At 47.2% G+C, this 987,847-nt stretch overlaps 3 protein-coding genes, 2 long non-coding RNA genes and 1 pseudogene across 26 annotated transcripts; 2 read left to right on the plus strand and 4 right to left on the minus strand.

Moving 5' to 3' along the window:
• The first annotated feature begins 285,524 nt into the window (after positions 1-285,524).
• Positions 285,525-836,271, plus strand: AGAP1 (ArfGAP with GTPase domain, ankyrin repeat and PH domain 1). 14 transcript variants are annotated; one of them, XM_082466340.1, is made up of 19 exons: positions 285,525-285,803; positions 472,587-472,645; positions 479,036-479,123; positions 501,472-501,557; positions 505,701-505,842; positions 510,922-511,056; positions 553,487-553,614; positions 555,307-555,462; positions 562,799-562,891; positions 626,501-626,605; positions 649,433-649,601; positions 670,894-671,052; positions 704,781-704,942; positions 745,182-745,256; positions 759,567-759,721; positions 762,697-762,787; positions 766,437-766,659; positions 825,428-825,683; positions 828,222-836,271. In XM_082466340.1, exons 1-19 carry the CDS (start codon positions 285,641-285,643, stop codon positions 828,423-828,425), a joined length of 2,649 nt encoding a protein of 882 aa, XP_082322466.1. In that variant the 5' UTR covers positions 285,525-285,640; the 3' UTR covers positions 828,426-836,271. The 14 variants fall into 14 exon arrangements, with proteins under 14 accessions (XP_082322466.1, XP_082322467.1, XP_082322456.1 ...); XM_082466329.1 differs by lacking the exon at positions 285,525-285,803 and adding an exon at positions 440,432-441,893; XM_082466341.1 differs by lacking the exon at positions 745,182-745,256.
• LOC309663046 lies at positions 367,160-388,419 on the minus strand. The gene is made up of 2 exons (XR_014265088.1): positions 383,413-388,419; positions 367,160-383,056 (listed from the first exon to the last, which is right to left on the minus strand). It is a non-coding gene; the product is annotated as an uncharacterized lncRNA (long non-coding RNA).
• LOC309663042 (large ribosomal subunit protein eL21 pseudogene) lies at positions 418,472-441,047 on the minus strand (annotated as a pseudogene). Of its 4 annotated transcripts, XR_014268419.1 has the most exons (3): positions 432,504-437,714; positions 431,525-431,618; positions 425,027-429,379 (listed from the first exon to the last, which is right to left on the minus strand). The product of XR_014268419.1 is annotated as a large ribosomal subunit protein eL21 pseudogene (transcript). The 4 variants fall into 4 exon arrangements; XR_014268417.1 differs by lacking the exons at positions 425,027-429,379; positions 431,525-431,618; positions 432,504-437,714 and adding exons at positions 418,472-419,799; positions 440,933-441,025; XR_014268420.1 differs by lacking the exons at positions 425,027-429,379; positions 432,504-437,714 and adding an exon at positions 440,933-441,047 and having other exon boundaries at positions 430,240-431,618.
• A 31,273-nt stretch (positions 836,272-867,544) lies between the features above and the next one.
• Positions 867,545-871,238, minus strand: GBX2 (gastrulation brain homeobox 2). Of its 2 annotated transcripts, none has more exons than XM_082466353.1 (2): positions 870,256-871,235; positions 867,545-869,218 (listed from the first exon to the last, which is right to left on the minus strand). In XM_082466353.1, exons 1-2 carry the CDS (start codon positions 870,776-870,778, stop codon positions 868,695-868,697), a joined length of 1,047 nt encoding a protein of 348 aa, XP_082322479.1. In that variant the 5' UTR covers positions 870,779-871,235; the 3' UTR covers positions 867,545-868,694. The 2 variants fall into 2 exon arrangements, with proteins under 2 accessions (XP_082322479.1, XP_082322480.1); XM_082466354.1 differs by having other exon boundaries at positions 868,968-869,218; positions 870,201-871,238.
• LOC309663043 lies at positions 870,371-911,001 on the plus strand. Of its 3 annotated transcripts, XR_014265085.1 has the most exons (4): positions 870,371-870,476; positions 904,279-904,395; positions 907,439-907,648; positions 908,938-911,001. It is a non-coding gene; the product is annotated as an uncharacterized lncRNA (long non-coding RNA). The 3 variants fall into 3 exon arrangements; XR_014265084.1 differs by having other exon boundaries at positions 907,439-911,001; XR_014265086.1 differs by lacking the exon at positions 907,439-907,648.
• ASB18 (ankyrin repeat and SOCS box containing 18) lies at positions 885,992-956,420 on the minus strand. Of its 2 annotated transcripts, XM_082466352.1 has the most exons (6): positions 950,308-956,420; positions 928,416-928,538; positions 924,695-924,962; positions 904,955-905,459; positions 889,683-889,796; positions 885,992-888,941 (listed from the first exon to the last, which is right to left on the minus strand). In XM_082466352.1, the coding sequence occupies exons 1-6, from the start codon at positions 950,510-950,512 to the stop codon at positions 888,756-888,758; spliced, it is 1,401 nt and encodes a 466-aa protein (XP_082322478.1). In that variant the 5' UTR covers positions 950,513-956,420; the 3' UTR covers positions 885,992-888,755. The 2 variants fall into 2 exon arrangements, with proteins under 2 accessions (XP_082322478.1, XP_082322477.1); XM_082466351.1 differs by lacking the exon at positions 928,416-928,538.
• Positions 956,421-987,847: the final 31,427 nt, after the last annotated feature.

Raw genomic sequence — 987,847 nt, forward strand, 5'->3', positions numbered from 1 at the left:
CCTCCCACAAGGCCTAGGGATGCTGTTACTGGCCCCAGGGTACCACTCTGAGCCTTATTATTTCCCTACATGGGGTCCAAACCTGTGTAAATAGTTCCTCCACTCTATTAGTTTCCTATTGCTGCAGAGACAAATTACGACAAACTTAGTAGCTTAAAACAAGACTTTCACAATTCCAGAGGTCAGAAGTCCCAAGTCAGTATCGCTTCAGGGAAGAATGCGTCCCTTGCCACTTCCAGCTTCTGGTGGCCACTGGCATTCCCAGGCTTGTGCCCACGCAAATCCAATCTCTCCCTCCGGGATCACGTTCCTTCTCCTTTGTCTGTAGTCAAAGCTCCCGCCACCTCTCTCTTGTAAGGACACTTGTGATTGCATTCAGGAGCCACTGGCACAATCTAGGATAATCTCCCTATCTCACGACCCTTCATCACATCTACAGAGTCTTTGCCATCTAAAGGAACATTTACAGGTTCCAGGGGTGAGGATCTGAGATTTTTAGGGGCCGTTATACAGCCGACCACATTCATTATATCTTTACCAAATTGTCCTAATTTGAGGATGCTGTCTGCCTGCTAGGACCTGATGGATACAGCCTGGGTCATAATATTTGAAAGAGTACAAATTCAAGCCACATGAATATGTTAATTTGATAACTTGCACTCGGCTTTCAAAACCATTTATATGTTAATGATTCCTGAATTTACATCTCTGGTCCATGACTTCCCTCTGAGTTCCAAGATCATATATCCAATTGAATATCTGATATTACCCTTTGGATATTTCCATTTCCGTTTCATTTCAGAGGCACCTCCAGCTTTGTGTGGCAAAACCCACCCCTTCTCTTTTCCTACTTCCCACCTGCTCCTTCCCCGGCCTTCCCCATCCCAGCAAGTCGCACCACCACCCACTCGTTCACTCCAGCTGTCACCTAGTATCTCCACAACCTCCTGCACACCCACCAAACCGTTCAGTGTTGCATCCCTGCAGGTTCTACCTTCAGTTCATTACTGTGGGATGCTGTTCATGCAGTTCATTACCTGGGATGCAGGTTCCACTGCACAGCAGATCTGGAATCTCTTTTGTTCTCCCCATCTCTGCCGACACTCACCTAGTCCAAGCACCACCTCGCTCACCTGGACCACAGTGACGACCTTCTCTCTCCTCTCTAGTCCACTCTATACACGTATCCAGAGGGATATTTTACAAACCTAGGTTGGATCACATCACTGCCCACATAAAGTCTGTCAGTACTTTCAGTGGCATCCTTGCCCTCATCCAGCACTTTTTGCTGAGCCCTTTCCCACCTCCATCCTTCTCATCAATGAACGTCCCTTGAGCCTGGAATGATCTTTCCCCCAGCTCTTCACGTGTCTGGGTTGTTTTGTCTTGTTTACCCAGTTCTCAGCAGTTTTCAACTCAGTGGGAAGTTAGCTGGCCCCACCTCTTGATGGAACAAGCAGCAGAGTCATCCTGCCGAGGGTGAGAATGCCAGGAGGTGTGAAGAACTGTGGCCATTGGTGGAACCTCCCACGTGGCAGACAATGGCAGAAACAGGCTGACCCAGGGAAATTGTCTCCCGGAAACAGAAGGACCTTCCAGGTCCTGAGTTCATTCTGGGCTGGTGACCACGCCTCCTGGGTTCCCATGAGAAATGATTGGGCTGTTCCTCCTGAGATGGGAGGCACCTGGCCTGTGGGGAAGATTCTATCGGTGTTGTGTCCCCACATGTCCCTGCTCAAGGTCGCTGGCGGGGTCTGACTAATGAAGTGTTGCATCACCATCATCAGTTACGTGTCAAGTGACCATATATGCCAGGGTCCTTTGCTTGATGGTCAGGTCTGTCTGCATTCCTCTAGCAGTAGTGATTGACACCTGAAAGAGGAAGTCCAGATTCCTGCTGGACGTCAGAAAAAGGCACCCTCAGATCTGGAATAAGTCACAAAATAGAAATATGTGCATGGCCATGCCAAGGTTACCATACACCAGCTAAAGAAGTGCAGAAGCACGTTTTAAATGCTATTATAGCCTAAAGCAGCTACTGAACTCATGTTGAAATGTCTAAGGCGTGTGCCCTTAGGTCTCAGGACACAGGCTCCCAGGGAGGTGAGGGGCTGGAGGAGCGCCGTGCCAGGCAGGGCAGGGGTGTCAGCGCCTGGAGGGTCACCTGCGCTCCCCTGCTCTACAGCCACCAAGGCCAGGCATAAATCATGGGGGGTTTTCCCTGCCGTCACTAGATGTCACTGCAGGAAAAAATCTGACCAGAAAACAGATGCAAGGGAGAGAGATATTAATGTTTTGGATCCTAAGGAAGTGGTTGCCTTGGCAACAGGGAGCACGTGAAATAACTTCCTTCTTCCTGAACAGCGTGCGGCTCGTGAGTGATGGTTCAGGCGGCGCCCCAGACGGAAGAAGCTGTCCCGAGCTGAAGCCCATATATGGGGACCGGATGAAACAACACTGCGGCCGGGGTGGGGGTGGGGAGGGAGGAGGGAGGGAGGGGGAGGAGAGACAGACAGACAGAAGGCATCTAGCAGTGGGAGTGCTCAGCAACCCTTGCTGATTCTAAGCCTGAATTCCAAAGACACGCAACCAGAATGATGTTTTTCTTCCCTCCAAGTGTTGATTATCCTAAGAAAGGTGTCCTTTCTTGGCAAATTCAACCACAACTACAGAAGTACTGAGAGGAGAGCCCAGGACCAAGCCTGCACCCACAGATGACTTCTCCTCAGATGCTGAACCACGAATGGGCGATGAGGAAGTGGAGGGGGGCGTGGAGGCGGGAGGACCAGAGGCATACAGCTCATCTGTGGCCACCTCTCTCTCTGCTTTCCCACTTTCTGTCCACACCTCTTTGTGAGGAGGGGATTCTACCTCGAGATGTGGAGATGGGAGAACGGGAGAGAAGATGGGAGGGTGGAGGCTGAATGTTTTCATTTTCCTGGAGGGTCTTGGGATTTTAAGTACCAACCAGCTGGCTGATGGGAGGGAGGAAAGATGCAGACAGAAAGTCACTGCCCCGTGGCCTGCACAGCCCTGAGCAAAGTGGTAACGGGGTGAGATCTTTGCCCCACCCCCCCTTGAGGTGCCAGTGCCCTTGAACTGCCCTCTGGATTTTCAAAACGTCTACTGTACACCAAGCTTCCTGCCTCCATCAGAGCTGGTTTCCGGAGCCCTGCTGAACTTTGGGATTGGAATAAATTCTCTCACCAGAGCCCCGAGGTATAGCCCCTTTAGGGGATATTAGTGGTTTAAAGGGCAGTTTCTCATCCAAATGCATTCTATCTCATGTATGCAATGAGAGAACGGAGACTTCTAGACTGGACTCCACCCAGAGCTTCAAAACCAAGCATCTTCACTCTGGCAAGGCCCTGGGCAGGGTCTTCCCTGAAGCCCCGTGTGAAGCAGGGTTGGCCAGGCCAGGCGAAGGAGGAAGAGATCCCTGACCTCCGATCTGGGAGGTGACAGAAACAACAGGAGAGGCTGGTGTTTCCTGGATGACACTCAGGGCCAGAAGAATACTAGCCCTGGGAGATCAGGACAAATTACAAAAGATGAGAGATATATGTTCCGAAGGCCAAGGTCCACATAAAATCGAAGTCCAGACAGCCCAGCCATGCGGGGGGTGCTGTGTCTTGATCACATCACCGCCCCTCGGGGGCAGGAGTGATGAACGTAGTGGTCCATGAGAGGCTGGAGGCGTCAGCATCAGATAGCGGCTCCTCGTGGGGGGACGGGGCAGAGCAGCTTGGCCAGCCTCCGGAGAGGGGCCTTAGGACAAGTTGCCCAACCCCCAGGGGGCCTGAGCCCTCTTTCAGCTTATTTTTATTCTTCTGCAGAAAACATTTGTTACTGGTATTATTTAAAAAGCACAAAAGCATTATTTGAGCATATTTTGCACAGAATGACAAGCTGGTTTGCACAATATTCCGAGTATTTGCTTTATCTCATGCTTGAATTATTACTAAATGTCTATTAAGTAAACTGAGCCAAATTGTGCACATTTTGTTACAAAGACATTTCAGGCTTTATTTCAGACACACACATAGGATGTGCTCCCAGGAGAGGCCTCCAGCCTGGCCGTCGGGATGTAATGGAGAGCATGGTGACGACTACTGTTAACAATACTGTATTGTGTGTTTGAAAACTTAAAGGTTCTCATCACAAGAAAAAAAATTGTAATTATGTGAGGTGATAGATGTTAACTAAATTTATTGTGACAATCATTTTACAATATATAAATGTATCAAATCATTATATTGTACACCTTAAACTAATACAAAGTTATATGTCAATTATATCTCAATAAAATTGGGAGAAAAAAATAGTCATGTTACAGGGAGAAGACAGCCGTCCATGAACCAGGAAGCAGTGTCTCACCAGATACTGAATCTGCAGCCACCTTGACCTTGGACTTCCAGCCTCCAGAACTGTGAGAAATAAATTGCTGTCGTTTTGTAAGCCTCCCAGTCTATGGTATTCTGTTATGCCAGCCCAAATGGACTAAAACAGTTGGGGAAAAAAGTCAAAAGAACAATAATATTTCATGACATGTGAGAATTATATGAAAATCAAATCTCAACACCCATCAATAAAGTTTTATTGGAACACATCCACACTCATTCCTCTGTGTATTTCTACAGCTGTTTTCACACCACAACAGCAGAGTTGAATAGTGTTGACAGAGACCACGTGTGGCTCACAGAGCCTGAAATTTTTACTATCTGGTTCTTACAGGAAAAACTGGCTGATCCCTGATCTATAGGAGTAGACCCCGTACACTGATCTTACTTCCCATGATTTTCCAACACTTGTTCCCAGAAAAATAAAATATGGCCTCACTCTTTGACCTGGTCACCCCATCCCACAGCTGAAACTGTGCCCAACAGGGTTAACAGAAACTGGTGACTAGAAGAAATTCCTGAGCTCTTCTTACAGCTTCTTAAAAACCCCACCGCTTGTAACCTGCCTTCACTGAGCAAGCTCGCCTTATTTATTTTTTTGCAAATTGCATACCCACCATGTGACTTTATCTGGAGATATGGTCCTTGCCAATGGAATTAGTTAAGATGAGGTCATACTAGAGAAAGGTGGGCCTGAGCCAATATGACTGGTGTCCTTATAAAAAGGGAGGATTTGAACTCAGAGGTAGACTTGCATAGAAGGAAGATGGTGTGAAGATGCACAGGGAGAAGACTGCAGTTCACAAGCCAAGGAGAGAGGCAGGAACAGTTCCTTCCTCACATCCCCAGGAAGGAACCAGCCCTGGTGACCCTGTGATCTTGGACTTGCAGACTGCAGGCTGTGAGATGAGTCGTTTTTTTTGTTTCAGCCTCTAGCGTGAGGTGCCACGTCGGGGCAGCTCCGGTGGGCGAGAGCGGGGACATGGCCCTCCAGTGTCACTTGCTGCCCTCCGCCTCCAGGGAGAGACAGTCATGGTTGGTCCACATCCAGGATGCTGTGCTCAACCAGCTGGCTGATGGGAGGGAGGAAAGATGCAGACAGAAAGTCCCTCTCCCACTGGCAACCTCGATTTGGTTACTGGGCCCTGCTGCTCCCCTTCCGAGGGAGTCTCTCCCCACTGGCCCTTCTGGCCTCCTTCCGCCCACAGGGCCCTGAAGAGGAGCCTGGCCCTTTGCCTCATCAGTGGACATGAGCCTGACCCCAGCAGAGGGAACAACGTGAGGCTTTCCCAGGATGGCCCTCAGCCCCCAGTGGTGGGTGCAAAGGCCGCCACCACTGACCAGCTGGCCCCCACATGCCCGACCTTGGGAACCCGGCAGCAGGGGAGGCTCAGGCCGAGGGGCCCGGGCACACGAGGAAGTCACACTCGGAACAGAACTGGCACCAGCTGTGGCCGGGCTCAGGGCAGGGACCGAGGCCATGCCCCGTGGAGGAGGACACCCAGCAGGGGGTGAAGGGGTCTGCAGGCAGTTTAGAGGGGGCAGGAGGTGACACTCACAGAGAGAACTGCACGTGCAGGGTTTACAGCGGCTCAGGGAGCGGGCGTTACAGCGGCTTTAAAGGAGGAGGGGCGCAGGCTGGGTGGGCCCAGACTCTGCCCTGCCTGGAAGCAGGGACTGCAACAGGGCGTGGGGAGGATGCGACACCGTCAGATGACACTTCAGAAAGAGCAGCTGGCAGGAACGAAGTCATCCGGGAGCTTTGCTTCAGGCTTTCCCCTCCTCCCTTTGCTTGGGACACACACACACACACACACACACACACACACACATACACACACACACACACACATCCCACACACACACATATGCACCACACTCACTTCCACGCACATGCTACATACACTGCACACTCTCACACACTCACTCTCATACACACATACCACACACACTCACAGACCGTCACACACATACACATTACACACACATCACACGCCATACACCACACACTCTTTTCCCACCTTCTGCCTGACAAACACTTCCTAATGTTAGCTCAAGAGTCACACCCTGGGTAAAGTTCTTTGGGGTTTAGAGTGAGAAAGGCAAATAGGTTCATCACTCTGAGTTTTAGCCCCCTCTCCCAGGAAATGCCATAACTGTCTCTGCTGTGTTCACCTACAGGGTGTTACAAAGATGAAATTAGATTCTGATATTGGACAACGCTCTCTACATTGGCATGAAAGTGAGGGGTGCCAGTGAGCACGATGACTGTAGCTATGATGGGCAATGATGGTGGTGAGGATGATGATGGTGGTGGTGGGGGTCATGGTGATGGGTGTGATGATGGTGATGATGATAGTGATAATAATGGTGATGATGGTGGTGATGGTGATGCTGGTGGGGATGATGATAGTGATGGCTGTAATGATGATGATGGTGGTGATGGTGATGGTGATGATGATGTTGATGATGATGGTGATGGTGGTGATGGTGATGATTGTGATAGTGGTGGTGATGCTGGTGGGGATGATGATGATGGTGATGATAGTGATGATAATGGTGATGATGATGATGGTGATGATGATGGTGGGGGTGATGATGGTGATGCTGGTGATGGTGGTGGTGGTGATGATGATGATGATAGTGATGATAATGGTGATGATGATGATGATGATGGTGATGATGATGATGGTGGTGATGATGGTGGGGGTGATGATGGTGATGCTGGTGATGGTGGTGGTGGTGATGATGATGATGATAGTGATGATAATGGTGATGATGATGATGATGATGGTGATGGTGATGCTGGTGGGGGTGATGATGGTGATGCTGGTGATAGTGGTGGTGGTGATGGTGATGATGATGATGGTGATGATAGTGATGATGATGGTGATGATGATGATGGTGATGGTGATGATTGTGATAGTGGTGGTGATGGTGGTGGGGATGATGATAGTGATGGCTGTAATGATGATGATGGTGGTGATGATAATGGTGATGATGATGGTGATGCTGGTGGGGGTGATGGCGGTGATGCTGGTGATAGTGGTGGTGGTGATGGTGATGATGGTAGTAATGGTGATGATTGTGACAGTCGTGGTGATGGTGGTGGTGCTGGTAATGATAATGGTGTTGATGATGTTGATGATGGTGATGTAGAAAGCCAGTGAATCCTACCTTCCAGGCTACTGGACCTCTTGGCTGGGCAACTACCTTATGCTGCCGTTGATACCACAGCCAAGAGAGGACTGGTAGGTGAATGTGGAAAGAGCAGCTCATTCCCAAGATATTCATGTTCATCAGAGCACAGAGGCCCGCTGCTCACGGGCCCTCTGTCTTTCATTCGGCAGCTTGTGCCTGGCACTTAAGGGAGAGTGAGCACTGCCTTGGCACCACGCGCCTGCTCGGCCCCTGTGCTTCTGCAGCAAGTCCTGGGCTTGGTGGCCTCGAGGGCTGAGCGCCGCAGGCCTCCTAGCCGGGTGGGCCAGGCCAAGCTCCGCTACTTCTTGCAGCCCCATGCAACCAATTCGTGGTGTACTCCCCAGTGGGAAAACTCAATTTAGCCAAGGGAAGTGGAAGTTCGGTGTTCATTTTTATGAATTAAAAAGTGATCCACAGTCATCTGTCTTAGTCACATCCCTTTGCCTCTGTCCCAGAAATCTGAGACTTGAGATGAGAAAAATGCGGTCACTTGATCCCCAAAGGCCTCGGAAGGCAAATTCTCAAGGCTTCAGAGCCTTATTCAGCAACTTCATTTTCCCAAGGGTATTGGATCTTTTAAAGGTTATCACTTTAGATTTAATGCTTTGGTTTATTGGAACAAAAGTGAACTTCTGCAATATTGCACATAATCTGTTTTCTAAAGCAGGTTCAATCCGAGGAGGAGAATTAGAAACAAATACCCAGGGCCCAAGGTGAGCCACTAGTTAGGGCAAACAAACATTTTGCACATGACAGGTGGAAAGGGCAGGTGTTTCTTTCCTTCTGAACTGGCTCTCCCACATGGGGCAGGATATTCAAGCAATTGATTGAAACTGGCCCCCAAGACAAGCCCTCAGGGCTCGGTGTCAGAAATCCCGCGAATCACTTCCCACTCTCTATGTAGCTGGAGCCTGGTCAACAGCATGGGCTGCTAAGAATGTGATTAAAAGTCAAATCAAGCGATTCTTGCCAAACCCCAGGGGGAAAGTTGCCGTGGATGAATAATTCCACAAAGATCCTGGAGATCTGTGTGCATGAACCACAAACGGCCATTGAAGTCAGAGCAGCAAGAGGAGTGGAGGCAGCAAACCAGCTCTCTCCCCTCAGCCTTCTTGGAGGAGCCAATGCCTGGGCCCCCATCCGCAATCTCAGCCAGGGGGCTGCCTTCCCCACTTTTGATCACTAGAGAGCAACAAGCAAATTCCTTCTCAGCAGCTGTAGCACTGGACGGCCGCTGTCATTGCCAGGGGCTATGCAGAAGGTCCCTTCAGCGCCCCACGAGGCTGTGGTGGGCACTGCAGCCAGGAAGCAGCTTCAGAGGAGAAGCCCCCCTATTAGAGCAGACCTCAGTCCAGCCAGGGTGGTGGGGAGCTCAGGCGCTGACCCTCCTCCTGGTCTCGGGTCGGGAATACGATTTACCGAGGAAGTTCAGCAGCCTCTGCTCTACTCTCCCCTTTGCCCCCCCCTCCAGCGGTCACCATTCTGGGTGTTGCTGTCGTCAGTCCCCGCTGAGCTCTGGAATCAGCCTATGCTTATGACGTCAGGCCCGTCACTCAACCAGCCTGAACCTCAGCTTTCTCATCTGTCACATGGGAAAGATCTTCTCCTGGTTGCACAGACTCATTTAGGTTACATCAGAAGAAGTAAGGAAAACCTTGGAAATAAGAATGGCAAGGATCTTGAACATGGGGCCATTTTGCCAAGAGACTGAATTGTGTTAGGCTCCGAATGAGAGTTTTAAGGGTCCAGCAGCGGAACTGCTAACTGACCAAGAGCTCGGGGGGAGGGCTCCTCACAAGGGCGTATCCGCTCATCCCAACCGCACTGCATTAACATGACTCAGCTGATTTCTCTCCGTGTGCATTCCTGGAAAAAGGCATTCTGAATGGACAGGGTAACAACCTGTTTTCCCAGTTGGGCCCTTTCTGTGTGAAGCTACACGGTAGGGTGCTGCATTGATGCAGGTTTCCTGTCCTTGGGCCACAGGCCTGTCCCTAGTCTAATGGGACCGCAGAGGTCAGGGTCACTAAAAATAGGCAGAGGAAGTATTTCATGCTACGCCTTCAGCAGGGGAACCATGCTTCCCAAATAGGCCCTGTCATAAGGATTGTGACACAGTGTCCAAACCATCGCCCATCACTACCACGGAGGTTCCGGTTAGGCCTGAGGTGGTCAGAAAAATCTGAAGGTTGAGCACTAGGTGAGGTCTGATGGGAGGATGGAGCTGGGCCAGGGGCTCGGCTTCCGCACCTCCCTGGTTGCCCCCGGCCCTGCCCCACCCCCTCCCCACAGAGACCACTGCAGCCTCTGCCTGGGATGGGAACCGAGGTGCCTCTGTGGAGCGGCCTCTGTTCTGCTGTCACCCTCCAGCCCTGGCCAGGACCTGGGCAGGAGCACAGGGAGGCCAGGGTCGGGTACAGTGTCCAGCAGTGTCTCGGGACACGGCCTGATGAGGGTCGTCTCCTCCCCAGACCACCAGGGCCACATCGTGGTAGGTGAGTGACTTGGTGGAGGCCCCTGTCCCCGGTCCCCACATCTGGATCTCAGCTTTGTGACAGTCTGAGCTGCGGACCCAGCTACAACGTGCTGGACTCCTGACCCCGGGAAGTTGTGAGGTCATACGTCTGTGTTGTTTTATGTCCTTAAGTTTGTGGCAATTTGCTATGAGGCAATGAAAAACACAGAGCCCACGAGAATTAAGTCCCAAAGAAATGTGTAGATATCCTAGGGAGGGTTTGGGACATTTATCAGCTGTGCAGCTTGGAGAGTCCAGGCCCCTGTTTGCTAGGTTCTAAGGAGTAGAGGGGACCTTCTGACACCTGGTCCCCACCAGACACTGCTATGCCTTCTTCTGCACTTTCCTGTTTCATAACGAGGCAGACTGTGGAGCAACCTCCTGCGTTGTGATGCCAGCCAGCTCGGGGCCCAGGTCCCCCTGAGCAGGTGGGGCAATGATTAGCTCTCCCTCCAAGTGCCGTGAAGGTCACCTGGGGAGCTTGCTCAAAACCTCACCTTCCCAGGATATACATCCTACTAGGAGAAAACAAAGCAAGACTGAAATCACGAGTGTGCCACGTGATAACAAATGCTATGGAGAACCACCAGGTAGGGCTGGAGGTAACGGTGCTGCTGGGGCAGGAGGAGATTTTATGCACGGAGACCAAGGACCACCGTGCAATGAATACGCATCCATGGGGAGGCCCCTAGCGGGAGCTCTGTGCATAGAGTCTGGGGAGGGGACATGCCGGCTGAGACAAGGGCAGGTGCAAAGGCCCTGAGGAGGAGGACCGCGGAGACCAGGAGCTGGAGAGGAATGGACAGGAGCTGGGACGGGGGAGGAGACCGAGAGGTATCGGGGAGGGGGTGGTCACCTGCGGCCTTTAGATCCAATGGAAGACTTGGGCTTTTACTCTGAGCGAGATGGGGCCATATGTCTACACAATGTCTGGTGTAAAAAGTGCTCCATGTTAGCCATTGTTACTAATGTCAGCCCATTTTACTCGTTTAAGAGAAAATGTCTTGGCTAATTTAATTTTACAGGCAATTTAAGGAGGGTGTCTGAGAAGAAAACATTTAAAAATCCCCTCTACCAACAAGCACCTACTGTGTAGCATAGGAACTCTGCTCAATACTCTGTAATAACCTAGATAGGAAAAGAATTTGAAAAAGAATAGATACATGTATATGTATAACTGAATCACTTTGCTGTACACCTGAAACTAACACAGCATTGTTAATCAACTATACTCCAATATAAAATAAAAATTTTTTTTAATTAAAAAAAAATTTTAAATCCCCTCTCCTGTCTGGGAGCAGCCAGAGTTCCTTGAATGGCCCCCTAGTCCTTTCTGACGCTGACCAGGACTTTGTTCTGCATCCTTTGGCTGCTTCTAGGGCATTCCTGGATGTTTGGTTCCTTCCTGGAATTCCTTAAACTCTTAAGAGATTCTAGAGGCCTGGTAACTGTCATGGAGGAAAACATTCCGGCAGGTGAAAAAGAAAGATGGCACACAGTCTTCACGAGTCTATTGAACGCTTCAGCTTCTTTATAAACACAGCCTTAGGAACTCAGCTTGAGCCTGTGTCTTAAGCAAAAATCTTTGAATGTTTCTGTCTTCAAAATAGTGCGGACATGTTGCTGTTCTCAGTAGCACAGTGATGACATCAGCCGTCGGAGGGATCCCGTGCAGGTCAGCTCGGCCCCGGTGCAGGGATGGGGCCTTTCCACAGGAGAGAGCATCGTTCTTCCTTAAGAGATGAATCATTCCGCAGAGCAGAAGCTCCAACCAGCCTCCCTGACCACTGCGGCAGCTGTTTCCATGGCATCCATTGGCACTGGGCACGTTGAAAGAAAGAGCAAGTCTGGAATTGGAGAGATGCTTCAGGCACTGGGGAAGGGAAGAGGAAGGGGAGGAGTCTGTACACAAGGGGCGGAGCCTTCCTAGATGCTCTTTTATGGCCAGCCCTGTGTTGAGAGGGCTCCCTCTTTTCACGGAGAGCAGGCAGGGTCCTTAGCGTGGTTCCTTGGCATCACACATACAGAAGATTTTGCTGCAGGTAAAGCACAGGAACGTGTATTGGGGGGCTCCTCAGGCTCTGAGATGTAACAGGAAGGCCATTTGCCATCTCCGTTCTGAGCAAGATGAGGCTACAGAGCAAGGCCGGTGAGGGTAGGTCTGTACCTTGTGTTACCAGCATCGTTAGTGAGGAGCGGGGCGCAGAGTGCTGTGTAGATTCTGCAGGGGATAGAAAGCCATGTGGAACAAGGTCTCCTCTCTGGAGTTAGAATCTGAAGTGGAGAAGGGCTAGGTGGACCTTTATAAAAAGAACCAATTTGCATTATAAAAAGAACAAACCAAACCATCTCCTGGACTTCCTTGCTTCAGTCAAGCAGGGTGAAGAAAGCACACAGGAAGCCACTAATCCACCACATATTCAGATTCATTTTAGAAACTTCTACTTGAAAGATTATTACAGGGAAACACTTCAACTCAGGAGAGACAGTATGTCTTCCCACTTGAAAATTTTTATTCTCCAAATATATCATATTAGTCATAATTTTTTAAATATTTTGTTATTAAAATAATGCATGCATATCAGAGAAAATTTAGAGCATACAAAAGAGCATAAAGAAAACGTTGAAATTGCCCATAATGCACCACTCAGAGACTGTCACTGTTTTTTCTGTTTTTCCCTTTATTTTCACATTTCTTTTTATAAATATATTTTTACAACATAAAATATAATTAAGCTAAACTGTATATAGCGCTATAACCTGATTTTTTTTGTGTAACGTTATATCACGCACATTTTCCCATGTCTTTAAAGTTTTTTAAACACCACTTTAAATGACCACATAATGTTCCATCCTATGGATACACTATCCCTGATTTGACTCTTCCTCGCCTGTTGGGCATTTATGTATTGTTAAATGTGTTACCATGATAAATAATGCTGTAATGAATATCCTTGTACAGAAATATTTGTCTATTTTATGCATGTATCCAACAAACATTTACTGAGCTTCTACTAAGCATCCGTCACAGACTTAGGTACTGATAGTTCAACAGGACAAAATCCTCACCTTCATGGAATTTACATAATAATAGGGGAGATAAGCCATATATAAGTGAACAAATAAACTGATTTCAAATGATAAGTGCTTTTAAAAAATTAAGCAGAGTAATGGGCAGAAAGTGACCATGGAATAGATGTTACGTCAGGTGAACCCTTCAGAGAAGGCCTTTAAGAACGTGATGCTTGGACAGAGACCTGCCTGATGCGAAGGAGCCATTCATGGCATTCCAGGTAGAGGAAATAGGCAGGAGAAAGGCACTTAGGTGGAAAGTAGCATGGTGGATTGGAAGAACTTTGGAAAGACCAGTGTGACTGCAGGAAAGCGAGCAAGGGAAAAGGTGGCAGGAGATAAAGGTCAAGGAGCAGGCAGGGGTCTAGGTATTGGGGACCCTGGCAAGTGGTCAGGATGGTAAACGGGATGGGCAGCCATTGGAGACGGGATTCAGACATGATGTGACTTGGTTTACATTTAAAACATTACTCTAGCTGGTGAATTAAAATTGGCTGTGGGAGCAAGAGTCAAAGCAGATCCCAACTCAGTCTCTAAGGATGGTATTACCCTGATCTCAAAACCAGAAGAAGACATCGCAAGTGGAAAACTACAGGCCAATACTCCTTGTGAATATAGATACAAAAATCCTCAACAAAATACTAGCAAACTAAGTTCAGCAACATGTAAAAGGGATTATTCACCATGACCTAGTGAGCTGCATCTCAGGAATGCAAGGTTGGTTTAATATCCAAAAATCAAAGAAGAGTCCTAGAGTTCTGGACATATCCACTTCTCCTTGGTTAAAATGAATCGCAAGACGTAGTATTCCTGAATGAAAAGATAGAAAAAATGTCTGCTTTGTAAAGGTTTTAGATTAGTGTTTCATAACTCATTGGGGTCATATGGTAATTAGAGTGACAAATCACCCCCTAGTCCTGGTATTACTCAGGATATGTGTATGATAGATCCAGGTGGGAGAAAGGGTCTAGGTCTAATTTTAGGGACCTTGTCCTGCAAGCCGTCTACCCTCCTGCCCCCTAAAAATTATTACAGCTAAATTGTCCACACTGTCTGGACAAGCTGTGCCTTCCTTCCCTACAAAGAATTGCAAGTTACTTAATAGAAATGTGGCTTTAAACATTTAGCTGATGTTTGGAAGGACGGACTGTCATCAGTTCCCGGAGGAGAGCCTACAGTGTTAACAAGCGTAACAAGTAGTAACTTGTGACCTGAAGGAAAAGGAAAGGACAGAAGGACCTTTAGGAGGAGGGGTGCTGAGATGAGGACCAAGAGCTCTGGGTGGAGGGTGTGGGGAGAGGAGCAAAAGTCCAGTGGGAGCCTAGTCTTCCTCCCTGAGCTGAGAGGGTTGACCACGTGGAGCCTGCAGAGAGCCAGGATCAAAGGATTGGAGCCTGCTGGGGGAAGGGCAAGGTGAGTCGGGACCCACCTAGCTGTGCACTATGTAGGATTAGGGGAAAGCAGCTCATGCATAAAGTGAAAGACTGTGTTGTGGTCTTTCTGGACTCCATGTGTGTGCTTGATTGCTTTTAAAAAACATGAACATGGACATATACACACACTACCAAATGTAAAATGGATAGCTAGTCGGAAGTAGCCGCATAGCACAGGGAGATCAGCTCGGTGCCTTGTGACCACCTAGAGGGGTGGGATAGGGAGGGTGGGAGGGAGACGCAAGAGGGAGGGGATATGGGGGTGTATATATATGTGTATAGCTGATTCACTTTGTTATACAGCAGAAGCTAACCATTGTAAAGCAATTATACTCCAATAAAGATGTTAAAAAAATAAAAAACATGGAAAACCATAACAAGAAAAGCCAAACACAAACCTTTGCAATGTCTCACCTCTGTCTTTTAAGGGGCCAGCAGTGGCACTCGCCTGCTCAGAGGTGACTTTGGATGAAAAGGCTGCAGCTGTTGGTCTTGGAAAGGAAGGTGAAATTGTGAAACAGTCCCTGACATTTAGTGCCAGTGTCTGGTTTTGAAGCCAATGAGCTGAAAACCATGAATTTAAAAGTATCTGTAAACAATAGATTAGAAGTTTCCACGAGTTCACTTTGCTAGTTGAGGTTTCCATTCGGTCAAAGGATTCCAGACTGTTCCAAGGCTCTTTGAGTCAAATCCACATTGCATCATTTCCTTTGTCCACAAGGCAGTGAGGTCATCTCTGACAAGCCTTGCATCCTTCCCTTATCTGTTCTGGCAAAGAAAGGATTATACATCTACTTTTCCATGTGATGGTCATCTGAGGTCAGAAATCATCCAAAGAGTTCTGCAGGGCTTCCAGGTGCCTGCAGATTTCTTCCTGCAGAAGTGAGGATGGGCCTTGTCACCCTGACTCCAGCTCGGGCTGTGCTTACTCCAGGATTGGAAAGGTCATCCACTTCCAATCTTTTCTTCCCGAGTAGCAACTTGACCAAAACATCTTGTAGTTTTCTAGTAACATCTGTATCTATTGCAGACTCTTGATGTAAAGATTTATCTTCCTCATATGGTCACGCTTCTATATCCACGGGTTCTGCATCTGTGTATTCACCTATGATCAAAAATGTTTTTTTAAATTCCAGAAAGTTCCAAAAAGCAACACTTGAATTTGTCGTACACCAGCAGCTATTCACATAGCATGTACATTGTATTAGGCATTATAAGTAATCTAGAGATGATAAAGTATATGGGAGAATGTGCATAGGTTATATGCAAATACTATGCCATTTTATAAAAGGTGCTTGAGCATCCGTGGATTTTGGTATCCAAGGGGATCCTGGAGCCAATCCCCATGGATATCGAGTGAGGGTTGACTATTTGTCCAGAAGTATTCCCCCAGAATCCCAAAGGTGAATGAATGTCATGTGATCAAACAGATTTTCCTGTTCTCTCTCTCGAGAAAGGATAAACTGCCTAAATTTGCACTATAGGTCAGTTAACTCAGTTCTTCTCCGTGCCCTTAGGGGATGATGTAAGTAGATAGAAAAGGGGAGCTTTGAGTAGAAATTATTATTGCTGAAGAGAAGGAGAAGAAGGAGGAGGAAAAGGGCAGCAAAACAAAACAAAATCCCAAACTAACAAAACCCAGCTCTGCTAGGACATAGATGAATAATTGGAAGATAACGATATCAAGAGTTTATGCCTTTGGCCACGAGTAAATCAGAAAGGCTCACTCAGGCTACACCATTCACAGTCTCTGGGAAAAGAGAGAACACAGCTTGAAGAGCTTACAGTTTTATTGATAGACACTGCTCGGCATGGAAACATTTCTAACCACAAGATGATTTGCAATAAGCATTCTTCCTAGTGGCCCAATGACTGTCTCACATGGTTGCTATGGAGACTGAGTAAGGCAAAGCTTGAGAAAGCCCCATTAAACTGGAGTGTGTTAGGCAATTTTAGGGATTATTTGCAGAGTCATGATATAAAATCCGATTGGCATAAAAAGTACTTATCGAGATGCTACTAACATGCCAGACACTTTAAATCCATGATTTCTTTTCATCTTTACAATGACCCTGCAAGGCAGGTATGGGTCCCATTGATTTTTTTTTTTTTTTTAAGTGAAGATAACTTACAGCTCGTCTATGAGTGATGTTTCTAAGTGTTTAGCATTTAGGGAAATTTCCTGTGCATGCAAAGTTGCTCTAAATGTAATTCCTGAATTCCACGAGAAGAACAAGAATGCAGCATTTGGATTTAGCTGAATTTAGAAGCACTAAATTTAGGAGCTGAGTATTAAAGACATTTGAACTTGGATGTTTACTGCAGCGGGGGAGTGGCTGGCAGGTAGACATTTATTCTCTGAGAAGAAAAACGCTAAGATAAGAGTGCACAGTGAAAAGAGAAAAAGGGCATGTTCCTCAGGTTACCTTCGCTGCTGGATTCCACCTTCCTAATTGGTGTTAATGAGAGGAAACTAGCTAGGTCTTCCCGTGGTTTTTCTTAAACTGCTGGTCTGGGAGTGAGGCCCAGAGTGCAGGTGGAGACAGGGGAAGGTTTTGAGCGAAGATGCCACGCGAACAAAGGTGTGGAATGACTCTTCAAAGGAGCCGCAGAGAAAAGTGTTTCTTCCAGCATCATGGACCCAGAAAAGAAGATCCAGAAAGAAGAGACAGAAAACTAAGCTGGAAAGTGATGTGGTAAAGAGTTACAGGATAAAGATGCAGAAAAAGGAGCTTCTGTCTAATTTGGAAGTCAGGTTGGTAAGCAGAGGGTATGAAACTGAGGATCAAAACCCCAGGGGCCCAGAGAAGGCCTGACACATAGCGATCATAGAGACAGGGAGAAGCAGCCTGGTGATGACCCCCCAGGATCCCACCCGCTCCTAGTTCTAAAAGCGAGGGAGGTACAAAGAAGGTACACAGACGGCCAATAAGTACAGGAAAAGATGAGCTCAACATCGCTAACCATTAGGGGAATGCAAATCAGAACCACAGTGAGATACCACCTCACACCCATCAGGACGGCTACTATCAAAAAAACAACGTTACACATGTTGGCGAGGATGTGGAGAAATTGGAACCTTGTGCACCGTTGGTGGAAACGTAAAATGGTGCAGCCGCTGTGGCAGACAGGATGGAGGTTTCTCAGAAAATTGAACAGAGAACTACCACATGATCCAACAATTTTACTTCCAGATATATACTCAAAAGAATCGAAAGTATGGGTTTAAAGGGGTATTTGTACACCCACGTTCACAGCAGCATTATTCACAATGCGCAAAAGCAGAAGGTCCGTTAATGGATGAATGGGTACACAAATTGTGGTATATAGGTACAGCGGACTATTTTTGAGCTTTCAAAGGACGGAAATTCTGTCGTGCTACAACACGGATGAGCCTGGAGGACATTATGCTAAGTGAAATGGGACAAATACTGAAGGATTTTACTTAGGTGAGGTATTTAAAGTAGGCAGGTTCCTAGAGAAAGAAGCAGAATGGTGGTGACCAGGAACTGAGGGGAGGAAGGAATGGGGATTTAGTGTTTCACGGGGACAGAGTTTCAGTTTTGGAAGATGAAAAGGGTTCTGTGGACGGATGAGGGTGATGCTGGCACAACAATGTGATGGTACTTAATGCCCCTGAACTGGGCCCTTAAAAATGGTTAGGATGGTACATTTTATGTTATGTTTATTTCACTACAATTTTTTAAAAGTGGGGGAGACAGGCAGATGCAGGAAACTCAGAAGTAGAAGATGTGGGAGACCAGTGTTCCTGCCATAGCCTCACTCCCCGTCTCCAAGGAGGACCCCCTTCACTTGTGGGCCTGGGACCTTCTTGACATCTGTGGACCACCTTACGGTGACTACTGTTGAGGTTCCCACTAAACTTTTCTTCATGGGGATAAACATGGTCCCTTAAAAAGAGGTGGGGTGCACAGATGGCTTGTTGGGCCTTGGTCTCCTCAGACTCAATGTAGAGCAAAGACAGTTCTATACCAATAGCTCCTCTCGCTGACCGAGGTGGAAGCTTGGTGATGTCATGGATTAGGGTCCGACAGCGGGGCGACCCTTTCCATCACCTCCTCATTCCCGCCCTTCCAAATTACTGGAGGACCGGGGCTTTCATTACTCAGAGGGAGAAATGCACCTGCCGTGACTATATTCTGGTAATAACATGTCATACTGCAGAAAAGCTCTTGCTGGAGGCTTCCATATCACACACACTGTTACTATATGCGAGGAAAGACCATTCCACTTCCCCTGGGCCGGAGATGGATGTGCTCATTAACCTTTGGACGCCCTTAACACGAACAAACGATCAAGGCACCCTCCTCCCACCCTCCAAATGAAATCAAGCCACAAAACTGGAAGAAAAAGATAAACAAGTATAAGGAAATTCACTAACGTTCTCATTTTCCCCATGATCACGACTGAGACGAGATTGAAAATTTTTTTAACTAGTGTACTTTATTTTTTAGACAAATTTTAGGCTGATAGAAAAATTGAGCCAAAAGTACAGAGTTCCCATATAACCCTCACCCCTACACATGCACACACACACACACACACACACACACATACTCACACACATACTCACACAGAGTTTCCCCTATTAGTAACATCTCACATTAGTGAGGTACGTTTGTTACAACTGATGAACCAGTCTTAGTACATTATGATTATTAACTAAATAAAGCCCATAGTTTACCTTAGGGTTCATTCCTGATATTGTGCATCCATTTGGGTTTTGCCAAATGGATAATGTCATGTATCCAACATCACAGTATCATCCGGAACCATTTCACTGCCCTGAGAGTCCTCTGTGCTCCACCTATGTATCCCTCGTCCTACTCCAGCCCCTGCAGCCACTGAGCTTTTCACTGTCTCTGCAGTCTTGCCTTTTCCAGAATGTCATATGGAATCACATTGGAATCACACAGTATGGAGACTTTTAAAAGGCTTACTCCATTTAGCAACGTGAATTTGTCTCCTCCATGTCTTTCCACGGCTTGATAGCTCATTTACTTTACACTGAATTTCCACTGTCTTGATGTATTGTTTATCCATTCATCTATTGAAGGACATCAAAGCTGCTTCCACATTTAGGCAATTAGGAATAGAGCGACTATGAACATCCATGGGCAGGTTTTCATGGGGGTGTAAAGTTTCAACTCATTTGAGTAAATATCTTGGGGACCAATTGCTGGATTGTAATGTTGAGACTACGTTTAGCTTTGGGAATACCCCTCCACATGCTCTCTTCCACAGAGTCTGCTCCGGAGCCCCAGGGGGCGGGGCGGGGGGGCGGTCCCCTCTGCCAGGACATCTGTATAAATTTAATGTGCGTCTGTGCGAGACTCCTCATTCAGCCCTGAGAGGCGCCCTTTACCAGCATCTGGATGAATCAACCCAGGTGTCACCACGGTTCCCACCCCTTGCCTCTGGGTCTGAACCTCTTCTGGGCCTGACCCTCTTCTGGGCCAGGGAGAGCCAAAAGCTGTCAGCGAATTTCCAATCCTGCTTCTTCCTGCTTCTCTACCTCTCCCTTGAGTCTGTGTTACCACCATCCTTGTTCCACCCTGCAGCCTTTGAAGCCAACCGTCGCAGGAACATATGGAATTCCATTGGGGCTGCAGGTAGACACCTGCAGGGGAGCTGTCCCATGATGGGCAGGGCAGCATCCTCCCCTCCATCACCCTGCCAGCCCTGTGCTCCTGGCTAGAGTGGGACCCCACCCCCCTTGGGCCCAGTCTCCTGCCTCTCTCATCTCAGCATTCACCGTCGGCCCTCCCTGCCCTCCTAATCTGGTCATGGAGCTGTTCACCATCTTGTCCTCAAGCATATCGGTAATTAATTTGTGCATCTTCTTTTGTTAATCATATTCACATCTCGTGTTTTTATTTGCATCTTTTAAGAACCGTGTGAAGTGGGCCAGATGAGATGGGGGTTCCTGTTGCTCTTTCGGACACGAGCAAAGGAAACACCGAGCCTTCAGTCATTAGGCGAGTGGTTTAGGGAAGTGGCCCAGGGGGACAAGATTCAGGTATTCTGACACCTGGGCCACCCCCCTTTTCCAGAAGTGCCCAAAGCCTCCTCTTTGCTGCCCCAAGATTAGTTTTTTATTCCCTCTTATCTTCCCAGTTTATTACCAATCTCCCTAATGTTTGTTATGGGTCTTGTCTTATAATTCTTTCATCAAATTGGCCTGAAACTGGACTGAAATTGAGAGCTCAGAGCTGGGAATTGAAGTTTTGGAAGGTCCCGACCACTCTTGATAAAGGCTTCCCTTCGAGCCAAGCTTGGCATCAGTTTCTGGGGTGTGAATTCCTGTGCCCCACAGATAGCGGATGATAGGCTCGATGATTTAGCTAGGTTTTCCTAAAATAAAAAATGAAAAAGGATAATGAAGGTGTTAGTTTTCTTTACATTAACATAGAACTTTTACTTTTCCAGCCACTTTCTAATGATTAAGAATTCTTTCTCACACCATGAATGCCGGCCCTAAAAGGCAGGTTGAGCCTACAGGGACGCCAGCAGACGAATCCCCCATCCTGCCTGTGAGCCAGATCAGAGTGTCTGGTTCCCATGACGCTCCCACCTAAACGTTTGCATCAAAGTGCAGAGGACAGAACGTGGTTCAGAGGCATGGCAAATCATTACAAAAAATAGCATCCTTTCATGTGCGTTTTTAATGAGAGGATAGCTGCATATCATCACCACTGTGAGAGTCATTGCTGAGACCTCACGAAGGTTTTCGAAAAATATTTCATTAATATTTCAAATAACCCTTTCAAAACTCCCCCCAAGAGCTGAAATCAATTCATAACTGCACATCGACCCATTCCTAAGAAGGGTACCCATCAGAATATGGTGGAGTTTTATATGGAGGAAGGATGCATGTGAAACGCGGCAGCACTGACCTGCCTCCACCTGAGGACCCCCAGCCCTCCCCGCCTCGGTGTCTCTCGGGCTGGGATATCGCACGTGGCCTTTGACTTGGTTCAACATAGTGATGGAGGCTTGTTATCCACACTTCACCCCACACATCCCCACTGAGCATTCACCACGGTCAAAGCTTGCGTGGTGCTTGATTATAACAAACTTCCTCTCTCTACCTCAAACCTGGGTTTCACAGCCGACAGATAAAACCAGACGCAAGTGGCACCTTTGGGTACAAACATCCTGCTTCAGGGCCAGCCTCCTGCATAGCTTTGCCAGGTGCATTTCACCCACGTGGTTGTCCAGATGGATACTTTTGACGTGCCAGCCCGTCAGCAGACACCTGCCACAGGAAGGTGAGGAGATGGACGGCAGCCAGGGCACAGGGACCACCACACCGGGAGCTGGCAGTTTCGGGAGAAGTGGCCATGGACTTGGGTACCACTCAGTCACTGACTCCTTCTGCACAAAGTCTAAGCCCCCTTTGGGAGAATAAATTTGCAAAGCAAGTAACTGCCAGGATTGGTAACAGAAAAGCAGCAGAGCCGGCCTGGGCATTTTCAGAGTGAAGGACCCAGATGTAGCCCAGATTTTCTATTACAAATTCCTAGATTTTTAATAGATTTTAATCCTCGGCTAGATTAGCACGAGCAATTTAAAATAACCTGCTTCTCTTCCTACTGTGCGGTCACTAAGGCAACTGAGATGGAGGGGCCGAGCTCTGAATGCAAGTTCATTTCACCAGCTGGTCAGCTCTGGATCAGGACCTGGAATGAAGGTAAAGACCATGGCACTAACATCCCCACCTAGTACGCATCCCCTTTTCTCTCTCTCCCTCTGAAAAGGGCATGTGCACATGACATATAAATACTAATGCCATAAACAAATGCTGTAACCAGAGGCTAGAATTTCAATTTGACGGAAGTGGTTCTCCCAAAAAGCCAGAGTCAGGACACAGAGTTGGAGCTGAACTTGTCTTTTCCTTTCCTCAACCATGGGGACTTCATCTGCCTTCATCTTGGTCTGCCTTGCTGGAGAAGTGTTGCTTTCCGATTACTCCGAATGACTCAACTCCCAGGCCCAGCTTCATGGGCAGGTGATCTCCACAGTGCACCAGGCCCCGCGCTCAGAAGGGACTACACTCGTTTAACGCTGTGTGCTCACCATCTTGAAATGCTTAAAATTTTGAACAAGAAGCCCTGTATTTTCATTTTGCGCTGAGCCCCTGCAATTTACGTAGCTGGTCCCTATGACTTGGGATCGCCAGTATTTCTGTGCTATGGAGCGTCTGCTGCTGAACTCACCGTGTAGATCAAACATCCCTTGACGTGTGATGAAGTGAAATGGGACCCAGGGCTCAAAGTGACATGCACCAGTGTCTGAAGGTACTGCTGGCTGCAACCTGGACCAGCGGCTCTAAGGAACGTCATGTGAGAAGGCTTATGGAGTGAACCGGCCAAAACTCCCAGGGTTTGGGGGTGAAGGAGGGACGATGTTTGGAAAGAAGATCCCAAATTAGACCATTGGTGTTTTCTTAAGAGGAGAAGCACAGGAGATGGTGAGACCCACGTTGTCACACAGGCGTCACATGCTTTGCCTCTGCTGTCTGCCGTGACTCACCCAAGGTACAGGGGAGGTCGCTTACATGCGCAGGGTCAACTTTGTTTTTGTTGACAGTATGGTGCCCGTGATGAACTGTTCTTCCGGGATATTCATCATCTCCAGGTCTGGGAGGAGCTTTGAACTCACTGCAGGAAATCATAGGCTAACGCGGAATCCTTTTTATCTGCGATCTGGGAATTGAAGTGAGGAGATCTGTATCGTGAGATATAAAGAACAATGGGAGAATCGGGCAGCGTGTTTCAACTCCGTGAATGAAACAGAGTGCAGCTCAACGTCTTACCTTCTTCCCATTAACGGGGTCTCATCCTATCAGGATGAAGTCAAAGATCATCCTGGGAACGCTCTGCCCTTGTTTGAAGTGAAGCGTGGCTCACGAATCCAACTGCTTTTTCCTTTTGCCTCTTTCCCCTCCGCTTCGTTTCTTGGAGAATCTGGCTGCCCCCCAGCTGCTCCTGTCCCAACCTTTCCACCCCAGTCACCGATGCCCTAGGCGCCCGTCCCTCCATGTCTCTGCCCGCCACGAAGACTGTCCCCCCTGATCTGAGCCCTCCCCCAGCCATGTCCACCGAATGTAGGGCCCCGGCCCCTCAGTGGGGGGCTGCAGCCTCTTTGCTCCCCCGCCATGCGTACAGCAGCATTCCCACAAGCACCATTTTGCTGCACAAAGGCTGTACTATTTCCCACTGCCCGCAGAATAGGACCGACCCCCCACCCCCCCGCCATGGCCCCGGGGCCTCCGGATGCCACCTCACCCTCCGTGGCTTCCCTGCTTTGGCCACACATGCCCATTCTCCGTCCAAACCTCCTCCGGCATCAGGGCTGCCTTTCTGCCCCTCCCCTGAGGGATGCCCCCCGCAGAGCCACTGCGGGACCCTTTCCTGCTTTTCCCTGTTCTGCTCAGCTTTCGCCTTCCCCACTAGCCTGCCTCAAAGGGCCCCCAGCAGGTCACTCTGTCCTCCCTGCAGGGTTTCCCTCTTCACCGCCGGGAATGGTGCTTTACTCTGTCCTCCCTGCAGGGTTTCCCTCCTCACCGGCAGGAATGGTGCTTTACTCTGTCCTCCCTGCAGGGTTTCCCTCCTCACCGCCAGGAATGGTGCTTTACTCTGTCCTCCCTGCAGGGTTTCCCTCTTCACCGCCGGGAGTGGTGCTTTACTCTGTCCTCCCTGCAGGGTTTCCCTCCTCACCGCCGGGAATGGTGCTTTACTCTGTCCTCCCTGCAGGGTTTCCCTCTTCACCGCCGGGAATGGTGCTTTACTCTGTCCTCCCTGCAGGGTTTCCCTCTTCACCGCCGGGAGTGGTGCTTTACTCTGTCCTCCCTGCAGGGTTTCCCTCTTCACCGCCAGGAATGGTGCTTTACTCTGTCCTCCCTGCAGGGTTTCCCTCTTCACCGCCGGGAATGGTGCTTTACTCTGTCCTCCCTGCAGGGTTTCCCTCCTCACCGCCAGGAATGGTGCTTTACTCTGTCCTCCCTGCAGGGTTTCCCTCTTCACCGCCGGGAGTGGTGCTTTACTCTGTCCTCCCTGCAGGGTTTCCCTCCTCACCGCCGGGAATGGTGCTTTACTCTGTCCTCCCTGCAGGGTTTCCCTCTTCACCGCCGGGAATGGTGCTTTACTCTGTCCTCCCTGCAGGGTTTCCCTCTTCACCGCCGGGAATGGTGCTTTACTCTGTCCTCCCTGCAGGGTTTCCCTCTTCACCGCCGGGAATGGTGCTTTACTCTGTCCTCCCTGCAGGGTTTCCCTCTTCACTGCCGGGAATGGTGCTTTACTCTGCCCTCCCTGCAGGGTTTCCCTCTTCACCGCCGGGAGTGGTGCTTTACTCTGCCCTCCCTGCAGGGTTTCCCTCTTCACCGCCAGGAATGGTGCTTTACTCTGTCGTCCCTGCAGGGTTTCCCTCTTCACCGGCAGGAATGGTGCTTTACTCTGCCCTCCCTGCAGGGTTTCCCTCTTCACCGCCAGGAATGGTGCTTTACTCTGACCTCCCTGCAGGGTTTCCCTCTTCACCACCAGGAGTTGTGCTTTACTCTGTCCTCCCTGCAGGGTTTCCCTCTTCACCGCCGGGAGTGGTGCTTTACTCTGTCCTCCCTGCAGGGTTTCCCTCTTCACCGCCGGGAATGGTGCTTTACTCTGTCCTCCCTGCAGGGTTTCCCTCCTCACCGCCGGGAATGGTGCTTTACTCTGTCCTCCCTGCAGGGTTTCCCTCCTCACCGCCGGGAATGGTGCTTTACTCTGTCCTCCCTGCAGGGTTTCCCTCCTCACCGCCGGGAGTGGTGCTTTACTCTGTCCTCCCTGCAGGGTTTCCCTCCTCACCGCCGGGAATGGTGCTTTACACGTGTCCCTACTGGGTTGCTGCCCCCGACACCAGTGGAGCACGAGCTCCCCGAGGGCTACTGCTGGCCTGGCTCCTGGGCAAGGGGAGAAGGACGCTCTGGGTCAAGTCACCTGAGCTTCCGGCTCATTCCCAGGACCAAGTTCTTCCCTTGTCCTCCAGTGCATCTGTGACCTTGCCCCCTGCCCTGAGCTTCCTGACTTGGCTTCCCAGAAATATTTACCTGTGTGCACTTGCATGAGTCAAGGTTCTCCAGAGGTGTATATAAAGGATGGATAGAGAGAAACTTATTTTAAGGAAATGGCTACATGATTGTCAGGCTGGCAAGTCTGAAATCCATGGGGCAGGTGGACAGGCTGGAGACTCTGGCAGGGTTTCTATCCTTGAGTTTTCTCTTAAAGATCTTCACTTGATGGGATGAGGCCCACCATCTCCTTTGCTTAAACCTTATTGATTGTAAGCGTTACTCACGTCTACAAAATACCCTCATGGCAACATCTAGATTAGAGTTTAACCAAACAGCTGGGCACTCTAGCCAAGCCAAGTTGACACATAAAGTTAATCATCCCAGGACCTCAATGGCTCCCTTTGTCCAAACTCCTGCCCCCACCTACCCTCGTGTTTGACCCCTTCTGGGTTTGCTGTAGGACACCTCCTGATCCCTTGGTCACCCGCCAGCCCTGAGTGGTGTATCTGACCTTCTCATTTCTGACCCATCAAGTCCATTGATAACAGAGCACCATCCTCAGGTACCCTGCATTTAATGGTCATTTCCAGAACTTCTTGTGCAAGGGCTCTCGGCAACGTCCCTCTTTCTTTGTGATAGTATATATGTGTTGAGATCTTGCTCTTATTTTTATTTATTTATTTTTATTTTTGGCTGCATTGGGTCTTTGCTTCTGCGTGTGGGCTTTCTCTAGTTGTGGCAAGCGGGGGCTACTCTTCGTCGCAGTGAGTGGGCTTTGCATTGCGGTGGCTTCTCTTGTTGCAGAGCACGGGCTCTAGGCACATAGGCTTCAGTAGTTGTGGCTCGCAGGCTCTAGAGCGCAGGCTCAGTAGTTGTGACGTACGGGCTTAGTTGCTCTGCGGCATGTGGGATCTTCCTGGACCAGGGCTCACACCCGTGTCCCCTGCATTGGCAGGCGGATTCTTAACCACTGCGCCACCAGGGAAGTCCTCTCTCTCTTATTTAGTGGGATTACCACTAAATAAATGATCTGTGAATAGGCAAACAGGGGAACTGATTTTCTGTCTCTGAAACACAGAAAGATGTGGACAATAGAGTAGCCCAGTTCAGCTCATCAAATTCACTGATTAAATCTCATGATAGTCATCTCTCACAGCATTTTTAAAAACAAATATTTCTTTCATTAACAGATGGACCAATAAGCAAAATGTTGTATATACATACAATGGAATATTATTCATCGATGAAAAGGAGTGAAGTACTGACACATGCTACAACGTGGATGAACCTTGAAAACATCATGCTGAGTGAAAGAAACCAGCCACAGAGAACCATCCGTTGTATGATTCCATTATATGCAGTATCTAGAATAGGCAAATTCAAAGAGACGGAAAGTAGATTAAATGTTGCCAGGGACTGGGGGAGAAGGGAATGGAGAGTTATTGCTTAATGGATAGTGAGTTCCTGTTTTGGATGATGAAAAAGTTTTAGAAATAGATAGTGATGATGGTTGCGTAGCATTGTAAGTGTACTTAATGCTACCAAACTGTACACTTTAATCACTTAAAGTGATTAAAATGACAAATTTTATGACATATGTATGATATGATATATGTATAAAAGCTTGATAATGCAATATACCCTAAAGCATTGAATTGTATGCTTTAAATGGGTGGATTGTATGGTATGTGAATTATATCTCAATAAAGCTGTTTAAACAACAAACAAGCATTCGTGTTGTCATATCAGCTCCATGAGGATGTTACTGCAATTGGGTTTAGTCTTTTTAAAGGGAAAAGAAGGGACTTCCCTAGTGGTCCAGTGGGTAAGGCTCCGAGCTCCCAATGCAGGGGGCCCAGGTTTGATCCCTGGTTAGGAAACTAGATCCCGCATGCATGCTGCAACTGAGTCTGCATGCCGCAACTAAGAATCCTAAATAAATAAATAAATATCTTTTTAAAAAAGGGAAAAGAAAACGATGAACTTGAAAAGTGGGCTCTTTGCCGCTGTAGGTGGCCCCCTCTGATCCCTGGGTGGCCCATCTCCACCCCACCAAGCCAGGGATGTCCAGTCAAGCTGCCTAGCTTCCTTGGGCGGGTCCCAGCAGTAAGCCCCAGACAACATACACTGCACATCGAACCAGAGCAGCCCAAAAGGCCAAGGCTCTTTTAGAAACACTATTTCTTTTCCAAGTTAATACTGTGGATTGGGCACTGCTGTGTTAATTCTTCCTGATTCTTTCAAATCTGCTCCATGCACTTTGATCTAGAAAAGTCCAGTCCATTAGTGTGGAAGTTGTTGGTTTTAATTAATGATTTGCTACTTCATTCTAATTTGTTCTAGGTTTGTTCACATTCAAGATGCCACTTGGGCATCTTGTCTGTTTGAAATGGTGATGAAAGAATAATGTGAGTTGCGTAGCGTGGCTTCTAGGCTCGGTTGACCAGTTGCTCTCTTAGGCTCTCGCCTTTTGTTCCTTTTCACCTTTTGTATCTTTGCAAAGCTACCCAGGGGGTCCATGGAATCATGTGTGCGATGGAAGGGAAGGAGAAGTATGCTCTGAGGACAGGAGAGCAATTTACTGGGTACCCATGCATTAGTCAAGTCCAATATGGTCTTTGGGAAAACTCAGCTTCCAAAGATCAGGTTTAGAGCAGGAATGACCTTCAACAATTCACTCATCTCCCCCTCCTCCAAAAAGTTACTAAAATCAGCTGTCGCTTTTTAGTGAGATACTTGTACTCGCCCTGAGACACTCATTCCAGGGACAAACATCCATTTCTGAAGAACACACAATTGTTGAGACCTTAATACGTTTCTAACACAACACTCATGAAGACACACTTACACACGCCCGTGCGTGCACACATGCACGCGCACAAACTATCTTCCGATTTCCTCTTTCGTTCATCCAGCATTGCCCCTGATCCATAAACCACCCATCAATCATGATGAGACAACCAGAAGTGGAAGAGCCTCTACCATCCAACTGAATATCAAATCCTTATGACGAACTATAAACTGATGGCATGAGGCCCATTTGACAGATGAAGATGCTGATACTCAAAGAAGATGAGGAACTTGCTCAAAGCCACCAGGCCACTGGGGCCACTGGTGGGTGTAGATCTATGTGCAGGTGTATCTGGATTGAAAGCTCATGATCTTTCCATGCAGCCAAAATGTTTTTCCAGTGGCCCAACGAGGGATGGGAAACCACACACGACAAAGTGCCTACCTACATAGGATTTACAGTAAGATCACAAGCATGCAACATCCAACCCCTGTGCATAGAAATTGAAGTTCTGTTACCAGGGATCTGTGTGCCATCTCATGTGTGCAAAACAAAAACACACTAAATCACTGGGGAAGATTAGTAATGCTGTGGCATCATACCCTTATCATTATGGGAGGAGCATTGTTTTATCCTGGGAACAGAGCCACAAACACAAACCCCAGTAATCAGAGAAAAAGCATTGCTTTCTGTGCCCTTGCAGTCATCCTTGGCAAATGGACATGCTGTGTCTGGTTGTCACATAGGTTTTTATACACAACAGAGTGTGTGTGTACACATGTGTGTGTCATGTTGCTACTACTGTAACAGCTGGATGCCTGTTCCCACCATGCGTCTGGGGCTCGGTATGTGCTGATTGTTTGACCATCGAGAACCTATGCCAAGAGATAAACCAGTTATTGAAAGCAAGCGCCTGTTAATGCCGTTTACATCTCCAGCAGAGGATGCCTTCTCTCATAAAGACATGGATAGTGTGTGCAACCCATCCTCCTCCACATTGAAATTTTGGTTGGGGAACTTGGCAAACGTGAGTCCCCATCTCTGATGGCCACAGAGTGGTAGATAAAGCTCTTGACCACGTATCTGGGTTCGGACTGAGCACCAGGAAAGCTCCCCTCAAGTCTTTCACCGACATTGTGATGTTCTACCATCTCCTTCACCTGTACCCTTTCATGCTTAAACCAATACAATCTCCCTCCACACTCTACAACCCAAGTGATCTTTGGGAAACACAGCTACGCTTGCGTGACCTCGGCTTGAATCGCTTCTGAAGCACTGCACCTTTAGGCTGAAAACGCACACCTTGGACATGGCATCTGGTTCTGCGTGGTTTGATCCACTGGCCTAACCGGCCTCACCCACTGGGCTGCTGCACCTCGACGCCCCTACCCACTGCTCCTTCAGTCCCATGTTTCACCTGGTGCTTTCCCACCACGGGGCCTCTGCATAGTCTCTCCCTCCTGCCTGGACCTCCTCCCTTCCCTCGTTCCTCAGGGAAGTTCTGCTCACCTCCCAGGGCTCGGGACACCTGTCATCTCCCCAGGAAGTTTCCCCCACCTCCCTAAGTCAACCCCCGTCTCACCCTGGAGTGGGACTCCACGCCGGTCCTATGGGGTAGTGAGACCGCTGCCATGTTCCATTCACTTGTAGATTAGTGGTGGGTGTCTGTCTCCCTCCGGACTCTACTTGCTCCATGGAGACAGAGCCACGACCACACTTGTTGTCTCACCACTGTGTCCCCAGCACCTACCAAGTGCCAGGACGTGGCAAGAATTTGACAGATCCTTGTTGGCTGAAGGAAGGAATCCAGGCTGCATGTTGATTATCTCAGTGGCTAAAGCAGCAGTGAGTAGTCAGTGGTGCCAGGACACCCTCTGATGATGAATCTGCTGGTCGACATTTAGAAGTTTGACTTTGCCTGTTGCCAAGCAGACACACACCTGTCAGGGATGCAGCTGTTAAGTTTCCCTGGAAGGTTTATATTTTCAACCAAGATATACATCAGTCACAAAACTCCCTTCACCTGATAAAGTCTTTCCCAGCTCCAGCCTTAGGTCACCAGGCAGGGCAACCAGTCACATCAGTGAGATGACAGAGCAGTGGAAGGGACCGTCATTCAAAGCATAAGGTGCACAACTGGGGAACAAAGGATGCTTCCAGGTGGTCCCAAATGTGTTTATATTAATAGGCATGTATTCATTTGCGTGTGTATTAAAAACATATACAACAGCATATCCAACCTGGGACTTCAGAGATATTACTGCTTAGGGTGAGGTTAAATAAGTAAGTAAATAAATAAATAAAATTCATTTACAAAGTCTGATTATTTAAAAAATAAGCTACACACCAATGTTCATAGCAGCACTATTCATAGATGAATGGTCAAAGAAGATATTATACACACACACACACACACACACACACACACACACACACAATGGAATATTACTCAGCCATAAAAAATAATGAAATATTGCCACTTGCAGCAACATGCGTAGACCTAGAGATTATCATACTAAGTGAAGTAAGTCAGTCAGAGAAAGACAAATATTATATGATATCACTTACATGTGGAATCTAAAAAAATAATACAAATCAACTTATTTACATAACAGAAACAGACTCACAGGCATAGAAAACAAACTTATAGTTACCAAAGGGGAAAGAGGGGGAGGGATAAATTAGGAATATGGGATTAACATATACACACCACTATATATAAAATAGACAAACAACAAGGATTTACTCTATAGCACATGGAACTATATTCAATATCTTGTAATAACCTATGATGGAAAAGAATCTGAAGCTGTACAGCTGAAACTAACACAATATTGTAAATCAACTATGGCTTAATAAATAAAAATTTAAAAAATAAGCTAAATCAGAGGTTGGCAGACTATGGACCATGGGCCAAGTATGGCCCCCACCTGCTGTTGTACAGCCCAAAAGCTATGAATGTTTATTTGTTTTTAAATGTTTTTGTAAGTGTGTAAAAAAAAAAAAGAAGGGGCTTCCCTGGTGGTGCAGTGGTTGAGAATCTGCCTGTCAATGCAGGGGACACGGGTTCGAGCCCTGGTCTGGTAAGATCCCACATGCCTCGGAGCAACTAGGCCCATGAGCCACAACTACTGAGCCTGCGTGTCTGGAGCCTGTGCTCCGCAACAAGAGAGGCCGCGATAGTGAGAGGCCCACACACCGTGATGAAGAGTGGCCCCCACTTGCCGCAACTAGAGAAAGCCCTCGCACAGAAACGAAAACCCAACACAGCCATAAATAAATAAATAAATAATTCCTATTTAAAAAAATGTCATCATTAAAAAAAAAAAGGAAGACTAGATGACAGAGACCATATGTGGTCCACAAAGCCTAAAATGCTCACTATCCAGCAACAGGAAGATGTGTCAATAATGATGGAGGGGCAGGTGTGATGGACATTCATGGAACATGGAGCTCAGGAAAGTAAGTCAGAAGTCACACACACAGGCATCCAAATCTCTACTACTTTCCAGGTCTGTGGCCTTGGATAAGTTATTGAACCTTCCTAAACCTTTGTTTTCCAATCTGTAAAATGGGAATAATAATAGCACCTGCTTCATAAGGATGATGTGAAAATTAAATGGGATAATACATATGAAGCATCTGGTATAATGCCTGATACATAGTAGATACTCAATAAATGTTAGCTATTATTATTTAAAAATAAAGTTTACTGTTTGTTTTCTCCAAGAAAAATTTGGCAAATATCTTATTTGCTTCAAAAGAATCTCTCAAAGACAAACACTATTTCTATTTTGGTGGTCGTTTTTGGTTTGCTAATTATTTATTTATTTATTTATTTATTTATTTATTTATTTATTTATTTATTTATGGCTGCTTTGGGTCTTCGTTGCTGTGCGCGGGCTTTCTCTAGTTGCGGCGAGCAGGGGCTGCTCTGCATTGCAGTGTGCAGTCTTCTCATTGCGGTGGCTTCTCTTGTTGTGGAACATGGGCTTCAGTAGTTGGGCGTGTGGGCTCTACAGCACAGGCTCAGTAGTTGCAGCGCATGGGCTTAGTTGCTCCGTGGCATGTGGGATCTTCCCGGACCAGGGCTCGAACCCGTGTCCCCTGCATTGGCAGGTGGATTCTTAACCACTGCACCACCAGGCACTGCACCACCAGGGAAGTCCTGGTTTGCTAATTTAATTCGTGCATCTATTTATTCAAACTTTGTTTTGTTTAAAGTGTGGGTTGGGTCTTCTAAAGGGCAGATGCTGACATGGAGTTAGTAATACAAGAGGATTATTGGGAATTAACACCCTTGAAAGACGAATGAAGGAAGAAGTGGAGCTAGGCAGGGAGAGCCTTCAGACCACAATGCAGCTCTGACGAGGTCTCAGCCACCAAGCCGGAGACGTTCCCACACTGGGCAGAAACATCCCAGTCTCAGAATCTGCTGTGCTCGGTCACTGTCTAGGGCAGCCCTGGAGGAATGTGGCCGCTTCCAGAAGCTAAGGTGGGGTCTGAAGTTGCCTCAAGCTGGAGGGTGGCAGCCCCCTGCACCCTTGCAGCGGACTGGCAAGTCCTCTTTTGCAGGGAGATCCAGCAGTGCTTTTCCAAGACCACCACTATCCACCCCTTACTCCCCGGTCATCCAGCTCTCCATACATCACCAGGAGCTGCATTGGTAGGAGTCCAGTGGGCCTCTCCTTCTGAGAGAGACTGCAACTGGTACCCTCTGGCCCCTCTTGACGACTGAAACTGATTACCCCTGCCAAGATGGTGACTCCTCGTTTACCTGCTGATGCCTGTGTTCAGAGCTCATATAGCTCTGGAGGCAGCTGTTGCTGGTACTTCACGTCCCGGACCCCCAGCAGCACAGCATCCCCTTGGGAAACCAGAGACCCTGTAGAGCCCTGACTTGCAGGGAAGGGAAGTAAAAGTCTCCCAGGTGAGTTGTTTGGAAGGATGGTGTGCTCACGCAGGTCCTTTGAGGAGCAGATGCCGGGATGGGGTTGGACATGCAGGAGAGTTCAGAGGAGGCACCGTGAGGACGAAGGGGCATGAACAGGAGGTGGGGAGAGCCTTCTTCTCCTGCACGCCTGACGCCAGAGATGGAGAGAGAAAAGCACAGAGGGCTGGGCAGGAAGGGTCTCAGACCACAGCGCAGCTCCACCAGAGATCTGGCCAGCAGATGGAGCGTTCTCAAACCAAAGGTACCCATTAGAAGTGTCCAGTGGAAGACAAAGGGGGAAGAGACAGGATTGAGGACCATGACGGAGGTGTGACAGCTATGAAGGATAGCAGGGGGGACGCGGATTGGGCAAGGAGGGACTCCATGAGCAAGGCAGACCCGAGAAAATCTTGGGCGACTCAGAAGGGACCAGAGGAAAGACTTCCAGCTACGGGATCTCTGCGTGGGCAGACCTGCCCAGGCCCCAGAGCCTGGGAAGGGCCTGGTCTCAGCTCCAAAGCTGGAGTTGACCCTGTGGTTGTGAAGAGCTGGAGACTGCCCGCTCGCTGCATCTTCAAGCCCCAGGGCATGTTCCTTCTTGACAGGAGATTGAAGAAACACGCCTCCACCACTGCCACACGGAACATCATTCTAGAATCAGTTTCCATTTTATTGCCAGCATTAAGTTAAATGACTGCTTATTTTCTTTAAGATGAATGAAACAATGTTGAATATTTTTAGTGCCTATTTACAAGTGTTGATATTGCTTAAGAGAGTTTCCTCAAAATAAAATTCCAGGGTCAAAAGTATAATCATTTTTAAGATTCTTGCTACACAGGGCTCATTTTTTCTGCAACAACTGAATCATTTTGTGCTTCACCCAGCAATATAAGCTTGGATCCTTGAAAAAGGCCTACTTAGGGCAGTACAGTTAAATGGAAAAAAAATTCATCTTGATATTTATTTATTACAACTTGAATGAGGTCTTTGAATACTATGGAGGCTGGACATTTTTTCTAGATGTTGTTAAGCCAGTGATCATTTTTATATATTTGTTAATCTGCATCTTCTGAGAGGTGGATGCCAACACAAGATTAACTTTGCCAGAGAGTCAGTAGGGCACTGTCCTGTGAGAAGAACTGGGAGGGAGATGGGGAGCTGGAGGACATGATGGTTTGACCGTGCGTGAAGGAGAAGGGGGAGGAAGGAAGGAAGGAGGGAAGGAGGGAAGGAAAGGAGGAAGGGAGGAGAAAAGGAGTGAGAGAGGGAGGGAGGGAGGGAGGGAGGAAGGGAGGGAAGGAAGGAGGGAGGGAGGGAAGGAGGGAGGGAAGAAGGAGGGAAGGAGGGAGGGAGGGAGAGAGGGAAGGATGGAAGGAAGGAAGGAGGGAGGGAGGGAAGGAAGGAAGGAAGGAAGGAAGGTTTGGGGGAGATGTCCTCCACTGCAGCGTGGTATGGAGGAGTACGAGGGTCAACGCTGCCTTAGAGGAGCCCCACATCCCCCAAGATTAGCCTGCTGCCCTAGTGTCTGGTTGGGAGCGTACCTCGGGAAGTGTGGGCTCAGTGAGACTGTAGTGATGGATTTCAGAGCCAGTTCTGGTCAATTACACTCCCCGCGGTTGGAGATCTGAGAGGTACATTTCTATGATCAGCATGAAATTCTTCACGTGTTTTACCCACAGTAGGTATTTTCATGTTATTTCATTGATTTATATGAAACTTTAATGTAATTACTAGCTATTTGCTTGTCAACACTGTCCAAGATATATTCTTCAATTTAGGATTTTCTTTTCAGTTTTTTATACAGATATTTTTATGTAGTCAAATTTATCTACTTTTCTTCCTTTTTTTAACATTTTAATCTCAAGAAATAAGGATTTCTTTGAGTTTTCATATTCAACTTTTGCATCATTCTAGAATCTATTTTAACATGGAGTTTGAAGTATAAATTGTTTCAAAATTCCAAATCATTGATTTTCCCCAAGCGGTTTTTGAACAACTCTTCCCTTCTTTATTGATTTAAAATGCCACTTTTATCAAATATTATATTCTTATATGTTTCCTTGATATAACTTGTGTGCCCATGTCTATTATTTTCCCAGCACCACAGTTAATATCTGATGATAATTCAGCAAAAGTAGTTCCATGAATTGCATGCTTATTACGTGCTGGACACAGTGCTAAGAACTTTATCTGAGTATCTCATTAATTCACACGGCCAACTTTCACTACAGATATTCTTATAACCTCCATCCTATAGAAGAAGAATCTGAGGATACAGGCGTTAAGTGACCTGCAAACACATCAAGCCAACAAGTGAAGCAGCAGGAGGCTCATTCAGACAGCTGCCGCCCCCTGTCCAGACTGGGACAACTGTGACCTTCTTTCACACCCTCAGTGTCTAAATATGCACGTGTGTGTGTGTGTGTGTGTGTGTGTGTGAGAACTCTCCACCTTGTTCCTAGAGCGATGTAATCTTCTTCTAGTGACTGCTTTAGGGCACATACGAATGTCCCATTGGGCAAGTCCCATCTTCTCTCCTCCTCCTCCACTTTCTCCTTCTCCTCTTCATTCTCTTCTTTCTTTTTCAATGTCTTCCTGAATGGGCATGAGCTAAACTCCAGTTAAATGGGTTTAAACCATTGAAGTGTTGAGATATGTGTCTTAGTTTCCCAGGGCTGCTGTAACAAACCATCAAAAACCATGTGGTTTAAAACAACAAAAATTTATTCTCTCACAGATCTGGAGACCAGAATTCTGAAATCAAAATGTTGGCAGGACCGTGCTCCCTCTGAAGGCTCTAGGGGAGAACCTGTTCCATGCCTTTCTCTTAGTTTCTGGTGTTGCCCGCCATCCTTAGCGTTGTTGGCTTGTAGACTCAGCACTCCCATCTCTGCCTCTGTCATCCCCAGGTGTTCTCCCTGTGTTCCTCTCTGTCTCTTCTTATAAGGACATAGCCACATTGGATGAAGGGCCAACCTTACTCCAAGGTGACCTCATCTTAGCTAATTCCATCAAGCAACGCTCTTGTCTTTAGGTGATATGAGAGGAGGGGGAAGCCTGCAGGGGAAGCCCAGCCCTGCCAGGCATTCTCCTCTCCTCTCCTTTTCGGTGCCTGTAAAGTCATCTCCCCCTGTGTTCCTGTCTCCCCGTGCTCAGCACACTGGTCTCAGGCCCCATCTTGCCTTCTGGGGGTCCTGGGTAAGCTGGTCTGCTCAGCAGAGCCAAACCCTTCCTTGCACCATTATCCCGAGATGCTGATGGAGGGCTGAGGGTGTAGGAAGCTGCACTGTGGCCCCAGATCCCAACTCAGGTCTCCAGTCCAGCTTTTCCAGTACAAAAGCTGATTTATTACATCCAGATGTCCGAATCCTGTGTCTGACCTTGAAATGGTTTGGGATTTGGGAGTGAGATATATTGGAGAGATGGCTGGAATGGACTGGTATCTGGGGGTGAGAATTCTCATATGGAGAGAGGGAAGCTCTGAGCTGAGGCAGAGCAGGGGCTTTACACCTTTACGCCCTAGGAAGCTCCGTGTGCAGAGGGGCAGAGCTGGGGCTGGTGAGGAACCAGCAAGGACTTGAGGATGAGGCCTGCCTGCATCTCTGTAGTCACCTTGACCTGACTCACCCGGGCCCCACTGGGCCGAAGCAGGAACTAGAAAGGGCGCTTGGGGCCCCAGCCAGGCAGAGCTGCCAGCATGGGCTGTGCAGACAGCAGCAGGCAGGTGCTTTTATTGGTTTTCTCCAGTTTCATAGCCGGCTCAGTGTTTATACTCAGAGAATTTTCGTATTATCCTCTCCATCTTCTCTGACTTTCATCTGAGGTCAAAGCAGGTTTATCCAGTAGTTTTGTGACTTCTTCACATCCACTCTGATCCAGAAATGTACTAATTATGATTTTGGATTTTGGAAATCAGATGACTTTTACCCACAAGGCACAGTAGGCCTTTTTAAACAAACAATTGGAATTGCATAAAGACCCATATGGGAAAAGGAAGAGGAAGTAAAGTTGAATGACATTAACAGAAATCTAAAGGGCAAAATAATCCTCCCATGAGACTTTATCTGGAATATCTGAGTGTGGGAAGGGATGACACAGACACAGCGAGACCTAAAATGGCAGCGAGAGACGTTTCAGGATGTGATGGAACGAAAAAGGGAGAGAAGTCCAGACCCCGCCCGCTCCCACCCTGGCCTCGGGTCTACAGAGTTAGTGTTGAGCAAAGCTAGGTTTGGGGGAGAGCAGACAGCAGAAGCATTGGTCCCACCAGGCCATGGGGGCACTCCAAAAGCAACGACAGCTGCTATTCAGGAATCTGCTGAGGGCAATTCTGCTGCAGAAGTAGATGCTGAGAAGGAGAGAGGATGAACCTCTAGGAGTTAGATTTCACTGGCTGGAGCAATTCCACAGCAAGAGGCAGTGATAAGAGCCAGGGTCGCCAAGACACTATCACTGAACAGCCCACGCTTAAGGCAGCACCCAAGTGCTAGGAGCTCAAGGCTCAAAGGGAAGTAGATATTGAAAATCTTTCTGTACTTAGAATGTGCAAAAAGGAACCCAAATCTAAGACCTGGCGATTGGAGTGTCATCATTAAACTCCCTAAATTTTGCAAGAAGATGGGATATCTCAAGATACTATTCTTTGACCAAGGAAACACAGGTGCTTGGCTTTTTGCCTTTGTATCAGACAGCTATTGCTGGTTAACAAACAAGCCCAGAATCTCAATTTTTATTTCTTGTCCATGGGTTCAAGTGCACTGTGGCTCTGCTGGACTTGGCTCAGGTCTGCTCAATGCACCTTCTCATTCTCCTCAGAACAGTGGCTGGCAAGGCACGTCCCTTTTCTGGCAGAAGCACAAGGAGCCAAGCCAAACCACGCTGGCACTCTTGAGGCCTCTGTTAGCATCTTGTTTGCTAACATTCCATTGGCCAACAAAAGCAAGTCATGAGGCAAAGCTCTAAATCCACAGGAGACATAGATTATCTTCCATGTATTCCACCAGTTGGCACTGCAAAATCACATGGCAAAGTCTGGACGTGGAATCCTTTACAGGGGGCGGGTAAAGGGCTGAGATCCATAGTCCAACTTACCATAGTCTTGCTGGGAGGTTTTTCTCAAAGGAGTACAGAACTGTTAAGTTATGGTTATGGACACGTGACACAAATTCTTCTGGCAAGAGCAAAAACAAGAAGAGTTTTCTTTCACATTCCCTCTGTCTGCCTTCTTTCTTTCAGACACACAAATCTCTAGATGGCCTTTGGAGACGTTGCCGGCTCTGCATTTCTGAAGTATCTCGATGCAGTCCTGGTGCTGTCTTCTAATCACATTGAGAAGCCCCTGGTGAGCTGTATAGTACATCTTGCTGGACATAATTTAAGACAGTTATTGGAATAGAGAGTATATTTTCAGCCATGGGCACAATATGTCATGAGGCAAATTTGATTAATGTACTGTTCTGTACCATTTCAGAACCATCCTGGGGAAGAGCTGAAAGCCTCACAGGCACTCCCTGGGTCCCCTGGAGGATACACCCAGGAGCAGTGGTTGAAATTAGGGAGGGGCCTCCTGAAGATGAGAGGGCCCTGATAGATTAGGCTCTTCTCCTCTGAAGGGTCCAGCCACAAAGCCCTGGTAGACCATAGCCTGATTGTACAGTCCAATGGCTGAGAGTACAAAATGCAGGGTAAATATTATTCCTTCACCCCTCACATCTGCACAGAAGGGAGATGTATTGGTCAGTATGGGTTGTGTTACACTGCAATAACAAACAAAATCTCAGGGGCTTGAAACAACAAAGGTTTGTGTCTGGCTTACTCTCCATGACCCTCACAGGTCACTGGCTGCTCTGTTATACCTTGCTCTGTTGTAGGGGCCCATGAGAATGGAGGGGACCCCACTGAGTGAGATATTGTCTGTCACCTGGTGATTCATTCACTCTTTTCTTTTTTAAATTTATTTTATTGAAGTATAGTTGATTTACAATGTGTTAATTTCTGCTGTACAACAAAGTGATTCAGTTATATATATATATATACTTTTTCATATTCTTTTCCATTATCGTTTATCACAGGGTATTGAATATTGTTTCCTGTGCTATACAGTAGGACCTTGCTGTTTATCCATTCTATATATAATAGTTTGCATCTGCTAACCCCAAACTCCCAGTTCATCCCTTCCCCACCCCTCCTCCCTTGGCAGCCACAGGTCTGTTCCCTATGTCTGTGAGTCTGTTTCTGCTTCATAGATAAGTTCATTTGTGTCATATTTTAGATTCCACATATAAGTGATATCATATGATATTTGTCTCTCTCTGTCTGACTTACTTCACTTAGTATGATAATCTCCAGGTCCATCCATGTTGCTGCAAATGGCATTATTTCATTAATTTTTATGGCTGAGTAGTATTCCATTGTATATATGTACCACATCTTCTTTATCCATTCATCTGTCGATGGACATTTAGTTTACTTCCATGTCTTGGCTATTGTAAGTAGTGCTGCTAGTGATTCATTCACTCTTAAAGGCATCCCTCGAGATTCATGCCCAAACCACTCATGTCTCCTTGTCCTGAGACAGTCACTTGGCCACACTAACCTTGAATGTGCTGGGGAAGTGCAATCCCACCTCATGCCCAGGAGGTAGAATGTTGGGAATAGCCCAGTCAACCACTGTGGGAAGGAACTCCCAGTTCTGTCCCCAGGAAGAGAAAATCTGGGAGAACCTCTACTATCCTCCTTCCTCATCCCAATTCACTCCCATCTCCCAAGACTTCTCTGTGGTCAGACTGGGGAGAGGCCAAGCCCAGTGGCCAATCAGAGGCTGTTCGGCTCCCCTCTGCTGCAGTAAGCACACTGGGGTCAGGTACAGGTCAGGATGCCCCTCTCTATCCCCAGGCAGGGGACCCAATGTCCATGTGGTACTGTCTTCCTGCTCTGCAGACCCCAAAACTCCTCCACGTGAGTCAGCCCGTGGGCTGGCTTGAGAAAGAAGTGGATAAGAAGCCATAATCTGGGGCCATAAATGCACATTGAACCCTTCAATATAAGTTTACCTCTTAAACAGACAAACATAATCTCTTTTGCTGGTTTTAAAACTCAATCTCCTATGGCTCTTCTGTCTTATTTCTCAGTAGGTTCTTAACTCATAGGGAATTTAGGGCTTGTAACTAGTTACCACCCTAAATCCCAACAAGCCCCTCTTCAATATTCTGTTATCTTCATTTTTAGTAAACTTTTCATTAAAGTTTCATTACAGTATAACTCACATACAGAAAGATGCACAAACAGTAAGTGAACAGATGAATGCATTTTCATACACACACATATAACCAACATGTAGGTCATCAACAGAACACCCTTTAGATCAAGAAACAGAAAACCCCCAGCACCTCAAAATTCCCCTTTATGTCCACTTGCATTAACTAGCCCCTTCTGCCTACTATTCTGACTTTGAACATCATAGATTAGCTTTGCCAGTTTTCGAACTTCACATAAATAGAATCATACAGTTTACATCTTTGGTGACCAGGTTCTCCCTTTATGTTGCTGCTGTGAATAATTTTCATTTGTCCATTTCCATTGCTGTATGAGATTCTACTGTGTTCATCTCTTCCTCCCTTCATGAGCTTTTGGGTTGATTCTAGTTTGTTACTATAATGAATACTGCTTCTATGAACATTCCAGTGTGTATGTCTTTTGGTGAACATACATGTGCACTTCTGTTGGGTATCTACCTGAAAGTGAAGTTTCTGGGTAACAGAGTATAACCAGGCGTGTGTATATTTTGTCTCCAAAATGGTTGTGCCCATTCACGCTCCCATGGCCAGTGTATGAGAGTTTAACGTCCTCACTAACTATTGGTCTTACCTGTCTTTTTAGTTTTGGCCATTCTGGTGGGAATGTAGTAACATCTTTTGGTGGTTTTATATTGTATTTCCCTGACGACTGATGAGATTGAGCCCCTTGTCATATATGCTTTGGCCATTTGAAGAACCTCTTTTGTGAAATACTTGGTCATGTCTTTTGCCCATTTTCTACTGGGTTTTCTTATCAACATGGGAGAGAGCTTTATATTTTCTACATATAAGTCTTTGGTCAGATATATATCTTGAAAACACCTCTCCCATTCCATGGCTTATCTTTTCCTTATCGTCCTGTGTTTTCCCATTTTAACTAACAATAACTCAAACAGAGCTCTCTCCTCACTGCATGGGAATGACCACACCTCACAACTATGCATCAGGTAGAGTATGATATTCTGGTCCTAACTTTTCAGGTCATAATCTAGAACCTACAGATTGGTTTATAGACAGGTGGGTCAGCACAGCATCCTTCCATCTGTGTAAATTAAGGCCCAAGGTCCACTAAAGTGTGTGACTTCTTAAATGGGACCCTAATGGGAAATAGACTTTACTCAGAGGTGCCAGCCATAACTCATATCCATCTGCCATAAATCCAGGCGTCTTCAAAGATACGTCCACTGAAATGACCTCTATTTCAACCAGGAGAGTCTGTGAATCAATCTGGGTCCAGGGAAAAAAGAAAAAACTTACAACATTTCGCCCAGTATTGGACCTCCGTTGAGGCTCTCCAAAACGAGACACCATTCTGGCTCTAGGGGGAACGGACAAAGGGACAAAAAAAATTTCTCTTGTTTAAACATAAAGGGGGAGTCACAGAGACTCTGAATGTAGGGCGGACATTTGGAAGAAGCGCATATTTTACATTGCGGGTGAGACAGGGACCGATTCTGGTGTCTTTTCAGTGAAGATCTGCCCAGGCGGGACACAGACTGAGAAGGCGGTGATCAGTGGGAACACGCAGCAGCTGATGGGGTCTGAGGGGAAGGTGAATGGACACACGGCCCTAGGTGGGCACGGCTGGCGAGGAGAGCATTCAGGGGGTCGTCAGCAGAGACCCCATTAAACACATTCTGGAGCCTCTTTCCCAGGACAGTTTCAGAAAACCAGAGTCAGCGAACAGGGTCTACAAAACTCTCTTTCCTGGGAATTCCGTTTGAAGGGAATGAATGCCAAACAGATGTGACATCTTGGCTTTGGAAAACTTCTGAGGCTCTTCTTTCTTTCCCAGGAAGCTGGTGATGGGCTGCCTGGGCCGTGGGTGGACAGGCCTTCCTCCCCACCAGGGGAGCTCCACGGGGACCAGACGGAGGATGCATTAAAAACAGGTGGCTATCGAGCAAACCCTGCTTGGGATAAAACACAAACAGACTGAAAATCCCAATGTAGCGATTCTTTAAGTCCACATATGATTTTCGAGACAAGGGATTTTCACTTCCTGTAAAAACTCAAGAGTAAATAAATACACTCATTAAATGGCCAAATGTGAGAACATTTCTTTCCAAGTATTCTCAAAGCAAGTCAACGAGCCCTGGATGGTAAATGCCTCCTTGGCTCCAGGAAGCTCAGGCCTTTCCCTGCCCCCTGAGCAGGCAGCCCGGGAGCGATGCGAGCTTTCCCTGGGGTGGAAGCAGGAACCGAGCCATGGTTTGGTGGGCCTAAGACCCCTATGTACCTCGAAGAGAGTGGAAATCTAAAACCAGTCCCTGGGTTTGGGACCTGAAGCTACCATGGACATGAAAAGAGAGAGAAGGAAGCTTCCAGATAATCAGCCAAGGGGTTCCTTAATGGCCCCCCTCAGAAACACAGTGGGGAGACAGATGAACTTCACTGGGTGTTTGAAGCCAGCATTGGTCAACCCGCAGATGTGGCCGCAGGGATGCTGGTTCGTGTTCTGAATCCCTCCAGCGGGACCCAGCTGACTTCCGCCCACCCCATTTGCACAGCCCTCATTGCCACCAGCCCGGAGTTGGGTGGGTCCGTGTCCCCCAGAACTGGTAGGCTCTGGAGGGCAGGGAAGCCGAGCTGTCAGTGCCCTGCAAGCTCACACCCGCCCCAGACCCAGCCTGTCTGCACTTCTGGCTCCCCAGTTTCCCCACCTGAAACCCTCACCAGAAATCCTTCCAGAATGATCAGCTGTTTAATCCAAATGCAACTGTAAATGGATACTGGATTGGTTTTTATATAGGATTTCCAAGTCCCCAGTAAAGATTCTACCATGGGGTTACAAATTTACATTTACTAGAGTGAGAAAATAGGGAAACCAGATTTCCTTTGTAGATCTGGAACTCCCTGGGAGCTGAGAAGCAGGGAAAAAATGATACTTCTGTCTAATCTAATAAACGTCTTTTGATCCAATAATCTAGCCGGTCTCCTGAGACAGCTGAGTCTCTGTCGGGTCACTTTGTCCTCAGATAGCCTCTCTCCTGGATCCCCTGCAAGAAGGTCTGAGGAGAAGGGGAGGTAAATGATACTGTGGCCTTGGGGGAAGGGCAGCCCAGGCCCTGCTGCTGCCCAAGTCTCTGGTGGCACACCCGGTGGTCCTCTCTCATCCTGCTCATGGCCCAGCGGCTCTCTACTGACCCGGGGACATCTCAGCCCTCCCCGGTGTCTCCCCTGTGGTCTGACAGTGATCGCCACTCAGCCCTTAGCCCAGGTGTTTGGCCCCCTGTCTATCTGCCTACAGGGTCGTTTCACCCCACCCCGACCCCCCCTCTGGGAAACCTCCCCAGCAAACTTCAGTGATGGCCAAGTGCCCCCTACAGGTGTGAACAGAAATTTCTAACCGTCCTCACACCAAGGTGGGCGGTCAAGGGCGTCTTGGGAGGGCTGGTCTGGAGTATATCCCTTCCTGACCGTGAGCTCCCTTCCCAAGTCCTTAATGGGGTGTAGCATAAAAGCCCCTCTGCTTTTTGCTTTGTCCTCTCTCTCTGTTAACACGCATCCCCCACACCCCTGGGACCCCAGCCTCAATCACGGCACATATCGGACCCTCTCCGGCCATTCTGTGGGGCTGGCTGCAGCAGCAGAAGGGTGCTGTGCTGGTGTCAAGGGTCTCAGTGCTTTCAAGCTTGTACTGGCTAGGAAGAGTCGATTGTTAAAATTTTAGGGATTCTGGAAGCTGGTTGTTAAACACGGGCATGATTAAAAATTAAATTATATAAACTCACAATTAGGTAAATTTGATTAAACGCAGAGGGAATGAAAACTTAAAGCTCATCATTTTCTGATAATTTTACTAGATTTTACTATGATCTCTGCCCTTGAAGTTATTTATTTTCCGTATTGCTGGTTTAACTTTCTGAAATGCCATTTAAAAAAATATTTTTTCCAACAATGATGGATTGGTTTATTATATGCCTTATTCTCCTTTTCCAGCCTCATATTTTTATTTAAAAGATAACTTATTTTTTCGTCTCTTTAAAAATAGAAAACTACCCCTTTATAAAATTTTCCTTTGTTCAATGAAATTAATTTATTTCAGGGCACAGATTTTCCTCTTGGTTGTTACAGCAATGACCTTTGATGTTTTAAATGTTTATCCTAAGTCGCTATTTCTTGTTACTCTCTGCTCACCTCATTCTTAAAGCTGATATATCTTGTTGTTAAAGTTTAGGGGTATTGAAAGCCTGCTTGTTTGTATCATGAAAATGATCAAATATCTCCAATTTATGTCCACAAAAGTTCCATATACCCATCACCCGTATTCAAATATTATCAAGAAATTGCCACATCATTTATCTGTCTTCCTTCCTTCCTTTCTTCCTTCCTTCCTTCTTCCTGAAATATTTTTAAGCGAATTCCAGATATCAGATCACTTCTCTCTTACCCTCTTCAGTGTGCATTTCTTTTAAAATATGGGCATTTTCTTACATAATCATAAAACTATTAACACCTAAAATAATTAATAATTTCTTTATATCATCCAATACCATTTCATATTCAAATGTCCCGATTGCCTCAAAATGAAAAGTTCTGCTTTTAAAACCAATCCTCCTTGGCCTATTTGAATAGAATGGGGTCTGTGCTAGGCTGAGCCAGGACCAGAGAAGAAACTAGATGGAGGGCCCCCTCTCCCCCTCCCGCCCCCTGAAATTCCAGTTAATTCAGCTGTCCCATCCTTCTTCCTGCTGAGTAAATTGCAGGTCTGGAAGAATAACACTAAGTACTCACGGACAGTCTGGAGGATGAATATCTGATTTCTCAGCCCCATTTATTACCGGTCCCATTAAGCCTCGGCTCGCACAGCTGCCCCTCAGCCCCCGTGGAAACCCCGGCGTGTGCAAGCCCAGCCACTTAGGCTGGAGATGAGAAAGGACGGCTTGTTTTTTCAAGTGTATATTATATCCACTTCAAAAATTTCTGAAGGTTGGGGAACACTTTCATTTTGTAAAAGGTTAAGAATAAAGAACTTAGGCAGAGTGGCCTATTTCGAAGGAGAGGATAATTCAGAAGATCAAAGGGCACACCATGGAAATTGTAGTCACGGATTTGGTATTTTTCCCCAGGAGATCAGAAGCCTGGGTACAGAGGAAGGTGAATACACCTCTGAAAATATCCCGATTAAGGACACATATACACTACCAAATGTAAAATAGATAGCTAGTGGGAAGCAGCTGCATAGCACAGGGAGATCAGCTCGGTGCTTTGTGACCACCTAGAGGGGTGGGATAGGGAGGGTGGGAGGGAGGGAGACTCAAGAGGGAAGAGATACGGGAGCATATGTATATGTATAACTTATTCATTTTGTTACAAAGCAGAAACTAACACACCATTGTAAAGCAATTATACTCCAATAAAGATGTTAAAAAAAAAAAAAAAAAAAAGGACACCGTGCGCGGAGAAAAGCATTCTCTCTTGGAATGCGCCCGGGTCCTTTGAAGATGCGACTGCTACCAAAACAGCCTTGCTCTGGGAAAGAGTCCAGGGGTTTGGGGCGGTGCCTCAGGATTTTTAGATGCACTGGACAGGCTCCAGGTAAGAACTAACTGCTGAAACCAACTCCACTGCAGACCGACCTCCAGATGGAGAGCTGAGAATTCAAGGTCTGTTCTAGGCTCTGCCCAGGTCCCCATTTGGTCTGGAACATGCCATTCTGCTTCTCTCTGCGAGTGCATTCTTTGTGACTCTGCTTACCATTTGTGCTTCTGTTTGTCATGGAGCAGGTATGACATCATCATACTTGCAGAAAATAGAAACTATTAGACCACGGTGATACATTTTTCTATGGGAGAAAAATATGTCTTGTCATCTGGATTATTTAGATGCTTCTCTCTCTTCTCCTGCATCTCTGCCTGATTTGGGCAGACCCAATGGGAAGGAGAAAGAACAAGCTTTTCTTGGGCAAGTCATAGAATTTCTCCAGCGTCCCTTTTCTGAACAACAGAGATAACAGTGCCTACCTTCCAGATTGTTCTGGCACTTGATACCTGTAATTCCTGGTTTCTCCACTGACTCATTCTTTCTCATTTGACCAGTAGTGTTGGTAGCTCTTCGGTCTACAAACAATCTCCCGAAGGATGTAACTGCCTCCCAAGTGCCCTGTGGCTCTTCATACCTACAGCAATGGGAAGCGGGACCACCAGGATTCACCGCTGGCTCTGCTGTCCTGGAAGAGACTCTCTCCATATCCCCCTCCCACTTTACCAGCCTTGAAACACCAGGGACTTTTCCAACATCTGCTTCATCTGACTCAGATGTTTCAAAGATCCTCCGCCTCGGATCTGCTCAGTGTCTCGCCCTGCTCACGTGGTAAGAACTGTCCCTTCCTGGACCTCTCCTCCTGGAGGTTCAGGCAGGGCTGGGCCCACAAGCCAAGCTGTGGGCAGGAGCAGACATCTCTCGAAGGCTGGAGCGAGGGTGGATCATGGTGCTGGCTCACAGCTCTTCCTCCCCCTCCCTGTCTGGCTCCCCTTGGATGCAGGCTGCCCCCTCCGAGCTGAGTGGGCTTGAGCAAGTGGCCTGCTGTGACTAAGGACACGTGGGCAGAGGCATGGTTGGCAACTTTGTCCTCCTGTACCCCTGCAGCCCCCCTGTAGGTCATTATCCAAAATTCTCCTGTTGTAGAGCTGTTCACCTTTGTTCAGGTGACAGATCCCACTTACACAATCATTGGACCCAAGGTCACCACCGGCCCTCATTTTCCTCTGCCCCCTCGGCATGGGTAGACCCCACAACTTCGCTCCGAGTGCCATCCACTGCTCAGATGGAGGACCTGTGCCCAGAGCAGGAGCCAGAGGCCGCCTCCCGAAGCCCTTTCCCTCCCATCAGCTCTCTGGAGCCACGAGTGACCCACAGGCCTTAGGTATGATGGTTGTTCCAAAGTCCCAGGACATTTCAGCACCCACTGCTTTCCTTTGAAATTTCCTTAGTGTGAGTTTGCAAATCTCCCCGCCAAGGAGAGAGGATGCTGCTCTTTCTTCTACCTGCTATTGTGAAGCCCTTTAACTATTGTCCACATAGACTCTAAGCTGGGGAATTTTAATTGGGTCTGCGCTTGGAGGTAAGTGGTCAGGAGAGGGATGGATTGCTTGGGGCATGAGACGGCAGGTGTGAGGGGGTTTGGCGGTTGGCAATCTTGAGTGGACAGAGGGAGCAGGGGATGGGAGACAGGAGGCGAGCAGGTCAAAGGACACACATGGCCTCTTCCCCAATTTTGTTGGAAATGCCATTGGCAACCAAACCAATGAAAGAGGAATTGAAAACCACCCAAGTCTGTTCTAGAACATCACTGCTTTTGTGTGTAAAACTTTGGTAATAATTGCCTGGAAGGAGCTTGTATCGAAATTTGTACCCAGTCCCCAGCCATGAGGTAGGACTCAACGGATGGCGTCCACCTCAGCCCCGCCCACCACGGCCAGCAAGTTCCCCGAGGGACAGCGGGGCGGTCCAGCACCACGAGGTGGTTTCATCCTGATGAGCTGACCAAGCGTGGGCTCAAGGACTTTGGGAAGTAAAACCCTGTCATTGGGCTGACAATTCAAAGACACAGATGCATCTTTGCTCCCTAAAAGGGTTGTATTCAGTTTAAAGTTATGCACCAACTCAAGAAATGGGGTTTATGTTCTATTAATAACGTTGTCCACTTGGGTAACACATAATGAAGAGAGAAAAGCGCTTGATCAGGGTCGAACAAGGGGGTCCAGACTCCTTATTATCAATTACCAACTAATATTTTTTTACATTTTATATTGGAGTAGAGTTGATGAACAATGTCGTGTTAGTTTCAGGTGTACAGCAAAGTAATTCAGTTATACATATACATGTAGCTATTCTTTTACAAATTCTTTTCCTATTTAGGTTGTTACAGAATATTGAGCAGAGTTCCCTGTGCTACATAATAGGTCCCTCTTGATTATCTATTTTGTATATAATAGTGTGTATATGTCAATCCCAAACTCCCAGTTTATCCCTCCCCCCAGCTTTCCCCTTTGGTAACCATAAGTTTGTTTTCTAAGTCCGTGAGTCTGTTTCTGTTTTGTAAATAAGTTCATTTGTATCATTTTTTTTAGATTCTGCATAGAAGAGATATCATATGATATTTGTCTTTCTCTGTTTGACTTACTTCACTTAATATGATAATCTCCAGGTCAATCCACGTTGCTGCAAATGGCATTATTTCACTCTTTTTAATGGCTGAGTAATATTCCACTGTATATATGTACCACATCTTCTTTATCCATTCACCTGTTGATGGACACTTCGGTCGTTTCCACGTCTTGGCTATTGTAAACAGTGCTGCAATGAACATTGGGGTGCATGTGTCCTTTCAAACCATGGTTTTCTCCGGATATATGCCCAGGAGTAGAATTGCTGGATCATATGGTAGCTCTATTTTTGGTTTTTTAAGGAACCTCCATACTGTTCTCCATAGTGGCTGCACCAGTTTACATTCCCACCAACAGTGCAAGAGGGTTCCCTTTTCTCCACACCCTCTCCAGCATTTATTGTTTGTAGATTTTTTGGTGATGGCCATTCTGACTGGTGTGAGGTGATATCTCAAGGTAGTTTTGATTAGCATTTCTCTAATAATTGGTGATGTGGAGCATCTTTTCATGTGCCTCTTATTTACCAGTTAATATTGACAGAGCTCTCATGGGGGTGTAACCACAGCTTGGAGGGACAGAGGAGTTTGAATACGTTTCAAAACATTCTGTAGGTAATAACAACAACAACAACATTATTTTAACTTTTTGATAGAAAGATTAACTGTCATATAAGGATTAGGAAATTGGGGCAATACAAAAGGAAAATGTTACAAAAGGAAAGGAAACAGAAATTTAAAAGTCTGGCTCATCAGCCAACATGTGGCAGAGGCCCTGGATTATTATTCTCTTCTCTCCTAAAATGTTTTCATGCTTGCATTACAATGACAGCAGGACGAGAGCCAGCACCAAAGTGACCTTGAGGTCACCTTTATTTCCCTTAGGAGGAAAGGCACAAGTCCCCGGAGTAGGTGGTGGGCTCTGTCTGCCAGCCCCCAGGGCTGAATCCTAGCCCTGTGGTCGGGCAAATCGGGAAGTTTGACTTCCTGATTTTGAGCAAGCATCAGGAAGATGCCTTGCAGGGGTGTCCTGAAGATGACCCCACAGGGAGCTGGGGCAGAGAGAGGCTCCTAAATGCTTGTCCCCTGGTCTCCCCTGTTTTCTGTGTAGAAAGGAAAAGCTACAGGGGAGGGGATAGTCCAAGATCCAGACTCACAGTCTCAATGACTCTCGGGAAAAATCCCCTAAGAATTTCCCAAAACATATTTAGAACAGGAATTTAGAACATACATATTCCAAATACATCTATTGTTGACTATTTATTAAACAATACAAATATATACTGAGCATAAAAGAAAAACAGCTGTATCTTTGATTCTAACTTACAGATAACATTTTCCAATATCCAAGAAATCCTCCTTTTTGATTTTTGTATTTCAACATTGTCCATGTAATTGTTTTCTATTCTGATAAACAAGGTCAATGGACATTTATTTTAACATAGCACTTTGTTGCTGTTCTTCTGACTGCTCTCTCTGTGGAATTAAAAATTATCTCTGGTCTTGTCCTCACATGAGACCATGAAGGAAATGTAAACCATAAGCATGCCTCTCAGGGCACTGCCAAGTTGTACCCCGTGGAAAAGGCCCTCCTACCTCAGGCTTGGCAGAAATTTTTGTTGCTGCTAATTATGTGACTAATTTGTAGATTTCGTTAAGGAGTGACTTTTTTTTCACACAGAAGAACTGATCACTACAATGACCTTCCCATTTTCCCTTTGACACCAGCCCCCCACCACACCCCTAACCCCTGCTTTTCTTGTGTTTATTAAAATAGTCAACATTTCTTGAAGTTGATTTGGGAGCCAGAGCCTGAAAAGCCTTACAACTTGCCCAACAGATGGGGGAAAGGTGTGCACCTTCCAGGGAGAAGTCCTACATTACAAAATTATTTTATCATGTATCTTGCTTAATTCAGGTGTAACTATAGCAACTACCTAGAATCGGAGATCAGTGAGGAGTGATTCCCATGAAAATGAACTTTGCCTTAGGCCATTTTAATTAAAGCATAAATATTTTGAGGAAGGAACAAGTTAGATGTTTTTAAAAGAGTAGGCAGAAAGGAGGGCAATCACATACATGCTTAGCGTATGTGGATCTTCTTTACTTCTATTTTCCTTCCTGGCCCATAAACCTAGTGAAACTACTCATGTAAAAGGAAAATACATTTAGAAAAAGATACATTTAGTAACGCTCATTTTTAAAAAAATGCATTATTTAGAGACGTAGTACGTTTGTTCTTATTTTTCTGTGTAAATTCAACTACTGCACAAACGATACCTGCCTGGAAAATGAAATACACTTCCCATAAGTACTGAGGACTGTGGGTGGTATAGATTCTCCCAGGCAGAGGCCTGATTGGGTAATGGCCACGGACAGCATTCTGGGTGGTACCGCTGGACCCCAGTACTTCATCACTACTTACTAGCTGCATAAGCGTGGGCAAGTTTCCAAACTCCCTGAGCCTAGGTTTCCTCATCTATAAAAGGGTAATAATAGTACCAGCTTCATAGGGTCGTTGGTGGAATTAATTAGGATAATGAATGGAAAGTGTTTGGCATGGGGTAGTCCGTAAGCACCAGCTATGATAATTATCACTCCAAGTCTCATTAATGAGGCAGCGAGTGATGGGAGGCTAAGGAATGAATAGAATTTTGGAGACAGGGGTCCTAAGACTTACTCTTCCAAAAACTAGCTAGGAAATCTCTTCCCCTCTCTGGGCTTCAGTCTCCTCACCTACAGTCTCAGGAGATTGGGCTACAGAATGTTCAATATTCATCCAGTTCTCGAATCCTGTGCATCTAATCCAACCTTTCCAACTTTAATGACATTGTCTCATCCCTCATTCTCTGAACAACCCAGGAAAGGGGTGTTAGTGCATCTCCTTGTCCTAGGAGAGAATACTGGCACACGCAGGGGGGACCCTAATAATCTCATACCTTTCTCACCCTCCTTTGAGTTCAGAGGTCGGTGTAAAGAGAACTCATCAAAGGGAACACATAAATCACCCAGCTAAAGCCATGCCCCAGAGTTCAGATTGATTTCTGCATTCAGACTTTATCATCTGATCCTCCCTCAGAGGTTCACACTCCAGTGACCCAAGCGTCCTCCCAGCATTTGGCTGTGTTAATCAGCCTGGAAGTGACAGCCTGGACACAGGTGTGAGGTGAGGATTCCCACCCTTCCCCTTGAGCTGTGTACGATGACTTTGTGAACATAATTACTAAGATTTATACAAGGGAATTAGATGCGTTTCAGATTTTTAAAAAATCACAACCCTATGTGAAAATGCACATGGCCCGCCTGCCCTAGCAGAAGTGAGCATTTCAGGGACCTGGGGCGTTGCATTTCTTAGAATCACATGGGTAAATATATTGAGTGTTAAATTTATAATTCTATTCAGTGGATAATTCTATTAAAAGAAGAGGAGAAAAATCTATCTCATGAAACTTCTGATTTATTTAAATTTATTTTATTGAAGTATAGTTGATTTACAATGCTGTGTTTGTTTTTGGTGTACAGCAAAGTGATTCAGTTATACATATATATAATAGTTTGTATCTGCTAATCCCAAGCTCCCAATCCATCCTTCCCCCACACCCCCTCTTTCTTGGCAACCACAAGTCTGTTCTCTATGTTTGTGAGTCTGTTTCTATTTTGTAGATAAGTTCATTTGTGTCATATTTTAGATTCCACATATAAGTGATATCATATGGTATTTTTCTTTTTCTTTCCGACTTACTTTGCTTAGTAAGATAATCTCTAGGTCCATCCATGTTGCTGCAAATGGCATTATTTCATCCTTTTTTATGACTGAGTAATATTCCATTGTATAGATGTACCACACCTTTATCCATTCATCTGTTGATGGACACTTAAGTTGCTTCCATGTCTTGGCTGTTGTGAATAGTGCTGCTATGAAGGTAGTGGTGCATGTATCTTTTCAAATTATAGTTTTGTCCAGATTCCTGCCCAGGAGTGGGATTGCTGGATCGTATGGTAACACTCTTTTTAGTTTTTTGAGGAACCTCCATATATGGCCGCTCTGACCATTGTGAGCTGATACCTCATTCTAGTTTTGATTCGCATTTGAAACCTCTAATTTAAATTCAACAATCCCACCCTTGTTACTGAGGGTGTAGATAACACCAGGGAAATTAAGGCAAATTATTGCTGTCGCGTTTACCCCAGAGTGATGGGTTAACAGTCCCTTTGCCCATGTCAGTTCCAGGTTTTGCCTGTCACCCCAGGAGAGCCTACAAAGGATGGGGAGAACTGAGGGCTTGGAGGGGACGTGGCTGTCTGGATACCTCAGGGAAGACTTAGTAAGAAATATTTCTCCAGAAGGATGTGTAGAACTTGTAGGATGAAGAAATGAGGGAATGGCCTTTGAGGCACAGAGACCAAAGCTGTGAGTTTGGACTTTATCTTTTAGCTGCAAGGGGTCTGGTAGACTGAACTGACAAGCCTGCAGGTTGGGTTCTTCCAGAGGCAGACGCCGAGGCAGAGTGAACAGAACAAGGGAAGTATTGGGGAGAGACATCTGTGAAAGGAAAAGAGAGGGCAGGGAGCTGTCGGGCTGGGGGACAGAACTGACAAAACCCCTGCCCACCCTCGGGGCTGCCCACGAAATGAGGCTTTGCTGGCGGGCATGGCCATGCCCTCGCTGTGCACCATCACTGTCTGGGACCTCCCTGAGAAGAATGACTTTGACTCAACAGCCGAGGTGAGCACCGAAGGAGCCACAGGTGGAGGCCACTGGGAAAACAAACTCTTCTAGAAGGTGGGGCTGAGCGGTGCAGCTCCGTGCCAGCCATGAGAAGAGTCAAGTGTGTTAACAGGAAGAATTAACATTTATTGGGTGCAGGATATGCCCTCTGCTAAGCACATCACCCTTGTTCTTTCATCTGACCTTCAGAGTAGTCCTGTAATGGAGATGCTCTAATAATTATTCCCAATTTCCAGATGATGAATGGGGGCTCAGGAAGGTAACGTAAACTCAGAATCATGAGGCCTGCTAAGTGACAGAGGCCAGGTGGCAACTCCCCCCACCCCTTTTCACTGTCTAGAGCTGGTGGTCTTAGCAGTTTTGCCAGACAACAACGGGGTGAGCGGCCGAGGCAGGAAGCCTGGTCAGAGAGCTGGTCCACAGCACAGCCCAGAGCCGTGGCAGGAGGTAAAGAAAGATGAAGGGACAGCTTTGAAAAAGTCTTCCAAGAGAGATCTTCCATGACTTTGTCTGTAAGGTGAAGGCAATGGGTAAGAAAGATAAGTCATTAGACGAGGTTGAGATGTCCGGCCTGTTTAGGTTTGATATCTTTCTTTGATCAATTTTGGCAACTTATAACATATTGGAAAGACATTAACCACATCCAGATTCCTAAATTTATTAGCTTAAATTATGTTCACAGTATTATCTTATTTAGTTAATTTGCTGAAAGTGTAGTACAGTCACAAGTTTTGAAGGTCAGAAAGTATAAAAGTGTACATGATAAAAATCTCCATCCTTCCTCTGTTCCCCATCTGATCAGTTCCTACTATGTGGGATACCCAAGTATATATCCAATGTTATCAATGTCTGATGCATTCTTCTAGAGATTTATAATGTAGATAGAAGCAAAGACAAAATTTATACTTCCTGTTTTACACAAATTAAAGCATTCTCTATACACAGTTCTGATTTTTCCATGTTAGTACATAAAACCTGTCTCCTTATTTTTCATGGCAGCATAATATTCCATAGAATGGATGTAGCACATTTGCTTTATCCTGTTGACAAACATTTACTTATATGTCAGTATTAAGAACACTTCTTCTATGGAAAAAAATGTTCTTTATCTTAAAAGTTTTAGTTATTTTATCTCTGTAATTATGTTCTCCTTTTAATTCCAAATACTATAGGTCTTAATTTCTTTCTTTTTTTTCCCTTTGATTGTACTTCCTGAAAGCTTCTCTGTTTTTTAAATCTTTTCAAGGAACAGGATCTTGACTTTATTATTTCTACAATTTTACTTCTAACTTATCATGTTTTTTATCATGATCAGTACCTGCATTTTTGCTTATTTTTATTGTTAGGTAAGTTCTTGAGTTGAATACTTAGTTAAATCTTTAAAAATCTCTCTTCTCCAATAGTAAAGGTTTGTAAAGTTATGAATTTGAATTGAAAACATACTACAGGTTTGATTGTATTTTATCATTATTATTAATTTCGAAATCATTTGTAAATTACCTTGACAATAATTGATTTGCTCTTTTTTTTAAACATCTTTATTGGAGTATAATTGTTTACAATGGTGTGTTAGTTGCTGCTGTATAACAAAGTGAATTAGCTATACATATACATATATCCCCATATCTCCTCCCTCTTGCGTCTCCCTTCCACCCTCCCTATCCCACCCCTCTAGGTGGTCACAAAGCACCAAACTATGTGGCTGATCTCCCTGTGCTATGTGGCTGCTTCCCACTAGCTATTTTACATTTGATAGTGTATCTATATCCATGCCACTCTCTCACTTCATCCCAGCTTACCCTGCTCCCTCCCCATGTCCTCAAGTCCATTCTCTACATCTGTGTCTTTATTCCTGTCCTGCCCCTAGGTTCTTCAGAACCTTTTTTTTTTTTCTATTCCATATATATGTGTTAGCATACAGTATTTGTTTTTCTCTTTCTGACTTACTTCACTCTGTATGACAGACTCTAGGTCCATCCACCTCACTACAAGATTTGCTCTTTGACTCAAAACTATTTGAAAGAATGCTTTCAAAACGTCCCAGTACTTAAAATTTATTTTTTCTTATTCATCTGCAGACTGTTTCTGGATTTAAAATATTTTGGTTAAATAGTGTGACCTCTGTAATTTCTACTTTGGAGTATGTAATCAAGTTTTTCCTTAGCCTACATATAACCAAATTTTGTAGATATTCCATGTTTTTTTTAAAAGCCTTGTCTCTATTTGCAGGGTACACAATTCAATATGTGTCTATTAAACATGTTAATTGCAATGTGCAAATCCTTGTCTTTCCTTGTTTATTTCTTGTTTCCTTCTGGCGTATTCTGAGTTGGCGCATTAATGTCTTCCATAATTATTGTTTTGATCATTTCTCCTGGCAATTCCAATGCTTTGCACTTTTACATATTTCAGCGCTATGCTGTTTGTGCATCAAACTCGTCCATGACTTTACACATTCTGAAGCATTTTTATGGAATATGTAGACAAGGACAAGAGAGCTGTGTTACTTTTCTTTATTTACAGAGCATTTTGTGGAGTGAAGTTGCCTCTAGTGGCATCTCTTTAACCACTAAATTTGACCAAACCACACATAGTGCACAGAAATTCGTTGGCTCAGTAATTTCACTGTTGTTCTCAGAAATTCAGCCAATATCTTTTCTCTGAATGTAGTCCAGCCATTTCATGGAGCTCATGAACTCTTCCAAGGTATTAGTTTACAATTTCTTAAATGATGGGGTCACTGTAGCAAAATGAGCAAGGTCTAATTTGTACCCAGACACAAATTTCTACTCTTGGCAAGACTTGCTCTATTTCATCCCCCAAAATTTACTGTAAAGATTAAAAATGCAACCACAGTTGGGGTATTTTCAAAGAGACTTCAAGTTAAGCTATAATTCACATTTTGCCTTGCTGAATAAAGTTTAACCTATCTCAACAGGGAAGAAATTTCAACACAGTTCCTGGTCCTGAGTTCCTAAGCTTCCATATTTGGAGTTTGATATTTCACAGGATTTGGTGAGAGGTAATAACAGGGATTATTTTCCCCTCCTGACATCATCTTTTAAAAATATACTTATATATACCTTTAGGCACTTACGCTAGCATTCCTTAACCTTACATTCCTAGAAGTGAAATTCTCATTTCAAAGGATGAGCAACTTAAAATTTTGGTATGTAATTTGAAATTGCTCTTTGAAAATCTTATCCCAATCCGCACCATCACATTGGGTGTAGAACTTCCTGTTTCCCATGCTCTCACTGAACTAGGTGTTGTCACTTTCTTATGTGTCCAATATGGCAGAAAAAAATATTTCATTGCTTTAATTTGCATTTCTTTCATTGCTAGTAAGTTTGAACATTTTCCTAAATTTAATGGCCATTTGTATTTCTCATGTTAATTGCTTGTTCATATTCATTGCCCATTTTTCTATTGGGTTATTTGTATTTTTCTTATTTGTCTTTAAGAGCTGTGTGTAGGGGTATAAATTTTTTGTCGTATTGATGAGGTCCTTAAAGCATTCTGTATTCCAGCCATTTACATATCTGACCCAGCTGAGTTTTTCTTTTCTTTTTTTTTTTTTCCACACACACACACTGTATTTTATTTTTACAAGAGATAAATAGACTGACACCAAGCATTGTACATGGATGACCACAACAAAAGCAACAATGATTGCAATTAGCTGAGTTTTTCTTACCGATCATTTTTCAGTATCAAAATACACTGCAGGGCTTCCCTGGTTGCACGGTGGTTAAGAATCCACCTGTCAATGCAGGGGACACGGGTTCGAACCCTGGTCCAGGAAGATCCCACATGTCACAGAGCAACTAAGCCCATGCGCCACAACTAATGAGCCTGTGCTCTAGAGCCCGTGAGCCGCAACTACTGAGCCCACTTGCCACAACTACTAAAGCCTGCACGCCTAGAGCCCATGCTCTGCAACAAGAGAAGCCACCGCAATAAGCCCGCGCACTGCATTAAAGAGTAGCCCCCACTCCCGCAACTAGAGAAAGCCCGCGCGCAGCAACAAAGACCCAACACGGCTAAAAATAAATTAATTAAATAAATTAATTAAAAAAAATTTTTTTAAATACACTGCAAAGTGGGTAGGTATTGTGATTCCCATTTTAGAGATAAGAACGGAATTCAGAGAGGTTAAGTGGACAGAAATTGACAAAAAACCAGGATCGGGTTCTGAAGTTCAATGCATTTTGTCCTCAATCTCTGGAAGTCTTGCACAACTTTGTTACTGGAGCTGCGGTCTCTGCCGCTTCTACTGATGCTCTTTTGGCTTCAGACAGTGCAGTCAATTTCCATTTGACCCAGAAACATCTACTGCCCCTCAAAGCCTAAATAACCCCTAAAATCTTTACCTAGGACCAACTTGGTTTAAAGTCCTGCCTCCTTAAATTCATGGAGTTTCCTTTTGCAAGAATATCTACGTTCCATCTTAAGGGAAAAATACGTTATTCTGTTTGGGTTTGTTTTGTGTTCAAGAAGCCAGAGAACAATTCTGTGGGTTGAGGCAGAGCCATGCTGCGAGGCTGCCTCCCATTTGGTGTTTGCCACGAACCCTGGAGAGCTCTGATCCCCATCACAGGGCCTTCGCTGCAGATTTCCTTCCAGAGTCTGAGGTTGACTAGATGGACACACCGTGTTATTAACAACCTTTAGTTGATGCCAGCCCGCTGAACTGCTTCGATGAAGAAACAGGCAAAAGCTAAAACTCACAAGGTATTTTGTTCCACTGTTGCAGCACCAAACCAGCATTCTTTTTTTTAGAAGCACCACATCTCTTTGGTGAGGGGACATGGGTAGACGAGAGGCAAGCTGGCCAGCCCTGTGATAAAAGCCAGTGCCAATAAGCTAGTCAAATGACAGGGTGGTAAAACTGGTCTAACACAGCAGCGTGTCCAGACCATGCAGTCTTTGTTCAAGTGTCTGATCCAGGCCACCCCTGTCTGGTCTCCAGCTGTAGGTGGTTTTGGCCGTTCACCCCCCAGAGCAATTTCTAGACCAGTGACGTTCTCGCTTACGTCGCCTGCAGGGTTTTGTTTGTTTGGTCTCCTCTGGGCTTTAGAGACTCTAGAAAGTGGCCACAGTAAAGGTCAACCTTGGGCAATTTGAAGTTCTATGTGGTGAATGCCTTGAGTACAGGAGGAATTGTTCCTAAGATGGTGGTTGCCCCAGAAAGGTTTGTTGAGAGCTCTGGGAACTCTGTATACAGATTTACTTGAATTAACCACTTAAATTCACAAACTGGAGAGGAACCGAGGGGATGGGCAGGGACGGAGAGGTGGTGCTTGCAAACTCTAGGGTCAGACCACCGGACTGAAACATTGACTATGTATTCACCTTGGGCAAGACACCTCGGCTTTCTTGGTGCCTTCCTCGTGGGTAATGGTACCTACGCTGCGGGGTTATCTGAGGATTAAATTGGATAACACACTTGCCTAGCAAACATGGGAACATTAGCTAAAGCCATCAAAGGCATTGCAGTGCCACACCTGCTGCTGCCTTCCCTGATGCTCTGAGGGCCCAGTTCCCTTCAGCACCCATTTTAGGGGTTCTCAGACCCACCTCTGCGTTTTGCTTAAAATTCAATCATAGCACTACATTTCTGAATTTAAATTACACGTACAAATTTGAAATAGCATGGTATTAACATACACGCCTCATGAAATGATGACCACAATAAGTTTAGTGGACATCCATCATCTTGTATAGATACAACATTAAAGAAATGGAAAAAAAAAAGTATTTTCCTTGTGATAAGAACTCTCTTAACAACTTTCATATATAACATACGATACAGTGTTGTTAAATTATTCAGTGGAGGCTTTTTAAATGGCACTTTGGTGGTAAGGAGTATTGAAGGTTGTAACAGATAGATTGGACTAAGTCAATTCCATCAATGCAAATAATTCATCACAGCAAAGAACTTCAAAACCAATCATTCTCTTCTCCCTATAGCACAAAAACACAGATACCTAACGCTTAAGAAATGATAATTATGAAAGAAAAATAGGTGCTCAGATGGCGCTGCCCTTGGCTTATGCGACTTAGTAAACCAAACTCCCTCCCCCCCGATTTGTGCCATGAGTGAAGCAAAGTTTCAATTACACATAACTAAACATACAGCACTGAGTGTTCTAGAATGATCTGATTTCAAATACCCTAGGCAGAGACCTGAAGCTGAGCCTGGTTGGAGCGGTAGGTCTGGGGTGGAGGTTGGGCTGTGAGTGTGTGTGAGGCCATCATGGAGGCAATATCTACTCGGGATGTGGAGAACCAGCAGGGCTGCAGGGCTTTCCCTGTTTGTTTGCTTGACTTTTTGTTTGTTTTTCACTTGTACCGAACGCACAACCAGAACACAAGAATGTAAATTCTGTTTTAATGATTATCTAAGTCTCATTATTGTTATTTAATTTTCTGGGAAAGCACACTTTATTTTAAAACAACAATGACACCAGACCATGAAAATACAGTCACTGCCCCCTTATATGGTTCTTCTTTCAGTTCTCACTCTGGGTCAGGGTCGCAGGCGACAGAGGAGCAAGGCCTGACCTCTAGGAGGGCCAGCTTTGCCCAAACACTGGGCAGCATGAGCTCAGCACACTCAGACTTTGTGTGCTACAGCAGACCCCTTGCTGTCTGCATCAGACAGCAACATTTCCCAAGATGTCAGCATCACAGGATGCTAATAATGAGAAGCATTCTGTGTTCCGAGGCATTACTAGGCACCCAGAAACATGAGGCAGCTACCAACTTAGCCCAGCATCTCCCCTGCCCCATCAGGGTTAATAGGAGGCAAAGATGGAAGGAAGGGAGAAATATACAATAAAGGAAAAAAGGGAGGAGACTGAAGGCTGGAATGGGGAGAAGGGAGGCAGGGAGGACAGGACGGGGGCAAAGAGAGGGGGAAACATTCCCCCTGGGAGGATCTCAACCTGACCCTGGAGACTGGAGAGCAAAGATCTTTCCCTCCTTCCCTCCATCCTTCCTGCCTTTCTTCCTTCTAAATTCTTTTCTTTCTTCCTAGTTTTTCTTTCTTCAGAGCCTCAAGGGAGAGTTGGTAATTCTTCATCCTTAAGGAATTATGACAAGGTTTGGAGCTCCTGGAATGTGCAATGTCTCAGAAACACTAGGAATTTATTATCTATTTCCAAACAAAGCAATAATTAGATCACTCCAGATAACTAATATCATGTTTTCAGAAGCCCTCAGTAGATGATAAGCTAATATTTGTACAGTTGACCTTAAAAATGTGACAGCTGAGAAGTTTCTGGAGAGATGCCCAGAAAGGCACCAATTATGAAAGGCTTTAGCAAGCCGTGTGGAGAGGAACTTTCAGAATTCTTTTAAAAATACGTTTTCCGTTTTGTAAATCACTATGCTAGCATAACTGTGGAATTATTCTTTGACAGTATAATTACATTTTAATTGTAGAGCAATTAAGTGTTCAATAGTCATGAAGGGGAAATCCAGTAGCCAATCAGCTGCCACCGCTATGAAATATAGACTGTGGTTTGTATGGTAGAAGACTTCGGTTCCCTGGTGACCACTGGCATCTTTCAGTTGGGTTCAAGCATTGGCAAAGACAGTGAGGGCTCTCTCAAAGGCAGCTGGACACTCAAGTACCCCAGAGAAACAGCCCGTGTCTGTCAAAACCCAGCTAGAGGCTATTTTGCAAAATGTTCTGAAGACATATTTAGGAAAATATTCCCTGGTGTGCAATCAGCTCCCATGAGACAATGAAGTCTCCATAGAGAAAAGGAAGCCTTTTGCAGGGACCTGGGTGGGTACAGGCGCCTCACCCAAGATTCTCGCTGGAGGTCCATTCAGAACCGTTCTCTTTTCTTTCCACTCTAAATGTGAAGCACTTCAGGCTAGAAACCACAACTAGCACGAATGAGCAATGAAATGGTCCTTAATCCAAAAGATCCGAGTGTTATTTTCTCCCCCATTTTGACACTTCCCATCCCCCGCCTCCCTCACTTACAGATCTGCTGTCTGAGCTCTGAGGTTGATCAACACTGCAAAGCCTTTTCACTGTAAACTACTTTCCCAAACACCTGCCTCCTAAAATACTAAAAGTTTTATCTCCAATATAATTTTTAATCGCCTGTGGCGATGCTCATTGGGTCTAAAATGGTAGTTGGGACTTTGGGGCAAATTGGCAGCTATTTAGAAAACCGGAGTCTGCTTTAAAACAGATCTGGAGGTTCCTATTACAAATGAGATACTAACTGATCTACATCCTTAAGCGGGTAGCGAAGTAAGTCATTTCTGAACTTGAAGGCAGGACCAAACTAAACTCCATCAAGGAGATGCAAGGGAAAGGACAGGAATTAGCTGAAGGGGATGTAGGTGAACATGACCTCTTGGGGTGATTTCAGCAGGCTTACAGAGGGCAGAGAGGAGGGACCTTTCCGGTGTTTAACAAACCAGCTGCTTGGGTAAAAAGTGTTTCTCGAAGTCCGTGGTGTCAGTAAGTCCCCCTTGGCTGATTTCCAGCTACCCACGTGTCACCACAGAATTCAGAGTTGGAAAGAAATGCCCACCATTTACTTTCACACCCCATTTTTCTCTGTCTCATTTATGGATCATTGGAGAGTTAGTTGAAGACTTTATGTCCCCCCGAATATTTCAGATCCCACTCTGTGATGTATTTTAAGGATGGACAGACATAAAGTGGTCTTCAATTTTTCTAGGAAAGTAGATACTTGCTATTTGTTTTTGGTTGCACAGAATCCAAAACCCGGATCTGTGGGTTGGGAATACCCCACCTCTTGAATCTTGATACAAAGCCGAACCAGAGGTGCCAGATCCTCTCTTTCCCAGCATCCCTTGCAGTTAGGGCCTGGTCATGTTACCAGGCTCCACCAACCAGATGTGCACCACCTCCTTTAATTGAGAGCTGGTGGCACAGGAAGCAGAGAGGCAGACCCTTGCCGTGGAGACGGACCCCGGCTGCAGCCCCACATCGAGGGCCCAAGCCTCCCTTCTGCTGCCCGTTTCCCAGCCTAGTCCTGGGATCTGCCCGATTCTCTTGCTCTGCTAAATCAGCCAGAGCTGGTGCCGGTTGCCCTGACGCTGGACCTTCAGCGGGGTTCATGCTTCCACAGCCAACAACTCGCCACACACAGAGCAGTATGATGTCACTGTTACGGTGAAAGTAAAATCAGGAGGGGAAGATCTTCTTCATCCTCACTCGGTGGAAAATAGTCTGGATGTTGTGAGGGGGCAAAGCTGTCTCTGGAGCCGGGCTGCCTGGGTCCCCATCTCAGCCCCAGCACACCCTGACCGAGGACATGGTATCCTCCTCCCTCCTCTGGACCTCTAGTGGGTACCAGTGCTCACAGGATCGTGGTGAAAAGAAGAGATGTGGGGGGGTGGGGAACTTCTCACATGGCGCAGTGGCCTCGGCCCCTGTTCCAGGAATGTTCCTACTGTTCCTGTGTGTCATGCTTTACTACGCACAGCATCTTAACCATCTAACATTATGTGGAGAGAAAATATTTTTATCCTGTACCACAAACTATATTTTACGAAGGCAGCATTCAAGATTTTGCCATTGGATCCTGGACCCCCCAGAGTCTACTCATGTTCTCCAAGTGTCCGTGGGACCCAGGGAGGACCACCCCGGCAAGGAGGTAGCCAGGTCCGGACAGGCTCACTGAAACCAGACTCATCTTAAATCTCCCTTCCATCTGCATTTTTTGCCTGATGGTTAAAGTGCTTATCATGGGAACGAAGCTCTCTGGCTCCGAAAGGTTACGGGACTTGCAGATTTTAGGCAGCAGAGCAAGAGTTGGTCCTGGACCTTGGGCCTCCATGGTGTGGACGTCTGTGCCATTTCCTCGACAGCAGCAGACAATTAGCAAGATGTTTCAGACACCGTGTGTAGTGGTTGGTGCAGGAGGGGACAATTGAGGGGAAGGTGTTTTCTCACGCACAGGGCATGTGATTATAAACTGGTGTGTTTTTTTTTATGAAAAGTGATTAGGTTAAGATGCTACAAGAGCCTTGAGAATATTCACAATCTTTGTCTAATTCCACTTCCAGGAATCTGTCAATGGGACTCAATCAGAGATGAAGTCAAAGCTTTTTCCTTGTTTCCACATAGAATATATTAACACAACTCTGTGAAGTATTGGTATCAAGCATATAAATGTAATCCATGTACAGACAGATTGAATGACACAATTAACACATTTGGTCTAATGTATATTTACAAAATCCCTCATCCAACAATTACAGATCATTTTTCAAACCCTCACGAACTCATACAAAAATTGACCATATGTCAGGCTACAAAGCCAATCACAAGAAATATCAATGAATCAATATGATATAGAGATACGGTCAAAGCTTTAAACTCAAGGTTATTTCAGCTTTATTTATAAAAGCAGAAATCGGAAACAATGGAAATAACTTAAAGGGGGAAATGATTGAAAAATGGTAATGCATCTCTTTAAACAGCCATCATCAAAGTGCATGTTTTCACTGGCACGAGAAATTGCTCATGAGGTAATGGTAAGTGAAAAAAAGACAACTATATTCAGCATATCAATTTCATATATAAAACTGAAACAAAAAATGGTAAGAATGATTCTACCTAGCCAGAGGGGTCACTGGTGATTCACAGTATTTGCCGAAATCTCTACAATGAAATTTTGTGAAAGAACCAACAGAATTCTCTAGTACACATTTTATTTATTTAGTTTTCTAAATTTATTTTCCCCAGCTTTATTGAGATATATTTGACCTATAAACCGTGTAAATTGAAGGTGTACAATGTGATGATTTGATACACATATTTCCAAATGATTACCACAGAAGGTTAGGTAACACGTCCATCACATTACATAACTCCTTTTTTTTTTTTTTTTACTTTTCAGGGAAACATTTATTATACCCATATATAATTCCAGTCTGGACATACTGTATATGATATCAGAAGCTTAGAGTCTTTGCAATGAGTCGGTACATAACTGCAATTTTTTTTTTTGTACTGAGAATGTTTAAGATCTGCTCTCGTATCAACTTTCAAGTTTCTAATACGGTATTTTTAACTATAGTCACCATGCTGTACTTTAGATCCCAGAACTTTTTCATCTTCCAACTGGAAGTTTATGCCCTATGACCAGCATCTCCCCACTTCCCCACCCTAAGACCTCAGCACCACCATCTTATCCTTTGTTTTCATGCACATTAATGTATTAAAATAAAAATGTACATGTATAGCAATGAATCTAGATAATCTGGATCCCAATATAAAAAAGAAAGTGTTCTAATGAGATTATGTTAAAAGAAGAAAAAAAACTGATGGCCTTACAACAAAATGAGGACACAGATGATGGAAAAGAGGCAGCATGGAAGCAAAGAGAAGGCAGACGTTGAATATTGACACAAGACAAAGTTGAGGTCTATTAAGAAAATGCATTGTGAGAAACTTGTCATTTTAGAGGAATGAATTATAAAATTCATCAGGAAAGTCTGTCCTCAGACTTTCTGCCACTGACCTACTGTCGGCCAGAGGAGTTGGGGACACTAGTCTCTTTCTATGCCGTTTGCTTCATCCCTAACAGCAGAAATACCATGAGTGACCTCGCAGCGTTGCCGTGGAATTGAATGACCTGTATGTGGAAGCACTCTTGCACAAGAACCTGGATAATAGCTGCTCAATAAATTTCCTTTTCATTTCATGTGTCAAACAACATGGCAACAAAATATGCAAAGGAAAATTGATTAGACGTACAAGGGAAGTGGACAGAAATACAATTGTTATATGAGATTGTAACTCACTGTTGTCCAAATTCACACAATAGCAACCACCTGACATTGTCTGGGGGATCACGAGACAAACAAAAGGGTTTTGTAAGCCAGAAAGTAGCATGACAGTGTTAGTTATTTTCATGATGCTAAATAATATTTATGGGAGTGATTATATTTTTCTCAAGGTCATAAAGAAATCCTCAATAAATTTTAAAGAAGTCGAAATCTTGCAATCCATATTTATGAACCCAATATAATATCTAATATTAGTCATTTATATTTAAACCAGAGAAACTCCATCCCCTCCAACATTTTCAAGTGCTCTCCTGAATAATACTTATGTATAACAAATGAAATGATTTAATAGTAATTGATTTGGAAAATAAAACACAATATATTGAAATAAAATTATAATAATAAATCAAAGCATGCCTTAAAAATGTTATTGAATATTAACTTTTCGAAGAAGGATTGATTAATGGGCTCTAATTTCACTGAAGAAATCACAAAAGAGACATTTGAAAGATTTGGTAATAAAAAATGTTTAAAATATATAAATGAGGACAGGCTGAGATAATACATTCCAGCAAATATCCAGACTCCATAAAGAGCTCACAGAAGTTGATTAGAAAAAAGTTAAAGCTCCAACAGATAAGTGGACAAAGGGTTTCAACACACAGAGCATACTTCATTGTTAACTTGTATATAATAGATGGAAAGGTAAATGAGAATACTTAATTAAATACCCATAAGCTCTTCCTATGTGCTGGGCATCATTCTAAGTGTTGACATAGTAACTCCTTCCACCCTCCCAACATCCCTGTAAGGTAGATAATGTTGTTGTACCCATTTTACAGATGAGGAAAAGAACCCCAGGAAGGAGGAATGACTCACCCACAGTCACCCAACCAGGAAGTGGCAAAGCCAGGATTCAAGCCCAGGCTGTATTGCCTCAGTCACTTGGGGACTGCATCCCCAAGGATGAAGAAGCAGAAGGTACGTACATGAAGATGTGGACACAGCATGGTTTAGTGGTTAAAACACAGACACAACCAACATTGTGGGAAAGCTGAAATCAGTAACTGACATCAACTGAAGAACTTTGACATTGTCATTAAATTTGTAATGAAGCCAACTTGGAACAACTTGAAAAATATGATGTTAAGTGAAAAGAACATAAATTGCATGCACGCTATGTTTGCAATGATGAAAGCATGCGTGCATATAGACTACGATGGGAAGGGTGTGTGGAAAGTGAAAACAGTTGATGTGGCTATAAAACTGTATGTGTATAATATCAAAGAGAGGAGTGGTTGGAGAGGAAACGGTACACAGTGTTCGAGAACTCTCTGCATTTCCCCCAGTACAGTACCCTCTCTCACTGAAGGGCTTCCCAGGGCACAGCAGCTCCCTGCCCACCCACCCCATCAAGGCTGCCTGTTCTTCATCCTTCAGTCTCATCACCTCCTTTGGGAGGACTTCCCTGTGCCCCGCCCTTCCCTGGCATCCTCTGTGTTTCCGCAGCAGCCTGCTTCTTCTCATCTTGCAAGGCTGGCTCCTTTTCTTGCCTGCAGCTCCCAGAAGACCGTTGAGGGTGCGGCTATATCTTCTCCACCACGTCGCCCTAACTCCCAGACTGGGATGTATTTGTTGAAGAACTCAGACATCTAGGTACTGCAGATGAAGTTCTAAAAGCTTCATAACATTTGTCGGAAAATGCACATTTCCCCCTCCCCTGAGAATACCGTAAATTTTAACCCAGAATTTCATATTAAAAGTGAGGCATCCCAGAGTATCGTAAATGAGACGATTGCTAGGTAATCTTTCTTATGGAAAGAGAATGGAAGACAGTATATACCTATTAAACTGAGATGTCAAATAATTTTAATCTTAATTCCAATAGCTCCACTGTAATAACAATACTTTAAAAACTTGCACATTTTTCTAACTAGCATACTTCAACTTACAACACTTTGATGTGAATTGGTGTGGTTCTTAAAATGGCCCCGGGGAAGTAAGGTTTTTATTTATCCTGTTTGACCTACATGGGGTAGAGGTGACGTTGCAGGTGGTACAGCTTGCCCGAGGGCATCCAGCTGAGAAAGCCCACCTCTTTAGGAGATACCGAATGACACCTGGGAGAAACATTCAAAAGCGGATAAGTGCAATCCTGAGACGGCTCCAGCTCTTCAGTGACAGTAAAACAAAGTGGCTCACAATTTGTCCTTTTCAAAGCAGTGTCACGTGTCAGTTTGGTTCCTGTACCCACCCTCCCTCTGAAGTTTCCAGTACCGGGGAACCCTCTCACCTCAGGACAGCACCTTGAGAGGGGTATGTGCATTAAGATGTCAATTGTATAGATTCAGGAACTGAAGAGGAGGGAGGTGAAGTAATATTCCTAAGACCGCATGGCTGGTAAACGGGAAAGCCAGGGCTTGAATTCAGCAGTTCTGGGTCTGAGCTCACAAGCAGCCCACTAGACCCTAACTCAGCAGTTCTGGGTCTGAGCTCACAAGCAGCCCACTAGACCCTAACTCAGCAGTTCTGGGTCTGAGCTCACAAGCAGCCCACTGGACCCTAACTCAGCAGTTCTGGGTCTGAGCTCACAAGCAGCCCCCTGGACCCTAACTCAGCAGTTCTGGGTCTGAGCTCACAAGCAGCCCGCTAGACCTTAACTCAGCAGTTCACGAAGAGCAGGTTCAGCGTCATTTGGAAATTTGTTAAAGGTGCAGACTCTTGGCTCCACCTCGCCCTTCTACATCTTAACCTCCGGGAGTGGAGCCCAGGATTCTGTGTTTCTGCAGACCCTCTGGTGATTCTGATGTCCTCATCCTCGTGTGGGTATACATACACAGGCGTATACGTGTATACACGCACATACACAAACACGTACACACACGTGTGCCCATGCACACATATACACATACCTGTGGGCGTGCATTTACACACACATATATATCTACACGGCTGTTAACTGGTGGGATGAGAGCTCAAATCCAGGTGTTCCGACTCCTAATTCTACTCTTTCAGGGGACTCTACCAGCTGTTCTCCATCCCACCTGAACACTGAATCACTTGGAGATTTTGAAAGCAACCCATCAACAACAATAACAAAAAGCACAAAGAAACGAACAGCAAACGTTGTCTAGACCCCATCCCAGGACAAGTAAGTTAAACTTTCTGAGGGTGCTGCCAGGCACTGCCTTTGTTTAAAGCTCCCCAGATGCCAAACAGCTGTTTCCCCGGTCCGTCTGATAATCCCTGGCTATCTGTTTATATCTGAGAGCCAGGCCCTAAAAAGTGGGCTGGAAGCTGCGGGGCGGAGGGGGTGTCAGCTGTGGTTCACTATAGGGTCACTGTCAGGAGGTCACCTGGGCCACATCTCTGGGGAACCTTAGCATTTGTTCTCTAAGAAGTTGGGCGCTAAGATGAACAGGAAGTGTTTACCGCTGGTGGGCAGTGTCCCTGGAGTAGGTTCGCCTGGTTTCCTTCCACAGGGAGTTGTCAGGATTCAAGTGCGGAAGAAGCCTGGGGTCTGAGCATCCTTATGAAAACCTTGCCCTGGGCCTTTGGGGACCATGGTGTGAGTCAGATTGCTCCCTTGCTTCCTTGGTACAGTTCTCTCTTCTTTCATGCTATCTGCGTAGGCTGATAGCCCCTTTTTTTAAACCCCTTTGTTATTGTTTCGGGGGTATTTCAGGAAGAAGGGCTACTCAATGCATGTGTTAAGCCTGCCGCTTCCAACCAGAGAGCTGTACAAAACTTCCTAACAGGGCCCTCCTTCATCCCAGCTTTGTGTTCAGACACACCCTCCCTTACTCTCTAGGAAAACAGCCCCCTCTCATCCTCACATGCTTACTCTGTTCTCTCCTTCCACAGGGCCTTTGCACATGCCCTTCCCTCTGCCAGGAACACTCTTCCCTTTGCAGTCTGCCTACCTAACTCCTTCTCACCTGTCATGGTCCAGTCCAAGCACCGGTCCCTGAGTGGGGCCTTCCCTGCAGGATACTGTAGTGTGGTTTGATTACTTTATTAATGTCTGTCTTCCCAACTCAACTGCAAGTTCATGAGGCCAGAAAGCTTGTCTGATTGTGTGCACCACTGCATCTATCTTCTCTACTCAGTAAATATGTTTTGAATGAACAAATGAATGAATGGGCAGGTGGGGCTTGAAGGCATTTTCATTTCGGCAATTGTGCGGGGTGGCACGAACTGGCTTCACAGGCTGGCGAAGTTGCCGCATCTCAAGACTCTTTCAACAATATGAGAACTGTTCAGAGCTTCCCTGGTCTACAGTCAAAAAACTTAAAAGTGAACTAAACTGGGCTTTTACTGAAAAGATCTCTAAGACCAAAGTACACAGGTATTGCAAGCTTATTTAATATTTAATATTCAGTTTCTAATACTAGCATCCTAGATTAAAGAGAGAGTTAGGCCACCTGCATTCAGTCCTTTCTTCTACTTCTCACCAAACATCTGTCCATCTGACTGATATGTTAGGATCTCAGTAAAAAGGACACAAAATCCATGTCGAGTTGAGTTTTGTGGCAAACCTTAGGAATGTTCAATAAAAGCCATAAAACAAATGAAGCTGCAGATATTGTGGATGGAAAAAATGCTGCCACTTGCAGTGATGAGTCTTTGGGTGGTTGAACGCGATTCTCTGAGTTCCATTCCCTTGAACAAGCAGCCTGTCAAGGAAATGTGGATGCAAGTGATGGCCTCATTCTTTGATACGGTTGTTAAGTGTTCCTCCATCTAGTAGAACATTAAACAAGCAGAGTCCAGGACAAGTTCTCTACTATGAGCCTTGGTCCAGATTGCCACCCCTGCCTAATCCACCACCCCCTGCCCTGCCCACATAAGCATTCTAAATCTGGCCCTTGCTCTGACAAAGGCTTCTTAGTTTTCTACGTAGCAACTAAAAGCAGACTGGTCAAGAATCCAGAAACCTGACGTTTTACGCCAGCACTGCTCCCGGCTAGCTTGGGCATGGGAAACGTCCATTTTCCCTGTTTTTGTGTCTCTTTACTCAGTGATGATGTGGGACTAAAGGAGCTTTCATTCCTTCTCGTTCTAATATTTTGTGCTTCTTTTATGAGTTCTGGCCCTCAGTGTCTTTTACTTGCATGGGACACCACTGTGTCTTGCTTGATTATGACTGGCAAAGCGGGGAGGTACCCAGGAGTGGAGAGAGAGGTTTGAGATCCAGGCAGGCTCCCAGATGAGAGTGACAGATTGGTGGGAATTAGAGAACCCTGTAGATTTTAGGGACGGAAAATTGGTCTAAAACATACTCAGAGGAAAATCAATAAGCTATCAGGATTGCGTATTCACTCTCTATTGCTGTGTAACAAATTACCTCAAAACTTAGTGGTTTAAATACTCCATCTCATGGTTTCTGTGGATCAGAAGTCCGAACACAGCTTTTCTGCAGCCTCTGCTCAGGGTTTCCAACAGGCTGAAATCAAGGTGTCACAGAGGTGTTAGCAGCTGAGAGTGGACAGGGGAGCGATCGGCTCCCAAGCACACATGGCTGTTGGGAGGATGCAGTTCCTCACTGGCTCTCCAACAGGATGCCCGGCTCCATCCCACTGTGCAAGCAGGAAGGGAGATACTCTGCCAGCAGAACAGAAGTCACCATTTTATGTAACTTAATTATGAAAATGACCTCCATCACCTTTTACATCCTACTGGCCAGAAGCAGGTCCCCACATGCAGCCCACAACAGGGTGGGAAGATCTCACATCTCTCCATCCTCCTGGAAGTGAAGTCTGTTGGGAGCATCAGGTCTTGCATGGTGGCCAACATAGGCATTGAGAGGGCACCAGAATGGAATATTACTCAGCCACTAAAAAGAATGAAAAAATGCCATTTGCAGCAACATGGATGGACCTAGAGATTATCATACAAAGGGAAATAAGTCAGAAAGAGAAAGACAAATACCATATGATACCATTTATATGTGGAATTTAAAATACGACAAATAAACATGTCTATGAAACAAAAACAGACTCACAGATACAGAGAACAGACTTGTAGTTGCCAAGAAATAGCGGGTATGGGAGAGGGAGGGATTGGGAGTTTGGGGTTAGCAGATGCAAACTATTATATATAGGATGGATAAATAACAAGGTCCTACTGTATAGCACAGGGAACTGTATTCAATATCCTGTGATAAACCATAATGGAAAAGAATCTGAAAAAGAACATATATATGTATAACTGAGTCACTTTGTTGTACAGCAGAAATTAAACACAACATTGTAAATCAACTATACTTCAATAAAATTTTAAAAAAATAAAAGGGGCACCAGTGCTGTGTCAGTGTCCTGGGGCCACCCTAACAAATCACCTCAGCTTAACCACAGAAACGTGTTGTCTCACAGGCCTCTCTCCCAGCTTCTCGTGACCTCAGGTGTCCTAGGCTTGTAGATGTGTTTTTCCCGTGTCTTCACATTGTCTTCCCTTTGTGTACATCTCTCTCTGGGTCCACATTTCCCCATTTTATAAGGACACCAGACATCTCGGGCCATCTAATGGCCTCAACTTGATCATCCACAAAGACCTTACTTCCAAATAAGGTCGCATCTAGGGTTTTGACTTGTTTAAAGTAGGCCATTGTTTTGTTTTGTCTTTCCTGAAACATTGAATACTTTTAATTTATGTTGGGGTGCAATTCACATAACATACAGCTAACCATTTAGAAGTGAACTATTCAGTGACATTTAGTCCATTCTCAATGTTGTGAAACCACGACCTCTATCTAGTTCCAAAACATTTTCATCACCCCAAAAGGAAACTCTGTACCCATGAAACAATGGCTCCCCAGCCCCTGGCAACCCCCAACCTATGCCTTTGCTTTTTAAGGGATTATTTTGAGTATACTGAGCTTACTCTGGTCCATCCCCCTACCCTTCACCTGGGCATCCCCAGAGAGAGCTCACAGTACTCTAGGGGTGAGTAATACTACCATGTTAGGCAGGGTTCCCCAGATAAACAGAGCCAACAGGATGTGTATGTGTATATATAGAGAGAGATTTAAGTAATTGGCTCACATGATTGTGGAGACTTAGTGAGCCTGCAATCTGAGGGGGTAGTTCCGGCAGGCCGACTCAGGGAAGAGTTGCATTTCTAGTCTAAAGGCCGTCTGCTGGCAGAACTCCCTACTGCTTGGGGGACATCAGTCTCTGGTCCTTGAGGCCTTCACCTGATTGGGTGTGGCCCACCCACATGATGGAAGGGCATCTGCTTTCCTCAAAGCCCACCAACTGAAACGTAAACCTCACCGAAAGAAAACACCCTCCAGAAACACCTAGAATAACGTTTGACCAAATATCTGGGCACTGTGAACCAGCCAGGTTGACAAACACAATTAACCGTCATGACCGTGAATCATCACCCCCTTTCCAGAAGTGAGAAAACTGAGCTCCAGGGAGGTGAGCAGCCCCTGGTGAGATGGTGGAGCTGTTTGGTCCCAGACAGGCTGGCTTCAGTGTCCACACTCTATCCCCCAAGCACAGCCTTCTGTCCACACACCAGCCTCAAATAAACTGCATCCGAGACCAGGGACCCCTTCTCACGCTGGGGTTTCTCCACCCTCCTGGTCTTGCTCATGTTGAGAGTTTCTTCCAGGCCCTTGGGCAGCAAGAAACTTGCAGGAGCTCCTCTGAAAGCAGTTCGTGTCTCCTATTAGGACACCTTTGGGTTCTACTGTCCTAACCCACCTTCTACAAGAGCACTGGATTTTCCCTCTTCTCCTCCCCTCCTGGGTGTCTCCCTCCTCCCCCCTGGTCCCCTTGTCCCCAAGCTTCACTGCAGTCCCTGTGGCTCACACACTCCCCTGACTATCCCTGCACTTACTGGCCTCAGAACTTTCCACAGCCTTCACTAAAATAAACATGTGAAAAGCACTTCAGGCTGCTGGAAATTACTATGGGAGGAATGAACTGCAGTCCGCACATTCAGGTATGCAAGAAAAAACACTTTTAAGCCAGACAGAGAAAGACAAATATCATATGATATCACTTATATGTGGAATCTAAAAAAAAAAAAAAAGATACAAATGAACTTGTGTATGAAACAGAAGCAGACTCACAGACATAGAAAACAAACTTATGGTTACCAAAGGGGGAAAGCGGGGAGGGATAAATTAGGAGGCTGGAATTTACATATACACACTATTATATACAAAATAGATAAACAAGGACCTACTGCGTAGCACAGGGAACTCTACTCAATACTCTGTAATGACCTATATGGGAAAAGGATCTAAAAAAGAGTGGATATATGTATATGTATAACTGATTCACTTTACTGTACAGCAGAAACTAACACAACATTGTAAATCAACTATACCCCAATAAAAATTAATTTAAAAATAAAATAAAATAGATAACCAACAAGGACCTACTGTATAGCACATGGAACTCTACTCAATATTTTATAATAACCTATAAGGGAAAAGAATCTGAAAAATAATATATATATATATATATGTAACTGAATCACTTACTGTACACCTGAAACTAACACAACACTGTAAATCAACTATACTTCAATTAAATAAATAAATAAATAAGAAAAATCACTTTTATTTCCTAAAAGTAACAGCACGGGGGCCACACAAAGGGGAGGGTGGGAGACTGCAGCAGGGGCAAGGGCAGGTCCTATCCATCATCCTCAGTATGTCCAGTAACTGCCCCAGGCCTGCGGTGCCTTCCCTGCACCCTCAAGCCCAGCATCCCCTCCCCACCCTCCCTCTGAAGTCAGCCACGTGTGGCCACTGACGTGGAGCCCAGCCTGGCCCTCCTGGCCGGCAGAGCCTGGGGACCTCGATCCCTCCTCCGTCTCTTAGAATCACCCACAGACAATCCTGTCTCTGCTTTTCCCTAGAGGTAAACCGTGTCACTTCATGTCCTTTATGACACCTACCCTCAACTTCCATCACTACCAAGGGCATTGGAAACAGGTGTCCGGAAATCCAGCCCAAGCCTGGTTGGAGGTCTGGCCACTCCACAGCTGCCTTCAGCCTGAATGGGCAGAGGGACTAAAGAAAGGCAGGGGAGGAAAAACCACCCTCTATACCTCGAAAAGTTATTCCGCCAAACTGAAGAACGCGCTCGTGGAGTTTTCTTGGGACCTTATCAGAATGGCGTCTGGAGAGAAGGGTTTAGATGGGACGCATTGCTGTCACTTGGACTCCGCTTCCCAAAGCCCTGGCGTCTCACTTTGGAAATGGCACGAGGCGCCTGTTTGCCACAGGGACTCAGTAAAGAGAACACGCTTCGTCAACAGTTCAGTGCATCCCCCAAGAAATAAAAGCCACGGTGGTGAGAAGACATGAAATTAAAAATTGAGAGCTGAGAGCAGCCTTAGAGATCATCTAGTCCAATTTCCTGCTATGGATGGAGTCAAGGGCCTGAAAAATGAAATTACGTGTCCAGGCCTTCAGTGAATTAGGAAGGGATGCAGCCGGTACCCCCACTGTTGTCCCACGTAGGGGGGTTTCTCAACAGGCCCACAGCCCAGGTCCCGGGCAGGACCCCCTCAGTCAACCACCGAGGCTGTCTGGACGCCCACGGGTGATGAGACGCAGCACAGAAATCACGCCAATAGAACCAACAGCAGCTTTTCCTGGTGTTTGACAGCAGACGTTACAGAGGGATATTTCCAGATGTGTACGTAGCCATTTTACAGCACAGAACGCTTTTCAGAGTCAAATTTTACAAAATGCCTGTCCACAAGGAGGTAAGAGTGGGCCTTCAGAGAAAGAGGAAACCAGGGTGGCTGAACATTTCTGCTCTCTTTGAATAAAACCACAAAAACCGCAGCAGGAACAAATGCGACAGAAGAAGGCTTCCTGCCAAACGTGGGAACGGGGGAGAGGAGATTCTTTCTTTATAACTGAGACAGAGACTGATCCCTCGCCGGAAGCGGAAGATGTCTCTCCAGAGAACAGGCTGTTCCCACGGTCACAAACACGCTCATTTCCGAGAGACAAATGGGGCGACCCGGCAGCCCTCAGTTTATGTAATAATGTATCTCAGTATTTATGAGACTTTGCAACAAAGGCAACTGAAAGTGGGAGCAGAGTTCAATATAATGACATCCCAAGAACTATACACTTGGCTCCGAAAACAGACAAATGACAAAAAGAAATGACATGTATTTACTAAAAACTAAACAGAGAGCTCAAGTGTTTCTTTTTCTTATTATGCCATAGGTTAAATTTGGTCTTGTGGAAGATTGAAAACATCTCAGAAGCCGCAAACTTACTTCTAGCTTCTGCTGGGATGGCCTCCGACTGCCGCCAAGTTGTCCCAGCCACCGCCGCAGCCGTGGTTTGTGCTGCTGTGAAGACAGGATGCCACGTGGCGGTCCTCATGGACAAGTTGTGCCAGCACCTTCCATCCCTACAGCTGATGAGCTTAATCTATGATCTGATTACAACGCCCAAGGAGACCCAAAGGCCTTTTGCAGAAGTGGCTCATAAAACAGGTTCACATAAACTAGAAATGAACACAAAAGCTGACCCCAGGGGTTTATCTTTGGAAGCACCAGCATGAGAAAGGAAAGCCGAGCTGACATTTCACGGCACTCCTAATTATGCCCACATTTTTTTTTTCTCTGCATCCCCTTTCTTCCATATCAAGAGTGAGTACAGGGCTTCCCTGGTGGCGCAGTGGTTGAGAATCTGCCTGCCAGTGCAGGGGACACGGGGTCGAGCCCTGGTCTGGGAAGATCCCACATGCCGCGGAGCAGCTGGGCCCGTGAGCCACAATTACTGAGCCTGCACGTCTGGAGCCTGTGCTCTGCAACAGGAGGGGCCGCGACAGTGAGAGGCCCGCGCACCGCGACGAAGAGTGGCCCCCGCTTGCCGCAACTAGAGGAAGCCCTCGCACAGAAATGAAGACCCAACGCAGCCATAAATAAATAAATAAATAAATAAATAAACCCAAAAGTTTAAAAAAAAAAAAAAAAAGAGTGAGTACAATTGCTAAAATATCCTGGAATACGGAGACATGATGTAGCTTTTCAAAAATGACTATAGTTAAGAGGATTTCAAGAGCATTTTATCTTTTTTTTTTTGAACTTTCATTGACTTTTTATTTTTTTATTTTTTTTATTAATTTTTATTGGAGCACGGTTGCTTTACAATGCTGTGTTAGCCTCCACCGCACAACGAAATGAATCAGCTATACACGTACAGATACCCCCTCCTTTCTGGACTTCCCTCCCATTTAGGTCAAGAGCATTTTACCTCAGTTGGACTGTAATCCTAAAGAGCCCACTTCTAAACACAGGCTTAATGTTACAATATTGGAAAAAAATAAATAAAAAGTTTGGGCCATTTAATCAAATCACACAGCTACATCTTTATTGAAGAAAGAGGGACTTCTCTGGTGGCGCAGTGGTTAAGAATCCGCCTGCCAATGCAGGGGACACCGGTTCGATCCCTGGTCCGGGAAGATCCCACATGCCACAGAACAGCTAAGACCGTACTCCACCGCTACTGAGCCCGTGCTCTAGAGCCCGCGAGCCACAACTACTGAACCCACGTGCCGCAACTACTGAAGCCCTCGCACCTAGAGCCCGTGCTCTGCAACAAAGAGAAGCCACTACAATGAGAAGCCTGCGCACCACAAAGAAGAGTAGCCCCCTCTCGCCGCAACTAGAGAAAGCCACGCGCAGCAACAAAGACCCAATGCAGCCAAAAATTAATTAGTAAATTAATTTTTAAAAAAAGAAAGAAAGCTGCCATACTCATGCAATATAGTTGCAGAATTAGTTTCAGATAGTAACATAGAACAATAATAGATTAAAGAAGAAAAAAAGCCTGGGATATCTCAACTGATAGAGAAAAAGTATTTAGTAATGCTCAAAACCTATTCATTAAAAAAAGAAGTTCTCAGCAAACTGGAAGAAGAAATGAACTTCCATAACTTGATAACTTGCAGTCAGTCTTATTATCCTGTTGGAGAAACTTTAGACACATTCCTTTCAAGATTGGTAACAAGACAAGAATGCCCATTATTACAGGTACTGTTGAAGGCACTGACAGAGGTCTGACCAATAATGAAGGGGAAAAAATAAAGATAAGAATTAAAGAGAAAGAGATAAAAAAATCATCATTTACAGACTGAACAATTTTCTACCCAGAAAAACAAATGGATTCCACAGACAAAGTATTAAGAGTGAAAAAAAGATTATTCTCCAAGCTTTTGGGTATAAGATCAACCTTCCATAGCAATTCTCTACATCACATACACAGAACACAGGTGCATAATCATATGACCATCTCAGTAGGTACAGCAGAAGCATCTGACAAAATTCAACATTCATTCATGTTAAAAGTGGGCATTAACCTGACAGTAAAGGGACCCTCCTTAATTTGATACATTAAGAAAAGAAAAGAAATACAAAAAACCCTTGTAAACTTGGTGGTTAAATGTGACTTGTTGAATTGTTTTCTCTAGACCAGAAACAAGACAAAGATGCCCACTGGCACCTCTTCTAAACATCACACTGGAGGTTCTAACAGTGCGATAAATCAAAAGGACAAAAAGACGTAAGGGTTGGAAAGGAAGGTATATAACTGTCATTACTTGCTGACAACATGATGTTAATAAGAAAAGCTAGATTAAATATTAGAATTAATAAGCAAATTTATCAAAGTCACTGGATAAAACGTCAATATTTAAAACCCAATTTTATCTCTTCATATCAACAATAATCAACAATAAAATTAAATTTTAAAACATTTTAATAACATCAAAAATTATTGAATACCTAGGAATGGATCTTATCAAAGACATGCAAGCCCTTTATAAGGAAAACTATTGAATATTAATGAGAAAATTTTAATAAAAAACTAAATAAATGGAGAGCTAGACCATGTTTGTGTATTGAAAGTCTCCATATTATAATGATGTTGGTTTATTTCAAATTGATCTATAGATTCAATGCCATCTCACCCACTGCAAAGTCTAACAGGGTGTGTGTGTGTGTGTGTGTATAAATTGGCAAGTGTATTATTAAATATATATGTAAATATAAAGAGCAAAAAATAGGCAAAATAATCCTTAGAATTAAGGACAAAGTTGGAGGATAAACTGCTTACTGGTATTGGGACAAATAGAGAAAATATAGATGGAACAATGGAACCAAATAGAGAATCCAAAAGCAGACTCACACATAAAAAGATACTTGATTTATGGCAAAGACAGTATGCAGATAAATAGGGAAATTGTGGTCTTTTTACTAAATGTGCTGGGTCAGCTAGATGTTCATATGGAGCGTAATGAATCTCCATTCCTACACCCTAACTTCAGTCTCAAGGATTGTAACTCTAAATGTGAAAGATAAAAACTAAAACTTCTAGAAGAAAACACAGAATATCTTCATGATCTTGAGATTGCAAAAATTTATTAAACAGAACCCAAAAAGCAATAATCATAAAGGAAAAGACTGATAAATTATACTGTGTTATAATTAGGAACTTCTGTTCAACAAAATACATCATTATGAGATTTAAAAAGCAAACCACAGGGCTTCCCTGGTGGCACAGTGGTTGAGAACCCACCTACCAATGTAGGGGACACGGGTTCGAGCCCTGGTCCAGGGAGATCCCCCATGCCGCAGAGCAACTAAGCCCGTGCACCACAACTACTGAGCCTGCGCTCTAGAGCCCAAGAGCCACAACTACTGAGCCTGCGAGCCACAACTACTGAAGCCCACGTGCCTAGAGCCCGTGCTCCACAACAAGAGAAGCCACTGCAATGATAAGCCCACGCACCGCAACGAAGGGTAGACCCTGCTCACCACAACTAGAGAAAAGCCCTCGCGCAGCAAAGACCCAATGCAGCCAAAAATAAATAAATAAATAAATTTAAAAATTAAAAAAAAAGCAAACCACAGAATGAGATAAAATATTTGCAACATGTATAACTGACAAAGAGCTTATATCCAGAAAATATACAATATTCTTACAAATTATTAAGAAATAGCAAGAATTTCAACAAGTGCTTCACAAAAGAAATTATCCAAGTGACCAATAAACACAAATAGGTTTTCATCCTCATTAGTCATCAGGGAAGTGGAATTAAAACCACAATGAGATATCACTGGATACCTACCAGAATGGGTAAAGTTAAAGACACTGACTAAACTAGACATGGCAAGATGTAAAGTGATAGGAACTTTTCATTTATTGCTGGCAAGAAATATCAATTCTATGACCACTTTGGAAATCTATTTGGCTGTATTAAGAATACTAAACATATCCAACACTTTTATTTCTAGATATATACCCAACAAAATGCATATATATGAACACAAACAGACCTGCTCAAGAATCTCCATAGGAGTGTTATTTGTAATTGTCACAGACTGGTAACAACCCAAATTGTGATATAACAATACAATGAACTAGTATACAGCAACGAAAACAAATTAATCTACATGCATCAAGGTGAATGATTCTCAGACACATATTGTTGACTAAAAGGAGCCAGACACAAAAAAAGTCATAGTGTATGATTTCATTTATACGAAATGCAAAAATAGCCACACTAATCAATTGACATTGGAAATCAGGATAACAGTTACCTTTGGGGAATAAGAAGAGAATAGCAATTGAGCGGATCCACTGAGGGGGCCAGGAAACCTTCTACTTCCTGACCTGGTGCTTATCATGTGACTTTGTTTACTTCATAAAAATGCATTAGCATGATGTCACCTGTATGTAGGATCTAAGAATAATAGTCGAACTCATGAGTCAGAGAGTAGCATGGCGGTTGCTTGGGCTTGGGGGTGGGGGAGTGGAGGATGTTGGTCAAGGGGTACAAAGTTTTAGTCATGCAAAATAAGCTCCAGAGACCTAATGTGCAGCATGGTGACCACAGTTAACAATAATGTATTGGATTCTTGAAATTTACTAAGAGAATAGATCTTAAGTGTTCTCACCACAAACACACGCAAAATTGGTAAATATGTGAGGTGATGGATTTGTTAATTAGCTGTATTGTGGTGATCATTTCATCATGTATACGTATATCAAAACATCAACTCACACACTTTAACTGTATACAATTGTTATTTCTCAATTATACCTCAATAAACATGGGGAAATTTTCATTCAGCTACACACTTACCATGTTTGCAACAGACTGGAGGAAGATATTTGCAATCAACATGCAGACAATGGAGTATATAGAATACATGTTTAAAATAGCTCCAACAAATCAACAACAAATCAATTTGAAAAAAGATCAACGACTCAAGAGCAGAAGGGAATAAAGGTAGAAAGACATTTCATGGGAGAGAAAATGCAATAAAATACAGGACTATAAAAACATGAACAGATGGTCAACTTTACTAAAAAAAAAAAAATGCACCCAAAACAAAAAACCAAATTTTTCAGGAATTCATATTGTTATGGGTTAAATTGTGTCCTCCTAGAATCTATATGTTGAAGCCCTAACCCCTAATACCTAAAAATCTGATTGTTTATAGAGATAAGGTCTTTAAGGAAGTAATTATGTTAAAAATGAAGTCATTAGTGTGGGCCCTAATTTAACTGACTGGTGTCCTTACAAGAAGAAGAGGTTAGGACACAGATATGCACAGAGGAAAGCATGTGAAGATAAAGCAAGGGGACAGACATCTCCAAGCCCAGGAGAGAGGCCTCAGAAGACACCAACTCTGCCAACATCTTGATCTTGGACTTCCAGCCTCAAGAACTGTGAGAAAATAAATTCTATTGTTTAAGGCACCCAATCTGTGGTGCTTTGTCACAGGGTCCCTATCAAACTAATACACATATGAACAAGAAGATAGACATTAAATACATTAAAATAGTTGCTGCAAGGAAGATGGAAATGAGGAATTCAAAATGGGGACAAAAGGATAATGGAAGAGGCACCTTGCACAGATCAGTAGCAGAAAAGTGTCCTGAACTGAGAAATGTGATTAATTCGGCTGTCTTACCGTGAAGTTAAAAACCAAAAAGAAATGAAATGAGAAACCAAAGCCCTCACAGTATCAACACAATCTGAGCTTGGAGCTGGATTCCTCAGATGTCAAAAACCATAAGCTTCCACTTCCATCATGTCCAATGGTCAGGGTTTTTTATTCTTCCTTCACAATTCCCAACACCATAGTCATATCTTACTTTAGTAGTGCACTTTTTCATTTATTCCTAGTATTCATCTTCCTAAAAATCGAGGCAATCTTTGTTTCCTCTTTGATTATTTCATCGTTGACTACTTCTGATACAAATGATAAGAATAAATACTTAGGCACAGACATGGAAAACAAACATGGTTACCAAAGGGGATAGCGGGAGGGAGGGTGATAAATTAGGAGTTTAGGGTTAATGTATACACATTACTATATATAAAATAGGTAAACAACAAGGACCTACTGAATAGCACAAAGAACTATACTCAATATCTTGTAATAACCTACAATGGAAAAGAATCTGAAAGAGAATATATTTATATGTAATAACTGAATCACTTTGCTGTACACTTGAAACTAACACATTGTAAATTAGCTATATTTAATTTAAAAATTTTTTAATAAATAAAAAATAAGTAAATTAAAAAATTTTTTTTTCAAGATTTTTAAATGGAAAAGTACTCATTTAACTATTGCAATCATTGTTTATATCTATTTGGGGGAAAGAAAAGCACAACTGAATTATTAAGTTATGAAACAAAAATAAGAGATTTTGATTCTTCTGAAAAAAAAAGAGTAAATAATTGAGGAAGTGAAAGCCATTGGAAAATATGTACAGGAAGATAATACAGATTATTGCATTAAAAAAATACCATCACTTCCTTTGAGTTGGCAAAGGTGGTCACCGATTTGGCTCTGAGTTTTTAGCAAAGAAAAGAGGAGAATGTGTCACTGCACATATAATAAAATTAGAAGTTATTCAGGACAAGTCCAGCCAGGTTCTTCAGTGATCAGTTGTAACTCTTTGAGATAGAAATATGGATTTTTTTTTCTTTCATCAACACCTTGAACTGTACGTTGTTGGATCTTCCTTTGCATTCCTTAATAATGCGTTAAACAGAATCCAGAGCTTTCCAGTTACTTTTGGGTTTTAAAACTTAGTCAAGTCTAAAACCTCAACAAATTTAATAGGATAGGAATTATTTCAAGCATCTTTTCTGACCACAATGGCATGAAACTAGAAGTCAACCACAAAAAGAGAAAACAATTACGTGGAGACTAAACAGCATGCTACTAAAAAACCAATGGGTCAACGATGAAATCAAAGAGGAAACAAAAAAATACCTCGAGACAAATGACAATGAAAACACAACCTTCCAAAAGCTATGGGATGCAGCAAAGCAGTCCTAAGAGGGAAGTTCATAGCGATAGAGGCTTTCCTCAAAAAACAAGAAAAATCTCAAGTAAACAACCTAACTTACCACCTAAAAGAATTAGAAGAAGAAGAACAAACAAAACCTAAAACCAGCAGAAGGAAGGAAATAATAAAGATCAGAGAAGAAATAAAGAGATTTTTAAAAAATAGAAAAAAATCAATAAAACCAAGACCTGGTTTTTTGAAAGATAGACAAAATCAACAAACCTTTGGCCAGGCTCACCAAGAAGAAAAGAGAGAGGACCCAAAAAAACAAACAAACAAAACTCAGTCCAGTCTAAAGCCTCCATCTCTGGTGTGATTTATATCTCCTCCCTTCCCTTGAGCAAACGTTTGCACCCAGGCACTCTCTGTCTGGATCTGAGGAGGGGAATGCAGCACCACCTCGCTCCCTCCAGGGTGCTGGCATGTGGAGGAGGGAGAGGGATTCTTACCCGGTTGTTGAGTTGACGTCCCCTCTTGGCTGGTTGGCTGTCCCTGTTGCTCCATCACCCATGGTCGTCAGTACCGTCTGGGGCGGGAACGTGAATCCCACGGTCTCATGGGATTCGTGGACTCTTGGCTGCATCATCCCCTCCTGCAGGAGAAGCAGCTCCCGCTCAGCCTCTTCTGCTCTTCCCAGATACCTACGCCGCAGCTCCCTCCTGTGCTCCCTCACCCATGAGCTGCCCTGTGGGACGGGCAAGACTATCTGGGTGCTGACAAATGTTCATCAATGGACTTCCCACCCTCAAAAAAGAGAATATGTGTATATACACGTATATATGGTTATTATAAGTTTTACTGATATAAAGGATGTGTAACATACAATTTACAAATTCTAAAATATACCATATGCTTTGCTGTAAATTCTATGTAGCCGATTGACTCTGACACAATGATTTTTTTGATTTTTGGTAGACTCTTGTATCCACAGCCAACCTATGGTTGCAACTGACAAATAAGTGTAGTTGTGAGACAAATGTTGTTTGATATTTTCCTTGATGTGGTGTGTATATATGTACACACACACATACATACACACATACAGACAATGGAATACTACTCAACCATAAAAAAGAACGACATTTTGCCATTTGCAGCAACAAGGATGGATTTGGAGGGCATTATGCTAAGTGAAATAAGTCAGAGAAAGACAAATACTATACGATATCACTTATATACGGAATCTAAAAAATACAACAGACTAGTGAATATACAAAAAAGAAGCAGACTCACAGATGTAGAGAAGAAACTAGTGGTTACCAGTGAGGAGGAGGGGCAATGTAGGGGTGGGGGGGTGGAAGGTACAAACTACTGGGTGTAAGATGGGCTACAAGGATGTACTGTACAACATGGGGAATATAGCCAATATTTTATAACTGTAAACGGAGTATAACCTGTAAAAATTGTATAAAAATTAAAAATTAATTAAAAAAGACAAAAATGAAACACCGAAGTTGTGTGTTGAAACTTGTTTATCAATGGTGTGAGTCACTTTTGTTGAATCAGACAATACTTTTAAACACTGGAAGAAATTTCCTCAATTTTTTTGTGCTGTTCATAATATGGTGGCTATAGACATTCCCAGTTTCAAATCTAATCTGCATTATTAACATTTCTCTATCAATTTCTTAAGTCTAGACAATTAACACCACAGTAAATTAAGTCCTAGTATGTCGCACTTGACAATTTCCATGGTGTAAATACTCCTGATGGCCAACCTGACATCACTAAACGTGCAGTTGGGTAGAGACGCATCATGGTAACACACCATTAGACAGTACCTATCACTGAGATAGATAATATCTATTATTAGGCATAGATAATAGCAAAATGTAGTAAAGTAATTAGTATTTATATTTTGTTTTATTGAAAATTTGTACAATTTAATTTTTAATCATGACTGTGTTTAACTGGCTCACACAATTCCTGGAAGTTTCAGTCAGTTCTCATGATCCAATACGAGTTGGCTCCAGCACACTTGGATTAAGCAATTAAAAAAGATTGTGTTGGCATGTCAGCCCTGCCCATGGCCCTTCTAATGGAACTGGTCCTGTCCACAGCCCCATCATAATCGAGGCTGGGGAACCATCTTGGCGCCATGTGACTACCCTGGGCCAGAGATGGTTGTACGAAACTGAACACACATAACCCTAAGAAGACCGGTTCGTGTTTAGACTGAGTCAGATCCTCTATTTCTCAGGATTAGAACCAAGGTTCAGAGAAAGTAGCCAGAAGGTAGCTGGGTAGAAGACTCTCAAAGAGTGAAACTGAGTTTGTCGGTGGTGAAATACGAGCACTAGAATGAATCGTCGCAAACTCTCTATGTTGAGGTCATAAATCTAACCGTGTTCTGAACCTTCCTGAGCCCTGGTTATTCAGATTTCCCCTTTTTATTTATTTATTTATTTTCATCTTTGCTCTTCCCCCACCGAACCCACCCATATCTGAGCTAGAACCAAGAAATTTAAGACAGCTGTCACATCATTCACTGTAACCTGACGTTGCCTGGACACCAACACGGGGGTGGCCAGGTGTTACCTCCCCATCTGGGGAATGTCTTACCGTCACTGTCCTAGTTGAAATAATGATCCGTTTGGCTGATGTCTGAGTCACGCAGCCCATTCTAAGTGTCGTACACAGAGCGCAACTGTGTGTTCTCAGGGGAGACTCAGATACAGCTCAGGGAGACGGTGAAGGATGAGTCAGCGACAGGACCACAGAGCCTTCCAGGAGAAGCTAATGAAATATCAGGAAAAACAGGCCCACAAAGATTCATTTAGATGCTGAAACCCTGGCCAGATTGACACCAGCTCGACCACTTGTTCTTTTGTTCTATGGCAGAAAGCGTACAGCACACCATTACAAGCCTCCCAACTCCTAGAAAATATTTGATCTTGGCATCTTTTCATTGAAAAGATAAATCTGGAGTAAATTTTGTGCAAACTAAAAATAGGTGAAGGTTTTGTGTATTTGTTTCCTGAAACTTCTTTCTTGGTACTAAGTAAGCTAAAGGCAACTATACCACCCCAGATCAAAGAAATTAACTCTGTTGGAAGAGAAGGTAAATGCAGGCAGTGTATATGCATTTATAAAATATATGCGTGATGGCTGATTGCATGTGTCAACTTGACTGGGCCACAGGGTACCCAGACATTTAGTCAAACATTATGCAGGATGTGTCTGTGAAGACGTGTTTCTGGATGAAATTAATACTTTGAATCGGTAGACTGAGTAAAGCCGATGGCCCTCCCCAGTGTGGGTGGGTCTCACCCAACCCACCGATGGCCTGAATGGAACAGAAAGGCAGCCACGTCCAGGAGTAAGAGGAAACGCCTCCTGCCTCACTGCCTTGAGCTGGGACATCAGTTCCTTCCTGCCTTCAGACTGGAATGTACGCCATCACCTCTCCTGGTTCTCAGGCCTTCGGGCTTGGACTGGAGCTACATCATTGGGTGTCCTGGGTTCCTCAGCTTGCCAACGACAGATCTGGGGACTTCTCAGACTCCATAATTGTGGGAGCCATCTACACACACACACACACATACACCCGTTGGTTCTGTTTCTCTGGAGAACCTTGAATAATACAACATGTATCACAGGGATGTGTCCAGTCTCACATAGGGTAATGAGTTCACTCATTCATTCGTTCATTCATTCAACACTCAGTGGGTACCAATGTAGCATCCAGAAGCCCTTGTGAGGTACCCAGATCCCGGCTGGAGGATGTGAACAAGCTCTGAAGACTATAAAGCTTGGTGTTCATGCAAGTTATTGTTTCTTATCATTGCTCTACATGGGAGTGGGCAGTTTAAAAAGAACGTGATTAGAAAGTGAAGACAATTTAGAATTTAACTGTGCAAAATTTCACGAACCCATAAATCAGGGCCTAAAGAAAATATGCCTACTTGGAAGGCAGCTCAGTCCATGTTTGGGGGCCTCCTTGAGCCCCACCCTGAAGGACTCCCGTCCTGCCCTGAAGACCTGAGTTGGCCGCCGCTTCCCAGACTCTGAACTTCTGGAACACGGGGAAGTCGCGTTTTAGGCAAGAGGTGGATTTTTGGAAGGTTTTGCGTTATTTAAGACTAATTTTCTCGTAAGAATAATTTAAAGAAGGGGTCTTTATATCAAATTTTGTGCATAAGGTGAAGTGAGATTCAAAATTTTGTATTATATTATCTCAAAAGCTTCCATAATTAAGTTTTTATGAAATGCATCCGGGCTGTGCATTGTCTGGTCCAGGCTCACTGACGCTGACCCCTGCAGCGGGCTCCTTAGATCCCGCGCTCCACCAACCGGAAGGCCCTCTCCTCCTGGGTGCTGGGCTGCCCGTCAGCGCCTGTTACCCCACCTCACCCCCCTCCAGCCTCTCCTGGGCTGAGTGCTCCTTCCACCGGTGGGATCCAAGCTGGTGATAAGGGAAAGCTCCTGGCCTGTCCCCAGGATACACTTCCTGGCCTCTGAGCCCCCCTGTACTCTTCTTCACTTTCTCCTGCAGGTGTCTGTGGCTCGGAGTCTGTGTGCTTTGGGCTCTCTGTCCTATCTGTTCAAAAGTGCACCCCCGGGCAGCCTCTGAGGGTGTTTAACCGTGGTGCTCCTCCCCCTTCCAATGGCCTGGTCCCCACATCGTGCCCATCGTGAAGCATAGCCTCCTCCCCAGAGTGCCAATCCAGCAGCATCTTGATACAGTCCGATGGGCAGCTGTGTGACCCTAGTGGAAGACCACCTTTGCCTGAAGCTACCAGCATCATGCACGTCTCTTCTGAGGGCGACACACTCTCCCCTCTTTCTTCCAAAGTCCCCTTCCCGCCACCGTGTAAGCCCTGCTTCCTCTCCAAGGGGCCAGCTCAGCCAGGTGATGGGCAGAAATGATGATGTAATTAGAGGTCAGCGATCCAGCCTTTGCAACCCATGGGATTGTTTTCCGCTTCTTCCAGGAAGGGGGACAGACACTTTGACCTAAGAGAAGGACTTGCCCTGGGAAAGAACACAGGACACTCCAGACAGTAAGGACGAGAAATGAAGAACCAGAGATGCCATTTAAATCACTTATTTATATCTAGGGATTACGTGGTACTCTGTGATAAGCTGTATTTTTCCTGTTTATATTCTGAATCTATTTTGGGTTATAATCACTCTCCCTGCCCGGACGAGCAGGAGTGTTGTGTGTAGAGAGATTTCTTCACACCCACAGCATGTGACAGCCACTACCGAGCACCTTTCTCTGTGCTTTGGACCCCACACTTGCACGATGAAGAGGAGATAGCTACCCCGCCTCACAGATGTGGACCCAGACTCTGAACTTCTGTGATGTGCATAAGGAAACCAGCCAGGAGCTGGGTGACCCCGGATGTGAACTCAAACTGCTGGACTTCAAAGTCAGTGCCCTCTTTTCAACATTAAAAGAAAGCCCCAGCTATTTTCCCACGGACTAAAATCAGTTTTCAAGTCTGAAGCTGACTTTAAAAGACACCAGTTCTGGTACATTGATGGCGCTGTATGGGCCCAATTCTTCACCCACCCTGCCTTTTGCAGGCACCTTTGCAGGACTCTCGCTCCTACCAAGATGGGGGGTCACCAGCCCTGCCTTCTGACGTTGGTCTCGGGCCTGTGACTTGTTCTCGCCAACAGAATGGATGGAAGTGGCAGAATCCCAGTTTCAAACTAGACCTCAGGATGCTGTGCCCATCTCCCCTTGCTCTTTGCCCTTGGGCCATTGTTATGAGAACCTGTCCGGGACATTTTGCTGGAGGATGAGAGGTACGTGCATTGCAGCCTAACTGCCTCAACCTCCCAAACCGCGGCCAGCCCCGCTCATTGGTGGCCAGCCCCACTCACTGTCAGCCGGCCCGCCCCCCTCCTGTGAGTCAGCAACACCAAGGTCACCAGGTCCACCTGGCTGACCCCAAGGTGACCCCGCACACGTGGGAAAAAGATGCCACTGAGCCTGCATATGTGCCGGGGAGTTGTCACACAGCATTCATGTGGTCTTCGATAAGCAAATCAAAGGCAAAATTCATTTTATTTTGCATCACTAGCAAGTTAGTAATTTTCATTTTTATTTGTTCAATTCTGCCCCCAAATTAGTATTCATACTGCAAACTAGATGAGAAACAGCTGGTGGCAGAGGCACCCATTGCCAATTAGGACGGTAATCCTCAGGTAACGACTGGGATTCACATCACTGAACTTTCTTTTCTCCCCAGTTTTTGCAGTGGAATTTCTTCAGTGTTTATTCCTCAATAACTAGTTCATGCTCCTAAGACAAGATCTGAATGCTGATCAGTAATTAGCCTTTGGCTTTTTTTAGAAAGAACCCTGCAAATTGAAGTTTCTGTTAAAACAGCCCCGATAGTGAGGCCAGACAGACACATTGCTGGGACCAACATTGCTGTTTCCCTCACAGGGAATCTTCGGGATTAGACAAGGCTGGTAAGGGAGTGCCAGACACTTACCCTTAGAAACCCCTCCCATGAGGCGATTCAGTGGGGCATCCGGAGGGGCCTGCGGGGGCAGATTTCTGAGACGTCCCGCAGGCCGGGCATGGCACACTGGGACAGCAGAGGTCAAGATGGGACCCTGGGAGCGTCCACAGAGACAGATCCTAAACCGAAAAATCCCATGGATAACTATTTAAATTGAGTCCAGAAAAACAATGCTGGACACAAAACAAGTTCGGCAAAATGGTGATAATTGTTGAAGCTACGTGATGGGTATGTGGTGATTATTACATGCTTCTCTTTATATTTGCGTATTTTTGAAAATGTCCAGACCGAGATGATTTTTTAAAGAAAATCAATTAACTAAAGCTGGGCCAGGGCTCCAGGGCTGCTTCTTCAGGGAAGCCATCACTGTCATCACAGGATCGACCAGGGCCTCCGTCAGCAGCTCTCATTTCACACTGTTCTCACCCTTTTGGGCAAAGACCTGAAGAAGGATCAGTTAGGAAGCATAAGGCCAGAGTTCTGAGTGTTCTGGAGTGTTCTGAGAGGTGACGGGGCCACTGCAGGGGTGCACCCATGTGGGCGTGGCATCTGGCTGGGAAGCGAGTGGGTGATGCTCAAAGACAAGGCAGAGCTGCAGCAGCCTTGGGAGAGCTGAGCCTGCCGGTGTCAGGGTGCCGGCCCCAAGGAGTGGGACAGCCACCAGTAAGACAGGCGGGCCCACCCCTCTCAGGGCCGCACTTATGCTGTGGACAGAAGCCCAAGCAGAGGCCCACAAGAGGGGAAGACAGAGGCCAGGAGAAGAAGCCGGGGTTACTGACAATGCAGAAAAAAGTAAATAAAGGGAAAAACCATCCCCCAAGTCATCAGCAGGCAAAGCTGGCAAGAATGCTCCCTCCAGGCTTACACGTACATGCACGGGCTGCGGGTGATGCCAGAAGCTATTCTGTAACCCTGCCCTTAACACCTAAACCAGCAACATAAGCATTTTTCCAAGTGCTCGTCACTCTAGGGCCAACGTACAAGAACACCAAGATTTGCTTTGGAAAAGGGGGCTGATTAATTGGACTAGAGGCTATTTCCAGATATAACCCAAAGGTAAGCATGAAATCACCAAAGACGAACCCAACAGCAGCCATGGTTAAGATGTGAACAATCTGTGTATGCAAATAGGGAACTGCAAATACATCCAATTACTAGATAATGCTAAGGCTGTAGGACACTTTTGAAAATCCTAAATTTTTCTTTCACACGTATTCAAATCTTTCAGAACTCCTTGAGAAAGTGAAATGAATGAAATTTTACCTTTAAAACAAACTTTGTGAAGTTTGAAAATAAAAGCACACAATGTTCTTGGGGTCAAGAAAGAACACTTTCTGGGACTTCCCTGGCAGTCCAGTGGTTAAGATTTCGCCTTCGAATGCAGGGCGTGCGTGTTCAATCCCTGGTGGGGGAGCTAAGATGCCACATGCCTCGTGGCTAACAAAACAAAACATAAAACAGAAGCAATATTGTAACAAATTCAATAAAGACTTTAAAAAAAATGGTCCACATCAAAAAAAATCTTTAAAAAAAAAAGAGAAAGGACACTTTCTAAGATACTGAAATTCAAACTTTGGAATCAAAGTTTCAAAGAGCAGAGAGTTGGATGAAATATGTGTGAAAGAAAAGTGCCTTGAAAATGTAAATTATATTTCGGTATTAATCTGTTTGTATCACTCACTTATTTACTTGTCAAAATAACTTTCACAAGGAGGAGGCTTTCCTGCAAGGTTTGATGTATTGGTGGGTTAAATGTGACAGAATCGGGGACGGTAAATTCAGTGATTTAATCACGCCACAGCCTGGTGAGTAAATTCACCCTCCTGTGACACATGTAATTTACAAGTGGAAGTTACTAAGAGCAGTTTTGCACATCAAGCACTGTAACAAATGCAGTTTCTATGACATTCCTACACGGCTCAGTTTACTAACCCCCTCTCTCTGGAAGATAAGTATTAATGCAAACCTCAACATCATATAGGAAAATTCCTTGTCCCTTTTGTTAAATGGACTCAGAATTTTTTTTTTAAAAGATAGACACCAAGGGCTTCCCTGGTGGCGCAGTGGTTGAGAATCCGCCTGCCAATGCAGCGGACATGGGTTCGAGCCCTGGCCTGGGAAGATCCCACATGTCGCGGAGCAACTGGGCCCGTGAGCCACAACTACTGAGCCTGCGCGTCTGGAGCCTGTGCGCCGCAACAAGAGAGGCCGCGATAGTGAGAGGCCCGCGCACCATGATGAAGAGTGGCCCCCGCTCGCCGCAACTAGAGAAATCCCTCGCACAGAAACGAAGACCCAACACAGCCGTAAATAAATAAATAAATAAATAAATAAATAAATAAATTTATTAAAAAAAAAAAAAGGTAGACACCAAGTACATATTTAGTTAAATTTTGTGTTTCATAATTACATTTTCTCACCTCCCTTATTCCCTAAACCAGGTGATGTTGCCCACCAATGTCTTCACATGCTCAAAGCATTTGTGTAAATCATGCGGACTTTCTCATTAAGTTCAAGTCTCTGTTGAAACTTGTGGCCTGGGTTTATACACTTTTAGACAAGGCTTAGTTACAGTATTTGGAGCTGATGAGAATCTCATCAAATACACAAACCCTGTGCTCATGTCCAAAGCCTCTGTACCTGTCCGGTGCGACACACCCAGTGCAGCTGTGGAGAGACTTAGAACCTACGGATGTTCACTTCTCTTCTTTCCCTTCGGTCCTTCTCATGTATTTGCTGTTTTCTCTTCCTCATCGCCCCATCACGGTTTCTCTGCCTCCTTCCCCTCTGCATCTCTGCCCCCTCATTACATATGGTGGAACAGGGAAGCGGTGGACCGGCTTCCTCGGCGGCCCTCTTCCGGCTTAGAGGGATGGTGACGGACTATAATGTCGCCGCGGACACACAACCAGTGACACTGAAGCACTGCTTGTAGGGAAAATACAGAGTTAGGTTCACTCACACTTCTGGCCAACCAATCAATGTATGACCTTGTTTTCTGTGTGTTAAAGACATCTTCTTTAATATACTGTTGATTCATTCATTAACATTAAACTCACTGCCAACAGCTCTATAACTCGGGCCTGAACAAAGCTTACCTAACACTTGTATTTTCTCCATAAGACACATCACAGCATTCTTGAGCTGAGGAGACTAGACAGCACTTAGCCGTATGCATAGGGGGCCGCTTTAAACAGCAAAATCACCAAGAAAAAGCACCCAATGGGAACAGCATGGCACTAAAGAGAATGTAAAAGGGAACCCTGTTTCCAGTGTAAGTAGGAGACAAGAAGGCAGAGCTGCTGATGCCACCTGGTCTGGGAACAGGGCAGTTGGGTGACTCACATTTTCCAAGGCTCTGTGCATGTCTGCGAAGGACCCCAAAAGCACCCCGAGCATTGACCTGGGGGTTACAAACAAATGGTAACAAGTAGGCAAATCCCCAAATACGAATCCACAAATAATGATTGGCTGTGTTTTGTATCTTCTCTTTGGCCTCCGTCTCATTATTGCAAAATTTATGGGGGGAGGAGTTAGGAGGGAAGGTGTAGGATTGTTTTCAAACTGAACTCTGGGGACCCTAAGGGATTGGGGGAGGCGCCTCAGAGCTGTGGGCTGGGAGAGAAGCCCCGCCCCCATCTTCCCTCTCTTTCGGTGGCCGCCCCTCCTTCTCCCTTAGTCCAACCACGGGTTTCCAAGAACGTAGATTTGCCAGCCTGGAGACCGGCGTCTGACCACAGGGGCTCATCAGAGGACCCCCGGCTCCCCTCCTGCCCCAGTCATCAGCCCAGGGGGCAGAAAGGGCTGCAAACAGGAAGGAATGCCACCCCTGCTTTGTCTGGATAGTACGGCAAGGACATTGTGAGCCTAGCGTGACTATCAGCCACCTCCTGCCTGGGAATGAGGCCATGACGGGGTAAAACGGAGCCAAGACCTTCTAGAGGGAAAGAGGAACCCGGCCCAGCCCACAGCAGGGTCACTTAACCCTTAGACTCCCCAGTAAATACATTTAAAAGAATGTTTCTAGACGCAAGAGGGAAGAGATATAGAAACATATGTATATGTATAACTGATTCACTTTGTTATAAAGCAGAAACTAACACACCATTGTAAAGCAATTATACTCCAATAAAGATGTTAAAAAAAAAAAAAAAAAGAATGTTTCTTAATTTATACCCCTTTCCCCTCTGGTAACCATACAAACTACTATATATAAAATAAATAAACAACAAGGTCCTACTGTATAGCACAGGGAACTATTGGGCCGGCCAAAAAGTTCGATCGGGGTTTTCTGTAAGATATTATGGAAAAACCCGAACGAGCTTTTTGGCCAACCCAATATATTCAATGTCTTGTAATAAACCATAATGAAAAAGAATATATATATGTATAACTGAACACTTTGCTGTACAGCAGAAACTAACACAACACTGTAAATCAACTATGCTTCAAGAAATTAATTAATGTTAAAAAATATGTTTCTTAAGTCAGTTTCAGTTGGATTTCTGTCACTTGGATTAAAAACAAGAAAAACACCCTTATTTGCACCTGAAGGCTGGACAAATTGGAATTCACTGGATTAGATGGTCTCCATGATTCTTTCTCTTCATATTTTTACATTTTTCCTCTTTTTTTCCCACAGTCCCCCTTCTCTCCTTTACCCGTTCATAACATCAGGCTGCAAAATTTCATTCACTATACATCATGTTTTTCCAACCAAGTTGCATGTCTGCTTTTCTTATTTTGAAAAGCAGGAGGATAAATGGTTTCTTTACCTCTGTCATTAAAATCATATGAAAGAGGTTTCTCCTTATAAGTGATGATTGATTTTCCCCCCCAGGGGTGATTATCCTTTAATTTTTAAACAACAGGCATATGGCATAATCTACCCAAGTGATTAAAAAAGAAAATCAATATCCTGACTCTCCAGTGCAGTCAGGGTGGGCTCAGGAAGGCAGCGGGTGTTTCCGGATTTCGGGGCCCACAAGCCTGAGGAGCAGACGGCAGTCTACCCTGCTTTGCTCTGACTCATATTTCCTGCAGCTTTCTCTCCTGGTTTCCGCTGTGACATCCTCCGTGCTTGTCTCTCTGATACAGGAGCCTCTAGATCCGGCGCCTCGGAACTTGGCAGCTCCTGTTTCTAACCGCTACCCCACCCCCGAGAGCTGTCATGAGACAGGCCATCTATCAGAGCCGAGAGCCATCTCTCTCAAATGGCCCCATCACTTCTAAACCGAAGACTTTTTCTCATCTGCAGAGGCCACCTGACGTCATTGTTTTGACCTGGAGGACCGTGCTCCTCAGAAGATGCAAGCAGCACGTCTAATCTACACGTTTCCTTTCTTATTCTCTACATGCGTCTCAACAATGTAGAGCAATACCCAGCCCTTGCTGAGTTCAAACTACGTGGTGGCATTTTAGATACATTAACTCAGTTAAATATCACAAAACCCATAAAGAGTAGGTATGTTTGGTGTACTTTACAGACTAAGACACTGAAACTCAGAGAGGTTAAGTGACCTGCCCAGGATCACACAGCTCAGAGATGACAGAGTCAGGATTAGAATCCAGTCCTGTTGGACTCCAAAAGCATACAAGTTTACAACAGTCTTAATGTGGCTACCAATAAATTTTGAATTACATATGTGGCCCCCATTTGAGGTTCACGTTGCATTTCTATTGGACAGACCGGACAAGACCGGTAACGTACCAAAGCAAGTTAGCGTAACTACCACCAGAACCTTCCAAAGCTCAGAGGGTTTACATGCCGTAGGAAGAGAAAATTTCAGGAGGAACCCTCAGGATATAATAGGGTGCTTTTATGAAATCCTTAAATATCCAGAAAGAGTATTAACTTTATAATGCTCCTAAGGCTGTGATTAAGAATCTGTAGCAAGTTAGAATGAAATGCATGATTAACTTTGGAACCTCATTAAAGCTGTAAAATAATTGGCTTGATGGTGTGGCCTTGAAGCTGGTGCTCTCAGGCCTGCAGGTCCAGCCGCACTGGCTCCAGTGGACCCTGCGCTCCAGCGGGGAACACGGGCTGGGCCTCCACGGGCTGGTGGGTTTGCCCAATGGGAGGTGCTGGCAGGAGCTCAAAGGGCAGGAGGGGAGGAGGGCCAGGGAGTCAGTCCCCTCGGCCCCGCCTTGCTGGGCAGCGGGGTGGTGTGGCTGCCACCCCCTTTCACCACCTGTGACAGCAGGTGGTGTCCCCCTTTCCTGATAGACGGTCTCTCCTAACGCCACAGCCAGTTCTCAGGACCAGTCCCTGCCCCCAGCCCAGGAAGCTCCCCAGCCTCATGGCTTTCCCGGAACCCTGCCCACTCCTTGTGGACTGAGCCCTTCCAAGTGTATCAACCTGTCCCCATCACCACCCCCAGCCCTGCCAGCCCAGGGGCTGCAGAGCATAGAACAGAAAGACACATGTTAACTGGGGGTGAATTCACCAGCCCTAAAGAGCTGGGATGGACACCAGGCAAAGGAAACCAAGATACCAACAAGCAGAGCTTTGGAACCCCTGTGCAGAGGCAGGAGATGGGCACAGAACGGGCTGGCAAAGGAGAGGGCATGGGAAAACACATTGCAGCCCAGCAGACCCCAGTCTCGGCTGCATTCTGTTCTGGCCACCTGTGTGAGTGTTTGCAACTGCCCTGCCCCCTTTTCCTGACTTGTAAGATGGGCCATGTCCACCTGACAAGCTGTTGGCAGGATTAGCCTAGTGCCTGCCTGGCACGAGGAAGAGAGCGCCAACCTCCAGTTCCTGGTTTATCAGTGCCCATCGGCAGGTAAGACAAGCCCAAGGGAACATCAGTCCTGACACCAATCCTCAGAGTCAGGAGAAGCAGCTAGGACCTCCCTGCACACCCAGCCCTCCACTCGGGAGCTGCCGGGAATCTCCTGGGGCCACTGGTGAAAGAGAACCATAGTCTAGAGTGTAAACCACGCACATCGACCACCTGAGCAGAGAGAGGCTGCCTCTGTGGGGACAGGGGTCCCACTGGCGCCTTCCCCACCCCAACCGCGGGCCAGGAGACTTGGGGGCCAATTCCTCCCACTGCAGCCTGTCAGACACCCTGGAGCTCCCCGTGTCCCGCCCCCATCTGCCTTATTCCACCCTTCCTCCTACAGGGTCCTGTCATTTCTTGCCCCTCACTCGACACCTGCGTCTTTCATCCTCCTAACCTTCCCCTGTACCCTCTGCATCCTGCTCTCCACCATCTGTAAGCATCCTCTGTCCCCACCTTCCCACCAGCATGTTCCCAGCACCACGTCTCTTCCCTGAGGTCACCATGCCACTGCAGCTATGCCAAGTGGTGGCTTTAATCTCCCAGAAACCCCTTCTCTCCAGGTTGAGAAGGGGTTTGTGCCCTCTTGTAATATCCAAAATGGCTCAAGTCCCAGTCCTTCCCAAAGGACCCCGTGAAGGGTCACCTGACTGAAGGATATCTGGGCTGAGCAGGAGACTTCCACGTGCCACCTGAGTCCATCTAGACGGTCCTCATCACATTACTGGTCACCTGACATTCTGTGACTCTCCACCACCCTCACCTCTGTCTCCCCAAAGCACCACCAACACAAGACTCGGGGAGCTAGAAACATTTGAGACAGGCAGAAAGTCTTCAAATGGGAGGCTACATCCCAACACACCCTAGATCCTTCCGTCTTCACCAGACCAGGTCCTGCTGTGTTACTGGGGCGACCTCCCCTTCCCTGCTCCTCCTCTTCTCTCCTTCCTGGCACCACTCCTCCTGCCTGTGAACCCCAGTCTCCCCAAATGCAGAAGATTTGCACCCTTCTCAGTCTAAACCTCTCCCAGCGAAGCTAAGCAGGGGACCATCACCTTTCACGGCCGTTTTGGTTCTTTGCCTAAACAAAGAGCAGTTTTCTCCCAAAAAAGGAATTCTGTGTTCTCATCCTACTACAAACAGATTTCACAATAGCAAGCATCCCTTCACATCCCATGTTACTCTCTCCCTTGCTGTCTTGCTCTCTGCTGAAGCCCCAGCTTGTACCACAGTGACTCACAGTAAACAATCAATTACCATTTGCTTAATAAGTGAAGGGATGCTTTAGGATGACTCAGGGCAGCCCACCACCCACCATCATTATTGAAACCATATTCCACGCCTATGCCTATGGGATAACAGACTTTTATCCACATCCGAACCAAGGCAGGGAAACACAGATCTGGCTGGTCGGGTGGCTGAATCCTACCAACTGTGTCATCAGCTCACATCTCTTATGAGACTCAGGAGCTCTAAACAGTCTCACTTAATCTCATTTTAAGTCGGGGTACACAGTCTTAGTACAAACAGAGACCTACAATTCATTAAATGCATAATTCTTCTGTATCCTGGGGTCTTGCTGTAATGCTTCAAAACGGAAGCTAACGTCCAATGCTGACATTCGCATCTGCCAGCCCCCATCTTGACTTTCTCTGAGGAGACTCATCCCTCTTCACTGACGGCAGGGAGAGACAGCTGTCAAGATTGCCCAGGTTTCTCTAAACTCCATGCCCTTCGGGATCTGGGGTCCTTCCATGCAGCAAAGGCAAGCAGGACAGGTGTGTTCATTCTGGTTCCATCCCGTTGGCAGGAAGGCTTGATGGCCAGAGCTCTCTCACACAAGCAGATTGATGCATCCCTCTTACTCCCAACTGACTCCCTGTTCCCTGATCCCAACTATTGTTCTCATAGAAACTCCTCCCTTCCCCACCCCAGGCTCTCCCTCCCTCTCTACATCAAGACTGTGCAGTCTCTTCCCCTTTATCATCTCTGTGTCCAAATAGCATCATGAAAAAGACACGTGTTTGCTAATCCAGGTAGATTTGTCTTATTCTGTGGAATCCACGTTTTTTATTTCAATTTAACATTAAAAATATTCTCAATTATGCAAGAACACATTCCAAATCTCAGAGCTTTAATGTAACCAAACAGTTCAGAGGCTATTAGTCCAAGCTTAAGGTGTCAGCAGGTTTGGCTTCTTTTGAGGCCTCTCTCCTTGGCTTGCAGACGGCCACTTTCTTGCTGTGTCAGTACATGGCCTTTCCTCTGTGCCTGCGTCCCTGGTGTCTCTCTGTGTGTCCAAATTTCCTCATCTCATAAAGATACCAGTCAGACTAATTAGCATCTGAAAGACCCTATCTCCAAATACAGTCACATTCTGAGGTCCTGGGGGTTAGAACTTCAACATATGAATTTGTGGGGGGTTGGGGAGGAAGGGCCACTACTCAGCCCGTAACAGATATGGTGTCATTCTCTACCACGCCTTCAAATACTGGTTATGTTGCTTTCTAATTGCATATCCATAGGCAAATTAATCTCCCTGAACCCTGAATCCCACATCTGCCAAATGTAGGTAATGATCACGGTCCCTCAGGGCACAGGGAAGGATTAAAAGACATAACGTGGCTGAAGTGTCCAGCACAGTGAGGTACATAGTAGGCGCTCAGGTAATGGAAGTTCCCTTCCCTTTGAGCCTTTCTCTGCATCCGCAGATGGGAGCCCCAGCCTTGAACTTCCACCAAGAGGTGCGAGTGCTCACTGCAACAACAATACCAGGTTGCTATGGCACTGTCTCTCCTCCAGACCTCCTGGTAACCAAGGACCACATCAGATTCGTTGAGGTTTCTGGTCCAGAACTGTGGAGCTCAGAGGGAAGTTGCTATACTTTATTATGGGAGGAAACCTACTTTTATATTCTCAGTCTAAAGAGGAAAATTCAGGCATTATTTTAATGTCTTGTTACAAAATGCTTGATACTAAAATTTCTTGCCTACTCAGAAGGCACTGAAGGGTTACAGTGATATCTTCTGGTTGTTTTTCCACATTTCCATTTCTCAGCTACTATTTTTAAGGTGACTTTTCTAGGTTTTCAGTTTTTTCTTCTTCTCTTGGCTAAATATATTCTCATCATTAACATATTTTTACTTAGCAGATTTATATTTATCATCATTATTTATGTCCATCCACTCTTCTGATTTTATAAATTGAGAAAAGAGATTTTTTTACCAACTGGCTAAAATTACTTTAATATTTCATTTCAACTGTAATTTTTTTTTCATTTTTACCCTATTTTCTCCATCCTCCTGCTTTGTTTTCCATTTATTTAAGTGGACAGAAGACTTTGAGAAAAATCAAATTATCATTTTATAAATAGCACAGTTTCCCCTCTGCCCTTAACCAATGAGATGAACTGTACATGAAGGTTTGCCCACCCTCAGACTCTCATTACTCCTTGTGATGTATTCCACCTTGTTGCCACCTTTTAATAGGTCCATTCTGCCTGGATGCATAAGAGCTTCATTACTTCAATACATTTATTTTTAAATGTTCTACCCAGAAAGGCTGCAGCCTTCTTGTTCTCGCAAATGTGAACTCAATTTTCTTAATTGCTAAATGGAGACACCAGCTGAATGACCACCTGAACTTTCCAACGGCATTTACAAAAAACTCACGGTTAAGATCTAGTAAAGGGAATGATGATTCATGCATCCAGTGGAATTTTGTCCTAGAGGACAGCAGAGGACCTCTTCAATCCTGGGGTTCTCATAATCTACAAAATGTCTCACTCCCCCAATTAAACTGATGTTTTATTTCACCACAGAGCCCTTCAATAATCCATTCTGCTTTCACAGTCGAATACAGTCAACTTTTAAAAGTACACAACATCCTGCTTCTCCTTCAGAAAGAGTGAGAAAAAAATATTAAACTAAGAAAGGAAGAACTCAGCTTGGAAGTGAAAATCTCTCTGTAGGGACAGGTAAACCCAGTAAGGTAAACCCAGGGAGGTAAACCAGAGAACTGAAAAACAAACTATTGGGAGTTTTGCTTATGATTTGAATAATTCTGTATCTGCTAAAGTAGAATCTGAAGGATGTGGTACCAAGGGCATAGGTAATTTATCTCATGCTACTGGGCCTGATGGAAGTGCTCCTTCACAGCATCCAGTGTGGGTCTACACCACCATGCCATTGACTTGCAATCCAGTTTTGACTGTCAACCTTTATTGAATGAATGAATGAATAGTATGGTAGAATAAGAATGATTATGTTCCCCTGTATATGTAAGCCTGGGACCCCATTTGATAGAATCCTAGAATCTGTATCTTCTCCTTCTTTGAAAAATAAACTGAGACCCAAAGAGGTTCTATGGCTTGGCTGACATCCCACTGAGAGAAGACTCCATGTCTGACCCCTGGTTTTCTTTTGTAACTAAACTCCATCCCCTGCCGAGTTGGCGTGCATGGTACGGTGGAGGAAGGGCTAGGAGAACATGTCTCCCTGGCTCTCTCATTGACTGAGTTATCTGGGTCAGAGACTCCTACTCCATCTGTACCAGCTCTTCCCCATCCATATAGTGGGAAAAAAGAGTGCCTGCCGTGCCACCTACCTCACTAAAGGCAGAGAAAAGGATCCTCAGATGAGACTGTGGGCATGATTTGAAAAAGTAAACTGACATTAAATACCAGTGATAGACATTATTTTATAGCATTTTCTTCTTTGGTGACAACAGTCAGCTAATTAAGATGACATTTCTTTCATAATTTTTATACAATTGGATATGTACTAGGAAAACTTCTTCCTGGTGTCTCTGGATTCTTTGCTTCATGTTAAAAATCCTGGGTGACGGAAAAGATGTGGGTTGGCCAGCGAGTACTGAATTCTACAGGGCACTGTACCATAACCTGGCATGCCAGAGAAGTCACAGAACAAAAAGTACGGGTGGCCGTGACACCACCAGAACCTCAGCGGGCAGCCACAGAAACAAAGCATCTTGGAGGAAGTTAGATTTTGGTTACAGGCAACCGCAAGGAACGTGCTATCACAAGTTGCCACATGGTTGTAGTACATTTGCTAAGAGGCAGTTTTTCTCTGGGCCTGTGAGTCATTGTTCAAAATCTTTGTTTTCCTTTGTGTACGTGCAAAATGAGATTATTTATGCATTATTCTTAAAATTTCAGAAGAATGGAACCCATGAGAGGCATTTTCTGTACCCCATTCCCTAGCCTTTGGATTCCTTTGGCATAGCTCATTGCTGTCAGCTTGTTAGTCTAGAAAACCTAAATTCTTCCATGGGAATTTAGTGGCCATCAGACTGGCAAAAATTCACAATTCTGACAATATACTCTGTTGGCAAGGTTGTAGGAAACAGACATTCTCATACATTGCTGATGGGAACACAAACATGGTGTGACCCTTATGAAAAGGAATTTGGCAATATGCAAAAAAATCTACCTATTCATTTGCCCTTAGACCCAGCAATCCCTAGGAATTTATCCTAAAGATATTAGGAAATTATGCTAATTTACCTCCAACAATATGAAAATACAAATGCACAAGGTTGTTCATTGAAACACTGCTTATAATTGTAAGATATTGGAAACTGCCAAAACACCCAAGCAAGGAAATCTACTGAATCAAGGAAATTGATTCAGTAAACTCTGGCACATACATACAATGGAATACAATGCAGCTGTGAAAAGAAAGAGGTACATGCATATATTTCCTTGCTTTGTCAGCTGAGAGAGCTTAGAAGCATGACACTCCAGTAGAATGATTACAGTTATTCCCCAAATCTTTGTTTCTAATACCATTCTCCAATAAAAGGAACCAGCACTCCTTGGAGAAATGGCTGATTCTAGTACTAAAGCAGAAAATATACAAAACAAACCTGGAACATCTTATATTGCCAGAAAGTAATGAAATACTTAAAAAACAAAACAAAGCAAAACCACAATGTTTTGGATATATCAAAGAAACATAGGGGCCAACCGGAAAAGCTCCCAGTGACCAAAGCTGGAACAATTTGAGCAATAAAATACAGTAGTACTTATGGTAGTATTGGATTATATAACTCAAGTATAAAATAAATATCCATGAGTCCATACTGGTATAAATAAATGATCTGATAAGTAAATAACTGGGGGAGGATAGACAAATCTCCCATGAGGAGGAATTACAAATAATTATGTAAACATTCTCAAAGTGAGGAGTAGGGGCACATAACCCCTCACTCCTTAAGTATGGCCTGTGCATGGTGATTTCCTTCTGAAGAGCACAGTATTAAAAGGGGGAAGAGAGTAATTTGACAATGGAGAAACCTGACAAACACTTCCTCAAACAGGTGATCAAGGTTAATATCATCAATAATAAGTTGTGTTGATGAAATGTACCCTTGATTTGATGTGAAAAGAATGGCACTTTATCTCTGTAGTTTCCTTCCAAACCCTCATAACCCCAGTCTAGCCATGAGAAAAATATCAGAAAAAAACCAAGTGAGGGACTCTCCATAAAATACCTGGCCAATACTCCTCAAAACTGTCAAGGTAACCGTCAAGAGATCCTAAGAAGACATATAAGTAAATGCAATATGATATCCTACAGGGGATCCTGGAAGACAAAAAAGTAAAAACTAAGGAAATCTGAATAAAGTATGTACCTTAGTTAATAGCAAAGTATGTATAAATATTGGTTCATTAATTTTAACAAAAGTGCGATTCTAATGTAAAATGTTAATAATAGGGGAAACTAGGTGTTGGGTCTAGGAAGCTCTCTGTACTATTGTAATTTTTTGATAAATCTACACTACCTTAAAATTAAAAGTTTATTTTTTTAAAGTCTGGAAAAAATAAATTTAAAAAGAATGAGGAAGAGCTCTATGAACTGATATGGAAAGATTTCTGGCAGACATTAAAATGGGAGGGGGGGAAGTATTTACAGGGAAATCTACAGCACTAAACACCAGTATTAGAAAAGATGAAAGTTCTCAAATCAGTGACCTTAGCTTCCACCTTAAGAAACTAAAAATACAAAACAGAAAAAAAATTAGAGAAAATCAATGAGACCAAAGCTGGTTCTTTGAGAATATCAATAAAATTGGCAAACCTCTGGTTAGATTTCTCAGGAATAAAGAAAAGAAAAAACCACAATTTATCAATACTAATTATGACTGAGGTGACACCACTACAGATTCTACAGATATAAAATGCATGATAATGAAATATCATGAACTTTATGCCTATAAAATCGACAACTTAGGTGAAATGGGAAAACTCTTTGAAAGACACAGACTGTCAAAGTTCACTCAAGAAGAAAGAAATAACCTGAATAATCCTATATCCATTAAAGACATTGAATTTGTATTTTAAAATCTTCCCACAAAGAAAATCTCCAGCCTTGATGACTTTACCAGTAAAATCTACCAAATATTGTACTTAAGGAAGAAATCACATTAATTCTAAACAAACTCTTCCAGAAAATTGACAAGGAGAGAACACTTTTGAACTCTTTCTATGAAGCAAGCGTTACTCCAATACCAAAATCTAAGACATTAGAAGACAAGATAACTATATAACAGTATCCCTCATAAACATAAATGCAAAAATTCAAAACAAAATTTTAGCAAATAGAAGCCAAAAACACATAAAAAGTATAATACATTATGACCAATACACTTCCTGACAAAGCAAGGTTAAGTTAAAATTTAAAAATGAATCCATATATTTGCCATAGCAAAAGATTAAAAAAGAAAATCCACTTTATCATTTCAATAGACACTGAAAAGTCCAACTCATAGCAAACCAGGACTAGAAGGGTACTTTCTCAATCTGATAAAGAGCATCTATGAAAAGCCAATGCCAATATAATACTAAGTGGTAAAACCGAATGTCTTCCTTCTAAAATCAGGAAAAAGACAGGGATGTGTACTCTCACCACTCCTATTTCTTGAGGTTCCTAGGAATCTACAGAAAAGCAACTAATAAGCAACTGAGCAAAACTAATAAACTAATAAGTGATTTAGCAAAGTATCAGGGTACAAGAACAATATACCAGAAAATCTGTTGTATGTCTATATACTAGAACAAAATAATCTGAAATTTAAATTTTAAATTACCAGTTTACAGTAGCATCAAAAATATGAATACTTCAATAAATTAGTCAGAAGAAGTAACAACACCTGTATACACTAAACTACAAATATTGCTAAGAGTTAAAGAAAACCTAAATAAATGAAGAGCTACATCTCATTTATGGATGGATTTATGGATTGATGACTCGATATTGTTAAGATGATAATTTCCCTTCAATTATTCTATAGTTTCAGTGCAATCCCAATCAAAATCCCAGGAGAATTTTTAGTAGAAATTGTCAAACTTATTCTAAAATTCTGATGGAAATGAAAAGGACCTAGAATATCCAAAACAACTTTGAAAAAGAACAATGTTGGAGGAATAACACTTCCTGATTTCAAGACTTACTATGTGGAACACTTGTATGCTGCTGATGGAAATGTAAATTGGTGCAGCCACCGTGGAAAACAGTAAGGAGTTTCCTTAGAAAACTAAAAATAGAATTACCGTATGATCCAGCAATTCCACTCCTGGGTAGATAGCTAAAGAAAACAAAAACACTAATTTGAAAAGATACATACACCCCAATGTTCAAAGCAGCATTTACCATAGCCAAGATATGGAAGCAACCTAAGTGCCATCAATGGATGAATAAAGAAGATGTGGGGTGTGTGTGTGTGTGTATATATATATATATATATATATATATATATATATATATATATATATATATAATAGAATATTATTACTCAGCCATAAAAAAGAATGAAAATTTGCTATTTGCAACAACTTGCGTGGACCTGGAGGGTATTATGCTTAGTGAAATAAATCAGACAAAAAAAGACGAACACTGTATGATATCACTTATATGTGGAATCCAAAAAATACAACAAACTAGTGAATATAACAAAAAAGAAGCAGACTCACAGATATAGAGAACAAACTAGTGGCTACCAGTGGGAGAAGAAAGTGGGGAAGGGCAAGATAGGAGTAGGGGATTAAGAGGAACAAACTACTATGTATAAAATAAATAAGCTACAGGGAATATAACCGATATTTTATAACTTCAAATGGGAGCAAAATCTATAAAAATTTTGAATCACTATGTTGTACACCTGAAACTAATATAACATTGTAAATTAACTACAAACAAAGTCAGAGAGACAGAGATTAGACAAGGTGGGAGGGCTCTTGCTCACAGGAAAGTGCTGAGACCCAGCTGGTAGCTGTGGAGAGAGCTGGACTGAAAAGCCATCATTTTGCAATCATCATGTAAAGATTGGATCCAACAAAAATCAACAATGGATGGGCAAGATTTTGATGAGAAACAGCATATTTTTGTGGATATTGACAAACTGATCCTAAAGTTTATATAGAAATTCAAAAGACCCAGAACAACAAACATAACACCAAAAAAGAACAAAGTTGGAGGACTGATATCTTTTGACTGCAAAATTTACTATAAAACTACAGTTATCCAGAAAGTGTGGTATTGGTGAAAAATAGACAAATAGATCAATAGAACAGAATAGAGAACCAGAAATAGACCCACATAAACATTATCAACTGATCTCTGACAAAGGAGCAAAGGCAATTCATTGGAGCAAAGATAGTCTTTTCAACAAATGCTACAGGAACAACTGAGCATCATATGCAAAAGAATGAATCTAGACACAGACCTTGCACCAAAATGGGTCATAGACCTAAATTTAAAATGCAGAACTATCAAACGTCTAGAAGACGACATAGGAGGAAATCTAAGTGACCATGGGTTTGCAGAACAACACCAAATACATGATCCATGAAAAAACTGATAATGGACTTCATTAAAATTAAAAACTTCTGCTCTGTGAAAGACTGTTAAGAGAACGAAAATACAAGCCACAGCCTCATAGAAAATCTTTGCAAAACACATATCTGATAAAGGACTGGTATCCAAAATATACAAAGAACTTTTAAAACTTAACAATAAGGGGGGAAAAAAAACAATTTAAAAATGGGCAAAAGATCTCAACAGATAAGTCACCGAAAAGATAAATAGATATCAAATAAGCATATGAAAGTATGCTAAACATCATATGTCATTAGGAAATTGCAAATTAAAACAAACAATGAGATACCACTACATACTTATTAGAATGACTACAATCCAAAAACCTGATAATACCAAATGTTGGCGAGGATGGGGAGCAACAGGAACTCTCATTCATTGCTGCTGGGAATGCAAAATGATACAACAACTTTGGCAGTTTGGTGGTTCATAATAAAACTAAACATATTTTTACCATATGATTCAGCAATTGCTTGAATCCTTGGTACTTATTCAAAGGAGTTGAAAACTTATGCCCACACAAAAACCTACACATGGATGTCTATCACAGTTTTATTCCTGATTGCCAAAACTTGGCAAAATGTCCTTTTAATAAGTTAACAGATAAATTAACTGTAGTCCATCCAGACAATGGAATATTATTAAGCAATAAAAAGAAATGTACTAACAAGTCACAGAAAGAGATGAAGGAACCTTAAATACACATTTCTTAGTAAAGGAAGGCAGTCTGAAAAATCTACATACTGTGTGATTCCAACTATATGACATTCTGGAACAGGCAAAACTACAGAGACAGTTAAAAAAATCAGAAGGTGCCAGGGGTAGGGGGAAAGCATAGGGTATCTGGGAGCAGCAGAACTATCTGAAGGATACTGTATCAGTGGACACATGACATTATGCATTTGTCAAAACCCACACAATTGTACAACACAAAAAGTAAGCCTTGGGCTTCCCTGGTGGCGCAGTGGTTGAGAATCCGCCTGCCAATGCAGGGGACACGGGTTCGAGCCCTGGTCTGGGAGGATCCCACATGCCGCGGAGCAACTAGGCCCATGAGCCACAACTACTGAGCCTGCGCGTCTGGAGCTTGTGCTCCACCACAAGAGAGGCCGCGACAGTGAGAGGCCCGTGCACCGCGATGAAGAGTGGCCCCCGCTCGCCGCAACTAGAGGAAGCCCTCACATACAAAACAAAGACCCAACACAGCCAAAAATAAATAAATAAATAAATAAATTAATTAAAAAAAAATTAAGCCTTAATGCAAACTATGGACATTAATTAATAATTGTGTATCAATAGTGATTCATTAATTGTGACAAAAATACACACTAATGCATGATGTTACTAATAGAGGAAACTCCGAGGGGGAGAAGGAGGATGTGCGATCTCTCCATACATCTGTTTAATTTTTATGTAAATCTAAATTTGTTCTAAAATATGAAGTCTATTAATTTTTTAAAGATTTTGAAAATCAGTCAGGCTCACAGTAGGTAATCTGTGCAGTCATAATGTCAATTTATTAATTTACAATGATGGAGAGTTATTAAATTGAACAATATAATGAATCATGTAATAAATATCGGAGCATTTTCTCTCTCTAGGCGGACCTGCATAATAAATGAATGAGAAAGCAGGTTGGCAGGCAGGCAGGCAGGGAGGGCGGGAGGCGGGGTGGTACCTGGGAAAACCTGGGGCCTGTCCTCTCGCACTCTTGACAAACCATGCCCAGGCCAGTCTGTGGTCCGTTCAGCCCGGAAGCTACTCCACAAAATAAAACCTAACAAAATGTTCCTGGGGTCTTCATGGACCTCTGTGAAAAGCCCAAGGGCCCAAAAGAACCACCCTAGCAAGTGGGCATGAACCGGAGGCAAGACTTTCCCTAACTGAGGGTTTTCCTGTCCTTGAGGTCCATAGACCCTGAAGTTCACTGGCACCAAGAACACATTTTCAAAATTCATTGTAAAGTGTGTGTCTGCGTGGGTGTGCCTTTGTCTGGAAAGAGTGCCTACAGTTCGCTTTAGATTTTCACAGGGGTTCTTAAACACTCCCACACCTGCCTCTGCTTCATTCTTGGACTTGTAGACAAGGATCCAGTTCCTTACAGACCTCTTGCATAACAAAAAGCACCCATAGAGCACGCATGGGTAAGCAAGAGCATTCAGTACAAGCACAGGAAAGGATCCCAGTCCCTCCTGAGTCTTCTTCTACATGCAAGAAAGAAACATGGGGCTACTTAAAAAATTCTTTAGAAAAGAAAGCGTAGCGGTTTTTTTTTCCAGACATTTATTTATTTATTCACCTGGCTGCCCCAGGTCCTAGCTGCAGCACGCGGGATCCTCGTTGCAGCATGCGGGATCTTTTTTTTTTTTCAGTTGCAGCAGGCGGGATCCAGTTCCCCGACCAGGGATCGAACCAGGGCCCCTGCATTGGGAGCGTGGAGTCTTAACCACTGGACCACCAGGGAAGTCCCGAAAGCGTAGTTTTTTGTGGATGTCTCTGCCGTGAAGTGCCAGTGCATTATACAACACTCATAATTCCACTTGCATGCAACTTTTACCACATACACATTCAACACTGACACCTTTTTCTAGAACCAAAATTTGGCGTTCTGAACTCACTTTTTTTTTTTTTTTGCCCTTTTTTATTCCTGCTAAGGATGAAAACTTTTGAGATGACAGTTATGATGTTGAGATCAAGTTATTTTTAGAGATTGGGTTACAGGTTTTTTTTATCTGGGATGTTTCATGAAAATTGTAGTGTTTTCATTTCTAAAAGATCTTTGGGAAGCCACCTTTTTCTGAGGAATGTATACATTTTGGAAAAGGGATGAATCATTTTCTAGACAGAAGTATCCTTGGGATAAAGCTATGGCAAAGAATTGTCTAGACACTGTGAGCCTCTTTTCTTTTGCTCAGAGATCTCTAAGTGTCCAGCTTGCTTTATTCTTCAGCTTTGCTGACAAACATTGCCTTTGCTGCTTCTCTGCACACTTGCTATGTGGAGGAGGGTTTCTTCCTTAGGTGAACATGTGCCAAGCATGACTGATTAACAGAGTCTTAGCAGGATTTACTCCTGATTGAATTTTGCATTGGTTCCTAGAACTCCAGCATGATAACAAGGGTATGTGTTTTGCATACTTACTTGTACAGCCAATGATTAACCCAATTTTGTAAAATAAAAAACACTTGTTAGAATCAGGGCTGGGCTTCGCACTTTTAACCTGGAAGGCATCTGATAACTTCTCCCAACATATCCAGGGAATTCAGGGTTTAGATGCTCTTGGTCAAAGATGGGCTAAGCCCCTCTATTTGTTATCCATACCGTGTAACAAATCGTCATAAATTTAGCAGCTCAAAACAACATATATTTGTTATCTCAGAGCATCTCTGGGCCAGGAGTCTGGGCACAACTTAGCTGGGTCCTCTGATCAGGGTCTTACAAGGCTGCAGTCAAGGTGTTGGCCAAGGCTGGGGTCTCGTCTGAAGGCTCGACTGGGGAAGGATCCCCTTCCATGCTCACATAGTTGCTGTCAGGAATTAGTTCCTTGCAGGCTGTTGGACTGAGGGTCTCAGTATCTTGGTGACTGTTGGATAGAGGTAGCCCTGAGATCCTCACCACATAGGTCTCTCCTATGCATCTTCATTGAAGCCAGCAAGGGAGAGTATAATAGAGCAAGTCTGTTAGCAAGACAGAAGTTACAGTCTCTTGTAAGCTAATCAGCTAATCACAAAAGTGACACCCCATCCTTTTAGCCATATTCTATTGGTTATATGTAAGTCACTAGGTCCAGCCCACGCTCAAGGGGAGGGAATTACACAAGGGTGTGAATAGGAGGAGGTAGAAATCATCATGGGTAATCTGAATCACAGCCACCAAAATTGTGTCTATTTACAAAGAACCTGTAAGTTTCCAAGTTCTTAAAACTTGCCCTTTGGACTAGGATGGTTCCGTCCAAGACAAGGATGCAAGAGAGAGCAATGAGAGCTGTGGCAGCCATAGAAATAAGCTGCTAAGATCTCCAGCCACAGGGAGAGTAGTTGACTGAAGGCCCCAGATGGATCCACCATCATGTCCCCATAGAGGGCACACTGGCTGCAAGCTGCTCCCAGTCAAGGCCTGAGCACTGGGGGAAGGTATTAGCTCAAGCCCATACCTGGGCAGATATTCAACTCTTTACAACTGGTGACTTTGGGCTCAAAGACTCCCCATCAGCCTGGCCAAACCATTCTTGGAATGGCACTGCGGTCTGAGACTCTTCCCACCCTACCCTCCTTCCTTCCTTCTCTCCTTCCAGGGGTCAGATCTTCATAATGGTCCACAGAGTCGCCCTGCCTCCTCCTGGCCCCTTCACAAGCGTTTCCCCACGATGAATCCTTTGCACGTCTAATCCCACCTTGGCATTTGCCTCTTGGAGGAGCCCATCTTACACAAGAATCTGAGAAGGACAGAAAGATCAGTCTTAATATTTAGGGCCAGATCATTTAAGGCTTGATGCAATCTTATCTGGGCATAGTGCTGAGAGAAGACAAATTTGCCTACCCACCTGGTCTAGAAGATTCCCTGCAATCTAAGGAAACCCACAGGGACCCATGACAGCAGAGGCTGGAGCAGTGGTCACAGCCCAGAACATGACTCTGCTGACATACTGAATTTCTGGAGGAAGTGACTCCTGGACTTTGCCTTCACTGACCACAGCAAGGGGTTCCAGGAAGAGCCGAGGGGCTGCAATTCCTCTCTGTGGGGTGATGTGCACGTGTTTCCTGGCTAGCCAAGGTGGGAAGGACAAGTACTTTACCCCGGGCTCCAACACTTTTTGGTATCAGAGCCATCTTGCTTCAGGACCCTTTCCAGGCTCTTGAGCTCCCTTGTCCCCCTGTCAACATAGTCTTGACCAGAGAGCACCCAATGGAGACCTCTCCTCCTCACTCTGTGGTAACCATGGGTGTCTCTCTGTCCCAGGTGCAATGACTCCATTCCAGGCTCACTCATCTTCAAGTGCATGACCTCCAAGGGACATGAAGAGATATAGGGCCCGTCTGGGATAACTGGCATCCTGGCCAGGAGTCAGGGAGGACTCGAATCCCTGTTCCATTGATACAGGTCCAGAAGCACTAGACCTGACCTCAGGATGAAAGATCCCTTCCTTAGCCACACCAGGGACAGGAGAGCCTTGGCATGGTATTAGGGGTTTCACTATAAGGGGGACTTTGTACCCCAAGCTTGTGCAAACTGGACATACTGTTTACAACGGCATTCTTTGCATTTTGCCTAGTAGATAGACCTCTAGGTTTAACAACAGAGCTCATTCTCTTGTTCATATTTATCTCTGACCACATGCTGGAAGGACAAATGGCCAGAGTTCTTCCGTGCTAGCCACTGTCCCAAAGAAGGGCAGTTTGGGCGCTGGAGTAGAGGTACATGGGTTATAGACTCTGGTTCCAACCTCGAGCTCTCAGCTTTAATCCAAACCAGGGCTTTCAGACCAAGTGTCTCAGATGCCTAACTTGACCTCTTTTCATAATTCCACTGTTAAAAGTAATTTTTTCATCCCAATCCAGAATTGAAATAAATAAGAAGTCCTAATAAATTCCATGTTTAAACAAATTGAAAGATAAATTATTTCCATTTATTACAAAACAACAGAGGGAAGAAAAACCCTTTTAAGAATTTTGAATAAATTGACTAATTGGGGTGTCAGCTCTTCTATTTTGATTTTATTTTTAAGGAATATAAGTTACCTTATAAAACCTGAGTAATAATTCTGAACAAATTTATGCAGTCATTCAACAAATATTTGTCAACACTATGTTCCAGGCTCTGTTCCAGGTACTGAGGATACAGTGATAGGAAAAGAAAAATGAAAAACAAAACATCCTAGAATCCTAGAATCACAAGAATAATGGGAACAGAGACTTGGTGTGGACTGAATTAGAAAGCTCAAGTGACATTTGGGGACTTCAAAAAGACTTATTAACATACATTCATATCACCTTAAAAATACTTTTTAGATTGGCAGTAATACATTTTTTTTTAATTTATTATTTATTTATTATTTTTATTTTTGGCTGTGTTGAGTCTTCGTATCTGTGTGAGGGCTTTCTCCAGTTGCGGCGAGTGGGGGCCACTCTTCATCGCGGTGCGCGGGCCTCTCACTGTCGCGGCCTCTCTTGTTGCAGAGCACTGGCTCCAGATGCGCAGGCTCAGTAGCTGTGGCTCACGGGCCCAGTTGCTCCGCGGCATGTGGGATCTTCCCAGACCAGGGCTCGAACCCGTGTCCCCTGCATTAGCAGGCAGATTCTCAACCACTGCGCCACCAAGGAAGCCCCAGTAATACATTTTTGATGATGCAAAAGACTTCCAAACACAGCGTAGAATAGGAAGGGTCAACTCTGCTGGTATTCACATTTCCTGTTAAATATTCGAGGCAAAACTACCCTTCAGTTTTATTTCCAAATGAAACAAGTAAGGCCGAAAATATCAGGATAACGTTAAGGAATTGCTAGCACTGTCTTTTCAGATGTTGCCCACATGGCTTGGGTCGTTAAGGTTTGAGTTAGTACCAGTCACTAACTCAGCAGTTTGCCGGGCTGGTAAAATTTCAGAGAGTTGGCGTACACCTCACACATGACGAGATGGCAGCGACCATGGGTCTGCCCTCCTGCCATCCATTCCCGCCCCCCTCTCCCCTGCCTGCCTCTACTATAGAAACTATAGCACTGCTGCCTTCATGGGCGTGGAATCACACAAAGACGTGCCCTCGGAAGGGGGCCTCGCCTGGGGTTTAATTCTCTGTGGTCATTGAGTTAAAATTCTTAATAATTTAACTTTGAATTTGTGTTTTATGAGTGAAGTCCACTGCGACAATGAAGTGAGCGCCACTCACCTCCCTACCTTACCCCCCAAAAGGCTCTCAGCACCTCCTCCTTCCACCCCTGCAACCACTCCTGGAGACGCGGGCATGGACACGGGAAGGGTAGCTGGTACACCCCATGCACTGAGTCGGGGGCAGGGCCCAGGCACTGGGGAGTGTCTGCACTTACTTCCTCAGCCTCCCCTCTCAGATATTAAATAGCAAATAAAAAACACCACAGCAGGGAGAGAGAACGCAGAAGAAAGGAAAAGCTTTTCCCTTGCTTTGTGAGCAAGAGGGCCCTGGCTTTTCATTTGGCAGGAGATCCTGCATATTAGGTAGTGAGCCCTGGCCATTAGCACCCCAAACTCTATTTCCTTGCGCCCTCACATCTTAGAGGCGCCGGCCCTGGGAAGCAGATCTGACCTGCACAGCCAGCTTACCGAATGGAGACCCTTGAGAACCAGAAATGTTTGTCTCATTCATTGTTAATTTCCTGGTATAGACCAAAAAGCAGGTGTTCAGTAACATTTGATAGAATTAACATTAAACTACATTATGTATCCGTGTGCTTGGTAACTGTATCATTCAAATGCCTGCATTATTTTTTTTCTATTCGATCTGTCGAATCATGAGAGTGATGTGCTATCTTCCGGTATAGTTTGATCAGGCCCTCTTTTTAATTCTCATGCACTGTCTATATTAGGTAGCTGTGTTCGGTACATAAAAGTTTCTATGACAAATGCTTTTGGACTGTACCTTTTCTTAATATAAAAATCTCTTCCTGCAGTGGAATATTAAATATCAGCCTTAAAAAAGAAGGAAATTCTTGGTGAAAGGGCTCAAAGGTGAAAGGGCTCAAAGGTGCAGTCATGAAGGATGAATGTATCTAGAGCTCTCGTGTACAGCATGATGACTAGTTAGTAATACGGTCTTGAATACTGGAAATTTGCTAAGAGAGCAGATTTCAGGTGCCCTCATGACACACACTAATGTGATGAGACCATGTGTTAATTACCTTGACCCTAGTAATCATCAATAGTACATGTGTACCAATCACCATGTTGCACACTCTAAACGTATACAACTTTTATTAAAAACACAAAATAAAAAGAAGAAAGTCCTGGCATTGGCAACACCATGGATGAACCCATAATTATGCGAAGTAAAACAAGCCAAATCCTTTTCAAACTGCACTCCAGGAGGTCCTGCAAAATTGATTGATGCTGGCACTTGAAATAAATCTATCGGACATATTTGGAATATATAGACGGGTATGTTCAACTAATCAGCACCCTCCACTCAGCATGAACTTGCAGATGCCAGTTCTCCCTGGAGTCAATTGTAAAAAGGTTGACACTAGCAGGAAGGAAGATGGTTATTAAATGGCCCTTGCGGACGGCACGGTGTCTTCCTGCGTTACGTCTGAGCCTGCTTGATTGTTGCCACCCCAGCTGGGAGCATGTGATTCCCACAGTGCCAGCCGCAGCTGCCCAGCTCCAATGACACCGCTTGACTTCAAGCCTTTAGGGATTCTGAGACCAGAGGCACCTGACCTCAAAATAGCCCATCAGCTTCAAAAATAATAAGCAAAACAATTAAGGGAAAAACAGCTGTTGGAAAAACTGGGGTTTGTTTTTTCCCCCCTTTAACTGGTTGTTTTGTCCACTGACAACTCTAGAAAGAGCTGCCACAAGTAAAAGATGCTAGTTAAATAATGGCTTTTTTGTGCTGGGGATGACTTCATAGTTAAGGGTGATTGACGCCTCCATGGGTCTTGGATCGGCAAGCATGTAATTAAGAAGCCAGCTGATGTGGGCTGACAAATCCCCCTCTCACTTCAGAACACTGATGCATGGAATAAATTTTATTCCTGGCATTTAAACCAGCTTCCGAATTAACCATTTCCTTCATTCACCCTCAATTTTCAGTGCTTGCTTTTTCCTTGCATCTTTAGACATCAGCTCCAGCCATGCTATCGCTGAGGCCTTAAGGAGTTAACTATTAAGGGTTTATTTCTTGACCATTATTGATCTGTGTAGAAATTTGTATCTTTAACTGGTTTGTTGTTTAACAAGATAAAACCTGCTCGTGGTTTAAACAAATCAAAATATTCAAAAAGATTATAGCAAAAGACAATAAATTCCTGCTCCACTTTTTCTCTCCAACTCGTGCCAAAGGCAACACCATTTAACTTTTTGTTCTTTTTTTCTGATGGTTATCCTGTATGTCTAAATACTCTCTGGATACCATTCAGTTCTGATTTATCAACTTTTCATTTTCTGTTGGCTGTCTGTTATGACGTATCTCATTCTATCAACACCCCGCTTCCCTGCAACCAATATAATCATATCACTATTTTTAGTTACTTTCACAAACATTACCGCCCAATAAACCTCTCCCACTCCTAATTCTGTGGCAACACCTGCTTTCCAAGGACCCAATTAACACGGTGGCACCCAGAGTGCCCGAGAAAGCAGGCAGTAAGATGGTATTCGAATAGGATGATTCAGTGTCATTAAGATCTCAGTTCTCCCCACATTAATTTATAAATTAATCAAAATTTCAATAAAATATCAACAAGCAGTTTTATGAAGCTGAAAAGTTGACCCTGATGTCCATGTGGAAAATTAAATATGCAAGAATAGCTAGGAAAACACAAGGACAAAAATCCATGATAAGGTCTTGCTCTCCAGATGTGAGAACATCCTATAAGGCCTCTGTAAGTAAAACACTGTAGTACTAGGTAACGAATAGATAGACAGACAGGTGGAATTGAATAAAAAGTCCAGAAATAGACCCAGGTATGTATGGAAATTTAGTATATGGTAAAGTTAGTATTTCAATTTGCCTGAGCAAAGATGAACGTTTTAATAAATGGTGCTAGGACAACTAAGTAACTATTGGGAAAAGATAAAATTAGATACAAACCTTACACCATATGCCAGAATAGATTCCAAGTGGATCTAAATGTAAAAACATGAAGCCATGTACATACTCTATGTAAACATAGATTAATTCTCTTTAACCTTAGTGGAGAAAAAGGCTTTGTAGCTATGACACAAAATGGAAAAGCAATAAAACTAAAGAGTGATAAACTTGACCCCATAAATATTTTTGAAAACTTTTGTACAGGACTTCCCTGGTGGCGCAGGGGTTAAGAATCCACCTGCTAATGCAGGGGACACGGTTTTGATCCCTGGTCTGGGAAGATCCCACATGCGGCCGAGCAACTAAGCCTGTGCGCCACAACTACTGAGCCTGCACTCTAGAGCCTGCGAGCCACAACTACTGAAGCCCGCGTGCCTAGAGCCTGTGCTCCGCAACAAGAGAAGCCACCGCAATGAGAAGCCCGCGCACTGCAACAAAGACCCCACTCAGCCAAAAATTTTTTAAAAATCTTTTGTACAGAAAAAAGTCATCATAAATAAAACTAAAAGACAAATGACAATTGGGGATATACTCAGAACATACAGCAGGGACAAAGGTAATATCTCTAATATAAAGAATTCTTAAAAATTGAGAGGAAAGCGATCAAAAACCTGATAGAAAAACGGACAAAAGATATGGGCAGACAATTTACACAAAGGTATAAAAATGGCCAAAAACACGAAAATGTTTTCAACCTCACTCATCAAAGAAATGTAAATTACAACTACACTGAGATTTCATTTCTCACCTACCAGATTGACAAAAATTCAAAAGAATAACAACACATTCAGTTGGCAAAACAATGAGGAAACTGGCTCTCTCCTATGTGGCTGGTGAGAATGTAAATTAATATTGATAGAATCCTTATGGAGGAGAATTTGGCATTCTCTAAGAGAACGACATACAGATGTTTACCTTGTAATCGAGCGATCTGCTCTATGAAGACAAGGTTATTCATTGCAGCACTGTTTGTAATTAGAAACAATCCAGACACCTACACCTAAGAGAGTAGATGTAAACTACGGTACATCCACATGGTAGTGTACTACACAGCTATACAAAAGAATGACAAAGATCTCCATAAAATCATGTGGAGGGATTTCCAGGAGACATTAAGTTAAAAAAAGAAAAGACAAAGTGCAAAAGAGGACTAAGGTATACTGCCTTCTGTGTAGGAAAAAAGGAAGAATAAGAAAATGTACATGTTTCTGCTCATTTGTGCAAAAAGAGACACAGGAAGGAAAAACCAGAAATTCATGGCATTGGTTACTTCCAAAGAACAGGGTGAAAAGGATGGGGAAGGGTGTATATCTATGAGTTAGTTCTGACTTTTGGGACCTTGTTAATGTTCCATATACTTAAAATCAATAAGAATGAGAACAAGAAAAGTAACAGTCAAGTACAGACAGAACTTAAGTTACAAATGAACTCAATTATTATATGATTTCAGGTGAATAACACAACCACACTGAAGGGTGAACAAGGGTAACAAACCTAAATAACATTTCAATACTCCACATCCTTGGGCCAGAGACAGAAAGAACAGTCAACAAACATTGAACTCTAGCTGTAAGATGTGTTTTTCTCAGTAGTATGTGTTAGCACTTCTGAAACTACTTTGTATATTCTAGCATTGAAGAAATACGTACACGTATAGTGGATCATGGGAGCCAGATTTCTCATTATCTGAGAAGGAAATTAAAAATACGGAAAGAAGGAAAGTTAGAGTAAACCCTGAAGTGACATACTGGAGGTATCAGTGTGAACACTTGATGATAGATAGACAGATAGATTAGATAGATAGATGATAGATAGATAGATAGATAGATAGATAGATAGATAGATAGATAGATAGATGATAGATAATAGATAGATATAGATGGTTGGGTGTGTAGGTGGGTAGATAGATGATAGATAGATAGATAGATAGATGATAGATAGATAGATAGATAATAGATAGATATAGATGGATGGGTGTGTAGGTGGGTAGATGATAGATAGATAGATAGATAGATAGATAGATAGATAGATAGATAGATAGATGATGGCTGGATAAGTAGATAAATACTGATATATTTATTTTGCTCTGTCTGCTAAAGAGGGCCCAAAAGCAATGATACCAAATGGTAATGAGCAAACCTATCACCCAGATCTTGGTAAAAAGAACCAGAGCTTCTTAGAATAACGGCTGGTTTGGCGTCTGAAGATGGAAAAGACTTGAAACCAGGTCTTGTAAAGATCTTGTAAAACAACCTGGAACATCTTGTTGTGTCTGAAGGTAAAGACTGCTTTAAGAAGGGTGAAAACAAGTCAAAGGCTGTGGGACCATCTTGAAGGCACTCCCGTAGCCAAATCTGGGACCGTCTAAGCACCAAAACAAATAGTAATAAAATACTGACAGACACAAACAAAGGGAGGAAGAAAAAAAAATCTCCTCCTTAGAGTAAAATGCCAACTAATACATGTAAAAGGAATCATGAAATTAGGGGAAAAAAATCACCATTTGGTGACCATCATAAAAAATACTTATTTAGGGTGTGACCAGTGACTTGATAACAGTTTATCATTGTAGGGATGGTACAGGAACACTGGCTAACCTCACGAGAGAGAAGATGACTCACAGAGCGGCTGACAGACCAAGAGGGCTCGTCCACTGTGAAAACCCACATTGGGATAGAGCTTAGGTCTGATGGCTGATCAGAGAACAAGAGATTTATTTGTTCCCTGGGCAGTCCGATTCCCTTCAGCCTCACCATTGTTAGCCATATCAAATGGGATACTCAGTACACATCCCAGGGAGCTACAGGGTTGTGCTTAGCCAGGAGCTACCACACTAGTAGGACTGCTTTACTGCCTTTAAGGACAACCTGACACAGAGGAAAGCGCCTCTTCTGCAAGTCAGTGGGTTGGTGGTGCTTTAAGCTGTCCCCAGACTATTCCCCTCCTTGGAAATAGCCGCTGGGATTCATTAGCACCAACTGCCTTGCCTCTTCAAAAAGCATGCAATCCTAATTCCCAAAGAGCAGGCTTTGAGTCCCTGTGTACAGGGGGTCTCCTGTGAATTGCAGTATGTTTATTACATTAGATGTTCCTTGTCCCTGTTCAAATGAAACATATCGAGACAGTCCTGGGCTGGGCATCCGAGGGAGAGCCTTCCTGCCTCTGAGTGACGCTAAGGAGAGTAATAACATTCTTCCAGGTCTGACTCCATCATTTTAATCACGGCAACTGCAAGCACCCCCCCCTGCTAATCCCAGCTCTGGGCTTCCCGGGTCCTGAAGTCAGCCTAGTAGGGAATTCAATTAATGAGCCACTCTCACAGAATGACTTAACTCAGTTGTTACCACTGGGAAAACAGATTTGCGGCAAAGAGAAATGGAAAGCGTAGGTTCCCACTCTATCGCTTTGTGTCTCAAAACGAGGAGGCGCACTGTCCTTGCGAGGAGGAATGGGGGTTTTGTTTTGGTTCAATTGTCAAATCAAAATTCCCACTTTCTTGTGTAGCCACTGGTTACCATCTGTTTAGCTAAAGGGCTATGAGGATTCTAATCCCATGTTTAGTTTCCTAAAATGTTTGTGTGCCTGCTTCTCCATCCAGAGTTTTCTTCACATGCTTTTCAGAGGGGAAGGGAACCGTACACAACGTGTTTTCCATCTGCGCTGTAGAAAGTAAAGTAATCCAGACCTGGAAATTTGTGTTTTAATTCAGTATTAATATTGTTTGGATGTAGTGTCCAAACAGATTTTTCAATTTAATGTTCTGCAGGGTTTTCTTTATCTCAATACTTACTTAAACTGCCAGTTTGACAGTTTTGTTTGTTTCAGAAAAAGCAAAAACACCGTGTTTTTCTTCCTCTCTTTAAAGTGAATATATATACTTCGTGGAAGAGTTACGTAACCACACTGGATAAAACATGGAAACCAGAAAATATCCACAGTCCCAACATCAGAAAAAAATGTTTGGCATCTGTTAGAACTATTCTGCCCCAATCTACTGTTTGACTTTTGATTTTTGCTTTTTTTTTAACATTCATAATTTTCCATTTTTATTTATGCTGGCTTCTTTTATCACTTTTAAGTTTAGAAAGGCCTTTCTTCTCTACAGTATTCAATTTTAATCTCTTACAGCTTTTTTAGATTTGATTTCTTTGACTCTTTAATTCATCCAGAAGTTAGTTTGATGAAAAAAGAGATTTTTTTCCTCCAAGGAAACACCAAGGGGTGTCCAGGTGAACCACCTGGGTCCCTTGCATGTCGCTCCCTCCCCTGTGGTGTCACAGCAACCCACCTCTCCCAGTGTGGCTGGGTCCACCCCTCCTGCCAAGATAAAGACTCCTCTTGTTTGCTGGCCTCTGGACACAAGGAGTTCAAAGCAGTAGGTAAGCCTGTAGTTCAATGCAGTGCCTGGCAAGAGCGAGCCCCATCCAGGGGCCAGGACGTCTTATCCTGAGGACCCCAGAGATGTAGGGACAGGGACCACCCAATCCCCAGTGGGTAACTGGAAATCAGGGTAAGGGAGGGCACTCCTGCTTCCTCTCTTGGTTCCGGGATGCAGTCTTCTTACTACGCGGTCACAGTCTGACTCAGGGCACCTACTGCACCCCATCCTCAGATTATTGCCTCTGAGCTGGCATCTCAGTTGTGCCTCGCAGGTCATTTCAGCACTTCTTTGGGCTGGCAGTTTCTGGAAGGTGGGATGTGTAGCACACCAAAAGATCTCATGCTCATGGGCTCCCCGCCCCCTTCCTTTGTGTTAATGCCGTGTTGTACAGGATTCCATGCTGGTGGCTCAGGCACTTCTAACGCGCCCAGGTCGTGGAGATGATGGAGATGGTGGAAGTTCCGTTTGCTACTCTGAGGCCCCTCAAAGGGCAGCCCTTCCGTGTCACCCAGTACACAGACCAAAGCAAGGTTTTTAGGTGTGGAATATGCCACCTCCAGAAACAGAAGAAGCTTTCCAGGTGTTGTTCTTTCTTTTTTAGGAAAAGGATGCAAGATGTAGTCAACCGTCTTCTACTTTGGAGGGAATTCCAAATGTGCCCCCAACAACTGAATCCCTAAAACCTATACTGAAGTCACAGGCCCCTGAATCTCCCTAGTATTTACCTGCCACCCCTGTAGCACATGCGTCTCACTTACCAAGGCCTCCAGCATCTTGTTCGTCATTACATGTCATCCATGTCATGGATTCATGTGATGTTCTGCAGGATGTCCAAATGGTCCAAAGCCCTTTTTAACCCATATTACGATAGAGGTCAGGAGAGTCAATACAACTCATGGGAAAAACTGTGAATGCATGTTGTTGTCTGTAACAGGTGAATATGAATGGTTTCTGTCGCTCTTTCCTGACTGAGATAGAAAAGAATACATTACCAAATCAATGATTGTATAACGTGTCCCAAGGCTGTATGAACATATGCTAGCAACGACACCTCGTCCAATGCAGCAGCTGCAATGGGGCTACCACTTGGATGAAGTTGGAGTAGTCTAGAGTTACTCTCCAGGTCCATCTTGTTTCTGCAGGAGCCAGACTAGCAAATTAAATAGAATTATGATCGGGACCACCCCTCTGCATTATAGGTCTTTGATGATGCACTAATAGCCCCTACTCCTCCTTCCCTCACAGTCTGTGATATTATTTTATTTGTTACCTTGGGGTTGGGGTGGGGGAGGAGGTAGATTCAGGGGCTTCCGCTTAACCATCCCCACTGTGGTAGCTCTCATTCTGGGATCCAATGAAACAATATGGCGGTTCTTCCAACTATGAAATATGTCAATCGCAAGATTCACCAAACTACCTGATACATTCTAAGGTGGACTTTTTTTGTTGCTTTTTTATTGAAGTATAGTTGATTTACAACATTGTGTTAATTTCTACTGTACAGCAAAGTGATTCAATTATACATATATATGCATTCTTTTTTATATTCTTTTCCATTATGGTTTATCACAGGATAGTGAATATAGTTCCCTGTGCTATACAGTAGGACCTTGTTATTTATCCATCCTGTATATACTAGTTTGCATCTGCTAACCCCAAGCTCCCACTCCATCCCTCCCTGCCTCCTCCTCCCCCTTGGCAACCACAAGTCTGTTCTCTATGTTTGTGAGCCTATTTCTCTTTCCTAGATAAGTTCATTTGTGTTACACTTTAGATTCCACATATAAGTGGAACATTATGATATTTGTCTTTCTCTTTCTGACTTACTTCACTTAGTACGATAATATCTAGGTCCATCCATGCTGCTGCAAATGACATTATTTCATTCTTTTTTATGGCTGAGTAGTATTCCATTGTATATATGTACCACATCTTCTTGATTAAGGCAGACTTTGACTGGACCTGGGCAAGAGCCTGTGACTTTTCCTTGGAATGACCACCCTCGGCCTCCTGCTCATTCATTCTTGCTTCCTTTTGATTTTATAAATGAAACGTACCACTGTTGGAGTCCCATCCATTTTTCCCCTGGGATACCATGTTTTATTAAATATATTCTTTGCAGGTCATGTCCCTTGCTACCACTCCAACTTTGCTGGATGTTTTGATAATTACGACCAACTGGTTTCTGGTGGTCAGGTTCTGGCCCATGGTTTCTATTGCCTTAGGGCCTCCAATATCCATAAAAATCACTATCCATGGGCCAAGTTCTGAGACAGCCTCTCCTACTCTCAGCCCTGGACTAGGGTGGCTCCAAGGAGAAACCAATGGCCCACATGGGACAATGCAGACTTGCCTGAATTGTCATGGCAGGTGGTAGAAGAAGGGTTTGGAAGGCTCAGGAAACAGGGCATGCTGGGATGGGGGTGGGGGGAACAAAGTGGGAGAGCCTCCCTTGAACTTCTTAGTGATGCTGGTGGTCCTCTCACCAGCACATTCCTGATGGCCTTGGTGAACAGCGCAACCCCAGCCCTTCCAGTGGAACATGGAACTTGATACTCCAGAGTCTTCTGGCCTCTGCTAACCCTCAGGGAGCTCTGGAGTGAGAACTGCCCATCAGAAGAGTCCTATATTGAGCAGGAATTACCAGGTGCTAATATTCTTGCTCTATCATTGGCGAGGGGCCACCCAAGAAGACAGTGGCCTTGTCTCCAACACTGAGGCAGGTCCCAAGGGCACAGCTAACTGCACTGCTTGCAGCTTAATGGCAAGGTTTTTTCTTGAAGAAAGATTAAAGCAACACACCTCCAGGGCTACTGCATCTCTCGTGCAATTACAGGTATTTTCATAATTATCTGTATTCTTCTTATGTTTTTCATATGTTTTCAAATAGCTGTATTACTTTCATATTCACTAAAAAAAGTATTTTATAAAAATTAATTAACCAGTTTGTCACTTTTCCCATGATACTTTGTAGTCATTGGTGACCTTGGAAGAGGTAAAGTCACAAGAATGGAAAGCAGATGAAAGGAAATCAGGGAGTAGCTGGGTATCAATTCCCTGATCAGCAACATGGCTATTAAATTACTTCCTCATGGAGCTTTTATGAGACACCCTGCATCATCTTCCAGTGCCATGACTGACACATGGTAGGTTTGCGGTGTGGGGGCCTGGCACTCCAGCATCAGAACAGGAGGAGATGGAGGCATTGGTGAGGGTCATCTACCATAACAAGAGGCAAAGCTCAAAGAGAGGACACATGAATGGAGCTGAGTTCATGAGGAACTGAGGTTAGATGAGGCATGGTTTCTGCAGGAGACTCTGGAAAGATGGAAACAATATGAGCTGTTGAAAATAATCACTATTACCATGAAACCAAATTTTTCCACTTCCCCTCACCTTTCTGGAAGGCTTGTCTACATGGCATTGGGCTGGTGAAGCCACTTAAATTTTCATTAATATCCATCCTGCTTTCCCTGGGAAGGGGGCATTACCCATTACTATCAATACCTTGGTTCTATAAACAGGCAAACCAAGGGAGAAATGCCAAATTATTTGCTTAAGAACGCATGTTAGATAAATCCCTGTGTTTCTTCTATAGCAAAATGGAAATAATACTAGTCTGTCTTGGGTACCTGCATGAAGAATGGAAGCTGTGTTTCCTTTTTGCCTTTGTAACCAGGAATGTTAATGCCAAATCCAGCACCCAGTTGTAGAAAATGATTCATCTGAGATCCTTTTCCTTGTGTTAGATAAATTTTCTGATTTATTTCTAGGTATTTTGTTTTGCTTTATGAGTTTTTACTCTTAAGATGCCTTAAATCTAATGAAAGTAGAAGTGTAAAATTCCCAAGTTAAAAAACAAAAATCTGTCATGTGGAGTCAATAAGAAGATTAAGGAGTTAATATTTACACAGATCTTTGAGAACATTGGTGAACCATATTTTTTTAATACAAAGTCATAACCAGAAATATTATAATAACCTCTTCCATTCTGGAAGCTGGAAAGCTCTTATTTACTAATTAATCCCCAGTTAAGGAGTGCATGGCTTACAGCCGTCACATTTCTCTGAAGCAAATTAAGTTTCTTTGGGAACCTATGACAGGTTCTTTACAAAGCACAATAATGGGGGAAGAGCAGTCTGGAACATTGGAGATTTCATTCCTTATCCGGGCTTTGCTATCACCTACCCACAGGACCATTACCAAAACTCTCCTCTCCCTGGACTTCAGTCTTTCCATGTATGAGTCAGTTGGATGGTAGATCTTAACTAGTTTGGGGTTGCAAGTCCTGGAGCTACCTGATGAAAGCCATGGACCTTCTCCCAAGAAGTAGTTAATAAAAAACATTTATATACAGTTTCAGAGGGGGTTGTGGAACAAGGGAAATCCACTCCAGCATCCTTGCTAAAGAACTCATATGACCTCTTAGGTCTCTCCAGCTCTTAAATTTTATATTTCCAAGATGAAGTTGTCTCTTTGGAGGAGGGAAAAAAAATGAGGATGTACTGAGCTGCCAGCTTCCCCTGAAGATCAGGCGTGATAAGATTACACCTCTCCTTGGTCTCATTCAGATAACCTTGTGGGAACTTCCCTGGTGGCACAGTGGTTAAGAATCCACCTGCCAATGCAGGAGACATGGGTTCTAGCCCTGGTCTAGGAAGATCCCACATGCTGTGGAGCAACTAAGCCCACGTACCACAACTACTGAGCCTGTGTGCTGCAACTATTGAAGCCCGCGCGTCTAGAGCCCGTGCTCCGCAACAAGAGAAGTCACCGCAATAAGCCCGAGCACTGCATCGAAGAGTAGCCCCCACTCGCCGCGACTAGAGAAAGCCTGCGTGCAGCAACAAAGACCCAATGCAGCCAAAAAATAAATTAAAATAAATAAATAAATAAAATTTTTAAATTTTAAAAATAAAAAAAATTTTTAAAAGATCAACGTCTAGTTCTACTATTGAGTCATTAACTAACTTCATGAACCCAAATGGCACTCATTGGAGAAGTTTTAGCCAATTGTTTTATGTTTATTCTTTATGTATTACCATGTGATTCCTTTTATGAAGATCACACAAGGACACCTTGATTCACATAGGGAATGTGTCTAATCAGACACTCTTCTACCAAAAGAGAAACATTGGAGAGCTGTGCTTCGGGCTGGGGCTCCCCACATTGGCTAGACTCCTGAGATTCGTTCTCCCAACGTACTTTTTAGGCAAGATGGCCAACCCATTCCTGGCCTTCTGCACCCTCTGTGACATCCCATCTCTAAGTTTTCTGTCCCACCCTCAGTGATGCAGAGACCTGTGCCCGTGTCATGTGCCCTGACTGAGCAATGTCCCCTTCCTTTGCGCTGCGGTTATGCCCTAGACAGACCTGACCCTGAACCTCTTGAGGTTTCAACGGTGAGAATTCTTGGGGTTGCAAATAACAGAAACCCGACTCAAAGTCATAGAAGCAAAAAAGGGAGATGTACATTTTAAATCCTGGGGTTTCTTAAGAACTCAGTAGTAAAAATCCATCCAGACTTCAGGGAAAAAGTGAATCTCGGGGGAATGTCAGAGTGTCTCTCCATCTCTCATCTCCCTCCCCAGCCCACCTCACTTCTCTAGTCCACATGGCAGGAGCCACAGCGGCAGGTCTCAACTTCAGGCACCTGAAGAAGACTGGCTTCTTTTCTTCTGTTCCAAATCCAAACCCCACAAAGGACTTTTCCCAAGTTGAGTCAGTTGTCCACTGAAGCCAGCAGGTGGGGCCATGCAGGACTATCATGGCAGCTCCCACGGAGAGCAAGAAACAGAATAAAACACAGATGAGCAAAGTTCCCCAGAATGGGTGGGGATTGTGCTGGGTGGAAAGAACTCCTCTCTCGGGACTTCCCTGGTGGCGCAGTGGTTAAGACTCCGTGCTCCCAATGCAGGGAGCCTGGGCTCCAACCCTGGTCAGGGAACTAGATCCCACATGCATGCCACAACTAACAGTTCACATGCCACAACTAAGGAGCCCACGTGCCACAACTGAGGAGCTGGTGAGCCGCAACTTAGGAGCCTGCCTGCTGCAACTAAGACCCAGTGCAACAAAATAAATAAATAAATATTAAAAAAAAAAAACTCCTCTCTCCTTTCCTCCTCCTCCTCAGGTCCTACAATCACCAACCTGAGTTCCTCCAATACCTTATTTATGAATAGTTATGTTTATATAACTATCTTAAAAGAGGCTTCATTCACCCCAAATTTCTCTTATTAGGGCATCCCTATATAGACCATGTAATAGGCACTCCCCGGAAAACAGAGGTTTAAATACCTCTTGAAAATAATACCTTTGCCTGTGGTGACAAGCAGATGGCCCCAAGGAACGAGCTCTGCCATCTGGGCTCACTCGTCTTCCCCCAGCTCATTGGTCTCACCGGAAGCAGAAATTTGGCAAAGGTCGTGAAGGATGGAACGAAGGAATTCACAAAGTCGGTGAAAAGAACAAACTCAAAGGGTTCACTCCAAAACTGGGAGCAGTAGGGTGTTCTTGACACTTCCTTCACACTGAACTGATCATGCAGTTTACACTGTCCCAGCACACACGTGAGCTGATGTCCACTCTGTACCCAGGACCGCCGTCACCCTCTCTTGGTGATCAGCCAAATGGCATTCTCCTAAAAATGGGAGCACGTGTTCAATACCACTCTGAACTCTGCTGTAGAAAGTGAAGATGCTTCAGACTTAAGGCAGTTTACAATTTCTCTTTTTGACACACTTGGGAACTCCAATCAAGAAAAGTGTCCAGACATAGCCTTCTCCAATCTTACTGGAAAAGACCTTCTAAGGTGGATGTTCTTAATCTGGCATCTTTGACCCCCAGGGGACCTCTGGATGGTGATGGGGGAACCAAGATGCTACTAATGTTATGTATGAAAATGGATGTGTGTTTCTCTATGATGCCCTTAGCTTTCCTCAGATTCTCAAGGTGATCTGTAAGCCAAGAAAGATCTCAAATGGCTATTTTCTGAAAAGAGCGAAAACTGATCCTACCTTGGCTTTCTTCAGATTTCACCCCATCCACAGATACTTCATTCTGAAGGTCAGGACCTGAGGCAGGGGGCTCACTGAGAAACCAAGCTATCAGGCAAACCTCTGGAGGAGACAAGGGCCAACCCAGATACATCACATCTTGAGGAATTGTGAAAAGTGGACCAGGAGCCCAAGAAACTTTGGAACCTTGTCCAGTCTGCATCTTCTCTCCCCTAGTGTTCGCATTAACTCCCTCAGATGCAACCACAGCTTCTAGAGAGACGGAGCCGAAGTCTGGATCCCCACCCTTCATACGGCCTGACCTGCATTTGCACTTGCGCACTTCCCTCAAACTCAGTGTGTTAGGTAGAGCGGGAAACACCCAAGCCTGTCCCATTGGAGGCCTGACTGTATCACTCGGTAAATAATAAGCCTGGGCGAGTCCCAAATCTTTCTTCAACTGTAACACGAGAGCAAGAGTGACCACAAGGAGACAGACTCACAATGAAATAATACAAGTGGAAGGAAACAAGGGGCTAAAGTGGAGGGTCTTAGGAAGTAGCTCCAGGGGAACCCCAGCTGGGGAGTCTCTCCAAGGGCACGGGATTGAGGCTGAGATCTGAGGGACGGAAAGAGGCAGCCGCTGGGAGAGAAAGTGAAGAACATTCCACAGTAAAAGGCATGGACCATCTGAGCAGCGAGAAGAAATAAGCATGTGTAAGGAACTGAGAAAAGGAAGTGTTATGAGATGAAGTAGGAGGATAGGAGGGGACATCACGCCGGGATTCAGCCAGGCACAGAGAGACAGCCCTCGGGAAAGCCAGTGACATGGGAAGATGTCCATTTTCAGTCCCCTCTGGCAGCCGGGCTGGGTGGGAAATGATTGGAATAGGCAAGCGTGGCAGCAGGGAGACGGGTTACAGGCTGGTGCTGGGGTCCAGGCGGCAAACAGGGACAGCCAGGGCCAGTCCAGGCCAGTCTGCCTGAAGACAGGCAGAAACCTCACTTCCCATCCCCTGTCCTCCCCTGCATCCCATCACTCTTCCTTTGACACCTTGTCCCCAGGCCCACACCTGCCAGCCTGCTCCAGACAGGACAGGGAGAGAGAGAGAGAGAGAGAGAGAGAGAGAGAGAGAGAGAAGGAGGGAGGGAGGGAGAAAGAGAGAGAGAGAGAGAGAGAGGGAGGGAGGGAGAGAGAGGGAGGGAGGGAGGGAGGGAGAGAGAGAGACACTTTGCGGAGCAGAATCCGATTTTCGTGGCGCAGTGGTTAAGAATCCGCCTGCCAATGCAGGGGACACGGTTTTGATTCCTGGCCTGGGAAGATCCCACATGCCATGGAGCAACTAAGCCTGTGCGCCACAACTACTGAGCCTGCGCTCTAGAGCCCATGAGGCGCAACTACTAAAGCCCGCACGCCTAGAGCCCATGCTCCACAGCAAGAGAAGCCACCGCAATGAGAAGCCCACGCACCGCAACAAAGAGTAGCTCCCGCTTGCTGCAACTAGAGAAAGCCCGCATGCAGCAACGAAGACCCAATGCAGCCAAAAGTAAATAAATAAATTTATTAAAAAAAAAAAAAAAGAGAGAGAGAAAGCTCTCAGCTCTGCAGTAGGAAACAGAAGGAAACATCAGTTTTGTTAGCCGAGGCCATCTTTCCTCGGCCCAGAACTATGAAGCTTTAAAAGATTTCACGTCCAATGGAAACTTCTTTTAGCTTTCAAAAGAAACACGTAATCCTCTGACCTGTCAGTTTAGCACAATGGATAAATACTGTCTTGTAGTGCAAGTACAGTATGTTCATTTCATCAAAAACTTAGGCTCAAACAAAATGCCATGCTCTTTAATTATAAAATTTTTTCTGGAGACGCTCCAAAAATAATTTCTCAAATTATCCTAAATTTAGGTATTTTTAAAATACTATCTCCTAACCCAGTTTTCCCCCTCACTCCACATTTTCCGGGAGTTCTAGCAAAACACCAATTTAGAAAACTAGTCAACTAATTTAAATATAATTAGCCAACTAAGTTAACTGTAACCCAATAGTAAATTAGGTTGAACGTGAAGTTTTCCAGAGTTTGTACTTCCTGTCTTCTTGGGTACAAAGGCCCACTCTCACGTGCACATGGGCATTTCTCTTTAACTCAGTTAGCTGACCTGCCAAACACTGGGCTCTGTCCATTACTCAAAAATTAACTTTGGCTTCTATTCCAGAAAGCAGAAGGAATTCATGAAGAGTGACTGTATGATTACCAAACTCAAGTGAAGTTTATGTTAGCAAAGCAAAGCTCCATCACCTCTGTCAGGGTGTGCTGACCAAGACAGAGATGGCTGGGACTCTGTAAGCTCCAAGAGCAAATGCAGAGCAATCTCCATGATAACCTCTCCCGTTAGCCTGGTGAAGGTTGTCCCTACAGCTGTGGACTTCTGCATTGTTGCCTTTGCTGGTCAGTGACAGCCATCTTTCCAAGGCTCAGCATCTGTCTTCCCTTGGTTTTCAGAACTGCCAAGGGTCTGTGCAGGACTGCTGTGGGGTCTTGCTACCAAACTCAGGTATCAGCTGCTCGCCACTTGAAAGCCAGTATTCGAGAGACAAGTATTACAAGGAAAGGAAAGATTGCTTTATCCAGGAGGCCAGCAACCTGGGGAGAAGGCAGACTCAGGTCCAAAAGCCAATTCCCCACTGCCAATCAGGGGGCAAGAGCTTTTAAAGGGGAGTTTCAGGTGTATATAGGGAGGGGGCTACGTGCAGAACAGCCCTGTTAGCTCAGACAATCATCTTGAAATTGGTCGTGTGGTGGGCTGATCAGAGTCATCTTGATTGTTTTAAGTACAGTTAATCTTCGGCTCCAGAGCTGGTTTGTTCCCACTTCTTTGAGGCCGGTTTTCAGAATTGTGTGAGATGGAGCAGCTTAGGTCATGGCTACAGTCTGGGCATCATGTAGTTAACTTCTTCTACCTGGTGGAGGTTTCAGTATCTGCAAAACAGCTCAAAAGATATGGCTCAGAATATTATCTATAGCCCTTGAGGAGGAAATAAATGTCTTTGAATCTGTTTAATGGCTAAACTATTACTATTTTGTCGTTTGACTATTTTTCTTTGCTTTTTCATTTTCTCATTTCTCTGATTAAATTTATCCTTCGGCTGAAGTTTTCCTACAGACAAGAGGCAGGCTGAGGACATTGCCGGGGGGGTGGGGGCGGGGAGGGCTGGTGTCTGTCCTGGGAAGGCCCCATAGGGTCCTGCTCGGTCTCAGTCTGGTTGCCTTAGCAGAGCGGTGTGGGTCAGCCACTTCTTTCCGATGGGTCCCATCAGGGCTGGTACCATTCATGCTGCTGAAGCTGCTGGCAAGATTCGCCAAGACTGGCTTGAAGCACAGGACTCCGGGAGAGGAGTATTCCTCTGTGGCCGTGGTATGCTGGAGCCAGTTTGTAACAGCTCACAAGAGCCAATCAGTAAACCTTCAGGAATTTTGCAAACCAGTTGTTAAACCCCTGGTAGCTTGAAATCAGCCACGGTGGGAACATTTACACCACGGAAATGGGCAAATGTTTAAAAATTCAAGCTTTGGGTTTTTTTCCCGTAGAGCTAGTTATTAAATATTCATCCACATACCATGGGGCTGGGTCATCTCTTGGCTGCCAGGAGAACCAGACACATGGTTCCTAATTGCTTTCTGAGGCTGCTGGAGAGCCCAAGAAGACGGAGGTGTGGGAGATCCAATTTCCCAGCGGGTAGTGTGGCTGAAGCCAGAGGTTGTATCAGAGATATTCTTCCACTTAGCCTTGAAAACGGGAGTCAGCCTTTCGCTGACTCAAATTGCATAATAAATGTCTGAGACAGCTCAAAAGACTGCATCTCAGTTTTCTTTCATTTTCAATATCGCTTTTCTGGGAATCTATGGGATGACCTTGAATGTAAAGGTGAGGTTGAATTAAGTGGCTAATAAGACGACTCTGTAGTCCATTTCCTGGGAAAGAGGTGGATTTCTGGGTGAATGCTTCAGTGACATCCAAGGTTAATTGCAGGACAGAAAGATGGTGAGAACACATTGAAGGTAAATATACCGTCAGGTAGAAATTTCACTGTGGCAGATGCCGTCACTGCCCCCCCAACCGCCCACCCCACTGCCCCGCCCACCCCACTGCCCCGCCCACCATGCCCTTGAGCCGCATCATTGTAGTGAAGGTCTGCCCACCCCACTTTCAACCCCAGCAGCTGCATCTCCTTGCTGGAGGGCTTTATGCTGGAGAATTAAAGATCCCAGGGAGCAACTCTCAACAAAAGGCAGAGCCAGTGTGAAAATTCCCCAGCGCCTAGTTTGGGAGGAGTCTGACGCCTGTTCGGTGTTTTCACCTAAAGTTCCTCAGCGGTTTAAGGGCCAGTGTCACAGGTGGTGATTGGCTTCATGAGGCATTCTTTGTTGGGTTTCCTCCCTTCTCCATCTCTCTTCTCCATTTTCCACTAGGTTTCCTAGGATTACCACCCAAGTAACTACTGGGGCTGGAAACTTTGCCCCACCCAGAGCCTGCATCCAGGGAAAATGGACTAAGACGGTCCCTTTCACTGATGCTTCACTCATCCAGGGCCCAATCGTACATGCACCCTGGTCTCCAAAAGGAGCCAGACCTGTGCTGAGACACAATGACGGCATATTCTAGCCAAAGATGTTCTTCCTGCCTCTGACCTAGAGCTGGACACGTGTTACATCATGTTGCTTGTAATTAAACCCAACTGAGGCTCCATTCCATCCTAGAGCCCTCAACCAATGATCTACAGGGATCTGAGGACTGAGTAAAGAATGAGGACTTTTTAAAAAGTTTTATTATGTAAATTTTCAAGCACACACAAGATTAGAGCTAACCATTTAACGAACCCTTTTGTTCTCATCACCTAGCTTCAATAATTATCAACATATGTCTATTCCCCTTTAAAAGCATTTATACCCTCCATTCTCTTTCTGCTGGATTATTTTAAAGTAAATCCAAAGTATCACCTCACTTCATCTGTAAATATTTCAAAGTCTCATAAAAAATAACATAAGAGCATTTTCTAAAACATATTACTAACATCACACTAAATAATGAAGGAAAGAAAAATTCCTCCCTAACATCAGGAACAAGACAAGGATGACCCTTTCACCACTTCTATTCAGTATTGTACTGGAGATTCTAGCCAGGGCAATTAGGCAAGGAAAAGAAATAAAATTTATACTGATTGAAAAAGAAGATATAAAATTATCTTTTTTTTGTAGATGACATGATCTTATATACAGAAAATCCTAAGGAACTTTGAGAACTAATAAATGAGCTCACAAAGTTTCAGGATACAAGATTGATATTAAAAAAATCAATTATTTTTCTCTACACTAGCAATTCCAAAATGATGTTATGGAAGAAATCCCCTTTACAATAGCATCAAAAAAATAATAAAATGCTCAGGAAAAGAAGTGCAAGACTTGAGTACTGAAAACTATAAAACATCATTGCAAGAAATTAAATAGAAAGACATCCTGTGTTCATGGATTGGAAGACTTAATGCTGTTTAGATGGCAATACGCCCCCAAATGACCTACAGATTCAGTGCAATCCTTATCAAAATCCCAACTTTATTTCTCACAGAAATAAACAAGTGGATCCTAACATTCATAAGGAAATGTAAGGATGCAAATAGCCAAAAAAAATTTTTTAAATAAGGACAAAGTTGGAGGACTCACACATCCCACTTTCGAAACTTACTGCAAAGTGATAGTAATCAAGCTAGTATTGGCATAAAGGTAGACCTAAAGATCAATGGATTAGAAATGAGAATCCAGAAAAGTTTCATACATCTATGGTCCATTGATTTTTGACAAGGGTGCCAAGACAATGCAATAAGTAAAGAGTGGTCTTTTCTACAAATGGTGCTAGGACCACTGGATATCTACATGCAAAGAATGAATTCAGACTCCTATCTCATAACATATACAAAAATGAACTCAAAATGAATCACAGACTTAAATGTAAGAGCTAAAACTATAAAACTCATAGAAGAAAGTATAAGAGTAAATCTGTGTGACTTTCAGTTAGGCTGCGTCTTCTTAGATAGAACACCAAAAGCAAAAGAAACCAAAGGAAAAAAAAAACAGATAAATTGGACTTCATCAAAATTTAAAATTTGCATGCTTCAAAGGACACTCTCAAGAAAGAGAAAAGACAGCCCACAGACTAGGAGAAAATATCTGCAAATCAAATATCTGATAAGGGTCTAGTATCCAAAACATATAAAGAACTCTTACAGTTCAATAAAAAGAAAACTCAATTTTTTAAATGGACAAAGAATTTGAATAGACAATTCTCTGAAGAAGATATACAAATGACCAATAAGCACATGAAAAATACCATTAGTCATTAAGAAAAAGCATATCAAAAATGAGATACCACTTCACATCCACTAAAGACTATAATCAAAAAAGACAGATAATAACAACTGTTGGTAAAGACGTGGAGAAATTGAAACCCTCGTACATTGTCGAAAAGAATATAAAATGGTGCAGCTGCCATGAAAACAGTTGGCAGTTTCTCATAAAGTTCAACATAGAGTTATCATTTGATTCAGCAATTCCATTCCTAAGTGTATACTTAAGAGAAATGCAAACATATGTCCACACAAAAACTTGTACACAGACGTTCATAGCAGCATTACTTATAATAGCCACAAAGTAGAAACAACTCAAATGTCCATCAACTAATGAATGGATTAACAAAATGTGGTATATCCATACAATGGGATATTATTCAGTCACAAAAAGGAATGAAGTACTGACACATGCTACAGTGTGAGTGAACCTTGTTATGCTAACTGAAAGAAACCAATCACAAAAGACCACATCTTGAATAATTCCATTTGTATGAAAAGTCCAGAATAGGCAAATCTGTAGAAACAGAGAGTTGATTAGTTGGAACTGAGGCAAAATGGGGAGTGACTGATAGTGAGGTATGGGGTTTCTTTGGTTGGTGGGGGGGGTGATAAAAATGTTCTCAAATCATGTCACAATAATGGTTACACAATTGTGTGAGTATACTAAGAACAACTAAATTGTACACCAAATGGTATGTGACTTATATATCAATAAAACTGTTTTTAAAAGTAGGGACTAGGCTCTTCCTGGGAAGAGGGGTCAAAACATGAGAGAGATTTGTGTCTGGCTTTGAAGATAGAGGGGGGACATCTGAGGAGGGATGGAGGCAGCTTCCAGGAGCAGAAATCAAACATCAAGGAAATGGGAACCTCAGTCCTACAATCACAAGGAACTAAATTCAGCCAACAACCTGAGTGATCCTAGAGGTGGATTCTTCTCCAGGACCTCCAGAGAGGAACACAGCCCCAGGGGCATCTTGATTCCAGCCTTACAAGACCCTGAGCCGAGGACCCAGCCATGCCTCTCCCAGACCTCTGATCTACAGAACTAGGAGCTGATAACTGAGTGCTGTTTTAAGCTGATAGGTCTGTAGTAAGTTCATTGTCATGCAGCAAAAGTCAGCACAGCCTGCTGTTTATGGCGTGGCTTTTCTCTCACTCTTCAACGCATGTCCCTGCTCTTTGGTAGCAACACACGTGCCTGCAAACTTGTAGACCAGGAATTTTTACAAACAGTGAAGCAGGTCTGCTCAAAAACATGAGATTTTTGAGGGTTATCTACAACATCTAACACTTTGAAAAGATGTAAAAGGACACTAAAGAGAACGAAAATAAAAACTGATTTAAAAAGTAAAAGTATAAAAGAAGATGAAAAGTTTTGTCATTAAGTATTAAAGGGCAAGGGAGTAAAATGCAATGTAAATATTTTACTGACCAATGTAAAAATAGTAAATCTACCATGTGATAAGAATCAAAAGGAAATCCTCTAAAGATTAATGTAACAAACTAAAAGGCAATTTTTGTCTTCTAGGTTTCTTGAGATATAATGGATATGAAACACTGTGTAAGTTTAAGGTGTACTGCATAATGATTTGATTTATATAGATCATGAAATGATTACTAAAAGGCAATTTTAAAAGTTAAAAATTATTTTTAAACTCTTTAGAAATTAATTTTTAAAACAAAAAATGATGTTAAAAATTATAAGAGAAAACAAAAGAAATTATTAAAAATTAAAAATAGAACCATTTTACAGAAAAGAACAGAAATTCTAAAACTTTTCAATTAAAAAAAAATAGAAGTTAAGTGAAATAAGCAGGACCATATAATCAAAATCATTAAATTTCAATGAAATAATACAACACACCCCAGAGGCAATTTAAGACTAAGGTCATTGAAACCTGAGATTCCAAGAAAGTAAGGGAAACAGCTGAAGCTTTGAGGAAAGGTGGGCGCCTTACAGGGTGCACCAGCCCTCAGCCTCAGGGGCTAGTGGCTAGTGAGGACCAGAAGGACACTGTCTCCCAAATCCCTGGCCCTTCACTTTCTGGTAGATTACTACCCACTGGTGCAGACTTATGTCCAGGGAGCCAGTGCCTTAAAGAGCCTTCCAAATATGTATTTGTATAAAGATTCACTTTGCTGTACACTTGAAACTAACACAACATTGTAAATCAATTATACTCCAATAAAAAATTTTTTAAAAAGAAAAGAAACCTACCTCTTAGTACCTGGACATAGGAAGCAATTAATAGGAATATGCTGAGTTTCATGAGAGAAAATGTCTCATTAGTTGATAACCAAGAGGCCTCAATGAAATGGAGATGCAGAAATACTGCTGGTTGCAGGTCATTGTAAGCTTCTTGTATTATTCCTTCTCTTTGGTGACAATACATAAAATAGTTCACGGATTAATCTGAGCTAACATTAGAAAACAAATATTCTCTAAGCATAACCTACCACCTCATCTCTCTGTTCATCTCTTGGCTTCTATTATTTTGTTTCTTCTATGCAAAGAATTTTACTTACTTGGAAGTAAATTGTTTGAAATATCACAAATAAATTCCAAAAAAAAAAAAAAGAGCCCTCTAGGCTTTCAGAAGTGCAGCTTTTTCCCAGGCTACACTCACGCCAGCCTTCACCCATAGCCCAGGGGTTCTGTCTTCTGCTGGAGGTGGGGGAGCTGTCCAGTCTCCCCAGCACCAAGGAGTCGGCACATCTGTGCCCTGCATGGAGGAGTGGTTCCCCCGGGGTGTGGGGAGGACCCAGGAGTCCCAGCGTCCTCTTGTAGCTGCCCTCAGCCCAACTCCATGTCTCTTAAGGCACCTACCAGGTGCAGTCTGCCCTACACACTGCCTGCCCAGGCATCACAATTCTCCTGTAGGAACTGGGATCCCTTGGACACAAAACTGTTGTCAACCACAGCCTAACCCTGACCCCCAGGAGACTCAGCCCACGCCCTCCATAGACAGCTGTGGAGAAGAGACATAAGGTGGCCCAGAAACCTCCAAATGAGCAAAACTTGATTAGTCTCCATGGGGTAGGACAGGACAATGCACGTCCACAAGCCTTTAGCTCATGGTGGCTAGTTAGGAGGGGGTGTAGCTCAGTGATAGAGCACATGCTTTGCATGTATGAGGCCCTGGGTTCAATCCCCAGCACCTCCAGGTATTGGCTCTACTTTTCTCTAGTGGAATAATGATGGAATATTGTTCAAACATTGTGGCTAAAGCAGTCACTATGGGGGCCTAAAATACCTGAGAGTGAGCAGAGATGCTCATTTCCTCTCCACCCAGATGCCCGGGTCCTAAGCTTAGCTGGGGGTCCACTGTGCTTGCTCACCACCTGCCTATCATGGAGGGGTGCCTGGAAAGTGTCCCTCTCCTCTTGGTTCTTATGTCATTGTTCTGTGTCTCCTCTTTGTAAATATCAGGACGGGCAGGGTGCCCGCTGCAGAGGAAGTGGAGGAGCCGCTCTGCAACGTCTCCAGGTCACACCAGAGAAGACCTCAGCCTCTCCTGCAAATGCACTGGGCTCCTTGCCCAGAGCTCTTTAAAAATCAGCATGGAGGAGACCTTCAAGATGATGGAGGAGTAAGACGTGGAGATCACCTTCCTCCCCAAAAATACACCAGAAATACATCTACATGTGGAACAACGCCTACAGAACACCTACTGAACGCTGGCAGAAGACCTCAGACTTCCCAAAAGGGTGCATGAGGAGAGGGGATTCAGAGCACCACCTAAACGAGCTCCAGAGACAGGCACAAGCCACGGCAATCAGCGTAGACCCCAGAGATGGGCATGAAACGCTAAGGCTGCTACTGCAGCCACCAAGAAGCCTGTGTGCAAGCACAGGTCACTATCCACACCTCCTCTCCCGGGAGCCTGTGCAGCCCACCACTGCCAGGGTCCCGTGATCCAGGCACAACTTCCCTGGGAGAACACACGTCATGCCCCAGGCTGGTACAACGTCATGCCAGCCTCTGCCACCTCAGGCTCGCCCTGCATTCCATGCCCCTCCCTCCCCCCGGCCTGAGTGAGCCAGAGCCCCCTAATCAGCTGCTCCTTTAACCCTGTCCTGTCTGAGCAAAGAACAGATGCCCTCAGGCGACCTACGCTCAGAGGCGAGGCCAAATCCAAAGCTGAACCCCAGGAGTTGTGCGAACAAAGAAGAGAAAGGGAAATCTCTCCCAGCAGCCTCAGGGGCAGCAGATTAAATCCCCACAATCAACCTGATGTACCCTGCATCTGTGGAATACCTGAACAGACAATGAAAAATCGAGGCAGTGGACTTTGGGAGCAACTGTCGACTTGGGGCTTGCTTTCTGCATCTAATTTGCTTTTGGTTTTATGTTTATCTTAGTTTAGTATTTAGAGTTTATTATCATTGGTAGATTTGTTTATTGATTTGGTTGCTCCCTTCCTTTTTTTTTTAATATATATAGACTTTTGTTTCTTTTTCTCTTTGTGTAAGTGTGTATGTGCATGCTTCTTTGTGTGATTTTGTCTGTATAACTTTGTTTTTACCACTTGTCCTAGGGATCTGTCTGTCAGTTTCTTTTTTTTTTTTTTTTCAGCATAGTTTGTAGTGCTGGTTATCATTGGTGGATTTGTCTTTTGGTTTGGTTGCTCTCTTCTTTTCTTTCTTTTTTTTTCTTTATTACTTTTTAATTTTTTATTTTTAATAATTAAAAAATTTTTCATTTTAATAACTTTTCTTTTCTTTCTTTCCTTCTTTCCCTTTTTCTCCCTTTTTTTCTGAGCCATGTGGCTGACACAGTCTTGGTGCTCCGGCCAGGTGTCAGGCCCATGCCTCTGAGGTGGGAGAGCCGAGTTCAGGACACTGGTCAACCAGAGACCTCCCACCCCATGTAATATCAAATGGCAAAAGCCCTCCCAGAGATCTCCATCTCAACGTTAAGACCCACCTCTGCTCAACGACCAGCAAGCTACAGTGCTGGACACTCTATGCCAAATAACTAGGAAGACAGGAACACAACCCCACCCATTAGCGGAGAGGCCACCTAAAATCATAATAAGGCCCCAGACACCCCAAAACACACCACCAGACGCGGTCCTGCCTACCAGAAAGACAAGATCCAGCCTCATCCACAAGAACACAGGCACAAGTCCCCTCCACCAGGAAGCCTACACAACCCACTGAACCAAACTCACCCACTGGAGGCAGACACCAAAAACAACGGGAACTACAAACCTGCAGCCTGCAAAAAGGAGACCCCAAACACAGTAAGTTAAGCAAAATGAGAAGACAGAGAAACACAGAGCAGATGAAGGAGCAAGGTAAAAACCCACCAGACCAAACAAATGAAGAGGAAATAGGCAGTCTACCTGAAAAAGAATTCAGAGTAATGATAGTAAAGATGATCCCAAATCTTGGAAACAGAATGGAGAAAATACAAGAAACGTTTAACAAGGACCTAGAAGAACTAAAGAGCAAACCAGCAATGATGAACAACACAAGAAATGAAATTAAAAATTCTCTAGAAGGAATCAATAGCAGAATAACTGAGGCAGAAGAACAGATAAGTGACCTGTAAGATAAAATAGTGGAAATAACTACTGCAGAACAGAATAAAGAGAAAAGAATGAAAAGAATTAAGGACAGTCTCAGAGACCTCTGGGACAACATTAAATGCACCAACATTTGAATAATAGGGGTCCCAGAAGAAGAAGAGAAAAAGAAAGGGACTGAGAAAATATTTGAAAAGATTATAGTTGAAAACTTCCCTAATATGGGAAAGGAAATAGTCAGTCAAGCCCAGGAAGTGCAGAGAGTCCCATACAGGATAAATCCAAGGAGAAACATGCCAAGACACATATTAATCAAACTATCAAAAATTAAACACAAAGAAAAAATATTAAAAGCAGGAAGGGAAAAACAAATAACATACAAGGGAATCCCCATAAGGTTAACAGCTGATCTTTCAGCAGAAACTCTGCAAGCCAGAAGGCAGTAGCAGAACATATTTAAAGTGATGAAAGGGAAAAACCTGCAACCAAGATTACTCTACCCAGCAAGGATCTCATTCAGATCCGAAGGAGAAATTAAAACTTTTACAGACAAGCAAAAGCTAAGTGAATTCAGCACCACCAAACCAGCTTTACAACAAATGCTTAAGGAACTTCTCTAGGCAGGAAACACAAGAGAAGGAAAAACCTACAATAACAAACCCAAAACAATTCAGAAAATGGTAATAGGAACATACATATCAATAACTACCTTAAATGTAAATGGATTCAATGCTCCCACCAAAAGACATAGACTGGTTGAATGGATACAAAAACAAGACCCGTATATATGCTGTCTACAAGAGACCCACTTCAGACCTAGGGACACATACAGACTGAAAGTGAGGGGATGGAAAAAGATATTCCATGCAAATGGAAATCAAAAGAAAGCTGGAGTAGCAATTCTCATATCAGACCAAAGAGACTTTAAAATGAAGACTATTACAAGAGACAAAGAAGGACGCTACATAATGATCAAGGAATCAATCCAAGAAGAAGATATAACAATTATAAATATTTATGCACCCAACATAGGAGCACCTCCATACAAAAGGCAAATGGTAACAGCCATAAAAGGGGAAATAAACAGTAACACAATAATAATAGGGGACTTTAACACCCCACTTTCACCAATGGACAGATCATCCAAAATGAAAATGAATAAGGAAACACAAGCTTTAAATGATACCTTAAACAAGATGGACTTAATTGATATTTATAGGACATTCCATCCAAAAACAACAGAATACACTTTTTCTTCAAGTGCTCCTGGAACATTCTCCAGGATAGATCATATCTTGGGTCACAAATCAAGCCCTGGTATATTTAAGAAAATTGAAATCGTATCAAGTATTTTTTCTGACCACAACGCTATGAGACTAGATATCAATAACAGGAAAAAAATCTGTAAAAAATACAAACACATGTAGGCTAAACAATACACTACTAAATAACCAAGAGATCATTGAAGAAATCAAAGAGGAAATCAAAATATACCTAGAAACAAATTACAATGAAAACACGACGACCCAAAACCTATGTGATACAGCAAAAGCAGTTCTAAGAGGGAAGTCTATAGCAATACAATCCTACCTCAAGAAACAAGAAACATCTCAAATAAACAACCTAACCTTACACCTAAAGCAATTAGAGAAAGAAGAACAAAAAAGCCCCAAAGTTAGCAGAAGGAAAGAGATCATACAGATCAGATCAGAAATAAAGGAAAAAGAAATGAAGGGAACAATAGCAAAGATCAATAAAACTAAAAGCTGGTTCTTTGAGAAGATAAACAAAGTTGATAAACCATTAGCCAGATTCATCAAGAAAAAAAAGCAGAACACTCAAATCAAAAGAATTAGAAATGAAAAAGGAGAAGTAACAACTGACACGGCAGAAATACAAAGGATCATGAGAGATTACTACAAGCAACTATATCCCAATAAAATGGACAACCTGGAAGAAATGGAAAAATTCTTAGAAATGCACAACCTTCCCAGACTGAACCAGAAGAAAGAGAAAATATAAACAAGCCAGTCACAAGCACTGAAATTGAGACTGTGATTAAAAGTCTTCCAACAAACAAAAGCCCAGGACCAGATGGCTTCACAGGTGAATTCTATCAAACATTTAGAGAAGAGCTAACATCTATCCTTCTCAAACTCTTCCAAAATATACCAGAGGGAGGAACACTCCCAAACTCATTCTATGAGACTACCATCACCCTGAAACCAAAACCAGACAAAGATGTCACAAAGAAAGAAAACTACAGGCCAATATCACTGATGAACATAGATGCAAAAATCCTCAACAAAATACTAGCAAACAGAATCCAATAGCACATTAAAAGGGTTACACAACATGATCAAGTGGGGTTTATCCCAGGAATGTATAGATTCTTCAATATACACAAATCAGTCAATGTGATACACCATATTAACAAGTTGAAGCATAAAAACCATCTGATCATCTCAATAGATGCAGAAAAAGCTTTGGACAAAATTCAACACCCATTTATGATAAAAACCATCCAGAAAGTAGGCATTGAGGGAACTTACCTCAACATAATAAAGGCCATATATGACAAACCCACAGCCAACATCATTCTCAATGGTGAAAAACTGAAACCATTTCCACTAAGATCAGGAACAAGACAAGGTTGCCCACTCTCACTACTGTTATTCAACATAGTTTCAGAAGTTTTAGCCACAGCAATCAGAGAAGAAAAAGAAATAAAAGGAATCCAAATCGGAAAAGAAGAAGTAAAGATGTCACTGTTTGCAGATGACATGATACTATACATAGAGAATCCCAAAGTCTCTACCAGAAAACTACTAGAGTTAATCAATGAATTTGGTAAAGTAGCAGGATACAAAATTAATGCACAGAAATCTCTTGCATTCCTATACACTAATGATGAAAAATCTGAAAAAGAAATTAAGGAAACACTCCCATTTACCATTGTAACAAAAAGAATAAAATACCTAGGAATAAACCTACCTAGGGAGACAAAAGACCTGTATGCAGAAAACTACAAGACACTGATGAAATAAATTAAACATGATACAACCAGATGGAGAGATATACCATGTTCTTGGATTGGGAGAATCAACATTGTGAAAATGACTATACTTCCCAAAGCAATCTACAGATTCAATGCAATCCTTATCAAACTACCAATGGCATATTTCACAGAACTAGGACAAAAATTTCACAATTTGTATGGAAACACAAAAGACCTCGAATAGGCAAAGCAAATTTGAGAAAGAAAAACGGAGCTGGAGGAATCAGGCTCCCAATATACTTTGTAGTATAGTATCAGACAAACTACAAAGCTACAGTAATCAAGACAGTATGGTACTGGCACAAAAACAGAAATATAGATCAATGGAACAGGTTAGAAAGCCCAGAGATAAACCCACACACATATGGTCACCTTATTTTTAATAAAGGAGGCAAGAATATACAATGGAGAAAAGACAGCCTCTTCAATAAGTGGTGCTGGGAAAACTGGACAGCTACATGTAAAAGAATGAAATTAGAACACTCTCTAACACCATACACAAAAATAAACTCAAAATGGATTAAAGACCCAAAACTATAAAACTCTATAAAACTCCAGACACTATAAAACTCTTAGACGAAAACATAGGCAGAACACTTTATGACATAAATCACAGCAAGATCCTTTTTGACCCACCTCCTAGAGAAATGGAAATAAAAACAAAAATAAACAAATGGGACCTAATGAAACTTAAAAGGTTTTGCACAGCAAAGGAAACCATAAACAAGATGAAAAGACAACCCTCAGAATGGGAGAAAATACTTGCAAATGAAGCAACTGACAAAGGATTAATCTCCAAAATTTACAAGCAGCTCATGCAGCTCAATAAAAAAAAAAAAAAAAAAAAACCAATCCAAAAATGGGCAGAAGACCTAAATAGACGTTTCTCCAAAGAAGATATACAGATTGCCAACCAACACATGAAAGGATGCTCAACATCACTAATCATTAGAGAAATGCAAATCAAAACTACAAAGAGGTATCACCTCACACCAGTCAGAATGGCCATCATCAAAAAATCTACAAACAATAAATGCTGGAGAGGGCGTGGAGATAAGGGAACCCTCTGGCACTGTTGGTGGAAATGTAAATTGATACAGCCACTATGGAGAACAGTATGGAGGTTCCTTACAAAAGTAAAAATAGAACTACCATAAGACCCAGCAATCCAACTACTGGGCATATACCCTGAGAAAACCATAATTCAAAAAGAGTCATGTACCACAATGTTCACTGCAGCTCTATTTACAATAGTCAGGACATGGAAGCAACCTAAATGCCCATTGACAGATGAATGGATAAAGAAGATGTGGCACATATGTACAATGGAATATTACTCAGCCATAAAAGAAACGAAATTGAGTTATTTGTAGTGAGGTGGATGGACCTAGAGTCTGTCATACAGAGTGAAGTGAGTCAGAAAGAGAAAAACAGATACAAATATGCTAACACATATATATGGAATCTAAACAAAACAAAATTGGTTCTGAAAAACCTAGGGTCAGGACAGGAATAAAGACGCAGATGTAGAGAATGGACTTGAGGACATGGGGAGGGAGAAGGGGAAGCTGGGACGAAGTGAGAGAGTGGCATGGACGTATATACACGACCAAATGTAAAATAGATAGCTAGTGGGAAGCAGCCGCATAGCACAGGGAGATCAGCTCGGTGCTTTGTGACCACCTAGAGGGGTGGGATAGGGAGGGTGGGAGGGAGACACAAGATGGAGGAGATATGGAGATATATGTATATGTATAGCTGATTCACTTTGTTATAAAGCAGAAACTAACACACCATTGTAAAGCAATTATACTCCAATAAAGATGTTAAAAAAAAAAATCAGCATGGACCTTTCAGAATACGGAAATTGCCCAACCTTCAGGTTTCAAATTCTTCTGATGCTCAGGGCTACACTCATGAGGTCCCACCAAGCTCTGAGTCAAAGAAATACAAAAGTATCCTCCAAGAGAAAGTTGGGATAAAAGCGCGGCTCTTCTCTAGCTGAATGCCAGGCTTCCAGGAGAGGTAGATTTTGAAAGCTCAGTCATCCTCACAGAGGGGCAGCGTATACAGCCCGAGCCTTTAGAAGGGAGCAGGATTCCCAGAAAGGAACGAGAAGAAAGCGGAGAACATAAACATGGGAAACACCTGCATGGAGGAGTGTACATATCTAATTATATATGATTTAGAATCAAGTGAAGGGAGGCATCCCTAGCTCAGCATCTGGCCGCCAACCCCGAAGAGTCAAATCATGTTTGCTTTCAGCTCCATCTCTCTAGCTTGTCATATAAATAGAATCCTGGTCAAGGCCTCTTGGCTGAGAGATGCCACTATATCACTATATTGTAAGGAGACAACGGTCACCGTATAGGTGATGGACCCACACGGACCTAACGGAGCAGGGATGCAGGATGGAGATGAAAGACAATCTGGTGCATTGAATGAGGTCATCATGCCCTACAGTTAAGGAAATCACGGCGGCTGTGCCAGCCAGCATCCTGGCAGGACACAGTATCCAACTCAGATGGCTTAAGAGTAATGAACGAAGAGCTGTGGGCAGGGTAAGCAGACACACAGAGGATGCTGAGGTTCCCAGAGCCCAGGAGGAGTGGGCATTGCCATTGCCATCACCACCCAAGGTCAAAGGTGTGGAAGTGGCCCAACAAGATCCCAGTAAGAGTGACAGCCGTGGAGACGGCTGCCTGCAAGGAAGAGGAATCATGCAGGGACACAGCCGCTGACAGAGGAAGGCAGCCCAGAGGGGGGCAGGAGCGGCAAAGATCTACCCAGATCCCTCTCTCTGCTCCAACTGTCAGCTACTGCTTCCCAAACGCCAAAGCCAGTGGGAAGCCAGCGGGCAAGGGAGACAGACAGTGCAGCCTCTAGGAGCAAGCTTCCTGGTCACAGAGCAGAGAAGGTTGTAGAATGGGCAGGGAGGGATGGAGCAGAGAATAACCACGCAGTGATCACTGATATTTAATTAAGAAAGTGCCATCCCTATAGGGCAGGGGCTCTCCACCACGACACTGTTAGCATTTGGGGCCAGATCCCTCTTCGTTGTGCGGGCAGTCCTGGGCATCATACGATGTTTGGCAGCATCCGGGGTCTCTACTCACTAGATGCCAGGAGCAGCCTCCAGTCATGGTACGAAAAAGGTCTGCAGACATTGCCAATTGTCCCCTGCAACAGGGGGGTAAAAGAAGCCCCAGCTGAGGACCACTGCTGCAGGAAAGAGTATGTGACCACAGGACAAGAAGGTCAAGGCTTCAGACACTACAACAGCATCAACAATAAGAAAAAAGATTCCGTTAAGACCCACACCGCACCTGCCCCGGTTTTACTGCGTTCAGAGAGAGAGATGGTGGTGGGAAGTAAACTAAAGGGATTTTAGTTTCTTGTAAGACAGATGACAAAACGAATGTGAAAACTCTTCCACTAGAAATATGGGGAAATATAACTAAAATGAAAAATGATGATGCATCAGCTAGAAGCCATGTAGGCGTGTGAGCTGCCCCACACAGGGGCCATTGTGCGGGGTAACACAAACCAGGAAGCAAAGGACAAGTTTTGCAGGAGTAAAATCTCAGGAGACTGAGATCCACTTATAAAGTCACAGCTCTTAATGTGGTGGCTGGAAAAAAATGTGCCAGCCAGCCCAAGGAAAAGACAAGAAGTAGACAACTCGCTGGACTCTGGGTGGGGAAAAACGCCTTCCTTTGCCTCCTGCCATTTGCCATTTGATTCCCTAGTTAGAGGAACCTGCAAGCTGAGAAGATAGTGGGGAAAAACAAAAAATATCATTCAGGGGCAATAACGCAGCTGAGGCACTGGTAGAGTTAAACAGAAAATTCCACGGATTCAACTGAGAAAAAAAAAAGAAAAAACACTGAAAATGAACTTGAAATCAAAAAAATCATAAAGCACTAGACTTTGATGGAAGCTCAGGAGATGAGCATTAAATATCCCACATCAGACAACAGAACCTAGAAACAGCAAGAGGAGTTGAAATCATAGGAAAAGAGCAAGACTCTAGAAATAAAAAAGGATAGGTCTGAAAAGAGAAATCAACTACTAGAATTTTAAAATATTGTTATTGAAAGTCAAAACTCCACAGAAGAGTTAAGATTAGAACCAGCAGAAGAGTTTTACTTCTGAGCCAATTATAAGAAGTCAAAGTTAGGTGCTGTCTGATTTTATCATTGAAATAATATTACAGTAACTAAAGGGTTCTTCCTGTGAGGACGATGATACCTATGTAGAAATGAACCCTAATGCCAAATCTGAGGAGCTATAGATTGCATATTGCCCACTGCACAGTAGAAGACCTTCTTTATAAGGAGATGGATCAGTTAACCCGTGCAACAGAGCAACTAATTGTATAAAGTTGTGTTTGATGTAATTTCTTTTTTATTTTTATTTCTTCACACACACACACACACACACACACTGTATTTTATTTTTACAAGAGATAAATAGACTGACACCAAGCATTGTACATGGATGACCACAACAAAAGCAACAATGATTGCAATTACCAAACATGAAACACACTCATACTATGTCATAATATTGACATTCAGTCCAGCAATCCTCCACTGTAACAGCTCCTTTACTTTGCAGTGAAAATTGATTTGTATATTCTTTGCTTCTGAGTCCTTGTGGGATTTTTTTTTTTTTAATTCAGACAGAAAGTCACAAAAATTATACTCATCCTCATCAGTTCACTCAGTCCCATGTAATTGATTTTTTTTTCATCTTGATCTTTTGTTAGCACTTTTATGAGTTCATCAGTTTTTCATTAGAGTTCTGAAAATGCTTATTCATTCAGTTCAGCAGTACAGTCAGTTACCAGAAACCTGTACTTGTCAGAGTCTTTTCCATGAATTTCTTGAAGATGAAACCCTTTTATAGGAACATATTTGCAAAAGCATCAGAGTACACCCAGAACTGTCTGTAAATGACAAAAGACTTAAAAATGACCACTGTTAAAGATTTGATGAAAGTTCATAATAATGCAGTTGACAAGAAAATTAGTTATTTCTGAGATATACATTTTAAAGTAATAACTAGGATTATTACTTATAACATTATACCAGAACATATAAGATTTTTAGAAATTTCATGTAATGTCTGAAACATTTATATTAACATATTTCCATACATATTTCCATACAAATACAAATATAAGATTTTTAGAAATTTCATATAATGTCTGAAACATTTATATTAACGTATTTCCATACAAATACAAATATAAGATTTTTAGAAATTTCATGTAATGTCTGAAACATTTATATTAACATATTTCCATACAAATAACCCAATGAAAGTTTAGTATTAGTTGTTTTGTTTGTTTGTTTTTTTATACTGCAGGTTCTTATTAGGCATCAATTTTATACACATCAGTGTATACATGTCAATCCCAATTAATTTCTTAATGAGGACTCCTTTGCAGATTTATTTCCTCATATTCCTGTCTCACTTCTTTCTGGAACAAGCCACACGTTTATAGGATCAGAACGGCGGTAAGGGCTTCATTGACTTTGAATCAATGTCACGTGATGGTTTCTGAGAAACTCACCCACCAACATTTATTCATTCCACAAATATTTACTGAGTATCCACCATATACCATCTACTCTTCTAAGTGCTTGGGATAAATCCTTGAGGGAAAAATCCCTGGCTTTAGGGAGCTTGCATTTATGATAATAGAAGGAGAAGGAGAAGGAGGAGAAGGAGAAGGAGAAGGAGAAGGGGAGGGGGAGGGGAGGAGGGGAAGAAGAAAAAGAAAATTAAATTGAATTAAATTAAATTAAGAAAAGTAAATTACATTGTATGTTGAAAGTGGTAAAGGTTATGAAGAAAAGAAATAGAAATATTGGCCCTTCAACCCGCTGTACTTGGCAAGGCAACCATTACCAACTCTTTGTTATTGTAAATTTTCCATAAACAAGCACATTTTTCTACTGCTTTTCTTGTTGGGCCTCATGTTCTCAAAGCTATCAATGATATATTTTGTCATTTGTGACATAAACTGTAACCTAGGCATATGGTAATCTTTCTTTCTTGTTGCTGTTTAAATCATACAGGTAGAGATGGGCAGCTCAGCCTGGGACAGCCCTCCTGAGTTAAGGCAGTGGAGAAGAAGGAACTCCATCAGCCTGGCCAGGTAACCCTACTGCTTAGCCTTCCCCTGGGGTTCCCATTGATCAACAATCCCAGGCAAGTGGCGGCATCAATGAAGCCTGAAAACTGATTGAAAGCCCAGATGGCTGCTCTACTGCTGAGAGGACCCCTGGATCTCTGGAAAGGAAAATCCACAGCTAGCTGGCTTCCAGGGAAAATGTATTTGGCATGGTGGGAAGTCAGCAGAGAATAGCCGCTGGGGACAGCGGGGACTTAATAGAGACCACTGACATTTCTGCACAATAGCCCAGCCTCTCCCCGCTCCCCACAGAAGGAAAAGCCTGATCAGGATGAGAGGTGGGGAAAGAAGGGTGATAGACGTGAAAGAACTAACCATATTGTGGATTTCATGTTAGGGTGACGACAGACGCAGGTCCAGTGATGCCCCTGCTGGAAGGGGGCCATGAGCTGGAAAAGGAGAGGATTCCATCCTTCGGCCCCCAGACGGAACACAGCTCTGCCATAAGACCCGTTTTCAGACTTCTGATCTCCAGCGCTATAGCATAATAAATTTGTGTTGTTTGAAGCCACGCCATTTGCTGTAACTTGTTACAGCAGCCATAGGAAACTAGCATAGGCATCTTTACAGCACCATATTCCACAGCAACTCACTCGTACACATCCATTCACTCCATCAATGCTCATTGCCATGGGAGACAGCCATGAAAAAGACAGACGTATCCCTGCCATTGTGAGCCTACAACCTATTGGAGAAGATGACATAAAACAAGATAGTTTCAGATTATTTCCTACATATACTTTATGAGAAGCAGAGTGACCCCACAGGGGCTGTGGAGGGGCTGCTATAGGGGGTAGTCCGGGAGGGCCTCTCTGAGGAGGTGACATTTGGGCTGAATCCAGAAGGATGAGAATGAGCTGGGTATGGAAGAACTAGAGAGCCCATTCCAGGCAGAGAAAACAGTGAATGAAAAGGCCATGAGGAGGACTTCCTTGGTGGCGCAGTGGTTAAGAATCCTCCTGCCAATGCAGGGAACACAGGTTCAAGCCCTGGTCCGGGAAGATCCCACGTGTCATGGAACAACTGGGCCCATGCACCACAACTACTGAGCCCGTGTGCCACAACTACTGAAGCCCATGCACCCTAGAGCCCATGCTCTGCAACAAGAGAAGCCACTTCAGTGAGAAGCCCACACGCTGCAATGAAGAGTAGCCCCTGCTCGCCACAACTAGAGAGAGCCCACACGCAGCAATGAAGACCCTACACAGCCAAAAAATAAAAAGTAAAACAATTAATTTTTTAAAAAAGGCCATGAGGAGGAGAGATCTCCAGATAGAGAAAGGAAATCCTTATAGATGGATAAAGAGGCAAGTGCTATTGCTTTAGGTGGGAGGAGATCACGTAAGGGGCCAGACTACTTCCGGGGCCAGATCATGGAAACTGCTCAACAAATGTGAAATCGAGGAGATCTATGTGAAATCTTACATACACTGATTATGTGAGACGTCATAGGGATTGATTCTGTGAAGAACGTGTACTCTTCTCCCATTTATAACTGATACATACAACTCTTCTTTCCCATCAGAATGAAAAATTTGTTACATATAAAGACCATTTAAAAATACTAACATTGTGTTCGGTTGATCAATCAATTAATTTGGTGTAATTTCAATGCCAGGCTAAGTTGTGGATGAATGGAGTAAAGGGCTGCTTGGAAAAGGAACTGAATACAGAAAAAAAAAAGCAAAACTTATTTTGGAAAATAGGAAGTGAGAAATTCTGATGATTCCCTGCAGAGTTAGAGGGGCCGTGGGTGTCCAGGGCGGCCCTGGGTATCACTGGGAATCACAGTATGGTTCTGCTTTGTTGATAGTGATGAACATATTGTTCTGTGAACACTGAGGTGCCAATCCTATAGAACTCAAACACCACTCACTTGACTATTTGAACTTTATTTAACTGCGTTATGCAATTAAAAAAAAAAAATGTGCTCCAAAAATTCCACTTCTAGGAATGTTGTCTAAGTGGTAGGCACAAAGATTTACCCATAAAGATATTCATAATATCATTTTTACAGTGGCAAAGAAACAAACACAAAATTCACAGATGGGTAAAATAATTTATAGAACATTCGTAAAGTGGATTATTATGCAGTCATTAAATTTTGTGATAAAAGAAAAATTACAATAGTTAGAATTTATTGAGCCCTGCCTTGTAAAGTCTTAAAGGAGAGCCCAGCATGTTGTATCAGCTCATTTAATCCCCACGACGACCCTACGAAGTATACACTAGTATTCGTCTTTTCTTTTCAGATGAGAGAATAAGGCACAGAGATGTCAAGTAACTTGCCTAAGGACATGTTGCTAGTAATTCTGAGGGGAGGTAAGAAAGCAAGAGAAATTGAGCAGCAATTTCTAAAATGGGTCCAATATCTAAAAATGAGTCATAAACAGAAGCATTGAAAGCCCATTGTTACATTTTACCAAATCAGTGTCAGTGTTCACACAACGCATCCACACCTCCCTGAGGTATTACAGTCCCCAAGACAGGTGTTGTGTTGCTTAGAGCACTGTTTCTGGCCTCCAGTTCCAGATGGGCAGCTCTGGACAAAAGTGCTTAGCTGGTGTGAAGTGAGAAAGGAGGAAGTGAGTAATTCTTAGTGGCAGACCTCAATTTCTTTCCCTCCGTGAAACCCACAACCCTCTGAGGTTTAACTGAATCACTATGACTTCCCCCTGGTCTGTCACTGAGGTTTCCATCCAAGAATGTTGGCACTGGAAAAGGGTATTGGGGGATATCTCATCCAACCCACACATGCTGCAGAGATTCCAGAACAGGATTCTTTTCTTTCCATGATGGAATTTTCCTTCCCTGGGAAAAGAGATGCCTCAGACTCAGCAAATCCTATCTGTCAAGTACTGTCATTTGTAGAGATGGAACAGTTTCCCTCGTTTGAAGGTCTGTGGTAGATTAGAGATGATCACAAATTTTTGGACACTTCTCCCATTGACAAGGGGAATGAAAAGGAGATCTATGTCACCACCTTTACATCTAAGTGGGCTCCATGACTGTTTGCCTAATAGATTGTGACAAAGGGGCACTGTGTCATTCTCTGGGCTCAGGCCTTAAGAGACTGGCATCCTCCACTTCCTGTCTCTTACAACACTTGCTGATGGATTCCAGCCACCTGGCTGTGAGAAGCCCAAGCCACATGAAGAGGCCGTACATGGATGCTCTGGTCAACAGCCCCAACTGAACTCCCAGCTGACAACCTGCATCAACCGCCAGGCATGCGAGCGCACCATCTTGGACGTCTGGTATAAGTTGAGACTTCAAATAATTCCATCCCCAGCCATGCAGAACACAGCTGCATGAAAGAGCCCATACAAGAACTGCTCAGGTGACCCCAGCCAATCCACAGAACCACGGTAGATAATAACAAGTTGGTGTTTTAAGCCACTAAGTGTTGAGGTGGTTTGGTTGCAGCAATAGCTAACCAGACAGAACAAAGGCCAGTTCACATGCCCTCCATCCTGGAACATCAGTCCTCGAAAGAGAAAAAGAAAAGTCTTTGGAGTCATTATTTCATTCGACAAATATGTATTGAGTATTTTCCGTGGTCCAAGAAATGTTCAAGATGCAATGAACAGAATAAACACGGTCCCTGTTCTCATGGAATTTACAGTCTAGCATGGAGTAGAGGGGGAGAGAAAATATCAGGTAATGATAAGGGCCATAAAGAGAATTTAAATAGAGAAATAAATGTAACCTTGAACTGTATATATTTGTTTATATTAATATTGCTACTTTCTAGCTGCAAGCAACTAGCTTTCTTTCCGTTAATTTTATCTGGTATATCTTTTTCTACCTCTTTAATTTCAAATTTTTTGTGTCAGCTTATGTTTTACTCTTGTAAACATGATACAATTTGGATTATACATCTTCTAATGGTTGCACTCATGCATTCATGTTTGTTTCAATTATTGACATACTTTGGATTTATTTTGTCCACATTGTTTTCTATTTTTTTAACTATGCTTTTGCTTTTATTCTCAATAATTGAATCTCTTCTACCACATCTCTTCCAAGTTTCTCTCCAAGCCCAGTTTCTGCTTAAACATCTCCAAGCTCTGATGTATCTGTTAGATACTATACTGGTAAATGACAAAATTCCCCGTGAATTCCTACCCAGTGGTCTTCATGTTGAATCCACACAGAGTGAGTCCTATCTATCTTGGATCTGGCCACATTGCAAATACTCTAATCTGTCCAGCATGCTCGTCCTGTCCCAAGTCCTCTCTCTTTAACACCCTCTGTCTCCTCACCCTTTCCCCAGGACTCAGTTTCAAGAACCATTATTCTATTTTGCTGTCACCCCTTTAAAGCACGGTGGCCACATCTGAAACAATTGACCATGGAGTAATCTGACCTCTTCCAAGAAAAGTGAGACTATTTCCTCCTTCATTTAAACAAAACACAATTGTCACAGGGGCTAAGCTCGCACTGGCTCTGAGAGCTGAGGCACAGAGCAAACTCACTGTCAACCAGTCTCTGCATCATGTCCCTGCTGTGATGCCACCTCTCCTCCACCTTATGTGTTACAGCTGCATTGTCTTAATGCAAGTACCAGACTGCACAATTATCCCAACTGAGACTTCATCTCGTTAGAGTCAGTCCATTGCTCCAGGCTGTCAAGATATTTTTGGATTTCTTCCAACATTGTGTCATCCACAGAAGTAGATGTTTTCTTTGTTCAGACTTCTCTTCCTGTGGTTTCCATGGCCCTAGTCCAATCATTCTTTATATTTTTTTGTCTTATTTACTGGTAATATAGTCACACCTGTTAGCAGTGTGTGGAGGGTGGCTACGGGAGGGGACAGAAAGGTACCACCAGAGAACTTGCGTTTAAAGCCTCTCTCCCAGCTTAAGTAGTAAAGCTCTCACATAATGGGTGTAGCCATCCGTGGGAACCAACTGACAGGTTGCTAATGTGGGACAGAAAAGTCTGAAGACATCCAAAAGACCAACCAAGAGAAACCCCAGGAAGGCAGGGAGGCATTGTAATTGGCGTGTCATGAGCAGAAATATGCTCATGTGTATCATAGCCTGTAACGGTGGGTCAGTCATGGCAATCAATATTTTTTTAAAAATAGAGACTCTTAGAAGCAAACTTTGTTGGTGTCCTAGATTTGACCATGTTACAGGCTAAATTTTGTCCCCTCAAAATTCCTATGTTGAAGTCCTAACCCCCAGTATCTCAGAATGAGCATATGGAGATGGGGTCTTTAAGGAGGAAATTAAGTTAAAATGAGGTCATTAGGGTGGGACCTAGTCCAAGATGACTGGCGTCCTTCTAAGAAGAGAAGATTAGGACACAGACATGCACAAAAGAAAGGCCATGTGAAAACACAGGGAGAAGACAGCCATCTACAAGCCAAGGAGAGAGACCTCAGAAGAAACCAACCCTGCTGATACCTTTATCTTGGACTTCCAGCCTCCAGAATCGTGAGAAAATAAACATTGGTTATGTGAGCCCCCGGATCTGCAGTACTTTTTTTTACAGCAGACTGAGCAAAACACTGTCACTGCAGAGGCTAAGCTTGCACTAGCTCAGACCACAACAACTCGTCTGGCAAGGCCACCTCTGAGTGGCAGTGACTCAGGCCACCTCCCTGAGATCAAACAGCTTCCTTTGTACCGACTCTGGGCTCCCAGGAAACCACCTTTTCCGTGACTTTTCTTGAGGTCAGGCTGGCTCCAGCATTTACTCCACAGGCACATCTCTCTGAAATCTGGCAGACGTGTTCCATGCGTGTGCACGCGTGTGTACATCACATCAGCAAGCACACCTACAAGCACCTGTGCCCCGTGACTACAGCTGCAGGTAGACACGGGCACCAGCCTTGGGGAGACGGGCAGATCTGCAGCGCAAGGGAAACCTCAGCCTCGGGACACTGACAAAATAGAGTTTGTGACGATGCAAAATTGAAAGCCAGACCCAGGACGTTAGTGAATGAGCCAAGATTGGGCCGTTTATGGGGCCGTCCAGGTGGCCAGACAGCGATGCTCAAGTACTCTGCTATCTTATCGCCTATGTTCTTGGAAAGGCAACAAAACGAATGCAATCTAGAGATGTTGACTGTTTGCTTTTCAAAAGCAGAAACGATTTAAAAATTCCGTCGCGCCTGAAGGAAGCTGATGGGGAGGGGCTGTGTCTGTGGACCGGGAGGAATTAGGTCCGTCTGCACATCTGGGCCCCTGCTTGAGTCCTGCCTAGCGCTGCACGTAACTGGTCCAGCGTGAGAGTCTCCTAGTCAAAGGAGATCTGGGGATGGGCACGGGGGAGCGGGGGGTGTCTCAGACATTTGTTACTTTTTTGTTTTACCCATTTGAGACCAGAATGGAGGCTCAATACTTTCCCAGCGGCTTCTCTGGCCTCTGGGTGCTGGCGAGAAAGGTCATGTGACCCGGGAGGTGCCTCCCCTGCCGCAGGCCTGGTCTCAGGGCCTTCGAGAATCTAAGTGCTCTCCGAAACATCGGGGTCCTATCTGGGCTCCTTCCTGCCTCTGGCCCTTCCTGGAGAAAGGCAAATCGAATCCTATCATTCTCCCTGCCCACCATCCCCGTTGAGACTCACCCCAAGACCATTCAAGGGTTTCCAACTCCCCTCCACGCTCCACAGGGCCCCCCCTCGCCTCCCGGGGCTCTCGCTGCAGTCCCAGCCATGCGGCCGCCACGCCCCCTCCCCCTCAGGGCCTCGCAGGTGTCTCCCCAGGTGCACCCCGCCTCCTCCTCAGGGCACTTCCTCCTTTCCCACGGAAGCCTTCCTGGTGAGGTCAGGCGCCTCAGTCACGTGCTCAGGTAGGACCCGGGCTCCGTTCTGTCAGAGCCTGCTCCGGAGTCTGCAGGCAAACACTCTCCTGGGGGACAGGTAAGTGGCCAGCTCCCCCACTAGACAGTGAGAACAGAGACAAAAGCAGCGTCTCCCTCCATCAATACCGGCCAGTGAGAGAACTGACAGATCAGCCCTCCCTGGGGACCCCGGAATAAATAAATTAGAAGCAGCCACTTCCCACTTACTTTGGACACGATTCCCATAGGCTCGTTTTCTTTATTTTTTTCAGCCTCTGTGGTCAGAAGCATCAGATTAACCATCTAACAGAAATGTTAGGACATTTAGAGGCAGGTGTAAATGACAGCTATGAGAATCAATGCTCATAGCCCGACAGTAAGAAAAAAAAAATTAAAGCAAGGCAAAAAAGACAAAATCATTCTCTTGAGGGCTTAAGATTATCATTGGAAAGAGCACACAATGATCTCCTCTGGGCTCCAGGTGGGGTGAAGATGCTTCCCTACGCTGAATGGCCAGTGGCTGCCATTTTATTGGAAAGTCAAATGATTGTCCTTGTATTCTCATCTTAAAGACAAAGGTAGCATGTGCAGTGCATTCTGGGTGGATCTCCACCCCAAAGCATCACCATGTTTTGGCACGTCAGTGATGGAGGACAGGAGCTGGCAGACTTTTTCTTTGCAGGCTGTACAGTCTCTGTCGTGATAACTCAACTCTGCCATCGCAGCATGAAAGTAGCCGTAAACAACACTAAGCAAATGGGCATAGCTGTGTTCCAATAAAACTTTATTTATAAAATCTGGTGGTGGGCCAGATTTGGCCCCTGGCTATAGTTTTCCAACCTATACCTAAGACATTCATATTGTGAGCTCCTCACTTACCACTAATGTCAGATGAGGGAGTGAAGGGACATCGCAGTCTGGGGACTACCAAGTCTTAATTGGCTTAGCTGTCATCTATCAACTCCTCAGGCTGGCTTCTTTCACTCTGCACCCTGCCAGAGCTGGAGGTGAGATCTGCAGATTCCCCTCTGTGCCCTAGACCACATCCCAGGCCTAGAACTACCAGGCCACTGTGGGGTCTTCACGAGTCAGCCATTCCAATGAGAATTCTTATACGGCAAAGCCCACCGCCACCCTCGGGGAGGAAACCCTAGGATAATGAATGGTGTTATTAATGAGTCTCCCTCCCTGATGAAGAGCTCTGCTTGGCTCTTTAAAAACTGCTAATTAAAGCCAATACCCTTAGTCAAACAAAAGAAGCTTGTTTTGCCACTTTATTCTAACTGTGGGCATTAATCTAAATGAAGCATCCTCACGAAGAAGTCGTGATACAAAATACACCTGCATAAATTCTTCTTATTTACCTTTGTGAGTCCTCCAGCTCTGTTATTGTTATTAGCCCGGGTTGGCCCTCCTTCTCTTCCTTTCTTTCCCTCTTTAAACTTCAAACATCGTTGCCAAGACTAAGCTTAACACCAAAGTTAATTAACCATAAATTAATTGCCACCCTAAAGAGTCAGTTCTGGAAATGACTCCTGTGGCCATTCAATTGAGACTTTATTGAGGCGCATGGAAGGTTCTGTTAATGAGAGGATCAGAGGATGTGAGCCTGCCGTGAGCCCACAAGAGCAGCTGGGCACTGCTCCCCTCTTGACAGCCAGCTTGAAGATGCAGTGAAGTAACCTGTGCTGTAACAACAGAGGAAACATCACACAGAGAAAATTGCAAGGAGAAGCAATTTCCTCTTAAAGAACATGAGCCATAGCTTTGGAATTCAGGAACAGCTAGGTCGACGAGGCCTCACTGGATGGCGATTTCTGGGCAGTTCATTTTGGTCTAGGTTTCCCTGAATATCTGTATTTCCGGAACATATTTAGAAAAGAAAAGAAGGGCTGTTTTGGATGATATGGGGAATGGCCCGGAGGAGGACAATTTCAGATGCTTGTTAAACAGACCTCATCACAATGAGGCAATAAAATAGGTCAAGTCGATGGGCTTCAAATAAATTTAGGATCATTCTAAAGTCTTTAATTACAAGGTTGAATGTGCTATAAATTTAAAAATTAAAATTAAATCCAATTACTAAGCCTTCTCTTCAGCACAGAGACTCAGAGGACCTGCAAAACAGAAGCTGCTTCTGGCAGCTCCATAAATGCCAGCATCAAATTTGGGAAGAAATCAAGATTTTTTTTTCAGAAATATTTAGAAGAAAATCCCAAAGGAAGACTAAAGTTGAACAAGGGGGAAAATGTGGTGTTCCACTTTCATCTGGGATGTAGAAAGCTGGAAAAAACATTATTCCTACCGAAATGATGAGAGAAAGCGGATAAATTACAAAATCATAACATATTTTGATCTATCAGCAATCTGAGGTTGCAGGGCAACGAAGTATCCTGAAGTCCAAAGAAATGAAGGTAGCTCCAAGGCAAGGTGCAGACATCTGCTCACCTGTAGCACAGCATGAGAGGAGGAGATGCTGAGACCATATAAATAGGCAAGAAGAATTCAGCTACAATTCTAAGGAACTACAAAATGTTGAAAAATGGGCTTGCACAAGAGCGTAGAACCTCAGCAGACACCAAGGGAGTTTGCACCCACTTGCAGGCTCTTTTCCACAGACTTCCTGCAAATGCTTACAAGAATGGTCAAGGGTTGGGGAGGAGACAGAAAATAGCTTCCTCAGTGGTACAGGCCTGGAGGAAGGGAGCAGGTACAGATGCAGGAAAGATGCGTAGCCCCACTTGGACCCTATGCCACTGGGAACAAAAGTCTTGAACCTCTAGGAGAAGGACAGTAAGCCCTATCTCCTACAGAGCACAAGAGAAGAACCACTGAGGGCTAGAAGAGGGTAAAAATAAAAACCCTCTACTCCTGAGGTACGGAAGTGAATGGTACAAGTGTGTAAAACTTTGCATACTTCTTCCCTTTACTTTCCCTGATCCCCCTTTGCCATTATTAACCACAACTACAGCCAACCCAACAATCTCACTCTTAGATAGTTGGCTGTTGAGAAGAACAAATATTAGATATGTAAAAATATTGACAATAAACCCAATTTCTAGGCAATTTTGCCTCTCTAAACCTATCATTCAATTGGTTTTGCATTTCTTTACTGTTAAATAAAACACATCAACTGACAGTTAATATTTACATCACCGCCACTAAATCATTTGTGAGAATGTACAAGTGCCAGGTGGCTGCCTGTTGAGTAAAACTCATCCAGGCAGTGCCTACAGGATGCCAAGCAAGTAGCTGTACATTGAAAACTTCAGTCTGTTTGCTTTGTTGGACTTCACTATGCAAATGCTTTGACTGCTTCTGTAGAATCAATTACATGTTCTGGCAGGATCAATTAATCAGAAAACCCACCCAGGCCAGTGGTACCCAACACCACCTTCATGGTTTCCACAGAGCAAGCAGGAAAATGGAGCACTCCACTTGGAATTACAAATCTAGTTTTTATCTAGATCTGTCATTTACGAGCCATATGTCCTGGGCAAGCTACTTCCCCTCACTCAGGCTCCAATTCCTCATCTGTAAAACGAGGAGGTTGGAATCAACATCCTGGTACCTGCCATCTGTCACATCCTACATTCTCGGTAATTGGCCACCAGTTGTTTTGAAAATATGCATGTTAATTCTGGGTTAGCTTAAGACCAGGTAATGAAACGGGAGAGCTTGGCTTTGGCTTTGAGCTTTGTCTGTGCTTCTGCGACTCCCCCAGCTTCCACCTCAGAACCTCTTTCTCCATCTTTCCCTCCATAATCTAGCTTAGATTATTTGCACCAAGGTTAAAGCACTGGCAACAAATTAAACATTTACCCAAACTCAGGCTTGAAAATGAAAGAGGAGGAAGACTCAAGTAGTGTTATGAGTTGGGCACCAGAAGTGCCTAGTTCATACCCTGCTTCTTCCAGCTGTGTGATTCAGGCAGGTCGCACACACATTGTACGTACTACCTGGGATTCTTATGGGCATTAAATGAGAAAATGTCTACAGAGTCTACAGAACTATGGCTGACATTTAATAAGGACTCAACAAATGTTAAATATTGTTATTGTTATCCCTCCTTAGTAAGAAATGATCAAAATCTGAAGATAGTAGAATTAAGTTATTTGATAGTTTGAATTGTTGTTCAGAAAATGTTCATTCTTTCCCTTCATGCTGTGGATAGAATATACTGCCCTGCCTCATTGATATTGAGCTTGGTCATGTGATTTCCTTTGGCCAGTGAAATTTTAGTGGATGTGATGCAAGCAGAAGTTGTGAACATCCTTCCATAGTCTGGCTTGGTCTCTGGAATCTTCTGATCTCTGCCAGGAGGAGAACATGCCCCAGGTAGCCATGACCTGAGTTCAGCTTGAAAAGAAGCCCAGCCGCATTGCAGTGAACCCTTGAGAGTGAGGGTAGATGGTTATTGCTCTAAGCCTGTGGGTTCTGGATGGTTTATTACACAGCATTATTATGGAAATAGCTGACTGATACAGGTTGCAATGATGCTATTGTGGGTCAAACCCTGGAAATGAGGGAAGACTTTCAGGTGTCGATCATGTTTCATGTCCTGCCTTGTGTCTATGCATCCACCTCCTTTCTAGTGCTCTGTGCTTGGAGATTTACCCCCCAGGAAAATCTTCATTGAGCACCTCTCTGCCAGGTCTAGGCAAATAAGGCAAACAAAACATTATCCTTACCCTCTTATTGTCTGATGACAGCCATGGATAACTTAACAAGAAATAACAATTCAGAGGGTTAGGAACTACGATAAAAAAAAAAAAAGTCAGACTGCCATGGGACCAAACAGAAGGGACACCTGATCCAGGTTGTGGGATGAGAGAAGGTGGCAAAGCACAAACTGAGACCTAAAGAATGAGTAGGAGTTACTAGACAAAGAGTGGAAGGAAGCATCTCACACCAAAAACGATGTAACAAGGCATAAGCCAGCCAAAGCCCATCTTTCAAGATGGAGTTTCTGCTCCAAAACCCCTGCTTTCCTCTCCTCGTAAGCTGGGTTAAACCACAGAGAACACTCAAGAGAGATTAGTGTTTGTCTCACTCTCCCTTGGGGAGCTGTTTGGAAATACCCCTGCTGGGGCCCACTTCTGGAAATTCTGAGTTAGCACATCTTGGAAGTGGCTCAGGCAATGTGCTTTGTAAATAAGCTCTCAGATGATGTTAGAGCTAACCCAGTTTGGGAATCACTGATAAGATGCCTCCTCTGTGTTTCTCCTGGGTACCACCCTGCTCCTATGAGCCAGGATGCCTGGAGGAGCCATCCCTTAAGCCCATCACACCAGGGGAAGAAAGAGCCTCCTGGGGGGCGGTGGGGGGGAGTGGGCAGTAACCCCCCTGCTCTTCCCACTGAAAGCTCCCAGCCTCAGTGCCTGGAAGTTTCCAGAGTTGCCAGATACCCGTATCTACCAGACGAGTTATAGCTGGGGCTTTGTGGCTCCCACTCGCAGGATACAGCAATGAAGAGTCTGCACAGGAAAGAGCTTGGTTTGGGCTGGAGGGTGCAGGGAGATTCTAAATCCGGAAATTTGATATCACAGTGCTTCTGAGCTTTTAAACCCAGACTGTCAAAGGGAAAGTGGATTGCGGCAATTGACTCAATCATATTCCTGGAAACCAGAGTTTAACTGAATCATTCATGAAGCTGACTGTATTCAGCTGTGTGCCCACACATGTGATTCCCGTTTCTGCCACCCGCTTCATCCAGCCACACACTCACACAGACACACACACACTCACACAAGCAGGCGTGCACACCCTCTCACACCCACACGTTCACACCCTTTCCCTCACAAACTCACACTCACACCCCGACACACACTCAGCTGCTGACCCCGAGGGAGACGTGAAGGTCAGAGGCACCCCTGAACTTCAGCACATGCAGCACAGATTCCTATGTGAGCTGTCAAAACGGAGCGTCTCGTTAGGGCAGCGCGAAGCGACTGTGCGTTTATGATCTGTGGCAGCTCAGACAGCTCCCTCCGCCATCATCTTTTCTCTAGAAGAGAAAATCACTCGACTCTCTGTTGAAAATCTAATTTCCTGTCAGGCAGCCTGATTTCAGGGAGAAGAGGGAGGCGGGGGGAGATGGTGGTTGTATGTGCTGTGCTGTGTACCGTGCAGCGGGTGTGTGTGATATGGACGTTTGCGCTGTGGGTTGTGTGTGAGGTGTGTGGCGTGTACGTATGTGGTGTACTGTGGGTGTGTTGTACGTGGAGGGCTAGTGGTGGTGTGTTTGTGTGTGGTTGTGTGTTCGTGTTGTGTGTGTTACCCACGAAGACAACAGCATCCAGGGAAGCAGAGCGATGGCTGAGAAGGAAATTTCTCCCTAACACCATATTGGCCAGGTTTTCCCATTTTTTTCAAGTATTCCTTCTGAATGTCATTTTCACAGCTCAGACCTAACTCAAAGGTGAGTTTCTTTTCTGGAAATAGAAATTATCCAATCAATACACTTCTGAGCGACATCAGCGAGTGCGATCAAGGGCAGATTCAAGTTCAACATTTCTCGTCAATTTCTATAAATGCAGTAGGTTTTGAAATGTCAGAAGAGCTCCCTTCCCAGTGAGAAGCTCCTCTCCTTTCCGGGCAGGAATCTCCCAACTGGGCCACGTCGAGGCAGCTGCGAACATCAGACGTTCTCTTCCCACGGACCTTCCTGTAGGTCAAAGAGCACATGCAGAATTTCTCTTTTCCAAACAAGCTTTGCTTTTCCTGTTGGATGTGTCTCCTGAGGCCCACGTTCAGAATACCTTTGTGAAGGAAAGTCCAGGAATGGAGAAACGGATGCGCTCCGTATCCTGGGGGCAGCAGGCCCTTTGTTAACTCTGCTGACAGCAGAGGATGGAAGGCGGTGCCATGGGACAGGGTGGGGGGGGCAGGTGGGCATCACGCTTCACTTTGAGCGTCATGTCACCCCAGCTTCCCCGCCAGGCAGAGCGATGGAGGGGGCGCAAGTGTAAGCGGGGTTGATGGCCGCCTGCTTATCTGGGGCTCCTCCAAGAAAGAAAAAGAGCTGTCCCTGGACAAAATATCCAAGGAAGTGGCCCAGGATGGTCCGTGATGGTCATCCCAAAATAGCCCAACATCTACTTCGACCACCTCAGCCCCGGTTTGCTTCCCCCAATCCATTCTCCACCTTTCCTTGAGCCACTCTCTGCCCCAGGAGGCTGGCCAGTGTGGACCCCCTCAACCGGGGCCACTGGCTTCTGGACTCTGGTGGGCTGGGCCACGGGGAGCCCAGGCAGGAGGTGGGGAGGAGGAACAGAGTGAGGTTAGGGCATTCCCCTTGCCCCCTCGGATGGAATCACCATTGGTGGGCTGCCTACCTTCAATGACCCAAGATTGGAGCTTAGAGAAGCAGTCCAGGCCCACTGCTGTCCTCTGTCCCTCAGGCGTGGGAGAGAGAACACCCGACTGGCACTAGCCCCAGGATGGTGCACTGCCCCTGGCACTTTCCCTACATCTTTCTCTCACCTTTGCAAATAGCCCCTTATCAAAGTCTCCTCGAATGACCCAACCTGCATGCACCATCTCTGTCTTGTCAGGACCAACGGATACACCCAGGTCATACAACACCGCCTCTTTCATTTCCCCACCTTTAAATTTTCATTTCATCCAAGCTTCAGGAAAAACATGCTCAATGAACCAATTCATGCCTGTACCCTGTTAATCCTCAAGGCAACTTGTCACACAACACTGCTCACATTGGCTGCTATCATCCCAATGCCAGCATCTCCAGCCAACTCTGCCCCACAGTCCCCATTCCCTTTCTTCTCTGCCCTTTCTCCCACAGCCATTCTCCTCCTTCAGGACCTTTCTGCTCTGCCTTCTGGAACCTTCATTCCTTTGAAAACCTATACACCAACATCTCCATACCCTCTCAGAATACTCCTCCCACCTCCTGGCTCCCCATCAAGGACATGGTTTTACTGGTAACCCTCTCCAGGGTATTTGTCATCCCCAGAGCCCACGGGCCACCGACTGGACCAGGAGCAGTGATATTTCTGCATCTTCACTGCAGCTTCCCAACCACGGCACTTCCACGCTCACACAGAACTCTTCACAAGTAACCTACAGGACAGTGACCAACGTCTAAACGTCCCCTCGGAACTTAAGGCCAGCCCCCAACATTCTAGCAGTCTCCCTAACCCTAGACTTTGTCACCAAGTTTCAGTCTCTCTCCAACAAATCCTCACTTTTCCATTGATTTTTCAAAAACCTGATACACGTTGTGTCCTTGAGGGTAACAAGTCCCCACTCCTTCATACCTGACCAGGTTCTGTGACTCAGAGATCCCGGTCAGGGAGCTCCAAAGTGACTGTCATTCAGCTTCCAAAGGACCAGCTAAAACACTGTGTGAAATACAAATAAGAAAAAAACCAATCTCATCAATGGACTCTGCATGGCTTGCCGAAGAACAAGAAAGGAGATGCATTAGGGTTTGAGAAAGAGATTTGTCATTTCAGCTAATAGTGTTTTACTGATTCTAAACAGTCATTATGAACTTGATTTAAAGGAAATGTCTCTCTTTTTATTAGGGATGGAGCTACATTTACAAGCATCTAAAAATAAGATAAAAGAACACACGTTTCTTGCTTTAGTGCCATGACTGAAGCCTACTATGATTTATTGTGATATTATTGATAAAACAATGCCTCGTCCTAGGAGAGCAATGTTTCTCCTTTTTCTTAGAAGGGTGACACCTACGAAGAGACTGTTGTATGGTAGATAAATGCAGAAGAGAAAGAAGTCTCCAGAGCTGGCCTCGGCCCCTAGTGATCTAGTGTAGGTCATCAGAAGACCGCTAAACCAAACAAGTTAGATGTGAGCTTGAGGTCATGTGGCATGTGTTAGCAGCTCCAGCCTGGCAGGGCTCTCAGGGAGATCAGAATTGGTGCTGAGAACGTGGATGCAACTAGAGATTATCACACTAAGTGAAGTAAGTCAGAAAGAGAAAGACAAATACCATATGATAGCACTTATATGTGGAGTCTAAAATATGACACAAATGAACCTATCTACAAAACAGCAATAGACTCACAGACATAGAGAACAGACTTGTGGTTGCCAAGGAGGCGGGGAGGGATGGATTGGGAGTTTGGGGTTAGCAGATGCAAACTATTATATATAGAATGAATAAACAAGGTCTTACTGTATAGCACAGGGAACTATATTCAATATCCTGGGATAAACCATAATGGAAAAGAATATATATATATACATATATATATATATATATATATATATATGTATATATATATATGTATATATATATATATATAACTGAGTCACTTTGCTGTAAGCAGAAATTAACACAAAATTGTAAATCAACTATACTTCAATAAAATTTTCTTTAAAAAAAGAAGAAAAAAAAAAGAGAAGAAAAAAATAAGTAAATAAAAAATAAAAAAAGAAGAATGAGTGCTGAGTTGATCTGCTCCCCAGGGAGACACCTCCATTCAGGCACAGCCTGGACCTAATTTCTACCCAATTTCAGATACTCCTGCGGGGCTCCAAAAGTCTAGGGCCTGTGAATAATTGGTCATACGGGAGAGGACAGGGGCACCCTGAAAAGCATGTGTGGAAGCCTGGCCACCTGCCCAGCACTGGCCTCTCAGCTCCACCTCTTTCTCTGCCCATCACTGGATGCAGGTCTGAAGGGTCACCTGCCTTTTACTGGTTTTGTGTTTGGATGGAAGCAAAAGACAGTAATATTGACAGTTAGCATTTATTGAGCACTTGTTACATGCCAAATGCTGGGCTGAGGGCCTACACACCTCTTCCCACAAAAGGTCTGTGTGGGTTGTTATTTTTAGGGAGCTGACTCTCAGAGACATTAAGTAACTCTTGCAGGATCACATAGCTAGTGACACAGCTGGTACCTAAACCCAAACCTGTCTCACTGTAAACTCCGTGCTGTTAACTACAGCTCTTAACCACTCGAAGGTCTCAAGACACAATCCCCACGAATGTCAAGGGGGGTGCCCCATAGGAGTTATTTGACCATTGTTCATCGGATAAATATTTCTTTGTGTCCTGCACTGTGTAATGCACTTTGCACATAAATACAACCAGTGAAGAAGCAGTCTTCGGGGCAGAAAGGCGTGTATATAAATACCTGGAACAAAGGAAGTGTGGGGTAAGTGTTAAGAAGCCCTAGGTGAATTGAGAAGCGGTAGAGACCACTGCAGCCGGGCGATTCGGGTACAGGTATGGGGAGACAGGATGGAGACATGCAAAGTTAGGGCATCAGGCATCCCAGACGGAGGAGATGCTGAGCAGTGTGGAGAAGTGCAGAGCACATCCATGAACCGCTAACTCCCAGTTTGTCAGGAGACAACATGTGTGGAGCAGGACACCCTGAGTGGGCGTGGAAGGACAAACCCTCAGGGGATCTCTATTGAGCTAGGAAATGTGAATTTCATTTTCCCAGCAAGAAATTTTTAAGCAGAGAAAATGACATGATCTGAGCTGTGATTTAGGGAGATCAAACTGAAGCCTTGGTGTGTAGGTTAGAGTGGAGGGTGGCCAGAGCAGGGGCAGTTAGGTGGGTTAAAAGAAGATGCGATCGCCCAGGAGAGAAGCACTGAGCATCTAAACCACCACAGCAGGGAGATCAAAAAGGAGGGAAGGATGTACCAATGGAAAGGGATTAGAGAGGACGTGGAACTAAAGGGAAATGGAAGAGCGGTAGAAGGGGGATGAGCTGAGCCCGTTAGGTTTTAAAGATTTGGGGTGGAAGGGCACCAGGCAGAGGGAATTGTAGAATAAGAAGGTCGGAAAACCGTTCCCCTACACACGGAATCCAGTGATGGATGCGGACTCCAGTGATGGTAGAAACACAAAGGTGAACGAAGGGTCCAGGGAAGGGAATAAAGAGAGAGCACAGAGGATTAAGGATGGGACTACGGGGACACAAATGCTTAGGAAGCATGCGATAGTCCAAGAAGTTGGAGATGACAAGGCTACACATTGTCACAGGGGCAACGGGAAGAGATGATGTCAAGAAGAGCGGCCAGGAAACTCAGTCAAGTGCCGGGAAAGGAGCTGAGAGGATGGGACCCGAACACGGCTGACAGCTTCAGCAAGACCTACCTTCTGCGCCAACCAGATCGAGGTTTCCGAGCATACAGACAGCGTTACTCTCCTGGCCACCCTGCAATGCCTGTCACGCAACTTACGCAGGGTAGTTACTGAGCAACGTGAGATGCAGGATCGAGAAGTCATCACCGGGCTTCCCTGGTGGCGCAGTGGTTGAGAATCTGCCTGTCAATGCAGGGGACACGGGTTCGAGCCCTGGTCTGGGAGGATCCCACATGCCACGGAGCAACTGGGCCCGTGAGCCACAACTACTGAGCCTGTGCATCTGGAGCCTGTGCTCCACAACAAGAGAGGCCGCGATAGTGAGAGGCCCACGCACCGTGATGAAGAGTGGCCTCCGCTTGCCACAACTAGAGAAAGCCCTCGCACAGAAACGAAGACCCAACACAGCCATAAATTAATTAATTAATTAAAAAAAAAAAGTGGGACTCCTGATATTCATCCCACTTAAAAAAAAAAAAAAAAGAAGAAGTCATCACCCACTCACTTATATTCTCCCACCCACCAGCATAAAAGAAGACATACCAACACACTGCTGGAAATGAAAAGGGCTCTCAAATGCTTTCCTGGAAAGTCGAGAAGATTGTGCAGCTCACAGCACACCTGAGAGTGAATGAGGAAGGGCGAGGGGGGTGGGGGATGGGTGGGGGGAGGGGAGAGGGCACTCACCTGCCTTTGTGCAAAACATGGGGTGAGGGAGTCTGCAGGAAGTCTCACCGCGCCCCCCCCCCACGGTTATCCTAGAAAACCACACAAATCATTTGGACCTGAGTAGGGAGGAATAAGGATGGATGGATGGTTGAAGGTAAAAAGATGGCAAACGGAGTACCCATTGATTCAGCCCCGTAGCTAAACTGAGAGCCTGCTCCCCGGGCTGAAAGAGGCAGGGATGACCCTCGGAAGAGAGCAGAGACGGCAGAGGGGACCCCACCAAGCGCTGCTGGGGGAGGCAAGCCTCAGCCGGCTGGGAGGGCAGACTCCCAGCAGTAGGGCTGCCGTGCTCTGCTGCAGCTCTGCCCTTTCCTTAGAAAAAATGATGGGTTGTTAAAACAGTCAAGGTGGAATACAACCAGTCTAAAGGTGAAATAAAACCAGTCACCTGACAGTGACTTTAGACTGGTGAAATACAACCAGACTGGTGAAATACAACCTTTAGACTGGTGAAATACAACCAGACTGGTGAAATACAACCACTCTAAAGGTGAAATAAAACAGTCAAGGTGAAATAAAACCAGTCACTTGACAGTGACTAAAAGATGAGAGCAGTGACCTAAACAGTTTCTGATGGAGCCCATCTCAGCCAGTAATCCCCAACAAGTGTCAATAGAGAGAAAACAATCACTGAGCATATTAAGAGACTGGCCAGTTCCAAAGGGACGATCAAGTCAATCAAAGTTAAGTCCAGTAAAAGAGTTGCTGCAAGTAGAACAAATTTTTTAAAACTCTACTATAGTCTCAGTGTGATTTGAAAAGACTTTACACCCTTAAAATTAAAGCTGTCTTGAAAAATGAGCCACCTCGAATCAAAAGGAGACCTTCATGGTCAGAAGATTTTCACTTACCAGTGACAGTAAACAGTAGATGGTAAACTGCAAAAAGCGAACAGTAGCCCAATAGAGCAGATGGGAGACTGCTTCCAAAACTATAAAGAAAAATATAACATGGGAACTGAAGAAATGAGAGATTAATTCCGTCACGTACATTCATGTAACCAGTACTCTTTGAGAGCCTGTTGGGTACCAGACCCTGTGCTGGGTGCTGTAATATGCATCAGGGAGTGAAAGAGACGAAGATCACATTCCAGCTGGAGCAGCAGACTGTAAATTGAGGCTACGGCAGGTGAGGAGACAGGGAGTGAGTGCTACAGAAAAAGGGGAAAGTGAGGCAGGTAAGGGATTGGAGGTCTCGGGGTGAGGGGGGAAGGTTCAGGTGTCAATAGGGTGGCCAGAGTGGACCAAACTGAAAAGATGCTATTTGAGCAAAGAATGGCAGGGAGGGTCCTAGCATGGGGTTATTTGGGTGTGAGCATCCCAGGCAGAGGGAACAAGCACAGAGCCCTGGGATGAAAGGACCTGGCATGGCCAAGGAATAGTAAGGCACCCCAGGTGGCCATGATTGATGGGGAGAATGGCGGCTGATGAGGCCAGGAGGTAATGGAGAGCAGGAGCGGGGCACATATGTTGGCCTTAGAGGCCATTGTGAGAGTTATGGCTTCTATTATAATGAGAAGGGAAAACATCTCTGTGAGATTATTTCTGAGCAGAGGAGTGACCTGATTTAATTTAATTTTAAAAGGATCACTCTGTGTTGAGAAAAGATTGGGGTCAGAGAGGAGACAGGGCACAGGAATGGGAACAGGGAGGCCAGTTCAGTAACAGGAGAAAGATAACAGTAATGTAAAACAGGGCTGTAGCAAAGGGGTGCTGGTAGGTGATCAGTCTCTGGATAAATTCCAAAGCCAGTCCAGTGCTAATAAGACTTCTTTGTGGTTTTGATGTGGGGAGAGACAGAAAAGAGAGGAATGAAGAAGGTTTCCAAATTTTCTGGCAGGAGTTACTGGAAGTCTGAAGTTGCCATCACCAGAGACGGAAGGATGCTGGCAGGCAGGTCAGGAGACTGCAGGCATCAGGAGGTCAGTTTTAAACATAAAAGCTTGGAAACTCTGTTGGACATCCAAGTGGGAGAGTCAAGTTGGAAGTCTGGAATTCCAGAGAGAGGTCAGGACTGAAGATGTAAATTCAAGACTCTCAGCTTCAGGATAAACCTCAACACACTCACAGCTGGCCTAGATCAGGAAGCTGCACTCTGAGCCCTGTTATGTGAATATATTCTATTTAATCACAACGTAGTACATTCGAACAAGTTGTGCTCTGGGAATTTCATCCTCTTTGAATCGGGTATTGCCAAATACGTACAAAAAACAATTATGCACTATGTCAAATGTTTTAAATGCTCAGAGCATCACTTCGCTACGGAAGTGGTCGCTACAATCTACTCACCTAAATTTGCATGTCCAATCGATATCCAGAGCTGTGGTACCACAAGGAAAAGTGCCCAGTCTGTGCTCAATAAGGCCCTGGGGACGGACAAACAAGTCCTTCATTTTGTTACTGAATCCAAGCCCGTACTGCTCACTGCATGACAGGCCAATAAATCGAGAGACGAGTTGCTGGGGCAAGAAATAGCGACTTTATTCAGAAAGTCAGCAAACCGAGAAGATGGTGGACCACTGTCCCAAAGAACCGCTCACCCAAGTTAGAATTCAGGCTTCTTTTATACTAAAAAGGGAGGAGTGTGGTTGGTTATTGCAAACTTCTTGGTGTCGGCATCCTTTGTCCTTGCAGCTGTCCGTGTAGGTCAGGTCATGATGTTCCTATAAACCTCCAACAAGACAAATGTTATTCTCTGTTCTGCTTTTTATCTCTATATGAATAGAAAAGTGTTATACCCTTAAAGGTCAGAGCCTTGAGAATGGACTATTCCGTATATTTCTGTCTCTAGGCAACATTCTTAACTTGTAGAAAAAGCAATAGAATACGAAGGTTAAAGTAAAAGAAACAGATCCAATATGAAGTCAGATTTGTTCTTTCTTATTACAATTTTAGCCAGCCAGCCAATTACTGACACCACAAAAGATAACTTCAGAAGAAATCTATCGGCCAGTTAGTGATTAATACTAAAAAGAATTACAAAAATGTCAGTAAGTGGGAAAGGATGTGGTAAAAACGGAACATACTTATCAAGTTATACAAAAAGACATGCTACTCGCTGGGTGGTTTTTGCCCAGGACTGGAAGTTCTTGAGTCTCTCTGCTTGTGAATGAGGATGGACACCACTGCTGCTGAGTGTGAAAAGCTCGGGATGGAACTTATGCTCAGGCTCTGTGGATGGACCAATCTCTGCGTACCCACCGAGTGCCAGGCACTGTGTGAGGGCTACAGACATGAGATAAAACACAGCCTCCTTTTTCTTCTTCCCCCCAACTCCCTCTCCACCCCTGGCTTCACTCTGACCTTTTAGCCCAGGAAGATTGAGGACAGCTTCTCCGAAAAGAGTTCCACCAATCCCATATTACCCCTTCCAATGCAGGAGAAAGGGGAATTATGCACACCCTCCTTTTGTCCTTGTTCCTTCATCCCCCCCACTTCTCTGTTGTAAATCCTGCAAAAAGGGAACTATTGGATTGGCCTAATTGACCTCGAAACCTACTCACTCTCAGGGAAAAGTAAGGGAGGGTGTCCTCCAAGAGCACCGCAAGCCTTACAGACAAAATATGAGGTCTGAATTCCCCTGGCCCCGCTAAGAACATTTGACACATGTGGCAACGTCTGGAGACATTTTCTATTATCTCCACTGGGTCTAGGGAGTGCTACTAGTGGGTGGGTAGAAGCCAGGGATGTTGCTAAACCTCCCGCAGTGCATGGGACAGCCCCCCAGCAAAGAAGGACTCAGCCCAAAATGTCAATAGTGCTGAAGGTGAGAAACTTTGGTCCAAAGAGATGAAGCCGGATGTATGGAGAGATCAAGGCAAATCCTTCGCTATCCCTGGGGGAAAATTCAAACAAATATTATATTTGCTGAAGGTGTAATCGGCAGCATTACTTACATGTATTTTCTTCTCTTCTATCCTGATGCTATGACATTGGAAAAGCAGAGGTTACTGTGAGGGCATAAATGAGAGGCTGGCCAACCTTAGGCAGGTTTTTTTTAACCTAGCCTCACGACTGCACTAAATTTTTATACAAAACTTCTACCTCATCAACTTCCTTATCATCTCATCTAGTGTTGGAACTAGAAATGATTCTGCTACCAGAACACAAACACTTTCTGAGATTGGTACCTGGAGGGTATTAAAAGGAAAAAGGTAATGAAAGCTGGCCAACGAAATTCTTTAAAGGATTCCTAAAAATTTAGACTCACATCTTACACAGACTAATGGGTAAAGAAATTGGTTGGACATTTTAATCAGATGTCAAGCTTAATTTTTTGGAGTGTGTTATTACTTCCTTAATAAACGGAAATCTAAATTAAAAGAGATATAAAGTCAGAGTTGATTTTTACATTAAAACTGCCTTATATGTTCAAAGGGTAGCTCTTTGCGAAGGCTCCTGTCTTCCCAAGCTGTAAATAATGTAGTAAAATATTAAGGGAGCCTTTGATTGTGGAAACGATTTCTGCTCTGTTCCTCTTGCTGCCATTTCAGCAGCTCAGGCCCATGGTTCAGACACTAAGGGTTACACCGCAGGCTGGTGGTTTGAGGACTTTTTTAAAGGTCTGTGGGTTGTGTGTGTTAGGTTTTTGTCTCTTGATTTTGCCAGCCATAGAAAATCACATGAGTAGAGACACAAAAGGAAATGATTTCCTTTGGTGTTTTTGGTAGCAGTGCCATGTCTCCAGTAAGCTTTATATAATGAATTTGTAACCAAATACAAGTTTGTGTGCCCGACGCACAGTGAGGCCAAACAAACAGAAATGCTGGAGTTTGGAGCAGAGAAAGGTGTATTGCAGGGCCATGCAAGGAGAAAGGGTGGCTCATGCCCCAGAAAATCCCGAACTCCCCAAAGGGTTTCAGCAAAGTGTTCTTAAATTCAAGGTGAAGGATGGGCATTGTTGGTTGTTGCGAACTTCTTGGTGTCGGCATCCTTTGTCCTTGCAGCTGTCCATGTAGGTCAGGTCACATTGTTCCTGTAAACCTCCAAGACAAATGTTATTCTCTGTTCTGCAACTTTATCTCTCTGTGAATGGAAGAGTGTTATACCCTCAAAGGTCAGAGCCTTGCGAATGGGCTCTCCTGTATATTTCAGGCTATAGGCAACACAGAATACAAAGGTTAAAGGAAAAGAAGCAGATCTAATATGGAGTCAGATTTGTCCTTCCCTATTACAAACTTATCTTCCATGACATTTGTTTTCCCAAAGTTAGGATCTCTCTTACAGAGAAGCTGTAACAAGGTCCTACATGTGATCCCCTTCAACATCATTCAGGTTTTTGCAACACCACCCGAGATACAAAGTGGGAGAGTATGTGCTGGAGAGATCCAGCCCACTGAGATCATGCAGTCAGCTACCAGAAGCTTCTTCATTCAGACTTGTATCTCTGACTCAATGAGTCATTGACCCCTTTCTACTTCACCTTATACGAAGCAGGTCTGACGCAGACCCAGGAAAACAGCAGGACATCAAGATGGTAAAAAGATTGACCAGGGCTCTCTCACTGGTCACAGGTGGTACAGAGGGGTGTTTAAAAGACTGAAACTTTGCTAATAAGAGTCCTAATTCCAAATACACGGGACAAATTTATTTTAATGTAATATTTTTCTGTGGTATTGCCTTAAAGGGCTAATAATATGTCAGGAAGGGAAGTGACAAGGGGACTCAACATTTCCTGTTTGGTAGACTGGGGAATTCCTGAGGGAAAAGAAAAAGAGTCGCATTTGTGCCCATTATGTGCAGACCTTGTAAGCCTCCCAGATGGTCCCCTCTACCACCCTGTGGGGTGGCACTGTCAGGAAATTACAGTCATGAGGCTCAGAGGGGTCAGGCAATCTGCACAGAGTCAAAGCAAGGATGTGGTGGGGAAGGGAGCTGACCCCAGGCTGCCTCAGGCCAAGGCCTTTCCCAAGTTCATTCCATGCGGTTTGAGGCTTTCCCAAAACAAGGCCTGTCCAGGTTGGGGATGAGACGGCAGTGCCTCTACTGACCCCACCTCCCATGGAGGGATTTGCCCGGGGCAACCCCGCCCCTGCACATCCCATTGCACACGTGTGGGGTTGCGTGGCCTGTGGCATTGTGCACATGGCCACAACGCGGGAGAAGGAGAAAGAGGCCAGTGACGCAGGAAAAAGGCGAGCGCTGTGGAGTCTTACTTCTTGTGGCACGAGGGACCTAAACGGCCACCACAGCGGGCCCCTCGGCCAGGCTGGCAGCGACCTCCCCCCAGGACTGCAGCTGGCCCGCACTGCAGGGGCACATCAGCTGACCCCTGGCTGCTTCCCCGAGACCCTTTCTACCGCCATGACTTTTACTCCACGTCTAGGAAATGGGTGTGAGGTCTGCCGGCTCCAAAGCCCGGTTATACATCAGGGGTGGGGAAACAACAGCAGGGTGGGCTCGCCATGAGCTCACTCCGATTTGGAAACCACGCAAGGGGCCCACTTTTCCTCCGTGGCTGCAGACAGCAGTCTCCTGCTCGCTGGTTCTTAAGTTTCATATCAGCTCCCAGGTCCGCTGGGACCATCCGCACAAGCCGGGTGGCTCGAAACAACAGAAGCGTGTTCTCTCAAAGCTGTGAAGTTCAAGATCAAGATATCAGCAGGGCCACGGTCCCTCCGCAGGCCCTAAGGGAGAACCCTTCCTGCTTCGTCCTAGCTTCTGGTAGTTGTTGGTGGGCCTTGACTTGGGGCTGCCGTTCTCCAATCTCTGGCTCTGTTGTGAGATGGGCTTCTTCCCTGTGAGCGTGTCTCCCCTGTGTCTAAATCTCCTCTTCTCATAAGGACACCGGTCATGGCATTTAAGGTCCACCCTGATCCAGTACAGATTCATCTTAACTTGATTATCTGTGCAAAGACCCTATTTCCAAGAAGATCACTTTCAAAGATGGCCACACAGGGAGTTGGGATTTCCATGTAGCTTTCTGGGGGACACATGTCCACCCACAGCTTTTGACCATAGAAATCAAGCAACGCCCCAGTTGGCTGCCCATCTCATTCTCCCCCGAGAAAACCATCATCTGTCTAGTCATCATAAACAGATCCCCGAGGCTCAGCGCCTCCCGCTGACCACAATAGCCATCGCTGAGTTTACCTTCACTCGTCTCTGCTGGTTAAGCGCCCAGGACTCCATTCCTGCTGGAAGCCAGCTCTGCAGGATTCTCTCTGAGTCACCTCCACGCTCAGATCCTAGGTGGCAAATCCATCCTAATACCCCCACCTCCGGCAACTTTCTGCCCCATTCCTCAGCTCTAGGCCTTCGCCAGGTCGTGCCCACCTGGGCACATCTCAGGTCCTGTGGGGTCTTGCACCTCAGTGGCAACAGGAGAGCCCAGGGCTGGGAGGCCAGCAGCTGGTGGCATGGACACAAGGAGAGGAGTGTCAGGTCCTGCCGGCCACAGCATGAGGAACCAGGATGAGTGGTCACTGCAGGAGCTTCTTATCACCTGGCTCCCAACCATCAGTCAGTGCGGGCCCCCGGGCCAGAAAGCAAGGCAGGTGTGGACGGGGAGGGGACCCACACCGAGCTGGGAACATGTAGAGTAAGGCACAGACTCTTCCCGACAGCCCTCTGAAGGGGGGATTTTTAGGGTGAGGAGAATGAGGTACGTGCCCAGGAGGCAGTGGACGGGGGTTCCGTCCAGCTCCAGCAGAGGAGGCTTACTGGTTCCATCTGCTGCCATGGCGGGCTCACTTCTGTGGGATGGGCTACACAGCCCATTAGCCCCCACCCACAGAAAAGCAGAGGCAGGCACCAAGCTTTCACTAACCTAACGTATAAAAAGGCTTACAGTTGTAAAAGCACGATCCACTGACGTCATGCTTTCTGAAAAGTGGGAGGAGACTCCCAGGTGTTTCCTTCTGCAGTGCAAGCTCTCAGCCCTGCTCAGAAGCAAAGCTGGGAGCCTCCTCCACAGACTTGCCATATCTGCCAGGAGAACTGGGGTAGGCACTGGAGGCCACCACCCCTGGTGGAGAGGGCACTGGCCTTGGGGGGGTCCAGGCTGAGGGCACTTGGGCAAATGACTTAAATGTTTCAAGACTTCCTTTCCTAAAACATAAAGGGATTAAATAAGACATTGTGTGAAAAGCCCCTCTTGTGACAGACCAGGTTATACGATGTGATGTTTGATTCTCTGTGTCAACTTAGCTGGGCCGTGGGGTGCCCGGATATGTGGATGTTTCTATAAGGGGTTTTGGGGTGATATTTACATTTAAATTGGTGGACTTTGAGTAGCACAGATTGCCATCCCCATGTAGGTGGACCTCGTCCAATCAGTTGAAGGCCTGAAAAGAACAAAAAGACCAATCTCTCTGGAGCAAGAGAGAATTCTGCAGCAGACGACCTCTGAACTTGAACTACAACATCAGCTCTCTTCTGGGTCTTTAGCCTGATGGCCCACCCTGTAGATTTTGGACTTAGCCTCCATAATCCATGAGTCAACTCCTTAAAATAATTCTCTCTGTGTGTACACATCCTATTGGTTCTGCTTTTCTGGAAAACTCTGACCAATACATATGGTTTTGGACAACACAAATATGGAAGACCCTTCAGTATCGCAGGCTCAGCTTAGCTGTCCCACCACCAGGCTTAAGAGAGACAGAACCTCAAACCTAAAAGGATCTGACTTACTGTTACTGTTTCAGCCCATTTGCTGTTCTTTTTTTTTTTTTTTTAACATCTTTATTGGAGTATAATCGCTTTACAATGTTGTGTTAGTGTTAGGTGCTCTTCTTTGAAAACATAATATTGTCATAAGTTTTTTAAAAATGAATTCTAAAAGGCAGCAGTCAAGAGAAAAACAGGCTGTCCCTGGGCTGGGTGGACTTCAGCATCTCCATTTAGAACTTGGGTGGGTGTGTACACCAAGCACGTTCACGGATATGATAAGTCTGGATTTTTTCCTTCCAAAGCTTGAAGGGCTTGCTCTTGAAATCTGTGGCTCTGAAAGAGAAAATCGTCTAGAGGTGGAAAGACCACCTCAGTTAGGTACTGCTTCCTTCTGCATCAGGATCCCACCCATTTCCTTCTTCCCAAATCGTGCCTGACAATACTTTCTACCCTTAAGGGTGCATGCACTCAGTTAACCCTCCTTCTCATTTACTTCAAAAAAAAATGCAAAACAATTTAAAAGCACAAAACAATAAAGACTTCTTTTAAGCTTTGTAACAGAGAGCTGCTTCCTGTGACCCTCCCGTTCCTACGATCTGAACTTGCTTTGTCGACCACTGGACCCTGGAGATGCAGGGGCAGCACAAGACCTTCACCACGTGCTCTGCCGTCAACACAGTCAACCAGGCCGCTCAGCTCTGCCACGTCTTTTCAGTTAATAGTCATCCCCTGGCATGAGCTCAGCTGAAATGACAACCAAATGCCACGAGTCTGCATCCCGAAAACCTACCAGACCCTTCCTCTCCTCCTCACCCTAACTTCTGCTCCCTGGGGAAGTCGTTTTATAAGATTCTGCATTGAAGATGCTCAGGGCTACTGTGATTGAAAGGAAGGACCAGACCATCCAAAGTTGCCTTGTTTTCAGGTAGGGACCAAAGACGTTTATTTTAAGAAATAGGACCAATTTGCATAGCTGGAGCGTGATATTTGCATCTGCAGGTGTGTCTGTGGAATCTATAGCATCCGCCCTTTGCATCAGCCGTGATAAGTCTAGATTTCTTTCCCAACTCCCCGCCTTCAATAAAATACTGCAAATCCCCGTCCCCACATCGCCAATCCTTTGCCTCCATTCTTCTTGGGTTTTTTTGTTAACTAGGTTTTGGGGCATTTTGTTTGTCTATTTGGTGTTGAGGAGGTGGGTATTTGTTTAGTGTGGGTTAGTTTTGTTTAGTTTTGTAAGAGTATAATAACAAAAAGCAAATACCAAAGGATATAAAGTCAGAAGTTCAGGTTCCCATCCCATCTACCTCTTTCCTAATAGGTAACCAAGTCCATGTCATTTCCCTGGCCTGTGGCACGTGTCTGTCGTCTGCTATGGACGATGCCTGGTATCTCTAAAGTTCCTCTAAGCCCTAAGCTTGAGGACGACCATTCTCCTACTTCAATGTGTGTCAGAGCCACCCACTTAGGTGATCTTAAATTTTTAGGATGATACTAAAAATAGTAAAAGGAAGCAGGTGAGATTAATTTCCATAATGTATTTTAGTTAACTCATATCCAAAATATTATAATTTCAATAAGCCATTAATATAAAAAAACTAATGCAGTATTTGGCATAATTTTTTTTTCATATCAGGTTGCAAAATCAAAGTGCATCTTACAGCCACATGTGAAGTGTTTGATGGGCACTGTGACACAAGAGGCTGCCACATGGGACAGTGCCATTGTTGAAGGCTCGTTCAGACACGGTTACTGGTCCCACCCCCAGAGTTTCTGGTTTGGTGGGTCTGGGGTGGGGCCTGAGAACCTGAATATCTATCCAGCTCCCAGGCGATGCTGGTGGTGCTGGCCCAGGGACATATTCAGAACTGCTGCTTTAGGGAAATGTCAAAGGTAATGATGAGGAAAAATGATTATGTAAAACCAGGTGCATTTGCTACCATTATTTTAAGTGAGATGAGACTCCTGTTCTCCCAAAGCCTCAGCTGCTTGGACAAAAGGGTCAGAAGGACAGGTCTGCTGACGCAACTGCCTGACCCAGGACCCCCTGGCTGGGAACACAGGCAACCCCTTCTGCTGCCCTTTGGGAGTTGTTCTTGGCCAGCACAGGAGTTACTTGGATGACTCTTGACTCTAGCTCCAGTGCAAGTCTCTTCGTGGAGACAAGATGGCTATTCCCCTGCATCGTGGGTCAAGACATTTGTGCCCTTGAGAGTAATAAGTCCTCAGTCACCTCGATCAGAGAATCAGTGTACAGTGCCAGCCGCTTGCCTGAGCACCTGCTCAAGACACACACTGCCATCCAGGGGACACCACGGCTGCCTCGGGGCCAGAAAGGAGAGAAGTGCTCACCGCAGCGTGGAAAGGAAAGGGCTTCTGTGTAGAGCGAGGCTCTAGACACAGTGGCTATGGTTGTCAGTTTTAAAGAAATTATGGGCAGGGGAAATCGGTTGTCAACAGTCTGTTCTTCGTGTTGTTTTCCTCTCTCCAAACAAAGAGGTGAAAACTACCGTGCAGGAGAGGAAAAGCCTGTTGGTGGGTTTCAAACAAACACTCGAAGGCTTGCCTTTTGCAAGAGGCCTGAGCCCCAGCCCATGTGCCCCTGAGGCTGAGATAAGATAAAGAGATGTGACCACCTAGAGGGATGGGAGAGGGAGGGTGGGAGGGAGGGAGATGCAAGAGGGAAGAGATATGGGAACATATGTATATGTATAACTGATTCACTTTGTTATAAAGCAGAAACTAACACACCATTGTAAAGCAATCATACTCCAGTAAAGATGTTAAAAAAAAAAAAAGATAAAGAGATGGCGGGAGCAGTTAGAGGGGAGAGTGGGTTCAGCCTGGCCTCCAGGGTCAGACAACGGGACGGCACCCCTCGCCCACTGCCCAGCTGGCGGCCTGGCCCACGTCCTCGGCCTCTCTCTAAGTCTTAGTGACTTTATCCGCAACTCGAGAGGAATAGTAGCATTTACCTCCAAACTTTGTTGTAGACTAAATTAAGCTAATTCCTGTTGGGCACTTAGCATGCTATCGGGCACCTAAGACACGGTGAATAGAGGCAAGATATCCACCAAGAGGCAACTTGGGTTCAGTAAGAACTGAAAGGTAGAAGGAGGTGTCCTACAAGTAACATACTGTGACCCCAAGTTCTGTTCCAACCGCCTCAGAGAGGCTTGTCTGGCATTGAGGACATCAAAAGCAGACACAGAAGTGGAAGGTTCAGGTGAGGTCAGAGGGAGACACACTTCCAGGATCACAGAACCAGGATAAGGCCTCCTGGTAGCTGAAGGACGTGGATCAGGATGACCTTACCTTTCTCTCATGATGGACTCAGCAGGTGAGGAGGGAGGGGCTGAGACTCTGGGGGGCCTTGTCTCTGGAGGGAGATGCAGGGAACGAGCAGCTAAGGGGGAATGTCACCGAGAGTTGGAAGCTCAGGCTCCAGGCCCCAATGTCAAGGGGACATTTACACTGAGGTTTCCTTCTGGTTTATCTGATTGCCCCCCCCCCCCCAGCTGGGACAGGAGGTCAGATTCTGAGCAGAAACCTGCTCTAAAGAAAGAAAAAGAAAAATGTTTTCTCGTGGCAGATTTCCCAGCTCCTAGTGGGGCATTAGGCAGACGGGTGAGGAATGTGCTGAAAACCAACACAACATAAGCCCCTACTGGCAAGGAATCCCCATCCCTGTACCTCTAAAGGGGTCTCACCAAGTCTGCATGGCCTTTGATAGGCTGTTGAACGGGCTGCACAGGGCAAGGGCTGGGCTGGAGATGCTCTGTCCAATATGGCAGCCACTAACCCCGTGGGACTGTTGAGCCCTTGAAAGGTGGCTACTCTGAGCTGTGCTGCAAGAGTCTAACACATACCGGATTTCAGTGACTTGGTAGGAAAAAAAGAATGTAAATATTTATACTCTTATATTGATCACCTTTGAAATAATCATGTTTTTGATACACGTTACATATGTAACATATAATTGCATGTGTATTACATATATTTTATAATACTTAATAGAATATACTACTTAATATAATTTATGTAATACAGTATGAAAATTAATTTCGCCTGTTTAATCTCCCTGAGAAAGAATTCAGATTAATGGTAGTAAAGAGGATCCAAGATCTCAGAAAAGGAATGGAGGCACAGATCGAGAAGATAACAAGAAATGTTTAACGAAGACCTAGAAACACTAATGAGCAAACAAACAGAGATGAACAATACAATAGCCGAAATGAAAACTACACTGGAAGGAATCAATAGCAGAATGTCGCCTGTTTACTTTTTTTTTAATATCAATTTATTTATTTATTTTTGGCTGCGTTGGGTCTTCGTTGCTGCACGCGGGCTTTCTCTAGTTGCGGCGAGCGGGGGCTACTCTGCATTGCGGTGTGCAGGCTTCTCATTGCGGTGGCTTCTCTTGTTGTGGAGCACGGGCTCTAGGCATGTGGGCTTCAGTAGTTGTGGTGCATGGGCTCAGTAGTTGTGGTGCACGGGCTTAGTTGCTCTGCGGCATGTGGGATCTTCCCGGACCAGGGCTCGAACCCGTGTCCCCTGCATTGGCAGGTGGATTCTTAACTACTGTGCTACAAGGGAAGTCCCTGCCTGTTTACTTTTAGTTTTTAATGTGGCTACTGGAAAATTAAAATGACAAACGTGGCTCGTATTACAGGCTATTGGACAACACTGGTCTGGAGGATAGCTAAGTGTCAATAATTCCTTTTATGGCACCATTTCCCCAAATATGTTCCTAAGAATAAGCGTCCTCCCTCCTTCGAAGACACGCATTTACACATAGTTAAGGACCCTGGTCATGTAACGAGAAGACCTGTCTAACCCAGCATTTCCCAAATAATAGTATTTTTCCATTCTGTTCATGAACACCTACAGAACCAGTGTTCCGCAAGACCTACTTTGAGAAGTGCTTTGCCAACATACAGAGAACACAATCACTTAGCAGCCAAGATGCAGCGTGAGAGCCACGTGCAGAATTTCCAAGGCATGGGAAGCAGCCGAGGAGAAGGCCGGCTCCCTTTCCGGGTCAGTAACCCTCAAGATCGTAGTTAATGTCTGGGGAAGGGTTGACGAGGGCAGGACGGGCAGCAATCTCATCAGTCACCGACTGAATCACCTTCATGTCTTAATCACAGACTGTTTTTCACGGGCAAGAAAATTACCTTGGGAGCGAGAGAGCGTAATAAGCATTATAGTACTTAATACTATAAATACTATAAATAAATATTATAAACACTATAGTGTTGGAAACACCCACCTATGTGGTCACAGAGCTTGCAACTGTATTTCCACTATTTAGTAAAAAACCATTTGTCTTTAGAGGCCAAGGATCTGCCATTTGAATGGTTTGTCTCTGCCAGCTGTAGGATCTAACAATATTCCGCCCTCCACTGTCTTTCTTTTTTGGGGCGTGGGGGGCTGGTTGGGGGAGAGGATTTTACAATGATCGGCAAGTGGTCTGCCGTCAGCACCACCAGCTGCTTCTCTGACGTGGGGACAGCAGCCGCCTGGGCCACCCGGGAGTGACTTCACTGTCTTGGGAAGAATCACTTGAGTGGCCTCCCTTATACCACGGAAATAATGTCATTAGCTAGCCATGGCCGTGGGCAAGGGGCGGCAGGACCCTCTCTGGTGGTTTGAAAGGTCCTGAGACTTGAGCCTTTTCTCCCTGACACATTGGACAGTCGCCTGTCACAGCGTCTGCCCGACCAGGAGCTGCCGCCTCTCTAGAGCCCCAATCACATTGACGGTGCTGATTTCAGTGAAACAGACCTTTTGGACACCACAGACAGAAGCCACGTAAAGGATTTTCTCTGCCCGCCATCTCCTGTCAAGTGCAACTTCACGCTCTGTCCAGAAGCTCCCACACCACCCTGACCTCTCCCTGAAGATGGAGACCTTCAACGCCGGAGTGGCCCGAGACCCAGAGGATGTCCCAGAGAGCCGCAGGGGTCACCACTCAGTGAGGTCTGCGGGGATCACGAGGGTCCCTTCCAGCCCACGGGCGGAGGAGATTCTGAAGTTCTCTATCCACATCCTGGAACAAAAGTCACAAAACCATAGTAAAAGTCCAGTTTTCACTTCCTTCTTCCCTCTTCGGGATGCAAAAGATAAGTTTCTTCATAACCTGTCCATGGAGACATCCATATAAAAAGAAAAAAGAAAGGCAGTGGGGGAGGGGAGGCGGAGAGGGAGGAAAGCAGGATGTCTAAATAGATTTTCCTCCTTGAAGCACCTATTTCTGGGATGTACTTATTTGACCTCGGTTAGGATCTACAGCACATAGTCTGAAAAATCACAGCAAGCTTGACATTACTTGCTCAAGAGCAGAGTTCCCGATCTGTTAGGCTCGTCTGTCCCACTGGAAGGTGAAATCGTATACTCCAGGGGTCTCCTAAGGGTCTCCGTTAGTACCACCTGAGGTTCATGGTCAGGAAAAGGATCCAAGGGACTGGCGGGGGGGAGGGTGTCACTGTGGGGAAGGGGTCCAGGAGGGAAGGTTGCCCGGCAGGGAAGAGCGATGCTGGGAGATGCCCCACCCCAGCCCCAGAGTCGGAGCCCAGGAGGGTAAAGTAAAGCACGCTGGACCTACGAACTGGGCAGGGGTCTGTGACACCAGGAGGGGCAGCGCGGGCAGCCAAGACCAGGGTCGGCTCGGAGAGCTGAGATTTGCCTGCTTCCCTCCCCAAGAAGCTTTCAAAGCGGAGCTGGCTGCTCAGCAAAGGAACCCCAAGACTCTTGAACAACACAAGGAGAGGCAGAAGTCCCTCTTTCCTTGCAACAGGAGGATTTCTCAACTTTATCTTCAAGGCGAGTAGGACTATAATTATTTAGTGTTAATTATGTACCCGGGCAGATAATAATAGGGAAGTTCCTTCTAACTCAGGGGAGAGTTCCTGCAGAAGGGTGGGACCATGGCCACTTTCTTCCACAAATGTCCTCTTTTCTTGCTGTCCATCAGCCATCGACCTGGCCGATGAGAGCGGTAGGGTCTTGGCTAAACGGAAGCAGCAGCATTTTCCTCTTAAATCACAGCCCCGTGGGCCGAGCTACCAGGGAGGGTGAAGTCGGGTGGGACTTGGTGGTCGGGGAATTGGCCAGGCTGCCCAAGCGGAGGTTGACCCTGAGCACTTGGGGTCACCACCACCTGCCCTCCAGTGCAACCAGCATTCACAGCTGCCCCCTTCCCAGCCCGGTACTGGAGAATCCACCCAAAACGTCCTTCAGAACACCTTGTTTTGGAACAGGATGGAAGAGAGACTGAATGAACGAATGTGGGAAACCGTTCGGTCTCATTGGAGAGTGATGGCGGCGGTGGGGAAGGACCAGGGGCGGGGCTGGGGGAGCCAAACTCGCTCCCACGCAGACATCCGCCTGCCCTCCCCCGAACCGGCCTTCCTCACGCCTCCTCTGCTCAAGCTACACTCTCTCTCCTGTCCGGGCACCTTCTTGCTCCCCCTGTAAGGACAGCTTGCCGACCACCCAGCCAGGAGCCGAACAGGGAGAGCAGGTGTGGGGCTGAGGGCTGGACGTGGCTCCGCAGACCCAGGGCTCTGCACGCCCCGTGCACGTTACCGGCATCCCAGCCTTTCCTCACCTGGGATCTTGCCTCGCTGAGGGAGGAGATACATAAATCAAACAGTAAGGGGCACGGATGAGCTAATTAGCCGGCAAAGTGCTGGGTAAGGGCTCGCAGTGTTGTTATTTTTAGTCAGGGGTTTTGAATCGTGACACGAGGCATCATGACCGCCGCTGTGTCAGCTTTAACGAGGCACTCATTTAAGTCCAAGGATGCACATTAACACCTGCCCTAAGTCAGGTTTCCGTGGGCATGTGCCATATGGGTCACCGGAGGAAACGGGCAGCCGACCAGGCAGGGGCAGAAATCAAGATCTCAAAAATTGTCCAAACACGCCCAATTACCTCATTGCTCTTGGTAGCAAAGCTCTTGAAAAGACTTGTCCATACAGGTACCTTCAGGTCCTTGTCCTCCATTCACTCCTCACTCAATTCCATCAAGTCCAGCTAGTCGAGGTCGCCAACGACCTACTGTTGCCCATGGCCAAGTGACCCCTAAATGCCTTCGCCCTGGCCCAGTCTCATCCCTGGGTGGCCTACCCCTCATCTCTACGTGGATGTCTCAGAAGCACCTCAAACAGAACCGTGCAAACGGAACTTTCCTTTGGGCTCTGTTCCCCCAGAACCCACTCCTTCACCAGCACAGCCCTGACCAGTGAGGGGCAAACCCGTCCAGTACTGACCAGGCCAAAGCAATGACCTCCTTCTTGACCCTCCTCTCTTCTCTCACTCCTCTCATTCAATCCATCAGCGAATCGTGTTGGCTCCACCTTCAGAATACATGCAGAATACAGCAACCCTCACCCCTACCGCCAGCATACCAGTCCAAAGCTCCGTTACCTCCCCAAGACCAGCACACGCCCGGCGGTGCTCTCTCTCTGCTCTGTCCCCTGCAATCTCTTTTCAGCTTAAACTAGATCATGTACTTTCATGCTCAAAAGCATCACATTTGAGTCTCCTCACGAATAAAAAGGCTTTGGCCTATGTTAGCTCTGAAAACGCTGAAGCTTAGCAACCCATGCCTACGTTCTGCTCCTCCTACAGTGTGGGGGGAAAGCGGGCAGAGGAGGAGATTACAGAGGGACCCAAAGACGTCTGCGTCTCAGCTTGAAGTGCTGGTAACAGGACCACAACAAGCTGGGTGCTGGCTGTTGTCATAAAAGCCACCGAGGTGTCTCAGCAAGGATGTGGTCAGAGAGGAAAGAAGCAGGTCCCCTGGGGACCACTCTCCTCTTTGTACCTCTGCCGGAAAGTGAGGTGGGCCAAGAGGCCTGTTGTGTTGATAATGGGCTGGAATTCTTATGCATTTACCGTTTATGAAGTGACTTGGGGTAAGGAGAGTAACTGAGGAAATCATGCTTATCACACGTCAGAGGAAACACCTCGGGAAAAAGCTAGCTAGCACCACAAGGAAGAGCATCTGTCAATAGCCACCGCTAAATCGGCAAATACCGTATCAATTTCGAAGCTCTGTAGTAGGTTTATTTTTAAGGCTTCATCATCAGCTGTAGGTTTCAGTTTTTGCAAAGAAAAGGAGCAGCAAACTCAATCTGTAAGAATTTGCATTGAAGCAAGAGAAAGTGAATTTCACCGGCATAGGTCCTTGCTCATGTCACCAGCAAGGAAGACAGTGTTACCGTGAAGGGCACCAAAATCGCGGTTTAAACACACCCCGAGCTCAAAATGTGGGCTCCAAGCAAAACGAATTATCACATTTTCCAGAGTCATCACCCCTGGGAAGCGGAGGGAGGCTGATTTAAGTGTGAATCGTTTAAAATGAACTACTTGCCTCTTTACTCAAGTTTAAATAAAAAAGGGAAATAAAAGCTAGCTCCTTTCACAAGTAGGCAGTGCTCAAGGGCAGGAGACCTGGAACCAAGTCCATGCGGGCTCGTAATTAGCCTGGTAAAAATAGGAAGCTTTTCCAAACTTTCCTGTAGAGAAGACAGTCAGTCTTACCCAAGGCCACATCTTCTCCTTCCTCTTCATTGCCCTATGCTGGCATCTTACAATGGCAGTTTCTTTTCCCATCAGGCCTTGGGCAAACATCCACAGGCCCCTACTGTATGTACCAGCCACTGTAGAAGAGGTGCTGCCCCCAAAGAGGAAGGTAACGTCCCTATGGCAGGAGAGGTCACGCCAAACCAGGAGTGAAGGCAGGGCAGCCCCGCTACTCCTGGCAGAATGGGGTGAGATGTGAAAGAGGAACAGACAGGATGCAATGGGGCTTGGAGGAAGGGAAGGGAAGGTTCCATTCAGTGACCGGGATACAGGAAGGTGACTTGAAGGAGATGATGACATTTGGCTTGGGCGGTGAAGGACTGTGAATGTCGGAAATAAGGAGTGGCTCGCGAGGAGCTGGGCGGGCGGGCACAGAGTCAGGGGAGGAAGAGCACGGTCAGGGAGCAGCGGTTGTCTGGCCTGGCTCCTGGGTAGGGCAAGGAGCAGAACAAAGAAGAAAGGAGGGGGTCTAGAGCAAACTTGGACCAGAGCAGAGAAAATCGTAATGGCGCACTGCAGAACTTGAACTTGATTCAGAGTCAAAAGACCTTGTCCTCCTGGAGACTGCTGTCTGAGTGTCACTGTGCTGCTCTCCCCAGAGAGGGAGACCCCAGGACGCCAGAAAACCCCACCTTCTGGCATGGGTGTCCTTGCCACACTCTGGGCTCAGCCTGACCCCAGCTCAGGGGCACAGGGCTGTTTCTTTGACATGAGCCAAAATGAACAGAAATGGCCTCTCTCCTCCCAAGACTGTAAACACACCATATTTCAAGAGTTCAACAAATCCTTCAGACTCAGTGAAAGCTATGGGCCCTCACCCTCCCCAGTCACTGCACTTCCGCAAAAGCGGGTGCCCCAGCCACAGATGTCCTGCAAGGCGTCACCACCCCTGGAACGGGGACCTATAGTGCCGTAAGTGACTCACCTTCCACAACAGCAAATTGTTAGATTATATTCGATGCACTTGTGGTACTGGATCAACATAATCAAGTAAAGTAAAAATAACTATTCAGAGATTCTGTTGCAACGGCAGTAAGTATGCAATTGCTATCCTTATAATTGGCACTTACGTGAAATCCAGAGACAAAAAGCAGTCCCAGAGCATGGCATGGTAGGGACAGCTGATCTCCAGGAGGTATGAGACATGGGTGTGATGTCAGTGCCACCAGGCAGGTCCTCTTGGCCCTGCTTACTCCATCTGTGGCCCCGACTCTGGGTCCTGTCGCTTCCAAACTTGCTGACAAAGCAGTTTCCTCTGTCTCACCCACACCTCTCCACCAGGATGGATAGATGCCCCCTCAACTTCTCGGCCCTAGCAGAAATCCAATCTGGCTTCCACACTCCTGCCTCTCTCAAAACCCTCTTCCCAGAGTCACAGGGATCAAAGAGCTCACCTGCACCCCTCCTGCACCCAACACACCTGCACATTCTTCCTTTGGCCTCCTCCATCTCCAGCCAGCTCCACGCAGCCCCTGCTCTGCCCAGGGCTTCCCAGAGGCAGCTCTGGACCCTGAACTGGTACAGCAGCGGCATTCTCACCTGCGAAGGCGTTTAAAATGCTGATTTCCAAACTCATGCGTTGCACGACTTGAAACCGGGGCATCCTTTCTTTTGGAAGCATGCCAGCTGATTCTGACCTCAGTCAAGTCTGAACGCTGGCCATCCTACAGATCCTGGCTTCCCCGCTCTGTGCCCTCTGGCCTTGCTAGAAAACTGCAGTATCACCTCTGTCCTCATTTCTTCAGCATGTCCTGAGTACTTTCCGTGGGCTGGGTGCTGTGCTCGGTGCGGTGGGGGTGAGGGAGGGAATTAATGAGAAATTACTAAAAGACCCAATCCTTGCAACGGGAGAGCTCATTGTCAATTACAAATGACAGAAATATGCATAAGTCATTGCCATACACAGTGAACAGGTCTCCATTGAAATGATCATCAAAGTTCCATCAGAGTTCAGCAAAGGAGAGGCTACCTGCCTGGAAGTCCAAGGGGGCTGCCACACGTCCTGCAGAGCTGCGTCCCAGACAAACTAAACCAACAGATAAAGAGAGGGGTCACTTACCAAGCCAAGTGCTTTTCTCCTATACCATCATTTTCAGGGTTACAGTCTACTCCATAAGTTATAAAATCCACCTCCTATTATTACACATTTCGGTTGCTCCTGATTTTTTCCTATTGTAAACATATTGCAATCTTGCAGAATTAAAAATAATATTCTGCTCAGGAAAATTCCACAACATACAACTGCCCAGTGAGAATACTGGGTTTTAACATTTTCTTTTCTTAACCTGTGTCCTTTTGAAAGGTGAAAATTTGATTATTGCTTTCATTTCTATTCCTAAGAATATTAACGAAGAGGTCCTTTTTAAAATATTTATTGGCAATTTTTCATTCTTCATTTGAAAATTTTTCTTGTCTTTTGATCATTTGTCTATTGCAGTGTTTGTAAAAGAAACTGATTTCAAATAATTTTAATATTATAAAGATACTGACTTTTCATTACATATATGCAATATATATTTTAAATTATTTTAATTGTTGTTCATCTTTTCTTTTTCAGTGTGATGTGTTTGGAGATTCTAACGTCTTCTTTTGCAAAGTAAAAGCTACCAATATTTTGCTCTATGATTTCTGCTTGGGATGACAGTGTCTCATTACTAAATTATATTTTAAACTGATGTGTATTTAACAGCTTCTGCTATGTTGTCCTATATTTTATATTCTATCAGTATATATCGTAATTAAATACTGATTGAATGTACTCTTAAAGAGCCATTTTTAGTGCAATAAATTTTTTGTCACTGTGTAAGAAGCAATAGTTGCTCACAGGAATCATCCTACAAATATGAGAAACTTGCTCCTACTTTACGGATAGGTTCAAATCAAATGTCCCCTGTAACAGCTACAACAATTACCATTAAAGAATACATGCTTACATCAATCAGCGTGTAGCAGACATCTTTTCTTCCTTCTGTAATGATGTCTTGCAAAAGTTTAGTCTCCATTCAGGTCAAAGCAGTAACCAAGAAAATATAATGAAATACAGAAAGAGTTCTCGTTTCATATCTAACCTCATGCCCCCGGTTATGGGAGCAGCCTCTCCTTCACTTCTTAAATGAGAATTCATTTCTTTCCATTCGCAAATCCCAAACCACTAAAAGAGCTTTCATGAAGGTCTCTAATGACTGTATTTAGCCAACACATCTCTGCCCCATCTGTCAGAGTATTGAACTCTGCCGCCCCCTCCCATTTCCTTGGAATGTCCCCACTTGGATTTGGGGACCTGCTCTTGCTGCTTTAGCCCCTGCCCTTACTATTCCTCTCTGAAGGCCCTCTTCACCCATTTCCCTTTTTTTCTAAGAATTCCAAGCTCAGCTTCCTTTGTTCCACCCCAGTTGTTCTCATAGCGTGCTCCCTGGAACGGCAGCATCAACTGGGAGCTTGCCGACCCTCAGGCCCCTCCCCAAACCTACGGAATCAGAAATTCTGGAGTTGGAGTCCAAGCCTGCTCAAGTTTGGAAACCATCGCTCTACACATTCTCATCAAAATGTCCCAACCATTTCCTCAAGACCAACATCTCTTGTGAGCTCTAGACCCACACACTAAACTCCCTGTAGGACATCTCCTTTTCTGATGTCTACCAGGCACCTGGACTCCACCTGTAGAAATATTATCATTTTATTCCCCAGCCCTCCCCTGTCCCACCTGCCTCCATGTAAATTGCACACGTGAATTACCTTTCTCTGTGAATTGCACCACCACGCGCCCCACTTCCTTCCAGGCTCTGCTCCCATCCCACCTTTTCATGAGTCCCGACCATCACTGTTCCTAAAACTGCAACCTGCCACCCACCCATCCACCCCCTCTCTCCCAATCCCCCTTCCCCTGCCTACTCTTTATTCCATATAGCACTTACCGCCTTCTACATATTTACCTATTCATTACGTTTACTGTTTATTGTCTGTCCAGAATGAAAGCTCCATAAGAGAGGGATCTTTGTTTTGTTCACCGTATGTCCCAAGCATCCAGATTAATGCCTGATATATGGGAGGCATTCATTAAATATTTAAATGAATGAATGAATCTGTCGGATTCGGTCCACTTCCACCAAGTTTTTATTGTCAGACTTAGAAAGATGACTTTCACAATACACTGCTGAGTGGAAAAAGATTACAGAACACTACGCTTAGTACAATGACCTTTATTTGCAATTATGTACCTAGACGCTACGTGTGTGCAGCCATAGAGCAACGTCCAGGAGGAAAGTCACCAAGACATTGTGAGGTAGGAGATAGATGGGCCCCTGGGCCGGACAGCTGGGATTTGTCAAGTGAAATAACACTGACGCTTTGTTCTCACCCAGACACTCCAAGGACAAAGCTAGTGGCAGAAGCTGAGTTCTGCTGAAGTAAAGAGATAAGATGACCCCTCCTGAGGTCAAGGAAAGCTTCCCTGTCTGCACATGCGCTGGAAGGCTTCTTGCGGGTCAAAAGGGAGGGGGCTACACCCCATAATAAATGCGGACATACACCCACAGGCCTCTGCGGTGGAATCCATCTCAGCAAAATTTGTACACACATGTTGGGCAGGGTCTTAGGACAGGTCAGGTGTGAAAAACGAAACCAGATGATTGGTCAAATGTAAACAAAGACCCGGAAGAACTGTCCTGTATAAGGGATTTAAATCACCTCTTTACTGCGTTCATTCAGGACGCCAATCCTCCTCTCCGGGTGTGATTTCTGCCTAGCTTCTGGCTTAAATAAATAAACTGTTTCTCTGTGTGCTCTCCCACTTGTTGTGCTGTGTCTCTAATAAAAAATTTTGTACCTGTTTTTACAGTTTTTGCCTCCTTGAAACATTCTTGCTTTCAAACAGGGGGAAAGAGCCAGGGCCACTTTGTTTCTAGCCTCTCGCCCCTGGTAGTGTAGGGGCTAGGATTCCTGGTGTTCATCCAGGCTACCCAGGTTCAATTCCTAGGCAGGGAAGGAAGATCTCTCTTCAGGACCGCTTACTGCTGTCTCTCCGAGATCAACTGGAAGTCGTTATCACTGGTGATCTCAGTCACACCTCCACTTGGTGCATACCAGTCACGAATGGATTCCTACCTGTCCGACCCAGATGGAATGTTCAGTTGTTTCCAGGATCTCAGCTGCTTGGCCTCATTGCCTCCTTGTGGCAACTCTGCACACTCTTGATTTCTGTGGCATCTTCTTCCTTGGTCCTCTTCCTTCATCCCTGGTGTTTCCTCCTTTGCTTCACTCTCCCTCTCCCCCACCTCGCCCTCATCACCGGCCCACTCACCTACAGCCACCTCAAATTCTAGTTTTCCTGGGTCCTCAACCCATTCCACATGCCCTTCCTGGAAAAGCCCATCCACTCTCTCCAGGGAAAGGCCAGGCGCCCTCCTGATTTTATCCTACCCGTACAAGTCATCGGGGACTTCTGGGCTCAGCCTTGCATATCAAACTCCCAGCTGCACATTTCTACCTGGCTTCTCAAATCCACAGACACTTAAGAAAAACATCACTAAGATGAAAATAATCATGCTCAGGGTTTTCTTAACTATTCTTGCTTGATTGTTCTTCCCCATGAACTTTATAATCAACTAGTCTAATTCCAGGGGGCAAAATGTGTGGATATTTTTATTAAGATTACATCACATGTATTAATGAATATGTAAAATTTTCGTCTTTAAGTTGTTGAGTTTTCTATCCAAACACATATACGTCTTTCCATGTATTTAAGTTCTACTTCTATGTTTCTCAAGAGGGTTTCATAGCTTTCTTTAAGCAGGTGTAAGGCATTTCTTGAGTTTATTCTAGCTATTTTATTATTTCCCTTTATTTTATATATTAACTTCATAACTGGAAACTTCTCTAAGTTCTATTTTTTAATAGCTTTTTCATCATTTACTTGGGTTTTCCAGATACATGAGCATATCATTTACAAATAAAGATAGTTTTAGTTTTTCCTTCCAGTACTAATGCCTTTTATTGCTTTCCCTTGTCAAATGCAGGGGTTCATAATTCCAACGCATTGTTAAATCATAGTGAAAATAGTGGGCATACTTGCTCCATTTAATGGGAAATCCTCAAGTGTTTTCTGATTAAGTAAAGTGCTAGTTTGGAGGCATAAAATATATATGTATGTATATATATGTGTTTATATATCTATATATTAGCATAATAAGAAAGTATTCATCAAGTCTTATTTTATTGAGTGGGTATTGCCTTTTGACAAGTGCTTTCTTTTTTCTTTTTTTGTATCTTTGGAGATGACTTTTTAAGTTTTTATCCTTATCTCTATTCGTATGATGAATTATATTAATGGGTCTCCTAATATTGATTCAACATTTTTGTATTTGTTTTCTGTCGCTGCATAACAAATCCTCCCAAAACTGAATGGCTTAGAATAACAACAAACATGTATTTTCTCACATAGTTTCAGAGGGTCAGGAATTTGGGAGCAGGTTGTCTGGGTTAACTAGACATTGATCAGTAACAGCTATTATCACACACACACACACACACACACACACACACACACAAAGGCAATTGGGCATTATATGTCTCCTGATGGAAGACCACACCATCACCTATAAAGTATTCTTGCCAAAAAAATTGAACTCAGATTTGATCAAATCTTGACCCAACTACCAATTAATTTATGGGAAACATAAACATGTTTATGTTTATGTAAAACATGTAAAAGATGCCATAAGGAAGCAGTCAGCGCAATCCAGACCACAGGAGACTATGTGACAAAACCTAATTTTCCAACATGCAAATTAGGAAGGACAGAGAGAGAATATATAAATAGAAACAGATCTGAGAGACACAGCATTCAATCATAATAATTGGATCTTATGTGGATCCTGATTCTAAAAAACAATAAGAAAAAATTAGGAGACAATTAGAAATTTGATCACTGGCTGACCGTCTGATCATATTAAGAAATCATTGTTAATTTTTTTGTTGTAATAATGGTATGTTGAATTTTTTAAATTCTTTATCTTTTAGAGAGGCATCCTGAACTACTAATGGATGATGGGATATGATGTCTGGGATTTATTTCAAAATAATATGGGAGTAGGAGGTGGGTGGGGTTACAGATGATGCTATATTGGCCATAACTGGTCATTGTTGCAGTTGGGTAATGGGTACACTGGGGTTCTTTACCCTACTCTGTGACTTTTGTATATATTTGATATTTTACCATATAAATAGCTTTTAAAAAATCTGAACACCTCATTTTCTCCCATTCTGAGCTGTTCCTTTTCTTGAAAACCTTATTTCAGTTAAGGGTATCGCCTTCCACCCAGGTGCCTGAACCAGAAATCTGAAAGACAGCCAGTTCTCCCTCTTCCCTGCCACTTCACAATGTCCGTTGAATCCTGTGTCCTGAAGTTTTGTTATCTCCTGTTTTTTTTAATTGAGATGAAATTCACGTAACATACAGTTAACCATTTTGAGGTGTGCAATTCAGTGGCATTCAGTGCATCCACAATGTTGTGCGACCACCACCTCTCTCTAGCTTCTAAGCTTCTTCATCACACCAGAAAAACTCCCTCTACTGATTTCCCCCTCCTCCCATCCCCTGGTAACCACTAATCAGCTTTCCGTCTCCTTGGAGTTGCCTATTCTGGAGATATCATATAAAAAGGATCATGCAGGGTATTCCTTGGTGGCCCAGTGGTTAGGGCTCCATGCTTCCATTGCAGGGGACAGGGGTTCCATCCCTGGTCAGGGAACTAAGATCCCACAAGCTCTGTGGTGTGGCCAAAAGAAAAAAAATAGAATTATGCAACCTGGGGACTTCGGTGACTGGCTTCGTTCACCGAGGGTAGCGTTTCCAAGGTTCATCCTTGTTGCAGTGTGTGTCAGTACATCTAAAATTAATTGTTCTCCTCCTTTCCATCTACTTACCAACACTGCTCAGCTTCAGGCTTTCCTTCTCTCCTCCCCGGGCTATTTGAACAGACTCTGAAGTTATCGCCCTGCCCCTCCAACATATCCTCTCTCTCCTACAGCCAAAGTGACCTTGTCTTTTACCATCACATCCCGCTCCCTCCATGAGCCAACCATCCTTCCTTCAAGCTTCACACCTAGATCTACTCAAATTAAAACACTGTCCTCCATTGTTCTTTCTTCTCCCTCTTATCTTCTTGATCACATTCACTAATTATTCTAACATTTAAAACACTCCTTGTCAAGTTCATTGCAGCATTCCTCTCATTAGCCAAACACCAGAACAACCTAAAAGCTCATCCATAGAGGCAGGGTTGGAGTAACTACATTCCATCCACAGGATGGAATGTAATTATCATGCAGCTGTTAAGAGGAATGAGGCTGAAAGAAATTAACATCAGGAGCTTCCTACTGAGATTTACAGAGTAGAACACAGCATCACTTTCCCAGTGCTTCTTCCAAAAGTGAGTGACCTGACCGTAATAATGAGGGAACGATCAGACAAACTCAAATTGAGGGACATTCTACAAAACAACCGGCCTATATGTTTCATCTCAGTGTCATGAAACACGGAGAAGGATGAGCTACAATCGCAGATTTAAAAATTTAGAGACGTGACAAGCAAACGAAATGTGTGACCCTCTGTAGGATCCTGAATCGGAAAAAAATAAATTGCAATTAAGGACATGATGAGGGCAACTGGCGGAATTTGAATACAGACTGTATATTAGACAGTGGTATTATATGGATGTTAAATTCCCTGAGAATGATGTGTACATTACATGGGTAAGGGAATGTCCTTGTTCTCCAGAGATACACCTGAAGAATTTAGTGGTAAAGATGATGATGTCCCCTGCTCACCCCCAAATGTCTCTGCAATAATACCAATCATTACATATATAGAGAGAGATACAGAGACAGAGCAAATATGGCAAAATGTTAACAGAATGTTGGCAAACTGTGTAATGGGAATGTAGAAATGCATTGCCTTATTTTTATCATTTTTCTGTAAGCTTGAAATTTTTCGAAGTACAAAATAATGAAGAAAAACTGAAGTAAATCATTATATGCTGGCACGGAAAGATGTCCTTGATATGTTGTTAAGTTTCACGACACAGTTATGAACTCGACACAGAAGAAGCCTGGGATAATGCACACATCCCACACTCTACTCCCAGCAGCTGCTGCCCGGGGCAGTGGCTCCTAGCACTTATCCGGAGGTGTGATACTTTCCCTCTCTTGAGTGTCCCCTTATAGATGATAAATCACATGGTCCATGAGCTATAGGAATGGGTTGAAGAGCATGGAGGCTTTTACTTTTTACTTCATCCCAATCTGTAGAGTTTTAATATTTTTACCGGTGAGGATCTGTCACTTTATACCGAAATACTCTCTTAACAAGTCTAAACTATTCATCTAATAAATTGTCTCTAACCTGTAGGCATGGGCTTTGAGTTACTCATTAAAAAGTATTATAAAAACCTAAAAGATAGGGACTTCCCTGGTGGCGCAGTGGTTAAGAATCCGCCTGCCAATGCAGGGGACACGGGTTCGAGCCCTGGTCGGGGAAGATCCCACATGCCACAGAGCAACTAAGCCCATGAGCCACAACTACTGAGCCCGCGTGCCACAACTATTGAAGCCTGTGCACCTGGGACCTGTGCTCCACAAGAAGAGAAGCCACCACCATGAGAAGCATGCACACCACAACGAGGAGTGGCCCCCGCTCTCCGCAACTGGAGAAAGCCCTTGCGCAGCAATGAAGACCCAACACAGCCAAAAATAAATAAATAAAATAAAATAAATTCATTTAAAAAAAAAAAACTAAAAGATATGCTCAGCCTCAATAATTATTAGTGCAACCTAAAAATTAAAAGAGCATGGTATCATTTTTATCAATCAGACTGGCTAAAATTAGGTAAATTTATACATAGCATTAGTGAAAATGGGAGAAGCGCGGTTGGCCATCTCACACACTGCTGGTGGGAAAAATAAATTAGCTCAGCCTTTTGGAGAGTGTTTTGTAACACCTATTATAATGGAAAATGTGCATGCCCCACAATGCAGCAGTTTAACTTTTATATCTGTATCCTAGAGAAACTCTGTACACGAAGAGACACGTCAAAGTGTTCACTGTAGCATTATCTGCAACAGAAGAAACTGGAAGCCAACATCCACCAGTAGGGGAATGGGCAAATAAAATAAATGTAGACCTACAAGTTTCAGCTGTTAAAAGAGATGCACTAAATTCATATATGGCAATATGCATAGACTCAAAAACTTAAAATCGAGTGAAAAAGACAAGATACAGAATGATAGGATGTGCCGTTTATGTATAAAGTGTTTTAAAACACACAAACATATATACACATATATTTACATTATTTATATATACATATATATTTACATTATTTATATAAACATATATATTTACGTTATTCTTAAATGGAACACAAGAATATGTACCAAGCTCATGAGAGGAGTTGGCTTTGGGGAAAATGAGAAGGATATGGAATTAAAGTGTCAAGAGGACCAACCTGACAGGTTCAAGGACATTAGCTACATCTGTAATGGTTTCATTTTTAAATTAAAAATCGGGGGAAAAGCTGTGTCAAAATATTAACAGTTGTCAATTCTAGGTGGTACAAAAACGAGTAAATATTTCTAAATTTTTCAAGTTTTTTTCAAAATAAATATGAAGTTTTTAAAGTATGGGAAAGAATAAGTATTTTCATAATATTCTTCCATCACCCAGGGGTTGGGGTCCTTGAAAACATAAAATAAAGCTTATGCCCCCCAAATACCCAAATCAATATCTTGACAGCATCTTGATTCTAAGGAATAAAATATAACCAGAATGTTGAAGAGTCTAAACAGAGCAGCACTCAGACATGTAGTTAATCAAAACTAGCCAGAGATACAACCCACATGTAGGATTGATTCATTCTGGAATTTTACACCTGCCAACATGTTCTTGGGAGAAATCATAGCAGCCACTCAAATGCATCTCTTTTTGTCCCAATTTCCTCTTTGAGTTAGTGAATAATGAAGTGGGAAGGGAGGACTAACTCTTTTCTTTGTGATATAAAAGTGAATCTACTTATTTCAAAATGTGAAGGTCAAGATCCAAAAAAAATCTTCTCATACCTGTAGTACATCAAAGCTCTAGGTATACTCAGCATACACTAGGCAAGAGTTCGCAAGCTAGCATTCATCAGAATCACCTGGGAAACTTACTAAAAATCCAAATTCCTAGGCACCGCACTCAGCAATTATGATTCAACGGGGATGAGGTGGGGCTGAGCATTCTTTGTCTTTAGCAAACTTCCCAAATGCTTGAGATTTATATAGTCTGTAGAACACAATTTGAAAAAGAATAAAAAAGATTACTGATTAGGGGATCAAGCAACAGCTGTGGTTATGCTGGTTTGTTGGTTGGTTGGTTGATTGGTTGGCGGTTGGTTGGTTGGTTAGTTGGCCAGTGGTTGGTTGATTGGTGGTGGTTGATAGGTAGTAAGTTGGTTGGTTGGTGGTTGGTTGGTAGGTGTTTGGTTGATTGGTTAGTGGTTGGTATGTGGTTGGTTGATTGGTGGTGGTTGATAGGTGGTTAGTTGGTTGGTTGGTCGTTGGTTGGTCGGTGGCTTGTTGGTTAGTGGTTGGTAGGTGGTTGGTTGGTTGGTTGGTGGTTGGTTGGTAGGTGACTGGTTGATTGGTTAGTGGTTGGTAGGTGGTTGGTTGGTTGGTGGGTGGTTGGTTGGTTGGTGCGTTGTCTGGTTGACTACAATGTTTGTTTTCTCATAACTATGGGCAGAATTTCTGCCCATTTTCCCCCATTTGGCTCCTGCTCTCCACATTAGAAATTTGGAGTTTTCAGTGTCCATCCCACCCTTAACTTTCACATCAGAATAAGGTCTTGGATGGTTAACACAGGAGAAGCACTCTGGAGTCAAATATTTTCTCAAATCCATCTGTTCTAGAAACCTGTACTGAGTTACCTTAGGACCAAAAACAAACCTAGTGTTTCAGTCTTTGGCTTTTGTGTGATATTCATCATAACTTGCTAGAAATCTGATGGGTGTAATCGCAGTATAAAGCACATTTCTTAGGTAAAGTCACTGTGATGTGCCAAAGTGCCCAAACATTTGGTCAAACATTCTGAGTGTGTCTGTGTTTCTGGATGAGATTAACATTTGAATCAGTAAACTGAGTAAAGCAATTGCCGTCTTTATTGTGGGTGAATCCCATGCAATCAGTTAAAGGTCTGAACAGAGCAAAAAGTCTGACCCCTCCATGAATAAGGGGAGATTCCTGCTGCCTGACTGCCTTTGAGATGGGACATTGGGGTTTTTTCCTGACTTTGGACTCAAGCTGAAACGCTGGCTTTTCATGGGTCTCGAGAAGGTCAGGCTTGGGCCTAGAACCACACTGTCGGCTCTGGGTCTCCCGCCTGCACGTGGCAGATCTGGGGACTTGTCAGCCTCCACGATCATGTGAGCTGATTTCTTATGATAAACCTCTTTGCATATGTTTATACATACAATACATGCATGCACACGTGCATACACACACACACGCACGCACACACACACACAACATACACCCTCTTGATCTGTGTATCTGGAGAACCCTGTCTGATACAAGGAGCAGTAGGAAGTGAATACACTCACTCACAAAAAGAGAGCTGTTGTCTAGAGAAACAAAGTGAACTGGACAAAGCTCACGCCGGATGTATCAGGACCAGGATTCACCAGATCTCCTCTGATATATCATGGACTCCACCTCCGTGCTTGGTTACCACGCCATGCTGCTGTCACTCCCTCGTCCCCTCGTTTACCTTGCTGTGGCCAGTGACTGATGTAAGATGATGACTGAAGACGATGGGCTAAAGGTGCCAACAGACCCAGGGAGAGAATGTAAAGTTGTTTAATGGCAAAAGCTACCCCACACGTGGAGTTGCTCTGATGTGCTCCAGGTGCCAGTGGCTTCTCACACTCCTCGTGGGTGGGGTCAGCCCGTGCCCAGCCCAGTGCATGCAACTCGGGGCTTCTGGAAAGCACATGCCAGGTTATCTCCTGTCTTATGACGATACCTGGCTCCTGTGTCCTCTTCTATTGACTGTGTCTGTGATGTCCTTCTGTCGGTCAATCCCTGTTCCACAGTGACCGACATACACTCAGCTATTTAGTTAAAAAAGAAAAGGGCCCCAACTCTTGATGAGGGGCTGGATCTCTACGACGTGGATCTCTGCAAGACACATCCTGTTAAAGTCAGAAAGAAGGCCAAGTTGCTGTCCCGAAACCCACATCCTGCCACGTGCCAAGGAAAGCCCCTGAGGCGCCCCCAGGGTGAGGACAGGGTAGCATTTGTCCTCTGAGGGTGCAGGCTGCACGAAGGCACAGCTGCTGGTTGAATCCCACAGCCAGGGTTGGACACCTGCTGAGCATGGGTGGGCCGGCGCTGGGTCTACAGCTTAGGACATTCAGACTATTTCAAATCAGCCCCTCTGCGGAGTGACGGGTCACAAAGAGGAGCCACAGTTGGGAAGAAAGGTGACTGTCTGCCCCGGAGAGAGGGAGGGAGGAGGAGGCCACGCCAGGCTGAGTGCTGGGCTGTCACCAGACAGTGATCTGAGAAGGAATCGCTTTCATGTTGGGGCCGGGGCTAGATGGAGTTCTCCGGAAGGGGCAGAATTTCCAGCTGGGTAAACAGTTGGGACATAGAACAGAAGGGTCATTGTTGACGCAGGGGAAGAATCATTAAGTTTGGAGATAAAGGATCTGCCAAGTAATGCGACTTTGTGAACATGTTACCTGAACTATGTGGGTTTCAATTCCTTCATCTGTAAAATGGGCTGATGGTACCCACATCATGGTTGTCAGAATGAAATCTGAACACTTGTTGTGTAAACTGTTGTGGCACTGTATTCACCGATGTTAGGATCTAATTGTCTGTCACAGACGTAGAGAAGAGACCTGTGGTTGCCAGGGGAGGGGGAGTGGGCAGGGAAGGAAGCATTGGGAGTTTGGGATTAGCAGATGCAAACTATTAGATACAGGATGGATAAACAACAAATCCTATTGTATAGCACAGGGAACTATATTCAATATCCTGTGATAAACCATAATAGAAAAGAATGTGAAAAAGAATATATATGCATAACTGAATCACTTTGCTGTACAGCAGAAATTAACACAAAATTGTAAATCAACTATACTTCAATAAATTTTTTTTTTTAAAGCTCTAATTGTCTGACCCATGGTAGAGGAGTGTTCTGGAAGAGTTTGCAGACTCCTAACTTTTACTTTATAATTGGATCCTATAGTCGTCCTAGGAGGTGGACAGCGTGGTCTCCAGTTACAATAGAAGAGTCCCTGGGAGCTTCGGGAACGCATCCGTGTAAACTCCCGTCCCCACCAGGGCACAACCAGCGCTGCGGACTCCTGGGCCTCTGCTCTGCTCTCACCCCTCACTACCTGCCCTTTGCTGGCTCCACCTCCTCCCCCAGGGAGGTGTGAGAGGAAACCAGCCCCCGCTCTGCTGATACCCACACACAGAGGGGGTTTTGTGTGGCAACCAGGGCTCTGGACGTGGGCTCACCCTCTCCCACCCGCTCTTCTTGTCTCCTCTCAGCCGGAGCCAGCCCCGTGCGCCTTCCCCTGCTTTCCCAGCCTTTGTCCCAGGCCTGGCGGAAGAGAGCCTTCCCGGGCTCCCGCAGTCCTGGAATGCGTAATGAAGTCACCAGCCTGTGAAAGAAAAGGCCTCTGTTTCTGCGGGTGATGGGGCTGGGTTCCGGGACGTGATGATGCAGCTCTGATCCTCACAAAGAAAGTGGTGACTGTTAGGGGCGCGTCATCTGGCCTGGCAGCTCTGAGAAGGAGCATTTCATTTCTGCTCTGTGAGCTCCCTTCTGCCCTCTCAATGGCTCTGTGGCTGTCTGACCACATGATGGCCGTTGCTTTTCTGCCAGGATGGTATGTGCCACCCGGACGGAAGAGCCCCCATCTGTACTTTCCCCCACTGGCCATGCAAACCACACACTGTCTGCTGTGGGCAGAGGGGCTCCTGGAGCTGTCTGGGCCCATGGTGGCTCTCACGCCAGGCCCAGATGACATGGCCTCACCTGCAATGAAGACCAGAAGTGTCACCCTGTCTTGGCTCCTGGGGATGGGGCCACAGGAGCTGTGGCTACTAAGCTGGGGTGATAGCCATCGTGAAAGCCCAGGAGGCAATCAGTCGGGGGCCAGAGCCACATCCACTGGGCAAAGCCAGAGCGAGGGCCAGGCCAGCTATGTGATTAGCACAGAGCAGATAGCAGATCCCAGTGGGACAAGGGTGACTGAGAATCCACAGGCCAAACGGAGGCCAGACCCCACAGCGCTCGGCAAGGAGAGGAATCATCTGAGCCAGGGAAGGTGAGGTCTATCCCGCTCGGTTCCTCAGGCGGACCACAGGCCACCTCTGTCAGAATCACAGAGTGAGGCTGTTCATTCAGAATCCTGGTTCCCACCCCAAACCAATCAAAACTGAAGCCCCGAAGCTCTGGCCCAGGAACCTGCACTGTGAAAAGAGTTCTAGAGGGGCCACTTGAGTTCATTAAAATTAGAGTCTACACAGGGTCGGAACAAGTTCGCAGGTTGCTTTTTCTGGGAAGTGGGGAGAACAGAATCTCATAAATTATTTTTAAGCTTATCTCCCTCCTCTCATTTTATTTATTGATTTTGTCGCATTTTACACTCCTGTTTCAACCACCCCCATGAGGCTCCCATGCCCATGGATAGGTGTAGACATTGTTTAATTTAGATGAATCCTTTTAAAAAAAGAGCCTATTTCTTGGTGTGTGCCCGTATTTTTGACTTCTGTAAATAAGGTTGCCTTGCATAGCTGCTTCTTAAAGTTTTCACTGTACTTAAGATACATTCATGCTGCTGAGCGAGCATCTCCTCCATCATTTTCAAGTCCTGCGCAGATCTTCATGGCGTGCGTGTGTGCCACATTCTGCCCCTCCACCCCCAGTGATGGGCACCGCAGTTGGCTTCTTCTCCCCCTGCCCCACACGCACTGCCACCCATCTCCCGCTTGTCCATAAGGGCATAGCCAAGGGGTGTGGGGAGTGGTACCCAGAAGCAGTGATTGATGAAGACCGTAGTATTCACCAGTTGAACTCTGCCAGATGGCTCCCCCAATGGACGTACCCATCTCCACTCCCTCCACCAGTGCACAAGAGTTCCCACATCCCATATCCCTGTCAGCATTAGCAATAACCAGCTTCTAATATTCTGATTTTTGCCAGTCTAATAGATTTAAAGTAAGGTCTCACTGTGGTTTTAATTTGCATTTCTCTTTTTTACAAAAGAGTCCGAGTGTCTCTTCGTATGATGGTTATTCTTTGAGTTTCCTCTTCTGTAAATTGCCCATTCATATCTTCTTCTTATTGATTTGCAGTATTTCCTCATTTATTCTAAATATCATTTCCTATTCAGTTTTAGTTATTACAGATGTGTCTTCTTTCACGATTATATATTTTTATTAACTAGATGGTATACTTTTTAAACAACTTAATTGAGATATAAATCACATATGGTGCAATTCACCAATTAAGGTGTACAGTTCACTGGTTTTCAGGACATTCACACAATTGAGCAACCATCACCACAGTCAATTTTTTTTTAATTAATTTATTTTATTTTTGGCTGCGTTGGGTCTTCATTGCTGCATGTGGGCTTTCTCTAGTTGTGTTGAGCCAGGGCTACTCTTCTTTGTGGTGTGTGGGCTTCTCATTGCAGTGGCTTCTCTTGTTGCAGAGCATGGGCTCTAGGCACGTGGGCCTCAGTAGTTGTGGCACTTGGCCCAGTAGTTGTGGCTCGTGGGCTCTAGAGTGCAGGCTCAGTAGTTGTGGCACATGGGCTCTAGAGTGCAGGCTCAGTAGTTGTGGCACATGGGCTTAGTTGCTCCGCGGCATGTGGGATCTTCCTGGACCAGGGCTCCAACCCATGTCCCCTGAATTGGCAGGTGGATTTTTAACCACTGTACCACCAGGGAAGTCCCACCACAGTCAATTTTAATAGCATTTCTGTTGTCCCCAAAAGAAGCCACATACCCACCTGCAGGCAGTCACTCCTCACTACCTACCCCTCCAAGCACATCAGCTGTAAGCAACCACTGATCTCTTTCTGTCTGAGTAGATCTGCCTCTTCTGCACATTTCACGTAAGTGGAATCATACACTGTGTGGTCTTTAGGGACTGGTTTCTTTCACTTGGCCTAATGTTTTCAAGGTTCGTTTGTGTTGCAGTACGTATTAGTGATTCACCCTTTACTACAGAGTAGCATTCTGTGGTATGGATATACCATATTTCTTTTATCCGTTCATTGGGTGATGGACATTTGGGTGTTTTTACTTATTGGCTACTACAAACATTGATGTATACCAATTTTTGTGTGGACGTGTGTTTTTATTTCTCTTGGGAATATACCTAAGAGTGGGGTCATATGGTAATTCTATGCTTCACATTTTCAGGAAAACATTTAACTGTTTTCCCCAGTGGCTGCACCATTTTACATTCCCACCAGCAACCCATGATGATTCCAGTTTCCCCACATTCTCACCCACACTTGTTACAACTGTCTTTTGATTACAGCCATCCTCAGGGGGATGGAGTAGTATCTCATTGTGATTTGATTTGCATTTCCTTAATGGCTAATGATGTTGAGCATCTTTTCATGTGCATATTAGTCACTTGTATATCTTCTCTGAAGAAATCTCTATTCAGATCCTTTGTCCATTTTTCAATTAGGCTAATTATCTTTTTATTATTGAGTGGTAAGAGTTCAATGTACTTTTTGAACAATGAAAGATAAAATCTTTAGTTTGATATAATCACATCAGGTTTGCTTTGTTTTGTTTTGCCTTATGGTTTGTGATATTGAAGAAGTTTGTTTAAGAAGTCCTTCCCCTCCCTGAGTCACAAGGATGGACACACACACACCGCCCCCCCCCACACACACACACCACTCAATTAACATTTTAATTTTCCTTTCACATTTAGGTCCAAGTGGTTTCCATCTTTGTATGTGATGCTGGGTGGTAATCTGGTTTCGTTTTTCTCCATTTAGTTGGCCAGTTTTCCCAACATCATTTACAAAGCAGCCCGTCTTTCCCCAGTGATTTATGATGCCACCTTTATCATATATTAGGTTTGCACATACACCTACACCTGTCTCTGAGCTCTTTATTTCTTTCCTTTAGTCCATTCTGTTCCTTTAGTCTATTTGTCTGTTTTCACACCAATTCCACCCTGTTTTAACCAGCCAGGCCTCTTGTGAAGGTCCTAGGGCCCCATCCCCATAGAAGCCTCTCTCAGCCTTAAAGGTACAATCCTCTGATCCCTGGAAAGCGTCTTCTCTTCTTGACCTGTGCCTCTATCATTACTTGCTTTGGAGTTCCTGTAGGACTTTGACCATTGTGTTGCCCTTCAATTTTCTAGTTACCCCATAAGCCAAGGCAAAACTACTGTGAGTTTATGGTTAATGCTCTACAAAGCAGGGTCCTTTGACTGCACTAATTGTCTTAAAAAGCCAAATCTCCCTTCAAATAGCCAGATTCCAAAGTCATTTTTTAGGGATTTCTGTAAAGCATGACTTTAAGGATCGGTGTCTAGGGATGGCAGCTCTGGTTTCATCGTCACAAACATCCATGCCCTGCATCCACCTGGGGTCCTGGGTGTCCCCGTGTTCAGTATAACACACCACCTCTCAAGCCTCTAGCTTATAAAAATATTGCCCTCTACAGCTGTCTAACACTGTATGATTTTAAAAGAGTGCTTACTTATTGCATTAGAACCTTAGAACTTTCTGATGAAGTGTTCAAGTCTCCATACTGTTAGCTCCATTTTAAAGTGGAGAAGGAATTCCCTGGTTGCCCAGTGGTTAGGACTCAGTGCTCTCACTGCCGAGGGTGCAGGTTCGATCCCTGGTCGGGAAACTAAGATCCTGCACGCCGCATGGCGTGGCCAAAAAAAAATTTTTTTTAATGAAAAACACACACGCGCACACACACACACATACACTTAAAGGTGAACAAACTGAGGTGCAGAGGTGATACGTGATCACCCATGATCCCACAGCCCATGAGTGATCCACAGAACCTGGGAAAGACCTCGGCTTTTCTGACCTACACTGTATAACTGCATTAGTTTGCTAGGGCTGCTGTAACAAAATACAACAGGTTGGGTGGCTTAAATGACAGAAATGTATTTCTTGTAGTTCTAGAGGCTGGAAATCCCAGATTAAGGTCCAGTAGGGTTGGGTTCCTAGTGAGAGCCCTCTTCTTGATTTGCACATGGCCACGTTCTTCAAAAAGCCTTTCCTCTGAGGGTGCAAGGAGAGAGAGAAAGCATGCACAATCTGGTGTCTTCTCTCATAATGGCACATCCTACTGGACCAGGGCCCCACCCTTGTGACCTCATTTAACCTAAATTACCTCCCAAAGATTCTGTCTCCAAATACAGTCACACTGGGGGTTAGGGCTTCAAGACGTGAATTTGGGTGGGGATGCCATTTGGTCCACAGCACTGCTGTAACACGTTACTACAAACTCGGTGGCTTTAGGTAACACACATTTACTATCTCGCAGTTCTGGAGGGCCAAGGCTAAAATCAAGGGCTCAGCAGGGCGGCGATCCTTCTGGAGTCTTCACGGAAGAATCCGCTTCCTTGCGTTTTCCAGTTCTGGGATCTGCCTGAGAAGATTTCTAAAACCCTCATGGACTACCTCCCCCTCTGGCTTATGGGAAGCCCTGCTCAGACGGCAGTTTCTGATTTGCTTCACGTATACACGTCACCTGTCGGCCGTGCTTCCCTAGCTTAGTGCCCCAATCAGGTTACGTCTCTCTTAAGTCATAGTGTTTTTCCTTGGACGATAATTGTACTTTCTTGGCGGACGCATATGTCAATGCTTTTACTCATCAACATTAGTTTCCAGTTTTAGGGAAACTTCAAAATGAATACATTTTGTTCAAATATTAGACAACATTCCATCTGTCAGAATTTCTAATTTTTTCGCAGGCATTGATTAGAGTGTGTGCTTGCATTCGTTCAGCCATCCCACAAATGTTTGCTAACCCTAGTGTGCCAAGCACTGTGATAGGGGTTTATTGCAGAGATGCCCACACAAGTCAACATGGGGAAGTAAGAAAAACCTGGATGGGGGTCCAGGACACCTGGTGTGTCCATCAGGGACCTGGCAGGAAACACAGTTCAAATGGAAAGAATCTGATGTGGGCAGGGCTGGGGGACCACACAAGAGACGCTGGGGAAGCCAGAGACTTGCAACAGGGGGCAGCGTGCCATCCCTAGGGCCAAAGGGGTGCCTGCACACAGGTGACAGCTGGAACCGTACAGGAGGGAGCTGTCATCGTGATGGGTCAGAGCTACAACCAGAGACAAGATGTCAAAACAGGGAGCGGGTGGGAGGAATACCCCAGCTTCTTTCTCTTTCTGCCCCCTCATCTAGTGCCAATGCCGCCCAATGGTCAAATCCAAACAGAAGCCAGCTGGGAAGGGAGCTCAGGAAATGCAGCTACAGGGGTTAGTCTCCAGGGACAAAGAGAGAAGAGAAAAGCAGAGAATGGACCCTGCTAGGGTGGGGGCAGGGCAGAGAACCAAGGCTAACCAGCCTTCCTGTTTCTGGCCTGGCTCGGTCACCAAATAGCTCTGCTTCTTTGAGCAAGACATTTACTTTCTCCATGTCTTTGTTTTTCTCACCTTAAAATGAACCATAGAACTGAAATCTATGAGTTAAAGGATGCTCTCTATCATCTATTTCAACTTTAATCAGCTATGGTTTGAGATATAGACATAAAAAATAGAAATATATATATATATAATTTATATCCAACACACCACCACGCCATATGTTTGTTTTCTGTAAATATATGAAATACTGTGAAGATGAGGCTTTTCAGGCACCCTTAAGTATAAATATATCAACTGGGTTTCCCTTGGTACACATAATTCAAAGTGGATATCCACAGAGTTAAGAGGAATATCAACAGATCAGAGCACATTGTAGCATGTGGTCTGGCCTGATTTCTTTGATGGGTTGGTGACGGGGTTCGACTGTTCAAACGTCCTCGGGATTTTCATCTTTCCATAGACAGCTGTCATAAAAATAGCGAGGCTTCCTGAAGTAAACTGTGCCCTCACGAAAGCCTTCTCTCCTTACAATCTATAAATTCACGGATGAGACACTTACCAACGTGCACTCGAGGAGGAGCTTTGCAAAGAATAAGGACTGGGTTAGAATTTCCCCCGTGCCTCGCAGGGGAAAGGTCATGAAACGAAGCCGCCCTGGTCGTGTCCCAGAGATGGCAGTGGAGGAATCCAACAGTCCCCAGCATAACACTCTTTCAATCTGGGGGATGATCTAATAATACCTTGGAACAGAAAGAGACAGCCATCGGCAACAAAGACAAATACAGTGATGCGTTTGGAGAGCGTCACCGAAGCCAGTTTTCCACTGTTGGATGACGTTCTCAGTTGTGAACCCCTGGCCCCTTGGCTCGGAGCTGCCGCCCTGGCTAGTGGTCACCTTCTGGACTCATGCCACTGGGACATTTCCTCCCTTGTCACTGAGCAGGGAGTTCTTCACCCCTCCCCTGGTGCCACGGCCAGGTTCCGAAGTCGAGTCACCGGAGAAAAATAATAATAACTGATTGAAAAATGTTGGCCGTTGAACCTAACTGTCCATCATCGGATGAATGGATAAAGAAGATATGGCACATATATACAATGGAATATTACTCAGCCATAAAAAGAAACGAAATTGAGTTATTTGTAGCGAGGTGGATGGACCTAGAGTCTGTCATACAGAGTGAAGTTAAGTCAGAAAGAGAAAAACAAATACCATATGCTAACACATATATATGGAATCTAAAAAAAAAACATGGTTCTGAAGAACCTAGGGGCAGGACAGGAACAAAGATGCAGACGTAGAGAATGGGCTTGAGGACACGGGGAGGGGGAAGGGTAAGCTGGGATGAAGTGAGAGAGTGGCATGGACATATATACACTGCCAAATGTAAAATAGATAGCTAGTGGGAAGCAGCCGCATAGCACAGGGAGATCAGCTCGGTGCTTTGTGACCACCTAGAGGGGTGGGATAGGGAGAGTGGGAGGGAGACACAAGAGGGAGGAGATATGGGGATATATGTATATGTATAGCTGATTCACTTTGTTATAAAGCAGAAACTAACACACCATTGTAAAGCAATTATACTCCAATAAAGATGTTAAAAAAAAAAAAAGGTTGGCCATTGATTCAAAAGTGGGTACATGCATGGAAATTTCTGGAATGCAATGGTGTATCCCCCTGGGAAAAGACAGGAGCCTTGCAGGGAAGGACAGTTGAACTCCTGGGGTAAGATGAAGAATTTTATCTTTGTTATCTATCCTTTAGTGCTGTCTACATTTGTGACGTGTGTGTATTACTTTTTTAATTAAAAAACACTTTTGTGGGTTTCTCTGGTGGCTCAGTGGTTAAGAATCCGCCTGTCAATGCAGGGGACATGGGTTCGAGCCCTGGTCCGGGAAGATCCCACATGCCACGGAGCAACTAAGCCTGTGCGCCACAACTACTGAGCCCATGTGCCACAACTACTGAAGCCCACATGCCTAGAGCCCGTGCTCCACAACAAGAGAAGCCACCGCAATGAGAAGCCCATGCACCACAACGAAGAGTAGCCGCCGCTCACCGCGACTAGAGAAAGCCCGCGTGCAGCAACAAAGACCCAACACAGCCAAAAAAAAAAAAAAAAAAAACACTCTTGTGAGACATTCAACTATTCTACAAGCTCTGGTCCTCAGGTTTCATTGAGAAGGTATTTGCAGAGGATCTGTGATGTGTTTGCACAGATCACAAAACCCAGGGAAGGTGTGATGAATGAGTTTACTTAGAATTCATAGAATCATATCAAATAAAATCAAAAGTCTATAAAACATCCGAAGAAGGGCCATCTCCAAGGGCGCCAACAGGCTCTCTGATGGCTTAGGCTATAGCAGTAGCTGATCTCCAGAGCAGAAGGTCCTGCAAGCCGTTAGTTAAGTGGGAGGATGGATGTTTCTCTTGCAGGAGAGGATGTCATTATGGGCAGCGTGGCCACAGCCAGCTCCTCCTATCTGCATAACATTTCTGCTGGTAGATTCCCTTTGGTTTCAAGGCCTCCCGTCAGCCCCTGACTTTCTTCCAAAAAGTAGAAAGAGGGCAGACGCCACCTCTGGGAGCCTGCACCAGCCCGGGATTTGGATATTGTCAGGCACTCTCTCCACCATCTTATTACTCAGGGACACCCCCATGGGAAGGAATTTATGGCCTCCAAAAGCCATGGTTTTGGAAATATTCCACCATGACCCTATAACCTTTGGACCAAGTCTGTGATGGCCTCTGCTCTGAGGTTTCTCTTGGTCATTAGTTTCAGGTTCTGATGGCCCCCTCTGTGTCCACTCCCATTCCAACATCCTCACTCCATCCTCTTTTTCTAGCTCTCAGACTCCAGCTCCTGTCCTAACTCTGGAATTTGACCACATCCTCTCCCTGGTTTCAGAAGCAACCACTCCTTGGAGCAAAAGGTCTAGGGCACCTGTGTTCCTCAACTTCAGTTAACCTGGTTAAGAAAAATCTTCTGGAAATAAATTCGAAATGTTAAGTCAACAGAATGATGAAAGAAATCTGGGGGAAAAATTGACCAAAAACTTGCAAAACCATCTTTGTGGTGCCCCAAAACTACGAACACTCAAACTATTGTGGACTTGCATTTGACAAAACTGTTGTCTCAACCCAGTGGTCATGCTGACCGATTTGTTCTCTGCCAGACTGCTTTCAGGCAAGTTGTTTGCAGCTATATGGTTGGCTACCCTGTCCCTCAGCCAGGTCTTCACGCCACTTTGTCCTGTCACACTGTCACCTAGAACACTGCCTCACCCACCAACCCAACCTCCACTCCCACCCCTTCCCACCACAAAACACCCTTGTGAGGTCAGACACTAACCAGTAATTAGGGAAAGTCCATTCTTTGCAGGGGAACCTGAAGGCCGCTTGATAAGGTGTCGAAGACTTCCACAAAGTCTTGGCCAATGAACTCCACTAGCTAGAGGACCATGTGAATGCAAAACCTGGAAGGGATCCCCTCCTGCCCCATCTCTACAGCCCTGCTTCAAGCTGGGGTAAAACACCTGAGCCCATCCTTCCTGGGGTCACCAGCCTCCTGCTCCTCTCTTCCAGCCCTGTAATAAAAACTCTGAGCCTCCACTAAGCTCGTCTACACCCAACCCCCATCCTACCCTGCTGTTCAATGAAGGACTTGATTTCTCTCATTTGGGGACTTTAACCCTCTCCTCTCCAGCTGTAAGATTCTGAAGACGGCCATTGAGATACCAAGACTCTTGGTATCTACTCTCATGTGGGACAGCTTCATCTTCCAAAACCTTTCTCAACTTGGGGGACAGGTCCCAGAATAAGGGTTTTCTGAAGTCACTTTAAGGACAACCCAGTAGATTGTTGCTATCTAATACACTTTTCTTCCCCTCTGTTTTGTGATTTTCATCTAGATTTGGAATCCATCTACATAAATTGCAAGCTGGAGGGTGAAAGTCGTAGTAGAGAGAGACAGAAAACTACATTATTGGAGTATCTTTGTCAGAATCTCAGATACACAAATGACCTGAAACATCATGGTCCATCTTTGCCAGAGGTACAAATGGTCTCTCCCTGAGCCTCTGCTCAAAGACCTGGAAAGGCAGGCACTCACCCATCCAAGCACTGCCTCTGCTTGGATTCTTCATGTCTTCCTTATTCTTTTGTTTTTTCACACACAAAATGTCTTTTCCATTGCAGTTTTTTTCCTCCTCCCTTTAACAGACATCTTATTTATCAGCTATAGTTCTTTTTACACACTTAGTCTTTATTTCTACATATAAATGGTATACTGAAGATTATTTTACTTGTTAGCTACAAAAACCTACTAGCTTAGGCAAAAGGGAGAAATATGGGAAGACTGATAGCTCGTGTAACGGCAGGAGGGGTTGGCCAACCAAAGCCTGGAAAAGTCGGGGTGCAGCTGAAACTACGGAAACAGGACTCAGATGCTGCCTGTCTTTCCCACTCTTCTTTCATCTCAGCCCCTCTCTGCCTCCCAGCCTCATTCCCACCCCCCAAACCCCAGGCTGCTTTCCCCACGTGGCTGGAAAGATGGTGGCCAGCACCTATCGGGTTTGACATCTTGGGTCTCCCACTATCAGAGACAGATTTCCTTGGGTGTGGGGAGAAGAGTCTAGGGAGGGATGCTGAATGGCCTGGCTTGGGTCAGGCTCTCATACGAGACTCAGACTTCGAGTCAGTGCTTGTTAGCTCTTGGCCCTGACCTCTGGCTCTAGAGACTGAACCCCACCTGACGCAGGAAGGGAAGTGCTGTCACCCGGAGAGAGGTAGACGGACAAAATGATAGGTGTCCCCTACAAGTGCACGTGTTATATAATAATAACAGGAACAGCTATGACCATAACAGGGAACGTTGGCTGAGTAAGGGGAGACCAAATTCCTAGTGTAGACAATAGGGCACTCCACCTGAATTACTTGCATCTAGACTTGTGCAGAATAACAGCTCCCTAGGAATCTGGGAACACTGTATGCTACCTGGCAAAGGTGAGTTAAGATTGTTCTTCAGCTGACCTTCGAGTAGGGAGATTATCCTGGATTATCTGAGTAGGTCCAATGTAATCACAAGGACCCTTAACTGTGAAAGAGGGAGGCCAGAGAGTCAGGGTCAGAGTGATGTGATGTGAAGTGATGTGAAGTGAGAAGTACGCAATTGGACATCACTGGCTTTGAGTATGGAAGAGGACACAAGGCAAGGAATGCCAGTTGCCTCCAAGAGCCAGAAAAGGCAAGAAAACAGATTTTCCCCTAGAACCTTCAGAGGGAACGCAGTCCTGCCAACACTTTGATTTTAGCCCATGAGACCCATTTTGAGAGTTTGTTTGTTTGTTTGTTTGTTTTTGATGGGGACCATTTTTAAAGTCTTTATTGAATTTGTTACAATATTGCTTCTGTTTTGTGTTTTGGTTTTTTAGCTAGAAGGCATGTGGGATCTTAGCTCCCTGACCAGGGATCGAACCCACACCCCATGCATTGGAAGGCAAAGTCTTAACCAATGGACGACGAGGGAAGTCCCCCAGTGAAACCCATTTTGGACTTCTGACCTCTAGAACTGTAAGATAAAAAATTGTGTGTTGCTTTAAGCCACTGCGTTTGTGATCATTTATTACAGCAGCAATTGGAAACTAATCCACAGAGCTATCCCTATATGGTAATTGGGAAGCTTTTGGTTTGGAGAGAAGGGTCAACAGAGCAGATAGAAGAGAAGGAAGAATAACAGTGCTTCTGTTCCCTTCTGCAACCCCTGTGCCTTGAACTAGGTTGGAGGCTCTATATTTAGAGAGCTTGGGCTGGGAGCTAGTGGAATTGCTTTTATAAAAGAACCACATGAGCCTCTGGACACAATAGAGCATTGAGGGACCACGTGACAAAGTGTGGCACTGAACTGGGGGAAAGGCCCTTCTTCTCACCTTTGTCTTGAACGCAGTTCCACTCTTGACACACAAAGAAACTTAGCTTTGAGGCATTTGGAGGCTACTGCCTTGGCATGTACGAGATCTCATGGGAGTAGCAGCCAGGAGGTGGAGGCCAGAGGAGAACAGGAAAAAAATACGATGGATACATACACAAAATATTGCAAACAATTTTAGGAGGTTCCCACAGAGTCTTTCCATGAAGCCAGTCCAAGAGTCCAGATTAAGGACCACTGGAAGCATGCCCTCCTTGTATTTTCCCATTAAATCTGCTCATCTCAACAGGCAGTAGGCACCAGCCAAAAAAGAAAAGCTGTGGGCATGCTAAGATGATCGTGGCACTCACCCTGACTTTCTTATGACTCTGATCTCATGCTGAAGTCTACACTCTTGATGTCACTATCCTGATTTCAGTGCTGCCCCTCACCATTTATGCCTGGAGTTTAAGTCCTTGACCACCCAATCATGTGAATCTCGGCTTTCCCCAGAGTTGCCTCAAGTGAGACTCTTCCCCCTACCCAATACAATTCCCTGTCCTCAGACACTTGGTGGGTACTCCCAGTCAAGCAAGCCTAGCTCTCCCATAAAACGGGCATTTGGAGTCACCAGTGGGCTTTGACCCAGGTACTAGCCACTACCTCAGTTCCTGAGCCATCAGAAGTAATGGAGAAAAATTTCCCCAAATTCCAAACAGTCCACTCCTTTTCTCCTTCTCCAGGAACGATTACAATTATAAAAATGTCTGATTATAATCTGGTCCGTTCATCAGTATTTCTAAACTGCTGTGAACCAATTCCAACTTTATCATGCAGAGACATGGATCAAAATCTATCTCTGTAGTTTACAACAGTTAATCCTTTCTGGAATTCGAGGCTCCAAGGCTAAACCTGGCTTTGTGACATCAGAACTGATTAATGACAATAAGCTAATCTTGCTGAGTATGAAAATTTCAGTTCATTTCTGCAACTGTTCTCCTTTGCCATTTTTATCGAAAGTCATCCCCCGACAATTTTTCCATTTGGGTGGTGAGACTTAACAATACCTGAGTGTCTGTATCGGGCCACGTTCTGTGTCACAGGTGTTCCCATGTGGCTCCTGGTTGATTTCCCATCTCCATCAGCACTAACCCCTCTCACTGGCTCTCCAGGAGGCAAAGTAGACATTCTCTCCTGGTACGGTAACCATGAACTGAGCCTGGATCTCTTCTAATCAGAAGAAAAGAATGTTCTCCTACCCATCAGAGGAATATGGCATTTCCTTTCTCCCATTGATCACTGCTAGTAGATTTCCATTAGAATCTTGACGTTCCTTAGCAACTCCCTGGTAACAGAAGCTTACCTGAAATTGTATAAGGCCTTCCAGAAATTGTTTTTTAAAGGCCTCATTCCTTCCCAGCATTTCTACCCTCAAGGAAGTAATTTCTCTTTATTGCTTTTTCTGATCACAAAAGTAATACAAACTTGCTTTAGAAAACTCAAGCAATATACAGATATGAAAATAAAAATTCCCAGCTGACACGACTCCCCAGTCCCCAACCCACCACCCCCTCCAAGGAAAATCTCTCAACAAACATTACTAAACAAGGTTGGTCTGTTGTTGTTGTTTTTGATGTTTTTAAATAGAGTTTAAGTTACTTTCATGAACTATAAGTAACAAAAGTATTTTTCGGTGTCAAAACTAGAAAATGACTTCCCTTATTTTTAAGTAAGGTACTTACTGCCAGAATGCCTGCTTTCTAGGTTGGTTTGTAGTTGTTTTCCTTTCTTTCCTGTGCAATAATCATTCCCTTTCCCCTGAATTTCAACTTTCTATCCACTAGAAGTTTTATTCAGTGAGAATAGGTCAGAATGAGACTCAGGAAAGCATAGACTAGGTTGAAAGAATCTGAGGAAGTTTGCCCGATCCAATAAACTGTGTGATAGTGTCAGGTATAAAGGCTGAAACGAATTAATGTAAAGGACAAAGATAATGTGGTTACTCAGAAGCTATCTCACAAAAAAGATGAGCTGGAATTTTCTATACCTGAACACAGCAAAGCTGCTTTTCAAACCTGAGTGAGGGTCTAACCGTATGTAATTAAAGTTGGAAAGAAAAATAAGTTATCTCGACCCCATGTACACCCTAAAACACTCCAGAGCTGTTCTCTTTCTAACTGGGAGAGGTCTGAGCTGGCAGAATGCCATATTAATTAGCACTGGGGAAGTGTATATGTTTTGGGGTCTGGTCTCTATCTTTAGAAAAGCTAAGCGTCCTAACTGCCATTCTCCATATCTGAAATAAGTCAATATTAGAGGTTATTTATCCTATATGGATATAGACACGATTGAAATAATGCATAAATTATCAGAGATTTCTCACAAGAAAGAAAAAGGCTACATTCCTATATTCATTCATTCATTCAAGAAATGTTATTAAGAATGAATTCTTATGTCCAACTTGTCACCCAGACGTGTGAGAGTAATACGTTCATAAAGCATGGATCTTGCTAAAGGAAAAAAAAAAAAGAATAAATTCTTGATCAGACTGTTTGCTAGACTTTGAAGATTCCAAGATTAAGAAGAAGGGACAAATAAACAAATAATATTACACAACATGAAATGCATGCTGTGGTCCCTGAGAGCATTTGCAAGGGCGGTGGGTATATATATAAATATAAAATATACTAAAAGAATGTACCAATCTCAAAAACATCAAGGAGCATTTTGTCATGAGGAACAGCTACAAGCCCCCCTTCAAATTACCCACTTAGCAATTTTTCATTAAAAAAAAAGACAGTTTGTAAATTAGTTTCCTGTGCCTGCTGTAACAAATTACCACAAATCAAGTGACTTACAACAACAGAAATTTATTCACTTGCAGCTCTGGAGGATGGAAGTCCAAGATCAAGGTGTCAGCAGGGCAAGGCTCTCTCCAAAGGCTCTTGGGGAGAATCCTTCCTCGCCTCTTCTGGTTTCTTGGCCTGTAGCTGGGTCACTCCAATCTCTGTCTTTACGTGGCTTTCTCTCCTGTTTGTCTCTGTGTCCAAATTTCCCTCTTCTTATAAGGACAACAGTCATAGTGGATTTGGGGTCCACCCTAATCCAAGGTAACCTCATTTTAGCTTGATCACATCTACAAGACCCTACCTCCAAATTAGGTCACATTCACAGGTTCCAGTGGACATTAATTGTGGGGGAGGGGACACTATTATTGTTAGTGTTATTAGTTATTATTAGACACTTAGCATAAGATCTACCCCCTTAGACAATTTTAAATATACGATAGGGTGTATTGCTAACCATATCGAAACTCTCCTCAGTGCAAATGCCCTGCGGGAGAGGCAGCCCTGTGATTGTAAACTGCACACGCGGGCTTCCCTGGTGGCGCAGTGGTTAGCAACCCACCTGCCAATGCAGGGGACACAGGTTCAAGCCCTGGTCCGGGAAGATCCCACATGCTGCGGAGCAGCTAAGCCCGTGTGCCACAACTACTGAGCCCGCGTGCCACAACTACTGAAGCCCACATGCCTAGAGCCCGTGCTCCACAACGAGAGAAGCTACCACAGTGAGAAGCCCGCACACCGCAACAAAGAGTAGCCCCTGCTCACTGCAACTAGAGAAAGTCTGTGCACAGCAACGAAGACCCAATGCAGCCAAAAATAAAATAAAATAAAATAAAATAAAATAAAATAAAATAAAATAAAATAAAATAAAATAAAATAAAGTAAAAAAACTTTGCCTTTAAAATAAAAATAAACTGCACACTTAGGGTACCATTTGCCCAGAGTTCAATACTATGAAGGGCCCCAAGGCAAGAGCAGAGGCAAAGAAGCGGCCTGAGAAACAAAATGTTTAGACAAAGTACAGATTCTAATACACAAAGTTAATAAAAGCAGGCCTGCTCTTGTTGAAGCAGGTGGAAGAGTCTGTCAATCCCTGGTATGGAAGAGGGTAAGTAGCATTTTTAAATCTCAGCTCCTGACTCGGACATTCATTTTATGTCTTGGGGCTCGCAAGTCACTCGATCTCTTTGGACTTCAGTTTCCTCACCTATAAAATGAGGGGAAAAAATCTGTTCCTCCCGAAGTCACGGGGTTCGTTTGAAGTATATTAAGTCCGGTGAGTGTCAAAAGCACAGTTTAAATATAATGTATTATTATGAGAAGAGCAGAGAGGAAATAGTACTTACTCTGCAGCCTGCCCCCAGCACAGCCAGAGCGGGTTATCAGCTCATGACTTAAGACATTCAGTTTCACTGCTTCCAACCTGCATTACAGTCCTGAAATTGTAGATTCCTTCTCTAGATGAAAATAATCTTCCTAATACCTGTATCGTGTTTAAGACTTTATTCACACGCGGTTTCGTATTAAAAAAGAAATACCCTGTATATGTTTATTATAAAAATTTCATGTAGTGAAGGATACAGACAGATATTAACCAAAAATAGAAATCTTTTCCAGTTCTCACCTCTTACCCACCCCCAAATTATCTTATGACTCTTAATAACCAGATGTTTATTACCAACTCTAAAAATTTTAAAGTAATATACAGAATTCCTTATCTGAGGGGGGCCTGCTAAAAGGCCTCTTCTAACTGCCCTCATGTTCGAGGGGGCTGAAGTGTGGATATGAAATCACACACAACTTCGCACAAACTCTCTGGGTTTTGTTGCCTTTTCTGCAAGTCATGGCAGCGTGAGACGGAGCCATGGTCCTCGATGCACATGGGAGGGTTCATGTGACCGGTAGCAGGATGGGCTGGTGACTCATTAGTCTCTCGGGGGGGCAGAGCTGGGGCGGCTAGTGCATCCCCCCTGGGCCCTAAACACAACAGTGTGTTTCTGCTGAAACTGTGTGGACACCACTGTTGGACTCCTAAACACGCAGAGGTCATCACTCCCAAGAAGGAAGAGCCTAGATGAGAGACTTGAAACCTTGCACAAATAATTTATCCCAGTCTCCAGAAGGAAAAAGCAGTGTCCCAAAATGCAGCAAACACCAGCCTCCCTACAAGTGGTCCTGAGTCACCACTCTCCTAGCTGGACCCCGATACTGACCTAGAGTGATGGTTTTCAAACATCACTTCTTATTGTGTCTGCCCTTCCCTCCCTTTCTTCCTCTCTCACTCTCTTTCTTTCTCTTCTTTCCTTCCTTTTTTAAACCAGTGGAGCACTTCCTTTAAATGAAATCTTATGTGGGAGCCCCTATGCCTTCTTCCTTCCCAACCCTCCTTCCTGGTATTAAAGAGAAAAAGCACAGGCCCAAAATGGCATCCCTTGTGCTAAAGCCCATGATATCAAACATAGATTTAATACCTAATCTATTCCAGTGAATAAAAAAAAAAAAAAAACTCCAACCAAGTAAATTGGAAGATCATTAGAAATGGGATCTTAATCAACCAGCCTGGAATTTTCTGCTCAGCACCAAAGAAGTCACCTGTCACTTGGGCCTTCTCTTTTACTCTCCACACCCCACCCCAACCCCGAGCTCACGCCCAGGAAGAAGAGGCAATCTGCATGATAAAACCCTTGCGTTCCTTTCCCCCAAAAAAGAAGACATCCTGGCCGAAAACTAGTCCTTTCTTTTCTTTGCTAATGCTCCCTTGCCCCATCCTTCTTCCTATAAAAACCTTCCATTTTATACCACCCCTGGGAGTGCCCTTCTACAACAGTTGCTAGATGGGAGGCTGGCTGATTCATGAATCGCCTAATAAGGCCGATTAGACTTTCAAATTTACTCAGCTGGATTTGGCTTTTTACACTGCGAAGACCACTTTCTTGAGAACAGAAACCTTGTTGGCCTAACTCACTGACTTGAAGTTATGCTCTGACAGTCGACCAATATCTGTATGAAGAAGGGTTGTTTGCCTTGGAAATATTTCAGTCTATAAAATCTGAAGGACCTGAAGTCTCCTCCAAGGACCCACAAGGACAAAACATAGCTGTGGAGAGACGGAGGGGAAGAAAAACAGAAAAGGGAATGTGGAGAGGAGCAGGTGCAGGTCAAGGTCCATCAGAGGCTGCCAGGTGACCCTGGGGAGCAGGGTTGTGAGGGGCTCTGTTGAGACCCAAGATTGGAGAGCATTTTGTCAGGAGTCCCCTCCCCACCAGGAAGAGACAGCGCAGGAGGTGCCATCCATATAGTTCTTGGAGAAACATAATGCCCTTTTGGCCTAAGGCTGGTGCTCTGCAAAAAACTCTGTGGGCGTTGAACTCCTGGAACTTTGAAGAGAAGAAATGACTGTTCCTTAGTTTGAGAATGTTGCCCGGGGCCAGGAGTTGAGACTATCATTTCAGAATAAAAGCTTCAAAGGCATCTTTCAAAAGTCACCTTACTCACTTCTGCATGTTCTTATCATAAAATGGAAGAAAAACAAAAGACAACCCGATTTTTTAAATGGGTAAAAGTCTTGAATAGACCTTTCTCCAAAGAAGATATACTAATGGCCAAGAAACACATGAAAAGATGCTGAACATCACCAATCAGTAGGGAAATGCAAATCAAAGCCACAGTGAGCTACCAGCTCACACCCATTAGGATGGCTACTATCAAAGAAAAACAGAAAAGAGCAAATGTTGGTGAGGATGTGGTGAAATTGGAACCCTTGTGCTCTGTTGGTGGGAATGTAAAATGGTACAGCCACTGTGGAAAAGAGTATGGTGTTTCCTCAAAAAATTAACAGAATTTACTGTATGATCCAGCGAACCCAATTCTGGGTATACACCCAAAAGAACTGAAAGCAGGGTCTCCGAGTGATATTTGCACACCCATGTTCACAACAGCATTATTCACGATAGCCAGAAGGTAGAAACAACCCAGTGTCCACTAACAATGAATAGGTAAACAAAATGTAGTATATCAATACAGCGGAATATTATGCAGCCTTGAAGAGTACGGAAACCCTGTCACAGGCTACAACATGACTGAACCTTGAGTACATTATGCTAAGTGGTATAAGCCAGTCACAAAAAACAAATACTGTATGATTCCACTTATATGAGGCACATAGAGGAGTTAAATTCAAAGACAGAAAGTAGAATGGCCCGTGCCGGGAGCTGGGGGAAAGGGAGTGGAATGTTGTTGTTTAATGGGTAAGAGTTTCAGTTTGGGAAGATGAAAGAGTTCTGGAAATCTATGTGAGTATATTTAACATTACTGAACTGTATACTTAAAAATGGTTCAGATGGTACATTTAATGTTCTGTACGTTTTACTACTATTAAAATCTGTTAAATCTTTTGATAAAAAGCCAAAGTCTAAACATTATACAAAGATAAAGGCACAATGATTTACAACAAAAGGGAATACAATTTATCAACAGTTAGTCCTATTTAATAAAAGATATATAGAAAAATGGATGGCTAAATTTTGCCTAGTGATACAGAACAGAGGGAAATAATACGAACCACAGCAAAAAAGGAAGAAACACAGACCACAGAGAGGTTTTTTTGTTAGCTTTTGAGAGGTTTAAATATCATGTGCCAGGTGGTCATTCTTGCAAGCAGTGTAAGTTGACGCCCACAAAATAGAGGTTACCAGCTTCTCTGTGCTTTCACGGTCCCCACACCTTATTCTTATCACATTTATCAAAGCAAATAAAATAATTTACATCTATCTCCCCATGACACTGTCACCCCCGTTAGAGCAGGGGTCGCCTCTGTTTCCCTCAACATGGTACCCACAGACCACCTGACACGTAAAAGACAACTCAATAAATACTTTGTTGACTGAGTGATTGATTAATTGGTTGATTGATTGAGTGCATGCATGCATGAATGAATACAAAAATTGCATTGATGTACCCTTCTTGGGAGTGTAAATTGGTGTTGCATTCTAGAAGCACAATTTAGCAAAATCTCTTAGCATTTCTAAAGCACATACCCTTTGACTCAGAAATTCTCCTTCCAGAAATTTATCCTGCAGAGAGACTCCCACAAATGTGCAAAAATGTAAACATGGATGCATGATTTGCAACTGAAATATTCTGAAAACCATATCAATGTTCAAATAAATTACAGTATATTCACATGATGGAATATTATGTTGTCATTTATTAAAATAGAGCTTCATGTAAAGATGTTCAAAATCTACTTCAAAACTTAAAAGGCAAATTGTTGAAGAATATATGTAGGAGAATTCTGATTGTGATTGTTTTTAAGTGCTTATACTTAAAGAGAAGTCCTAGCTAGACAAACTAGCTCAGGGACAGGACTGTGTTTAAGAGGGGAAAGTAACTTCTACTTTTCAGGTGATGCCTGTCTGTGCTCTGAATTTCTTTTTTACTATAAGCAGGTATTAATTTTATAATATAAAGAGTAGTATAAAGCAACTCTCTAGCCTGGAACATTAAATTGTAGAAAACATACCCACTGAAAGTTAGGATGTTGCACAAATGTATATGACACATTTACTCTGTAAGCAAGAAGCCACTTCAGCATTGTCTGAAGGCCAAGCTGACCGTACAATGAAAACTGACCCTTTTGATATTGGCCATCGGCCCTTCAAGGTCATGTCAATAAAATGTTATATGAAGGGTTTAAAGTCTTCATTTTTTTGGTAGATAATGTCTTATTTGGGGGGAAGGGTGTTGGGTGGGGGTATCAGTAGATAAAACTTGAGGAATTCCACAGTGCCTGAATTTGTCAGGATAGTCTCAGCTATGCTGCAAGAACAAAGAAGCCCTCAATCAAGGTTGATTTCCCACAATGTAGATTGGGGAGCCCACTTACTTCTCTGGCTTCCAAGGTCACTGTGGCAGGGGAAGAGAGAACTGGAGAATCTGGAAGGATATTCTTACAGTCAGGCTTGGAAGTGGCTCACACAACTTCCACCCACGTGCTGTGAGCTGGAACCCAGTCACAGCCTAACTTCAAGGGGGACTGGGAACGGTGGAGAAGAGGAATGTTGGATAATCACTAACAGTCACAGCCCGGGGACCCGAATGTGTACCTGCTACGGTCCCAGTGAAGTAAAAGGGAAGATGTCGTTATCCCCTTTGATGAGACAAGGAGATGGATAGTTTGCTCAGCATCACAAAGAAGCCAAAGGGCAGGGCATCAGTGCTGATTAAGCTTGTACCACGTGCCAAGTGCTAGGTGCCAGGGGCTTGAGGTATGTGATCTTATGTAAGTCTCACAGGTAGTTGCCATTCTTCCCCTTTTAAAGGCGAGGAAGCATGCTCAGAGGTGGGTAACTCCTCCAGATCAGCGGCTGCCGAGGAAAGAGCTCTCGTGAGACCCCAGGTCTTCAGACCCTGGATCTGAGTGTTCCTGCCACTCCAAGTGGGACCCCCTCCCCAATCACCTTGTCACTGCCAGCCCAGCCCCACCGCACACCACCAGTTCTGAGTCAATCCTGGTAGGGAAAAAAGGAGCCTCAGCTCTACCAGTGGGAAGGGACCAGGGCTGTTCTTTACTCTCTCAGGGTACCCCTGTCCACCCGCTTCAGCCATGACTAAGCAGAAACTCACCCAGCCATCCTGATTCAGATGCAAGTTCCCTGCTGAGTCCCAGGCCTATCTCAGGATCCCATTGGCTTCGGGGCCTAAAATGCTGTAAATATTTGTCAGTCCGCTCCTCTTCTGCAACCCGCCCCCCCCATCCAGCCCCCCATCCCGCCATGACTGTCATTTCTGGACCGGCTGAAGGCCGGGCCCCTAGACTCCCTGGCCCATCAGTCTTCCATCCTCAATCTCTAGGTAGCAAAGTCTTGCCTCCCTCAGGCTCAGCCCAGCAGGATAACAGGGTTCGTGATCCCTCACGGGTGTGGTCTGTGTCTCATGACCGCCTAAGCCCCGGGCTGCAGGGAACCAGCCCTAGACCTGCATGGAAGCAGTCAAAGCTCTTCCGTCTCCTCCTGTCTTGTTGACAAGATATCCCACCAGACTTCTGATTCCAACATCAATCCACCGCGGGGAATGCAGGCCAACTTTGGATGTTGTCAGGAGCTCTGAGGTCTAACACCCCTTCCTCATTCCCTGAGCCCCACCCACTGTTTCCCACCACTAGGGAGAGCCCCGTGCCTCCAAATTATCTTCATGGAAACTCAACTTTTCCAAGGGTTGCCTATAAAATAATCCATATTGCAATGCAAAGATTTATAAAGTGCTAGGGAAACTAAACGGCATTTTTAAGGAAACAGAACTGAGTGGAAAAGGGCAAAATTTAGGCAAATTCCAGCGTGGTTGTGGGTTGTACTGAGGACCCTACTGTTTGCTCAGCAGCCCCTTCCTCTGCCGGGACAGCTTTCCCCAACTTTGCCCATCTGCGTGGTCCCCCGGGAGCATCCAGGTTCATACATCATGACGCTGGGAAGCTGACTCAAGCCAAGAAAGAGATCTTTGTGTGGGCAGAAGACTCCGAGAACCCATTAGCGTACTGAACTCCTGGTATTAAAGAGGATGCTTTTAATCTGAAATTTACCGAGATTACATCTAATGTATGTGTAATTTGGAAGTGAGACTTTCCAGGTCAGCCTGACTCTTGTCTTGAGTGGAGCCAAGGCCAACATGGAGCTGTTGGGGGCGTCATTTTGACCTGTGTTGAATAGGACGCTGAGATGGCCCTTCTGCAGCAGAGGAAAGACTGACAAAGAAACCCAGGGACAAAGAAAACAGAGCCCTTGGGAGTGGTCTCCCTGAGGGTCCCAACGAGCTCTCGGACCTGGTTCCATTCCATCCTGAAACTCAGTAGCCTCCAGGCTTTGGGTTCACAGAGGCTCCCTATGCCTTTAAGATGAATTTCCTTTCTTATTTGAGCAGCTCACATGACTTTCTGGGCTTTGCAACCAAAATTCCTAAGTAATACAAGCTGTAATTGAGAAAGACCAGCATTGATCAGTTAGGAATCAGAACTTTCCATCAATGTTGTCAAGAACCTGTAAAGAATTCATCTAAATTTTGAACAGATTCACTTGGCAGCTAAGCAGCAATTATTTATCTTCCTTGAAATTATTTACTATTCTGACCAAGCCTTCTCAGAATTGGCAGACAAATTATTAAATTAAATCAATTTGGTTTATTGTACACACAGCAAAATATGTTGGTAGCACAACGTAAGTTGCTATTTTTAAGGTAATTGCCTTTGACTTTTTGGCACTCTGAAATTCTAGCAGAATCTGCCGGTCTTTCTCAGCCCTAAGGAGCCGAGCCTCCAGTTTCCTCAATTTAAAACCTGGCTTGTTGTTTTTTTAACCACAGCGAGAACACGTATACCTGATCACGTCCCTGAAATGTAACAGGAAGGAGGAAATTGGCTGAATTGAAATTCAGTGAATTTTGCCTTGGCTTTTCCCCAAGGATGTGTGTTTCTGGAAGGTGTTGGTGTGGGCATGTGCCCTTCACTCCGCAAGCATCCACCTCACCCCTGCTGTCTGCCAGGCCCTGTGCCAGCTGCTGGGTGCTCACAGAGAGATAGGACAGCGTCTTGGCTCCCCAGGAGGGTCATCAGGGTCACGAGGAAGGTGGACGGGTAGCCAGGAACCACGATACCACGTGACACGCCCAAAAGGAGCACAGTCTTTGGGCACAGAGAAAAGGGTAAGGCAACCTGCCAGCTGATCTGGGAAAACCACAGGGAAGAGTGCATGTGGGGAAGCGGGCCCTGACGGTGGAATAGTAGGTCTGCCCAGCAGACAGGAGAGGGAGGAGCATTCCAGGAAGGGGAGAAGGAGGAATAAAGGCATGGTGTTAGGAAGGCCCTTGAAGGACGCAAAACACTTCGAGGAGGTGGGGTCCCTGAATGAACCAGACCCCACGTCCTACAAGGACAGGAAGTAGATACCTTTCTCTCTCTCTTTCTTTCTCTTTCTTTCTTTCTATCTTTCTTTCTTTCTCTTTCTTCCTTTCTCTTTCTTTCTTTTTCTTTCTTCCTTCCTTCCATCCTTCTTGTTTGTTTAATAACAGATTTATTGAAATATAATCCACGTACCATGTAATTCACCTATTTAAGTGTACAATTCAATGGTTTTTAGTACATTCACAATGTTGACAACCACCTCCATTATGTAATTTTTAAATATTCCGTCACCTCAAGAAGAAATTCTGTATTCACTAGCAGTCTCTCCCTCTCTTCCCCAGCCCCTGGAAACCACTGATCTACTGCCTGCCTGTTTGCCTATTTTGGACTTTTCATATAAATAATATTATACACTATGTGGTCTCTTATGACTAGCTTGTTTCACTTAGCATAATGTTTTCCAAGTTGACCCATGTTGTAGCCTGAAGCTGTACTTCATTCCTTTTTATGTTAAATGATATTCCACTGTATGAATAAACCACATTTGTTTATCCATTCATCCATTGATGGACATTTAGGTTATTTTCACTTTGGGGCTATTATGAATAATACTTCTGTGAACACTCACATACAAGTGTTGGTGTGGACATATGTTTTTATTTCTCTTGGGTATATATCTATGAATTGCTGGGTCATAGAGTTACTCTTGTTTAACATTTTCAGAAACTGCCTGACTACTTTCCAAAGTGGATGCACTATTTTACATTCCCACCAACCATAGAATATATGGTTCTAATTTCTCCATGTATTTGCCAGCACTTACTATTTTCTTTTTTTTTTTAATAAATGTATTTATTTATTTATTTATTTTGGCTGTGTTGGGTCTTCGTTTCTGTGCAAGGGCTTTCTCTAGTTGCGGCGAGCGGGGGCCACTCTTCATCGCGGTGCGCGGGCCTCTCACTATCGCAGCCTCTCTTGTTGCGGAGCACAGGCTCCAGACGCACAAGCTCAGTAGTTGTGGCTCACAGGCCCAGTTGCTCCGCGGCATGTGGGATCTTCCCAGACCAGGGCTCGAACCCGTGTCCCCTGCATTGGCAGGCGGATTCTCAACCACTGCGCCACCAGGGAAGCCCTCTATCTTTGATTATAGCTATTCTACTGAGTATGAAGTGCTATCTCATTGTGGGTTTTTTTAACTTCCCTGATGATTTATGACAGTGAGCATCGTTTCATGTGCTCTTTCTTTCTTTTTTAAAATTCCTCCTCACAGCTCAAAAAAATGCCTGACTTCTTGACCTAAGGAGGGACATGAAGGAGGTGAGGGACATCACTTCAGATTCAACAGGTAAAATATTGCCAGACCCAGAAAGGACATAGGTGTTGGTCACAGCTGTCGAGCTGGGCAAAGACCCCCTACATTGTCCAGGGGAGAAGCTCTGAGGGCCCATGAATGTATTTAACCCCTGAATTTTTTTTTTTTTGGCCGCGCAGTGCAGCATGAAGGGATCATAGCTCCCCGACCAGGGATCGAACCCATGACCCCTACAGTGGAAGCACAGAGTCTTAACCACTGGACCGCCAGGGAAGTCCCTAATCCCTGATATTAAAGAGGATGTTTTCATCTGAAATTTACCATGATCAATATACTTATATATGCACAATGCTTTGGAAGGTTCCTTGATATAGGAAAAAGCATAGACTTAGAAATCAGACAAACCCAAATTTTATTCCCTATGCTATCACTTGTTAATTGTGTGGTTTTGGGCAGATTACATAATCTCCACAAGGCTCAGTTTCCTCATCTGTACTACTGGAACACAAATATTGGAACACAAAGTTCATAGACTTATTGTGAAAATTAAATTAAATAATATGAAAAGAATCTGGGACTTCCCTGGTAGCACAGTGGATAAGCGTCCACCTGCCAATGCAGGGGACACAGGTTCAATCCCTGGTCTGGGAAGATCCCACATGCCATAGAGCAACTGGGCCCGTGTGCCACAACTACTGAGCCTGCTAGCCACAGCTACTGAAGCCTGCACGCCTAGAGCCCATGCTCCGCAACAAGAGAAGCCACCGCGATGAGAGGCCCGCGCACCGCAATGCAGAGTAGCCCCCACTGGCCACAACTTGAGAAAGCCTGCGCGCAGCAGCAAAGACCCAATGCAAGCAAAAAAAAGAAAAAAAAAAAAGAATCTGCTGTCACTTGGTGGTCACTTAATAAATTTTGGTTCCTTTCTCTTTCTCCTGATACTTGACTGGGGACAGTTTCTCAGTTGCACGTCATCATGAATTTCATAACTGATAATGTTTCATAACAATGACAAAATGCCCCCCAGGTCTAGGGAAGAACTTTCCAACTGCCTTTGCTCTGTTTTTTGGCAAGAGCTAAGATCTGAGGGCCTGATGCAATCAGCAAACATTCCTGCACCTCCTCCTAGCCTGGTTCTCAGCAGCTGGGCAAGTTCAAAGAAGGATCTGATTGTATTTTCCCCTGACCTTAGAGACCTCAAAATCTCTGTGTTGATACCCGAGGAATCTGCGAGATGTTTCAGACGGTACAGAGACTGTGTGCTGTGTGGTCATGGAGAAGTTGGTCCCTGAGCCGAGGATGGAGATTTGGATGGTTAAAGGTGGGGATGGGGCGGGGATCACTTCCCCCCAAAGAGAAATCGACACGTGAGCTGGGCCTAAGCTTGCCAAGTATCTGGGGGCCGGGAGGCGAGTAAAACTTAGCAGAATCCACATGGAAAGGAGCAGGATATCCAGGGGTGAGAAACGGCCTCTCGGAATTCCTGCTACTCCACCATCTGTGGCTTTGTTTGGTTAAATGTGATTGTCAGAGACCTCCTAGATGGCTTCATCAGCCTTCCCCACGACCGTCTCACGGTTTGTGTGACTTTTCTCATCTGCAGTCAACTCATAGACACACGGAAAGAGCACTTTCTAACCAATACCACCGACCCCCTCTCCCACCCCAGGTGTGCTGAGCAGGGCTGGGGGGTAAGGCTGAGTCCCCACAGAGCTGGTCGTGGAGCAGTGCCCACAGTATCTACTCCCAAGCCAGGGAAGGCTCCCTACTGGGCTCTGTGTCCCTTTGGTGCCACTCACCTCCTCTGGGGCAGCCCCGGCGCTGGCTGGGTATCCCTGACTTTCCTGGCTGCTGGCCCTCAGGGCAACAGTCTAAAAGGTGTATATCTTTTGAGTAAATAAATATACAAGGGTACATATATATAATCAGTGTTATAAACTGAATGTTTGGGTCCCCCTCCCAAATTCATATGTTGAAGCCCTAACCCCCTCCCTGCAATGGGATGGTATTTGGAAACTTACCTTGCTGGCACCTTGACCTTGGACTTCCAGCCTCCAGAACTGTAAGAAAATACATTTCTGTTGTTTAAAACCACTCAGTCTATGGTATTCTGTGATGGTAGCCCAGGCTAAGACAATATATACACAAAAATATTTGCTTCTTGGCATTACTCTTGAAGAAAGACATTGCAGTTGTGCAAAAAAAAAAAAAAAAAAAAAAAACCTATTTCTCTTTATAAATAGTTTATCAGCCGTTATCAGTTGTTTTCGAAGAAACCCGTGTACCATATGGTAGAGACTTCTGCGACCGCAGTACTCAGTGAATTAATTTCACATTATCGCGATAACTCCTTGCTTCTGGAGCCTCCCAGGTTCTCTAACTTTCTAGGGAAAACACATGCCTTCTAACACGTTTTCAAGCTCTTAACTCTGTGTGAAGCACTGTGCTTGTCCTTATTTACATGGAAAAATACTACAACATTCAATAGTTTTCCTTTTGTTATTTTTCAACTTCAAACTAACATCCAAAATATTAGATTGATTTTGGGGACTTCCCTGGTGGCGCAGTGGTTAAGAATCTGCCTGCCAATACAGGGGACACGGGTTCGATCCCTGGTCCGGGAAGATCCCACATGCTGCAGAGCAACCAAGCCCAACAACTACTGAGTCTGCGCTCTAGAGCCCGGAAACCACAACTACTGAGCCCACATGCCACAACTACTGAAGCCCATGCTCCTAGAGCCTGTGCTCCGCAACAAGAGAAGTCACCGCACTGAGAAGCCCGCACACCACAACGAAGAGTAGCCTCCGCTCGCCGCAACTAGAGAAAGCCCGCACGCAGCAAGAAGACCCAATGCAGCCAAAAATACATAAACAAAATAAATAAATTTATTTTTAAAAATATTATATTGATTTTCTAATTGGGGACGAGTATTTTTCCAAGCAGTATAATTTTTTGAGTGTCTTAAAGAAATGTTTCCCTGGCGAGTCTGTTTGCTGCCCAGCAAGTCCAAGAAATGTTGAGCTGAACGCCAGCTTAGACCACTCCTTGTAGAGAGCATTGAACATTAGGTGGGAAAGAGGATGGTGGATCTAAGCGTCCTCTTTGAAGCTATAGAGGCAAAATCTTTTCCCACGGGCCCTACATATTGTTTGAGTGTGAATGACATTATTTGCCCACATTGAACCTACATTATTGTTTGGCTCCACTTTGATAGCAAGCAAATTCATCAGGCCACACAGAGTTTACATGTGACTTTTCCAAGGCACAGTTGCTTTTAGGAGATGTGCTTGTATGTGAGATGTGCAATACTGAACCTTAGTAGAAAAGTCTTTGGCCTAATTACTTGCACAGGAGGAGATTTTCATAGAAGTCCTCAATAGCTACGTTAGGGGAAAACTGGACAAATTATATAATTAAGCACCCTGATGGCTTGAGAATTTTAGAGCACTGGGGGACCGGCCAGACCTGCACTTGCACGTACGTGCTGTGTCAAGACAGTGTCACTAATGCCCGCTGACCTCAGTCACGCCCAAGCCTCCACCAACCGTGCCTAACTTCAGAGTCTGTCTTGTTCCTTCGCTGTTCTGCCCTCTCAACCAGAGAAAGCTAGAGCCCAAAGGAAATCACAGACTCAAAATGTCAGCGAGGAAATGAACCTCTGGGGTCACTCATTCAACCCATTTATAGATGAGGATGCTGAATTGCAAAGATGTGACGTGACCTGCCGAGGTCATTGAGCAGGTTAGAGGCTGAGCTGGGGCGAGGGGTACCACCTGGTGTCCTGAATTCCAGGCTACTGCCCTTCCCCCACCCCCAGTGACCTGCTGGCCACATGCACCGTCCCCTGCATTGCAGGGCACAGGAGAGTGGCAGTGGTCAGGCACAGCCAGGCCGCCCTCAGCGTTCCAGCACTCATGCTTCTTGTACTTTCGACTGCAGCTGGCCCAGCTGGGGCATCCACTGCACGAAGCTCTGCTTAGCCAATAAGTGTCTCAGTCACTTAATTAAATGGGAAGACACAGCTGCCACCCTTGCCCTTCAATTATTTCAATACATCCTGTTTCTATGGTGCTTTGTGGTTTTTTGAATTTTTATTTATTTATTTTTTATACAGCAGGTTCTTATTAGTTACCTATTTTATACATATCAGTGTATACATGTCAATCCCAATCTCCCAATTCACCCCACCACCACCACCCCCGCACTTTCCCCCCCTTGGTGTCCATACGTTTGTTCTCTACATCTGTGTCTCTATTTCTGCCCTGCAAATCAGTTCGTCTGCAGCATTTTTCTAGACCATGGTGTTTTAACACCCCATCCCTCCCCCTGCTCCACCCAACACCCACACCCACCTCTCCAGCAAGGAATTCATGTACACATGGGAGCCATTTCCCACTAAGAAGGCAAGTTTCAGAACAGGAGGTGCAGTTATTTAAAAAAAAAAACAGAGAGAGAGAGAGAGAGAGAGAGAATGTTTTTGCTGCATCAGAAGATCCAGAGCTGACACAGACTCGTGCTTCGTGGGGAAGAGTATGGTGTAGCTCTTGATGGAGATTTAGAAAGAGAAAGGAACAGTCCTTTGTGGGAAGGCAGAACATTTTACTTGGGCTTTCCAGCTCCAGTGAACAAATACTCAACCAGCACCCACTGTGTGCAAGTCCCCGGCTGTGATGGGCAATAAAAGATGAAGATATGTTATCTCTAACCTCAAAAGGGCGTATGGTTTTGAAGAGGAAGAAAGCATGTATCCAAATAAAGTGCGTTTATTAATGGAAAGCAGGAAGGATTCTCCTGCAGACCCGTGGCAGAGCCCATGTTTCATCTGCAGGATGGAGTTCCAGGTCTGCAGAGCAGGATAGGGCCCTGAACCCCTGGAACACAGAATCGGTGCACCAGTGCTGACTTGTGTGCAGGGCCTCCCACTGAATGCTCAGTCATGGCTTGGGTAAAACTCAGGGTTCTCCTTTGGGGTCCGATTTGGGGGCTCTGGGATGTCCTGAAGCCACATTTTCATAGGGAGCCCTAAATTGCATGCAGAGGGTCTTCAAGAAGGATTTGGAGCTCCAGTTGAATTTAATTTAACACCTGCATTAATTTGATTTAACACCTGCCTTTAGGTTAAGATACTCCAAGTCTGAAAGGGGAACCCTCCTACACTGTTGGTGGGGATGTAAATTGGTACAGCCACTATGGAAAACAGTATGGAGGTTCCTCAGAAACTAAAAATAGAGTTGCCATATGATCCAGCAATCCCGCTCTTGGGCATATATCTGGACAAAACTATAATTCGAAAAGATACAGCCAGACACAAAAGACCACATGTTGTTTGATTTCATTAATATGAAATATCCAGAAAAGGCAACTTCAAAAAGACACAAAACAGATTAGTGTTTGCCAAGACCTGGGGAGTAGGGGGATAGGAGTGACTGCTTAACTGGTAAGGGTTTCCTTTTGGGGTGATGAAATGTTCTGGAACTTTTTAGTGCGGATGGTTGCACAACTTTTTGAATGTATTAAATGCCTCTATGAATTGTACACTTTAAAATGTTTAAAATAGTAAATTTGATGTTATGTGAATTTTACCACAATAAAGAAGAAAGAAAAAAGAAAAAAATATGGAGGAGGAGCCTATAGATTAAAAGGGACTTAAGAGACATCTCTACCAATCATGAAAGAAAGAAAGGAAGAAAGAAAGAAAGAAAGAAAGAAAGAAAGAAAGAAAGAAAGAAAGAAAGAAAGAAAGAAGGAAAGGAAGGAAGGAAGGAAGGAGGAAAGAAGGAAAGAAAGAAAGGAAGGAAGAAAGAAGGAAGGAAGGACAGATAGAAGGAAGAAAGGAAGGAAGGAAAGAAAGAAAGAAAGGAAGGAAGGAAGAAAGAAAGAAAAAGAAAGAAAGAAAGAAAAGATACATGCATTTCTATTTTCATTGCAGCAATATTCACAATAGCCAAGACATGGAAACAACCTAAATGTCCATTGACAGATGAATGGATAAAGATGTGGTACATATATACAATGGAATACTACTCAGCCATAAAAAAGAATGAAATAATGCCATTTGCAGCAGCATGGATGGACCTAGAGATTACCATACTAAGTGAAGTTAGAGAAAGACAAATACCATATGATACCATTTATATGTGGAATCTAAAATATGACAAAAATGAACCTATCTACAAAACAGAAACAGACTCACAGACATAGAGAACAGACTTGCGGTCGCCAAGGGGGAGGGGGATGGGGGAGGGATGGATTGGGAGTTTGGGGTCAGCAGATGCAAACTATTATATACAGGCTGGATAAACAACAAGGTCCTACTGTATAGCACAGGGAAATATATGCAGTATTCCGTGATAAACCATAATGGAAAAGAAAAAAAAATACTCCAATTCTGAACAACCAGCAGGAGACTGGCACCTCCCAGCAAGGCCTGGGTAGGACACTTGGAGAAACAAGCGGACTGACTTTGAGTGGAGGAGGATTCGGGGCAGCGGCCAGCTTACCTGGTCCCTGGGGCTGTCCCCTGACACCCCCCGCCCATTCACAGAGTCCCTCTTTGTCCGTCCCGAGCTGACTTGCTGTCCCACCAAACTTACACTAAATCCTCCCAACGTCAACCTGGTGACTCATCCCGTCTGTGCCTTGCCCCCTCCCTGCCTGATCCCACTCCTGGTGCCTTCCCTCCTCAGTCAGTGTTCCCTGCAGGGGTACCACCTGGGCCACCACTGCGTAGCTCTCACCCAAGCTGGTCCAGGCCCCAGGGTCCCCAACCTCTACAAATGCTCGGCTGGACTGAGCCCCCCAGGATCAGCACAGCCCAGAGTGGCCAGCTGGAGCCGAGCGAGAGGAGCTGCGGCAGCCGCCAGCCAGGAGTGGAGACCACGGAGTCTTGCAAGAACAGCTGTGGCCGTATCCTTGGGGGAAGGGCAGTGGTGATGGGGTCTGGGTCAAAGTGGGTGCAGCAGGCTTAAAACGGACTGGACCCACCAGAGCAGGATAGATGCCAACCAGCCTGCCTGCCGCTGTCCTGAGGGGCAGCGAGGGGCAGCCAGAACGTCCCAAAGGGGGGGGGCAGGGTGCCCTCAGGGGGCTCTCTTGCAGACACATCGACACCCACCTCTGCAGCCAGAGTCACCTCAGCACAAGAGGAAGACAGAGATTCCGGGTCTCTTCCAGACGAGTGCTTCTCAAACATCATTTTTGTCCATGGCCCACAATAAAAAATACACTTTCCATGGTGACCCATTATGTACATTCACACATACACAAACACACACTTACACACCGATGTACACGCAAACACGCACACGAACGTACACAAATGAAACAAGAGTTTCATAAAATGTTACTCTTACTTAGTACAATGCACAATGTGATTTTCTCTATTCTATCTCATTTTTTTTAATGCAGATGATAACCCTTCAAGTTGATCGCATGACTCCCAGAGGGTCATGACCCTTAATATGAAAAACACACCTCTAGGTATCAGGTGCCTTCTGAGGTAAGAGAACAAATGATTAGAGGCCAGAGGGAGGGGAAGGCTGGGGGGATGTTGGTGTGATGGGGGCTCAGGCCACACTCAGCTCTCACCATGTGTAGGCTCTTGATGGCTCAGAAAGGGTGCAGTTCTCAAACCGAGAGTGACAGCTATTCCTCCAGGGTTTCCACCTCTACAGGAAAAGTGAAAGACAGAGGAGAGTGAGTCACTATTGTTAGCAAACGAGAAGAATACGTGCTTTTACGCATGACTTCGATTATAAAATAATGGTCTCTGAACTAAAACCAACCGAGAGATTTTAGTACGCACACCTTGTGAGTAAGTTGCAAAGTATTGAAACATCACAAATTCATGAATACTCACCGTATATTACCATATCCAGCTTAGCAATGGGGGTAGGGATAATTCACATGTATTAGAATGCATGCCTGTTTAAAATTATTGAAACTCTTCCAGGCTGAAAAAGAATGGCTGAGGAAATATATACCACTACACAGAAGGAATAACCGAACGGCCCACAACTTTCTAAATGTATTAGGAGAAAGGTCAAATAGCTGGAATGTATAATTAGAAAGTGAGAATAGCTATAACTGCAATGAGAAAGGATAAACTTCTAATAAGCAACATAAATCATATCGCAGGTATGCTGAGAGAAAGTCAGATACATCAGAATACATACTGGATGGTTCCATTTATCTGAAATCTAGAGCAGCTAAAACTAATCAGTGGTGATGGACATCAGATGAGCAGTAATGATAATAATGATTGCAAAGGGTACAATGGAACTTTCTGGAGTGCTAGAAACATTCTATATGTTGGTTGGGATGGTGGTTATATGGGTAATACATGTCAAAATTCATCAACTTGCACACTGAAAATGGATGCATTTTGTTGTATGTAAATTATACCTTAATAAAGTCGATTTTTAATCACTAAGATTAATCACTACATTAAATTGAAGATAACATGAAAAACGTACTGATAAAAAAGAAAAAAGAGAATGAAACAACCTGCCCCCAAATAAGAATCTTGATAATGCACATGTACACAGGCTGGGTAGAAATGTCTAACTCCCCACAGCAGCCAGTTTTCCCAGAAGCCAACTAATTGAATCTTGGCACATGCTAGTAACACATAAATTGTAGTTTACGAAATACTCCATTTTAGAAGCTGTTGATAACTCTTAGTAACAGCCCTGGGTCCTAAGTAACATGCAAGTCCTTGGTCATTGTGCACCTCCGTCCACAAGATAGAAAAAGTAACCTGCCTCTGGGCATCCATGTGAGGCCCCGTCGGGGACCTCAGCAGCCAGGGTTCACAAAGCATCCTTTGAGAATCACTGTGGTACCCACGCTTCCTTCCACATCAGGACCACGCAGAGGACTCGCATCTGGTCCGTCTCCGCGATGGTGGCAAACCTTGATCTCTCCCTGTGCCTCGCCTGTCTCTCACCCAGCAGAGCAAGCAAATGGTTTTCTGTGAGGTCCCTTCAGGCATCTCAAGTCCATTCCAGATACCCATCACCCAGCTCGTGACCTGACCTTAGGTAACCTGGTGGGCGCCCATTTTCTGTCTCACCGGAAGGCCATCTTCTCTGCCCCAAGGAGGAGGATGGACCAGGTCTCCAGCGGATGCTCTCCCCCAGGCAGCTCTGCCCTCCTGTTTCTCCACCAGGAAATTACAGTCCAGGCCCTCAGACAACCACAGGGCCGGCCCCTGTCCACGTTTTCTCTCTTTGCACATGATAACCTACAGATCACAATGAAGGCTGGAGCTGGTGTCCCAAGTCTGTCCAGTCAGACAGAGACAGGGGATTAGGGGGGAGGTGGATAATCAGGCATCTCTTGTACCCAGGAGTGGATGCACACGTGGAAATGGAGGGCCCCAAACCACAGGCCTAAACACTTACAAGTGATCCATCAAGCTGCGTTTACAGTCTGGCCCCCCCCTTTGCCCCCAGAACCTTCAGCTTACTCCCCCCAGAACTGACCGTATGACCCGGAAGCTAAGCCAACCCTAAGTCACAGCGCAGATCAGCCGGGCTGAGCCCAGAACTCCTGGGTGATGACTGGTCCTGTCCAGCTTCCCCAGGACCCTGGATGGAGGCGCCCTCCTCCACCATGTCTGGATTTCTGTTAGTTCCAAGGGGTTCCTGAGCAAAGAGGGTTGGACCGGGGGAGAGCACAGTGGTCTGGGGAGTCCTGCTGCCTAGACACCACCTTAGGTGATTGCGGGGAGCCGACTTGGCACAAAAGCAGCCCCCCTTTCTCTGTGTGACGCAGAGGGGCAGCGTGTGTGGAAGGGAGAAGCTGCCGGTGCAAGAAAGAGTAGCCACCACCGTGAATCTCCTGCAAAGACAGGAGAGATGGACCTCCCCTGATGGACCCTGATGCCCAGGAAGACTGACCCAGACAGATGGAGGGAGCCGGGAGGACACGTGCGGTTGGCTGAGACTGAGGGGACTCTGCGGTGGGGCCGGCTTCTCTGCTGGGGGAAGTAGCAACCATTCTGGAATCAGTATTCTCAAAATATAAAAATTAAAAATATGAACACATGTTTAGCTGTCCAGCAGGTCCTTTTCTGGGAAACCACTATTATTTTCTGGGGGACTTTCATGGGACTTCAAATCAAAGAGTCATTTCTCCTCACTCCCAAGGATGGTATGAGACTCAAGCCACAATGCAAAGCCTCCCTCAGGACTTTTCCCAGGGCTATCAGGGAAGGCACAATTGCAATCTCTATGGACATTATTAGCCAAGAGCGGACACTATTCCTTTTTGACGCCACATTGGGAATTCTCACTTGAAAATCAAGCCCAGACAGGGAAAAGCAGGACAACAACAATAAAAAGAGCCAAAGTCAGTGCCCTGATTATATTATTTGAACCCCTGGATCCAGCTGTTCCTGAAACCACCCCCACAACTTTGGCTTCTCAGTTAAATGAACCAATTTATTTCCTTTTTTTTTTTTTTTTGCATTGTGCTGATTTGAGCTAAATTTCTTTCACTTATAACCAAAGAGTTCTGATGTACATTCATTATCCCAAAAATACCATTTCTAAATAATATACCCTAAGGAAATAGTTAATTAAGAAGGGGTGAGAAATGATTTCTTTGTTATATTGAGGTAAGAAATGATTTCTTACATGAGATTCTGAAAGATAAAGCCATGAAAGGGAAAATTAATGGTTTAAAGCCAACTGAAAGGCAAAGATTTCAATTCAGAGATAAAGTTAATCAGCAAATAACTGACTGGAAGATGATACTTCAGCATATGTAATCCAAAAAAACTCTAAGTTTTTATATATATGGAAATATATATGTATACATATGGAAAAATAGAAAATAGGAAAATGCTATGAATAGTTTATTCTCATATTGGGGGAAAAAATCAAATAGCTAAAAACATAGACTGAAATAGACTTGTTAATAATCATAATTCAATCAATAAAAATTGTCATTTGCATCTACCAGACTGGCCCAAATTTTAAAAGGAGATAATACTGGGGGAGATGAGAATCTTCACACACCATTAGTAGAAGTATAAACTGGCAAAGCTCTTTGGGAGAATAAGTTGAAAATATTTAGTGAAAATTACTCTGCATATGATATCACCCCAGAATTCCCACTCCTGGACATATACTTGAGAGAAACTTTCACTAAAAGACACATATGAAGATGTTCCATGCAGTGTTGTTTATAATGACATAGAGTTGGGAATAACCTAAAAGTCCAGCATCAGGGATGAACAGATGCATAACAGTGGATGCCCATGACTGAGTACTCTCTACCTGGGAAAGGGAGGAACAGAAGCTATATACATCAAGGAAAGAAAAGCTCAATATGTAATGCTGAATGAAAATGAAGAAGTGGCAACTTTAAAACTCATAAAGCAATAAATGCTTCACTAAATTACATATATGTATAAACTGAAGTCTAGAAAATAGATCAGAAGGACACACAAAATATTCAAAAGTAGACTCTATAAGGGAAAAATATGGAGTGAGACTTGGGTGAAGAAGAAAATAAAATAATATGAAATGTTTTTAGTGGATGAATGAAGATAGAGTGTCCTGAGCTGGAGGTAATACACAATCCAGTTCTGTGCACCAAGATACAAAACAAACTAAAAATGATGAATGTACACAACTTTTGTTACAGGAGTAGTTGTGAGAGACTAGAAGCTACTTAGCTATTAAAGAATTAAGGGACCGATCAAATAAATTATGGTATATTCATTTGATAAAGTAATATGCAACCATTAAAAATTATACTGCAGTGTGATATTGTGAATTATAATAAGAAATATATATATTTGGACTTGGGTCCTGTTCCTGGCACAGAGCACCTGAAACTCTTGGAATTTCCTGTAAGGAGAGTATTAAAGGTGCCTTTTGTGTTATGTTAATGAGTGACTTTGAGAAAACCCCTAAGTCTCCTAAGGGTGGTGGCTGGTTGCCAGGGGAGCCAACCATGTGATTAGAGGGTTGGAACTTTCAGCTCCACTTCCTAACCTCCAGGACAGGGAGAGAGGGGTTTGAGATTGAGTTCAATCACCAATAGCCAATGATTTAATCCATCATGCCTGTGTAATGGAAGCTCTCACAAAAAACCAACAGACAGGGTTCAGAGAGCTTCCGTGTTGGTAAACACATGGATTCTGGGGGAGAGTGGCTTATTCAGAAAGCACAGAAGCTCTGTGTCTTTTCCCCATACCTTGCCCTATGCATTTCTTCCATCTGGCTGTTCCTGAGTTATATCCTTTTATAATAAACCAGTCATCTAGTAAGTAGAATGTTACCCTGAATTCTGCGAGCTGCTCCTGCAAATTAATTGAACCTCTGATCTATAGCCAGCGGGTCAGAAGCACAGGTAACTATCAACCTGGACTTATGATTGGCATCTGAAGTAGGGGGAAGGGGGCAGGCTTGTGGGATGGAGCCCTCAACCTATGGGATCCGATGTTATCTCCAGGTAAATAGTCAGAATTGAGTTAAACTGTAGGACCCTCCACCCCGTATCCCAGAATTGCTTGGATGTATGGGGGGAGGGGGGGAACCCACACATTGGAACTGAAACCAGAACTGTAGTCGCAGAAATTAATTCATCGATATGGAAAGTTATTCACGTTGTATAATAAGTAAAAAAGTAGGTTATAAAATAGTATGTATGATTGATTCATACTAAACGTAGAGAACATTCTGAAAGGGTGCACAACAAATCCTTAAGTGTGGTTACCTCTGGGATTACAAGTATTTTTCTCACTTTCTCTCCTGGTGTATCTGTATCTTCTGATAGCTCATCAATGAACATATATTACTTATATGATAAATACAAAATTTTCAAAACAAGCTTTTATTCAGTAAGAAATAATGTGCTCACCTGCCAACTCCCAAGCACGACTCCTCCAGGTTCCTTTAACATATTTCAGTGGTTGCAAGCGTTGGACTATTTTTGTGTCATTGTAGCATATCAACCCCTAGACATGTAGATTTTTGGAGGAAAAACGATCAGCACCACGAGATAGAGTGTGGGTGACCTGCAGGTGTTTCCCTCAATGAAGGAAAAACCTAAATATAGACAATGCAAGTGTGAGAATGAACCCACCCTGTTCCGTGATGGGAACGTGAGCAGGTTTTCTTCCTGTGCGTTGCTCAGGCCCACTGCGCGAGTGCAGCTGTCTGGTGGATGTCAGGATGTAAGGTAGTTTTCCACTCTGCACTCAGCTCTCCTCCTGTTTCTGGGTCTTTTGGCACCATGTGCCTACTCCATCCTGTTGGAAGGGGCCCAAGGGAAAGACCACAGTGGTTAGGGGCACAGAAGCTGGTCTTTGCCAAGAAAAACACTCCGACTTCACAGGATGGGGCTGGACCCAAAGAGGCAGGCTCTCTCCCCTGGTAGAGAACACAACTGAGAAAAGTACAACCTGCCCACCACTCCCAAAGACTTTCCTGAGACATATAAAAATGACTTCCAAAGTTAGAAGGGACATTACTTCAACTGTGTATCCTACTCCTAATTAAAATCCAAATCATGGGGACTTCCTTGGTGGTGGGTGCAGTGGTTAAGAATCCACCTGCCAATGCAGGGGACACGGGTTCGAGCCCTGGTCTGGGAAGATCCCACATGCCGCGGAGCAACTAAGCCCGAGCACCACAGCTACTGAGCCTGCACTGTAGAGCCCACGAGCCACAACTACTGAGCCCACGTGCCACAGCTACAGAAACCCTAACGCCTAGAGCCCATGTTCCGCAACAAGAGAAGCCACCGCAATGAGAAGCCCGCGCACCGCAACGAAGAGGAGCCCCCGCTCGCTGCAACTAGAGAAAGCCCGCGCACAACAACAAAGACCCCACGCAGCCAAAAATAAATTAATTAATTAATTTAAAAAAATCTAAATCATGGCTCAGAACATAATCTCCAATGTGACTTTAAAATGCTTCCTTGTACATTCATGACCTTTTTGCAGCTTTAAACGTTACAGGGGAAATAATTTTGGAATTGTCAAAAAAGGTTGAGGTTCAGACCTAAATATTCCAAGATTTAATTAAGAATTCTCATTTTCCATCCCAAGGGGAGCTGAGCTTTCATTAAACCCTGTTGGCTAAATTAGGCAGAATTGGGAGCCCTTAGATGTACCTATAGAGGAGGGGAAACTAATCTGGGGAAGGAAGGAGTGAAGGAGAAGAAGACTGATCCAGGCAGCAGAAACACTCCTGGGCACCATCCTAAGTGAGAGGAAGTGTGGCCTTTCAGAGGAAGTATGTGATTCCACCTTGCACCTAAATCATCCCACATCAAAGAATCTGTTATGAAAGCAAACTGTGGTGTGAAACATATGGAAGACCTTGGTGTCCACTGGATGGCTAAAAGCAGAGTCTCTGAAAACATCTTAGCTATGTTTTAATTTATTTTATTGAAGTATAGTTGATTTACAAAGTTGTGTTAATTTCTGCTGTACAGCAAAGTGATTCAGTTATACATATATATACATTCTTTTTCATATTCTTTTCCATTATGGTCTATCACACTATATTGAATATAGTTCCCTGTGCTATACAGGAGGACCTTGTTGTTTATCCATTCTATATATAATAATTTGCATCTGCTAACCCCAAGCTCCCAATCCATCCCTCCCCCACTCCCTCTCCCCCTTGGCAACCACAAGTCTGTTCTCTGTGTCTGTGAGTCTGTTTCTGTTTCATAGATAAGTTCATTTGTGTCATATTTTAGACTCCACATATAAGTGGTATCGTATGGTATTTGTCTTTCTCTTTCTGACTTACTTCACTTAGTATGTTAATCTCTAGATCCATCCATGTTGCTGCAAATGTCATTATTTCATTCTTTTTTATGGCTGAGTAATATTCCATTGTGTGCACACATGCGTGCGTGTGTGTGTGTGTGTATGTAGATACATATATATATATTTATATTTATTGTGTCTTCTTTATTGATTAATCTGTCGATGGACATTTAGGTTCTTTCCATGTCTTGGCTATTGTGAATAGTGCTGCTATGAACATAAGGGTGCATGTATCTTTTTGAATTATAGATTTGTCTGGATATATGCCCAGAGTGGGATTGGAAAACACCTTAGCTAGCTTTAATAACAAGTTCATTACTAAGAAGGCAGCCAAGGTTATAAGAAGAACTGGTTAATAACAGGCTGAGCAACAAGGAAGAGCCCATGAGTGCTGTGGACGTGATGGAACCTGGGAGACAGGTCACCTTGGCATTCATGATGGCCAAGAAGGGAACAGTATGCAAAGCCAGTTCCATGGCTAATCTGAGCCAAGGACTGTGTCTAGGACAAAAGTCCCAAAAGAGGAGTAGATCGCTGCAAATGAGTAAGGGGCTTCAGGCTTTTTAACTGTTGACCAGGACGAGGTGAAGCACTTATAGGAAACCATTCTTTATGTTGACATTGGTCAATTCATCAACATTCTGTGGGTATAGTTTTTCAACAGCTATATGTATGAACCATAATCCAGAACACATTGTGAGCTTCTCACCCCAGTGACATTATGAAGATTTTAGGAACCTCCCGGGGACGACCCTGGATTCCATGACCTACTCATCTGCTCCTCCAATCGCCCTACCAGCAAAAGGCTTGTTGTGGGAACACCATGACCTGTGAAGTGGATGCCTGCTAGTTGCTAATGACTGCCTCACAAATAACTCTTTAATACGATCTTAAATTTTTCAGGAAGCACACTAAATTTTCTATAATCATATATCGCTTCTCTTTCCATTTCAAATGTTCTTTTGTGCCCTCTTGGGTCCTCAGGCACACACTTGATTTTCATCGTCACTGCCAGGGTTTGTCAGAGCAGTTCACCTTTGCCAGTTATTTCAATACTCTGCAATGAAAGTCAACTTTATTCTGTATAATTCACTTCCATAAACATTTTATTGAGTACAAACTACATGTCTGGTGCTAAGCTGAAACTTGGAGATACAGAAGTGTATAGAGCACGGGTCCCTGTTCTCAGTAAGTTTATAGGAGAGAGATTCTCCATATACTTGGGTGGGCTGTTTCAGAGACATGAGTTTCTCAACATCCCGTGTGAGCTGGCCTCCGGGGGATATGCCCTGTGGTGGACTGACCCTAAGATGACCTCCATGACCTCAGCTTCCTGGTGGGGCACCTTCATGTAGCTTCTTCTGATTGACTGTGGGTAGGACCTGTGACCTACTTCTAACCAACAGGATGCAGTAAAGGTGATGGGATGTTACCCCATGATTATATTACATTATATAAGACTCCATAAGCAAACCAGAGCTAGAGGCTCTGATTAGGGATTGGCCACACTGCAAAAACCCACATTGTAGGGAACTTCATGTGGTCTCTAGGAGTTGAGCACAGCCTCAAGCTGACAGCAGAAAGCCAGGGCCCTCAGTCCTACAACCACAAGAAATGAACTATGCTAGCAACTCAAATGAGCTTGGAAGTGGGTTCTTCACCAGTCAAGCCTTCAGATGAAAACACAGCCCAGCTGACATGTTGATTGCAGCCTGTGAGAACCTAAGCAGAGAACCCCCTTCCCAAGTCATGCCAGAATTCCTGACCCACAGAAACTGTGAGTTAATAAATGTGGGTTGTTTTAAGCCACTCAGTTTGTGATAATTTGTTATGAAGCAATGGATAACTAATATGCGCTCCTGGCCAACATGAGGCACTGACAACTGGAATCTGGTGAAGTTATTGTCCTTCTGTTGAGTCTTTCCATTGGAACATTAGGAATGGAAAAGCCCTGATAAAAGGCGCCTTAGTCTACAAACACACACAGACACACACAAATACATGTGCAAAGCCCACTGTCAATCACTATTTTTGTCATGGTAGGAAGGGAAACAATCCTTAACCAAAGACCTAGTGCTATGGCATTTTCTTCAGGCTGCACATGCAATTAGAACAGAAGATTCAAGACGCCCAAGTAGAATAAATCGACTCATTGAAACACAGTGTTTTAATCAGGAACCAGAAGATCTGCTTTGACCTTAACATGGGATTTTAATCTCTCTTAGATATATCTCTGTTAGTTTCACCCATTATTCTAGCTTATGGGGATAATGTTGAATCTCTAATCAGTCAACCAAATTATCCTTCTCAGACCTGTGTCATCAGCTATGTCCAACTGTAAGTTTTAAAGTCATCTTCATGGGTAGAAGATGGATGAATGTGATTTAGCAACTCATGTTGGAGAAGTTGACCACAAACTCAAGGACATGGCTGCCTTGTATCCAAGTGTCATCTTGGGCTGTAAAGACTGGAGTTCTGTGTCATATCAAGGCAGGTAACAGTGTTTGGTGTGGTCAGACCACATCCATCCCAGGTCTAGGAAAGATGTTTGAAAGGAGACATTGAAAGAAACCTGGAGTGTTTCTTAGGGAAGTATAATCTGGGATGGGTAAAGCCTCATTCGAATGGAAAATGATTGTGAGAACTTGTAAGGACCCAGGAAAGGACAGAATAACTCTCTTTAAACACTTGCAGGACTGTTCTTAAAGACAGAATTCTAATCAATGAAAAGAAATTGCCTACCCAGGGTTTCGTCTGCCCCACCATTGCACCAGCTCTTTCCTTTGCCTGCAATGTTCTTCCCCAGGAAAGCAAAAAACTCCTTCCTCACCTCCTTTTGCATCTTTGATCAAAATGTCACCTCTCAGTGAAGCCTTTTCTGACCACCCCAAGCCTCACACCCTCCCCACCTGGGACTCCCTGTCCCTTGCCTACCTTACTTTTCTCTGTAACACCTGTCACCATCTGACATGCCAGCATTTGTTTACTGTGTGTCTCCCCAAAGAGAGTACTACTTCCCCGGGCAGGGATTTTATTTGTTCACAGATGTTTCTCCAGTGCCTCCATCTGTGTGTTGAGTGTACATCGTAGGCACTCAGTAAATATCTATTTAATTATTAGGTTAATTAATTGATTAATCAATATTATTCATATTACTCTGTCCTTCAGTGGAGTCATTGGTCACGTCCTGCATCTCTAGATTATAGGTTCATAAAAGCAGAGACCCTAAGGGAAAACATTTTGGATTCCCTAAGTACGAACACATTGATGAATGAATGAATGAATGGATGGATGAACAAAGAAACAAGCTATCTAGGGTCCAAAGGACATATGGCACATTAGAAGAGGGAAGCCATTAGGAAGATTTTGAATAGAAGCTCGGAATTTCTTCTTGCAGCAAGAACTCAAGTTTACGTTTATACTGCTTGTGAAGCAGGAGGCCCAGTTAAAAACAGTATTATTTTTATTTATTTATTTATTTATTTATTTATTTTTGGCTGCATTGGGTCTCCGTTGTTGCACACGTGCTTTTTTTCCCGTTGCAGCGAGCGGGGGCTACTCTTCATTGCCGTGCACGGGCTTCTCATGGCAGTGGCTTCTCTTGTTGCGGAGCACGGGCTCTAGGCACACGGGCTTCAGTAGTTGCGTCTCATGGGCTCTAGAGCGCAGGCTCAGTAGTTGTGGCTCACGGGCTTAGTTGCTCCGCAGCATGTGGGATCTTCCCAGACCAGAGCTCGAACCCGTGTCCCCTGCATTGGCAGGCAGATTCTTAACCAATGCGCCACTAGGGAAGTCCAGTATTATTTTTATTTATTCAATACAATTCAGATTTTTTCAAATTAATTGAGAATTCTTAAAGAAAATTTTTCCAGAGTCAAATAAGCTTAAAAAGCTCTAGGTTTAGCAATTTTAAACAGACTTCTTTATGGCAAAACTTAAAGAAGCCTTTAAAATGCTAATATCTATTCTACGTGAATCACCAATATTCATAAATCCTTTTATCAAATATTTTAAATCACAGGATGCTCTGACCATGGAATAGCCATGAACACCTGCCAGTGTTCCATAGAACAGAATTTGGGAAATGTTTCAAAGTATAGGTTAGAAATTAGCACTGACACCTATTTCCTTGTAGCCCTATTACCTGGAAAACTCTATGTTAACTTTTCTTTTTGAAAAGAACTGATGTGTAAAAGTAAAAAAAAACAATAAGATGTGGCAGAGCTCGTCATGACCTCTGTTAGGTGGTCAGGAAGGATCCAGTGTTATTTAAATAATAATAACAGTAAACTTTTTTAAAGTCTGTAGGTTTTAAGGTAAGGGGAAAATGAAGAGAGGAAAGAAAATCTGACCCCCCCAGGTACAAACAGGCAGGAGGGAGAAAGAAACCTGTCTCCTTTGAAGGTAGAGCATGTCTGACCTGTTGGGAAATTTCGTTCTCTCTCTTTTTTTCAGGCTCATGCAGCAGCTAAGGTGGAGAACGAGCTTCGTGCCCAGTAGCCTGGGCTGTGCTTCAAACCCATCTGTGCCCATCTTCAGAGCCCACTAGAGTCACCTTTCATACCGTGTGGCACCCCTGGCACAGGTGGCCAAGCCCTGAGTGACATAATGATGGCAGAAGGTAAAAAAGAGGAAAGAAGCCTAGCAAAGGTCTTTTCCCTTCCAACTTATCATTTAAAAAAAAAAAGGGGGACTTCCCTGGTGGTCCAGTGGGTAGGATTCTTCGCTCCCAATGCAGGGGGCCCAGGTTCGATCCCTGGTCGGGGAACTAGATCCCCCATGCCGCAACTAAAAAAAGATCCCACATGCCACAAGGAAGATCTCTTGTGCCACTACTAAGACCCGGTGCAGCCAAAATAAATACATAAATAAATATTGGAAGGAAGGAAGGAAGGAAGGAAGAAAGAAAGAAACTAAGGTTCAAAGTCATTGGACACCTGTTCTAATTTCCACAAAGAAATTCTGTTTGCAGAAAGCTGTTTCACTTCCGGTATGCAGTTGGATGGTGGCACCGCCATCCTGTTTCTTCCCAGAGGGGTTTGAAATATCAAAGTCTGTCGCCTCTATTCCTGTTGGGAAAGGGATGCTTGGCTGAGCTTTTCTATCAAAAGCTTTAGTCAAAATAGTACATTCGAGTTGCATAAGCATATATGTGTAGAGAGAGACAGACGTTAGAGCTTGGAGAAAGTGCAAACCGGAATGCTTGCTGTATTTTGGTGGCAAGTTTAAAGCCCTTTGGTAGGGAGGACTTAGCATCAGCAGAGGCACAGAGGTGTGTTTGACGCAGAAGGCAGCCCCTGGCTGGTTGCAGAGGCGGCAACAGAAAGTGGGAAATGCAGACTGAAGCCAAAACACTAGACATTAGCTCTTAGGCTAAGAAGTTTGGGTCTGAAATTTCCCCTTCTCTCCTTTCCAGACTTTCCACATTTCTGACAATGTACATAGATTGCTTTCATATTTAGGGAGAAAAGCAAATCAGTTTTATGAAAAATTGGGAGGCACAAACATTTCTGTAAGAATTAAGTAATATTCTAAAAATACTTAAAAGTTCAGTTAAATTATTTCTATTCATCCTGTCTGGCAGCAAGGGTCCCATTGGAGAGGGCTGCCTGTCTGGAGAGGAGACCCCACAGAGGGGGCTGTGAGGTGTGTGACCCAGGGCAGAATCGGGGCTGGAAGAGGGCAAGCGGGACCCTTGAGAACTGAGCAGCGAGTGGCCTACAGCCAAACACTCACCTGTGCCCGGGAGAGCCGGCAGGATGATGCACATGGCAGCCCAGGCTGGACCACAGCAGCACCAGATAAGCAAAGACCCAGCTTGCTTTCCTCCACCCCTCCTCCCAGACCCCAAACCCTGGGTCGCCAGAGTGTCTTTCTGGGTTCCTGTTCTAATCTCAACATTGGGCTTTTCCTGCCAACCGAGAGGGTTTTTGTTTGTTTGTTTGTTTGTACACCTAATGATGAAACACTTTATTCTGCATCAAGGTATCTGGAAAAGGAAGCTGCATTTGGAGCACATCACAGGTGAGGAATGGTCCATATGCACTGAGTACAAAAGTCACTTACAGAATGATTTCCTACTCTGACCAGATACTCCATTACCAATGCTTAATTCAAAGTAAAACATGATTTTCCACACCAGAATTCTAGAAGTGAAAGAGGACAGAATTTAAACGAGCAGATATAAATGTAGCACCTACTTGTATTTTAAAAACGAGTTGGAAAGATCCCTCCTCTTTCCAGTCCCCCGAACCCCACCCGCCAGTGGAGACCCTGTTCTTTGTTCATCATGCTTTTGAGCCTGGGAGGGAGAGGCATTGTCCTAGGGTGTCCTGGCTCATCCTCAGTCTCGGGCAGGCCTGGCTCTCTGGGTCCTGGTCCTCCCCCTCTCTCCCTGGAGAAGATCTCTTATGTTCTGGGTCCAGGATGGTTTCTTTTCTGTTCCCTTCCTCCAACAAAATAGGTGTTGACCTGAGCCCTGCAGGGCAACGGGGTTTGTTTCTCCAAAAAGCTTGGGCTCCGGCTTCCTGTGTGAGAAGGTCCTGGCGGGCTGCCCCCTCCCCGACACCTGCGGAGGTTTCTCCTCCCTCCCGCCCCCTCCCATCTTTCCCATCAGCCAGGTCCATGCAGAAGGACCATGAACAGGTGCGGTTCCCCTTGTGTCCGCAGCTCCCGGATTCCACGCTCAGAAGAGCCCACGTTGAGTCTTTGACAATGAAGTGAAATTTTGGGCTGCCGTCTTCCCACCTGCTGTGTGCCGGCCCATCCTCTCCCTGCTCGGACCAGAGCAGGTGCTCTGGTCCCGCGCCTTCCTGGAGCCCCGTGTCTTTCCCTAGACTTCAGGCTGGATGTTCTTCTTTCTTGCTGGGGGGAGCACGGCTCTTCCCACCTTTCTACATCATAAACAGAACCTGGACCTCCCCCCACCTTTATTCCTTTTTTGAAAAGAATAAAGAGGTTTTTTTTTTTTTAAAGGATTAAATTGAATATATTCTGTGGGCCCCCTCTGAATTTATTTCATTTTGTTTTGTTCTGGATGACTAACATTTGGGGGTTGAAGTGTTTGTTTCTCACACTACTTTTACATGCATGAAACAAAGTGTATGAATAGCGTTTTACAATTTACAAAAGCCTTTCCCTTGATGCCTTATCTAACTGATCTTCACAGCAACCCGAGACTCGCATAGTCTCCACAGGTTCACACCTGTGAGGGGCAGAGCTAAGACGCTAACCCAGCCCTCGAGGCCAATCCCCGTGGTTATTTTCTCTGTAACATGCTTATCCTTGTCACAGTCCTGACTTACACCAGCCAGATGTTACTTTTCTCATGTTATTCTCACTAAGAAGAAACTTAGGTTTCAAGCAATCCGGGTCCTTGCTCAAAGCACAGCACTGAGCCTTTCCATTCAAGGCTGGCCTGTGAATCCCACTCTTCAATCAAGAATGACGTCCCATGTGCCCTGTGCCAGGTGTTGGATTAGATTCAGAATTAATGCTCACCGAGCCCCACCTTTAAGCTGGCACAGCTAGGCTCTTTCACTGTCATCCTATTTCATTCTTAAAACAGCACTATGAGAGAGAGCCCACTATATCCATTTAAAACATAATTTTATTGTTTTTTTTTAATTTCTAAAGTAATGCATACTCATGGTTTTTGTTTTTTTAAATCAAACTCTATAGAAGTGTATAAAGTTAAAAACAAGGCTTCCATTCTCCCTCCCAACACTTAGGCTCCATAAGAAACCATAAGTAGGTTATTTATCTTGTAGAGGTTTCTTACATATCCTTCCAGATAATGTCTGTACGTAGAGAGGCAGACCCATACATGAATACATTTATAATAGATACTTTTTTTTCTATCTAAGTGGGCTGATACTATTTTGCCATTTGATTTTTTACCATATATATAGATAGATGCAGATATAGACATAGATCTTAGACGTCTTCCCTTATCAGTAAATAAGTAAGCATCTATGGTATTCTTCCAAGAAGCTGTTCAGTATTCCATTGAATGGCTGTTCTGCAATTTATTTAGCTGGTTCCCAAAATTGATAGCTATATAAGTTATTTCTAGATGTTACAATTACATACGGTGCTGTGATAAGTTAGCTTTGTGAGCCTTTTCTCACCTTCTGAGATGGCCCACACTCTGCGGACTGTGTGTCTCTCTAAATAAATCCACTTCTTACCCATCACTTTGTCTCTCACTGAATTCTCTCTGCGATGAGACATCAAGAACCTGAGCTTCGTTAAGTCCCGAAACCAGAACTAAAACCCCACCAAATGGAAGATGTTAACTACTTGATGAAGCACTCTTCGTTGCGGAGAAGGTCACAGTTTGCCCATCATCACCTGATGCCAGATGACCTCTGGATTGAAGGGATGCGGGCCCTGCAGGGCACCCTGATCCTTACCACCCCTGGACGACAAGACCCCTCACAGGCAACCCCACCCCGCCGGGTTGGGACACACAGTTCTGAGGACATTAGTCCGCTGTGGTTCCCTTTGCCTGGCAAGGCAATAAAGCTACTCTTTCTCCTTCGCCCCAAAAAAAAAAAAAAAAAAATTAACTTTGTGTCTTGTGGGCAGGATCATTCAACTCTATCTCAATCTTTTCATTTGTATAATGGGAATAAAAATTCTACTTCCCAAGAGGTTGTTGTAATAATGAAAAGAGATAATAATGGAAAGCAGTTAGAACAGTGCCTGGCATATTATAAACACTCAGTAATTATTGAGTATTATTATTATTATTATTATTTATAAATTTATTTGTTTATTTATTTACTGGCTGTGTTGGGTCTTTGTTGCTGCGTGCGGGCTTTCTCTAGTTGCGGCGAGCAGGGGCTACACTTCGTTGCAGTGTGTGAGCTTCTTATTGCTGTGGCTTCTCTTGTTGCCCAGCACAGGCTCTAGGCACGTGGGCTTCAGTAGCTGCGGCATGCGAGCTCAGTAGTTGTGGCTCGCGGGCTCAGCAGTTGTGGCACTCAGGCTCAGTAGTTGTGGCTCGCGGGCTCTAGAGCGCAGGCTCAGTAGTTGTGGCGCACGGGCTTAGTTGCTCCGTGGCATGTGGGATCTTCCCGGACCAGGGCTCGAACCTGCGTCCCCTGCATTTGCAGGCAGATTCTTAACTACGGCGCCACGAGGGAAGCCCTGTTTCTTGTTTTTTTGTTTTGTTTTGTTTTTTAACAATTTGGCAAAGTCCAGTTTGGGCTTCAGTGACCCAGAAGTTGAGGGGTTGTGGGTAGCTTCCCTCCGGTGAGAAAGACCCTCCCAGGTGCCACAAGCCGGCTCCTGGGCCCAGGTGGTTCCCAGTGGGAGACTCTCAGTGTCTTTCAGCTCCTTTAAATATTGGCTTACCATTCTGGCTGCACATAGGTCCACATACAGCAACGTGAAGCGATAGACTAAACAACAGTGACCAGAGGATGGAGACCCTTCATTTAGAGGCTCTGAAGCCATTGGTTAAGAGACCAGGTATGGACTCCTTCCTCCACCAGCTACCACTGTGTGAGCTTGAGCAGGTTACTCGACCTCTCTCAACCTCTTTCTCTCCTCAGCAAAATAAGGACAATATCATTTCCTACCTCCAGGGCTGGTATTCACCTATTGGCACCGGGAGGGCCATAAAATGCTGACATAGTCCTGTACCAGCTGGTGAATGGCCACTGTCCTCATCTCTTTGCCTGAACGGTCTCCGTGTCAACTCTTCCCACCCCTCCCCCAGGACTCTCCCCAGATTCCCCCTCAACTAAAGGGTTGATGCCTCTGGGACCCTGCTTTATCCCTGTGGCCAAGTCCCCTTTTTTTTTTTAAAAAAAAAAGATTTATTTATTTTATTGATTGATTGATTGATTGCTATGTTGGGTCTTCGTTTCTGTGCGTGGACTTTCTCTAGTTGCGGCAAGCGGGGGCCACTCTTCATCGCGGTGCGCGGGCCTCTCACTATCGCGGCCTCTCTTGTTGCGGAGCACAGGCTCCAGACGCGCAGGCTCAGTAGTTGTGGCTCACGGGCCTAGCTGCTCCGCGGCATGTGGGATCTTCCCAGACTAGGGCTCGAACCCGTATCCCCTGCATTAGCAGGCAGATTCTCAACTGCTGCGCCACCAGGGAAGCCCCCAAGTCCACTTTTGATGATCATTGTTCATGCCCTACCACAGCTGAATAATTGGAGTATCCTGCTCCTCTCTGCACATACTTGTGATGCTGGGAACCGAAGGATACCTTCGTGTCACAAAGGGGCCAGCAACACATCAGAGAGTCCTGGAGCGGGTGATAGCGTTATCCCTGGCAGCCGTTCCTATGCTGAGTTGGCTGGAAATACCGTAAACTATGTACAGATAAATATATCCATTAAGCCCCCACTGAATGTTATCACCAAGGCAACTTCCTCTCAGTCAGATCCCCAAACTGCCCAGCCCACTCCAGTGGACTCTTGCCCATCTCCTGGAGTCATGGAGTCTTGTGAGATAACGCACAGGAATCACCTGGCACTGCGTACAACCTAGCCACCATTAATAAATGATGATTATAATAGAAACCCAACTATCAGGGCAAAACAGAGACAAGCGATCATAGTGCAGGACCGTGCTCACCTTCCCCATCTCTCTAGCTTCCTCCAGGAAGGGATTCTTGTTTGTGGCATCTTAAAGAGAAGAACAGGAAGTGGAAAAGTCAAAGGCGACCCCATTATGTGGGACTAGAAAGGAGGAACATGGGAAACAGAGACAGGAAAGGCTTGCTGGACAAATGTCTGCAAGGGGCTAGTTTGGAAATCAGTAATAGAAAGTGGGGGAAAGCCATAGCTTCAGGAAATGTTCAGTTTTCCCCTGAGAGGGGTAGCCAGAGGCTGACTCAGTGTGAAGCCAGTGAGCTCTACACTTTGGGGCCATTGGCTTGCAGGGGCCCTTCCAAGATGCTGGGAGGGGCCGCGTAATGCGTTGACACAGTCGTATATGTCTTTGAAAACTGCAAAAGTAAGATGTCTTAACAGCAGTTTGTTATGATCTCTCTCTCTTTCTCCACTCTTGTTCCTCTCTGTCAGCTTCTCACGTCCATGGCACTGGAGTGGACTGGGCAGTTTGGGGATCTGACTGAGAGGAAGTTGCCTTGGTGATAACATTCAGTGGGGGCTTAATGGATATATTTATCTGTACATAGTTTACGGTATTTCCAGCCAACTCAGCATAGGAACGGCTGCCAGGGATAACGCTATCATCCGCTCCAGGACTCTCTGATGTGTTGCTGGCCCCTTTGTGACACGAAGGTATCCTTCAGTTCCCAGCATCACAAGTATGTGCAGAGAGGAGCGAAAATAAGTTTAAAGTAAGAAGCCAGTATCTAGACTGTGGAAAATCCTTCCAATCATTACATATATAAAATTATAAGCTGAGGATTCAGTTCTTATCGATGCCCAGCTAAAGCAGAAGTTCTCTCCCAACAAGAATATACTTATAATCCTGCACATACAGCTATAAGTGGACCATATTTTTCTCTTTATCCATGGGAATTGTGTAAATAGAATTTCTATGAAAGTTGTCTTAACCTGCAGCAGTAATACAAACGGTAAGCATTTCTATGTATAAAAATACGTATTTTACCCACCCCAAATTTTGGATCGTGTGTGCCCATATCTGACACCTCTTGTCCTTACAAAGTCTGATGGTTCTAGATGAAACAGCATGCAAAATTGCCATGTATCAGTAAAACGGCCTAAGCCAACAAGGTTCTCATCAAAAACAATATCTTTCTGTAATTTGTAGCATAAGGGCAACTCAATTACCAAATTATGTGTAATCAAAAAACCTACTGCACTTTCTTTACTCTTTATAAATAAATACTAATTTTGTGCCTAATTTTATATTCATAATTTTGTATTCTTCTTCATGAGGCCCTCCAAAATTGTACAAGCTTCAGGCTCCACTAAATCTGGATCTGTCCCTGTGTAAAATCATGGGGCAAGAAAACGTCTGTCTTTAAACTCTATATTTTGAATTAACGTTAGACATAAAAAACGTTGTAGAAGTAGTATACCCTGCTTCCAGCTCATGGTAACACAACCACAGTTTAATCAAGAACAGGAAATTAACATTGCCATGATATTATTAACTGAACTGCAGACCTTATCAGAATCTGGCGATTTTTCCTCGAATGTCCTTTTTCTGTTCCCAGCTCCTGTTCAGGATCCCACATTGCTTTTCGTTGTTGGGTCTCACTAGTTTCTTCCAGTCTATGACAGATCCTTAGTCTTTCCCCATCTTTCATGACCTTGACGCTTTGGGAGAATACTGATTGGTTATTTTGTAGGATGTTCCTCAGTTAAGATTTGGCCAATGTTTATTCATGATTGGAACAAGAATATGGCAAAAATGACATCATATCCTTTCAGTGCATCTTATCGAGGGGTTCATGATGCCAAGACGTGTTGTTAACTGTGACATTTACCTCAATAATTTGGTTAAGTTGGTGTCTGCTGAGTTTCTCCATTGTAAAGTCATGTTTTCTTTTCTCAGTAGTGGATAAGAATCTTGGGACAGATACTTTGAGACTATGCAAACCCTACTTCTCGAACTTTCTCCCACTAATTTTAGCTTTGGTGGATCTAGTCTGCAACAATTATTGCTGAGGTGTTTGCTTAATGATTATTTTCTATTTCCCTTTTTTTTGTGTTTACTTAGCAATTGAAATTCTATTTTGAGAAAGAGCTGTCTCTTCTCCCCTACTACCTACTTGTTTATTCAGTTATTTATTTATACCAGTATGAACTCATGATGGCTTTTAATTTTATGCAATATGTTAAAATTCAACACTATCATCATCTATTTTGTTGATCAAATGTTTCAGCTTTGGCCACATGGGCTTCCTTCATGTTGACTCTTGTATTGTTTTGATAAGCTGCCATCTTTACTTGAGCATTTCCTTATTTTTTAACACCACAAGTTTCATCTTGTATTTTTCCTGCGCCAGCACTGGATCAACCAGTTTTCCCTGATTCCTATTTCTGAAGAATGCTGTTTAGAGACCAGGATCTGGGCAGCAGGTGTGCTCGTTGTTACTGGGGTATCATTGCTTCTAGGCTCTCTCAGAGACAGAGCTAAGACATGTATGTATATGTATATGTTTAGTAACCCGTCTGATACACACATCAGTATTTCTTTGTCTCTATAAAATCATGAGTTTATACTGATACCTCTGATCCCAATTCAATACCACAGGGTTCATTTTAGCCTTTTCTAGGTAAAAACATGGGCAAGGCTACCTGTGTCATGGAAATGAAAGCAAAACCAATCCTCCAGAAACCTCTGGTCCATCCTGAAGCCCTGGGGTCTCATGGACACCCCTCAGGGGTTCATATCATTTAAGCTTCTCCTCTAGTGCCATAACTTAAAATAGATGTAGGGCCTCAGGCTCCAATGGGCATAAGTAAATCACATTTGTCATGTGTTTTGATCATAAAGCCAAGGGTACGAAAGAGAATTAAAGTGATCGAATTACAATTGTCAGTCCTCCAAATGTTAAGACTGGCCAAGATTCAGATAAATTAAGATGCATGTATTATGCTGAATTTTATTTCTAAAATTACACTTATTGACTTTGGAGCTGTACTAGTCCACAGCAACTAATGGCATTTCAGGGGGAAGAGTCACATATAATTTGAGTAAACACTTCAATAAGAGTGACTGAAATCCCAGGGTTTACATGGTCATGAGATGTGAAGCCTACTATATTATGCAAGCTAACCAAAGACTTATTGGTGTTAACACCCAAATAGTGCTAATACTCCAAAAGGTAGGGAGCTCCTCCTACTTAATAATAGAATAATAATAGCATTTACGCTGGTTTCCACGAGAGGAATTTTCCACAAACACTCTGGTTCCTTGTCCTACCTCTTACTTTTCCCGAGGGAGCTGGGGTCAGTGACCTGATTGGAAAGTCAGGGAAAGAGAACAGGCGTGTTCAGCCAGCCCATCCTCCTCATGCCATCAGAGAGCAGACATTCTGGTTTGCTCCTCCCAGCCCCAAGTTTTCCCAGTCCAGAATCACACGAGGAGGTTTTCCAAGACACAGTGTAGATGAAGCTTTTGTGAAGACAGGACTCGAAGATTTTTTGGATATTGACAATTTCAAGCAGATTTAAGACTGTTTCAAGTGAGATTTGACCTTGGTGAGCCACTGCAGCTTTGGACAGTTTTGTTTTTCAAAAGGAAGGGCAGCAGCCCTGACCTTGGCCCAGCCCAGGCTACCCACACCTTAGCAGATGCTCCCAGCCTGTGACAGCCATAGCGATCCTGGGCAGTAAATGGAGGACACAGAACCCAGGCCTTAGCGAAGGCGTGTGCTGCTGGGAACCAAGCAGATGCTTTAGCCAAATATGAGCTGCGTGGGTGGCTGTGGCATGCCAGCTGCCACGGCTTGATCTTGACCTGTGCAGACACAGCTGACATTTAAATATGCACACCAGTACCCCAGGTGAGGCTGAGGCTGGAGGAGACCCTCCTTGACCTTGACCTTGACCTTGGTGGGCAGAACATGGTCTGCTTTTAAACTGGAAGGCAGCTGAGTTCTGCATTTTTTGCAGAGAGTTAGTTGTACGTCTAGAATGTGGGTGCTAAACCTGGGGAGATAGACAGCAATAGATTGGCCACCAGATTTCGTTCTGCACACACGGCCAAGGAAAAGGCTGGAGGAACTAAGCTTTAATCACAGGGTTCCCCATAGGCTCTCGAGCTGGCTCTAGACACGTTCATTATGAAAGTTCTGACCCTGGCTTTTGACTTCAGAGGACCAAACTGACTCACCTTCAGGAGGTGGTAGATTTTTCAGTAGTAAATAAAAAGAAACAAGGATCTCTTCTGAAACAAATGCTGTCACTTTTGGTGAAGGCAGAGAATCAACTCAGTGAAATTGTTGCAAATCCAAAAGCCAGAAAGACCCATGCCTCTAAGAATCAAACTTGCTCAGAAAATCGAGGCAAAATCAGAGTGATGTTAAACAAACAAACAAAAATGTTTTAGGCTTATAGTCAGAACAGGAAAAGTAAAAATAAAATAAGGCAGACTGGGAGGATTCAACTGGAGAGAGAGAGATTTCTTTAAGAGATAGGAGAAAGGGTGGGATTTTAGCAACACCCAAAACAGTACGGGAGGAATAACTGAGATCTCAGGGCCAGGAAAGACATTATAAACAGGAAAGGAGATGCACCCCCAGGTCTAACAGGGAAATAGGGGGATGTTGTTCATGTGATCTTGGTTGTTAACAGGTCAGAAACAGTGGAGTCCAATAAAATCTGACAGCTCTGCCATCTCAGGACTTCTGCTGGGAGGATCTCCTTCTGGAGGGAGAAGGCGTCCAGAGCCTCAGTGTCTGTGGTGAGAGCAACTGCAAACTACCATTAACGTTGGATGGCTATTCCAAGTGGTTACAGAAAATCTGAACAGATTCTAGAGAAGGTCACCCAGACCAGCATGAAACACTCGAAGCAGCCTCCTTAGATGCATTTCAAGGTGACACAGTCGAGGTGGGGCCAGTACATCCTGCCCTGTGAGAACAAGCTCAGGAACAAGAGTTCTATGAAAAGGTACAGCCAAGATGCCCTGAGCCAGGAGGACAGTAATTAGACCAAGTCCAGCCTGGCTGAAATACTCGTCCTCAGGGAGGGGTGCCCTCCCGGTGGAATGACCCACTCAGGAACGGAGTCGTAAGGAGATGAGAACTCTTTGAACAGTGGATAGTTGTCGCAGACCTAGAACCTTCTTATTTCCTTTGGCTCACTCGGTAGTCTCACAAGGCAGAGGGTGGAGAAATATCTTAGAACAAAAGCCACGAGGAATTAGGAGAGAAGGCACTCAGATTGGGATATGGTTCTAACCAAAGGTGGGTGGGACAGGAGAGGGAGCCATTCAGAAAGTAGCTTCAGCTGCTGGAAACTCAAGGGGGCCTCAGGAGGAAGAGGACAGCGGAGGGAAGCCCACTGGGGGGCCGGCCCGCCAAGGGAGCGTTCTCAGTGGGGCAGCAGAGCAAGCGCTCGAAGTACCAAAGTACCAGAACCAGAGGTTTCCTCATGCAGCATGGGGAAGAGACTGCAAACAAGACCCAGGAATGGGCCTTAAACTGCAAATGGCAAAGCTCTGCAAGAAGGCAGCCCTGTCTCACGTATACAGGGGGCTTGTCCCCAAATGAGATGAACACACATCGTCACAATGTCTCGATGCGTACAGATGGTTAACGGGTGCATGAAAGATGCTCAGCAACGCTAATCATTAGAGAAATGCAAATCAAAACTACAATGAGGTACCACCTCACACCGGTCAGAATGGCCATCATCAAAAAGTCTGCAGATAATACACACATGTATAACTGAATCACTTTGCTGTACGCCAGAAACTAACACAACACTGTAAATCAACTAGACTTCAAATAAATAATAAATAAATAATGTCTCGACAGCAGATTTCTTTCAGCTGAGTGTAACTCAGAGGTCAAGGACTTGAACCGATCCTCACAGACTGACGGGCAGCCTGGGTGAGGGGTGCGGTGAAAACAAGGCTCTCTCCATCCCCACCCTTTGTTCACATGCCCCAGGTCCCTGCAAAGCTAAGCACTGGCCTGCCTCACTAAGGTGGTGAGTGTGACACGCGTGCTCTCTTATTCCTTCCCCTTGACACTTGGCCTCTTTAAAAGAGACTCCCTCCACCTCCTGAGACCTCAGTGAGTCTCTCAGCCTTGGCTGCACATCAGAATGACCTGGGGAGCCTTGACGAAGGACTGGCGCCTGGCTCCACCCCAGAGACCCTGAGTTAACAGCTGTGGGATTCGGCCTGGGCGCTGGGGGTTGTACACACTCTACAGGTCTAGCCAGAACCTCAGCATGTGGCCTCATCTGGAACTAGGGTCTTTGCAGATGTAATTAGTTTGCAATCAAGATGGGAGCACACCGGACTGCATGGGGTCGGGGGGGGCGTTACATCCAATGAGAGTGTCTTTGTATAAGAGACAGAAAGGGGCACATAGAAACGCAGAGAAGTCGCTGTGAAGACAGAAGCAGAGGTTGGAGGGATGAACCCACAGCCGAGGAATGACAAGGATTTCCAGCAACCACCAGAAGCTGGCAGAAAGCATGGGATGGTTTCTCCCTCAGAGCCTCCAGAAGGAACCAACCCTGACAGCATCTTGCTTTCGAGCTTCTAGCCACCAAAGCTGTGAGAGAATAAAGGCCTGCTGTTTTAAGCCCCTCAATTTGTGGCACTTGGTTACAGCAGCCCCAGGAAATGAATGCACCAGTTGACCATCCTATGTGGTCAGGCTGGCAACACCGGCCTTTCCAATGGAAGAGACCCCCAGCTGCCCGTCTGGGGGTCTGCCCATCATCCCGGCAAGAATGTCCCTGGCTGAGCAGAGAGGAATTAGAAGCCTGGAGCTTGATTTTTGGTCTTTAATTTCTTTGACTTTTAACTCACAAGGGCAAAATATTTAATTCCAACTTTGATTCCATTGGACTTCTACTGCTTTGAAGTTTAGCTTGTAAGAGGGTTTAATCTTCTGGCTTTATTTTATCCCCAGGAACTTCTTAATGAAGAGAGGGTCTATATTTACATAGGGGGTAACTTATTACCACCTGTTAACTTTTGGAGTATCTTTAGGATGTCATTGGATCCCAGTGCAGAACCTCTGATAGGTGATGTTGAACACAGGGCTAGATCTGAGTGTGTGGCCTTGGGAGAGAAGCGACCTTGCGTTGATTTAACTCAGCTGATGTCTGAGCTATTCGGAGGCGGAGTCTGTAGTGCCATCTAAGTTCCTAAGGGAATCCATAAAAGACCAGCGCCTGGTGTAAGGGGAGCATCCTGCGAAGGTGGGAGCTGACCTGCCCTGATGGACTGCTGGTCCCCTGAGATGGGGCTTGGCCTAGGTCGTCCATTGGCCCAACAGGTGAGCTGGGCAGCTAAAGAGCACAGTCACCTGGGAGAACTCCTCTGGCTCTCTAGAGGAGGGGCTTTCCCAGAACCCTCCAGACCTCCCAGCGCCCCACACACCTAGCAGGGGAGCAAGGCCTGCCGGTGATGCACCAGCCCTCAGTGCCAGGAGCCACCCTTAAGCAACTTGCCTGACGTCTTCTATGCCCCTGAGAGTCTGTCTTCCCATCCCCCCACCCAGCCCAGCTCGAGGCGGGACAGGGGGAGGCCTGTCAGCTGCACACTTGCTCCCTGCAGGCAGGGAGCCAGCAGGCCATTCCTGAACCTGGTCTTGTCAGTGACAAAGGTGTTATCAAGGTCTCTATCTGCTGATTGTTTTGTCTTAGTTTATTATTATTCCGAAATCCGGGTGGGAGGGGAGTGCCACTTGTTGACCCTGAAAGCAAACATTGCTGACCCTTCCTGAGGGCTGGCTGGGCACCGGGCTCTGCGCCAGGACATTACAGGAATGTTCAGTATTGTTGTACTGAGTGTTCACTACAGCCTCAGGGAGGAGACGCTCTATCTCCACGCACAGAGGCACAGAGAGGCACAGAGTCACAGAGAGGCTGACCAGGAGCCGGAGAGATGAGACTTGAACCCAAGCAATTTGACCCCGAAACCCTACAGTCAATGAAAGAAAAACAAATGTGACTTATTGTTACCAAAGGGGAAAGGTGGGGGGAGGGATAAAATAGGAGTATGAGATTAACAGATACATATTACTGCATATAAAATAGATAAACAACAAGGACTTCCTGTATAGCACAGGAACTGTATTCAGTATCTTATAATAACCTGCAGTGGAAAAGAAGCTGAAAAGAATCACTTTGCTCTACACCTGAAACTAACACCACATTGTGAATCAACTATACTTCAATAAAAAATAAAATAAATACATATATATATAAATGAAAAGCACATGTGGACAATACCAAAACCATGTTGACAATATATTATACATATAAAATACATATGAACGTGATAAACTCATTAAGTATGCATGAGTATATACAAACATACATTCACGTATGAGTTCATGAGTGTGAGTATATATATGTGAGTATGATGTATATGAGTATATATACTCACAAGTCTTGATACATATGTGCCGTATATAGTAAATGTGTGTGTATATGTGTATGTATCCAGCAATTTCTCTTATAAGAATTTATTATAGGGGCTTCCCTGGTGGCGCAGTGGTTGAGAGTCTGCCTGCCAATGCAGGGGACACGGGTTCGAGCCCTGGTCTGGGAGGATCCCACATGCCGCGGAACAACTAGGCCCGTGAGCCACAACTACTGAGCCTGCGCGTCTGGAACCTGTGCTCCTCAACAAGAGAGGCCGCGATAGTGAGAGGCCCGCACACCGCGATGAAGAGTGGCCCCCGCTTGCCGCAACTAGAGAAAGACCTCGCACAGAAACGAAGACCCAACACAGCCAAAAATAAATAAATTAATTAATTTTAAAAAAAGAATTTATTATAAGTGCCGTATAAACAGATATGCATAAGGCTGTTCAACGCAGTTTCTTTATAATAACAGAAAATGGAAATGATATGAATAACCAAAACAGTAGTTGACTAATTAAGTATACTACAATAGAGTCATATAACAGTAAATGGCTTTTTTAAAAGACATACAAATAAGAAAAATGGAAGAGTAAACAACAGCAATAAGGTCTGAAATTTGGGAAGCAGAGCAATGAGTAAAAATAACGTGACAGCTAAGAACCTTAAGCAGACCACGAGGAGGCTAAGGACCAAGGAGCAGAGTCCCCCAGAGGTCTAGGAATTGGGGTTAGTGAGGGGTGGCGTAGAGCTCAACCAGGCAGAGCTGAGTGCGAGTTCAGGTAACCCCTCCTCTCAGCAGAAGAAATGCCCCTTCCCACCCCCTGCAAAGCCTGGAAGTAGACGCCCTGGAGAGAGGGAAGGCAATGGCCTCTGGACAAGGTGCCCAGGCTCCACCAGAGACAGGGAAGTTAAGCGTGTGTTTGCCCCATGGTTGCTGAGACCCCTTTCTTCCAACAACTCCAGGCAGGATGCTGGCAGCAGCGTCTCCTCTGGAAAAAGCCAACAGGGATATCAACGTCAGGAATTCCCAACTATATACACAGCCCAGCCATCGGAGGAAATTGACAAGGTCAGAAGAGTGGGATCCAGTTTTGCAAAAGGAGTGAAGAAGTGACCATGCAGGACAAGCTATTGGCCTTTGTGTGGCTCTTGGGTCACATCTGCCGCCCTGACCACAAACAGTGGCCAATTTGAAGTTCCCAAACTGAACACGATGAAAGCCAGACAGAGGAGATAGGATAGACGGAATGTTCCATAAACACTGGTGAAAATTACACCGTATCTAGGGACACAGCCCAGAGAGAGACACGCTGCCGGGGAGCAAAGATAAGAGCAAAACCGTTGGCCTGTTAGCACAGGAAACAGCAGGTGTTGGTGACAAAGCCCCAGAATTAAAGGGGCCAGAGTGCAGAAGAAACACGGCAAGCGTGTGCTTTCAGGGAAATTCATCGCAGATCTCAGAAGGAAAGAAACACGTCAAGGGAACAAGTACCATAACTCCACTGGACCAGAGGGCAGCGGGGGAAAGAATTTGGGATTTGTGGAGAAGAGATTTAAAAAATGATCTTACTAGTTTCAATTACTAATTGTGACATTCTGCATTTGTTTTGTATGCATCAGTTTGGGGTTTCTGCAACCAAATGAATAGCCCTGATCACAATCACTGGGGGGCCCAGGAGTGCTCTTCAGGAACCCTGGGGAAGACGTAGTTGGGCACAGCCTAGCTGTTTGTGACCAGGAAAGATGGCCGAGCCACACCTAGCACCAGAGATCTGCCTCATGACAGCGGAAGCAAATATTCAAACAGTGGAAGCCGGGGTTAGAGGGTGTTGTGGGTTTAATTGTGTCCTCTCAAAAAATAGGCTGAAGTCCTAACCCCAGGTACCCATGAATGTGACTTTATTTGGAAATAGGGTCTTTGCAGATGTAATTAAGATGTAAGCTAAGTTGAGGTTATGCTAGAGTAGGGTAGACCCTTAATCCGATATGACTGGAGTCCTCATAAGAAGCGGGCAAGAGACACACACACACACACACAAGGAGAAGGCCATGTGTCGACTGAGGCAGAGATGGAGTGACACCTCCCCAAAACAAGCAATGCCACGGATGCTGGCAGAGCTAAGAGAGAGGCACAGAGCTGATCTCTGAGCCTCCAGAAGGGACCAACACTGCTGACACCTTTGATTTGGGACTTCTACCTCCAGAACCATGAGAGAATGAATTTCTGTTGCCTCAAGCCACCCAGTGTGTGGTGCCGTGTTTCAGCAGCCCCAGGAAACCAACGCGAAGGGGTTCAGAGGTGCACCCGGAACCAGGATTAGAATCCATGTCTCCTGACCTGCTGCCCTCCTCCCGCCTCTGCTCATTTGGGAGATTATTATCAATACAAAACAATGGCTCCACTTGAGAGAAAATCCTGAAACACATGGATTTAGAGAATTGAATATAAATGCAGCCACGCTCTGGTGTTCCAGCATTGACAAAGCCATCAGCCTTCGGCTATAGATTACTGGTACTTAAACCCAAGACCAAAAGCCCTCCAACCTGATTTCCAAGATTCAGTACTGGCACAGAGGAAAATGAGCCTTTGCTTTTCATTGGTGAGGAAAATCTCTGCTCAGAAGCAATTGAAGAAAATGAATGTGGAACCGGATGATACCTATTTCCCAAAGCCCCTTTTCTACCTCTTAACTGTGCTCTGCTGTTCTTCAATAAAGGACAATTAGGCCCATTATGGCTGTGTGGTCCCTAAATAGCCACGGGTCTGTGGAATTTGTGCACTGTGAAGCACAAATTGGTCTTCTTTACATTTCTTATTAATTAGAGTCCTCTTATCTGAACACAGCATAATTTCTGCCTGTTCCCATGGGGAGCCCCTGTAGCTGTGCTAAGCACTGCCGGGCATCTCTGCTGTACCTGATTCCCTGGGTTGGCCCCCACCCAGCTGCAGCTCCAGCCTGGTAGGATGCCTGCTGTCATGTGCTCGCTGGGGAACTGGAATGGAGGATAATTCTGCCAGAGACGGAGAAAGGCTCCCCAGTAGCACCAAAAAACAAAAGAACTTTATTTATTTATTTTTTAATTGAAGTATAGTTGATTTACAACGTTGTGTTAATTTCTGCTGTACAGCAAAGTGTTGGTGGGAATGTAAGTTGGTATAGCCACTCTGGAAAACAGTATGGGAGGTTCCTTAGAAAACCAAAAATAGAATTACCATATGATCCAGCAATCCCACTCCTGGGTATATATCCAGACAAAACTCTAATTCAAAAAGATACATGTACCCTTATGTTCACAGCAGCACTATTCACAATAGCCAAGACATGGAAACAACCTAAATGTCCATCAACCTATGAATGGATAAAGAAGATATGGTACATATATACAATGGAATACTACTCAGCCGTAAAAAAGAACAAAATAATGCCATTTGCAGCAACATGGATGCAGCTAGAGATTATCATACTAAGCAAAAGGACTTTATAATGGATATTATTGCCTGCCAACTCTTTTTATTTTTTTAATATGTATGTATGTTTGTATGTATGTATGCATTTATTTATTTATTTCTGGCTGCATTGGGTCTTTGCTGCTGCACACGGGCTTTCTCTAGTTGCAGAGAGCGGGGGCTACTCTTCGTTGTGGTGCACGGGCTTCTTGTTGCAGTGACTTCTCTTTTTGTGGAGCACGGGCTCTAGGCACGCAGGCTTCAGTGGTTGTGGCGCACGGGCTCAGTAGTTGTGGCTCGCAGGCTTATTTGCTCTGCAGCATGTGGGAGCTTCCCAGACCAGGGCTCAAACCCATGTCCCCTGCATTGGCAGGCAGATTCCTAACCACTGGGTCACCGGGAAAGTCCCCAACCCTTTTAATTTCTCTTTTTATTTTACCATTGTCCTGGTACTTTGTTCTAAAATAATCTTAAGACACATACTGTATGATATCACTTATATGTGGAATCTAAAAGCTACAACAAACTAGTGAATGCAACAAAAAAGAAGCAGACTCACCAATATAGAGAACAATCTAGTGATTACCATTTGGGGGAGGGGAATATAGGGATGGGGGAGTGGGAGGTACAAACTATTGGGTGTAAGTTGGGCTCAAGGATGTATTGTACAACATGGGGAATATAGCCAATATTTTGTAATAACTGAAAATGGAAAGCAACCTTTAAAAATTGTATTAACATTTTTAAAATTAAAAATAAAATAATAAAATAATCTTAGGAGCTCTGAGAAAAGAACTAGGGTGTGTTAAAAGGTTGAGAGGGAGAGGGGAAAGGAAATTAGAGAAGGTTCAAAGCAGTGGCAAGAGGGGCTAAGCGCCATACATATGATGTTTCTTTCTGTGCTGTCTTAGAATTTCAGGGAAGGTCCCATTCCTGAGGACAGTAGGCAACAAATAACTTCAGGTTCTAATATAGAGCCTCAAGACACATCGCACGGGACTTATCCTGAGTTGACCAAGCACGCTCCGTAATCCTCAAACCTACTGGCAGGCTATCTCAGCACAAACTAGAGCTTATCGGAGATCATGGGTGGCAACGGAGCAGAGCCAGCCCGTGGGGTGGGGGAGGGGCTAAGGTGTTTCCCATGACTCCCCTCCAACCCCCAAAGGCTCCAAGAGACCCCTCCTTAGAGACTGTTGGTGCCTGTGTCTTTCTCCCACCTGAATGGCAGCTGAGATGCAGAAACTCACTGCCATCCTGCTGCCTGAGCTGAAGCTTAGAGGGAGGGGGGCGCTTGGGAACACTGGGGGCTGCTCCCCACTGGAGGCTCCAAGGGTAGGGACCTGACTGGACCCCCTGGGAGAGAGGGCGATCATACAATAGCACAGACCCCAACATGGATGTGGTACAAATGCATGAGTTTCCTCTGGGCCAAGGGGATGCTGAAAAGATAGCCTGATGATAGAACTGACTTTATGGGAACCCACCCAAGAGGGTGACCTTCAAGACCAAGGGGACCTTGACTGTAAGAGGCTGTGGGGTGGACCCCTGGGGAAGGAGCTGAGGAAACTTGCAATAAGTCAGTCAGGGAACAGCCCGTCCAAAGAGCGGATACCTCGAGTGCGACAAAAGAGCCGATGTTTGGACAACTGTCATGACTAAGAGCTTTGTGAGAGGCTCAGGATGGACAAGGAATAACTGCTGTTTGGGATGAGAGGGCCCAGAAATGTATAGCTGAAGGTGCTGAAACCAGCCCTCACCCACATCCTCATTTGCCTTGAGCTGGCTCCCAAAAAATCTTTGGAAAATCTGTGTGTGTGTGTGTGTGTGTGTGTGTGTTCGTGTGCATGTGCATTTTAGTTCTTAAAATCTCACATGTCAATCCTTTAACTATTTTTCCCCTGTTCTCCACCATCACTGTTAGATTAGACATTAAATGTTAAGTATTATAGTCAAAAACAGAATGGGACAGAAAAATGTGGGAATGAATTGCCATCTTCTATGCAAAGGCTAACGAATAGATGTTTCTGTTAAGTAATCCTGATGCTCTGAGATACTGTAACTAGAGAAGCTTTCTAAAAGCTCTTTGCAGATATAAAGGTTCTGGGTAATCAATGGAGCCAAGCAGAGTGTCCAAAAATAGATGCAAGTGCACACAGGAATTGAGCATATGATAATGGTGACATTTTAAATCAAGGGGAAAGGATAGGTTCAGCAGATGACATTGGGACACCTTGTTAGGCATTCAGGAGGAGAGGGGAAGTGATCCTTCCTGCAATCTTAACACCAAAATAAATTCTGGGTATGTGGTTTGCAATACAGCAGCCACTGGCCATGTGTGGCTATTTAAATATAAGTTAATTAAAATTAAATAAGAGTAAATACTCATTTATTCGATCATATTAGCCACATTCCAAGTGCTCAAGAACCCTATGTGGTTAGTGATTACCATTGGACAACACAGACCATATTAATCATCCTAGAAAGTTCTGTTGAACAAGGCTGCTCTAAATGGTTCAAGTGTTTAAATGTAAACCTGTTAAAGCACTAGAAGAAAAATAAATACAAATTTTATAATCTTGAAATCAGGAAATTCCCTGGCAGTCCAGTGGTTAAGTCTCTGCGTTTCCAATGCAGGGGGCAAGAGTTCAATCCCTGGTCGGGGAACTAAGATCTCACATGCTGTGCAGTGCAGCCAAAAAAAAAAAAAAAAAAGGAAGAAGAAGAATTATCTAAAAACAGCCCCAAAACCTGGAGACCAGAGAAAAGTGGCTCCAAACGCTAAGAAAAATTTTTAAATGTTCTCTGTATGAAAAATAATCTCATAACCAACGTTAGCGAAAAATTGGGAAAGATTTATAACCCATAAGCAGATAAAGAGCTAATTTGCTTAATAAAATAATAAGAGAAAGACAAATACCCAACAGAAAAATATGCCAGGGTCCAGGCATCTTATAGAACCGAAGATATAAATAGCCAATAAATATATGAAAATATGTTTAGCCTCACTCATAATGAAGGAAATGCAAATTAAATAATGATGATACCATCATTAAATAATGGAAGAGGCCACTTTTCAACTATTAATTGGCAAAAATTTAAAAGTTTGCGTGCATATCATGAGCTAGAGTGTGGAAAAATCTAGTGGGTTCATACATTGTCGGTAGAAGAATAAACTAAAGCAACCTCTTAGGAGGCAGTTTGTCAGTAGAAATCTAAATTTAAAATGCACATTACCTTTGACCCAGTATTTCCATCATTAAGAATGTACCCTACAAATAAACTTGCAAATGTGCACAAAGTTATGTGCACAAAATGGTTACTTGCAGCATTATTTATTACAGCAAAACAAACAACCTCAATATCTATCAAATGGCCTATTAACTGTGCTGATAAAGATCCCAAGATATGTCAATATAACTAAGTGAAAATGTAACACTAGAACAGTGCATGGTACGATCCTGATTTTGTTTTGTTTTGTTTTAAGATGTGCAGAATATACGTATAGATGCTGCATATATGCAAATATGCATAGACATAAGGGTACACAAGAATCTGCTAATAATTACTCCCAATGAGTGGAACTAGTGGATGGGGCATAGTTTTATTTTTCTCTTTTGACCTTTCTGTGGCTGTTTGTTTTGTTTTACCGTTTGCATTCATTTGTTTACATTGGAAAGGAAATAGTTTCAAAAATTGATAAAGGAGCTGTATAAGTGGAAAATACTCATCACTTCCTACCTAAATTCAATTCCAAAAGGATCGTATTTACCCAAGTCATGTAGACAAAGGGACTAGGGCGAGTTTGGGGGCTGCGAGATGAAACTCGGCCCCAGCGCACATTGAAAGCAGGAGTACCCGGTCCTGAGGGCTCAGTGCCAAAACGCCAGGCTAGGTATCACCTGACTCAAGCTACCAGATACTCAGCAAGAGGATCCAGCTCTGACTCAGAGAAGGATCTGGTTCCAGGGGATTTTGTCATCAAGAGCAAATCATGTGACAGCCCAGTGAGAGAAACGGCCGGCCATTGTAAAGCTGTGGAAAAGTGAAGCTGGTCTTGGCTCCCGGCTTCACGGAGGTTTTTCTATTAACCAGAGGGGAGCCCAGGTGTGAGGTTAATGGCAAGATGCAAAGGAGGCTGTCGGGCACTGCGGTGACAGTTTACACAGAGAGGAGGACACAGTTCCTGTGACAAGTGGGTGTTCTATTAGAAAACAGAGCCCCGGGGATGGCATGGAAGGCCTCCTGTGGGTCTGGAAACTCAGCCTCGAGGGGACAAGCAGGCTGGGAGGGGAGGCACTGCTGAGGGTGGAAGTTGACAAGTATAAGCCTTGTTTTGTTCTCTGTAGAAAAAATGAAACGGCAATAAGGGAAAATGTCTAAATTTTTCAAATTCCCTAACATCCCACTGCCCTAAATTAACTCATTCGATGTTGACAAATTCTCTTTCTCTCTTCCTTCACATAGATGCATATGTTTCACATTTCTAATTAAAACCTACACAAAATGTATCATTTTTCCTTTTTAAACCATATAATATAAAATGTATCTTCTACATCTCTATGTTGCCCAAGTTGACACCCTGTTCTACTGTTGCCTAGTCTACATGGTGGAATACATTTGACTTGATAACCTGAAAGACACTACTCCAATAAACTTCTTCAATGTATACAGTTTTTTCCTCCTGTTAAATTACTCCCTAAAAATACTCAGGACTGAAATTATAAGACCAAAGACATAACATTTTTGCAAAGTGTTGCCACATTGCTTTCCAGATGGGATATAATAGTATTCAGTGCCTATAAGTTGCTAGACAGGGATGGAGCCACAAAGCCAGGAACACAGTAGCTGTCTTAGTCAGCTGGGGCTCCTATAACAAAATACCATAGACTGGGTGGCCTAAAAAATAGAAACTCATTTCTCACAGTTTTAGCGGCTGGAAGTCCAAGATCAGAGTGCCAGCACAATTGAGTTCCAGTGAGAGCTCTTTTCTTGGCTTGTTGATGGCCACCATTTTTCTGTCCTCACATAGTGGAGATACAGAGCTCCCTCCCTCTTCTTATAAGGCCACCGATCCTATCAGATTAGGATCCCATCCTTATGACTTCATTTAACCTTAAGCCTCCTAAAGATCCTATCTACAAATACAGTCACACTGGGGGTTAGGGCTTCAACACATGAATTTTGGGTGACACAATTCAGTCTGTAGCATCAGCCTTGCCCACTAGGGAAATTCCTGGACCATTTGAGCCCAGCTCTATCCGAGGATACCTGACCACACCAACCCTTTCTCTGGAGAAAATCCCGAGTGTCATGTGTGAGAAGAAAACAAGAGCTCTGCACCTTTAACAGAGTTTTGGGGACAGTCAACAAAACAGAGGGACAGGGAAGGCTAGATTTCCATAGTGAAACCTGGAAACTGATCCCAACCTGCTTTGTTTGTGATAGATGAGCATTGGGTATGAGCTCAGCTGAAGCGAATTGGGAATGAGGTTTCTACATTCCAGACTGAACCTGACACTCAGCAATCCGCTCTCAGGTTCTCCCATCTCCAATCTTTTCGGACCTTAGGTTGATCTGATACCACCACCAGGACCTTCCCGGCTTCCATGGGATCCTGGGATAGCATCATGAAGACAGGTTTGTTTGGTTAGAGGATCTCTAAAAGCATTTTTGGCCCCCAGACAGCTCCAGCGTCTTGGAGACAGGTGATACAAGAGCTCAGGCTGAACTCAAAGGAGTCAGCTTCACAAAGATTAATGTTGCATCAGCTTTTCCAGACTCCGCCCAGTTCAGTTCGCATCCCCTCCCCTCCATCACCACGATAAAACATATCACACAAGCTGGGCTGTTCCTTTCCAGGCAAGATGGAAAAGTGTGCTGCAAACGTGCCCTTTGCCTCATATTGTCCTCTGTAGGACCCTCCATACCTCCTGGCCAGTCAGCCCTGTACAACCCCTTGGGGATCAACATTTTGGCCATAGGGGTTCTTCTGCCCCCCAACCCAGAACTGCTGCACGAGGCTGTATGAGCTACTTTCAGGGCAACACTAGGACCCTTGCTCCTACCCCCTCACACACACCTGTACCTGTGGGAGAACCCTGAGTGATGCTGCATGCTCCCCCACCCGCTCTCAACACCCCCTCCATCCAAAAAGAAATCCACATCTGGATCCAACACATGTGCAAGTAATGCAGAATTTACTGATTTCCATGGAAAGGAAAGAATGCCATATAGGGAAAAAAATGCATGTCATATAGTAAAACTTAATGCTGTTTCTGCATTAGTCATGTTAATTTTCTCTCTAGGTTTTAGACAAGATTACCTATTGCTGAGCCTCTCACTCTCCCCATCTCTTCCCACAGAGCCTTGAAATCACCTTCTATCGTCCAAGGCTTTTCAATTATTCTTCTGCAAACATTTACTTCCTTTCTTCAAAACAAACAATCCAGTCATTCGCCAAAACTTGAGCAGATTCTGCTCCTCAAGACTAGACCTTCAGGTCATCTTTCCCCTGAAGGTCAAGGTCAAAGAGAAGTTCAGGTGCTACAGGGTAATCAACACATAAACCTGAGGGAAAAGAAAATGGAAATCTGGCCTAGACACTTGGGCTGAAGAAGACACTGAAGCTGATGTAAAGAGCAACTCACCTCAAGTCCACTGGAGCACACACTTGGAATTAGTTAATTAGTGATGAGAAAGTATTTGCTTACTGACAGCTCTGAGAAGGAAGTGAGTCTCTTTTATTTACCATCGTGTCCCAAATCTCCATTACGCTGACCGCCTTGCACAGAGTAGGTGCTCTGTAAACATTTATTGGCTGGTTGACTGGTCCCATTTTATGCTAACCCCAATAGAGCCTATGCATGCATATATTTTGAAAAATAAAATAAGATTTTAGAGGGCACATTTAACCTAACTCAGTTAGACATACTTTGAGTTTGAGAAGAAATGTAAAAGGGCATTAAACATTATAATTGCATGTGTGTAAATTAAATTAGTAACTGATGTTACTAATAAGATTGCGGGTGTTACTAATAAGATTCCCAGAAACATAATTATAATACCGTATGCAGTAGGTGTTTTAGTGGCTCCATTTTATAGATGAGAAAACCAAGGCCCAAAGATGGTAATGAATTCACCTAAGTCATTTAATTAACAGTAGCCAGAATTTGAATTAAGCGGACTGGTGTATGTGGGTTCTATCTGTGGTTAGATTGAGTGGTTCCGGGAGAGGGCTCTGGACCAGATATTTTCTCCTACTGCTACATCTGCCATTGTTTTCTGGGTGACTTGAGACTAGCTTTAAGCCTCTGTTTTCTCATCCATAATGAAGAGCCATCTGGAGGTGCTGTGCACGGTTCTGGCATGGTGACATCACAAGCACAAGGCTGGTCATCACTTCCAGGAAGAGCGGTTTGACAGGGAGTGAGCCCACACGTGGTCCAGAATGCTGCCGAGACACAGGTGGGTGAATTGCCCGGGGCCAGAATTGCTGCCAGAAGCCAAGGACTGTGAGATTCTACTCCAGGTCTGGGGGAAAGAATTGGATAGAACACCTACTTCACCCCACTTAGGATATTTCACCCTATAAACCTGGCGGTGACTTTGTGCTTCTAATAACCAGGCGGGTCATAAGTGGGATAACGGCACAAGAAGGCCCTTTGGAGTCCCAGAGAAATTAGCTTTTTGAGGGAAATACAAAGGGATTGCATTCATTTCTAAGAAACTTCCAGAAACTGCTTGGTTTTTACAAATAGTATGGGCTTCCTTAAACAGGTCTGTGATCTAAAATATTTTAGAGAAAAGTTTAATAGCAAGGATTAGAAGAGCAACCACAAAAATGTTTCCATTAACAGCTATGAAGTTGTAAGACCCCATTCCCATACCATCCTGGTTAACCAGAGATTTTTGATGGACCAGGTATACTACATCCTGACTATACCTTATGAGACCGGCAGATGAGACCAACGGCTCCACCTGGAACTTGTAAGTGCAGAATCTCAGGCCTTACCTAAGATCTGCTGAATCAGGACCTGCAGATTTAATAAGACCCCAGGTGATTTGTGTGTATATTAAAGTTTGAGAAGTGCTGGCCTACAGGTCCTCTGGTCCATCTGATATTTTTCAAGCAAGGAAGCGGAAGCCCAGGCGAGGAAGTTTTTACTCCAGGTGACAGGAAGGTGGGGGGCTGTGACAGGGAAGCCCCACAGCCCTCATGCCCAGCGGAGGCTCGTCCCCACTCCTTCCTCTGCCCCAGCGCCCCCCGCCACACTGCCCCCCAATTATGAGACTCTCTTCTCCATCCCCTTGCCCCAGAGATGGATGGAGGATGGGCCAGCTGTGTGGCCCCTTAGAGCAGCAGACAGCCAGGGACACAAAGCACCCCTGCAAGAGAAAGGAGCTGGAGGATGCATGCCTCCCAGAATGCTCTCAGGGTGTGCACAGTGTGTGGAGAAGGATGTGGGCACCACGGCTGGTACCTTTCCCTACGCCCGAGGCTTGCCTCCCAAACCCACACGTGGATTTTCCCTGTGGAAACCTGAGATCTCTTTGACCACAGAATGTGCTAGGTTTGACATGTCAGGGAACTGATGCCTCAGAAGACAGCCCTTCATGAATGAATTGGTGGGTAAATACCTTGGCTTCCTCACCTGTGGGGGACAAGGACCACTTTGGGGTGACCCCATGCAGTCTTCTAGAGGACCTGGGCAAAGGAGCCCCCATTGCCCTACAGCAACACCCTTCTCAGGAGCACACCCTAAGCTGGCTTCCTCCCTTTCCTTATCTTACTTCCCAGCACCCCTTCTCGGGATTCCTGGGATCACCTCCCAGATCAGCTCCTTGCCCTTGAATCCTCTCAGAGTCTGCTTCTGGAGCAATCCAACTGGACTGAGATGAGAAGCCCAAAGATGGTCACCACACTGCACTGTAGGGAGGGTGGTTTCCTCCAGAACTTTGGTTCTGTGAATCAGTGATGCAGGTTTGGGGTAGAGTTAAACTGCCGTGGAGAACGGGGACCAGGGCTGGCTTGAGCTACCCCAAGACACCTTTCTCTTTACATTCCTGGAACAGCCTAGCTTCACATCTATGTACATTAGATACTCAGTGAATATTGGTTTGATAGGCACCAAGTTATTCTCCTTCCAGGCCACCCACCAAGCTCTGTCCAGCTTTGTGTGATACTCAGTAAGGTGTGTCTTGGTTTCATAACTGCTTCAAAGACTTGTTTGGTAAAACATAACCAGTGAAATTGAGAAAAGAGTTGCCAAAGCTTGGTGTGTACTGTTTGCATATTCATGAAGTTCCTATGCACTCAGTCCCATGGGCATCAAAATAAAGGCTCTGTATTCACTGTGCTACTCCTTCATTATGTATTCAGAGGTCGCCCACAGAATAGCTGTAGCTACAAGGGAGTCCAGATTAAGGACTCTCTGACTTTTCCCCAGCATTTCCCCTGCTCTGTTATGACTAGAGGTCTGCTGTTGACTCATTTGCGTAGGTTAGAAGGCAGTTGTGCAAACAACATTTTTTCAGATTTTCTTCAAGCATGAGAAAGGTCAATGAGATAAGATGATTAAAATGTTTTTTCGATTAGGAAAAAAAAAAAAAGTCTGCTGTTAAGGCAACACCTTTCAGAAGCCCCTCTAAAATCAGGCCGGACCCTCTAAAACTTGCGCAGGGGTCAGCAAACTCTTTCTGCAACGGGCCCAACAGTAAGTGTTTTAGGCTTTGCAGGCCTCAGGTCTCTGTCCTAACTACTCAACTCTGTTGTGTGAAAGCAGCCAGTCACAATGTGCAAACGTATGGGTGTGCATGTGTTCTAATAAAACTTTATTTAGACACCCAAATTTGAATTTTATTTACTTCCAAATGTTATAAAAATAGTCTTCTTTTGACTTTTTAAATAAAATGTGACAATGATTCTTACCTCATAGGCCATCTGGCCTGCTGGCTCTCTTTTGCCAGCCCCTAACCTGGTGTTCTGTCACCCGCTCTCCACTCTTGGTGGAGGGAAGGAGGGAAGGAAAATATAATAGAACCGGAGAGAGGTGTTGGGAAGGAAGGCAAATTTCCCCTCTGCCCACATCATCCCTGTGCCCCATCTTCCATGTCCTGTAGAACAAAAACACCCCAAGTAGATAAGGCCTACAGATGATCATGCAGAAATGTCATGGGTCTAGGAAGTATTTAAGTACCTAGAAAGTTTTTTGACATCTTGTACTGACGTGTCTTGCTTCTTAAATAACACCCCTGCCCCAAACTGAATCTAATGGGGAACCTTGCATGTTAATAAGATAAAAGCGAAGCTTTTACGTAAAGGGAGTCAGTGTTGGGGGTGAGGGAGAACCCCATGCACTCACATCCCACCCCCGCAGCGAGCTGGCTTCCTTAGGCGGCTCCAAGGAACACAATCGGATGACCACTGTCCTAAGAAGAGGAGGCAAGTCCGAACACCACTGCTGTTCCTTTTCCAAAGGCAGTCTTACATTCCTGGGATACACGCAGAAAGCTGGCCAGCATGCTGGATGCCAAGTGTGCCCTGGATCCCAGCCGGGCACATGCCAGGGCCTCCTCTACAGGGCAGACTCACACCCCGGGCAGAGTGTGACACACAGGAAGGGATTATTGTCAGGCAACATGTTGAGCTGGGTGGGTCACAGCTTAGCAAAGCATCGAGTGACAGTCAAAATACGGAGCCTGGTGAGAACAGGAGAGAGTGAAGTTAAGGCAGGGAAAATGCTCTTCCATTCCACAGAAGCCATGCACACTGATCTAGATCTGTTTGGTAATAGTCTCATCTTCCATATCACAGAAAATGTCTCTGTGATCACACATTCCCTTGTGGGTTTTGTTTGTTTGTTTTTGTTTTTTAATTTGGCCACACTGCACAGCTTGCGGGATCTTAGTTCCCCGATCAGGGATCGAACACAGGCCCTCGGCAGTGAAAGTGTGGAGTCCTAACCACTGGACCGCCAGGGAATTCCTACCTTGTGTTTTTAAAATTAGAGATTCACTGTGGTTAGAAGGGAAACAGGTGTGCTCACACTCAGAAAACTGGGCTTTACCCTCCGGGTGTGTCGAGTCTGGCTGTAGCCTTGGGCCCGTCACCTCCTCCCTGACCCTCGGGCCTCTTGGATGCACAGCATTAGCTGCCCTGTGATGTCTTAGAAGGTTAAATAAGGTGATGTCGACAGGTGCCCAGCCAAGGATTTAGCGACCTTTCGGTAAATATTTAAACTGAATCTATATTTGGACACCAAGTGAAAACTGAAGAACAGAAAAGCAGTCCTTTTGGGGGGGCTGTTGTTTTGTATACTTTCAGAGGGTGCAGCAAAAGGAAGTTTACCAAAGGTATTAAATCCTAAACTTTAACAAACCCCCCCCCCCGAAGATATTGTAACAAATAATCCATAAAACAAACAGATACAAAGCACAAGTGCAAAGATGTTTGCAAAAATACATGGCAATTGTGATTAGAAAAAAATAGTTGGTAAACATTACAGAAACCCTCCTTTCAAACGCCTCAACAGATCCTTTCTAAATCAGTTACTTGGTTTTCATATGATCTGGGAGAAGATTATATAATTTCAAAAGTGTCTGTAAACTACTCATTTGCATCTGATTTCTCAATGTCTAATTTGTTCATCAGCCAAAACTATATGTATAAAACCGGCTTTTTAATCAGCTCACAGAATGTGTGGAAGAAAATTAATCTTCCATTATATGAGAGAAGAATTCTTACATTCAGAATTATTATGCATTTTGCACTTGATACAAGGAGGAATGATTTACAGAATTATGTTAGCTTGTGTCTATAAACATCCACTTTAAAAACTGCTGCAAATCCAAGGTTGGTGTGCTGCATTTTCACACCCCCAGGAGCTGACGCGAACTCGGAACAGAGTTTTCATGGCACACGCAGAAGAGGGCTTGAGCAGGTTGCTAGGAGAATAAGGCATCTTTGCCTTTTGTCCTCATTTGGAAAAGAGAAAAAGAAACAGTGGCTGGCTCCATGGGAAAATTCTAGGGAAACCGTTCTTGTGTGGCTGTATTCCTATCAGGCAAGGGGAAGGAAATTTCCACCAAAGCAGTGGAATTTCTGCACGGGAGCCGGCCCCTCCCCCTGCTCTGGCCACCTGAGTCTTAGCCATATGCTGATACCCACGCTGTGTGGGCTCAGGAATTGGTAACTTTCACAGGGTCAGTTCCACTCCTGAGTTTGTTTTTAACAAGTAGTGCAGGAAGTAACTTCACCCACGGGGGCCTCAGTTTTTTCATTGGTGCACGAAAGGGACTCAGGTCTCTTCCGTAGTGTTGATTCTGTGACAATCTGAGACCAGACTTCTAACTACTTCTCTCCAGCACAAATCTTAGGAGCTGGAACCCTGGTCTGGAAGCAGACTGATCCTGGTGGAGTTGTTTCTCTCTGACAGCCATCAAAAGGACTTGCCCTGGGCTTCCCTGGTGGTGCAGTGGTTGAGAATCTGCCTGCTAATGCAGGGGACACCGGTTTGAGCCCTGGTCTGGGAAGATCCCACATGCCGCGGAGCAACTGGGCCCGCGAGCCACAACTGCTGAGCCTGCGCGTCTGGAGCTTGTGCTCCGCAACAGGAGAGGCCGTGATGGTGAGAGGCCCGCGCACCGCGATGAAGAGTGGCCCCCGCTTGCCACGACTAGAGAAAGCCCTCGCGCAGAAATGAAGACCCAACACAGCCATAAATAAATAAATAAATAAATAAATTTTTAAAAAATTAAAAAAAAAAAAAAGGACTTGCCCTGTCCAGCAATCCCATGTCTGGGTATATACCCCGAAGAATGGAAAGCAGGGTCTCCAAGAGATATTTGCACACCCATGTTCATAACAGCACTATCTACAGTAACCAAAAGATGGAAGTAACCCAAATGTCAGTCAGTGGATGAATGGATACAGAAAATGTGATGTACATTCATATATATATATATACACACACACACACACACATATACACACATACACACATGCATGCATATCATTCTGCCTTAAAAAGGAAGGAAATTCTGACACATGTTGCAACACGGATAAACTTTGAAAACATTATGCTAAGTGAAATAAGCCAGTCACAAAAAGATAAAAAACTGCAAGATCCCACTTATAGGAGACACTTAGAATAGTCAGATTCACAGAGACAAAGGGTAGAAGCATGGTAGCTGTCAGGAGCAGGGGTGGAGGGGGGAGGGGAAGTTGTTGTTTAATGGATATCTTGTTTCAGTTTAGCAATTTGAAAAGAGTTCTGGAGACTGAATACATAACAATGTGAATATACTTAGCACTACTGAATTGTGTACTTAAAATTGGTACCAAGGTACATTTTATGTTATGTGTATTTTACCACAATGGAAAAAAAAAAAAAAAAAAAGACTTGCCTTAGGAGACCCCAAGCCTCCACCTGGGCTGGGGACCTTGTCTTGCCCACTTTGTCCTGGCCTTAAACAGAGGGGTCTGTGAACTTGGATGAGGAAGCATTTACATCTTTAATTTCACTAAGCTTTAATTAAAATGTGGCATTTCCTTCCATTACAGATGTAAATAATAAATCACAGAAGTATCAGCAGTATCTGAGACTTTGTCACTGAGAGAAATCAGATTCTTTCCTATCACAAATGTTACAAATTCCTTAAAATATTGTTTAGGTTTATCAGCAGTTCAAAGTTCTATTAGTAGACTGGCTGCTACATCTTGTTAATTAATATGTTAATAAAGAAGCACATATATTCCTATATCATAAACTGTTAAATATCTTGATAATTCTAATTCAATATAACTGGTTTCCTTCATAGTCCTATGTCTTTTATTGAATGACTTTTAGAATATTAAATTAAATTTTAGATAAAAATGAGAAGAGCTCACAGTGCTTTAATTTTCCACAGAGAGGCTGGGTTTTTTGTTTTCGTTTTTTTGGGAGGCTGGTCACTGAGCATGTGTTGATGTGGATATATCTGAGGGACAGCCCATGATATATTTCACTGAAATATGCAAAGCCCGTGTCTGTTTCCATTGTCCTGTCAGCATCAGTGGAAGGCAGAATCGAGGCCCCCAAAGATGTCTGTGTCCTAATGCTGGAATCTGTGAAAACGCTACCTTAAGTGGCAAAAGGGATTTTGCAGATGTGACTAAAATAAAGATCTTGAGATGGGGAGATTGTCCTGGATCATCAGTGGACGCAAAGTAATCACAAGGTCCTTTAAAGAGGGAGGCAGGAGGGTGGGAGAGAAATTTGAAGATGCTATGATACTGGCTTTGAAGATGGAAGAGGTGGCCACACACCAAGGACCGTAGGCAGCCTCCAGATGCTAGAAAAGCCATGCAAACAGATTCTCCCCCGGAGCCTCCAAAAGGAGTGCAGGCCTATGGACACCTTGATTTTAGCCGCATGAGACCCATTTCAGGCTTCTGTCTTCCAGAACTGAGATAATAAATAGGTGTTGTTTTCAGCCAGTAAGTTTATGGTAATTTGTTGCAGGAGCCATGGGGATCAGATACAACATGGAAACTGCAGAAGAGTTATGCTTAGCAAAGACACCTAGAGAGAAGGCGGGGGTGGGGGGGGGTGAGAGGTTTGCTTATATGTTTGTCCTTTGAGAAGTAGTACTTCCTTGCTGTCTTCACAAAACAACAAAAGTTTCACAGAACAACTGTTACCTTTAGACAGCACTCACCCCCACTACCTATGATGCACTGATATTCTATTCTATTTGTTCTATTCTGTTCTATTCTATTGTATTCTATTCTATTTGTTGATAAGATTGGTTTCGCAACCTCTTAAAGAATCGTGACCCATAGAATGCATCTCTGAATAACAATTACTCCTTAATTTAGGAAAATATGGTGATTTTGTGTGTGTGTGTGTGTGTGCCCCCAGACCTTTATCCAAAGGAGTAAAGTAAGTTTCATAAAGTGTCGTGGTTTGGGGCAAATTCCTTCCTGGTGATTCAAGACAACTGGGGCTGTGAGGAGAGGAGCAACTGGCCTCCAGAGAAAGGAGGGCTCGAGGGCAAAGGTCAGGAGTGAGAGCTCCACATGGCAGAACCAAGGCACTTTCCAGAAAAGTAACATTCAGGGTTCAGCTTCAATTTGCTCCCATCTACCCTGAACTCTGACTTACCCCGTCCCACTTTCTGTTGCCCCAAGGTTTCTAAGAGTCCTCAAGAACCGCACTCCCATTTCAGTGGCAGTTGGAGAAATAAAACTTGGATTTCATACAGGAAACATTTTGCATTTTCAGTGGGATTTTGAAAATCTTGATAAAATCATATAGCATCCATTATTAATTTTAAGGATAGCCCATAAACATGGAAATCTTTTTTTTTTTTAAATAAATTTATTTATTTATTTTTATTTATTTTTGGCTACGTTGGGTCTTCGTTGCTGCGTGCAGGCTTTCTCTAGTTGTGGCGAGCGGGGGCTACTCTTCCTTGCGGTGTGCGGGTTTCTCATTGTGGTGGCTTTTCTTGTTGCGGAGCACAGGCTCTAGGCGCGTGGCCTTCAGTAGTTGTAGCACGTGGGCTCAGTAGTTGTGGCTCGTGGGCTCTAGAGTGCAGGCTCAGTAGGTGCGGTGCATGGGCTTAGTTGCTCCACGGCATGTGGGATCTTCCCAGACCAGGGCTCAAACCCGTGTCCCCTGCATTGGCAGGCGGATTCTTAACCACTGCGCCGCCAGGGTAGTCCCATGAAAATCTTTTTTAAATGACCTTGAGCTAAATAGTACTATTGCTCATTTTGTTTACTCTGCATATTAGGAAGATATTCTTTTAACCCTGCAAATAAGCACTGACTGACCTAAAAATGTAAGTGCAAAAGAAATGAAGCCTTTAAAGACTGTGTTCATCTGTGTTTCTGTTTTCCATCCCTTTGCCTCAAGAGCTGTGGGGGCCTTTGGGGGGATTCTGAGCATGTTAGTAGTAGGTGACTTATCAGGTTACACAAATCTCATGAGTTTCAAAGGCTACCTGGCACTGAGGGGTGTGGGTGGGTCCAAGGCTGACTCTGGGAACCCAACATTTCTTTTGAAAACCCTTCTAGTTACGCATAGGTAGGTTCAAATGCAACTACTATTACACTTGACAACCCCAAATAGTAAACAACAAGTGCATACTGAACACTGGCAGCGTCTGTTAGTGTGTTATAGGCAGAATAATGTCCCCCCTCCACACCCCAAAGATGTCTAGGTCCTAACGCCTGGAACCTGTGGATATGTTACCTTACATGGCAAAGGGGAATTAAGGTTGCAGATGGAATTAAAGTTATTAATCATCTGATCTTGTAATGGGGAAATGAGCCTGGATTTTCAGGTGGGATCAATATAATCATAAAGGTTCTGACAAGTGGGAGGAGGCAAAGGAGGGGGTCAGAGTGATGTGACGTGAGAACAACTCAACTCACCTTTGCTGGCCGTGAAATTGATGGAGGAGGGGGCCGCAGGCCAGGGAGTGCAGGCAGCCTTAGGAAGCTGGAAAAGACAAGGAGACAGATGCTATGCAGAGCTTACAGAAAGGACCGTGATGTTGATGCCTTGATTTTAGCCTGATGAGATCCATGTCAGACTTCTGACCTATAGAACTACAGGATAACACATTGGTGTTGTTGGTGGCAGCAGTAGAAAACCAATGACTCTGTTTCAGAAGGTGAGTCATGGGCACCAGATAAGGGCTGCCTGGAGAGGACAAGCAGAGCTGATGGGGGAACTGGATTCTCTCTCAAGGGGGCCCTTATTCAGGGCAAATGTCAACAAATGATGAATCAAGAAACAAAAATGTCATATATTCTCACACACGTATCAAGATTCTCATACATTTGCACAGGTTCAAGGATCCCCTCTCCGTTAGTGTCTATTCCTGTAGAACAAGTCACTCTTAAATTTAGAGGCTTAAAACAACGATAATCGTTTATTATCTCTCAGAGTTTTGATAAGTCCAGAATTCAGACAAGGCACGAGAGAATAGGTTGTCTCACGCTACCTTACCTGGGTCTCAGCTGGAAGACTTGAAGCTTGGGTGTTAGAATCATCTGAAGGATCTTGTATTCACACGATCTTGTAGCCTCTCCATGTGGCTTGGGCTTCCTCACAACATGGTGGTCAAGGGCCAGTGAAAAGTGTGGAGGAGGGGTGAGAAAGATAAGACCAGTAGGAGGTGTATTGCTTTATATGAACCATCCTCAGAAATCCTGCATCACTGCTTCTGCTGCCCTCGATGGCTGGGAAAGTTACACGTACAGAAAATGTGGACGCTGCCCCTCTATTTCTTCCCTTAGAGAAGTGGAGTAAATCAGATCTGGATTATTTGCTTACTATGGCCTCGTGAACTTGGGAAAGTTGACTGTAGCTCTGATAGCAATAATAATCCAATGTTTTAGGGGAACTCCTTGTTCCATTGCTGGGATAATACCTGCAGTTGACAAAGCATTTGCCCACATACCTTATTCAGATGTTCACAACTGCCCTGTGAGATGTCACTGCTTTCTTCCCTGGGCCAAACAACTGAATGAAGAACACAATTTCAGCTAAAGGGCTCGATTACATGGCCAAGGATGGCGTGCTCCACTGCACTAATAGCCAGCTCTGCACTACCTTCCAACAGTAGGATTATACAGCCACACCTTTGCCACATAACTCTGCAGGGTCCTCTCATGGTGGGTGGGGTATTCTTCCCTCCCCTATTCTGGGCACAGTCCTGTGACCTGCTTTGGCCATGGGGATGTCAGCAAATGTGAAGAGTGCAGAGGTTTGAAATGAGCTTGCCCAATGGGGCTTGTTCTCCTGAACTTTCCCAATCACTAAGAGACGCACATGCCTCCTGAAATCCTGCAGTGCCAGGAGGAGAATGAGAGCTACATGGAGTAGAGAGGCATGGCCCCGCAGAGCCCAGTCTAGATCAGCCTAGAGCTCAAACTGCAAAAATGCCAACACACTTTTGTGTGTTCTGGTCCTCACCCCAGAGTCATTTCCTCAGAGAACAAAATGCAAGATAAGGAAATTTTATCTTGGCCCTTTCTGAATTACCCCTCTTCCTGGTCCCTGCTCTCCTCTCCTGCCCTATGTGGCCCCTCCCCACCTCCATCTGGAGCCCAAAGCCTTTGTGAGACGCTAGTTCCTCACAACGACCCTCTGCTCTCTGCAGATGACCCCATGAGATGAAGCAACCTCTGTCATATTACAGTCTACACACATGTCAAATAAAAATCTCAGAGCTCCCCAACCAAGCGTGCAAAGTAATCTAATGAAATCAATTCAAGCTCAGGTAAATAGATAAAGCAATAAGAATCCAGAGACACAGAATATTTTATAAATTTTCTAAATCACTTCTTAGAGATAATTTAGGTGGAATAGCTATGTAGCTATGTGTAAGGGCACCTGTGCAGGCTTGGGGGATGGGGAGCATTTTGATGTTTAAAATTATGACAATAAAGTTTTTCCCCTGGAGGACACAACTCACACCGCTTCATTTCAGGAGAAAGTAAAGATATATGGCTAGGCACTAGCAGAAATGCCCTAAATTTACACTTTTACTTAGACATGACTGGAATTATTCATCCAACTGTAACTCAGTCACTGAATGTTTGAGTGTGTAAACCCTGTGTTCATGTGCGTGTGTGTGTTGGGGGGGTGGTTCATGGCCACCTTCATTTATAACTATTTTCACTCTCTGTTTACAATCTCTGAGTTGGATTCAGAAATTGAACCCCAAAAGCAATGCCTCTTCTACAGACAGTCCCCTGGAATGGAGGCTCTCTAAGGGCAGGCATCATCTTTTTCATCTTTCTATTTCTAGAATGTAGTACCTGTCTAGGACAGAGTAGGTGATCAAAGAAGATCTGTTGAATGAATAAATGAGAGAATGAATGAATGAATGAATGGGATGGTTATCAGGCTTTTCCTTGATACTTCTGGTGACAGGAGAAATTCACTACTTTGAGAGCCAGCTTGCTCTCACAGTAAAGTTTTCACTCACAAATTAAAGTCCCTGGAAGGACTATCATATCAAAATTGGCCCGAATTCTTGGCTGTATTCACAGTAAATACCACTGGGTCTCATGTCGCTAGAAAAACTAACTTTCATTTCAATTCAGCTAATATTTATTGAACACCTACTATGTGCCTGGTATGATGGGAGGGGAGCCCTTACCTTAGGAGAGATATTTACTATTTTTTTTTTTACTATTTTTCATCAGTTAACTTGTTGAATATTCATTGCCCCTACAGTGACCAAGGACTGTGCAGAAGAGGGATGGTCCTTGTCTTCATGGAAATTACAATTTAATGGGGGAAGCCATTAATTTGATAAGCATTTATTGGGCACCTACTATGTGTCAGGCACTTATAGGTGCTGGAGCTAGAACAAGGAATAAAGCAGATGGAAATCCTGGCCCTCATAGAGTTTATATTCTGGTTGGGACACAGAATACACCCCAGATAACTAAGTAAAATATGTACTGTATCAGATGGGGATGAGTGCTAAGAAAAAATTTAAGCAAGTGTATTAACTTCCTATTGTTGTTGTAACAAATTAGCACAAACATAGTGGTGTAAACAACACAAATTTATTATCTTATAGTTCTGGAGGTCACAAGTCAGAAATGAGTTGATAGGACTGGATTCTTTCTGGAACCTTTAGGAGAGCATCCATTTTCTTGCCTTTTCCAGCTTCTAAAGGCCACTTATTTTCTTTGGCTCATGGTCCCATCCTTCTATCTTCAAAGCCAGCAGTGTAGCATCTTCCAACTTCTCTCTCTCCCTCTCATCCCTGCATCTATCCTCATAGCTCCTTCTCTGACTCTGACCGTGATGCCTCCCCTCTTATAAGACCCCTTGTAATTACATTGGACCCACCCAGAGAGTCCAGGATAATCTCATCTCAACATCATTGACTTCATTGCATCTGCAAAACCCCTTTGCCATGTAAGATAACATAGTTATAGGTTTCAGGGATTAGGATGTGGGCATGTTTCGGGGCCATGATTTTTCCTGCCACAGCAAGGAAGGAAGACGTGAAGTGTTGGTGAAGAGGGATGCCATTTTAGACAGGATGTCAGAAGAGGCCTCACGGAGAAGGTGGCTTTGGAGTAAGGTGTGAAGGAAATGATGGAGCTGCTGAAATTGCTGGGGGAAGAGCATTCCTGACAGAGGAAACACCATGTGCAAATACATGAGTCGGGTGTGTGCCGGGTATATTTATGGAACAGCAAGGAGGCCAGGCAGCGTGGCTAAAGAGGGGAGAATGGGACAGAAGGACAGATGCTGTGGTGGGAGGTGTACCAAGAAGCTGGGGGAGATAATCCTCCCTAGGTCTCTTGCACTTCTGCATGTCTGAGTGAAGAGACATGGACTGCCTTTGTTCTTTTTAAAAAAATTTTTTGGCTGCATTGGGTCTTTGATGCTGTGTGTGGGCTTTCTCTAGTTGCAGCGAGCAGGGGCTACTCTTCGTTGCAGTGCACGGGCTTCTCATTGCGGTGGCTTCTCTTGTTGCGGAGCATGGGCTCTAGGCATGCGGGCTTCAGTAGTTGCAGTATGCGGGCTCAGTAGTTGTGGCATGCAGGCCCTAGAGTGCACGGGCTTCAGTAGTTGTGGCACACGGGCTCAGTAGTTGTGGCTTTGACTGCCTTTCTTCTGAACTATCTTTTCAAGAACTTTTGTAGAGCAAACAGCCTTGGGAGATGAAGATAGGGTTTCCTGTCACAGTTATAGGGCAGAATGCTTACTGCCCATATAAAAGATTGGGGTTCTCTAAGCTCAGGGCTCCTCTCCTATAGGTCAGTCCACTATATGTGCATCTGGACCTCTTGGCCCTCTGGGAACTGGGGCTCCGTTAACTACCAGCTCATGAAAATGCTGATCCTCTAGCTACTACTATTGCTATGAATAATAAAGTCCTTTGTTTCTGACCCGGGAGGGTCGTGTCTTTGGCAGGCTACCTTGTTAGCTTACAAGTAGGGGGAACCATCACACCCCGCACAGCTCTTGATAGGCTCTAGTGTGTGTATGGCTTTGGAGACCACAGTAAGGAGCTGAATTTTACTCTGAATGGGACAGGAGTCATGGGAGGGTTTTGAGCAGAGGCTTAACCTGACCTAACTTGGGTTTTATAAGGGTCACCAGGGCTGCCTTCTTGAGAACAGACTGTAAGGGCACAAGATAAGAAGCAAGGAGATCAATTGCCAGATCAATTTCCTAGCAATAACCCAGAGGCAAGATGATCACGACTTTAGCAGGTTGGTGGCAGTGGAGTGGTGAGAAGCTGTGAGATTTTGGATCTTGGGGAGGTAGAGCTGACACTATTTGGGGTATGGGGGAGAGAGGCCTCAAGGATGGTTGTTAGTCTGAGCAAAAGGAGGCCTGAAGTTGCCCATAACTGGAACAGAGAAGATTTCAGGAGGAGCAGGAGGAGGGCATAGCAAGAGTTCAGTTTGAGACACGTTAGATTTCAGTTGTCAGCGGGCATCCAGGAGACGCTGAGGCAGCGGTTGGATATGAATTTGTGATTCAGGGTTGAGGTCTGGGCTAGAGACATGAATTTGAGGTTCATTAACCTGTGTATGATATTCACACCCAAAAGACAGAGATTCCCCGCTTATAGAAAAGAGACCCGGAGATGAGCCCCAGCGGCTCTCCATGTTTAAAGGTTACAGGAGTAAGAGGGGATCACAAACAGGACTGAGAAGCCGGGAAGGTAGTGGGAAAGCCTGGTGATCATGTTATCCCAGCAGCCAGGAGAAGGGTTCAAGGAGGGGAGCGACCAATGACTGCTGATACGTTAAGTAAGATGAGGCCACATTGTCGGCATCTCAGTTACTACAGTTAGGTAGGATGAGAGCAAAGCCAGAGGCATATCACAGAGGGAGCCGCGAACTCTGCCTCAGGCATCAGGGACCCTGCTGGGATTTGGGGATAAGGAGGAGGGCATGAGCAAGGGCTCAGAGTGCTGAAGGTGGTCGGCACATTTGTCTGGGGGAAGTGTGAGCCCAAAGAGTGTAACCCAAGCAGGCTGGATACCAGGGTGAGTAAGCCACACGCAGGCTGCACATGAACCAGGTGAAGGCTCAGCTGGCTTTGATCAGGGATGCCAGGGCAGCGGACTCGCGTTTCCAAAAGGTCACTTGGATGGGCGGGGGCAGGGACCAGGCCGGTGCGCATAAACTTGGCGCCGGTGCTCAGCACATCTGCAACTATCCGGTTTGCCTCGAACCTGCGGAATTAGCCTTCTGCGCGCGCTGGGCCCACTGCTGCAGTGCGGTCCGGGCCCGCGGGGTCCCGGGCGCTGAGCTTACGCGGGGATTGGGGTGGGTGAGCAGGCTGGGGACCCACATCTCAGTTTGCTTGTTTTTTTTTTTTTTTTTTTTTTTAATTTTAAAGGAAAAGGATGCCTAGGGAGACTCCGTGGTATTTCACAGCACCTCGTGTCCCCGTCTAAACTTCACTCCTGGCCTGTGAATACCCACGCCGCCACGGCTAAGGAGGCTCTTCGCCTTCGGGAAGAAATTTAGTTTATTTAGAGGAAGCACTCGTGTCACTTTCGCAAAAGGAGACAGCAAGTGAAAACTGGGGCTGGGGGGAAGGGAGGCAACAAAGTGCGGTCGGGGGACACGGCGAGTCGCAGAGACTCCTCTAGGCAGCCGCTCAGAAACAAACAAAAACGCGGGCGGGGTCGCGCACCGCCTCCCGGGTCCCGAGGCGGCGGGACAGCCGCGGGGCAGCACAGAAACTCGTGGAGAGGCTGGGGCAGGGGCCCGGCCGCGTCGCGGGTCTGCGAGCCCGTCAGCCCAGCCCCTCGCCCCCGGGGCCCCGGCCGCACGCGGGCCCCGGGCGCCGTGCGCGCCTCGTCCCCGCGGTCCCGGCGGGGCGCCGACGCGGCGCGGCGCGGACTACAAGTCCCAGGAAGCCTAGGGGCAGGCGCGGGGCGGAGCCTGGCGCAATTCCCCGGGATCCGGCGCGCTGGGAAGCGCCGGGGAGGACGCAGCGGCGGCGGGCGGCGGGCGGCGAGCGGCGAGCGGCGAGCGCGCGGGCGGGCGGGGCGCGGGCGGAGGCGGGGCCGACGTGGGCCGGAGCCCTGCGTGCCAGGGAGGGGGCTGGCCGGGCAGGCGGCGGGTGGCGCTCGGCGCGGGCTCCGCGGTTTGCAAGGCGCCTGCGGCTCGGTCCCGGCTCGGCGGGCGGCGCACGGCGGGCTCGGCGCGGGGGCCCCGGCGCGCCGGGCGGCGCAGCACGCAGCGCGCGGACCCACGCCGCGGCCGGGCGCCCCGAGCGGCGCGGCCGCTGCCTGGGGGCCGGCCCTCGGCCCCGGCGCTCAGAGCGCGGCAGCTGCCTGGGCTTTAATGGCTGCTCGGCGGGGCAGCGCCTAGGGGTGGAAAGCGGCTGCGGCGCAGGAAGGCGCCCGAGCGAGCCTCCTCCGGGGCCGGCCGCGCCCGCCGCGGCGCTCCATGGGGGCCCGCTGACCCGGGGCGCCGGGGCCCGCTCGCTCGCCCGCCCGCCGGCCGCGCGTCCCGGCCATGAACTGAGTCGGCGGGCCGGCCCCGCGCCTGCTCCGCCCGCTCCTTTCTTCTCGCGCCTCCTCCGCCCGCCGCCGGCGGGCCCGGCTCCCCGGGGGCTGCGGCGCCCCGGGCTCGGCGACCCGCGGGCCCCGGGGCGCGGGGCGGCGGCGGCGGCGGGGGGCGCGCGGCTCCGGGCGCGGTGCCTGCACCATGAACTACCAGCAGCAGCTGGCCAACTCGGCTGCCATCCGGGCCGAGATCCAGCGCTTCGAGTCGGTCCACCCCAACATCTACTCCATCTACGAGCTGCTGGAGCGCGTGGAGGAGCCGGTGCTGCAGAACCAGATCCGGGAGCACGTCATCGCCATCGAAGGTGAGGGCCGGGCCGCCGCGGGGCTTCTGGAAGGCGCGGGGGAGCGGGCGCGCGCGTGTGTGTGCGTGCGTGTGTACACACGCGCCGGGCCGTGGCACGCGGCTGCCCCGCCGAGTGGGCACTGCGGTGCTTCTCACCCCGCAAGGCCGGGCGAGAGCGGAGGGGGAGGCCGAGGGCCGGGCGAGCGCGCCGCCAGCTCTGCCAGGGAAGATGGATCGCCGGCGATAATGTGCTAATGGGCAGTAGAGTCTCCGGTGAGAAAGTGGCTCCGTGTGGCCGCGTCCTGGGCCACCCGAGTGACCCGGCCCAACCCAAGCCCCGGGGCAGCCGGAGGGGTTGGCGCCACCGGACCGCGACAGGTTACCAGGCTGGGGCCGAGCGTCTTGCTGGACGTTGAAGAGGTCTTTTGAGAAGTGTTGCTGCTGGGGGCGAGGCTCTGGCTGGGGTGTTTAGGCGGGCAGGGCCAACCCCTTTGGCGTGTTTGGCCATTTCGGGGGCACAGTGGAGAGAGCTGACCTTAGCCGGAGCGGAGAGCCAGCCCCCGCTGCAGGCTGCATCGTGTCCCGGTGCTGGTCCACCTGCCCCTGTTCAGAAGCTGGCTTCTTGTATGGCGTGTTTTCTACCAAAAGTCCTGGGTCACATCAGAAGAACCCTCCCTGGGGGGGTCTCACTGTCACATACCTGGCACTGGGAGGCCACCCACCCTTCCTGCAAGTCAGGCGAGGCAGTGATCCTAAGGAGCCCTGCAGCCGAGTCCTGCCTCTCCTGGGCCTGTGCTTTCTCGGGTTTACCATGGCTGTTATTTCTCTGCTACTCAGCTTCCGGTTTGTTCCCTTGCTTCCCTTCTCACTGCCATTGGCCAATGATGGTAAAAGAACTGAAGGGTGGGTTGTCCATAATATAGAACTGTCCTGACCAAAAGCCATTCTGGCCGCAGTTGAGGAACACTGGGAAGGTTCTAAGGCCTGGCAGGAGTGTGTCGGGAGCCCAGCCGCAGGCATCGCCCCGCTCCCCTCCATCTGCAGGTGAGGGGGCACTGGCCTCAGGAGAGCGTTGCTCTGGCGCCGTGCTGCCTGAGCTGCTCACCCCAGAGTGTCTTGGTTTGACGCGTGACCAGTTAGGTGGGGAAGGTGGATGTGGCGGTGCTGATCCTCTTGGCATTTGGCAGCCCCGTGGACTTGAACAGCATCCCGGGCAGGATGCTCATTGGCCGCCTGCATCCACAGGGGACTTGCTAATCCCGGGGAGGGTCTGAACAGCGCTCCAGCCTTATGTGGGCCTGGCTCTCAGAGCACCTGGCCGCCCTGTTGGCGATTTAAGATGCTTCCAGATTCCTCGAGAGGCAGAGGCTGCAGTGTGGCTCTGACAAGACTCGCGGGAGGCCGTGGGACCGGCACACGGCTGCTGATGCTGGGTGAGCTTGCAGAAACGTCCCTCCAGAGCCGGGGCTCTGGCTCCGTGGCCACCCAAGTGAAGGGCTCCTGTGCCTGTTTCCGCTGTTTCTCTGCAGCTCTCTGGCAGCATCCATAGGAGTCTGATGATGAAACACTTTGAAAGCTGGTGACTAGCACTGAAAACACCTGGCTGAGAGCACCTAGTCTCTGTGCAGAGACCTCTGGCTGAGTGTGATTCATGCTGCCTCGTTTTCATTTCCCATCGCGAAGCCCAGTTCTGGGGTCTCGGGCACCCCCCGCGAAGCATTTTGACTTTCTAGCAAGAGGATGTGGTTTCATTTTTGTTTTCTTTTCCTTCTTTCCTAAAAAAACCAAAACATTGTGTGGTTCCTAGATGGTGGTTTCTGGTAGCTTGCTGTCTACCTGTACTATGTCAGACTTTAGGCCCCTTCTTGGCTGGAAACCTTGTTATCATTAATAAGATGCATAATCAGTGATGAAATCCTGCTTGGGACTTTGGCAATGCTATTATTTTTTTGTTAGAAAAAGGAATGTTTATATCGTGTCAGGGCTGTGGTTAATTTAATGAGGCTTAAGAACCATTCAAATATGATTCTGTTCTTTGCATTATTATTAACGACGATACCACTTTTTACTTGTATAGAACTTTAGCAAGCATGCTCTTGCATTCATAAGCTGGATGTGGGGCTGTACCAACCCTGTGAGAGAACGTGGGCCAGCTTCATTCAGGGAAGGATAATGACCTCCTGAACGTGTGACTGAGGTCAAAGTCGGGTCTGAACCAAAGGATCCTTTGAACCTAGGTCTGCAGCCCCCCAAAGAAATATAATGCCCCTCCTATTGAAATGTAAGTTCATTTGTTATAATGCCCCTCCTAATGAAATATAAGTTCATTTGTTATAATGGAATGTTCTCACACACTACCAATTTTAAGATACGGTTGTGATTTATATCTACATCATTGATATTTTGGAAATTGAGAAGATTGCTCAATTGTGGCAGGATGACATTTTTCCTGTGAGGAGAGAAGCATGCAGAAATAGTTTTGTGCAATTGTGTAGGATATTTCACTCACACCGAGTAGGAGAGCATTGCCGTGGGGTACGGAGACTGCAGACGCATTTAACTCTGCTGTAACTGAGTGTGCGCCCAGAGGATCACAGTACCTCTAAGAAACACACGCAGATCTGCCCCTGCCTGTGAAGCTTGCAGGTGAGGATGGTACAGTAGCAAAACGTAAACCTCTCTGAATTTTAAAATAAGACCGTTTCCAATCAGGAAAGTATACGCACGTCATAACAAATGGTTTAAACATCGCTTGCCTCAACAAACAGAAAATTGCCTGCATTTTAGAGGAGATGCAGCTAGGCTTTTTTCCTTCCTCTGTGTGTACCTACGCAAAGTTGCAGTCATACTTACAAAACTACCTGATTAGCATAAAGTGAGCACTTTTCAACGTTATGAAACAATTTCAAAGATACGATTTTTCACGTCAGCGTAATATTCCAGCGTTTGACTGTGCCATAATTTACTTAAAATTTGCCTGTTTTCCGGAGTCTTTCAAGAATTGTTGGCTGTTGGAGTGTGGAGTGGGCTTGTCAAAGGGGAGGGTGTTTCGGCTAATGCTCATTTCACAGCGATTCTAAGAGGGTCTAGACTGGAAAGTCTCTTAATGATGGGCTGAATTGTATATATTTTAGTCGAAAGAGCTCACCAAGATCCCCAAATCTGAATGGGTCTGTGACCCTGCTTGAAGGCATGGGGAATGTGATTTAGTTCTCAGTCCTGTTTTAAAACATGACCTTGCCAAAAAAAAAAAAAAAGAAAAAAGTAAAGTGTTTTTTCAAATCTTTACTTCGGACTTTGAGAGATTTATTGTTTTTCTCCAATCTCTGGAGTTTAAGGAAGCATTGCCTGTTGTTTTCAGATTGACCTGGTCAGGTTTCTGGGCTGTCCCCCAGGGGCGTGGCCGGCACCCTGGGTGTCCTCCATGCCTGGAAATGAACGGGGACCAGCCTGCCTCCTGGGTGAGCAAGCATCTTGCCTAAGGTCCCCCCTCCAGTTCTCCTTTAAAAAGCCCACCTGGGGTTGATGGGTTTGAGGTGAATGAGTCAGCTGCCTTTCTTGTTAAATAAAGCTTGTTCTTCTAGTACGGGTAAAGCCTCTGTTAGCCATTGCACCTTGTAATTCAGCTTGCCTGCCGCAGAACCGTGATGCAAACGATAACCCGGCCGGCTCACTCAGCCGGGCCGGGCCGTGGTCGAGCCCCTAACCAGCATTCATGCCTCCACGCTCACCAAGCAGCTGCTCGGGGAGGGGGACACCGAGTTCCCCACTGGCCCTGCCGGTGGTTTGCGTGGCTTCCTGGGAGGGCTTGGGGAGGTCACAGTGGCCCAGTGCTCGGCAAGAGAACTCCGCCTGGCACCCCTGGTCAGGGCACTTACACAGGGGCGTTGAAGGGCTGAGCCCCGGCATTTGGGGAGCCTGGGAAGATGGGGCAGGGAGCCCCTTTCATCCCACGATGCAGCAGCTCTGTTGAGCGCCTGTGTGCAGCAGAGCGCCGAGTGCTTGACCTGCGTCATCTCAGTCCATCCTGTGATGATTCCATGACACACATGCCACCTTGGAGGCCCAGAAAGGGTGGGAAACTTGCTGGAAAGAGATGGGCTGGGATGGTCAACCTCATCGCTGGCTCTCTGGCCCTTTCTGAGCTAGGAATGAAGTTCTTGGTTATTCATAGTTCCCACAGGCTGAGTGTACAAACCATCCCAAGCACGTGTCCCCTTTACCCAAGACAGGAAGGGGTAGCGGATGCCGCCACTAACCGAAAGCCTTACGCTCTCTGTGTGGTTGCTTACCTCGGCAGAACTTCTGCAAGAGTTTGTTTGCCTGTAAGAATTTATTTAATCTGGTTGGGGCAGGTGTGTGTGTTTAAGGAACAAATCCCTTCTTCCTGCCGTGAATGAGCATAACCCTTCCTGGACACTCTTGGCCATGTTCGTAATCTTTCAGGCTTCATACGAGCTGTAAGTTTGGGGCCTTTTTGTTATTGGTATGAGTGTCACAGTCTCCTCCTTCAAAATAATTCTCGGGTGGCGGGCTGTCACTTCCAGCTGAAATTTCATACCTTAACGGCCTCCGACCCTTCCAGATTCCGGGCGTCCCTTCAGCCTGGCTGAAGTCAGCATCTTCCCTGTCTGTCCCAGGCCCCAGCTCCCAGCAAGGACTGGGGGCCCTTCGAGGAAAATCAGGTCGTGCTTGTGTTCTGTCTCCTCAGGGATGCGGTGTGTCGTGTCTGGCCCTTGGGGGACGCCCGGGAATTGTTTGTCGAGCGGGTGACTTGTCAGAGGGGCTCACGTTTTCTCCGGCGTTTGGGTCCTCTTGCCCCTCACTGGTGATCTGAACAATGTTGAGCCTCTGGCAGAAGTGACGGTGTTTTGATATTTGTCACAAGAGCACAGGTGTTAGGGCCGGGGTGTTTTTGGGTCTGGTGGGTTAGCCTGGGTGGAAACTAAATGCCGTGTGGTGTTTGGGTGGAAATGAAGTTTTCTCTAGTGCATGTAGGGGAAGAAAAAGATGTGCTTGCTTAATCCTGGCAACTTTTTCAACCTGGCTCTCGGCAAAAGGGTGGTGTTTCTTCCTCCTGGGTGTAAGTGAATTTCAGACGTAGCGTCCATACCGTTGATAGGGATGGATGAGTGACAGGCTGGGTGGCTGACGTAGTATCTTCAGTGGAACGTTGAGAGCCTTGGTCCTCGAAGTTAAGCGCGCAGTGGAATCACATGGAGGGCTTGGGAAAACCGGTTGCTGGCCCTGCCCCCAGAGTTTCCAGTTCTGTAGGTTTGGAGCAGGCCTGAGAACGTGCTTTTGACAAGTTTCCAGAGGATGCTGGTGGTGTCGGCCCAGGGACGGCACTTGGAGAAGCATGGCCGGGGAGGGGAGGGAGCTCCGGTGGCGGCGGACTGGGCGTCGTCTCTGGGCCAGGGCTCTGCGCGGTGCTTTCCGTCAGCGGAGGGGCGTCCTCCTGTCCTTCCCTGTGGGTGACAGCAGCCCAGGGCGTTGCTTCTGGTGACACAGCTTAAACGCAGTGGAGGAGGCCCTGAAGCCCAGGTTCGAATGGGTTCAAGTCCAGGTTCACTCTGCTTCCACGGTGCTGACGCTGAGCCCCCTGCAAGGAGCGTGGCTGGTGGGTGGCGGACATTGCCAGGGGCATCCCTTAGGGAGGGAGACCGTAAATCCCAGTCCGGGGCTCTGTGGGCTTCCCTTCCTGTGTCTCCGCGGTCGTTGATCTTTAGCGTAGTCTCCTGTGTGTTTAAGTGGGGTTCTTCCGTATTCACTTGTTATGATAATTTGGCAGGTGATACATTTTGTTTTTGTCGTGCAGCTAAAAGAGCGTTTCTAAACAGGGGAGCTGTATGTTATTAGCAGCTTAAGAAGGCTGTGTGGGGAGCCTGGTGGAAGTGACTCAGAAGGGAGAAGCAGCCCTGGCAGCTGCAGGAACCTTCACAGCAGAACCTGGAGCCCTGTTACTACCACCTCTGTTGTTGTTGTTGGTTTTTTTGTGTGTGTGTGTCTCAAACTGACTTTTTATTTTGTTAAGACTAAAATCTCTTATTTTGCATCCTTTTTTCCCGTGTACCCTGCAGGTGTTTACAGTTGGTGCATCTCGCTCTGGCTTGTTTGAACTACTGATTTGGTCCTGTCTCTTGTTTCTCGATGTTCCAGCAAACTCGTGTCCCCCACCCCTCCCCCGCACCCCCTGCCCAACACTCCAGATTCTTTGAGGCCTTCGCCTAAGTGATTGAGTTTGGCAAAGCGGATCAGGCTGAGTTATTTTTAAAATCCAGGGTTGGGGGTTCTGATCTGGTGCTTAGCCGCATAATTCCTACCCTTTGTTAAGTACCTTTCTCTGAGAAGGAAGATGTACTCTGCAGATGTTCATCTCTAATCTCTGCAGCATCTGTGATTTTCCTCGGGTTCTGAGCACCAGGCCCGGTCTGTGCTGCTCTGGGCCCCGTCCTTCCGGGAGCTGCGGGCCTCTGGGGCTGAGGGGGACGTTGGCTCCCATCTTGTGGTGTGGGAAGCCTGCCCACCGGGTCGCGGTGATGACCCATCCGGGGGCAGGGCTGGCATCGCAGTGGGTCCCACCCACCCCTCCACCTCCCTGTGCTCTCTGCTCACGACTGACCCAGGCCGGCGGGTCTGTCTTGGTTGCACGTGGCGGCCAGGGAGGGAAGGAGAGAAGGTACCTGCCCCAGCAGAAGAGATTTGTTACTGGACCCTTTGAGCAACCGGCCAAAGAGCTTGTCTGTGTGCGAGGTTGGGACATTTCCACAAAGAGCGGACTAAATATAGGCCGGAGGATTGGGCCCAGGGCCCGAGCGGGGGCTGTCATCGCTCTGATACTGTTTCTCCCACTGCTAATCAGAACTCGCCACTGGCCCTGAACAGGTGGCCACCCTGAGCTCTCTGCGAACAGACTGGTGTTTTTGTTTAACCAGGGGCTCCTTTGCAGATGTCACACTTCTCCCGCTGTTTGATGCGGACTGTCTTCTTTTGTGCTGCGGTGTTGGAGTGTTTGTGCAGTGTTTCTACACGAGCGACTGTGAATCTTCAGAAACTGCCTATGCCGTCTGGTTGTCATTAGCGTCCTGGTTAGAAGCTGCTTTTTTTTTTTTTTTTTTTGAAAGGGTGGGAAACACTTTTCATGGTTCTGGGAGAAGAATTCCAAATAATTACCGGCCATGTTCACAAACGATTTATGTTTGGTCTTAGAAATGTCAACATCCAGCAGGCTCTTGCAAAGACAACCATGTCCCTTTCCAGCTTAGCACACAAAGCTACTGTTACCGGATCCTCAGATAATAGTCTTAAAGGGGGAACGGTATCTCCAGACAGTGAATTTAGTTTTCATTCAGTGAGTTTGAGGTGATATGGACATAGTCTACCAGCAGTACTGAGCATACGACAGAAAAAAAAATTTTTTCCTGAGTACCTACAACAAAACAAGACCCACCTTAGTGTCCTGAAAGTTTTTATTCCTTCATATTCTCTGTGTGAGGGCAGATGGTGGCCGTCAGCAAGATTTGGTCTTATAGATGTGGTAGCTACTGGCTCCCTTTTGTAATGAAATAGAAGTGGATTTGGAGAGAGCGGATTGCCCTGAGAGTCTGCTGTTTGTGTGTTCAGTTGTCCTTGTCTGAGGGGGAGAACTGGCCTATTTTCCAGGGAGGGGACTTCGTGGGCCTGCCTGCCTGCCCTTTGCTGTGGTTTCCAAAGATCTGGGTGCTGCTGTGAGCAGTGACTCAGTCTCCTCATGTCGTGACCCCGCTCCTGTCAGGTCAGGCTGGTGAACCCTAATTTCAGACAAACAAACAATTGTTTCAGTTTTAGCTTCGACGATCAAGCCTGGATCTCTGATTTTCCGTATGTTACTATTAGGAGTTTGGGATTGGAGGGATTGAGACCACTTCAAACGCCCTAGTTTTTTTGAGCTCTTTTTTTTTTTTTTTTTTTTTTTGGCATAGAACATAGATCCAGAAGGATGCCCAGGTCATAAGGGAGGGCGTTTTCACAAACTGACCCCATGGGTACATCCAGCATCCAGATCAAAAAACCTGAGTTGGCTAGCGCAGGGCGAGACTCATCTGTATTGCATGTGGTTGGAGCTGGTTGCCTCCGTTTACTTCCCTGTTCTCCCGATGATGGGCATTTGGGTGGTTTCGTGTTCGGGGCTGGTGGGAATAGGGCTGCCGTGCCTTTGGTGCCCACGTGTCCCCGTTCCTGTTGGGGGGTGCACGCCGGGGAGCCAGCGCTGCGTCCTGTTACCCCTTCTCGCAGGTCAGCGCAGCTGCTCCTGCACCTGCTCCGTTGGTGGCCCCCGTCTGGAGACCTTTCCTTGCTGTTCAGGGCTCATTGCAGACACTCAGGATGTGGCTGCCTGCTGCCTCTGTCCTTTGCTTCTCCTTCTTTCCAGCCGTTTGTCCAGAAACGAAGAGTCAAGTGCTTAATACGTTTCCGGCACTGTCTTAGACGTTAGGTTTTTAGCTTTGGATATCTTATAGGCTCTTCATTTCCTGTTAATGGAATAAGTGTAGCTTTGTAAGTGGAGCAGTGAGAGTGAAATCCTTCACCAGGAAGTGTTTTCCTTGAAACTGCGGATGGCGCTATTCCCCCGGGACTGGAACGGGGTCCCCTCGGCTCTCCCTGGCTCCTGCCCGACATCAGTGGTCAGTGGGGGTCCTCCCGGCTGAGCCCAGACCAGCCCCGAGTCCATCTCACACCTCGGCGCCGGGTTTTAGGTGACCTGTGCGTCTCTGTTGGCATGGGAAGGGAAACTCCTTCTGTACTCCCCGTCCAAACTGATCTGTGGTCTTAATGGTTACGTATTAGCGCTCTTCAGTCTCTGTGGTTCGTAGCAATTATGCGGAGACACAAAAGGGAAAAAGATCAGCGAAGTGTTGGCAACTCTCTGTTACTCCCAAGGGGTTATTTTCTTTGTTCCTCCGGCTGTGTCCTGGGAGCCGCCCATCCCCCTCCACAAAGGCCACGCTCACGAGGCCAAACCCGGGAAGCTGGTAAGGACCCGAGGGCCTGAGAGAGAGAGCGGAGTGTGTGCTTGTGTGAACGTCTCCAGTGGCTGTACAAACGCAAATATTTATTTCGAGGGATGGGGGTTGGGAGGGCCGGGCTTACCCTCACTTTGTTTAGTATGGGCAGTGGCCAGTATGAGAATCAGTAGACCGGATTTTATCGAGCACCGACAGTGGGCAAAGCGCTCTCTTTGCATCTGGGGGTACAGGCAGGCGTGTGGGCTCGGAGCCCCTCTCCCAGCGCAGTCGGGCCTAGCCCAGGAGGCCACACTGGTCCAGACTGGGAGAAGCAGGTGGTGTGATGCAGGGGAGGGGAGTGGGATTAACTGGACTTGGAAGCTGGGTGGGAATCAGGCAGTGGAGGCTTTCCGGGCGGGTGGGTAATAGGAGTGGAACATCCAGAACCCATTCTCTGCAGCCTGCGGGGACCTGGGGAGGAGAGGCCGGAGGATGGAGAAGAGCCCGGTGAGCCCCAGAGAGCATGCTGGGAGTGCTTTTATTTATTGGGCCGTGGAAATTACAGATTATGGATTTCCATTTGGAAAGGGTTGTGCCGTGATGCTCGGCTGTTACCAGTCAGGATAGAAATGCTGGTGGTGGCCGGTGGTGGTGGGGAGTGGCAGGGAGGGTCCACAACTGGGCTGTCAGGCTTCCCTGGTGGCGCAGTGGTTAAGAATCCGCCTGCCAGTGCAGGGGACACGGGTTCGAGCCCTGGTCCGGGAAGATGCCACATGCCGCAGAGCAACAAAGCCCGTGTGCCACAAGTACCGAGTCTGCGCTCTAGAGCCCGTGTGCCACAACTACTGAAGCCCACATGCCTAGAGCCCACGAGCCACAACTGCTGAGCCTGCGCTCTAGAGCCCATGAGCCACAACTACTGAGCCCACCTGCCACAACTACTGAGCCTGTGCTCTAGAGCCCGTGAGCCACAACTACGGAGCCCACGAGCCACAACTACTGAGCCCACAAGCCACAACTACTGAGCCCGTGTGCCACAACTACTGAGCCTGTGCTCTAGAGCCCGCGGGTCACAACTACTGAGCCTACACACTGCAACTACTGAAGCCCGCATGCCTAGAGCCAGTGGTCTGCAACAAGAAAAGCTACTGCAATGAGAAGCCCACGCACCGCAATGAAGAGTAGCCCCCGCTCGCCGCAACTAGAGAAAGCCCGCATGCAGCAACGAAGACCAATGCTGCCATAAATAAATTAATTAATTAATTTAAAAAAAAATTAAAAAAGAAAACAAAACTGGGCTGTTGCAAGGGGAAGTGGGGGCCTGGGCAAGGGAGCAGGGAAACAGAGATGGGCCCCCGAAGATGCAGGTACAGGCCTGAGGTTGCCTGTGAGTCTCGGGAGGACGGAGCGGGAGGAGGGAGCGAAGTTTGATGCAGGGAACGCAGGAGTGGGGCCGTGTTGGGGGATTCCACCTCTAGGTGCCCTGGAAGCCCTAAGGTGTGGGCCGGGGAGGTGCTCAGCCACAGCAGGGCGGTTACCCGGTTCCCTGGGATTGGTGGTGGGAGGACCCTGCCCCTGCAGGGTGGGCTCGGGTGTACAGATTCACGAGTCACGCCCGTCTGTCATCCAGGCTGAGGGGCAGGCATCTGGGATGTACGGCAGCCAGTTCCTCCCCTGCAGAATCTTAACTGGGTGTCTGAGGGGCACGGCAGCCTCTTAGGAGTACAGCTAGCGTGCATTGCTCTCCAGGAGCTGAATCAGTCTGCGGGGGGACGTGTATGATTGAGCCTGGGCTCTGGTGGCCCTGCGGTCCTGCTCATCCAGCCAGGTCATCTCCTGGCCACCTGTGCCTGCCCCAGAGCACGTGTCCCATGGTGCTGGACTGGTGCCTAAATCTCTTCTGTGTCTGTGTCTCCCTCTCTGTCTCTGTCTCTGTAGCTATACCGTATCTGTCTATTAGGTGTGTATTTATTTTTTCACTTTATGGCTTTAATCCGTAGACTTGTAGAGCCACGTGCTGGGAGCGCGGAGGCGAACAGGCTGCTTGCTGTGTAGGTCACGGCAGGCACAGGCTTCGGGCCGGGTGTGCAGTGGGCTTGGAGGGCTGGAGGGGTTGCCCTGAGGAGCCCAGGAGCTCCTGCAGGAAGCGCTGTTTGAGCCCCAGAAGATGGGACGCTAATGCCATTTGGGGCAGGGGGTCGCTGACCGGGCATCTTGGCATCTCGCTTCCGAAGGAGGCCTTTGGAAACTCTCATCTCGGCCCGAAGAAATCTCACTGTCTTCACACAAAAAAGTGTGTTTCTATTTTTTTTTTTTTCACTTGGATAATTTCAGTTTTACCCAGGTTTTTCAATTTGGACTTGCTCTTCTGGTCATCTTATTCTGGGGCATAAAAAAATTATATATCTATCTCTTCTTGCCTGCTCTCTAAATCTAGAGTTCCCCCCTGCCAAACCTCCGAAGCCCCAAACTCTTTCCCTCAACTCCTTGCTTGGCAGGAGAATTGTGGGGTGGGGGGGATGTTGCATTAGTTTCAGGTGTACAGCAAAGTGATTCAGTTATATATATATAACTGAATATATATGTATTATATATAACTGAATATATATATTCTTTTTCAGATTCTTTTTCCTCATAGGTTGTTACAAAATATTGAGTATAGTTCTCTGTGCTATACAGTAGGTCCTTGTTGGTTATCTATTTTATATATAGTAGTGTGTGTTGTTAATCTCGATACAGTTCAACCTTGAACCCAAAGGGACACTTTGAATTGAATTGAATGGTAGGAGCTCAGATCATGGGCAGTTGGCTCTTGTGCTTCTGTCTGTGCGTCTTGGGGACCCTGCCCGGATGGCGAGCTGGGTCTGGACTTTGTGGCAGTGCTGCTTTTTCTGAAGTGGCTCAGAATTCCAGACTCAGACACCAGAGCCTGTGTTTCTTCTAGAATCCCAGCTTCAACTTCTGAGGGGATGCAGGTTGAAGAGGTGCACTTCTAGGATTTTCAGTTTCCAGGTCACCTGCTTGGACATAAAAGAATCTCAGCGCGGTGCAGTCTCCCTCATCCGGGAAGATGGGACCCTGCTCCACTCTATGGTATAGACATCTGGGTGCTTTGTGTGGCACGGGGCGTGGCAAGGGAGACCCCTCACCTGAGTCCACGGAGCCCTCACCCCCTGGGTGGACTGCAGGCACCCCCTCTGGGTCTCTGTGTCCCACAGCCTAGGGTCTGGGGTTTGTGTGAGCAAGACATTTTGCAATTAAAAGAGATGAACATTGTTTACAAGTTGAAGAGGATCTCTTTTCCTCAGCATATTGTGATGAAAAATTTCAAACGTGGAAGAGTTGAAAGAACGTTCAGAGTGAACTCTTACATACCCATTGCTTTGCTTCTCCGCTAGTTAATGTTTTGTATATCTCTCCGTCCAGAGGATGATAATTCAGCAGACATTTTTAATAGAATGCAGGGTTTTCCTAGGCTGGCTCCGTGCTGGCATGGAATCCAAAGGATTTCTGGAAACGGTACCGTCTGGGTGTCGTGGTGTCAGATTCCAGGTGCAGTGCAGGCACAGCAGGGACAAGGTGCTTATTAAGTGCGGATTGAATGTGAAGCGTCTCCTTCTGCAGGGGAAGTTGGTTTAACTTGTGCTTCGGAAGGACAGTTTTTGTTGTTAATCTTTTTTTTAATTTATTTTTTAAATCAACTATGCTTCAATAAAATTTAAAAAAATTAAAAATTTTTGTATTTTATTTTATTGAAGCATAGTTGATTTACAATGTTGCATTAGTTTCAGGCGTACAGCAAAGTGATTCAGTTATATATATATAACTGAATATATATGTATTATATGTAACTGAATATATGTATTCTTTTTCAGATTCTTTTCCCTCATAGGTTGTTACAAAATATTGAGTATGGTTCTCTGTGCTATACAGTAGGTCCTTGTTGGTTATCTATTTTATATATAGTAGTGTGTGTTGTTAATCTCGATACAGTTCAACCTTGAACCCAAAGGGACACTTTGAATTGAGCTCTGACTTGAATTCTATGGCTGTGCATGTGTGTATTTGGGAGGACAGCCCCACTTTGGGCCTTGGTGGTTTTGGTTGATGGGGTGGCATGCCATCCTCTTTGTCCAGGACTTTGGTTTTAGGAATAGTCCATGTGTTGATATGGAGCACAGGCATTTTCTTGTTGGATCATGTTACACCATGATCACTTCCTGGAAGCAGAATGATGTTGTGGAGGACCACAGCCCTGATGACTCTATGTGACTGTAGGGGGACAGGCAAGCCTAGCCGGGGGAGCCAAGACAGGCTCCTGCCTCAGTGACTTGCTGTGGAACCCTTGGGAAACACATGTGTCCCTTTCGGCCTCAGTTTCAGAGTCTAGAATCCATGGTGTTGAACTGTGATTGAGCTCAAGTTTCCTCCAGTCTCCAAAGTGACTGCCACTGTCCCATCCATTGCTCCTCAGTCCCTGAACCGACCTGGTCTGGTAGAGGTGGAGGAGAGGGGATGGGGAGGGTGGGGAGGAGAAGGCTTGGTCAGAGGAAACCAGATTGTCCCAGGGCATTGTGTTCAGTTGTTCCACCCACAGTCTTCTTTCCCTCAACAAACCCAAGAGTGAAATTTCACTCAGTAGAGTAATAGCCAAAAAGGGAAGAAAACATATTGTATGTGTGTACGTAATCCATGTAGTACGTGGATGATCTAGCACTTGTGTGCCTTGTGTAACGGGTGCACACACGTTGAAGGCCTTGTTACGACATCTGAGAGTGTGCAGGGGTCTGCAGAAGGAACCCTGTCCGTGATAATGATCTCCAACATCTCCACTATACCCTGGTTCCCCAGACTTAGCCAGAGATAGGAGAAGCAGATGTGGAACTGTCTGTAATCCTGGCCGCGCTGTACCGCTGTCACTGCGGTGAGCACACGGTGGATGCTGCAGGTGTGGTTAAGAGCCTGTGTGTGTGAGGCCTGTATGCTAGGTGTCTAGTTCAGCTCTCATTCACCTCTCCAGTTTCTGAGTTTAGGGAGCATCCTGGGCTGAACTGGGAGCCAGATTATAGTGTGATTCCTGTCTCAGCAGCGTTAATTACAGTGTTAATTACAGAACCTGATTCGGCCCAAATTCCTGTTCCCCAGACTGGGCCCATATGGGGCATGTCTTCTGGGTTGTCCTTGAGCCAGCGATGACTTCACAAAGGGCTGTTAGTCCGTAGCCTCCTCCTCATCTGACCCCCTGCAGCTCCCTCCACATCCTGCCCAGAGCTGGCCTTTGACCATGCAGCCTTTCAGGGGGACTGAATCAGCAGATTCCTTCCCCTGTATAGTCTCTCGATGTCTTCGCCACGGCTCCGTGCTGCTGTCTGCACGTCACAGGGTGCATCTCCGGGCTGCACCCAGGTTATGCTGGCAGGTCAGACTTTTTTCTCCCCGGACTTGAGCCTTCAAGCCATCTTAGCTCACAGCCCTGCCTTTGCTTCCAAACCAAATTTCCATTTGGTGAGCCTGTGGGTCTAAAATATCCAGCCAGAGCCCTGGGTTTTTTTTTTTTTTTTTTAATAGAGAGAAAGTCTTATTTATTTATTTATTTATTTATTTATGGCTGTGTTGGGTCTTCGTTTCTGTGCGAGGGCTTTCTCTAGTTGTGGCAAGCGGGGGCCACTCTTCATCGTGTGCGCGGGCCTCTCACCATCGCGGCCTCTTTTGTTGCGGAGCACAGGCTCCAGACGCGCAGGCTCAGTAATTGTGGCTCACGGGCCCAGTTGCTCCGCGGCATGTGGGATCTTCCCAGACCAGGGCCCGAACCCGTGTCCCCTGCATTGGCAGGCAGACTCTCAACCACTGCGCCACCAGGGAAGCCCAGAGCCCTGGGTTTTAACTTCCACTTCGTCATGATTATCTCTTCAAAGTCCAGGCTGGCTTTTAGCTGAGGGGCACTTATGACAAAATACACTTAAGTTGTCACCTCTTGTCACTTGACTAGGGATTGAGCCTCTGGGCGGCTCTGAGTGTCCATCCCTTCTTCCCATGCTCTCCTCTGACTTGCTTACAATGACCACCTCTCCCCACAAAGTGGGGAAAGCTTAACTTTTGAACATGTCACCTGCTGATGGGACAGGGATTCTCTCGTTCTAACAGTTTAGTTAAAAAAGAATGCTCCCGGAAAAGGGAACCCTCCTCCACTGTTGGTGGGAATGTAAATTGGTGCAGCCACTATGGAGAACAGTATGGAGGTTCCTCAGAAAACTAAAAATAGAGTTGCCATATGATCCAGCAGTCCCACTCCTGGGCATATATCTGGACAGAACTATAATTCGAAAAGATACCCAGTGTTCACAGCAGCACTATTTACAGTAGCCAAGACATGGGAACAAACCCAAATGTCCATCAACGGGTGAATGGATAAAGAAGATGTGGTACATATACACAATGGAATACTACTCAGCCATAAAAAAGGAATGAAATAATGCCATTTGCAGCAACATGGATGGACTTAGAGATAATCATACTAAGTGAAGTAAGTCAGACAGAGAAAGACAAATACCATAATGCTATCACTTACACGAATGAACTTATCTACAAAACAGACTCACAGACATAGGGAACAGACTTGTGGTTGCCTGGCGGGGGCGGGGGAGGGATGGATTGGGAGTTTGGGGTTAGCAGATGCAAACTGTTATATATAGGATGGATAAACAACAAGGTCCTACTGTATAGCACAAAGAATTATATTCAATATCCTATGATGAACCATAATGGAAAAGAATATGAAAAAGAATGTATATATGTATAACTGAATCACTTTGCTGTGCAGTAGAAATTAACACAACATTGTAAATCAACTATACTTCAATAAAATAAATTAAAAAAAGAAAAGGAATGCCCCAGCCTCCGTGCGTTTTCATGGTGGAAGGATTTCAGATGTCTCACTTGTCTATTTCAACAACAGGCAACCAAAATTCTCCTTAAGGCTTGACTCTCTTTTTTTTTTATGGCCGCAAGGCATGTGGGATCTTAATTCCCCAGCCAGGGATTGAACCTGTGCCCCCTGCAGTGGAAGCTCGGAGTCCTAACCACTGGACCGCCAGGGAAGTCCCCTTTGACTCTCTTTAAGTATTAAAAAGCCACTTGTTCTTGGGGCCTTACCTTAAACCCCAGACACCCAGGGAAGTCACCTCGGTCACCCCTGTAGCCGGGCTCCCTGTTGGTGTCCCCCCCGCCCCCGTCTCTCATGGAAACGTAATGCGATTTGTACTTACATTTGTGAGTGTGGGTGTTTGTGTGGATGTGTTAAGGTGTCTTTTCCCGAGAGGGCGGGAGCACGTAGGCTTGTTCTGTTTTATCCCTAGAGCTGTCCCGTCAGCCTTGGCAATTGCTCGTTAGCAGGTGAGGGATGGAGAGATGCATGGGCCGTCTTGGTTGGGGTTCGAGTCTTGTAGCCATAGGGGACAGGACCCTCCATCCTGCTGCAACCATGTGTTGATTCTTAAACAACCCCTGTCTGAGAATTCTGTAGGAGGATACTGTGCAAAGCTGATTGCAGTGAACTTTTCCAGTACCTTGTGTGTGGAATATCCATTTTCCATGGTTACTGTTACCTTGGCTGTTGTTACATAACTCCTGTTAGATTCAGTTACTGGGGTTTGTTAAGCCTGGGTTCCAGTATTGAAAAAAAACATGACCTAAAGAGTGATGACTTTGAGATTGCCTTTTTAGGGCTTTCTGGACACACACAAAAAATTTTAATCAGAAACTTGAGTTTGTTTGACCAAGAGTTTCTCTCTTGGTTTCAAAATGTGATGTCACCAAGACCATTCTTGGTAAGGAGCTGTGAGAAGCTGCGTCCACATGAGCAGGACCACCGAGACTTGAAGCCACCAGTGAAGGCCCAGCACTTACTCGTGTTTTCCTCCACCCAAATCCGTGCTCCCTTCTGTCCTCTACCGACACTGCAAAGAGGGGAGACATGGGGCCTGGTGGTGGACAAGGGACCGAGTGGACAGGGCACAGTGGACAGAGACCCCAGCCATCTGTCCAGTGTGTTTTCTTGCACTTTTCTCTGTGCATTACGATCTCTGCTATTTAGGTTCCGGTCTTTTTTTACGAGCTTGGAGGGCGCTGGAGCTGGAGCGGCATCTTGCTGATTCTTCTCCCTAAAGCCCCCCGGCGGCCAGGCCACACGTGCTCTGGGCCGACCCTTTGGAGCTGAGCCCTTCTTCAGAACTTCCTGCTCTTTCATCGGGGCATTATTTTGCCATCATGTGGGGACCTTTCTCTGTGCCGAGCTTCGGTACCTGGAAAGCCCCGAGGGAGGCAGCTGTTCGGGGTCTGTCACGTGGGAGCCGATGGCTGGTGACAGCTGGTGCCGTGGGCCAGGCTCGCTCCCGGGCCAGCTGGCTAAGGAGTCCCAGCCCCTGCCTCCCCCTCCCCCAGTGGTTCCCTTTCAGACTTCAGTTATGAATTCGTTTTGGGGAACAGAGGACAGGAGCAGCTACTTAAAAATGCCCCGCACCGCGAGGACAGTCGGGAGAGGCCAGCACGAGGCGGTGGAGGGATGAGGGGCCGGGCGCCCGGGCGGAGGAGTCTGGCTCGGCCTGTGGACCTGGGGTGCAGCTCTGCCCCAGCGGCCGCCGGGCGCGGGTTTGCCTTGTAAATGACACCGTCGCTTGGAGGCATCCCTGACAGCTGCTCCTGCTCCAGATTCCAGAAATTTCTATTAAACATTTCATGAACACACTCCTAGTTCCTTCCCTTTTCCTCCCTTAATAAAATCCGTAATAGCACCAACTGTTTATTGCGTGGGGGACCCCGCCCTGTGTTAAGGGCTTAGCATGCTTTATGTCATCTTATCTGGTCACCCCAGGACAGAGGTGGTAGAACCCTCATTTTGCCGGCCGGGAGCTTGAGGCCTGGCGTTGAGAGCTTTGCCAAAATCTGCCCACACCTGGAGGTGGCTGGGCTGAGTCTGGATTCGAACTCAGGACTCACCCACTAACCCCCGCCTCCTCCCCCTCCCACCTACCTTTCTGCATGTTTTAACGATGCAGAAAGGAGACCTCTCGGATCCGCCCGAGGTCTGCAGAGGGGCTGAGGAGTTCTCTGTGGGCCGTGCTCCTCCTGCAGGTGTCTCTTACTCACCGTGGTCCCCAGGGAAATCACAGCTGCGAGCTTGCTTTTCCTCCGTTGCTGTGATTGGTGGCGTCGGGATGCTGGCTGGTGGTTTTGACTGCACGGCAAGGACACCCGGCACACGCTGGCGGCCTGCGGTGACAGGTTCCCAGTCTGGGAGGAGGGAGAGATTCCAGACAGCGTGGCTTTGAAAATTCACCTGAGTTCGGAACATCTGTGACATTTTTTTTCCGGGCTGGTTGAAACTATAGCTATTAAATTTAAGGCACCCGAATTATGTGACCTTTTAATAATAAAGGTGCTGGCAAGCAGTTCATTTTAAACACGTATAAATAGAAGTTACTTTTCCTCTGAGCTATAATTAGCACATTATGAAGAAATTGCTGCCCTGAAAGTCAACGTGATCGACCTGAGGTCACGCAGAGCCAGGTGGCAGGGCCGGAAGTGGCCGAGTCCTGTGCTCGGCTCTGATGCTGGTTTCATGGGGGAGCAGAGCCAGACTTGCACGTGGGGCTCGGCACAGGATTTGCTTTCCACTGCAGGTGTGGTTGGGCGGCTCAGACGGCACTGTCCCTCTTTCAGAGAGTGGCCCTGGGGACGGAGAGAGGCGAGACTCACCCAGGCTTGCCCTGTAGTTGGCTTTGTCAGGCTGGCAGTTCTTTGATTCCCGTCTAGTGCTCTGTCCACAACATTCCTTCCAAGGGCATTTGGTGACGGTCTGCATTCTTGTTCTGTGCCAGACCAGACTCGCCTTTCAGGCGGGGCTTAGTCCCCATCTGTGCAGGGGGCAGACCGCTGTACCTGCCCCAGGCCGGGGAGGGGCGATGGGCCCCTGGGTGATGGGGAAGGAGTGGGAAGTGTAGGTGGTGGCTGTGTGCCCATCCCCCGGCATCGTAGCAGTGTCGGGGGAGGGGGTGCAGCGCTGCTAGCCGAGAGTTCCCACCTGAGCAGCCCCCACCTGCTTAGGCAGGACTTACCTGTAAGGTCCTGTGACCGCCCCCCCGCCCCCATGGGACGGAACAGTTATTCTCGGTGAATTTTACAGCTGCCGTGCCCTTTCTGCACTTACTTTATTTTATTCTACCACTTTATAGACTTACAATTTCTGCAAGAGAAACTGTGCACATTGAAAGTTTACAATTTGATGAGTTTTGATGGACCACCCCGAAACCACAATCACGCTGTCGGACGTGTTCGTCTCCTCAGGCGTTGTCCCCTGTGACCCATCCCCTCACCCCCATCCGCTCGCACTGATCTCCTGTCACTGTGGATTAGTTTGCATTTACTAGAATTTAACAGAAGCGGAATCACGTGGTAATGGACCCTTTCTTCATCTGGCTTCATTCGCTCAGTGTCAGGATTTTGAGATTCATACAAGTCGCTGTGTGTATCAGTCGCTTGCTCTTTTTTACTGCTGAGTCGTATTCCGTTGTATATGCCCCCCACAGCTTATCCTGCTGTTGGATATTGATTGACTCATTTCCAGGGTTTGGCTTTTACAAATAATCTTCTGTGAACACTCACGTACTGTTCTTCCTATGGGCACGCGCTTTTGTTTCTCTTGAGTAAATATCTAGCAGGGAGTGGCTGGGAGATGTCGTGGGTGTGTAGTCAACTTTTTAAAAAACTGCCACACTGTTTTCCAGATTGGTTGTTGGATTATACCCTCCCGCCAGGAGTCTGAGCGTCTTTGCTCTGGGTGTAAGTTCAGCAGGCTGTCTGAGGACAGCACCTGTCCTTGAGAGAGAGGATTTGCCACCCTTGTCTCATGGGTTGGCAGGTATCTTGCACTTTGTGACCCCCACTGACGTCAGTTTCGCTCCTTGTCAATCCAAGTGTTTGGCTAAGATCTGTGGTTCTTAACAAGAGGGAACACATTTTGCCCCCAGAGGACATTTGGCAGGGTCTGGAGAAATTTTTGGTTGTCCCAGCTTTGGGGGGGCAGGTGTTAGTGGCATCTGGTGAGTGGGGACCAGGGATGCTGCACAGGGTAGCCCAGAATCTCAACAGTGCTGGGCTGAAAACCGCCAGCCGGACTTCCGTGGACCCTGCCAGCCTCTGCTCTGCAGTGCAGAGCTCTGCACTGACCAAGGGTCAGCCTGGCACACGTTGCTTTTTCAGGTGGGAACCAGTGGCATTACCTGTGGGGTAATGGACCCATGTGCTCACCGGGATCAAGCACTTCTCAGTGAGGGAGGCTGGCCTTGTCCCCTGGGTCTGACCTAGCCTCTCAAGGTGGGCGGGGGCTGTGTGAGACCCAGCCAGCACCTTCTCCTCTAAGGCTTCTAGGAAACTGGCTCCTGGGTGAGGATGTGACTTTCCTGTCCCTCCTCCAATCGCTTGAGTCGGCAAATTCCACCCAGCGCTTTACACTAACTGCGTGGCAGCTTGAGCTCAGGGCCGTCTTAACGAAGTTCTTTGATTATTAACCTTTGCTTGGCTCAAGGAAATTACTCACTTGTTCTCTGGCCAAGAGTAAACCTCCTGGAAACTTTCATACTTAAATCTTTTTGACAACTCCACATTCTGGAGCATTCCCTTGGCAGTTCTTTTACTTATAGGGTGGGGAGAAAACTCTGTGTACTTGCCTCAAATCACGGATTTTGCTCCTACAAAGCTTTTCATAGACGTGTTCATGGTGGGGCTCAGTGTGTGTCAGGGAGATGACAGCCCGTGTCCGCGTCAGCCGTCACTTCCTGCCGCATCAGCAAAGTACTGCAGAGCTGACTTTTATCTGCTTGGGAGTTTGCTTATTTATTCTTTTTTTTTTTTTTTTTTTTTTTTTTTTTGCTTATGGGGGATAACAGCAAGGATGGGAAACACTGTGTTTTTTGACACAGGAATAAAAAAAATAACCCCTGTACTTCCTTCCCCATTCCTGCCTCACTTTCTCTGTTAGGAAGGATGTGCCGTGGGCCCGCTGCTGGTTGGAGACCTCTGAACTAGAAGTAGACCCTGACCTCTGAACTGGAAGTAGACCCTGACCTCTCTGGGGTCCTGCCACTGCTGAGCAGCCCCGGTGTCCCCTCGAGGGCCAGCTAACTTCTGCACCAGTCAGAGAACCTGCCCTTTGCCTCCCTTGCCAGGACGTTAACATTCACGAATATATTATTCGTGAAATATTAAGTGCTTGGGATGTTATAAAAAATGCACTGTGTGTTCAGAAGAGCGAGGGGTTCCTGGCTGGTCGGTCCCCTCTGCAGAGCTGGGGTTCTTGTCCGCAGTGGTGCTTGGAGCCAGGCCCTCCCGGTCCACTCAGGGTCATTCCTCAAGGTCACTCCTCAGGTCAGGCCCTGTCAGGTTAGGTCACTTCCCTTCGAGTCTGTTTTGCAGTTTTCTTGGGCCTGTTTATGCTTTTCTAGTTCAAACATGGCTTCCCTAGCTTCTCTTTGATACCAGACTGTCTTAAAAGGTTGAGATCACGAAATTTGACGACATAGCACGTGTTGTTTTCTTCCCCTTGTGTCCCCATCACTCTGTTCAAGAGCTGCTGTGTTGCCACCGCGGGTTTGTAAGGCGTGGCTTCCCTTCCTGTACACCTGCTTTCGTCCCTCCGCAGCACCTGTCCAGGCTGGCGGGCCCACCCGCGGGCCTGGCTGTAGAGCTGGTGGCCTTTAGAGCAGAGGTTCTCAGAGTCACCCGGACAGCGTGTGAGCGCCGGATGCGCCCCACAGGCTCTGAGCCAGGAGGTCCGGGGCGGGGCCTGGGATGCCGCCTCCCTGACAGGTTCCCAGGGGCTGCCCCTGCTGCTGCTGGGTGGGGCACTGGACTTTGGGGACCACTGCTCCGGGTCTCCCAATCCTGGTGTCACGACGTGAGCGGTGAGTGACCTGAATCTGGAATGTGGACAGGCCCTGTGGGCACGTGCCTCGTTGGTGCGTGGAGGACCCAGCGTCCTACCCAGCGGGCTCAGGAAGCATCGGTGGTGTGGTCTGCTGTCACGGGACGCCCGTGAGCTTGCCCCCTTTCACAGCCCTTTCTTAGTTAAAAAGCCAGAAGGCCCAGCAACATGCAGTCCCCCACATCAAACCTGCTTGAGAATTGCTGAGCTCTCCATATAAATAAAGATTTTATAGCTTTTCAAGTTTTCACAGTGTGATAACCCGTGGGATGCCGCGGAGATGTCTTATGATCAGCCTCACAGGTTGTGTGCTGTCCCCGCATCTTTGATTGAGTGTGTAATAAACACGTATTTATAGTTACGTGATCGAGCACCGGCGATCCTTACCGGCCTCCCTCGGTGTGTGCAGGCGCGTCTCTGCTTCTGTGCTCAGATGTCCGAGGACGTTGATGTGGTAATTCGTGTTTGACAGCTTAGCTAACCCGTAAATAGATTCCAAAACAGATCTGGCCAGGCCTTGCCCTGCTTAAAAGCCTTTAATGGCTCACCAGGGCTTTCAGAGTGAAGTCGAAATTCCTGGCCTCACCCCCTTAGCCCTTTTAGAACAAGTCATGGGGTAAATAAAGAAATGAAAATGGAATTGCTTCTCTTAGCATCCAAGGCCCTTGGTGACGGGCCTGCCTGGTCTTTGCCCCTCCCTGCAGGCACCTCCTCTGCAGACAGCTCCCTGGGGGCCACCTGTCATCTCGGGCCCCACCACGGCCTCTGGTGGTCCGGGTCCTGCCCCCAGGCAGGCGTGTCCCTCTTTTCTTAACCCAGCTGATGTCCTCACTACTCAGCTCAAGTGTCACTGCTCCCTGGAGGCCGTACGGACGTCTCCTGGCTGAGACGCCAGGCGGGCAGCCTGTGCCCCCAGCTCTGATTGTGTCCCCACCCCCAGCCTCTCCCCAACGCAGGCTCCAGGTGCTCAGGGACTCTGGTCGTGGGACCAGATCCCAGGATCCCACGCAGGACCCACTGTGCGGTGAGAGCTCCGTGGAGCTTGACCGCGTGAGAGGGGAGGACCAAGCTCCTGAAGGCATATTCCCTGGAATGAGGCCGTATGTATGTACCAACAGGGAACACATCTGATGAACACAGACCCAAGGACTGACATACCCAGAGAAGAGGCCCGAGGCTATAGTAACCAGTCCGTGAGGCCGGGTACCCAGGACTTTGAGGTTACTGTGGCTGCCATTTTGGGAATGGCCTTCAGAACTTAGGGCACTAAAAAAAGTTCCTAAATTCAGGCAGTCTTTTCCCTCAGCAAGTGGCCTTTGCCTTTTAGAATAGCCAGAACTTGCTTACCTTTTAAGGTGGGGAGCATGATAAATTGGTCTGTTTGGGTCCATGGTTGAAAACATCGGAATCCCATTCTAGCAAATTCCAGCGGATGAATTTACCAGAAGGATGTGGGGGGCAGTCCTGAGCATGGGAGGCCAGTCTGAGAACCAGACCTGGTGATGGGCTGAACCAGGGCCGCTGAGGGGTCCAGGACCCCTGTGTCTTTGGGGTACCGCACTTCTTTCTTGGACCGCCACTTGGGCTTCCTGTTGCCAGAGGGAATCAGCCACCTCTTGGCCACCTTGATTGGCGGTGCCAGGAGGGTGGTAGAGACCACCCGAGGGACGAAGGCCGGGAGAGGAAGGAAGCCCAGGCTAGTGGAGGAGCTGCCTCCATGGATGCCCGGCTGGCAGGAGCGGCGCCAGTGCATCACAGTGGGGAGGACACGCGGGCTGTCCCGTCAGCAGTGAGATGCTCGTCCTGAGTCTGGAGCGTGATTTCCTGCATCTGCCCAAGTCCACTGCGTCCTTATAATTCTTCATGAAAAAGTCTGGCTATGGTTGGATATTTTGCAGTATTTCAAAGAGAATGGGATGGGTTCATTGGTGACTTTTCTTTAAGATGTGCAAACACCATGTGTCAACTGGTAAGCAGCTTCAGACATTCTGAATTCCTCCTTGCAAATGTAAAGGCTGGAAATTAAACATCCAGGGAGCTGGGAAAATGCCAGAGGACAGCGCTGCCTTTTTAAGTGTTCACTGAAGTGAGATAGTTTTCAGAGCTGGGGTAGCTGAGCGACGCGGCTCGAGGGCCTGCTAGGTGCAGGGAGAAGTCGCTGGGCTGCCTGTGGGCTTGGGATGGTGGCAGATGGCTGGGCTGCCTCAGCGCTCGGGCTCCAGCTCCCCGCCTCCCTCTTGCCCCGGGACTTTGCCATTCCTCCCGCAGACCAGGTGGTTCCCGTAGGCACACACTCGCCTGGCCTGGGCTTCCTTCCTCTCCCGGCCTTCGTCCCTCGGGGCACAGGCACCCCAGCTGCACGCATGCCTGGCAGCAATAAACACCCCACGAAAGCTCTGCTCGCGAGAGGAACGCCTTTCCTGACTGTTCTCCTCTGCTCCCCGAGCCTGGGAATAAAACAGAAATGCTGTGCCCTTGCCTTCTCTCATACCTGGGCACATTTTATTTGCACCCCCCTCCTGGCATTTTCTGCTTTTACTCCGTCATATTAACTACTGATCGTGGGGCATATACTGTAGTGTCTAAGGAGAGTGTCTGAATGATGTCTGGTCCTGCTCTTCCTAGCTGTGTGCGTTTGGGGAAGCCGTTTGGATTCTGACCCTCAGTTTCCTCCTACTTTACTTGGAGGAAGTGAGTGTCAGCACCTGGTACCCTTGGCTGCTCTTCCCGCCGACTCTCCCCTCCCCACCCGCTGCTCAGACAGAGGTCTGTTGAGTGGATGTGCATTCGTTCGCCCCTCTCAGGAGACTTCAGATCTTCTGCATGTCCTGAGGGCCAGCGGGGTGGATGCTCAGCTTGTGAGGGTACGCTGTGTGGAGGGCGGTCCTCCCCCAGCTGGGTCTCCGCGGTGGGGTTCACCCTCCCTAACGTGGTTGGCCCGAAGGCCAGCCATGCAAATGCTGCTGATGGACCGTTGCCGGCAGAAGCATCCTTGGTCGTGCAGGGTAAGATCTGACTGGCTGGGGACGTGGTGGTGTATTGGAAGGGCTTGGTGTCTGTGTCCATCTGCAGGGTAACAGACTGTCCCAGACCGGGGAGCTTGAGAAACAGACATTTATTGTCTCACAGTGCTGAGGCTGGAGTGCGAGATCAAGGTGTGGCCAGGGTTGGTTTCTCCTGTGGCCTCTCTCCTTGGCTTGTGGATGGACACCTTTTCCCTGTGTCCTCATGTGGACTTTTCTGTGTGCACATCTCTGGGGTCTCTCTTCTTATAAGGACACCAGTCCTATTGGATTAGGGCCCCACCCTTAGGACCTCATTTGACCTTATTTACCTCCTTAAAGGCCCTGTCTACAGCCGCATTGGGGGTTACGGCTTCAACATAGGAATTTGGGGGTTGGGGGGACGTGGTTCAGTCCATAGCAGTGTCCTTCCCTGCCCCGGCCTCCTCCATATCACCCGTATGTGGTACCTGAGCATTTGTTCATCACCCACTCAGATGAGGGCTCCGACTGCACAGCCGTCTCCGCTACTGCAGGTATGGAGGGCAGCCCGCCCTTGACTTCCAAAGTGAATGGAACCAGGGAACAGTGACTTTCTGAACCTGAGATGAACTATTTATTTTTTGTCTTTATTATAACGTATAATATCTTTACTTCTTTATTAATAATTTTATTTACATTATATTTGATTATATTTAGCATATCTTTATTTTATATGTTTATTATAATTTTATCTTAATTGAGGTTGCAGAGACTAATTTGTACTGGGAAAAAAATAATAGCCATGAGGTTACTGTTTTATAAAAAATGTAGAAGAGTATGTTTAGATTAAAGCAGTTTTTTAAAAATATAAAATAGATTATAAAAAAATAAAAATTTGTTTAAAGAAAGAAGCGTAATGAAAAGCAGAAGTAATTGTTCGCAGTGAGACTTCAGTGCAGGGATGCCTCCCGGGGTCCCCCCCCCACCTTAGGGTTATTGCCCCAGGGGCAGGTGAGCCGATCCAAGCCCAGCCAGGCCTGGGCCCCCGGGGCGCGGAGCAGGAATGAACCAGCAGCCCGTCCCGCGAGCTTGGCCCAGAAACGTTGTCCAGAAGAGAGCGAAGGGCAGACTCTCTTCCCTTTGCCTGAAGACCACGGTTCTGCCGCATCCCTCTTGCCACGGTCAGTTCTTTCTGTAGCTCTGGCACTCGATCCACCCACTCTGGCACTCGATCCACCCACTCTGGCACTCGATCCGTGTTTGGAGTGCATCTCCGAACCCAGCTTTGGACAGTCTCACGACTTCGATTCTTCTTTCATCTACTGTCTTTGAATGCTTCTAAAAAAGGGTTTTGGTAAAGAATTTTAAAGGTGACAGAAATAAAATTGGCTGTCAGCCCAAACCCCATACCCCCTAAATGGTGTCTTTCAAGACGTTTTGTGTTACGCCCCTCCCCCCGTTGGCTTCCTGGAATTGACTTTGATCCCCCGGTGTCCTGACACGGGAGCCACGCTGGCAGTTGCAGGTCAGTGCTTGTCAGCTGTGCGCCGTAGCCTTTGGGAGTGGCGCAGAGCTTCAGCTGGTGTCCCCTGCTGTAGTCCAGAGAGACGAGGGAAAAAAGAATGGTTATTCACTTTTAAATCCTCAAGGTAATACGATTTTTTGCGTCTTAAACCAGAGGGACGAGGGCATAGCCATCAGTAACGTGATCCTTAGGTCACCTCATTTCCAGGCCGGTGACTCTGACATCGCTCCTTTAGTGCATCTTGCCCCTCTGCCCTTGATCCTTCTTGAATTCATAGCGACAGAAGGCCCCCGCCAGGAGAATTGTCAGAGCAAACCACCTTGGCACGTTTGAAACTGGTACTGTTAGCGATAGCAGTTCGCAGGTTATGCGACATGAATTATGTTAATCAGCTTATGTTTATTAATTGGTTTAATCCTCAAGTGACTCTAAGACGTAGATGTAATTCTCGACTTACAGATGTGGAAACTTGAGACTCAGAGTGGCATGATCATTCGTTTCGCTCCCTAAGGAGAAGGTCTAATGTATGCATAGAAAATAGAGAATTGTGTGTACGTGTGTGTGTTTTCATGTGTATATATATATGTAGGGTGTGCATAGTGAGTGAAGGTAGAAGAAAAGTCTAGGCTTGAACTTTTTGAGTTAAGTATTGCTTTCTAAAACTTACAGAGCAATTTAAACACGTAAAATGTATATAGAATAGCATAATCACCTCCCACATACCCATCAGCCAGCTTCAATAACTACCAACCCGTGGCCAATCTTACTTCCTTTAGACACCCTGCCACCCACCAGTATTATTTTGAAGCAAGTCCAAGACATCCTGTCATTTCATCCATAAATATTTCAGTGTCCATCTCCAAAAGAGGAGAACTCTTAAAAAAAAAAAAAAGCACACGTGACCACATCACCATTATCACACTTAAAAAATGAACCATTTCTTAATATCATCACATACACAGTTGGTGTCCAAATTTCCAATTGTCTCGGGAGTATCATCGTTTTTTTTTTTTTTTTTTTTCGGTTTGTTTGAACCGGGATCCGAATAATGTCCACACTGTGCAGGTGGTTACTGCTTCTCCTGAGTCCCTTCCGACGTGTGGGTTCCACAGCCGTCTTCCTTCTCTTCCTGTGGAATAGATTTGTTAACAGAACTGGTGCGTCCTGTGGCACTTCCTTGGTCTGGATTTTTGGGACCGCATCCCCTTAGAATTATTTAACATGCCGCCTCTGTGTTTTCCTGTAAATTAGTGGTTGTGGAGGCTTGTGTTGACTCCAGTTCTGGTTTCGTTTGGCCAGACGACTTCCTGGGTGGAGGCCGGGCTTCATCATGCGATGGACCTCTGAGTTGTCTTTCTTTGATGTGAGCAGTGCCTAATCGTCATCTTCCGGATCTGCTCATGCTAAGAGGTTGCAAAATGGAGATCTTGTGATTTTGTCATTCATTCTTTCCAGGTTGTTGGAAAGCTCTTGGGGAGGAAGTGTTTCATTCCCTGTGCAGGTCTGGTCTCTGTCTGCCTCTGGGGCATGGCGATTGCTGATACATTTCAGGGGAAGGCAGCGGTTTTCCCCACGCTGGGTTTGTCAGTGCCTAGGACGAGACCCAGGCTGGTGTGGATGGCGCCTTGCTGGTTGCTGGTTCCTGGGAGCAGGGGTCCCGGTTTCCACTCAGGGGTGGGAGCCATCTGCTGAGCACCTGCCCCAGCCCTGGTCACCTTCACCAAGATAAGCTGTGAGAAGTGTTTTATGGCGTCCAGGGATGAAATGGCAAGTGTGTACCCAGGGGCAGAGCTGGCCGGACTGGATGCCCATGGGGGAGGAACCGTGTGGGTGGACGGGGAGCGGGGGGGGGGGGGTCGTGGCCAGACAGCCTTGGTTTGAGTGCCACTTGGACCTCCCTGTGACCTCGGCAGCTGGTGGCATTGAGCTCCACGCCCCCGGCGTCCAGCGGGGACGATGCCGCCCGTTTCCTCTGAGTTCTGTGCTGAGTGTCCAAAGCGGTGATTCAGGCCAGCGCTGAGCACAGTGCCTGGGACAGTGTAGATGCTGCGTAATCTGTGTTCCTAGTTACGACCGTAAAATGGTCATGACAGTGGGCGGGGCGGGGGGGCACCACTGTCACGTGACAGCTGGCTGAACTTGGCTCCCCGTGGCTAGGGCGGCCGACCCTGATCCCAATGACACCCACGGATGTTGGTTCCGATTGGAAGTCCTGCTCAGAGGGAGTGAGCGTGTCACGCCAGGGTGAGGCGGGGGATGGCTCAGGCCCAAGATGTAACCTTAGTGGTACAGGGTGGCTTAGGTGTACTTTGTCTGCAGGCTCCAGGGATGGTGGAAAGGGGTGGAGGCAGGTCTGGAGGCTTTGAGCTGAGGATGTGGAGAGGAGAGGATGCAGGTGGACGGCTGCCCGCAATCTCTTGTCAGAGGACGGGGCCTCCGGGGTCCTGCCCGCGAGTCAGTGTGACCCCCATCCTCCCGCCGTGTGCCCGGGACCTTCCCCCAAAGGACGAGCTGGCTGTACAGCCCTCACCCCTCCCTTCCAGGAAACGTTCTTATCACACAAAGCGGGAAAACAGAAGGTTGTACTGGAGAGCCTGCTCAAGAAGGCCCTGCTCACTGACTGTGGGGTTTGGTGGGGGGGGGGTTGTACATCCAAGAGAAGCAGATGGTGGGCAACATACCACCCTTATCGACCTCGCCGGGCACATCTGGGCCCCAAGATGGCGGAGGGAGGAACTCTAGGGATCCCGCATCTCTTTGGGTTGATTCTTGGATTTTGCTGGCTAACTATGTGTTAAATTCTAGATCAACTAATTCTGTGCACAAATTCTAGGTAAAATGTCTCCATTGCAAAATAGGAGTTTTCATTAAAAAAAAAAAAAAAAAAGAAAGCTTGAAAATGTATCAGGTATTCCTCCTGAGTCTGCACGATGTGAATGTCATTTTAAAATTTCAGGGTTAAATTTCTTAAGGTGACGAGATAAGGCAGGGATGAAATTTAGCAGAGAACATTGAGATTGATCACTTTAATGGACTTAACCCCCTTTTTTGGGGTGGTCACTGTTGAATGTTGAATTTCTATTTTATGTCAGGGTCTCCTTTGAAACTGGAGGTATTGATGTGGTCTTCAGCAAATGTCTCCATTGCAAGAGAGAGGACTAGTTTATAAAGTGGGCAGGCTGCGTGGGAGTTCTGTCTGATGTCTGTTTTTCGAAGTCAAGGCCACTTAGCCACATGGATCCAGAGGCATAGCTGGGTTGTCCCGGTCGATGCAAACCTGGGGACCAGCTGTGACGGGCGTCCACAGAGCAGCCCCGTGGGAAGACCTTCAGTGTAGCACAGGTGTCCTGGCCTGTCTCCTCCCAGGGGAAGGCTTGGGCATGGCTCTCTCCTTTGCTTATGATTCATCTCTGTTTACTTGGAGACCGTGAGTTAGATTTTTATTTTTTGCAGCAAGAAAATCATTTGAAAATGTGGAATATCACCCTTGTAATCCTGTGATAGAAAACGATTTACATTAAAAAAAAAAAAGCCTCTTGTGAATAAGTTATGGCAACAAGGAATGAATTATTTTGAGAAGAAAAAAAAAACCTTAACAAAGCATACACTTAGAAGCAGTAGGAACTTGACAAGATTGTTGTGCATAAATTAAAATCAAAAGGAGATGCAGATAAGGACGTGAGCTACAGGGACTGTGTGAGAAAGTTCACCACCCTCCTGAGGTTGGAAATTGGAGGCACTTGTTGCTTCTTTAGGTTGAGAAGAGTGATGATGTGAATGAAATAAACCTAAAAATTAATGGAACACTTTTCCTTGCAAACTGTAAGTGAATGTGGGTGAATTCTTGTAGCATTTATCCCAGAACTGTACAGGCAAACTTCCACTGATGGAATGAAACCGTGGAACTGATAGAGTGGATTGTTTTGGGAAGCATTTCTCTCCGTACTTCTGGGATGGTGGTGGTCTAGTCTTGTTTTTCTTCTGAGATGGAAATACTGTCAGGCTTGGAGTCTTCCATGAAACTGTATCAAGCGAAAGTAAAGTAGTAGTTCTTCTGTATCAGCTTAGTGTTTTGATCCTGGCAACAGTGGTCAGTAGGAATCCCTATGGAGCGGGAGATTGCAGAATCCCCAGGAAAGCGGAAATGGGGGGTGGGGTGTGATTTTAGGAGGAGGACCCAGGTTGTCAAGCCACTGGCCAGACGTGATGCTCAGTGCGGAGGTGTGGCGTGGGGTGTATTTAAACTGACCCAAGTCAAGAAATTATCAATAAGTGGGGAGAATGCCTGAAAAACAGGCATCCAGGTTTTTTTTTTATAGTTTATAAAAATTTATTTATTTATTTGTTTATGTTTGGCTGCGTTGTGTCTTCATTGCTGTACACAGGCTTTCTCTAGTTGCGGCGAGCGAGGGCTACTCTTCGTTGCAGTGCGCGGGCTTCTCATTGCAGTGGCTTCTTTTGTTGCAGAGCAGGGCTCTAGGTGCGTGGGCTTCAGTAGTTGTGTCACGCGGGCTCAGTGGTTGTGGCTCACGGGCTCTAGAGCGCAGGCTCAGTAGTCGTAGCGCACAGGTTTATTTGCTCCGCGGCATGTGGGATCCTCCCGGACCAGGGATCGAACCTGTGTCCCCTGCATTGGCAGGAGGATTCTTAACCACTATGCCACCAGGGAAAGTCCCATCCAGTTATTTTTAAACAGAGTATTAAACAGACTGCTTAAACATTTGTAATTTGTGTTCATTGTAGGATTATTCAAAGTAGAGGTGGGGAAAAAAAGCCCATAACCGAGCATTTCAAGATGTAGTGTTTAGGTTTTTTCATATGAGTTTCAGATGGGCTTTGCTTGCTTCCTCTCACATCTTAGAACAGAGGCTCGTATGGTGCTCAGGTCCTCACACCCTGTCTTTAATACCTGGTGATATAACTAGAGCATCTTTACCAAACTGCATGTGTATTATCCTTTCAAGTGAATGGATGTTTCAGAATTAGCCACACTCTGTTGGGCATTTAAGGTGCTTCTGAGTTTTTGCTGTTCTAAACAATGCAGTAAAGGATGTTTTCATAATCACAGCACTGAGCATTATTTCTTTGTGATGTCATCCTAGATGGGTAATTGTTCTATCAAAGTTTTTTTTTTTTCCCCCCAAATAAAAGTAATGTATTATTGCACTGATTCCAGAAAGTTTGTACCAATTTATCCTCCCATGAGGAGAATGGACCCTCCCTTCCCCACCCCACACTTGGGCATCGCACTCCAGAGGGAAGGGGTGGAATGGGGTGGCCTTTACTAGCCCAGCTGCTGGAGCACGTCTGTCCTTTCACCCAGCAGGCCCCTGGGACAGACTGCCACCTGCACACACGGGTCATCCCCGCCTTCCGCCGCTGTCTGTGATTTCTTAGGCTGCGTGAGGATGTTGATTATGGACTTTTCATTTCAGGTCTGGAACTGGAGAGTGGGATGGAGAAGTTCCCAAAACTCTGGGGAAGGTAAAAGCAAAGTGTGTGGGAGTTGCCTAGGGAGAGCCGGCTGAGACTGTCATTGTCATGTAGTCGGTGAGAGATTGGCTTCTCAACAAAGGGTCTTTTCCCAACTTACTTCTTGCAGGAACTTTGGAAGAACACGTGTTTCCATCCTTTGTGAGCTTCGGTGTGTGCAAGCATCCTTGTGTGTGGTGAATAGTTTTGATCACAGTTTGGCTGTCGGTTACTTGATTGTTCTGCTGTGTGTTCTTCTCGTTCCTTCCTTGTCTGCAGTGCCGATGGTTTCCACGTCCCCTCTCTTGGCCCTCTCACTCTGTGTGGGGAGTGGGTCCGGGCCCTCCCTCTGCTGCCTGGTCAGATTCCTGCTGCGCTGTGAGAAAGCCCCTTTGCTGCCTTGTCACAGTTACAGCCCTGGTCCTTTTATGTTGTGGGAAGCAATTGTTGTAAGTCCTCTCCAGGGAACTCGGATTTCTGTACCGTGTGCCGGAGCTTGCTCTGGGCTGGTGGTTGTAATACCTACAATTTAGTGGGCATCAACTGCATGTCAAGAATTTTATGTACATTGGCTACCTGTTATAATAATCTACAAAATCCCTATTATCGTGGCAGGTAGGGATTAAGAGATTCAGAGAATATGAATGTCATGTAAGGTCCTACAGGTGGTGAATGGAGAAATCAGGCTTGGTATCCAGGTGTGCCTGACCCCATTGCACATGGTATCCATGGGACACGGGACAGACATGCACACAGCCAGCATCAGACTGGGCAGCTCCAGGGAGCTGGTACAAAATGCTTGAGAGCTCGGGCCAAAAGAGTTCAGGTCCCCGTGTCTGAGAGCTGGAAGGGAACAGGGAACCTCTGCATTCAGGTTATTCTCATTATTGTGCTGACCTGTCCCCACCTGGGATCCCCTGTGTGAGGTGCACACGTTGGCATGTGCATCTTCTTCGGGACCGTCATGCATTTCATCCCCTCGGCCTGACCTGTGAGTCAGGGCTGTCGGCAATATCGGGAGTAGAGGTTGAGCAGTGGGGGAGAGAAGGGAAGCTGGGCGGGCAGATCTCTGGCCCCTGGCTGCCCACCTGAGCAGTTGGAGGAGGGCCCGGAGCTGCGATGGGGCAGTGATTGGGCTGGGCGGAGGCTGTGTGCGCCTCATTGGGTAATGGGATGGGTTTCAAGAATCCCTGTTCTCTAGGACTCGGAAGGTTAGGGTAAGGTGTGTTGCATCCTTACTCTAAGGTGTGTGGTGTTGGAGTCAAGCAGGGCCGGGGAGGCGAGAATCAGCCCCCAAGTACCAAGAAGAGGAGGCCGGGCAGCCTGCCGTCTCGTGCGTCTTGTCTTTGTCAAGACGTTTATCATTTATCTCTGAAGTGGACAGAGCTGGAAGCCTTGAAGTTTGTGTCGAAGAAAGGATGTGAGTTGTAAAGTACCTGTGATACCCCACTGTCGTGCTACCAGGGGGGTCCAAAAGATGCAGTTACATCTAGAAGATGCATTTACATCCAGAAGATGCAATTAGGGGTCAAATTGTTGCCAGGTTACTAAGCTGTCTGGAGTGAGTGTGGCCAGTTCTGAGTGTCGGTGTCTCAGACTTCATTACTGAGGTCTTCCACACACTACTGGTTTGCTGTATGACAAATGTAATATCCCCATAGATTGTGCTTTACTCCATGGAGCAAGTAGTTCCAAGGACTTTCACAGGGTCCCTTGTGACCTTGGTCTGGTATTAGTTTCCTGTCGCTGCTGTAACAAGTCACCCCAAACTTAGTGGCTTAAATCAACATAGATTTATTCTCTTACAGTTCCAGAGGTCAGAAGTCCTAAAATTAAGGTGTTGGCAGGGCCGTGCTCCTTCTGGAGGCTCTAGGGAAGAATTCATCCCCTGGCCTTTTCCAGCTTCTGCGGGCTCCGCGCACTCTTTGGCTGGTGGTCCATTCCTCCATCCTCGAAGCCAGCCGTGTAAAATCTTCAAGTGTTTCTCTGATCGCTCCATCCATCCTCACATCATGTTTTCTCTTTCTTCTGCTTCCCTCTTCCGAATTCTCAGGACTCTCATGATGACATTGGGCTCATCTGGATAATCCAAAATAGTTCCCCTATTTTAAGATCCGTAACGTAATCACATCTGCAAAGTCCCTTTTGCCACGTAAGGTGACATAGTCTCGGGATTTGAGGATTAGGATGTGGGCATCTTTGGGCGGGGGCACGTTTCTGCCCACCGCAGTCCCCTGGGACTGTTTCTCATCTGGGCCAACATTCCTGCAGGTGATTCTTCTCCTGCCATGCAGACAGGCCACACCCGTCATCACTGGGCTCCACTGTTCACACGGGGAGGCGGGGGCGGTGGGAGGGCACTGCGGAATGTCAGGCTTTCTGGCTCTCTCTGCCGACTTCCACTTCAGTTCAGGAAGTACAGTTAGCAAACGAGTATCGATTCTGGGCAACCGTCGCGACCTGTGAACGCACATGTGCCACAAACCTAGACTCAGCATGAAGAGGCTGACTTTGGAATCCCAGCTTACCCTCGTCCAGACTGAAGCCTCTGGCTGTCCTGCACCGACTGGGGTTTCCCCTTTTTGCTGGGGAGGCAGAGTGTTCCTCTCGCAGGTGGCCTCGCCCCCTGCTCGTCGGCGTGAAGAGGCCTTCTTGCTCGCCTTCCCACAGCTTCCTCGTGGCTGGACCTGCTCCTGTCCCCTCCTCCACTCCTGCGGGAACACCAGTTATCCTTGTAGCCTCGCCCAGGGGCTGTGTGTCCTCATCTCCTGGACGGTCTTCTCTTCTCAAGTCCCATAGCTTGTGACTGACCCTCTTCACGTCACCTGCCACTTTCTGCCTTGAGATGCATAATGAGTCGTGCACGGGTCCTTGTGGTGGGACAAGGTTACTGGGAGGCCCTGGTTCTCTGCCCACCTTTGCCTCTAGGTAAGCAGGAGCCCCGACCCTGAGAAGTGATACCTTCATTAGATTGTTCACCCAGCGGATGCTTGTCTGGGTTTTCGAGTTTTCAACAGGAAAAAGAGAAAACAGAAAAGGTAGAGTTGATCACAAAGAGGAGAATTTGCAGGGAGTGAACCAACCCTTTTTCTGATTATTAACAGGTTATATGCTCAATATAGAGAATGTGGAAACTATAAAGAAGAAGTAAAATTGCCTGTGATCCTTCCATCTGGAGGCAACTACTGTTACTCTGGGGAGGTTTTCTCTTTTTCCCACCTTGGTGTTTTATGAGGGTTGGTAAGTGTCACCTACGCAATGGTGTGTCCAGTGTTTTCCTACTGAGTCTTTGTTACGATGACATTTCCCGTGTCCTCGCCTTTTCATCAGCGATCTTTTTCATGGCTGCATGATATTTAAGTATGTGGATGTATTGGAATTGACTCATCCCAAAGTAGATTTAAAAAAAAAAAAAAAACCTTTTTGAGTGCATCAAATAAAAAATGACAAAAATTAATATTTTAAAACAGATGAAAAGAAAACCCAGAGCCCCTGCCGCAGTTTACCCCCGTCCCCTGCCTGTCTGCGGGTGGCAGGGTATGTGCCGGCCTGCTGCCTCCTGGTCCTGGTGAGTGGACGGGGGGCCGTGATCCTCAGCATGAACTGTGGACGGTGGGGTCTCCCTTCCATTCAGAGCCGCTTCTGTGAGTTGGCAGACACGGGTGTTGCTTTCTTTGGTGCAGTTGTGTCATCAGTGCTTCAGATTTGTCATGGCGGTGATGGAAGGAAAAAAAAAAAAGAAGGGAGCCATCTGTGGCTACTGATGGTAGAAAGGAAAACAAAATCAGGCCAAAACTATTTGTGAGGCGCCAGTATAATGAGAGTGAAGGGAGATAGAACACACCATGAGCGGTTAATGAGCACCAAAAGCGGGGAGTTACAGCCCTCTTTGGAAGTCTTTGCTTTGAAAGAATTATTTTTCAATCTAGTAATAGTCCATTAAATACCAGAAATGATCAAGTTCATTAAAAACCACAGTCAGTTGCATTCTGATGAGAGAGGTTTTGACTTTCTCCCTTTTAGAACTAATGAAGATCCAAACGTTTGTGGCAGGCAGGAAATCAAGTGGATTTTAATAGGAAATTATGTAAGAAATCTTAACGACTAATTTTTCTGGATCCGACAAGTGGAGAATGGTCTTAGGGAAGTGTGTGCATCCGTTACTCATTGTAATTACCACTGTATAGAAGCACGTCAGGTAATTAGAAACTAGGTGGCATTTTGTGCTAAGCATCACAACAGAGATTTTGCTTGGAATGTTGAGCAAAATTACGCTCTGGCTGAGATTAAACACGTGGCAGGCGTCCTACTCCAGTTTTTGAAATCATCAGACAGGCTTTATTATATTTTTTTGGTGTTTGTTCTTCTGTCTTTTGCTTTAATGAGAAGGAATGCTCGGAGAATGGCACTGGGAGGCTGGCATGAAGTCAGCTTTGGGATTTTTCCCTAGTGTGGGGACTGATCTGCCCCGCTGCCCTCTCCCATTGGCTCTTTTTTTTTTTTTTTTACTGGCTCTTGATTGTACTGTTTTTGTCTCCATAACCCATGTCAGCTTCAGGGCCATTTATTTACCTTTTTTGATGAACGTTCGAAACGTAATCAAGCTAGAAGCTTATTGCTATACACACATTCATGTGTAAATTATGTCATTCTGTTTAATCATAACACATGCGCTCTGCAGATTGTTTCCTTAAACCTCAGGGATGCCCTGTGCCTCGGTTTCCTCATCTCGAAACACCAGGGGTAGCGCTGGTACCTCCTTAGAGCAGCGTCTGGAAATTCAAGCACAGTAGTTCGTGGAAGTGTTCACAGCAGCCCGCTGCACACATCAGTGCCCAGGAACGGTGGCAGGCTGCTGTCTCCGTCTCTTTCTCTCTCACATTGTCAAGGCATCTTGTTTTAACCTCATTCTGCCCTGTCTGGGGCTCCTTAGATGAATTCTCAGTCGTGGTATTGACCTTTTCTGCAAAAACAGTGCAGCGAAGCCCAGGAAAGTGACAGCAGGAAGCCAACGCCAGCCTGCGGCCGTAGCCCAGGGGTGCTTTCCCCCTGCAAATGCCTTCGGCCCATTTCCTGGTCCTCCTGTGCTGGAATTCGGGCTTGCGTGTCAAGAGACCAGCTGTTGACATGAATGGCTTTCTGCGGCCAAGGGTTTTCCAGGAGAGCCGGGCCGGCGCTGGCAGGAGTGTGGGGAGGGATGGTCCGGTGCCTCCAGCGCTGCCTGGATGGTCCGTGCGCACATGCGCGTGCCAGCCTCTGGCTGAACTGAGTTCAAGAAAGGAAGGGCTGTGTGTGCCGAGCAAGTTCATTGAAGAGGGTGTGAAGGTCGCCACTGTCGACCCTCATTATGTCCTCACTGCAGATGAAATGAGAACTTGACCGCCCCTCCCCCGCGGGATGAATGGGTCTCAGAATAGCATCTTGGATGGAAACAGCGCCTTGAACACTTGAAACGCCGCCTCGTCTCTTTATCCTCCCCTCTCTGTGTTCTCCGCGGCGGGTAGGAAGTCGTGGCGAAAGTGTCCTCAAAGACCCCGGGCCGGGCTGTGCGTCCTCGCTGGCTCGGAGCTGCGGCCCTTTCACGCGCCCTGCTTTTCTGGGCTGGCACTTTCATTCCAGAAGAAAAGGTTTTTGGCAGCCTTGAACAAGCTTGCATGTTCACGCCTAAGTGTGTAAGTGAGCCAGTGTGCCCCTGATGAGCTCAGAGGGTTGGATCCGGAGGCAGGTTTGCTGGGAGGACCTGCCCGTGCCTGGCTCTGCACATCCCTGCCGGCCAGAGGTCGGCTTTCTTGTAGCCTCCTCCACGGGGGGAGCCCGCGTTTGGAGCCCAGGTCCCCGGCTGCGCTACCTTGAGCTCTCCAGGGTTTGGCCGCAGAGGCCTTTCTGGCTTGTCCTGTAGGACTTAGACCTTTGCTTCCTCCCTGTTACTCACGTGTCTTCCAATGAGCCCCACCTTTTAATTTTAACTCTTGTAATGCTAAAAGCGCCTTGCATTTCCCCTGGCTTTGACTTTTTTTTTTCCCCGTCAAGAATAATCTCTATTTCCGTTAGTGGAAAACTTTATAACACATCAAGGACAGATCAGCTGTTCAGTTTCCCATGAAAACTATCTCCCTTTCCTCCCTATGGGGAGGGGGTGTCTGCCTTCTTTGTGGCCCCTTCTCGTTTGCTTACAGCACTGGCACGCGGAGCCCGGTGTGCGTGCACGCACGTGTGTGCACATGAGAGTGTGTACGGGTGTGGGCGCACGTCCCTCAGACAGGACACTGTGTCCATTCCTGCCTGTCCCCACCCTGGGCGCCTTGGTGCTTGTTGCGCAGGGCCCAGCACCCCGTGTGTGGGCACCAGCTCCCCCGGAGAGGACGGCTCTCACCGGAGTCTCACACAGAAGTGTTTCTTTCAACTGTGTCCAGTTGCAGGCGTCGGGGCATCAACAGCGAACAAACAGGTGCGAACTCACCTTCCTGGAGCTGATATTTTTGGGGTGGATGGAGGATACAAGCAAACAAAGCTCGGTAAAGTACTAGTAAAATGTACAGCCAGTTAGAAGGACAAGGAAAAGCGTACATCAGGGAAGAGGTGTGAGTGTGTGTATGTGGGATGGGGGTGTTGAAAGTGTGGTGGCCTCGTGGAAGGCCTGGCCGAGAGGGGCAGCTGCCCGCAGCCCTGGATAAGGGCGCACGTGTGGATGGAGAGGTCTGGGTGGGACGGCCTGAGCTTCTGGGCGGAGCCCTGAGCTGGGAGGGGCCCTGAGGCTTTAGGAACGGAGGGAGGCAGGGGAGAGGGCTGACGCGAGCTCAGAGGAGCAACGCGGACCAGACGACGCGGGCCCTGTGTGGGCCGAGTGGTAGCAGGGAGAGGATGGACTCTGGCGGCCGTTGGGCCCCAGGGAGAGGGTAGCACTGCAGAGGCAGCACAACCTGGGTTCGAGTGTCTGCTCCCCTGTTGCCGGCCGCGGGTAAAGCAGGAGAAATCCGAGGAGCCCGCAGCTCTCCACGCGAACACCGTCACTTTGAGTGTAATTATCACTTCTAGTATTAACAGTGCTGATCTGTAGGAGCTTTCAAGTCCATATCATTGAATTCTGAATCCAGTCCAATAATTATCTCAGCAACTGAGATACCATTGCCTGCGGGTCATGGATGTTTTAAGGCCAAAGTCACCGAGTGATCCGGGGACTTGCTGCTGGAAATCACTTGCTTTTTTTTTCTCTCTCTCTTGCCCTCCTTTTTCTCCTGCGTGGCATTAAGTCAGCCACATTAAAAATTTTGTGCATCTGTCATCGGAAAAACCAGCATGCTTTCCCCTGAAGAGCAGGCTTGAAGACTTTTTCTAATATATTACACCAGCCACACCCTAAGTGGCTTCAGGTTAGCTCTTAATTCATATTTTCTGCAGCTGCTAATACGTCCGATAGTCATAATTGTTGCACATTCGAGATAAAAGCTAAATCTCAGCTTATACCCTGCCTCCCAGGAGAAATTCAGAGAACAACTATAAAGCCTAATCCATACTGTGATGTTGTTGAAAAGAAAATAGGGTTATAGGCTTATTCGGAGCCTTTGAGAGTTTATGGTCGTGCAGACTGGGTGCTCCTGACTTACAGTGTAAAACCTGAATTTCCAGCGCAGGGACCAGATTGGTTTCTGGCTGACGCGTGTTGTGCCTGTGATGGGGCATCATCCTATTTTTATGTGATAAGCGTTATTCGGTCCCAGAATGCATTGGATTGTACGCAGACTGTCTGTCCGGGGATGTGCTGACCGACTTCTCTCCCAGGCTTTGGAGGAAAAGCCCCAGCCGGCGTGTGTGTGTGCGTGTACGTGTGTACACTTGCTCACCTCTGCACAGAGGATGGGGCATTGCTCCTGAGCCCAGGGGTCCCTTTCTCTGGAAAGTTCTCTCTGCACAGGTTTCTATGCCTCTTGCTGGGTCCCTGTGGAGTGCCTGGAGCAGATTATCACCTGGTGGTCCTCCTTCGGCGGGAGCTACCCTCCGCCTCCTTGGTCCAGACTGAAACATCTCAGGCCATCAGCCCTCCGCGTAGGGCTTCCTTTCCCACCTTCTCATCAGCGTTCCCTCCTTTGGATGAGTTTGCCTTGTGGAGGACACTTTTGAAGTGTGTTTTCCAAGGTAGGATTTAGTATTCCAGAGCAGAACAAGGAATACCAGTGGGGGAGAGTCAGATTACCAGAAGGAAAAAATACGAGGAAAGATGTTTTTTAAACTATTACTTTATTATAGCATTTTAACACCATTTAAAAAGTCAGTGGAAACTGTTGAACCTGCTATTTTATTATAGCGTTTTAAACCTTTTTTTTTTTTCCTGGTGGGAGGCAGAAAGAAAAACTTGGTTGGGCCTCATCAACCACTTTCTGAAGTGTGAGTTTTATTTTTTTAAATTTTTTCAAAGAGCCTTACCCTTTTTTTAAAAATTTAATTAAAAAATTTTTTTGGCTGCATTGGGTCTTCGTTGTTGCGCGCGGGCTTTCTCTAGTTGTGGTGAGTGGGGGCTACTCTTCGTTACGGTGCGCGGGCTTCTCATGGCAGCGGCTTCTCCTGTTGCAGAGCACGGGCCCTAGGCACACAGGCTCAGTAGTTGTGGCTCACAGGCTTAGTTGCTTCACGGCATGTCGGATCTTCCCGGACGAGGGCTCGAACCCGTGTCCCCTGCATTGGCAGGCGGATTCTTAACCACTGCGCCACCAGGGAAGTCCCGAAGTGTGAGTTTTAAATCGTTTATTTATTGTTCACAGAGAAGCAGCAGCTACTTTCTTACATGCAAACTTTCAGATATTATGAAAAAGCACAGTGAGCCGGCACATACGCTTGCCTTTTCCTGATCGAAAGTCCTGGTCTCCCTTGGTCTGGAAGACCCCGTGCAGCATTGCAGCAGTTGGTGTGCAAACTTCCAACCGCATTTATAACTTACGCTTTGCACAGCTTCTCCTTGGAGAAAGTGTTAGGGATGTTTCTTCTGGGGCTGAAATTTTATGATGTATTGTGTTGTTTTTGCTTAAAGAGGCTAGCATGGAGAACGCAGAGCACAGACAGTGCTTTGGAATCTTAAAATGTGCCAGGTAGCTGATCTCTTAGGGACTTTTCTAAATTAACCCCACACTCTTGAGATATGAGGATGGATCTTGTCCCTGCCCGGGTCTACCTGGGGAGGGGTTTCTGGCTCAATTAAATTGAAGGACGCTGGTCTCCTGCCTCCGACTCTCGGTCCTTTTCAGGATGCCATGCTTGGTCCTTCACGATGAGTGGCCTTTTTTAAAAAAAATTTATTTTATTTATTTATTTTTGGCTGTGTTGGGTCTTTGTTGCTGTGCGTGGGCTTTCTCTAGTTGAGGTGAGCAGGGGCTACTCTTCGTTGCAGTGTGCGGGCTTCTCATTGCGGTGGCTTCTCTTGTTGCGAAGCATGGGCTCTAGGCATGCGGGCTTCAGTAGTTGCGGTGCATGGGCTCAGTAGTTGTGGCTCATGGGCTCTAGAGCACAGGCTCAGTAGTTGTGGCACGCAGGCTCAGTAGTTGTGGCTCACAGGCTCTAGAGCACAGGCTCAGTAGTTGTGGCACGTTGGCTCAGTAGTTGTGGCTCTCAGGCTCTAGAGCGCAGGCTCAGTAATTGTGGCTCACGGGCTTAGTTGCTCCGCGGCATGTGGGATCTTCCCGGACCAGGGCTCGAACACGTGTCCCCTGCATCGGCAGGCAGATTCTTAACCACTGCGCCGCCAGGGAAGCCCGAGTGGTTATTTTTTGTGTTGAACCTACTTTTGTAATTTTCCTGCCCACCCTCCATCCCGTTTTCCCCATCAGGTGGGAGTGAGGAGACGGAGGTGTGAGGTGGCCCTGGAGGTACCACAGTGGGGGGCAGAGGTCACTGAGGTCTGTCTCATGTGGAGTCCTCCTCGCCCTGGTCACTGTGTCTGAGAAGAGAAGCTTCGATGAAAGGTGTTTCAGTGCGTGATCGCAGCGGCGTCCGCGTGGGGAGCGTGTTAAGTGCTGGGTGCCTGTGGTGGGCGTATGGGAGCACGTATGAACGAAGACTGCAGGGCAGCCAGGGAAATGTAGATTGCTGACCCACTAGGGTTTTGGGCGTAAGAAGTTAAGGCCTTTCAGTCTGGGCCAAGGAAGCACCTCGTGCCTGCACTGGAGATCCACTTCGGTCCTCCTGGTCTTGAGTCAGGCCCAGGGGACTGTGGACACCAGTCCTGCCCAGAGAGCCACCCGCATCCTGCTTCCTCCCCAAGGGTCCCTGGAGAGAGGAGCAGGCAGGGGCCGAATGGATGCAGGGGAGGACACGTCCCATTGGCCTCCTTTTCAACCCTTTTCTCAATCCTTGTTGAGGAGAGAATGCCGTTTTTATTGAATAAGATCAAAAAGAAAAAAGAGGCTGGTTATCAGAAAAGCACAAGGAACGATGCTTTTAAGGACTGGGGAAACCCTCTACTTACTCTCCTGGGTGTGCTTTCTTTGGAAGGGAAGACACTGGAGAAAATCTCTGCAGAAGCTCACAGTGTCTGAGAATGAGAGTGAACAGATCTTTGAAGAGGAGACCATGATGAAGGGAAAAAAGCACAGGAGGATATGGTGTTACCTACAAAGGTCGCGTGTTTATCCAGTTCGTGCCTCACAGCGTAAAAGACAGGAGGAGGCACTCAGGGCCGGTGCACAGCGTTATGGGGAAAAAGGGCTTCCGATACTTGGGGCATAGAATACACAAGTTGCGGATTTGGAGGGATGTTTGTAGCTAATTTCTACCCAGCATGGTTCTCTATGTGGTCGCTGAGTTGCTTGAGCTAAGTTTAGATAGACCTAGAGTTGAAGAGAATTTATTTCTTAATAAAGTAGTACTCGCAGGACTTCCCCAGTGGCGCAGTGGTTAAGAATCCGCCAGCCAATGCAGGGGACACGGGTTCGAGCCCTGGTCTGGGAAGATCCCACATGCCGCGCAGCATCTACGCCCGTGCGCCACAACTACTGAGCGTGTGCTCTAGAGTCCGTGAGCCACAACTACTGAGGCCCGTGTGCCTAGAGCCCGTGCTCCGCAACAAGAGAAGCCACCGTAATGAGAAGCCTGCACACCTCAACCACCCCGCTGGCTGCAACTAGAGAAAGCCTGCGCATAGCAACGAAGACCCAATGCAGCCAAAAATAAACAAATAAGTAAAAATAAAATAATACTCCCTCACAGTGGGGGGAAAAAGGAGTATAAATATCAAAAGTAATTATGGTTAATTTCTTTGCGCTATTCAAGAAATTTTCTCGTCTTAGGTAAGCATCGATCTCTGTCTTATTCTTTCTAATGGCTGCATCATTTTGTCCCTTCTGACACTGAATGTCATGTGACATTTTTTTATATGGATAAGGGCCCAGATGGTGAATAATCACTGTTCCAGGAGTGAAGTTGATACTCTCTGTGGAAGCAGGGGTGTTGCTCTTCAGGCTGGAACTGTTTGTGTATCTTTCACTTTCATTTATTGCAACAAATCTTTAGAGCAGGACCCAGGGAGCAAAGTACAGTTCAAAGAGTGGGTTCCTGTAGGCTGGTTGCCAAAAGCCGGAGGTCAGGTGTTAGAAGCCCAAGAGCGGGGACCCATCCTGAGCACAAGGGCCAGGGCCAGGGTTGGGGTCTCGACCTTGGCCTCAGGGAGCCTTTCCTTGTCTGCACACGTGGGAGTGGAAGTGACTCCTGAGATGAAAAGGAAGCAATCAGTGGAGTTTGTTTCCTCCTGTGGTTTCAGGCAGCGCTTTCTCTATCAGATCAAAAGAGTCCATCAACTCCCAGCCTCCATCACCGAAAAATAAAATCTCATTTTCTTTCTGGTAATACATGTTCACTGTTCAAAAAGAAAAAAAAAAAAAAACACTACCAGGAAAAAAGTCCATAAATTCTCGTCACCCATCTGATACTAATACATGAGTTTGATGCGTCCACTCAGATTTTAAAAAGTGCTTATGAAACTATATATATTTTACATGTAGATGATCTTAAAAAGAAAGTTGAATTTCTCTGAGACTTTTTTTTTTTTTTAATTTATGGCTGTGTTGGGTCTTCGTTTCTGTGCGAGGGCTTTCTCCAGTTGCGGCAAGCGGGGGCCACTCTTCATCGCGGTGCGCGGGCGTCTCACTATCGCGGCCTCTCCTGTTGCGGAGCACAGGCTCCAGACGCGCAGGCTCAGTAATTGTGGCTCACGGGCGTAGTTGCTCCGCGGCATGTGGGATCTTCCCAGACCAGGGCTCGAACCCGTGTCCCCTGCATTGGCAGGCAGATTCTCAACCACTGCGCCACCAGGGAAGCCCTTCTCTGAGACTTTTAAAAAAGTTTGCCACATTTGCTTTATTTATGTATACATAAATTTTTGTGGGTTTTTTTTTTTGGTTTTGTGTTTTGTTTTTGTTTTCTTGCAACTGCATTGCAGGCATCCTGACACTTCAGCATCAGATACTGCCACTTGTACCTCCTCAGTATCCACTGACCATAGGACATTAACCCAATGCCAGTCTCCTGTGCTGGCCTTATTCACAGCCCTCACTTGCCCACTCATCTCCCAGGGGCTTTTAAGAAAATTGTCTGCATTTTACTTTCACTTGCATGAACTGAACTACTAGGAGGACCAAATTGCAGCTGGGATTTTGTCCTTCATTTTCAGGACTTGGGCATGTTCTGATCGAGTGCTCCCTGTACACCCACGTGCTGGCTTTTCTTCAGGACCCGTTGGGCAAGTCGAGGCACTGTCCTTCCCTGGGCAATGTGGCTCCCACCCAGTGTGATGGGCTGGATCAATCCCCTTCCCCAGGCAGTTCTCAGGGACAGGCTGGGCCCTGAGGAGGAGGGCTGGCTGTGGCTCCACCTAAAGGAGCTCAGTGTCACCACCTAAAGGAGCTCAGTGTCACCGGCAGGTTCTGACTGGGGATGGGACCGAGCAGGGGCAGGTGCTGAAGCATCAGGAAGAAGTACCTCCAGTTCGGATGTAGCCAGTCTTCAGGACACAACGTATCTGCTTCATTGCTATTAAGTTTCCAGTCCTGCGGAGCATGCTCAGTGGGAGATGGTTAAATTCGAGTCTGGAATTTTGGTAGATGTTCCGTCATTGCGTATGGTAAGAATTACTAGCTTTGCCTCTTCACTGGGAGACTGTCAGAGCATCCAGAGAGGTTGGAGGAAGGGTGCTGCTGGACTGAGCTCCAGGGCAGGGGCTGTCTGGCCTGCAGCTATGCCCTGCAGGCTGAGGGGCTGGGATGAAACCATACTCTGCAGCAGGAAGCCTTCTCCGGGGCTGGCCTGACCCTGGGCTGCCCTGTTGCTTTCCCTTTGAAGTTTAACCTCTCCCGCAAAGACCTCTTCATCCTTCAAGTCTGCAGTGCCCCCCAGCTTTGCCTTGCCTGGAGCATTGGTGCTTGGAAAGGTCATTTTCCCTGGTCTAGAAGCAAAGTAAGTCTGTTAACTGTGACCACCTCCAGAGGGTGCAGACCCTGTCACAACACGGAGGAACCCAGACATGGTCACCCTGAAGGAAGGCAGGGCCAGCCTCTGACTGGGCGTTGGGGTCAGGGCGCCAGCACCTTCTTCTACGGCAGGTACCCTGACTCCCTCAGGGGTGCGGCTTTCTCCTTGGTGGGGTTAGATGGTAAATCTGACATGCTGTTTCCGAATGGATTGAGCAAAAGAAGGGAGTGATTCCATTTCCTGCACCTTTTTCTAGCAGCTTCTTGAGCACGCTTCAGCAGGGTAGACGCTCCCGGGAAGAGCAGGAGCTCTCTTCGTGGAAGCCTCGTGGCTCTGCCCTTGAGGGCGGAGAGTGATTCCATGACCAGAGCCTCTACGGGCTTCTCCAGTCCCTCGTGCAGCTACAGAATAACCGCGGCCGTGGCCACAGCCGAGAGCCCCGCGGTGAGCTGGGCCTTACATGTGTGCAGGAGCCTTGGCCACTCGGAGCCCTGCCTGGCCCAGCAGGTGTTCCTTGGGGCGTCCAGTGGTAGCATGTGCCCTCTGAATGCGTGACCTCGGGGGAAATCACAGGCCGCATCTAAGACGACATCCTGCCGGGGGCTCGGCAGCCTTTTTTACAGCGGCGCCTACATGTGCTGCCCGCACCCTGGCACTGCTGTGGCCTGAATTCGGCTGGCTCAGGCCACGCCCTGGTCCTCGGGTGCTGGCTGTTCCGTCACCTCTCTCTCCCTCGGTTCAAGGAAGCTTGTTTGAATACAGAGTGACCCCGGGGGGAGACAGTTTTATAAGGCTAACCTTGAAGGTGCACAGATGCTTCACAAACATGTGAATGGCCATCTTGATGAGTGATGACTGATCACTCAGATGTGAGTTTCACTGGTTTCAGGAACTTGATGGAAGTGCGTGGCAAGAGATTTCCCATCCAGTGGTCCAAGCAGTGGTCCAAGCAGTGGTCCAAGCAGTGGTCCGTCAGGTGTTGGGGCAGGAGAGAGCGAAGCCGACAGAGACACAGAGGATGCTGCAGTTTGCCTTTGTGAAAGCTGTGCAAGAGCAGTGGGAGATTTGTGCCCCCTGGAATTGCTTACAAGGTCCCCGAGTCTGCAGGGATTGGCTTTCCCCCTCTAGATGGGTCTGTGTTAAGTTTCTGTTATGTAAGTTTTAGAAAGAAGAATGCTCTCTGGGGCGTGACCAGCCTTTCTGAGGTAGAAATAGGATCCTTCTCAAAGTCAGTGGGGCTGGAAACAGGCTTCGTTCACCGCAGGTCAGGCTCTCAAAGCATGGGGGCGGAGCACCTGAGCCTCTCTCCCTGTTAGTTACAGCGAAGTAACCCAGATGTGCCAGGGTCCGTTGCCTGGCACCCTCAGGGTGGGACAGTGTGTGCCTGGCCGGTTGGAAGTGCAGAAGCCTGCTGGACACCCGCCCCCATAGCTGTCAAACTCGAATTTCTAGTTGATTAACCAGGAAAAGCCTTCCTGCTGGAATGTTGACTCTAGGGAACCTTTTGTGTCAGGTTTCAGAATTCCTTTGTTTCCACCTCCTTAAGACTGGTCCAGGGTCACATTACCATCTTCTCAGTGGTCCTGTAGTCTGTGGGTGGAGGTTTTTGATAGTTTTAAAATTTTGGCTTGAGTTAAAAAAATATTCTAATGAGATAAGCAGTCATTTCAACATGCGGATGTATCTTTTACACCCTGCGTAGTAGAATTACACTGTTTTCTCAGTCTCCTGTCTCTTACCCTGGTTATCGCCATTTTGTTGTTTAGATCATTCTCTGCTCGGGAAAATGAGACACCGTGTTCTCAGCGACGTGGACGCTCCCAAAGCTGGGATCCGAATGACCCACCTAGGTTCAAAGGGCTTGTTAATAATAGGGCTGTTGGTGAAAATCATTTTGACTCTTGCTTCCTTGACCTGTTGAAAGTAGTGTAAGTGTTCCAGAATGCTGTTGGTGAGACACAACTCAGTATACCCGAACAGCTGAGCGTGAGCATTTCGCTTCTGAAAGGGAGGGATGATTATTCAGAGGCTGTGCGTTTCAAGGAAACCATGCATCCGTCCCAGCTACAGTTCTGGAGGGCCAGTGAAGGAAACCTCAGTTCGAGGTTTATTTGGAGGAAATCTGAGACTGAGCTGAAACCTACCTGGGTGTCTTGCAACTGCTGAGGGTGAAGCAGGGGAAATAGTAGATGGAATTTTCTGCTTCTAACTCAGGGTCAGATTTAGTCGACCTCAGTAACTGCCTCCTGAAGCCATTTACTTCCTGCAGACCTCGGGCTCGTTGGCCGTGGGGAGGCCGTGTCACTGTGGCTAGCTGGAGTTGTCTCCTGCAGATTCTGCCTGTGGAACCCAACACACAGCAGCTCCAGTGCCCCTCTAGGGAGCCGCCCCTGGTGGCTCCAGCTCTTCTGTCTTCAGCAGTGACACCTTTTTATTCTGGCCCCGTTGGGTGTTGCTTTGTGATGGGTAGACTGGACCCTGTGTGGCTCCACTGGTCCTGACGGCGCCAGGGACCAGAACCACCTTTTACGCACCCTGTTGTCTGCCGAAGCACCAAGTGTTGGTTGGCGCTTACTGAGTACTTGCTGGATACAGAGCATGAGAGAGGTCGAGGCTCCAGTACAGGTGGGGCAGGCAGGGCCCAGAACGGGACACCCCGACCCTGGGGGACATCCACCCGCTGGCAGAGCAGCGTCCGTGCTTGTTTCTTCAACAGCCCAAGCTGCTGGTAATCCCTTTATACAGTGCATTCTCAGTGGTGGTGAAAATTGGTTCTTGAGAGGAGAAAAAAAGAATCCTGGATATGACAGTGGTTTTGGTGGGCCACAGGCTGTAAACAGGTGTATGATATATATACCTCTGCTATTAAAGTTTCATGGGGGAGAGCGATTAGGGAAAAAAAAAAATCTAAAAAGGTGTTTTAGGACAGGTAGTACTGAAAAATGAATTAAGAAACTCTCTATGCCACATGAGATTCTCCCCTGCAGGCCCTTGTCCATGGGGTCCTCTCTGCCCGGCTGTCACCTCCCCACCCCCAGGGTCTTGGCTGGGACCTCCTCATTCTCCAGGATTTGGCCCAGCCTTTGCCTTACATGGGCAGCAGTTTTCCACCCTGGACTGTAATGGTCTGTCTGTGATGGAGGGGGTCAGAGGGCAGAATTTCAGGGACATGGGAACAGCTGTCACCACAGCAGGCCAGACCAATCCGGGCTGTCCCCCTAGAGCTCAGGTGGTTTTTTGCCTCGTATGTGAATGTCACTCATCGGAGCCGAGAGGGGAGCTGCAGGGAAGCCCACGGCTGAGTGCCCAGCAGGCCCTCCGCCCCCAGTGGGGTCATCCTGCTTCTTCAGGGTCTTGATTTTCAGGGGCAGAGGAGACAAGAAAAGTGGAGGTTGTAGTCTTGAAGGAGCCTGGTTGTAAATTAGCCAGGTTGAACTCCTGGTGGTTCCTGGCAGCCTAGTAAGAGGAGGAATTCTGGTTCCAGAACCAGGCCTGGGATCAGCGCATCTGTCCCGGATCTCTGTTGAGAAACAGGGCTGGTGGGGTCCTTCCAAGATGACTCTGGTTCCCAGCCAAGAATCAGGTTATTTCCCAGCTGATGGCGATGATGCCAAAGATGGGGTGGGAGCTTAGGGGTGGGTATTGGGGGTGATGGGGGGGGGTCCTTGGGGGTGCCGGCGATGGCTTGTCTGATTTCTCCACCAGTCCTTCAGTCCAGCGCACGTGGGTGCCCTTGTGTGGACCAGGACAAAACTGCTGCTCCGAGACCTCATGTGCTCCTCCGTGCCTTGAATGCTACTTTACCTCTGTGGTCTTCAGTTTCTTCTGTGACAGACTGAAAAGATTTTATTTATATGCTGCTGTGAATCTTGAATCAGATTAAAGAAGGTTAACAAGAAGCAAGCAGTTTGTGGAAGCAGGGCAAGGAAGCAGGCCATCTGTGGTACTCGACGCGTGGTCCATATGGACCTGCTCTGTTACCCAGAGAGCTGTGCAGAGGTGAACCGCCTCAGCAAAAGAAGACACCTTTGGCCGTGTGACAGAAGACACACGTTTTGAGGATGGTGGTGTAGGATGCACCTCAGAGAGATGCTCCGCTCCTCATCAGAGAGCAGCGGTGATGGCAATGGTGGACTTGGAGATTGGGCCCCAAGGACATGGCTTAGCCACGTGGTACCCCCGCTGCCAAAGTAACATGCTTCTCTTGTGATTCAGAAGGCTTTGAGAAATCTTTTAGCAAACCTTTGCCCTCATATCTTATGTATCTTTTGCTTCCCAACGCCTGAACAAAGCTCCAGGCGGTAGTAATATGTTGCCGTATTGATTCTTCTAGTGGCTTTCTCAACTCCCATCTCTTGACAGAGCAACCTTGAGCGCCCTTGCTCCTCCTGGTCGTGGGTATATGAACATTGCTTTACTGCTCAGAACATCTGTAACATAATAAGAGACACAAGTCACATTCTTGCAACATTTTCCATCTGCCACCCTAGGAAAACTACACGGAGATGAATGAGACCACAAGGCGTTTGAGGCCACACTTCCAGCCTGGCACGGGCCAAACCCGTGGGTGCCATGAAATCCATTAACACAGAGATGAGCGAGCCCTAGGAGAGCACGTCTGATGGGAGGGGGAGGGGCCTTCAGTGTTCCCGCTTGCTGGCGTCCCTGTGGCCTGTTTTCATGCGATTCATGCCTCTGCCCCGTTCCCCACCAGCCTCCCGGATTCAGCCTGGGGCTTGCGTGGGGTGATGTCATGATGCACATGCATCTCGCGTGTTCCATGTGGAAAGGAGTACGTTTCTTCCAGGAAACACTCAGGTCCCCATGATGTCCACCTCCCGGATGACCGCATCCTAGCTTGTGTGAGTCCTTTAGACTGTGGGGTGGCCTTGTTTCACCTTGTCCCTGTGAGAGGCTGGACTTGCGGGGGTGGCGGTGAACCTGGGAGTGGAGACGGCAGGCAGGTGCTCAGTGTCTGCGCGTCGAAAAGAAAAGAGCCCAGTGAAATTCCGGCGCACGGTGGTTTTGTGAAAATGCGTGTGCAGTAGTAACAGGCGCAGTTAATATTTGTGATGCAAGCCTTGGGGGTTAGCCTCTGGCTGCCAGTTCTGCCCAGGTGTCATGAGAAATATTTATGTCTGTTTTAGAGCAAGAAGACAATCAGAGCGATTGCTATAAGTTTCCTGGTAGTTCCAGAGCAAAGTCCAGCGCTTCAGGCATTAATTCAGTGCTCAGCCGACGGACTGCGGTTTGCCTTTGAGGGAAGGTGACACGCTAACCTGGTGTGCCCGGGGCCCTGGGATGTGCAGTCTTCCCCACATCCCTGAGGATGTTCCAGTGGTGGGATCCGTGTGCTGAGATGCGCTGAAAGATGGCGCGTCGTGGGCTCATTTTCTCCTTTTTGTTTCATCCTCTCTCACCTCCCCCAACTTACTTCCGGAAGCACTGGGGTACATAAAGGCCCACAGCCCCTTACCTGGAATTGGGAAATCCAGAAGCTCCTAGGTCTGCAATGCTCATTTGGCAGCAAAGCCTGAGCTGTTCAACGGGGACGCTGCTTGTGTTCTTTATGTATGTGTCCGTGCACGTGAAGGTGCTTGCGCTTCACTATGGAATCATCCACGTGTTTGATTAAAGGTGGGGGAGGTCTGGAACAGGGGTCAGAAAACTGTAGCCCGTGGGCCAAATCCAGGCCACCGCCCCCTGTTTTTGTTAATAAAGTTTTATTGGAACAGCCACAGTCTTCTGTTTGTGCCTTGCCTCTGGCTGCTTTTGCATCTGGCCTTTTACAGACGTGCCTCCACCCCGCCCTGGTGAGACATGTCCTGCCTGGGGGGTGGTCCAGGGTCCAGGCGCTGGGGCTCGTGCAGGAATGGCGACCTGCTCGCTCTGGAGAAACGGCCTCTAGTCCTGGGAGCTCACGCAGGTGACTAAATAGCTTCAGGCTTCCTTTTCCTCTGGTATCGTGTCCCTCACAGTTTTGGAGGAAGGTGTGCGAGGTCAGTGGGGTTCTCCAGACCCTTCGAGTGTAAGGAATGCAGACTAGAAGAGGCTCCCGTAGGTAATCGAGCCGGGAGGAGCAGGGAGAGTCGGTGAGTGCAGCCCCCGGGGTGTCCCAGGGGTTGACGTCTCATTGCCTCCCTCTGCAAGGACAGAGTCCAGGTTCGCAGCCTGCACCAGCCTGCCGCTCTCGGAGGGCTCCTGGGTTTGGAGAGCGGCGTGGGCGTTTGGAGGAGGTGCAGGACCCTCACCAGCAGTGAGCACGGCTCTGCAGCCAGCTGCTGTTTCTAGCTCGGCCCACCTGTCGTAGCTTTCCTCTTTCAAGTTGTACTTGCCCGTTAATCTTCCGTGGGCCTCGCGGTCCGCTTTTGTTCCCTTGGATTAGTTTTTTTGTTTTTTTTTTTTTAAGCCCTTTCCACAATCTGATTTTTTACAGTGAGGGTAATACTGTTTGCATTTTAGCACCTGGTGAATAACATGAAGAGTATTGGTGTTTCTGAGTACCCGTGTATCTTACGAGTGCCCATGGCGGTTTCGGTCTGTGGAGGAGAACCATTTAAACCACTCGGAGTTGTTAATTCGAGACGCAAGGCAGGAAATGTGGACGGCACGTCACTGAGTGGCTGGAAGACAGCGTCGTCCGGGAGCACGTCAGAAGTGCACGCGTGCGCCTGAGTCGTACTTGCATTTGGATTCCCACGTGACGGGGACACATCATAGTTTGGGAGGCTCTGGTCAGCCCCGCTAATCGGTCATCCTTCTGTTTTGCGGATGTGGAAGGAGACAGGAAGGTGGGCGGTGCAGCCCTGCTGTGCCCTCTGGTTCTTGGTGCCGTCACCCCGCGGGTGTGGTGTCACCTGTACCGGCAGGCACCGCCCCAGGGAGGCCACTGTGGGCCCAGGAGCCGGTAGCTCCTCCTGCACGGCCTGGGGCCTCCTCACAGGGATTCCTGGCCGCTGGGAGCCGCCATCAGCAGGAGGGACGGTCACCCTCCCAGGGTCCCTCCTGGGCTTGTCCTGGAGCCACTCCGGCAGCCTTTGTGCAGAGTGACCTGCCAGACACCTGATGTTAGAGGTCTGTGATGGGTTCGGTTGCCAGAAGGTCACCCTGATCTGGTGGTGATGGCACCCCTGCCTCTCGTTACCCAGCTTTCAGGCTCACCTGAGATGTTCCCGTGGCCACTCGGTAGCCCCCAGCTGTCACGGAGGAAGGAGGAAGAGCTGCTGGAGAGAGTGGGGGACAGGTGCATCCCAGGGGGAGGGCAAGGAGAGGCCCTGGGTCCTCTGGTGGCCGCAGGTCAGGTGTCTGGGCCTCCGCGAGGGTTGGTCCTCGGCTCTGTGGACTCAGCTGGCTCTTTGGTGGTCGCCGCTATTTAAAAATGATGAACGTCCTTGTATCTGTCCTTACGAGGCTGGGTGGATTTTAGGGAGGGCTGGTAGGGTTGGTGCTTTAGAGATGTGGTACAGGTCCTCGTCCGAGGTAGAGCGCTGGGCGGGGGTGGGCAGGGCCCGCATCGGGACCGCAGGCTCTGAACCCACAGGTGGCCCGAGGCTTCACTGCTCACGGTGCTGCAGGCGGCGGCCCTGGGCACTTGGGGGCCTGTCCCCAGTTCCAGCCCCGCAGCTGGACTCCCCTCCGGGATCCTTTCCCCGCCTTCGCCTTAGGAGCTCTTTATAAAATTGAAACCCTTTGCTGCTCGGGGGGGCGTGGGGGGCTTCTCCTGGCCCTTCCTCCCACGGAGGTCAGCTCTGCGGGCAGGGTGGCTCCTCAGTTCGTGGTCCAGCCCTTCCTTCTTCACCCCAAATGCTGATCCTTGACAGCAGTGACGCCACCAGCAGTTGTCAGGAATGCCAGTTCTCGGAGCCCCGGACCTGCTGACCCAGGAAGTGCCACGGGCTCCCGTCTGGCCGCCGCGGACAGGTGTTTGCCTTGGTGGTGTTGACGGTCAGGGGAGACTCGGGTCGGAGCCTCTTACGTCCTCAACCCAAGAAGCGGGCCCTGCAGGTGCCATGCCCAGGGTGGTGGGAGCCTCTGTCCTTCCTGTGGCTGAAGAGTGAACTCGTGGTCTGCTGATAAAACAGCATTTCTCAAGAGTGAATTGACCTCAGAGGAGAGAGGTGGGAGGCTCAGCAGGACCGGATGCGGCAGCTGGTGCTTGGTCTGTGGGGGAAGGGAGGGAGCAAGGAAGCATCACGTGAGACCCACCTCCGCACAGGTGAGACCACCTGGGAAAGGTCAGCCCTGTCTTTTGTGTCTCACTCTCAGGAGCTGTGGTCGATTCCCTTTTGCCTGGTTGTCTGTCTTCTGGGAATGGGATTTCCAGGCCTCTGGATCTTCCGAGTTGATTCTGAGCAGGTGAGGAGGGAGGAGCTGGGCAGATTCTCAGGCCCCTTTACGAGACCGGTTGAGTCGTTTTCTTTCCCAGGCATGTACTTGGCTGGCGTGTGCTGAGGGTTTGTGAGTGGGGCACCTTTAAAGAAAGAGGGACAAGCCGGAAGTTTTCTCTGGGATGTGAAAAGGGGCTCACTTCTGTCCTTCCCTGGACGGGCAGGTCTGGGAGGTGAAGCGGGGGACGCTCTGTGCAGAAGAGCAGAGAGCGGTGTGCCGCCACGCTTCCGGCGATGCCCACCGCTGCCGCCCTTGGGCTCAGAGTGAAGGGGGAGGAGCCCGACGGAGGAGGAGGCTGGGGGGCGGGGCTTCTGTCACGTCTCTCCAAAGTCTCTAAAGGAGATAGAGGAAGTTCGCAGAGTCCCTTGAAGACCTCTGGTGTGCAGTTAAGGTACAGATGGTTTCAGTCTGGTCCCTGCCAGCCCGTTGAGCAGGACTTGGGAGAAGCGTTAAACGGGTGAGTTTGAGCCTCGTCTCCGTGCTGTTCAGTCTCCCCTCTGCCACGTTCATCTGGAGGGGTCTCCTCAGACACACTTTCAGTTCTGCACATTGCTGGCATCGAGAAGCCCGGTTACTGCAGGGAAGAGAGGGAAGTTGGCGCCCAGAAATCCTATCGAGGAATGTTTTATAAGTGAAAATAGTGAAGGAAACCAGGTTTGGAGCGCTCCCCTGGTGTGCTAGCAGTGCCTGTGGGGTTTCAGTGCAGGTCTAACTCCTGCCTTGGTGGAGGCCAGGAAGACCAGCTGAGTTGCTTGGTCAAGTAGAACCATTGGCTGTTTGGAGAAAGTCCGGAACCCCGGGGACTGGACTTTCCGGAAAGGGTGGAATTCTTCCATCTCTCCTTCACTCCCTGAAAATGTCAGAGGAGCAGCTCCCACTTGCCGGGCAGTGGGGACGCGGCGGTGGGCGGTGGGCAGGTGCGTGCACCTGTCAGAGGTCTGCAGACAGGTGTGGCCAAAGTATGCAGAGCTCCTGTGGATGCAGAGAGGGTCAAACTCAGAGAATGGAGGGTTCATAGAGGTGTGGTAGAACCAGGTGAGAGCAGCGTCTGCCGTCCAGAGAGTTGAGTTTCAGGAACCCAGCCGCAGACTCTAGTGTCCGCAGGTGAGTGTGATAGGCTGTGTCCTCTCACCTGAGCAGTGGGGGCCTTGGCCGTGGGCCCAGCTAGTGCAGAGAGGCCGTGCCTACCTTGGTCCTAACCTCTGATGCACGCGTGCACACACACACAGCGTGTATCTGGGTGTGAGTGTGATGACCTCCTAGTTGTGCCTCGGTTCTGTTTTCTCCACAGGTAGCATTAATGCCTGTCTTGCGTCGTTGTTAGGATTAGTTAAGAAAAACAGATGCCAGGACACCGGCACATGGTTAGTACTTAGTAAGGGGTCGCTGCTACTCCAGTCATCGTCACCGTCCTCATCGTCTGTGTGAAGAGGGCAGGTTGAGTCTTGGTGTTTCAGCACACCTCCCTGCCCTGTTGGGTGGCATTTGGCGGCAGTGAGTCTGTGTGAGAGATGGTGCCTGGTCCCCGAAGACGCCGGTTAACAGTTTCCATCTGGAGCCACGGCAGGGCAGTTGGGCAGCTACCTCGCGGGGCCTCGGGTTTGGACTGAGCCAGGAAAGGGCAGGGCCTCTGGCGGGTGTGGGTGGGAGCCACTCAGGGCGCCCGCAAGCACGTGTGACATTCCTGAGCGGCACTCTCTGTCCTCTGCAGTGGAAGTAGTAGTTCCCCTTGAGAGTGGCTTAACTGAGCTTTGATAGGCGTGTGAAAGAGCCTCAGCTTAGGGATCCGAGAGCCGCCGTCTCCTCCACTCCCCACCCCAGCTGGTGGGGCCCCGAGCTGCGGTCACACCTCTGGGGCCTGTTACTGGGTGGACAAAGAGTTTTCTCCACCAAGTCACCTCTGCCCAGAGATGCAGGGAAGCTTATTTGTAATAACGAAGGTGGAGTCGGAGTCTCTGCCGGAGGCTTGTGGAAGGGCCCCGGGGAGCGTGGTCTTCAGAAATAGAAAGGTTGATTGAAGGTAGGCTTTGGGGACGAGGAGGAGGCAGTCTGTGAGGCAGCGCGTTAATTTGGCAGGTAATTGGGAGCCCTGATCTCGAGCATCTTGTTTTAATTAGCCTGGCTCTGCCCGGTGGTGTCTGTGCTGTAGCAGAGCGCGTGGCCTGCTTAGCTGCGCCTCGTGGTTTATCGGGGTTTCTTATGTGGGAAGTTTGCATGGGACTGGGGCCCTGGGTTCCAGCCCTAGCTGGGAGCTGGCCACCTTCTCTAGGGGACCCAGGGAGCACTTGGAGCTTTCCTGGTAAGAAAAGAAGACCAGGACCCAGCTGCCCTTCCGTAGCCTTTTAACCAGAGGCGCTGCCTGACCCTGGGCCTCCTGCTCCCGGACTGCTTGGGGCGTCACCAGGGCGGCCTCCAGCTTTGATCAGGGAGAGAAGAGACTTCCATTTACACGCCTGTAAGTTGGAGGGCCTTGTGAGAGCCTTGATGCCATTTGGAAATGTTTTTTGAGTCTGTCAAACAGTCTTTCTCTGCAGCCAATAGAATCGTAGGGAGGTGTGGGGCGGTGGTTTCCTGGGGTGGGTGTGAGCAGTTGGGTTCTTGGCATCCTGGAACCCCGGGCAGCCCTGGTGAGGTCGGATGGGATGGAGGGGCCCTGGGTCCTGGTGCCTCTAGGCAGAGCTACCGAGGCTCTGTGAGTCTTCTCTCCAGATGGATCATTTTCTTAGGAATCTGGGTTAGTGAGGAAAGCATTGCTTCTTAAAGATGCCAGAGGTTCGCCTGCTCTGTAATGCCACCCTTCTAGCCGTCCCCGTCCCTCTGTGATGCGGAGAGCCTGCGGTCCTGCTCCGTGGCCGTCCTGCAAGCATGGTGGGTCTGCTCAGCTCAGAACCAGGGAGGGGGCTCCCTGTTCACTTGTGCCCGTCCCGTTGTTCTCCATTTCCAGTCTCTGAGTGAAGCCCGTCCCCAGCGCGGTGTCTGACGCCCGGCCGCGGGCACAGGGAGATGCTCATCTGTAGACGTCCTGCACGTGTCAGGAGGGTGCACGTGTGTTAGTGCAGCATCCAGGGCTGGCGGGGGCCAGGACCTCGCTGCTGCAAGCGAAGGAAGCTTGTGCAGGGAGCAACCCCTCACGCCCACCAAGCTGTACGGCAGGAGGAGGCAGCCGTGTTCACCGTCGGTTCAGCCCTCGTGTCCTTTCGTCAGGTTGCTTTCGGTAAGGTAGGAGGACGTTGCCCCAGAGCACACGTGTGAACTTCGGCTTTGCTCTAAGCGGCCTCGCCGTGTGATTCACACCTGAGTGGAGGCCGTGGTTGGCTGAGGTGCTCGGGAGACGAGGCCTGGGGGTCGCTGCCCGTATCCGAGTCACTGAGGTTAAAAGCTACGGGGTGGGTGGTCTGAGGCCGGCCAGTGGCGCTGCAGCTTTGGCCAGGAGGTTGGGTGGGGTTTTGGGGCACCTCCTCTGGGCCGTGTCCAGCCAGGCTGGGCCCCTCAGACTGGAAAGCAGGCCTCCCAGGCCTGCCTGCCGCTGTGCTTGAGTTGGTCTGCGGGCTGAGCGGGAGCTGCTCCTTGGAGGAGCCTCCGGGGAGAACGGGGGACGGCTGCAGCCTCGCTCAGGGAGGACGGACGGGGGGACTGAGCCGGAAGGGGGTGTGTACGTGGTGGGGGCCAGCCTGGCCGCGCCTGTCGCCTGACCAGCAGCGGAGGTGCCCCCGGTTTCTTGGAGCTGCCTCCTGGTGAGCTTGGTGTCATGGCTCCCGCTGCCCACTGGCCCCATTTCAGGAACAGACCTGTGACCCCCCAAGTCCCTTTGTCCTTGGCCTGCACCTGCCTTCCAGGACTCAGCCACTGCTCCAGTGGCCACAGACAAGATAGGAGTACCCTGCCCCACGGCCCAAGCCAGGCTTGTCCCAGCTGCCCACGCCAAGGCCTTCCAGGATGGAACGATGCCCGGGGGCAGCCCCCCGCCCTCCCCGTCCCGTAGGTGAGCCACGTGGGAATCTGGGGTGCACAGCCCCAAGAAGGGCGTCAGTGGAGACGCCACGAATGCCTGAACCTTCACCCTTACGGTGCTCAGAGTGGCCCGGGTGTCGGGACCCCTGAGTGACCCGCAGCTGGGCAGGGAGGGTGTCTGGAGCCTCCTGCGGACTGCAGTGGGGACTCAGTTCTCTGTGTGTGTCCCCTGCCTCCGTGTGTGCACACGGGAGTAAACTAATATGTGTGCATCCATCCAAACCAACGTGCGTTCATCTACCCGGCTGCCTTAGAAAGTGCCGTAAGCTGCATTTAACTTTTTCTCTACCAAGGTATGAGGTCAGGAGTGTAGAAATCCTTTCAGTTGTGTATTGAGCGGTGGCGGCGTTGTGAGAGGGAGACCAGTGTCCCTGTGCACTTACCCCATGGGACTGTGTGTGTGGACGTTTGTTTTGGACACAAGCACAGGCGATCTTTTGCATTTTTGCGGAGGAATGTAGAAGTCAGGTTTGAACTAGGCTGTATCATTTTGGAGCCGGGCGTGATTGTTTTCCGAGGACCCAAGTATTTAGCAGGTACCGTTGTGGCCCCAGGGCTTTCTGGAGATTGGAGGTGGAAGCCCAAAGGGCCGTCCCAGGTTTCCCAACCGGCAGGGACCCGGGGTCTGTGGTGTGGTCTGGGAAGGATGCTGGAGACTGTGGGTCTGTTGCCTTGCCAACCAGGTCTGCTTCCTGCAGGCTTTCACAGTGGGTCCCGGAGAGAGACCGGGGATGGGAGGGAAGGGTGGGCAACTGAGCCAGCCACCACGGGTTTGCCCAAACCCGCCCCGGCCCTCACTCCTTCCCTGTGATTCACAAACGTCTTTGCTTTTCAGAGCTGTTCCTTGCAGTGTGTTGATGTTATTTTAGGGCTGGAAAGCCTTGCTCGGTTCCTCCCTTCGGGAGGACCAGTGCTATGGGTGCTGGCAAACAACGCAGCAAGACAGTGGCGCTGGCCAGAGGCTTGGGGTTATTTTGATTTGGTGAAAGGAATGGAGTCTGAACTCATTCCAAAGAGCTGGCTTTTAAAAAAAAAAAAAAAATTATTTATTTGATTTATTTTGGCTGCTTTGGGTCTTCGTTGCTGTGCACGGACTTTCTGTAGTTGCGGCGAGCGGGGGCTACTCTTCGTTGCGGTGCGCGGGCTTCTCATTGCAGTGGCTTCTCTTGTTGTGGAGCACGGGCTCTAGGTGTGTGGGTTTCAGTTGTGGCTTGCAGGCTCTAGAGCGCAGGCTCAGTAGTTGTGGCGCACGGGCTTAGTTGCTCCGCGGCATGTGGGATCTTCCCAGACCAGGGTTCGAACCCGTGTCCCCTGCATTGGCAGGTGGATTCTTAACTACTGCGCCACCAGGGAAGCCCCAAAGATGCTGGCTTTTGAGAATTAATGAGACATGGAAAACGAGAGTTGATGATGATCGTGGCAATGACATGGATGAACTTTTGTTGGCTTTTTCTCTGTGCCAAGAGCTCTTGAGTGCTTAACCCGAAGGAACCCACTTAATCCTTCCACCATCCTGTAACTAGAACTTGCTTTGCTGTTCAGACAAGAAGGGGAAGCACAGAGGCTTCCTGAACTTGTCCTGGGCCACAGTGCAGTTGGTGGGACCAGAGCCCACTCAGACCACCTGAGCCCCGAGCGGCTCCCGCCTGTGTGTCTGGTCCCGTGTGTGAAAGTGACCGCTTAGCTCTGTTGCAGAGGCGTTTTTGATTTGCACTGAGCTATTGCACTGAGTGACATTTGAGGTCCACATCGGTGCTTCCTCCAGCCCTGCCTCATGTGAGTGACGTTTTGGTTCTGGACAGGTTCGCTCACCTGTTTGTAAAGTGGTAGGTTTGGACTGAGAGCAGGGGCTGTAGGGGGTGTAGAGGCGGATGTGCCCGGGCCTGAGTCCCAGCTTCGCCTCTTTTTCTGACCCGGGCCCTGGTATTCAGCCCACCTGAGCCTCAGGCCCCGTCTGTAAGTGGGAGGAGTACCATTCACCAGGGCTGCCTTGTGGAGGGATGAGGTCCCCCTGCATGAGAAAGGGTATCGCTCTGTACTCGGGGTGGGGTGGGGGACAAGGTAAGCATGCAGGTTCATGGAGATTGTTCACATCCTCATAGGCCTGTGTGTGTGAGAGCCTGTGTGCGCCTGTGTGTCTGTGAGCCTATGTGTCTATGTGTGTCTCTATGTGTGTCTTTGTGTCTGTGTGTCTTGTGTGTGCAAGTGCACGCCTTTGTGTGCGCACATGCCTGTGTGTCTGTGTATGTGTCTGTTGTGTGTGTGTGCACGCCTGTGTCTAAGTGTGTGTGTCTCTGTGTTGTGTGTCTGTGTGTCTGTCTCTTTGTGTGCATGCATGCTTGTCTGTGTCTGTGTGTCTGTCTCTATGTGTGTCTTTGTGTTTGTGTGAGCCTGTGTGTCTCTGTGTCTGTGTGCAAGTGCACACCTGTATGTGTGTGAGCCTGTGTGTGCATGCATGCCACTGTGTGTGTGTCTGATGTGTGTGTATGTGTGCCTGTGTGTCTGTCTCTGCTGTGTGTGTGCATGCATGCTGGTCTGTGTGTCTCTGTCTCCCTCTGTGCGTGTGTCTCTGTGTGTGAGTGTGTGTGTGCACTGATGCCATAGAACTGCCCACATTCTCCTCCCTGGGTGGGGAGCCCCGAGCGTTTGGCTCTTTTGGACACAGGTTGCCTCGTCTCCCCCATTTCATAATTTATTTCTTATTTAACTCTCTGTTGTCCTCGTCGCATATTTCCCTCAAATGACATTAGCCACCTGTTTCCCCTGTATTTTGAGCCACTTCCCTCCCCTGAAAATCCTTCCTGGCACCTCCTCCTCGTGTCTGCCGTTGTCCATGTCTGACTGACTTTTGCCCCTTGGGGGCCTCTCTGTGTGTCTGCATCTCGGTGGCCCTGTCTCCTGGTACCTCTGATGCATGTGTTGGATTCTAAGAATAGAACGTGACCAGGAGAACCAGATGTGTTGAAATCTGACCTCTCAAGTTCTGGAAAATACTCAGAGCCCTTCCAGAATGTTCTCCCATCTCCATCCACTTCCTTTCTCTGTACTTGTTCCCAGCTACCCTCCAGTCCTAGCCATCAGAAGCAGAAGGGCCCCAGAGAGTCCAGTCCTCTTCCCTCACCCTGAGTTCCAGGAAGCCTTGTCTGCGTTTCCCAGAGGAGCAATGTTTTGATGGGATCAGGGCCCCATTCCTCACAAAGGACGCAGCCTCGGAAGGTTTGATTAGGAAGATGCAACAACTGTCAAGTGCTGTAGTTTTATAATAGTATGATTACGCTCTCAGCCAGAAAGATAACTTTCCAGATTGATTTCACTAGGAGCCCCAATGTACTGGGGGGTGAAGTACAGCGTACACAGAATTGAGCTCTGTAAATGCATTACCATAGCCTCAGACAGGTCTGTTTGTAATTAGGGGAAAAGAGTTCATTACACATTTCATAGAAGGCTTTTAAAAAAAAAAAATAAAGTATTTGCCAGCTTAGAATTTATGAGGATATGATGATGGGGGTGAGTTGAGTGTCCTGAGACTGTTTGGAAATCGTCCAGGGAGCTGAGCGCTGATGGTCTTGGGTCTTGGTAGCCATCTCTCTGGCAGGTGGTGAGGAGTTGCAGAGAGCACGCCTTGTGCGGGGCAAGCGGGGTGATGGTGGTGTTAGTGGAAGTGTCTGTCACTGTAAGGAGTGTTCTCGAAGATTAGTCAGTTTTTCATTATGACATGTGCTCACTGGAGGAAAAACTACATAGCCCAGAAGATAGAAAGTTAAAGGACCCCCCGGATCCAAACCCCCAGAGGTAACTACTGTTATTTCTTGGAGATCCTTCCAGAAATGTTCTATGCCCATGAAGTCCAGTATATAACTTTTTACTTTTAAAAAATAATAGGCTTATTGAAATGTAATTCACATAAGATTGACCCCTTTAAAGTGTACACTTCAGTGGTTTCTGGCGTATTCCCAGAGTCATGCAACCATCCGCCGCTATCTGATTCCAGAACACTTTGGTCACTCCAGAAGAACCCTGTACCCATTAGTAGATACTCTCTAATTTAATTTCTGTCTCTATGGATTTTGCTTATTCTGGACATTTCATGTAAGAAAGAATCATAGAATTTGTGGTCTTTTGTGATGGGCTTCTTTCACTTAGCCTGGTGCTTTCAAGTTTCATCCATGTTGCAGCATGTCTCAGAATTTCCTCCTTTCTTAGTGAGGTATACACTGCTCTGTGTAACACGGGTAACTAATAAGGACCTGCTGTATAGCGCAGGGAACTCTGCTCAATACTCCATAGGGACCTGTATGGGAAAAGAATCTAAAAAAGAGTGGATATATGTATATGTATAACTAAGTCACTTTGCTGTACACCTGAAACTAACACAACCTTGTACATCAACTGTACTCCAATAAAAAATTAATTAAAGAAAATAAAATTAAAAAAAGAATTTCCTCCCTTTTAAAGACTGAATTCTGTCGTATGTGTGTGTATTGGGTTTTGTTTGTGGACTCATCCACGGATGGACGCTTGGGTTGCTTCCGCCTTTTGGTTATTGGGAATAAGTTCCTACTAGCGACGTGTGAGGGTTCCAGTTTCTGCACGTACTTGCCAGTACTTGCTATTATCTGTCCTTTTGACTTAGTGGGTGTGAAGCCATAGCTCATTGTGGTTTTGATTTGTATTTCCCTACTGACTAGGGGTGTTGGACATTTTTTCACGTGCTTATAGGCCATTTGTATATCTTCTTAGGAGAAATGCCCATTCAAATCTTTTGTCCATATTTTAATTGGATTATTTGTCTTTTTATTGTTGAGTTCTAAGTGTTCTTTGTGTATTCTAAATACTGGACCCTTATCAGATACATGATTTGCAACTGTTTTCCACCATTTTGTGTATTACTTTTTTCATGACAGTGTTTTTTTGATATACAGAAGTTTTTAATGAAGTCCAGTGTACCTGTTTTTTTCCTTTGGTCAGGTGGGCTTTGGTGTCATATTTAAGAAATAACTGCCTAATCTAATCGAAAGCCATGAATATTTACTCCTATGTTTTCCTCCAGGAGTTGTATGGCTCTGCCTCTTACATGTAGGTCTTTGATCTATTTTGAGTTAATTTTTGTGTATCATGTAAGATAGTGCTAATTCTTCATTTTTTCAAAGAAAAATGGAATCCCCTAAATGCTATTCTGCAGTTTGCTTTTTTCCCCCTTCACGGTATATTTGGACATCTCCCCACATCAGCGTGTTTAGGCCTCTGTGTTCTGTTGAATGGCTTTGCGCCATCACTCATTTAACTAGACCCCCGTTCGGCGCTCCTTGGTGTGTCCCCTGTTGTCCCCAGTTCTAAGCAGTGCTCCAGGGACCACCCTGGAGCATGTGTTGAGAAGCTTGTTAAGCATAAGGATTAATGAGCTTTCTCCTTTCATCTTTCCCCCCACTGTGGTAGGCAGAAAAATGACCCCCAGAGATATCTGTGCTGTAATCCCCAGAACCTGTGATTATGTTACCTTATAGGGCAAAAGGGACTTTGTAGGCGTGATTAACAACTTGGAGATGGGGGATTATTCTGGATTACCTGGTAGGCCCAACATAATCACAAGGGTACTTAACAGTAAAAGAGGGAGGCAGAGGAGGAGAGTCATAGAGGGAGGTGTGACCATGACAGAAAGGTCACATCATCGCTGGCTCTGATGCGGGAGAAGGGACCACGAGCCAAAGAATGTGGGTGGATTCTGAAAGCTTCTGGAAAAGGCAAGGAGGAGATTCTTCCCTGGGGCCTTGATTTTAGCCCCGTGAGACCCAGGTCAGACTGTGACCTCCAGAACGGTAAGATAGTCAATTAACGTTGTTTTAAATCTATTTATTTATTTATTTATTTTTTACTTTCAGCTGCGTTGGGTCTTCGTTGCCACACAGCATGGGCTTCTCTCTAGTTGTGGCGAGCAGGGGCTAGTCTTCGTTGCGGTGCACGGGCTTCTCATTGCAGTGGCTTCTCTTGTTGTAGAGCATGGGCTCTAGGCCTGTGGGTTTCAGTAATTGTGGCACGCAGGCTCAGTAGTTGTGGCTCACGGGCTCTAGAGCGCAGGCTCAGTAGTTGTGGTGCATGGGCTTAGTTGCTCCGCGGCATGCGGGATCTTCCTGGACAAGGGCTCGAACTCGTGTCCCCTGCATTGGCAGGCTGGTTCTTAACCACTGCGCCACCAGGGAAGTCCTTTAATGTTTGTGACAGTTTCTTGCAGTGGCAACAGGAAATGAATAAACTTACCTTTTCAGAGGTTGTAAACTTTAGGTGTTACATTCTCTACTGCAGCGGTCCCCAACCTTTCTGGTACCAGGGACCGGTTTCGTGGAAGACAGTTTTTCCATCGACTGGGGGAGGGGGGATGGTTTCGGGATGGTTCAGGTGTATTAGATTTATTGTGCACTTTATTTCTGTTATTGTTACATTGTAATATATAATGAAATAATTACACAGCTCATAATGCTGACAGGAGGCAGAGCTCAGGAGGTAATGCGAGCGATGGGGAGCGGCTGTAAATACAGACGGAGCTTCGCTCACTCACCTGCCGCTCACCTCCTGCTGTGCAAGCCGGTTCCTCACAGACCACGGACTGGTATCGGTCCATGGCCTGGGGGTTGGGGATCCCTGCTCTACTGGACCAAGTGATGTTCCAGGCAGCTCAGGTCACTGCTGGACATGTGCCCGCCGTCCCCCCCCACCCCTTAACGCCCTGTCAGAGTTCCTCCTGTTTTGTTGGAAAAGTCATAAAAAATATTGATCAGACTCAGCACAAAGGACTTGCGTGCTTCCTCCAAGTGTGACGTCTGGACTGTGTGGAGAAGCCCCTGGAGGGGAGAGGCGGCCAAGGTGGGCTGTCCCGGGGCTGGACACTGCAGGATGGCCTGTCCGCATGTGGAGCCCTCGTGTTGTCAGGTCATCGTCTTACCCTGGCTCTGCTTTCCGGTCTGTTTTCTTTGCGTGGACACAGTATTTCAGCTTCCTTTCTAGCCAGAGAGGCCTCGTAAGCTGGCTGGGGACCTAAGCCACCATTTCCAGTGTTACTTCTTTGTGTCTTGAATTCGAGACTATCAACAAACAAGCGACTTTGAGAAACCCTGGAGGTTGGGAGGCTGCTGGGGTATGGGGGGAAGAATGGGGGGCTTTCAGGTCTCCTCTGATTTGGGGTGGGGGGGTAGCTAGAGGGCTTCCCTGACATCTTAGGGGTGTTCGCAACTCCCCGCAATTGGTCCAGGCGTGCAGCCGGGTACCCCCTTATCTGGTGTTTCCTCTGGCTGCTGACCTGGGGGTGCAAGCGGAGGGCCTGGTCCCTCCTAGGCCGACCTTGACCCTTGTCCCGGCCCCGGGCCGTGTTCCTGAGGCTCTTGCCATCTGCCTGTCCGGTGAGGACATAAGAGGATTAAATTGCTAATTGAGTATTGGGGGAAAATATCCCTAAACTCAAATAAAGGCCCGTTAAATACCTTTTTCAGATGAGAACTGTAATTGACTTAGTGATTAGGCAGAAACTAAGGCCTTTGATGTAAAAACTGTTGCCAGGTTTGAACCTGAGCTGCTTTTGTTTGCAGAGGAAGGGGCTGCCTGCCAGTCCAAGCTGAAATGCAACTTCTTTTATGTCCTCTGAGCTTGACTTTTATCCTATTTCATAAAACACAAGGCTTTACATTTTTTTTTTTTCTTTCAATTTATCTTTGGCTGCATTGGGTCTTCGTTGCTGCACGCGGACTTTCTCTAGTTGTGGCGAGCGGGGGCTACTCTTCGTTGCCGTGCGCGGGCTTCTCATCGCGGTGTCGTCTCTTGTTGTGGAGCACGGGCTCTAGGCGCGCAGGCTTCAGTAGTTGTGCCGCGCGGGCTCAGTAGTTGTGGCGCACGGGCATAGTTACTCTGCGACGTGTGGGATCTTTCTGGACCAGGGATCGAAGCCGTGTCGCCTGCGTTGGCAGGCGGATTCTTAACCACCGCGCCACCAGGGCTTTAAATTTTCACACATATGGCTCTTCCATGGACCAGCTTGAGGTTTTTCTCCAAACAAACTAGCTAATTCTGTGACATTGTTGAGATGAGCAGACACACAAAACTCCCAACAAATGGTGACAAAATCTGTGAGCTTAGAGATTGGTTTGTGTTAGTTTTAAAGTTTTTGCACCTCAGAGACGATCTCAAACAATCTTAAAGGAAATCAGCGTTTGAGGCTGTTCACCATGATTGATCCCTTTATTCATCTGTTACATTAGGCGTAATGGAAACAGTTCCTGTATTTTCTCACACTGTAATAATCAGGCAGTGTAGTCAAATCATAACATATTATGTCTGTAATCAAGTGATTATAGGGTGTGGGTGCATATTTGCCACCGTGGGGTTGAGGAATGAGGAAGAGATGGCAGGTCGTTTAGGACAGTGCCGAGCCCTGACCACGGGGACAGCCGGGGATGTGGCCTCTTCTGTGCGTCTTGGAGTGTGTGTTCTTGAATGGCATTGGCCCCATTACCCCTCCACCCCGTGAGCCCCCAAGTCCCCAATTCCCTCCTCAATCCCCGGCCGTGGACTTCTCTCCCCGTGCCTGGAGCTTTCCAGAGGCCTTCTAATTGCCAGACCCAGGGGCTCTCTTTTGGTCTGTTTCTGGAAACCCTCCTGCCCTGTAGCTTCTGTTGTAAAACTAACAGGCTGCCCCGGCTCCAGTCCTGGCTCTGCCCCTTTGAAAAGGGTGACCTTGGGCAAGTCAGCTGCTCTGCTTCTTTATCTGTAAAGTGGGGGGCTGCGGTGCACATCTTTACGTCTTGGGGTGCCGTGCAGGTTACAGAAGGCGTCTGCGCCCCGTGCCTGGTGTGGGACTGGATGTGCTGTAGGGTCTCCTCCCAGCCCTCAGCTGTGCCCCCAGACCACGCCTGGCCTTGGTCACACTTCTGAGCTCTAGGCCCGTTCCGTGTCCCCAGCCCCTAGGGATGGTGAGTCTTTCTGTCCGTCCTGCCCCTTCTCTTCTGGTTCTGGGGGTGCCTTGCCCCATCCATCGTCTGGACTCTGCCTCAGGACCCTCATCCTTGGGGCTGTGGCTTCAGTCACCCTGCTTTCACTCTTACCCAGACGACGGCAGTGGCCCTGAGAAGCTTCCCGAGCCCCCTCGTTGGTCGCAGTTTCCTCCGCATGGGTAGAAACTGAGAGGCTTTGATTCCTTCTGTGGAGAAAATGAATGCATTAATTGGATCCAGGGTCTTTGACAAACACTGTTCTATTTTTGCAATTGGACAGGAAGTTGTAGTTTTAGAACTCTCTCTTTATAGATTACAACCCTGGGGGACTTGGATTGTTATAATAAATTATCATCCTTTTCTTGGTAGGCTGATTTTCTTTGATTTCTGGTAAATTCTAGGAACTTGCCGTGTTTTCTTGATCCTAATTAACTTTGCTGGGACTTGGGAAGGGGCCCCTGCGAGAGAGAGAGAAGGAAACTAGCATTTCTTGAGTGTCTCAGAGGTGGTAGGCGCTGCACCAGCTCCTCAAGAGTGTTATTTGATTTAATTCTTGTCGAAATCCCTGTGAAGTGGGTGGTATCATCCGTCTGTTACAGATAAGGAAACTGAGGCTGGGCAGGTGGGGAAGCTTGCTGCAGGTCACGTGGCCGTAATGAGAAGGTGGTCCGTGTGGGTCTCTGGTTCCCAAACCCAGACTCTGTGTGGCCCCAGGACCCTCTCCACGGACAGAAGGTGGTGGTGCTTCTGCTGGTCTGTGCATCTCCGCTGGGGGAGGTGGTCTCCGGAGAAGTCAGAAGGGCCTCCTCTTGGCACTTACCTTTCATCCTGCACATTTTCTCAGCCCACGTAACCTTTGTTTTTTTTAAATTTTATTTTTATTTTATTTATTTATTTTTGGCTGCGTTGGATCTCCGTTGCTGCGCGTGGGCTTCCTCTAGTTGCGGCGAGTGGGGGCTACTCTTCGCTGCGGTGCCTGGGCTTCTCATTGCGGTGACTTCTCGTTGCGGAGCACAGGCTCTAGGCGCGCGGGCTTCAGTAGTTGTGGCACACGGTCTCAGTAGTTGTGGCTCACGGGCTCTAGAGCACAGGCTCAGTAGTTGTGGCTCACGGGCTTAGTTGCTCCGCGGCATGTGGGATCTTCCCGCACCAGGGCTCGAGCCCATGTCCCCTGCACTGGCAGGCGGATTCCTAACCACTGCGCCACCAGTGAAGTCCCCACATAACCTTTTAAAACCTTTTTATGATCATGACCGTGGCCTCTATCCATCGAATCTTAAAGTGGTCAAGCTACTAATGACCAAGACGTGACATGCTAGGATGCTTTCCTTGGACTGAGCTAGCAGGTGTAAACTGCAGGCTTGAGCCTTGCTTTCGCGCAGTCAGACTCTGGGGGGGCGGGGGAGTGGGGGACGCTGCTACTGGGGCTGAGCGTGACCTTCCACAGACATCGATCTCGCCTGCCGTGCAGTGGGCCGAGGAGGCCTCCCGGTGTCCTCGCATGGGGGAAGGATTTTAATCCGGTTTCTCGGGCCAAATACCCGAGACCAGCTTTCTGCACGTTCTGCGGAAGTGTCGGTGCCTGTGAGGGTGCCTTCAGGTGCTTCTCCTAAACATTGGGTTTCGGCATCACTCGTCCGTTTGACACGTCGAGGGCCTGCTGGCTGTGGGCCAGACCTGGGGCCAGCTGTCAGTCTGGATCTCCATCACCCGGGTCCTGGCACGGGCCCCCTCCCCGCAGAGCTCTGGGCCCCTTGCCGGCGTCGTAGACCAAGGTGGAGGAGCCCCGCTTAGCTTTGCGGTGTCTGTTTTTTTTTTAATATTTTTTTTATTTTTGCTGTGTTGGGTCTTCGTTTCTGTGCGAGGGCTTTCTCTAGTTGCGGCAAGCGGGGGCCACTCTTCATCGCGGTGCGCGGGCCTCTCACTATCGCGGCCTCTCTTGTTGCGGAGCACGGGCTCCAGACGTGCAGGCTCAGTAATTGTGGCTCACGGGCCTAGTTGCCCCGCGGCATGTGGGATCTTCCCAGACCAGGGCTCGAACCCGTGTCCCCTGCATTGGCAGGCAGACTATCAACCACTGCGCCACCAGGGAAGCCCGCGGTATCTGTTTTAAGGGCATTAAGGGGGTGCTTTTAAAAGGTTCATCTTTTTAGTGCCCTCTCTCACAGTGTAGCAGCCACCTGACTGACCATGTGACGTGTGGGAGGGGATTCTTGGGAGGAAGCCACCAGGTGTTCAGGTATTCCAGTGCTGTTAGGAAGATGCACTTTGCTTTGTTATTTGTGATGAAAAGGTTCCTAAAAGGCCACTGTGAAGTGTATCTACCCAAAGCTTCTCATGTTACTCATTTCCAAAAAGTTTCAAAGGGGGTCTTGCCACTGTACTCTTCTTTACAATATTTTATCATGAAAAATTTCAAACGTATAGAAGAACGGAAAGGATTTTACAGTGAGTAGTTGTTTACCCACGACTTGGATTCCGCAGTTAACATGTAGCTGTGCTTGCTTGATCACATTTGTCCATCCCTCCACTGTTTCGTTTTTCGGATGCGTTTCAGAGTCAATTGCAGACTTCAGTACATCTCCCTCGAAGTGCTGCCACATGCATATCATCTGTTACCAACTCAAGTTTGAGACTGGTTTCCAGTTGTTTTTTCTTTTGAGATAAACATTTATAAACAAGGAAATGCACATTCGCGAGGGTGCCATTCGATGACTTTGGACGACCTTTTCACTGTGTGAAGTGGAGGGCAGGTTCTAAGTGTGAGAGCAGGTGCTTTGTCTCCGTGTCTCATATTTATGTGGTCCAGCTGGACCCAGCTGGCACGCGGGAGAATCTGTTGGAGGGAGACGTGAGTGGACGCAGATGAGGCAGGAAGCGTTTTGGGTCCAGCGTGTGTGGACCTAGAAGCCCCTGCCTGACAGGCCCTGTGTTAGCTTCCTGTGGCTGCCAAAATGAAGGGCCACAACCTGGGCGGCTTAAAGCAACAGAAATCTGTTCTCGTAATTCTGAGAGCCGGAGTTTAAAATCAGGTGTCAGAGGACCGTGCTCCCTCCAGGGACCCTGGGGGAGGGTCCTTCCTGCCTCTTCCAGCTCCTGGGTCTGCTGGAAGTCCTTAGCGTCCCCTGGCTTGTAACTGCATCACTCCGGTCTCTGCCTCTGTCATCACATGACCTACTTCCTGGTGTGTGTCTTCCGGGTGGATGTGAATTGGAGGGACGTCCTTCAGCCCAGTACAGGCCCGAGCCTGGCTGCAGGGGCCACGTGGGCCTCTTGCCCTGGTCCATCCCCCTAAGGAGGGGCCCACTCCCACCCCAGGCCAGCGGGCAGCTGTAGGCAGAACTTGATGTGTGGGCTGGCATCTTGGCCTCTCTTCCTTTTTTTTTTTTTTTTAAGTCTTTATTGAATTTTTTACAATATTGCTTCTGTTTTTTTTTTTTAATGTTTTGGTTTTCTGGCTGGGAGGCACGTGGGAACCAGGGAACCAACACCAGGGAACGAACTCGCACCCCCTGCATTGGAAGAGCAGAGTCTTAACCACTGGACTGCCAGGGAAGTCCCCGGCCTCTCTTCTTTCTTGTCACAGTTGAGCTGGAAGGATGTTTGGAAGTGGAGATCCTGGGAAAAGGCGGGGAAACACTGTTTTCTGGGAGAGAACCTGTCCCAGGAGAAGCCCGAGCCATGGCCTCCCTCCCCAGTGATCCCTTCTCAAGCCCAACGACCCTCTCCCCGGCTGGGAGGCCGGCACTGGGCACTGCTGAGGCTGACCATCTGCCTGTTGGCATTTTCGTCTTTATCTCCAAGCCCTGCCCTCCTCCTGCCCTCCCTCCAGCTGCCTGACCCTGTGAGGGGTCTTATCCTCTCACCGCGTCTGCACCTTTGCTGGGACTGTGCTCTCCTCCTGTGTCCCTTCTCCGCCTGGGCCTCTCCGCTGGCGGGGACCGTGCTCGCTCTACCTGGGCCGTGTGTCTGCAGGTCAGGGGTCTGCCGGGCAACAGCTGGGAGCTCTCAACGCCGTGTTTGCAGAGGTCCATCAGCAACCTGCTTCCCAGCCGGTACCGTTTGCTGGGGCTGCTACCTGTGTGAATGCTCACCTAGAGATCAGGGGTGGGGATAGGAAGCTGTGGGTCACAGCTGAGAAATTTCCAGAAGGGAGCTGTGGAGCCAGGCACTTGCTGTGTGGATGCCCTCAGGGAGGTTATCCCAGAGCGTGTTGGGTGGGTGACATTGCCAGTGCCCTTCCATCTCTGGTGCCCTCCGTGGGGATTGCCTGTTGACTTTGTGATGGCTCTGGTGCCATCAGGACCCCTGCATGGCATCCTGAAAGGGGCCACCCGCAGGCAGAAGCTGTCAGACTGAGGCCAATGTGGAATTCGTCCCTGACTGGGTCTTGAGAAGTCCTAGCAGCTGGTCTGAGGGCAGCAGGGTGCTTACAGATGGAAGCACAGTTCCTTGTTTGCGAATCCAGAGCTGCTGTTGGCTTGCTGTCTGCACTGCCCCGGGCTCTGCTAAGCATTTACGCTTGTTCTCTTGTTGAGTAGACGCACAACCCATTGGAGCAGAGTTCGCCTTGTTTTTTCCGAGGCGGAAGCTGAGGCTTATCGGGAAGGTCAAGGCACGTCCTAAAGCTCCCAGCCCTGAGAGGTGGTGGCCCCAGTAAGTCTGTGTGGGGTGGATGTTGGTCCACTTTCCTGGGCTCCTGGCCCCTTCCTCTGACATCAGAGCCAGCCGGGCATCTTCCAGTCTCTTTTTTTGTCCCTCCGCTCCGTCGTCACACTGCCCTGTCTGACTCTACTCTCTTGCTTCCCTCGTGTAAGGACCCTGTGATGGCCCTGAGCCCAGTGCCTAATCCGGGCCACGCTCAAGATACTTCATCACAGCTACAAAGTCCCCTTTGCCCTGTGAGGCGACGTATCCACAGATTCAGGGCACTAGGAAGTGGACGCCTTTGTGGGCCTGATAACTGAGCCCACCGCACGCTGTCAGAAGGGATCTTAGCGCAGTGACATGACCACTGTGGGTGCCTGTCTGGGGCCAAACAGCCCTGTACGCGTATTCTCATTCAACCCTCACAGCGACCGTCCGGAGAGGGCTTTGTTATTCAGTTTGACAGGTGGGGGAACAGGCTCGAATGTTGAGGGACCCCATGCAGTAAAGGGCAAAATGGAAAGAGACCCTGATGCTTCTGAGCCCAGGGTTCTGCCCGCGCCCAGGTGAGAACAGTCTGTGAGCAGACCCGGTGCTCAGATTCAGGTAATTCGGGAAATGGGGGGCCCACGTAGCGGGAGGGTCTGTGGTCTCACCTTGGCTCGGCCCTTCTCGGCCTCACTGGACCTGGGAAGCGGGTCTCGTCTTGGAGCCTGTTGGTTCAGAGACTGACCCATGTATAGTATTTATTCCTCACCCCACCTGGGCCCGAAATTCCCATTGCTAATCAGTACCCAGAAGTGGACGCTCTCATTTCTCAGATTGGTGCTCTCTTTACCTCCTTAATAAAAAACAAGGTATAAATTTAGAATGTTTATGGAATTAAACATTATAACCAGCATTGAAAATCTAAGGGAAGACATGGGGTGAGTGGCCCACGATTAAAAATATTAGAGAACCTGTCTCTTTACGCCTGCCTTTCTTGGTGCTTTTCCTCTTTCCCTCCTCTCTGTTTCTTTCAGTGTTTTGCTTTTTAAAGAGGGAACTGCTTTTCACTTTGTCCAGGATGAGCTCCAGGCCTGTCCTTCCACCAGCCTTTGCTTTACTTGCTGGGCTGAGCCTGATGAGCAGGAGTTGTGATGTGTGTATTCTTCCTGGAGCAGGACCGGGGCCGCTCGCCCTGGTGGAGAAGCACACCAGCCTCCTGCGGGCAGCTGTCACCGCGGACCAACCCCTGTTGGGAAGCCCTGTGTGCCTGGGGCCTGGGAGGGGACGGGACCTTCCTTCAGAGGCAAGAGCAGCTTCGTTAAGGCTGGTTTCCTTCCTGCTGGCCAAAAGGAATGTCAAAGCCAGATCTTTATCTTACAGTGTATAAGAAACTCCCTTCTTCGGACTTCCCTTGGGCTTAGTGGTTAAGAATCTGCCTGCCAATGCAGGGGACATAGGTTTGATCCCTGGTCCGGGAAGATCCCACATGCCGCAGAGCAACTAGGCCTGTGAGCCACAGCTACTGAGCCTGTGCTCTAGAGCCCATGAGCCACAACTACTGAGCCTGCGCGCCACAACTGTGAAGCCCACGCGCCTAGAGTCCATGCTTCGCAACAAGAGAAGCCACCACAATGAGAAGCCCGTGCACCGCAACGAAGAGTAGCCCCCACTGTGTAACTAGAGAAAGCCCGCATGCAGCAACGAAGACCCAACGCAGCCAAAAATAAATAAATAAATAAATAAATTTTTAAAAAAGGAAAAAAAAGTCCCTTCTTAAAAAGGGGATGAAGACTTACAAATAAACTTGGGACCCTTTTAACGTGGGAAGCACATAATATGTATGCACACCCTCTCATTCCTGTCTTGCTTTGCAAAGACTTTGAGAAAGAAGTGAGTCACTAACTGAAAATTCTTTTGACTCCTTTCTAGGTGAGTTTGGTGGTGGTTTTATGGCCACTGAATATTACGTGCTGATGTTCGGCCAGTGTTTTAGACACTAGTTTTTAAAATTAATTTTGTTTGGGTGTCCCATGATTCTTTTAAGTCCAAAGATTGTTTATTGTAGAGTCCAGCTTCATCGAGCCTCAGTTTCTTCACCTGTAAAGTGGGGAGGATGGCAACCCTCTGATAACACTTTTATCGGGATTAAGTGTGATGGTGCATGTTAGGACATGACCATGCATGGTTAGGACAGTGCCTGGGAAGTAGTATTACTCAGGGGACCTCAGGTGTCTTCCTATTCATGATAAAATACTTTAAATATAATGTCTGTATTATCTAGCTCTGTACCCTCCAGTGTGATAGCTGTGAGCCACAAGTGACTATTTACATTTAAATCAAATGAGAATTTCAGTTCCTCAGTCGCATTAGTCACATTTTTAGTGGCCAGTGGCCACGTGTTGCTGGTGGCTCGCATGCTGGACCATGCAGATGAGGGACATTTCCATCACTGTGGTCCACTGCCTGTGTGGTGATGGTTAAAATGTTGGCCATCTGTGCCTCCTTGTATAGAAACGCATTTCCCAGGCCCTTTTCCGATACGTATTTTACTTGGAAAACCCTTTTGTTCGATAGGGAAATTGTGAATCTTTGTTTTAAAGACAGCTCTTCCAGAAGACAGAAGGATGGATTGGCTTAAGGAGAGAGGCCGACAGGGCCCGACAGTGGAGTGGATGCTCAGTCAGGGAAAGTGACCTCCCCGCCCCGTCCCCCTGTCCGTCCCCCCCCCCCCCCAAATCCTGGAGCCCCAGAGTCCACGGTCTGCTCTCTGCTCTGGCGCTGGCCTGGATTCAGCCTCTCTTTGGGTCTGAACTTCACTGCATTTTGCTGGACAACTGCAGTGAAAAGGCATAAACAACCTGCTAGCGTCGCTGAGAGCTCCTCCGGGTTCTGCCTTCTCCTCTCTGGGCCAGCTGGCCCTTCAGCCGCCTGCCCCTGAGTGTGTGCGGTGTGACCCAGCTTCTTACACACGCACAATTCCAGGACGTTCACTGGAATTGCACTGAGTGCCTGCCCCCCGACGGCTGCTGTCCTGGAGCTCCTACGGGGACCGTGACCCGAGGCCTCCCCTGCAGGTGTCCGGCCGCCGTCGGCGGCACCTGCTATGAGGAAGTGTGATCAGACCCCAGGGCCTGAGTCCCTGGTTCCTGCAGGCCGGGCTGGTCCTCCGGGCAATTGGGATCCCGCCCCTGGGCAGTACCACCCTGCCCCAGCTGGGGCTCCCCTGCCCTCTGGACTCCCCGCATCCTCCCCGCTTGCTCTGCTCGCAGTGTGAGGCCCTGCATAGCCTCGGGATGGGGTGGTCAGCAGACAGACCAAGTAAACAGAGGTGGAACTTTCATTCCCCCCTGCCCCCCGACCTCCGGGAAGGGAAGAGAAGCTGGAGATGAATCTCTGTGAGAACTTCTGAACAGTGAACACCTCCAGGTACTGGGGGGGTGGGGTGGCGCCCTTGGAGAGGGCACGGAAGCCCCTGTACCCTTCCCCGTGACTTGCCTACACATGTCCTCCGTCTGGCTGTTTATAATCAACTGGCAAGTAAACTGTTGCAAAGTTCTGTGAGCCATTTTGGCAAATTATCAAACCTAAGGAGGGGAGGTGGGAATCCCCAGTTTATAGCTGGTCGTTCAGAAGGATGCGAGGCATCTGATTGGTTCTCATCGGCACCTGAGGCGGGGGCGATCTTGTGGGACCAGCCCCTTAACCTGTGGGGTCTGACACTAATTCTGGGTGGCGTCAGAACTCACTTGAATCTTGGATGCCAAGTTGCTGTCCGAGGAATTGGAGAATCGGTGTTGGTGTGGAAGAAGCCCGCACGTTTGGGGTCAGAACTGTTGTGTGGATGGCAGACGTCTCAGTTAGTGATACCAAAGGTCCCAGAGGAGAAGGAGCCACAGACTCAGAATCAGCACGTCAGGTTTGTGCCTCCGTCTGACCCCGGGGTCCGGTGAAACCTGCCTGTTAGAGTCACGGGACCCTGGGGAGACTCACACCCATGCTTGGCAGCAGAGAGGCTGGCCCGCAGCAGCTGGGTGACTGGTCCAGGCCACACAGCCCGACCCTGCTCCCAGCCAGCTCCAGTGCCCCTGCTGGCTCACATGCCATCTTAGTGGTGGCAGCAAACTCATTTCCCAGCATCCTACATGTAACGTAGGAAAGAAACAGGGCACGTGAGTAAGGTCAGCAGGGTCGAATGGTGTTCATGTGGAAGTTTGAATTTTAGAAGGTTTTAAATACATTTTACATAATACATGTGTATTTATTATTTAATAGCGTCAATAAATTAAGGGATGCCTTCCTGTAAATTCCTTGACACCTTGACCAGTCCAGGAGAACACAGTATATGTGGATCTGTCCTCCTTTCTCGATTTGGGGATGCCATTTAAACCTGCATCTTAGGTGACTGTCCACTTCGTTCTTATTGGTACAGGAGGGGTGTTCTCTAAAGCGTCTCCTAAAGCTGAAGCCACATCATTTTCCTTCTTGATTTCCAGTCTTGTAAAACAATGTTCCCTGAAAAGAATATTTTTCTTTTTTTCATTCACAGATTTTTTTTTGTACGTTGTTGTGATCACACTGAATATATAGTGGTTTTTTGTTTTTTTTTTAATTGAAGCGCAGTTGCTTTACAATGTTGTGTTAGTTTCTGGCGTTTAGCAGAGTGATTCAGTTATATATTCTTGTTTAGATTCTTCTCCCTTATAGGTTATTACAAGATATTGAGTGTAACTCGCTCTGCTATACAGTAGGGCCTTGTTGGTTATCTGCTTTATATACAGTCGTGTGTATCTGTTAATCCCAAGCTCATTGTCCAGCAGAGGTAGAAGTTCCAACCAAGCACCCAGGGAAACAGGTGCAGACGGGCCAGGCTGCGGCTTGGGACCAGGGGATGGCTGCGCTCAGCAATCTGCAGGCAGAGGGACCTGCGGGGCTGAAGGTGCAGAGTGGTGGAGGCGGTCCACCTGGCCCTCAGTCAGGATGTAGCTTGAGGAGGCAGAGAGATGGATGTGAATGTCCATGGCCAGTTTCCTGACACTCACCTGCCACTTTCAACTGACAGATCCTGGCTAGAAGAACCAAACATGATTTTGAGCCAGGTAGAGGAAATTTGAGGATTTAGCAGAAGAGAAGTTTCTCTTCTTCTGTAGCCATGAAGGTCAACTAATGACAAAGTTTTGGTGTACCCTGCTATGGACTGTGTCCTCCTCAAATCCACATGTTGAAGCCCCAAACCCCAGTGTGATGGTATTAGGAGGTGGGGTCTTGGGAGGTGATTAGGTTTAGATGGGGTCATGAGGGTAGGGCCCACATGATGGGATTAGTGCCCTTATAAGAAGAGATACCAGAGAGACCTCTCTGTCCATCTTTTGAGGACACAGCATGAAAGCATCCTTCCGCAAGCTAGGAAGCAGCTCTCATCAGAAACCAAATCACCTGGTGCCTTGATCTAGGACTTCCCAGCCTCAAGAACTGTGAAAATAGGGGACTTCCCTGGCGGTCCAGTGGTTAAGACTTCGCCTTCCAAGGCAGGGGGTGTGGGTTCAATCCCTGGTCGGGGAGCTAAGATCCCACATGCCTTGTGGCCAAAAGACCAAAACATAAGCAGTATTGTAACAAGTTCAACAAAAACTTTAAAAATGGTCCACATCAAAAAAAAAAAAAAAAAAAAGAACTGTGAAAGTAAGCATCTCTTGTTTAAGCCACCCAGTCTGTGGCGTGTTGTTACAGCAGCCGGAGCTGACCAAGACCCATCTTATCTGGAGATACTGAGTTCTTCCTGCAGCAGCTCCATCCCAAGAGTCTGACCTGGTATTGGGGGCTGCGGCATGATCTTGCCTCTGGGGCACTTGTGGAGGAACAGTGACTTGAGACATTCAAGCGACAAGCCTGCCACCCAGGAGTTGAGCTGGAAAGCTGCTTTGGGAATAGCAGTTGGCATCAGGTGGCTGAGCTTTTGGCAAGAACGAAACATCTGGGGACCAGCAGGCAGAGCACCAGGCTGGGGACCCAGAGGCCAGGGTCACGGTGCTGCTGACACTCAGTATATTGCATGACATTGGGCCTCAGGTTCCCCATGGACAAAGGGCAGAAGTAGGGTTTGGGCTTTGTTCATTCACCTCTGTGCCGTGAGTCTGTCCAATCCATCAAGTGCCATACTCATTTCATTCTCCAGGCTTTTTTTATTAAGCTGCTGTTTGGGGGCTGGGAGGTGGTACCCTGAGTGCTCAGTGAGCATTTGCTCTCTGCGTAACCTAGAAGCACTGCCTAATTTTAATGAGCTGACCCAGCATCTGCTTTGAAGAACTTTGTGGTGTGTATCTTTGCCATGTTCACCGGTGGTCATGCTGTGTGGTGGTGGCCGCGTGAGTACTGCAGACGGGCAGGTGGAGGACAGAGGAGAGGGATGCTGGGTGCTGGGGGCCCCTCCTGGGGAGGACGGCTGCCCGGCTGCAGGGAGCATCACCGGCTGTGGCCCCTGCAGAAAGAGATGCCCACGTAAGGGCACATCCCTCTGGGCCCTCTTCCAGTGGTCTGCCTGGCATGATGGTCTGGCCGTTTGGGCCCATCCTGATGATACCGACAGGCTGCACATGCTGCAGGGCTCCCCGCGGGTCCTGGTTCTCTCCCCTCCTTCCACAGATCTGCATCTCCCACCCGTACCCTGCATGCCAAACTCCACCTCTGCATCTTCCCCAAGGGAAGAATTTATGTTGTCATGAAATCTGGGTCTTTCTTGAGGTCCCTTAGCAGCTCTGTCCAGTAGAAATAGAATGTGAGCCACATGAGTCCTTAAAAATTCTCAAGTAGCCCCATAAAAAAAAGTAAAAAGGAGCAAGTGGAATTCATTTTACTGAGACGTTAATACATTGTGTCTAATCCAGCACATCCAAAGTCCCATCCTTCCCATCTGCAATATATCGGATTTATTAGGGGGGTGGACTTCATCCGTTTTGGTTGTAAGCCTTTGGATTGCGGTGCGTCGTTCACTCATGGCACATCTGAGTCGGACCAGCCTCATTTCAAGTGCTCGGTAGCTGTGTGTGTCTGGTGGCCTCCCCTGGACAGTTTTGATTTAATCCGGTGTCTTGACCCTCTGCCCAGAGCCTTGGCTGGAATGGACGCTGCCTCTCGCCGAGTGCCTGCTTGGAACTGAGTCCTTTGTGTGTTCGGAAGTCATCGGATGCTCTCGTGCCACTTGCTGGGGTCAGTGGTGGCCCAGAGTCCCTGCGGCCCAGAGCACGGCTGTGTGGCCCCGGCCCTGGTTATTTTTATGTGACCATTCTCTCCGAGCATCCTGAGCGTCCCGTCCCCCGAGCAGGGAGTGTGTGTCGTCACCCTGTGATGGCTCGGCTAATTGAGCCATAAACAAAAAGTGCCTTCAACACGGGCTCATCTGCCCCTCCTCTGGGAGGGAGGGCAGGCTGGCCGTTCCTGAAATGTTACCCTCTGTCAGCGCTGCACAAAAGCCTCATGTCTGTGGGCTCTGACCTGATAGATTGCCTTTGTGCTGATTGAAAAAACCCAAGCCAGGCCTGGTGTGAATAGGGCTGTTGCCCAGGCAGGGCGGTGTTCACAGGGACCGTCCCAGGGTCCGGCTGCGGTGGTGGCTCCATCAGGACTGCCCCTGGGGAGAGGCAGGTCGCCCTGCGTCTGGACTGGGCTCCGAGGGCCCGGGTGTGATGGGAGTGGAGTCTGGAGCTGGGCCTGGGGCCCAGGGACCTGCTTGCCTTACTGCTCCCGGATATCTTTGTGAGAAGCCAGTGACGTGATGGAGACCTTTAAAATGATAGTGAATGTTCCTAACGCTACTGAATTCCGTGGTTAAACATGTGTAAGATGGTGAATTTTATGTTATGTGTATATTTTCACCAGAATTTAAAAAAAATCAGTGCACTATTTAAATATTTGTGTTAAAGCTTGATAGTTTTTCAGTTTTTAGGGTCAAAATTATACATCTATAGTGTATTCCTGTCTACCTGTCTATCATATAAATCATGCATATTAGGCATCTGTATCTATCTAGATATACAAACATATATCTTAAAATTGTTTCCTTTTCTTTGATAGTCTAAGTCTTAGAAGAATTCAGGGTTTCATTATCACTGGCTAAAGTTAAAAGGTACCCAGTTTAGTGATCTTGGAAAGAAAATCAGGAAACAAAATGATAGTTTCCTCAACTCTTGTTACAGTGGGTGCCCATTTTCACAGCTTATTGCCCAAATTACAACTTTTAGGTAAGGGTGCACTGGGGCAGAGTCTGTGCACAGCTAGGAGATCAGAAGCGAAAGGTTTCCTCTGCTATGACCAGCCGGCTTCTGGGAGCCGGGCCCCTTTTCTCCTTGCGGGAGGCATCTTGGGAGCCCCTGACGGTCTCACCGTGAGGTCAGACAGGGAGCATTTTGGGGCCATCAGCCTGCTGTCCTGAAGGAGCCCTGGTCAGTACTTGAGGGTTTCCAGGCGATGCCTTTGCTTCCTGGTTAGATGACCTTCATATCCCCGTGCTCTGTGGTCTCAGAGATTTTCCTTTTACAGGCATCTTCCTCGGGCACAAGAGTCTTCTTGGGACTCAGTACAGCCTTGGGTCAGGCTCCCAGCAGGTGAACCGGCCCGCCCTTTGTTGTTGCCATTTTTGTAGTCCTTGCTTTTAGTGATTGAGGGATGTAACACACCCGTAACGAAAAATTAACCATTTTAACATGAACGCTTCAGTGGCATTCAGTACATTCTCACCTCAGTCTAGTTCCAAAGCAGTTGCATTGCCCCAGGAGGGAACCCCGTACCCTTAGCAGTCACTCCCCATCCGCCCCCCTGCCCCCCCCCCCCCAAGTCCTTGGCAACCACCAGTCGGCTTCTGTCTCTGTGGATTTACCTATTCTGGACATTTCAAATAAATGGAATCGGACACTGCGAACTTTCATGTCTGCCTTCTTGCGCTCAGATATTCTTGAGGTCCACCCCTGAGGTACCGCGTCAGTAGTTTTTTTTTAAAAGCTGGGTAATGGTATTGCTTTGTTGGCCTCTAACCAGAGTTTGTCCGCTCATCAGTTGTCGGACATTCGGGCTGTCTCCACCTTTGGCTGTTGTGAAGGGCGCTGCTGCTAGTACATGTGTGTATATGTATTTACTCCAGTTACTGGTTTTCATTTCTTTGGGAGATGTACTTAGAAACTGCCTTGTTGGGTCACATGGTAATTCTGTGCTTAATTTTTTGAGGAACCACTAAACTTTCCCCCATTGTTTTTCTTATTACTGTTGAGAATGTGGAAATACTGGCCGCTTGCCTGTTTCCTCCTTTTTTTTTTTTAACAGAGATAAAGATTTATGTTAGGGAATTGACTTCCATAATGATGGCGGTATAAGCCCAAAATATGAAGGGGACAGTTGATGTTCCATCTCAAGTCCAAAGGCCATCTGTTGGCAGAATTCCTTCTTACTTGGAGGATGTCCGTCTTTTTTTCTTAAGGCCTTCAACTGATTGAATGAGGCCCATCCCCACTATAGTGGGCAGTCTGTTTTACGCAGTGTCTACCAATTTAAATGTTTCTCATCCAAAAAGCACCTTCATAGAAATATCCAGAATAATGTCTGATGAAATAGCTGAGCGCTGTGGCTCAGAGAAGGTGACACATAAAATTAACCTTCCTAGGGTGCTTCCTTATTTTCTTTCGTCTCTCTCTAGGTGGCAGTGACTTCTCTGTAGGTGCTGGGCAGAGACGGGGGTTGGCAGGTGTACTTTCCCACTTTCTGGGAGTCCCCTCCAGGCAGCACCAAATGATCCCAAGGGTGCCTTCACTCCTGGAATAAATGACACTTGCTCTAAAGAAGAGGTTCTTGTGTGCCTGAGTTTAGGGCATCCTCAAGTACAGGAATCGTTCCATAGAGTTATTATCTAGAGTCAGTTAATTAATTGATGATAGCTATCATTTTGTGTTTACTTTGTTTTCGCTTCTTTGGCCCCTTGTATTTTTTTTTATAATAAATTTATTTATTTATTTATTTTTGGCTGTGTTGGGTCTTTGTTGCTGCTCGTGGGCTTTCTCTAGTTGTGGTGAGCGGGGGCTACTCTTTCTTGTGGTGCACGGGCTTCTCATTGTCGTGTTGCGGAGCACGGGCTCTAGGAGCGCAGGCTTCAGTAGTTGTGGCACGTGGGCTCAGTAGTTGTGGCTTGCAGGCTCTAAAGCTCAGGCTCGGTAGTTGTGGCGCACAGGCTTAGTTGCTTCGCGGCATGTGGGATCTTCCCGGGCCAGAGCTCGAACCCGTGTCCCTTGCATTGGCAGGCAGATTCTTAACCACTGCGCCACCAGGGAAGCCCAGGCCCCTTGTATTTTAACTGTGGCACTCGATAAATAACCAATGACAGCTCAGCTACAGAGTGGAAGAAAAAAAAAAATCAAGTGAGAACCTTTGAATCAGGCTCTGTGTGAGAGGTGCTTTCTCTGCTTCTGAGCAGTGGGTATAAGATGCTCTAGATTTTATCCAGTAATGATGCAGCCCCACCGTGATGATGGTGAATAACAAGTACTAACCGCTGCCCTTGCGTTATGACTTCCCAGCACTTTTGCAGAGCTTGTTACATTATCTGGTCCTTATTATAACCACGTGAGGTGTGGAGTGAGGTTTTTCTTATCAAGAAACTGATGCTTATAATGAAATTCTCACCTTCCATCCTAATGGTTCTTTATTTATTTTTTTTTAGTTTTGTGAGCAGGGTTATTTTTATTTCTTTCTTTAAAAATTTTTATTGGAGGATAGTTGATTTACAGTGTTGTGACATTTTCTTCAAGGTATTCTATACATACTTATTGTCTATTTGGTGCCTTTATTCCAGGCATCATTTCATTAAAACAATGTATATATTTTGGAGGAGGATGGTTATATATCATGATAGTCCTTGGTTTTCTTTTTTCCCTTCATATATCATATTATTAACTTTTGAAGAGATTATACATGTACTTGGCATGCTTTTCTATAGGTATAAAATAATTGACAAATGAAAAACAAACAAAAAAAAGAAACTGATGCTCAAAGAGATTGGCACTTGGAAGTTATACACTGTGTGTCAAGGTGCTGAGTCTGAAAGCTTGTTTTGTGACCCCTGATTTATACAGAATTTGATCATAAAGTAGGATGATTGTCTGTATTGTTCTGTTTTTAATGGACTGAGTGTGAAACTGATGGAAATATTAATGGAAGCTATTTAAAAGGAAAAAAGAAAACTTAGTGATGTTACCATGGATATCCTACAACCACAGGGCCATCCTGAAAAATGCCAACGTTTGGTGGCAAAGCTTGAAATGTGTAAGAAGAAAACTGTGCAATGTGGTTATTTGAATAGCAAGCAGGAAGGTTTTATTGTTGCGTGTTTACCCAGGGAGATCTTTAAGGCCTTCAAGAAAGAACCTTACGGATTATAGCAGCCTTTAAGGGATGTGAGCTATTTGTCCCATCCAAGGAAGATGTTACTGCAGCAGACAGCACACGATTGTGATGGGGGTGAGGCTGGAGAGAGGCTTGCGGAGTCAAGAGGGGATGCCAGCCCCGTAGGAGAAGAGACATCTGGCCCCCAGATGTGGCCCTGGGGTTCCTGTTTGTGGTTTCAACCCATTCTGGCCCCAGGTTGGGCCTGACCTTGGCAGACCTATGAATATGCTGCCCTTTCCACTCTCAGCTGGGCAGTGCTGCTCCCAGGGGCAGTGTGACAATGTGTGGTGGCAGTTTTGGTTATCTCACCATGGCCTTTAGTGCCCTAAGGCCAGGACTGCTACTCATTCCCCATGTGCTGGACAGGCCTGCCCTGTGTAGAACTGTCTTGCCCCCAAATGCCAGTGGCAGCCCATTGAGAACCACGTGGTGTCCCCTTAGAAGTGGCGGCCCCTCATTGCACGGACAGAGCCCTCTGCTCTTGGGTCACCGGGTCGTGCGCATAATTATGGGGTCAGGTTTCAGTGGCAACCTTGAGATCAAAGGGACACCAAAATTTGGGCTTCTCACATTGAAGAGCGGTACCCTTTTAGAAGGATGTGTAAATGTTTCTCAACTGTGATTTATAACAAAAGCATGGAGCGGGCTTCAAGGATTTTGCAGCTGGGGTGATGGCCCAAGGGAGCCCAGGATCCGTCAGAACTTGGGAGCCTGGGGCCTCAGCCTGTCTCGCCATCACCAGAGTTTGGGATCAGCGCCCTTTGTCCCAGCTTCCCGGGAATCACAGCATACTGTGCCAGGTCCTGACTTTCCTTTCTAACACTAATGACCCCGGGCAGCAGCTTTGGCGAGAATTTACAGAACTTTTTTGATGAAATGTGTTTCTGGAATTGGGGGAAAATGTTTAAAAGAGCTTTCCATTCATTTAAAACTGTCGGTAGGATTTGGCTCTGAACCTGCCGGGTCCCCCTGTGTTTTAAGGTTGAAATGATTCCCTAGTTAACTGGCCATCTCCAGACCCACATGTGCATTTTCCAGAATAATCCTCATTTCTCCCTGATTCGTAGAGGTGAAAGGCCAAAGCCAAGGTCCTGGGGCAGCTCTGAGGGGGCCAAGTTCAGGCAGGCCACCCCAGACTGGGCCTCACTGTGAGAAGACCACAGCCATGGCCATCTTGCCAAAGGAATGTCTTTGGACCTGTGACTTTATCTCAGGCCAGTAGTTGTCTGCCAGGAAAGGGGCAGAGCGGGGTCGTGCCGACGCCCAGCCTGTGGAAGGAGGGAGGTCGCACCAGCCATCCCGTGGAGGCTCGGGGTGAATGGTTGGTTTGGCGGAGACGCTTAAAAAGATCCCACAGGGAGTTCCAGTGGTTAAAACTGTGTGCTTCCACTGCTGGGGGCACGGGTTCCATCCCAGGTCGGGGAACTAAGAGATCCCACGTGCCTCACAGTGCGGCCAAAAAAAAAAGAATCCCGCAGAAGTGTGAGTCCATTTTAACTGAATGTATTTTTTCCTTCCTGAAAACCAGAGGTTAAGAGCAGCAGGTACATTCAGATCTGTCGCACACCAGGTTTTCACCCATTGGCATCCACCATCGTCTTAATTTCTGCTCTGGAGTCAGCTCCTTGTTTTGTGCAGATCCCCAAATAAAGCCAGTCTGGTCCCTTTCTGTTTAGTTGGAGCGTATCTTGAGATGGCAGGGGGAGCGGTTAAGAGCTGCGGCCACATGCAGCCCGGATTTGTGCAAACCAAAACCAGCTGGAGGAATCCTTTAAACTTAAGGTTACGGATTGCAGCTGGCACCGAGGGGCGTGTTGAGACAGGTTCTGACTGTGGATTAGATGTGGGCAGGGGCAAGGAAGAGGCACAGGAGTTTGGCTGATCAGCTAGTCAGGTACAGGTGGGGAAAGCGTGGCTGAAAAGAAACGCCTCTTGGATAAACAGTAGGTGTAAGGACTTTAGTCGACTCAGTGTATGACTCAACACTACGGTGTGGGTTCTCTCACGTGCACGCGCGCGTGCACACACACACACACACACACACACGAGTTGGGGTGGCTGAGCTCTCAGGCTGCCTGCAGGGGTATATAATCTGGGAGAGACAGGAGCCATTGCACTCACCACTGGCGGACCACCCATGCTTACCTCTTGCGGACTCACTTCGGAAGGGTGTTTTGGGTGCAGTAGGATACGCTGGGTGCCGGGCTGTGGGTGCTGGACAGTGGGTCGGGGGATGGTGCACATGTGGCGGCTCTCTTGGGCACGTTTCACTGGAGTGTAATTGAGCTTGAGAATTTCCACCAGGAGAACTCGCGTATGTAACTGGCAACCCTATCAATACGAAAAATATTACCAGGGTGGCGGTTTTCAGTCCCATGCAGACAGACAGTTTCACTACCTCTGTTGTTAGTTCATTCTTTTGCAGGTTAATGAGGAACCGCTCGCTAAATCCTTATTTGAATGGATGAGTCAATGCCTTGAATTGAATAATTTTTGAACCGTTTATAGGGAGGAGGTCTTACCCAAATATAAACATGGCTGCAATAATAGACTCACTTGTATTTCACTTGTTAATTACACAAATACCTCTTATCTCCTCATTACCTGGAGAGCTTTCTACTAGGGACCAGCAGATGGAAAAGTAGAAAAGAGTTTCTGATCAAAGGAGGACTGAGTCTTGTCTTTTAAAGCAGGTGGAGCTACAGACAGCTGGAGAGTGAAAGAAAATTGGAGAAGACACCTTTCTTTGAGTTCTGCATCTTCCCTGTAATAATCGTAGGTGTGACTTGACTTCTGAGCTCACTGGGAGCCTGACGTAATTGGAAGGATTGGAAAGATATTGTTTCCTTTGTTGCCCAAGAATGTGTTTTACTGGAGGGATGCTTGAGGCAGGGGTGGTGGTGAGTGGAGCTGCCACCCTGGAGGTGGGGAGCCAGGGGTAAACACCAAGTCCTCCTGCTCTCCCACAGCTTCCCAGGAACTGGAGCTCAGTCATTTGCTGGGTTTTAGGAACTTTCACTTGGAGGATTTTGTTCAACCACTGCTAAATGAAAATTGTCACAGGGAAGGGTAGTTCTCAGAATTCGTTATGGATAAAGTACCTTAGAATGAAGAGAAAACTGTGGTTCCTTCTCCTTCTTCCACGACTCTACAATCAACCTCCCACCCACTCCCCCTATTCTATATTTAAAGTCAGTTCCACCCCTCACCCTGGCGCTTGTCCTCAGTGCTGAGATGGGCAAACCTCTTTAGAACCCCTGACTCACTACTGCTGACACACCTGGTCAGGTGTGGCCTCCGACACTTAACCCCTCCACATAGTAAAATCCTGATTTTAAGTAACACTTGGCTTTTAGTAGAGCTATTGACAGTCTCCCAGAGCCGGTTGTTAAGAAGTTATACTCTATTCATTCACACTCCTGAGTTCCTTTTTGGGAAGATTTTTGGATTTCCTTAAGTTCACAGAGAGACACAAGTGATTACTTTTTCTGCTCCTTTTAAATCCTTCTTTACTTGGAGATTATTAGTGTAAATTACAGATCGAGAATGCCATAACTGTCATGACTAAAATTTATCCCTAGGCTCTGTGACTACACGGGGGCTCCCTTTATAGAATATACTGGAGATTGTTGTTACTGATGGGACTCTTTAAAGACTCTTCCAGCAGAGGAGGGTCTCAAGTGGCTTGTTTTCCGAGCTTACTTAAGAATTTTAACTGGCCCCTAAAGGTCATCAGCAGTTTGGATTTCTGCTGTTCTTCATGCTTGCGCTTACTTATTTGTTTCCGTATTGAAATACACCTGTGTTTCCTTTACTTGGAATATATCTGCATTAGTCAAGACCGCTGTAACAAAAGGGCCATACACTGGGGGACTGAAGCAGCAAACAACTGTTTCTCACACTCCTGGAGGCTGAAAGTCCAAGATCGAGGCACCGGCAGATTTGGTGTCGATTTGGTGTCGGTGAGGGTCTGCTTCCTTGTGCACAGATGGCTGTGTGCTCACTGTGTCCTCATGCGGCAGAAGGGGCCAGGGAGCCTCTGGGGTCCCTTTTATAAGGGCACTAATCCCTTTCGTGAGGGCTCCACCCTCATGACCTAATGGCCTCCCTAAGGTCCTGCCTCCAAATACTATCACCTTGGGGGTTAGGTTTCAACATATGAATTCTGGGGGGACACAGACATTCAGTCTGTAGTAATAGCTCTGCCACATTTTCCAAGCACTCCTTTCTCCAGGAGTTCTGGAAATGCCCTTCCCCGGTCCTGCTTGGGTCCAGCCCTCAAGAAAGGTTGCCAGGTACCCTTATGCTTTGAGAGATATCTTTCTTTCGGTGTCTGATTTTTGAATTTTCCCTCCACCTGAACTTTTCACATGTAACTCCTGGTTCTTCACGGGGAGGAGGGCCTTGCCAGCTACAGGTGCCATTTTCTCTTTGGGATGACTGTCTTTATATTTTAAATTATTCTAGAGTGAAGATGATCGGAGGAAATGATGGTCATCTTAGGGTTTGTGTCGTCACGTGTTGCCAGGAGGGAGAAGGAGGGCACAGGTGGGGACGGTCCGGGTGAAGGGGCACGGAATTCCAAAGAGTCCAGAGAGAGGAAGAGGCGAGATCCCTTAGGAGAAGGTTTGGGAAGGATTAGGAAGTATCTTTCCTTTTCTGTCACTGTTACCATCTATCCCAATTTTTACTCAATGGGAACTTTTTTAAGGTTTGGATTTTTACAAGTAGTTCTAATTTTTCTTATTATAAAAACATGAATAGAAAGCAACCATAATTTCTTCCCACAAAGGTGAATATTATTGACCCTTCGGTGCACATCCTTCCTGCTCTGTCAGATGCCACGTCTCCCAGGGGTGTGGGTGTTTGCACATACTAGTGATGGTCAAGGAGGCCAAGCTACCTGGCGTCCAGGTTGGGTGTGAAGATGGACACGAAGTTGGTGGTGGATAAGCACGAGTGATGAGCTGGGAGAGGAGTGTCAGAAAAGCTGAGCCCAGCCAAGAATACAAAAGGACCTTATCTGTTACTTTGTGAATGAGATGCAAAGAAAGGGACAGGCCCTCTGCAAGGGGCTGCCAGTGGATGGTGGCGTGGCAGAGCGCTGCCCTCCCCGCACGGCCTCCTGGCTCCCTGGGAGGCGATGCTGGGACAGTGACCAAGCAGAGGTGGGCTTCCCCGAAGGTCACGCCCAGCAAAGTCCCCGATTGCACCCTCAGCCACAGCCGGTCCGTCGAATCTAAGGGTAAAGAAACCTGCCCATCGAATCTCATGGGATCAGAGACATTTTAAAAAATTCCATACACCGCGATAGGAATGAACTGATTCGATGTGATGGAATTGAGCAGGAAATAACGTGACGTCTTGGTGTTGGGTCTGGAACCCGGCAGCCCTTGGTGGGACGTGTCCTAAAGGCCGATGGGTTTGGGTTCAGAGAGTTAGCCGCTCTTTTTCTTAGTGGGATGTGGTCCCCAAAGAGCTAGTGTGCCTCATTTGCTGTGTGTGTATGTTTCCCCCAAGTCTGAGATGGGAGTAAATTGAGGCAGCTCCGATTCTGAGAGGTCCAGGCCCAGCTGGACGGGGAGCGATGTCCAGTGGGGTCGGTGAGGCGGCCGGGATCTGTGCCTGTCATCCCCGCCCCAGATGGAGGGGGTGTTTGTCCCCAACAGCTCAGACCACTGGGACGTGGGCTTTGCTCTGGATACCACGCTCTTGAGGACCAGGAGACAAACCAGGGCGTATAGAAGGAGCCCGGTGATGACGGAGTTGGGGGACCTTTCCTTTGGACGAGACCCTGTCTTGCAGTGTTCTGGGGGGCTGGGCTCCAGAAGAGGCTGGTTCCAGGCTGGCAGTTTTGGAACTAGGACCACGGGGGGATTTGTGGCTGGTGGCACAGACTGGCAGAGGATGCTCCAGGGAATGTCTCAGGCCCTCCTCCCTGCAGGTGTGATCAGTAATTCCAAGCAGGCCTCCTTGTTCACAGGTGGGACATGCCTGGGAGGGACTTGGCACCAGTAATCGTAGCAGAGTTGAGACAGAGGGAAGCCAGAGCTTCCACTGTGGGCCACACGTGCGTGGAACACGGAATTTGGCTGAGGTTGTTCAGGGTGGTAATGGCGGGAAAGCCATGCCCTCTCAGGGTTGAAGCTACTCTTTTCCTGGAGACGAGAGGAGGCATTGGGAAATAGAAGATGGGGTGGGTGTAACTTCTCCTTGCAAGGCTCCCACGAATGTCGGGATCCCAGGAATACACGTTTTGGCTCCACGTAAAGAGAGGGTGTCTGAGCGCTGCAGTCAGTGATGATCAGATGGTGGGTGTTGGGACTATGGCCGGGAGGGTGGCCTTGAGCGCCGGCTGAGCTTCTAGAACAAGCCTGAGGTGACGCCATCCTGCTTAAGGCCCTCTTTACCTGGCCATGTGTGAGATGGCGGGAAATGATGGCGAACAAGTTGTGGGTCCGTAGTTCTGTACTGATTATTGATGTCAGCCATCCTCAGGTTGCAGGCTACATCAGAGTTACCTGTGGCTTTGAGATTTTCAAAAAATGTGTATTCATGTAATGTAAGAGAGCACCACAGCTAGGAAAGGAAAAGGATGAACCAATATCTGCATTAATTTATAATATATCATAACTATGTTATGTTAATTAAAATTTTATTTTAATTGTAGGTTCACATGTAATTATTATTATTATTATTATTTTTTTAGTGATATAAAGGAAGTGGAGAGTGAGATATCTAAATGGAAACCTGGTGTATTTTTAGTCTCATGTGGGCTTTCAGTGTTTGTGCAGACTTGAGGCAGGGTAAGGACTTACGTAGTCTTGAAGACACTGCCCCCTTCTGGTGATTAAATGCATTCTAATACGGTCTGTTCTTCGTAGCAGAATTGCATTTTGATTTGTTTTCTATTTAAATATTATTTTTATTATTAAACCTGAAAAAGAAAACTGGAATCAGCAGTGGTCTCTCTCGCCTGTCCTTCTCCTTCGTAAACACAGGAATAGCTTTCTGGTCTCTCTGCTGTTCCAACTTTTAAAATGATTATATGGTCCTGTGCAGTTTACTTTGTCCTTCTGTCCTTCCTTCATGTGGAGCACGTCTGCGTGCTGGGCACCACGATCGGCATTGCATGAGCAGTCTTGTTATTTTAAAGGACTGGGAATAGGATGTGTAGTTTTCCAGACTTTTTTTTTTTTTTTTAATGATATCAACACAGTTACAAAGACATTGAAATAATTTTTAAGGAAATTTAATCTCAGCCTATCCAGAGGAGGTGGCTGGAGTCGGGACCCCCAGATTGGCATTGACGAGGAGGAAGAGGGCCGTCTGTTTGTCTGAGAGCCTGGGATGTGGGGATGGGCCAGGTGAGACAGGTGTGGAGCCCAGAGGAGTCTGTTTCACGCCTAAAGAACTCGCTCACATTTCCCCAGAAAAGGGGTCTCAGAGAGTATGGGGGGCAGCCTCGCATAAGTGCCCCAGTCAAGGAGTGAAAAGTGAAGCCCAGCATCCAGGGAAAGTGGCTGGAAAACCAAGGATCTGTTGGGGAGCCCGCCAGCATGGTTAGGATGCCTTAAAAACAGCTACTGGGGCCCATCACTGCTTCTTAGAGCTGACGCTTAGAAAAGCAGGCTTCCCAGGGAAGCATGGCCTCTGGACGGCCAGAAACGGTGACAGCAACCCCGGGCACCCCAAGTCCAACCTAAACACTGAGATATAGTCTCATAACGTCCGTGTCACTGAAGTCTAGAATTCACCTTACTTAATTACACAGTGGTCCACTATTGCCATAATTCGCCTGCTCATATGGTTTCAATTTTGTTAACTAAGTAGAGCACCTGAAATCATGCTGTTCTTTTATAAACCAGGTGGAGCAAGGCTATATAGATTTGTTAGTGTCCATTATTGAAACATCTAAGCCTGGACTTTTTTAGGACTCATTTTCAGCAGCTACCGGTAGATGGAGGGAGTGAGACGTGTAAACAGAGGGGAGTGACCGTCCTGCCACTTCCTGTTGGTGTAAATCCGTCGCTAAACCGAGCTCACTAATAAATCCCCTGCAGATACAGCTGAGATATTTATAGTTGATGGTTTACATGAAATGAACAAGAAGTAGCTGTTGACAGCAGCATGAAGTGATGAAGTCTATTTTAGAACGTCTCTGTCTTTGGAAAGTAAGAAAAATGTATGCATGAATTTGCCTTACTAAGAGCCGTTTGTGAATAAATCAACATAAACTAGGGTGGGTTATTACAACATTATAGAGAACCACAAGGTCAAAATGTTTCTCTTCAGAAGGAAGCAAGGGCATGCTGCTTTGCATACGTCATACACTGGGTGTCAGGCATTTCTCACGCCTAGCAGGTTATGTTCTTGGATGTGCTTGTGTAAATGCAGTGGTTGCCCTGATAGCTTGCAGTGCTGTCAACAGGAGAGTGATGCCGTGATTCCATGGAAACTACCCAGAAACACAGCCTTTCCTCTCATTTCGACAGCACCTCTGCTGGTCTCGGGGAGGCAAGTGAGGCTGGGAAGAATCTCAGGTTCCTGGCTGTCAGGGGTGCTGTGTCTTGTGGGGCTGTATTTGATGGGACTGTGTAAGTGGATATTGATTATTAAGTCAGTTTTGAGAATCAGCAGAATTTTAGGTCTCCAGGAAGCCTTGGAGATCAACTTTAACCCTTCCTCCTCATCCACCCCAGCCTTCGAGACCAGAAAGCTAATATTATCTAAGGTCAGTGCTAGGGACAGAACTGTGCTCCCCGCCATGTGGAAGCCCTCATCCCCACTGTGCTGGCCTTTGGAGGTGATGGGATTTGTTTCCTTATTAAGAGGAGGCACCATGGGCGCAACCTCGACCACCCAGCCGGCACCTGTCGGTTTGCTGCTGTTCCCTCTTCCTTTCCTTCTTGTGGGATGGTTATTGTGTCTCCTGGGACCAGAGCCCCGAACCCTGAGCAGTGTCTCAGCTCTGAATCATGCACGACAGCAAAGGAAATATTCCCGTGCTTCACGGCCCGCAACTGGCTCATGCTGTTTCTTTATGGTTACTTAACAATGTACGCAAAACTAATAGTTTTTACCTTGTTGTACTCATCACTCCTGGATAATCCAACTGTAAGTTCAAAATTACTAAATCAAATGCAGTGACATGAGAAGGAACCACTTAATGAATCAGATGGGGTGCTTTTTTGTATGAACATACTTAATATTTTATTTTTTTATTGAGGCATAGTTGACTTAGTTTCAGGTGTACAACATAGTGAATCAACAGATAGATTATACTACATTTAAAGTTATTATACAATAATGGCTGTATTTTCCTGTGCTGTACAATATATCCTTGTAGCTTATTTATCTTATTACCTAGCAGTCTGTACCTCTTAATCGCCCACTCCTATCCTGCCCCTCCCCCTCCCTCCCCCCACTGGTAACCACCAGTTTGTTCTGTCTGTGAGTCTGTTACAGATGGGGTACTTTTGCTGTAAGTCAGTCGCCCCCCTGGTGTGACTTTTGCGGTCACTGGGTGGCACAGGTTCTGTGCATTTGCTGTATGGCCTTCCTTAGGCTGGGGGACATCCTGGTTCCCCAGCTACCTCTGTGGGACTCACGGCAAAGTCTTTAGTTTTTTAAGATAATTTTTAAATACTTGAATCAAAACGCGTAACCCCTGCAAGTTGCCGGGACCAAGCCTGCTGATGACCTTGCGGGAAACCCTGTCCAGGTGCTGCCCAGCGCTGATTAATCAGCCTCTACTCTCTATGCATCACCTGTTAAGGTCAAGCAAGGCGTCACGAGGGCGTTGCGTTTAAAAGTAAAGTTATAGGAAATGGGGATTTGGCAGTCAGAGAGGCCTTGCGTGTGAACACATAGTACCTGACACAGGTGAAACCCTGACTGATGACGTCAGAAGCCCAGGCAGGATGGTGGGGGCCTTGGGAGGGGGTCACCATGGCATATGTGACATCGGAGCCCTCTGCCTCACATCAGGGAGCAGGGAGCTGTGGAATTGTGGGATGCTTAAGACAGGCAGGTCTGGTGGTCCAGGGAGAGACTTGTCAGAGGACCCTCAAGTCCCCAGCGAGGCGGGGGGCGGGTTGATTATTTCTCGTTTGTGGGCAGAGAGGTGAGCTGGGACCCCACTTCCTTCTTAACTTGCTGTGGGCGCTGGAGTAATACCTTTATTTAAAAAGCACGTGAAAAACGAAGTCTTCAGTCACTGATGTAGGTGCTCAGGGCTGTGGAGGAGCTCAGCTGCTTGAAGTATTTGGTGGGTGCAGAGAGCGGTCGGTTTCCTTCGGTCGATCCTTCCCTGCCTGGTGGTGCACACAGATAAGCCCTTCGTTTTCCTCACAGCAGGTGAAATGAGTTTCCCCGGAGGCCTTTGGATGCTCTACCAAGTCAGTTTGACATGCTTCCCCTGTTTTTACTCCTGGCGGACTTACTTGAAGCCAGAATGGGAACTCCTGGCTGCTTCCAGAGGGCAGTCCAGTTTACTGCAGCTGGTCCCTTCCTTGTGTGCCGGGAGAGCCTGTGCAGGTGTGTGTTTTTAGCCACCAGGGGAGTGCGAGCTGGAGTGAGTCACACTGTGTGTGGCGGGCTGTGTGTTTTCTTTCTTCCTGCCCCAGTTTTGCCCAGGAGGAATCAGATGACAGAGAAGGTGGGGCTGGGGAGGTGGTCTCTGCCTTTATCCTGGTGCCCGGTACTGGGGGGAGGGCAGGGAAGCGGGCAATGCAGAGTGAACTGGAGAGGACCTTGGGGGTGTTGGCTGTAATTAATCAGCCAGGCGTGAAGGGTGGTAATCGGTGATACCTTCTCCACGTGTGGGAAATGACAAGGTCACATGAGGCTTTATTCTGTGGATACAAAAATAAATTAAAAAAGGAATTCCCCACCAAGTCAGGATTTGCACAAAGTGGTCACTCAGCTTTGGAAAACTGCACATGACTTCAAGGCTTCTGCCACTGCTCACGTGCCCACGGAACCTTCTGGAGATGGTTCTAAGAGCCCCTTCACCAGTCCTAAAACAGAAACCTGCAAAAAACCAAGCAATCTGATTAAAAAATGGGCTCACCAGTCCTAAAACAGAAACCTGCAAAAAACCAAGCAATCTGATTAAAAAATGGGCAAAGGATTTGAATAGACTTTTTCCAAAGAAGACATACCAATGGCCAAGAGGTACCTGAAAAGATGCTCAGCATCACTGATCATCAGGCAAACTGCAATGAGATGTTATCTCCACCTGTTAGAATGGCTTTTTATCAAAATGAGGTTGGTGAGGATGTGGAGAAAAGGGCAGTCTTGTGCTGCACTGTTGGTGGGGGTGAAAATTGGTACAGCAACTATGGAAAACAATATAGAGACTCCTCAAAAAATTAAAAATAGAACCATCATGTGATCTAACAATCCCATTTCTGGGCATATATCCAAAGGAAATGAAAACAGTGTCTAGAAGAGATAGCTACACCCCGACATTCATTGCAGCATTGTTCACAAGAGCCGGGACATGGAAACAACGTAAGTGTCCCTGGATGGATGAATGGATAAAGAAGATGTGGTATATACACAATAGAATATATTATTCAGCCATAAAAAGAAGGAAATCCTGCCTTTTGTGAAAACATGGATGAACCTTGAGGGCAGTGTGCTAATTGAAATAAATCAAAGACAAATACTGTATGATCTCACTTATATGTGGAACCAAAAAAAGGCGAACTCGTGGAAACAGAACGGATTGGTGGTTGCCAGGGGCGGGATGGGGAGATGTCGGTGAAAGGGTACAGACTGCTAGTGATTAGCTGAGTAAGTTCTGGGGTCTAATGTGTGGTATGGTGACTTAACAGTACTGTATTATGTGCTTGAAAGTTGAGAGTAGATCTTAAATGTTCCCACCTCACAAAAGAGGTAATTATGTGATGGGGGGTGTTAACACCTCCTGTGGTAATGGTTTTACAATATATATGTGTATCAGATCACCCTATTGTAAACACTAAACTTACATACGTTATCTGTCAATTATATCTCAATAAAGCTGGGGGGGAAAAAGAGAGAAACTAGAGGGCCACTTGCAAGCATCACTCGCATGGGATCCTTTTTGGCCGTCACTTGTTCCACTTGGCCACCCACTGGCTAGGCAGGCTTGGCTCAGACCGGTGAGGGACGGCAGTGCCTGGATCCAGGACATGGAAGCAGCAGAGGTCACGATGGGGCACGGACATGAGGAATTGTCTGTGTAACTGATTCAGGCCAGTTCCTGTCTCTAGCAGAGGTTTGAAAATTCTTCCAGACTTTAAGGACAAATAGGCACAAATTGCAGCCACAATAAGCCGCAGGTTGCCAACTTCAGAGGCACATAAATAGCCTTCAGGGAGCCCCCCTCACCCGCCTTTATAGTCATTTAGGTATTTATTCAGCAAATAAAGGTTCAAGTCCTTTGTCTCGTATCAGAAAGCCACGAGAATGGAAACACTCTGTAACTCATTTGGCAGCAAAGCCAGACCTGGTGACCTAACATGAGGCGACTCACGGCCTCTCTTTACCCCCGGTTGTGAATACTGACGTCTCCCTGCGCTGGACCATGGGCTGCTCCTAATAGGGAAGGTGCCTTGGCTTCCTCTCCCCCGGTCTGAAGCTCCCCCTCCCTGGCTCCTTGTCCTGTGTCCCGTCTGCAGCCTGGCCCATCTCAGCTGGCGGTCACTTCATTTTCCCAGTGAGTTGTTCAGGCCCCAAACCCAGGATAATCCACAATGCCTCTCTTTTTCTCACCGTCCCCCATTTCCGGTCAGGCTGGGACCCCCGGTTGCACCCTGGGCACGGGAGGAGTCCTGCCACCCCCTCACTCCAGGGTTGTCACACTGCCCATGCGCTGGTCCCCTCGCTTTCACCCCTCCCGCAGGGGGCCGTTCCCAAGAGCTTCTAGGTGACTGTTAAAACCCAAGTCGGTCATGTTGCTGCAGAGCTTTGCACTTGCAGTGGCCCTTTACTAAGTCCCAGGAGCCAATCCGTCCTGCGCCTGCTCTTAAGCTAAGAATGGTTTTGATGGTTATAAAGCGCTTGGCGGGAAAATCAAAAGGTAAATACTTTGCGACCCGTGAAAGTCCTATGAAGTTCACATTTCCGTGTCTTAAGTCACAGCCGCGCCAGTTTGCTTACACACCTTCCGCGGCTGCCTTCAGATGTCGGCAAAGTTGAGTCCTCGAGACACAGACCTTTGCGACACCCTCGATAGTCTCCTGGCCCGAAAAACCTAAACTGTTTACTCTCCGGTGCCTGGCAGGAGAGGTTTGCCAGCCCTGCTCCGGCCTCCACTCTTCCCCGACCTCCTGGCTCCCTCGGCTCCAGCCAGGCCACCCTCTTCCTCCCAGGGGCGGACCTCCGGGCTGTGGCCGTGCCTGTGCTGGGAGGGCCCTTCCTCGTGGGTTTTTCACTTCCTTCAAGCCTTTGCTCAGAGCTCAGCCTCCCAGCGGTTCAGCGCTGGGCTTCCCTCCTGCCCGCAGCCCCTCCCCTTCTGTTTTCCTGCACCGTCACTATCCGGCGCTCTCATTATGCTTGTTTCTCGCCTGTCCCACGGCCACTGGGCTCGAGTTCCCTACGGCTCGGGTCTTCGTCTCTGTGGGCCCAAACACTGAGATCAGAAAGGAGTCCTTGTAGTGTTCGGTCCGTATTGGTTGAAAGACTTGATGTAGAATAGATACTTGAAATTTAGGTGCTCCGGGGGAGGTATGTAAGTTTTTGTTAGACACCTCTTCTCTTGTGTATGAAAAAACATGTTAGGTTCTGTGAGTATGAAACTTTCAGCGATTTCTTTTTTTTTTAAGAAGAAGTAAAAAATATCTGTCTTACCACGTGTGTGAAGTATTTTCCCCTGTCTGCAAAGCCCTGCTTGTAAATGTTTTGGCGGTGAAATATTTTGTGGGGAATTATTTCACTAGAAATCTCAACAGTTAGTGAGTTAGTTTACTTTTATCCCACTGCATCAGAAAAGGGCACATCGAGCGGGTTTCCCACTATAGGTCAGAGGTGGCTTTGTGTAGCCCCACACATGTCTGCACACACGCTGTGGCCCTCCCGTGTCCTGGCACTCAGGAGGGGAAGGCCCTGTGTCAGTGCTCATTCCCCATATTGAATGTCCTGTTGCTTTTGGAAAGCTTACTATGAATAGATCCCTTACCTCAGAATTTAGATGAAGAAAACTGTTGCATAACAGGGGCGTCTTGTTAAGAGCTCTCTGGCCATGCAGTTCATTTGTTCATTTTGTTTTTCTTTTAAGATAAATACGATCATTGCCCTCAGAATTGAGGCAACCTCCAGCTATAACTTGGCATCAGGAATAGAATTAAAAACATGTTTTTAGTTCACATTTATCATTCCTTCTCCAACGGGCACATATAAAAGGAATATTGCTTGTCACTTTACACTTTATGTCATTTTTTTTTTTTTTTTTTGGTTTCGGCTTGCACATGCATATTTCTTTTTTTTTTTTTTTAAAACATTGCTTTTTTTAATTTAATTTTATTTATTTATTTAGTTAGTTAGTTAGTTATGGCTGTGTTGGATCTTCATTTCTGTGCGAGGGCTTCCTCTAGTTGTGGCAAGCGGGGGCCACTCTTCATCGCGGTGCGCGGGCCTCTCACTATCGCGGCCTCTCTTGTTGTGGAGCACAGGCTCCAGACGTGCAGGCTCAGTAATTGTGGCTCACGGGCCCATTTGCTCCGCGGCATGTGGGATCTTCCCAGACCAGGGCTCGAACCCGTGTCCCCTGCATTGGCAGGCAGACTCTCAACCACTGCGCCACCAGGGAAGCCCCACATGCATATTTCTTTTCTGGCCAATAATATTTAATAATAATCATAATAAAAGGGAATAAGTGAGGCTAACATTGAGTGCTCTCTGTGTTCTGTGCTGTGCATTTCATGTCCATCATCTTCATTAATATCATTATTACTATCCTCATTTTACAGACGGGCAAAGTCCCAGGGCTGTACAGCTAATACCTGATGGTATTTGCCGTTTGCGATCTAATCCTAGCGTCTGGTTGGAACCTTTTTATGCTTATCACTTAGCACTACATCTTTGGCATCATAATTGCTTTTATCACTGTTAGTTATTTTCTCTTTGCTGTGTTGCCAACTGCAATGTGGATGTGTAACAGGTGAAATACTAGAAATGAAGACACCCTAAGGGAAGACATAAGAAAGGCAACATTTAAGAAATGTAAGCACATTTACAAAAATTTAAAATTTTTAGACTTATTCTGCATCAGAAATTGGGAACCTCGGAAGATGCTGCTTTCTAAAAATTGCCCGGCTGTGCCCAGTCAGCACATTTTTGTTGTGTAACATTTCTTCTCAACCAGCAATTAGTCAATGACTCTAGCGTTGCAGCCACAGACCTGAGGAGTGCCCAGGAAGCCATACCCACCGTCCACGGTCTTGTGTTACCATGGTAACGGCTGCCTCCCCGACCTCCTGAAGCTTCAGTCTGGTGGTTTATGGAGCTCCACCAAAACACTGCAGGCACGAAGAGGTACTTGCCTGCTGGAACTCCGGTTTTTTTTCTTCCCACTTTTAAGGATTTTCTAGACTTCCTCTGATAAGCATGCATTTTATAATGAAAACAGTAAAGCAGCTATGTTTGTATGTCTGCAGAGAAGTCGTCTTTGGACACTAGTAAATACTGATCATTGATTACCAAGATCGGCTGTTTTCCAGGCCTCTCGTAGGTGTGAAGCACCAGTCACTTACTTGGCGTCTGTCACACTTGGCATCACTGTGCAGATGTGTGTGCAGCTGCCCCACCAATGGTCTTTTTCAGCCTCTTGGTGAATCTGGTGCAGGGGGCAGGGGAGAGAGGGCTGTGGTCTCTGTCACAGTCTGAGCTAGATTGCCGAGAACTGATGTGTCAGTTTATTTATTTATTAAAAAAATTTTTTTTTTGTTTTTTTTTGGCGGCACCCCACTCAGTATGCGGGACCTTAGTTCCCCAAACAGGGATCGAGCCCCTGCCCCCTGCAGTAGGAGTACGGAGTCTTAACCATTGGACCACCAGGGAAGTCCCCCGATGTGTCAGTTTTTAATGAAAGCAAAACTGGTTTGCACAAGATGAACATAATTCACCCTTGGGCCATCCATCCTCTAGTGGATTTGGGGAGGGGTGGTAAGACAGCATGACTGATGGGAAGATAGCTCTCCGCAATTCAGAGACCAAGTCCTGCTTCGATTAAACCGTCTGCAGGGCTTGTGTTCTGAATGTCCAGTATCACACCCAGAATGAGCCTTTTCCTGGAAAAGACAATTGGGCATCACGGCGAATCTTGCATATCGCTGAAGGAATCACAAACCAATCCTAGGAGAATAAAGGCAGAAGCACTTACTGATGCCATGGAGTTTCAAAGCAAGCAGCAGCATTTCTTATAAATCGTCATTGTTTATAAACCCGTTTCACACACATTGTCTCATTGGCCCAGTGAGGCAGGGAGGTGGAAAGGTTAGGGTATTGAGTTCTTGTTTACATCCTCTGGATGGGAAAACAAGGTCAGGTGGATAAGGGACTTTTCCCAGGTTCCCAAGTAACAGAGTTGGGACCAAAGTGAGTTCCCATGTCCCTAAGGCCAGAGCCATCTCTCCCCGACCCCAGGCCGTCCCCAAACCATGCAGGCGAGGGGCCTAGGTGGGAAACGGGAGGTTTTATAGAAGGACCAAAGCACGGTTTAGCTTCTTACTCATGAAATCCAGCTAACTATTTGGAAACTTAGCTACTGTTAAATGGAATTGTATTGGTCTCCCTTCGGTGCTCTCTGCAGGAATAAGAGGACACATGGAGCCCAGGGCAGGAGGAAGGCACTCTGGGCGTTGGGAGGCACTGGCTGGCAGCCCGCAAGCCTGGCTCTTCCCTACCTGGCGGATCGAGTGTGACTCGGGGCCCCTCCCTTAGCCTTTGCTTTGCCTGTCACCTGAAGGGGCTGGACCCTGAACCTCGTGAGGCCCCCTCCCCACTGCGGGGGACGGACTGGCGTCTCCCTGGAAGTCTGTGGGGCTCCAGCTCCAGTCATCTTCCTGGCGATGGGGTGGCAGAGAGGAGGCTGCTGGCTGCTGGAGGCTTGGATTCCCAGCGCTGACACTGTGGTGGGAACATTCTTCGAGGTTTTGTTAGTGGTTTAGAATTTTTAAAGGAGAGATAATATCTAGATGTTGGGTTCCACCAAAACAAATATTGTTCTTTTGAAAATATGTTAGACAAAAAAATGCAGCCAGATCTGCTGAGCCCGACTTAGCCGATGACTTGTGGGCCCTGTACTTTGCGGGGTGCCCCGTTTAGAGGGTGGGCGGGGGGAGTGGAGGGTTAGTCTCCTGAGTGAGGACTGTGGAGCTCTTAGTTTTGCTTGCTGGGATTTTTGGCTTCACAGCTGACTTCCCTGGAACGGCCCCTCGTTGAGTCTCGGGGTTACTCCTCTGCCTGGTCCCCGTCGTGGTCCCTTCTTATTCTCACGGAGAAAGAGCTCCGGCCCGCAGCACTGCAGACTGCTGGAATCAGAGCTGGCTGGCTGTCTTCTGTAAAATTCCAAGGCGTGTGTTTTTTCCCCCCTTGTAATCTGGCTCTGGAAAGAGCCCTGCTGGTCAGAGTTCCCAGCTGAGAGGCCTTGGCAAGGATCCTGTGGGGTGTGGTCCTTGGAAGGTGGAGCCATCGCAGGCCAGGGCACCGGGGGTGCGCAGAGTGGGGGGCGGCCAGGCCCTGGGCCCCCTGGAGGCAGCAGGTGGTAATAATAATAGTAATAAAGATGGAATAATAGAAATAAAAGAGCAAACTTAAGAGACCATAGAAAAGGGAAGCAGTGGTTAAGTTCTGCATAGAAGTAATTTTGCACAGAGCTTTGTCATTTTGAAGGATGCTTATTACCAAGGGCTTTGTGGTTTCCTTTCCTCCTGTTTTTGGTCTTATTTTTGGTGGTTTTCTGTCTTGCTGTGTGGGGAGAGTTTGCAGCCAGGTGCTATGACGCAGCTCTTTGAGCACTTTTTCTTGAGCCCTGATTTTAGTAAGACAAGCTGTGGGAACGTAGGAGAGAAAAAGAAAAGGTGGAGTTGGAGTGACCAGCAGTGCTTGGGAGAAAGCAGTGGAGTTGTGTCGCCAGTGGGAGAAGGGAACCTAGAGGTGATGGGGGCAGGGGAATGAAGACAGTCGGGGAGGGAGCGCTGGAGGGGGGCCCAAAGCCCTAGGGGGCTGGCTGGGATAACATTATTTGAGATTTAGAGAAATAAGAATAAATAGAGGCTAGGGGCTGGCAAGGGCAGTGGAGGGGAAAGCGCGTGGTAGGGGTGTCGGTAGCGTGGGGCTGGGCTGTGCGGTGGTACCACGCAGGCTCACCTGAGCTTCGGGCAGCCCAGGGCTGCTTCCCGCTCTCACCCCGGATCTGCGTGCGCGCCGAGGCCAGCCAGAGGGGCTTCTGTGCATCTGGTCCCTCGGGGTCCCAGGCTGATGGAGCGGTTCACGTTTGGAACATTCCTGGTCCTGTGCTGGGGAAAAGAGCTCTGGTGGAGGGTCTCGCGTTTGCAGTTAGATGCTCAGAAGTTGCACAGGTCACTTTTGCTCCCAGCTCACTGGCCAGGATTGGTCGGTGGTCCCACGACCGCAAGGGGGCCGGGAAGTGCATTGGGAGGGGTGGAAGTGTTTGCCGCAGCAGGATCGGAGGCGCGGCTCCAGGCTTCTTGCCTCAAAGGTGGGTAAGTGGAGATCCGCCGGCTAGTTGCTCGAGGTCCAGTCATTGGGCTGGGACAGGAGGTGACTGGCTGACCACCTTAGGATAACTGAGCATCTCCTTCCTGGGGACCAGTGTGAGCACTGTTACGGGAGGGTGAGTGCTTTTGAACCGTGAATGTAGGGCTTTCTATGCCTGTAGACCCTCGTGGCGACGTGGACCGTCAGCTCTTCAGGTTTGTCGGCAGTGCTGACTGACCTCAGCAAGAGGAAGGGTTTCAGCTTGAAGCCCGCTGGCAGTATCACACGCCACTGTTACCTGACACTGCTTGAGAGTCAGGAGGCGTGCCTTCCTCCGACATGATACTCTTCCAGATTATGAAAACCAATCACGGACGTGCTTTGCCTGCGTGCTGAGAGCTCCTTCCTTTTTGTTTGCCAGGAGCTGCACACCTGGGTGATGACACCGTGTAGATACCTGGGATGCTCAGCCCTCAGATACGGACTCGGGTGTAATCGGAGAACCCCTCTCTTGTGTGTCTTTGAACAGGGGTCCGAGTCTGTTGGATTGGGTCTCCTCGTTGATAAGCAGGAGATTGAGCCAGTTGTAAAGAACAGCTGTGTATGTCCATTACAGGTAGAGTAAAAAGTACAGTCTTGAGTTTCTGCTAAAATTTAGGTTTGCCGTAAAGGTCTTCATTTCCTTAAAGAGTATTCGTCAATTGTAAATATGATCTGAATTTCATACCTTTGTAGGACTTTCCACGTAAATATGTTTACATTTCAGACAAAGAAGTGCTTCCATCTTCTGTCCCAGTTTCAGACCACGTGGTCACTGGGAACGTCGTTCCGGGCCTGAAACCACATCTTAGGCCACTGGTCAGGGACCCAGGCGCAGCGTGACTCCCTTCTGGAAAGTCCTCTGTCAGTGGTGATGTTGATAATTATGTAAAATTATTCTGGTCTGCAGCCTGCGGTCTCACTGGAGAACAATCAGACGTGCTGTATTTTCTAATTGTAATCATAATTCGGGCGCTGTTACAGGATTTTGTTTTCCCAGTTGCTTATTGTTTGAGACTTTTCCTTTCCTCAGTGAAGCCCGTAGTCTGCTGCTTGAGTGCCTGTGGGGCGGATTTGTTGCCAGCGGGGAGGGCTGTACAGATTTAATCCCGGCATTTATTTCCTCTCATCTGGTGAGGCTTCAGAGTGCTTGTTAATTGATTGCACCCTTCACTCGCCTCGAGCTGGTGCCTCTGGACAGAGCCTGTTTAAAGCGGGGCCCAGATGCACCTTCACTGCATATAACGCACGGGCATAATCAAAGGGCCAGGGCTGCAGTAAATAATTCAAGCCAGCCGGGGCTTCTGCCCCCACTAATGAGATCTCAGGGGCAATGCCATGAGTGCCCAGACCCCTCCAGATGGTTTATGGATTGGTCTTTGCCTTTGTGCTTATTCAGACTGACAAATACACACTTAATAGCCGGTCGTACTCAGGTGCCGAGGGAAAGGAGCAAGGCCTTGTGTGGGTTTCCGCTCTGACCCTTGAGAACCTACGAATCCACGAAGTTAGTGTAAGAAGGGTCGTGTTCAGGTGGGACAGAGTTCGGGCGTCTCAGCAGCGCATCCAGGGTTGTTTGGGCTGTGGTGGCCAGAGAGCCAGGCTGGGTGACTCTCCCCCAGGTATGCCTGTGGCCGCCCGTCCTGCCGGCCAGCGCTGTGCGTGGATGCCAGCCTCTCGAGATTCTAGCTTCTGCCTCCATGCGAGACTCCTAGCTTGGGTTGTCTTGGTGCCCTTTCGTCTCTCAGGTGTCCTGCTCTCTCCTCACGGCTGGGGGCGTTCTTACTGATGGGCAGGTACATGGACACCCTGTTGCCCAAGGTGAGCAAATAAATATAAGTTGTATTGAAATAGTTTTACATTTAATACTCCACATGAGGTTTTGAGGCAGACGGCCTTAGGGATGTAAGTACCTTCATTTGGCAACTTATTTTACAATAAAACGGGTTCTGTCTTGTCATCTAAACTGGTTTACATGTAATGCATGTGTCAGAAGCCCTGTCCCCCAAACCTTTCAGCTTCTGTTAGTGACAAGTATTACATCTATTTGAACAGAAACTGTGGATTCAGGAACTAACAGGACACTCTATTCCCTTGAAAAAGATGAAGGCTAGGGAAAGAATTTTTAGCTCAACACTGTTCCTGCCCACGGGTGTTCCCTTTGGCAGGGGCAAAAAGCTGCTAGAAATTGTAAGGAAAAGGAAAAAAGAGGAAACTATATCACAGGTAAATAGAACCACTTTTTTGCTTTTTACTCCAGGTGATCTGAAATTAAAGGAAACCTTTAAAATAAACTGGTAATTATTTTAAAATATTCCTTTGTGAGTGTGCCTAATTGGTGCAGCCGTCCCCGTAGAACCTGCCACCCCACCTACAGTTCCTAACAGAGGCTGCAATTAACAGCGAATTAGCATATTGCAGCACAGCATGGGCCGCGGGCGTCCTCACCCATCTGCTGTGTAGGGAACGGGGGTGACACCTGGCCAGCAGTGGCCTGGAAGACTTCTCTGTCATTTCAGAATGTAGGGATGTGTCAGAGTCTTTGGTATGATTTTCTTCTTACAATTAAAAATATATGTATATATATTTAATATATACGCACACATACACGGACACACCTGTATGTTCTGCTAAATGATCATGAAAGCCCCTAAATTTTCTGCATTCGTGTCGGTTCATTTTATTCATTCGTCAAATATTTATTGAGCATCTGTGAGTGTGCCTGGCCTCCCGTTGGTGCTGGTGAGCCAAGGCAAGCAAGGTCTTTGGCCTCCGGCACTTGGAGTCTGGAAGGGAAGGCGAGGTTGGCCAGGGTCACCCCCATAACCATACAGTTCAGTGAGGTCAGTGCTGCTTGGAGAGGGGGGCGGTGCTGGGGCGCATAGGCCAGCAGCGGGGTCAGAGGAGGGCCTCTGAGGAGGGCGGTGACCCAGCTTAACGAGCTGCTGCTCCTCTTCAGTCTCAGTGGGGACGGCAGTGCACTTCTTTCAGGAGGGGGGGGGACAGCGTGTGCAAAGGCCCTGTGCGGGAGGGATGTATTTGAGGAATATGTGGAAGAAGGCTCTTGCAGCTCTGCGGTGAGGGAATGCAGGATGCGTGGGGCAGGGTTAGGGGGTTGTTCTTTATAAAGCCTGTGAAGTGGTCAGAGGTTTCTGGTGTAAAATCTTTGGCAGTTTCACTTACATTGGGAGCATTGAGGGTCCCTGGCAATGTCCTCCCCAGACCCCACCCTCCACCCCCGTGCAGCCTGGTGTGGGGTGTGGGATGTGCCAGGCACAGGGCCAGACAGCAGCGGCCACGTGGTTTGGGAAGAGGCTAGAGCAGCTCCCGCGGTGCGTATGTACCGTGAGGACTTCGTGTGAAATAGAACCAGACGTTGGGTGCTGTCTTTTCCCATTTTCTTTGCCTCTTGGGAATACTGTTAATTGTTTAGCTCAGACGTGCTCTCTGCTTGGAGCACGTGCCATATGTGATGTTCTTACAAGGCTTTCAGTTCTTCCAAACACCCGCAGCCAACGAACCTCTGCCTGTGGGTCGTGTGCCCACAGAAGGTTCTATGCCAGCTGAGTGCTTTTTCTGTTGGATCGTTCTTCTGCTCATAAAATGCAAGTGAGGGTAGCTGTTAGGTGAAGAGTGCGAGAGGGTGACGCCCTCTGCTTCCTCACGTGGTCAGAGGTGGGCGTTGTCACCTCCAGGGTCCGGCGGCGGAGAGCCGTGTCCCTGGCTTTGCTTCGTCACCCAGAGTCAAGTGACTGGGAATCAGAGAACCAGACTTCACAGGACATCTGAGCACAGCATCCGTCTTTCCACTGTGCCTCATACTCTCCTAACTGGCCCCGCCGAGGAGTTTGCCAGTATTGTTAAAATTGGAATGATCTAAAATGACCTAAAATTGGAACGATCCCATTCTTTACTCACAGCCTGAGATATTTTTTCAAAGCATTATCTCTCTAGTGTTTCTAGGCAGAGGATTTATTACATTTTGCCTGAATTTATCTGTAAGCGTGGGTCAAATGTATGTTTGGCATTACTCTCCTCTCCATTGTAGCCTACTTTTTATGCCAAGAGCAAGTATTTTAAGGCAGTGGGGTCAGCCCTCTTCTGGTCTCCTGACTTCACAGTATAACTATGCATTCTGTCCCTCTTGGGGAGCTGGGTTATTATGAAACTAGGTCAAATTACTGTTTTTCTCTTTTTGCCTATAGCCATTCCAAAGACAGAATCCTTTCCTCCAAAACAAATCTTGAAAGTCATATATTCTTGGGATGGCCATCAAAGGCAGAAAATAAAAAAAAGAGGTTTGCCTTGACAACATCTGAACAACAAGTGAACAACTTCTGAACATCACAAACACTTTAAGCAAATATGAAGGCAAATAAAAAACTGGGAAAATATTTACAACGTATGGCAAAGGGTTATTATCTTCCATATATAAAGAATTATTGTAAAACAAAAAGAACGGGAAATTCCCCAACAAAAGAAGCAGACACAGGTTCATAAAAAGAAATGAAGGGGCAAATAATATGTAAATACATTTAGCTTTGTTAATTAAAGAACAATTAAAATGATGAGTTGACTTTTTCATCTAGTTAAGTAGAGTATTGAAAACAAAGACCCCCATATTGGCAAAGGTATATGGAAATCGGTTCCTGCCTTAGTCCGTTCCAGCTGCTGTAACAAACTACCCCACACTGGGTGGCTTATAAACAAGAGAAATTTATAGCTCATATTTCTGGAGGGTGGAAGCCTGAGATCAGGGTGCCAGCATGGTCAGGTGAAGGCCTTCTGCCAGGTCCCTGAATTCTCACTATATCCTCATGTGGCTGGAGGGGACAGGGTAGCTCTCTGGGATCTCCCTTAAAAGGGCACTAATCCTATTCATGAGGGCTCCATCCTCATGACCAATCACCTCCCAAAGGCCCCACCTCCTGATACCATCACCTTGGTGGGGGGTAGACTTCAACCTATGAATTTCGAGGGGGACATTCAGACCATAGTATTTCCATTCGACATGAGAGGAAGGAATGTAAATTGGGATAGCCCTTTGGGAAAAAAAAATTGACAAAATGTAATAAAAGCCTTAAAAAGGTATGTGGCCTTTGACCTAGCAATTCCACTCTGCCCGACAGCCCTTAACCCTTCTGCCAGTTTGGCTCAATAAATGAAGCACTCATGTGAGTGTATGGAAAACCTCACAGGATTATGGCTTCTGGCCACACTTGGGGTCTCACCCTGCCCAGCTGTGGTCAACTTGACGTCACTGGGTGCCTTGCATGGAGTGGACCTTTAATACATGTTTTTGCCCTGAAAAAATTTACAAAAATGAATAGTAAAAAAAAAAATTTACAAAAATGAATAGTAAAAAAAAAAATTTCTGAACATAATAATTAAAAAGACCATTTTTCAGCTTAATAAAAGCTTGGGAAAGATGCCCTTTTTGTTGCATCTTTGAAGTGGGGGGATATATTGTGTAATTTTTAAATGCCATTATTAACTTCCCTAGAGATGCTTGTAAAACGAACAAATGTGAATCTTTAATTTTTTTTTTATTTTTTTTTAACTTCAGATGAGTTAAAAAGTCAAAGTCATACCAGTTCCCCAGGGATTGGGCAGGGCTCACATTTTATGAATTTGCAGTGAAGAAGGGGAACATTTGCTTTCATTTTTGGCATGCGGCAGTGGCCTTACCAGGGGACTGTAGCTCTATAATTTTAAGGATTAATTGTAATATAGGAAAAAAACAGACCAAATATATGTAAAGAGATGAGGAAGAGATACCCAAATAATAATTTTAAAAACTCGGTTAAGATGTCCAGAGAATTAGACATTGCTCTCTCCAAAACACAAAAAGTTACTCTTTACACGCAAACATTTTTGAAAGGCTGGGGTTTAAGAGGAAGGTAGGATAGTGGTTAAAATAATTAAGCCCCAAATCAGGAGTGTGGCTTCTGCTGCTACTGCTTTTGATGTTGTGAAGAACGTTTGCTTTTGAGTTATAATCTCTAATCTGGGACCTGGGTAAAGGATTGGGTAGAAACATAATTTACCTTCGAGCTGCTTTTTTTTTTTAACTCTCTGAAATCAGATTTCTTTTACTAAGTAAGTGAATACAGTGACTAATTTTATGCTATGCATAAACTCACTTTTAAATTTAAACACTAAGACAGTGATTTGGGAACCAGAGTCTTTGTGGTGATGTGGGCTGGGAGCAGGGAGAGTTAAATGAGTTAAGTAACCAACATTTCATGAAGAATCACCTGAGTGCATGTGACTCGTCTAATTTTGCGAAAATCAGCATTGGGAAGGTTCACGTCTCTAAGCACACGTACGCCTTTTGTAGGGTTGCAAAATTCAGTTTTTGATGCACGCAATTTTTGCTCCCTTTTTACCATTACCGTGGTTATGATTTGTAACCCGTTATGTCCATTAGTAACTGTGACTTTTTTTCTTTGATTTTTTTTTTTTAACATCTTTATTGGAGTATAATTGCTTTACAATGGTGTGTTAGTTTCCGCTGTATAACAAAGTGAATCAGCTATACATATACATATATCCCCATATCTCCTCCCTCTTGCGTCTCCCTCCCACCCCTCTAGGTGGTCACAAAGCACCGAGCTGATCTCCCTGTGCTATGCTGCTGCTTCCCACTAGCTATCTATTTTACATTTGGTAGTGTATATATGTCCATGCCACTCTCTCACTTCTTCCCAGCTTACCCTTCCCCCTCCCCGTGTCCTCAAGTCCATTCTCTACATCTGTGTCTTTATTCCTGTCCTGCCTCTAGGTTCTTTAGAACCAATTTTTTTTTTTAATTTCCATGTATATGTGTTAGCATACGGTATTTGTTTTTCCCTTTCTGACTTACTTCACTCTGTATGACAGACTCTAGGCCCACCCACCTCACTACAAATAACTCAATTTCATTTCTTTTTATGGCTGAGTAATATTCCATTGTACATATGTACCACATCTTCTTTATCCATTCATCTGTCGATGGACACTTAGGTTGCTTCCATGTCCTGGCTATTGTAAATAGAGCTGCAATGAACATTGTGGTACATGACTCCTTTTGAATTATGGTTTTCTCAGGGTATATGCCCAGTAGTGGGATTGCTGGGTCGTATGGTAGTTCTAGTTTTAGTTTTTTAAGGAACCTCCATACTGTTCTCCATAGGGGCTGAATCAATTTACATTCCCACCAACAGTGCAAGAGGGTTCCCTTTTCTCCACATCCTCTCCAGCATTTATTGTTTGTAGATATTTTTCATGATGGCCATTCTGACCGGTGTGAGGTGATACCTCATTGTAGTTTTGATTTGCATTTCTCTAATGATTAGTGACATTGAGCATCCTTTCATTTGTTTGTTGGTAATCTGTATATCTTCTCTGGAGAAATGTCTATTTAGGTCTTCTGCCCATTTTTGGATTAGGTTGTTGGTTTTTTTGATATTGAGCTGCTTGCATATTCTAGAGATTAATCCTTTGTCAGTTGCTTCATTTGCAAAAATTTTCTCCCATTCTGAGGGTTGTCTTTTCGTCTTTGTTTATGGTTTCCTTTGCTGTGCAAAATCTTTTAAGTTTCATTAGGTCCCATTTGTTTATTTTTGTTTTTATTTCCATTTCTCTAGGAGGTGGGTCAAAAAGGATCTTGCTGTGATATATGTCATGGAGTGTTCTGCCTATGTTTTCCTCTAAGAATGTTATAGTGTTTGGCCTTACATTTAGGTCTTTAATCCATTTTGAGTTTATTTTTGTGTATGGTGTTAGGAAGTGTTCTAATTTCATTCTTTTACATGTAACTGTCCAGTTTTCCCAGCACCACTTATTGAAGAGGCTGTCTTTTCTCCATTGTATAGTCTTGTCTTCTTTATCAAAGTTTAAGGTGACCATATGTGCATGGGTTTATCTCTGGGCTTTCTGTCCTGTTCCATTGATCTATATTTCTGTTTTTGTGCCAGTACTATACTGTCTTGATTACTGTAGCTTTGTAGTATAGTCTGAAGTCCAGGAGCCTGATTCCTCCAGCTCCGTTTTTCTTTCTCAAGATTGCTTTGGCTATTCGGGGTCTTTTATGTTTCCATACAAATTGTGAAATTTTTTGTTGTAGTTCTGTGAAAAATGCCATTGGTACTTTGATAGGGATTGCATTGAATCTGTAGATTGCTTTGGGTAGTATAGTCATTTTTACAATGTTGATTCTTCCAGTCCAAGAACATAGTATATCTCTCCATCTGTTGGTATCATCTTTAATTTCTTTCATCAGTATCTTATAGTTTTCTGCCTACTGGTCTTTTGTCTCCTTAGGTAGGTTTATTCCTAGGTATTTTATTCTTTTTGTTGCAATGGTAACTGGGAGTGTTTCCTTAATTTCTCTTTCAGATTTTTCATCATTAGTGTATAGGAATGCAAGAGATTTCTGTGCATTAATTTTGTATCCTGCTACTTTACCAAATTCATTGATTAGCTCTAGTAGTTTTCTGGTGGCATCTTTAGGATTTCCTATGTATAGTATCATGTCATCTGCAAACAGTGACAGTTTTACTTCTTCTTTTCTGATTTGGATTCCTTTTATTTCTTTTTCTTCTCTGACTGCTGAGGCTAAAACTTCAACAACTATGTTGAATAAGAGTGGTGAGAGTGGACAACCTTGTCTTTTTCCTGATCTTAGTGGAAATGGTTTCAGTTTTTCACCATTGAGAATAGTGTTGGCTGTGGGTTTGTCATATATGGTTTTTATTATGTTGAGGTAAGTTCCCTCTGTGCCTACTTTCTGGAGAGTTTTTATCATAAATGGGTGTTGAATTTTGTCGAAAGCTTTTTCTGCATCTATTGAGATGATCATATGGTTTTTATCCTTCAGTTTGTTAATGTGGTTTATCACATTGATTGATTTGCGTATACTGAAGAATCCTTGCATTCCTGGGATAAACCCCACTTGATCATGGTGTATGATCCTTTTAATGTGCTGTTGGATTCTGTTTGCTAGTATTTTGTTGAGGATTTTTGCATCTGTGTTCATCAGTGATATTGGCCTGTAGTTTTCTTTCTTTGTGACATCTTTGTCTGGTTTTGGTATCAGGGTGATGGTGGCCTTGTAGAATGAGTTTGGGAGTGTTCCTCCTTCTGCTATATTTTGGAAGAGTTTGAGAAGGATAGATGTTAGCTCTTCTCTAAATGTTTGATAGAATTTGCCTGTGAAACCATCTGGTCCTGGGCTTTTGTTTGTTGGAAGATTTTAAATCACAGTTTCAATTTCAGTGCTTGTGATTGGTCTGTTTATATTTTCTATTTCTTCCTGGTTCAGTCTCAGAAGTTTGTGCTTTTCTAAGAATTTGTCCATTTCTTCCAGGTTGTCCATTTTATTGGCATATAGTTGCTTGCAGTAATCTCTCATGATCCTTTGTATTTCTGCAGTGTCAGTTGTTACTGCTCCTTTTTCGTTTCTAATTCTATTGATTTGAGTCTTCTGCCTTTTTTTCTTGATGAGTCTGGCTAATGGTTTATCAATTTTGTTTATCTTCTCAAAGAACCAGCTTTTAGTTTTATTGATCTTTGCTAACGTTTCCTTCATTTCTTTTTCATTTATTTCTGATCTGATCTTTATGATTTCTTTCCTTCTGCTAACTTTGGGGTTTTTTGTACTACTTTCTCTATTTGCTTTAGGTGTAAGGTTAGGTTGTTTATTTGAGATGTTTCTTGAGGTAGGATTGTATTGCTATAAACTTCCCTCTTAGAACTGCTTTTGCTCCATCCCATAGGTTTTGGGTCGTCGTGTTTTCATTGTCATTCATTTCTAGGTATTTTTTGATTTCCTCTTTGAATTCATCAGTGATCTCTTGGTTATTTAGTAGTGTATTGTTCAGCCTACATATGTTTATATTTTTTACAGATTTTTTCCTATAATTGACATGTAGCCTCATAACATTGTGGTTGGAAAAGATACTTGATACGATTTCAATTTTCTTAAATTTACCAAGGCTAGATTTGTGACCCAAGATATGACCTATCCTGGAGAATGTTCCATGAGCACTTGAGAAGAAAGTGTATTCTGTTGTTTTTGGATGGAATGTCCTATAAATATCAATTAAGTCCATCTTGTTTAATGTATCATTTAAAGCTTGTGTTTCCTTATTTATTTTCATTTTGGATGATCTGTCCATTGGTGAAAGAGGGGTGTTAAACTCCCCTACTATGATTGTGTTACTGTCGATTTCCCCTTTTATGGCTGTTTGCATTTGCCTTGTATTGAGGTGCTCCTATGTTGGGTGCATAAATATTTACAGTTGTTCTATCTTCTTCTTGGATTGATCCCGTGATCATTATGTAGAGTCCTTCTTTGTGTCTTGTAATAGTCTTTATTTTAAAGTCTATTTTGTCTGATGTGGGAATTGCTACTCCAGCTTTCTTTTGATTTCCATTTGCATGGAATATCTTTTTCCATCCCCTCACTTTCAGTCTGTATGTGTCCCTAGGTCTGAAGTGGGCCTCTTGTAGATGGCATATATACCATCTACAAGAGACCCACTTGTAGGGCCTTGTTTTTGTATCCATTCATCCAGTCTGTGCCTTTTGGTTGGATCATTTAATCCATTTACATTTACGGTAATTATCGCTATGTATGTTCCTATTACCATTTTCTTAAATGTTTTGGGTTTATTGTTGTAGGTCTTTTCCTTCACTTGTGTTTCCTGCCTAGAGAAGTTCCTTTAGCATTTGTTGTAAAGCTGGTTTGGTGGTGCTGAATTCTCTTAGCTTTTGTTTGTCTGTAAAGGTTTTAATTTCTCCATCGTGTCTAAATGAGATCCTTGCTGGGTAGAGTAATCTTGGTTGTTGGTTTTTCCCTTTCATCACTTTAAATATGTCCTGCCATTCCCTTCTGGCTTGCAGAGTTTCTGCTGAAAGATCAGCTATTAACCTTATGGGGATTCCCTTGTATGTTATTTGTTGCTTTTCCCTTGCTGCTTTCAATATTTTTTCTTTGTATTTAATTTTTTTTTTAACATCTTTATTGAAGTATAATTGCTTTACAGTGGTGTGTTAGTTTCTGCTTTATAACAAAGTGAATCAGTTATACATATACATATGTTCCCATATCTCTTCCCTCTTGCATCTCCCTCCCTCCCACCCTCCCCATCCCACCCCTCTAGGTGGTCACAAAGCACCGAGCTGATCTCCCTGTGCTATGCGGCTGCTTCCCAGTAGCTATGTATTTTACATTTGGTAGTGTATATATGTGCATGACACTCTCTCTGTCCCTGTCACATCTCACCCCTCCCCCTCCCCATATCCTCAAGTCCATTCTCTAGTAGGTCTGTGTCTTTATTCTCATCTTGCCACTAGGTTCTTCATGGCCTTTTTTTTTTTTTCCCCTTAGATTCCATATATATGTGTTAGCATACTGTATTTAATTTTTGATAGTTTGCTTAATATGAGTCTTGGCATGTTTTTCCTTGGATTTATCCTGGATTGGACACTCTGTGCTTCCTGGACTTGATTGACTATTTCCTTTCCCATATTAGGGAAGTTTTCAACTATAATCTGCCCAAATATTTTCTCAGTCCCTTTCTTTTTCTCTTCTTCTGGGACCCTATAATTTGAATGTTGGTCCATTTAATGTTGTCCCAGAGGTCTCTGAGACTCCTCCATTCTTTTTTCTTTATTCTGCTGTGTGGTAAGTTATTTCCACTATTTTATCTTCCAGGTCACTTATCAGTCTTTTTCCTCAGTTATTCTGCTATTGATTCCTTCTAGAGAATTTTTTAATATCATTCCTTGTGTTGTTCATCATTGTTTGTTTGCTCTTTAGTTCTTCTAGGTCCTTGTTAAACATTTCTTGTATTTTCTCCATTCTATTTCCAAGATTTTGGATCATCTTTTCTATCATTACTCTGAATTCTTTTTCAGGTAGACTGCCTATTTCCTCTTCATTTGTTTGGTCTGGTGGGTTTTTACTTTGCTCCTTCACCTGCTGCATTTTTCTCTGTCTTCTCATTTTCCTTAAGTTACTGTGTTTGGGGGTGCCCTTTTCACAGGCTGCAGGGTCGTAATTCCCGTTGTTTTTGGTGTCTGCTCCCAGTGGCTAGGGTTGGTTCAGTGAGTTGTGTAGCCTTCCTGGTGGAGGGGACTGGTGCCTGTGTTCTGGTGGATGAGGCTGGATCTTGTCTTTCTGGTGGGCAGGACCGCATCCGGTGGTGTGTTTTGGGGTGTATATTACCTTATTATGCTTTTAGGCAGCCTCTCTGCTAATGGGTGGGTTTGTGTTCCTGTCTTGCTAGTTGTTTGGCATGGGGTGTCCAGCACTGCAGCTTGCTGGTCGTTGAGTGGAGCTGGGTCTTAGCGTTGAGATGGAGATCTCTGGGAGAGCTTTCTCCGTTTGATATTACGTGGGGCTGGGATGTCTCTGGTGGGCCAGTGTCCTGAACTCGGGTCTCCCACGTCAGAGACTCAGTGCCTGACACCTGGCCAGAGCACCAAGACCCTGTCAGCCTCACGGCTCAGAAGAAAAGGGGGGAAAAAGAAGATAGAATGAAGAAAGAAAAATAAGTAAAGAAATAAAGTTATTAAAAGAAAAAAATTATTAAAAATAAAAAAGTAATAAAAAAAGAGAGAGAAAGAAGAAAGCAACTGAACCAAAAAACAAATCCACTAATGATTACAGGTGCTAAAAACTATACTAAAAAAACAAACTACCAAAATCGGACAGACAGAACCCTAGGACAAATGGCAAAAGCAAAGCTATACAGACAAAATCACACAAAGAAGCATACACATACACACTCACAAAAAGAGAAAAAGGAAAAAAAAAAGTATATATAGATTAAAAAAAAGGGAGAGAGCAACCAAATCAATAAACAAATATACCAATGATAATAAGCTCTAAATACTAAGATAAACATAAAATCACAAACAAATTAGTTGCAGAAAGCAAACCCCAAGTCTACAGTTGCTCCCAAAGTCCACTGCCTCAATTTTGGGCTGATTCATTGTCTATTCAGGTATTCCACAGATGCAGGGTACATCAAGTTGATTGTTGAGATTTAATCCGCTGCTTCTGAGGTTGCTGGGAGAGATTTCCCTTTCTCTTCTTTGTTCGCACAGCTCCTGGGTTTCAGCTTTGGATTTGGCCCCGTCTCTGCGTGTAGGTCTCCTGAGGGCATCTGTTCCAGCCCAGACAGGACGGGGTTAAAGCAGCAGCTGATTCGGGGGCTCTGGCTCACTCAGCCCTGGGGTGGGTGGGGAGGGAGGGGCACGGAATGCGGGGCAAGCCTTCGCCGGCCGCTGGCGTGATGTTGCACCAGCCTGGGGCATGACGTGCGTTCTCCCGGGGAAGTTGTCCCTGGATCACGGGACCTTGGCCGTGGCAGGCTGCACTGGCTCCCGGGAGGGGCAGTGTGGAGAGTGACCTGTGCTCGCACACAGGTTCTTGGTGGCGGCAGCAGCGGCCTTAGCGTCTCATGCCCGTCTCTGGGGTCCGCGCTGATGGCCGCGGCTCGCGCCCGTCTCTGGAGCTCGTTTAGGCCGTGCTCTGAATCCCCTCTCCTCGCGCACCCCGAAACAATGGTCTCTTGCCTCTTAAGCAGTTCCAGACTTTTTCCCGGACTCCCTCCCGGCTAGCTGTGGCGCACTAGCCCCCTTCAGGCTGTGTTCACGCCGCCAACCCCAGTCCTCTCCCTGCGATCCGACCGAAGCCCGAGCCTCAGCTCCCAGCCCCCGCTGCCCTGGCGGGTGAGCAGACAAGCCCCTCGGGCTGGTGAGCGCTGCTCGGCGCCGCTCCTCTGTGCGGGAATCTCTCTGCGTTGCCCTCCGCACCCCTGTCGCTGCGCTCTCCTCCGTGGCTCCGAAGCTTCCCCCTCCGTCACCCCCCATCTCCGCCAGTGAAGGGGCTTCCTAGTGTGTGGAAACATTTCCTCCTTCACAGCTCCCTCCCCGAGGTGCAGGTCCTGTCCCTATTCTTTGTCTCTGTTTTTCCTTTTTTCTTGTGCCCTACCCAGGTACGTGGGGAGTTTCTTGCCTTTTGGGAGGTCTGAGGTCTTCTGCCAGCATTCAGTAGGTGTTCTGTAGGAGTCGTCCCACATGTCATGTATTTCTGATGTATTTGTGGGGAGGAAGGTGATCTCCGCGTCTCACTCCTCCGACATCTTGAAGGCACCTCCATAACTGTGACTTTTGACTGTGTTTTGGTTGGGACCCAGAGCTCCAAGTTTATGAGATGCTAATAATTTCTCGCTCATCATTACTGAACCACAGGGGCTGAAAAATTCCAGTAGGTTTTTGTGGGTGACTTTCAGGAGCAGTTGGCTTTTGTGGGCTCCGCACTTAGCCTGCCCAGCCAGTGCAATCTGTAATTGGACACCTTGTTTCTCTTCTTGCAGTTTCAGCCCTGATCTGTCTGGTTTAATTGGCTTCCTGCAGTTTGTTTCTTTTCTAGCTTCTCCTTTTCTACAGACCCATTTTACATTAATAGAGAAGTTTTCAGACACAATTCAAGCACAAATTAACAAGCTTCGAAGTAGGGATTTACAGACTATCAAGGCTTTTATCTTATCTTTTTTTCATTAATAAGATCCATCATTAAGCTTGTATTTAGACAATGTACAATAAAAGCTTAAAATTAGAAGGTTTTTAATTTTAATAGTGTTAATCACTATGATTAATAAGCTTTTGATAGTAATATTTAAATTTTTATCAAGCTTCGGTTAACTAGAGTATGTAATCTCATCTAATCCTCGCCAGAAAAACACAAACAAAAAACAACAGAAAATCTGGGAGACTAAATCTGGGAGACAGAATAATGGCCCCCCAATGTGTTTACCTCCTAATCCCTGAATCCTGTGGATATGTGACCCTCCATGGTAAAAGGGCTTTTGTAGGAGCGATTAAATTAAGGTCCAGTCGGTGGGAGATTATCTTGGATTATCCAGGTGGACCCAATGTAATTACAAGGGTTTTTGCAAGAGGGAGCAGGACGGTCAAAGTCACAGCAGAAGAGGTGAAGACAGATACAGGAGTTGGACCCATGGAGACGTGATCCAAAAAATAAGGGCCGTCTCTAGAAGTGGGAAAGGGCAAAGGGCCTCCAGAAAGAGCCCAGCTCTGCCGACACCTTGATTTTGATTTTGGCTGTGAGATACGGACTAGGTGTTGCTTTCAGGCACTAAGTTGTGGTGAATTCGTTACAGCGGCAATAAGAGACAAGACACTGAGTGTAGGGACTTACTATTGGGACTTGGCTCACTGTGCCCTTGGCTCACGTGTCCACTGCTTTCAGCGCTCCGACTCGCGGGTGATTCCTGCTGCATCGTGCGGGGGGCCCCGGTCTGCCTTGCTGTGCGCTTTGTCCAGGATGTGCAGCCTGCGTCTGTGCGGAACTCGGTTTTCCTGAACCTCCGCATCCGCTGGGCTGGTTGCCTTTGGCTGCGCGTCCGGAGAACCGTGTTGTTCTCGCTGTAGTGGCTTATCCTCTGGCGGGCCTCTGCAGCACCTGCCCTTGGCTCCCCAGAGACCTTACTGGGCACACCTGAAGCCCTCCTGTGCCCCGTGCTGAGATTCCTCACCTTCTGGGCGTCAGCTGCTGGCACCCTGGTCCCTCCTGGGCAGCAGCGTCACTCGGTGGGTCACTGCTGCGGCCTTCTAGTTAGCGCTGGAATGTTCTTTCTCATAGCGGCCTGGGGGAGCCCTCAAACCCAAGTCAGATGTGACCCTCTCTGGCCAAAACCTGCCCCTGGCTTTCAGGGCATCTCGCGCCCTCGGACCCGCCTGCACCCCGGAGGGAGCGGGGAGGGGAATATTATAGGGGGTCAGCTGCAGCGCTCATCAGTTTGCATCCAAGTATATTCTAGGGTTGAGCTCATTTTCCTGTTATTGCCTGATGTTCTCCAGGCTGCCACAGCTATGAAATTTTTACCTAAATGGGCCTTTCCTTTCCTTTGGAACTTTAAATGCAGCTGCAGAAACAGTGCATCCGAATTGATCTGACTCTTTTGGGGATTTATCTGTGTTCTGTAGGCTGACCTCTTGCTTGCTGATGCAGAATGCTGTGCACACACAGAAATCTACGGGCGGCAGCTACACAGCCAGATTTGCGTTGCTTCATGCCAGCTCGGGTAAACATTAGCAAAACATGTTTTGGGAACAGAAAATTAGTTCATTTGGAAATAGCGGGTTATCAGACTTCACTTGTTCTGCACATGGTGGCTTTGAGAGTTGCTGCTTCAAGGTTTCAGGGTGACCTGAGCCGTCCTGGGTCAGGACCTTGTCTCAGTATCTTTCCTGTTCCCTTCCCTGTGCTGGTGCGTCCCCAGCCTTGCGCTCCCAGGCCAGCTGCAGGTCCTGTGGTCCTTCCAGCAAGGCTGGGCGTGAGTGGAAGGTTAGGGTGCTGGAGGCCCGTGCCGAACGTGCACTTCTGGAAGCCTCCCAATGACACCTTTGGGGTGCATTTCTTGCCTTTTGGCTCTTCACCCCTCCCCTCACTTTAGCCATTTTTCTCTGAATGAATGACACGCTTCTGCTCTCTGCCACCCCAGGTTATTACTTTCTACCTCAGATTTTTCTTTGGTATTGTAGTGTTTTCAGTTTTTATGAAGCACTTAGTATTTGTAGTATGAAAAAAGGTCAGATTTAATAAGGTATAGTACCCAAGAGGAATATTTCCGTTTTAAAGATAATTCCAGTGCGAGCTTGCCTCATGGATAAGTTAGATCACACCAGTGTGTCCAGAAGCGGGGCCTCAAGAGGAATCTGTCATTGCTAATTACAGAAGAACACGGAACCGTGGCCAACTGCTCTGGAGCTGGTGGCCAGATATCAGCTCTGCAGCCGCCGTCCCAAGTGACTCTTTGCTGAAAAGAAACTTCATAACGGTTGCGAGAACCTTGTATCTTAATCATTGAAGGTATTAAATGGTTCAAATTCTGAAATCCACAGGGAAGACCATGGTGGATGTGATTATGCACCTCCTTGATTTAAAATTTAACGTTTGCTTTTTCTATGTGGGGTGTGGTTGTGTGTTTATGTTTGTGAAACAAAACATAGTTGGGAGGCCCACTAGCACCAGCACCACCTCCTCGACTGTGTTGACATGGTTCGTGTCTTTCCATCCACATCTCTTTATTCAATTTTTAAAATATTTTTCGGCCGCGCCACTTGACTTGTGGGATCTTAGTTCCACGACCAGGGATTGAACCCGGGCCCTCGGCAGTGAAAGCGCGGAGTCCTAACCACTGGACCGCCAGGGAATTCCCATTTATATCTCTTTAGACTGTGACTTGAGCATGTGTCCTTAGTAAGTGGTGTGCTGTGTGTGTAAGAACCCACAAGGGTAACACCCGCTGAAGGTATCCTTCTGCAGGGTGAATGAAAAAAAAGTGTGTTAATACATGTCGTTCTGGTTCTTTCATTTTACCTGCTGTAGAATATTCCATTTAGAACTTATTGTTTCATAGTTAAATATTTGCATATTTCTTTAAACTATTAGACATTTTTAAATACTAAAAATTTTTTTCTGTGTGTGAGCTGAAAAGTGAGTTGCGCGTGCGTGCACGCGCGCACGTGTGTGTGTGGAAGGCTGAGGGGGATTCAGATCCTGCCGGGGGAATTCAGCCACAGCCTCTCAGATCGTGGTGGGGGTGAGTGTTTCACGGGAGGGCTCTCCAGACTTGCTCCAGGTGCTGGGTTGGGTCTTGGGGTGCAGCTCTCTTTTGCTCCATAACCTTGACATCTGCATCTGTAGCAGTAAACTCTTCCCAGACCTGAACTGCTTCAGGATGCCATACAGAGAATCACATCTCGGGCTCTCAGATGATGCCCCTGTAGCGGCAGTGAGCGTGGGGTGAGTTGTGCCGTGTCTCCTTGGACAAGGTATGATGCACGGCAAGCCTCGGGCACTGGAGAGCCCAGCTGAGGCAGCGGGAGGGGATCACAGGAGTCTGTGTGGCTGGGGTCAGGTCCGGCTCTATATTCGGGAGAAAGGTATGTTACTGGTGGGGGGAATGGGGGGTCTGATTGTCTGAAAGGGGGCGATTTTTCTCAGTGGTTTGAATGTTATTTTTGAGTTCTGGCCAAAGGGTGATGAGGATGGGGTCAGAACTAGAAAATATGTCCTGGGATGTTCTTGACTGGGGGGAGGAAAGGTGAACTTAGGAAAGGAAGGACATGTTTGCTGACAAAGAAGGGAGGGATGACCCGAGTGGGCACCGTGTCCTTGACCCACAGGGGAAGACAGCCAAGATCCTACTCACTCGCTGGGCGAGTGTCCTCCAGAGCAAGTCTGGTGGGAGGAGAGGGAAGTGTAAGACCCCCGGTGAGTCAGGGGCTCGGACTGCTTTGGGGAAGGTCATTCAGAGCAGATGGAGGAAAGCACCCGCTGGGCATCGCCGAGGTGTCACTTCTGAGCCTTTCACTGTAGTGGAGTTGCTTTTGGAGCAGAGGACATGAAGCCAGACCATGGCTGTGACCTTGTGCCTGGTGTCCCCGTGGAGGAGCCCGGGGACGGGTCAGGGACACCGGGCAGGAAGCCCCTGGGGATGAGGTGGGGCTGGAAGGGAGGAGCTCTTTGCTGGGTTTCTGGGGATGGGCTTGGCAGAAGGGAAGCCTGGAGGTGTGGTCTGGGCAGAGGGATGGGTGAGCAGGTACACGTGCCCAGAGGCCTGGAAGAGCAGGGAAGGTGGAGACCAGGTGTGCAGGGAAGGTGGGCAAGCCCTGGAGGGCTTCTTCAGTGAGATGTGGCCTCATCAGGCTCCGGGAGCGGGATGAAGGCGGGCCGGTTAGGATGCTGTGGCCATAGCCAGACGCTCGGGACCAGGAGAAGGAGAACAGGACAGACACATGGGAGGAGCATCTCCAGGATGGGGACCAAACATCCAGCGTAGGGACCACCGCTGATAACCTGATGTGAATAGACTTCACTGAAGGCAGGAAATGACTATTACTCGGGATTTTTATGAAGCCTCATTAGTCAAAAGTACTCCTGAAGCAAGTATTAACCATTTCATCACTGTATATGGAATATTGCATTGCATTGTTTTCTATTAGAATAGTAATACACGAATACAAAACTTCAAAGTAGAGCAACGTAGGAAGATTTTATGCCAAACAAAACACATATTGAAAGGAAAGTTATTGTTTTGAAAACCTGTAATACATCATTGTTAATATTTTGGTGGAATTTCTGCTAAACATTTTTCTGTACGTTCTTTTTCATGAGATGTTTGAGATGGGATTTTGGAGTTTTACAGCCTAAGCATCTCCCATGTCGTGTCATAGCACAGCACATCCATGTTCTGTGTACACTGTACCTGTCAGAGAATTAGGTGCAGATTTGGGGGGAGCAGTGGGCTGCATTAGGCTTCAGTTTCCAGTGTTCAGTGATTCTGCTTCTTCACTGCGTTGATGCTGTTTGGCAGCCCAGCAGCTCTGGTGGAGGCATCTGTGCTTCATCAGAACATGGCTGCAGTCCCTGCCGTCGCCATGGCAACACCCAGCCCTACCTCCTCCACGCTTGGTCCTCCTCCTAATTATTTGAACCCAGGCCTGCGTGCTGCCCCAGCTTGCTGCCGGGCTTGCATAATGTATGAACCTGAGTGACAGCCCGCGCGCAGCCAGATCAAAACAAAGAGCCCGCCTCTGAGAGCCAGCAGATTGTGGAGACATGTTGTGAACACATCCCCTGGTAACTGCGCATCGTGTCATCAAACGCGTCTCTGGCCCATCACGAAATATTTTGACAGGGCCCACCGTCTAGCTCCTTCTTATGCAAATGTGTTGGCAACGCCTGGATCCCACGGTGACTCCCAAGGGGGAATCCGCAGAGGGGGCGCTGTCGATGTCATCAGGGTTCGTCGCTGAGAAGGCTCTGTTTTTGTTCTAATGTGTAAATAGCCAACTTGATTCTTTTTTTTAAATAAATACATTTATTTGTTTATTTATTTATTTTTGGCTGCATTGGGTCTTTGTTGCTGCGCGGGCTTTCTCTGGTTGCGGTGAGCAGGGGCTACTCTTCGTCGCGGTGCGCGGGCTTCTCATTGCGGTGGCTTCTCTAGTTGCAGAGCACGGGCTCTAGGCACGCGGGTTCAGTAGTTGTAGCACGTGGGCTCTAGAACGCAGGCTCAGTAGTTGTGGCGCACGGGCTTAGTTGCTCCGCGGCACATGGGATCTTCCCGGACCAGGGCTCAAACCCGTGTCTTCTGCATTGGCAGGCGGATTCTTAACCACTGCGCCACCAGGGAAGTCCTAGCCAACTTGATTCTGATGCTGTCAGATCCTGGAGAGCAATGAAAGGGTGTCCCCAGGACACTTGGAAAGGGTGCTTTAGGAGGGTTGAACTGAAAAAACCACGCCTGGAGCGTGGGGTTGGCACAGGGAAGGATGATGGATTGGCCACCTGTGACCTGCCAGGCTCGGGCAGTCGCCAGGGAGGTGCCGGGTAAGGGGGGTGGGGCAGGCTGCCCTGGCTAGCCGGGCACCGTTGATCGAGAGGGGCCTTGTGCCCAAGGACCAAACCACGTTGTACCTGCTGCGACTGGCCTGCCTTCCTGCCAGAGTTCCCTGGGCTCACGGACCACCCCTCCTAAAGGACTTTTCTTCCGCATTCTGCTTCTTCCCAGGGTGCACCGTAAGCCTTCCAGAGCCAGCTGCCATGGGCTGGACTTCCGTGTAAGAGGTTAGAGCCCCCGTGTACCTTGAAAAAGGGGGGTAGTGATATCTATGCAACATGGTTGCCAGTGAAATTCAATGAGGGATGCGTGGAAGAATGCTTAGAAAGAGCTGTGGCAGGTGGGAAATGCTCATTCAGTGCAGCTGGTCGTTGGTACTGGTCCTCATCTGGCTGCCCAGAATGAAGACCCACGCAGCCCCTCTTGCTGTTGGGGATGGCTGCTCCCCTGAGATGCAGCTGGGGGCGTTACGTGGCAGCTTCTGGATGCCCTCCTTACAAGGGTGGGTCCCGTTGCCCCTTCCTCTCTGATCATCCCAAGAAGGAGGGATGACGGCCACGTTGGAATTGGAAGGGGTCCAGGTTTATGGGGCCCTCCAGCCTCACCTGGGACAGCCCACCTGGACACCTCATTAATATGCGAGGGAACTGCCCTTCTGTCTGCTTTAAGCCGCTGTTATTGGGGTTTTCAGTCATATGTGGCCACATGATTCTAATTAATGCACAAGGTGAGAATGTGTTGTCTGCGAGACCCAAGAGGTTACCTGCTCCAGCAATTCAGCCTCTCAAGGTGAATTAACAAGCGGTCTTTCTGACTTCAGCGCTCCCCTCCTGAGTAGAGGTCCCAGGAGACTGCCTGGCCTGTGGCCGAGTCCCCACAGGCCGCTGCATGGCTGGGCGAATTGCCCCGTGCTCTCCTCCAGGGACCCTGTGCTTTGCCATCTCCACGACGATTGCGGCCACGGTACAGGCTTTGGTGAGCTGGCAGATCCGAGATACACCTGGGGCTGTCTGGTGACCATCTGTTGATGGCTGAGTCCTACACGGCTGGTTTTCGGAGCTGAAATCAGCAGGCCTGTGCAGGTCACGGCTGCGAACGGGAACCTCCGGATGCTTCTGTTTTTCTGGTTCCACCTGGTTTGCCTGGGGATCAAGGCTCTGTCTTCTCCCCTGCCTTTAGGTGGTCATGTGTCTGCTGCAAAACAGCGCCCACCGCTTTAATCACGAGGCACGATAGCCAGCTGTTGCCTGTTCATCTGCTCAGCCTTCCTTTTGGGGTGCCTGATGGCATGTCGCTGGAGGTTTATAACATGTGCTGTCGCTTTGATTTTCCTGTTGGGACAGGCATCATTGTTGTATAGTAAGGTGCAGGAGTTTAGTTGCTGGAAAGCACAGACAGCTGCGTTGGCAGACCTGCCTGGCCCTATCTCATGTGTAGGAGGGTATCTCTGTTTCCTTAAAAGTCAGAAGCCCAGTGGGCAGTCTTACCCCTCCCTCTGGGTGGGTTTGGTGGGCTTCTGAGTTCTGCTTTGCTTGACCCCCTCCCACAAAAGCTGCAGCTGGGTGCCCTGATTTTCTCCAGGCCTTGGACCCGTGCACAGGGGCTGAACACTACTGGGGCTGAAGAAAGCAGCTGCGGCTTTAAGACGAATGCTGGGGCTTTTCACTTGATTTTCCCACAATTGTGTCTCTCTCTTGAATTTCTCCTTGGGGTCCTGGGAGTAATTTATGGTATGAGTTTGCACTGGCACATCGCTAGATGAAAGTTGTGCTTTTGAGAGCTCTGTGTGTAAACAAGGTAGCACTGATGTATCTTTACATTTCACCTGCACATCCTTAGGAGTCTTCCATGCAAGCGGCAGCAGTGTCATTGTAATGATTACAGCCCCTGTGTGTGGCACTGTGTAAAACAGTGGAGAGCCCTGGCTTTGGAAGGTCCCCTCGGGCATCCCTCAGACAGAACTCATCCCACCAGAAGACGCTTGTTTACTTACAGCTTCTCATGGGAACCGGAGCCGAGAAACTGTCCATCAGAAAGTTATTTCTTGTGTCAAAACCGAGTCGCTCAGGCCGTGAATTAAACCCGTCTCTAATCAGTTCCACCGCTTGTGCTGTGGGCCAGCTGTGTGTCCAAGACGCGCAGGACGGTCAAGGAAAGGCTGAGCCTTCCAGGGGCTTCGGGGAACCTTCTCTGCTGCATTTGCAGTTGTCCGCATCCCAGTACGAGCGAGGCTTGATCCTGTGTTTTTGTGGCTCTTTCTTCATCAGATTTCTCCCCGTTCTCACTTTAATTGTGCTGTTGAACCTGAGAACACTGGTTTTTATTTTGGTCAAAATAAAAGCTTTTCAGAGCGTTGAAAAGAGCATTGAATTTTCAGAGAGGGAGGCTCTCTTTTGGCTCGTGGTTTGGGGGCACCGTACCTTTCGTGGGATGAATGAGTGGATGGACAAGTGGTCCCCTGTCTGCCCCACCCCCTCCCCTGAATCCCTCTGAAGTGTCGACACGGCGGCCGGCTGTCTGTTGTCAGGTCTGCGTGGATTTTCTGGGACCCTAAGTCCAGGACCGGTTTCCCCTCAGACAGCGTGAACGTTTCTTCCCCGATGAGGAATCTTGCACAGCCTTCTGCCCCGGGACCTGTGGTCAGGAAGCACCTGCGGTATAAGCAGCAGGTGTCCTGAGTTTGAATCCTAACCCTATAGCCCGGCTGCATGGCGGTGGGTAAGGCCTCCAACCTTCCCGAGCCTCCGCTGCCCCCTCTGGAAATGGGAATGAGAAACCCACCCAAGGTCATATGGGGAAGGAGGTGAGCTCCGTTACCCTGCTGTGCCCACTGCCAAGCTCCCTGAGATGCAGGTGTTTCTTCCGTTTCCCCTTTTCTCTGCCTGATAGGTTTTGCCCTTCATCTTCCTGGTATTCAGCTTACTCTGAAAGCTTGGTAGAGTCTCTAGGTATGGCAAATGGATTAATTCTTTCACCCAGCATTCAGAAACTTCCAGTTCCTGAGATTATTTTAAATGGTTTGGCAACAGTGGGTTCAGTCTCTGAGAAGCAAGAACACAGAAGCAGGGGTGCACTTTGCTTTCATGTTAGGAAGAATCAGTTAGATGAGTGACTTTTCTAGAGTCAGTGTCAGAGTTATCCGTGAGGCCTTTTCCAGAACTTTCCCACTCCCGTCGCCAAAGCCATGCCCGAGGGAGCAGCATCCCAGGAGGTGTGGGGCGAACAGCATTGTCCTGTGTAGGACTGGTGTTTTCCTTTCAGTGCTTTGAAATCCCATCTTATCGAGAAAAGGGTTCTGGAGAAGGCGGTTGGCCCTGAATTTTCATCCGGCTCAGTTGTCCTTTTCTTCAAGCAAGTTCTTTGGGTCTTTTTACCTTGGGGCGCCTTTCCAGGGCTTTGGCCATGTGCAGAGAGACAGCGGGGCATCCTGTGCACTGTACTTTTTGGGGGTGACTGTTCTAAAGAATAAACACACCCCTGCTGAGTTTCTATGGTTGCTGGACTCAGAGAAGGAACGTGAGGGGTACAGCTCTCCAATTTGGGGAATAGTCATGACTTTGCAAAGGGATGCAGGTGTCCAGCCCTCTGGGTCAGTGCTGGCGGTGGAAGAGGCCTTGTCCAGAACCAAGCCTTCCCCTTCCAGAGTCTGGAGTGCCCACCCCTAGATGGCCCGTCCTCTGGGACCCTCCACGCCAGCTTTCCCAGGACCCCACTGGCTTGGAGGTGAGTCAGCCTGACTGAATCCTTGTATCACCACTTGTTAGGGGTTGAATTGTGTCCCCTCCAGAATCCATGTGTTGAAGTCGCAACCCCCCAGTGCCTCAGAATATGGTCTTATTTGGAAATGAGGCCATTGCAGATGTAATTGGTTACGATGAGGTCATAGCGGGATAGGGTGGGTCCTGATCCAATATGCCTAGTGTCCTTATAGAAAACGGGGAATTGGGAGATAAATGTGTATCATACCCTGGGAAGATGAAGGCAGAGATCCACAAGCCAAGGAGCACCAGAGATGGCCAGCAAACCCCCAGAAACAGGGGAGAGGCCTGGGTCAGGTTCTCCCTCACGGCCTCAGAAGAAACCTTCCCTGCAGATACTTTGTTGGACTTCTAGCCCCCAGGACTGTGCGACCATACGTTTCTGTTGCTTAAGGCACCCAGCCTAATAGCTTCAACACAGCAGCCCTAGGAAGCTAAAATACCACCAACTCACTGTGTGATTCAGCACGTGGTGTGGGGCATTTGCTCTTGATCTTGGTTTCTTTATCTGTACAATGAAGATAAGACCTGCCTTGTAGGGTCATAAGTTTCCCAGCATCTCATGGGATCTCAAACTGTAATGATCTTTGGGAGGAACGTGGCGATGGACGCTCCAGGCCAGAGAGCAGTGTGTTTCGGCCCTTTCCAGAAGGAGGAGGAAGTGCCGTGGATGGGCAGCTGGGATGCTGATCGGTGTGTCACAGACCAGCTCCGTGGCCTGGGTACCGACCCCCCCCCGCCTCACTGGGCTACAGCATCCTTGGCTGTAAAATAGGAAGTTAGACCTGATGATGATGTTTGGCCCCAAGATGCTATGACCGTGAAAGAGGTGAGCGTGGCAGTGTCACGGCGGCAGCTCTGGGAGTGGGAAGCCCTGGAGGCGCCATGTCTTAGGCTTACCCCTGGCACCGCACGTGAGGTGTCCCATAACATTTGACTCAGAGTGAAGAAAGCTGGAGTGTGCGCTCCACGACAACGTTGTGAATGGTCAGATTAAAGATAGACATCAAAATGATGTGGGGAAATGTTACTAAGTTAAAAACTGTTACAAAATAGTAGGTTGAATACTATCTCAGTTTTGTAAAACAAAAAAAATATATTTTTTTGATTAAAAAAAATCTATATAATATGCCCAGATAAATGACCAGAAAGAAAAACACCATGGTGTTAATGGCAGCTGTCTGTGAGTGGGGAGATTCCAAGTCATTGGCTTTGCTTTCCAGGATTGGGGGAGATTAAGGCTGTGATCATGTGTGTCCTGGAGAGAGAGATCGCTCTGGCTTCCCTGTCACGCACGGGCTGGGAAAGCAGGGACTGGAAGAGGGGAGTCCGGTGGGGAAGCTGGTAGAATCCAGGAGAGGGGTGGTGTGGACCTGCGACAGGGACTTCCACCTTCGGCCGTACTGACGCCTTGAGCGGGGCCGTGCTGTGCATTGTGGGGTGGTCAGCAGCGTCCCTGGGCTCCCCACCCATTAGAGGCCGGTGGCCCCCCTTTCCAGCTGTGACAACCAGGACCGTCTCCAGACAGTCCTAAGCAGATGCCGCTTGTGGAGCAAACCGCCCCGCTGAGAACCGCTGGCCCAGAGATGGCGGTGGGGACGGAGGGAAGGGGGAGATTCGGGAGACATCCCAGAGGAGCCTGTACCGGACTTGATGCTTGATTGGATTTGGCAGAGGCCAGGCCGAGGGTGGGCGTGGGGCCTGGGGGCTTGGGTGGATCACGGTGGCTCTGAGTTTGGGGGAGGGACCGGGATGAGTTCCCTGGTGGCCACACCGTTGGTGCGTGCAAAGCTTCTGTGGGACAGTTGAGTGGGCTTGTAGGAAAGGCTGTAGGGCCAACGGCCCTGAAACTCTGATCTGAGCAGGGGGCATCCCTCTGAAGGTCATCCAGAGATGGACGGCAGGCCACTGGGGCAGATGAACTCATCCAGGGTGACTGTGTGGCCTGGGAGAGAAGCCTGGGGAATCCCAGGGTTTCCAGGGTGGGCAGAAGAGGAGGAGGCTGAGAGGGGAGTTTATTTCTCCAGCCGGAGCTGTTGCTCAGCAGCTGCTGGGGGCGTGAGGCGGAAGCTCAGGGCAGATGCAGAAACATCAGGGATGACCTCGGGGGGCGGGGCTTCCCCGGCATCCTCTCCATACTGCCCCGGCCTTTACTGGTGGGCTGTTTATTGGTGGGGCCGTCTGCTGTGTTTCTGGGCGCACAGGAGGTGCATGTTGTTTGCGGAAGGATCACGGGGCGCTGTGGCTTGCTGCACCTTCGTCTGTCACACCAACAGCAGCACGTTTCACCCCGTGTGCCTGTGCCATCGAGTTCTGCTTCTCAGAGCTGTGAAAAAACACTTTAAGGGCCAGTGAAACTGTTCTGGAACTTCCTTTTAGGATTATTTTTGAGGCCTTAAGGGACCCAGGAGTTGATCATGTCGTCAGGAATAGAATAGTTTCCCTTCGGGGACATTGGCATCTTTCTCGTTGTGATTTGTCCGTCGCAGGGTTCAGAGATCCACAGTTGCTCAAAAAGACTTCTGGTTTTCCTTGACGTGAGCATCTCCACTGGGGTTTTGGTGTCCCCTTGGGAGGTGGTCGTCGGCGCCCAGGGCAGCCCGATTCACAGGCACTTAACCCCTTCCCTCCTGAGGGGCGCTCACAGCATCATTCCCTGCAGAGATCATCCCCCGATCCGGAGGTGGTTGGGTGCGGAGAGCCTTGTCGGTCAGGGACTGCGTTCCCAGATGAACAGAGACGGTGCTCTGAGAGCCTCAGATGCTGAAACATTTCCTGCCTCTGTTGAAGATTCAAGCTGGCTTCCCTGGTGGCGCAGTGGTTGAGAATCTGCCTGCCAATGCAGGGGACACGGGTTCGAGCCCTGGTCTGGGAAGAGCCCACATGCCGCGGAGCAACTGGGCCCGTGAGCCACAACTACTGAGCCTGTGCGTTTGGAGCCTGTGCTCCGCAACAGGAGAGGCCGCGATAGTGAGAGGCCCGTGCACCGCGATGAAGAGTGGCCCCTACTTGCCGCAACTAGAGAAAGCCCTCGCACAGAAACGAAGACCCAACACAGCCATAAAATAAAATAAATACAAAAAAAAAAAAAAAAAGATTCAAGCTGGCCCATCTCCCAAGATTCTGGCTGGTTTACCATGCAGTTAAAAACGATCCCTAGTGGCCATTTTGGCCCCAGTCCAGGAGGGAAGGTGCTGTCCCTCCCCTCAAGAGATCAAGGGTCAAGAGAGGCCAGCCTGACACAGGGCAGAAACATTATCTTCCAGAAAAGGAATGAACTGTGCATTACCTCCCAAATCACGTGTTCCCATCTCAGAACTCAGAAGCAAAGAAATCCTACAACTCCAAAGAACCATTTCCCCCGCTGGTAGATGGCCAGGCTCAGCTTAATGAGAGAGCAGTGCAGAGTTGCATTTCCTGGTTGTTTCCTGGCACTTCTGGTCCGTAAACCGCTAAGGTCTGTAATTAAACTGTCTGATTGGGAATGCGTGCGGCAGAAGCCATGAATGGGACGGGCCAGCACCTTTAACTCATTTGTGTGTTCTCTTACCTGCCACCATCTTTGCTCCCCTGTCATCTTTTAAGAATGTCTTGGGGGCAAATTCTAAAGAACAGTGGCGGGCAAACCCTTTGAACGGCACCTTGGGAAGCCTGCCTGACAAGGCAGGGAGGCACGTTTGTTCTTTTCCCTTGAAGGAGAACTGTCAGATGTTTGGTGGACTGGAAAAGATGGGAGAGAAGAGTCCTGATCTGCTGAGCTGGATTGAGGTGGGTTAGGAATAGGCTTTACTTCTGAGTGTGTTCTTGCCCAAGAACGATGTCTCCACCTCGGCCTTTTTGTAATGACCAGCCTGACTCCTGAGCTGACAATGGGCACCCCCCCCCAGAAAAAAACCAGGTTACGATTGGAGGGTATTTCCCATAAATCACGCAAATCGTGTCCTTGCTCACCAGCCAGTTACACATGTGCAGACCTACACAATACCAGAAACAATGTATAATGGGGGTTTTGAACTTTAAAAAATTACTCTTTAATCTTACAGTTCAGGCAAATACAACTCTACAGAAATATGTGAATGTCCCCAGAATGTGGAATTCTTTTTTTTAAAATATGTCTTGGTTGTGTTTTAGGGAAACTTGTAATTAGAAAAGAAATGCCTTTTGTGTTGTGTGCACGTCGAAAGCCTGCCTGTGCATTCCAAGGCTGCGATTCAAGCAGCACTTTGGTAAATGTCAAGGAGTTGGAGCCGCGGAGCTGGTCGCACCCTGTTCCTCTGGGCGCCGTGGGCTCCTTTCTTGCCCACGTGGCTGCCGGCTGGTCTTGCTCAAAAGCTGCTACTCTGTCTCCGTCCAGAGCGTTGCTTCTCTCCCCCGACTTTCAGTGACATTGTCCTCTAAATGTAAAGAATACGCAAGTGATGTTACTGCTATGTGATGTTACTGCACTGTAGGAGATGATCATTAAAGAACAATTGCCCCAGTCTGATTTCACCAACCCGACAGATGCCCTGTGTTCATTTTCCCATGTCCTCCTCCAGCCTTGTTCTTCTGTGTGCAGAGATGACCTTAGGATAACGCTGCGTGGAAATGGTCACCAGCTCTTCTACAGTGCTGCTCGGCCTTTACCGTTAACCTTTCAGCAGTGGCACAAGATTCTCTCAAACCTGCCTTCATCTGTCTGTCTGTGTATCTGTTTGTCTTGATCCCTTTTCGGTGAGCATTAGGTTGTTCGCTGTTGATCAGCCATTTCTTCCGTCATCTCCTTGCACCTTGAGTCTCTGCTCAGCCTGAAGTCCCCACGTGGGTTCCTGGGGCTGAGGTGACTCATGGTCCTGTGGTTTTCCGATAATTCCCAGGGGGTCGTCCCAAAGTGTCCCCATCCTCAGTTTGTGTGCCCCTCACCCGCTCAGCTCAGCCTGCCTCCTACCAGGGGTTCATTTCCTAAGTCCCACTGGCTCGTTGCATGTACAATGGGATGGATGCTCAAGTGTGCATTTCTTTCATCACTGAGGTCTGGGGCATTTAGTGGGGAGCATTTCCGAAGAAACGTGAGGCTGGAGCCTTCTGCACACTCCCCCACCCCCCCAACCTTCCTGGGCTCTCGGGCTATGGCCGCAGGCATTGATGGCCTGGGTCAGAGGTGGCAAGGGGCCTTCTGCACTTCTCTGCAGGGACGGTCCCCGCAGGCCCTCTCCCCACTCCCTCCCTGTGTCCTAACAGCTGTCGGCAGAGACGTCCACAGGGCCCAGATGTCCAAAGACAGACCCACCCGCGAAGGCGGTACGCTGGGAGGTGAAGCGGGCCTCCGGCCACAGGCTCCTTTGGGCTCAGGAAGTCACGTGGCGGCCGAAGGCTCTGTTAACGAGGAAGTGCAGACTAATTCTTGCTTTTAGATGGAGAAAAAGTGACTTGGGATCAGTTTTCGCAGCAGATTGCCTCAGGAGGACTGGGAAAGACACGGAGTTGGACTGGACCATAGCTACAACCATCTGCCTCCTGCCGCCGCCCTGCTGGGGAGGGGAGGCCGGTGAATACGTGCTTTCTTGGAAAGGCTTTCCCCTTTCATGAGCTTTAACGTTTCTTTTAATGGTGTTTGTCAGGGGGGAGTGATCGTAGTGAACGGGGGAATGGAAGGAACTGGAAACGCTCTCTGTGTGACACAGGTGGATGTCTCCTTGTTCAGCGTTGCCCAGTAAGACCCACAGCATCTCCGCTGGGGAGCCCTTAGCAATTTACCTTATCCATCTGCAGGGGCCTGGAGATCAGGTTATCTTGCGTATTGGTCTGAGCACAGTTCTATTTCCTTTTCTTTGGATAGGAAGCCAGCAATCGACAAGTTCACTGTTGAAACATAACTCAGAAATAGACTTTGTGAAGAACGACTTGTCCCCCCGCCCAGTCACGCTGTCTCTTTATGGGGTCCCCAGTGTCTGAGCCAGCACGTGCACTTGGGTCTTCCGCACCCTGTGATCTTCCTCGGAGAGAAACGGATGATCTAATCAAAGGAAGCAGGTGACAGAGCCCCGTGGTGTGTGTTGCCCTTGTCTGGTGCCCCCGTGGTGGAGGAGGCCTGGGACCAGCGGGAGGGGGGGCTCCCCGAGCCACAAAGCGGGGTGCCGAATTGCAGGGCAGCCTTCCCATTCTGGAAACGGGCAGCTTTCTGACCATGGGAAGTCAGCCTTGCAGACGTCTTGGGATTCTCTGCGCTGTTTCCGCTGCAGGTGGTCGAGAAGCCCTGGATGGACCCCTTGGAAGCAGGATGGGAGGCTGGGAGAAGAAAGTCTGGAAGAGCAGTCAGATTTCTTCCCCATTAGATAATCTGGAGGAGGAGCAGGAGGGGGAGCAGAGCCCGGTGGCAGCACCTCCTCTCTCTGTCCTGTCGCTGTCACATGGCGTGTTCACTGGGTGGGTGTGTGTGTGTGTGTGTGTGTGTGTGTGTGTGTGTGTGTGTGTGTGTGTGTGTGTGTGTGTCCCCGTCCCTGGGGACTTACTGGGAGCGTTCTTGTTGATGTTTCTCTCTTGTACTAGCTGGTGCTCACACAGGCGTTTCCAGGGAGTCGACCCCGTGAAACCACAGGGGAGGCCCCCCCTTTTTAAAATTTTGGCTGTGTTGGGTCTTCTTTGCTGTGCACAGACTTTCTCTAGTTGTGGCGAGCGGGGGCTACTCTTCGTTGCGGTGCGCGGGCTTCTCATTTTGGTGGCTTGTCTTATTGCAGAGCACAGGCTCTAGGCGTGCGGGCTTCAGTAGTTGTGGCACGTGGGCTCAGCAGTTGTGGCTCGCGGGCTCTAGAGCGCAGGCTCAGTAGTTGTGGCGCACGGGCTTAGTTGCTCCGCAGCGTGTGGGATCTTCCCGGACTAGGGATCGAACCCCTGTCCCCTGCACTGGCAGGCGGATGATTCTTAAGCACTGCGCCACCAGGGAAGTCCGAGGCCCCGTTTATCTGAGAGTAGCTCGTCCTCATTCTCTGCCCTGGGATAAACAGTTCACTTGCAGACTCTTAATCCCCTGGGCGGGAGAGCCACGATAGCCTCTCCACGTGGAGGGAATCATTCAAACGTCCACATCGAATTAGCACGAGGCAAAGCAGAGTCAGGCACTCAGACCAGGAGGCAGTCTCTGAGAAGTTGGCTAAATGGGCTCTGGGATTTGAGACGTGACCGAAATACAGCACAGTGGACTGTGCTGGACTCCTGTCCCCGGTGCGCCGTGAGCTCTTGCTGGAGAGCCCGGCGCGCGATGTGCTGACTTACACACACAGATTGTTCTGGTAGCGCATCAGCTTTGCTCTCTTGTAAGAATGGCTTTTGTATAACACGTTTAAGTGTAAGGGGGGCAACACCATGCAGATAGGGGCTCCTGATCTTAGACCTGCGCACTGCCCTAGGACGAGAAAGTAGCATTAAAGCAGAAAAATAATTAACTGTGCCCTAAACGAAAGGTGGGCTGGAGTTGCTCACGGAGACAGATGTAGCCAGCGTGACGGAGGTCAGGGGAGCAAGGCCGTCCTCGTTCTGGAAAGTCGACGCGGGGGTCTGTGTCCTGACAGTGAAGAGTGCCCAGTGACACGGAGGGTGGCTTTCTGTTTGCTTTTTAAGAGGCTAGTCAAATGTTTGGTCACAACTGCATGCAGATGAGTTTATCATCTTGACAGTTGATCCCGGGTCTACCCTTAGCGTATTTCAGTGATTTGCTGAGCAGGAGGGAGAAAAATGTTTACCTGAGGGCACCTGAGTAACCTGAATATTTCAGATCAGACAGAGGCCTGTGAACTTTATCGAGGTTTTCAGTTGAGGAGTCACTTGTAGTGGCCTACGAAAGGAACCCTGATGTTAATTAACATGGTAGAATTTGGGGGAGGGAAAGATTGGGAGTTTGGGATGAGCAGGTGCAAACTATTATCTATAGGATAGATTTATACAAGGTCCTACCGTATAGCACAGGGAACTATATTCAATATCCTGTGATAAACCGTAATGGAAAAGAATATTAAAAAGGAATGTGTATATATGTATAACTGAATCACTTTACTGTACAGCAGAAATTAACACAACATTGTAAATCAGCTGTGCTTCAATAACGTTTTTTAAAAAATGGTAGAATTTGAGATCTGGAATGAACTTCCATGCAAGTTTTAGTCTCATCATCACTTTGTGGTCCAGGCTCACGGCTGACCAGTTCAGGGGGGCCCAGGTGGGACCTGGGGGTTCCCCCTCCGTGTCTGCATCATGGACCACACAGCCACCGCGTCCGCATCAGTCTGGATTAGAGCAGATGGTTGCCATTCAGAAAAATTAAATCCTTCAGTTAATGCAGCCTCCCCATCCCCACCCCCAAACACAGTCATACAAGAAGGTCAAGAGTACTGGGGTGACTGAGATTAGCACAGGGCCTTCTTCTCTTGAACCTCACCCCCCTTTATTCTTAGAAAGCCCTGCACAGTTGTGGGCCAGTGTTGAGAAGCTTTGGCCACGGTCGAGTCCATCCGGTGGGCACAGTGCCACTTCCATCTCTTCTGTCTTCCCACAACTGCCTGCTTGCCCCCAGCCTCCTGCCCCTCTGCCTCCTGTGCCCCCCAGGGCAGTGAGTTTTGGTTTCTTTTTTTGACCTTTAGCCTCTCGGTTAAGGGTGGGTCGTGAAATTGTGACGACGCACTGTCCCTGCACCTGGGCCTCTGATGGGCCACGGACGGGCCAGCTCCGTCCCACTTCATATGGAGAACTGTGTAATGAGAACCCATGAGGAGTCTGCAGGCGACAATGTCAAACTTGTCTCAGTTAAAGTGCCTGAAGTCAGAGGTTCCAGAAGGTCAGCAGCAAGGGTACTTCGCCTGAGTGGTTTTCTCCCTGGAGAGAGGGTTTTCCATGTCCACGGTGAATCCAGCCACAGCCTGAAAAACGGTTCCTCCTCTTCAGGGTGATGCCATCTTCTAGTTGCTGTTGCCATAAAGTTAAAGCCATACGAAGACAGGCGCGGAGGCCACCGCAGAACCGCAGCTGTGGGGCTCGGTTCCCAGGATGTGAGAAGCAGGGCACCCCTCCCACACCCCGCGCGCTAGAGCCATAGTGGGGAAGGATGGGTCGGTCCAGGCAGCTCCCCGCAGGGCATCCTCCGCCCCTCCTACTGTTTCTCTATCTCTTAAATCAGGAGCAGGTGTTTTGGAATCAGGCTGAACTGGGTTTAGATTTCTGCACCTTCCCTTCCTGCACACGGCTTGCTGTGTGACTGAGTGATTCCCCTCCAAGTCTCTAGCCCTTTATGTAGAAAAACGAGAGGGATAGTGGTCTCCACCTCCGGAAGTTGATGGGGGCAGTGATCAGATCTAAAATGCGCATGCCCAGGTGCCCGTGGTGCTTGGAGCACTTGCACGTGAACTTTGATCGGGATGATCGCTGGTCCAACTGTGGTCACCCTGCTGGTGCTGTCAGTACCGTGGCTCCTCCGATTGGATCTTGGAGGACTCAGAACGCTGTGACTTCGTGAGGGTCCCAAAGGAGGGCGGTTCGACATTTCCAGAAAGCTTATTTAAAAACCCTTGACATGCACTGGAATTTAGCTGTGTTGCTGTTTAGGGATGGGCAGGGGGCTCCCTGGAGGAGGCGGGCCCCAGGAGGGAGGTGGGTGTGGTCACTGGGCAGAGAGCTCCAGGACCCAGAGGACTTTTGTGGGGCGGAGGGGAAGGGCAGTTTCCTCTAAAAGAGGGAGTGAGGCTACAGGAGATGTTTATTTTCCTATTACAGAATAAGTCCTAGAGACATTTTGGGTGCAGTTCTGCCTCTACTTCCAGGAGATTTAAAATTTTTCCATTATTCCATCATTGACTTTGTCATGCTTTAAAAGCCTTTCACACTTGTTATATGTCTTTTAAAAATGTGTTACTTTAATGATCCTTCAATGCCGTACCATTCTTCCAGAATTCAGGGGAAATAAGAAAGGGTGGGGAAATAGAACATTTGGCGTTTTACTAAATCAGTCTTTTTAAGACATTTGCTAAAGTGTTTATCTAACATGGGCTGTTACGTCAGAAATGTCAGAAAGGACATCAGCCCTCTGTGTCCTGGAGCAGCGCTTTGCACACTTGAATAGAGATACTTAAGAAGCAGTCTTCTTGAGACAGCTTCCTGGGCTCCACCCCCAGAGATTCTGATTTAGAAGGTCTGGGGTGAGGCCTGAGGGTCTGCATTTCTAACACTTGTGCCACGTTCTCTGTTGACGCTGCTGGTCCGGGAACCGCACGCCAAGCAAGGAGCACTGGATGTTAAAGGGTGCGATGGACTATACAGTGTATCAGGTGTCACTAATTTAAGGATCTGGGCTGTGCCTAGGTGTCCTGAGGTTGATGGAGATGAAATCAGTTAGAAGCACTTCAGCTCTTCATTTAGATCAGGAGCTGGCTTCTCTTATCATTTACGCTGGAGTGCCTTTTACATCAAAGTAGTGGCTTTTTAATCTCTAGCTCGAGTTAATATATGGAGTTGCCGAGGCAATAGAATTCAGTAAATCAAACTCGATGACCATGTTGGTGGACAATCAGAAAAATGTGTTTTTGATTGGAGAGTGAGCTTTGGATGGAAAAGATGAAAGTAAGCATTGATCAGACCTAGGAGGAGTGAAGAGGGTGTGAGGGAGCCCCTTGCTGCGCTGGGAGCTGGGTGGGTTTGTGGGTTTATTCATTCACTCCCCTCCCGGCCTCTCCTTATCACCCCTCCCCCACTCCCTCCATCCGTTATGTGTTAGTTGTTCTTCAAGGCAGTTCTAGGCACTGGGGACACAGCAGAGAAGAAAGGCCATAAAACTGGACGCTTGTGCTACGGCTTGCATAAGTTCTGAGGTCCGGGGGATTCTTGTAAATGAGATTACCCTCCCCCTACCACCCTGCTGTTCTGAAGAATACCTGGCAAACAGGGCACAGAAAATTCAACGTGATAAAAAGTACCCGTTTTCAGAGTAGAAAACAAAAATGTGGTTTCTGCAAATTACAGACCTGTGAGTTTAGCTTCAACTGCGGCTAAAAGTCTAGAAAGACTTATCAAGGAATGTTCTGTGGGAAGAGCTAGGCTGCTCAGAAGAACCCCAGCCTCTGACTGTTGGCAGCCTCAAGACCAGCCAATATAGAGACAAGATGGGCTGCCACTCTGTGGGCAGTGCCAACCGGGAGGGAGATCTGGTACCATCGAGAAAACTATGCTCTGATGTCTGCATAGCAGTATTCTTGAAAATCTTTTTTGATGTACTCTGATCTCCATTTTGACACGTTATGGAAAACATACTTGCACTGAATGTTCCAGACAAGTGGCTGTTCCTCATGTTTAAAGAGCCCATGCAAATGAACATGAAAATTCCTGTAGGTAAATGAACGAAACCTAGTTAATCTGAGATGCCATTGTTTGAGCAAACAAGCGAAGATTAAAACCAGTGGTGACAGTGACACAGAGGTATCCATTCCTGTGGCCGTGTTGTGGGGATGGGCTGGACGGTGGCCCAAAGAAGCCTGTCTATCGGTGGGTAGGGGACGGGCAACACTGAGGCCCCCAAATAATGACGGGGCAGTCGAAATAATTTGCCCTTTCTAGAAAGCAGTTTGGAAATGTGAATGGATAAATGGTTTGTACACTTTGACCCAGGAATTATGCTTCTAGGAATCTAAGCTAAGGAAATTACGAGATTTTCACAACAATTGATGGAGTAATTTGTATTTCTACCCTGTCGTGTTCCAAAAAGGATATAAAGTAGCCTACTTTATAGTAGGATGGAAGGGGTAAGGCAAGTAGCATCGATGAAAATGTCTTCTCTTGATGCAAATTAGGCTTACATTACACAAAGTGTCTTCTAGTAGGAAATGCTTAGGGTTTGGGGCACCTTTTTGGTTTTTGAACTCAGTTTTGTAATGGTTATTTAACTGAGGGAGAAATACAGGATGACGCCCACCGTAGATCATACCAGAGGGGTCGGCCTGCCTTCATTTGAAGACACACGTGGACTGGGCAGGAGACTAGCTGACGGCCTTTCCGAAGGCGTAGGGAAGGATGCTGCAAGTGTGTCCCTCTGGAGCAGGCCACCCGACCCCGGGTGGCTGGGCCTGGCTTCCAGGTTTATCAGGGGACCCCACCGAGGCCACCTGGTCACACTCCAGCCTCTGTCCATTACCCATCGAGGTTCTGCCCACCCACCTGCTGGGTTCCTACGTCTTGAGACTCTTGTCCTACCCTCTCCCTGTGGGTTCACTCACACTTGAGGAACCGCCCTAAGCAAATTCCCTGGTCACATGTCTGTGGGGTGACGACATTGGTTACACCTTAAGGGGACAGCTGGAGGAGGGCTATGCATGTGAACACAGGAGATTTCAGAACTTTATTGCACAGACATTGCTGAAACCTCGGGGAAGAGGGCTCAGCGCTGGAGGTAAACAAAAGTGTAAAAGATAGCAATACCTGTTCTTCCAGTGATCAGCAAGGGTGGGAAGGCAGCACAGCACCGGGAAGGAAAAGGGCCTGGCTTTGTAGTCAGCTGACCTCGCCAGGAATCCTTAAACCGTCCTCTCTCCTTAGCTGTGTGGCCTGGGGCAAGTCCTTTACCTCCGAAAGCCTGTTTCCTCCTCTTGAAGGGAGGAAATGGTACCCAGCCATTGTGCAGGGGCCCCCTCTTGCTTTGCTACATACAGCATAGTGGCGTAGGTTCACTGCTCTCTTCTGCCTGATTTGTGCCAACTTTGTTTATTATTGGATGGATTAAGTAGTAAAGGGGAAACAGTCAGGATTTAAAGGTGGTCGGCTTGAGGAGAGAGATGTAAAGATAGATTTTAAAGTCATTGTCTTGCTCAGAGCATAAACAAAATTGTTGAAAGCCAGCCCCAGTCCAAGTTTAACCATTAAAAATAGCCTTTCTTATTAAAAGCAATACATGTCAAGTTTAGAAAATACAGAGAAAGAACCAGAAGAAACATCTTACCGGTACTGAGAGGAGATTATAATCAGTGTTCTCCAGCTGCTTATTTCAGTCTGGCCTGTGATGAGGTGATAAAAGGCAGCGGAGGGATTTTATTCATAACTGTGTATTTCATGTAACCTGGGCTCTTTTTTTCCTGGCCTCTTTGTAGCCGGTGGAATGGTTGTCAGGAACCTCCATTCATTCTTCTTTGCCCAGTAATGTGTTCATTGCGGTGGTATTTCCTGAACAGCTGGGGCTGCTTAACTATGTAACAACAATAGCAAGATGAAGGAAACAGACTTTCCAATGGAATATTTTGATATATGACAGATCGAAAAAGGGCACAGTATTCTGCATCATGGATACTGCTGATTGAATGATGACCAGAGAAAATCTAATGGGCCCAGCATCACTGTCCGAAGGTAGAGACCAGGGTAAAGAGTGGTCCACCCCGTCCAAGGTCATCCACAGACGTCCGTGTACGGGTTTAGTGGAGATGAAGTGATCCCAGGACCGTGACACATTTCAAGTGACAGGAACTAGATATTGGCAGTCAGTAGTCCCCCTTGGCCAGTCCTAAAGTTGACGTGCTCCAGTCCTAACCCGCAGGACTTTTTAAAGACTGTCTCTTCTCGTCCCACGTGACAGCGCTTGACGATAATTTCATCTGAAAAGGCTCCATCATGGGTCTCTGCTTTATTTTCACGAAGGCAAATAGTCTCAAGAAAATGAGAATAAAAATATCCAACGTATTCTATCAGATTCTCTGAGTTGCTTCTCATGGCTCTATCTGGGCCAAATTTAAACATTATAAGGAGTAAGCAGTGCGGGTTTTCAATCTTTAGATTGTGTCTTTGTCACTATGATTTGCATTCATATAGGAAACCCAGCAAACTTGGAAAGAAAATGACTTTCTGATTGAATCATATTCAAACAAGCTCTTTCATGAATAAAAAATATTAATTACTGTACCCAGAGTGATCCCCAGGTTGTTTTTGTTTGTTTGTTTGTTTTTTGAGTTGTGTGATAACAGAAACATTTGTGCATTCCACCCAAGGTCAGCATAGATTTAAAAGCAGACATACGCTTTGAAAATTAATTCATGCTGGAATTGAGAACGTGGAATTAATTAGGTGTCCAAAAGCATCCCAGGCTCACCTCACTTTACTTTTGATCCTCATGCCTTTATTTCACCAGTGTTACACTCCCTACCCTCAACTTCCAAAGTGAAAGCGGATGGAGAGAGCAGACCCTGCTGAGTGCTTTTATCTGATCAACTAATAACAAAGTGTTTCTCAAGCCAGGCTGTGTGTGAGCCGCACCCTGAGTGGAGCAGTTACCTTGGAGAGAAGCAGGTGGCTCCCCTGTTGCTCTGTGGGTCGCCTTGGAGCAGAATTCCTTACTTTGTGGGAAGTAATCTAACTTAACCATATATATATATTTTTTTTTTCCAGAAAGCATGATTTATTCATGTTTGAATTTGTTCAGTGGAGATTTCCAGCCTCCTTTTTATCCCCCCAGTGAGACTCTGTCCTGCGTGCTGTGGGCGAACCTCTGTTGGATCAGAGGGGGCAGTGCAGAGGAAGGCAAGGCAGTTGGGGCTCTGAGCCTTCCAGTAAGTAACTCGCAGGGCTGCACAGGCTCAGTCAGACAAGGGAAGAAAGCGTCTTGTCCGGGAAGGCCGTCCACTGCATGTCCCCTTCCCTGTGAGGACACAGGAGTCGTCCTTTGCCGCCAGACCACAGCCCATTCCCACTGGCCTGGGGGGTAGGTCATGCCTGCTGCTGATGGGGACAGCAGGCGGGAGAGAATATTGCTTTCATTTATCCTGGTGCCTGACCACCACTGTGGAGGCTCGGGTTTGAACGTGACACACCTTTTTGGCCGGACAGTCCTCATGCACCTGTTCTTAGGGCTACTTTAAAAAAAAGAAAGAACTGACTTCTAAGCCTAAAATCTTGCTTTATGCCTAGTGAACAATGCAGTCTGAACATAAGAGCTACAAAGGAAAAGGAGAAGCATTGCATACCGCTCTGTGCCAGGGGTCTTTAGTTGAAACTGCTGACCATACGCATGGGTTTTGGTTTAATATTGGAGCAAGACACGCCTGGTTTTAAATGAATCCAGTAACGTCCATGACAAGGTAGAAACGAGAGTCAAGACTGATCCCAGCCCACACGTGTGCTGTGAATTTTCCTAGTTTCCCCGAGAGGATGGCAGTGAGCCTGGGGGGGTGAGACTCGGCTTCCTCCGGAAAAAGCTGAGTTTCTCTCTGTCCTGAGTTTCACCAACTAGTGACTGTTACTCCCGTTGGGGCCTGGGGAGCTTGGGAGCTGAGCTGAGCATGGCAGCACCTTGTTGATGTCGGGCTTGCTTTGAGTTTTTGCTGCGAAAAATGCCTTTTGTAAATCCAAATGGGACTATTAGATATTGAATGCATCCCTTCCTTTAAGAATCGTTGTTGTTTTTGGTTAAACCATGATGCCATCTCGATGATGCCATGAGCTGTGGAGCCCTAACCTCCAGTACCTCAAAATATGACTGTATTTGGAGACAGGGCCTTTAAAGAGGTTATTAAGTTAAAATAAGGGCACTAAGATGGACCCTAATCTAATAAGACTGGTGTCCTATATTATAAGAGGAGATTAGGACACAGACAGGCACAGAGGGAAGCCGATGCGGAGACACAGGGAAAAAACACCACCTACAAGCCATGGAGGGGGAACTCAACCCTGCCGACACCTTGACTTTGGACTTTTACCCTCCAGAGCTGCGAGAAAACACGATCTCTGCGGTTTAAACCCCCGAGTCTGTGATACTTTGTGACGGCAGCCCAAGCAGACAAGAGCAGTGATGTTTCAAACGCCATTATGAACGTTAAACTGTTGGTCTTGGTCATCAAGGTCATTAAAACCTTGGTAGCCAATTAATCATTTATGGACATTTTCCTTTACACTTTTAACCCTTTTGGAAAGCATTTCTGCTTCTCTGTGCACACCGTTTTCTGTTAGCAAAATAAATATCTTCTGTTACTAGAAATGACGAGATTTTGCTTTAGAAATAACGCTGCTAATATAACCCTTGGAGGAGCTGAGTTGACAAAACCACAAAAGTTCTGGATCCCCTGGGGGATGGGCAGTTTTCCTGATGCCCACGCGGTGGTCCTGATCTAATTGTATCCGGAGTGTGTCTGATGCTAAGAATTTATGGCTTCGTAAGTGAGTACATCCTCTTTAGGGAAGGGAGCACTGCAATTGACAGACTTCCTTGCTGCCTTCCGGGGTCGAGGTCAGGGGTCAGGGGCCGGGACGAGGGGTGAGAGGGCCCTGGGGGCACACAGGGTGGGGGGCAGGGAGCAGGTTTCAGGGGGGCCCAGAGGGGGCTCCCCAGGAGGAGGCGGGCTCAGCGGGTAGACTGGGCAGTGGGTTGGTGATTTGGGGCCATTAGGTTTTCCTGGGAGGGTTGCCCTGGAGTCTGGCTGGAGGCTGAAGCCCTCTCAAAGCCTGTACGGGGAAGAGGAGGGAGCCTAGGGCTTTGCTCAGCCCTGAGGGAGGGATTTGGGGATAATCTTCACCCCTGGACTGGTACCTTGTCCCTAGAGATTCAAGTGAAATGGGCGCCTGTTTTACCCCAGGCTGCCTTGAACTCTCAGTTTCCCATCGCGTGGAGCTGGGTGAGGGGCGTGTCGTGTGTGTCTGTGTGTGTGTGTGTGTGTGTGTGTGTGTGTGTGTGTATCACTCCCTCTGCCTTCCTGCTTCCGAAGTCTGTTACCTCTTCACCCAGCACCACCCGCAGCAAGATGAAGTTCCCTGACCCTCTCCCGCGACGCGCTCTCACCCTGTCTCCCCACCCTCACTTCCAGTGCAGCCTCCCTCTGTGGGCTCGGCCTCACCCCTTGGGTGCAGTCGGTACTTTGGGGAGGGGGTGGGGCAGGGCACACCTGGAATGAGATCCAGGGCACCTTTTCAACCTCTCTGCGAGTTACTTTCCAAGTCTGTAAAACTAGGGCTAATAACAGTGCCTGCCTCATCGGGGCGTTGGGGGAATAAAATGGATGAACTGTGTCAAAGCGTCTGTGAAGGGCCTCTGGCTGAGCCTGGCCGTGGCCTGCCCTCCTCCAGCCTTGGCCTTGGTCACATCGGGAAGAGGGGCCCAGGGCTGCTCTGGCTGAGCCTGAAGGCCCCGTGAGGGGGGGCCGGGGCTGCAGGAGGGTGATGGGGAGCCGGCTCCTTGGGGGTCTGGGCGGAAGTGCCAGAAGGGCTGGCTTGGGGGTGGGCCTGCCTGCCCTGCCTGCCCTGCTGGTGGCCTGGTATCTTCGAAGCCTCAAAGGTTAAACCTCTGGTAGGACGGAGCCGCACACGCTAGGCTTTGGTACTGGGAATCTTCGATCGATGTAAAATACCTTTTTACACCTTGTCTGGAAGGGAGCGGGTAAACTGAAAGCGTGTTGCATGCGTGGCTTACAAAGAATGGCCACACCACGGCCCCTTCATTCTTGGCCACGAGTGAGACCCGCCCCTGGCCTGGCCGCAGGAAGTGGGCCAGGCCCCTGCACTGCAGCCTGGGGGAGGTGGTGTGGGCAGGCTGCAAGCCCAGGTTCATCCCTTTGCTTGATGACAGCCTGTGAACGCTGGCAAGTTCCAGAGGAGTGGTGTGTGCCGGTGGTTTTCGTGGATGGCCATCCCAAGTATTAAATTTCCTTGGGTGTGAACTTACAATTCCATAGAGCAGTCTTCCTGAGAAAAAGGCCTTTTGCATGAACATTCTGCTGCCTAGGTCACCGTTTTTTGCGCCCAGAGATTTCCAGTGACAGCTGTCGCTTCTCTGGAGATTCTCGGACGGTTTGGGTGCAGCGAGGTGGTATTTGCAGCGTGGCCATCCCTGTGGGTCCTCCACAGCTCCTGACAGCTTCCCTGAATGTGCCATTTGAAAAGTGAGGAAAAACCATTATTTTGAGAACTTCTGAAGTGCCAGGGGCTCAGAGCCTTTGGATCCTTGCATTAACTCCGGGGGAGGTCCCATTAGTAGCCTCCCTTTAAAGAGTTCTAAGTTATTTCAGGTGTTGTATTTCTTCGAGGGTGTTCTAAGCACCTGGCTCAATAGCCTGCATTTCCTTCTATCTCTGGAAAGGCCCAGTGCTCGGCAGGTAGCCCCTGTATGCTGAATCCCCGCTGACCACTCCCATCCCGGGATGGCTGGGGACCTCTGGGCGAATCCCCACCCGCCTCCTTTTGCATAGTGGGTGTGGCCCAGGCCCGAGGGGTGGGCAGGGACGGAGCAGCCCCACCAGGGGATCCCTCCAAGGAAGGCCTTCTTGAGGCTGCAGACTGTCTGCCCTGTGACCAGCACTCCCCTCCCTAAAATGAAGCTTCTGATGCGGGTGTACTCCCCGCAGGCAGTCAGGCTCTGGGAACTCGCCACCCCCCCCCATCATGTTTGCCTGTTTTCCACCAAGGGAGGGGCACCTTTTCTCAGGGGGCAGCCACCCAAGATCAGCTGCAGCTGAGGCTTTCTGTGGCCAGGGGAAGAAATGAATCACCGTCTTCGCCGAGTCTTTCCCTAACCGCTGGAGACTTTGTAGATAAACTCAGAGGGGGTTGGGTGGCCCTGCGGTGTAGCGGGATAAACTGGGGCATCCCAGAGGGGGGGCAGGGCCAGCAAGTCAGCTGACCTCTGCCGTTATCTGTAACATGACCGACCAAGGCACTACCCCTCCCCTCCGGGACTCAGCTTGGATCAGCCACCTGGGTTGATCGAGTGAACCACCTGGGTTGATCGAGTGAACCATTAGGCAGCATTTCTTAAGCAGAACGCTGATAAGGGCTGGGGTTTAGAGATAAAGTTGGTGGCCCCATGTCAAGAACCCTGATCTTCTGGGGGAGGTGGTTATGTAAATGGCAAATGGCAGGTCAGAGCAGGGGGATCGATACCCAGAAGGGGTGTGCACAGGTGTGTGTGGTGGGGAGGCCACACACAGACACCCGAGCCCGGGCCCCAGTGATGAGAGGAGTTAGCTGATCCTGCAGCCCCAGCAGGAGGCAGTGGTGAGACTGGGTGGGGAGGTGAGTCAGGACTAGGAAGCAGTTTGATGGGTTACAGGGAAGACTTGGGATGCAGATGACACACGTGAGCTCTCAGCGCCGGGGCCGGTGCTTCACAGACGTCATCGCATCTGGTCGTCTCATCTGCCCCGTGGGTATCACCTGACTGCGTAAGTGAGACTGGTGCAGAGACTCAGGGTCACTTCCCCAAAGTCACACGGGGTTTGCATCATTCTGGCCTTGGAGTCCGGCACCCCGGTGGCTGTATTATACTGCAGGGGTGAGTGGGGGCTGTCTGGGGCCTGGGGCACCAGTGCAGGAGTGGGCATTTTCCTCTGCAGGTGACATGAATCTCTGGGGGTCTGAGCAGAATTGTGCCCTAAAAGTCCGATCACAGCAGAAAGGATGGTTGCCCGAGGATGGGCTAAGCTGGGCCGTGGGGCAGCCAGGTCCGCCTGCTGTGGGGATCCAGTGGAGGACGAAGAGGATGGGGAAATGGAGGGAGGAAGGAGAGTTGGGAGGACGTTGGCAGAGGCCAAGGGCACGCAGATGGAGGAGAGGCTCTTGTTTCTGTTTCTTATTAAATGGGAGATAATTGAGCATTTTCATGGGCTGGCCTGGCCGAAGGAGAGGACACGATTGTGATGGATGGTACAGGGTCCGTTTGCCAACTCTGAGTGGGAGACGTGGGTGTGGTTGTGAGGCTCGAGAGTGAGGCCGCCCTGAACGCTGGCCTGAAGTCCTCCTAAGAGGGCCTGGTGCCCTGGCGTTCTCAGGGAGGGCGGTCAGCCCGGAAAGTTGGAACGGGGAGGGTGGGTGGGAGCCCAGGGCTGCAGGCTGCTGGCACCTAGCCCTTCCTGCTGTGCGAGCATCTGCAGTGGGCCCGCTGCCTCCACGCTTGAGCTTGCACGAGAGCCTCCTGGAGATGCAGAGGGTTGGGTGGGCGCCATGTGCTGCCGGGCCGTGGACACGTGTGAGGAGCGTCGGTCCAGTGGGGTGGAGTTTGGACGGACCCACCTTTGTGGGGAGCGCAGGAGCAGAGGTCTCCGAGGCACCAGTGGCTGGTGTAGACAATGAGACGTCTCTCGGCCTTTGCCGGATACAGAAGGATCTGAAGGATTGGGAAGGAGAGGGTTCATTAAAATAACTGCTTTGGTGCAGTTCTGGAAGGAGAGGCTGGCCGGCATGGAGGGCTGTGGGCAGAGAACGGCTGAGGATGGTAGGACAGCGCTGGTTCTGGGTGTGGCCGTGGGAGGAGCCTCTGGAAGCCAGTGAAGGACAGGCCACTGGGGCTGAGGAGGCAGGTGTGTGTGACCAGGTTCTCCCGGCCGCCCTGGCCGCCTCCCTTGGGGTGGAGTGGCTGTGACAGAGGGACAGGAGAAGAGGGACCCAGGGATGGCGCCTGAACCCCAGCTCTGCACATGACTTGTTGCAGAGCCAACTAGTCATATCTTAGGTTATATGACTTTGTAGTTTAGAGGCTTTTCAGGCTGCCCTAGATCCACCCACAGTGGTGCCCAGAGCCGGCAGGCTAGGCATCGTGAACCTCCTTTTCCAAATTTTGGAAAGTCTTGTGCTGGTTCATTGCCAGGCAGATCACAGAAGTGTTAGCAACACTCCTGGGGGGACAGCGATGACGCTGGAGGGGAGAGTCAGTAAAGATTTTGAGTCCTGTGGATTGTTTGGCCGTGGCTGATTTATTTATCCTTCCCCTCCTCGGTCCATCTTTTTTCATGGAAGGTCCTGGGGTTGGTGGTGGTGATTTTTGAAAGGAGGCAAGCGTAGGACAACATCATAACTAGGTAAAGAAGCTCAGAGCTGCCCTAGTTGTCTGGGCTAGAGACCCAGCCTTGCCTTTCCCCTGCGCCCCCCTGCCCTCCCACCTTCCTGCTCCAGGAACCCCTCACCCCTCGCCCCTACTCCTTGTGCACTGGGTGCTGATGACCGGTGTGTGGCAAGCAGATGAGAAGGCACAGATGTTCTGTTCCATCTTAACCGTGTCAGAACTCATCCCGGCGACCCACTCGTCTTCTGTCCCCAGAGCTCTAATGCACATTGTAACTACCAAGGGGCTGGCTGCTGCCATCAGCCGCCGTGGAGCGTTTATCCTCTGAGCCTGGGGACCACGGAGCTGGTGACACATTGGCTAACGAAGGCAGGAGGCTGGTCACATGTCTCCCACTGCGGATTTGGGGCAGAGGGGGGGATTTGGGCTTCGAACAGGCATCTTCACATGCTGTTTTCAGCACTTAGAGAAAAATATATCAAACCTTCAAGTCCCCTGGGCACAGATGAAAGATTTCCAGATATCTCTGCAGCCAAATCCCACACAGGATGCAGTAGTGATAACTCTTGTTCAAATAGGCTTTTCTTGATGGTGAGCTTTGTAGCAGTGCGGATAATAATTCCCACGGCATTATTTGTGTTCTCGATTCTTAGTTTCACAGAAGTTCTGGATTTTACGAATCTTTGGGGTCATGGATCTAAAGACCAGCCTGGTAAACGTCCAGCTGTTGTCACACACACTTAGGTGGCTGCTCTTTGACAGTTCGTGGTGTTTTGTTTTTACTCCAGAGGCTGTTAGGAGGGTCCGTATCAGACTCTTCCCTGTGTTTCGTTTTGGTTTTTTTTACAGTCCAGGTCTTTTATTTTCTTTACACCCATCATGCCGCGAATCCATAGGGAATGGGCTCCAACAGTTCAGGCTCCTTTCCATTGGGTCTCACGAAGTGCGCTTCTCTGGCTGGAGCAGGCTGGCGCTTCAGTTGAACCCAAGTACCTTTCTCTTTGGCTCCCTTCTTTTCCTCATCATTTTCCTTCACCCGTTTCAGGAAGCTGTCTCGGCTCTTAGGGTGCTTAATATGCTCGATATGCACATTCATTCTCTTGGCAAGAATCTTGCCCTTAACTTGTTTGTTTACAGTGATGCCAACAGCATGCTGGGTAACATTGTAGCCTCTCCCAGTTTTGCCGTGGTAACATTTGTGGAGCATTCCTTTTTGAACAGTGCCCGTTCCCTTGATATCTGCAATACCACCTTTCTTGTAGATTCGCATGTATGTGGCCAAAGGAACCACTCCATGTTTTCTAAAAGGCCTAGAGACCATGTAGCCGGTGCCCCTCCTCTTTCCCTTTGTGTTGGTCATTTTGGCAAATTACTGGAAGATGGCAGTTCCAGCTGAAAGGCTCTTCCCTGGGTTTTCATTGTCGACGATCGGGCAGATGTTATTGTTAGGGGAATCCCTTCTGGTGGATCCTGCAGAGGAAAATGTTACCAGATCAGCCCGGCCCCTCGGCCCCTCATGCACTCGAAGGCTGGGAGGGTTAGGTAATCTGTAGGAGTTTCTTGGGTTTTCTCCACACAAATTCCAGAGCTTCTTTGCAGCTGTTCAGGGGACAGGTGCAAAGTTGTGTGTTGCCCTTGATTAAATCCTTCTGACTCATCAGCTGAACTGCCACAGAGAGCTGGAGGCCGGGAAAGGGGATCGTCCTTGCGGGGAGCCCCGGCTGCAGCCCAGCGCCCGGCATCGCAAGGGTGACATTAGGTGGGAGCTGCTCTGGTTGTCACTCCATGGGGTGTTGGCATTTGTTTCCATAAAGTGACAGGGAGTAGGCTTGGCTTTCATTCTGTCAGCATCTTAAGTCACTTGTGCCTGACACTTAGCAAGGAAGACCATGAAGATGTTTCTCACACACTCCTGTATTTGGGAGTGAGAATCTATTCATAACTGACAAGGGGCATACTTCTGAAATCAAGACTGCTCCTCCCTGGTCTGCTTAAGTGGCTCTGAGGTTTCCTAGGGGCTCCTGTTCCAGCTGTGTGGAGGGCCCTCTCCTCTGCTCCTCCCCTTTGGCCTCAGGCAGGTGGCTTCCCGTGGACTCAGCTGCTGTATCTGTGAAATGGGTCAAATTAAAATCTTTTCGGCTCTAGCTTGCTGTAATTTAAACAGCGGTTCCCATTTGCAAAGGATGGAGTGATATCACCCTGAGCTAGTGCAGGAGCGGACCGTGTGACAAAGTACCTCCAGCCCTTGGTCTGTGGCCTGTCAGGCCTGCGCACAAGTCCGTGCAGGGGCTCGTGGCGGGAGCTGAGATCCCACGTGCTCTGTCCACACCTGGGCAGTGCTGGAAGGCACTCCTGGGTCCAAGCCTCCAAGCATCTTGCTTAGGACATTTTCTGATTAAAAGTAATACAACATTGCTTTGGATTTTAAATAATTAAGGTAGGCCAAACTTCAGTTTTTTCCTTTCCAGCGTTTTAATCACATCCATGATACTTATTCATTTAAACTAATTGTAACTGATGACGTGTCTGTCACAGAATGAGGACCAGTAGTGGCCTCCTCTGGAACTCCTGCTATTCTTCGTATTTTGGGAAGGATTACAGGACATCATTGCTTCTCTTTTTGTAGAGAGATTGTCTAGAGCTTTTCATTACTACAAACAGAGGCAGGCAGAACTGGCTGAATTAATAAAATGGTAAAATGAATAGCTGAGAAGACGGGAACCCCTAGTCCCCTTTTCACGTGGGTGTGTCTCACCTGTGCCTTTGGACCCGCCCGAGGCATTTTGCCTTCAGGAGACATTTGCCAGTATCTGCCGACGGGGGGAGGGGTGCCCCTAGCATCTAGTGGGCAGAGGCCAGCGTGCTGCTAACGGAACATCCTACGATGCACAGACTGCGCCCCTACCAAGAATGGCCCAGCCCAGAATGCCCAGAGCGCTGCGCTGGACACACCCCACTCTGGATGAAGGCCAGATACCGCTTCCCTTTCGGAAACCTTTTTTTTTTGAGTGTTTCAGGTAGAAATAATAATCTTCTGCCTTCCTCTTCCCCGCCTTCTTCTTATCACATGTAACACTTTCTTCTGGTTGGTGGTTATTTGTGACACGTGTCAACCCCCGCTGTCAGAGGTCCACCGACTGTCAGGGTGTTTGTTCCTGATTCACCTTCGACGTGAAATCGTCTGCAAGTCAAGTGTGAGCGCCCAAGCTGCTGCCCCGCGCAGGTGTGGGGCCGACCGCCAGCATCTTGTAGCGATCACCTGTCACCTGGAATCCGCAGGAGGGTCTCCCAGAGAAACCTCTGCTGGCAGGATACTGAGCTGGACTTGAGCTACCGCTGGGGGTGGGTGCGTGGGTCTCCGGCCCCTCCTCTGCCCCGGCCCACCCGCAGGGGCACCCAGCTGTCTGGCTTCCATGGGGACAAAACTGCCTGATTCTCAGATCTGAGGATGCCTTCGGACGGGCAGTGGATTGAGAAAACCCTTTCTTCTAAGGTCACACCAAGTTCAGTTGTGACCAGTAGTCGCTGACCTGGTTTCCTCACTCAAGCCTGGAGCATGGCTGTCTTGCCCGTTGAGGCTGCACCTTGGGGCTTCCTGTTAAAATGGAAGTGTGTGGAGCACAGGCGCTGCCTTGGGATGTCTGTGCATCCGTACACGTCACACGGTCCCGTCGTTAGGCTGGCAGTGACTGCATCGCTGTCGTTCCTTGAGCAAGAATGCCGGTAAGATGTAGGTGCTCAGAGGCCCCCTGTGGTCTTTCTTCTGCTGAATGCCCTTGCCCCAGGGACTGAGCACGTGCCTTGTCCTTCTGTGACTCAAGGGCCTCTCACTTGAGTTCCACTTGAACCTGCAGTTTATAAAATGAGGGAAAATAGGGCCCCTAATGAGTTCAGCCCAGGCAGGGTGATTGCAGAAGCTGAGCATCACGGTAGATCTTAGATCAGAAACCCTTCCTCCTGCAAGGATCTGACTCGAGTCTTCTGCCAAAAGGTAAAACATGAAATTGTTAGGAAAACATACATGTCTGTCTTTGCTTCCTGTTTGTATCTGTCAGTCAGCCTGCTGCCAGAAAAGAGGCTGTCACGTGCCCCGTGACGGGGGGAGGGGTCCTTTGATGGCTCCTGGGGTGGGCGTGCAGAGGCCAGGGCACGGTCCACGGGTTGCAGGTTTCTGTTGCCCACAGATGTGGTTCTGCCAGGATCCTGTAAATGCGATGACTGGCTGGCAAGTTCTGTTAGTTGGAAAGTCAGCTTGCGGAACAGATGGCTCTGCTGACTACCAGGGGTTTCCTTTAAACAAGGCTGATCAGCTCTAGGAAAGCTTGCAAAATAGTATTTTCATGCAGGATGTTTAATTTATAGGCAGCTAGAAATGGCCCAGGACAGGAAAGTCGTGGAGGGTGGCCAAAGGATCTCATAAACTTGGGACGGGGGGAGGGAAGCCAGCTGCCGAGGTGATGAATGGGGGTGTAGGTAGGGCTGGCCCCTCTCCTGGACCCCCATGTGGTCCTTCCCTTTCTGACATTGGCATCTCTGCAGTGCCAAGGCTTTGCCTACTTGCCTGCCGGCTGCTCGGTTTTGATGTGGCAGTGAGATCGACTACAGTCTTCCGTTCTTTTTTTTTTTTTTAAAGCCAAAATGGTGATACAGATATACTCCATGGCATGGAAAAATTCAAGAAGTAATGGTCTAGCAGGGCTGCTTTAAAAAGCAACAGGAAGATAAAGCGGTCATGCCCACCTGAACACATATAGTATGATTATTTTTATTTTTCAAAGGCAGGTCTGGCTGTGAGAAAGGATTTCGATTTTGGAGGGGCAGGTTCTGTCTGAGCCTCTGTCTGTCTTCTTTGCATCGGAAGAGCCCATGTATCCAGGGCAGTAGGGAGAGGCCATTCTCCCAGGTTTTTCAGTGCAGACGATCAGGCCTCACACGGAATCGTTACGATTGGTATGGAAAATGGGTGCTACTTGTGAGGCAGAAAGCACTGAAAGATAGTGAACAACACCGGCTATAGCAGAAAGAGGTCTCCTCGTTCAGTGTCATCTAAGATTCCAAGTTATCTAAGGTGGATAGAATGGAATCTTCTACTCTGCAGCCTGCATCCTTGGGCGGCAAAGTGCAAAACCCGGGCTGGATTCCAGACAACCGCGGAGTGATTGGAAGGACCCTAACAGTTCAATATTTGAGTTCTAAAGAAATGCTGTTTCCCCACCTTGGGCTCTGTGAATGCCCAAGATAACAAGATATACTTTATATCTTATGGGGCAGCTGATTTCATATTAAAATTCATCTCAATGTTTGGAAGTTGCCATGGTCTCAAACACTAGTGAGAATGGATGCCAGGCTAAGTTAGGGCCTTGGATTCTGGTCCTAACAGAGATCCTGGCCTCTCTGCATTGCTGAATTTCAGTTTCTCTGCTTATAGACCTGGTGGACCTTTAAGTCTCGACAGCTGTAAAATTGGAGGCTTTTGCTGTCTCTTTGGGAGCTCGTCCATCAGACCATGCTGGGCACCGCCCTGTACCACCCTTTCATTCTCCTCTCTGTCTTTGTATGTTACATCACTTGGCCTTGCGAACTGCAGCGTCTTTCACAGGTTTGTGAATTCTCGGAGGACAGAGAGACTCTACCTTCTCACTGCGGAGCACCACAGTAGATGCTCAATATATATATTTGATGAATAAATGAACAAATGGAAAAATGAATAAGTGAAAACTTGCTGAGATGTTGAGATATCATTTGTGTTCAGTTAGTGTCAAATGCAGTAATAGTCTCAAATTTGTTTCTCTCTCTGATGTCCACAAAGCAGAACACTGACAAAAGAAATGATGTTGAAGCATGGAAATGGGCACAGGCGGTGTGACCCCAAGTTTAGCTCTCAGCCATGAGCTGCGTAGCCTTGGGGAAAGCACACACCCTCTCTGAGCCTTCACGTTCCCCTAACCTATGGGTTCTAGAAACCTCATTCTGATAGATGATTATTGCCTGGCTCTAGCTCTAGAAGTTGGTGATCTGTGTCTTATACAAAGGGGGCTTTTTATTGAAACTCAAAAGGTAAGACTGATCTGTCCTGGGGTCCCTATCTTTGCAGTGAGGACATGTGAGAGACACATTCCTGAATCCTTTAGTGCCAAGAGCAGGTGGATGGAGCTTGTGAGCCTGTGACAGTGGCAATTTTGTGTCCAGGTAGAGCCACTGAGGGTGGTCAAAGGTGTTTTAAAGTACTTAAAAAAAATCCTTATTTTTTAGAGTAGTTTTTGGTTCATAGCAATATTGAAAAGGTACAGAGAATTCCCACATCCCCCCCCCCCGCCCCCACCCCAGCCCCCAGTACATACAGAGCATCCCGGACCATCAACATACCCCGCCAGAGTGGTACGTTTGTTACAACTGATGAACCTACACTGACACATCATCCTCACCCGAAGTCCATCGTTTGCATTAGGGTTCACTTTTAGTGCTGCACATTCTATAGGTTTGGACAAATGTGTAATGACACGTATCCATCATCATTATATCATACAGGGTATTTTCACTGCCCTAAAAATCCTCTATGCCATAAAGTATGTTTTTAAAAATAAACTCAACCAACTTTTGGTTTATTTCATCAAATCCAAATATTTCATTTCACTCTGAGGTAAAATCCAGATTTCCTAGGTTATAATCTCCTTTGTAAGAGACCTCACGATTCATCTTCATATCCTTTTCAGTGCCATAAACACAACAGTTGCCCCATAATTACTTGTTAAGAGATTAAAGAAGGGAAATCAGCACTTGCGAACAGCTGTCTAATCCCAGAGTCACACCTGGCCTGGCCTCGAGCACTTTTCTTAGAAACAGCCTCCCAGCAGTCTTTGGCATTTCCAGGACTAGAGAAGGCTGTGTAAAAGCATCCGGTTTGATGAGTGGACCTTGTCTTTACCACATTTTCCTTCTGAAGCTTTCAAACAGAGAGATCTATGTTCAGGACAGCATGAAGAACTTATGTGTTGATCAAGTACGTGTGAATATAGTGCTGCATCAGATAATATGAAGAACCAGTATCTACAGAGCCAAGAGGTAGCTGGTGGGAAGATGATGGGAGAAAAATCAACACTAAATATTAATGGTAAAGGGACTTCCCTGGTGGTCCAGCAGCCAAGACTCTGCGCTCCCAATGCAGGGGGCCCAGCTTCGATCCCTGGTTGGGGAACTAGATCCCACATGCCACATCTAAAAGATCCTGCGTGCTGCAACTAAGACCCAGTGCAGCCAAAGTAAATAAATAAATATTTAAAAACAAAAACAACCCGTTGATTAAAAAACAATACTAGTGGTAAATATTTAGCACTTACACAGAATGCCTGCCCATAGTCTCAGCTAATTCAGCCCTCACAAGAATGCTCAGAGTTTAGGTACTGGGTTTTTGTTTTTGTATTTCTTTTCCATCCCCCCTTGACAGGTGTACAAACTGAGGCCTCTAGGAAGGAAATGAACAAGCAGGGCTGGGACAGGCAGCCTTCTTTGCTTTCTTCTGCTCTTAGCCACTGTATTCTGTGGCCTGTTATCCAAGACAGCAAATGCCTGCCTGTCAGGAGTTTTTCCCCACCCGTTGGGAAGATACTCCAAAATATTATTCTAGGAGTGAAACTGCACGGTCCTTCACTTGGAGGGCACTGGTGTGAACCGCACCCCCATCGCCGGATGCTGCCTTCCTGGGCCCTTCTTTGTTCTCTCCTTCCTGGGGGTGCACTTGCTCCTCTGTACAGTTAGGGCAACAAGTACCTAAGATACCTTGATTTTGAAAACAAGCCTTTTGAGTCGCTCCTTCAAAGCTCCTTGATTAGGAGAGGTTCTTCCTATAAACCCTCAGCAGGTGAGAGATGGTCCATATTCTGTTTGCTTTTGCAAGCCAAGCCCCAGAGTGTCGGTTCAGGCGGGCGCTCGCTCCTTACCCCCCACCCCCCCAGCCAGTGCACCTGAGGCTCCGGTCCGCGCGGCGGCGGCGATCCACCCCGGCGCTTAGGCCTGGCCGCCGAGCCGCGCGCCCGCCGCCGCCGCCGCGCTCCCGGGACTCGGCAGCCGGGCTGGGCGCGCGGCCCGCGGTCCCTGCCCGTCTGCCCCTGCCCGCCCCGCCCCGCTCCGGCGCGCATTTCCATTTTAAACCGCCGCCCGCCAGCCCCTCGCCCGCGGCCGGCGCAGCTGCCCGCGTGTCCCGAGCCCACGGAGTGGAGGAGGCTGCGGAGCCGCCGAACTGTGCAGAAAAGGCCCGAGAATGAGAGCGGGCCCCGCGCCGTAGACAATGAAGCCGCGGGCGCCGCCGCCCGCCCCGGGCCTTGCGCGCCGCGACCGCACCTGCCGGCGAGACAGTCCCCACGCCTGACCGCCCGCCCGCCCGGCCCCGCCGGCCCATGGCTCGGCGCCCCGGACCCGGACCCCCGCACTCGGGCCGCGCGGCGCACGGGCCGGCGGGCGCCAGGGGCGCCGTTCCCGCAGCCTGAGCGCGGCCCTCGCGGTGAGCGGGGGGCGTGGACCCTGTTCGGGCTCGCCCGCCCTCCGCGGCGACCGCCCCGACCGTGCGGCCCGGCCCGCGGCTCGCTGGATGCGGCGGAGCCCCGGCGGGCGGCGCGGCGGCCGCGGTCCCGGGAGATATGTACCTGCTGGACGACAGCGGCGAACCCGCGTCTCCGCCCGCGGACGCGATGCCGCGCGGGACGCCCCCCAGGAAGACCGTCTACCGCATCTCCGTGACCATGGTCCGGAAGGAGCAGCTGGGCGCGCCGGGCCCCGGCGGCCCCGACCCGCGCCCGGCTCGGAGGCCCCGGCCCGCGCGCTCCCCGGACGCACCCGGGCGGCTAGTGGAGGAGGCGGAGGAGGTGGCGTGCGCTGAGGACCCCGAGGGCCGCCGGCCTCGCGGCTGGGACTTCCGCACCTTCCGCACCCGCAGCACTGGGCAGCTGGAGCTCGGGCGGCTCCGGCCGTGCGCACGCGGCCCGGAGCCCGAGGCCCTGGCCGGCAGCCCCCCGGCAGCGGAGGAGGGGCCCGGCTCGCCCGCTCCCGGCAGTCCCGACGTGGAGGGGGCTCGAGCCGCGCCCTTGCGGCGGAGCCTCAGCTTCAGGCACTGGAGCGGGCCCGAGGCGCCGCGGGGCCAGGCCCTGGGCCGCGGGAGGCGCCACAGCAGCTCCGGGAGCCTGGCCTGGGCTCCGGGCGGCGAGGTCGTGGCCGACCCCGGGGCCGCCCTGGAGCCCGCGGCCTCCGGGCAGCCCGCCTCGGAGAAGCGCAACACCCTGGACGTGGGCGAGGTGCTCAGCAAGAACGACGCGCTCTCGGATCTGGAGCGCTGGGAGCGCAGCAAAAGCAAGAACCGCACGCTGGACAACAGCGACCTGCAGCGGCTGGAGCGCGCGCGGGCGGCGGCCGCGGGCTCCGGCGCGGCGTTGGAGCACCGGCTGCTGCGCTTCTTCAGCGGCATTTTCGCGCGCAGGGACGGCGCGACCGGCGGTCCCTCCCCGCGGAGCGGCGCCTCGCGGCCGCGCGGCTACTTCAGCAGCCTGCGGCGGGTCCCGGCCGACGCGCACTCGTCCAGCGCCGAGAGCATCGACGGGTCCCCGCGCAGAGGTGGGCAGCGCGGCCGGGCAGGGGAGGGCAGTGGTGGGCACCGGCCGGGGGCCCCGCAGCGGCCTGCCTGGCAGAACACGCCGGGACTTGGGAACGGCTAAGGGACCTGCCCTCCCAGGTTACCAGCCGGCGAGTGGCCGTGCTGGAAGTGAACTCCGGTACTGCGGTATTTCCCGTCATACTGCAGTTCTGGAAGTTCTTGACTGCCCCTGCTCCCAGCTGCGTGTGCTGGTGCCTTTCAGGGTCTGTCGCTTTAGCCACTGGGAGCCCGTCTAGGGAAACATAACCTTGCCAAGCGGTGCCTTTCTCCCGCAGATGCTGGCGCAGCCAGTTCTCCATCAGCGGGCCCGTGAGCTCGTGCTGCACCGCGCGCTTGCCGGCTGGGATACCTGTGGGCTGCAGCAGGGAGCTGGGGCTTGGCCCCGGAAGCTACCACGCAGGTGCTGCGTGGCCAGGAGAGGCGGTGTTCATCTTGGTTAATTTCTATCTCCGCCCCCAAGCCTGGTCTCCCTGTAGGCACTACCATCTCTGAGTGCTGCGATGTGGCCTCGCTGCTTTGGCAGCCCTCACCCTTTGGTAGAGAGGGTTCACTCCAGTGGTCAGAGATGGGTCTCTGCCCACAGCCTCCCTGCCAAGTGGCATCATGTGGTGAGAGCTCGTCTGGCCCGGGACTCTTGTTTCCTAGGAACGTATTACAGCACACGGGAAGGGAAAACCACCGCCCCGCAGCTGATCCTGAGATCTCAGTTCTCTACTCTGTGTTCAGTTCTCTGGACCTCCAACAGGGAAGGTTGTGGAGGCAGATGTGGTGACATTCTCTTGCAAGAATCAGCTGACCTTCTGGTAGTTGTTTGGGGGTCAGAATCTTCCAGAAACAGCAAAACTCTCTACGTGCTGCCTGGACATCGCCCTAAAGAGGCTGGGGGTGGGGGGTTAGGCTACATTGTTGCGTCCTTCTCATGGGGAGGGGTGTGAGGGGGATGCCTAAGAATATTGTCCCCCGTGCACTTCACCACGGAAAAATCATTAGTAACGTCCCTTCTGCTGATTACCAGAACCTTGCTTCTGATAGAGATGGAGATAGTTGAAGCACTGCAATGTGGGCTTTTCATCAGAGCTTTTCACCTGCTAACCCACTAGCCCCGGAGAGCGTATTCTTCCTTAGTGGGCTTCACAGGTGAGCTGACTGCCGAGGGCGTGTATTAAAACCAGACAATACAAAGAGACCACTGCCTTCACTGAAGTTACCTTTAAGGTAAACTGAAGACAGATGATGTCATGTTCTAATACGCTCCCTTTGAGCCTCAGGATATGATGGAAAATATTTGAAACCAAGCAGTCAGATGTGCAAGTAGTGTTAAAACCTGAATTTTTTGATTAACGAGGTTGTATAGCATCAAGTTACCTGTTGTCCGGCTTGTATTAGTTTAACTTGCTGCCCACATCTTTTGTTTTAATCTGCCTTGGAATACTGTAGAAAACACCGTGTTTGATTCCAACCATTATCTCAACCCCTTCCCACGTGCCCTTAAAATATTAAAAAATGATGTGAGTTGTTTTGTTGAGACACTTGGTTTGTATGGAGCTACCGCTGCCATCAGTTGTGTTCAGTGGAAGTTCAGATATGCAGGCAGCCCGTTCTTCCTCTAATGGCAGGCTTGCATCTTTGTTCTCAGGGGCTTTGTAGAAAATAGTCATTAGCTGCCTGGGTCCCAGGCAGGTACACCTCAGGGGGAGGGGGACCTCAGTGGGAGGAAGAGGGAGCCGGCCCAGACAGCACTTAGAATGTGTTTCATTGTGGTGGCTATTGATACAAGTTAAAAGCTTTGGGGTTTGGGTGTTTCCTTTCCTGTCAAATGGATTGATAGTAGATTTGGAATAGTAAAGGTGTGAAGTGTATGGGAATTTTCCCTTCTAGGGCAGTACAAGACAATAACGATAGTAATAATTAAAATAATGCTTGGTTGCTTTGTCCCTGTGGCCATTCCTTTTCAGGGTGGAATTACTTTCATCTGAGAATAACAGCATTGTGGGTTGTGCAGAAAAACCAAATGTTAGCGAACTAGGTTACAGCACACACAGTTGGAACTCTAGGGCCTTACTTCAAAGTTCTAGGTACTCACAAAACTACCTCCTTCACCTGCCTTTGGCTAAAATACCTGAAATGTTAGCGTTCTCAGGATTTTTGTAAGGCCTGTATCTATTACAAGTAAAAGGTGCACCCCACAGCTTTTGGGTCTTCTCATTTTTATCATACTTTTATATATTTGCTTCCTATGACAGATTATGCAAATTTTAGGTGCTATTTAAATGAAGTTTTGAATTTAGGGTAGAATTCTCTCAGGTAACATTCAGATGCAATGGAACCCAGGCTCAATCTCCCTGTGAACGTCCATAGCGCGAAGGTCCCCAGAGCCTTAAACCATGGGGCCAGGTAGATTTGCAGGACTTAAGAAAATTCGGATTTTAGGAAGGTAAAGTGGTGTGTGTGACAGAACACTGGCCGTGAGGTCGGGCAACACCCTGTAATCAGACACTAGCAAAATGCAGCAAAGCCGGAGATATTCACACTCAGTATGATAAATGTGCTTTGCCACCAAGAGGCTGCTAAACATTTGTGAACAAAGCTTCCATTTTCAGACCTGTTTAGATTTCAGAGTTACAGGTAAGCCGTTGCAGACCTGTAATGTGATATAGATATATATATATTGGGAGAAGCAGTCACTAGTTTTAAATCTCAGCCACTTTGTATGAAAATATGACATCCTTTCAAGTATAAAGGACCTTAGAGGAGATTTGTCATCAGGCAAATTTTCTTTTGCTACACTTTCAGCTGTTAAAAGTTTGAATTGACTATAGGAAAATAACTTCAAAAGACTACCGAATTAATTATTATTAATTACTTGGCCTCTTAGAGTTAATTTGCTTAGGCAAGGTACCTTTGCAAGATGGTTAGAGTCTTATTTTAAGGACGCACACAGGCTCACACACCACATAGCTGTGGTTTTCTTATAATCTTAATTCAAGGCATTGGGATGAAAGAATGAAAAGCTCCTGTTGTTGGATGATTCTCTCGTACTTTTTAATCCCTATTGGTCTGTTGAGGCTCTTCCTCTTTCTCCCCCCACCGTGATGTGTAACTGTCGCCTCCCAGGTTCCAGGGTGGCTGCTGTCAGCTTTGTGTAACTATCAATATTAGGGAGCCCTAGAACATTTCAGAGAGGCCTTATGTCAGATCAAGGGCAGTTTCCTGTTATCTGAAACGCGTGTATTAGGGCAGAGTCTGTTGACACAACTATCATGTAATACAGCGAAAGATCACATCATAAATGATTTATTACACTGTAGGGTGTCACTCTCTGGCGAGGGCCCTCTGCATCCCGGCCAGCCTGCTGACAGATGGAACCAGCTGCCGGCATCCTTGGAACCAGATGCCGGCAGTGCCAGTCTAGGGCCGCACGTGTTTTCAGGGTGTTCTATTGCTGTCTGGGAGGATTGATTACAGCAATAAATTCCTTGATAGCCCAGACTGAGGTTAGCTCTTTAAATTACTAATTTACAGCTGATTTTTGACAGCACAGTTTGATGAGTGGCTTTGTTCTTTAATTTTTGATTCCGTTGATTTGTATCACTCAATTTGTGCAGGGTGATAGACTGTTTTATAGTTAAAAAAAAACCAAAAACTTTCAGTAAGAGGGGAAGCAACACTGAAATAACTTGATGCATTTTTATTTTTGAACTTGATTTGTTGCTGAGAAAGACATACAGGGTTTTAAAGAAAGGATGTAACTGCAAGTTTTTCATTTGAGACATTTTGAACCAATTACATACTCAGTGTTTTGAAATTCACTTGTGTGTGTTGTTTTTTTGTTTTGTTTTTGTTTTTTAATAAATGACTCTAGGTAGCAATTTAGGAAAATCCGCATCGTTTTAGTCATAAGGTTGAATTGTTTTCCTGGAGACGGAGCAGCCCACTTGGGGTACAGACAGAGCTGCGCTGGTCAGCCAGGTACCCTCGAAGCAGGCACTGGAGGCTTAGGCTGTGTCTTGCCACATTTATTTTCTTGAGTTGGAGCCCACGTTTCAGCATAGTCACCTATTAGCATCTTTCGTGATCTGGGCTTGGCTGGGCTTGGAATATCCTGCCCTCAAAGGGATGTTCAAAAGTACATCTGCTAAAGAAATCCTCCAGTTTTAACATAGGTCCACTGCAGCCATCTGGTCGGTTATACAATTAAGTACTTTTGTTTGGAAGTATAAGACCCAGCTGTAAAGCACTGGTACCACTTTTTGTATTTTCAGTCTTTTTGTTGTTCTATTGCATTAACAAACATTGGAGTTTCTGTGGTGTAATCTGCAGTGGAGCAGAGAGCTAGGGCTTACTAGGGCACAGTTCCTGACTTCCAAGGTCGGTAGCCTGTTGGGGGAGATGGAGAGGTTCCCGTGAATCACAACTTCATGGGATACTTAGGGGAAGGTATGACTATTTCTCCATCGGAGCACTAATCCTAATGTGTAACAGTAACCTTGTTTGCCAGTTCTAATAGTCAGTGAGTCCCTCCTGGGCGTCCTGTTCCTTTTCCTCTTGTAGAATTAAGAGCACTGTGCTTGGCACATAGACTTGTAATAGGTGTTTGTGGGAGGAACTGAGATGACTGGGGGGGGGACACAAAAAGGGGAGCAAATGTCCTTGAAGAGGGGAAGGAGTGAATGAAGGCCTCACAGAGAGATAAAATGATTTGGGTCTTGCAGGATCAGTAGGAGTTTACCAGGTAGAAAAGAGGAGATTCTCCACCAGCAAGTTGGTTGGGATTTCTATAGTTAACTCCTAAAAGAATCATTCGTGTTCACCAGATCTATATGACTAATGCCACTGTCGGCCATTAAAAAGGATGTTATGGTTTTCAGGAGGTTTTTTTTTTTTTCTTTTCTTTTTTTGGCATGAGGTTTTTGTTTATGATGGGAAATTGCCTTTAGGCTATTGTTATTCTTTTCTGTAATTATTTGAAAAATTATATTTATTTAAAATGCTGACAATGAGTAAAATAATGCAAAAGAAAAGGTTTTTTATTAGGGCAACGATTGAGATAAAGTATGTACAGCTGCAAACCGCAGTTATATCCCCAGGTGATGAACAGAATTGGTATTAAGGTCAACAGATTAGCAAAAAGAAGGGCGATTATTGTCTTTGCATCATTTTGAGAGAAAGTACCATCTGCCCACCATCGTTTTGGTCTAGGTTTTGTTCAGCTCAGATTAGAGTCCAGTGTGGTGTGGTGATGATATTTACTTGTTTGTAGGTTACAGCCTTAGGCATTCTGTCTCTCATACATTTCCATTGATGTAGGCATTCACATTTGTTAGGGTTCTTTTCTCCTGTTCATTTACTTAAGACAAACCTGTAGATGCTCCCGCAATTTAAAAAATCTTAGCACACATCTATTCATTTGGCTGGTTTTAATTCAAAGATGCATCTTGACCCTTTGTTTTCTCATAATCTCTTGTTAATTTCATTTTCACGTTGGTTTTCAATTCTAACATCACTCATGGATCTGAAGATTCAGAAAGCTTACAAAGAAATAAGCTTCATAGGTTGGAGGATGGGAATCTCTGTTCCCTCCTTCAGTACCAGGGCGTACCAGCCAGAGGCTTGGGAAAGGACCATTTGGCTTCTCCTTATCTAACAAATGAAGATAACTTGAAGAGGCACACTTCACTTGGTGGGAGTGAAAGGGAAAAAGAGGGTTACTTTCTAATATTGTCCTTTGTTGAGAAAAGTTACGAAGCACTGGGTCTGTTTCAGGTGTGATCCATCAGGTGCAAGCTTTTGCCTGACTTGGCGTGCCCTTCATTTGGTCGACACTTCGGACCACTCCCTTTATTCCGAGGGCTGCCTTTGGGTACCAGTGGAATACAGATTCATGTGTGCGTGGATATTCATCTGTTTGAGATGCTTGTCAGAGGGCATCTGTGTTCCCTCTGGCCCCTGTGCCTGTCATCGCAACGGCTTCTTTCAGCTATGCTGCTGACCGTCAGACACTTGAGAATTGACCCAGTAAACAATGCCACCAGGCTCTCTGATGCAGCTCCTGCCCTCCCCCTTTCTCACACAGACCAGAATTACTCAGATGCCACTCCTTCAGTTGATGGGGGTGGCGATGGGACGGCGCTTGTTGATCCATCTTGTACCTTCCTGCTCCAATTAGCAAGGGCTCTAAAACAATGGAAAAACCAGTTGGTCTGTGAGCTATGTGTAACAAGATTTGGGACTTAAGGATGCACACCTGTAACTGGCTTTCCTGCAGCTTAAGTCCCGCTCCCTTAGACCCTGGCCCAGTCACTGGTGGAGGGATGGACCCAGCAAGGCAGGCTGTCTCCGTGGTGCCCACCGCTCATCCATAGCTCCCGGATACCTGAATATCTTACTCTTCTGGTTATTTTACTTGCCAGACTAGAATGCCAGCCTTCTGAGAATCTGACCTCTCTTGCATTTAACAGAAGACGCCTAATCTACTTGCCTGATCTGGCTCCTGGAAGACTCTGGAAGCCAAGTTCATTTGAAGACACTTGGGGAATTTTAATTTGGAAGGGAAGCCTGGGAGCGTGGAGACTTGTCTCCTGGTTTTTGAGACGCAGCCATAAGAAGGACGCAGTAGTCAGCACTGACGAGTGCAATGCGTTAGGACCAGGTTGACTCAGAACTAGGCAGGCACTTCTCACCTGAGGGGTGGGCTGCTTCCCTGTGTGAAGTGTTCCCGGTCACAGAGGCTGCCAAGCCCAGGCTAGTCAGGGAATGTTGGAAGGGGTGCCGTGTTCGTTGTCTGGGGCTTAGAATTGGTGGTCTTCAAGTCCCGTATTAGTTTTTAAGGTCAAGAGTCCTTTCAGGATCTAGGATTTTGATGATTTTTGTACCTGGTCTCTCAGGAAGCAGCTTTCTCCCAAACTTACAGAAAGAGAGGTGTATTTGTCTGTAATTTCCTTGTACTGATCTCCTACCTGCTCCCCGGCTCCCCCCGGCCCCCCCCAAACCTGGCTGTACCTGTGACTGCTGCTTTATTCAGCTGGCTAACCTGAGACTTAGGGGAAGTGATCTGTCCCATCCCCCCTGCCCCATGGCCACTCTGCAGCTGCCACCACAGCTTGTGCTTCCTGGGCTCGTGTCGGGCCATCAAGCCCCTCATGGTACTGAAGCCGTTTGTCCTTCTGCCTTCAAGGTGGTGGGTGATGTCCCGGCGTGATCTCAATCTGATTCTCTCGCAGCCTGTGCTGCTTTCTTTTTTGCTTTCTCTTAGCGTTCTTGCCTTGAAAACTGATTTCAGGTGTGTGAGTAAGTCGATGATGGTGGCAGGAAGGAATGTTCTGTTTATCGTGGGAGACTTTTTTAAGTTGCCATGTGGAGAAGGCGCGGCGTCCAGAGTCAGTGGAATAGGTTTGGTTTTGGCCGCAAACTTGGGCTCAAGGTGCCCAGAGAAGTCATTTCACTGCCCTGAGCCCCATCTGCCTCATTATTTAAGTAGGTGTTTAGAATCCCGGTGGCTGATTCTCAGGAAGGCCAGAATGAATAGCTTTGCTTTAGAATGATTGCCTATAGTATGTTTTACAAAAGACCCAAAGATAGAACATATGAAATACGTGGATATGCTTGGATTTACGGTTGCTCTCACACGTAAGCTGGCCCAGGTGGGGCAAATGCATTTCCAAAGCCACAAGTATGAATTAACCTTGTATTTTGTTTTCACTACTTCACCCTGTATTTTCTAATGATCTCCCGGTTAATTAGTTCTTTTTAAATTGTCAGTTTATAAGTGGGAGAGCAGAGTGGTCCTTTTTTTTTTTTTTTTTCCCCTCTTGATCCTGTAACCAGCAGAGTTAACTCCATTAGTAGCATGTGGATTCATTTCATTCCTGATCCGAGCCAAATATGTGTTTATTTCCGAGTGCTGCGCCCTCAACCTGCCTTTCGTGATCCCTGCTTGTGCTTTCCTCCTGGAGGGTGCGTTGCCTGAAAACCAGAGTCGTCTGCATCCGTAGAAGAAGCCGTCTTCCTATTTTATTGAACAGCAGTTGATCCTCCTCTTGGCACTGACTTACAGCCTTCAGAGTAATAAGCGCTGATGCAACATATTGTTTGTCCAGCGGGGTGGAGTGTGATCAAGGTCATTTGGAGCATTCCATATTATCTTCAAATACTCAAGTTTTCTAACACCGTGATACAGATGGTGTCTTTGGACCTGTGTTGCTGTCAAGCTGACATTTCCACTCTTTTGTACATCAAGTACTACTGCTTTGGGTGAAAGCACTGTGGCTCGACAGTATAAGATCGTGTCATAAAACCTGTTCATCATTCGTGCCAGCAGGTAACCCTGGTGAGAGGCACTTGGGGTTCACATGGGAGAGGTCAGAGTGCAGGGAGCTGGGCCCATGATGGGGCTTCTTCTTGGGATGCCCCCCCAAGACCGAAGAGTGCTAATTCAGTGTATGCTCATGGAAGATTGAGAAAATCTGCTTTGTTGATGGAAAGAGGCTCAGATGTGAAGAAACTGGGCAGCTTTGGGCAGGCTGTGAGGCTCTGATGTAGCAGCCGGAGGCGTGTTGGGCCTGAACCCAGTGAAGGTGGGATGGAGTGAGGGTCTGCATGTGTGCAGGTGTCTCGAAGGTCAAGGGCATGGTAGCCCTTTCTGGAAGCTGCGACCTGGGTTGCACCCTCTGGGATGTCCATGTGGCCCTTGATGTGTGACGCCCCCAGGCCTGTCCTCTGGCTCTCTGCGTGCCAGTGGAAGGGGACTCAGGTGGCCTCCTGAGGTGGGAAGCCCGGCCTTTCCCGGGGCCTTGTCTCTGCCCGGGAGCAGGTGACATCCGTTTGGCCTGGTTCCGACGCGTGCGGCGCATCTTCAAGTAGCATCCCGAGTCCCCGTGGCCGGAGCGTCACCCTGTCTGGAATGTTTGCTCTGACAGTTCTTCTGCAGATTGTCCTGTTCAGGCCGCATCAGGAAAAGCTCGTGGCCTGGTGGGAAGAGCGACTGTGGGCCCCCGGAGGCTCTGCTCGGAATTACCCCCCTAGCACCTGCTGGACCACCCCGGGCGGGCTTTCCCATCTGTGCGCCTGGGCTGACGCCGGGCCGCGGGCACCAGATGAGATGACCCGTGCCCGGGGGCTGCCGTCCCGTCCCGTTTTACCTGGTCAAGATGCTCACCTCTCTGAGAATTTTCGCCCCTTTTTCACCCACCACGACTCTCCTGTGTTCCTCCCCGGGAGCAGAATGCGTGCACGGCAGCGGAAGGGAGTCATTTCAGGCCTGGTGCTTTTATCCTCAGCTCAGTTCCGTCCCACTTGAGTTAACTGCCTTGTGTATCCACTTTTCCCAAGACAGCCAGACACACACAGAGCCACTTGGGAGGGAGCTTGTGTTTGTACAGAGCTTTTAGCTTTGCCCCGCCCATCCTTAAACTGAGATCTCAGGTTTATGAGACAGGAGTAAGTGTTGAATTCTATATAGCACCTAGAAATGTAATACAGTTACCGTAATTTTTACCTCTGCCGTTAACATCGACCAGTGCCTGAAGAATACCACGCCCTACAGCTCTGGTGGGTTACTGACTTTTAGGAGTAGATCGCTAACAGAGGAGTCGGTTCAGAATTAGAGTATTGGGGAAGTGTATTGTTTTCCACCGACGTATGCATCACGTCGCGTCTGGCAGAGGGTCCGAGAGTGTGCGTATTTTATACTGTGGTGCTACTCGGCTCTTTTTTGTTTGCTTGTGTTTTCGTACCGGGATAGTAATAGGTGTGTTGTGAAGCCCTTTCAAGCTGGTCACGGGGCACGTGCGGCTTGTTGGCCGAGAACGAGGCCTCTGGAACCAGACGCCTGGTTTTGCCGTTTTCTGGCTGTGTGTCCTTGAGCGTGTTCTCTAACCTCTCTGTACCTCGGTTTCCTCGTCTGGAAAATAGGGATTGATAACAGCGCTGGACCTGGGCTGGTGGTGAGGGGCGAGGGCGAGTGTGTGTGCCACCCTGTGGGCTCAGGGCAGCAGGGGCGCCACGTGTGTCCCCCACCCCTTGGCAGCTGCTGCCTGCTTGGTGGTGCCCCCCCCCGGCCCCGCCCCGCCAATGACAGGAACTGTTCTGGAAGGAGGTGCTGCCACCCTGGCCAGCGGGGAGAGCGGGGTGCTGTGTATGTGAGAAATCTTACTCTCCTTTGAAATGAAAAATAATTTCTTCTGCTTAAGGTGGCATGGGTAAAAAATAATGACCCTTTGGAAAGAGGTTACAATTTGGGGTTCCACTGATTTTTTTTGTTTCGTTTTGTTTTGTTTGAAATGTACTTGCCTCTTTCATCTCTCCGAAATACATATTTTTAAAATGTTGGTTAAAATTTCATATTTACTTTGTTTAATATTCATACATTATACAAATATACAGTGTTTTATAAACTACAAAATAATAAATTTCGTATTTAATATTTAAATTAGTTAAAATTTTAAAATTAACAAGTAACTTATTAAGTAGGCCAAGAAGCTGGGATTGAGAGATGCCCATGCTGAGGCCTGCGCACCACTTATACCCCTTTGCGGAGGATGCCTGCATACGTACAGCACCTACAGGAGGTTTGGACACAGCCCCTGACCGACAGATCCAAATGCCACTTCCAAATTCCGGCTCAGAGGAAAGCTTTCCAAATAACCTCCTTCCCCAGTTCCCCGTCCAGTCCATCTTGATGAATCCCACGACATTATTATTTATGGGGTTATCCCTAAGACCTGCAGGTTAAAGGTCAGGTAGATGGGGGCTGTAACAGCCTCTGTCCAGGGAAGCAGGGAAGGGATGAACCCCAGCTCTGAAAGTGCACACTATTCTCAGCAGAAAAATCCAGGTATTTGCTGTCAAACAAGTGTGTATTTCTGAGGCAGTTAGTTTTCTACACGGCAGGAGATTTTTGTGGCATTTTCCTTTTCTTTAAAGTCTTCAGAGAGATATCCATCCCTGGGAAGGAGATTAAGGCCTCAGGTTCTATCAGGCCAGGTTGCCCTTTCAGTCTGGGCTTCCTGGGTGACAGGTGTTAACCAGCACCTTTTATGCCCAGGAATCTCCTCCCCAGTGGCCTCTGAAGCCTGACTTTTATTTGTAGCAGGCGTGCCTTTGGGCTGATAATATGATTTGTGCGTCTAATGCCAAGCAAATCCTAGAAAGGTCCTTCACCTTAGATACCAGCTGACACACCATTTCAGGTGAGTTTCCAAAGTTAGATGTACTTGATGCATGTCAGTTACAATTTGATAAAACTTGCAGATAAAATCCCTTTATAGGAGGCAACCAGCCTTTGAAACTCAAATTGTTTGTTTAGATGACCTGTCAGCTCTTCAGTTCTTCTGTTTCCAAAATAAACAGGAATGTTCCCTTCCTTCACAGGGCATGGCCAGAGATTTATCTGGGATATTAACAGATTTGAGGGAGGGCGGGAGGATTTCAGCATTCAGCATCTCTTCTGAGGGGAAGCTCACATGCCCAGGAGTTTAGGCTCTGTGTGGTAGAAGGATGTCCCCTGGATTTCTCCTCTGACCTCTGTCCTGGGGCAGTCAGATGTGGGCTGTGGCCAGTCGCGGTGTCTGTAGGAGGTTTCAGCTGTCGGGTCGCAGAGTGCCTGTTGCGTGTGAGGTCCTGCGTGTGCGGGGGGAGCGCTTTGCCTGTCCCAGAGATGTCCCTTCACTCTCCAGCTCTAGGGGTCAGCGAGGGTCCCACAGCTCAGTTGCCTTTCACATCGCCAGCCCCTCTGCTTCAAACACACGTCTGGACTTTTCTGCCGCTCCCTGGGCCCTCAGTGTGCCCTGCAGCTCACACCCCGGGCCCTGCGAGGGTCTGTTGTGTCGTTTCTGGTTTCGGGTGAATTGGAATTTCTCCTTACGTTGAGGTTTCTGTCCTGCCTGTGTGTGACGGCCTGTGCCCGTTTTATGGCCAGGACAGGGGTCGCTGCCCCTGAAATAGAAACCGTGATTTATTTCAAGGGGTGGGGCTGTCCAGTGGTGCCTGGCATCTGGCAGTGGAGGGACCGAGCTTTGGGGTCTCGGGAGCAGCGAGGGGGACAGCGGGTCCATCCTGGATCCCCTCCCTGCCCCGCATTCTGGAGCTCCTGCCACCAGACTGTGCTCTTTGAGGAACAGACCGATTATGCTTATTTTTAGACTGTTTTGTTGTCGTGTCACAATAAGGCAATTAAGAGTGACAGCCACACCTACGTAATGTTTTCCAGGCTGGGCCCTGTTGGGAGCGCTCGGCTTGTGTCCATTCATCGATTCCAGAAACCGCACGTCAGTAGGGCTGATGGATTATCTATGGAGAGAGCTCTGTGGAGGAGCTGTCTGTAGCGATGGTTGGGGAGGTTGAGGAGCCCGAGACCACCTGTCAGTCGGGCGCTCCCGGGCTCCAGCTGTTAGTTGGTCCACTTACGACCTGCTCTCACCTCTAACATCCCTGCCGCACGGAGATGGCCTGGGGGCTGTGGGAGCTGGAATGGGAGCGGTGGGAAAAGTGAGGCTGCCATGTCCTCGCCATCCCTGCGCGGCCCCGTGGGTGGCAGGGCCGGAGCTTGTCGCATTCTTAGGCTCCTAGAGACTCTGACACAGTACCGGGCGACTTTGTTAACGGGCAGGGTTTAGTGACTGCAGTGGGTCTCCGTGCAGCCCCAGACCTTACATTTGAGGACCACGCAGAGAGGGGCAGACAGAGCACGTGTGCAGGTCTGCCAGCCATGGGGCAGGGATGGCGTGGGGCTGCGGTCTTGGCCTCTGCAGGTTCCCAGGGTCTACTGGCCTCCCCGCTTTCATTGTCATTTATTTCCAAGATGTGATTACTGATGGGCCTCCATCTGGCAGGCCTGGAACAGGGATCTTCCCTACCTTGCCTCCTCCATCTCAACCCAAGTCATGAAAGATCAGGAACGTTTCCCTGGATTCCCCTGCAGTTTCTGCCTTTCAGAGCTGGGATGGTGGTGGATTCGCGTGCAAGTGTGTGTGTGAACGTGTGTGTTCACACCTGTGAAGTCTTGGCTGGCCGGGCTGAGGCTGATTGTGTCCAAGCAGGTGGGCAGTGAGCTCGCGGTTTGCACCCCAGGCTGGGAGTGCACTCAGGCTGGAGAGTTCGCTTTCCAGGCTGTGTTAAGCCCTTGAGGATGTTTAGTGGTGCTGACAATGTTTTAAAAAATATTTCCTCTATTTACTGTTTTCCCTGGACCGATTTTATCTGACGGTAGAGGTATCTAACAGCTGCATACATACGTCTGATGAAGTGAGACTGTAGTTAACGCACAGGTGACTGCGAGCCCCGGGTCTCACTCCTCGCTGGTTTTCACGTGGTAGTGTCCCTTTTTTCCAGTCACCGATGGGTCCAAAGGTGCGCCTCTTATCTCTTCCTTGGACAAGGAGGGGGTCTTACTTCCTGCCCCTTGCTTGGGGCCAGTGCAGTGGCTTCCCGTTTACTGCTCAGAGGACTTCAGTACACATTTCTGAAACAAAGGACCCTGGAAAGTTAGAGCTGCAGGGACTCTGACCCCGGCTCCACCCCACCCTTCTGAAGGTGAAAGCGCTGGCTGCTGAAAGGACAGGCCCAGGTAGGTGGGCTCCCGAGGCTCCAGGCACCCCAGCCTCCCTCCCCCTCTGCCCGGAGGCCTGGCGCTATAGGTTACATCTAGCTGCAGAGAGGCAGAGCTCCAACTGGAGCATTTGCTGTTTGGCATTTGAAACTTTTCGGCACAGGTTTTAGTTTAGAAGAAGAGTGAAGGGAACCAGGAAGGGACGCGGTTTGTTCTTACTTTTTTATTTTTTATTTTTTTGGCCGTGCCACGCAGCTTGTGGGATCTCAGTTCCTTGACCAGGGATTGAACCCACGCCCCATGCAGTGGAAGCGTGGAGTCCTAACCACTGGACCACCAGGGAAGTAAGTCCCCGGGCGCAGTTTATTCTTAGTCCCTTGACTAGAAGGACGGGCAGGGTGAACACCTCAGCCTTTGCAGGCAGATTCTGAGACTGACACGGCCCTGCTGCCCCAGGGACCATGCTTGGTGGCATCCAGATGCTGGGGCTCCTCTGGCAGAGACACGGCCTCCCCATGGGGTGGACCCAAGTCAGCTTGGGTGGGTGCGTTGGTCTTGGATTTTGCTTGCTCTTGCTGTATCTTTGGATGAAGTCATTGTGTTTTTTCTTTGCTCATGATTTTTTTCCGCCTGCAGTCCAGTTTGAGGATTGGTTTTGAGAAGTCCAAATCAATGGTTTTATTTTCAGAGTTCTAAATGCAGCCGTGTAAACACTTGGAGCCTGCGTCTAGGGTTTAGCGTGGATTTGTGGCTATTTAAAATATGCCAGGAGCCTTCTTGGAAGCTGCCCGCTGCCAGGTCTTCTCTGATTAAGCGGTGAGCTGGGGATCTCAGAGCTCTCCGGTGGGAGTGCCAGAAGCACTGGGGTGGGAGCTGTTTACTGGAAGGTTCTACCCCTCCCTCCAGATTCTATTCCCTAGGTCAGGCAGGGCCCAGGGAAGTCTGCCCCCTTCTGAGGGACCTGGGCTCTGGGTGCTAGGTGCTGGGTGTCTTCTTTTCTGCGGGCAAGGCCAGTGTCTCTGCGGATGGCCACTGCTCATCAAGGGAGGGGAGAGGTTGGGCCTTTTGAAAGCCTGTGCTTTCCAGTGACGTACTCCCAGAGGTGGGGCACTGTACATGTTTCCACTGCAATAAGCAAAAGTAAATTTGACACATCTTCAGAGTCTGCTTAGGGCCTCAGGGTAATGATTTGAGATGTGCCAGCATCCAGGTGGGGCTCTAGCGAGTCTGCGACTGGCTTTGATTCACCTCCTTCTGTTCCTTCCCTCACCACAGAGCAGCGCTGGGTCAAAAATGATCAGATAACCACTGTTACTTGTGGATGTGACCACAGTAAGGTCACGTGTTGGCGAGTACTGCAAAGCGGATGCCAGGAGAACCCTCAGTGAAATTTACCTCTTGCTGTGGGTTCACATCTGCAGGGGCCCCAAGGGGCAGAGAGCCGAGGGTGGGCTTCATGATCTGGGGACCTGCCTCTGCCTTCCTCCTCATCTGGCCTCAGTGTGGCCTCCATCACGCGGGCCCCTCCACCACTGGGATGCAGCGCTGGCCAAGCTTGGGAATAGTGGCTGATGACGTCCAAGGCGCTGGAAGGCAAGGCAGGGATGCAAAAGTAAATTTCCTAGAAGCAAACTACGCGGTGCATCGTGAAACCTTTCAAAGAAATAAGCACCATCACGATAGCTAGTTGGTTAGCTAGTTGCAAGATAGATCACTTTGCAAAAACTAGTACAGCTGTCTTGAGAGTATGTAACTCAAACAGAATAAGTTCAGACCCCAAACATGCACAGTGAGTTGGATCTTGAATATCTGTAGAAGATGTTTTATGTACCCAGAGCAAACACAGAGGGGGCTTCCTGGCAGGCACCCGCCTGGGATGGGCCCCCGTGCGCAGTAGGTGTGGACGTCTCCACGGAGGTGTCCCCTGCCCCAACCCCACCTGGGCCTCTGGCCCCTCTGCCATGTCAGCACGTGGCACCCACCTTCCCTCTGCCCCTCCAGCCGGGCACCTGGCCTTCCCCTCCCGCAGCTGGTCCCTCAGCGGTCCTGGGAGTGCTACCTCTTCCTCCCCTTCCCCCCTCCTCTCCCCGCTCCATCTGCTTTCCTCCTCCCATACCTCCACCACCTGGGCCCACAGAGAGCAGGAGGGGCCTCGCCGCCAGCCCTTTCCAGCGGGTCTCTCACACCAGCCAGGAAGTATGACTCCTGTCATCGTCTTCTCACCCTTAGAGGCCAGGCGACTTCACTCCCGTGAGGAGAAGACCCGCACTCTGTCCTCCACCCCAAGATCGAGCCGCACTCCATCCTGCTCCCGCCCCCCCCTTCCTCAGTTGCCCCCCTGCCCGCCTGCTCTTCCCCTGGCTGCTCCCCATCCCCCAGGCTTAAATGCCAGCACCTCCGAGCCCCCTTCCTGACTGCCTGCCCCGGACCTCCTCCCCCCGTCCCTTTCCTGGGTCCCTGTACATCCTGCTGGCATCACAGGCTGGCCTTCCAGACCTGTCTGTGGGCTTATTGGTCTTCTGCCCTAGACAGAGGCTTTCTGAGGGTGGGGTCAGGTTGGAGTTGGTCCTTGGTGCTGCCCGGCTCCCGAGATGAGTGCACAGTATGCCCCAGAGTGGGCAGCCGGGTCGGGACTGGCGGGGCGCCACGAGCAGAGGGGCACCTGTGACCCAGCATGGTCAGCGGAGCGGCAGAAAATGCTCCCCAGGTCTGGCTGCGTGATCTGGGTGCCTTCCTGGTGGGCACCCTGTCACACTCTGCAGCCGTTGCTGTTGCGTAAGGCCCTTGCTGGAGGCCAGCCCCTCAGGGAAGCAGCCTCCAGGAGGCGGGCAGCGCATCCCCTGAGGCCTGTGTGCTCTTGGCGCCCACCATGGGGGAGGTCAGGCTGTCCGGCTGCAGAGCAGTCCCCCCACAGGGCTCGGGCACCCTGAGCAGGTGGCAGGGCAGGGACTTTGGAGCTGGGACAGTTCCCAGAGTTGTCCAAGTCAGGTAAGCGGGCCAGGCCTTTATGCCTGGTACCCGTCTGTGGTCAGCCGTCCAGGGGTTGGGTGCTTGGGTTACGCTGCTCTCTTCGGCCACTGTATCAGGATCAGGAGGCAGTCAGCCACCAACACTCCCCACGGCCAGACCCCGGGGGGCTGGAGGGAGGGCCTGTCCCACCCTCCATGATCACATGAAGGTTTTGTCAGAAACGCTTGTTAAAAGGGTATCAGAGGACTTCCCTGGTGGCGCAGTGGTTAAGAATCCTCCTGCCAATGCAGGGGACACGGGTTTAAGCCCTAGTCCGGGAAGATGCCACATGCCGCAGAGCAACTAAGCCCATGCGCTGCAACTACTGAGCCTGCGCTCTAGAGCCCGTGCTCCACAACTACTGAGCCTGTGCTCTAGAGCCCGTGCTCCACAACTACTGAGCCCACATGCCACAACTACTGAAGCCCGCGTGCCTAGAGCCCGTGCTCCGCAACAAGAGAAGCCACCGCAATGAGAAGCCCACACACCGCAACGAAGAGTAGCCCCCACTCGCCGCAACTAGAGAAAGCCCACACGCAGCAACAAAGACCCAACACAGCCAAAAATTAAAAAAAAAAAAACAAAAACATCAGAAGCAGTTGTACTTGCTGTCTTATAGGAGGATGTAGAAATTAAATAGAAGAGTTAACTGAGAACTGATCTTGCTTAGCTTTTCTTCACACATAGAAAATTCTGTCTCTGCCAGAAATAATCTAGATTCCTATGAAGTAGTAGTAGATCCTGTGAGTTGCTCCCAAGCAGTTGGGAAGTAATGGCTTTTCTATTTGGAAAACAAGACAGTTTGGATGCCTACTAATTTTGCAGAATGTATCATGAATGTTTCATAGAAAGTAACAGAAATCATGTCTGATTCTAGAAGGCGACCATCTGCTTAGCTTTAAGTTTAGTGACGTAAAGAATTAGGAATAAAAGTATCCGGAAGCTCCTTTCTATGCATCTTCTGGCTTCACAGGGGCGTTTGTTCCTCTTCACTTTGCTCAGCATCTTCTCCGGCCCTCTGGCGAGGTGTCCTGCTGTCACTGCACACCTGCCTTGTGTCCACATGGGACTCCTTCCCTCCCGAGAGGCCGTGTGTAATTAGAAAGCAAACACAGCTCAGATGTAGAGGATGAACGGCCAGGATGCGTGGGGACTCAGATTCCTTCCTCCCCGTTTAACCTGTGTGGCGTTGATACAGGCCTCCCCGTGCAGGCTGAGTTTCCACCGTGGCTTTGCACGGTGTGATGGGCGGGGATGACGGGCAGATCCCCAGAGTTGGGGAATGAATATACGTACATACACGTAAAATTTCATGCGCATTCTTTTACTACTGAATGGACCTCGTAACTTCAGAATCACCTAAGGATCTCTGACAATCACAGTCTGAGGACTGAGAAGTCTGGAAATAATGGGGACCATCTCCTTGTGTTTCCTCCCTAATTCAATGCTTAGATAGTGAGGCTGACCTTTAAAGGCTTGCTCCTGTGCTGCGTTGATGACCACGTGGGTTACTCACCTCATGCTCCTCTGGTTGTTAGAAGCGTAAAAAGGAACCAGTCCTTTATGAGGAAAGTATCTCTCCTACCTTTTCTCGTTACAAAGATAATACCTGCCCATGGTAAAGAATTAAAACAGGACCAAAATCAGAGAGATTTTGTTTATGTGCTGTCGAGCTCACTCATTAATTACCTGGTGCCCGACTGTGGGCTGAGGTGACACGTCCTGTGACCCCGTCTCTGTGCTCAGCGTATCGCACGTCACCCGCCCTGCGGCTTTTCCATGCAAAAGCAGATTTTGTATTTTGTGCAGTCTGCACCCGAGCCTACGTAGCGTCACAGCCGTGCCTGTTCCGTGTGAATTGGAGCCGATCAGGGCGCAGGGTGAGGTGCAGCGGGGCGCCTTGCTGGGGAAGGAGATAAGAGTGGGTGGCGAGTCCCGCAGGTGCACGTGTGTGACAGGACCGCTGGGCACCCAGCCCGGGGAGCAGAGGAGAGGAGCAGGGTGGTGGCCGTCTTCCCAAGGAGCTTCTCAAGCAGGGGACCGAGGTGGGTCTTGCACAGATGCCGGGCAGCATTGTCAGGCCGGGTGCAGATGACGGGTGTGACCGTCGCCAGCCCCTCTGTTGTGGACTTCAGGGTTTGATCCCTTTCTGTGTAACCACTGGAACTTCTTCTGTGCTGAGAACAGAGGAGCCGACATGGTGCATGCGTGTGGGGCGGGGTTCCCAGGATCGGCAGTACAGCGACGGGTACTGCCCTGACCAGTGCGGAGGGAGTTGGCACAATTGCTCTGTTTTCCAGTGTTTCATCCATTGCTCATGACCAGTACTGACCCTGAACGTCAGTGACAGAGGGGCCCAGAAGCCGTGCAGGTCCTGAAGTGCACGGTGGACGCACAGGTGTGACGATGGAGGTGGGCCTTCATCTCTGCCCTCGGCAGTCTTCATCCTCGTCTCGCAGACAGGAGGCCCTGGACCGGGCCCACAGGCAGGAGACATCGATCCGTGTTTGTCAGCTGACTCAACGGACCTTCTACCGAGATGGTGATTAGATTTGCTGGACATTACAACCTAATGGGCAGTATTTATTTTAATCTTGTAATGCAGCCACAGCATTGGTAGTAGCACCGTGAAATCACCCATTTCCTGTGAAAGGGCTGCAGACTTATTTGTGGGAGAAATCATTCATGCTAACTCAAGATGAGCCCTGTTTCCACCCTGTAAAGAGAAATATCCCAGCTCTTTTTGTTTTGATTTGCTTTTATCTACGTTAAGTCAAGGGTTATATTAGCCGAAGGCCATTATGAGGCCGTGTCGAGAAACCAGGGTCTCTGAAATTTCCCTTTTGGTCAGCGCAGGCCCATTAAATTGAGAGAGGCTGGGCCTGCCCTAAGCACCAGCCCGCTGTGGGTCTGCATGGAAGGAGTTCCTGGAAGAGAAGATTCTAGGACGTGAGGGCCAAAGGGACCAGATGCAGCCCTCGTGTCTTACAGGGGAAGGGATGGGGGCCCGAAGAGGCTAAGTGACTTGCTTCCTGGAAGCAGGAGTTCCCACCTCCAGCTGATTACTGTCTCCCGTCTCATGCACTTAGTCCTGGTGAAGCAGCTCAGACGTGGCCGAGCACATCCATGCCCCCCACTGCTGTGACGCCTGCAGCCCTGCATGGAGTGCTGATTCTCTGCCGGCGATGGGCAGGCCATGGTAACCGACGCAGAGCGGGCTCTGTGCCTTTTGCCCCTGCTGCTGGGCTTGTGTGGTCCTGGGCCCCGCTGGCCACGCGGCCTCCACTCCTCCACCAACCTTACAGTTTTTTTAGACAAAATTCAGGGGCAGTAGGGAAAGAGTTAATTCTGCCTGCTCATTCTGTAGTCATCTTCCGGATTCATTGTCATCTGTTACCAAGCCATCCCTTATTATAAACATTGATTGCACCAAGAGGTACAAAATATTACTGACTGTTTGCAATTCTTTATGAAATTAAAACTGTCGGGCTCAATTATATCCAGCACAGGACTGACAGAAGTGCAGCTTATGAATTGTAAATATCTAAGCCATCTCTGTTTATTCCAGGATTTATTTTAACCAGGAAAATTTTCTTGTTTCAGCTTTGTCTTAACTTTCACAAATAAAGTGGTTGTTGCCCACCAGCAGCATCTAAGCTGCATAGTAGTGGTTACCTTTTGGGGCGTCCCTGGCGGCCCAGTGGGTAAGACTGCTTGCTCCCAATGTAGGGGCCCCGGGTTCGATCCCTGGTCAGGGAGCTAGATCCCGCACGCATGCCGCAGCTAAGATGCAGTGCGGCCACAATAAATAATAAATATTTTTTTTAAAATTACCTTTTAATTCATGTGTTGACTCAAACTTCAATAAGAAAAACAGCTGTAACCTATCTCAGAAAAATGGCTGTGAATTTAACCTGCTGATTTTATTTTTTCTGGCAATTTATGACTCATACCTTTTCATAAAACTCCCGTATTTAAACATTTTCGTTTTCGAAGACTCGGCAGTTTCATTGTAGGTGTTAAAATGTTTTAAAGACTCCTTAAAGTCTGTTTACAATTTAAAATCTTTTAAAAAGGTAGGATTCTGACTTTGATCTGAGATGACAACATTTTGCAGCTGCTTAGATGTGCCAGGAGGCTGTGTGTCCTTGGCCGTGAGCTGGCATTTTAGTGGTGGGGCTCCGTATGTTCTGAGGGTCCTTGTCTCAGGACCCTAGTGTGGCAGCCAGTGTTATTGTTTCACAATTATTAATCACACCAGCCATCACTTAAAACTTCTTGTTAATCTTCCCACTTACAGAAGCTCTTACCCAGGGCTCAGCTGTAAGTCCTCGTGAAGTCCAGGTTGAACATCTCCTATGTGATATATATATTCTTTTTCATATTCTTTTCCATTATGGTTTGTCACAGAATATTGAATAGAGTTCCCCGTGCTCTACAGTAGGACCTTGTTGTTTATCCGTCCTACATATATGTATAATAGTTTGCATCTGCTAATCCCAAACTCCCATTCCTTCCGCCTGCAACCATCCCCCCGCCCAGCAACCACAAGTCTACAAGTCTGTTCTCTATGTCTGTGAGTCTGTTTCTGTTTCATAGATATGTTCATTTGTGTCATATTTTAGATTCCACTTATAAATGATATCATACGGTATTTGTCTTTCTCTTTCTGACTTATTGGTGCTTCGCTTACTATGATAATCTCTAGGCCCATCCATGTTGCTGCAAATGGCATTATTTCATTCTTTTTGATGACTGAGTAATATTCCATTGTGTGTATGTGTATATATATATATATATATATATATATATATATATATATACACACACACACATACATACACACCACATCTTCTTTATCCATTCATCTGTTGATGGACATTTAGATTGTTTTCCTGTCTTGGCTATTGTAAATATTAGTGCTGCTATGATCATAGGGGTGCATGTATCTTTTCGAATTATAGTTTTGTCTGGGTATATGTCCAGGAACAGGACTGCTGGATCATATGGTAATGCTATTTTTAGTTTTTTGAGGAATCTCCGTACTGTTCTCCATAGTGGCTGCACCAATTTACATTCCCCCGATAGTGGTTCTTTTAGGGACTTTGGTGTTGATAGAAGGCCCCTGACTTGAGCTTGGAGACTGGCCTGTTGTCTGTTTGCGTGGAAATGCTTACATGATGTCTCTTGGGTTAACCAGAGCGAGGACCATAGGGTTATCGTGCTTGGGGATCCAAAGCCTGCTCTAGAAAGACATCTGCAGCAAAACCCACTATCGCCCTGGATTTATGACAGCAGAACAGAAATCAGATGGAATCAGGTTGCGCAGGTTTTTGGATCGTTGTGTTGTTTGTGAATAAAATATTCTGGAGCGGCATCCGCTAATGATGTGCGCGTCCTTCTGAAGGAAATACAGAACACAGAGCTGTCAGGGCTGCACAGAAGGGCCCTTCATAGGTGGTTCGCCTGCTCCCCCTCTGGGCTGTAGAGAGGCATCAGTTTTCGTATTTGAAGGAGGAAAGGAACGTCTTCTTCCTCTCCATTCTCAAATCCTCACACCCTCTACTCTCCTTATCCTCAGACACGAATCTTTCAAGCCGTTTTTCACACACCCAGCACAGCAGTGGTGGTGTCAGAGAGCTCTGGAACAAGGTGCTTTATGAAGCATGTAGGAACGCCATTGGGGGAAACGTAGGGAAGGGAGTCAGCCGTCCTCTGAGAAGTTAGAAGCTCGCGTCTCCCCTGGACCTCATCTGGGCAGGCATCGTTTGCCTTGGGCGTTCCTTAGGCAGAAGAGAAAGGATCCCCTTAGAGGCTGGTCTCGTGGAGAAGGATTCTGAGTCACATCAGGGCTCAGGGGCAGGAAGATGCTTGGGATCTCAAGCCCCTGGCCGTGTCCGCGGTGGTGGGATTGGGGGGCGTCACCCTGCCCTGGGAGGACCTTAGGAGTAGGGGTTGGATGCTGTCAGGGGACGTGTGGGTGGGAGACTGGTTTCTGGGTCTTTGAGGTCACTGGAAAGCATCCTGAACTTCCAGGGAAGCCTGGAACGAATCTTGTATCCCAAGGGTTTATGGTTTATTCCATTTCTTAGAGAGACTCAGGGATTTTCAAATAAGAAATTAAATCATCCCATGGAAAACGGTGCCAGGGAGCTTCTGTCAAACCCTCCATTTGAGAGTCATCAGTGTATTAATGTATTAACCAGTTTGCAGTGTGGCTCTTCGCTGCTGCATTGAAATGGGTTTCTTGTTTTATTAGGGACATGCGTTTCCTCTCTCAGCACGGGAACGAGGCCGAATGGGAGCCCTGGTCTCCTCCAGTGCTTCTTTTCTCGGTGGCTGTGCTTCTTTTTTCCCATTGTTGTTTCCCTTTATATTTTGGGATTCTGAATGCTTTAAACTAAAAATAAATGCTATTTCACTTTTCTGTTGCTAAAAAGAATATTCAAAAAACCTTCCTGTGAAATTTAAGGTTTCAAACAAACATCTCAATCCCGGAGATAATATGTAGTTTTTAAAAAGTCACCTGCGATTTCAGGGTCCTTTTTTTAACCCTTAAATATAATTTCAGGAGGTTTGTTTGGAACCTGTATTCGTGGCCACTGGATCCAAACGGGATTGTGGGGGAAGGAGAGACTGTAACCGTCTAATCATGGCCCCGTGCTGTGCTTCTGCGTGAGAATTTGGAGGAAGAAATGAGCCCGTAGCTCCGCTGGGGAGTGAGCCCAGGAGCCAGAGGGGGGCTGGGTTAGCGTACTTGAAGACGGGCGCCCTTGTCTAGCGAGGAGCACTGGGAGCCGATCGCGAAAGACCCCGAGGAAGGACACAGCTGTAGAGACGGGGCCTCAGCAGGAGCGACGCTGGCCCTTCCCTGGTCCTTAGCCAGGTTCTCCTGCTGCCAAGAAGGGGTCCCAGGACGTGGGGCTTTATGGTCTCAGTTCAAGTCCACTGAGAGATCTCTTGGTTTACCATAGCCCTCTTGTTGGCGTTCCTTTGATTCTTCTGTTTTTTGCTGAGAGACAGTGAATTCAGGATTCTTTCAGAGCCCTGCAGAATTTCTGGTGTATATGAGTCATCATGCCACATGGATACATTTTTTTCCTCTTGCATTCTCACGTGCTGTAGCGTGAACCACATGAAATTGCTACTCAGCCACTTTTGACTTACAAAATGACAGTTCCAGGAGGTTCAATGTAATATAAATTGGCCTGGGATCGAAACTAACCGGCAGTACCTTTTAGCGGGTTTTACTCGCTTTAGAGTTAATGGCTTGCTTTCAATGCCGATAGCTAATAACTTGTGGCTTGATGGCTTGATGAGGCCTTTTCGGGCCCCGTGCTATTTCAGGCTCACCTGTGGTCCCAACACAGGCGGTGCACTCAGGTGGCCTGTGTCCACCCCAGAGGCTGCGGGACCCAGGCAATGGGGTACCAGAAGCCTTGCTCCTTGATCATACCCCCAAAGGCCGTAGGAGGGCTTCCACTGTGGAGCCTGGGCCCTTTGCTAGCAGAGGGGTTACATCATCTCTTCGAGTGGAGGGGAAGGACTTCCACTCTACCGGTGAGGAAACGCAGTGTCAGAGAGACTCGGAAAGTCACCCAAGAAGGTGGAGGCCACCGTCAGCCCGTGGCTTCTGGCTCCCCGTGCCGAGTTCCCTGTGCTTCTCTGGGTCTCCCTCCTCTCTGGGGTCCTGGACATTAGGACAGGTGGGGCCGGGTGGGAGAAGCAGGGCTCCCACGTTGGAATTTTACATTGGCCACATCTGCTTAGCAAAGTTTGGAAAGCGGAGGGAGTAAAGAAATCCAGAGAGAGCTGGTTAGAGATGCAGACTCTGAAGTTCGAATAGGATGGGTCCCGGCTGACGTTCACCTGTCGCCAGCTTTGCCAGGTGTCCCAGGTGAGTCTGGGGCAAGGTGGGGCGAGGAGCGCACAGGGGAGAACACAGCAGGTGAAGAGGGAGGGATTTGCTGGCGTGACCTTTCACAAGGGACCGCCCCTCTCCAGCAGCACCGGGCAGCCCGGAGCAGTGAGAGCCTGTCCCCACGCTGCTGTGGCATCAAGTGAGCCTGGGTCACAGCCGTGCTCTGGGGATGGTCATCAGTATCACAAGCTCAGTCGTAAATGTCGCCGAGACTCTCTCTTCTGTTTCCTCTCTGCGCTTCATTCATCCGGGCCTGTGCAGGGTTGATCCTCATTGCATAGACAGTGGTAAAGTCATGCGTACTGAGGGCAGTTTTCCGTCTAAGGTGTTTGTTTGTAATTACTGAAATCATGTGTCTCCAAACCAAATTCATTGTGATGGAAAAATGGCATCATTTGCCTGCATTGCAAAAGAGATTTGATTTGATGTTGTAAGGAAGACTTATGCTTTTTATTCATTCTGATTTCTATACTCCTGAAAAGCCTTTCACTCTCTTGTTCAGGGCAGGAAGACAAGGAGAAAATAAAACACATCCCTTTTTATTATGATTTTAGTCCCCCTACCAGATAGGCTGCTAAGATTGTCCTTCATAATCAGTCATTTTCATCGCGGTGTACTATTACGCCAGTAGATTGCTGTGTTTATTCTCACATGTTGCTTATTTTTGACATGAAGTGCACAAGAAGGAAGTCCAACCACAGCTTTGATGCTTTTCTGAGTGTCAAAGTGTAACTGCTTGGTCCAGGCTCAGCGGAAATGGACGTAACGAAGGGGTAATCTCCCTGGTAGATCTTAACCCAGGGTTCCTGGTTATTGCTGGAATCCAAAGATTAATGTAGTCTGTAGCCATCTTCATGCCCTGCGATTAAATAAACTCCGAGGTATTGGAGGAAAATGCTGAAGGACAAGAAGTGCTTTTTTTTTTTTTTTTGGCTACTTTGCAAAATCCTATCAGTTTTAAGACTTGAATTTTTGGCTTTTGATACGTCAAGTCAAGAGAGTGGAAGAGTTGGTGCTGTAATAATACAGAATAATACAGTAGCACCAAGGGGAAAACGGGGCTTTCTACCCAGTGTAAAATCACTGTGATTTGGTCTATTCGCTGGACCTATTCTTCACCTGTGTTCCTAGCATTTAGGAATTAGGTGATTGGTCCGTGATCCCCCATGGGCAGCAAGTTGCTAATTAAGCAGCTGGGAATCAGATCCCTGCCCTCCCCCGCGCACCCCATTTGTTCTCTCTTTGGTCGGAGGGGATTGTTAAAAAAGGGAGCTTTTCAAGGGCTTTCAAGTCAGAGCGCCTTTTGTGTGTGTAGTAAAATGAGGGCCTTACATTTCCTGGTTAAATGTGTGGTTCTGCATATGAATAATTTAGAAAACAGACCAGAGCTGAGCCCCTCAGTGTTCTCAGCAAGCGGAGATTGAAGGGAGTTTGTAGTCAGGATGAATTTTAAGAAAGTCCGGGCAAGGGAAAGGACACAGTTCTCCTGGGAGTGAAAATAAAAATGAACAGCCGAGTAGCTTTGTTATTGGATTTGTTTTTTGTTTGTTTCTGCAGCTCCCTGCCCCGGATGGTCTTAAGCCTGTTCTCCTGTCTGTCGGTGTCAGGAGCTATTTGCATTCCTTGGGGTCCAGAGTCTTGTTCCTGTCACCGAGAGCAGCCAGGGTGGGGTTGAAGGTGGTCCTGGAAAGGGAGGTTCCGGAAAGAAGGCCTCGCTGCATCTTTTGCTTTTCTCCAGTGGCTCAGAAAAGCAGCTTTTCCGCTGGGGAGAGAGGCTGTTCTCTGAAATAAGCCCGCGTCCTTTGTAACTGTGTCTCCTTCAAAAGAACAGGGAAGGGGCTTCGGGATTCTGGAGGCAAGCGCTTAAGATGCTTTCCTGCGCCCCGTCAAGGGTTGATCTGTGTGTGTCCTCTGGAAGAGGGTTCAGGCTGTTTCAGGCACAGCAGGGTGCACGCCAGTGTGTTGGGGTGTACGGGGTGCGGTGAGGGGCCCCGAGGCCGGCCAGGATCGGGGGCCGCTGCAGGGTCCAGGCTCCTTCCTCTGCCCTGTGGACAGCGGCTTTTATTTCCAGCTCCAGGTTGTCTGAGCCCCTCCGTGGAAGGCTGTCTGCTTGCCCTCACCCTGCAGGTCAGCAGGCCCAGCTGGGCCAACCCTGCTCCTCAGTAGGACGAAACCAGGTCGATGCGGGTGCAGGGGTTCCCGTGGGCACGGGAAAGAAACAGCAGCCAGTGGGGACGAGGAAGGAGGTCTGCTTGGAGGAGGCGGAACTGGCCCAAAGAAGGGTTTCTCCTGGTGTTTGTATAATCTCTGCTTTCCTCCTGCATCAGGCTTTCATATTTCCTAAGAGAGCCCCAAGTCACACCCTCCACTTGGAGTGAGAGCGGGGTCTCCGGGATGCCAAGGAGAGCTGACCACACCCTGGTGGTCCAGGTGCGCGGTGTGTGGTTCCTTTTGTCAAGACGGCCTCCGGGTGGAGGCTGGTTGGCATCTGCAGGAGCCCAGCCCTCTGCCCAGGTTGCCGGCCGCTCTCAGGGCTCCCCCGGGCCGGGCAGCGCCAGGAGCTGGCTCTCCAGCAGCGCTGTGTGTGTAAACACGGTTATTACTCAGTGACCCGCGTGGTCAGCAGTGTTAGGACCAGAACAGGAATAAATACAGTGTGGTGTTGTAAACGCATTCTGTCTCAGCCGTCTTCCGCGACCTGCACGTTACTCGTCACTGCAGGGTGGGGTCCGGGCTCGGCACTTTATTTCATGGTGTGTCTGTGTGCATATGCACGTATATTATATTATATGCGTGTATTTGTATATATACATATATATTTGTTTACATTTTTTGAGACCTTATTTTTTCAGAATAGTTTAGGTTTATAACAAAATTGAGTGGGAGGTACAGAGATTCCCCTTATGTCCCTCCCCGCCCCACGTGCACAGCCTGCCCCATCGTCACTCACCAGAATCGTAAAAACAAAGAAACTGCTGAGGACAACATAAATGGATGACCCAGATGGTTTGAATTACATTTTTCTTGGGGCTCAGCACTAATTGTCCAAACCCCAAGCACCTTTGCCTTTGAAAGTGTAGGTCTGGCAGCTTCCTCTTTGCTCAGCATCATAGGAGTGTGCATTGTGTGGACACAGTGCATTTTCACGTGCTGAGCTTCGCTGGACTTTATCTTAATATAGGGTTAAGCTGGGAAGGAATTCTCCTGGCATCCACATTTAACTATTTAGAATTCCCTTTCTTAAGTCCTAAAATAATATGCCATGCGGGTGACCTGGGGGCACACCAGTGAGACAGCGGGGTGGGGTTGGTGTCTTCTCCTTTACTTTCACGTTTTGGTCGTCAACTCAGAATAACTAGGCTGAGAATTTCTGCTTAAAATTCGGAACAGTTCCTGCCCCTTTGTGTTAAGCTCCCCTTGTGTCCTCAGGCCCCGTCCCTGAGTCTGCTTTTGGTGGTGGGGGGGGCGGTGTGGGAGGTCACTTTCTTTCTCCAACTGCCTTCAGATTTCTGTTCTAAAGAAGCTAATAGTTTGGGTTTTTCTGCTCCTGATAAAAGTTCCCTGTTAGTTCAGGTTCCCTAATCTTGGTGTTCTTTGAGAATTTCTTTTCACTATTATGATTTAAATTGAAAAGATAAAATGTAATCTGAAGTGGAGCCATGTTAATGATAAGAAATGATTAACGGCTTCTTTTCCTAAACTCTACTGGGTCATTACAGAGGACGCCCAGCATGCTGGCCCCCAGAGACGACAGCTAAAGGGGCTTCAATGTCCCCGACAGGCTAAAAGCAGTCAGTCAGCGGTCACCGGGCGTGTTTTATTCTAAATTCAAGTCCAGTAGCATTTCAAGAGAGCATGGGAATGTGTTTTCTTAAGATTATTCTACTCCAAGTGGGGGAATTGAGTGGAGCGCAGAATGGCCTCTTCTGAAATGAGACACATCTTCCGTGACTTTTGGTTCTAGCCGCTCTGGGAACACGTGTGCACGTGCACACGCTTTCCCATACACGCGTTCCCATACACGCGCACACGCACAGGCTGCTGGGTGTGTGCCCCCGAAGCACGTGTTTATCCTTTAAGGATTGCGATTGCTGCACGTGGGACTTAAATAGGGCATCCGGCTGGTCTGGTCGCCATGGTCCCCACCCTGCTCACCCCGTGATGACCTCTTCCAGAGGGGCTGTGCTGTCATCTCTGTAACCCCCACTTAGGGAGTCCAGCCCGCAGAAAGGTCCCGATCCATAGAGGAGTAGCGTGAAGGAGTATCTGGTGTGTACGTCTTCTGCTGAATCTTCTGTTATTTTTCATTTAGCCTCTTGGGAGGCACCATTCAGTCCTGACCGGGCAGTGATGGAGGCGATGAACATTTTTAAAGTAAATCTTTTAAAATTGAAGATGTGTTTTTCTGATCAGTTAAGTCAAGCATTAATTTTATAAATCTGGTCAGGTAAATCAGGCATTAATTTTATTAAGCTAGTTGCCACAAACAAATATATTCCATTCGAGGGAAGATATGTTTGCAAGTAAAAAGGCACGACACACACTGTTGCAGTGTTTATATAATTACACGTCTTTCTTTAATGGAGCCCTGCTTAATTTATAATCAATATGTAATACTTGCTGTGATAAACATAATCTTTGGTGGTATGTGCTTAAATATCAGCCGTGCATTAGTGAATGGAGCTCATTTTAATTCCCACTTTACCCTCTTTGTTTTCCTATTAAGGTTATTAAAAACTATATTATTGAATTTTCTTTTTCATGCCAGATGGTAGAAAATGTGGAAGGTACCAAAAGGTGACAATGAAAAGAAAGTCTCTTCATTACCTTGTCCCCAGGCCACCTGGTTCCCTAACCCTAGATCAGCAACTGTGAAGTTTTTTATCCTGCCAGAAGTGTTTTCAGCATGGACAAGCTTGTGTGTGTATTTTACACACACACACACACACACACACACACACACACACACACATACACACACACACACACACACACACACACACACACACACACACACCCAGCCCTATAGCTTTGGGATGGCTGCACTTTGGTACGTTGGGGCTTTAAACATTTTGTTGGCGACTTAGCCTTCATTACATGGATGTATCCAAATGTACGTGACCAGCCTTGGGTTGTTACAAGCACAGCAACGGCGCTCTTTTTTAAAAAATAACTTTATTTATTTATTTATTGGCTGTGTTGGGTCTTCGTTGCTGTGCGCGGGCTTTCTCTATTTGCGGCGAGCGGGGGCTACTCTTTGTTGTGGTGCGCAGGCTTCTCATTGCGGTGGCTTCTCTTGTGGCTCACGGCCTCTAGGCGCACGGGCTTCAGTAGTTGTGGCGCACGGGCTTAGTAGTTGTAGCTCGCGGGCTCTGGAGCACAGGCTCAGTAGTTGTGGCTCGCAGGCTCTGGAGCACTAGCTCAGTAGTTGTGGCACGTGGGCCCAGTAGTTGTGGCTCATGGGCTCTAGAGCGCAGGCTCAGTAGTTGTGGCGCACAGGCTTGGTTGCTCCGCAGCATGTGGGATCTTCCCGGACCAGGGCTTGAACCCGTGTCTCCTGCATTGGCAGGCGGATCCTTAACCACTGCGCCACCAGGGAAGTCCTCCCCCTTGACTTTCTGACACATCCCAAAGTGTTCTGACTGGATCTTCAGTGTCTAATATGTTTCTGAGGATCAAAACTCCAGCTCGAAAGTCTTCTTCTAAACCATAAAGTGTTGTATTGTAAACACTTGGATTTTCCAACCATCACCTACCATAACTTTATGGGGGGGATTTCAGGCAAGTGAGTATTTTAGTGAAAAACCAAAAGGCCCGAAGTTGACCGGCTACAGGGTCACTTCCAGGAAAGCCAGGAGCTTCCTTCGTCCTCACACTTGCCCACGTTCGGGATCGGAAGAGTCTTGACGCCCCTGGCCAGGGTGGGGCCTGCCGGGCTGGGGCAGGACTTCGGAGTCGTTGGCGTGTGTGTTGTGTTTTAGGAGGCAGGACACCCACTGGAATCGGAACAGCCGAGTGAGCCAGGCACATCGCAGCTTCTCTGGGTGGAAGTGAGGCTAGGGGTGGGCTGGACCGTCTTCGGTGTCCTTCCCGTTTGAAAACTGGCACCTTGGGGGCATCTTGACCTTGCACTTTGGTAAGTCGCAGCACCTCACTTCCTTTTACCCTCCTGTTTTACAGATGCCTTTGTGAACAGCCAGGAATGGACATTAAGTCGATCCGTCCCGGAGCTCAAAGTGGTGAGTGTTTGCTCTGGCCTCGGGCGTGGTCATTCCTCACCTGCAGGAGGGGGGCTTGGAGGGGGGCTCAGGAAGAGGCGAGGTGTGACCTGTGAGCGCCCCAAGCCCGCATCCCGGTGGGCGTGAGGGGTCTCATTCCCTGGGGCCCAGACGTGGGCCGTGTTCTGCTGTGTCCTGGGAAGGGGCCAGGCGAGGCTGAGGTTAGGGCTGGAGTCCCGAGGGCGCCCGTGACGGTCATGACAGACGGCCAGGCGGGTGGCCTTGTGTGCAAGGCTGGGTCCCCCCGCCACTGTCTCTCGTATCTGAGTGTGTGAGAGAGAGAGACTCTGTCTCACACGCACACACACACACACGCACACACGTGCACAGCTTTATTAGTCCTTTGCAGGGTGTCATGGAAAGTCTCTGTAGCGAGTCATCGAGATGTAATTATAATTCCTCACCGAGAAAACGTGACTGTGTACTGTGTTACAAAGGAGTAGCGTAAAATTTAAAGTTTTGTTTTTATTATGAACTTTAAGTACTCTTTCAGTGACACTATTTAAGGTTCAAATTGACTTAAATAAAGAATGACTTGGGTCCGTTACAGCCACACCTCTGAGCGTCTCCCCACTTCACCCGCCCCCCCGCACTTGGGGACGGAAGAAAGGACAGCTAGAACTGTTAAATAATCACATTGTTATGAAATATGCGGCGTCTGGAGGACGTGTGTGTGTATCTTAAACTTGTCACGCGACAGACCTGACCATGGTGACAGCAGGTCAGCTCTTCCCGTCCAGGCCCTGGGCCTGCTCTGCTCGGCCCACCTGGCCCCTCAGCCTCGGCATGTTGTCCCCCCATGTGCCCCTTCTCCGAGGCCCCAGGGTTTGTCAGCAGCTCCAGCCTGTCTGCCCGGTGACCCCAGAGGCCCTCGGACGCCCTTCCCGGGGCCCCAGCCACCTGCAGTGCTTCGCGGGTGGACCCGGGGGGGGACGGGCCTCTTCTGGCCTCTCCCTCCAAGACAAGGAGATGGAGCGAGGACAAGAGTGTCTGTGACTTCCAGTGTCACCGGGAAGAACAGGTTTTGAAACTTAAGGCCTGAAGGGAGGGCTCGTGGGCAGGCCCTCTGACATCCCCCCCCGGCCCGAGGGCATGTGATGTGTGTCCCCGCTGCCATTGCCAGGCGTCCAGGCCGGGCCCCCTGCCCTCCCGTCCCCCCTCCTTTCTCCCACCAGGTCTGACCTTTCTCGGTGGCCCCTTCCTTGGGGGGAGGCAAAGGGGCCCACGGTTCCGGGGCCGTTCCAGAAGCGTGGGTTCCGCAAGCCCAGCCCTGGGACAGCACCGCCCTGTCCCCTGTGCTCTGTGACACCGTCCCCGGAACAGAGCGAATCCCGCGGGACACGGTCAGGAGGCGACGTCAGCGATCGCGGCCGCGCGGCCAGGCATGCTACTCGGAGGTTTCCAGGGAGGTTTCCGAGTCTCAGAGGCGGCCCCTGGAGCCGGCCAGAGGTTGGGGTCCTGCCGTGGGAGTCAAGCCAAGGGAACGGTGTTCTGATGATGACGACACTTAACTCTGTGCGGGGCGTGGGGTACCTCCTGGCTGGAGTCGCCACCTTTAGTCCTGAGCCGGTCGTGCTGTTGTCCCCACTCCACAGGCGTCGGGGGCTGAGCCTCAGATGTTAAGAATGTGCCCAAGGAGCCCTGGTTAGTGAGAGGTGGAGCCGGGATCGGAACCTGGCGTTGGTGCTCCCGCATCGGCTCTGCCGGCAGAACTTTCTGCAACGTGGAAATGTTCTCTGTCTTCAAGGTGACGCCCATGGGCCCCGTGTGGCTGTAGAGCATCTGAAGTGTGGCCAGTATAAGGGAGGTGCTGAAGTTTAAAGCTTAAGGGTGTCAAGGCCTATGGTTTAGACCCAGTTTGGGGAGTTAGAGGTGGTGAGGGTTCTGCCAGAGCCCGCATAGCAGCCCGTTGACTGAGGACGCCTCCTACCAAAACCTGTTCTCTGCTGGTATTTCAGAAGCATGGAATTTTCTGGAATCAGTGCTTGGAGGTGTAGGGGTGCTTGTGTTAACCGGTGGTGTGGATTTATGATCCTAAAACAGAACTCTCATACAGTTGGCTTGAATTCACAGAAGGGGTGGACTCCATCTCACGGATTAGTAAATGGGGAGGATTCTGCAGTTCTTCTGGGGGAGGGGCCCTGCGCCCGACCCGTGTGGGGACGGCCAAGACCCCAGCAGGACGCCAGCTCTGCTCTGGGCCGGGCGTCCTCCTGCTGGGGGGTGCAGCGGGCAGCTTGGCCTCATCAGATCCCTTCTGTGCTAAGGCGTTCCCGGCGTCTACAGAAATGCTCCTTTGTTCGGGGCAGCCTCTGTGTATCCACAGGGCTGCGATTGTGTCCTGCCTGGGTACAGCACCCGGGACAGGTGGTCCCTTAGGTCAGCACCCTCGGAACCCCTGACTCTTTCAGAAACGCAGCAATTCAGTGACATAATAGCAAGCCTCAGATGGACTCTTTATGTAATGTTGGGCCATAAACCATCTGGAATCTGTCAGAGAAAAAATGTCAATGTTTGCTTTCATTTTTTTTTTGGCCCACCACATGGCTTGTGGGATCTTAGTTCCCTGACCAGGGATTGAACCCGGCCCCTCGGCAGTGAAAGCAAGGAGTCCTAACCACTGGACCTCCAGGGAATTCCCCAATGTTCGCGTTCTTTTCAAGAGTGGCAGTGCCATGCTATGTGCTTCCTGAGGTTGTGTGATGGGGGCCAGTTGCTTTGGGTCCACACTCGGGTCTCTGCAGACGTGTGCCAGGCAGCACGTGCTGACCACTTACCTCTGGGCGGAAAGGAAACCACTCCATAGATCTCTGGCCCGTAGAGGTGGGCGTCTGTCAGCAACCTGTCATATCCTACTTGTGCGTTTTCATTGAATTCTCAACTGGGATTTTTACCAAAAGCCTCGATTTTATTTTCAGCAAACCACGTGTATAGCTGGTAAGTGGTGAAGTGTGGGACAGTAGAGAACTCAGTTTAGAAAGACACCTCGTGTGATGTGACCATTCACAGCCCCGCCCAGAGGATGCCGGGCCCATGTGATGACGTGTCGCCACCAAAATACACGGATCTGTAATTTTCAGGACACCTTTTCCCGTGTTACCTTGCTTCTCCCCGAGCCTGTAGACCCAGACTGGCCTGATTCCATTCTCTCTAGTTTGTATCCAGTAGCAGTTCATGGATCCCAGAGCAGCTTTACAGCTTAAAGAGCATTTTTATCCCTTACTTTATTTCCTCCTCACAGCTGGCTGTTAGTTTCTGCCAGTGTTTCAAATTAAAATAATGCCCGTGGTGTGCAAACATAAGAAGGTGTATGAGATGGCCATTCGATCCAAATAAAACACCTTCCCCCCCACCCCCGCCCTGGGACTGAGTGATTTGATCCTTCTAAGGAGTGAGTTAATTCTTAGCAAATCATTGACATGTAAGAAGGAGGGAATATCGCCACACACAGAAAGCACAGACTGAACAGTGTTTGATTTTGAGCATTTTCCTCCTCGGGAAAGAAAAAGCCTAATCTTAATTAAAAATTCAATTCTGCGGCATACTGTTCTGGATTTTCTCAGCGTGAAGCTGACAAACAGCAGGTGCCCTTGAGCAAAAGAATAATTAACAGGTAGAAATTCTCAGATTATAGAGGCCCAAAGCAAAGGGAAGACATAAGTCAAATCAGGAAGGGAAACAACTATATTTAGGATCTGTCCACATAGTCTGGGGCTTGGAGCTGTAGTAATAAAGCATCTCGTTTCTACTCACTGGCGTTAGTGTCATTCATTCATTTATTCACCCAGTGTTGCTAGGAGCCCGCCGTGGGCAATGCTGGGGGGTAGAGAACCAGACACAAACGAGACCCCCGTCCCTTGTCAGCACTGGAGAGAGTCAGACCCACATACCGATGTTGGGGAAACAAAGAGGTAAGGGACAAGGTAGCGTTAGGAGGAGGGCACTAAGGGGGCTTTGGGGAGCGGCACTGGTTGAGACTGTGTGGCATTAGGAAGGCTTCTCAGAGGAGGTGACATCTGAACTGATTGCTGACCCATGAGTAGGAGTATTATTTCGGGCAGCGATTGATGTGGAACGATCTAGGTGTCTGGAGTCTGCAAGGCCTGTTAGGATGGTGTTTGGTCACCGACATATCGAGGACGAAGCAGGGAGTGGGAAGCCGAGGACGAAAGGACCATGACGGTGGGAGGGGCAGGATGGTCCAGGGTTTTAGGTCAGGTTTTAACTTCCTTTCCACAATCTCGTGGCAAATTTGTTCGCTTTCATGTTTGTTCTTCTTGTTAGTGGCACCATCACCCATTTATCCAGCCAGCCAGCACACCCCCCACCCCCCATCCCATCCATCGAACCATCGCATATTTACCAGCACTTTACCGGGGCCGGAGCCTGTGCTGGGTGTAGGGATTGAGAGGGGTGTCCTTGCCAGCATCACAGACATAGTGCGTGGTCTTCGGGGACCTGAGCGTGCTGGGGGGTGGAGTCAGGAGCGTCAGCAGTCACAGTGTAACGTGTTCTGGGTGTGCAGAGAAGCAGGGAAACCACCCAGAACTCTCTTCGGGTGAAGGGAGCGGTGCCTGCCGGACCGGGGTGCCTACAGCAAAGTTGATCGTAAGGATTTGGAGGGAGACACTTTGTTGTCTGTTCATGAAATACTTGGAATCTGGCCTGCAGGCAGTGGGAGGCTTCCCAAGAGTTGTGAAATGAGGGAGTCGCATCTTTGCAGCGTCAATTTTAAGGAATCTCTGGTATTCTCTGGGCGAAGAGGGGGAGCTCCCAGGCAGGGAGATAAGCTAAAGGCTCTCCCAGGATCCAGTGGACGGACCGCACAGCCTGCCCCGGTGGGGGGTGGGGTGTGGGGACCCTCAAAAGCACATCTGGGCGGGGTGGGAATTGGAGACGGCGTCCAGGTGTCTGGCTTAGGAGTCTGGGTGGTGGTGTGATCACAGGATGATGAGCAGACTGGGGGGAGAACAGTAAGGTCTGGACACGCTGAGGTTTCAGTACCAGTGTAGGTGTGTATGGGTTTACTTGGAGAGGGGGTGGGGCTGGAGAATGCCAGTGGGTATCTGTAGCTTACTGGGAGTAGATGGGATGTAGCCTGGCTCCCTTGGTTGGAGGGGTGGTACTTAGAATCCAGGATCTAGGGAATCTAGGAGGTCTAGGGAAGGAGCCAGCATGGGCTGGGGCTAATTTGAAGAGGAAGCCCAGAGCGGGAAGTTTGAAGAAAGAGAATCTCCTCTACAGCTTCCGGTGATGCAGCAAGGGGAGGGCCAGGGGATTTAGAAACAGAAGTCATCGGTGACCTCGAGCTGTGTCCTTGTAGCCATAGGGTCAGAACATCAGGCTGGGGGTGGGTAGGGTCAGAGAGTGGGCGAGAGGGAGGCAGGCTCTTCGTAGGCGGGGACCTGTGTCCAGGGCAGGTCTCTCGTCCTGCTTTTCCTCAAGAGAGAATTGATTGGATCATGCTTAAATGCAGAGGGGAAAGTTCTAGCCGGGGAGGAAAAGATTAAAATGCAGGAGAGTCTTTGCACAGAAGTTAGAGGGGGAGTGAGATCCCGAGCAGAGGGAGGGCTTCCCTGGGGACAGCCACCTGAGTCCAGGTGTGTCAGCTGTGTTAACACGGGAGCTTTCTCTGAAGAAGGCAGGGTGAAGCCAGCCTTGCCCGCCGGTGACTGTGAGTTCCTACTTGCTGGTACAGTGGCCCTCACATCATGCTGAATTGTTTTTCATCCAGCATGAACACCTTTGCCGCCTTGACCGTGTGTCCCTGCTCTGTCCTGCAGTGTGGACCCTGTGTCCAGAGATGCAGGCTGGCTCTCCTCCTCCTCCCCGCCTTGGTCCAGTTTTCTCCCCTCCGGTCCCTCCCCAGCACTGTGCTTTTCTGGTGTGGCTCTTTTCCAGCTAGTCTCACCCGGCTCCAAATCCTACCCCAAAGTTGTGACAGAATGCACCAGAATGTCCTCCTAATCCCCTTATGACTGTGTACTGCCACTGCGTCCCATTTAACCTCGTACCCTGTTGAGTGTTTTGAGGGTCCAAAATACATGTTGGTGGGCTGACTCACTGTACACCTTCCCGATGTAACCAGCGCTCATGGGATTCAGTGTGTGTTCTAACCACGTTGCTTCTTCAGGCCGTAGAGGCTGATAAAACATGAGATGTTAATTGAGGGCGTTGGAACCCCTTTTTCTCCAGCAGAAGGATTTAACTGGCCCATTTTCGGCCATCCCGCTGATGCTTGGTCCTGATGGTGTTTAGGATTGCTGTCCGTTTTAACCTCGCTATTTGCAGGTTGCTGAATAGCGTGATATACTGACTGCTCCTTAGTGACTGTCCGTTTCTGTGTTTCAGGGCATTGTGGGTAATTTGGCCAGCGGCAAGTCGGCCCTGGTGCATCGCTATCTGACCGGCACGTACGTCCAGGAGGAGTCTCCCGAAGGTATGCTGCATGTCACACAGTCTCCACCTCAAGAGAGTTTAGTTTTCTAAAATTTTTGTTAGCATATTCTAAATCATTACTGTGATGTATCCCATGTCAAGAAAAGTAATAACATACCAAGCAGTAAAAATCCGTAGGCTTGTTGCTTCTTCTGTAGTATTTTTCGCCAACCATCTCGGCATTTGGAGCAAATAGAGTCAAACCATGAATGCTGTGGAATGTATTTCATACCGAATAGTTCTGTCCCTTCAAATGTGAATCCAGTGTCACTCCTTTAACTGTTACTGCTTGGACGTTTCTCTGATCTGGATCTTGAGTTTATACATAATTTGTGTGTACTGTTCCTTAGTCATAGATCCGAGCCTTTCAGATGACCACCACCACCATACGTTTGAGTATGTTTTCCCCCTTATAGTGTATTCTAAACATTTAATAATCACTTTTTGCATGAGGATAAGCTATTTCTTTTGCCATGAGGCTTTTACTTCTTCAGTTAACATATCCGTATTTTGTTTTTTTGCTTTAAATAAAATGATGGTAGTAATGCTAGGAAACCGCTTAGCTCCCGCGTCCCCAAATCCAGGCAGAGTGTACACGCACAGTTTTCTAAATTATATTTTCTCTCCGTGTAACCTTTGAAAATCCAACTCTGAGACACTGAATTTCTGGTTCCTTCTTTTTCTTACTGGCTGTTCCATTCTTTGCAGATATGGATGCAGGTAACTATACGTTTTCTTCATGGCAGCGCTTGTGTTGTTTGAAGAGCGAGGAGAGACACAACTCTGTACTGTAGTCTTCCCTTCCCTTCTCGTTCTGTGTATCATCCTATTTGGTTTCATCTTATCCTTTTCTTTTTTTTTAAGTTAAACATCCTCCCCTGTTTTGTCCCTTAGATGTCTTTTTAGCAGTAGTCCTGAGTAGCCTCACATGTTTCCCGTAACACCTGTTCTAGTATTTAACTCTTGTCCTGGATACCGTGTAACCATTCAGAAAAGTGTGCAAGATGGAATCCTGTGGCAGTCTTTGCTTGGGGCTCTGCCATGACTTTGCAGAATTTTGCAATCCCACCATAAAAGTCTCGTGGTGGTCACATGAGGGAAAGGCCTACTTTTTTTCGTTATCTGTATTGAAATGATGGTTTGAGGGAGATTAGAAGTGAAGGCTCAAATGTGGGAATCAATGAGGAAAAGCATAGCTAGACACTGAAAAATGGATACGGATGCTAGAAAATTGCATGCTTTAGAGAGGTGAGAAAGTTAGCCGTCTTCTTTCCTGGAATCCGTACCTGGGTTGTACTTGTGTATTTGTGCCTTTGTGTCTGACTGTGGGTTTTAGCCAGTCATTTTGATTATACCCGAGAGTTTTTTAGAGCTCTTTTCTTGGGGGTTCTACTTATTCCTCGGGTCTAGCAATTGTGTAGACTGATGACACCAGCTGCTGATGGACTAATTAGCTGGGCTGCAAGTGAGAGGGTCACCTCCTCAAGGAAATCTGCCTGTGCGCCCCTGGAACGCTCAGGATTTCAGCTGAGGGGACCCCTTGGTCGGGGGTCCCTGGAGGTTACGTGGTCTGGGCCCTGGTTTTGCTGCCACGAGCTGGATTCTCCTGTGCTCCGTTCGACGTCCGGCGTGGTTGGTGCGGGTCCCTGGTTCTCCTGCCTGTGGCCGCCTTCCCCTTCCCGCGTGGTGCTGTTTTGTCCTTATTGTGGCTTTTGCCATCTCCCTTTGGGCGTTCAGTTTGTGCCATCGCGTTTGGCCCTGACTGTGATTTCTTTGTAGCGGGCCCTTATATTCTGATGAACACAGAAGCCTTTCTCTAGAACGCTGGCACATCAAAAGTAAAAACTGTACCCAGTGGGGAGACCTAAATGTGATCTGTAACAGCCCTACTTCTTCGACTTTCCAGGTAACACATTTTACTCCGGGAATTTCATGGTATCATACGATTTTCAGAATGCATTATTTTACAGGGTGGATGCATTCTCGAGTTCGCTAACGGGACATCCCTTCTTTCATCTGCAAAGTGGAAACATCTCACCCCTCAGTGGGGTCTGTGCCCAGGGGCTCCTGGGTCAGGGGAAAGATTGTCCGAGATCTTTGCTCGCGCCCTTCAGGAGCTGGCCCTGCCACCTGTCCTCTCACCGTTTGAGAGGTCAGGGGATTGTTCCTTGACGTTGCCAGGAGCGTAGAGAGCTCCCCCCAGGGGACGTGCGTCAGGTCCTCCGAGACCTGGAAGAATTGTGAGCAGGTGCCGCCTGGTGCCTGGAAGCCTTTAGTCCCCGTGACTCCCTGCTTCCCAGAGGCCAGCCACCCTGCAACCAGGCACGTGGGCATGTCTTTGCTTCCCATGTTCTGTCCACGTACTGGGGCGAGTCCCACGTGGCCGCAGGAGGGAACCATAATTTGTTGTTTCCAAAAGGAAATGAATGAGAAAAGCCTTGCTTTCTCATCGTCTTGGCACACAGAAGTCCCTGCCCCCGGTCACAGAGCCTGTAGCCGCAAAGCGATTTCAGTCCTTGCCGGATGCATTAACATCCATCGATTACCCTTGCTTGCTTCATTGAGAAGCTTTCCACAGAGAATGTTCTGGAGCTGCAGTGTTGTGTGTCATCACCCAGGTTTATGGAGAACATCAGAGCAAAGGGAATCCTCTCTGGGGTGTGCGGGAGGTTGATGAAGCCGATTACAGCTCAGCCCCACCTGCAGCTGCTTTCGTAGCAAAGGGTCAGGTTAGGACACAGCTGAAGGTGTACGTCACGGTCGCCAGGCCGAGAGGTTTGGCCTCTGGGTGAGCTGTGAGACCTCTCCATTTTCTTGCTGTTATTATTACCTGCAGCTTTATTCCCCCTTTCCTCTTACAGTGGCTGGAGTGGTCCACTGCCTTCCCCACACAGGGCAGCGGCGTTACAGGGGAGGCGTGTTCCTGGGGGCGCTGTCTGTGCACATAGCTCATGGGAGCTTCCCTGCCCTTCTCCCGTCTGCACAGGCTCTTCTTTTGCTTTAATTAATGTGTAAACATCCTTTAGCGTTACTCTGACCTGTGGTGGGGATCTTTAGATTGCTGGGAGGGTGAAGGTGGTCAGGGCCTTCTGTTTTCAGATCCCCAACCTTCGCCAGAGTGCAGGTTTCATCACCTCTCAGAGGATGACACCTGTTGTGCTTTAATTGTGTGATACATTTGGGTTGATACTTTATCCTTGTGGCAAAGGCAGCTGACTCATACAATTTAGATTATTTTAAAGATACAACTGAAATGAGGGAATGGATTTAAATATTATGTGTGTTTTTTAATTAGTGGATTAACAACGCAAAAGTGGGTAACCCAGTAGGGAGCCTGTAAGTCCACGAAAATAATCCAAAGAGTAAACTTTCTGTGCAGGCAAATACCCTTTTAATCCTGCGTGTGCGTGAGATACGTGTGTGTATCCGAGTCCTAGGGCTGCATGACATATTACCACAAACTGGGTGGCTTGAAACAATGGACATGTATTCTCACGGCTCCGGAGGCCAGGAGTCTGAGATCAAGTTGCTGACAGGTTGGCTCCTTCTGGAGGGCATGCGGGAGGGTCCGTGTTCCTGGTGACTGGCAGCCCTTGGCGTTCCTGGGCTTGCAGACGCATCATTCCGGTCTCTGCCGTGTCGTCACGGGGCCCTGTGTCTAAGTTTCCCTCATCTCATGAAGACACCCGTCTCTGGATTTAGGCCCACAGGTACTGGGGGTTCAGACTGGAACACATTTTTAGGGGACAGAATTTAACCCGTAATAGTATGTGTATTTTACACATCTGGTGTTGAAACAGAAGCTGCACTCAGACCTGTTGAAGTTGCCCCGTTACTTCCTGGTGACAAGAAGGGCGATTAACTGCCCCAGACCTCACTGGCCACGCTCATGGCTGGTCTCCTAGGACGTCACAAAGATCAGGTTAGTTTACATGTGACCTTCACACCGCTGATGGAATTTCACAGCTGTCACTCACTTCTGATGGAAAGAATCGGGTGAAAATTATTCCTCTGCCATTCAGTGCCCTATTAGTGGCTGCTAATTGGGACAGTGAGTGAGGATCTGGGCGTGTCATTCGAGTTTCCGTCTCGTGTGTTTGTGCGCTTGATGTCTGTCTGCTGGGCACCCTGCGTTCCCCACCACAGACTCCACGGGCCTGCCGCAGGTTTTCGCTCTCTTCCTTCAAAATAAGAAAGAAAAGGAAAGAAAACCAAGGCTGCCCAGTATCAATGTAGGAATTTGATGGAAACGTGGGCCACCTGAGACACTTTCCCTTGCAGACCGGGACACGGTGGTGTCCCAGAGAGCTCTGAGCTTCAGAGCTGAGCCCTTGCCCCGCTACATCTCCCTCTGTGCCCTTCCCCTTGTGCCTCCCACCGTGGGCCACGCAGGGGACCTGGGGCCCGGAAAGGCTAGTGCCCAGCGGCTGCTCTCATGGCGGTGGAGGAGGGGAGGGGCCTCTAGTTCTAAGACGCACTAAAGCGTCCAGCGGACTGAGTAGCTGGTGTTAAGGTTGGTGGAAACCACTTTAAGAACATCCAGAGGCCTTCCTTCCTGTGATGATGAAGTTAGCTGCTCTTGGCTAATGTTTCAAGGACTTAGGGCCACCAAATGGGGGGAAAGTGCCAGGATGATGTCACGCTGTCTGAGAGCTTCCCTTCGTTGGAATCTGGACTAAGCCCTCATCCAGGTGTGACATAGGTGGGTTCGCGACCTGCTGCGGAGCGGGGCCTCGGCCTGGGGTGACTTGGGGGCGACTGACCCTGTCATTCTCAGGTCCTCAGGAGCTGAATCCATCAGAGGTTCATTCCTTCAGTGAATGACTCTTCAGCTTCCTGTAGGCTCTTCACCAATTCACATTTTTGGGTAAAAAAGCTCCGAGGCCATGGCAGCCCCGAATCTAGGCCGGCAGCCAGCAGGTTCCGGCCACGAGCCTGGTAATGGGGGACGTGCCAGTATGAGGGCTGTGACGGCTCCGCCTCTCACCCGCATGTCAGGCCCGCACTTGCCTGTGGTTGAAACCCGGGTTCCCAGCCCGTCGTAGCCACTTACTATCGTTGTGGCCTTGGGTGAGTTACCCACCCTCCTGAATTTCAGCTTACTCCTCCCTGCTCCCCAGTCATTGTAGGGACTGAATACGAGTGTAAGTGTGTGCAGGAGACTGCGTTAGCCCCTGGCACGGAGAGAGGGCTCAGGGATGCGTACCTTGTAAATACGGGTCCTGCCCCTTCGCTCCTGCATCTTCTTCGCCAGGTGGGCAGCCCTGCCTCCTGAGCTGTCCTCACAGGTGTGGCTTCAGGACTTCGTGTCCACCGGGCGCGAGGTCATGATCCGCGCTGCTCATGCCCCAGGCGTCCTGTTCCTTGACCAGCTCAGGCCTGGCTCCAACATGCCTGAGGAACTGTCTCTCCTCACCAGTGCGGTTATTCTAACAGCTTTAAGCACAGCTCACGTCATGACGGTAGAGCTCTGTACGAGACGCCTGGGACCTAATCAGGCCATTTGGAAACTAGAAAGAAGGATGGAATTTAAATTGGCCCACCATCCCCACAGGGCTTCCAGGATGGGGCTGAGCTCTGTGAGGTCTTTCTTGCACCCGGGCGGTGGGGCCTCTGTCTGGGCTACGGTTCAGGGTCACGAGCTTCTCTGGTTGGACGTGGCCTCAGTGCACGGTGGCCGCTGTGGTGGATGAGACGGCCCCATCTTAGCCTTCTCTCCGGTGTTTCCAATCCGAGGGTGCCCCCCGAGGGTGACTGGCCCTGGGGTTACCACTGTGCCCTGCCCGTTCCTAGCCGGGACGTCACACACCGGCTGCAGTTCTAGTGGTCACTTCCTCCGGGAGCAGGGGCTGCTGGCCATCAGGTCACTGTGAGCTGGACGTCCCTCTGTTAATCTTGCCGCTTCCCTTGGGGACTCCGCCTGGAATTGTTTCCCAACAGATGTGTCTATCGTCAGGGCAGTAAAAGCTTTCTGAGGAGCATGGGTATCTGAAGTCATTTTTTAAAAATGAATGTTTACTCAGTTCCTTAGAAACAAGCCATGTGGTAAATACCAGCCTTATTTTCTGGGACACGTGAAATGCATTTAAACTGTCAGCTCCACAAACCCTTTCCAAATCAAATAAACTTAAAAAGCATTTTTGTGAGCTACCGCTGCTCAGCAGATGTTAGGCTTATTTCTGAACACGTTCTTGGGTGCCGTTTAGTGTTCCAATGAACAAAATATGTAAACACTAATAAAATTTGAGTAGTTTTGAAAGCTAGCCAGTTAAATGTTGCAACGTAACTTTACCATGTTACTTGCAACCAAGTGATTATAAGTACATGATAAGTTTTTAATGAGGATTATCTGAAACCTTAAAATTAAGAGCCCACTGGTAGGTTGGCCTAATAGATAGAGCAGAAATCAGTTCGGCCATCTTCTTCAATTATTTCAGATGCTAACTCAGCCTCTAACTGTAGAAATACCATTGATTCTCGTCATTGTCTTGATCTACGTAACCGTCTGCTAACTCTGTCCCCGCACATGTAAGCCATATTGAGGGTCAGGTGGTAGTGCCTTTAAAATAGGCGAAGGATACTGAAATTATCACTAGAACTTCAAAGAAATAATTAAAGAGAAGCATGTTCTACTTCATTTTAAACAAGAAAAAGAGAGCTGTAAAATTAGAACAAGGAGATTATGTTTTTCGCATTGACAAAATTGGCAGGACAAAATGTATTTTTGAATTGGTTGTTTGGGACTCAGAACACATTGTCCCGTATTGTTATAATGAATTCACCGGGAAACTGAGGGCCTGCTGCGAGCTGGGCATGGCACCTGTGGTCAGTGTGTGTGTCCCAGAGGGGAGAAGAAGCTTCTGGATGAATAACTGTAATTCACGGTGGTGATTTACACCTGGTCAGCTGAGCAGCTTTGCATGCTGGCTTCTGCCGGGAAGTGTTCCTGGGCTCCCAGGGTAGCCCACACATGCTCCTTCATGTCATTTGACTGACAGAGACCCCCAAAATAGTAGCGTGCATGCTGGGAACACAACCGTGTCTTTCCTAAGACACCTCAGGGCAAAACCATTTCTTTAATAGGAAAAAGGAGACTGGGGTCTAGAATGTTTCACCTTTGAAATTAGAAATTATTTTTTCTAGAGAAATTTTAAGTCCCAAGATGTTTTTTTAGACCTTTAAGTGCATGACTTAACTGCAAATTAGAAAATAGTCCTTGGATCTGTCAAAGCTGAATTGCCACCAGGTGTTTTCTCCTTGGTCCGTTGCTACATCTGCCCATGACCTTGCGCCCTGACTTTGTCGTCTTGCTGGCAGCGGCTCTGGATCCAGGGAACCAAGTGGCTGCTGACCAGTCCATCATTCACCCAGGCAGCTGCCTGCTCTGATCTGGTTCATGTTCATTGTCGTAGTGTAGAATCCCTTGGTTGCAAGGGAGAGATGACCAGCTTCACTGTGCTTCAGTAGAAAGGGGGAATTTATTAACTTATGTACCTGGAGCAGCTCCGGGGATGGGTGTACAGCTTGAGAAAGCCCCTAATCACCTGATCCACGTGAGCTAGTGAGGAACCTGCCTCTCCCATTGCTTGGGTCTCCCCACTTGGCGGCAGGCAGTTCTGGTGGCCTCATGTGACTGCACGGTCTTCAAAACTCACATCTCATGGGGAGGAAGAGTTGGATGTTTTTCTCAATAGCTCCAAGGGAAGACTTAGAGACACCTCTGAATGGCATTGCTTGAGTCGCAGACTCTGAGTTTTAACCAGTGGGAGGCTTTGTAATGCAGATCTCTTCCCTGATGAACAAACCTGTTCCACTCAGTTTACCCAGTGGGAACAGGGTGACCCGGAGACCAGAAGGGCCAGGTCCTGTTTGCTCTCACCTCTGTGCTTCCTTTCTCAAATCTCTGCCTTTTACAAGCTCACTTCTCTCCCACCCTTCCACCCCATTTTATTGGTCCCAGGGAAGGGCGAGATCAGAGACTCATAACCAGTCCTTGACCGAGGCAGTCTGACCACAGGTGGAGAGGTTCTCTGTGGAAGTTTGTACAGAAAGGAAGAAATGCCGGCCGAGGCCAGCCTCGGGGCGGGCGGAGGAGAAAGAAAGGGGGGCAGGCAGCGCCGTCAGATGTGGGGCAGTGGGTCAGGGGGACAGGCTTACGTTCCAGAGGGGGACGGGTACGGATGTGACAGCGTGGCGCCCACCTTCCAGTCACGGCTGGTGCGAGACGGGATTGCCGTGTAAAGGAGACGTACCTCCTGTAGGATGAGGCTGTGAGATCACGCTTGCTGGACGTTAGAACTCTAAGGGCAGACTTTCGCTGGGGCCGTGGTCAACTCCCAGGGCCCGGACGTGGAGATAAGGCAACAGAAGGTAAAATACCAGTAGCAAAATAGGCCAAGTGCCAAAAAAAGAATTACATGAGGAGGGTGTGTAGTGTGATGAAGGTGCCCGCAGACTCTCCCCTCCACGTCACCTCCTCATGCAGGACTCAGGGACCCCCAGCCTGAGAGCTGGGGCATCGTGGGCACAAGACCTGAGGGGCTGGGACAGGCCCCCGTGTGCGTGCGTGCCACGTACAGTTGCCGGTTATCTACAAAAGGTGACAGTTCGACGTGACTGAAATGGTTTGACTGAATCAATTCTTTGATGATTGACCCAGGCCAGAAGTGGAAACCGCATGCAACTCACAGTGTAGTCTTTTACCCATCGTAGGTGGCTTCCTGGATGTCCTGTGTTGGGAAGGATTGTGAGGCAGGATCTTGGTTCAGGAAGAATTCTGAGTGTAGCAGATGGTCACCCCCGTCTTGCGTCTGGAAGCCGCTCGGTTCTGTCCATGTGGCCCAAGGGGCAGCGTGTGTGGCCAGCACGCCATCCTTTTCTGAGCCCCATTTCTTACCGTTTTGCTTCTTTTACAAAATGGCAACACCACAAACAAAAGAAGAACGCAGCATGGCTCTTTGAGGGCCACTTGGGTGGGACAGTATGTTGAAAGTGTGAAGGGGGTGGGGCTTGGTGACAGAAACCAGGGGGCAGTGTGTCCTCGACTCCTTCCACGCAGCGGAGGGGAGCGGGTGAGGCTGAAGCAAGAGGGAGGTGTGTGCAGGGACTGCCAGTTACACGGGGTGTGACCGCGTCATCTCCGGGTGGACCGGGCTGCCAGCGCGTGCGTCTCCCATCGCCCTCGTGCGTAGAAGGATTCTGAAGGGAGTTGGGGGCTGGACCCCTGGGATCCCGGTGGTCATTACACAGGCGCGGGCGTCGGAGAGGGACACAGCAGGGCAGATGGGAGGAGTCTTCAGACAACCTCTGGGCCTTGGAGCTAACACATAACGGTGGGAATGAGCCGCGGGGACCACTTACCACTGGACCCTCTGCTGCCCCATCAGGAGGGGCGGCGGCTTATTAGTCCCACGAAGCACTGGCTGTAGGATGGGCCCTGGCCAGCCTTCCGCTTCGGGCAGGAGCCTGGCAGCACAGGTGCCAGCTGAGTGTGTCCCAGGACGCAGGTGCAGGGGCTTCCTGGGCTGGGCGGGTTCCGAATCTGCCTGAGAGGGAGAGACAGGCGCACACACACACACACACACACACACACACACACACACACACTCACACTCTCACACACACACACACTCACACACTCGCACCCCACCCCAGGGCAGTCTGTCTCCTGCCAGCCCTGGACGGTGGGCTTTGCTCCAGGTCTTGGTGGTGTCCAGCTCACAGGGTGCTGGCCTTCTCAGAGACCACATCACCCTCTAGGATGGGCACAGTGACCTGGAGACAGAGCCCGCTGGAATCCTGCTGTTGAAGTCCTGACACTGTTTCCGTGGGAATGAGACAGTTACAGGGGGTGATCCTCCACCTCTCCCCACGCCCGGAAATGGAAGAGGACAGTCCGAACGATACGTGATGTGTCCCCAACTTCCCTGGGGGCGCAGTGGTTAAGAACCCGCCTGCCAGTGCGGGGGACACGGGTTCGAGCCCTGGTCCGGGAAGATGCCACATGCCGCGGAGCAACTAAGCCCGTGCACCACAGCTACTGAGCCTGTGCTCTAGAGCCCACGAGCCACAACTACTGAGCCCACGTGCCACAACTACTGAAGCCTGCACGCCTAGAGCCCGTGCTCCGCAACAAGAGAAGCCACCGCAATGAGAAGCCCGCGCACCGCAACGAAGAGCAGCCCCCACTCGCCACAACTAGAGAAAGCCTGCATGCAGCAACGAAGACCCAACGCAGCCCAAAATAAATTAAAAAAAAAAAAAGTGACGTGTCCCCAGAAGGAATACCAAAGGGGAGACGGCTCTCCCATAGCCGTCACCCCCTCCCTGTACTGTTGCTGCTCGTGAGCTGAGAAGGATTGTTGCATTTTTAAAGATCTGTAAAAATAAATAAACAAAAACAACCCCCCCGCCCCGCCCCCGAAACAAGGCTACTGCCCGCAAGGCCACTATCTGGTGGCCCTTCACGGTGAGGGTTTGTGACCCTGCTCTGCAGTGTCAACACATCAGGTATTAAAATGCAGAGGATTTCTGGCTTTCTCCATAGGGTCTAATCTCACAACCACCATCCTGTTTTAGTTTCTTGAAACAAACACCTGATTTATATTCAGAGAATTGTGTGTGAACAGACAGTCCTAAAGCCAGTACTTTCGCGTGTCCAATTCTTGAATTGCATATTCAAAAACAAAGTTGACGACGACAGTTTTTTTTAATAACAAGTTATTTTCACATGGGAAACACTAGTTGACAGCAATGAAATCTGAGGGACTAAGAGACCATCTGCCCGTGTGCTGGTAGCTGAGCAACCCACCAAGGTACTGTTGGGTGCCGGCCAGCTCACCTCCACACCCACTTTTCTGAGGCTGCTGCCCCTGGACTTGTCCCAGGCCATGGCTGGTGGGATTTGGCCTCATTTAAAGACACCAGGTGAGCAGCTGGGCTCTTTCTCCTGAATCTGCAGTACTTTTTGTAATTCATCCTTTTTCATGCTGAAAATAAATGTGCAGAATACTAAAAATAAAACAAATAGCCTTAAGTACATTTCCCCCCAGGGAAACAAGTATATGTGCACGACTAATATTCCATTTACCGCCAAACTATTTCAGAGACGGTAGTAGATGCTGGAATGTTCACGTACAGCCACCACAGTGGGTACTGGAACATTTCCAACAAACAGCTTACTTCTCTGGTCACACAGGCATACCTCATTTTATTGGCACTTCCCAGATATTGCAATTTTTTTTTTTTTTAAACAAATGTTAGCTTTGTGGCAACCCCGTATCGAGTGAGTCTGTCGGCGCCATTTTTCCCAACAGCACTTGCTCACTTCACGTCTCTGTGTTACGTTTGGATAATTCTTGACATATTTCAAACTCTCTACCAGCAGAAAGGTTATGACTTGATGAAGGCTCAGATGATGGTCAGCACTTTTTAGCAGTATTTTGAAATTAAGGTATGTACGTTGTTTTTTAGACATAATGCTGCTTAATAGATTATTACAGTATAGTATAAACATAACTTATATGCACTGGGAACCCCCAACGTTCCCGTGACTCGTTTTATTGTGATATTCGCTTTATTGCGGTGGTCTGGAACTGAACCCATAGTAGCTCCGAGGTGTGCCCATATATTAGATTTCATAGGGAGGGGCCCATCGTTATGTGGCTATTTCCTCCTTCAGGGGGCTGACTGAAAACCATGCCCCCTGCCCCATCCGCTCGGTGGGTTCCCAGTGGGTTCCAGGGGGCACAGGCTGTGTCTGTTCCTGGTGCCCGGTCCCCTCCCATACCCCACCCAGCTGGCTCTCCGGGTCAGTTCCCGTTTCCTCCCGCTGCCCTTGACAGTCAGAGATTCTGTCTTGTTCACTCTGTTCCCGGCACCAGCACTGTGCTTATTATTGGCCCATAACGGGCTTTGCTAAATGCTTGCTGAGTGGTGGTTCTGAAGACCGAGGTTTTATTGCCCCAGTGTAGGGAGCTAACAGAGAAATGGGGAACGGCAAACACAGGGGGAGAACCCTTGCCAAATACAAATAAGAGCCGAACTGTGTCACAGGTGGAGTGTAAATCAGATATATTCCCCCGTGTTCCTCTATCGCTTGCTTGCATGGAAGTCCCCGTCTGAGATTAGAAACACACCGTACACTTGGATAAATGTTGAGACGGATACTGGGACTCACAAAATCTTCTCCCTGGGGCAGTATGAGTAGCACCATCCAAAACTTGCTATCTCATGAGCTGTTTTGACTTGGGAAAAATAATTGTTACCCTGGGTCTTCCACAGTGCCTGGAATTGTGACAGAGTGTTAAGGAGAATCCTGGTTTTCATATGGGAATTTGAGCGTGAGACACACACCTTGCTTTCATTCTCTGCTTGCTGTGGTCTTGGTTCTTCCTTGTCCTTGAATTTCACTTTGAGACTCTCCCTCAATGTGCAAGTCCCCAGACAAAGTCGTCAGTGTAACATAGCAGAGCTTTAGTTGGTGTTCAGGAGACACAGGTAGTGTTTCGGGAGCCTGACAGCTGACACAGATCAGCTCCTGCTCCCCTTCTCTGTGGCTTCAGAGGCAGGTGGTGGTGTCCGTTGAGTTTTCACATAAGGAAGCTGAGGCACCAGCCGCTACTGAAGCCGCACAAGGTCACCCAGCTCAGAGGCCGGCCCTTGGTGGCGGCTTCGAGCCCATTCCTCTGCACTGCACTCCCCCTGCCTGGATACACACACTCTGCCGTCCTGAAAGGGCCACAGCCCACCTGACGGCTCAGCATCCACATTCAGGGGCCTCAGCAGGACCTCGGGTCACCAGGTCTCCTGCGTGCTGGGCCGTGCCGGCCCCTGCAGGCTGCGTGTCCCTTGGAACAGCTGCTGAGTTACTGGGGAAAGTACTGAGTTTGGTGGAGGACAGTATGTGAACTTTGGGGGTGGGGGGCAGGGTGGGTCCTAACTTCCAAAGACAGCTTTGCAGGAAAGTCTGAGTGTGTGGAGCCAGGGCAGCCTGAACGGGCCTGGGGCTCTGAGCCCAAGGGAACAGGCTGTGGGCCCAGGCGCCAGCATCATACCTGGAGCGTGAGCTGCATCACACCTAGAGTGTGAGCTGAGGACGAGAAGTCCAGGCTTCCCTTTCCAGAGAGCATCCCCTGTCCACCACGGAGCCCGTGGACATCTTCACAAGAAAAGGGATGCTTTGGGCTCCGGGACCTGCCTGCCTTCTGGGGTTGCTGATATCGCAGGGCGTGTTTTATTCTTTGCAGTATCTGAGGTTCCGCCGCCGTGATTACAGAGGACGTTTTGTTGGGATGATCCTATTTTACAGCATGTTAGTGTTTTTTTGCCCAGGAAAAGCTAATAAAACTTTATGAAAGTGGAATTGGGCCTGTCCCTGGACGTTGATGATTGGAGGTTGGTCCAGGTCAACCAGCCTACACCTTCCCAGGGTTTCTGTGTTTATTTTAGTCGTGAGAAGATAGCACTTGGAAGAGAGAACTCTTAATGGGTTTCATGTGTTAAGCTGCTAATTTACCTTTTTCTCAAAGTTCTTGGAAGTTAAGATGTAAGGAAATTGAATTTAGCTATTCGGCAACAAACCACTTCCCCAAACATTAATTTTCCAGTTTCTTTTTTGAGCAGTAATACCATTTTTACAAAATGTTTCAAGTAGATCTCTGATGCATCATGGTGTTCTGTTAATAAAACTTGTACAAGTTCTAGTTTATAGATTTCTGACTCATTGCTTATCAGAGACAGCAATAAAGCTATTTTATGAACACAGAATAGGGCTTAAGGGGCTCCTGTTTCAGTTTTATATCTGCCTTTTCATCCAATTAATTTTTGATTTTATTTGCTTGATGTCAAGAAAACCTGAGCTACACAAGTGACACTTAAATAAATATATATATATATTTATATATATATATATATGTATATATACATATTCACCTTATTTGCCATTTCAAGGTACTCTTCCATTAAATACATCCAGAAGTGTTGAAGTAGCAGGAATAGTAGGACTCTTGAAATTCCAGGTTGAATCAATAAAAGCAATGACTCTCATTCCATAGAAGTGTTCAGGTAGGAGCCCCCCTGGACCATGGTCAGCACTGAATGCACTGTGGCATCGCCAAGAGCCAGCTGGTTAACTATGTGCTTGTTTGTTGTTGCTTAAATTACTTGCATCACACAAAAAACTGTCACCGCATGTATGCCCGGCTTGTCCCTCACGGAAGGTGGGACATGTCCCAAAGCAGGTTGCTTGCTTGTCTTCGTGATTTTCAGGCGCAAACAAATGCAGGATGAGATTTTTAAAAGGCCAGGGCGAGGCTGCGACTTTCCCAGTATCCCAGCAGGTGGGTTCTGCCTTTGCCCAGGTTGCCTGATGCAGCCAGAGCCACCATCTTGGTCTCTGGGTTCGTGTGTAACACACTTGCCAGTGCAGGTTGGTTGTCATTGTGACAACCGTTTCAAAACTAGTTGTACATATGTAAGACATGCTTATTACGTTGGCCATTTTCCAAACCCCTGAAGTGGCTCTGGAGAGTGCTCCTGGGGGCGCACCTTGAACCCTGCTGCGGGATAAGAGCCCCCATCTTGGCTGGCATGGCAGCTTTTCACCAGGGCCTTGGTTGCCCCGTTCTTAAAGTGACGTTGAGAGTCTGTCTTTTTCTCTTGGAAGATCATGTGCTGTTTTGATCTGCAGGTTCATATCTTCTTGCATTTCAAGAAAATTCCTCTGTATTTTATCTCTGAATAGTCTTTGCGCTCTTTTGTTGGGGATTTGTCGTCAGAGGTGCCATTTATCCTTTTGTTAGTTTCATTTGTCTTCCCGTCAATTAACTTCTGTCTTTTTCATCTTCACGGGGTTTATTTATTTCAAGCCATTCCTCCATGTCAGAATTTCAGCTTTGAGCGGTGTTTCTTCTCTCCCTTACTTTTTCACATTGTGTTCGTTCGTTCCAAAATGTTGGTTTGGTCCTCAGTTCTAGAGGTTTCCATTTCTTCCCTCATTGTTTCGGTTTCTTCTCCCTGGAGTTCTTGTCTTGTTAAATGTCTGTTTATAAGTGGCATTAGGGAGGGAAGTGATCAGAAGGGATTTCCTTCTGCTTTTTGAGTTTTGTTTTCTCCGCCACTGGCTCTTTGGGTTTTGCAGGCTCCCTTGCAACCCGCCTCCCCTTTTATTTTGGCTGCGCTGCATGGCTTTCAGGATTTCAGTTCCCCGACCAGGGATTGAACCCCGGGCCGTGGCAGTGAAAGCCAGGAGTCCTAACCATTAGGCCACCAGGGAACTCCCGCAGTCCCTCCCTGTTTTTTTCCCCTTGCCCTATCTTTGCATGACAGTCTTACCATTTCTTTAGCTTTTTCCTCCCCTTTGCTGAGATTGGCGCTGTCTTGACTGTAGTCAAGTGCAGGGATACATGCACTGCTCAGGCCGTTCACATAGGCTGGCCACTCGTCCTGGGTCAGGTATGGGGTGTGGGGAGCCCCCTGCCATCTGGTTTCCTGTGGCAGGACACAGGCTAGAGGAGACATCCCTGGCCCAGAGGGATGGCCCAGTCTGCCCAAGTTCCCATTTCCCAGATCTCCATCACACCCCCGGTCCCCTGCAGGGAAGCGCTGGGCACAGAAGGCTGAGGCTGGATGTTACTTTCCCTGAGAATCGCAGTGTAACATGAGTCCCTTTGTCCTCTGAGGGCATCGCCTCCAGACAGAGGTGAGCTGCCGTGACACACAGGGCGCTGCTGTCCGTAGGAATTTGCTGGATGCCCTGCACCGGGTCCCCTGCCTCCGCGGGGCCTGGGAGGGGGTTGTGTTATACTGTCACTCCCTGCGGGGGCCCCTCCTTGCAGTCTGGGTATCGCGGGCACTTTGCCTGCAGAGAGCGCTGGCGGCTGCTCATTTGGGAACCTCCTATCCGTCAGGGGACAGGACACAAAGGCCCCTTCCTGAGCTTCCCTCCTCCCTTGGGGATCAGGAGCCGCTCTCCACCCAGCTCTGGAGTCGTCCTTTTTATTCTTAAGGCCAGTGTTTTCGAGGTTGGTTATGTAAAGCTTTGCTTCTTTTCTTGGTGGATGGTGAACCTTTTATCTGGCTTTTACTCCCCCCCACCTCATTTTATTAGAAGTGGTAGAAAGGAAATTTGGTTATAGCAAAGTTCAGATCTTTCGTCTTACCCTGGAACTTTGACTTCTGTCTCAGTCTTCCTTCTTTATTTTACTCAGGTCTGGGTGAAATGAAGTTGTTAAAGACCGTGGCCTGTGTGTTAAATCCCATCTCACCTCAAGTCATAAGTGTGAGCATTTCACCTGTGAACTTACCAATCACTGCGCATTAATTAGATCCTTAGCGTTAGTACATTTTTATAGTAGTCCCTGCCCTCCCCTTTTTTAAACAGTGTAAGCTTTTTTAAAACTTGTCAGGGGAAGTGAAGTCTGATTTGGTTTTAAATTTTGTAAATGGATATGTAACCAATAAAACTTTTCTTCCCCAGTGTAAAAATAATATGGGATCCAAAATCCCTTTTAAATGTCATGATATGAAACTTCTCCAAAACCTCAGTAATAGGTACCTGACTTCACTATTTTGATCAAAGTTAAAAGAGCAAAATTAATTTTAAAGCCTTTCTGGCATGTGCATGATCAAATTTTTCATATTCTCCTGGGGAGAAATGAAAAGATTCATAGTTGTCTCCAGTGTAGTCCTCTCATCCCGCCAATCCTAAATAATTAGGGAACAACAACATTTACAGATATTTGTTCTGGGGCTAAGTAAGAAGAAAATTTTAGGCAAATGTTACAAATGCCAAGAATCTCTAAACCATTCCTCCGGGAAAATCAGGTGCTCCTGAGCTGGGGCCTCATGAGGGTGACAAGATGTGAGGCCAGCTTGCAGCTATGGGGAGGGTCTTAGCGGCTTGACTTTGTCTGCTCAGATGCTGGAATAATGCCCCTCCTCTTTCGTATGGAAAAGGGAAGTAGCGTGCTCCACAAATGCAGTTTTAGACTCAAGAATGATATTCATCCTTTGCTTATGCGTGGAAAAGTAAAGATGGAAATCAACAGGAAAAAAACATGAAACATGTTACCAAGTCTAACTTCGTACTGCTCACCACACAACAGGCCAGTAATCGAGAGATGAGTGGCTGGGGCAAGGAAGAGCGACTTTATTCAGAAAGCCAGCAAACCGAGAAGATGGTGGACTCGGGTCTCAAAGAACCATCTTGCCTGAGTTAGAATTCAGGCTCCTTTTATACTAGAAGGGGAGGGAGTAAAGTCAAACACTTACTGGTTCCCATCAGCCTCCGGAGGGGATGTGTTCATTTCTTCCTTCCTGCAGTCATTCACAGGTGGGCCTGGTCAGGATGTTTCCTGTGAGCTAAACAAAGGTATTTTAGCTTAATGCTCATTACCTGGGAGGCAGGGTTCCCAGAGACGAGCCATTACGTATCATTTAAGCTTATAGGCAACATCCCTTCAATGATTAACTTGTAATAGAATACACCAGGTTCTTCCCTATTACACAGAGTGATAGGCAGGTCTAGTTCTTTTTAGTTTCCTAAGCACAGGGATAATTATCATTTGGAGCTGAAGACAGTTCCCTTCCAGAGCTGTGAGTGGAGCGAGGAAAAGACATCCTCAGCCCCACTGCCCTGCATTCTCGGTGTCGCCCTGTGGGTGCTAGGAAATTACACAAAAGATTCCAAGCTCATTTGTGGACACTGTGTGCCATGAACTGCCTCAGCAGAAATCCACAGGGAAGAGGGCAGAGGTGAGAATCAGTCAGCACTTCTGGGTTTGGGTCTCATGCCTGCTGGCTAGGGGGGGTTTGGTCAGTGTCTGAACTTCTCTTCCACCCCAGTTAGACGTGGATGTTGATGATGATATTTGTATTTCAAGATGCTGTGAGGAATAATGGACATGATGTGGGAAGAGAAGTGCTTTGTAAAGTATTAGAAGGCTTGCTGTTGCTTGGAGAGCTGTTAATGATATGTGAATATCTTTTAGTCCAATTAGCCAGAAAGAACAGAAATGTCAAACATCTGTTGCAGTGTTTACTCCCAACAAGATTTTTTTTTTTTTTTTTTTTTTGGAGAATAGGAAAATTCGGTTTTCTTTTTTTCCCCCTTAAAGCAGAGATGCCAACCCAGGTGAGATGGTTATACCTCTCTCAGTGTAGACAGCCCTTATATTTAATAGGGCTCCACTGTAGCTCCATCCTACCTAGCTTGAGTTTAAAGAGTAGAAGGAACCTGGTTGTTTTTACCTATGCCAGCATCCCAAATTCAAAACTGGTTCCCCTAGCGTGAGATCAGGACTCAGGGGAGTGACCTTGAAGCCTTGATAGTGATTGGTTACCAGTGGATTATAAGGGGCCCCCTTGAGTCTTTTTTCAAGATATTAAAGAAACAAAACAACTGACCTTTTCTTCTGGTGTGCTATTCACAACACATCCAGAATCCCTGTTCTTGATAGGTATATTCAGGTCCATCTTTTACTCATTTTTGGAAGAAATTAAGACCTTGACTCGCTTAAGAAGTCAAGCTCAAGGGCAAACAAAGTTTCCCAGGGCAGTTTTCTGGAAACTCTGAAAACTAGACTTCGGGTGAACCAGAAATTTAATAAATTGCATGTGAGGTTGAGTTCAGACAAGAAGAATGTCCCCTCTGTGTGCTCAAACGAGATGCAAACACTTCTTCTACTGTCCAGCGAAACTCAGTTAAGAACATCAAAGCCCAGAGGTGAACTTGGGTTCTGCTCACCTATCTCTACCTGTTTGCTGCACACTTAATGTGGTGCTGTCTACCTCTGCTGACCTCACGGCATCTTTGGAAGGAACAGACTTAAGTGCAGGAGGGACCTCCGTTTTCCCTTCTCATGGAGATGTCATCACAGGTGCAGAGCCCTTGTACCTCTGTATACTCGGTGGGCGGGCAGCTGTGTGTAGGACACTGCACACATATGCACAAGTGGGCTGGGCCAAGGGCGTGTTGATGGTTCTCAATACAGGGGTCAGATCTGGGTACACTTTCCAAAAGTAAAACTATCCCTCAGGTAATTTAATGTTATGTAATAGTATTTGGCAGTCAGAGACCGTTGACGATTATTCGTGTAACAAGTTTATAGCATGGGCCACAAGCCAGGCTGTGCATTAAATGCTAGGAATACAAAGCTCGGTAAAACAGACCTGCTAGCCCTCTGTATCCACAGATTTGTTCAGCCACGGATCTGAAACACTCAAAAAAAAAAAAAATTACAGGAAGTTTCAAAAAGCAAAACTTGAATTTGTCTCATGCTGGCAGCTATTTACGTAACATTTATGTTGAATTTACAGCTATTTACGTGGTATTTACACCGTACGAGATACTATAAGTAATCGGGAGATGATTTAAAGTATACGGGAGGATGTGTGTAGGTTATGTGAAAATACTGCGCCATTTTATATAAGGGATTTTGGAACTAGTCTCCTGTGGAGTCTGAGGGATGACCGTAATTGGAAATAGGATTATAAAATAGGCATTTAAAAATCTGCATTAGAAATGAAGTTGGATGTAGAGTTTGGTAGTGTGCTCTAATATTTTGGTAGGAAAAGATCTAATGGCTGGGATGGATGGCGGGTTTGAATTTCAAATAATGAGAGAGGTGGCCCCTGGTGAGTGTAGACCAGCTTGGTACCTCCCACACCTTCATCCCAAGGCTTTTTCCCTTTGTGTCTCTAAAGTGAACTGTAGAAAACGGATTTTAAAGTCTAATTTTATTTATCTGCTGGGCTGTGTTTCTCCAGTACCCAGTGGTCTATGTTCCCATTGAGCCTGCTGACAATCTATCTGCAGTAGGAGTTTATTTTTTATATATAACTTTATTAATCATAGTCTTACTTTTTCACAATCTGGGTGCTTAAACACCTGGCTGAATTTTATCTAATCAAACCTTTGGGTTCATGGCAAATGCATTTGAGTGTTTCATTTTTGTTTCCTGATGTATGTATAACACCAGAGAAAACACAGAAGTCCATTGCAAATGTCTAATATTTGCAGTTGTAAAATATTGAAGAGACATACTAATTACATATCTTAGGGGGGAAATGAAAAGTGATTTTAGAATTGGAAGGGGCCTTAAGGATGGAGGAGAGAATCACCCCTCCTTTTAGAGCTGATGAAAATTAGATCCAGAGGCCTCTGCTTGAGGTTACAAAGCAGAGGCGCAGAAAGAACTCTGTGCAAAACCTTTCTTAACTTTAATATTGTGATTAAACTATCTGGACACATAACTTGGGATTGTGACTCTACATAAATATGTGAAAGAAAATGAATGAACGAATAGATGTGAAATTCATCCAACAAGCACTTACCCTGTAGGACACAGGAGGGTATAGAGACCCAGGGGAGGAGCAGGGCCATCAGCGGGCGTCATCCCGGGAGAGCTGGGTGGTGACGCCCACCGGGTGCCTGCTCCCCAGGGAGATGGTGGGAGGCGGCTGGCAGCGGAGGGGTGCTGGTACTGCGGGAGCTCCCCTCCTGCTCTGGAGACCACGCGGATTAGTGAGGAATTGGCCGTGTGAGACCAGCGTTCCCAGGGCAGCTGTGAAGGCTCGTGGAGGTCGAACCTGAGTTCATCAGACCAGGGCTGGCCTCCGTGCGCTCAGATGCTGGGGGTCAGGGCTCGTTTGGGGAGCTGCGGGGCGCAGGGACCGTGAATCGCTGCGGATCCTCCTACAGCCAGAAGCGCAGGTGCAGAGCGGGCCTCAGCCCGTCTGGTCCAGCGCGCATGCGCTCTGTTACCCCCCCAACCCCCACCCGCCGGCCCCGGCCCCGGCCATCAGATGTGCTTCCTTCCGTCCGTTCTCCACGGACTCTGCCCTCCTTTTTCGGTGTCGGCGGTGAGGGGGATCAAAGTGAGAGCTCATCCGTTTTAAAGTTGGGAAGTTTTCTTCGGTTTTTGAAGTTTTGCTCTTTAAGCACGTGTATCTTGCCTGTCACGGGGTTCCCCGGGGGGGGGGGGAGTGCGGGGCGGGAGCGGCCATGTGCGCATGCGTGCCCTCTTGCAGAGGAGACCTCCCCGCCGGCCGCCCCAGCCTCACGTGGCAGAAGCCCACCTGCAGACACTTCTTAGGGGTGGGGTGAGGTGGGGTGGTTTGGGACGGGGAGTCTAGTTTCTGCTTCTCGGGCGCTGGGATGGCCCAAACCCCGGACTCTGGGAGGGAAGGCCCGTGTCGTCGAGGGGCCACTGTGGCGGAGAGCCAGGTGTGACTCCGGGGGGCGGGGGGCCGACACCCAGCCTCTGGGGCCGGTGGGGAAGCGCCACCAGCGAGGTTCGCGGGCTTGCAGTTATTCGGGGTTAGCTGGTGATTCTGGAAGGCCTCCGTGCCGAGGAGCTGAAATGAGGGCCGGTGCTGGGGTGTTCCTCTCGAGACCACGAGTTCCGAAGCCCAGTGAGGGGTGACTGGGGCAGGCTCAGAGCCCGGAGCGTGGGAGGGTCGTTTGTCTCTGGAGGTGGCAGAGGGCGTGGCAGAGGGACCCAGAAGTGGAAGTATTTCCCGCTGCCCAGGGGAGGCCTGGCAGTCCGATCCGGGGCGCTGAGGGGAGATGCTTGAGGCACCTGGGCGTGGGGTGGGGTAGCCCCTGCCGCCTTCACGTGGCCACCCCCGTGCCCCCAGCGTTCCGGCGGCGCCCCTGGTGGTCTCGCTAACCCAGCGTGGTCTCTAACGCTCTCCGTCCGCCAGCTGCGCTGCTGTGTCCCCACCTGTGCGGAGCTGCCATCCAGTAGTTTGTGTCTAACCCGTGTGTAGTAGTTGAGCATCCTTCCCTTACCTGTGAACTGTGAACACGGAAACACCATCCCCATGCTGTTCTATGTTTTCCTTCCAAGAACTGGGTTTCTCTTGAGGAGAATACAGATTCTCAGCCCTCGAATTTGTCAACGTGCTGGAGACCAGGCCCCTGTGCAGCAGATACAATTCGTTTCGGTTTTGTGAACCCAACGAGAGAACAATTTCCGTGCTCTCTGTTTCTGGACTCGGTATCAGCGTGTTCCCAGGGAGAGAGAATTCCTGAATTTACACACAAAGCCTGCATTAAAATCCCACCCTTCTGAGCCACGGGTGATCCTGGCATTGCATGCAGGCTGTGTATTCTAACTAGAAAGGAACACGGGTTCTTAAGGATGGATATTTGAACCTGAGTTCAGTAGTTCTTTTAAAGTCCAGGGGTCCCTGGAGGCAGAGCCGCAGCCCACTCCTAAACACTCAGGGCTGCCCCCAGGGCCACAGCCTAGGGTGTATTTTTCCACAAGCGAAGCCCACGTCTGTTTGCCCTCCCCTCGCTCTGTCTTTCCCGCGTAACAAGATTTTTTGTGTGTGTATGGCAGGTGGCAGATTCAAGAAAGAGATTGTTGTTGACGGACAGAGCTATCTGCTGCTGATCAGAGATGAAGGGGGCCCTCCAGAGGCACAGGTGAGTACTGCGCGCACACTGGTGACCAGCTTTCACCTGTGCCTCCTTGGTAAGGGTCTGACTCCACAGGTGCTTCTAAGGAGTCGGTCAGGTGCGTACAAGGAAAGGTGAGAGAGAGGCCCCATGAAAATGCTTTCTGTGCCTGAGGTTTTTCTCATCCCCGAGAGACTAATTCTGGTGTTCCTTCAGACAGAAACCTAGAGGGAAGTTTGGGCTGTGTGGCTGATTTTCACTTTGCGTTTTTTAAGAAGGAAGGAAGAGCAGAATCTGCGCTGATGTGTCAGCTCAGCTGAATTGACATCTGGAAGTGTCTATAGTCCTTTTTTTTTCTCCTTTTACCCTGTAAGTGTTTGATCTCTAGAGCAGTACAGTCATTTAGAAAGTTGGGTGGGATTTGGAAGTCTGAGCACTCCCGCCAGGCTGCCCACCAGGCTTCTCGGCCCAGATCATTCTCCGCCGCAAACCAGGATGCAGCACGGTGTGATTTCTTTGAAACTTCCTTGAAAAATGGGTGTTGTGGAGAAAAAAAAAACAGCATGAGTGTGGAAAACCTCTTTCTTTGGTTTACTTACTCTCCAGTTTATTACTGTACTTATATAATTTACTAGCTGAACACTTTGAAGGAACCAAGGGCTAGTAATAGTCAAGACCCATTAATGCGAACTCAATATTAAAAATTTTCTCTGGCGTTCTTTCTTGAACTTACCCTTTGGTGAAAGTGCGACACAGGATTATTGGTGATTTAAGTGAACAGTGTTGAATATGGCGGTTGTTAAAGTTCTAGAACTCCATACACTGAGGTGTATGCAGCTCTACAGAAAGATGGCGTGGATTTACCGTGTTTCAGTGAGTCTAAAATGCCACTGATTATAAGCTATACCGGTATTTAAAAGAAAAATACTGTCAAACTGTGAAACAAAGCAGTCCATAAGGTATGTTCTGATAGCAAAGACGTTAAAGTGTGGAAAAGATTTTTTTTAGCTTCGCTGAAACAGCATAGTCGATGATAAGAGTAAGGAAACACTGAAGGCATGTTAAACATGAAAAAAAGTAGGTTACGAAGCTGTGGGAGCTCGGGTTCAGCGCACGTCTGTTACTTTATACTTAAGCAGGACAGGGTGTGATATCTGACACGGTCCTAGAAGGTTCATGATGGCGCTAAAAGCTAAATCACTTTTTCTAAGTTGTCCTTTGCCCGTGGGACGTCTGTCCTGCTATCACAAGGGTTCCCTCCGAGGCAGCTGGAGATAGGAGAATGAAGTAGGTAAAGTGTGGGTGTCACCTGGGGTGATTTTCCGCTTTTCTAGCTCATACGTGTTTTGGAGTGACCAGGGGCAATCTCACACTTAGAGAGCACACCTTATCTCTGACATAGAGGATCGAAGAAGAAAGCTGGGAGAAGTACAGACGTGCATGTTGGAGCTGGTGTAGCGGCTTCAGCGGCGCTGCTGCCCAGGGATGCTGCCAGGGGTGGATGCTGGGGGGCACAGGGCTGCAGAGACACGGCGCTTGCCCTGACGCCCGTCGTGGAGCAGTGAGCACGCTGCCCTGGGCCAGAGTTCAACCGCAGTGAGACCAGGCTCCCAAGGAACCCCAGGCCCACACTGGAGAGGGAACTCCAGCCCGAGGAATTAGGGGTTCGGAGCACTGCCCCACCCTGAAGGTTTCATCAGCCCTGATTGCTATTGGGGTTGCCTTTTTAATGAAAATATTCTGGGAGGGGTGGTTCTCTTATTACAAAGCTCAGGCCCAGTGTTCCCCACATCCCCAGACGGTGACATTAAAAATCCCAGGGGTTTTTCTCTCCAGTGGTGTGTACTCTCTGAGAAGCATTTTCCTCTAGGAAGCATGTATTCCTATGGGATACATCTTTTCTGTAGCTTCAGATGCTTAGGACATGTGATGTCATTCGATGCAGTAACATTTTCCTTCCTTTTAGTCCTTGATTAATTAAAGAATTGCTTTTAAGAATAAAACAAAAAAACTTAGGCCTGTGAGCAATAGTGGTACCCTTCTTGTGAGTTTCTTCTCGTGCCTGAGAAGCACACGTATTGTGAATCGGTTACACTGGGTGAGCCCCCTGCCCCCCGACCTGCCCTGAGTGGTGCAGCTCGTTTAATCCTCGAGATGACCCTGGGGGACGATGCTCTGAGCGTGCCCGTCACCAAGGACGCTGACGCCCAGAGATCTCATGACGTCAGGGCACAGGCCGAGGTGGCCGGCCCACACCTCCCCCACCCACCACTGGGGGTAGAACTAGGGCCCCCAGGAGGTCTCTGTCTTGGCCTCTGGCCGTGAGTTTCCCTGAGGACCAGTCCCTTATTCTAGCACATACTTCCTGCAGAAGCATCATTAGGCTAGAAGCTTACCCTGGTTAAAGTACAGATTTCTGCTTTGAGGGGGTGTCAAGATGGAGCCTTGTAAAACTAGGCCGAGTGTACTCGGACATTCAAGGAAAAGAGCTGTTTTCAAGTCACCACTCCTAGGCACGTGTGAGCATGATGTTTGTTTCCACGATTGCAGATCATGTCATATAGGCTTCATGAGTGAAGTTGCAGGATTTTGTGGCTACTAGTGTCCTATTAGGCAGTGTGAAAACTCTGCCAGTTAACTGGTCTTTTGGGGTTTTTTTTTGCAGTTGGTGGGGAAGCCGCTGGGGTGGATGGGGGACATCTATGGAGTGCCCACTGCTCACTAGGCCCTGGGGCTCTCAGGATGCACCCTTGAGAGGATGCGACCTGGTTTGCATTTCCTCTGCACGGAGGGTCAGGTGGTTGTCAGTCTTGGGAGGTGCGGGCTGGTCCCAGGGACCACAGGCATTCGTAAGGTGCTCGTGGGCGAGGGGAAGCTGACTTCTCCCCGATTCTTGGGAAGAGAAAGGAAAACACATCTCAAGGTAGAGAACGGGAGAAGGAGATGCCGTGTCAGCCCGGGTCCTGGGCCCTCAGGAGGCATCAGCCGGTCCCAAGGCTACCGGCCCCGAGTTCTCTTTCTCATTTAATTTCATATTTATCATTTGAACTTCAGGTTTATTTACGTTTTGTTGCGTAAAATCTCCATTTGTAACTGAATACACTTTTCATGTATATGTGGAAGTCGGCGCTTAACCCACTAAAAATTTCACCGAACACATTAGAGCTGATGCCTTGACCATCAGAGCTTATGTGGGAGCTGCAGCTTCTTTTAGAGAAAGCATGTGGGACATTTTTTTTTTTTTTTTTTTTTTCCCATTTTCACTTGGGTCTTTCATCAAAGAGAAGGGTCTCTGGCGCTAGTCTCTTCCTCGGCGCCACCTCTGTGACCCTGGGAGCCCTGGGAAGCTCCTGCGCTTCCAGAACCCTCTCTCCCCTCTTGGCTCCAGCGGTACAAGATGGTTATGGGCGTTCCACGAGATAACGTGTGCTTGAGGGTGGGGTCACTTGCCAGAGAGAGGATCTGACGTGAGTTCAGCTGGATGCAAGTAAAGTGAGAATAAAATGACAAGAGTCAGGCTGTTGTGGGGTTTTCATTTTTTTCCTCTGAGTTTTGCTCATTTCGTTCATTGGTTTTGTTCATTTCTCTGGCAGTGAGTCATAATTTCCTTGAAGGGTGCTGGAATTAATCAGTGGCGGCTGATCTTTACAACATGAAGGCCTCTCGTGGTGACGGAGTAGTCGGCCCCTGGAGGTGGAGGATTTGCGAGCCGTGGGCACCCAGAGGAAGAGCCCATCTCAGGGGTCCAGCACGGCTTCCTGGGCGGCCTCTGTGGGGGTTTAGGGTGAAACAGGAAGCTGCAGGGTCGCCCTCCGTGCCTGTCTCCAGGTCGGCTCTGCCGTGCGCGGGGTTTGCCTTCCACTGGCCGAGTCGGGCCAGAGGGTAGACACTCCCGTGGGGAAGAATGTCTGGTGTTACTTTGGAGACAGCGTGGCCTGGGTGGGAAGGGGCTGAGGGCCCATCGCAGGTGTGTTGTGCGAGGATGAGAAGGGCGTTCGTGACGCCCCAGCGATGCGCTACACCGGACAGCGGACGCGGCCTGGCTGGAGGGGGTGTCTGCCGGCCTTCCGTCCTGTGCTCACGAAGGTGACCTGATGCTGTTCCTTCCCTTTCTCTCTGTGAGCTCCTCACCCAGTTCCTCCCGCTCACCTGCCCTTCTTTTCTCCCCAGTTTGCCATGTGGGTGGACGCTGTTATATTTGTCTTCAGCTTGGAGGATGAGATAAGTTTCCAGACGGTCTACCACTACTACAGCCGGATGGCCAACTACCGGAACACGAGTGAGATTCCGCTGGTCCTGGTGGGAACCCAGGGTGAGTGGTGCCCGAGGGCAGGCTGTGCTGCTAGGGCTCCCGCCGTTGAGCAGTAAGTGATTCCTGGCCTGTATTTTCAGAGTGGAGGGGTTTGGAAATGGTTTAAAGAAGCAGTGATTGCCTACTGAAGGCTCCTTTTTTACAGTGAGTGTCCATAAAACTGAAACTGTCACATTTCCTGATTTGATTCAGTGGAGAAATCACTTGGCAACTTCAAAACAAAACACCCCCCCCACACCCCCAAGTGCTTTAAGTTCTATATTAGGATATCTTAATTCTCTCTGTTACAAAATATAAGTGCCCTAAAAAGTTATTTATGTTAACCTTTGCACCTTTAATACTGATTTCTGATATAATGCAGAGTTCTGTTTTATTCGGCTCTGTTTCTTAATGTCTTATGATCTGTATCTCATTCTTAGCAGATCCCTTAGAAAGCACAGAATCTTACCATGTGGGTAGGTTTTGTGTTTTTTTCTAGGTCACTTAAAACTTGGTCTTTTAGTAAAGTGACATCACTTACTATGCCCTTGATCATAGATTCGTTGATGTGCTGGTACCTGCCATTGGGGACTTAACTAAGGGGTCGTACGGAATGTTTTTAAAAGTCAGATGAAGGTTAACTTTAAAACTGCTTTGTCGGAAAAAAGGGGAACTTAAAAAATATAATCATGTCAAGAAACACTGGATTTTCCTTTCATTTTTTGGTGCAGGTTCTGTTTTTGTTAATTCCTTTAGAATGAGCACATCTGGTCTGCCCTTGCATGCCCTGATGTAAGACTTTTCCAAATAAGAAACCAGCTGTGTCGAACAAGCAGGAACAATTAGCTGTGTGCGTGGCACCAGATCTAATATAACTGAGAGCTCTGGCGGGGTAATCCGCTGCCTTGGCAGGATAAGCCTGAATCGTGGAGTGTGTATGTGTGTTGGGAGAAAAAAGTTTGGAATAAACTAAAGTCATCTGCTCAGGGTGCTAGATGTAAAATGTGAGAGTTGGGTTTTCATGGAGAGAACTTCATTGCCAACCCCCCCCCCTTTTTTTTTTGGCTGTGTTAGGTCTTCGTTGCTGCACGTGGGCTTTCTCTAGTTGCAGCGAGCGGGGGCTACTCTCCGTTGAGGTGCGCGGGCTTCTCACTGCGTGGCTTCTCTTGTTGCAGAGCACGGGCTCTAGGTGCGCAGGCTCAGTAGCTGTGGCACGCGGGCTCAGTAGTTGTGGTTCGTGGGCTCTAGAGCGCAGGCTCGGTAGTTATGATGCATGGGCTTAGTTGCTCCACGGCATGTGGGATCTTCCCGGCCTGGGGCTCGAACCCGTGTCCCCTGCATTGGCAGGCGGATTCTTAACCACTGCGCCACCAGGGAAGTCCCCCCTCCTTTTTTTTTTTTTTTTTTTTTTTTATATAGCATATATGTTGTGGTCAGCGGTCTCACACCTGAACCCTTCAGAGCAGAGGTGGATTTAGACCAACATGGGACCTGAGAGGTTTTTTACGCCCAAAGTGCCCTCTAGTGGTCACCGGGAGACAAGGCGCGCCAGTAAAAAGCCCTTGGTTCTTGTTCGGACGTACAGAATTGGCATATTTGAGTTGGCCTCCTGAAAATTCTTAATACGTAATACTTTATAGTGGGCAGCTCATCTGAAGCAGACCTTGCTTCAAGCTGCCTTGAAATCGACCTCGAGGCAGTTAATTTCCAGTAAGCGCCTCTTCCTGCAGGCCTGCCGAGGGCATTTCTGAGCCGGAGCAGGGTCTGTGTGGGCAGCTCCTTACCAGCCGCCTGGGTTCGGGGGGTCTCTGTTCAGGATGCAGAATGCCTTTCTGTGGTGGACTCACCGGGATAAAGGGCAGGTAGGTTTTCAATCCAGGCCAGAAAGGTAATTTGATCAGTTTGTCGTCTTTCCTACACAGCAGTGTTTTGGGTAGTAGGGGTGGCGGGTCTGGGGTCCCTGCAAACCCCGCATCACTCCCTCCAGGCTGCTGTTGACCTTGACGCTACCAGGCCTTGAAGGGAGGAAATCCCGTAAGGCCGTGGGGGCATCCGTGGGCACAGCAGTGTCGAGTTCGTGGTTGCTTTTGTTCCTGATATTTCCACATGTGGCCGGCTTTCCTGAGGTCCTGCTGGGACTGCAGATGCGTATCTCTCCCTGTTCCTGACCTTGGAGATAAGTGCAGCCTCTGTGTCTCCCGCCCCAGCTGAAGGAAGGCACATCTTCACCTCCCACCGGGATGGTGGATGGTCTGTGTCTCAGGGAGGCCTGGGGATGGCTCCACAGAGGCTCTGGGGAAGCCCTGATGTGGAGGAACCGACCGCCTTTTATCCTCTCTAGTTTTATAAGCGTCTGTCGGTTGAGGGCCATGTACCTGCAAGGTACACCTGGGAGCTTGCACCCAGCGAGCACCTGGGAGCACTGATGGAGGGCTTGTTCACTGTCCCCTCATATTCATTTGTGAGACCTGTTTGGACTTCAGCAAAGCCGTGTCCCAAAGGAGCAGGACGGGAATGTTATCAATTAGGGACAGTCCTCACCTGAGGGCTCCTCTTGGTCATCAACCAGACCTCTAATTCCCAGAGCACCCTAGAAGCCCCCATGGCAGGAAGGTGGAGTGAGTGTGGGCTTCTGGAAGGTTCCACCCTTAGGTACTATTAGCTCCTTTCGCTTTCTGTGAAGCCACGCTTGTCCCGCTCCTGTACAGGCTGCATGGGGTGTCAGAGACAACGGGTGAGGGGATCTCAGATTTCCCTCCCAGCTGGTTGCAGCTGGTGGCCTCGAGGTAGGAGATTACGGGATGGAGAAGATGAAGAAGAGTTAAGATAATTCCTGAAGGATACGTGGGGTGTGGGGCCCTACCCAGAGGTGGGAGGACGTGTTCTCTGCCGGGTACCGTCGGGGAGCTGGAGGATGCTTCCAGGAGGACGAGGTGATGGTGTGATGTCCTTAAACATCTGTTTTAAAGACTTGAAGATCACATTGATTTGAGGGCGAAGCCCGAGCTGTAAAAAGATGCAGAGTCACAAGAGGAATGAAAAGTAAGACTAGAAGAGCATTCAAGTGTTGGGTCTGTTTCTGACACGTGACAACGTTATCTTGGAAGGAAGCTGAGATGGGACAGAAATGAGTGGGCACCCACCGGGGAAGGAGGGACTGGGGGATTACGGGGTCAGGATAAATCTGAAGCTGGATTCATGCTCTGTGGTGTATATTTTCTAGTTTATACCAAAGCACTGGAAAATTCTGGGTTTCCAACTTTTTTTCTCCTGTTTTCTTAAAAGATGTTTACACCTTAAAAAAAAAAACTTCTTTTCCTTAAGTGTTATGAAATCCAAGTCAGATTTCTTATTCTGTAAGATAAGAAGATAGGACAAGATACTGTTTGAAGAAATCCCTCTAACAGGCCCTGCCAGGGAATGTTCTGGAACATCTATTTGAGGTGACTCCGGTCATTGTCAGGGGAAGGGTCCTGAATCATAGTTAGTTTCCCTAGAAGTGATTCAGAACTATCGGTTAAACCTATTCCATGGGGCTAGGAAAAAAAGAAAAAATAGGGAGTAAGGAAAAGAGAAAGAGGGGAAAAAATCAATGATTCCCTCAAGATGTCCCTTTTGTTTACTTCTTCCAGAAATTGGAGTGCCTCCTGCACTTCCTGTGCAACAGCAAACATTTAAAAGGTTGTCACTGTCTTGTGTGACTTACACTGCTTGCTGTTCCCCGGACTAGTACAGAAAATCCCGTTGGCGGGTTTTTGGCTAGAGAGTCCTTGAGTGTTTCCTGTAACTCAGCAGCTTTCACGCCCTCGGGGAAAATTCCGCGTCAGGAGCAGCCCCTGTAAAGTGTGTGTTGTCGCGGGGTAGCACGCTGGCCGGGACGTCTCAGCCCGCCCTCTGGTCCTGTGTGCGGGGCGTGTGGGGGCCCCCCAGTTACTCAGTAGTAACAGAATGAACGGGGAGGGGGAGGGGGCCTCGTTGATGCGGAGCTGAAAAAAAGAAAGGGGCTGCATTTCTTTTTATTAGGAGACTAGTGGTTGGTGCCTGACATGTGTTTCGCGGCTCAGATGCCCCCATCTGTACACAGGTCCTGAAGGAGGTGGGGGGTGTCTCCCACCCGAGCCATCTTTTTTTTTTTTGTTTTTTTTTTTTGATGTGGACCACTTTTAAAGTCTTTATTGAATTTGCTACAGTATTGCTTCTGTTTTATGTTCTGGTTTTTTTTGGCCCCGAGGCCATGTGGGATCTCAGCTCCCCGACCAGTGATCGAACCCGCACCCCCTGCCTTGGAAGGCGAAGTCCCAACCACTGGACCACCTGGGAAGTCCCCCACCCGAGCCATCTGTTAAGAGCCAACGTGGTTCGCACACTAGTCTGCGACACCCCCTCCAGTGCCCCAGGCCCCCTCCCACTCCTGCCTTGCCCTTGGGTCCCCCTTAAATGCTAGGCGCTCTGCCACCCCCTGCCCCAGGCACCCTCCCCCACCCGCCACCTGCTGCAGGTGTGGCTTCTCTGACCCCTGCCCTGTGACCCAGCTCCTACCCTACATCCCATCCTACACCCATCGTCCTTCCTCGTTTCTGTTTTACTTATTTCCTGCCTCCCTCCCCAGCTGACCTAATGTCCCCTCTTTGAGAGCACAGATTTTTGTCCCTCTTGTTCCCTGAGGGGCATCTCTGTGCCTAGAACAGGGCCAGGCACCCAACAGGGCTCCATGAGCATGTGTCCAGCGGGCAGATGGAGGGCGTGTGTTTCCCGGGTGCCGTGTGCCGAGAAGGTCACCGCACGTAGTGACCGTGTGGTTTTCCTTGTTGAAGCATTTTCCTCTGGAGCCACATTTAACTCTTACCTTTTCCTTCTGGTCTTTGGGGACATTCTTTTATTTCATATTCAGAAGCAGGATCCTCTGAAACAGCTGGTCGTTGTGGTGTCTGGGATGATTATTTTGGGGATAAACGATGTTTTGAAAACTCCAGGTCCTGAAAAGAATCCCAGCAGTGCCGAGCGTGGGGCAGGTTTTGAGCTCCTGGGGGCCGTGAGTGGCGGGACGTCCCCCGGCCGCTCGTGGTCACCATGTCGCCGCTTCTTGTCGGTCTGTTGCAGATGCCATCAGCTCCACCAACCCGCGGGTCATCGACGACGCCAGGGCGCGGAAGCTCTCCAGCGACCTCAAGAGGTGCACGTACTACGAGACGTGCGCCACGTACGGGCTGAACGTGGAGAGGGTCTTCCAGGACGGTAAGTACTCAAGCTGTGCATGCAGCATCCGTTCACCTCACAGCGGTCACTGGTCCACGCGGATGACGTGACCCCGAGCGCTGCCTACAAGGAAGGGACCCTCAGCCCCGGGTCACGTTCAGGGGTTGCACTGAGCATCCACCCTAGAACAGTCCTGTGTGTACCGTTGGTGACCTCTTTGTGCACAGGATGAAGCACTTCTCAAGTGGTTATTTATGCACAGGGCGTGTCAGACGTACACACGCATCATTTCTGCCTCACTGGAGATGCTCGCTCTTTATTCAGCCCCATTTAAAAGAAAAAGGTTTAAATATTTCACGTTAGGTTTGGAGGAGAGTAAGCAGAAAGGAGAGAGAGTCACGGTTGGCCGGAAGTAACTACGCCTTAGGACCGGTGGCTGGGCATGAGCGCCAGCATTTGGGAATTGTGTCTCGTCTTTGCCTCCTTCCTGACCCCTCACCTCCAGGACAACCACCCCTCAGGCGGGAAATTCTCCTGGCGGAGCAGAGGTTCCCCCCGTACGCAACTGTGATGGCAGACGTCAGGCCGGGAGGGCGGGGGAGACAGCGGGTGGGGATGAGCGGGAGGTGCGTGGGGGTGCGGTCTGTAGCAGGGAAGGTGGTCTCTGGTCTGGTGGGGTCGGGGAGGGTCTGGGGTAGGTTAGCATCAAGGACCCGGGAGAAGGATCCTCCCGGCAGAGGATTCTGTTTCTGATGGGAGTCGTGGGGCATAAATCCTAGGCCCCCTCCTCTTGCGGGTTAATCTGGTTTGGACCTACCTCTGCGTCCCCAGCTCTGCGCCGGGGCTTGCTGGGGGCTGCGCAGGGCAGGCAGGCTGGGTCCGCTTGGAGGCTGCCCTTGCTCCTGGGGTCGTGGAGGCCTTGCCCCGGGGAGACGGTTAATGCCAGGAGGAGCGGTAATGATGCGGTGCTCCCAGCACTTCCCCAAAGCGGGCAGGTTATGCTCTTTTTAAAAATGTCCAAACGAGCTTTCAGAGGAAATTATAGGAATTCCACACTCTTGCCATTTTACTAAATTTCAAAGATTGTGTCCATTTTTTAACTTTGCATTTTCTTCCGCTTTCCTTAGCAGCCAGTTCCTTTTCTAAGCTGGCCATCTCTTTCCTCTTATCCGCCTCCCAGATAATTACCAGCCTTTTCTGTTTTTCAGCACATTTATCCTATTTAGTCCCTGTACGCCACATTCCTGACTACCTCTCCCAGCTCAGGGGTCTGCTGAGAACAGCCCCCAGTCCCCAGGGCTCCGCGTCCCCTTTGTCCTTCACCGCACATTTACGTGGGCCTCCTCGGGCCCTGCCCACCCGTGCTGGGCAGCAGACCTCACTTGAAAGCAGTTCAGGGCCAGTATCTGCAGCTCCTTGAACGTTAGTGACACCGTGAAGAATGATGCAGGGAGGCGTGTGGGGCGCTCCCGAGGGGTGGGCTCCAGCGGGCAAGGTCGCCCCGAATAGTGGAAACCCCGGTGATGGTTAAAGCGGAGTATTAACAGATGAAAGGTCTCCAAACTAGGGCCCAGGGGCCTAATCTGGCCAACAGCCTGTTTCTATAAACAGACTTTTCTGTTTACAGGCTGCGGGAGGGGTGGGCTGGGCTGCTCTTGGGTGTTGCCGCAGAGTTGAGTGGTTCCAGCGGGACCTTTTGGCCAAGAAAGCCTGACATACTCTGTGGCCTTTTACAGAAAGCCTGCCCGTCCCTGACGTAGAGGATCGGCATTTAGTTGCATGGATGAGTTTCTTCTCCACAGTGATTGCTTTCCTTGTGCGTTGATGGAGGTTTCCAAATGTGAACTTTCCATAAATAAATGAACTCGTCTTATACATAGTAAATTAACTAGTACTCAGGGATGACAAGCTACGGAGCTTCCCTGCCCAGCGTCCACAGTATCCGAGGCAGTGGGCAGGCGCCAGTGTGGTGGGGGCACTTCTCTGTCACCCTCGAGCTGGAAGCTGGCAAGGGGAGCGCGAGGAGGAAGGACCTTTCCAAAAGTCATTGGTTAAAATACCAGTGTTTCCTTGCCGTGACAGCTCCTTAGTGATTCCACCGGTGAACCATATGAAACTCGAAGTGTGAGTTCTCACAAGCTTGCGAGATTTCCAGAACATTTTGTTAACTATTTTAGAAACGATACATTCCCGTTGAGTATTTGGATTGTACAAAGTCTGCAAAGGGAATAACGTCCATGATACTGCAACTTCTGTGACTATTGTGATTTTATTCTTAAAATATTTTTATTTACATGAAGGTTAAGTTTCTAAAATAAAATTGGGGTTACTCTGCATATTTTATGTGGTAATTAGACGGTAAACATTTTTATTTGTTAATCGTAGAGTCTTGAATTGTTAGTGGTAAAAGTAGTGGTTAACCGAATAGGGAATATACTCAGTACTTGGAAATCATTAGCAATAACCATTCATTTTAATCTTCAAGGGAAGAAAAAAAACTTGGAAGGTTTCTAGCTAAAGAACTCAGGGCTCAGAAAAGTCACGTAGCTTGACCAAAGGTACTCGCGTGGATTGGACCCCAGTCCTGGGAGCCGGGAGCCTAGAGCCTTAACCATTTTGTCATTAAAACAGAGCATCTGGGTCTTGCCCACATACCTGGGGCAGGCTGGGGGCAGGGTACACGTTCACTGCACAGGTTCACTGCCCACTCACGGACTCGGTTTAACTGGATTTCTTTTTTGACTTCAGGGCTTCCGCTATGCCCTAGGGCTTACTTTTATTTGTGTACTTTTTATATCTTTGCATGGTAGAAAAAATTTTTAAAAAGCATGTGACTTCTGTGTAACCATTAGCTTATCCATCAAAGAAGCATCCAGACCTGGTGTGTTACCCCAGCTCCGACCTCCACCTGCTCCTGCAGGCCGAGCTCCCGATCAGCTGGCTGCCCAGCTTTACTTTGTAAGAGACCAGGGCCCTTAGTCTTTGCTTCTTTAACTGTCCTAAAACAGAAGACAGAATGTGAAAGTAATGGAGAAACAGGATGGTTTTGCTGGTGTAGTTGTCACATATCTCCTGGAAGGTGATTCAGGAGGGAGGTTCTCTGTTAGCTTCTCCAGGAAGGAAGTGAAGTAGGTTGGTTGTTGCGTTCGTTCATTCATTCCCTTAGTTGAGCACCAGCCTTCCTCATGCCTGGAAGCACAGTCAGGGCCCCTGTCTTGGTGAAGTGAAAGTCCAGCAGGGAAGATAAACTTGGAACAGTCACCCAGAAATGCAGGCGGCATCTTGCCTGGGGGCGGAGAAGAGGTAGTGCCGGACTAGGGTGCTTTCCGTCGCCCCTGCTCGACAGCCTGGGGTCACCCTCTGCTTCTTAGTTTGTGTAGCTTGTGGGGCAGAAAGATCTGGCCCGCACAGGGGGTTCCTGTACGCCAGATTCACCTTTTGAGAATTAATACACTCACTGCTTTTTACTTGATCTGGGCAGCTGAATCTGGCTTGGGGCCTGCTTACCCATCTCTCTGTCTGGGTTCCCAGAAGGGCCCTACAGGGCATTCTGGGGCCCCTGTGGGCTGCCCGGGGCCCACCCCATGTCTCTCAGTCCCATTCTGTGCTGCTTGGTTTTCCCCTGGCCATGTTTGGGAGAGGAACTGCAGGTTGTTGTATTTTTAATATTACAGTGATTTCTGTGTTTGGCATTCAATTTTTTGAAAGTCCCTGGTCATTTGTCCAGATTAGGGCCTGGATACATGCAGAAACAGGATTGCAGCAAATAAAGTTCATTCTCGGCAGGTGTCGTTTCTCTGGTGCTGTAATTTTTTCTTTTCTTTTCTTTTTTTTAAGAAGAAAAGTGTCACTTTCTATAAAGGAACCAGGTCTGAGTGGCCAGAGCCCTTGCAGTGAGCACGTCTTTCATGGCGTTCTAGTTCAGCCTCTGGGCAGGTAAAGGAAGGTGGCATTGCTGGTGGGAGTTTTCAAGCGAGACGTTCAGTGATAACCTAAAATAAAGACCACTTATTGACAAAAGTAAATTCTTCCCTCAGAAGACCAAGCAGGGCTTAAAGGTAGTGAAAAGTCATTGGTGTGGGTGGTGCAAGTGCCCCTTGGAGGGTTACATGCGCCATCTTGGGAGCAAGAAAGTCTTCACGATAGAGCAGACATGATTTTAGTTTACTGGGGCTGGGTTTTGAAATTGTGGATTTTAGTCACTCTTTGAACAGTTTTAAATATCTCACCTTATATCGGGTGTCCGTGTTTGTAACTTGTCTTGCCGAGAGTGACAGTGGTGTGTGATGGACATGGGATGAGCATAGAGATTTGTGTCACAGAACAGTTATCTTAGCCTAGGGAGGGGGGAGGATCCGTTTTTTTGTCTGTTTTGGCGTTTTGTGGAAGAGAGCTGATGGACCCCTAAGGTTTCGGCGGTATATTTTATAATTTTTAAACTATGGCATCTGGCTTGCATATTTTAAAGATCTCTGATACCTAAAGAAGAGTGGCTTCCCTTTATACAGAATGCGAAGTAGAACCAGCTGGTGGTACAGAACACCATTTTGTCTTTCCCTTATCTAAGCTGCTTTATGCCCTTCGCCTCCCTCCTTCCCTCCCCCCTCGCTCCCTCCCCCGCCCCCAGAATGAGTTGATGTAGATTTATATGAATCGTAAACAGTATTGTTTTATATACAGGATGTTCTGTTTTTCCTCCCAGCGTCAGTTGTACGCAGAATTTAATGTTCTTGCACATACATTCTAAAGTTGTAGTCATTTGTTAAATCCTAATTCAAAGCATTCTGTTATACACATTAAGGCATACTCCCCACTAAAGGTTTAACTTCTTAAGCTTGTATTCATTGAACAGTAGGAAACCTACCTGCAAAATTTTGCTCCGACAATAATTGGTGGACCAGCTCAAGATCCACGTAGACCAAGATGCAGATAAATTGCAGATTGCCATCCGGCTTAATTCTCCCCAAGGCTGCTGGATTTTGTCACTGGGTTGTTTGTCAGGGATAGTTTAGTGATCTCATGTGGGAGACCTTTTGTTCTAGGATGGATCTGCTTTATTTATATTAAAAGAAACAATTTAGTTTTAGGTGCATGTGGTTGGGAAAGCTGGGCAATAGCGTTTGAAGGTCTCTGTCTGCCTATTGCTAGACCTTCTGCTTACTGGGGCTTCTCCTCCAGTTGTCCTGGGGGTGGGCATTTATCTATAGCAGTCCCCGTCCTAGAAAGATTCATGTCAGTCTTTTGACACCATCACCCAGCTCTTTCTTTCTTTTTTTTTTTTTTTATTGGGGTATAGTTGCTTTACAGTGTTATGTTAGTTTCTGCTGTACAATGAAGTGAATCAGCTATATGTAGACATACATCCCCATATCCCCTCCCTCTTGGACCTCCCTCCCACCCACCCCCATCCCACCCATCTGAGTCACCACAGAGCACCTAGCTGAGTTCCCTGCGCTATACAGTAGGTTCCCCTTAGCTATCTGTTTTACACATGGTAGTGTATATATGTCAATCCCAATCTCCCAATTCATCCCACCCCAGCTCTTCAGATTTGTGCTGCAGTCAACATTCTGGAAAGCGCTTTCATAGAAGCTGTTCTACTTGGGCTTCACGCCTGCCGGGGGTCGGCTCCCTCATGCCGATGCCTGAGCCCCGAGAGATTGCCGACCTGCCCAGGGTCCTGTGGCACTGCACACAGCCTCAGTTTGCTTTCCAGCCTTTGCTTCCAAAGACTGAAACCCTGATGTACAGAGAATCCCCTTTCACATGAAACATCTGCAGCTGCTTGGCCCTAATTACAGGAGTGTCCAGTACAAGGGTCGCTGTATTAATGAGCCCAGTTTGTGCAGCCTAATTGCATGTGTTAGGGCATCATTAAGTGTAAGCAGTCTTCTGGACTTTTCTCCCCAGTGTGGCATCATCTGGCACCATTTTGTCTTGCTTACATCACAGTCTTCTGTTCGTCCTGTTGAGGGATGTGTCAGGCCTATTCCATTCTTTCCTGGAACCAGCTTAATTTTCACCGGCGGGGTGGCCTCTTTTGTTATTTGTAGTGTTAATGTTGTTTTTCTCCTTTTTTTATGATGTTAGAGATTAGATTGGAGCCAATTTACTGTTTTATATATATATATTTTTTTTTTTCTTTTCCAAAAGAGTACTTTCAAAGATAAGCTTTTTCATGTTCAAAAGCAAGCCATGTGTGTCCATTTGGCATTTAATATATATTGAAAAGGTGAACTAATTAAGTCGTTAAGTGTCATTAAGTATCTGTTAACATGTACTTTCCTTTATCATTTGTAGTAACGACGAATGTTTATATCGCAGCGTAAGGGCTTATGATGTGAGGTCGTAGATCTTATGAGCCCTAATTTGTGGTTGGGAGCCATGTTCTCTGAGGGGTTGGCTTCCTAAAGTCACATCGTACGGCTGGTGTCAGGCCCGCGTGTCCATTTTCCGTTTTCACTGCACCTCTGTGCCCATCACCGTCACTGCTCCCACACCCACCCCGCCCACTCTCACTGCCCTCTTTGCAGTGGAAAGTTGTATGTGCAGGACTTCCTGGGACAGATGGTTGGTTAGTGTGTATTAGGATGGGGCGAAAAAGGTTCAGCTGCTTAAATTACACTTTTTAAAGGGGTTTACTGGTTTAAAACTTCCCAAGAACAGGGATGACGTGAAAAAAGTTACCTGCCTAAGTCTTACGTAGCACTCACGTGGTGATGCTAAGGTGGGGGACAAAAGAAAAGGAAAACAGTCATCAGGTTCCTCTCAAGTTAACTGGTGAAGTCTTACAAGGCGGTCTTGACCCTGGTTTTGTGGCTGCCCTGATGTCATCATTAGCCACAGGTGTCTTTGGCTGTCACTGCCTGGTAGCTTTTAACGTGGTCTCATTTCCTGGAAATTAGAATCTGCGAGTTGTTTCCAAAAGAGCCATACCTGGCCCATCGTGGATCATCTCTCACCAAACGGAAAATATCCCCAGCACTAAGTAGACTTTTGATTGAGCCTGTGAGTGGAGGGGGCGTGGGTGGGGTGATTAAGGATGTGTAGGCTTGGGGAGGTGGTTCTCCTTGTTCTGTAACCCTCGTTTATGTCTGGGTGAGAAAGTGTGTAAATGATTTATACTAACTATTTTTATGAAACATGACATTGTCAATACCGCTTATATATGCATTTTCAAATGCAGTGAATTTCTTAACCAGGGAAGCTTTCTCTGTAACAGGGTTAAATCACAAATCGAAGTAATGAATGAATGCCAGAAGTAAAATAGCAACACTTGGTGTAGTAAACTGTATTCTCAGAGGTAACAAAAACAAAAGCAAAATAGAAGAACTTTTGAGTTACTTTACTGTTTTTAGAAAAAACTCTTTGAGCTCAAAAGTTCTTAGGGGTGGGAAGTTTTCAACACATGTGTTGCAGATGAGCCCGGTGCGTCTGGCACGTGATCTGTAACCAGATCTTCCCAACACGGTGACCAGGTGGGGAGTGTGTCAAGGTGGGACCTGGGACTGGCCTGCACCGAGCAGTCCGGGCTAAGAGGTGAAGAACCTTGAATAACTCAAGTGTTTTAAAGCATGATTATCGTCACCAGTATGAAATCAGCTCGTTCCTTATTTGGAGTCTCTTTGCGTAGAAGTTGCCCTTTTTAAGAATTTATCTCCCATCATGTTCAGTGGACCCAGAGGTCCACTGATAATTCCTTTTAAAGAGGAAGTATCTCCCTGGAATATTGACTGATTTGCTTAAAACCACTTCTCCAAAATGACAGTTTTTAGGTTAGGGGGGAATTTCCAAATTACCAGTGTGGTTCGTACTCCGCAGACTGCAGCTACTGGCCTTAACGATATGGAATCAGGTGTGAACTGATAATTCTTAAGCTAGTTTCTGATATGAGTAGAAGGAACCATTACAAGGAGAGGCATTTTAATTCTTTAAAAAAATAACATAGAAGTCATCTGAAAATCTTTATCAAGATTGATGATACTATAAACAGCGAGAGACAGTAAGCCATCTTTTATCTCATGGTGTCGTGGAATGTTGTGTTGATAGAGGCTTGGATCTTTTCTGGCAGTTTCTTACCCTGAGTCTGGACTTGTCATGCTGTGCTTCCCTTGGGAGCATTGAGTGGGTCCCAGTGTTCGTGTAAGTGCACAGAAATGCCTGAGTTAACTCTCACACTACCAACACGAGGCCATTAAACACACTATTAGTAAATGTGGTGTGTTTTGATTTTCACGGTAAGAGCCTATCTCTTGCTCAGAGAATTAATTTTATCAATGCCATAGAAAATGGTTCTGTTAATACTTTGCCGCACTGTGGCATAAGAGCTGTGTTTTGCCCCAGGATTCCTCTTAATGACTTCAGCCAGCTTGAATTAGCTTGATGTATCATTAAAGCATACAAATGGCTTTTATTTTTGTTCATAATCTGTTCATAATGCCACGGCATTCTGCTCTTTCTAATGTTTTTAAGATGATTAAATGGTGATGTATTTTTTGACCTATTTAACCCTCCACAGAGTCTCTGATCAAAAGAATATGAAGATGTTACTTAACTAGGATAGTCAGAAGTTGTTACTATCTGTAGCTGATGTTTCCAAGTTATTTTGAAGTCTTCTATTTATTTTATAACATTTTTTTCCCTTATAGAACATGGACATAGCCAGATTTTTTTTTTATTGAAGTGTAGCTGATTTACAATGTTGTTTAATTTCTGCAAAGTGATTCAGTTATATATGTGTTCAGTTATATATATATATATATATATATATATATATATATTCAGTTATGTGTATATGTTTACACACACACTTTTCTTTATATTCTTTTCCATTGTGGTTTATCATAGGATATTGAATATAGTTCCCTGTGCTCTACAGAAGGACCTTGTTGTTTATCAGTTCTGTATTTAATAGCTCACATCTGCTAATCCCAACTCCCACTCCATCCCTCCCCCCACCGCCCTCCCCCTTGGCAACCACAAGTCTGTTTTCTGACATAGCCAGATTTTGAGTAACCTGTACTCACTGAGGAACTGCCCACTACCCACTAGGTTAGCAGCACCAAATTGGTTTAGTTCGTGAAAGACAAAAGTACTCCTCAAAGGAGGCTGACTTTTAGTTAGTTGTGAGATGCTTTGGTATGAGAAAGCATAGCTTCTGTCCGTGGACTTGGGTGTTTTTTACATGCTGCTTGCCAGGTGAACCTGGCCAGACACTGGCTCCAAGAGTGAGTGGGGGAGCCGGGCTTGGAGCAGATGGTGGGCCCCCCAAAGACCGGGCTCTGGAGTCTGGGGTTAGTTCGTGTATTTAGTGCAGAGCCATTGGAAATTTTGTGAAGAGGAGAATGATGGATGCATTAACACCTTTATCAATAATCATCCCTGATTTGGGAAAAAGTAAACTGTGAAAAGTGGATTGTAAATTTGTCTACAAGAGACACAGATGTAAAAACTTTGATGAGTAAGTTGGGTTTTGTGAGACTTGCCAAAGAAAAGAGAGAGGTGATTTTTAAAGGTTATGAAATATGGAAATAAATACCATCCGGAAGACCACCACCCACTGGCTATTATCATTAAGGCCTGGGAAGGGGGGTGTACATGAATGCCCACGTGTTTGAAAAAATGGATTCTCGGGCATGCTGATGTCTTACAACCTTTTTCACAAAAATACTTTTTCTGCAAAATAGTTTCTAATTTTTGCACTGCATTCGTTGAGTGACTGTGACAACTTTTTGACCCAGTCCTCTATTAGACATTTTGTGACCCCCTCCCTCCATTTATTTATTGTTTTAGAATTAGTACTTCAGTGGTTGGCTCTTTGCCTAAAGCTGCATCTCCATCCTTTATCATTTCTTTAGGACACACCTCCAGACGTGAGGCTGCCGCTCAGCGACTTGCATAGCTTTAAAGCTTTTGGTCCCTGTGGTTTGATAGCCTTAACCTTCGGGGGAGACTGTATCAGCTCAGGTTGCCTGCGGCAGGCGTCCTTTTCCTGCACTCAGGCCACCCTGGATATTTTCACTTTAAAAGCGCTTATTGTTTATAGACAGAAAATAATCATAACTTCTAGTTTTTTCCAATTATTACTTTCAGTAGGTCTGTCCCTTAATAAAAAAAAAAGCTCATTTGTTAGGAGGTAGCAGCCAGGTTCTTGGCTGGGATGGCACGTGGGGAGCAGGGGGTCCTTGCTGCTCCCACAGACATGCCCTCTCGGGGGTGTGCCAGGTGGGTTCTCTGAGCACCCAGCTCCCCAGAGGGCAGCCGGGCCCAGAGCCTGGTCCCCAGACGCGTGCAGAGCTGTGACTTCAGCAGCTGGATGTGGGACGTGCAGTGTTCCCTCAGACTTTCTCGCCAGCGCTGCCTGTGTCACCGTGGAGACAGACCCCCGGTGTGAAGTGACTTCGAGGGAAGCAGAGGGCACACCCAGGTCCTTGGGTTTGGACCTGCCCCTCATTTCCTTGCAGGGACGGGGCTGCAGAGCAGGGCAGCCGTGGGGCAGGTCCCTGGGCTGCCATTCTGGGTCCTCCTCCTGGGCTGGGCCTGGAACTTCATCTCGACCCATGTTTCCCAGATGCTCGAAGCACATCCTCCCTTTGGGGGAACATAAAACTCTTATTTCATTATCAAGCGTCTGAAATGTCAAAATTTGCGAACCCACACGAATCACTGCTGTGAACACGGAAGAAAGAAAACATAAGCATGTGCTCTTTTCACACCGTGTCCTGGGCACCTGTGTCAGCCGCCGGGAGCACAGGTGGTGCTGCCTGATTTTCTGTCTCTGTGGGTCCTCCAGGTGCTGCCGTGTTCAGTCACATGCCCTTCAGTGGGCGCACGTGGGACCTGCAAGCCTGTACTTAAGTATGTGATTAATAAACAGCAGTCAGCCCTAAAAGAAAAGAGAACCTAAGGCGTGTTCGTCGGGAGTCGTCCGGCCAGCTACTGTGTCACCTGGCCCCAGGTGCCACCCCCTTAGAGGGCTGGGCGGCTCTTTCGCTTGTGCGTGTCTCTGTCTGCAGGGGGCGCTGCGACCCGACCCTGGCCAGCTGTGCTTCACGTGCAGCCATAGTTCAAGGAGGAATGTTTTGTCTGTGAACTTTGTCACTTCGGGAAACTCCCTCATATTTAACTTGCTGTGTAAACCAAATGAAAAAATACTGAGCACCAGTGCAGTCGCCTAGATGTTAGGGAGTACTTCCATCCGTGCACCAGGATTTCATTATTAAGTGAAATACCCAGGTGTCTTCTGCATTTAAATTCATTTCTTGCCTGACCTACAGGCTTGTAGAATTTCACGTCAGGAAGGACCTGAGACGCTGTCCCGCTCAACCGCTAGCTTTACCGACGAGCAGGCAGGGCCCCTGGGGCCGGTTCCGCCAGGGAGCTAGCTTAGTCGCAAAGCAGAAGCTGGAAATTTGATCTGCGTCTCTTGCCTGCACAGTTCTACCTTTGTCCTGAAAATGTTATACTCAAAAAACCGCTGATTACATTTTAAACCTGGTAGTGAACGAAAATGCTCCTTTAAGCGATCATTATTTTTAATACAGTGTAGGCCATTTCACCAGTGAGGGATCTTGGCTTAGATGCAGCGCTGTAATTATAAATTATAATATTTCGGATAAACTGTGTAATAAAAACACATTCACACAGACTTTTCTTTATGTGATAGAATATGTGGGTAGTAGAACGAGATCTGTGACAGGATCTCTGAGATTCAATGAAAATATAGCAAAGGAAAGTACTCAATTTTGTAGTTTAGTAAGATGCCACTAGGGGGCATCGGAAGAGCTCGTAAGGATGATTCCCACGTATTTTTAACTTTTGCTGTCACTGTGCAGAATACAGACGTAATAAAACTAACACACTGGTTTAAGAGGCTGTTTAGACCTGTAATAAGATACACTCCGTAAAGTGTGTGAAGTTACTGGATCAACAGTGCACGAACGCAGAAGTGAAGTTTCATTCACTCGTTGGAATGGGGAGGAGAATAAAACAAAAAAAGAGGAAATGATGTCGTCTGTGGCTAAAGGGACCCAAATCCCCTTTTCCTAATTTTGCCTCTCGTGTAACTTTAGAGAAGAATCAACGAAAGTTTGGCAAACGATATGCTTATTTTTTAACACAGTATAATAAATGGATTTATTTAGTCTGCCGTTCTCTTTCAACAGAAGCCACCAAGAGTTCCGTCGGCCTGAGTGACAGCCCAGGCTCCCCACTTTAGGGTCTGCACCCTTGATCGGAAGGCAGGTGGAGCACAGGCCGCTCTCTCACCAGCGCCCAGGCCAAGCAGGTGTCTGGGGTGGAGCCCCGGCCATCAGCTTCCCTGCCCAGCTGTTGCCTCTCCCTGTTTTGGGGAGACTGTGGGCTCTTCGTGCTGCCTGATAGTTAGTGATGAAACAGACGACAGTCAGACTGACATTCCCGGGCAGAGTGGATCAGTTTGGGGAAACACAGGTGTTCTTTTCTGCACAGGTGAGCGCCATTACTGACAGGTGGTCAGGTGCCAAATGGTTGGTTTATAGGCACCTGAAGTGTCGAGGGCCCTTCCGGAGAACTGGCAGGTGTTGCCTCTTCTGTGAACCAGCAGTGGGCTGGGGGCACGCAGGAGAGGAAAGAGCCTCTGATAGAGACTGCGTTTGCCTTGGGCGAATCTTTTAGTTTCTCGAGATGGTGGTGGTTTGTTTTCTTTTGTTTTGTTTTGTTCTGTTAGTTCTTTTCCCCCTAAGGCGGATAGCTTCTCCCTGTTACTTTCCAGTTATTTGTATTTTGCTTTCACCCTTTATTTTCTCCCACTGTATAATTTCCATTAGACACTGTCGCATCTCAGCTCAGAAGATTTTCAATTTCTTTATTTGGAAAATGGGACTAATTACACGTTTGGTACTTCCAGTGAGAAGTATATCAAGTCACAGGCTCTTCTATATAGATTTTTTTTTATCGGTTATTTACAAATGGAGTGTTTAGAATTTATAAGAAAATATAATTTGGAGAGTTCTACAGTTTTCAGTCCTTGGAATAGTGGGAACAGGGCAGAATATTTTGAGCAAGAAGAGAAGTTAGGTAGAAGTGGGGTAAATTCATCCAAATGAGGCGTAAGAGCCCCTCTGGGAGGGCAGCTTTCACAGACTTTCTTTTAGAGCCAGAGACTGTTTTACCAGCCCCTGCAAATGAGAGCATTAGAGGGAGGGCGTGTGGAGGTGGGGCAGTGGCCCAAGTTGCAGGTATTTCCACTGAATTCAATACACACTTTCTGCATTAAACCGCTCACAAGGCCCCAGGGTGGGTCCACAGGCCCTGCAGACAGTGAGCCTGGCTCCGTAGCGAGCTGGGGACGCACACACGCTCAAGGGTCGGCGGGCGGTTGACAGTGTCCTGGGAACCCTCGTATTCTGAGCGGGGGCTACAGGGGGCCAGGCTCCAGCTCAGCCAGAGCAGCCGGCTGAATCTTTCCTTGTTGGCATTGCCTGATGAAGTTCTTCTGGAAGAAGAAGAGCCGCTGCTAGAGGACAGTTTGAAGAACAGCGATGTCATAAATACATCCCTGATGATGGAATATCCTCAACGAATGTCCCGATGAATCAAGTAATTCAAGGTAAATGTGGGTGAACATGCGCATAAAATCAGATTCGAAACTGTGAGCAGGGGCTCTTTTCCTGGACACCTTGCTTTCCCGGGCGTCTCCCTCCTCGGGGCCCTTTGGGAGTGCCCGTCCTTGGTTGTGCAAGGGCGTCTCCCTCCTTTGTCTCCTGCCCTTTCTTCCTAAATGGTCCCTAGAGAAATGCAGTTAGTTGGGCAGGTCACACTGTTGTGTGCTACAGGGACAGTTAGGAGGCCGTTGAAGAAATGAGATGACAGAGGAGATCATTCAGCGTGATATGTCATTAACTTACTTGCTATAAATATGATGGGTGAAATAAGGAGGGAGAGTGGAAAAGAGCCAATCCCATGAGTAAGACTCAGGTGCACCTGCCCCCGCCCACCTGGCCAGGTAGCAGTGGGGAAGCGGAGCTCATGGTTCTGTAGTTTTGCTGGTGGTCAGCGTGCATGAAGCCCAGGCTCCCTGAGCGAGTCCTGCACTGGGGGCGCATGTGTCCCTCGGCTGCGCCCTTTCCGTGAAGTTTTGCTTTTTGGAGTCCTGGTTCACATCCATTTCCTCGAAAATACACATGTATATTTCATGTGTTATCTATTTCTGTATATTTAAACGTTCATGTTGTTCCTGATTAGGATAACACTTGTTTGTAAAAATACAGAAAACTGTTAACGACGCCAATTAAAATCACCTGTGATCCCACCGCCTCGTGATAAACATTGTATGTCCATCTAGTCAGTCTAGCCATTCAATACTTTTAAAACAAAATTGGCATTTTATTCTATATCCTTGTTAATAACCTGCTTTAAAGAGACCTGGGAATAGTTTCTACGTTGTTTAATTTCCACTGTGTGTCTCTATGACTTCACAGCATTCCTTTCTATGCTGGCATCTGCCGACCTGGATTCACCAACCCTGGAGACAGAAGGCTGGTCTGCAGACTCACCTTCTCTAGATCCTGTCCCTAAATATCTCGAGTGCCCCCCTCCTGCCCACAGCATCTTAGGTTCTGACCATTTAGATCAGGCACCATCAGCTGTGACGTTCCCAGCCCTGCCTGGGAGAGGTGCTTGTGGGGGGCGGGGGGGAGGTCCGGGTGGGCAGCTGCATCTCCCGCTGCCTGTGTGCACGAGATATTAGCCTGTCGGGGCCCACCTCCTGTATCTCTGATCACCAGTGAACTGTGGTTACAAATGGGTCTCCAGGTAGGTAGACTGGAAGAAGAGAGTCTGTCTCTTTGGTGTGTAGATTCCTCTTGGGAAATAAAGGAATCGATACCATTAAATACATTGGACAAAAATTATAAAGGACCAGATAGGCTCATTTTATGGACCCCTTTCTTTCTGACAAATGACCAAAACTAAGCCGCATTTTATAAAGATCCATTCCTAAATCTCATGTATTCATTTTCCCAAATACAGATCCTTCTAAAAAAAATTAAAAGCTTAAATTGAAGGACAAGTGGTCATTTCAGAATTTTACTAAAACTAATTAGAAAAGCTGGTGGATGTGGGGAAAAAGTATGCCTTTGGTGGACTTCCCTCATCAGTGTTAGGAAAATGGTGCTTTAAGTGACAGGTTCCAAAGCTGAGGAATCTCTGAGCCACAGCCTGAGATGGTGTGGTTGGCGGAAGAATGGTCCCCCCGAAGATTTGCACGTCCTAATCCCTGGAACCTGTGGATATACCTTAAGAGGCAAAAAGGGTTTTACAGGTGTGGTTAAGTATCTTCAGATGGAGCTCGTGGATGTTCTGGTTGGGCCCTGAAAGCAGTTGCATTTATCCTTGTAAGGGGGAGGCACGGATTTGAGCGCATGCGCAGGGGAGGTGACGTGACGATGGAGCGGAGGGAGTTGAAGGCGGAGTGATGCAGCCACAAGCCAAGGAACGCCAGCGGCCACCAGAAGCTGGGGAAGCAAGAAACAGGTTCTCCTTTGAGCCTCTGGAGAGAGCACAGCCCTACCAGCACCTTGATTTCAGCCAAGTAATACAGATGTTGGACTCTCGACCTCCATAACTGTGAGAGAACATGTTTCTGCTGATTCCAAGCCGTCTGTTCTGCGGGGATTTGCTAGGACAGCCCTAGGAAGCTCCTGCAGACAGAAAGGGGCCGGGTGATTCGAGAAGGCAGGAGGAAACTCCGTGTCTCAGCTGTGCCTGCCGTGGTGATGCAGGAGCCTGGGAAAGGGGCCTGAGGGAGCTGCCCGGAGCTCAGATGCCCACCAGGCACGTGCAAACCTGGAAGCAGAGGCACCACCAGGATCCTGTGTCCACGACACGGCTTCCTACAGCCAGGAGGACGTGGGGCTCGTGAAGAGCGTGACAAGGACAGGAGTGGCTTTAAGTGGGGTTGAGGGCGAGAAGGCAGGACTCTGATGGGTGGAGCGGGTGACCGCGTGCTCGCCGGTGACCAGAGGCAGCAGAGAGCTCTGGTCTGCTGTCTGGTCTTCCCAGGGGGGTGATCCCAGCCTGCAGGGGCCCGAGCAGGCTCAGGCCGGGGTGGGGTGGTCAGACTGCTGGCGTTTTTCAGCAGTTCTGGTCCCCGAAATCAGGGCTACTTATCTTAATTCTTGCTTCCCACTCCTTGCCCTACTCCACCCTTCCATCTCTCACCGACTCGCCAGTGACCTTCTTGCCTAAATCCAGTGGTCACTTTCAGCGCTCATCCCTCCTTCACCCGTTGACCTTTCCTTCTGTGACACCTGCCACCCCTCCCCAGCCTCTTTCGTCGATGGAACGTACTGAGACCCCGCCTCAGCCACTGAATCTTCTCTCCAGTCCACAGCCCAAATCCATTCCATTGATTCAACTATATAGTTTATGCCCAAGAAGCTGCATTGGTACTTCTGCCAGGCAGCTGTGAGAAATGGTGCCGAGGCCCGCCATTGGCATTGACCCCTGTTGACCTCCATCAGCGTTGATTGAGTGCAGTGTGTGTATGTCTGCACCCTCGCTGCGTGACACTGGATTCTTGTCCGTCGCCTGGAGGTGCCACAGTAACCCCAGGTCCACGTGACACTGACCAGCCACAGTGGGTCCTAGCCAGAAGCTACACGTTCATCCTTAGCAGTGCCTGGCAGTTGATATGTCCCAACTAGCCTTTTCAGAACAGGAAAAGGCATGCTTAAAACTGTGCAGCTGATTTGGGAGTTTGTAGACGATTAGAAAAGTATTTGAGTATGAGTCCAGGGTTCAGAATATTTTCCTTTTTTAGCTTTATTACATTTTGTATTTTATTGTTCAGCCCTTCTGCCTGTTTCAAAATAAGTGTGATGGGAATTAAAGCGGATTCATCCAGGGTTTAGAAAACAAACCACAGAACTCTGGTGGAATTATTGAACTATTCTATTTAGAAGGTGGTTGAAGTAAATGGAACATCTCAAAGCCCAGATGTTTCTTATAACTTCGCTAACGATGAGACAGGCTGAGCCGTCACTAATGACATGAGACACCGAAAAACTCCGATTTCTCTCGACGAGCTTCCTGCTTAATCCCGTAAAGACAGCTGTTATTGAATCGCTACCCGCCGATAGGCTTGGGAATTCAACAGATAGTGAATCGTAATCTCAGATGTTCCTGAGTCAGTTACCAAGAAGCCATCGCCCCTGGGCGGCCCGGGGATGGATGCTGGGCTGGACCACAGAACACTGGGCTCCATCTTCATCTTCCCGCCGTACGTGACGATTCAGCGTCTCACTTCCTCAGCTTACCCACCTGTGGAGTGGGGACATTATTGCCATTATTGCTTCCCTGTAGGGGTGACCAAAATAACTGAAATGTATCTGTGGCTAGCTTAGAGGATTTTGAAAAAGAATACCTAACGTAGAAGTAGCGGAAGGCCTCCCAGAGATGCGAGCTGGTCCCGCTCTGCCCTCAGGGAGGTCTCAGAGCCCTTCTGGGGTTGGCGCTTGTGCCTCACCCGTCCAGGAAAGGTGTTGAGACGGCTCTGTCCAGTTCCATCTGGATGTAGGCCAAAATGCACTGAGTCTTCTGTAAACACCTCTCCCCCTCTGTGTTCTGGACGCAGTTTAACTCACCATAAATTTTAGATCTTTTAAATAACACTGACTCATTCATTAAAAAACGGTTCTTGAGGACCTGTTAAGTGAATTGCTCGGTTAGTCACATTCTCCCCTATTAAAGGGGTGAGGTGGCAGGGGGAGGGGCGTCTCTCTGGGTAACCACAGTGTATCTACTAATTAACTGAGCCCCCCTGGTTGCCTTTCTTTTCCTCACACCTAAAAAAATGAATTCCTTCTTGAAAATATTACCAAAATTCACTGAAGAGTTTTTTCTTTCTGCTTAAGATGACTACCCCTTTATCCCACCTGCTGGTCATTTCCACCAGTCTCTTTTCTTTCTAGGATCCTTAGCAAAAATAGCATCAAGAGATAGTACGTAGTCACTAGTTACTACTTGAACGAAAGCTAAATTTCTTAGTCTTGCCCATTCTGATATATTCTGCAATTAAACATCCAGACCTTTGAGCTTCTTTGTATTAAGTTTTGAAAAGAAAATTCAAATAATAGATACCTTTTGTCAGGATGTTACAGACATCCCCCGCCCCTGAATGTGGCATATGTCTAATTAAGAGCCCACGGCTGGAAAATCCACAAAACAACACCACATCCACAAGTGCTTTTAAGGATCCTTAGTACTGTTACCTCCTCTTTTGGATGAGGAGACAGGTGTCTGCCGACGGAAGGCCTGTAACTAAAGTGTAAATGGTACGGCTGAGACGTGGACGCACATCTCTCCTGTTTTCAGAAAGGACGGTGTCTGCAGGCTCGTGCTCCCCTCGGAACATCGCCACAAAACTCTCCCACATCAGCGTGGATTTGGGCACGAGAAGTAGGCGATGGGAAAATGCGAATAAGAAATCACAACCTTTGTGTGTACAGCCTAAAAAATTGCTGATAGTAAAGCGAGCAGCGATTGAGAAATGTAGCATTTAAAATGGAAATAACGCCAGGGCTGGAAGTGGAGCCCGGTGTAAATGCAGTAATTAAAATAGTTGTCAGGTGGCTCCCAATTACCTTTGCTCCAGCAAGCCGCCTTTATCTTTGTGGCGGTGCTTGGGTTCCAATCAGAGCTTTCCAATGAACTTATTTTGGTATTTTCGGTGAAGTCTCAGAAAACAGATGGTTCTAAAGTAATTACCGTTTTTCATCTTGTGAAAGAGAATTAAGATGAGAGAGATGCGTGGGCAGCGGGAGGGAAACGCTAATGAGATGCTCTGAATCGTGGGCTGGTCCATTCATCCCTCCATTCGCTCAGGTCCCCTGGGCTGGTCCCCTGGGCTTGTCCCTGGTCCACAAAAACAAGGCCGCCCGCACCTTGATAAGGGTACAGTTCAAATGTACGCATCAGTAGGGAAGATTTAGAACTTCCTTCTGAGATTCGAATTTGATTTTTCCTGGAAAGGATTCCCTTCCTGTCAATTCTGGGAATAGTCGAGGGGAAGTTCAAGTAGTTGTGATAAAAATAAGACGGCGGGTAGAATGCAGTGCTGGGCAGGGCGTTGGGGGCTGTGTAGTCGGCCAGCAGCCTCGTGGGGGAAAGGAAGAGGTTCAGATGGCGGTGTGGGAGCCCCAGGCCGTGCCCGGTGTCCGCGCACGGACCGGTGATGACAGAGATGGACCAGCTCCCAAACTGTAATCGGTCACCGTTGGGCACCAAGTAGTGGGGAGGGTTGCCCTCAGTGGGAGAAGATTTGCATTGATGTCGCCTTCATTTGAGCCCCGATGGCTGAAATAACTGCCTTGAGAGCATTTTAAACCAGCAGAGATAAGGTTTTTACCAGGAGAAAAATCAAAGCTGTTCTCCACAGTCACGGGTGTAATGGCATTCTTCCCAAATGGCATTCTTCCCATTGAAACAGGAAGAACAGCATCTTCAGGGCGAGTCTCCATGGAAGCTTGATAGACCTGTGTTTTCCTCCGTCAGCAGCCCGGGTTCTCCATCGGCCGGGAGGTCAGCGCTTACTGATCTGTGAGGCTGAGAAGCGTCAAGAGTCCTTCCCCCGAGACACGGGCTCACCCGGCGTGAACCTGCTCGCGCCCTAACTTGCTGCCCGGACTTCGCTGTGCTGAGTTTCCTCTGGGGTCTTGGGGCGGGGAGGAGAGCCTTTACTTTGTCTGAAGTTCTATGTCCATGAAATTAATCAAGCAGTTAGTCTCCTGGAAGTATTTCAAAGACAGAAAAATGTTGGAAACGAGTTTTAGGAATTTGTGACGAGTTTTTCAAGGAACCACGTAACGTGGAGGCAGCCCGCTGGCTCCTTTAAGGCTGTACGTTTCCCCGCGCCTGGGACCACCGCGTGCCTCTGCTGACTTGTATCCGTGAATGGCTCTCCCGCAGTATTTTCTGTTTCGTAGGAAAGCGTAGACACAGGGCATCGTACAGCTGAGGAGACCGTGCTTTGTTTTGTTTTGTTCTGAATCCATACGAGATGTGAGACCCTCTTTAGAAATGATTGTACCTTCAGTTCTACGAGGGCAGGAAGTGAATCTGAGTCAACACGGCGGTCACAGGGTCCAGCGGACGGGAACTTCCCGTAACTGTGGTTGAATGACTAAGGGGGCTGGTTGTGAATGCCAGGCGGGTGTGGCCTTGCGTCCAGCCCTCCGGCCTCTCCCACCGCCCTCTCGGAAGTCCCGCCGTCACCCACACGGCTGGTCAACATCCTCCCTTCTGAATCCGGACGGTGAGGCTGCTCTCAGCCTCTGTGTTGCACTGTCTCCCATGCCCTTGCCTAGGATGGAGTTCAAACATGATTCTTTTCTGCTCAGAAGCCTTTGATGGCTCCCTGGCAACCACCATGGAGGTTTCCAAACTTGGTTGTGGCTGTGAGCCCCTCTCGGGAGGCGTTTCCCAACTTGAAGACCTGCAGGCAGGGTGGATGGCAGTGAGGGCGACCCAGATCCCTGACTGCTGGCCCAGCACCTCCTGCCACTGACCTGCATTCACTCGGGCAGCAGCTCCTTGTGGGTTATGAAGGGCCCCCCGTGTGCCCCCCCAGCCGCCCCTCCCAGGTGGGAGTTGGGTAGGAGTGAGAAGCAGAGGACCCTCCCTCGGGGCTGACAGACACCTGCGTCCTGTCCTGTCCCTCCCTTTGCACACCTGTGGCCCAGGTACGCCGAGCTGCCACGCCCTTGCCCTGGCCTGGAATGCCCTCCACTGAGCAGAGTCCTCTGGCCCCTCAGACGTGGGCACCCAGCTCGCAGCCCCTCTCCTCGCCCCCCTCTCTGCCTTCTCCCCCGAGCGGGGAACAGTGTCAGAGCAGGAGGAGATGCGGCTCCGCTCGTCTCTGCGCCCATTTGCCGAGCCCGGGCCCCGGCACCAGGTGAGCTCTCGGCTCACCTGTGTGAGCCTGTGGGTGTCACATATCCTGTGGGTGTCTGCTCGCTGGAGAGGACGGGCTGGATCCTGCAGAGAAACAGGGAAGTCAAGACAGAAGTGATTCACTGGGCTCTTCCGAGCTGGAGGGATGAAATGAGCGGAAGTGGGACAAACGTGAGAAAACTGCGGTGCTGAAGAGTTCTATCCCTCGGTCCTGTTGTCTGTTTTTCTGTTTGTCTTGGAGACAAATAGGAGCTCCGTCTGTGTCCACCTGCAGCCTCCCCGGTGCCCTGGTTGGTTGAGCTCTTTGCCCTGCGCCTGCACCTGCACCTGCACCCACCTCCAGCCGCGTCTCATCCCCTTGATCCTGGGGACTGATGTTCTCCAGCAAGTCATCTGAGCGTCCCCAAGCCCCCTGCACACGGGCACAGACTCACACTCTCCTGTGGGTCTCCGATGGTGTAGTGGCTGTGTGGGAAAATGTCCCTGCTTCAAGAAGGAACGTGTTCTAAGTATTTAGGGCTGAAGGGAAATGATAATCTGCTACTTAATTGGTTCAGCTAATAAACAGAAATAAGACAAATAGAGTAAAATGTTTGCATTTGTTGCATGTAGGCAGTGGCTTTACAAGGTGTTTATTGTACTGTTCAGTATACTTTTCAGTATGCTTCTGCATGAACACGTTCTTAATAAAATGGATTTTTTTTTTTTGCTGTGGGTTGGGGGCTCATTCTGTGACCCTCCTGGCTCTGTCCTGGCCTTGCTTTTCCTCCTCGCCCTGTCCCCTCTGGCCTAAGATGTCTGCTTGCTTGAGCGGAGTGCAGCCCTCTGCCAGTGGAGAGCCCTTCTCTGAGAGCTGCCCCCGTCAGCTGTCTACGGGGCAGCTCTTCTTGGGTACCGAGGGGCACACAGGCTCCGCACCTGCCCCTTTGATCCTGGAGTCCCAGCACATCTATCCTGTTACTGGGACTGGACAGCTGGGGCCAGTCTGATCTCCCTCTCTGCTTTCCTTTCCATGTGCGCTTCACCAAGTTCTGTTGGTTTAACTGGCTGGTGCTCTGGTCACTTACCTTGTGTGATCACCACCAGCAGTGCCCTGGCCCCAGTCACTGCCCTTCCCACTGGGCTCTTCTCTGCGCTTTCCACTTTGTAGGCGTCCCCCCCTTTCCCCCTCCAGTCCTTCTGGCAATGCTTTTTAAATTCAGGTCTTATCAGACAGCGACTCCTAATGCCTTTCTGAGACTCCCCGCTGTGCTTGGGGTGGACACTCCCCCCCAGTCTGTGAGTCCTGAGACCCTCCTGACTCCCGTGTCCCCCTCACCCCCTGCACCTCTCGGCATCCACACCCTCCTCCTACCTGCCCCATGCTGCTCTCTCTTCCACCAGATGCCCTCCTTGCTTCTTTGTCCTCGAAGCCCCTCTCTCCCCCCAAGTTCAGTCTTCAGATCAGGACCCTGAAGTCAGGCGTCTGCCTCTCTGCTGCCCCCGTACAAGGCGACAGGTCTCTCAGTTAACAGGTGACGGTAGTCTGCTGTGAGTCAGTCATGGTACAGTGATCAGATCAGGTCCTGACAAAGACTAAGGGCTCCACAGGCTTAGTGGTGATGGTCTGCCTGACGGCCGTGCTCCTCACCTGACCTGTAAACTCCCAAGAGAGCAGAGGCGGCGTCGGTGTCCCAGCTCCTCCCCCTCATCTCTTCAACATCACCCACACCCCGTGGTCCCTCTGCACGAGGCCGGCACGTTTCCTCTGCTTCCTGCTCATCAAATGTGACTTGTTCCTCAGACCCCCCTCCCATGAGGCGTAGACAGAGACGGAAGCAGGCACAGAATGGCCAGGTCACCTGCCGGTGATCTGGGTCATCAGTTGCAGAGCTGAGATGGGACCCCAGGCAGTCTAGCTCCATCACCCGTGCTCCTCCCTGTTGCACTTACTGCCTTTGTAATTTTTTTTTTTTAATTTTTTATTTTTATTTATTTATTTATTTTTGGCTGTGTTGGGTCTCCGCTTCTGTGCGAGGGCTCCCTCCTGTTGCGGCAAGTGGGGGCCACTCTTCATCGCCGTGCGTGGGCCTCTTCCCATCGCGGCCTCTCTTGCCGCGGAGCACAGGCTCCAGACGCGCAGGCTCAGCGATTGTGGCTCACGGGCCCAGTCGCTCCGCGGCACGTGGGATCCTCCCAGACCAGGGCTCGAACCCGTGTCCCCCGCACTGGCAGGCAGACTCCCAACCACTGCGCCACCAGGGAAGCCCCTGCCTTTGTAATTTGATCGATAAATATTTACCAAAAATTTCAATGGAGTCATCAGCAAAGAATCCTCAGGAACTTGAGAAATCCTCATTAGGGGACTTGAAAAAGGAAATCCTGATAGAGGCATTGATGAGTTGCTTTTTCTTTTAAATAACAGCCTTACTGAGATACAGTTCAAAACCGTCAAAGTTACCTGTTTATTTTTGATTTTGAGGTTTGGGCTTTTTGCTTCAAGTCTTAGATGTTTGTAACCTGAAAGCAATTTGTGACTAATGGTGTCTACTTCCCGTACCCTGTGAAGTAAGTATTTCTCATCACAGTTTATTCTCCGGAAGCTCTTTAAATAGCGTATTCGGGTGCCCTAGAATATGTCAGAACCCAGCAGTTCCTGAGATGCTCAAGAAATATTTTCAGCCCCAGAGCCCAAGCCGCCCTGGAAGGTCGGGTCAATGACAGCGGGGGCCGCTAGATGGCGGTACTGCCACGGCCTGAGCCGCCTGTCCGTGGTTTCCTTCAGGGGAGATAATCAACCTCTGCGCTTTGCAGACCGAAGGTGGTGAGTTAATGTGCCCCATCCATTTTAATTTGAAAGATACGATTAATTAAATTAGGCATAAAGTGGATGTGATTGGAAACTGGAAGCTCACGGCCGAAGCACGGTCAGCTCCCGAAACAGCGCAGCCCAAGGCTGCGAGTCCTTGCGCTGCTTTGTGACACCAGTGGGCGAAATCGCCACCAGCTCCACCGAGTGGACACAGTTTATAAAGTTTGCACCTGGTGGAGAAATACTTAGGTAGCCTGAATTTTTGTTAAGGGACTGGACCGCATAGTTTCACTAGAGAACATCTGATAAAACTATTCGCATGAGGCTCAGAATATTGGTATCAACATGTCAACCCCAAAAGTTACCTGAAAAAGAGGGTGGCGAGTCCTCTGGAGGGGCCGCCTCAGCCCCCCACCCTGGGCCTGCCATCCCTCTTGATATAGTTGTGCCCACTTTTATTTCAAGAAGATGGTTAATTTTTTTTTTTAACAGCTTTAAAAATAAGTTGAAGGATTTAGGTCTGGAAAAATTAATAGTTACAGGTAACCACACAAGATATTATTGGCAGATGCAGCAAAAAATATATTTGCACAGAAAATTGGATTTTGCACATAAAACTTAGTAATACTAATAAAGACAGGTCATTACCAGTTTTAAGCCAAATAAGCAAACTCAAAGAGAGCTGGTGTCAGTGTGAATCTCAGTAGTTTTCTGTTTTTTTGGAGAAGTGTAAATCAGCTTCAGTGTAGTGGGCGCACGACGGATTTGCTGAAATCATTCCTGCCCCTTCTGACCGTGGGTAGAGTCTCTGGTGCCGAGTGATTTACAGTCTGGAGGCAAGGTATGTTTATATTTAAGCTGTGCCATGGTGTAGCTAATGAGAAAGATAAGAAATTTATAGTCCTCGGTGATTGATAGGATTACTGCCTTGGCATTAATTGAAAGCTGAGGGATCACAGCTGTGGGTTTAAATGGGGGGGAAATTACTTCAAGTAAAGGGAAACTTTCTGATTTGCTTCTGAACATTTTAAAGATAATTTTCCCGCTGACACTCTGGTTGGTGATAGAAACAGTTGCTCCTTGCCGGGGCTTGGGTAATTACACGGAGATAATTATGGTATTTGTTCTGTAACCTCCCTATGGTAAGTGGTTGTAAGTGTGGGGAAAAATATTAAATACTGTGGAGTTTTTTAAATGGCTTTAAAAGTTTACGTGTAGAATAATAAAATTCTCTATGGTTACTCTTGGCTAAATATTCCCTGGACTATTTTAAGACGTTGATGGGGGGAACCAAGCCAATAATGTCAGAGGCAAGCCTGTGACATTAGATGTTGCCTTAAAATTCCCACCGATTGTGTTTCATCTGGGTATGTCTAAAGTAATCTCATAGACCTTCCCCAGCCTGACACTTTTTAAATGTACCATTCTTGTTGAAGCTCGGTCTTGTGAAAATGTCTAAATTTTCCCATTAAGTGCTTAAAAAGTAATAAAACTACAATCATTAGACTTCACTCATCAGAGCTGTATCAGTAGAAATATTCTTTGGTGCAATAAATCTGAGCTAGGGTCCGACATTCATATCCCTTGGATTCATTCCCTGGAAATGGATGTTTGAAGGTAAATGGCTTAAGTAGGGCAGTTTAAATTTTTAATACAATCTTATTGTAACTGTTAGCAAATGATTAAAGTGCAAAGGGGCCTTATATGTTTTGCAAGATTTATAATAAACGCCCTATGATGCCTTTTCAATGCTGAACTATAGACGTTATGACAGTTAAATGCTTATAAAGGCCAGAAAGTCACAAATGAAGAGTCGAGTCTTTATTGGAGACTAAATCAGGCTTTCCGAGTGCAGACATCTTTTCAGGGGACACTTGTAAATTCCTGTCTTGTTAACAGTCTTCAGGTGCCTGGAAGCTGTCATAGCCAGGTAGGACCCAGTGCGCCTTTGAGCCACTGCACAGTCAGCTGAAGCTGTTTGGGAAAATACACACGGTCGTCTTCCCATTACCAGTTTGCTTTGGGGGATGTAAATGAGTCTTCTCATCAGATGTCTTTTTCTCTGGTGGAATGCCTCTAGTTTGTAAGGAGTTCCTGAATTCCTTTTGTGGGATCCAGAGGCTTAAAGCCATGACTCCTGGCAGCTGTGACACTCTTCTTATCCTGTAGACCCAGTGACACAATGGGATTCCTCTGCCTGTCCACTGTTTGGCCGCTGGTGTTTGTGGATTCGGTTTAAGGCCTCTGACCGGACAGCAGGACTAACTCTTCACTGAGGGGCCAGCCTCAGCCAGGGAGAAGCAAGGATGGAGATGGGCAGGGTGCCCCACCCCACCCGGGGCAGAGGCTGCAGTTCAAGGTGTAGAGCATGGAAGGCATCGTCTTCTCCTTCATGGGCCTGAAGTCCCAGCCATTGTTGGGTGGATCGGTAATACGTTTGAAGGATAGCTTTAGCTCCTGTACATTTTATCTCCCTCATGTTTGTATAATTGCCCATCAAAAGAGAAATCTGTTTTAAAGACAAATATCTTTATCATCTTTTATCATTTATATAATTTTTGTTTGGAGGAAGGAAATAAATCCCTGGATTTTCTTTTTTTTTTTTTTTTTAATAAATTTATTTATTTATTTATTTATTTTTGGCTGCGTTGGGTCTTCGTTGCTGCACGCGGGCTTTCTCTAGTTGCAGCGAGCGGGAGCTACTCTTCGTTGCAGTGCGTGGGCTTCTCATTGTCGTGGCTTCTCTTGTTGCGGAGCATGGGCTCTAGGCGCGCAGGCTTCAGTAGTTGTGGCACATGGGCTCAGTAGTTGTGGCTTGCGGGCTCTAGAGCTCAGGCTCAGTAGTTGTGGCGCACGGGCTTAGTTCCTCCGCGGCATGTGGGATCTTCCTGGGCCAGGGCTCGAATCCGTGTCCCTTGCATTGGCAGGCAGATTCTTAACCACTGTGCCACCAGGGAAGCCCCCCTGTGTTTTCTAAACTTTCTTTGATAATGTCCTTAGTTAGTGTGTTAAATTTCCTGGGCTGTCATTTGCCTTTTACTCCTGTGTCTCAGCCACAGATGGATTTGGGGGTGTCAGCAGTGAAGAGAGAGCGTTCCTTTCAAATTACTTTCTCTAATTCTTGTGATAGATAATGATTTGGGTTATTAACTAGCACACATTTGAGTCCTTTTCATCTATTCATGTTGGGGTTTTTTTTCTCAAAATGAATTCCCAAAAGCTTTATTAGAAAAGCTTATATTGATACGTAAACATACATATCGTTAGTAGATAAAATGTCACAAGTAGCAGTATCAGTGGAAGAATAATCTTCCTTCTTTGAATAACTTCATAAAACTCACAATCAGTTCCTTCTTTCTTTGTAAGTATCACCCTGGAAGGGTGCTGAAGTAGCGGGATTGTGTGTTTAATGTTTACAGTTTTCGACATTAAGATAACGTGTTAAGATAACGTGTTGAAGTTTCACTGTGACTTTTGCCCATGTTCTTAAAGAGTCGCTGGGCATCCTGCAGCAATGGAAAAGGCATCGGGTAGGAGGCCACTGTCTTCAGCTGTAAGTGCTCTGAATTGACGTTTTTATGTCGTTGTTGAGTTTGTAACCTTTTAAACTGTTGGAATACAGATGATAACTTTATGTGACCTGCTGCTGTGTGTAGGTGGAGGTGTGAGAATCTAGTCTGAGATTCTGTGACTTGTTTTCAAAGTGTCCACTGTGGATTTTTTTTTTTTAATGCCATTTTTCTCAGTGAGTTTGAACCGTGATGTCACCAAGGATAACATTCCTCAGTTTTTGTTAATGAGGGATACTTTCTTAGGGTGGATTAAAGGAAGACTCCCATGTGTAGAAAGGGTTTTGAACTTATGGTCTAAAGAGTCATTATGACCTCTTATCTACAACTGACACATATACCCCAGATCAGATAAATTTAGAAATAGGTTCAAAAAATATGGACAGTTTGTTCCTTTTTCATTCTTGGCAGGACCAGAGAAGTTCATGGTAATTAGGTGTTACTTTCTTTATAGTAGGAGATCGCCATCTTCTCGTAGGGACCTGTTGTGTTTCACTGGGAAGAGATGAAGGCTTTGTAATGAGGATTCTGGTATTCAGTGTGGCAGTGATGAAGTTAGTTTGAAAACTTGTTATTATGGATGTATCCACAAAACGTGATGGCAAAACTAATCTGCGGTTAAAAAAAATCAGAAGAGGGCTTCCCTGGTGGCGCAGTGGTTGAGAATCTGCCTGCCAATGCAGGGGACACGGGTTCGAGCCCTGGTCTGGGAAGATCCCACATGCTGCGGAGCAACTAGGCCCGTGAGCCACAATTACTGAGCCTGCGCATCTGGAGCCTGTGCTCCGCAACAAGAGAGGCCGCGATAGTGAGAGGCCCGCGCACCGCGATGAAGAGTGGCCCTCGCTTGCCACAACTAGAGAAAGCCCTCGCACAGAAACGAAGACTCAACACAGCCATAAATAGAAATAAATAAATTTAAAAAAAATCATTAAAAAAAAAAAAAAAAAAAAATCAGAAGAGTGGTTTTGAGAGTGAGAGGGGCTGGTGGGAGTGGGTTTGGGGAAGGGGCACAAACCTTCTGAAGCTTCATAGTGATTTGAGTTACGTGACATTTGTCGGGTCATGGAATGGTACAACTAAGATGTTTGCATTTCACAGTATGTACCTTCAATCTCAAGAAAAGGAACCTTAAACGGTTAATACATGACAGTTAATTATGCACATGCTGAAGAGTGTAGCGCTGAAGAGCACTGATGTCTGCCCCATATTTGAAATGCATCAAAAAATAAGATGGATGGATGGTGGGTAGGTATGTAATAAGCCAAGTAGAGCAACATCTACAATTATAAAATCTAGGTGGTATGGACATGGGTGTACATGCTACATTTCTTTCCATTTTTTGTCCACGGTTATAAATTTGCATTATAAAATTTAGGGGGAAAGAAAAACAATTGTTATTCCATTTAAAATACTGTTGTCAGTATTTTGCGGTAAGATGGGTCCAGATGCACTGAATTTAATGTGAAGTACTTTCTCACAGGGAGAGTGTGCAGTGTTACTGTGAGCTCTTTTGTTTTTTTGAAATGAGGCTTTCCAGAATTAAAATGCATGCATGAGTCTTGCAAGAATTTCAGTAATTCGTAGAAACCGGCAGTAACAGGTAGGGATAGTTTGACTTCCTCACAGTTTCTGAATCACAGCAGATTACACATTCAGAAATCAATCAATATCCTCTGCCGAACTCTAATTAATACTGAAACAGGATTAGTCACAAAAGTGAAATCTTGACGGCGATGACCTCAGGTCTTCTAAATGTAAATAAAATTAGATATAGAGCCCTTTTAATTACCTGTGGTGCTGTGAGTAATTACAGTGGCAATTGATACACTTAATTTTTTGTTGAAGAAAAAAAACTTGCAAAAAGTTTCTCTACACTGTGTACTTAACTCTTCAGTAACCATGATCTATGGAAAAGAATGATCTAGGATGCTGTTTTTTAAATTTCTTATATTTAAAAAAAATTTTTATTGGAGTCTACTTGATTTACAACGCTGTGTTAGTTTCAGGTGTACAGCAAAGTGAATCAGTTATACATACACATATCTCCACTCCTTTTTAGATGCTTTTCCCATAAAGGCCGTTACAGAGTATTGAGTAGAGTTCACTGTGCTGTACAGTAGGGCCTTATTAGTTATCTATTTAGGATGCTATATTAATTCTGTGGAATAATATATCATTTCTTTACCTGGGCCCTCGAATTCATATAACTTAAATGCCTAATATCGCTGAAGTATCGCAAAAGGCCAGACTTACCCACAGGAATTGTGTGCATTGGAGAGGGTAGGGCTCTGGGTGGTGGTGCTGGTTAAATGATAATAATTGATGGTTGGTGGGCGGAGCCTCACAGTGACTCAGTGCACACAGCCCTGTTGAAGACCAAGTGGAAATCTGTTTTGTCGTCTCATCCTTCTTCCTAATTGCATCACAATACATTGTATAATTCAACCTGTGTGTCACTGTCACTTCTTCCAAGGCATTTCATGCAAGGAGCACGGCGGCTGGCTTGTTATTAACAGAGCCGGGGAGAGAGGAATAATTTTCTCAGGTTCCAACCAAGACATCTTCTCCCCCACTTTAAGAAGAAAATGTCTTTTTTAATGGAGATTGTTGTAAGGATAATTATTCCCGGAAATAGGAAAACAGCTTCAGTTGTGATAGATAAGTCCATTTTTCTTGAAAGTTAAAAGATATCTGTAGGAGAATGTGTTTGTGACAAATGGGGAGATGAAAGAAGTTTCTAAAGCTCCCTTTTTTTTCTGTGAGCGTGTGTCTCTTAACATAGGAAGCAAAGTAGACCTTCCAAATTTGGTTAAGGCAATATTAACCAAACTATACTAATTTATTAAAGAGAAAACCAATGATTGTACTTAACTGTATTTGTCTCAAGGTTCCCGATTTTAAAAATCTACTTATGGCCTTTCTGTCTCATATATTTTCTTATTTTGGACGCTTTTTGTCTCCTGTTCCTCATTTATCTTCATCTCCTCATCTTAAATTTTCACGCAGTTTCTTCAGCTTGAATACTCATTTTTGTGATTTGATCGTTTCTTTTGGTATCTTCTCTTTTATCGCGTTTTATGGTCCTTCTCGCAGTCACCTTTTTCCGGTGTCACTTGTGTGTTTGTCATGGATTGTGTTCTTCCGGTATCACTACATTTATTTGCATTTATCCTGGGTGTTTCTTTCACTTGCCTCATAACTGTGTTAGTCTATTTTGTGACCAGTAATTTGGCCTTTTAAAAAAAAATAGGGGATCTAAAAGGTGAGTCCTGTGGCCTTCCTGGTGCAGAAAAAACGGTGAGGAGCTTCAGATGAAAGCATCCAGGGTGCGCCGTCACCTTCAGTGGGTGTCAGAAACATCTCTGCTCCGGAATCATTTTCTCCACGAGACAGCTTGATGAGTTGAGAAGAAGTGACAGGTTCATTTTTTCCCCCTCTTTGTTTAAGCCATTTATCTTTTAGATCCTTGTCTGCCATCTAAATTGTATTGCCAATTTATTGGGATCTTCACTTGCCTTGTCTTCAAAGACACTGATTTGCATCCAACTTGAGAATAAGGGAGAGAGAAAGTTAATCATCTCTTGGCCTCTCGAACAGATTTGCACTGGGTTTGATTGTAGCATTTGGAACGTTTTCTAGCCCGAGTCTAGGTGCAGCTCCGTGTTCACCTGGGTCTTGGTGAGAATATCACAGTGCCCCAGTCCGGAAAGCTTCGCTCTTTGAAAGATCTTTAATTTATGCTTTTGGCATATCTTTCTACATTTTGAGATTAACCTAAGCTACGTCCCCTGCTTTTAAACCCTGCTGGCTTGTATCAATTGATTATCTATTCATTGAGCGGGGTCATAGTAATGAATGCTCGGTGAGCATTGAGTAGCTGGTACTCAGTCTTGTAACCTTATGCAGCACGTCAGAGTAAAGCTCTAGGGTCAGGGTGACCAGTGGCGTTCCAGCCCCTGTTCAGGTCTCCGCACCTGTCAGAGGTACCAGCTCCCGCCTCCTGGAATCTCCCTTCGCTGGTGCTCGGAGCCCACGGCCGGCAGCAGCCCCCTCACTGCTCCTAGCTTGTACGTTCTGACTCCTCATCTTCTCCTGGCTCAGGACTGAGCCAACGGGCACACGCGCACCCTCTGCTGCTGCTTCTGCGGCCGCGTACACACCGCGGTTTTCTGTTTCATCAGGGCCTGCCCTCATCCAGTGCCGATCATTGCCGGCTCCTCGGGCAGGACACTTGGATGTGCTTTGTGCTCCTGGGCATGCTTCCAAATTTTTCCTGCTTTTTTAAAATTAAAAAAAAAAAATTGAAATATAGTTGATTTACAATATTGTGTTAGTTTCAGGTGTACGGCACAGCAATTCAGTTATGCATATATATTCTTCTTCAGATTCTCTGTCCTTATACGTTATTACAAAATATCAAGTAGAGTTCGCTGTGCTATATATATAGTAGGTCCTTGTTGGTTATCTGTTATATAGGAGTGTGTATCTGTTAGTCCCGAACTCCTAATTTATCCCTCCCCAATCCCCCTTTCCCCAAATTTTTCTTGCTTTGAATGATTCCTCAGTGTCTATGTAGTATATTCACAATTCATCAATATTTCCCTCTTGAAAATTATCCCCACTTTGATGTCACAAATACACGCCGCTCTTCAGGGCGCTGTTAAAGCCCCGCAGCTGGTCCTGTGCCCGACACACTTGTTGAGGAAGGAGGCAGGTGCTGAACCTGAAACAGTGGTGCGGAGTGAGAGGTTTGCGGGTTCTCCGCTAAGATTGCCGAGTGCTGCTTCTTGAGACCTTAGTAAAAGAAGTCCTGGAGGCTGTGTGACCATCTCTTCTGAAGGGCGCTCTCACCGCGAGCGTGTAAGGCCTCCTGGTCCCTGTTTCCTCAGTGGTGTGGCCGGCAGGCCGGTGTGGACCTCACTGTCTCCCGCATCTGACAGGTTGCCTGGCACATACTAGCTGCTCCAAGATGTGATGAAGGAATAGATCGTGAGTGAGGGACGCCAGAGAGCAGAGGGAAGACGCCGCCCCTGACCCATGGAAGGGAAAAGCCGACTCCGCGTATTAAACTTAAGACTCGTGGCAGGACCGAGAGTGTCCTGGGACCAGCCTGGGTCACTGGCATCGATGCTGCACCCTCTGGCTCATGCACGCCTGGCAGGTGTCATCCTGGCCTCACCTGTGCCCAAGGGGAGGCAGGGGAAGGAGGGCCGGAGCCCAGATGTCTCTTCCCCCCCAGTGGCCCTCCTGAGAGTCACTGCTCAGGTCGGTGGTGCTCATTTCCGTTTGGAGACCCTGGAGGCCCCCTGGATCCAAGCAGCACTGACGCAAGTGTGCGCTGGGCGCCTCGGACTTGTCCGGAGCGTGAACCCATCCCTGAGGGGGGCCCTGATTCTCCAGGCGTCCACCAGGCATCGGATTTGTGCCCGATGCTGGGTGGGATCATGTTCTTTCCTCTACACTCGGAGAGGAAAACCTGGAGCCTGCACAGTGATGGAGAGATGATGTGGTGAAGGTCTTAGATGAGGGTGCTGCTGGGGTCAGCAGGCTGGAGAAGGCACAGCAATGTGGGCGGTGCTGAGGGAGGACCAGGCAGCCCGAGGGGAGGGAGGGCAGAGGTACTGGAGGATCCCTCAGTGTCTGCAGATAACCTCAGAAGGTCTGGAACTGACGGTCTGCTGGGCGTCCTGATGGTGCACAGGGCCGCTGGAGCCTGCGATGCCCTCCCTGAGGGGGCGCCAGGCAGAGCTGATTGGAACGCCTGCCTTCCTGCTAGCGGAGAAATGCTGACTGAAGCCCTAGAAGTCCGCGTCCAGCCCTAGAAGCGCCGCGTCCAGCCCGGCCGCAGGCAAAACCAGCTGAAGGACATTTGACAATATGGTGTTGGGATATGCTGAAACTTATTTTTTTTTGAGAGCAATGAATGTTCAAAGTCCTCTGTGTGTGGACGCAGGAGCCCCGTGTCCTTCGGAGGCCTAGAAGCCCAGCAGGTGGCTGGTGTCCTGGTGCCTGCTGCCCGCCAGCCCAACATCTGGGGCCGCTGGGACCCAGAGCTTCCCGTGGGCAGCTCTACTTTGGGACTTGGTTTTAAGAGAAAATTGTGCTGTGAAGAAACGCATGAAAAAGGGACGTGGGTTTCTGGCAGGATGATTTGATGTTCCCCTGACACAAAGAATAACTTTACATCAGAACTAGGTACACGTATAAAACACGTTGAATAGACCGTGTTTATTTCAGCATGAGTTTTTAAACATTTTATGTTTAAAAACTCTTGCACTTTCTCTGGGAGGAAAAGGGAAATCCAGCTGCCTGGGACATGGGAGAAATTTCCCCTCATTCTGAAATTGTGAAATTAATGTCAGCAGCCGTGACTTTGCTCCATCCTGAAGGTAACTGTTTATTACAGTCGGCATTTAAATCCCCCGATTAATAGGAGCAATTAAACAATAGCTTCATTTCCAGCAAATTAACAACCCTAATAGGTAATTGCGACATAAATGAAGATAAATTTGTTTTACTACAACGAGATAAAAAGAATACAGACAAGAACGGAATCTCAGATTAAGAATTCGGATTTCATTACTTCACTGAAAACTTGAAAGCTTCGCTAGAAGAAATTAAAGAGAATTCGGCTTTTTAACCATGGCCTGTCTTGGCCTAGAGGGTTTTTTAAAAAATATAATAGAAATGTCATATTTTGTGCTCAAGTACACGAGGTAAGGGCACAGGGGTTCTGGCAGAGCTTCTCATTAGGTTTTCATTGACAAGGAATCAAAAAACAAATGCATGGGAGAGTGTTTCCTTTTCACGCACCCCTAAATTCATTTTATGACCTGTTCAGTTACAGGGTATGTTTCCTTCCTTAATAATATTTGTTATAATTAGGAAACTATTCTGATGGTTTATAGTTTGTCTTGATGAAACGTGGAAGTGGTCAAGCCAGGCCTGTTTTTAGAATGATAAACGTGTCCATACGAAGGATGGTTTGGAAGGGGCCAAGCCGGCTTCGGAGAGGGCAGTTGGGTGATTTTAAAGGTAGTGGCAAAAAGGATGAAAGCTTTGCTAGAACAAAGATAATGAGTTTCTCCTCGCGGGTCGCCGTGCCGACAGGAAGATCTAACACACGTTAAAGAACAGGAGAGCCTGTCTTTCTAAGGTAGATCGGCATACTCAGATTTAGGAACTGAAACTTAGAATAGGTTAAATGTCCAAATCTGCTTTGAAAGTTTTTAAACTATGGGGGTTTAGCTAACACTACATCAGTGAGCTCATATACCCTTAGAATAACTCCTTTTGGTAGCTTTGAATCGTCAAATGACGTGTAATCAGCCTAGAATTCTACACCCCTTGGAAATGTTAATTGTGTGTAAGGGCAGTCTGAGACATGAGAGTCTCAAAACAGAATATCAGAGAGCCGGGGTCCTGCGTATAGACCACGGCCGCTCCGTCACAGTCCCCCAAATCCCGCCCACCCTGCGCCCACCCCCCGCCCCCCATGCTTTCTTTCTCCACTGTCCAGGTAGAGATCACCTGCATCTTGCAAACCACACAGACCAGGTGTCCTTCCAACGCCTGGATCTTGTCACTGGCCCGTGAATAGCTTTGACGGCTCCCTGTTGCCTTAAGCATACGATCCACACTTTGCATATGGGATCCTTAAACATGTGTTTCCAGCTGCTTCTCCACCCCTACTTCTCCTCATGTCCTCACCCCGTCCCCATTGTTGATCCATCTGTTCATTCATTGACCCAGTTGGTGAGTGCTGGTTGAATGTCAAGTACATGTTGACCCTAGGAAGGTAAATGAAGCATCCTGTCTAGCATTTCCAGAGTCACGTGGAGGTCTGTGGAATTGGCCCATTGTCTTGGAACGTGAGCTGACTGTATTTTCCAATTGGCGGCTCAGTTTGGCAGGATCTCCACAGGTGTGTGGGCCAGGAAGGGCTGTGGGTCCCTGTGGTTCACTAATTGTCACAAGCATCACACAACCCAAGAGGCCTTCAAGAAGACCCCTCTCCCCACTCCCCGCCTCCCTCTCTCTTTTTTGTTTTAATGGTTTTTCTGGCATAGCTTCCTCTATTCCTAAAACGTCACATGAAAACAAATCTAGGAGATGGGTATAGGATTACCAACAACACAGGCTACACCCCTTTTAACGTTCATTAACTTTGAGAAAAATTCCACTTCAAACTTTTTTCTTTCCTAAGTCACAAATTCAGAACTACATAGATAATTTGGTAATTAATTTCTACTTAATTAACAAGATAGTTTAATGATCACTCAACTGTAATTTAAAACTGAGTTGAGACATTAGGGGACCTTTTATTTGTTACTAGAAAATTTACAGTCCCTGGTGGTTTTCATTTTTTATGGGGATTTGCCTGGTAAGCCCTCCAAGGTTCTAATGGAAGAGCCCTTCAATGCAAAGAAAGTTAATGTTACATTTGGGTGGTAGCACCAAAAATAGAAATAAAACAATGGCATGAACCCCCAACTCAAATTGTGCTTTTAAAATATTTTTGTGGAGCAAAATTAGAGTCTCATGCTAGTTGATTTTCATTCAGTGTGTCTACTATAAACATTTAAAATATTACCGTAACAGATTTATCATTCATACTTAAATTCCTATCTAACATTGTTTACGCAGAACTGCCACCCCGTATTGGCCCCAATGGGCTACATACAGCTTTTCCTAGTAGCCGAAGGATCATCCTCTTCCTCAGATTTGGCTTGATTCACACCAAGTTTCTATTTGGCCTCTAGCTGGGACCCTACGTCATCAGTCAAGTGTAGTACATGCTTCCACAGTGCCGTCCTGAGCTGCGGACCCCACTTCTCCCCAGGCCCCAGAGTCACCCGCTCCCCAGCGCAGCCCGAGGACGTGGGGCTCAGCTCTGCTCATTCCAGAAGGGGCCGTGCTGCTCATATGGGAGGGCTCACACAGCGGAAGCTGATGTTGTATGGGGCGTCATGATGGGGAATGTTCAAAAGCAGATCATTACAAAGCTGGTTGATGAGTTAAATCTCCTCTGCCTCAGTGAACTGGGGCAAAAGGGACGTGAAAGAGCCGCCAGTTTGTTGCCTGATGGAGAAGCCTCTGCTCCTTCAGGACCTGCACAGGGAGAAGGTTGGGTCGTAGGAACCGAGTAAATAAGGAGTGAAGAAAGGATGGGGCAGCAGGGACCACCCAGTGGAACCCTTGAGCAGTTCTCAGCGGTCCTGTCTCTGGTGAAACCTTGGAGCTATTGATGTGGGATGCAGAGGACCTTGCTCCTGGCTTGGGAGCTGCATGAGGCTAGAGACCAGGTCACATGCCTCTTCCCCTGCCTCCCCTTCCTTCTCTGGGCCCATAGATGGCTCTTCAGACGTTTCTGTTAATTGACTTAATTCAAGTAAATCATTTAAACCAGGGAAGATATCTTGCTGATTAAATTACTAACACTCATTGGACTTTACCAAGAATGTCATAATCGTTAATGAAATTTTAAAAAACTTAATTTAAGTGCTTAATTGTGGACGTTACCGATGCCAGGTGGTACCACGCAAGAGGAGTGTCAAAGACACTCCCATCCTGGGGCCTCGCCCTGTAAGTAGAGATCAGGAGGCCAGGACCTGATGTGAATGATGACGTGTCTGGTTTGGGATTATTACATAATCGCTTATTGCACAATGCCTATGCACCAGGCACTAGGGATTCAGGGCTGAAAAGTAGAATTGCAGCTCTTCAGCGTGGCCCTGACTGCATGTATGTGTGCGTGTGTGCGTATGTGTGTGTGTAAATGTGCAGTGGTTCTCAGTCAAGGCCTGGGTGAAACACGGAGCTGGTTGTGTTAGCACCTTTGGTATTTGGGATGCAGGGTCTCCATAGAGGAACCTGATGGTTAGAGAGGAAGGCTTGCCTAGGAGAAGTGATGCTCGAGATACGGATTCTGAGAAGGAATTGGCCATGAAGAGAAGGGGAAGCATGTCTGGGCCACGGTGGCAACTTGTGTCACAGGATTCGGAGAGCACACGTTGTGGCGTCTGCAGTGGGTTCTGTCCGGCTGGGAAGTGGGCTGAGCCCGGGGGCCGGCAGCGAGGCTGGAGGGGTCCGTGTCCGGCTGGGAAGTGGGCAGTGAGCCCGGGGGCCGGCAGCGAGGCTGGAGGGGGGCCGTGTCCGGTTGGGCAGGGATCCTCGTCCTCCCTGGGGTTCGGAACCAGTTAAGGAATAAGGCCCTGGACGATCGGATGACTACTTCTTATTGGTAAAGCCGTCCTGGGAAATGAAGCTTATCTGGGCTTCCTTCCGTGGGAACCAGAATCAGACAGACTTGCCCGTATGGTGCCAGGCAGCGTGGGAGCCCCAGACCGAAGGGGTGGAGAAGGGACAGCCTGTCCCAAGCCGGCCATCACCTAAGTCACTTGTCAGCGGGTCGGACCTTCACTGGAGGGCTTGGGAAGAGGCCAGGAGTGTCCGGGTCATGGGAGCCGGGATCCATGGGAAGTAATAACAGGAGGGGAGAATCCACCCCTCCCAAGCGTGAAAGAGCCCCATTTTGCTGAGAAATTTCGCTTCTGACGTCTGTCTGGTGACGGGAGCGTTTGCAGAACTGAGAGCGGGACAAGGCCCGTGCGAGTCACCTTTACGGAGGTCGCCCTGCAGTGTGTGCCTTGGGTGGCAGTGAGGAGAGGACAGCTTTGGAAGCTGCTTCAGAAACCAGCCACGGGCCGATGAGGTTTGCGGCAAGGCAGTGGCAGTGAGCGTGAACTGAAGAGAAATTCTGGTGGCAGAATCGATCTATTCTGGCTCCTCTGTCCCTGCCCCGGGGGTGCTCGGGTGGTGCAGAGTTAGAGGCGAGGCCCAGGTCGGCCCACGCGGACACGGAGGTGCGTCCAGGGGCAGCTGTGGCGTTGGTTATCGGATACACGGTTCTAGAAGCAGGAAGGGCACGAAGCAAGGCTACGTATAGATTTGGGAGCCATAGGCATGGAGAGGAAAGGGCCAAAGAAGGAAGCCTAGAAGCTCCCACATTCAAAGAACCGGTGAAGGAGGCTGAGAAAGAGGTTCCAGCCAGGGGAGGAAACCCAGGAAGGTCAGCGTCATGGGAGGAGGAACCATCAGCGGTGCCTAGGGCTGCCCAGAGGCCAAGAAGGATGCGGCCTGGCCTCCAGTTGGTCACCAGCGACCTTGGCAATGGCAGGTCCAGCCAAGGGGATGGAGGCGGAAGCTGGGTTGCAGTGGTCAGCAGAGCAAGGGAGAGTCTGTGAGGGGACAGGGCCAAAGGGACACAGTGCCTGTCCTGGGAGCCGTAGAGTCTGGGGGGGGGGCGGTGCTTCCTTGCCAGGTGGCAGTGTTTGGAGCTGTCGTGGGGGCCGATGGAGTGTCTGAACCCCTGTTCTCCTGCCGGTCCCCCCTCTGCCTTGTTTTCCTCAACTGCGAGGATTAAATGACTCAGTAGACGGGAAGTGCAGACCACTGGCCCATCGTTCAGATGTAAGGGACAAAGAAGAGGGAGGGGAGGGAGGGGAGGAGGGTGCCCCCTAGTTACCTGGTGAGAGGTGGGCCTGATTCCCTTGGTGTGACCAGATTCGTTCTTTCTGCTCCTCCTCTAGTGCAAATGATTTGAGAAACAAAGCAGAAGCAGAAATCGGGCATTAGGCCAGGATTTAATGAGGTCTTATTTGCGAGCTATCTGAGAGTCTTATTTTTACACACTAATTAAAAGGTGCCATTTATCATCTATCCAATAGAGAATTTAAAATTCGTGGGGAAAGTAAATGTATAACTCGCTTTTCTTGTTGATTAAGTTCATAAATAAACTTCTTTCTAGTTGAAGAATGGAAATACGTTTATGAAAGTATACTTAAGGGTACGGCTAAAATAGAATGATCTCAGAGTCATCACCCAGGTCAGGAAGGGGCCACTGCCAGCCCCCAGGAGCCCCTCGTGCCTCTCCCAGGCACCAGCAATTTGCTTGCTTGGTTTTGAAGTTTCTACATTGTAATTATAGATATGGTTAAAGGGGCTCGTTAAAGGGTATGTTTTATCTATTACCCAAATAAAATTTCAAAATTGTGGAGGGAGTGAGATACATTATTCATTCATTCATTCATTTGTACTTGAAGGTATTTGAACATTTTTTGCCTTCCAGTTTTATTGAGATATAATATATCTGTGTAAAATAGATACAAAATTAAAGAAATAGAAGTTTTTTACCTTTGATGAGAACTCCTAGGATTTACGCCCCTAACAACTTCCATGTATAACCTACAGCTGTGTTAACTATTGTGCGTTTATCATGCACGTTACATCCCTAGGAAGTGACTTTTAAAATGACACCAAGTACTAGTATTGCCATATCAGGTTAATGAAATTGGTGGGGTGGGTGTCTGGTAAAAGAGCAGACATTTTCCGTATCTGCCAACGACAGCATTTCAGACTTAAGCTTAGCGCCTCGGGCAACTTTATAGGAAAGCAAGTCACCAAAATAGGAGAAACATCACACCTCGATGATAAAAGAGTACAGATTCTTTTAAGTAATCTCAAGTGATTGTGTTTCTGTTTTCTCATTCGTGCATTGCATGTATTAATATAAAATGTGTGACGTATTCATTTGTGGAATGATCCAATGCAGACAAAAACTCAGTGATTATAAAAATTTCCCAGCCAGTGTAATCTGGGGTGTAAGTAATATTCATGTTCTAAGTCTCCTGACATTTAAGTGTTCCAAATATCAGGAAAAGTTGATGATCATAGTTACAGGAGAACAGTGCCTCCCTGCCCCTGGCATCCCGTGTCCCTCGAGTTGTTATGGGGGTGGGGGGCCCTTCCACTCACACAGCCCAGCCCAGCCTTGTAGCCCGCAGTGGGCCGGGGGCTTTTCACTGTGGAGGAGAAGGTGGCCCAACCTTGCAAAACAGTCCCTTTATCTCCTTTTCCTTCTTAAGTCAGATACTTATGTTGTTCTTTATTAAGTGTCCCCCACTTTTATGAGTGATCCTGTAACTCCTAAAGCAGTCTATGTATTTTAGAACAAAATATTTGTAACTCATTTCCTTTCTTCCATGTGTGTGTAGACATAAAAATTATGGGGAAATAAAACAACTAGGGTTGAAGGTTCTAGTTAAGTTGAAAAGAATGCTACCAGTTATTAGCAGTTGTGACTTCAGTTTTTTTTTTGTAATAAATGTGGCCAAACAATAATTCAGTGGACAGAAGAACCGTAGTCCTCAGCGTGTGGTTCACGCTTTGCACAGCCCCGTCTGTTGTTCTGTGAGAGGGTTTAATGGGAAAAGGTTCTCTCTGCCCGTGAACTTGCTCATTCTAGCTTCAACGTGGGAAGGAGGGAACGTTCATTTGCATTTGGAGTTCCATAAAATGAGGATTTTAGTAACATATTTGACTTGTCTTAGAAAGTTTCTCGAATCTCCCCTTAGAGTAGAAAACACTTATAGAAAATGTCTATGAAGTTCTCCCAACAGCTTTGCCCTGTTTAATTCTGACGTTTGTGGTTTTTTCTATGAGATTTAAGGTGAAAGTCAGTATGATCATCCAACTGAGTAGTGACTCTGAGGCCAGGAGTAGTTGAACATCAAAAAAAACCTTTTGCTCTTTTTCAAAAAAAGAAAAAAATAGAAGTAAATTGGCAGTCACCCAAACAATCATGATTTTAAGTTCATTTACTTTTGGTTTTGGGATTTCAGTTCACCTATAAGACACACGTTTTGCGGCTGTTGGAATCTGATCTTAGGTTTTAGTTTTGAGTTCACATAATGATTTTTAAAATATTCTAATGTGCGTCTTCAAAGACCCCAGATCGATACGCCAATGGTTTTGAAATGACAGAGTGTTGCGATATTCCTCTGTAATTTAAACGTGATTAGCTGCTGAAGGTTATGGTCAATACACTACGGGAAGATAAATTAATTGATATCATCCTTTCAGGATGGTAAGAGGCCTATCGGAGGTGGGATGTAACTAATGAAGCTGCTTCTTCATCTCTGTGAGCCATTTTTTATATATTGCATTTTCACTTAATCATATTTATACTCTCATTCATTTACATGAAAGCCATAAGCTGTGGACAAACCAGTTCCTTACTAAAATTATGTTCATTTGGAAAAGAAATTATCTGCGGACACTGTGTGTGTTCCTTCTACAACATAAGCTATTGCTGGGGACAGTGGTGTGTTTCCTTTGCGTGGGTATTTTTAAAATCAGCAACCTCTCTGGGCAGAGATAAGGATTGAATATCATTGAACTTAATTACAGCTATTCCCCGAAGACGCACATCTAGTCAAATAAAAGCTGTAGTTATTCTCCTGTAGTGACACCTATTGGTGTAGGAAGAGTTTTCTAATCGTTGACTTCCTTTCCAGTTAAATCCAATATGCTTTATCAGCCAGCCTATTTGCCAAGAGAAGTTATGGCTGGTTGAATTTAGATTTGTATTGATTAAGATAAACTCCCAATGTGTGTAGCCATATATTTAAATAAAAAAAGTCTTTGACATAATTACATGTCCTTGAATATAATTCTATGCAGTAGCCTGTAGAGTTAAGAGTAATTCTTTAGGCTATGCAAAAAAATAGATTTTTGATTTTCCAAAGGGTTTGGTTTAAATTACCCTGTCTTATTTGGGATTACTTTTGCTGCAAGTAACTGGGGGGAAAGTCCTATTATTAGAATAATTTAAACAAGATAGGTGTGTATTTTTGTGCTTTACATATAAAGCACCTGAGATTTGCACAGGGCTGCCGAGCCAGAGGCCTAGCCCCTAGAAGGGGCTTGTGTCCCACCAAGTGTGGCTTCCTTCTGCAAGGTCGCTTCCAGAGCTACAGCCAACATAGGTGCTTTTTACACAGCAAGAAGGAAAAAGACATAAGGAAGAAATGAGCCAGGGGCAGCCCTCTCAGGGTGTTTCCTGGACGCCGCCATGTGACCCTCCTGCTGCCATCCCATCGGCCAGAGCTTGCTTGCATGGCCATGTTTAGCTGGGGTGCAGGGGGATGGACCGGAGAAAGCTTCAGGAAATGTCATATCTATTCTGGTAGTCCTGTGCCCTACTAAAAATCAGGAATTCTGTTACGCGGATGAAGGGAATAGTGGATAACGGAGACAGCCCTCGGTCTCTGCCACATTCCCTCTGTTTGGAAACCAGCCTCACGTAGACTTCTTCTGTCTTCCTGTCCGCTAGTTGCCCAGAAGATCGTTGCCACGAGGAAGAAGCAGCAGCTGTCCATCGGGCCCTGCAAGTCCCTACCCAACTCTCCGAGCCACTCGTCTGTCTGTTCCGCACAGGTGTCTGCCGTGCACATCAGCCAGGTATGTTGGTCCCGTGAGAGGTTGGACTGAAAAGCAGGTCAGAACCCAGGAGGACACACCTGCCAAATAGTGTTCTCAGCCAGCTCCAAGGTGGATTTTTTTTTTCTTTTCAATTTTATAAATAACAGCATGTCAGTAATTGACTTAACATCTCCTTCAGAAACTGCTGTGGCCAAGTGGTTTTTATGGGAATCATTCTTTAATATTGCCCGTCTTCACGCTGCCTGTGTTATGAGGCATGCTGGCTGGAGTGGAGGTGCGGGGTATGCACTGCCGTCTCTGCTGTTGATTTAAATGACCCCACGTTGGTCCTCATTCTTGTCTGCTTGTAGGTTGAGCAGTTGTGGGTGAATCTCAGTAGCTAATCCCAGAATATGCTTCAATATGGTGGCAGCCCTCAGTTATAATTCCCGTCTCCCTTAGGCCCTATGGAAACTAGTATCTTTCCATTGCAACATTTTGCTATTTACTTGGGAACAAACAATGTAACTGTCACTTTGAAGAACCTAACCAAAAACCCAGTAAGGAACTGTTGGCTTATTTTTTTGCCTGCCCCTGTGTCTTCGGTTAACATTTCTTAGGCGGGTGTCATATTGGCACTCTTTAAAGAGATGTAGCGAGAAGGTTTGGTATCGTGCTTTTGGTAGCTTGAAGAGTCAGGAAGTGTGTTTACAGTGGGGTCCTCTGAAGGCACGCTCAAGGATGTTAAATCCCACTCCAGGCATCTGTTAATTCTCTCTGAATCTTGAAGTATCTTCCAGAAGCATTCACATTTCCAAGAGGTCATTTTCTTTTTTTTTTTTTAAATGAATTTTTATTGGAGTCTAGTTCATTTACAATGTTGTGTTAGTTTCAGGTGTACAGTAAAGTGAATCAGTTACACATATACATATATCCACTCTTTTTTAGATTCTTTTCCCATATAGGTCATTACAGAGTATTGAGTAGAGTTCCCTGTACTATACAGTAGGTTCGTATTAGTTATCTATTTTTATATATAGTAGTGTGTATATGTCAGTCCCAATCTCCCAATTTATCCCTTCAAGAGGTCATTTTCAAAATGTGAGTTTTGGTTCTACTGGGCAAAATCACACTCTTTCTCCTTCTAATCTGGAGCAGTGAAGGGACTGTAGAAACCACTTAGTTCAACCAACCCCTTCCCTTTTCAGAGGAAATAGAAAATAATGACATTTTAACTCTCAGATTTTTTGACATCTTTACTGGAGTATAATTGCTTTACAATGGTGTGTTAGTTTCTGCTGTATAACAAAGTGAATCAGCTATACATATACATATATCCCCAGATCCCCTCCCTCTTGTGTCTCCCTCCCACCCTCCCGATCCCACCCCTCTAGGTGGTCACAAAGCACCGAGCTGATCTCCCTGTGCAATGTGGCTGCTTCCCACTAGCTATCTGTTTTACACTTGGTAGTGTATAAGATCAAACGATAGAGACTTCTCTGTCTTAGGTCACTTTTCTTAGACAGAACGAGGCCGAGCCGATCAGTCTGTTCTAGGATGAAACCGTGCCTGCTTGATGCTGTTGCCACCAGCAAGCGGGAGATGCTGGTCCCGCCGGCCGGGCCGCGCCTCCATGCAGCTTGCTGGCTTGTGGGTTATGACCCCACGCAGGTGGCGGGGTAGGCTCCTGCAGCGTGTCACTAACAAAACCTTGGCTTTCAATCATTACAGACAAGTAACGGAGGCGGGAGTCTGAGCGACTATTCCTCCTCTGTCCCGTCCACGCCGAGCACCAGCCAGAAGGAGCTGCGCATCGACGTCCCGCCCGCGGCCAACACGCCCACGCCCGTCCGCAAGCAGTCCAAGCGCCGGTCCAACCTCTTCACCGTGAGTGTCCCGCCGGAGGGCCAGGGGCGGGGGGAGATCGGAGGGTGGTTCCTGCTCACCTAGCGGTCCTCTGGCCGCCAGGTGGCTCAACGACAGGTGTAGCATCCAAACCAAATTAACGAGAAGAGCGCTGAGTTCTGTGGAAGTCTCAGAAAATTATAGGATGCCAAGACGCAGATGTGGAGCAAAGTGGGACTTTCTCAGTTGCAGGGAGTCCTGACGTGTCAGAAATGAAGAGCAAGGGGTTTGTATAAAGGTCTCTGTTATCCTGTGACTTTCTTGGTCTCTAGCTAAAGACTTGTCACATTAGATACATGGAGGTGACAGACTCTACCAGAATTCCCCAGACGTGTGCATCAAGCCTTTCAGATGAGATGTATAAAGCCGTATCAATGCACAGACCCCCTTCTCCTCAGGCTGGAGCACTGGGGACTTAGCTCAGGGTCTTTAGCGGCTCACGGACAGAAGCCAGTCCACTTTGACTTTTCTTCAGAACCATCTGCGGAGCATTTTAAAACTCTACATCAGCTCTCAGGGCTCAGGTTTACGAACTCAGAATCTGTGCGTGGGGCCCAGGCATGTGTAGTTTTTAAAAGTTCCCTGGGCAGTTGGGATGCAGAGACCCCCTGAACTACAGAGGACACAAAAGTGCTGCTGCCCTGTCCCTTCCCTTACACACAGCAGACATTACCAGTCAATCATGGAAGGCTTTGCAGTGGAGCCCAGAACTCTGGGCACAGAACTCCAGGCAGAGCTGCTACTGCCGTGTGACTGAAGTCATTTGATTTGAGAAGAACACTTTCCCTCCTGGAACTAGGTCTGTGCATTACAAATGTATGCTTTCAAAGCAGGGGTTCTCAACCAGGCGGTTTTGCACTCCCAGAAATTTGGCCATTTCTGGAGAAAGTTTGAATTGTCTCCGCTCGGGGGTTGGAGTGGGTGTGGACCACTAGATGCAGACATCTAGTCTGCGTAGCAACCATGGAGCTGCTAAACATCCTGTGATGCACAGGCCAGCCCCACAACAAAGAGGTCTCCAGCCGCCAGTGTCAGGGTGCCCTGTTGTAAGCCATTTGACTTCTCCTCTTGGTTGATTATTGCTGACTTAGATGCAAAGAAGTTCAGTATTTCCTGGCTTAAACTGAAGGAAGATTCTGCAGGGGTGGCCACAGGTCTCTTATCTGACCCACTGCCCTTACTTGGATATGGCGTTCTTTCTTTCTTTTTTTTTTTTTTTTTCCTTTGGCGGCGCTGCGAGGCTTGTGGGATCTTAGTTCCCCCACCAGGGATTGAACCCGGGCCCTTGGCAGTGAAAGCATGGAGTCCTAACCACTGGTCCGCCAGGGAATTCCCTGAAGATGGCGTTCTTGATGGTGAACGAGGCTACCAAGTACGATAGATCCCCCCGTCCCTTTCCCACCACGTTCACAACAGTTTTCCCATCAGATAAGTCTTTAGTGCCAAGGTCTACTGCCAACAGCGAACACCCCCTCCTCACAACTCTCCCCTTCCCTTTGCTCTTTGCCCTGTGCCATGTGAGTTCTGGCAGACGCTGCTATTGGAGGCCAGAGTGAGCATCAGACAGGCTCAGACCCTGTCCTGCGCTGCCAGCGGCTGTTGGACCTTGGGCAACTTACTTAATCTCTCTGAGCTGGAAACAATGGTAGTTGCGGCGAGGCTGCTAAGAAGATTCCCTGTAGGGGCGAAGAGTCTTTGTGGCCTCGCTTTCATTTTTATCTCACCACCACTAACATTATGGAATGATTTCTCTTAATGCATAAGCAAAAGTAGTTGTAGAGGGCTTCCCTGGTGGCGCAGTGGTTAAGAACCCGCCTGCCAATGCAGGGGACACGGGTTTGAGCCCTGGTCCGGGAAGATCCCACATGCCGCAGAGCAGCTAAGCCCGTGTGCCACAACTACTGAGCCCACGTGCCACAACTGCTGAAGACTGCGCACCTAGAGCCCGTGCTCTGCAACAAGAGAAGCCACCGCAATGAGAAGCCCGTGCACTGCAACAAAGAGTAGCCCCCGCTCGCTGCAACTAGAGAAAGCCCGTGCACGGCAACGAAGACCCAACGCATACAAAAATAAATTAATTTAAAAAAAAAAAAGTAGTTGTAGGGCTGTGTAATAGATTGGGAGGGAGGTAATTAGGTGTCTGCAAAATACAGGTGAATATCTGATATGCGTAAATCTGTACATGAATAAGATGCTTTACTGTGGAATTTCTTCAGACATACTGAGAATAACAGCAGTCACCTAAGCAGTACTTCTGGCTTATCCAACACCTGTAACACTTCTGTACGCCCAGGTGGGGTCTTCCAGTTGAGGAGGTGTCACCTCACAGAACAGGCTGTGCACTGACTCATGGCTCAGTGGACCTGAGAAGCCCATTGCCGAAGATGCGGAGAGACCGGGCCGAGAGCAGGACACCAGCGTAGCGGGGAGGAGCGGGGGCTCTCGAACGTGGACCAGAGTATCTTCTGTATCTTTGCCACTCCTTCTAGGGTATGGCGGGAAGGGGAAACACCCAGGCTCATGACACCTTCTAAGGGGCACCTTTCCTGGTCACTGGCTTTGGTTTCTGTTCAAGGTGAGAGGTGAGCACCGGGAAGTCTCTTTAAAATGGGGCTGCTCTGACACGTGCCCATCCCCATCCCCACCCTTTATAAGGGCAGCCCTGGGGTTGGAATGTGCCAGAAAATAGTGTCCCGGACCCTGCCCACTGGGTAACTGACAAAGGAGACAAGTTTAAGGCAGGAAGAAGCAAAGGAACCGTAACTCGGGTAATAAACGTCCCCTTCCCCTCTGCTGTCTGCGCAGCTGGATTCTGTTTTCTATCAGGAGTAGTGTGATGGGAGCTAACCCACGTTCAAGGGGAAGCAGATTAGAGACCGGGGGGCTCTGCCCGCCCGGAGGAGAGCGGAGACTGGCGCGAGGGGGCACCCTCCCTGCTGCTGGAGCGGCGCACACGTACGCACTGCCGCCGCGTCCAGGTACCCGGGCAGAGGCCAGGGGCCCGGCTGTCCAGGCCGTGTGGGGCAGTGCCAGAGCCAATAAGAACTCATCCTTGTGGTGGCTGAAAATCCTCATTTATTATATCATAATTAACGTAGCTAGTGATGCGGGGGCCTGCCTGTGACCCTGTGCGGGATCAGTGCTTGATCTCTTCAAGTGCTGGAAAATGGTCTGAGAGTAAATACACCCTTTGAGAAATCGAATCCGGCTGCTCGGCTGTCAATAGCGGGAACAGGAATCAGGTCATGGAAGAAGCTAACGTCACGGCGGGTTTGCATCACGGCGTTTAAGGAAAAGACGGCTGAGATCCTGTGTCTTCGTCATTACTGGGTTTGACATTGAACAAGACGATGATGGCGATGGTGGTGGCGCCGGGTGGGTGGTGTAGGTTGAAGATCTTAGAAGTGTCAACTCCACTAGATGTCAGTGTCATCCAAGGAATGACAAGAAGCAAATTAATTTTGAGATTGCAGCCACTTAGGACACTAAATTCTCCTTGTTACCGGTTTGCATCTGTTCTTAAACATGTAAAATTTCATAGACTCTTCATCCCTGGCGATTATTGGTAATTACTGGCTTAAACTGGCAAAAGTGTATTTACTGAAAAGCGTGTATTAGGAGGACAGAAGTGCCATATGCCGAACAATCCTAGTGAATAAAAATCCACGCAGGCTGGGACGGTAATGCCCAGATGAGGGAGCATTGTCCTCCGTATTTATTAGACCCTCGTAAAGAGGCCAGAGTTAATTAAGTAGTACACACACCAGTTTTCAAATAACGTGCTTATGAATTGTATAAACTTCGGATCTGATGACCTGTAAATGTACCACTCTGGGCTAACATTCTTCAGTCCCAGATGTTTCTGTTGGCATATACACATGTGCAGAAACAAGCAAAAATCTTAAGCAAAAATAAATCACATGCACCTTTTACAAAATAGTACAAACTTAAAAAAGTCTCTCCTGTAGTAGCAAATTATGTGCTATATTGGCGGTAGGAACAGTACTTCACTGATAAAAAAGCTAGATTATATCCTATCTTGCTTATTTCTTTGAGAAAAAATCATTGTTTTGAGAAAAGAAATATTCAAAGGCTATCTCCATTCACTTCCTCGTTCTGTAATATTGGCACTTAGGATGATTAGTTTAGTAGCCCTAATTTACATGTGGTTCAAATGTTTTATTAGGAAATATTTTCAAACATATAGGAATTTAAAAAAACACATGCATGTACTCACCGTGCAACTCAGCAAATACAAGCATTTTTCTGCCACTGCTGTGGTTACTTCTTCTAGAAATAACCCGGTCACAGATAAACTGTGCCCCTCCAGAATACATCCCCCTGACCCCCGGTCCAGGGATCGGCATTCACTTGGATTTGGTGTCTATTATCTGTATCCATGTCTTAACCTCATTCTAGTACGTGTCCACAGTTGTACGTTGCTTTGCCTGTTTTCAAGCTTTATAATCCTGGTGTCACTTAACATGGTATTTTTTAAAGCTTACCATATAATGCCGACACCCCGAAACAGAGCCAAGCATATCCAGTAACCTAAGATTGTGAAAAGGCATAGCCCAGCTCATAGAGACGCTCTGTAAAAATAAGGCAGCAAAATTGATAGTCTAAATAGACCTGTTTGAATGGTATTTTGTCTTCTGTAGAGAAGGGGAGCGTGGATCCTATTATATGTGCTCCAGCAGCCTTCGACTTACTCATCAGTTAAAAAGGGGAAAGCAGGTTTCTGTTTAATAGTGAGGGCTCCTGTCAGCGAAGCTGCCTGTCCTTGTAAGCAGGCAGCTGATGAGGTGCCCCTTCACAGCTTCTTTTATCACCTGGGGGGAAGTTAAACATTCCTCTAAAGAAGGAGATGGTAATGAGAGTTAGCCTAGCCTTTCTTTCCTCCGTGTTCACTGTTTGCGGAGGCTACACGGTCACTCTTCCGGCGCCCCCCGACCTTCTGTGATGGGTGTGATAAACACCCGTTAGGTTTCTGGTTGTGTGTCAGGCTGGATGCCTTGCACACTCACTCCTGACCCAGGCAGCGGTACCCAGAGAGACTTCGGATCTGATGATTTCACGGAGCCATTTCAGCTAGAACGTAAGGACGTGGGTGATGTAGTCTCAGAGTTGGCAGAAACATCAGGAGAATTTACTTACTGGGAATTTGTACGTGCTGCGGTGTCTTATGTCCAACGGGTTTGTTTCAGTTTCGTTGTTGGATTTCAGTTTTATGATGTATATCACAGCCTGTTGTACCAAAAGTCACTGTAAGACAGTGATACAGCAAACCCTTTTGCCTAACAAATAACCACTGGTCTGTCTTGAAATTTTAGTTTTATGACTGTCTCCACCAACGTGTTGGAGCCGTAGGGAATTTCTGTTACACTTTGGCGGTGAAGTCTTACCTCAGTTTCGTCCTCCTTCATCTCAAGGAGTGCTATCAAACACGGAGCTTAGTTCATAATCCTGCTTCGCGTGGAATCTGGAAATTCTGCTCTGACGACAGAGTGGCTGTGAGGACAGATGTGCTGCCTTGAGGAGGATGTTAATTTTTTTAATGTTTGTTTTGTTAATTATTCTGGTTAATAGAGAATAATGAAGATGGATTTCCAGATTTTAGAAATTTAGAATTCATAGAATTCTGAAAGTACCATTAATGGTCTCTGTTGATTTAAAACAATTTTAAAAGTCATCGCCATGAGCTTTGAATCTCACTTTACAAATAGTAACCTCAAATTCCAGCTTTCTTATGAACTGAGATGTAAGGAAAAGAGAATTTAAGGCTGTTATGTAGCTCTTACCACAGATTATTAATTAAAGAGTTAATTAAAGAGAAAAGTGAGCCCGCAACTCTTAACTAAAATTCATGACAAGGAATTGATAAATCTCTATTTCTTTCCTAGCCCAAAGGTTAAATGTCATGTTTTATGTTCTTCTGCAACTTTCTATTGGTTGCTTGTTTCATTTCCTGGTACTTCATTCCAGGCTTCTAGCATCCTAAAGAAAAAAAGCACTCGGAACCTGGCACTTAGTAGGTGTTCAGTAAATAAATGTCGGCTTCTTAACATCATCGAAGAAGCCTGTCTTCTAAGGAGCCCGTGTGCCCCTTGCAGTCCCAGATCCGGGTTTACGTCATGGGGACTTTTCTCCCTTATGCCCTACGACATCACCCCCTTTAATATTAAAAAAAAAAAAAAAAAAAAATCAGCGGCTCCATCTCACACCCTTTAAAACTGGATTTCATTAGCTTCTCACTGCCGCCCTGGACACCACAAAGTCTGTTCATTTCATATATCATCCCAGATTTGAAAAGCACATGAAAATGTTTCTCCATTTTCAATATTGCGTGAGTAATGTTCCCATTGAAAAGTAATGGAGTGGAGTTGTCACTTGTCAGCACAGTTATTAAGGAGGACGAATCTTAGATCTTTCTCTCATAATAAAATAAATCTGTCAGAAAATCATTGTGCTCACACTTTCTCATGCCACCAAGAGATGGAGACTTAGCTGTGGTGCTCCTTCAGTGTCCCCAAGTCACCGTATGCTGGGGTTGTGGCTTCCGAACTGGGGTGACCACTGCCGCCCTCCCTGCCGATCGCCCGCTCCTGGGCGGTGCACGTACCTCAACAATATGGCCAGGGAAACTGTTCAGGAACTTGGCAAACAAAGCCACTCATTTTTCCCCAGAGTACTGATGTTTTGCCCCAAAAGGTATTTTCAGCTTTTTTCCCTTTGTTATTTTTTGTGGTATCTTAAACTAGTTTTAACTTTGAATTTGCTCTTTTGTAGCTATCCAGAAGCCATCAAAAGGAGCATTAATGGCACCTTGCTACAAATTAAGGGTGTCCCTTTGAATTGCACAGCTGAAACGTTAATAGGAGTTTTTAAATCCTTCAGATGTTAATTAAATACATACATTTATGTCATAGGTTTCCCAAACAAGCAGCGAGGAATCCTCTCTTCCTCGGCTGGATTAACTGCAGCTTTAGAATGTGTTTTCCCGTTGGGCGTTACTTTCCTGTATGGTCCATTGGTTTCTAGTAATTGAATTTTGAACTCTTTACAAAAGAATTAAAAGATAATTTTGCAGTGGAAAAGTAGGAAGAAGAGTTTAGAAAACTCCCTGTAACGTGATGGCTCGGTGGAGATGGACGCCCCAGCAGTCTGCTCCTGGGTTGTGTGTGCGCACGTGGGTACACACATAGCTCATCCAGGGCTTCTGGGCGTGTTTTGCAGAAACCGTGCAGATGGGGGCTCACCTCCACGATCTGTGAACCGCAGCCCTTCCCCAAATGCTAACTTTATTTTTACTTTGCAGTCTCGGAAAGGGAGTGACCCAGACAAAGAGAAAAAAGGCCTGGAGAGCCGAGCGGACAGCATCGGGAGCGGGCGAGCCATCCCAATTAAACAGGTATGCTGTTTCCCCCTTCCGGTCCCTGTAGCTGGAGACACACCCCGGGTCTCTGCTCGCTGTGATGCTGGCTCGTGCGCCAAGGTTTGTTTGATGTGCTCTGTTGATGAATGTAGAAGTCACTCACTTGACATCGATTAGAAGAGGTTCCTGTGTGTATTAAAATAGGATCATTAGAATAAGAAGAGGGAAATGTGACAACAGATCTAATGAAGTGCAGTCTGCCCGCCTGCATATGGAGCGTGTTTGGAGGCTGCACTGGCTTCAAAGGCTGCCTTTGTAGCTCGGCTTTGATTGGGCCGCTGGCCGCCAGTCGACGGGGTAAATCAGATCGCCGTACAAGAGCCCCTTGTGATCACAGGAGTAGCCCGACGTGGCCCTAATTTGCTCTCGCAGACGGACATCTGAACACTGTTTCAGGCTGGTTTGTAACAACGAGGCAATTAGTTGTGATAATCATAGCTGGTGTGTCAGCTGTGCGCTCTTGTTTGTAATTTGCTAATGAAGGAATTGTAACTTTGATTAGGTTCAGTTTCATTTAGATCTTATTATATAAGGGAACATTTACAGCTGTAATGCGGGGCCTTAATTAAACTTCCTCATTACACAACAGGACTCGAATGCAGGCATTTGTTTTGGCCTATGTTGCTAGCCTGGAATCGTTTTTCATTAGCCCAGAAGCCGGGTACCAAATTACTTTATGTCTCAAGTAAAACGGGAATTCATCGGACCTATTTGGCTGTGGTAGTTCCCAGGAAAATAAAAATAAGTGTTCAGCCCCGGCACCATGGCTTCTGGAAATGCCATCTTTTAGTTTGTTAAAGAAGGCCAGTTGATTTAGAGTTCATTCTGCTTCAGAGGAAGAGGAATCTGTAGGCAGGATAACAGCTTTGCCTCTTCTCCGGGTGCTTAGACAGTTTCACCAATCCTGTAGGAACTCGTGTTGGCACTGACCACCCTTGAACAGGGCTGGAGTCTTTCCACAGTTTAGTTTAATCCGTTTGAAACAGTAGGAATACAGCTTTAGCTGAGGACCGGGCAATTTCTGCACGGAGGTGTGGGGAGGGCCAGGATGGATTGGGCCCCAGCGTCACAGGTGAGACCAGAGCAGGAAGTCCACGAGGTTTTCATAAGACGTGTTCAGATGCTGAGCAGCCAGTGTGTGGGCTGGCATGGAGAACCACTAAGAAGAGTCCCCTTCCCTCTTCTTTGCTGTTCTCCCTTTTTTTTTTTTCTTTGAGTTTTGCATTTTTAAAAAAAAATTTATTGAAGTATAGTTGATTTACAATGCTGTGTTTAATTTCTGCTGTACAGCAAAGTGATTCAGTTATACATATATATATTCTCTTTCATATTCTTTTCCATTATGGTTTATCACAGGATTTTGAATATTGTTCCCTGTGCTATACAGTAGGACCTGTTGTTGTTGTTTATCCATCCCATATATAATAGTTTGCATCTGCTAACCCCAGACTCCCAATCCATCCCTCCCTCATCCCCGTCCCCCTTGGCAACCACAAGTCTGTTGTCTATGTGTGTTTTTGAAGGCTCTTAAACAACTTCTTTGCTGTAGAGATGCAAGCACACAGTTGCTTATTCTTTGTGCATTTATTTATAAACCTAACTCTCCAATAAGGTAATTTTAATGTGTAATTTTCATTCTGTTGATGCTGTTTCAACTAGAATTAGAAAAAGCATTCAACTCTTTTCCTCTCACTTAAAATATTGGTCCCGGGACATTTCCCTTTGGGAATATTAGAACTCCATACTAGACTGTTGCCTTAAGTCACGTGTCCTGTGGGTTCGGGTGGGAGCGTTGGCCTCCACGCCAGCCAGGCAGACCCTCAGGCTCCTCTGTGGAGGCGCTCGCCTTACAGGCCAGGCTTTCGGTATGGGTGCCGATGGAGCTTGACCGTGCGGCGTAAAGTTTGTATTAGCCACTCCTTGGAAGCTTTCAGTTGTGTATGTTCCAAATAATCCAGTCGAACTCTAAATCACGGTCTGGTTTTCTGGAGAATCGTGACACAGGCAGTGCACATAGCTCGTGTCCCTCGTAGCTGCCCCCCACGTGTGGCCACAGACCAGACGCCTCCCGGAGACCTCACCTGGCCTGAGTCCCCTGGACTCTGTGCCCGGCCTCAGACTCCTCATCTGTGAAATGGGCTCTGGACGATATCAAGTCCCTTGGGACACTGGGATGTGGAGAGGCCAGAGAGAATTTTTAGATTCCAACACAACTGGATTTTCAGATCAGTCTTGCTCAGGACTCTGTCGTCGGAGCCTTGCTGTGGGTCACACGGACTGTTGTGGGTTTGCACACGGCCATACAGATTTATCTGTATTTTTATAAAGGAACCGAGACCATTAGAGGTAGTCTAAATTCCTAACCCTCCCAGTGATGACTTCAACCGGTAGAAGTGAAGCAAGAGGATTACAGAGGATGGACGGAGCCCAGTGGGGCAGCACCTGCCAGAATGTTCTAGACACTATAGACCTGGAACAACTAAGTGACTGCTTAGTATTCGTTACGCTGTTTTCATCTAGCATATCACTGAACCCTCAACATTGCGCGGTTCAGGTAGCTGCATTATCCTTATTTTTAAATTAAAGCCGCGTAGGGCAAGCTTTCCAGACCAGGCATCTTCAGAAGCCGAGGGGCCAGGATTCAGACCCCGGCCCCCGTATCCCCACGCCCGTGTGCCGTACACTGCCTGTCGGCGAAAAGCCTTCAGAAAGCTTGAGAAGCAAAGTTACGTGTTTTAAATTAAACATGTGACCCCTGACCTCAGACAGAAGTACCTCCTGCTTGTGGAGAGGAACCTCCTGAGGTGTGCCTGCAGCAACGCGCTTCTCCAGGGACACGGGTCCTCGCGCATCTGTCCGGGGCTGCACGGGGCCCCTTCATCCTGTCCCGATAGCCTGCCCTTCCCACCAGCATCCGAGCACTTGTCTCCACACTCAGCCCGCATTCAGGACTTGGTCTGTATGTTGGGGCCCTGAACCCCAGCTCATGGGCCTTTTGCCTAACAACAGAGAAGTTGTCCTGAACCTCAGGGACCTGCCGGTGGGGCTGGGCTGGGGATGGCTTTGGGACGGGCCAGGATTTGTGATCATCACAGGGTCTGTCTTCCCCTCTGCACAGGAGTCTTGTCCGGCGCGGTTTAGGGCACGGGTGAGGCCATCTGCAACACGCTCTGCAGCCTGACTCGTGTTTTTACAGATCAAACACGTTCCAGTGGGTTATCTTAACCTTGTTTGGCTCACGCTTTACAGCTCGTCCATTCGTTGTGAGACAGAGGCTTGTTCCCCCAGCGTGGGAGCTGCCCGTGCACGGCAGGCAGTGGTCATCTCTTCCCTCCTTCCCCAGTGAAAGCTTTCTCGTCAAGGATATGACTGATTTTCTGCAAAGTAACTCCATTTCTTGAGGTGGACCTGGGCCTACCTCGCCTTTTTTGTCCTGTCTGAGATCTTAGTGGAGATTTGGTTCAAAGAGTTCTGCTTCTGCTGCTGCTTCCCCGTCTCCTTCTTCCTTCTCCTCCTCCTCCTCAAAAAGATCTATTCCAATAAAAATTAAAAAGCAAAGCAAGAAAAAGAAAAGGCCAGAGGCCCGGCTCGGCAGCGAGTGGGCTTGTCACGTATTAATTTTTCACTGCTGTGGAGAGTTGCACATGCATAATCGCTTGATGGCAGTGGGAGTTGGGGAGCTCCTATGGTGTCATTTGCATAAATCTTGTTAAGTCACTGGCAGTTAATGAAGTACAAATGAGCCCGGAGAAGGTGACATGCAAATCGTGGGTGGCAGATGGGAGGTCTGTTTGGGGGACGGCAGCTGTGTGCTCTTTCTTCTTTCTTTCCCTTCCGCATTTTTTCATCTCTATATTAGGGTCCAGATACTCAGGCACAGCCTGGCCTCTCCCTTCCCGGGCCTCCTCCTGTCCCCGGTGTTCACGCCCGGAAAACAGACCTCAGGGCCTCCTTGCCTCGCACCTCGTAACTGACACTGGAGTATGAACGTTTGAATTTTTACATCTTGGTCAGTTTATCTTGTCTTGCTTGCACAATTGAAAATACCTGTATGTATATTTTATTTGTGAGGACAAACAAGAAACAAGCAAACGCCTCCCTAAATGTTGTCTCGTGGGATTTCCAAGAATGAAAAAGAGTGAAAACTACTGCCTGCTTTATTATGCTTCTGTCTGGGTGGGGGTCTGTCCTTCCCCCGCTTCAGACAGACTGATGGTGTTTATCCGGCTGTTAACACCCATCCCAGGTTCACAGCTGGGCCCTAAGGGGTGGGCATTCCCGGTTAGGCAGCAGGGGAGATTCCAGAAGAGCACGGGGCCTGCCTGTAAATCCGGCCGCAACGAAGACCCCTCACTGTGCCTGTGGACCCCCTCAGCAGGGCCCACACGGGCCTGTCAGGCACGGCTGGGGTGCCGCTTGCCTGGTGGCTTGTTTCTTAAAGATTTAAGTGCTGGCAGGACTCACAGCCAGTTCTTAGAGACTCATGGGCAAAGCACTGCATCCGCTTGCTTCCTGCTTTCAGAAGTTTTCTATGTGTTTCGTCCACTGGTTGCTATTTTGAGAGAAACAAGTCTCCGTTGACCTTGAAGAAACGCAGGCAGAGAGGTGTGTGCGGGGACCCGAGCTGTGACAGGCACTCAGGGGCCACCCGTTCCGTTTGGCTCTTCCTCTGCCTGGTCCAGCCCAGGCACACCTTCTCGGAACTTGGGCCTGAGGTGCTGCTGGAGACCCGGCTCAGCTGTTTAATTCTGGGATGCTCCAGGGAAACACCAAACACGAAGTGTCTTCGTGTGACTTTTTTATTTTTTCACCTGAGTGGTTGGAAGCATTTTATTTTATTTATTTTATTTTTTAAATTTTATTGGAGTATAGTTGATTTACAATGTTGTGTTGGTGTCAGGTGTACAGCAATGTGATTCAGTTATACATATACATATATTCATTCTTTTTTAGATTCTTTTCTCTTGTAGGTTATCACAGAATATTGAGTAGAATTCCCTGTGCTATACAGTAGGTCCTTGTTGGTTTCATGTGACTTTTTTTAAGGTCTTAATTTTGACCTTGAACCCTGATGGACTTTGGCCACCTCTGGGGCAGACAGCCAGCCAGTGACAGCAGGGCCTTTTCTGCAGCCACTGAAGCCACAGGAAAGCCCTTCCCAGGGCATCAGAGGCAGAGCGGCCTGGGTGGCACTGTCCCCAGCGCTCTGCCATCACCTGTGAGCCGTTTTGAAGCCATACATGTGTTTGATTCTCAGTTGAGTAGAAAGCAGCAGTTGTCAATTAAGTGAAAGGACCCTCTGGAGTGAATCCCCTCGGCCAGCCTGTTGCAGGCGCTGACCTGTGTGGTCTGGTACCTGGGATCGACACGGGAGTGGGGAGGGGGGTGGATGGTACGGCGTCCGCAGGAAAAAAGCCACCCAATGCCGCTCACTTTTAGCATCTCCGGAAAGTTCGACACCGTTCACAGCCAGGTGGTCGGCCACCCAGCCATCGTCTGCTTTCCTGGAGGAAACAAGATTGGTGACCGGGCCGAAACTTTAGAGAGACTGGCAGGGAAAGAAAGGGACGGCTGTGCCCTCGTCCCAGGATGCGGGGAGAGCTCACCCCATGGCGCCACGTCCACAAGGGATCCTGTTTACTCCGTGACCACAGAGGGGCCGGTGAGCACCAGCATCCTGAGAAGGCTCTGCTCACCCATGTGGCAAATCAGCTCCGCGCGGCACCCACGGGGGCCCAGCCGGCTCCCCAGAAGCAGGTAATTTACTGACACAGACCCGGTGCTCTGAAAGCTAATTTACCTCACTTGGGTGCACAGGGCCCTGCGAGGATTGCATCCAACCTGGTTCACGACAGACTCAGCCAATTACGATTATTAATTTAATGGGTCAGGTGGGGGCATCACACGCTTTTCCTTTGACTCCTCAAATATCATAGTGTCATTGGCACTCTTGGCACACTTTGGAATATCTGGATGCCTGCGTTGGAATTTACAGTCATCCGTCTTTGATAAGTAGGGCAGACCCCCTGACACTTTGGCCAGTGTAGGTGGATGGCAGTCTGGTCTGTACAAAATGCTCAAAATGCTGAAACAAATGACATGACTGAAATACGAAGTCCATAATTTAAATATAAATCTGCAGAGCAATTTAACCTAATCCTTCCCTTGGTCAGGAGGGCTGCAGGAGGGTGATACAAAGTAATATACAATGAAGCACTTTATATACTGTGAACTAGCCCGCAAACATAATGTTATTTCCAGGAGTGGAAGTTCGTTTTACGACTGAGTGTGTCCTCTGTGTATCCATAATCCAGGAGCTGAGGTGATACCTGATTTAGTGATTCATTTCACCGGAAGGTTGTTTATTTTCTTTAAAAGTTCAACAGTGGTGATGAAAACCCAATTCCCTATGGGCTCAGAAAGATAAACTCACATACAAATAGAGGGAAGTTGCTCAAAGCTAAGTTTCTCCAAGCTTGTGGATGAATCAATAAGATACTTGGTTTTGGCATTATTTCTTACCAGACTCAGTTGGCTTGTAACTGTCATACACTCATCCTGTGTGGACACGCCGTGGGCACTCTGTCAGGGGCTTGGGGAGATAGAAGATAGATGCCTGCCACCCAGGCTGGCCTCAGACTTCCAGGGAGGCCCCTACCCCTGCCCTCCAGTACCGGTGGGTGGGCGTTGCAGTGGAGGTGTGTTGAAAGAGCCCTGTACCCCTGGAGGAACGGTGGATGCCACTGGGCTGGGAAGGGGAGGGGGAGGACCAGAGGGGTCAGTCCCTCTGGACTTGGAGGTGTGAGCAGGCAGTCATCAGAGGCAGAGGGGGCAGGGCGAGCAGAGCAGAGAGGAGGAGGGGGGCCAGGAGGGGAGGCTGGAACGGCCGAGGCGTCCCGTTGCCGAGGGCTCTGACTGCCCTGCGGAGAGGTGTTGGCATCAGTTTCTCTGCCTCGGCTGTGGGGAGTCATGACTCGTCCCCACTGAGTGGCAGCATGAGGGTGGGAGACTTCTGAGTGCGTGGAGCTCAGGGCCCCAGGCTCCCCCGGGGCAGAGCGCCCGCAGGCTGTGTCCCCGAGGGCCGGCCAGAGCAGCCTTTACTTCTCAGAGGGCCTGTCGCTGCTGTTCTTCCTGATCAGAGGGCTTCCTCCCCCTTGCTGCTTTATCCCCATAGTGGTTATGACACTGGGCGATTATAATCTGTCAGAGTACTCGTGGTGAACGACGTTTACTGGCTGTTTCCTGAGTGCCAGGAACTGTGCTAGAGCTTCACAGTGTCATCCCTTTGAACCATGAAGTAGTAAATATGATGGTGCCCATTTCACAGATGAGAAAGGTGGGGGCTCAGTAGCCTGCCTGGCATCACACTGTGGACGTCTGCTAGGGCTGCCGTCACAGAGTACCACAGCCTGGGAGGCTTAAACAACAGAAGTTTATTTCTCACAGCTCTGGAGACCAGAAGTCCAAGATCAAGGTGCCAGCAGGATTGATTTCTGGTGAGGACGCTCTTCCTGGCCTGCTGAGTCTTCCTCTTCTTGTAAGGACACCAGTCGTATTGGATTTGGGGCCCACCCTTATGACCGCAGTTAACCTTAATAACCTCTTTAAAGCCCCTATCTTTAAATAAGGTCATATTGGGGGTTATAGCTTCACCCTGTGAATTTTGGGGGGACACAGTTCAGCCCGTAGCACACGGCTAGTTAGTAGCAGTGCTGTGACAGGAGCTCCGGTCTGTGTGACCCTAGGAGCCATCTGAAACCATCTCTCCATCTACACGTTCTTCTGCCTTACGCCTTCCTAGGATTGCAAGGTGAGGCCGCTTTATTCCTGTCCGTATGTTTGAGAGTCGGAAGAACCTTTTTTAGGAGGCTCCGTGTACTAGTTAGGAAACACGTGGTATTTGAAATATTCTGATTTAAGCATTTGAACTTAAATTCTCCTAAGTTGCAGTAAACTTATCACTTGAAGTAAGACTGTTATAGGAATACTTCCTTCTACTAAGCCTGTAGCTCCCTCTCTAGGCAGTGCATTTTATGACTGTTAAGGCTAGCTTGGATTTCGTTCTTTGTGAATATAAAGTTTGAAACAAGTGAGCACCTCACTTTCTGGCAGGAAGAATCATACGGGCTGTCAAAATGTCATGTTTTGCGTCCATCAACTGATGAATGGATAAAGAAGATGTGGTATGTATATACAATAGAATACTATTCAGCCTTAAAAAAAGAATGAAATAATGCCATTTGCAGCCACATGGATAGACCTACAGATTATCTTACTAAGTGAAGTAAGTCAGAAAGAGACAAATATCATATGATATCATTTATATGTGGACTCTAAAAAAAAAAATGATACAAATAAACTTATTTACAAAGCAGAAATAGACTCGCAGACATAGAAAACAAACTTATGGTTACCAAAGGGGAAAGGGATGGGGGAGGGATAAATTAGGAGGTTGGGATTAACATATACACACTACTATATATAAAACAGATAACCAACAAGGACCTACTGTAATAGCACAGAGAAGTGTATTCAATATCTTGTAATAATGGAAAAGAATGTGAAAACAAAACAAACAAACAAATATATATATATATATATATATAACTGAATCACTTTGCTATATGCCTGAAACACTGTAAATCAACTATACTTCAGTTTTTTTTAAATGTCATGTTTTGCGTAAAAACAGCAACAGTGGAACCCTCTGAGACATTTGGCTGCTTGACTGGACACTTTTCCAAAAACTGGAGGAGGGGGCCCAGCTCAGCACGGGGCCCTGGCTTCTCACTCAGGCTCCCTTCTCATGACTTGGCTCCACCGGTTGCTCACTCCGGAGGCTTTGGCCCCAGAAATTGTGAAGATGGATGCGTCCTCAGACATCTTCACAGACCCCTTCCCAAGAAGGTCATCAGACAGCGACATTGTATCCGATAGATGTGAGCAGCAAAAACATATTTGCCTTCCTGCATCTCACTCAGGGAATTTATTTTTTAACGGAGGTACCGATGGCCACGTTTTCAAACCCTTGGTACCAAAGCTGACAGCCGTAATGAAATATGTAGAAATTTGCTGAAATATTATAAAACAGGCGTGGAAGGATTTGTAGGTTTGAGAAATCTGTTCGCAGTTAAACATTTTCTTCAAAGTACTTAAGATTATAGTTACGTTTATAGACTGGTGATATAGAAACATTTAAAAATATCACTTATATATGCAATCTGACCCCAAAAAACCAAAAAAAGATACAAATGAACTTATTCACAAAACAGAAGTAGACCCCCAGACAGAGAAAACAAACTTTTGGTTACAAAAGGGGAAAGCAGGGGGAGGGATAAATTAGGAGGTTGGTATTAACATTTACACACTACTATATATAAAAGAGATAACCAACAAGGACCTACTTATAGCACAGGGAATTATACTCAATATTTTGTAATAACCCTGTAAGGGAAAAGAATCTGAACAAGAATATCTATATATATTATATATTCTGTGTGTGTGTGTGTGTGTGTGTATATGTATATATATATATATATATATATATATATATATATATATACACACATACATACATATATCACTGAATCACTGCTGTACTTCTGAAACTAATACAACATTGTAAAGCAACTATACTTCAATTTTAAAAAATACTATTAACAACTTAGCACCTTCCCAAGTTCATCAGACCCACACCCCACTATATTTGCTCGTGACATTTCCATCTGCTTAGAAAGTCATCGCAATTGACCAGATTGCTGTTGTGTTCAGTTTAGTATAAGAATGCTGGCAACCCCCCTGGGTGCTTATTGTGCATCAGTTACTATATTAGATGCTTTAATCACATGACCTCACTTAATTCTCCACTAGCCTCAGACACAACTTACTGCCAACGACAGATAAGGAGCCCAAGGCTTAGGAAGGTTAGGTCACACAGCCCAGGTTACAGAGCTATAAGTGGCAGCACTGGAATTCACACCCAGGAGTCCTCTGGAAAGCGGTCCCCAACCTTTTTGGCACCAGGGACCGGTTTCGTGGAAGGCAGTTTTTCCACGGATGGGAATGAGGGAGATGGTACAGGCGGTAACGCGAGTGATGGGGAGCGGGAAATGAAGCTTCACCTGCTCGCCCGTCGCTCACCTCCTGCTTTGCGGCCCAGTTCCTAACAGGCTGTGGGCTGGTACCCATCCATGGCCCAGGGGTTAGGGACCCCTGCCTCAGGGCTCCTTCCCTTCCCTCCTCGCACACATAGGGCTCTCAGCTTCGGTTGGTCCCTGTAGTCTGTGTTTGTCACAGTCTTCCTGTCCTCAGGGCCCACGTCACATGCCTTCTGTTCCAGGAAAACGTGCCTTGTCCCCAAGGAGATGTGGTGTCTTCTCTCCACCCTCCCCTGACACCTCGTCAGGCCTTGGGATCTTGCCTCCGTCTTCCCAGATGCATGGACACGTGCATCCTTCATGCCCTCTGCTCCCACGTGCTTTGGGGGGAGGGGTGGGAGGGTAGGGGCGTTGCCTCTTTTGACAGTGTGTCTCTCCGGAGCGTCCACAGGGCAGGGCGACTAGGTAGGCAAGTATATATGGTAGATGGAATAGGTCAATAGTGTGAAATGTTTTTCTTTTCCCGAAAACAATATTATGTTTCTTTTAAAGAATATGTTACATTGGAGAAGTCATACTCTACATTGTTATATTTTAAGATACAGAATAATTTGTAATCCAACATTCTCTGAACTCTGATTCATGTACATAGAATACTCTATTTAGGTGAAACACAAGAGGTACATCTTTTAATCTTCAAAGAGTAAAACCTTTGTCAATGACCAAAATGATTGTAGAAAAGTAGTTTCTTCTAAAACTTCTTTACTACAGAAGAAATTGCGTATAGATGTCTTTTTTTTTAATTAATTTATTTTATTTTATTTAGTTTTGGCTGCGTTGGGTCTTCGCTGCTGCACGCGGGCTTTCTCTAGTTGCGGTGAGCGGGGGCTGCTCTTCGTTGCGGTGCGCGGGCTTCCCACTGTGGTGGCTTCTCTTGTTGCGGAGCACAGGCTCTAGGCATGTGAGCTTCAGTAGTTGTGGCACATGGGCTCTGTAGTTGTGGCTCCCGGGCTCTAGAGCGCAGGCTCAGTAGTTGTGGCGCACGGGCTTAGTTGCTCCGCGGCATGTGGGATCTTCCCAGACCAGGGCTTGAACCCATGTCCCCTGCATCGGCAGGTGGATTCTTAACCACTGTGCCACCAGGGAAGTCCCTAAATAGATGTCTTCATTATGTAATTTTGTTTCTAAAAATTGTTTCACGTCAAACCAGCAAATTTTAGTAACACTTGACTGTTTTCATAATTGCCACATTTTTGCCCCATTATTCAGCCTACATCAACCGTAGCCTTTGTGATTGTAATTTGTCCCCCAAAGAAAAATATGTTTATCATCAAGAAGTTCTTCTGCAGAAAAATAATTTATATTGTTTTTAATATGCATAAAAAAGAATTTTATGGAAATATATAAATATGCCAACTACACTAACAAACTACTGGGGATATGAGTAACATACAAGGGATGATTTGGAAATGAAGAAACACAAGAAGGAAATAAACATGGATGGACGTTCGGGTTTTCTTTGCTCATACCTAAACTATTAGAAATTTAAAACAATGAGAAATAATTTTATACTTAGGTTTATAATTATTAATAACAAAACATGATAAAGTCCTACTCTTAGCAAAAATTAGGGAAAAACAGAGTTTTAGAAATGCATTGCTGTGTTACTAAAAATTGGCCCGGCACTCTTGGAGGATAATCTAGCAGTATATAAAGGACTTAAAAAAATGTATTCACTTTGTCCCAGTAATCTTTCTCCCTTTCTCCTAGAAATTCATCCCAAGGGGATAATTTACTTGGAGAAAGGGACAATATCTTAAGTGTACAAAAATGTTCATAGCAAGTTTATTTATAATACTAAAATTCCAGGAACTACACATGTCCAACAAGCAAGAAGTTAAATTAGTGACTGTCAACTAACCAGTAGTAGGATATAAAGCCTCTAAAATGGTCAATTTGAAGGCTCTTTAGAGCTGTGAGAAGTGTTAGAAAATACTAAGTGAAACACACATGAAAATATATGTACATTCGGTTTAAAAGTGGATGAATAGGAACACAAACAAGTAAATTGGTGTGGGATTAAAAGAGAACTTTAAAAATTTTAACTTTTTATTGTGAAATAATTTTAGACTTGTACAAAAGTTGTAAAAATTGTACAGTGAGTTCCCATACACCCTGCACCTGGCTTCCCTAATGTGGACAGTTTACATGACCCTAAACAGGTATCAAAGCAGGAGACGACTCGGATAACACACTGTTCTGTCTGCAGACTCATCTCGGATTCCGTCCCGGGATGCAGCCCAGGCTCCCTCCTTGCATTTGGTTGCCGTGTCGACTTCCTCACCTCCACGCTGAGACAATTCCTCAGTCTCTCTTACCTTCCGTGACCTTGACACCATCTAGGAATACTCACCAGCTGTATTGTAGAATGTCTCTCGATCTGCACTGGGATGTCTTGTCTGGAATAGATTGAGGTTATGCATTTATGGCAGGAACACAAGAAGCGTTGTGCCCTTCCCAGTGCCTTCAACAGGGGGCACGTGCTTTCCAAATATTTAATTACTGGTAGCGTCAACCTTGGTCATTTGGTTAAGGTGGGGTCTGCGGGTTTCTCAATTGGCAGTTACCATTCTTCCTTTTAAGGAAGTTACTGATAAGTATCTTAGGGGGGGATACTTTGACACTGTGCTGGTATTCTGTAAAAACATGTTTAATGATATAAATTGCATTCAATAATAAGTAGGTTTTTAAAAAATGAAGCGTTTCCTTCTGATAAATGTACGTAGTCTTGAGCACAATGCCCCGGGCGCCATGAGTACATAAGTGGAACAAAGCTTATTTCCCCTCTTTTATAGCAGGTGAATTAGAAGTCTGGATTCCATGAAATGCCTCTCCTGATCAAAGGAGTTTCAAGAGTAGTTGTTATACATAAACTAGTGCTTTCAGGTACTTATCAGCCTTTTAACATAGTAATATCTGTAACTCAGAAATATTTCATAGTCTGAAAGAAAGGACAACTAATATCTTCCCTGTGTGATTTTTTTTCTTCTTCTCTTTTTAGTCTTCCATTGATTTACCATCTGAGAACCAATTAAGTGCTTGTTTAGCCCCTCCTTTGTTGGGGGGAAGGGGCAAAGGGGGACACTTGTGAAACTTGCTGGGCCTTTGAGGAGGAGCTGGGGTGAGGAGGGGTCCAGGAGAGGAGGGGCCACCCAGGTTGGGAGGGTGAGTGGACCTGGTGAGACAGATCCAAGGATGGAGGGGCAGCTCCCAAACTCAAGGCTGACCAGAGGCTGTGGGCCTTGGAATGTGGGCCTATGGTGGATTCTCAACAAATCCTAAGGAATGACTAACAGCTGCCAACTTCTTTCATTTACAAACTGGTCAGTCTTGTTTATCAAACAGCAGCTATGCTTTGAGAGCTGCTGGGGTCAGGGGTTGTACCAGGTTGGTGTAAAGTGGGAAGCTTTCCCAAGGTACTTCTCCAAACCAAGATCTGTTTCAGTTTGGTCCCCAATCGTTTTTTGCTTGAAAATTGAAATTCTACTCAAAATTTTACATATTTCTCTTAAGTAATTTATCTCAGAGAATGAAGAATATATATGTGTGTGTGTGTATATATATATTGATATGTATATATTTTTGTAATATATTAACATATATTAATTTTAAATATTAACCATAAGAGTTATTTTTCCCTGTGGTCATGCCATTTTTGCCCAAATAACCAAATGCTCTCCTTGAGTCCATCCTGAAATTACAGTATCTTAGGACAACAAACATACTGGTTTTTGTTTTTTTTAAAAACACATTTATTTATTTATTTATTTTATTTTTGGCTGTGTTGGGTCCTTGTCTCTGTGCGAGGGTTTTCTCCAGTTGCGGCAAGCGGGGGCCACTCTTCATCGCGGTGCGCGGGCCTCTCACTGTCACGGCCTCTCTTGTTGTGGAGCACAGGCTCCAGACACGCCGGCTCAGTAGTTGTGGCTCACGGGCCTAGTTGCTCCGCGGCATGTGGGATCTTCCCAGACCAGGGCCCGAACCCGTGTCCCCTGCATTGGCAGGCAGACTCTCAACCACTGCGCCACCAGGGAAGCCCAAACATACTGGTTTTTTAAAGCTGGAAAGGATTTTCATTTTACAGGTAGGGAAACTGAGTCCCAAGAAGGTTAGATGACTTACCCAAGGTTACACTTTGTTACATGCAGGATCCAGGATCCGTCATTGAGATGCTCACTCCAGTGCCCTTTCCACTATTAACACCAAACATCTTGGGCATTTTCTTCTTCCTTGGACCTTTTTTTAAAAGAATAGAAATAACAAATGATGTTTGCAGGTATTTTGATTTTGTTGTGACTGGCCAGTTTTTCCTAAGTTGGATCCTTCAGCTTTATACTGTTGGATCTATTTAAAAAAGGAGGAAGAGAAGAAATAGAAATCATTGTATTTGAAAGGATCTGATTCCCAGTATGAACCGTTTTTTTTAATGCATTTATTCAGCAGGCTCACTGATCTCCCAGCAGCCCTGGGAGGCTGTGTTCTGTTACTCTTTACGTTTTACAGATGAGAAAGCCGAGGCTCAGCGTACATGGGTTCATAAAGCCAGTAAGAGGCAGAGACTAGGTTCAAACCCAAATCTGCCTCTTTGCAAAACCTGTGTGGTCTTCACACTGAATGGCCTCATCTGCCACTGGGCTTCCCATGTGATATTAAAAATCCAGGCCCAGGACAACACCTAGGGACTAGTGCAGATGCGTTTTCCTAACAGCACCAGTGCTGCGGGGTCTTCGGTGGGTGGCATCCGCGCTCCACGGTACAGCCAGACCTTCTGCAAGATCTCCTTCCCCTTCATCCTCTAAGTGTATTCCGCAGCAGTTGTTTGTAATTGGAGTATCTGGAATTCGCTGTGGTTTTAATTAGTTGATTACTAGTTCTTTAAAATGTACTGTACTCACTGTGGGTCTTGCAAATTGGTAACTGGTAGCTACCAGTATAATTAAATATTTCAGAGCACTTGGCTACAGTAGCATTGAACTGTGAAGAAATAATGTAGAGCCAATCAAAAAGAGATCCTTGTAAACTCATTTACAGCGGCAGTGTATGTTAGGATCATCGTAGAGATGCTTATTGCAGGAGAAATTAAAGATACAATTTTGTGCTAAGAGGCAATATAGAAATTAGTTCCTGAATTACTTGTTAATTGATTTGGTAATTCCCTCGGGTCTGCATGCTCTTTTTTTTTTTTTTTTTTTTTTTTTCCCCTCTTTTTGTTGTTGTGTTCAGTTAATAGTGACTATTCTCAGAGCAATAAAAATATTTTTCTCACTTAGATCAGATATGTCCTTACATCAGACTGCCCACATTCATATTTGCAGAACAACAACGACAAAAAAAAGAAACTGCCTTCAACACAACAGGCATATTGGTGTTTGATGTGTACTCATCTCGGTAACCCGGGCATTCATGGGACTGGATCATCTCAGCAGAAGGGAAGCATGTTTTTGTGTCCCTTGTTGGAGGGAGGCTTCCCTGATTTTTTTTTCTCCTAATGGAAACCCTCTTTTTATTACCAAGAGAGGAAGAGAGTCAGCACACTTGATTTATGAAAGTCTTTCCTTATTGTTTGCAATTCAGCAAGAATAACCATACAAAACACCATTTGTAGACAAGTGCAAATTGCTCCTAGAAATGATATTGGAAGAAAATGAGACCTGTTTCTGTGCGTTGAAATTGAGCGTGGATCCGAGAAGAGCACCGTGAACCCTAGGTTGGCAGAGGGAGCCTTTCTGGGGTCTGGCTTCCCGTGCTGTGGCGGCCTCCTCCCTGCCTGCTTGTTGACAGACTGGGAACGACATTGGGATTGATGCATATATTTGTGCTGCACTGGGCTGTGCATGTGGACAGGAGGCCCCCTTGGGGCCCTGAGGAGTTTGCAGGGTGGTGGGCAGAAAGCTTGAGTGTGTGGCTAGTGCTGACAGAGCCAGACACACCCTCCCAGGAGGAGCAAGGTGACACGTCCCTCTGCAGGAACCGGCGAGGGCAGCGGGAGCACGGAGAATGGTTGGGGTCGGGTGGGGAGGAGGGCTTCAGGAAAGGAACGACAAGCAGTCTATGGTGACAGGTACCTGGATACTTTCTCTGGAAAGAGTAGGAAGAAGCTTGGGGTCAGGACCATGGACAGCAGATCCCGATGGCCACTGCGCCGCTTTCCATCTTGACAGACAGAGGCAGGGGGCCCGAGGAGTAGTTCCCAGTGCAAGGCCGTTGTGATGCGACCCGGGAAAGAGGGTGAGGACAGAGCAGGAGGCCCACGGAAGGAAAGTGTGGACGAGGAGGGACTGGGTTCCGGGGAGTTTCTCCCTGACACCGGGACATGGGACTGCAGTCGGCCGTCTTGGTGGCCAGGGAGGGTCGGTGTGCTTAGTAAATTAGTTGTGTTTAACAAGGCTACTTAATTATTTAGTAGATTGCATTTTTCTTTGCACTTTGGAAACTTCTGTGAGGAAAGCCGTGCTGTTCATCACCAGTGAGCGCTGCAGTTGCCTTTCCTCCAGTGCAGGGACGCCCAGGGCGTGTTCTAATCGTAAGGGCATCGAAGGGGTCAGATCTACTCAATGTTTCTCCCTCAAGGTGTTCATTTCGATGAACATTCGAGAATTCAGAAAGCCGCTGGTAAAGATTAACGTATACACACTACTAAGTATAAAATAGATAACTAACAAGCACCTGCTGTATAGCACAGGGAACCATGTTCAGTATCTTGTAATAATCTATAAGGGAAAGGAAGCTGAAAAAGAATATATATATAACTGAATTGCTTTGCTATACAGCTGAAACTAACACAACATTGTAAAGCAACTATACTTCAATTTTAAAAAAGGGAATTCCCTGGTGGCCCAGTGGTAAAGACTCGGCACTTTCACCGCCACGGGCCAGGGTTCAATCCCTAGTCAGGGAACTAAGGTCCCGCAAGCCATGAGGTGCGGCCAAAAAATAAATAAAAATTAAAAAACAAAAAAAGAAGAATGTAATTCCCTCAGGGGTAGCCGTTGCATGCTGGACGTTCTTTGTCAGATACCTTGGGGGTCAGAGGGACTCAGGGTTCATTTTGGGGAGAAGCTGTGCTGTAAGGGGGCAGAGGTGCCCAGGCCAGCCCCGGGAAGGTCTGCCGGCCCCAAGCGTGCGAAGCCGCAGCGTTAACAAGCCGCTCGCGGACGACTTACCTGGCAGCAGGTTGGAAAAGGTGTTTACAACACGTTTCTTCCTTGGAATTTTAAGAATCCTTTATCTTACACCGGATGCTATTCACAGTCACGGATGCTATTCACAGTCACGGTCGTCTCAGATACACCCTTCGGTGAGTCCAGTGGTTAACCAGTAAAAGCTCAGCTGTCAGTTGTCCACAACTAAATAGGCATGGGGACTCTTGATGGGATGCCCATGGGAGTTGCATCCCCATGGGTGAGTTCTGGAGCAGTTTTGGGAGGCTGGCATTTCATGCGTTTACAGGATGCCCCGTGGAAGGGGCGTGACCTGTGGGACTCCGGGCTGTGCTGGCACCTCCTGGGCGCTCTCCCTGGAGGTTAGAGCTGTCGGTGGTTCACACCCGGGACTTTGATTTGATTGGTCATGAGCATTTCACTCTTCTTCTCTTCGTCCTTCACCTCCTCCTCCTCCTCCTCTTCTTCTTCATTAGTAGACTTAATTTTTCAGGGCAGTTTTTGGTTCCCAGCAAAATAAAGCAGAAAGTTCCACCGTAACCTCTACCCACACATGCACAGCCTCCTTCACGACAGCCCGAAGCACAGCGGTGCATTGACTATAACCAGTACGCCTGCACCGGCACACCATTACCACCCGGAGTCCATGGTTCACATTACCCTTCACTCTGGATGTTGCAAATCCCCTGGGTTTGGACAGATATGCACTGACATGTATCCATTATTACAGTAACGCGGCATATAGGTTCACTGCCCTGAAAATCCTCTGTGCTCTGCCTATTCATCATCCCTCCTTCCCCCCAGCACTGGCAACCATTGAAGTTTTTCTTGTCTCTATACTTTTGCCTTTTCCAGAACGTCGTGTAGTTGGAATCATGCAGTATCTGGTCTTTTTAGATTTGCTACGTTCACTTAGTAATATGCATCTAAGGTTTCTCCATGTCTTTTCGTTGTTTGTTAGCTCATTTCTGAATAATGTTGCATTGTCTGGATGTAACACAGTTTGTCCTTTCATCAGTTGAAGGACGTCTTGGTTACTTTCAAGTTTTGGCATTTTGAATAAAGCTGCTGTGTAAACATTTTGTGTGCAGATTTTGCTATGGACACAGGTTTTCTACTCACTTGTGTAAATGCCAAGGAGTGGGATTGCTAGATTGTATGGTAAGAATATTTTTAGTTTCATGAGAAAATGACAGACTGTCTTCCAAAGCATATGTATCATTTTGCATTGCCACCAGCAGTGAATGTGAGTTCCCGTTGCTTCACAGCCTTGCCAGCTTTTGATGGTGTCAGTGTTGCCGGTCTTGGCTCTTCCAGTAAGTGTGTTCGTGGCATGTCATTGTTTTAATTTGCTGTTCCTCAGTGACCTGTGATGCCGAGCATCTTCTCGTGTGCTTATTGGCCATTTGTAGATCTTCTTTGGTGAAGTGTCTGTTCAGATCTTCTCATATTTCAGTTGGGTCGTTTGTTTATCATTGTTGATTTTTAAGAGTTCTTTGTACGTTTTGGATAACATTCCTTTATCAGATATGTCTTTCGAAATCAAATTCTCCCAGTCTGTGGCTTGCCTTCTCATTCTCTTGATCATTCCTCCTTCCACTTCTAATAATTATCCTTTAGTGTTCCCTGCCATCATTATTGATGTGCCCTTTCATTTCTATCTTGGGCTTGTTTGATTTGCCTGCAGTGTTTCATTAGCATTTTCTTTGCAGTTTAGTAGAATTATTGCTTACTTTTCGACCATTATACACTGAATGTAATGCATCCTCAAAATCATCAACTCTTGATTACATAATTGCTCAGGAGCATATATAATTTTTCCAAGTACTTTATACATCATATTAAATTTAGAATGGGTGAAACATTTTTTAAGTTATATAGTGTAGACATTCTAAACTTAATTCCAATTAATAATAATAAGCATTCAGGACAGTGTAATAATTCTCCCTGTCCTGTGTCAGTGTCAACATCTGTAATTAACAGCTGGGGGAGTAATCAATTGCCTGATGGCTTCTGTGTTTACTGCCTGGAGTAACCGGGTGTAGACCCACTGAGCCTTGGGGGAGGATATCTACCCCCTGGATAAAGGGGTAGGTAAGCAGCCAGCTCATGGTGTTGGTCAGTTGCCAGGAAGAAGCTGGCTCTCCCACCTCCTTTGTGGGCATAGGAGGGGAACCTCGTCCTCCCCACAAGGCAGGGTTTCCTTTGCACTGAGACCACGTCACACCTGACTCCTGAGGCACAGACTCACAAGGAAGTGAGGCTGGAAGGGCTGATGGGCTGGGGGATGCAGCAGAAGAGAACAAGGAAGCCAGACAGCAGGTGTCTTTGGAGGGAGGTAGAAGGCTTGCTACAGGACCCAAGGGTGGTCAGCAAGCAGGCTGTTGGGTGGAGGGATTGTGGATTGGAGCAGTGCTGCAGGAGGACCCTCAGGCTGCAGCCCAGGCCAGGGGGTGGGCAGGGGTACAGCGTGAGGCTTGAAGGGTAGGGGGAAGCCAGGAAGGAGGCGCTGGGACAGGGGTGGTTGCCTGGCAGAACTGCAGCTGAAAGGAAGCCCAGGATGCCTGGGGACGGGGAGGAGCCACAGGTGGCCAGAAAGGGGCGGGGGCAGGATGGAGCCTGGATGGAATTGTTTTGTAAACTACAGAAAAAAAGTAAAGTAACACATGCTCATTGTAGTAAAATTAGAAAATATACAAGGACAAGAAGAAAAGTCACCCATGGTGCCGTGACTCTGAGCTCCCAGTGGTTACCCACATTTTTTCAGACTCCTGTTCAGGTTCACTGTGTGTGGAACCCTCTTCTAACCTGCCCACCCCCCTCCCTGAGGCCCCCCTTGCTTCCATCCCTGTCACCCTGGTCCTCCCTGGAGCACTTCTGTCACCTGGCTGGTCTCACCTGCTTTGGGTTCCACGACAGAAGAAATCGTGACTCTTGGTTGCAGTTAATATCATAATAGGTGCTCAATAAATGTTTCTTGAATGAATGAAACAGTAACAGTGTGTCTGAATGTACATCACACTGTACAGGGAAGGCATTTGGAACCTGCTTCTGGGTTCCAGCCTTTGAGCGTCGGAGGCATCTTTGAGGCAGTCTGAGTAGATCCACTTGAACCCCTGGTTCCTATTATTGGAGGACAGAAGGGTTGCAGTGACAGCCAGGGGGCCAGATCTTTTTTATGCTGATTCTTCCTGATTTCCCTAGTGTATGTTTCTAACATTAGATTTGACTAGTCAAAGGGTGTAGGAATTTTAAGGCTTTAGATAGGTATTTCCAAATTTTTCTGTAGAAAAAATACGTGAATTCACTCTTTTACAAGTGATTTTTCTACATACTTTCATCTGCATTTGGGTATTTGTGTGTGTGTGTGTGTACACATACATACACATATGTGTTTCTTAATCTTAATGAGTTTTCTGTGTTAGAATTGCACCCTACTGTTTTAAAAACAAACTGTCTTTATTTATTACCAGTTTTTAAAAACACATTTATTGGCTACTTGTGTTGTTTTGTGTGAAGGACCTGTTTAAGTGTTGGCTCGTTTTTCTGTTGGTATCTTCAGCATTGGCCTGTTAATCCTCATTATTTATTAAGCATGTTAGCCCTTTGCTTTTATATACATTATGTTATATACATGTGTTCCTTATTTATCTTTTGACTTCAGCTTTTTTTGCAGTAATTTTTGACCTTGAGAAGATTTCTAAAACTTCTGGAATAGAGTCTTATTCATCTTGTGTTGCCTCCTTTGTTAATTATGCTTTAAAGGTCTTCTCTCCTCCCAAGCCCTCCTACAACTTCATCCTTTCACTGTTTTGCTATTTGATTCTTCCAGGTAGTTAAGCTCTTTCGTCGATTGAGTTTATCTGTTCTCTACTGATCTGAATGCCACCGTTACCAAATTAGGCAAACTTCAGTGTCTCAGGACGGGATCTGTCCGTGCTGCACCCCATCAAGTCCCTTTCTGCAGGTTTAGAACTAAGCGTTAAGATCAGGCAGGAGAGCTCCTTCAGAAGGAGGGGCTCTTATAGACGGTGGAGAGGAATGGTTTGCACATGGCTCTGGGGAGTAAAGCTTGTGCTGCCCCATCCTTCCTTCTGTCCCTAAGGAATGGGTGGGAGGTGCCAGCTATCAGGGAAGGCTGTTGATTTTCCATGGGGTGAACTTAGGAGAACGTTCCGTGGAGAATGTAAGACACTATTAGCTTTAATAGCCGATGGTTGTGGAGAGCTTGCTATGGGCTGGGCGCTGTTGCCAATTTACTTAGATTGTTGTGTGGTCCTTGCAGAGTCCTGAGTTGGGGAGAAACCTGAGGGGTCTGCACAGAGGTGGTGTCACTTGCCACAAGAGTGCCCAGGGGCCATCCCTGCCAGCTCACACTGTGGGAGTGGCCAGGAGGACAGGGCTGTGTGAAGCTGGGGCATGATCTGACCACAGGGTCTTCTGGTCACTGGTCACTCTGGGTCATGGCTGGGACCCAGTCCCTATGACTGTGGCCTTCTGGGGTCTCCAAAGCTCAGCTGAAATGATCATGTTCGGGTAGAGGCCCTGAAAACCTGGTCTCCAGAGTCTGGTGGCGTAGCCCTCGGGGTGTCCAGGCAGAGGAGAGAGCGGCCTTATCTAGGAAGGCAGCAGCCTGTGCCCTGCAGGTCCCGTGAAGGCCCAGCCCAGGGGCCAGGGGAGTGAGACCCTGCTGACGCCTGCAGGTTGAGGCTTTGGAGGGGCTGGTTTTTAAACTCGTCTCTTTGCTTTTTCAAGTGAGTTCCTGTCCGAGGCCTCAGTGACACTTACTCCTCACGTTACACGTTCATGTGCATTTAACTCTCCAGAATATAATTAGAGCAATTGACTACGTAAGCTCACTTTGGCCACATTTATATGTTGTGATCGCTGCAGAAGTCACCACAGACCTTTTACCAGCTGTTGCGATGTGTTTCAGAATTCACAGAGTAGGAAGTGTATCTCACACCGGGATGCAGTGTGTGTGTGTGTATGTGCATAGATATGCCTAACTGAAATCTGAGTTCTGTGAAGTAATACTTATTAAGTGCATTGCCCTCCAGCCTACTCTCTAATGTCCCGTTTTTTTGACAAGTGCGCTTACAACCCATTACAGGGATTTCCTGACCTGCTGCTTGGCATGACACACGTTTTTTCAGGACACCATTCTGGTAGCGTAGGCCCCTTGGCCAGTGTTCGCCTGTCAGTGTGAAGGGCCCCGGCCAGTCCAGGGAGGTATTTGCATGTCAAGGCCAGCCCTGCCCCGACTTCTACCTCGGCCCTGTTGGAACAGCTGCAGACTAGCCGTGGAGGGGTGTGACCTTGCTGAGTGCTGCCACATCCACGAGCACCAGGAAGGCAGAGTTCCCACATGTCTCCGAGGCCGAGCCCGTCGTTCCAGCTCTTAGTTCACACATTCTGCGTCTGCCTTGAGAAAATGTTTTATCTGGAATGTCAAGCGGGGGGTGGGGGGGGGGCCCTGTCTGCTGGAGTTCTCATTTGTGCTCGCCAGTTATTCATTTAGCAGACTATTATGAAGGAGGTCCCCACGAGAGGACGGGAAAATGCCATTTAAATAAAAGGTCACCCAAGAAGGAACAGCTCTAAAGCAGATGGGCAGCTGGCGAGAAGGCTGGTGGGAGGGGAGGCTCCATCCCGGGGACCTGGGCAGGATGCGGAGGGTTGGCTGCAGGGACCACCGTGCGGGAGCCCGTCAGGATCGCTCCAGGCAAGCGGGGCAAAGTCACAGCCCTTCCAGCATCATGTGTGTGATATCACGGGAACATTTGATTCGTTAATTACGGTGAATGGTAATGACTTTCAGAAACTAGATGGGGAAGAGACTAACTTAAAAGCTGGTGTCACCCCTGCCTGCCTCTCACGCCCACCCCACCTCCTTGCCCCGCCCTCCCCTGCTCTCCTGGATGGCATGCCAGTGCCCGCCCCAGCCCGTTCCCCGTCCAACCCCAACCTACACTGAGGCCAAAGGTTGCTTTCAGAAAATGCCAATTAGATTCTGTCACCACTTAGCTTAGAATCTTCCATGGCTCCCCACTGCCTGTACCAAGATGGCCAAAGCCCGTGGCAGGGCAGGAGCCCTCCTCCACCACCCGGCACTGAGCTGGTTTCCTACAGCCTCCCCGGGGCTCCCACCACCCCATAAACTTCTGCGGGTTTCCAAATATAGCGTGTCTGGCGTCTCCCCACGTTCCACAGGGAGGTTCTTCAGCCTGTGTAGCCTGTTTGCTCTTTTACCAACCTTATCTGTTTTTTAAACTTCTCATCCTTAAGATGCTGCCCAGGCAGCCCCTCTCTTTTGAAACCTTCCATATTTATCCCAGGCCCACCTCTGCCCACCCCCATGTCCCTTTGTTAAGTTGCCTGGCACATTATATCAGCTTTTTCTTGTGGGAGTGGGGAGTAGTGCATATCTGGCTCTCCCGATGGTCGTTGAGTTCCCGGAGGATTCTGAGTCCCTTGACTTCTAGCCCTGCTGGAGCGTCCAAACCAGGCCGCAGTTGTAGAAAGTTTGCATCACATTAAACGTTGTTACTAATCAGTATGTACGGAAGATTACGGTAAGAAGGAATGACTAAGCCACCGCATCTCAGGAAGACAAAGGAGGTGGCTGAAAAGGCCCTGGCTGTCACCGTGATTATTAATACATTGCAAAGACATTTTGGGGATTCCGCCATATTTTGTATGGTTGCCAACAAAATGTTGACAGTTGTATTGTGGTTAATAAATTCATTTAGATTTATAAGCATTGTTTACAGAACCTGTTCGCCTGCTGAAACTCTAACAGCATCTGTTCCTTCTTACTAATTAACTGCTAATTACGAATGAGCTTTGTGTGTTTGTCAGTATAACTGGCTCATGCATTTTGTAAGGAACATTAACAAATTGATTTACATAGTAGCAAAGCAATCAAAAGAGTAAACTGAACAGCAAGCAGCTAAAGCCCTTCAGCTGGTTTCTGAATGAAGCAAACTTTTGATGCTATAAATATTGTCGTTAATTTCCTGTTACCTTAATTCTTTAGGAAAGGTACAGTGATCAAAAGCCATATCCAAAGAGTAATAGTCAAATTAGAGCCCTGCAGCAGGCGGCCCAGAGTGCTGTGATGGTGACCCGAGGAAGCGGTTAGGGACCTGACTGGGGAGAAGAGCCAAAGAAGTGGTCCTGTGGGGACCACGTCCAGTCCCCGTGGGAATACCGGGGCTGCCACAAAACTCTGGCCCTTAGGTAATGCTTCAGTTCCAGCCAGCATGCAGCAAGGCCTTGGCCAGAGAGATGAAACCTGTTGTCCATCACACTTTTTCTCCTCTGGGAGTCTCAGATTTCAAACCATGGTGATGTGCATCCTGTTTTTAAGAGCACGCGTTTAAAATTAACGGGTTAAGATGGGTGATTCCAGAAGCTCAGGGCTCATTGACTTTGCAGGGAGATGATGAAGGCAGCCCCCTGCCTCGCTGATAAGACGGGCCTGTTTGCATCCTAACAGCTCCCTTGGGGTTTTCTCTAACGCAGCTTCCGTGGTTAGAGCTAAGGGGCAGAGAAATGGAACCAAGCCGAGAGCCGCATGAGCACGAAAAGAAGGGAAGAGAAGTGCTGCACCAGCAAACACTGGTTTTCATGGTTTCCTCTGCCCAGATCTCAGATGCTGGTATAAACTGGAGGTCGTGGATTGGGCAGGCAGAGGGGTAATGTGTTCAAGGGTTTTGAGAATAGCTCAGGTTAAATATGATTACCGCCTTACATTAAAATAAAAAAGTACTAGTAAGTGTTTACTGAGATGGAACATTTAATATCAAGTATCACAATGCACAACGCTGGCACGAGCTTTGACACAGATGTTCAGGGACAGGACCTTCTGGAAGATGCAAAGATCCCAGCTTTGGAATGAAACCCTACTTACCAGCTGTGCACATCAGGCAAACGCCAAACCCTCTCTCCGAACCTCAGGTACCTCACCTGTAGAATAGGATTGATAGAACAGCCCTCTTCCAGAGTTGTTGGGTGGATTAAGAGGATACTAGATGGCCTCTGTAAAGCAGGCAGCACCTAATCAACAGCTCAGGAAGTACAGTGACTGCCATCACTATGTCTGCATTCACATAAAAGTGAATATATATGGAGACACCATCTATTCCACTTTATTAGATCATGGTAATTACATATGGGAGGAGATTCTCCTTTCTCATCAATAAGTTTATTGCTCTTGATTTCAGATAAAGGGAAAAAGTTTAAACGAACATAAACGTGGTAGGTGGAAAGTCCAAGCATAAGTGTTAGGATGGAGTGACAGAGTTATCTCACAAACCTGTAATGTTTGTTTAGCACGTTTAATCGACAGCTGAGCCATCCGACAAATGTCGTTAAATGGTGCTGTTGATAATGAGCAGCCTGCCATTGGTGAATATTTGCCCTTCAAAATAATTTTATTAAAAATGAAAAAGATATTATTTGCATTAAAAAATGACGTTCTTTGCTCTAACCCTTCGTATAGTAGGAGGAAGAATAGGAACTGTGCTTTCTGAAGTATTCATTCTTTCTTGCAATTTTGCCCATGGATAAGTGTTTAGAAAACGTAATGAATTCAAGATAGTTTGCTCCAGAATATTAGGAAATGATCAAAGTGACTGCACATCATCTCAGGTGGCCTTTGCTGACCCATGTACGTGTTGGCCACCATCATTAGTTATAAAAAGGAAAGTGATTTGAACGAGACACAGTCTATACTCTGGGGACTTACACCCAGCAGGAAAGCCAGGATTATCTCAGGAGGTCCCGGATGTACCAGACTCTACTGGGTGCTGCGGCACAAAGGGCCAGGGGACCAGAAGGGAACGTTTTATCTACTGCATCCTCATCTTGTGAGTGTTTCCCATAGATGATATTTAGTGAACAGGAAGCCTTTTCTTTTGGAATCTAACTGATGGAAGACTTTTTTTTTTTAAAGCACAAGTTAGAAGTGAACACAATTTTTTTGGACTTAAAGTGAAAATTTCTAAGACTTTCTGTTAAATTTTGCCAATCAGGAATTTAAGTTTAAGATATAAAGCCATTCTTTAAGCTACCCTCGATGAACAAGGGATTTATTTAAGACACATTGTTGTTTCCGTATTTAGCAAATTAACCATGTTGGGTATTTAATGTGACTAAGGTCTAGATATCAGAAGACAGAAACATGGTTTTTCTCTCCCCAGGGACTTGTCTGCGTTTAGTATGAAGCAATCTTTTGTGGAAAAAGCTTACAAACAAAAGGAGGGGTTTGAAATAAAGTGTCTGAGAACACAAGGCAGTTCTTTTCCACTTACATATTGCACAAGGGACTCCAAAAAAGCCTCTGCACCAGTGGTTTTCAATCTCGGAGGTACATCTGTTCACGTCTCTGCACACATATAGATGCTCACGTACACTCCTTCCACGGAGATCCAAATTCATTTGGTCTGGGTTGAGTCTGGTGATATTCTCTAGGTGATTCTCAAAGATTGTTCATCAGAGTCACCTGGAAGGCTTTTACACAAACCCAGCGAAACACAGTGTCGGAGGAGCCAGACCCTAGGCCTCGTGAATGGGCTTCCGGGGAGGGGAGGTTTGTTTCAAACCAGTTTTCCCAGCGATTTCACTTCCACCCCATTAAGAACCACTACTCTAGGGAAACCCAAGGCAAAGATGAAGGAGGCTGCTGCTGCCTCCTCTCCCGGAGTCCTAGGAAAGGGGTTGTTTGTGCTTTCACACATGAAATGGTTCCTTATTTGCAGATGATCGTCATTTGAAAGACATTTCTGTAGCTTGATTTCCACTCAGAAATAGATGTCACCAGCACAGGATGAGAGAAACTTAGAAAGAATTATGAACTTCTTTTTAAAATGAGAAAGTCAATGAAGGGAGGCAGCATAACCAGAAAAGGGGAAAATTAAAATCTGAAATAATTTATGAGCAAAATAATTTTCCAGCTAAGGGTATATTAGCTGTTTACTCGAAACGTGTGAGAGGAACGTTTCTAATCAGATCAGACTGCGATTTTTGGGGGGCTCACCATCTCCTTGCAGCCCAAGGCTGTAGTTTTTCTGCTCCTGGACCTACCACGGGGTAAGCACCGAGCGGATGCCTCAGAGGCCACACACCTGTTGACGGTCAGTCTTTCAGGACAATCAGCCACTGTCCAGTGGCACTGATTCTGATGGCTTCAACCATTGTGATGCTATTTAAGGAAAGCAGTGGCTTCGAGACATAGCCCAGTGGCGCGTGTAGAGAGAGAAAACACTGCGTTCCCTGCCGTGTTTTCACCTGTGCCCAGAAAGAGTTGCAACCATCCTCTTTTTAGGCCTCTTTCTCCGTCTTCCTTTCTAACTACCCCCTTTGCCATGTGATGGGTTAAAACTCCACATCCATTGGTCCATGTTTTACGAGTGGTATTCAGATATGTACTACAGCATCGTCATTCTAGCTGCAGAAGTAGAAGCTGATCAGAGGGACCAAGAGCTCTGACAGAAGGTAGGTAGAGCAGTGATCCAAGCGAGAGCCGCGTGGGCTCAGGCAGGTTGTGGCTACAGGAATGGGGAGAAAACAATGTGTCTGGGAGATTTTATGGAAGTAGAATGGGCAGTACTGATTGGTTGGTTAGATGTAGAGGATGAGAGAGATAGAGGAAGAAGGAATGAGGCTGAGATTTCTGGCTTGGTCAGCTTCATACAAGTTGGTCCAGTCTCAAGGTGAGAAGCGCAGCGGGAGGATGGACCACAGAAGGCAGTGAGTGTAGTTTTAGACGCCCTGAGTTTGAGGAGCCTGGGCGCTACCCGCAGCAAGCCAGCTGGTGGATGTTTTTCTGCATCAGGGAAACCTGGGCTGAAGGTGTATATTTGGGGATCATCAATAATACAGAAATGGCAATTGAAGACATAAGAGTGCATGAGATCAATGAATTGCACAGAATGGGATCCAGGGGCTGGGGTGGCATCTGAGGAACATGAATGTTACAAGAACAGGCCCATGAAGACAAGCCCATGGAGAAAACTGAGAAACAGGACCAGAGCCACAGGAGAAGAACTAGGAGACTGCGCCATCATAGGGAAAAGGGGGTGTGGCTTTTTAAAGGAGATCAAATAGGAAAAGGACTAAAAAGTATCCTTTGGTTTGGGGGACAGCGAGGTCATGGATGATATCAGTGAAGGGACGGGGAGGAAGGTAGATCACAGGTGGGTGGTGAATAAGGAGCAGGAAGGGACAGCGGGTGTAGACAACACTTCAGCAAGCCTGACCGTGATGGAAAGGAGGAGACTAGGTCTAAGTTACTGATTAATGTGTAGTAGTAAAGGATGTAATAACGTAGTGCGGTGAGTTCCTGTTCAGAAGTTACCAGCAGTCTCACTCCTTAGGAAGCTTTTGAATAGACATACATTTATTTTAAAAATAGTTACTTGCTTATCATTTTGCAACTTATAAACAATTCCCAGTGTTTATCCAGCACTTGCCACATGCCAGGCATGGTGATTTGGCTTTGCGTTATGAACGCATTGACTTTCCTGATGGCCAGTTCCTTCCAGGTGGTTCTGAGATTCTGTTCCCTTCTGCTTTTGCTGAAAGAAGGAATTATTTCCAGCATGCATCCCTCCTCACAGCCTCAGCCTGGTGTCATTTTCCCATGATTCCCTGTTTCCTCACCCATATGCCCACCACTCTCTCCCTCCAAAGCTCTGGGTGCCAGTTGCATTATTATTTGTAGAGTCTTAACCTGTACTCATCAGGGAGTTAAAGAACTTCAGGCACTGAATTAGCAGACGTCCCCATATTTAAAAGAAATCTGTGGTCGCCACTCCACAATGACAATCCTGCCTTCCCGCCTTGTACGAGGTGCTGCCGTGTGGCATGTGCTCCCCCCAAGGTGCCCCCCTCCATGTTCTCCTGGTGTGGGCCTCCCTCCCATCCTCCATGTCTTAGACCAAGAACAGGGACCACACGTTCCAGATCAAGGAGGTCATGCCAACTCACAAGCCACTGCAGCTGGCAAGCGGCTTGGTCCAGAGTGACGGCTTCGTTCCCGAGCCCAGAGTAGACGCTCTCCAGCAAGAGTTCTTAACGGGCTCTGCAGATAGAATTCGAGGATCCAAGAATGTGGGTGGGGGAAATTCATCTTTATTTCTACTAACGTCCACTGAGGTTTGGCATTTCCCGGAGACGTGAATCTAGACGCCAACCCACAGTAGCGATAGCGGAGCCCGGACTCTGTCACCCACAGACATCGTGGCTGTTACACCTCATGTGGCAGTTGTCACAGATAATTTGATGAGTGGCTTACACTCCCACTCTTTGGAAGTATGGTGGGTATCAGCTCTCCTGCTAGATCTTAAGGTGTTAACAAAGAGTCACGTTGTTTACTTTATCTACCATAGACATTTTAAAAATATTTTGATCACTGCCTTTCAGTTTAGTTGGCAGTGATCAAAATATTTTGTATTCTACAATCTTTTGTATTCCTATGGATTGAAAGACATTTTTCTTAGAAAGGCTCCTCCAGGAAATGCCCAGAGGGACCCACCCCCAGCAGGCCTCCCTGTGGATTCATGTTTTCCTACCCAATCAGTTCTGTAAATGGAATGTGTTTTTATCTCATGTAAAATTTTATATAAAATTAAGGACATGGGTCTTCAAAACTGAGCGAAAAGGCTTGTTTTGTTGTCCTGTTATCCCTTCAAGGCCGCGTGAACCTGTCTGGTCTCTGGTGATGCCCCAGGCTCCGCCACCCCCCACCCCCCACCGGGCTCCCGGCCCCAGTCGGCTCCCCGCTCCATGTTGGGATCAATCCTGGATCCACACTTCCCCACCCCCACTGGACGCTCTCCCTTCCTCTCCTAAAGGACGTTTTAGCGTTGCTCCTATGCCCCGGCAGCACTTCAGCCTCCTCTGCTTACCTGCTCGGTGCTTCTGGATCGGGCCCCTCTCCTAGTGGGACTGTATTTCCCGGGGCCAATGAGTGACATTCCCATTTCCACAGAAGCAATGCCCTGACTTCTCTCCAGGGAGTGATGCTGTCAGAGCTCCTTCCCACGTGACACTCTCTTCTCTGGGGTTCCCATGCCTCACCTCCACTCTCCTCTCGCAACCTCCGGGTGTCCTGTCTCTGCGGCATCTCCTCCCGCTTTGTCTTACCCCGTAAATAGCATCATCTTGGGCTTCCAGCTCTTGGCACTCTGCCCTGAATCAGAGATCTCTATTTTTAGAGATCTCCCCCCTCTCCCAGGATCCGTACCCCTTGGGATCTTTTTGGTCTCATAAATCCAGCTCCTGGTGGGACCTTTCCGCCTGACCCCAGGATGTCAGTGGTTGGTGTGGACTTGTGTTGCCTGTGGCCAAATGAATAAAAATGCTTAGTGCAGGAATTACGAACACCAATGCATCACAGCAGCCAAGCAGGCACGTGTGATGAGTGCACCCTGGGATGGGGAGCTGGTTAAGAGTTTGATTCACATGAAGGCAGCTCCCACCACGGGGCGGCCGGCACTCACATCCACGTCCCTCTTACTCTGTGGCCCCCATGTTCCCAGATGGTCCTAGTGTTTAAAGGAAGCCAGGAATCTGGGTTTGCGTATCAAATCTTGTCATTTTTAAATGCTGGCAACTGATTTCAGCAAACATTAAGCACTCATAGGGGCTGATGGGAAGGTATCTGTAGGCTGGAAACGGCCCCCCAAGCCGCCAGGGTGGGTCTCTGCTTCAGACCCTCTCCCAGGCTTCCCCAGAAGCTCAGCCATCTCGGCAGCGTTACAGGTCCGGCTCGGCCCGTCTCTGTCCTCCCGTTCCAGCTTCTGTCCGTCTCAGCCATGCCCACCACCCGTGTCCCCAGGCATAGGTGCCACCTCCCTGCTGTGCCTTTGCACACAGCGTTTATCGACCATCGCGCCTCCACCTGGCTCGTCCTGCTGGCCCAAGTCTGGTGTCAGCACTGCCACCCCTCAGAAGCCTTCCTGGCTTTCTTCCCACAGCCTTCTGCACAGGAACATGGTGGTGCTTGTCACACTGGGTGCTGATAATGCATTATTTCTTTTCCACCCGCCCCCCGCCCCAGACAGTGATTCAGCAGTTACAACTTATGTCAGAGGGGTCCCCAGGACCTAGCAGGACACAGCCTGCCCACTGGGCTCTGTTTGCGAATAGCTGAAAAGGCAGCTTCCAGGCCACGGGCCCTGCATTAGGCCAGGCGGGCCACCTGAACGGGAACAGAAACTTGCCCTCGACCAAAGCTCAGTCCCAAGAGCCTCAGGGGTGACCGACAGCTGGGATACTCCAGCATCTCAGAAGGGGTCAAGGGAGTGCAGGGCGACCCCCAGACCCCCAGCCGCCTCCTGAGTCAGACCACCTTTATGATGACTTCAGGGGCACCAGAGCCAAGTCAGACACTGTGCCGCTTCCGTGAATGCAGGTGGTTACAGACGGGGATGCAGAAACGCCTGCCGTGCCCGACACTCCTTAATAGAAGAACGGCCCGTGGGGCCAGCTCGGGGGCTGGGCAGCCCTGGGCTCCCTCGGGACCCTTGTCAGGCCCCTGCTGGCTGCCTCCGGCCCTGCTGGTCTACAGGGATCTTCCTGTCCTCCTTTCCTGAGCACCTGTGTGTGCATGTCTGTCTCGGTGACATTTGCAGAGTCCCCCGAGTCAGGAACCGGGGACTCTGCCTGGTCTTGTCAGACGTCCAGTCTGTGCCCCTCAGGAGCCTGCCCCGTGGCCTTGGCTCGGCCCTGGTGCTCCTGTACCCCAGCCTCCCGCCACCAGCATGCCCTCGCCTGCCCACCTGCCCTTCTCCTGGCCGGCTGTGCAGGAGAGAGACCCCACGCAGGCCTGACTGCTCACGGGGTGGCCCTTGGCTGGTCTGGGAACTCGGATTTCGGGGGGCGGGTGCCCGCATTCCCTGGACCTATTAGAGCAGCTCACTGCACCTGCATTGTTTGTGCAACCAGGTTGGTTTATGCCAAGCATCTGCTCTCCTCCAGGGAGTTTGGAACTGGGGTCCATGACAGGCAGAGGGTGCCTGCAGGACCAGCCCTGAGCGCCGAGTCTCTGATGAGTGTCCCCGGTGGACAGCACTTCACACGTGTTGTCACAACTCACGGGGGCAGGAGCTGAGTGTGTCCTGTGTGGCTCCGCTGGGAGGGGCCCCTTGCATGCCTGGTCTCCCCTGGACCTCACCCCAGGGGCCTTTTCCCTTTGCTGATTGTGATTTGTGGCTTGGGGGGACCCTTGGCACACTGATCTGTCAAGCTAAATTCCACCTCCTCTTTTCTAGAAATTTTCATTTCACTATTTGCTCAAAGCTACTTTCCATCGCCATGTTTTATTGAGATGATGTGTTTTAGGTGTGTTTCTTTGCAGAAGTTGGTGAGTTTAAGAGGCATCCTGTTAAACGGTGTACTGGAAAGTGGGGAATTTAGATTTAGGACTCAGAGGAGAAAGGAGATTTTGAAGAAAGCCGGTGGTAAATGCATAGATCCCTGGAAACCGAATGGGATGGAAGAGTTTGTAAGAGCGCCTTCTCAGAAGAGGTGCCACAGTTCTCAGAAGGGCTGTGGCCTTCCCCTCTCCTCATCCCACGAAGTTAAAAACTGCAGAGGGGTTGACACGTCCCAGGTTGAACATGTTGAACAAGAAGGTTGGAGGCTGATGCAAAGGCAGGGGGTGCTGGGGGGGGGACACACAGGCTGACCAGCGCCCAGGGCCCAGTGGCATCTCTAGTCTAGAGTGGAAGGGAGCGTCTCGGAAGACTTTAGGTTTTGAGAATAGGAGCCTGTAAGGACGGTGGTTTGTTAACAACATCGGAAACTGAGGAAGAAAAGATAATTCCATTTAAAAAAAAAAAAAAAAGCACTGCTTTAGAAAGGAAACTGGCACTGAAAAACCCTGGATCATCTTTTTTTTCCTCTGGAGTGTTCCCGTTCTGGCCTTTTACACCCTCCTCAGATTCAGAATCCTGTTTCCATTCACATCACTCTTGCTTTTGATTTTGTCCAAAAGAAAAATGATTCCCAATGAAAATGGTGTTGTTGCACAATATACAAACTCTGGATTAAATTCATAAGTAAAGTGAACCTCTTCATAGATTATTTAGCTCGAAGTTCATTCTGCATAGAAACTTACATCTTTGAAAAGGTAGAACAGGGTTGAAATGAGTCAAGCTGTTCTAACTATACTCATTTAATCTGTCCTTCTATCAAACAAAAACTTGCACTATTTTTGAGTCGTCATAACTGAAGCAGTGTGGTCAACACCCCTAAAGAGATGATCGCTCCCCTTCCAGTGATGTTCCTACATCCTGACACGTGCCTTTCTGGGTTCGTTTGCAGAGACAGGGACCCTCACACACCGCTGCACCTGACCTCTGTGTCTCGTCTGAAGGTGCAGCCTGAGCCGTGCCTCCCCAGGGCTCTACTTTCTGTTTCTTCTCCCGAGGAGGGCAGAATCCCCATGAAGTTATCTCGTTCCCAACATACATTTTACATCATCAAAATGAGATATTGGACTTTACCAGGTGGCCTTTAAAGTTACTTTCCACTCCGGGATTATAAGGTCCTATAGTTTCATAGCCTGGTCAGTACATCAGGGCGGGGGCTTTAAAACCTTTAACATCAATTTCTGGTCCTTTCTCTGAGACCTGCATGTGTCTGCTCACCTATCAGAATTGCCCAGCGGCATTGAGCTCTTCAGGGAACAGCCCTGTCACCATCTTGCTTGCCTCCACCTCCGCCCAGAACAGCACCTGAGACAGAGTCTGCACTTGGTACATGAATCGTGGATAAAGTCATACTCTTAGGCAGACAGCTTCCTTCTAATACTGGGAGCTGTTATACTGCCTTTGCCATATCAGACGTTGGGTTTTTTTTTTTTTTTAAAAAAAAAGGAAAATAATTATTATCTCAACAAATTTTTGGACCTAGCAAAAAGGGGAAATACTTCATGATGAAAATAATAATCCATTAATTGTGATGTTCACGATGAGATCATTACTCATGAGACTAATACTGATCATGTAATTCATGTGTCAGGTACTATTGATAGTTTCATAGTTCTTAGGTATTTCCCAAATCTCCTATTTGGTGTGTCCAAACGTAACCATTCAACACAGCACACAGATGAAGTTTTCCTGATCCTTTTAACAAATAGAGTGAGTGAGAAACACACAATTGCACCTTGATAATTTTTTTCCTTAACTTTTTCCCCAGCTTGTAAATATTTGGGAGAGTTTCTCTCATTTGGGCTCTTAATGCTTTTCCACTGTTTGAGAGTCACATCCATGGCTACTCTCTCTTTGCCCCTCACTGCCCTCTCCTTGTTTGGGGTCCGAATGGGCAGGCTCCCTGTTCATATATGTGCTGCAGAGGTGTCCTGGCCATGTTACTTCTTAAAGCTCTGAGTAAAATGACTTTGCTCCGTGGCGCTATGTTAAATTGGCTGGTTAATTCTGGTGTTATTTACCCTGTAATTCATTAGTTTCACCCCACCATTGGCAGCTGACAGGCTGTAATTTCACGCCTTGCAATAAAAGATGTCTCATAATCTGCTTCATTTAGCAGCAAGAGAATTTAATGAAATTAACTGCAGTCCTAATTATGCCAGTGAATACTAAAGACCGCCATCAAGTTTTCTCAGAAAAAAAGGACGAGGTCCACCTCGTGAAGGATTTAAAATATAATTTCCTGGGAAAAGTTGCAAATGTCTTCCTTCTGTTGGCCAACAAGGCCCAATTATGACTACACATATGACTGTAATTAGCTGGTCTTTCTGAACGTCTCTCCAAGTATTCATCATTTCCAATCACATTTCAAAGTGATTCCTCTGTTGGCGTGGTGGTGGGGATGTAAACATGCGGACACTGAGTTTTCCATCAGTGGTCTTTCCTCTCGTGCTGGTCCATGGTGTGGGCTTGCATCACGTCCCAGGTGGGTAGCAGGTTCACGGCGTGTGGCTGGGAGAGGTTTCCCGAGTGCATCCTGATGACGTCCTCCTGCTCTGAGGATGCCGGGGTGGGGGAACCACCCCGTGCAGGTTGTTACCTGTCGGGCTTGGAGTTTCCAGCCCCACCTGGCCCCTCGCCTCACCGTTCCCTGGGACACAGGGTTTTTCCGTACTTCCTGGTCCACGCCCCACACCCTCTGCTCCTGGGTGGGAAGATGTGTTCTTGGCACCCGATGTGCCCGTGTTCCTCTTGCACGTGGCATACAGGCCGTCTCTCTCCTTGAGGTGCAACCTCTACCTCTCCAGGCTCACCTGTCTTGCCCCGCCCCCTTGGCTTCTCCACCTCGGTCTCCTTTGCTGCTCCTCCCCGTTAGCATGCGGGGAGGATGCTAATGGAAAGGAAGGGTCCCCGAGGATGCGGACTGGAAAGGAAGTAAGACGTGCGAATGCTCTGAGAAGACCCAGGCTTCCCCGCATCCCAGCCCTCGCCCGCAGGGCCCGTACACCTGCCTCCGCTCCTGCCCACCTCCCCGTCCTGGCCCCTGGGCCACTGCCGGCAGCAGCACCTCTTTACAATGCAGAGATGGCAGCAAGCCTGGGCGGGTGAACAGTGTGACCAAGAAGGAAGGACAGATGCTGCACAGGAGCCCAAGGAGTGGAGACTCATGGAGAACCACACGTCCTGCGCTGTAGAGACAGAATTCAAATACGGCCGTGGGAAGTTCTGCTTTATTTAAATACGATGGAACTGTCAATAGCCACAGTTATTACCTGCTGTCCCTCTTCCTAATCTTACTTTAAAAATTGATGACGTTTCTCAAGCTCTAAAAATAATCACCCGGCTTCCTTGGGCGCCGGCACCTGTGACCTCGAGGTCACAGATCAGCACTCGCTCACTGCAGTGACATTATTCTAGCAGCTTTCGTTCAGAGCCCACGTTGGAAAGTGATGGTGAGGCGTTCCTTTACCTGAGGCTGCTGGCGGGGAGGCCTTTGACGAGAAACACTTTGGGGCGACTTGGAACAGCTGCTGTGTATTCCTGAAAAAAATATCTGCTTTGCAAAGCGTATTCGTGGTCACGATCACCCCTTGTGTTCTCGCTGTCTCTACGCGATGGGTGTTGTACCATCGTGGACTTGGAGAGGTGACGGCTGTACAGCGAGGTCGGGGAGCTCCATGGCCGCCCCACAGCCCGCTCCCGCCAAGTCCATCCCAGGGGATCTGTGAGTTTGCGGGGACCGTGGCCTGCTGTGGGCAGGGGCCCTGCCCGGGACGTCCCTGACTCCAGGTCTTCCCCCTCGGCACAGCCTCCGTCACCGTGCTCCCTCCCCGCCACACCCGACGGGGGGCTCCCAGGCAGAGTGTGCTCTGCGTCGGCCTTCGCAGGGCTCTCTCACGTCCAGGAGACCCGGCCTCTGTGTGTCCTCCCGGCTGGTCAGCCTTGGGCCCGCCAGCCGGCCCCCCTGGGATCTCTGAGCTCCAGCCCAGCCCGGAATGCTGGCGCCAGCGGTGCTCAGCGCCCATCAGCCCGTCGGTCCTGACCGTGTGTGAGCCTCCCCCGGGGCTCCCCTGCTCTCACGGCGACAGGAGGAGAGGCTCCGTGAACTTGCGGTTTGGGCTTGGAGGCCACGCAGAGGTGAACCCCCGGGGCAGGGCCCGCTGGAGGGGAAGGTGGAGGAAACTCCACGCCTTCCCGTAAACTTTACCCTCTCCCCGTGCACCAGGAGGGGCCGCGGGGGGGTGTGAGGGGACCACGCTGGCTGGGGGGACTTTTCAGGCGGGGTGTGCCGTCTGCACGTGGCCTTGCCCTGCCAGCAGCGTCCCTCCGTCTCCCCACCTTGGAGCACTTGCAGCCGAGGCCAGGCTGCCCAGGGCAGGGCGTGGGGCTCTGCAGCCACGTGTCCCCGTGGTCGCCGTGAACACCCAGCAGGCCGCCAGGAGGTCCAAGTGCAGGAGCACGTGAGCGAGGAAGGGGGGGATGGGAAGCGTGTCCTGACCGCTCGCCCGTCTGAAAGCTGGGGGTTCCGGTCGCCTCCTGTGAAGAAAAGAAAGCCAGGTGTTTGGATGCACGACCCTCTCATCTCGCCCGCGGAACACCAGAGGCAGTTTTGGCGACAAGCAGTAAGGAAACCTGAAGTATTTCTCTCCCAGACCCTCCCAGCTTATTAAAAGAACTTATAGACATGAAAATACATTAAAGTGGGCAAAGCGGAGAGGGTGAAAGAGATTAACAGCCTTCGCTGAATAGAGCCTATTGATGAAGCGGGCCTGTGCGCCGCTGCGGGCTCTGAAACGAGGCGTGAGCTGCTGAAAAGAAGGTCAGGCCTGTCCAGAGTTTCGGGGGGCAGTGGAAATTGACATGTAAAAATATGAGGCGCCTGCCTGGCCCTCCCTTCCCTTTTCCTGGTTGGGGAGGTTTACTCGGAAAGGGGAAAAACCGCCCTGCAGCCGATTCCCCAGTTTTACACCCAAATTAAAGGATCCCGTAAAATGCAGCAGAGACAGGGGCGCGTGCCCATAATGTCTATTGTCTGGGGTCTGGGTGTCTCCGCTCAGCGCGGGGCCCAGCATGGGAGAGGAGAGCGGCAGAGGGGGCCAGGGCTGGAAAGGGGGGGACCCGAACCGGGCCAGCTTGTGACAGGCACCTGACGGGTATGGCTGCCTTCGGAGATCTTTCTAGGAAATGGGGGGTTAGCGAGTGTAAATGAAAGCAAGCCTGCCATGTGGGTATGTGTGCGAGGGAAAGTTAGCCGTCAGTCAAGTTTTATCTCTTAATGAATAGAGACTGCTGAAGTAAGGGTTAGGTAATTGAGTTTATAATTAATTAGCCATAACCCTCATCAGATAAAGCAGTTGTGAGGAATTTTTTTTTATCTCCTTTCTCTCCCCAGGGCCTGCCCTTCTTTGTCCTTGCACTGACAGCCAGCACTTATCTAGGGCCGCTGGAGCCCGTGCCGGCAGCCCTCCCCACTGCCCGGCCAGGGCCCAGGGGTGGTCAGCCGGCCCCGCTTTGTGCTGGGAGGCCGGCAATCAGCCCAGCTGTCCGGGCCATGATGAATTAGCGGTGGGAGTGAACACAGAGGTGGACTCCAGATCGGCCTGATAGCTCCCAGGCTGCTTCTGTGGGTTCCGACTTCAGCGCATCTCTGACAGACCTTTGACATCTTCCAACAAAGAGGTTCCAGAAGGTAGAGGTGGGGAGATGGATCGCTCCTCCAGAAAGTTGGGCAACTTACACAATACCCCTTAATTTCTATAGCCGGGCGATTCGCTCCACAAAGGAGGGAAATCAATGAGCGTTTCCACTCTTTCCTTGAGCACCTTGCTGCTTCTTCATTTCTCCCTCCATTTATTGGAGCTTTACGTGTTCGTAGGACAAGCAATAAACAGTGCAAATGTAAGGCATTAAAATCAAAGATTGTGTCAAGGGATCTGTCTTTACTGCATTTTACAGACTGTATGTGGGGGGAAACCTTCCCCCTTCTCTGTTTAAAGATTAGAAATCTTGTGATCCACGCAAGTTAAGGGAGGAGTTTTTTAAGGAACAAGGTTGTGCCTTTCTTAACTGCTTCCGATACTGAATTAGAAAAATCCTGGACTTGTAATGTCAACTTCCTTGTGATGTTAGTTGTTTTTTTTCTAATTAAGCCCCAGGCAGGTACAGATAAATCTCTCAATACCCCAGGGATATGGTGAATAAGAGGATGTGATCTTTCTTTCCATCTGCAGTTGCTATCTATTTTAGGTAGTCTAGGAGACGATTCTGTTTTCCTTTGTTAGCAAGACTAGGTATCACTTTCCAAGACCCTCTGGTAATTATTTGGGGACTCAAAAGCCAGAATGTTTTACCAGACAGTATGACTGAATAATGATTTTGAATGTTAATGAAAATTTAATCAGACCAAATATATTATTCAACCTCATTTAGGTAGTAAAGTATGATAAGTGCATTTACAAGTGCTGAAATTTATAGAACAAACGAGTTCATTTTTGGGGGGAGTAAAATGAGAAACCCACAGTCTGGTGTATTGTGATGGGAGAGACAATGGTTGTTTGTTTTGGGTTCGGTTAGAAATAAACATCGACTGCTCTCAGAATTAATTTGGGAAATGACGTTATTAACAAAAATTCCTAGTAAATGCCGATTATCTTCATCACCTTCCAGTATAGAAATACTAGATGCTGTAATTGAGCCGTACCTAATGACTCCAGTTTTTTTCATGAAGCAAGTACGTATGGTAAATATGCCAGTTCTGGGCTTTCTTTGGGGGAAGAAAAAAGGAATCACATGCATAGGTTCATAGGATGATTGAGACCCAGATGTGAAATCCAGATTACTCAGCTGGAGGAAGTGGAACTGCCCTGTGGGAGCAGACGCTCCACCCAACCAGCCTTCCCTTATCTTCCAGAATTCCTGGGGTGACGTCCAACAAACCGAGTATGAAACCCACAAAAATCCGTATGATCCTATGATCAAGCCTTCTGTCACCTTCTGTCACAGCTGAGACAGTTTAGGCCCAGTTCTTGATCAGGGTCAACAGATAGAAAACATTGCGTGGAGGAGACAGCGTTCCTTCTCTGCTTCCAGCTGAATCGTGCATCACAGCCCCGTCGGCAAACCACGTGGCCAGAGGCAGAGAGGGTGGGTGCGTCCTCCCCCTTTTCTCCCATCCCCTTATCCTGCCCTTCTTCAGAGAGGCAGAGCCAACCACCGTTTCCTCAGCCCACCCTGAACTGCTATTGTAGCTGCAAAGCATCAGCCGACTCTCCGACAGCTGATTGAGATGCGGTCCCCGGGGTGGGGAGTTAGCTCAGGTCCTAGAGAGATGGAGGGCACAAGGGGCTTTGAGTCCAGGCCAACCCAGCACCTAGTGCCTACACTTCCACCTGTTAGCCATGATTTGAGGAAGTTTCTTAACCTGCCTAAGCTTTATTTGCATCGTCTGTTAAGCTGTGGGTTGTCCCCCTGAGTGGGTGACTGGCAGGTAGTCTCGGTGTAGGGTTTCAAAAATGGCTAATCCCCCTCTCCCCTGCTTTACTTTATTATTTTTTTTTTGCATAGAAGTTAATAGAGCAAATTACGAGAAACAGTTCTTTAGTCTTCCTTGGTTTTGGAGCCGGTATCCTGGAAAGTTTCGATCCCTTTAAGTTTAGCTCACTTCCGCAGCCAGAGCCCAGGACATTGGTCAGCTCTCATGGTGTGACCTGTTCATCCCGAGAGGATGCTTCAGAGGGAAAGCTTTCAGTTCTTCTCTCTCTGCTACTTCTGAAATTTCAACATCATTTATTTCAAACTAGGATGGCTAATGGATCCTCACCTAGTTTTGTGAAAGAAAAGAAAAGCAGAAAAAGTTGAAAGGAAGCAAAGATGAAGTCCTTCCTTTGTGATGTTCAGCAAACCATATTCTCAGGTGTATCACGTAGACCCTGGCCTTGCTGACGCGTGAGCTGCTGTGCATTAGGCCTGGAATGGAAAGGAAAGTCTGGCCAGAGGGGTGACTGTCAGCAAAAGTCTATGGAAGATGGTGATGCAGCTGGACCAGGGGGCTTGTGGTAGTGTGGCAGGCATTTCAAAATCACTAGTATATTTATTCAAAAGGAAATGCCACCTGGAATCTGAAGTTCTCTTTGCTCTCCTTTATTTAAACATCATCAAAATTTCTAGATCTAGTTATTTAGTCAGTTACAGGTTTATCATTGTTCAGGTTTACCAAAACCTAACTCTAAGCTTATTTTATCTTGGATATATTTTTGAAGTTTTAAAAGTTGACTTGTACTAAATTCAAAATGGAGTGATTCCAGGTTTAAATAGCAACAGAGTATCTGTCTTCCTGTCCTTTAGACTCATTCCCTGAACTTTTGGGTTTTTATATCGTCTGGACACATCAACCCAGACCTCCTTCTCTTGCCTCCACGATGCTGGAAGCTGGGAGGCCTGTTGGTATGTGGAGGACCAGGCATCTGGGTAGGGAGGAGGGACCCTTTGGGGGTCTCTGGAGGCACAGAGGCTGCTGCGTTCCCAGAAGGCCAGTCTTGTCTCAGAAGTACTGAAGGTATTTAAAATTTGCATCTTAATCTAGCATTGCTGAGGCTGTGGCTCTTTCCCTTAGGTTTGTCCCTATCCTTGGTGGCTCACCCACAATGATTTGGGGGGTGTGTGTGTGAGAAAAGTCACCTCACCTGGTGCCAGCCAGGAAGCAGAGGGGCAACCCCAAACTATGGCACCAGGGAGCATCTCCCGGCTGTGACCTCCTTGGGTTCAGGCCCTGCGCGTTCTCGTGCTCCGTGTGCTGAATCCCGGGCCCTCCTATGGGTACCACGTCTAAGCCAGCAGTAGCCTCAAACAGAAGACCCCCCGAATGCTGCTCACGTGGACCAAATTCCAGTCCAGTTCTGACCCAGCCCCCATGAGTCGGGGACACAGTGTGCACCGGCAAGGCAGAGACCTTGACCAAGGGCACCCCGCGTACACCGGCCGAAATGAGAACAGGGGTGAGTGCAGGAGGGTCACCAATGAGTGTCCCTGCCAGGGTTGCCATTAAATTCCAACACTTCTCTTATATGTGGAATCTAAAGAACCCAAAACAAAACAAAAAACGAGACTCATACAAAAGGAGATCAGATTTGTGGTTACCAAAGGGGAACAGTAGGGGCTCGGGGAGCTGGAGGGAGGTGGTCAAAAGGTACAAACTTCCAGTGAATAAGTTAACAGGATAAACAAGTACTAGGGATGTAAGGAACAGCATGTTGGCTGCAGTTAACACTGCTCTGTGGTGTATGGAAGGTGAAGAGAGTCATTCTAAGAATGCTCATTGCAAAGAAAAGCTTTTCTCCCCCCCTTTCCTTCTTTTTGTCCTTCTTTTCTTTGTATTGTATGTATATGAGAAGATGGATGTTAGCCGAACCTATTGTGGGAATCATTTCACAACACGTATAAATTAAACCACAGTGCTGTACGCCTTAAACTTACACAGTGATGTATGTCAGTTATTTCTCAGTGAAACCAGAAGAAAAACTACTTCAGACAGCACTGCCTGTTTGAGGCTAAACCCCAAAGACGTCTCCTAAGTAAGGATCGGCTCATGCCGTGTGGTATCTGGGAAGACGCTTGGTCCCGGCAGTGTAGCCTGGTTGGCCATCATCGGGGTTCGAGGGCACTGCTGTAGACACGCAGAGAGACACACACACTCAAATCACACCCCACGTAATGGGCCCCGAGTTGCTTGCATGGGAACCAGCCCCCCGGGGAGCGCCCTCATTGGAGCCCACCCAGCTGCTGCATCAGCAGTCAGCAGCTCAGTGCAGAGGCACTGCATCCCTGGGATGCTGCTTTCCGGAACCTTCCCCGAGCGTCACACGGGGACCTCGGACGTGGTCCCTCCCCTCTCCTGTCCTCGACCCTCCTGGGTTGCTCAAAGCACGTCCATTGAGGAGCACACCACCCTGGTCGCAGACATTACTTTTTTCATGTGTATATATATATATATTTATTTATTTATTTATATTTTTGGCTACGTTGGATCTTTGTTGCTGCGTGCGGGCTTTCTCTAGCTGTGGCGAGCGGGGGCTACTCTTTCATTGCGGTGCGCGGGCTTCTCATTGCGGTGGCTTCTCTTGCGGAGCACGGGCTCTAGGCGCGTGGGAGGCAGCAGTCGTGGCTCGCGGGCTCTAGAGCAGAGGCTCAGTACTTGTGGCACACAGGTTGCTCTGCGGCATGTGACATCTTCACGGACCAGCGCTGGAACCCGTGTCCTCTGCACTGGCAGGTGGATTCTTAACCACTGCGCCACCAGGGAAGTCCCACAGCCATTACTTTAAAACCAGAAACTACAAAAGTGGATGCGCACGAAAACATGGCTTGCGTGTCACACACATGTCGACCCTCTTTGCATGTGTGCACCATACCTGAGTGACAGACGAGCTCCCCTCTGCCCGCCGGTCAGCTTTGGGATGGCAGCAAATACACAGTCAGTTACTGATAAGGAAAGACCGATACAAGCATTTTCTATGTATGCCTGTAACTGATTTCCAAGAATTCAGCACAGAAGTCACTTGGGAATTGATTGGGTACAAAGAAAGGTTTTCCAGTTAGAAGCACTGAAGGACCCAGAAGTTTACTGAAGTTCATCCTGAAATATCCCTTTTGATCGGTGCCATGTTTTTTGTTTAAGCGTTTGCATGTTTTAGGTGAGCATAGCTACCCCCCGTGCAGCTGCCTGGGTGATCCCAGGGAATTTTCGTTTTTCTGGCAGAGGACTGGGTAATTGGCAAGACGCCATGTACGTCGTTTAATTTAGTATTGCCGTTTGGGGAAAATGCTTATCTTAATTGCTAAAACCTTTAACTTTGTATAAATTCAAATGGAACATAATTCAGGCAATATAGCAATCTTTAACAAATTCCACCATCAACATTACTACAGAAAGGAAACTTAAGTTGGGCACATAAAATTATAACTCATTTAACTTTTCTTTAGTTGGTAAGCAAATTACTGTTCACTGCTTCAACACATTGTATCCAAGGTTTTGGAAACATTAGTTAAAACATGAAAAGATAATACTGTAGCATGTGAACATAACATCTTCATAACATCTTCATAATATATTTATGAAACATTTTAGCTGCAAGGTTCTGGAGGGGTTTTGACTGAGTAAAAGCAGTTTTCCTTATAAAGGATAAGGCTTAGTGTTTTTTGAAAAAAAAGACATTTGAGCCTTCAAGTTGGAAAATCGACAGGCAGAGCATATACATCTACTTGGATTTGTCTGAAATATAGTAACTTAGGGGAAATTATTTTAAAATGTATAAAATTAAGAAAGCAGACTGTTTAAGTAGTTATGATGACTCTTTTCCAGAGATGATAAAAAGTAATGAATATGAATTATTTCGCAGTGAATTACATTTTGTGTGCACAATTATCTGTTCTCATTACTTGCTGTGTACTTCCCCTTTGTCAAAAGTTACAACGTATCCATCGACCCTGAAAGGTCCATAGAACATGAAGGTGGTTTCCCTCTGTGCCTGTGAAATTGATGAGCTGGGAGAGACTCTCTCATATTTTAATGCCAGCCGTACCAGTCCTCACACCCAAAGAGCTGGGGCATCAAGATCGGTGGTAGCAAGGAGTATTTGCCGCTGTAATTGACAAATAATACCCCTCATAAATACTGCCCGTCTTTTCAATTAGTTTTCATCTAAAATTCGGGCTACAAAATGATGGCCTGTCAACTGACAATAAATGGCAAAAATTAATAAATTGTCTTCTAAATAGAATGGACACTTAAGAAAAATTGGGCAGCCAATTTAGCACAGCATGGAGCGAGGGGAACCTTTTGTACTGATGCCGGGCACTAATGTCGTCTCTGTCTTTATTAATGGTCCTCCGCGGCTGCTGACAGTTTTGTTGCTACTGGCAACTTTCTTCATTAAAATTAAAGCCAGCATCCAATTCTATTAGCCGTACTCTGGGCACCTTGCATTTTCTTATACGTATTGTTTCTTTCATTAACTCCCTCTCCACCCATGAGAAGTTTTCAAAGAAGTTCAATGGGAGGAAATACTTGCCAAGGCTAGAGAACCATTCTCTGTCCTTGAGGAAGAATAGCTCTTACTTGTCGTCCTATTAGAGCCGGCATCCTAAAATCTACAAACATCTCTTTTTTTTGTTCCCTCCCCTTTCAACATGGGAGCATGTTACCTCTATAAATGTGTATGTTCTTGGGTCTGCCAGCTTTCAGATAGAAACAACCAAGTAGCATCAGGCCTTCTACTTCCTTGTTTTTCCTGGGCAGTTTTTCTTTTTTTTTTTTTTTTTTGAAGTTCTGGCTTTCCTTTTCTAACTGTGTTTCGTAGCTGACTGTACCTTAGCACAATAGTAGCTTGATGCTCGGAGGGACTTGAATTTGTCAGGAATGCCTTAGAGTTTTTTTCCCTGAAGGCATTACTTTTATCTGTAGAACAAATTTCAACCTTTGAAGGCAAAAAAAAAATCAAGCTTTGCTGAACAAGTTCTGAACTATTGTCTGGAGAGCCGTTGCCTGCCCCTCACAGCACTGAAAGCAATTCAAAGACCGAAATGCCTCAGCCCTGGCTCCGAGCCTCTTTTCGGCAGCAAGAAGTAACAAACAGCTCAGGTTCGAGGGCAGCTCGGGTCCTGCCTGGGAGCCCAGGCGTCCACCGCCGAGCAGAGGTTGTGTGCCTGCCACTGGGTGCCTCTTGAAGGGGAATTAGGCTGCGATCACAAACCGCACGGGCTCCCTTTCCCTCCCAAACCGGTCTCTTAACTGCTTTCTTATGGCCTGAGTTTGGGGGCTAAACCTTCCTCTCAAGTGTTTTTCTTCTTCTCCTTCTTTCAACTTTATCTTACACTAAAAGAAGCCCAGACACTTGTGAAAACTATAAAAAGTTAAGTGCCAGGCACCAAAGGAAAAGGCACTTACCAGAAAACCTGCTCAGAAAAATGTAACATCTCTGAGCATCCTGGCAGTCAAGGTAAAAAGGAAAATACAGATCTCTGCTCTGTTGAGAGTCATTATGTTAGTGCCCGGCATCTCCCGTAAACCTCTTAACCAACCTGAAACCATGGTTGCTGTCCTTTTTTACTCCCCCTGAAGGAGACAGTTTATGGATTCAATATATGAGTGAGCTTTTCTAAGCACACAGGTTTCCAATCACCACTGTCTCCCCATACCTTCTCCTCTCACATCATAGATAAGTTGGAATAGTATCTAGGATAGTGTTAAACCAAAGAGAATCCAATTAGTGAAATATCCTATCTTAGTCTCAATTTTGGATTTTTTTTTAACATAAGAAGTGACTGGAGTTTGCAAACAGTTCATATTTAAAGATTGTACAGCCTTTTGCTTTGCAGAGAGTTGTTGCAGTCTGTTTTTTCTTTCTGACATTTTAATAGTGAAGTGAATCAATCAAATCATTGCAGGAAGGCTCTGCTATCTAGTCTTTTTTTTGTTTAGTCTTCTTTCTGAGTAGTCTTAAATAATTCAATGAAGAACAACATGTCAAATAGTGTTTCAGTTAGTTGGCGTTTAAAAAATAAGCATTCACTAAGACCATATTATTTGCTAAAATCTAGATGTGCAATTATTTAATATTGTTGAAGGGCCCATAAAATGAACAAGACCAAATCTCTGTACGTGCCTACGGCCCTCTGAGCCTACAAGGGCTCTTCTCCCACTGCAGACTCCCCCTCCCCAATATCTGAACCCGGCAAGGAAACAGTTGTTACTTGATGATTGAACCCACTAATGTGTTACAGTAAATGGGGCATGAAATACAATACTTTATATATAGTATATACCGAGTGATTCTTGTATTGAAACAAGGCCATTTTTAACTTGCTGACACAATACTTGCAGTGTTTCATCATTAAATTGCCCTGATTAACAATCAACTTCTAGAGTGAGACCACTGGAGTCATTTTTTTTTCTAATGTGATGCACCAGAGGATTGGTTGGACATGACTTCATCCTCTTTTATGTTTTAAATTTTGGTATTTGAGGACTTTGGCGTGAAATAAGGTATAGTCTTTTTTGTGTAGACATTTCCTTAAGCACATTTTTGATGACTGCTGAGAATTTTATCCAGAATTTTTATATTAGTAAGGTGTGATGGACGCCACTTGATTTTACTCCACAGTTAGGGAGCACATTTCTCGTTGATGGCAACAGCCTCTAAGCTGGAGCACAGAAGACGTTGGTAGAGGATGTTTGGTAGAAAAGAAGCGCATCCGAGCTGCCCCCCAGTCACCGTCACCTCTGTCACCCACATGCATTGTGTGTATTCAGCGGGGTAGCCCCTGCCTGCAGTTCGGGGCTCTGCACGCTGACGGCTCTCTTCCCTCTCCTTGGTTCCAGGTATGTTCAGACAGATGAGCTGACTGCTGTCTGTGAAAGGACCCACTGGTGACCCTGGTGGGCAGCTGGTGGATGGGTGGGTATGCTAGTTCCTGCTCGCCAAGGGAGTAAGTCTAGGGATGACCCTTTACCTTCTTTATGCGTATTTACGCTTGTAAGCACATATATCCGTTTGATGACAGTTTTCAGCAATCTGACGTTTCCTCAAATGGAACTGATGGGGAAGACACTGGAATCTGTAGAAAAGTTCCACCTGACATCTTAGATGTAAGACAACAAGACCATTTGGGAGGAAGAGAGTCATTTTGCACCCTGTCCTGGGTGTCTTGGGTATCTTTGTTTGAACTCACTCCTTTAGGCAAAGACTGAGAGCAGGGGTGCCCCCTTCAACCAGACTACCTAGTAACTGAGCACCTGGCAGGTAATGGTCTGAAATGAGAACTAACCCACTAGCTTATAGAGACCCTGCCGTCCTGGGCGTTTAGTGATAACTCTGCGGATACACACAGCCCCAGGACATGGCACTGACTAGATTCACTTTGGTTTTCCAGAAACACAGTCTCTCTCTGTCTCTATCTCTCTGTCTCTGTCTTTGTCTCTTTTATTTTCTAATCAGTTCACAACAGTATTCAGTTTCCAAGAAATTAAGTAGTAGTAATAGTGGTGGTAGTAATCATCATCATCGCTGGGATAGAAGATAGTCGTGGAAGGAAATATTTGTGCTGCTTATAAAAAGATCACATGTGGAATGTTTCTGGAGACCAGGGCTTAGCAGTATCAAGGGCGGGACGGCTGTGGATTCCTGTTCTGTGCCGGTTCTCATCCACAGTAGAGGCTGCCTGGAGGGCTGTGTTGAGAAAGCTCAAGGCTCACCCTTGCAAGTGCCGTAGAGGGTGGCGAAGTGGGAGCCCGCCCGCCAAGTGGGTGCCACCCCTGGTTTAAGTCTTGGCTTAAAAGCGAAACATGGCTGTTTGCACAAACCTTCTTCTTTTCTTAACCAGGAGCAAAGTGAGTAATCCTTCCCTTCTTTGATTTCTCCAGTAGAAACTCTAATCCAGGTTTGAATTGCCTTCCTCTGCCTGTGCCCACATCTTAATTTCCAAAATAGAAGAATCCAGAGGGGCAGGCCCCGCGTGGTGTTCTCCTTTATGCTTCCCTGTATCCAAAGTAGCAGTTTACACTTACCATGCGTACAGGAAGACGATTTGTACTGATTTGGTGTCTGATGAGATCTCCTTATGAGCGTGCTATTTCTAATCACCTTTACCGTGTGGTGCAAGGCATGTGGTTACCATAATAGGATTGGAGCCCTGCAGACAACGTGGATGCAAATTTGGGTTTTACTCCTCACTGGCCATGTTACCTTGCACAATGATTTAATCTCCATGAAACCTTTTACCGTTCACGTCGATGGTTATATCATACAGTTATGTGTTCATTTGTCCAACAGCATTTTTTTGAACACTTGTTGTGTGCCAGGTTATAGGAAACAAAAACGAGCAAGACGAGAATGGTCTCTCGCCTGGTTCAGCTGCAGCTACAGGAGCCCAGGAGCCAACAGGGAGGGTCAGAGGTGATCTGGGCAGGCAGAAACAGAATGTGAACCACAGATACAATCGCACCCCTCTTTCGCTATTCATATTAGAAAGAGTAAATAAGAACGAGTGAAATGAAATTTAATAATGTTTTGTTTAACTGAGCCTATCCCCAATTAAATCGTGTCAGCATGTAACCAATTCAACAAGTTGCCCTTTTTTCCTGCTAAGCCTTCACAGTCTGGTGTGTGGCTTTGGTTTACACCTACAGCAGGTCTCAGACCTGAGGACAGGTGGGGTCCTCACTTGTCACCTGGGGCTCGTGGTGAGACTCTGCTGGGCAGAGCAGGCCCAGAGCTGGGGGCACTTAAGCTGACTAGGAGACGCCAGCTGAGGAGGTGGGAGAGGCAGGGGGAGGGGCGCCACAGTTGGTGACAACTCTCGCCAGTTGGGCAGTGGTGCCCGGTCTGGGCATGACGGGGAGCCTGAACACGGTGGGAAGGAACTACCTGGGGGACCCTGGGAGGGCTGTCCACAGCTGCGGGTGACTTTCTGGGGGCAGAGTGTAACCTGGAGAGAAACCAGGTCTCTGCAGTGGCAGCATCTGAGGCAGGTGGGCGAGCAGTTGGCAGACAGGTAGGAGAGAAACGAGAAGGAAGCGAGAACAGAGTGTATCCCAAGGAGAACACGTTTAGAAGTGTTGGTTAGGGGAGAAAAGACAAATCTCCCCTGCAGAAGACCAATACCGAGCTGATGGAGATGTAAAATCTACTCACAGCTCCCCTGATGTCTCACACCAGGTAACTTTCAGGTCCCACACACACCCTGCTCGCACGCACGCGAACAGTCGCCCTGGCGGGTATCGCACGGGGGCTGGTGCCTGGGTTTAGGGATCATTTGCTTGAATAAAGAAGCCGCCGCAGGTTTTTTATTGTTGCTTGTCCAGGAATTCCTCTCTGCCATGTTCGCACACACACGTTCGCAGGTGTCGCCCCACAGTTTGTACTTGGGGCAATGCCCCCCATCGCACAAAGGGGCCCCTCCATCCTTGGCCTCACGCTGTCACCCGGCTGGACGCCGGGGTGTCCTGGCTTCCGAGGCGGGGGGATTGGATTCAGTTTGATTTTCTTCAGTAAAAGAAGTCCCACCGGCTCCGAGCGAGTGGAGTCCATCTCCAGCCCGCAGTTCTGTTCGTGGTTCTCGCCTCCAGCGGTGGTCTGGGCGGGAGGACAGGTCAGGACCGGGATGGTGGTGGAGTAGCCCTGCTCCGCCGCGCGCCCGCTGGGCCCCCGGACGGCAGTCGGTGTTGAGGGGTGGCCACAGCGATGTCACCAGGCTGCTGCTAGGGCAGGGCTCTCATCCCAGCTGCCGAAACCCTGGCGGCAGAAAGAGGCAGGGTAAGAGGGAAGAAAAACGAAGGGATCAAGAGGTGATATTAACTAGAAAAATCAAGAAGGATCTGTCCATCCTGGTGGGAATGGTTTTCTTCTTCGTTTCCTTTCTTTTCGTTCGACGAGGGGGGTGGTTTTGGTTGTTGTTTTAAATTATCCCAATATATAGCAGCCTCATTGTTTTGTTTTTCTGCCCCTGCTTAGAATTCATTTGATTTGTGTTGGGACTTCATAATTCAGCCAGACCTAACGTGAAGTACACATCTCTTCAGCGTTCCTCAGGGTTAACGTGCTTTTTTAAAAAGGGGGGAAAAAAACCAACAAACTTTTTTCCCTTCCCCATCATTGTTCTCTGTCTCGTTATTCAGTTGACACGGAATTAAATTGGATTCTGTGTCCATCATTATTAAAATGTGAAGTGTGTCGGTCACAAAGCATCCATTCCGGGGCAGTTGGCTGAATAATTCTTTTCTTTATTATCCCAAATTACTGCTGAGCTCTGGAGAGGGGAGCAGTTTAGCCAATTATTGCCATTTGAGCTGGATTTGTGGGTGATTAGCTCCTGGTCGAATCCAGTCCCGGCTGGCGCTTTGAAGCCGCGCCGTGTGATTTTCTCAGCGGTGAGGTAGAAATCGACGCCGCTAATGACAGGAAGGTCGCGCGGGTGAGCTGACCCGCGCGTGGTGCAGGCTTGGGTTTCGCAAATAGGGCATCCACAATAACAAGTGTGTCACTAACCCCGCCGTGCATAATCGAGGCTTTATAGGATTGCCGGAGATGCTGACAGCTCAATTAAAGTGGAACCCTTTGTACCCTACAACCTGGCAGAATGACAGAAATATTACTAACCAGAAAGGGGAGGGCATCGCGAGGGAGCTGGTTAGAGATCCAGAATCCTCACTGGTCCCTTGGCCTCCTCCCCCAACTCCCTCCACAGGCTGGAGCAGAGCTTCCATTTGTGGTATAATAGATCCTCTGGATGGGGGGCTAGGGATGCAGATATTACTATTCCAAAAAAAGAGCTCAGCTAAGAGGGGCTTCCTGCTATTTCTATGGAAACACTCTAAACTAGGTGGAAAGTTAAAATGGTGGAGTCGTGGCAGAGCTTGCAGGTTCTGGTCGAATTGGTCCGTCTCCTTTTACCAACACTGACATCCAAGCCTCACGTGTATGAATTTGCTAGAATTTTTCTGTTTGAGGAGCATCTGGGGAAACCATTTAATAGGAATTTTCTTCTTGCATATAATGAGCGGTTGTTACTGATTTTCTTCTTTTACTTAAGAGTATTTTTCTACGTCTAGAACCACAGGCTGTTTTGATCCATGGTATATATAGTCTTGTCATTTTTGTCCCACTTGCTTTTTCCTGTTAAACCTATAATAGGTGGGTCCCTCATCCCTATGTGATTCAATGGCATTTTAATTGAGTGGCGGGTTGTTACACCCTCCCTGCTCTTTTATTTTTGGTTTTAGGTTTTCGATGGATTGCTCTGCTATTTGGAGACATTCTGGATTTTGGGAGATAGTTTAGAACCAGGAACATCTGTAAATCGGGGTGATTATTTAGGACTCACCGTATGCCAGCTCCGGCGGACCTGGCGCCCCAGAATTCCCAGTCTGTTGGGGTGTGCTGTGTTTGAGGTGCCTGGTGGATACTCAGGGAACACGTCCTACTGGGGAGGCAAAGTGAGACTCGAGCGAGCAGGGAGTTGAGAGCTGAAGATTCCGTGTGACGTGGGGACCTGCAGGGCATTCGTGGTGAGGTCCGGGCTGTACCACCTGCTGTGCTGGGTGCTGGTGGATGAGACCATTTCTGTGTCCTACAGCAGCTTACAACCTGTTTGTGCACCGTTGTACTAGTCTTTCAGGGCTGCCGTAACAAAGTACTGTTACAGAACCAAACCTGGGTCCCCTTGCCCGCAGTAAAGCCAGTCTCCTGGCGCCGGGTTGTGGTGAAGGGAAGGGCAGCGTTTATTGCAGGGCACCAAGCACGGAGTGCAGGCAGCTAGTGCTCAAACGGCCTGAATTCACCGATGGCTTTCAGGGACAGGTTTTTAAAGACGGGGTGAGGGAGGGGGGTTGGAGGGTGTGTGATCAGCTCACGGACACTCTTCTGATTGGCTGGTGGTGAGGTCATCGGGAGTCAACATCATCAGCCTTCTGGTTCCAACCCGTCTGGGGTCTCCGTGCTTGTGGGCAGCATGCAGTTAACTTCTCCCGCCTGGTGTGGGTTTCAGTATCTGCAAAACAGCTCAAAGGATAAGACTCAGAATATTATCTGTAGCCCTTGAGGAGGAACTAAAGGTCCTTGACTTTGTTTAATGGCTAAACTATTATTTTGTCTTGCTTGACTGTTTTCTTCCTGCATTTTCTCACTTCTCTGATTAAATTTATTCAAAACCTTTATTAAAGTTTTTCTACAGACAAGGGGCAGGTGGAGGACATGTGGGGCGGGAGGGCATCTGTCCCGGGAAGGCCCCACAGGGTCCTGCTCGGTTACAGTTCCACAGACTGGGAGCCTTAAAAACAGGCATTTATTTTCTCACAGTCCTGAAGCCTGGAAGTCTGAGATCAAGGTGACGTCCTTCTTTGGAGGCCTCTTGCCTTGGTTTGTGGTTGGCCATCTTCTCCCTGTGTCTTCACATCATTTTCCCTCCGTGTGTGTCTGTGTCCGAATCTCTTCCTATAAGGACATCAGTCATTCTGGGTTAGGGCCCATCCTAAAGGCCTCGTTAGCCATAGGTTCTTTAAAGGCCCTGTATCTCCAAATGCAGTCACATTCTGAGGTCCTGGGGGTTAGGACTTCACAATAAAAATTTAGGGGGGGATATAATTCAGCCCAGAACAACCATTATTCTAAGGGTCCAGGTGATGCCTGTTTCAGCAGAGGTTATGGAAGCCCAGAGCCCAGCTTCCATAGAGTGCTAGAGTGTAAGGGGGTCTTCAGCAGGAGTAAGAGGAGGATACAAGATGGGAACTTGGGGGAAAAGAACAAAATTTGCCAATTTTAAATTAAGGCAGTTGGGACTTCCCTGGTGGCGCAGTGGTTAAGAATCCGCCTGCCAATGCAGGGGACACGGGTTCAAGCCCTGGTCCAGGAAGATCCCACATGCCGTGGAGCAGCTAAGCCCCTGCGCCACAACTACTGAGCCTGCGCTCTAGAGCCCGCGAGCCACAGCTACTGAGCCCGCATGCCTAGAGCCCATGCTCTGCAACAAGAGAAGCCACGGCAATGAGAAGCCCGTGAACCGCAATGAAGAGTAGCCCCCGCTCGCCGCAACTAGAGAAAGCCCGCGCGCAGCAACGAAGATCCAACGCAGCCAAAAATAAATAAATAAAATAAATAAATTTATTTTTAAAAAATAGAGTAAATTAAGTCAGTGGCCGCCAGTTGCTTCTTCATGGTTCCATATCCTATAGCAGGGCTCAGCAACCTTCTTCTGTTAAGGGCCGGATAGCTAGTATTTTAGGCTTTGCAAGTCACACGGTCGGTCTTTCCTGCAACTCCTGAGCTGTACTGGGTGAAAGCAGCCCTATGTAAGAATGGACATGGCTGCGTTCCGATGAAACTTTATTTACAAAAAGAGGCAGAAGATGAGATTTGGCCCACAGGCCAGACTTTGGCAGCCCCAGTGCTGCAGGATTCCCAGCGCTAACAGTCTCTGTAGGGTGCACTGGCGTTGAGATTCCTGTTGAAATGGGGGTGAGCCCGGCGCTCAGGATTATGCATCCAACACTCCTAACAGGGAGTTTGCTAATGTCGTCTCGGTCCCACGTGTAAGTGATGGAGGGATGTGCGGGGAGGCGGGCACAGACTTCACCCCCTGCAACAGACACTTCTGGGCGTGAATCTCCACTCCTTTGGGTCCAGGCATGCTCTTGGTAAAGTGTGTATTTGTTATCTGCAAGGGACAGCTTAGCATAATGAGAGAGCAGGAACAGGATGGAGAGATAAGTTTCGTTCTGGAAGAGTGGGCTATCGGGGGAGACACAGCGGGGAGTGATGTCCAGCTGGAGGGGCTTCTGCAGGAGCCCCTGACAGGGGAGAAGAATGTCCCTGTCCCTTGTATGGTCGTTCGACTCCTGTGCTTCCCCAGTTTCTAATGTGAAATGTACCACTCACCCAAATGCCCTTTCCTAGTTTGTTTTTTTTTCTTTAAGTCAACAAAGCGTAAGTAAACCACAAGTATAATACATGTGACAGGAAAAATCTTGATGGGAATAAAAGTACTAAATGCAAATGTGAAAATTGAATGATTGGTGATCTTACTCTTTGGATCTCAGGTAAAGATGCCAGCTTTTCTCTGCGATGTTTTAGAAATTCCATAGAAAACCTTTAACTGCTATCATGAGAATCTACTCAAAAGTACTAAGAATGCGAATCATAAAGTCACGGAGGCACCCTTAACAGGTGTTCATTGTAGAACCAAAGAAGGACTCAAACCGCACTTCTTTTTTAGAAGCAGAAATACTAAACATTTCTGAACTTGTGTGGATGGTTTCAAACCCTGGAAAAACTATCGTCTTTTTGAACTTGGTAATTAGGAAGCTATTGGCACCCCCTCAAGTGCAGCAGGATAATTCAATTTATATCACTGCTGAATCACACATGGCCTCTCCTTTGCTTTCAGTCAGATGCATGCATGGCCTCCAGTGGCTGTTAAAGCAGATGAGAAATGCTGCCTCAGAGCAAAGATCAGTGCTTCGTGGATGTGTCTGTCGATGGTCTGATCTTTCCGTGGCGCAGCCTCCGTTGCCTCGTAGGACCCTGGCTGTTAAATGTTCCCCCGGTGTCGTGATGATCTCTGTGCTCACAGACGCCAACGCCACTGGTCCCTGCAACTCAAAACAAAGACTGATTTGCCTGCTTTAGACCCCCAGTCTCTAATGCAATCAGTAAATCTTTGTTGGCAAATAATTGCTATCGAACAGAGTTTTAATATATATTTATGAGTGGTGTTTTATCACAGCTTGGGGCTGCAGCGGGCACTGAGTGATGGACCTTAGATAGCACTTACATTCATTACATTAACTTTGTAAGTTATTTAAAGCCTGTACACTTAACATTGCTTTTGGCTTTCAATGACCGCTTGGGACTACGCAGAGAATGCACATGACTAATAAAGAGATTGCAGCCAAAAGACAGTTCTACTCTTTGCTCCACCATAGACAGAGTTCCCTGAGCCAAAAAAGCAAGAAATGCCTGCCTAGAATCTGATGTTTTGGTTGTAGATCATTAAAAATCAGTCTTTCTGATGCATCAGTAAATGAATGAGGTGGTAGCAATTAGATCAACGTTTGCCATTTCTAAGTAAGAGAAGAGGAATATTTGAGATGTCACAAAGCCCTTAAATTTCTTACTATGCAAACTAGTAAGAGATGTTAAAGCTTTGAAATTGGTCTGGAGGGTGAAATGATTCACAAGGAGGTGGTGTAGCTTCCGGTTATGAGGATAGACTATTGCTCCCGGCTCTTCCCACTGCATTGGTTATCTGTTGCTGGTAATTAACCCAAATCATAGTGGTTTAAAACAGTAACCATTTTATTATTGCTCATGACTCTGTGGGTCTGGAATTTGGAGCAGGGATGTTGGGGACAGCTCGTTTCAGCTCCACAAAATGCCTTCTAGGGCTGGGGCATACAAGATGATTTCTTCAGTCACATCTGTTGCCTCAGCAGACGTGGCTCATACGGCTGGGGGTTGACGCCAGCAGGTCAACGACCATCGTGTATCCGAGACCCCAACTCTCCTCCATGTAGTCTCAGGGTCTCTCCCTTTTCACTGTCTCCCTAGAAAAGTGGTCCAATTTCTTACAAGGAAGCTAGGGCTCCCAAGGGCACAAAAACAGGAGCTTCTAGGCCTTCTTCAGGCTTCGGCCAGAACAATAGCGTCATTCCCACCACATTCTACTAGTTAAATTGAGTCTGAGGGCCTGGGATGACAGAGTGAGCTGAGTTTTTGAGGGTCATCTTTGGAGACTAGCTACTTCAATCTGCCCTCCCACGTGCAAAGTACCCTAACCCTGTCCCCAGATTCACAAAGTCTCATTCCATCATGGCATCTGGCTCAGCCTTGAATCCAAGATTGTCATCTACATCAGGTGCACATGTAGATGAGGCACCTGGGATATGACCTTTCCATCTGAAGACCAGGTACTCAAGGGACAAGTTATCGTACACATAAACACACACGCACGCACACACACAGTGCTGACACCGGCACAGGAGAACCACAGCAGGTACCTCATTCCAAAAAGGAGGAGAGGAACAGAACACCTGTAGATATTACTGGTCCACAGCACAGGGTGTGTTCTGCTTCCAGGGGTATCCTCCTTGGCCCTGGGCTCTGCTATCTGAGTCAACCTTCCTTCTCCATAAGAAATGGCCTGTGTACAGCTACATAGCTTTCTCAGCCTGAACTTGGGTTGAAAGCCCAGGGCCTCTTTTCATTTTGAACCTTCTCTGTGCTTTTTATTTTATTTCATTTTATTCTTTAAATGAATTTATTTATTTATTTATTTTTGGTTGCTTTGGGTCTTTGTTGCTGCGTGCGGGCTTTCCCTAGTTGCGGTGAGCAGGGGCTACTCTTCGTTGCGGTGCATGGGCTTCTCATTGCTGTGGCTTCTCTTTGTTGCGGAGCACAGGCTCTAGGTGCACGGGCTTCAGTAGTTGTGGCATGCGGGCTCAGTAGTTCTGGCTCACGGGCTCTAGAGCGCAGGCTCAGTAGTTGTGGCTCATGGGCTTAGTTGCTCTGTGGCATGTGGGATCTTCCCAGACCAGGGCTTGAACCCGAGTCCCCTGCATTGGCAGGTGGATTCTTAACCACTGCGCCACCAGGGAAGTCCCCTTTGTGCTTTTTAGTCCAAAGTGGTGTAATTCCTTTAAAAACCTTGTGGGTGTCCTTTGTATCAAATTACAAATTTTTTCCATTAGGCAAAAGCCAATCCACAGGTTCCTGTCTTTAATCCATAGGTCTTCTGGTAATGGGAAGGGTCTACCTTAAATCCTTCTGAGTTCTCAAGAAGGGGTTCTGACTGCCACACTCTTGGTGGGGTCTTTATTCTGAGATCACATCTCCTGCCATTCCCTGGATTCGATCTTTGTTCTGAGGCCAGTTCTTACTCTCAGAGTTTTCCACTGCAGGAGAAGCTGGGATTGAGAAACAGTTTTTCTCGTGGTCTGGTCCAGTGAGGTTTTTAAATCAGAAATATTTTTTCTAATTCTGCTTGAAAACTACCTTGATCTCCTCTCCCTCCTCCCAGACTCATCAGAGCTCATCAGATAAGTTAGCGTGTTTGGCATTCTGCTGGGAAATCTTAGCCACATCCATCCAGGGGTTCACTACACATCCTGGCTGTGCTGCGTGTTCCCACAGGGAGCAGGTCTGCTAACTGTCCGTCCTGCCAGCGCACAAGTCGCACCCCTTTCTCCAACCTCAGGGAGCATTTTCCTCACGGTCCTTCCAGCTGTTCAGTCCCTGCCAGCCTCAGCCAGCTGCCTGGTTCCAAGCCAGTGACACGTGTTTTTGATTTTTGTTACAGCAATGCAGGATGCTAGTTGTGTTTTTCTAGTCTATTTTTGCCTAATACTCTACCCCAAACCCTAATGATTTGAAAAAACTATTATTATTTCTTGTAATTCTGTGGTTCAGGACTGTGGACAGAGCACAGCATGGCTTCCTGGTCAGAGCTCCCCGAAGCAGAAGCTGCCAGGATTTCTTAAGGTTTAAACCCAGCGTAGGTAGCGTCACTTCAGCTGCTACTGTTGGTTAAAGTGAGTCTCAGGCACCCCCGAGTCAGTGTGGGATGATTTACACAGGGACACGAATACCGCGAAGCCTGGTGCATTGGAAGCTGTCTTGAAATCAGCTACCAAGCTGGCTGTGTGAGTTGGGCAAGTTACGTAGCCTCTCTGTGCCTCAGTGGCCTCATCTGTAAAATGGGGATAGTCATAGTCATTACCATCAGGTCGTCATAAGCTTTCAGTGAGTTAATACTTACTTGTAAGGCTCTTAGAGCAGCGTGTGGCTCACAATGAGCCCAATATTGTTCTGAAATAAAAAATTTTAAAAACAGGTGCATAAGCCATGCGAAATTCAAATAAAGCATTAACTGTAATTGACGTCTACACTGGGATAGCTGGTCCACGAGAAACGATCTTAAGCAGGAAATCGTTTCTACATGTACAAAAGTGGCATCTGAAAGATAGACCAAGTATACATTTTGACATTCCGCCGTGCGGTTTTGCCCTGGGTCACACAGAATCAAAGAGACTTAGAATCAGAAGGGCCATTTACACTCGCTGATGGGAGCTGCCCGCCCGTGTGTCTCTGGCAGAGCGCCTTCCGGCCTCTGTCATCTTCTAGCTTGTGGGATCAGGGCTTCGTGTCCTTCAAAAGTTTAAAATGAACTATTTTTAGGGTTTTCCATTTTCCTGGTAGTTAGAGTAGAAATTGTGTAAGTCTGGGATGGCAGAAGCATGGGGGGATCCAGTCTAGGGGCTCAGCCTGCAGTGAGGGGCTGCTGGCATGTTAGAGCATCCTGCTTCGTCGGTAGAAGTCTGTCCTAAAGGGAGGTGATGGGTTCTCTCCCTTCAGCACTTCGGGGGAATGCTGTCTGTGCTCAGAGGAGAGCCCCACCGTGTCTGGAACCTTTTGCTCTGGGAGGAGTCCGGGGCTTGGCTGTGTAGCTATGTGACATCTCATAGGGCCTTTGTGGCAATTGTCCTTGGTCCCTCAAAAGAAGGGCAAGCTGGGGGCAGGCTGCACTCCAGAGTTACAGACGAGGCTCGCCCCCCGGAGGGCAGCGGAGCCCTGCTCAGGCAGCTCTAGGGGTCCAGGCCCATGGGTTCACTGTCCCCAGGGATTCTTGAGCAGGGTGACCCCGGGCAGGGATCAAGCACAAATATTGGTCTAGCAGATTCAGGATGGAATGGTTTGACTTTCAGAGTCTCTTGTGATTCTGAAATTCTGTGATTCCCACTTGATACAAATACTCTCTAAAAATCAGGGTTCAGAATTAATTTAAGAAAAAAAATAGAAGGAAAGCAAAAGGAAACACATCTTTAATCCACAGAAGCTGTTTCCTGAGTCTCCTCATTTGAAGTTCAATTGAGCCTCTGATTGCAAAAGTTCATCCTGCTTGCTGCCTCCCGCGCCCTCGACTCATCAAAGACCTCGTGTCTCATCATGTTTTTCAGGATGGGGCTCTTTTGATTATTTATGGAGAGACCACACAGTTTGCTGGTCTCTCCTAGGGTTTTGGCTGACCTCTTCTGAAGGTTCACACATGTAAGTGCAGAAGTGGACCCTGACGTCCAGAGCTGTGGGCGTTAATCCACAGCCCTGGGCTTTCCTGGGACTCCCCTTCCGGGACGTGCAAGCCTGTGGATGGCTGCTGTCTGGGTGATAGGATGGAGGTCCCACGTGGCCCAGCCGTGGGAGGTCCAGCACCTTGGTCCAGACCCCGCTACCGCCTTCTGCTAACTCTTGGCCGGAGGTCGCAGACACAGAGGTGCCTGCGTCTGGCCTGCAGACGTGTTGGGTTTGGCCTGAACTACACACAGATGGTGTATAACCCGTTGCTGACATTCTAAAGTAAGGAGCCGTCGCATAAAGCTCCAGTTTTTCTTCTTCTCTTGGGTCATCAGGAAATCTGGAAACGCAGACGCAGACCCTGCGTTCCCTGCTCAGTCCGGGGCGCCGTTCCTGGACCGTTGGCTCCGCTGTGCCTCGTTGACCTTCTCCACCCCATCAAGAGGTCTGGCCTTCTCCACTTGCAACAGCCCGACCACCCGCTTCCTGGAATCTTTTAGTAAGCTGGAGATTTGCTTCCATAAATCCTCGTCCCGGTCTCCCCTCTCTCCAGGACACTCAGAGTTTAGGGCATTTTCAGGGTACTCTTAAGATTTAGCCAACAGAAACCCCTACCTCTGGATCCATATACAATGTATTTTCAGGAACAGATGTGAGTTTGTTCGTGTTAGAATGGTGCTTATCTGTTCTTTCACTGCGTGGATATAAAATACCAGACCGAATGCTACTGGTATTTTATATTCCCTTGCAATCCTGGATTCTCAGTGCCCTCTCAAGAGAGGAACCGGACTGGAGGTGCCTGCCAGGATGCTGGGTGACCCGCCGCTCTCAGGTTTGGGATTCGTGCCCTGGGAGGAGGGGCTGGTGCTTCGCGACCGAAGGCTGTAGGCCCGGCAGTGCTGGGGACACTGGTTGGTTTGACCATTGTGGTCATTGCCTACAGGCCAGAACTTAGCAGCCCAGTACAATGGCAGGAATGAAGAGGGCACGGTGGCTGGTCCTGTCACTTCCCATCACTAACGAGCTCCCTTACCTCTGTGGTCAGAGTACATGTCTGTAACGAGGGAGCCGTCGTAACTCTGCTACCCCTGCCCTGCTTCTTACGGGGAGCGAGTGAGAGAGAGGACATGACGACGCTTAGAAACGCATCAGCACCTGCTAGCGCTCAGGCCACTGAAAGAAAAGTGCGCCTTCCCTGGTCCAGCTCTGCCCAGACCAGCAGCTGGGCGACCCCATCTTGCGTGCAACGTGACGTGGGGAGCCAGGCGGCCAATCGGTTCAGTCTCTACTGCAGTCTTGGGGGGGGTGGGCTCTGAGGGGTGGGATAATAAGCCCAGCTGGGGCCAAGGCTGAAGGGCAGAAATACGGTTCCTAGGCCACCAGGGTGTTCAGGTCTGCTGAATGTTGCAGCATTTGAATAGTACATGTAATCAGAGATAATCCTCCGAGGTGAACCACGGAATTTATTTAAGATTGTCAAGATTTGGATTTTTTTTTTTCCAACAAGACATGAAGTTTTCCTAGGACCAAACAAATTGGCCTAATTTAATTTCCCAGAAAACTATGACGTCGTCTCTTCACGTGGCCTCCTGATGAATTTTCCCTTTATTCCCTTAAGAAATAAGTCTTTATACCTTTCACCGGGGAGTGTAGGATTTGCTTCTGAACGTGCCCACCAGCTAGCTGAAAGACTTCTGAACGTCCATCTGCACGGAGCCCCGGGGTGTGACCTGCGGCCTGCATTTCGTTTGAGGCTGGAGGAAAAGCTTTCTGAGGCCCAGGGCAGCGCCCAGCTACCAATGACACGTAGTAACCCCAGCCCCTGGTATTGTTGGAATTCCAGCGAAAATGGATGGCGGTGGGAAAATGTGAGCCTGCAGGAGAACTTGTGTCATGTTTTGTTATGCTGAGTTTTGTTTTGTTTTGTTTTTAATTTTTATTTATTTATTTATTTATATTTTTGTCTGTGTTGGGTCTTCGTTTCTGTGTGAGGGTTTTCTCTAGTTGCGGCAAGCGGGGGCCACTCTTCATCGCGGTGCGCGGGCTTCTCACTATCGCGGCGCGCGGGCCTCTCACTATCGTGGCCTTTCGTTGCGGAGCACAGGCTCCAGACGCGCAGGCTCAGTAGTTGTGGCTCACGGGTCTAGTTGCTTGGCGGCATGTGGGATCTTCCCAGACCAGGGCTCGAACCCGTGTCCCCTGCATTGGCAGGCAGATTCTCAACCACTGCGCCACCAGGGAAGCCCTATGCTGAGTTTTAATATCTTAGAAATCCCAGCAGGGAGGGACATTTCATGATTTTAAGTGTTGCCTTTTCATTATCACTAATTCATTGTCACCAGTGGCGGCCACCCCTCTCCCACTGGTTCTTACTGTGTCCTGGAACTTGTGTCGCCTTGGTTTGTAAGTAAAAGTTTCCTCTGGGCCTGGTTCCCTTTGTCGGTCTCTGTGCCATGTTTGGTTTGTATTGGTTGAGATTCCAAGAAATCAAGGTCTGCAGCTTTATGTCACGTGCTTTCTTTAAGTAAGCACTTGGAAAGAAGTGCTCTTCCAAAGGTTTACTTGTCGGTTGCCTCAGACTTTGAAATGTTTTCTTTCAGCGACAGTAGACATTTGTGGTCGGAGTCCCGAGTTGTCCATTACATTTGTAAAATCTGGTGTAAAAACAATGTCACGATATTGGTAATTAATTGGAACTTAATTCTGTTGCATAAAAAACGCTTACTTGATTTTCTTCTTGTGTTTGGGTTCCTGATCAATAGAATCAGGAGGCGGACGGAGGCTGGTAAAAATTCCCAAGGGGACTCAGGATGCCTCTGCTTCTTTAAGGTGTCGGATTCTATCTCGAACTTACAACTTTCTTTCTGCCTCGATCTGGGTGAATTCACTAGCATTAGTCTTATGCTTTCGCAGTCATAATTATCATCATGTAGGTTTATAAATGGGCAGCAAGAGGAAGAGCAAGGAAGGAGATTCTTCTGTTTTCCTTCTTCTCTGTGAACAAGAGTCAGACGAATCCAGATATGAGAGCTCAAGTTGAAATTGAGTAAGGACGGCGCGAAGCCCCAAAAGGGAAAGAGAAAGTGCAGAGTCAAGGTGTTGGGCCTGGCAGAGCTCAGGGCTGCCTTCGGTTTTCTTTTTAAATTAATTAATTTATTTATTTATTTATTTTTGGCTGTGTTGGGTCTTCGTTTCCGTGCGAGGGCTTTCTCTAGTTGCAGCGAGCGGGGGCCACTCTTCATCGCGGTGCGCGGGCCTCTCACCATCGCGGCCTCTCTTGTTGCGGAGCACAGGCTCCAGACGCGCAGGCTCAGTAGCTGTGGCTCACGGGCCTAGTTACTCTGCGGCATGTGGGATCTTCCCAGACCAGGGCTCGAACCCGTGTCCCCTGCATTAGCAGGCAGACTCTCAACCACTGCGCCACCAGGGAAGCCCCCTGCCTTCGATTTTGTTAACTCAGGAAAACCTACAAACAAGGCGGAAGGTTTGCTGGGAATTGGTAGTTAAAACAAGAATAAATTCTCATCAGTCATCTAAGGAAGACTGGATTAAATATACTTCAGAAGTGTGTTGGTTTCAAGTTTTGAATGGTTTTCAAGAAGCTCTAATGTGATTTCATTAAAAATGGGTTAAAGTAAATTATACACAGTTCATCTATTAAATGCCGTTGCTATGTTTGCAAATGGAATTTCATTTTTAATAAATTAAGATCTGAAATGAAAAACTGTAAAAAAAATGTTCTTATTTGTAAATATCATAAGGTAAGAATATGGTTACTGTCTTATTTTTAGAAAAGGAAATGTAGGTTCCTTTTTAATACCTTTAGGGGCTCCATGTGCTTATAACTTAGTTATAAGAAAAGGTATGATGTAGCACATCAGGATGGTTTGTATTATATTTGTTGAACCAGTGGCATATCTTAGCACTCATTAATGTCACAAAGTTAAGTTCTACACACACATACAAAAGGAAATTGTTCTCCACACACACACAAAAGGACATTGGTTGACTATAAATATATTGTATGAAAAAGAAAGGAGAAAATCAAATTACCAAGCTAAAAATGTGTCATTTCCATTTTAAGATGGCAGAGAGAAAACGAAAGTTTAACAATTTAAAAATTACCTATGTGCCTACTCTTTTTTTAAAAACTGGACACCGGACTTTATAATTTATATTTATTAATTTCTGTCTGCCTCCTTTTTCCTTACAGGGCATGCTGCTGAAGCGAAGTGGCAAATCACTGAACAAAGAATGGAAAAAGAAATACGTCACCCTGTGTGACAATGGTGTGCTGACCTATCATCCAAGTTTACACGTGAGTGTTGCTCCTTCGGAGAAATTAGCAGGTGTTGGGCTGTGAGGGGCAGAGGGGGTCCCAGCACAGTCAAACCTTTCAGCTCTGTTGGAGGTTAAAGTAGTATTTAAATGAGAGTAAAAATTTTAAGTGAGAGTAAAAAGACAGGAGCAAGTAGTAAAAGAGAAAGGAGAAAAAAAAAGAGATCTGTCTGAACATCTAGACTAGGGAACCCAGGGTCAGCTTGAGCAGCTGAGAGCAAAAACAAGAATTAAATGCAATTCATGAGTCAGTTTTTATTGTCCGATAAGAACACATACCAGTTTGTGAGGCAAGTTCGTTTTCTCTGTGTAATAATTTCTCTTATACTGGTGATTTTTATAAGATAGATTAAAAGACAATTAATTTCATTATTGGGGGGAAAGTAGACATTCCACCCACGGTGAGCTCTTCTAGAAAGCTTAGGTAAAACCTGAAGATGGGGTGTAATGACTATTCCGGAACAACACATTCCATGAATCCTGCGTGATGTTTATCTGCCTTGATGTAGACAAATGCGTAGATTAGAATATATAGTACTAGCTGGTTGTTTGATTATATCACAGTGTTAAGCTTTTCATTTTAAATACTTATAAAAAATTGCACAGTGATTGGCAAGAAGTTAGAAATAAACATACGGAAGAAGATGAAAATCCCCAAATACCCACTGGAAAACATGACTGCTCACATTTCGGGGTGTATATTCCCAGCCATTTCTATACTCTGTGCTTTCTCCTTCCACAAGCATGCAGTACCCCTGTGCACATGGCATGTGGCCTGCTCTCCTAGACGACGCCAGATCATAGGCACCTTCCCATGTCAGCAAATGCATGCCACCATTTTAAATAGTTCTATAACATTCATTCTGCACATGTGCCCTAATTGACTTAACAGTATCTCCAGAACAGACATTTGGCAAGTAAATTTACATGTTGAATGATTTTTGCTGTTGTAAGTAACTCTAATCAGGTTCCTCTTTTGACACTTCTGTGCCCTCATCCATTTCCCGCAGATTCCTAGCCGTAGCCTTCCTGAGTTGAACAGTGTGTGCTTTTATGGGCTTTGGGCATGTAGTGCCAAATTCCTGGGAAGACGGTATCAGTTCATCTCCTCTGGCTTTTTCCCCTGTGCTCTCAGGGACATTTCCCTTTTTAAAAAACCTTTCCAATAGGATGGGTAACAAATGGTACCCTCGCTGTGTAATTTGCTTGCTGGGGTGAATTGCCCTTTTCCCTCTTGTCTTTCAGCAGTGGCTTCACCTTTCTGAACCGTGTTAAAAAGCATGTGTTTCTTTAGGTGTCTCTGGTGTGTTTCTCCTGTTGATGGAATGCTTCCCATGCTTCACCATTAAGTAGACTTTTGGGATATATACTCCTTCTTTTACAGAGGAAATTCCTTTGTGCTTGATTTATTTGGGGTTATTTGGGAAGTAGAGTCAGGCTGCTTCTCCAGTGACCTCCAAATCAGAGACTTAATACCATCCCATGAGACCTGCCTGTGACAGTCCTGTCCCCCTCCAGGTCTTTGGGGTTCTCTCCGCAAAGCTGCCCCATCAACAAGGAGGCTGCCCTTTCCCTGGCGTAGTTCTTCCAAAGACCCCGTCAGAGAGCAAAGCCTGATTATTGACCCCTTTGCTTTATGTTACTTAGAGGGAGACGTGCAATCACCATCTTCTTGCTGGGGAGTAAAAAAGTGAGATCTGATTGACGATGCATCTGAAGTCACCTTACGCTCACCTGCTAAGCTCAGGTGCCATCAGAGGGGCATTTGCTCCTTCTTGCCAAGGGGGAAAGATGGTAACAACAAAAGATGGTACTGGAACATTCCTGTCGGAGGGCTGATGCCCACTTACTTTTCATCTCAACCTCTTGGTGATACAATCACCATCGGTTCTTCAAAAATTCTCCCACACAGTCTGCGTCTTGTGATGGTCCTCAATGCCATCTTTTTTTTTTTTATCCTATGTATGCATGGATATTATTGGAATCCAGAAAAGGAGCACAGTGGGGCTTTGTTATGTAATTGTAGGGCAAGCAAGAGCCAATGTCATTTTAAAGTGCATTTCAGTTAATGCCAGTCTCTTGGGAACTGGAATTATGGATGCAGGTACACAGTTCCCTGAGGGAGTGGCTCAATCTAGAAGTGGGTTTGAATTACTAGAGCATGAAAGGATGGCATGACCTTCATTGTAATCCTTCACTGATTTTGTCTGTACAGCTAAGCTTTGGGTGAAGGTTTAGAGGGCAGTGAGTTTCAGGTATATTCTCTGGCAGGTACCTGGAATGGATCTGTTCTTGTCTAAGTTGTTGGGAGCTACATATCCCCAGCAGCTGAGTTAGACTGGCATTCTTTGGTTCCAGATGGGAGGAGGTATTCAAGGGGATGTCCAAGGGCAGAATGCTGACTTTCCTTAATAAGAAATTTGGGAGCATGCAGATGTGTTGCTAATTCAAGTCCCAAAGTTCTGCATCATGGAGAATGGCCCCATTATTTGAGTCTGGAAAATTTCAAAAGGTGATAGAACCAAATGGTCTCAAACACTGATCACACTGTATCACTCACTCCCTGGGTTATCTCCAAGATGTATTATGGCAGAAAGACCTCTAAGCTCATTGGCCACTTGTGCTGAGGACCTAAGTGGTTAAATGTTGGGGAAATCTTGCCCAGGTTGGTGGCTTTGGGTTTCAGTACTGTCGGTCATCACCCTCGTACTGGCCACGGAGCAGGGGACCAGCATTGATCTCAAGTAGCAGAGCCTACAGCCTGTTCCTCTCCAGGGAGCCGAGGAAAAGAACTTGGCTAAACAGCCTGACATTTTCAGATAGTTTTCTACAAAGACTGTGTTTGTCCTTGGTGGAATAACTGTGCCAGCTCCTGTGTATCCTCGTAACTTCTGATGATGAGGTAATTTATTTACCAAAAAGGAAACTGGCATGCTTTTTTGAGGGTGGGATTCCAATAAGGTAATGCGCCTGTAATGGGGTGGGGTTGGGCGTCTGAGAGCAATAGGCCTGAGATGCATCAAACGTGTATCATTCAAACAGATGTTAGGTGGGGCCTGTAGCAGCCCCAGCGGCCCCTTCAAAACCAGCATTTACCTGTTGCCGTGTGGCTCTCTTCTTGGTGGGACAGGCGTTTATTTCCTGTGCACACATGCACTGCACACGGACCCCATCAGGCTGGACCCTGACTCCATCACGAGTCACCTTCGACGTGGTGTCCTGATGAACCCAAGTATCTCGGCGGGGTCTTGCACACAAGGAAGACTGGAGCAAGAGTAAACGACCGAATCAAGCTCGCGTGGAAATAGGCCAGCGTGGTGAGGGCCCTGAATTGCTTTATTGCAATCAAAGTGCGTCACCTTCAGAGTACATCACCTGCATCAGAGAGCGTGGTCTGTAAGGCTGGACCCCCTTTGCAGGGGCTGATCTATCTAGACAGCTCCTTTGTTAGCTAGCCAATTTAAAATCCCAGATGACCACCCTGACCAGTACTCCTGGACCGACAGGCAGGCAAGGCCAGGAGTTTATGAGAAGGTACAGAGTTTGCTGCTGGACAGAACTGCCCCACAAGCCTCTCCTTCCCCAGCCTTGCCGTATCACCCCCTCAGCTCCCCTGGGCTGCCAGCGATGCTGGTTTTCTCAGATATTTTCTTGGACAGGATACTCCAGCAGTACTGGGCTCTACCTTTAACTTACTTTGGATGCTGTGGAAGCAGGAGACTGACCATTTCCTTTAAAAAAAAAAAAAAAAAGCACCCACACGACTCTTGTATTTTTTTGTCTTCGTTGGATGCCCTTTAAAAAAAACATCTCCCAGAAGAGGTCATTTCTATTCTTGAGGGAAACAGATACGGTTTCCTTATTACACAGGTGTCTGTGGAAGTGTTTATGTAAAGATCATCCTTTGGACCCGAACCACAAGTTTCAATCCCAGCAGATGTCTCGCACGCGTTGGTGGGTTAGAAAACAGACCCAGCCTTTGGACAAAATAAACTGTCAGTGTGTGGCCCCAGCTGTGTGCTCAGCTTGTGGAATCCTAGCAGGATGACATGCTCTGGCTTCTCAGAAACGGTGGCTTCAGAAACAGGCTGGCAGTCATGAAACTGGGGGGCCTCAGCTTTGCAGCCGGCAGTGGGGTTGGTGTGAGACCAAGTTCACTGAGTGCTTGGAATGGGTCAGCTGCCAGGGGATCTGACGCTGGTCCCCCTGGGTGGCCTGTCCCCGTCAGAGCTCACATGCACAAGATTAATAGAAAGGGACCTCAGGTGGTGTCCCCAGGACATCACTTCCCACTGGTCACCATAGCTTCAGATTTCCCTTTCCTTCTGGCACATCCTTTCACACTCACATCTTCTTCCCAAGCCCTCAAAGTCGGCCCAGTTTGACGGCATCATCCCGGATGTGTCTTTCTGTTTTTCACCCCAAGCCTCATCTCAGCTCCTACACAGATTATTTAGGAGCCCCAAATCCTTGCTCCCTCTGACACACAGCTTGGCCTCATTCTGCCATTTCTGTAGCACAGGCGTCCCTAAGCCTTCCCTGTACCGCAGATAGACGTCATTGAAGGAAGCTTTTTCACCCCAGGCATGTTTCCTGTCGTTGAAAACCTTAAACAGTTCTCTTAGGGAGGAGAGACCTTCTCGGAGCAGTGGAATAGAATCGCCTGTGTGTGGCCAGATCATACGAAGTGATCATCTGGAAATCAGAGGGACAGTGGGCCAAACATTGATCCCACCCAGACGGAGAAAGTTCCCTACAAGTTGATATCAGTGATGCCTCTGGACCCCAGATTTACTCACTCTGTGGTCCATGAAGTCCCAACCCCACCCTTCGCCCACTGCCACCCCTCTTGGCCTGCTTCCGCTCTTCCCCAGAGGCTCAGGGGCCGTCAGCAGTGGCTGGCTTGGGCTCATGGGGTCCCCCTCCCTCCTGCATTGTAGGTAGAGAGGAGGAGATGCAGGCATAGGAGGGAGAAGTGATGGTGGATTTCAACCTAGGTGTTCCTAAAGATCGGTGGTTCCTGCCCTGGGGAAGGATAGCCATGGGGTCTGATGGCAGGGGCAGAATAGCTGAGCAGAGCAGCTGCTGGGGGAGGACTGAAGGAACCCACAAGTCCATGGCATTGTCTCTGTAACTGAGTGTATCAGCGCCTGGTCTATGGTGGGCCTGGGCTGCCGCCTTTTCAGAAGGTGGACCTTGCCTGTGAAGCTTCAGCTCACACATCCCACCCTTCTGCACACAGTCAGGCTTCATTTCTTCTCAGTGTGCATTTTAAGGTGGACATCGAGAAACTGGCTGCACAGCGTCTGCTCTGGAAATCCAGAGAAAGAATCCTTTAACTGCAAGGGGATGCTTGGTGTTACTGTCTTCTCAAGATCACTTCAGACTCTCAAGAGTGTGTGCGTCTGAAATTGTCACCAGGAACCCCTAGCAAATGGAGGCTCACAGAGTCAGTTGGACTTCTAAGGACACCCCCCATTCCAAGTTTGGAGTTGCTGGGTGGGATCAGTTTCATGGTAAGACGAAGACCCGGGCTCAGAAAACAAGCCAGTTGATTTGATTCGTCTTTCTTCTCAAGATGCTGTTATTAAATTAAATAAAACCTAGAAAGCAGTTTAGATAACACATGGAAAACTCAACCAAGATAACGAAGCTGCTTTGGCTTTGTAGAGTATCCGACTGCCCTGGTTTTCCTAGGATGCAGGACGTCCAGTGCTAAAACCTGGGAAGTCCCAGGCAACTGGGAGAAGTTGGTCACCTGTGCTTCAGGACTGACCAGCTTAACTGCTCTTTCATCTCCACGTGGCATTTTGCAAAGACAACCCTAACTATATAAATAAGACTGAAATAGTAAAAAGCAAGCTGTTGGGCTTCCCTGGTGGCGCAGTGGTTAAGAATCCGCCTGCCAATGCAGGGGACACGGGTTCGAGCCCTGGTCCGGGAAGATCCCACATGCCGCGGAGCAACTAAGTCTGTGCGCCACAACTACTGAAGCCTGCGAGCCTAGAGCCCATGCTCCGCGACGAGAGAAGCCACCGCAATGAGAAGCCTGCGCACTGCGATGAAGAGTAGCCCCCACTCGCTGCAACTAGAGAAAGCCCACGCGCGGCAACGAAGACCCAACACAGCCAAAAATAGATAAATAAAAATAAACACATTTTAAAAATAAATAAATAAAAAGCAAGCTGTTGACTTCTGCTGCTGCTGTCCGTGGTCTATATTTTTTTGATCCTCGGAAAAACTGTACAACTATAAGACCTTTAAAAAGCCCTACCTGCTTAACTTTTTTGGGGGAGACACGTCTTAGTGTCCCGAGGTTTTGTGACACTTTGCTGGTTCCTAGTCTGGGTGGGTGAAGGGCAGCCTGTTCCGAGAGCCTTGGATTCCCTTTCTGTGGACTTGAATGTGAGCCTTAGGGAGCACCTTGATAGAAAAATGGGGAGGATAATGAGAAAGAACTTGACCTCGGGGCTGCACAGTTCAGCATCGCCACCCATTCATCTTCCGTGTCGAAGGAGCTGCCGTCGAGGGCACGGCTGAAATTCCTGCTGACAAAGGTGTGTGCGGGGGGATTCCTGAGTGGACCTGTAAGAGTTCTCTCTTGGCTGCAGGTCAAGCCAAGGACTTTATGGTGCCCGGACCAGGAAGGTTCTCCCGGCTTCCTCCTGGGTACACGTGGCAGGTGTGGACAGCCCACCTGGCTGACCTGTGCTTGAGTTGCTCACACTTTTGGAATCCTCCCTCCTGGATTTCTTTCCCATTCTGTATGTTGCCTGAGTTACAGCAGCAGCTGGGGTGCTGTCATTTCTCCCTGCCCTGCAGAACTGGGCTTTTCCTTCTTACAGGACATTCATTCCTAATCAAGTGCCTTAGATTCTCCAGCTCCACAAAGCCTTGGCTTTTGCAGGTTGCTGACATTTCCTTGTTTTTTTCCCCATGGACTTGAACTCTGAACTGTCATCAGAATGCTGATTTCAGTATAAGTTCCTAGTTTCAAAATCAGGCAGAAAAATCCACTTGTTTACTGATACGGATGCCAAAATAACAAAAAGATGTGAGATGCTTTCCTAAGTAGGTATGCTTCTCAAAAGAAATAGTTAAAGGTAAAAAGGAAGATACCTTTTGTTGTAAGAAGAACAACTCTTGCCTGTACCCACTACTGGTAACTGTCATTTAAGATAACACAATCCTGGGAATTCCCTGGCAGTCCAGTTGTTAGGACTCTTCCGGTTTCACTGCCAAGGGCCCGGGTTCAATCCCTGGTCAGGGAACTAGGATCCCACAAGCCTCAAGGTGCGGCCAAAAGTAAAAAATAATATAAGATAACACAGTCCTCACATAAAATGGGGACGTTTTACTTGAGGATTGAGCATTCCCTAAGAATCAGTCCCTTCAGCCCGCTGCACACCCGTGAAGGGAGACCCCCATCTCTTGAGGTGGTGAATTGAGTTACACGCGGAAAACCTCTCCCTTGTTTTCCCCAGAACATTGCAGAAGCCAGGCTACAGGGCTAGACAGACAGATTCCAAGCCCAGATTTCCAGACGCAGAAGCTTTGAGTCATGGAATGACTGACAACCCTGAGAGAGAAGTCAGGCCTCCCTTTCTGAGAAGATGGTGTCTGGCGTGTCCTGGCTGTGTCACAGCGCGGCAGTCAACCTGCTTCGTTCTGTGATGAACGATTACGGGATCTTGCTACCCCTGTAGAAGCCGCGGTGCCGGAAGCTGTCCTCGGTCTGTACGTTCCTCTCCAGTCTGGCTTCTTGTGTTTCTGGTCTGATGCTCGTCATGCAGGTGGACCTTCATGCCCTTTGTCCACGGGAGGTACACCTGGTTCCCAGGCTGCCCACCTGTCCTGGCGCCTCTCACGTCGGTACCGCTTCGTCTAGTGTAGCCTCACCGAGGGCAAGGACTGTGCCCGGTCCCCCGTCTGCCCAGGGCTAGCACGGGCTCAGCACACAGGCCCGGACGTAGGGGCCACGTGGCAGGGGGCATGGCTACTCTGGAGCTTCATGTCAAGTCTTTGCTCCTAGGCGGCCTGCGCTCCACACCTGTCCTTGGTGATCCTGGCTCTGCTTTAAAAATTCTGGTGAGACTGGGACGGAGAAAGCCACCCACACTGCACAACTAGACCTCCCTAAGAATAGATCAGCTTACGTCGGGGTCGGAAGAGAACACACACACAAATGGCATTATACGGATGCCATAAAATCTTAGAACAGTATTGGAACCCAGAACAGTCCATGTACAAGTAGGTTAGGAAAATATGTAGGCATCAGGGAGCAAAGGTCTGGAGCTTTATGGCAACAAATGAGCACTTCTGTTCTCTAGTCTTACTGCCTGTTTCAGACAAGTGGGAAAGGGTTTGTAAACGGTACATCGGGCTGCGACAAGTACATTGGACCGCGACAGGTGTTTCTGCAAGAGTTTCTCAGACCGGCAGGAGTCAGCTCTGAGAAGCACCGAAAATCCCAAGTGTGTCTGCTGCTTCTGGGCCTGAAGGGATAAGCCCTGTGTGCGGGGCTTTGTCGAGGATGGGACAGAGGCTCACGTCCTTCAGTCTCCAGCGTTCTCTGCTTACCCAGAAGCAACCACAGGCCCTTTATCCAAACGGATCAGTTTCAGGGCAGACCTGGCCTTTCAAGCCAGTGTTGTGGGAATCACCTCGAGGATCTGGAGGTGTTGATTTGTCCACCTCAAGGCGTACTGAATGCTCTGCCTTTTCCAGGGCAGGAACCGACGCAGCTTACGGCAGGCGCTCGATGGGAGAGTGTATTCTGAATACAACCCCCTGTAGTCAACGTAGGAGTGTAGGCTCTTAACGTTTATACGCACATGGCTCTGGGCGGAACTTCATTCAATGTGTTTTATCTACAGAATGAGATCAAGGTGTGTTGGATCTCTGTGGCCTCGAAAACTTCATTACCTCCTTCCGTCTTACAGTTCCTTCCTTCCTTGATTTCAGAGGCGTTCCGTCAGCTTCCCCCCCCCCCACCCCGAGTCGATACCTTCTGGTTGCACGTGGACAGAAGCAGCCACGGACCGGGCCCCCTCATTCGTGGTTTCGGCTCCTGGCACGGCCCCATCCCCGCCGTGGCGGCCTGGAGGTGCCCCTGTGGAGCCCGTGGGACTGGGCAGCTCCCTGGAATCAGGAGGTGCCTTTCGAGGTGATTGCTCTGCTGACCTCTCCTTCTCCGCCGCAGTCCCTGGGAGTTCATCAGGAAGACCTCAGAGGTCACAGTTAGAGAGACGACTTCCCAACCCCTACCTGTCCTGAACTTTCAGAACTGCACATCTGCTCGGTTCTCCTAGAGTGGTACCTGCCCATCGCGTTTCCCAAAACCTGTCCACACGCAGTGCGGAGAAGAGCAAGTCTTCCCATGATCCGTCACTTGTAATTCACATCACACGGTGATTTCCGTCCCTGCATTTGTTTCTTTTAGACGTTCCGTGCGGAGAGGATTCCCGCTTCGCTTCAGACGGCGTCCTTGCTCCCTAGCAGGCCCCTCCGGGCCTCACCTCCTCCCTCAGTCTCCCGCCATCCCTCCTCCACAGCTCTGGTTTTCTTTTAGTTCCTGGCACTGGCAGTGTTCTGGGGGCTCCCAGTCCTAACAGATGCAGTCGCTGCCACCAGCAATGTTCCTTCCTGCCCCCCCTCCTGGTGGTGTCTTACATGCCACTTCCTCCCGGAAGCCTCCTCGCCTGCTAGGCCTGTGTGGGCACCGCTGCTGTGTGCCCGCACCTTACCCTCTGGCTCATTTCCCTGTTCTCTTGCCTTATTTCATGGCCCCGATTCTCCCCCAAAACTGGGAGCTCCTCGGAGCCAGAGACATTTTGGGTCCTGTTGCCAGCGTTTCCTTCACATTGAGCCAGTACTGTTTTGTCGAAGGAATGAAAGAATGATGGCACGATTAGCCGTACGCGTGGCCTGTCCTCACATCTGTAGGCCTGCAGTTCTGAAACTGTAGGAAAGGAAGCCACCATGCGATGTTTTTAAGCCACAGAAAAGTGTCACAGTCACTTCCAGGGTCCATTTCGGCAGAATGAAGAAAAGGTCACCAAGGTTGGAGAGGAGTTTGAGATTTTTTTTTTGGTTTTGTTTTGTTTTATTTGTAGTAAAATACACATCACATAAAATTTGCCATCTTCACCATTTTTAAGCAGATAGTTCAGGAGTGACAAGGCCATTCCCAGTGTTATGCAACCGTCACCACCATCTGTCTCCGGAACGTCTTCATTTTGCAAAACTGAAACTCTGTCCCCATTAAACACTAACTCTGAACTCCCCCTCCTCCAGCCCCTGGCAGCCACCCTTCTACCTTCTGTTTCTATGAATTTGACTATTCTGAGTACCTCATAGGAGTGGAATCACGTAGTATTTATGTTTTGTGACTGGCTTATTTCACTTAGCATCCTGTCTTGAAGGTTCATCCGTGTTGTAGCATTTCCTTCCTTTTTAAGGCTGAATAACATTCCATTGTATATACATACAATACCATTGGATATATACAGTCCAGGGATTCAACCAACTGCAGACCGAAAATATTCGGGAAAAAAATTCCAGAGAGTTCCAAAAAACAAAATTTGAATTTATCGCATGCCAGCAGCTGTTTATGTAGCATTTACATCGTATTGGGCATTATAAGCAATCTAGAGCTGATTCAAAGTATACAGGAGGATATGTGTAGGTTATATGCAAATACTATGCCATCTTATATAAGGGACTCGAGCATCTGCGGATTTTGGTGTCCATGGGGGTCCTGGAACCAGTTCCAGGTATACATACCACATTCTGTGTATCCATTTGTTGGATGGACACTTGGGCTGTTTCCTCCTCTTAACTATTGTGAATGATGTTGCTGTGAACATAGGTGTACAAATACCTCTTTGGAGCTTGAGGTTTTAATGTAAAAACTACAGCGTGGGAGAACTATTGAGAATGGCTGAATTTCAAGGTGCCCAGCATTAACGAGGGCCCTGGATGAGAAATAACCGCAGAGAAATTCGCTAGGACCAGTCAAGAACATGGTGGGTTCTGGAGGTTTAATAACCTGAATGATGGTCTGGAACCCATGTGGCATGCAAACACCCACCCACCCCTGCCCACGTGGGCCATGGGCTCTCTCTGTGTTTGCCAAGTGCCCACCAAAGGTGAGGGAGGCTGTCCCTCTCTGCTCTTTAGGTGACCTGGGAAATATTTTTGGCATTCCTCCAACGAGTTTCAGATAGCATGGTAAATTATTTCTCCCGTATATCAGTGATTTCAAACCCATGGAATGATACTGCCACAGTAGTATAAATATTTTCAGGGAATAGCTACAACTTTTGTTAGAAAAAAATGACTACTGAAAAACTCATACCTATTACACATACACAGAAATGTTAGATTCTTTATCAAAGTCTTATTTCTGCCCTGAGGAATTCCTTGTTTATTTTAGATAGCCCTTGGGCTTTGAAAGTGTTTAGATTGATGGTTAAAATGGCCAGAATGCAGGCTCACCGTAGTACACGTTGCCTTGATGTTGAGAACAGAGTGACCATAAGTAGGGTGAGATCAGACAAATAAAGTCTTCATATCTGTTTAGAAATTAGACCACCAGGTAGCCTAGACCCTACCTAACTTAAATTTTTTTCTGCATTAAAAAATTCTTCTGCCTTCTTGCTTTTCAAAAAAAAAAAAAAGTATGTGTATGTTTTTATAACTGTACAGATTTAACCATGTAGCTTGTGGATCTGAGTAAAGCTTCCAGAGGAGTCCTTGGAATATTGTCTTATCAGTACGCAGCATGATGCTTCATCCTTGTACCCAATCTGTATCACTTTGTTTTCCATTTCGGGCCTTTTGAGGGTTACTAATTGTGGCCGGAAATTCTTGCGAAAGGTAAATAAATCAAACCCGTCCATATTCTTCACTGACGGCAAGTCGCTCCAGAGAACTGTCAGTGGGAGAGATCGGACGTGGGGGACAGTGCGGGAATGTTCTTTTTCCCTGCTGCCAAGAAATGGAATTTCATTATTCGACTTTGTAAGTATGTGCTCCTCCGGTTCTAACCTGGTTGCCGGCTGGTTGCTACAGTGTTGGGAAGGAAGGAGAGGTGGAGATGGAGAGACCTGCTTCTTCTCAGGTGTGCCTGTGGCCCCAGATGGAAACCAGTCAAGGTGCGATTGATGTTCATTAAGTGCTTGTCAAAACTGAAAAATTTTCTAATCAACAGCCATCTAGCCGCGGCCCCGCCGATGGCTGGGAGTACCGCCTCTGCCGCAGCGGCTGTTTGCCTGTTACAACTCTAGGCTAAAAATCCGCTGATGATTACATTAGGCTAAGCTGCGAAGTAAATGAACCATATCTTATTTAGGTGCCATGAGCTTCAGTGTAGTCCTGCCCCGCAGGGAACTTGATAGCGTTTTATGGCTTTAAAATTAGTGTAGCTTCCCATTTGCTGCAGGGTGCTGCCTGTTATGCCTTTGAACTCAATAAGCAAAGGGAAGGGGGCCTTTTGTTTTTCTCCCTTATTTTTCTCCCTTGCATCTTAGCAATTTTGTTTTGCATCTTTTCCAGACGGCATTTTGCAATAAAAATGTCTGACTACCCTGTACATGCCTCCCCCACCAAAAAAAAAGAAAAGAAAAAGGAGGAGGGGGGAGAAAAAGAAGAAGAAAAAGTAGAAAATGTCACGCGTTTGCAGAGGACAGTTTTTTTTTTCCTATGCTGTGAAGTGAAAACTAGCTTTGCAGGTCACCCCCGTGGCTTATCCTGTCGGAATGGCCACCCCCAGTGGGGACGCTGCCCGCACTTCAGGAAATGCCCACATAAAATCAGAGGGCAAGTATTTAAGTATTTTTATTGGACAAGGGCAGTAAGAGCCAACATTTCTTAAGGGCTTTGGCCTTCTTTCAAGCTCTTTGTATATTGTCTCAGTTAATCAGGACAACAATCCCATGAGGCAAGAACTGTTAACACCCTTATTTTTCAAGATGTGGAAATCTGGACCCAGGCTGATTAAATAGCGTGGCCCAAGCCCACAACTCCTAACAGGCAGAGGCTCCCAGGCACTGTCACTCTGAGGCCATCCTCTGGCCCGGAGGAGGCTACCTTTGTTTTCTGTGGACATCCATCCTTGGTTTAGGAAACCAGAAAACTGTGTTCATCAGTGAACTGACTGCTATTCATCTGAAATGAATCTGATCATACTACTGTAAACCACCTTGGCGGGCAGTCAGTAGCGTTAGGAAAACAGAATCACTCCTAAAAAAACAATGCATCAGGAAAAAAAAAAAAAAAAAATGAGACTTCCAGACAGGCCTAGTGCAAGTTTTGAAATTAGAAGAAGTATTTAAATTTTGTGATGGGCAGAAACTGAAGTGGGAATTTTTCTGTCCTGTGTTGGGTCGAATGCTGGAAGAAAAGGCTTAGCGATCATTAGTGTCCTGTGAAGACAGACGTATGTGCTCTTCTGTCTTAAAGATCTGTTTCTTCCCTCTAGGAGATCTCTTGTCGCCACCCCTTCCTTCTGACACGCCTTTAAGTGGTGTCCCTATGCTTTTACTCCTTCCCATTCCTTGGCAGTGTCTGAGGTGCTTTCCTGAGTGTGTAAATCCTACTTCTTCATTTCTTCAGTGAAAAGTCACTGTGTGTCTATCTTGTGTCAGACACTTGCTTGGTGCTGGGGATACTGTCCCTGCCCTCACAGAGCTCACAGATACTAAATAAATATACAAATAAACATAAAAAAGAAAATCTGTTTCTTTAAGTGCTTCATGTTCTAGCAAATTCATCGCAAGAAATCTGAAGTTTTAAAGGGGTTCAGATAGGTCTCATTATTATTATGGTGAACATTCCTACATAACTCTGAATTTCTAAGATCTAACTACTGGTCCAGTTGTTTCAAGCCATATTTAATTATTAAAATAGCCGTGGAGCCAAGGAATGGGGCTGGCTCTTTGTAGTTCATTGCTGTGAACTTTCACTCACGCTTGCCTCTGGGAGAGACCTAAGTGCATATCCAACACATTCATTTTGTATAGGCTAGGTCTGAGCACGCATGGGTCACAACTGGGTAATATTCAATTTAACCTAAAATGAGAAAAATCTTTCTTGCAGTGTAAAGCTCAATATACTAGGTCAGTCAAGACAGATACAGTCAAGAAGCAAAAGGTATATTCATAATTCAACATAGAATTTTCTGCTATTTTGATTTATATTATATTAACCTATTCCCCCTGGGCTAATGTTGGACTTGAGCCCACATGTGTGGGATGCTAGCGCTTTTAGCACATGCACTGGAGAGGTTTGCCCTGCTTCAGTGGTGTTGAGCTTCCTGTGGTAAGAGAAGGGTGCCACCACTGATCCCTCACGACGCTTCACCAACCTTCTCCGTTACCACCTCTTAGGTAATTACCCAGGCCCAATAAAGCCTTGGTTCAGAATCAGGTGTCCTAAGCGTTGCCTTTGCCTCAGACGCCATTTGACATCCAGTTTGCCAGGTATCTTCTTCCTGCGGTGGCCACAGGTCACATTGACATCCGCTGGTCAAGTGGTCTCTCCGAAGCAGCTCCAGAAGTGAAACAGTGGAATTCTGTTGGCTGTCTTTGGGAAACCAAATTGATTCTCATAAGGTTTTTCTCTTTGAAGCTGCCTGCTACCTTTGCTATTGTAACTGTGATCCTTTGGAGAGAAGGAGAAATTGTCTTCTTTGAGGGATGTGATCTGAAAGGATGTGGCTGGGAGATTTCTCATAGTTTTATGATACTGTTTTCATAGTATTTTTAGGGTATTACTTTCCTCTGTGCCTGTGACTATATATGAGGCTATTGTTTATTATTCATACATGTTGGACTTAAGCGTTTGCTTGGTCTCTTTGAAGGGATGGTATTATGTATGTCTTTATAGATGAGTTTCCTTTGAAAATAGTATTAAGTGGAGTTTGGGAATAGCAGTGCATCTGACAGTGGCTTCTCTTACATACTTTTTTTGAGCCCAGAAGTAAGGGTTTTTAAAAATAGAATTTATATAAACTACTGTTCCTTTTGAACCTGGACACATTCATGAAGTGTAGTGAAAATAGGGAAGACTGAGTTCTTCCTCTCCTCCAGGAGAAGACAAACATATCTGTAGACCATTTCTAATATCTGCACAGGTCAGGCTGTGATGCTTCTCCCCCAGCTGTGTGCATAAAATCACACACACAGAGCCCTTGGCTGTTTTGTGAACATCAAGCTAGACTAGTGGGTGTCAGACCTTTTGGCCTTAGGGCCCTTTTACCTTCCTAAAAACTGAAGAATCTGAAAAAGCTTTTGTTTCCGTGGATTCTATCTATTGATGTTTATCATGGGAGAAATGACTGAGAAATGACTGAGAAAACATTTAATATTCATATAATTCATTTAAAATAACAATAACCTACCCATTACATATTATTCCATAAATAACATCTTTTAATGAAACAGATACTTTCCAAAACAAAAGGAAATCCTAAGCAGGGTAACATTGTTCTCCATTTTTTCAAAGCTCTTTGATTTCAGTTCAGAAAGTTAGACCATCATTTCTACTTCTGCCTTCAGTCTGTTGAGACATGTCGTTTTGGTTAAAGTATGTGAAGAAGCTCTCACAGAGATATTTAGTTGGAAGAGGAAGGAGTATTTTTTATTTTAAGTGTGCTTTTCTGAAAATTTATTTTATTGAAGTATAGCTGATTTGCAGTGTTGTGTTACTTTCTGCTGTACAGCAAAGTGATTCAGTTATACATACATATACATTCTTTTTTGTATTCTTTTCCCTTATGGTTTATTATAGGATATTGAATATAGTTCCCTTTGCTGTACAGTATGACCTTGTTGTTTATCCATCCTATATATAATGGTTTGCATCTGCTAACCCCAAACTCCCAATCCATCCCTCCCCCTTGGCAGCCACAAGTCTGTTCTCTATGCCTGTGAGTCTGTTTCTGTTTTGTAGATAAGTTCATTTGTGTCATATTTTAGATTCCACATATAAGTGATATCATATGGTATTTGTCTTTCTCTGTCTGACTTCACTTAGTATGATAATCTCTCAGTCCATCCGTGTGGCTGCAAATGGCATTATTTCATTCTTCTTTATGGCTGAGTAGTATTCCATTGTATATATGTACCACATCTTCTTTATCCATTCATCTGTCGATGGACATTTAGGTTGCTTCTGTGTCTTGGCTATTGTAAATAATGCTGCAGTGAACATTGGGGTGCATGTATCTTTTTGAATTAGAGTTTTTGTCTTTTCTGGATATATGCCTAGGAGTGGGATTGCTGGATCACATGGCAACTCTATTTTTAGTTTTTGGAGGAACCTCCGAACTGTTTACCGTAGTGGTGGCACCAGTTGACATTTCCACCAACAGGGGAGGAGGGTTGAGGAGTATTTTAATAGCCATTTCAGATCATTGTGCGTGTTCTTCTTGGATACTACACTAAAACTTGACATGTGACAGTTTATTAAAGCTTAGGAATTCAGTGAAATTTTCCTTCTCTGCTACATTAAATCCAATGACCTGTCTTGCACTTTGAACGATCTTGTATCCATGCATGTGACACACCATGTGTCAGTCATTTCAAAAAGCTTGTTTAACTGAGGTATGCAGGTTTCCAAATGGTGATACTTTTCATCAAGTAATACCCCAAAATCACATTCATTAATATCGCCACCAGTCTTGTCAGAAAAGTCTCCAGGTATTTGGAAGGTGTCATGGTGAGAGACACAAGTTTTCAAAATTCTCATTGTTGCTGGAAAGCTCAGATTCTATCACTGGCCACAAATACTGTCAGCTGCTTTCCTTCCAGTACAAATACAAGAAAAGTACTTGTTCTTTTTCAAGAAAATATCTGCCACATACCCAAGACCAAATAACCATAGTTAATGTCTGACATAGTCATTCTTTCAAGTAGAAGTGTTGTCCCAGCAAACAAGTGGCGAATTCAGCTTGTGAATGAAACACTCAGGGAAGAACTTTCCTGTGCAGGATGGTCAGGCCTCACGGCGCAGCAGAAACGCTTAAGTATACTTGCCGTGACATCACCTGGGAAATTTAAAAGCTCAGAGGTTAGAATTTTTTAAATCAGTAGGGTTTTTTTTTTTTGGTTTATTGAGAACATACTTTGGGCTTCCCTGGTGGCACAGTGGTTGAGAATCTGCCTGCCAATGCAGGGGACACGGGTTCGGGCCCTGGTCTGGGAAGATCCCACATGCCGCGGAGCAACTAGGCCCGTGAGCCACAATTACTGAGCCTGCGCGTCTGGAGCCTGTGCTCCGCAACAAGAGAGGCCGCGATAGTGAGAGGCCCACGCACCGCGATGAGGAGTGGCCCCCACTTGCCATAACTAGAGAAAGCCCTCGCACAGAAACGAAGACCCAACACAGCCAAAAATAAATAAATAAATAAATAAATAAATAAATAAATAAACAAACCCAAAAGTTAAAAAAAAAAAAAGAACATACTTTGTTATCTAAAGTTAGCCAGTATTCTTCAAAATATGATTTTGAATGGCTGTAAATTATCACATAATTCAAAATATTTGTAACGGGCATTTAGGCACTTGCTTATTCTTACCGTTATATAACTTCAGTGAAAATTCTTGAACTAAATTTTGTCGTATCTTTGAACCTTAGAATTATTACCTAGAAGGGAAATTCCTGGGGAAAAAATTGTGGCCATTTGTTCAGGCTATTGATTTAACAGTGAATATACTTCTGTTAGCAAGATATGTGAGTGCTCTTATAACACCAACTCTGATTCAGTATTCTCTTAAGTTCCTCTATTTTCTTCTTTACAGTTACGGGAAATTAAAATGTTGAAGTGTTAATGTAAAATGAGTTCAGACCAATAAAATCAAAGGAAATACAAAAAAAAAAAGAAAACTTCCTTGGGTGAAACTTTTTTGGTTTTTTTTGTTTGTATTTAGAGAGCGTGACGATCAGTAAAATAATGACAGTGTAAAAAGTACAACGTGGTTACCATTGCCTTGATTCGTACTGAGGAGTCAGCAGTATTTATTACCCATATCGCTTTTGCACCATTGAAGCAAATTTCAACACAGGGAAAAAGCAAACTATGTCTTGGGATTGTTTTGAAAATAGTGTCAAACTCATGAAGCCCCTGATAGGGCGTTGAGGACCACACTTTGAGGACTGCTGAACTTAGATTATGCAAAGAGAAAACACGTGACTAGATTAGCCATGGCAAAAAGACCAAAGCAAGCATCAATGTGTCCTAACAGTTACCTCACTTAGACAAAATATTAGATAGTAATAGAAAATAATAAATTTCTCAACATTTGTGTACAGTTAGAAACCAGAGCTTATTGAGAAAACCTAATTGGAACAAAGATTTCTATAACTTTTCCATCATTTAATTATGGGAATGAAGAGGCTTAATACCTTTAAAAAGTATATGTTAAAACTGGAGCAATGTTGATTACATTTCAAAGCTGTGTGTTTTATTCTGATGATCTAATCTTGAGATGCCAATCACATCATTGATGCATTTGGGTTTAGCTTTAAGATCTTGTTAACTGCTTTTTGGTACCCTATGAACACACAAGCAAACCATCTTTCACCAGACAGAGACAGCCAAAGGTAACAAAGGGATGGGAGGCAGTGAGAATCAATATAGTAAGAGTATTTTTAGGGACTATTGATGGATTGCTGTATTTCGAGCTTAACTTCAAGTGCCAAATGCCCCAGAGCTGACTAAGATGAACTCACCATTTACTGAGAACTGTAGGCTGTCACGCACACAGAGGGCTCTGGGATGGGCAACACGAGACCCACACATCGTTCCCTTGGCTGTTTGGGGAGAACTCCGGTGGGGTGTTTTTAGGAGCTTCGTGCGGTATTTTGATGAGGACTTGGTACCACTCTTAATTGCCGGAGCTGAGGGTCATCCGGTGATGACCTCCCAGTCCTGGTAACGGGTAACTGTGAGATTTTAGGACAACACCGTTACAGCAGCCAATCCATTAATTCTCCAATCCGGAGGCACTCGGAACTCCACGCCCTCTCCCAAGGCAGCCCCACCGAAGGTGGGAGCCACATTGAGCTGTGCTTCTGTCAGCAAGCTGAAAGCTGTGGGTCCCTGACACGGCTCTCAATTGCTAGCAGGTTCCTCTCACTGCACCTCATTTGCATCTGGGACATCAATTAGCATGTTTGTTGAGGCTAATTGAATGAAACTCAATCATAGCTCTTAATTGCTTGACTATGTGAAAAGAAATCACATTAATGCAGCTAATTAAGTGTACGGCAATAGACGCAACATAATTAGGAGGAAGATGTAGAAAACAAGGGATGGCAAAGGTGCGGGAGCGGGTGGCAGCGGGATGCTGTGCTCGGCTCTGGTGCTGCATCCACGCGGTCGGGGACGGGTCCCCCTGCTCCGGCGCCTGCTTGCAAAAAATAATCCACGAGATGCGCACGGACAACTTGAGAAGAGAAATGCAAATAGGTTTGCAATTACTACTTTTTCAAGCTGTTGAGGGGCAGGAGATAGCACCTCTGGGGGGCCTGGCTCTTGAGTGGGCCCCGGGGACTTGTTAAGTGCTGTTTAAAAGTACTTGGCTTTGAATTACCCTCATGCCTTGTTAAAGGGTTTTTTCCCCTTTTATCCTCGATCAGCATTTTCTGCAAGGAACACGGAGAGGGGTTGTATCTGTAACGTTTGCATATCAAAATCAAGCTCACTGGCTTTATTTCCCCCTGCACGGTCCCTACCTCGGACCATCAGGCCGCGCGTCCCACTTCTGAGGAGGCGACATTGTTTAGTGGTTGTAGCTTTAATTCCTCAAGTACCAAGCTGGGGAGAGATGAAAAGGGTAGTTCTTTCAAAAACGGGAAAGCTCCCTGTTGTTTCTCTTGGGGGAAGCTAGAAGCCTCAGACTCACGTATCCACCTGTTTCTGAAAGACTTTTATGGATTAGGAAATGGATCTTGTAACATTTTTATAAATTTTAGTGGCTTGAAATATAAGAATTGCCAGACTTATATTCTGATTTTCTTAAGAACTAGTTATTCTGCACTTTCAATGCCTAACTCAGGCAGGAAAACAGAGCCCCCGGCCCATGCTGAGCCAAAGATAAATGGGTTCTGTCGCCGCGTTCAAATCCAGAGAGCCAACACTTGGTACATTTCTATAATAATTTTAAATAAAATATCCTGGTTATTGTATGTTAAAACATGCCTATTAAAAAAGAGACCACGCTGAGGCTTAGTCACTCTCTGATTAGCCTCATTTTAGAGCCCATAAGCCATAAATGCTCAATTACGCTCCTATTATTGTATTTTAATTTGTTAAGAATTGGCATTAAAGAAGAAAGTTTTAACAAGTTGATACTTTTAAAGGAGTAACTATGCAAGAAGGAATTCATTATTTACAAGCATTAACTTTGGTTTTGAAACTTGGGTTTGCCTATTAGGGGTAAATGTTAATGGAAGTAAATGAAAGATGCTTAAGAACAACCTTTTTTTTTTTTCATAACCTTGACCCTTGACCCTTGGTCCTGTACTAACCAAAAGCCACTTCCTTCTTCCGTGTGCTTTTTGTTCGCCATCCTCGTGATGAGCTTGGTCGTGAGACTTCTACATTTCTTTCAGTCCGCCTTATCCTTTAGCCTAATTTAATGATAATAACTTTCTTTCCATCCTTTGTCCGCATCCTTTCAAAACCACAACTCTTTTCATAGTAGATTATATTTGCGGCAGGGGGCGGGGGGGGCAGTCGAAGCATCTTGCCTTTCAAGTGGAATCTTTAGTCTGTTCCCAGCTGGACACAGCCCACCCCTTCTCCAAACCTGTGATGACCCTCCTCCAAGATGCCCGTGGCCGACCCCGGCAGATGTCCCTCCCTGAGCTGCCCTGGGAGATTAAATGCACAGCTGGGCAGCCCAGGGTGCATCAGCACCCCTGCTCCTGGCTTCCCCGGCTGACAGCATACGTGCCGGTGCAGGTGCTTCTCTCTGGATGGTTTATCATTGCTGAGGAAAGCCCAGCCTCGCCCCTCCCTGGAGGAGCTGGTCTGAATTTGCCCCTACTTGGTGCAGCTTCTGATCCTTTGTTTGTCTTCAGTCCCACGTTCCTCCTGATTCTAGCCTCAGCTTTTTGAGCTTTAGCTCTGCACTAAGAATTGGCCATTGGAGGTCTGTCCTTAGGAAGTCACCCTGGACACTGCGTCATCATCTCCTGGGCTGGTGCTTGGTGAGCCTTCCAGAGCTCTGTAATCTCCATCACAAGGCCCCCCCTTCACGTTATGGAGTTTCTCTTCCAGCCCTTCCTCCTCTGTTGAGAATTCTCCCACTCCCTTTCCTGAGTCTGGGTTGGCTCCCGTGTGGCCACAAGTCCAACTGCTTGGGTTTCAGGTGAGGTGTGACACTTAGAGCCGGCCCTCCCTCCTACAGATGCTGGAGAGAAGACAGTTCTCTCTGTCCCATACGGTCCCAGCGACCCATATGTGGTTTCTTTCCCCTGTGTTGGAATCTAGTACTTTGAGTTCCTTTTTGTGCCGTAACTTCTATCAGCAAACTTCCTACTTGTGGATAAACCAGTGACTGCTTCTCAACCCCTTCACCTTATGGAATATGGACATTGTCTTGCAATTAAAAGAAGCCACTGGAGTCCTTCCCTTGGCTTCCCTAGCACCTTCTGTGCCCTCTGAAGCTTCTGCTGTACACCTGGACCGACTTTCCTCGTCCTGCAGGCTGAGGCCTCTGACCTGTGCACTACAAATTTATTGGTTTTTTCCCTTTATATCCTAAAAGGAATCCACCAAGATTCTGCCAAGGAAGGAATCTGTTTATTTCATTTCCTGGTTAGTCTTAAAACACTTGAAATATTATTTACCCAAGAGTGATTTAGATAGACTATATCCTTTCTTCATGTGCGATGTTGGTTTAATGATATGTCTGCAGAGACAGGGGGGGTTCACTGCCCCCCCAAAAATGCATGAAAGGGTCAATAACTCCTCTAATTTGTCAAGAGACCCCTCACTCTGGCTCTCAGTTGTCTTCTCTTTCGCCACCCAACAGCCGACTCTTCAAGTATTGTTTTCCTCCATATTGAATTAGGTGACGGCACAAAGAATTCCCTGTGTACCTAGACTTCCCTTTAGTTCCGTGATAACTGCTAGTCATTCACCTGCAAATTGTAGACAAAAGCAAGATACTTTTTCTGAGTACAGTGAATCACTTGGAGAAACATAATGCTTGAGTACAAATAATGTGCTTTCTTTTTTAACATCCAGCTCTTGTGACCTCCATGTTCTTTCAGCACTGTACCACTGACCCCCTCAGACATCTTCCTGAGCAAAATGCTTGACCTCTTACTTAGAGTTTTCACCTGAGTTCCCACCAGACAACTTCAGTCTTACCTAGATGTCTAATGGTATTGCCCTCGGAGACAAAAAGGTTATTACAAAATAGTTCCTACTCCATGGAATTTTACCCAAAACTTACAGGAAGAGCCCAGGGTCCTAATGTACCATCTAATATGCAGCAGCTCACAAAATAGGATTTCATGTCCGTACTGGTGTCTCATCCTCCTGGATAGACGCATCGACTGTGTCTCCTGTATTTCCAGGGCCTGGGTTAGTTCAGGACGCAGAGGCAGAGCTGATTTCAGTGTAATGATGATGCCACCAGTACAAGACAGATCAAAACCTTATTTTTAAGCGCTTGCCACCGTGGAAGGGTCATAGGATTACAACTCAGGATGTCTGATAGAACCTCTTGTCCTAGATTGTAAAAGGTCTTTCTTTTAATCTCTCTTGGATGTTTAACATTTTGAACAGGATTACATGCAGAATGTTCATGGCAAAGAGATTGATCTTCTGAGAACCACTGTGAAAGTCCCAGGGAAGAGGCCCCCCCGAGCCACATCGGCCTGCGCGCCCATCTCCAGCCCGAAAACCAACGGCCTGTCCAAGGACATGAGCAGCTTGCACATCTCACCAAATTCAGGTAAGCTCACAGCCGACATGCTGAAGAAATCCAGCACAATGGCAGCAATGGGTGGTCCTGGCTGGAGGACAGTGCTGAGGTTTGTGGATTAAGTGGAGATTTTGACCATTAAGGTTGTAGACTAAGGTTTACAAGTCTCATCTCTTCTGTGGATGACTGTTTCCGCTACACCCTTGGGTTCCTGGACTGCCAACAAGCAAACTGTGGCACTTTGAGTCACAGCTCCACAGACCACTAGGCTTTCCCAGGGCTGGGCGGTTGAAAGTCATGTTTTACACATGTTGGAGGATTTAAGGGCCTTCTAAAAAACATGAGTTCATTGTTAAGGTGTCAAGGATTAGTATTAACTAATTTGTAGTGACTGTGTTTAGAAAAATGGAAAAGCCATTTGGAGCAAGATTTAAAGGAAACCCCTGGACCTCTGTAAAGTTCAGATTCTCTCAGTTTTCTCTTGTAACTGTTATGTGATTCTTTCACAGAATTTTGGTTTTCTTTATTCTCTTTTAAGGGAGAATTTGGCTTTTGTTCAGGATCAGAGAAAGTTAGTGTTTTCTCAGAATAGATGTGTTGAGAAATTCCTTGCTTCGGTGTGCAATGCAAACCATTCGGAGTGTCGTGGTTTGTTTTTGTTTAAGAGTCTTGGCAAACTGTGCTGTGGCTTTTACCTTCCCGTGATCGCTTATCAGAGAAAAGGTGGTAAGAACCGCTTTAAGTCTTCCACGAACAAACTCAAACTCCTCCAACATATGGAATCCCTTCACAGATTTCAGTTGTTTCCTTTCCTGTCTCCAACCTACATCTGATCTTCTCAAAATAGATTTCTGTTCTGCAGTCATTCCTAGCATATGTCTCTGCTTCCTAAAGATGCTGTCTTTTTTCCTTTCTGAAATGGTAGATGCTTTAAAAGAGGAATGATGCTGACCCCACAGTTCCGTGGCGTGAATGACATTGTTTGGCAAAAGGAGGGTAAGAAAAAGGGGACAGAATTTGAGGTCCAGCAGCCTGGGTTCTACTGCCCGGTGCTGCATGGTGTTGAGCAGGTAACTGAACCATGTTTTACATTAGGCTGATCTTGCCTGGCCCTGCCCCCATCACAGAGGTGTGACGGCAGGTGCTGCGGAAACTCATAAAGCACAATACAAACATCAGCTGTTGTGACTAATCAAAATAAAACTGGCCTTTCTGATAACAGAGACATTAGTTCATTCTAGAAGGGTGATACGGTTACTTTATGTGGTCTCATGACCGGCTGACCTTCCTTCCGAGTGATACATGAGTTTTCCTTTTCTAGATGGTGTGCTAACTCCATGGGATGGGAAGAGAGAATAGTGCCCAAGAAAAAAAATTTTTCTATACTGAATAAAAAGCTAATGTCTTCATTAATTTGTTTATTTGTTCAAAAAGTACTTGCTGAGCACCTGTTCTGTGCCGGGAATTGTGCATTCTGTGGATCCAGAATCTCTGACGTCCAGAACTTCTATGCGAGGCAGTCACCCTATAACCGACTTTCCACTTCCCTTCTAACCATTGTGACACATGTATCCGTTTATTTGTTCAAGTCAGCAAGCGTGTATGAAGTTTCTAATGTGTGTCGGTCACTGTCCTGAGCCCTGGGGGTACAGAAAAATGAGGCATAATCCCTACCCTCTGGAATCTCACCCTCTGGGAGGTGGGAAAGATGAGCAGATGTGCCGGTGCAGTGCAGCAGCTCATAGGAGGTGTGAAGGCCCAGGGGTGATGTGCTCAGCTTCACCCCAGGAGGTGGGGCAAGGCTTCAGGGCTTGGGGGATGCCTGTGTGGGGTGTGAAGAAAGGATGGGAACTTGCCAGGCACATAGGATGAGGGAAGAGTCCTGATGATTTGAAGAAGTGTCAGCTATGTAAGATTTGGAGTTTGAAATGTCATCTTGAGATTTGTGTTCTTTGGGGCTTAACTGCCACTTACTGTCCTAAGGAAAATGTAATGTTTGATAACAAATAGAAAATACAAAATGCCATATGAACTTTATCATATCCCCAGAGGAGGTTATGTCATGGGCCTCGGCTAGGGATTGAGTTTTCAATGCCCAGTTGCTTTCTTTTTAAGATTCTTGCTGTGGGGTGAATGGGAAGATTTGGGTCACGATTGAAATCCCTTTTCCATGGTCACACCCATGGTCGGTTTATTACAGCACATCCTTTCAACCCTAAGCTGGGTAAATCCCCATTCAAGGAGCCTGGTAGATGTTTCATCTTCTTTGCATCACAAGTAGGGACTTGGAAGTGGGAATATGATGTCTGCAGGAGCACAGCACCACTTTGGGGGAAGAAAGTCCTCATGGTCACAGCAGTGCTCAGGGATATTGTGCCCTCAGCTAAGCCTGTGGGCGACCTCCTTGGCTGGTATCACCCAGAGCTCTACCCTATTGTTTATAGAACTCTCTCACATGAAGAATTCCAACCCAGCAAATTTAATTTGAAGTAAATGGATGCTACTTTTAAGTGATGAACTTTTAGCTAAAGATAGGTATTAGTTATTTTAGAGCTAACTTGCCGAAGAACTTAACACACTACTTAACCTCATCTTTCATTCTCGACTCATTTGAATTCTGCCATTTTGTTTTAGACCTCTGGATTAACTGGGCATCTTTGTTTCTTTTTAGCTTTTTTTAAATTCGTTTTCTATCTCCATGTTATGAATTAGATCAATGTTATGTGCCTTCCCTTCTAGTCATTTTTCCATTCACATAGACCTGATACACACTTGTACTGAAATCTTTGTGTGTAACTTATTAATGTCTTAGCATAAAAGTCCATAGGTGAAGTGACTCAGCCAATGGATATAAACACTTACAAGATTCTCCGTACATATTTCCAAATTCATTTCTAGAAAGATTTTATATAAAATACCCTTCCGTCCATAAAGTGAGTGCTCATTTTCACCTCTACACATTTTTAGAATCTATGCTAATCTTATAAGCAATAAAAATATCTCGTGTTTTGTTTATTTGGATTTCTTCAGTTAGTAGTGAGGTTGAACAGCTCATATATTTATGGGTTTTGTGTGTTTCTTGTGTTGTAATTGTGTAGATGTATCCTTTGCCCATTGTTGCACTAGGTGCTTGTCTTTTGCTTATTGACATGTAAGAACTCTTTGTATATTAAGGATATCAACACTTTGTAATATATTTTGCAGCTATTTCCCCAGTTTACTATTTGCTTTTTGAATTTTATAGTCTTATTTACATACGGAGTTTCCCCCTCTTTAGTATGTAATCAAATCATAAGACTTGTACTTCTGTAGTTTCTACTTCAGATATTTAGAAAGCCTTTAATAATCCTGAAATAAGATCATAATTCATATATATGTATTTCAGAGTTTTATAATTTTATTGTTGTTCGTTTTTCCCTTTTTTATAATTAACCTCTAATCCACCTTTAATTTGTTTGGGTCTATTATATATAATAGGAAATCTAGTTAAACTTTTTATTCAAATATATAACTAATTGTTCTCTCTCTCTTTGTTATTTCCTTTTCCTGTTGATTCTATTTGTCACCTTTCTTGCACAACTAACTCATTTAATCAAATTAGCTATGTTTCTGGGCTTGAAAATTTATTCCATTGACCTACTTTCTCCACATTGTGTGGATTTACCACATTGTGTTAGATTCATGGCTCAATTTATATCTGGTAATGTGACATATAACATGGTTTCATATTACTCTTTTATTTTATAATGTTTCTTGGTTATTGCCACCATTTATTTTTTCCAGTAAACTTCAGAATAACTTGAAACCTTTCTCTTCCCCCTAAAAATAATCTCATTGTGACTCTGACTGGCATTGCTGTTAATCTATGAATTAATTGTGGAGGAACTGACATCTTAGCTATATTGAGTTTATCATAGAACACAATTCTTTCCCAGTTTATTCAAACTTATTATATACCCCTCAGTAAAGTTTTAACACTTTTTTCCATTTGGATCCTGTATGTGTCCTGTTAATCCATTCTATTACTTTATAATTTTTGGTGAAATGTGAAGCTGATACTTGGCGGGGCGAGGGGTTGTCTATTCTATCATCTAATTGGTAAGAAATAAGAAAGATGCTAATTTTTGTATTTTTTATATCCAGCCATCTTACTGAACTCTTCCTTAGTTGGAATAATTATCCAGATGTTTCTCTTGGTTTTCTAGTATGCAGTCATAATGCATTCCATATTTCAAACATTATGATGCCTAACTGTATGTCAATGTTGACTTTTACTTTCTCCCAACCAATTTAATGATTTGGATACCTTATTTTTTTTTTCCCTCAAGAGGAGTTTATTTTTTATTTATTTATTTTTTTAACATCTTTATTGAAGTATAATTGCCTTACAATGGTGTGTTAGCTTCTGCTTTATAACAAAGTGAATCAGTTATACATATACAATATGTTCCCATTTCTCTTCCCTCTTGCATCTCCCTCCCTGTACCATTCACTTACCGTCATTATTGAGTCTGCTGCATGCCCAGCCCTGATTAGTGCTCTGGAGATTCAGGGGGCCCTCCCTCCAAGGGCTTACACTCCAATGGGGGGGGGGGGGGTGGAAGAATCAGAAGGTAAACACACAAGCAAGACCACTGAAGCTGGTGATAATTGCTAAAGGGTCTAAAAGGGGCAATTGGATGGAAAATTACTTGCAGGAGATGATGGTCTTACGTTATTCCTAGTATCGGGGAGTGGTTTGCCAGTATTGGAATGCTGACTACCTTTCAAACATTAAAATGCTAGAAATGTGATGATCTTAATACCGAGTTTCGCCAGGGGCTTGGGGAAGAGGAGGAAAAACACACTGTCACACCTGGTACTGCATACCTGCGTACTGAAAACCCAGCCTGGGTCTCATTCTGGGGCTCGCGAGTTAACCAGAGCAGAAGAGCTGCAGTGAAGATGGGGTGGCTCCCGGCTCCACTGGGCACCTGTGGGATGCAGGCACTGCAGGCTGAGGGACACGTTCAGGAAGAGTTGACCAGCGGCATCCCCACCACCATCCCCACTGGGAAAGTAAGCAGCGTGCCTGGGGAGGATACCCTGATGTGGGTGCTCATGCTTGCAAGAGAAGGAGGCAGGCTGGAAAACTCAGACCTCTGCGTAGTCACAGGGAGACATAAGTGAATGGCAAGGAAGGGCAGCTCTGACCATGAGGGACGCAATGGAGGTGTGCCAGCCCGCCCATGAACTTGTATTGTTGGTCAAAGACGAACCCACCAGTCAGCACGTGCCACACACGTGCCCCAGGGCTGCAGAGTCTGTTCAGCCCTGCTCTTATTCATAAACGTGAGTGGACAACCAAGACGTTTGTGGAGACCAACAGTCAAAATATGAAAGACCAACATAAGCAAAAGGACAACTGATCTTGGAAGAAAGAGAGTGATAATTTGGTGAAAGAGAACTTAAGAGGAAATTACAACTAGTATCATCAGAAAGATTTAAGAGGTTGGTTTTTGTATTCCAAAATGAAACAAACAATAGATGACATGAAAAACCTGGGGTGGGCTTCCCTGGTGGCGCAGTGGTTGAGAATCTGCCTGCCAATGCAGGGGACACAGGTTCGAGCCCTGGTCTGGGAAGATCCCACATGCCGCGGAGCAACTAGGCCCATGAGCCACAATTACTGAGCCTGTGCGTCTGGAGCCTGTGCTCCGCAACAAGAGAGGCTGCAATAGTGAGAGGCCGGCGCACCGCGATGAAGAGTAGCCTCCGCTTGCCACAACTAGAGAAAGCCCTCGCACAGAAACGAAGACCCAACACAGCCATTAATAAATAAATAAACAAATTTAAAAAATAATCTGTTAAAAAAAAAAAAAAAAGAAAAACCTGGGGAGAAAGAGTTCTTGGAAATTAAGGAGAAAGATTGCAAAAATAAAAATTTCAGTAGATGGATTACATACTATAAAGAACTTGGCTTAAAGATACTGTTGGCAATATAACAGAAGAAAACATGCTAGAGGTGACAAAGGAAATGCCAGTGTCTTCCCATCTGAAGAGTCAAGTATCAAACTGGATGGGAGAGGAAGCTCTGTAAACATGGACAAATCCCCAAAAGCATCCAAGATAAGGGAAGACTGAGGTTACCTATCAAGGAAGAAAACTCTGATAGTCCTTGACCTTCTCAAGAGTCACACCTTGTATTTGTTACAAGAACAAATAATTTTGAATCTAGAAGCTTATGTAGAGCCAAACTGTTATCAATCAAGTGTGAAGACATTTTTAGATCACATACAGGGATATAGAACATTTCCCTCTCAATGGATTTCTGAAAAAATTACTTAAGCATCTACTTCAGGAAGAAGAAGAAGGAGAAGGAGGAGAAGAATCCAGAAGATATTTCTTTATTCAGGCCTGGTTACATTCCCCCCTCCCCATCACATCTTCCCCTCCTCCAAGGTCACTTGCTGAGGGTGCCCAGGGCAGTATCTGCCATTTGCATTCCTTCAGCATGGAACCTACATTGCCATTCTAATGGGAACCCATCGGAAACCACATTTTAGAGTCTGCCCGACTGTCATTTCAGGGATGCTTCCAGAGAAGTGGGTCAAATGTCCAAAAATATTTTCTGACATGAGCTTTTGGGTGGGTTGGTAGAATAATATTCATATATGACAGAATATAGGATTGTTTCAGCTCTGACAGGTATTTTGACATTTCAGTAGAAAGCAGGAAAACATCATGGCCAACAGTAGGGGCTTTGGAGTCAGAAACACTAAACTGAATCCCACCTTCCCCATCTTAGGACCTAAACCCCAGCTTCCTCATCTTGAAGATGGGAAAACAGTGCCTACCCCCGTCCTTGTAAAGGATAACGCACTGCATGCCTTTCCAAAGCCTGACCCGGGGTGACTCTTCAGAACTGTATCAGGAACCCATCATAATAGTCGTGGTCATCACTAGTGAAGAAAAGAAAGGAAGAGGGTTGAGAAATTATGTTTTTGAATTAATTTTGGTAAATGCCATGAAGTGTTTATTTAGCCTTTGAGTAGACATAGTGGGTCAGAATCAACTAAACCCATGCCCCGCAACCCACAGCTCCCCCCATGATGGCAGTGAGCTGGGCAGCCAGAGAAATGCCCTTCAGGACTTCCCTGGATCTCCATGGGGGGCTCTGCTCCAGTTCTGTGTGTCCATCCTCTCTTTATTCCTGTGTTCGCCATAACTCCTGGTTGCGACATTTGCTTCCTAGATGACAGCTATCTTCTCATCCCTAAAGTGTGTCTTTGTTGGGTATTTGCAGCTGTGGGTGTGTTTTTATCCTAACCAGATTGATGCTGAGACCTTCGTGACGGGGAGACCTTTCCCCCTTGTCCTCCACCTCCCCCCACTCAGGCCCCCAGCGGTTTCAAAATATGAAAGCCGTCTGGAGGGTTGAGGCTGATTTTCCAGGGGTGGGGGCAGGGATCTCAATGTGTTTTGAGTATTGAACCGCCGTGGACATCGAAAGTCTCAACCATGCTGTGTCCCTCCACACTTCAGTAATCAGGGCATCCAGCAAACCCATAAAAAACCCAACTAATAGCATGAATATTCAGTGACCTAGAATACTAATTAGTGTCATGAATATTAATGTGATCGGACTTGCTTTTTCCTCTCCTCTTTCTCTCCCGTCCTCTTTCTCCCTCTCTCCCTCTCTCTTTTTTTTTTCCACTTAGCCGGCTCTAAAGATGGGTCATAATGAGAGCATTTAAGAGGGAGCGCGCTCTCCGCCGTGACAGGGACTGGGGTAATACGGAGAGCTTGATTAACGCGGAACACTTGGGGGAGAGATGAGAGGCTTCACGTGGGCCTGATCGGGGGAGGCAATGAGACCCCGGCAGCTCTGTTGCTGCTCCCGGAGATTAATGAGGCCTAAGAGTGCATTAGGAACAGTGACAAAGGTTTGATCTAATGGGCTCAGTCATTTTTCCTTTGAGTGACAGACGCACAGAAGTAATTGGCTGTGCAGAATGGCAGCTCATTGGCGGTACTTAAGGATACATTATCCCCGTTGTGTGGCCCGCAGAGGCTGTTTATCAAAACTGCTCACACTGCAGACGCTGAGTCGCTAAGCTGCTGCTACGGTGGTAATAGCTATTTAAAAAAAAAAAATAACGCAACACGCAACATCAAAACTAGATCCGTGGTTGTCTTGTAGAAACAAAGTTTTTCTTTGTTTAGTTTCAAATGGTCTAGAAGACATTTTCGTAACTCCGGAGTCTGTGCACCGGGTGAGCGGGTCTCCTCCCGGTGGGTCGAGTCGCAGGCTCGTTAGGACATCAGAGCCCTTGGTCACCAGCTTATTTCCCACACTTTGGATTCTGTTCACAGCACGAATCCGCCGATAACATAAATTGGATGCTTTGGCCAAACACCCTTCTAGCAGCTTTGGTGGAACACTTGCAGATGATCACCTTCTTGGTGGAGAATTTACTTGCTGGAGAATACTCCCCCAAATCAGTATCCCGTGATGATGTCTGCTTCCATAAACCAGGTTTTATTGGAGTAGGTTTTGACGGCAAATTAATAATTCATTATTTTTAGGTTAAAAACGTTCTGTGGGGTTTCTCTAAGACTAAAATTTGAAGAAGTTGGTGACATCTGAAATGAAATGGCTCTAAAGTGATTATTTGATTCTTTATAAGCGTTTTGGCATCTGCTTTTAGGAGAAATGCCTTCTTACTGTTAGTCGTTTCTATGTTTAGACGTTTCTCCCACTGAGATTTAGGCAAGTGTGTGCTACATTGTTTCCATCATTAAATTGTAAACTCTTTGAGGCGTAGACCATTATTTCTCTTCCTTTGTTATCCTCTCCTAGCTTCGTGACCTAGCAATTATTTTTGCATTAAGTAAATATTCCTGAGTATAGCCCATCATGTGAGCTGTAAGTGATAAATATTGAGAGTAAGTATTGTTTGCTTTCAGATAATGGTTCCTCCATTGCAACATTCTGTGATCAAGATCATTGGGGTACAGTTCACATATAAATCAAAGCCATACCTTCCAGTTTAAGGAGACTGTCTTCAATCATTTGAACTCTAAATGGAGTGTTCTTTTCTGTAAGAACTGACAAAAGCAAGTTAATCCTTGATGATTTCCATTAAAAACATAGAAGGATGATGGAGATACTGAGCCATACATCTCTGTGGGAACAGATATCCCGATCAGTAAATAAAAGTTGCTTTAGAAACTTTCCCCCCCCCCTCTCAAAAATGTGTGTGTTCAGTGAAGAATAGTGTTTCAGCTGTTGACATGATACTTTCAAGATTGGGAAAATGGTCAGCATTGGAAGAGCTCTAGGAAAGAGGGCGGCTTTCACTGACCCAACGGCCTTCAGCAAGGTAGCTGGCCGGGGCCTCGGCTGGGACCAGGGCCTTGGGTTAGAGCCTTTCTGTGCTAGAGTCAAGTCTGTGGTTGGCCCACTTGCTCCATAATCATTGCCACATTGGCAGAGGAGAACTTTTCCAAGTAGTCATGATGTTTTACCAGCTCCGAACCTTGTGGCCTGGCATTTTGAGAAACCACACGTACAGAGACCGCGCCTCTCTCTCTGGAATATTCCTAGTGAGTGGTTAAACCCCAAAACATCCTGGCCCACAAACAAGCAGCCCCCCTTCACATCATCAGAGTTGCAAACATGGAGTTCCTCAGTGCCCTCACCCCCTAAGGGCTCTCTCTGTTCAGTCCTGAGAGATGATTCTATGAAGCCTGGATGGGAGAAGAAGAAGTCCAAGTGAGCACTTCTGGGGGCGGGGCTGTGTGGCCACCTCCCTGGAAGGGCTTATAAAATTCAGTGAGAGCCAGGGAAGACTTCCCTCAAAGCAGTGCTGTCAAGTCACACGGAATTTTGTGCGAAACACACCTATTGTAGATATCAGATGGAGGAGAAAGAATATTTTAAAGACAGAACTATTATGCATGGCAAAGGAGGAAACTGAACTATTGAATTAAGTTGTTGGGGGCATAGAACCAAATAAGGAACTAGGAGAGAAGATGATACGAGCATCTTGGACTTTCTGTTTTAGAAAACATTATTACTTGAGTGCTATATTCATAGTTTATTGCTTAAAAAAATCCTTAGTTTTAGCCTCCTTTTGTGTAATGTCACCATACCTCATTATAACTGTATTGCATATAAACTTGTTCATGTAACCCGTACCAAGCAATGGCTTGTAGGTAAGTAAGCATTGTGTAAGCATCATGTGCATAAGCATAAGTAAGCATTATGCTGACACTCTCCATAGACACCTTCAGAATCCGTAGTAGCAAGTGTTCCTCAGGCAGATAGATATAAATGGGCAGGATGAGAAGTGCAGGTGTCGTTTTGCAGTGATGAATGCTGGGCCACCCAACTGGAAAAAGCAGATTTTGTCATTGCAATAAATATTTAAACTCTTTCCAAATATCAGAACTTACCTTCTGATTGTGCTTAATATTTTCTTCTTAATGTATACCAAACACCAAATTCTATCCATCCCCAGGGTGGAGCTGCATCCCAGGGATGGGATGTAAGCAGGACCGTGGATACTGTAGCTCACCTGTCCTTGCCCGTCAGGTAATCTCATTCATCCATTGCTTGCGTTATGTCCCAAGCACATGATTTCTTTCCTTTCTGTCTTTCCTTTTATAAACTCTACTTCTGATGACTTCGGCATTACCTTTGGAATTTGGGGAGACTAAGAGTGGGAAGAGTGTCTCCGAGTTGTCCCAATGCTAAATGCTGTACTGGTCCATATACAGGAGTAGGTGTTCAAGAAACACCATCGGTGAATGAGTGTTTGGGCTCACGTGAAGTGATGAATGACTAGGACACCAAAACACAGATAGGAGGCAAACAGTCCAAGCAGTTTACACACGAAGAGACGCCGCCACGAGAGAAACAGGAGTAAAATATCCAGACTTCTTAGATTTTAAAGTCAAACAAAATTAGCAGTATCACCGTTTTTGCTAAAAAATTAAACTGTAGAGAAAAGGACAACTCACTGTTGGCAAAATTAATAACAACTACTATCTTCAGAGGCTTTGCAGTATACGAAGTGCTTTATGTAATTTGGTCCTTGTATTAATAACCACAGGGGGCATATTATGATCATCATCATTATTATCTCCATTTTATCATCATTGTTACTGTTCTATCCATTTTACAAATTCTGAACTGACTTGTTTTCAGGATGCCCAGGTTCCATCTTCTTTTAGCCCACGGGTCATTAAGAAAATTAATTAATAACATATATCACGAGTCAGAAAGATGTTAATGCTGTTTAACCCAATAATAACTCTTCTGGGATGTCAGCCTAAGGAAAAGTCTAAAAGTAGAAGATGTCCTTTGCAGTATTGTTTATAATGATGAGAAATTGCAAGCAATCAAAACTATCCAGATGTAGGAAAATGGCAGTGTAATTTATCTACATTAAATCTGTAAGATGTTATATGTCTGAAATTATTTGAAGGTTTTGGAACAACATGGGGAAATGGCTGGGAAGTCATAATACAGAAGTGTTATAGAATATTACATCTTTTCTATTGTCATAATTAAGAAAAATGTATGCATATGTTCAATAATGAGTTGATCTATTAGATGGGATTTTGGTATACTTCTATTTTACATTATTTGTGTATCTGCATAACCTTGCAAAATAAGTTTCAGTAATTTATAGAACAAAACATACTCCCATTTTTTTCCCCATGACATCATCATTAGAACAGGGAGAAATCAGAATAAAATGAGCTATTTCTACATTTTAGGAAATAACCATGAACTGTCTAGTTCCAGGATTTTCAATTCTGGGCATGGCCACAGTGTTGCATTTAGTAGTAATTACATTTGTCATTACCACTGGGTCTGGACTCTGTACATTCTTTTTTCTCTGGTAAGCGTACTGCAGAAAACCTATAACCAAAAAAATAATAAAATGCATAGCATTCTGAGAAACACAAGATTCCTATCTCAATAGTAGATGTGTTGAATTGCACACTTTTACAAAACAAGTGTCACATAATGTGGAGTCCTGAATGCCTGCATCTTTAAGAAAAGCTACTGAAGGTGTCCTTGGAAAAAAAAATCCTCTTAGCCTGAAATCCTGGTTGCCAAAAGGAGGGCAGATTTCCAATGCAAATAGTGAGGCGAATGGGCCCTCCTCACAGGCACTTAAATCATTTGTATCTCACTTTTTATGGTAGTGTGGTGAATTATATTATTTTTGGGTTTATAATTAGAGGACGGAACAGATGGCTGAGGCCTAGTTTGAAGTGATGTGGCCATTAGAAGAGCCTCAGTCGTCCAGTCCTGATTCCCGCAGACCTGGTTTTCCCGCCCGCAGTCGGAATGGGGCACGGTGTAGCTGTAGGTTTGCACAGTAGCCTTGAACTCTGAGTTTTTATAACATTTGAAGCCACATAGGAATGAAAAAGGGCCTATAAGAGCAATCGCTATTTCAGAGGGTGAGGCCTTCGAGGGGAAGAGTGAGTTCCTATCAATCCTATTTCTGTAATTATGATTTTTTTAAAAAATTACAAAGTCCCACAATGGACATAAATGTCTCTTCCACACTCACGTGCTCATAGAATCTTCTTTGGGTTTTTCTCCTCCACTCTCAGTGTACGAGAAACTTCATTATCACCATCACCAAGAGTTTCTGCCCTTTTCTAGGCTGTTTCACCAAATAAGTCAAATGCCAAATATTGTTTTCCTAGTTGAAGCCTTGATAGGGTCAAGTCTCATTATTGAAGGTAGACCAAAATCAGGATGTGCAGTGAGCAGAATTCTGTATTAAAAAAAAAAAAAAAAAAAAAAAAAAAGATTGTTGATGAATCTCTATTTAAATGCTATGAAAAACCTTATTTCAGGTTATATTTTACAAAATCAAAACAGGCTATTTTTAATGTAATAAGCCTATAGCTTAAAAGAGGAATTCTCCCTTTGATGTCATTTGGTGGATGAAAACATTCTTGTTCAATAGAAAACCAGCATCTTTTTCATGCTCGTGTGAGATCAGGCAACATACTGATATTCATTCAGCTATAAATGCCACATTCACTTTGAAATGCAAATTGTTGAAAGAAAAATAGCATATGGTGGAGGTAAGTACCTTTTCAAATCAACTCTTACACTTTAGGGATGTAAGCAAAGCTAAAATTATTCTTTGGGAAGAATCTGGTGCTTTTGACACATGGAAGCTTGCGCTCATCAGCGGGCCCAGTGGGCACACACATCTCCATATCAAGGCACTGGTGTGGGGCTCCGCGGATTAACATCCTAATGCGGCCGCCCCTGCTCAGCAAGGCCAGCAGCCAGCTGATCAGTAGAGGGGATCTTTGAGGACACACTCTCCTGTGTTCCAGAATGGGCCAGGAAGTCGACCACGTATGTCATCATAATGCAGATACTGTTTGGGGAAAAAAAATACTGAGACAATACCAGATGGGTCCTTTTGTGCCTCACTTCCTCCGGATGCCGGCATCCCATACTTCGTAGGGCTGGGCCGCTCTTTGGGATATAACACGGGTGAAACTGTCTCCTTGCTCCTTGGTGACTTCTTCTCATACTTGCTGATCTGACCTCTGCGTTCACAAACCATTCAAATGAGTTGTTTGCGGGGGGTTGGGGGGTAAATTTTATTGATTAACATACACTCACAAAGTGCAAAATCCTAAGTTCTAGCTAAGTGTATGGGTGACCAGCACATGAGTCAAATAGCAGCAGGTGGCCGGCAGCCCAGGAAGCCCCCGGGCCCCATCCCATCGCTGCCCACATCTTCCCCTACACACACACGAGGGTGACCATCGTCTCATTTCCCACTCCGTAGATGGGCTTTGCCTGTTGGGTTTGACCCATCGTATGGCTGTACGGGACCAGGACAGGTGGAGCCCTCGAGTTTGTCTTCTTCGGATCCACATCCTGTCTGTGGTGTCTCTCCTGTCGTGGCCCATGTCAGAGGCCAGTCATTCTTACTGGTGTGGATCTACCACGAGGGACCCATGGTGGATGGATGGACGTTTCAGCCATTCTCAGTAATTCTGCCATGAACGTTCTTGTGCATGTATTCTGGTGGATTGTTTCTGCATGTCTATATGATTTTTGTGTCCTTTTTTTATTTTTAAATTTTTTTATTACAGTATAGTTGCTATACAATATTATATAAGTTACAGGTGTACAATATAGTGAGTCACAATTCTTAAAGGTTATACTCTGTTTAGAGTTATTATAAAATATTGGCTATATTCCCTGTGTTGTACAGTATATTCTTGTAGCTTATTTTATACCTAATAGTTTGTACCACTTACTCCCCTCTCCCCACTGGTAACAGCTACTTCATTCTCTATATCTGTGTGTCTGCTTCTTTTTTTGCTGTATTCACTAATTTGTTGTATTTTTTAGATTCCACATTAAGTGATATCATACAGCATTTGTCTTTCTCTGTCTGACTTACTTCACTTAGCATAGTGACCACCAAGTCCATCCATGTTGCTGCAAATGGCAAAATGTGATTCTTTTGTATGGCTGAGTAATATTCCAGTGTGTGTGTGCGTGTGTGTGTGTATACACCACATCTTCTTTATCCATTCATCTGTTTATGTTGGTGTGATTTTAATCCAGAGGGATGTGAAAGAAAAAAGAGGAATCTTTTAAGAGACAAAAAAAAAAACGAATTGGGTTGTTCTGTGAAAGCTTTACATCTGGGTTGTCGGGGGATAGTGTTAGGTAGTATCCCCTCTTTCCATATTATTATTTACAGAGATGGGCCAATTCCAAAGTCTAAAATAAATCTACAGTGTTCCATGAAGTTTCTCCTGAAGCTTCCAGCAGGCGTGATATCCTGCCTCTTTGACCTTCTCACGGCTCTTGTGTTCCTTGCCCTGCATTTTGGCCACTCGTGGGCTTGTCTGAGACCTTCTCCTGGACCAGACGGTGGCTGGTCCAGGGACTGTCTTCTTCATCGTGCCCAGCACAGCAGGGGTTCCATGCAGTGAGACAAGGAAATGTAGTAGGTCGGTGTTAGAGCTGGTGACCAGGACTGTGCAGGGTCTGATTTTACCCTCCCTGCAAGTTCAGCCAGCCTGCCTGTTTCCTGGACGGTGAGACCCCTGTGTCAGGACAAATGACAGCTTGTTACTCACAGCAGTAGCAGTGGCCAGAGTCTCAGCAGTGCCGTGCACCAGTTCCCTCGGGGCCAGGTGACACCAGCATACACAGTGCATCACATTACAGGAGAGGAACCCCAAGCTCAGGAAACCCCAGTCTTGTATAATGGGGTACAGGCACGCCTGCCCAGCCTCTGCCCTGGAACGTGACGTTTTCATCCCGACAACACACAGATCCGCCCTCCTCTGGAGGAAGACGGTCTCTCCATCATCCAAGTCTGTTCACTGCAAAGACATTCCTGAAAAGATCATCGGAACAAAAAGGTGCCACCCCCCCTGTACCATGCCGTGAAGGACCTGTGGACCTGTCTACCAGCAGGAGGGGGTATCCTGGGAGAGCTGAGGCCCAGGGAGGGTGGAAGACGGGGATGAGGGGAGAGAAGGGAAGGAAAGATGAAAAGTGCCCTTCCCACCCACAGGCAGGCACAGGCCTGGTGCTCATCTCAGGGAGGCGAACATCCGCCCGCCTCCTTTTAAGGCCTTGTGTCTGCTCGGAGCTCGGTGAGCTAGAACCAGTTGTTAGACCTGCCCCCTGTGCTCCAGGGCAGGGGACGTCCCAGTCTGGCTTGTGGAATCTCTTCTGTCTGGAGAAACACAGACGTGCCTGAAAGACAGCAAGTTCCAGCCCTGTTCTGAGTCCCCCCCGTTGGAGAGACCCCAGCCTCTTGTCTTGTTTTCCAGATACACAAATGAAATTCTGTAGCACACAGATAGGGTTTAGGTGGTCACCTGGCTGGGAGAGGAAGCAGTCTTCCTCTCCTGGGCATCACCAGGGCCCTGGTCGGGCAGGGCTCCTCTCAGACCGTGTGCCCCTGCAGTGATTGACTGATCAACAGGGCAGTCACCCGACCCCGAGCGAGGTGTTTCTGTGGATCGTTGTGGGCCATTTGGGCTTTAGATCCCCAACTATTCCTCTTGATCACCGGGAGCCGAGGCTCTGCCTCACTTCAGGCTGACCCTGACTGCACTTAGAACAGTGTTCAGGCATCACTTGATCGCAGGTGGTCTTGATTTTAAGACCCTTAGCTCTCAGGGAATCAGGTAAGTCACAAGTGAGAACTCCAGATCCACAGCCTTAATTAATTACTTATTAATGTGAAGTGAATTGCCGTTCAATGAGAGAGGTCACCCTTGAGTACTGTGAGAGGAGAGAAAGTGATTTGAAACCTAGCATCTCCTTATATGCTTAGAGGTGCTTTCAATCTGGTGAACGCTCCCTGAGTGCTCACACGTAGGGCAGAAGCAGGGGCAGGTTAGTACTACTTGACCAGTTAGGTTCATTCAGGAACAGAACTGAACTTATGCACTAGCCTCTGTTGGGTGTGTGTGTGCGTGCATGCGCTTGAAAATAAGCATCAGAAATTATGACATAAAATACTATCATTAGATTTTAACTCTGTATAGTTACTAAACATATTCATGAAACAGTTGGAGGGTAGTTGGTTGCTTTGACTGAAGGATTTACTCAAAGTAAGTAGAAATGCCTCAAAATATGACCACTGGCCCAAGACTGCTCATGCTTGGGACAAGATATGTCATGAGCCACATTAAGCCAGCAAGGCTACTTTCATAGTGTCATGACCAAGTCTGTGGACCACTGGTTTGCTTCAGAGTTGGAACATGTGTCTTTATGCATTCACATTTACAGGCAAGCACCTGTTTGTGGAACTCCAGAGTATATATATTTAGGGCAGAAACAATATTTCTTACCCCTCACAATTTTTTTTTCCTTATGTCACAATTAGTTGATCTTTTATTATTTGATTTTCAGAAACATTTTAACTGAAATTAAAGTGAATGGGCATGTATAAAAAAGAGATTTACTCTCTTGAGAGAAAATGAGAAATGTTTTCCTTCTGAAATGAGAATCGTCCTCTGTATATTTTTGGAAGATTTTGTAACTCATGGTCACCAAAGATCGGGAAGTAGGCAGGCAGGTAATTGAGTGAAGTTGGGTGGGCAGGAGGGCTGGTGTGTGCCCTGTCTTCTTGCGGGGTAGATTCAGACAACCCAGACGGATTCAAGGGATGGAGTCAACTGACTGTTTCTGAGAATAAACACAGGCCCATGGCTGCGGCATATTCTTATTTTTCAAACAATGCCAGAAACCACAGATTTTTAGATGCACACTCCCAAATTAATTCTACTTAAAAAAGAAATCATTGCCCTCTAAGCAAAAACACATCTATGAGCTCAACCCAGACGCCAGGCCCCAAGATTATGGATCTGCTTTAAAATTTTACTTCTATAACCATGTGGCCATGTACACACATTCATTTGGCCAGAATTCAGTCATGGTGTCATGGTGTCTCTGTTTAGTCTGACAATTGGGAATTGGGTGTGGTTGGGATAAGAAGACCCTCGCCAGCTGGAGGGCCCTCAGGGTGTGCTTTCTGAATGATTCCATGCGGCTGTTTTGGGTCTCGAACGGATTCTGCAATCAGACACCAGGACCACACAGCCTTGACAGGAGTTTCTTCACCCCGGAGATCCCAGTTTGGTTCCTAGGGGGCCCCTCAGGAGCTAAACCCCAGGGTGGATCCACCAGCAGCTTAATGTACTGAAAATTCCATTCGACAAACAGCTGGAAGTTTAAAAACCAGAGGTATGACCAGCATCATCGCATAGTTTTTCATTAGCTTGTACATTTTAAGGAATCTGCTCTTTCCCTGGTAGACGTTTGGCCTTAAGATGGAGAACTTGTCATCCTAAGACTACCTCTTTATCCGATGTCTCCATTTGAATGTTTCCTGCGTCCCTGACCCAGAGTTCAGATGGACTTGGCTGTCCTGAGTGCCTGTGGCTACTTATTCCTGGACTTTGGCACCAAGTAGGCAGTGCTGGACGCACTAAGATAATTCTCTCTGCCTTTTGACTGGAGTATGTCAGGAGGGTTTGGGGCTGGTCGTCCTCGGAGACACACCCCAGACAGAATGAACAAGGGAAGGGGCACTGCTGGACTCATCTGCCCAAAGACGGACGGATGGTGAATTTATTTTTGGTTTTTCAGGTGTTTTGGCCTTGTGTGCCTACAGGTGGTATGAAATGAGGTTTTGTGGACAAATCCCACACTTGATAATGACTTGTCAGGGGTACGGATGAGCGCTGAAGGGAGGAAGGAATCATCCCCCTGACATTCTCACCAAACAGTAGGTGTCCCCATGGGCAGCACGGGCTCAGGGGGCCCGGCTCAGAGTGGGGTCGCAGCCCACATGCAGCTTCTCATTGTGCTTTTTCTCCTATTCTCTTTCCATCACTTCCTTTTCCTTCCACCCACCATAAAAATGTTAGCTTCTTTTTTTTAATAAAGCTCATTTTTTATACGATTAGTTTTTATCTGTTTATTTATTTATTTACTTATTTTTGGCTGCATTGGGTCTCTCTTGCTGCGCGCGGGCTTTCTCTAGTCGCGGCGAGCGGGGGCTACTCTTCGTTGCAGTGCGTGTGCTTCTCATTGCAGTGGCTTCTCTTGTTGCAGAGCACGGGCTCTAGGCGCATGGGCTCAGTAGTTGTGGCGCACAGGCTTAGTTGCTCCGCGGCATGTGGGATCTTCCCGGACCAGGGCTTGAACCAGTGTTCCCTGCATTGGCAGGTGGATTCTTAACCTCTTCGCCACCAGAGAAGTCCCTTAACGTAGCGTTTTTATGAATTCACGTAAAATTCAGACACCAGGACCACACTGGAAAGTGGAAGGGGCCTCAGAGCCTCAGGAGGAGTTGTGAACCCCTCTTAAATGGTGGGCGTGCGGGACCAGGGTTCCCACAAGGAAGGGAAGGCAGAGGCCCACACCCTCCTGCTCAGAAGGGTTTCTTTGCAAAGGGACAGAGGTGTGGGCAGAGAGAAGCCGGGAGGTAGTACAGGCACCAGGGCTGGCAGAGTGGCACCAGGACCACCACAGACCTGAAGGGGGGCCAGGGCTGCACATCCCCACTTCACACTCCTGTGCTCCCCCCTCGTTCAGCCCAGCTGGGAGCCAGAGGTAACCCAACGGGTGCCCTCCTCAGAAGGGAGCAGGGCGTAGAAGGTGTGGGGAGAAGGGGGTGGCAGACGGGTGGTGTCAGCACAGGGCCAGGAGGAGACCCTGCCATGCTGCCCGACAGGTTCGCCTGGTCAGCTGCTGGGCACGCTGTCCGGCTGTTACAATGCCCTGTGGTACAGGGATCTGGCCGAGGAGAAGCGCACCCAGAAGACAGCTCCAGGGCACCCTAAATGATAGATGACACGTGGAAAAAACCCGGAGGAGCGTGTGGTGTGTCCCTTGGTGCTGCCTCTCTGTGCCTTGGCTCCTCTGTCCCTGTGAGATGCTACACACCTGGCCCTGCTCCCCAGGCTGCTGAGGACGGTGCTGGAGCGGGCGCCAGCTCTGGCTGACGCTGCCATTCAGGATGCATGAGTTTCTGCGTTTTTAGGGCTCGGACAGGTCCTAAAATCAGAACATCAGAGTTGGGAGGGAGATGGGAAACTGGCTCAAGACCCTCTGCAGCTCAGCCGAGGAGCCAGGGCAGGTGCACTTCCCGGGAGCATCTTTGACCTCAGTGGTCCACGGCGGGGAAGAGCTTTCGTTGTAGTTTTTGTTTCGTGTTCATGGTTACTTTCTGGTTTAAGTGTTTGGTTTTTAAATCAGTCGGAGCTCTCCTGCAGGCCCACTCATATTTTCACGTGTGCACATGTCACCTGGGGCTCTTGTTAAAAAGCAGGGGTGAGGGCGAGGCCAGGGAGCCTGCATTTCGAAGATGCTCCCGGGCGGTGCAGCTGCTTCTGCTGTGAGGCCCACACTTAGGAAGATATATGGGCTCCCGTTCTTCCTTTCTCAGGTGGTACTTTTGGCTTTTTTTCTGGAATCCGGTAAACCTGCCTAGGAATACTTACTTTCACGACATTCAAAATGTACCCAGTTCCCACAACAGCATAAAGTCGGCATCATTTTTTAAGGTAGAAATATATTTTTCAGAGCAAAATCCTTCCTCTTCATTCACTGCTTGTTTGTCCTGTTTGCCCACGTATGTGTTTCATTGATGATTTTGTCACTTCCGGATGCTCTGTGCGATTGCAGTGAGGACCTCGTTTGTGGTGGAGCCCTGGTTCCTACCTCTGGCTGCGCACCAGAATCGCCGAAGTCCTTTTGAAAATGCGTATCCCCTCAAGCTCTATCCCCAGACCTCCTGAATCGAAATTTGAATTTCTTGAAGCCTCTATTTTTAAAAAGCTCCACGGGTAATTCTGGTAATTGGCCAGACTTGGGAACTACTAATACGGTCAGTGTATTTAAAATCTTGTGCTATGAAAACCTTCTATGAAAACAATTTTGAACTTAATTGGTTCCAAACTAAAACAATGGGAGGAATGTTTAAAAAAAGAAACCTAATGCCTTTGAAGATCTGCCTACAGATCTAACAAACGAACTCACTGGCAGCAAGGTATGATTGGCTGAGCTTTAGAGAAAGGCACTTAATTATGTTTTTGAGTCTAAAGTTGGTGTGACCAGATCATAATTCATTTTGATGTTGAGCAACTGATTCAAATCATTAAGTATACAATGGAACCATTTTTCAGTGCAGTCTATGTGCGTGCTGTGAAGTCGCTAAGGTTATTTTTCCTCTGCGTAGTCTTCTCAAGGTTAAGAGTAAACTTACCTGGTTTAAGAGTCTGCTTTCCACCGATGTCACATCTGGCAACTTTGATTTGTGTTGATCATGAAGTATAGCTTCCCCGCGAAAGTAATCCTCTGGCACCAGACAGTTGACCCCCGACTGGTGATCATTTCACTTCCATTGATGTGTGGATGCAGCAGGGATCCTTCAGCGCCTGGCTCGCTGGCCTGCCAGGAATATCGCTTTTCCCAAAAGCGGGTCTCTTGTTTTCACCGCTACTCCATCTAGAGATGGCGGTGGTGGTGGTGTGCATCTTTGTCTTGGATCGTGGTGGGTGTAGCCGTCTGAAGCATCGGGTTCCTTTGTCAAACACCGTAAGGCCTGCTTCACCCTATTGTCCTCTGGAACATGGTTTCGTGTGATGCTTCCACTTGCCCTGTATCGGGACGCCGGCTGCTCTCGGTGTCAGGTCCACGGTGTGCAGGCGCGTTAAGCCCCTAGACTAACTCGTGCCGGCTTCGGGTGTGCAGTGCGCGCTGGTGTTCACCTGACTTGTTTATTCCTAGGGAATGTCACTAGTGCGCCTGGGTCTCAGATGGCGAGCGGCGTCAGCCTGGGCTCCTTCAACAGCCGACCGGACGGCATGCAGCAACGGTCCTACTCTGTCTCCAGTGCCGACCAGTGGAGCGAGGCTACGGTCATTGCAAACTCAGCCATCAGCAGTGGTAAGAGAGGGCACAGCCCCACGGACCTGCGGCCACCTCGCGGTCCTCGGTTGTAAACCAGGGGCTGGACGTGACTCCCCGAGCTCTCCGAGCTCCGCTCTGAGGGCGGCCACCCTGTCGACGCTGCCCGGCCCGCCTTCCACCCGTGGAGCGCTTTATCCTTGATCGGCTGTCTCACCCGTGGCATCTCGTGTCCTTCTTTGGTGCGGGGAGAGGTAGATGTTCACTCCCACTTGACAGATTTGGAAACTGAGACCGCAGGCAGGGCTGAGACCCGACTGCAGGTGGTATGCCCCTGATCACACTTGCCTACATGATGTGGCCTGCACTTTCCATCATTAGTGTGCATTTTATGTGGTTAGGCTTTGCGGTGTTCTTGCGTCAAAGGAAAACACATAATTCATTCTCCTTATCCGTTTTCCAAGATTCCTGGTATATCGTCTAAGTTTTGGAGAGTCTTCCCTCTTGCCTTTTTTTTTTTTTTTTTTTTTTAAGTGTGGGCAGATTCTAGGGACACAAATGTGCACACTGGAAACTATCTTGACATATGTGTGAGCGCGTGAATTATGCAGCGTTGAGGCTGCACTTTACCACAACACGCTTTGCCTGTGGCATTTTGTCTATGGCCTGTTCACCGGTATTTAAAGGAATTCCCACTGTAGTGTGTCATCTATCAGACAGGGTTTTAGAGTAATTTTAGCATAATTTGTCCTAATTAAAAGATTCAGCATCAGGTCTTCCCTATAGACCCAGCAGCTGCTGCAGCAGGACGTGTGCTTTGGATAAACATCATCCTTATTTCTAGTTACTCCACGCCCCTCCATCAGACGCCGCCGAGCAGAGGCCTTAAAGAAAAGACATCTCCAAACCAAGGAGGAGGAGTGAGGTCTCGAAAGGCAGCTCCAGCGGGTGCCATAGCGGCGCGGGCCTGGGGCCTACGGACCGCATCGCCCTTGCCCAGCGCGCTCCCAGCTCCTTCCTCAGACAAAACAGGACGCTTCGGTAGAGAACGAACGTCTACCTCCAGCCTCTTCAGGGACTGGGCGTTCCACCTTTCGTCTGAAACCATGACAGCACCTGAAGACGCTCAGTGAAGAGGCTGAAGTCATTATAAATTAACCGCGTACTGTTTATTCCCTTGTAACGCGACAGCTGTGCGTTCATAGCCGTCAGGTGCCCCGGCAGGCCTGCCAGGGGCCTTCTCAGCAGACACATCCGTGCTCCAGGCAGAGGCCCCCGACCTGCCGAGCAGGTGGCCTTGGCAGGCGGCCTTACCTCTGCAAGCCTCTGTGTTCTAATCTTAAATGGGTGTGTCCTTCTCTCCCTTGCGTGGTCAGTAGGTATGTAGGGCAGTGTCCATCTGTGGCTTCTGTCACTGAGCATCTGCTGTGGTTGCCATGGTTACTTTTTTTTAGGGGGGCAAGCAGTTCACATGCTTAATTGCATTATCAAATACTTGGAAATGCAGCCGTTTTTCGATGAGCATTACCCTTTCTGTCTGAGTGGGTTCATTCTGGCACCCTCTGAGAAGGTGCGCGCCCACGTTTGAGGGGGGCAGGAGTCATAAGCTGGCTCTTCCCGGCCTGGTGCCCACACTGCCCTGCCCAGCAGCACCCTTTCTAAAGCTTTCCTCCTGTGAATGAGAACTGTCGAGTCACCACCACAGCCCGATGAGGGCGGCGGTCTCTAGGTTCTGTTCCTTGTGTGCCATAGGAGTTATATTTGGGGGGGGAGGGGTGTGTTAGAAGAACAGGTTCCTGAACAAGAGCCTCACCCCAAGTCTTTGCCTCCCCACACTCAGAATACTTTTACACAAAAAGCATTGGAAGCAGCCTATTAACCTAAAATCCACTCTTTACAGATATTCCATTTGCATAATTATCGCTTTGATAAAGACTCCCTAGCTAACTTTCCCTCTACCCAAGAGCTCTTTGCCTCTGGTCATGTCTGTATGCCAAGGCACCTCCACACCGTCACGTCAGAGACTCCGTGAGCGCCAGACCCTTGATTTGGTGAGAAGCCTCTTCCCACGGAAGGTGATCGTATTGGTCCGTACGGGCATATTTATAAAGTACCTGTATGACTGAGGTTGCCTACGGAACGCTGTTTTTAAATTTACAAAGCGATTTCTCACATGCCAACGCCCCGGGTGTCCATTGTTCTATCACACTGTGTGTTTGTGAAAGACTAGCTAGGCTTGCTGATGCCCCAGAGATTGAACCGTGAACACAGGAGATGAGAAACCAGTCTGTGCCCTGGTACGAGCCTACTGCGGGATGTGGATGGAGAAAGCCTGGGCTGAAATTGTGCAGGTAGTTTAAGGATGGAGACATTTAACCAAGGAAAACTTCCCAAAGAGACTGAAACTTGAGCAACGTTTCGAGAACCAGATGGATTGTGTGTGTGCAAAACCACAGGAAGAAGTTGTTCTAAACATGAAGGCAGTTTGGACAGACTTGAAGAGGAGGAAAGGGCAACATGGAACAGCCGAGGGGCCACAAGGAAGTGCAAGGTATTAGTTGGAATGCAGGAAAATGAGGACAGAGAGGAAGAAGAGAGATGAGTATTAAGGGGTCAGAATTGCAAAATTACTTAGCATCTTATTTTAAGGCTTACAGCTGACACTTTAAATAGCGAAGATCCAGAGAGACAACAGAATGTTGTACAGAAGTAAGATCCCTATAGCTTCTCAGGGATCGTCCTTCACGCCTGTATTTTCTAAGGATGGATGGTATGTCACACCCAAGATACGACTGAAAAGAGAAACAGTAGTAATGACAATAAGAGCTAAGATTTCTTGAGGGCTTCACATGGGTCACCACATCTGATCCCCGTGGAGTGGATACTGCTCTTAGCTCCCTTTTCCAGGTGGGGAGACTCTGGTACAGAAGGGTTCAATATCGCTTGTCCAGAGTCACCTCCCGGTAAGGCTGGGATGTGAACCCAGGTGGCCTGATTCTAGGCCTTAGAGTCTACGTCAACGCTTCCCAAGATATGCTTCCCAGACCTGTGGCGGCAGCATCCCCTGGGAACTGGTTAGAAATGCAGACTCGGAAGTCCCATCCCAGACCCACTGAATCTGAAACTCAGGGGTGGGACCCAGCAACCTTTGTGCCAGCAAACCCTCCATGGAATGATGCTGCATGCTGAAGTTTGAGAACCATTGCTCGAAATCCTTGCTTCTCAGTGTGGTCCACAGACTAACTGGTATCTGACAGCCCCTGGGAGTTGCCTAGAAATGCATAGTCCCAGGCTCCAGCAAGACTTCCTGGATCAGAGTGCACATTGTCAAGAATCCTGGGCCATTCGGGTCCACCTGGATGTGGAGTAGCCCTGGCTGCCTGCGGCCAGAGTAATGTCCTGGCTTCCCTCCCGTTAGTACCATCCTGCCAGACGCCGAGCAGTTGTTAATAAAATCAGGGCACAGGATCTGACGGCTGACTTCAAGAAAACACATTTATGAATGGATTTCAAGACCTCAACTTGGGCATCCACGTTCCCTGCCATGCTTGGAAAATAATCACAAAAGAAACAAACAATGATTAAGAGCTCTCTGTCGTGCTTTTTCTCTTTACGTCGCAGTGAAATACAAACTCCACCCTCTTTTTTTTTTTTTAAATCATTTTCTCTCCCTCACCCCAGTCTCTGGTTTGGATGTCAGAGTCATAAAAAAGCTTGCACTGTGCTATCAGCAGGGACAGGGAGAAGTAAGCAGCTTTTGAATCCAGATGCCCATGTGTTGGTGAACATGCCTCCCCATTGTCCCACATTTTTATTGTACATGATAATACATAACATTGGGATTCCATTTTTCTCTGCCCCCTTGTCCACACTAAATTAAGACTTTGGCTCCAGAGAACTCTGTAAAGTCTTCCCCTTTAGACGCACAGGTACCCTGGGGGTTTCTGTCTTTTAAGCAGCTGTGAGCAACTCCTAATTAGATAGATGACTTTGTGGTGTGTGAAACTACAAAACAGGAGGTTCTGGTTAAATTAAGGGGGGAAAAAAGACGAATCCATTCTGTGAAATGCAATGCCCCACTGCTTTATGACTATTACTGCTGTAAGGTTTTACATTTAAGTACCTGAGGTTTAAAATTAAATGTCTAATATAATTTGGCGTTGCTAACGTGAGAGCCGCATCTGCCCTTAGAGGAAATGCAGGCAGCTCAGCTCAGGGTTTCAGATTGCTGTCTGCCGGCTTGCAGCACAGAGGATTGGGTCCCACTTCAACTAAGCACCACATGCTGCTCAGCGTAATTTTTTAAATGCAGAAACATATTCATCTTGAGCTTCTGCGTTGAAAAAGGCTGTTCCAGTAGTACATGAAAAATTAATTTTTTTACATTTTTCCTCACTCTCCTAAGTGTTTGACAGAAGTAATTTTTGCAGCAAGAGAGAATAAAAACTGGTGGCTGTAAATTCCTGTCCTGGAACCTCTTGTGTAGATTCTTTATGGACCCAGAATTGATCTACATGTCAGACCCTGTTGTGGTTTAAACTGTTTATCACGGTAATGGCAGGAGTGAGCCTGTGAACACCAGCTTATAATCCTGGGTGAAAGAAATTGGTGTTTGCAGTCAATGAAGGGGCAGCTCAGCTTTATTGATAGATTCAGAACAATTATCTCTGCAACAACTATTGGCTGAGAATTCTCTGCAACCTCATTGGGAGCCTGTGATTTTTTTTTTTTTTTGATTAATCATTTCTCTATAGGTAATTTTCTCTAGAAGTGCTAGCCAAGAGTTAGTATGACTGTGGGTAGCAGGGGACCCCCGGGAGGGTCATTTGTAGTATACTGAGTTGTCATACCTTGCTCCGAGGCAAAATGCATTTTCAGGTGCACCCCACCTGTGCTGAGGGCCCGAGCCAATGCCGTGAACCCTGTGCATCCGTCTGCGAGTGGTCCTGCGTGTCTCGGCAAGCCTGGCGGCCTGCCACACCATCTCCTGCCACTGCCAGCTGTGGGCTGAGGGTCTCAGTGGTGGCCGTTGCCGTGGCAGCCAAACTCCCCGCTCCTCTTGACTGTCAGGTTGTTCTGATGGCTCCACCCCATCTCTGATTGCTTCATTCCAAGAGTTCATCTTCTGCCACCCTGGCTGCCCATCACCGGCAGTACTGCACTGCTTCAGATGACTCTTGAACATTTCACTTCCACCTGCCTCCACCAGGCCACCGTCCAGCCTTGTCAGCCTCAAGTATAAAAACCATACCCATCTTTCACTCTTCCACATGGAAGGTGTGTGTGTGCCCATTTCCTTCTAACCATTTAACCACACGTCTTCCCGCCAGAATCTGTGGTTATTAGACAACCAATCTTGAATCTGAAGCACTTGCATTTTTGCTAACTTTTAGATATTTTTTGTCATCATGGACATTTTTTACAAGGCTTGTTTAAATGGTAGAAGTTAGAAACACAGGTTTCAGCTCTGGTCGTTGTGTCCTGCACTTCCTTTGGTTTCTCCTTTCTCATAGAGCCAGCCCCAGGAGGGGCAGGCAGCCCTGCATTTGAGATTACAGAGAGCATGCCGTAACTTTGGGTTCTGGGAAGGTTTACTGTCAGTTCATTAATTTTAATTTTTACAGCTTGAGCACTTTTTTTCTCTCCTTGGATTCTTTGCTAACAATTTTATCATGTGACCAGTAGGTGGCGGTAGTGTGACACTACCGCTCTCACCTTTTTTTTTTTTCCTTTTTAATTCAAGTATAGTTGATTTTCAATATTGTGTTAGTTTGAGGTGTACAGCAGAGTGATTCAGTTATACATATATATCTATTCTTTTTTGGATTGTTTTCCATTATAGGTTATTATGAGATACTGAATGTAGTTTCCTGTGCTATATAGTAGGTCCTTGTTGGTTACCTATTTTATGTACAGTAGTATGTATCTATTAATCCCAAATTCCTAATTTATACCCCCTGTTTCCCCTTTGGTAACCGTAAGTTTGTTTCCTATGTCTGTGAGTCTGTCTGTTTTCTAAATAAATTCAGTCATATCATTTTTTCAGATTCCACCTGTAAGTTATATGATACGATATTTGTCTTTATGTGACTTGCTTCACTTAGTATGATATTTTCTAAGTCCATCCATGTTTTTGCAAATGGTATTATTTCATTCTTTTTATAACTGAGTAATATTCCATTTATATGTATACCACATCTTTATCCATTCATCTGTCCATGGACATTTAGTTTGCTTCCATGTCTTGGCTATTGTAAATAGTGCTGCTGTGAACATTGGGGGTGCATTTATCTTTTCAAATAGAGTTTTCTCTGGATATATGCCCAGGAGTGGGATTGCAGGATCATACGGTAGCTGTATTTTTAGTTTTTTAAGGAATCTCCATACTCTTCCCCATAGTGGCTGCACCCGTTTACATTCCCACCAGCAGTGGAGGAGGGTTCCCTTTTCTCCACACCCTCTCCAGCATTTATTGTTTGTAGATTTTTTGATGATGGGCATTCTGACTGGTGTGGGTTAATACCTCACTGTAGTTTTGATTTGCATTTCTCTAATAATTAGCGATGTTGAGCATCTTTTCATGTGCCTGTTTGGCCGTCTTACCTAGAGTCTGGATTTGTACCGCTGCCTCTCTGTGTCAGGAGCTTGACATCTAATGCCCATTTCCTGAGAATCATTATCCCTGTTTCATAAGTGAGGTTCCAAAGGGTCGAGAATCTTAAGACCACACTCTTAATAGCCAGGATTCAAACCCAGGTCTTTATGATTCCAAAGCTTATAAAGGAGAAATGAATTCTTAGTATTAAAACAACGTATCATAAGAATTGTTTATCTTTTCATAGAGCTTGCTTTTTAAGGGAAGGTAGACATTTTCCCTTCTCTCACTTCTGCTGAACTTTGCCTTTCTCATCTGTTTCTCCCAAATCTTGGCTGGCATTCAGAAACCATTCCCTGGGGGTTGTCATCAACCTTCAGCTAAGCTCAGAATTAAAGGACCCGTGGGCTCTCATCTCAAAGCTGGGCACGCCCGGTCTCGGCCGCTGCGGTCTGTTCCCCCGACCAGGCTCGTCGGCCTAATTAAAGGGATGACCCCAGTTCCCTTCTGCAGGCAGAACCTGCTTCCCTTTCTCTGCATGGGACCGAGGAGAAAGCAGAAGCTTCCTAGGGTATCTGGCCGCAGGGGGTAAAAGGTGTATTTTTTTCCTCCCAATCAGAACGTTGTTACTTTGTACTTTGCCTCCTCAGTTCCTTCCTAACAGCTATTTCTAGCAGCAGGTGCTGACTAGGGGAAACGCTGCCCCAGTATCAGACCGGGAGCAGGAGATTGCATACCTGCAGGCCAGCAGTTCTCTTGTTGCCTGGCAAACGTCTAGAAATCATTTTAAACAGATGTTAGAGCAGGATACTGTTGCCAGTTGCTATGGTACCTGGACCATATCTTTTGGCCTCTCTGGCCCTCGGTATCTTCATCTAGACCAGTGGTTCTCAACCAGGGGTGATTTTGTGTGTCCCTCCCCTGGGGACATTTGGCAGTGTCTGGAGACAGTTTAGGTTGTCACAGTTGAGGGGGTTGGAGGGGTTTGCTACTGGAATCGAGTGGGTGAAGCCAGAGAAGCTTGTGAACCCCCTGCAGTGCGCAGGGCAGCTCCCCACGACAGAGGACAATCTGGTCCAAAGTCAGTAGCGCAGAGGTCCAGAAACCCTGGTCTGGATAATGAAGACTTGGGTTTTATGGACCCTAGCAGCCACCGTCACTGTGTTCCACCGAGAATTAAATGATAATCCTTCCCAAAGAAAAGGGAGGCTGTTTCCTTTCTTGAGAGAATGACTACAACCAACCCAAGCAGTGCCTTGTCCGCAGCGAGACTTTCAACTCAGCTTCCCAGACCGTCCCCCAAGGCAGAAGGCGGGGGTCGTACCAGCCCCATGGCAGTTCTGCTGCTACTACAGTGATGATGTCACATGACATCTGTCCAGCACTCCCTGCCTGTCAGGCACGAGGACCCGGGAGAGGAGGGCTAGTGCCATCCCCATTTTAGATGAGGAAACAGAGGTAGCAGCAGGCCGGTGGCCAAGGCTGGATTGCATCTCAGTCTGTGTCTCAGCCTCCACTGTGCTGTACTTTGAACCACCACGCTCAGCTGCCCCAAGAACTCTGCCTGAGGGAGACCCGGGGTGGCCTTGACCCTCGGCCTGTGTTGAGGACGCACGGACAACACACATTGGCGGGCGTAATTCCAGCATCCTCCCTCTCCAGAGACCACAAAATGGGTCAGGCTAACAAAGTGAAACTAAGATAAATATCCTGCATTCAGATTCGGCAAACCAACTGTGCACACGTAGAATGGGGAACCCTACCTCGACAAGGCTGACCTGGGTGTAGCTCATCTGCCGAAATGCCGTCGAGACTTACTCTGCCCTAAGAGAAGGAGAGGTCTCTTTTGTGGGACCACATTTCCAGAAGGACACTGGCAAATGGGGATTGTTCACAGCAGTGGATGGGGATGTAGAGAAGGCTCTGGAACCCACGTCAGAGATAGGGATGGAGGAATTGGGAGGTGGGAGGGGCCTCTGGGGCAGGGGCGTCCCTGGTCCTGCTCTGGAGGGTGCTTTAAAAAAGTACTGGCTCCTGGGGCCAAGGGCTGGAGATGGGCTTCTTTGGCCCTGGGCTGGAGCCTGTGCACCAGATGTTCCCAGGGGGCTTGTTAGGTACAGCTGAGATTGAGGTCCACTCTTCTGGAGCGGGGGGTCGGGGTTGAACACTGCATGCGAATGGTGGTCAAGGTAACAAATAGGAGCCTTACCCTGTGTACGTCCAGAGAATTGAACTCGGAGCAGTGGGTCAAAGTTACAGGAAAGAATTGTGACAATTTTTTTTAATCTTTATTGAAGTGTAGTTTATGTACCATGTTGTGTTAGTTCCTGCTGCACAGCAAAGTGAATCAGTTCTACATATACATATATCCACTCTTTTTTAGATTGTTTTCCCATATAGCCCATTAAAGAGTATTGGGTAGACATATACACACTACTATATATAAAATGGATAACTAATAAGGACCTACCGTACAGCACAGGAATTGGGACAATTTTGACACAAAGTAGCGTAAAGTAATATGATACAGCATAACTCTTCAAAATGACTCTTTCAAAAATTTTCCTCTTGAATCTTTCACTTTCTCCCTCACCTGATGACCCTCTTTAAGCCTCACCAGTGAAATAGGGGAAGGCGCATACTCACCTTCCCAACCCCACGCCCCAGCTGCACCTGGAGCTGCAGCCTCTGCTCTGCTTCCTGCTGGCCAGGGGCTGGGAGGTCCCTGCCCTTGTGAAGTGTCGCTCCTTCCACCTCTGGACCCATCACCTCTCACTTCCAAAGGACTCTGCCTCTGCAGTTACCCTGTCTGCTTCCTGTACCGTCAGATTCTCCCGGGTGTTGGGTCCCTCCGTTCAGCAGACAGGCCTGCTCCGGCATCTCCCATCCTGGCTCTATGGCCCTCTGACCTTCCAGCCCCTTCTCCGCCTCCTTCTCCATACACCCTCCTGGGACTCCTGTCTACACTCAGTGTCTCCAGCTGCTCACCGAGTGCTTTCTCTTTGATCCGTCCCGATCTGTCCTCCCTCCCCGTACTGCCCAGACACTGCTCTCATCCAATGCTGGGCCACGCACTCTGTCCACCCCAGGTGCAGCGTGGTTCCCTTCGCCACCTGCTTCTTAGCGGTGGGCAGCCCAGTGACCGCTCCATCGTGCTGGAAACTCTCTCTTCTCTTGGCTTCTCTGACGACAGAGAAGGGAAGAGTGTGTGTGAAGGCTGGGAAGGGCATGTGTCTGGGGAGCTTTGTGGGGTGGGTAATGAAGGGACTTAGCTGGAGACAAGGCATCAAGGTAGGAAGGGTGATTAGAAAAAGGGTCCACAAAAGGTTTGGACTCGAGTCTGGGCAGTCAAGTGCCCCCCTCATGGTTTTCAGGGAGCAGTGATTGTGACTTTTACAAGCCAACTGCTGAGTCAGCATGAGTTATCATCTGGTGTAGAAAGACGAGGCAGAGGTGGGTTAGGAGAGAGGGAGGTAGTCCAAGCCCAGCAACCCCTGATTCTCCTGGAAGTCTAGACGTCTCCAGTAGAGTTGTCGCTGAAACTTGCCATTTCCCATCCCACTGGTATTTTTAGTAACATCGTTTCTCATTGGTCTCAGTGCAACAACGTGTTATTAATGTAAATTGTTAAAGCTTCCTATAAAATACAGAAGTCTAAACTTTTACAGTTACTTAGTTTTTTTTGTTTGGTTGTTTTTTGGTCCCAGCCGTTTTAGTTGCAAACTTGCAATTTTAGGGTAATTTTTTTAACAGATAGAAAGCATCATTTACCACCCCGCATCCAGTGACGTATAGGTGGAGTAGCATAAAAAGATTCGTCAAATGTATATGCCATTTCTCCAACTGGAAAGAAAACTTTCAGTGAGCTTTTGTATTTGCAACATTAAACCATCTGATTTTATAACATTGTATATTTTTAAGCAATATAGGACTTTTTCTCATGATTTTATACCACTTTTGGGCCAGGAAAATATTCATTTTTTATTCCTCTGCTTTGCTCAAGTCCTCTATCTAGGAATCAAATAGCTTAAGAAACTAAAGTGATACTGTCTCCCTGGTGACTTTTTCAGTTATTAGAATAAAATTTGGTCAGATCTTTTTCCATCCTTCCCTTGCTTCCTATTATTTACAAATGCATACAAAGAGGGAAAGACCTAAAGGGCTTAAAATTTTTTAGATACTGATAAGAAAGAAAGGAGTGGAAGTAAAGGTAGCAGAGGAGTGGTTATAAAAATACAATTGGTTGTAATATGGTTAGAAGGAAATAGGTAGGTGGATAGATGATAGATAGATAGATAGATAGACAGATAGATAGTTAATAGACAGATAAAGATAGATAGGGTTAGAGAGAGATTGTGGGTGGTTGAATGGATGGATGGACCAATGGACAGATAAGATTAGGTAGGTAGATAGGGTAATAGATGATAGATAGATAGATAGAGACAAAAATAGGGAGATAGATCTGGGTGGGTGGCTGGCTGGCTGGATGGATGGATAAGATAGGTAGGTAGGTAGGTAGGTAGGTAGGTAGGTAGGGTGAGAGATGATTGATAGATACAACTGACAGGTAGCTTTGTACAGATCAGGGTCATCATCAAACCCTCTGTGTATTTACTCCTTTAGTACTTGTACATTACTTTGGTTTTGCATTCTTAAACTTCTTTCAATGAATATAGCTTTCCTTACATCTTTGCTTTATTATCTGACAGATAAGGTTATTAACAGGAAGTGATATTAATATTAATTACATGATACTAAAAATTTTATGTCATGAGGAAACAGATGGTTATTTTAAATGACTTAAAATTTTACTCTTTTATAGGAAGAAACATTTTAAACATATTTTGTTATAAATGCTATTTTAATTGCTACATTATTTCTGCAGTGGGATTCTTAAAATCTTACTACATGTGCAAGGAAATGTTTGTCTATATATGTCAGAATCTCTTAAAGTGTGTACTTATTTACAAGGAAATAATTATAATTACATTTAAACTATAATATTGGGGAGCTTGATATTATTGATAAATACGTTACACAATTCCCACACCTGATCTCTCCATCGGGTTTCAGTTCAGGATCTCAGCTCTGACATGAGAGTTGCTCTCTGCAGCATTTAGCCAAGATCGCAACCATACCAGTTACCTTTTCACATGGGCATTCTATATTTCAGAGTGTTCATAAGCATATAGTCCCTAGCTGGACTCTGAAATTATAAAGCATTGCTACTTTGGAAATGTTTTCTATGTGTCATGTAATTAGAAAACAGAAAAATGTACTTCGAAATTTTAAGCTTAATTTTACGAGATTGGAAAACTCACCTTGCAACCAGCTGTTGGCTCTTGGTTCATTTCATATCAAGCTTTGCACTGACGCAAAAAGTGAAATAAGCATCTCCACTCCCCAAAACAGCCCTCAGAAATCCTCTGTCTGAGGGCTGTTTTCCTTCGATGTCAAGATGTCCCAGAAGCACCACCTCACCGTCTCCCTTCGAGACGCCTTTATGGTGAGGGTACAGAGGGACATTGAAGTCTGGGGGCCCATCAGGCCCCCATCAATCAGAAGGCAGTGGTAGCGCCAGCAAGACATGCAGTTCAGGCCCCCAGATGAGATTTGTAAGCTAGCAGCATCTATCCGGGCCACCCATTCTGGAAAAATTATCATCCTATGATACCATCCAAAGCAGTCAAGGTTCGGGTTATTGCCTGAATCAGCACCTGGTTTTTATACACGTCTGTCTTCCCAGGGCGCTGGCAAAACTGTAAACCAAAGTGTTAGCCATCAAATCACGTGAATATGAGTTCCTGGACAGTTAATTTTTTTTAAAGAAATTATTTGTCCTTTCAAACAATATTCATTTTTTTCCCTTAGCACTGTGTTCATTGTGCTGTGTTTTTCACTTTTAAAATTCTTTGATTTCTAGAAGCCTGGATGATAGATGTACTCAAAAAGTGCCACCAGTCAATGGATGTGACATCCGTCCATCATGGGGCTGAAACACAGAGTACCACATTGGTGTCAGTTATGCATACTTCAACCTACGCTAGGAAGCCTTTCTTCCTCCTTCTAGCAAGTGGGTTAACTACTTTATCCCTTCTTTCATTTTTGCAATAATAACTTTGCATTTTCCCTAATTATAAAACGTTACATTTTAGAAAAATTAAAAATGCAGAGAAGCTTTTTGCTGTTAAAACAAAAAAACTCCTACCCTAAGCTTTTAGTTTGGGGGATGTGTCCCCTTCCAGTGCATATGTCTGTGTTCTTACTTATTTCCAAAAGTTGGATTACATTGTAACTGGCTTTAATTACAGATGTGTTAAGTTTCTCTACTCTATCTAAAAACAGTTCAGGCATAGGAAACCACCTCTGTGACCATCAGCAGAGGACTGGTTAAATGAATTAACAGTAGAGCCCCACAAAGGGATGCCACATAGCCCTGAAAATGTTGACTTCCGTGTACTAACTTGGAAAGATGTTCATGTAAACGCCAGGTGTCACCGTGCTGTGAACCGGCTTCAGCATCACCCTCGTGTGGTCCCACCCACTCTGGGGCCTGGTCCCGTGCTGAGCTGGGGAACCTCTCCCCGTGCACACATGGCCTCCCTGCCCTCATGTCCCATCAGATGCCACCTTGTCCGTGAGGCCTCTGTGTCTCCCAACTTAGAATTGCCCACAGCCTTGTTCCCTGCTTTACTGCCTCCATACCACTCTCACCTTCCAACCTTTGTAATTCACTTGCTGATTTTATTATCTGTCATCTTCCCCACTAGAATGTACGCTTCTTTTTTTTTTTTTTTTAATTTATTTATTTATGGCTGTGTTGGGTCTTCGTTTCTGTGCGAGGGCTTTCTCCAGTTGCGGCGAGCGGGGGCCACTCTTCATCGCGGTGTGCGGGCCTCTCACCGTCGCGGCCTCTCTTGTTGCGGAGCACAGGCTCCAGATACTCAGGCTCAGTAATTGTGGCTCACGGGCCCAGTTGCTCCGCGGCATGTGGGATCCTCCCAGACCAGGGCCCAAACCTGTGTCCCCTGCTTTGGCAGGCAGATTCTCAACCACTGCGCCACCAGGGAAGCCCAGAATGTACGCTTCTTACGGGCGAGGACTCCATCTGGTTCACCTCTCTGTTCCCAGGGCTGAGAACGGGGTGCCCAGTGAGCTTTCCCACAGGCTTATATAATGTACCGATGTTAGTCGCCCTGCGGTAGACCTGGATTAGTGCTTTAGACACATTGCTCATTGAATCTATTACAGTTCTGTGTGGCAGTGCTCTTATCCTCATTTTAAATGAGAAAACTGAGTCTTAGAGAGTCTGAATAACTGGCCCCAGGTCACACAGCTGGCAGGATCACATGTGTTTTATGCGTAGATGGGCTGGGCAGGGTGTGTGTAAAGGGCTCCTGGGTGGAAAGAGTGTGGGGTGAGGGAGTTATACGAGATCTTAACTGTTTTCCCTTGTTCTCTTTTCAGTTTTCAGAAATTAATACCTATTATTTATGTAAAAATTTTTTAAAGTTATTTCCAATATGAATTCTGTAGTTAGAAAAAACACAAAGGAAGCCATGAACATTTGAGAATTTCCACTTGCACTTTGTTAGTAGCAAATATAATTCAGTTTGCAACTTTAATTGATCAGAAAAGCGTGGTCCTTGACTGGCGTTGGCAAAGCCAAGAAGAGCAGAGCAGGCAGAAGGGGGGGCATTTGAGGCTTTGGGGGCAGGGAGGAGAAGGGGAGCGGGGCCGTGGTGGGGCAAACAGAGACCAAAGTCAGGATGCCTGGGTCCCTGCCGCCATTCTGCCACTTGCCACGCAGGGGAGACAGTTACAGAGATACCAGAAGACCCAATTCAATTCACAGCAACTGGGTAGAGTCATGGGGAGGCTGTGCAGAGCCTGTCCTGTCTCCCGGAAAGCAGACGTCGTACCGGCAGTAAGTGGAATTATTCACATGCATGAAGTGTCCATGGTAGGGTGAATCACAGTTTCATTGCATTTCATTTCGTTGCATTGAGCAAATTGCAGTGTTTAATAGTCAGTGAATGTTCTCATCTGTGTGGACCCAGAACAAGGCTCTGAATCCCAGTCGTGCCCAGCCCCCGGTCCTGCCCAGCCCCTTCTCCTGCCCGCACAAGCACGGCTTGAACAAATAGGCTTCTTCCTGAGACTTTCCAGATGTGAAGTCAGATATAGTCAGATACTTAAGTATATAATTTTGTTACTGATTTTCTTTCATGTATTAAAGTTGAATTTGTGGGAATTCCCTGGTAGTCCAGTGGTTAGGACTCCGCACTTCCGTTGCAGGGGGCACGGGTTCGATCCCCGGTCAGGGAACTAAGATCCTGCAAGCCACGCAGCGCGGCCAAAAAAAAAGTTGAATTTGTAAGAACACTGGCTGTAACACTTCAAAAGGGAGTGGTGGCAGGGCTGTGCTTTTCGAAAGAGCTAGAAGATACTGTGCAATTCCTAATTATGCCTCATCTCAGCCTAGTTTTCTGCACTGTGTCTCCATGTCATCATTTTGTTCTCTTTCTTCACAATAGAACAGATCTGCTCAAACCCCCTGAGTATCCAAGGCTATATAGATTTGCCACTTGGAGCGTGCCTCCTGAATCCCATTCTTGGGCCCGTTTTGCATATAAAGCTTATACAAAGTGCCGAGCTCTTTTCACGAATATCGACATCTTCTTTTCTCCATTTTCCACTCTCCCTCATGGAATAAGGGCAGAAACACGTTGAGCTGTCCTAGGTACTAAACACCCTGGCAGAACCCAGTGAGCCCAGCCACGCCGCACCCCACCCGCTAGCCGCACCCCGCGGCCTGCGGGATGTTCTGGGAACTCAGACAACTGTAGTTCTAAAGGTCAGACTCGCTTCCTCTGGAAAAGACAGAAGAGACGCCTTCACCTGTGAGAAAGTGTCCTGAGATGCAGAATCAGAAAACGAACTTGAATTTCATGGAAGAAAATACGTAACGCCTATTATTTCTTCCTTTTCTGAGCCAGAGCCAGGAGATCAGAGAGGACACAGCAGCAGAACTGCTCCCCAGAGCCCTTCGCTGCTGGGATCTGGAGGGTGAGGTGGTGCTAGTTAAAGCCGCTCAGGGTCGGGACGCATCTGCGCTGCCGTCTGAGGCTGCGGGAGACGGGGTGACCGTGGGCTTATAGCCCCAGCGGACCTGGATGAACGTGGAGTACGGCCTTTCCAGTCTCGTGCCCAGGGGACCCTAAAACCCCTCCCTCCTCGGATTCCCGGAGTGTCCTCCACCCTCGCAAGTGACAGAATCCCAGTGAAGAACAGCAGAAGCCGCCCGGTCCCAGCCTCGGCTGTGCTGTAGCGCGTCACCGGCTGTGTGGGCAGGGACAGTTGGCCAGAGTGCGTTCGGGAGAAAATTATGGATGGACGGAAACCCTCTGCAGGGGTGGGGGGGGAGAAGAGGCAAAGACATGTATTCCTGAGGAATGGGGGCAGGGGCACCGTGGAGGCAGCGAGGAGGCCTCACCCTGGCTGGGGAGGCTGGTGGGGCGTCACTGCTTCTAACCTCACCCCAGGTGGGAAGAATGGGAACGAGCGGTCCTTGGATGGCTAGCAGGCGGCAGATTCCACTCTTCGGCTGGGGCGCCGCATCCTTCACCGACCCTGGTGCCGGCCACAGGGGGGCTGGGCTTCTGCTTAAGGAAGAAGAGGAAAATGTCAGTTATTATGTTTGGGAGCACAATCTTATCTCTCATTTTATTTTACAGCCATTTCCCCAAAGATCCACCCTAGTATCTGATTGAACTATATTGACAAAATTTCTAGCCACGATAAGGAAAATGCTTTGAACTCAAAGCAGATCCAACTCGGGATCTCCAAACACCTTCTTTATTGTTGTATTTTATTGCGTTTTATTTTACTTTTGCCAGGACAAAGCCCAAATTCCAAGACAGTGCTAGAAGTTAAAATGATGAAATTAGAGTAGTACAAATGAAGTCAGTTCTTTTTTAAAAAGAATGTTCTGGAGTGAAGGCTAAATTATTAATCGCTTTTTGTCAGAAGTAATTTAATCTTAGTTTTTAAACACCGTCATTAATTTTAGAGGTTACGCTCTGATTTCTCATTTTTGTGGAAAAGACAAAATAAGAGTCACTCATTTGGCCAATATTATTAAACCATTGAAAAAGGGCCAGTATTATTAAACTGCTGAAAAAGGCTGTACTTTAAACACCACTTCAGAAATGAAATGATTCTTGGTCTGTGGTTTTGAATGGAGATATTATTCATGGTATCTTCATCCATGGGGTTATTGGTAGGGACAGCTATTCCAAGTATAATATTCGACAGATTTTCTGGCAAGTTAAGATGATTATCTGTCACATAACAAACTTCTCCAGCATTTACAAGTCCCAGGCGTGTTTTTTGTTTGTTTTGTTTTGTTTTTTTGACTTGAGATTGACATGAAATCATCATGAGATTCAATAGCATAGAACATAAAAATTTAGGGTAGGTTTTTAGAGGGGCTTCTTGACTTTCAAGAAACCTTACTTGCCCAAAGCTTAATAACCATGATTATTAGATTTCCTTTGAACTTTGTTCTTTTTGTCATTTTCAGAAATGATGGCAGAGTGGGATTAAAGTTGTGGTGACCATATGTTACTAATTATGCTGGGCAACAGGCATAACCTGGGATCGTACCAGGCAAAGCAGGGTGATTGTCAAGGTGGCTCATCTGAGTACCATTATGTGCAGCCTTTGTTCCTCATGGGTACTCTCCATGAGAGTTACTCATTTTATTCCAGTACAAAACCAGCAGTATCCTTGTAACCTAGGTGATCAGAATCTTGGGCTTCAGGTGCATGGCACCGTGCCAGCCTGCCAGGCCCTGCATGGACTGGGCAGTTTTGGCACCATCAGAATGTAGAACTTGCCAAATGTAGGAAGCTCTCGCTCAGGCTCCTTCGAAAGAAGGAGAAATCTTAACTACAGATGTGGCGTGGAAACAAAACAGCCCACTCTGATCTACTCAGTTGCCCTCTGGCTTGGGGAACCTTTTATCATCCTACCTAATACGTATTTGTGACCTGGTCAGTATTTTAAATACAGTTGTTGTAAGAGTGTAATCAGAAGTGAAAGGTCATTGGCCTCATCTTCTTAATACCACACCAGACTGATTCCAGAATTCAAAAGTACAGACGACCTGAATGTCTCAAGTTCTTTTTTCAAATGAATTCAGCCCCAGCCCTCAACTGCCGCTAGTTGGAGACATGAGTGAGTTGAATACATCTAGTGTTCAGGCAGAGGAAGTGAGAGGTTAACCCCAGCCTTGGAATCTACATAAAATATGTAGCACAGTCATTAGTCATCAGCAGCAGGTTAGCAAAATTCTAAAACAGCAGGAAAGAGAAATGTTCTCTTTTCGGTGGCAGTTAAAGAAATCATCTCACACTTTTACAAAAAAAATTTTCATAGGACAAATCCTCACATTTAACTATGGAGTTGTCCCATATTTTTATGAAAAATGTTTATTCTGTTAGAAGGGTATATAGGTATGAAACAGGTAACCAAGGCAGCTCACGATGCAAATTTAGGTAAATGTATTCTGAGTACCTCTTGCATCCACCAGTCCAGTATAGAATTACAAGCGGATTTGTTTGGTTTTTGCACTGTTAATTGTATCTGTTTTTTTAAACACATAGTGTCTTCCTGCTATTTTCCCAGGACCTAAAACAGTGCTTCCCACAAAGCGGGTGCTGGGTAGTTATTTGTGGGCTGGTGTCTGTGTGCACACGTGCAAACGCTCTCTGAATATGTAGTCAAGGTCATGCTCGTCCAAGTGGGGAGCTTTGTCACCTTTGGTCCCCAGTGGTTGCCAGTTGCCCTGCTCCAGCTCCAAGGCTTTCTGTGCAAGACCGCTGAGGGGGGATTCCCAATGGAACCCAACCCTTCAAAGCTCCGCCGTGGGCTTAGTGGCTCAAGGGGGGAGGGAGTCCCGCTCAGTAGCCTCCAATCCACTGACTGGGGCGATTGTTAGGGCCCAGGTGTGACGGAAAGGAATAGAGTTTCTGAGACTTGTGGGGCCTGGCCTCTCTTTCAAGTGGCCCGACGTTTGAGGCACCTGATACCATCTCTCACTGGCGTGCCACCCAGCATCAACAAAGGCTTGGGAACCACAATCAAACCTCCTGTCCCACGGTTTAGGAGACAGTAGTGAGATGACATAGAACAAGAAGTTTTTCAAGTATCATTTTAAATGTTGAGAAGATATTATTTCTATGACTTGGCAAATGACCATTTGATTTCATCCAAAAAAAAAAAAGCCATCTGTTGAGTTGAAACATAACATAATGTTACATGTGATGATGCCCAAGGGAAATGGAGATCTTTTTAAAAAGAAGATACAATTTATCATCTTCATAGGGTAATCATTTATTTTACCAAGGGCTCAAAACTGTGAGGATATTTAATGCAGATTTTTCAGCTGGCATTTAAATAATATCTAAAACTTCTAGGTCATAGATATACAATGATAGATATACGGATTTTTGTTTCTTCCAGCATTCAAAGACTTTCCTTAAATGTATGGGTTTTTTGTTTGTTTGTTTGTTGTGGATTTTTTTGTTTTTTTGTTTGTGTGTGTGTGTTCGCTGCAGTTTGTGTTTTGGCAATTCTTTTTTTTTGAAAGACTTTTTACTGAGCATCCATTTTTGGTGTTTGGTGCCTACTGGCTGCTAAGCATACAGAAAGAAGTTAAAACTCAGAGGGACACCACCCAATAAGGGAAGCATCCCCCAGAACCAATCACAGCACTCAGAAGGCAGTGAAAGGGGTGCAGTGTTCTGTGGGAGCTGGGAAGAGGGGCCAGGAGGACGTCACGATGAGGGTCGTCTGGCCCTGGGCTCCCACCCCTGCAGGAAGCCGTGAGCCGTCTGCTGTCGGCACTGTACTTCATCCAGCTTTAATCTCGGCATGTCTAAGAGTGAGCGTCCCAGATCCTCTCTAACAGTTATCGGAACTTTTCTCCCTAAATTTATAATCTTCTTTTGGTATCAGTAATGTATGTTTTTTGTGTTGCAGTTCTGTGTTCAGATTCCTTAGTTTCAACTTATTGGATGATTATTATTTTTTCTTTCTTTTTTAACTGAGGCATAGTTGATGTCCAATATTAGGTAAGATTCAGGTACACAACATAGTGATTCACAATTTTTAACAGTTATATTTCATTTATAATTATTACAAACTATTGGCAGTGTTCCCTGTGCTGTACAATATACCCTTGTAGTTTATTTTATACATAGTAGTTTGTACCTCTTAATCCCCTACCCCTGTCTTGCCCTTCACCCTTGCCTCTACCCACTGGTAACCACTAGTTTGTTCTCTATATCTGTGAATCTGTTTCTTTTTTACTATCTTCACTAGTTAGTTTTTTTAGACTCCACATATAAGTGATACCAGTATTTGTTTTTCTCTGTCTGACTTATTTCACTAATATCCTCCAAGTCCATCCATGTTGTTGCAGATGGCAAATTTTCATTCTTTTTTATGGCTGCGTAGTATTCCATTGTGTGTGTATATAGATGTATAGATAGAGAGAGGTAGATAGATATCTCACACCTTCTTTATCCATTCATCTGTTGATGGACACTTAGGTTGCTTCCGTATCTTGGCAATTGTAAATAATGCTGCTGTAAACATTGGGATGCATGTATCTTTTTGAATTAGTGTTTTTTGTTTGTTTATTTTTTAAAATAAATTCTACCCAGGATTAGAATTGCTGGCTCCTATGGTAGTTCTATTTTTAGTTTTTTGAGAAGCCTCCATACTGTCCTCCATAGCGGCTGCACCAATTTACATTCCCACCAACAGTGTAGAAGGGTTCCCTTTTCTCCACGTCCTCGCCAACAGTTGTTATTTGTGGATGATTATTGTTTTAAAAAACTTGATTGCCCTTTGTGGCCATGTTTACATGGTTTTCAGGATTAAAGGAGGCTGAGAGCATGTCAGTGACCCTACACGCCCACCTAGGTTACCCGTTCACTCAGCATCTACCAGCATCCCTCTAATGTGTGAGTCTTTGTGAGTCTGTGTCTAGTGTGTGTTTATTGATAATATCCCCTCACTAGGACATCAGCTCTCTAGGACAGGAGCTTTGTTTTATTTACTTCCGTTGTTACAGCTCTAGAAGAGAGCCTGACAGGGTGAGTGGGTCTGTCTGTCCATCCATTTGTCTGGCAGTTGGTCAGTACCGCACTGAGCACAGGGTCCAAGCCCTGTGTGGTGGTGTGTCCTCTTGGACTGGTGTGGGACGTGAGAGGAAAAGAGGAGTCAGGATGGGCCGGGGCTGTTGGCCTGCACACCTGGAGGGTGGAGTTGGTCTTGGCCAAGATGGAGAAGGAGCAGGTCGGGGTGTGGCAGGCCAAGGGCAGGTGTTCAGGAGTGCTGTTTTGCCCATTTCACGTGTGGAGGTATTGAGGCCAAAAGAGATGAACTACCCAGTCACATAGCCAGGTGGGATTTTGAACTGCTTTTCTGATTCCACAGCTGTTCTAGTTCCTTCTTATGGAAGTCATCCTGTGGTTCTCTTCCTGCCGCCCCATCTGCATCCCTTTGGGCCACTTGATGTTGGCCATCTTGAGGACCCTGGACTTCTTCATCAGGAAGTGGTCAGGGTAGGAGCTGAAATGCGAATCAGCTCCTGGGCTTCAGGGACTCGATGGTTTGGATCCTTCGCACACTGCCGTGGGGGGAGCACAGAGCTTCTCGGAGCAGTTTAGCATCAGGTATCCAGAGCCCCACAAATACTCATTTTCTCGGGCCCATCCCTTGAAAACTGCCCTAATGCAATAATTCCGAATACGGAAAATATATGAAAAGTACTGATTTATGGTCAAAATTTTTCAGTCCGTCTAAGCATTAAGGAAATAGTTAAGCACACTCAAGCACACTCTACTCTTTAGATTATTTACCTTTTTGACATTTGACCCTGGAGCAATGGGATGGTACATCACAACCAAATTACCTCCTGTTTTAGGCTGGGCTTCTGTATATCAGGTTTTCTTAAAGCTGGGGACACCATCGCTCTCCTTTTTCAAACCACGTGATATCAGTAGATTAAGAGCAGGGATGGGTCGTGAAGAAACAGCCTTGTTTTGATGTATTTCTGTACCTTGAGCAGAAGGGACCAAGTGAACATATTCAGGACCCTGGACAGAGCCCGCTGGGGACTTGCGCAACTGAAGCTGGCCTTCCCTGCCTCAGACAGGACCATTTCGTGTGCAGGAGTTGGGAATTTGATTCCAACTGACTTTTTCTTTTTTTTAAGTTTAATTTTATTATATTTATTTATTTATGGCTGTGTTGGGTCTTCGTTTCTGTGCGAGGACTTTCTCTAGTTGTGGCAAGTGGGGGCCACTCTTCATTGCGGTGCACGGGCCTCTCACTATCGCGGCCTCTCTTGTTGCGGAGCATAGGCTCCAGACGCGCAGGCTCAGTAATTGTGGCTCACGGGCCTAGTTGCTCCGCGGCATGTGGGATCTTCCCAGACCAGGGCTCGAACCCGTGTCCCCTGCATTGGCAGGCAGAGTCTCAACCACTGCGCCACCAGGGAAGCCCCCAAGTGACTTTTAATAGAAACAGCTAAGTTTCTAAAGATGGGAAATTTACGTTATCAAAGAGGGATCGTGCATTTAATTAACTTCTCTATCTAATTGAGTTTTCTTGTAGACGTCTCAGCCGCTCCCCGGCCTGTTCAGCCAGTGGAATCTCCCACGTGAAAGAGAATCTCTTTGTCATTTAGCAGCCGTAAGCGCCCAACTTGAGAAATGGTCATGGCTGATTATGTAAAAAGAGATGCAGGAATCTCTTAAAACGATCTCATTTCCACCGAACGGTACTGCTCAGGGTGCCTTTACATTTTTTCGGAGTACACTGGATTAATTTAAACTTTGTGTGCTTGATTCAGCCAAAAATCAACTAGAGAACAATTTAATTTTTGACCCTGAAATGTAAAATCCTGACTTGCCTTCCCCAGATCGGGTGATGGTATGAGTACAGGCTGACCATCCAGCATGAGGCAAAACTAAAGGGACTCGAGGATACGCTTGCAGAGCCCACCGTAGTGGGCGACTCGAGGATACGCTTGCGGAGCCCGCCGTAGTGGGCGACTCGAGGGTACGCTTGCGGAGCCCGCCGTAGTGGGCGACTCGAGGGTACGCTTGCGGAGCCCGCCGTAGTGGGCGACTCGAGGGTACGCTTGCGGAGCCCGCCGTAGTGGGCGACTCGAGGGTACGCTTGCGGAGCCCGCCGTAGTGGGCGACTCGAGGGTACGCTTGCGGAGCCCGCCGTAGTGGGCGACTCGAGGGTACGCTTGCGGAGCCCGCGTAGTGGGCGACTCGAGGGTACGCTTGCGGAGCCCGCCGTAGTGGGCGACTCGAGGGTACGCTTGCGGAGCCCGCCGTAGTGGGCGACTCGAGGGTACGCTTGCGGAGCCCGCCGTAGTGGGCGACTCGAGGGTACGCTTGCGGAGCCCGCCGTAGTGGGCGACTCGAGGGTACGCTTGCGGAGCCCGCCGTAGTGGGCGACTCGAGGGTACGCTTGCGGAGCCTGCCGTAGTGGGCAGGAAGGGACAGGTGACAAGGTGATTCTGGATGCCAGGAAACGGCATGCACCAGGAGGCCAGAGGGGAGGCGGATGTAGCTCAGGGAGGGGGAGGATGTGAGGAAACTTGAGAGGAGTGAGGCTGTTCTGCCCTTGGGCATGTGCTCGCTGCACAGGACAAGGGGGAGGCCGGGACGGCTCCCTCAGAGAAGGACAGAACATCCCAGGGTCCACCTTTTATCTGAGACCTGGAACCAGGTCCTGCTGGCTGTCTGGAGGCCCAGGCAGCCACATCCAGTCCCCACACTCAACTTTGTGACCTGAGTCTTGTGAACGGCCTTAGCTTAAGTTTCTGAGTGTCCTCAGGCCCCCTCGGACCCCCTTCTCTGACCCCGAACCTGCATCTTGCTTGTCTGTCCCGTTACCTTCTTTTGTCTTCCCTATTTGGTTGCGTTGTAGCATTTAACACAATGGACCCCCGCCCTTTTCTTTTGTTTTAAAACAGCTTTACTGAGCTAAAACTCACAGCACATAAACTTCACCCATTTAACGTCTACAATTCAGTACTTTTAGTATATTCACAGAAACGTGCAGCCATCGCCACAGTCAATCATAGAACATTTTTCATTGCCTCAAAATGAAACCACGTACCCTAATTAGCGATCAGAATTTGTGGGTTTTTTTTTTTTTTTTAAAGACTGTCATAGAAACATGTTTCAGTAAGTAAGGGCTTCATGTAAATGATGACCAATTCCAACGTATTCAGCTTCGTTTACAGAGACCTCTGGGTGTAACTGAACACAGCCCGGGTAGGAAATACTTCTCCCTATGTTTTCTCTCCATTCTAGCCCCTCCTATTGTATTCCTTTCCTCCCACTTTTGTAACTCAGTCTAACACTGTGTTGTCTCTCCCTTTTCCCCAACACCTGTCATCTTCCTGGGCCCCCCGCAGTGTCCCCGCTGCCCCTTCTTCTGACACCGTGTACCTCTGTGTGAGCGCCGCTAGCTGCAAAGGGAACCGGACAATATGCCGGGCTCTGAAACATCTTCAGAGATTGGGATTCAAGTAAACCTCGTCCTGTTGAAAGCTCCCGTCAAAAGGACTGTGAGAAGGGGTGAGGTTTTGAACTTCACTTCACACTCACCTTTTAACAGCGGCCGGGATGTTGTGATTTCCTTGGATGGCAGAGGTGGCCTGTTCTCTATTTACCAGCCCGCACATCTCTCTGAGCTTCAGAAAGAACAGAGCCCTTAGTGAAGATCCAAATTAGCTTTATATTGTCGGCTTTGTCTTGAAGGGAATAGGTTTTAATTAACTAGCTCCTACAGTGACTTCATCTTGAGTTTTTGGAAGGTTTTAACCCTCAACTGATCCCCTCCACCCCGACCCGGCACCGACAAATAGCCCTGTCTTTGATCATTTTGAATTCTTGTAATACCAAAAAACAAAGATTTTTAGTAATATATTGTTCCTGATCCTGCCAGATGAGTAAGTTAGGGACTATGTGAAAGTGAGAGAGAGGAAAGCTAATGTGCATTCACGGTCGGTCCTTTTCCTTTTTTCCTTTTTTTTTTTTTTTAATAGAGATTCAGGCTTCTTGTGAACATGCATTTTAAAGCAATTCCTATCTTTCATCAACACATAGGAAATAACAGTCAGCCTGCCCTCAGAACCCTTGGCAGCTCCTCCAGATAGCGTGGCGGGCTCCCTGCAGCAAATTCTTGGTGTCCACTCTCCAAATCAAGCCCAGTACGGACGAGTGGAGGGAGACATCCCTCCAGAGGGTCCACAGCTCCCTGAAATGAACTCCAGAGTGGGGATCGGGGAAGTGCATTGGACGTGCAGTGGCAGTAGTAACGCCAGTAGTTGTTGCGGTCCTAACAGTCGCAGGGATGCCCCGCTCCTTCCCAGCGAGGTGCAGAAGGACACCTCCCCCGGCATACACATTTGGAGACCCTTGGGAGAAGCAGGGCCATGGGTATCACAGCCATGGAGCCGGGTCTATTTGAATATCAGTCGGGATAGCAGAAAACCTATCCACACACCTGGCACTGACGGCCATCACCGAGGCACGCTCCCTGCAACAGTTCATCAAAACTGGCCCAGCTAATGATCGGCTGGGCAGATAATCAGACGAGAGTTAATTGTAAGGTTTGATATGGCATCTTGTCAGCAGAGATAAGTTGTCACGTTTTCCACTTGAGCTGAAACTAAATGATTGTAAAATAAGTTATGAGTGTCCTTGGGCCTGTCTGCCGGAATGATGGCTAAGAATGCCTGCCTGGCCCATCAGTCTCAAGCAGGCTGCTTGATATTTATGCGAACGGAATGTTATTTTATTCCCCCTCTAGTCATGCTTGTCAGCTCTCCGAGTGAAAAGTGAAACTGCTTCTTTGACTCATACTTCACGTACTGAAGCTCGGAGAGACTGCAGATTGTTATCATTATTGCTTGTATTATATATTTTTTGGGGTGTGTGTTGAACATTGATGCCCGATTGGGAAGAACTAATGGCCGGCATTGAGCGCTCGGGATGGCGGTGGACCGGCCCCTCCCGGCTCGGCGCCTCGTCTCGGGGGCTCCGGTCCCTCCATCGAAGCCGGTTTAGAGGTGGCGTCATGAGGCGCTTGCCTTTTTTAATTTGGCATGGCTTTCTTCTTTCCGCGTCCCCCCTCCTCTGCTCTCTGCATGCGCCCTCCCGTATTTAAGGCTGTCGACGGTACTGTCTGTCCCGATGCCCGGTAATTGATACAGAATAAGATGCGTTATTTGTACTGCGTTCTGTGGGCTCATTTTCAGTGTCTGGGGCTGGGCTTTCGGGGCCTCTTCAGTTTGAAGGATACCTTGTCAGGCAAGAGGAGTCTCTCGGAAATGGAAAAGCACAGCCTAGACGCCTAGTGCGTTTTGATTGCTCATATTTTAAACCAGGAGAATTTTAAATGACTCCTCTTGGAAGGGAGTTCTCCAAATCTAGAAGCCGGGCATTCATATACCGGCACCGGGACTCGGGACCCAGTTAGCTAGAAACCAGAGCTTCCTCGACGTGACCCCCACCCTCGAGAACGGTCAGGGCTGCCAGGGGCCCTCTCTCCTCCAGGCCTCCCTGACCACGCGTGGCCCTGCCCCTCCTTGGCCTCGGTCATGACTCACCACCCCGCCCCCTCCTCTGGGCCATGGTGCAGGTCCCCTCGCATAGTGGGCGCTCCTGGTTCTTGGGCAGCTGCCTTTCCTCGCCCAGCTGTCCAGCCCTGAACTGTGCCTGCTCCCACTGACCCCACCCCAGAGCATCTGGTTTTTCCAGGGACTTCTGCGCCCACCCCCTTAGCCCAGCCGCCTGGACGCCTGACCTCACAGTGGCTGCTTTCCCTCCTCCAGCGAAAACGCTAGGAGCACGTGTCCAGGGCCTGGACCACGGTGGTGGAGCACAGACACAGGCGGGGAGAAGGCACCGGAGGAGCTCAGGGCTCCAGCCTCACCTGCAGGAGGACCTGGAAAGTCTCTAAATTGGGGCAGTGGTGGTTTTCTTGGCGGTACCTTGACCCTGTGAGCAGCAAACCAGGCCATGGACGGGAAGCGCTTCTTGGTCTCCAAGGGACTGGTGCATATCCCTTACTTTATTCACACTCCTCCTTGTCTGCGAAAGAATTTGTGGGGCTTAACCAATGCTGGTCCTGCTTTCTGGTTTCATCGTTATCATTATTGCTCTTATTACTAGATGGCAACCCGTGTCATCCTGAAAGCTCACCTCCCTCCTCCCTCCTCCCTCCTCCCTCCCTTCCTCCAGGGGCCAGGGCAGGACTCATGTCCTTCTGTTCTCCTCCTCCCCCCACCCCGCTCCTGGGCCTTCCCCTGACCTTGGCTCTCTGTCACTCTCGCTCTGGGTCCTAGTGGCCCGAGCAGCGGTCCCAGAGTCATAGTCCTATTTCTCAAGGGAGGCCGTGGGGCCGGCTTGCCTGTGCTCACCTTGGTGACAGGGGACATGAGGATGGTTCCTCACCTTACTTCTCTCTGCGTGTAGGTGGCACTTCTGTTTACATACGTTTAAATCCATGCAGTTGGTGTGCTTGCCGTAGATCTGATTCCCCCTTTTCATCCTCTGATCAGATAGGCATCCTCTCAGTCATTGGAATCAACTCGGGGACAGGGATTTTCACCCTCTAGTCTCTGACGTGACCCAGGTGCCTAGGCAGAGCTGGCCCCCAGAGCACAGAGGGCCCACGAGGTGGGCGTGGTCAATGGAGGGTCTCTATTAAAGGAGATACTTAGGCAGCGTAAATAGACTTTGTTCACCATCTTAGTTGCTCACCTAAAAATAGGTCCCAGACTGCTGGAAACTTACCCGACTGACTGCGGTTTGACACAGAAGCATGCTTGTGGTTACTTTTAAAACTAAGTTGCAAAGGTGATTCTCCGTTACACACCCAAAGCAGTGCCATCCACCTGTGTTAAAGCCTCTGCAAGAGAGAATCAACGCTTTATAAAACTCAGTTCCACAGACATGCCTGGAACCCCCGCCGTTCATCCCCAGGGCGTTTCAGGCTCTGTCTTGGTGAAGAGGTTGAAGGACGTTCCTGCCTTCAGAAGGTGTCCAGTTAACGAAGAGACAAAGACGCGGGTGACGGGGTGTACCGTGTGGTGAGGGCCACCTCACCAAGGAGGCGGCCGAGAGCGATGGCCAGAATGGGGGCCTCTCCCGGCCATCCTCCTTTGGATCCCAGGACCCACAGCTTCCTAGTTTCCCTCCCACCCAACTAGCGTGAGGCCTCGCTGCCGCTTCCCAGCCAGGGAGGGAGCCGGGAACCACGTGGGGCGCTGCTGAGACGGGCGCCATCCCACTGGGACCTGCCCACCGACGAGGCTGTGGGGATAACCCGGGCCTCAGCAGGGGCGTGTCGGGGGCTGGCGGGTCAGACGCGGGCAGCCAGGAGGAGGACAGCTCTGGGGGGCTTTGCTTTAAGGAGGAGCAGAAACCAGATGGTGGCTGGGGGAGGGCCTGGAGTCAAGGGAGGGTTTCGTTAGGAACGGAGATGATACAGCGACGCAGCACGTTTAATGCAGGCAGGAGAGGGTGCAAATTGCCGGGCGGAAGCCAGTTCATGGGGGAGGGGCGGCCTCGGCAGCAGGGCGGGGTGAGGGAGGCCCCAGAGTCCATGGGGACCGGGGACAGGAAGGGGGGTGCCCTCTTCTGGTTGCTGCTTTTATCGTTTCGTTTTTTTGTCTGCAGTGAAATGAAAATGGGGGTCCTCGAGGGGTGTGGGATGGAGGGCAGGGTGTCTGAGGGGAGTGGAGAAGGGGTGATAGAGCCTCTTGGAGGGGGAGGGATGGATTTACTCCCAGAATGCAGTGGATTGAAGCACAGGCCGGAGGTTGGGCCCCTGTCCCACCCCACCACCGTAAAGGGGCCACACGTAGAGGAAGCCGTTGGCAGGGTGCTGTTCTCTTCCATCCCGGGCCCGAGTCCTGGCGCGGCACAGGTAGGGGTGGAAATCATCAATCATGCTGGGGGCTCCGGTCAGGGGAGGTGGAGGCAGGGGGCGTCGAGCCTGCCCTCTGCAGGAGCAGTGCCTGTGACGTCGTCCCGCGGGGTAGGGAGAGAAAGGAAACGTGAGGCAGATGTTAGTCTGTGAAGAGCGATGGGGCTGGTAGATGGGACCTGAGGCCCCGGTGTAAGTGAGCTGGGCAGACTGGGCATGGGGGGCGGGGGGGCATAGAACCCAGAGGGGCCGGTTCCTGCAGCAGGCGGGCCTGGGTCCGGACCAGGAGAGCCGCGGGTGCGGCGGCAGAGGGGAGGAAAGAGCTTCACGAGGTCGCCTGGGAGGGGCCCAGAGGCCAGGATGCTGGAGGGAGTGCCCAGGAGGCGCGGGACGTGATCACAGGTCAGGGTGGGTGGGCTGCTCCTGAACCGGTCAGTGAAGGGGTGGGGCCTGGGGTCTTGGGGAGCGAGCGGGATCCCAGGGCACAGGCTCCAGAGGGGCCAGGACTTGGGGGGAGGAAGAGTGGTCTGCAGGCAGCAGCGCGGGGCTGGGAGGACGCCCCGCCCACCTGCGTGCTTTGCGGTGCAGGAGGAGATGTGTCCCCGGGGCAGAGCCAGGGTAGCTCCAGGGAAAGGGAGCCTTCGGGGAGGGTCGCTGGTGTGAGGGACTTTGCCCCCAGCCCTCACAGAACAGGATTCTAGCGGAGGAGTCTGAGAGGTTGAAGAAGAATAGAAGAGCCCTTCCGAGTCCACAGGTTCCGCACTACTGACGTTTCGGGCAGGACCGTTTTCTGCGGCAGGGCTGTCCTATGTGTTGTAGGGTGTTTTTCAGCATCTCAGGCTTCTGCCCACTCGATGCCTATGGTACCCGCACCCTGCTCGGTCTGATAACCGAGACTGTCTCCAGACGTTGCCAGATGTCACTGGGTGAGGGTTCCCAGTGGTGAGCCAGCGGGTTACTGGAAACATGGAGCCACGTGGGGATAGACCCACTGGTGTTGAGGATGGCCTCCCAGAAAGGAAGGCTGTAACGGATGCTGACGAGCTTGGCTCTGATCGTCCCTTAGGGGAAGGTGGGTGTCACCACTTGCAAGTAGTTCCTTCTCGAGATTGGCACTTAGCTACTTTCTTCAAGCGAGTCAGGAATCTCCCCCTCAATTACACGTATTCTAAGATACTCAGAAACCTTGGAAATGAGATTGTCGTGTCGCTGTCAGTTACTTTGCGGAAAGTTTCCTGCAGGTGGAAGAGGTGGGAGGAAATGCCTAGAAACAGGCGCCTGTCATTTTGGTTTCCAAAATGCTGAATTCTGAGCCCTAAACCAGTGAGTTTAAAATCCAGCCCAGGTAGGATTCTGAATTAGATTGGTAATACTTCTGTGCTTTGTGTGCGTATAGAAAAGGAAACAGTGATTTAATTGAACAGAGATAGTTCATTAAGGAGAAGAAGTATTAAATGGATTTCCCTTTCTTGTTTTTAAATTGTCAGACATATCTGTAAGTTGGGTACCCATCTAGCTTTCAACAAAGTGTTTCACAAGGCTGTTCCATAGTTTCTTTATAGGCAAATTCAAAGGTGTCTGAGCTGGATGCACAGACAGTATGATGTCTCCAGGTCTTACTCAGTGATCACTCAACAAAGCTTCTGGTTGTGGATTGGTGAGTGAAGATTCAAGGCTCTATCTTGACCTCACCTTGTTGAATATCTTTTCCACTGATTTGGATGAACACACAAAGTTGTGTGCTCAGAACAGCCAACAAGAGCTAAGACAATTGTGAAGAATAACAAAGTGTGGGAACTTGCCCTACCTTATGAGGTACCAAGGTGACTAAAGTGCCATAGCGTTCAGGACCATGTGCTGTAGAACACAGATAGATGAAAAGATTATTGGAGAAGAGTAGAGAACCCGGAAATAGAGCCACCTCACATATATGGAAGCCTGTTATATGACCGTATAGCTTATGTATATATTCTGAGCATCTTAAGAAGAGATATTGGTACCCACCTTAAAGAACTGCTGGATAATGGAAGGGACCCAGGTGTCCCTATTATAATGCTGCGTCCACCGCGTGCCCAGCATCGGACGGCTCAGTATGGGGGTGAGCACCTTTAGCTGCCCTGGGAAACAACCATGCCAGTTGCATCCAGATACCGGACAGACAGCCAAGGGCAGGAAGCGCCACCTTTAGGATCTGTAAGGGTTCAGAGATGAGAAATGTTAGTTTGGGAGAGAATGTGACGCAAGGATTAAGAGGCATAGTTGGGAATGAACATTGTGCATTGAATTGAGGGGACACCTGAGGGACAGAGTAAGATAATGAAACGCCAGCCCTGCTGCAGCAGAGGGCAGCTGTCTCTGCCTGCACCCCTCATCTGCCTCCGTGATTGGAGGGTCATTGGGACCATGGTTTCCCCATGACTTGTCACCAGGCCCGGCACAGGATGGGTTCTTAACACTTTAGAGTCAGAGACGATGCAGTCAGAGGGTGAAGACTTTTGAAACCTGGGCAGCAAATACTTGAAATGTACAAAAATATTCATTGTAAGGTTTGAGCGTTGACTAACATGTGAAAGGGTTGCTTTAGGATCAGCCAATGATCTTGGGGTCCCTGGACCCCTTAGCAACATCAGGCAGCTTCTGAACCCTCTGAAATTGTGCACAAGTATTAACTAGACTAGCCCTTTTTTTTTTCTTTTTCTGGGATGCCTACAGCTTTCAGCTGATATTCAGTAGGATCTAGTATTTAAAAAAAAGAAAAGTATGTAAGAATTGCCACTTTTAGAAGATTCGTACTGCGGAAGACTGGGACAGCTTAAAAGGTGGCAAGCCAGCAGGAGAGAGCCCTCCTGCAGTTAGCTGTACCGTCCAGGCCTGGGGAGTAAGGATCGGACCCAGGGTGAGTGTGGCTTCGGTGGAGAGCAGGCGGGAAGTTGGAAAGAGAATGCAGAAGAAACGGCCACTTTATGGATAAAGATGCAACCTGGAGCCCCAGACTCCTTGAGACAGGTTCTCCTGCAGGAGCCGTGGGTTGACTCTTCACACCCCTCCCAGGACAGGCTCCCAGAGGTCTTTGCTCCACAGGTGATGGGGATATGGAAAGAAGGTTGACCCTTCCGACCGTGCAGAGATGGGCAAGGGATCGCTGGTCTTAGGACATCAGGAAGTTGCATCCTAGGGCATTCCTGGAACCATATTTGTAGCTAAAAAGATACTGTGTCCTTTGACAGTTCTCAGTACATGATAAAATGTCCTAGAACATCAGAAAATGAAAAGATTTTAAATTCATTTTGATTTCCAGTATCTTTATATTTGAAATCATGTCATCCTTCTGTTCAAAATCCTGCCAGGCTCCCCATTTCCCCCAGAGTAAAAGCCAGGGCTCTAGACAGTGGCCAAGCCCCTTCCTCTCTCCAGTGCCATTTGCTGTGAGTCTCCCATCCTCACTGGCCCCGGCCACTCACACCCCGCTCTGTTTCTGGAACACACCAGGCGCGCACACCTGGTCTTCGGGCCAGGTTCGGGCAATTTCCTCGTCCCCCAGGTGCACATTCACCTTCTCAAGCCTTTACCATCTTCAACTATTGCCTCACGTGTCACCTTCTCGGTGAGACCCACCCAGTCATTTAAAATGGCAACTCCCCCTCACCACGGTGCCGCCTCCCCAGCGTCCACCCTTCGCGCCCTCCTCCTCCCTCTCCAGCTCTCACCACCTCGTAATGAACTCGGGGTTGTGGCCCCACTACTGTGTCAGTGCCACTCAGACGGGAACCTTTATCTGTTTTTCTCAGTGATGGATCCCAAACATCTGGAAGAGTGGCTGGCCCACAGTAGGTGCTCAAAAAATATTTGTTGAATGAATGAAATATATCGCACAGAACGTTCTGTCTTTTGAGTTACAAAGATGCTAAATCATGAGATACAGAATTCTTAGAACTTTGGAGGTGTTTGGATGGTGTCCCCCCATCACTTTCTCTGGGTGCTTTTCCGTTCTGTTGAATTCCATGTTCATTTCAGGTGTTTTAATGGCATTCTGTTCTTCTCTCTGATAAAGTAAAAACAGACATAATAAATTGAGAGTTTCACGTCCAGTGAATGATCACATTTGTGCACTGGTTTTAAAATTTTGTAAGTAGCTTCTGTGAATCAAAAATTGGCAGGTCTACTATGGACTTCCAACCCTATCGCTGGACATCAGTGAGAGAGGGAGGTGGCATGCTGATTTTCACTAGTAATAAACTAACGTACAGCCGTACATAATGTTGGGGGTAGAGGACAGAGAATCAGGAATACCTTTATCATGTATGCACACACACGGAATCAACCCCATTTAAGATGACACTTTCATATGTATTCCTAAGAGTCTTTACTTCATTCCTAATATATCACAGTAATTATGGGAGGAGAAAAGTAAACAAGTAAAAAGCTTCCCACCTCCCACTTTCCTTTTCCAGAACTCCAATTATGCAAAATAGAGAACTTTATAAGTAAGACAGAGAAAGAAGTATCGTATTATACTGCTTATATGTGGAATCAAAAAAAAATGGTACGAATGTGCTTATTTACAAAACAGAAATAGAGTCACAGATGTAGAAAACAAACTATGGTTATCAGGGGGGTAAGGGAGGAGGGATGAAATGGGAGATTGAGATTGACATATACACACTACTATATATAAAATAGATAACTAATAAGGACCTACTGTATAGCACAGGGAACTCTACTCAGTACTCTGTAATGACCTGTATGGGAAAAGAATCAAAAAAGAGTGGATATATGTGTATGGATAACTGATTCACTTTGCTGTACAGCAGAAACTAACGACATTTTAAATCAACTAGACTCCAATAAACATTTTTTAAAAAAGTTGGAGAAGCACTGGCCTAAAAAAAAAAGAAGAGAGAGAGAGAACTTTAAATTCTCCAGAGCATAAGGATGATGCCAAAAGGAGAGCCTGCTTTTGAATTGCAGGGGCGCTATGACCTTTTAACACGGAATGCCCTGGGCCTCCAGTCAAGGTGTTATTTGCGGAGCTTGATATGGCACTGGAGGAACATTGCTCTAGTACTTTTGCGAAGTCTACTTTTTAAGTGTTGACCTTTGCGTTCTTTTGCCTTTTCCGGTCCGGTGGCAGACACGGGGCTCGGTGACTCCGTGTGCTCCAGCCCAAGCATCTCCAGCACCACCAGCCCCAAGCTCGACCCGCCCCCCTCCCCTCACGCCAACAGAAAGAAGCATCGGAGGAAGAAAAGCACCAGCAACTTCAAAGCCGATGGCCTCTCAGGCACTGCTGACGGTAAGGCCTCCCGGGACTTCAGGGCCAGAGTCTGCGTTTCTGAAAATTAATTTTTATTTTTTCTCATTTGTGGATTCATTTATCCTCAGAACCACAAATGCACAATAACGCAGGTCAATGCGTGTGCTTTTTGTTAACAAGGTGGTGCTAGGGGACCCTCTCTTCACTCACTGATTCTCAAGACTGTTCAACCGCAGCAGCTGTCTTACCTCCTGGCAGTTGTTGCCTGGTCGATGGTACCGCTGGTATCCCCTTCATAACATCTGGTCAAGTTGTTTGGTCTTCCCCGACCCCGGCAACCTGGGGTCAAGGTGTCTGCTCCAACCGAGCTGTCCCATGTTGTCTTCCCCCAAAAAAGATCGGCGCCTCCTAATTTAGGAATCTTCCCTGACACCGGTAGACTTAACTCTAGTGCGACAGCCACACCGATTCTGACTTTCAGCGACGTGTGATGATAAACGCCCCTTCTATTAGTGTCCGTCACTCTTTTTGTTTTGTGAGCTGCATTAGTATTCCCGCTGGCACAGTTTGTCTTGCTTCTCCTTTGACTTGTTGAAGTCAGGTTTTATTCTCAGCGATGGCCCAATGTGATCTTTCAGAAGCGGCTCCTTCTGATGGACTTCTGTTTTTTTATTCCATGGATGCAAGTGGAGATACACACGCATGCACACGTACACACACATTATGGGAGGTGAAATTAATGTAGTTTCAATAAACAAGTTAAACAGATACTTCAAAGGAACATTAAAATTCCAAAACATGGTTGTATAACATGAATAATTATTGGTGAGACCAATAGTAGTAAAAGAATCTGGTTTCAACAAGGATTCCATATACGCTGGAAATACCCTCATAACTGATATCCTTTCTCTCTATTTCTGCCACAGTTTTTCTGAATACTCTTTTGTTCAAACTGTAAGTTTCAGTGTTAAAGAAAGTACCTGTTCCCTCCTAATATCCAAAGATGGGCCTATAAACCCACAACGTGTATGTTAGCAGGGAAGGAACGGAGTTTGCAGTACGTGCTCTGTGTCATTTACCGTAAGCCTGTGAGTTGGTTGGTGGTATTTTCATTTATAATGAGGAGACTGGGGTTCCGAGTGTCCGGGGGCTTGCTGGGGCTCTCCCGGTGGCAGGGAGGAGTCCGAAAGCCCTTCTTCACCACATTTCTTACCATTTTGCTTCCCATAGCTTCCTGCTAACAAGTTTAGCCAATAAAAACCAATTCTGTCCTGTTATGATAAATGAGGATGATTCTGCTATATCAGCAGTGGTGAGAAATAATGATGATGGATCAAAGCACCCACCCAGACACCACTGACCTTCCCCTTTGGAAAGGAAGTCGGCCACAGATGCTGAGCATTGATGAGACAGACACCTTCCAACAACTTCGGCAAAAAGCCCCCAGCCATGCACAGGTGGCCACACCCCACCAACAAAAGGACTGAGGTAAAGCCAGGAAGATGCATGGCCTCTCAGCAGGGTGGGGAACCTGTGCCCCACATAGCCAAGGGAAGAGTAAGATTTGCTGTAGGTAAAGGCCTCGTGCCCATTTCACGGATAAATATCTTACCGTGTTTGTCACGTGTTTCCAACCAATGACTTTTTTCAGGAGTGTCTGCCACTTGGTAGAAACTGGTGATCAAGTCCACCAATCACTACATTACACACATTTTACACATTCTGATCATCCCACCCACCTACTGACATAGTGAAAGCTGTGTGAATAAGATACATTAGTAGTGGTTGCGTGTTTAATCGGGCTGCGGGTTCAAATCAGCGTCCCGGTCATCCAGTGAGTTTGCAGAAAATTTGCCAAGTGACTGTAAGCTTGTTGGACGCCTGAGACGTTTACATCTTCCAACGCCTGAGTTACTGAGGTTGTACTGTGTGCTCCAAGCAATAGCCTATGACGAGGCTGAGTCAGATCCTCAACCCCAAACCAACCACAGACCCTTTCATTAAAGGGCCTCACTGCTGAGGCAGTGATGCAGACAGAAAGACAGACCCCCGGCCACCAAAGAAGCACCCAAATTAGAAACCACAACAGCATCTCAGGCATGAACGACGAGTGATGGTTGTGTGTGTGCAGAAGTTCAACGCTAATGATTAGAGAGGAAGCTGGGCCTCACTTTGCAGTTAAGAGGACTGTCTCTGTGATGCCACAGTGTGACGTCTTTCCAACAGAACATAAGACAAGTTCTCTGTAAAAAGAAAACGCATCATTTTTCCTGAGGAAAAGTTACCTACCGACCTATAAATGAGATTTTTCGGAGACAGGCTGTATTGCATTGTATCCAAGGCACACTATTTTTTTTTTCTTCACATTTTCGCATCTCTGAAGTCAGAATGCATCGTTCAATTGAGATCATTTTCGATTCAATGATATACAATATTTTTTAGTACTCTTAGCAACTCTTAATCAAAGTGTATTGTGGGAACCATCAAAACTAAGCCTTCTGTTCTTGAAACGAAAGCTAGTTGTATATTTTTAGAGGGTTGTTTAATTTTAATTGTAAAAAAATATTTCTCTTTCCTGCAAAGCACTATGACTTGTTATTACCAGTGTATTCTCTTTTGCTTGACCTCGTGCTGGAAAGTCGCAATTGCAGATGCAAAAAGTTCTCTAGACGATGTCCATAAAGTAGGTGAATTGTGTAGTTTTTGACATACCCCATTGGAACAGATGACTAGGCTCAAATCTCTTTAGAGTATAAGAAAAATTAAGTTCAGCTATTTCAGTCAGGGTCCCGGGAAAAACATGGCACCCTCAACTGGGTTGTTGATGGGAATTTTCCACAGGGACCATCTACAGAGGTGTGGGCAGGGTGTGGGAAGAGCTGTAGGGATGGTGCAGACTCCCAGCGGGGTGACAGGGAAAGGAGAGGCCGGTTATGAGGACCCAGAGAGGGCAGTGTGTGGGGGAGGTCTCCATCAGGAGCTGTGTCCTTCAACAGAGGGACATGTACCACCCCAGTGACCCTGAGGGTGAGGGAGCGCAGGGGAAGCGCCTAACCTCACTCTCCTCCCTGCCTCTGGTCTCATGCCGCCACCTCCTTGACCAGACCCAACCAGAAACCAAAGGGTGTGAGAGCTACTGCTGCCGCCACCCAGGCCTGCCTCTGAGGGCATTGGAGGGCAGGTGGAAGTGAGCCAGTGGAAGCCGTGTTCTGCCCACACCTTTCACAGTGCCTCTTACAAGCCCCTGGGCACGTCTGTCCACTGATCTTTCATCAGCGCAGTAGACCAGAAGAAGCCTCTGTCCACCGTGGCCCCCGAGGGCCTGGCCTGAGCCCCGCCGAGGGAGGGGTCGGAGCTCCCCAGATGCACTTCTGAGCCGTCCCCCAGCCAAGCCCGAAAGGGAGCCCCCACGCCCTTCCCAGGCTCTTAGCTGAGCACAGAGGTTCTAGCGCTGGATATTCCTTACCTTTGTGGCGTCTTTGTTCAGAAAGTAAAGGCTAAAGTGTATCATCAGTATTTATGCTGCCTGAAAAGCCAGAAACTCTCTGTCCACCTGGGAATCCTTGGTGCTCCTGATGGAAATAAGGATCTTCCTTCCATGAATTTCTCGCTACCCTGGCCCTCATCAGACTCGATTTTAGTAGTTCTTTTCTGCAGAAGAACAGTAGAACAGTAGTTCTACACAGAATGGTAGAAAATGCTGTCACCTTGGGACTTCCCTGGTGGCGCAGAGGTTAAGAATCCACCTGCCAATGCAGGGGACACGGGTTCGATCACTGGTCCAGGAAGATCCCACATGCGGCGGAGCAACTAAGCCCATGCGCCACAACTACTGAGCCTACTCTCTAGAGCCTGCAAGCCACAACTCCTGAGCCCACGAGCCACAACTACTGAAGCCCACGCACCTAGAGCCTGTGCTCCGCAACAAGAGAAGCCACCACGATGAGAAGCCCATGCACCACAACAAAGAGTAGCCTCCGCAACTAGAGAAAACCCGCGTGCAGCAACAAAGACCCAACGCAGCCAAAAATAAATAAATAAATAAGATGAATTTTTTTAAAAAGAAAATGCTGTCACCTAAATTAAGAACAATCATTTTCTTATACTTAGAATTTAAAATGAATGGACAAAAGACCTGTATGCAGAAAACTATGACACTGATGAAAGAAATTAAAGATGATACCAACAGATGGAGAGATATACCATGTTCTTGGATTGGAAGAATCAATATTGTGAAAACGACTGTACTACCCAAAGCAATCTCCAGATTCAGTGCAATCCCTATCAAATTACCAATGGCATTTTTTACAGAACTAGAACAAAAAATCTTAAAATTTGTATGGAGACACAAAAGACCCCAAATAGCCAAAGCAATCTTGAGGGAAAAAAACGGAGCTGGAGGAATCAGACTCCCTGACTTCAGACTGTACTACAAAGCTACAGTAATCAAGACAATATGGTACTGGCACAAAAACAGAAACAGATCAACGGAACAAGATAGAAACCCCAGAGATAAACCCACGCACCTGTGGTCAACTAATCTATGACAAAGGAGGCAAGGATGTACAATGGAGAAAAGACAGTCTCTTCAATAAGTGATGCTGGGAAAACTGGACAGCTACATGTAAAAGAATGAAATTAGAACAATCCCTAACACCATACACAAAAATAAACTCAAAATGGATTCGAGACCTAAATGTAAGACCAGACACTATAAAACTCTTAGAGGAAAACATAGGAAGAACACTCTTTGACGTAAATCACAGCAAGATCTTTTTTGATCCACCTCCTAGAGTTATGGAAATAAAAACAAAAATAAACAAATGGGACCTAATGAAACTTCAAAGCTTTTGCACAGCAAACGAAACCATAAACAAGACAAAAAGACAACTCTCAGAATGGGAGAAACTGTTTGCAAACGAATCAGTGGTCAAAGGATTAATCTCCAAAATATATAAACAGCTCATGCAGCTCAATATTAAAAAAACAAACAACCCAATCCAAAAATGGGCAGAAGACCTAAATAGACATTTCTCCAAAGAAGACATACAGATGGCCAAGAAGCACATGAAAAGCTGCTCAACATCACTAATTATTAGAGAAATACAAATCAAAACTACAATGAGGTATCACCTCACACCAGTTAGAATGGGCATCATCAGAAAATCTACAAACAATGAATGCTGGAGAGGGTGTGGAGAAAAGGGAACCCTCTTGCACTGTTGGTGGGAATGTAAATTGATACAGCCACTATGGAGAACAGTATGGAGGTTCCTTAAAAAACTAAAAATAGAATTACCATATGATCCAGCAGTCCCACTACTGGGCATATACCCTGAGAAAACCATAATTCAAAAAGACACATGATGCACCCCAGTGTTCATTGCAGCACTATTTACAATAGTCAGGTCATGGAAGCAGCCTAAATGCCCATCGACAGACAAATGGATAAAGAAGCAGTGGTACATATATACAATGGAATATTACTCAGCCATAAAAAGGAACGCAGTTGGGTCATTTGTAGAGACGTGGATGGATCTAGAGACTGTCATACAGAGTGAAGTAAGTCAGAAAGAGAAGAACAAATATCGTATATTAACGCATGTATGTGGAACCTAGAAAAATGGTACAGATGAACCGGTTTGCAGGGCAGAAATTGAGACACAGATGTAGAGAACAAACCTATGGACACCAAGGTGGGAAAGCCACGGGGGGGTATGGTGGTGGGATGAATTGGACGATTTGGATTGACATGTACACACTGATGTGTATAAAATGGATGACTAATAAGAACCTGCTGTATAAAAAAAAATTTAAAAATTAAAAAATTTTTAAAAATTTTAAAAATTAAAAAATAAAATGAATGGAATGAGTCTAGTGAATTATAGGAGTAGAAACTATGACTGAAGAATTCCTTTATGAGTATCTTGAGTTCCAACATAGTCAGCGGGCTCATATATAATTATTACTATCATTTAAAGAGTCAGTATTGTAAAGTATTCCAGCCCCCTCCTTAGGTAAGTGTGGAAGAATTGAGACGTACAAGCTAGTGTGGGTGACGTATGTCATTTAAAGCAGAAGTTCCTCAGACAGGTGGGTGTGTGCCTAGGTGTTCCCAGGACTGAGACCTGAGGTGTGTCTTTGGGCAGGTGAAGGGCTGCCATGCTAACTGCCAGAAGACCCTATGTACTTCTCCAGCACATTCTGCATCACCGGGCATCTGACCCCCTATCTACCTACCTGGAGGCTCCCCCAGGTTTAGATCTGTTCTTTCCATACATATAGTCTCTAAAAATATGTGAGAGTTTTTCAAATTCTGTGGCCCTGTTTGATACGATATGCACCTTTGTGATGTTTTTATCTGGGAAAACGACTGTTCATTAAGAACGTCAGAAATAGGGCACTTCACCGTTGAGTTTAACTTTGACGTTAAGCTTCTTAGAAACCAGCATCCTCCAGCCTTACCATTAAAAATGTGAAGGCGGTATTAACCTTTTTTAACAAAACTTCTGTATCCCGAATACTACTTGTATTCTTATTTAATAGACCATTGGGGACAACGGATATTAAAATATCAGTGACAGTCTTGATTTTAAATTGGATTTGATTTGCTCAGAATTATTAGTTATATTTAAGAAAATGGGTATGTTCAGATCTGGGTGCTGATCTCTGTGATGATTGTAGATCAACAGAAGTCAGTCCACGTGTCGGTAAGGAAGATGGTGACACAGCACAAGAGGCATGGGGGCGTCCTAACTGTGTTCAAACCATGGAAAGAGAGTCCCAAATTGTCCTGGGTGGCCCTGATAGGTTTCATTGGGACCAATGGGTGGAAGTTTCAAGGAGGTGGATTTTGGTTCAGATACTAAAAGGAAAACTTTGTAAGAGCTGGGGCTGTCCTGAGAGGCAAGGTTCCTGGTCCCCCGTAGCAAGTCCAGCGCTGGTTGGGCCACTGTAGCAGAATCCGGGTTCTAGAAGGATGCTGGCCCCAGGGGCCCTGGGTTCATGGCCAGAGCCAAGTTGAAGGGTGTGTGCCTGGAAAGCTCTTGGGTAGTGGGGATTTTGCAGATCTTTAATGACTTACCGTATTTTGGCATTGCCTTTGAATCACCCTCCTTTCTGCGTATCTTCTTATCCAGGGTTCAGGAGTGAGATTATTGTGGCTGAAATGTACCAGTGGTCTCTGCGGTCCCAGTTCTGTGGTTCCCCAATCTGGTGGTTCTCGTTAGTTTTATAACATTCATGCAAGTTTGCATCAAGTGTTAATTTTCCTGTTTCCCCAGTGAAAAGGCGGAAGTAGAGAGAGGTTAAGTGGCTTTCTTGTCCAGGGTCAGGTTGCTGGTAGGTGACAGAACTGTCTCTTGATTCTCTGCCTCAAACTCTTTCCACCAGGCAAAAAGCAAGTCTTTGAGGTGTGTGGAGCGGCTTTTGAATCTAGGAGTGGGGCAGGCAGAGTGGCTTCCTTGATATTTCTCAGATTCCACGTAAAGACACTGACTTTTATATGAATCATCACATCTAGAAGTTGTGTAGCAAAGATCTTTCTTTAAAAATGCAGGGCCAGGGCTTCCCTGGTGGCGCAGTGGTTGAGAATCTGCCTGCCAATGCAGGGGATACGGGTTCAAGCCCTGGTCTGGGAAGATCCCACATGCCGCGGAGCAACTAGGCCCGTGAGCCACAACTACTGAGCCTGCGCGTCTGGAGCCTGTGCTCCGCAACAAGAGAGGCCGCGACAGTGAGAGGCCCGCGCACTGCGATGAAGAGTGGCCCCCGCTTGCCGCAACTAGAGAAAGCCCTCGCACAGAAACGAAGACCCAGCACAGCCATAAATAAATAAATTAATTAATTAATTAATTAATTAAAAATAAAATAAAATTTTAAAAAATGCAGGGCCAGTCTGGATTTACCCAGTCTGATTATACAAGGGGGTATGCAGAAATCCTGTTGTTGTTGGGTTTTGCTTGTTTGTTTTTTGTGAGGTTTTGTTTTGTTTTGTTTTGTTGGTCCCCTTGGGTTCATGGTGCTTTTTACTAAAGGTCTCAGAAGGAAATTTATTTTATCCTTCTCATCTCCACCCCCTGGTTGTTCATTCTGGGTCTTTATAGACTCATTGTATGGTTGATCCTGGATAGATATTGAAATACTATCCTGTAGAGAAAAAGTCACAACTGGCCTCTGTCCATTACAGTAGAAAAATTGCCCATCACCACTGTACCCACTAAGCCATCAGAGGTGAGGTCTCCAACATGTTTACAAATTTCATTAACTCCAAGTTGCAGAGGTCAGACAGGACTTAGTTTTCCTTCGTTCTTTCAGAGAAGAACCTGACATTGTGAATCATTTTATTCTTTCATCAAATATTAAGCAACAAGCACAGAGGAAGCACTGTGTGTTTGGCTCCATGGGAGACAAGAGGAATAAAACTGTTTCTCTCTCACCCCAAGGCATTCATAGCCTTAATATGAGAATAAGACTTGCACCAGAAACTGTACCTAGGATTTCAGGCAGAATACTTAAGAGAGGCATGGGTGGTCCAGAAGAAAGACAACACAGCATTGAGTTGTAAAAGTTAGGGGAAGCTAACATGTTGTAGAACTTAATTGTAGATTCTGCAGATTTAATACATAATGGTTATCTTATTTAATAAAACGCCACAAAAAACATCACTTTCATTAAATGTCTTCTATTTACAACAACCTGAAACACCAGTGGTATTGATTGAATTAGTCACAAAACAAAGTTTTGTTTTCACTTAGATGCTAAGAAAACAGATGTTGCTGTAATTGATCAGTTACCTTTTATCTTCTGAAAAAATTTTTCTTAGTTGATAGTTTGGAAGACTTTGGAGAGGAAATGAAGAATTATTACACAGGAGCATTGTACAATATTTTCCCTGCATACTCATTTTTTTTTAATTTATCTATTTATTTTTGGCTGTGTTGGGTCTTCGTTGCTGCACGTGGGCTTTCTCTAATTGCGGCGAGTGGGGGCCACTCTTCCTTGTGGTTCACGAGCTTCTCATTTTGGTGGCTTCTCTTGTTGCGGAGCACGGGCTCTAGGCGCGTGGGCTTCAGTAGTTGCAGCATTGTGGGCTCAGTAGTTGTGGCTCGTGGGCTCTGGAGCACAGGCTCAGTAGTTGTGGCACACGAGCTTAGTTGCTCCACAGCATGTGAGATCTTCCCGGACCAGGGCTCGAACCTGTGTCCCCTGCATTGGCAGGTGGATTCTCAACCACGGCGCCACCAGGGAAGCCCCCTGCGTACTCATTTTTACAAGAAAGCAGTCCACAGGTGTATCAAAGCTCGGGTTCATCTGTGACCATTGGGTCATGTTGAGGGTTGGGCAGTTTGGGGCATCAGTGGTAATTTGGGGATTTTGCACAGCGTGATTGGGAGGGCCGTTTTGTTATTTAAGTGTCTTATCACCGGCATGTTCTCAGCTTTCCTCTCTCCTTGGGCACAGTTAACATGCTGGTTACTCCATGTTAGATGCAATGGTGCTCACATGACTGGCAAGAACCCATGATGGCCAAGGAGCTACCACCATGGCTTGCTTCTTGTCCACAGGGGCTTTCTCGTGTGACTCGTGTGATTTTGTATTGTTTGGAGGTGTCTAGAGGGGAAAGCTAGGGGAGATTATGAAAGCTGCCAGGTGTGACTGTTGTGGGTCACTCTTGGATCTCCTATTTGTGAACATTTCAGCAGCACTCCTTATCTACCCCTTGTTACAATTTTGGCAGCTACCTTCAGTGAAAGGAAAGAAAATCAGAAGTCTCCATCATCCATTCCATCAAAATTCCGTAATCAACAGTAATTTCTTCTAACAGTAAGGACTTCTTAATTGAACTTCCTTGTTAGTAAACTCGTTGGTACGTGCCTCTACATCAGTAAGCTGAGCAGTTAATTAGAGCAAATGGGAAAAACCAAGAACTGGAACATCTTCCTGGATGATATTCCTGAAATGCAGCAACTTTGATGAGGGAGCCAGGTTGGCTGGGTTTCTTCGCCCTTGAGGCGGAAGTGATAGGAGACACTGGATATTCTGATGGACTTGCCTACTCCCCACAAACCAGATCATTTTTCCAAAGAGAGTTCTCAGGTTGTAACTCCAGCTTCCACAAGAATGAACTTGCTGAAATTGAGTAGATCTGGGTTTACTCTAGACATTGACATCCTAGACGGGGCACAGTTGACTCAAAAGCCATCCTGCAGGGTACAGTCCTTCTGACACAAACACACACAAGCTGTCAGTGGTCACAGATCCTTTGTGGAAGTCTGTGGGTTGGAAATAAACAAAGATGAGTTGATCACAGCAGGAGAAGCCAGAACAGAGGATTCCCATCATGATGAGCTGACAACAAGAGAAGGATTTTTTGGTCCTTTTTTTTAAGTACACGCAAACTAAAGAGTTAGATTCAGTTCCATGAAAGTGCATTAATCACCTACTGCAGGCCAGGAGCTATGCCTGGGACTGGATGGAAAAGTGACTGAGGTGGCCCCTGCCTTCAGCATGCCCACTGTCTGGTGTATAAAGCAGATCTCTAAATAAGCCGTGGCCACCCGAGCAGCCTGTGCAGGGAGCCCAAGGGACCTCGACCCAGCACCCTGGGTGTTGGAGGCTCCAGAATGAAATATCTGCTATTCCAAAAAAGGGAAAAAATATGAAAAGTGAACACATGATAAATCTTGGTGTAAGGTGGCTTGGAGCTCCAGGGCCCTGCGGACACTCCTGATGCAACAAGACATACTCAGCCTCCTGCTGTACGTAAGAGTGGACTCGCCTTTGAAAGATGCAAACTGCTCTCAAGCTTGCTGTCTACAAGTACAGATCTGTGGCCGACCCCAGTTCCTTTTGTTGGCCCTAAACTTAGAGCTGCTTTTTCTGCATGAACCACCCGCAGCCTCCATTGTCCATCAGGAGGACTCAGGACAGCCATTTCCCCCCAGGCATCCTGGGGTTGGAATTCTGCCTGGGTGGGGAGACCCCGAGTCAACCGACTTTTAGGGGATTCCAAGATAATCTCTCAAAGTCATTTTCTTGATGTTCTCAAAATGGTGGAGCTGTCAGAGTCTTTGGATGTCACTCCATTCAGCTATGAAACTGAGACCCAGGGTGTGATGCGATCTGCTCAGACCAAGGTCCAGGAGGGGCCTCAGTGCACAGAGAGCTCTTTCTCTGTCTTATAAGGCCACTAACCACATCCTATGGGCCCCACCCTCACGACTTCATCCAACCCTGATTATCTCCCAAAGTCCTCATCTCCAGGTGTCATCATCACATGGGGGTTAGGGCTTCAACAGATGAACTTCGGGAGGACACAAACATTCGGTCCACAAAGCCTTGTAACTTTCTATTCCTATCTGTGGGCTTCATGGACGCAGTCACTGTGGATCACGCCTGTTCTGTTCACGCCCCCTCCCTCCCCGGGGTCTTGCCTCCCTTGTTAGAATAGGTCTTCAAGCATCAAAGAAGGAAGCCAGGATTCAGTGCCTGCTCTTAGACAGTTGTTACCTCATTGCATCCTTCATACAACCCGTAGTGTCCAGCAGGGAGGTGGTGTTATCTCTGTTTTCACAAATGAGGACAAAGGTTCAGTGACGTTAAGTAATTTGCCAGAGATGGGCAGGTGAGTGTGAATTGGGGGTCTACATCAGGCCTCTAGGACTTGGAAGTCTGTGTGGCTTGCCTTGTACCTGTGCTGTCCGCCTGGAAAGGCCTTCAGCGGCTTGGGTGTGCAGAGGAGGCTTCTGCAGGTCGTGGTTCAGCCCTGTGACTCCTGGCGCTGCTTCGCCTCATCACAGCTGGTGGGGGGCTGCGTGCCCATCACCCCCCACCATTGCCCTTAAGAACTTGGAAGCAGTGATTCCTTTCCTAGTTTTGATCTCAGCATCTTTTCTCAGGACCTTTGTTGTGACATGGCTTCTTTACAAACAATATTGCTTTTCTCACATGTGTCTCTGTGTGTGTGTGTGTGTGTGTGTTATACATTCCACGAGGGATGAGGATCACTGCTTCAGCTACTCTGCAGACAATTAGAATGTGCAGGATTAGAGAACAGGCAGGGAACATCACTTAACTTTTTTGAACTTAGGGATGTTTAACTCAGATGCAGTGAGCCCAGCTTTTAAGTTCGTTGTGAGGATGATATCCTTTGTGGGTTTTTGGACAAGGGGAGTGAGCATTTTTCAGGACAGTTGGAGGGAGAAGGGGAGCTCTTGATTAAGCTCCCCATCATTCACTGGAATCCTGCTTTGCTGATTTAAGTATGATCAGATGTCTGCCGTACCTCGTTGCCAGGTGTGATCACCGCGCGCTCTCATTTTATTGCGATGTATGATTAACGCTCTAGAGTGGGTGTGGCTCGAGATAAACTTGGTGCGTTTATTTAGGAATCTTTGCTAATGCGCCCCTGCCTTTCAACTCCACCCCTTTCTCATCTCAGACATATAAGAGGCCCCAGGTATTAAACCCAGGGTGTCATCACCAACGAAAGAAGCAGGTACGGTGCAAACTTCAGGCATCGCCACTGAGATACACACACAACCTAACAAGGCTTCTTTTGTACTTGGGACACGGAGAAAATTGGCCATTTGTCTGTGGGGTAATGGGCTTTGCTGCCATATGAAAATCTCTCAAATGGTTAAATTCAGTGACATTATCTCAGAGTTCATGAAAGCGACTACCGCACACAGTTTAATTCTATTTAATTTTTTTTAAGGGGAAAAAAAGCAAAGGGAAAATGTTTTAGTTTTCTCTTAAGCTGATGTCTCTCTGCTTTTTCTTAAAAGTGCCTTTCTAGTTGCCACACAGTGATGTGATCATTATCTGCCACCTCGTTGCCTTGCTGCCTCTGCATGCAGTAAAATACAAAAAAAAAAAAAAAAGAGAGAGAGAGAGACCAGGGGAGCTTGTGAAGTATGACTTCCTATCCCAAGACTCATTGCCTGCGATTCGTACCGCCTGACAGTAATGATCTTATTACAGTACTCTGGACCTTGAAGAGATTTCATGAGGAGAGTGAGAGGACGAGCCTCCGTGTAATCAAGTGGTGCTGAATATTCCACGCGTTTTTGATCACACACTGATTGGCCGCAGTTCTAGCCCGTCTTCTAGTCAATTATGCATGGCCCCTGTGCTCCTCGCCTAGTCAGAAGCGTAGATGGCTGGTGTCTGGATTTTGGCAGGCAGCCAGGGATTTGAAGTGCTGTGCACACCGTCCTCCCAGGATAAGTGCTTTTGAGTTGGAATTGATTACCTTTCTTTGAGTTTCGCCTAATAGCAAAACTGCACTTGGAGAGGGTTTCAGGCGAAAAATGGACGTGTTAGCCATTTAGAGCATCCGAACTCCTAGTCAGTTTTTAGGCTTCCCTTGTTTCCGTCTAATTTCTGTTTAATCATAGCATGTTTGAGAATATTGAAGGTATTTCATGGCATTGGCCGCCGAGCACACGTGTTGAGCATGGAGGACAGATTCGGTTACGGGACCACTGTGTTCAGGTTCCCGGATTCATCTAGGGAGGCTTCGAGCTTCGGGGAGATAAGATCTCTGTCGGTTAGCTTCCGTCTCGGCAAAAAGCGTTAAAAGAGGTAATGAATTCTTCCCGCAGGCGACTGGCTTGTCTTCAGTAACGTGGGGAGTGCACGTCGACATGGCTGGGTTTTGTGAACTCTGCTGTCTGTGCCCAAAGGATTGTCACCACGTCGTTTCCCCGGTTGTGGGGAAAGACTAGTGATGTTTGAAAGGGTGGGATTTTTTCCCGCCAGCATGATCGCTGACGTTGCCCATTATGAAGCTAACCCCGTTAAAGCACATGGTAATATGCAGAAAACTGTTGTAAACCAAGATGTTTCTTCCTCGTATGTCATACTCTTAATTCAGATTCTTGGTGTGTAGATTGTCTCAGAGTCATCAGCTAGGAAAATGTGAACGTTCTTTCTGCTGTTTTGTGTACGAGGTGAGGAATTGGCGACGCCCAAGCAAGCGATCGGTGTGGGATGTTTTCAGAAATCTGTCTTGAATCCACCAAGGGTTTGGTGCTCCCCGTGGCCTCAGTCATTGGGGGGACGTAGAGGATGGAACCCTCGCATTGCACACTGGGCACCTCAATAACCTGATTTGACTCTTCTTAATTGAATAAGTAGGTAGCTTTGTTCTTTGACTTGGTTTTCATTTGGATTGGTCTTGCTTTCTGCAGGAGGGAATGCTTCTCCGTTTCAGTTGACTTTCTGCAAAATCGAGATGTACTGTAGGCATGGTTACTAAACAGCCCTAGGAGAACCTACCAGAATCCTTAACTTCATGTTCTGCACGTGTACACACACACGCACGCACACACAGAGGATTTCTTTGTTCTCGATGTCATGAAAATAAAATATCTTCTATCAAAATTTAGATTTAGTGATGTTTCTTTAAAAGAGAAAATCACAAAACAGAAAACCAAGATAGTAGACCATCTATTAGCAATAATCATTGCGCGCAATTATTGACCCCTTGCTATACATCAGCACTGCAATTAAACACTCCCTGTGTGTCCTCTCGTGACCCTCACGGGAACCTTCTGCTTGAGTCTCCACAGCGACCACCCCTCCCTTTGAAAGTACATGTGTGTCTTTTCAGTGGTCTCCCTCACTCCAAATCATGGCTTATCTAGGACTTTCCCTAAGGATTAAATTTATATAAAACAAAGAATTGTACAATAGGCTGTCAAAAAGGATATTTCTTAATTATAATAAGTTAATATTCAAGCCATTAAGAATTTTTGTTGTTTTACCCCTGGCAATGTTTCAGTAAATTGACAAAATGTATTTTTATGGCAATTGGAAAATATCAAATTCACAATTAGCAAATGGTTCAAGTTTTAAGGTAGGAATTTTAGAAAGCTGGCATCCACTGTGATGACCTGTTTACAGCCTGGTGTTTTTACCTGAGCAGATGAGTCCTGTGCCCACATTTAAAGAGAAAGAGTCAGTGACTCGAAAATACAGAAAATACAGTTTCATCACCGAGTGCAGAATCCGTGCTGTCATTACCATGTAATTACCCTGAAAAGGCCGATTAATTAAAGAATGTAAACAATTTAAGTCAACTACTTTCTTGAATCCCTCCACCGCTTCCCCAGATGTTAGTTTTTGCCTCTCTGTGGGATCAGACTCCTACAGCAGGAGTTGAGAAGTGAGGAGGGAACTCACCTGCCCGCCGTGACCTGATGGAGGGAGGGAACTCACCTGCCGGCGGTGACCTGATGGAGGGAGGGAACTCACCTGCCCGCCGTGACCTGATGGAGGGAGGGAACTCACCTGCCCGCCGTGACCTGATGGAGGGAGGGAACTCACCTGCCCGTGGTCACCTATTGATGTGCCTGCGTTAAGAGCCACCATTGTGGCGGGTGGCCTGGGACCTTTTCTTGAGCAGCTTGTAAACAGTGAATGAAGCCTGTGTCATCGTTGTCTCTCCACGAGCACGGAGACGGGTGTTCGCAGCCTCCCTCCTGTTCTACCCGCCGGGGAGGGATGCAGACCTGGTCTGGCCCCGTTTGTCTTTGAACGGCATAGAAACACCCCCACGACGGGCCCTCGTGGAGGAGAACAGAGCCACCCCTGGGCCACCATGTCCTCCAAACCAGGAGTGGTTCCAGAATGTCCATGGAGGGTCATTGGTTTTCTTTTGGAGATTAATATGTTGTTATCATCAATAACTTGCTACCTTCTATTTCTGATCACAACAGATCAGCTTAGTTCGCCCAGGAGAGCTATGTTTTTCCAAGTTTCTTTGCTTGAAGAATTCTAAGGCAGGATCTGAAAGCCATTAATTTACGGGCCAGGTCTAGTTCTTGGTGTCACTTTTTTTCTAACCCCTAAAGTCTTTCGAATTACTCCTCCGCACGATAAAGGTGGCCAAGCCCACTGTGACACGTGAGGGCACATCCCGTAGCGCTGGAGTCCGTGTCGAGGTGCTGGCCACTGCAGGGCCATTGCAGGTGGTCTGCACGGAGGAAGCTGGGAAGAGAAGGCCGCCCCGGGAGAAGCTCAGGTCTCCTGGGACGCCGGGGCCGGGTGTGACCCCAGGGGACAGGCAGGTGGGAGCTGAGCAGAGGCTCAGGTGTCGAGGAAGGACCGGGGCTACTGCAGGGGACCCTGAACTGGTATCAGGAGGGACCGTCGGGCAGGGCTGTTCCTGGACCTTTCCCTGGGGCCCATCCTCTGCTTCCAGCTCTTCCAGGGCTGCCCTCCCCTCTCATTTCCCTCATTCTTGCTTCTCTTTCCTCATTTCACTCTTTCTCTTTCTTTCTCCTTCCTCCATCCACGAGTTTTCTCGCTTTTTTCTTCCTTCTCTTATTTCCTCTTTTCCCATCCACACCGTCGTCGTCTTTTTCCTCCCTTACTTTCTTATTCTCTTTCCTTACTTTTTTTTTATTTTGGAACTTTTTTGTGTGGGGGAAATATATGACATAAAACTTACCATTTTTGAGCATACAAGTCATTGACGTTGATTACATTCACAGTACTCTGCAACCATTGCCACTAGCTATTTCCAAAATTTTATCATCACGCCAGATAGAAACCCCACAACCATTAAGCAATAACTCCCCTCTCCTCCCCCAGCCCCTGATAACCACTAATCTACTTTCTGTCTCTGTGGACTCGCCTATTCTGGACATTTCATATAAATGGAATCATATGATATTTGTCCTTTTGCATCTGGTTTCTTTCACTTAGCGTCACGTTTTCAAGGTTCATCCATGTTGTAGCCTGTGCCACCCGTCATTCCTTTGTATTGCCAAATAATACTCCAGTGTGTGGATAGACCACACTTTGTGTATCCCTTCAGGTACTGATGGACACCTTTCAGCTGTTGTGTGATGCTGCAGTGAACACTGGCATGCAAATATCTGTTTGAGTCTCCTTTCAGGTTTTTTTCTACCTATACCTAGGAGTATGTGTAGCTTTTTGAAGAACTGCCAAGTTTCCTCTTCTCTTACGCTGCTGTCTGACTTCCCTTTTTCCCTCATCTAAAATAGGAAATGGAAGACTCTCCTACAATTGAGTGAATCCACTTTTTGGCTCCCTCTTAATTACAGAAATCTATGACTTCCATGTGTTTTTACATCGTTCCTATTTTTCTTTTTGAAAAATCCTAAGTACCTTGAGTTAAGACCTCCTTTCATTGGCACGTGAGTGACGATTGGTCTCCTTCCCTGCCCCCATGGATCAGTCGCAGACTGCCTAAGATACTCTGGAATTTCCCATCATCCCGTGCTCTTCCCCGCTGGGAGCCGGTCTCTAATCTCGAGGGTCAGTGTTCTCCGGACAGCCCGGCTTCTGTACCGAGCAGCGGTAGTTACGTAGTCAAGGCACACGGGCATCTCTCCTGTTTCAGTTTGCCTGCAGAGGTCAGCTTTTCCATCATCTCTGGGACACTTGCATTTTTTTCTATAACTTCCCAGTAATGAGCGGCCCAGTGGGCAAATGGAATCTTAAAGACCAGAGACTATTCTTTCTTTTTCTGCCAGCCTCCCTTGGGCCATGATTAGCTTCTCTGTTTCGCTGCAGAATTAGTGACTTAGCATTCACTCCCCTTTGGTCGCCCCTCATTTATCTGTGGTCATTGCGTATTTATGTCCTAGATCGGGTGTCACTGTCACCACTGTGGTGTTCACCATTCAGGGGATTTTCCAGCAGACGATTTCAGATACCTGGTACTAATCTCAGTTTTTTTAAGACCACTTCGGGCTGAGTGGTGGTGATGATTCTCTAGCTCTTGTGCCTCTTTGATTTTATGTGGTTACAAACATTGGTTTCGGTCTGTTAAGGAAAGCATCAGATCACTTCAAATGCCATGTTTTCGTGTTTCCCTCTACAGTTGTAGAGTTTTTTTGGTTTTTCTGTCCTTCAGAATTTAATCCCCTCAAGCCTCCTCCCCTTTATCCTTCAGATAAAGTTGTGGGATTATCATCATTATATTTAGTGGTAAAAACTGGCCTCACGACTTTTAGGCAATACCAGATCTTCATAATGTGTTACCTCTAGTAACCTCCTTGGATCTTGGAATTTAAGTATCTTTAATTCAGATTGATAACAGACACTCACTGGCCATTTGCTACCCAGAGGACACTGTTACCTGCTGCTTCTGAGACCCAGAGACCAGCTGGGGCAGCCCTGCCGACTGAGAGCTTGCGGTCCAGGGGGAGGGGGAATGATGTGTATGTGGTCCTCCCCGAGGCCAGCTTCCCCAGCTCCTTGGCCCCCCAGGGACTTTCTAAGGCCCCGATTTCTGAAACCACATCCCAGCTGGTGTGGCGGGAGGGGGAAGACGAGAAGAGGGGGTGATGACAGCAGGAGGGTCACCGGTAGCTCGGTGGTGACGCATGGAACGGAGAGGTGGGCCGTCGGGGGAGGATGTGCTCGGCTGGGGGAGCATTGTTCAGGGAAGGAGGCCTGGAAAAGGGTCCTGTGCACGGCGGTGCGTGGACTGTGCAGAAGCTGCGGGCCGTGGGGGTCAGGAACTGAAGGAGGAACAGGACAGTTAGGGGTGTGCCTGCCCGAGGGTCACGGCTGGAGAAAGGAGGGAGTGCAGGAGACCAAGAGGACAGGGGCACTGGCGGACCCTGTCGTGGGGAGAAGGAATGAAGATGCTGGCCGGCCAGGTAGCCCCTGCAGGAAAGGCCTGTAGGAGTGGAAGCCTCAGGAGGCAACACCAGGGCTGGCGGAGCCACGGGATCGCTGTGGTCCAGGGGAGGAGGAGAGCGCGAGGAGGGGCCGGCCGGCCAGCCAGCTCCCTGGACAATGTTTAAATCACTGACTGGAAACCGAGATTTGGGTTCAGCTGGCCTGCGGGGAGCCTGGGCGCCAGGTGATTCCAACTGAGCCAGGAGTGAGAACCGGAGGTTCATGTGAAGGTCACCTAGGACTGTGTCACGGATGAACATCAGCAAGGTTCACACCCAGCAGAGTGCGGGTCACACGCCAGGACCTGGCAGCCCCCAGAAGACGACTTGACGTCATTATCCTGCCCCGGGCGCTCTACCATTAGAATGCCTCGTCTGTTTTATTGGTTTTATACTTCTCCTAATTTTATTGGTTTAAATCAAATTTCAAACATATGCAAGCTCAAATATCGTTATCTGTTTTCTTAAACAAGATACCAGAATTAGTATTTGAGCTGCTGTTTTCAAGGCAAGCCCTGCCCCTTGAAAAGCACCTGCCCCTCCCTCTCTACGTGACCTACTGCTGTAGCCGGCCACATAGACAAACAGATGGACTGTCCACCCCCTGGAGCAGAGCACCCCCTAAGAAGCTTCCCTCCCGTCTGTGGCTGAGGAATTAGGACAGAAACAGCCGGGAAGGCTTGTCTCTGCTCTACGGTGTCTGGGACCTGCCCCTAGAAGACTCTAAATCCAGGGGCTGGAAACGTCTGGAGTGCCGGTCACCACGTGTCTGACTGTTGGTGCTGCCTCTTGGGACCTTGGCCGTCGGCCGAGACACCTACACGGGATCCCTCCACGTGGCCAGGCCTCCTCCCAGCACGGTGGGCCAGCATTGCAGGAGCCACGTTTCCTCCTGTGTCCTCGCCTCGGAGGGCGCACGCTGTCCATCTCTAGGAAACACGAAGGCCTGGTTCCAGGCACACTCCTGCCGGAATGTGGCAAGATTCTAGAAAAGCCTGTGAACCCCCATACTGCTGTCGCCGTTGTGGAAAATGTGTCCCAGATAGTAAATAAATATATGATAACGTCCGGCTGTGATCAAGCAGTGGAATGAGATGAGACAGAGGAAGAAGACTCAGGTCCACCAGGTTATTTTCTTGGGGACAGGGGCCCAGGAGGCTCCCGAGGCAACTCGGAGCAGAGAGCCCACAGAGGCGAGGCTGGCGGCAGGTGGCCCTCTGGGGTCCGCGTGTTCCCGGCGAAGGAATCATGATCTCGCTGTAGTTATGGGGGCCTCATTAAACTCAGCACTTGTCTCTAGTCAATATTGTGATCTATATGCATGTTTACGTGCTACCATATCATTTTAAACAAGCTGACTTTTACTTCGATCTCAACGTTGGAATTGCTGGTAAAATAACTGGGGAAATATTTTATTTTTTTTAAGAATTGTTGGGAATTCCCTGGCGGTCCAGTGGTTGGGACTCAGCGCTTTCAACTGCCGGGACCCCGGTTCAATCCCTGGTAGGGGAATTAAGATGCCACAAGCCACACAGCATGGCCAAAAAAAAAAAAAGAATTGTTATACGTTCCTTATTTCTCCAGTCTTTAATTTCAATATCTTCTAGCTTGTTCCCCACATACAATTATATTCCCATATTTACAGGATTTATTCTTTCCAAGCAGCACTATGAGTCAGAAAATCATACTGTTTTTAAACGTGGTCCAGAGAACCACCAAATACAGAGGGATGCTCAAGAAAAATGGATCCCTTTTTACGTACATCACTTTTAACAGTTTAAGATAAAGTAGATTAAATATTTTAAAGTTTTTAAATAGTTTTATTCTGCATAGGATTACTTTCAGAGGTTGGCGAATGACATTGGGAGTTTTCCAACAGCTGGAAAAAGACACGAGCATCTAATACTGGGTATTCTTTCTAGTGCTTTCAAAGCGAAGGCAATCACGTAAGGCTATCTTGCTTCATGGGTAATTAAGGCATTTCACTCTGCAATTCCTTACTCTAATGAAGAAGAAGAAATTTCTCTTTTGCTGAAATATTTCTTGCAAGGGTTTTATTTCTACTCATTGCTCCGACTTTGGAAAATGTTCCTTTTACCTCTGATGGTCTCCTCTAATATCTTCTTGAATTGTGAGTCAGGGGAAAAAAAGTATAAAGATTCTGTACAGATTCAAACTTTTTAAAAATGCTTAGAATCTCGCTGTCCATGAAAGCGAAACAGCCAGCATTGCAAGTGCCCAGATGCCCTATTCTTCCTCAATTATCAGCGAGACTCTGCTCTCCTGGTGTGTTTCTTCCCACAGTGTATGGCCAATCCAGGCAGGCAGGCGGCCAGGCACCAAAAGGGGGTGTGATGGTGAAGGTAAGGATCCCAGGCAGCTGGGGGGATGGTCAGGAACTCAAGCCATCTTGGGTTGAATTCCAGCTCCACCTCTTACTGGGGTGACGGCCTGGGCCGGTTCCTCGTGCTTTCCTGCCCCGGAGCTCTCAGCCATAAGCTGGGACAGTAAGCCACCTAGGACTGTTGTCAGGGCTCCGTGAGCGCATGTGTAGGACGGAGCCTGCCCCGAATTCCTGTCTTGGGATTCAGTTCATATACATTAAAATATTACTCTCGGGAGCCCAGTTACTCGCAGTAAATTTGGAGATTATACTGGCTCACCTAACAAAGGCCCAGGGACACTGGGTTCTGACTTAAGGGATCACTTGTTAAATTGTGCTTTTCTTCTTTTTCTGTTTGTTTGTTTTTGTTTTTAAGCATATAAATCAAAGTTTCATTTTTTTATTTTCTATTTTTTAAACTTTATTGGAGTATAGTTAATTTACAATGTGTTAGTTTCAGGTGTACAGCACAGTGATTGTTTCTTTTTTAATTAATTTTTATTGGAGTCTAGTTGATTTACAATGTTGTGTTAGTCTCTGCTGTACAGCAAAGTGAATCAGTTATACATATACGTATATCCGCTCTTTTTTAGATCCTTTTCCCATATAGGTCATTACAGAGTATTGAGTAGAGTTCCCTGTGCTACACAGTAGGTCCTTGTTGATTGTCTGTTTTATATATAGTAGTGTGTATATGTTAATACCAAACTCCCAATATATCCTCCCCTCCCCTTTCCCCCTTGGTACCATGGGTTTGTTTTCTACACCTGTGACTCTATTTCTGTTTTGTAAATAGGTTCATTTGCGCCGTTTTTTTAGATTCCACATACAGGTGGTAGCCTATGATATTTGTCTTTCTTTCAAAGGTTGTAGACAGTAACCACCAGAGGTTATTCCATTAAGTAGCATGGATGAAATTTTTAAGCTGATTCTTCTACTCACCCAGTGTACCCCGCCCGCTAATGTCCTACCCACCTGTGGGTCCGTGAGCACAGGTGGGCACCAGGGAGAGTGCACACCCCCAGTGCACTTCGGGGTGGGTAAGAGCTGTTGCCACGCGGAAGTGGGTCCCGCTCATTGGGCTCTTCCGGCCCCTTCTGGTGGATCTCCAGGGTGAGCCATGCTCCGTCTGCCTGCAGTTCGTCCAGGGCTGGGGAGCCTGTCCGGCCACAGAGGCAAACTTAGAAATGTCTGCCCTGTCATGACCACCATCATGACAAGGTCATGGAAGGTCCCTGGTAAAATAGTGGCAAAAGTTACTGTTAAAGGTGAGGAAAAACTTCCTAATTTTAAGACATGGATTTTCATGTGTATGGCCTGAAAATGAAACTTTACCAAAGACTCTGCATCTTAGACACTCTAGTTCCTACGTGGAGTTTTTAATTTTTTTTTTTAAGTATTTCTTTATTTGTTTATGGCTGTGTTGGGTCTTCGTTTCTGTGCGAGGGCTTTCTCCAATTGTGGCAAGCGGGGGCCACTCTTCATCGCGGTGCGCGGGCCTCTGACTATCGCGGCCTCTCTTGTTGCGGAGCACAGGCTCCAGACGCGCAGGCTCAGTAGTTGTGGCGCACGGGCCCAGCCACTCCGCGGCTTGTGGGATCTTCCCAGACCAGGGCTCGAACCCGTGTCCCCTGCATTGGCAGGCAGACTCTCAACCACTGCGCCACCAGGGAAGCCCCCTTACGTGGAGTTTTTTCCCTCGGCACTGAGAGCAAGATGTATAAAATGCCCACAGTTCACGGTGGTACAGCTAAAAAGGCTGACCCTTGGTGGAGGAGGGGGGAGGGGGAGGGCAGGGGGCACAATGATCTTTTCCTCAACTCATGTTTCTCTACACAGTTCGGTTGACAATTACTTTCTGCCACAGGGCAGCCTTGTATTGTGTACATGACATGTCTGGTTTGAAACACTTCACATGGGGCTAGTCTTGCCCCTTCCACTAGACGGAAAGCCCGAGAAGGCAGGAGACACACCTCCTGTGTGCCTGTGTCCCCACAAAGCCCAGCACCTTGCACGCCCGTGGCGTGTACCTCACAGATGCTTGTCCACCAGGTAGAAAAAGAAGAGCACCTCGAAGGGCCCGCTGGGAGGTACTAATTGGTTTCCAAGGTATTTCTTTTGGATGAGGATGGTCTTATGTGATATCAGCCAGTGTTTTCCGAAAGTTTGTGTTACCGAACATGAATCCAACAAGATGCTCTGAAAGACAGAAGTTTGCAGAGTGTTGTTTAGTCTAGATCCGTCTTGGAGTTTTAGATGCACATTAGCAACTTGAGGGCTCTGAGAAGCCCTCCATTTAAAAAAAGGAAAAGAACCCCCTCCCCGCTTCCTTGGAAGGAAGGTTATGATGGCCCTCAAGGCGGTGCTTCTAGTACAGACACCTTCCCCAGCGCCTCCATCTAGACGTCGATCCACAGCCTCTAATTCCTCCAGGACTCGGTGCTTGGGTTAAAATACCCTTTATCTATCACCTGAAGTTATATAACACACTTTCCATATGTGTCCTAATTAATAACCGTGTAGTTTCATTTTCTCATCTCAGCAAACACGGTCATCTTAGAGAATGCCTATCTTTGAAATCCACTGCACTTAGCATTTTTTTCCTGCCTGTGTTTTTATGCATTCCTGAAATTCCTGGTTACATTTAGAAGTCTTTCCCAACTTTTTCACGCTATAGAATAGCCGACAGAGATGATGTAATTTATAAGATGGACCTCAAATTCATTTCTGTTCCTGTAACTGAAATCTTGTCGTGCTTGCACTTATGTACATCTTAAATTTACCGATTGATATGACAATAGTATAAGTAGAGGCTTGTTCCTTTCTGTTTTGAAAGTTGAGAAGTAGATCATCATCATCATCATCATAGCTAATATTTACTGTTTATTCTCTGCCAACTCCATACTAATTACACTCTGTGCATTATCTTATTTAATTACTTTCCCCCCAATCTGGTGACACAGGCACCAAGCAGCAGCAGAGGGCTCAAAACGCCAAGCTGTTCTGGTTTTCATGTTATGTCAGTTTCTCGGGGGACGAGCCTATTGAATTGATTTGATTTTTACCAAAATTAGACTAAGACACAACATGTAATACCATAGAAATAAGTGTGTTTTTTTGAGTGTTGTATATAAATAAAATCTTTAACGTCCTTAAAGCCATACTGCCCCCCACCTGCAACCCACCCATAGAAAAACAGAAAAAAATATACCTAAAGAATAAACATCCTCTGTTCCTCATGGGTGGAAGGAACATTCTGCGCACAGCAGCCCTGCACTCTAAGGTGACAAACAACCTTGATAGGGTGCTTTGATGCCGCAGATCAGACTTTGCCATGGAGAAAATCTATCTGCCATCCAGAGACGATCCAAAGTCATTTATGCTTTGATCCTACTGACAATTCCATTTCTCCGTGTTAGGACCGTGCTCTCTCTAGCTGTGCCTTATCTTTCTTTCTTGTTGTACCTCTTTCTTTTCTCTGTCTCTTCTCTCCCTCACCCATCGCCAAAAAAAAAAAAAAGAAAAATCCATTGTGCAAATTGATTCGGAGATCAGCCTTGATAAAACACCAGTATTTAGCCCTCACTGCCTCAGCGCAGCCGTGGTATTAGCTGTTCCTGATTACCTGGAAGTGCAGGCTGGAGCTGCCTTTTCAGGCTGGAGGTGTGCGGAGATTAACTGGGGGCTTTCCAGCCGTTTGTCACACAAATGGCAGTGCCAGTAAACTGAAAAACGATAAATCATTTTTCTCAAGATTGAAACCTTTTATCAGTTGTGTCAGTTTCATTATTCAATAAACGATTAGTAGCAGCCATTGTCATTCACTCATCCGTATTTAACCACTCAGAGCTTCTGCTGGCTGAGCGGGCACCCGGCATCTGCATGGGAGGTGAGGACATCTTTGAGGCCCAGCTCTCCCCGGGAAGGTTGCCGGACTCGCCAGTCATGGCAGCTTGACGAAGGGAGAGAAGTAAAGTGTCTGGTGTACGTCTTCTAATTTTTAAAGTTCTGCTTTGACATGGTTTCTAGTTATTGGGTGGGCATTTTTCTTTGACCTCCCACCCTGCCTTTTATTTAAATTTTTTTGCCCTTTAAATGCCAACCGTCTTGATTAGAGAGGTGAGGTTGCTCCTACGTGCCCCTAAGTCAGGGATGGAAGCACGAGCTGGAGAGCCAAGCCCTGCCGACTCTCAGGCTGCCCCTTTGGGACTTTCTGTTGGTCATCAAACCCAGTTTATCTGGAGGGAGGAAAGAGGGTGGAGCCATAGCTCCCAGCCTGCGGATAAAGGACCTCTGGAGATGCCAAGGGTCTTGAGTCCAGGTGTCCTCTGTATAGACAGAGGTGTATGTGTACTGACATTGTGATTGACAGGAAGCAAAGTCATTTTAGAATGTTGCTGAATCACTGTCATCCAAAAGGGAGTGCATATATTTTAAAAATTGGGAACCACTGGGAGAGATTTATCTCTGCAAATTTGTTGTTACCTTTTCACCCAAGTTGAGTTTATCAGAAAACATAGTTCTACCACTAGTTAAAAGTAGAAGAGGGCTTCCCGGTGGCGCAGTGGTTGAGAATCTGCCTGCCAGTGCAGGGGACACGGGTTCGAGCCCTGGTCTGGGAAGATCCCACATGCCACGGGGCAACTAGGCCCGTGAGCCACAACTACTGAGCCTGCGCGTCTGGAGCCTGTGCTCCGCAACAAGAGAGGCCGCGATAGTGAGAGGCCCGCGCATCGTGATGAAGAGTGGCCCCCGCTTGCCGCAACTAGAGAAAGCCCTCGCACAGAAACAAAGACCCAACACAGCCAAAAATAAAATAATAAATAAATAATAAATAAATTAAAATTTAAAACAAAAAGTAGAAGAGAAACATCACTGAAGTTATATATCACTGGGGCCTTATTTGATGATTCTAGTAGAGTGTTACGTGGCCAGCAGTGGAGAAGTGTGTACGTGTGTGTGTGTGTGTACATAGCAACATGCATAGTGCCTTTAATGAAGGACTTATAAAATATTATCATTCCAGAAATCATTCTGAACTGTATTTCTACAACTTGCAGAAATATCTCCATACTATCTTAAGATTAATCATCTGTATTTTTTCTTCTCTGTCGTACATTTTTTTGAGAGCTGTGGCTATATCTTGCACCTTCAATTCCCATAGCACCTGTGTCCAGACACTGCACACAGGATACTATATGGTTAGTGGTTGATTATATATTGATCCCTGTTAAAATGTTTGGTTTATTGTTTAAGAAGATGTCATTTTGAGACCTTCTAAGCTGCTCCAGTGCAATCTCTAGGATACGTAATAAAAAAACCTGTCTTGATATCTGAAAAATTTGAAGTCCATTCAGATGAAAGGTTCTGGTCTTTTAATTCTAGTAGTGTCTTCTGTTGAAATTCCTCTCTCCAACCCTCCTGTGTGTGTGAGAGAGCTACTGTATGTTTCATAAACTGCTTCAAATTCTAGTTTTATGACAAAAGAGATGTGAAAAGAATATGTTCACAAATAGTGTCACCACCACCCCCTATGGCGGGGTCATCAGCTGTTGTTACAGAGTTTTTTTGGTAAGAAAGCCTTTCATCTGTTTGTCTTCGTTGGAGGTTCTTGGCCTTTGAGGATGGAACCCATTGCATCCTTCTGTACCTCTTGGATGGGGCATTTAAACATTAAAAAGAGGGAGATGGATGACGCCATAGGAGCCATGCTGAATGGCTGGACTTCATAAAATTATTGAACTTTACCAAAAGTTACGGAAAGCTATTTCATTAACACATTTCATTCCATTTATACTATTTCTTGCCTTGAGTTCAGCATGTCCTCAGATTGTTCTTTTAATGACTGTGCTTCCTTAGAACGAAATCTGTATGAGTAGGAGGGGCAGAGTGGCTGGATTTGAAGCACACCCTCAAGACACCTGCTCTATTTCCAGCACTTCTTTTACTTTGCTCACTGAAAAAAAAAGGAGAGTTGGGGGTCCACAGAACTAATGCAGAAGTTCATTAGAAAATCATTCAAATTACAGGTTCAACCGGAGTTGCCTTCACTCACGTCCTTCTTGCTGTTTGAGACTTTCTTTCCAGGCATCTGTGTACGTAGAGTGGTCTTGAGCCCACAGACCTTCTGCCCTTCTTGGTGTGTCATCTGCTTTACTCATCGTGGCAGCTCTGGGATGGAGCTGATGCCAAGGGGACCTGTCCCAGAGCCCCAGTCACCCCACAGCCACCCTGCGCTACTGCCGGCTGGGGCGGTGAGAGTCCCAAGCACCAGCTTTTCCTACCCCACTCCCCACCTGTTCTTCATCGTACCTCACACCTGGCACTTCTGGGAGGAAGCAGTGTAGACGCCACACTGATCACATTCAGTCGTTAACCCACTGAGACCAGACACACACCCTGCAGCCAGTTCTCCTCCCTGAAGGGAGCAATGCATTGCTGTCCTGATGCTTTTTTCTTGGCAGTTTACACGTCCTGTCCACTCTGGAAAACATCAGTGTCTCCCCCAAAGAATTAGACAAGTTTAAATAATACGGTTTTTTTTTAACCTAAATAATGCATATACGGTACAGATTTATATGTTCCCTATCCGTTCATGAAAGTGATGGTTGAAAACCTTAAAACCATCAGGCCTTGAACTCAGTACTTCTGTGACATAAGTCAGTTTAGTATTTCTTTTTCTTGCAATTTATTTGGGGTTTTTATATATGAAATGGGCATTGGTGAGAATAGCACCTCATATCGTGTGTCCTAGTAAAACATACGTATTTTGGACCGTATTTTCTGGATGCACTAGTGATTACAAACTTGTTTTTCGTATATAACTATCACTGTTCATCCCCGTTTAAAAGATGCTAATTTTGTCTCCTGACAAAAGTCTTAAGGCCGTTCTTAAGTTCAGACCTTCCCGGAATAGGTAAGTCACCACAGATGAATCTCAGGAAGCCAGCTTAGCATGACTCTCCTCTTTAATTTTATTAAACCCTGTCACATTTATTTAAAAGGCGATTTTATGTGCTGATTAGAAGCTGAGATCTAAATTCAACATGAGCACAAACACTTTTTTCCCAGTGGATCAAAGCTCATTTTTTTTTTTTAATCTTTTTTATTTATTTATTTATTTATTTACTTACTTATTTATTTATTTATTTATGGCTGTGTTGGGTCTTCGTTTCTGTGCGAGGGCTTTTCTCTAGTTGCGGCGAGCGGGGGCCATTCTTCATCGCTGTGCGCGGGCCTCTCACTATCGCGGCCTCTCTTGTTGCGGAGCACAGGCTCCAGACGCGCAGGCTCAGTAGTTGTGGCGCACGGGCCCAGCTGCTCTGCGGCATGTGGGATCTTCCCAGACCAGTGCTCGAACCCGTGTCCCGTGCATTGGCCGGCAGACTCCCAACCACTGCGCCACCAGGGAAGCCCCAAAGCTCATTTTTTAATTGTTAAAAGCTAATCCTGGAAGTTAGCTGGAAACTTGTTCAAACATGGTACGTTTTTATTAAATATACTTTGTAATCCATTAAAGGGGAAAAATATTTTAAAGGTCAACAATTCTAAATGAAATATAAGGAGACAGCACAGTAACCCAAAGAACCAGCATTGGTATATTATTGCTTCTAAAGAATACTAGTTAGCAAACATACTCTGAAACCTACTTTCACAATCATAAATCAAATAGCACATCTTTTCACACAACTGCCAGTTGGGGTAGGCGTTCAAGTTGTTAAGAACTTCAGTAGCACATGTGACATGTAATATTGATGCCACACTAAGATTTCAAATTGTCTTTAGCTTGTAAAAGTGGATTTAGTGAGTAGAATAAATGATATATTGTGATGAGCTAGTCCTCTCCGTATATATTCCAAGTTACAAAATTTTCCCTTCATTTGGTAATATTACTCCTGGCATTTTATTCTAAGGAAACAATTAAAATAATTGGGAGGCAAAAACATATTCCTGCCCAAAGATGCTGATTATAGTATTTTTAATAGACTTTATTTTCTAGAAAAATGTAAGAGGTACAGAAAATTTGAGGAGATAGTATAGATATACCACACAAACACACACACACACACACACACACACGTACAATTTTCCCTATTTACATCTTTTATTAGTATGGTATATTTCCTATAATTAATGAACCAATAGTGATATATAAGTGTTAACTAAAGTCTGTACTTTATTCAGATTTTCTTAGTTTTTACCCAGTGCCTCTCTCTGTCCCATCCTGATCCCATCCTGGATGCCTCATGACACGTAATCCTCACATCTCCTTAGGCTGCCCTTGGCGGGGACGCTTTCTCGGGCTTCCCTTGTCTTTGATGACTGACAGTTTTGAGGAGTACTGGTCAGGCATATTGTAGCATGCCTCTCTGTTGGGATCTGTCTGATATTTTTCTCAGGATTAGTCTGGAGTTACAGGTTTGGTGGAGGAAGACCACAGAGATAAAGTGCCCTTTTCATCACATCATATTGAGGGTACACACCATCAACATGACTGGTGACTATCAGTGCTGACCTTGATCACCTAGCTTGAGGTTGTGTTTGTCAGTTTCCTCCACTGTGGGCTTCTCCCTTCCGCATCCCCACTTACACACGCTCCGCTTTGCGGGGAGGTCTCTCTGCACAGCCCTCAGTTAAGCAATGGACAGTTAGGCATCACCTCCTGTAGGTGGGGCACCTATGGAAACTGTTTGAAATTCTTTCTGCATGGAAGCTTTGCCTCTTCTCCCCATTTATTAATTTATTCAGTCATTTATATCAGCATGGACTCTTGGATATTTATTTTATACTTGAGGTCATAATCCAGTACTACTTTGTTTTTCTTCATGCTCAAATTGTTCCGGCTTCAGCCATTGGGAGCTCTTTCAGTTAGCTCCCGTACCCTTTTGTCCTTATCTCCATCAAGGTGGGTTTTGTTTACCTGTTTGTCTTAGCACTTCTTTACTTCCTAGAACTACAAGGTGCTTCAGGCTCACCTTGCATTTTTCCTGTCTCGGTCCTAGAATTAGCCATTTCTCCAAAGGACCCCTGGTTCTGTTTATTGGAGAATGGTATAAGAAACCAAGATCTGGGGTCTAGGTATGCTTGTTGCTACTGGGATGTCATTTCTTCTTGGTCTTCTCAGCAGACTTAGCAAAGAGAAGAAATACATGTGTGTATTCTAGCATGTATATACACATATATATATAAGTATTTCTATATGTAATTATCTGTACCTATATTAAGTGAAACAGATTATAGTATCTTTAATAGCATAAAATTGGAACTCACTAAATGTTTAACAGTAAGGAATGGCTACAACTATGATATATTTTAACTCCACAATGCAACTGTTAAAAGGGATAGTTTTGAGAACTCTGGTAACTGTAACACCTTACATACAAAAGTAGTACAGGTCTGTCAGAGCTGTACTTATAAGTGTGATAATTACGTATGTATGTGGATAAGAACTTTAAAAGAAAAATGGAAGGGGTAGTTAGATTAGTCATGGTTTATTCTTACTATTATACTACTATGAAATTAATTTTGCTTCTGCAATAATAGTCAAGTAATCTAACGTGTTCTTGCTGGAAGCTGAATAAAGTTAATGTATTTAAATTTTTAATTTTTAAACGAAAGAAATGAGACATTTGTTATTTTGTTGTGTCAGCACTGCAGTACTTTTCCAGGCCCTCCTTGGATAATAACGACATTGTTTAATCATTCACAATAACCAAGGAGCATGCTAAGAAGTTGTGAAGTTATAGTCAAGCAGTTTTAGGGGGAAGAAATCTGTTAGTGTTTAAAGGAATGTATTTCCATAATAGCAAGAAGAATCAAAAGTTTCGAATTCTTCTTTTGTTTTCCTACTCTGATCTTTGTACTTGATTGGCTCAGTAAGTACCAAGGATCTTATGGCTTCCAGAATTTCTCAAACCACAAATCAGAATGCTATTGAGAATTTCCGGTGAAGTCCTTCTTTAAATGCAATATGTTAAAAATGTTTTCTAGAAGATATTTTCACCAGTCTTCTCAGATTCAGATGGCCACAGGGGGAACGTGATGGACTGAATAACCCCAAAGGGTATCGTTTCACTTGGTGGTTGTAGGAAGTCAACTACAAAGATGGCAGATCAAATGCAATGTCTGCCATTGTTGAAGCTGGTGGTCCAGTGATCACAGCCCCTCAATTACAGCCCTTCCATAGAGCGCGAGGGGCAGTCATTAAATCATCATGCCTTTGATTAGTTGCTCTAACTGGTCATTGCCTTTGAAATGTGATAGCACAATTTGAAGTTTTATTAAAAAACTTTTTTCTAGAATTGCTGAGAAAGATGTTGTGTTTAAAAAAAAAAAAAAAAAAAATCGAAAAAAGGCCTGCCATGTATTCTATTGGAGGAGACTGAGAAGAAGAAAAAGAAAAAGGAAGGAAAGAGGAAAAAAGAAAAGACGAATGTTTCCCATTATCACTCATTTCAGTCACAGAAAGCCTAAGGTGGTCCCCGTGTGCCGGCCTTCCCCTCCCAGCACTGCCAGCCTTGGGCCTGCCTACCACTCCTCAGAGCAGCCGGCCCTCGGGGAGGGGGCACGAGAGGGGGACAGGTCGGGGGACCCTCCACCTCTCCCAGACGCTGCTCCTGCTTGCCTGGGTAAGCACAGTTGCTCACAGATCTCACAGAAGATGATCTTCACACACATCGTCCAGCTTGAACAAACTGATTTGAACCTCACTTTTTCTGCTTACGTGAGAATTTGATTTACTTTTTGTTTCTGTTTTGAATGCCACGTGTCCAGTCCTATCCTACGGAAAGATTAGGGTATACATTACCCTGTTCGCTAAGGAACCAGGCCTAAAGAAAAAAAAGCAGTTCCTCGTGATGCTGGGGACCCAACAGTCACGAGTGGGCTCTGTTCTCACACCCTTATCACATCCCAAAAGAGAGTGAGGCCGAGAGGCCAGGGAGCCCCGATTTCAACATCCTAACAAGCCACCGCCCGCCCCTCAAAAGCCTCCCCTTCTCAGAATGAATAGCTACTCCCTGAAGACATGGAAAGAAGTTTCCATCATTTACTGATGGATTTCTCATCTCCATCTGAGAATGTGCCAAAGCTAAAATGGGGATATTCTACTTCAAGTCACTTTTTTATTTCAGCCCCTATTGAAAGTTGTACTCTCGGTGTCAAACTGAAATACCCAATTAATTTTGGGTACACTTGAACCCTTGCTCTGCAACTCAGTGTGTTTCTAGGCCGAAAGAGAAACTAACACTCCACCTAATTGGAACTTCTGGTTTTATGGCGTATCCTGGAGTTTTTGTTTCGTTTTTATTTTCCGTGTTTTCCAGGGTTAATGGTGTTTTCTGCACGCGTCTACATTAGCCCACTGTTTGGAAGCCCTCGGCAGTTTTCAAATCGTAAGAGCTGTAAAGAAGCCCCCAATACAGAAATTGTATTGGCTGTTAAGAAAGCAGTTATGAGTTATTGGAAATGGAATTAAAATTGTCTAATTAAGGGTCGATTCCTTATTTCGGAGTTCTGTTTGGTTTGGTATCTTGTCTTGTGTCCTATGACTTCAAATTACGAAAAGAACACTCGTCTTGCTGGAAACGGGGAAGGATGAAGTTATTTTGCTTCCTGCACATTTGTCCTATTTTGCTTGGCCTCAGGTTTTGTTTAATCCTCTCAAAGGCCCTTTTAATGGACGTTTCAACATGACTGCCTCTCTGTGTGGTAGCCTCTAGGAAGCGACCATTATGTCAAGCCCCTTCACAGCTAAAGTAGTGACTTCACATAGTGGAAGAATCTTCGGGGTTGCATCTTATGGGGAAAAAAAGAAAAAAAAAACCCACTGCCTTTTTATAAAAGAACAGAACATTTACCCAGTCTTGTTGAGCACGTGAATGCTCAGATGGCCGGCACAAAAGAAATCTCCAATCTCTAACCTCACAATGAAACTGCACCGGCAAAAGATCACGGGACACCGGGCGCACTAAAGTGGAAGGGACACAAAACCACAGCAGAATCCGACCCTGCCTGCAGAGGTTCCTGGGGGACTGTCTTTATCCAGCATCCTGGTGCCACGGTCCGGCTGCAATGCTCCAGGGAGCCCATGCAGTTCCCCCCCGCACAAGTGGCATTTATACTGATGGCATCTCTACAAATAAATAAATACACATCCGACGTGGACAGGGAACAGTGCTATCAAACGAGGTTATCATTTGGCTCCTCCAAGAGGTACAAGTTTACACTCCCTGGTAGGAATGGAGAGGGTTATTTGTTTCGTGCTGAGACAAGACAGTCTTAGAAATGAGTGGCACACCCTCGTCAACCCAGCCCCTTCTTCTGCCTAGGTAAAAAGATCCTATTAGTTCTCGTAATTGATTCTGAGGGCTGCGGCGTGCAGTTCGCCAGCCCTGCTCTGTTCACACCAGGGATGTGATTCATGCACACTTGAGCATCCAACATGGCTGACAAGGCTCGGACACACAGTTCCCGGCTGCATCATTTTTTAATCAGCTATCTGAGGAATATTTATCTAATCAACAAAGAACGCTGTCAGAAGGAGACCAGAGGGGACATTAATACAAGTCTGTGGTCTCCTGGTACTATGATGGAGGAAGAGTTTAGGATAAAACCCTGCTCGTTTGAGCATGCCAACAGACTGCAGAATATTTTTATTCCGCTTATAAAGAGCTAGTCAAAGGATTCTCATGTTGGAATTCCGCTGTGTGATTAGTTCTCAGACATTCATTTGCTGTAGTTAAAATTTTGTTGTTGTTGTTTAGAGAAACAAAATGAATTTTCCTTTAAAATAAAATTTTAAATGCCTTATGATCATCACAGGAACTTGTATGAAAAGCTGTAGCTTCCAGAAATAAAGAGGTGTGTCATAATTGGGAGTCGTTAACTCTAAATGATTCCAGCTACTCTTAGTAGAAAGCCATAATTTGCACATTTTCCCTTTCTCTCTGTTTCCTTTGAAAAGACGGTGACTGTCTGTTTGTAATTTCGAGGAGTTGAGTGTATGGTGCCATACCTCCTACGGTCATCCGAGCACAGAAATCATCATCTGTAACTCCCAGACACCTTAGAGAAGTGTTCTGTGAATTAAACTTCCTGTCAGCTTTTCTTCGTTAGCTGTGCGACTCAGGATGGGCAGCAGTTGGGACCTGGGTGAGCTGGGTCACAGCCACCCACCTGCCAACCTGGAAGCCCACTACCCCAGAAAATTAATCAGTGCAGGATGTGGACATCAGGGCTGCGCTCAGGAGGGGACAGTGTCACGTGACATCCCCCAGTGCACACGCTCCTACACTGGTTACCGTTAGTACCAAAGTCACCTCTCTTTTCCTCTCTCTATAATTCAAAGATCCCCTTAAAATTTCCGTTTTAATAACACCTTCAGTGTTCATACACAAGAGGGCTCTTTATTAATTTTAAGGGGAAGTGACAATACCATTGTTATTATAGGGCGGTAAACTTTTTGTTTTCTTATCATGTGGGGCATGAGTCTCTGTACTGTCTTAACTTGCCTTTTGCGAAATTTTAATCCTAAGAAAATATCTTCCAACCAACCTAATGACGAGTTTCACCTCCTCCTCTGTTTTTTTTTTTTTAAACATCTTTATTGGAGTATAATTGCTTTACAATGGTGTTAGTTTCTGCTTTATAACAAAGTGAATCAATTATACATATACATATGTTCCCATATCTCTTCCCTCTTGCATCTCGCTCCCTCCCATCCTCCCTATCCCACCCCTCTAGGTGGTCACAGAGCACCGAGCTGATCTCCCTGTGCTATGCGGCTGCTTCCCACTAGCTATCCATTTCACATTTGGTAGTGTACATATGTCCATGCCACTCCCTCACCCTGTCACATCTCACCCCTCCCCCTTCCCGTATCCCCAAGTCCACTCTCTAGTAGGTCTGTATCTTTATTCCCATCTTGCCACTAGGTTCTTCATGACCTTTTTTTTTTTTTCCTTAGATTCCATATATACATGTTAGCATACTGTATTTGTTTTTCTCTTTCTGACTTACTTCACTCTGTATGACAGACTCTAACTCCATCCACCTCGCTACAAATACCTCCATTTCATTTCTTTTTATGGCTGAGTAATATTCCATTGTATATGTGCCACATCTTTTTTATCCATTCATCCGATGATGGACACTTAGGTTGCTTCCATGTCCTGACTATTGTAAATAGAGCTGCAATGAACATTTTGGTACATGACTCTTTTTGAATTATGGTTTTCTCAGGGTATATGCCCAGTAGTGGGATTGCTGGGTCGTATGGTAGTTCTATTTGTAGTTTTTTAAGGAACCTCCATACTGTTCTCCATAGTGGTTGTATCAACTTACATTCCCACCAGAAGTGCAAGAGGGTTCCCTTTTGTCCACACCCTCTCCAGCATTTATTGTTTATAGATTTTTTGATGATGGCCATTCTGACCGGTGTGAGATGATATCTCATTGTAGTTTTGATTTGCATTTCTCTAATGATTAATGATGTTGAGCATTCTTCCATGTGTCTGTTGGCAATCTGTATATCTTCTTTGGAGAAATGTCTATTTAGGTCTTCTGCCCATTTTTGGATTGGGTTGTTTGTTTTTTTTGTTATTGAGCTGCATGAGCTGCTTGTAAATCTTGGAGATTAATCCTTTGTCAGTTGCTTCATTTGCAAATATTTTCTCCCATTCTGAGGGTTGTCTTTTGGTCTTGTTTATGGTTTCGTTTGCTGTGCAAAAGCTTTGAAGTTTCATTAGGTCCCATTTGTTTATTTGTGTTTTTATTTCCATTTCTCTAGGAGCTGGGTCAAAAAGGATCTTGCTGTGATTTATGTCATAGAGTGTTCTGCCTATGTTTTCCTCTAAGAGTTTGATAGTGTCTGGCCTTACACTTAGGTCTTTAATCCATTTTGAGTTTATTTTTGTGTATGGTGTCAGGGAGTGTTCTAATTTCATACTTTTACATGTACCTGTCCAATTTTCCTCTCCTCTGTTTTTAATTCTCAACCATCAGCTGAGTGTCCCGTGTACCGCCTCTTGCTGTGATATTCATGTAGTAGTCTGGTGTTTAACACGGTTAATGTTTTGGCGCCATTATGGGGAGAATGCTACGCTGTCCTGTTAAAGGCTCCCTTTCTTGGGTCTGCTGACGTTTCTGCCAACCCAGACTGGGGTTCAGAAAGTTCCATTTAATTTGCAGGCTGCAGGGAGAAGTGGCCCATCTCACCATCTGCATTGGGGATGACAGTTAGTTTGCACTAGATCTGAGATTACGTACTGTGGGGTTCTGTGTCCATTGAGAGGTGTCTGCATGTTCTCAAACACCGGACAAGATGCTGAGACATGATGCCATTTAACTAGTTATATAAGGCATTGTGGCAATGTGCTCACAGAAGAGACTGTTGTTTATCCAGTCAGCAGAACAGCAGGATGGAAAACACTGATGGAATGCTCACAATCTGCTGCCTTTTTGTCCAAAACCAGGGGAGATTCTTGTATTAAAGTAATAGTTTCATGAGAAATAACATGAGTGAGAAAAGCACAGTAAGTTAATCTTTGTTTAAAAGAAAGAAACTATATTCCTGAAATATTTTTTTAAACTAAATTTTTTAATTAAAATAAAAATTATCCAGAAAATTTAGTCATTTGAGCTAGTCCACATGAAGTCCTCAAGAATCAACCGTCTAGATTACCACAGTTTATTTATCCATTCACCTACTGAAGGACGTCTTGGTTGCTTCCAAGTTTGGGCAGTATTATACAGCGCCTAAAAGAAGTGAGCTATCAAGCCATTACAGAGACACGGAGGAAGGTTAAATGCATATGACTAAGCGAAGGAAACCAATCTGAAAAGGCTGCAGGCATACTGTATGATTCCAACCATGTGACATTCTGGAAAAGGCAAAACTAATGAAAAGATCAGTGGTTGCCAGACCACAGAAGATCTTTAGGGCAGTGAAACTCTTCTGTAGGATACTATAATGGTAGATACACGTCACTATACATTTGTTCAAATCCATAGAAAGTATAACACCAACAGCGAACCCTCATGTAAACTATGGACTTTGGGAAATAATGATGCGTCAGTGTAGGTTCATTTATTCTAAGAAATGTACCACTCTGGTGTGGGATGTTGATATTGGGGGAGGTTGTGTGGGGTGAGTGAGGGGTGGACAGCCGGTATATGGCAACTCTCCGTATTTTTCATCCAATTTTGCTGTGAACCTGAAACTTCTCTAAAAAATGAAGTTTATTTTAAAAAAAAGAATCACCGTCTATTCCAAAGGCCTGCGGTCAGGGGGTGCTGCCAGCACGATGGCCACGGTGTGTGCTGGTCAGTGGAGCTAGGCATCCAGCCCACGGCAGCAGGTTGGATAATTCCTGGGTCCATTTGGTGCCGTGTCTTCGTTTCCTTTAGCGGTGAATCCAGGCAGCAGCATTGCACATAACCAGAGATTTTATTGATGATAATATGATTGTATTTTCCCGTTGAGAAGCTTCTAAACAAGTGGACTTAGAGCAATCAATGCCCCAGGAGACAAATGCACGTCTCAGGACCTTGGTATCAGCCAGAAAAAGTCCATTTGTTTAAGAGGAAGAAAAAGGCATGACATTTTACACATTAAAATTGATTATTTCATCAATAGGTTAATAGAAAACCAGGCTGCAAGTTCACTTCCTGCTTATATATCCATATGGTAATGGGAGACTGGGGTATGAAAAATGCAAGGCGGAAAGCAGGCAGGAAAGAGGTTTTCTGCACCAGAGCTCCCCTCCCTTGCACAGAGGTGCCCAGCCCAGATTCTGCCTATTTATATGTAAATGCTTTAGAAAGAGGTAAGTTTTTCCACTGAGGAGTGCAGCCTCTGTGGCTGCGACTTTCTGGAACTTGTGAAACGTGGGCCAAGACACCAGAGCTCGGGCTATTGAAATAATTAAACACACACTTAACTCTGTGAATGTCTCAGTTATAGGAGGAACCCGGTAAATATCACTGAACATTTCCAAAGTAAACACTCGAAAACTGCGACCGGTTTCCTTTGTCTCAAATGACATTTGTAATAGTGGGTGTACCTGAAGCTCCCCTTGCCATGTGTGGTGTTACCTGGGACGATCCCGTATAGATAAGATACCTTAAGGATGTAGAGATAAGGGAAACTTCTCCATTGATGGAAAACTAAATTTAGACGCATATGCTGTAGAAGGGTCTCAGTCACCAACCTTACTAGGTTAGAGATGACATTTCTTTTTTTGTTTTTTTTTAATTTATTTTATTGAAATATAGTTGACTTACAATGTTGTGTTAATTTCTGCTGTACAGCAAAGTGGTTCAGTTACACATATATATACATTCTTTTTCATATTCTTTTCCATTATGGTTTATCACAGGTTATTGAATATAGTTCCCTGTGCTATACAGTAGGACCTTGTTGTTTATCTGTGCTATATATAATAGTTTGCATCTGCTAACCTCAAATTCCCAAGACATTTTTTAGTAAATTATTTGGGTTTTCAAGCCACAAGGTCATTGTTAGCTGTTTAGTTATAGCTTCACTTTTTCTCATTTTGAATCAGGTGACAGCTAACTCACAACTAGTTTGTACTCTCAGTAACATAAACTTTGCCTCCTGATTATACAGTACCGTTTCGGAATTGCGTTGGTTCCCTTCAGTGTTCCTATTTCTCACATGTATCTTATATTGTCACGCCAAAGCAATCCAGTGTGCACCAAAGTGCTTGAGATGCGCTTCAGCAGCAGAACTCCTTGAGAAGACCTGGTCCTCACCCCGGTCATTCTGTGGTCCCCAGAACTTGGTACCCCCCAGAGCCTCCACCGTACTAGTTGAGGTTGGGTCCTTTGACCTTAATGCTACCAAAGGCAAGAACAGCCAATCTGTCCTAAGCCAGGAATGCTTTGGGGTGAGAGAGCTGGCCACTGGCCAGTGCGTGCCTCGTTTTCTGGTCAGTCTGTGACCGAGTGGGTCAGCCTAGCTTTCTGCGGTGAGCTTCAGACACACCTGCGGAAATGCACACACCTGCCTCGCCAGGTGAGCGCTTCTTACCTGCATTAAACAAGTGGTTATCCAATGAAAGCCGCGTGCAAGGTTTGACGAGTTTCTCTTCCCGGCTGTGGAAGTCAGAAGAGACAGATGGTCCAATTACGCCCCTTCTTCAGGAGCGTGGGTGACTGTGGCCATCACCGACCACGCCGTCCATCCAGCCCTTGGATCTGTGGCTGGATCTTTCGCCACGTTAGCCTGAAGACTTGCTCCTCAAAACCCTGTTTAACTCTTTGCTTTTTACCATATGTCTCCTCTGAAGGGCTGGCAGGAGTCAGCCTCTTGGCCACAGGTGTCTGCATTCCTGAGTCGGGGGTTGGGAGGGTGGAGGCGGTGAGGAGGTGAGGATGGGTCTGTGAAGAAGAGTGTCCGCGGAGGTGGGAAGGGGGCATCTCACCCCCGTTAGTCACAGCACGCAGTGTGAGCCGTGGGCATGTCATGCCCGTGTTAAACTTGTCGCGCACTTCACTTCTGAACCCAGGGCTGCTCTGTGGGTAACCTGGTGTCTGTCTTTTTCTCTCGGATGCTTTCTTCAGTGAGCTGAGAGCTTCAGGAGGCCCGTGCCCTTTGGCTTCCTCCATTCAGAGCCTCCAGCCTCCTCGCCATAGGAAGGAGAATGGACCACCCTTCAGCCACAGCAAGATGGTAGTCGAGTTTTGCTAGCGTAGGTTCCTATCCAGATCAAACTACGTCTGGGGAGAAAATACTTCATTTTTTAACAGCTCTGGGCGTTGCACACCTGCCATCTGTAGCATACACAGGAACGGCTAATCCCTAGAGTCCCTTTTGATTTGACATGCTCCCAGTGTTTTGCCAAATCAGAAGGCTTATGGCGACCGGCCTCGTAGCTCCTTCAAAAGATGCTCCCAGCCCCCAGGGAAAAGACCAGCTTTGTGCATTGTCTTGAGTAGCCACGTGTGGAACCCAGCAGGGCAAAAGGGGTGCATGGGCTTCCTTGCCTGGGCGTTTGTTGGATTCTGTGCAAAGCTAAGGATGCTTTTTTGGCCTTCCTCTGCCCTTCCTGAGTTTCTCTGCGCTTTGGGGTGGTGAGGCCCGGCCGGGAGGCCAGAGGTGATGTCACGTGCTACTTGGACATTTCTTTTCTCCCCTTTTCATCTGTTTCTTTTCCTTTTTGTTTTCTCTCTTGTTCCCCCCCTCCCCTCTCTGCTCTCGGGATGCAGCCAAACGCAAAGCATGGAAACTAAACCGTGTTGGTAGCCTGCGAAATATCCACAACAGCAGCACCAACACCGAAGGTAACGCCGCCCCTCGGCCCCTTCCCCCTCCACGCCGGGTCCTCCCAGCCTCCCTGCCTCCCTGCCTCTCCGCCTCTCCAGCGCTGAACTGGAAATGCGATTCGCCCAAAGCCGCATGCACCCTGATTGTGTTTGCACAGTCATTCCCGTGGTCTTTCCATCTTTTTGTTTGTGTGTTTTATTTTCCCATTCATGTTCCTTTCAGCTTACTTAAATTTTGACCTTTCCCTTGCAGTCGTAGAGTAGTGATGTTTAAATTACTTCACAAACCTATTTTCTCCTCTTTTTTCTTTTCCTTTATACATGTGGGCACTCAATGTAATATTTCCCAAGTTATTACAGTTTTTAAAAGTGTTAGTATCAGGTGTAATGATCTGTAGCCAAATACAATAGTGTGCCGTGACATTTAAGTAACAGTCTTAATTTGTTTTGTGGAAACATTCTCCATAATGCTCTCTGCAGCTCTAATACAGAGGCAGCCAGGCCCGGGTCATTTGCATGGCCTGCTATTGCTTGTAAATTCAGTATATTGTTGTGTTTCTAAAGGTCGTCTGGTGCCAAAGTTCACAAATTGACTTGCGTTGCTTTTTTCACCGAAGACAGCCGTCATTGCTTTTGTATAATAACAGATTGAATTTTTCCCCCCCCGACTTCATTTGAAACAACACAATTATAAATTGCCCTTTTTTTTTATGATTACAAATGTCAAGGGTCAGAATTATTTTGATGCCAGGCAAAGGAAAACCACCCCCATCAGCCCAAGCCCTTGTAAGGGAGGCTGGCGTACAATACGTGTGATGCAAAATAGGTCACAATCCAGTGATCTCGGGATAATAGGGGGACATTTTTTTTCACTTAAGTGCAAGCCAAATGGGTCAAGTAATCGCAAGCTCGTGCCCTAACACTAATTGACTTATTTGGGGATGATTATAACTGTAATATTTTTCTTAATGTCACTGTTTTCTGGGCTGTTGGTTTTAGCGATTGCCAAGCAGTGGCATTAAATCTCTTGTAAATTTTAAATTGCACACTATTTCTGTAAACAAGTCCCCCTCTTCACGTCCCAATCATTAACCTTTGCTGATTTATATCACCATCCTTTTTTCCTTCCTTTCACAATTACTCCTGTCTCGCCACTGAAAGCCCTGCTCTCAGCCAGAAGAAAAAAAAAAATGAATCCGGAAAACAAAACTACATTTTCACGATGGCTTGTTAAAGACCTGTTTTTAATCATAATTTTTTTTTCATTCCTCAAGGGGAAACTGTCGTCTGTTAAGGTACCAATGGAACTTGACCCCCTGGTATCTTCTTTCAAAGCATTCGTTCAAGAGAGACAAAATGAGAGAGAAAAAGAACAGAATTTTAGAAACAGTCACATGCAGTATTATGTCTTGTTGTCTTTTAAAGGGTATTAAATATTCTCATTCACTATTTTTTAATGTTAGTGTTTCAACTTAGAGTGCATAATCATTTCTCTTCCCTGTGTCCTTATCAGATACGTTTTTCTTTTGTATGTGTGTGCATTTATCACAACAAATGTGTTTATTGACTTTCGGCCTTTAAAAAATATTTGTGAGGTCTGGTTTTACCTGTGGTTATATACAAAGCTGGGGGGGGGGGTCAGGAGGAGGCAGGCAGACGGCCCCCCCGAGACTTGCTGATGGGGGTCTTCCTGGAGACGCTGGCGGGGAGGTGTCTCGCGACAGGTGTGACAGTTTGCAGAAGTGGGAACTTCTCAGCCTTGACCAACCAGGTAACCTGCAGCACTGCCCTGCCCAGAGCTCCTGGGTGGGGTGGGACCATGATGCTGTCTGCTCTCTGAAATCTGTAAATACGGATAACGCTACCCACTCAGGGTGCCTAGTCAATGGCCAATAGCTACGCAAGGCAGTCCTGAAGATATTGGAGTAAATGATGACTAGTCTCCTTCACATGTTCTTTCATTTCTGTTCAGCATTCGATTACATTTATGAATCTTCAATTAAGCGACATGACCATTCTTCATTTACTTCAGGTTTCTTTCAAGATTAGTATCTGTCTGCATCCAGTCTCATTTCATACAGCTTTCAATGTAATAGTACTGAATTCATATAATTATATAAAATAAATGATCAGAATGCCTTTCTGATTTCCGGTCTTTTGCTATATGATGTCATCACATCTTCTCTGTCTATAAAATCATCCTTTATGAAAATTCATATCCCGAACATTCTAACTTTTGTCGTAACCTGAGGCCTTGAGTATTCCACTAAAGATACCCATCTCCAAATGGATTAGTTTTTAAACGGGTCCACTTGAGTAATCTGTTCAGAGGTACCCACAAAATATTGTTGACAGCAGAGTTTCTTATAGAGGAAGTTAGGACTTGAGGAGGAGAGGGGAGGGTGCCCGCTGTGCGCCAGGCCCTGTCCGGGGAGCGTGTCCACGCCCCTCAGTCCAGATCTAGAGAGAACAGCCCAGATGTTACGGGACTCGCCCGAGGATTCAGGCTGGTGAAAGACAGGTGGGACCAAGAAACGAACCTGATGGTCTTGCTCCAAAGCCCTTTTATTCTTACGTTCGGTGTTCTGGCCCCTGCGCTGCATTATCTCATTGAATCTTCACTGCCAGGTAGGTACTTCGTTACAGATGGGAAGTTGGAGTTTCGACAAGTCAAGTGATATTCCGCAGGACGAGGAGCTGGCATCTTCTGGAGACAGGACACCTGCCCAGATCTCTCAACTCCAGGACCTACTCCTGGGTGCTCGTGGAAATGGTCGAAGATGGATGTCAGGAGTGGATAAAAACAAATTAAGCAGAACTAATGAGGGAAGCGCATAGACAGGATTAGAAAACAAACAAAAATATGTTCTCTTCCACTTTTTTTTGTCCATCAGGGCTAATTCTCTCTGAAACCAAGCTGGAAACCTCATTTGTATGTACTGTATTGCCCTAATTTTAAAATCTTTGTTACTTTATAACAATTCAGCTCTTTCCCAGGGTTGGTGAAATTTAAGTTCCTTCCACAAGAGTGCAACTTTAACTTTTCCATCTCGGAAGCCTGCAGACTGCGATGGAAAGTTTATTTATGCTGTGATTCTCCAATTCGTAGCTGCCTCCTAAGCCACGAGGAAAATGTATCTCAGATCAGGTGGATGAGGCTGGACTTGGGAATGATCGACTCCACTGGAAACATTTTTCCAGGACCTGAGCAGAAGGCGGGCGTTGTGCAGAAGGACGCGTGGCAGCGCGGCTGGCTGGGTGGTCTGTGCGCAGCGTCACCCGGGAGGGATCACACGGACTCTGTGCGGGTGTCCTCAGGCCTCCCCTTCCCTGCACTGCTTGGGACAGGGCAGACCATCGCCCACTGTGAGGTGCGCCAACCGTGGACTCTTCCGGGCTGTTTCACCTCTCCTTGCTCCTGCAGAAGAAGGCATGTGATGAAGCGTAAATGGGTAAAGAAGAGATGTATTGAGGAATGAGGGGCGTTTCCTGGGGTGTCAGGCCCACCCACGTTGTATGCATCCAACAGGCCGCGTCACCCAAGTACCAGCCGGGTTCAGTATAGCCCAGAGTCCCAACTCAGCCCTGCTCGTAGGGTCCATGTCCCTGGACCTGGAACTTGCCCCAGAGACAGGCCTGTGAAGCCTGTTTGGGGTCCCCTGCCGCGGCGTGGTGGCCCAGATGGATGAACTCAGAGGTGCCGGACACAGTGTTTCCAAATAGGCCGCACCGTGGAGAAACACGAGTCTCCTTTTGGAGAACACACGTGGTGGGCGTGGTTCGTCCCTCGGGCCCAGGTCAGGGCTGGCACCCCCTTCCTCCACCAGATGGCCAAGACCATCCCTTCCGTGTGAGCAGATGAGAGCAGGCCTTTCCCACGGCCGGCCTGACTCCGTGATGCTGTCTCCACCGCCCGGTGTCCACAGTCACAGATCTGAGGCCTGACTCCGTGATGCTCTCTCCACCCCCCGGTGTCCGCAGTCACAGATCTGGGGCCTGACTCCATGATGCTCTCTCCTCCCCCCGGTGTCCGCAGTCACAGATGTGAGGCCTGACTCCGTGATGCTCTCTCCACCCCCCGGTGTCCGCAGTCACAGATGTGAGGCCTGACTCCATGATGCTCTCTCCTCCCCCCGGCGTCCGCAGTCACAGGTCTGAGGCGTCCACCTCGTTCCAGTCCATTGCAGGTGATGCTCACACCCTCCCTCCTGAGACGGTGACCAGCCTGCCCGGTGTGGGTACCCAATGCTGGGCCCCGGGCAGATGGAGGGGACGGGCTGACAGTCAGCCCAGGGGGGCCGGGCAGAGATCCTGGTGCAGAGTGAGGGGGAAGTTCCAGCGAGGCCCCGGGCGCCCTGCGGGTTTAGTGGAGTGCGAGACTACATTGGATTCAGGGGCCTCGGGGTCATGACGGGCTGCAGGGCTGAGTACTCAGACTTCTGGCATCCTGTCGTGTGGCTCCCCAGTAACCCCTAAGGGAGGTCGTGTCCTTGATCTTTTACAAAAGGAGAAACCAAGGCACGGGGGGGACAGTCAGGAGCCCCGGGAAAGCACGCTGGCACGTGGAGACCGTGGCATGTGGGCTAGGTATTCGGGTCAGAGCTGCAGCTGAAGCCCGGATGACGGCTCGGCAATGAACGTGGAGCACACACCCCCGTCGGGACCATGACGCCCAGCAGATGGCTGTCACCGCGGTGGAGGAAGAAGGCCTGGGCTGGTGTGACGAGTCATGCTGTCCTTCTGAAGGGCTCGAATCCAGTGCCCACCCCAGACCCCAGCAGCTTTCCCCAAGCCCCGTGTGCCTGCAAGCCTGTGCGGGGCCACCGTCTGAGGCCGCCTTCCACGCTCGGGCTGGGCTCTTCCTCACCCTAAGTCATTCACATACTTGCAGTCAAACCCTGGTTCCTGATGAGAAGCCGTGCGACCTTGGGTTTGTGAGCGGCGGTGTGCACAGTGGTTTCAAGCCCAGACTCTTGAGCAGATGGTACTGGTCTGGTTCTCATGTCCCCACTTCTTAGCTCTAACCTTGGGGTCATTCCTGTGCCCGCTCTCTACCTCAGTTTCCCCATCTGTAAACTGGGGACAGTCAGTGAGGTCATCTATCCATTCGGCAGGAAACGTTGCCCCTGAACACGTAAGACGGGATTTAAAAATCAAACTTCTTTTTCCCAGACTTTTTTCACTACCCTTCCCAGGAGCATTTACTCTCATCCTCCAAAGAACCATCAGATGTGGAAATTGGGTTTTTGAGTCCAGTATGCCTGTATCCGATCCCAGCTCTGCCACTTTGAGCTGTGTGAATTACTGGGGTTGCTGGGTCTCTCCTCCCCTGCTTAGTTTTCTTTCTCCAAAACGGAGACCGTAAAACCTACCTCGAATGACAATTGAAGAAGAAATTGAGAGAGGCGGACGAAGCCCTTACCAGGGAGCTGGGCACACAGCGAGGGTGACCGCGGTGGTTGCTGTGAAACTGTCACAAATGCTTACGTCATGGAAAACCATCTCCAAGAACACGCTGCGTGGAGCACACAGGTTTTAGGCCTGTGGACTGTGTCCACGCAAGCAGGGCAGGATTGGCCAAAGCCAGCACTCGTCAACCATGGATGGCACGGGTTAAGATCTCATGCAGATAAATTCAGATTTAGGAAACGCTTTGAGCACTACAGCTCCAGGACTGACTTTCTGGGGAGAGATGCAAGGTTGCTGATATCTCCAGCCCTCAACTCTTAAAAGAATGATGAGATTGACAGTCATCCACGCGCTGAGCCGCAACCGAGAGAGAAGAGCTGGGGGCGGGGGCAGCATGGAAGGTTCTGGAGCCTGCCAGTCCAAGTCTCCCCATTCCCACCCCAGGCTCTGAGCAGAGGAAGGGCCCTGGGCCCCATGTCCCTGTGATTAGGAGAGCAGGGGACCTCTGAAAAGTGATGAATGAATGTAAGAATGAGTAACAAATGGTAAGCATATAGAGCAACCAGGTAAATTACAACAACGGCCTCTAGTTTTTCTCTTTCTGAACCAAAAGCTTGGGCCTTGAGCTTTCCCGGGGTGCCTGGGCCTGAGCAGGTGCCAGAAAACATATTAACACATCCGTCTTCTGCCTCCTGAGAGGTTTTCAGTTTGGGATCCAAACATTTTATTTTTTTCAGGGGTTTTATTTTAGACACTCTCCTTAATTTAAGGGAACACGTGGCCCCCTGTGGTTCTGGAAGCAGCAGCTTTCGTGCTGCCTAGTTCTCCGGCTGCCCTCCCACCTCTGTCTAATGTGTTTGGAAAATCAGAACTTCTCTGTGTTTCATGAGGATCCTCCTGTGATAACATTTAGCAGTAAACAGTCCTAACTCTGTGACCTCCCTCTGGGGTCTTGCTTCTTCACAAAATTAATTCTACTCTCGTCCTAAATTAAGCCACAGTACAACACCTCCGTTGGACTCGGGGCTAAACAAAGATATTTACCAAGTTGAGAGCTTGCAAAAATATTTACCCGAGAACCATGACCTGTGTGTGTTTATAAAGACCAAAAAAATAATGATTTTTTTTTCTTTTTGTTAAAAATGAACAACTCAAGTGGAAGAGGGCATTTTTTTAACTTATTATTTTTTTGCCATAGGTCTTGGTTCTGCACGGTCCTGGAGCAAATCCTTCACATTTATCTTTTCTTACAAAAATGGGAGGAAAAATTGAAAATGAATAAAAACTGACTTTCAGTATTGTGGTGGGTTTGGGGCTGAAATCTTAAACGTGTGTCGTTTTCATCATAATTGGGCAAAATATCTAAACCACATGCTTACTTAATATATGCTTTGAAAGCAGAAATATTGAAGTATTTTACAAATTGTAGGACTCTTCAAAATTAGCATAAAAGCCTGGGGCTGTGTTTGACCAAGCCTGGCGTGATCTCGAAGGGTGTAGATAGTGGGGGACCTGGGGAGGGGGCAGAATAGCAAGTACATTCCATCTCGGTTTCCAACTTAGATGAGTTGATAGTGGCTACCTGGAGAACTGGGCTGGGAAGGATTCTGAGGCTCCATCAGGCTCTTTGGGGTCAGTGATGGAGGTCTTCCCTGGCAAAAGAAAGGGAGGGACAGCATGCCTTTGTCGTCCCAGTCCTTGCTGGCACCTCCTTGGACCACAGAGCTGAGACCAGCAGGGTGAAATGGGCAGCTCAGCCCCAGTTAGTAGATGGCAGAGTGGGAAGGGCCCCAGAAGCGGGAGGGAGGACCCCAAAAGTGGGAGCCCAAGACCCCAAGACCCCAAGGACACGAAGAAAAGAGCATGTGGAGATTCAGGCAGAAACAGGGAGAAACCCATTGCAAATACTCGTTAATGAGGAAAAGCCCCTTGACCAGTGGTCTGAGTTGCTGTTAACGTCATCATCAGGGTACCGTGCTGGACCCGAAAACAAAAGTCCCAATTCTGCGACAACAGAAGTCACAGGTGGAGAGGACAGCGATTTCCCTGCGAGCCTTGGCTATTTGATGGTCAGATCATTTTCAAATGGTGACCATCTAGAAGCCTCTGGGCCCAGTGGACCCTTTGGCCACCTCTGTCAGTGGGCACATGGCCCTTCCGTGCTGGACACTGTCATCTCTGCACCATTTAAATAACAGGTTTTCATCATGTGTTTGTCATTAAGTATGTCGGGAAGGACACTTAGCCTCGTGGACAGAAATGGGCATCAGGGTCTGGGTTCCAGGTTTGCAGGGGAGCCCGGGAACGCGGACCCAGATTCCTCATCCAGCCAACGAAGAAAGTCGAATGAGTGACCTCTGCAGACACTTTGGGTTCTTATAAATTCAGAAGAGAAACAAATCTCAGCATCGCCGTACACAGTACACCTGCATCTCGCAGGCATTTTTGAGCCGTAGTGCATCAGATGGGCACAAGGGTCCAGATCCTCTCGGCCTTTGCAGAAGTACAGGGCAATCGTTCTGGTCCCAAGTCTCCTGCCCCTCAAGACAGAAGTACGCATCTGTCCGTCTTTCTCCCCTTCCACCCGCTCCCCCAAAAGGCATCCTTGTCAGATGTCTCCTGTTGAAAACAACCTCCAAATGTAAATCAGTTGCAGCTGTGTTTAGCCCTTTAACCCTTTGCCTGCTAGGATTCCGCAAAAATAATTGATGACTGATTGGCCCATTAACCTTTAAAAAAAAAAAGTTTGACAGCCCGGACTTGTGTAATGAGGAGGGATTCCTTGTGAAATCAGTCTGATGGCTGAGTTGCTTGCCCCTAAGGAGGTGAAATTAGCCCCACGGGGCCTCGTCTGCATAGAAACTGGACGCAATTAGTGTAATATCCGGTGTTATTAATGTCGTTTGGAATAATTGGGCAGGTTGATTTCGACAGGTTCATGGTGCTAAAATACTATTATAGTGGACCTTTCCACAGCTAACCGTTAAACACGGAAAACTGTTTAAATCCCTATGAGCCCAATCACAGAACTTTATTAAACCACTAAGCCCTGGAATGTCACACTGGGAAACAACACGGTTCTTTCTTTTCGGGCTCTGGGTGTGGCGGGCTTTGATTTTTTATGATGGGGGGAGTCTGGGGGATTGAATTTTGATGATCACCTGTGTATCTAAAACTAAGAAACCTCATGTAACGTAGATGTCATCAGGAATTTCTACAGCCTGAATTCTAATTTTTACAGAATGAATTAAATATAAGCTGCTGTAATTGTCACAAAGAGTCGGTTTGTGTCAGTGAACCGAAACCACTTGAAACGTAGCCACTGTTCGTCCTCACCTTCTGAGCTCTCATTCTTCACGTTTTAAGTGAGGGTAACATTGGAGAGTAATGCTCCGTCTGTCTTTCTGACTGATTGGCCCCCCACTGCCAATTATTATTTTTATCATTTTTTTATCTAGTTGCTGTTACTAAAATAGCATCACAGTGTCAACTTCGGAATGTGATGGGACCCTTGTGGTCCACTGGTGGTTTGAATAGGGCTGTATCATCTGATAGAAATTCTTGTTTGAACACGAGGAGGAACTTGTGAATGTCCTGTCCACGCAGAAGAAGGGGTAATATTTAGGTCCCCAGATGTACTGTTTGCTTAATGAGCGTTCATAGTCAGTGCCACGATACAGAAATATAAGCCAGGATTAAATCTAGAGATTTACCAGGTGTTGATTCAAGAAGATGACCAGGCAGCAGCTTGGAGGCTCCCATCAGGGATAGATCTTTTCTCCCCTGGATTAGTTAGAACTGGATTTGGAAGTGATAGAAATGTAAAGGGATTTGGGTGAAAAAAGGAGGGAGAATGGATTAATTTATCCAATCCAACTGTAGGACAGGCAGCTGGGCGGGCTGCAGGGCCCCAGGAACCTGGCAGGCATCGGGTCCGTCCCATCCCCGCTTCTCTCTACTGGTCAGCATTGTTCTCCCCTGTGCACAGATAGTGGCCTAGAGAGCAGAGGTTTTCCTTCCCTTGGATAACTTGTGAGCTGTGTCTTGTTCAGTCCAAGATAAGAGGGAAGGGGCTCTGCGACCCCAGCTCAGATAAGGAAACCTGGAGTAGGACATTTGGATGATGTGCCCCCCACTAGGACAGATCAGTGGCCAAGAGCCTCCCATGCTCTGATTTTCCTGGTGTAGCTGGGACCGTTCCTCCTTCCCACGCAGACCAATCACTGGCCACAGAGCCAGATACGCAGAAAGACGGAAGCTGGAATGTCCCCAGCTTAGACTGCCACATCCATGGCATCATGTCCCCTAGCATTCTCCAGACGTGACCAGTTAAAAAGAAATATGACATTAGCGACAAGCTGGTTAGGGATTTCTGGGGAAATTACCTTTAAAAGATTCTGCCACCTTGCTCTTCTGACATCAGGAGTGAGGGAAAATAACAGAAAAAGTCACTGGGAAGTGGGGAGACCCATCCATCTCCTGCTGGACACCCTAGGAGAACTTTCTTTTTTACTGTTTTATTTTTGAGAAACAAAGAAAGCACTGCTGGCCACCTTAAGAGAGGAAAATAATCAAACTAAATGAGATGATGCCTATGAAGTCCTTAGCATTTTTTCTGACACGAACTTGGAGCCCAGTAGTATTCTTTTTTATATTTATTATTCCATGCAGTAGATTCATTACAAAGAAACAAGTAGTCCTTCATGGAAGTCATATGTAACATGATTAAAAATGCAACTTCTCTATAATCCTTGTTCTTTTTTTTTTTTTTTTTGATCTTAGGAAGCAGAGGAAAGTCATAAGGCAGGTATAATTTAGTTCTGAAACTCTAACTGTATCTGTAAGTGTTAACATATTACCCTCCCTCAAAAAGAAAAAAAAAAAAAAAGCCACATACAGACAGTACCCTGGGAAACACATGAAAACTTAAGCATCAGCTGGATTCCATTGATGCTGGTGGTATAGAGTGATTGCAGCTAAACTCCATGCCCAGATTTTAATCCCTTACTCAGGAAATGGGGAATCCTAGCTAACCGGCTTCTTATAAAGACATCTTCACCAGGGCCTGAAATCCAGAAGAAGGCTTGGAGTAGCACCCCTGTGGGGCTGCCTCTGAACTGAAACTGTGTTAGGGGGCGGTTCCGTCCCCTCCTCCTCCCTGCCTTCTCCATGGTGAGCTGGGCCCCTGTCCTCCAGGTAGCCCTGATGTTCACATCCACAGTTCAGCAAGGAGCCCCTCAGTGCGGCGCACCTGGGAGAGGCCAGCCCAGGAACAAAGGCACCATCAGAGGCCTTTCTGTTTGGGAGCTGTTGCCGGACCCTGCGTGGACAAGACTGGAGGAGCATCTCCTGCCTCTCCAGGGCTAAGCCAAGCCCTTCGGTTAAAACAATAAATATTTCGCACAAGAACGCTTGGTCAGTGTTTCACTGCGTAGTGAGCTACTGTAGCGTGAAGAGCCTTGACCACAAGTCCCGACACGTACCTGAGTACATGTGCACGCTTCAAAGCCCTTAGAAGCAGACAGCTCGTACACAGACAGTCACGGCCATCACCGCTTATTGATGCAGCTGACTTGGTCACCGAAGTATTGGGACTGTAGGTTCTGATTCCCCTCTTCATTATTCGTATAATTGCGTGCCTTTCCGGATTGACAGTCACCCCACTGGCCTCCCCCTCTCAAAAGGAAACTGTCTCAGATGAAGCAAATTTGGAGTGCTTGCACAGTTGGTTCTTAATTAGGATGTGAAACATGGCTGTGCTTTCCAGGGTCATCCAGTTGTGTTCACGGGCCTCACCTTTCCAATCCCAGCCTTTTCTCATGAGCTGCTCTCCACCAGGCTGGGGGCACGGGATGTCCTGCATCTGTTTGATCTTTTGAGCCTTACTGGTGTTTCATTATTGTTAGTGGACCAGCCAGAGTTTCATCTTCCAGAGACAAGCATGAAACTTCTCTGGCCACTCACGTGCTTGGGTTAATCCATCACCTCAAACACAGTGTGGAGTCTTCTCTTTACCACCTGTTACCAGAGACTACAGGTTCCGAGTCATCCTCTGTGTTGTTATTTTTAGGGAACTATTCGGCTTATTCACATTTCTTTGTATCTCTCCTTCCCTACCTCACAGATGGAGAGAAATGAATTTATAAACAGATATATTTTAAACGTGATTTCTGTGAGATCCTCATGTACAGAAATGCAATTAACGTTTCACTATATTGGTCTTAAATCTTGCGCATTTACTAACTGCTACTATTATTTCTCAACATTTGTAGATTCCTTGGGGTTTCCTTTGTAAGCAATCTTGTAATCTGTGAATGACAGTTTGGTGTCTTTTATCTTTCCAATCTCCGGATCTGTCACTTCCCTGTTTTGTTTCACTGCACCGGCCAGCAGCGCTGAACAAGGGCTGGTACCGTGAACATTTTGGCCTTCAGAGCCCTTGAACTGGTGTGAAATGATTGCTTCTAACATTTCATCTTTAAGAATAATGGTTCTGTGGGTTTGGATACGTACTCTTTGTCCACGGAAAGAGGATTCCCTTCTATTCCTAGTTTGATAAAAGATTTTAATCATATTTTTAATTAAATTTTCCTTCTTCTTTGTCAGGGAGTTATACGTTCTACTTCTTTTCTCATAGAGGTTAACCCTGGTATTTTCTCATGTGTACCTAGTTTACCAAAGTCTATAGTTCTTAACTCCCCTATGGAACAATGCAAAGTCCTAGGGCGTTTTAACTCCAGAGTCCCCATGTCCACTTTCATTTCTCTAGTATTTTGTACCTTCCCCAAATTAGACGTGATAAGAAAAGTAGTATTTGATATCATTTTTATTTAGGTGTATTTACATGTCTATCCATTTGCTCCCTAACCCATCTGGTTCAAACCTTCTTTGTAGAATCTTCTGAAGTGTGTCTTTTCCCAGTTCCTTTAGGGAGGGGCTCTTGATTCTTTCAGTTTTTTATACGAATCTTTATTCCTCTCTGGTTCTTGAAAGAGAGATTTCCTGTCTCCGTGTGTCGGTTGCATCCCAGCTGCCCTTCTCTCCCACTTTGGGGACCGGGACCATCTCGTTCAGCCCCTTCCCTGAGCTGTTCCGGGTCCGCTCCAGGTGACGCCCTGCTTGGCCCCTTTCCGGGGGTGGGCCTGTGCTCCACGCCTGCTTTTCCACAGCCCCACGATGCACCCCCGTCCCAGGAGCTTTTAACAGCTGCAGGGAGGGTCACAGAGCTTTGAGAAGCTGGTGGGGGCCGTGGACCCTCTTGTTGGAGAAACGTTACCCCCTGAGGCTGGGCGCCCTGATAGGAGAGTCCCTGACCTTCCTTCACATGCTGTTCAGAACAGGTGCCACAGATTGAGGCCCAGCCCGCCAGCAGGGTGAATTCTGAAAGAGCAGCGATCCTGATGTCACCTAGAACACGATACTGTTGTTATCAGGGTACATAAAGATTTCATGAAAAGGTGGCACGGCCCTGTTTCTGTGGCAGTCAGTGTTGGAGCAGCTCCCCAGACCTGGGGGTGCTTGACAAAGACACAAGCATCCTGTCCCCACCTGCCCAGATCGGTGGGGTCAGGTGGGAGGGTCTCTCAGCCACAGTAGTGGGAGCTGCTTCTCTTCTGAGACGAAAGGGGAGGAGGAGAGGGCGTCTGGAGATGATTGCAGCTGCTTCGGAGACTGAGGGAGCGTCCTTGTCTAGGAGGCCCGAGGGCTCCCAGTGAGGCAGGGCCTTGAGAAGGGGCGGGGCCAACCCGGCAGCACGGAGCCTTGCAGAGGTCAGGGGCCAGAGGTCAGGGGCCATGAGGAGTGCTGGGGACACAGGCTAGAGGAGCCAAGAGTGTGGAAGGTGGAGGTTTGTGCAGATGTGAGCAAGCCGAGTGCGGGTGACAGAGGTAATTGACTAACGCAGAGGTCAGCTGGGTGGGCAGTAGGTTATTCGCGTTATTAGTAACAGTTGCTCGCCAGGGGCTCATGATGCAGCTGGCTCAGCAACAAGTGATGGGAAACTACCGATCACGTGAGACGTGGTGGTGCCTAAAAGTCCAGCTCCAGACGTCTTCGTGGTTACCCGTGGCTGGTTATGTTGTCTGCACGTGGCCCCTCCTCTGCCTTTCATTCCGTGGCAGAGGCAGGAGGGTAGATCAGGACAGAGGACAAACACCAGCGCTCACGGAGGGTGTTCCATGGCCCACGCCCAGCGTGGGCCTGAGCTAGTGCACGTCATTTAGCCAGTGGAAAACGCAGTGAAGAAGGCAGCTTTCCCCTCGCATTTTAAGGGTGAGGAAATGAACCCAGCACGGGTTGAGAACTTGTCCAGACTCCAACATGCCAAGTGGCGGAGCAGGATTTGAACGTAAGGACCCCTCTTCCTGGTACACAGTGGCCCCTTCAAATCGCCTGGAATTCCACTCGCTCTTCCAGACTAAAACCTTCCCCGCTGTAGCTGGTCTTCTGCCCTAAAAGGACAGACGCCCTCAGGCCTCCCTCTCTGCCGCGGTGTATCTGTGGATTGGCGCACAGGTGCTTATAAAGAAATTAAATTGTGCCCTGAGATGAGCAGCGTTCACTTGATTTTCATCCCACTGTCAATTTCAGCAGCCGGCCACGAGTTACAATATTACGTCCCTGAGTTGCTTCATCTGTGCCCAGCACAGAGACACTGACATCACACGCTGATTTTCATTTTTCCTCATCCCCTGAGCATTGATTGAAACCTAGCTAAGCCATGCTGGCTTTAGGAACCAAATCTGGAGTGTTTGGAGGTCTGCGGATTCAGATCTCCGCTGCGGGGCGGCCGGTCCTGTGTGTGCCTCGGCCCCATGCAGGCGCGATTGAACCCAAAGGCACTTTCATGACCGAGGGCTGGCAGAGGGGCCGTGATCTCATGAAAGCTAAACTCTTCATCCCCACCACTCTGTGTTTCAGAACAAGAAGAAAACTTTGAGTTTATCATTGTGTCCCTCACTGGCCAGACGTGGAACTTTGAAGCCACCACCTACGAGGAGCGAGACGCGTGGGTCCAGGCCATCGAGAGCCAGATCCTCGCCAGCTTACAGTCGTGTGAGAGCAGCAAGAATAAGGTAAGACCCGGAGCAGCCTACCGCGCTCCCCCCCCCAAGGCCCCGCCACCAAAATCAGGAACGGCTGATCCTGAAACGGAAATGGGTGGGGGAGGGGAGAGCATCGTGTGAGACGTGCAATTGGCAAGACTCTTAAATCTTTCTGAGCAAAAAGCAAAATAATTGAAAAGATAAAAAAAAACATTGTGTCGATATGTGTCCTGTAGCATAGATTAGTAGCCTAGCTTAACCACAGTTCGGATGGCAGAATATCCCATTTTAAATCTTTGCTCTCTCAGCTCATCTCAGATGTAAAGTATGGACCTTTTATTGGAGATCATAGAATCTTTTGGACCCTTGTGGCTTCTGTGTCCACACTGATTTTTGCTTTAGGCTGAACACACTCAGGAAAAGAAGTGCAGACTTATGAGGAGGCACTGTTCCGTTCTCATAAATGTCTCAAGTTCAAATCCACGTCAAGTTAGAAAACTGACCCTTTGTGCAGGCTTCGATGAAAAGTGCATGCACATATATGAGCATGCAAAGAGTGTAGGGAAGATAAAATGCCCATTTTTTAAATTCTGTTGATAAAGCCAGGTATGGGGTTTATTCAATTAGAGTTAATTCTTTTACATTTGTTTAGCCAGGAAAAGCAGACTTTAACCTGCATTTTCTGAATTACTGCCCAGTGATATTCCTTATACAAAGGTCATTTTTCTCATTTCCCTTTTCCCATCAGAGATTCCTTCAAAGATCATTATTTTAATGCTTGGATATTTTTAACCCCTTCTCTGGGACACTTTAAAGTCTTGGAGAGCATTTTGATTTTTCCAACTGTGAACAACTAGAAACCCGGAGAAAGGACATTGCCTTCCAAGCTGCAATTTCATTTGTAACCATTTAAAGAAATTTCTGCCAATGATTTATGTTCAGCTTTGTCATTAAGAAGGGAGTCTGTCTTTCAAAAAGATGGAGTGTCTTATTTTATTACCCTCTTTAACCAGGGTAAACCAGACCACGGTCATTATTATTATAATGTAATTTGCCTCTCTTTTTTAAAGATGTTTTATACCCACAGTGGGGAGAATCAGGGCCTTTCATTTCTGAGCACCTTGGCTTTACTGAGTCACGGCTGCAGATGTGGCTTCTGAAGCAGACTCGGGATGCTTCCGCATCTCCTGTCGATGGGGACTGAGGACACCTGTCACCTACAAAGCGCAGGAACTGGGTTTCAGAACAGGCAGTGGGGGGCACGTGTGGCTGAACGGACAAACGCATCTCCAAATTTTGCGTAAAATCACAGTATCTCAAGTCAGACCCTGAATGTATGCCAGGTCATCGGATTCAGGAAGGTGGGGGACAGCACTGGCCTTTTCTGTTTCACACCCTTGCCAGATGCCTCCCAGCTCTCTACTCTGTGAAAACAGACAGCGTCACCTCGGCCTGATGCAAACAGCAGCCGTAAAATGCTGCCCCTTTTCTCTCGATAGATGTGTGCCATCAAAGGCCAGAGTTCTCCGTGAGAGGAGGACTCGCTGAGCACCTTAGGCGCCTGGTGAACAGGTGTGACGGTGTACAGCATGGAAATAGTATCCACAAGAAATAGCTGGAGGGGAAAATACAGCCTCAGCTGAGAATGGGCTGTAAGGTGTTCTAGCTGCCCGTGGATAATTAAGAATTGGTAGCAACAGTAGACATACGTATACATACATATGCCCTAGAGATTATAGAGGTAGACAGAGGCAGACGGACACATCTCTGTATGTGCACACACACACACACACACACACACACACTCCAGGTGCCAATAGAAATTGTTAAACACACTTTGAATACCTGGGCATCTAACCAAAGGGAATAAAACCCCAGTGATGCATTATGCTAATCAGTAGCAATTAATAAATTATAGTTTATGATTAAGTAGTAAGCAATTGTTTCACAGCAAAGAATTTGACATAAGATGGTTCCATTCGTGAATAACTTTTACACAAAAATCAAGCTTATTCTAAGTGCCCTCTGGGATTTATTGGGCTTTAGCCATTACATGAAATGTATGCATCATAAGCCTTAAGACCACGTACATCCTTTTACCTGGCGCTCCTATTTTGAAGAATTCATCCCTAGTCAATAATCACGAATTTGTGCAAAGAGTTAGCAATAAGCATATTCACAGTACTGTTGATAGCAGACAAAAGTCGGAAACAGTCTAAATGTCCATCAAAGAAAACTTTGTAACTAAGTCATCATAAGTGGAATATTATGCAGCCATTTAAAATGATGCCAGAGTTGCTCTGACCCTTTTCCTAAGGAGTCGTGGTGCTGAAAGACTGAAAATCAGTAACATAGGTAATAGCTACCTTCCAAAATCAAATTTAAACACATAGAAAAACAAAACTTCTGAATATCTATCACATCAGAAATAAATAAAATTAAATAAAATAATGTGCCAGGGACTACGTGATGGCATTGAGAGATGACACTATGTCATTAGGCTAAAAAGGCAGATTCCAAAGCAATGTATACCATGCTGGCTTTTTTTTTTAAGCATATCTATCTGTATACATGTGCTTTTTTTAAAAAGGCTAGAAGAATAGATACCACAATGTTAATAAAACTTAGCCATGATAGTTTATAATTTTTATGTTCCTCTTTTCCCCGCTTTGTGTTCTTCTAACTTGCTTAGAGAAGACAAGTAAGTGTACGTTGCAGCATAAACACCCCCAGCCACACGCACGTGTGGTCTCCTGACGAGGAATCACGAGATGTGGCTTAGGGCACGAGTCTCTCATCTGACGCGTCTTAACAGGTGGTGCCGATCCGTTCTCCACCTGCTAGGCTCCATCCTAAAGACATCTAAAGCGGAGTCCCTTGTTGAAACTGCCCTCGTGTTATATTCGCTCACGATCTGTTTGGTGTTTCCCAGGCGTTATTAGCAGATATATACCTGTTTCTCGGAGGTCTCATATCTCACATTTGTATGTCTCCCTGTATGCCAGTCCCGACTGACCAGCCAGAGTGAGGCCATGGCCTTGCAGTCGATACGGAACATCCGAGGGAACTCCCACTGTGTGGACTGCGAGACCCAAAGTAAGTGTGAGCCGGGAACGGGGCGGGGGGGGGGCGGGGCTTGGCCCTCGGCAGAGGGGGATGGGGGGGTCTGACACAGCGCGCATTGCAGCAAACCCACGTCTGTCATCGGGCGTGGAAGGTTTATCACATGATTTAATGGCTGTTAAGGAATTGAAATATTTTTGTTTGGACTTCATTCTAACACAGTGCCCTTCACACAAAGGCCTCTCTGATGGCACTGTAATTCTTTTTTGTTTGTTTGTTTGATTTTTTTTTTAATTTTATTAAAGTGTAGTTGATTTACAATGTTGTGTGCACTTCTGCCGTACAGAAAAGTGATTCAGCTAGACCCGTGTATATTCTTCTTCGTATTCTTTTCCATTCTGGTTCATCACAAGTCTTGCTTATGCCTCAGGCATCCCCATGAGCCACAGTCACACCACAGATGCTAGGGATTAGGGCACCTGCCCAGATCCTGTGCCACATCCAGAAATCAACCTTTGGCTTGATCGACGATCATATGTGTGTTTGCTTTTTCCGTAAAAATAAGAGTACAGTTGGTTAAATCCTGCCCAGAGATTTCTGGGGTTTGTTTTCTTTATTTCAAAATCATATGTTCTAGATTTTGCTATCAAATGGTATCTTTTTATTTTATCTTGAATTCACTACACACTAAAAGCGTTTGATTGAACTGACAGGCTTCATAATTACGCTTCGTGCCTTGGAGCAACCCGGTTTTCCTCCATGCTTTCCGCTGTCCAGGGAATGATGCCACGTTCCCCTTGAGAAAGTCCTTTTGTAGTTCATATCCTTGAAGTGAAGGACTTACTTCTCATTCTTCACCTTCCAGCCCTGACACAGTGCTGGGCCCATTCAGTAAAGTTTTTCCAATCATATATTTTTGCTGTTGTTGAGTCCAGTTGAAACAAAATGAAAGGTGCCAGCGCCAGGCTAGGGTGTGAGGTGGCCCTGGCGTCCTGAGCCTGAAGCCCAGTGGGCGAGGCCTGGACCCAGTGGCCACAAAGCCCGGGGCCACGGAGAAAGGCCGTTGGCGGCACCCAGCAACTCAGAGCAGACCTTGTGCAGGAAATGGGCAGGATTGGAGCAGGTGGGGAGGGAGTCACTGTGAGTCAGGGAAGCAGCAGGATGCACGGCTGAACGGCTCTGGTTTGTTCAGGAAAAGAGCATCTGCTGCTCAGGTAGGAAGGTGGCCAGGTAGGATTTGTGTGACCTAGCAGGAAGAACTCAGGATTGTCACAGATAAAAGGGCAGAGCCACCTGGGAGAGACCACTGGTTGGCAGGGCAGGTGAGGGCAGGACAGCAAGGCCACGTCTGCGGCCTCCGGGTGAAAGAAGGGGTCTCCTCTTCAGGTATCTTGAGGGACTTTTTTCTTTTTTTTTTAAATTTATTTATTTATTGTTGACTGTGTTGGGTCTTCATTGCGCACAGGCTTTCTCTGGTTGCAGCGAGCGGGGGCTACTCTTCGTTGCGGTGTGCAGGCTTCTCATTGCGGTGGCTTCTCTTGTTGCGGAGCACTGGCTCTAGGCGCATGGGCTTCAGTAGTTGTGGCTCTTGGGCTCTAGAGCACAGTCTTCAGTAGTTGTGGCACACGGGCTTAGTTGCTCCGCGGCATGTGGGATCTTCCCAGACCAGGGATGGAACCTGTGTCCCCTGCATTGGCAGGCGGATTCTTAACCATTACGCCACCAGGGAAGCCCTTGAGGGACTTCTTTAAAGCATCTTCTTTTGTTTGAATTTTTAAATGTTACTTTCTGTATGTGTCATGACATGAAGGTAGAAGAGAGAAGTCGTTATTTGAAGTGTGTTTTTATCAGGAAGTTTTAAAGTAAGTTCTTTAAAAGCACAAAATCGGAGACATATCGGAACCTCCATTAGGAGAAACGTCTGCAATGGTTTCCACTATCATCTACAAGATTGTTTTAACGGGAAGATTCCGTGGCTCATGAGCTTCATGGTGTGTGGCCAGTTGGAGGTCAAGAGAACATTCTGAGAGCCAGGTTGGGCGGGCGAGTGCCCAGGGGAGGAGGGCAGGTGGAAGAGGGAGGTTGGGGGAGGCTCCGGGGCCAGTTTGTTTAGAGTGAGGCCACCTGAGTAGGAATCCAGGGACAAAGTGTGACAAATATGGAGAGAAAAGAGGTCTTAAACTCCCATTCCTTAAACACATTGTCTGCCAAGTCTGTGTCCAGTCCCACCATGCACCGTCTCTTTCCATTCTTGTGACTGTAATAGTTGTTGCTACAGTGTGTCCCACTTATAGGGTGACATGAAGAGTCTGAAGGGTCAAGTTATATATTCCAGGTCATCATAAGAGCCAGTCGTGTAGCAGGATTCAAACTAAGCCCTTGGCTGCCCTGCTGTGTTTTCTCAGAGGACAAGGGGAAGGTCAAGGGGCTGAGGTCAAGGACATGAGAGATGACACATTGGCAAAGGTGTTTTGTTTTTTATGTATTATTATTATTATTATTAGGGGCATCTGTTTCCTCTTCCCAACCAGACAGTCTCTGAGGTCACAGACCCCTCTTCTTGTGTGCCCCCCACCATGGTCTCTATCACCACCTTCCTGCCTTTGTATTAGATATTAAGTAAATGACTGGCTGATTTCTGCTGAATGAGCATAAGGCCACTCCTGGTCATTTGCCATTTCCAGAGTGATTCCAAATAAATATGATGTCAGCTACCTGGTTTTCTGTTGACTCCTCAAGTGTACCTGGAGTAAATATTGATTATTCTTGGATGATGTAAGCCTTATTTGCTTCTGTCGGTGGTGAAAGCCATTGACTGTCAAGGTCAGCCCCGTCTTTGCAATTCAGCTGGTGATTCTAGCATGAAGCCAGCCCTGGGTCCGAATCTTGTCTTCTGACTATGTCAACCAGTTTCACACAGGGACTGATCCCACTCAGGGGTCCCAGTGCTGTTCTCTGGACTCATTCAGTGCCCTTGGTGCAGTGTCACAGCCCAAAGCCCATTACCATTTATTCCGAGAATGAGGGTCGATCATCCTGGGTAGTAACCTAACCAAAGGACCATGTCCGCCATCTTGCCAGCAGTGAAGGATGGAGAAATGGGAGTTGCTTTGGTGGTTGCCCTTAAATAAGATCACTGAAAATCACACTTTTTCATTGTAGTGTGCCTTTCTTTCATCTTTGAAATTTGCAAACGTGCGCATCATGTCACTAAAAACTCTGATGTGCCCGTGGTTGCAGAGGTGGTCACATGGGACCTGGTAGCTTTGGGAATGACCCAGCTGTCCCTCAGCACACCTTCTCTTTCCCACTATCAGCTGCCATCCACAGTAGGCGCCAAGTCATGCCTGATTTTGTTTCCATGTGTGTCTGCCTGCTCAAGGGGAGTGCCTCTGTGGAAGTATCCAAAAGCGCATCTTTCTCTCCAGACCAATGCTTTCAGTTGTTTCCAAGGCTTTGGTTAAAGCCAGTTGTTTGAAAGTTGCTGCCAACATATCAGATCTTTTGAGATGCCTAAGACGGTTCCAAGTACCGGCCAGGGAGCATTTTCAAGCCATGTGATTCTAGGGAGGGACTGTTGCATGGGAAGTCTGATTGGCCGTTTTGTTCCTGAGACCTAAGGACGGTTGGGGTGAGTGATGACGGTCTCATTGCATATGGCGCCCTTTTCCTCTTCCCACAGATCCCAACTGGGCCAGTTTGAACTTGGGAGCCCTCATATGCATTGAGTGCTCAGGGATCCACCGGAATCTCGGCACCCACCTTTCTCGAGTCCGATCTCTGGACCTTGATGACTGGCCCATTGAGCTTATCAAGGTGATGTCGTCCATTGGGAATGAGCTGGCCAACAGCATCTGGGAGGAGAGCACCCAGGGGCGGACGAAGCCCTCGCTGGACTCCACGAGGTAGGGACACGGGACGGCGTGTGGTTATGGGGCATTCTGCAGGCAGTTCAACAACCAGAAATGACCTTAATGACACCCACCACTGGAACTGCCCCAGCAACCGGTGGGAAGCTGATTGCCCCAGACAGAAACATCTGTATTAAAAATTGCTCCTCCGCAGACATGGATAATTCAAACTCCTTAATTTTTTAAGCTTGTTTTTACACTTTGGGGATTCCTCTCCCTCTCTTAGAAATGTATTAAGCTTCTAACCTTATGAATATATCACTTTAATTAATACACTTCTAATAGGCATAAGCTAGGCTGTTAGCACTAATTATGAATTTTGGATTCTTTAATTTTGTTATTCTTATGTCTTTGATAAGCATCTACTCCATTGGTTCCCCTCTCCCCCCCGACCCCCACTAAGTGAGTTTATAGTAACCAAATGTATTTTATTTTCTAAAATATATTTCTAACACATTTAATCAACCAAGTATGGCGTAACTTATGGTGGCTTCTCATTAATGTTAATTGTTACCCAGTGTAAAAAACGCATTTATTTTGAGGCCATTCCGTGTCTCATTTTTCATTTACAGCAATTATAAGCCATTTTTTTAGTACACATGCATATTTAATGTACCTAAGAGGTGGTAAAATGGCACGTTTTCTGAGAAAGCCTCTTTCACAGAGGCAGGATGGACCGTCCTGTCTCCACGGCTGTTCGGGGAGGTGGGGGGCATCCCAGCATCTGAAGCAGGGGCACGGGGTGGTGGGCTCAGCCTTCAGTTCTCAGGTGTGTGCAGAGGTGAAGGGGGAGAAGAGGTCTCCCAGCATCAGCACGGATCTGTTTTGCTGGTGATCAGACAACAAGGAGACCCAGGTGTCCGTCTGTGGTCGGGCCACATGCGAGGGGTAAGAAGTTGGTTTCTACCGCTAATAACATGGAAAATCAGTGGGCTTCATTTCATCAACACTAAAAAATGAATTTGTGGTGCCCCCTTCGGTTCACTTGAGAGAATGAAGCTGGTGTCATTAACCCTGCCCTTCCTATTAGGTGCTCTGTGGGGAGGGGACGGGGGGTGGGCAAGAAATGTGCACAAAGTACATCTGTTTAAAATCGAGCAGGTTGGTGCTATGAGCTCTTTATATATAAGTTATGCTGTGTAATATACACGCGGGCAACTGTCTTACAGACTGAAGAAATGATACACTTCTACAGTTTTTTAATTTTGATTTAACACTAATATAGAAATCCACAGGGTTGTCCACTAGGAGCATTCTTAAAAGATTAATTCATGTTTTAATGTCTATTTTTTCATACATATAGTTTCCTTGGAGGGTATTTAGATCTGAAAAAGAAAAATGATTGGAAATCGGATTGAGTTTAATGTGTGAATGCAGAAAACATTAAAATAAGTTGGGAAAAAATTAACTTTATACATTTTACTGTTTGCGTGTAAAAGGAGCATATATACTCTTTTTAATACATGAATTAGAAAAGTTTGGTTGTTTTTCCATCTATCACAATTAGAAACCATTTAGAATGATTACAAAGACATAGGTTAATTTATTAACTGGGAAATACTATATAATAATTTCATCTTCATAAGTGAAGACGGTGTATGTAAAGGTATTTTATCCTTCTAACTTGTACATTTGAATTAAGCTCTTGAGTATGTAACTTCCTGTTCTGTGTAGTATTATACACGTCGTATCTTTACACTTTAGAGACATTTGAGTCTTTCTCACAAGTGGAGTCACTGCTGTGAAATCTCTGCAGTGAGGTGATGTGGTTACGTCGTATTTCCAGCGGTAACTTTGGGGTTTCTAAGTTCTGTCCATCTCTAAGAAGATAAACATGTTTGAGAATTGAATAGACCTTTGTGCTTTAGTAATTCTCCCAGGGAGTTTTATTTTTAATTAAATTCAGCAAATATTCATTGAGTGCTTCCTCATAGAAAAGAAGTGATGGCTAGGTGATGACCGTAAGTCTGCAGTGACTGGTGAATGTTCTCAGGGCCAGCCGAGGATGCCAGGACTCGGTGGCGTTCATAGACTGGAGGGATTTGCGGTGCTCCAGGAGGTCCAGGAGAAATGTCATCTGAGCTGACTTTAAACTGTGCTGTGATCTCCAGGCCTGGGGGCGCGGGGAGTGTGTGTGCTGGAGGATGGGAGGGAACTACACCCAAACAGGAACGTGGAAGCCTCAGGGCCCATGGGGAGCTGGACCCTTGAGCACAGTGAGGAGTGGGGAAGGGCAAGGCCACAACAGAGCAAAGGCCTGGTGAGCCGGGCTGGTGTTTTAACAGCGACTCTCGGGGTTGGGCAGAGGGTGGGTTGTTGGATCTCTTTCTGTGTTCCTATATGTCCCACCTGTTCCGAGGACTAGAGGCAGCCAGCGGCATCCTAGGAAAGGATGGAGACAGGCAAGGAGGTCGTTGGAAGGCTGTGGTCCTGGTGGAACATGGTCAAAGTCTCAGATACACTCGAAGACCACTCAGTGTAACTGTAAAACAACAATCCAGATCTCCACCTCCTTCACGACCTCCTGCGGTTTCCTCAAACAGAATTAAAATCCCAAAGTTTGGGCTGGATGTCCACATGGAATTCAGTCTGCGGTGTGAGAATGGATATCTGGTCTGGTTCCTGCCTCTCCAAGACAAGGAAAGACACGCCCTCCCACCCACCCCGCCTCGCTCCCTCTGCAGGACCTGTGATCACTAGCACAGAGAGCTGGACGGTTCTCTAATGTGGCCCTCAGGTAATACTAAAAAGAAATATTTTAATAAAATTTTATCTCTATCTGAGGAAAAGCCAAGTGCAATATATCCAGTCTAATTCTTTGAAAAAGGGCCCAGCTGTTTTCCCGAGAAGCTCCATCCATTCTGTCTTGTTCAGAAGATTCATTCTGACAGTGGAATATAATTAGAAATGTGCCATACCTCTCCCAGCGCACAGACACACACACACACACACACACACACACTCAGGAGCGTGGGGAAGTAGAACACGACAGATCCTTCTCCAAAAAAACAACCAAAACCACCTCGCGTTGGTGTCACCCAGGCAGGCTCCTCTGACCAGCCGTCTGCCCTACTGCTTGCTGCGCCTTCACCCCTGATTAGGGCAGCTTTGGACGGCACGTAATTGGTTCCAGCGATTCTCAGCTGCCCTGAGAACTGCCGTTCAAACTTGAACAGCTTTGAGATCAATCGAAGCTGACGGCGGCAAAGCAGTATTGACTTCCCATTCCTAAACCGGGGAATCATTAGTCAAGAAAAGCATCTTTTAATTACTCCCAGGAAGAAAAAAAAAATCTTTTTGGATGGATTCTGCAACAACTGCCATTTTTTTTCCAGTGCATTCGATATTAAATTTATTGTCTCAGGAGGGGAGAGGATGCCCTTCGTCCCCCTCTGTAATGGAGGTTTAATTTGGAGAAAGAAGCAGGTAGAGAAGATCGATGCTATAACAATTAACTACCTCTGGGGTGGAATCAGAATTCCCCTCTAATTGCTATTGATACCATTTAAGCACACACTTAAAATATTGATTGTAAATGGGGCTGCTGAAGTAGGGGAGAAGTGGTAACAGAATGAACTAGGTGTTAGGGGCTTAAGGGGGGCAGTTTGCTGTCGGCAGGACGGTCTGCATGTGAGTTGGTGTGTTGCATCTTAGAGTACGTTGTCCTGTGGGGTTGGACGCGGGGCCTGGAGCCACCAGGCAGGGCTCTGGTTCCAGTGTCAGGACACAGCTCAGAGGTAGAGATGTTAAAACAGTCACGTGCATATTTCCGGATTGCGTGAACGAATGGGTGAATGATAGAAAGAGGAAACTGGTCAGCTTGGAATACACGTGTCGGGGGGGGGTGTTGCATCCTCAGGGCCTCAGAACTCCTCATGTGTTTGTGAGTGAAATTCCCAGCACACGGTGAAGCCATCTCAACAAACCTCTCTGTGCATCCTTTCACGCTCGGCCACGCACTGTCGTTTTCGGGGCCGGTCTGCATCACTTAAGGCAGGTTCTTCTTCTTGATTCTCATCCCCCTTTCACTTAGAAGCTTTCTCGATTGACTGCAGGGAAAATAATTTCCCACCAGAACCGATCGGAGCTCTCTGGAGCCGCATTCCTCCTGGCAGAAGCCGAGCTCAACTGGGCTGTGCGGCTTTCTGTCTTCATCTTCCATCTTTGTGTCTCCGAGTCGAGGGCTTTGGCCCGGGAGGGACCAGGGACCAGTTGCTCTTTGCATTTCAGGGCAGGTATCCTGTTTACAAGGTGGTTTGGGGCCTGCCGATTTGGTCTAGGAAATCAAAGGAACCTGGAAGTAGAGAGCTGTGTCCTCAATTCCATGAAGGAGCCCCTGGGAGAAGCTCTAGGCCCAACTGAAATCACCCGTCACCTCTTTGATCCCACATGGAAGGGGCCGAGTTTGCTGATTTAGCATATGTTCCCTTCCCTCTCTTAGCATCCTTTCTCCAGGTTTCGTTGTTTGTCAGTTCACCTGCGCCCCTAAACTCCCCTCTTGTGTTTAACCTCTAAAAAGATGTCACTTCAGGAGGAAGATTGGGGGCCGGACGTCAGAAATCTGCGTGGGAGAGACCGGCTGCTCGCTTCCAGGCGGAGCGAGTCTGCCCGGTGATCCGAGTTCCGTGTCCTTTTGATTTCCGAACGCCACTTTCATCTTATTTATGCACATGGAGATATTGATAAAGGGGAAATGTATCCAAACTGAAAATAATTGGATCCCCACCGCTAACTCTGAGATATTAAAAGCAGCACCACTTGGCCACGTCTCTGTCTCGTTAGGTTTGATCATAAGATCACAATATAGTAATCTCAGGCTCAAATTTCTGGCATAAAGATGCACTGATCCAAATGTGGCCTCAGGGAACATAAGGACCCACGCGGTCCCAGGATTGTCTCATCTTATTATTTTTCAACAGTTCTTGGCCCTGCTGAGGTCAGTGTTTTGTCCCTTTGGAGTGTTCCTCTATGCTTGACACCTTCTCCTATTTTCTTTCCTTAAAAAAAAGAAAAATGGGCAGGGGGAGAAATGGGGGAAAAAAAAAAAAAAAAAGGACTTTGCAGTGATGACCAGAACCCATCTGCAGTTGGGTGGCATCTGCTCCCCACATGTCACTTCCCTCATTAACAAGCAATTGAATTAATTAAATGCTACTCAGAACACGCATAACAAGCTACCGGCAGTGTCCAAATTAGCACTGATAATCAAGGATGATTTCCTTTATTATCCTGCTAAGTGGTGTGCAGACTCTGATCTCCCTGTCTGCCCTCATCTATTTACATACCCCCAGCTTCTGCCTTTGGAAGCGGAGGTTATCTTACCTAGTTAATTTGCCAGGATCACCGAGCATGGCGGATTGATGCCCTGCCGCCGCTGCCACTGCCACCGCTCGGCCCCCTCCCCGCCTGCCCTCCCCCAGCCCCAGCCTTTGTATCTCAAGCTCACTGATAAATTAAAGGCCACCCCTGTGGTCTCTCAAGTGAGTAATAGAGGCAGAAATTTCATTTTGCAACTGGCTGATTTAATGATCCAAAGGGTAATTAATGGCCTGATTATCTTAATGTTAAATATGTCCGGCAGCAATTACTGTGACCTCCCGCTTGTCAAGGTCCGGGCTGTGCTCTTCTTTCAATTAAGTTCTCTGGGGCTTAATGGTATGAATAAACTCCTGATTCTATCATCCCGGACGGACGCAGAGGGTTCAGGGAGCTGGGGGCTCGTTTGGAGTTTTAATCAGCCTGTCTTCGACTCTGGCGATCAGAGTTAACAATTATAACAAGGACGGCCTCACTTTCTTCTTCCTCGTGCAGGACCCCATCTCCACCTCCCCTCCATCCACCCTTTTGTGTTGTTGTTGTTGTTTTATTTTATTTATTTTCTCTTACGTATTTCCATGCTCGGAGGGAGAATTCTGTTTGCAGAGGGAGCCGCTGTGCTCCATGAGGCTCGTCTCTTCCAATATAAATTATCATGTGAGCGCTGTGGTTTTTCTGTTTGACAGGCTTAATTAATTGGCAGGAGCCCCCGAAAATGACAGTGCCACTAATTGCAACTCAGAGTGCATTTCTGTCATCGTGGTGCGCCTGTCAGCGGGCATGCCCTGGCCCCAGCCGCCGGAGCGGGGCCCACCCTCCCGGCCTCGGGTCCAGGCGGGGACAGTGTCCTGAGTGAGCGGGGACAGTGGCAGGCTCCGAGGAGCCCTGGGTTTGCAGGCACGCCATCCGCATGCAGGAGCGACATTTACTGCCAAGAAAGTTCACACGTCTGCGGCTCTGCAAACCCAACAGCTGCCCGGGGACCTGGGATTTGACTTAAGATATTTTAGGGACTTCTCGGAGTAGGCCGCCTTGGAATCAGACCCCGAGAGCCGTAACTCAGCCACCCTCCTTGACCGGATGGTCCTCATTAGCACGTTGCTAAATATGCTTGGGTTTACCCGAGCTCTGCACCCAGATCAGAAATATTCCACTATCAGTATCAAGTCAGTCAGGGAAATGTACAAATGAGACGTGCATTAACACTGCCTCGAAAATAATAGCTGTAGATTACGGTTGACAACAGCTAGAGCAGTTCCCCTGGTAAACTGCAGGCAGGGAGCGTGGAGGGAATCTGCGCATCGGCAGCGCTCTCCGATTAAGCTCTCAGGATAGACGAGCCCTAATTATAAGAAAGGCGGATCTAACAAGATCCTCCATAAGGTGAAGTAAAATGCGATCCGCGTTCTGCAGCATAACTGTTCCTTCCAGTTGCCTTTGAAGCAGATGGATGAAATAGTGCTGTTGGTTTATTACGTCCTCCTGCCACACACAAACCTGTCTTTTATTTGATCCTGCAGGAAACCAAATGTGGTAGCCAGCTTTGCGACCGGAGAGCTGTCTTGGGTTGAAAACCCCTCTCATTTACTCTCTGAAATGTAGCCATGGAGACAATCAAGGAATTTTTTTATTTTTAAGAATTTTTATTATCATTGGTAGCTGAAAACGCTAGTCATCTGCCAGCATCAGTTGCTTGTAGGTGCCCTGACCACTTCTGAGCCCGCGTCCATAGATGAGGCAATGTAATGTGGAGGCGAACTGTTAGACTTGAATTCTAGATCATGGGAGCCCTTCTAAACAGGGGCCTATAAATACTCTAAAACAACTGCCTCTGTTTTGATTCCTCCAAAAGTAGAGCATTTTCCAGAAGGTCATTTCTCTCAGTGGTGTTTTGATCATTTTGCACCAGAAACCTTCTCTCTTCTGAGGAGGGTCCTGCTTTCTTCTTCCTAACAATGAAGAAGAGGCAGAAGCAAACAAACCTGGGTCCAGAGTTCACAGTGTACTGGGTGCTTTTTCTTAGGACAGAGCCATCCTACGACATGGGATGACCCCAGTTTCCCATGTGAGAGGACTGTGAGGTCAGGGTCCTGGAGTCATTAGTCTAGGTTCACCCGGGACTAGGGGACAGATCACTTGAACCCAGGACCTGACTCCTGACACTCATCCCTGGTCCTTCTGCTGCTCCCGTCCTCTTTCTGCTCAGCATCATATGGCCACATCCCATGGTCAGCTGTGGCATCTAGAGGTACCACTGTGTTTACCAGTATACGTTCCCTCTCCTCCCCTTGGCCCCAGCTCATACTCCTACCAGCCATTAGTGTGTCGGTGTTTATATATTATTACTGTAAATTTATTATGTATAATAGCATAACTACAATGCCTTTCCTCTTATAAAATCGAGTAGCCTCATTCATGGTAACTTAAAGATAATAAAGCATCATTCATTTTAGTTTGCATTCATACAGCAAACCTGATCAAGTCACTCAGTCATGATTCTAAAGTCTTAATTTTCTGCAGTCAGTGCTAATCCTTAGAGCTCCTCTGGAAGACAGTGCTGAGACCTAAATATACAGATGAGACAACGTAGTCACACGGTTCGAGCCCCAGCTTTTCACGGAACCACATCCTTCTCCTGCCTGAACCTCCCTCTCTTCATGTCCCTGACCCAACACTGTCTGTTGAAAACATTTAGCTTGTATTTCCAAAAGCTTCACAATCGTATTTATTATCTGCGTGATGAAATATGGAGCCAGACCAGAGGATTTCTAGTTCTGGTTTCATAGCCAGCATCTTCTGTGATTTTGATTTTTAAAAACCAGAGCATTTTCTCATTTGTAAGATGAAACTAGTCATTAGTCCACCCACTTAATCATGTAGGTTTAATGCTAAAAGAAAATACTATTTATGAAGTTTCCTGGGCTCTTTATCTGGAAAACTCAATCAGCTTTGTGCCTGGGTCCTGCATGCTGGCGGTGAGAGAGGCAAGTGGCCCGTGCGCTCTCAGGTGCTGGGGAGGGTCTGCTGATGTGGAATATGTGGTCCGGGTTTATTTTTGCTTTGTACCGTGGTTTATTGCAGCATCAGCAAGGCACGTTCTTGGACTCCATTCCAGGTGTATCCCTGTGGTGGGACCCAACGATGTGTTTTAACTCTCTAGGTGATTCTTATGCATATTAAAGTTTGAGAAGCACTGGTCTACACCAAGCAGTATACACAAATGCCCACAACCCGCCTGGAGTCCCTCTCACTGTCTTAGCCCAAGTCCCTGGACTTTATTCCTCATTTCTTAAGACCCAGGTATCTGTCCTCTTTCTTTACCGTACTCTATATCCAATATGCCATCTCAAAGGTGCTACAACCCACAGAGAACATCTCTTTGTCTGCCCCCATTACTAGAAGATTATATACTGTGATCAAATGTCATTTTCCCCAGGAATGCAAGGTTGGTTCAACACACAAAAATCTGTCAAAGTAGTATACCACATTAATAGAATAAAGGACAAATGCTACACACTCATTTCAAGAGATGCAGAAAATACATTTGACAGAATTCAATACCCCTTCATGATACAAACACACAGCAAAGCAGGAATAAAAAGAAACTTCCTCAACCTAATAAAGGGTGTCTATGAAAAACCCACAGCTAACATCAAACTTAATGGTAAAGTACTGAAAGCTCCCCGCTTAAGATCAGGAACAAGACAAGGACATCCACTGTCACCACTTTTCTTCATCATTGAAGTTCGAGCCAGAGAATTAGGCAAGAGAAAGAAACCAAAGGTATTCAGATTAGAAAGGAAGAAGGTGAAATTATATTTGCAGATGATGTGATCTTATATATAGAAAATCTAAAGGAATTCAAAATAAACTATTAGAGCTAATAAAGGACCTCAGGAATATACAAAATTCAGTTGTACTTCTATACATGAGAAATGGACAATTCCATTTACAATATTAATATACTCAAGAATAAATTTAACCTATATACTGAAAACTACAAAGCATCTTTGAGAGAAATTAAGGAAGACCTAAATAATTGGCAAGACATCCATGTTCATGGATTAGAAGACTTAATATTGCTAAGATAGCACTCCCCAAATGATGTATAGATTCAACACAATCCCTTTCAGAATTACAGATTTTTTTTTTGCATAAATGGACAAGCTTATCCTACAGTTTATATGGAAATTCACAAGACCTTCAGATAAGCAAAACAATCTTGAAAAGGAATAACGAAGTTGGAGCACTCGTATATCCTGATTTCAAAACTTACTACAAAACTACAATAATCCAAGACTGTGATATTGACATAAGAATAGACATATAGATTGATGGTATAGAATTGAAAGTCCTGAAATAAGCTCGTCCCTCTATGGTTAATTGATTTTCAACAATTCATTGGGGAGAGAATAGTCTTTCAACAGGTGGCGCTGAGACAACTAGATATCCACATACAAAAGAATGAAGCTTAGACCCCATCTCGTGGCGTATACAAAAACTAACTCCAAATGAGTCAAAGACCTAAGTGTAAAAACTGAAACTATAAAACTTTTAGAAGAAAATAGAGAAATAAAATAGATAAATTGGACTTCATCAAAATTAAACATTTTAGTGCTTCAAAGGACAATATCAAGAAATTGAAAACAGAGAATGAGTGAAAATATTTGAAAACCATATATCGAATAAGAGTCTAATACGCAGAATGTATAAAGAATGTATACAGTTCAGCAACAGAAGACAAGTAACTCAGTTTTAAAACGTGCAAAGGATTGGAATAGACATTTCTCTAAAGAAGATATACAAATACCCAATACCCAATAACAGGAAAAGATGCCAGACATCATTACTGATTAGGGAAATGCAAGTCAACCCACACTGAGATACTACTACACACTCACTAAGATGGCCATAATAAAAAAGAAGGTCAGTGGCAGGTGTTGGTGGGAATGTACAGAAATATGAACCCTCATGTACTGCTGGTGGGAATGTTAAATGACACAGCCACTTTGGAAAACAGTCTGGCAGTTCCTCCAAAAGTTAAACATAGGCTTACCGTACGACCGAGCAATTCCTCTTCTATGTATATACCTAAGAGAAATGAAAACACACGTCCATGCAAAAACTTGTACGTGAGTGTTCATAGCAGCATTATTCATAATAGCCAAAAAGTGAAAACAAACCGAATGTCCATCAAATAATGGATATACGCCAACTATGCTTCAATAAAATAAAATTTAAAAATTTAATGATGAATGGGTAAACAAAAGATGGTACATCCATACAATGGAATGTTATTCAGACACAAAAAACAATAAAGTACCATACGTGCTGCAACTTGGATGAACCTTGCAAACATTATACTAAGTGGAAGGAGCCAGACACAGAAGACCATGCATTATATTATTCCATTTATATGGAGTGGCCAGAGTAGGCAGATCCGTGGAGATGGAAGGTAGATTAGTGATTGCCAGGGGCTGGGGGATGAGGGGCAGTGGTGTCCAGGGAGTGCCTGCTTAAAGGATACAGGTTTTTTGGGGGGAGATAATGAAAATTGTCTACATTTCCATGATGGCAATGGCTCTACAATCTTGTAAATAAACTAAAAATCCACCAAAGCATACACATTTACAGCATGAATTATAGGAAATGTGAAAAAGCATATGAATTGTGTCAATTTTTTTTTAAAAAAGAAGGAATTTCCAAGGAGAACAGATGGGGCAGGGCATTCCACAAAGAGGGAACATTCTGGGCAAAGAGGCAGAAACACACGAGGGTGGCTGAAGCCGGATGGTGGGGGAAGGTGGGCCTGGCCAGCATGTCTGCCCCTCATCTGGCTGGGGAGCTGGGGGAGCTGGGGGAGGGGTCGTCCAGCATAGAGCTCTGAGCAGGATTTGCACTGCTGCCAAAACCCCCTGCACTTGCGGGGGCAGGCCAAAGGAGGGTGAGGCCAGGTAGAAAGAGGTGCGTCATGTCCAGGTGAATTGGTGAGTTGGAATCAGGGATAATCAGTGATATGAGGGCCTTCCAGAGCCTTGAGAGGCCAGGCATGTCACAGCCATTGGCTCCTGGAATCCACAGGACAAACCGATGTCTTTCCCCCTTTAATAGACAAGGAAACTGGCCTGAGAAACTCAGCCTGTGAATGCAGGAACCAGAATGCAACCCAGGTCCTGCCGGCTGCACAGCCCTTCCTCAGGAGGCATTTGGACCAAAGGGATCTCGGGGGCATAACATCATCAGGGCTCACCCCAGCTGGGGGCCTGGGGAAGGACAAGCATCCAAGGTGATACTTAGTTTTCTCTCTTGGGCCATTGGGTGGATGGCGAGGCCTTTAAATGACAGGCAGAGCAAATAAAAGGTAATTTCAGCCGTAAAATCCTGGCAGTTTGATTTCGTGTTAATAAAGGTGGACATTGCACCCGTTTATGCCCCATGGTTTTGAGGAGGTGGTCAAGCATGGCCGAGGCCCAGCCTTGCCTGTCCGGTCGTGGCTTTGGAGCAGGGTCTCTGGGCTTCAGGGCGTGCCATCCCAAGCCAGCGGGACAAAGCAAGCTTCTCCCACCTTCAGAGTCCCGATTTCTCCAAGAAATTGCTTGAGACCCTGGAGAGTGGGCATAGCAGTGGCAGCAGCACTAAAGCTTCAAATAATTAAATGTCATTTGTAACTGATACAAAATTTCATCAACCTGGGGTCCGGAAGATAAACATTAGCTGGAGCACACAGCACTCAATCTTAGGACTCACGTGAAAAGCATCTCTAATGTGCGTGATCTTATGCAAATGACCCTTGAGGACGAACGCATAACCGTGGTGACTTAGCTGTGACTTTCTCCTCAAGGACCTCCACGTGCTGCCCCATGTGTTTTCACACTGATCCTCACGATCTTAGTGGAATTAGGAGAGGTCTGCGTTTAAGATCAGAGAAGACCCCAGGCAGGGAAGGTGACGCCTATAATCTCACACAGTGCCCGGGAGCAGGCTGAGCTTGGCTCACAGACTGGTCACCTGGAGGCACCGAAGAGAAGTCGACTGCAGGGCTTGGGAGCGTGGAATTCTGCCTGCAAATGACCACGGTCCTTGTGCCAGCCCTTCTCAACCCTCTGGTGGTTTTCAGCCCAGGAAGCATTTGGAAATGACCATGGGGCGGGAGGGTGGGGGAGTATGACTATCATTTAGTCCTAAGGGCCTGAGATCCTGAAGCCCCAGACGGTCCTACAAAAGCGAGAATTGCTTTGCCCAGAATGCCAGTAGCACCCCTGCTACGGAGCAAGGAAGAGACGACCCAGAACAGCCCTCACCTCCTGAGATCATTAGCGTCTTCTAAAGAACTCGTGCGAAGGCCTCTAAGAATCCAGTTACTTTCCCCGGAGATTTCTCCTGGGCATGTGGAACGGATAAATCAAGGAAGACGAATACGTTCTCATTCTAGAATGTCAGACTCTACCTTTCCAGATGCGTTAAATGAAAATGAGAATGATGACCTATTCCGTAGGGTTTCAGAGGAACCATAATAGAGGCTCAATAAATCCTTGAGAGCTTGTATTTTTAATTATTTGTTTCCCGAAACTAATGTTGGGGCTATGCCGCATGGCAGATAAAAGGGAAGAGAAAGTAAGTGGCCAGCCAAAGGTTCCGTGGAGTGTCCATCCACACACAAAACAGGGCTGACGTCAATACTTAGAGATTATGCCATGACATCACAGTTAAAAGATGGAGTAGGACGCACAGCCCCGAACGGCTGTGTGCAACCCAGACTCACTTAACAGTCGGAAGACGGTCTGGAGATCTGTACGGCGCAGGGCATCCTAACACTGTTTACAGAAGCAGTGTCCCTGGGACAGGAGGTAAAAGTAGGATTCCGATCCCATCGAGGCTGCTCTAATCCAGTGCGAACAGCAGAAAATCATCTGTGATTTTAAAATTCTCAATCCTTCTGTTACAGTTGTGTCTGTGGACAGTTTTAGTTTCTAATGACCAGGTTTCTTCTTGACAAAGAAGATCAACCCCGTTGATCAACCCCGTTCTCCACAGTAGAACAAGAACCAGTGTCCGTGCCATGTGAGGAGGGGCACCTGGACGTAATTTCATCAGCAGTCCTGACAGAGGAGAACTCCACCCCATCAGGAGAGGACGCGTTTATCCCTAGACTCCGATGTCACAAAGCGGAGTGCCCTTTCCGCGTGAAGTCGGTGTCGAGGGGAGAAGAGTCTCTGTGATTGGGAGGTAGTGGTGAGGGATTAGAATGCGATCCTCGTTACGTTTAGGAACCTATTTCCGACATGGCAAAGCACCAAGAGCCAAGAAGCGGTGAGGAGAGACACATCCGGTGCAGGGAGCTCCCGGGATGTTCTGTGACACCTGTGAGGTCCTGCGGTCAGAAGAGTTGAAACGCCCCCAGTTGGGCCCACGTGTTCGGTGATGACCATGAATGTGTGGGGATCTACGCAGGCCGCTGCCTCTTACGTGGTCATGGGGCTTATGAGAGGCCTTTCCAGCTAGAGATCTTATGGCCCAAAGCAAGGCGACCTTGGCCTCTCACACCCATCACACTAAAGCCATCAAGGCCAGAGACGAGCTGAGCCCCCAAGGCCCGGGGCGGCAGAGGCGCATCCCTAGCAGCTGGAAAAGGCTGGTGTTCTCCATGCTCCCTGCAAAGCACAACCTCCAGGATGGACGTGGCCCATCGGCGCTGCAAAGACCAAATGTGCCAGCTCATCCACTGCCTGCCCACTCCCGACAGCACCTGGGGCGGCGGGCCGGCCCCTCCAGCGCTGGCCCACCCTCGAGTTATATCAGCCCCTGGCCTCCTAACGGCCCCGAGCGCAGCCGCTGAGTTCTTACACGGCGTCCGGATCGCTAAGTCTCCAGGAACCCCTTGGAAAGCTGCAGTTGTTATCCCCAGGGTATAGCTGAGGACACGGAGGTCCCACAGCAGGTACTTGGTGACAGGGAGTTTGTCCCCAAAGCCCACACTCTGAGCCTCAGTGCTTTGCTGCTGGACTCTTGTGGGGTCGGTGACCAAAGGGAACTGCATGTGACACTGGACAACAGTGAGACACAGTACAGCTGCCATCGGGCTCAGCAGGACGCAGGATGACCAGGTGGCAGCGTGTCTGTGCCTGTGTCCCACCGCCCCCCCCCCCCCGCCTCCCATCCATATCAGCTTGGGGCGGGGCCTCACCCTCTCCCACGCCCACCCCCTGCCATGTGGCACGTTGTCCTCTTTCAGCTGCTTGGGGACCGTGATGCCCTCTGAACATGGTGGAGAATGGTGGCCAGAAACACGACAGCCAACATTTTTAGTTTATTGTTCAGGCTCAGCAAACACCGAGGGACCACTGGTCAGTCTCCTTAATCTCCATCTTGATGCACTGAGTTCTAATTTCCCCAGATGCGTGTTGGTCACACCCGCCTTCCTCCTCGAGGTGAGGCATCACTAATGGCTTTGTCAAGTCTGCAGCCTGCCTGTGCCTTGGACTCCACGTCTGCTTTGGGAGAGGAGAGTCCTTCGAGCACTTTGTGTGAGGAAGGAGCAGGGAAGGGGGGCATTTTGTGGTGCTTACTGGAAATATCGAGCTCGCTTAGGCTTGTAACCCAGGCACGGAAGGTTTTCTTCCTGACAGCAGCCTCCTTGCTTGGAAGAAATCTCCTGGTGAGCAGGTGAAGTTGGGAGCGAGCCCGCTGGACAAGGGCAGGGAGACAGGCAGAGAGAAAGCCCGGAGGCCGGTGCATGGTCCTGGAGAGGCTCCTGGAAGGTGACGAGCAAACTGCCAGGCCCCAAGCGGTATTGTTGCTGTCACTTCCGGAACACCCATTCCTAATCAGGTTAGTCTCCTAAAGCATCTGGAGGTCAGGAAAGGTGCTTTCGGAAGTGTATTTTAAAGATAAACCAAGATAACAAGCATCATGACTTTTCTCTTCCGTCCGTCTGTGGTGGCAGCTTCAGACAGCAGCTCTCGGGAGAGGACAGAGGCAGTAGCTATGGAAATGGCCCCAGCTGGGTTCTGGTCCTCGCGCCGCCCCCAGCAGCAACTTAGCAGACCATGGCCAGGCCTCAGTCTTGTCATCTGTAAACTGGGAGCAGTAGTGCCTGCTTCCTGAGGTGCTTGTGTGTTCAGATGAGAAGATGCAAGGGAAGCCCGCAGAGGCGCTGACACGTCTTCCTGCTGCAGCAGGGGCGGAGGCCGAGATGAGGGCCGACCAGGCGCCTTCCTCCGTCCTTCCAGCCCCACTTCTCTGCGTGCCTTGCTCCTGACTCCAGCCTCTGACCTGGTCACTTGAAAGGTGGCAGGCGTGTCCTGCTTTCCCCCGGGTGTGAGTCTAGCCCACCTCATTATCCGGAGCACTCTTGGACCCTGTCTCCCCACACCCCGGGCAGGGTGGAGGCATTGGGAGGTGGGACCTGGGGAAGATGGGCCCCTCCAGTGGCCCAGCAGCACCTCTCACCTGCCCCGCCACACCCGATGGGGGCAGAGTGGGACCCGGAAGGGTGGCGGCTCCCAGGTCATCGTCTGAGCTCAAGGGGAGGTACGAGGGCCCAGGTGTGGATGGAACGGGTGGAGGAGGGTTGTTCTGGGACAAGGTGAAGGCCAAGCCTCACTCCAGAGTTATTTTCTGCCCTCTTTAACCTGCAGCCACGCTGTCAAATGAGCCACATCTGCTAAGGGATGAGTCTCGAGGTCTGACGGTCACCCAGGATTAACTCCCTGTCTTTCTCCCCGGGACTCTCCAGAGAGGTAGCCTGGGGCCGTGCAGAGCCGTGGGAGGGGCACATGCAGATGAGGAGGCTGCTGGCCGGGGGGCTGCCAGGATGCTCTCCCCAGGGCGTTGGGGAGCTGGAGCAGGTGATGCTACACCGGGCGCTAAGGGGTGTGATCTGCGGCCACCGGACGGCACAGCTGTCCTTGCCACTGTGCTGGCGTGGAACCTGACCTCTGGGCCTCGCCTGCCCTCCTCTATAAATGCTGACATGCAGCTTCCCAAACCTACTGAGGTCCCTCCAGACACTGACTGGTACCCTCACCTAAAACCTACTAGGCCAGGTAAAGCCAGCTGTGTTCATCCAGCGCGTCCCTCTAAGTGGGCAAAGAACGTGACGTAGGAAACAAGGACTGTGGGCAGAGAGTCAGGCCCCAGGGAGGCGGCAAGGGACTTAGATCCTCCCCTGGCAACAGAGCAGGTGGAGGGAAGAAGGGGAAGCCAGCAGGCGGCCTTGCCTCAGCAGCAGCTTCTCAAGTCAGATTTTCTACAGACAGAAATCAGGCGGTTCATCTCCTGGAGGTAGATGCACTCTGGTGGGACGGACGTGAACATCCGACCTTATCACGGCTTCCTGAAATGTCCCTGGTTTCAACACAAGTTTGAAAAGGACTCCGTCCCTGATGTTTGCACATGTGGTTTGGAAATTGTGGTGCAGGGGGAGGCTGAATAACTTATTCAAGGGCAAGGAACACGGCCACTGGCTTTGAGCTAGGAGCCTGCGGTTCCCTGTGTGTCGTTCACCGCATTGTCGCGCCTGCTCGGTCCCCTGCACCCACCGGTCGCGCCTTATTTCTGAAACACACCCCCCCCTGCCGTTGGGTTTCATCTGGCTGTGAAGCAGTCATCAAAGGACGCTCCCCTAAACGATCTGTTCACAGGCAGCCTGGAAAGCTTTGCTGACATGTTGCTAACGCTCTGTCGGGCTCTCTGCAGAACAGAGATGGTGTTTGGCCAGCCCGCCGACACTTGGGTGATTATCGAAAGGAGCACCACGGGGGCCAGAGCACGTAGAAACAGGAACAACACTTTTAATGTGCATATTGACAGTGAAATCCTGTTTCCCAAGGCGAGGGAGTGGGGTCCAGTTGTTGCCGGAACAGCCCGTCTCCCTGGTCCTTTTAAAAAGGGGGATCTTTTGACAGTTGCCACATGCTGAGTCCCAGAGTCCTGTGATGGCCAGCTGGGCGGTGGTTTAATGAGGGACCGAGGACCAGTGTTCCAGCACTGGCTTTAGCGTGGCCTTCCCCGGCCCTAGTGCTGTCCATCAAACTCCTCATCTGCTGGGACACTCCTTTGGTCACTGAAGACAAACTTGCAGGTCACCGTGGCTTTTCCCCATGGTGCTTCTGCTGAGATTTGATGGAGTAGTTATCTCGTGGTCAGGATGACCCCACGTCAGCGTGTGTCCAGTGATGTCAGCGTCACTGCTCGTGACCTTGGTGACTGTGCTTCCCAGCGTGACTTGCCCGTGCATCCTGCAAAACCCTGCTCCCCTGGCCTGACCCCTGGTCCACACTGTCTTTCCCTGTCATCACAGGGCCACCCTTCCCAAGCTCAGGAAAGGCCACTCACTTTGCAGATCCGTTTACTAAAGCACAGACTGCAGGATGCTTTGGCTTGCAGGACGCCCTGAACGTGCAAGGCCCATACCAGTCACTCGAATATCTTATTCTCAGTCCCAGTATGGACAGAAGACTCATTCAAAGTGTCCTTTCGGGATTGTTGAGATAAAGCATGAAATCTCGCAATTATTGGATGATTAGTGAGGTGGGAGGGGTCATTTTTAAACATTTATATCAAGGTGTATTCTACATACAGTACATTGCACATCTGAGGGAGCCAAGAGTTCCAGCAGCTTTGACAACCACATGCACGTGTGTAACCCACACCCCTATTGGTATATTTCTCTTACCCCAGGAAGTGGCCTCGTACCCTTTCCAGTTAATCTCTCTGTTAAGCAATGGTCATGGATTTGCTCTCTATCAGGACAAGATTAGTTTTGCCTTTTCTAGAAATTTATGAAAATAGCATTATGGGGTACGTACTGTTCTTGTGGCTGACATCTATTCCCCAAAAAATGTACTGAAAAGGATTGGGGTTCTATCAGTGGTATTTTTTTTTTTGGCACGCTTTATTGTTTCAAAGGCATATCTGAAATACAGTTTCTCATCAATGGTGGTTTTTAATTTTTTTTTAATTTTTTAATCACTAAGACCTAAGAGCTCGGTACATGTCAGATGCATGTACCAAGCCTGGTACGTGTCCAGGTGGGTCTGGTTCCGAAGCTGAGGTTCAAGTTCAGGCTCAGGTTCAACTGACCAGGGTCAAATCTCAGTTTGCCACTGACTTGCTGAGTATCCTGGGCTGTTTGACCTCTGTGTTTGACCTCAGTTGCCCCATCTGTGAAGTAGGGATAATTGTAGTACCTGCCTCATAGCATGATTTTGAGGATTGAATGAGCAGTATGTGTGGCACCGTGCTGAATACCTAATCTTCTAGATCAAGGTCTGAGTTCTAGATAAATGTCATCTATAGTTTTTCTAAGGAAAAATCACCGAGCGTTTAAAGGGGAAAAATTTCTACAAGTTCACGTACTTTAGGGTCAAGTTCAACAAGCTCATGTAAAAATTACAGCGTACACTCGTCATATTGGCTACAAGGTCCTAAATCAAATGAGTGATCAGAAAATGTCATCAGTATCTGTAGTAATACTTGTACTGTGCCAGCCCCTTTGGGACAAACAGGAAGGATGTTTCTGGAAAGACAATTCAATTATTTTCTTACGATGTAGTGTAAAATAATATATGTTACTATGGGCTAAATTCTGTGACCAAGACAGTGAGTGGCACATATGTGAAGAAGAGAATGAAGTGATATTTCCCCTTTGATGCTGGGCAAGCAGGCTTATCTCTTAGACATCTTTTGCATCCTTTACAACCTTCATGTTTTGTACCTATAAGGCGAGACTCAGGAATCCCAAGTGATTTTCATGTGTCAGAAAAACATTTCATTTTCATGTCACAGAAGCCAAAGAGCAGTGACCATCCCTGGGGTATTTTACACCGTGTTCCGAGTCACAGCCGCTGGACTTTCAAGGTCAGCCATCGGTCTTCTGCTATAGCTGGTCTGGCAAAGAGAAGGGCATGTCATGTACGTTCCTATAAAATGGAGTGACTCTTACTAGCGTCAAATAATTAGCTGCCAATCAGTGTGCAACATCTGATGGGTAAAAAAGATAGTTATGTTTCCGAAAATAGTGATGCTTCTTGTTGGCCAGGGTTTCGTGGAAATGTGCCCTCAGCCCCTCCCTCCCCCTGCCAACACTGCTGGGAAGAGTAAAAATTGGGAAAACCTTCCTGGAAAGAACATGGCATGAAAAAGGACATCTTCAAAAGGACAGCTTTTTTTTTTTTTTTTTTTTAAATTGAGGTACCGTTGGCTTATAACATTATATAAGTTTCATGTATACCACATTGTATTTCATTTTTCTTAACCATTTTTTTTATTGAAATATAGTTAATTTACAATCTTGTGCTAGTTTCAGGTGTACAGCAGAGTGATTCCGTTTTTTTATATATATATTCTTTTTCAGATTCTTTTCCATTGTAGGTTATTACAAGATACTGAATATAGTTCCCTGTGCTATACAGTAGGTCATTTGTTTATTTTATATATAGTAATATGTAGCTGTTAATCCCAAACTCCTAATTTTTCTGACATTTTTTATATTTTGAATTCTGTGTGCACTACAGCATGTTGGACACTGAAAGTTTCCATCCGTCACCGTACAGTTGAATCCCTTTACCTGTTTCATCTCCTCCCCCTTCTTCCCCTCTGGTAACCATTCCTCTGTTCTCTGTATCTACATGTTTGGCTTGGTTTGGTTGGTTTGGTTTCTTCTTTTCCTTTATATATTCCACATGTGAGTGAAATCATACGGTATTTGTCTTTCTCAATCTGATGTATTTCACTTAGCATAGTACCCTCAAGGTCCATTCATGTTGTTGCAGGTGGCAAGATTTCATCTTTTTTATGGCTAAGTCATAGTCCTTTGTGTGTGTGTGTATTTATAACATCTTCTTTATCCATTTATTCATCAGTGGGCACTTAGGTTGCTTCCATACCTTGGCTATGGTAAATAACGCTGCAGTGAACATAGGGGTACATATATCTTTTCGAATTAGTATTTTTGTATTCTTTGTGTAAATACCCAGAAGTATGCAGTAGAATAGCTGAATCATATGGTAGTTCTATTCTTAACTTTTTGAGGAATCTCCATACTGTTTTCCAGAGTGGCTGTACCAGTTTACATTCCCACCAACTGTGTATGAGGGTTCCCTTTTCTCCACATCCCTGCCAACACTTGTTATTTCTTGCCTGTTTCATGATAGCCATTCTAACAGGTGTGAGGTGATAGCTTACTATGGTTTTGATTTGCATTTCCCTAGTAATTAGTGATGTTGAACATTTTTTTCATATGCCTGTTGGCCAACTGTGTGTCTTCTTTGGAAAAATGTCTGTTCAGCTCCTGTGCCCTTTTTTAAATCAGGTTGTTTGGTTTTGTTGTTGTTGTTGAATTGTATGATTTCTTTATATATTTGGGGTATTAACCCCTTATCAGCTATATGATTTGCAAATATCTTCTCCCATTTGGTAAGTTGTCTTCTTGTTTTGTTGATGGTTTCCTTTGCTGAGCAGGTTTTTAGTTTGATGTGGTCCCATTTGTTTATTTTTGCTTTTGTTTCCCTTGCCTGGGGAGACATATCCAGAAAGATATCGCTAAGACTGATGTCAAAGAATATACTACCCATGTTTTCTTCCAGGAATTTTATGGTTTCAGGTCTTACATTCAAGTCTTCAATCCATTTTGCATTGATTTTTGTATATGGTGTGAGATAGTGGTCTAGTTTAATTCTTTTGCATCTGGCTGTCCAGTTTTCTCAACACCATTTATTGAAGAGAATATCCTTCCTCCACTGTATGTTCTTTGCTCCTTTTCGTAAATTAATTGTCCATATAAGTGTAGGTTTATTTCTGGGCTCTCAATTCTTTTCCATCGATCTATGTGTCTATTTTCCGACAATACCATGCTATTGATTACTATGGCTGTGTAATATAATTTGAAATCAGGGAGTATGATACCTCCAGTTTTGTTCTCTTTTCTCAGTATTGCTTTGGCTATTTGGGGTCTTTTGTGGTTCCATGTAAGTTAGGATTCTTTGTTCTAATTCTGTGAAAAATGTCATTGGGATTTTGATAGAGATTGCATTGTCTTTAGATTGCTTTAAGTAATAGCACACTTTAACGATATTAATTCTTCCAATCCATGAGTGTGGAATATCTTTCCATTTCTTTGTGTTTTCTTCGGTTTCTTTCAACAGTGTCTTACAGTTTTCAGTGTACATGTTTTCACCTCCTTGGTTAAATTTATTCCTAGGTATTTTATTATTTTTGTTACAATTGTAAATAGGATTGTTTTCTAAATTTCTCTTTCTGCTAGTTCATTGTTAGTGTATAGAAATGCAGATTTTTTTGTATATTGATTTTGTACCCTGAAACTTACTGTATTCATTTATTATTTCTCATGGTTTTTTTTTGTGGAGTCTTCAGGGCTTTCTATATATAAAATCATGTCATCTGCAAATAGTGACAGTTTTATTTCTTCCTTTCTGTTTTGAATGCCTTTTATTTCTTTTTCTTGCCTAATTGCTCTGGCTAGGACTTCCAATACTATCTTGAATAAGAATGGTGAGAATGGACATCCTTGTCTTGTTCCTGATCTTAGAGGGATAGCTTTGAGTTTTTCACCATTGAGTATGATGTTAGCTGTGGGTTTGTCATATATGGCCTTTCTTATGTTGCGGTACATTCCTTCTATACTTATTTTATCATAAAACAGTGTTGAGTTTTGTCACATGCTTTTTCTGCATCTATTGAGAGGATCATATGATTTTTATCCTTCATTTTGTTAATGTAGTGCATCACACTGATTGTTGAGGATTTTGTACCTAGGCTTATCAGAGATATTGGCCTGTAATTTTCTTTTTGTGTATTGTTTTTGTCTGGTTTTGGTATCAGGTAATATTGGCCTCCTAAAATGAGTTAGGAAGCATTCTCTTCAATATTTTGGAAGAGTTTGAAAAGAATAGGCATTAAATCTTCTTTGAATGTTTGGTAGAATTCACATGTGAAGCTGAGAGGACATGCTTTTTGACCCAGCAGTTCTTCTCCTAACATTTATCCTTAAAAAATGAAGTCTGTGTGAAAAAATTTCATTGCAAAAGTACTCACTGAATTGTTGTTCATAATAGTCAAAAATTTTTAAATAAAGCATCAATCCAAAATAGATGATCAAATAAATCGTGTTTTCTTTAGTATATAAATAATGTATCTATTTACAAAATATTAAATGTGTAGGTGATTACAGTATATAGTATATACAGTGAAATATTTTGAAGCCTCTAAAAATGATGCAGCTGAAAACGTAGTAACCCAGAGAGGGGGTCACCGTATATTAAGTTAAAAGCATCTTATAAATTAGAATGTACCCCAAATTGTTATTTTTTATTTTCTGGGGGATAGGGTTTTGACTTATTTATTGCTTATCTTTACTTTCTAATTTTCTACCATTTTAAAATTGTGGTTAGATTTTTTTTATACAATGTCTATGAGACTGAAACCTTTGAAGGAGCAGGGTGTGTTCTTGGTGTGAATGGCATGCACGTGACCGTGCTTTTCACACAGAGTGAGACTGGCGGATGGTGCCACACAAAGGGCACCCTTGTCTGCACCCTGGTACCCACTGGCCGTGACCCTGTGCTAAAAGCACTGGAGGAGGCATAGTGCTCGGACTTGAGCCGCACAGCCTTAAAACAAGCCCTCCCCAGGCCTCAGTTTCCTCTTTTGTAAGAGGACCTGGTGCTTCTCTTTTTCGTCCCTGAGGCTGGATTGCCAGGGGAGGGGGTGGGGCTGGTGGCTAGGACCAGCATCCTATATTGGAGTATAATTGCTTTAAGGTGTTGTGCTAGTTTCCGCTGTATAACAAAGTGAATCAGCTATATGCATACATATATCCCCCTATCCCCTCCCTCTTGCATCTCCCTCCCACCCTCTTTATCCCACCCCTCTAGGTGGTCACAAAGCACCGAGCTGACCTCCCTGTGCCATGCTAAGCTCACTGACTTTGAACAGCTTAGTGAGGCCGATTGGGCTTATTTCTCTGGAAGAGATTAATTAAAGGTGAGAGTTTTAATAAAAGAAGAAAAAGGTGACAAGGAATGCAGGGGGGAGGGGTTGTTTCCTAACTTTGCCTTGGAGTCTCTATGCTGCCCCTCCTTTCCCAGAGCCCTCTCAAAACCCTTGGCAGCCTCCTTGGCAGAGCAGGTTGGGATGCTCCAGCTGTGTATGGCTGCCACACCAAGGGGGAGTTCCTCTCAGCTCTAAAAGCCAAGCCGGATTTTGGAATTATCCAGTGGTTGAGAATTGTCCACAGGTGCCATTGCTCATGGTCACGGTGATTCTCCTTCAAACGGCTGTCCCTGCCCACCTCCAGGAGCAGATTGCACACAGACCCGCAGGAGGGAGGAACCTCACCTAACCTGGCCTTTTCTTTTGCATTGCTCAGAAAACAGTTCCTTCTCTTTGAGAACGGTCTTACATTTTCTCCTCAAATTTCCCACCCATCCTCACCACTGTCTACACCAGCACTGTCCAGAAGTATAATGTGGTCCACGTATATCATTTTAAACTTTCTAGGGAATTCCCCGGCAATCCAGTGGTTAGGACTCCATGCTTTCACTGCTGAGGGCACGGGTTCAATCCCTGGTGGGGGAACTGAGATCGCACAAGCTGTGCACCGCAGCCAAAAAAAACAAAATAATTTAAAAGTTCCCAAGATGTTTTTTAAAAAAAAGTTCTATTAGCCGCATCTTAAAGAGTCAGAAGAACCTGGGAAGTAATTTTAAAGATATGATGAATTCACCCATTATCTCTAAATTGTTATTTCAACATAGTAATCAATATCTAAAAGTATTAATGAGATAGATACATTCTTCTTTGATACTAAGACTTTGAAACCAGGTCTCTTGTTTCACACAGCCCACCTTCGTTCAGACTTGCCCACTTCAGGCGTCCTGTCGTCCTATGTGGCCAGTGGCCACCATTTTCAACCTTGTGGGTCTAGACATCTCGTGAGAACAGAGGTGGTGTTTGCCCTCTCGACTTGTAGAACAGCGATGGGGTGGGATGTCAGATTATGACGCTCTTGGTTTTATAAGTTAGTCTCCTGCAAAGACCTTACAGGGATACTCACATATAAATGTCTTACTTGCAGAATAACCTGGGAATGGTTATTAAGTAACCCGGTCTCAATTTCAGGGTCCGTCACAGCACGGAAAGCACTTAATCTTCTGGAATTTGTCTTTCTTCATCAGCATGTAGAGCAGATCATGCTTTTTTATCTGGGCCACAAACGTGGCTTTCCCTCACAATCACCTGTGGGCCTCTTCATGGCCCCGACTACACGTGAGATCCGCTGGGGGTCTACGGCCTCTCTCCAGGCCCCTGGAACCAGACTCTGCCAGTCGAGCCTGGACACTGGCATTTTATAAAGCCCCACGCCCTCCTCCCAGGCGTTAAACTGTGTGTCACAGGTCAGGAACCCCTGCTGTGTGTGCTGGGGCCTTACCTAGAGCGAGGCTCTCACCTGGGGCTGATTCTGCCCCTTGGGGGGACATTTATTTATTTATTTATTTATTTATTTATTTATTTATTTAATTTATTTATTATTTATTTTTTAACATCTTTAATTGGAGTATAATTGCTTTACAGTGGTGTGTTAGTTTCTGCTGTATAACAAAATGAATCAGCTATACATATACATATATCCCCGTATCCCCTCCCTCTTGCATCTCCCTCCCACCCTCCCTATCCCACCCCTCTAGGTGGTCACAGAGCACCGAGCTGATCTCCCTGTGCTATGCGGCTGCTTCCCACTAGCTATCTGTTTTACATTTGGTAGTGCATATATGTCCATGCCACTCTCTCACTTCGTCCCAGCTTACCCTTCCCCCTCCCCGTGTCCTCAAGTCTCGGGGGACATTTAGCAACGACTGGAGACATTTGAGGTTGTCTTCACCTGGGGTGTGGGGATGTTACTGGCCTCCAGTGGGTAGAGGCCAGGAATGCTGTTGCACAGCCTGCGATGCACAGACAGCCCTCACAGCAGAGAACTGTCCAGACCAAGATATCACTGTGCCAAAGTGAAGAAACCCTCCCGAAAGCAGTGGTTCTCAGTCTGGGCAGGCATCAGAATCTCCTGCAGCGCTTGTCAGAGCCCAGATGGCTGGGCCCCAGCCCCCGAGTTTCTGACTCGAGGGACCTGCGATAGGACAGGGGAATTCCTGACAAGCTCCCAGGTGAGGCCGGGGCTGCTGCTCTGGGACCCTCTCAGCATCCGCCGCTCATTAGAGTCACCTAACACCGCCAGCGCCACCAGAGCTCACGACTGGATGCAGGTGAGGTTGAGCTTAGAGGCATTTCAGAAGTTCCCCGGGTGGTTGGAACACGGAGCAAGGTGCAGAGGCTCTGGCTGACACCCACCGATTCAGGGTGTGAGGAGGGGGAGCAAAGAGTCCACGTCCAGAAGGAAGCTGCGCAGGGGACCCACGAGGCCACACCTGGCCAAGAAACAGCGAGGAAGTGCCTGGAATCCTGTGGAGATGGGCCTCTCGGGGCCTCGGGAGAGAAGTCGGCCTGCACCTTGGCGAGCAGGCCGAGCCGGTAAAGGTGAGAGAGCAAAGTTAGAGACTGGCTCTGGTTTCTCTGCTTGTCCCCATCGGGTCCTCCCAGGCTCTGCCACTTGCTTTCGTCGGTCACAGCAGTCCAGTGCCATGTTACTAAGAAGTCTGCCTGGCTTCCCCCCCACTCGCCAGCTGTGCAACTTTGGGCAAGTCCTTCAGCCTTTCGGGACCTTGGTGTCCTTGCCCATACCCTGGAGGCGAGAATGTGTGCTTCGTGTGTCCGACCTGAGCTCCAGAAGTGTGTAAAGCCCCTGCAGTGACAGCCCCCCAGCCCTGTCAGTAAATGGTATGCAGCATTATCTCGTCTTGCTGTGCCCAAATCCCCATGGATTTCTCCCTCATCCTTGTTTTGGCAAAATGCCTTGAACATCTTCCCAAGGCCTAGGGTCCTCTCTCACCCCCTGGACCTAGACTGGTTCCCTGGACCCTCCAGCGGGATCTTCAGGCGTGAACTGCCCATCCCCAAGCCTTGTGAGTGTAGTCTGTGCCTCAGGCTAAAATGAGACCTTGTATTCCAAGGCCACCTGCCTGAACTTGAAGTTGTGCAGCCTCAACTCTCCTGCCCAGCAGAGCTTTCCTCCCTCGGCTGGGTTGCCCCCAACCACCATCAGCTTCATGCCCCAGTCCTTTCCTCAAACGCTGACCTGCAGCCCTGGGACTGGCCAGGGGGTGCACGTATCCGCAGACTCATTTCCAGACAAATCAGAGCTGCCAGCTTCCAGAACTAACTCGGGGCTGTACTCAGTGAGGGCAGGAGGCTGCGGGGAAGGCTGTGACCTTCTCCAGGAGCAGACAGCTCATGACTTTTGACCTCAGACAGTCCTTCAGAGTAGCCGACCCTCCTTCTCATTAAAGGTCCAATGACAGTTTTCATTAGACGTCTGTCCCGACATCCTTGGTAACACATTAGTCCTTTCCAAACTGGTATTTGTGTACCAACCGACTGTGAGAGTGAGTGGCTCAGCGTAGTAGAAACTGCAGGTTCTTGACCCGTTTGGGCCACATGTCAGGGCGGGTCACTTATCCTAATGGCAGTGTCCTCTGCAAAGAGATGTTGAGCAAAAGTCCACCAAGGAGCCCCGTCTGCGACTCTCCTCTCCCTCCGCATTTATGATCCACACAAAAGGTTCCAGCATTTCTTTGGTGTGAGTTAGACCGAGTGTCGATAAAGACGTCTTATAAAGAGACTTCTCTGATCCTCCATTTAATCACCCTAACGGTCTCTTCAGAATGGGCAACTTCGTCATCGGGTTAATGTATAAAGATACTGAGGGCGAATTCACATCGTGGACTCTGGGAAGTTCATGATCAGTTTTTATCTGGCGTGGCGTAGGCTGTTCTTCCTTTTCAGGGTTTAAACTCAGCAATTTCATCTTAAACATCAGAAGAGTCCGTCTGTACTTACTGATGGTCTACATAAAGCCCAGCACCTAAATACAGTAGGTTTTTCCAAACCAAAACAGACGTGTAGAAATGGTACGAAACGTACATTGAATTAGTTGCACAGTGACCAGGCATTTCTTCAGCACAAAGCCCTCTCTCAGATGTGTCTTTTATTTGCAATTCCTGTTTTCATGTACTTAACAGTCATCTATGGAATGGACATGAGGACTGGAGTCCTCAGTGAAAAGAGCCAGACAGAAAAGGCGGATCTGTAGAGAAAGAAAGCAGATTCGTGGTGGCCTGGATGTGGAATTGGGGATTCATTGTAAATGGATGTGAGGGAGCTTTGGTGGGTGATAAAAATGTTCTAAAACCGAATTGTGGTGATGGCTGCAAAGCTCTGTAGATTTAGTAAAAATTGTTGAAATGTATGCTTAAATAGGTGAATTGTATGGTATGTAAATTATACCACAATAAAGCTGTTAGGGGAAAAAAAAAGACTTAGTACTGCCCTCCCCCACCCCAGGGGGCTCCCAGTTTATTAAGAAAGCTAAAGAAAACATAGGACAAAAAGAGGCGACATCAGTGGGGCCCACAAAGCCACCAAGGGTCTCCTGACCCGGTTGTCAGAGGGAACGGTATTCCAGCCTGGGATGAGGGCCAGGGAATCTGGGCTGTCTCTAGTCCTTGGTTTCCAAAGCCTTTCCGGTAAATAGGGAACCTGCTGGGGCTTCCAGGTACCAGAAGTGGCCTGAGGTCCCCCTGTGGGCCCTGGAGGGACCTCATCACTCCTCCCGAGACTCCAAGACGGTCCAACATGTCACAGGTTCCGAGAGGGGCCTCTGACAGTGAGGACAGCCGTGCCAGTGGCCTGGCGTGTCATGAAGATGCCGCCAGTGGTTTTAGATTTGAAATCCTTTGTCAGGACAAGCAGCTCAGAATCCGAAATGTATTTGGAGAAGAAACCCATTCAGAGGAAGCCTCAGTGAGAACAGGTCGGCAGCAGCCATGGGGCCAAGGAGGCCTAGTAGGAGCAGGTTGGTCACAGGCGGTGCCAGGACATCGCACACGGACCTCCGGGAGCCGTGGGGCAACTCGGATCTCCACTGGGACCCTCCCACCCCGTCACGGGCTCCTTCACATGTACTTCTCAATAAGGTCTGGAGATGAACAGCAGATTGTTTTCAGCAACCGGAGACTGTTATGTGGTTTTTTTTAAGTCTTGAGAACATCTCTTTCCTGAATATCTTAAACATGGGCTATAAGCCAACCAGACCTTCTCAGCGTAGGAACCAGGATGCTGTGTCAAAGCCAGAACGTAGGGCTTCCCTGGTGGTGCAGTGGTTGAGAATCTGCCTGCCAATGCAGGGGACATGGGTTCGAGCCCTGGTCTGGGAAGATCCCACATGCCGCGGAGTAACTGGGCCCGTGAGCCACAATTACTGAGCCTGCGCGTCTGGAGCCTGTGCTCCGCAACAAGAGAGGCGGCGATAGTGAGAGGCCCGCGCACCGCGATGAAGAGTGGCCCCCACTTGCCGCAACTAGAGAAAGCCCTCGCACAGAAACGAAGACCCAACACAGCCATAAATAAATAAATAAATAGAAATTTAAAAAAAAAAAAAAAAGCCAGAGCGTACTCCTGTGAATTTTAATTCCAGCAAATGGTGACAGGTGTTTCTGGAAACAGAGGTGTGTTTGAGAACCAAAGTAAACAAACCGTGGCTTCTTCCACTAAGGGGTGCAGGCTCTGTGCTGTGGGCATCCGAGTAAGGGCAGTGCTTCCCAGGCTTACTTAACAGAACCTTCCCAAAGAAATACCTTCTAAAGGTCAAGGGCCACATTTTGGGAAGCTCTCCCACAGAGAACTGAAAATATATACATATGCGTATATGTATACGTACACTATACATGCATCTACGTATACACACCTGTGATTTCACCCCCAGTTAGTGTTTGATGTATTACATATAGTCTTCCCATACAAAATTTTTGAAAAGAAACAATGCTTTAAAAAACAATTTTAAAGCCTTTTTTAGGCTACCACTAGCATGTCATGATCCTCTTTCTACTGTTACATATTTTATTTTCTTTTTAGCTTACTTATTTATTTATTTTAATTTTTATTTTATATTGGTGTATAGCTGATTTACAATGTTGTGTTAGTTTCAGCAAAATGGTTCAGTTATACATATACATATATCCGTTCTTTTTCAGATTCTTTTCCCATATAGGTTATTATGGAATATTGAGTAGAGTTCCCTGTGTTATATAGTAGGTCCTTGTTGGTTATCTATTTTATATATAGTAGTGTGTATATGTTAATCCCAAACTCCTAATGTATTCCTACCCCCCACCCCGCTTTCCCCTTTGGTAACCATCAGTTTCTTTTCAAAGTCTGTGAGTCCGTTTCTGTTTTGTAAATAAGTTCATTTGTATCATCTTTTTAGATTCCACATATAAGTGATATCATATGATAATTGTCTTTCTGTGTCTGACTTACTTCACTTAGCATGATAATCTCTAGGTCCATCCATGTTGCTGCAAATGGCATTATTTCATTCTTTTTTATGGCTGAGTAATATTCCATTGTATATGTGTACCCTATATACCTTGGTATATATACCATTCCTTTATCCATTCCTCTGTCGGTGGAAATTTAGGTTGCTTCCATGTCCTGGCTGTTGTAAATAGTGCTGCAGTGAACATTGGGGTGCATGTATCTTTTCAAATTATGGTTTTCTCCAGATATATGCCCAGGAGTGGGATTTGCTGGATCATACGGTAGTTTTATTTTTAGTATTTTAAGGAACCGCCATACTAGCAGTATATCATGATCCTCTATCCATCGTTACATATTTCTTTTAGAGCATTATTCTTAACGGAGTCACAGTAATTCATCCGACAGTTGAGCCATCATTTGGTCCTTCACCTTTGGACTTAGGGAACATTCGTAATGAAATAGTGAAAGAAGGCTGGAGTGAGCATCTTTGTGTGTGCATCTTTGAGGGACTTATGACTCATGCTTTTCTAAGGCTGGGTCCCCAGAAGGAGCCTAACTAGATCAAACGTTATAGACTTTTTGAGGAATTTAATTCGTGTCAATTCAATGCTCTCCAGAAGAGTGGTGCCCTCTGCCCACCCCTCCCCCCCAAGCATCCTGCCTTTCTCTCCATCCTTCACCACGTCCCCCTCCCTCCCTTGAAGCCAGTCCTTGAGTCCAGGACTCATGATTCTATGGCACCGCTTTGATCAGGTCACTTTTCTCCTCAGAAACCTGCTCTATCAGCCAGGTTTCTCCGGAGAAACAGAACCAACTGTGTGTGTGTGTGTGTGTGTGTGTGTGTGTGTGTGAGTGTGTGTGCGTGCGCGCACACAGACACATGTACAGGGAGAAAGATTTATTGCAAGACACTGGCTCATGTGATAGTGAGGGCTGGCAACTCTGAAATCTGTAGGGCAGGCCGGAGGCTGGAGACTCAGATGGAAGTCAGCACCGCAGTCTTGAGGCAGAATACCGCCAGGAAACCTGGGGTTTCTCCTCCTAAGACATTCAGCTGATTGGGTGTGATCCACCCACATTGTTGAGTGCAATCGTCACTTAGAAGCAACGGATTGTAGTTGATGTTAACCGTTCACAGCAACACCTAGACACGTGTTTGATTAAATCACTGGGCTTCACAGCCTGGACAAGCGGACACATGATATTGGCCATCATACCTGCCTTGGCTCCAGTTGCCAGGAGAATTCATCCCAGCAGAAGCCACCAGCTGTCTGTCCTTGCAGGCGGGGGTGGGGGGGAGGAGGCTGCATTTCATTGGGTCCCTTTGCCTTTTAAGGGATAGTCTCCCTGGATAAGTATTACTACCAAATGGCATCTTGAACGACTTCAGTATTTCCTGGCATCACATGGGCCTCACGTTTTCGGTCCCCTGCCTGGCTCCTGTGACTTGGTACTTTCACACACCGGACCCAGTCCGCCCTCCAGCCCCCTCCTCCCTATAGGAATCCTGTACTTGAGCCAGACTGATCACTCCACAAAGGCTCCTGCCCTGTACCATGTCGTTGACCTCGCTTATGCCTTTCTCTCCGCCCGGAGCGGCCCTCATCCCATGTGGTTAAATGAGTGACCACACCCACTGCCTGCCTTTCCTCGCCGCCCGCTGTGCCTTCGTCCCGGCAGAAGGTCTGGCCAAATACGGTGACCCCAGGGCTTGAGCAGTGAGGTTCCAGTCCTGTCCTCAGGAGGGATGACACCGGACAGAGCACCAACCCGTACCCTGGCCTGGGGACACCATGCCTGCCCTCCGGGGTCTCACTGCCTATAGAGGGGAGACAGACAACGCCGAAAACTGCTGGATAATGTCGTACATGCCAAACGGCAGCAAGAAGAGGGGAACAGAGAAACCAAGGGAGGCTTCACCAAGGAGAGAAGGGAGCACCAGGCAGGAAGTTGGCGGGCCAGGGAGAGGGGTGCCATGGGGAGAGGGGCGGTTTGTGCAGAGCTATGGAAGAGGGACCCACCACGACATGCTACCGTGTGTTTCACTGCTGCTGAAGACCAACATTCGAGGCTGGAATTAGCAGGGAGTGAGAAACTGATGGGTCTGAAATTTTCCCTGATGGGCAAGTCAGCCCGCCACAGTTCCATGGAGCTGGTTCATGATGTGATTCCTGGGTCAGAAACAAAGAAAAGCTCTTACCTGCGGCAGTAGCAGTGCCCCCAGTTTCCAGGGTGATGCGGTTGAGGCCAGGTGACATCCACACAGGCAGCGGGCTACATGACAGTAGAGGAGCCCCACGCTCAGGGAACCCGAAACTTCAGTGATGGGCAGAAAGCACTCTATCTCGGCTGCCTCTCTGGTCCAAGGCTGCTCGCCCTGCAGGCACTCCTGGAAAGATAATCGGACACAAAGGCAGTTGAGCCTCTGCTGGAAAGCCGTGCAGATGCAAGAGGCCAATGAAGAATCGTTTCCCAGCAAGAGGAAGGAAGACAGGACAGACGGCCCCTTGCCTCAAGTCTCCAGCCTCGATTCTGGAGAGTCCAGAACCTTCCTGACTCAGGCTCAGAGGGGCAGCTGGGGAGGAAATAGAAGGGCAGTTTGTGAAGGCAGAGACGATTTCCTGGAGACCCTGGGGCCACGAGGGGCTGAGGTTGCCGGGCGTCCAGTGTGATGGGCCCTCTGTCTGCCAGGCCCCCGCCAGCTCAGCCAGGGCACCAGCCGGCGCCCCTCGCGCATCTTTCACCCAGTCGTCTTCCTGACAGTGTGGGTGTTAGATTGCTACCGCTTCATAACAAACGACCACAAATTCAGTGGCTTAAAGTCATACAGATTCCTTATCTCACAGTTCTGGGCGTCAGAAGTCCAAAATGGGTGGAGACATCTGCAGTCCTTCTAGAGGCTCCACGGGAGCCCATCTGCTTGCCTTTTCCAGCTTCTGGAAGCTGCCCTCTTACCCTGGCTCGTGGCTCTGCATCACTCTGACCTCTGCATCTGCCATCACATCTTCTCTGACTCCAGCCCCCCAGTGATACGGCCACAGTGGGGTCCCAGAGTCACCGGTTCCAGGTATCAGAACATGGACAGCTTTGGGGAGCTTTTATCTGTCTTCCTCATTATCCTTTTCTCTTTAGAGATTGTGGCCCCATCATCGACCCCCCCCCCACCCGAATCGTGGCCCTGCCTACATGTTTTTCTCCATCCAGGTGTGGTGCTTGTGGGCACATCCCAACCTGGGGTGAAGATGGAGCCATCTCTTGGCAGAAAGACCATGTATAGTCAGGAGGTGGAGGGGGGATCCTAGGCTAGAATGAGGGCAGTGAGCGGGAAGGCTGGGTCAAACTCTGCCATAACATTGACCACCCAGAGCCTCACCTTTCTCACTTAAATAAAAAACTGAGAATAACAATACTTGCCCTGTCTACCCACTAGATTGTCATGCAGCTCAAATGAGAAATTCCTAGGGATACGTTTCTGAACCATATACGACGTTTAAGATGTTGCCACTCTGTCACATTTTTAAAATTTATTTTATTGGAGTATAGTTGATTTACAATGTTGTGTTAGTTTCAGGTGTACAGCAAAGTGATTCAGAGATATATATATATATACACACACATATATATTCCTTTCCATACTCTTTCCATTATGGTTTATTACAGGATATTGAATATATTTCCCTGTGCTATACAGTAGCAACCTTGTTGCTTATCCATCCTATATATAATAGTTTGCATCCGCTAATCACAAACTCCCTGTATGTCACATTTTTATAGCTCTAGTGTCCCTTGCATTTGACTGAGAGCTTCTCTGTGTGTCAAGATTGGGGTAAAATGTTGACCACTTTCCAGGCAGATGCCACACCTCCTAGTCCAAAGCCACCAAGTCATTAGCGAGAGCTTTTCCTGTAGAAATGCATGACTTCTGCTTTGAAACGACTTGCTCGTGAAAATATGTGGATGGTGGAAGATGTAATGTTTCCATCTGCTGAAAGTTCTGCAGTTTTTTGCAGGGCAATTATCTGTATAAAATACTTTTTTTTCTTTTAAGTAGAATCCTATCGCTAATGAAACCGTATTTTGAACATGAAATTGTTACAAAGAAGAAAAAAATGTCATTATCCAGAAAAGCAGCAATAGCTCACACGTTTGATGGTCTAAATAGAGTATTCCTTCTCTAGGGGAGATGAAAGTGATCCCCTCATATCAGTCTATGAAATTATTTGAGAATTGCGTTTTAATCCCTGGAACGAGGAAGGGAAATGGAACCCTAACGTAGGTTCCAGGCATGGGAAGTCAAATCTGAAATGTAGAGACAGGGTATATAGGCTATCACGCCTAGTCACTAATCCAAAAGAAATATGAAAAAAGAAGAGTTGTTTTAATGTTGGAAAAAGGCAGCTTGAAAGGTAAGGCTTCCTTCCTGCAGTTTCCCCTGGTGCCCTTTTCCCCGATCACATTTGCTAGATGTCCATTTCTGTAAGTTTTCCCTCTAGAACAAACCTATCATTTTTCACCACAGGATATTTCCAGCCTCAATCAGTGCCAAATTCAATTGGCTTCTGATCTCATCGCTGGAAGTTATAGATGCAGATATTATTTGCACTGCGGTTAATCATGGAGCAATCAAACTTTGGCTTTTCCACTGTAATTTCCTCTGCCAGCTAATTTAATTAATCACCCCCAGCTCAGCTCTTCCAGCTGCGACCAGCAGGGTCATTAATTAGGCATGCGGCTGCAGTAGCTCACAGACCAGGTCCTGCTTCGAGGCTGCTGCCCATGTGATCTCTCAGGGAGGGAGAGCTTTTCCCAAGCACCCAGGCGGATGAGGGCTGGGGGAGCATTGCTCCGTCCCCTCCAGAAAGGAAGATGATTCCCACCAGGCCCATCGGGGCAAACAACTTACCTGCAGTGGTGATCGGATTAGGAGACTTACCAAGTTTAAAGAAGCAAGAGTGGGTGGACCTAGAAATTATCATACTAAGTGAAGTAAGTCAGACAGAGAAAGACAGATATCCTATGGCATCGCTTGGGGAATCTAAAATAAGTGATACAAATGAACTTATTTACAAAACAGACTCACAGAGAACAAACTTATGGTAAAGTTCGGGGGGAGGGGAGGGGGAGGGATAGATGGGGAGTTTGGGATTGACATGTACACACGGATGTATTTAAAATAGATAACGAACAAGGACCTACTGTATAGCACAGGGAACTCTGCTCAATATTCTGTAGTAACCTAAACGGGAAAAGAACTTGAAAAAGAATAGATACACATATACATATAACTGAATCACTTTGCTGTACACCTGAAACTAACCCAACATTGTTAATCAACTATACTCCAATATAAAATAAAAAAATTTTAAATAAGTAAATAAAGAAGCAAGGAGGCCTCACCTTCTAGACTGGCCAACTCGGTGAATTTACGGGAAGCGGTGATTGACAGGGAGCCTTCCGTCTTGGGTTTTCAGTCAGCCTGTGTGTTCCCCATAACATGTGCGGAGGTGAGTTTGTCATATGTAAGTGTTGTTTCCCGTGCAGGCCTATCACATTGATAATGTGACGTTGGAGGCTGATTTTTGTCCTAAGGGAAAGGTTAAAGGATTGTTTTCGTTTGGTCCTAAGGAAGTGACTTTTTTGGTCTGTACCCATCAAGGGATGCCTGAGTGCTTCAAGTAATTCTCCTTTGAAGAGAAGAAGACACACACACTTTGCCTTGAAGAAACTATTTTCAGCAATTACCAGCTTACCTTTGCTGAGCAGAGAATACCCATTACTAAGAAATCACCAGAATTCCGTATAATTGTGTGTATGTGTGTGTGCCTGCATACATAGAGATATAATCACCCCAATCTGGGAAGCTTTCTTACAATTACTCTTCAACGGAGAAATAGAGTTTCTTTTCTTATAATTTTGTGAGGTTTTTTTTAACTTAATGTATTACATAGGGAGATTTTTATAAGTACTTTAAAGAAACTGGATATTAAGTCTGATCTTGTACAAAAGGATAAACTGATGAACAGGTGTTTTCAAGAGTTGTAATAAATCATCCTAGAACAAGGAAGGCCTCTTCTGAGGCCTGAGATCCTATCCAATGCCCTGCCCTCAATTAAATGAATCAAAGAGATAAATGTGTGTGCGTGTGTGTGTGTGTGTGCATGCACACACACACATGCACACACACAAAGGTTCTAGTTGAGGGGGAGCAGGGCGGTCCAGCTCAGTAATTCAAGGGATAATAAGGACGCATTGTATGCCAGGTGGAAGAAAATGTTTAGGACTCGCAAAGTCTGTAGGTTGGACCTGTCTGTCTGTTGAGCCGGGCAGGAAGCACCCGTCATAAAAGCCCGTGGCCTGTAAACACCAAACTTCCCTCCCGTCGGGGTGGGTGTAGGACTGGGAGGTCCCAGCAGGTAGTGGCTGTAACTCGCTTTAGTTGTGTCTTCCTGAAGAAGAGGTGTCTGCCCAGCTACCATAAACCTAAACAAGCGCATTCAGTCTGGACGGCCAGCCCGGTGACCCGCTGGCATATTAACATTTAAACGCACGGTCCGTTCATTCATTTCACACTGTAAGGATCATTCTGGAATGAATTCTAAGCGGAGGTTTTTTTCCCTAACATTCCCGCTCTGTTATGAGACTATGGGAGATTCTCGAGCATTGCAAAACAGCCATGATGCAAACAGCCGTGATGCAAAGGGCTCCTGCATGTTTCTGTGCTAAAAAAAACAAAAAGTAGCAGGAAAAAAAAAAAAAGATTTATTTTTCAGTCATTTTCCTCTAGAGAAACCTCTCTTTGGGTCTAAGTAATTAAAAACTCTGAATTCAAAAAAAAACCTCTGAACTCTGAGACAAATCTATTCATCACTCCAATATCAATTGTAAGAATTTTGTTTACTCACTTCCATTGCTGCTGCTCTAGTGCTGACCTCACAGCCGAGCCTCAGTTTCCACCCATCCCCCGTTTCCCCACACCTGGAACCACAGACCCGGTCCCAGGTGGTGGTACCAGCTCACGTAGATCCCAGAGCTCACTCGTGCTGCTTCCTTTTCCTCATTTCTCTCTGCCTCATTCCCTGACCATCCATAAAAAGAAACCCAGCTCTAAAGAGAGCCGGGGGTGGGGGGATGCTGCTGGAAGAGGGGGCAGGCAGGCCTGGGCGTGGCCAGGCCCCTGCAGTGGCCCCCGAGGGCACCCTGTGGTTTTCCAGGCCTGGAGAGCGGTCCTGCTCCATGGGCCACCCCAGGATGTGGCCCGGCCAGCTTCCTTTGTGAAAGCGTGCCAGCCTGGGAGGAGGGCTCCCGGCGGGGACAATGGCTGTCCGTCAGGGATAACAAATCCCGAATCCTGGCCTTGGGTTCACTGGGCTCGGTGGGGCGGGGTGATGGCCGAAACCCTGATCTCAGTTGTCCTGTCTCTGCTCTGCTGGCAGCCGTGGAGCAGGAGAGGGTCCATCCCAAGTCACTGCATCTTTAAAACCTGCCCTCATCTCCCCCCCCTTTTTTTCTTCCTCCCGCTTAGAAACAGGCTCTGACAGTCCAAATGTTGGAAATAATTGGATTCTAAATTCTAATTCATCTGTAAAATATTCAGTGATTACATTAGCCTAATAGATATTATTTCTTACGTGGCTGCATAATTCTACCCTGATCGGATCTCAGTGGCACTCACGTGCCCCCCGATTTACTGTTGACGTGCGGTTCTCAGAGGCAAGACATAACTGCTTCCTTCAGCCTATTTTCCCAGGTTAAAAGTTAAACTGATTTATGCTTCAAGGATAGGGCCTCCCGGCTCAAGTGCAGTTGCAAGGTGTATATTATTCTTTAAGAAGCGCAGTAGAAGAAAAATATTATTTTATGTAATTTTGAATCCTCTCTTTCTGCTCATAACTGGGAGAGACACTGACCTTTGAAGCCCTTTGGGCAGCACTTTTCTTGTAGGTCATGTAAGTTTTTTAAACAGTTGGAAATTCTATCACAGTAAGACTTTGTCACTCGTAACATAGATCTTGTAAGTGTGAACATGGTCCAAAAATTGTAAATCTTCTTAAGGTACAATTTCAGCTCGGGCATCTTTATTCTTTATAGAATTCTTCGTCGGAAATGAGGGAGTGAGGGAGGGCCGGGACCCCAGAGTTCTAGCTTAGGCACATCGTCTGCCTTCCATTCTTCAGCCTCGTTTCTTTATTTCTTTGCCCGAGTTTAATTTCTTCAAGTATGTGCCTCCCCTCTCCCCTCCCCCACCCCCTGCCCTGCCCCCTCCAAAAATCTGCAAATAAAATTCATGGCTCCCTCCCTGGTTCAGTAGCTGGAAACAGCTGGTGGGTTTTGTGTAGCCACTGAACCAGTGGGGGGAAAAGTTTTGGCAAATACTTGGGAAACCCAGGACAGAGGAGGTAGGTAAACTCAGGAAACTGTCTTCATGAGTAAATGAAGGAAACAAAGGCCGCTCAGCAGGAACAGAAGGGACACACACTCCCTCTGAATAGCTCCCTAAAAACAGAGCTGAAAAGGAAGAAGGCCCGTTCGCTTCTGGGAATCCAATAAATTGTTTCAGGAAGTGAAAGTCTGTCCCGGCTAATGGAGCTGTGATTGACAGCGCTTCTCATTATGGAGCCCATCAGGGGACGGGGCGTTCGTTGCTGTTCAGGGGCGAAGTGGGAGTGTGAGGGAGCCCAGGTGGGAGTGTCCGTCTGCACCCCGACACCCCCTCCAAGGAAGACCACCAGGAGAGCGAAGGGCACCCTTCAGGAGCATCGTCCTTTCACCTGGTGACACATGCTCCTTGGCGTGGCTCAGGAGTCCACCCCACGTCTTGCCCAGAGCCTGCCCTGCCCCCCACGGTTCCTGCTGCAAGGGGGGCCGGGGGTGGGGAGTAGGGACAGGACCAGTGTGAGGTTCTGGACAGGGATCCTCCAGGGCGTGATAGCATGATCACCTGGCATCTGTAAAGGCTTTCCTCTGTGAACCTGTGGTGCAGTGGGAAGTCTGTTAAGGCAGTTACGGGGCATCTTCTGTTGGGTGACAACAGAGCCATAGCCGTCCTCTTTGTCCAGGAAGGACCAGATCAGGGGAGGAGGTGGGCTTCAGTGAACCCAGACTGATTGATCATTATCCAGGACTCCGGAATGGGCTCTGGCCGGAGGTGGGAGGCCAGCCATCTTTGTGGGGAGGGGGTATTTGTGTGGTTGAGATCCCCCTTCTAGAAGCTTGAAGGTGTGCAGAGACCTTGAGGGCTGGTCAGCCTTCACAGAAGGCAAGTGACTGTACATGGCAAGTCAGATAAAACATCAGCACCAAGCCCCGGCCAGGGTTAGGGAAGGCATGTGAGACACGCTCCGTGTCCCCTGGCCTGAGGGACGGGTCAGAAAGGCCTGGTTGTCCAGTTTGTTGATGTGCTGATTGGGCAGGATTCCCCGCTGGAGCAAGAGAGACCCTCAGCCTCCATAACTGTCATTTCCAGAAAGGTAGGGAGCTACTCCAGTGTCCTTTCATTTTGGACTTCACCCATGCTGGTCACCCTCTCCTGGGTCCCAGCCTTGACAGAGAGTTATCCCCTCCACAAGCAGTTGGGGGCGGTGGTGGGGGGCAAGGGGGGTGTTGTCAGGGGAGATAACACATTTCCTCTACCCTCTTAGGTTCAGTACCTGGGGGCCTGTGAATTAAATTGACAACAGACAGAATGACAAGAGAAAAGGCATACAAATTTATTAATTTTTAATTTTACATGCGTGGGGCCATCCAAGAAAGAAGTGAATACCAAAAGGATGGTGAGATTTGAGAGCTTATATACTAACCGTCTTCATAACAGAAAGGGAAGGGGAGAAAGGCCGCTTATGGGAAAACAAACAACTTTTAGGAAAGATCACTGGGCCCTTAGGAGACTAGATGAGAACCGTGATAGCTTGTGACAAAGTTTGTATGGGTGTGGTGCCAACTTCTCATCGCTCCTGGGGTAAGAGTCCCTCCTCCCTGGTCGATGAAACTCCCAGGGAGGGGATTTACAGCCATCGAGCTCTTTTTTATGGAGGATCTATTTGTAGGCAGATACAGGTAGCTCAGAGAAAGCCTTTTCCTGCATTTGTTGACTCTCAGATATCTTCAGTTCAAAATAATCCTTCTGCCGGAGTGGCATATTTTGATCTCCTATGCAGGGAATTAGGTCTCTTTGGACAGTGCCGTGAAGGAGTCTCTGACTCCAGCTCTGCTGGAAAACCAAAAGGCCCATTAAGCAAGGACACATGTGGAGTCTGGGCCTGGTGTTGCCACTGTCTGTGACACCATCTTGAAACACCAGCCGCTTCTGATACGCATGTTAGTGGGCTGGCGTGTCCCAAGAGGCTGCCTTTACTCTTGGGTTAGTGGGTGGTAGGTATATCGTGAGGTTGGTGCCTCTGTGAACTTAAGTATTTGTTTGAGTGATTCACAGGCTGCCCACCAATTGTAGATGCTCTAATATTTACTGATGCATTTTGTGTTCTTAAGCTGCAGGAAATAGGGTTCCTTTTTCACCTGGGTTTAGCTACACTTTAAATTTAGTAAACTAAATCCAGGGCTGTCCATGTAGTTGAAAACGAAGAACACATTGATTCTCTCTCTTATGCAGTGTGTTGGCTCCTGTGAATCACGTTACCACAGCCTATACCACAAAGGTAGTTCTTTTCCCATTGGGATGTATTTATTTATCTTGTCTGCCTCTATTCACCTGTAGCCCAGAACCTGGCACAGTGCGGTACCTCACTCCTAGTGAGTGCTCGATTGACATTTCTTGAAAGAATGAATGCTTAATAGGGCATTAGATGATGGTGGTAATCAAATCAGATTCAGAGAACTCACTTCAAGTAAGGGGAAGAAGGATTCTATGTTTCAAAGTATAGAGGTGGAAGGGAGCTGACATTCATCCCTTGAGGGAATGGAAAAAGGAGGGGTGGAGACCGTACTTGGGGTGCTGTGCAGAGCAGGAAGTGTCCAGGAGGAGAGGGTGCAAGCCAGACCAGTGATGCGGGCAGCGGCAGCTAAGTCCACTTTGTACATTTCTACACAGCTGGCTTTTTCTCAGAGAGCGTGCACTTCTGTGAATTTTTTTTTCCTTCAAAGAAAACATACAAAATTAAAGTCAGTCCAGTCCACTGCTTTAATGCAAAGAGCAAACTTCCATGCTGTTTCCCTGGGCAGGTCTACATGTTTCCTCACTGTTGCGAAAAGGGCGTATTTACCTCTGTGCCTCCTGGTCCCCCAGTCGCCAGGACTGTGTTCCAGCAGATGTACTGCCCAGTGACCACGAGGTGGAGATGAATGCCCACTAGGCCTTGGATGCTAGCATATGACTAAGTGGTGCCTGACTAAATAATAACATAGTGATACCAGTAAACCCTGCGGTTCCCATGAGGGCCCATGTCTGGTGGGGAAACCCAGAGTCTGGAATGAATTTGTTCTATGTAGATTTCATGCTCATGTCAAGTCCTTGTTTCCCACTGGAGAACAAAGAGGAGTTTGCATAGAAGAAAAGGGAGGTGGTTTAACCAGAAGGGCCGTCTGAAAATTACAGATTCCTGTACAGTCAACCTTAATATGCTGCTTTTCCAACGTATAAAGGGGGATTGAATTGCAAGAGTGTCGGTGATAAAGGGTGCATTTGTGGAATGATAACCTGATTGGCGTCCCTGCCTTTTGAATGGCTGACGAGGTCTAATTGGCATATAATGCCCTATAAATTTATTAGCGGGCCTCGCCTCTCATTGGTGGACCTTCTACTGTTAACCACCAAGAAATTACCAATTTTCAGGAGTTAGTCACTCAAGTCGCACTATAACTGGGTTTAAAAAAAAAAAAAAATCCACGCCGCTCATGTTATAAATCAGGCTTATGCCTCATACTGCAGGGCTCCGGCAGCAAATTAGTCACTTGGGTAGGGGAGTTTGGGGCAAGTGGGTTGCAGGGAAGAGCCCGTATTTACCGGGAAGCCCCACTGCCCCCCACTTCTCCGCTCGGCCGTTGCCTGCCCCAGGGCCCCAGCTGCTCAGGCCACCGCCGGGCTGGGTAGAAATTGCAGTTTTGTGGCCATTCTTGTCCAGCGCTTTGATGTTCTCAGGGATACTTTTAACCCCCGGGCATATCACGCAAAGAGGACACGTCCACCCTCTTATTTCGGGAGCAAAATAGAAATATGCAGGATCAGACATAATTATTTCAATTACTTCTCTCTGGTGTTCGAGACACACACTCAAGAGTCACAAATTAGAAAATAATATTCACATGTTTCTTCTAATGGGTAACAGATTAGAGGCATTTTATCTTTTAAAATAATTTCCAAATGTGCCCCGGAGAGTCTGGGAAGGGGCGGGAGAGAGGTGTGGAAACGTAGACACGGCTTTTCCAGGCGAGCCAGAGGCCCCCGTTGGAGCCAAGACCTGGGGACGGCCGTGTGCAGGAGGCGCGTCTGCAATGTGCTCTCGGTTGTTCAGACTTGTGTTATTTTCATCCCTTTTTTTCTACTGGAAACTAGCAGAGACGGGGCTGCACATTTTCTCACTGACCACCGTGTAAACTCAGTCCTCGCTTGTCGATGTACGTGTGAACCCCCTTTTTGATCCCCGTGTGCCACCTCTTCAGCCGTGCTTTCTACCCACACCTCCCCCCACCACATTGGCGTGTCTCTACTCATTTTTCTGTCCCATCAAATTCCTGAAGCTAATCTGTGCCCCTCAGTCTGCCCAGGAGTGTCAGAGGGGATGAAGACAGAGGCTGCAGTGGCCCCAGGCCCCCAGGGCACCGTGTTCTGATGCAGGGATATCATGTCCCTCTAAATCATAAGGGCCCTCACAGTGCCTCTTTCATAATGGAATTGGTTTTTATCAATTCTTGTTTTGAAACACTGATTTCTTCTACTCTGGAAAACAGGTGGGCAATTTCTTCTAGAACAAAACACACAAGTCCCACATTACCTGGCAGCAGCTGTACCCCATGGCATTCATCCCAGAGAAAGAAGGCTTACGTTCACACAAAGACCTTTTAACGAATGTTCACGCAGTTTTATCTGTAACAGCCCAGAATAGGAGACGTCCTTCAGCGGGTGATCCAGTTAAGCAAGCTGGGACACATCCGTGCCGTGGAATAGTACTCAGCAATGCAAAGGAGTGAGCAGTGATACACACAACAGCTTGGGTGGGTCATCAGAGAATTACACTGAGTGAATAAAGCCCATCCCCAAAGACTACAGGCCACATGATTCCATTTACAAAACATTCTCGAAATGGCAAAATTATAGAAACGGAACAGACGAGTGGTTGCCAGGGGGTTGGGGATGCAGAGAATGGGCAGGAGGGAGGTGGGTATGGTTATAATAGAGCAGCCAGAGGGACCCTTGTAAGGGAGATGCCTTATCTTGATTGTGGAGATAGATACGGAAACTTACCTTTAATGAGATTGCATAGAACTAAATCCATACACACGAATACGAACTGCAAGTAAAATGGGAAATCTGAACGCGATGGCTGGATTGTATCGATAGCAAGATATCTTGATCATTATATCGTGCTGTAGTTTTTCAATATGCTACCATTGGGGGACACTAGGTAAGGGGTGCATGGGATCGCTCGGTATTTCTTCTAACTACGTGTGAATCTACAGTTATATCAAATTTTAAGTTATAAAAACAAAGCAAAATCAATGGTGGCTTCCGTAAAAAAGAATCAGGACTCCTTAAGGAAACAGCTTATTCCAAATCTGAGAAAGTAGGATGGACCTAGGACATCCTGCTGTGCCAGAAAGCAAGAGGCCAACAGGGCGTAAGGGTGACGTGTCAGATAGACCAGCACGCAGCACACAGGGGCTCCCACTGGCCAAACTGGAACAATTTAAGAATCAAAAAGCATAATGTCGATAATAGTTTATATGACACACTTAGTTTTTTAAGGTCTAAGAATCTACAGTGATACTCCAGAAAGGGGCAGGGGGGTACCTCTTCTTTATAGAAGATGCCAACTAATAAACAGAAAGAATGAGAGAATCGGAAAAGCTCTGTCTTGTAACTGAGTATGTAATAATTGATCAGCGATCATCAAGTGATGCCACAGCACTTGGGGGGGAAAGGTCTTAGAGGAACAGGAGATTCACCAGCTCGAGGTATCCGCCCCCAGATCACTTGTTAGTTTTAAGAGGAAGAAGGTTCCAGAGAGAGGACAGGGCCAGGGGCCCTGCTTTAACCCTGTGCTCAGACTTGGCCTTGGGACCACCCCCAGTCTGCACCTCCTGATGTGACGGAGGAGAACATGCCACCTGTGTAGTATTCACAACAGAAATATGTGACCTGAATCAAATCAGACAAAACAGGGTGGGGGACCTTCTACCGTAGAAATAGCTTGGAGTCCTTGAAACAATCAATATAATGAAAGACCAAAAAGGGGAGGGAGCTGTTTGTTAGATTAGAGGAGATGAAAGAAATGGGGTGACCAAGTGCATCACATCCTCATTGACTGACTTCTGAATTGGAAGAAAAATTCAACTCTAGAGGACATTTTGGGATCATTTGGGGAAAACCGAATATAGACCACATATTAGCAATAATAATGTTATATGATTTTTGAGGTCCTAGAGTATAATAGTATGAGCCATCAAAAGGCAGGCATGAAATGTCGGAGACTCACACAGTGGTATCTGTGTGAGGGAACAAGAGAGCATTCCAATTCTGGATTTTATCTTTAATTGTGGTAAAATACATATAACATCAAATTTACCGTTTTAGTCAATGTTAAGTGTACAGTCCAGTGGCAGTAAGTACATTCACATTGTCATGCAGCCATCACCACCATTCTCTCCAAAACTTTTTCATCTTCCCAAACTGAAAGTCTGTCGCAATTAAACAGTAACTCCCATCCCCTCTCCCCGAGTCCTTGAGAGCCACCCTTCTACCTTCTGCCGCTATGAATTTGGCCACTCTCGGGACCTCATGTAAGAGGAATCATACAATATTGTTTGCGTGCAGCTGACTTATTTCACTTAGCATCATGTCCTCAAGGTTCACAAATGTTGCAGCCAATATCAGAATTCCCTTCATTTTTAAGGCTGAATAATATTCCACTGCACAGATAGACTACATTTTGTTCATCTGTCGATGAACCTTTGAGTTGCACCTCTTGGCTATTGTGAATAATGCCGTGAACACAGGTGTACAAATATCCCTTTCAGTTCTTCTGGCTATAAACCCAGAATTGGAATTGCTGGATCCTGCAGTCATTCTGTTTAGTTTTTTGAGGCGCCTCCATACTATTTTCCCAGGGTCTGGATTTTTGACACATTTTAAATGGAGTGTTGGCTGTCTCGATGAAATGCTTTTTTTCTAAAAGCCTTTTTAAAGTCTCTCAAACATCCTCACGCACAAGGACAGATTGGAAAGCCCAGAGCATGGGCTTGAGAGCAGAGACTCGCCCTGGTCTCCTGGCTGCCCCAGCGAGCGGTCCCGCCTTGGACAAAACCATCCGCAGAAAGGGACTGGGCTGATGGGACTTCCCAGTTACGTCAGGTTGTAAAATATATTTGGGGGATAGATGTGGTAGTAGCTGGTTCTTAACTTTGCCAAGTTAGGAAATTAAATAAATCATTTACTATCACCATGATTTCGTGAAAGGACATGTTAGCACCCAGAAGGCAGAAAGAAAGTAGCATCAGAAAAAGGCCTGCCTTAAAAATTTAAAAATCTAGCTTTATGGAAACCTCACTACAGTGGGTTGGTGACAGCTTTGCCACCAACTGATACTTGAAAGCAACTGGCCTGTCCTGGGCCAGCTAGAGAATTTATGGGGCTCAGTAGAGAATAAAACTGTGTGGCCCTTGTCCAGTAATTATCAGGAATTTCAAGACAGCACCCTTAGACCATTACACCAAGCACAGGCCCCTTCTGAGCTCAGGGTCCAGCTGCAGAGCTTGCACCCAGGTGAAGCCGGCATCGGGCTGGTGAACCCCTGAGGTCTTCTTCATGCCACTGTGCCAAGATTCCCTCTCCAGGAAAAAGCAGAGCAGATAGACTCGAGTGTCGCCATTAATGTTTTAATGTCTTAATTATCAAAGACAATGCCATTGGGCAAGTTAAACTCTGTGTCAATTGTGGAAAATAAAACATCTGACCAATTTCTGCCTTCTGATCCCATTAGATAGAAGTTTGGTGATTTTAAGGAAGAAATTTAGCTTTAGCTTCTTTCATAGTAAATGCTTTCCTTACTCCAGAGAATTCACGTATACACTCCTGATGAATCATTCTTGTGATCAGCCCCACCCCTTCACAACCAAATTTAGAAAAAAATACTACCTAGTGGATGTGTAGATTTGGGTCTGATATTTTTAACATTTACGATTAGTTGAGAATGAAAAACTAGCATTCTTCATTTGTTGGGTTTTCTCTAAGAGGGTCTCTAATCAAATTGCAGTTGTCATTACATTGGAACGGAATTCATCTTGGCCCGTGTGACTGGCTGCTGGCAAGGCATCCCCACTGTAAGGAATGTGTCAGTCCAGCTGACCCCTGATCATATTAGCGTCTTTCAGCATGTTTCTGTGTTTTCATATTTTGAAAAAAAATAACACGCAAATTTCTTTTAAATGCCCTTATCCATTTGCAAACCCTCTGGAATGCTTTTCCTCTTTTAAAATCTGTTTCGCTGTTGTTGTTATTGTTTTGTTTGTTTTGCCATTGAGGAACCATGTGATTCTTCCAATCCCCTGTGCGCACCCACCCCCAGAGAAAATTAAAAGGAAATCTACATTAAGATGATTCTTTATTGTTTAAAATCAATCATCTTGTGTCTTAAAAAATAATAATATTACCAAAGACTGTCGTTCTTAAAGCCACTTGGCAGTTTTTACTAGAAACCTACTCAAAACTCTCCATTGCTTTCCAAATGTGTCACCACTCCATAACCTACAGCCTCTCTCTCTCTCTCTCTCTCTCTCTCTCTCTCTCTCTCTCTCTCTCTTTCTCTCTCTCTCTCTCTGTTTAATGACCACTTAGCCAGCAGCCACCGGGTCATGCTTGGCCCTCTGCCCCACTCCATCCTGTCGCTCGATTTTTCTTTTAAGAACAGCTGTGGAGTTTTTGCTCCCTGGTGTTTAAAGGGCACTGGTGCCCACCCAGCAAAGGCTTATATCCATTTTACAGTATTCCGAGTGGAGGAAAAGGGCCATTTCTCTTCCCTTATCTGTTTATGATGTGATATGTTCCAAAGCCGATCCCATCAGCCACTGTTATGGTGAACTTAATTCGCTGTGATGGGGGTCCTACCAACAGGGCTGTCGAGAGTGCCGCCGAGGTGCGTCCCGTTTCATGCCACATTACGCAGAATCTAGGACCGCCTCACTTGACTGGCTCGGGCTCCCTCTCACTTGGCACAGATTTATCGGGATTTATGCTTTAAAACAGTTGTCCGCCTTTTTTCTAATGTTGAACTACAGAAACATCCAGTGTGTGTGTGGCTCCTGCAGCTTAGCTAGGGTTACTATGTAAAAACACACAATTTGCAAACTAACTCACAAACTTAATTTATCAGACTAGCTTTGCACGTAACAATAAAGGCGTCTGTGCTAAAATTCCAACGAGATGACCTGTGTCTGTGAGTGGAAATGACAAGGAGGAAGCAGAGAGACAAGAAGAGAGTCTGTGAGTGGAGGAGGGGTGCTATGGCCGTGTTTCCCCTTAACTTCCTATGTCTTCTTGTCTTATTTTACGATAGATTAGAAAATAGGGGGAAATCGTGAAAACTTCAAAATAAAAAATATTTTCAATAAAAATATTGAAAATAAAAACCATTGAAAATTTTAAAAATTGAAAAAAATGTTGAAAATATTTCAGCTGCTTCTGGAACAATCTGATGTTCTGCCTTTTTCTACTGGCATAACCTGCTTCCGAAAATGATTCCCCTAAGAGTTAGACTTTCTCTAAATTGCTCTCAGCGCCCCCCACTCTGCTTCCTCCCCACTCCACCTGCCGCCTACACCGGCCTCTGGGTTCCCTGTCCACTGCCCCCAGCTCTGTCCGTTGCACCCTGAAGACAGCCCTCCACCCCTGCCCTGCCTTCCCTTGACCCATACCCACCTTTTCTAACCTGGTGGCCTCCTGAGTGGACAGTTACAGGGTAGGCTCTGGGGGCTGTGATTCCAGGGACCAGCAAATAAATGCAGCAGGTTCTTTCATTCTGGAATGAATTTCCCATGAGTGGAGCTTGGGAAAGCAGTGCAGGGCGCTCGCAGCAGGCCAGTGGGTGAGGGAGACTCTCCGGGCCGCTCGCCGGGGCAGTGATGCCACCTCTGGGGGTCACGGTGCTGGTGGCAGCAGGACAGCATCCAGTGGAGAGGCCCCTTGGCTGCATCTCTGCCTCGTCTGGGAGTGACCCGAGGTTGAGCTGGTCCCGAACAAGGTGGTTGAAAGCTATGAGTCAGTGGCTGCCCTCGGTGCTACTCGACGTACAGATGTATTTGTCCGGACGGAAAGCTCAGCGGAGGCGTTCCGTTGCACAGACCCGGTAAGTGGGGAGATGTCTGGCCTGACCGTGCGGGGCTCACCCAGTCCCAGGGGGGCAGCGAGCACCTTCCATCCATCATTTACCTCCCAAGTGGAGGCTCTGGGGGGCCTTGAACTTCAGAACCTTCAGCCTCTCCAGAGGGGAAACCGAGGTCGCGGAGAGGATGAGTGCAGCCTCGCTCCCCGAAAGGGCCACGTCTCTTTTTCCCTGCGAGCACCGGCACATCGCAGACACCTAACAGGTTGTGGAACTTGAGCCGGGTTTTGTGCATTAATTCGTCTAATGCCTCCTCACGTCCAGGCCAGCGCGAGCCGGTGACCCAGCCTGACATCTCCTTTATTCCTGCTTTGAGGTTCCGAAGCAAAATCCTCCCAGGTTGCCTCAGATCTTTAGAGGGTTGATGTTGCATTTGCGTCACTGCTTGTATCCTGGGATATATTCCCACTCAGCCCGGTCAGGTTCCAAACAGGCAGGTGCTGGGAGATGCCCGGTGCTCATGACAACAAAGCCACGCGGGCCCCAGGCCTCCACCGGGACCTCGGACTAAGGTGTGGGGGGAGACCAGCGCCCTTACCCTCACCTCCTGGGACGGCGCGGGGCCTCCACCTGAGTACAGACTCGCTCCTGGGCTGCCGGGGCCGGAATCTGCCCACCCGCCCCCAGCCCCTGCTACCTGGCACACTTCACTGTGACTCGCCGAAGTAATAAGCCTAATGCAGTTGACTTTATTTAATTAATAATGATCCTGTTCTGTTCCTCCGAGCTCATAAAGCACCCTGCAGGTTGGCAAAAACACTCATAATATTGATCCGAAGTCAGGCAGGATGTTTATTTTGTCTTTGCCCCGTGAGCATAAATCCTTGTTCATTGCCTCCTGCTCTCTGCATGTGGGATTTACAGTGGCCAGTTCCTTAAAAGCTTTTGGTAATTAAGGAATAAATAGCCATCAGTCTTTGTTGGCTGCCCTCCCCCATCCCGAGGCCGGCCCCCTTGGCAACGCGGCCGGGGGAGAAAGCATGCGTGCCGGGGCTCGCAGTGGGCCGGGGTCTTCCCCTGCAGAGAGAGGAAGCCCCTCTGTTTTCCTAACATATTGTTCCAGCCCCCTCTACCATGCCTCCCCTCCCAGTTCCTGTTTTGCTTGAGGCCGAAAGACACTTGGGAAATTCCTTGCTGCTAGCTAGCGCTTTCTTTCCTCTTCCTGGCCTCTTGGGTCACCATTTAAAGCCGTGCAGGTCTCCTCCAGTTTCTCCTCCTCATCCCTGAGGACATTCCTCCACTCCGGTATACTTTGCTACAAAATCTCCTTTGAAATCACTGTTGAGAGACTTCCCTAGAGGTCCGGTGCTTAAGGCTCCACGCTTCCAATGCAGGGGGCGCGGGTTCGATCCCTGGTCAGGGAACTAAGATCCCACATGCCGCGAGGGGCGGCCAAATAAATAAATAAAGTCACTATTGAAAAATCCTTTCCCACCCCCTGAGGGGGAAAGAAAAAAGATGTTTCTGGAAGAAGCAGTGTGATAAGCACCCAAAAAGCTCTTGGCCTTGTAACATTTGGGAGGAGGGTCTCCCATCAAAATGAACACATTAGACTTGACACTGAGGGAGCTTTTGGGAAAGGCCATTCCTGCCCAGTGTCTTAACCAGAGAAAGCCTCGTTTGTGGAGATGGAAAGGCTGACCACTCCTCACGTCACCCCAAAATATCGTCCATCCTGCCTCCACGATGGGCCCCTTGAGGACCCAGGGAACGTCTGGTCACGGCTCCCGGGTCTGCTCCTGGGGACCACAGAACAGTGCTGAAAGCCAGTCAGAAGCATTGTGGTTATTTGCTAAAACGGTCTTTGCTGGGAATCCAGCGCATTAACCTTGTTACCCTTGGCCGCCTGCTGGGCCCTCCCTGCCAGACCCCAAACACAGCTGGTGGCAGCCGAGTGTGGCTGCATCCTTGTGGCCCTCCAGTGGACAGAGGAGGGGCCACCGACACATCAAGATGGCGTTTCTCTAAGGGGGGTGGCCCGGGTCTCGTGCGGCTCCAACTCAGCCTCAGCTTTCCCGAAGGGTCTATGAGACCCACCCTGCCCTTTGCTCCACGCTGACAGCACACATTTGTGGTGCTCCAGTGACGTCATGGCCACCAACGGGGACAGGTGTCCCCCGGGACCTGGCTGCTAGAGAGGCTGCTGTCCTGAGCGCTGGCATCTGCACTGGCTTCCGTTCCACTCAGCCTCCCCCACACACATTGGTGATTTCCTTTCTCTTTATTCTGCATTTATTGTTATTCCCAAATAACTTTGGTAAGAAAAACAATGGGAGAGAAAAACCCTCCCTCCTGCTGATCTAGACAGGTTGTCTAGATCAGCACTCTCCTCTGCAAGGATGGAGAAGTTCTAGATCCCGTCATAGAGACGCTCTAGATCGTCTGCACTGCCCGAGACAGCCGCCGCCAGCCCTGGCGCCACTGAGTGCTTTACCTGTGTGACGCGTCTAGAGGAGTGGGACTTGTTGTTTTATCTGGATTAATTTAAACACCTGTGCGTGGCTCATGCTGCCCCCGGGGTGGTACAGCTCTAGATTCTCCAAAGCGACGCACACTTGACCCATCACCACGTGGTGAGATGGTTGAAGAGAACAGGTGGGCGGAGTGCTGTGCTGGGGACTCAGCTAGAATCCCACAACCCAGGCGAAGCCCTTCCAGATGGGATCAAGTTTCCTTATTCGGGAGGTGGCAGAGCCTGGAGGAAGAGCTCAGGCAGTGACCACCGGGGACAGCCGCTCGGCCGTCACAGGTCACAGGTCGGGGACCCAGCAAGACCGTCTTCACCTTCTAAAATGTGGGGGAGTGATGGCAGGACCTACCCCACCAGGTGTTGTCAGAATGAAACCAGATAATTACTCGGCCCAGCGGCTAACACATCAGAAGGACTTAATAAACCTTAGCTCTGAAGCTGCTGGGGATTTTCCTAGTGTGTGTAACGGAGTCCAGCTGTTTTACCAGCGACCTGTCCATGGTTGATCACCTAATGCCCATTGCTTGGCTCATGCCGAATGGTAAATAAAGGTCAAGGAAGGATGAGAAAGGCTTAAAGTTTACTATAAAACTGCAAACAGGGCTTCCCTTGTGGCGCAGTGGTTGAGAGTCTGCCTGCCAATGCAGGGGACACGGGTTCGAGCCCTGGTCTGGGAAGATCCCACATGCCACGGAGCAACTAGGCCTGTGAGCCACAACTACTGAGCCTGCGCATCTGGAGCCTGTGCTCTGCAACAAGAGAGGCCACGATAGTGAGAGGCCACGATAGTGAGAGGCCCGCGCACCGTGATGAAGAGTGGCCCCCGCTTGCTGCAACTGGAGAAAGCCCTCGCACAGAAGCGAAGACCCAACACAGCCAAAAAAATAAAATAAATAAAGAATTATTTTTTTTAAAAAACTGCAAACAAAGATTGACATGTACACAGTACTATATATAAAACAGATAACCAATAAGGACCTACTATATAGCACAGGGAACTCTACTCAGTACTCTGTAATGACCTATATGGGATAAGAATCTAAAGAGTGGATATGGGTATATGCATAGTGGATTCACTGTGCTATACACCTGAAACTAACACAACACTGTAAATCAACTATACTCCAATAAAAATTTTGAAAAAACAAAGAAAAAGAAAAATACCTAAAAACGCCCCCCCCAAAAAACAGCAAACATTGTTGAGGACAACATCCTAGTCAATTCACATGGCCAAGGCATCCCGCTGCGGCTTTTCTGCTCACTGGGCTAAGAAGGCACTGGTCCCCGTATCAGGCAGGCTGAAGTGCTAGGGACACCCAACCCTTCCCGTGACACCCTTCAGTTACTTGAGGGCAGATGAACCCTCACAATGGGTTGCTGTCTTTGTCCCCACTGTCATCAGGTACAGTGCTGTCACGTGGCTGGTCTTGCCCTAGTGGCATCCTTGGCTCCTGGATGCCCGCAGACCTCACCTGGCTCGCCACTGACCCACGTGTTTCCCCAGAGCTGAGCACCACAGTGGTCTTCCAGCTCCTGGCACAGCGGCCCTCGCCCCAGGACTGGCCCCCGGGACTCACGATGGAACTCAGCCCAGCCCACACGTGGGTGGGTCGTGGCCACAGAGATTGGAATGAAGCTCTACTTCCCCACAACCCTGAACTCCCACGTTTTCTTCTGCAAACGTAAATGCTTATTTCTGACCCCTCATCTTCTCTTCTCGACACTAACCTTGATTCTGTCATGGTCTGAGCTAGCCGTCCTCGACGGGTGAGCATCACCTGGTTTATGTTAATCGGCCCCGGGAGTTGCTGGCACCACAGTAGACGGGAGGGGACCAGAGTCAGCCTCGCTCACATTCAGGCACGCGTGGACTAGAAAGCCCTCCCGCCGTCTCCGTCCGGTCCCCACAGGCTGGGAGAGCCCAACATCCGTCCTTCTCCAGAGAGGAGCTGCAGCCGGTCCGCAGGCCGGTCTTGAAGCCCAGCGCCGTCTGGGGGCCTGATCCCCAGTCCCCAGCTGGGGCCACATCCGTCCACAGCCCTGTCAGCCTGGATGGTGTGGGATTCCTCAGGTCTTGGCATCCGGCCGTCCTAATTCAAAAAAGGAAAAGCCGTGCCCGTCAATTCCAGACTCCACCCTTTTCCCCATCTTCTGAAGCTTGCCACAAAAATGACCCATCGGGGCTTCCCTGGTGGCGCGGTGGTTGAGACTCTGCCTGCCAATGCAGGGGACACGGGTTCGAGCCCTGCCCTGGGAAGATCCCACATGCCGCGGAGCAACTAGGCCCGTGAGCCACAACTACTGAGCCTGCGCGTCTGGAGCCTGTGCTCCGCAACAAGAGAGGCCGCGATAGTGAGAGATCCGCGCACCGCGATGAAGAGTGGCCCCCGCTCGCCGCAACTAGAGAAAGCCCTCGCACAGAAACGAAGACCCAACACAGCCAAAAATTAATTAATTAATTAATTAATAAAAATAAGGTACCACTTACTTTAAAAAAAAAAAAAATGACCCATCTCTTTTCCTGAAGCCTTTCCTTTATGTCATGATTTCCCAAAACATGGCCACAATTCTGCTGTCACACCTGCATGGTGTTCAGCATTCGACATGTAGGTCACTCGTGAGAACATGGAGGGTGTTCCGGGGTCAGGAATCGTCAACAAAGCCGGTCCCTGTTGTCACCATCGTCACCGTCACCAGCAGCACCATCACAGTAAGCGCTCCTGCGGCTTGCAGGTGGCACCTCCTCAGTGGGGCCTCACAGTATTTACTGGTGCTGGCAGTTGATTCCATTTGGCAGCACTAAACCTGCGGGTTGCAGGTGAGGTGTGCCCCAGGGATCCCCTTTGGTGGAGCCTTGGCAGAGTCAACACCCTTCAAGGTCAAGTGTGGCAAAGCCTCATCTGTCCGGCTGCAGGCCTAGCAGACCAGCTGAGCCCGGCAGACCCCACAGGACCCTGGACTCACGGCTTCCGAGACCTGGGCCCCAGGCTCACACCCCAGGCGGTCTCCTGGGCCCAGAGGGCATGGACAGCTACCTAGAAAGGGTTTCATCTTAGGCAAGAAGGAGAGAAAATATTTACTATTGTGCCTTCGATTGTATCTTGTCTTTCTCTTTGGGGGGATTGGGTTGGTGTCTTTCTTCTGATTAGTGGCCCGTTCTCTCATTTTCCCTGGTCCCGTGCAGTTGATTTATTTAAAGGTGTGTCAGCACAGGGCTCAAATGAGGAGCCGGGCCCCCTCCTTTCTGCTGATGGCCGGCCGTGCCAATAATTCATTTTTTAGCTCATTAGCCAACGGAGGCTGTGAGCCGCGGGCCTCCAGGGGACTGGAATGAGGTGAGGTGATCTACTGCCAGCTACGCTGCTCTTGAACTGGCCTTCCTTGGGGAAGAAGAAAGGCTGGGCCGAGACAAGCCGGGAATCCCAGAAGCAAGATTGGGACGTCAAAGTCACCATTAGGGTATCTGTGCTTTGGCATCATGGTTTCTTGGGGCGAATGGTTTTAGACAGAATATTCTCGCAGAAAAGGAATCATTGTCAGAGTATCCATCTTTCACACGGTAACTGTTGGCACAGAAGCCAAGTGGAAACAATGGACCATGTGGCTGTCCAGTGTATTAGTTAGACCAGCTGCCATAACAAAATACCATAGACGGGGGTAGAGGAGGTGGAGGGGTTAAATGATAGAAATGTATTTTCTCACAGCTCCGGAGGCTGAAAGTCCAAGGTCAGGGTGTCGGCAGGGTTGCTTTCTGTTGAGGCCTCTTCCTGGCCTGCAGACCCACCTACCGGCTGTGTCCTCTCCTCTGTGCACGAGGAGAAAGAGTTCCCAGCTGTCTCTTCTCCTTCTTATACGGACCAGGACCGTGACCTTGGTCAACCTCAATTACTTCCTAAATGCTCTTGTCTTCAAATACAGTCACATTGGGTGGGGTAGGGCTTCAGCACATGAATTTGGGGGGACACAGTTCAGTCCATAACATCCAGGAAGGCTTTAGATGCCTCAAGGCCACGGGCAGAGGCCAACCAGACTTGGCCCCAGTGGTCCTGACAGCTATGGGGTCGTTTGAATTTGCTGAGCGCTCCTCACCCCAATGTGTCAGGTCCTTCTGCACCCTGGAGGGGGAGCCCCACAGGACACCCATGGGTTTGTCAAGGCCTCTGGCCAGGATCCCTTCGCCCACCCAGCGGGAGTGTCAGGCCCCACCCCCCTGCCACCAACACCACCTCGTCACCCGCGCCACCCCCATGGGGAGCGCTTGTGTGCATGACAGCAATGCGAATCTTGAGAGATGTTATTCTCTTCAAGCATCACGACACCCACGGCTGCCATTTGTCAGGTGACCACTGTGCACGGCCAGCACATCATCCGAACACATGACTTCAAATTCCAAAACCACCTTGCCTGCTGTAGACGTCACTGTGCCCGTTTTACAGGTGAGGAAACGAGGGCCCAAGCAGTGACTGAAGTTGCAAAAGTCTGCACCACAAAGAAGAACAAAGCAAGCACATAAACGCCAGCCTCTCCAAGGCCGAAAACCGCAGCCTTTTAGCTCAACGCGGATTCTCTTCTCCCTCCCTCTGGCCGCTGCAGGAAGCATGCAGAATTAAGCTTTCCTCCTAGTTTGTTAGTGTGGACACTGACCACAGGATATAGGCTGTAACTAATATTAAGTGCTGATGCACGCATGGGGGTCGCTGAATTAGCTCCCACAAAACGGAAACGTTCCCGAATCCCCTGTTCCTTCCAGCTGGATTTCAGCTGTGGAGAAGCAGCACGCCTGACACAGACTCAAGGCCCAGTGGTCTGCCTTCCTTTGCTCTCCGGCCTCCTGGTGTCTGAAAAAAACAAAACAAAACACTGAAACATCACCGTCCTGCAGGACCCAGAAGCCGGCATCGAATGCTTATTTTTAAATAACACAAGAAGTTTTGGTGAAGAGCCGCGATCCTGTCAGATAATAAAAACCATGCACTGAACAGATCTGGGGGCGCCCTTGGTGGAGGTGAGGGGCCATGTGGACGTGGGCCTGGGAGAGGTGGACCCCAAAGAGAAGGCTGCCTAGAGGCTTTCACTGGTTTTGTCTCCTTGCAGCATCGCTTGGGGACGGTTCCCAGTATCAAGCCTGTTTTCTGTATTTGAGTTGTTGGAGGTTCTGAAACTCTTACAAATAATCATCACCCCGCTCCAAGCCAAGGAAGCCCAAGCCCCAGGCGCTTCTCCCTGTTCCTCATTTGACATACATAATCTCAGAGTCTTTCTCTTAAAGAAGTCTCCTCAAATGGTATGTGTTTTCAGCCCCACGATACCTGGACCCGCCTTTATTACGTATTGCGAACGACACTGATTTTTAAAAGCAAAGAACAGCTTAAATGCACTCATCATTCAGACACGTGTCGAGTTCAGTGAATTCAGGTGAGCTTGGGGTGGGGCGTTCCCCAAGAGAACACACTGACCACGGGAGAGGAGCTAGAAGCTGGGGGGTCTGACCTCGTTCTTTGGCTGGGGTCTTCGAATATTTTTTTAAAAATGGAATAATTGCAGTTAGGACTATAGCTACCATGTTCCGTCCTCTGGTTTATCCCTGAATGACTTGGCAATGAGTATTAAAATCAACCGGAGCAGAGTAAAAGAGGTCTGATTTTAATGCCTACCAAAAAATGAGAATTAGCAGATTGGAACTTGAAAATCTAGCTGTTATCTCCCCCACTACTGTCCCTTTTCATTTAATTCGCGTTTTGCTCTTCGGCGATTTATGAAATGCATCAACATATGTTTAATACATTTTAAATAAGGTTTTTAAATAACACGAAAAGCACGGCCCGTCCTGGGGTTTTTTTGTCTTTCACCTCTTCCGGTATTTCCAAGGTGTTGCCGGCGCTTTTGTGCTTGTGTTTTGGCCCAAGTCAGGGATGGTGTGCAGCCGGCCTCCGAGCTGCGGGCTCTGGTGTGAGTTCTCGGCTGCAGCCACGTGCTTGTCCTGGAAATCGCCTAATGAAAAGGGTCGGGGGGTCGCTCGGGGGTCCCTCGTATGGACCAGGAAGTGAAGCAAAACTAATCCAGATTTACTCCTGGAAGAAAATGTTTGCCTAAGTATTTAGAAACAGATTAGGGCTAACCCGACACTAGATCACCAGGAGCAATGTAAACACGGGTAAAAGGTGTAAACAGGGCCTTTATTCTGTACTTGGAAAGGAAAAATGTCACGGGGTAACGAGTTTTCTTTCTCCAGTCTAGCGGAGGCCCCAGGTGATTCCTCTGTGTGGTTTGTAGCTATGTACCCTCCTGACTCCCCCGGAGAAAACGCTGAGTTTTAGGAGAGGGCAATTGTGGATCAGTGTATATGTATGTCTCTGGGGGTGATTACAGTCACTTCTTATCTCTAGGGCTTCTGTTTCTTCTTTCATCAGCCTCATCAAAGAGCATCCGTCCGGGGACTTCCCTGGCGGTCCCAGTGGTTAAGGCTTTGCCTTCCACTGCAGGGGGTGCAGGTTCAGTCCCTGGTAGGGGAGCTAGGATCCCACATGCCTCGCGGCCATAAAACAGAAGCAATATTGTAACAAATAAAGTAAAGACTTTTAAAAAATTGTCCACATCAAAAAAAAAAAAAAAAGCATCTGTCCGGCCTAAGGTCCCCCACCCCACTCCCCCTACCTCCCTCCCTGCCCCGGCCTCATTCTGTTCCCAGACTCTCTCATTTCAAGAGCTACTTGTGAAATCTCACTTCTGTCTTTTGCATTCCCCCCCCCACACACTTTTTTTCCCCCTAGCAGTGCTGCAGTCTTGAGGATTACTGAGTTGTTTTCAGTGGTTTTCACCTTTATTAGAAGAGGCAACACCCAAATCCACCATTAGCGGCCCAAGTGCAGGAGTAGACGGTCCGGGGTCTTCTCCTTCCGGTCAATATGAACACACCTTGCTGTTGGTTTCTTCTTCTCTTTTTCTTCAGCTCCTCTTCCCATCCTGCCCCCTCCTTCCTTCCCCAGCCCTCCTTCCAGATGTCTCAGGCAACATCCTGTCCTCTTTGGGCCCCAGAGAGGGGGCCTGTTGTCACTCCCACCCCGCTGGGGTCATGCTCCTGGGGGAGGGGCACCAGCTGCCATGCTCATCGTGCCTCACACCTTCCCTCCCCATGTCCTCCTGCCCGCTGCACCCTAACCCACCTGCCTGGCCTCTGAGGCTGGGCCCCGGCCCACTTTCCCTCGAAAACCCACCCGGCTGCTCTTTGTGTTGAAGGAGTTGTTGACGCCCTCACCGCGGCTCCCCCAGGTATCCTGAGAGCTAACAGAGCCGAGCAGGGTCACTTGCATCTCTTTTCCCCATTGGATTCGCTGCCTTTTCATATGTGGTCTGTAGCAACATTTTCTTCTACGGGAGTGTGTATAAGACCCCCGAGCTCACACACACCCGCTCCCCGGCCGATGAGGCTGAGAACTAAGCCCTCGAGGTCACACCAGGTGGGAGAGCCCGCCGGCCACCCTGCCCCCTGGACTCCAGCCACGTGGCCTGTAATCCTGGCTCTGACTGTGGCTGCTTAAAGTGGATCGGGCCTCCGGGCCTGTGGCATCCATCCGGCGTTGGGCGAGACCCCGGGCAGCAGGGTGATTCTTCTGGGGCCACAAAAAGCGCAAGAAATCCCATGAGAGCTCAAGGCCCATCCCTGGTTCTCACACCTTAGGGCGTCAGAATCCCCTGCAGGGCTGGTTAAAACACATCCCAGGGGTTCTGATTCTGGGGGCTGGGACGGGGCCTGAGAACCTGCATCTCTAACAGGTGCCCAGGTGGTGCTCCTGGTGGGGACCCACTTTGTACACTGTAGGGGAGCCTTTCCCCGGAGGGGGGCTTCCTGGTGCCGGGTGAAGACACTTGTCACCGCCCCCTGGACGCCTCCGGACCACGCACCACACGGTGGTCGCTGGGCAGAGGGGTGCAGCCTCGGTTCTCCCGCGCGATCGTGACCTCGCCTGTCTGGTGACTCTTGCAGGGAAGAGAAGGAGCGGTGGATCCGGGCCAAGTACGAGCAGAAGCTCTTCCTGGCCCCGCTGTCGTGCACGGAGCTGTCCCTGGGCCAGCACCTGCTGCGGGCCACTGCCGACGAGGACCTGCGGATGGTCATCTTGCTGCTGGCGCATGGCTCCCGGGACGAAGTGAACGAGACCTGCGGGGAGGGGGACGGCCGCACGGCACTGCACCTGGCCTGCCGGAAGGGCAATGTGGTCCTGGCCCAGCTCCTCATCTGGGTAGGTCGCCCACGTGCCCTCGGCTGGGAGCCGGGTCGCAGCGGGCACTTAGCGCTGCTCCGCGGGCATCATTCTGGGAGAAGGCTATCGTTGCCCGCCTGGAAGTGGGAAGCATTAGTAATAGGGAATTTAGGATTTGGGGTGGGGGGCTCCCTTTCAGCCCAGCTGTGTGAGGGCACACACAGAGCACCAGTTTAAAAGGGAGGAATGAAGTCTCCTTATGCGGGCACAGTGGTCCACTTTGCACAGCATTTGCTAGCGTGTCTGCCGAGTTCATCTTTGGGATGACCCCCCCCCGCCCTTGGGTCAAGCATAGTTGGTGATGTCGCTCTTGTTGCTTTGACAAAAGACTCCCATCATCGTTTTGTGGGGAAGGTGGGGAGAGAGAGGATATAAACTGAACGGTTTATGTGGTTTTCCCGTTGCCACACCTTTGGATTTTTCGTTCACATAACACAAAAATGCTGGGCCCTAGACTTTGAGATTTGATGTGATCGGAGTTTGTCAAAGGGCTTCTTCTGGACTCTTCCGATTAATTTCCACTGGGGAAAGTTATCTTTTTAATCTCTATTGAAGCATTTGCCACGCAGCTTGAATGGGGAGAAGAAAGGGAGAAAATGACAGTGCCATCCAGGAGCTGCTTCTGAGAAGCCCACACCCCCTGCCTAGCCGCTGCCCGCATGCCTTTGGGGTCCTCGGCCACAGCAGGTCCCCATTCGAAGGGTGGCAGAAAGCTGCCCATTGAGAGGGTCCTGGGTAGGGAGGGGAGGTGTGTGCTCACCAGTGGGACACTGTGCAGAGGTGTGTCACCTGCTGGGGGCTCTTCTGTTCCCAACCCCAGGGGCAGGCGATGGGTCTGTCCAGCACAGCTGAGAACGATGCCAGTTTCTACATATTTTTACCTGACTCTTGGGATGGGTGTGATGGGAGAATTAGATACACAGATATCAGAATCACTCAATGTTCAGCTTCATGTTAGCAGTTGCATATGAGTCTGCTGGGGCTGCCCTGACAAAAGACTACAGACTCTGGGGGTTAAACAACAGAAATTTATTTTCTCACAGTTCTGGAGGCCAGAAGTCCAAGTCCAAGGTCAAGGTGAGGGCAGGGTCTTTTTTCCCTGAGGCCTCTCTCCTTGGCTTGCAGACTTCTCTCTGTGTCCTCACAGGGCCTTTCCTCTGTGTGCACATGCATCCCTGCTGTCTTTTTCTCTTCTTATAAGGACACAGGTCATCTTCGATTAGGGCCCCACCCATATGACCTCAGTTAACCTTAATGACCTCTTTAAAGGCCCTATCTCCAAATACAGGCACATTCCTATGTTGGGACTTCAACATATAAAGTTTGGGGGAACACAGTTAGTTCCATTAACAAATTGCATGCCATCTTTCCCCCTCAAATTGGCCAAGAGTTCCTTTAATGCTAATGCTTCCTGAAGACGAGAGATGAGACTCCTATCCATGGTGGTGGAAGAAGTGGACATCAGTCCACCCTTTCTCGAGAGCCAGAAGCTTAAACATATTTGTGTAATTTAATCTCGTATTACCCCCTCCAGTCATCACTCTGACAGTCAGAGATCCTGAGAAAGATTCAATGCGAGGATGTACACCACAGCACTATTTAGACCAATGACAACTTTAAAACACTACGTGTAGGGACTTCCTGGTGGTCCAGTGGGTGAGACTCCATGCTCCCAATGCAGGGGGCCTGGGTTCAATCCCTGGTCAGGATTCTATCCCCACATTCATGCCACAACTAAGAGTCCGCATGCCGCAACCCAAAAAAAAAAAAAGATCCTGCATGCCACAACGAAGACCCGGCACAGCCAAAATAAATAAATAAATAATTTTTAAAAAAAATAATAAAAAAATATAAAACACAATGTGTAGCTACCGAGGACAGAGTAACTGAGTTACGTTCATACGGAGGAATATTCTATGGCTATTATATGTCATGCTTTTGAATAACTTTTAATGATCTGAGAAAATGATCAGAGCACCAAGTTCAGTAAAAAAAAAAAAAAAAAGATACCAATTATTTGTGCAAGTTTTATCTCAGTTATTCATATATGCGTTTAGATTCAAAGAAAAACCATTAGAAGGAAATCCGCTGAAAGATTAACCAAGATTATCTCTGAATAGCGAGATTATACGTGATTTTTTTCTTCTTGTGCTCTTATGTATTACCTATGTATTTCCTACAATGAAAATGAATCGCCTGTGAGATCAAAAGAGTGATCGTTTTTTGTGTTTATAATTGGAAAGTCAAAATAGAAGTAGCAGAACTAGAGTTATCCTTGGTCCGTTTCTATTGCACAGGGGAGGGGCTTTTCGATGCAAAAAGCACATTCTTTTCTGAAAAGAATACACCTGGCGGGGGTAAGGGGGACGGGGGCAGGGACACTGGCCGCTGGTCTCCCCCGCGGGTTCCCGGTAGCGCGTCCCGGGGTCAGCATCTGCCCCAGCTGCCTGCGGGGTTGAACAAGGTGCCCTGTCCCCTCCCTCCCATGAGCCTAACGCGGTTCTGTTGCCTCCGCAGTACGGGGTGGATGTGATGGCCCGCGACGCGCACGGGAACACGGCGCTGGCCTACGCGCGGCAGGCCTCCAGCCAGGAGTGCGCCGACGTCCTGCTGCAGTACGGCTGCCCCGACGAGCGCTTCGTGCTCATGGCCACCCCCAACCTGTCCAGGAAGAACAATAACCGGAACAACAGCGGCGGGAGGGTGCCCACCATCATCTGAGGACCGGCGGTGCCCGCAGCCTCCTGCACGCCCTCAGGGATCACGCCACGTGAGTCCCGTCGCGTCCCCTCACTCCTCCTGGTGGTCCCCAGCCAACCCCCCACGCCTCCACCCCCCCTCACGCCAAGCGAAATCACAAAACCCGGATGGGTCCTCAAGGGGCGAAGAGGAGGCCCGGAGGCTGCAGCATTGATTCCTTTGCATAAACTCCCCTGATCAACAGGAGCGACCGGCGGGCCTGGGTTCGTTGATGGTAGCACACGGCGCCGGACCCTGGTCCTGGTCCCTCCGGTGGCCGGGAGACAGAGCGTGGCACAAGGGGCGGGACATGGGGGAGGGGAGGCGCGCAGCCAGGAGAAGGGGTAACTCTCCTTAACTGGCAGTTCAGCACATCAGTACATTTCACCTCTACCAGACGGAACACTTGGGTTTCATCTCTTCTCCGAGGAGCTTGACGGCATAAATCAGAAGCAAGCAGAGTTTGTCAGGTTTGAAGCCCCTATGATGGTATGTGTCAAATCAGTTGTAGCTAATCTGTCCAGGGAGAATACTGGCTTCATTACACTCGTATAGTTGAGTTCTTCCAGCATTACCGCTGTTTAATAGAACATGATTAGTCATCACCGAGAAGAAAGCATATTAGCCAAGGAGGTAGTTACACAGCACGCTCTGATGATTGCCACGATGTGATTGCAATACTCTTAGAAGCATCATATTATCCCAGACATGTTCTTTCAAGCCCTTGGAGCCCTCCTTTCTAAATTCACTGTCATAATTTAGTATCTGTTTAATTTTTCAGTCCAAAGAGAGGAAATCAGTTGCCGAGTATTATTTGACTGCAGTCTCCTTGGCACAAAAACAAAATGGAAAAAATAAATAAGAGTGACTTGGAAGTTCAAAAGGAAATCACAAATTCAGCTAACAACAGCATTTTGAGCACATTTAGTGAACTAAGTAAATGCATAAAAGGCTATTTTAGCCCAAACCTGAGAGATAGTTTGTGTCCTTTTGCCAAGGTGGGTGTCTTGGGTCTCAGTCACTCTGGGGCCGTGTTGCCCAAGTCACACAGGCTTCTGTATTCTGTCTTTAGATGAGATGTGTTGAAAATCTATTTGAATAAAAGAAGTTCATAAATATGCATTGATTTCTGTACAGACAAATGGCACCTCTGTTAATTTATAAATTGAACTGGATGTGAACTAATAATATGCAACTAGTTGAGATAAGAGGGTTACAGATCATTGTACACGGGAAATATTCCCAGCAGTAAACACTTCCATTAATGTGATATACAGCTTCTAAAAAGGAGCATATCAGAATAAGATGGTGGTACAATTTGCTTATTAAAATCAAGAAAGGGGGGGATAAAAGCATATTAGAGGGGGAAAGAGGCATGTGATTCCTTGTTACTGGAAAGCACGATTTAGATCTGACCCTACTTTTGCCCACCCAGAGGAACAGGCTGTGGCAACGCGGGGGGTGACTTTCCAAATCCCAGACCCGGGCACTTTGCAGAGGTCCATCCTGACCGCCGCTGCCGATTTGGGAGCACAGACTGACTCATGAAACGCCCTGAGACTTTTTTTTTTTTTTGCCTGGTGGCCAGGCCCATCATTTTAGTACATCACCCAATTTGCCGTCGTCATGGTTTCTGGCTGCTTCAGACTTCGGCCACCTTCAACGTGGTGGCCAAACATAGTAAACCAGATCGTGACACCTTAGGTGAAAAAGAAAAGGGGGCAACTGTGCCTTGAGCCCTTTGGCAGTATGACGGGGGAGAGGGCGTCACCTTGAAGGATGGCATGGGACTGATGTAGCACAGAAACATAGGGCCACGTTAACCCTGCCGCCTCCGGGGAAGTTCCTTGCTCTCGTATATTAAACCTTCTATTTTGTAAGAGTTTTTCCTCTTCTTTCACTTTTTAAAAAAAAATTAAAGTAGGTGGGGAAAAAATAAAGCTTTACACAGTTTCTACCTGGGTCAGTGTTTCATGGGCATTTCTAAGCTTGATGCAGCTCAGTGGAACTCGGCGGTTTCCCAGGATAACAGGTGCGGAAGCCTCCAGCCTGGGAGCCTTGACAACAGGTCCATAATCCCTCCACCTGATTTTTAATTCTGTTTCATCACTGTGTGGTTATTTTAAACGTGAATAGAGGAAAAAAGAAAGTCCTTCCTGTTTTTGAAGAACGCATTACTCTTCTAATCCAGCCACGCGCATTGGCCTCCCCGTTAGCGTAGACGTTATGTAGTGAACGCAGATAGAGTATAAACGAAATTCTTAAATTATTTCATTGTAGTTAATTCCCACTGTAGGAATGCTTTATCACAGTGAAGCCTTCTTTTGAAAAGAAACGGAATTCCTTGTAAGGCTTCTCTTTGGGATGTATATGAGTGTGTACAGATTATTATATGTGTTTATAATATAATATTTTCCCAGATGACTTCTTTTTTCACTTAGCCTTTCACGACCTGAATGCTAGACTGGTTTCTTCCCTTCCCTCCCTCCAGCGCTGGGACTTCATTGATTCCTCCTTAGAAAATTCGACCCCTCTCCTGCTATTTTTAGCGATATTGATCTGCTGCAGGGGGCAGCCTGCTTTCTCGAGCCCGAGTTTTGGCAACAGAGAAAAGGCGGTAGTGGGTTTCAAGGGTTTTCTTTTAAAATAAATGTGACCGGCGGCTTGTCTGTTTGTATGTCAGTGTCAAACTAGAAGTCCTTTCTTTGCTGACAACGCTCTCATTGCCATCTTAAAGCCTTACTAACACCAAGGCCGGAGAAGCAAGGACCCAGGGCCAGTGTTAGAAATAACCAGTTGAGGAAGGGGGTCCAGTTTTCATAGTTTATTTCCATGTAAGTTCAGGGACATGACAGTGACACAGGAAGCCACCACTGCAGAATCCACGTAACCTTTTCTATTCAGAATTCGAATTTTTCCTTGACGAGAAACCCGCTGGCTGGGGAAGGCATGTGATAAGGCGGCCACTCGTGAGGGCACCTGCACAGGTGAGCTGGGTGTATTGCAGACCTCTCTGGATTTCTCTTGTGGCCCAGAGAACCCTGCAGAGAAAGGAGCCTTGATTCTGATGGTGCATGGGTGGACCTCGAGTTCTGGGGTGGACAGACAGATGGTTTACCAAGCCAGGGTCCCAGGTTCCTTCCGTCTCCGGTCTTCCCAGGAGATGAGCAGTCGAGGGCGAGTGAGTGACATTACTGCCATGAGTCTTCGGTCCCATAAGCAGGTACAGTTTCCTGTCCCCCAGGAAGCCCACCCTATGTGGAATCATCCCAGAAAGGAGGTGAGGGCAGCGGGTGCTTGCTGACCGCTGGGCTGTCGGGTGCAGGAAAGCAGCTCTTCCTGAATTACTCTGGCCTGGAATCCTTAAAGCAGCACCTTCCCTGCAGGGCCACAAGCCCAGGCTGTGGCCCTTGTAGCACCAGTGCAGGGCCGTGCACTTCTGCCCCCTCCTCTGAGGTTTTGTGCCGCCTGATGCGGTCCGCTTGGACCCAGCCTCGGCCTCCAGCATCGGCTCCGGGCCTCCCAGTTTGGTGCCACCTGAACACATTCAGGCTCATTCCCCACATTTGCAAAGGAGCTCTCACTACTTCACTAGGGAACAATAGTCCAACAAGAAAGGCAGCCGTGGGGCCGAGCAGACCTGGGTTCACCTGGCCTTGCCGTCCCATCCAGCTTCCCAGGGTCCTTCCTCAGCTGTGAAACCCTGTGGCCTTGCAGGGTGTGGTGACGTTTGGACCAGTGTGATAAATGCCAGCCCGATGCCCAGCCAGGGGCGGGACGCTCAGGAGAACAGAACGTGGATGGGACGGGGCCAAGAGCACCAGCCGGGAAACCTGCCCCGAGCCAGTGCCCTGCGGGGTCGGTGGCGGCCAGCTTGCCAGCCCCTCCCGTCGAGGCTCTGACCCTCCTCTGTCTCTGCTGAGCCCGTGGTCGTCAGTGGGAGCGAGGCTCTCCGAGGACCCTGCTCCCGGGCAGCCCCTCCCCCAGGGATGTGCCCGCACTGCCCCCTCCCCGTCGCGTCAGCCCACTTACCGCCATGCGCCCTCCAGCCTGAGTCTGAGTTTGATTTTCTAGAGGACGGAAGGGTGAGTGTCCCCCTCAGGCCCTTCACTCCCGCTACTTCTGGCCGAGACCACCCTTCTCTCTCCCACACCCTCTGCTGTGTTGTCGATCCCAAGGCCTCCGTCCTTCAGACGCCTCCTCCGGCACTGAGAGGCCACTGGACACACTCGTGTTTGGGGACCGTTGAGTGTCCTTTTCCTGCTTCCTCTTTAAAACCAGAGCTTCTTGCAGGCACCCTAAGCTGGCTGGGTGTGGCTTGAGGCTCCAGGGCCCCCTTCTCTCTCCCTCTCTCTCTCTCTCTCTCTCTCTCTCTCTCTCTCTCTCTCTGTCCCTCATTGAGCTGCTGTGGCCGGTCAGTGAGCTGTCTTCCCTCTCAAGGGTGACAGTGACCTTGTCCTGGGCCTGCCCTTGGTGGTACCATCTTCCCCCTTGGGAGTGGCCATTGGCTCCTGCCCAATCCCCGGCCTGAGCTGTGCTCACGGGTGACGTGGGCCCCGGTGGATCCAACCCCGCCAGTCCTTTCTCTTTGCATTTAGAATGTTCTGGAAGCAAGGGGGGGGGGCAATCCACATTCCCACCTGGGGGGCTTGGAAGCCTTGCTGCAATGTAGGTCCTCAGTGAGTAAAGTAGGGTCAGGTCTCAAAAACTGCTCAGGAGGCACAGATGATTGGAAAGCAAATCCGTCACCTCTGGACGGGCTGCTTCCCTCCCTCACATCCTCTCTGTCAGGTGCCCCACAAGGTCATCGCGACTTTCCTGGAGCTCCCCTGGACTGTATTTATGTCCTTCAAGCAAACAAACTGAAGAGCCGTCAGGAAGGAGCTCAGATAGAAACGTGCTGAAGATACACATCTTTCTTTCCCAGGAAATATGATTTATTTCTAACTGCCCCTTTACACGTGGGTTTCACACGCTGTGAAGTCGTGTCTTGGAGTGATTTTCACCCCCATCCTTCACCAAAAAGCTAAATAAGGGCCTTTGGCATCGAAACTTGCATTTTTCTCTTGTAGCCATGATTTAGACATGTTTCTTTTTTGGATTCCCCAAGTGGCTGTCCTCGGGAAGCCCTGTGGTCAGTGGGTCTTTGGTGCGGGCTCCGCCCTGGCCAGGCCAGGGCCCCCAGGTGTGGGCAGGGGGCCCGGATACACACCTGGCCTGCCCCTGCTCTGCTCTGTGCCCTGTGCTGACAGGTCCTTTGTCATTCACGTTTCTAAATCAGCTTGCCTTTCAGTCAAGACATCGCATTCCTTCCAGTTATGCGGACGAGAGAAGCGGGGTGGGCAGTCACTTGGGGTAGATGAAACAGTGCTCAGACTTTCAGTTCCATCACTGCCAGGAAGTAGTCACTGGAACCCAAGGTGCTGTGACATCTGAGAGAGAGAAATGTTGCCACACAGGGTCAGCACCTCCACGTTGGACGTTCAGCCACCTAAGACGTGATCATCCCCAAACCACAGATTTTCTCCCCCTTAGAAAAGAAATGCTGTCCTAAAATAGATTTTTTAAAAAATATGAATAAATTCCCTGTCTCATTTTGGATGTCTGCTGCTTTTTAAACATAGATTGACACTTTTTTCCGGTTGGCTTTTTCAGTTTGGGTCTGAGTTGAAATTAGAGGACATTTCATCAGCAGGGGATTCTGTAAAACGAAAAAGTCTGTTTTTAATCTGTGAATTTTTTTCTAAAGCCCAGATTTTAGAAGTATTTCTGTTTCACCAGTGTAGCAAGCACCCTCCCCAAAGCAAGGGTGCAGTGACCATGAACTTGAAAAGCTCTCCTTAAGGCATTTCACTTATGAGGTGTTGTTTTTGTTGACAGCATTTGATTTGGGGGTTTGCGCCTTTTTGGTAAAAGTGTCCTTATCTGAGGCCCTCAACCCATCCAGAAAAAGGCCTTCAGTGCCGGGGAGAGGGCAGGGTTGGGGCAGGCGTGCCCAGCAGAGACCCAAGGTGGCTCTAAAGGCTGCAGGTGTACGAGCATGAACCTGCCCCATTAAAAGGACAGGATCGCTGGCTTCCAGACACCGTGGGGCACCCGGCTCCCAGCAGGCGCCGGCTGTGCGCAAGGAGAGGCAAGGTGGCTGCATGAGAGAGAGGTGGGCTTGAGGCTTGTCTTGTGTTGGGCCTGGCTGTGGCATCTGTAGAGAAGGACCCCCGAGGGTCGTGATCAAGGCATAAGAGAGATCCTCGCCTGTCCGATTGCGATTAGGACTCATCCAGATTTCAGTGTCGGTGAGCATTCCCTGACCTTCAGCTTTTGAGATGCAGATGAAAGAAAGGAACCAAACAAGATGTGAGAGGGCTGGAGAGTCTTTGGAATGGAGCAAACCCCCTTAACACACCCGCCGTCGGGAACAGTCGCCCCTAAATCAGGTTATGCCCCCGTCTCCCTAGTGCCGGACGGCATCCACACCGGCCCGGAAGCTAATGTCTGAGCTGGTTCAGATACTCTTGTAATAAGGAGACTCTGCCCATCCCCTAGAAGCTCATACTCAGAACTGGCGCGTGGAAATTGAAGGTGTGTCAGGGGCTCGATGAAGGACGTCCCGGGTCTCCCCACCCCTGTAACGACGCCTGTGTTAGAAACCCTGGGTGCCTGGCTTTGCGCAAAGACCTTGGTGAGCAGCCCAGCTGGGGACACGGCACTCAGCTCTGCACCTGACGGTCCACTGAGTCGCCTGGGGAAAAGGTACCTCCCGCCTGGGAGGACAGAGGCTGGACCCAGGGTGCCGTGAGCTGGGGACAAGCCAGGGAGTTAGCTTTTACTGCTCATGTGAGCCCATCACGCACCTCTCAGCCCCCCGGTCCCACCCACGGGGTCCCGGAAGCTTTCCCACCAGGACTGTTACGCGTGCACTGGTGGACCTGAGTGAGGGTCAGAGCCGTTCTGTGGTGCACAGGCCGTGGGTAGGTACCCTTAGAAACTGCTTCATGGCTGTTCACACATCTTGGTCTTAGAAATAATGCCTTCTCCAAACCTTCAAAACCAGCACGGTTTCTCTCCTCCAACTGAGTTTTTGTGTCTAAAATTTATCAAATTCTTGGGGCTGCTGCCCCTGCCCTGGTTTGAGTGCCCGTGTGCTGGCGATGCCGTGTGCACTTGATCAAAGGCGCTCTGCCGAGCCCCGGAAGGACCGGGCTGGCGGCCCAGGGAAGGGCTGGAATTCGGCCACACCAGCCACAGGCATTGCCACGTGGGTCCTAGGGTGTGGCTTCCTGCCCCAGACAAGCCCCACTCTCCTGTCCCTGACTTGGAACTGGGTTCTCATCTTGCCACTGGGTGTGTTTCTGAAAGGGAAGCCTGAGCAGGTCAAAGGTGATGACTGAGAGGCATTTTTAGGAGGGAATAGGGAAGGCCGCGCCTCGGCACATTTTAGCACATTTCTCTGTTCTGTAAATAGCCATGTATAGAAGATGGGAGAGTAGCCTGGGGTTTATCCAGAGATGGGGTTTTTTTTTTTTTTGGTTGTTTTTATATTACCTCATTCAGCAAGTTTGTTTCACAATGACTCAATGATGCTTTATTTATATTGTTTGTACTGTAATTAAAACCATTGACAGACATTTCACTTGGCTTGTTATTTCATATGATCTTGTTTTGATTAAATATGCCAGTTTGTATTTTCCTGCCTTGGGATTTTTTTGTGTCAGCTGTACAGTATTCTAAGGGGACAAAAAAAAGAAAAAGAAAAATGTGTAAAGTAATGGAGAGAGGTGGCTATAGTGTAGAGGCCTCTTTCTAATAAAGAAATGGAAATATGTCTAAACCGCTTCCGTGGAGGTTTTTCTTGGGGTGTTTTTTAGGGGGGCGGGGAGGGGAAGGCATTTTTTGTCATGATTAATTGGGTCTCTATTCCCAGGTCAGTGCTTACGGAAGGGATTCTGCTAGGCCCAGGCAGCCCCGTGCATGAGCACACTGGCCCAAGGTGCTACAGTCATGGCAAGAGGGAAAAAACAAGGAGCAGCTCTTCTGACTTATTTACAAGAAATTCCAAGAGGTCCTGGTTCCTCCAGCCAGGGATCACCTGGGCCCAGAAGTTCTGATACATCAGATGCTTCAGATGTATCTTTCCACTGGACCCACAGTGCCCCAGATACGTGATAAGGACTCAGCAGTGGCTAGAAAATAAACCCATTCCAGGACGATGTTATTACTAATATTATTAAAATGTTCTCATGCAAAATAACATCCTATCTTTATCCTCCAATTCAGAAAAGTGTAAAGAAGGTAAGACTCACCCAAAATGCCACCACCCGGATGTCACCACGGTTAGTGATTGGAGCACCTTCCAGACTCTTCTCTCTACAGACAGACGGATGGCTTTCCAACCCCCGGTCTTCCATGTCAGTAAAGATAGAGCCGCGCGATCACAGGACACGCTAGTATTTACAGTTTCTGTTGAGATTTCCCCGTGGCGTGGGGAGCCCACAGCACCACAGAGTGGTGAATTGTGCAACACAGAAGGGAGCGTGCCACCCAGCCACGCAGTCACGTGACCCCCAGCAGGCCAAATTCAAACCATGACAAAGGTGACCTGTCTTCTAGTAAATAAGCCAAAGAAGGACCAAGAAAATTGCTTTCTGGAGGAATCAGTTGCATTCACATGCATATTGGTTATCTATTTGGTAAGAGATTTACAAAACAGTTCTTTTAAGTAAGGGATGACACCTAGAGGTAGGCAGGCCAGGGCTGCGTGGAAAGTTCCAGAAGGCCATCTGGGCCCAGCCTCCTCCCGGCCACCTGGTCAACCATCACCTCCTGGCCCCCGCAGAGGGCTGTTCCACATCCAGCGTCTGCCTTCCAAGTGGAGAGAAGCGAAGGGGCAGCCGAGTCGGCCCTTTTATTTGGCGTCCTCAAAGCCCCGCTCGTGACCACTGCCACACAGCTGGCCAGACTAGGTGGCGGCATTCAGGGCTGCGAGGGGGGGCTCAGTGGGGCGGGGTCTGGTGGTAAGGAAGGGCAGGGAGCAGGTGTTGAGTGGGCAGCCGTCGGTCTCCGCCCCTCCACCCATAAGTTTCCCCAACATCCAAACACACCCTTGTGTCAACACCCAGACTCCCCAGAGAGCTGCCCGGTAGGCGGGTTGGCCCGGCCTCACCGCTACTCAGTGGCCCCTGGCCTGTCCTGGTCTACGGCATCCTGACCGCTCCCACCTTCCCTCCAGTGCTCTTGAGTCAGCCTCAGGGCATCCATCGCCCTCCTGGGAGATCACAGCTTCTCCGCCTCCAGGGTGGGGAACTGAATCACTCACCTTCCCAGGCCAAGGAAAGTCCTGCGGCCTCAGTGAGGTAACTAAAGTGCGACTGAGTGCCTAGATTTTACAGCCAAGATTTTTTAAGTGATCGTATGCAGTGCTGGCCGGGCTACAGTGGGACTGTCCCTAACACGCTGTTGGTGGAAACGAAGTAAAACAGCATTTCTGCACAGCGATACGGAATTGTGTTCAAAGACACCGAAAATCTTCCCTCTGGCCCAGGAACCCAGCACCTAGACAAGCCTTCATCACAGTGGGGGGGCTCCGTAAATGTGTTAATTACATGAATAAATTCAATGTCTAGGAATCTGGCCAAGGAGTAATGTGAGCACTTCGACATTTGTGTAAAAGATCTTCATGGCTACAGTTTTTATAATAACAAAATATGGGGAACAAACACAAAGTCTAACGGTTTTTATTGAAGTAGAGTTGATTTATAATATTGTGTTAGTTTCAGGCACACAACAAAGCGATTCAGTTTTATATATATATATATATATATATAAGAGAAGATGAGTCATTTCAAATTGTGTTTATCACGTGAGGAAATGATACAATATAAATTTTAAAATTAGGATACAGAGTGTGTTTAAGACAGATCTCTATTAAATAAAGATATTTTTATATCCAGAAAAAAACATCCAAAATGTTAGCAATGGCATCTCGCTATGAGGCGTTCTGGGTGGTTTCTATTTCCTTCTTTATACTTTACTGTCCACCTCTTCTCCATAAGTATGTGTGTTTTTTTAAAAATTATTTTGAGGTACATTTTAAAGCTCACAGTTTGCCATTGACTTTGAAGAAAGTGGTTGGGTTTTTTATTCATATATTTTTCACTTATATTAAGATTGGAGAAGTGATTCGTTAATCGATTAATAAACTACGGACACAAATTGATTAAAAATTAGGACGCTTTCAGGCCAGGAGCAAAACGTAATTTACAGACTCTGATGGAACAAAGTTCAGACGGACCCCTCAACGCAGTCAGCGCACAGAGCTGGGAACCATCCAGAAGGCTGAGCCTGCCAGGGGCCTCCTCGTCCCCTCCCCTCCCAAGGCTCATCCATTCGTTCCCCTCCCTCCCTCCCAGACCCCTCTCACCCTGGACCACAGCTGCTCCCCTGCCGACGCGAGACCCCCTCCAAACCCTCCTCTCTGCAGCCGACAGTTCTCCTGGGGCCCTGATCTTGCCATTTCCCGCTTGAAACCTCTTAACCGCTCCCACTGTCCCCACGGGAACGTCCACAACCCTGATGGCGGCCCCACTGCTTCCTTGCCCTCTGCCCCCACCCTCCCTGCCCACGTCCTCTCGCCCCTCTGCCCCTCACTCTCAGCTGCAGCCACGCCCCAGCCTCCAGGCCTCTCTTCTGATCTGGACCTTTGTCCGTTTCCTTGCCCTGGGGAGACCTCACTAGCTCCTTCTCATCTTTGGGGTCTCCCGCGAAATGCCCCTTCCTCAAAGAGGCCTCCCCACCCTGATGCCCAGCTCAGCCCCGCCCCCTGCGCTCGCAGCTGGCTCTCCTTGGCCTTCACCGTGCACTTCCTTGTGGGGTAGATCACCCCCTACCGCACCTCACTTGGGTTCCAGGCCTGCAGGTCTGTCCGGTCGCCCCCAGGGTGCGTGGGCTCAGCCCGAATATCCCCTGAATGAGGGCGCGCATGAGGTCAGGAACAGGCCCACCTGCTGATGCCCTGGCCCTGCCTGGGGCACCATTTTCTTTTTTTCAAGAAGTATCTATTTATTTATTTAATTTTTATTGAAGTATAGTTGATTTACAATATTGTGCTAGTTTTAGGTGTACAGCAAAGTATACATATATTCTTTTTGATAATTCTTCTCCATTATAGTTTATTACAAGATATTGAATACTGTTCCCCATGCTGTACGGTAGGACCGTGTTGATTATCTCTTTTATATATGGTAGTTTGCGTTCTGTTAATCCCATACTCCCAGTTCATCCCTCTCCCCTGCACCATTGTCTTTGGGTGGTTCTGCTTTTCGGGAAACCAAACCTCGTTGTCACTGTGAGCGGGCTGAAGGGGGAAGGGTCCGGAGGGAGGCCCGCAGCTGGGCGCTCAGCGCCTCGCCCCTTCCGCCAGGTGGTCGGGTCCCCCCAGAGGTCCCCGGGCACTTCGGTGGAGGCTCAGCCTGGCCTGTGGCCCCGGGCCAGGGTCGGTCATTGATGGGCGGGGCTTTCTGGGCCGCCCCCCACCCCGCGGGTCCCAGCGCGCTCGTGCAGCGTAGCCAGCAGCCCGCGTGGAGCGCCACCGCCCCGCCGGCCCTAGCACATTCCCGGAGCCGCTAAGCCACGATTTATCACCATCGAGTCCCGTAAGGAGCCTAATTGGCCCATAAACGCAGTCCGATAACTGCACCTGACACCCAAAGACACTGCAGGCAATTAGCACTTATTTATTTGCATGTGGTATTGACCAAGCTCTGCTCCAGCCTTGAGGTCTGTCTGTGCTCCAAGCTGGAGAGAAAGAACCTGGTTTACTGCACTGTGGAGGGTACACGACCCACACATACACACACCACACACACACACCACACACACTACACACATACACATCACACAACACACACACATATACATAACACAACACACACACATCACACAACACACACATATACATAACACACCACACATATCACACACATACCACACGTGCACACACACCACACACACACACCACACACACTACACACATATACATGACACACCACACACACATATACATGACACACACCACAACACATCACACAACACACACACACATAACACACCACACACACACCACACACACTACACACATACACACACAACACACACACACATACACACACACACCACACAACACACACACACATATACATGACACACCACACACATACCACACGTGCACACACACCACACATATACCACACACACACACCACACACACTACACACATACACACACCACACACATACACATGACACGCAATACACACAATCACACAACACACACACACCACACACCACACACACATATACATGACACACCACACACATACCACACGTGCACACACACCACGCATATACCACACACACCACACACACTACACACATACACACACCACACACATATACATGACACGCAACACACACAATCACACAACACACACACACATATACATGACACACCACACACATACCACACGTGCACACACACCACGCATATACCACACACACACACCACACACACTACACACATACACACACCACACACATACACATGACACGCAATACACACAATCACACAACACACACACACCACACACCACACACACATATACACATCACACCACACACATACCACACGTGCACACACACCACGCATATACCACACACACACCACACACACTACACACATACACACACCACACACATACACATGACACGCAACACACACAATCACACAACACACACACACATACATGACACACCACACACATACCACACGTGCACACACACCACGCATATACCACACACACACACCACACACACTACACACATACACACACCACACACATACACATGACACGCAACACACACAACACACACACACACACGAACAGGAATGATGAGAGCTTGGCACCGCACTGCTCCTGGCTGAGGACCCAGTGATCATTTGTGTGCAGGGTCCTCGCTTGCTAAACGCTCCACGGATCAGGCACCCCAGGGGCTGCCCACTCCTGTGCCATCCGTCCAGGTGACTCTGAACCAGGCAGGCTGGGGAGGGGCTGGGAGGACAGAGTAGCCCAGGACCTGTGCCCTGGTTGTGCGGACTTTCGAAATGCACGGCAATTTGGTCACTGTCGCGCCATCCCATTCATCTTGGCTTTGCCAAACCACGCTCAGGGAAATGACTTCCTTGAACAGAAGGTGTTGGCCTGGATGCCGAGCTCTCAGAGAGCTTGGCTGCAGCTTCTCCCAGTGCCTGAGCTGTTTGGTATGAAAATGAAATATTGCCTTTTAGCAACAAACTGTCATGCTCACTGCCAAAGCAGTGTACTGGATTAAGACGTGGGCTGTCCACCCAGACAGCCTGGGCTTCCTGGATCCTCTTGTTACCAAGTCCAAGCTCTTACGGCTCGCCACACGACAGGCCAATAAATCGAGAGATGAGTGGCTGGGGCAAGGAAGAGGGACTCTATTCGGAAAGCCGGCAGACCGAGAAGATGGTGGACACGTGTCCCAGAGAACCGTCTTTCCTGAGTTAGAATTCAGGCTTCTTTTACACTAAAAGGGGTGGAAGTAAAGTCAAACATCTCCTGGTTCCAGTCAGCCTCCGGAGGGGATGTGTTCATTTCTTCCTTCCTGCAGTCATTCACAGGTGGGCCTGGTCAGGATGTTTCCTGTGAGCTAAACAAAGGCATTGTAGTTTAATGCTCATTACCTGGGAGGCAGGGTTCCCAGAGATGGGCCATCATATATCATTCAAGCTTCTAGGCAACATCCCTGTAGTGATGAACTTGTAAAAGAGTGAATTCCCTGGTGGTCCAGTGGTTAGGACTCGGCACTTTCACTGCCAGGGCCCAGGTTCGATCTCTGGTTGGGGAGCTAAGATCCCACTAGCTGTGCGGCGTGGTCGAAAAAAAAAAACAAGAAAAACCTTGTAATAGAATACAAAATTCTTCCCTATTACAGTCTGATTGCTCATGTGTATAATGGGTGTAATGGTAATACTCACATTGGAGGGTGCTGAAGGCTAAATAAGTTAATACATTTCTTAGAACAGTGCTTAATGAGTGCACAGTAAGTATTAAAAATCATCACTATTGGGCTTCCCTGGTGGCGCAGTGGTTAGGAATCTGCCTGCCAATGCAGGGGACATGGGTTTGAGCCCTGGTCCGGGAAGATCCCACATGCCATGGAGCAACTAAGCCTGTGAGCCACAACTACTGAGGCTGTGCTCTAGAGCCCGCGAGCCACAAAAAAAAAAAAACAAAAAACATCACTATCATTAATATCACAGAAAATTTGGAACATCAAATTAAGCAACACCATACAAATATTAAAATCCCCCCTAATCCATATGCAAGCAATAAACAGTTTGCAGGAGATGGGAAGATGTTTATAACGCAGAGTGAGAGTTTGCAAAAAGCAAGTTATCAGTGTGTATACCATGAGTTCTATTTTGGCTGGGAAAAAATACACAGAATTACATATATGTATATATGTATAGAAACGCTCCAAAAGGTGATGCAGCAAATCTTAACAGGAGTTCTCTCTCAGATTATTCATGATTTTAACTTGTTCTCTGCTTATTTGAATTTTCTGATTCATCTGAACATTTGTTACTACTATAACTGTTTTTAAAATAAGGAAAGAAAGTGAAATAAACAACTACCAACACCTCAGAGATGGGCACTCTTAGCATTTGAATGCGTGTCCTTTCAGCCTTCTAAAAAATACAGATGTACTTTTCTTTTAAAAAATAAAATAAAATTCTTCAAACTATTTTGCAGCCTCTCTTCCCTGCAGATGTTTGTTTTGAAATTTTTCAAGCCTACAGAAAAGTTGAAGAAATATTTCATTGAACGTCAGAGATACCTCATTTGTATTCACCAATTGTTAACATTTTAACACATTGGTGATTTCTATATAGATGATAGATGATAGATAGATAGATAGATAGATAGATATAAGATAGATGATAGATATAGAGATTAGAAAGATGATAGATGATAGATAGATGGTAGATAGATAGATGATAGATAAATTGACAGGTGATAGAAAGATGATAATGTACACACACACGATACTGAACCATTTGAAAGTAAATTATCAACATCATGATTTTTCAACCTTAAATAAATAAGCACAAGGACTTTCTCTGTCGTAACTACAAGACCATTATCACTCCCAAGATAGTTACCATTGATATGATATAATATGCAGCCCATATTCAAATCTCCTCAATTGTCCCAGTAATGTCTATAGCTGATTTTCCTCTCATCCAAGATCCAATCAATAATCACTTGGCGTCCTTAATTGTCATGATAACTTACTTTTTTAAACTTAAATGAGCATGAACAACTTTTCATGTCAAAAAGAAAAAAATAGCTCATATGATTTAAACACTCACTCAGGAATGTGGCTGCCTGGCCCCCAGCACTTTACCGATACGGTGCTAACATTTTCTTTTCCAATGAGAAAGGCAAAAAAATAGGATCTCTTAGTCTATCTGCATTTTAACACTATTGGGGTTGAAATTTTTGCTTAATAACAGTTTGTATTTTGTCACTGTTACCCTTGTATATACTTTGCTCACTTTTCTTTCTGAGCATTTACATTTTTCTTAATGATGTGTAAACTTAGAGGATATTAACCCTTTATATAGCACATTTATAAAAATTTTTCTCATTGTTTCATTTCCTTTCCTATTTTATGATTTTTTTAATGTACAGAATTTTAAGATTTATGTCCTCAAATAGTCTTTACTTTTATGATTCTTGCCCGTCGTGTGATGCTTAGAAAGTCCTTCCTCACCCAAATTACACAAAACTCAATTTCTCTTCTAGTACACTTCTGTTATTTTACAGTACTTTATTTAAACCTTTCATCCATCTTCCATTTGTGAAAATTTTATTTCTTCCAAATGGCTAGCTAATCGTACCAGTTCCATGTATTAAACAATAGGATGGAAGTCCTTTTTAATATATGATGCATAAATTATGAATATCCATATAATAGAATAATAGTAGCCATTAAAAAGAATAGAGTAGACCCGTATGTACTGATGGGAGAAGGTGTCCATGATATACTGTTAATAAAAAGTCAAGTTGCAGATCAGTGCATAGACATGTAGCATGTGACCCCCAAACCAAAGGTCCCATGTGTGTATGTGTTTGTACACACATACACACACACACACACACAAAAACATACTCTGTTGTCCCTCTTGGTCTCCTCTGCTGGCTGCTCCTCCTTTTTTGACTCCCAAATGCTAGATGTCCCAGGACTTAGCCTTTAGACTATTCTTTATCACGAGACCTTCCTAAATGATCTCAAAGAGGCCCAGAGCTTTCCATAGTTGCCCTTGACTTCCAAATGTATACCTCTAGCCTTGTCTCTGCCCTGAGTTCTAGACTCCTATATCCACCGCTGAGTAGGTATTTGGATGTTGTATAGTTACGAATTATTTTGGTTATAGATAATGGAATACTCAAGTAACAGAGGCTTAAGCATTAAAGATGGTTAATTGTATCACATAACAAAATATTTAGAGGCAGACAGTCCAGGTCTGGTACTGTGGCTCAGCAGTGTTAATTTTTGTAATTCAGATTCTTTCATGCTGCTCCACTTTGTTAGCAAGCCACCTCACAGTCAAAAGATGGCTGCCATAGCTCCAGACATTGCATTCATGTCCGTGGGATAAAGGGATGGCACTGGCCACATCTATCTTTTTTATCAAGAAAGCAAAGGTATTCCCAGATTTTCCACCATTTTCCAGCAATTTTTCCCTTTGTGACTAACTCATTGGCCCGAACTTGGTCATATGAAGCAACCTCTGTCCTGTGGGTGGAAAAGAAAAAAAGGAGGTTGAGAATAGGTGTTGGGGTAGCCAATCAATAGTTCCTCTGATATCTAATAGTCATCTCAAGTGCATTGTTTCCAAAACAGAAATTAATGTTTCCCTCCCAATACAACCCTCCCAAAGAAGCCCCATCTTCGTAAATATCAGCTCGTCCTTGCCACGTGCTTGCCCAGATGTGCAGGAGTCATCCAGGACTTCTCTCCCTTCCGATCACCCATCATCTCCAAAGATACCTCCCAGAGCTGACCACGTGTGACTCCCTCCAGCACAGCCACCCAGATCCAGGCGCCGGGTGCCTCCAATACCAGGCTGTTTCCCTGCTTCTTCTGCTGCCCCATTTGTTAAACATCCACCTGGAAGCCAGAGTGACCCTTTTAAAATGTAAGTCAGCTCCTGAAACACCTGTGCTCTCCACACTGATGGCTTCCCAGCATCCCTATAATAAATTCAAGATGCTTACCTTGTCTTGCAAAGGTCCCATGAGATCTTGCCCACCCCCTCCTCTGACGGCTCCAACACGAGCTCCCCGTCCCACAGTTACACTGGCCTTGCTCATTCTTGAGCTTGCTGATAGATCCATTCCCATGTTTGCACTTGCTGTTCCCTCACCCACCCTGTTCCTCATCCTGCCTTTCACGTGCCTCCTCTCTCTCCTTCCTTAGGTCTCTGCTTGAAGCTCAGGTCCTCTGACCACCCCACCTGAAACAGCCCCACCACTCTCTCCCCACTTATCCTACTTTACTGGTTTTCATGGCACGTACCCCGATTGAAATCACACCACATCTTCACTGTTACCTGCTGAAGTGTGCACCGCCCAGGAGAACACAAGTCCCCGGAGGGGCAGGCCCTATGCATGTCTTATCGACCACTTTTCCCAGCACCTAAAACAATGCCTCGCATACAGTAAGTGCTTATAAATGTATCGAATAAATGCATTTGACCTCTCCTCATTGCTCAGGAAATTCATTAACTGTTAATCAAACTCATCTACCCCACCCAGCCTGGAGCGCACGACACTGAGTTGCCCGGATGAGCAGCTAGACTGGCCCCCAGTGCCTGACTTCAGCATGGCTGGGGGAGGGACAAATACATTCCATTTTCCTTTATTTATGTCGATCACTCGTTCCCACCTACAGCTCCCACTGGATTCACTGGGAGCTTGTAAAGACTATAATGCTGACCTCATCCCCAAAGGTTCCAATTTCATGGTTGGCAGTGGGTCCCAGGCACCACTCATGGTTTACAGCTAATACAGTGTGTCAGCGAGAGCCAGGTTGGGGTCCGGTAGCCCTCGTGGGCGTACCATGTTGGGTAGATTTCAGACGGTGCCAGAAAGGGAAAACCACAAAATGGCAGTGGTGGTTCCAAGAAGACAGAAGTTTAGACTCAAGTTCCGTTATGGATCATATAAAATTTGGGAGTCCTGCCGTGGAGGGTCGAGTCTTTGGGGACCCAAGCTCCTCTGAGCCCAGCACTTGACCACCACTAGGTGAGACCCTCCTTCTTATGGCCCCAGGCGGCGTCTGCATGCAGACTGGAGAAGAGAGGCAGAGGCAATAAAGGGCGCTGGCCCGGAAGGTTTCCATTTCATTCTCCAGCCAGAACCCCATCACGTGGCCATGTCCAACTGCAAGGGAGGCCGGGTGTGTAGTCTCCACTCTGGATGGCGTTGTCCCAGCAGAACACATGTTCTTGAAGGGCAGACACTGGGAGCCAGTTCCAGTCTCCCTCACAGAGATGTCCTTCCCCCGCACTCAGGCAGCTTATCTGGCACCACCAGGCTCTGAGCGAGCCACGTCCCAGAGCCCAGGTCCGGAGCAGAACACGGCCCATCTGTCCCTCATTCATTCAGTGAAACACAGAGGCGTCATGGCATGCCAAGAAGGAAAAGCCCAGACCTTTCCTTGCTCCCACCTACCCCCACCCCATCACCCGTCCCCCGACTTTTCTCCCCTGAATGACAGCTATGCATGCACGTGAAGTCCTCCTCAATGAACCCCCAGCTCTGCTGAAAGCAACCACCGTGCCCTCCCCCCTAATCTCCCACTCTGCCCAGCAGCCCGGGGCATTGGTCCTTGGCATCCTAAGGGGAGGGGGTCTCCTTGGCTTTCAGATTTATTCCCTGCTGAGCCCCATGGAACTGGCTCCTGGCACGTGGCCTTGGCTGGCACCCTCAGAAGACCTGGGCCTGTCTGGACCACACGTCTGCCCTGGTCTTCCAGAGTTGACAGGGACAGCCATGCAGGAACGCAGATGTCAGGCCTGGGCCCCCTGGTGACAGAGGCATACTAGTTCAGCCCTGAGGTTGGGGCCTCTCCCCCCCACTCCAGCCACCCTTTCAGCTCAGTCCAAACAAAAAGCACCAAGAGGCACCGTCTGCCCCCACAGAGGGGGCACTGGGGATGCCCGCCCTCCTGTGTCTGGTCTCCTGGTCAAAGGCCTCAGTAGAGGCCAGCCTGGAACAGGTTCTGATGGAGTCATGAGCCTGGCAAACAGTCGTGCCGGCCACTCTGAGTCAGGACGGGCTGCTCCACCAAGGACCCGGCATCCAGAGATGGGAACGGATTCCGCAAAGCTGTTGGCAGCCCCTGAGATCCCTCCCGCTCCAAGATGCCAAGAGTGTCCACCTCTTCCTCCATCTCAATTGCACCAGGTGGCTGTCTTTGCTGAATGCGTTTGCAAGTCTGTAGCTCTGGGCAAGAGGGAAGGTACCCAGTGCTCAGGGAAGGGCACTGATTGGTTTATTATTAGGCATTAATACCAAAAGAGGGTTAGTTCTCAACCACTCAGCAGGTGTCTGCAATGGAAGAGCAGGCAGGGCTGGGCCAGGCTGCCCAAGGTCCTTTGAGGGAGGCTTAGGAAATGTGTGCTTGCAGAGAACAACATTGTTCCAGGAGAGGCCTGCAAACCCCTGGAATGTCCAGCAGTGGGGAGATGGTTAGACTCTGGAGCAGCTGACCACAAGATCCAGACCCTTCCATATGTTCTGATTATGGAAAACTGGCCATGATATGTTAAGTGAAAAAATACAAGGTGCAGAATAATGTGATTCTACATATGATTCCATACTGTTTATCCATTTATATATACTGATGCACACATTAAAAACAATTTCTGGAAGGGAACACAAAAAACTGGGACCCCTGTTGGGCATAGGGAAGTGCATCACCATTCCCCCCCCTTAAGGATCAGAGAGCCTGTTGGATTTCCACTCCCTGAGCAGTGATGCGCTGGAAGCAGCTTTCCCCAGCTCCGGAGAGCTGACTGTGAACCTCCCTTCCCAGCTCCGTGCTCAGTGACATCCCATAGGTAGCTTGAAACTGGCCGTGGTTGGAGTGTTTACACGAAGGAGATTGGCAAACACTATACAGCAGAGGTTTTTTTCCCCCTGACTGTTAAGCATTTACCGCACACCTGAAAGAAAGCGTCTGCTCTGTGGTCACATATGCATGGAAAGTGCTGAATAAGGGACCCTGCACCACTCTGGAGCCTAGGTCTCCCATGGGCAGAGTGAAGGCTTCCAGAAGAGGTTGAGTAAGGAGACTGAATTTAACAAATTAATTTTCATGTGATGCACCCTTTGTTACTGCTATTCTCAGGGACACACCAGGGGAAGCATGCCTTCTTGAGTTACCAACTTTAATGATATATTTAGTCACATTTTTTATCATGAACAATGATGGTGGATTCAGCTGCCAATGTGTTTGCCCGGGACACTTCTGAATCTGAGGGGCGAGAAAGAAGAGCTGGTCGTCAAGGAAAAGTGGAGCCAGAAAAACCTGGCCTGTCTGACAGCATTGAAACCCGCATCATGATTATTTTTTGTAAATGTTTCTTTTCCAAGTAGGCCTCCCTCCACAGGGCCCAAGGAGCTTGCTGCCCCTTCTAAGGCCATGTTCTCAAGTGCAGTGCTTGCCCCAGGGGAGGCAACCATGAAGGGGAGTGGGTGCTGGCATGGGATAAGCGTTCCCCTCGCTGGGAGCTTTGTAATTGTCCTAGAGAGAGGCGTCAGTGTCTCCCTCTTACGGAGGAGCAGAATGGGTCCCAGAGAGGTTGGGAAGCTGCCAGAGGCCACACAACTGTGTGAAAAGGCAAAGCTGGAGTTTGACCCAAGGCCTGAGCAGCCTTGAAATGTGATCGACTACAGCCCAAAGTGAGTAACCTAAGCTCCGCTTTCGGGGGTGTGCACAGGCACACATGCTAAATCGGAACCTGACACAGAGATAGAGAAAAAAACAAAGGGAAGCATTTACATTAAAACCAGGGAGAGGGCTTCCCTGGTGGCGCAGTGGTTAAGAATCTGCCTGCCAGTGCAGGGGGCACGGGTTCGAGCCCTGGTCTGGGAAGATCCCACATGCCGCGGAGCAACTAAGCTCATGCACCACAAGTACTGACTGAGCCTGCGCTCTAGAGCCCACAAGCCACAGCTACTGAAGCCTGCGCACCTAGAGCCTGTGCTCTGCGATGAGAGAAGCCACCGCAATGAGAAGCCCGCACACTACAACGAAGAGTAGCCCCCGCTCGCCGAAGCTAGAGAAAGCCCGCATGCAGCAACAAAGACCCAGCTCAGCCAAAAATAAACTAATTAATTTTAAAAAGAAAATCAGGGAGAAATGGAATATGTGCATCATCGCCACTACTATTCATTATTATATTGGAGTGGAGGGTGGAACCAGTGCAATAAGACAAGAAAAAAAGGGTGTATAAGTATTGAAAAGGAGAGGCAAAACCCACATAAAAAGTCAATTGCATTCTAATACCATCACCATTAACAAACTAGAAATTTTTCATGTAAAAAGAAAAAGAGGTTCCCATTTATAATAGCAACTAATATTTTTAAATAGCTAGGAATAAACCTGTGTAAGGTATACATGAAGCCTATATGAAGAAAATTCTAAATCTTTACGAAAGGATGGCAGAGATCTGAATAACAAGAGAAGCAGGTCATGATCCTACATGATAAGACTCAATATTGTAAAGATGTTACCCCTTTATCCTATAAATTTAGTGCATTTGCCATCTAAATTCCAAATGAATTTTTCAAAATAACTTGGAGAGATGATTCTGAAATTCTTTTGGAAAAGAAAATGTGACACACTGGCTAAGAAAAAATTGAAAATGAAGCACAATGAGGAAGAAATTACCATAAAAGATATCAAAATAACTACAGAAATTAAAGTGATACAGTGTTGGAGTAGAAAGTAACAGATAGACCAGAGTTATAGCTAAGTTCTAGAAAATGGATCATAGATATATGGGAATTTAGAATATGATAAAAGTAGCACTTCACATCAATAGAAAAAGTCTATTTAATAAACAGGGAGAGACAGCAGGCCATATATTTGGAGGCAAGTATACTTTGGCTCTTACCCTACCGTATGCAAAAATAAATTCCAAATAGATTAAAGCAAAATGTAGGGACTTCCCTGGTGGTCCAGTGGTAAAGAATCCACCTTCCAATGCAGGGGACGCAGGTTCAATCCCTGGTTGGGGAACTAAGATCCCACATGCTGCGGGGCAAGTAAGCCTCTGTGCCACAACTACTGAGCCCACGTGCCACAACGAGAGAGAGAAAAACCCGCATGCCACAACTAGAGAGAAGCCCACGTGCTGCCACAAGTAGAGAGAAGCCCGTGCTGCAACTAAGACCCAACGCAGCCAAATAAAATAAAATAGAATAAAATTAAACAAAATGTAAAAACAAAACTACTAGAAAAATATGGAATAGTTTTATAATCTTGGGCTAGAAAAAGGTTGCCTCATTAAGATAAATAACCCAAAGTTTAAAAAAATGGACAGATTTGACTACATAAAAATGTAACACCATTATATAATAAAATGCACTGTTTTTCTTTTCTTAGAAATACCCCCCAACCCCCAGCAGGTTAATCACCAAGAGGAATTAAGAGGATAGGAAAAAATACTCTGACAAAACTAGACAAGAGGACAGTCTATAAGAGTGTTCGCCTGAAGCCTTCAAAAAGTCAATGTCATAAAAAGAGAGTGAATTATTCTAGAATAAGAGAGAGTAAAATTAATAATAATCAAATGCAATTTTTGAATCTTGACTGGATGCTGGTCTTTTAAAAGGCTACCAAATATGAACAATTGAGGAAATCTAAATATGAACTGGATATTGGATGCTGTTTTCCATATGTTTGAAAATTTTCAAAATAAAAATTGAAATTTTTTAATTGGTTAATTGGTTAAGATGTGACAGTAGAATGGCATATATGTAAGCTATAAAAGTGAATAATAAAGCAACTCACCATCCCATTTTAAGAACTAGAAAATCACCAATGCCCCCTGGGTAATTCTGCCCCCTGGATGTTTCTACACCCAGAGGTAACCATTATGTTGAATTTTGTGCCAATTTTTCCCTTGCTTTTCAAAAAATAGTTTAGTTACATACCACATTAGTTTTGTTTCTGAGCTTTATAGAACTGGAGATTTGTCCAGGTTGTATGTCACCAAAGTTCCTGCATTTGTACTGCTCCAGAATGTGAATAGACCACAATGTATTTATTCATTCTCCTCTTGATTTGAGTTTCCAGTTTTCACCATCACCAACCAGGTTGCCAAGCATATTCTTGTACATTTTTCCAGCACACGTGTTCAAGAGTTTCTCTGAACTTCCAACTTTCCCCTCATGCACTCTCTAACAGAATTTGAAAAACTGTGCATCCTCTTGCATCTTTTAAAGTTGAAATCTCAATTTTTTATCATAAGTTTTTGAAAATGGTATAATTTGGGCACATTATAAATATTAACACTTAAAAATAAAGTATCTTTTAATTTTTTGAGACAAAGTTTTACTTCATTGTATTCCAAATGCACTATACTTAGCATCATTCCTATTATATAAGAAACATGGAAAAAATAAGGAATTTTGTCAAAGATATAAAGCAGGAAGAAGCCTACTCTGACAGTTAACGGCCAATAAATAGATCACTATTTGCCTCACTTCACAGTTTGCTCTTATAGCTAGCCAGCTCTTATTGCTAGCTCTTCAGCACTCTTTTAAAAAATGTGTCCAGTGGAATCCAAGCACCACGGCAATTTATTATCCATCATCATCCTATTTAAAGCTACATGAACAAGCTCTTCAACACTCAGAAATCTTACATTTTTCCTTTTTTTTTCTTGAAATTGTGCTTTCATTCTTTTCCTTCCTGAAAACTTTATCCTGACTTGTATCCTTAAAGGTCATTTATTCATCACCCTGTTATACTTCTCTGCAATGCAAATATGTATATAACATGAATTTGAAAACTTTATTTTAACTTCCCATGACCTTATTTCTTTAATTGTTAAACATAATTTTTAACGATGTACCAGCTGGTAACTGGATTGGTTTCTGTTCCATGTCATTGGAAACAATGAATTGGAAGCTACCTGACTTGCAAAAGATTTATTAGATGATCATTAGTCATTCCCTTTTTCAATACCTAAAAGTAAAATTGCCATGTGGCTATGCATGTGTTTGACTTCACAGTGTAACAGGCAAACTGTTTTCCAATATAGGTGTACAAATTTACATTCCCCCCAACTATGTATGAGAGTTCTAGGTACTCTACAACTTTCCTACCACTTGGTATTGTCAGATTTTTAAGTTTTTGCCAATTTCATGGATGTAGAATAGTATTTCATTTGGGCCTTAATTAAATTTCTCTGATTACCAGTAAGACTGAGCATCTACTCCTAAATTTACTTGTTAATCATGTTGCTCATCTACAAAATGCCTGTTCATATTTTTTTCCTATTATTTTTTTACTGATTAATCTGTTTCTTTTTCACTTGTAACAGTTTTTTTAATTGTTCTTTATACAAATTCCTTGCAAAGATTTTCTTCTAGTTTGTGGCTTTTTAAAAATGCTCTCATTTGATGAACAGTGCATTTTGCAACTTGTTGAAGAAATCCTTTCCCTTAGAAAGAATACTTGAATATTTGCTTCTAAGAATTTAAAAATCTTGTCTTTTACATCAACATCTTTAATCTATTTATAATTAACTTGTGTGTGTGTATGTGTAATGTGAGAGAAGCATCCAGTTTCTTTTTTTTTCTGGAGATCATTCATTGCTTCAGCACTATTTACTGAAAGCTCTTTTACTTGATAAATCAAGTTTCCATATATGCATGGGGTATATGTACTAAGCTTTCAATTCTGTTTCACTGTTCAATTTATCTATTCCCATGGCAACACTATGCTTCCCTAATAACCAGAACCTTAAAAGGCTTCATATCTTGTAGGATATGTCCTCTCACCATATCTCCTTCCTCATGTATGTCATCGTTATTCTTAACTCAAGCTCTTCAAAAGCCCTCCTGGTTTTTTATTCGAATCACATTGAAGCTTCTTTTTTTTTAATTGAAGTACAGTTGATTTACAATGTTATGTTAGTTTATGGTTTACAGCAAAGTGATTCAGATATATATATATATTCTTTATGTGTATATATTTTTCATATTCTTTTCCATTACAGTTTACAACAAGATATTGAATGTAATTCCCTGTGCTATACTGTAGGACCTTGTTGGTTATCTACTTTATATACAGTAGTTTGTATCTGCTAATCCCAAACTCCTAATCTATCCCTCCCCCACCCCCTTTCCCCTTTGATAACCATAAGTTTGTTTTCTATATACACTGAATCTTCTAACCCAATTTGGGAAGAACTGACATATTTATGACATTGAATCTTTTCATCCATAGCCGTGGTTTCTCTCTCTGTTTATTCTGATGTTCTTTAATGTCTCTCAAGAAAATGTTATAATTTTTCCTGAGTACCTTATATTTTGTTTTTTGTAAATGTGTCTCTCATAAATTAATTTTAGTTTCCCCCCCTCATCCTTATGGCTTTTATTTGTTTTTCTCATTTCACTGCTTTGGTTAGGACCACTAGTTACAATGCTGAATAAAAGTAGTAATAATGGTTTTCCTATTTGTTTTTTATAATGAAAGTTATTGCTTATTGTTTAACAAATTTAAAATAGGCTGAGAGAAAATTTTGCCCTACTTCCTGAGCATGGATCCCTTGTTTCTCTTGTTTGCTACCCCTCTGCAGCCTCTCAAAGACTATCTGGCTCGTGATTTTCTTTTCTTTTGTTATTAATTGAAGTATAGTTGATTTACAATGTTGTATTAGTTTCAGGTGTACAGCAAAGTGATTCAGTTATACATATACGTATATATCTATTCTTTTCCCCACTCTTTTCCATTACAGGTTATTACAAACTATTGAGTATAGTTCCCTGTGCCATACAGTAGGTCCTTGATGTTTATCTATTTTATATATAGTAGTGTGTATCTGTTAATCCCAACCTCCTAATTTATCCCTCCCCCTGCTTTCACCTTTGGTAACCATAAGTTTGTGTTCTATGTCTGTGGGTCTATTTCTGATTCATAGATAAGTTCATTTGTATCATATTTTAGATTCCACATGTAAGTGATATCATATGATATTTGTCTTTGTCTGGCTTACTTCACTTAGTATGATAATCTCTAGGTTCATCCATGTTGCTGCAAATGGCATTATTTCATTCTTTTTAATGGCTGAGTAGTATTCCATTGTGTGTGTGTGTGTGTCTGTGTGTGTGTGTGTGTATATATACATAAAACATCTTCTTTACCATTCATCTGTTGATGGACATTTAGGTTGTTTCCATGTCTTGGCTATTGTAAATAGCGCCGCTATGAACACTGGGGTGCATGTATCTTTTTTAAAATATTTACTTATTTATTTATTTATTTATTTTGCCTGCACCGGGTCTTAGTTGCAGCATTCAAACTCTTAGTTGAGGCATGCATGCGGGGTCTAGCTCCCCGACCAGTAATCAAACCCAGGGCCCCTGCATTGGGAGCGTGGAGGCTTACCCACTGGACCACCAGGGAAGTCCCCGCATGTATCTTTTTGAATTAGTTTTCTCCAAATATATGCCAAGGAGTGGGATGCCTGGATCATATGGCAACTCTATTTTTAGTTTTTTAAGAAACTTCCATACTGTTTTCCATAGTGGCTCCACCAATTTACATTCCTACCAAAAGTGTAAGAGGTTACCCTTTTCTCCACACCCTCTCTAGCATTTATTATTTGTAGACTTTTTGATGATGGCCATTCTGACCGGAGTGAGGTGATACCTCATTGTAGTTTTGATTTGCATTTCTCCAATAATTAGTGATGTTGAGCATTTTTTCACGTGCCTGTTGGCTGTCTGTATGTCTTCTTTGGAGACGTGTCTTTTTAGATCTTCTGCATTTTTTTTTAATTCAGTTGTTTGGGTTTTTTTTTATACTCAGCTATATGAGCTGTTTTTGGAAATTAACCCCTTGTTGGTTACATTGTTTGCAAATATTTTCTCCCATTCTGTAGGTTGTCTTTTCATTTTGGAATCACGGTGCCTTTTCAACAACTGTTTATCGAACAGATGTTCTTCCTCAAGCCGTGCATGAGTGTCCACCTCCCTGAACCATATCACTGTCTGGTTTTACAAATTTTTTAATATTATAAATTCTTGTATTATTTTTATATTATAAACTTTGCTAATTTGAAGAATTACCTTGGTACTTCATTTTGGTTTTAATTTGTATCTCTTTGAACAGTTTTATATGTTTATTAGCAATTAAAAAGTAGGCACTCCTGTACTCTAACACCTTCAATGGCTTCCTGTATCAGTTAAATAAAATCCAAGTTCCTCCCAGAGCCTCCAAAGCTTTCCATGGTCAAGTGCCTGGCTACCTCTGTGGCCCCATCATCCCATCACTCTCCCCCTTGCCAGTTTGCTCCAGTAACATTAGTCTCATTGCTGTCCCTCTGCCTGGGATGCTCTGCCCCCAGACCTGTGCATTTCTTGCCCCTTTACTTCTTTCAGGGAGCTACCCAGCTCTCACCTTATCAGCAAGTTTGTCCCCAACCCTCCATCTAAAACAGCACCTCTCACTCCCCATCTCCTTACTCTGTTTATTCTCCTTCCTATCACTTACCTGTCTTCATAACACCTGGCATCATTGGTTTGTTTCATGCCAGTCTCACCCCATAGAAGGCAAGCTCCTTCTCAAGACCAGAACAGTGTCTGGCAAGTAATAAGTGCCCCATAAATGTTTGTGGAATCAATGAGTTTGCTTTTCGCTTTCCATGAATTGTCCATCTATGCTCCTTCTCAGTTTCCTTTCCCTTTTATTCTAGTTCTTTATATGGAAATGTATTAATCCATCTTGTCATGTTTCTGACAAGTGTTTTTCCCAGTTGTTCCTTGTATTTTCAATTGTTTTATGATCTTTTTAATGAACAAGAGCTCCGGTTTGTTTTACGTAGACAGCTTTGCTATTCTTTCCTTGTGTCCTCTCCACTCGGCAGATAATTATTCAGCTAATCCTCTTTTCTAGGTTTTGGAGGTTTCCTTTTATGCACTGAACTCTTTAATCCACCTGTAATTGATCTGCGGTAAAGGTGGGAGGTGAAGATCTGTTGTCTCTTCCCCTAATTAGCCAGTTTTTCCAAATACTATGTATGCAACTACTCTTCCTTTTCCACAAATTTGTGGAGCTTTCTTTATCATAGATTATATTTTCACATCTTCTAGAGTCTAATTCTGAGTAATCTGTCAGTCACATCATATCATTTTATGAGCACTATCCCTGCAGCCAGCCTGTCTGGGTATAAATCCTGGATCTACCAGTCGCTAGCTGTGTGACCTTGGGACAGTACTTAACCTCTCTGTGCCCTGGTTTTCTCATCTGCAAAATGTGGATGGCAATAATACAAAATTGCCACTTTGTAGGTAAAAACATGCTAGCAAGTACCAACAGTTTCGTACGGTAAGATGCAATACCTAGCTCTTAGGGTTGTTGTGAGGATTCAACTAATTAATGACTATAGGGCTCAGAAGAGGGCCCGTCACCCACGGACATTAGATGTGCGTTCTTATCAAAGAAGTGCCCCTCATCATTACGCTTCTCCTTAAAAATTCCCCAGCTACAGAAGACCTAAATAGACATTTCTCCAAAGATGACACACGTGCGCCAAGAGGCACAGGAAAAGATGCTCAACATCGCGAATTATTAGAGAAATGCAAATCAAGTCTACAATGAGGGGATTTCCCTGGGGGCGGAGTGGTTAAGAATCCGCCTGCCAATGCAGGGGACACAGGTTCGAGCCCTGGTCCGGGAAAATCTCACATGCCGCGGAGCAACTAAGCCCGTGCGCCACAACTACGGAGCCTGCGTGCCACAACTACTGAAGCCCGCACGCCTACAGCCTGTGCTCCACAGCAAGAGAAGCCACCACAATGAGAAGCCCACGCACGGCAACAAGAGTAGACCCCGCTCGTCGCAACTAGAGAAAGCCCGCATGCAGCAACGAAGACCCAGTGCAGCCAAAAATAAATAAATAAATAAATAAAGTGGAAACTCTTAAAAAATAAAATAATAAAGAAAAAAAAATAGACTACAATGAGGTATCACCTCACTCTGGTCAGAATGGCTATCAGTATGAATGTTCCTCATAAAACTAAAAGTAGAGTTACCATGTGATCCAGCAATCCCACTCCTGGGCATATATCTGGAAAAGATGAAAACTCTAATTCAAAAAGATACATGCACCCCAATGTTCAGTTCAGCACTATTTACAATAGCCAAGACATGAAAGCAACCTGAATGTCCATCGACAGATAAATGGATAAAGAAGATGTGGGGTGTGTGTGTGTGTGTGTGTGTGTGTGTGTGTGTGTGTGTGTGTAATGGAATATTACTCAGCCATAGAAAAAGAATGAAATAATGCCATTTGCAATAACATGGATAGACCTAGAGATTAGAGATTATCATACTGAGTGAAGTAAGTCAGACAGAGAAAGACAAATATCATATGGTATCATTTATATGTGGAATCTAAAAAATAACACAAATGAATTTATTTACAAAACAGAAACAGACTCACAGACATAGAAAACAAACTTATGGTTGCCAAAGGGGAAAGCGGGGAAATAAATTAGGAGTATGGGATTAACAGATACACTTTCCTATATATAAAAATAAATAAACAGCAAGGACCTACCGTATAGGACAGGGAACTATATTCAATATCTGGTAATAACCCAGAAAGGAAAAGGATCTGAAAAAATATATATGTATATATAACTAAATCACTTTGCTGTACATCTGAAACTAACACAATATTGTAAATCCATTATACTTCAATAAATAAATGAATAAAATTACAAAAAAAAATTCCCCAGCTACATCCATCTGTCCATCCATCTTCCAGAGGTACTCTAGAATCATTTGGTCAAATTTCAGATGATCCTTCTGGGATCCTGACTGAGATTGCCCTGATGTTCGCGGTTAATTTGGGGAGCATGGACACCCTTACTATCCTTGTCCTCTCCCCCTGCCACGCGCTGGTCTCCCGTGGACTCCAGTCCCCTCTGACGTGTCTGAGAGCGGAGTTAAAGGGAGAAGGGGCGAGAAAGGGAGGAGCAGGAGCTCTCCTAGTCTGGGCTGGAGGGGATATGAGCTCATATTACTAAATCATTATTTCAAGACCAAGGTGGACTTGCCAAGAAGTAATGTCACTGGGAACATTTCCTGAAAGTATCATCGAATTCCTCCAGCTGAAGCAATGGAAGCTCTGGAATGTTGGCAGGCTATCGACTTAATGGACTGAATTAGTTGAAAGTTGTGGTCTCCGGTCTCATCAGGGACTTGGCTAAATATCTCCAAATTCATCTATAAACCCCTCGATTTCTTTGGCAGTCCAGTGGCTGCGGCTGGGTAGTAAGGGGGGGAAAACTATTATTATTATTATTTATTGTTACCATTCATTCATTTTGAGAAAGCATTCGAAAGGCCCAGGTGGAGAGTGAGGTCAGCAGAGCCCCCTCAAGAGCTCCAGGCTGCCAGTGTGGACCCCCGTGAAGGCCGTCGTGCCCCTGAGACACACGGGAGGCCATTTCGGTCCTGAGCCCAAGGGATGGGATGTTGAACCACGTAAGTGCTGGGCAACCTCTGCAGGAGGGAAGTGCCCTGGGAAGGGAGAACTCCCACGGGGTGGAACTGCCCATGTTCATTGTCAGCTCTCAGCCAGGGTGCCCAGAGTGCTGAGATCCCATGCAGCTGCGCCAGCTGTGGTTGGCTGTGACTAATGAGCTCGAATGGGCAGGATCGCTCCCACAGCTTCAGAAGCAGGACGAGGCTTAGCGGGGAGCAGGAACCCTAGAGCCCGGGGAGCGTCTGAACGGAGGAGCCAGGTGAGCCCTCAGGGCACTGAGCTGTAGGCAGTTGGTCATGCAAACACTGCTGTGTTGACTGGTGGCCCTGGGTGCCTGGAGCAGCCCCACTGTGGTCACTGGGGTGCAGGGAAAGGCCCTGGTAAATGCCTGTTCATCCAGTAGCCTCCCCGCAGGAGCCTCTGCCCTGTGCGCCTTTCTTGCCCAAACTGGCTGAGGATGAAGGTCTTCCCATGAGCTTCAGGGCACACTGGTCTCCCCACACCGGAACAAGCTGTCTTCCCCTCTGGCACCAAGTGCCCAAAGGTGTGCATTGCACCCAGGTGCCCATTGGGTCCCCATGCCTAGCAGAAGTGTTCTCAGCTGGGGACAGCCGCATTCTCCTTGAGGGCACTTTTGGCTGTCATTTAACTGGGTCATATCTCTGACATTCATGGGACAGTCCCATACCAAAGAATTGTCCTGCCAGCGATGCCAAAAACACCAAGTAGAGATGCCCTGCCTATAGGTGGCGCTGTAAGGAGACGGCAGCCTCCAGAGATGAGGCAGGAAGACAAATTTGTCTTCACTATTATTCATGAAGGAAAGTCCTTTGTAAATCCCAAATTAACAATTTCTCATTTAAAGATGGGCAATTATCATTCTTTTCTGGCAATTTATAGCTTTCAAAATCCTGAAATAGGAAAACTGTTGTGGGGAAAAATTCCAGCCGTAGTCATGGAAAATGGAAATGCACTTCAAAACTATTGATAAACATTTTTCAATGATCAATAGTTTAAAGCCCCAAAGTAATCATCACATACATGTATGTTAAATAATTGCTTTGGTAACACAAATATTCTGAATGATCGCATGAAGGTCTGTGGTCATTCTGCATGGGGGTGGCACCGTGCCCCAAGTTACTGGAAAACCAAATGACGAGTCTGGCGAGATTTCACCCAACTCAGAGATTCTTTGCCTAAGCACAGCGACAACAATGGGTTTAAAATGCTTATCTTAGTTTTCACAGTGCTTGGGCTCTTGCCAGTTCTCTAAATAATCCCACCAGGCTCCTCTGGAGGGAGATGGGTGTCCGTACCAAGGAGGAACTGTGCGAATATGAGGAATGATTCAGGCCCTTCTGAAACGAGACTTCACGTCGTTATCCGTAATTCACACATTCATTGAGACCTCCTCTGTCGGGTTTTGTGCAGAAGAACAAGTTAGAGCTGGAGTCCTGCCTCCACCCCAGGCCAGCCTCAGGGACCCCCGACTCCAGGGCTAAGATGTCACAGCAGATCCGATCAGATAGCACATGTGGACCACTGAAGTCATTTGGTGTCATGGAGAAAAATCGAGTTGCAATGGTCTTCATGGGTTGAAGAGGTGTCTCCTGCTGCAGTGGTCCCCAGCCCATTCAGCTGTCTCCTCCCCACAGACTTCGGGCCCCTTGAGGACAGAGGGTGCCAGTGCAGGACTTGAAGCCCGTTTACCAAGTGAGCGAAGAGGGTGCTGCGGACTCCAGGCCATCTCCACAAAGGACAGGGTCGAGCAATGGCCTCAGCTGCGGCAGGACAGACCTGGGTTGGGCGGGTGGAAGGGCTGTCACCGAGGAGCTTGAGGTCACACAGCAGACCCCAACCCAGAGGAGGAGCTGCAGAGGCAGATGTGGCCATGCAGCCCTTGGTTCTGTCCAGCCTTCAGCTGGGGAAACTGCCTCTGTTCAGATGCAAATGGAAAGAGTGGCTAATATTGGCTCACTGTGTGCCCCAGCTCTGCCCAGTGCCCTTTGCCCACATCAGCTTTCGTTAGAGAGTTAAACCCCCAAGCGTGGGAACCCAGGTGGTCTGCGTTCAAAACTGTGCCCCGAGGCCCTAAACGGGCTGTGCAGTGGCCCTGATGTTACCATGCACTTCATCTGTGTTTCATCATAAACCGCCCCAGAAACCAAGACGTCTTGGAGTTTGGAACCTTGTGCCAGGTCATCATGTGAAGGAGCAACGGTTTAGATGGGGGAAGTGGTTTGGTCAAAGTTAGCTACGGGGAGCTCCTATCAGGATCTGACTTCCCTCCAGTGTTCTTTGCACTGCTCTGCGCCCCGTCTCTGGAAGATCTACCCAATTTCATCTAAAGATGACGGACTCTTTATTTGAAGAAAAAGGGAAACTTGAAACAGGGCCAGGCACCTCCAGCCCATCCTACCATCCCATATCCAGCAGCAGGGGTGCTCGAAGCTCTGACTCACCAGCCCTTCCCCACGACCAGCCTTGCCCCAAAAGGCCAATACCTGAGCCCTGGCCCCCGACTCAGGGGGATGCTGTGTGTGCCAATGGCCTTGGCCTCAGCACCCAAAGCTTTTGGCTGGAGCGATCAGATTTTGGAGTGACCCAGGGCCCACTGCAAGCGACACCCTGACTGGAGCCACTTCCCTCAGTCTGGCTGCTCCATCTGCAGACAGGGAGCCCCCCCCCCCCACCGCCCCTGTGTTCCCAGTGACTGTGAGCTGAGCGGGCAGGTAAAGCACTGGGTACAGGGTGGGGGTGTCTCTCCTGTTCCTACGTGCACCTTAGGCCCCAGCTACCTGGCTGGCCCTATGGGCGAGGTGCCCTAGAAACTTCCATACAGAACAACCTGGCCTGGGTTCTGACAGCCCGGGCTGCACCCCGCCTCTGCCTACAGGGAGGCCCAGTCCAAGCTGGGCTGGGGGCAGCCCCTCTCGGTTTCCTTCCGCGCTGTGGCCGGGCTGGGCTTTTGTCATTCAGAGCCCGGGCCGCGCTCCCTCCCTGGGGTCAGGCGGCCACTTGCAAACCCCCAAGGCGCTCAGCTTGCCGCAGGGTCCCCGCCGCCGAGCCAGGTGCGTCTGCGGAAGTCGGGCTGGGGGCGCGGAGAGGGGGGACGGGTGGGCTGAGGGATCTGAGTCGGCCCGAGCGCGGGCCGGGGGGCCGACTTAATGGGATCTGGTCGGTGTAATCTCATTTCAGCTTTTGTCATTCGGGCGGCCGAGGAGCCCGAGCTGGGGGGCCGAGCCCTTTAAGAGGACGCGCGGCCACACCAGAGCGGGACAGGCATGACAAAGGCGCGGGAGGCAGTGGCGGGAAATAAAGAGATGAAGGCTGGGGGTGGGGCGCCCAGCGTGACGTCTGCCCCCCAGGCCGGGCTCTGCCCCCGGCTTCTTCCCGGGCCCTAAGCAGCTCTCCGGCCGCGGGCGCGCCTTTGAATGGGCCCCCAGCTTGGGACTCCGGGCCCGGGAGCCTGTCCCCGGCAAGGTCGCGCGGGGCAACCGCACGCGGGCCGACGGCCTCCCTGCCTCCTCGGAACCGCGGGGTCCGATCGCGACCTCCTTCCTCTCTCCCTCGAGGCCTACGGGACGCGACGGTTCGGGCAGAGCCAGGGTCTCCCCGCGCTTTGGCCGGAGCTGCGCCGGCCTCGTGTTCCTCTCCCTGGTCCGGTGTGTGGCCCGGCTCCGGGCCGGGTCTGCTCGGCGGGAGGGGGTAGATCCGGCCCCCCAGCTGTGTGTGTTGGGGGGAAAGCTCCTAGAGGAGGAGGCGGGGGTGGACCTCGGGGGCGGGGAGGGGAGCAGCCCAGAGTCCAGACCCGGGAGAGCTCCAAGGCCGGGGTGGGGTGGGGGCAGGACGCCATCCCAGAGATCAGAAAGGTTAGGGGTGTGTGCGGGGAGCTCAGAGGTCAAAGGGGACGGAGTGCGCTAGAGGGTGGGAGGCGGAGGCCGGAGACCAGACCCGGGGGCCTCCACGCGGTGGGACAGGAGTGGAGGTAAAGCTCCGAGGCGCAGGCCCGGCTTCCCGCGGGGGAAGGTGCAGTGCGCGCCCCGGAACGGCTCCTCCAGCGGGCTCTCGGCTCCTCCAGCGGGGTCGGACTCTTGGCTCTCCGCGATCCAGGACTTCCGAGAAACTCGGCAAAGCGGGCTTAGACGTGAGAGAGGAATCCCACTACACACATGCTAACACTCCCCGCGCGCTCACACACCTGCCCACACTCACACCCTCGCTCATCACAGAGCCGACTCCGCGCGGAGGGACACCCTCGCAGGGAACTTTGGCTCAGAGCTAGACATCTGAGCGCCGGCTGGAAGGGCTGGGGTCGAGGGGCGGCACTCCTTGGTCTGGTGGGGCGGTTTTTGGAATGCAGCCCCGGCCTTGATGCGCAGCAGCCCCGGTGCCTGTGGCGCCTCTCGCCCCACCTGCACGGAACTTCATAGAGCTTCCAGAGTCTCTGGGCCTCTCCTCTCCTCCCCGGGCAGAGCCGGCGGTGCACGCCCCACCTCCGATGCAAGCAGATGGGTCCAGAGTGCTGGCAGGAGACCCTGGGCCCAGTTACCCTGGTCCGATGCCCATCGAAGGGAATGTGCTCCCAGACCTTTCCCCAAAGCCAGAGAGGGTGGAAGTCAGCTTAGGTCTCTCACTTCTGAACTGTTCGAATCGGCAATCAATTTTTATGATGTAATTTATAATTTATGCAGGTTGTCTTCATACATATGGTGTTGCTTTTGTGTGTCGGGGTTTCAGGTGCTTTATTACTCTGACGGTGTGATTTGCATTCATGTTCGGTTACCAAGATCATATTTCTCCTGTTTACACCATAAGGGGCCGAAATGAAGATTAATGCCACCTCCCTTTGCCCGGCAACTCCTTCCCGGTAGACCCCAGACCTCGGCTCCCCTCTAGACCTCAGAGCCCGGCATCCAGCTTTGGCAGAAAGAGGCCCCGCTGTGCCCTGGCTGTGTAGGAAGCCCTGGCACATCAGAGGGTCCAAGCGGACCACCTGTTCCTGCTGCTCATGCCTGGGCAGAGGCCTGGGGTCTCCCGGGACAGAAATAGGGGCACATACACAAAAGCATCCTCGCCAGGGAGGCTGAGCGCGGGCACGCCACTAGGCCGCGTGGTCACCCAAGCCTCCTGCAGGTGACAAGAGAAGGCAACCGACTCTGCGGCCAAGGCCGCGGAATGCGCGGCGCTCCAACCACTAGAGACCCCTACTCGGGCCCGCCACAGGGAGCTGAGAAGGCCCCGAGGCGAGAATCAGGCGGTGGCCAGATCCTGAGGCCTCCAGAGTGTCCCTCCCGGCTTCCTGCGCACCCAGCAGAACCCTCTGCCAAGGGGGACAGAGCGCCGCTCTGCTTGGGACAGGCCCGGGGCCGGAGGGAGCGGCCCGGAGGCCCTGTTCTAGGCTTGCCAGACACAGCTGAAATGATTAAGCCAATTAAGCTCGAACAAACAGACGCAAGACAGAGCGGGCACTGACCCTGAGAGAAAGGGTGGGATGCAGGCGCTCCGGCCAGCTACACGCCTGTTGCCGACTGGCCGGCGCGCAGACAGCCGTAGAATCGGGATGGTTCCGCCAGGCACACCTGGTCTTGAGAGGCCTAGAAGGCCACCCCACCTCACCTCACCCTCACCCCACCCTCACCCCCTTTAGCTGAAAAGTCCCTGCGAAATACCACCCTGGGTCTGGGGACTGGGCGGCAAAAACTGGGCGCAGAAGCATGTGCTGATCCTCAAAAATTCCAGCACGGGGCTGGGGTGGGCAAGTCCAAGCCCTGGTGCCCTGAGGGCTTCTCCCAGCCCCAGCGGGGAGCAGGGGCAGGAGGTTGCTTAAGGCCCAAGACCAATCTAAGAGGGCCCTGCCCCCAGAACGTGGAGACGTGGCTGCAGGTTTTCAAAGTACCCTCAGTTCTGCAAAGGCCAGGGGCACCCAGCTCCCCGAGGCTAGGGCCTAGGGCTGGGGCTGGGTGACTATTCCTCCGCACCACCGCCCCCCGCCCCCAGGATCCCTACCCTGGTTGGTGGATGCAGGGTGCGGACAGGCTTCAAGAGCCCTAGCGCAGGGAGGGGGTGGGTGCAGGTCCGCGGCGCTCCCAAGCGTAATTATTTGATCTGCAGATGTAAGTGGGATTTATTGTAACAACAAATATAGTGATGTCAAAACCCAACCTTGGATTAAAGCCGGCAGCCAAAGGGGAAGTGTATTAATTTCCAACAGCATCTCAGGCCAGAGCCTATTAGAACAAGCTATTCTTCAGGCCCCCCCATCAGAATTAATCATTGGGAGTTAATTTGAAGCTCAGACAAGTTGCTGTTAATTTAGTGCAGAGAGGACGGGATGGAATAAAAAGCTGAGGTGCTGGCCGAGCCTCGTGGGTCTCATTAATCAGCCAGCTGAGACGGCCTGGCTTGATTACAATTTGCAAAAAAATTCATTAGGGCCCGGGCGATTGACAATTTTTCTCTCTGCCTGTGATGTGACTCATTAGGCAGCCAAATGAAAGCCATGATGACGGCCATGATGACAGCGGCCATCAAGCGCCGCTTGTTTATCTTCCTCCCCTCGGCCTGTCTCTCGGGCCTGGGCCTCCGCGCTGGGCTCTCAGGGGCGCCCGGTGTTCAGAGGTTGGGGAGGAGGGAGGCGGAGCCCAGAGAGGGCAGGGGGGCCCAGCGGTGGCCGGTGCCACGGTGTCCACCAGGCTGGGGTAGCCCCAGGCCCTCTACTGCTCCTGCTTCCAAAGGCCAAGGACCAGCGCAGCTGGGGTGGGCCTGGGAGCTTGAGCCCCGCCATGAGGCTCCCTGAAGGCAACCCCCTCCTTGCTAGGGAGCTTCACTTTCCCTCCAAGGTTTTTGAAGCCAAGGCTTTGGGCCCCTCCACTCTGTGCCTCCCATCCCTACCATGGGCTTTGGAGAAGGTGGGTAGGGGTTACACCTGTTATGGTGCAAGGGTACATGGGATGGGGGGCACGCCAGGATCTGCGGGGAGTGCCCTGCTCTCAACACCCGGGGTTCCTTCCCCAGACCCGGAGCGCCAGCTGGGGGCGTCCCCGCCGCGGAGGCCGCAGCCCCCCAGATCCTCAGGCCCGGACTCTGCGCCACCGGCCGCGGTTCTGCCAGGGGCACATATCCGGCCTGGGGATGGACAGGCCCGGGTGTGGGGGGCGGGGACGGCGTCTCCACGGGCCTCCATTGCTGCGGCGGCGGCTAGTGGCCAGCGGGGACCTGCCGCGAGCAGATGACGCCAACGCGACCCGGGCGCGATCAGTGGCGAGCTACCGGCGGGAGCGGCGGGGCCTTGGGGACCGTGCGCCGGGCAGGGAGCGGCCCGGGCGCTGGGTGGGGGGCAGCAAGGAGCCTCCACAGCTCTCCGCTCCCCGCAGAGCGGACTGAGGCCCTCGGAGGAACGGCCACTCAGTATCACTGTGCTCAAAATCCAAGCCCGGGCCATCTTCTGTCCCTGGAAATCTTGGGAACGCGGCGGAAATCGGTGTCTCGGTCGCGCCCGGCCCTCACCGCGCGCCTGAAGTTCGGGCTGAAACCTCGGTCCCCAACGCGCCTCCGCCGCGCAGAGGTGACGGGTCGTAAGCCGTATAAATTAAGTCAATATTAGTATTGACCCACGGGGATGGATTTCGCCTTCTTGGACCGAGAACCGCGGTGAGCGAGGCGCGCGGCTGCTTCGCAATCCGTTCCCCGGCCTCCATTCTGAAGGCTGAGGCTGGCGAAGCCGCCGGCTTCTCTTCGCTCTTCGGGCTGCTGGTTTGGTGGCCGCGCGGGCTCTGGCACCGCGCCCCTGGCTCACCCGCGGCCTGTCCGCGGCAGTCTCCGGAAGGCCTGGCCGCTCGCGTCCGGCCGGGCGCTTCGGGTCGGGAAAGGAGCAGCGCGCGGAACTGGCCGGGCTCGGGGGGCGCGGTCCGCGGTGGTCGGGGAGCGGGATTGGGAATCCGGACACGCCCCTCCCGCGCCCTGCCGGCCGCGCCCCCCACCCCGAGGAAGGGGAGGTGCCCAGCTCTCACCCCCAGCCCCGCGGACCGGCCCCCCAACTGGCCGGCGTTCCTCGGGGTGGGGCGGTGGTCGGGTCCCGCCCCGCTCCGACCCCGCCCGGAGAGGGAGGTGCCCGGCCCGCGGGCGTTCAGAGCCCGCCTCCGCCTCCGAGCTGAGCGCTGCCGGGAAGCCCAGCTCGGCTAGGTGGGTTTCTGCTCCTGTCGGAAGATCACGCCCGGAGGCTGAGTTAGGAGTGCTCGGCCCTGCCCCGCGAGCGAGCACCGCTTCTTTTCGGGTCCGGGATGTTTGTAAGGAAACGCGTCCCCTCCCCGGCTGTCGTCGATTTAGAGAATCAGGAGTTTGTGCAAAGCCACCCATACCCGCACTCACTTTCCCTCCTCCGGCGCCCACCTCCTCTGGCCAAAGTTTGCCAGCCTCCTAGGTACTGGTTAGGCTGAGCAGAGGGGAAGATGTTAGATTTCTAAGGTGAAAATTAGGTTTGCTCAAGTTGATAACCCAGTTGGAGCTCTTGCTGGCCTATTTCAAACCTGGTGAGGTGCTATGCGGCTCATGTCCGGCCAGCTTGAGGAGGCCCTGGACACGGGGTGTTCATCCAGTACTGGTCTCAGACCAGCTGCCTGGCCACACGCCGGCAGGCGGTTCCCTCTAAACAGTCAAATCTGGACAAACTTATGAGACCCAAGAATTGGTCTTTTCCCTCTCTCTCTCCTTTTTATTATTCACAAGACTGAGATTGTTTTAATGTCATAACTTATACGAAAATAAGCTACATTGAAATAAATTAAACACAACGGAAACGTGCTTCAGACATGGCTCATAGGATATGCAACCCCAGGAAAGAAAGCCAGGCAAAACCAAAGCAAAGCGAATTTCCAGGCTGCCCCAAAACGTCTGCTTTTCAGTCAACTAAAAAAGCCAGAATAGAAACAAAAATAAGTGGAGACCCCAGTGTTTGTTCTTGCATGTGATGTTTACCTTTGGAAAAGTATGGAAAAGTGGCTGCTATGCGTGGCAGGTTTATAGCAGAGGTTTTGTTCTCTTCTGGAATGTAGCTGGAGGACATTACTGGGTAGTTGGGTCCCATAACTTTCAAAATACAGCAGCTGAGATCCAGTCTATATAGATATCTAATGTACAAAGTAGGATAGTATAATAAATATTTAGTGTGTCTTCAGGTGTAGCTGTAGCCCCTTCAAAAGCAGTCTTTCAAGCCTGTTTAATGAATATACTCTCAATTTGCTTGGGACGTCCGAAGTTGGGGGGTGACTTTGAGTTCTGCTTCAAACACGGTGGAGTCCACCATGGAGTTCCCTCGGGCACTGTGGCTTCTCCACGGTGGTCCAGGCCCTGGGCCTCCCTGGGCCTTCAGGGTCGGGCCTGCTCCAGCTGCTGATGCTGACTTCTAATGGCGAACCTGCTGACGTGGACGGGGATGGGGACGACGATCTTGGGGTTCCTGGAGGGCTCCCCTGTCTTGGAATTGGCATTGCCGGCTTTCACCCTTTTCCACTTGGCCCGGCGGTTCTGGAACCAGATTTTCACCTGCACCTCGCTGAGTTTGAGGGCGTGCGCGATCTGTGAGCGCTCGGTCAGCGAGAGGTACTTTTTGCAGTGGAACTCCTTCTCTAGCTCGAGGAGCTGCTCGCTGGTGAAGGCAGTCCGCCGCCGCCGGTTCTTGCCCGTGGACGTGGTGCTGCCCGCGCCGCCGCCGCTCGGCGGGGTCTCCTCCAGCGCGTGGCCGGGGTCTTCCTCCTTGTGAGCCGCCTGGCCGGTCAGATTGTCATCCGAGCTGTACTCCAGATCGCTCTCCAGCGAGAAGCTCTCCTCCTTGCCCTTCGGGTCGGCTTCCACCTTTGACTCGTCTTTCCCTTGCCCTCTGACAGCCCCGACTGAAAGCAAAACCAAACGGCGTTTTATTACATTTCGCACACTGGCCTTCCTTTCCCTTTCCCACCGTCACTCGGGCATTTTCCCCCCTTAGCGGATTGTCTTTCTGTGACATTAACACATTGTGATTTCCTGGCCTTTGAGGGGTAGAGAAGGGGGGGGGGCGTGAGAAAGCTCAAGGGAGAGGAGGAGACAGTACAGGCGACGGCCCTTTGCCCAGAACCATCACTCAAGGGGCCACCAGGCCTCCTCTGCACCCTCCCAGCCTCCCGCAGCTTAAGGCAGAAGTAACAGGAGGCGTGAGGCCCAAGAGGGCGTCCTCTTTGTCCCCGGGGTGGGGGCTGGGTGAGGACTGAGGGGGAGTTCACGATTCATCCTGCCCGCCCACCTCCCTCCGCGCCGCCGCCGCCGCCAAAATTCTGTGAACTTCAATTTCATCGCAGCCAGAGCGAGGGCACACGGAGGTGCAGATCCCAGACCATGTCGGTTTTTGAGACAGATGATGTTGGTCAAAGGGAAGTTTTGTAGCCTTAGAAGAAGTTCCCAACGGACACCCCAGCACACACATGGGGACGCACAGCCTCCTAGGAATCCGATCCTCCCAGGCAAGCAGCAAGCCCGGTAAAGGAGTTTAATAGGTCTGGACGCCCTTCGGCACCCTCCCTGCAAAGACGCGCAGCCCAACCCCCCTCCCCTAAAGGTTGAAACCTACCCGGGATCCCAGGTCACAGCGCTGGAGATGGGGGAGTGCAAGACTCGGCCAAACTCGCCAGCAGATAAATTTGCCGCTCAGAGCAGCAGCTGGCCCGGGGCTCTGAATGCGCACACCGCCCCCCCGCCCCCGAGCTTGTTGCGTGGCTCTAAATGCCCTCCGGAGGCCCCGCTGCGCAGCTCCGCTGCATCCTCCGGCTCCTCAGGCCGGGGGATCCGGGGCGGGGGGCGGGCGGGGGCTCGGCCTCACCCCTTCGGTCCCCGGGGGAAAACGGAGCTGGCGCGCCCCCGCGCCCTCCCGCCCGGGTCGCGCGCGCCGCCGACTCACCGAGCGACGCCTGCACAGCCTCGGCCGCGGAAAAGGCAAGCAGCGAGCCCTCCTTGGCCAAGAAGCCTTTGCCGTCCTCCGCGTCGGCTTGCAGCGCCTCCGCCTTGTCGAAGTTGCCACCGCCAGGCAGCGGCTGCGGCGCGAACTTCCGGGCAGCCGCCGCCTCCTGGTGCTGGGGAGACGCGGAGAAGCCGCCGGGCAGCGTGGCCATGAGCGTGGAGGTGAGCGCCATGCCCTGCGCCAAGCTGGAGCAGAAGCTGGTGGGCAGGCTGGGGATCTGGTGGTGAGGGTGCGCGGGCGGCAGCGCCGGCTGCAGCGCGGCCTGGGGCAGCGCGGGCGGCGGCGGCGGCGGCGGCGGCAGCACCACCGGCCGGTAGGGCATGAACATAGGGTAGCCAGTGTAGACGAAATGGCCGGGGCTGGGCTGCGGCGGGCTGCCGATCAGCGAGTCTATGCTGAAGGCGGTACTACTCCCCAGCGGGCGCTGCATCATCATCAGCGACGGCGGGAACGCTGCGCTCATAGACGCGCTCGGGGGAGGCCCGCGAGAGGCGAAAAGTCCCCGCGCCGCTCCGCCACCGGGAAGCCCGCCGGGCGCCGGGAGCACAGCTTGGTGCACCGGGCAGGGGCCGAGCGGGACCCGGAGAGCAGATACCCCTCAGTCCTGGGCCCGCTGCATGCCTGGCGGGAGCGGGTGCGGGCGGTGCGCGGGTGAGGCCGTGCGCCCCGGAGTGGAGCGGGCGCCCGGGCCCCGCGAGGCTCTCTGGAGCTGCCGCCCGCCGTTTGCCCGTCGGAGCCCGCGCGCGTCGCTTCCGCGGCCCTCGGCCCGGGCTCGCAGCCGTCTGCGCGTCCGTCTGTCTGGCTGGCTGTCGGTCGCCTCCTGCGGGCCGCTGGGGAGCGCGCGAAGCTGGCGCACTTGTCTTCGGCGGGCGCCACCAGCACCTTTAAATCGCGCTCCTCTTTCTCATTCACATTTTGCCTGCTGCCGGGCCGGGCTCCCCTCACGTGGGGCCGGGAGCCGCCGCCTATTGGCTGCGCCAGGAGTGGGCGGGGCGAAAGTGGGGCTCCGCCCCTTCCACCAGGGCTGGCCGAGAGCAGGCAGTGGACGCCACGAGCGCAGCGCGCGGCCCGGATAGCCAGAGCTTGTGCGCCTGGCCCGCGCTGCACAAACTTGAAAGGGGCCACTGGCACCTCCTAGGCTCGAAACTCGGGGCTCGGCAGCCTCAACGAGGCGCCTCTGAGGGCGGCTTTCGGGGCTAGCGACGGCCGCGTCTAAACCGCGGGCGTTTTGTTTCTTTGGTATGTGCTTTGGAACAAACCTGCTGGGTGCTGCTGCTGCTCCCGGGGTCCGGGCGAGGTTCCCGGAGTTGGGGGCAAGGTCCTGCCCCTCCAGGTCCGCCCCTAGGGCGCCGGCCGGGAGCTAGCAGCCGCTGCCCGCCGCGGGGAACCCGCCGGGTTGCTCGAGGCGCCCCCGCGTTCCCGGCGGCGCGGGGAGGCTGCTGATGCCCCCATCCCGAGCTGGGCCCTCCAGTGAGCGATCCCTTCTCATTTTTCATGACATTCTTAATCATCGCACCTATTTACACACTTTGCCTGCGCGCACCAAAATAACAGCCACGATAATTATGATAATAAAGCGAGTCCTTTATCTGCTCCATCCTCGGGGAGGAAGGGGGGAGTTGCTGTGCCTCCAGTTTGTATAACGTGAGATTATCCTGATGAAAGCTTTATGATGTTTGCGCAAATAAAAGCTGCGTTTTGTAAATAGGCGCTAATTAAGCACGTTGAGAACGGAGGGAGCGCTCACCCCGGCGACGCCGCCAGGTTTCCAGCGCGAGGACTCGAGGGTGCGCGGTTCCCCTTTGCCTACTGCAGGATGCAGCCGATTCCCTCAAGATGTTTCCCCTGTCTCGACAATGGTAAAAACCCAGAATTTGGGAGTAAGGGAATTGGCGGGGTTGGGGTGGGTGTTAGGAATGTTCTTATCCCCTTCACCATGATAAAAACAAAACTTTCAGCTCTTGTATTCCTTTTTAAAATGGAATCCTTTCGTGGCAAGGGCAGACCGTGCCAAGCGCGCCAGCGCGCGCGGGGCTTCCACGCGCCTCCAGGGCCTCGGCTCCAACTTCCCGGGTCTAGACGTTCGCCCGGAACGGCCGACAAGCACCGGACTGGGGAGGAGAGGAGAGAAGAGCACTGTTACGCCGGTCATTAAAAATCAGCTCACGCCAAGGAGCTAGTGGTTGGGGAGTTGGCCCGTGTTGGACGTGTGCTATGTATCACTTACAAGCACATTTAATTGGAAGATAAAGATAAATCGATCTTTATGAATTTATCGACCTGATTCTTTGAAGCTCTTCTTTCTCGCTCTTCTTCTTTCTCTGGCTTTAACCCGAAGGCCCCCTGGGGGACGTCTTAATCCTGGACCACCTCCTCAGCCGGGAGTCTGGCCGGGGACCCACTGCCCACCCAACGGGCCCTGGAGGAGCGAGGGGAGGGTGCATCCTCGGCGCCCCGGAGGGCTGAGAAAACTCGCTGTCCCCGCCGCCAGCCGCCCTCCCTCTCCTCGCCTCCTCCCCCCGCCCCCCCACCAGGACAAAGACGTCTCCAGCGCGTTTCCCCACTCCAGGCCGCAGTAATAGATGGCTCCGGCCGCAGGCGGTTTGAAAGGAATTCATTAGGACGCTGCCTGTATTGCCTCCACTCCCTTCACGCCCAGACCCCGAGGTGGCTTAGGCGGCGAGAGGGGAAATGAATTCCACGGGGAAGGAGACGTCTGTGGGCTCTGTAAGCGCTATCCCTCTTTCTCCACTCCTGCAAAAGAAGCACAAGAAGAAAAGGAAAAGAAAAAAAAAAAATCGAAGCCCAGGGCAAAAGTCTGGTTTCTTTATGAGCATAATAAATACTCCCTCTCATTATGAGATAGTTACAGTCACACAGTCTTGGGCAGGGTTACCTTGTTTTTTGAATAATAAAGAAAAACAAAAAAACGCTCGACTGCTTGATTTACGTTGATACAGCCGGGTCCCTTCGCTGCTTGACACTGGCATGTCTGTGTAAGCTGTTACTCATTTTACCTAAGCAGATTTGCCATCCACTTTGCTATTTGGGCGTAAAAATGTTGTTCTAGGGACTTCCGTCCCCTGATTACCCTCCAAGGGACAGAGGTTCCTTTGATTATTTTGGTGATAATTCCACACTTAAAGTTCAGCAAGAAGATTGAGGTCCACTGAATTATAGGTACACTTGAAATAATTTGATGGCATATTATTTGCACCCATAAACTGCCGTGGAAAGTATTGACTACAGGGGTTATAGTACCAATCTGCTTTTATTAGTGAGTTAAGAGAATTCTCGTCAATATGAATTTTATTTACTAGTGTGCTTTTTCTCGAATGCAGTGCAGTCATATTTTCTCATCTAATGCTTAACTGCTTAGCAAACGACTGTTCGCGTCATAAAAGGATCCTTGTGTTTCGCCGTGATTAACAAGATTCATTCGGGGCACCTGAGCTACCTACAAAGCGTTCAGAGCGAGGGGACAGTGGATAATAAAAGCCTTTAGAGTTTTTCCACTGCTCCTCGGAGAGATTTCTGGGCAGCGAGAGACAGGTACATCGCTTATCCATCCTTCGGATTCCGACCTGCCTAGCTCGGAACTCCCTCCAACTGTAGAGCTCTCGGTGATTCAGCTCGGCCCAGGCTGCGCGGGAAAACCAGCCGGCACAGACCTTTGCAACTTTGCCTTAGGTGTCCCCTGTCCCCTCCCTCCGAGGAGGAAGAGCGAAGGATGCACCCGAAGGGAGACCTTGCGTCCTCCAACTCCAGTTAACTTCTGTGAACTTTTTTTCCCCCGGGGAAACTCCAGTCGGGATGAAGTTGGCCCAGCCCCTGGACACTTTCCTCGGCCGGTGCCAAGCTGGTGTCAAGACCGTATTAGGCCACTTAAAACATCAGACGTCAGTAAATGTGATGGTAATTAAGTTGTCGCCACGCTTCGGGGCTGTCCCAGTCAGCTTTTGCACGCAGGTGTATGGAGGCTGAGTGTAAAATGCTCAATGCACAAGTAAATGAATATTCATGCAGCAAACTTGTGTTGGCCTGTCGAGTCCAGCCCGGAGAAGGAAGCACCGCGAACCGTGCGCTTGCACGATGCCGCCAGGGTCGAGGTCCCGGGTGGTCGTGGAGAGAAGGCAGCGTGGGAGCCCCAGGTCTCCGTGGGTGCGGAGAAACCCGCGGGCTTGGCTGGCCGGGTGCTCCGGCCCGCCGCCCAGTGCCAGGCTACAGGCTGGTTTCTCGGGCAACCATGTTGTTTTTATTTATAGGGACTTTGAGTGGCCTGATCATTAGGTCATTGCCGCAGCTCTTGCTCCTGGCAATAGTTGGGAAATAGCTTGGGATGGGTTTTATTTATGGAAGGGCAATTGGGATTCACACCCAGCTAACCCAGAACAGTCCCTCCCAAGCCCAAGACGCACTTACAAAGGGGTGCTTGTGTAAAATTCCCCATCAGACACACCAATTTGCAAGTAGCAGAAAGCATTGAAGCCTCATCTTTTTTAACTATTTTATTCAGCCATTTTTTTTTTTTTTTTTTTAAATCTGAAAGCCCAAAATAGACTCCATGTGGTTCTAAGTGAAGTCAGCCCTTGGCTGGCTTTGAAATAGCTCCTGCAATTATGTAAAAGAGCCATTCACCAACAGAACGGAATTAAAAGGGATCTCGCCCGCTTCCCTTTCATTGCCAACCTCTCATGTTTGGCTTTTCAAAGCACTTCCAACACGATGTCTTTCTCCAGGACAAAAGGCAGAACAAAAAAAGTCCCCAAACTTGTAAATTGAACGTCAAGGGAACTTTAAACAATTTAAAGCCCATAAATAATGATAAAGGGGACTGGCAAAAAAGGCAAACCCATTCAATTAATAGAGTTTCCCAAGCAAAGATCAAGTGGTTTATAAAATAAAAGTCTTTGGTTTCATTATTCTGCTCCTTGGCCGTGCAGAAAGCAGGACCAGGGGGGTTTTCTAAAGCGCCCTGAAGAAGAAACACTTTGCAGCACCGTGTGTGCTGCGACATTCTTCTGTAGAAAGTTTTGCTTTTTGTCGCCCACCCTCAAAATAGCAGAAACAAAACCGCAAACCAGAAACGTGAAGAGTTTTTTTTTTTTTTTGCATTTCCTTGGAGAAGTTGGAAATTGTTCCCCGCAGGACTGCAGTCGGGGAAACGTGACCCTCACACCTGCGCTGCCCTCCCCACCCCAGCGCGGAGGAACAGGCGGAGCCACGGCCGCGTGGCCCGCGAGCCGAGCCCTGGTGGGATCTGGGGACCAGGGCGGGGAGGTCCTGCACCTCCCGGGAGCCGCGAGACTGCGGGCGCGGACGCGCCGACGGCGCACCCAGACGCCAGCTGCGAGCGCGTGGAGCTCGAGGTTCCCGCGCACCCCACGCGGGCCTCGGCTCCAGAGCCGGGGTCCAGGCGTCCAAGGGCGCAGGCAGGGGTCCTAGTTCCTTTTCAGAATAGCCCCGGAGCTTGGAGTGGGTAGTTCGTGAGCACTGGGGGTTTTGGATCGCCTGACACCTTCGTCCTGGAAGCCCCGCGCCCGCGCTCACCACGCATCTCCCCGGGAGCATCCAGCCCCGGCCAAGCGGATCCTCAGCGGGGACTGAGCCCGTCCACCCCGGAGCTCCCAGGCTGGGAGGAAGAAGCATCGGGCGGAGGCCAGGCCGGGAGCCGGCCCGAGGGCTGTAGTTGCGGGGCCGAGGCCTCGGGCCAGGGCCTGGCCGCCGGGGGAGTAGCGCCCGCATCCTTCCCGCGGGGCTGGCTCGGGCCGCGCGTCTGGGAGGCCGCGCGAGTTCACGAACCGCAGGCCCGGGAGCGCCGGGGAGGGAGGCGCAGGCCGCGCGGCACTTCTCACCTGCCTTTATCTCTACGCATCTGCCCCCTCGGATTCCCGCGGCCCCACCTTTCGGGGACTTCAAACGCGCCCCGCTACCCGGCGCCCGACTTTCATCTCCCCGCACAGCGGGCATTGTTTGCGGGACTTCACAGAGATGCTAATCCCGGGGCCGCGTAAACGGCGGCCCGGGAGGCGGGCAGAGGGCACCGAGGGGTGAGGGGGTGCGCCAAGCCTGAGCCGGGGGCCTTGGGAACCGCCGTACTGGCAACCCTCCTGGAACGCCCGGGTCAGCTACTGTCCCCCCTCGTCCCATCCCGCCCGCCTTATCCGGAAGGCGCCGGACACACTGTGACGGTCCGGGGCCGGACACAGCCGGCGTCCAGTGGATGCGGAAGTAGGAAGCGACCGATGGCCGGGGCTCAGCAGTGCGCCCTCCCAGCTTCCAGCTCTCGGGAGGAGACCGCGTGGCCCGGGAGAGCCCGCCAAGGGACTCAGGCTGGAGCCTCTGGGGACTCCTGGACCCTCGCAAACCACGGCCCCAGCAGCCACCCCTCGATGGCCCCGACCCCCTGCAGGGGTGTTGTCTGTTAAAGAGGACGAGGTTTACCTAGAGTTCATCCATTTAACCCTTTGGAAACCACACTGGAGGAAGCGAGAGAGTGTTCGGATCAACTGCCACCACAATCAAGGGCGCAGCTCCGACTTCAGCTTCTACAGGGACCGATAAAAAGCAGAGGTGCTCCCAGGCGGAACTGCGTTTCTCCTTTCTCCAGAGATGCTTGCAAAGCAGGGCCCGGATTTCCTCTGGTTACTGCCCCCTCCGGTTAAGAAACTGTGAGCCAGAAAGGATGTCACCGGACAGGGCAGGGCACTGGGTGTAAACAGAGGGGAGAGATGTTGGCTAAATGTGGAGGGAGAATTGGGATGGCCTCTGTTCCTCCTAACGAATCCCTCCCGTGGATTTCTGGGGGAAAGGTCATCATAAAAAGTTCGCTTATCAATAAGCTCATCTGGGAACCTCAAGGGTAGGTATGTCTGTAACTGACCAACCCAGCTCCACGAGGTTTTCCCAGAGGACGGCTCTGACTCTCAGGGGAGGATTGACTTAAATGACAGATGTTTCCCATGGGAGGACAGGAGACGGTGTGGGCTGATGGAGGTGGGGAGAGAGCCGTTCTATTATAATCAACCATTAAATGGAACTAACTGTAGATGTGGAAGCCACTTGAAAAGGTAACCAGGAACACTTCACTTATAATAGGGCACCCAACTTACAGAAGCATGGAAGAGAAGAGTGCTTACCCCCAAACCACTGGGGTGGACCCATTCCACATTGGAGGAAAATTCCAGTGTAGATCTTTGACTTCTTGTATGAGGGGCTTGAAAGCCACCAAGAACCAGAGCCCATGCAAAGGACAGTCAGCAGAGGCTGGCCACAGGACTCAACTCCCCCTTCCTCGACACTCAGACTCCTTGAGCCCTCACCTCCCCAGGCTTCTTTGCTCACTGACCTGAGGGTGGGTGTAAGTCATGGGCCACAAGGGGGTGAGCCAGCTTTCTGGGCATCTGTGTTTGCCAAGCTGGGACAATCCACACTGTTCCCTGGTTCGATCATACACGCCCACTGTCCTCATTGCTCCTCGTCACTGCCTGAGAAGGTTGGAATCATACCAGGAGGAGGGAATCCTTGTTTGTAGGTCTCTAAACAAACCTCTAAAACCTGCCGCCTCATGTCCCCCAATATACAACCCCTCCTTGGTGGTGACTGCAGAAATAATTGGAAATGCTGGATCTCCTAGGCCTCCGAAGCAAAAGAATTTCTTTGAATTTCCTCCATTTATCATCTGAAAATATACAGAAGGCTCAATTTGCATAAGTTTGCTACCAACAATTGTATCTCCCTTGTGGGTGCAGCCTGAAGTCCCCAAACTTTAGAGAAAGAAGGAACCAAGAACCAGGATAGAGAGCAGAACTTAATACCGCCCCTCCCCATGTGTTTTCATTTAGGGACCAACCTGCTTGAGCATATGCAACCAGACAGGGAAATGAGGGAATGAGGAGCGCAGTTCTTTGAGACACAGTGGGAAAAACCCCGAAAACTTTAGAATGCTGTCCCCACACCTCCCTAGGGGACATTTCTGGGTTTTGTAGGAAATGAAAATATTTTGCACGGGCCATGTTGCCCCTTGTGTGTGTGTGGGTTTGTTGAGAGAGTGTTTTGTTTTGTTTCTGAGCGACGAGCAGAGCATTAAAGAAAGGCTGCTCATGTCTCGGTATCTAGTCTTTATTCTGCACGATGACACCCCTGGGAGGTTATTCTCGTAGCTCCTTCACACCCATGTACTGAGGTGAGCTGTCCTGAGGTGATTTCCACCTGCAGGGGACATTGCCACTGACACCAGCAGAGGGGCTCCGAGGCTGCTTCTGAAGGCTCCCTTGGGTGTCCCTTGCCTGCTCTGACCAGGCCACAGCAGAGCAGCCACAGACCCCATAGCAGGGCACAGACCCCATAGCAGGACAGTCACAGACCCCATAGCAGGGCAGAGGCGAAGGCTCAGTGAGTGGGCTCCTTCAGGCCGTCTGCCCCTCAGCTCACCTCCTGAGCATATGAGGCTACCTCATCTTTTGCTTGTTATAATTTTCCCTCTGTCCTCAAGTTTCTCTCAGGCCCACTTAAACTGCAAACAAAACGAAACAAGAAAACCCCAAAAGACTTAAGAGATGAGAGACTTCTTAAAGTTCAACTTCAGTCTTACCCCCAAACCCTTAAAATTCAGTTCGTTCAGTATATTGTAAGTTATTTGGAAACTTATACTTTAAAACGTAAAGAAATGGATAATTTTCTGTGGAAGCAAATTTCACATTGACATTTTAATTTTAATAATCTAACAAGGTTATTTAATATCTGTAAACAGAAGTCAAATAAGTGTTATATATTAATAAATTAATGAGAGAATGGCAGGAAACAGTTTTATTTAAGACTTTGAAATTTCAAAAATATTAGTGTGAAAAGCACCTTGGGTGTGTGGCGCGCTCGGTGATCTAGAGTGCCGCCTATGTGTCATGCGGATAATGGCATCTGCTTTAGGGCCTGTTTCGTCTCTGCGGTTCCAAGGGGACCGAAGCGGGCTCCCCTTCTGCGGAATTAGAAGGGCTGGGGAGTCTACCTTTTTCATGTCTACAACTGCACAAGAAAAAGTCCCAATTTCTTTTCATTATAAACGTCTAGGCTACAAGAGAAGGCTTTGTCACAAATGAGGGGGTAAAAATCAGACTTGCATGATTGCGCAAGGCCTTAAGATATACGATCAGATTTTGGACGTGATCATAGAAAACCCACATCGTCTCTCTTTAAAATCCATGTAAAGTTCTCCTAGTTCTTTGATTCCTCCTGAGCAGGGCCTAGAAGCGGAAAGGATAAGAAACCCTCTGACACCTGGGCCTGAGGGGCCTGGGTGCACCGCTGAGTTCACCCCGGCCTCAGTTTTTCCATCCGCGTAATGGGCGGGAATGCCGGCTCTGTCTCATCAGCGGCCTGACTGCATTCCTAAAACGCAGATAATTAACAGATAGCTTATGTCACGGGTGGTCTGAACTAGATCGCATAGCACGCGGTGGCAGGGCGCCTGGCCCGGAGCGAATGCTCGGGAGGGTCTCTAAATTGCAAGCACGCCCGCCAGCCCCGGAGCGCTGCAGGTGCTGGGTGGACGCGGGGCCGCCAGGGCGGCAAGCCTGTGCGCTCAGAGCGAGAGTATCAGTTTGAGGCAGCCTCTGATCTCAAGGCTCCTGAGCACTGAAAACAAAGCACCGGCCACCAATGAATCAGGATGTGGGCCAGTATTTAACGACACACGAGGCCTCCCCCGGGAGGAGAGAGGTCCCGAAGCGCCACCCCTGCGTCGGCACAGCTTGCCTCCGACAGTCGCCGGCCCCGGAGCGTCCCTCTGCAGTCGGCCCTCATCACCAAGTTTAGCATTAGAAGGGCGCTAGGCACTGCCTGCCCAGGGAGATGACTTCTCTGTCATTTCAGATTATTTTACTTTAAGTAAAATATCTGTAAACTGTGTTCGTGTGCTAAACGAACAAAGCTCAAATACACTCCTCTTTGGGGAGGGGGTGGGCAACCTGAACACTTTGGCGTCTTGCTTCCCCGCAAACTCCATCTCCCCAGGGCCCCCATCCCGATTCCACCGCTGGAGTTTCGAACCCCGTGGGGACGCTGCGGGTGGACGAAGCTGGGGGGCGGGACGCGAGCTGCCAGCCAAGGACCAAGGGCTGACCCGCCCTCTCCGCTCGGCAGCACTCCGCTCTCGCTGCAGGACCCTGGCTCGACGGCGCCCCCTGCGGGCCTCGGTCGGGATCGGCCCCTCAGAGCCGGGGAGCCGGGCTGGAGGGTCGCCGCGTCAAGGTCTCCGCCGGGACTATTCCCTCGCACTCTCAGACTTCCGTTCTCTGAGCAGCCGGGCCTGATCTCGTTTCAGATGTGGGGGGCGATTTTTACCGCACCCCCGGCTTGCTTTTTTTATGGAAAGGGGCAAACATCTCCAGTTTTAATGTGGCCCAATTATCTCGTTGGCACGACTTAAAATGTCTCTCTTTAATTCATTTCAATCTAGTAAATATGCTTCGGCAAGTAGCTAATTTCTTAGGGCTGTCTTCGCCTCGTCGTTTGCATATAAAGCGCGTCGGAAGTCGGCCCCATCTCCCCGTGCAAGGGTCACAGGCAGCTGGGCCGCCTCCTGGGGGGCGGGGGATGCCTGAGTTCGGCCCGGGAAGTCGCAGGCAGTGGTCAGCGATAGGGCCGGGAGCCGGCGGGGCGGGGCACCGGGGCGGGGAAGGGGACAGGCCCCCTCCCCTGGCCCCCCGCTGCACCGCCCCGAGCCCCCTCCACTCTTATCTCCGGGAGGGGGCGCCCCTTGGTTGCCACGTGGGCGCGAGGGTCGGGGGCGCATTTATCCCCAAGTGCGTTTATTAAATCGCGTCTGGAGATAGATGAACGCGGATACAGGGGCGGATATCGCAGCGCTCAGTTGAGCAATCTTCTGGCTTTAAATTCCGAGTAAAAGTCTCAAATATTCCCGGGTCAGGGGGGCACTGTCTCATTAAAACCACTCTCGTCCTGAAACTGCAATGCAGACATTAAAGTGCAGTATTTTTCAATTAGAGCTGACGAATTCAATCAAAATTCCATAGATTAGGATGAAATGAGGCATGGGTCATTTACAGGGGAATTTAATTGCCGAGCCATTAGACAAATAGTATATTTGCCATTCCCGCGTTATCCATCATTTTCGACATCAATACCGGGGCCGCATCTCCCCGTCCCGCAGCCGCCCGGCGTCGGCTGTAAACACTCCCTTCCCTGTATCTTCTGATTATATCTGATTTCATTTAGGGCCATGGGGGATTATAAATGTTCACGCAATCAAGTTCATTAGGACTTCAAATCGCATTTCTGATTGGGATCGCTCTGCCGCTGTCCTCGGTGCGCCTTTCAAACCCCAGGACGAGGCTTTCAAAAACATCTTTTTGAATTTAAAGCTTCACATCCTTTTGTCTTCCGACGCCCCCTCCCGCCTCCCCCCGGGCGGCCTTGCGCTCCTCTGGCCTCCTTTGCGGGGGAGCAGCCCTGAGCCCCGTCGCCCTGGGAGCGGGGCTGGACCCTCACGCCCCCAAGCTCGCCTGGAGGGGGGGAGCACGGCGGACTGGCCTAGCAGGTCTTCCCCCCCCAATTAGATCCCCCTCCAGGCCCACCCGGAGAACCTCCCCCGCGCGGCCACGGGGCACTCAGGATCCAGAGACCTGGGCCGGGAGCGGGAGGACCCGCCCCGCGTGTTAGCGGATCGCGGGTGGGTGCGGACCCCCAATCCCTTACCCCCGGCCCCGCGCCGCAGGTTGTAAGTGGAGCTCCGGGCGTATCTGAGTCACGCGGCCGTAGGCCCGTGGGCAGCTACTGGGCCCGACCCTAGGACCCTGAGGACCGACACCCGGAACCCCTCTCGGGCTGGGGTCTTTCACTCCAGAGACTCGGGTTGGGGCCGTAGCCTGCGGAGCAATTCTCCCTTCTTATTAGTAAACCCAGGAAACAAAGGAGCCGACTCTTCCGGGGAGAGCTCTCGACAAGAAAGGCTCAAGATATCCCTTCCAGCACAGTTGAAAAATAATAGCGTAATATTAACTGCTTCCCATAAAAATATACTTTCACAGAGATACAGTTACAAGAAGAAAACCCTCATTTTACCCCCGTACTTTGTGCTCCTCGCTGTTAGCTGCCTCAGTAATTTAATTGGAATGAAACGTGAGAAATGTGTCATTTTTGAAGAATTTATGCATCACTTCCTAGAAATCTCATTGTGTTAACTAGGAGCCCACTGCGTTCTGTTTAGAACCCATAATCACATTTTTATGTGTCTGTACTAGGAGTTAATGTGACCTCCTGTTTTTAGCAGATAAAAAAATGTTCTTTTTCCATAACATCTGCATCAAACTCCAGCTTGCACAAAGTACTAGAAAATCCTGTTTCCCCAATGTTTCCCCAACTTACCAACTTTTTTCAGAGCAGGGAAAAGATACGTGAATGGGAAAAGTGCCTACCAAATGAATAATTACACACCGAATTAAAACCCTGCATTAAACATAGTCGACAGCAAACACTGCATTCTCAATCATGTTTATTGCTTACAAATTGCATTACAAAGAAATCTACTCTTTTTATTGGAGTGATTAAGCAGAGTGTTAGGACTGCAGAAAAGCCATTCTGGAAGATTAGATGAAGGCTGAAAACCCAGCTAGTTACATTGCAATGGTGAATGTATAATTTTGTTAAAGAATACGTTGAACACATAAATGAGGATTGGGCTGTCATTATGGCATCATAAAAGAGTCAACTTAAAATTATATTTATTTATAAACACATTGCCTGTAAAACGTGCATACTTAATACAAAGGAAGTAGGCAAACCCATAATCAATATTTTAATTACGGATTTTTAAAATTATAGCAACATAATTCTATATGATATGTCACGATTCTATAGTTTTCCTATACTCTTCTCCCCTTTATCATGTGAGCTAAAATCTTGTTTTCTTCTGATTCTGGGGAGAGCCGGTTGGTGGGCCGGGTAAGACCGTTTGCTTATGGCGCCACCTGCAGGACTCCATGAAAATAAGTTTCAACGCTGGGATCCTCCCGCTGGGCTCTAGGAATTGACCTCATTCAGGCTTATTTTTTAGCAATTTAATGAGATTAATTTTTGTTTTAAATCAGACTGATACTGACAATTTCAAGACAAACCCTGGAGTTTGAAAAGCCGACTGAAAGCCAAAAATCAGACGTGACCTTGATCCTAGTTGAAACTTTGGGACCCCTGAATATCCCAAGTGCACATAGAAAATTTGACTAAGGAATAATTTATTCTTGAAATAATGGAATAAAAGATGCAATATTCCTGGTTTATCGCTTGGTCCTTGGGCAGCTCTTAAAAGATGGCAAGCACTTGGCAAGCTAATAACATCCGCAATTGCGGCGATTAAGCTCTCTCTCAGATGTCTGCGTCAGGACCCGTCACTGGAGCAGACCCGCTCATTCTCCAAGCCTGTATTTTATACCGTTTTTGTAGAGGGTTAAGTGTTCTTTGCAAAAGTTCAACAGCCTGCCCCATCAACATGAAAACGTAAGGGTTATTTCGGAGACGGAAACTGTGGTGATTATATACAGTTACTGGGATTAGCAAATGCTTCCTAAAGAGTCAGTGGTTTTGATTTTCTTCCAAACATGCGGAATGGATGACTGTCATGTAACTTAAAATTAAATGGATTTAAAGTACACTAATAAGAGAAGCCCAACACCGCCTTCAGAATTTGAAACATGACACATCACACCATGCCATGTCCGTGCCCTGCCTGCCTGTGGGCTGTGGTTGTGTCTGGCCATCTAGCTGTGCTGTGGACATCTCATCGTGTCCAGGGTATGGTCGGGATGGAAAGGGGTGAAACTTCTCAGGACCATTGTTGGCAGAGAACCTCACGTGTGTATTTTTGAATTCTCCGTGGTCCGATGACAGTGTATAGTCAAAGATACTCAAAGTTTGAGGGAAAATATTCCTCTGCCATCTTTTTCCTTTTTAGTGGAAACATCATCTACTCTTTTATTACCTTCTGAATTTTGAACCATGTGAATGCATCATTAAACACTAAATTTAAAATTTAAAAAGTTTAGGTCTTATGGAATTGAGTTTATGTAATATACTCAGAGAGAAAAATAATGATGTTTAATATGAGCTGTTTAAGAATGGAAAACACTTTTGCCCTTTAATAAAAGAAATACCAGGGTATGTTTTGTTCACTGGAAAAGAAGACAGACAAGATAATTCTAGCTGCAAAGCAGAATGTGGTTTTGGATGTTTTTCTCAGCTAACTTACTTCTCTCCCTCCTTCCTACCTTTTCTCCTTCCCTCCTTCCTCTCGTCCTTCTCTTAGTCTTGTCCTTCTCCTCCCCTTCTCCCCTCCTCCTCTTTCTTATCTATGCGGAATTATGCAAGTCCCCTTCATTTTAGAACTTCCTGCCACATGACCCATAGGGCAGAGCTAGACAGTCATCAATACCACAAATTTTTTCAGTTATTTTATTTTTTGCTTAACAAAGCAAATTGCTAGCAGTAATTAAATTCTGAAAAACTAGGAATGAATTCCTTCCCATTTGATGGTTAAGATAACCCCCAAACCACCATACTTGCCATTTTTGTCCCATGCACTCATGACCAGACATCAGGAATCGTTTTCAGCACATCTGGAGCCACTAGAACCCGGGTGATTCAGAACTAATTTCTAGTGCCAGTTTATTTCCTATTTTTCTGTGCAGCAGTCACGTACCTGAGTTGGGGGCAGGGTAAAGGACTTCCTGACATCTTTAGAGGCCCTGTTCATTGCTCTGTTTCTGTTGCACATGGGTCCATGTTGACCAAGAGCGCTACTCTACCGGAGGTACTGGACCCACCGCGTATGGTATTGGCCGGCGGGGGAGGGCGGAGCGGGTACTCATCGGGGATGTCACGTGAGTGTGTCACGTGAGTGTGTTGGTGAGGGAGGCTGCAAAGTGCCCACACTGCCACCTGCCTTGGGAACAGGGGTCCTCATTCGATGCAGAGGTGAAGCCAGAGAGAAAGTGGAGAAAGGGGCCCTTTCTCTCCACACCTCCCCTGATGTGCCCAAGTCTCTCCAACAGCCTTGCTAACAAGTTGGCCTTCCTGGCTTGGCTGTGAGCTCCACTAGGAGCCTGTCTTGTTGATGGTGGGTCCTGAGCCCTAAGCCCTGGGCTCCACCCCCAGCAGGCTCGGGCAGGGTTGGTTAAAGGAATGAACAAATGACTGAACGGATGAGTGAATGGTTTATCCCCAAGGAACTTCATGGATTAGCTCTACCTGGGAGCGTCTGATTTTTAAAAGAAAATTCTTGGGGGGGGTGAAATAATGAATAAGAATTCCACAGTGGTGGAATTTCGGCAGCTATGGGGAGATGTCTGGGGCTCACTCTGAGAATCATGTTGTTTTTAAGCTGTAATTCGGGGAAAAACATGTTTTTGAAAAATGTAATAATTGGTCATTATTCATCAGATTTTTAGAAATTTAAAGTCAATGTGTTTTAAAAGAGTTTTACTTTGTTCCGGGACTCCAAAACATATTTAAAATTTAGTGCATTCAGAAATACAACCTGTTTTCTAAGGAGGAGCGGGGGTGGAGAGGGGAGGCTGAAGAACAGGCTGAGTCAGGCCGCAGGCTCACTCAGATTCTCATTTGCAAAATTCCGTGAGGACAGGGCTCCTTAGGAGCTACTGGGGCTGCATTTCTTTTTTTTTTTTTTTTATTTTTATTTATTTATTTATTTATGGCTGTGTTGGGTCTTCGTTTCTGTGCGAGGGCTTTCTCTAGTTGCGGCAAGTGGGGGCCACTCTTCACCGCGGTGCGCGGGCCTCTCATCGCGGCCTCTTGTTGCGGAGCACAGGCTCCAGACGCGCAGGCTCAGTAATTGTGGCTCACGGGCCCAGTTGCTCCGTGGCATGTGGGATCTTCCCAGACCAGGGCTCGAACCCGTGTCCCCTGCATTGGCAGGCAGACTCCCAACCACTGCGCCAGCAGGGAAGCCCTGCATTTCTTACTGTTTCCGCCTTTCTCATTTTTCTCATAAATAACGTTGCTTTGCTTTTCCATTTTTACAGTCTTTATCCCAATATTAGGCTATTTTCTTCTCCTAGTAATCAAACAATCATAATAAGAGAAGGAACCATTTATTGCTTTCCCTCTCTGGGCCCCCTCTGGGCCTAGGGCTTTGCACTCTGCTCTCAGTAGGACCAACCAGGGGCAGGGGCGTCACCCAAGCTCGTCAGCAACGTTAAAGTTGGCCGACCCACAGAATCTGGGGCCCCGCCCCAGATGCCAGTGTCAGAATCTGCCTTTCAGCAAGACCCCTTCAGACTGGAGAAGCCTGCTGCCCTCACGAATTGTCTCACTGAGTCCCAGCCCAGTGAGAGAGGTGTGCATGCTTTCACTTCCCAGCTGAGCAAACTGCAGCCGATCGGTTAGATAACTGTAACTGTTCTCCTTGCTCAGTGGAGCAGCCTGGATCTGAAGCCCCACCTCTGGGGTGTCACCATGGGTTCCTACCCGCCCTCTGGTGTGCTGCATCCCTTTCCAGGACGAAGTGACTTCCTAGAGTCCCCCGGGGTCACGTCTGCTCACCTGCCCTGTGGCTCCTCAAAGCCTGTGCAACGAAGTTCAGAATCCTTCATCTGGAAGCCAAGACCCTCCTGACTGGCCTCCTTCCAGTGGCCGAAGCACAGGGACCCTCCCCTCCAGGCGGATGAATCACTGTTCCTCCATGGTGTGTGCACTTTCCTGCACCCCTGCCTTTGTTCAAGTTTTCCTTTTGATCCAGGGGCAGCTCCTGAATGTCTACGTGGGAGGGGCTTGGGGAGAGCCATCTGCCTGGGGTGAGGGTGTGTGGGATCTTGAACCGTGTTTACATAGTTTGGCTGAGATGTCGGTCTCAAAGGGCAGGATGTGGGTGGGTCAGCTGAAGGGGGATGCTGTCCTATCCCTCCCTTGGCCTGACCCGCTGTGTTGAAATCTGACCATCCACCAAGGCTCAGCCGGTCTTCTCCTTCCGTGACGCCCACCCTCATTCTTTTCACCTCCACAGTGGGCTTCGCTCACAGACACAACATCCCACCTTAGACTGCAGTTACCTACTGGGGTGTGGAACCCCCCTTCCACACTGCAAACAGTGGGATGGCGCGCCCGCCCTCCTGAGGTTCGTCCCAGCTGCACCTTGCACTGGCTCAAACTGGAAAAAATGGAGCCCCTGCTTATCCTCAGAGGATGAAAATAAAGACTCCTTGTTTTAAAAGATGGTTTTTAATAGCAAATGTGAGGTCTAGTAAGGCCAACAGATTGGGAGACGGTTATCAACGAAGAGATAGTTTATTAGTCACCGTTCCCAAGAGAAGGGTTACACCACACGGGGAAGCACCGGGGTTGATCAGGAAGTGGGGGGAGGGGACATGGGCAAGAGCCTTTATTGTGGTTTCCATGGAAAGGATAGGCGAGGCAGGATACACAGGCATAGGACTGGCTAGTCCGAATGACTGCAGTGGGCTCCAGGGCAGAGGGGCTGGCCTTGGTTGTCTGGCACTGGCTCCGCAGGGGTAGTGGCTGGAGCTCGAGGGCGGTGGTAGGGGAGTGAACTCTGGGTTGGTTGAGTTGTATTTGAAAAGGATGCCTGGGGGCATGTCGTTTACTATCTCTAGGAGTTGGCTAACCCTGGGAGGGGCAGTCCCTCCAGGGTCCGAAAGGCCCCAGATGTCGAAGCACCAGAATACAGAAAATAAAAGACACGGTTAATACAGTCCTAGACCTTTAAGAAGGCTCTCCTATTCTGGATGCTGGGGCTGAGGTGATGGCAACCTCCGCAAACCTGTGTCTAGCCCTGGCATCTGGCTTCCTGGACTGTTCCCCACAGCTGGATCAGCTGGGGTTTGGTAAGGCTGTCGGACAGAAGGCTCGCATAGGATCAGAATGTCCGGCTCACCACCCCTCTGATGTCCTTCTAGGGCCTCTGGATTGTGATGCGCTGGGAAGCAGCAGTGGGCTTCTGGGCAGGGGCTCTCGACACGGAAGCCAGTGTCCTCGCTCAGTGTGTCCGTCTGTCATGTTTGGGGGACAGAGTCTTTCTGAGGGGCTGAGCACTAGGAGGGGTGGGATGTTCCCCTTGAGGCAGAGGGTCTGAAGGCCGGTGGGGGGGGCGGGGTGCAGCTCGAACGCTGCTAACGCATTGTGGGCGGGAGACAGACCTTGGAAAAATACGTACACCTTTTAGTTCAACCTCTGTTGAAAGGTACTTTCTGATACAAGTACTACGCTATTCACAGCTTCAGTCCTTACGAGCAACCCTGAGAGGCAGAAAGGGCCTTTACTGCCAATTCCACGCCCAGGTGAAGCTGAAGCTGGGTGAGGTCTGTGCACAGGGTGAGTGCCAAGTGCCATCCAGGGCCCCTCCTAACCCCGGAGCCTCCACAGACGAGCACAAGTGTCTTGGTCCAAATCTCTGGGTTTCAGTGCAAAACCCCCTCTGGCTCCAGAAGAAGGTAATTTTGCAGGGACTTCGGCAAGGGCAACTGGGGCACGAGGTAAAAGCACTTTCTGCCAAACAGTTTCCGAATGGCACAGCGGCAGAGATGCTGCAGACAGCGTGGGGTGTAGGCCAAGGCAAAGAGGGACTCGTAGAAAGGCTGGTGCACCTGAAAGGAAGGCGGGGGGACGTCAGTCTGGGCACATGGAACCGACACACGTCTCTCCCCCAGACAGAAGAGCCCTGACGGCACAGGTGATCCTTTCATGACTACTGGTGCACTACAACCCTCCCCGAGAGGGTCCGGATGCTTTTCTAAAGTGCAGCTCCTGCCCAGTCAGAGGGAAGTCTGCTTTGGGTGATTTCAGATACTATGGGTAACCTCCTAGAATTCCCCTCTGCCCACCCCCTTTGTAGAGCACACTTTGTTGTTCAGTAATCTGCACAGGACTCAAGTCAATGAAACATGAGGGGACATTTTCTAGAAAAAAAAGTTCTCTCTTTCTTGACAGTCACCTGTGGACTTTGTTGTGTGTGGATGCAGTGCCAGCAGCTGCCTCGGTCATATCTTAAGCTGTCAGAGAAAGAAACTGACACACAGGAGCCAGGACCCCCACGGCCCACCCTCCTCTGGACAGTGGTTACTGGAGCCCTGAGCTTCTTAAGCCAGTGTGGGTCGGTTTTCTGCTCCTTGCAGCCCACAGGACCCCAATTAGAACCACAGGCTGTGTGAATACTGAGCCTCCAGAAGAAACACAGACACGCTCAGATACGCCCCCAATTTGCCTTTCTCTTCCCTTCTCCAGATGTTTTCCACTTACCTGGGTATTAGCGCAAAACTCCACACGTGGGTGAACAGAAACAGACAACAGTCTTGTACTAACGGGGAAAGAAGGGGCAGCTTCCTCACCTGAAACACCTCTTCAGGGATCACCTCCTTCCAGGACTCTGACACGCGGAGCTGAGAGTAGGAGTTGAAAAGAACCTCGAGGACAGCGGGGGCTGGCGCGCAGGTCTTCAGCACCTGGTTGGAAATGGTGGGAGGCACAGTTTGGGTGGGCCGGGATTCGGGTCCAGGTGGGAAAGGGTGGGCGTGTTGGGAAATTGGGGGAGAAGAATTGCTTTGCTGTTGCATTTCTTCTCCACTTGGCCTTTCCGTTTTATTTTCAGAGTCCCCACTGGCAAAGAATGTTTATTTTCTGATTTGCAAAGTCTACAGTTCAAGTCCATCAGCTTCAACATAAAGATGGAAACAGTACTTGCTTTTTAAAAAATAAACTTTTGTTGTTGTTGTTGTTATGAAGAAGTTTGAAAGTACACAAAGTAGACTGAATAGTAGGGTAAACCCTCATGTACCCACATCAGTTCATGGCCAATCCTGCCCTATCCATACCTCCAGTCCCCCTCCCTAATGTTATTTAAAAGCAAATTCAGTGTATCATCATTTCATCCGTAAATATTTGTGTGTCTCTTAAAGGAAGTTTAGAAGAAATGCAAACACAGTATCACTGTAACAGCTGAGAAATTAACAATAGTTTCTTAGTATCATCTAATATATAGTCAATGTTTAAATTCACAAATTTCTCTTAAATGCCATTATATCAAAAACAGTCATTTGGGGCTTCCCTGGTGGCGCAGTGGTTGAGAATCTGCCTGCCAATGCAGAGGACACGGGTTTGAGCCCTGGTCTGGGAAGATCCCACATGCCGCGGAGCAACTAGGCCCGTGAGCCACAACTACTGAGCCTGTGCGTCTGGAGCTTGTGCTCCGCAACAAGAGAGGCCGCGACAGTGAGAGGCCTGCACACCGCGGTGAAGAGTGGCCCCGTTCGCCGCAACTAGAGAACGCCCTCGCACAGAAACGAAGACCCAACACAGCCAAACATAATTAATTAATTAATTAATTAATTAAAAAAAAAAAAAGACCCCAACGCAGCCAAAAATAAATAAATAAATAAAATTTAAAATAAAAAAAACCCCAACAAAACAGTCATTTGTTTGTTTGAATAAGAATTCAAGTAAGACCAACACCTTTACATTGGTTGATATGATGTATTTTCAGGTCTCTCTTTTTTGTTTCATGTTGATATATTTGTTGAAGAAACTAGGTTATTTGTCCCGTAGAGTTTCTCACTGTTGGGATTTTGCTGATTGTATCCCTGTGGGATGCCGCTCTTTCTCTGCTTTCTGTATATTAGTAGTTGGATTCAGAAGCTTGATCAAATTCAGAGTTGATTTTGGGGAGGGGCAGGGCAACTTCATTATTCTGTTTGTGAGGTTTAGGATTTACCAAGAGTTGTAGAATTGTTCTTTTTATTTCTTGGTTGAGAAAACTGAGGTTAAGCAATTTTTCTAAGGTCAGGCACCAAATATCTACAGTAGACAACAGTCAGAGCCAATGGCAAGCCTGGCCTGCATCATGCTCACCGGTGCTCCTTGAACACACCCAATATGGTTGCTCCCTTTACAGCTTACCTAGCTTCTTTCAGATCTAACACCCCTTTAAGACACAGGAAAGCAGAATTTAAAAATTTCACATTTCTTCGTTCAGAGATAACCACTGTCAACATTTTGTATATACTAAGGTTATATGCATTTAGACAAGGAATTAATATATATAACAAAAATGAGCTAGTGCTTTGCACATTATTTTGAAAACTGATTTATCAAAATAGATTGTGAACAATTCAAAAATTATAAATGAGCATTTAAACATCATTTTTAGTGGCCATAAAATATTGTATGAACATATCATAATGAATTCAATGAATTAACTACTATAAGTTGCCTCAGTATTTTTTGATATTATAAACAATGAACATCTGTGAACACAATTCTATCTCTTTCTGCCCCCAGCCATTGTTATTTAGATTGCTTCTACTGCATTGCTGGAAGTAGAACTGCGGGGTCGAAGGGTGTGTACGTTTTAAGGCTTTTAAAACGTACTGTCAAATTATAAGTAAGTTGTTACACTTTTTAAAGAACTGAGTATGAGAGTGCCTCTTTCTTCCTACCCAGACCATCTCATTAATTATTTAAATCTGACAGGTAAAATATGGAATGTTTACTTTTGGCTGACCATTTGTCTTCTTTTGTGAATTGCTAAATTATGTCTTTTGCTCACTTTTTCTACAGTGTGTTCATTTTTTCTGTTGATTTATAAGTACACTTTATTTATTAAGGTTATTTTTCAGGTAGAGAATCATTTTTGCAAATAATGGTATTTTCTCCTCCTCAATATTAATGTTTCTTACTTTTCTTGTCCTGTTACATTGGCTAGAGCGTTAAAATTCAATGTTAAATAGCAACATTGATAGCAGGCATCATCATCTTAGTCCTAATTTTAATAGGATTGTCTCTAACATTTCACCATAATCTTGGGTATTAGTTTCACATAAATACTCTAAGTTAAGGAAATATCTTTCTATTCCTAGGTTACTACAAATTTCAGGATTTATTTTTTTTGCCTTTTTCTAACCAAGTTGATACAAAAAGGTTTTCCAGTATCAACCCATTTTTGCCTTCATAAAACAGACTCTATTTGGCTATTCTTCCAAATAGAATGGCAGATTCAATTTGCTAAGATTTTTGCAGCTCTCTTGATAACTAAATCTGGTTTACAGTTTTAGCTTTTTGAGCTATTATTGTCAGGTTTTAATATCACTTTACGTTAACTTAGTAAAACCATCTGAGAAAACTATCTTTTTAACACTCTGGGAGATTTTGAAAAGTAGATAATTATTGGAAATAAGAAAGCATGACAGACCTTTCATTTGAAGCTTTTAAGCCTAGCCTTTAGTTGTAGGTGATAATTTAATATTTTCAATTTCTTTCATGGTTACTGGCATATTTTGTTTTGATTTCTTCTTGGCTCAATTTTGTTCACCTATATTTTCCTGGAAAAAGAAAAGAAATTTAGCATTGCATATGTATCAGTCAGGGTTCTAACAGGAAATAGACGGCACACTCGATATAGGATTATTCCAGGAGGGTTTATTGATACAGGGCTTATTTAGCCAGGGGAACCACAGGGAACAGTGCACTGATACAGAGTTAGCAGCAGAGCTATTTCCACTCCTGGGTCTGCAAAGTGAGAGAACGGGGTGGGTGATCCTTGGCTGGGGACACACAACCAGCCTGAAGCTGAGAGGGCGCCAAGTGGATACATCCTCTGACCTCACTCTCCTTCCTCCCCTACTTCTGGGACACTGCGCTGGTGAAACCCAGGAAGCAAGGGCCAGGAGCCTTGCAGATGTGCCCAGGCAGGTGGAGAACAAATCTGGACGGGGGCGTATCTCCACTGTATATAGGAATAAGCACCCTGTCTCATATGAGATTCACTATGATTGTATTTGCAATTTTTTTCATGTTTAGTCTTGCTGGAATTTTGTCTATTTTAATTTTTTTCCTCAGGAAACCAGCTATCAGATTACATTGATTTGTTCTCTTTAAAAATATTCCAATCCATTACTTTTTGCCTTTATCGTTATTAATCCCTTTCTCCATTTCTCTTTCCAGCTCCTTGGATTGACTGCTCAGTTAACTTGACAATATGTTTTCCCTTCAGTCACAATAAAGCAATTTTTAAAGTGCTATGGCTCTTCCTTTGAACAGAGGTGCGGTCGGAGCCATAAGTTGTGAGGCACAATGTTGTCACTGTCTTTCTTTCTTAAACAGTCTGCAATTAAATAACTATTGACGCAGTATTCATTTGGGAGTGTGTGATGAAATTTTCAAAAAGTTAATTTTAAAAAATTTTTGGCCACACTGCGCCTTGCAGCTTGCGGGATCTCAGTTTCCCAACCAAGGATTGAACTCGGGTCATGGCAGTGAAAGCCCGGAATCCTAACCACTAGGCCACCAAGGAACTCCCTAAATTATTTTTAAAAATTAACTTTTGCTATTAATTTTCTGGGGTATTGTATTCCGGCTTTAAATAATGTCTGATTTTGAAGTACTAGAAGTTGTATTCTGTTTGACGGTTCAAAGTTCAACATGTATATGTCACATTTATGATTTGAAGCTTCTAAAATTTTTTTCCCTACTTTATCTATGGGAAAGACTGAGATATGAATTAAAAATCATCTAGAATTATTATTTTTCAGTTACTTTCTCCATTTAAACATAATCTTTTTTTGGCATGTAAGGTTCTTAATGGTTATCTCTTCACTATGGACTGTATCCTTTATCAATGTCTAGTGAATCTTTTCTTCTCATTTTGTGTATTTCCCTGGGATTCTTCTACATTGCACATTGATATCAGTACATCATTTTATTTCAGTTTGTTTTTGCTAGAATTACCTCTGTCCACTCTTTAATTCTAACCTTTTGTTTCACGTTGTTTTAAAAAGTGTTTGAGACTCTCTACTGGTAATAGGGTAACTTAAGAAATTTGTATTTATTGTTATAGATAATCTATCTGGTTTTACTTCTATCATTTTATTCTTTACGATGTTTTATGCTTCTTGTTTCCTTTGTTGTCTGATTTCTGTTACACAGGTTTGTATTTTCTTTGTATTTATCTTTTATATATTTAAAAAAAAATTTTTTTTTTGGCTGCATTGGGTCTTTGTTGCCTTGCGTGGGTTTCTCATTGCGGTGGCTTCTCTTGTTGCAGAGCACAGGCTCTAGGCACTCAGGCTTCAGTAGCTGTGGCTCGTGGGTTCTAGAGCGCAGGCTCAGTAGTTGTGGTGCACGGGCTTAGTTGTTCTGCAGCATGTGGGATCTTCCCAGACCAGGGATCAAACCCATGTCCCCTGCACTGGAAGGCGGATTCTTAACCACTGTGCCACCAGGGAAGTCCCTATCTTTTATATTTTGGAAGTCTATATCTTATTTAAAATTTTACTAGTGGTTACCTTCTGAATAAAAAAATATTAACCTGTATTTCTCTAAACATCAAAATAGTATCTTCTGTGCTCTAGATGTACCATTATCCCTTCTCTCACATCTCTTAACCAATTCTTCTCCCTCCTTAGTAACATCTGAAGTTTGTGTTCCAGATTATAATTAGTACAAGATCTTATTTTATGCTATATATCTCCTTCGGAAATAATTTTTGGTAGTTGCATTTAGTTTTACCACCTGCCTTACAATTATTTAAGTTGTCTCTATTTTAACCGTATTGTTTAAGCCATTCATTCCACAGATATTTAATCAATTTCCTACTAGAAGTTAAAGATTGTGTTATGTTTGTGTGATAACAAAGGCAAGCCTTGGCTTCACAGAATTTTACGGTCTCAAATGATACAGTCTCAAATAATATAAGTAGTAGTAGTAGTAGTAATAGTAATAAAAATAAATGTATAGGTGCCATAGTACTATGGTGAGAGAATCACCAGGTGCTAGAAATGACACCTAACTCAGACCTAGATTTGCAATGGGGTGGTGAGTTGGTCAAGGAAAGATTTCTGGAGGAAGTGACATTCAAGCTAAGACATGGAGTAGGAGTTACAAAAGGTGCAGAGAGTTCTGAGGACCAAAATGTTCTAGGTGGAGAAAACATTTACCAAACTTGGGAGGTGAAAAGGAACAAAAAATATTGGCTGTGGCATGGAGTTTGACACGGGGAGTAGTGAGAACTGGGACTGGAGAGGAAAGCAGGGTCAGATCTAGAAGACCACTGTCTGCCACGATAGGGAGGCTAGACTTATCTTGAGGGCACCCAAGAGCCCTTGAAGGATGATGAGTGGAGGAGTGACAGGGTCAGGTTTTAATTTTAGAAATGTCACCATGGCTACAGTGTTGAGAAGAGTTTCATGGGGCCATATTGGAGGCAGAGAGCCCAGTTACGAGGGTATTTTTGCAATCTAGCGGAGAGATGGTGGTGGCCTAAACTCAGCTGGTGGCAGCCAGGATGGAAAGAGAGGAAAGATTTTGAGAGATATTTAAGAGGGCGACCCGAGACAGTCTGCAGATTGAGTTTCCCATTCCGGAGACAGTCTTTCCCATCACCTCTTGGTCAGCTGGGTACTCCCATCCCATCTGGCCTTTTGTCTCCACTTCTCCACCCAATCTGCCCTTGCCAAGAGTGCCCGTGAGCAGGCTGCATCTGGTGGTCACGGCTCTGCCTCGCCTCGTGCTGTGTATCAGCACATCTGACACGGCTGACCACGTCCTCACTTTGATATGTTCTTCTCTTGGCTTCCAGGAAGCCACACTTCTATTCCTTCACCTCCCTCACTGATGCTCCTTCTCAGTTTCCTCTGCTACTTTCTCATCTCTGCATCTTCTCCCTGCTGGAATGGCCTCGGATTTAGTCCTCATTCCTCTTCTCTATTTACTCTCCCTCCCTGGTGATGTCATTCAGCTTCCTGGCTTTACATACCATCCATACGCCACCAGCCCTCCAAAGCGTATCTCCAGGTCAGTCAAACCTCCCTCCCAAACTCCAGGCTTGAATATCCAACTGCTTACTTGATATCTCCTTGTGGCTGGCTCTATCTCACACTTAACGTATTGGAAACATAGATCCCAAGTCTCCCCCCAGCCCCGGACTTACTTGCCCCATAAGCTTCCCCATATCAGTTGATGGCACATCTTCACCTTTCAGTCTCTCAGGCTAAAAGCCTTGGAGTCATCTTTGACTCCTCTTCTCTCATGTCCCACAGCCAATCTGTCAAGAAATCCTGTTGGCTCTACCTTCAAAATATATCCAGAATCAGACCACCTCCCTTGTCCATGCCACCGTGATCCCTCAGGTGGATTATGGTCACAACCTCCTAAGTCATCTCCCCACTTCTATTCTGCTCCTCCTAAAGTATGTTCTCAACATGGAGACCACAAGGAGCCTCATAAAATGTTAGTCAGGCCATACCCCTCCTCTGCTCAAACCACTCCAATGGCCAAAGTCATTGCAATGTCCTACGAGAGCCCACACAGTCTGTGCCCCTCCCCCACCTCTCCCATCTCATCTCCTGCTACTGTCCCACTGGTTCTCTCCACCTTCAGCCACACTGCTTCCTCTGTTGTTCCCCACGTGGATGAGGCTCACTCCAGCCTTGGGGCCACAGACTCTTGGCTTGTCTGCTGGGCTGCTCTTTGCCTAGACATCTGCTTAGCTGATTCCCTCACCTCTCTCAAGTCTACTCAAAAACCACCCATCCAAACTACCCTCTTTAAAACCCACTGTCTCCCGTCTTGCTTCTCCTCCCCTAGCCCTTATCATTTTATTGGCCCATTTATTATGCTCGTTGTTTAATGTCTGTCTTCCCCATTAGAATGTAAGCTCCATGAGGGCAGCAATACTTTTTCCCCCTGATTTATTCACTCATTAGGTATCCTAAGCATCTAGTATGTTGTTGGCAAATGGCTGGTGCTCAATAAATATTTGTTGAATAAATAATGGAGTAAATAGAATTTTTTTTTCTTTTAAAAAAATGCATTAGGAAGGCATGTCTTATGAGCCCTTGATATCTAAAAGTGTCTTTCTTTTGCCATCAAAATGAAAGTTATCTTGGCTGAAACTAGAATTCTAGCATCCAAACCTTTTCTTTAAAAATCTGTAGATGATATTTCATTGTCTTACAATAACACTGCAGCAGAGAAATCTGAGTCCAGCCTGATTTTTATTCCCTTATGAATAACCTGTTTTCTGTTTGGGTACTTTGCAAGCCTTTTTCCATGCCTTTTTAGAACCTTTTTTTTAGAATGTATATAGGTATGTGTCTCCCATCACTGATTTGCAGAGAATATCCATTCAACTTCTCTATGTTAAGATTTTTTTAGTGCAGCTAAGTTTTCTTCTATTATGTCTTCTTTGATTATTATTTCTGATCCATTGTTGTATGTTCTTCAGTAATATCACTTATCTGTGAATTGGCTCTCTGCTCTTTGTCCTTTACGACCATCACTTTGTTTTTTAGTTTCTTGGCTTTGTTTTTTCTTTTGCACTTAAGAAGTTCTTTTTTCTTTTTTAATAAATTTATTTTATTTTATTTATTTTTATTTTTGGCTGTGTTGGGTCTTTGTTGCCGTGCGTGGGCTTTCTCTAGTTGACACAAGTGGGGGCTACTCTTCATTGCAGTGTGCAGGCTTCTCATTGTGGTGGCTTCTCTTGTTGGAAGCACGGGCTCTAGGTGCGCGGGCTTCAGTAGTTGTGGCACACGGGCTCAGTAGTTGTGGCTTGGGGGCTCTAGAGCACAGGCTCAGTAGTTGTGGCGCACAGGCTTAGTTGCTCTGTGGCATGTGGGATCTTCCCGGACCAGGGCTTGAACCCATGTCTCCTGCACTGGCAGGCGTATTCTTAACCACTGTGCCACCAGGGAAGCCCCAGAAGATCTTTTAATATTAGTCCTTTGTAGTGAACATTGTGGTTGACTTCCCAACACTCCAAATGATTAGATTAATTCAATCATGATAATTCTATTCCACTCATCATTTAATGGTTTGGGGAAGGGCAGGTTTAAGCCAACTGGGGCCAATAAAACGCAAAGAAAGACTTCCTCAGGGCTTCTAGAGAAAACAGCTGGATCTGAATAGGAGGCTGGTTGGCCCAGTTGCTGGAAGCCATTTAGGGACCAAGAGAAGGACCATTTTGAGGGCAAGGCTGACTTACTGAGCTTGAAAGGCATCTGCTTCTTTGATGATGTCATTGAGACTCAGAAACCACCAATCCTGAAGCCTGTGCTTCTTGTTATGAGAGATACAAGGGAGGCTGGAACCAAGTCAGGCAGGGGCTGCCTGGTGGGGCTGTGACTATGAGAAGCAGCCGCCTGGGGGTATTGGAGCCATGGAGATGCACGTGCTGCTGTAGAAGCTACCTAAGTGGAGGAAGAGGGGGAGAAATACCTTGGCTTTTCCCCCCTCCCCCTCCAATTTCCCATGGCGTCTCCCTTGGCTGAAACCAGTCAGAAGCCAGCTGATATGGGGCTCTGTGTTAGCTTGAAGGGGCTCTGTACCCTATCAGGATGCAGAGCAGAACACAGAGACAGCAGGCACTGGATCTGGGGGCACACATGCAAACAGCACAGCACCCTCACTTACATCACTGATTTGATTTTTTTAATGAATCAGTTCTGCCTTTTCTTTCCTTTAATGTGTAATCTGACCTACCACTGTGCTCTTGCTTTCTTGGTATAAATTTATCTCCATCTTCCTTTTCATGCCATTCTATTGACTCCTCATCTTAACCTGTCTGGTTTTGTGGATTTAAAGACTAGATCTTCTTGCATTCCATAAAGGATGGCACACAGGGCACACAATTTTTCAGATTTTCTTCTGGATCTTTTGATGAGAGGTACAGATTTTGTCTCTACGCTCAGGATGCTCTCTCATTTTTCTTCTTCTGCCCTTCCCCACAATGAATCCATTAATTTTTTTCTGTATTCATCTCTGATTAAGATGAGATCCAGACACGAGGTCTGTCAACATGCAGGGGAAGTCCATGGTCCCGTTCTCTGTTCACCTGTGAGATGGTGGAGGGGCAAAGTGGAGGAAGGCTGGCGAGGGTGATGCCCAGCCTGGTGACCTGTGCTCCACCAGGAGGCCTCTTCCTCCCACCCTCCCCCCAGCAAGGTAGCAGGTTGCTATGGAACTGTTTCCTCAGTTTCCACCTCTGCACTTTACTACATCTCCCACGATGCACTGCACACCTCCACAAGCCTCCCCTACTGCCTGGCGGACTTAAACTATTTGTCTGTAATGCCTGCCTGATTGTCTGAAAACTTAGGGCTGTGTCAGCCCTTCCTGACTCAGACATGAGATCTTCCTGTTGGTGCCGTGGATTTGCTTTCTCCCCCTCCCCCTCTTCCTTCCATCCTTCCTTCCTCCTGTCTACGTCTTCACAGATATTTTAACATGAAGACAGGAGCAGCTGCCCATTTAAATTGGTAATCATATTACTATTATCATCTCTGGTCCCCTCCCTACCCCAATTTTGTTTCTTCCCTAATCCATTACTGTCACAAGCTCCGGCTTAAGTGGGCTTTAGAGAAGGAGAGAATGAACACGGTAGGCTGAGCTGCAGAGGGAGAGCCACGCAGGCGTGCATCTTCCCATCCCAGCCTCGCACCCCACCGTGTGCTCTTGACATGTTGGTACTTCTGGCTTACACGAGCCACCACTAACATGCCATTTCCGGGAGCACAGTGAATTCCATCGGCCCCTTTTCTGTGTTGGGGGGAAACCATGCCGTTGAAAAGAGCAGTTCACACTGGATCCCTCCAGATCTACTCTGTCTTTACATGGTATCCTAGGCAATTCCTGCATCTTCAGACTTTCCTCCGGCCAACCTGGACCCTCCAGCTACCCTCTCATTGGCCCTCTCACTTCTCTGCAAAATATTCAATGGTTCCCAGTGACTGCATGCTACCTGGACATCCCCATCCCTCCCCTCGAGCCCCATCCCCCAGAAACAGCTGCCCTCCCTCAGTAAGAGCTCCCCCTCCTCCAGGCCCCTCCTCCCTGGGTCACGGACTGTGACAAAGTCTTATTGCCTGTCTCTGGGAATTCATTTCCTGTCTCTCCTCTGTTCCACCTCTCTGGGGCTCCCGGGCCCTTCCCAACCCCTCCACGCTGTGCCCCCCTCATGTTTGCCAGGCAGCTGGCTGCCTTCATTATTTTTACGCCAACACAGTTTAAAAATCTCCGCTGCCTCCTTGCTGTCTGTGGAGAAGCGGCTGCCACATTACTCTGACACACTGATGGCATTAGGGTCCGCGCACACTCTCTTCAGCTAATGAGGCGGCAGAAAGAAAATTAAGGGGAAAAATCACACGGGCACACTGCTTTCTATGTAGATGGAGAAATAAAACAAGAGCAAGGAAAACAGAGGCGCGTTACTGCTCATAGCTCACCTCCCCCCTCCCATGGGGGCAGCGTGCAGGCACTGCTGTGTAAAGGCAGGGAAGGGAGCCCTGGGTTTTGACTACTGCTACCCCAGCCTCCCCCACAGAAAACCCTAAGAAATTGGAGTGTGAAGTCACGTTACCTAATTCCGTAATTCGGTAAAAAGAAAACAAAAACTTCAGGTCCATATGTGCAGTGTGGTCAATGCCCAGAAGGAGAGGCAAGACCAGAGGTCTGCAGATGTTTCTAGAATCTGTCATTCTTGCCCTCCACCTCCCATTTCCCCTTGCTCCAGCTACCTGCATCCCTCACCTGGACCGCACGGCAGTCGGGGGTTTCCCAGCAGCCCACACGAGAGCATGTTCTCTACCCCTGAGCAGAGAAATCACCCTCCAATTCTCACTGGATTATGTCACCTGTCCTGCTTAAGATGATGTAATAGATTCCTATTGTTCTTAAGACAAAGGCGCAAACCCTTAACGAGGGCCCTGCCTAGGGTCCCGGCTCTTGCTGTTTCCCCTCCAGCTACTGGGTCATTCCCACACCACCCCCACACCCCGGCCCGCACATATTGCAGAGTTCCTTCTGCCCCAAGACCTTTGCACCTGCTGTTCCTTCTGCCTGGAATGATTTCCCCTCCCCTCTTCACACAGCTAAGTCTTCAGCCTTCAGATCCGGAATCACTCTATAAGCCCTCAAGGGGGCCTCGGACGCCCTGCTCAGCCAGGTCTGGCCCCTCGTTTGGTACCTTCAAGGTCTGGAGGGCCTTGGCTTTGCAGCTTTTCACATCACAGCAACTTCACAGTGGTGTGTGTGGTTGTCTGAGTCAAGGCCATCTCACCCACCTGACGGGCAGCTCCAGGAGGGCAGGAGATACCCGTGCTCCGGTTCAACACTGTACCCCAAGCACGGGAGCACAGCCGCTTCCCAGAAATGTTTGTTGAATGAATAAGTGCTTAAGGGATGCCTGTGGGGGAGAGCTTTCATCACTGGTGTTGGGCTGGCACTTGCCCAACTCCTGGGCAAATCTAAGCGTGAATTATTTATGACTGCCCAGGTGAGGGGCAGAAGGAGAGAGGAACGTGAGCAAAGGCCTTTATCCCAGACCAAGCATCCGACCCACAGAGTCAACTAGCGGCAGCTCGTCTGGATCCACCCTCGTGTGCGTTTCTCTGCCCTCCTGCCCGCTCTCCTCCAGGCCAGGGCCCCTGCGATCCGGCAACTTCCAGAATTCAAACCTGGCTGCATCCTGACACCGCACCTGCACCTGCCCTCGCGCCCGCACCTGACGCTGGTGTTCAGTAGCGGTCAGCCGGGCAGAAAGGCCTGGCATTGTCGACATGCTTGCCTTCCCAGCCGTGACACCGCTTTGATGATCGCGGCAGCGCAGTGCGCGCGGCTCCGACGGCTGCTTCGAGTCCGCCTGCTGCGGCGCTGGTGCCTTTGTCTGGGCACGGGGGAACTGTGATCTATGTCATAAGCTCGCTGCGAAACCTTTTGCCTCAGTAATTCTGAGCTCCGTGGGTGTCTCTTTACATCTATTTAAAGCACCGCCGCTGCCCACGGCCGGTGTGCTCTGTGACATCCCCCGGTGCCTCTGCGTACGCCTCGCCATGGCGCTGAGTCTTGCCTGCAGAGCAGCTTTGTGGCTCGTTTCAGCGTGTTTGCTGCACGCTCCACGGGGCTGCTGAGCGAGTCGGGTCTGCCCTTTGATGTCCCACGTGCTGATTAGACCCCTTTCCCGGTGGAGCACATGCAGGGGGCCTGGATGCTGACGCCAGATTTCCGGAGCGTTCGCCCTGGTTGTCCTGGGGCGAGGCCAGAGCCTCACAGGCACTTGTACGTTGGCTTGGAGGATGTCCAGGTTGGTAGTAAACGCGCTCTTGCCCGCAACCTGTTCCTAGCCGGGGGCGCCGGGGGGGGGGGTGCCGGGGGCAGGGGGCTGCGGACCTCCTCAGCACCGCCCCGCCCCGAGGTGTGGGCGGGCCTCAGCGCAAAGACGTCGGAGGCCCGTTTCCAAAGATTTAACTGCAGCGCCGTGCCCCGGAGTTGCTGGAATCCCCTTCTCTCATTCAGCAAACTTTGACTGAAGGTCCCCTGCACTGTGCTCTGTGAAAGCCTCAAAGTATTAAGATTTCTCAAAGAAACTCCGGTTCTTTCCGCAATGGTGTGGAACTGCTGGGAGATTCATCGTCATCTCCGGGAGCCAAGCACCTCTCGTGGCCTTGGGTCCCCACTGTAACTAAATGCCCCCAGACCCAAACCCACAGCCACCCCGCACCCCACTGACCTGCTCCATTCCTGTGTGGCTGACAAAGGATGTCGTAAGGGGATCCCAGGATGGGGCCCCTGGAGGCTCAAAGGGGAGGCACTGGCCTTTGCCCTGCATCTCTAGGTCAAGGTGGGGTGATTCCCACGGCCTTGGAGACAGAGTTCAGGTGCTAGAAGTCCTGTCCCCTGGGGTGATGCCTGTGGGGCTGCACCTCGGACATTGAAACCTGGACAGAGATCTCTAAAAATCGAGTGCCTTTGAGGCTAACAAAGGATTATTACTAGTCACCACTGAAATACACTGACTTTTTTTTTTCTTTAAAACAATTTGTCCCAGGTTGTTTTTCACTGTTGGCCATCATGTAAAGTCTTGTTTCTTTCTTTGTTGTTTTGTTGTTTCTTGTTCATTTTTTTTTAAATAGTTTTATTTATTTATGGCTGTGTTGGGTCTTCATTTCTGTGCGAGGGCTTTCTCTAGTTGCGGCAAGCGGGGGCCACTCTTCATTGCGGTGCGCGGGGCTCTCACTATCGTGGCCTCACTTGTTGCAGAGCACAGGCTCCAGACGCGCAGGCTCAGTAATTGTGGCTCACGGGCCCAGTTGCTCCGCGGCATGTGGGATCTTCCCAGACCAGGGCTCGAACCCGTGTCCCCTGCATTGGCAGGCAGATTCTCAACCACTGCGCCACCAGGGAAGCCCTCTTGTTCATTCTTTATGCAGTTTCACACCATAAGGGTTGAAGGGTGCATCTTGGTTTAAGGCACACACGGTGTGAATTGGAGGGGTGGTAGGTTTCCATTTGTTTCCATTTTATCGGTAGATGAACTAAGCCTGCTAATACTGGGAAACGTCTAAATGTAAATCATGAATATAAAAGGGAAGTGTTATAGAATACAAAAACGCTGGCGTTTCTTCCCTTTCAGGAGTCCACGCACGGTATGGAAATCACTGCATTAGTAGAGTGCCTCGCGAGGAAGACTCGAAGATGGTGCAAGACTTGGCATAAGAAACTTGTCACAAAGTTTGTCAAGGAAGGAAACACCCAGGGAACTGTCTGGGTGGATTTTCCATTTCTCACCTGTGTTTTGAGAGACAAGAATTTTACTCTGTATGCATCCGCGATGCAAAGTTAGCATTTGAAAGAAATGTGTGAATCTCACTATTTCAGACCATCATCTAGCTGTGTTGTTCTTTTAAGATAACAGCTTTTAGGCTATTTGTGTAAAGCTTATCAGGCCAAACATGTCGCTGGCATATGACTGGTGAGCCTGGGATAATTTTTAAATTAAGCACAGCCAATTTTACATCGAATGGAATGACCTCCCTTCAATGAAGTCTTTTGGGGGAGGACAATCGCTTATTTTAACCAGTATTTTGGGAACTTTCCTTTTGGAAACATTTTCTGTCTTTATTTTCTCTGATAAGAAATGTTTATTCTTCATCATTTCAGTGTAGATGTGACACGTGGAAAGGCAACAAGCTGCTCAGAGTCAAGTCCGCAAAGTGGGGTTGAGGTCCCAACACAACCTTGACCCTGAACAGGGCACTTCACCTGACTGAAATCCAGGTAAGGGAATGTCAGGAGCCTGGTGTATTTCACAGGAGTGTGGTGAGGACTGAGTGAGAGAAATCTGTGAAGTGCTATCATTAATCCCATTAATAAGGTGGATGATCACATTGGGTATTTCATTTCAAGTCAAATACCAGATGTGACAAGAGACTGATTTCATTGTTCACCAATTACACCAACAGATAATCTGCCAAAATATTTTGAGCCATGACGGCGTAATAGAAACAAGTGCCTGGCGTTCCCAGGTGACAACTCTGCAAGGTCTCACTCGAGTATGCTTGTTGACCCCCCAACCTTTTCATTTTCTAGTGACTCTAGAAAGGGCTGCCCAGCCCTGGCTCCTCAAAGTGTGGTCCCAAGACCTCACCCTCACCTCTAGTCTTGCTAGAAATGCAGACTCTGCCACCCCCTCCCGCGGGATCAGAATCTGCATCTGGACCAGTCTCCAGGGGGTTCCCGGGCCCCTGAAAGCCTGAGAAGCGCCGCATGCCCCCCGGCGGCAGGCCGGGTCCCTGCGCTGCGAAGTCCTCGTGGCCTGTCCCCGACCCCCTCTTACCTTGGGGATGGCGTCGGGCCACACGGTGGGGGAGCCGTGGTTGAGCAGCGCCTGCAGCGTGCGCTGCGGCGCGGCCTCCGGGGCGCAGGCGGCCGTGTGCAGCACTCGGGCCAGCGGCGACGCACCCCCGTAGTCGAGCGCGCCCGCGTCGGCGCCGTGCCGCAGCAGGAGGCGCGCCAGGCCGTGGAGCGCGTGGCCGCAGGCCTTGTGCAGCGGGCTGCGCTCGTCCTCGTCGCGCGCGTCCGCCGCCGCGCCGCACCGCAGCAGCAGCGCGCACAGGCGCAGGCAGCGCGCGTGCTCGTCGGGCCGCCGCGCCGCGCCGCACGCCGCGCTCAGGGCCGTCTCGCCGCGGGCGTTCCTCGCGTCCACGCGCGCCCCGCGGCCCAGGTAGAGGCGCGCGTGCTCGTCCAGGCCGCGCTGAGCCGCCACGTGCAGGGGCGTGTCCAGGCCCGCGCCGCCCGCGCGCTGCACCGAGGCGCCGTGCTCCAGCAGCGCCTGCGCGCACCTGCGGGGAGGCCAAGGTCAGTCACTCGGGCTGGGCCCGGCGCACCCGCGCCCTGTCTCCCCCAGCCCGCCACGCCCTGCCTGCGGGTTCCGGGGCTTCGGACCCCCTCCCTCCCCACCGGGGGTGTTGGCTCCTAAAACAGCCAGGACAGGAATCCAGGTCTCCCGTGCCCAGGCTATAGGAGTTCAAACTGAGCTGGAAAAAAAAAAAGATTAAAGCAAACCTGGGGGTACAGGTTACTAAATGGTGGCAACAGCTAGGAACTTTTCCTAAGAACCCCCGTGCAGCGTTAACATTTACCTTGTAATGTGTAACTACTTGGTGCTACTCTGGAAGGTAATGTGGTTCAGATGACGGTGCTGGAAACACGAATTACCTGGGCTCTTTGTCACAGGTGGCAGTTGAAGGGACTGGGAGTCAGGGTTCTAAGGAGGGCCCCTTAGGCCGTCGGGCTCTTTATCAGCCGGCATGTACCTGCGCTTTGGCGACAGTGTGAGGCAAGGCTTGCCTTACTCCCTGGGAGGGAATCTATCCATCCCTCAAGACACTGACACAGAATGGCACAGGGGTGTCCTCAGACAGGACTGGATGCATGGGCGAAACCCGCAGCCATGCGTAACTGTGGGACTATCTTGGTTTCAACCAAGCTCTCCTTGAACAGACTGTGGATTTTGGCTGTTGCTAAATCCCGCAGTGGTGTCCTGGGGTTTGTAGGCTCCCGTGGGACACTGTGGTCTCCCGCAGAGGTGGGTGTCTCCTGCTGCTTCCAGGTCCGTCAGGTGGATCCCAAGACTGTCCTCTCCCAGGAGAGCAGCTTCCTCAGAGCCTCTGCCCCACCTGGGAGAGCTCCAGGCACCTCAATCCAAGCCCAGGTGGCAGCTGCTGGCTGGGCAGGCCCATGCTGGACCTGGGGCCTCAGACACTGGTGGGGAACTCAGCCTGGACCAGCCTGAAAGTAGGACAGTCTCATAGACCCTCCCAGCAGCCTCCTCCATTCTGCTGGCCCTTGTCCTTCATGGGCACTGCCAGAACACCAGCCCCACTTCAATCCCCCACTCCCGGGTCACCTCCTGGACGTTGCCATCAGTGTGTTTACTCCACCTTTGGCGTCTGACGCGCCAGCATGCTGACTTCACAGCGTAAGGCTCTGGTCCGTCTAGCTAGCCCTCCTGTTGGTACTCTCTGCTCTGTTGAGACTTGGGTCATCGGCCCCTGGCTTTCTCAGTCCGTCCTGGCTTCACTTCCTTCCCTGGGCAGCCCTCCACTCTCTCTTCTGGGCATCCTCAGTTCCCTTGAGTTGAGGGGACGTGGCCATCCCCTGCGCCCGTTGGCCACATTTTCAGCTGGGAAGCCAGTCATCACCCAGCCGCTCTTCCCCGCTTGGCTGCAGAGTGCTGCTGGAGGGAACCCCATTCATGGAGATTGGCCTCTGGGCTCGGCTGGTCCTCAGGGCCCTTTGGCTCATGCTTCCCAGGGCTGAGCGCCAGTTCCTCCTTCCTTGCCCTTTACTGGCTGTTCCACGTGTTGACTGCTGTCCCCAAGAGATCCTATTTCTCCTCTCCTCCTTCTCCGCCATCTACCCCTACTTCACTCAGAGTGCACGTTCTCCCAGGAACTGCCATCCTTCCCGCCTTGCGCCACTGAGTCGGCCCCCATACCTATTAGAATCTGCGTCTACATGATTGTCCTCTCCTACTTCCGTAGGGCTGAGGAAAGGAATGCCTCTTGATCCTGTTGTCCCAGGTGTCGTCCTTTTCGGCTTCCTTGGGGGCCTTGCTGTGTGCACTACTTGCTCTTCGCTTTCACCCTGTCCCCCACCCCCTCTTCAGCTGGCCACTCAGCCCTGTCGATTCCGTCTCTTGAATAATCACTTGAACTGCTTCCTGCCTCCATCCCCGTTGTCACTGTCCTTTGTTGAGGCCCCAAATCATTTCTTGCCTGAAGCTAATGACAGTCTCTTAGTTTGTTCCCCGTGCCAGTCTAACAAGCTCCGTACTACCCAGAAAGAGACTTTCCAGTGTGAATCATAAGACCTGTGCCCGCCGAAAACCCAAAGGCTCCTCCTGGCGTCTGGAGAAAGCCCAGGCTCCTTTCCCCGGGACGCAGGACGCCGCGTGATGCAGCTTCTGGGGGCCTCACCAGTTTCATTTCCTGACGCTCTATCCCGTGCTTCGATCCTACCTGACCAGGTGTGCTTCTTAGGACACGTCCTATCTTTCCTTCCTCTTCCTCTGGGTCACACCTCTGTGTTGTCATGTTCCTCGCGCCTAAGTGTCTGGGCGCAGCCTTTATCACACCGTGTTTCAAATGTTCGCTGGCACGTTGGATTCGTCTCTTGGACGGTTGGCTCCTTGGGTGTAGAAACGGGGGTTTATTTATCTCTGCTTCTCCGCGCCGAGGGCGGGGCTAGCCCGCTGTTGGTATTCCCTACGAGCGCGTTGAACAAATGCATTTCGTTAATGAACATCCTCCAGTTTTCCTTCGTGTGGCTGCTGTTTGTCCTGTTCTTTACCTGACCGGGGCTCTGGACGGGATCCTCTGGGGGTCTCCAGGCCGGAAGCCGCTGCCCTGAAATCTGTTTACATTTCTACCCAGGGACTCGCAATATTTTAAATCCTCTCTCTGTATTTCTCTAGCCTCCATATCAGGAGTATCTTGGGAGGTGGTCTGTCTTGGGTGAAAGATCTTTACAAACAAGTACAATTTGATGTGAAATGTCCTTTGGGAGAATAACCAGCTAAGAGAGGATGCAAATTGGACAATCAGAGCGCTTCAGATCTGCTTCCTCCTTGCCTCTCTGGGAGGAATTTTGAACAGTGCAGCAGGAGGTTAGAAATCAAGGGTTCCGTCTCATTTTGCCACTGAGCCTGTGTGCACTCACAAACAATTACAAAACATTTTCTTCTGCTCTTTTTTTTTTTTTAAAAGCAGCCCAACCTCTCTGAAGAAGTCCACGGGGAAATACAAGTGGGTCTCTTTTCCACGTCCGCAGCCTAACAGGCTGATGGCCAGGTTGCTCTTTGCAACAAAGATACGTTTCAGAAGAATGAGGACACTGGCCCACCCTCTGGAGGGCTGCAGATGTCCTTTTCATTTTTAATAGAGAGCTTCTAATTGGCTAAACCTTGGTACTTCCTTAGAGCAGATAATGATGTAAGTTGCAGACCACAGGCATGAGAAAAAAACAACACAACAAATTGACTGGGGCACATCGCTGCTGGCACACACTGGGCAGTCATTAACAGTGAAGTTGTGGGAACCTGTTTAATGACATGGAAAACTATTTGCAGTGGTCATTTGAAAAGATCAGGTTACAAAACAGCATCGAACACTCCCATTTAAAAAAAAAGAGCAGGTATGTATATGCATAGGAAGAAAGCCTAGAAATACACAAGCCAGCGTGTTTACCTCTGGATGATGGGGTGATGGTGCTTTTATTTCCTTTTTGCCTGCCTGTATTTTCAAATTCATCTTCCAGAATGAATCAGAGTTGCAGTTTGACAGAGGGGCAACAACAGAGGTTACTTATTACTAACAGAACCATCCCCCACTGCCACAGCAGCAGTTCATGGATTCTAAGAATGTCAGCTCATCTTTCCAGGTTTCCAGAATGCTCTCAAATTTTCCATTGATCTGTCCAGGCGTAAGCAACGATCTGGGAAAGCACGTATGGCAGTGCCTCCGAGAAGGTGAGTCGAGAGGAGCGGGCAGGGGTGGGTGGGAGGTCCTCAGTGCTAAGCAGAGCAGTGATAACAGTCTTGGGGACCTGCAAGACCTGACCTGTGTCAGTGTCTCCAGTCAAGGAAGAGATGGCCCAGCGGGGAAAGTACCACCCAAGCCTTTGCAGGACTGTGTGGGAAACCCAGCTTTGGCCAAGCCCTTTCCTCCCAGGGGAGATTTTGCGAGCAGGTTTCCTGCTATCCTGATAGACACAAGAAGGAAGGCCTGGAGCCAGTGTCGGACAGTCGCTGTCGGGAACCAAGGGTAAGTTCCCGTCTGACGATGTCAAAATGACTTGTCTCTGTCTTACGAGATTAAGGAGATGCTGTATTGTCTGAACAGCCTCAGATATGAAGCAACTTGGGCAGACGCTCCCCACCCCCCCACCATCCCTCATCCCCGTCCTTGATAATGATCGAGGTGACAAGCTGTTATGGGGCCCAAGGTTGACAGCACACAGAAAAAGTGGCTTGAGCCAAAAGGCAGGAGTTAATAGAGATGAACCCATCAAGGGCTGTTGAATGAATGTCATTTTAACTTATTTCTAAAGAGGGAAGTGGGACTCGGAGCCTACGTCCCGCACACCGCTCCCAGCCACCTCCAGCGTCTTCCCGAAGCGCTGGCTTTCCCACTCACCTCGCAGCTGCAGGAAGGTGCCGAGTGCCTCAGCCTGGGCTTCCTCACTGCTCACCTCTTCCTTACCCTTTCATACCACCTGCCAAGCCGCCCTGCACCCCGTGAGACAGAGCCAGCTCCAGGCTTTCCTTCTCCGGCTTCCCTCCTCACCATCCCTCTAGTTGCACAAGGCCCTCAAAAGTGGTATTTCACAGCCTCTGGTTCTGAGCTGGGAGGTCAGTGCATTCCCCAGCACGTGGTCTTTTCATTTATTTTTAGAAGAATGTTATCTTTAGTCCTTGCAACAAATCTGTGTTGTAGGTGGAGTTTGCAGGTGGGGAAATTGAGGCTTAGAAGAAGCCCAGTGACTTGCATAGGGCCATGCAGCCCAGAGGTGGCAGAGCAGAGACCCTGGCTGCTGTGGCTGGCTTAGTTCTCAGTCACCGTCCCCGCCCGGCTGCTCTGCCCGTTGGTACTATTTGTGAGGCACCTTCTATGAGCCAGGCATGGTACTAGGCATTTCCCGTAAGTTCTCTCAACTTTTCATTCATCGGTTCATTCAATAAGTAGAGAATTTCCTCCATGCTCTGTACGCCAGCAGCTTGTCAGGGCGAGGGGAAGGGTCTCTTCTCTGAGCACTCCACAGGATTCCTGGACAGACTCACTGATAGAACACTGAAGGCAGCAGAAGGCCAAGGAGGTCGCCCGGCCCATGGACCTCGTGCTGTACAACAACAAACGACAGGAACCTGCTTTTCGTCCAGTCCTGTGGGCAACTCTGCGCCACAGATTTCATTCTCCCTGGTTTTCAGTGGCGATGTGCTGTTTGAGGGTTCAGCAGTGATCTCAAGGGTGGGGACCTGGGATGTGACGGTGACTCCACAGCCAGGACATGCTGCTTGGGATGTGAACCCCAGCTACCGCTGGCTAAGAGAATGAGTCAGCGACCTAACGATGGTACTGAAAGACAACAGTGACAAAGAACTGTTAAACACAAGGCGAAATTCACAAAGATGACTTAAATTTTTTCGAGGGGAAACAGACATTGCTTCTAAGCCCTTTGTCAGGTGTGTTCAGCATCTGTCTCCTGAGCAACGGTTTCAGTGGCTGGAAGTCGCCAGAGTCCTTGGACGATCCCAACTGTCCTTCACTGTCCTCTTCCCTTGGTTGCTGCCCGAATCCCTTCTGACAGACGGGAGGGGCTTCACGCTAGGCAGTGTGCTCAGCGAGAGTCATGGGTGTCACGAGCCAGTCTTGTTGAATCATCATTATGCTGCTTTTCCTCCTCGGAGTTGACGCAGAGGCGGATGGGCTGGAGACGTGTCCCCGGGGCAGGGTGGCTGGAGCCCGAAGCCTGGGTCCGCTGGTGGGGGCAGGCAGATCGGCTGGATGCTGGGCAAGGAAGGAATGGGGGGAGGCAGGGGACAGAGGGGAGAGACCTGGGAGGAAAACACAGCCGCGCTTTCTAATGAAAGCCGTGCTTTCCATTGAAAGGAGGCTCCCTCTGTGGATTGACTCCCCAGCTGGCTGCAGATGAAGGATGGGGAAGCCGCTGCCCAGACTCTGATGGAGGAGCAGCTCCACTTGGTTTCCCTGGACCTTCTGCTGAGCCTCTCCTTTGGGGACCTGCCACCCGCCCCTTTCTGCTCTGTATTTTCTTTCTTTCTTTTTTTTTTTTTTCAAATTATTTATTAAAGAACCACCATGACCATCAACATCATCAATTTATATATTATTGCCCCAATGCTAGCCTTAACCGTGGCTCTCACAACATGAATTCCTCTTCCCATATCTTATCCACTAATTAATATAAATGTAGGCATACTATTTATATTAGCCATATCAAGCCTAGCCATTTATTCCATCCTCTGATCTGGATGAGCTTCAGATTCAAAATACTCACTCACTGGAGCTCTAGGGACAGCAGCACAGACAATCATCTCATATGAAGTAATGTAGCAGTTATTCTATTCTCAGTCTTACTGGTAAATGTATCATTTACACTTTCAACAGTAATTATTACACAAGAACACCTATGACTAATTTTCTCCTGACCCCCACCCAGAATTTGATTATCTCTGCAGTAGCAGAAATCCAATGAAGCCCCACTTGATTTAACAGAAGTAGAAGCAAAACCTGTATATGTCTTCAATGTAGAAAATGTAGCAGGCCCATTCACCCCGTCCTTCCTAGAGAATATGTCAATTTCCTTATAATAAACATTTCCACAACATTCTGTTTTTAGGAGCATTCGACAATCCCTACGTGCCAGAATTATATACAGCCCAAGTTATCATTAAAACACATCTAACAATCTCCTTTCTATGAATTCGTCTGCTCTGTATTTTCTTCTCCCTCCCTTTCTCCCGGGATGCTGAGCTGTGAGACGATCAAGCATAAATGTTTACAATGGAAACGGCTGATGTGAATGGACAAATCCTTAAGGGTAGTGGGGAGATGGAGAGAGAAGCTTGCTGGCCATTTCCATCCTTCCGTTTTCCCTCGGAGCAACAGCTGCCATTTAATTTGCTTCGGAAGTGTTGAATGGTTGTGGCTGCTGCTGATATTTTGGGCAAATTCTCCCTGGACGGCGAGTGAAATTCTGCCTTTTGGTGGACTGAGGACTGATTAAAGGAGCAAACTTAGAGAAGTTAGCTCCACTGTTTGCTTCACTTGCCCTTGAAGGAGTATTTGACTTTCTGGAAGCTTCACTAGTGTCCCCTCCTCAACAAGAAATGGGCAACCTTTCTCTCCTCCCCTGGCCCCAGCACACTGGAGGAAGAGGGAGACCCAGAGGCATCAGAGTGAGGGGAAGAGAAGGAGGAGGAAAAGTGAAATAAAAGCCTCCCTTTTTAGGCAGGGATGAGGGTGAGGGGGGTGGAGCTGGGACTTGTATGAGAGAACAGTTTTATATGCATGTATTTATGTATTTTTTAAGTCAGGTAAATTTGCATACAGAGAAATGCACAGGTCTGAGAAGTATAGCTGCAGAAATCGGCAAAGGAATACATGCTTGTAACCAACATCCCAGTCAAGACGTAGCATATTTTCATCTCTCCAAGAATTTCCTTTGTGTGTGCTACCAGCCAGTCATCACCCCCACAGGCAGCCATGGTTCTGAGTTCTCTCACCATGTTTTGTCTTTTCTAGAATTTTCTACTTTTTTGTGTCTGGCTTCTTTAGCTCAACAGAATGTCTTTGACGCTCATCCAGATTATTGCATGCATGAGTAACTCATTCTGTTTTATTTCTGAGTCATATTTAATTGTATGGACATACCACAATGAAAAAATTCATTCTCCTTTTGATACTGATGGGCATTTGGGTATTTCTGTTTTTTGGCTATTATGAATAAAGCTGCTATGAACATTTTTATGTAAGTCTTCTTGTGGACATATGTTCTCATTTCTTTTGGATAAATATCTAGAAGTGGAATTGCTGGTAGGTGTATATTCAACTTTAAAAGAAACTGCCAAACAGTTTTCCAAGGTGATTGCATCATTATACACTCCTAACAACAGTGTATGAGTGTTTCAGTTGCTCCACATTCCTGCCAATGTTTGGTGTTGTCAGTCTTTTTGACTTTAGCCATCCTAACGGGTGTAACATAAAGTATATTTCCTCATGGTTTTAATTTGCATTTCCCTGATGACTAATGATGTTGAGCACCTTTCCATTTGCTTATTGGCCATTTGTATATCTTTCCTGAGGTGTCTCATCAAGGATTTTGCCCAGAGGGTGAAGGTTTGATTTGGCCGGGATTACCTCTTTTAATTCCTGACAGCGAGTTGTCTGTATTTAAATAGAATTTGGTAAGTGACCAGAAAATGGAGGAATCTGCCTGAGATGCCAGAAGTGGCAAGGAAGGAGGATAAACCTACGATAGAACATGTTTGAAAGGTTGTGATTAGAGATGAGCAGAGCTACTTTCTGACTGTTGGCAGTTTTTGAAAAAATTAGGTTAACAAGGTAGAAGCTATCTTTCAACATCCATCTCTCTTACGGCACTTGGCTTTCAAACCTGGCTCTGACAGTTTACACTGTGTGCCACTTTAACGGCAGAACATGGGCTCTTGGTGAGCCTCAGGTTTCTAACCAGTAAACTGGGGATAACCATGTCTTGCAGGCCTGCGGGGAGGATCATAGCACGTAAGACATTTGCAAATGCTCAGAATGTGAAATTCTGGACTTCCCTGGAGGTCCAGTGGTTAAGACTCCGTGCTTCCACTGCAGGGATGCGAGTTCGATCCCTGGTCAGGGAACTAAGATCCCACGTGCCGCATGGCAGAAAAGGAAAAAAAAAAAAAAAAGAATGTGAAGTTCTTCTACAAATATCAAATCATCCAATGGGAGTAGCCCCTAACTGACACCTTGTTCTTTAATATTCCTTGAGATGCCTCAAAGTCCTGTTGAACCAGACCATGTTTTCTCCCCTCCACTTGAACAACGATCAGTCACTCATCTGGGATGTGGAGAGTGGACCGTTTACTGGAATATACATCAATGCTCATGAGCTGGAACCTCATGCAAGCAAACATCCTGTTATTAGGCAACGGCTTTTGGGGTCGGGGCGAGGACTTAGAATAGTTGTCCCTGTTCAAATCCTGACCAGAGAGTGCCTTCCTTTCCTCAGGAAGAGTCATACTTCGTTCCTCTCTGCCCAGATTTCAACCTGCCAGGTCTGAGTTAGAAAAGAATTGTCCAGTGATTTTCTTCAATAATTTTTTCCTCCCAAGATAATGAGCTGCTTCCACAAGTCCAATTCTGGCTTACAAATGAATTTTTATTTAGTTGAATTGACACAGCTGGGACCAAGAAGTAAACTTGCATGCTTTTTAACTAATATGTTTGTGAAGGAAGCAAATCCTCCTCACTTTTGTTTAAATCAAGACAGCTTTAGAGGAGAAAAAGAATCAGGACTCTATTAATTCTTTTCTCATTTTAATTCTCTCAGAATTTTAAAAAGGTCAAGGAGAGGAATCTGATAATAAATAGGGCGAGGCTGGCATGCAGGTTACTAACGTGAAGAGAGTAACTTTACTGGAACTTTTCTTTTTGGGAAAATCTCTTCAAAAGGCTCCTAGATTAAAGCTCCGATATCCCTTTTTGTGTGTTGAATTCTGAATTCTGAAGCTTGCTGGTTGGAAGGAAGCACAGATAATTTTTTTTTAAATCCCAGGAACTCAGAGACTCAAAGGTTTTAAAGTCCTGCACCCATGGAGAATTGCTGACTAAAAGGGGATGGAGCAGAACTGGGTCCCTAGGTGTGGAGACCATTGTCATCAAGAGTAAGAAAATGAAGTGGCTCTGTATGTAGGTCAACGACCCCCTCTCTACTGTAAGGTAAAAAAATTAAGGATGACCTAAAATCTACTATGTATAAAAAGATTCTGGAGAAAGTAGCTCTTTCCTGTCAAAGTGATAATGTTTATACTACTTGAAGCCAGACCTCCTCGGAGTCTAACTTTAGGGGGACTCTTCAGAGCTGAAAAGCCGTAGTCTAAACCTCAGGCCCTCTCTGACATCTGTTAACTTTTATCCTTCAAGGTAGTTGGCTATGTTATTGTAGAGGTGTTCAAGGGGACCCGCCAGCATCTTCCATCAAGTCATTGATATTCTAAGTCAGCTGTTGCATAGTTCTGCCTGAACTTCTGGTGTGTTCATCGCTTACCTTAAACTTTTCCCCAATAACCTGGATTTAAATAAGTCAAGACTGTCAAATGAAATCACCAGGGAGAAAGAGTCATGTAGAGAGACACAAGGAGACGGAAGAGAAAAGGAGAAGAAAAAGAACAAAGGGGAGGAGAAAGACAAAAGAAAAGAGATTTTAAAAGCCCCATCTTAATACAAAGACATTTTAAAAGTCTTTATTAAACAATGTGCTAGATCTGAATGATTTCTGAAAAACCAGCTGAAGCCAGGAAATTAGTTTCTATCACACAGTGTATAAGCCGAGTAGCTTGAATGGTCTGCATATGCCTCAGCTCCAAATGTAAGCTTGTTGGTTTGTCTTAAGGGCTGTTGTCAGGATTCACAATATTTTGTGTTCTGAGTAGGTGATACATTCTCATTTCTTAGTAAAGAACAATATTTTTCTAATACTGTAAGGTGGAAGATTGGAGCCCAAGGTATGAAGCAAACTTGGTTTTTAAAACTTCTATTTTAAAATTATTTTAGATTTACAGAAGACTTGCAAAGATAGTGCAGAGAGTTCCCAAATGCCCTTCATCCAGCTCCCTCTAAAGTTCACATCTTATATTATTATGGTACCTTTGCCCACATTAAGAAATTAACATCAGTCCAAAACTATTAACTGACTTTGTTTGACTTTCACCACTTTTCCCACTGATGTTCACGTTCTGTTCCAGGATCCAATCCAGGATACCATGCTGCACTTAGAGAACTTAATTTTGAACAAGAGAAAAGTAAATATAGACATGCCTTCTTGGGGGAGTGGGAAGCATGGTGTGTTCCTAGACAGGCAATATCATCAAATGGGTTATATTTTCCATAGGAATATGTTATAATTATGAGTATGTTCTTGACTAGAGATATTACTTGGAATAAACGATAGATGACCAACAAATATAAAGAAAAGAAACCACAAACCCCATATTAATTAAAAATAGTGAAATGTTTTTTCAATTCTCATAAAATAGACACAATGATTATACAAGAGGCCTCAGAAATTGCAGTCAGCACCTACATAATTCTTAACTATATGCAAGGTGCTCTTCTAAACATTTTTCCTACGTTAGCTAATTTAATTCTCATAATAACCACCCTACATAGTAGGCTCAAATATTACAGTGAGACACAGAAAAATGAAATAACTTACCCAAGCTTGCACAGCTAGTAAGTGTTGGAATTGGGGTTCAACCCAGACCTCAGATGTAGCAAAATATGTACTTGTAACATATAAAATTGTAGGGTATAAAAATACGATGAATGGGGTGGGTGGGTGAGGAGAGTCAATAAATAAATGAGATAATTTCAAAAAAAAAGATGAAAACTGAGTGCAATCAATGTAAAACTGCCTAATAATTTTGCCCGTTTTCGTAGTATATAGAAAGACATTTGCTTTGATTTGATTGGCTTATGTCCTTTAATAAAGCTGGTGCCTCTTTCTCTCCTAGAAAATTTCCAGTAGAAATTTACCAGCCCACACTCTCAACTTCCATGCACATAGTGGATTCTACATATTCTTGGCTCAGTGTCTAGCACACTGCTGTAAATTACCTTCCTCTCCTTTGAAACCAAAAGCATCTTGCAGGAATAGACTGTGTACAACACAGCGCAGCCCCAGCACCTTGTAGAGTTCAACAACTTGCGACTGAATGCTTGTAGGGAAAGAATCATTATTGGATGAACTTAGAGCTGTGCTTTTCAAAAATAGATGGGGTTTCTATACTTTTGTCACCACATGGCAACTTTGTACACCAGCAAATCATCTACCAAATGACTCAAGGATAGAAATTGTAAGTTAAAATGAGGTAGACGTTAATCTTTATTTAGTATCCATGCAGAATAGCTATCTACTTACAGCTTTAAAAAAATCATTGAGAAATGTATTCATAAGCATTTCTACTTTGAATCTTATATCTACATATCTTATCTCTCACCACTATGCCTTATGTGAATCTGAAATTTACAAAATGAACAAAGTTAAAATAAAGAAAATGTTATTCATACCCAGATGATTGAATTGATAGAAAGAAACATTAAAATAGTTATTAGAACTGCATTCCATATATCTGAGAAGCTAGAGGAAAGATTGAACATGTTAAGTAAAGACATGAAAGATATTTTAAAAAGACCTAAGATTGGGCTTCTAAAGTTGAAAATTATAATGTCTGAGATGAAAAATACACTGGATGGGATTAATGGCAGATCAGGGATTTCAGAACAAAAGGTAAATCAATTTCATAAGAAAAAAATGAAAAAAAAAATTAACAGAGCATTAATGAACTGTGGAACAACTTCAAGTGGTGTAACATATATGCAGCTGGAGTCCCTGAGGCAGAGGAGGGGATCATAGAGAAAATATGTGAAGAGATAATTGCCAACAATTTTCCAAATTTGATGAAAAGTATAAACCCACAGATCCAAGAAATCAGTAAATCTCAAGGTCAAGAAACATGAAGAAAACTACGTCAAAGCACATCATGATCAAATTGCTTAAAACCAGTGATAAGGAGAAATTATTAAAGCCAGAAAAAAAGGACACTATATACAAAAGAACAAAGATCAGATAGATAGAAGATTTAAAGATTAAAAATTCAAGTTAGAGGACAGTGGAGCCATGAGTGTAAAACACTGAAAGAAAAAAAGAACCTGTCAACCTACAATTCTCTACCCAACAAAAGTACCTTTCAAACACTCAGATGAAATAAAGACTTTTTCAAACATACAAACTCCAAAAGGATTCATCCCCAGCAGACCTTCACTATAAGAAATATTAAAGAAAGTCCTCCAAGCAGAAGGAAGATGATCCCAGATGGAATCTTCAGTCTATACAAAGGAATGAAGGGAACTTGAAATAGGAACTACATGGGTGAACATAAAAACTTTTTTTTCTTATTATTTCAATATATTTAAAAGATAATTGACTTTGAACAAAAATAATAACAATGCATTGTGGGACTTATATACAGAAGTAAAATCTATGATACCAGTAGTGCAAAGGTCAGGAGGAGAGAAATGGAACTGTAGTGTCATATGGTTTTTATATTATACATGAAGTAGTATAATACAACTTGAGGGCAGACTGTGGTAAAGATGTACACTAAAAACCCTAAAGCAACTACTAAAATAACAGAACCAAAAGTTATATATAATAAGTCAAAAAAGGAGATAAAGTGGAATCATGAAAAATACTCAGTATAGAAGAAGGTAGAAAAAGAAGAAAAGGGAACAAAGAATGGATGAGATGAATAGAAAAAAATAACAGGATGTTGGATTTGAACATAATCATATCAAAATCTCATTAAATGTAAATGATCTAAACACCCAACTAAAAGTCAAAGACTACCAGATTGGATTAAAAAAGACTCAATTATAACCTGCCTACAAGAAATCCACTTTAAAAATAAAGACACAAACCGAGCATGGCCTTTAATCAATAGTCAGCAAGGAACTGAGACCTTCAGTCCAACAGTCCCAAAGAACTGAATTCTGCCTATAACTATATGAATTTTGTAGCAGATTCTTCCTCAGTTGATCCTTCAGGTGAGACCCTAGCCCTTGTTGACACCTTGATTGCAGTCTTATGAGAGACTCTGCAGTAGAGGACCCAGTGAAGCCACACCCAAACTCTACCCACAGAAACCATGAGACAATAAATGGGTGTTGTAGTAAGTCTCTAAGTTTGTGATAATTTGTTACACAGCAACAGATAACTAATGCAGATGGAAAAGGGTACACTATGCTAACACTAATCAAAGGAAATCTATATTAATGTCAGACTGGATATTTTAATATCAGACAAAGGAGACTTTAGAGCAAAGAATATTACCAGAGATAAAGAATATCTTTTAATAATGATGTCAGTTCTTCAAGAGGCAATAACAATGCTAAACATCTATGTAACTAATAATAGAGCTTCAAAATATTTGAAGCAAAACTGATTGATAGAACTGAAAAGAGAAATAGACAAATCCATGATTATAGTCAAAGATTTCAACACTCCTCTTTCAATAACCTGTAAAACAAGTAGGCAGAAAACCAGTAAGGATATAGGAGTTTTACACAACATTATCAGGCAACTTGACTTAATTGACATTTATAGAACACACCACCCAACAACTGCAGAATATGCATTCTTTTCTGGTGCGTATGGAAATTTTACCAAGATAGGATATATTTTGGATCATAAAACTAGACTCAATAAATTTCAAAGGAGTAAAGTGAAACAAAGTAAGTTCTCTCACTATAATGGAATTAAATTAGAAATAAATAATAGAAAGATATCTGGAAAATACCCAAATATTTGGAAACTAAATAACACACTTTTATACAACCTATGTTTCAAAGAAAAAAATCAAAAGGGAAAATTTAAAGGGAAATTAGAAAATATTTAAAACTGATTGAAAGTGAAATTTTAACATATTAAAACTTGTGGGATTCAGCTAAAGTAGTACATAGAGGGTACATGTATAACACTGAAAGCCTATATTAGAAAATAAAAATCATCAAAGACATCAGCTTCCATCTTAACAAACAGAAGAACAAGAACAAATAAAACTCAGTGTAAGTAAAGAAAGGAGGACGATAAAGATCCTATCAGGAATCAATGAAAAATAAAACAGTAAAACAAAAAAGAAAATCAATAAAACCCAAAACAAGACTGAACAGGGAAAAAAGAATAAAAGTCACAAATTCCAGTATCATGAAGGAGAGTGGTGATTCTACAGATTCTGAAGCTATTAAATGGATAATAGGGTACAACTTTATGACAATAAATTTAATAACTTAAAGAGATAAATGTCTTGAAAGATACAAGCTATCAAAGCTCACTCAAAAAGAGAGAAATATCCTGAATAGCACTATAGCCATTAAAGAAATTGAATTCATAGCCAAAAACCTTCTCATAAAGAAAACTCCAGGCCAAGATAGCTTCACGGATGAATTCTACCAAACATTTAAGGAAGAAATAATAACAATTTTACACAAGCTCTTCCAGAAAATAGACAAGAAGGGGACACTTCTCAACTTATTTTTGAGGCCAGCATTACTCAGATATCAAAACCAGACAAAAACATTACAAGAAAAAACTACAGATCAATACCCTTCATGAACATAGATGCAGATTGAAAAAATTTCAGCAAATCTAACCTAGCAATTTATAAACTGTGGTCTGAAGAATGCAAGGTTGGTTTAACATTTGAAAATCAATCAGTGTAAATAATTACATTGACACTAAAAAATACACCATATGATCAACTGAATATATGCAGAAAAAGCATTTAGAAAATTCAATACCCATTCATAGTACAAAGTCCCAGCAGAGTAGGGATAGAAAGGCACTCTTTCAATCTGAAAAATGTCATCTACATCTAATATCATACTTAATGGTGAAAGGTTTAATTCCTCTAAGATTAGAAATAAGGAAAGTTGTCTGCTCTCATTACTTCTATTCAACATTGCACTGGAGGTTCTATCTAGTGCAATAAAGCAAGAAAAAGTACTACAAGGCATCCGGATTGGAAAAGAAGTAAAACTCTGTTTATTTGCAGATGACATGATTGTCTACATAGAAATCTTATGGAATTTATGATAGGCTACTAGAACAGTTAGTAAGCTTAGCAAGGTTGCAGGTTTCAAATTAATATACAAAAATAAATTCTTATCAATTTATATAGTAGCTACCACAACAGAGATTTAAATAAAAATATCACTTTCAAAAGCATCAAAAATATGAAATACTTAGGGATATATCTGACAAAATATGTGCAAGCCCCACACACTAAAAACTATAAAACAAAGCTGAAAGAAACTAAAGATCTAAATAAATGGAGAGATTTATCGGGTTCATGGGTTGAAAGATTCAATATTTTTAAGTCAAGTCTCCCCAAACTGATCTATAGATTCACATTAACCTCAGTCAAAACCCAGCAGCTTTTTTGGTAGAAATTGACAAACTTATTTTAAAATTTATGTGGAAATACAAAGAGGCTAGAACAGCCAAATCAACTTCGAAAATGAAGAATGATGCTGGAGAACTTATACTACCTGACTTGAAGATTTCTTACAGAGTTACAATATTCAATACAATGTGGTACTGGTGTCAAAAAAGACCAATAGAGCAATGTAATGGAGTAGAGACACAGAACCATGGCTCTGCCATGGAGCCCCAGCGACTTGCACGTATCCACACAGGCCACGCAAACAAAAGTTTGAACCACTGCTGATCTAAGTCTTGGCAGAGCGCCTTGTGATCCTCCAGAATGAAAGTCTTGTAAGGAGTTGCTACAAGACCATCGTCCACTCACCTCCCTATGGCCCCTGGGAGGCCGTCCTGAGACGTTTCTCATCACCTCCTGAGTTCTGATGAGGTTTGGGACTTCCTGCCTTGCCCCCCTCAGAATAGAGCTGCAGACTGTAAAACCGCTGACCTGAAGTCTAGATTCGGGTGTTCTGTAACAGGGTATGTTGCAACTCACATTGCCATTATCTGGCCCCTTTTGTTTGGGTGTTGTCTTTTGTGGTGTGTGGGACAAGGACCGTGCAGAATTGGTACTTCTGGCTATTCTTCTTTTCACTGTTTATGTAAGCGTTAAAAGTCCGAATCTAGGAGTGGCTCCGTGGATCTTTACCAGTTGAATTGGTCAGGCCTTGCCCTGTCTTGTGTGTACTTGACAAGAGAGCCAGAAATAAACCCATACATATGTAGTCAGTTGATTTTCAACAAAAGTGCAAAGGCAAATCCATGGAGAAAGGAAAGGCTTTTTGACAAATGGTGCTGGATCCACATGCAGAGAAAAAAAAGCTTCAATCAATACCTCACACCATATTCAGATATTAAAATGGGTCATAGACTTAAATGTAACATATAAAATTATTTTTTAAATTTTAGAGGAAAACATAGGTGGAAATGTTTGTGGCCATGGTTGGGCAAAGATTTTCTTTTTAAGATAAAATAACCCAACACAATCCCTAAAAGAAAAAAATGATCAGCTGGATGCCACCAAAAGTAAGAACTTCTGTTCTCCAAAAGACACTTTTAAGGAAAGAAAATATAACCCAGAAACTGGGAGATAATATTTATAACTCACATGCCTGACAAGGGACTTGTATCCAGAATATATAAAGAAATCTCAAAATTTAATAAGAAAACAAACAACCCAATATTTTAAAAGGGCACAAGATTTGAACAGGCACTTCACCAAAGAAGATAAATGGATGGCAAATAAGTACATGAGAAGATGCCCAACATCACTTGTCATCAGGGTGATGCAAATCAAAACTACAATGGAACATTTCTAAGTACCTAAAGAATGTCTACAGCTAAAGAGTGACCATACCAAGTATTGGTGAGGATGGGAAGCATCTAGAACATTCATATATTGCTGGTGGGAATGTAAAATGGTAGATCCAATTTGGAAGGTCATTTCCTAAAAGATTATCTTTTAATCATATCATGTGACACAGCTCTGCCTAGGTATTTATCCAGGAGAAATGAAAGCATATACCCAGAAAAAGGCTGGTACACAAATGTTCATAGCAACTTTATTTGTAACAGCCCCAAGCCTGAAACAATCAAGTGTCTTTCAACATATGAGTGGATAGATACATTGTGTTATCCTCTACCGTGGGATACCACTCAGCAATGCCGAGGAGTGAATTATGGATACACACAACAGTATGACAACTCTCAAAGTATTGGAATTGACATGTATACACTGTTATATTTAAAACAGATAACCAACAAGGACCTACTGTATAGCACAGGGAACTCTGCTCAATATTCTGTAATAACCTAAATGGGAAAAGAATTTGAAAAAGAATAGATACATGTATATGTTGAACTGAATCACTTTGCTGTACACCTGAAACTAACACAACACAGTTAATCGACTACGCTCCAATATAAAATGAAAATAAAAAATATATGCTTCAAAGCAAATCTTAAAGTAATATTGCTGCATGGAAGAAGCCAGACAAAAGAGACTACATTCCATTCACATAAAATTCTAGTAAATTCAGACTAAACTATAGTGACCAAAAGCAGATCAGTGGGAAACTGGAGGAGGGGGAGGGAGAGATTACAATGGGGCAAGGGAACCCTTTGCTGGTGATGGCCGGGTTCACTATCTTGATTATAGGGATGGTTTCATTAGTGCATGCCTGTGTCCAAATTTATCAGAGCGTATACTTTAAGCATGCGCAGTTTACTATATGCAATTACAACGCAGTAAAGCTGCTTTTGAAAAATATGTTGTTTTCAGTCACTTTCCTTCAAGACTCCTGGTGGTCCACGTGCCTTTCTGAGTCCCTGCTCCACGTGACATTGGTAGGCGGTGCCCCTCCGCCTTGGTCCCTGAGAGCTCAGTAGTCCTGCCTGCCTGCGCTTGACATGGTGATTTTATTTAATCGTCATCATAGAGACAGAAGGCCAAGAAATTTTAATCCCAAGAACAGGGACTAAAAGAAATGTCAAGATGACACAACGCAAGCTGGGCCCCCGGCACAGAAATCCTATGCAATGACGCGATGGGCCCCCGCCGTCTCTCCCAGGATCTACTGGACCCCGAGGGGACAGACCCTCCGCAAGGACAGCCGCGAGGCTGGACCCGGCACCAGCAGAACTTCCAGAACCCCGGCACCTGGGCGGGGGCTGGGCCCCGAAAACGCGGGCGCAGCTCGGCTGGCTTGTGGGACGCCGAAGCCCCGCCCGAGGAGCTAACCATTTATGTCACACTGTGACAATTATTCTGCATAAAATTATCATTAAAAACCCTAATTTTTCAGCCTCCAACCCCGCCAGTGGCCTTTTAGCATTCTCCCGCGCCGGCGTCTGCGGGCCGGTGATCACCGGCTCATTACCTCCGTGTGGCGCCGGCCCCCCCCGCGCTCGCAATCAAGCGCTAATTAAACCGGCGCGGGGCCCGGGCTGGGGCCGAGGCCGGGGCGGGGGGCCCGGTGGCCTCCGAGGGGCTCTGACGGACGTGGCCGAGAGCTCCCGGGTCCGGGTCCGGGTCCGGGTCCGGGTCCGGGTCAGGCGGCGGGCGGGGCCGAGGCCGAGGGTCCGGGGGCGGGGCCTGCGGGGGTGGGCTTGGGGGCGGGGCCTGGAGCGGTGACGCAGGCCTGGTCCGGGGCGCTGAGGGCGTCCGGGGGCAGGGTCAGGGGTCGGGGGTCGGGGGTCGAGGGTCGGGTGGGTGGCCGGGGCCCCGGGTCCTTACCCCAGCGAGGCGGCCGTGCGGCAGAGGTGCAGGGGCGCCAGGCCGTCGGCGCTGAGCAGGTCGGGGTCGGCGCGGTGCTGCAGCAGCAGCTGGGCGCAGGCCGTGTGGCCCCCCAGGCAGGCCTCGTGCAGGGCGCCGCGGCCGCCGGGGCTGGCGTCGGGGTCCGCGCCGCGGCCGAGCAGGTGGTGCACGCAGGCCGTGTGGCCCCGGGCCGCGGCGATGCACAGGGGCGTGGTGAGCTCGCGCTTGTACTCCAGGGTCCAGAGGCCTGGGGGTGGAGGGGAGGTGGGGAGAGGTCAGGTGAGTCGGGGGACGCTGGTGGGGGGAGCGGTGTCCATTAAGACTGAAATAGGGTGAAACCATCTCTTAGAAGTAGGTACCAGGTGGGCACGTAGGGAGATACACAAAGATGCTCAGGGTTCGGGACAGAGAAACCCAGTGAGGGCCAACTGGATCACGGATGAGCGCTGGAGGGAGGCGTGGGGTAGAGGTGAAAGGGCCCTGACAGCGAGGGGCAGAGAGATAGCAAGGGAAAAAAGTGTAGGAAGAGGGGAGAAAGTAACAGCACACAGAGCAGAGACACACTGGAAAGACAGAGATGGAGAGACAGGGAGAGAAGAAATACAAAGGAGAGATCGGGGTGGGCGGTTATTGAGAAGCAAGAGGGTTTTGCCAAATATGAGGGTAACTTGGGTAAGATTTGAGGAGTTAAAAGCTGAACAAGCAGGGTGGACAGTGGGAGAATTCACATTTTCCAGACTCTGAATTAGGGGCAGCTTGAGGGAGGAAAGTGAGCTGTGGATTTTTCTGGAATCCAAGCCCTCTCTTTTCGAGCCCCGAATTTACCCCTTTATCATTAAGAGGGGAAGACAACAGACAAAACAAACTGACCCACATCACCAAGGTTGCTCGAGAAAAGGACTCGGAAAGTTTAGTTGTCTTGGAAGTGGCCGGGTTTCAGAAGCACCCTTTGATGTGGTGGTCTGCATTGAGCACAATTCTGGTTTGTTTCTTTGCGCTCTTTGGGGTTTTGTGTGTGTGTGTGTGTGTGTGCGCGCGCGTAGGGTTGCTCTTTCTTGAGGGATGAATGGAGCGGGAGCTGTACATTTCACTTCTCTGAAAACTTGGGGCTTTCAAAAGGCCGGGGGAAGGTTGTTAGCAGCCGTCAGCACTCCTGGAAATGGGGGAAAGCTGTCCCTGGTGAATACACTTCAAGGGACAGGATTTCACGTGGCAGGGATGCCTTCTGATAATGATGGAAGAATCGATACTGTGGCTGTAATGAGCTGTGGAGGAGACCCTTTTCACAGGCCACCTCCTTCCCGGGACCCATGCTGAGCAGTTTGAAAGACCACTCATAATTACGCACCTCCATGCGGCGCGCGGTTCCAGCCCGCCCCGCGTCCCCAAGGCCCAGCCTGGAGGTTGTGCACACCCGGTGGGGGAAGAGGGGGCCTGTCGCCCTGGTGGCGGGTGATGGCGGCTGGAGGCCCTGCGGACGTGGGCCTGCATGGGTTTGAGCTGCCCTGCCCAGTGAAGACCGGGTCTGATTTGAGGGGGATGATGGATATGGTCCTTGACCGTAACAGTGACCTACATTCTTGTAGGGGCCAGCTCCTGGTTGTTGATTCTACTCATTTTCCTGAGACAGGAAGTTTACTTACTGAGGGTCAAGGAAGGGGGTACTCCATTTTCTAGGGCATGCTAAGTTCCCACCATCAGCAGCTCTGTTCACCCACCCAAGATCCCCAAGTCTTCCCCTGGACTGATGGGGAGGGGCCTTGGTTGGGCATTTAGCTCAGCCATAGCTTAGGGCCAGCCCCCTTCTCCAGGTCCCTGGAGATGGTGATGAGCTTCTATCAGGTCTTCCAGAGAACCCTGTTCTAAGGCAGCTCTCTCATTCAGTAAACCTGAATCATCAATCAGCTTCCTATAAATCCCACCCTTGGTCCAGGTTCTGCTACCAGGGAGGACACAGAAGCAGGCTTCTCCCCAGGTGATACCTCCCTCTAGACATCTGCTCCATGCTAATGCTTTCCTGGCACTGCGAGCTTGATGGGGCCAGCATTCCGTCGTGGATGTGGTACCCAGGAGCCAGCCACTATGAACCTGTGTATCCCCTTCCCCATGGCTCCCTTCAGGAGGAGCTGAATTGGCCACCAGGAAGTCCTCGTACGAGCGAGGGCAGTGTCGGGGCCACTGTCCTCAGCCCGGGTTTGGTCATTTCTGCTACTGGACCAGCTGGGAGAATTCAGGTGGCTGTGCTGAAAGAGCACAGAGTCCAGAAGTGTCCATCCTCTCTTCCCAGCCTGCACCGAGGCCGCGGGCCAGCACTAACTCCCAGGGCTGCCCTTCTGCTTGGTCATATCTCAGGTCCCTTCACTGCCACAAAGCTCTAATCTCCTGTCGTACAGATGTGCCATAGAAAAACAGCAAAGTTAGGGGTGGAAAGATTGAGGGGGAAAACAGGAAAGAGGCTTTGATTCAGACGATGAACTGACATTAATATCTATCAGTGCAACATTTGAGTGTGTGTGTGTCCAGGGCTGCGAGGCATGTGATTAAAAACAACATTAATCGAACATTCAAGCAGTTAGCATTCTTGGTTGAATGGTCACACAGCCCTCTGGAGAAAGATGTGTGCCCCATCTGGGACAGGTGAGGGAGAGGAGACCCAAAAAGGCTCTGGGATGCCTTTGGCCGGGAGGGGTTTTGGCCCAGACTAGACCTGCGCGTGCCTTTCCCGCAGCCTCTGCCGCCTCGCTGGCGACTCTGAGCTGCTTAGCCCTTTGGCAGGGTTTGGGTTTATTTCCTTCTCCCTGTGTGAGGTGTACACAGACTGGGTCAGTGCTTTGGAAACCGCCCTTCCTGATTCTTGGCCTGCCAGAGATCACGAGTCAGGGGCACGGGGCACTGGCCACTGGCCCACTGACCACAGAGTCTGAAATCCTCACAGATTCCAACACATGAACCCTCTCGGTAAACGTGTGGCATCGGGATGCACGGGAGGAAGGGTGCCCAATGCGGAGTGCCAGCCAAGGGGGCCACAGTGCAGCCTGATGGTCAGAAAGTCTGTTCATCCCAGATGGGGGGTGAGGGGGCTTCTCTCTACCTGGGGGTATGTTTGCCTGCCCGGCACATAGCGACAGTGTCCAGGCGACAAGAATGCAGACGTACACAACTTAAGGACCTCTGGTTTCTCCCCCTCCTCCCCCTTCCCAGGCTCCCCCGGGTTCCGGGAGGAGCGTCTCCTGAGAGCTCTCCCTCCACGGTGCTGGCTGTGTCCCAGCTTCCCCGCTGGAGCCATGGCGTTCACGGATCCACAGAGGAAACTTGCCCGGTGCTGCTCGCCAGGGGCCCGCTCCGGGCGCACTCAGAGGAGAGGCGTACTTTATCTCCTGCCTCCCTGGCTGCCAGATCCAGGCTCTGGCAGATCAGCATTCAAACCAAAGCTCTTTTTAAAGACAAGAGGCACCTCCAGCATGGGAAGGGCACTTCTCACCAACAGCTTGGCCTTTCCAATTTGATCTCTCTCATCTCTCACCTAAAAACTACATCTTAAAAATCATGCACGCAAAGTTTGGCTTTTAGATGTCTTTTGCTCGAGTATGTTAAATGCAGCACGCGTGTGAGCAGTCTACACACTGGAGCTATATGTTCAGAGGTGTGTTAGTAGTTCCTTAAAAAAATAAATAACCGGGCTTTAAAGGAGCAGAGGTACCTGACGGTCCAAACGTGGCCAGGGATTTCACCTGCCACTCCATCTCATCCTTCTTGATCTCAAACACCACGTTGGCGTCCTGGAAGAACTGGTCCATGAGGAGCTTAAGATGGTCCAGGTCTCCTGTGACCAAGGCAGTATGGTACTCGAGCACCGGCCACCCAGCTCTGGCTTGAGGCTCTTTTCCCATCTTCTGAAAGATCTGAAGTTTCCCTCCAACTGGCTCTGGCTGTCTCTTCATTGCAATGCCGATGATCTCGGAAAAGTTCTCCAGGAAGGGGAAAGATGGTCTTACGGAGTGTGAGCTATTTCTATTGTTATTACTCAATTGTCATCCAGCTGGGGCTGGGTGGTGGTGTATTTATAACTCGTGTGGGCTCTGATGTGATAATGGTTACTTGATATGGCCAGCATCATGTGACCACTAATATGCCAACGAGCTCAGCCACCCCCGTGTGATTATATAGATGTAAACTCTAGAGACAAGCACATCTGTATATCTTCCAAACAGCTCTCCGCACGACAAGGGCACACAGCCTAAAACGGGCAGGGCTTCTCTTCCCTGCTCTGTAGGGTGTCTTCTTGCTTTCATCCCACCCACTTCCTTAGCTGCTGTGGCCAGTGGTGAATGGACGTGTGTTCTGAGGGCTGTGTCAGCCCCGAGGCTGTGTGAGGGAGGCCCAGCTGGACACTGCAAATGACCAGGCTCTGCACAAGTGTCCCCGGGTGGGAGGCTCCGTAGTAGGACAGACCAGGGATTCCCAAAGGCATCATCTGGGGCCCCAGGTGGCCTGTGAGTTTCTTCCAGTTGTTGAGAACTGATCCCAAAATGCGCATCCCTTGCTGAAGATGAGAGATGCCACAATTTTTTTTTTTTTTTTTAATGGATGGTAACAGTTCTTTATTAGTAACTTACTAGTTACTTGCTACACTGTAGTTCAGGGCTTTATTTTATTGTCTAAAAATTAATAAAATCTAAAAATAGAGTTACCATATGATCCAGCAATCCCACTCCTAGGCATATATCCAGAAAAGATGAAAACTCTAATTCGAAAAGATACATGCACCCCTATGTTCATAGCAGCACTATCTATAATAGCCAAGACATGGAAACAACATAAACGTCCATCGACAGATGAATGGATAAAGAAGATGTGATCTATCTATCTATCTATCATCTATCTATCTATCTATCATCTATCTATCTATCTATCTATCTATCATCTATCTATCATCTATCTATCTACCTATCTATCTATCTATCAGGGACTACCACTCAGCCATAAAAAAGAATGAAATAATGCCATTTGCAGCGACATAAATGGACCTAGAGATTATCATGCTAAGTGAAGTAAGTCAGACAGAGAAAGACAAATATGATATCACTTATATGTAGAATCTAAAAAAACGATAAAGATGAACTTATTTACAAAACAGAAATAGACTCATACACATAGAAAATAAACTTATGGTTACCAAAATGGAAAGCGGGGGAGGGAGGGATAAATTGCGAATTTGGGATTAATAGATACACACTACTATATATAAAATAGATAAACAACAAGGACCTACTATAGTACAGGGAACTATGTTCAATATCTTGTAATAACCTATAATGGAAAAGAATCTGAAAAAATATATATATATTCATATATATACATAAAACTGAGTCAATTTGCTGTACACCTGAATCATTGTAAATCAACTATACTTCAATGGAAAGTTTTTTAAAAAATTAATAAGGTCACTTTTTTCTTATAACATAGATAAAACACAATTCTCATATATTTTTTCCAATTCTTGTTTTTCCCTTGCTAGGAAGCTGGGATGGGCCAGTGGAGTTGGCCAACAGGATCCTGTGCCACGTCTATGTGACTTACAATAAAAAATGTGACCAGAGGCTAGAGAGAGGAAGGAGAGTCGGGAGGGCACTGCCTGGACCAGCAAAGGGGGTGGAGCATGTGCCCAGGAGAGTTAGGCACAGAGGCTCCGGGGGAGGGAGGTGTGAATATCAGTAGCCACCATCCTCTCAGTGCCAGTGGTAGCCCAGGGATCGTGGGATCCATTGCTATGTGGTGTTGCAGTCAAACAGCATAGAGACAAAAGGAGAAAAGACCTGATGTCAAGGGTTAGGGCTCACGAGGCAGCACCTCTTTAGTCAGAGCTGGACTTTGTAAGCACCCTCTTTTCCCATGTCCCTCTCTCTCACTCTCATTCACTCCCCAAAGCTGCCCCCTGACCACCCCCTGCCTCCCTCTAAGTCCCTCTAAAGCCTGAGCAGGATCTCTCAGAGTAACCTGGCCCCTGGGGTGCCCCTTTCATTGAGATTTTCCACAAAAGGGGGACCCAGCAGAATACCCTTGACCTTTCTTAGCAAGGCTTGCAGTAAAGAGTGGAGGGGAGATTGGATGCACTTATGATTTAATAAAGATGGTTTACCCTCATCATAGACCTGATTTGCAGGCATGACTGTATTACATGGGCTGACCCAAGGCCTGGAGCTTCCCCCAAATGGTAAAACACACACCTTCTCTACAGAAGGGGGTTGCAGGGTGCTGGGATGGGAGAGGTGTAGCCTCTGCTCATCTGTGATGCTTTGTGCAGGCGGATAAGTGGTGTTAACAGTGCCTCAAAGGCTGAAGGGCTCACGTTGGTGAAGACAGTGTAGGGGCTGGGGGTGTTCCAGAACCCTGCTGAGTGCTACGGAAAATGCAGTGGTAAAGACTATGCAGACCATGTTTGCAAGGAGCATGCAGCCTTTATCAGACACAAGAGACAAGAGCATACGGAGAATGACAAACAGCAACACTACGGAGACCATTTCCTTTCTGGAATGTCCACTAGAATAAAGTCATCTGTTCTTCCCTCTTCATTTCCATATTATGTCATTGCTCTATTCATTTTAGTAGCAATATTAATTCTTTGGATATTTCGTTTCTTGAAACATAGCCTTTCTGCCCTGTTATTTTCTCACACTGATAGCTTGTAATTAGATACATTTCTGAAAGACTTTTTATATGCAACTATAATCCAGGATCCAACTGGAGCCTGTACTTTAAACTGGAGCATTCTTTTGTACCTGATACATGTTGTCATGGGCTATTTTTAAAAGGGGTGGGACCCTGGAGGTGAGTCCAGGGATAAGAGCCATTCCACCCTGTGTTCTATGCTAAATTTAGCTTTCCAAGTGTTATATTTGTCAACAGCACCCTAAATACTCAAGCTTGATTTCAGTGGGTAGGGGGTAGTAGTCCAGAAACAGACTTGGTTCTTTGTGAGAGCTTTAAAAATAGCTTATGGTAGACAGAATTGGTTTCACAAGTAGGACATGGAGATTAGTTCTACACGGCAGCATGGCAGAGTTGTTGTTTTAAAGAACAAGAAGAGCTGTATGTGTGACTCTTACATTAAAAAAAAGCCAAGCAAAATAAAAAGAAAACCAAAAAAACCCCCACAAATGGCTGAAAATCAACCCATTCATTCACCTATTTATTCAATAATCATTTGTGTAATATTATGTTCTAGGGTGTGCTATTAGGTTTTGGGGATTCAGAGACAAAAAATATAACACATTTACTCTCAGGGAACACATAGGGTCCTGGCCACAGCAATTAGGCAAGAAAAAGAAATAAATGGCATTCAAATTGGAAAGGAAGAAGTAAAACTGTCACTATTTGCAAATGACATGATACTATATACCGGAAAGCCCAAAGACTCTTCCAAAAAAATACTGGAACTAATAAAAGAATTCACTAAAGTTGCAGGATACAAAATTAATATATAGAAATCTGTTGCATCTCTCTTCACTAATAACGAACTATCAGAAGGAGAAATGAAGAAAACAATCCCATTTACATTTGCATCAAAAAGAATAAACTTACCTCAGGAGGTAAAAGACCTGTACTCAGAAAACTGTAAGGCATTGAGGAAAGAAATTGAAGGTTACACAAACAAATGGAGAGACATTTGGTGCTCATGGATTAGAAGAATCAGTATCATTGAAATGTTCTACTACCCAAAGCAATCTATAGATTCAATGCAAACCACATGAAAATACCAATGGCATTTTCCACAGAACTAGAAAAAATAATCTTAAAATTTGTATGGAACCACAAAAGACCTCAAACAGCCAAAGCAATCTTGAGGAAGAAGAACAAAGCTGGAGATATCACACTCTCTGACTTGAAACTATACTATAAAACTATAGTAATTAAAACAGTATGGTACTGGCACAAAAATAGATCATAGATCAGTGGAACAGAATAGAGACCCCAGAGATAAACACATATGGTCAATCAATCTACAACAAAGTATGCAAGAATATATGATGGAGAAACGTCTCTTCAATAAATGATGTTGGGAAAACTGGACAGCTACATGGAGAAGCTACAAAAATAAACTCAAAATTGATTAAAGGCTTAAATATGACTTGAAGCCATAAAACTTCTAAAAGAAAACATAGGCAGTGACCTCTTTGACATCCATCTTAGCAATTTTTTTTTGGATATGTCCCCTAAGGCAAGGGTAACAAAAGCAAAAACAAACAAATGGGACCAATTCAAACTACAAAACTTTTGCACAGTGAAAGAAACCATCAACAAAACAAAAAGGCAACCTACTAAATGGAAGAAGGTATTTGCCAATGGTATGTCTGGCAAGAAGTTAACATCCAAAATATATTAAAAATGCATACAACTCAATATCAAGAAAACAAATAATCCAATTAAAATATGGGCAGGGGACCTGAACAGGCATTTTTCCAAAGAAGACATACTGATGGCCAACAGACACATGAAAAGATGCTCAACATCATTAATCATCAGGGAAATTCAAATCAAAACCACCATGAGATACCATCTCACACTTGTCAGAATGGCTAACACCAAAAAAGATCACAAATAACAACTGTTAATGAGTACATGGAGAAAAGGGAACCCTCGTGCACTGTTGGTGGGAATGTAAACTGGTGTAGCCACTATGGAAAACTGTATGGAGCTAAAAATAGAACTACCATATGATCCAGCAATTCCACTTCTAGGTATTTATCTGAAGGAAAAAAAAGAAACATTAATTAGAAAAGACATATGTACCTCTATGTTCGTTGCTGCACTATTTACAATGGTCAAGATATGGAAGGAACTTAAGTGTTCATCCAGAGATGAATGGATAAAGAAGATGTGGTATGTATATACAATGGAATATTAGTCAGCCATAAAAAGAATGAAATCTTGCTATTTGTGGCAACTTGGATGGCCTGGAGGCTATTATGCTAAGTGAAATAAGTCAGACAGAGAAAGACACATATTATAATATCTCACTTACATGTGGAATCCAAAAACAAAACAAAACAGAAACAGACTCATAGATACAGAGAATAAGCTGGTGGTTGCCAAAGGGGAGAGGGGTTGAGGGGACAGGTAAAATAGCTAAGGGAGACTAAGAGGTACAGACTTCCAGCTATAAGATAAATAAGTCAAGGGAATGTAATAATACACACAGGGAATATAGTCAATAATATTGTAACAACTTTTTATGGTGACACATGGTAACTGGTCTTATTGTGGTGAACATTTCATAATGTATAAAGATACCGAATCACTATGTTATACACCTGAAACTAATGTAATATTGTGTGTTAATCATAACTCAATAAAAAAAGATCACATGGAAAAAAGCAGTGACCATAGGACCCCAACACACAGGAGTTCTTTATCTTCCTTCCCACCAGCTGAACGATGTCCTTTAGTTACGTGAGTAACACTGTTTCCTCACCCAGCTCTCTTGGTTGGGCTCCTCCTTTCCTGCTGCACACCAATTCTGCCCATCAAAACCTTGCTTGGATCAAGCCATTTGTATCTCATTTTTATCATCCTCATCCTTCTCAGCTTGTTTAAAAGGCAATGCATAGCCTTCAAGATGTAACGCAAGTCTTATCTTCTCTGCCTACTTCAGTCCATATGAAAACTCAATTTCTTCCAAGGGTGAATTTGTGTACAAAGTTGCTCCGCAATTGTCAAAATCTTTGAGAAACTGAGATAAAACAGAAGAAGGACCAGAAGACTAGAGTTTTAGTTTTCAAATAGGAAAAGAACTTGATTCTTCAAAGTCTGAATTCACGTCAGTTCTGGGCAAGATCCCTAAATGGATCATGAAAAGGATTGGTTGGGAGTATTTAGAAAAGGGAGTGGGGGCACTTGGAGCTCTGTGGGTCACTAGGAAGAAGGGAGGGTGGACTCAAAGAATTTTCTTTTGTGTCATGGTTATCTCATTAATATGCAAGGAGATGTAGGCATAGGTATGAATATTTCAACCTGTAATCCAAGGTTGAAAACATTTTAGAGAAGATGGAAAAATATGGATCTTTGTTTAGGAAAATATTGCTAAAAAACTTGAATTGGAGAAATAATATACATGGTGCCTATAAAGCAGTGGCTGTAGAGTGGAATCACTGAGGAGCTTTAAAAACATTGATGCCTGGACCCCAGCCTGAGAGATTCTGATGTAATGGGAGCAGCGTGGGCATCAGGATGGTTAGAAACTTTCCAGGTGCCTCTAACACGCAGCCAAGGTTGAGAAACATTGCTCACAAGGGAAGACCAGAATCTGTTTCCAGTCTGATACTGTATAATATGCTTACTGATGATTTGAGTGAACATGTGGACGAGTGGGTATCAAATTGGTGGGTGAAACCAACATTTGCAGCGAGAAGGGTCTACTTTTCGTTGTGGTGCACAGGCTTCTCATTGCGGTGGCTTCTCTTGTTGCAGAGCACAGGCTCTAGGCGCATGGGCTCAGTAGTTGTGGCTCGAGAGCTCTAGAGCGCAGGCTCAGTAGTTGTGGTGCATGGGCTTCGTTGCTCTGAGACATGTGGGATCTTCCCGGGCCAGGGATCGAACTTGTGTTCCCTGCATTGGCAGGCGGACTCCCAACCACTGCGCCACCAGGGAAGCCCCGAGTTTCTCTTTCTTGTTTTTAAGCTCAGAGGTAGTCGTGCTATGGATGTGGTGATGTTTATACCTAACTTTAGGTGGCCTAAGTGCAGCAAATTATTTGACTTTATTTTAAAACCCTCAAGCATGCCTGTATAGAGTAACTTGTGTCAGTTAGATGTCAGTTTGAGTTCCCTCACTCACTGGGACCCTTGGTTTTGTGTAACCCAGAGTCCTCCCTGGAACCCTGAACACCCCTGTGTTTTGCCTCTTCATGTTTCCCCACTTCTGTGTCTGCTCGAATGTGTGTGTTCTGTCCTGCCTGTGGCACAAAGTTAGGTCATTTAATTTTCCTTTTTTGGTTAGTTTGTTTGCTTTCAAGTTAGCCAACCAACAATATTACTTAGCGAGTTTGGTAACTATACTGAGGATGTGAAGGGGTCTATCACAGTTTGGACAGACTTGTCCCACGAATCTCCTCCATCTCTGCTTCCCCTCTCTCTGGTGCAAACACTAAAATCTTCCTGCCTGTTCTCCCTTTCAGTGTGGTTCCACACATTCTCAGGCCTGGCTAGTTTCAGCTTCAGCTTCAGGAAGCTGGTCAAGGAAATTCTTCTGAACAAATACAGTGCCCTTCTTGAAAGAAAGGGGTTCTGATGAATAAAATTTTCTCCACATCAATATGTTTAATACTTTCAGTGTTTCAGATGAAGTTTCAGATGGTACCTATTTGATGGAGGAACCTCATCTGTAAAGAAATTTAATTGCTGAGGCCTTTTATTGCAGAGTGTGGAGTGAACTTAGGAGAAGACAAAAATGCAAGCAGAAGAGGATACCCAACTTTTATCTGGATGATTCAGTGAACAGACTAAATCTCTCTACCTAGCTTGCCAGGTAGTCCACTGGATGTGAATATATATATATATATATATATTTTAACATCTTTATTGGAGTATAATTGCTTTACAATGGTGTGTTAGTTTCTGCTTTATAACAAAGTGAATCAGCTATATGTGTACATATATCCCCATATCCCCTCCCTCTTGTGTCTCCCTCCCACCCTCCTTATCCCACCCCTCTAGGTGGTCACAAAGCACCGAGCTGATCTCCCTGTGCTATGCGGCTGCTTCCCACTAGCTATCTATTTTACATTTGGTAGTGTATATATGTCCATGACACTCTCTCACTTCATCCCAGCTTACCCTTCCCCCTTCCCGTGTCCTCAAGTCCTGAATATACTTTTGTAAAGAATATTTTGGGGACTTATAAGCATAATGTTTTGCCCATGGGAGACACAAAAACTGGTTCTCCATACCAAGTCTTGTAGCGTTGGTAGCTAACAAGAGGGAAGTTTTGCTTCTCGATCAAATGAGACAAAAAAAAAAAAAAAAAAAAACCACCTTAAAATGATAATGAGATATACAAATGGTAGTGTTCAAATGGTAATTACTATTTTCATGTGATATCAGGATCTTTGCATCTTGCCATTGAATTGATGAATGATTTCCTTTTCCTCAGAAGTGCCTGAGAATGGGCTCTGGTGATGTTCTGTGGAACAACCCAGCAGAGCCTGAAATGTGGGGCTGGTGGGTTTGTTACGGGGTCAGGCTGCTTATCCAGGGCCGTGGCTTCCCATGTGTTTGGGCCATGAGGTAGAGTTTCCTTGTGCTCTTGGGAAAGGGCAACTGTGTGGATTCTCTCCTAGGCCACTGGGCAAATGTCTAGCTTCCTTCTGGGGTCAAGCGTCCGAGTAAATGGGCACACTAGGGCAGGAAGGCATTCCCCTTGGGGACATCATGAGATTCTGATTACTTCCTCCAACAAACTAATGCATCCTGTTATCCTGACCAATATTCTGCTTCCTACCCGAATTGTTTCTGTAAGTGGCCATGGACTAAATCCGATGGCCTAAATTCAACGTTCCTACGGCCTGGCACTAGCCCCAGGTCTTATCGTGGATTTACTTTCACACCTTTTTTGACCCTCACTCTCCTTATTTAACTTCTAAAGCCCACTCCTCCTTCATCCCCACTCCCTATAGCTTTTTAAAATTACAACATTTTTTCAAACTTACAGTTACCAAAGGGGAAAGGTGGGGTGAGGGATAAATTAGGAATTTAACATTAACATATACACACTACTATATATAAAATTGATAAACAATAAGGACCTACTGTATGGCACAGGGAACTATGTATACTCAATATTTTGTAATAACCTATATGGGAAAAGAGTCTGAAAAAGAATATATATATACATGTATAACTGAATCACTGTGCTGTACACCTGAAACTAACACAACATTGTAAATCAACTATACTTCAATTAAAAAAAGAAAATACTACGTAAGTGAAAGAAGCAATTCACACAAAAAAATTAAAACATTTTTTAAAAATAATAAGCTGAGCCGGCATGTAAGGCTCTGCTTTTAAGAGCTCAGGACACACCCACCCACCCATTCACCAGAGTTAGTCACACAGACATTAACATCCAAAAATATTAACGTATCCTAACCTTCTCTCCAAATAACAATGTTAGCACAGCACACCTCATTTAACAAAACATTAAAACATTTTACTTCCTCAGATCAAGTGCATCTATTAATAATGAATTAAATTGTCTGTCCTCATTTCACATTATTGAGAAATCTCATTCCCGTCATGTGGAAGAGTACAATACTGGGGGAAAACACCTCGCTAACTTATTTTCCTGACAGCGCTACCCAGCCTGGTGCAGATCCTGCAAAGCAACATGGTCACTTCTCATTATGAATGCCATCTCATCCAAAGGTCAAGTGCTGCTTTCATCAGGGCCCAGGAGGGCTTTTCCGGGAGCTCAGAAGCAAAGGTGCCCTTGAGCACTGCCATCCTCTGTGGCCGAGCGGGAGATGGGGCAGCCCGGACCTCGGCAGGCACAGCCACGAGTAAACAGCCCTGGAAGGGCACTTATAGACTCTGGTGATGGAGCTGGAAAGCATCTCATTGAAGTTCTCCCTGATAAAGGTGACGGAGTTTCTTTACAACTGTCATGGGGATTTAATTACATGATAAAATTGCAGCTCCTGCCTCTTGAGACAAATTGCCTGTTCAGACTGATTGTTTTTTATGAATCTCACACAGGGAGCAAAATACTTCTCTCCTGAAGTTGGTTTGGTCCGATGGTTATGCCCTATCATCCTTTACTTCCCTTCTAGAAATGAGAAGTTTACTGGTCCTGTAGTTGAGGGGGGGGGTTGCTTCTGGTGGAGTCCTTTGGTTACTTTGCAAGTCTGCACAGAGCAAAGCGAACCCTGTGATGTCTGATGGATTTAAAGTTCATTGTCCTTATGTTTCGGTTGGCAAAAAATGAGAACTTTGAATTTCCAACAGAAAAATAGGAAAAGGGCATGATAAGAAATAGAAATGACCACTAAACATATACACAACGTCCACTTTTACTAATTAGAAATGCAAGTTAAAAGAAGACATCTTTTTTGCCTATCCAATTGTGAAAGGTTTATAAAAAATCAAGTTTTGGAAGTGTTTAGTGAAACTGATATTTTCAGAGTTTGCAGGTGGAAGGGTAAATTTCTATACCATTTGGAATTATTCTGTATTGAGTGTACACATAAGGGGCATTTTTCAGGTACTAGAGGCCTATGGAGATTCAGAGTAGAAATCCTTGCCTTTAAGGAGGCACTTTGTGGGAGAGACAGACAAGGCAGCTGTTAGCTGGCAAGTGGAGTGAGATCACTGATCGATAGGGGTACAGGTGTGAAGATGAGAACGCATCAGGTAAGGTATCAGAGTGACAGGAAGTAGGGGTAGGACAGGCTTTCTCCGAAGGTGGCATCTGAGCAAAGCGCAGAGGGAACTGAAGGAAAAGATGGCTCATGACCCCTGAGGGTGTCTGTCTCCTCCTCTTGGCCTGTGGTGGGGGATGAGTGTCCCATTATTCTGGGCTGAGCAAGAGGCAGGCAGGCGTCCCTGGCCTCAGGGCTGTGTTGGTGGGGCCCAGGGTGCAGTCTGGAAGGTGGGTGCTTGGGAGACCGGGCGGCGATCAGGCAGGCAGAGCGGGGATCTGGGGAGGATGCAAGCCGCAGACAACAGGTCTGAGGGATCAGAGCCGAGGTGCACGGCAGGGCCAAGACCTTTGGTGGACACGGGGGTGTGCTGCCCAGACCCCACTGTTAGGGAGGACTTGTTGCCCCAGCTGTCAGCTCCTTCTGGGTAGAGAGGCGTCTAACTCCAGAATACGCTTCCCGACGTGGCAGATCCAGTGACTGATGGGTACCGGTAGACAGGTCCTGCCACCGAGACCCCATGTGGGAAAACCGTGATACGTGGATCAGCTCCAAAGCTCCCCTTGGGGCTGGCTGAGGCATGGCGGGGTCTGGGTCACTGGCCAATCCCTCTTTCTCCCCTCCCCCTCGAAGGTGTGGATCCCCAGCAAACACCCTGCAAGGCAAACGGCACCCAACTGTGAACCCCGAGGCTCCTGGGCCACCTGGAAGGACGGGTGGGCATGTTGTCAGAGCACGTGAAGACAGGAGATCAGAGATGGCCTGCCCCAAGGCCAAGAGGGGAGAGAGGGCCTGGGGGTGTCACTGAGGCCTGGTTTGGACCAGGGTTTCTCAACCACATCAGGTGAAGGACCAGGGATTTTTTTTTTTTTTTTTTGGTCCCCATTTGTCACAGAGTGATTCTCTTTCAAAATACAATAAAAATTAATTACAAGAAAGAATAAAATGGAAAAAAGGCATAATTACAAGTCCAGTAATCACACACGTGGGTGTTATATTAATTGTCAAATTGCTGTCAACGTTTCTAAATGTTTACTGTCAATTTTCATGGCAAACACTTTGCAGAGCAACCCCTACTCCCCACTGAGCTATGAGTAGTGTCTTTATTTATCAGAGTCCCAGGAGTGCAGGGTGGGTGAAGGATGTGGGAGAGATGGTGGGGTGGGTTAGTTCACAGCACATCTTTTGGACTCTTGGACACCTGCTATAAAATTGGAACTGTACATTGTTGGACAGGGGTTGCCAAGCCTTTTTGTAAGGTGCCAGATAGATATTTTAGGTTTTGTACATTATATGGTCTTTGTGGCAACTACTCAGCTCTGCCATTGCAGCATGACAGCAGCTATGGACACTGTGTAAATGAATGAGCAGGGCCATGTTCCAGTAAAACTTTATTTATAAAAACAGGTAGCTGGCCCTACGGTCATAGTTTGCCAACCTTTGCTGTAGGCAGTAGGGAACGACTGCAGGCTTGTGGGAAGGAGAGTTACATGCACCCCCAAATAAGAAACTGTTACTGTGTCTTTTTCTCTGCATACCTTTTCCCCTCCCTTCACTGCAATGAAACGTGCTCTTTATTTTCAAGGCAAGTTTGACTGAACAGCAGCCAACAGAGCATCCAGATACCAGGCACACATTTGTCTCCTGTAATGCCTATCCTGCTTTGGGTTTGCTAAACTTCTTGAATCTGTAAGTTTATATCTTTCATCCAATTTGGGAAATGTTTGGTAATTATTTCTTTAAATAGTTTTTCTGCTCCATCCTCTTTCTTGGACTTTGGTTGAATGTGTCAGACCTTCTATATTGTCCCACAGTCCCTGTTCGTTTTATTTTCAATCGTTTTACTTTCTGTTCTTCAGACTGGATCCTCTCTATTGATCTGTTTTCAAATTCACTGACTCTTTCTCCCGTCATCTTTGATCTGCTGTTCAGTCCATTATTGACTTGAACAAGGCCAGCCCTGGCTTCAGGGGAGGTGGGGAAATGTTGTTTTTTCTCCAGCTGGGCACATGGTGTTGTCATAGGGACTTTATTGGTAAAGGAGGAGGGGGAGTGGGTGTGTGCAGCTAGCCATGACTCCCGGCACCAGTCTCTCCACCTCTATCCTTCCTACATATGTAGGAGTTTTTCACTTTTTTCCAAATTAGATGATCTCATTCCAATGCTGAGTGGCTCCTCACTGCCTTTGCATATAAGTGTAAATGCTTATGTCTAGGATTTGTGGCCTCACACAATACAGTCCCAAAGTGCTTGCCCAGATATTCCTCCCTCTCCCCTGACTAACACACCCTATTTCCAGCCAACTCCTACTTCCCTGTGTGCACACTGTGTGCTCCACATCTGCTCCCTTTGCTCCCTCAGTTTGGAATAACTTTCTTTCCATCCCAGCCTGTCAAGAACACGTTCGTCTTTCAAGGGCCAACCCAGGAGATTTTTAGTGTCCTCCATATGTTATTTGGTCTGTTAATATTTATTACACACCTACTATGTGCCAGGATGTGGTGATTAGGACAAGCCCAGACTCTGTTCAATATCCATCTGTTGAATCTGGTATTTGGTACCAGGCTATAGGTAGTGCATTTGCCATTTCCAATTCGTTTCTTTGGAATGTTTATCCTCAGCAGAGTGCACCATTGCAGGAACCACCGTCATCCTGGAAAGGTAGAAAAGCCTCTTCCCTCTTATCCTCGTTTCTTTTTGTTCTTTCGAAACTCTCCAGTGTGCTGGGGAGTGATGCTAATAGAAGTATGTCATCAGCATACATTATGTCTTTATTAGCCTGTTTCTCAATTTTGATTCTGAAAATATCCTGATTTAGCCTAATTGCAATTTCACTGTGTTCCACAGGCAGTGACAGTTCATACTGGGGGAAGCTGAGACTTGACCCTGTCGGATTTTTCTTCCTGCCCATATGCTTTGAGGCTGGACCATTAGCTCGAAGGCATATATCTCATCTCACCACAGCAAGTCAACCTGCTCCTAGGAAAAAAGAGCCTAGGGTGTGTGTCTGACAGAAAGCAAAGGAATATCTTCATTCTAGGTGGTGGTAGATATTTTTCTGAAGCTAAAACAAGGGCTGCTGCTGGAGCCATTTTATTCCTAAATAATTTAACTATATTCAAAGATAATCTGATGTTATTGTAGGAAAGTGTATTTCTAATAAACTCCACTTGATCTGGGTGAATCAATTCAGGCAGTGCATAATTGAGTCTGTTAGCAAGGACTTTAGCAAGAATTTTGCAATCAGTGTTAATTAAGAAGATGGGACAATAATTTGTGCATAATTCCGGATCTTTTCCTGGCTTGTGAATCAAAGTAATAAGAGCAATGCTCCGGCTGGTGGTGGGATGGTGTCATTAGGTGCTGATTTATAAGTACTTAGAAAGGTTTAATTTCATTTTGCTTCGAGCAGGGTCTCCCTGCCCCCACATGCTCTGATCAGGGCTGCAGCCGAGACGGCAGAGCTCTTGCCTCTCCATCCTTCCCTGTCATCACTGACCTCCTGCTCCCCATTTTTTTCATTCTGCAGCCGAGCGCCCCGTTCATTCATCCATGTTTTTTCTTAATACTCTTATTTGAATGATTTGAAGCGATGGACTCCATGCTATTGATGTTGTGTGTGTGTGTGTGTGTGTGTGTGTGTGTGTGTGTGTGTGTGTGTGTCTGATGTAAAGTTGAACGGTTGTCACAGCCTCAATGGGGACATTTTTCATGGATCTTCCTGCCACACGTCTCTGGTGGGTATGTGTCAAGAACTATTGACTACAAGTCAGAAAACATACCCGGTTTGTGAGCTGCTCCTAACTGGCTGTTGCCCAGTGAGGGAACACATGTGAGCCTTGGTGTCCCCATCTGTAAAATGCAGCCATAGGACAATTACAGGCATTAAGGAGTACCAGGAAGAGCTCTGGATTTCCACCTCCTCCGGCTGTGGCATCTGAGATGTGGAACTCACCCTCTCTGAGCCTCGTTTTCCTCAGCCGGGAAAGTGGGAAAGACAATAGCCCTTGGGAAACGTACACCTAAGAGAAGTGCTCACTGCACGTGATTCTTCCATCTTTGCCCCCACTTGCGGTTGGCTCCAGTGCTAACAAGCTCTGGTCTGTGGACTTATTCTCCTAACAATCAGAACGAGGCTGGCCCTGTGCAAGGCTGCTGGTCTTTGGTGATTCGAGCTCGTAAACCAGCCTCCCACCAGGCGATACCTTCCCTGCCCACCTGGCCTGGAGCCAGCCGTTCCTTTGAAGTTGGGGCCCAGTCTACACAGGCCTCTGCCAGGGTGCACGACACCCGAAGGTGTTGTGAAGGCAACGGGGTTTTGTTAATCTCCATAAACACAAGTCTTTGTTCTTAGAACCCTAGTTCATCCCCTTTGGAAACACCCTGAGAGATGACCCCACTGATCCCATATTTTTAAATGAGGAAATTAGGGCTCAGAGAGACGGACTGACCACACAGGTTCAAGGTTCAAGACCACTCAGTCCGTGGGAGAGCCAGGGTCACCTCACCGTTAATCTCTTGCTGTATCCATTACACCAGCAACGTACACACACTTGTCATTGGTTCAAATGTGAGTCCCCCAAGGCAAGGGTTGTGCTTACTTAACTGACATTCAGCTGTTGGGTTTTCCGTGGGTGACGTTGCCCTCCGCACACAGGGACAGAGGGAGTAGATGTACCTTGGATGGCACAGCGCGCTCAGCGTCAAGCTGGTTGAATGAACAGTCAAATTCTGCCAACGGACCCACTGGGTCTATGTCCATCCCACGTTCACCCACACTCGTTCCCCACCTATACTTGCTGCTGGGTGAGATCTCTTAATAAAAACCCAATTAGTATTTCTTTAGCTTGCCTCCAGATGCTTAAATACCATTACCCCAAACACACCATAATGCCTCTAGTTTTCTATTTCAATCAAGAATTCAAGTAGCATCTTGACTTGTATATAAGATATCAGCAGCAAAATCATGGAATGCTGACATCCTTAATAATAGCAATTAGTAATCAGTTGTTTCTTAAGTAGTTTGATTACGCCAGTTACCAAATTGTACAGTTGATGCATTTGGGGGGCAAGCGGGGTCTCGCCACCCCTCCCCCGCCATCCTTTCTCCCTTGCTGTGTGCTCTCTGGTTAGTGAGCTGATAGGCATTGCAAAGAGGCGAGGATGGATAATGCCGTTGTTGCTAATATTCAACAGTAGAGACTTGCCTTTAGCAGAAAGTAGAATCGAATCTTTCTTTGCAGAAAGACTCATCCCAATCGTGTCTGTGGAAATGCAGTCTGTGTCCGCCCAGGTGAATGTTAGCAAAAGAGCTTGGCTCACCCACGCAGCCAGGGCACCCAGAGTTTGAGCCCTTATCAGGGCTAAGACCCTGAGCCAGGCTCCGGATACCAGGCAAGGGTCTTGACCTCGACGAGGCCGTATTTGAGAATGAAATATTCAGTGGGTATAAAAGTTAGCCCAGTGAGGCTGTGTGTTTCGGAAACTGATGGAGACTGAAGGCTTTGTGCTCTTGTGGAGGGAAGTGGTGGGTCTGTGGGTCGGGTGTGCAGGGGGGCCCGCTTGTGTGGGGTCTGGAAGGAGGGCATGGCCTAGGTGAGCCGAGGAGGCAGGGGAGGTCCTGACAGGCCCTGGGATTTGGGTGTCGTCCTGGCAGGAAGGTTCTGGTTGGGATGGGGTAGATGGGAAAGATGGGGGAGCAGATTGTGGATGAACTGGGGCCTCAGCTCTGTTCCCCTCATTACACACACACACACACACACACACACACACACACAAGCACAGAGGGAGAGAATGAGAGAGGTTGCTGTGCCCCAGCCCCAGGCCTCCTTCCCTGGTTCCTCACAGCGGGCCAGTCTCAGTCTGACTGGCGGGGAGCGGGCTGAGCGTCTGTTAGAGACCTCCATGCCCTTCCCAGCATCCCACAGGGCACCCGAAGTACATCTTTGCAGGAGAGCAGGCGGCTTCACAAGGGCACAGGTGAGTTGCGTCTTTAGGGGAATACTGCCTGAGGACCACTCTTCTGCCTCATGGCCAGGCAGGGAGGGTACATTCTGCACCTTGACCCATTATCTGCTGGGGCTGGATTTTTAAGTTCCTTTGCCCTCTGCCCTCCTTAAGGGGACCCATGTATACCTGAGGCGTTCTCCAGAACAAGTCATTCCTGCCATTTTCTTGGCTGTTACCTCTTTTCCCTATGCTTTTATTGTGATGGGACATGGCTGCACAGAAATAAATAATAATTATTTTTTCTGCTCTATTTGGTGGGAGTAATAAGCTCACACACAAGCATGGGGATCTCACTGAGAGAAGCAAGGTCCTTGTATGTTTATGTTGTCAAGCAGAAAGAATTGTTACTTTTCGTTTTCTTATTTTTGCAAATTGTCCTCTTGTGAACAATACTCAGAGTTCTTTGAACAAGGGTTGTCCTTGGGATGGACAACTTTTCCTCCCCTTTCCCCGAAAAGCCTTTTCAGCCTCCCCTTCGGCCCTGCCTCTCCTGGCCGGTGGGGGGCACCTGCAGCCCCTGCCCTTCGCCGGGCCCGGCCCGGTCTTCTTGGCCATCATCATCCTTTCATCTTCACCTTCCTCCTCAGGAGGACTAAAATTCCAGTATCCATTCCCAAGGTGGGCTGCCCTTCAAGGTGCTGCTACAAGTTCTGACCCCTCTTCACACATTCTAAAGACCCCACGTGTGTGTCTGAATGCAGACAGCTCCTGGTCCTCTCAGGGCTGCTCCCCCATGACTCATAAGTACCCCCCGAGAAAGAGCCCACTTACTCCCATACTCAGGAGAAAGGAGGCCTCGCTCCATTTTAGGCTGAGACAGTGAGACTTTGGGATCATGGCCACAGAGAAGCCTGGAGATGGAAGGGGCCTCAACAATGATCTGAGCCAGCGCTGCCCAAGGCGTGTCTGCAAACCATCAGTCCCCGTGGTGGTGGTGAGGCCATAGCGAGCCTTTAACCTGCCCTTGCGTATTCTCTGACAGCGTGGTTCTCCAGGGACCTCCCCCGTGGAGCTTTGCTCAGGGACCTCTGCTTGGGAATCACTAATCGAACCTCATGAACTAGCTAATAAGTAAAGGCACTGGCTCAGAGAGGGAAGGTGACTTCCCTGAGGTCACACAGCCCGTTGGTGGCAGAGTCCAAGCTTCCCTCTGGAGCGTCTGCCTCCAAGGCTACTTGAGGCACCTGAGAGCCTACCTGTGATGACACAGGCTGGACTCTGAACTCCCGGGAGGCGGTCCTGTGTGTTATTCCTGCTTCTATTCTCCCCTCATTACTGTCAGGCTCACAGCAAAGGCTCAAACGTTGTCACAATCACAGAGCCCCCTGATTTCTGTCTGGATTGGTGGCACTATCCTCTACTCACCTCCAGCCCCTGCCCAGCATTTCTCAGCTTTGTCATTTCTCGCCTTTATCTCTGTGTCTACTCCACTCTCTTGGTTTAGCTAAACCCTGTCATCTCTCACCTGGGTGACTGCCCTCAATCACCTCCTAACTAGATCTTGTTTCCTAACCTTTCTTGTTTCCTTCAAATCCTACTCTCACATGTTAGCCAGAGAGGCGGCCCCCCAATGCACGTGTGAGCTTGCTGCATCTCTACCCCGGTTTCAAGCCCAGCCTGCTTCCCCTTCAAGCCCAGCCTGCTTCCCCTGCAATAAAATCATCCCCTAAGGTCACGGGCTTAATCATTCAGTTACCATCATCCCGAAACAAAAGCAACCCAGACTTGAGGATATGGGGAGGGGGAAGGGTAAACTGGGACAAAGTGAGAGAGTGGCATGGACATATATACACTACCAAATGTAAAATAGATAGCTAGTGGGAAGCAACCGCGTAGCACAGGGAGATCAGCTCGGTGGTTTGTGACCACATAGAGGGGTGGGATAGGGAGGGTGGGAGGGAGGGAGATGCAGAGGGAAGAGATATGGGAACATATGTATATGTATAGCTGATTCACTTTGTTATAAAGCAGAAACTAACACACTATTGTAAAGCAATTATACTCCAATAAAGATATTAAAAAAAAAAATGAGGATAAAAAAACCCAAAAAACAAAAAACAACCCAGAACAAGCCCAAGTCCTTACAAGATGCCAGCAGCATTGACCTGTTCTTGCCCTTCTGAATTGCGCCGCTCGGCAGGGAGAAGTAGGTACGGATATGATTTAGAACCTACAGGTTCTTCGTGGGAGGGAACGGGACACTCAACACAGATGTCATTGGTTTCAAGTGTTTAGTACAGTGGTGGGGACAGTAAAGATGGTGCAGGGCAATTAGGAATGCGAAAAGAAATGATATTTTATTTTATTTTTTGTTGGACAGACTAGATTTTTATCTTGGATTAATAAAAAATATGTTATTAATACTGAAAGAAAAATATTATCACATCATTAGCTTTTCACGTAGTTCATTTAAAATAGTAAGATGTTACCTGTAATTGATATTAATGTGTAGCACTGATGACGTGTCCTACTGTGAAAACACTTATGCTATTTAATAAATGAATCTAAAGAACAGATTAGGGCTGTTGTTAAAGGACAAGAAATGATATTTTAACTCAGGGACTCCAAATACACAAATCCCCAGCCTGCTGGGATGGGTTTGTAAAAGGGGCTGCGATGAACGGGCACCTGCTCCAGTCAGAATCGCAGCAGAAAGCAGACGGCACAACTCCAGGGCGTAGCAAAGGCGGGCAGGGCTAGGGAAGCCAACTGGGGTCCCCAGGGCCACCGTGGGCGCCCCCCTCCCTGTGTCTGAAAGGGCAAGGAGGGAGGTAGGAGGTGCCACCCAGGAGCTGAGCCTTCAGCCCAATGGTGAAGCCAAATCACAGCGATGATCTGGCGGGGGGGGGGTCCCCAGAGCAAATACCCTCCCCTCCCCGCTCCTTGCAGCACCTTGCGTTAGCTACACCCAGTGGGGGTCAGAGAGCATGGGCCAGGATGATGTGGTTCATAAGATCACCTCATGGGCAGGCAGGGGGCAGGCGGCAGGGGGGGTCTGGAGTGCAAGTGCAAAACGTAGAGCTCAACACTCCTGGCCAAAGCGCAGTTTAGGGTTTCAAAGTCCCCTCCGCAGCCCAGGGCAGGCTCCTGGATTGTTGCGTGTACCAGGTGCTGTCTCGGTGAGGACCCCTGCCCATCCAGGCAGAGCTAAGGTCTGGATAGAGGTGTGGTGATCTCTGGGCTCGTGCCTCCTGGGCCCTCACCCTGATCGGGGCCCCAGATATTAGGAAAACCAAGGAAAAGAAGAAGCAGGAGCCGGTGTCTCCCTAAAGCCTTCTGCAGCTTGTTTACACCACCGGTGAGAGGCAGTGCTGGGGGTGCACCCAAATCACAGGGGAATAGAGGGATGGTCACCCCCTTAGAAGCTCCAGTCTCTGATCTGTCCCTTCATCACATGAACGCTCCACTTGCCAGCACCAATGTCCCAGGCACGTTCCCTTTTGGTGTCCTTCCTGGACGTGTGAGCATGTGTTTGTGCACGTGTGTGTTTGTGCCTTGTGTGTGCAATGGTACGTGTGTGTGCATGCACTCATGTGTGTTGGGAAGGAGTCTGCCTAGTGGGGGGAGGGGAGCCCTGAACATTCCTTAGGAGTCAAGACTAACATTGTGGAGGGCACATCTGACAAGCTAGAATTAGCACGATGCAATGAAAAGTTAAGCTCTGGTCAGGGAAATCATTTTCAGCAAATATGACAACGAGATTATACACATGTTATGTGAAGGAGACCTACAAAATGAGCAAAAAGGTATAAAGAAGTGAGGAGATGTTGCCCAAGGACCTGACTAGACAAGGACCCACATGTAAAAAGCTCTACAAAGAAAACCCAAACACTACAGATAAGACTTGGTTCTGAGCAGTAAAGAAAGGATGGGGGGAAGGGGAAGCTGGGACGAAGTGAGAGAGTAGCATTGACATATATACGCTACCAAATGTAAAATGGATGGCTAGTGGGAAGCAGCCGCATAGCACAGGGAGATCAGCTCGGTGCTTTGTGACCACCTAGAGGGGTGGGATAGGGAGGGTGGGAGGGAGACGCAAGAGGGAAGGGCTAGGGGGATATATGTATACATATAGCTGATTCACTTTGTTATACAGCAGAAACTAACACAGCATTGTAAAGCAATTATATTCCAATAAAGATGTAAAAAAAAAAGCAAACATAAAAGGATGGATGGGCATGCAGTGGAGAATGACCAGGGTGCACTTACTAAATTGGAGATTTAAATATGAATATTAACCACCCATAATGTTCAGTGTGTGATGTGACACGCACTCTCTATCAGGAGGAATAGAAATCCTTTCAGAAAACAATTTGGAAAATTTGTTATCCTTGTCCCAGTAATACAGCTCCTAAGAATTTATCCTAAGGACAGAACCCTGAATAAGAAAAAAGCACATGAATGCTAATAAAGACACTAATTATAGCATTATTGATAGTAGTAAAAATGTAAACACATAGCCCCCTCTTGTAGGCATTTGGTTTAAGTATTTTCTGATTAATCACCTCAATAGGTGATTGAAGTTAAGAAGACATGTAGCAATATGGAAAGTACTTTAGGTGTATTAACTCAACAGAAGAGAACACAAAATTATTATCTACCACACGGTTATAAGTAGAGGAAATTTACACATGCAAATAGACTAGCTTGGAAAAAAGTGGAGAAATGAAAAGAGGCACTGGGTCGGGATGGTGGTGCCACGGTTTAATTTTTCTCTTTTTAAACTTTTTGTACTGTACTTTAATTGTTGCCTGTGTAACATACTGTGTGTATATATATGTGTGTGTGTATGTGTATATATATAGACACACAGTATATATCACAGTATAGATCTATATATCATAGTATATATATACATATTTACTGTGTATATATTTACATAGTATATATATATATATTTACTATGTACTGTATAGTAAATACAGTAAATATGTGTATATGTATATGCTATGATATATATATACTATGACATAGAGTATGTACATGTATACAGATATATACTAGGTACATGTATATATACAGTACATGCAGCATGTGTGTACGCATATAAATAAGAATCATACAGCTGGGCACGGATCATTTGCCTTTTGCAACCATTTGCCCTTCCATCCCGGAATGTTCCCCACCCCGACCACGTGCACACGATGGGAAGCAGCGGATTCATCGCAGTTACCTAGGAGCACCCCGGGGGGCAGCTGGGCCGAGGGGTCCTTCATCCAGTCGTCGTTGGCCAGTTCTATCACGGCGTCCACCTGCCGAACTTCAGTGCAGATCAAATCCCTCACTCTCGCCTCATCCCTGGCTTCCAGCGCTGACTTCAATCTCTTTACGAAATCCGAGTTGACCGGGTAATCGGGAAGGCAATCAGAGTTGGACATTGTGATGTCGTTTGTGTGTTGACCAAACTGCTCTTCTTCCCAACTGAGTCCAAAGTCAGCAGCTGGGCGGAGAGGGCTGCGGGCGTGTCTATAAATAGAAGAAACGTGGCTCCAGTTACAGCCCTGGGAACGGCCACCCGCCAGCAGTCCTCCCCACCCGCTTCCTCACAGGGAGAAGGGAATTAATCTCCCCAAGGCCTCACTTAAGGATCATTCTAGAGAGGGGGGCAGTAGACCTGTTTGTAAGTGGGAGAAGCAGAGGGGACACAGCGTTTCTTTTTTAAAAAAAGCTCTTGTAGGTACTGCTGATCAACATCTTCTTTTATCAAAGTGAGACTCTGTCCTGCAACTTGAAAATCCTTTTCCCGAGCCTGGGCTTGCAACCTCTGTTCTGTTGAAAGGAACATACTGTAACGTTCTACACCACGTATTCCTTCACTTCATCTAAAAAGAGAGTCTGGTTGACTATAAATTGGACACCTCTTGAAACTGAGAACGCAGGGAAATCTTTGGTTTCCAAATTCAGGATGGACTTGCTGGTCTCAAGAAGACAAAAGCATCACATAAGTGAACACAAAAAGTAACCGGAGTATTAGCAGCAGCCTCTGTACTTCTTAAGGCTGCTAACTTTGGCTTAAAGCACCCAACTCGATGCCCCGTGGAAGTGCAAAGCACTAATGTTGGTTTCTGTGCTTTCCTGCGGGGTAGTGAACTTTTTTTCCCATAACCTCTGTCTCTAGTGGTCCTGTATCTCCCCACCCGGACCTGGGCACAAAACACAGCTGCTCCAGCAGCGCCTGTAGGCTGTAATGACCTGAGGGGCCCAGACTATGCCATTTAGCTTAAAAACTAATTTTTGGATATATTAAAATTGAAATACATTGAACATATAACACTGTGTAAGTTTGAGGTGCACATCATGTTGATTTGATGCATTTATATATTGTAACATGATTGCCATTGTAGTGTTAGCTAACACCTCTACCTTGTTGCAGAATTATGACTTCTTTTTTTGTGGTGGGGATAATTAAGTTTTCTTCGTGTCTTAGAAAGTTTGATGTTCATAATACACTACTGTTGTCTATAGACACTATACTGTGCATTAGATCTCCAGGACTTATTTACGTGCTGGTTGCGAGTTTGTGCCCTTCAATGACATCTCTCCTCTTTCCTCACATAGCTTTATTTATTTATTTATTTTATTTTTTAAAATTTTATTTATTTATTTATTTATTTATTTATTTATTTTTGACCGTGTTGGGTCTTCGTTTCTGCGCGAGGGCTTTCTCTAGTTGTGGCAAGCGGGGACCACTCTTCATCGCGGTGCACGGGCCTCTCACTGTTGCGGCCTCTCTTGTTGCGGGGCACAGGCTCCAGACGCGCAGGCTCAGTAATTGTGGCTCACGGTCCCAGTTGCTCCGCGGCATGTGGGATCTTCCCAGACCAGGGCTCGAACCCGTGTCTCCTGCACTGGCAGGCAGATTCTCAACCACTGCGCCACCAGGGAAGCCCAGCTTTATTTTTTTAAAGTTTAAAATTTGAAAAATTAAAAATAAATTTTAAATTGAGGTATAGTTGATTTATAGTGTTGTGTTATATTCTGGTGTACAGCAAAGTGATTCAGTTATACATATATATGTATATATATCACATAGCTTTTGTAGAGCCCTCTTCACCTTGTGTGCCAGTCTTGCTACCTCTTCCCTTTCTTACTTTGTCTTGTCTCCCTGTGTGATGGTTAACTTTATGTGTGAATCTGGCTGGGCCACACTGCCCAGATTCTTGGTCAAACATATTCTGGATGCTCCTGTGAAGTTTGTTTGTTTTTTTAAAATTTTATTTATTTATTTATTTATTTATGGCTGTGTTGGGTCTTCGTTTCTGCGCGAGGGCTTTCTCTAGTTGTGGCAAGCGGGGGCCACTCTTCATCGCGGTGCGCGGGCCTCTTACTATCGCGGCCTCTCTTGTTGCGGAGCACAGGCTCCAGACACGCAGGCTCAGTAATCGTGGCTCACGGACCCAGTTGCTCTGCAGCATGTGGGATCTTCCCAGACCAGGGCTCGAACCCGTGTCCCCTGCATTGGCAGGCAGATTCTCAACCACTGCGCCACCAGGGAAGCCCCTGTATTTTTTTTTTAACGAGATGATGATGTTTAATTTGCTGGACTTTGAGGAAAGCTGATGACCCTCTGTCATGTGGGTGGGCCTCATCCAATCAGTTGAAGGCCTTCCTAGAACAAAGACTGTTGTCCCCCAAGCAAGACGGAGTACTGCCAGCAGACGGCCTTTGAACTAGAACTGCAATTCTTCCTGGGTCTCCAGCCTGCTGGCCTACACTGCAGGTTTTGGACTTGCTGGTTGCGACAACTGCGTGAGTTGATTTCTTAAAATAAATCATATATGCCTTTATTGTAAGAATATATATATATGCACACACATCCTCTTGGTTCTGTTTCTCTGGAGAACCCTGAATGACACACCCCTCTCCTCTCAGCTCCTCTGCATGACTTTGCAGCTTCTGTTCCATACACTGGTGCTTTTCCCGACATGTCTGCATCTGCATTTGAGGAGCCAGCCCTGAAGTTACTACCTAATATTTGTTCTCCTTCCTCCTACCTAAGAGACCCTGGGTTTTCTTTGTTGTGACAATGTGCCTGGCCCCTGGTGATGAATCATGTCTATCTAAGTCAGTAACTTCCACCCTAGGCTCCTTGCTAGCTACTCTACGAATTAGCCTCCCTTGCAACCCAGTTCTGGCCAGTGAGGGCAGGCATGGTCTGCTCTGGTGCGTCTGGGAAGTTCTTTGCTCTCCTGATTGAAAGGGGAAGTAGTGGCTGGCAGTTTTTTCCTTTCCTTTTCTTCTTTCCTTGAACATGGACATGATGTGTGGAGCTGTGGCAGCCAACTTACAGCCATGAGGTGATGGACATGAAATGAAGGCTCAACATGTCCCAGGTGAGTGGGAAAGAAAGAGGGGACGAGACGGATGGTTCCTTGATGACATTTCTGAACCTTTGCCCCAGCTCCAGGCCGCCAACTGCCAGACTTCTTGCCTTTATTCCTTAAGTACTATTCATGTGTTTTCTGTGACTTGCAGCTCAAAGTATTCCTGGTTGATGTCAGTGAGTTCACTCTGCCTTTAAAATCATGGACACATTCTGGTTTCAGTCTCAAGAGATGCAGCAGACGTAGCTCAGCCTGTGACAAGAACATGAGTCAGCCCCCAGCTTTCTGTTCTTTGGTAGTTGAACTCTTGCCTTCCATGACAAAATCTCACGGTGTGGCGCAAGGACAGCAGCTGACCCCAGACTCCCCGAATATGGAGCAGTGGCATGACGGGCTAGGGTCAGCAGTGAGCAAGCAGCCAGGGCCACTTGAGGGGCTGCTGTTGGACCCTGATGGAGACATTCTTGGAATTGCTGGCAGTGGGGCTCTGCCTAGAAAGGAGGTATGAACTTTGTGGATTCAGACATTTGACTAACTTGCAGAGCATGTGGTTGGCCTCTGGTTCTTTCTTTCAGCTGAAGAATGATGGGTTTTGAAAGAGATTTTGAACCTGAATTTCCAAGCACAAATGCTTTGTAGCATCAGATGCCTTACATTTAGAAAGAAATTTGACACTAGCACGTTTGTGTCAATACAAAGAGAGGGAGGGTAGTGACCACAGGAAAATGATCAGAATTTGGGTAAGGTAATTTAAAGAAATAAACTGAGAATTATTAGAGATTGCTATCAAACTTCAAATCAGAAGGGAGCTAAAGATGAAGCACTTGTTAGGCAGATAATAAGATGACAAAGCCTCAAAATATGGCACTCACTGATCTTAATTACCAAGCTATCTGCTGGGTGTTTAATCAGTAGCACATATACTATGCTAATTATTCTGGCTAATTTTGTTATAATGTAATTCTTTATCAACCCTGCTATGTATAAATTAGGAATTGAAATGTAACTAACACAAATTATATTTAAGGCAACACGAATTTCTTTATTTCAGCGTGAAATCTTCTGATCTCTATTTCTTTGTGTTTCCTTTTTTGATTAGTTCATGGGACCCCCTACTGCCCACCCTGCCTCAGTTCCCCACTGGCTGAGCAATCATTTGAGGAGGAAGGGACACAGTATCAATATTTCCCCCTTAACTTCTTGGAAATCTTGTATTTGACTTTCTCCTTCACTGACTGTCCTTGAAGGTGCAGAATATATTTAAGCAATCAATAGCAGAGGGATCCTGGCTTTCTCTGAATCAGATAAAGGTCGCTTCATTGTTCTGCTTGGATGTTTAAATGCTCATCAGAGGGTACCATAATTCACAGATTTTCAGTGATATATTGTATGTGATTTACATCAAGTTATGTTTACAAATGTGTTTAGATGAGGACTGGTAACAGATCCTCATAGAAAAGCATAAACATTAGCTAGAATTCTTTTGCATCACACAGTTTGCATCCAATGAGCTTGGTATAGCTGTGCAGAGCCCAGTAGCACGCCTTCAGAGACCACCAGCCTTGGCACTTTTTCTCTGTCAATACTCTTGGTCTTGAACTAGTTTGCAGCAAGATAACAATGCCTGATGAATAAATGAATACAGTGTGGGTCTAATTTAGTCTCAGCCCCGTGTTAGGATGAAAATCAGTGAGTTGGTTGCCAATGGAGGGTCATGGTCTGGGAGAAATGGTCAGTCCCAGATACGCAGACCCTATTGTGACCTCAGGTCAGGGACAAACACCGGGCATATCCAGGTTAACTCAAAGTGACTGTGGCATAATTCCGCTGTGAAGTGGGTCCACTTCTGAGACTGGCTGCTTCTTTGAGCCTGAAAGGCCCCTGTTAGATCCTGAGGTCCTGGAGAGCTGCTCCCTCAACACATGGGTTCCCTGTAGGTCAGCCCCCAAGTGCTCTTGACTCAAACCTCACCATCCAATCCAGCTGTGGACCCTATCAGCTCGGGGCTGACCCGGGGCTCCCTTCCTGGCCGTGGTGTTTCCACCCACCTCCGGCTGTTCTCTCCTGTCTCCCGTTCCCGCAGTCCGGCTCTCCCAGTTCCCAGCTTCAGCAACTCAGATGTGTCTCCCTGGGGTCAGAAGCTTTTCAACTCGGTGGAAGATTTTTCTAAGTTCCTTTTTAGGGGCTCCTCATAGCTTTTCAGGCTTGACAATGTCAACCAAGACATATGTGTGGCGGGAAGGGCTCACCCATCAACCTGCTGGGCTCTGGGGAGCTGCTTTGTGAAGGGGCATTGTTACGTGGTCTTTATGGGCAGCAATTCATGCACCCAGAAAACAGAGGCCGCTTTCATTTCCTTTGTGTCCTTGAAGGCTTGAAACAACGTGATGGCATGTGGGCACTAGCTAGATGTGATAAAAGCCCTTTACAACTCTTGCCTGTTTTTTTTTCTTCCTGTTAGGGGCATGATTTATGATGACACAAGGATGAAGTTATACAGCTGGAGATGTGGACATTTTCCATTAGTATAACCATCAAAGACAAAATAACAAACAAATGAGTTTCACTCAATAAACACATTTTTGAAGCATAATTTAATTTAATTATTTATTTTTATTACTTTTTTATTGAAGTATAGTTGATTTACAATGTTTCAGGTGTAGAGCAAAGTGATTCAGTCATACATATCTATATCTGCATCTGTATCTATATCTATTCTTTTTCAGATTCTTTTCCACTATAGGTTATTACAAGATATTGAATATAGTTCCCTGTGCTATACAGTAGGTCCCTGTTGTTTATTTTATATATAGTGGAATGTATCTGCTGATCCCAAATTCCTAACTTATTCCTCCGCCCCAAAAAACACTTTTTGAGCCCTCATATATGCCAGATGCTCTTGATGTACTGAGAATATAGTATACTACATACTGTATACTGTATACTATATATACTGTATACTATATATACTATATACTATATATACTATATACTGTATATACTGTATACTATATATACTGTATACTATATATACTGTATACTATATATACTGTGTACTATATATACTGTATACTATATATACTGTATACTATATATACTGTATACTATATATACTATATACTATATATACTGTGTACTATATATACTGTATACTATATATACTGTGTACTATATATACTGTGTACTATATATACTGTATACTATATATACTGTATACTATATATACTGTATACTATATATACTGTATACTATATATACTGTGTACTATATATACTGTATACTATATATACTGTGTACTATATATACTGTATACTATATATACTGTATACTATATATACTGTATACTATATATACTGTATACTATATATACTATATACTATATATACTGTGTACTATATATACTGTATACTATATATACTATATACTATATATACTGTGTACTATATATACTGTATACTATATATACTATGTACTATATATACTGTATACTATATATACTATATACTATATATTGGGTACTTATTACATAGGTCCTCTTTTAAAGATATTGCACATGTAAGCTCTCTTTCTCTCAACAATCCTGCGAGGCAGGGGCTATCATTATTACTATTTGGCAGATGGGGAAACTGACTAGTGAAGCAATCTCCTGGCGGTCACACAGCTGCTAAGTGGCAGAGCTAAGATGCAAACGCGAGCAGTTTAACTGTGCTCATTAGAACCGTGTGGCCATGCTTCTCGTTCAAACCCCCACTGGGTCCAATTCTTCACTCTCTTCATCCGTTTCTTCCTCTTCCTTCTTTTCTATTTTGCTCTTTTTCCCAGATGCAGTCTTGTGAAAAAAGATGGGGAAGGCATGGGAGGGAAGAAAAGAGGTACAAGGGCTGAGGCAGGGACCAGGGATATTTGGAGGACTTTGGGAGAAAAGGCCTGGGAGCAGCTATGACGTTATGTGGGAATTGGATAAAGAAAGAAAGACAACTGCTTTGAAATCATCTGGGGTTGCTGGAGGGTGTTCCCCTAATCAAGACACCGTGCTGAGCCCAGACCACCAGGGTCATGGCTTTTTTAAGAATAATCCAGCTAATTACGGATATCACTGCCATTGACTGGGGGAGACAATGCAGCACCCATCAGGCAAAATATTGTAAGGTGGAAAGTTTGCCTTCTGAGAGTTAAAAGTTAAAACCAACCTGATAGAGCAAAGCAGACTGTATACCCCTTGTCTGACCTTGACAACTTCAAGGATGCAGAAGCACAGTTTGTAATCTGCTTTCAAGTTTTAACTCCTCCCATCTTAGATAATCTTGGAAATATAGGAAAGGGAGAAAAATGGAGAGTTGTGTGTCTGGTTGAACCTGAGGCCGGAGTGCACCGTGACAAGAGTGTTGGGGAATTCCTGGGAGAAGTAGGGCAGGCAGGGCTGAGGAAGGGCTGCCCAGCTCGCCATGGACTCACCATGGGTGTCAGTAGGAGAGGAGCCCTGGGCTGGGTGTGGGGTGGATCTTGCCTCTTCAGCAGTTTGGGGAAGAGCCCCGAGCCCCGCGGTACTCCCAGAGCGTCAGCATCTCGGGTCACACTCAGCTCCCGATGGCCTCTAGCTTCAGTCGTGCATGTTTCAGAAAGGAGCATTGCACCAGCCATTCCAGAGGCTTATATATTAAAAGACGACAAGACAAACAAAAACCTGGAAAGAAACACTCTGCCCAGTGCTGAAGCTCCTGGCCGTGTCTGTGGCTAATTCTCTCCAAATCTATACAAACCTGTTAAATAGAAAAGTACCGTGTCTGTAAGGTTAAACTCTATCTCTTCTCTTAGTGTGGGTCTGAAAATGTTTGACCTCAGACACACACAATCTATGATCTACCCAACTGTGGTGGGCAGCCTCGGAGATGGCCCTACTGACCTGCCCCTGATCTTCACACCCTGTGTCATCCGCTCCCCTTGAGTGTGGACTTGGTGACTTGCTGCTAATGGATATGATACAGCAGAGGGGATGGATTGTCACTTCGGAGATTAGGTTATAAAGAGACTGCAGCTTCTCTTCTGGATGCTCTCTTTCTCTCCCTTTTGAATTGCTCATCCTGGGGGAAGCCAGCTTCCATGTGATGAGGCGGCACCGTGGAGGGACCCAGGTGAGTGAACTTGAAAGTGGATATTCTGAGGCTGCCAGCAGTCAGTGAAGGGGCCTGGCAGTGGAACTGCCAGCCTAGCTGAGTCTTGACATGACTGCAACCTCATGAGAGGCTTTGAGTTAGAACCACCCACCTGAGCCATGCCTGCATTCCTGAGCCACAGGAACTGAACAATTGTAAGTGTTTGTTGCTTTAAGCCATTAGGTTTTGGGGGTAATTCGTTATGAAGTAATACATAATTAATCCACCACCTGAACTACCTTTTAAAGAAAGCCATGGGGCTTCCCTGGTGGCGCAGTGGTTGAGAATCTGCCTGCCAATGCAGGGGACACGGGTTCGAGCCCTGGTCTGGGAAGCTCCCACGTGCCACAGAGCAACTAGGCCCCTGAGCCACAATTACTGAGCCTGCGCGTCTGGAGCTTGTGCTCCGCAACAAGAGAGGCCGCGATGGTGAGAGGCCCGCGCACCGCGATGAAGAGTGGCCCCCACTTGCCGCAGCTAGAGAAAGCCCTCGTGCAGAAACGAAGACCCAACACAGCCATAAATAAATAAATAAAAATTAAAAAAAAAAAGAAAGCCATGGACCTCATTCTTCCCTCTCCCGTTCTCTCCTTCCTCACTCAAGGATAAACCGACATGAACTCTGATTCAGAACCACAGAAGGATGGATTATTTTGAGTCATCAGAGCAGATGTCTCTGTATGAACCAGAGTTGCTGCAAGAAACAAGAGAAAATTTGAGAAAATCTCTGATTTATGTTGCCACTGAGAATCTAGGTGAACATTATGTCCACGGAAAAGGAACGACAGGAGATCAAGGAAGATTGCTCTGAGATGAAAACCATTACTTCAGGTTTTAAAATGCAATTGACACAGTGATTGGAGATTGCAGAAAATCAAATCAGTGATTTAAGACCGGACAGAGAAAATTTCTCATACTCAGAGTATAAAAGGGACAAAAAGATGCACGTAAAGAAAAGTAACATTGAGTACAGATTCAGGAAATTCATTACATCTTAGGAGAAATAGGAGCAGAGAGACTATAACATGTAAACAAGGAAATAATAAAGGTAAGTTCTTCTGTGGAATGAATTGTGTCCCCCACTAAATTTATATGTTGAAGCCCTCCCTCCCTATGTGACTCTGGTGGGGATGGAGCCTTTAAACAAGTGGCTTAGGTTAAATGAGGTCATAAGTGGGGAGGGGGGCTGATCTGATAAAGCTGGTGTCCTTATAGAAGAACCACCAGAGACCCCTCTCCCTGGGCACACAGAGGGAAGGCCATGTGAGCACAGGGCGAGGTGGTAGTTGCCTATAAGCCAAGAGCAGAAGCCTCAGAATGAAACCTACTTTGTCAGCACCTTGATCTTGGACTTCCCAGCCTCCAAAACTGTGAGAAATAAATTTGTTTTTAAGCCACCTTGTCTATGCTATTTTATTATGGTAGCCCATAACAAAAATGGGCTATGGTAAGTCTCCTGAGCTGAAGAATGTCTTCTCTCCAAATCAAAGCTCTCTTTAAGCACCCTTAAAGATTAAAAATTGTCTTTAAAGTATCCTTCAAGAGATTCTTTGAAAAGATAGAAACATACCTGAACGTATTCTGATGACATTTTGGTATTTCAAGGATAAAGGAACAGCCCTCATACTGTAGGAAAGCCACATTACCTAATTGATAGCAGTTTTCTTTTAAGGTGGCACACAGCAACAGAATAACGCCCACAAAGTTTTTTGCAGGGGGAGAAATATACTATAACCCAAGAACTCCATTCTCAGCCAATCTAATATTCATGTGTGGGGAATCAGAACGAGATCTTCAGCCATGAAAGGACTTGGAAAATATTTCACAGACATCATCTCTTGAGAAAAAATGGGGAAAGATATTTGCAAAATGTAAAACAGACAAAGTGTTCACCTTCAGATAAAGAATTCTTACAAATCAATTAGAAAAAGGGAGACAACCAAGTAGAAAAATGGACAAGAGACTTGAGTGGATACTTCACAAAATAGGATATCCAAATAACAATACATAAATGTAAGGGGCTTATTCTCATTAGCCAACCGAGAAATACAAATTAAAGCCCCAGTAAAATACAACTACACTGCCACCAGAATGCCTACAATTTCATTTTGATGATTTGGGGTAATGCAGATTTCCAAAACCTACTAAGGCATAAACCGGTACAACCACTTTGGAAAATTGAGATTATTTACTCAAGTTGAAGGCAAACACATCTAGTTACAAAAATATCTCCCTCCCAGGTAAATGCTCAACAGAAATGTGTGCACATTCCCACTAAAAGTCATGTTCAGGAATGTTCATAACAGCATTGTTCCTAATGCCTCAAACTAGAAACAATCCGATTGGATAAATAAATGGTGTTCCTACAATGGAAAATACACAATGATGAAGGGAAATGTACTACAGTTGCCTGCAACAGTGCTTGACTCTCACAAACATAGTGTTGAATAAATGAAAGTTGCCCGACACAAAAGAGTGAATTCCATATGACATCATTTATGTAAAGGTTAAAAAATGGGCGAGGGACTTCCCTGGTGGTGCAGTGGTTAAGAATCCACCTGCCAATGCAGGGGACACGGGTTCGAGCCCTGATCTGGGAAGATCCCACGTGCCATGGAGCAACTAAGCCTGTGCACCACAACTACTGAGCCTGCGCCCTAGACCCTGTGAGCCACAACTACTGAGCCCGTGTGCCGCAACTACTGAAGCCCGCACGCCTAGAGCCTGTGCTCCACAACAAGAGAAGCCACCGCAATGAGAAGCCCGCGCACTGCAACAAAGAGTAGCCCCTGCTCACCGCAACTAGAGAAAGCCCGCACAGCAACAAAGACCCAACGCAGCCAAAAATAAATAAATAAATAAATTTATTTTAAAAGTGGGCAAAAGTAAATTACAGGGAACAAAGTCAAAGTAGTGATTGCCTTTTCAGAAGAGGGAGAAATTGGGAAATTTCAGGTAGTGTTTTACTTCTTGAACTGGTGGTTACAGGGGTGTTAGTGATGATTCATTGAGGAGTTGTGTGTGTGTGTGTGTGTGTGACGTTCTCTGTTTATATCTTGTACTTCATAATACAAAAAAGATAAAAACAGACTGTTTCAAAGAAAAAAGCAACTGAAACAGAAACCAGACAGAAATATTCTGAGGAGCTTTTGTTGAGAGCTTCTTCAAACTTTGAAACCAAAAAAAGACCTGATCTGGGGGAGGTGGAGGATGGGTGGAGGAATCCCCCAGACAGATGATGAGCAAGACCTTCCACTGCTAACCCCAGGAGGCTCCATGGGGACTGACCCAGTGTAGGAGGGTCCCTTAGCTCACCTTCCAGACCCCATGTATCAAGGTCAGCCTGTCGGCCAATGAGCCCCTGGTTGGATGGTATTTGGTGTCCCCAAGATTGCCCAGTCCTTCTACTCTTCCCCTCAGTCTCTTGTCACTTGTGGTAAACTCACCTTTAGTGGGCTGGGTACTCACAAGCCCACTGAAAAGAGAACTCCTACAAATCAATTAGAAAAAGGCAGGCAGCCCAGTAGAAAAATGGGCAAGAGACTTGCAGTTGGATAATGGTGTGAAGAAAAACACTTATGGACCAAGATACAGCTGGACAGAAATCAGTGGGAAATTGCCCAGTGTCTTGGGCAGGGTAGATGTGCCGCCCACTATTATATGATAAATACATAGATGTAGCAGATACATATTGCACTTTGTAGCATGTAAATCAAAAACACACAGTCTTTTCAAATGTCCGTGTTGCATGGACACGTGTTCATATCCTAGGCTGTACAGAAAATATTAATAAATTTCCAATGAAATGTATTTATGTTCTCTGACTGCAAGTGAATAAAATGAAAATGTAGCAATAGCCTTCGATAGGCAAAAAATCATCAAAGCACTTGGATATTAAAAACAAACAAAAGTACTTTTTATGAACATCTCATAGGTTATAGGAGAAATCAGATCAGTGATAAGAAATTGTTTCAAATGAATTACAGTGAGGGCACTGCATAACAAATGTTATGGAAGGTGGCCAATGTTATCCTCAGAAGAAAATTCATAGCCTTCAATGCTTCTGTTATGAAACAAGAAAGAAGGAAGATAAAGGAATTAAACATTCATCTCAGCACAGAGAGAGTAATACAAAAATAAAACCAAGAAAGCAAGAAGGTAGAAACAATACATTTAGAAAATAATGAAATGAATAATTAAAAAAAGTTAAGATGATTTAAAAATTCAACATTATTTTGAAAAAAGACATGAAAAAATCTCTAGCAAGATCAGTAAAAAGCCGGCCTTCCCTGGTGGCACAGTAGTTAAGAATCCGCCTGCCAATGCATGAGACACGGGTTCGAGCCCTGGTCCAGGAAGATCCCACATGCCGTGGAGCAACTAAGCCCAGGAACCACAACTACTGAGCCTGCACTCTAGAGCCCACGCACCACAACTACTGAAGCCCGCGTGCCTAGAGCCTGTGCTCCGCAACAAGAGAAGCCACTGCAGTGAGAAGCCCATGCACCGCAACAAAGAGTAGCCCCCGCTCGTCACAACTAGAGAAAGCCTGTGAGCAGCAACAAAGACCCAAAGCAGACAAAAATAAATTAATTTAAAAAATTAAAAAAAAAAAAGATCAGTAAAAAGCCAAGAGAATAGGCACAAATACATAACCTTAAGGGAAAAGAGGCTATAACTAGATAAGGAATAGAACTTTAAATCTTTAAGAAAATGTTTTAATTTGTCTGAAAGTCTTAATGGGATGAGTGATTTTTCAGGAAAATAAAAAGAAACAAAAACGAAATAAGGAAGGAGTAGAAAACCACAGTACATCAATTTTGTCGACAAAAGTAAAAAAAAAGTCAAAGAAATATTCACAAAAAGCCAAAATAAAACATAACAAACATAATAGCAATCATAGCAATAATAACAAACAAAGCTAGATCAATATCAATTACAAATATAATTGCAAAAATTCTATGTAAAACATCAACAAATCAAATCCAGCAATGTGTTAAAAGAATAAAACATATGACCAAGTAGAGTTTGTTGTAGGATTGCCAAATTTGTTTAGTTTTTTTAAAAAAAAGCTACCAATATATTTTATCTCATAATATGCCAAAGGAGAAAACAATATGATCATCTCAACTGATACTAAAATAATATTTTATAACATCTAACATACTGCGTATTAAAACTTCTAGTAAACTAGATCAAAAAAATACTTTGTTACATGATAGAGATTACCTTTCTAAAATTAACAACCAACCTCATATTTAACGCTGAAACAGATTATTTTGACAAGAACAAAACAGGCAAGCCAACCCTGTATTATTATGTCTTCCATGTATCAGTTTGGAATCAATTGAGGGGAGGCATCAGACAGATGGGGCTCATAGTGTCAGCTTCACTACTGATAAAGCCAACTGAAGTAGGTGGCTTTAGATCTGAAGCCAGAGGAGCTTGCTAGCAATCCCCGAATTAGGCAACATACACAGTCCCTGACAGCTCTGACCCTCCTTTCCCCACCCACACCCAACACGGACTGACACTTCCCAAGAAGCAGAGAGACCCAGAGTACCCTCTCCTCAGATATGCAGATCCCAAATGAATCTAGAAGTGGCTAAGCCATGAAAGCAAATTCTTTCTCCCAGAGATGCCAATAAAGTACTCCCAGAGTGAAAGGTATGAGATCAGAAGGAGGCCAGAAGCATCACACAAGTACAAGTTTTGGTGTATGGAAGCATGAGGCCAAGGTGAGCTCTAACAATATTCTACACCCTTCAAGAAGTTCGCCAGTGTGTGGTAAGTCAGGGAAAGAAATAAGAACAACAAGTATTAAAAAAAATCAAAATGAGCAACGATTATCTGCAAATGATACAGTTATTTGGAAAATCCAAGCGAATCAACTGAAAAAATATTAGAACTTATAAAAATGTTCAGTAAGCTAGCCTATGTCCTGCCCCAAATAAAAAAAAATTAATGGCTTTTCTATATACCAGCAAAATTAGAAAATTGGGCAAGGTGTAGAGGAGAGAATCCTGGAAAAATAAATTCACATCAATGTTCAGGAAATTCAATAAAAGAAGAACGTTGAGAGAAAATCTGCCTCACCAGAGAGCAAAACACAGGGTAGAGCACCAATAATTCTTCCAGGTGCGTTAGCAGCAAAAGCTTCCATGGAAGATCAATGGAAGACAGTAGGAAGCTTGGAAACAGAAACAATAAATAGGTTTAGGTTATGAAATATTGGCATTTAATTCACCAGGAAGGGAAGGATTTTCAATAACTGGAGTTGGGGTAGCTGAAAAAATAAAAAGTGAAATCTGTAGTATTATGCACCAAAAGAAGACCCAGAGGATTAAAAAAATAAAATACTGAAAATAAAATCATATCATCACTAAAGGAGAATATAAATACATGTTTTTATGATCTTGGGCTGAAGAAGAGCTCCCTAAATATTAAAACAAAGACAGAATCTAGAAGATAGATTTGCTCAAATAAGCAATTTGAAACTTCTAAATATAAAAAAGCCCTAAAAACAAATGGTAAGAGCACTTGTGAGAAATATTTCAGAGGATTGAACCTTCACATGTAAAGGGCTTCTTAGTGTTCAATAAGCACAACTCCAAGTCTCCAATGGCAACAGGGGCCAAGGACGTTCATGGCCATCTCACAAAAAAGAATAAAAATACCAATAAATCTCTTAAAGTGATGTTAAACTTCACTAGTATTCAGAGAAATGCAAATTAAAACCAGACTTTAAATTGACAAATCTTTAAAAATGTGCATGTTTGTGTGCTGAGGTGACTTTAGGGAAAGGGGTATTTACATACATTTCTGGCAGATATACAATTACCAGAGGGCAGCATGCTATGGCATGATTTTATTTTCGGTAAAGCATATATGAAATTAAGCTTGGAGAAAGATTGGAAGGACGGATTCCAAACGTTAACAGTGGTTATCTCTAAATGAGTATTTTTAAAAATCTGTATTTTCTCAGTTTTCTGCAATAAAATGATACTTTTGTAAGTATCCTGAGAAAGTACCCCCCCCCCAAAAGAATACATATATGAGAATAGTTTAGAAAACTTTGAGGAATGTGTAAAAGATGGAATTTCCCTAGAAGGTAGAAAGCAACAATGATTAGTGGTGTGGTACGGGTGTAGGGAATAACAGACCCATGGAGCAGAGGAGATGGTCAGAACTAGTTCTCAGTGGATGCTGGAGCTAAAAATTGTTGAAGCTGAAAAACTATCATTTGGAGGATTGCAAGCCATTTCTGTGGTGGGGTTTTTCTTTGGGAGGGACTACTTGATGTACCTCTGCAAGTTGGCAAAAACCCAAATATCCAATTAACAGGGAATTGGCTGAATAAATTATGGTACATTGATTCAATGGAGTTCTACAGAGCCACGGAAATCTGTGACGATAGAATATTTAATGGTATGGAAATTTGTTTACAGTTGATTTTAAGTGAAAATCTGGTTTCAAAGCTGAATGCATGTTGTGATCCAATATTTGTAAACAAACAAACAAAGAAACACAAAAAACCAACCCTGTATTTATTTATTTAAAGATTTGAAGGATGTATTTTATTTTACTCTGTTCACTTACCTACATTATATTTTTTCTATAATGAGCATCTACATCTTTTATAAGAGAACACATAATAGATATAGTTTCCATAAAAATGTAAAAAAGGAGAGAATGGTTTTCAGGTTAGCAAGACTCAGTTATAAAATGACTAAATGAACCAATATATCCAAGACAAAGTCAATTAGGCAAAATGCTTACAGGGGTCTCCTGTTAAAGGGAAAAGACCTCTGGGCTCTGGACTCCAAATGGTAAAGACCCACAGGAAAAACCATCTATTTTGTGAGAAGGAAGCTTGAGGCCGCCCTGGCCAGTGCCATGACGTACCTGAATCATTTTACTAGCTCTCTAGATTTATTATAAGGAATCGGCTTGCATGATTATGGAGGCTGAGAAGTCCCATCATCTCTGTAAGCTGGAGACCCAGGAAAGCCAGTGGGGTAGCTCCAGCCTGAGTCCAAAGGCCCAAGAACTGGGAGAACCAGTGATATAAGTTCTAGTCCAAGGGAAGGAAAAGACCAATGTCCCAGCCAGACAGGCAGAGAGAACAAATTGCCCCTTCCTCTGCCTTCTTGTTCTATTTGGGTCCTCAATAGATTGGATGAGTCCCACCCACATTGGGAGGGCATTGGCTTTACTCAGTCTTCCAATTCCAATGCCAATCTTACCTGGAAACACCCTCACACACACACCTAGAAATAATCTTTAACCAGATACCTGAACACTCTGTGGCCCAGTCAAATTGACACATAAAATTAACCATTCCAGTGATAGGCCTGTAATTGTGTGAGGTGGCAGAGATTTGAGCATGTTTATCTTCTACAAGGTATAAAGCTTATAGAGAGAGAACTATTGTAAGTACTGCAGAAAGTGGAATAAATGATGGAGCACACGGGCTGTCACCAGGTTGAGCTGGGGGCCCTGGCCTCTAGCGGAAGCAGGAGCGCACCTGACGCTGGAGGGAAGCAGAAAGGCACAGGCGCCCCAAAGACAGAGGTAAGGTTGTCCCCAGGTCCAGAAGAGCGAGGAAGGAGGGCTAGTGGTGTCTTTTCTTTGAAATGAGGGTCAAAGTCATTTGCTGAGGGGTGGGAGAGATGATTGGGGTAAAGAGCTTGAACACAGCAGTGAAAACTAGAAATATCTGGTGTGGCTGGTGGGTGAAGTAGCTGACTAGGAGCAAAGAGGAAATCTGTGTACGGCATCGAGAGCCTGTGAATTTTAGTGGCATCTGCAGCAGGGGAAGCTTTGTGCTTTAAGCATATCACACGTCTTACTGTTCTCTGAGCTGTCACAAAGGGTTAAGGAGAAACAGGGCCTGTCTTTCATTTACCCTTAATCCAAAAGAATCATTTTAGTGAGCCCCTATTGTAGGCTACAAAGGCTTGTAGAACAAGGTGTCTGGTTCCAGGACCAACTGGATAAGAAGATATAATGAGGAACTTAATCAGCTTGGCCATCAGCGGTGGTGGTGGGGAGAAGACTTCTTGTTGTAGTCACCAGAGAATTCATGGGCAGGTGGTTTTTGAATTGAGTCTTAAGGAATGGGCAGAATTTTGTTAGGTAAAAAGGTTCCCTCCCAGATGTAGAGAAGAAAGTGAGCAAAGGGATATGGAGGGACCACCAGCTGTGTAGACCCGGCCAGCAGGAGTGGAAGTGATGCCATGGGAAGGGGACATGGTCAGCATGCAAGGTCTTAAATGCCATGGATGCCCAACTCTTCGATATTTTTGGAGGTAGCTTATGAAATGACCAGGGTGGCATTTTAGGAAGATTAATTTGCCATAGTTTATAGAGAAGAAAGGGGGTGCCTAGGAATAGGGAGAAGGTTCCAGGGTCACAGACATCTAAGAAGAGTGGCTAATGAGTGGCAAACCAATGCGATTAAACAATCCATGTGATTCTGCATCGAAACTTCTAATTTTAAATCCAGCACCCTAATTAAGCATAAATTATTTTCCCATTCAAATGTATTCTGGCTTGAAGCTCCCTCTCCGTTGGTGGTGAGAGGGGAGGAGGGAGGAGGGGAAGTAACCACAAGTCAACAATCAGAATTATCTGTAGTTTCTACTCAACAGTTCTGAGGGCATGCAGCCGTTCCCCACGTATCTTATCTTCAAATGGTGCTCTCCATTTGCTATCCCGGCCAATTTCTGCCTTCTCTGGGAGTTTGCCGTTCCTGGATGAGGCCTGTGTTCTCAGGCAGTGATTGGTTCTTAGTCTGGCTCCCTCAGCCCTCCCCAGGTCTTTAGCCTGCAGGGTCCAGCTGGAGTAGAGTCTGGAAGGGTTCAGTGGTCTCCATGTACAGCGTAAATGAGAAGTCCAGTGTCACCAGGAAGAATTTCCAGGCACCACCCAAGGTCATCTAGGACACTCCAGGAGCTGGATGTCCACATCCAGCTGGGCAGGGAAATGAGCACCACCACTGAACCTCTGTGGGTGGTCCACACTGTCCCACGGGGAAAGCTGGGAGGAATCAAAAGAAGGAACACAGAAAGGAGGGGATGCTGTTTTCAAACAGACATGTAAGAGCAGCCCGGGTGTTTGAGAAGGTGTGGCTCTGCAGAGATGTCATGTCCCCTCAGGCCGATGGGCCATGGGGCTAATCCATCATGCACTGGTAATCCCATCACCTCGCCTGTCCTAGCAGCCAGACGACACTATCACTGGCGGGGAGGAACGTGTGCCTGGGAAGAGGAGAGGGCTCACTCTTCTGGTCCCTTGCCAGATGGCCTGGAGTGGCAGGGGCCCAGACCAGGGTAACTGTCCTTGAGTGGGAGTCTGTCACCGCTGAGTGTGGGACCCCCCATATGTGGAGGTCAGGAGGAAATAGAGAGTCATCACATGTACCAAGTCTGCGCTCAACGCCTTCTCTGTTCCCTGACGCTGTAAGACGTTGGAGAGCCGAGACAGAAAAACCACATAATCCCTCCTCTCTAGGCTTTATATGATGGCTGACAAGACAACTACACAACTAATTACAAATCTAGAAATATTTGTAATGCTCTGTGCCAAAGGCAAGGGTGAGCGAACACTGGGGGGAAGGGAGGGAGAGAGTCATGCAGATATGGGAGCAAAGAGCTTTCCAGGCCAACAGAACAGCAGGTGCAAAGTCCCCGAGCAAGGAACAGGCAAGGCGTGTCTGGGAACAGCCAGCCTGCCACTGGGCTGGAGCGAGACCGAGCGCGGATGGGGGGCTAAGTCATGGAAGGACTTAACGGTCATTGTAAGGATGTTGAATCTCTGCTGGGGGAAATGGAAAGTTATTGGAGCGGAGGGATGACTCACCTTCCTTAGTTGCTGTGCTCAGGGAGGGCTGCAGGGGACAAGGGTAGGACCAGGGAGACAGCTAGAAAGTTATCACAACAATTCAGGTGAGCACGGATGGCTTGGACCAGGGCAGTAGCCATGGATGAGATGAGACGAAGTTGGACCCTGGGTACATTTTGAAGATGGAAGAGTCAGGATTTCCTGATGGAACAGATGGGCCAGTGAGAGGAAGAGAAGTCAAGGGTGAATGGAGAGTTTTGCGGGCTGAGCAATTAGAGAATGGAGTTTCCAGGCACTGAGCTGGGGGAGACTTGGGGAGAAACAGGTTTTGGGGGGAAACCAGAGTTCGATTTTGGACCTAAGTTTCAGTTGTCCATTACAGACCCAAGGCGGGCGTTGAGTTGGCAGTTGGAGACACATCCACCATCTTTGGTCTGAGAAAAAGATCCAGGCAAGAGACAGGAACTTGGGAGTCATCAGCATTTGGAAGATACTTGGGACCTTTCGATGGGATATTATCCAGGGAGCGAATGATGTTAGGAAAGAGAAGTCAAGGACTGCACATCTGGGATAAGAAGACAAGGAGGAAAGTAGGGAGACGTGTCTGACTGACAGGAAAGCTGCCTCGGGGAGTTGTGAGGGGAGGAGATGCGGTCTGGGGTGGAGAGCCACGAGCCCCTGGCTGAGGGGTCGTCCTTGATCTAGTTCATTCCAGTCTTTGGGGTCCTTTGCTACCTGGCCAATGAGCACATCTGTCCACGAAGGCTGCTAAATCACCCCTGGAATGAATTGCAAAAGATGGTGCCAGGTAACCAGGTTTCCACCTGGGGATTCACACATAACCAGGGAAAGTGAATCAGTCAACCTCCCACAAAAGAAGAAATTGCCCTGACATGGATATTAAAAAAAAAAACTCAACTTTTCTGAGGTATAATTTATATACGATTCCCTCATTTTAACTATATAATGAATTTTTTGACAAATGTATTCAAAGTCACCACACTACAGTTGAGACAGAGAACATTTTCATCGCCCCAAAAACTCAGGTGGAAATGAGAAAACTTCCTCACCAGCCCTGACCCACTGCCTCAGACTAGTTTTGCGTGATGTGCTGGCAACTTGGTGCAGCTTAAAGCCCAAGGAGCCCGACACCAGCTTAGCAGTTCACAACAATTCTGCATCTAAGCAGTGCAGAAACAAGCGGCTTATTTCATCACCTGAACCTCACATGGAGTACCTTGCTTCCCAGGTCTGGTTCAGGAAAGGTCCCCACGGTGAATCCAAAGAGGTCGACAACCCTTGTGGAAGGACGGGTTTGGCCCCTTTGGATTGCGTACGCTTTACGCCCACACTGTCCAGGTGCTTGGCTCTGTTTTTGACTGACCTCGGCCCCTCCCCACTCGAGGTATAGTTGGAAATCCTCCCCTGGCTGGAGGAGAGGCTCACGTCCAGGGCTCCCGGACCAGCACAGGCCACCCTGGGGAGCTGGCTGGGGCTGTTTTAGGGATGCTGAGAAATCCACTCTCAGCTCCTCCATCCATTCCCCCCGGGAGGAGGACCAGCGGCGGGGAGAGGAGTGGGAGAGGTGACCTCCCGGCAGTGGCCACTCACAGAACTGCCCACAGGGGGTTTCTCTCCAGGGTGGGCCCCCCAGCAAATGGCTGCTGAGCCCAGGCCACCCAGCAGGGGGCAGCAGCGGCCAGATGCCCGTCCTGCTAACCCACCACCTGGTCCACTCACAGCCCGGCTCAGAGAACTATAGCTAACCCCTGGTAGGAGTGACTTTCATGATGGTGACAGGGCACAGCCCTCAGGATGCTGTACGGCCACTTGTGAAGGAGGAGCGGGGTTAGCAGCGAGAGCTGGGACCACAGGGAACTGGGACTTACATTCAGTCACCTTGAGGTTGGGCAACAGCCCTTGCCATCTCAGTCTTTGGAGCGGGTCTGGGTCAGCATCTTCCAGCCACGTGCCCTGTGGGTTAATTGATTTTTCTGTGCCTTAGTTGTCTCATCCGCAAGATGGGAGGGACACGGCACTTTCTTTTGCATTGATACATGAACGGTGTGGCCCCGAGGCAGGGGCGCAGTCAATGTTCCTGTTTTGATTATCTGAACGTCGTTCGGTGAGGTATCAACGTGGCATCCTGAGTGTACAGTATCAGGACCCCGTGACCGTGGGCGTGACCTTTGTGAGGGCAGGACTTTCTCCCTCTTCCCTGCAGAGGACGGTGGATCTATTTGCTGACAGCTCACGTGCCTGACACACGTGAGAAGTCAGGCGTTTTTCTCCCAGGGCTCTTTGATTGTAATAACGACCTCGCCGGGGGTCTAGACGGTGTGATAAACGAAGCACAAAAAGTCCAAAGCTGGATGGAGGACAGAGGGCAGTGGCCTGGGTCTGTCCCTTCCTGTTGTCATGTGGGATCTCTTTCTCCATTTGGGCTTGGAGTAAACCATCTTTAGGGTCCATTCTAGCTCGCAAGACTTTGATATCTGCACAAAGTTAATGCTTAGAATCCCCCAAGGCAGAGTCCACCAAGTATGGTGAAGATAAGAAAAAACCAGCAAATCTCTCCTCTGCCAACAAGACCTGAATTTCCATTAAATATCTGTTCCAAAGCCGGTTTTTCCTGCTGTTCTGAACGGCAGAGGAGTGTTGCCAGTGGACCTAATCAAGCTGGACCCAACTGCTGGCAAATAAGAGAATAGTCTTTGCTTCCTAAGGTAATGAGAACCAGTTGCCAGGTTGTTACACTTTGTTCTTTCCTGGAGGTTTGGGGAATCAAAACAAGGCTGCTTCTGAACAGACCTGGATAGTCCCTGGGAAGGTGAGATCAAAGTGTGTCTGAAAGTAAAGAATCCATCTTTTCTTTTCCTTTTTAAAAAAAGTGTGTGAAAATATACATAACATGAAATTTGCCCTTTTAACCATTTCTAAGTGTGTAGTTCAGTGGCTTCAAGTACATACACATCATTTGGTCAATCATCACCACCGTCCTCTCCAGAAACTGAAACTCTGTCCCCATTAAACACCAGCTTCCCAATCTCCTTCCCCCCAGCCCTTGGCAACCACCCTTACACTTGCTGCCTCTATGACTTTGACTCCTCTAGGGACCTCATAGAAGTGGGATCATACACAATTTGTCCTTTGGTGACTTGCTTTTTTCATTTAGCTTAATGTCTTCAAGGTTCATGCATGTTGTAGCCTGTGTCAGAATTCCCTTCCTTTTAAAAACTGAGTTCCACTGTATATATAGACCACATTTTGTTTATCCCTTCATCCATCAGTGGGCACTTGGGTTGCTTCCATCTCTGTGGCTACTGTGAATAATGCTGCTGTGAATACCCCATTGCATGGGGTGCCCATGCAATGAGCCCGCCCTGCGCCTTGCTTTCACTGTGGACCCCCTACCCCTGCTCAGAGGGGCTGCAGGAGTTCCTGTTCCCAGCCCCGGGACTTCTCTCAAACAAAAGCAACTCTGATCTATTTACTTTCTGGAATGCCCAGGTATCTTCCAGAATGCTGCAACACAGAGCAGAGAAGAAATGATTGTGGCCTGCAATAGTGGAAGCCAGGGGCTCCCTAATGTCCATTTTCCACCAAAATAGAATCTTAATACGCCGCTTACAGCACCATGTATTAGAATCAGCACTGGGTATTGATTCAGACCACCCGGTGGTCTGAATCCTAATGGAACCTCTACGACCCGTTAGCCCAAGTATGAACACGCCAACCCCCTTCAAATAAGAACAGACATTAACTTGTTGAAGAGCATTGTACAGAAGTATTCTTCTGGAGCCTTCTGAAGTCTGGCAGAAACTACTGGGGCTTTGGCTTCCGTGTTTGGACGCTCTTCCCAACGATTGTTAACAAATTCAGCTGCTTTCTGTGGCTGTTTCTGCAGGTCTTCCCGTGACTGTTTGAGGATGCACGTCCCCCCGCTTTTGTTTGGTCAGGGATGCATGCTTCCTATTCCTCTAAAAGCAGCACCGAGTTTTTTAGTTAATCAAATTTAGTTAAAAGGAGGGAAAGTGGGCAAAAGACACGAAGACATATTTCACCGAAGAGGAGATCCAGATGGCAAATAAGCACACACAAAAAAATGTTCGGCGTGAGTAGCCGTCAGGGAAATGCGAGTTAAAAAAAAAAGGACAGTGAGATATCTCTGCACACCTATCAGAATGGCTAAAATAAAAAATAGTGACAACACCAAATGCTGACCAGGAGGCAGAGAAACTGGACCCCTCATCCATTGCTGCTGAGAATGTAACATGGTGCTGCCACTCTGGAAAACAGTTTGACAATTTCTTAAAACCAAACACATGATTTTCACAGACCCAGAAATTTCACTCCTGGGAATTTATTCCAGAGAAATGAAAACTTGTGTTCACCCAAAAACCTGTACACAAATATTCATAGCAGCTTTTTTGGATAATAAGCCCCAACTGAAAAAACCCAAATACAAATATTTTCTTACATTCTGTGGGTTGTCTTTTCAGTTCCCTATTTTTAAAAAGATATTTTAAATGCATTTGTATGTCTATGTTGAAAGCCACAGAAAAGCAGCAAAATGTAAAGTCATAACTTCTGAAAATTTAGATTCTTAGACCTGAGAATGAGCTGTGAACTAGTCAGATGACCAGTTTTAGGGACAAAGACACTGAGGTTTGGGCAGATTGAGTTTTGCCAAAGGTCTGTACACACCCATTGGTGACAAAACTGAGCTTTTACCGGGGTCTTCTTCCCTGTTCTGTGTTCTTTATTCTCACTTTTTTTCTCTTTTTTCTTTTGTTTCTTTGGATAAAGCATAGATTGACTTTCATTTCTTACTAATTTAAGGAAGTTCCTTTTGCCGATAATACTTAGGGTTTTTCTATCAGTGGGAAGACTTTTGAAATGCTTTTCTATGTCTATTCCTTTATGCAAACAATGCTTTGCTTCCTGTCAGGCCTAAAATCAAAGGCTCCCAACGTATTTTCCACTTGTGTTTTAGTGACTTCATTGAATTTTCACATAAGCACACATGACTTTGACCTCTAAGGACTAATTCCTGGAACTTTGTGTTAACACGTTTTGGTACATCTACATTTTAACAAAAACCACTGGTTTCTTACCTTTTGAAAATCAGAGAAAATTGTGGGCATGGTTGCCATGAGACAAATGGCCAAATGGCCACATGAATGGATGACATTTAGGGGCCCCTGGGACGAAGTATACAACATGAGTCCTGCCTAATGGATTGCCCATCCTTGTCTGGCTTGTTCAGTCTGGTGGCATCTGCAGGTGTGATGGATTTGCTCCCTGACGGCAGAAACTCAAGGGTGACGGCTCCGTATGGTCCCTTGGTTGGCTCATTTCAAGTGTACCAAGCATGGGTGCTCAGGCACCATTTTCTCTGACTTGCCTTCTTCCTGATTTCCAGTGTGTAAGTAGTGTCTAGAACAAAACTGCTGAAAATTTATGTACATTTGAGTCACCTGGGGATGTGATAAACTGCAGATTCTGATTCCCTAGGTCTGGGGTGGAGCCCAAGATGCTCTATTCCTAAGGAAGTTTTCAGGCACCAGCTGCATCAGTATCATCCGAGAGCTTGTCAGAAATGCAGAACCTTGGACCCCAATCCTGACCCACAGATAAGGAACCTGCATGTTAACAAGCTCCTTGGGAGATCCAAGTGCACATCCAGCATGAAGAGGGGCTGCTCAGGGATGCAGCAGTGAAGCCACTGCAGGAACCCTGAGCTGCTGGTGACAACCCACAGACAGCACCTGCACTGAGATTCTGCCAGGAGCCCGCCTGCTACCCAGGCAGGTTCTTTGAGATCAATCTGGATCTTTCATGCTTCTTCCTTTCAGGCCAACTTGATGACCCACCCACCATTGCTCCCTCCTTCTTCCCTTCCTCTCCCTGGTGGTCTTCCTAGTTAATAGGCATCTGTTTTGTACAGTGGACCTTCTCCCCATCTTACAAGCTGTATTCTCACTAAAACCCCAGGGGCTCAGGCACAGATGGGGTCTGGCAGGCAGGGTCTGAGGACATTTTATTGACCTGCAGATGCCCTCAGGCATCCTGGAGGCGGCCACGTGACAGCAGCGTCCCTCCCCTTCGCGGAAGTCGGGGCCTGGGCTAGGGGGTAATGTGCAGGGAGAGAGGCCATTTGGCTCATAGAAACTTAGGAGAGTTTATTGACCTAATAATGCCAGCGGGACAGCTGGGTGAAAACCACCGTGGTGTCCCCAACTTGTCTCCAAGAAACCAACTTTCAAGGAAGTTTTATTGGCCCCAATATACCATCTCCTCCGTTCTCCTGGTTTGGCTTCCTCTTATCGCCAAGACAATCTCCATTCCACTGGGATTCACCAAGGCAACAGGGAGGAAGGCTTTGAAAAATGCATTCTGTTCAAAGGACCTTAGCTCTTCCCTCCACCGTCAATGGAAGTCATTAGGATTTAACATTTCCAAATTATATACGTCAGCTGAGATGTGTGTGTGTATGTGTGTGTATGTGCATCTGGATATGGCAGCGATGGTGGTTTGTAGTCGTATTCTAATGTAATTGGCCAAGGCAAACAGAAAATAATGGGCAAACACAGATTTATTTAGCTTTGGGCACGGCTTGTCGAATCCGCAATTCTGATAAGGAGAGAAGAAGGGGCAGATGCCAAGTTTTCTACTCTTTTGCATTTCGTCCAAATCCATTTGACTATTAAGCCTGTCTGGTTAATATCACACTTCTTTGCAGCTTTAACTCACTACTATTACTATGTGTGTCAATTATCAGAGAAGTGAAAACAAGTTACATCCCCTTCCTCACTGCATAACCCCTCCCATCCTGCACCCCATTTTCTCCACCATTACAACTCATATCCCTGTGACAAAGTGGGGGCATCTTTAAGGGGGATGGGGGAGTGAGCTTGCAGTGGAGTCTGCACTTGACCGTCACAGCTGTTTGTCCTCAAAGGTGGGTCTTGTCCTCTCCCCACCTTGTGCATGCAGGGCTGCCCACTTGAAGCAGGACAGTCCCTTAGTGTGTTTGGACTCAAGGGGAGACATTTAGATGGATTCATCCATTCCTGGATTCTCTGTGCTAAAGATTTGTTTCTTCTGTGTCTAGTGTGGGCATAGCCCCTGTAGAGCGCCTGTCTCAAGCATCTCCTCTGCATCCTGAGGTCACCAGTCATGAGAGCACGTGGGAGGGTACAGCACCGCCCAGGAGGTAGGAGGGGGTACAGGTAGAGGCTGGTTAGTGCAGGTCTCTGCCCCTTGAGCCAGCTGCCCTGTACAGCATGCTCCATTTTTTTTGAGGGACTCCTGCTAAAACGCTCTTTTAGAGCATATTTTTAAGTGAGGTGTCAAGATGGTGACTTCCTATCCCTTGTAGTCTGAAGCTCCTCTCCCCATCACTTCATTTTTGAAAAAAATTTGTTTCATTTTTGAAAGAACACTTAACATGAGATCTACCTTTCTAAAGCACACAATATAGCCTTGTTGACTATGGTTACAATGCTGTGCACCACATCTCTAGAGCTTATCCGTGTTGCTTCACTGAAATTTACATCCATTGATTAGCAGCTCCCCATTTCCCCCTCCCCCCACCCATTGCCTCGTTTTGATGCAAATTCAGATGTTTGCCAGCAATCCCACCTAGCACTGGCAGCAGTGCCATCCTCTGCGGCCATCACAAGCAGGGTTAAGGTGTGCACACACGCCCAGCTCCGGGCAGCAATCTTCTGGGGAGCCGCTTTCCAGAGACGTCCATCCGCCAGTGAGTGCAGGGAATGGGAATCTGACTGAAGAACTTTTCCTGCTCTGCTCTCAAGGTTTTTGGAGTTTATTTCAACCCTTTCCTGACAATGGCTTCCTTGCCCCTTTCTCTTGCCCTTTGTGTCTGGTGTGGCAGGAGGCGCTGGATCTTTTCCACACACGGCAGCACAGGTGTCATGGCCCGCCTGCTTTCCCATTGGCAAGTGACCCCAGAGAGGGTGGAACCATGGCAGCGCTGGGGCCCCTCTGAAGGCATCTACAGATTCGAATGATTCAGGGAATGTCTCCAGTGAGGGCTGGCTCTCCCGACCTTGCTCACATCTGCCTTTGGCCAGTTTCTATGATGACAGAATTGGTTGACAGGCATCCTCTGCTGCGGGTGTCCATGACCCAGGCTGGGACCTCACCCCTGGAGGCCACGGCCCTGTAGTCTATGATTTTCACTCCCCTCTACTTTCTACTTTTTGTGTAGATGGAACTTTGACCCAGCTGGGCCACTTTTGAGAACCTATCAAGCAGAAATAGATGAGGCACTGAACAAAGCTCTGTGTGAGATGACATTTGTTGCGGCATGACTGTTATGGCCCAGATGGTCAGCTGTGGTCAGCTGATGATAATACTGCTGAGATAAAGAATATGTCATTCAGCTGCAGGGGGGCCGGCCGGCCGCAGTCTTCAGGATCCATCTTTTAAGGCAAAGTCGTGGTCTTCCCGGGCAGACCCTGGCCAGTGATAATGATCCAATAGCAGAAGTTAGTGACTGATGACCAGGTGGAACACACAAGGGGGACTCCGGAATCTTACTTGTACTGTTTCCTATCAGACAGGCGAGGGCTTGGCTGGGACCACAGGGCCAGGCACAGTCAGCTGAGGCCACAGCAACTCTGCTCCAAGTTTCCCCCGGCGGCCAGGATCCACCTCGAGCCCAAGTCCATGCAGCGCTCAGTCAGCTCACACTTGAGAACCACCTTCATCACGAGGTTGATAGATGCCTGTGCCTTGCACAAAATAGGACTAAAGGAATTGCCGGTTCACTAAGTGTCTCTTCTCACTCATGGTCACTCTTTCCTCCCTTTTCGACATGTACTTGTGCATCCCCCAAATGTTCCATGGTCCCAAGGAAGGGACAAACCTGTGATGGACATTTCCTGTGAGCGTATGCAGAATGGATGAGATGTCAGGGACAAGCAGAGGTGTGGAGACCCCCCCAAGCAGACAAACAACGGGCATTCATTAAATATCTGTACATTTACTTACTGGAGATGGTAGAATAGCTTATATTCTATTAGTAAACAAAGATACTTATTCATAAGATGACTTGCCGCCATCTTTACATTTAGAATAAGATTCCCAATGTGTCCTGCATGTAACAGAGCACGCTCCCAACCTGGAACTGACCAAGAGCGGTGCTTGCAAATCCCCACTTGAGGGCACTGTGGTCCCAGTGTTGTTCTGGTGTCCCTTTCAACTGGAACCCTGGGCAAGGGCCTGACTGGTCCAGCTCTTCATCAAACTCTCAATGTGCTCCTTGAGGAACAGGAGAAGTTTCCATTCTCGTCAAGGACAAAGGCCTTGAGTCAAGTGACTGGCTAGTCTGTGCTGGCTTTGCACAGAGAGCACTGGATGTCCTTGGCCATTGGAGAAGCGATGCCAGTCTCTGCAGGGGAAGTGAGTTCCCTGCTGCCATCCATGCATGGGTGACTGTCCCAGTTTGGTTCCATATTGGTGGGAGAGAGGCTGGGTTCACCTTCCTCACAGAGCTGAGGATCTGGGGTGGAGTGCCCCTTGGTGCCCAGCCTTGGAAACCAAGCTCACGAAGTAACATTAGAATCTGGTGTGGTCTGATTGTCATCTTAGTGTTAGCTGACCTATCATTCTTCCCCTTCCCAGGACCAGGAGAGAAGGCAGGAATGGGCTTCACCGAGGTCAAATGTAGCCCCAATCCAGATTTGGAGCATTTGGAGGATGGCGCAGGCCAGTCCGTAGGTGCAGACTGAGCCTAGACAGCCCTGCAGCTCTCCCCTCACTGGACACAGCACCACCGTGCTCCAGGGACAAACACAAAACCTCTGGCATTCCAGATCTTATCAGCTCATTATCATAAGCATTATTTAATCCTGGCAACACAATAATCCCTTCCCTGTGTATGTATTATGCAAGATTCAAAGTCACTTGATGCCATGAGGAAAGTAAAAAGACTCTCTGCATAGGGCAGAAATAATTTGCAAGACCAACTTGGGGTAGAACGTTCTCAAATGAACTCCAGTGGTCCGACAGCTTTCAGAGGGCCAGGCAGGCACCCCCTTTGAAGAGCTGCGTAACAAAAGGCCCTGGCTAGGGGCATTATAATTTGCTCCAACCAGTTCCAAAGGACTCCTATTTTCAATGATGTAAAGAGAAATACTAATGTCACAGGACGTGGGCATTGTGCTTGGTATAAGTACACACACAAAAGCTAAGCGAGGGTATTTTGGATGTCTTGTTGGGGAGGATGTAATTAAATTTACCTTCGAGAACACTTTGAAGTCTGTGGCTCACTGTTTTATATAAAGATAACGTTCCCCATCAGCTCATCTGTCAGTTGTAGAATTCTCGCAAATTGGGAAAGTTGCTGAGGCAGAATCAATGTTTCCACTTGGAGTAAAATTATCTTTCAGGAGGCAGGATGTCATCCCTGCTCTGGCTGTTTGAGTCAAGCACGATGGTCGCCTGGGGGTGACATGCTGTGTTCAGTGAGCTGTGGGAGCCCCCAGGACTGGGTGTAAGTCTGGGCTCCGAGCATGGCAGCCCCGTGTGTGCCACGGGGATACTGAGGTTTCTGGGTGGCATCAGCTTCTGTTCAGGCCCAGCCCCGCTAGGGTACCATCCAATGAGACCTCCCCACTGCTGAGCCCCATAAACATGGGAGCCTGGCCGGTGGGGAAAGCGCCACATCTCACTGGGTGGATGGCATTGGAAGTGGCCCGTGTGTGCCACACCCAGTGCAGAAGCGCTGCAAGTGGGCTTCTTTTTTTAAAATTTTTATTTATTTTTTATTGAAGTATAGTTGATCTACAGTATCATGTTAGTTTCAGGTGTACAGTATAGTGATTCAGTTATATACATATATATATATATATAATTCAGTTATTATTATATATATTCTTTTTCAGATTCTTTTCCCTTATAGGTTATTACAAAATATCTAGTAGAATTCCCTGTGCTATACAGCAGGTCCTTGTTGTTTATCTATTTTATATATAGTTGTGTGTATATGTTAATCCCAAACTCTTAATTTATCCCTCTCCAGCCCTTTCCCCTTTGGTAACCATCAGTTTATTTTCTATGTCTGAGGCTCTTTCTGTTTTGTAAATAAGTTCATCTGTGTCTTTTTTTTTTTTTTTAAGTTTCCACATGTAAGCGATATCATATGATATTTGTCCTTCTCTGTCTGGCTTACTTCACTTAGTATGACAATCTCTAGGTCCATCCATGTTGCTGCAAATGGCATTATTTCCTTCTTTTTATAACTGAGTAATATTCCATTGTATATAATACCACATCTTTATCCATTCATCTGTCGATGTACATCTATGCAAGTGGGCTTCTAAGGGGCTGACAACACCCCCCCTTCATATCCTGGACTGTACCTTTGCTCTACTTGTGTCATAACTCAATAAAAACACAAATGCGCATCCCCTCTTACGGATATTCACATTTTGGTAAAAGACTATTGGAAAGTTTTCTTTCAGAAGAACAACTCTCTAAAGGCAATTTCAGGTAGTCAGAGAGCAAGTATCAATGGGATTGTCGAGAAGGGAATATTCATTTATCTTTAGTGTTTTTGCTTGGAAGTAGCAAACGTTCTTGAATTCATACACTTGAGTCCACAATTTAAAAATTGGAGGTAACTTTTCATGTTTCCATTCGTGGTAGAGGCTGGGCATACAGCTTTCCTATATTCCTCCCCCTCTCCTGCTCTTGAGCGTGGCCGTGTGACTGCGTAGTGACCAAGGATATAGACCTGATGTGTACACTGTTGCAGGCCTGGCCCCTAAAACCTTTCCACTGGTCCTCTCTGCTCTCCTCCACCCCGATAAGCTCTCAGGGGCTTCGCACAATAGCAGCTTCTCGGCCTTTCGGAGTCCACTTAAAGGTGAGGGAGGACTTCTCCCTGGATTCATCCAGGCTCTCACTTTGCTCCTCTGGTGCTGTACGTTCTAATGTAGCTTGGGGGAGGATGGAAAACAGATGGATGTCTACCATGTCAGGTGACGGTAAATAAAGCGTGGGTAATACAACATGAAGCAAGACAGGAGGACAGAGGGGCAGGGTGGGCACTATTGTTGGAGATGGAGTTGACCCCGAAGCGGGGCCAGCAAGATGCTTGGCTGGTGCCAAGAACTGGACGGCGCCTGGAGGATGCAGAAGCAGCCGAACTCCCCACGGGGCCACCTGAGCGGTGCTGATGCAGCCTGAGGTCATCAGATGCCAATGGTCAAAGATGAAAGTTGTCCCTGCTCTCCAAGATGAGGACCACCTCTGACCAGACAGGGCTCCAGCCCTAAGGCTGTAGCTCTGGGACATAAAATAAGCCAGGATGCTCAGAGAATCACGTGCGGAGTGAGAGCACGCCAGCTCTGACCTCCAGCTGTTTACCTTCTTCATCAGCACGGGGTCCGCTTCTCTCAGCATAAAACCCTCGGCGCTATGCTCCATTTGCTGTGTGATGTTGAACATTCAGCTGCAGGTAGAGGACTTTGCCCTGTGGTATTTTGGGTGCTTTCTCAGGAATGTGGCTGGATCCCAATTGCTTAGGAGGCAGGGTGAACCTGGTGCTGGTCCTCTTATCACAAATGACCCTGATGACTGTCGTGGATTAAGGCTTACAGATCCCTCATCTCTGGAATGCTTCTGTCCTAAGGGCAGTAGGAACTCAGAGCTAGAAGGATCCTTGTGGGGTTCACCCCAGGTCTTTTATAGATGAGGAAACGAACATGGCTCCCTGGGGGCCCCCAGGATGGGCCCCACATCACCCTGCGTTCAGCTTCCCTCCCACTCCTCCGAGTTGACTGTGTGGCCTGGTGGTGTCGGGGAGCAGCTCTTTGTGACTCTGGGAAGACTGTTAACCTTTCTGATCCCCACCTGGAAAGTACGGAGTCTGGTTTCGGTTTGCCGTGGATGCACTCGTAGCCTCTCCTGGGCTGCCCTCCTGCCCTTCCTGCTCCACGTGCAGCTGGGAGCCGCGGGGGTCCATGTCAGCCTTTCCTGCCGCAGCTGGGGTCTCTGCGACTCCCTCCCTCGAGGCACAGGAAGCGGATGTTTTCACGAAGCACTCGCTCAGTGTAGACAGTAAACACACAGCTCCGAGCCCAGTAGCACCTGTGGGGACATCTCCCCAATTTGCTACTCCCCAGTGCCCACTCCTCCCCTGGGGGGAGGCCTGAGGCTCAGGGATGCGAGGGTCACGGGCATCTGCCATCGGCCCTGCTAAGGAAATGGAGGCTGCGGGGGGGGGATGTGCATATAGCATGTGTGTACATGTGTGTATGTGTATGAACGTGTGCATGTGTGTGGGTGTGTGTATGTGCATGTGAACATGTGTGTAGTGTGTGTATAGTGTGTGTATGCATGTGAACATGTGTGTGTGTATAGTATGTGTGTACCTGTGTGTATGCACATGAACACATGCATGTGTGTAGTGTGTGTATAGCATGTGTGTACATGCGTGTATGCATGTGAACATGTGCAGTGTGTACAGCATGTGTGTACATGCATGTATGCATGTGAACATGTACATTGTGTAGTGTGTGTATAGCACGTGTGTACGTGCATGTATGCATGTGAACATGTGTGTGTGTATAGTATGTGTGTACCTGTGTGTATGCACATGAACACATGCATGTGTGTAGTGTGTATAGCATGTGTGTACATGCATGTATGCATGTGAACATGTGCAGTGTGTATAGCATGTGTGTACATGCATGTATACATGTGAACATGTGCATGCGTGTAGTGTGTATAGCATGTGTGTACGTGTGTATGCATGTGAACATGTGCATTGTGTAGTGTGTGTATAGCATGTGTGTACGTGCATGTATGCATTGAACATGTGCGTGTGTGTACATGTGTGTATGCATGTGAACGTGTGCATGTGTGTGGGTGTGTGCATAGCATGTATGTACATGTGTGTATGCATGTGGACGTGTGCATGTGTGTGTGTGGGTATGTGTTTATAAGTGTGGGGTGTGTATATATGTGTGTATCTGTGCATGTGTGTTTATATGTCTGTTGGTGTGTTTGTGTGTGTGGGCATGTGTGTTTGTGGGGCATGTGTGTTTCTGTGTGCAGTGTGAATATGTGTCTATGTGGCTGGACTGGCCCGAGGTCACCAGCTCATTTGTGTATTTGGACTCAGCCCAGCTCAGCCTACGGTGCTTTCCAAGAAGCCACGACCCTCCTCCCAGACACTGGCTGACCTCCCTCCAGACAGGCGGGGAGAGGCCTGAGGACGGGTCGGAGTGAGGCTACCCAAGGGCTCTAGAGACGGAGCAGGGGTATCCCAGAGGGGTGACGGAGGTCTACCAGACCCCCAAACTGGCCCTCAACAAGGGAAACAGAGTCAAGTGAAATGGTTGGGGATGGAGGGTGAGGGGGGACCCTGCAGACAGCCTCCTGGCTTCTCACAGGACCGTGCACCCTGGCCCTGGGGATGCAGGAGCGTCCCCCCTCCCCTCCCCCACCCCACCTTCATTGCAGTGCTGTGTTGTCATCTCCCCTGTAGCGCAAGCTCTGCCGGTCATGGAACAGCAAGCGGTGCTCACGGAGACCTCACTTGGTGCCGGCCGCTGTGCTGGGTGCACGGGTCATAGCTGGGGTCACTGTTCACAGCAGCCCCGCAGGGTGGAGACCAACTGCCCGCCTGGGGAGAACGTGGAGGGTGCAGGGCCAGGAAGGGCGAGAGCTGGGGAGCCTGGGCTTGGGTCAGTCAAGGCCTTTGCTCTAAGCCACCAGAATTGACTGCAGAGACCAAATTGCTAAGATGCTTAATCCCTAGTCCAAGAGGAGGAGCGACGCGCTGTGTCTGTCTGCCGTGTGGAGGAACCGGGTGAGCTGGGCTGAAGAGAGCGTCATCCCACTACAGTCCAGTGCGCGGGGTAGGGGAGCGGGGGGTAGAGGCCAAAACTCCTGCAGGCTGACTCCTGGGCTCCCGTTTGCCTCCCAAAGCCCCATATGAAAAGTGCACTGCGGAATGTCTATGAAGCAATAAACCCGTATTGAGTACATCCCATGTGCCGGGGGCCCGAAATACACCGTCTTAGGTAGTTATATGGGCACTAAGTGTGGCCGTTTTGAAGAGGAAAGGAATCAGACCTGCCAGGTACTCGTGGAGTCTCAGCTTCTCCATCCGGAAAACGCTCCTGCAGGGATGAGGCCAGGCGGCCGGAAGCCGGATCCCTTAGACGAGGTCCTAGGTCGGGTGCCCGGTGCCCACGCCCCTTGTGCAGATCTGGCCACACACATTCATCGCACAACCGTTTCATTGATGTCCCTTCCCCCACTAGACTGCAAAGCAGCTCCCCTGGGCATCTCGGTGTCTGGCACGTAGAAGGCGCTCAATAAAAGACTTGGAGAGTGAACCCCACACCACTGCAACGCTGCAGCCGTGTCTTCAGTGACCCGGGATGGTTAAGGGGACCACGCGTTGGCGAATGAGTGATTCTAATGGTGGGGATCTCAGGTGCTTGGAGACACATATTTTGGGTCAAGCTCCCTCTGATTTTCCAAACCTCACTGTTGAGGTAGCTGCCAGCTTGGTTCCAAGCCCATTGGTCTCTCGTGGCTCCTTTGCTTTCGTTAGCATCACCCACGCCTCCCTTAAATTAAAATCTTCAGACCTGCGAGGACATCAGAAGCCACTTCTCTCAGTTGTTTGGGTCCCACAATGTCTTTAGTGGCTGAAAATAGTGTCACTCTTTGAAATAGCCCTGTGACACCGACCACCATTACTGTCTTCGCATCACACGTGGATGGAGGATTAGGAAGAGCCTCAAAAGCAGCTTCTTCAGCGTTAGGGGTCTTAAACTTGCTAGTTCTGGACGGAGCTGTTTGTTTAAGGCCGGATGGTCTCAAGAACATCTTCGAAGGAACACTGTGTTAGCCCGCAGTGGTTCTGGACCCGGAACCTGCTGGTTCCTCAGGGCAGGCAGAGGGCAGAGCCACCGAGAGCTTTAATTCCACTTTAATCAGATTGCATTCCATAGATGCTCCCTTAATGAGGGTTAATGACATTAATTACTGTCCCCTTCATTTCAGAACACACTCCAGAGGAGCTAACTGTCGCATAATGACCCTGGAACAGCTCCGGCCCCAGCAGAACTCCCAGGAAGGGTCTGTTTCCCTTTCTTTCCCCCAGTCCCTCTGCCCTTCCACCCCACACACTCTCTCATTTGCTTTCCCCCCCGTCAGGGCTGTCATGTCTCTGTCTCTGCGTCAGATAAGAATGGGTGTTGTAGCACACGGCGGCATCGCTCTCCCAGGGGGGCCTGGATTTTAAACGTGGATTGCTGACAGGCTCACAGTTTGATGAGTTGCCCGGTGGATGATGACGTCATGAGCATCCCCCTGCAGGACGGGTGGGTGAGCGCCTGGTACCCTGGCAAGAGTGACCCGAATTAAAAACGCACGGCTAGGGACTTCCCTGTTGGCGCAGTGGATAAGACTCCGGGCTCCCAATGCAGGGGGCTCAGGTCCCATCCCTGGTCAGGGAACTAGATCACACATGCATGCCGCAACTAAGAGTTCACATGCCGCAACTAAGGAGCCCATGAGCAGCAACTAAGGAGCCCGGCTGCCACAACTAAGACCCAGCGCAACCAAATAAATAAATAAATAAATAAATAAATAAATAAATATTAAAAAAAATAAATAAAGGGACTTGTCCCAACAGCATAAAAATCTTGAAAAAACTAAAAAATAAAAATGCATGGCTAATCTGACCCAGTAACTTCTTCTATTTTTATTGAAGTATAGTTGATTTGCAATGTTGTGTTAATTTTTGCTGTACAGTAAAGTGATTTATCACAGGATACTGAGTATAGTTCCCTGTGCTATATAGTAGGACCTTGTTGTCTATCCATCCTATATATAATAGTTTGCGTCTGATAACCCCAGCCTCCCACCCCATCCCTCTCCCTCCCCTCTCCCCCTTGGCAACCACAAGTCTGTTCTCTATGTCTGTGAGTCTGTTTCATAGATAAGTTCATTTGTGTCATATTTTAGACTCCGCATGTAAGTGATAACATGTGATATTTGTCTTTCTGACTTACTTCGCTTAGTATGATAATCTGTAGTTAATAATCCATGTTGCTGTCAATGGCATTATTTCATCCTTTTTAATGGCTGCATAGCATTCCATTGCCATAACTTCTTTTTTAGGGATTTATCCCACAGATCTTTCTCCTGTACATGTCCACACAGAAGAACGTACAAAGGTATTCACTGTAGCACTGATGGAATAGCAAAGGGTGGACACGATCTAAATGTCTGACCAAGAGTGGGCTGGTCAGATGAATTATGCTATACCCACCAAGTGGGTGTTATGTAGCTAATATAAAATGAGGCCAACCTGTGTGTGCTGATATGAAACAATACCCAAGGTATATTATTAAGTGAAAAGAGCAAGGGGGTGGAACAATATATATGCTATGTTACCATTTGTATAAAAAAAAGTGAAATATATTTTTGTGAGTATATGTGCAGAAATCTACCCATCCCCTGGCACACACACAGAGCAGGAGGCCATGGTACAAATACCGTAAAGTGCTGGGCTATAGCTTGTCAGGCTCTTGTGCAGTTTGCAGTGACCTACAAGGGGGCCCACTCTGTGCAGAGCTGAGGGCACCTGTGAGCTGGGCAAAGCCGGCTGGGGTGGGAGGACATAGTGGTTCTTGGTAACCAGGTGGGGCTGGCTGATGGGAGCCACGTGGAACAGAGTGAAAACCTAGCACTGGGAAGGGCAAGGAGTCACAGTTTGGGAGAAAACAGAGGGGCCAGTGGAGATCACGTCTCAGTGTGAACGTGCCATGAGAGAGTGAGCCCATAGGGACGATATTTAGACCATCTTTACCAATTTTTAAGACTCAAAGTTACTCCAAAGCTGCACTGTTCAATATGCTAGGCACTCTAGCCACATGTGGCCATTTAAATTTATTTTTTAATTTCCTATTGAAGTATACTTGATTTACAATGTTGTGTTAGTTTCAGGTGAACAGTGAAGTGATTCATATATATATATATATTCTTTTTCATATTCTTTTCCATTATGGGTTATTACAAGATATTGAATACAGTTAGTTCCCTGTGCTACACAGTAGGTCCTTGTTGTTTATCTGTTTTATATATAGCAGTGTGTATCTGTTAATCCCAAACTCCTAACATCCTCCCACCTCCCCCTTTGGTAACCATAAGTTCGTTTTCTATGTTTGTGGGTCTGTTTCATGTTTTATGAATTAATTAGTAATTGTTTAGTAAGCTTTACCTACACAGGTTTGTATGAGTTCTGAAAAGTGTGCTTATCACACTCAGACCAAGTTAAAAGGTGTTGTCCACCACTAACATTTTCATAACGCTTATTCCTTTACAA

Source organism: Balaenoptera physalus (assembly GCF_965194825.1).
Source record: "Balaenoptera physalus genome assembly, chromosome: 6".
NCBI classification, from domain to species: domain Eukaryota; kingdom Metazoa; phylum Chordata; class Mammalia; order Artiodactyla; family Balaenopteridae; genus Balaenoptera; species Balaenoptera physalus.

Excerpts from the sequence above, each read along its gene's own strand:
- AGAP1 (XM_082466329.1), top strand. The coding sequence starts at position 440,927 with ATGTACCTGCTGGACGACAGCGGCGAACCCGCGTCTCCGCCCGCGGAC. Across the intron at positions 562,892-626,500 it reads GAGCCATCCCAATTAAACAG|GGCATGCTGCTGAAGCGAAG; the intron begins GTATGCTGTTTC and ends TTTTCCTTACAG. Across the intron at positions 762,788-766,436 it reads TGTGGACTGCGAGACCCAAA|ATCCCAACTGGGCCAGTTTG; the intron begins GTAAGTGTGAGC and ends CTCTTCCCACAG.
- GBX2 (XM_082466353.1), bottom strand. The coding sequence starts at position 870,778 with ATGAGCGCAGCGTTCCCGCCGTCGCTGATGATGATGCAGCGCCCGCTG. Across the intron at positions 869,219-870,255 it reads GGCTGTGCAGGCGTCGCTCG|TCGGGGCTGTCAGAGGGCAA; the intron begins GTGAGTCGGCGG and ends TTTTGCTTTCAG.
- ASB18 (XM_082466352.1), bottom strand. The coding sequence starts at position 950,512 with ATGTCCAACTCTGATTGCCTTCCCGATTACCCGGTCAACTCGGATTTC. Across the intron at positions 928,539-950,307 it reads GCCCCCCGGGGTGCTCCTAG|GAGACCTGGACCATCTTAAG; the intron begins GTAACTGCGATG and ends CCTTGGTCACAG. Across the intron at positions 924,963-928,415 it reads GGCCACGTTTGGACCGTCAG|GCCTCTGGACCCTGGAGTAC; the intron begins GTACCTCTGCTC and ends CTCCACCCCCAG.